The following is an 827,905-nucleotide window of genomic DNA, read 5'->3' as shown; positions in this document are numbered from 1 at the left end:
GGAAACTTCAACTACACAGGGAACCCCGAAAGCAAGCACAGACAGCGCCAGCGAAAAAAAGGAACCCGTCACCACAGCAGTGACAGGAACCCACGCCAACACGGGGCAGGCCACCAAACAGAAAGGACGAATGCCAATAGCACAGAGAACCAGCAAACGAACACAATGGAGAGGAGAACCCCCCCTCCCCCAACAGTGGCCCAAAAAGGCAGAAGCACGCATGGCCAGTAGCAGGGGCACCACCCGAAGGCAGCGACCCATAGAGAGAAGTCCCCAAACAGCAAAAGGAACTCCCATCACGCAATCCAAGTGAGCAAAAACACAGGAAACTGCGCCGGCGACGAGCACCGAACCCGGAACCACAGCACTCGAGTGGCCAGCTCCAGCAGGAGAAGAGGAAGAGGCAGCGGCATGCGTTGTACGTCACCTGCCACAGGGCCCCCAGCAACACCGAAAGAGCAGCGACCCACCCCCCTCCCACGCCACGAACAGGAGGAAGGGGCGGAAAACAGAATCAGGAGCACCTGCAGGCAAAAAAGAAAGAAGGAACTAGCACAGGGCACTCAACCCCCACCGGGAAGACCACGTCCCAGACGAAATACCGCTTCCAAAATACGTCCCCAAACTGAAGGAGAACCCAGGGCCAGGAGAAAAGCAATCCCTACAACGTAGGAATGAACAGCTCTGCTCCGAATCAGTTGCCTGCGAAGAACTGCATAGAAGTCGGTGACTGAGCGCAGCTCCATGGCGACATGCAAAAAGGGTGCCTGAGCTTTGTGGCGTCCAGCGCAGACAACATTCCCCCTGCTACATTGGGCTGTCAGGGCAGCACCAGCACCAGTCGTGACCACAGAAGCTCCTGAAAGAAAAAAAGAGCAAAAATACCCAGAACGGTGGCCACCATCACAACAAGGCCCCCACCGCCCCCGGGAACAGCAGGAACTGCAAGCAAAGAAAAAGACTGCCGTGCAACACATGAAGCCCAGTTACAAACCCACTACCCGCTCCATGGTAGAGTAGAGAAAGACAGCCAGGCATAACTCTCCAGCCGGCGCCAACACCACCTGGGCTGCGACGCGTTCCACGACAAGGGAAACACGAAAACCCAACTTCGAACAGCACAGACAGCCAGTCACCCTTAGGGAGAGAAAAGACTGAACATCACATAAAGCGGAAACGAAAACCCAGCAAGCGAGACTCACCCGGAGCGGCGGCCAACCCCATGGACAAGGCCCCCACCTGAGGAACCGGAATTGATTTCCGGTTATGCGAAGCATATAATCGATGTTTTAGAATTAGCATGATGTATCTAAATTACTTACCATAAGTACGCAAACACTAGCATAAACCCGAATTGCAGTAATTTAGATTTCTAACATTCACTGCTTTGCACGTTTTACACTTGCTTGACTTGACCGACGCCATTTTGTGGCCTCACTCGAAGTCCTACATTAGCAGACCCTATTCATTTTCTCTACCGAAGTCGTTCTCCTGAGAAATAGCCCAACTGTTGCAATACTGCTGCCTCAGCTCGTTAGGCCTGTCAAGCTTATAGGTAGCAGGAGGAGGCCCGATAGGCACATTCCGGGAGGGGTGCGGGGCGGACTGTCTCGGAGTTAGCAGAAGGGAGTCACCCGTACGACCTTGCTAATCTAGGATGAGCTAAACCAAGAGCGCTTTGTCGCCCATATATGGTCTTTCCCCCTGCACCAACCTGTACCAACTTGTATTTTTCCATCTTGGGTAACGGTTTCGAGAAAGCAACTGTATATATGTGATGTTCTGACAATGTGCCAGCAGTCTTCTTGGCGGACCTCGTGGGGTTAGGTCGCAAGGAGCTCCTCTGGCAGAGTTTGTTTGTTATAATAAACGATTGGACCTTCTACTCTGCCAACCGACTGATTATTGGTAATGGGAATGGGATTTGTTGTGAATATAGCTCTGATTGGGAGGTGGTAATTATTTTTCGGTACTTCACACCCCAAACGATCAGGAACCAGGAGATCTGCAAGATACAGCAAGAGCAGCACATCCACCCGGCTAGGCTCAGGAAGAGGAGCACACGACCCGGAAGAAACCTGGGAGACCAAGCCCCAGCTACAAAGGACCGGCAGGTCAAGCAGGATACCGGCTCCAACAGGGACAGACAGCTAGCAAGCCCAGCAGGCCAGGAGAAAGCCCAGGGAAACCCCACGCCCGCACAGCCAGGCAGCCGGGCGAGGGGAGAAGAAAAGCACCGCCACTCCAGCCCAGAAGGAGCAGCACCAGCACACCACGTCTTCATACTGTCGACAGACAGAAAAAAAGAACAGACGGGATGCTGGGTAAGTACTGCTTATGTACTCCCGGTGGGAGGGGCAGTATTAAGGTCCAGGCATTCCTCTTGTTTTTTTATGATGGGAGATGATTATCTCCACTTAGATAATGAATGGGACGAGGACATAAGGGACCTGGGGGTAATGTGCTCTTTCCTTCCAACGAATGAAGGTGCCTAGCACCTGCACAAAATAGGCTCTGTGGTCTTCTCAGTACTTCTTATTTGCATAGGCTCTTCGTCAGCCTTAGATGATGAGCCAGACACAACTGTCAACTCAGATTTGTAGGGTGGAAGTTAATTGGAACAGTAGCCATGCACCATCTACCTCCTTCTTTCATCAGTATGAAAGCCCCCTTATGGTTTCTTGGACAGCTGATCTATTTTGTGTGTACTCTGGCAGTTGCGCTACTTGACTTTTGTGTTGCTCCCTTGCAGAGTTCTGAACTTGGCTGGACTGTAGAGGACTGGAATTCTTAAGATGGTAAATTACTGTTTCCCCTGGCATTCATAAAGGTTGTCGGCAGCTGATGTTTAGACATGGGTGCAGTGTGTGAAACAAAACTGACACGTGGGAAAGCTGCCAGAAGTCTAAAACATGTTTAAAATACAAAATAAAGCAAGCAGAAAAATATTCTAAGTGTAATTCGCAATGCCAACCCATCAGCACCTCGTGGCCTGAACGGTTGGGGCACACAATGTTATATTCTATACATTTTGCTCTGCTTTTATACATTTTCTTCAATGCAGCAAATGGAGGAAAGAAAGTCAAGGGAACGGCTATTGCAGTATGGAGATCCTGTTTTCTAGGGTGCTGCTAAGGCATAATGGTAACCAGTTCACTTACTGTCTCTCCGATTATCCCTGTGCTCCTGCATGATTCTCTCCTCATCCTGCCCTTCCATACATCAGCCATTGTGCACCCTGGGCAGCCAAAGCGTCCAGAAGGCAAGCAAAATCGGCCCCTTGGTTTGGAGATGAGCTTAGAGTGGCAAAAGCTGCCTGTAAACGCCTGGAACGGTGATGGAGAAGGGACTTCTCAGCCACGAGTATGAATGTGTACAAAGTGAGTCTTAAAAGCTACCATGCCCTGATTAGGAAATCGAGAGCCACCTACTATAAAGACGGAATTGAGAGGGCAGACAACTCGATAAAGGAGATGTTCACCATTCATAAAGAGATCTCTTGCCTGGCCAATGTTGCTGCATCTATCACAGGCTCAGTGGAGTCCTGCAACCGGGTGGCAGAGTTCTTTGCCAAAAAGGTTGAGAAGATATATTCCACCTTCCCAGTTTCAGCAAGGATAGGGCACGATGAGGATCCGGCCCCCTGCAACATAAGAGGAGGAAAAGGGCTGAATACCTTCACCATTCCCAACCACGAAAGCCTAATAAAGATAGCGAGCAGCATTAAGTCCGGCTCCCCAGAGATCCGGCTAGGCCCGGGGTGCTGAGAGGGAGTATGGAGGGCCTTGAACCATATATCAGGCATTTGTTAGATCTCTCCTTTAGCTCAGGCATCGTGCCAAAAAAATGGAAGGAGGCAGTGGTCTTACCGCTGAAGAAAAAAGCCTAATATCAGCGCAGACCAGCTAGACAATTTGCGGCCGATCTTCTTACTTCCATATCTCTCAAAAATTACAGAAAAGGTAGTGAACAACCAGCTAACGGCTCATATAAACAAATATGACCTTCTCCCCCCCACCCAGTCCGAGTTCAGAGCACTGTACTCGACTGAATCAGCCCTGCTCCTCTCCACCGAGACTATTAGAAAGAACGTTGATGAGGGACAGACGGCGGCCTTAATTCTATTAGATCTGAGTGCCGCCTTCGACACGGTGGCCCATCATACGTTGCTACAATGTCTAAGAAGGGGAGTAGTGGGTGGTAAGGCTCTGAATTGGATGGAATCTTTTCTGCGGGACCGTAGTTTCCAGGTAGCTCAGTGACCCTATCTGTCGAAGAGCATCGGGCTGAAAGAGGGAGTGCCCCAGTGATCTACCCCCAGTCCAACGCTATTCAATCTTTATGTCACTCCGGTGGCAGAGATTACGGGGAAGTTTGGCATCGAAGCCATGTCGTACGCCGATGACACCCAATTGGTTGTTTCCCTTGCACAGGACAACACTAAGACAGCCTGCAATTTCAACTTATGCATGCAGGAACTAGCAGTATGGATGGCCAACAACTGCCTCAAACTGAACAGGAGCAAGACAGAGGTGCTGGTGGTGGGTAAAGCTCCCTCTGTCTGGACATCAGCTTGGTGGCTACAAATCCTGGGTCCAACCCCAGAGCTGAGTGAGCAGGTCAAGAACCTAGGGGTGTGGCTTTACCCCAAGCTCTCGTTCGAGCACCACACAAGGCGGGTGGCAGGCACATGTTTTGGAATCTTGTGTGGTCTCCGTAAGACACTGGACCTGCTGCCCACCACAGCGAGGAAATCCATGGTCAATGCCTTGGTAACCTCTAGGCTGGACTACGGAAATGTCCTGTACCTGGGTGCTAATGTCAGAGGCTGCAGCGTATCCAAAACGCAGCAGCCCGCATGGTTCTGATGCTACCCAAGAGAGCCTCCTCTAGTAGGGCCCTGGTTGCCCTGCACTGGCTGCCGATCAAGGAGCGAATCCTGTTCAAGGCTCTATGTGTAAGCCATAGGATTCTATACAGGAAGGGGCCCACTTATCTACATAACCTTCTGACCGCGTATACCCCATCACGCCAACTGAGATCCAGCGGAATGGGGCAGGTCAAGATCCCCGCTATCAGGAGGGCTAGAATGGGCGGACGCTCCTTCTGTTTCCTGGCGGCTCAACAATGGAACAAACTCCCAGGTTACCTTCGGTTGGAGGCCTTGGAGACGGTTTTCCGCAAGAACTTGAAAACCTTCCTTTTTGCCGCTTAAAATATTCCCCATGTTTCGCTGAATAGCTTTTAGGTGGCAGGGTTTGAAGGGTGGGGAGAGGGCGTGGGCAACTTGCCTCTTGGTGGAAGATACCTCAGCGCGGGGACACACTAGCCTAGTGTAACCAGACGCTGTACAAACTGGCATATTATTATTATTATTATTATTATTATTATTATTATTATTATTATTATTATTATTGTGGCATGCTGTTGGGTGTCCAGTTACAAAATAACATCCTCTCCAATGGAGAAGAAAGATTTCTTTTTGTCAACCTTCCTTGGATCAAGTCCGTTCCAGCAGATCTTCCTGTGCAGGGGCGTAGCTTGGTCAATAAGATTGGGGGGAGTGAGCTTCAGGTTTTCCAACAATCACACAGAGGCGGCTCCTCCATGTGGGTCGAGGAACGCCGCCCCACTGCTTTCTCGCAGTGCGAGAAGCAGAAACATAAAATGGTATTTATACCATTTTATGTTTCTGTTTCTCGCACTGCAAGAAACCACAAGAAGGGTTTGATTGGTCAGAGTCGGGGAGGAGTGGCTAGCCCAATGTTGTGGGTGCTGACTGTTAGGTCAGCCCCAGGGCCGATCAAACCAGTCATGCACACTCTCCAGTTTTCTCCACGTAGGCTGTATGCAGCCTGCATGGAGAAAACGGCCTCCCCATAGACGCCTGTGTGGTCTGCGTCCCAGCCAACCACAACGCTGCCATTGCCATGGCAGCGTTGTGATTGGATCAGGGGAAGGGGAGGGAGGATGCCTGCTTCCTGTGAGGACAGGAGGATGCGACGCAAGACCGGAACGCCGAAGGTAACTTAAATTTTTTTTTTATTTAAAATACACCCCCCCCCTCCCCCTCTGCACATGACCCCCAACTCCCCACCCGCGAGTTGTGCCGGCCGCGACTTCAATCACGCAGGTATTTAATGTTAAAATACATTATACAACAAGCAGGGCACCTGACAGGTACTTATGGGGAAGTGGAAACGGAAAGGAATGCAGATTGGTAGGGGTACTAAGTATCGGAAAATAGTATATTTTGTAAACTAACCAACATTTTTAAGACTTTCAAAACAGAGAGAGTGTGTTTGTCAAACTTCCTGTTAAAATCTGACAGACACACCACCATACCCGACCGAAAGCAACTGTATCCAACTATTTACCAGAAAATAAATTTATTAGGGGGTATAACACCCAACTCCTCGCCCAAAGTGAGACCCCTGTTCCTGTGTACTGAGAGAGGGCGTACATGAGCAAAGAAATGACAAATACGTTCACAAATGAAATATGCTTCTTCTATATCCAGCCCTGGTACGAAGAACTAAAGCCAGCAACAGCTCCTAATTGGTTAGAGGCTGTCTTAGTCTGATCCCCAAATCCAGTGAACATTATGAGACATAAGCCATCACAAGGAAAGCCAGAGTGATTGGATTTTTAGGATGTTGGTTTTCCACAGGGTAGAATAGCAACTAAGCTGAAATGTACTTGATACTGATTGCATCCTCTGAAATGACATGTGTGTGCGACTTTGCGTGGAGCCAAAACAATTGTTTCTGAATATAAGCAGGCCCTGTCAACTAGGTTTTCAAGTTCACCATTTCACTTTGAAAAGCTCAATTCATCAGTATGGAGTAAGGGACTGAAACAGAAGCAAGAAGTTTGGCTGCCTCCTCTGAATGAGTCAAAAACTACAAAAACTTTAAGTAATATGGTATGCCCTTGATCATTACCTAGTCCACACCTTGTCCATGTAAATTCAAAATAGGACTCTCAAAAAATGACTGTTTTAACAACACTTGATATAATTGAGTGTCACTTGTGATAGTTAGTGTTTTACACCATTAGACTGCTGTTTGATATTATGCTTAAGTGTGAATTAATGATCATCAAGATCACACAATGCTTCTTCTGCTCAGGCCTCAGTATTAGGCAGTTGAAACACATGGTTAAATAAAGTTAAAAAGAAAGCATAACTTGTTAAATATGTATCTTCATAGTATCTAACGTAGTAGCACTGCAACTGTCCAACTACTTATCGTGTAACCTTCCTCATTGCTCAGATTCAAACTTCACTGGGGAAAACTTAGAATGTGCCACTTGGGTAACACCATTAGTTTTAAGGTTCCCAAAACTACCCAAGGTGGATGAGTGACTCGGGTTTGTCAAACAGCAACAATGTTATTCTGCTTGGTTTCTTTCAGAGTATTCCGCAATGTGGAAAAGTGTAAATTTTACATTAGCGTAAGCAGCAGCCATTTTGACTGTCGTGTTAATTTAGTTTCTGTCGTGTTCATTTTACTCTCTGCTGTTCGTCTTTTCACCCAGCCTGTGTCCTCTAACTTTAGCTGACCTCTCTGACATGGTCAGTCTGGTGTACGTTCTGGAGGGTTGCAGCTGCCGGTGCACCTAGTTTCAGAGGTTATCGATTGATAGCTTATTGCCGCCATAAACATTCCTTACTGCCTCTCCTCATCTGCTGACCATCTGGTCCGGCTTTGTTCTTGTTTGTCTATAGCTACTTCCGTGCTTAAACCTGTTCCCTCCAGTTTTCCTTCTCATGAGATTGCATTCTAACAAACAGTATATAAGGACAATGGTTTTTGCACTATGTGTACGTCCTCCCACAACACTTGAGGGTGTTGTTCGGATGCAGTCCTGTTCATGAGCATTTAATAAACTTGGTTTCTTTTACTTGACTCCAGTGCCGATCTCTCTTTTATTACTCTTCCGACCAAGGGACGAGAGGGTGACCCTGCACCAGTGTGCCCTCACGGGGGTCCATTTGCACAGCAATTGAACAGCTTCTCCACCACTTTCCTAAAGAAGGAGTTCAAGGGAATCTTTGCCTGTTCCAGTTGAGTCGGCAGGGCCTGGGTAGGGGCCTCCATGTACGGGTTGTGAGGGAGCGTACCTCAGCCTCCAGGACTTGAAGCTCCGAGTGGGTTTTGTGCTTCGGTAACACAGAATCCTGTATCATTTGTCCCCTCAGCGTGGCCTTACATGCCACCTAGAGGACTCCGAGAAAGCCCATGGATTTTTCATTCTCCAAGAAATAGGTATGAAGGTGGTTACAGAGTTGCAGTCTACCTTTTGGGGTTTTGTAGGCAAAAGCCTTTATCCTCCACTGGGGTAGGGGTGGGGGCGCGCCCCCATTTCTAAGCCAAGGCAGACCGGGCAGTGGTCAGTGATACCCCCCTCCAAGATGTCACAACTTGTCACATATGGAAGGAGGCTTGCTTGAAGTAGGAAGTAGTTGATCTGAGACTAAGTCCAATGAGGGCAAGAGAGGAAAGAGCAATCCCTCTCCACTGGGTGAAGAATGACCCTGACGTCACAAAGAACATGATCTAAAAGAAGGTCTCTGAGCAATGACCTCTCATGGCCATGTTGGACGTCTGATTGTCCCGTCCAGTCCAGCGTTGGGTCCGGAGCCATATTCCAGTCCCTTCCCAGAAGGACAGGGGTCCTACCAAACCCTTGCAGAAGCCACAAGACACAAGCCAGGAAGTGAGTCTCATCGGTGATGGGGGCCTAGATCGAGCCCACTATGATGGGCGGTGCAGTATACACAGCTGTAAAAAGACCCACCTACCTTCTACATCCACCCACGTCTGAAGTATCCAATATGCTAGTGTCCGCCAAAGCAGCATAGCCACCTCCCACTTCTAGGATCAGCCCGGCACAGCTAAGCGCCCCCTCATTGTTACCAGTTCGACTAATACTGGAAACTCAAACCACCCAATATAGCCCTAATTTGGTAGATTCCGCAGGGAATGGTGCGTTTCGTAGAGGAAGGCTATGGCTGCCCGTTTAGTGTGTAGATAGTATAACATTTTCTTACATTCAATGTAATGATTCATGCCAATGATGTTAAGGGATACTACTGCCAGTGACACAGCCATTCTCTGGGACAGGGATGTAAAGGAAGCAGGAGATGTTAGGGGAGAAGGAACAGAAAGTGCCCTGCGCTGCTGGCACCAATGGGATTCAACTACGGAGACAGGTCTAGGAGAGGAAGGAAGGAAGTGCAAGAAAAAGGGGGGAAGGTGAGCAAAGATGGGAACAAACAACTTTGAGCTCGAGTTTATACCCAAGCCATGCGTAGCCCAGCTAGAGTCAATCCAACCTGCCAGGCAAGGAGGAGGGCCTCAAAGTCAGCAATAACAGAGGCGGGAGTAAGCCTTGTTGGGGGAGGGGGGAATCGGCTGTGGAAACGGGGCATAGAGGAGAAAGGGGCACCTTGGAGGAGAGAGGTAGAAATGGGGGGTCAACACTGGAGCGGTGATGACATCTCACGCACTCTGATGGCCAAAACACAGGGCAGGGATGGGACACGCAAGAGCCCAAGGCAGCCGGAAGGCTTCAAACATATGGAACATGACCCACTGCATGGAGAAAGTGCAAAGAAGAGTGCAGTGAAATGAAGGCTATACCCAACCCAGTGGTCTGCTGTCCAAGACATGGGGCGTCAAACTAAGTGAGAAAAGAAGCATTAAACAGTACAACAGGGACAGGCAGGATGAATGGGCATCGCAGCAGATGTAGAGGAATAGCATAGACAAGTCTCTGTGTGCCCTCTGCCAGTTCAAGCATGTGTCCCAAAGAGTCCTCAGTCTCAGAGTCCAGGGCACCAAAGTAGACCAGTTCATATCCCCAACAGAAACGACGGCAGGGAAACACATAGCAGATGGGCAGTTCATTGCCACCACAAAAGGATACAATCAGACTCCGGCGCCCTCATTCTCCAATCAGGTGCTTTAATGGAGAGCGTGATTTGTCCCTGTCCACCACTTGATGAAGTCCGGCCCTGTCAGACTCTCTCCTGGTCAACTCACCCATATGTGAATGTCGGGAGAGGTGGCAAGGGGGCTCTAGATGGGAGGTGAGCGAGTTACTCCATTGGGTGCCATCCTTGGGGGCCAATGATGCCAGGTCCATCGAAGAGTCCTCCAGCGTGTCTGAAAGGCTTTCAGTTCACAAGGATACAGAAACTCCACAGTGTGCCTTTCGTAGGTGACCTTCACCGTGGCCAGATCAAGTAGGCCATATTTAATGTTTCAGATCTCGGTGCTTCAGCCTGGGGTGGGTTTCAAGGAACCACCTGTAGCTAGCATTAGCTGCCGCTGAATAGTCTGCAGAAAACGAGATCCTGCTAAGAGGAGGGGGTTCCAAGACCCAACAGACAACCTGGAGAATTGCCCGGGTGTGTGGGTGGAGAGAGATAGTATTCGAGGTGTGGCGGGATTTAATTCAGTGCACCGACTGGAGCTCAAGAGGTTCCAAGAGGTTCCAAGAGGCGCAGGTGGAGGAGATGTGGGAGCATGAACGTCAAGTAGGCGATCATATCCGGCTGTTCGTCACCCTACAGGACTCTGTAAGTCCTGAAGTTGTCCCTTCTCGCCCTATCCACCAGCTCAGTCAGCTTTCGGTAGAGAATGTCAATGGCTTAGCTCCAGTCCGGGAGAATCTCATAGTGAGCTTTGACGGCATCCAAGCGATTGTCAGCCCCACCCAGACGGATACAGATCATCGCCATAACCTGACTAAGAGATTTAAAATCTGAGGTAAGGTAGGACATTTTTGCATCCATCGCCATGAGGATAGACTCAATGGACGAGATTTCCTTGAGGAGCGCCTTCATGTCTTGCTCTTCTGGCTTTGGTTTCCCCAGGGGGAGGGGTCTTTTTCAGAGCTGATTGGGAATATCTCACGGCTTCTGAGAAAAGTAGTGAGAAGATGTGGAGGTTGGGTATGGGAACACAGAGGCCCGTGCACAGAAGACAGAACATAAGGGTGACAAGCCATTCCACTAGCACAATACGGGTCTGTGGAAATCATTCTGTGGATCAAGCTTTGGTCAAGGGGCCCACTGAGATACCCAACCTGGACGTAATGCTGGCAGCCCCTTTGTGGGCCTAGGCACCAGGAGGGACCGAGTATAAGTAACAATGTTCAGCAGGCAAAGGTGCAACGGCTTACAAGACCCCAAGGTCACAGGGCAGCAGCTGTGTTTCAGGTTACGGGGGAGAGTCCAGGGCTCCCTCCTCTACTCCTGCTGACCAAGCAAGAGGGGCCTACAGGGAGCAAAATGTGGTGATGAAAGGGCATCGCCTGAGGGCTGAGATGGTCTAGTGGATGCTGGGTATGCCGGTCGGCCGCAGTGGGGCTGAGTGACACAGGTCAGCCTGTGGTGGAAGAGGATTAGGCAGCAGCTGAGCTCACACAACCCTGTGGGCGGAGGGGGGGGGGGTTGGAAGGTGGGTCAACACCCAAGGGCTAACCATAGGAACGCTCTGTTGAAGGTTTCAAGTGGCATCCGTAGCCCATGCCTACAGGGAAGCAGTGCTCCAGTGCACCACACAGATCGCGTCCTATGCTCTGTGGCAGGAGTTGGGGAGCACCAAGATGCCTGTGGTGCTGCCGCTGACCAAGCTGAACGCTGGGGCCTCTGATTAGCTAGTTCAGGCAGGCCAGATGCCTGGTGGGAGGCTGCACCTCCAACGTAGATGTCCAGCCAAGAGAACAAGAAAGGTTAGCGCAGTGGCCCCGCCTCTAGGATGCAGTCCAGCACCTACTTTCTCCTAACCCCCACAGCCTTGGATGCAGGTCAGGGTAATCGAGGCCATGGCAGGGACGTCTGTTGTATATGAAGTCGGGCTGGTTGCACCCCGAGACCGGGCGGACAAGACGGGATGCCTGGTGAGGCGCTCAGCCGATTCAGCGAATAGCCATCTTTGTGAGCTCCAACCCTAATCTTCATAAAGTAAGGGTCATCTCTTCCTGCTAAAATGTGTCTTGACAATAATACTGGTTAAAGAACCCAGATCAACTGAGTTCATATTCACTAGAAGGAAACAGCCTTAAAAGTATGAAACCCCTACAAGGTGCTCATAATTTTTTAAAGAACTTTTATTGTGTTTTGTAAATAGCGAAGCAGCATTGCCCCTTCAGGTTTTTGATTCCACTCATTAGATACAGAGCACAAGTCATTGGAATGATTATGATCATTATAAGCATTGTAAAAATCTCAAAAATACTCCAGCAAATACTTAGGTGTCTCGAATCAATACATAGCATCATTTTGGCAGCACCTCTTTTAGTAAAATCCTCACTTGTTTAACTACTTGACTGAAGATGTAGGGTAGAATACAGATTCTCAGGCTTTTAAATGGTGGACTGGAGAAGTGTAGTCATTTTTATCTTTTTGGTGACCTGATTTTGAACCCTCCAAGACTGAGATCTATACATTTGCCTCACATGTTTACTTCTATTCCAAAGGTAAACCATCCTCTCGTGTAATCAGCACACACTGTTCATCGGAGCAATCCCTTCCTTTTGTCAAGCTAAATGTGGTGTGCAAAATAAATTTGCTTTTGATAGAAAGTGCACCCATGTATGCCTGACACACGCAAGATGTTTGAATCCAACTATTTTACTCTTAAATATGTACTGGAGCGAAATTGTATTCCCCCCAGCTGACCTTCTTCCGCAAAAGGAGCTGGATGCTGCCAGCCCATACATACACAATACCCAATGTTCTTGTGTTAAGTTCCTAAATCAAAATTGTGTAAAAACTTTACAAAATGATTTAGATCCTTTCCACCTGTATTGTGGGTACACATACCAATGCACTGCTAGCATTTGCTGTTCTCAAGTGAACTAAAAGAAAGTTATCATGTGCTGTAAAAGATGCCATGGGAAAGGCTTCAACACTTTCCACCTTTGAGATTGACCCAGTAATAACCATGCCTACCTATAAATTAGATATAACCCAGACCGCATGAACCCTAATTGATCAATCCAACTTCAGGACAGAGAGAGAATAAATGGATTACACTTTGTTTTCGCTAAACAGCTTCGATATGGATTCATTACCTCCATGTCCATCTTCCCCAATCCAGTCTTTGCTTGTGAGATCACATCTCCTCCTTGCAGACATTGTTCCCTAGCAAATTTCAAAATACTTCCCCAACATTGCCGCCATTACCCAGCTGTCACTACAAAGAGGAAGTGGTCTCTCCACACTTCCTGTAATTACCAAGCAGAAACACAATCACAAAAGCACCATAATCATTCCCCTTGGGGTCGCGAGGGCGTGAACCCTAGGACTGTATCAGGAAGACTTGGATTCGGATTAATGAAGATAACCATAAGTAACCAGTGCATTCTTTGACAAGTCCACAGTGGCCTACTGCTGAGGACAGGCTGACAACAAGGGCTAACCACAAAACTACCGAACAAACAAATATCTTGAAAAAGCCCTGGGCCTGTGCATCATGAAGGGGTAAATCGTGTTGCCTGTGGCTTTCTGACAAAAAGGAGAAAAATAAAAGATTATCAGAAGAAACTTCGCATTTTACCTTTCCATTAGCCAACATTTGTCAAATGTTATCAATGATTAACTCCTTTGTATCATTTAAATAAGGCATGATGCCTACTAGTAAGTTAAAAAAATTATAGGAATCACCAAAAACCATTCAAGTAAAATATTGTAGATTGCTTATTGTTGGTGAATGTTGATTGGTGCAGGACTCGCCAAAGAGAACTGTTTTTTTCTCTACATTGGATGGCCATTTTAAGAGATCATTATCCTATTCCGCACGTTCCTTTTATTATTTTCATTGAGTTTTGTATCTATTAGTAAATAAATGCGCACTTAATTTACTGATTGGTTTGAGAATTAATCTCTCCATTCTTTCATTGTATTTTGTTTGTGTAGCTGCACCTGCTCAGCCTCACAACACTTTTTTAAGAGGGTGACTCTCCCCTTTGAGATGTACTTGCAAGTTTCTAACTGCACAGCAGAAGCTAACAGAATTATAGTTGTACCTTCCAGAGCTAAAAATGCAAGAACTTTGGAGCATTGGGACCACAGTGGTAGATGTAGATTAGAAAAGAGACTAGGCATGAAGAGTCATGCTGCAACAAAGAATGAGAGAGCTCAGGAAAGTAGAGTAGAGTTGTGACACAGTTCAAAGAATGAGCACTTGCTTGTTACAGGAAACTGCTGACAGGAAGAGGAAGACTGGAAAGTGTTGTTAAAGAAAATCTGCACACAGGCCAATTGAAGACTGAAAGGGTTTATTAACAAAAGAACAATTAATTACCTGAAAATCTCCGGGGGCTCACGGAGCAAATGATACTGAAGCGAGCTCTGTGCAAAAGAGCAAAGCTCTGTAAAACAAAGAGAGTGCACAGGAGCCCAAGTCTGATATCATGAGAAAGTAAGAAAATGACCTTGGGTTGGAACAAGGATGCACACTTTTTAGGCTAAGCAAGTTAATCAACACTTTCTTGTCTCAAAAGCCAAGATTGGAAAGAAAGTCTTGAGACGTCAGTGATAGGCACTTCTTTTAGGCGCGGTTAGCAAGAGCAAGAAAATATGCCTGCCTGAGTTAGTTATGCTTAGGTAATAACTCCCATTTTACAGTATCCCTGATGGACGAGTCTTGGCACCCTATAGAAATTGGATGAATCGCCATAATAATCATGGTCGTATTGGTGGGGGTGGGGGTCTGTGGTGGAACATCCCCCTAACATTTATTGACAGACGGATACATGTCTCTGTTGACTGATTTTAAGGATGGGCTAGCCAGGGATAGAAAGGGTGTGTGCCCAAGGTGGGTAGTCAGTGTGATTTGACATAGTGTAACAACTGGATTCTCATGACAGGCAGCTCACCAACCGTGGCTAACCCAGTAGTCACGTAACGACACTCTTCTCAGGCCACTATTTACAAGATATCTAGAATACTCACCTGAGAAAGTGAAAAGAAGCTATTTACATGCCTGTATAGTCAAACATGCCACTAACTCCTAATGGATTCCATATCTTATCCTATATTTACTTCATTTTATATTCTCTCTATCTTTATAGTCCCGTAAGACTGTATCTTTAACGTCACCCGACGATCTACACTACTGGGGATAACTAATGGGGATTCACCTTTAAGAGTTATTTCCCAAATGAAGTTCACACTCTCCCCCAATCAACAGTTACCTTTGCAGAAGGGCATATCCCATCCTTCTGTATGTCAGCACCTGGTTAAAAGGAAAGGTTAATCTCATTCATGAAAACAACATTCAAAGATATTGGTCATTAAATCTTTATTCTACAATCAAACATGACAGAATGAGTAAAAGACAAATGAATTAAGTTAGTCACTACCTATAACCTAAAAAGGGGAATAAAGATGAATAGTTAAATGCATTCTACACTAAGCTCAGAACGCCTCACCTTAGACGTGTGTCTTTCCATCTCAGCAGCGGAGCTGATCCCTCTCTCTCGTTCTCTTCTATGTGCTTGGGACTCTCCTCTCCCTCTATGGCTCACGAATACACGTCTGCACCGCTAAGCCTCGTCTACGCTGCCATGGTTCCAAGAGACTCGAACCCTCTTCTGGTCTTAGTCTCTGCCACTCCTGTATGATGTCACTACAGGACTTTCAATCACTCTCCTTCTTCACTTCAAGATTTCGATTAGCTGATGGTATCAATCTCTATGCACCAGCCTTCAGACCAACTTCTTCGGTCTTCTCCACACGTTGCTCTCTCTCTCTACTCTACTCGCTCCTTGATAATATAGAGCTCGCTTTCTCTATGGAAAATTCTGGTATTAGGCCGACTCCCACCGAATTCCTGTACCAGTCCCCGGCCCCCTTCGCCCTCCGCAGTGGCCACCTGTGTATTGCGTCTAGAGCCGGGAAACAAACACATTCCTTCGATAAGGGCTAGTCTTGACCGGTTCCTCTCTAGCGAACAACAGGATGAATTCTAAACATTACCTTTACCCTGCAAGCGCCTCGGACAGCCGAGGCAGAGATACAAAATGGCTTCTCTCTAGCTTTCGGGCCTGTAGGCCCAAGAAAACGGAAAAAGGCACTAAACCCTGTCGAAGCACATAGTTAAGCCCTACAAATAAACGCAAATGCAACTAGGACTGAAATGGTAGTAAATTATAGTCACCACTAGTCTAAAAATAGACTAAAATTACCCTGTCGCTACACATAGCTACTACGCAGTGGTGGGCACCTAGTGGCAGTGATTCAACAACAGATTTAGAGAGCAAATGTCTGAGGGCCATGCCAAGACTAACTACGTGAGTGATCAACTCACCTCTTTCTGTCTCACCCGCATCACAGGTAATTGTTGTCCTTGATTCGGACTGAGGGCCCTCTTGTAGGTGTTCAGAGGTGTGGAACAGTCTCCCTCCTGTCTGAGGCTGGATTAGGGACATGTTGGCAGGGCCGGACTGGCTACCTGGCGTTTTGGCATGCTGCCGGGCTGGGGGCTGATTTCACTGCGGTGGGGGCTGATTTAGTTGATGGAGACCTGCGTGTGCTTCGAAATAAATAAAGCAAAACAAATATTTTTCAGCACACGCAGGTCCCCATCAACGAAATCAGCCCCCAGCTCGGCAGCAGGCCAAAACGCCCGGTAGCCAGTCCGGCCCTGCATGTTGGCCGATGCATCCCACTCTGTACCTCCTGCAGCCGCATGGGTGGCGACTTCTTGGTTCACAACAATACAACATTCAGTTGGGTCGCCCATTTAGTTTGTCTTTCCTCTCTTACAAGTCACTGAGACCATCGAGCCGCAGGCAGTTGCCATGCTTTAGCAGTGCGCCCCCGGATGTGACAGGGGGAACACTGGCACAATAAGGGTGGGGGGACTTCTTCTCTGTTCTCAGAAACAAAATACAATGGCTAGGGTAAGCATACAAAGTTCAAAAAATGTTAATGTGTGGTTGCATGTTTAAGAGTGAGTGATATAGGGAGAATGTGTGAGAGTGTGTGTGTGTGAGTGCATGAGCGATTGAGCGGGTTTGTGTTTGTAATAGAAGCTGTATCTGTGAAAGAGCAAGAATGAATGTGACATACAAGAGTGTCTGTGTGAGAGTTTGTGTGAATGTGAGAGAGACCAATAGAGAATTTGTGATATAGCGATAGTATATTTGAGTGTAAGCTGGTGCTGCTACTTGTCAGGACTGAAGTGCATTGAAGAATTGTATGTGACTCAATCGGATAGCCAAGTGAGAAGCCCTGTATTCATCACTCAGGAATGAAATCACATGTGGCACTTGTTGGGACAGAAAAGTCCTCTGCATGGCAAGAGACATGTACACATGCCCTAAGTGTCAAACTGTACTGTTGTCTGGATCCCTAATGTGATTTGTTTTGTCATAGGTAAACACAGGTCACCGATTGTGGTCTTGTTGGACCAGGAGGGGTGTCCACAGTGCTATCCGAATAGCGGTGGAAGACTACTGTCTTCACAAGAGGTTAAGCAGCACGAGCGCAGTAGTGGCAGCATAATGAGTAGTGAGCCAGTAGTAGTAAACAGGACCTTTTTAATCTGTGTCACTGAGGTGAGGACTACAGGCTCAATCACCTTTTCAAGAGTTCTGATGCTGTGTGCTTAACTCACCCTTAACCTAAATCAAGTAGATGTGGAGTGCTGCGCAGAAGTAGTGACTCTCAGTTGGTTGTATAGGTGCCTGGTAAGGGTACAGTACAAGGATGGATCAGTACTGTGCAGTACATGTGTGGTTAGTACATGTACTGGGTGTATGTATATCTGAGAGAAATACATTACATGAGAGATGTGGTGCTGTGCAGTGTGTGTGCGGAGACTGCATGTGCTGGGTGTATGCATGCTTGAAGTACAATATATGAAGGGTGAAGAGCAGTGTGTGCTGGCAGTGAGTGTGTTTTGAAATAAAATAAAAATAAAAACCCTGGTTAAAGATAGAAAAGCTTTAGTGCTGACCAGTGTGAGCAGATTGAATGTTTGTACTGAATGCCTGTGTACATGTAAGGGTACAATGAATAGAGTTTTTAGTGCTGTACTGAAAGTGTTCTGTAAAACTACACTGAGTGAGTGTGTCTGCAATGGTAGTGTACGGAGGATGTGGGTTCCATTTTGGGAAGCCCTGGCTTGTATGGTGAAGACATGAGGATGAGATGAATTCCCAACCTCCTTCCCCAGGCAGATTTGTGCATTGCTACATTCCTGACTGGTGGGGGGAGTACACACTAGAGAAAAGGAACAGACTCCCTTTACATCTCAAAAGACTGCTCTGATCAATGATAGACAGTCCAGGAGGGTGCCTGGACAAATCTCAGGAAAGAAGATGGGGCTGATAAGAGAATCATAAAGGGTAGGACTGGGGGCCTGAAATTAATCCTTTGAGGCACGTATCACTGTGTCTGACATCCAGGTGTAAACTCTGGCCTCCCCCCATGAATTGTGTGGGGACAATCAGCTTTGAAGTCATGCCTGCTGTGACAGACCTCTTTCATGAAGGAAGGTGAAAAGGAGGAGAGCCCATTTCAAAAGAAACATAATCCCAACAAAAAACTTCAAGAACACAGAACCTAAATTACATTTAGTATCTGAAAAATGACTATCAGATGATGAGGTTAAATCCCAAAGATTTGTCATCTGCCAAGCAGCCAGCCGGGCTGTGTAAGAAGGGGACGCTCTGCAAGACTTGGGCCTGTGACCAGGACTAGGGGCTAAGGCCTGCTATCCTCCCTACTGGGGGAATCACCCAGGGACATCAAGACCAACTGCCCTGGAGCACAGCCTATCTGCCTGCCAAGACCAGCATGGTCTGTGGGGAAGAGGAGAGGGTAGGAGGCAAGGTCCAGTGGGTAGCCCTGCTGAGAGGAATCCCTGCGATAGGTGTAAGGAGGGAGTCTGCGCACCGATCGGGTCATTGACCATGTGCAGGAACAGTCTAGTGACCCCCCTCCGTATGCCAGGAGAGGGCTGTTGTGATCTCAGCCGTGTGAAGTGAGCCATGCATAACATAAAATAATATAACATTTGTAAAGCGCACGTTCACCCAGAGGTATCTTGGCACTGAATAACAGTTGTTTATTGTTACCCAACTCAATGGTACTCATGCAGGACAAACCAGGCATGCACCACTGCACCACAGTAAAACTATATGCCAAAAGGGGCTACAGGTGAACTTAATTGTGCAGAAACATAAGACTTTTTTAGGGAGGCTGCTCTGATGAGTCTGCACTCGATAGCGAGCCTTGCAGCAACCCCACATGCCAGAAGGGGCTGCCGATATCACTGTGGCAAATTGTTCAGGCTGTGGCCCAAAAAAAAGGATTACTGTCATGACCTGCAGGTCTAGCCTGCCAACAGCATCTGACTGTTTCCCCGAGGATCACAGGACAGCGCTGATAATGTGGCACCCTCCACAGAGGTCCAGTTGGGAGCTGAAGAATTGCCCCCCCCCCTTTTTGCTAGGGGAAGTGCAACTTACCTTTTGTACCCGTCAAGCGGGACCAGCTCTGATTGCTGGTAACTAACTTGCAGTGCTGCTTGACAGGAAAAACGTGAGCCATCGGGTTCTGCCGCATCCATCACAGTTGGTCTGACTTCGCTGTACAGGGTCCGGACTTGAGAGCGCCAGAGGAGAGGTTCCTCACTGCACCGCTTAACACTTTCACACTGCTGGGGCAGGTAAGGCTGACACCAGGCCTTTGGGCCCCATGTGATTCACTGCTGAAGGTCCTTGTGGCACTACATATTTTTGACTGGAAGTCTGAAGAGTCAAAAGGGAATTCTTGAGTATGACCTAATTGTTTGCATTCACTGATGCGGCCACCAGGGAAAGGGGAGTAACCCTGAACTAGTTACACTAAGGAAGGTGGGAAGGGATATACCTGCAAACTACTAGATCCCCAACCTCAAGGGGAATTGTGTTGTTGCTTCAGAATGTCATATTCCTTTGCATATGTAGAGTTAGAAATGCAATACTAAAGTTTCTTATAAAACAAGTATTTTACTGGATATTGATTTATTGTTTGTACAATCTGCACACTGAGCAATGAGTCTTGTTCACAGACCTGTATCTACATCCCCCCCAAGGGAGCTTTACTGCTCAGTCACAGCTACCGCTGAGAGTCAAGTGCAGTAGTGGTACTTGGCCCAATTGAGCAGTATCCATAGTAGGTTGGACTCCGGGACATCAGTAGTAACAGGCCTCACCCGCCACTGTTGGGCTCAGTAGCTCCTGCATGCCTGTGGCCTTCTGAAAGGGGTTCTGACAGAACTGCAGGTCACCGCTGCAGTTCGGTGGCAGAGTTGAGTGTGACCCTACTGGATAGTGGGGAGTTGCTAAAAGACTGGGTGGAGGTTCATTGTGTGTTGTGCGTAGAAGCCCTGACAAGCACGAGGTGCTATATGTCAACAGTGAGGTGCATTTGCAGAGTTGTGTTAGGGCTCAGTTCTGTGCATTAGCAGAGTTGTGTTAGGGCTCAGTTCTGTGCATTTGCAGAGATGTGTTAGGGCTCAGTTCTGTGCATTTGCAGAGATGTGTTAGGGCTCAGTTCTGCACATAAGCATGATCCCATGAGAATATTCTGCCAGTTGCACTTGAATGCACTGTAAAGGAGGCGGTCCATCAATTATATACACTGTCTACAGTAAAGGACATGGCCTCATTTGGGAAGTTCATCCAAGAGACACGGTCTAAGTTGATGGCCACTCAGGGCTTACATGAATAGAGACTCCGTAGATGCACAGACTATTTCGCTAACACATTCCCTGTTTTAACTTTTGTAATTCTTTTTTATACGTTTGTTTTAATGTAATGGTTTTGAGTAACCAAACAATAAAAAGCTATTCATTCATTCATTCATTCACTTGAATGAGTGTTGTATATATATATCTTGCTACCACAGTCTTACAGCTTTAGCACATGGGCTGCAAGTAATAGTTGTCTAACATCTGAGCGGTAGTGGCAGCTGTTAAAGAATGTTAATACTGCAAAGAGATTAGCATAGCAGGCTGAGTAGTAGAGCCCTGATGAAGGAGAAGGATGAATATTTCAATTCATTAAGCCATACTGAGTTTTATGAAACTGTTAATGAGATTAATAATTGATCACGGAAGAAAGCCTCAACAGCGTTGTTTCCTCGTCCATCAGGATTTGCATAAAGAGTTAGTTTGTGTGAATTAAATGGCTGCCCAACATAGTGTCTTAGCCTTAGAGAATTTTAGGATAGATATGTAGGTATAAATATCGTACAATGCCAGGAGATTAGATTAAAACAGATGCATAATATAATATGTAGAGAAATGAAGTTGTTGTGTCCCAAGAAATATGCATTGTGTATGATGCTTTTTTGTATTTGAGAAACAGATTATGAAAAGATACTATTAGTTATTTTCCCAATAATTAGTATAATATTCAAAAAAGAACATTTGAATGAATTTAAGCAATTCAAAAGCAATGTTGAAAAGGAGAATCAATGTATAAAGAAAACCTGTTAAACTTCCATTTACAGGTAATTGCCAAATTAAATAAATGTATGCAGCCCAACAAACTCCAGATACTCAAGAGCGACTCCTTACAGCCGTCTATAGTAAATGGGCCACCAGAGAAGAAGGAGGCTGTGACAGAGGGAGTACACTCTGGACGTGCAACCAGCGCCCCAACAAACCCGAGTGGAGGACAGAAGAATGTTGATAGCTGGTATCTGAATATTCCCTACACACGTTTTAAAACCAGACTTTAAGACCTCGTCCAAAAAGAATTGCCCAGCAGTTTCATCTGTGTTCAACTGAGAACAAGGCTGTAAGTGTATTCCTTATGTACCACTTAACAATATGTCAACACAGGAGACAACAGAATAGAAATGGCCTTTGGGCTATAGGGAAACCGCACAGACCACTGACATTTCGTAGATGTGGAAAAGGCATTTTTAATGGAAAAGGTGCACATCGCAATCCATACATAATCCTGGTCAGCTGCCATACAAAACTATACATTGCTCAGTGCCTGCCACATTGGCGTACCCCTGCCTCTAATATTCCCTCCTAACCTAACCCCACCATCAGGGCCAGCTTTAGTGATGATGGGGCCTGGTGCAACAATGTTTTTTGGCGCCCCCTCCCCCAACCCCCAATATGACCTCCTCCCTGGATTCCTAAAATCCCACCCGGCAAAAGTGCCCCTCATCTTTACATAGCCCCTCTCTCAAATACATTTAATTTAATTTAAAGCACTGGTAACGGCTGGTTTTACTAATCCACTCAGCTAGCCACATAAAATACAGATCTGTTCTTTGTGGCAGGCATATTACCCTCTGCGCTTCTTTATGGCGAGTCAAAACTGTCACTAGACAAAACTCGATATCTGTCTCTCACTAGCAGGAACATTAACCATAAGGGTTATCATGACATTTTTATTGCTGCCTGAAAGCTGGACACACAAGGAACTCTGTAGCAGGTGTTTTAAAATCGTACATTATTGCTAAACACCAGTGGCATAACAAAAGTTTAAGGGGACCCTCTGCAATGTACACGGAGGTGCCCCGCTCAGGATTTCATCCCGCTCCGGATTTCATTTGGAGCGCTCAGGCCTTAGTACTGTGCTGAAGGAGCCACCTGCAGCGGGGCATGCGGGGACTGTGTTATGCCCCTGCTAAACACAGCACCCTACCTGAGGTCAGCTCCCAGTGCGGCCGCAGGTTCAACTCCCTGACTGTGCTGAATAGTCTTGTGTTGCAGGCTAGCTCATTGAGACCCTCACAGGTGAGAAGTCGTGCTCAACAAGATTACTGATTGATGTTTGCAGGCTGTGCAGGGTCCAAGCTGTACTGAACTCTTAGGACCATAAGCTACGATCTCCAATTTCTGTCTGTGCTACAGAGCATTAGCTCTGCTGCAGATTTTGGGTTTCAAGCCGTACTACACATGCTTAGATCATTGTCATGCACTGCAGAGTTTCAGGTCATTTCGTGGATATAATTTAGGGATTGCCAGAGGTCACAGCTGTGACCCTGGCTTGCCCCTGTGACCCCTGGTTTCAGAGGTGACAAAAGCAGAGTAAATAACAGAAGGTAAAGAGTGCCCTGATGAGCAGGTTACTTTCTGCTGCTCTGTATGGGACATTATACTTTCTGTTCCAGTTCAGGGAGTACCAGGCCTGGCAGTTCCGGCTGGACTGTTGCTATTGGAGCAGGGTCAAGACTGATTTGCATATGGCTCGGTCCAGACAGAGGTGGCATGACGGGCGAACAACAATGGATTGGGATACAGCCCAAGCAATGGCAAGTGGCTGAGAATAATCAAGCATTCCACCCATCACCTTGTTGTTGTTGGTGATGCATTTGCCACCCTAAGCGCAACGGGTGCCCAGACGTGGATCCAGTGCTTACTGTGCGACTGAAGTCAGCTACACCTGAGGCTTGCAGTTCGGGCTGGACTGATCCTAATGGGGCAAAATTGATTTGCATATCACTTAGTCCAAACTAACGTGGCGTGATGGGCAAAAAACGATGGACTGGAGTGCAGCCCCAAGCGATTGCCAGTGGCTGAGATTAATTCAAACAATCATTCCATCTATCACTTTGATATAGTTACAATATGTCGAAACAAAATGTGAATATTGAACAGACAGATAAAGAGAGCTGATCCAAAGCCCAACGCTAAATGTATATATATTTATTTTTTATGATTTTATTTTTATTTCACTGTATGGCAGTGGCGAAACAACTTAACCACTCCCAAGGCCATACCTAAGGATACATTTGAAAAAGAAAATAGTCCTCATGTTTGCTGAGTGTGATGATTCCTTACGAGTGATCTTAATTCAAAACTTGTTAACAAATGGTAAGGAGCAATTCAAGCCGGTAAGGTAGTTCATACTCAGTATGTGGTCTATGTGGATTAATACCGGTAGGCATGACCACTATACTTTTTGACTGGGTGTGAGTGTTTGATTGGTTCAGATGCTCCGTCCATCACCACCCCCTTTTGTACCGCTTTGTTCGCCATAAGTTGGCAGGGTATGCTCAGACGTGAGTCCCTTGCTCACTTTGCCACTGGATTCAAGCAAGCCTGGCTGAAGACGGCTGTAATGCCAGAAACCGGTGCTAGGAAGCTTGTTTCCGGTCCAGGGAAGCCATGGCTTGGCAGTTCGGGGTGGACTGTTCCCATGAGGCACAGGGTCAGACTGATTTACATATGGCCATGTCTGAACAGGGGTGGCAGAGTGGGCTAAAGAACGGTGATGGATTAAACCCAGATCTGTTGACTTGGGTGTGAGTGTTTGATTGGTTCGGATGCTCCGTCCATCACCACCCCCTTTTGTACTGCACAATTCATTTAAGGCTGCTTTTTCTGAATGTTCCAGGTATTTATCAATGCACTATTATCTTTGAATTATACATACACTAGGCTTCAGTGACAAAAAATAGTGTGATGTAATCAGGGTTAAGGCCATGTGGCGTCACTTCCTGAGATTCGGGTTAAAGAGTCCTATGGTGTTGCCCCCGGTATTTCGGAGAGCCAGCACCCATAGGCCACACGCTCAGATTGATGGATACTGTGCTGTCTCAAGTCTTGGGCTATGATCAGGGCTTTAAGTGGGCCGGGTCTCACCAGTGCTGAGCATCAGCAGATTTTTTAAAGGGGGCCTCGAACCGGGTCCCTATCGGGCTCTGTTTTGTGCCCTGGCACAGGCGGTCCGTCTTTTCCCTGGACTGCAGTGACAACAGGCATATCCTGTGCTCACTCTGCTCCCTTATCACTCCTGGAGAAGTTAGGGCATGACGTCATGTCAGGTGAGCGTTGTAGGGGAAGGGAAATCTTTTAAAGAGAGTCGTTGTCTCTCTGGATTTCCATTCTCTTTTAAAAAAAACTCAGGAGCAGCAACATTGTCACCAGTGCTTTCAGTCGAGGCTTTTTCAATGTTATATACAAGCCATAGCTGCTGCTTATTTATCTGATGCAACTAACAACCGTTGACAAAGTCAATAGTCCTGACTTGTTGTAGGTATGATGTTAATTGTTCTATCATATATCTGGATGCATATGACAGAAACATCAAAATAAAAGTCGACCGGCACACTATGCTAAGCACAGATTTTTAACTTACCTGTTTTTAAGCCACGCCCTAATTACATCAGCCGCGCCCCTTTGAGAGACCACCCCCAGTTTTTTCATCCCACTTAAAGCCCTGGCTATGGTGGATAGTTTCCATGTTGGGCGCGCGCTGCACACTGCAGGGTCCCAGCAGCACTGCACTATTAGCGCCCTGTGCTCCACCCGCTGGCCTGGGGTCACTGGTCCTGCAGCACCTTAGGTGACTGTCATGCGCAGTGCAGCTGCACGCACGCGGACAGTGTGACGTTCTCTCCCGGGCCCCGCTGTACCCCGCACCTCAACAGGCCTGCCGCCGCGTGACTTTCCTCTCTAGGGACAGGGTCCAAGCCCAGCTCTACGCGGAACCCTCTCCCTCAGGGTGAGCTAACCTCCTACTTTCCACATCCGGGTTGTAACGAGCCCTTCGCAAGTTCTACCCTACAGCTCCCCTGCTGCCTACCTCTCCCCGGAGCCCGCCCATCCCCAAAACCCTCCTTCCAAAGGAAGCGGGCAGGGCTGGATCCCCCGCCATTGACGTCAGCAGCGAGGCCACGTGACTCCGAAGGAGCACCAGCAGCTCGGGCGGGGGGGAAGCGCGCTCACCGCACGCGCACACACTGACAGGCGCAGACACGCAGCCACAGAGGGGCGCACTGATTCAGTGACACATGCAGACGCACCGAGGCAGGCATGTAGAGGCGTGCGTTGACATACAAGCGCCCACACGGTGACAGGCCCACGCAGCGACCGAGACACACACACAAAGTGACAGTGAGGAATCTACTCCTCCATGTTGAGGAACACACCGTGGCACACGTGCACAGCGACAGGGAAAAGGACAACCCGAAAACCTCGGAGGTACAGGGCACATACAGAGATAGGTACACAGTGAAGGAGGAAAACCAAACAGAGGTATGCATTGAGAGACACACAGGAGACCTTGATGCACACACAGCAAGCTAAAAAAAACACGTACACGTTGAATCAAGCATAAAGGCCGTGACAAAAAGGCACACGTTGTAGCAGTCACAGTAAGGGACAAGCAAAAGCAACAATAATGTGACACACACACGGTGGCATACAGGTTCAGCTCCGAGTAAAAATGCACAAATGGACAAGAATAACACGACGACAAGCTCGGTGACAGGTAAAGCAAAGTGACAGAAACAGATGGACGCAAATTGATTGCCACAAACCAGCATGGACAGGAAAACATGCACGAGGCAAAATGCCCTCGCTAGGGGGGCATGGTGAGAAAAAGGACATACAATGACATGGAGGCAAGTAAACACACAATGACATACAGGTAGTGACAGGACCACAAACTAGCAGTGACGTACAGACAACGACATAAGCACACGGTAAAAGACATATACTGTGTGACGCGCACGACAAAAACGTTAAGTGACTGGCGTACACACGCATAACAGTGACAAGCACGCTCAGTGTCCACACGACAGATGTGTAAATTATAATGACATGCACACAGGTAGGATGGAAGACACACAGACACGCACACAGTAAAGTGCACAAAATAAGGACACACAGTGACACGCACGTAAATTCGTTGCACCCACAGTGCAACCGCCATTCCCAGCAGATTTACACACACAGAGACTCGCTGTGACAAGTGCCCCCTCCCACAATCACGGTAAAAGGCGTTCCTTCAAACTCCCCGCCCCTCGCCCCTCCGAGACTCTCACACTCGGACAGAAGTAGACACAGTGATAACGCCCTCCAGCAGATAGGCACAGCACGCACCAACACACACACGGTGATAGTCACACACCCACCCCCTGGCAGTGAGAGCGCCCTCCACTAGCAATCACGGTGAAAGACGGCCCTCCCCCGCCCCCTGCTAAACGTACACTGAGACCGTGGTAGCCACACTGACAGGCGCACGCACACACACACATATACAAACTCACACGGCAGCCTCCCCGTCACACACGGAAGAGCCCTCGGGTCCAGCTCGGTGAGCCGCAGCGCCGCCCGCACCGGAGCCACTGATCGGAGGGACCCAGCGTGAGGGGAGCTCGGAGAGGCAGGGAGGAGAGAGACGAGCAGCCAGGAGGAGAGAGGCGGAAAGGGAGTGCGGAGGCGCCCAGAAGCCAGGGGAAGACAGGGGCGAGCGGAACCGGGGGGCATCGAGCGACGAGGGAGAAGAGGACCGTGGAGCCCGGGAGAGCCCTTCCCGGAGCGCTGTGAGTCATGGACTGGCGAAGGTGAGGCTGGAGAGGAGGGAGCGACGGGTGTCCGGGTAGGCTCTAGAGGAGGAGAGCGCCCGGGTGATCCGAGGGAGCCGGGGAGGAGAGGAGGAGCGCGGGGACACGGAGATGAGCCTGGGCCCGCGGAGAGCAAACCCGGATATCCAAGGATTTGATTTCTGATGTTTTTTGGGGGCAGGTTTTGTCCCCCTCTACCTCCCTGTGGTTGTGTGATTTGCTTTTGACGCGGGCTGGAGAAGCCTCCACAGCCATGGATTTCAGCGCCCCCGGGGGCCCGGAGCACAGACAGACTGAGGAGAGCAGGCCCCTGCTGGCCGACATGTCCGCCGCCCTCCCGGAGGGCACCAAGGTGGGGGCCGGGCCCTGCCGACGGACCTTGCTGCACGGCAGCGGCATGAGGTACAAGCTGCTGCAGGAAGGCGACATCCAGGTGTGTGTCATTCGGCACCCCCGCACCTTCCTGAGCAAGATCCTGAGCTCCAAGTACCTGAGGAGATGGGAACCCCACCACCTGAGCCTGGCCCCCCAGGGGCTGCTCTCTGCCACGGTGAGTGCCTGTAGGGGGCGCTGTAAGGGGAGCACCCGTGGATGGAGTGCTGGGATAGCCCGCGTGCGTAATGTGTTCACCTGTGGCAGAAGCACCTTTTTTTTCAGCTTAGGATCCATCTACTGGTGGGTGGATGGGGGGCAGTAACATAGCCTGCCGACAGGGTGTGCTGTCTGACACAGTGAGAGCATGCAGGGGGGTGTCTACTGTGCGTCGATGGGGGGGTCCTGCGTACGTGAGCGACCCTTTTAAGCAGGGCCGCAGTGTCAAGATGGGACCACCACCCCTGCGACTGGCCTGTGTGGGCTGCTGCCTGCAAAGATCGGTGCTCAAGGAGAGAGTGACAGGAAGAGGAAGTAGCTTGGGGTTGCAGTGAGGGTCTGAAACGGCCCAGTGTGCAGAGGTTAGAAGAAGGAGTTGGTAAGACCCCCTAGGTAGGGCATCGGGGCCCCCTACCCTGATCTGTTCTCGCTGATCTGGTCCCCTACCCTGCCATACTCGCGCTGCTCTGACCCCCTTGTAAACCGCACCAGGGTGAGAGTAGATGAAGTGTTATGAGCTTTGTATTTTCCACCAATGTAAATACTTCATCTCCCTGTCACTCCTCCTGTCCCGCTCACATTGTAAACACTTCTGTCTCACTCACCCACACTACAAACATGTCAAGTCACACACTGTAAGCAGTTGTTTCAGCAACTCCCCCTGGCTCACTCACACTGTACACACTTCACTCACTCACACACTACAAACATGTCATGTCACACACTGTAAACAGTTGTTTCACCAGCTCCCCCTGGCTCACTCACACTGTACACATTTCATTCACTCACCCACACCACAGTCAATTCCCACCTCACACAGTAAGCACTTCTGGTCTGTCACCCTGTCTCACTCACAAAATAAACCCTTCTGTCTCACTCATCAACACTACAAACATGTCATGTCACATTGTAAACACTTATTGTCTCAGTCACCCCTGTCTCACTCACAATATAAACACTTGCCTCACTCGCCCGTACTACAGAGTTCCTGCCACACACTGTAAACACGTTTTGTTTTGGTCACACCTGTCTCACTCACAAAATAAACCCTTCTGTCTCACTCATCCACACCACAAACATGCCATGTCGCACTGTAAACACTTATTGTCTCAGTCATCCCTGTCTCCCTCCCAATGTACACACTTCACTCACTCATCCACACTAGAAACATGTCATGTCACACTGTAAACAGTTCTTGTCTCTAACTGCTCCTGGCTTTCTCACAGTGTAAACACTTCGCTCACTCACCCACTCTATAATCAGTTCCCCTCACCCACTGTAAACATCTATTGTCTGTCGTCATGTCCCACACTACAAGCTGGTCATGTCAGCTGGAAGTACTCCCCTGTCTAACTCCTGCTGCCAACAGGTTTGTGCACACTGAAACAACGCCTCTGTCACACTCCCACTGTAAACATTTATTTGTCAGACCAATACTGTAAAAAACCCTCTGTCTTTGCTCACAAGGTAAACATTTCCCTTCAGGGCTCACTGTAAAGGTGCCCTGCCTGCTTCATGCTTTTGAACCGTTCAGTTTCACTTCTTACACTGTAAACACTTCTCCATGTGAGTCTCAGTGTAAACACTTCCATATTCCACTTACATTGGAAACAATTACTGTCTCAATTTTACAGATGAAATACTCTTATCTTGCCTTGAAAAGCCCTCGCTTTACCCTCTCTGTGGAATCTTCTGACTCATGCTGTGAACACTTTCCGGTCTCACGTACTCCATAGACCGGTCTCACTGACACGTTGAAACCACTTCTTTTTCGTGCTGTAAACATTTTTGTTACACTCACACTGTCATCTGTCTGTCAGACACTGCAGAGTTACTGATGTCTGTGATGCAGTAGATACAACTTTTATCTATCCAGTGAATAGTGATTTTTTTTCTCTCGCTGGAAACATTGCTATGTTTCACCCCCCCCCCCCCCCCCTGTGTACACTTTGCTTTACACCGTGAACAACTATTTGCTGTAAACATTTAATTCAAAATTATGCTAAAAAACGTGACTCACTCATACTGTAAAATCCTCCTTTCTCACACTGTGAACACGTCTCACCCACACCACAAGCAGGCCTCTGCCTCACCCGCATTGTATATACCCGCCAACCTACTCAAATGTCACCCTATATCTTCCTCAGTCACACTGTAGTTACGCCTACGTCTGTTCTCACTGGTACATGTCTGTTCTCACTGGTAAATAGTTTCTGTCTTAAACGGACTATGACTAATTGCTCACGTAATTACGATGACAGTTTCTTTGTCTCACTCATATCGCAACTACTTCCTGTTTCTCACTTAAACACTTCCTGTCATGCCCATACTAACCCCCTCTATTCCTCACTCGTGCTGTACACTTCTTGTCATGCTCACACTTTGGCCACATCCTTTTCCCCACGTCACCCATGTCTTACTCATTTTAAACACATCCTATCAGACACAAACCCATTAAAAACCTACAGTTTCACACTGTAAATACTTCTTACACTGTTCACCTTGGCGACACTTTCTGTTTTATGCTATAAAAATCTTATCCCGACTCTCTTTAAACACCTCGTTCTTTACTGGTAAACTTATTAGCCACATTGCACACTATATGTTGACACTGCGAATGTCTGTCACACTGTAAGCACTTCTATGTCGGTGATATTGCACATAGGCGTGTTTTCACAACATCTCGTGCATCTAGTTTATACACTATGAACATCTGTTTACAAACTATAGATGTCTGTATCACACACTGCAAACACCTTATGTTTCACACACTATAAACCTCTCCAGTTTTCACACTATAGATGCCGGTTTCACACACAGTAAACAGTCTGTTCCCCATATAGAAGCCTGTCTCAAACACTTCAAAACCCTTATGTTTGACATACTATAAACATCTCTAGTTTACAGACTATAGATGCCTGTTTCACACACTGGAAACACCGCCCGTTCCACACTATGGAAGCTTGTCTCACACACTTTAAACACCTTATGTTTCACATAATATAAACACACTATCCACACTATTGGCGCCTCTGTTTGTCACACTGTAAACACTTCCTGTTTCACACTGTAGACGCCTCTGTTTGTCACACATCCAACACCTCCTGTTCCACACTATGGGTGCCTCTGTTTGTCACACAGTAAACACCTCCTGTTACACACTGTGGATGCCTCTGTTAGTCACACTGTAAACACCTCCTGTTCCACACTATGGCTGCCTCTGTTTGTCACACTGTAAACACCTCCTGTTCCACACTATGGGCGCCTCTGTTTGTCACACTGCTAGCACCTCCTGTTTCACACTATGGGTGCCTCTGTCACACAGTAAACACCTCCTGTTCCACACTGTAGAGGCCTGTTAGTCACACTGTAAACACCTCCTGTTCCACACTATTGCTGCCTCTGTTTGTCACACTGTAAACACCTCCTGTTCCACACTATTGCTGCCTCTGTTTGTCACACTGTAAACATTTCCGGTGTTCACAATATCGATGCCTCAGTTTCACACCCCGAAAACGCCTCATGTTTCTAAACTATAAATGACTGTGGTTCATACACTGAAAATACTTCGAGTTTCACTTGGTTCTCAAACCAGCTTTACAGTTTGATCGTAGCACCCCCCGTGTCATAGGGTATACAAGTAGAAATGTTGTTGAACACGTTCAGAGTGACAACAATCTATTTTCCCGAAAGAAAAAACGGTGTCTTTTGTCTACACCAACAAACGTGCGCGGGGTAGCTAAGAGTCCCTTTCCGCAACTGGTGATAGATTTTATTTCTTCGCGGACGACTTTTTATTCTTCTCAGGATGTGTGTGTGATTGCACGCCTCTAATCGAAAGGGGCATGTGCAGTAAAACCGCCTTTGTTTACGTGATTTAAAGTTGGCAGTAATTGTAAGCGATGAAAAAGTAACCATCGCACTGGTTGGTGTTCGTGGGTGACTTATCCTCGAGTTTTAAGGAAGGAGACGTCTTCATTTCCGTAAATGCAAGTTAGCAAGTATTGCTCGGTTTCTAATTCTTCAAGTGTATTCGTAACACAGCTGCTGAAATTAGCTTGGGAGCGTCAAAATAATTAAGACTAGTGCGTTTAATAAGAGACGTCAATATTTATTTCCCATAACGCCATGCGAGTGTTTTAGTTCAGCTTTGTATGGGGCCCCTTTAAATGCGAATTGGGCACCTTTTGGTGGAATGAAATGGATAAGAGACCTTTTGTAATGGGAGATGTGGTACTGCTTTAGATTAAAAACTTGTTCATACACAAGGTTTGCCTTTCTGTTACAACTAATGACATCTGTCGTCTAAATCAATGAGGGACAAAATAGGATGTAACATTAAATTGGGCCTGAATTTCCATTTTACAGTGCGAGTAATCAGACTGAGCTTCAGTGTTTTTAGATTTCTGATTCGCCAATTTATTCCTATTTTTGTGAATCCTGGGTCTAAGCTTCCATTTTTATTTCCAGATATGTGCGTCCAAACTTTAACTGTATTTTGAGGCCTGCGTCTAAACCTGCATTTGTGTTTTTTTTTATCATATGGGGCACAAGCTAATGATTTTACTTTGAGATGAATTTCCTTCCTATCTCTCTTGGGAGAGTTTTTAGATCTTGGTTTGTCACTGCAGGTTTATAGCTGCTCTTAGTATGTTTGTGACTTCTACTCGTAAACATATGTAGTCTGCTCGACAGTGGGTCTTATCCACTAATGTCTTGTTGACATATTATGCTTTAATCAGAACTGTATATGTTATAGAGGTATACACAAGAATTCAAATGTACTGTTAAGTGCCTGATTGTGCAAGCCTGCTCATATATAGTTGTTTTATCTCCATGGTAGTGACTTTTGATGATGGTTTGTACAAGTTATCTACTTACAGTATTACTTTCCATGCACAATTCTGACTGCAAGAAGTGCGCATAGTAGCAATAAGCCACGAAGAGGTCTAGGGTTCATTTTGTATATATCGATGGGCATTATTACACTCCTATGTCAGACTTTAAGTTCATTGAAACATTCTTGATAAAATTCACAGGTTGCTATTGCTAGTTGAAAAAGCAAAACACGTCATGACAGAAGGGCGTGTTTTGATTTTATGTTTTGCAATTGTAAGCACCCTTTTGTTCCCTCCATAGGAGCACTTTATTATTATTTCTTGAATTAAATTGGTATGGAGCTACATGTTACTTGTTTGTTTTCAGTGTTGCCGCCAACTCATTTGGTTTATATTATTAGTTGAAATGTACTTGTCCTCCTCTTAATGGAGGCTCTCTTCAAGCGGTCTTGACTCCTTTTTATGCCCTGATGATGACCATCTCCTAATCCAGACACTTGGGGTCGAAACGTACACATTTTTCTAAAATCCTGCAGCTGTGTTAATTGTTATATACTGCAGGCTCCTTTAACAAAATGACTGTGTCAATTTGTTTAATTATACATAATGGTTCATCATACATCATTGCGTACCGTGCCGTCTGCACTTTCACAGCATACCATTTGTAACTATTGCCACCATTGTTATGAATGTTTTCCAGTAACCTACAGGCTACGGATCGACTCCAATATATGTATACATATAAATAGTAATTAATTTGCACACACTGATTTTCTTAGCATTGACTGAGGGTATTACTGCTGTTTCTTTGCATTGGTTTTAAATTGATTTACAAAAAGGTTGTCAAATGTTCCCCATGTGGAAATCTCAGCTATCCCTTCTCACCGGTTTCCCTATGGTATTTGGCTTGACCTGTCTTTTGAAATTGAATGACAAACCTAGATAACTCGAATGTCCAATTAAAAATAAACAAATGGCCTGGCTTTAAATCGCCCCAATGGAAGAATAATACTTACAGTAATGTCATGCCAATGAAAGACCATTGCTTCCAATCTCACTTGTTGTGCTTTTCGATATTGCTGTTATGTTTACCAACACATCATTATGTTGGAACAATTCCACTCCCCCACCACCACCAACAAACCGAATATTAGCCACTTGACTTGAACATTTTGTTTTAGGCCTTCGTTTACCATCAGTTGCCCTGGTTTGATCTACCAAAGAGTTTTGGGTGGCAATGCATTGTTTAAATTGTAAATTGCCTTAGATTAGGTGGCGGCGGTATAGCACAGCCCTCTTGTATTTTGGCTGGTGGGACAGGTTCATGATCACTTTGACGATGGTCTACCACCTTAAACAATCTTTCAGTCATATTGACATCCTTATTAAACCCCATGTGAGCTCAGGAGTGCTCTTAGTGCTAGGCACTACGGGGCACTAACGCAGCTATTCAGGACCACTGCTGGGTGCTCCACCTGCAGCTGACATGTTTAGAAGACATGGACTTACACCAAGGGTCCGTGATCCGGCCCATGTGCCCAGAATTATCATTCATAAGGGTTGCCAGGAGAGGCCCTTCAGTGGTCCTTTTCTGTCACTGTTTGGTCAAATTGATTTGTTAGACTTAATGCCCTAATTGGAGTGTTTGCTGTATGCAAAATAATTGGGTTGGTCCTCAAAAGGATGGAAGGCCGAGTCTCCATTGTTAGGATTTAAACTCAAGATCTCCAGACCACTATGTGTGTCAGCAGTGAGGACTGAACACCATAAGCCACCCAGGCCACAATTGTGTAGACGCGAAGTAGGTACGAAGTGTCTTTGTTGGGCTGGAGCACTCTTGCATGCTCTTGATTACCCTCTATGTGGACACTGCTGTGGCACCAGGATAAATGAACACATCATCATTTCCATTCTTGTGGTAATTTATCTTAACTTATTGTGCATTGGACATTCTGGGACCCTCATTGTCCGTGATTGTTGATTGTGCACGTTTGGATAAGAGGACCAGCATTTTTCTTTTCGCTGAATGGGCCCTTTAATAACATGTTCCATCGCACCTGCCAGTCCCAGACCTGAAAAGGAAAGATGTAAGAAACACTGCTCAGCATTACACCAAAAGAGTTGGGCTACCAACCTGAGGTGATCATTGCTAAAGGTAACTTGACCACCACACCCTTCCTATGGGGGCCTCCATTGGTGCAGGATTTCTTTTTTTTTTGGGGGGGAAAAAGTGAGAATTCAAATGCCCTTGTTCTTGGAGTTATTATGGCCAAGCAGATTCAGGAGCAAACAGAGGTTTGTGTTCGAATTGTGATTTTCTTTGCTGCGGTAATACTGAACCTTTGTCTTGCACACATTGTGCTGGGTAAAACCGGGTGGAATGTGTGTATACATGGAAAATACTGCACATTCTCATATTTGCACCTTGTAACAGTCAAAATTGGTATAACTCAGTTAGCCCATTTTCTGAGACGAGAATCTCAGAACGATGTGGTAATACGGCACACAGAGAAAAAGAACCCCCTGGGTATCCTTATTCCCCAGACTGCGCGGAATTACCACATAATTTTACCGCTTGTTGTAGTCCGAGCCCTCAGGTGTCCAAAAATGAAGGGCACATTTAATCGAGAGATCTGTGCTGACATCACTGATAGGATCGCTCACGGGATTACTCTTTGATTTGTCCTGAATTCTCAAGGTTAGGAATGTCAGTCAGTGCAAAAGGGGGAAATCTCCTTTATTATGGCTAGTGCAAGTGCCTCAAAGTGGCCCAAAGCCTACAAGAGGGCTCTTTACTGAATAAATGATCCATGTTAGCAGCCGTTGCCTCAAACGAAGCCTCCTTCAAAGCGGTCAGCTGTCTCTTGAGGGGTGTGCTAGGTACTAGAGCAGAAGCTGATGACTTCTAACCTAGGCGACAAGAGGCCAGATCCAGGCATAGGTTTTAGGACATTGACTGTGTCAATGGTTTCCTTGTATTCTTGTTCCATGTAAATGTATCCATAGTGAATATCACAACGCTTTGTTGTTGCCTTATCACTCAAATAATAATTCGTGTTCAGTGTCAGTACATCCTCCAATGAGTTCCTTGAGAGCACATCCACTTGTTTTAAAATAAAGTTAATCTATTATGCAAATGTTTTAACTTTCCCCATCAACATTTATTGCGCTTTAAGTTTTCTGGAAACAGCTTCCTCGTTTAAGCTGTCCTCCATTTCATGAACTTCCCTCAACCCCTGAAACAGGAAGTGGCATCAGAGGAGGACAGGAAGTGAGCAAAAAAACTTTTGCAATGTTCATTGTTTGGAATAATCTGTCCCTAGGCAGATTAAATCCATTAAAGCAGCATGGGCACAAAGTATTAGGCTTCATTACCTCATGGTGGCACGTAAACATTATTTTTTTTAACTTTATATCTTTTGATAATGTATTGTATTGTAATTGTATTTATATTGCGCTTGCTACCCCTGATGAGGTTTTGAAGCGCTTTTTCGGAGAGTAGCACACTACTCCGGAACCTATGAAAGATTAGTGGTGAATTAGCATAGTGAAATATGAAAGTAATTTGAGCAGTGGATATGCTAGTCAGTTATTTGGATTGAGAAGGATAGTGAAGGGATAAAAGGAGAAAAGATTTGCATTGATACAGCACTTGCTACCCCTGATTAAGAGTTGACGTGCTGTTTTGGCGAGTAGTACGCTAATCCGGCACCCCTGAAAGATTAGTGGTGAATTAGTATAGTGAAATTTTAAGTAAGATATGCTAACTGATGCCACTTCCTGTTTCAAATGTTGACAGCAGTTTTCAGAATGCATGAAGCCTCAGTGAAAAAACGTGTATACATGTTAAAGCCGGAAGACTGTTTCTTTTAAAATGTGTATCCTTCAACTCATGAAAACTTGTTTTTCTGCACTGAGACAGCTTTGCTCTTGGGCCTTAGTGTGCTGATTGTGGTGTTTGTTCTGCGTGTATCTTGTGAATGCTGATTTCTGTATTTACTAATAATTTAACCCCTCTGAATATCCATCCAAAGCCACAAGGCATGTCATGAGCTCAGTCATATCCTGTTCGGGCAGGCTTTCTGCTTGCACCGAGTTTTGTTTTATATCAGCCAGTAAACAGACCTACGTTGGTGTTTAGGTCAGATGGCCCAGTCGAACATGTCTCATGTATTGACATACTTGTTCTGCCAGAGATTATTCAGCCCTCCTCCTTACAGAGAGGAGTAATGTGTTGCATAAACATATTTAACAACCTCAGCTGGTCTCGGGCAGTTTCTTACAAGTACAGTAAGATCTCCCTCATATAAACATTTTCTTTCTTGTGTAATAAAAAAAAATGATTGCCTGCATTGGAAACATTTGTGCATTCAAATAATAGATTACAAATACTTTTGTCAGACTGCGGCAATGGTAGAAAATGGGCAGGCACAAGTGTCAACCTTTTTACCACTTTCGAATGTTCAAAATGCTCTGCTACACAAACAGCGACAATGGGCGCACAACGTGAAGTGTTCTTTATTTTTTCGCATGGGAAAAGTCAAATACTTGCTAGTTACCTTTTCTGAAAGAACCTGTTTCTTCAGAATTAAACGTAAAAATATTTCCTATTTTCATTAAAGAATTCTCTATTTTGTATTCGGTGGTAAAATGTTCTGGTTTTGTTTCAGCCAGCTGCAGGCTGAAGGACCTGAAATCCAGCTAACCAGGTTATGTGCTCGAGGAAACGCAGTGTCTATAAGAAATGTATAAGTGAAACATCCAGGGCCAGGCTCCTCCCCAACAAGTGGGAGACCCAAGAAACCAGAAGCCTTGACCAGACGTCCAAACCTAATGTTGTTTGTCGAACACCAGCGTAGGGTGTACGTCCTTCCAAGGGCAAGCAATGTCTTCATGTGAGATACCTGGTAACATGTATTGTGAAATGCATGGTTTTATGCATTGCATTGCATTGCATATACAGTTCTGTGAACTGTCTGGCGTTCCGGGTTCTATGCATTTTTTAGGGTGACAGGTTTCGGTAGTGTGTAAATGCTGTGGGTGTCTGACCCCAATTTTGATATTGATATTCTCATACCTGGTTTGATGCCACGTGAAAAACCCTGGTTGATGCAGTTTAGGGTCGGTCATCTGTCCTATGCAATGTGCTGGTTTGGTGCATTGTTGGGAACACCTGGTTTAATGCAGTGTTCGATACCTGTCTTCCTGCTGTGTGAAATACTTGATTAGGTTACACATGTGGCATGTATGTTTTGATGCAATATTACCAGGTTTGATGCAACGTTTGGAATGTCTAGATCTATGTGCTTTTATGCGGTGCGTAATACCTGGCTATATGCAGTATGCTTAATATCTGGATCAATGCAGCAGGTGGGATTCCCCTCTGTGCAGTGTGTTGGATACCTGATTTTATGCAGTCTGTTCACCGAGTTTACTGCAGTTACTAGGGTGACTGGTCTGATCTAGTGTATGGCATGTCAGCTTAGAATGTTGCAGAATAGAGGCCTGGGCGAAATTCTAATTAGCCAGAGTAATCGTAGTAATTTCATGCTACTCTTTTGACACAAAATTACCAAAAAACACTGGATTATACCCATGTATGTAATTGTGAGTAATTTGACACAAAAATCCTACAGTACGAGCACAGGAGCAATAAACTTAGTAAGCACAAGCGGCTGCTGCTGTTTGTGTTCTGTTGCATTTAGTGCTGGATACGTGGTTCAGCGCAGTGTGAGGGACGCAGTTGTGCAATCCAAGGTCAGGCACTCAATGAGGACATGCTCTTTGCCTTGTGAGTATCATTTTGAAAAAGCCCCTCATCTTGACTGAGGCACTACATGCATTCAGGGGATGTTTAGCTAGAGTGATGGCTTCGCTGCTTGGCATTCTTCGAATGTAACCAGATTTCCTTAACAATTCCCTCATGGCAAAACCCACTGACTGCCTCCAATTTTCCTGAGTAGGGTCAGGATGGGAGCTTTCTTAAAACAATAAATTCTCTGAAAAAGAAACTTCAAGACATTTTTATTTTGACCCTTGTAAGCTCAATGTCCGAGATGTAAAGTTTTCTTTCTTCTGGATTTGAGGACGCACTTTTGTGATCTGCATACATTAAAACATATACCTTAAAGAAGAAAAACATTACACGATTAAAGCAAAGAAAATAACCCTAACCTTTATAATCTTAATTTGTTCTTTGGGGATCACTTTTTGCATATAACTTTTTTGAATGCATCTGTCAATCAATCTAATCTAGTATTTATTTCAATGTCTTTAGAGGACAAAAAGGTTGACTTGGCGTACCAGGATCTGTGATATGAATGGGTCTAATGGATCCCTGCCCCGCGTGCTGATATGCAAGTTTCCAGTGCTAAGATCTTGTGTGGGTGGCATTAGTAATCTAGTGCAGTGGGGTACCATCAGGCCGTGTGGTGTGGGGATGGGGGCGAGCTCCAGGTGGTCCCCTCCGGCACTGTGCACTAGCGGCGGGCTCGTGGCCTGAGACCTCATACCTGGTTCCGAAGCATGGGGAAGTTCCTCCATGTACTTTGCGGGGGGGCCTTGAAGTTTCGTTACGCCACTGATTCAGTGAGGCCAACTGGCCTGTTTCTTTAGAGTACAGTGCCTTCTGCTTTTCTTTTACACTCTTACAAAATTGTTTCTGTAAAACGTTATCACAAAAGCCACTTAAAAATGGTCATGTGTGAACCTGCATGTGGACAGATAGGATGCTGCTTCAATGTTTTTGTAAAAAAACTTTATTACAAAAAAATGTAAAATGGACACCTGTCCGTAAACACGTGTGCATGCTTAGTCAGCCATTTTCTAAACTGTTTTTGAGATACCGTTTTACAAAGAAACATTTCTAAAGAACTCTGTAATGGCAAAGACAAAGGGTCATCCGTTAAAGCTAGCCCTATTGGTCTTATCAATGCTTGGTGATTTTTTGCAATAGACGTCAGTAGAACCCAGAGCTACAAACAAGAAATGCTCTTCCTGCATGGCCAAGTAAATTAAAAACTTGCAGTTAGCCTGTCCTCTTCGATCATAATGTGAAGTGTTAGGGACAGATGCATCGCTGTGTCCTTCCATCCATAGGCATCATTAATGGGTTGCAGGGGACGCAGCAGCGACCCCTGGCTGGTCCCTTGCTTCCACTGACGCTCCCCATGCGACCCCTGTTCTCTTCGATCATAAAGTCAGTATCAGGGAGAGATGCACTCCTGTGTCCTCTCATTCACGGGCATCATTAAGGGGTTGGCAGGGGTCGCAGCTGTGACCCCTGGCTTTCCCCTTGCTATCACTGACACTCCCCTTGCGACCCCTGTCCTCCTCGATCATAATGGCAGTGTGAGGGACTAATGCATTGCTGCATCCTACCATCCATGGGTTGCAGGGGACGCAGCAGCGACCCTTGGCTGGCCCCTTGCTATCACTGACGCGACCCCTGTCCTCTTTGATCATAATGGCAGTGCCAGGGACAGATACAAAACGGGGCTTTCTGTTGATACTTACCTGGAAAATATTAGGTCATTAAATGTGCATCGTACCTCAGAATGCAATTATTTTGGGAAATAAAAACATTCTTAAGTGCACGTGAGGCACAATTCAAATTAACTGAAAGGCCTTTCATTGCACGTGCAAGTTAAAGCAGGCAGATCCCTGAAATGTGAGTGTCTGTCTTGCCCCCAGCAGGACAACATTATTATTACATTTCTTATATAGCGCCAGAATCGACCCCCGAAGGGGTATCTCCGCGCTTGCCTTGGGAACCCGTCCTGGTTTTTCCCTGTGAGATAGCCCCTACAGGGCATCCCCAAGGTGAAAGCCAGGCATCCCGCCGCGGGGAGGGGGGGGGCCGTTGTGGAGATTAAGCAAGCTTAATGCCCAGAGTTGCAGAGTGTGAACCCATGATTAGGTCAGGCACCGAAGCGAGAATTATCGAGTCTGTGGACATATGAGCTCAACACCCTGCCGCGTCGGGAATCGAACCCTGGTCCCGGGTCTGACCTCTGCTTCAGGGTCTGCCTGCTCTAACCAGTGAGCCACACTTCTCCACCATTAGAAATCTTTTGAATGTGCCTCACATGCACTTAAGAATGTTTTTATTCTCGCCTCTGCCAACCACTTAATGATGCCCATGGACGAGAGGACACCGGAATGTCACAGCGCAGGCAGCAGCATTGGTGCAAACTTAGATGTCAACTCGAGTATCTGTCCCCTTTTGCTGACCTGAATTCCACAAAAGAGCACAACTGTGCACTGTTGACACCATAAGTGATCTAACCTACGAGGAGCATTATGCAAAGCATGCATAATGCTCCTCATAGTTTAGGTCAAAAGGGCATCTTTGTCCTTTTCAAATAAATTCGAGCATGCTGCCCAGCAGCCGCACTACTCTACAATATGGCTAAAAAGCATTGTAAACCCCACCCTCTGCATACCATTTGTTTGCTTCATTGTCACTCTTATTTGCTGCCTCCTAATTGCCCAATGCATATAAAAGCAGTGCCTGCCTAGTTCACTATACAAAATGCTTCCTAGGTGAGAACATAATTTATTATACAGTCAATTATTGGAAAATAGACCACTTCCCAATGAAGTGAGGAGTCTGATGGGCTTGGATAGTGTTAATGTATGTGACTTCTGTGTATTGCTTGTGTTTTGATTGCTATATTTATATGCCACACATTGTGCCATGAGAATGTCCTTGCAGTTCCATCAGGGTTCGATACCCTGATACTGAGGATGTTAACAGACCAGAGAATTCTTCGGTTTATGAGCACTAACGTCAGTAGGGAGTTTGTGATTCTGTGTTGTTTGCAGTTGAAAAGATTGGTGGATTATAGGGTTTTAGTGGGTGTGGCAGCAGCTGTTGCCAAAGTCGTTTGGTTTCCATAGAGGTTGTTTGACTTGTTAATTTCCCGACATCTTAAGTGATTGCGTTAGCTGAAGTTAGTAGTGGTATGTGAGAGTCAATATATCAGTGTATGACTTATCTGGGCTGTGCTATTTAGGTGTACAGAGCTCTGTTTACCGTGTTCTTTTGATTGGTTGACTTGTTAAGTGCCTGATAGGGCATGTGCTATTGTGAGTATGTTTACACCCAACTATATGATATATTTGTGCAATGTTGCATGTGGGTGATATTTTTAATCATGTTATACTTGCTGTGTTTTTATGTGCTTTATGATTGTTTTTAATGATCGAATAAAGCTTTCCAAACTGAAACTGAAACTGATATTTTTAATCTAACGTGCTGCATGTTTTCCTCTGTTTTATGTATTTATTGAAAGGACTTTGGGGTGCACATGGACACCTAACAATTTTATGGCAAACATACTCTGTTTTAGATGCTTCCATCATTTATGAAGTCATCATAACAGACACCCCCACCCTGCCCGGCTGACCGATGCACCACTGCCGCTGGCTCTTGTCTTACCCCAGCCAGACCACCATCAGACTGGAGCGAAGAAGTGCAACGTAGAAACCAGCATTGGCAAAGCCAGTAGGTTGCTCCTTTGGGACCTGTTGTCTTTCTCAATGATTTTTAGTAAGGTTGTACAGTCTCCCTGATGGCTATAGAGTAAAAAATTCAAAAAAATAAGTCTGACACGTTTGCCTACCTCATTTTTGTACGTCTGCATCACGTGTGCTTGTGCCTACAGAATGACATAGGCGCTTTATTTTTTTTTATTACTGATCCGAGTGTGATTGGTAAATAAAAAAATATGAATAGTAGTGTGAAATGTGTGGCTGGGGGAAACAACACGTAAGGAATAGGTAAGGAAAGCAGCTATGTAAGGGGCGAAGTAACACTGCGAGAACCAACAGGAAGGTTTGGAGTTAGAAGCAACACAAGTGCTGGGAGGAAGGAACATGGACGAGAGAAGGAATGTTGAGTGTTCTGTGGGAAGAAGCACTCAGGCTAGAGAGAGGAAGTAGTGCTTTTGTAGGGGGAGAACACAAAGGTGAGCATGACATGGATGGGGCGGAGGCACAAGGGTGAAAGAGAACAACAGAGGGCTGTAGAGTGGAAAAGAGCAGTACATAATGGAGACAGCTGGAAAACACACGCACACTCATCCAAAAAGAAAAAATAGTGCTTCAAAAATGAGCGGTGTGAGCTCACAAGTAATGCATCCATGATCCAGGGAGGGGCCAACAAAAGATGAGGAAGTAAAGCCCAACAAATTGACGAATAAAAAACAAACAAATAAGAGTGACAAAGGTAAGCTATAGGTTACTTCTAGGTACACTGTAAGCTGTTAATGGGTCTTTTCACCAACAGACCACTTGCATTGTCGACTAGGCAGGCTTAAAAAAAAAACAAGGCAAGTGGCCTTGTTAATCTGCCTTGATAATGTGGAACAACATCCAATATTCATTAGGGGCCGTCAAAACACAGCTTCAATTTAGGAAAGAGCTGAAGGCACGTTTTATTTAAAGAACACTACTTTACAACAAAGCAACAATCTACCTCCACTCTCAGAATGCATCTTCCATTTTAAATAGTCACTAACGGTATGCCTAACTTCGACCCTGTACTGTACACTGCTGCCTTTTGGCTACATGTATACTATTTTTTTTACAGAGTTTTATATAGCATGAACTTTACCTGAATCAAGTATCAGAGCGCCTTACATAGCACCAGTTGCATTACATGAGGGCACATTCATTTTTGTTAGGCACGGGGAGATTAAGTGATTTGCCCAGAATCACAGGATGTTCAGCATCATTGCCAAGACTCGAACCCTGTTCCCCAGATTCGAGGTTGACACCCCCCCCCCCCCCCCCCTAGCCGTTAGGCCAACTCCTCTCCCTCTCTATGCAAATATCACAAACATAAATACTTATATTGTGCAGTGTTCTGTTGGTTTATTATTTAGGATCTGTGCATTGGGAAGAACAAATGTATGTGTAATTCCAGGTCACTTAAAGGAGCTTGCCCGGGGCACGCAACCGTGTCCCCATTACCATGCAGTACAAGGCTCCTCCGGATCTGTAATGCTGTGAACTCCGGCAGTGCACGTCTTGTGAGAGGGCTTAGAAGGGCATCATGAGAGCAGTCACAATGCCTTCTGGGAAGGTCTGTGTTCAGTAGTTCTGAGAAAGGATTTCCCGGGCCAGGCACAGTAAGCTTCTTGTTGACATGCCTTTGACACGGCCTGGGCAGCGGGACATTCCAGAGGAGGCACCAGCACTTGGTGCATTGCTGGGGCTTGTTTTACTTTCACAATCCTAGAAAAGCTCTTGGATCTGTTTCTGCAGCCTGGTCTCCATCTGTGGGTCCATGCCCTCCGTGCCGGCTTGGTTACTCTCCTGCCCTCCTCTCCTGCCTCGCTTCTCCTCTGTACTCTGGTGTGTGCCAACCCTCTCCGTCCACCGCTGCTGCCTCACTCCTCCTTGCCCCACACAGCTGGCTCACTACTCCTCCACTTCTGCCTCATCTTTCTTTGCCCTCCACTCTTGCCTCACTCTTCACCTGACCTTCAACCCTACTTTAATCTTCGCTTGCCTTCCACTTCTGCACAACACCTCCCTGCCCTCCACTACTGGCTCACTCCTGCCTCTGTGCTCTCCTATTTGCACTCCTGCCTCACTTCTTGCCTCCTCTAACCCATCTAATTTCTCCCTCCACACTCCCTGCCGATGCTCCACCATCTTACTCTTAACCTTCTCACAACACTAGCCTCATGACTCGCCCTTGCTCCACCCATGTTACTCCTTAACCCCCCTCCATTCCTACCTTACTCATCTCCTTCCCTTTTCTCTTGCCTAAAACCACATTTTCCTCTGCTCCTCCTCAGTCTTTGCCATTTTAGGTCAAGCCTACCGGACAATGCAAGCTTTCTGGCTGTTGAGATAGACATATTATAGGCTTACCAAGAACATACAAGGACTTGCAGCCCACCCCTTGCTTACCATTGGTTAGCTTTACTGTTACTCTCATTTGCCTTCTTCTAATTTAATGGTTTCAATGTTACAGCTTGTCTGTCTTGTGTTTGTCCTTCCCCTGGAGCATATCCTCTTTACCATGTCTGATTGGCAGGGTTCTATGCTTCCCCTTCTTGCTTTTAGGGAACTCATTTTTTCTTTTTGCTTAAGCACTCCATGAGAGTGCAGGTGTTTTCCCATGTTCTCCCTCGTGCACTTTTCCCCATCCCGGGTCCATTTTGTTCGCTCTTATCTGCGCGCTGCTCCCCCCCCCCCCTCAGATCCTCCCCATTAGTCTTACTCTCTTTTGTGTTTCTCCCCCGGTCTCCTTTGTTGCTCCCCTTTGCGTGCTGCTTTTCCCTGCTTCCCACTTTGACAATACTATTTTTTATTTTAGTAGTTTTGGTGCTTAAAAAAGCAATGGTACTGATCCATTTCGATACATGTGTTGTAGGCTACAGCTCAGTGTTGGCATTAGACACACATGCTCTTTCTTGGCAGTGGTCGCACTGGGTATACGGCACAGAACTTCCAGTGTTCACCCATGGCACAGCACTTATTGGTGGCAGTGTTAGTGCACATAGTGTTCAGGGCCTGCAGTGTTAGCAGCATACTGCTTATTGTTGGCAGTGTTAGCAATGTGATACATTGTTACCATTGGACACTTTGCTGGAAGGGTTGGGACCACTGCATGCTCTTAAAAACATTTTTGCAACCATTCCCAAATGGGGAAGGGGTCCCCTGGGGACCCGCTTCCGTTTTGCGACTGGCTTACAACCTAATTAAAGTAGGCAGTAAACTGGGAATGTTTTGCAACTGCATTCCAGTCGCGAAACATTTATACATCCCCAAGCGACTCGCTATTAGGAAGGCACGTCCTTTCTTAATACCGACTTGCAAACCCTATTTTGTGAGTCAGTAATAGGTTACTGACTTGCAAATAGTGTTGCCAAATAGAATTTTGACATGTACTAACAGCCCGATTTTTAGTTTGTGACAGCTTAAACCTTTTGTACATGTCCCTAGATGCCTTTCTGTCTGTAAGTTAACATGCCTCTTAAAAGACTAAAGGTAAATGGTGTAATATTTTTATTGAAATACCGTGAACACTTCTTAAGTTGAACACTTGAAGGTAGTATATTTACATACGTTGACTCTTGCCACCCATGTGGTTGTGTGTCAAAACTTTCAGATTCTTACACATAAAGTAGACGTCTGTTCTGGAGATAAGCTTTTTTCTTCTTTCAGAGTCTAAAAATAGACAGGTGGACACAGTGTATAAACTTAAGAGCTTTTCGGGTTATAAACAGAAGACATGCAGCTCCTCACACTATGCCACATTAACCGTCACTATTTTCGTCTGGCTGACAAACGTTTGATGACTTACATGACTTTAACCTGCCATCTAATACAGCAACAGAACTAAGAACAGATTGGATGGTGAAACCAGGTTTTCAACAAAGAGGACTGCCAATGAGCAAGCAACTTTAGGGATGAAATGCAGTGTTTTGTGAAGAAGTAGCTGAAGGTCATTGGAAGTTGTCACAGTCAGAGCTTTCTGGTCCAGATTCATCTCGGTATCCATGACAACAATGACAAATTAAAGGATGTTTTGACCCTTTGCACAGAACATAGCTCTGTCGGACAGTCTGTCGTCTCATGAATTAGATTTGGACACTGACTTGTCAGTGCTCTAAAGGAAGATAGTCGGGTACAGCTACAAATTGTCCACACCGGAGAATATTTTAAATCGGGATGATCTTCATGGAGGGGTGAAACCACCCTGGCCATTTTTCCATATGTAAAAGTTAACTAAGGCACAAACATCAACTTCAGAACACACATGGCATATAAGATATAGATTCGGTGGTGCCATCTGTGCTTTCTCTTCAAGGTTAGGACATTTCTACCAGAAAGCAATTTCAGAGCAGCCCTCCACCATTGATCCACTAATCTGTCCCTGGACTCCCAGCCCTACTCTACTAGCCCAGTGTCCTAGATTCAATAACACCTTGAAGATCATACTCTGCTCTGCTGCACGACTGTTCAGAGGACTCAAGAATTTTGACTGAATTATCCTCTTGCTCATAGGTCGCTAGCTCCCTCTTCACACCCATACGGGTAGAGCGCCTTTCTGATGGGCAGCCATAATAGTGTCAGTACAACACAACTTATACCTAGAAAAATAACCAGCATGTAGACATCAATGACCTCCATAAGAATAGGATTTGGGGCTTCAATAATTATTCTTGCCAACAACTTACTATGACAAATGATTGTTAAAAAAACTTTGGAGCAGTCAGGAAACGTTTTCAACTCTAAATTTGCATAATTTTAGCAACAAGTAGACCTGTTTCTAAAAATGTGCTTAGTCTTTAGTCCACATGGGAACTGTGGGTGAGGTATGGATTCACGTTCAAAAGTCATAAAGATTCCTTCTTAATGTATTTTCCTTTGAGTTTCTAAAGTACTGCAGGGACTTTTGCTCATGTATCACATCCTACTACTGCACTTGTCCAATTCCATACTTCCCACGAGTTCTTTCTGTTCGAACCAGTCTCTCATGGGTAAAATATGCTAAATGCATAAATGGAAGACAATAACAATTATCAGAAATGCATAAATCCCATTAATCAGGAATTATTGTTGCAAGCTAATAATGATTCACATTCATTTGGAGAGTTACCAGAGATTAGAAAATGATGTACAATACAGGGATAGAATTGCAGAGGTTTTTAGAACTGTTAAAACCGAGAACAATATTTATCTGAATAATATTAATGAAAGACATGACGCCCTTATGTTGTCGGCTGTGGTATGGCTGTATTATGTATGGAGATTATGAGAGACATGAGCGCTTCATGGCCTTGTTGGGGGTACATAATGATGTACACATTTTTAGAATGCTGTAAAAAAAATATTAAGACCGACCCAAAGTCCGAGGATTATGAGACCCGTCTAGACCTGTTGACAACCTTAACAGAGGCGTGTGGCAACCTTACGATGGGCTTAGAGCCCGCCCATAGCTTACCAGTAGTTAGCTGTGTTGATTTGCGTGCATTTTATTCAACGGCTTGCCTTCCTCTTCTTCTGTTTGTCCCTCCTCTGGAGCATTGCTTCTGTTTCATCTTTTGATTGGATGACATATTATACCCAGAATATCTGTACACTGTGATAGAAGGATGTACCGGGAATATCTATACCTTGTGATAAAAGAACCATTTAATTTCGCCCTTTTCGCTGATCACATTTGGGCCACTCCATTTTTCTTTTTCTTTCAGCACTCCGTGAGAGTGTAAGTGTTTCCTTGCTCTCTACCACATCTACTGCTTCCCTACCAAACATCCCCTGGCATTCAAAATTCAAAATCTTTATTCGGCACTTAGAAAGACACCATAAAACTACATAGACAATTACATTTTTATAAAAAATACTTTCTCCTTGCTGCTCTGTTAACATTCCCCACCCCGAGCTCGCCCCCCCCCCCCCCGCTTTACCCAAGCTTCCTTTTTATTATGGTCTGACGTGACAGCGTAGCTTTTCAGCAGACAATTATGTGAGAATCACCAAGAGAGGGGCTTTGGCTCCGCCCACATGTTGGGAGCCAGAAGTACATTTTTGATTGGCAAAAGCAGTGCTTCCACAAAAAAAGGTGCTTGCCCTTCCTTCACATAGCTGTGATCATTTTGTTTATTGATCCAGCTGCCTGGGTTGAATTTTCAGGGACCAACACCCATTGTATTGTAATGCTATTAAAGTGTCATAGATAACTGGATAATGTATGGTGTTTTCTCTGGCAGCAGCACCTATGGGAGGAGAGCATTAATTAACACACATGGATTTTTAGGTCTGGCTTGATAGTGTAGCTGTCGTTTGACCTTTTAAGCTAAATGAATTTTATACAGTGATTTGCCTCCATACAAATATATATCATTCCCCATACTCCCATGCAACTATATTTATTTCATACACCAATCCAAATGAAATATGCTATCTTGGATCAGTACATCAAAAAAAATGGCTCCCATGTAATTTCCCTACATGTGCAAGCATCTATGCCATGACGCATGCATGCGGCTATGGAATGACGCAGATGCCAGGAGCCTTATTGACTTTTTGGCAAAGCAAATAGGTAAAAAAGGTGCAACCTACTGGCTTTGCCAATGCTTGCTTCCTCTTTTGCTTCCCCCATCCCTTTTTTTGAGCCATTTCTTCCCTTTTCTCCTGCCTTACCATGCACCATTCTCCTCTCTTGCCCCCCCCCCCCCCCCCCCCAAGTCAGCACCGCACTTCTGCTGGGGAGCTCTAGATTGAGTCCGGAGGGGGCCCCTTCACGTACCCTGCAGGGGGGCCCCTCAAGGTTTGTTACACCACTGTTCTCGCCATCCCTCATTTTTCACCTTTCCTTTGTCCCTGCGTGCCTTACATCTTGCGTTTCCTTCACTGTTTCCTATTGTTCGTGTAGCACCACCTAACAGCACCTTCTCTCTTTTCCTTTCGCTTTCCTTACCTCTCCTCCATCCCTATTTTGCTTTTTTGCTTCTATTGCTCTACTGCATTCCTCCTCGCTTTGCCTACGATCCTGGTCTCTCCTCTCCTCCCAAACCCACTTCTCAATGCTTTCACCACCTTGGTTTCCCTATTGCCTTCCCTCCACTCATGCCTCATCTTCTTTTCACAGACTCAACCTAGCCTTTGCACCATTCCTCCCTCACTTCTTAGCTTTGCTCACCATGATCATTCCCTGCTTCTCCTCATTTGCTGCACTCACTCCTCCCTCAGTTCTTACCTTTGCTCACCATGATCATTCCCTGCTTCTCCTCATTTGCTGCACTCACTCCTCCCTCAGTTCTTACCTTTGCTCACCATGATCATTCTCTGCTTCTCCTCATTTGCTGCACTCACTCCTCCCTCAGTTCTTACCTTTGCTCACCATGGTCATTCCCTGCTGGGCCCGATTCTCACTCTTCTCGATATACATTTCGGTTTGCTTTACACCCACAAAGAGCCTTTTTTGCAAGCGTGAACGAACTTAAGCAACTCTTAAAGGCTGGTTTTACACTTGTAAAAGGATTACTTGACAAGAACATTTTCGTGTGATTAAGTCAACAGCCGTAGGCGTTTCAGGGTGGGAATGCTTTCACAGTTCCTTGACTCTCACAAATGGTCCTTATTTATCGGAATTTACAATCTTTTTTTCCTGATCCCTTCCTGAGATTTACCACAGTTGAGGGAAGGAGTAACAGCCTGATTCAGCATTCTCCCGTTTTGCGAGCCCCTAATAGCGATTCATAGCGAATCGCTATTAAGGACTCGCAAAACGGGATTCATGTAGAAATTGCATAAAGAAATGCGATTCCTACATATTCCTTATTTGCGATTAGCAAATTGCTAATCGCAAATAAGGAATAACTCGCCATTCATTCCTATGGGCCAAAAGGCCCATAGGAATGAATGGGGAGTATTCCTTATTTGCGATTAGCAATTTGCTAATCGCAAATAAGATAGCGATTTGAAGGGTGCCAGGGGTGTCCAAAGGACACCCTGTAGCACCCCTCAAATGAAATTTTACACAGGTGTTGCACACACACATGTCCAAAGGACATGTGTGTGTGTAACATGCAACTCAGAAAAATGCATTTAAATGCATTTTTCTGAGTTTTCGCAATTTACCACGAGGTCTGACCTCGCGGTAAATTGCGGCCAGAAATTGCGAATTCCCCCCAAAAAAATTGGATGATGAATTGCATTTAAGGAATCTCAAATTGAGATTCCTTAAATGTAATTCCTCGCAAAATTGCGAGATCGCAATTAGCGATTTTTGCATTTGGGATGCTGAATCCCAAATGCAAAAATCGCACTCGCAAAGGGCCAGATTCTCAGAATCTGGCCCTTTGCGAGCCGATTTCGGCTTCATGAATAAGGCTGTAAGTCTCTTTCCAGGGTGAGAATGGAGCACCCAAAAATTTGGATTGGTGTAAAAAAAGAGTTTAATCTCCGGGCAATATATTTTCCCTTTAATTACAAAAAAAAAGTTATACATGGTTATGCACGCAATTGTACACCATTCACAAATGTTGCTCTGAAGTATGTCTGAAAACCAGCTGTGGCAAATCATTGTGAATTGCAAATACTTGGAAATGTGAAGTCCCAAACTTGTGAGTGTGTGTGTTTTTTTTTTTTTTTTTTTTTTATCTTTTTTGTGACTCGGGGCCTATGCCACACTTCCTGGCTCGGATGCCTTGCCTTTACCCATTCCCCCGGCTTCTCCTGATCACGCGGCCCTGCTTTCCTGGCCTGGGGCGGGAAGGATGTTGCAGCCAAGTCTTGCTTAGCACTGGTGTCTGCACAGACCTGTGCTCTTAGCACGTCCTGTTTTTCTGGTGTTCGGCAATGGCCGTGCTCAGCTGTGCGGAATAGGTGTGTGTGCCGCGCTGCACTGCTCGTCTGGACGCTTCTTGGGACGGGCCAGTACACCCTGGCTTCTGGGTGACACGTGGCCGACGCCCTAGGCACTTTGGTGAGCTGTCACCCTTCATGTCCGCCGCCCTCGCCCTCTGCAAGCCTCCCTTCCCACCTCCGCCTTAATTAATCCGTTTATGGATCATTCTGGTTTCTCACAGTAAGAGCAATTTACTTCCGACGCGTGTCCTGTGCTATTCTGAGGGCGTAAAGCGAGGTCTCTTACTCACTAGGGAAGCAAGGCCGCGTGTTCTCCCGGAATGACGTCAGGGGAGGTTACTCAGGTCGCCATCATGGAATGGAGGTTACAGCTCCGACTACAGTGTGCCTGGTGCACAGAACAGTTGTGAGCACACCGTACTTCTGTGATGTTTAGTACAGGTTTGAGCACTGCACGACCCTGGTGCTTATTGCTCACTACAGGTGTGCGCAAAGTACGTTTCTCTTGCTTATACACGTGAGTACCATATTTCTCCGGTGTTTAGTACAGCTGGGAGCTCCTCAGAAGAGAGTGAGTAAGTACATCTCTAATGCGCAGGGCAGACTTCAGTACACCCAGTCTCCGTGCCGGTGAGCACAGTATCCCTCTGGTGCACAGTACAGGTGTGAGTACAGTATGTCACTGGTGCTCGGTGGATGGGGAGTCGGGGACCACAGTATACCCCGAGAGATCTCCGTCATCCCTCTCCTGGCCGTGCGACCTCCTTGTCTGTTCATGTTTACCCCCAGCCCGCCTCCCAAACAGTGCAGCGGAGTCCCCATGTCAGGCTGTTTATGATCTGTTAATCGTGGCTGCGTCTCCCTCACTGACTGATGCACTACGGTGATAAGGGGGTGTGCACTTGGCGCTTGCACGTCACTCCTTTAACGTGGCACGTTGTGGTGCAGATTTATTTTAAAAAGGCAGTCAAATAGTACACCTGGATGTGTATGACATTAAAAGCTGGGATTTTAGGCCGCTATTTCGCTTTTGAAACAATGATAGGCTGTCCGTTTATGTGCCTCGACATAACCACAAACATTGAGGAGAGCACGGCACGACTGCTAATTTTCGTCGTCCGAGTGACCCGTACACAACCCTCTGCACACACCTGTCCCCTTGCGGTGCAGTGATGTCCACCCTTCTCAGGTCTGGAGTATGTTCGCTTTACACACACACTTGTACCCCTGGGTGGACTGTCTACACTCGGAAATCACTCCGTCTGCTCTGTACACACCCGCTGACTAGCGGCATGCGGGTCTGTGTTGTGTGTACACCTGTGGTTGTTATCCTGGTGTAGGCGGTCCCTGTTCTTTGCACACATGTGCACTAGGGGTGGTGTTGTGGTATTACTGTATTTACGGTGCACGAGGTGGACGCATGCAACCTTTCATTGTGGGCTCACGTGACTCCCTCGTGCACATGTGGGGTCGCATGAGCCCACAATAAAAGGCTGCATGCGTCCACCTCGTGCGCCGGAAATACAGTAATACCACAGGCGGTCTGTGTTCTGTGCACACCTGTGGTTATTCTCCTGGTGTAGGCGGTCCCTGCTCTTTGCACACCTGTGCACTAGGGGTGGGAGGTGTCTGTTCTGTGCACACCTGTGGTTGTTCTCCTGGTGTAGGCGGTCCCTGCACTTTGCACACATGTGCACTAGGGGTGGGTGGTCTGTGTGCACACCTGTGGTTGTTCTCCTGGTGTAGGCGGTCCCTGCTCTTTGCACACCTGTGCACTAGGGGTGGGTGGTCTGTGTTCTGTGCACACCTGTGGTTGTTCTCCTGGTGTAGGCGGTTCCTGCTCTTTGCACACCTGTGCACTAGGGGTGGGTGGTCTGTGTTCTGTGCACACCTGTGGTTGTTCTCCTGGTGTAGGCGGTCCTTTCTCTTTGCACACCTGTGCACTAAGGGTGGGTGGTCTGTATAGTGTGCACACCTGTGGCTGCTCTCCTGGTGTAGGCGGTCCCTGCTCTGGCACACCTGTGCACTAGGGGTGGGTGGTCTGTGTTCTGTGCACACCTGTGGTTGTTCTCCTCGTGTAGGCGGTTCCTGCTCTTTGCACACCTGTGCACTAGAGGTGGGTGGTCTGTATTCTGTGCACACCTGTGGTTGTTCTCCTGCTGTAGGTGGTCCCTTCTCTTTGCACACCTGTGCACTAGGGGTGTGTGGTCTGTATAGTGTGCACACCTGTGGCTGTTCTCCTGGTGTAGGCGGTCCCTGTTCTGGCACACCTGTGCACTAGGGGTGGGTGGTCTGTGTTCTGTGCACACCTGTGGTTGTTCTCCTGGTGTAGGCGGTCCTTTCTCTTTGCACACCTGTGCACTAGGGGTGGGTGGTCTGTGTGCACACCTGTGGTTGTTATCCTGATGTAGGTGGTCCCTGATCTTTGCACACCTGTGCACTAGGGGTATGCGGTCTGTGTTGTGGTACACCTGTAGTTGTTCTCTTGGTTAAAGCTTTCTCTCTTCTGTGTAGATCTTTGGCTGTTCTGGTTGAGACGTCTCTGCTCAGTACACACCCGTCCACTAGGGGTCAGCGGTCTCACCTCTTCTCCTAGCGATGAAAGTAACCGTTTCTGTCCATTTTGCGTTTTTTGCTTTTCCTGGAGCACATTATGTACACACTTTGCATACTGAAGCAATTGAGTTAATTGTTCCCCTTTGTCTACTTCCTGAAGAAGGGCTAACCCTCCACAGGGGCTGCTATGGGACATCTCAACCCATAGATCGAGTGGGAGCTGCCAGCAACCTCGCAAAATGCGTGACCAACAAATACTAAAAGATGGGGGATATTCTGGCAAAAGGTGAATAACATGCAGATTTTGGTACTTAATACACCAACATCCTCATTTACCGATTAATTTACTGGCATTTTTCAGCCACTAAATTTCAAGTTTTACCTGCCCACATTTATACAGAGAAAACGTTAGGAGTGCAATTTTAGTCACCGCCATCAAATGCCTAAATTGCTATAAGTAGTCACTGTGCATATAGCAATGTACCGAACCACTCTACAAATTGACTTCAAATTAAGTCCTCCGATTGATAAGCATTGGTTAGTTTTCTTTGAATGTCTCTACAATCTCTGTACCAATATTAAATAATTTATATACAAATGAGTTAAATTCTTTTCACTGGTGTATGGGCGTCCGCGCATGTCCTCTTTGGTATTTTCATACTTTGCACGTCTACACATTGAGCAGTTTTAATACTTTCTGTGGTATGAGCTACATCTACTTTCAACTGCCTGTTAATTGAGATTTTGGCAAAGTATGACTTGCGCTAGAACTATTGAGAGCTGCTAATAAGTCCATGTACCCAAAAATGTACTTTTTACTGTTAAAATACTTTCCCTCTGCAGTGTCATAGAACTCAGGTGGTGTGGATGGTGGTGTGAGTGGATGGGTGATGGACGGATTTGGTGTGTTGCTGCTGTGATGTGTTGTGCAGGGCTAACACCACTGAAAATTAAGATGGCGAGGCAACATTTATCTGACAAGAACCATGCGTGTAGCTCACGCACTTCTGCATCCTGGCAGTGCTGCAGCTTGGAGACGGATTTCTAATGCCCTGGCGACCAATCCTCAACCCAGCACTGGAGTTGAGAGGCTCTGCTTCCCCACCCCCTGTTTGGCGGGCTCTGTAAGCGCTCATCACATTCAGATGTGGCTCTTTCATAACTCGCCCCTGCCAGCTGCAAAGCCTTTCCCGCGCCTCCTTTGATCTCCCAATCCGAGGCCTCTTGTAAACCCAAGAATGCTCCTGCGTCACGGTCGCGTCACCGGGATTTGCCTGAGCTCTCTGCTCGCCGTTCCAGGGAAGACATGGCGGTTATTTCGGGGCCGCGTGCCTCCAGAAAGCGGTTGAAGCGCGTGCTCGGCCGCGCGCCACGCGCCCCGCTCTGCGGGATTTCACCGTTGAGGAAAGGAGGGAATGAGCTTCCTTGATATTGTTTAGTCAGGTGTATGAACCGGGTCAGAGGTCCCTCGAGCCAAGCAGACGTCAACGAACAGGAAACATCCCCTCGCCAGCGGCAAGAAAAACGAAATGTGCTCAGTATGTATTCAACATAGTTGATGTTTGAGTAATCACATTTCAATGCGCCCTCCTGTTGTGTTGCCTTTTTACTTTGTGCACCTTCCTCCTGAAATAAGGTAGCGAGGTTGTGTTGCCTTTGGTCAGGGAAATAGTCTTTCGATTTATCACTAAAAACGGTGCTTTTAATGGTTCTGCTCAGGGCGGATAGTGCCCTGTGGTGGGTTCCATGTCCAGAGGGGAAGTTCCTGTGTTCAGAGGGTGGTGGTTGGTAGATTTTACCTCTGGATATCCTATTTACTAGCTTCTCTTAACTCATAGTATAGTGGTCCAATGACACCTTGAGTTTGGTGGTGCTTGTCAGCCCAGGACTTGGAACCGGTCTCTGATGCTGTGAGCTCATAAGGTTTCCCTGTGCTGTGTAGTAAATAACTATAGTAGCTTCTTAAGGTGGTTTATTCAGGAGAACAACAGAGAGTGACCCAACGCCTGCTGACCAGACTCCAAACTGCCTCAGGGAGAGCATGGAGTGTAGAGTGCAAGTAACACATGTTCTGGAATGTGGAGAGTACATAGAGAACAGGGATCATAGAGGTAAGAAATACAGGTAGTATTTACAACATGCTGCAAGGTCAGGATGTTTGGCAATGAAAGAGACTAGTTTGGAGTAACTGGACAACAGAGTTGATGAGGCCTGGGCAGCCATTTCCCCAGAATATGGTGCTGCCACTTGATTCTGGGTTCTTTCTTGTATTTTCAGAGTCCTGACTCTCCTGGGACATAGGGCATTGAAGACAGCAAGGGCTCATCCTTGGGTTTTTTCGTCTTGACTCTACCAGGCATGGTGGATTAAAGACAGCTAAGGCTCATCACTGTGTTGTCAGAGCCTTGATTGTGCCAGGCACATGGTATTGAATAAAGCAAGGACTAGCTCAGCAGAATCTTATTTTTGTTTGCTTGTAATTGAGGTAGTATGAAGTGGCCTGCCCTGCCACTTGTAAATCACATTTCCGATAGGAATAAAGTCCATGACTAAGTAGGAGTTTTAGCTGCTAGAGTCCAGCAGTAACCACAATTGGTTGGTGTTGTAGACGTGTTATGCTGTGACTCTTTTCAGTTTGACCACTAACTGTTTTGGTGGGTTGAGCCCCCCCACTCCATATAATTGCTTATGACTGCCTACGCCCTTGCGTTCTTCTGAGCTAGACGCACTGATTTGGGCAATAACATCAGTAATTAAAGCATCGAGCAGTAAATCCCCTTTCCTCCCTTTGCCATTCCTCCCTTTCTTTCCTTTGCCATTCCTCCCTTTCTTCCCTTTGTCATTCCTTCCTTTCCTTTCATGATACTTTCTTCTTGATTCTCTTGTGTCTATAAACACAGTAGCTTGTCTTTACAGTCGTAGGTCTTCTTTGCTTGCATCTCGAAGATGGGCTTGATGACTACTTATCCAGCGTATGTTAAAAGGTACTTCAAGGATTTTGTCCAATTCTGTGTTTCCAAACACCAGCGGCTGTTACTGTGCTCTCATGGGCTAATGTAAAAGCAGCAGGAGTAACAACACAACCATTAATTCTTCTTGACAAACACTTTAGGTTGCATAATGATAATGCAATATATGCACATCATATGCAAAGACACTGGAAGAAACTGCTTTAATCACGAAAATCATCTGTACAAAAAAGTTTGCACTTACTTTCCAAAAATCAGACGACAGCGCTAGTGTGTGGGGTCACTCTAAAGGTGATGCTGATCAGTGGTCGCTGCAAGCTGATCTCCATGACAGGGTCCATGAGCAAAGGGAACATGCTGTTTCTGCTGCTGTTTTATTACATCCCACCCATACATGATAAGGGAGAGAGCTTTGAGACTGAGCACCACTGACAAACAACATGGATGCAGTTTCAACCAGTGTGTGATTTCGGGATACCAGCAGGGTGTTCTTAGAGGAGGATTTTTCCTGTAGAGCCAGTGCAAAATTTGAGCCGGTGGGGGTCACTGGCACTTGTTTTTGAGAACCTGCACTTATTTTTCTGCAATAGATAATTACAGAGAGCAAGAGAGTGAAAAATGCACAAATCAAAAAGACTATGAAGAAAAAGAAAAAAAAACATTCCAAAGGGAGAAATCAAGAGTAAACTAAAGGGACATGGAGTTATTGGTGGTGGATTAAAGAGGCTTGAGGTGGTTTAAGACTGCAAACTTTGGGATTTAGGGCACCAACATTCATTTGCACTATCCAGGGGTTTCCAAATAGGTTCTTCAGGCACCTGCACTCCTTCCTTTACAAATTAAGTATTGCATGGGACCACTGCCATGCTACTCTTGAATCGTACCGCTCCCCATCTGTGGGTCTTTTTTCCAATGTCATTCAGTGCCTGCAAGAGCTATCTGGTGGGTTCTGTGCTGTTCTTTTAGCATACGTTGAGTGGTGGGCCTGTTGGCATGATTAATGGTTGTGGTTGGGCTGTCTCAGTGGGGCGGATCATTGATCTGGCAGTTCTGCAGATATTTGTCTTTTCAATGAGGTTGGGTTACACTACATGTCCAAAGAAAAGGACAGGCCGAGGGACAGCCCTATAGTTTGTGTGGGGCTGGCACCATGGTATTGAAAGCACTTTACGTATGCACTTGCGATTGATTATTGGGCCTGGTTGGCAGTCTGAGTCGACTGGAATTCACTAGAAATTATTAATTTGCTATTTAGGTTTCTGAGGTAAATTACCATGCTAATATGTTGGTCGGACCATCATCTTATAAAATTCAGCATTACGCTCCCATCCACCCCCAATGTACAACACGTCCTTCCTAACACATCGAGGAAAAATTGGAAATTAGTGGACTTAGCAATGCTAAACTCAGCCCTAAAAAACAACCCTCCGAGTAACAGCCAAAACATGGACAGCTTAGCGGTTGCTGCACAAAAATGGCTCAGCGATGCCGCTAACCAATGCTTGCCCTCTTCCCGCATTAAAGGGAGCAAACACCGCCACCCGGCTCCATGGTTCAATGATAGCTTAAAAATTGAGAAATCTAAATGCAAAGCGCTTGAACGCAAATGGCGAAAAAACTACGCCCCTGACGCAAAAAAAAACTATCATGAAGCTAGGAACCTTTACCACACGGCCTGCGCTAAAGCGCGAGCCACTTTCGTTTCAAAAACCATCATGGAAGCCACTAATATGCCAAAAACCCTTTTTAATAAAGTGAAAGAACTGGCTGGCGCTCATACTATAGCTGAAGCACCCCCATTAAACACTCAACAATGCCAGGCTTTAGCATGCTTTTTCACCGAAAAAATTTATAAAATTATCCTAGACATTAATGCCAGAAACAAAGAACCATCCTCTTACTCTGACTCAGAACTAACTCCCTCCTGTGTCAATACATTGGAATCCTGGCCTGCCTTTTCAGTAGATCAACTGAAATTGATTCTTAAGACCATTAAATCCGGCTCTCCTAGGGACCCTATTCCAGTCAAAATCATTAAGCAACTTGATGACAGTGCCCTGGAAATCATTGTAAACCTTCTGAACTCCTCTCTTGACCTTGCCATTGTCCCAGCCCTATGGAAACATGCCATGGTTACGCCTCTTTTAAAAAAACCTACAGCAAATCCGGATATCCTTGCTAACTACAGACCAATATCCCTGCTTCCTGCCTTCTCCAAATGTATGGAGAGACATGTGCATTCAGCTCTATCAAATTTTGCAGAAGAAAATTCACTTCTACACCCCTCTCAGTCAGGTTTTAGGGCAGGCTTCTCCACAGAAACCGCCCTGCTTGGAGTTACTGAACATATTCGAAAGCTTCTTGATCAAGGTCAGACGGTCGCGCTCGTGCTGTTAGATCTGAGCGCGGCCTTCGACACCATTTCCCACGAAACTCTCATCAAGGAATTGCATAAAAATGGTGTACGTGGAAAGGCCCTTGAATGGATCCGTTCTTTCCTGACGGAACGAACATTCCAAATTACTTCTTCAAGAGCCTCTTCGGATACCCTGCGAGCACCCCACGGAGTGCCCCAGGGATCTATTCTGAGCCCGTTATTTTTTAATTTATATCTCAGACCCTTGGCCGACCTTGCTAAAAAATCTGGTCTCACCCTTGACTTACGCCGACGACTCCCAAATCATCTTTTCCCTATCCGAATCCTGTCCAAACTCCCCCTCTCTACTCAAAGCAGGACTCCAAAACATCCTGAATTGGATGACGAGAAACCAGTTAAAACTCAACGGGGACAAGACAGAGATCTTGGTCCTGGGAAAGCATCGAGAATTGTGGAATCCTCTACATTGGCCTGATCAGATGGGCGCCTTTCCTACCCCGGTGACTCATGTTCGAAATCTGGGTTTTATTCTGGACAACTCCTTGTCCATGAATCAACAGGCCAGTAAAGTTACTGGTCTATGCCTCACCATAGTCAAATGGTTGAGGAAAATCCTCTGGATGCTGCCTCTTGCCACACAAAAGACCGTAGTCAACGCCCTTATAACATCTCGGCTTGACTACGGCAATATTCTGTACCTGGGCGCTAACAAAGCAGTAGTCGGCCGACTACAATTGGTCCAGAATGCAGCAGTCCGCCTATTGTGCAATATTCCAAAAAACATTGGAGTCTCAAGTCATCGCCGGGAACTCCATTGGCTCAGGGTTGAAAACAGAATCCGCTTTAAAGCCCTGAACTATATGTTCAGAATTAAAGCAGGCACGGCACCTAAATACCTCCTAGCTCTAGCCCACCCTTACACTCCCAAGCGTAACCTTCGGTCGCAATCAGCGGCCAACTTTTGTGTGCCAAGATTCAAACTGGCAAGAGTAGGTGGCAGATCCTTCACACACCTGGGACCTTCCCTCTGGAACACACTCCCTCCCTTTATCCGAAAGGAGGAAAATTACGCCAGGTTTAGAAGGCATGTCAAGACCTGGCTATTTGATCAATAATTCTCAATAGCCACCTTCCTTCTCCTGTCTTTCTACTAGCTGAGTCTAGGCGCCGGGAAACCCTTTTTGGGTAGCTGTTGCGCCCTACAAGTTGAAAAAATAAATAAATAAATAAAATGCTAAAGCTGCCACAAGAACTATACATTTTATCGCAGGTGACAGTATATGATGCTGTTCCAAAGATTCATCATGGAAGGGGCATCATGCAGTAAGCAGTTGACGGAACCAGGATCCATTATTTAGAGCCCTTGATATTGAATTAAATCTGAGTAGATGAGACAGTTTTCCTGACTGCAAACAAACTCATTCTTACATTTTTATACTCACTTTTTTATACAAAGAAACAATGGATTCTAAAATCAGCACATTCAAAATATAACACGGAAGAAAGGTTTAATAGAACTTTCACTTCAGAGGTTAAATTAATTAATTATAAAACCCCAACGGAAGAGACTTTGATATATAATGCCAGATTGCTTTTTCTTCAAGGCCATGTTATCCAGTGCTTTAAATGGCCAGGTAGTGTGCACCACGGAGTACCTGCACTTCTTTAATTTGAAAGGGAGAGTACTTGCACTTAGCACTGCTGTAATACATTTAATGGGAGAGTATCTGGACTTGTCAGGAGCAAATAGCTACTCTAAATAGTGAGTACCTGCACTTCTATATTTCCTTTCAATGCACCATTGTAGACTCAAGGAACGTTGATGCACATTGTCTTGACAATTGTTTTTACAACTTTATAGTTTTTATGGTACACAGTGGTTAAAGCCTCACAACATAGCACAGTTCTCATTACTTAGGGGAAATGAGAAGATATCAACTTGTAATTGCCATGTTTTCGAGCCCACAATGTTTGTACATATGTAATTGTATGGTATTTCTATAGTATGAACCTAGCCAAAAGGCTGCAGAGCACTGTACATGGTCAAAGAACAGTATAACGTCAACAAGTGATAAGAGAGAGAGCTGGTTTGTGGGTTTTATAATGCACTATGATGTAATGTTCTTTAAAGAAACGAGGCTTCAACTCTGTTTTAAATTGAAGCAATGTTGGGGCGGTCCTGATGGAAAGTGAAGTGCTGTGCCAGATCCTGGGTGTGTAGATGGAATAGGCCTGTTTCCTTGTTTTTTCTTTTTTACACTTCTTTGTTTGTCTCGTTATGTAATGGATGTTGGGTGCTGGGTTTGCTCTGTGCAGGCTCTTCCTGCATGTTGTTTATAGAAGTGTTTTCTTTGGAGCTGTGGTGGAAGCCAAGGTATTATTAGTTGCTTGAGTAATTGGTGGGTTGCTGTTGAAGAATTGGTTCTGCTCTGAATATCATTTCGAGGATCTTGTTTAGGTGTACAGAATTATTTTGCTAATGATGGGCATTATGCCTCCTTCACACTATCTCAAGGTACCACAACTGTCACTGCATAAGAGCATCAATCATTCGAATTTAGGTTAACTTATTTGCCATTTGTTAGCAGTTTAGAGTAGGGATTTGCTTAGTTCAAGAGCTAAGAGTGTCTTCTAGGCTCAAGGTAACCACTGCCCATCAGTTCAGTAAGGTATTACCATTATCGAACAGTGACACTTGCTTTCCAGCTGACTAAAGACATATAAGAAGTGGACCTTCAATAAGTAATGATCTCTGGATAGGGCCTCAGATTACTGATAACAGTGCCAACTTGTACCCTCACCATGCTGTCTGATATACTCTGTACCGAGTAACATGTGTTAATGCCTTGGTCTCTAAGAGGTGTCTCACGACGCCGACTGTTGCATGTTGCTTGCCAGTTTTACAAAAAAAAGTTGTGCCCCGAAAGTGGCAGAATCTCTGAATGGCAGGTTGAGTTTTGAATTTCTCCAACCCATGTGATTTTGTTTTTGTGTCAGATTCCTGTGTTTCACTCAGTGTACATGTTCTGTACGTAGAGATGGAGGTCTGATATTGCACCTGTCCCTAACCGATAAAATAACATTTTGTTGGTCTTTTGTTGTGGTGACTGTCTGTACGTTGGTGTCTTCCTGTTTTATGTATGCAGAATGAGGTCTACTGGTTCTGGATTTCTACTACAAGTGTCTGGAATGCAGCCTTTCAGTAGACCATTTGAGCATGTTTAAGGGGTCTTGAGTATCGGATATTGGCTGAGTGTGTGTCTTCATGTCCTAGTGCCCCAGTTTTTGCCTCAGGTACCTCCTGGTGTGACCTTTTTGTTTCTGATGCACATGCATCTGTGTCTCCTGGAGATTAGTACTCAAGCTGTTGTTGGTCGGGTTGAACCTGGCAGTCTTCTGTATGGTTATCTTTCATGTATCAGTTCCTGTTCGTGCCTCACTGTTCCTCTTTGTGCATCCCATTCTGTGTGTATCTGTGTCTCTCAGACCCACTGTCTGTCTGTGCCAGTGCATTGTTGTCTCCCTGATCCAACACTTGTGTTGTGTCCTCGTCCTAGTGTCAGTATCTTCCAATGACCCTTTCTGACAGCATATGTCTTTGTTTATTACTCCCCAAGCGCATATCAATGTCTTCCAGGCCCTGTGAATGTGTATGCATCCTCAGACCAGTGCCCAAGTATTCTGACTTGGGTGTGTTATATTGTGTGTGTGTGTGTGGGGGGTGGGGGGTAGGGGGGTAGGGGTAGGGTTCCATGTGACAGTGGTCTGGGGGTTGTGCTTGTGTCCCTTCCATAAATATTCTTTACTTCAGGAAGTGCTCAGAGTGCATGGCCATCCAAACCTGCTCTCCTGAGATGTGAAATTGGATACCTGAATTAGGATACGTGAGCTCATGTTTACAGTATAAACCTCGAGCTCGCATGAAAGTGTCAGACTCGAGTGTTAACACACCTTCTCAAGCAAAATCAGACACTCTTCTGTAATGAGACCCTAAGGACAATTTGGAACGTAATTGTCCCCAGTCCACTGAAAACTTTGCAAGGCCATGCCAAAGGCAGATCGTGTTGCATACAAATGACAGTGACTTACTGTGACCTGGGGCAACTCGGAAGCTATGTGAAGATCTCCCAGATGCATTGTTGAGGCACTCATCCAGAGTAGGCCTTTTCTTTTAAAACTGGTACTCAGCCATTTTATCCCATTATAAAGGTAAAGTTGGAAGTCACAGAATGTAAAGAATAACGTGGACTTAAGGGCATTATGACCTAAACCCATGTGGGATACTGGAGAGCTCTGGAGTAGACTTTGCATCTTCTCCGACTAAGAGTTGACCATGGAAACTGTAGGTTTCAAACCTGGCTTGTGTTTTTGCTACAGCTACCCAAAGATGTTGCTCGTGTTCTCGTGATACATATTCAGGGCGTCTGGAACTATATGATTCTGTGGTTATGACATTTTTTATGTCATTATGGATGGCTGAATTTGGCACCTAATCCACCATTTGCTGCATAATTTGTAGATTTCACCCCAAAAGTTATGCGTTCAAACAGACCAAATAAAGGGCTGAAACATGTTGGCATATTGTTTGGGTCATAGGACCAATACCTCCAAAAAGACCCATATTTTTACATATTTTTAATATCCGCTATGTCCCTGAAATAAAGGCACACCTGGGAAACGCATTAGGATTTTTATCTTTAGACCCCCTGGCCTAAGCGCTCCCTGAAATACGGTCGAGCCCACCCTGACCTTTAGGAGTCAGGGTGAGCCTGATGATGAAGCATGACACCAATAGGATGTATGAGAGTTAATTAATGTATGAAAAAGAGAGGTACCCCTTAAACTAGTCAAGGGAAATGAGGTTCTACAACCAGAAATTGCAAGAGTTCCCTTGAGTCTAAATTAATACAGGTATACATGAACATACATCAAAATACACAAAGTACAATCATATTATACACCAAAGATTGAAAGTTAAAAAATTATTTATTATGTATACATTAAAATAAAAACAACTGTGTAGGGCTAACAAATCTAATGCCCTGATCTAAAATAAATAAAATGAACAAAACAATCAATTATGGCCTGCACAATTGAGACTAGAGACAGAAGGAGTAAAACATAGAAATTGTTAAATACAGGTTGTACATTCGGACTCCTTGTACTTTCACCAATGTTTTGCTACTACAGAATCTGTGCGTCAACATCAATGTCGGAGTCTTGAATTATACCAGGAATTAGCGTTGACGCGTTTCGGTGGATTCTAGTGTTAATGGCCACCTTTATCAAGACTTTCTCTTTTTCAGTCACACCAAGGGGGTCAGTTAGATCTTCCCTTGTTTGACGGGTAGCTTGTATTCTAGATATCAATCTCTGCAACTCTTATTTCCAAGTGGTCTAGTGAGAGTTGTCGAATCTGTGGAATCAGTTCTCTGCCCTGTTTTGGGATGAGAGACACTGAGGCAAAATATTGCGCTGATCCAAGTTAAAACCAATTCTTGTTTAAAAAGAGTTTTTCCATGATACGGCTAATACTCATGTCCCTGTTTACCTGCAGCGGCAGCTGTTTTCGATATGCTTCTCCCGTCTAGCGTATATAGCTGTGGGTAGATGCCGTCTCTCTCGCTGTCAGGGGTCAGGGATGTTGCAGCTGCCTATAAAGCACTAACTGCTCTGGCGTCTTCTGGGGTTCCGTAGCGAATGCACCAACCCCAGAAGATGCCAGAGCAGTTAGTGCTTTATAGGCAGCTGCAACATCCCTGACCCCTGACAGTGAGAGAGACAGCATCTACCCACAGCTATATATGCTAGACGGGAGAAGCCTATCGAAAATAGCTGCCGCTGCAGGTAAACAGGGACACGAATATTAGCCGTATCATGGAAAAACTCTTTTTAAACAAGAATTGGTTTAACTTGGATCAGCGCAATATTTTGCCTCAGTGTCTCTCGTCCCACAACAGGGCAGAGAACTGATTCCACAGATTCGACGACTCTCACTAGACCACTTGGAAATAAGGGTTGCAGAGATTGATATCTAGAATACAAGCTACCCGTCAAACAAGGGGAGATCTAGCTGACCCCATTGGTGTGACAGAAAAACAGAAAGTCTTGATAAAGGTGGCCATAATCACTAGAATCCACCGAAACGCGTCAACGCTAATTCCTGGTATAATTCAAGACTCCGACATTGATGTTGACGCACAGATTCTGTAGTAGCAAAACATTGGTGAAAGTACAAGGAGTCCGAATGTACAACCTGTATTTAACAATTTCTATGTTTTACTCCTTCTGTCTCTAGTCTCAATTGTGCAGGTCATAATTGATTGTTTTGTTTGTTTTATTTATTTTAGATCAGGGCATTAGATTTGTAAGCCCTACACAGTTGTTTTTATTTTAATGTATACATAATAAATTATTTTGTAACTTTCAATCTTTGGTGTATAATATGATTGTACTGTTTGTATTTTGAGGTATGTTCATGTAAACCTGTATTAATTTAGACTCAAGGGAACTCTTGCAATTTCTGAGAGTCAATTGACAAAAAGGGGTTGCATTCAGCGGAGTACGCCATGTACGTTTTATTTTGAGCGTGATGGTTCTAGATACCTTATGGTAGTTGTAGTTTAATTGGGAGGGTGTATGCACTTCCTTAAAAACCTCTTACCCCTCGGTCCGGTGGAGTACGCTCCTCCGTCTCGTGGGGTTAGCAGCCTCTGTATGGACCTCTAACCCATACCTTAAAACTGTACGCTTAGCCTACATGTGCAACTCCAGGATTTTACAAAAATAATCCAAAATGCCATATTGTTTGCTGTTGCTGTAGAGTTTCATTGTATCGCTGTACATAGAGGGAACATTACCGTGCTGGTTTACTTTACAACAACCTAAAATCAAGTGAATTTGATAGCTTCAGAAGCAGCGGTACTCCCAGTCCCAAGAGGTGGGGGGTAACTACCTGGTTTTGCTGCTCATTCTTAGTCGCAGGCTCTTGCTAGTCCCGCTTTCTCCGACTGACACACTCTCTTCACTTATCCATTTTCACCTCCACGTGCTCCGGCAACGGATCTGTGAGGAGGCGCAGTGATAAGCCAGCAACATGTGCTCCTGCGGTCTTTCCACCACCTACTTCAAACTTCAGCACACCTTTCTTAGAACAAAGCTGTCATGGGTTCGAAAGCTGGAGACTGTTCTCTGTGTCTTCAAAGTACATTTCTTGAACAGTGTATTTTCTTCCCTGGACTCTGCAATAGGCCAGGGTGGTGAGCCCCCCGGGGCAGCTTCTGCCATCTCTGGCTTTCTCTTAGGTAGCTCTGGCAGTGCCCTTGCAAGTTCTAGTCTGTATTTATGAAGCCAGCAGTAGGAATAGCAAGCATTGGTGAAGTCAATAGATCTCACCTTTGGGACTATTGGCTTTGCCAATGCTGTTTAATATCTACAAAAAAGTGCAATGATGCAGTTATTTCATTCTATAGTTGTGCATGCATTGTTACGCATGCATGCAGCTACACAGTATGACTGACATAGTATTGAATAGGTGATATCATTTTCGGGGATCTTGTAAATCGGACCAAAAAGCAATATAATATCTGATTCCATAATCAGCATAATTTCTTGTTTAAATATGCTTCCGACTAGGCCAGGACTGTTTAAAAACAAGAAAGATCTAGCGCTGAATGTCTGCAGTGACGTAACACAAAATCAAAGGTCTCACTGAGTCTCCTATATTACATTTAGATTAATTAATCTGGGTCTGAATGGCGCCCCAAAAGGTTGGGGGGGGCCAACCTTCGCCTAGGGGGCTACAGAGGCTTGTGTTACAACCCTGGACGTTTGCCATTGTTGCTTCTGTCTTGTAGAAGTTGCATACATGCCAACATTTTGAAAAAAGTAGGTGGGAGGTTTTGAATAAAACTGGGAGACTTCATTATCCCAATTGACGTACTTTGAAGCAAATGCAATTTCAGGTAAGTGCCAGATAAAAGTAATACGTTTTTGGCTTTATAAATCGTGAGCCTCCCACTCTGTTGGCGGGTATGAAGTTGCTCCTGATCGAAGCTACTGGTGTGGCCTTGTGGAGTGGATTCTGCTGCCTGCGACACTTTTCGTGTTGGGGGAATCACTTTCTGTGGTTTGCTGCTTTTGGAACCTGACCTGGAACAATCATTTGGTCTGTGGTGGCCTCTCCTAGATTTTTGCTGTTGGGTGGTCTTTAGGGCTATAGCTTTGCCGGGATTGTTTTTGGCTCAGTTAATGCATTTGCCTGGGGTTGGGACGGTGCAGCTTTCTGAAATTCTCTGTCTTGTTGGCACTCTATTTCCTCTTGAAGAGAGCTTTTGGCCCCTCTGGTTTTGGCATTTAGAGGAAGAACAGATTCGTCCTTGGTGTTTAGCCAAGTTTTGTTGCATTTTCTGTTCTATCGTTCAGGTCCTCCTTCCACAGGCCTTTCTTCGTGATGATACTTGGTCTGCTTAGAATTCAGAGTAAAGATGTGCTTCGCCTAGAAACCCTGACAACTACATTTAATCCGTGTAGAAAGTCCAACATGGTTTCAGATATAAAGCTATTGGGTTTCCTTTGCATTGCAGACCTTCTTGAAGAGGCCGTTATAAGATTTCTTGATCAGAAAGGTAGTCGTGCTAAAGGATAGAAAGTACCACACACCACCCTGATGACTTGAGAAAGTCAGACAGTACACAAATGTGTTCTGAATTTGCACCAAATCTCATAGCAGTTCCATGGGTCACTTGTCTCCAAAAGAGGTACATCCTTCATCACACTTTACAATCTTTAGGCCACAGAAAGGGTTCTTTTGCCCCCTCTTGTGCAGTGTCCTCCTTACTGACCTCTCCTCCGGCTCTATCTCCAAAGTAAGTTATAACAAGTTTTCCCCTTCAGTTAAAAGGAATGTCTTACAGTGGCTTAGATATCTTTGGCGCAGCATGTGCAGTGGCACCAATACTCGGCTGTGAAGAGTCCACAGCACTTGTTGGTAATTTACCCCAATTACTGCAGTCTTATGGTTTGCAGCAGCAGTAAACTGGACCAGTTCCTTGCCTACATTTGGCAGGAGGCTCCCTTGCCATGTCTCTGGTGTTATGGTGATGTTGCTTTATTTATGCATCGTCGATCTAGACCTCACCACCTTCCTGTTCTCAGAGGAGAAGGCGATGGGCTGCACAGAATGTTACTGTAGACACCACTCCCTACTCGAGGATGTACGGAAGCAGTAGGTAGAATACGTAATCCAGGGAGTGAACATGCTTGTTTGAAGGCTATTCTCCTTCCATTGACTACAGAAAAGAACAAGCATTAACAATGCAAATAGGTACGGCTTTAAAAAAATGTTGTATGTTAATGTAAAACATTACAAGTAAATAGCATGGGAATTAATATATATTTGTGCGGAAGTAAAGGACTGTAAAACAATATTGGTGTAGGTTAAAAGGTCAGGTGGCAGTTTCACTGTCAAGCCAGACCTAAATATCCATGTAGGATATCCTCCCATCTGTGCTGCTGCCAGAGAAACCAACCTAAATTATCTACTTTTCTGAGATACTATAATTGCATCCCAATGTCCAATGCAGTGGCATAGCAAAGGGGGGGGGGTTGACGGGCATAAGCCCCCGGCAACACTAGTCCCCCCCGCGCTCTTACCTGCGGCATCACCAGCACCCTCCCCGCCCTTACAGCCAAGCCACAGGCGGCAATTAGTCTAGCTACGCCACTGTCCCAATGTAATGTGTTTGCCCCTGAAAGTTGAAGCTCAAGCAGCGGAATAAACAAAATGATTACACCTATGTGGAGGGCAAGCACTGTTTTTGGAAGCACACAACTTCTGCCTAATCAAAATATGTACTCCTGGCCCCTAACATGTGGGCGAATCAAAGTCCCTATGTAGTAATGCTCACATAATTGTCTGGTGACTGCAGCGTTGTCAAACCAGACCTTAAAAAAGGGTCCAATGATATGTGTGAGAGAAGTAAAGTAAGGCTATGGGACAGTTTATTCATTTTAATGAGGCTAACCAGCACTTTTGGCACAGATCATTTTCTTTGTACCCACACTGGGTGAAAACCAACAATCCTCAGCATCAAACTTTGATTTGAACAAAAAATTCTGCAGCCATTATTTGCATATTTTTTTAATTTTTCTTGGGTCGCTCACTGTCGGAGCAGTCTCCCAGGGCCAAGCCTAGAGTGGCCATACCAATTTGAATTAAGGATAATGGTCTCTTGCTGTAGAATATGAAGGAGCAAAGGAGTAGGCACATCATAGCCACACTGCATATTAAGTAGGACGAAACCATTCTGGGGTTGCTTGTGTTCCCGTTCGGAGAGGATCTGGCAGGATCGTTCCTGTTGTAGCAGGACCAAGATGATTTCCATACAGCTGGTCTCTGTCTAAAGTGGCATCATGGATGAAAAATGATAAACTGGAATGTGCCTTGAGTAATTGACAGTGATTGAGACTTTTACAAGCATTCCAAACAACACTTTTGTGATTTCCTGATGCTGCTTATAACCAAAGACCATGATAATCCATCCCAGATTGCAATTGGTGCATGTATGAGTTTGTGGACCACTTACATTCCAAGAAGGAGGCCAAAAACCTAGCTTTCCTTAATAAGAAAAGTATCTCGAGTAGGACAATTCGAAGTTTCAGTTCTTAAACTTGCAGCTAGCAATGTTGTCGGTGTACGTTGTATTAGTCTTAACCCAACAAGTGCACCAACTCTCTTGAACATACGGGCTTCTAAACATGTGCCACAAACTTTTAAAGGGCCTTTAGAAAAGGTCTGCCCTTAATTTGCTCTTTTTCTCTATCTGTGCCACTCTCTGAGCTTCTGGACACTTCTCAGGTCTTTATGTGCTCCATTCCTTCTCTCCTCTCCTCTCCACCACTGGACCATACTGTCCCATGTGCTTGAGAATCCTTCCTGGTCTTCTTAGTTGCCCTAACCTAGCAGGAGTCGCAGAACTTCATTCCACGAAATTCCTTGGAATTACAAAAAAACTGCAACATTGTGCGAATTTTCACAAACCAGCGGATTTTGGCACATTATGCCGCTCTTATCAGAGTTTTAGTGCTGCGAGCTTGTTCTACAGTGTAAAATCAGCATGAATGGCAACATGTGGTGCACCAGAGGGCTCTGCTTCTTTCTACTCAAGTGGCAGCTTTCTAAGCGCGAACGAACGCAACCTACTGCAATCGCCCATGTTGCGAAATCTTGCTGTGAGGTATTCTTGTGCTCGAAAATCACGCTAGGGGATGCAAATCTGCACTCAGCAACTTAATGTTGGCGACAAAAAACTCTGCAATGCAGTGTTTTGCCTGAACTCCGCATTACAAGCAGAACGTGGAGTTGGCGCTACTCTGTCGGCAGAGTGGAATTTATTCCTCACCCCTTGCCTCAAATATCTTGGTATCATCTTTGATACCTATCATTCTCTTTACCTCACTTCAGTAGTTGCTCGTACATATGTTATGAACCTTCAGGTTATGAAGGATCATAACATATGAAAAATCCACTCCTCTCAGACTTTTCACCTTTTTTTTCCAGGTGGACAAGTGTTCTACCCTTGTCGTTGGTCATACTGTTTCTAGGTTTATAATGTTTTTATTGACTTTATATTAGGCATGTAAATAAACCATGAAAATTACAAAGAAAACCATAAAGGAACTGTATCCCTCCCCACCCGCTCCCTTGAAGAGTCCACCCCAACAGCACACTCCCTACTCCTACCCCCCTCCCTCCCCAACACCACTCCCTCCGGACCCTAGCCCATTCTCATATAGATCACCATTACAGTATATTAATGTTCCACCTGCATTGGATTTGTGAGATGTAATATTTGTAAATATTTGGGGCATGTGAGTTCCTTGAATTCATTTGAGAGTTCAGAAAGTGAGGTCCCCTTGTTAGCCAAAGAGTAAGATATCCGCTCCATGCCCAGGAGATGTCATATGAGATCCAGCTAACCCACGTGAGTTGGAAGCCTATCCGTTCCCCACATCACCAAAATATTCTGTAGAGCTGCACCTAGGGCAAGGCCTCTCTGTCTGCCCTGCCATGATTTAAGAGGAAACATAAGATCATTAGGTAGACCCAGCACAACATAACTCGGGAAGCGGGGAAGTTGCATGCCAAAACACTTGTCTACATCATCATGGAACTGCGTCCAATATTCAGATAGTTTTGGGCAATCCCACAGGATATGTGTCGGAGTACCCCGAGTCCCACACCCCCTCCAACATAAGGGGTCCCGTGCAGGGTTTCCGTGATGTAATCTGACTGGTGTGAGGTACCAATAGGTGGTTATTTTTGTGGCTGTTTCTATACCAGCTACATTTCTAGCTGTGTGCCTAACTCTGTAGTAAATATTTTCCCACTCACACAATGTAAGTTCGCTACCCAGTTCGGTTTCCCATTGCCTCTGGACCAGGTCTGGAAGAGAAATAATATTTGGGGTAAGATTGTCATTTTGATCGCTGCTATTCAGCCCAGCCAAGACAGGGTATAAGATTTCCAACAGCTATGGGAGGAGCTTATTTTCGTTAGTAGAGCTTTGTAATTTAGTGTTTGAGGCATATGGGCTGCAGATGGTACATTATGAATAGATCGCCATCTGGTGTTGGGCAAATGATTGCACTTTGTTTTTCTCTTGGAGAGTCTTTTGTATCTTGGTGACTCCTCCCTTGGTTGGTAGTGCGCATGGGCATCGGCTCCATCCTTAGATTGTTTTTTTCCGCCATCGGGTTCGGATGAGGATCGAGACGCTCCAGATCAACTTCAGAGAAAAGTGATTTATCGGCGCGTATTCCCTTTCCAATTCGACGGTATTGTTATCGAACGCGTTTCATTTCCATTCCGACGCATTGCGAATTCAAAATCGAAGTGAAAAAAATTTGATCTACGTCGACGAACAGGAGGCCTTTCTCGACGCAGTCAAGCCCGGGGTCCATGGAAAGGACTCCATTCAAAAAATGTCCAACGTGTGGTGCTAAGTTCCCACACAAGGACCTACACGAGGTGTGCAACCTCTGTCTATCGCCTGAACACGAATCCAGGGACTGCGAAGCCTGCGCAGCATTCTCCTCCAAGCTAACGATTAGAAATCGTCGAGCTAGAAGACACGAGGTTTCCAGAAGGCAGTCGGAGGCGATCCCAGAGCTGTTCGGAGACGAACAAATCGAGGAAGAAGAGGATCAGTCGGGGTCGGAAGGGGACCAATCGGATGTTGAAGAACTCGACGTGCAACAAACCGTGAGTGACGACGTCCCCTTACCGAAAAACCGACCCCGTGCGGTAACGACCCCGCCTTCGAGCCCGGTCAAACCGCAGAAAAAAGTTTCCGACGCCCCGCCCTCGGGCCCGGCAACGAAACCGAAACTGAAACCGAAACACTCGGCCTCCCACCATGTCGGATCCGAGAAAAGGTCGACATCGACTTCGACACCGAAGCTCCATACAAGGGAAGTCTCGGTATCGAAACATTCCATGTCGAAACAGAAACATGATTCGTCGTCCAAGACTTACTCGATACCTAGGAAGTCAGAATCGAGTAGACACTCGGTGCCGAAAACACCGAACACTGACGATCGAAAACATAAGCACCTTTCGGAACCAGGACCGTCGGTACCGATTCAGGAGCAACAGACAGATCCCAAACAAAAGATTTTGTTTATCGATCCGCAAACTGGCAAAGTAGTGACGAAGAAGAGAAAGAATGAACAGACAGAAGATAAATCTCTTCCTTCAAAAAAGAGAACACTGAGGACAAATACAACTCCTCCTGCTTCTCCTCGACCTAAAGTCACACCCTCTTCTCCTATTCCTCACACTATGCCAAATATTCCTACACCTTCCACACCAAGACCATCTACACCTCAGTCTGATGTAGACAGTGATCCAGGGGAGGGAGAACCACAAGGGGATGATGAAACCATCCCAGATGAGGATGACCCATGGGAAAATTATGACGTAGGGTCAGATGAGGACAACAACCCAGAGTTATATCCCTCTAAGCCTTCACCACCTGATGATAACACAGGGTTTGTACAGCTCCTTAATAGGGCAGCAAAATATCATAAAGTAGATATACATACAGAACCTCAAAGAGAGGATTTCCTGTTAGAGACGCTACCTTATGCACAAAGAACATCAGGTACTCTTCCTATGTTGAAGGGTCTTCTCAGTCACACAGAAGAAATATTCAAAGACCCAGTGAGGGCTAGGGTGTTAAACCCAAGAATTGATCAAAAATATAAGGCGGCTCCAAAGGATCCAATATTTATCAAAGGGCATGTACCTCTGGACTCGCTTGTAGTCTCAAACGCTCGTAAAAGAGCAAACTCATTATCTACAGGAGAGGCTCCTCCACCTGATAAAGAGTCAAAATTAATAGATGCATCAGGCAAGAGAGTAGCATCACAAGCGGCAAATAGCTGGCGTATAGCCAATACACAGGCACTACTTGCACGTTATGACAGGGCACATTATGATGAATTAGAAAAACTCATCACACATCTCCCCAAAGAACATCAGAAAAAGGCAGATCAGTTAATACAGGAAGGTAAAATAATAACTAATACTTAAATTAAGTGCGCCCTAGACGCAGCAGATACTGCAGCAAGATCCATCAACACCAGTGTCATGTTAAGGAGACATGCATGGCTTAGAATCTCAGGATTCAAACAGGAAGTACAAACGTCCTTACTGAACCAACCATTTGATCAAAAGTCACTTTTTGGTTCAAACACAGACGAGACCTTAGAAAAAATGAAAAAAGATACTGAAACGGCGAAGTCAATGGGAGCATTGCAACAGCCAACACAAAGAGGTTCCTTTCGTAGATCCACCTATAGAGGGGGCTCAAAAAATACAGGAACACATCAGCAATCCACCTCTTTCACACCTACATCACCCAGAGGCAATTCCAAGAGCAAATTACAGGGGTAACAACAACAAAGGTAGAGGCCGCGGAAATAATAACAACCGCAACGCCTCAACCCCAAAACAGTGACTTCATAGAACTCCCCCCAGACCACATAACACCGGTCGGGGGACGTCTATCACAGTTCCTACCTGTCTGGGAAAACATCACATCAGACAAGTGGGTGAGACAGATTATCCAACATGGTTATTGCCTGGAACTCACAGCTACCCCACCAAACATCCCCCCCAAACAGTGTCCAATGAGTCAGGATCATCTGACATTGTTAAAAGAAGAAGTACTAGCACTTCTACAAAAGCATGCAATAGAGAAGGTCCCAAAAGATCAACAAGGGACAGGAGTATACTCTCTATACTTCCTAATCCCCAAAAAAGACGGGTCCCTAAGACCAATATTGGACCTCAGACCTCTCAATGCTTACATAAATTCGGAGCATTTCCACATGGTCACGCTCCAACAAGTACTCCCTTTACTGAAGAAAGGGGACTTTCTTTCTACACTGGATCTAAAAGACGCTTACTTTCATATCCCAATTCACAAAGCCCACAGAAAATACCTAAGATTTGTAGTAGAAGGACAACACTATCAGTTCAAAGTCCTTCCGTTCGGTGTCACAACAGCACCGAGAGTTTTCACAAAATGCCTAGCTGTGGTGGCAGCACACCTAAGAAGACAACAAATACATGTCTTCCCCTACTTGGACGATTGGCTAATAAAGGCCAAGTCACAAGAAGAATGCCTTCACAACACACAGAAGACAATTCAATTGCTGCACCACCTAGGGTTTACGGTGAACTACAAAAAGTCACACCTGCAACCAAACCAGATTCAGCAATACCTGGGGGCTACGATAGACACAGAAAAGGCAATAGCATACCCCAACCCAATCAGGATACAGACAATGGTCGGGTTAATACAAAAATTTCAACCACAACACTCACTACCAGCACGAGTGTTTATGCAACTGTTAGGCATGATGTCCTCCTGCATACTGCTAATACCACATGCCAGGCTACAAATGCGTCCACTACAGGAGTGTCTAGCGACACAGTGGAATCAGGCTCAAGGTCAGATTACAGATCTGGTGTTGGTAAACGACCGGACGTATCGCTCTCTGAAGTGGTGGAACACAGAAAACATTTCCAAGGGACGGTCGTTCCTAGAGCCAATTCCACAAGTGATAATAACAGCGGACGCATCACTCTCCGGATGGGGAGCGCATATGGACAAATACACAGTGCAGGGGAAGTGGAGTGTGCAGCAAAAGAAACTGCACATCAACTACCTGGAACTATTAGCAGTATTTCTAGCACTAAAGGCTTTCCAAATGCAAATAACAAGCAAGGCAGTCCTGATCAGAACAGACAACATGACTGCAATGTATTATATTCAAAAACAGGGGGGGACACACTCTCTCCAACTATCCAAACTAGCACAGGACATTTGGAGATGGGCCATTCCTCAAAAGATCTATCTGTTAGCAGAACACCTACCAGGAGTTCAAAATCAGATAGCAGACATCCTAAGCAGACAGTCAGAACAAGTACACGAATGGGAGCTGCACGACCAAATACTGCAGCCATTCTTCCAGAGATGGGGGCAACCAGAGATAGATCTGTTTGCCAATCATCAGAACGCAAAATGCAAAAACTTCGCATCCAGGTACCCACACCAACGGTCCCAGGGCAATGCACTATGGATAAATTGGTCCAACAAATGTGCTTACGCTTTCCCTCCTCTCCCACTAATTCCGTTACTGGTTCGGAAACTGCAGTAACACTCAATGACAATGATACTAGTGGCACCCACGTGGGCATGACAGCCGTGGTTCACCACGCTACTACAACTCTCACAGGTGCCACATCAAAAACTAAGATTATTACCCATGCATCTTACACAGAACCATGGAGAAATAATGCACCCAGATCCCAAACAACTGAACCTAGCGATCTGGCTCCTGAGGTCATAGAGTTTGGATATTTAGATTTACCACCAGAATGTATGGAAATCATTAAACAAGCAAGACGTCCTACCACCAGAGCATGCTATGCAGCAAAATGGAAGAGGTTTGCTATACACTGTAACAGTAAGCACATCAACCCTCTGGACGCATCCACTAAACAAATCATTTGCTATTTACTACACTTGCAGCAATGTAACTTAGCATATACCTCTATCAGAGTTCATCTCGCAGCCATAGCAGCGTACCTACAAAACAGGCAACATCTTTCCCTGTTTAAAGTACCAGCAATTAAAGCTTTCATGGAGGGACTCAAAAGAGTCATTCCACCAAGACGACCACCTTCCCCAGTCTGGAATCTCAACATAGTACTTACCAGACTAATGGGGCCACCCTTTGAACCTATGCATAGGTGTGAAATACAATTCCTCACATGGAAGGTGGCCTTCCTCATAGCTATCACGTCACTTAGAAGAGTAAGTGAGTTGCAGGCTTTTACGATTCAAGAACCATTCATGCAGTTACACCAAAATAAAGTGGTTCTTAGAACAAACCCAAAATTCTTACCAAAGGTAATTTCAGCATTCCACATCAATCAGTCAGTGGAATTACCGGTTTTCTTTCCAAAACCACAAACAGTAGCAGAAAGAGCCCTACATACATTGGATGTTAGAAGGGCAATATTGTACTATATAGAGAGAACACAAACTTTCAGAAAGACAAAACAGCTATTTGTTGCGTTTTCTCCAACACATAAAGGCAATCCCATCTCTAAAGCGGGCATTGCCAGATGGATTGTAAAATGCATTCAGATATGCTACTTAAAAGCAAAGAGAACATTAACTGTTCCTCCTAGAGCTCACTCTACACGTAAACTAGGAGCATCTATGGCATTTTTGGGAAACATTCCACTAGATGACATATGCAAAGCAGCTACCTGGGTTACACCGCACACATTCACAAAACACTATTGTGTAGATGTGCACACAACACAACAAGCTAGAGTGGGACAAGCGGTATTAAAAACCTTATTTCAGACAGGTGCAACAGACACGGGCGACCACCGCTAGGGAGAGAACTGCTGTATAGTCTATTCATAATGTACCATCTGCAGCCCATATGCCTCGAACGGAATATGCTACTTACCAGTATGCATCTGTTCTTGGCATAGAGGGCTGCAGAGTGGTACATGCCCTCCCAGCCTCCCCGGAAACCTGTGTCTGTTCCAACACTATCTTATTTAGATACACTTACATGGGCATTCTTATCTGTATTCTATCATACTACTCCATCTAACCCTACTATGGCAAAACAATCTAAGGATGGAGCCGATGCCCATGCGCACTACCAACCAAGGGAGGAGTCACCAAGATACAAAAGACTCTCCAAGAGAAAAACAAAGTGCAATCATCCGAGCCCAACACCAGATGGCGATCTATTCATAATGTACCACTCTGCAGCCCTCTATGCCAAGAACAGATGCATACTGGTAAGTAGCATATTCCTTAACCGTTTGTTGTACGGTTGTGGCCAGTTGAATCCCTAGATAGGGGATTGCGTCAGGTGCCCAGTGAATACGGTATGCAGCTTGCAGGCCTACAAGCGTGGGTGTCTTAAGAGAACTCCTCCAGCTCAGCCAAAAAGGCCTGAAGTGAAACATGGGGGGGGGGGGCGTTCTCCAGGGACGCTATAAAGTCATCTGCATATAGGCTGGCATCCTGTTTCTAGAGGAGTTGGATTACTCAAACGTAAAAGATATCTTTCTGTGAAAACCCGTTACGTTGGTAAAGCCTGGCCCTAATCTTTGAATGTTTTCTCACTGGCTGTTGGCACCACATGCTACCTGTCCTCATTGTGCTGCATTTTAAATAATTCTGGGGAGAACTATCCTGATTGGATAAGTAACACATTATTATAGAACCTCTGCTTTGCTTATTTAGGTTTGGCTTGACAGCACAACTGTCTGTAATACCAGTTGTTACCAGTTATTCAACATATGAAGAGTGGGCTTTAGCTTCACTCAGAGGCGTATGTTATTGGCAGTTTGATGGGTCTTTCTGCCTTCTATAGAGTGCTTTCGGTGCAGTGCATTGGGGTATATTTTACATCGCAAAAGGACATTTATCTCATAGGTGTATTTTGTACAGAAAACAGTCTGCTTTTGATTTGTGTTCATGTAGCATGTTTTTTTAAATGTGTTAGTCGGAGGTCCAAATCAACAAAGAACCATCGCTTTTGACCATGCTTGTCACCTCCTGAGCTGCCCGTCTTCCTTTGTTCATTAGTCCATTATAAGTGCGAAGCACCCTGTAAATAAATGTGCATATTATAAGGCAGCTTTAGAGTGGAAGTTGTGGCGCGTGACTGGCAAGAGTGCGAACCCTGGCAGGCAGCTGAGGTGCAACCCGGATTCCACGTGTGCTCCCTGTGCTGCTGCTGCCAGGCTCCAATAAACTAGGCCCAGGCGGAGGTTTCAATTCCACCAGCGGAATCGGAGGAATTTTGGTAATTCCATGCTACTCTTGTAATGCAGACTTACTGATTCATTAAAATGATGCCACTATATCGACTAAATTACATTACGCAGTGGTTTCTAAAGTTCAAACACAACTCGATACCACTGTGCACCCTTGCATACTCTGCAATGATTAACTTTGAATCACTACAGAGTATGTAAGGGTGGGAGTGATATATGCAGTGTTTTCTAAAATTTAGAAACCACTGCATATATCACTTGCTAGTGCTCTTGCATACGCTACAGTTATTAAATGTAAGGGCACAGGTTGATATCCAGTGGATTCTAAACTTTAGAAACCACTGCATATCAGCCACTCGATGCCCTTACATACCCTGCAGTGATTAAAAGGTAATCACTGCAGAGTATGCAAGGGTAAGGCCATGGAGTGGTATTCGGCTGCGCTATTTTCATAGCGCAAAATGCACCCTTGCATCATTTTTTGATGTGAGGGCAGGCCTTTAAGTGGGCAGGATCTCAGCGGATCTGGGCACCAGCAGTTTTTAGGTCTCGCCTGTCGATGCGCATGCGCATCGAGCAAGGCGAGAGTATTGCGAGTTATCCACTCTTTATCCACACTGCAAGGAATCGTGGCGATTCCTTGCAGTGCCCGTGACTTTTAAGGTCAATGCGCATACGCATTAAGCTTATGCGCATGCGCATTGACCTTAAAAGTCACGGGCGCGTGCATGTCCGTCTTTGTTTACCCGCTCCGCCCCCTCCCGCCGTGTCGCCTTGCCTACTCTCTTCCACAGCCTCCCCCAGCTCCGCCCCCTCACTACTTGATTGCACGGCCGCTAGGCCGTGCCTCCCCTACTCTCCTCCCCCCTCCTCCTCTCCTCCCATGCCTGCCTGCCTGCCTCAACTCTCCGCCTCCTCGATCTTCTGTAAAGAATAATTGAAGTATACTCATTAAACCAAACAAGGAACTTACACGTCTATCAAAGCTAAATTAACCCGTAAGAATAACACACAGCGTGTCATTCGTATATTACCAATCCTTACCGAATAATGGGACCGTCTGATTTAAAGCGTCCCGAGTCGATCACATTTTTTCAATGGGCTCTACACAGTCAGCGCAACTCAAGTCACTGCTGGGTAGAAGATTAAATCCAACGGGGAAGGATCACACGGTAAGAGGATTCCCTCCCGTCAACAATCCAGAGTAAAAGTTTGCGTTTAGGCGTTTGTCTCTCGCGCCATATCAGGGCTTAGAAATAGAGGGCGGACCAACTACACTTAAACCGGGGCACACAATCCCAACTTTAGAGCGGAAACTAAAAAAGGACTAGCGCCGCGAATACCTCTAAACTCACTCATCATGGCAGTGCTCTAAGTAAAGTAATATATCCAAGTTTATAACACGCAAATACTCGAATATGCCTCAGTTTACCCAGAATGAATTTAAAAAATCTGAATTATACCAAATATAAACACATAAAAATAAAATGTTTGTCCTAGTATCTTATTTATATACTTTCAACACAGCGAAGTGTAAATAATAGTCACCCCTTATAACCCAGTGTGTTGCCTCAACCCCTTACATTCTGCAGATTTTGTAATACATTTGTCAATTGATCAATACATAAAACGATTGATTTCAAGTACAGCAGTAGTGCAAAATATACACACAAACAGGTATATCTATATTAATATTCAAGACCCTCAACCCCTCACCCTCACCCACCTTCACTCACCCTCACCCTCACTCACCCTCACTCACCCTCACTCACACTCACCCTCACCCACCCTCAACCCCTCATCCTCACTCACCCTCAACCCCTCACCCTCACTCACCCTCAACCCCTCACCCTCACTCACCCCCACTCACCCTCAACCCCTCACCCTCAACCCCTCACCCTCAACCCCTCACCCTCACTCACCCTCACCCTCACTCACCCTCAACCCCTCACCCACCCTCAACCCCTCACCCTCAACCCCTCACCCTCAATCCCTCACCCACACTCACCCACACTCACCCACACTCACCCACACTCACCCACACTCACCTTCACCCTCACTCACCCTCAACCCCTCACCCTCACTCACCCTCAACCCCTCACCCTCACTCACCCCCACTCACCCTCAACCCCTCACCCTCAACCCCTCACCCTCACTCACCCTCACCCTCACTCACCCTCAACCCCTCACCCACCCTCAACCCCTCACCCTCAACCCCTCACCCTCAATCCCTCACCCACACTCACCCACACTCACCCACACTCACCCACACTCACCCACACTCACCCACACTCACCCACACTCACCCTCACTCACCTTCACCCTCACTCACCTTCAACCCCTCACCCTCACTCACCCCCAACCCCTCAACCCCTCACCCTCAATCCCTCACCCTCACCCACACTCACCCTCACTCACCCTCACTCACACTCACACTCACCCACCCTCACCCACCCTCACTCACCCTCACTCACCCTCACTCACCCTCACTCACCCTCACTCACCCTCACTCACCCTCACTCACCCTCAACCTCATGCTAAAGATTTACAAAAAAAACCATTAACAATTCTAAAAGCACTAACTCTAATGCTGCGAGACCTATTGCATTTCTAATGCTTGTTTAAAGGGGATATCGAATCGGGTCTCTATCGGGCTCTGTTTTGTGCCTGCTGGCACTGCAGTCCTTTTTTTCAGGACTGAAGTGACAGCAGGTACTTCGATGTGCCCATGCTCCCACTGCTCACTACTCAATAGTGGAGAAGTGACGGCATGACGTCATGCCAGGTGAGCGTTATAGGGGAAGAGGAATCCTTTAAAGAAAGTCATTTTCTCTCTGGATTCCCATTCTCTTTTTGAATCTCGGGAGCAGCAACACTGTCCTGGTGTCACCAGGACTCTAAGTGGAAGCTTTTTAAATATTAAATATAACAAGCCAAAGTTGCTGCTTGTTTATCTAATGCAACTAACAACCATTGACAAAGCCAATAGTCCTAACTTGTAGGTATGATGTTACTTGTATTATATCTAGATGCAATGACAAACCGCAACATTCAAGTCGGGAGCATACTATGCTAAGCACAGATTGTTTTATTGTAAGTGTTTTAAGCCACGCCCTTAATTACATTGGCCAATCCCTTTGAGAGACCCGCCCGTTTTTTCATCCCACTTAAAGCCCTGTGTGAAGGGGCATTTTGCACTATGAAAATAGCACAGCCAAATGCCCACTCTGCCCTATCGCATGATTCCACGATTTCTAGTGGCTTTAATGTAGTTATGCGCAATTATGCAGAATCAAATTCCGCCAATTACACCCACCCCTACAATGAATCTTCTCCGCTGCAAACTCTACTTCAGGCCGCCATAATTCACACTGAGATGTGGGCAGGAGCCTAACACAGGCCCCCCGCAGTCCTTGCGGTGCAGGGGGAGGGGCTCAATTCTTCAGGTAACCCCCAAGCCTTTAGGGGACCCCATTCAGCCCAATACCAATAAATATCAATGAGACTTGGGAGACTCGGGGCCTCTTTTCACGTTCTGCCAGGGGGCACCGCCATTTTTCTATTACGCCACTGGATGTGGGAACAGAGAACGGCCAGAGTTGGGCCCAGCCTCTAGTCACCCTTGGTTTCCTGTTTTTCTTTTTTTCTAATCGCCTGCTCTGCTCCTAACAATGCACTGCTCCGTTCTTGTTCCAGGGCCTGTCGAGATAAATTTCCAGGGCAGACAATAGACCAGTGACACGGTGTTGGCACAGCTGAATTAGCCCGGCCCTTGGCACCACATTCGTCCGCTCCTATCATTTCCTTACCAAACAAACAGCTCTCCATCTCGTGGTGTTCCCGGCTCCAGGCACGTCTAACAATGTCAGGCCGCTAAAACGCATCATTCCAGGAGCCAGTGGAAAGTACACGCCGAGCTTGAGTCCTCTGAGGCCCATGCCAGTCTCCGTCCGGGGGAAGGTTCAGGGTACCTGGCTGCCAGTTTAATCGGTTAGATGCGTAGGGGGGCTGTCGTATCACAACTTGATGTCTTTATTCTCTCACGGCCATGCCGTTTCTACAGGTGGTTGTCACTGACGCCCATTTTTGGGGCCAGGTTTATTTTTGAGCATCAGACTTTGACCAAGTGTGCATGCGAGAAGGCAGAACGCAAGGTAGAAGGAGGAAGTCAACGATCGGAAAACCGTGTCAAAGGACAATCCGAGATGAAAAAAGAGCCTGTAAAAGTTAAGACGACAAGGCATCCTAGATTCGCTGGGACAGTCCTGGTTTTTCACAATCTTTCCTGGCTAATTTCACAAATTCTGCACATGTGCCAGTTTTCAGACAAGGTCAACTGAACACACAGGGAGGCATATTTTAATGTATTCAAGTGGAGAATTAGCAACTTCTATCAAAGTTTTTTTTAATGTACACAGCTGAAATTGTGTGGAAATGTTGCATTTAATTCCTTTTTGTGACTTATTGTCTGTTTTTTTCATCGTGGTAAGCACCGTCGATAAAGGGATTCTGTGCCCTTCTGGCGATGCAAAATTGCAGTCTTTGCATTATCTATTTGGAATGTCCTGGATTTTGGTTTTGAAAATCTTGCCACCTGAGGAAGACTGATGTAAACAGATAGGAAGTGTTGGGTGGTGGAAGAAATAGGAATGAGGTGGAATTAAGGCAGACTTGGTATTTACCAACCTCGGCATTCCCCAGAGCAGATGGGCTTCTAAAAAAACAGTCGGACCCCATAACTTATTTTATTTAATTACAAATTAAGCACTGACTTGGAGTAGCATATATGGTTCATGCAGGGACTGGCTGACTTTAGCTCCCTGCGGAGTGGGCTAAGATTCAAATTTCTGCACAGAACTGGTTTGAACATGGAATCTGATTGCACTGGTGCAAAGAGAAGCACAGATTATGCTAGTGCACACGAAGCACTGCATTGGTGTGTACAGAATCACTTGCAGCAGGGATGATCACAGACCTCCCTGCTACACAGCAAGGCCCTTCTATCCTGATGCCTATATAATACATAACAAGCATTAGGAATGCATTAGGGCTCGGGTTTGTTTGAGTTAGAGATAATGGCATTGTAAATGGCAATGTGTTTTAGGCATGTGTTTTGGAGTAGAAGCATGTGGTGTGTGTTGGAGATATGTGTGATGGATTGTAATGTTATCAATGGTGGCATGCTGCACTTTAACGCATTATCTTTAAAAGGTAAAGTGCAGCATAGTGCGATAGGTACAATATTAATTGGTGGATGCGTTATCAATTGGTGTGTGCATTGATGGGTGGTGGATGTGTGTGCCTGTAGGAATTGTGCAGTGATGGCTGTTGGTGTGTGTGTGTGTGTGTGTTTTGGTGGAAGCGTCTAGTGGTGGCTTGAGGTGTGTATGACTGGTGGTAGTGTGCAGTAAGAGCTGTTAGTGAGTGTGGCTGTCAAGCGTACAGAGCTGGATGGTAATGCGTGTGGTTGGTGAAAGGGTGCACTGACAGCTGTTGATGATTGTGCCAATTGAAAGAGTGGCTGGTGCACTGACAGCTGTTGGTGTGTGTGTGTGTTTGGTGAAAGTTGCACTGATGCATGGTCGTGTTTGTTTTTGGTGAAAGCGTACATTGATGGTTGTTAGTTTTTGTGCCTGGTGAAAGCATTCATTGACGGCTGGGGGTGAGTTGTTGTGTATGTTGTTGTCTGTGGGGGTGAGTCTGTGGGGGTGGTGAGTCTGTGGGGGGGGTGAGTCTGTGGGGGTGAGTCTGTGGGGGTGAGTCTGTGGGGGTGAGTCTGTGGGGGTGAGTCTGTGGGGGTGAGTCTGTGGGGGTGAGTCTGTGGTGGTGGGTGTGTTGTGGTGAGTGGTGACGAGTGTGTGGTGTTGAGAGAGTGAGGTGTGTGTGGTTTGTGTGTGTGTTGTGTGTGTGTGGTGTATGTGTGTGTGGTGTGTGTTTGGTATGTGTGTGTGGTGTTTTCTGCACACTCACACACTGCCCCTAAACATTCACACACTGCTCACCCGCACACTCCCAATGTCACCCTGCATAGTCACACACTGTTTATCCTGCACATTCATTCTGCACACTCACACAATGTGCACCTTGCACCCTTACACACTGTCTCTGCAGTCACTCTGCACTCACTGTCACTTTACACTCACTCTGCACTCACTGTCACTCTACACTCACTCTGTACTGTCACTCTCGCACTCACTCTGCACTCACTGTCACTCTGCACTCACTGTCACTGTGCACTCACTCTGCACTCACTGTCACTCTGCACTCACTTTGCACTCACTGTCACTCTACACTCACTTTGCACTCTCTGTCACTCTCGCACTCACTCTGCACTCACTGTCACTCTGCACTCACTGTCACTCTGCACTCACTGTCACTCTGCACTCACTGTCACTCTGCACTCACTGTCACTCTGCACTCACTGTCACTCTGCACTCACTGTCACTTTGCAATCACTGTCACTCTGCAATCACTCACTCTGCACTCACTGTCACTCTGCACTCACTCTGCACTCACTGTCACTCTGCACTCACTCTGCATTCACTGTCACTCTGCACTCACACTGCACTCACTGTCACTTGCACTCACTCTGCACTCACTGTCACTCTGCACTCACTGTCACTCTGCACTCACTGTCATTCTGCACTCACTGTCATTCTGCACTCACTCTGCACTCACTGTCACTCTCGCACTCACTCTGCACTCACTGTAACTCTGCACGCACTCTGCACTCTCTGTCACTCTCGCACTCACTTTGCACTCACTGTCACTCTCGCACTCACTTTGCACTCACTGTCTCTGCACGCATTCTGCACTCACTGTCACTCTGCACTCACTCTACAGTCACTGTCACTCTGCACTCACTCTGCACTCACTCTGCACTCACTCTGCACTCACTCTGCACTCACTGTCACTCTGCACGCACTCTACACTTACTGGCACTCTACACGCACTCTGCACTTACTGTCACTCTGCACTCACTCTGCACTCACTGTCACTCTGCACTCACCCTGCACTCACTGTCACTCTCGCACTCACCCTGCACTCACTGTCCCTCTCGCACTCACTCTACACACAGTCCCTCTCGCACTCACTCTGCACTCACAGTAACTCTTGCACTCACTCTGCACGCACTACACACTGTTCACCCTGCACACTCACACTGTTTACCCTGCACACTCACACACTGCAGTCACTGTGACCAGTGCCTATGTGTGCGCGCAGTGCCGGTGTGTGTGAGCAGCCTGTGTGTGTATGTAGTGCCTGTGTGTGAGCAGTGCCTGTGTGTGTGAGCAGTGTCTGTGTGTGTGAGCAGTGTCTGTGTGTGTGAGCAGTGTTTGTGTGTGTGTGAGCAGTGTCTGTGAGCAGTGTCTGTGTGTGTGTGAGCAGTGTCTGTGAGCAGTGTCTGTGTGTGTGAGCAGTGTCTGTGTGTGTGTGTGAGCAGTGTCTGTGTGTGTGTGAGCAGTGTCTGTGTGTGTGTGAGCAGTGTCTGTGTGTGTGTGAGCAGTGTCTGTGTGTGGGAGCAGTGTCTGTGTGTGTGAGCAGTGTCTGTGTGTGTGAGCAGTGTCTGTGTGTGTGAGCAGTGCCTGTGTGTGTGAGCAGTGTCTGTGTGTGTGAGCAGTGCCTGTGTGTGTGAGCAGTGTCTGTGTGTGTGAGCAGTGTCTGTGTGTGTGTGAGCAGTGTCTGTGTGTGTGTGAGCAGTGCCGGTGTGTGTATGCAGTGCCTGTGTGTGTGAACAGGCTGTGTGTGTATGTAGTGCCTGTGTGTGTGAACAGTGCCTGTGTGTGTGAACAGTGCCTGTGTGTGTGAACAGTGCCTGTGTGTGTGAACAGTGCCTGTGTGTGTGAACAGTGCCTGTGTGTGTGAACAGTGCCTGTGTGTGTGAACAGTGCCTGTGTGTGTGAGAAGTGCCTGTGTGTGAGAAGTGCCTGTGTGTGAGAAGTGCCTGTGTGTGAGCAGTGCCTGTGTGTGTGAACAGTGCCTATGTGTGCGCACAGGGCCGGTGTGTGTGAGCAGCCTGTGTGTATGTACTGCCCGTGTGTGTGAACAGTGCCTATGTGTGCACGCAGTGCCGGTGTGTGTGTGTGTGAGCAGCCTGTGTGTGTATGTAGTGCCTGTATGTTTGAACAGTGTCTGTGTGTGTGGACAGTGCCTGTGTGTGGACAGTGCCTGTGTGTGGACAGTGCCTGTGTGTGGACAGTGCCTGTGTGTGGACAGTGCCTGTGTGTGAACAGTGCCTGTGTGTGATCAGTGCGCCTGTGTGTGCGCGCAGTGCCGGTGTGTGTATGTAGTGCCTGTGTGTGTGAACAGTGCCTGTGTGTGCGCGCGCGGTGCCGGTGTGTGTATGTAGTGCCTGTGTGTGCTAACAGTGCCTGTGTGTGTGAGCAGTACCTGTGTGTGTGAACAGTGCCTGTGTGTGTGAGCATTGCCTGTGTGTGTGAGCATTGCCTGTGTGTGTGAACAGTGCCTGTGTGTGCGCGCAGTGCCGGTGTGTGTATGTAGTGCCTGTGTGTGCGAACAGTGCCTGTGTGTGTGAGCAGTACCTGTCTGTGTGTGTGAACAGTGCCTGTGTGTGTGAGCAGTGGCTGTGTGTGTGAGCAGTGTCTGTGTGTGTGAGCAGTGTCTGTGTGTGCGAGCAGTCTCTGTGTGTGCGAGCAGTCTCTGTGTGTGCGAGCAGTGTCTGTGTGTGCGAGCAGTGTCTGTGTGTGCGAGCAGTGTCTGTGTGTGCGAGCAGTGTCTGTGTGTGCGAGCAGTGTCTGTGTGTGCGAGCAGTGTCTGTGTGTGCGAGCAGTGCCTGTGTGTGTGAGAAGTGCCTGTGTGTGTGAGAAAGGCCTGTGTGTGTGAGAAAGGCCTGTATGTGTGAGAAGTGCCTGTGTGTGTGAGCAGTGTCTGTGTGTGTGTGAGCAGTGTCTGTGTGTGTGTGAGCAGTGCCGGTGTGTGTATGCAGTGCCTGTGTGTGTGAACAGGCTGTGTGTGTATGTAGTGCCTGTGTGTGTGAACAGTGCCTGTGTGTGTGAACAGTGCCTGTGTGTGTGAACAGTGCCTGTGTGTATGAACAGTGCCTGTGTGTGTGAACAGTGCCTGTGTGTGTGAGAAGTGCCTGTGTGTGTGAGAAGTGCCTGTGTGTGTGAAGTGCCTGTGTGTGTGAGAAGTGCCTGTGTGTGATCAGTGAGCCTGTGTGTGATCAGTGAGCCTGTGTGTGATCAGTGCGCCTGTGTGTGTGCGCAGTGCCGGTGTGTGTATGTAGTGCCTGTGTGTGTATGTACTGCCTGTGTGTGTGAACAGTGCCTATGTGTGCGCGCAGTGCCGGTGTTTTTGAGCAGCCTGTGTGTGTATGTAGTGCTGGTGTTTTTGAGCAGCCTGTGTGTGTATGTAGTGCCTGTGTGTGTGAGCAGTGTCTGTGTGCGAGCAGTGCCTGTGTGTGTGAGAAGTGCCTGTGTGTGTGAGAAGTGCCTGTGTGTGTGAGAAGTGCCTGTGTGTGTGAGAAGTGCCTGTGTGTGTGAGAAGTGCCTGTGTGTGTGAGAAGTGCCTGTGTGTGTGAGAAGTGCCTGTGTGTGTGAGCAGTGTCCGTGTGTGTGAGAAGTGCCTGTGTGTGTGAGAAGTGCCTGTGTGTGAGCAGTGCCTGTGTGTGTGAACAGTGCCTATGTGTGCGCACAGGGCCGGTGTGTGTGAGCAGCCTGTGTGTATGTACTGCCCGTGTGTGTGAACAGTGCCTATGTGTGCACGCAGTGCCGGTGTGTGTGTGTGAGCAGCCTGTGTGTGTATGTAGTGCCTGTATGTTTGAACAGTGTCTGTGTGTGTGGACAGTGCCTGTGTGTGGACAGTGCCTGTGTGTGGACAGTGCCTGTGTGTGGACAGTGCCTGTGTGTGAACAGTGCCTGTGTGTGATCAGTGCGCCTGTGTGTGCGCGCAGTGCCGGTGTGTGTATGTAGTGCCTGTGTGTGTGAACAGTGCCTGTGTGTGCGCGCGCGGTGCCGGTGTGTGTATGTAGTGCCTGTGTGTGCTAACAGTGCCTGTGTGTGTGAGCAGTACCTGTGTGTGTGAACAGTGCCTGTGTGTGTGAGCATTGCCTGTGTGTGTGAGCATTGCCTGTGTGTGTGAACAGTGCCTGTGTGTGCGCGCAGTGCCGGTGTGTGTATGTAGTGCCTGTGTGTGCGAACAGTGCCTGTGTGTGTGAGCAGTACCTGTCTGTGTGTGTGAACAGTGCCTGTGTGTGTGAGCAGTGGCTGTGTGTGTGAGCAGTGTCTGTGTGTGTGAGCAGTGTCTGTGTGTGCGAGCAGTCTCTGTGTGTGCGAGCAGTCTCTGTGTGTGCGAGCAGTGTCTGTGTGTGCGAGCAGTGTCTGTGTGTGCGAGCAGTGTCTGTGTGTGCGAGCAGTGTCTGTGTGTGCGAGCAGTGTCTGTGTGTGCGAGCAGTGCCTGTGTGTGTGAGAAGTGCCTGTGTGTGTGAGAAAGGCCTGTGTGTGTGAGAAAGGCCTGTATGTGTGAGAAGTGCCTGTGTGTGTGAGAAGTGCCTGTGTGTGTGAGAAGTGCCTGTGTGTGTGAGAAGTGCCTGTGTGTGTGAGAAGTGCCTGTGTGTGTGAGAAGTGCCTGTGTGTGTGAGAAGTGCCTGTGTGTGTGAGAAGTGCCTGTGTGTGATCAGTGAGCCTGTGTGTGATCAGTGAGCCTGTGTGTGATCAGTGCGCCTGTGTGTGTGCGCAGTGCCGGTGTGTGTATGTAGTGCCTGTGTGTGTATGTACTGCCTGTGTGTGTGAACAGTGCCTATGTGTGCGCGCAGTGCCGGTGTTTTTGAGCAGCCTGTGTGTGTATGTAGTGCTGGTGTTTTTGAGCAGCCTGTGTGTGTATGTAGTGCCTGTGTGTGTGAGCAGTGTCTGTGTGCGAGCAGTGCCTGTGTGTGTGAGAAGTGCCTGTGTGTGTGAGAAGTGCCTGTGTGTGTGAGAAGTGCCTGTGTGTGTGAGAAGTGCCTGTGTGTGTGAGAAGTGCCTGTGTGTGTGAGAAGTGCCTGTGTGTGTGAGAAGTGCCTGTGTGTGTGAGAAGTGCCTGTGTGTGTGAGCAGTGTCCGTGTGTGTCAACAGTGTCCGAGTGTGTGAGCAGTGCCTGTGAATCCCTGCACCTAAAATCAACCTACTTGTCATGAGGCCCAAGGTTAGACACACAAGCACAGCTGTTGCAACTCGGCTGCTCGGACCCTCCATGCAGAAACACATTCCTGCTCTCGGAGGCTTGGTTTTGTTTCTGAACAAGACATGAGCCCCTTTGATGAGATGAGGAGAATGCGGCAAAATGTGGGACTGTTCGTAAGCCAGTGAAAAGAATTCCGTTTCGTACCTGGAAGTTACTGTCTCCAATACAAACGCACTTACATACTTTGTGGGGTAATGAAGACTGTGTGTCTCATTGTCGGCGCACGACCAAGCCAGCTCTTCAAAGGCCAACACTTACACATGAAAGGATGCAGATGAGCGCGCGCCCAGCAAACTCACTGCAGACTGGTGAACGCGCCCAAAACATCTGGGTTCAATTACCGCGACACCCTGACAGCTCGTAATTGACAATTTATTGCACTCTCCTGCGCATAACCGCACAGAATATGCAGGAAGTGCACAAACTGAAATCCATATGGCCTATTGCGTGAAGGCTACTAGAAACACAGCACTGCGAGGACCAATTAGCATGCAGATGCCAAAATAAACTACGGAAAAATCTTGCGCACTGAGGAATTTTTACTTCACTATTCTGAGACCCGTAACAAGACGGCTCGGAGCTCCGACCCACTTCTGACTAAGTGGTGACGTAGGCTGAGCCCTAAAAACTGCTCAGGTGCACATGGATCTGCAAATCAGGCTAGTGCATAGGGAATCACAGACTGGGGCACAGGATTTAATGTTTTTTATTGATTTATTCTATGCGTTTTTATATAGCCTCTATGCTGATGCACACGCATCATAGGTAACACTAATGCACATGGGTGATCACAACCCATAGTACATAATGAGAATGTAATTGTTTAAGGAGCGGTGGCTGAAGTACAGGTAATCCGGAGACATGTGGTCTGTGGGAGGAGCCAATGGAAGACATGTGGCCTACGAGAGGAGTGAATAAAGGACCCAGAGTATGGGAGATGAGTGGACTGAAGACCTACACTCTGGGAGAGGAATGACTAGAAGATCTGTGCTGCTGACGGTGAGCGTGGAAGATACACGGTTCGTGTGAGGGCTGAATTAAAGGCCTCCAGTCTCCAAAAGAGGGAATAGTGGGCCAGTCTCACAGGAGTGAATAGAAGTCCTAAGGTCTGTCAAGAGTGTGAAAGAGAGAGCCTGCAAGAGAAGTGGTTGGAAGACACATAGTCTGTTAAAGGACGTAATGGGAAATCACAGTTTGTGAGGGGTAAATAGAAGGGCCAAAATATTGAATGAAAGAATTATAGAGGAGTGATGGAGAAGGCTGAATAAGCACAGTCTTAGATCCCAAATGAAGCAGTAATGTCCTTGCATTGTGCACTATCGAAGACTGTGATCCAGTGTGCTCCAACGCAGCTTTGGTGGCAACAGGTGCATTACCTTTATCATCAGGTGGATCATTTGTAGTTTGGCACTTTACCACCTCCTTGTATGTGCTGCATTGGTTCTTCATCTGTGGTTCCTTTGCTGCTCTTCGTTTTATATCTCTGGAGCTGGAAACAGGGGCCCTTTAGTTGTGTATCCCACCTCAACCATGAGTGAAGGCTCCTTCTGTGGTGAGATCTTTCTGGAGGCTGATGCATCTCCGTCAATCTCCTAGATTTTAAGTTTCTTGTTCCTGAAATGTGGACTGCTGTGGGTTTTTAAAAAAACAAAGTCATGTAATCTTCATTTTATTCAGACATGTACATAAAGGCACCCCATTCAGAGACTGCTTGGTGTGCGAGTAATGAGAAATGGGGGCACTATACAGGTTGGACATGTATGGTAGAGTCTGGGCATATTCATGCTCAAGTGTACATTTAATTAGCAGCTGAACTGAGGCCATGCTCACATGAACCGCCGCCCCAGTTGTGAACAGAGTGGTGTATGCTGAACTCCTCTTGTTCACTAGCCCCACCCCTTTCACTTTGGACGAATATTAACACATGCGTCAGTTGCAATCTGATCTTCACATTAAATTTGTATCACCCCACCCAAGCTAGTTTTTGACTAAAATATAAATTTAATGCTGCTTGGGTAAAATGTACCTTGTAGGTACCAAATGTTGTCATTGCAGTGTGTTACAGTCCTACATGTCTGGTGAGAGGATGCCCAGTTACCCAAGTAGTGACCAACAAAAATACTTTTGTGAGGATTTTAAGGCTCACAGGACAAACACAGCTGCTCTCTGCCAGCAACATCACTTTGTTTTGAATATCTGAATTGTTCGTAACGACTTAAAACATTTCTATGAATTCATAATGCTTCTTTCTGTGAATTTGCCATGACTGTTTCATGACCTCTTCGTACAGTAATCTGTGTATGTGAGGACGGCCATTTTGATTTGCTGAGTCCACCTAAAAAGGACTCTTGGAAAACTGTTAAGATCCCACCCAAGACCTGGTAAGTAGGCCTGACTCCAAAAATACTTGTGGTTGTGATATTCAATAGGGCACACAGATAATGGACATCGCAACAGGAAAGCTTGCCTGTAATGTTACTTAGAGCCTAGTGGGTTCATGTGGGTGTAGAATTTAATTTGTGGAAACAAACCACATTGCACAGAAAAAGTTCATTGTGCAGTCACGAGAATGCTTTAGGGAGAACCCAAAATACCAAGATCAGACCTCACCTTACTGAAAGTTAACTCTGCCCTTGAGGTAGCTGTTGGGAAGTTTCAACAACAGCCATATCTGGGCTTCAATTCACTGAGTGTTTATCCCCGGGTGGATTGTTAGATTTTGGCAATGAGGGTTGTTTCAACACCTGTTCCGTTCCTTCTGAGTGATGCTGCCATTTTATTGCTAGAGGGTGAACCACAGCACATTCGGGATATATAAATATTGAGGGTTTTTATTTTTCATTGCAGATCTTCAAACATATTAATATTCTATTAAATTCATAACACTCAAACCATAGCTCAAGTCCTGTCTTACACCATCAACACAACAGTACTGCAGATGCATAATTGAAGAAAATTAAGTTAAACAAATTAAAATGCTTAATTTATATTATTTTCGATGTACCAGAAAACAAGAAGACAACCTCGGCAGCCTCCGAATACATTTCCATACTTTTAATGAAGTCTGCTTGATAGTTGGACTGCATCTCTCTAAAAAGGAAAAATGCAAAGTTGTGAGTCAGTGTTGCAAGCACCCGAGCCGCACAAATACAGATTATATCAGACTACTTGAAACTCGGATCCGCTGCTACGGGACAGTAGCATTGGGGCAGAAGAGGGAGAGGGGTTTAAAAAAAAGATAAAGAGGGGGGGAAAAAATTTACTTGCTGAACAGCCGCTGCTTGTCCTCCATCCTCATGTTCTTCCGATGCAGGAACAGGAAGATCTCAGGCTTCCAGACTCCCATAGCCAATCACAACTCTGCTAATAGCAACATCGTGATTGAGAGCTCATTGTGGACTTGGAGCTTTTGTATGTTATCCAGTATTGGGGTATCTTTCATAGATTCACATGCCTGAATCATTCCCCGTTGTCGAGGCGGGAGTCCCACGGTAAATAAAAAAGCAGTGCCAAAAGCACTTTGCAGTAGTAGGCCCTAGAAAAAAGGCCTGAGGCCTATATTATAGTAGCCTATCTACCTCATTATGCTAAAAGACCCAAAGTCTTTGCTCCAACCAATCAGCTCACAGCACCCTCTAGAACCTTCCCTGCAGAGCCAGCTCTCCTCAGATTTTCACCGCACGTCGTGTGGAAGGGAGTCTCCCTGAGTCTTGACTCAGTTTTTTCTTCAAGAGCTTCAAGATGTCTGACAAGAAGGCCTTGTTCAGACCCTGCAGAACATGCGAGAAGAAGAGGGTCCATGTGGATGACTTACACAAGGACTGCATTTATTGCCTGTATCCCAAGCATGAGGCAAAAACCTGTAAGATCTGTGTTACCTTCCCTGCCAAGACCTTAAGGGATAGGGAGGCCAGAGTCCTTTTGTGGCTTAAATCCTCTTCCAAGGATGATGATGACAGAGCCTCTACCTCTAGCAAGAGGGCGAGGTCTCAAGATGATAAGATAAGTGAGGGGAGAAAGCATGTTAAGACCTCCCACTCTACTTCAGGCTCTTCACAGAGATCCAAACATTCTGTCTCTGGAGCCTCAGCCACCAACGATCCGGCAAAGAAAACAGTGAGTAAGACTTCTACTGTCTCCTCTCCAGTTACCACTGTCTCCACTTCAACCTCTTCTTCTATGGATATGATATCCACTACGTCTATCACTACACCTATTGTGTCTACTAAAATTAGTATCGTGACAAAAAGAACTCTCGTTGACGACTCGTCGACGAAGACGCCGTCATCATCAAAAAACTCGTCATCTAAGAAGAGCCCGTCGACGAAGTCGGCGACGCCGCCGTCGACGACTGCCTCGTCGACGAAGAAAGCATCGACGTCTATCCCGTCGACGACGAGCCCGTCATTGGTTACCCCGTCGACGACCGTCCCGTCGACGGTGGCTCCATCGACGACGAGTCCATCGACGATTGTCCCGTCGACGTCAAGCCCGTCGACGACAGCCCCGTCGACGGCAAGTCTATCGTCGACGATGCCCTCGTCGTCGATCTCGTCGACGATAAATCCGTCGACGACGACATCTTTTCAACAAGTGGATGCGCCTTGGTCTCCGGGGTCATCAAGGTCGATGGAACCAGCTTTATTAAGACCTGCCACTGGGAATCAGGCCTTTTGTACGCCTATAGCGACAAAAAACTTTCAACTAGTGTCTTTTAAAAGGCAACAAGGTTCATACATATCTCCACTTATGCCTTCTCATCTTCTGGAAACCTATGCGGATGATGAAGAAGATGACTATGAAGATGATGATGATGAGGGTGCTTTTGGTGTGGCACGTCATCCATCCGAGCTTGTCATCAAGTGCCAAGATGATGATGAGGAGGATTCATACGCTGAGCACTATTACCAAGGGGATATCATAGTGCCTCATTCATTGGATCATCAGAGAAGGCCTAGAGTCCCGGAAGTCACTCAGTTGCCGCCTAATTTGATACAGGATTTACAGGCTATGCTGGCGGATTACAAACAGCGTTTTCCTCCGCAAGTACCTCAATCTGATACGGTAGCTCCTCCTCGGCAGCAGCCACCGGTTTCTCCAATTGTGGAAACTCCGCAACCGGTCTTGCCTCCACAAACTCTGGATTCATCATCAGAAGAGGAGGTAGAAGATGGAGAGTTGCCTAACATTCCTTCATCGGACCCATGGGATGAATATGTTATACCCATGCCGTCCCCTCCGACTCCACAACCTTCAGATTCACCGCCTGAAGATGTAGGTGGTTTTCACAACCTGATGCAGAGGGCATCAACCAGGTTTAAGCTCCCGGTTACAGTGGAGCAAACGGAGTGTTTTCTCCATGACTTTAAAGAGGAAACAAGGAAGATATCTAGAGCCATTCCCATGATTGATTTTATTTGGAAGGAAGGCATAAAGATAATGAAAAACCCTGCATCTGTGCCTGCTGTGTTACCCAGAATAGAAAAGAAATATCGTGCTCCGCTTTCTAGTCCGGCGTGTCTTATTGGCCATCCACGCCCGGATTCGGTAATCTCTCAAGCGGCGCAGCAAAGGTCAAAGAACCCAGCTACCCCTATTTCTACTCCACCAGATAAAGAGGGGCGACGATTAGACCTTATTGGGAAGAAGTTTTCCACTATGGCTGCAGCATCCATCAGGATAGCAAATTCAATGGCGATTATTGGACGCTACGATCGCCAAATGTGGTCGGAGATGGCTAGATTCATTGAGCTATTGCCAGAGGACTCAAGGCAAGAAGCCAGGAAAGTTTTAATGGAAGGAGAGCGGGCAGCGGAAGAATCCATCGACTGCGCTCTAGATATGGCGAATACGAACTTCAGGCAGTTGGCTGGGGCAGCTGTCCTGAGACGTCAAGGGTGGTTAAAAGCCACTACGTTTCGTCCGGAGGTTCAGTTGAAAATACTGGACATGGCTTATGACGGAGAGTCTCTCTTTGGAAAACATGTCGATGAGGCTCTCCAGATGATTAAAACTGACACGGATACCGCAAAGTCGCTAGGATCCTTACAATATAAAAGAGGTTCGTTCAGAGGAGCTAGAGGACGAGGTTATTCTTCCAGAGGAAGTTATTACCAACAAGGCAGACAGTATCAACCACAATACCGTCAAAACTACCAGTCTTCTTACAGACAATCTGGATCGGCTGGTTTCTCTCGTCAAGGAGGAAGAAGGCGCGCAAACAACCAAGGACGAGACAGTCACAAGAAACAGTGAGAGCAATTGGGCGCCACCTCCAACCCCTTACCTTCCCGTGGGCGCGAAAATATCTGCTTTTCAACAACAATGGCAGAATATAACATCGGATCGGTGGGTGTTAGACTTGATCCAACATGGTCACACCCTAGAGTTCATCACCAAACCTCCACCAACTCCGCCCAGGGGCCCCCCTCCCCCTCGTCTTCACTTATTGTTCAAGGAGGTTCAAGCTATGCTACTCAAGAACGCAGTAGAGAAGGTTCCAATCCATCAGAGAGGGACAGGTTTCTATTCCCGTTTTTTCCTCATAAAAAAGAAAACAGGGGAATGGCGACCGATCCTAGACCTGCGCAATCTGAACAAATATCTCAAGAAGCAGGGATTTCGAATGGTCACCCTCTCGGACATTCTCAGTTGCCTCAACGAGGGAGATTACATGGCCTCCTTGGACATGGAAGACGCATACTTCCACATCCCAATCCACCCAAACCATCGGAAGTACCTCCGTTTCACTGTGGCAGGCGCCCATTATCAATTCAAAGTTCTCCCATTTGGCCTCAAGTCGGCCCCAAGGATTTTCACGAAGTGCCTGGCCCCTGTGGCAGCAGCTCTTCGGGCAGCAAAAGTGCAGGTCTTCCCGTATTTGGACGACTGGCTAGTCAAAGGTCCATCAGAAGCCAAAGTGAGAGCCGACATTACGGCATGCTGCAATCTCTTCGCATCGCTAGGCCTCACAATCAACAAAACCAAATCTCAGATGCATCCAGAACAAAGCCTGTTGTTCCTAGGAGCTTGCCTGGACACGGTGGAATGCAAGGCATCCTTGTCTCGAGAGAGACAACTCCGTCTGCAGGCGTTAGCCAGAAAACTGGCAAGAAGAAAGTCCCTTTCAGTTCGCCTATATGCATCACTTCTGGGGATGTGTTCTTCAGCCATCAACCTCATTCCATTGGTGCGTCTAAAGATGCGACCACTGCAAGAGGAGCTAAACTGTCAATGGCATCAAGCGACAGGTTCATTCGAGGACACCATCACAGTCACCAACAGGATGGTGCACGCACTCCAATGGTGGTCTCAGATCAGCAATCTGGAGCAGGGGCTTTCATTCTTGCAGAATCCTCCGGATTTTATTCTTACAACGGATGCGTCCATGGAGGGTTGGGGTGGTCACCTCCAGGAACTGCAAGTGCAGGGAAGATGGTCTCAGCAAGACAAGAGATGCCACATCAACAGCCTAGAGCTGAAAGCCATTTGTCTGTCTCTTCAAGCGTTCCTCCCCAGGATAGTGGGATCCTCGGTCTTAGTCAGAACGGACAACACCACAAGCATGTTTTATATCAACAAGCAGGGGGGAACGAGATCGGCAACACTATCCAAACAAGCCCAAGAGCTATGGAAATGGTTAACAGTTCACAACATAACCCTCAAAGTGGAGCATGTCAGAGGCCTCTACAACACCTTGGCAGACAAACTGAGCAGAACTTTGTCAGAGTGCCACGAGTGGGAACTGGACAACGGCCAGTTGAACTATGTGTTTCAGAGATGGGGCAAACCCAGGTTGGACCTATTTGCGACCCAACAGAACAAGAAATGCCGGTACTACGCCAGCAGATATCCTCAACAGGGGTCAAGGGGGAATGCCCTTTCGATGCGATGGTCAGGGACATATGCATACGCTTTTCCTCCGATCCCTCTGATTCCACGAGTGGTGCGCAAAATGAAAGTGGAGAGTTGTCGCCTTCTCCTCATTGCTCCCAAGTGGCCTCGCCAGTATTGGTTTCAGGAACTCATGCTACTTTCTCAGGAGCCACCGATCAAGCTGCGGGTAGTTCCGAAGCTACTGTCACGCAACGAGGGTCAAGTACTTCACCCAGATCCTCAATCACTGAAATTGCACGCATGGCTCCTAACTTCTTAGAATTTGAGCATCTTCAAATTCCTCAGGAATGCCGGGACGTTCTAGAGAAGGCAAGAGCCCAGAGTACATTAAAGACTTATCGTCTCAAGTGGAAGCGTTTTTGCGCATGGTGCATCTCTAGTGCTTTGCACCCTATAGAGGCACCGGCAGAAAAGATATTGCCCTATTTGTTACACTTAGCGCAATCTGGCCTTTCTTTTTCATCAATAAAGGTCCACTTAGCGGCCTTATCCAGGTACAGAAAGAGGACCAATTCTCAATCACTCTGCTCTTCATCGCTAATCAAGCAATTTATGAGAGGTCTGTTCCGGGCTTATCCACCAGTCAAGCCCTCACCACCGGAATGGGAGCTCAACACGGTTCTATCACAACTGATGAAACATCCGTTCGAGCCTATCCATAGAGCCGACCTAAAGTTCTTAACATGGAAGGTTGCTTTATTATTGGCGCTAACTTCCGCAAGAAGAGTGGGAGAAATTCAAGCTTTCACTATAAAGGAGCCCTTTTTGCATTTCTCCCAGGACTGTCACTTTACGAACAAATCCAACATTCATACCGAAAGTGCCTTCCCAGTTTCATTTAAATGAACCTGTCAAGCTGAAAGTTTTCTTTCTAAACCCGTCAACCCCGGCTGAAAAGACATTGCATTCTTTAGACATCAAGCGATGCTTAAAATTCTATCTTCAGAGAACCAAGACTTTGAGAAGATCAGATCAACTGTTTGTGGCTTATGGTCAAAATACTTTGGGGAAAGCGGTCACTAAAGCCACAATTTCAAGATAGATCGCATCCGCGATTCAATTCTGCCACGTCAAGGCTAATCGACCATTGACAAGGTCTGTTCGATCTCACTCCACAAGAGCTGTAGCAGCGTCTGCGGCTTTATTTGCAGGAGTGACGCTTGAGAACATTTGCCGTGCTGCGACATGGAAGAATGTCCACACGTTTACAAGACACTACTGCCTACAATCAGCAAATCAGGATGATGCGGCAGTAGGTCAAGCTGTTTTACGTCACCTGTTTCCATAAGGAGTATGTTCAGGTACTGATGTTCACTTATTTCATATAAAGTACATGCATTTATTAGATTGTATTTATATATATATGAAAGCATTTAACATGTTGTGTTTTGTTGTATGATGCCTAAGATTTCTTTCCAGAAAGAAAATGCGTAATGTCAATGTTGAACTTGAACATGATGTAGTAATGGTTCAATCTCTAAGCGTTTGTTGGTTGTTGACGATACATTCATGGGGGTGCACTGCAATAAGTCTCCCACCATCCGCAACCGACTTTGCCTGGCTTACTGCTTGCTATTCTGATTCAGGCATGTGAATCTATGAAAGATACCCCAATACTGGATAAGAAAACAAGTTACTTACCTGTAACTTCAGTTATCCAGTATTGGTATCTTTCATAGATTCACATGCAACCCACCCTCCTCCCCGGAGAGTCAGTTCTCTAAGTTTGGGATACTTGTTCCCACTTGTGCTACGAAAATCTGAGGAGAGCTGGCTCTGCAGGGAAGGTTCTAGAGGGTGCTGTGAGCTGATTGGTTGGAGCAAAGACTTTGGGTCTTTTAGCATAATGAGGTAGATAGGCTACTATAATATAGGCCTCAGGCCTTTTTTCTAGGGCCTACTACTGCAAAGTGCTTTTGGCACTGCTTTTTTATTTACCGTGGGACTCCCGCCTCGACGACGGGGAATGATTCAGGCATGTGAATCTATGAAAGATACCAATACTGGATAACTGAAGTTACAGGTAAGTAACTTGTTTTCTTCTCCACCCATGCTGTGCAACAAAGCCTGGTGGAGAACATGCCAAATGGGCATGCGGTTTGGCCGGCCAAGAAGGATGGCCAAACAGTCATGCACACTTAGAGAGTGCCCACCACTCCTCCCCCTGCTCTTTGGGCAGTCCTGCCCGCCCTGCCCCTACTGAGGGGCATAGAAAAATAAAATAACATGCTGTTATAATTTTTTTCCCTGTGGTGCAACGCTCCTCCGCCTTAGAGGAGGACCCGCGCCTGTATACGGTTGCAGCCTCTTTGATCTCTCCACAGTTGCACAATGTACCATTGAGGCAAGAGACCTCCACTTGACTGGAGAATTAAGCCTCAAAACGACTGATTTTTCCACATTTCTAGGAAAGTGGTCTTAATATGTCAGAGTCAAAAAGTTGCGGCAGCTGCCTAAGTTTTTTAATACTACCATGGCAGCATTCCATAACTTGGTCATTTGGTTGTTCCTAAAAACTGTTTTCTGCTCGCGTTTTAGAGCCCATTTGAAGTAACGATTATGACAATGCTAGAAATGTCCTCGTAGCAAATTATTGTATTGCAAGCTTGTTAAGATCAGTGAAAACAGCAGCTGGCTAGGCATTTTATGTGTCCAAATAGGCCTGTAGCTAGCAATATACATAAAGTAGCAAGCTGATAGGAGGTGGTGACCTCCTTTCAGCTATTGGCTTGAGACTTTATTAATCACATCTTGTCTCATCCCAATGTAATGTGTCTCTTCTAATGATATTAACTGCCTGAGTGACTCCTTCTACCTCGATTCCACTGCTTGCATTGAATTGTTTGAGTGACTACTTTGCAACTAAAGCCCCCACTGTCTGCTATTGCTGGCTCCCTCCTGTGCGCCCTTTGTGATTGTGCTAACGCTGCATCTGTTAGAACTCTAAATCCAGATGTATCGGCTTTGCCAATGCCTGTTTTATTTGGGTACTTGAGATTTCTACAGGACATGCAGAGAAGAAAACGTCTTAACACTGATAAGATCCGACATCTTTTGTGAAATTTTTGGACAGTGGGGGAGGTCATGACTCATTTTTCCATCTGCTCTTGGTTCCTACGGCTGTACTGAGCTAGACAAAGAGAGACAGCGGGGTTTTGTGGGCATTGCCTTGAACTATTCCCATTTGGGTGAAATGAAGTATGGCATGCGGGAACACGTGTGTAGGCTGTGAAAGTACACAAAAAGCACAGAACTTCACAGCGTGCGGTAGGTGTGTTGTGATGGAGAGAATTATATTTCATTTGAGTTTATGGGGAACCCGTTGCAGCTGGATGTGTTCTGCCCGCATACACTTTGTGTTATACCGTAGAGTGCAGGTGCCGTAGGTGCAATGTGGAACCGCAGAAATACAATCAAAACAAGATATTCATTCATTGTGTGGGATCTCCCACTCTTCAATCTCACTGTTACTATTGGAATTGAAGCTGCCTCAAACTTTTCATTACTCACTTTTGTCAAACTTTTGATGGTTCGGTTTCCTTCAGCAAGTTTACCAAGCACCTGTGCAAATGTGTTCTGATATTTTTTGTACCATAGCGTATCTATGCTGGGTGATCAGCCTGCATGCATTTACATGAAGGAAACCAACAAGCAGGTTTGTGGACATAATGTCAAGTCGGCTGACATGAACCTATTAAGTGTGTGATCCCTACAGCTAGTGTATAGGAACTGGACTATTGATAGCTCCTTGTGGTTAGTGTAGTATGAAAGCATCACAGTCATCTATGGGGTATTGAGGCTGTTGATTGAAGGGCAGTGTGGGTTGATGGGTCCATGCATCCAACAGGTGTGGTAAAGTGTGTGTTTTTTATGTTTCAAGCATTGGGTAAAGACGTAGGTCATTGCAGTGTTCTAGGTGGTATTCTGCTAAGTTCAGATGGGAAGAAATGCACTGTCCTCTTCCTAGTTATTGGTACAGTGCTGCTATGTGATGGTGTGGGCTGGTATGTTTATTGTGGGTTGCTGAGCTGAGCTGAGCATGGTTGTTGCTGGGTATATGGTTATCGAAGTTGTGCTTAGAGCTTTAATTACTATGGTATATGTTCAGTACAGTGCATCTTACTCTGCTGAGTAGGTTTCATATGGGTAAAGGCCTGTTGCCAATGTAAGGCATTCAGTATTCTGTTGGTTGCAGCAGAGTACGCTTTTTATGTTTCTAGACTACAGTGGTGGTGTGTCGATTCAGAATTTGAGGGAAAAAGAGTGTTCCAGTACGAGGGCTTGTCTTGTTTAGTGCTGATGGAGTAAAACTCATTGTTGTCTTTATGGCCTTGGCGCTGTTATTTTTGTGCTAGAATTTTGGTGGTACATCTAGCCCAGTCTGTTGTGGAGGCACTGAATTTGCGATTCAAGTATCTTGATTCACCAAGGATGAGCAAGCTGATGCGTAGCTTTTGCTACTATCCATTGCCTTGCATTACAGTCGATAATTCTATTATATTTGGAAGTGTTAAAGCCTTTCAAGTTAACTGAACTGTATGTTTGCAGCTCTTTTCTTTAGGGGTGCTTGGTGTTTCTGCAGGACAGGCTCTCGTCTCGTACTGTGGTCCTGGTGGTGTGAAGATGTTTCGAGTTGATATTTGCGCAAGGAGAGGAGCAGGAGTTAGCGATGTGGGGGCGCTACAGCATACCTTGTTTCATAGAACTTTAAGACCACAATGGCTGTCTTTCATTTTGCAGTTGACAATCCTGTTTTCCACCCTCTCATTTATTTATTTATTTTATTTTAGCTGTTTTATAGCGCGCTCAGTTACTACCAGAGTGTCCTGGCGCGTGAAGAGAAAAACAAGCAGGTGACCAAAAGAAAGAAGGTTGAAGTTCATGTTTCTTTTTTTTCTTTCAGTTTTTATATAAGCTAATAAGCAGTTCTGAAGAGATATGTTTTAAGTGCCTTCTTAAATGATACAAAATTTTCAATTAATCTCAGGGAGTGGGGGAGAGTGTTCCAAGTCCTAGCCGCGGTGACAGCAAGCGACTGGCCTCCCAAACGTACTCGCTGAAATCGGGGCACTCTTAAAAAGTTGCAATCAGCTGAGCGTAATGCCCGAGTGGGGACATAACGGTTAAATCTTTTCCTCAGATAGGAAGGCCCAAGATAATGAACTGCTTTAAAAGCTATGGTAAGAATTTTAAAAGTTATCCTCTGTGCTACTGGCAGCCAGTGTAGTTCCTTCATGTGAATCCGAACACTTTCTCTACACGGCACATTGCACAACAAGCGTGCAGTCGCATTCTGGATAATCTGAAGCCTTGCGATTAAAAAAGCCGGAGCTCCACACAGCAGAGAGTTGGCATAATCGAGCCGAGATAGAATAAGGGCCCTCGCAACCGACTCTCTTGCTGAAGATGGTAGGTAAGGAAAGATCTTTCTCATGGCTTTTAAGGATCCGAAGCACACCCCAGCAAGTCTTTTTATGTGTGCTTCAAATCGCAGATCCTCTCCAAACCAGACTCCCAAGTTCTTAGCAGGAATACCACCCCACCAGAAGTTGGTCCCACCCTATAGGAGCAGCAAAGCAAGCCTCGACTCTGTCAGCCAGGAGACTTTTCCCCACTTGGAAGGTCTGTCAGGGGTGTAGTGACAGCAGACATTCAGCCCAGATTGTGATTAGTTCTATACAGAGACTTCAGCAGCATCCTCCAGGCACATGGCCCAGAGTCATTACAATGCAGCCGTGCAGTACGTAGCCCATCTCGGCCCTTGGGGGCCAGAATCCCTCATGGACGCCCCCAGTGTCTCATTGCCTGACAGGAACAACTGCCCCTGGTTTATCTACCTCAGAACTATGAACAGCTGACACAAATCTGGCAGTGCTGGAATCATTGCCCTCTGACTGCACTTTCATTTCACGGGCAAATAAAGCAGGTGGTAACTTTATGGATGTCAATTTGGAGTAGCTGGGGGTGGGGAGGTCGTTAGGCTATTGCGGCTAGCCTGTCCTTGAGTGCAGCTGAAAATATCCTTTCTACCCTGATCCCAGGCATCTTGAAGCCAGTGACCGGAACAGAAAGTAAACAGGACTGTATGAAAGAGTTACCACTCTTTGCCCCCTTCGTCAGCAAATAGGAGACTGTTCAGGGGTCAAGTGTGCTTGGGTGATGTCACTTCCAGTATTGCTTGCACTTTGGTGAATCAGTGTTCATTGATAACACCACATAGAGTATGGTGTTGCAGGCGCCCAGTTCAAATCTTTTTGCTAATTTCAGATACGTTTTCTAAAGTTAAGTATTTTTGAAGGGTATTCGACTATAAAACTGAAAGAAATGTAAATTATTTTCACCCTGGTGTCTTACTGGTCGTGCCCAGTGGCAGGGGTGCTGACTATTGTGGGAGATTCCCTCCCCTCTTACCCCCACATGGGAGACCCTCTGGGCTATGCCTAATGAGAAATGGACCATCTCATTTTAGTTCTCGCCTGAGACAGTGGGCGTGTTCTCATCGCTTGTGAAAGATATTATGTAAAACAAAGAGCTTGGATCCCCCCCATTGCTTACCATTCATTGGCTTCATTGTCACTCTCATTTACTGCCTCCAAATTGGACAGCACGTACTGTCTTCACTTACTCCTATTTCTTGTGGAGCATGCACCAAGTATAGATTACTTAATTTAGATTTTTGTTCTTCCGCTCCTTTTGCTATGATTGATGTACTAGTTTGCTCTTCCTCTGTCATCCTTCTCTTTGTCACTTTTCCCCTCTAACCCCTCCATGTCTGTTTTGATTCTGCCCTACTCACTCCGTCCTTATAAGTGTTGCTTCTTCCTTCCTACTCCCACCTTCCTGTTGTCTATGTTGCTTCTTCCATTCCACCCCCCTTTTCTGTCTTGCTTTTTCCCATGCCTCCCTTCCATTGTCGCTATGCTTCTTCCCTTCCATCCTCCCATTCTTCTTGCTACTTTTTCTCTCACACCCACCTACTGTCAATGTTGCTTTTTCCCTCCTGCTTCCCACCCGCGTTGTCTGCATTGTAGTACCCACATGCCATATAAAAGTGCTATGATGTTGCCCGTGCTAGTGGCATCAAATTGCTTTTTTATTAACATCTTATTGGCTGTGTTGCTTGATCCCTCCCTGCCATTGTCCATGTCTCTTGTTAACTCCAACCCTCAATCCCATTGTTCATGTTGCCCACCACCACCAGCCAAAAGCACAAAAAGCTCTGACTGCTTTGCCTCACGACTAAAGACTATGGCAAAGACCATATCTCTTGCATAGGCGAGACTTATTGGCTTTGCCAATGATTGTTGTAAATCAGAGTAATGCCAGGCTGTTAATCTTTTTAGGTCTGGCGCAGAGGCAGCTTTAGTTGTTTTACTAGCCTCACATTTTCTAAACAATTAATAACATGTGGTTGCTGTTGTCCTTCATGTCAGGCTTGTGAACAAGGACTGAATGTCCGAAATGCGTCACGCCGCGCTTTTTAATGGATGAAAAGAGGGAAAGCTGATTCTGTTGCAGTCCTCATCCATAGAGGCTAGCTTTCCGAGTGCGCGTCCTCACTGGGGTAACCTGTTGTCTATTGTATATATATATAACATACGTGTTCCATCCCCGTTTTATGGTGCACCCGACGTGAGTTCAGAATACAGGCATTTGGTGGAAACTTGGATCATTTATATATATATATATAGGGGGTGTTCCCTTTGAACTTTGCATTTAAAAAAAGCATTATGTCTTTAGTACATGTTGCAGCGTGATCAAGGGCATAACTTACCAGAAACGCGTAGCTGCTTTTTGTGTACCGAATAAATCGTTATGCTGAAGTTCTGTGGTCCGTCTCCCTTCTGTTTGCTGGTGTGCTAAGCTGGAGCTGGAACTGGAAACACCGAGAGATTCAGAGGAGTCACGTGGTATATATATATATATATATATATATATATATATATATATATATATATATATATATATATATATATGTCTACATGCAGATGCTCGTAATATATTATGCTATTTATTTCCATTGTTGAAGGTGGGTGGGGCCACGACTCAAGAGAGAAGTATCTTGAGTGGTTCACAATGTCCTGCTCTTCTCTCAACAATGTTAATAAATAGCATATTATACCCCGTGCGGCTGCATATTTAGTTTATCCTATGGTATTCTTCAAGTGTGTGTTTTTTAGCAAGAGGTATTTAACCAAAACTAGGGTTTCAAGGATAAAATTTAAGCAGTAATGTACAATTAGATCGAAGAGGCCTGTTACTTTTAGGAGAGTTGTTTCCCTGTGTAAAGTAAATATTACACACAATCTGTGAGGTGATCCACATCAATGGTTGGCTGTCTGGCACTGAGAGTGATGGCATGTTAGCGGAACCCCTGTGCAGAGCTGCCTCAAAAGAATGCAATACAGTGACTTTCGACACTCCTTCACTTTTGCACCTTTTATATTTTTGCCAATTTATTGCATATTGTGTGGAAAAAACTGCATGTGTTCTACAGCCAAACCTATTGGCTTTGACATTGCTCGTCTGAGTATAAAACACATCAATACTTACCCTTTGCATTGGTTTTCGAGTGCACAATACGCCCCTGTCGTTCTTTGTGTACTGTAAAGCCTGCGCTCCACTTAAAACATTAAACACAGCTGCATTGGATTTTGCCCCAATGCACATGGTGTTGGCTCCATTCCTCAGAAGGAAATGAGGTTTCCAGTTTTTCGAGTGAGGTCATTTGCATTCCTTTCCCACCCAGTCGTCTCTCCTTCACAAGGCAAATGCTACACACTGATTTGCTGTTTATGTCCTCGTGGACAAGGCATCACTTAAGTGATGAGGAAATAAGTAGTTTTCTTTTTTCAAGCAAACAATACACTGGGAGTGCTTCCTGATTATAGTGAGGCACAGAGGTTTCATGGTGTACACGGCTTTCTTTATGTTTCTTCTTGGTTACAATGTATTCCAGTAAATAACGCCACTTTACATTCTTGTTTTATTCTTGTTCATGGCAGTATTCTATTTCATGATCCGTCTCCTATTTGTGGTGGCACTCTACCTTTTTCCTGGGGTTCTTTTTTTAAATCCATATTCTAGGTCCTCTTTTTATTTCTTGTTCACAACTGTATTCTAGACCTTTTGTAATTCTTCTTCCTGACTATTCTTGTTGATTAAGGTATTTTGTTCCTTTTGTTGTTCTAGCTCCTAGTTGCCTTAAAGTGCCTTTTTGTGTTCTAATACATTCTTTTAATTTAGTTAAATGAATTACTACAGTTCACGGCGGTATTCTAGCTGTCGTGGTTTGCTAAGCTGTGACATTCTAGTCCTTTATGGGATTCTAGTTTGTTCCAGTATTCAGTTTGCTGTAGTACTTTAGTTGTGTTTGTTGGTCGCTTGGATTGTTATTCTAGTTCATGGCCGCATTCTACTCCTTTTGAGTTATGGAGAGTTATTTGGAGAAGTGTGGCTCACGGTGTTGAGCAGGCAGACCCGGAAGCTGAGGTCAGACCCGGGACCAGGGTTCAATTCCCGACGCGGCAGGGTCTTGAGCTCAAATGTCCACGGACTCGATAATTCTCGCTTCGGTGCCTGCTCTAATCATGGGTTCTCACTCTGCAACTCTGGGCATTAAGCTTGCTTAATCTCCACAACGGCCCCCTGCGGCGGGATGCCTGGCTTTCACCTTGGGGATGCCCTGTAGGGGCTATCTCACAGGGAAAAGCCAGGACGGGTTCCCAAGGCAAGCGCCGGGAAACCTCCGGGTAGCTGTGCGCTCAATAAAATGCAATAATAATAATAATAATAATAATAATTCTATCCCCTAGCAGTATCCTAGTCTAGAATAGTATTTCTGATAGATACATCTGCCAGTGGATTCCTCACCTTGTGAATATCCCCTTGCGTCAGCAACATTCGGAAATTCTTTTTGTAGCTTCGCGCCAACGTGGACTTGGACGTCATAGAGACACGGCATCGCTCGCGACTCCGCTGACGTCACCGACGCCTACAATAGGCCCACGCCGGCGTGATGACATCAGTTCCCTTTTTTCCGCGTCGTCGACGCTAACGGTTTCGGGATACTCAGTAGTTTCGTCAAGTAATTCTTCTTCATAGGGGGCACTCAAGTGTTTGCTGGTAATCTAACTTATTTTGTCAATGAAATGATGTTATTATTCTAGTCCACGGTGGCATTCAAGGCCATCGGCCTGTTATAATTTGTGGCAACAGTCTATTTTTTCATGGTATTCCAGTTTGTGATGGTGTTCCAATGTGCTAGACTCTTGCATATTTCTTTATCTTTTTGCACCTAATACATCCCCTCTTTTTTTTGGTACATTCTAGTGCTTGAATTGAGGCCATCAATTGGCCGTACTACCGTTTGCTGTACATGCACTGATCCCACGAGTCCAGCTAAGGATACCAAGTTTTGCCTCTAATTTTAAATTCCTTCACATTTGCAAATGATTACAATTTTTCAGTTTTCAATGTTGCTTTTTTATGTGTATGTACTTTATTAATCTGATAATTTTATTTAATTTTCAAAGCAGTCGACAACACCCTGAGTAGGTGTTGCAGACCTCCAGGAGACCACAGGTTAAAAAACGCTCGATTAGGCTGTTCAGTTTGAGGAAAGTTTTCAATTGGAATAACTTGTAACCTTTGCCCAGACACATTAATGTGCTAAAGTCCCAAATTAATAACATAATACAGGCACTGTGCGTGGCTGGATAATTTGTTTTTTCTTGCTGCATAATTTATTAATTTCTGTCACATAATTTGTTTCTCCCTTGCCACAGTGGCCAACTCGTAATGCAGAGTTGAAATGACCACCAGTGACTTGGGATTAATGTCACATTTCCTACCTTGTAGGCAAAAATGAAGCCATATAGTGGCCTCTGCAATGCATCTCGCAATGACCCAAAATAGAATCTGCTTCAGTCCTTAAGAAAGTCAACTTTGTGCATGTGTCCTATGCATCCTGCTGATGCAATAAAATGTTTCCTAATGTGCCACAAAAGCTCAAATTCATTGTAATGCTGTACAATGAAAATTAGAAGAAAAAGCAAAGAAAGAACAAGCATTTGCAATGGAACGGTCTCGGCTTTGGGACCTTATAAGTATTTAGCTATGTACCATATTCTCTATGGGACCACCTGCACTCACTTTTTAGTTAAAGCCCATTGCTATCAAACACCCCATTTTGTGAATCACTAACTCCGGCCGTCAGGCCAACCTTTTGCCCATTTTTGCTACAATTGTCAACCTCCCACAAAACATTAGGCCAACCGTCTCTCCTGCTGAAGTCACTTCCCTACCACCATCACCACTTACTGCTCCCACATTGCAGTGATATTTGTTTACATGTCTGGTGCAATTCTGTGTTAATATTAGCAGGACGGTATGATGAAAGTGCAGGGACACCTGTCCGGTAGTGCAGCTGTCTGTCCTACTATTAAATAATGGGTGCTCATAAGGGACTTACTGCAACCCAGCATTGCTGCATCAGATAATGAAAACTAAAAAAGCATTAAAACACATAACAGGCATATTTGTACCTCTCCCCTAGACGCCATCCATTCCTGGACATCCATCCATTACTGGAGATCACATTACCCCAAAGTTATTTGATGAGAACCCGGCACCGAAAAATACATTATTGGCCTTTAAAAAATATGACTGCTCACACCACTTGCTAATAACTCCTAGGGGACAACTATAAAATGCGGAAAGTAGAGAGAAAAAAATAACAATGTGAGCTCGATTTATAAAGGTATTTCCGTGTAGTAAAGTCTCAGCACTGCGGAGATTCTGCCCCAATTGCAGACTCCGCCCTTGTAACTTTACTACACGTGAATAGGGCCCTGAGATTTTAAATCGTAGCATATTACGCCAGTTCTTCACATGTTTCACAGACAAACACCCAGCTTTTTATGCTGCAGTCACTTTTAGGAAGCAGGCCGCCCAAAACATATACTCCTCCCTACGGGCTCTTCAGGGAATGAAATAAAAAGCATCTGCTTCTAAAATAGTTCCAAAACTTGCAATGTTATTCACCCCTTCAGGGAATAATTTATAACCCATTTATCGCCAAAATACTTTGCTTGCTTAACTTCTATCACAGCTTCTAGCAAACAATTAGAGGTTATTAAAGCGGGGATGTGATGTATAGAGTCCATTAACATAACATGATAAAACAAGATAATAACCTGGTATTATTTTGAAGGTTTGAACATCAAATCTTAATATATGACCAAGCACGTGGATGCCTGCTCTCCTCACTTACCTATGATTGTAAGTTGGCATTTGGATGCAGTTTGAAGCTGTCAGTTTGTGCTAATTTTTCCTTTGTGGAATCCCTGGAGAAAGAGCTTGGTAAGGTGAGCATAAACCAGAAGAATACAGATGCAGTACTGCAAAGCTAACACCCTGCTGCACTAAAATCAGAATCATCCACCTACTGATTCACCCAATCCTACTGATTATCTATGGAGAGGTCTAATTTCAGAAAGAAGAGGTTTGCTTCTCTTGACAGTGGCAATGGTTATTTTTGACTATGGGTATAGGTGTAAATGATTTGCGCTAAAGGGTAAACGTACATGATTTGGCGTTGTTTACCATAAACTAGGGATGATAACTTGGATGCAGAATTCGGTGTCCTCCTCTATCCTCCAGACACAATGGGAATTGTTAGGATACAGGGATGGAAAATTTGGGCTGCTAAATGATCAAATTGGCCGGGAAAGTATACCACCACGTGAGTAGTTGTTTGCAGGGAGGAAGGGGAAAAACACAGGTGCGCTCTCTCAGGAAATGCACACTCAATTTAGATAGAACTACCGATTGCATATACATTTGAAAGGAATAAACACATTCACTAAAAGTAGGCCTGTTGCCCTGTACCATACAATTCCAGTAAATGAACAGGTATTATACCACAGCATTGTAGAATTGCCCACTTGACAGTGGTCTTAGGCAACTAGAATGCTGTAGGGATGTCTGTGGAGGTTCGACCACTGCATGGCCTTGCTAAATATCCTCAGACCGTTTGGCATCCGCTATGAGGGTGGTTTGGGAGTGGAATCTTTGCTTGTCCTGGACGAGGTGGAAAGAAGGCAGTAAGATTGGTGCGCTGCCCACGGATGTATGACGTTACAACGCATACTTTTACTCCGCATACCATTACAACACGGTATTTACAACGCATACCGTTACAACGCATAGCGCTTTGGGGTGCTGGATAGTGGTAAGTATAATTTACTATTCTAACTCCAGTCCCCGTGGCCCCTAGAGGAGGTGTTGGATAGTAAATTAAACTTACCTCTTATCCTAGAGCGCCCCCAGCGCAATGCGTTGTAACTGTATGCGTTGTAATGCCTGCGTTGTAGTGGTAGTGCGGAGTAAAAATTGCGTTGTAACAGGTGTATACCGCTGCCCACTACACGCTATAGTGACCGCAGCTCTATGAGACTGACAAAGCTGCCCAAGTATAATGTAACTATGATGGTTTTGTAGGTGGCAACTGGAATTTCTGGACATCATGAGAAGTCTCGTGGAGACGAAACGCGCCGCTTCGGCTATGATTTTGTATTGTGTTTTTAAATAATCTAATGAAATATCATCTATCAAAATAAAAGAAGGAGAAAGTTTTTCATAACAGAAGTCTTCAACAAATTGTTTTTTTTTGGGAGCTTATTCGTTGTGACTATGAATGATAATGTTTCTGATTTTGAAAATTATTGATTGTGCTATATTACTCATGACAATCTAATATATGGGTATGTGCTGAGCTTTCTTGAATCACATCATGAGAAAGCTGCAGACTATTAATGGCTCAGACTTCTAGCAACAATAATGTATCTAACGACAATGGAATTCCATACTGCAAATAACAGTTCATAAATACCGGTTTCTAAATTTAGATAAAACATTACATGAATTCAGATTAGAGCTCCACCACAGACCTCTCAAATTTATCACCAAAGGATCGGGATCTCTCTGACCTTCAGGAGAACCTGTGTGTCTTCGGTTTACATATAATTCTTGATCCACATGAACAGTAAACATGTGGTCAGGTGTCCGAGAGTACCAAAGAGGTACGCCTCAGTCCCAATAGTGCTAGAGCGTAAAATGTAGATTAAAATCATCTCATGTTAAAGCTGACATTTGCCTATATAGTATTTGTGAAAAATGTATAACAAAGTAAAACGTAGGGCAATTGTGCCTCTCTTTAAACGTGTAAACCTTAACATGCAAGCACAGCAGTTTCTTTGAAATGTAGGTAAAGCGCTTGGAAAAAGTCTGGAAAAACAGATTAATACACGTATGAGAGAACTTGAAAGCAGCCTGTTAAGAAGTAAAGGGCAAAAGGCTGAGGTAATGAGCTTGGTAGGAAGCGTAGTTCATCAGGCATTTAATGACAAAAACGAGGCAGAGGCATACTCTATACCAGTGGCGGATGGTGACATTTGAAAGTGATGGGGCGTAAAACGGTTGTCATACCTCACCGTAGCGAGTGAGCGTAGCGAGCGAGCCCGAACCACCCAAGGTTCGAAAACTTTGAAAAAAGAGTGGGAAAATGGTGCATTTTCAAGCGAATTTGAGAATAGCAGGAAGGTTAATAAAGCAATTGTGAAAGTGCAGTTATTACATTATTAAAGAGATGACATATAACATATGTAGCTGCTTATTCAGTATAACCACAGAGCTTCAAAACAGACTGAGATATAATGCATTTCTGAGTACCTCACAAATCCTGGGGGTTGTCCTATTCTGCAAAGTCCAAATTACCAGCTAACCTTTGTATTATCTGACAAGTGAATCTGTATGCTCTTCTGCTGCCTAGTCTACTAATTGTGCCTGATTAATGCCTCACTGTGTAGACAGGAAGTGGTATAAATCCTAGGCCCCTGACTTGAATTTCAAAGTGGCCCTCCAGTGTTGGGGGAAAGGAGTTCTCTCTAGCCAGTCTTGCCTCTCTTACAATCTCCAACAATAAGAACATTAAACTGTTCCTCTGATTATGCCTGCTGGGTTTGCGATCTATTCGGACATCACTCATAGGATGAGAACTTTAAGCAAGAGATGTTAGGGGTATATTTAATTTTTCTGTGGAAAATTCAGAGGAAATATTTTCCTATTGAGCCCATGGGTACCTTCACCAAAGAAGATTACAGTTATCAGACCACAGGAAAGAGATCTAATACAATTTCTAAATTGCTAGCCTGGCCCTTAATCCCAGCATCGCACTTGACCAAACGTCATGTGATTCATTCTGGGCAAATCACTTTACTTCCTTGTGTTTCAAATCGAAATACTTGTAATAGAATGTCATTTCAGTAATACATGTTTAACATCTATCAGCTGCGATTAAAAAAAATCTGTGTGAAGAGCACATTGCCACTGCTCTTTGGTGCACCGAAAATAAATGCCCTCTACCTTTAGGCTTTTTTAGTCAATGGTCTAGAACCTGGATTGAACTGCTTCTAGGCACCTGGAACTATATTCGTCTCTCGACCTCCATGCAGTTGGGAGTAGAGACATACGTTCAGCTCGAGTTTTCAGTGGACAGATTAAACAATTCTTATTGACACTTCTTAACTTCTATCTGTTAGTCGCAGGCCACAAGTCTGAAACAGAAGCTAGTAAGTAATACTGCAAGTTTGGGGTGGGGATAAAGGGTGGCAATGGAATGAAACATGATTAAAGAAGACAAAAGATAAAAGAAGGAAATGAGAGTCTGAAAGAAGGAAGGAAAGTAGAAAGCAAAGATGGAAAGAAAGATGGAAAGAAGAAAAGAGAAGGTCCGCCTCCGCTGAATCATTAAATATTCCAATTATAGAACAAAGCCTGCTGCAGGTCAAACCTTTTGTGGTGTATCAGTCGACATACCACACATAACCGCTGTGTGGCCCTTAATATTATTTAGGTTTCCTTCACAAGACAACATCCTCTTCCATACTCGCACATGTGGCGTGTATCGACGGCCTGCCTTTTGTTTCTCTCTGTGCATGAGGATAAATAATCCTCCCATGGTAGCCATCTCATCTGCCCTTCCAGCTGGAATATACAAAACAGTGTAGTGGTGGCTGATTAATTAGAGGAGTAGTGGGGAGGTCACACACGCACACCCAACTATTCACACACTCAGATACGCCCATCCATCCATTCACAAGCACACGTACACAAATACACCCATCCATTCACAGACACACACGCACAGAAATTCAGACACCCATTCACAGAAGAACACATTTACAAGCATACATACACACAGGCACCAACACATTCAATAAAGCACTTACTGGACTGCAGCATTAATACGTCACCCTGGGACTGGCTACAACATAAACAGAGGTTTAAAAAGGGCTAGAGGCGAGGCTGTGTGTGAGGATATGGGGGTCTGTGGGGAGACGTGCGCCGCTGGCAGTTACCCCACCTCTGACAGGACCGGGACCCAGACCACGCTGAGGCCTACACTAATCATTTGTGTATTCAAAGCCTGATGTGAGGGCGGCAGTTAATGAGTTATTTAGCCTCTCAGCGGGCTCTTGATGGGGTGTGAATCTAAGCCCTCAGCAATCTCTGTTGTAACTACTGCAGTGTTTACTAATCGGACAGCGGCGCTGCCCGCTTTGAAGAGGCCGAGAGACGCGCGACCCGGGTCTGTGTGGTCTGTCTTCCATAACCACCTGTTTGTTCGGAATCCGCAAAACAATACGACTCTGACTGGCCCTTCCTCAGACAGTGAATCAAGCAAAGCGGTTACTAGGAAAGTGGCCAACAGTGGGATACACACCTTTTTATTATTTTACCAACCCACCCCGTATGATGCTACCACCACCATAAAAAAAACTTACCCGGACGGTTTCATCAGCACTGACTGACAGACTCTTGTTTGTCACTCACTCGACAGTCACAGAAGAAGACAATGATGACCATGCACAGGCAGGCACGGGTCACGAGGTCTGAGTTGCGACTTGCAAGGTAGTCTCCTCGTGGCTCTGGTGTTGTTGTGGCAGTCCACGCCAGGACGCGGTGACGTCCCCACAGCGGCCAACGCCGGCCAATCACCACTGACTACATGGTTGCCAATGGGCACTGGTGATTGGCCATACAGTGCGGCAGGCTAAGCACAGCCAGCCAGCCACCCACCTCGTGCGCGGTAAAACAGCCAATCCTGGCGCAGCATTACATCGCCACTGCACCAGGATTAGCTACAGAGCAGGGCTAATACTGCCCATAATGAGACCCGGCTCCCCCGGGTCTCTGCCTGTATGAGTGCTAGGGGGGGAGGAGGAGGGAAGGGGCTACTGTATGTGTGCGCATGCGTGGGCAAGTCATAAAAATGACTTGTCCTAAATGCGCACACTACTGCTGCCCTCCCTCCCACGCTGCTGCTGCCAGCCTGCCACTCACTGCTGCAGGCCCGCCCCCCACCTTCCGAGATCGCAATGACGTCACTATTGTTGTGACAGTACTCCGAGTCTCCGACCCAAATCATTATGACTCACTCGGCAGTCGGCACTCGGGCTGTTGTTGTCTCATCATTGTACTTTTTGGTGCGCGCAGTAATGACAGTGACGGTCGTCTGGCTAGTGGGGCAACGCCCCAACGCCCCCAATGGACGAGCCGCCACTGCTCTATACTATACGAAACTAAGCCTAGTAGATGTCTGCAAGAGACCCGCCCTGCCGATAGTTAAGGGCGAGAGAGGCAAGGAACAGCTAGGGCCGGGACAGGCTGTAGTTTCAATCAACAAAGGACGTACTCTACATACGGCAAGATAAGCAGGCATGCACAACAGAATACTGTTGTGCCCAAAAAAATCTGAGGATTAAGACTGGTCTTGAGATAAAACACATCGCGAGATACCATAAAGGATGGCAGAGGTTTCGAAAAAAACTAGAGTGCCTAAAGGGGAGGCATTGAGGAAAAGGCAAAATAGCCCAAAAGTAGTAACAAGCATTTACAATGCAACGGTATCGCCTTTGCAAAAGTTAGAGCTATTGGCATTGTAAATGACACATTTTTTATTTATGTGTTGGTTTTGAAAACAGATAAATAAATGGCTTTGTCATTTACGTTGCCAATAGCTTTTCTGGCTGCCTAACTTAGTCAACTATGTTGCATAATTTGGTCCTCCTCCGCCGCATAATTCAAGGAGGCCTTGCATAGTGGTGCCTTAAACCAGTCACCTTCGTGCATTGATCTAATTTTGTGTCCGTCCCATTTTTCTTTCATTCACTACTGGTACAGCATAGTGCAACATGTCAGCCCACTTCAGCCATTGGCTAACTTCACTGAGAGCTCCTGCACGATGTGCACTAATTTAGAAAAAGTAAGGTCCTGTAATCTCGGAGACTAGTGGCTAGTGACTTTTTATTAACAAGATCGGTGAAGCAAAAAGGGTTATCTAAATAAAGTTTTACAAAACCCAACAAAAAAAGTAAGCATTCGCAAAAACAAAAGGTTGGAAGCAACGCCAGACCTATGGGCTTTGCCAATGCTTGATTTTATTAACACGTTCTTCTCTAGTCTACGAGGAATAACCATGCCGGGGAGCAGCCAGTCTACTCCAGCTCTCTGCCTGCAGCACGTGCTGAAAATGCTGATGCCACATTTCAGTGATTTTCTAATATCTTACAGGACTACAATTGAAGAGATATGCTAGCACTGCCACCACTCAAATTAAATATCAAAATGGTGCTGCATCCACATCTTTTCAAAACATAAATGTGTGTACGTTAACCGAGGGCAGTGGCTACGAGGAAGGAATTTCTGCTAGAGTACAATATGGCCTAATGTTTATGTTTAAAGTGGCAACGTAAGAACACTAATGTATTTTAGATGATAAAAGAGGCATGTGAACTGCAAGAACGAAACAATGGTGCATTTCTTCTTCGTACTGCCACGGGCTGAAAAATAATTTTAAAAATCACTTAAATCCCTAATGGGCATATGATTTGAATAAGCGTTATCATGTTTCGAATTAGCGACACCCAAGAAAGACTATTTCAATATGGCAGCCATGTTTATAGCGATTAGTACATATGGTATTTTTGACTCTTGCTCCGTTTTTGGTGCTGTGTGTTGGAGGGGCTCAGCTCCAGCATAAGTCTCTGTCTCAAATCTTCTGCACTGCCCGGTCACAGCTCAGAGCTGAGGATGCAGCACAACCCCACAGCATTTTCAATTAGGCGCCAATAAATACATGAACACATTCACTGAATAATAACCACAGAATGCCATGACGAAAAAAGGGGCAGGCCTTAAAAAAAGACACAAACGCCCACGAATCGCATCCAGCCGGTGTAAAATCTCGGCTCCCCCACTTCTACACATTGCGTGATCCTGAGAGCACCGCGAGCTCAAAAACAAACTAAATGCCGATTTGTACATGTTATCAGAGCAGGGCTCGGGCCGGTGCGGGCTCTGCCACTCGCCCGGGCGGTGTCACCAATCGGGAGGCGACACAGCCCACAGCCGGATTAAGAAGCTTACAAACGCCCACAGAATGCCATGATGAAAAAAGGGACGGGACTTAAAAAAAGACAAAACGCCCACGAATCGTATCCAGCCGGGGGAAAGAGTAATTGACACCCATCTCTTCCAATGACTAGCCTCCATTTATGGAGCTAGCCAATGGAAGAAGGGGCGGGTTCAAGTACACAGTATTGAGATAACATAAAATCTCGGCCTGCCCCAACACTGCTGCGCAGTGTACGCTAGGTCGAGACCTAAAAACGGTTTATGAGGCTCACACCACACTTAGATGGGCCCAAACAACATCAAAGATAAAATACTTTGACCTGGCCAGCAGAGATATACACAGGGAAAAAAACGTTACACACAGGTCACCAGTATGTTCTGAGTATACTGAGGTGCCGGTGATTATGGCAGACTTGTGCAAAACAACATACACAAATATGAAGTAGTTCATGTAGGTGCCGCCCCAACTGGAGATTATACACGGATGCACACATATACAATATTATAAACATATGCAAAGTGATCACTACTGATGGTGTCTGTTCCAACGCCCTCTTTCACTCTGTTAACAAGCCTTATTTATACCTTCAAGATTAGCAATTAGGTCTAGGAGATTACTTTACTGAGGCGAGCCCGAGCCAACAGCAATTGGCCGGGCCGTGTCCGCAACAACTCGTGTACTTCCTTGGCAATGCCCGGCCACAGTCTGGCTCAGCTATATGTGCTGCCTCTGGGCTGCTGAGAACAGCTTGGGTCAGGTCCGGTCGGGGGACCACTTAACTGCAGTGCGAGCACAGCAACTCTGCGCTGCCATGATTGGTAGAAGAGCACTGCAAGTTCAAGTCAGCCGCCTACGCCAGGGGGCTCAAATCTAGTCACCATGACCGGGGCTGCCAAAATAAATAGATCACAACTTCCGCCCGCTGAGTGCCTACACTACAGGGCAAACCCGCCTATAAAAGTGTTTTTCTTAAACAGACACCATCTCATTGGGCACTTTCTCCGGACCGTAATTCCGTGCTGTCGGGTTTCATTAGCCCCTTTAGCCTGCCTTGAGCAGTGCGCATTGCATACTACCACAGCTTTCAAAGCCAATCCTTATGCTGCTGACAACGACCCGTTTCAGGCGCTGTTCCGTTTCCAGGTAATGGAGTCTTGTGTGTGTGTGTGGACAGGTCAGGCAAAATAGAGTGCGAATGCCAATCACAGGAACAAACAAGTGTTTACCAATGCAATGGGACTCCTATTTACGTGAGTTCTATTGCATTCTAAACGTAAGTACAGGCATGAAAGAAGGCAGGAACAGGAGGGGGTGGGGGGTAGTTGTGATCCAACAAGTTACAGACTACGGGAGGTAATAGGGAAAGGCAGGGGAACAAAACTTTTTTGGAAGTGAAGGGGCCAATAGCCTCTGAAGGAGGAAAATGACGACATGGCCGTCATTGAATTCCCGAAAACCAATCAAAATGCAGCATTTAGAATTGAATCCAACCAAAATGAACGGTGGAAAGTGGGCGAGCTTCCCCCTCTGTACTGTATACAGCATCTCTCTACGAGACAGCGCATGCCCTGCGTAGCCGAGACTTAAAAAAGGGCCTAACGATAAATATTGACTGAATATAGCAAACTGCCAAATAGAAGCTAATACAATATAAAATAGTCGACAAACCCATAGTTGGAAAAATCATCTGTGAGGATTGAGAGGATGCGGCCTAAGGGCTAGAGCGTTAACCTCGAAGCTGGGGAACTGGGTTGGAGTCTCAGCAGGGATGCTCAACTTTAGGGCCAGACTGGCCGTAGCAGGCACTGGGCTTTTCCCCGGTGGGCCGCCAGGTTGGGGGCTGGTTTTAGGCCCTTGGAGGGGGGGGGGATGTTTTCGTTACCGGGGCCGGCATTATCTGCCCAATGTAACAAAATCGGCTGAATCCGGCCCTAGCAAACCACCCGGCCGCACCTCATTCCCCTGGGGGGTTCTGCCGAGCAGTGTGCCAGGTCCAGTTTCGGTGCCCAGTCTGGCCCTGCTCAATTTTATGTGATTCTGGGCAAATCACTTAATCTCGTGCCTAACCAAATTAATGTGTCTGTCTGTAAGGCACCTGGTGCTCATGTAAAGTCCTCTGATTGGCTCGGGTTGAGTTTGCGCTATATAAAACTCCCACAACAAAAAAAATTGATGTCAAAGGACTGCCTTTGGACATTAAAAAAAAAACCTTAATTGGCTAAAAGTTGCAGTTTATGCAAACAAAATTAGAGAGGCTAAACACGTGTTGTGTCTCTACCGTCACTGCACTCTAACCCTCCTCTCTTCTGTATCAGTTCAAGTGCTGCGCTTGCAGGTCAGCCCTTGTCCTTGCAGCCTGCTAGGCTGACTACTTGACCTTCTTCCCTTTCTGAAGCACAGTGCGGACATTCGGGCGGTCCATGACAAATAACAAGAGCCCTCGAGCATCAGAAAATACTTTTTTCACAGCAAGGCTATCTGGCTCTTTCATCCCAACACATTCCAGCTGTCTTCCATCACTGGTGTTCCTGCTGCATTTTCTGGCCACAGTCTCTCTGTTTTTGAGCCTGTTCCAAAATGTCTGCCAAGAACCGAAATTAAGTAAATCAGCAAGTTGGTTAGGGTATTTCGAATCAAACCGAGGCAAGACTGCTTGCCTGACCACAGAAGCTCGTATTCTAGGTAGCCCCTTAGGTGTGTTTGAGTTTCAGAGTTGCAGGCAGACTTTACCAGTTTTGCGGTTTTCGAAACGGACCACCGGTTACTTCAACATCAGTGCTGTAGAAGCAAGCGCATTCCGAATGACCAACACTGCGTAATGAAAGGACAACACAAGACCTGTCTGCTGCACGCAACTCTCTTCTTGGATTTGACATGGAAGGTGGCCGATTCTAAGAGGTGCCACCAGTGTAGAAAATGCTGAGTAGAAGGCTTTCAAAGTCCCACGGTGCTGTTCAGAAACAATCATTGACAAAGCCAATAGGTCTGGCTTGCCTTACAAGTCCTGAATAAAGCAATAAAAAAAATCCTTCAGCGCTAAAAGAAACTAAAGAAATTCAAGTGCTTTCTGTAAGCAATGCCTTTACGAGATATAGAATTCATTATGTGATTATTGAATGGACTATTAAAATGTGAAATAATCCCTTATGGATTGCAATGCAACCACTCTGTAAGAGGGGGAATGTTGAAACCAGCATGAGGTGAGAGAGAAATACTTCTCTGTGTAAAGCCAAAGTCAACTCTCTGTATATTCTAAAGTACTGGTAATAGTAGGTAATGCCATCATCTGTGTTGTCAAGCCAGATCTACAAATGTGAGCTTTAGGCCCAAGAAGGCATGTCCTTCAGGCGGATTCATTGGTCTAAGTAATCTATCTTTTCAGTCTGAAATTGAACTCCTGCTTTACAATGAACCAGATGATGATATGTATGTGCAGAGGTAAAATTCAAAGTTATTGCAAAGTTTGGCTTAGCTGTCTGGAGGGAACTAAGCCTACTGCTTCTCACGTTACATGCAAACACTTTACAAAGTAAAGATCCCTTTTCAAAGGCCGGTTTAACGAGATTTTAACTCACTTGACAGGTTTAAAACTCTGTCCTCTGGTTTTGTTTTATCTATCTCTATAACTTCTACACCTGAAAAATAGCATGACATAAACAATTACACTTTGGAGTGTAATGGGCGATTTATTACCATTTTTGAGGAAGTGTAGGTGCATCATGATTCTGATCCTAACCCATGGCATCAAAACTCCTATGTAGACAACAGAGCAAACATATACTGTTCCAACTACAGCACTCCACGAAATAGCGTACTACTCCTCTGCAAATGAGCTTTGGCACCATAATAGGAGTATGAAGCACTGTACAAATATAGCTACAAAACAATACACCATACTCAATTACTACAGCATAACAATGGCAATATAGAGTTAGGCAGCCCTCTATTGACATAGCCCATCCCTCCCTTCTATAAAAGTTTAAACTTACTTAGACCCTGATTCAAAGTTCTGTTATAAATTCCGATCCACGAGCAGATGGATGTGTGCACACAGATTGGTATTCGGAGCAGTGTATCAACTAATACACTCCACAATTTTCTCCATCGGGATATAATGCAAAAACATGCAGTAGTTGGTGTGGCAAATATTGATTCTAAGTTTTAGGCTTCCTTCCGAGGTGGGGAACTCAAAAGAAATTAATTATGTCACACATTAAATAGTAGCATTACATACTGTGTGCACTTATCGCCCTAATTCTACATAACTTGGAACCATGGCCTTGTGCACCAAATCTATATTTCTGCTTCAAGCATCATGATATCCATACAGGTACATAGCTTACAGTAGGAGTCTCAATTTGTAGTCATCAATCCTATCTAGTTTGCCCATTTCTACGTGCTGTAACCTCACATTCTCTAACTCCACATCTGTCCTTGCCTTGAAAATACAATTAAATATTTTAAACAGGGGTGTGGTGGGGTAGGGTGGGGTTGTGGTTGGGTGGTGTTTATGTGTGTAAAGTAAGATCTGCCACTCAGTGGCGTAACAGAGGCCCACGCAGCCCCTGCGGTGCGGGTTCCCCCTCAGCACAGTACTCTGGGCTGCGAGTTCCAGAAGAAATCCGGAAAGGGGGCCTGTCCATGTACCTTGCAGGGGAGCCCCCACAGCGTTCGTTACGCCACTGCTGCCCCTAAGTATAATTCCATGGCCTTCGCCATTCAGACAGAGCTTAGGTATCCCCAATTGCCTGGCCGGGATTTCTATGCTGTGTGGACACCACCTTCAGTCACTGCAGGCTTGCTGAACAGGCGCTATTTTTAAATCCCTTACTCTGCAGACTTCTTTGTACTAAGAAAATAAACTTTCAAAGCTAGAGTTTGTTTTCTCAATACAAACCACAGGCGGCTTGAGGCACACAGGACTTTCTCGCTGCATGTAGGGGACATTCTGCATTTTCCATGTCTGTGTGCATCATGCCTCTGGCAGGGAAAGTAAGTGATTGTAGTCCAGTACTCAGTAGGGTTGGACAACTGTCGTTTTGCTTGAGCATCCCCAGTGCGATGAGACACCAGGTCAGACGTTTTACACCAACCGAGCCAACTGAAACTCCACTGATGTGAACATGGCCCTTCTGCCAACGTTAAATTGTTTGGGGAAACAGGGGGTTTGGTGGGACAAAAGAACTGTAGAGTTATGGTTCTACTCTTGCTCCTCTAAACTCTAAATGAGACCTTGGTTTCACTTCTGCTTTTGCTCTTGGTGCTTTGAATCTGTTCGCATGCGGTATGTAGAGCTGACGAAAACACCAAGAATGATCTAATAACCAGCAAAGCTTTGTTCGTTTGAGAATAGGACAGGCTGGAGATAACTTAGGCATGCTCAGCTGAGGTCAGGGGAAGAAACGCAGGACTGTAACCTCTCAACCTTTTGTATGCAAATTATATACAAGTTTGCATTTAACAAAACACACATTTGTATGCACGCACACACACACCAGACTTTAAAAGCACTACTTAAATATTAACAACTCAGGTATTACAAATTGTCCACTTTTGTTTCAATTTTTTATTTCCCAGGCTTCCAACTTTTCCAGGGCGCCATTCCAGGCAGTCTCCAATCTCCCTAACCTGCCCTGTGTCACAAAGACTATTCTACCTCCCAAGTTTTGTGATTTATTTGTGTTTTCTTTCTAAGGAGAAGATCAAGAGGTCAAGGCGATTCATGATTGTATTGCCCAGCTTCCTGTTTTGTCCTGTTTCATGCAGCATAACTGCAACCCTTCACTCTTTTGTCACTCATATCACAGCTGTCTCAACGATAAGGAATAGGAGAAGGTTTACTCCTCGTTCACCTCCATAAAATCGTGCTCCCCAGAAGGTGTATGTCCTGTCAGGTCTCTAAAATTGTTACGCCTGCTTTTATCTTCACCCTTAACATCTGCTGTCATCAGTCACTGTCACTAGCGGGAAAAAAAGGTGTCCTCATACCCCATTTTAACGAAGTAAAACTTGTGCCTCTGAGCAGAAGCTAACTACAGGCTCATCTTTCTTTTGCCAGCATTCACTGAAATTCGTGACAAGGTCTGGCTAACCAGCTTTCTAAACATGTTGAATATCATTAGTTACTAGATGTGAGCGGGATGAGTTTAATACCTGGTGTAGGCACTGAGACTGGACGTGTGGTTGTATTGAATCACATCAGGCAAAATTACAATGATGACATTTCCACCTGCCTCATCCAGCTGTTTTAGTTGTATCATCTTGTTCACTCCAAAAGTGGAACATGAAGAAAAGCCTTCTTTTTATTTTGTGCCACATGAAAACTTGTGTTGTTAATGCTACCATCATTTTTTTTTTAACTATACCAATGCTTGCTACATTGGCCTTCATGAGCCCGCTATTTACAAGCTTCAAGGCGTTTAGAATATATCAGCACGACTTGTCAACAAGCTGCTTCTCTTTTGTTTTTTCCTCTATTTAGAATGCACTCTGTCTTGGCCTGTGCAAAATTGAGAACCATTCTGTGTTTAGGAAGACTCTTAAAATTCATCTGTTTTATTGATGATTTTCATATTTCTTCTAATGCTGCTTGTCAGTTAAAGAGTCAAGATGCTTAAGGCCATTTATTATGCTTTTTAAGGAACAACTGATACCTTGAATAAATAGATTTTCAATATATTTGGTAGGTAGCCTCAGGCTCTAAACATAGGGCCAGTGGCAATCTTAGAAAGAAATCAAATAGAAATGATGGGTTGTGGCTCTGTCCTTTGGTGATGGCCTATTGTCAGTTGAGGGATATCTCAGGTGTCTGGCACCTGAACTATGGGTGACTGAGAGATAGGGCAGATATGTGAAGCCTCAACGTATAATTTATTGGCCTGTGTGGAGTTCATGGAGTACTCTGCAGCGGTATTCTGCACGCAACAGAGTATGGTTAGTCGCGCTGATTTTGCTAGTGACAGGAATTTGTCCTACACTGTATAATCAGCATGAATGGCACCATGTGAAGTGCAAGAGGGCGCTGCTTCTTTCTGCCACTCGAGTTGATGTTTAACTTGAGCGGCAGCTTCCTCAAAACAAGCAGCAGGTTTCTCAACGCAAGCAGTAGCGACCTGCTGCGACCGCCAGTGTTGCGAAATCTTGCTAGGAGATGGTCTAGCGTATGATTTTTCTAGCTCGCCAACTTAACGTTGGTGAACCACGTAAGAGGTTAAACTCTACTCTGCTTCACTGACTTTTTAGGAACTCAGCCCTCTATAAGGAGTGAGAAAAACTCCACGAACTCCACTGGCGGACCATCATTCGTCACCCACCCCATATAATTTATTAATAACCAGAGTCATACCTCTTGCTCTATGATCAGTTTCTCAGAGTGCATTATAAGGCAGGTGTATATTTTGCTTTAATGTATGCTTGAGGGTTTTTCTTTGGAATTGTTTCTACTCAGACGAAGTAGACCAGAGCTTTCCTTGTATAGGCAATGCATCGCTGAGTGCTCGCCCTTCAAACTAGTCCAATTTGGTTGCAAACCCTGAGAACCCTTGTTCTGCTATCAAACTAAGCCTGGGCCTGTCAAAAGCAATGTAACACTAATATTGTGTGTAATAAATAGATTGTCCATGCAAAAGCCCTGCACAATATAAACGCTACTTTATGCACTAAGTGTTCTAGTGTTAGAATGATAAACTGGTAACCATATTGCCTGTCTAGTGCCTCTCTTTTGCCCCAGTAAAGCATGTCCCTTTTGCTGATCAGATTAAAGTGCTATAATTAGCGTAGCCATTTAGGAACAACCAATATACAGTATATGGTTATTCCTCTTAAAAGAATGTTGGAGGAATTCAAAAGAAGTGTTGCATTTTATAATGCACAATGCCCCTGCAGGGTTTAATAACAACATTGGCATTTTAGTGACTCTGATATGCTGAGGGCTTCAGAACAGACCTGAAAGCTTGATTTTGTTATGATACCATGCTGTTAAGAGACATGACTTCGGTTTGTGTTGGAGTGACCTCTTTGAAGGACATTGCCAGTCAGCCGAAGCTATGTGTTCTGGAGATTGAAGGGACGAGTATATTCTTTGAATGCTAAAACCCCAATTGTTGCAAAGTTATTTCAAGGCAACTACCTTATGTTTGCCAGTTCTTTAGGCCTGGTTTGGTTTCCTGCGCGGATGTAGCTCAGTCATCTCATATGAGAACTGCTCAACAAGGGATGCTATTTTACTATTTTATTTTGATTTAGGATAGCACATATTCCTGGAAGAATAATTAACAGGCGATAATACTGCCAACTATTTGACACTCACTTATTCAGTCACAGGAGAAGCCTGTGACTTGCTTGTTACACATCCCGAAATCATATGCACTAACTTACTTGGCTTAACATTCTGAGACCTGCACATGTGCGGTCTCAATCGAGCATGTGTTTCAATGACCCAATAATCGGATTAAAAATGTACCTTTGTTCAACAGTCAGCCTGCAGCGGCTTCTCTGTAATGGCAGAGGAGCGTCGCCCCCTCCTCAAAACCAGCCGATGAAAAATAAAATGATACAGAACAATTTCATTATAATTTTATTTTTCTCTGACCGTCAACGTGAGTCTAAGGTGGGGAGAGGCAGGGCCATCCTCTTGGACAGTGGCAGCGAGGAAGGGTGTTGGGCACTTGTAAGTGCGCATGTCAGTTTGGCCAGCTGTCTTAGGCCGGGCAAACACATGCGCACTTCTATTTACCCAACCCAGCTGTGTTGCACAGCCAGTTAAAGAAAATGCAAAGTCTCCTTGTCCCTGAGCGAGTGTCAAACCAGCCCACTCATACCAATCCAGACTCTTCTTTCATGCTTGGTAATAGCATGAGAGCAGTGTCTGGATTGGGTGGGGTCTATAAGAGCCTGTGCTGTTTGGCCTATGGACTACCGGGAGCAGAAAAGCACCAAGGTGGCTGGGTGCGTCCGGTACATTCGTTTTTTTATTATTATTCCCACACACTGCCACTTTTTATTTGCAGTAGCCGCTACTGCAGTCAGCCAGTGGTGCCTTCCCGAAGAAGGAATTAAAAGTATTTCGTGAGCTCATTGTCATTTCACAGAAGGAATTTTTGGAGCAGTGCACTTGAAACAACATTGCAAAAAATTGATCTAAAGCATTTTTTATTAGACTCTATAGTAGCTCCTTTTTAGTTATTAAATTACACATTCACCTTTCCTTTTTTTTTAAATCTTTCAGTAGCTTATTATATATTGTTAAATTCACTAAAGATGTGTAATCGATTCGGGGTCGACCAATATGTTTACAATGCATAATTAATCACAATTTATTCTATTGGTTCGATGGATACCACCACCCACTCCATTTTTTTTTTACATATTAGCCTCACACTTCATTGTTTGACCTGTTGTCTCCTCCCTCCAACGTTGGGCTCTAGTTGAGCCATTTGCCAGGGAATGGATTCCCTCATTTATTCATGGACACAAAAATGTAAGATCTAAATATCAAATGTGTGCTTGCTCTACATTATAATCTATTATACCAGATCTTGCTGTGTGGGGAAGTAGATTTTGTGAAAAAGTTGCTTATTCTTAATCTTATTTTTTTTTAACATGTGACAAGTATTACAAGGTGAGGACAATTCTGTAAGTGAGGCTGTTCATATCTCTCCAGGTCACCTTTGAGGCATTTGAGATTGTAATATATCCCAGCAGTTTACAACTGACATTTCTGGTTTGTTTGACCAGATCTTGGTGAATGCTCAGTTTTTTTAACGTCTGGGCTAACCAGTATAGGTTCAGGATGACCAGATGCTTTCCGGAGATTCAGGCTAATTCCTGGCTGTGTAGATTGGTTAGATTTTATTTTTCTTAGTTGTCTGAACAGAAAATCTTAAGTGGATCCAGCTTTTCTGAGACTACATTGGACACCGCCCTGTAAATAAATTAATTGCCAGGTGATGGATTTGGAATGCCGTCTATCTAGCCCAACTGCCAGAGGAAAGTGCTTCTCTTTATGGGCCCTCCCTCATCCCTGAATTGGTGATGACGAATATCTCAGTTACACAGTATGATCACTTCACGTTAATGCTGAATACAGAGCTACTGATTGCTAATTTAATAGAAATATCTGGAAAGGGATTAAATCGAATTGGAGCACCGGCAACCAGTGGACTGGAACAAGTCAAAGCACATCATTGGCCCACTACAGCTTTGTTTCTACATTTCACTTGGTGTGAGAGGAGACTGTGCCCTTCCCACGCCAAAGTAACTCTGGGTCTTTAGAAATAGGGTAACATCGCCCAATACCTCTATTAATCTGACAAGACTACGCCCATTTTCACTCTACACTTTCCTATATTCTTACTCTTGGTAAATGGTCGTTGTATTCTTAATTTCCTTGGCTAGTTAAAACCCTTAACATATATTTTTGACAGCCTCTTACGACATAAAGCAACCTGACTAAAAGTCTGGAAACCAGTTTACCTTCTGTTAATGAAGGTGTGGATATGAACCTAGCTGTTGGTGTCATGGCTGAATACCAAATGGGAGTTTCAAGGCATGTTGGACTTAAGAACCTTTGCATGCCAGTTCCGTTATTAAGTAAAGCATGACGGGCAACATTACACTTTTGTTTGTACATCGGCATAGAAAAGAATTGTGGAGTCCACCTATGCTTATAAGGCCCTCCAGTTTTTTCTGCAGATATTTTGAGTGACACTGTGCAAATAAAAGTAGTAGGTAGAAAGCCACCATCCCATACATTTCCACTTAGCTCCGTCAGCAGTTGCAGATGGCTCCTACTGAGCTGGAAAAGAGGCTGACGTATATCACTGGTGGCACCAACTGTTCAGAATGGAATTCTGACACCTAAAATGATTTATGACCTGATTTATAGTTTGGTGGACGTCGTTTATTCCATTGGGGTGGTGAAGGACAATACCTCCACTATCCCTGGGGACCCCATCCACCTATTATAGATTTGTCCACCTGCGCTGTGGACATCTCTGTACATTGACAGTAATTGCTGTCATGTCGGCTCCTATCAATGAAGGAAAGGTTTTACAGACGATATTATCAGCCATGACGGTCTGCTGTCAAACTTTGAATTAATTGTTTTTGCTTTTCAAAAAGAAACTTGCAAAGCAGGAGGTTTTAAAAAATAACAATAATAATGTTCCCCACACCCTTCACGTTTATCTCCCAGGGTGTGGGATCTTATTTTTTAAAATTTCATTTACCGCTAGGTTTTTCATGGCAGTGATGGACAGGCAAAAAAGACTTTAAACAGTCCACCCTAAATAGAGTGGATGGTGTAAAGTGCTTCCTCCGAAGGCTCTTGCCCACTTTAGACCAAAGGTTTAGGATCACATGCTGTAACTCTTTTTTACTGGAGCCAGAGTACTGCGTGACCAGCACCCTTAGATCATTTTTAGGTCTCGCAGCGATGCAGCGCATGCGCTGAACACCTTGGCGAGACCGATAGGCGTCGGTTTTGCTAGTGAAGGGGGACAGGAGATGGCACGGCCCAGACAGCTGATGTGCATGCGCACCGCACAGCGTCTCTTCTGCTTGCGGGCTTGTTTTCCCTTCTGTTCAAGTGTTGTAAGTATTCTACGATTTTTCACTTGCTGCTCTCTGTCTACCTCGTGTGGCCATTTAGAACTACTTTGCACTATTCGGCCACGTTTATTAAATGAAGCAAAGCTAGTTATCATATATTGTAAGTGATTACAAGGCAACTATCATAATAGTGAAACATAGAATTGTAAATGGTTAATTCTAAATAAACGAGGACGCTTTTCACAGGTAGCACAGCTTCTATCTGTAGTCTTAACTTACCATACACAGTTACTAACGGGCGTTAGGCATTTTGGAATTGCACGGCTGTGTTGCTTTGCCATATTTTTTTTAACACACATATAAAGTAGAACGATGCTTGTGAGTTAAGAAAGGTGTGTTTATTTGGAACAACGTCCACAGTTTCTCAGAGGTGTTATTTATGGAGTCATTCTTTGCTATAAATTAAGAAATGCCTTTGGTTTTGCTTTTTCCTGTTCGGTAAGTGAATGTTGGTATGCCAGCAGTGAAAGGCAAGCTTTGTGCTTTGTATTCTGTAGCTGTGACGTCATTACAGGGAATAACCAGATTTTGAGACTCCTGTTCACGAAGCATTTACGTGAATTTTACCTATTGGCATTGTAAATGCTTTTTTTAAATACATTGAATCATGGCAGGCACATCTTATTGTGCGCAGCTTCCAACTCGTTGTTACATCAAGGCGGTTGCGCGTCTTGAGTGGAGAAGGAATGTTGAGATCCAGTCCCCGCTGTGAATCCTTACTCTGGACCAACTGCTGCCGCTCACTGCGCAACATCGCTTTTTTTGTTTGTGGTGGCATATTGTTTGTACGACAGATGTGCAATGTTAGAACCACCACTAAATGTAACTGTGCCGATTGAGTGTAAGTGCCGGGGAGGGAATGGATGGGTGGGGGGAGTTGGTACAGAAGTAGTTGGGAATGTAACAGAAAATTGAAAATGTTTAATACACGTATTGCCATGTTTCAAGAATGTGAACTGTAAGATACAGGCTACTGATCCGTGAGACGAAATGTATGTCTATGTTCATGATTATACTGCTAATAAAAAGATTTTTTTTTTTAAATCGCTTTTTTCCCCCCACTTTCTGCCCACAAACAGCGGCACATGAAGCACACAAAAACCCCTCGCTCTGACTAGTCCTTCGATATCTGCGGCACTGCCCTCGCAACGTCAGGTCCCGGGAATCATGGATAGAGTAGAGGGGTTCAGAACTCACTGTAGTTTCAACACCTTGCCGCCCCCCCTCCTCCACCCCATCACCCTTTCGGAACAAAAACAAAGGATGCTATTGAGGGTTTAAAGGTAACATACGATTCAGCCCTGCAATGTCATTTGAGGGTCAAAGGGCATGTAATGTCACCTGTTATGACTTGAACTTGGCCAGTCAAAATACATGCAAATCACTGGGTCTGTGCTTTCACGGGGTGTCCAACACAGGTCCAGGAAGGCTAGGTCCTGCATGTATTTTTTTCCGGATAACCGATGCCTATGTAACCGATGCCTATGTAAATACTTTTCATTTAGATTATTTCTATGTAAATTACGTAAATATGTCTAATGTGGACATTCTGAGCATCCTGCAGGGGTCTGACTGCCTTGCACCTAGGTCGACCCTCACAGATTTACTTCCAATAAACTACATACTGAATACATGATGAACGAAGCAATTTGTGAAAGATTGGGCTATTGGCATTTTAAATCACAATGCCTTTTATTAATTTATGTCTGGGTTTTCAAAAGAGATAAATAAAAGGCATTGTCATTTACAATGCTAATAGCTTAAACTCTCAGAAATGCGAGACCTATTGCATTGCAAATGCTTGTTAGGATAAGGTGCTACATAAATCCAGTTAGATGGCTCACAGTTTTTTTTTTCTTCTTTTTTTTAATAGGACAGTTTTTTTTCTGATCTTGGGATTACTGTAAATACTGACAGGGTTCATGAATGCTTGGTTGCTTTGGTTGAACCATGTATAGTTTTATATTCCAGGTCCACGTATTACTGGGTGGTCAGCGGAAGTCAGTGGTCCTCCAATTTTTTTTTATGTTGGAGAACAGGCCTTGAATTTTCGAGTCCCGATTACAAATCATAACCTTACACAATGGCCTCCTTGCATTCCAAGTCCCTGTTAAAAACGACAAAGGGAGTAGTATTTAGTGAATACGTGTACTCCAAATATTCTCCTGTGATGTGGCGCAACTTCGTAGCTCACTGGATAGCATACATCAAATTTGGTGCACATAGACATCTCTTCTGCATATTCCTTTTTTTTACGGAACTATGTGTCTGTCCCTAGCTGCATCTAAGCAGTTTGGTGAGACACAAAACGGGAAGCTACAGGGATATGTAAATTAATCCCTAGAGGAATTGGGCTTTAGGAAGAAAGCTAGGCAAGCCATTTAGTTGCCAGCAGGTGTGTGGCCAGATCTGTGGTTCTGGTCCTAGGCATCTGGCCAGGAAACGGCCATTATGGCGTTTCAATTCCACATGATTTGCAGAGGCTTCTGGTCTTGAGTGTCTGACAAGTAAGTAGACGTGGTTGAGTAGCCATCCTAGGTTCTCTGCTCAGGCTTTAGGTCCTAGCTGTCAGACCAAGACATGATATTGTTACTACACTATGTCCAAGTGGTCTGTTCAGGTCGAGAACACTTTGTAGGCATGACGTCAAGAGCCCGCATTGTTAGGAAGGAGCTTTTAGTGTAACGCGTGTAAGTTTTGGGCATCGGCTCTTACTCCTGTTGATGGTGGCTATGGCAGAATGCTTTTCCACAGAAACCCGTTGTGAAAGTTGAGTTCAGCTGGGGAGAGGAAAAAGTGAGGACTTGTTTCACCCTGGCTTGACATTTATTTGAGCTGGCCCACATAATGTGGATTTGGGAATAAATTGCACCAGCTGAGGGGTGGAGAGTTGGACAACCTTAACGGTGGAGGAAAAAGCATGTGAAGGCGTAGCCTCCTGTTGCTGATAGCAGGGAGTGCTGCTTTCACTGCTCCGATTCTTGTGAGCCTTATCAAAGTCTGGAATCAGCAAAGCTCTAGCCACCCTTGCCTTTCCCAGGACTGTGTAACGTGTACAGAGTTTTTTTTTTTTTACAAAGGACGCACTAAAGGGCAAATTGAATTTCGAGAGCAGCTCCTCTGTGGTGGAAAACTCTTGCTTTTGTTAATTTCTTATATCGAATACACCTTGCACCCACAGGACGTGTGTGCCATCGGTTGTGGGCATGACAACAGGCAAATGCATGGCATTCTCTATCTTGGATGATTCATCTGTGCCACAAGCATGTCAGTGGTAGCCAGACTGCAAGACCTGACCCCATGTCTGGGATGGATTCATAAGCTAACTGTGGCAGTGAACTAAAAGTGTCACCATTTCTTATCACAGGGCCTGTCCCTTTTTTGGGGGGGAGTTTATACATGGCACGAACCTGACCCATAGGTATCCGAGTGCTTTACATGAGCACTTTACAGATGGACACATTAATTTTGTTAGGCAAGGGGAGATTAAAGATGTGACCAGACTCACAGTCTGTTGAGCTTCCATACCGAGACTCTAACTCAGTTCCCCAGCTTCGATGTAGACTGCTCTAGCCATTTGGCCACATCCTTTCTGGTCATTAATCAGAGTGGTTCGGAATTACATGCCTTGCAACACTCCAGAGGGAGATGTGCCCCCTTGTGGGTCTAACTTGGCAGCACAGCTGTCTGCATTACTTTTTCTTTCCAGTTCTTTAAAATATACAGAGAGAGGCCTTTGGCTCCATCTTTAGGACTATCAATCTCTCACCTCATGCTGTTGACCGTTTGGAGTATCATTCCTCCTCCTACAGAGTGCCTGCATTGGAGTGTACAAGGGACTACTTTAAATCTCAAAAGTACTCAGAACCATGACACATTACATTCTTTATGTCATAAATGTATGTTTATAGGCTTTAAAAAAATATTTTATAGTCCGTATTGAAGATGCACGCCATTCCTATTGGCTTTATCAAAGCTTGTTTTAAATGTATCCATTAATTGGTTTGTATAGGTAAAACGGTATCCAACTGGGTATCAGGAGAGCACTATAGACTAGAATTATTCAGTCTCATAAACGGTGTGTACAGAGTTGATGTTGGGGTAAGCAGAGGCGGGAGTGAGTGAGAGAGATTGGAAGTCAAGACAAGCCTGTTATTTAATATAACACAGGAGCTCACGCAGTATATAAATTATTGGGAGGTTGAAATGAAGCCATGAATAAGAAAGATATTTAATAAGCAATGAGTGGTGTAGATAGAAACTCCAGGTACAAGTATTGCTTGTTGTAAGTCAGAGGCAAAATTTGCCCTGACAATTTTCATAGTATGGATATTGCATTTTGATACTGAGGCATATATTGACTGTGGCTCAACGCATAACAGTTTGTTATTAGGCCTCGCTTGAGACAAAGCAAGCAATACATGCGCTATTGCTTACTAGAGTTACTTTATATACGAAGGGGCTTGCAGACTTCCCCTTGCTCAGCATTCGTTGGCTTCATTGTCACTCTCATTTGTTGCCTTCAAATTGGCCAGTGTGTGCTGGCTTCACTTCCTTTTCTTTTGGCTGGAGCATGTACGAATTGCTTCAGCTTGATTGCTATCCTTCTGCTGATCGCGCTGTGATTGAGATGCTACTTTTATTTTTTCCCCTTTTGTCCTTGTTTAACCTCTTGCTATTTGCAGCTATGTTTTCCTACGCCACATGCAGTTTAAAGAAACCCAATTCTCCTCCAAAACGAAAGTTTATTGTCACAACAGATGTTACCTGCTTTAAGTGTGACAAAAGATCTGATCAGCTCCCAAATGTATTTTCACTATGACATGGGTGCAAGTGCTGTATTTATGTGATATTATTTTTTTTGTCAAATGCCATGTTTTTTTTAAATGTTCTCACGCTTGGGGAGATTAACTGATTTGGTCAGAATCACGGGTATGTTGTTTTGAGAGCTAAGAAGCATTGTAAAAAACAATAGGTCTTGCTTTTGAGGCTATTGGCTTTGCAATTTCTTTTTGTTCATACTGTACAGCACAGGCATTACAGACTTTGGCAATGATTTGTAGCCATGCTGTATAGCAGCATGGCTGTCCTGCAGCATTGCTAAAAATACTAAAATAATAGGAAAAGATGCATTTAGCGCTAATGCATTTTTTTTAAAGCACATTAGCCCTGGCTGCATCATACCACTTTTTTAAATGTGTTTTTTCCACACTGCAAAGCATCCGTACTGCTGTATAGCATGGCTATGAAACATTACCAAAACCAAAAGCTGTCACAGGCAAGACCTATTGGCTTTGCCAATGCCTGTCTTTATTTGTTGTATAGTCGGTAGCTAATGTCCCTCTGCAAGCCTTTGTTTGACCAATCAACAAAATCTCCATGACCTAATGGTCCACCAGCCCCACCCTACACCTACTACCCTCTGCTTCATGACCCCATTTACCAGCCTTAATTTGTCAGGTGCCCAATCATTTTTAACAGAAGTGCAATGTTTTCTGATTTAACTAATTTTGTATTTTAACTCCTACTAAAACAATAGTTTACTTTTAACATCTGTTAAGGAAAAATGTGATCTCTGACCAGGATTGAAACTATTTTTTTAACCGCAGGGGAGGAAGGGGAATGACCGCTTAATTTGTAAAAGAATAAGTGCGGGAACCCAAAATTTGTTCAGGAGCTTGAGGCTGGTGCTGTCAAATGTCAAATACCAAGGCTGAGCAATATTGACTCCACCTCATTCCTCTTTTATCCATCACAAAACACTCCCTGTCCCTCTTATCTCACTCTTGCAGGTTTTATTTCATCCCTTTCTTCTCCTTTTGTCAGTTTTTCTGTATCTCTACCTCCTTTTTTTCCCCCTCTTTAGTGTTTTTCTCTCATTCTTTGGGTCAAACTTGGATTATAAATAAATAAGTGCCAGTCCCCAAAAATGAGTGTCGGTGACTCCCACTGGCTCAAATTAGGCTCAGAGGGTGAAACTTTTCGGTCTAAAAAAATTTGCACAAATACATAGTCAGTTATATTTACAATTAGATGCATGTTCTATCGTTTATTTGCCAATGTTTTTACTTTATATAGTTACATGACATTTGTGTTTCTTGGTAGCCTGTTTTAATTCTGTAGCATCATCAGTCTGAAAAGCTTACTTCTATTGGTTCATGCTATTTCTGTTTCTCGGTTAGCTTGGCCCAGTTTCATGTCATTCCTAGATAGCAGTAGAATGCCTCTTGCTCGACAATGTTCCACTTCTGTGATATTAATGGTAACTGATTGGCCCGAACTCTTGTCATGTGATACCCGCTGGCACGACCCTGCCTCTATGTTGATCTCGGCACATGCCATCAATATTTCTCAGTTGGCGTAGTCTAGCTCGCGGTTTGCACAGGCTTTTGCCCCCACGATATTGTTCCATGCTATCTTTGTGCCTCTGTTCTCTTGGTCACACTCCATGCAGTTTGTGGGTGATAAGTCTGCTTTCCCTTTCTGTTGTTTCTTGTTGTTAGCGTCTTTCAGGGTCTGGGTCCCAAGCCATGCGATTAGTGGGTACGACAAGTCTAGCCTCCAAGGATATTGTTCCATGCTGCCAGGTGTGTAGCCAGCATCGCTGTGCAGCAGATGCAGTGGTACCGGGGTCCAGAGGCCCTACTGAACCATGACTATTGTCGTATTTTACTATAAAAGCTGGAGTCAGAGGGTTCACTTTCTTGCTTTCATTGAGGCCCATGCACCATTGCATGTGATTAATTTTTGGCGTATTTCATAGTTACGTTATGTCATTCCAAGGTGGTTGGAGCCTGTCTCTGATATTATTTCTTGCTGCTGTGTCTTTAGTTGATGTGGTTTCACTCTGTGAGATTCCCCCGTGGCACAAATCTGCCATTAGAGATAGGAAGGTTATCATGGGTCCTCAGCTGCCTTCGTGGTCTTATGGCTTTCTTGGACAACTCTAGTATTGCGCTCTCAGAATTGTTCCATAATAGCCATGCTTTTCTCTTGCTTGCTTAGTGTTCTGTGGTTCATCGGTGTCATCAATCTGGCCTTCTTGGTATTGTTCCATACTAGTAGAATCCAACTAGGTTCTTAATAAAGCCCTCACTCACCAACCTAGTTGGTGACATGCTTCATCATCGGGCCCCACCAGGAGAGGCCGAATGCCACCCTGGTGTGCCTCAACGCCAGAATTACTGCGGAGCTGGTAGTTTCTGTTCAGTGAATAGTGAAAGTAATTATTAAAAATGTCTTGATTGGCTATTACTAACATTTATTTTTTTGACACAATCAGACATGGATAAAAACAAGGTGTAGGACATCGGGTTCCGGTCATTGAGGGATCGTGCAGGTACCAAGCGGGTGCCTATCAGTGTAGGCGGTGTGCCATTGTTGCTACCACCCCCCTCCCGAGACCCATGTTGTAGTTCGTGATTACACCTCATAATAAACTCGGTTCCTCTCAACACGAGGGATACCAGATCTATATTTTACATTTTTCACATGTATAACCTCTGGTTTGGGTGGGCCTTAGCGCGCCCATACAGCTGAGGTGAACATGTTATCCAGTATTGGGGTATCTTTCATAGATTCACATGCCTAGAATCATCCCCGCCGAAGAGGTGGGAGTCACGCGGTACCATAAAATATATACACTACAGTCATAATAACATTATACCATAGGCTACAGTGTATAGCAAAGTCACTATAATGGCCTATCTCAGTCTTTTTGTAAAAAAAAAAAACATACTTTGAAATCAGCCAATCAGGCAGTAGCATCCCCTAGAACCTTCCCCACAGAGGCAAACCCTCAGATTTTCTACCACTCCTCGTGTGTTAGGGAGTCTCCTTTTACCTTTCTTCCTGAGAAAACAATATGTCTGATTCTAAGAAGAGCTTATTTTTGGCCTGTTTTTCCTGTGGGAAGAAAAGACTTAACTTTGAGGACCCACATAAAGAGTGTATTTATTGCCTCTACCCAGCACACAAAGTCAAAGACTGCAGGATCTGCAGAACCTTTCCTGCCAAGACTTTGAAAGATCATGAAGGACGCCTGCTGGTTTGGTTGGAGAAATTGAAATTATCTGAAGGGGTTTCTGAAGGTGAAGGAAGTGCTACTTCTCAAGTGTCCACCCCCATCTCCAAGAAAAGAGATAGATCTGGAGATCCTCATGAGAAAATGAGTAAGACCTTGAAAACGTCATCTTCTGAAGCAGGTCGCTCCTCCTCAAAAAAAAGAGAAATTCTCTTCTGAGGAAAAATCTATTCAGGACCCTTCGTCGACAGCTAGAACATCTTCGTCGACAAGGAAATCACCACAAAAGGTGAGTGGATCTTCAGCTTGAAGAAAATTACACCGTCGACGAAATCTTCGTCAACTGCACCATCAACGAGAGTCCCTACGCCGTCGATAATTCACATCTCGTCGACGCCTGCTTCGTCGTCGAGGATCCCGGCGATGAAGCTTCCACCGTCTTCGACGAGCGTCCCGTCGACGACGAGCCCACCGGCGACTACGATATCGTCGACGAGCCCACTGTCGACGACGATACCGTAGACGAACCAACCGTCGACGACGATACCGTCGACGAGCCAGCCGTCGACGACAATGCCGTAGATTACCTCACCGTCGACTATCATTATTCCATTGTCGGTGAGTCCACCGTCGACGACCACATCGTCGACAATGTCTTTTCTGTCGACGTCCACCATGATCACAACGTCGACGGTGCCAACTGTTGCAGCGATATCAGCGGAATATGAGTCACCTTCAACATATATTTCTGCTACTTTAAGGCGTAAAAACCCCTCGCCTTTGCAATTTCGCCTATTCTGAGTTCTAAATTGTCTAACAGACAATTTTATCATGATGTGTCCCACATTTCACCTTTGCCTCCCAGCCATTATTTGAAGGAATCTGAAGATGATGATGATCCCTATGAGCAGGCACGTGACCCTTCATAGCTCAGTATAAAGTATCAAGAGGAGGATGAAGAGGAAGAGTACTATGAACCATGTGAGTCATTGAGCGAACCTCAAGAAGTTTTCCATCAAGAACTAATGGTTCAAATACCAGCAGCTTTGCTACAAGACCTTACAGCAATGCTTATTGACTATAATAGTCGTTTTTCTCCACCTCCTCCTCAGCAACAAGTTTCTGCTTCTGTAGAGATGCAAACTGTGACACCTGCAACACCAGTTTTTGAGCCCCAGGTGACAATACCTTCACAGCTGTTGCAAGACGATGACTATAACACGGTAGCAGAGGACGGACAGATTCCTAATTCGCCTACTACCGTAGATGAATGGGACGAATATCTAATCCCAGATCCAGCTTCACTGATTCCACCAGCTGCAGACTCTCCTCCTGAGGACATAGGAGGGTTTCATGCCATTATGGAGAGAGCATCTACAAGATTTCATCTGACTATGCCAGTGCAAAAGACTGAGTGGTTTTTGTATGATTTTAAAGACCTAAACAGAAAGTCCACACATTCTATTACCATAATTGATCACATATGGGATTAGGGAGTAAAGATCATGAAAACTCCATTCTCTATTCCTGCAATTCTGCCTCGGATTGACAAAAAGTACAAGGCGCCGAATGATGCTCCTGCCTGCCATACGGGTCACCCTAAAGCAGACTCTATAATTTCTCAGGCAGCCCAAAGAAAATCTCGTAATCCTTCCACTCTTATATCGGCTCCCCCTGACAAGGATGGGTGGTGCCTGGATAACATAGGAAAACGTTTTACAACCATGGCAGGCGCCACGGTCCGAGCTACAAACTGTTTGGCCATTTTGAGTAGATATGACAGACAACTGTGGTCGGATATGTCGCCATATATGGAATATTTGCCTGAGGACAAAAAGATGGAGGCAAGGAGGATCCTTATGGAAGGAGAAAGATCGGCGTCTGAAATCATAGATATTTCTATGGATATAGCGTCTCTTGGCTTTCGTCAACTCACCGGAGCAGCTACATTAAGACGCCAGGGCTGGCTTAAATCCACGAATTTTCGCCCTGAAATCCAAACTAAGATCCTTGATATGCCTTTTGATGGCGACCTCCTGTTTGGAACACATATAGATGACGCTCTACAAGATATAAAAAAGGACACTGATACTGCAAGATTGTTGGGTTCTTTGCAGTATCGTAAAACGCCCTTTCGTGGAGCAAGGGGCAGAGGATCCTACTCCTTTCGTGGGGGTTACCAAAAGTATCAGCAACAAGGTAACCAGGGTCGTTATGGATACAATTATCAACAGCAACAACAAAAGTACAGGAATCCTCCGGCAGCCGCCTACAGGCAACAAGGCAAGAGATGTCAATCTCAGGGCAGAGATTCTGCCAGAAGGCAGTGACAATCCTGTTGCACCTGCACCAGACTCGCCACTACAATTCAAAATTACAAAAATTTCACAGCATTTCGACAATTGGAAGAAAATAACCAAGGACAAATGGGTATTAGATATCATAAAATTTGGACACACCCTGGAGTTCACCAAATGTCCCCCTCCTCATCCACCTCTAAAGAAAAATCCACCACATCTTTCTCTTCTCAGGAAAGAGGTGAAAGCTATGCTATCAAAAGGGGCGATAGAGAGAGTTCCTCATTCTCAAATAGGGAAGGGATTCTATTCTCGCTTTTTCATGATAAAGAAAAAGTCAGGAGATTGGAGGCCAATCTTAGACTTGCGGATGCTGAACAAGTACCTTCAGAAGAAATCCTTTCGCATGGTAACACTCCAGGAGATTCTTCAGCTTCTAGATCATGCAGATTTCATGACAACCCTGGACCTCCAGGATGCGTACTTTCATATCCCAAGCATCGAAGATTTCTAAGAATTATGGTGGCAGGTGCACACTTCCAATTCAGAGTAATTCCCTTTGGCCTACGTTCGGCTCCATGAGTCTTTACCAAATTCTTAGCTCCAGTAACAGCGCATCTCAGGCTGCAAGGTGTCCAACTTTTCCCATACCTAGACGACTGGCTTTCATCAGGCTTCGCTTGCAACAACAAAATGCCTAAAGGTGTTTCACTCGCTGGGCCTCTCACTAAATACCCAATAGTCAAGCCTTTAATCTGTCTCAAGTAATACAATTTCTGGGAGCAAAAGTGGACACTATTCAAGACAAGGCATTCTTGTCCGCAGACAGGATGTCCCGCCTTCTCTCTCTGACATCAGAACTTCTAAAAAGAAAGTTTGCTTCAGTGAGAATGATCAAATCTTTTCTGGGGATCTTATCGTCAGCAATCCTGCTAGTGCCTCAGGCGAGGCTAAAAATGAGAGCACTCCAAGAGCAGCTGGACAACCAGTGGCTCCAGATCACGGGTTCTTTCGACGACATAGTGCAAGTGACCCCAGTTATGAAAGAAGCGCTTTCTTGGTGGGGGAGTTCCAAGAATGTCTCCGTAGGGCTCACTTTTCAACCACCAATTCCAGATTTTATCATCACCACAGATGCTTCCCTGGAAGGTTGGGGCGCCCACCTTCAAGACCTCCGCATAAGAGGAAAGTGGTCTTCAGCAATGGCAAAAATGCACTTCAATTTTCTGGAACATCGGGCAATTTCACTGGCCCTGCAATCTTTTCTTCCTCGACTGCAAGGATCAACAGTTCTCATCAGAACCGACAACACCACTTGTATGCATTATCTAAACAAGCAGGGTGGTACAAGGTCTCACATTCTGTCCAGAGACGCTCAGAAGATTTGGTAGTGGCTTCTTTTTAACAAAATAGCAATCAAGGTGGAACATCTCCCAGGGGCGCAGAACACCTGGGCAGACTCTCTCAGCAGAACAATAAAATCCTACCACGAATGGGAGCTGGAGCAATCGGTGCTGGACAACATCTTCCAGAAGTGGGGCAAACCAAATCTGGATCTCTTTGCCACCAGGACCAACCGGAAGTGCCCTTTCTTCGTAAGTTGGGAACCGGAGAAGGGTTCCTGGGGGAATGCCTTCATGATGAGGTGGACAGGAATCTTTGCTTACGCATTCCCTCCTGTTCCTTTAGTCCCAAGACTTTTACACAAAATGAAGAAGGAACCATGTTGCATGATTCTAATTGCATCGAAATGGCCCCGTCAGCACTGGTTTACGGAACTTCTTCTTTTCTCCAAGTGCAAGCCATTTCGCCTTCCGATACAGCAGAATCTGCTATCGATGAGCGATGGACAGATTCTTCACCCTTGCCCAGCTCAGCTGCAACTCCATGCTTGGTTCCTGGACTCACAGATTTATAAGATGTAAACTTGCCACAGGAATGCAGAGACATTCTGGATAAAGCAAGAGCCCCTTCTACATTGCGAACCTATGCCTTAAAATGGAAAAGATTCTGTAACTGGTGCTCTAATATTAATAATCTACATCCACTGGAATGTTCTCCTGATAAGGTTCTGCCTTATTTGTAATCACTCTCTAAGTCTGGTCTAAGGTTCGCTTCAGTTAAATTGAATTTGGCCGCTATTTCTACATACAGAAGGTCTTCAGGTTTGGAGTCACTTTGTTCCAATCGTCTCATTAAACAGTTCCTGAAAGGACTTTTTAGGACTTTTCCTCCTATTAAAGCTCCTCCTCCAGAATGGAGGCTAAATGTAGTGCTACAGCAGCTTTTGAAACATCCATTTAAACCCATTTATAAAGCAGATATTCAATATCTATAAAGGAAGACAGCTTTGCTGTTGGCACTCACCTCTTCCCGACGGGTCAGCGAGTTAAAGGCGTTCACTATACGACAACCTTATTTGACATTCACTAATGATTACGTCCTTTTGCGAACTAATCCCTCATTCATACCTAAAGTTCCAACGTCATTTATTCTCAATGAGCCTGTAGTATTGCGAACATTTTTCCCCAATCCGTCTTCCGCGGCGGAGAGGTCTCTGCATACTTTGGATGTCAAAAGATGCCTGAAATTGTACATATCTCGGACTGTGTCCTTCAGAAAATCTGACCAGTTATTTCTGTCATATGGAGGCCCTAAAAAAGGATCAGCAATCTCAAAAACTACTATCTCAAAGTGGATTGCATCTGCGATTCAGTTCTGCCATTGCACGGCAGGCCGTCCTTTGTCAAACAAGCCGAAAGCTCATTCTACAAGGGCAATGTCCTCATCCACGGCATTGTTTGCTGGTGTGTCTTTGGACAAGATTTGCAGAGCTGCAACCTGGAAAAGTGTACATACTTTCACTCGGCATTACTGCCTGGATCTGGCAACAGAAGCTGAGTCAGCAGTTGGACAAGCAGTGCTACGAAACCTTTTTAGATAAGGTAAGCCTGATGGCAAGAATATATTATTTTTTGGTATTGTAAAGATTTTCTATTTCATATGGCCATTATTGTGTATATGTATGGTTTATTTTTACAGACAATATAGATATGTTTGCATATGTTGCATTGGTTTGACATGTATCTCTTGAACTTCTTATGGTACCCACCATCCACTATGTATATAAGTATTACTTACTGCTAGCTACTCTGATTCTAAGCATGTGAATCTATGAAAGATACCCCAATACTGGATAAGAAAACGAGTTACTTACCTGTATCTTCAGTTATCCAGTATTGGTATCTTTCATAGATTCACATGCGACCCACCCTCCTCCCCGGAGAGGCTTCCCTTATCATGATGATCTGCTACTGTCAGTAGTGCTACGAAAATCTGAAGGTTTGCCTCTCTGTGGGGAAGGTTCTAGGGGATGCTACTGCCTGATTGGCCGATTTCCAAGTTTGGTTCTTTTTACAAAAAGACTTAGATAGGCTATTGTAGTGACTTTGCTATACACTGTAGCATATGGTATAATGTTATTATGACTATAGTGTATATGTTTTATGGTACCGCGAGACTCCCACCTCGTCGGCGGGGATGATTCGAGGCATGTGAATCTATGAAAGATACCAATACTGGATAACTGAAGTTACACGTAACTAACTTGTTTTCTTCCTTATGTTCCTGACAAATGCCTGTTTAATTACAACACATAGGCAGAAACATGTTGGCCACAAACTAGTGGAATTTGCTGAACAATTTATTCAGCTTTAATGTCCTACACCTTGTTTTTATCCATGTCTGATTGGCTCCTTATAAAATTCTTTTTTTTGACCCAATCAAGACATTTTTAATAATCACGTTCACTATTCACTGAACACAAACTACCAGCTCCGCAGTAATTCTGGCTTTGAAGCACACCAGGGTGGCATTCGGCCTCTCCTGGTGGGGCCCGATGATGAAGCATGTCACCAACTAGGTTGGTGAGTGAGGGCTTTATTAAGAATCTAGTTGGATTTCACTGTTGTGCTCCACTTCCAAAAATACTGCACTCACAGCAATGGACGGATAGGACATCGTTCCCCCGGCCCCCAGGATACCAATTACAGCGGAGTTATTGCACTCCCGCAGAAACAGCGTGTGGCTATCAACCGGACCCTGCAGTTCATTGCATACTGCTCGGACCCAAGACATTGAACCATCGAAACTACTGGTGGACCACGAATCTCAGGCAGAGCAATCTCACTCTGACACCTACAGACCCACGTTGTCAGCCACCCGTGGAGGCGGGCACGCCACACACTCCCAACACACAGAGCCCAGAATTGGGTGGTTGTACTATAATTACAGGCAGGCAAATGTTGTCAATTTTAGTCCTGATGATGATCCCATGTAATTAGAGCAAAAGGGATCGAAACGTCGACTTTATGTAGTGCTTTCACAACCTAGCCATTGTGTTTAATTCTAGTTGTGTCTAGCACTTTCTGGCAATACTTTAATCCAACATTGACTCAAAAGTAGCCAATATTGCTCTCTTCTTTTTTTGCCTGTGAAATCTTTTTCTTATATGTTGTTTGTCTCTCTTGAGTAAGGTACAGGACTGTGCCTTAAAAATCATTTATTCAAGTGTTTTTTCATTGTGTTAAAATAAATACCCTGTCCGGCTGGAAGGAGGACAAATATAGTCTCCTATTATGGCCTATATTTTATCCACACTCTTGATTCTAATAAGCTAAGGACCTTTGAGTTCCCAAAGCACCACTTCCAAAAAGGGTACACTCTTTCGTTGTTATGATTAGACTTACCTTGGGGGACTAAGAGTGCTCCTTAATATTACTTCCCTCCTTCTCTTGTTGTTTTCAGCATTGTTCCATACTACAAATCCTTCTTGTTGTTTGCAGAGCCTTGTTCTAGCTTTCTTGGGTGGTACAATTGTGGCTCTCTTTATATGTTCCTTGCTACCTGTGCCTCTTAGCTGTTTGCTTGAAGTGTTTGTTCAGTGTTTCCTGGGTGGCACAAATCTAGCTTTCTTGCTGCTTGCTGTTCCACGCTATGACTACTTCTCAGTTGCTTGTTTGGTCTCTTTCCGTGGCTCCAGTGTTTCACGAGTCTCTCTCTTGATGTTGTGCAACACTATCAGTGCTTCTCACTGCTTGCTTGATATCATTCTGTTTCCTATGTGGAACGAGTCTTTCTCTCTTGATGTTGTGCCCCACTATCAATGCTTCTCACTGCTTGCTTATTATTTATTCTGTTTCCTATGTGGTACGAGTCTAGCTCTCTTGATGCTGTGCCATACAATCAGTGCTTCTCATGGTTTCTTTAATGTCGTCTGTTTCCTAGGTGGAACGAGTCTAGCTCTCTTGGCAGTGTCCCATACCATCAATGCTGCTTAATGTCAGTCTGTTTCCTAGGTGGAACGAGTCTAGCTCTCTTGGCAGTGTCCCATACCATCAATGCTCCTCACGGTTTCCTGAAATGCAGTTCTGTTTCCTAGGTGAACAAGTTTAGCTCTCATGGTGGTGTCCATACTATCAATTCTTCTCACTGCTTGCTGAACGCCATTGTTTCCTCGGTGGAACGATTCTGGCTCCCTCGATGTTATCTATTCTGATTTCTCTGTAGCAGATTCTGTCTTTCTTGATAATACTCTACAGCTTCTGGGTTTGTTCACTGCTTTTTTTCTCTTTAGTTGATCTGGGTTGGCATTCAGCTTTTGCTCTTGCAGTGGTCTTTGCTCATCACTGTTTGCTTACAGTTTCCTGAAATGTTGTTCTGTTTCCTAGGTGAACGAGTCTACCTTGATGTTGTGCCACACTATTAATGCTTCTCATGGTTTCCTTAATGTCGTTCTGTTTTCTAAGTAGAACGAGTCTATCTCTCTTGGTGTTGGTCCATACTTTCAATGCTTCACCCTGCTTGCTTAATGTCGTTCTGTTTCCTAGGTGAACACGTCTTGCTCTCTTGATGTTGTGCCACACTATCCATGCTTCTCACGATTTCCTGAAATGTCATTCTGTTTCCTAGTTGGAACGAGTCTAGCTCTCTTGGTGGTGGTCCATATTATCAATGCTTCTCACTGCGTGCTTAACGTAATTGTTTCCTTGGTGGAACGATCCTGGCTCACTCTATGGTATCTATTCTGACTTCTCGGTAGCAGATTCTGCCTTTCTTGATTATACTCTACACCTTCCGTGTTTGTTCACTGCTTGGTTTCTCTTTAGTTGATCTAGATTGGCATAAGTCTGTTGCTCCTGCAGTGATCTTTGCTCATCATTGTTTGCTTACATGGGCCTTGAATGGCACCAGTCTCTCATAGAGCTTAACAAGCCACCCTCATGACATAAGAGGCTAATATGTCAACGTAAGACAATAGTTTAATGTGGCTTTGCTAAGTGGTAGAGTGGTTTGGGGCAGGAAGAGCGCTGATCAAGCCGTGATGGCTGATGGTTGGAAATCTCCGATAAAAGTAGAAAGCGGGCTTTAACCGTACTGGTCTTGTGCCAGTTTAGAAGTGATCAAGAAAGATGTATTTGTAGATGGATGACCTCTGCGTTTGCAGAGAGCATTGTGTTCATGGGATAATTTTCAGTGCATATGCAGGGATAGGAGTGTGCAAAATTGTGTAATGTTTTTCTCATGAAGTTATGTTCAAATTTCAATTTTCTAACAAAATGTGGTTTGCTCCTGTCTGGTGTCACTTCTTTTTTTTTTTACCCAACGGCACATTTCTCATCAAGACATTTCCTGTACAAACCAATATCCTGTAAGTATCACAGAAGACCTTTTAACACGAAATGTGTAACCGATAAAAAAGTTATGTGAAATATTGTAATGCAGAATTTTGTGGAATTCAAGAATTTTACACAAATTTCGGAATTTCACCAATTTCTCTTGCATAATTGAAATTTTCTCCAGACCTAGTGCTAAACAACTATTTGGATGGTGCAAAGTCTGAGGCATATGAGCTGCGTAGCCAGAGCGAGTACAGTCCACAAAAAAAGTAGGAGTAAATAACAACACTGGATGAAGGTGTAGTGTATAACTGTAAAAAAAAAAACACAACTAAAGTGTACAGTTAGAGACATGATACTCCACCAACTCATGATAAGTACTATGCAGTGCACAACTACTGGTGCGTCCGTTGCACAACTAGGAATATCTCTGACAGACTCTGCCTTTTTTCACTTGAACACTCAGGCTTGCACAGAGACCCAACCTATGTGTATGGGGTACCAATCTCTTTATTACCAGGGCATTGTATATTTCTACTCTAACAGGAAAATGAGTATATTTGTATCCTGCACGTTCTTCAAAAAGCATACTCACACGAGAAATGAGTCTTTACAAAACTGGTAGAAACGTTCAAATACAGTACTCAAGCATCAAATTAGTGGTGCTTTGCAGGCAAGACCATGCTCCCAACAGGCACCCACCAGACGGCTCACTTGTGGCATCTGTGTAGTAATTCTGCATTGGTTTAGGATTTTTTTAGTGGGTTTGGTTTATTTTATTTATTTATTAATGACACTTGTAAAGCGCGTACAATTGGCTACTGGTTCAGCGGATTTCGGTGGTGCTGTTGTTGCCTGATGGTGCTCATGATGTCGCTCGCGTGCTTAGGACACACATTGGCTTGGAGCTGATGCTCCAAACCATGGGTAATAGACGTTATACTATGCACACTTTGACCCCTACCAAATCCCTAATTTAACCCCTTACCTCGTGCAAATGCCTCCTATTTGCTGCTAGAGTCTAGTGTAAGGGCAGGATTTTGCAAATACAGAGAGGAGGCGCTAAAATCTATTTACCTTTCGCTTCCTAAGGAAGGCTTCAAGAACCGGGAGACCAGGCGGACCGAAAGCAACATCAAGGGTCCCATAAAACAAGCCTGGGTTGCAGCTACCACTCGACCCAGACTTGCTTAAATATCGTTCACACACCTTGGGCCTTCTCTGGTGAAACAGATTCAAACATAGCGCTCGTGTAAGCAAACAGTGCCAGAAAGTTACCCATGAAGACAACATGACTGCCAACAAGATTCTCCATTCGCACCTGCTTTGAGTAACAGCAGCCTTCCATTCACGGGTACACAGTCACAATATGAGAGGGCGCGCGCTGCTGCTTTGTATGCCACGGGTTCGCTGCAGGCGTGTGGAGATTCACTTGATACGAACAAGAGGGCAGACATGTCTGTTGATGCGCCACCCGGCTCACCTTCCATGGCCAGCCTCAGAGTGCTGAGGGGGGCCTGTTGAACACAGCTCTCCTTTGATGCATCGAGATTGTGTGACATCTCTGGACGTCAGCAGCAGATCGGAGCTTTGAATACAACTCTCCGGCTCAGATTTGTGGCGTTCTCAAGTGTTGAAACAAGACCCGTCCCTGGCACAGGGACAGACAGTCTGTTTCATCACTGTTGTATTGTCCAACAGTGAAAAAAGGCTCCGAAGGAAATCGGTATGGGCCTATTAGGAGTGGCAAAACACACAAGATGATGGACGGAATGTTGCACAATGGCAAAACATTCAACCCCAGTAACAGATCTGGGTTTAATCCATCATTATTTTGCTCACCAAGCCACCCCAGTTTAGACATTACCATATGCAAATTAGTCTTGACCCTGTGCCTCATAACAGCAAAACACACAAGATGATGGACGGAATGTTGCACAATGGCAAAACATTCACCCCCAGTCACAGATCTGGGTTTAATCCATCGTTATTTTGCTCACCAAGCCACCCCCTATTTAGAGTGGCGCAGCATTGGTGCGAGTGCCATAATTTAAGCAAGAACAAGCACTGACAGCGACAATAGGTCTCATCTTTGACACCGATTGGCTTTGCCAATGGTTTTAGCCATGCTACACACCATCCACAATGCTGTGCAGCTTGGCTAAAGATTTTTCTTTTTTATAACCTTTGACATGGCCATCCGTGTCAATTTGTAGGACCATGCCCCATGCATGCGCACACTTACAACATGAAATGGGCACTTTTTTTTTATTCTATTACAATCCGTGTTGCGTTGGTAGCTAAAAAGAAAAATGTGTGAAGCTTTTATTTTTTAAAATAAAAATAGGAGGGCACAGAAGCAGCACGGGGTTTGGCAGAAGAAACCCAGGTAGGAGAAGCAGCAGGTGTGAAGCAGCAGGTGTGAAAGAGGAGGGCACAGATGGGGGAAGCCACACAGAGGATGGGGTTGGAGGTGAGAAACAACAGGCGAGAGATCAACATGTAGTGGATGGGAAATGAGCACAAGGGTGACCAAGCAACAGGGGGAAGTCAAGAAGGGTGAGTTCAACATGGAGGAGGGTAGGGGGAAGCACACAGGTGACAGAGAGAAACACGAATTGCAAGGGAAGAGAAGTACACCAGGGAGACAGCTGGGAAAAAAAACGTGCATTCTTATCTGGCTCTTAACTGAAAAGAAAAAGCCAGTGGTTAAAAAGCAAGCAAAGGAAGCATAGAAGCTAGCCAATCAAAAATGATGGTAAAGAGGCAATGATCATTGGGAATGACAAACACAAGATTGACAAGCTGAGACACAAATAAGAAGCAGGCAAATGAGTGGTTGGAAAGCCATTTTTGCAACAGACCGCACACGCATTGGCTATTAGAGGCCACTTAAAAATGGACTCTCCTGATGCATACAACAGTTTTTCACCAGTCTTAATCTTATTAGATACAGCACTGTTTTTAATCACTTTTGAGCATTGTTTCTCAACACTGCTGAGAACACCAGTTTCTGGGTTCTTTGAGTGAGTCCAGGTTTTGCTTTGCATTCTAAAATGGGATAAACTCGGGATCCAGATCAGGAATGCGCTGAAAAACCTTAATTGACGAACGACTCACGTTTCGAATTGTGAAACTTGAGAACCCTGTTAAAGAAAGCCTGTTCTCCGTTCTAAAAGTCTCCTAAGTATAGCCACCCACCCCCATTATCCAGCTGTCTCTCATAACGAGTCCGTAGGCCGTTGATGATGTGGAAGAAAGTCTGATTTTTTTTTTCCCCTCTACATCTGTACCTCCAATCAGAAGGGCAGTGGCCTCAGATTATTGGATACACCGGTTTGAACTCCCCTTAAAATCCTTAGGCCCCGCTGTGTAATCCTGGGGCGAACTCTGATGTTGGCAGATGTTCAGCTTTCCACAGAAGAATCTCTGCCTTCTGCAGCTAATCATCTGATGGAAGCTGGCCAATCCAAACCGCTGAAGAGCTCGTTCCAGCAGAAACATTAGTTGCACCGCAATAGCTCCCTGAGCGTAAAAAAACAGACAGAATGAGAATGTCTAATTGGCTGGACAGTGCTTACAATAGTTGTTGCGCGAGGCCTTTTTTTCTTATGGGAAGGGTCTCTGGAATTATGCAGCAATATTGAGTAAATTATGCAGCAAAAAGAGGCAAACCCTGTGGCATAATGTGATAATTTGTAATAGTATTGCTTAATTATTTAATCATTTTTTGACTTGGTAGCACTATTTGGGCATTGGTTGTAACTCCTTCATCATTTTGAATCTTGGTAGCACTGTGTAGGGCATTGGTTACAACTCATTAGTACCAAGTTAACACCCAAATATAGCAATGAGCGACAGAAAGGTGACCAGTCCAGCCTTGCAAAGGGCCTTCCACTGTGTGGCAACAGTGCCACTGCCTTTTTAGTAACTTTTGAACCGTTTGAGCTAGAAACAAAATATTTTTGTTATTACAATCTGCATATTATGTGGCAGATGATGGATTATGTGGCAAATGCAATGAATACATAATCCTGTGACAATCGCTGTGGCCGCACAAAAATTCATAATTCCAGGGGCCCTGCTTATGGGTTATCCTAAACAAAAGACTAATAAAAACATTCTTCTAACTTCTGCTAAAATTCCACACGTTTGAGCCATCCGACATAGCAGCCATCTCACCAAACTTGACCTATCCATCCACTACCATGATCTATCCGTAGTCCATTGCCTACTGGTCCATTCATCACCTACCAGTTCTTCATTGCACTGCTGGATCTGCCAGTTACACCTGCAGCTCTTGACCCATTGGTCAGCTCTTTATCACCACCTTCCTGTTATCTTTCAATAATGTAAACCCCTCAATAGATAATTCTTTGTATATATCCCATCATTATAAAAACATCTAGAGCTAACATGCTCCCTTATGAACTCTACCTGTTTTCTTCCATCCTTCTTTCTCTCTTATGTGTCTGGCTGACACTCTACCTCCATCAGAATACAACGCTCATGTGCTTTGTAGATAGACTATTTAAACAATACTACATTTGTATGCATGTGGTATACCCGTGTTACGACAGAGGTTCTCCTCTCCCATTTCTACCTGTTTATTGAATCCTGATCAACCATCAGAACCTGTTACCTGCCTGCTAGGATCATGCTTTTACTCTGGCACCACAACCCCTTCCACCCTCCAAGTTCTTTAGCCCTCTCCTGGAACCTTTTTCTGTTGCATGCTACTTTTGCCTTGATTGTCTGACTTTCTCACCAATGAAAGTAAGTTTTAGTTGAGAATCTTATGACAAAGCGAGCATCTGTTGTGAAAAAGTGCTAACCCTCTCCAGCAATGCCCAAGGCACAACCCGTCCATTTACATGGCCGTATCCACGTCGATGTTCAGTTTAAATTGCCTGCTAAATGTTCCAGAATTCTCATTTTGACATGACAGTGGAAACAAACTAGACCTAATGTTGCATTTTGCCATTTGAACTTCTACCCCACATTCTACCCCTAATGCCACCACTTGATCAACACTGGCCTCGGCCAATATAGGCTTATGGCCAGCAGCTGCCTTGCAAAATAAAAACAATTTCCCTGATTATAAACTTGGGCAATGTGTTGTAGTTATGAAGTTGCCCATCTTCTACTGTGCCTTACAGTGAGAGGTAGAGGAAGTCTTACAGCAGTGATTCAAATGAATTAATGTTCTTGTCTGGCCAATTAGGCATGAGTAAAGGCTCCTCTCTGAAGGAGACGTGGCTTGATTAATCCCGGTCTCCAAAATGTAGCTTTGTCCCTTTGGTCCAGACCCTTCAGTAAGGTTCTTGTTTGGGACGATCTCCATGGCACACATAACTCCAGAAGATTAGAAGGGGCAGAGGCACTTGGAAATTAAACATTTACTGCAGATCTTATAATGTGTGGTCTGGTGTCATGCCTGCAAACTAAGTTGTAATTGGAAAAGCGCTGCTCACAGCTTAAAGACTGAAATCTCTAGTTTAAATATGTCTTCTAGATGTCTTAGGCCCAGATATCACAATATACCTGGTGTTCCTTAAAGGTTTCTTGAGGATAGATGACACCAGACTGGGTGTCAGTCAAAGGATTCTTGATGATAATGCCACACTAGGTTTCACTCAAAAGACTTTTAAGGATAAATGACACTGGTCTGGGTGCCACTTGAAGGATTCTTGCAATGCTTTAGGGGCCAGACTTCCAAGGTGATTGCATGCTTTCGTAGTCTTTTGAAATTAGCAGCTACCCCTGCCCAAGAATTGTGGGACTGGACCGGTGGTGGATACATCTTAAAATAAAGTGGTACTAACTACCCTTGCTAATAATGGGTCTGGCCTTTCAAGAATACTGAGAACGCTGTGTCATTGTCTGAGTGGCATGATAAAGTGTGCATCCTTCAGTTGATCGTATGCAGCCCAATAGCGCCTACCGCTTTGTACAGTCAATCTGGGCCAGAATCATGCTTTTGAAATGTTTCCCTGAAAGATTGTTTTGATGTCACTGCTGTAACAGCCTGCTCATTTCTCAAATGAGAACGTTGTTGAAAAAGCACCTGTTTTGCTAAAGTCTAAAGTGGCCTGGAACTCTTGGAACAACTTGACTGCCAGTAGTTCTTCATCTCCCGGAAGCCCAACTCAAAATTACTGATAACATTGGTGTTCATCTTGTTTCCAAGCGTTGCCAATTTTGGTCAACTAGGATAACTAGACACATGATTATAAAGTGATTTGTCTAGAGTCATACAACATTTGATCAAGCAGAAAAAAATTGCTTGGGTCTTCAGTTCTAAACTCAATTTTTTGGGCAAACTTGGCAACATGTCCCTTTGGGAATGGATAACAGTTGAAAAAGATGGTGATGCCGAACTCCCCAAGTTCTTCCTTACATTTGATATTATAGGAAGAGCAGGCAGTAATCTCTGAATGAGAATCAGGAGCAAACGTCACTCCTCCTACTCCTTTCCATTTGCAGCATTATACTGTTCTTTCCCAGCTTTCCCATTGGTGCCGTTTGTGGAGATAGAGTTCTCCCGGAGGTTCTCAAATACCCAGAACAGACTCCTCCATAGCAGAGAAACCACCTGGTTCTGGGCACTGTGTTCATCTGGGCAGAGCTGTACCCATTGCCCTGTGACTAACTATCTATAGTATCATACAGTGGAACCAGAGTTGGTCACATCTCTTCCTCCCTTTGGCATGGCTCATAAAACACCCTCCACTTCTTGTGATTAGTCAAACCAGAATGAAGCGGTGTTTCCTGAAGTTTTATAACAGTCTTGAACCTTGTGATTGTTTCTCAGAGTGGGAGGCTAAGCCATAGGTGTTTGGCATAGGGCAGTGATAATGCAAACCTTCTTGTGGGAATTGCTTCTGATATGGCTTGACCTGTTGGAGCTGGATTCTTAAGATTTCCCATCCAGACTTTATAAAATTGTTCCTAAAGTTAAAAGGTCTTCATGCCTGTCAGGAGTCCCTCCACACTGGAAGAGTAGGCCAAAGCTTCGAGAGACTCTAAAGTTGGTTGCAGTTGAACATGTCCTGATGAGGAAGGCTCAAAGTTTTTGTGCTGAGCGACATCCAGAAAATCAGTCTTGGTGATGTAATAGGGGAATTCATTGCTGTTTATTTGACTCACTCTAGAGTCGCAAGAATGATCACCGTACATCAGGCACCAGCAGTTCTGTCAACAGTTTTCTTCTTGTAAATTATGAAAATAAAACCACTCTCATTGACGCAGACCAAGGATGAGTGCTATGATGGAAGATATGTTACGTTGGTCCTGCGAAGTATAACAAAGTTGTATAACAAAGAGGCAACTTTGATGGCCTGTGTCATATACCATCTGGAAAAATTATATTTACGGAGTCCAATTAAAGGTAAGAAAGCCTGGAATATTATGGCTCTTAGATTGGACTAACATGACAATAGACTGGTCTTTAGTCTGATCTAACCAAGACCACAGAGGAAGCAACTGCAGTCAGCTTGTTTAGCAATCCAGGCACAACTCCATTCCAATGACAACCAACACCTTAGTTGAGAAAAATTGTGCTAAGGGCCCTCCCAAAGATCCACATCTTTGAAGTAGAGCTAGTTTTACTTAACGACAAGACTAATTACAAGAGGATTGGTGTGTATGTATGTCCTTGTATTTATATAGTGCTAACCTGGTGGAGGTTCAACAGACCACTGTATGTTATAGGGATTGAGGTGTCTTCGGCGATGATTCGAGAGTTTATATCTCATGTGAGGATTTATGTAGCTTTATTTTTGGCAAAAACAGGAATAGAAAGGTTGTGCAACGCCTGAGAGGCACACACAGTAAACTCCTGGGTAAAAGATGTAAATAAATGAACCAATGCTGAAATTCGCCCACAGGTTCAAATGTATGAACAAGAGGGCAAAAGCACAGTGTATAATTCATGGGACTCAATCATTGCCCTGAAAGGATTTTCAGACAAATATTCACCATAAAGTCAAACTGAGACAGGCATGTGAATATAAACTCAGCACATGGTATTAATGTATGCATGGATAACAGCAGAGACAGGAACTGCTCCTCGACTTGTCCTTTATGCAGAGTGCAGACCGTGTTGGTCAAGTAAGTCAAAACGTTGTGCACCCATAATCTAGCTGAACGCAATCGGACAGAAATATAGTGAGGTGGAATATTTCCTTGATGTATCAGGAATATGCTTTATTTTTCTTAGAATGTTGAATGGCACTATGCGGGAAGGGTTATTTGTTGTTTTTATTAATTTTGAAATTCTTTTTTATTTGCAGTATTCAGTCTGTTTCAAAATAAGAGCTCTTGAATGCCACAAATCTATCAAGCTGGCAATGATTTACCGTTTCATTTTGTCTGAATATACGGTGCTATGAAAAACAACAAAGATCTATACAATTAAAACATCAAGTGTAGATTTACATCTTTTACATGTATACTCCCAGCATTTTCCCTTCTGTATGCATTTACACGCACCGAGATGTAATGATGTGGCCTGAATTCGGTATTTGTCAGTATGATGCCAAGGGCAGGATTCAAACCCAGGTTCCAAAGTCAACAGCTCGGCCACTAAATCACACCTGCTCCTAATCGGTAAATTAAGCTAAAACATAAAATGGGTAACAAAACCCCAGCATAATGCTGCATTAAAAACCTGGGAGAACCGGAGTTCACTTAAAGGTCCAGGTACTTGGCAGAAAACATGTCATACGTTTTTAAAATACAGGAGTGCAGAAACCTATATTCTCTTCGTGGCCCTCTTCTGTTCTTTGTGATTGTAGTACATTGGTTTGAGAATCCTTGAATTGTGACTGTAGATGGGAATCACAAAGTAATGCCCCTAGACTTAGTCCACGGAAAATACTAACTTAAAAAGGGAGACTAATCTGTAGCTCTTTATAGTATTTTTCTCCACACTGGGGTGGACCATGAGATTCTAAGAATGGGAATCTGTGGCAGCTAACAACATTTTTTTATGGGAATTTTGGACCAGTTACGTTTACCAGATGCCCCCGTGGAATACCGTATTCTAATCCAGTCTCTTCCTCTACAAAATAGTCTATTCTTCAAGTTTAGCTCTGTCGGTCATATAGAGGTAAAGACTGTAACCCCCGGTGTACACGGAGGTGTAAAATAAGTGCATTAGATTGAAAAATGGTACCCTGATGACATGGCCCCATCGGGTACCTTTAGGACAAGAACATCTACCGCCCATTTCACTTGTTTGAAGCGCAGTTTGAAAAATATATATATATATATATATTTATTTTTTTATTCCCACCTTAAAAGGATAGAGATGGCCAGCATGGAAGGGAAGGGCGCAGCATCCATCTGGAACTTTCCACTCTCCACCTCTCCTCGTGCTGAGGCTGCAGGCCCAGCCTCGGCGGTGGAAACTGCAGCCATTGTGGAGAGGCCGGTGCTCTGGGAGGAAAAGCACGCTTTTCAGCCGCAGTAATTATGCGCCTAACACATGCCAAGAACAACATGGCTGAGGAATTTATGACTCATTACAGAGCCCTAATGACCAACATTTGAACTCCGTGTGCAGACTAGAAGGGCATTTAAAACAGTTATACTTTTAAACGCTAATAAATAAAGGGCAGCTGGGGTGTGGGCGCGCCATTAACATGCACATGTGGAAATGTATTGGAAATATACATGCCAACCCTACCGTCTTGAGCAGTAGGCTAGCTACCTCCACCTTTTCCCGCAGCTTTCGCGCCCTACCGATTTGTCTCTTTAGTTCAGTTCAGTAAATCTTTATTTCGATGACCAAAAGTCACCATAAAAATACATTTATATATAAAACATTATTTACATTTCTGAACCGATCCACTTTAAAAACAGTTTAAAAAGATTAAAAACATATCACAATTCATGCATCATTACTCAGTCTCTAGTATTCCTCAGTCTTGCTGTTACTTTCAAGAAATTTACAATAGAGCACAGGGTACGCATATCAGTAGCCTTTTGTAAAAAAGTTAGGGCAGTCTTGGCTTGGCGGATTTTAGCCTCTTTTAAAATATCAACAAGGAATCTGCGACGGGGGGGTTCGATAAAAAGGACAAAGTAGTACAAAATGAAGGGTGTCCTGCGGAGACCTATTGTCGCAGCCGCAGGCACCCTTCTGCTCAATTGTCACCGTAAAACCTGAAGGATAAGCTAAAATGTGATGTAACAAATTGAGCCTAAAACGACACATTAAAAACCTATCTTGATGGTTGTGCATTAAAAATAGGTAGGGCTCCATACCAGCTCCATTACTTACTAGGCGGTGAGCCACAACTGATTTTTTTACTGAGTCGAAGTTTAATCTTTGTGACTCAAATTTATCTAGTAGTTCTCTTTTGATTTGATATCTGCATGTGGTGGTTATAGAGGTCGGGTCACTAAAGAGTAATGTCTGATCAATGGATTCTAATGTCTCTTTAATATATTTCAGCCACGGAATTTGAACATGATTTTCTTTTTGCAAACAGTCGCTGACTATTTGCCTACTTAATTCCGCTTCCGGGTTCACCCATATCCTAAGCCATGTCATTATGGGTCTCACCTTCACCAAGTCCGAAATATATGGGATCCCCAGCTCAGTGCCCAGCTCAGTGTGTGTTATTCCTGCTGAGGTGCCCTGGGGTATCTTCAAAATCCTCCATAGGAATTTGTCTTCCTCCAATTGTAGAAGCCTTGCATCCCTAAAGCCTCAAACCTCTGCACCGTATAGAGCCTTAGCGGTACTTACAGCTACATATAAATTCATCACTTGCTCCGGAGACCACCGACCCAGTCTACGAGCAAATTTTAATATTGCCCCATTTGCACAGACCAACTTCCTGCATCTTTCCTCAATTAAAAGATCGAACTTTATGTCCTTGTCAAACAGAAGGCCCAGGTAGGAAAAGGGACTTACAGTTTCAAGTTTGTGGGACCCTATTTTGAAAACAAATTTCCTACTGGGTTTCTTGCCTGTTACCATCACGTAGGATTTGCTCAGATTCACTGACAGATCTAATTTGTCCATGAATTCCACAAACCCATCAACGAGATGTTGTAAGCTCAGGGCTGTGCGGGCAAGCAGGACAGCGTCATCCGCATACAGCAGAACCGGTATATGACGCTTTCCTGCTTTGGGACAATCCACACTTAAGGCAACCAGACTTCTCTCCAAATCGTTAATGTAAAGGGAGAACAGAAATGGAGCGAGGATACATCCCTGCCTCACTCCGCTGGTACACGGAAAGGGATCATTCTTCCCCCCCCCGTGTTATAGCGGACCTTGGATGTAGTGTTCCAATGTAATTCCTGGAGGATGTTGATGAGTCCGGGGTCAATTCCCAGGTTACTCATCAACTCCCAAAGTTTACTCCTGTTTACATTATCAAAGGCTGCTGCCAAATCCATATAGAGCGTACCTTTACTAACCCTTGTGTATTTTGCAGCTAAAAGGTAGAGATTTAGGCATTGATCACTTGTTGATTTGCCTGATCTGAAACCGTATTGGGTGTCTGCTATAATGTTATGCTCTTCAGTCCAAGACATCAGGCGATTTAAAATCGCCCTACCCAACAGTTTCGCTGACACATCTATCAACGATATTGGTCTATAGCATTGAGGATTGTCCCTACTTCCTTTTTTGAAGATAGGGACAATCAATGCTGTAGACCAAGATCGCGGGAGACCCGATTTGATAGCAGCGTTTAATACCCTGGTCATAATAGGGGCCCAAAGGTCTATATTGCTTAAATAGAGGTCAGGTGGGGTGCCATCAGGCCCTGGTGCTTTATTTCGAGTTAGCCCTCTAATTGCTTGGGTGATTTCTTGGAGTGAGAATTCTACATCACCGGACCGAACTTCATCCCAACCCCCTTCAGGGGCAGTATCACTTTAATGGTTATAGAGATTCTTGAAGTGTGCTACCCATTGTTCGGGGAGGATGTTGTTACTGATCGCCGGGGCATTTCTATCTTGGAAACAGGGTCTGTTGACAATCCTCCAAAATTCATTGAAGTCCCTGTGTTCCCCAGCCTCCCTCAAGTCCGCCCAAACTTCAGCTTGAAGCGTAAGCTTCCTCTGCTTGACCTTTGTCTTATATAAATTTCTGCATGAGGCTACTTCCTGCTTGTCCCTGGGTTGCTTTTTAAGGCATGATTTTAGCGCTCTCAGTGCCCTAGAGCATTCGGAATCAAACCAGCGTGGCTGTGTTTCCGCTTTCTTTGGCCCACTTATTTTCAAGAGTACACTCACCAAATTAGTTAGTTACTCAAACACGGAGACCAGCACCCCACCTTCTACTGAGAGGTCAAGACAGCCATCTATCTGTTTTTGCCTTTTTTTAAAAGGGTTCCATAGAACTCCTCAGCATTAATTTTGGCCCATCTAAGACGCCTCCCCTGGTCCGTTGGTCGCAGTTCAGTGGTTGCTGGTTGACTTCTAACAGGGCGGCAACTATATGCTAGTTCCATAATCAACAGATTGTGGTCACTAAATGGGTTCCACTCTATTCTCGCCTCCTTAACCCTATCCTTTGCAAATCAAGATATCAACATATAATCTATAATCGAATGGCATCCTCTGCCCTTGAATGTTGGTGTAAGTTTGCCATCCCTCCCCAGGGCCACCAAATCTATTGTGTGCGATAAGGCATGATTGTCTAATAACTTCATGATGGGTTTTCCCTCCATATTATGCTCAAGGTGTGGGCCACTCTCTATCGGGCATGATGACCAATCTGCATTTACAGGGAGTAGTTTTGGGCAGAGGTGGCAATTTAGATCGCCCATAATCAGAACTACTGGTTCTCCCCCTCTTTTCCGTTTTTTAGTCTCATAATAGAGTCTATTATCTAGTTCCTGGGTTACTGATTGATTCCCTTCACCTGTTCCTGAGTTATAAATGTTGAATATCAGTAGCCTTAGCCCTTGACCCTGGAATTCCGCTGCCTGCAGGGAGTGCGACAACCATGAGGGTGCTGACCATGAGCCTTCTAACTCTAAGTTCACATATAAAGCAAGCCCACCCTTGGCTCTACCAGATCTACCTTCCAGCGCTGGTGTGAAAAACACTTATAGCCCTCTATTTGGTAGGGAGACTGATCTACCGCAACTCTCCTGAAAGGCTACGACATGATAGTCGCGAATATTATTTTTCCATTTCACATTATCAAATTTCCCCGCCAGACCAGCAATATTCCAAGACAGTATCCTCAAGCCTTCTCTCAGGGTTGTCCCCATGTCTCTGCCCTGTATATATGTTTTCGGTTCCGGCTCACTACCCACTGTCACTCCCTGATACTTGTTAGCTATGGGAATTTGTTGTCTATCTACCCTCTTTGCTAGGTCACTTTCTAAACCCCTCTGTGCACTAGGGTTGTTTCCTACCATTACAGCCTCCTTTTCACAGGGTGTTTGGGGTAGTCAATCTAGTTCATCAAGAGATTGTAGTGGGCTAAATCTATTGGTCCATTGTGTATGGTTCTGCCCTCTATTCTCTTCCATTCTTGGCCAGTGTCTTGCTCCTAAATTTCCTGGTCTATCATGGGCATAGTACAGAGGATTTACAGCACGTCTCCTTGGGTAAAAATATCCTAGTGGTAAGGGGCATATGGTGCTGGTATGATTTTTGTTATGTCCACATAGTATGTATTTCACTAGGTGAGTATTCCTAGAATTTACCACTATACAGTCTCCTGTAATATCTTTCCTCCTACTACCTACCCAATTTGTTCTTCTTACAAGAAGGATCTCTCCAAGTTCTCCACCCCTCAGGGGCCTATGTATGTTTAGCCACCTAACTATTTTGGTTTTTAAATCAGCATGTGACTCTCTCTCCCCATCCCTAAGTGCAGGGACCACAGTGCAAACAGCCACGTAGGGGCATGCTTCAGGTGGTAAATTAATGCATGTTTGAACATAGTGTGTAGGTATGTCCAACACCTCATATCTAGACTGATCTTTCTCCACACAGACATGGGTTGTTGCATTTTGTGGTTGTGCTTGCGGGGCATTGGTTCTCTGTTGGACCCTTTCTAGATTCTTATTTCCCGCTATGTTGGTATTACCCCTTTCTCTCTGCACTAGGGCGGTTGGTGTTTCATGTACTTGAGCTATGGTGCAATGTTCATTACTCACACAGTTGTTACTCCCCACTACATGTTCCCCTGACCTGGTCCCTGCTAGGGGGCGGATTGCTGTTAAAGTACAGTCAGAAGAGCACTTAAATTTTCCTATCTTTGTTACTTCATTTATTGCTTTATCTAACCTGCTGATTATTGGTTTCAGTTGGTTCATAATACAAGTTTCCATACGTTTTTGGAAATCTTCCATTACTTCATCCAACCATCTCGGTGGGAATACCTGGCCTACTTCTCGCTCTTCAATTTCTTCAGTCACTGTTTCCCCCCGATTTTTGGTCCCAAGTGTTGCCCCACTTTGTTTGTTTTTCTTCAGTTTACCCTTCCTGCAACCCCCTTGTTTAGTTTTCCTTTTTGTTCCTTTTGCTGCTTCTTTTATCACCTGTGCACAAGGGATAATGTCAGCAGAATTTTCTATAGAGCCGTTGTCAGACATTTCTGAAACATTTAGTACAATAGGGTTTTAAGGGAGTGTTTGGGGTAGATAGACTTCTTTCAGTGCGTTCGTCTCCTTATTGACCTTTTGCAACATCAGATCAATTGCAGTAGGCTGTAAGGCCACATTTGGTACCACACCTGAGGAATTAAGGGGGCGAGATGCAAGAGTTTTACTTGTGGCAGAGCGTGTTTTAGTTTTGTTAGACATGGTCGATTTAAGTGAGCAGGGGGATGTAAGCTAAATCAACAGTTAGCCGCCTCTATGTTCCCAGCTTATCTGATTAGTCAGTGAATAACACCTCCCCCTTTATGATGTCATGAATGATAAAGTCTCAACTCTCCCAATTACACGGTGTCCAGTAGAGTTTTATGGGTTCATAAGTGCAGACAGTCACTGTTTATTTCTCTGCTTAAGGGAATGTTCAATGGTACCTCTAGATCAGATGCAATGGGGGTGGCCCAGCCCAGCCTCTTCTGGCCGCTGATGGTCGCAGATGGTCCCGCCCTTGTCCCGGGCTTCTACCGGTCACTCCCAGTGGCGACTCGCGGGGCAAGAGGCGTTTGCCTCACGGACAGGGTAGGGTATCGCTCTCCTTGAGCCGTTCCCGTCACGGCAGGCATAGTAGGTTCTATTCTGGCCCCCCGAGCGCTTTGGCGCTCCCTGCTAATGAGGCGCCTCCGGGCGCGTGTCCGGCGTCACAACCGCCGCGTCCACCCCCGGGGCAGCTGGGTGATGTAGTTCCCCAGCTGCTGCTGCACCGGGTGGATGGCGGTGAAGGCGCTAGCCTTTCCCTCACGGCGCGTTTCTGCTGATTCCAGGACAGGGTAGGGTATCGCTCTATTTGAGCCGTTCCCGTCACGGCAGGCGTAGTAGGTTCTATTCTGGCCCTCTTCAATCCCGCTGCTTTTTCATCAGTAACGGTAGGCCATTACTAACCACCCCTTGCAGAGAAAACGAGCATTAGGAATGCATTAGGGCTCGGGTTTGTTTGATTTAGAGATAATGGCATTGTAAATGGCAATGTGTTTTAGGCATGTGTTTTGGAGTGGAAGCATGTGGTGTGTGTTGGAGATATGTGTGTTGGATTGGAATGTTATCAATGGTGGCATGCTGCACTTTAACGCATTATCTTTAAAAGGTAAAGTGCAGCATAGTGCGATAGGTACAATATTAATTGGCGGATGCATTATCAATTGGTGTGTGCATTGATGGGTGGTGGATGTGTGTGCCTGTAGGAATTGTGCAGTGATGGCTGTTGGTGTGTGTGTTTGGTGGAAGCGTGTAGTGGTGGCTTGAGGTGTGTATGACTGGTGGTAGCGTGCACTAAGAGCTGTTACTGAGTGTGGCTGTCAAGCGTACAGAGCTGGATGGTAATGCGTGTGGTTGGTGAAAGGATGCACTGACAGCTGTTGATGATTGTGCCAATTGAAAGAGTGGCTGGTGCACTGTCAGCTGTTGGTGTGTGTGTGTGTGTTTGGTGAAAGTTGCACTGACATTGTTTGTGGTGTGCCTGGGTGTTTAGCGGCACTGATGCATGGTCGTGTTTGTTTTTGGTGAAAGCGTACATTGATGGTTGTTGGTGTTTGTGCCTGGTGAAAGCATTCATTGACGGCTGGGGGTGTGTTGTTGTGTATGTTGTTTTGTGTGTAGTGCTGAGTGTGTGGTGGTGAGTCTGTGGGGGTGAGTGTGTGGAGGTGAGTGTGTTGTGGTGAGTGGTGATGAGTGTGTGGTGTTAAGAGAGTGAGGTGTGTGTGGTTTGTGTGTGTTATGTGTGTGTGGTGTATGTGTGTGTGATGTGTGTATGGTGTGTGTGGTATGTGTGTGTGGTATGTGTGTGTGGTGTATGTGTGTGTGTGGTGTTTTCTGCACACTCGCACACTGCCCCTACACATTCACACACTGCTCACCCGCACACTCCCAATGTCACCCTGCACAGTCACACACTGTTTATCCTGCACACTCATTCTGCACACTCACACAGTGTGCACCCTGCACCCTTACACACTGTCTCTGCAGTCACTCTGCACTCACTGTCACTCTCGCACTCACTCTGCACTCACTGTCACTCTGCACTCACTTTGCACTCACTGTCACTCTGCACTCACTTTGCACTCACTGTCACTCTGCACTCACTTTGCACTCACTGTCACTCTGCACTCACTTTGCACTCCCTGTCACTCTACACTCACTTTGCACTCACTGTCACTCTCGCACTCACTCTGTACTCACTGTCACTCTACACTCACTGTCTCTGCACTCACTGTCACTCTGCACTCACTTTGCACTCACTGTCACTCTGCACTCACTTTGCACTCACTGTCACTCTGCACTCACTTTGCACTCCCTGTCACTCTACACTCACTTTGCACTCACTGTCACTCTCGCACTCACTCTGTACTCACTGTCACTCTCGCACTCACTCTGTACTCACTGTCACTCTGCACTCACTGTCTCTGCACTCACTGTCACTCTGCACTCACTCTGCACTCACTGTCACTCTGCACTTCCTCTGCACTCAGTCTGCACTCACTGTCACTCAGCACTCACTCTGCACTCACTGTCACTCTGCACTCACTCTGCATTCACTGTCGCTCTGCACTCATTGTCACTTGCACTCACTCTGCACTCACTGTCACTCTCGCACTCACTCTGCACTTACTGTCACTCTTGCACTCACTCTTCACTCACTGTCACTCTTGCACTCACTCTCCACTCACTGTCGTTCTCGCACTCTGCACTCACTGTCACTCTACACTCTCACTGTCACTCTTGCACTCACTCTGCACTTACTGTCACTCTCGCACTCACACTGCACTCACTGTCAGTCTCGTACTCACTCTGCACTCACTATCCTCTTGCATTCACTCTGCACTCACTGTCACTCTCGCACTCACTCTGCACTCACTGTCACTCTCGCACTCACTCTGCACTCACAGTAACTCTCGCACTCACTCTGCACTCACTACACACTGTTCACCCTGCACACTCATACACTGCAGTCACTGTGACCAGTGCCTATGTGTGTGCGCAGTGCCGGTGTGTGTGAGCAGCCTGTGTCTGTATGTAGTGCCTGTGTGTGTGAACAGTGTCTGTGTGTGTGAGCAGTGTCTGTGTGTGTGAGCAGTGTCTGTGTGTGTGAGCAGTGTCTGTGTGTGTGAGCAGTGTCTGTGTGTGAGCAGTGTCTGTGTGTGTGAGCAGTGTCTGTGTGTGTGAGCAGTGTCTGTGTGTGTGAGCAGTGTCTGTGTGTGTGCGCAGTGCTGGTGTGTGTGCGCAGTGCCGGTGTGTGTGAACAGTGCCTATGTGTGCATGCAGTGCCGGTGTCTGTGAGCCGCCTGTGTGTGTATGTAGTGCCTGTGTGTGTATGTAGTGCCTGTGTGTGAACAGTGCCTGTGTGTGAGAAGTGCCTGTGTGTGAGAAGTGCCTGTGTGTGTGAGAAGTGCCTGTGTGTGTGAGAAGTGCCTGTGTGTGTGAACAGTGCCTGTGTGTGTGAACAGTGCCTGTGTGTGTGAGAAGTGCCTGTGTGTGTGAACAGTGCCTGTGTGTGTGAGAAGTGCCTGTGTGTGTGAGAAGTGCCTGTGTGTGTGAGAAGTGCCTGTGTGTGTGAGAAGTGCCTGTGTGTGTGAGAAGTGCCTGTGTGTGTGAGAAGTGCCTGTGTGTGTGAGAAGTGCCTGTGTGTGTGAGCAGTGTCTGTGTGTGTGAGCAGTGCCTGTGTATCCCTGCACCTAAAATCAACCTACTTGTCATGAGGCCCAAGGTTAGACACACAAGCACAACTGTTGCAACTCGGCTGCTCGGACCCTCCATGCAGAAACACATTCCTGCTCTCGGAGGTTTGGTTTTGTTGCTGAACAAGACATGAGCCCCTTTGATGAGATGAGGAAAATGCGGCAAAATGTGAGACTGTTCGTAAGCCAGTGAAAAGAAATCCGTTTCGTACCTGGACGTTACTGTCTCCAATATAAACGCACTTACATACTTTGTGGGGTAATGAAGACTGTGTGTCTCATTGTCGGCGCACGACCAAGCCAGCTCTTCAAAGGCCAACACTTACACATGAAAGTATGCAGACGAACGCACGCCCACCAAACTCACTGCAGACTGGTGAACGCGCCCCGAACATCTGGGTTCAATTACCGCGGCACCCTGACAGCTCGTAATTGACAATCTATTGCACTCCCCTGCGCGTAACCGCACAGAATATGCAGGAAGTGCACAAACTGAAATCCATATGGCCTATTGCGTGAAGGCTACTAGAAACACAGCACTGCGAGGACCAATTAGCATGCAGATGCCAAAATAAACTACAGAAAAATCTTGCGCAGTGAGGAATTTTTACTTTACTATTCTGAGCCCCGTAACAAGACGGCTCGGAGCTTCGCCCCACTTCTGACGAAGTGGTGACGTAGGCCGAGCCCTAAAAACGTTAAAGAAAGCTGAGAAACTAGATGAATGTACACAGCTTTGCCCCTCAGCTAATGTACCTTGTCTGTCTTCTAGGCTGGGCACGATGTAGTTACAGTGGGTTTCTTACATCAAAATCAAATTACTGCAATCCTTGGCAAACCCAGTAAGTTTGGCTTGCCTTTTGAGTTCTGACTTATGCAATTACATTTTATTTTAAACTGAATGATTAATTTTTTAACATATAAAGCATGCTGAATGGTATGTCAGCGGTCTAAATTGTTGGCAAATAAGAGAATTGACGCAACGGTAAAAAAAAAATTGTTGAGGGTCACAGAATTAAGTCCTGGTCGAAGCCAGGATTCTAAATACAGTTTGAGACTATATCCCATTTAAAATGCAAACCTTTGTATTTTGCAGCCCATCAAACAAGCAAATTTGCAACAGCATGTAGAGCAAACCTGGCCGTGCAAAGATGTCCGAGGGAGAAAGAAATCAAGTGCTTCTATCAAACTTGATTTTTTTGTGTAATAGTCATGAAACAGGTGGATCACAAAGTGCATCAGTACACAAAACTTTGCTAGGTAATGGTGGAGGATTGTTTTGCCTTTATCCAGTGCTTGAAATGGAAATATAGAAATTAATGTACTCCTTCTCCCGGAACGTTTGTTTGCTGCTAAGCAGTGGTGGGACTCTACCATGAAAACATTGGAGCAGTGCTGAGAATTGCCAATACTAGCCCTTCCAGAATAAAAAAGTGCAGGTACTGAGTACCTGATAGGACCTGCTCATTTAAAGCAGAGCCTTATCTTTATGATGCCGTGTTTGAGGACAATGCTCTCATACAGAGAGTTAGTTCCTCTACAGCTGGCCTTGATAAGCCAGCATAATGTTCCACGAATCGCTAACAGTGGGCGGCCTACACTGCGGATAGTGAAGCAGGTCCTTAAAATGTGAGAAGGGAGAAAGGTGGGAGGCTAGAAGAATATCCAGGTGAAAAAGTACTCCAGTGATGAGGAGTGGCCAGAGAGAAGCAGAGATGTTGCCATAGGGAATGCTGATCTCAGTGCTCAAATGTCCGTCGTTTATATAATTTCTCTGGTGATCTGCCTCAATAGCCACAGGATCATTTCATTTGATCTGGCTAACATGTCATGTATCTAATTTCCAGCAAGAGGGCATATGTAATTTACAAGTATGTCTTAATTGTGCTAATTAGTAGTATGAAAATTTGAAAAATATGTCATGGGTGAAGAAACTGACACCACACCAGCATAGCACAATTCATTTAGTCAATAATCATTGCATCTCTCCAACACATCTCCACAACACCTCTTTCCAGCACATTTACATCTCTCCAGGATCCCTACCTGGATAATTTCTCCAGTGCAACATTTTTCTTACCTGGTCCCAGCTGTTATGTCCGGTTATATTTTAATATCTGGTTTCTTTGGCTCCCACTCTTACAATACCTGTCTTTTCCTGCCCCCAGCTTCCCTTCTTTAGTTATATCTAGTTTCTACTCCCCCTCCGTATTTTTTAACTCTTCAGTTCTCCCTTAGTCTAGTTTATACTACCTAGTGTATCTACCCCCTCAACTTAAAATACATATTATATTCTGCTGCCCCCCCTCACTGAATCCTAAAATAGTGGATCACTTTTGTCCTCATCTCCGAATTTGCAGAGTCTTCGTCAACTTTCTAGTTCTTGTAATCTCTGGTCTCTTCCGTCACTCCGTTAATTGAGTAATAGACAGGTTTTCCTTTACCCAAATGTTTTCATAATACTTGGCCTCCTCTTCCATTTTGTAACACCTGGTCTTTCCTTTTACCATGTCTGGTACAATCTGATGTGTCCTTAGGCCCTTCCTGTATTGTGTAATAGCTGGTCTTTCCAGTTAGACTCTCCCCTTTCTTCATGTTCTCCATGTTCTGTTTTCTCTGCTATTGATATCCAGTCAATCCTCTTCAGCTTTCTCCCCAACTTCTGAACTGACCATCACACATCCTGTGCTTGCAAGCCATCCTGTGCCACGTTTGACAGCTGTGCTCTCTGCATAAATATTATATCCCCACTTTGTTTGCAGATCCCCATCTGTTAAAACTCTTTAACCAATCTCTTTGTGCTTACATATTAACATTGTTATGTGATGCAGGCAAGACTCAATGAGTAGCCGAACAATGTACGTAAGGCAGTGTATCTACCCATACAAGAATGGTGTTCTAATACAGAATAAAAATAATATAATAATGGACAATCTTAGTGTTTGAGCGAATATGGAAGCCAGGGAGAATAGTACGCACGAGGGTTAGAACATTCTTAAAAAAGTACCTTTTTCAGACATTATGTCGGAGAAGGAGGTCTCTTATAGTTGGAAATGATACTGAAAGCCAGGTTTCTCAGCTTTTTTTTTTTTTTTTTTTTAAGTACAATAGGACTGGGATGGACTTCCATGCACTAGTGTCACTTCGAGAGAATGACTGTTTGAGGGATTTTCTCTCAATTAAATTCTGGTGCCTCAGGTAAAATGTTGTCTATTTATGGGTGAGCTAGTTGAGAGTTCCTAAAATGTAGCATGTTGCATGATGCAAACTAGTTTAAATATGTTCCTCACTCCTGTGGAGGCCCCCTTCTGAGAAACCAGAATAGCTGAGAGACTGTCAAACCTTAGTCTGGTGGACGCTTAAGAGAGCTATGTGTAATATGGGAATTTCATAGAGATGAGTTTACATAATCCAGTCTCAACAGTACAAGGCATTGGATCACAAGCTCAAAATCTGTAAAAAGTGATAACATCTCTGATTACCTGAAAATTAGCACATTTTGCCATTACATTGTTAGGTCGAGCGTAGCGGCAGCGCGCATGCGCTGCTCACTCTGCAAGGCGTGCTGTAGTAGGGGATGCTGTGGAAGCCTTGTCCACTCTCCGCCCATATTTGTCATTGGTTAAACAAAAGCAAGGGTGCACCATTAATTAACCCAGACAAGAAAAAAGAATCTTTATATCCGTTTCCATAAATATATTCTTACAAGTTCTTCCTTTATTATTGTAATACAGGTTTAAAACACGATCAAGGCGATCAAAAACAGCCAACGCGTTTCGTCCTTGCAAAGGACTTCTTCAGGGTGTGAAATCTTTACACTTTTTAAGGCGAATAGTAATTCAAGAAGTGAAGTTAGCTGAAGAAACAGTGTGCTTTTGTCAGTTTTTCTATTTTATATGATAGGCATATTAGCTCGTAACATTTAATGAGCGAAGTGAACGATTTGAGTAAGCCAAGAAATTGGAGCCCCTAGTAACACCAAAATGGTCGAAAGCTTCGAATTGTTTCGCCTAACGTTCAGTCAGCACCTTGTCTAATAATTAATAAAGTCATTCCATGGTGAAATAGTCCATGGTCCAAAGTGAGTAGGGGGGCACCACAATGGTTGGCACATCACCACGATCGGCCAGATTCAGTCAGTTAACGGGCTCCTTACATCTGTACATCACAGGAATCAGGGTGTCATTGGCTTTGTGTCATTGTACTTCACAAATGCTGACTTTTGATTGAATATGAGGCTTGTTAGTCTCTCCTTGTTACCGCCTTGTCTCCATTTGTTAACGCCCATAAGGACTGGACCTTTTACTTGGCTTGTTACACAGTCGGCTTTATCTGCTGGGTGAGCATTATTTGGTAATAGACACTGAAGGGGACAATGGCAGCTGCAGCGCTACGCGCTCTAAATTGTATGCTTTTTACTTAAATGATCACAGCGCCACTTTAAGGACACTGCACACACTTTATTTATTTATTTATTTATATATATATATATTTTTTTTTACTTTAAACCTTAGCACCTCACCCGCTTTAAGGACACCGCAGTCAGTGTTAATGTAAAAAAAAAAAAAAAAAAGAAATTGAGCGCTGTGTCCTTGAAGCGGCGCCACGCTCAGTTTTAAACTTAACCATTTGCAATGCAATAGGTCTCACAGTTATGCGAGTTTAAGGTATTGGCATTGTAAATGACAATGTCTTTTATTTATGCTTTAAAAAACAAAAATAATAGGCATTGTCATTTACAATGCCAATCGCTTACACTCGTGTAAATGCAAGACCTATTGCATTGCAAATGCTTGTTTTTTGGTATGTAGTTTGGGATTCTTTTTGAGGTAAAAGCCTGTAGATTTACCTAACTCCTCAATTGAATGGATAGAGCTTAGTATATAAGTGAACTAAGCCATGTTAGAAGGTAAGACATAAGGAAGTGGGTTAAGCTCCAAGTATTGCTGTGACATCCAAATTTAGATATCCTCGAGGACTTTGCTCCCTGTTTCCAAAGACCTGTTTTTATCCCTTTCAGTTTGCTCCCATGTCACCATCTTCCCCTCTGCGGACTATTGTGCCTACATATATCTTTCTATACTTCAACTCCGATTTCTGTGTGGCTCTCATGATAGACCAATGATTTAAAATGGGCCAGTTGCACCTGCTGTAATCTGCTGATCTCGAGTTCCAATCTTGGCAATGCCCAATCAGCCTTTTATCCTTCCATAGTTGCTAAACTGAGAACATTAAGTCATAACTGGTATTTATAGCACTTGGAAGTACTGTACGAAGCGCTATATATAAACCTGTTATTGTAATGCTGGCACTGTAGGAGTTATTGTCTCCATCTATGCTCGTCACCCTTAGTCAGACTGCTGACCTCCCTTAAGAAACATCTCTCAGCTTTTAAGGTCATCTGTTACCTGTTTGCAGATTACTTTTCTTTTCTTCATTTGGCCCCGTCTTCAAGCTGATTTCCACTGAAAGGTCCTGTGATGTCAAATGTAGAACACATGTTGAACTGAGGTTACCTTCTTCTGTACATCCACTGCTTCCAGGTCACCGCCCTTTCTTGTTTCATTCCTCTGTAGCCTTTTAACCCAGTCAACTTCTGCTAGGGTGATCAAGGTATTTAATAAAGAGTTGCATATGCAGTTCCTCGCATCACCTCTGTTTACTTTTACCCGCTCATTACTTGAAAGATCTGGTTCCCCTCTTTCATTCAGCTCACCGGAGTATCTGATGTTTACCATAGTCCTGAGCAAACTGAACTATTCCACTGCACCACATATCCTGTCCCTCCAGATGGTTTTCAGCGGTTAGCCACTCTTGACCAGTCCTAGTTTCTGATACCAACTTTTGACCAAATGGTCATCTTACTCAATACTTCTAGCTGCCCCATGTCCTAACAATCCCAGAAGAGAATAGTCCTCCACTCTGAGCACCCCACTATACTTTTCTTGCTGCCACCTCTCAATAAAAGGCACTTTTCTGTAGGTGATGGGCATGTGCCCTCCTCTGTGTCTACCACGTTTATACAATTCATTTGCTACAATTATTTCTTCTTGGAATGAGAGCACAGATTCTCCAGTATTAGGGGTGTCTTTCATAGATTCACATGCTTGAATATTCCCCGTCGTCGAAGTGGGAGTCCCACGGTAAATAAAATAGCAATAATGCTAACAAATATATATATATAAATATATAAAGTATCATATAAGTAGTAAAACAGATAAAATATATACTGAAAAACCTTTACAAAGGTTACTACATAGGAATGCATTAGAGAGAAAAAACTCATTTGCAACATATCAGTGTCATTATGTTAGTCCAAACTTCAGCCAATCAGGCTCAAGCACCCTCTAGAACCTTCTCCTCAGAAGCTCAAGCCCTCAGATTTTCTACCGCACGTCGTGTGAAGGGAGTCTCCCTGAGCTCTGCTCAGTTCTTTTCCACTTATCTACTCTTCTCAGTTTTCACAAGATGTCAAGTAAGAAGTCTTTATTTAGACCTTGTTCCTCCTGTGGGAAATTGCGTTTATTTGAGAAGGACCCTCATGACAAGTGTATTTACTGCCTGTATCCTGATCACAAAGTGGTTGATTGTAGGTTATGTAGAACTTTCAATCCTAAAACCCTTAAGGACAGGGAGGGTCGCCTTCTATTAGGGCTTAAGCGCCTTCAAGATAAGGACACGGTTGTTTCTGACGCAGAAAGCCTTCAGTCAGCTCCTTCTTCTGTGGCTTCTAAGCGTGGCAGTGTTCAGGAGTTACCATCTCCTTTCCTAAAGAAAAGAAAGCTGGCTTTGACTGTGGCTGCAGTGCCACCTACTACTTCTGTGCCTGTTATAACTACGCCCACGAGACCTGGCTCTCAGGCGTCTTTTCCATCTTCTATTAAAGTGGTTACACTTTTAACAGCGCGGTCGTCGACGGGCTCGTCGACGACCACTCCGACGACGAGATTGGCTGCTGTGGCTTCGTCTACGACTACAGTCACGACGACGTCGGCGTCGTCATCGTCGACGAGAGTCTCGACGACGGCTCTCACGTCGACGAAAGCCTCTGTTTCTTCAATCCCGTCGACGATCCCTATCATATCGTCGACGAAGAAGCCATCGTCGACGAAGAAACCATCGTCGTCAATTCCATCGTCGACGAAGACCTCGTCGACAGCTAAGCTCCCGTCGACGACGAAGCTCCCGTCGACGACGAGGATTCCGTCGACGACGAAGATTCCGTCGACGAAAATTCCGTCGACGAAGGCGCCGTCGACGAAGGCGCCGTCGATGTCTAAGATGCCGCCTACAACACAATCACCGTCGACGGCCCAGTCGACGTCTACTACATCGTCGACGACAACATCGTCGACGAGCTCGTCGATGAGCACATCAGCGACAGTAGTGCCTAAGCCTTCTAGGTCCACGGAGACGCCTACAGACTCACCGTCTACGGCGCCTGCTTCCAAATCGTCATCGTCTACGCAGGGCTCTGCGTTGACAGCAACTTCCAGTTCTTCATCCTACGCCAACATGCCTTTAGTGCCCTTGGACACTTCAGTTTCTGCTGTACAGTCCTCATTCAATAAGGAGGAAGATTCCGCTTTCCACTTTCAATCCCCTGCTCTACAACCGCCACTTCAGTTGTTCGTGTCGGACCATGAGACTGAGTCAGTTCCGGATGACACTGTTTATGGGGATGCCCGGAGTCCATCAGATTTGATAATTAAATGCCAGGACACTACTTCTGAAGAAGAAGAAGAAGATGAGCAGGTAGATCAGCACGAAGACCAATGCGTGCAAATTCCAATGACGTCTATTCCAATGACACTTTTCTCTAACCTCCAACACATGTTGGACGATTACAATAGACGCTTTCCACCTACCCCCCAGGGTACTCCGGTTCATGAATCTGCTGATGTAGCACTTTCGCATCAACCTCTACAAACACCTCCTAGACAGTCTGCTCCGTCAGTACATTTGAGTGCTCCTCTATCTCCTAATCCACATACGGACACTGACTCAGAGCCAGAGAGAGAGGAAGGAGAGGTTTATCAGGATTCAGATGGTGAGCAGGATCCTTATATGGCGGAATTCGATAACTATCGGGTTCAAACACCCTCGCCACAACAGGGCACTTCAAGTGATTCACCTCCTGTGGACATCGCTAGTTTTCATAAGCTTATGGACAAAGCGGCGGACCGCTTCAAGTTGTCAAGGGTCCAGCGTGACGAAGAATGTTTTCTGTATGATTTTAAAAATCAGCCTTATAAGCAGGTGCAGAAGGGCAAAAGATTATGAAGGCTCCTAACTCCTTGCCGGCCCAAATACCTAGATTGGAGAAAAAGTACAAGGCTCCAACAGGCTCGCCTGCTTGTCTGCTCTCTCATCCAAAGCCAGACTCAGTGGTGACTCAGGCAGCACAACGTCGTGCACGCAATCCTGCAGCGCCTGTCACTTCCCCTCCCGATAGAGAGGGTCGACGATTGGATGCAATCGGAAAGAAGTTTTCGTCCATGGCTTCAACCTCAGCCCGTGCTGCGAATGCTCTCGCAATTTTGGGTCGTTTCGACCGACAAATGTGGTCAGACATGTCCATCTTTCTTGCGCAGCTTCCAGAGTCATCCAAAGCGGAAGCGCTCCAGGTCCTTCAGGATGGTCAAAGAGCTTCGGAGGAGATTATAGACTGTGCTGTGGATGTGGCGAATACTGCATTCCGTATCCTTGCCAGTGCTGCGGCGCTCCGACGCCAGGGATGGTTAAAATCTACATCTTTCAGGCAAGAGGTCCAGTCAATGATAATTGACATGCCGTATGATGGCGAATCTTTGTTCGGTTCCCAAATCGATGCTTCTTTGGAAACCATAAAGAAGGATACCGACACGGCAAAGTCGCTTGGATCCTTACAATTTAAGAAACAGCCCTTTCGTGCAGCACGGGGACGGGGCACCTCGTCCAATTTTTCCCGAGGAGGACAGTCACAGTACCGCCAGTACAATCAGGGAAACCAACGGTACTCAAATCAGCAATCTGCTCGTCAACAACAATCCAGACCCTATAGAGGAAAGTCCAATTATAGAGGTGCCAACAACGCCAACAAACGACAATGACTTGCCAGTTCAACAGGATGTTGGAGGTCGAATCTCGCAGTTCTACTCTCAGTGGTCTCAAATAACATCAGACCAATGGGTGTTGGACATTGTGCGCAAGGGTCACGCCTTGGAATTCAGAGTTTCCTCCTCCATCTCCGCCTTCGGGTCCGCCACCTCCCCATCTAGAAGAACTGCAACATCAAGTTCAACTATTATTAACAAAGGGTGCAGTCGAAGTGGTTCCTGTATCTCAGCGGGGGAAAGGCTTCTATTCGAGGTTCTTCCTCATTCTAAAGAAGACGGGGGAGTGGCGTCCCATTATGGATTTGAGGTATCTCAATCTCTTCCTGAAACAACAGTCCTTCCGCATGTTAACGTTGTCAGAAGTCTTGCGATTTCTCTGCAGCGGCGATTTTTTAACGACAATAGACCTGCAAGACGCCTATTTTCATGTACCAATCATTCCTCAACATCGAAAGTATTTGAGGTTCAAAGTGGGACACAATCACTATCAGTTCAAAGTCCTACCTTTTGGCCTCAGATCAGCTCCTCGTGTGTTCACGAAGGTTCTGGCCCCGGTCATGGCTTATCTACGTCTTCAGGGAGTCCAAATATTTCCTTACCTGGACGATTGTCTTTTAAAATCCCAATCCGCAAGCCAGCTGCATCACGACACACGTTTGTGCCTAACCCTATTCAATTCTCTAGGGTTGACCATCCATGTAAAGAAGTCACATTTCACACCTCTGCGAAGCAGGACATTCCTCGGGGTTGTTATAGACACGGACGTGTCAAAAGCGTTCATCTCCACCGAGCGGAGACAGAAGATAGTTCATCTGGTCTCCACCATCAGATCAAGAAAGTCAGTTTCAGTGCGAATGTTAAAATCATTTCTGGGGATGGCATCATCTTGTATCGCACTGATCCCGAATTGCAGGTTACGTACCCGTCCTATTCAGGAGGAATTGGACCTACAATGGCGACAGGTGTCGGGGTCGTTCAACGACCAAGTGACAGTCACAGCTTGCGTGAAGACCAGTCTGCTCTGGTGGGAGCAACGGACCAATCTGAGCCAAGGGGTCTCTTTCCTTACCCAGACTCCAGATCTGACATTAACCACGGATGCGTCCATGGACGGATGGGGAGCCCATCTCCTGGACCTTTCCATCAAAGGAAAGTGGACGGCGACTCAGAAAACCTGGCATATCAACAGGCTAGAATTGCTGGCGATCTTCCTAGCGCTAAAGGCTTTCTTACCAGTGGTGCACGGAGAATCGGTGCTGGTTCAAACAGACAACACCACCAGCATGCACTACATGAACAAACAGGGAGGCACAAAATCTCAGCCCCTGTCTTGTCTTGCCCAAAAGATTTGGGAATGGGCACTTCGTCACCACATTTCTTTGACAGCAGTCCATCTGCCGGGAGCGTCAAACATACTGGCAGGTTCCCTAAGCAGGTCTGCGTCATCCACTCACGAATGGGAGTTACACCAGCCGACTCTAGACCTCGTGTTCCACCAATGGGGTCATCCCAAGATGGACCTCTTTGCAACTCCAGTGAATCGGAAGTGCCAGACTTTCGCCAGTTGGCATCCACATCCGGATTCCAGCGGCAATGCCCTACTCATGGATTGGACCGGCCTATTTGCCTATGCGTTTCCACCACTCCCATTGGTGCCAAGAACGTTGTGGAAGATGCGCAGGCAACCCTGCCGCTTGATTTTAATCGCCCCACGTTGGCCCAGACAGGCGTGGTTTTCAGAACTCCTTCTAATGTCCCAATGCAAACCCATTCGTCTCCATCCACGTCCGGACCTTCTGACAATGGACGGCGGACAAGTTTGTCACCCAGACCCGTCAACGCTTCAATTGTGGGCATGGAACCTGAATTCATTGAATTTGCCTCTTTAAGTATACCTCAAGACTGTAGAGACATTCTAGCGTCAGCTAGAGCTCCATCAACAACCAAAACATATAGGTTAAAGTGGAAACGTTTCTGTCATTGGTGCGCAGCATCCAACGTACACCCTATCAGTTCCACTCCAGACCAACTGTTACCGTTCTTTTTAAGTCTTGCTCAGTCTGGTCTTTCACATGCCACATTGAGAGTCTTTTTGGCGGCCATCTCACGCTACCGTCATGATGGCTCTACGTCTCTCTGTTCATCCAGAATCATCCGACAGTTCTTTAAAGGACTTTTCAGGAAGTTCCCTACGTTGAGGCGCCCTCCTCCAGCGTGGCACCTCAACGTGGTGTTATCGCAACTTATGAAACCTCCATTTGAGCCAATTCATCGTTCACACCTCAAGTTTCTAACCTGGAAAGTGGCTTTGCTTTTGGCTTTGACTTCGTCTCGTCGTGTAAGTGACTTGCACGCTTTCACCATCAAACCTCCATATTTGCAGTTCAAACCTGATGGAGTGTCACTTCGTACCAATCCTTCTTTTCTTCCAAAAGTACCTACTGACTTCCATTTGAACGAGCCAGTTTTCTTAAAGACTTTTTTCCCGGATCCTAAATCCCCTGCGGAACAGCGACTACATTCTTTAGACATCAAACGTTGTCTAAAATTCTACATTTCTAGAACAGCCCCTTTCCGTAAATCCAATCAGCTATTTATAGCATATGGACTACTGCGCAAAGGACACTCAGTGACTAAACAGACAATAACACAATGGCTCTCTTCCGCCATATCGTTTTGCCATCAGCAGGCTGGCAGGCCTTTACCTACTCCAGTGAGAGCACATTCTACGAGAGCGATGGCGTCGTCCATCGCATTGTTTGCCGGAGTGCCTCTACACCAGATTTGTCGTGCAGCGACATGGTCCAGCAGGCACACCTTTACCAGACATTATTGTTTGGAAGCTGTCAACGAAGCGGATACCGCAGTGGGGCAAGCAGTGCTTCGTCATCTTTTCAAATAAGGTGAGCCTCTTTCCCTCCTCCATCCTTGAGATTGCCTTGCTTTTATGCTATATATTGTTCTTCAATTGTTTGGAAATATTGCAATCTCAGCTCTAGGAGGTTACTGCTATCTATTCTATTCAAGCATGTGAATCTATGAAAGACACCCCTAATACTGGAGAAGAACAATTGTTACTTACCTGTAAACAGGTGGTTCTCCAGTATTGGTGTCTTTCATAGATTCACATGCGACCCACCCATCCTCCCCTCAGAGGCTCTTTTCTCCTCATGCGCTATTATTACTAGTGCTACGAAAATCTGAGGGCTTGAGCTTCTGAGGAGAAGGTTCTAGAGGGTGCTTGAGCCTGATTGGCTGCAGTTTGGACTAACATAATGACACTGATATGTTGCAAATGAGTTTTTTCTCTCTAATGCATTCCTATGTAGTAACCTTTGTAAAGGTTTTTCAGTATGTATTTTATCTGTTTTACTACTTATATGATACTTTATATATTTATATATATATATATTTGTTAGCATTATTGCTATTTTATTTACCGTGGGACTCCCACTTCGACGACGGGGAATATTCAAGCATGTGAATCTATGAAAGACACCAATACTGGAGAACCACCTGTTTACAGGTAAGTAACAATTGTTCTTCACTATCTCTAGACACATGCCTTCTGGCAGATGGCAGCTTTTTAGGCTATGGTTTTAGGTACTGGTGATTGGCCTGGAGAAGAATTCCAGCAAATTGGATCAGATTTTTAGGTCTGGTCTGGGTAGTGCTTTAACAGCTTATCTCATGTTTCCCCCCCAAAAAGTATACAAAAACACACATGTATGTGCAGCTGCATAGAGTGTAATACTGTATTTATTAACGTTGTTGAGTGTGGGGCCATGAATCAAGAAAGGTAAAGCGTAGATAATGATGTCCATCCCGTCGTTCAACAATTGTAATAAATCGCACAATATATGCTGCACACCAGCATATATGTTTTATATAATGGCATTTTTCAGTTGTATGACAAAGGCACTCAATGATAAACCACGTAAAGGGCCTTCAACATGGCTTGAACAACTAATACATCTTAACGTATTTCTTTACCATGCAATTTCGTGGTAAAGGCATGTTTAGTAAAGGCATGTGCGGTAAAGATCACACCCCAGCCTCTTCGCACTGAGCCCTAAAACCTGGCCCACGTACTTAAAATTACCCTGGCCCCAGAGCCACCCTTGAGCCCTAAAACAGGTCCCAACCCTGAAAACTGCCCCTACCCCCTGCCCTGCCCTGAGACCTACAAACTGACGCTCCACATCCAAAAAACGACCCCACCTCAGTCCCCGAGCACTAAAAACGACCCCAGCACGACCAGGCCCCAGCCCCATTTACCAAACTACGTCCACTACCAATGCTTCCTCTTCCTGTGCCCGCCCATCCATACATCTAGAGCGAGCACTGCCTTAGCCTGCATATGCTTGGTTAAGGCATATGCGTGGTTAAGGCAAGTATGGTTCCACTTGCGGGGAAATGGCTTGTGTGGCTCAGCCCCCGTTGTAAAGGCCGTTTCCTGCATTTTTCATGTTTGTTTTAAAAGGGATATTGGACCAACACCTGAATGGGTACAAGGGAATACTATTGTGCAATATGTAAAATCACAATATTGAGGCATTGCGATCATTAAGAGAATTATTTCTCACTGCTCTGTAATTGTAATATGCTGCGTGTGAGGCAGTAAACAGTTTTTTTCTTATGTCATGTCCACTTTACTGTGGTAATAAGCTGCAATTTTGCACTATAGTAATAAATGTGTGAAGGTGCATTTATTAGCATAGTTGCACCAAATCATGTGGATTATTGGGCCAAATGTATTTCCACTTCCGTGACGTAAACATATGTGTTCACTTAAAAAAAGGTTAAAGTGAAGTTCTGGTTAGCTTTAATTATAACAAATTAACGGGTTTGAAAAGTCATCTTGAAGACTCAATTAAAAAACAGTTAAAGTACATTATAGTTATGAATTTAAAGAGTGTGTGTGTGTGTGTACATATAGATATATAGGGCTTTGGGTCAACCCTCTTCGTTCACTGGTGTGTTAATAGTGCTATTCACTACAGCATGGGCCAATTGATCAGCCCACTTCGTGTGCTGCGAGTGACCATACTTAGCTTGTGCGCATGTGAACATCCAACTAAACTGTGCCCCATTATAGTGCCAGGGATGGCAAATGTATGCTTTCACTTCTGTTTCTTTCAAATTTCTTGTACTTATTTTTATAATGCATCATTTTTAAACGTTTTGTTTGCAAACATAAGCACCAACATTTTGATTGTGGCATTTTATTTTACTCTTCAATGCTTCTAAAAATTGTATTGCTATTGTGTATATTAGCAAGAAAAATAAATAAAAAGGCATTGCAGACTTGCCAACACAACCTACCAGCATTAAGCACTATAGAGACATAGAGCAAATTGTTTATATTCTCATTCCATTTCACAAATAGCAGTGGGTGATATATAGCAGAGGATGGATGGTTCTACCAAAAACACAGTCGGCTCACCTGTATGTTGCTGTATCAATCAATCACAGATTGGATTATTTTGATTAAAATCAAACTTAAGAACATGGCAGTAAAAGTAAGTAAAATACATAGAATATAAAAATCATAAAGCAGTGTCATCAACATCATACACAGATCACAGACAGCGAGTCGTAACTACATAATTTGAAACTTACTTGGACAGGCTGATCTTGGTCAAACAGTCCTAAGTGGAAACTTCACATAACAATGACTAAATATCTGTTGACCTACAGTAGATCCGATCTTGACAGCCATACTTGTGGTAGTGAAGGGCCATTATCTGCTGGGAACTGGCAGGCCGCAGTGCTCGGCCTGTCAGTCAGGAACTGAGTGCCTAGTACATAGAAAGTTTGTGAGCCAGATGGAGAGCTTTGAATTAGACTCGCTTTGAGAAAAGAGACAAGTAAAAAAACTCTTAAGGTGAGATGTATTCTCTGTTTGTAAAGACTCTAGCGCGAGCTGGTGGTAATGCGGTCACCTCAAACGATGGGCATGGTTGGTCAAGTAGAGCCCATTGACATAGTCCAGCCCTGATACAACCCACGCATTATCACTGAGATTGTTCCGGAGAGGGTGATGTTGGGATAAATCCATCATAAATACGTCATATGGGAACAGCTCTTTTAGATGTAGGCATGATATATTGGGACAAAAATATTAGCAGCCATGGAATCTGTCACCACACCACCTGAAGTAATCACCAGTTTTTCAAAGCAAGTTGCCTACCTCAAAATGACCAGCTACCACTTAGCCAGACATAAAATGCATGATAAGTTAGTGACGCAAAGCTGCAACTCAAAACAGCCCAATTTCAGACAGTACAGCTACACAGAGAGCAGCACACTTATGGTTGGCAATGCTTAAATTATTCTGTATTAAGTTATTTGTGTGCATTCCATACCATTGGTATTACCCACCACTTCCATTGCTTGACATTGGTGTTTGTGGTGATTTTAACCTCTTGCGAATGACCACCTTCACTGCTTTTCATGTGGCAGTGTATTTTGGAGTTCTTAATATTTTGTTCGTTTTCGTAATTGTTTGTCTTACTGTGCCACCAGGTTCATAGGGGTGTTTTATGTATTTTATTGTGGTTCAATCCTTGCAGTGTGTTAGTGTAACATTTTCACACCTTTCAATGAAAATGCACATTCTTTCCATTGATTTCCTTATGTTGGGGTATTTCATTTGGGGTGTTTTTATAATGATCACCTTTTTCATTGTTTGTTAAATGTTTGTTGCATAGCCATCATGCTGGACATCACTTTCATCTACGTCGGAGACTGTTGTGTTGCATTCCTGTGAGGCCTTTCGCGTAATGTTCACTAAGTTCTTTGCTTGGCTTTTGCCTGTGTGTTTGTTGGGGGGGCTCTTGTTGTGTGTGCATTATTACGTTGCCTGCCACATGCCAGTATTTGCTTGCGGCCTTTGCTCACACCTTTCACTGCTTTTCATCTACCTGGGTATTTGAAGGGGGTTTTGCAATGTGATTTGATTTAATGTGATTTATTTATTTGTGAAGCAATGTGTATGCCGCCCGTGTGGTGGCTTCTCGGCACGGATACCTAAAAATTGATAATTTCCTAACAAGTCGCACGAGCACAGAAAAAAACAAGGGCGAGGCGGCAAGACCCTTTCTGCACGGAATCATTGCTTGCTCAATGTCTGGGTATTTGTTTGGGGTTCTACTTTTACCGTCCTCTTCTTGAATTGCTTTACATGTTTGGTTATTTTTGGTTTGCTACTTTTTAACGTACTCCTCTGTCGTTGCTTGCCAAACGTCTGTACTGCGCCGTCATGGCTTGTCGTAAGTCAGCTCGGTGAGTCGGGACCTTGAATGCAACGTGCTTGGATTTTTTCACACTTAAGTCTGGGAAGAGGCCAGCGCCAGGAAGGCCTGCCCGGTGCCCTCTGGGCGGAAATCATTATGCACGTGCCGCCGTGTAAGATGTTTACCAAAAGAGTTGAGGCAAATATATGGCAGTGCTTCTATTCAAAGATACCGCCGTGCTAGCTCTTGTGGCTAGTGTCTCGAGGCACACTCGTGGGCTCCCAAGAGCATTTTAGGACACGGGTTGCGTAAGGCGGGCCAGGTGGAGGCCGCGGCTCATTCCGAATCCACGGCCCCCTCTTAAAATAGTGTGTTGTGCGCCGTCGCCATGTAAACAGCAGTTCGCAGATTCCACACGCTGCGTCGGCTCCATGCCACACCGGCCTGCGCGCAGCACTCGCTCCTGGGCACGCAGAGAGACAGCCCCCTGTCGCCCGGACGGCACATAGATGTATTTTTTGATTAAGAGCTCATGAGTGTAATCGTCCAATATTGCGCAGGAAGTGGTTTCCCTCCTGTCGCCCTTGAAGGCATTATTCCTTTTACACGGAATGTTACCCACGCGCGTCTGATTACTCCCTGGCCTTATATGGGGTGCAGGTCGTGTTTTTCACTGGAAGGCTCTTGAGTTGGGCCTAAAAATAAATCTGAAGTGGCCGGCCTTTTGGATCATTGCTTGCAAAGATGAACGCTGCTGCGGCGGCGCCATGGCAACCATGCAGGCGGCTCGGTCATGCACTAAGAACGAGGAGGGGCACTCTTTCTGCCATGGCTCCACCCTATTTTTGTGACGCCATCCACGAGTGAGCCGATCCGTCAACTAATATTGATGTCAGACGAAATCCATGGTTGCCAGCTAACCGTATGACGTCATTACAGGTTATTACGTAAAGTGCTGGTCTGGCAATTTGCAATTTTTTACAACAAAATCTTTTTTTTTGTATTCACTTTTAAAGCAATGGCATTTTTTGCACTAAAAGATAACAAAACCGTGCATTAGGTAACCAACAGCTGATCACGTTTGGTTCATTCATGTTCTTTCACTGAGATATAGGATTTGTACCTAAATGCGATCCAATTAACATGATGGGCGAATTGGGGGGGCGTGGCTAAGCACGCAGCGAGGCTGGCTGCGTTTTAGAAGAGCTCCGGCGTGACCCTCCACATCGGGGGTAATTTATCCGCCTAATACCCCGACTGGCTGGCCACAACTTGGGGAGCGACACCGTGAGACCACTGTCCGGCATCGGACCAAGTTGCGAGCTCCCACGAGCTCCGGAACCGCACCGGCCCTGCGGAGACAGACTGAGCCGGGAGAGAAGGTGCGGCGCCGGCAGGACCCGTCAGGCAAGCCCGGGGACGGAACCGGAAGTACAGGCCGCGAGGGCCGGAGACACCCGGTGACCGCACAGAGAGGGCAGAGCTGGGACGCCGACGACCATCGCCGACCTCCGGAGGACACCGGGGGCAGCGGCGGCCCGACGGGGGCCATCTCCCTAGTGAGGAGGGAAGACGCCCGTGACGGGCTGGAGCCGGCACCTGTGGGGACCCAAGTCGGGAACGGGACCGCCGGCGTGGTGAGGACCCCGCCCCCTGGCTGCGGTGTCGGCTGGTGGGGGCTTCGGGGGAGACGGAGCGAGCGCCGGCGGCGGCGAGCGACGGGCGGAGACCCGTCATCCAGAGGCCTGCGCGCCTGCCCGCAGCCAAGGACACCGATACCCGGTGAGGACACCCAGGAACACGGGCCGCCCGGACCAGAACCTGGGGACCCCCGCACCGCTTAAACATACCCAGGAAGCGCGTGAGAGCGCGACAGACACCGCCAGCGAGCCCCCCAAAATATCTGGGAAGGGGCGCCCACACCAACATGGCGGCGCCAACCGGCAACCGGACGACGTGAATCTCTGCAGCCGGCCCAGACACAGAGCGGGAGAGGCGCCTCTGAGCCGAGTGCCCTTGGAAGTCATAGCAACACTTGCACACTGACAGTGCAGGCGAAGAGAAAAGCGAGGGTCACCAGAGTCGAACGCGGGACCTGGACCACACCGACGCTGCGGCGCGAATGCACCAGCCGCCACTGACCGCCTGACCAGGGAGCGAAACGCCCGGCCGTGCCAGAAACCATCACAGGGTTGCACTGGGGGGCATCCACCGCGGCCTAAAGCGGTAAGTGACTGCACACAACGCCTTATCCGAGGCTGAGAAAGGAAGACGGCCGCAAGAGGCCCTACCTGCCGGGAGCCCTACATTCATCTAGGACACTGAGGCCCACGAGGTGCATGGAAGACTACTCGCATGACCTGGTCCCCTCCGCGATCCCGCATCACCAAATGGACAACACGGCAGCGGAATAATGCAAGTCGCAAAACACACGATCTCTGGGGCCAAGCAACGCTGCAGACCGTACCTGGTCGAGGGACTGGGAGGAAGTGCAACCCATGCCGGGGCATTAAGGCCCACGCACAGACCGGCCTGGCCCAGCCGAGGCCAACACACGGAGAGCCCTCCTATCGTATCCCCTCACTGGTGCGAAGGCACTATACCTGCCCCGACTCATCGCCCAGTGAGCAGACGACCTGCACGGCCCCTTCGGGCCCACCTGTCCTGAGCCCACAGCCGGAGAATCTTTCCTGATCGGCGATCGCGAGTCCTGGGCCATTGCCTGACAGAAGCGCCGCACACCGCTCCGACAAAGACTTTGGCGTTCAGGACCCTGCCCATGTCTGGAGGTGCGGGGAAGCGCAGGGGAGCTGGGGGCACGCACCCGAAAGGCAAAATGGACAAGCCTCAGAAGTCGAATGAAGCGGACCCAGTGACGGCCAGACTGGATTCGGTCCTGGCAGCCATGGAACGGCTAGAGAACTCCATACAATCCACCCGGACTTCGCTTGAGGCGAAAATAGACGGTGTCACCATAGATCTGACACACCTGAAAGCGGAGCACAAAAAACTAGCTGAACGCACCACGACTCTGGAGCACACCGTAACGGATCTGGAGCCACGGGTTACACAGTCAGATAAACAAATAAAAGAGCTTCTCAACAGAGTAGAGTTCCTAGAAGACAGGGCGGAGGATGCAGAAGGACGGGCGAGACGCAACAACGTCCGAATAGTGGGACTGCCCGAAAAATGGGAAGGGAGAGATCCAACAACGCACGTAGAGGATTGGCTCCACGCCCTGCTGCCGGAGGGTACCCTATCGCCTCACTTTGTGGTCGAGCGGGCACACAGGGTTCCGACCAGACCGCTCCCGACTGGCTCTAACCCGTGCCCATTACTCATCCGAATCTTGAACTATAGAGACCGAGACTCCGTCCTGAGTGAAACCCGCAAACTCGGCAACATACAGGTGGATAATGCGAATATAATGTTTTTTCCAGACTACACGATCCAAGTGCAACGCCAGAGACACTCCTTCCTGATAGTGAAAAGGCGACTACGCCAACTTGGACTCACATACTCCCTCCTCTTCCCGGCAAGGCTGCGAGTAATGGCAAATGAAAAGACCCACTTCTTCAATACCTCGGAGGAGGTAGAAGCCTGGCTGGACAACGGGACGGACAAACGCACAAAGAGGCAAGGAGACCTCCCCCGGACGAGGAGACGCAGGGGCTCTAAAAGGAGGCGCGGAAACAGATCACCCTCGCCAGCAGCGAGCGGCACACAACATAGCGCAAGCCCACCCGAGGAGGAAATACGCCAGGAGCAACAGGAGGCCCTGCGGATGGTCACGGAGCTCAGCAGCTCGCCGACCCAGTGCTCCCTGCCAGTCACCAGCCCCAGGGCATTATTGAGCGACGACGAGGTGATCTACGGAATACCAGATTCACAAGTTTCAGGAGACTTGCCTGACATCACACCGCAAACGTCGGACCTGTTCGGCTGACAGAATGGCGCGCTCTGGCACCTCCTCCCCCTCCCTCCACAATTCCTTTCATTCCCCTTCCTAACACCATCTGAACGGAAGGAGCGGAGTGCTGGAAGGAGATGGACACAAGGCAGTGACTACCCACATGAGAGGAGATTGATGGACCAGCTCTTTTCTGCGGACGCACACGCCTGAGACGCAGTGAGTAGACACTGAGACATGCATAGCGCTGGCTGTCACCAAGTAGATGGCCTCAGGTAACCACTCTTCATTGGTCTTGCTGCAGCGAAGGTCCCTCCAGGCAGGTCCGGGCCACCGTTGCACTCTGAGAACTGGTAAAAGTGGTCCCGCACAGCTTGATGGGCACACTGCAATGTCTTCGGCGGGGCCCACTAGGTGGCCGGCCAGGTACGCACACTTCCCCCATGTGTGACTATGCACGCACCCATGCTCTGCTTGAGGACACTGTCTCATTCGCCCTGCGTGATGGGCAGCAACCCCCCAGACTTGAACGTTGACTATCTCAGTAGAGTGTTTTGACGACTGCACGTTTGGCAGCCGACCCTATGGCATTATCCCCAGTTCATGTTCCCCCTTCCCCCTTCTTTTGAAATATGCTGCATCCACAGTCTAATGGCGATTTTGCTGTACTCTTTTTTTTGTACCCTGCAGGTATGCGTGGAAATGTTGTTGTGATGGGCGGTGGGTGGCTCTCCGGGGGGGCGTATGTGGCTAGGGGGAGGGAAGAGGGGGCCCTTCTGATACACTGTGATGGCTGAGGTCCAGATCTGCACTTGGAATGTACGTGGTATACATACACCCTCGCGTAGGTATATGATCTACTCATACCTAGAGGCATAAGGTCCAAATAGCACTCTTGCAGGAGACACACTTGATAACACCTGAGGTACATACACTATGAAGACGGTGGCGAGGACAATTGTATGCGACTGGGTTCTCCTCCTACGCACGAGGTGTGTTAATATGGATGAGACCGGGGATCCCGTTTGACATTGAAAACTCTTACATAGACGGAGAGGGGAGACTGGTGGCTGTGAAGGGACGCCTGGATGGACGCCCATTAGTCTTGGCGTCGGTTTATGCCCCCAACACGGACCAGCAGGGTTTTTTCGCGAAAGTATTGACGGCCCTATCGCACTGGCATGGGATCCCCTGGATACTGGGAGGGGACTACAACTGTGTGCTAGACACCACACTAGACTGCTCCTTCCCACCATTACCCAATGCGCCAGTAGTGGGCGCCATGAAGGCCCTTATGGCCTGGGCCACTCACTGGAACCTGCAGGACGTATGGAGACACCGAAACCCGAACACCCGGACGTACTCATACTATTCGGGAGCCCATAACCTATACACACGACTGGACAGGTACATGCTCACCGAAGACTTGCTCCCGTTAGTAACAGATGCATATTACATGGGCCGGACACATTCGGACCACAATCCCCACATGTTGGTAGTCTCATGGGCGAACACACACCCTCGTGTCCCCACCTGGAGACTGCAGCCAGATCTCCTGCTGGACGCACCTTTCAGAGACTCACTGTTCACACATATAGCGCACTACTTTGAGGAGAACACGGGCACTGCCACCACCCCCCAGATAGAATGGGATGCGTTCAAAGTGGTCATAACAGGGCAATGTCTGGGCACACAGGTCAACTTTAAACGGCGCGTTGAGAAAGACCTTCAAAGGGTAGAGGCAGAGTTGATACGACATGAACAAGATACAGTGAGGGATGACGGAGCAGGGTTACGATCTGCGCAGGCGGAGCAATTAATGGAGAGGCTGCAGTGTTTGAATTATGCAGCCCACGCAGCACGCACCCACGATAGAGGAGATAAACCAGGCAAGCTACTGACATGGTTAATTAGCAGGGAGGAAAAGACTAAACCAGAAACAAAAATCTTGGGAATCAATGGGACGCTCCTGCACACTCAACAGGAGATACACTGCACATTTACTGGTCATTATGACACGTTATACCACTCTTACCTACCTACCCCTACTCCGGATACTGAGGAATACCTCGGACCGATACCGCTACCGACTCTTAGTAACGCCCAACGCGACGACCTGGCGGCGCCCATTACCTCTGAAAAACTCCGGGTAATCATAGCGGCGCTCTCCAATGGGAAATCCCCGGGCCCCGACGGACTCCCAGCGGAGTTCTATAAGGCGTATCCGGACCTCCTTATCCCCGAACTGATCAAAGTATATGAGGCAGCGATGGAAGACTCCTCCTTACCGCCCTCTCTAAATGAAGCCACCCTGGTCTCCCTCTTGAAGCCCGGAAAAGACGGGACGCTGTTGGGTTCATACAGGCCACTCCCCCTCCTGAACACAGACTATAAAATATTAGCATCCACACTGGCCCGCAGACTAGCCCTGTACACGCCCACACTGGTACACGCAGACCAGAACGGTTTTGTACCCACAAGTAGAACATCGCAAAATATCCGTTGGCTCTTTAGGGTGCAGGAGTACGCGAGGGTGCCTTGGCCACGGTCGGGATGTCTTGCACTAGATCTGGAAAAGGCATTCAATTCAGTGGAATGGCCGTACCTTAGGGCAGTAATGCGTAAATACGACCTGGGAGAGGCGTACACGGATATGGTCGGCCTCCTCTACCAAACGCCTAGCATACTGGTCCGGATCGGGGGCCTCCTGTCGGACACCATACGAGTCAGACTGGGCACAAGACAGGGCTGCCCCCCTGTCGCCACTGCTCTTCTCCCTAGCGATGGAACCAATGGCGGAATTGCTGAGGAGGCAGGGTGCAGAATGGGGCATCCCATTGATAGACGGCACACACGCGGTCTCGCTGTACGCTGACGACCTGCTCCTCTACATTAGGGACCTCACACCGATACCGCAGGGACTCACGGACACCCTACGAGAATTCACGGCCCACTCGGGACTGAGAGTCAATTGGGGGAAATCCGGGGTTTACTCCTTTCACCCTGACATGCAGGAATGTGAAGTGTAACTAGGGGGAACAACGCTGACTTGGCACGCAGGTACCTTCAAATATCTAGGCATCCACATCTATCGGTCCCCGGCAGACGTGCTGGACGGCAACTTGGTCAGGGCTATCTCCTCCCTGCGAGCCCAGATGGCTTTCTGGGGCACACTCCCACTGAATGTCCCAGCCAGAGTCACTCTAACAAAAATGATAGTATTGCCGAGACTCCTTTATTATTACTCAAACATACAGGTATACGTTCCCACCCGGATTTTTAGAGAGCTGGAGACTATGATACGGGCACTCATTTGGAACACGGGGAGGCCCAGAGTGGCCCTGAAGAAGCTATACGCCCCGACTTTACTGGGGGGACTCGCGGTCCCCAATCAGGAACTTTATTATCTTGCGGCGCAACTTCAATGGGTGGTGGGCTGGCTTGCGGGAAGAAATCTGAACGATACGGCCTCTGAAACACCGGCCCTGACCCATGCAAGGGCTCTCACGATGTTCCACCCCTTAAATAAAGCAGCCCGCGGAGCGCAACTACACCTTACGGTGGCACTTAAATGCTACAAACGCGCAATAAGACTCACGCGGGAGGTCACACCCTATGCCCCAGCACTCCCACTACAGGGCATGCCCCGACTAGGGGGGAGTGATCACCGCGACACTATTAGACAGCTGGGAACATGCCGGGATAGAAACGATGGCGGATCTGTACAATGAAGGCACCCTAATCCCGTTTGGGAGCCTGGTGGAGGACACCGACTTGCCGGCAGGGCAATTCTTACTTCACGCCTCCATGGTCCGGGAACTCACGAGACACTGGGGAGACATGACGGAGGAACCTCAGACACACCTGTTGATACAGTACCTCCACATCATGGGGAGTGGGTCCCATGTGATACACTGGCTGACACAGGCGTTACAGTCCCACACAACATGCACGCTCCAACCATTGAGAGACAAATGGACAACTGACAGAGGGAGGGACTGGACAGACAAGGAGTGGGAAAGAATCCTGGAAGGACCATGCCACATACCCCGCAATTCGAGATTTAAAATCATACAATTCTACATCATACAGAGGGCATACCTGTCCCCGGATAAGATCAACCGGTACTTTGCACTAGACACCTCCAGCTGCCCGCGCTGTTCGTTGTTAAGCGCAGACCTCCTGCACATGCTGTGGGCATGTCCCAGGCTGCAGACGTACTGGCAGGATTTAACTGCACTTTTAACGAAAGGGGCAGGAACAGAACTAAGGCACACTTGGGAAACCTGCGTGCTAGGTTTGTTCAAGAGGACGAAGCAAGCCAAAGCCCATGCCAGGTTCTGGGATATGGGACTGATAACCGCCAAACGACTCATAACGCGACATTGGAAGGACGCAAATCCACCGCAGACGAAACACTGGTGTGCCTCTCACCTACTGGGCGACAGCAGAGGGCACGGTCCTCCGCAGGGAGGAGACTGCGGGACGGAGAGCCATCCCAATAGCGCAGATCTGGGACGACTTTCTACAGGCCTTCAGCAAGGCATGTCAGGAGCAGGGGATAACATAGGCAAGGCGACCCCCCCTTATGGCGCGAAGGAACACAGATGGGGAGAGACACAAGGCAACACTAGGGTGACTGGTACACGCACATGCATAGGGCACGGAGTCATAAACTAGCATCATTCCTCCCCTCTCCCCCCATTTCTTCCCCCCCCCCTCTGGGGACGATCGACCACGCGACCGACATCTACAGAGCTGCACCACCCCAACACTGGACGCCCCCGCAGCTCATCCACATACACCGTCTCACATATGCAAAACATTCCCACCCCGCATAGACACGATACCTGGCTGCGGAACTTAGTCAATCGGAACTGTAATGCAGCACCCCCTTCCCCTTGAATTAATGTTCACTTCATCCCCGATATCTCTGTTATTTCCTACTTCGGTTCGGAGGTTGGTTCCACAGACTGTCGCTCCCCAGTTGACAGCGCTGCACTTTCATGATTGACAGACACATTCAGGAACACACCTCATACGGCAGCCCACGCCGTGAACCTCCGCTGCAACACGAAAATGACCAAGACGCGTTCACAGAAAGCAGCCTCACCACACCGATCTCAGTGACCGATCTGCCCGGAGAGGTCAATTCTTTGGGGTACAACGCACTGTAACACAAAGTATGAGGTTGTGGACAATATGGAGGGCATCGACCAGAGGCACGCCCTGGATGACCGGGTAGGCCGGATACTCTGGTGGGATAGATGACGCAACATACAATGATGTGTAATGAGAGAATGTCATTTAGTGATAATGCCGGGATTTATCCCATTGCAGTCGACTGCCCAGTTCAGTGACAATTGTAATTACCGGAATACTGGCTGCCATAATCGTTCTCACATATAATGTACATGCTGACTAGCTTTCTGTTTCCTCATTGAAATATGCTCACAGAGATGTAACTGTATGTCAATTGTTTCAATAAAACATATTTAAAAAAAAAATAATGATGGGCGAATTGGGAACAGCAACCAGCCCTGGCAGATTGCTGCTCGACCAGTCCTGGGAGCGGGGAGGGAGGGGGGTAGTGGGGGGATTGGGAGGTGGGGTGTTAGCAAGAAGCACTGCTCCCACTTTTGTTAAAGGGGGGGGGCGATATTGCAGCACTGCTGCAAAACCAGCCCCCAGTGACAAAACTGGCCCCCACAGGCACAATACAGGCCTCCACCCCTTCGGCCAACTGGGGAAATGCCTGGTGCCCGCCATGGCCAGTCCAGCCCTGGATGTGACCAAATGCTGAAAAATCTGGTATTTTGCCTAACAATCGTAACATTAGCCGCTGCAAACTAAGTGAAATTACACCAGCCTAAACACATTTTTGCCCATGCCTAAAGAAAATCCAAACTGATTACAGGTGCCTCTGATGGAAAGCGATCCATTTCCAACCTATGCATTGCAGCATTTGTATAAAGCTTCCATCAGTGGCGGAACATTAGCTCCAGTGGTGTTCGGGGTCCCTGAGCTCCAGCGGGCCCCCTGAGGCACTATGCACTGGCAACAGGCCCCTGGCCTGAGAGCTCTTGACTGGGTTAGGGGTGGTGAGGTCCATCCATGTACTTTGCCAGGGGTGGGGGAGGGGGCATAAGTTTTTTGTTACGCCACTGGCTTCCATACTACTTATGAGGCCTCCACAGTGATCTGTGGCAAGACCAGTAAGCAGATACTCAGTGGCTTGATTGCAGTGTATCATGCTTTTTTCGACTTTTGAGGTTTGGAGGTGGGCTCCAATTATTTTGCGGCATAAAGCATTTAGTCTGTGTAAATTTTGTTAGTTAACCCTCTTTTGACAGGGGTAAAATTTGCATGTGGATTGTTGCCAGGGCCAGCTGTAGCTCAGGTGACACGCGGCACAACAATCTTTTTTGGCACTGTCCCTCTCATGTCCTTCTCTTCGGATTCCCTCACTACCACCCTGCAACGGTGAACACGTCGCTGCTTGCCTGATGAACTGGCTCTTAAAAACATTTGGAGTTTTCTTGTTCGATTTGATTGCTTTTTAACTTGTCTTTGGTCAGATCCTTTTCACTCACTATGAACATAAAGGTGGTGGTCGGTGGCGATCAAAACTCACTAAAGTCGATGACTGCTGGTAGTCACTTCTGTGAATCTGCTCTTGAGGTGGTTCCCGATCAGCTGTGTTTGAATTACGTTAATTTTCTAGATTGTAATCTCGGGGGTAAATTGTTCAGTTTTTCCTCCTGTTTGTTAAATTCCCTCAGATGTGCTAGAACAATACTGTTCTAGAAACCCACCTCCCTTTTCTCCTCTTATCCAAAGCATGGTGGCCAACCATAACTTTTCCATGATTGTAGGGAACTGGGACTTCCTTACTTGGTGTGCAGAGACTTGAAACAGCATTTGCACCAAGTGTGACAGTTGCGCACACCGACAGACTACCAAACAGACCTGAATATACCTCCACAACGTCCTCCTCAACCTTTCTCTTCTCCTTCACCACTTCCTCCACCACCAGCTGCCTTTACTACCATTTCAGTCCCCACTACCACCTCCCCCACATCCTCCACCCCCACATCCTTCACCCCCACATCATTCTAAAATACCGCCACATCATTCCCCCCCTCAACCACCAGATATCACTACCATCACTCACCTCTTCATCCACCATCATAATCAAATTCTAGAGAAACAGAGATGGATATCCTTTTTTTTTTTTTTTGGTCCTTAAACAATAATTTCATGCCCAGTGGCCTGCCCCCAGAACACGTTTAGGTCTTTCAAACACCACTCTCGAAAAATAAATGGTGGACTTCCTAGTAATAGCAAACATCGGCCCCATCTGCCCGTTTACCCCCATTAACTTAGCAAGGTGCCAGTGTGCATCCAAAGCATAGTAATCCATGGCACCATTAAAATGAATTCCAGACCACATGGAACAGAGTGTGCAGGGACCCTCCCTGGGGGCCACTTACAAGGGGACGCTTACTTGAAAGATGCTTCCTTGCTGCTTACCTCTCCTGCTGCCTGGAGTTGGTAACAAGAATAAATGATCCGCCCTGGTTTCATTAATAATAGAAGCACCCTAGAAATTAGGTTAAATAAATGCTGGGCCCATCCTATATACCCATCACCAATGCACCCAAACCGACGGACACCCTCTCTCTCATACACACAGAGTCACACAATATGGACAAACATTCTCGCTCCCTCGTTGTCACACTCGTTCAAAAGCCCACTCACTCACACACGCACTCACATACTCAGTCATTCTCTTACACATGCTACACACTCCCCTTATCTCCTAAACCCACAAGCTGGTGGCCCTATCTTTTGAGGGTATCACCACCACATAATGTCAGTGTTGACCTGCAATGTTATTTTCAAATTTTTGGACAATGTTAACTATCTACTATGTTTACAAACGCTCCATTTGCATAAAGTGCCCCTAAATTCTTCGGAAGAGGGCCTGCGGACTCGCTTGTAAATTAGCCTTGAGGTCCTACCAAGTTTTGTCAATATTCCGGCCATAATGTTCTTAGATGTTTAGTGTTTTTCATTGCATTTGCCGAAGGCCTTCTGGGGTTAACTCTTATACACAAGTACATCATTTGTGGTGCTCGTTTTACCATATTGTTTTCCTGATGCAGCATTTAAGGATGCATTTTTACTCAGTGTAAAATAAAAGATATTCATGTTAACCAATTAAAAGTAGTGATTCCACCTCAAAAGAATGAAAGGCTAAGCAGGTCGTACCAGGCTTCAAACTCATGAGCTGCCGGTAACGTGTCACTGGTAAATCCTTAAGTATCACTGTCATACTGGTCGTTGTGAAGCCTTTACCCATTTATGAATTCACTCAGCCGCCTCCTGCACTTAGCCTAGGCTATGTGGAGTGTAACAAAAGGGTTAGTGGTGGTGCATACTTAACGCCTTTAAATGAAAGAACAAAAATATACCTATGAGACTTCCTTGCTTGTCCATTTGTTCGGAAATGTCACACCCAAATATTTGTGAAACTAGCAATGTCTCACTGCGCTACAAACAACCGTTGGACAAGGCCCATTTTCATTTCACTGCACACATTTTGTCAGAATGCAGTGACTTCATCAGGGTGAGAAGAATAAAAACAAAAGCATTGTCAAAGCAAATGGGTCTGAGTTTGATGTCCTGACGCAGGCTGCATTAACACAGGGAGCAAGACACACAGGAGGGAGTCCGCAGGAGTGCACTAAGCATCCTTTAGTTGTTAAGTAGTTCCCCATGCAGTTCTTTACAAGTGCTAGACGAGAGGTAGAAGGATGCACCCAAACAGCCAACAGCAGTAGGTAAGAGAGAAAATCTGCACTGGGCTATGCCAGGTCGTAATTGACAAAGTCTCAAACCAATAGCTGAAATAAGCTGGTCAAAGAAGGGCAATGTTAAAAAGAGATTTGCATAAGGCCTACACTAAGTGTATTGTAAATGATTTGTCTTCTTGGCAACCCTGCTGTCAAAATTTAGACCTAAAAATAATAGTTATCAAACTGTTTCTCACATTGGTCTTTAGTCTCCTTACTTCAGGGTAGAAGAATGAGCTGTACATTCTCAACTTTAAGTCACACAAAGGACTGTTACCTTGTGCCCTCGTCTACCTGTCTTGGTTTCTTAGTCTCCCTGTTGTACAGGGTCTGTTTCTCCTCCTGTCTTCCTGCAAGTGGTTATGTCTCACCCAGCCTATTCCTCGTCATATCTCCCCTTACCAATGAGGTCCTGTGTCTCTTTACATACTTGTCTACCTGTCTTTGTCTCCTTGAGTCAGTTTCTCTCAGTGTCAGACTCCCGCCTGCATCTTCCCCCCGCCTGCATCTTCCCCCCGCCTGCATCTTCCCCCTGCCTGTCTCTTCCCCTGCTTGTTTATTATCCTGTCTGTATCTCATACCTGCCAACTCACACATTGCCGCCGTGTGACACGATATCGGCTCCCAAAACACGGTCTCCCGATGAATAGCCGTTACCACACGGTGGCAAGGAAAATGAGCTGAAAACCACTGTAAATAGTGGTTTTCCAGCTCGTTTTCCAAGGCTTTGAACGGCTGACATCCATTAAAGAGCGTGAAAACACCCCAGGACATCGGCAACTGCCTCAACAGCTTTTTTTTTGGGGGGGGGGGGAGAAGGGGGCTTGGAGGCGGGTGGGATTCAAAAGTGCCTAGTAGGTATTTCTCAGCCCCCTTCAAGGCCCCACCACCTCGTTACATGCTGAGCTTATTCTTCAAATTGGCAGGTTTGGTATCTTACCCTCAGGGTCTTACTTTAGGGTAGTGCGAACCTTGTGGCACCACTATGCATTGACTTGGAGGGGGTGGGGGCGCTGACTGTAGGCGGGGGAGCTGTGTTTAGCAAAAACGTACTATTTAAAAGCAGCTGATACAGAGTTCCTTGTGCATCCAGATTTCAGGCAGCAATAAAAATGTCAAGATATGCTAAAGAGAGAGATGGAGTTTTGTCTAGTGGCAGGTTTAATTTGCAATAAAGTAGCGCAGAGGGTTAATATGCCTGCTGGAAAGAACAGATCTGTACTTTATGTGGATTGCAGTGTGGATTAGTAAAGCCAGCCTTTACCAACACTTTAAAACCAATAAAAAGTTTGCAAGAGAGTGGTTATTGAGAGATGAGGTGCTCTTTTGCCGGGTGGTAGTCAGGGAATCGGAGGAGGTGGCCATGGGGGGCAGAGGGGGGGGTGCTAAAAAAGATTGTCGCACTGGGCACCACCAATGATAAAGCCGGCCCTGTTTAACCTGTCCGTATCTTCCTCTTCTCTTATCTTATCTTATCTTAACTTATCTTAAGGGAGTTTTATATAGCGCTCTGTCACCATAAGTTTCCTGGCGCTGCTCAGTTTGTATTGTCCCCCATCTTTATCATCGCCGTCTTTATCGTCCCCCGTCTCTGTATCGTCCCCCGTCTCTGTATCGTCGCCCGACTCTGTATCGTCGCCCGACTCTGTATCGACCCCCGTCGGTATCTTCTCGTCTCTGCATCTTCCTATGTCTTTGTCAAGGGATTCATGTCCATTGGTCATTTGCCTCTTACGCTTAACACGAATATTGAAAATAACCCACAGCAAACTTCTGCTCCACTTCTTGGCGCTGCTATTGCACGCTCGGACAGCATCCTGTAATAGTTCACCTCCGCTCGAGATCAAAAGTTTGAATTTTGCAGTGTTTTGCGCGTTTGAATATAGCGAAAGGATAACGGGACGCAGGCCCAGGGGCGCATACTTGGAAGAACAGTGCAGTGTGCCAAGGCTTAAGAAATAATCAGGACTCCCACAGCAGGGATCCGATGCAGAACAGAGGACCTTGCCTTGGGTTTCAGGACACGTCCTGGGAATGAATGTATCCCGTCAGCCTGACGAGCATATGATTCCAGACTTGTGATGGCGGTCACAGGACAGCGGGCGCTCCGAGGGAAGTCAGGCGCACAGAGCTCCCTAATAAAACCCACCTTCCATATCGGGGGCTGGCGATATCCTTTGAAGATGATGGTGTGAATAGAGCCTCACACCCAAAACAAAAAGAAATACCGGATCCGAACTGCTCTCTCCTGAGGAAGCTTTGAGGGAGGGATTCTCATGACTAGATTGTACATTTCAAATGCAGCATATGGCAATAAACTGCTAAAAGCTGCGGACTTTCTAGGCAGCCCTAACGCTGCACTCCTGAAACAGTGTCATACTTACACGGTGAGCCAAACAGCCAGAAACCACTGAGAGATGTTGGGAGTACACTGCCTGCCCCCCACGCCCTTCGCCTCGTAGAAAACTCTTGAGAAACACATGACACGGTGGTGGATTTTTCACCACGATTCCCATAAAAAGAGGTAAAAAGCTATTGATTTTACAAGCAGTTCAAATAATCAATGTATATAATATGACAAGGCACTGTATGATTTATTTCAAGTTGGATACAGCAAATGTTCCCAATTCTTCTTTCCTCTTCCTCACATTGGAAAGAATCTCTGCCCAGAAAGTGCAAGGTGGGTAAATGAAAAGCTCCACAGATCTCACAGTATCAGATGTATATAGCATTGCTATCACTCAGGGCCATCGGGTCTCAGACTCATACGCACATACGCACGAGCGGCCACTCTGATTGCGCAGATCTTACAGATTCAGTTAGCGCTACATTTATGAGGTTGCACCATTCCTACAGACTTTGATCTCAGACAGCAATAGAGATAATAGTCATAAAAAGCTACGTGGTCAGAGATGATCAAATGCATGAGTCACAAAATAAGAGCCAGGGTAGCAACTGCCCTCTGGCACCAATGTAAATTACATAATCACATCTTTGACTCTCTTGGCATGACACTTTACGTCTTGTTATGTGATTTGGGGATTCCTCCAGGCCTTTATCTGGAATCATTGTTTTATACTTATTTGTCCCGAAGCCAACTCTTTTCCTCCCAAGCTTCGCAAGACAGTAATTCCACTTCTTCCTTATGTCTGAGACATTGTTACTGTGTCAAACACTGTTTGAGCTACAAAGAGCATTAAATGATCTGGATTATTTTGCTGGTGGTAATTAACCAAGACCAAAGTGACGACTAGTCGCCAATGGTGAGACCCAATACAGCTTCGCTCCTATCAGTATGGGTATTTTAATACATCTCTGATATGAGCCTACAATCTGGCAGTATAGCTGTAAAAATAGCTACCATTGTTAGCGTTCCCGATGCACTTAGTACCAGTTAAGGAGGTCATCCTTGGCATCATTAATTACAGGTAATAAAAAACCAGTGCATCCAATGTAATGCATATGGAGCTTGGCCATTGAGTCATTCGACCTTATGTAGGAAATGTGGAAAGTTACAGGCCCTTCCTTTGCCCTTTGCTTTTAGGAATGAGAGGCATTGGATTGAGTACCAGTTCATTCGATTTTGGCTATATTAATCAGCTAAACAAGGAATTAAATCACAGAAGCATACAGAACGTTTTCTCATAACTTCATCGTCAAGAGACTACTTGCAGTGTGTACACTGTGGGTGAGCTTCAGCTCTGTGTTTGCCCGGCACTTGCACAGAACAACCTTGCAAATGTGTGGCAATGCCACTAGGTCTTTGTACTTTTCTGGCTTTATAAATGCAGCACAGTGCAAAAGGCTGTTGAAACAGATTTGTAGAAATCCCGCCTCACCAATGATTGAAAGGCAGTCTTTCTTCCGTGACTCTTTGCAAAAGACGTCAAATGCAGCAATGGATGCTTGTGAGGGACAGCAAACCTGTCTCGGCACTTGTCTTCACAGTGCGTGTTCCTTTGCGGGACAGAGGTCGCAATATCAAAAAAATACCACTTAGTGAAAGGGACTTCAGTTGTAGCATCATTGATACCTCTGCCTGCCAGCCTCATACAGTGGAAGGGGTTCCTTATCAACAGTTTCTGCTTCGTAATTGGTCCTGTAGTTGGTAACCATGAATCGTTTGAGACCACTTAGTCGTTCGCAGTTCATTGGTACCTGTCTTTGGGACTGTCAAGATGGAGGATGCCTCTTTACCTCCTACTTTGGTTTTTGACTGAAAACATAATGATTTGCAAAGTGGACATTGCAATTTCCAAATACAGTTGGACACTGCTTCGCAGTTGCTTAGAGTGGAGGGCGCCACAAAGACATTTGCTATGGGTGCAAAATTCTTAGGGGCTTTCTTAGGGGTGCAAAACTTAAAAGAAAAGTAGAAGGTATTTGCCTTGCCCCGGGCGCTGACAGCCTATGCTACGCAGCTGCTGCTACGTTCTAGCACATTGTGAGTTGGCTTGTACATTGCGATTCGAGTCTACAACTCTACACGAAGTAGCACTCAAATATCTAAATTTAATTTATGGTGGGAATTCAGTCATTTTATATTTAAACATCCGCTGGACATTTTATGAAATTGCAGCCGTTGTGCTATTGATTACTACTACCTTTTCGATTTTAATTCATATACACTATTCCTACACACAAGTGTGCAATTCTATGCAAGTAACTTTAAATCTCTAAACAACTGATTAGGAATATCGATAATCATAGGAGTTGTTTCTTGGGGGCCAGTTCGCCTGCAATTGCGTGAACCCAGGTGGGACCCTTGCCCCAGTGTCAGCCGCCAGCTTCCCCCATCATCTTGCTGTTTTACAGCGCGGTGCTAGACTTGTGCTGTCCCTGGTGGGACTCCATGTCCCAGGGAGCCTCGCACCAATTCCAACTCGCTACAGCTGCTGGGGGAGGAGTCACCCGGCGCAGAAAAGCGACGCAGCCTTCCCGCGGCGCGGGACGCACGCGGGCAAAGCCCGGGCCAAGGGCGGGCCCGTCCTTGCCTGTCATCGACAGTAAGAGACAGGACAGGGCAACCCCCCCTTGGATTTCTCTTAGAATACTAACTGCCCAAAGATTACTGTCATGGAAGTCACCGCTGGACCATAACTCTATTGCATTAAAACAGCAAGTAGATCATTATTTCCGGGGGATTTTTGAACTATATTCTCTTTTGCATTTGTCAACTCAGACTGAGTAGCCATTTCTTCTTCCAAATCTTGATGGGTTACGAGTAAACTGCCCTAGGGGACTCCTAGCTTGGAATTCTCATGTGATTCGTGGAGCGCCTGGGACTATTGTATTGTATTTTCAACCTATAATTGTATCTGTTTAGTAACTAGGTTACGGGGTGCTTCTGCTTAGTATTGTCTTGAAATGGGGAAGTCCACCTGTATCCCGAAGAAAAAAGTAACTCTGGCCCAAGCCGCTGTACCAACGCCACCCCCGTGACATCAATTGATAAAATGCTGCAAAGGGCTTTAGGCGCTGTCACTTCTGAAATTCAACGAACCGAAAGGCGGCTTTCAATCACCCCTGATATGTGTCTGTCTACCTTGGAACCACCTGCCGAAATTACCCCGCCTGGTTTGCTGACATCTCTTGAGGATGAGATAACGCCTCTTCCACTTCAAGCGGACCCTTTACTAGATTTAATTTCACCGTCAAATGAGGGTATGGGCACTCGTAAGAAGGGGAAGCGTAAGCAGACAGCCGGGAGGGAGACCATCAATAAGAAGACAAGAATAGGGAGAGACCCAGGAGTGGAAGTTCCTGCTGATCGGGACTCCATAGCAGAGCCCCCACTTGTCTCTAGTGTTGCACCAAAGTATCCAGCTTGGGCCCATTCATTAATTGCTGACCTCCTGATCGAACTCTGTGATCTGATCAGGCAAGAGGTCGCTCCATTAGCCGAGCAATTAAAATCACTGACAACTATGGCAACCATGAAGCAAGTGCACTTGGTCCCTACTCAAACACCATCTGGAGCTAATGGGGAGGCTTAACTGCCAACTTTGATCCATGCCTGGGGGTTTCTACAGATAAACAGGTGACTATTAGCACCCAAGTTACCACCATAAGACAGCCCACTAGTGAAGGCCCCAGTACTATTCTATAGCCCTTGGTTGTACAGCGCGCGCATGACATACTACAAACTTTACACCGAGGCCAGCTCACGCTATGACAGAGAGTTGCCAGCCAAAGGTATGTCCCTCCCACAAACCTTCCAGCTCAGGGGTGGCCTGGGATACAAGGAGTAAAGAGTTAGGGGGCAAGGGTGATCCCGCTTTGCCAACTATAAACCTTCCCCCAGAATCATCACCTTATGTAGTTGTTTTAACTTGGGCTCCCTCCTTTAAACGGTTTTCAGAGGGAGTCGCAGCTGGAACTCAGGAATAAGAGTTTATTCCGGTTTGCATCATACAGGCACTTCCCTTCCGAGAGGGCAGGGGAAATTCTGATGGTACAGAGAGTGGACTGGGTGGGACCAAATAAAAAACTATTCTGGGTGACTGTGTGGTCGTCATCTTTAAAACCTCCCCCGATAGCAAGTTCCTTACTTAACAATAGAATTACCCCTGTAGAGATTCGCACAGGAGTGAGAGTGCTCCCCCTGGATCACTTTTATTACAACTATTCTAACTTTGACAGGCCAATGATGCTCTTAGGGCACACTAAACAGAGGGAGGAGGGACAGCACCTGATCCACTGACACTTTACTGGCAGGCCCTTGTTCTATGATTGGTCGGTAAATAATCGATATGGACCTTTGGAAGATGTCGACTGACCACCAACCATGGAAAGCATGGATTCCCTCAAGAGTAGTAAGGAACAACACGAAGGGAATGCGCCGACAAGGATCGGGAATCCACAGTGGATGCCCTCCGTCGTCTTGAGTCCCGTTACAGGGACACATGTGCAGCTCATCTCGAGGGATGGGGGCTTGGCATCCCAATCTTCCCCTTCTTCATTGGAGATTACATTAACTAACTCCATTATTCTCCCAGATGATATCTCAAAGCCGTTAAACTGTTCAAACATAACTGAATCTCCCCCTGAACTATCGAGGAGCCTCTAGTGTGGGTAGAGTCCTGAAGATCTTATCCTGGAATGTGGCTGGCATTAAGGGCAAACTCTCCTGTCCCGAGTGGGGTTTGTTTGTGGACCAGTTTGATGTGTGCTTGTTTCAGGAGCCCTGGGCAAGTGAGGATTGTGCAAGGGTGTGCTTTGCCACATTTGATATACCAGCTATCACCAGAGAGAGGGGAAGGCCGTCTGGTGGACTAGCCATTTGGGTAGCTTCACATGTGGGCTGCAATCCTACTATTCTAAATACCTCCTCTCACGATATTCAATCGGTAATGCTCACTTTTCTCTCTAAGCTGAGATTCGCCATTATTAATGTCTATTCGCGGCCTGTAAGCTTGGCCCAGAAATCCAAAACTCTTGAGGAGTTAAACCTTTTTATTCCGATGGTGCCGTGTAACTCGGTACTGATAGTCGGGGGAGACTTAAACTGCCACTTTGAACCCCTCTCAGGTATCCATTTATTTATTTAATTTATAAAGTTTTATATAGCGCAAACTTGATCCCGAAGGATATCAGAGCGCTTTACAACTTGAGGCAAAGGTAACAAATCAGAACATTAGTCTAACATGGGGAATCTAATGGGCATTGAATCAACTAGTACCAACATAACAGCTCAATATCTCTTCAGAATTAAATAGAGCATTTCTTTGACTTGCGACAGGTTTGACATTAATAAGTTACATTATAGGTTTATATCGACATTGAAACTACTAAACTGTCCTGTGGCATTCCACAAGTCATACACCATGCCTTCAGCCAGGGAATACATATGTCGCTCCTCGAATTCCAAAGAGACCAAGGCTTATGTTCTGCGGCCTGGCAGCAAAGCACTTCCGTTTGCCGCATGTCTTCACAAGAATGGCAGGGGCGCTGTAATCCTCCCTGCAGTTTTGGGCAGGCTTGAAGCTGGCACTAATTCGGTATACTGTGCACCTTTCCAGCGGATTTCGTACATGTACTGCACCTGAGAGCTGGTACTTGAAGGTTGGTTTCTTTCTCTTTTTTTTGGCGAGGGTGTGAGGAGTAGTGTCTGATTACTAATATATGAACGACGTGTGACATCTGTGACAAACAGCTGCCATTGGGTTGTGGAAGAATGCACTTTTTGTTTGGGAGCAGGTTGAACTGTCATTAATAGTATAATTGGGTAATTATTCCAATCCAGTAGAAAAATACTTAATTGCAGAGATAGTTATTCTGCTCCTTAAAGCCTTATATTGGCTGCAGTGGTTTTTTGTGCCCCTTTGAATTTTTAGCTTATTTTTGTCATTTGGGCCATTTATTTTTTTCATGCTGGTGCCAGCTGCCTGCACAGAAGGCACAGGCACCAGCCAGGCACTGAGGCTGATAGGATGGAGGTGCCACCTGCACCGAAGTAGATCTCATCACTAATGAGGAGGACTTACAGTGGGCCATACCTGGCCCACTAGGTCATCCAGCTAAGACCTGGTCTCCTTTAGTATTCCAAACCAATGCCATTCTTTTAAACCATTGTCTGAGGGCTTGCAATGGCTGTACACCCTCAGACAGGCAGAGTAAGCCCACATTTAACAGAACTGGCCAGGAATCTCATATAGACTACATTTTGGTAGAGTGTAGGTCATGGTATAGGGTTATGGATTTTGAGGTCATTTCACGTGCTGATAGTGACCATAAGGCTTTGATATTAATTTTGAAGGGCCCGGAAGGTATATCTCCTGCTATTGAGGCTCCCTTGGATGATAGGTTAAACCTCGCTAATAGGAGAAAAATAAAGTGGGGGATAATTAAACGATCTCCCGAGAAGTTGCGAGCATTATATGAAGTGGTTATTCCAACCCTGCAGGAACTTGGCAGTGCTCTGGTCGATGGGGATAATATACCCCACACCCACTTGGTTGCAACACTTCATAAGCAGCTGGTAGACAACTTAGCTGATGATGTTTTAAATCCTACTACCGCCCAAAAAAAAAAAAGTCAGCCCATATGTGGTTCAATGGTACCTGCCGGAAGGCTAAACGAGCTCTACTAGCGGCTATTAAAGGGAAAAATAAGTCCCTAACTAAAATCAGGAGGGCTGAATACAAAGAAGCTGTCTCTAGCTCTAAATTATCCTGGGAAGAAAACAAATGGACGGACATTAAAACTACCCTGCTGACCCAGTACATGAAAACATTCTGGGCTATAGTCAGAACGGGTAGTAAGGAGGGTTACCTTGTGGGCGAACCAAACATACCAGCAGAACTGTGGACTGAGCACTGCCAGGCACTGTATGCAATTGACCCGGAACAATACGTACAAAGAGAACCTATGGGTACACTTTGTACTGAGACTAGCTGTGCAGAGGATCCACCAGTATTAGCTCCCAGACAGGCAATTGAGGTGTCTGACAGGATAACACTACGTGAGGTTACTTCAGCCATAGAAAAGCTACAAGCGGGAAAAGCACCCGGTTTAGACAAATTGCCCGGGGACTTGTTTCGGGAGGAACCAACTATCTGGGGACCCTATTTGTGGGTCCTATTTAGTGCCAACATGAACAGTACGCCCATTCCTGACACCTGGGCTGGGGCAGAAATAGTCCCAATCTTTAAAAAGGGCTCTCCATTACTCCCTGCAAACTATAGACCGATCAGTTTGATCGATATCACGCAAAAACTGTTTGCGCGGGTAATGTTAGAACGTATACAGGGCTGGCTGGAGGAAAATGACATAATTAGCCCTTATCAAGCTGGATTCAGGAAAAATACCTCCACCATGGACCAAGTGTTTAGACTTCAAATGATTACTTGGAAGACGGTATCAATAGAGGGTGGCAGCCTCTATTTGATATTTGTGGACCTGAAAACGGCTTTTGATTTGGTGCCCAGATCCAAACTTTGGGGGGTCCTAAGAGATATGGGGATTCCAACTTACCTACTTGACATGCTTATTAAGGTGCATGATGCCACCTATGCACAAGTTAGATGTGGAAGGGGGGTATAACTAACCAACAGGCTCCCAGTTGACAGAGGTGTGAGGCAGGGCTGTGTGATCGGACCGACCCTGTTCTGCCTCTTTGTCAACACACTCATCCCACTACTTGCAGAGGTCGCAGACAATGATGCCCCCAAGTTAGCAAACACCAAGGTGGCAGCGTTGATGTTTGCTGACGATACCCTTTTGTTGTCCAAGACGCCAACGGGCATCCAGAGCCAAAATGGCAAGGGAATCATCAAATAAACCCATTGCCCCCGCGATTGAGATGTACAGGGCGCAGGCGAGGGGAGCTTCATTGTATGGGGCAGAACTCTGGGGACACTGCTCTCCCACTCCGTTGATAGCGGTGGAAAACAGTTTCCTCAGACAAATTGTGGGTCTCCCAGCTAGCACCCCGCTAATCCCCTTGAGGCTAGATCTTGGCATCTCTTCGATTCAATATGAGGTTGCTTTAAGACCCATAACCTTCTGGCGAAGATTGTGGGCGACCCCTGAATTAACAGCATTTCAGGCAGAAACTAATGAGCTACTATCCTACCCTGGGCTATTGAAAAAGGTTCCTTGGTTTGCACATGTAAAGCACAAATGCGAAAAGCTAGGCAAACAAACTTTGTGGAGCAGACCAGGGGAGATCAGCCTCTTGGTTCCCCGAGCTATATTATCATGGTTTTGCCGAACCCAAAAGCATGAGGCCATTCAGTCAAATCTAAAACTAGGTCCTCTTACAATCCAGTTTTCTTACTGTGAAGGATAACTGTAAATCCGAAACGTTCCTGGATGACATTTTACCACAAGCAGCACAGAAACTTTACGTGCAGTTCAGACACAGTACTTTACCCCTACGTGCTTTTACTGCAAAATGGGTTGGGCAATCTGAACATGGGTGCCCTGCATGTAATAGCCAAGAGGAAACAGAACTGCATGTTTTATTCTTTTGCCCAAGGAGTTCCAAATGATGACACTGGTCACGAAGGGCAGTTGATGGAAATCCTTACTGTTTTCTCCCCTCCTCAGGGTTTTCTTCTGTCATAGAGTTGTACATGTGTCAGTAACTGCAATGATCACGGTCTTTAGTCCTGACGAGTGATCTGTTTCTTCCCCTAGCCTCTGTAGTGTTTTAACTTTTATTAGACCACCACATTGTTCTATGTGTTGAATATGGCCACCTCTATGCCTTGGTTGATCTCATTAATGCCAAGTGTGCCTAGAGTAGGACAAGGAATGCCACTGTAAACCATGAGCACCTTTATGCCTGGGATGACCACCATAATGCCAAGGATGGTCCAGTCATAGGCCTGGGATGGAAGTCACTATACCATACTTGTCATGACCACAGCAATGTTAAGAGTACCAAAGGTATGCAAAGGAATGCTAGAATATGCTAGGATCACTAATATGTCAGGGATAGCCACGATGATGCCAAGGATGAAAATAGTGTGCTCGAGTTGCCAATTATGGAGATACCTCTGCTCTTTCATGAAGGGTCACTAAAGGCAACAGATGCCTACAATATGTGTTTGTGTGTATTGCACAATAGGCAGAGGACAGCCACCACGGTCAGAATTATGCCACATCAAGTTGTAGCGATTGTAGCCAGGTAAACCACCATTGTGCTTGCAGTGGCCAACATTATGAAAGGGATTGGCAACATTATTCCAAGCATCCTCAAAATATCAACAGGATGACTACCTTATGCCAAGGACCTCTTTATGCAAACGTAAAATACCACTGGGCCTGGGATCTCCATTAGTGTACCACACACCCCTCCCCAGATGCCTGGGAGCCCAGTCTCCTTATACTGGTACCCATCATTCATTTACACTTGCACAGTTTGGAACCCATATTCACGCAGTATTTAATGTGTGCCAACATTACATTCCGAGATGATTGAACGTGTGTGATAGGCCCAAGTCTTTGAGCATGCAACTATGTAAAAGCTGTATGCTCAAAGAATGTAAAAGGTGCTGAGTCACATACCAAAGGACTTAAATTGTGTGAAGGTCACATGTCCAAAGGACTGGAGATGTGTGCATGTCCCGTGTCAAAAGGACTGAAGTTGTGTGAAGGTCGCATGCCAAAAGGACTGGAGTTTGGTGAAGGTCGCATGCCAAAAGGACTGGAGTTTGGTGAAGGTCGCATGCCCAAAAGACTGGAGCTGTGTGAAAGTCACATGTCTAAAGGACTGGAGTTGGGTGAAGGTCGCATGCCCTTGCAGATTATCATACTTGAAGGCAAGTTACTATTGAAGCCAGTGAAAACAAACACATCGGAGTGTTTCATTCTCGTGAGTTTGAACCTGTGTGAAAATGGCATTCAGGAATGATTTATCGTATGGAGCTCACATTCCCATGCTAAAGAACATGCATTAACGTTACATTCTTTTATTTTAAAACATGAACGGTCACATTCCCCTCGTAGTAAACTGGTTCAAAGGTCACATCATCACATTTCAGCAGGTGTAATAGTCGCATAACCCACTGACAGGAAACATGGAACGGGCTCGTACCCAGACCTTCAACAGATCTAAAGTCCACTCTAATACTTGATCTTGATACTTGTTTATTTTTTCATTTTATTTATTTATGTATGTATGTATGCATGCTTGTATTTATTTATTTATGTATTTATACACTGTTATGTAGTGTAATCATGGCCCTTAGGTGCTAGAGCACTTTACAGTATTGAGGATAAGAAAAGAAGGTGACTAAGGCAAATCCAGCGATATTAAAATAAGAACAAAAAAGAAAGATGTGAAGCATTAAAATGTATGGTTAAAAAAAATCGCATGGTTAATAGTAAAAAAAAGTACAAAAATCTTGAAACACATAAAATTTTTATTTCTTTGAAAAGATCCTGAATATGGAAGAAGAATCCTAGAATGGGTCATAAGGGCGCTGCGTGGTTAACAGGGAGGAATGGGCATTGAGAAGCTGGATGGCAGAAGTGGTGAGTGGGGGAAAGAGGGCAAGGGGTCCACAGATGGAGCATATGACTGGAGGGGAGAGTAGGGAGAGGCAGAATGTGGTAGGCATGATAAACTGTAAAACCTGCTGGGAGGTGCCTTTGAAAGAGAAGGAGATCCTGCTCCTTCTTGGGTTATTTCATGAGGTGAAGAGCCGAAGGCTGGGAGGTAGAGTTTTCCAGACTCTTGTGGCACTACTAGAAATAGACTAATGAAATGCACATCCTAGGTTTATTTTTGAAAACATTTTTGGGGGAGAAGAGTTAATGTACTTCGTAGAGATTGGACTCTCCCTGATGCTTACAGTTTTGAGGCTAGATTTCGTAGAGTGGAGGTGTAAGGATCTTGTGATCAATGAAAGCCATCTTGCATCTAATAGAGTGTTCTACCTTCCATTAAAAGCCAGTGCAACATTATCAACACTGGAGAAATAAGTTTAAGTTTGTTGTCTCCAGCGATGAAGCGAGCCGCTGCATGGACACTGCTTTCAGGGGAGCAAGGTGTGCCTGGGAAAGGCCAGTCAGGGGGATTTACCATAGTCCATTGTTGATTGCACAAGAATACTGACATCTGGTACTGGAATACACTGACAAATCCTCCAAAGATGTCTTAGTTGAAAGTGTGCACTTTTAGCTATTATGTTGTTTTGATCTTGAAGACCGAGTCTTTAATCTAGGATGAAGCCTAAGGAGCTGGCTCTATCAATAATTGTAGGTTTACAGTCCAGACTGAGCCAAGGTTGATTTTAAGATGTCGGATTGGCAGTCACAGTGAGCAGAAACTCTGAATTGCTCTGAAATGACCCAGACTCACCTTTTTGGCAGGGAGTAAGACACTGTTGGGGGAGGACAGATAGGACATGTGGAAAGGCCAAATTTACATGTGAAACATGTGAAGACCACCTTCTCAGAATTGCACCCAGCTGCGCTTCTGCATTGCCAGGTCGCCCCTTCGTGCTTTGCGTTGGATGGGAACTCCGCTCCCCCTTTATTACTACAGAAGTGCAGCCAAAACTAAATTGATTCCTTTCAAGAAAGCTTATTATAATTTTCTACTTTGGATGCTGTGCCAGGAGAGAGGTAACCTTCGAGGTTTTCTAACTTGTAGGTAGTATGTGGCTACAAAAATAGGGCGACCATTAAATGGGAGTGTTGAGTTTCGTGCAGGTTAAACAGCAGGGTGAGTCAAAGTTTTATTATGTAGTAAATGTTCTGAACTGAGAAGATAATTGCCTCCTGTTTTACCTTCTGACGTAGGCTCTGCTGAACTGTATAACGTTAAGGAAGGGTTTGTGTTGTGAGAGCAAATGAAGTCCAAGAGTCTCCACATGTAAATCATTGCTGGAAAGGTATTGTTTGGTGTGTCAGTCATTGCTTTATATTCACTGACACTGCTGCCTCAAACACTTTGAATACCTCAAACTATCCCTGGGTAGGTAACCTTCCTCTACCTATCCTTTGGTAAATAACCTAACTCTAGCTTTCCCTTTGGTAGATTACCTACCTCAAACTATCCCTGGGTAGATCTCCTACCTCAAACTATCCCTGGGTAGGAAACCTTCTTCAAAGTATCCCTCGGTAGGGAACCTTCCTCGAGCTATCCTTAGGTAGTTCAATCTTCAGGCAGCACCTTTTCAAGAGTTTGTGGCAGCATTTAAATTAGTGTTCATCAATTAAACTGCTGATGGAAGGTCTGAATGTAGAGATACTGCTTGAGGCTGTGATGTTGGTTGCATGTATAAGGTACACAGACCGAGAAGGAGTAACGGAAAGCCAGGCAGGAAGTCCAGAACATACAGGACCTTGTCATTTGCTGTTTCCATATGCCTATTACATCACAAAGAGTCCCTGTGTTTTTCCTGCACTCCCACTTTGCTGGACTCTTTGCTTTTGACATGCAGACAAAGCATGTCTGGGGAACTCAAGACGTACTACAACTGCAAGTGAAATTCTGTGATAAAAACAAACTGTATAAGAAAACTCAGCAGGTTCTCTCTGGCGCAGCAATTTTTTATCTTTTCAACTACTTTACCCTACTTCTGGCTCGTGGATACAAAAACATAAGAGATTATCAGGGGCTGAGAGAGGACCCCCAACACATTTGCCGTCATACATATATCACCCACCAAACAATAGGTTTCCAACTGGGGGTCCATGAGGAAGAGATGCATGCCAATTTAAGGATACTCAAATGTGATACATGTACATACAATTAGTCTCAATCAAATGCCTCTACATAGTCCACACTAATCCGGAAAATCTGGCATTTATCCCACTTTATGCGAGACATGATTCTTTTGCCAAGCCTGAATACCCAGGGCACAACTATTTCTACTACTATTTCCTGCCCAGGCTAAGAGCTCTACTGATTTATTACCACCCATCATCTCATGCCATCTTGTTCTTCAGTGACGAAGTTGGTTGGACGTGTGCTTTTTAGGTCTCGCCTACCACAAGCTGACGTTGGTGAAAAATCCTGTCTTACAGTGGGCTTAAAGCCCACTCTTTCCTTACCATTGGCTGACTTTACTGTCACTCTTATATGCTTGCTTAGCATTGGTTAGCCTTTGTGGGCTTTCCTTCCTCTTCTTGTGTTTGCCCCTCACCTGGAGCCTGGGTGCACTGCTTGCTGTACAAACACTACTTTTTTCTTTTTGGTTAAGAACTCCATGAGACTGCATACGTTTTCCAGCCATCGCCCTTGTGTGCTTCTCTCCCCGACTGCTCTCTGTGTTGCTCTCTCTCTTCTATACTTTTCCCATGCCCCCTCTATGTTGCACTTGTCTTTGCATGCTTCTCTCCGGTATTGCTTTCTCGCCCCTGTGCATCTCTCTTCACCGTTCTCCCCTGGCTTTTATATGTTGCTAATTCTAATTAATTGTATTTATAGTGAATGTATTGTCCGTTGGATTGAATAGTAGCCCTTTATAATTCTGATTTGTTTGTTTGTAATATAACCTTATCATATAAATTCTGAATGATATGATGTCTATCTACTGTTAGATATCCTTATTTATTTCAGCATAATTTTGTGTATGTTCATAATTAGGTGTTTATACAATCATCAAATTTCCAACACAAAAAAGGCTGGGCTCATCCTCCCCAGGCTCCACCGGCTTAATTTGTTAGAGTTCCTCCTGAGAATCTGCACACAAGCATGACCCAGACCTTCGTTGGAGGGCGTCATGGGTCATGTCATATGGACTTGGCCACCTGTGGTTCTAGTGCATGCAAGAGCTTGCACATCGCACCCTCCTCCTTGACACTTGTTTCTTTTGGCCCAGCAAAAGAGCACAGAGAAGTGATCTGGGATCAATGTGGAAGGAATGGTGGATATCATATTGTAGTAACCTTTGTATAGCGCCTCGTACCCCTGACGAGGATTCAAAGCTCTTCTTTGTGGTACTTGAGGCTAGTTCACTGGGTGTGCTTGGTTGGAGTTGTATATTAATAATGTTGCCTAAATAGGAATAGTTTGGATGTTGCGTGTGTGGGCCAGAGCGGCCTTCTGGTCATTGCATGCCAAATTTGGAGGTGTGCTTACATGTGGTGTGAAGCGAAGAGGAGGAGCTATAGTTTCATACTTTATATACACTCACCACCTTTGTGTGTATGACGAGCACCTCTGTGTGGGAGCGGACACAAGACGTCGTTGGTTCCATCCTGCTCCTGGTAAAGAATCATGCAAAGAGGACAAACAGTTCCTTGGGAGCGCTATATTCTTCTTCCATCAGTGTTAACTACTATTACAGAGGTCAGAATGTCTCAGAGTCTGATGTAGTGCCAGCTTCCGTTGGTGCCAACTGGTGCTGGCCGCCCGTTGCCTCTGCGGTGTGGGCAGGAGTGGAGGTTGTGAACCGACAAATCTCGACGGGCCTTGTTTCTGGAAGAGACGCATGTCGTGTTTTACGCACCTCGCTTCATGACTCTCCTCCCCATTGGCACAGCATGGGCTGGCAAAATACGGATGGAACTATTTTTGTTTACTTTTGAAGCATAAACAAATTTTCCACATCCAAGATCTCCCGGAAGGCCGTGCCAATCCCTGTCCTTGTTGACTGTGCGGAGGCTCCCTCCTTTTAGAGAGGGGCCGCCGCGCTGCGTGCACGGACTTGTAGTGACTGCTGATGTAGAGACAGCGCACAACAGGCGCACCCTGTGATCTCAGCACCGCCTGTGTCCGGGTAGGGCAGCCACGAGAACGACCTCTAAAACTACATTCTTGTAATTAGCTGTAGTGACATTTATATAGCGCCTACTGCTCCTGACGAGGAGCTGAAACACGTTGAGACGGTAGCTCACTCAATAATGGAGCAGTAATGAGCTCCTGCTGTTTATAGAGACAACATGAAGTGTTACTAACTGAAGCCCAGCATACCAAAAACCATTTAAATATAAAGCTCGTGCAGAATTGTCCGTTTTTTGACAAGACAAATGTTTTTTAAATTGTCATTCTCGAAGCATTAGAAATGCCACCAATTCGTGTCAATTGTACTGGGTCGGTATAAAGAGAATTGTTCAATTTGGCATTCATGCTCTTCACTGCTCTTACCCATAGGACCACCGGTATGCATATTCAATGTATTTTTCCTGATCTTTCTTTCAAACGTAATAAATAGTTTCTGGGCCCCCTCTGAAAACAGTATGCACCAGTGGCACTTACTTTCTACGTATGTCTGTGGACAGTCATGCCGTGATCCTCGCTCCAACCATGACGCGATTGTTGCAGTCACATTCACAAGCACCCATGTGAACATCCATATATGCGTTGTCCCCATAATTTAGCACTGCAGTGATCCATTGGCACAGTAACAGCCAAACCATAATTCTCTTTTAATTATTTCATAGAGAAATAGTGGCTCGTTTACAGTTTGATGGGGACTTCTCAGATCCCCCAGGACAGTGGAGGCACTGCATGTACTCTGCTACCACAGGGGACCCTAGCATGCCCTGTTTAGGGTTTCCCCTCCACCCTGGCAGAGATCTGTGTCTTCAGCGGCGCCACCACCACCGTGCACCCTCTCAAAGCGCTACGTGTGCTGAGTGGTTGCCTTGCTTCATGTCGCCGCTCAGAATTTTTACTTACCGAAAGCTATCAACAAATGCCATATTTGTTTATGAGAAATAAAAATTCTAATGGCTGTGACACCCTGGGGGGTCATTTATTTTATTTTTTCTGATTGGGAGCCACCTGGTTTTCCCCGATAGTTCCAAACAGGAAAGAAAGTATGTCAGGTAGGTAGGTGATCTAGGGTATCGACTGAAAACTTGAACTCTGTCGATTTAAGGTGAAAAACAGGACAGTTTGCCCAGCGCTAAATACATTGGGCTAGCTAACAGTTTTTGGCAGACAGGGTACTCTGCTATGTTTTGGTGGAGTACTTTACCTGCCAGACTCTAAGTAAGCCCCTTAGTAATTTAAGGTTGAAAGAGAATTTTACACAAATCACCTATACAGTTTCAGCTATATTTCAAAATATCCAAGGTGGTTATTTAATTGCATGATCTGCTAAAAATGATGTGCTGGACACACAAAGTAAAAGTAAATATTACATTTTATAGGTTGAACAATTCGGCATGAATAAACCTCATCAAGATGGAAGTAGCGACTTAAGTATCTAGTGGACTAGCGCAGTGATCTAGTGAAAACCATATAAAATCTCTTAAGTAAAAAGTGTAAGCACATAGTTGAAACAATGGCTAACATGGTCTTGGCTGATGGCTGGAAGCACTTTTTGCACTGATTCACTCCATAGGGTGCCTCATAAAAAGGTAACAGGACAGACCTAGTTGTAAGGAATGTTGACGTTTCGACCCCAAGGAAGCATGTTGCACCAGTGTCTTTATCAAGACGTTATCGAATACATTTATTATAGCAACCCTATGGAGCACAAGGTAAAATGAAGTGTTTTCAGAGGAGGAGAGTGTAATTTGTGTAGATATGGAATGTGATCCAACAGAGTAAAACAAGTTTTGCCCCTCAAACATTGAAGGTGTGATTCATTCGATGAATTTAAGGTTTTATTAATTGACTATCCAATTAGTGGCTGTACAAATGATGGGAAGTCCTGAAAAGATAATACAATTATGATAAAGAAACCTGGAATGCTACCGGCAGTTGTACCACCTAACAGAAGGGAAGGGCTGGGCATTTGATAGACTCGCCACCATACAGGAGAGAGCAGGAATTTGAGGAAACTGTTTAGTGTGACAACCGGTAAAAAAAGAAATAACCGGTAAAAAAAGAAAATAATTAAAGGGGCGGAGACAGAAATAATAATACATATGTTTCTCTATGTCTGTTGATGCGTGAATGTTGAAAAGTGAGACAAGGCAAACTACTCACTACCTTCGTACGTGCCTTGATATGCCACATACCTTGGTTCCATAATAATGGCAAGTTAATAAAAGTAGAAAAGCCAGTGTTTATTCAAAGAGTGAAAACCATGGGATGCTGAGAAAGCCACTTTAGCAGACAAAGCACTTACCAGAAGTCCATATCCGATATGTTAAATGAGGCTGCACAGAGTAGGAGGCTGCACAGATTGTCCTCGGAGCACTTCATACGTTAAATGGTGTACACATGTAGTTAAACAAAGCAAAATGGCGCACCAAGGGAAGAGCAGGCCTCAATAATTGGCACATAAGTCAAAGGGCAGCGCGGGCCATCCGTGTCCTCGCTGGGCTGCGTCCAGACCCAATGATGTGCCTAAGCAGAGTCGCAGCTCTAGTCTAGCCACACGTTTAGGGAAGGATAGAGTTTTTTTTATGTATATGCATGAAGAACTTCTACACATCACACCCATGATCAAGCTAAGCTGTGAGTCATGCGCCAACCATGCCACACTCTGTGAACACAGCACACCCATAAGCCTTCTATATTGTGATTTATGCGCAACTCATGCCATAATCTATGCATACATCCCATTCACAATCCAGGCATTCCTAGAGCCATGCATAATGTGCACTTGTAAGCCAGCCATACCATAATCCCTGCACACATCACATCAGTGCTTGATTTGTAAAAATATAAGTGCCAGGGTTATTGTGAGGGAGGCCTCTTCCTTTTTGAACCATCCATTCTCCCGACCAGTGCTGCCGGTGACAGTACAAACACACCTACGAACGTCAAACTCCTTCAAGTGTGGCACTTCAGACTAGTCCAGGCCCCCAAAGCTAAAAGAATGGCTTGGGTGGCCGGTATTAGACATTTTAATGTATATTATTAATAAGCAACTGTTGTTGTGGTAATTTCTAAAAAACACAAACATCGCCACCATGTGGCAGACTGTCATAAGACCCTGGTGTTACCAATTAAGTTCTGGTGCTGAGCGCTAGAAACCACCGGCTCAAATTAAGCACTGCATCACATACATCCAAGAATCAGCCATGCCATGATGCATGCACATGTAACATCTGTGAACCAGCTATGCCACAGTTCATGCACATGGCAATAAGTGAGCCAGTGTTACTAGATCCAAAGTTATGGCACAGACTTGAATCCAAGGACAATTAATATCCATTAACCAGCCTTGTGTTGAACATGCAAACTACATACAAAAAGTGCCTGGGATATGCATAATTTGCATTCCTGAGTCAGCCATGTTTCGGTCATATACATTAAACATCCAGAAACTAGCAGTGCCTCGGCTATGCAGACTGAACATACATTAGTCCGATGTCTCAATTGGCACACACACCACTTTCATGAGGAAAAATACTGGATCCATGCAGACACATTGAACTAGTCATGGATGAATGCACCTACACATGACACGTATAGGACACTGAATGACTGTGATGCTTTTTTAAAGTTTATTTGGGAAAAATACTCACTCCTTCCCGCTGCTAAATATGTTACATGTGTGCGCAAAGTCGACCGAATGGTTGGATGTTGGTCTCTGCATCACATGGAGCTGAGATCCCAATTTTGCAAGTATGACCACTCGCCACCAACGCCCATTCTAACGTCATTAAGGTTTCCATTGATCAAGTTCTACTTTGCCCACCAGTTAGCATAATCTGTCCATTCAAAAGGTAGACCAAGCCTACTGTGAAGACAAAAAGTTTGTGTTTCCAATTAAACCAGGATCCAGCAGTTTTCATACTGCTTCTGCCCTTGATTTCTTATCCATGCATAGACCAGCCACTGATCTGAGTATGGTCCGGCCGCTGATCTGCGTATGGTCCAGCCGCTGATCTGCGTATGGACCAGCCACAGATCCGTGTATGGTCCAGCCACAGATCACCTTGCTGCAAATAAATATGTCCAGTATCAATCAATCAATCAGAGTACTTGTAAAGCGAGCTACTTACCTGTGAGGGGAGGGGGGGTTGCTGCTACTGCTCGAAGAGCCAGGTCTTTGAGGAGTCTTCTGAAGGCGAGTAGGTCGTGTGTCTGCCGTATGTGGGTAGGGAGGGTGTTCCAGGTCTTGGCGGCGAGGTAGGAGAAGGCTCTGCTGCCGGAGGTCGTTCGTTGGATGCGGGGGACAGCGGCGAGGTCGAGGCTGGCGGAGCGGAGCTGGCGGGTGGGGGTGTGGAAGCTGAGTCTGCTGTTCAGTTAGGCTCGTCCGGCGTGTGGAATGCTTTGTGTGCGTGGGTGAGGAGCTTGAAGGTGATCCTCTTGTCAACAGGGAGCCAGTGTAGGTCTCTCAGGTGGGGGGTGATGTGGCTGCAATGGGGGACGTTGATGATCAGTCGGGCAGAGGCGTTTTGGAGGCATTGTAGTCGTCGTAGGTGTTTGGCTGGGATTCCTGCGTAGAGTGCGTTGCTGTAGTCCAGTCTGCTGCTGACGAGGACCTGTGTCACAGTTCTTGTTTCGTCGGGATCCACTTGTAGATCCTGCGGAGCATGCGGAGGGTGTTGTAGCAGGAGGAGGAGACGGCGTTGACCTGCTTCAACATGGAGAGGGAGGAGTCGAGGATGAATCCAAGATTGCGTGCATGGTCGGTGGGTGTTGGTTCTGTTCCCAGTGTGGTCGGCCACCAGGAGTCGTCCCAGGCTGAGGAGGTGGGTCCGAGAATGAGGACCTCAGTCTTGTCCGAGTTCAGCTTCAGACTGCTGCTCCTCATCCAATCGGGGACGGCCTTCATTCCCTCGTGGAGGTTGGTTTTGGTGATGTGTGGGTCCTTGGTGAGGGAGAGGATGAGCTGGGTGTCGTCAGCAAAGGAGATGACGTTGAGGTCGTGATGCCGGGCCACTTGTGCGAGGGGGGCCATGTAGACGTTGAACAGCTTTGGGCCGAGGGATGAGCCCTGGGGGACGCCACAGATGATGTCAGTTGGTTCGGATCGGAAGGGTGGGAGGTGGATGCTCTGGGTTCTGCCGGAGAGGAAGGAGGTGGCCCAGTCAAAAGCCTTCTCTTGGATTCTGGCTTCTAGGAGGCGTGTCTTTAGAGTGCGATGGCAGACCATGTCGAAGGCAGCTGACCGGTCCAGTAGGATGAGGGCTGATGTTTCGCCGTTGTCTAGTTGGCGCCTGATGTCGTCAGTGGCGGCGATGAGGGCTGTCTCGGTGCTGTGGTTTCGTCTGAATCCGGACTGGGACGGGTCCAAGATGTTGTTGTCTTCGAGGTGGCGGGCCAGTTGCATGTTGACGATTTTCTCGATGATTTTTGCCGGGAATGGGAGCAGGGAGATGGGCCGGAAGTTATTGAGGTCCTTGGAGTCTGCTTTGGGCTTCTTGAGGAGGGCGTTGATTTCGGCGTGCTTCCAGCTTTCCGGGAATGTCGCTGTTTCGAAGGAGATGTTGATGACCTTCCGTAGTTGGGGTGCGATGGCTGCATCTGCTTTGTTGAATAGGTGGTGTGGGCATTGGTCAGACGGAGATCCTGAGTGAATGGAGTTCATGACCTTGCGTGTCTCGTCGTCATTGACGTTGGACCAGGAGGTCAGGCGGTTGGCGCTGGTGGTGTTCAAAGGGGAGGGGGAGTCTCGCGTAGTCTGGGCGGTCGTGGAGTTGAAGCTGTCCTGGATGTCACCGATCTTGCGTTGGAAGAAGATGGCTAGTGAGTCACACAGTTCTTGTGAGGGCGGGATGTCGTTGGCGTTGGCGCTGGAGATTTCCTTTACGATGCTGAAGAGCTTTTTGCTGTTGTGTGCGTTGTTATCCAAGCGATCTTTGAAGGAGGATCTCTTGGCTAATCTGATGAGGTGGTGATGTCTGCGGGTGGTGTCCTTGTGGGCTGCGTGGTTGTCTGGTGTGCGTTCGTGGAGCCATGTCTTCTCCAGTTTCTGGCATGCGCGTTTAGAGGTCTGGAGCTCGTTGGTGAACCAGGTGGCTCTCTTGTTGGCATGGCTGTTGGAGTGTTTCTTGAGCGGGCGAGGGTGTTGGGGCAGTCTTCGATCCACTGTCTGAGGTTTCGGGCTGCGTCGTCTGGGTTGTTGGGGTCGGTGGGTGGGTTCTTAGCAAGGGATGTGATCAGCTGGTCTTCGGTGACTCTGCTCCAGCAGTGGTGCGGTGGTGCGTGGTAGGTTTCTTGAAGGTGAAATGGATGCAGCGGTGGTCAGTCCAGTGGAGTTCGGTGGTGTGGTCGAAGGCCACGTGGGAGCCTGTGGAGAAGACGGGATCCAGCGTGTGGCTCCCAGTATCGCCCCCTTGAATGGGATCATGAGCAAACATAAGGAAAGGTAGGATGCAATGGGTGGCTCTTCCCAGCTGGTCAACATCCAAATGTGATGGTATTGGGGCAGCATGCCCTTTAAAATATCCACGTCTATCTTGTGCTTGCAGCCCTGGCAGTATTTCCTTTATTTTGTTTGCAGGTCTGCCAAGCCCTTGGCGCACGTACCTTATTCCACAGCTCTCTTTAATAGAGGGCACGTACTTGGAATGACATCAGGGTGTGAATGTGTCTCTTGGCTCGGCTAGTAGCACTGCTGCTCGTGGACCACAAGGAGGTATCCCAGAAGGATCCTGCATCTTTGGTGGCCTGCGTGTGGATCAGGTAATGAACAGGGTGAAGAATGGAACAGTGAGACTGCTTCTGCTCCTGGCCTGCATGCATGAATATCGAATATAACCCACAATTTCACACGCCGGAAGTTGAGAAGGGAAGCGGAAACTGCGGTGATGGAGACGTCGTGTCTCTTTCCGCTGTGTCGTAATCAGAAACCCATACTCGTTTGGGCGGAATGTTCAGTGCCGCTGAGTCAGGCAGAAGACGGCAGCGCAAGAGCCAGGATTTTCCTTCACCTGGCCTCCTGCTGCTCGGCAGGATTTTCATTTCATGTTTCGATGTTGCACAGTTAATCCTTTTGGCAGAGAGTTTAGTTTGAGACCTACCCTGACCCGGAAGGCATCACCTCCTCATACATACGAGAAGAAAGAGCTGTGGCCTTCTAAGCGCTGGCGTGTACACGGAGGTGATTCGGTGGCTTGGCAATGGTGCCTTGGTGCTAATGCAAGCAAGGAAAGTGCTCCCCACCCCGTTTCATATTAAAGACGGCTATTATTGGGCAGACGGCGTCCCCTCAGTCACCTGGCTGCGGTGCCACTGCACCTGCTGCACTGTCGATAACTATGCCCCTGCTCTGAAAAGGATTTTCCGGTGTGCGGAGTGGAGCTCAGTACATCGTCCACCTCTGTTGCTGACCTTGTTTTTAAAACCTTGTATGGTTCCAGTCTCATCACGTGTACAACATTCTGATAACATCAAATGATGGGGAGCCGTGACTGGCAATCTGGGCTGGACTGTTTCCACGTGGAGCAGTGTCAGTACTGATTTGCATAAGGCACGTCAGTGCCTAGAGTGACATGTTAGATGAAAAACATAGTACTGGAATGCAGCCCAAGCATTCACAAGTGCCGGAGATTAATTTGTGCGTGTTTGTTGCAAAGAATGCCCGAAGTATGATGGGTATGGCGACGTGTGGGTCCCTTGTTCACTTGCCACAGGACTCAAGCCGCACCTTACTGACGAGGTCCAACTAGGCTGAAATCGGTTCGGGGTTGCTTTTGTTCCTTTGCAAGTAGCAATTCCTGGAAGCGTATAATAAACTGTTCCCATGAGGTGTAGGGTCAGTACTAACTTGGATATGGTAGGCCCTCTAAAATAGCATGATGAACAAAAAACAAGAGGGCTTCATCACACAAAACAAATAACCTTACCAGCTGGAACATTAACTTTAAATGAAAAAACAGCAAACTTTCTACTTTCATTCAGTGATTTGGATTCAGCACTCATAGCTGCTAAGATTTCAGATTGCTTATGTGTGACATTTTCATAATTCCAGTCTTATTGGGTGACATTCAACGCCTGAGTGTCACTTTCTCACAAGCTAAATCAATAAATGAAGAGGAGGGAAACTTATATATATCAGATCTATGAAGATCTTAAAACTGCTGCAAAGCATCAGAAAAGGAAGGTAACTAACATGAGTCTCATAGCTGCCAAGTTTTCGTATTGCTTATGTGTGACATTTGCATGATTTTAGTGTACTTCTGAATGACATTCTGCTGACTGTGTGACACGAGTGAATCCTTCTCGCCAGTTAAACTAGGAAATGAAGTCCCAATAAAAAGCTAAATATCACAAGCCAGAATGAGAGCCATGGTGTCATCGGGTTGGGCGGGGCTGAGTGCGACAGGTGGTGCCCTGCACTGATGAATATTGCAGAGTGCATGACCAGCCTTGCTTCGGCCCTTTGACCAACTCGTTGCTGCTGCAGATTTTGAAGCCTCAGGTGGTCCAGACCGGGGCACAGTCTGACTGAGTCAACAAAGACTCTGGATGAACAGGGCAGACCCCAAATCTGCTCCGCTTGAACCACCAGCTGGCCAGCCAATGGGTAAATAGGTGACACAGAGTCTGTTCTCTCCTGGCTGGCTCTTTCAGCAGTATCAATTGACCATTTTCAAGAGTGACTCCAGTCACTCTGTGACATTATGTCACCTGAATCTGAATGGTTGCCGCTGCGGGGAATATTGATACGTTGTAGCTTCTCAGCCTGCCTGATCTGGCCGCCCCCACGCCTGCCACAAGCAGGGCGGACTGCGTGCTGCAGCCAGCCAGCTTTCTGACAGAGCACCTAACAGCTCTCCGGATTGACAGCTGAGGCGCTATAAATGCGTGACTTTGCATTTCAGTGCAGTGATGCGGACCACCACACTGATGCCTAATGCGGGCACTTAGCAGGTCTGAGCATTAGATGATATTGTAACACTCCATCCAGCCATATCTCACTTTATGAAGTCACCAGCCCTGAGTGGGCTACATTCTGTGTGTAATCCAAAATCCCTGGAAGGACGTGTACAGAGTCACTTCTGCAAGGTTTCCTTCTTTACTGAGCGGGTCCTCACCTGTCACCTTCTCCACTTCATCCATGCAGGTGCAGGTTTTGATGCAGAACACTGCATGGCCAAGGTCAAACTGTCTGGCACGCCCTTTGAATTAACTTAATTTTTAATCAGACTTCCAAAGATTTTACAGGGTTTTGAAGACCCACCTCACCCACTCCACCCATGGTTCCTAAGCAATCTAAATGCTTCAAGACATAACTGCCCTCCTCTGAGCTTCCTTGAGCTTGCGGGCGACAGCATTGCAGATCCATGTTTGATATTAGCAGCGGCTACTCTCTTCCTCTGCACTGGTTCTGTTTAAGGCTCCCCAGCGCCTCGCATACACATTAGTTTGTACCATGGTGTAAAGGTATGAGCATGCTGTGTAGCATGCAGTTTGTACTGGAAGGGTAGCCATCCATCACAAAATCTTATGGCTAGATATTATTTTTAAACATTTCATACATTAGATATGTGCTACAGTGTAGCACACATGCATTGTGTGAAATGTTAGGATAGATTAAAACATTTCTCCAAATTTACACCTGCCTCTGGGAGGTTCTTTTCTGACGCAAAGCAAGTTTAATAATTTTAATCGATAAATGTTTGAGTCCAAACCATGGCTGATGGCCTTTGAATTCCCAAGTATTGTCCATGAAATGCCCCCCTGATGCAAAGCACTATTTGTGCAAAACACGGTCTATTTTTGATGAGAAAAAAAAGCTGTGTGCTCAAAATTATATAACTTATCAAGACTTTGCGTGACACTGTTGTGGTGTGCTAAATCTGTCCTTCACTGTCCAATGCCCAGTGGAGAACTCGTGACTCGCCACCTTGACAGTCCTTTGCGCTCGTACCTTCTAATATAAAACCTGCTCTGTACCAGGTGATAACATTCATACAGTGGTTTGACTATAACCATTTGTTGAAGAAAAAAAAGAAATGAACCCCCAGCCCTTACTGAACCTCCCTAATCCGGACTGTATTGGTCTCGACTGAAAAGCACTGTATGCTACTCTCAGACCATTCAGCACACACGCGGCTCTCGCACTCACCTCGTCATTTAGCTGCTCTCCTCCTACTTCTGGCACTTTGCACTTTTCGAAACCGAGATAAGTATTGTGTGTCAAACAGGAGAGATAAAGGCTGTGCAAACACTGTGGCTGCACTTTGAAGCGTTGTATTGGAACAGCCGTGGCTTTGAGTGGATCCTTTGTTTCTTGGCAACACAACCTGGACTTGGGCTACTGTACGATGAGCTTCGCATATGTCATAGCTCCGCACCCTGAGGGGACTGAGAAAGAGGACATGGGTTTTTTTGAGAATGCGCACATACCAGATAGTGCTTTCAAGTTGGCACAGACTTCCCACTAGTAGTGGGAGTCTGCACCAAATGCTCCAAAGCTTATGATCCATCTTTCACCAGTTTTTGACTTTTCTTCGGCTAAAGCCTTAGTCACAGGGGTATCAAAGTCAGGCACTGGAGGACTCCTGTCACTCCATGTTTTCAGGAAATTCAGGATACGTCAGGAAAGTCAGGTCCAGGAGGGCAACGCCATATTTTCAGGCGATCCACCAACTATGTAAGTTATTTACATGCTTGAACATCTGGCACAATTCTGGTTTCCTGGACTTGCACTGAATCACATTAGACTATGTAAATAATTCAAATTTCTTCTTCATATGCAAATGTATTTCATCTTCTTCAGAGTAGCAGGTGTCCGATCCTCGAGGCTCAGAGTTGGACACGTGGTTACTGCTCCAGGGCTGATTGGAAAGTTCACAGCTTAATCTTTTTGAAGACCGCAGATGGACATGGTTAACTTTTCTGGAAAAGGATAACTCCTGTGGTCTCTACGACCAATGCTAGGCTGCAAGACAAGATGGTGATGAGTGTACAAACCACAGAGTCTGCAAGCTCCGTTTGGAGCGTGGATCACCCAAGCAGCCCCAAAGAGTATGTTGTTCTGTGTTCCATTCATGAACTTACCCCCTTCGTTGACCCGACACATGTAATGTTGGGCAATGTTCTAGATCTACGTGTAACCCTTTATGAGCCAAGAGCATCCTTCCACGGACCGTTATTTCTCTCCGGGGAAGGGCTTCCAATCGTGTGTATATATCTGTAATATAGTTACGTGCTACTAGCTTTGGTTTACCAAAAGGGTTCTGCAACCTGGAGCGTACATTCTTCTCACCCCAATCTAGCATTGACGAGTTTGTTTCTGAACTGATTTCTGCAACAAAAAAACAAAACAAAAAAAAAGCATGCTCCCATGTGAAAGCGACCTGGTGTGGCCTACTCTGAAGAAAACCCTACTTTATATAAACTGTTGTAAGAGAGTTGTAAGGTAGCTCATGAGTTGGCCATGTGGCCTGATTACGGGTTGTCCCCACATACATATTTCTAGTTGACACAGGTTTGTGGGCCTCCCTGACCGTTGAGTTGTGTTGTGTTGATTTGGCGGGAGTTTGGAGGGACTGGGGGATGCTTGGAGGTTTTTCCTTTGCTGTGTAACTGGAGATATTTATTTTTTGCATCTGAGAGAACTGCTCCCTCCCAAGGTAAAGGATGGGCCGAAGAAGATTCGACACTTCATAGAACAAACAATGGCTCACAGGAGGCAAGGTCGTCAAGTATTGTATTGTATTGTATATTGGATTTATATAGCGCTTATCACCCAGGGGTCTCTAAGCACTTGCCTTGGGAACCCGTCCTGGCTTTTCCCTGTGAGATAGCCCCTACAGGGCATCCCCAAGGTGAAAGCCAGGCATCCCGCCGCAGGGGGCCGTTGTGGAGATTAAGCAAGCTTAATGCCCAGAGTTGCAGAGTGTGAACCCAAGATTAGGTCAGGCACCGAAGTGAGAATTATCGAGTCCGTGGACATTTGAGCTCAAGACCCTGTCAGTGGTGTTCCCATCATGCATTTTTATCTTTGAAATACACACATCAGCACAATCGCATATCGCAACAAAACATTTTCATTGTGATCATACACCTAAAAGAACTAATGATCTTTCAAATTTTTTTTTTTTACTTTACTCATCCAAAACACTTAACATTAATCGGTAAAGTTAATGTTCTGACTGACTGAACATGTCTATTCCATGCACTAAAAACCAGGGGTGGACGGAACACGCAGAGTTTTACTCGAGCAGCGGTATTTCGGCACATCGTTCTGATTTTTTATTCCAGGAGCTTGTTCAATGCTGTGAAAGCATCATGAACTGCACCACGCCAGACGGCGCTGTTGCTTTTTGCGGCTCAAGTATACTTTCTGCTCAAGCGGCCGCATTCTCAACACAAACAGTAGCGACCAACGGGACTTCTCCTAGTGCTCAATTTTTCTCGCTCACCAATTTAATGTTGGCGAGCCGCATGTGGAAAAAACTCCACCACATGGCGGTTCACAGAGTTTTTCTAGAACTCTGCGCTCCGGCAAAACTCCGCAGGCAGAGCGCAGATTACCACCCACCTCTACTAAAGAACAATACTCACACTGCCACACACCTTGCACATACACATAACTTAATGAGAGTTAAGGATCCAATGAAGGAATACAACAGCCCTTACAAAAAATAAAAAGATACAGAAATACACCTGTTAGGGTATTTTTACAAAATCACATCAAATTGCTATGCAAAAACCTTAACTCCCCCTCAGCGATAACCACAAAAAGAGCTGTGCATCGCTAGTTTTTAGGTCTCGCCTGTTGTCGATGCGCATGCGCATCGAGCAAAGCGAGACTATTGCGAGTTATCCACACTTTATCTGCACTGCAAGGAATCGTGGCGATTCCTTGCAGTGCCCGTGAGTTTTAAGGTCAATGCGCATGCGCATTAAGCTTATGCGCATGCGCATTGACCTTAAAAGTCACGGGCGCGTGCACGTCCGTCTTTGTTTACCCCTCCGCCCCCTCCCGCCGTGTCGCATTTCTCCTCCCCCTCCCCTCTCTTCCTTCCGTCGTGTCGCACCTCTCCCCTCTCCGCCCCCTCCCCTGCCCGCCCCCTCCCGCCGTGTCGCATTTCTCCTCCCCCTCCCCTCTCTTCCTTCCGTCCTGCCGTGTCGCACCTCGCCTGCACGTTTTCGGCAAGGAACTTTGCCAGCGCTTGTTTACATTTCTGGGACAGGGGATGCTGTGGGGCGCCTTGTAATGCCACAAGCCTGTAAGTAATGCAATTTATTAAACATGCTTATTCGTCCTCGTTTTCTTTACCTCTTTGTTCTTGCACTTCTCTTAATAAATGGTTACCATTTTCTTTACATTGTGGATTCCGTTTTTTGTGCTTTTTATTTGTGCTTTCCCTTCCCTCTTTGACTCCCCATGTATCTGTTCCTCTCCCCAGACCGTCTGTGCTGCTCTGCTGTGTCTCCTTCTCCTGCCTCGTCTTCCCGGAGTACCTTCCAGGTTTCGTTTCTTTTGTCAGCTCCCAAACTACGCAGTGAACTTTCCCTCCGAGATTTACTCTTTTTTGTTCATTTTTTAATGAAAATGGTGATGGGGCATCTTGTTTTGCGCGCACTTCAGATTCATCACACGCTGGTGTCACCTGTTGTAGTTTCCAATGGAGTGTGCCCTTCCAGGGTTCACAAACGTAAAGCACATTCATGTACTACATTTAACACACAACATTAACTATGTTATAGCGGGTGCGTGTACAGTAACAACACGCAGCAAAGGTGAAGGAAGCGTACTATTGGCCCGCTTCCGTCCATGTCATCATGCTAAGCAGGTTTCTTTTCTTTACTTGTGGTCACATGGTAAGAATCCACCCTCGATCACTAGACCAACGTGAAGCATCATAGATCATGATGCATTGATGTAATGTAGTGCGCTGGTCACCCTGAGCAGTATTTGGCACTGCAATAACAGCTGTTGTTATTGCTACCCTAATCAATGGTAAGGATTTTACCGGCCTAAGCATGATGAAGGGCTTAGTAGACCTGTCAGAATTCTAATCTATAATCCTGTCAAACACAGATCCATACTGCAGTAGCGGTGCACCATTGGGGCATAATATCCTCCAACTCAATCGGTACTAAAATCACAGGTTTAATCTAATCCTGACAGGGCTGTTCAGGCACAGTCCTTCTAAAGTCGAAAATGAGCAGAACTGACTTTGGTACTGCAATCAAAACTTATATTTCGTCAGTTTGTGTTCTGCAAAGATGCACTAATCACTCCTTATTTAGAGCATATTTTGCCGTTTAAGGTGTGTTGGACTGGCTGACTGACAAAATGGCATGGATTCTATAATATTATCAAGGTAAAGGTCTTTGATAGGCCCACAGTGCAACTGGAACTGAAAACAGCCCTAAACGGACACTGAATCCAACAAGCATTAAAAAGTCACTCTTAAAATCATATTGCAAATATGTCAACTTAGTATCGTTTGTATGGTTGCAGTGTGAGTTCATGTTGCATATATAAGCTGGTGTGTGTTTTAATTTGTGGATTATTTTTTAGGAACAAAAAAACATTTTAGTGAAAGTTGTAATTGCTATTCTCAGTATCTGAGTTAACGGAAAAAGAAGTCACTTTCTTATTAATGCATGAAGGTATTAGGAGATTTCACTTCATCAGTTGCAGCGCAGCCGATATTTCCCCTAGTTAGTGGAGCTTGGGTAAACAGTGCGCCTGCACTTAAGGATTAAACAGGTGGTCGCACACAATCTTATCCAGGACTCGGTTTTACTGAAGTGGCAGTGCAGAAATCTGTAGCCTGTGGTCTGGTATCTTAGGGAGCACTTATCCTGTACAGTTTTTACTGCTCAGAATCCTCTATGTCCGAAGAAATATTAACCCTTCTGAGTCTAAAACTTTTTTCCAAAACTGCTACTGAAAGTGTACTCCGCCGTTTCTGTGAGAAAATCAAAATGCAGTGTTTGTAGAAATATATTATTTTAGATACATGTGCACCTAAATTGCACTTTACAATTCACTTCTAGGTAGCTTATTTATAAATAAAGGTTATTATTTCGGCAGGAAATGAATAGACGCATAGCCATCGCTCAACAAACTCATAATATTGTTCTAATAAAAATAAACTCTGCTGTGAGAAGAAAAAAATATGCAGCGTGGCATACAACCTTAGCGCTTATAGTGTTAGGGAGTTCTCCCTTTGGGTGTGCACTTGGGGGTGTTGCAAAGCTCATGAAAAATCTTTGGAATAAAAGAACTTCGCTTTTGGTTTTTTTCAAACTAAACTTACAATTCTATCCATTTTATTTCAGTACTACATCCCACTCTCCATGTTTTAGCAATCCCACCTTAAGATGATGGCGTGTTGGAATGGGCTAGAACTGAAATAGATAACAGAGTGAGGTGAGGTATTGAACTCGCTTACACAATCTACTGCCCTGCCCAGGGAAAATTGGCAGAACAAACTAAGAAGCCTGTAGGCCATTAGTGACTTGACGATATTGTTCTGTTTGACAAACAGCCGATTGACTGGGTAGAACTGGAGGAAAGATGATAATTTTACAAGCAAGCCAAGAGGTAATATATACAGAAGAGAAATATCTTTTGTGATCTTGATGTTGTAGCAGTTCACATTTGTGATAATTACCAATATCCATAAGCATCAGAGAAGTGTGGGCCGTGGTAGCAAGGATTAAGAGTGTAACGCAGGCCCCTGCAGCACTGGTGGTGCATTGGGGGAGCCAAACCTTTCGGAGGGCCCCCAATCCTTCATAGGGCCCCGATTTAGCCCACAGCCAATGAATATCTGTGAGACATATGGGAGACTCAGATACCCCTTATTACCTTCTGTAGGGGTGCCCATCATGTTGGTTTACACAGCTAGTAAGGATCCTAAGAACTGTGCGCCCTGACACAAATTCCTCACCCCTCATGCTTCTTGGGCGCCCAGTGTTCATGTGGGTCACATTTTCTGGTGCCTTTCTCCAACGACTGAACCCTCCAACTCCACCCCACTCTAGATAACTCACACACAGGCGTGCAGCTTCCTCGTCACAGCTCACCATAACCAAGGTGGACTCTATAATATCTCAGCAGCCTGTGACCTAGGCAACCATTCCACTGCACCTGTGACTTACTACCAAGTGTGACCAGCATGTCATTGACAGATTCATTTCCTTTGCCCCTGGTCACTCCTTCTAGATCTCCTGGTAGTAGTCACCCTGCTCATACCACTCTTGGGTGTACAATCCATAGTTGTGGTGGGTCTATTTACATTCCTTGGTGTTTTCGTCTAGTCCTTTGGATTATTTGATCATCACTCTTCTAACAACACAAATATCTCCTCCTTTCCACAAATCACCTCCTAACTTTATTCACAGAGATCTTCTCCTTTCCACAAATCACCTTCCAGCAGCTACCTATGTTATATGACCTCTCTTTATTAATGTAATAACTACACTTTCACAATTGCTTCATTAACCTTCCTGCTTTCTCAAATTTGCTTGAAAATGCACAATTTTTCCACTATTTTTCTCTAAAATTTCTCGGGGGGACATTCCCCCCGATCCCCCCTCAGGTTGTTCGAGCTCACTTGCTACGGTGCTATATGCTAATCATTTTACGCCCCACCACTTTCAAATGTCACCAGCCGCCACTGCCCCTCACCCTCACTCACCCTCAACCCCTCACCCTCAATCCCTCACCCTCACCCACACTCACCCACACTCACCCCCACTCACCCTCACTCACACTCACCCACCCTCACTCACCCTCACCCTCACCCACCCTCACTCACCCTCACCCTCACTCACCCTCACCCTCAACCCCTCACCCTCAACCCCTCACACACCCTCAACCCCTCACCCTCACTCACCCTCAACCCCTCACCCTCAACCCCTCACTCACCCTCACCCTCAACCCCTCAGCCTCACCCTCACTCACCCTCAACCCCTCACCCTCACTCACCCTCAACCTCATGCTAAAGATTTACAAAAAAACCCATAAACAATTCTAAAAGCACTAACTCTAATGCTGCGAGACCTATTGCATTTCTAATGCTTGTTATATAGTGCAGTGGTGTGTGTTTTATCTTTTATTTAATAATGTGTTTATTTAGCAACATTTTATTTACTGATGTATTTCCATACTTCACTGAATGCAGAGATTAAACTCTATACTTCCCTCTTGCTAGATACGCTCATCTGTGCAGTTTAACTGAGCTTGTAATATTCATGCGCGTGGAGACAAGTCAAACAAATGTACATGGCTTGGTGCTGATGTGCTACTCTACATTCACCTCTCTGCCAAAGACTGCATCCATGCAGCCATGAAAACAACTCTGAATGACTTGCAGGTGACTACAGCAGGCGGAAGGGGTAGTCCAAGTAACACCTGACCTCTCCCTTCCTCCTGCACCAACCCAATCAGTATTTCTGTTTTCCAATTTTCTTGCCCCCCTCCTTCCTATCCCAGTTCTCATCTCTCAGCAGCCCCTCTATGCAAGAGGTTTCTTTGGTGGTGTTAACGAAGGTGCTCTTGGCCATCAGAAGTCCTGCCTCAATGCAAGTTGAGGACTTGTGATTGTGTTGCAAACATTCATTCTACCCCTTGTAGGGTCTTGGTGGAAGGCTGGGTGAAGTTCAATGACTAGTGCCCCCAGGATAAGTGGTAAACCACCAAGTGCCTGTCAGCCTCATGCTTTCTGTTTAGCGTCGCTGTTCATTTCATGATTTCTATCACACATTGTAAACACTTCAAGTGTCCCTACACAGGGGAACCACGGCCTTCTAAATATTTAGCAACTCAAAGGCTTTTTGGCATTGCAAAAGGTTATGAAAAGCTACTATGTCTCTGTCATGTCTCGCTCTTTAGCTGCAGCGGAGGCACAGTGCCAAGAGGCGGTTTGAGCCAAATCCACTGTGAATGCTTTAACTCCTCACACTCGCTCCTTGACTATACTATGCATAGTAATCGGTGGGTTAAGTCCCTGTGGAGACTGCATTAGTGACGTCCAATTACAAAATCAGTCAGTAACACACCCATGCATCTGGCCAATAAATAATTTTATGGAAATAGAAGTTTGGTAGCATTATTTAAAGGGGCCATCCAGTTAAAAGAAAACTATGCATTTCTGTTTTTCCTGAGTGTGCCTCGCCAATGAAGAAGATACAATAATGCCCCCTTGAGTCATATCATCTGGTTTGCTTTGATGAGCTATTGAGGCTGCTGATCCCCACTAATCTGCAGAAGGGGACATTGTGACCTAGTGACTTCAACATCACCTCTGCTGTCTTCTGCTGGAAGCCACCTCCACACACTGACCAAGTCCCTCCACTTGTTTCTCTTCAACAACAAACTAGACTGGCAAATAATCAAACTCAACCCATTGTCCACCCCAGGCCACAAACCCAATATTCACAGATCCCCTTTCTGAAAACTGGAGAAGACGTACTACTAAGACTCCAAGACCCTCGAGCTCTCTTCCAACCTCACGTCTGGCACCAGAAGCTCTTGAGTGTGTCTGACATCGCTCAGAGTTAATTAACCTCTACTGTGACTCCCTAAGGGGTTTCCTCTTTTTGACGTGCCCTGCTTTCATGTTTTTCCATGCTTGCTCAGTTTTGAGAAGCGGTAGCAGCACTACCACCTTCTGGGGCTTGTTGTTCACACCGTAAATATCCCGACAATTAATAAATGATCAGGGCACGGAAAAAGGAAAATAAAAGTAAGTTAAACAATTAACATTCGGAAAACAAAAGTTGATAAGTGCTAAAACTATCCGAAAGAGTGAGATGGATGGAAACACTGACACATTGGCTTGAAGAAAGTGACATATTTGTCCTTCAATTGGGAAAGTGACTTGCTATATAAAGCCCACAATTCTTCATTGTGCTAGAATGTAAACCGAATGTGTAAACCAGGATTAAAGTTCAGCATGAAGGATTATGCTCAGTTACAGCCTCTACAGACTTCAAGTATAGCACTGTACTGTATTTTAAAAGATTCCCTTTCGGCCCGCCTTTCTTGTTTAAGCCAGACCCAAACAGTGCTTATGGAATCTTATCCAGATCTGAGCACTCTGGGCCCCAGATGAGCAGGTGCTCCTTTTGATCTGCAAATAATGCATCCAGACCCGAACATACATAGGTCCTTAGGAAGTGGAGTATTCTGATCTGAAGAAAGATGGATCCAGCCCTGATCTAAGCAAACTTATGTAGGCCAGAAAACAGCATTGGTCTCTAGGAGGCACCATACCAAGATATTACCAGCCCTGAACAACCCATTGGTGTCCATGAAGGGGGGGGGGGGGTTCTTTGATCCGAGCAGATCTATCCAGACTAGAAGGCAACAGAGGTCCCCACAGGACAGGAGTTAATACTGATCTGCACAAAGATGTATCCAAGCGTAAACACTTCATAGATCCCTATGTAATGGGTATTGATTGCATGCAAAGATATTTCCAGACCAGAATACAACATAAGTCTTTATGGGCAATTTGTACATTCATTCACACAAAGATGTGTCTAGCCCTAAATATATTGGTCTCTGGAGGGCGGGGTTTATCAGTGACCCTAAACCCATCGATTCGAATTAGAACCTGAACAGGACACAACCTTTGATTACAGGAGGCGTTTTTTATGTTCAAAGATGCACTCACACTTCTCAAAAATAAAAACCTTCAACCCACTGATGCTGGTCAGTTGAGCCGTGAAGAAGATGCATTCTGCAGTGGGCAACCTCCTTTCCCATGCAATATTAGGCATCTTTCATAGGACACAGTGGCTCCCTAACTAAAGCCCATGATTTGCCATGAGTCAGACATGGGCTTCTCGGCCTGACAAGCCGTTTTCTGAGGCACCCTTCAAGGACCCTCTCCACTAAATCTTTAGTGGGTCCCACACATTCTCTAAACATTTAGTGTGTGAGACTCTCCATAGGCCTGCAGTGCAGCAGGACTTCACCTGCAGCCTCTCGCTAACTTTAGTTATTAAGTTTAGTTAAGTTAATATGACCAGAAACATTTACAGCATCCCTTCCTTTAAAAAGAAAGTTTTATCACACCCGACCATAGCCTTAATAGTGCACACCTTTATATTGTACTGTACACCGAACAACCTCTGCACATGCCAACTACCTGCCCTGCTTTTTTTAGTTTGTTATTCTGCACTCAGTAAATACTGACATCATGCTCTGCACTCCGTAAATACCGACCTCATGAGGGGCCGGGGCGGTATTTTTCAGGTACAGCGTTACTGCTTCGTTCTGAGTGTCCAAGTCTAACCTCCGAATGGGGGCTAGTATTTATATGTTGTACTTAACATAGCACAGACCTGTTTTCACCATTCTGAATGTATTGGCCTTTACTTGTTCCAATGTGTTTTGTGTGCCCTGGTGAAAGCCACACATGCATTCGTCTATTTATTTATTTATTTATTAAGCAATTTGTAATGCGCAGACTAAACCCGAAGGTATCAAGGCGCCTACGCACACCTTGAAATCCATTTTTGAGTACCAGCCTCCAAATCGGAATTCCTCTTTGACTCCTGGTGAGCCAGTATGTGCTACTGCTTTATCACATACGAGCCTTCAGAGCGCTGTACGGTGCGCAGAGCAAAGCAATCACAAGGAGATGATGAACAGAGCGCTGAAACTTTTCAGACACTCACCCCAATCACAGATCTGGGTTTAATCCATCATAGTTCTTCAGCTCACTTCGACACCCCAGGTCAGATCCAGCTATATGCAAAACAGCCATGTCCCTGTGCCTCATGGGAACAGTCCAGCACGAACTCCCAAGCCAGGTCTTCCTGGGACTGAAAGAAAGCATCCCGGGGCAGGTTTTAGGGTAGCACCCCTCATCAGCCAGGCGAACCTAAATCCAGTGGCAAAGTGAGACAGGAACCCACATCTTGGCATACCCTGCCAACTTAGGGTGAGCAAACAAAAAAAAGGAGATGATGGACGGAGCGCTAAAACGTTACAGACACTCGCACCCAATCACAGATCTGGGGGTGAATATTTGATTAATTTGGCATTGCCTCCGTCATCTGTTCTTTTTGCAAGTGCAGTCCGCAGCGTTAACTGGGAGTGTGTATGCAAATTAATTGGCATATGCTTGTACCTCTTTCAGAAGTTTACTTCTTAAATTTACCTTTTCCTTTCTTCAAATACTAAAGCATACAGCAGGCCTAAGACTTACTCTGCATTTGTGTACAACAAAGAACTGTTTTGAAGTTGTAAATATACATACATGGTAATGGTAATGTTATTAACCACTTCCATGCGTTCGTCTGCCAACGGACATCGCAAGCACTACCTCCGTAGTGCTGCGCACGTCCGTTTGGCCGATGCGGCCCCGCCCACTCCGCTAAATCGCAGGCGGCCTCTGCGGTTAAGCGGATAAAGAGCACCCCTTTTGGCCAGAAGTGTGTACAGCACATTTTTCTCCTCTACTGGCATGGGCCATGCTTCAGTACAAGATGGGTAATGGCTCCATTATTATTATTTTTTTTGTGTCATAATTTTTTATTGGTGGTTGAAAAATACAATTTAAAAAACAAAATACAAAACCGTATTATAAATCATAGATCAATGTGAGACAAGTAAGATATACAAAGAACATAATATAGCAGAACATTATAAATAAGAGGGAAAGAGGAGGAGGAGAAGAAGAAGAAAGGGGAAAGTAGAAAAAGAATAAATGACAGGGAGTTAATTATGGAAAGAATACACATTTTAGCAGTGGATAGTGCAGTGTATAAGAGTCGACTTTGAGGTTGCGTGATATTAGGAAAACGTCTATGGTCATGTAGTAAAAGAGTGGCAAGTGTAAGAGGGAGCATAAGAGGAATGGTTTCCAACAATGCATCTCCTATTTGTAACCAACATTGTTTTATAAGGGGACACTCACAGATTATATGTATAAGGTCAGAATTGGTTCCAGAGCACCTCCAGCACCTAGAATATGATGATAATCAAGGTCTTTGCAACTTTGAGGGAGTCCAGTGCCAATCCCAAAAAAGTTCTAAAAAGACCGAATTTAGGGGTCGATTAGGATGGGGACGGACAAAGTCAGTCTGCCATCCTGTCTGGGGCAGGGACCGTCCGCCACAAGGGTGGAGGCACCGTGCCCCCAATTACGATGCACCCGCCACAGTGGCGGGTGCATCCTGCATTTATAACATTACGACCGACGGTGCTGAAAGCACTGTTCGCCGCAATGTCAAAAATGCATGTTGTGCGTTTTACAGCACAACATGACAGGCACCGCGCAGTGCCTGCCATGTTGTACTGTGAAACGCAGGCGGGTACCATAGGTACCCCCATGTGCACCCCCTACCTCCCCTTTCACCCTGGGGGCCCGCAACGGGCCCCAAAAACAAGAACCATATGCCTTTTCGTGGCGGCATTGCCGCCACGGATAGGCATTCCCCTCAGCCCATCCTAATGCGGCTGGCGGTGTCTGATAGACACTGCCACCATATTAGACCTTGTGACCGCAGCGGACGATCTTCCCGTCCGCCGCGGTCCCACCCGCCATTGTAATGTGGCGGGGGAAGTAGGTGGCGAATGGGCAAGGATGGCGGACGGATCGCCACCGCCTGCATGGCTTTGGTGATCAGTCCCCCATCCTATCGGCCCCTAAATTTGTGCTTCAAGAATGCCCTTGCCAAGGGCTGGCTCCATTATTTTGACAGAATATGGGCGATTTACGAATGGACGCTTCTGGAACACTGGTCTTTTTTTTTTTTTTTAGATTGCAATGCGAATGTGTATCTAACTGAAAAAATGCTGAAGTGATGGACTAACGCTGACGTTCGGACTTGTGTGATAAACTTTCTAAATGGTTCACAGTGTGTCCGCATTGAATGATTTCCTCATTTGTATCGATGGATGCTGGTAATTTCTATTATGTGGCACATAAAGGTAAACGGTATCTGACGCAGGGTATGCGGACCCAACAATTACATCGTAAGAATGTGGCAGGGGGTGTTGCCTCTTGACAATTGGAGACTAATCCGATTTGTTGCTGGGAAGGTAGATGCTGAGCATTCCTGATGCTGGGCAATTGGAAACCGATCATACATGTTGCTGTGCTTGTGAATGGCAATGTTATCTGTCAATGAGTATGTGTAATGTGGTCATGTATGTTATAAGGGACTGTAATTATTGTTGTCAATGTACCTGTTGCTGTGCAGCAGTTGTATGGCATTACCTCAAATATACAAATTTCCAGCATTGGAAAGCAGGCCATAGCATTCATTGGGCGTGTGGCCATATATGTTGCTAAATACTGAAAAATCATGTGTTTGTGGGCTTTTAGTGGACTGGCATTATTTGTTGCTGTGTATGTAGGGTTTAGAGCTAGGCCTGGGTGGAAAATGTCATTTCACTTGCTGAATTGGCATAATTTGGATGAGTCTAAGTTACTCGTGTAACATGGAGGTCTGACCAAATTCTGCCAATCGCCACATCACAGAATTGTTTCTCTTGTGAGGCTCCATAAATGCGGGCTGGCGAGTGTGAGTGAGCATGAGTGAGATTTGATGTCCCTTAGCACAATTTCAGGTCGCTCGGAGGACTTCTGGCAATATTTCTTTTAACGTGGGCGGTCTGGGGCGCTGTCGGAGAGCTGCTTTTAGAGTAGCTTTTCTACTTGAGTGGCAGTAAAATCAACTTGAATGGCCATGCGCCCTTGAACACTACATGATGCCATTCGAGATTATTTTTTTTAGCGCAGAACGCGCTATTGGCGCTAAATGGCAGCATTGCGTGCATATTTCTGCCCGTTGGTGGAACTCCGTGGAAACTGAGTTTTTATGTAACCCCCACTGAACTGAACAGAGTGAAATTCCGCAAGTTCCGCCCTCTCCTATTAGTGGTTGTTTAATGGAAACTGGAAGTTTGATAGTACCTGTTGCTGGGCATTTGAAGTCTGTATAGGATAGGTTTATCTGTTGCTGGGAATGCAGAATAAGGGTTTCTCTGATGCTCTGTATATGCTTCATGTTTCTGGGAATGTGGAGGCTGGACCTTTCTGCTGCCCGATATTGTGGACTTTGGTCTTGCCTCTACTGGTTATGCAGAGCTTGGTCCTACCTATGATTATGTGGAGGCTGGTCTTACCTGTTGTTTGGCATTTTGAGGCCAGTCATGGGTACTGCTTCTTGTGTGGAGGTTGGTCCTACTTGTTGAGAACACCTGATTATTAGTCCTACCTAAATTGGGTATATGGCTGGCCCCTGCCTTTTTCTGGAAATGGGAAGGTTGGTCCTACGGACGACCAAAGAAGTGGAGGCTTGTCCTACCCATATAGGCTATGTGGACGCTGATTCTACCTCTTGTTGGATTTGTTGAAGCTGGTTTTACCTGCTGGTTAGGGGAGGCTAGCCAAACATCTTTTGGGCGAGAACTGCCCTTCGTTGTTTCAAGCCTTGCCAGAACTGGCATGACCTGCTACTTCGAAATACTTTGAACCTGGAAGTGGCATGTAAACTCATATTTACTTCTTTATGTATTTTGACCAACTCTAATGGTGCAATGAGCTTGATATGCTTAATGTTACAATAGTTTTTTTTAATGTCCTTGAGCAAGAAATAATCTTATTAAGTTCTGGTTTGTGTCACTGACTCCATGAGCTTCTAACGGCATACTTTGACTCTATTTTGCAAAAGTTACACTAACGTGGTAGCAACACCTTTTTATTATCTTAGAAATAGCAGAAATATGGTAGGATGTGCCACATAGATACAAGTTATTAATATTATTATGAAGAATGTTTCTATTTTTTGGGGGGAATCCTAATTCCCAAACCAAGTTATATTTATATCTGCATATGTTTTTTTGTAATGACTATGTATGTTTTAAAAAGCTGCACATAAATCTCAGCCAACATTACTAAATTGTCTAGAAGTCTTGGGAGGCTTTGTCAATGTTGCTAGCTCAACATGCTTTACAATGCACCATTTGATGTTGTCGTTTTGAACTAATTATTTTGGCAGAGCCCCCCCTAAACAATCTCCAATCCCACTGTCATCAGAACGGAGGCATTTTAAGAAAGGGGATTGGGGAGCGACCTGTAGTCAATCTAACTCTGTGGTCAAACAAATCATACATTTTGCCCCTCTATATGACGTTTTTGAGTCCCCGATGCTTAAGTCATTCAGTTGTTTAAGAATGCACTATACAGTAGAGATGGGGAAGGTCATCCAGGGACATTGAAGCTCCAGCATCATGCTATAAACCCATCAATTATTGCCTTGTGCAAAGTTAATTCTTTTGGATCCCTTTGGATGTTTGCTGACAAGGATCCAAACACCTACTCGGCTCAGGAGATCCTAGCTCTGGCTCCCCAAAGGCTCACAGGGATGAGAGTTAAATCTGAATTTTGACGCACCTATTGCCGGGCGAGCTGCGGCTACAGTGTGAATCATTCAACAATCCAGGAAAGCCGACCACGCTTCAAAGGTTTGCATCAGAGTGCCCTTGGCTCCATCTCTTGAAAAACCTTTGATGATGGGTGGCGAATTTTACTCCTTCTTAATTTACCTGTCAAATAGGAAAAAATCCATATTAAAAAAAAAAGTGTATGACACTCTAAGTAACTGTTAAGCATGAGCGTGAAATCCGTTACGCTCGCGGATTTTGCGGATTTTCGGGAAATCCGCAATCCGCGAATTTTGCGGATTTCCCGCAAAATCCGCCAAAAAATCCGCGAACGTAACGGGTTCAAAAGTTGAACCCACACTCATGTAACTACTTTACAATGGCGCCAGCAAGCTGCCAGCGCCGTTGTAAAATAGTTACAAAGTTAGCTTGCACAGGAACCACTAGATAAAACGAAGCAGGTGCTGCTTTATTTTATCTAAGTGCTTCCTGTGCAAGCTAACTTTGTAACTATTTTACAACGGCGCTGGCAGCTTGCTGGCGCCATTGTAAAATAGTTACAGCCAGCACAGCCAGGTCACTCAAGGGACCCCTGCGCCCTTCAGGGCGATTGCATAGTAAGTAACACACACATGGTCACTCGAACTAGTTGATGCTCAAATTCAGTGACTCATTCATTAGCCCAAAAACAATCATGAGCGTCTTCGAGGCTGGACAGGTTTGCCTCTTCCCAAATCTACCGTGGAAAATCAGCTGTGATGCTGGGTAGAGGGCGGCCTTTGCATGGTCGCTCGAACTAGTTGATGCTCAAAATCAGTGACTCATTCATTAGCCCAAAAACAATCATGAGCGTCTTCGAGGCTGGACAGGTGTGCCTCTTCCCAAATCTACCGTGGAAAATCAGCTGTGATGCTGGGTAGAGGCCTTTGCATCCTTGACTTTCATGAGCGCAATCCCCGTGCTGTTCCTGTGACCAGGAGCTTCTTTCTCTTTGTGTTCGCACGGGTTGCTGCAAGTTCGCACGCGTTTTGTACAATTTCGCAATTTGCGAAATTGTACAAAACGCGTGCGAACTTGCAGAAACCCGTGCGAACATAAAAAAAAAAAATCCGCGCGCATTCGCGAATTTTGCGGATTTTGGCAATCCGCAAATTCGCGGATTGCCAATCCGCAAAATCCGCTCATACCTAGTAACTGTCTTTCTATAAAATACTGTATTCTAGAAGTTATTGCCTGATCGAACACCAATATATTTTTCAGATGTGCAGCCAGAATATGGTACCTATGGAATATTAGCTATGACAGCAGTTTGATATAGAATATATCCAGAATTTCTTTGCTGTAGTAACCATTTTGAATTGCTTAAACACATGCACCGGTGTGTGCATATCTGTGTAGGCACATTTTGTGTTAAGGGTGTTTGTGTGTGCGTGCCCATGTATATGCATGTTAATGCTCAGGGGCGGTGGCAGGTTCAGGGTACACTAATGTTGTGCAAAGATGAGATGTAACATGGTTGGTGTTTGTGTAAGACCACATCCAGACAGATGGTGCCTGTTTCACTTCCAAAACTGTTACTATTTGGTAAGCGGGCTGTACAGACTGGTAGCCCTATCGCTTGACAGGTACAGCACCCCCTACTTGTAAATGGGATGCTTTAGTAAAGTAGAGAGGCCAGCCGCTGAGAACAGAGCATAATCTATAAATGTGACTCGTACGTGGAGACTTCATAAATAAAGAACATGTAAAAATATCAAGTTGTTCACAGTTTGAAAACCTAGCCAAACTATTTTCCCGCGGTTGTTGAATGATATATATTTTTGAGCCTTTATTTCTGTACTCTAAATTTATGAGATCTATACCTTTTTATACGGTTTATTTTCACATATGTCCCTTGCATTATGCTAGCGATTAGGATGAGCCCCTGCTAATGTTTGTTTGGCGAATGTTTGGCTGAAAAAAATCAGTATTTTTAAATCAATTTAGGTAAAAAAAAGAGACTGCGAGAATCCGCAAAAGCCCGAATTATTTTCGACAGGAGATTTCCAACCACGAGGAGCCTGTTTTTTCTTATTGTGGTGAGTGGAGGGTGTATTTTCTATCCATCGTTTTAATGTAATGGACGTTACCTCCCTTTGGTACAGCTGAGGAGCATCTCTTACAAACTAGACTTACCCTGGACTCTGCTGCAGTTCCTAGCACCCACAACCTCCCCAGATATTGCAGAGCGCCCCAATGACCCAGTTCCATTCAGTACTCTTGTTAGAAATGGGGTAGCTAATTCTATGGGGGTAGCATGGTGCAGAGCGGGCAGGCCAAACTCCTGAGGACATGTGTGAAGCATCCACGCAGTACACACAGACGACACCCAAGGCACACCACAAAAGAGACACAACACCAGTTTTGGTGATAAAGAATAACTTTTGTATTGGATCAAATCTGCAACAGAAATCACAGTAATCACAATGCTGCGCCAACTGGCGCCAGGACAATATATACACGGGGATTATTTACAGGGTAAATGAAAAAAGAGAAGGTACGTCCATCAGTGTCAATGTTGCAATTAATATGTAAGCATTAACATTTGGCATAACACATTAGGTGGAAAACCATGTGTAGGCATATAAACTCACTATACCTCATCAGCCAGAAGCATAAGAACCTAGGGGCATAACGTTAGCATGGAAAACATTAGGTAGGAACACATTATGCATCGAACACACCGTGATCAGACCTACAGCCTGAATTAGCACCTTCGGCCAGCCGTCACAGGGGATCTGGAACATGAATACCATAGGCATACACGGGTGAGCATATTCGGCATATCCTTAGGCCCACCACCCTCCTTGTCAGCGTAGGTACATTAGGCCTAAAAGCATTATTCACAACCATAAACCTGTGGGCATCAATTGCCTTAGTTTAGGCATAACCTTAGCATAATCACCTTAGCAGGGGGCATTAGACACATGGTGCAGGGCATTAGGCATTACCTCCGGCTTCAATCCCCTCATGTCCAAAAGCAACAGCCGCGAGGCAACAATAGGTATACCAAAATACATCAGGCATGAATCCTTTGATCATAAGGCATAAACACATAACCAGCGGTGCACAAGTAGCCCCACCTGAAATAATAGCCCACAACTTGCAGAATAACCACTGGCGCCACTGCGCCTGGGAGCCCCCTACTCTGGGATTCTAACCCTCGAAGTAGTCCCCTTCATGGCAAAACAATGGGCCACTGGCCCACCCTGGCGCTCCCTACTCTGGGGCGCAGAAATACAGAATGCCCCCAAACAGTTGCAGCTGCCCACTGTCCTACGGGGCAGCTAGTGCAGCGAGTTCTCATAGTGTTGGGGATTCCTCTGGGACTCTGAAATCCCCAAGGTCCCACCCGGTGCAGCTCCGCTCGAGCCCCACTCACCGGCTGCACTTGACTCGGCCTGCACATGGGGCTCTCCTCTGTTGCATGGACCGGCGGGCGGGCTCTGGGCATCTCCCCACTCCTGCAGGGCTCTGCCCCGCTCACGGGGAGCCCTGCCAACGACCGCACCTCCTTTGGCTCCTGGGACCCGGGACTTTAATGCGGGGCCCCCGAGGCTCTGGTCCCTTTCCTGCAGCCTGCAGGCACGGCGTCTTCCTGGTTCCAGCTCTGCCCCCAATTACGTGGCCCCAAGAACCTCTGTTGTTGGGCAACGCAGGCCCCGACGTGGCTCTCTCGCTTACTTGCGGCAGTGATCTTGGGCAATCCAGAAGCGCGGGGTGGGCAGCCGCTCTGGTGGCACTCGGCGACCCGCTTCTCCACCTCGGGCCGCAGCGGTGATTCCGGCGCTTCTGAGGTGCGGGGTAGGCTCCCACCAAATTAGCATACAAGCCGCGGGGTAGGCTCCCACCGGTTTTAAATCGGCAAAAGGGAGGCAATACGGCCGGGTGGGCCCCGCTCACCCTTGCGACGCGGTGGTTTCTCCAGGCGGCAATCACGCGGGGTGGGCACCTGCGGCAGTCAGCAAAGCGCTGCCATTGTACAGGGTTGGCTCCTGCGGCGCTCTTAAGTACAAAGCAGTCCTTCCTGGCCACACAGCACTACTGGGTCATTAAGTTCATAGCTCGTCAGACGCTAGGCAGCCCCACCAGCTTCAGGGGCAGGAGACAGTGCTCCCCTCCTCCTGGGCACTCATCAAATAGCGCCGCCCACACCAAGCGCTAGTCATCAGGCAGGATGCAGTCACTCCAAGCGCAGCGCCCACCGAAAATGGCGCTCCCCTTACTCAGGGCACGCAGTCAGGGTCCCACGAGGCACTAGGACGCAGGCAGGGAGTGCAGGCCAGTCCAGTATTGCGCTCTTCTCTTCTAGGCCCCTGCTAGCAGTCAGGGCCCAGGGGTAGCACTCCTCTCTTCAGGGGCCTGGGAGCAGAGCAGCAGGCACTACTGGGCAAGGTCAGCAGTCAGTGGGTACTCATCAGGACAGAGTGGTAGGCTTTCACCATCCTCCACTGTAGCGTGGCACTCCTCCTGTACAGCAGCCTGTACTCCTGCAGTGGGGCTTCCACTAGCCCTGTGGACAGCAGAGGGGTTAGTTGAGTGCAGAGTCCAGCACCCAGGCCCAAGTGGCGGTATCACCTGGCAGCAGGTCCCCTCACGTTCCTGTCCCTGCTCTGACTGAGCACATGGTGGCACAGCCCCCTTATTTATTCGCCCCTCACCCCAACTCCCATATAGTGCCAGAAGCTTCTAGAAGCCTCTGGGGAACTGGCTCTAACTGGTTATGGCGGAGGAGTAGAACACCCTGGGTGCCAGGCTTTCCCTACAAATGCTGGGATGGCTGGGTACCAAACAACTAGACCGCTAACCTACTGCAGTCAGGTGGCACAACACACAGCCATGGCATCCATTTTAAATGCAGCATGCTAGCAGGGCACATTTCTACTATGGGGGTTAACAAGTGCACACACCATTGCATTACATTACACTTGACATCTCACTCCACACATGGCCTACACATTTCTTCACAATGGGGAAGACGTCCTAAAACAGGGGGGTGAAAAGCGAAATTTGTTGGGAAAAGGGCCAAGTCCAACAGCTCTTTACTACTGAAGCACTGTGCAAATATAAGACCTGAACAGTACACAGCAAACGTGGCAATGTCGTAAAAGGTACACATAAGCCATCTAAACATTAGCAATTCAGGTCCCCACCTGTACTTATTGTATTGCTCATGTCACTCGTCATGCTCTGGTAAATTATATGACACATGCCACACCCCAGAAGAGCCCTGTCTTGTTTAAATCACTATTAGAAATTCGAGTTTCTAGCTCTCATTAACATTCTTTCACGTGCAGAGACATGTCTACAACCTTCTCACATAGTTCAGCCGCCTAAAGTGGCACACATCTGTCACCAGGGTGGAGACTATTTACTAAAGTGCAATAGCCCTCTGAACCTCTTTGCTGTCTCTCTTAAACATCTTTGCTTTACGGATTCAGTTTTTCATCTTTGTAAGACTGCCACATAAATACTTTTTTACAGTCACACGCAGTTGACTTTTACTGGGACTCTGACACTTTACATGTGGGTGTGCTGCCTGTTAGGAGCAGGTGGGTGAGAGTTATATGGGTGCTTGTCTCACATTGCCACACCGGAGAAAGATAACCAAGGACATTGGGAACATCGTGAGACTATGGAGCTCGGCCAATCAATAATCTTTTACTGGTTGTGTCTTATTCTTTGCCAATCCAGTTGAGGCTGCTTCTGTTGGCAGAATACACTTGCCAAAATATTTCACTTTGTTTCTGATAGTAGATACTCTAGGTCCGGACAGGTGCGTCGACTTCATTTAATATCTTATCTGTCTATAATTTACCCCTGAACTATTTGAAATGATTTATTTATAATTCGTTACTTTATTTCTTTACCCGCAGTTAAGGCGCAATAAAATAATTTTTTTCGTGTTAATCTTTTAACTTCTTTTCAGTGTTTTTTTGTGTTGGGTTTTTAGGTGTGGCTGGACAGTGCAGTTTGAGTGTGTCTCCTATTGTTCCCAATTCTATAAAATATACATAGAGCCACATTTGGCTCTACGAAGAGGAATAAAAGTCACCTCATGCTATTGACTGTTTAGTGCATCAGTCATTACACGCCCCCAGTGAAATGCTTGCATTCCAGTGCACGAGGGACTATTTTATACCTCAAAAGTACTCTTCTTTTTGTCTCGTAGATGAACTGAATACATAACGCAACTCTTGGTTTCTGTGTTTTTTCAGTGCAGCAGGCGTTGTTAAAATGTTTTAGTCTGAATTCGAGCTACAAGGCAGAACTACTGGTTCTGCCAACACTCGTTATTAAATGCTATGAATAGAAAACAGTTTTGTTTTTACTATGTTGTCGACTAAGTGCATTATCAGAGGTAATGTAGTCAATGTTTGATATCATTGTCTGCGTTAAATTGTTAAAACAGAGCACAGGTTACACAATGACGACGAAAACTGTGTCACAGAATATATTACACCCCCCCCCGAGATTTAGTGTTAGTTGTTCAACACGTTTCCCAGAGCTGTAGGCTCCAGCTGGCAGTGGTATCTGAAAAAGGAGGCATGGGCATATGTTGACTTGATAAGGTGATGCTCGATTGTCTTTGATACCATTAAAACATTCACCACATCAAGGGCGGACTGTTAAGTACATGAGAGGGAGAGACCTTAATGCACATAGTAAAGCCTTCTGCTGCTCCTTGAATATAAAAAGTTCTGGTGACATCATATGTTTGTTATTAAATAGCAATCGTACAATTGTACAGCCTTAATTATAATAGAATTTGTTTAGGTGCAAGATCAACTGTGGCATGTAATACACACCTTTCGTTAGCTCAGACTGTATGATTATGTCTATTTTTAACAATTTTATCCAAAATCTAGGTTTTGTTCAATCCAAAGCTGTGGCATATTGCTCACTTCTTTTTAAAGACAACTTATTGAAACAGGCTGCTGGGTGCGTTTGTGTATAAATATGGTGGATGGCGGCCATGTCCCGCTCCACGGCCTACCAGGCTGCTCATTGGCCTCCCAGACCCCACGCAGGCATTCTTAAGGCCATTCCCCATGACCACACCTCGCCCGCCCTTTTGGATTCCATTGCCTCTCCTTCCGGCCAGGAGCAGCTGCGTCATCTACAGCCATCATGACTGGCACTGTTGGCTACCTGGCTGGAAAGCTCACAATCTCCAGTGGTGGCTGTTGGCCCAAACGCAGGCAGGACACCATCAGACTGGATGCATAGAAGTGCAAACATTACTAAACAAGATAACACGCTTTCTCCATCTAATCACCTACAATGTGGAGCAATATCACCATATCCATCAGGATGCCACCAGCACTGTTCCAATTTAGGAAAGAGCTGAAGATTCCCCTGTTTAAAGAACATTACATTAGTAGTAACTGCTCTCAAACCGGGGAACAGCCAGTACCCCTCGTGCCATTTCAACACAAGCGTTACAATGTGTTGTAACAACACATACCCATTACAACACAATTCTTTACACCTCATAGGCCTTTACAACGAATTTTGTTGTAAATGCATGAATGGTAAAGGGATATGCATGTAAAATGTAAGTATTAGGTAAGTATGGGTTTTGGGATGGTATGGATAATTTTAGGATTTAGTGAGGGTATGGGTTTTGGGGTGGCATGGGTAATTTTAGGGTTTAGGGTGGGTATGGGTTTTGGGGTGGCATGGGTAATTTTAGGGTTTATGGTGGCTATGGGTTTAGGGTGGCATGGGTAATTTTAGGGTTTATGGTGGATATTGGTTTTGGGGTTGTAAGGGTGAGTTTGGGGTTGGTATGGGTTTTGGGATGACAAGGGTAATTTTAGGATTTAGGGTAGGTCGGGGTTTTGGGGTGGCAAGAGTAATTTTAAGGTTTGGGTTGGTAGTGGTTTTGGGGAGCAAGGGTAATTTTAGAGTTAAGGATGGCTATGGTGTTTGGAAGGGCATGAATAATTTTCAGGTTAGGGTGGGTATTGGTTTTTGGGGTGGTAAGGGTAAATTTAGGGTTTAGGGCGGATGTGGGTTTTGGGGTTGCAAGGATAATTTTAGGGTTTAGGGTGGGTAGGGTTCTTTTGGGTGGGAAGGGTAAGATTAGGATTTGGGGTGGATAGGGGTTTTGGGTTGGCAAAGGTAATTTAAGGGTTTAGGGTGGGTAGGGGTTTTTTGGGTGGCAAGGTTGTTTTTAGGGTTTAGGGTGGGTAGGCGTTTTGGGGTGCCAAGGACAATTTTAGGGTTTAGGGTGGGTAGGGGTTGACGGGTGGCAATTATAATTTTAGGGTGGGTATATATGGTTTTATATATTTCAACAGACCTCATTGTGTGTGGAATATATAAAAAAAATGTATAAAAGAAAAGTACTTTACTTTTGTTTTACATATATTTTTATGTATGCCATTACTAAGAAATTATAAGTATTTTATTGGAAAATATAAAGCTATATTCTATACATATATAGTTGCAATGATCAAGTGATTGATCGAATAAAAAAATATTCTCTCTCTGTAGTGTTTTATATTTACCTGTAAAATACTTATATTTTCAAGCACAAATTTAACCACGCATATGCTTTTAGAAAACATGCTTTTACAACAAAATTTGTTGTAAAGGTATATGCATGGTTAAAGTTTGCGCTGTAATGGTAATGCTTTGTAACAACACTTGCAGTGTTACAACTGTGTTGTAAAGGCTTGCTATGTAATGGCATGCGTTGAGGAGTCATGCAACCCAGCTATTTCACGATCACGTGGACTCTTGTTACTCTTGACCAGGTACAGGACTTTATGCCCTTTGGCTAGATTCACACTTTATAAATACCACTTTTGTACACACACATACACATGTGTACACACCTCCCTCCCCAAAAAAACAAATACAGCAAAGAGCAGTCCGAAAGTAACAAAGGAAAATATTTTTGGGGGTGTATATGTGAAATCCATGTGTCAAATATGATTGCTTAGTAAGCCTAATGGTTGAAGAATCCATTGTGATGCCCGAGAGCTCTCCAAAAACTAACTAGTAGACAGGATAGCTGGAGATTGTATGTGACAGCTGCGGTTAAGGGAGAGATGGGCTGTCCTAGAACCCTGTGCTGGAAACATTTTGCTTGTTACAATATACATTTTGGCTCGTCAATGTGTGAACCATGGAGGGCGACTGAGGTCAGGCTTCGGGGGGGGGGGGGGGGGGGGGGTGAAAAACGCACGAACTGCGCAGCCAATACACCGTAGACAGCCAATGCAAACAATAATGATCATCCTTGGATCAGAACACTCTGACAATCCTCATCATCTATTATGGTTCCCTGAACATTACTTATATGAAACATATTCCAAAGTAGTGAAATACAGGGTTCCTCATAATGGCAGCCCCAAAACTACTCTACAATGCTTCGCTATTGCCAAGGCTACCAGCATTATGTGGCAAGGTAATGTAAGTAATGCAGCAACAATTCAAATTATTCTGCATATTTGCTGGCTATTATTTTTATTAATTTGAGCTGGAAACGATCCAGATCGGCATAATATACACATTATGGTACAATTTATGTGCAAATGCTTGTTAACCCGTAAATATGTGGTAAATGCTAAAAGTATGCAATTTCGTAAATCTACGAATCCTCGCTACTCTTCGTTGTTTTATCAACATAAGAGGTAAACCAAATCTAAACATTGAAATTCATACCAGTGTCTCTCTATAGCTACACTTCGAAGAAAATATATTTTTATTCCAAACTAAATCACCAAAAGCAAACATGTAATTGGAAATGTGGTCCCATGTGGCCATCTTCGCGTTTTGCTGACATTCAATATGGACAATATCACACAGTTTTGTTTCCTTATACATTCATACGACATCAGGGCAAATAAGTGAGGCCCAATTGACATTACTTAGAGCAATTGTAATGTACATCGCCGAGTCACACGTGTATTAATACAGTACAAAGTCCCATATTATTTACTCCTAGTGCACAGAGAGATGAACCTGGGCCATACTCTTCACTGCTGTAAACTGTGCACCTTTGCAATGAGACTATGCTCTTGTTCTTCCTTAGTAGCTTTGTTTATAACTATTTCTTCTAAAAGAATAGCATGAAGTAAACCATACATGCAGTCAAACCGAGTGTAATATGCTGTTTATTACCATTTGTAAGGGATCAGAAGGGCAGCATGACCCATTCGAGGCTTTAACTTACATAAATCATCACTCCTCCCCCACACAGCAAAAGGATATTGCACCTTTCTCTCCCTCCCTCTCTCTCCCTCTCTTTGCAGAAATCTCTGTAGTGCTGGTTAGGTCAGAGTTTCAATTGAACAGACATATACATAAAATATGTGCGAATAATTATCAATCTAAAATAATATTTGATAAAAGGCATATTAACAGACACTGTCGGGTTTTCACAGGAAGACGCATAGATTTGAAGTGCATCAGATCTGATACATGGCCCATTCCCCTGATTTGTGTTGTTGTTTTTATATCTCGAATAGAACCTCTCTTATTGTGGTTGCACATAAACAGACTTGGACATAATTTTTAGTTAGTGCAGACTAAAACGCGTAAACTACCCTAAAGTATCTAAAGTACTGAAATATGTGGGTTAAGGCGCATCTTGAAAATGGAAAACTCATTTTTTGCACTATACAAATACCTTAACTTGGCCTACTAAGGGCGTGGGGAGTGGAACAACCCCGATGGAATAGGGTTAATCTCCTGCACAAATGGGAACCATTACATTTAGTTAATGATTGTAAGAGGCGGAACCATGACCAGATCTGAAAGAGACAATTTGATGACAACTATGACACCAAATGGAACTACAGGGAGAGGGAAAGGGGAGAGGGTTGGTAGTTCATTTAAAAACAGGTGGTACCTCGTTTTAGGTATTAAGACTTTGTTGGTTGAAGTATGCACGATGTCCAGGTGCCTTAATGGAGGTGGTGGTGGTATTCTCAAAACGGTTTGGCCACATATCCTTGTCTGCTTATTAAATTACTTGTGTCGTTTGATATATGCTGCCTTACATTACTGATGTGAAACGAGGGACTTTTGTACAGCCCCTAAGCCAAATGCACAGCTATGTGCCGCTATTTTAGCGTGCACTCAAGATTCATTTTTTATCAGTCTTTCACTTAATAAACCATTTTTATCCGATATTTAAGTTCCTGTATAAGAAGCATTTTAGTTCATTGTTAATTTTCATTCCACCAATCGGGTTCAGGTACCAATTTTCAAATTTCTAACATTCAAACTGAGCCAATCCAGGCTTCTTTGCAAGAATGCGACGAATGCAAGAAGTCCTTCACAGGTAGACGTTTATTGTGCAGATAAAAAACCCAATGCATTTCGGGCCTCCATGTGCCCTTCTTCGGGGGTCACTGCAATTTAATCACAATAAAAAACACATTATTTAGTATCTAAAAAGGCCACCTTTCAACATCATTCCCTCATTAATGTGAATCACAGTATTCTTTGCGTTATTCTCTAATGCTCTATGTACATGTGTCAACCATCGTATACTACAGTCATCTAGCGCCTAATGTTTTACATACTCATTGTACAACCACGTGTTCAACATCGTTCCTTCTCTTATGTAGTACCAGTAATTAACCCTCCCATCCAGCGTGAGCGTATTCTGTTCTATTAGCCCTCTGTGTTCAAAGTAATTCATTTTTAATCCCAACCGCCGCGCTGCTTACTGCTAAAGGTTACACCATTCAGACTGCACTGTGCTTGCCGTTAGCGATATTCCTATGGACTCAAAACATGCCTTCCCTGTTTAAGTTTTTTGTAAACCCCTAGACAAACGTATCATTCTTCTTCCATTGCGCTTACCTATTGCAACGATCTTACAGCGTCTAGCGTCCTCATCCTGACTATACAGATTGTGTAACGGTTCGTTTACCACCCACGTGTTATTTAAAGACCCTCCTCCCTGGTACTCCGCCTCCTAATTCGCCTGTAACCCAAGCGCTTCTTGATGCGTCGTGACTGTAATCTCTAAGTGAACCACATCTCCCATTATGCATCATTCACGAGGTTGACATCGCTCATAAGCATACAATGTTCAAAATTCATTGTTACAGGTCTATTTTGATTTAAAACCATATTAAATAAATGTGTATAATTTTCCCCGTCATGCGAAGGACTCCGATGTTTGCTCCGATGGTGTAAATCGTAAACACTCTTCTTTCAGTTCTCATTTTTTTCTCCTTTGATGCGGGTGCAATCCCTGGGTAGGGCTAAAGTTACGAAAAAATTTTGAGAATAGAGGGATGCACACCATTTTTGACCAGCATATCTTTGTTCTTCAATTTAATCCGCCTTTGGTTCGTGTTGCGTGCAAATTAGATTGTGAGGCATGCCCTGCTGCCACCATTTTAAGAAACATGTGAAACAAGGGACTTTTGTACAGCCCCTAAGCCAAATGCACAGCTATGTGCCGCTATTTTAGCGTGCACTCAAGATTCATTGTATAGTCAGGATGAGGACGCTAGACGCTGTAAGATCGTTGCAATAGGTAAGCGCAATGGAAGAAGAATGATACGTTTGTCTAGGGGTTTACAAAAAACGTAAACAGGGAAGGCATGTTTTGAGTCCATAGGAATATCGCTAACGGCAAGCACAGTGCAGTCAGAATGGTGTAACCTTTAGCAGTAAGCAGCGCGGCGGTTGGGATTAAAAATGAATTACTTTGAACACAGAGGGCTAATAGAACAGAATACGCTCACGCTGGATGGGAGGGTTAATTACTGGTACTACATAAGAGAAGGAACGATGTTGAACACGTGGTTGTACAATGAGTATGTAAAACATTAGGCGCTAGATGACTGTAGTATACGATGGTTGACACATGTACATAGAGCATTAGAGAATAACGCAAAGAATACTGTGATTCACATTAATGAGGGAATGATGTTGAAAGGTGGCCTTTTTAGATACTAAATAATGTGTTTTTTATTGTGATTAAATTGCAGTGACCCCCGAAGAAGGGCACATGGAGGCCCGAAATGCATTGGGTTTTTTATCTGCACAATAAACGTCTACCTGTGAAGGACTTCTTGCATTCGTCGCATTCTTGCAAAGAAGCCTGGATTGGCTCAGTTTGAATGTTAGAAATTTGAAAATTGGTACCTGAACCCGATTGGTGGAATGAAAATTAACAATGAACTAAAATGCTTCTTATACAGGAACTTAAATATCGGATAAAAATGGTTTATTAAGTGAAAGACTGATAAAAAATGAATCTTGAGTGCACGCTAAAATAGCGGCACATAGCTGTGCATTTGGCTTAGGGGCTGTACAAAAGTCCCTCGTTTCACATGTTTCTTAAAATGGTGGCAGCAGGGCATGCCTCACAATCTAATTTGCACGCAACACGAACCAAAGGCGGATTAAATTGAAGAACAAAGATATGCTGGTCAAAAATGGTGTGCATCCCTCTATTCTCAAAAATTTTACATTACTGATGGGCAGCTATTGCTATAGCTGTAAGCATGTACTTGTTGCTCTGGAGTTTCTTCTCAATGATATTGCATTGAACACTGTACTGTGCTTTAATCGGTCAATAAAGTGTTGTACTACAGTACAACGCAAGTAAAGACATCATATGCCTTTACCACACGTTTTGACCTCGAACATGCTATCACAACACATGCCATTACCACACATTGTTTTTATATATAAAAACAGTGTGTTTGTGGAGACCCCACACACCCTTAACTTACCTTAAATCCGTGGAAAAAGCATGTGTTGTAAAGGCATGCATGTGGGAAAAATATGCGTGCTAAAATGTGTGGTAAAAGGCACAACGAGGTAAAAACCTTGTTTTAAAGGCAGTTTCCCCCAATTTAAGAAATACATTAAAAAAGTGGCCTTACTTTCTCCAGCTACCAAGAGGTTGTTGGTGAGCATTTTTTCCCTATAGCCATGTAGTCTTGAAAAGGGACACTCCTCCTTCCTGAGTTAAGGTACCCCTCAAGGATGCTGGGAAAGGGCTTACTTTACTACAACCCCATGTTCAAGTACTCCTGCTTCTGACATCACCATCTTCCTCTTGCCCCATTGACATCAGTCCATGCAGATGGCTAGCAGATTTGACCCCTGGGAGGCAGTGTATGTTGCTGCTAATGGCAGGTGGTTCTGTACCTCAAGTCAGTGGAACTCTCCTTATCAACCTCGGAAGCCTTAGTCCCCTCTGAAGGAAGCAAATCTGTTGTGTGTAGCCTAACACAGAACCCGGCTTCAACCTCACACCTTTCTATGCCACTAGACACCAATATCTAAGTTTACTTCCTTCTTTACAAACATCATCACTTTAAAAAATAACAGAGCCAAGTTCTAAAAAAGAATAGCAGAAAAAGAAACTAGCATTGGCAATAGCCAATTGCTTTGGAGTTGGCTGCCAGTCTTTTGGCTTTGTCAATACTTGTTTGTTTTCACATGTTTTTTCACCCAAAAGTATTTTGGGAGAGCTGCTGGGCCCTCACCAGTAAATATATATATATATTTATCAAACTACTTTTTGTGTGGACGTCCTCCTTGAAAGAGTAGAATGAAATCACTGAGTGAAGTTGGTTAATTGCAGAAATGGACTGACCTATTTACCCATGCTGTATTGGGTGAAAAAAAAAAAATTGAGAAATGTCTCACCTTCGTCCAAGGCCAATGTAGAGATATTCTCATGTAGATGAAATAATAAAAATACATTGCATATGAATACGTGCAGTGTGACCCTTCGCACGACGATCATTTTCTCTAAACGGGTTTGCATGGAGTCTACTACCATGGTAACAAATAGAAATAACAAAAATCATTTTTTATACTGTAGAAGGGATTATAAAAATCGTAAGTGAATTGCCTGTAAATTGTACACAGAGCATCCTTTATCACACCTGATTTTGGCGCTTACTTTTTTGTTCATAATTAATAGAGCACATCCTAAAGACAGGAAAGTTTGGACACGTATTCACCTACATTTTAATAATAGCAGATTATTTGTGTTTATAACTTCAAAGAACCCGTGTTTGAAGTAGTAATCTGCTACAGGCATTACAAGGAAAGGATACACAAGGCCAGAGAGCCGAAGAGGAATTGTTAAGGCATAGAGTTGCTTTTAACAGGATAAGGATGGTGATAAAGACATTGAGCATCGACTTGTGTTGCCAAGTCTTAGTCACCCTCCTCGCAAAGACAATTAGAGTACATAGACCTGTCGGTTGCATGTGACATGTGTTGTGATGGAGCATACATGGCATTTAACATTCTCTTTATGCAACCAGTATCCTTCAGAATGTTCACCCTATTTCATATATTAATTTGATGAGTTAAAACAGTTTAATTGGTCCTTTACTGGGGTTATTTTTTTCTTATATCCTCCCCTTATTGCATACACGTTGAAACAAAAGTAACCAGCTTGTGACAAATGTGTTTCTTTGGAACAGGTATTCCAAATTGTGGAGTCTGCTGTTTGTGTTTTTTAAGTCTGGATTAAACACAGATTTCGCTGTCTACCAGGACTCATGTCTTCAACAATTGAAACATACTTTGAAAGGGTCAGCCTCCTTCTCCCATTGGTAACTTTAGGTCCACCCCCTTTAGTCACTGGTTCATTTCGGTTAGTCACTTTTTGCCAATTTTCTTGAAGAAATTAATATCCATTTTGGATGAGGTCAGATGAGCATTTTAATCTCCCAGTTTACCGTGCACTATTAAGCATGTTAATCTATCGGCCTGGATAGTGCATCTCATTGCAGTTCATGGACGGTGCAGTGTTCTGCTGTGGAGAAGCATTTGTACTTCTGAGGTGCTTGCCCACCCCTGTAGATGCTTCACTAACGATGGTTTGGCACCCAATTGTGATTTTGCACCTACATGTGTTTTGCATCAACATGCGATTTGTGCTCCTTCCTATAAGTGTTTCTACATGCCTGATTTTTCACTTTTATGTGATTTTCTACATTTCTGTTATTTTACACCCTCACGTGATTCTCTGATGCCACAATACTGTCCAGTATTCACCAAGGATGACCTTGCACCTAAAACTGATATGTTGTAAAGCTATAGGTGATACAGAAAGGAGCAGTTTGCACCGAGACCCATCTTAAATAGTCTGTGTGCATTAGTGTGCTCTGTATGCATTAGCAAGTACATTAAAGCCAGACCTATTAGCTTTCCCAATGGTTGTTTATCCAACTTGCCGCCATTTGCAAAGCACACCGATATATTTCTTCGGTCAATAAATGGAACAGAATGGGACTTTGCAGCATTCTTATTGATCTTTAGTATTTTGCTCCTCTTCTAGGTCAGTGTAAAAGTGTGTGGGTGTGTGTGTGTGTGTGTGTGTGTGTGTATATATATTTATATATATATATATATATATATATATATATATATTTTACTTTCCTTTTGATCACTTTCTATTTTCTCATTTCGCTGTTGCTGCAGCTGTGTTTGCATTGGTGTTATACTGCAAATAATTCTACAAAGGCCTCTTTGATTGAAACCTTGTTAAGATGGGCTCCATTGTCAAAAGTGACTACCACTATAGCCAATTGGTCTCACCTTTGGGAAGTGTTTAGCCATGCAGCACGTTAGCCATTAAAGACATCCAAGTTTGTAGTAAATCATCTATGATATACTGCCCCTATTACTTCCGACATTAATTAAAGTCCTTCGACAGTGTTGGCATTCTGATGCCTATGCAAATTTGAGCAGGCATGGGAATTATGAGATGTGTGACAATGAACCCTCTCGTAATATATGGAGGCATTAGTCTTTTACGTTAAAAGCTGAAGAAACAAGGCAAACTATATTTGTCAAAAATGCAAACAAAAATGGCTACACCACGTAAACAGCACCACAAGTCCTAGAAAGAAAGTTAAAATAGCTTCTGAAATGCAAAATAATATTTGTACAATGATCAACAATGGGATTAGCTGTGTGAAGACGCACATCATAACAAAGGTGTCACTCAGTGAGGTAAAGAAAGTATGAAAGGAGCTTTCTGGTAGATGTCACAATACATCTCAAACCCAAGCTGACATCATCAAGACAAACAACATTGTTAGATGGAATTGATGTGGTCAATACGTGTTTTGAATCTGGGCCTTTCTCGCCCCCATTTGTGAATACTGCAAGTAAACTGTCATGGTCCCAGTGCTCGCTGTGGAACCGGGTGAAGAGTTCAATAAGCCATGATGCTTCTGGCAGACTTTGAGTGAGCAGAGCGTATTATGCCACCAGGAAATGATACAGTTTGGGCTATTACAAGACAGTGACCTATGAAAAGAAATTTGTGGTAATGTGTTTTGCGATTTTTGCCGGAAGATCAGGGCAAAATACTGGAATGCCTTTAGGTAAGGAGAAACTACCTGGTGAAAGGATTGACCACATTTTAGAACAAGCATTTGCAATGCAATAGGTCTCGCATTACTGAAAGTTTGATCTATTGGTGTTTCCAAGTAATAAAGCAACGCCACTAGTTCAAACTTTGTATATTGTACGCTGACACCTTTATTCTTTCAAGAAAATTTATTTTAAACTAAAAAAAATGTAGATAGACTCAGTAAACTGTATGTCAGCAAATGTAGTGGGCATTTCGGTGAAGATGTGCTCTCTGTAAATGACAGTGCACTACCAGAATCTATTTGTGCCCTTGTGCTGCAAAGTTCACCCCCAGCTACTTATCACATCCTTAATACTCGCCTGCTAAATGGGCTTTTCACATTTGCTACCCTTGTTGTTTGTGTGATACTTGGCCCACCAGGGCAGCCCTCCCTCTCCCAAGGCATTACCTTCTTAAATGCGAACATACATTTTGCCAGAGGGCAGTGCGTATGTCGGGGCCGGGCAATGCACATTGCACAAATCAATTTTTCTGATGGCACCTGTAGATTTTCCGATGGTACCGGATATTTGCAACAACAACAAAAAACTCGGCCTACACATACCAAACCAGTCAACACCTGTACAACCAAGATTGTACACAAAAGCCACCTTTTAACCGCACCCTGCCTACTGACTGCACCCTACTATTCCCACTAAAACAATCAGAAATGCACTCCAGTCTTTGACGCATCTCTAGACCATTTGTGAAAATATCAGAATTCAGATAGCGCTTCGAGTCCATTCTAAAGGCAGTACCTCACTACACAGACCCTGTAGCAGAAGGGCATGGCCGGGAGTTCCTAGAGTGTTGAGAGCTCTCAGTGCAGGTGACGCCACGACCCCAGGAGAACGTAGTCTGTCTTTAAAGGACTGGGAAGCTGCGGAAGGCATGTCTGCCTTGTAAGTGCTGTGAACAGAAACTCTTCTGTCTGACTGGCTGCTGAAAAGTCCTGTGAGGGTTTTTTTCTCTCCTCATGTGGCGCTATACAGACCTCTGTGTAAGCATGGGCGGAAAATCCGTTACGCTCGCGGATTTTGCGGATTTTCGGTAAATTCGCAATCCGAGAGATTCGCGAATTTCCCGCAAAATCCGCGAGCAGCGGATTTTATGGCTTGCACTGTTCGCGTGAGTTCGCGGCTTCCCAGTTCAACTTCGCGCCCCGCGAATAAGCGCTAAATTGCAGAAATACGATCTTAGCAAAACTGAAACTACTTACCAGGTTCAAAAGTTCAAGCTCATCATTAGTAGCCATTTCCTGTAGTGCTTCCTGAGGGGCCCCTCCAGAGTTCAGTTGCCTACTTGCAACTATTATGTGACCCTGCTCTGACCCTCAGAATAGTTACACAAAGGTCCTGAATTACAGCTAAGGCAGACTAGCAGGAGCCAGGCTGGAAGTTCAAATCCAGTGACACATTAATCGGCCCCTAATTCATTATTGTCAGTTGGGGCAGGGCAGGTGTTGTAACGAATTTTGCAACAATGAAAGCACTTAGCAAGTGCAAAAGATCACTAATCAGGAAGCACTAAGGAAGCAGGTGCCAGCTAAAAAAATATTCTGTGACACATTAATCAGCCCCAAATTAATTCAGGTCACTTGCGGCAGGGAAGGTGTGCTTTGCTTTGCCACAATAATGTACACCAGAGGGTGCTGTGATAAAACAGAGGGTGGCATGGGTGGGCCAGAGGGTGGCATGAGTAGTCAGAGAGTGGCAGTGGTGACAGAGAGTGGCAGTGATGAAGAAGAGTGTCCCAAACAGGCTGGACACGTAGAAACAAGTTCACAAAACTTGCGACCCGACAGGTAAGTTCGCGTTTGCGAAATTGTACAAAACCCTCGCAAACTGGCAGAAACCCGCGCGAACACACAAAAAAAATCCGCAAATTCGCGAGTATTCGCGGATTTTGCGGATTGCGAGTTCGCAAATCCGCAAAATTCGCGAATGCGAGATTCGCAAAATTCGCCCATGCTTACCTCTGTGAAGTGCCCTTCCTTACCTTGTAAGTGACTGGAAATAGAGTGCGGACAATATTTTGCCTTTCGTGAAAAATAATGAAAAAGACCATGCTGCTGCCCCGTTCGAGTAAAAAAAAAAAAAACGCTGTGAAAAAGCACTTGTGTTACACGGTGCTAAAAAAGAGCAGAACAGGTTTTCGACCTGTTTTAAAGCGCTATGCGAAAGTCTGTTTTTGCCTCAAGTGTGGAAACACTCAAGTGTACTCTGCCTGTCTAATGTTTGTATTTTAAAATGACACAGGCAGAATAATTGTTCACTCTACTCTGATTAGACAGAAGCAGAAGCGGTAGAAAAGATTTGGAAAAAAAGACTAACTTATTTATTTTACCTCCTCACAACCCAAGATTTGTTTGGCAAATGTGAAGGCACACTTTGTGTGTGTGTGTGGGGGGGGTGCAATTCAAAAGGATTCCCGCCACTTTGCAATCACTTCAAGTCTCTTAACTTGCCCTTCACAGGGAGGCCAGTGTACCTTCAAGGCGCTGGGGCTGCGCTTACCTCTCGCCTCCTAGCTCCCTTGGAAGGTCTGGGCAGGTTCTGCTGCTGCGGCACTGCTGTGCCCCTGCGTCTTCTCCCGCTGCCCTCACCAGCTCCTCAGTCCCCGCTGCACTATAGGGGAATGCCTGCACGCGCCCAAGTCTGCCCGATGACACCCTGATGCCGGGCTCCGGCTCCGAGTCAGAAAGCCTTAATTAGTAAAATAGCAAAGTGAAACCAGAGGTAGAATGCCTCGCATTGATCGAATGGAAGCAGCATCTGTCCCACCCATTCACAGGGGATACTTGTAATACTGTCAACTTTTAAAAGTAATTGATCCTGGGCAAAATAGTTATATTTCCTCCAGCCTTAGTTCCTTTATGGCATGAATACTTGCACGCCGGCTGAATAACCATATTAAACAAGCGAATGCCTAGCGCGATCGCCCCCCCCCCCCCCCAAAAAAAAGTGGCGCGCACGTCACGCCTGTGTTGGCACAATCATAGCTCCTCCCACGGCCTATTGGTGTCTATTACGCCCTTGGTGCTCGTAATGGACACCAATAGGCCATGGGAGGAGCTATGCGCGTGCTTCGGGCCAATTGCGTGCAGTCTTTTACAATAAGACGCACGCAAAGGCGGAGGAGCTGAAAATGAAACGCACGAGCGTGTGCGATTCCTAGGGCAGCACACAATCCCCGTTTTTTTACCTACTATAGCTCACGCGCCTTACGTGGCACTGCAACGCAGTGCACCGCAGGTCGCGAGACCTGAAAATGTAAGTAGTAGAGGCAAAAACTGGCTTTTGGGTCTGTCAGCAATACAGATAGGAGTTGATTTTCTGCACAATAGTACAGAACCATGATTTGAACCTCTCAACAGAGGCAGAAGTTTGAATTGAGTCAACCTTAGTCAGAGATACGTTTGAGGGGAAAATGTCAATGAAAAAAAGGCAATACACCTCCTCCAATCCTGGGCTTTTAAAAGACGCACTGAATAACACTCTTTGACTTTCTAGATAAGGGATACCTTCTAGATAATCTTGTTTCATTGTGAGTTCTCTGAAATGATATAGATGACAGTAGAGGTTTGCAAAACTTCAATTAAATAAATACATTGTGCGGGCTGCATGAAGCCGGCAGTGACCATGACAGGTAAGTGCACCCGCTTCCTTGTAGAGCGAGCATGAATATACAGCTAGTGAGCTCTGCCACTTCAGTTATTCCCCATGTGCCTTCTTCCGAGCTCCTGGCTACGTAACTCCAGTGTTCAAACTGCCATCAAGTTTCAGAGTTGACAATATTTTGTGCTGAAACATGGCGTTGCTTAAGTGCATGTTAGACTAGACGTGTTCGCCGCAGCTCCCGCTGGTGGGCTCTAAATCTGACAATATCCTGGACACCCCAAATGTAGTGGAACTCCCCCAAGGTAGAGGGGGACAGTACCTGATCCGAGCGCCCTGCCGGAGAAGTTTCTCTGCCTGCGGCGACCTGTGTTAGAGCCGGCAAGGGTGCGGCTGCTGAGGCCACGAGGCACCATCTTGGCGGCAACCGTTCAGGGCGCTGGAGGTCTCCGGTCCCGGCCGGATTGTAGATTGATCGGCAGAGACATAGTGGCACAAGGGTGGATGCCGCGGAATGATTGGTGTCTGGCAATGGGCCGCGATCAAGCAGATCCTACACGGAGCGAATGGCCCTTTCAGACAACCCGAGGAGTGGTAAGCTACAGCAGCGCTGAAGCTGATCCCGCGCCAAGTGAGCACTGGGGGACGGGCGCCCGAGCCTGCACTGCTCTCGAGGCCTTAACCGGAGGCAGCTGGACAGGGGGAGGCCCCATGTGCTAGCCTATGGTTAGTGAAGAGTTGTGGCACCCTGGAGGCGGGCACAGATCGGAACCGGCTCCCCCGCGCATCTAAGACCGCGACGTTGTGGGAGTACACCACCCCCGCAGTGAGGTACTGAAGGAAAAGGCAGGGGTGGTGGGCCGACTCCCCAATGGGCTGGAAACCCCGGGACAAGTGTTCAGGAAGGACGATCCTGGGCTGCAGTGATGCCCGGGACGACGGTGAGATCGACAGTGACTTCCCACATGAGTGGAGTGGGGAATTGTAGTGCAAGGTTCCGTGGGGGGGGGCAGGGAGGCGCCGGGCTCCACTGCCGGCTCCAGGAATTAAAATCTGGTCCAATATCCACAGCGGATGAAGAGAGTGGTCGTATGTTGGGGCCCACACAAGTTTGAGGATTGATTGATGGCCCTTGGAGCAAAGGAACTGTCAGTACTGAAGTTTCCGGGTGCTGGTGGGCACCCTTGAGTGCCTGATGTTTGCAGAACTTGAGGGAAGAAGGTGGTTCATCAAGGTACCTTGGAGCTACCAGTTGCCCTGGTGGGAAACAGACCAGTTCTAATCGACAGGGGCGGAAGATACTGGTGTTACGTCTGGTTGCACGCCACTGGGGGGACCTGGGCCTGGATAGGATTCAAACTGTTGGTTTCCCCAGCACACGCCCATGTCAACATGTATTACATAAATAACAGATATCAACAATTCTTGTCTTTCTTTGTATTTGTTAGGTTTAGTCTTGAATGTTCTTGTTTAGTTATCTTTTTATAGCCTTTCTTTTGACAACACGCGTTTCATTGGCCATGACAGGTGGCTGCGACTTCCTCAGGGCCAAAAGATACAAGCATATGTATTTGCTACTAGAACATGATCTTTTTTTTTTTAAGAATTTGAAGTATAGAGATTGTATATGTTTGCACTTGGAGCCCTAAGGAGCCCTGCTTATAGAAACTGAAGGATATTACTTTCTGATTCATCCCTGGAATTTAAGAGGTTTTCGTGATTTAATAAAAGAGAGACTATTATGTTTTTGTCTTGAAGAAGGTGGTTAGCATCAAGAGAAACACCACCGAAACGCTTCAACTCCTTTGTGGTTCTACATGTGGTTGTATTCAAGGAACTTGTTTATGTCCAATAGAGGATAAAGTTTATGGACATTTGAACAAATAATAGAATGAATTCCATGTGGAGCAACCGAAACAAGATGTGATCAAGAGTTTGTACTTTTATTTGTTTGTCTCATTATTATATGTGTATAACATTGTGTTTTTATATATTGTGAAGTAGTGGGTTAGTCCATGTACTTCTATGATACTTTTGTTCTTTTTAAATAAAATCTTTTTAATGCAATTCCCTGTTGTATTGTATGTGGGTATCCTAATTGCCTAGTAGGGTCCTTGATTTCTAATTGAGTGCGTATGGTTTGTGTGTCGTGTTGAATACAAGGGATCAGATTACATCAACAGTAGTTGTGAATTTTCCGGCCTTCCCAAGAGGTTTCTGCATATTTGCATATTTAAATGAAGCCATCACTGGCTCGGTCCTCTGATAACCACTGCAAGGAGATCGCTTATTTTTCCTATTTGCAGGCCTGAGTAGCTTATTCATGCCAGTGTTTTCTTTGTATTTGGTACTTGTAGTCCCAGCTATCGCATTATAGATTCAGAACTACATGTACCGGATGCGAAGAAATTGGATTGGATGAACTACTGGAATGTGGACCTGTGAAACAAATGAGCTCTGTGAATGCTCAGTAGAGAGTAAAATTAAGAAACATACAATTATCTAAGTATGTTATATAGACAGCAGGCATTTCACTGGGCCACTTATGAGCAGGAACACTGGAATTATACCATTCTGCAGCTGTGGCATTCTCTGCATAATTATGGATTGCTTCCCTTACCAGAAAATCAATCACGTGCTGCTTAATTTGCATATTTTAACAACAACAAAAAATGTTTCTAGCTCCAATGGAGCAACGATTACAAAAAATGCAGCAACAAGGGTTGCTGCGCAATGGAACCTCATTTGCAAAATTTGAGTGGTCACTTTTCAGTTGCCTATGGCTGAATTTAAGTGTTAAATTGGAAATAAGAAGGTCAAACCTTAACCAAGACCGTGATAACATGTAAACTTGCCCAAATAATGTAATGTCATAAGTAATACATTCACAAAATGTGCCGCATAATTTGCTTTTGCTTGCTGCATAATTTTGACAACCCTGGGGCATAAATTGGTCCTTCCCTGTCATATAATCCCAGCAGTCCTGCTTACAAGACATCCTATAGCGCAGTGGTGTCCAATATAGGTCTACGAGAGCCGAATCCATGCCTAATTTTCATGCTATCCGCATTAGATAAATGACAAGTAACAGATCTAAAATCATTAATGCAGTGGGAATCCTGAAAGCTGGCTAGGTTGCAGCTCTTTCTGGACCTAATCAGGGCAACTCTGAGAAAGAGGCTAGAAACTTTACAGAGAAGGCCTTGAGCAGGGGCTCTGATGATGATGGCCAAGGATCCTCGAGAAGTAAGGCGTGTTTTCTATGGAGCCTTACACATTGTGTATTAATATTCTATTTTGTGCATACAAGTTCACTCTCAGGACTTACTTCATTCCTATATCATTACATAAAATAAACAACTACATTCTATCAATGTGCCTTGGGTCTCAACGTGACTGAGTGAACTTTTCATATATGATAAGGGGAGTGCAGCTGGGAAAAATGTTCCCATCTCCCTGTCTCTGGAAATGAACTTTTGTGTTCTGTAATAGGTAATGCTGTGTTAAGTTCCTCAGCGCACTGTCCCAGCATCACCATTCACTCCTGCACTCACCTGAGCATCCATTTTATTGCCAAAGTTCGGATGTACCACCTTGTTAACTATGCACAGTGTTTCGGGTAGAAACGCTTCATTTAGGATTAAATAAATGTATTATTTAAAAAATGGTAATCAACAAGATACCTGCGAGCGGGGTTCATAAGGAAGCCCTGTTCTTTCCCCAGATGAGAAACTCCTGTCAGACCACCGAAGGTTGGTCTGTCCAGGTTTCGGTGTACTGGAAAGTAGGACAAGGAATGGTACATTCCACCGTGTCACGCGCACATAGATATCATGCCACCTGTGAATTCTGAAGACGGCAAGTTTATCGGTGATTCTATATGTGTGACTTGCACACTTCACAGTAACAGAAGACGACTGATAGATAATTAATTAAAAATCGATTGATTAAGAATATTAGAAGCAGAGGATGCTCTTTCTCATACCTTGCAGCCAAGACCTGGAAGAACCTCCGTACAACTCAGAACCTCCCTTATGGACTTCTGAAGGAACCTCAAGACTTACCTCTTCCAGACAAACCAGGCATGATCCCCTCCTCACCCTCCGGTCTTCCCTACTCACCACCTGGATACCCTCATGGATGATTAGCCACGCTCTTTAAATTCACATAACATAATGTATGTTTGTAATCTTTACTTATTATAATGTGATTATTTAGGCATCCTTTTATGCTTTTTTTATCAAATCTCACTTTAAACAAATGTCGATTTATAGTCCCTTTCCTATCTCGATTGGTCCTTTTTGGCTAAGTAGTAGTGCTGCGTTTCTACATGAATACACCTCACGTCAGGAGCCCCACTGCTTTCTTGCAGTGCGAAAAAGTAAAAAAAAAATGCTAATAACTTTTGTTTATTACCATTTTATGCTTCTTTGCGCATTGCGGGCGGGTGGGTGGTGCTGGCAGGGCAGGAGTGGTTTGCCCACTCCTGAGTGTGCAAAGACTCTTTGGTTTGCCCTCTCATTCCGCCCAAACCAGTCATGCGCACTGTGCACTCATCCATGTAGGCTGTGCTGCAGCCTACATGGAGAACATGCCATCCCCTACAGCCCCTGGCTGGGCGGCGTCCTGACCAATCACAATGCTCCAATGGAGCGTTGTGATTGGCTTAGGGGAGGGAGTAAATAAACAATTGAAGCACTTAAAATAACAATAAAATGCTTTCTGTTGCATACTCTGTCTCAGCCTGTCGTGCTTTGATGTCTTATTATCAGGCACCAGGAGAGAGAGCTTTCTGAATGCACTACATTTTATTTAGCCTGTTAAAATATCATTGTTTTGAACAAAATTCAATCTATCCTATGTTTTTAAGATGTACATTTACATATAAAAGGCATTATTCCCAAAGTTAAAAAATGTATCATGTAGCCCTCTGCCTATGTTTGGAATACATGTCGGTCTTTGGGTGATTTATAGTATCGCCAGAGGGGACTCTTGTACATTTCTTGGTGTTTTTTTTCTGCCTATTTATTCCATGCGGGTTTATCACTAGATTAAAAATCTTAAGGCAGAAAAGTGCATTTGCGGATTCAACTTTCCCGCAAAGCGAAAAACATCTTTGGAAAAGTTCCTTATATCTTTAGATTCCCTGTAGAAGAAATGTAGGTGTGTACCCACCTTCTTAAATCACTGGGATTACAACTACATTGACCTTTCTAGGTTGGGATTGAAAGTTGAACTTTTGTTACCAATTGTTTTAAATATACCAATGGGCTTTGACTTAACCCACAGAAGAATTCTCTCTCACCTTATTCTATTGACAGTTTGATGTGTCATTCCGCCTTCCGTGGAGTGCTTGCAGTGAAAAGCTTGAGTGACTATTTTACAACGTAAAGGTAAACTGATTCATGATGCATCAAATTCTTTATCTCATACATGCATTGTATAGAAAAAACAATCCGTTTTGTTTTGTTTACAGATGACTTTTAAGAAATGTGTTAGTTTATGTATTACACACTTTAGTGTTAACATTAGAATCACACACATAAATATGCACATGCAGAAGGGTGTACAATCTAACTGTTTAAAAGAAAACAAACATTTGCAAAGCCAATATTTATTGCTATAATATGGTAACACATAGTCAAACAGGAATGCAAAAATGCACTTTGCATACATTAGTGTGATAAAGCCAAACCATGGTTATGAGTGTTTCCAGTTTGGAAATGACCATGTCAAATGTTTGTTTATACCCACAAACCTACGTGTTTATGAACATTCCATCCCCAACACTCCCATTTTCTCATCAATAGCCACAAACTTGTTCCGGTGTTCAATCAATATTTTCTTTCTTAGTCAGTTTACTTTGATTCTAAAATTCTACTTGTCTTCATTCTCTGACTCAGGATATGGAATTTAGAGTTGCAAATGTTTTTCGTTGAACCTCTAAGCTGCATTTAGACTTTAGTGAATTGTCTGAAGTATCTACATGGAATTCATTAACATAGTGCTAATTCTAAAAACCTGGTGTAACTGCTGGCCTTGAGCACATTAGTTGTCAGATAAGTTCAGGTTCAATGCGCTTTTCCGGCTTAGTTCAATAGTGACCTTTCCCACATTGTTCTCGTTTCAATATCAGTTTGCATTTTTTTGCATGCTAGTCACACATTCAGTTTTACTGTGTAACACACCCTAGTAATGCAAACAAAAGGGAAAAAAGAGACCTTTCAAGTAGGTGCTGTGAGGGGGGTGGAGGGTGCGCAGGGTTGGGTTGGGTCAGTGAAACCGCAGCGCTGCCGGCCTTACTACTGCAAACCACACCCACAATCTTCTGGCCAAGTTAAGATTCTATGTGGCTGTTTGACTTTGCTTCAGAGAATGTGGACGTGAACCTGGCCGCAGCGTATTAAGTAAATAGAAATGTGTACATGGACGTTAGCGGAGTGCTGTACCCAAAAGGGAAGGAAGGATTGTCAACCAGTCTGACCGCTTATGACATGGACTGTACAGAAAAAACATTTGTCTGCCACTCTGCTTCAGCTGTAAGTGCTGGAAAGAGGGCAGAGGTGCCAGATATTGGAGGCCATGCCCCTTGACTATCACTTCTGGTAACAGCTACTGTGAAGTGAGTAGCTTGTACAATGCCCCTTTCTCGCCCTTTAACTTATTCTAAAGGGGCACAAATCTTGTAAAATGTTATTTTAACGTTTCATTTGGAAAATTCTTTAATTGCAACTCTTTTTTTCCTGACAAATTCAGTATTGTTACTGATATTGTTCTTATTTTTTATTATTGATGCTTTTATTGTTATGATGCTGTGCAGTTGATAATTACTATTGATAATAAACAGCTCTTCATCCACAGTTTTATTGTGGCAGCTGTTAATTTACTATGGTGCTTTGTGCCCATTGGCTAATTGGAGTCAGGTGTCCATTGGCTATTTGGAGTCAAGTGACCATTGGCTATGTGGAGTCGGGTGCCCTTGGGTTATGTGGCATCAGATAATCATTGGCTAAGTGGAGCACAAGGCTCATTGTTTATGCTATCTGGTGTTCATTGTTTATATGGTGCTTGGTGATCTTGACTATGCATTGTCAGGTAGACATGAGGAGTCTATGCAAGGGTATGGTTGGGTGCGCCAAAAAAATGTGACTTGCCTTACTATCTTGCCACGTGATGTTGTCCTCCCTTGGGTGTCTTCCTCTCCTCCTGGAAGCTTCGGATGCAGGAAACTGCACTCCCAATCCCAGTACTGCGCTCTCAGCATGAAAGCAGCGTCAGGATTGGCTAGAGCAGGCTCTCTGAGCGCTATTAGGAGCACTGAAGGCCTGCGCTTTATCTGACCCAGCTATCTAAGACAGCTAGGTTACAGAACCTAAAAAGTGCATGTCTGGTTGGCTGTCTCAAGACATCAGGCCAAAGGGACATGTGCATTTTAAAGCGCCCAGCTCTGTGCTGCTGCCACCTGGCAGCATAGGTTCCGCCCCGTCCGGACACTTAGTTCGGGACGGGTCACGAATTGCTGAAAAATAAAATTATATTAAATAAACTTTATTATCATTTTATTTTCCACCTCTGGGGCTTGTGGGGTGACGCTCCTCCGCTCAAATGGAGGAGCCGTCCTTGTTCAAGGGGTCAATGCAGATTTCACAGGGTTTTGTGAGATGTAATTTATGCTACTCTCAGCATTTTATTGATTCCATTGTGATATGCCTCTTCCATGAAACCTTGAAAAATTGTGTTTTCATTGCTAGTTGTTTCTTTGTTAAGTTTCGGGCATGCTATTGCTTATAATTGTTTCTTTTCTTAGGTTCAGGCGTGTTGTGGGTTCCAGTTGTTTGTTCAGGTTTAGGCATGTTGCGGGTGCTGGTTGTTTCCTTGTGCAGCTCGTATATCCTCAGATGGTAATATGGATTCTTCGTACTGCGTCCTGTTTTTAAGTGGGACTGGACAGGAGTAGGTGGTCTGAGGCCTACAGTGTGCTTTTCATGGCATCTGTTTAGCAAAATAGGGTGTCTGTTTGTTTTGGCATAGATTTTTTTTATGCCTTTCTTCAAGCCTTTAAAAGGGAAGAAATTATGAAATGGAAATCAATCAATTAAATGGGATTTGTGGATGGCATCTTATCTTATACGATGGTATCCATGTGCATGGGGTTTCTGCTGCTTGGTGGAATCAGCCAAACATCCATGTCTTCAGATCCTATCTGAATTCCTGCAGGGAGGGGCAGGTCTGGAGGGGGAGGCTGTTCCAGGTCTTTGCAGCTCTTGCTTTGCCAAAAGTAGGTGGGGGGGGGGAGGGTCTTAGTGAGGGAGTCAGTGCACAGATGTCTGGAGGGCTTGTGGTAATGTGGCTCAATGATTAGAGCGTCAGACCCTGATGCAGAGGTCTAGCCCGGGACCAGGGTTCAATTCCCCGTCTCGGCGGGTCTTGGGCTCAAAATTCCACGGACCTGATAATTCTCGCCTCGTGCCTATTCCAATCATAGAGTCCCACTCTGCAACTCTGGGCAATAGCTTTCTTAATCTCTACAACGGCCCCCACTACGCTAAGGATGCCTGGCCTCCACCTTGGGGGTGCCCAGGAGTGAACTCCTCACAGGGAAAGCCAGGATGGGTTCCACAGCGGTATTCGTACAAGCGCCTTGAGACCCTTGCGCGTGAGTAGTGCGCTATACAAGTATCAATTTACAATTTACATTTAATGTAAATGATGATTGATGTAGGCCGGTCCCTGATTGTGTAGGGCCTAGTATGCATCAGTGAACATCTGAAATTGGCACATCTTGTGGACGGGGAGCAGGTGGAGTTTCCTTAGTTGGTGTGTGATGTGGGCCCATCTGGGAACATAGGGGACGAATCTGGTGGCTGAGTTCTGTATGATTTTTGTCTCTTTAGAAGGTGTGAGGTGACTCCTACGTAAAGTGTATTGCCTTAGTACAGACAGCTGGTGATGAGGGCCTGGGTGACGGTACGTCTGGTGCTGGCGGGGAGCCACTTGAAAGCTTTCCAGAGCATCCAGACAGTGAGGAAGCGGTTGATCTGGTTTCTTATGGTGGGTTTGCTGTCCAGTGTGATGCTGTGGTTCCTGGCAGGTTATGTGGGCGAGGGTATCCGCTCTGCAGGCCACCAGGAGTCATTACATGGGGTTATGTCGCTCCCGAAGATCAGTACCTCCATTTTTTCAATGTTGAGTTTGAGGCAGTGGTTTTACCTCCAGTGGGTGACGATGATCATACACAGGTGGAAGTTGGCATTAGTGGTGGAGGGATCTGCAGACAGAGAGAGGATAAGCTGAATGTTGTCAGCATATGATATGATGCTCAGTCCATGGGTCCTGATAATGTTGACCAACGGAGTGATGTAGGTGTTAAACAGGTAAGGGTGGAGAGAGGACCCTAGGGGGACGCCACAGATGATGTTCTTGGGGTCCGAAGTGTACGGTATCAAATTAAGAATATTGCACACAAAAACAAAACCTGCAACTGGTGCTGTGCCATGAATGTGATTTGAAACCCATCCTACTTTTACAATCAACATCATAAAGCATGTTTGGAATTGTAGTTTTATTGTTCCCATTGAAACTTTGTTTGGGCGTACATGTTCCAGCAGACTTAATTATGTTAGGCGAAAGACCAGGACAATCCAAAAGTCATTCTCACCTTGGTAAATTGGGGCAACATACCCGTTGCACCCCCTGGGGCACATTGTGTAATACGGACCCAGATGGGCGCAACATGTACCTGAACTATACAGAAATTAATGTAACATTTATCTGATGTGATTAGAATCTGATGGGATCCGATATTGAGGGCACATCATCTAATGCCCACATGCATGCATCCAAAAACCCTATCAAACAGACACAGTTTTCAAATGGGCCAGATATCTGCTTCTTACATGTACCTGGTGTTTGCAGTCTCAGGGATAGCATCCATGAGACAGACAGAACATCTGATGGACTATGAATCTGAATTCAGCATCCATGTGCTACATACAGAAGATAATGCCCCCTTCTATTTGACGATTACTGCACACAAAGGGGCAGCATCGGCTTCCTATATGCACCTGATGTATGCAGAGATATTGGGCTTATTTCATGGAAGAGCAAAGCGTCAAAGAAACATGGCCTTTCTGGCATGTCACTCAAGTCGTCCTTTTGGACACATCATGTGAAGGGTGATGGTCAGAGCAATGCTGGACCTGTTCTGATAGGCACAGACTCCTAGAAACGTGACGTTATAGTGTGGTGTAATATCATATGGACACATGCAAGGATATGGCAGCCACATACATTGTGCACTCCAAACCTAAGGGGGTATAGTATTCAGCATATCATTTAAATTCAGTTGTGCATAAAATAATTTAGCCATAGCCGGTATAAAAAATACAGCTGAGTGTTGCCATCCGTTGACATATTTGTATTTATTTATAAAAGGGTACAGAAAAAAAACTAAAACATTTCTATTTTCTTAACCCATGGTCCAAAAAAGCACCAATAATGAGGGTTCCTGAATGTAACCTTTACAGGTTGATGCCTGATTGAGTTTTGAGACATATTGAGATGTGTTTCACCGAACAACTAGTTCCTACACTAAAGCAACAAATGCTGATAGTATTGTATTGTAATTACATTACAGAAAAAAGTATTTCCCCTGAGCTTGCAGTGTTCGTGGAATGTATTTGTAATCCTTCAGCAACAAGGATGTGGCTTCACTGCCAGAGCTGCCAACTTTGGAACTGAGGAACCAAGCTGGAGCATGGATGTCATTTAGAGGTCACAAGGGGTCGCAGCTGCAATCCCTGGCACTGTCTTTCGAGATCCCTGGTCTCAAAGGTGACAACATCTGTGCCAGGAATACAGTGGCAGCTCCTCCTTATGGACGTCAGTTGAGGGCTCTCCTCTCTTTGTGTTATATATTTTTTTATTACACTAATAGTGAATAATATTACATTATTGACTACAAGTATAATAAAACATTGAGTACAATAAGCTGAAATATGACCTTCCCTGGCAGCTGAGGTAAATAAAAATGTGTGTGTTTGTGTCTGTCTGTCTTTCTGTGCTACCCTTGACATTTTGATGAATTGACGTCCATGGGTTTGAGTTTGGCATCGTCTCAACATCCTGTGTTCCTGGGCAAATTACATAATCTCCCCAGCCCAGAAAATAAATGTGACCTTGCGTATTTTAACTAGTGCTCACAGATTTGCAAACTATAAATACATTTCACTGGGTGATGAGCGGACAGGACCTCGTGCCAAGAGCTAACTAAGAAGCACTTTGCTTCCTCCACTCCCCCCCCCAAAATGAAAGACAATAACCCCACAAGGGTCTCAGAGGATCAGAGGATGTTGGCGATGTCCTGGGGCTCCTTAAAGGACATAATATAAGCTGCTTGGCTCCAAAGACAAACTACAATGATACCAGGCGCTCAATGCCCATAGGACTATAAGGACTTCAAATGCCCACCTCCCCCCCCCCCCCCCCCCCCCCCCAAGTTCAGGTGTAGTTGCGCCCCTGAATGCTCCTCTCTGCAATGGTTTTCAGCTCGTCTTCCCTAGCTGCCACCGTGTGATTTCGGATCCTCAGCAAATGATGTGCGAAGGGAGCCGAAATCGTGTGACAGGGCAACATTGTGTGAGTTGGCATGTCTGTGCTCATGTAAGGTGCTCCTATGCCTTTGGGTCAAGTTTGCACTATATGAGACTTCCCAAAGAAAAAATAGCGGTCACTCGATCACCATTACAGAAGAACTAGTCTGTTTCTTTCCTGTGAATGCTCAGTTGGTCAGCCATCTTGGTTGGGCACTGTCTAGTTTTGTGCCGAGTTAAATTATTTCAGAGCTGACTAGGAAGATTCTGCCGTGCATGCAATGTAGATTCATTTTAGTAAGATTAGCAGGGGTCCATAATCGGATGCACAACTACCAGCTGTAGTTGTGTTTACAGTTATAAAACATGACGCATGCGGCTTAATGATGGCAGGTTTCCTACAATGCCTATTCCTGTACTAGCCTGCCTCACGCACCTTCCCACTCACAGATACACGTCTCTTAGCCGGCGAACACTAGCATTCCAATCTTTACCACCGTGGCTGCGGTCATGGTCACTGCAATTATGCGGCATTTGAAAGACCAAATGACACAGCCTCCTTCAATAAGTTAGGCATCATTAAAAAGCAAATTGTCATATAAAGCTGCAGATTTTTGGCAGTCTTTCACGATTTGATCATTTCAACAGTTTGAACAAGTGTCCCTTCTTTAGTTCAAATTTAACTTTGGAACACAACAATCAGCAACTGAATAGAGACTGGGTAATCTTCGTAAATTGTGTGCCACAAATGCCACCAGATATGGTACTTTTTATGAAAAAAGTGTGTACAGCACGAGCATCAGTTAACTACAAGAGTACCTGTACAATGTCTCAAGCTGGAACTTCGCTTTCGACAGAGAAATCCTTAATAACAAATTTCTTCCAGCCTATAACAACAATGATATTGACAACTATAATAACCACAGATAACATAAATAAGTCTTCTCAAGAGGACCAGACAGAGCGATTAGCTATTACAGTTAAAGGAAAATCCGATGTCATAACTGAGGACTTAGTTTGTAAAGCCCTTCCATTTAAGGATGTAGCTCTCGAAAACGCTCAATCGTTGGACTCCTCGAAAATGCACGACCTTAGAACGTCATATGAGCTAAAAGAACTTGAGAATCTCTCGTTTATGAAAGATCCCCCAGGGATATTCTGTAAAACTGAAACAAAGGAGGGCCCTGGACAAGTCGCATCAACTGATTTCACTCTACCGGATCTTAATTTTATCTCACCCACTCATTTTGTCGACATATTATCTAGCACTCCGAGCAATCTGCTAGAGCCAGATCCAAATTTCTCTCAATCCTCCGAGTTCCCGTCGTTTATTATGCCGCAAATAACACCCAGTCAAGATCCTGTGTTTAACACCATTCTGTCTCTTCAGAGAATTATGGACTCCATATTAACACTTTTGGAAAAGAATTTGGAAAACACGGATCAGATTTTGGAAACTCAAACCGGAATCCTTCAATATCTCGTAGACAAAAAAGGAAAAAACGATTGGTTCAATCAAATCCACCAGTTCAAACGACACACATGCAATCTCTTATCCCACAATATGATGTAGACAGAAAAGAGAAGTGTCTCGTAAATGTCTCTGTCCCCTGTATCTCGCCATTGCAAGAAAATGGGGAAAAGCAGAAGGGAAATCAGATGGAAAAATACCAAATACCAAAAACTCAAAAAACGAATCCCCTAAATGGTGATGACATTTATTCTCTTTGAAAATTATTCAAAGACCCGGTCCAGGAAAAGACAAGGGGAATGCTATCCGAAACTCCATATCCTTCTTGCCAATCTTCTTAGCAAAAAAACAAACAAGCACTGGCGTTGCCAATAGGTCTCGCAGTAGGAAAGTTTGAGCTATTGGTTGTGTAAATGACAAAGCCCTTTATGTATTCAAAATGATAACAACAGTGAAAGGCATTGTTATTTGCCATTGTAATAGTTCCACCTGTCGTACTGCGAGATCTATTGGCAACGTGAGTGTTTTTCGTGTGTGAGTGGCGTTGTGTGTGTGAGTGGCGTTGCGTGTGTGAGTGGCGTTGCGTGTGTGTGTGGCGTTGCGTGTGTGAGTGGGGTTGCGTGTGTGAGTGGGGTTGCCTGTGTGAGTGGTGTTGCCTGTGTGAGTGGCGTTGCCTGTGTGAGAGGTGTTGCCTGTGTGAGAGGTGTTGCCTGTGTGAGAGGTGTTGCCTGTGTGATTTGTGTTGCCTGTGTGAGTGGCGTTGGCTGTGTGAGTGTGGTTGGCAGTGTGAGTGGCGTTGCATGTGGCAGTGGCGTTGCATGTGTGCGTAGTTGAGTGGCGTTGCGTAGTTGAGTGGCGTTGCATATGTGAGTGGCGTTGCATGTGTGAGTGGCGTTGCATGTGTGAGTGGCGTTGCATGTGTGAGTGGCGTTGCATGTGTGAGTGGCGTTGCATGTGTGAGTGGCGTTGCATGTGTGAGTGGCGTTGCGTAGTTGAGTGGCGTTGCGTAGTTGAGTGGCGTTGCGTAGTTAAGTGGCGTTGCGTAGTTGAGTGGCATTGCGTAGTTGAGTGGCATTGCGTAGTTGAGTGGCGTTGCGTAGTTGAGTGGCGTTGCGTTTGCTATTACTTTATATTTACATCGGAAGGATGAACCGCCCAGCTGACATTACTTGAATTCAGAATTCTAACTGCAGAACGCATGTTGGTCAGTAGCAGCGTTTAACTTTAGCTCGTTGACCAATCTGGGTATTGAAATTATCAACACATTGTCAGCTTGTTGCAGTTTTGGCAATTCCGCCATGCCTTCCTTATAAGCCACCCCCGTACTATTCACATTTATTAATGTTTTAATTGTGTGCATTTTTTTTTTATAGCAGCTCAGGTTGGAAGTATTTAGAACTGGATAAATAACGCACAGCTCTACAAATTGCGGCCACTTGAGCGTACATTAGGAGCTGTTAGGAGTGGCGCTGATGACTTCCTTCTCTGCTTGCATGTGCCGTTTCTTTTTTGAGCCCTAATAAAAACTAATCTGCGGTCGGAAGTAGCTCTGAAGTTTTAGGTGTGTGCACATGGGCAGGCAGTGTGCTAGCTTGGGGCACCTTGAAAGACACTGCAAGGAGCTAATTGCATAAGACAAGAAGTTATGAATTGCTGTGGGTACATGATAGGCCACGGTGAGGTAATTGAGCAAAATGATAGAGAATGTGAGGAGTTTGCAGTGCCACGATCAAGGAATTGGCCTGTAACTCACTGCAACTAGCACTTTTCACAAGTAGCCCCAGGTGACTTTTCTACACGAGTGTAATCTCACGTAAATCATTATTGTGTTTAGTGTGTCTCTTAGATTTCGGGTGCGGGTGCTTGGCTCTCAAATGTAACAAGAAGCCAACATTTTAGAAGGGAGCGGCCGCGCTCGTAAAAAAAAAAAAGCTGAGGCTGGAAGGGGTTAATATACCACAATGGCTGCATAAAGGTGAGAGGAAGACGGAGCCTCGGTGGGTCCGTAAAGTGCTGGGAGGGCGCTGGAGCAACAAAGCAGCAGGGCGTGTGGTTTGAGGAGGCCTGAGGCAGTATGGGGAGGCAGGGACATCAGACGCTGGGGCTGCCCATTCATACCTGGGTGAGAGGAGCCACAAGGCTGCATCAAACTCTGATTACCACTGAAACTGTTGGAGAGGAAGTAGAAAGCGGCACACACGAGTTTGGTGGGGGGGGAGGGGGGTGAATCAGATGTTGAACATGCATTGGCGGCCGCAAAATTAAATTAAAAGCATGCAGGCATGTGTGACTTTCTACGTCATGAGCTGGAGCAGTGCGTTCCTGCGGGGTGCAGAATCAAATCATGTTGCAGAGCTGGTTGGATTCAGCTGCCTAGGAAAGCTAATTATGTAACATGTTATGCAAGTGCATTCTCTGTTGTGGAACATTCTGTGGGATTACTTTGTAGTGCGATTTAGTGCATGGGGAGGGGGCATATTTACAAGGCCAGGAGAGAAAATAAAGAGAAACAAGCGGAAAACGAAAGCCGCCGGGAGAGCCTGGGTCGGGAATGCGAGCGAGGGGAGGCAGGCAGATTACGAGGGAAGCCGGATGGGGGCGGGAGAGCCTGGTGGGGGAGCCTGAGGGGGAGGAGAGAGTGCGATGCGAGCAGCAGCAGGGAAGGCAATCAAGCGGAAAACGAAAGCCGCCGGGAGAGCCTGGGTCGGGAATGCGAGCGAGGGGAGGCAGGCGGATTGGGAGGGAAGCCTGATGGGGGCGGGAGAGCCTGGTGGGTGGGCGTGAATGCGAGAGAGGGGAGGTGAGCACACAGGAAGGTACCAATGTAAAAAGTAAAAATTAAACAGACAAGCGGAAAACGAAAGCCGTGCAAAACTAGATGGGCCGGCCAGCAGTGAAAAAAAAGTAATGTTTCGGGAGAGCCTGGGGCGGGAATGCGAGCGAGGGGAGGCAGGCAGATTACGAGGGAAGCCGGATGGGGGCGGGAAAGCCTGGTGGGAGGCGTGAACGCCGGATGGGGGCGGGAAAGCCTGGTGGGAGGCGTGAATGCGCGAGGGGAGGCAGGCGGATTGGGAGAGAAGCCTGATGGGGGCGGAAAATAGCAAAGGAAACAAGTAAGGGTAAAAGAGGTTAAAAAACTTGAAAATTGTTACAGAGCACACAGGAAGGTACCAATGTAAAAAGTAAAAATTAAACAGACAAGCGGAAAACGAAAGCCGTGCAAAACTAGATGGGCCGGCCAGCAGTGAAAAAAGTAATGTTTCGGGAGAGCCTGGTGCGGGAATGTGAGCGAGGGGAGGCAGGCAGATTACGAGGGAAGCCGGATGGGGGCGGGAAAGCCTGGTGGGAGGCGTGAACGCCGGATGGGGGCGGGAAAGCCTGGTGGGAGGCGTGAATGCGCGAGGGGAGGCAGGCGGGAGGCAGGCGGATTGGGAGAGAAGCCTGATGGGGGCGGGAGAGCCTGGTGGGTGGGCGTGAATGAGGGGAGGACTGGGCTGGGCTTGCATGCGATGCGCGTGCATGTACACGGGCACTGCATGAAAACCGCGGGGCTGAAAGCCCTTTGGTTTGAAGATGTTTTCGCCACATGAATTCTCGCTACGCTCGATGCGCTTGCGCGCATCGATAGGTCGCGAGACCTAAAAACTAGTCTCTCTCCTTCTCGACCTACTTAAAGGAGAGGCTCAGGGGAAGTATCATCTCGGAACCAATCAATTCCACTGGAAGTTGTAAGAACGACCTATAAAAAGGAGAAACATAAGTCCGCGAAAACGAATAAGCCAAAGCAGAGAAAGAAAAGAGCAAAACGGAGAACATCAAAAAGAGCTTCGCAAAAAAATACAATTTCTCCAAGTAAGCCAAGCAGATCAAGATGGGGAAGAAAACATCCACACCAAGAGTAACGGAGCATTCAATATTTGTCAGCAGTCCCATTCAAAAATCCCTCAAATGGAAATAAAAGGCAGCAAAGTCTTAAATCCACTAGCCTCTAATTTCTCTTCAAATTGTTCAAAATTAAAAGAACATATAACAGTGGGTGAATGTACCACTCAAGATACTAAGGATGACTCTGAAAGCCCACTTTCAAACTTGCTAGATTTTACAGATATATTTCCTAGTGGTAAATGTCCATTAAATCAAGGCAGAATAGTTGAATTGTTACATAAGATCGGACTGCTTCAATCGTTAACCACAGGTGAAATAAAATTAGTCTCTTTTCCAGATAAAACGACCTGCTCTGTGTCTCGTGTAGAGTTTTGGTCTAATGTAGTCCCAGCTATTATAATCAAAGAACAAGGCATTCTTCATAAACATGGTTTTGATATTGCCATGGTTAAAAAAGCCAGCTCCGTCTGTAAACAGATAAGGGAAACCAAAGGTATAAAAGGCACCTCTATTAATAATTTTAAACAGCAGAGAACGGAAGATAAAGAAAGGACACATGCGCAAGACATTTGGATGAAAATCCTTGGGCTTGGATAGCGGGTTCTCTAAACAAGAATAAGTTGTGCAAAGATTTGAAATTGCCTTTTTAGCAATAATCATGTCATAGTGTCCTGGAACATCGCGGGAAAGACATCTGATAAAATGCTCTTTATTCTGGAACAGCCACCTTCAATCATGTTACTTCAAGAAACATGGTCCATGCCAACCTTTGTGCAAAAAGATTACTTCGTGTTCACTAAAGCAGCAGAGGCCTCCAGAAGAAGTCACACAAAAGGAGGCCTGGCAATTCTATTGAGAGAAGAGATAGACTGGGACCCGGAGGAAATTCACTAAAGCAGCAGAGGCCTCCAGAAGAAGTCACGCAAAAGGAGGCCTGGCAATTCTATTGAGAGAAGAGATAGACTGGGACCCGGAGGAAATTGCGCTATCGCTGCCTAATGTTCAATGCATCCGCATTAAGTGCCAGAAAGAGAAAATTGAGACTTTATCTGACCTCTTACTTTTTAATATATATTTTCCACCAGGAACCTCAAAAGATCAAATCCTGAGTAAAGCATTCAAGGAAATCGAATTAATTCTAGAGGTAAGGGGATACCCTATGATGATCATGGCCGGGGACTGCAATGGAAAGATCTTAAATTCACTAATTTATAATAGGGGGAAATCTCCACAGGAAGAAGCCTGCCGGATTCCAACACCGTCCTCCCTGATAAATTAAAAGCAGACAAAAGGGGGAAAATGCTTTTGTCTTCTATCGAAGCAATTAATGGCGTAATATTAAATGGGTGGAAAGATGGTAATAATCCGGCGGCATTTATCAGACTGGGTCCAACTAAGTCTTAAATCCAAACTGCAGATAAAATAGTCTATGATTGATTTCCGAAGGTCCAATCGCTTTCCACTAGATATTCTCATAAAAGCGATCATGCATTACTTACTACGGAAGTTGAAGTCTATTCCCAGCACGCCTCCCCTTGGTCACTTCGCTCATACGAAGGCCAGCCAGTTGTAGATTATAAAACAGGAAGAATCTATTGGAATTCTAAAGCAATTAGCAAGTTAAATCATATGATTTCTCATGATACGCTAACATTAGTGAGAAATACTGGCAATCCAATAAATAGATTTGAGACAACCCTACAGTCGGTAGTCGCCTCTCTTCAAGGAAGTACCTCGAGACGAGAACGTGTTAAAACATGCCATATGGAATACCTTTGGAGAATAATTCTAGACAATTAAATAAATTGACTAGAATGCAATTTCACTCTTTCTGTGTGCTAAGACAAGGAGAAATAAGGAAATTGAATAAACTCCACCAACGGACAAAGAAGAAAGAAAGACAAGCACTAAGAGATTGTGTCTGGGTTGATATTCAACTAGCAGGAAAACACAACAATAATAAATTATTCTGGAAAATAATCTCTGCGCAGATGGGGATACGTAAATCTGCACAAGCGACTCCTGTATCATCATCTGACTGGGAAAAGTATATTCTAAGGCTCTATAAATCTAACCATCATGACCCATCTTCCCCTGGACTGGATCAGGTACTGAAGAAACTACCTGAACAGAAACCAATGGAAATATCAGCCGTCCAGATCTCCCTTCTGATTTCTTCTGCCAGGTCTTCAGCAGCGATGGGCCCAGACAAGATACCTATCAAAGTCTTACAAAAAACGCTGCAGTCTGGGGAAAATTCTTAGCCCCTCGCTTCCAACATTGCTGGAAAAATTGAGAAATTCCAGATTCTTGGCATGGGAGTGTGGTGGTTCCCCTTTTAAAAAAAGGCATAAGAACGAATCCCGCAAACTATAGGCAAATAGCTCTCCTCGACGCCTCCGGCAAGATCTTTGCTGCTTGTGTTTTAGAACACTTAAAAGACCGGTCTTTTTCTAGAAAAGTTATTCCCATGTATCAGGCTGGGTATCGCCCAAAGCATTCTACTTTGGACAACATTGTTGTGCTCCAAACAGTGCTTCATAACTTTGTGAAGTTAAATGACCAAATGTTATATTGTGCTTTTATTGATTTTTCGATAGCGTTCGATAGTGTAGATAGATTGACTCTAAGGAGAAAATTGGCTGAAATCGAGATTCCCAAAGATCTTTTAACAATAATAATCTCCCTTCATACGTCAACATGGTGCAGAGTCCAAATGGGGGGAGAAAAAGGCCTAACCAAACCCATCCCTTTGCGGAATGGGCTGAAACAGGGATGCTTATTAGCTCCCCTATTATTTTCCATCTATATTAGCGATCTCCCTGGGCGTCTCTCTCAAAGCAAGAATTTCCCTCCAAAATTAGCTCAAGTCGATAAACCTTGTTTAATGTATGCAGATGATATTGTTATACTTGACCAGACCCCAATAGGTTTACAAAGATCTTTGAATGAATTAAAGCTGTATGCAATCGATCATTTCCTCACTCCAAATATTAATAAAACTAAAGCAATCCCTTTCAGTGGCAGAAGGAAGCCCATACCTTATATCTGGTCTTTAGGAAATGAACCAATAGAGACTGTAAGAGAGTATGTGTATTTGGGTTGTATTTTTACTTTCAATCTGTTAGATACAGCCCACCTCTGCCACCTGTACGGGAAGGCAGATTCCCACGTTGGGGCTTTACAGAGATTGCACCAGTCCTCGGGAAAATACACTTTACACCAATGCTGGAAGTCTATGGTATGAAAATCCCTCCGATTTTATCGTATGCCATGGAATATTCACAAATTAAAACATGGCAATCTATAAAAGTAAAGGAAGGGACCATACTCTGAAAATTGATAAAAGTGGCTCAGTCGGTGCCAGTTCAAGCCCTACGTCTTGAGCTATCAGTAACGGGCATCTCAACCTGAGTAATTTCAAATATTATTAGGTGGGGCTACAATTTCATACATGCAGCCCCAGACACCTTAAGACATTTGCTAAAATTGGAGCCTTTCAGAGAGGAAGCGACTGGGTATACTTTTAATAGGAATATGGTGAAAGCCTTTGAGGTCTCTCAATGCACGGTCGCACTTTTACAGTAGTGGTCCCCCGCACACCTGAAATTGTTTTTAAAACATTTGGCACCTAGAATCAACTTTGAATCTGATAAAGAACACTCCAGTCAATTGAAGCATTATAAACGGTTTGCAGAACAAATAGAATTTAAAACCTATGCTCCCAATTCGCGATTTCGATTAAAGCATGGAATAAGGCATTGTATTCTACTCTTACGCTTGGGTATACTCCCATTAGCCACTATTTTAGCTAATTGGGATGGTACTAATAATCCCAACAGTTTATGCGAAATATGCAAAGGTATTCAACAAGATTTTCTACACGTTTTATTAATATGTCCTAATTGCGGCTCGTCAACGTTATATAACCCCAATTCAATTAAAGTATAACGCAGACTCTGCCCAAGACCTAATCAAATTGTATAATTCTCTTGTTAATGAATTTCTGTCATAATCCGTTTAAGTTTAGAAAAAGCTTTTTGCAGCTGTTTTAAGTTATAAGCACAAAACCTACGATTTCACCATATCTAATCCTATCGAATGCTGTATGAGTAGGTGGTAGAATATTGCTACTGTACCAACTTGTAGTGAGCCTAAAAAGCAAAAGTCTTTTATCTAATCATTTTTATGAGTATCTAAAATTATTCTAATTCTGTATTTGTTGATCTCAGTTGAGGTCTGGATCATATAACATTTTTACTGTTTACTGTTTTACTGTGTAAGCAGGAGACATCCTCCTGTGCGCTCCTAGGCGTGAGGCCCCCAATCTGCATTAGTAGCAAGTATTTCTGAACATCTCTCTGTTTGGGACAATACAGAGCATACATTTGCGCGTGCACTGTTTGTGACAATAGTCATACAAGCACCATTTAGAGGAGTAATGGGTCAATGGAGCTCATTGCAGAGTTTTATAATAGAGAATGAGTGCATAAAGCCGTCAGTGATAGATTGCAGAGTTTGCTTGTGCAGCACAGTTTGTGATACATTACAAAGCCGATTATACAGCACAGTCTGCGATACATTACAGATCCCGCTTATACAGCACAGTCTGCGATACATTGCAGAGCCTGCTTACACAGCACAGTCTGCAATGCAATACAGAGCTCGCTTATACAGCACAGTCTGCGATACATTACAGAGCCTGCTTACACAACACAGTCTGTCATAATGCATTGCACACATGTCCAATGTGACATATTTTAAAAAAAAATCTTATAAGCATAGGATTTAGAAATGGAGTTTGCTTGTGCAGCACAGTTTGCGATACATTACATAGCCCACTTACACAGCACAGTCTGTGATACATTGCAGAGCCCGCTTACACAGCACAGTCTGCGATACATTACAGAGCCTGCTATACTCCGCACAGTCTGCAATACATTACACAGCCTGCAATACATCACACAGCCTGCTTACACAGCACAGTCTGTTATTCATTACAGAGCCCGCTTACACAGCACAGTCTGCGATACATTACAGAGCCTGCTTACACAGCACAGTCTGCGATACATTACAGAGCCCGCTTACACAGCACAGTCAGAGCCCGCTTACACAGCACAGTCAGAGCCCGCTTACACAGCACAGTCAGAGCCCGCTTACACAACACAGTCTGTGATAATTACAGAGCCTGCTTACACAGTACAGTCTGCAATACATTACAGACCCTGCTTATACAGCACTGTCTGTTATTCATTACAGAGCCCGCTTACACAGCACAGTCTGCGATACATAGTAGAGCCCGCTTACACAGCACAGTCTGCGTTACATTGCAGAGCCCGCTTACACAGCACAGTCTGCGTTACATTGTAGAGCCCGCTTACACAGCACAGTCTGCCATGATGTATTGCACACAACATGTCCAATGTGTGACATATTAAAAAAAATATCTTATAAGCATAGGATTTAGTAATTGAATCGTACCCTTCCAGAATAAAACCTATGCTAGACACCACATGCAACCCTTTGCACTATGCATGTGAGTGGCGCTAGGTAGCATGCTTGTGCGCCAGCGCATGGAAAGAAATGAGCAGCTCCTTTTATTTAGCAATTGTGTCTCCCTGCTCTCGCCACCTAGCGCAACGCACCAATTTTGGCTGCTGCACAGATTTTTAGGTTTCGCCTATTATCATTCGCTTGCGAATGTAATAGGCAAAAATTCAAGGGCTTGATCGACTCGTCAAACCACTGCGGTTTTCTCACAGTGCATGTGAGTCACATGACCACAAAAGTGGGTCACGTGACCACACAAGCACGCGCATCTCCCTATTCCGCCTGCCACATATCCGTACAACGCAAGTGTAACAGGATGGCAAGCTTACTTTACACAAAACTAGTGCAGCAGAAGTGCGTTATTGCTCCGTATGAAGTTGTCTCTGACACCCCATCGTTCTCTTTATCCCATAACCGTTTCCACCATGGCCATAAACCTTCCTCTACGCTCGCGCTATTAAAGAAGCACACTCCAACGACGGGGTTTCTTTTTCCCCCCTAACTTTAGAAGTCTTCACATCACATCATTCTTTAAGGCTGAATCTTTCTTATATGTCTCTGGATTTTTCTTCTTGCTTGGCTTTGACTCAGTGGCGAAGACCCTTCGGAAAACAAAAGCGCATGCGTGGGTGTATGCGCGTACCGTCGGGAGACAACTTCGAGCCGCGCGTGCCCGTGTGGACGTGGCGCTTCCACCCAACTGTGCCCCGCCCAAACAAAATACGTATATATTTTCACCAATCAGCTCGAGGCTATTGCAGCATGTTCTTTTTCCGTTGGCTAAATGTCGTGATGGGCGGGGTTTCAGAGTCAGCACGCTGGAGGGCGGGAGTTTCCGGCGGTGGTGGGGCATTTGAGTAGCAAGTGAGAGAAGAACACAGATCTGCAGGTAACGGGCGCTATTGGGGTGATCTAATGTACTTGTAATTTTGCTGGTGCTGTAAAATATCGCGGCCACAATTTATAAAAAAAAATAAGCGAGGCTCATCTATTTCTGGTATTTTTTTTGTTTACTGTACCTTTAAACAGATTTCCTTTTTGCCCCTACATTTCACCCTTTCGTTTGTTCCTGTTGTCCGTATTCACTGCAACCTAGCTAGGGTGATCAGGCGTCCTGTTTTTTCAAAGATTATACTGGTAGCTTCAACTAATTTAGAAACCGGTCTTGATTTTTGGAAGAGGGTTAGGTGAATGTGCACATAAATGGACCTTTTTACTCGCCTGCTTTTCCATCGACCCACCCGTTACACCATAGGGAATAGTGTATTTCTTTAAAGATTCGTCTGCTGTGCTCCTTGCCTCATTCATAATGTTAATGAGCTGTGTATCCGTTTCAGAGAAACAATAATCAAATGCTTTGGATTGCCGGGGTGTCCCAGGAACTCACCATAGCACGTGGGAGGGGGTGTTTTCTTCCAGGTGTCACTCCACAGGGGTTTGCTCTATTATTTATATTGGAAGTTGGCAAAGGAACCTCAAATGTGTTCTTTTTAATCCGTAGTGCAGTATGCAAATAATTGTATGCGCATTCGTATACTCTTAGAGTGCAAAGAAAGCGAAAGTAAACGAGCTACACTTTTGTGACACAACATGCAAATTCCATCTCCGTTCTTGTTTCTTGTCTGGGAGTTTTGTTTTTAAATGGAACAAAGTGCACAACTTATAGTCTTTCTACAATGTGGTTTTTTACATCAGTTTGTTTGCTATTGCAATGTGGTCTTTGACAGTGGATACTATATTGTAGCCTGTAAGTATCCCAGGCCAGTGCCACCATTTAGTTCTACTATTGTTTGTACTGATCATGGTTTTTGGGTCTGAAAATTTGGTTGCCACTGTCCCTGTTAATAGTTAAGATTTTTCTTTTGAAGTTTCATAGTACTTGAAGAGGTGCGTACTATTTAGTTAAATAACATTCTTTACGCTGAACGTTTTTAGTCATTTTTTTAGAAATGTTTGATATAGCGCGAACGTCACCCCCTACTTTCTTCTTTCATCCCGGTTCATCTATTCTTGTCTCCTTCACTCGTGTCATTTATGATGTGGCGTCATTTGCTTGTATTTCCCAGCTGGTATTTTCTTTTTGCTTGTATCTGAGCCCAATGTTCTAGACCCGCCAATTTATACGGGGAAAAATTACAAATGCAATTGCTTTCTGATAGGACGATTTAGTTGGTTTTCTTCCACCCCCTCTAAGGTAGGCGCGGCCCCTTTACTGTTCAGATTGTGAGTTGTGTCCTTTCATGCTGTGGTTGGGTGAAGGGGGGGTGGGGTTGTTAGCACAGACACCTGGGCGCAAGGACAGAGGGTGAATCTTGCATCTGGGTGACACATGAGCCCGGATTCGGTGGATGGTCGTTCTGTCGGTTTAAAGTGCCGCTGTTCTGTCCTGGTCTCCCAAAAACAGTTCAGTGACTCAGTGTTCCAAGTAGCCAGTTTTCTAACAGTGAGCCGTGTGACACCCGCGTGACAAAGTAACCCCAGCCGCCTGCTGTATTCAAAGCGCACTGCTACTTCCGGCCACCACAGGGGTCCCAGATATCCACTGAGCCTGGCACCATCCAGCCCTATGCGACCCCTCTGCTTCATGCTGCCAGTTACCCCAATATCCATAGCGCCCCCTTGTGCACTCGCACCTCTGATGCACCCCCAGGGCGCGACAAATCTAAACAAGCACTGGCGTTGCGAATAGGTTTCGCATTTGGAAAGTTGGAGCTATTGGTTTTGTAAATGACATTTTATATTTATATATTGTTATTGACAATGCCAATAACAATATATAAATATAAAATGTCATTTACAAAACCAATAGCTCCAACTTTCCAAATGCGAAACCTATTGGCTATTGGCCAGTGCTTGTTTTGTAAATCTGCCCTACAGCCGGTTTACACGGCGGCGGGGTGCAGTGTGTGGTAAATACTGCGTCCAATTGCGCAGCACCTTCCACGAGAGAATGTATCCTGCGTATGCGGTGCACAGTCTGCGTTACTTGGTCTGCGCGTGAGGAAAGTATGCGTGTGTGGGGCTTCTCGAATGATCCCAGCTACTTCCCCCCAGAGAGCGGTAATTACTCTCCGAGGGCCTCGGGTGACGTACAGCGCCCGCACAGGCCTCTGGGACTCCATTTAGGAACCAGCAAGAATATTGTGGCTACATGAATAAGCAGAAGTTTCTCATACTTCCTGAATAACAAGTTGCTAAAGAGACAGTAATTACTGTTTTCATTTCTAATTGGATTTAAAATACAACCTGTATTTATCAGAAGAATTGTACCTCGTCTGTTTATCTCGAACCAAATGTGCCTCCTATCTTTTAGATCTTTTAGTGAAAGTGATACATGTTATGTTAATCTACTCAAAGTGACAGTGCTTTTTAACATCAAAAGTATGAAGCGAAAAAAATGTGAAGATAGTAGCAGCGAGCCGCAGACCAGTATTAACACGAAGCAACTTCCTGCACGCAAGCCCTTCCTTCATCGTAGAGTTTGGTCTGATGTTAGGACAGGCTGTGAACTCTGATGTGTAGTGTAGGTCTAGACCAAATGCTGTGAACTGTTTGCTTGGAGCAGTGGTGTGAACTGTAGGTCTGTGGCAATGCTGTCAGATGGTCCATGACTAATTAGGTGGCAGAGTGATCCTGGTTGACTGAGTTATTGTGCTGTGAATCTGATGGATTGAGGGCCAGTGTTGCTGGCTGAAGTTGTCAGGGGTAGCACAGTGAACTGTAGGTCCGAAGTTGCGAGGGGAGTGCTTTAAACTATGGGCCTGCTGCCTGTTGAGAGGGTCAGTGCGGTGGGCCTGGAACAGTGAGGGGGACAGGACCATAAACTGCAGGCCTAAAGGTGTGAGGGACAATCCTGAGGACTTCAAGATGTGAAGTTCCAGCAGCAGTAAGGTGTGTGCTGAATTTAGAGTTTAAAGGTCTGCCACAACAAGTGTGACTTAATGGATGAAGGCAATTTAGTAATTTCCCTATTTTGCTCCTGATGCAATTTGTTACAATGATGACTTTCCTGTTTAGATCATGCCTGGGAGTTTCCAAGTCATTCCATGACATTTGAGGTTTTTCAATCACTGTTTGACCAGTATGATTGAAGAGAAGTGTTGCAATAATACATTTTAAGGGATAAAACTTAACAATCTGTCCAATTCGTTGCGTACACTGAATCCTTCCACAAGTCCCTTTATTAGACCAAGCATGGCAGAAGCCACTGTAAGTGATTCACAGATCTTAAATGGCACATCTCAGCATGCCGAAACGTTGTGGTCCTTGCCATCAAATTTTATTGCTCCTATAATAATTTCAATTGATTACCTGATTGAGCAATTCAATATGTCTAGTGCTGCATCAGTCCACTATAGATCGCTGCGTGCCACACTTTAGAAACTAAATGGCTCCATAATGAATTAATTCACAAGGACCCTTGCTGTAGCGGTTGGATATAGAATCTCACTTTGATTAATGAAATAAGTTTAAAGTCCATTTGCTGCATCTCTAATAAAAGATACTGCACCACCAGGCAAGCACAAACTTGTGTGGCAAGTACTTAATTTGCTGCTCAAAATGTATCTAATTAATTTTACTTTACACACCGCTTTTTGCACCAATATTTTGGTGACTTTCACGTATAATAAGTCACCATTTGATTGGCTTTTCTCCAGTTTTTTTGCATTTGACAGAAGAAAAAATCACCAAGGTCCTAAAAGCTATCCTCAAAAAGATGCATTTGGTAACTTATGCTACATAAATGTTGCAGGATTGGTGTGAGCTCTGTTCTGTTTTTGTCTAACAAGGTATTCCAGCTACCTCTTGAGGTATGTTTAAGAAATTTTTGTTCTGGAGCCTAATCTTTCCTCCAAAGTACAAGTGTGTTCCTATTCTTGTGCCTTGGTGCCTACTTTAATGCAATTCCCCAGACTACTGCCCAGCATAAAAACCTAGTAGCGTGCCACTGAGGTGGTTCACTGTCCTACTCGTTCGTTAATCTGATAAAGCTCAACATCTTTGGTTTAATTTGTGGATATGAAGAGTGACCTCCAATTATTAGATCTCAAATGAGTCAGATATTTATGCCTGCCAAAGTACTGCTGATTCAGAAATGTCTAGTGATCTGCAGTGCATGCCAGCAGAGTTACAAAATGGTGGCATTGTTGTCTGTATCCCTAATGAGATGATTGGAGGCAGTTTATGGTCCACCAAAATGTAATGTCAATGCCCCATGCTTGTATGGCGACATTGTAAACTCATTCACTGTTGCTCTCTTTCTTTGGTGTTGACGGTGTTGTCAGTTTCTGTCCTGATTTCATCACTTACTGTTATTCTTGTTTATTTCAGCCAACTGGGTACATGGAAAACTCAATCTCCTACAGCACGATAGAGGATGTTCAGCTGCTCTCCTGGGAAAATGCCCCTAAGTACTGCTTACAGCTAACGGTCCCTGGGGGCACTGTCTTGCTTCAGGTACAGTAAACATAAAAATATCTCAGCATTGCTTTAAGTATTTTCATACCAGTGTTCTCTCCCACACCTGAGCTCTAAAGTGACAGAGTAATGGTCTCCGAACATGCAAAATTATGTTCAGTTTAGGCTGCAAGTCCGTAAGTAGGTTTTTGAGAGGATGTCTTTAGAAAGGTATTCCGTGCATTTCCACCGTTTTGCCGCATGCTCCTGGGCACAATAAGAGCATTTTATTTTATATTAAAAAAGAGAAGAGCAATTAAATAGTTAACTTATTCTTCTACTTTCATCGTGGCTTTTGAGTTACATTTGTTACAACAAATAAAGGAATAAATATGAGCACTCTGTTGCTTTTTCCTAACAAAACTATTCAGGCTACCCCAAGATTTAACTTTTGTCACTGATGAACAGCATTAGTGTAAACAATTTCTGAGTCCCAGGCAACCTGATATTTTACCTTGCAAACAAGGTCATTTGGATGCATTGTTACAATATGGTTCCCTCTTGTGGCCATGTTTCATACTGCTGTTAGGCAGCTGCCAAAGTCAGCCTTAATGTAGGACAGGCAATGCATACAAACTCTACTTCCATGCACGCGTTGACTTTGTGTCTTGTATAATGACAAACGGATGAGCTGTGAAGTATTTAGCTACAAGATACATATTGCAATGGGAAACCAAAAAGAGCGGGACGCTTACTAATTTCTAAAGAAGGCACCTGAAAGACTTTAATGGTGATCTGTTAGCGTGTGGCCACAACATGTTTTTAGTACTAAAACTGTAATATATATACAGGAGCTCAGTCAGATCAACATGCCTCATGATATCGTATGACGGTCAGAACAAATGTGCCAGTAGTTGTTGTCCTTCAGCTTCTAGCCTCCAGAGTAAGGATTTCCCCAGTCTTGCACCATGAAATCCCTTATATCCTCAAAAATTGAGGTATATCCCTTATCTTCCCTGAAATGCTTTTGGATTGAGGGGATTTAGTCTGTAGGTTTTGGGGACAGGCACATTGTTCTTAGAGGTTTAGTCCTTTGTACATGTGCTTGTGTGCTTTGGTCCTTTGTACATGTGCTTGTGTGCTTTGGTATTTCTGACCAAAGCACTTTGTGTATAATTTAGTAATTTATAGCTTTTATTTAGCTGCTGCACAGAACTTCTAAGGCCCTACCTACAAGTTTGTATTTGAGTAGTAGAAAACTAGGTCTATCTCCAAAGAAGAATTGTCAGTGAAGACCTTCACCCAAGCCCAGGAGATGAAGGCTGTTGAATGTTGTATGATTTGGGGCAACTCACTTTATCGACTTTTGCATCAAATTGTAAAACTGTATAGTAAAAGTATGTGTACGTTTGTAATGTTAAAATGTGCAATGTGATAAACCAAAATATTTAGATTGTTGTTAATTGCATTTTTTTTTATCACATCTTGGTTTCTGTAATCTGGTCTCAACCTGACCTCCATATAAACAACAAGGTGTTCCTGCTGCAATGAAACGTGTTCTCTGGAAACTGCTCTGCTGCTCCCTGGATATGGGTCTGTACTAGATCATGTACCCAAAATAAGATCAAATAAAACAAAGGCTTTCTTGACTGGCATTGGCGCAACCTTTCACGGGTTGCTTGCTAGATCTGCAGTCACACTTTGCATAGAGCCCATGTTTATGCTCTACAGGGAGGAAACGTTCACACCTCCTTGTTTAACACGGCAGAAGAGAACAAGTCCTCCAGCAATACATCACTGGTGAGATCTCTAGGCTTAACCCCTTTGCTGCGGCAGCTATTCTGCCGCAGCGCTCTAAGGGGGGGGTGGGCGGTCCCGTGGCAGTCCCGTGCTTGTGACGGAACCGCTCCGTCACGGCTCGCGGGTGAGCTGTGCTTGTGACGGAACGGTTCCGTCACAAACCCGCCCGCCCATTATTTCGTCAGCGCAGGCGCGGAATTCGCGCCGCGCAGGCGCGGCGAGCGGGCAGTGACGGAACCATTCCGTCACAAGCACAGCTCACCCGTGGCTTGTGAAGGAGCGGTTCCGTCACAAGCATGCAACGGGTTAAGTTACTTGCATTGTTTTTTTTTACCAAAAGCGGCACTTGCAGCTGGATCACCTTTCGCAATGTGTGCAGGTTGAGCACTGCATGTGCTGTCACAGATAGAGGAGAAAAGACACACAACTGATGGACTGAATGCGCAAAAAATCAAATATTCACCCCCATTCAAGAGATCTGGGTTAAGGCCATCGTTCTTTTGCTCACTATGCCACCCCAGTTTAGACATAGCCATATGCAAATCAGTCTTGACCCTGCTCCTCATGGAATCAGTCCAGCCCGAACTGTCAAGCCAGGTCCTCCCTGGACCTGAAACAAGAATCCTGGGACTCATTTCGGGCTATCACTCCTCATCAGCCAGGCTAGCTTGAATCCAGTGGCACAGTAAGCCTGGGACCCACATCTTTTGCTGTCACAGATAGAGGGGCATAGACCACCACTAAGAGGTGAATCCTGACTAGAAACATGCTGGTCAGAGCTCCAGCTGTATTGGAAATACATGGATTAAGTTTATCAGTTAAGCATATCATTGTCAACAAAACATCGTTTTCATGTGTGTTGTTGCACTTGGATAAAATGAAATGTGCCAGGGCTAGACACTCCCAGAATGCTTTAGGTAGTGAACCACGGGAAAGAAGGATCACATCCTTGGTGATGTGGAGTCATCTGGTAACTTTAACATTAGGTGTTCCATCGATCTTATGTCGGTGACCAGCAGCTCCAGAAGGATTGAATCTTTTTTGTGACTTGTTTATTACAATGCAGCGTGAGATTTTATTTTAGACCCTAAAGGTTTAATAAAAAGTCAAATCCTGGGAATGCAGTCTGAGTGAAATATATCAGAGGTAGGGATCTTCAGATGTCATTCATCCGATACGTACATGTTCTGGACCATAGAACAGAAGTTATATAGCGCAATGATCACCGAAGCTTCTAGATGCTAGTGTTTAGCACGGGCCATAAACTGACCATTGTTTACCGACTGAAATGTTTTTTTTTTACCAGTTTTCTAAAAAGTGTTGGATTCAGCTCTGCATGTAAACGATAGGGGCGGGTAGTCCATAGGTTTTCTGCCGCCACCAAGAAAGAACTATTGCTCATTTTAACAGAGTTTTGTTAGCAGATTATGCGTGGCATTCTATTGTCGTCAGTATGGCCTCCTTGCACCGTTGGGTACCTTCAGGTCCTGATGGAGTTGAAGACTATGTGACAGACCTGAGTCTGTTTTATGTTTGAGTGGGATATCTTGTAGAAGAGCACCAATTCTCATGTTTGAAGGTGGCTTTACATCCCCTTCTACCACCCCAGAGCCACTGGCTTCCAGACCCCAGAATCCAGGCCTCCTTGAGGCAAAGGCAGTGATGGACTGCTTATGGTCTCAGGGAGAGACGGTTATCAGAGATTTGGCACGGTGGCTGCTAAGCAGAAGTCTCTCCTTCACAGACACGTTGAAGAATTCCATATCCGACCACAGTGGGAGTGCCCCAGTGCCCTGCTCTTCTTCCTGTTTCCTAGCAGGACTAGAGAAACTGTGAGGGCAAAGTTCTGTACCACCTCATCCCACTGATGCCATCACTGTGAGCTCAGCCATGATTCGGCCTGCAGCAGCTGCCCTGCACAGGCTGCATTCAGTGCAGTGCCCTCCAAGCACTGACACAACCAGCAATCTCACCATTAGACCCATAGTGCACCTCGATATGTTATGTTCTAAGGTACTGGAAAAGATTAGTTTCGCTCCGCTACTTTTCAGTGCATCAGTGCTTGGGTACTGATGGCTCGCTGAGAAGAGGGTAGGGCTAAGGCCGGACTGGGCCTACTGGTCATAGGGTGTTAACCCAGGAGGCTGGGAGGGTGAGGGCCACTTTAATTACTGGGGGTCGTTGTTGTAGCAATACAGCAGTTTTAACCCCTTCGATGCTTGTGACGGAACCATTCCGTCATGCCTCACGGTTGAGCTGTGCGGATGACGGAATGGTTTCATCACGACCACACTCGCAAATGGAATGTTCAGCACCGGGGGAGAATCGGCGCCGCACGCAAGGTGTTAAAACACCCTAGAGTTGCTTGTATATCCAACAGTTTTCAGGCAACAATAAAAGTGTCAAGATAACTAGTGATTAATGTACCTGCTGGAGAGAGATCAGAGTTTTATCTAGTGGCAGTTTTCACTCCTCTAAAGTAGCGCAGAGGGTTAATGTGCCTGCTGCAAAGAGCGTGTGCTATGGAAATCACAGAACAATATTTTATGTGCATACCTCAGTGGGTTACTGCTTTTGACACCAAGATCCTTTTGTCACTGTGCAGTTCATTAGTTACAATCGTATTCGAAGTTAGAAAGTTATGGTTTTGCCCAGTTTTTCATTAGCCTGCTTTTGCTAAAAAGGGTTTGGGTAGAAATAAATCCTTGTTAGTAAAGTCAATCCTAACCACTGTGTTAGGTTCTGAATCCTGAGTTTGTGCTTCCCCACACCAAGACACCTATCTGTATGGATGACATATGGATTCTCCATTTGTAGGCCCCTTTGTCTTATGTAACATTTTCTATACACTGATTTACACACATATGATTCATAGTCTCTGTATGTGTGTATGCTGTCAAGTGCTCCAAAACTCTACACTGGAATGAGAGGTGCTATAAAACAAATGAAATCCATGTGAGAGAGGAGCAATGGAGAGGCACTGTTGGAGAGTGATAGTGAGGGAATCATTGAAGAGCCCCAATAAAGATTGCCGTATCCTGGTGCATTGTAAGGTCATCCTTTGCTATGCTCTAAAAAGTAATACAATTGAATAACTAAATTTATTGTAGAATGCACCATGTTCCCCCAGATTTTCTTGGGGTGAGAAATACCCCAACCCACCTTGTAGTGGTTAGGCTTGCTTGCTGCGGTGGCTCGCTATGCACGCTGTGGGGGCTGGTCTGACAAAATTTGCCGGGGCTGCTTCGGGTTCCCAGGTCAGCCCTGGGTATGGCAAGTATTCTGAACTTACCGAGACCTGCACCAGGTTAAATCTTACTGAGTAGATAGTGAAGAGTGGAGCATACCACTGCCTTACATGTGGGACGAGCTATATCAGATTTGACCCTCTTGCTGACCAGTAGCCTGCCACTGCCTTATGTGAGATGGGCTATCTCATATTTATATATTATATATCCCCAGATGAGATGTGCGGTCCTGATCTACACCCGCAGCTGTATTGTGTGACTGGCAGTGCTTGCGGGCAGTCCACTGACTGACAGCAGCGTAGCCTAAAGGTTGTGACGCACTCCTACTATTAGGAATCTTTGGGGAGAAATCAAAGGATTTTCTATAGCTCATAAAGAGGGAGGTCTAAATTCATCCTTGTAGCTCATCTGAGGTTATTTCAGAACATGTTGGTCAAGCCAAAAGTCTTTGCTCCTTTATCTTGCCTCTCAGCCCTCAGGGGCCGAGCATCAGATAGAATGTGCGCTTACGTCACAAATAATGTAACCTTTAATCTTTCATCCATCCTTACCTTGTGTGCACACAAAGGAGGTGGCTCCAGGGAGAAACCATGTTCTAATACCTGTATGCAGACGTGCACAGATCCCGAGTGTTTTCCTGAAATAGCGAAAACGTGCCTTACCACCATTTCTGTACAAAGTGTGATCGGATAAACATACCAACTGCACCGTCGAATCCCTATCGCCCCAAAACACATAAAATAAAGCCAGGGCGCAGATAACCTTGTTTGTTTTGTAGCCAGTTGGAAGCAAACAGGAAGTGGCCAGATGACAGTTTTACTGCTTGTCAGCTGTGTGTTCTCGATTGGAGATTGGGCCGACAGCTGAGCATTTGTTGCTGCGTAAGCAACACCTTTTAGATGGAGTTCCTGGAAAATAGTGGACACGGACGTTTCCGGTATCGGCTCGTTGGAAGAAGACCTTTATTACAAGAGTAAAAGGGCGTGGCGTACTTCTAAACTGGAGGACGCAGGCAGGCAATGGTGTCCAACATTTCATTTCTTTTACTTTGATATTTATTAACTAGATTTACAGAACTCCTTTCATGCCTAGCTACTCATAAAACAACCAAGCCTTTTTACAAGGATGCTAACTAGGGACATGTTCTCCGTTCTATCAATGAACTGGATATATAATCAAATAGACATATGCCTTCCCTTGGGCACCACTCTTGATAACAAAGAGTTAATTTCTCAACAGATGGAATCAGGACTCATTTCAAGTAATCATGGTCTTTGTTAGTTAAAGTCCCATTCTAATTTTGTGTGTTAAATCCTCGCCAGTCGTTCTGTCTACTCTCTGCTGTCCAAACCACCTGTGGCATCTTATTATATACACAGGGCTTACTGTGGAGACCAAGACTTGTTTTTTAGGTCGAGCCTGGGCAGCGCATGCGAGGCATGCTGTATTGATGTATGGAATAGAAACTCCGCCCACTCTCCGTCCGCATTTTTCATAGGCTTGTGTCATTTTCCACTGTAAACTGTGGCTGTTCATTGGTCAATAGGCTTAGTACCGACTTGTCTCATTTTTTAACTTCCCATGGCGACATCCCCTTTTACGTGTGTTGTTACTCGGTAGGCTTTAATTAAACCCTGTGAGCACTATTTTCTCAAATAGCTTTGTCCTGCCTGCTGTTGCTTGCCGAAACCACTCTCTCCTAACGCTTTTTAAAAAAAGTGTATAGTTCCCATTTGCAATGCAATAGGTCTCGCATTTGCGAGAGTTTAAGCTATTTGCAATGTAAATGACAATGCCTTTTAGTTATCTGTTTTAAAAACAACACATAATTCAAAGGCATTCTCATTTACTATGCTAATAGCTCAAACTCTAGTAAATGCGAAACGTATTGCAAATGCTTGTCATCTCCAGACTTTGATATCAAACTTCTCAGCACATTAAACCCACACTGATGCCAGTGTGGGATTGAATGAAAAACACACTCACAGGGCATCTTAGAGGTGCCCCCTGAAAACAACCAGCCTCTGGTGGGTTCCCTGACTGGTACACACCAGCCTGCTACCAGGAGACATGTTTCTGGACACCTAGGGTTGGAGCCTTTGCTCCCTGAGCCCAGAAACAAAGCCTTTCTTGGGAGAGGTGTTCACACCTCTCCCAGGCCAGGAAGAACCATTTGTGGCAGGGGAGCTTCAAAGGCCTTGTAGCTTTTGTAATACGACCCCCAGCCTCTCCTGCGATCAGGAGCAGCCCTCTTCCTGTGTCCCCTCCTTTTTCGCGGGAAGAAGGACAGGAAAAATTAGCCAGCCCTGAAGGTGTGACCCCCTCTTCCAACCCCACCTCTCAGGTGGGTGAGGCGTGGTGAAGCTCACTCTTCAGTGCCCACCATCAGACACTCTCTAATCAGGATAAGGGATTCCTCACTTAAGACTGCAGCATCTAAGAAAAGAGCTAGAGCTGGTATCTCCTAAGGCTGCTAAGGTTTTCAAAAAGCATCATCAAACCTCAAAACATGAAGATCAGCCTTCATCTTCCACAAAAGAACCAGCCTCTCTTAAGGGTCGGTTTCTGCCCTCTACGTCTTCTAAAACTACACCGAAAAGGAAGCAGGCATCAAAGTCTCTTCCTGAGACCACTTTACCTCACAAAAAAGATGCTCCGTCAACGAAACCGTTGACGGTTCCTTTGTCAACAAGAACTTCTGTCGCGTCGACGTCGACTTTCTCTTCTCTTCAGAATAAGATGATCATGTCATCGGCATCTTCTCCATCAACGTTGGTATCTGTGAGGGTGAGACCGTCACCGATTACAACTGCATATTCCTCATCGAGGAAAAAAAAAAGAGTTCTGGCAGTACCTTCATCTACGGCCCTCAAAGGCAAGTCTCTCTCGTTGACACTGTCCTCGTCGGTGCAGTCTTCGTCGGCGGAAGCCTCATCGATGGCAGCCTCATCGACAGTAGCCTCATTGACGGGACAGAAAATGTAGGATTCAGATCATTGTCGACAAACCTCATTGACATAAGGACCGTCGACGGAATTACTGTTGACGAAAACGTAATTTATTACATCCTCGTTGGTGGATTCTCAGTCAACTAATCTAGCTGCTTCTAAGAATAGAAGACTATCACAGGAGGTAATATTGCCAAGTAATGTGTCTCCCTGAATTCCAATGGAAGTTTGTCATTATGGAGCAGATGAGGAGGAAACGGAAGACGAGGGTATGTTTGGGGTGGCTCACAGTCTGTCTGACCTTCTCATTAAATGCCAGGATGATGAAGATGAGGAGTATGTATTTTACCCTAAAGTCTCTAAACAGGAGAGGCAAAGTGAACAAACAATCCAAATGCCTGTATCCCTGGGTTGAAATCTACAGCATATGGTAGAGGATTACTTCCGCAGATTCCGTCCTTCAGAGCCGGCATCTTCAGATCTTCAGACGCCTATTACACAGCCTTCCTTGCAGATTAGACCCTCCCCTCCAGTTGCTCCAGTACCAGGAGGCTCATACCTCTGATGAGGAGAGAGAAGAGGGAGAATTGGAGGAGATATCCCTTACCAGCGAATGGGATGACTATCCAATCCAGACACCATCGCCTTCCTCTCCACCTGAAATAGATTCACCACCTGAATCTATCGGGGTTTCCATACCCTCATGGAGAGAGCGGCAACGACGTTTCAGGTTCCCATGGTTACTAAGCAGGCTGATTGTTTCATGTATGATAATGAGGAACAAGCTAAGAGACAGGTTCGCTCTATTCCGATAGATGACTTCATATGGCAAGAGGGCTTCAAGGTCATGAAAACACCAGCCTCAATTCCGGCAGTCTTGCCTAAATTGGAGAAAAAATATAATGCTCTGGATAATTTGCCTACTTGCCACATCAGACAACCTAAGCTGGATTCTGTGATTTTGCTGGCGGCTCTACTGCGCGCAAGAAATCCTGCTTCTCCTTTGTCGGCCCCTCCTGATAGAGATGGAAGGCTTCTCGACTCCATCAGTAAAAAATGTTCCATCATGGCACTAACTACCAAGTATCTTGCTATTTTAGGCAGATACGACCGCCATATGTGGTCGGACATTTCACCTTTTATAGACCGACTACCAGAAGAGTCCAAATCTGAAGCTCTCAAGATTCTGCAAGAGGGAGAAAGGATCTCGGCTGAGATAATTGATTGCGCAGTGGATGTTTCTTCCACAGGATTCCGACAACTGGCCAGTGCTGCGGTCCTGAGGCGTCAGGGCTGGCTTAAGTCTACTTCTTTTAGACGAGAGGTTCAGACTAAGATAATTGACATACCTTACGGTGGCGAATCCCTGTTTGGACAGCACATAGATGAATCCCTTCAGACCATCAAGAAGGACACAGATACTGCTAAGTCTCTTTGTTACTCTACAGTTCAAGAAGCAGCCCTTTCGTGGAGTGAGAAGACTTGGTTTGCCCTCTTTGGTGAGGTTACAGCCAGTACAAGCAGTACCAGCCATATCCGCGTCAATCAAGGTACCCATCTTCCCAACAGCAACAGTTGTTTAAACAATCTCCTGCCACCTCCTACAAACATTACAGAGGAAAGACAGCCTACAGAGAAAGGGATAGCTCCAAGAAGCAGTGAAGAACACCCACTGTCGGCCACATTTCCCACCAATCCTGTCAAAGTTGATGGTAGAATTTCCTTTTTCCTCCCTGAATGGTCTGCAATAACAATGGACAAATGGGTTTTGGATATAGTTTCCAACGGTCACACTTTGGAATTTTTAAAGATTCCTCTGAACTGCCCTCCCAGAGGTCCTCCTCCTGCTCATCTAAAGGAACTTTTGTCTCAAATAAAAATAACGTTTTAAGAAGGGAGCAATTGAAGTGGTACCAAATTCACAGCGAGGGACAGGTTTCTATTCAAGGTTTTTCCTTCTAAAAAAGAAATCAGGAGAGTGGCGTCCCATCTTGGACCTTCGTTGCCTCAACAAATTTCTAAATTTCTCTTCAGGAAGTGCTTCAATTGATAAATCAGGAAGATTTCATGGCGACCCTAGACCTTCAGGAAGCTTATTTTCATATCCCTATCCTCCCTAGGCACAGGAAATTATTACGCTTCAGAGTGGCTGGCAGGGATTTCCAATTCAAAGTCCTACCTTTTGGCCTATGTTCAGCGCCTGAGTGTTCACCAAGGTTGTAGCACCGGTGGCGGCTTATCTCCTTCAAGCTGGAATTCAAATCTTCCCTTACCTGGACGATTGCCTCATAAAGGCAAAATCTTTCCCAGTGGCAAACAGTCATGCTCAAAGATGTCTTTTCTCTTTTCCAATCCTTGGGTCTCTCGATAAATCTCCCAAAAGTCTCAGTTAATCCCCTCAAAGATACAACATTCTTAGGGGCAATCTTGGACACTCATCAGGAAAAGGCCTTTGCCACACAAGAAAGACAACAAAAGATTCACAAGTTGGCAACTTTACTTCTCACAAGAAAGTCCACTTCAGTCCGCAAGTTCAAATTGCTTCTGGGAATGCTGTCCTCCTGCATTCCCCTCATTCCCAACTGTTGGCTGTGGATGAGACCCTTGCAAGAGGAGCTGGACAGTCAGTGACTGCAAATTTCAGGGTCCTTTGATGATATTATCAGGATAACACCTCAAATGAATGAAGCGCTCCTATGGTGGACTCACATCCCGAACATAGCTGTAGGTCTTTCGTTCCTAGTGGATCTGTCAGGTTTCACAATAACAACCAATGCATCCCTCGAGGGGTGTGGAGCACATCTAGGAGGACTGACAGTGAAAGGGAAATGGGACAGCCACTAACAAACTTTACACACAAACCTCTTACAGTTGAAAGCAATATTCCTGGCCCTAAAATCTTTCCGCTCAATAATATCAGGAGCTTCAGTATTAATTCGGACAGAAAACACAACAAGCATGCATTATTTAAACAAACAAGTGGGGGGGACAAGGCCAACTATGCTATCCCTTCAGGCCCAGCAAATTTGGGATTGGGCTATTCAACACCAAATAACACTGACAGCAGCACATGTTCCAGGAGTGGCCAACATCCTGGAGGATTTATTGAGCAAGTCGATTACAACCAACCACGAATGGGAACTCCACCAGCCAACGCTGAACCACATCTTTCGGTTGTGGGGCAAACCGAATTTAGACCTATTTGTGACCAGGCGGCACCGAAAATGCCAATTCTTCCCCAGTTGGCTACCCCAACAGGGATCGTACAGGAATGCGTTTTTGACAAATTGGTCAAAGATTTATGTTTACGCGTTTCCTCCGATCCTTTAGTCCCAAGGGTTCTTCGGAAGATGAGAAAAGAAGCCTGTCGGATACTTCTCATAGCTCCCAGATGGCATCGCCAGTTCTGGTTCACAGAGCTTCTGCTCCTACTGGAGTGCAAACCCAGGTTGTTCTGTCTATTACAGAACTTTCTTACAATAAACTGTGGCCATGTCTGCCATCCGGATCCAACATCTCTGTGATTAGCAGCTTGGCTCCTGAACACTGAGTTCTCTGACCTAGTAATACCTGCTGACTGTCAGGAGGTCCTGGCTAATGCCAGAGTGCCCTCCACTATCAAGATTTATAAACTCAAGTCGAAGAGAATCTGCCTTTGGTGTGCAAGCTCTGAAGTTCACCCTATTCAGTCATCGCCGGAACAATTATAGCTTTTTTCCAACAAATGACTAATTTGCCCTCTTCTAATTCTTCCATTAAAGTATTACTTGCCGCGATTTCTAGGGTTCGATGGCAGAATGGATCACAGTCTCTTTGGTCATCAAGAATAATAAAACAATTTCTTAAAGGACTGTGTCGATTGATACCTCCAATTAGGTGTCCTCCTCCACCTTGGCATCTCAATGTTGTGCTAGTGCAACTTATGAAAAGCCCCCTTTGAGCCTATTCATAGGACTGACCTTAAGTACGTTACATGGAAAACATATCTTCTACGGGCTCTAACTTCAGCTAGCGGGTAAGCGACATACATCCTTTCCTCTGCATCCTTTCCTCCAATTTACTTAAGACTCTGTTATACTTAGGGCAAATCATACCTTTGTTCCTAAGGTCCCATCAGATTTTCACTTAAACAAACCAGTCATTCTAAAGACTTTCTTCTCTAATCCACAGATGCCAGTGAAAAGGTCTTTACATTCCCTAGATGTAAAGAGATGTATAAAATCCTGCTTGCAGAACACAGTCTGCTTTCGCAAGGTTTTTTGTGGCTTATGGAGAAATCAGAAAAGGACATCCGGTCACTAAGAAAACTATAGCATGTTGGATTTCTTCTGCGATCCAGTTTTGCCATCAGCAAGCGGGCAAACCTCTGCATTCAACAGTGAAAGTGCATTCTACGAGAGCAGTCTCTTCCTCAACAGCTCTCTTTGTCAGTGTGCCTATTCAGAAAATTTGCAGGGCAGCAACTTGATCCAGAAGGCACACGTTTACCAAGCATTACTGTCTGGAAGAGGCAAGCAATGCAGATACCGCTGTGGGACAGGGGATGTTACGTAATCTTTTTCAATAGGGTGAGCCTCTATCCTTCCCACCTTCCTTTATGCTTAATAATGGCTATGGTGATAGTTGATGTCACTGTTTTTTCCACACATACTCATGGTCAATTACTGATGATTGCTGTATATGTGTGTGTATATATATATATATATATATATATATATATATATATATATATATATATATATATATATATATATATATATATATATATATATATATATATATATATATATATATATATATATATATATATATATATATATATATATATATATATATATATGCCAGATCTCACAACTTCTTCCATTTAGAAAACTCATCAAGACCTGGCTATTCCCCTAAATCTGCCCGCCTGCTAGTTACTCCGGTCTATCCTCAGTAGAGTATTCTCCAGCGCCAGGAAGCCTGCAAGGTATCAGTTGCACTCTATAAATATTCAAAATAAATAAATATAAATATATATATATATATATATATGCGTGTGGGTGTTTTTCACATGCTTTATATACATATTAATATTTATATATGCATATAGATATGATGAAGTTGTATATGTATTAGTTATACGCTTGGTGATGTCCAGAGTTGTGTACATGAAATTGCATACCTTTTCATTAACTAACGTATTGTGATATGACTGCTATCTATTCAGATTCAAGCATGTGACTCTATGAAATATACCCCAATACTGGAGAAGAAAGCAAGTTACTTATCTGTAAACTGTGGTTCTCCAGTATTGGTATCTTTCATAGATTCACATGCGACCCACTCTCCTCCCGAAAAAGGCTCCCCTGGTTTATTCCTAGGAGTTCATGTTACACTTGTGTTCGAACATCTGAAGGCCTGGAGCTTCTGTGGAGAGGGTTCTAGAGGGTGCTGTCTCCTGACTGGCTGGAGTTGGGACACTTCCTAATGACTAGGACAAGTAATTAAGGTGAATGTTTTTTCTCTATTAACTTTAATGTTACATTCATTGCTTACTGCTTTTTATGTACTGTAGTACTCACACTTAGACGACGGGGAATGATTCAAGCATGTGAATCTATGAAAGATACCAATTCTGTAGAACCACAGTTTACAGGTAAGGAACTTCTTTTCTTCTCCATTAACACACCCACACTGAAAGTGCATGCAAAGTGTAACTGAGGCATATAAAAACCTCTACCAGCAAAAAATCGTCCCCACTGACACTGCATGAAAAGATCGATCATATCTTCAGGAGTTGTATCACTGTTGGGTCCCTAAAAAGTGCACAACCATATGGCTTTGTGGTTTCATGCAGACCAAAGTATGGGTTCTTCAGATAATGTTTGTGTTTTTGTGTAGCTACTATTTGTAGTTGTGCTGTGAAGTGCCATTCACTAATGTCTATGCTCCGTCATGATCAATACTGCATAAGCTTGCTGAGGTGATTTTTACCTTCAAGATGCTCAACTCTTACTGTTTGTTTCTTGAGCGTAGAGAGAAAACATCTGTTTGTGGCCATTTAGCTTAGCTGTTTTGATTTTGCCCATTGCTAGGATGTTCTCAGACCAGTAGATCTGATTTGGTGTTACTGTTGCCAGGCAGAGTTGTGCTTCATTATAGAGGGTTATGCAGTGCAGAGATGTATTGGATCTGTTTAATTGTGTTTCATGAAACCGGGACAGACCTGATGCTTTGAGCATCAGAAGAGGCGTGGTGTGTCAATCTCAGTAATGCTTTGTGTTTCCTGTTGGAGATCATCATGCTGCAACAGATATGGTGTTTGGGTCTTTATTGGTGGTTTCATATTTTTGTGGTGTGTTCTTTGGTGTTGGCAGCATTTGCTGCTGTTTTGTAGATTCAGTGCTGTGTTTTGTGCCTCATTTTCTTGGAGGGACCACAAACCTACATATCTGCTCAAGCACCTAGATAACATCTCGAGTGATGTGTGTGCTATACAAATCAATATAGCATAACCGGGTTTGCAGCATTCGGTTTATGTATAATGCTGCATATTGCCCCCATCTGTATGACCTTTGTCAATGTGTGAAAGCAAGATTTTGTTCCAGTTAGTATGTTATGATCTTTATTTCTGCAGGACCATCATGCCCCTTTAAGGCTACTCTGGACACACCGCAAAAAGGAACAAAAGTGGTGAAAAACACAGTCTGTGGCAGTAAACAGAGGTGCGAATAGCATCGAAATGTGCAGGCAAAACAATGATCTCATGGCATGTGCCCATGGTTTCCCAGAAACACTGCCACTCGCATCAAGATTCATAGAAAGCAGAGATCCAGCTGCAGTCAGGCTTTAATTTATCTTTCCCTGAATCACAGGCTTTACAAGAATCAACGTGGTGAATGCTTCTCTATGAACCTCACCACCTCATTCCCACAAACACTGGAAAAACTACTTTTTTCAACATTAAGCTTGCCCCCCCCCCCCCCCCCCTCTTCTTGTAAAAGTGCTGCCATCCACTTGCTTCCCACCTCTAGGACCAGCAGTGCTCCCTAGCAGGCAGCATGCTGCACCCAAACCTTTGGACTGCAACGTCTGGACCATGCAGCAGAACATAGGGCATTAGAAATTGTTCTCTAACAAGGATTTTTGGCCAGGGATAACCCTTCTTACAAGAAGAACGGCCCTACATGGTCCTGAAAATAGAGTGAAAATGAATGAGATTATGTAATAAAAAAAAAGTCAAAAAGGCTTTATTCAGTTTTGATTCAAACCATAAAAGTGAATTTACAGTATAAACAATTTAAAACCTATTGGGACACACAGTAATTATAAAACCTGAGCAGATAGTGCAAAAGTGCAGGGTGCAGCAAATTTTCATACATAACAAATTAATTAGTCGGTATAGTCAAATTAACAAAGATACCATCATTGGTCCAAACAATTTCTCAACTTGATAGACAGTTTTGTAATCTAGGAATTATTGACATTTACCCAATAACAATAATCATTGCCACTGCATGGTATAAAAAGTAATTATGAAGTGCCCCCAACGTAAACCTTTAAGTGCCCTCATCATTGCGAAGTCCCACAAATCAACAACGAATATCCAAAAATGGCAGAATGAAATGCTAGACATTCTCCTGAAATATTCAAAATAGCATCACCAATTCCTTTAACTGTATTTGACTATCTAGATCTTTTTGTAAATCAAAGCACGCAGTCGGTAGCATAATAGCGCTTAGCGAAAGAGAATGGCGATATGTAGAAGGAATAGATGGTGTGTTAGAAACTTTGAAAGGGGTGAAATTCCAGTTGCTGACTATAAAATCAGCCTATTAAAGCTCTAGGGATAGAGTGGCGGAGCCTTCAAATTCAGCCCTGTAGAGCACTAGGTGTAGGGGGGCCAGAGTCTTCCAAATCAGCCCTAAAGAGTAATAGGTGCAGGGGGCAGAGTCTTGCAAATCAGCCCTATAGAGCACTAAGTGTAGTGGGGAGGAGTCTACCAACTCAGCCCTATAGAGTACCAGGTGTAGGGGCTCTATAGAGCACTAGATGTAGGGGGTGGAGTCTTCTAAATCAGCCCTATAGAGTACTAGGTGTAGGGGGGGGGGGTCTTCTAAATGGCCTCTATAAAACACTGGTTGTAGTGGTGTGGAGTCTTCAACCCAGCCCTATAGAGTATTAGATGTAGTGAGGTAGAGTATTCCGAATCAGACCTACAGAGTGCTAGGCATAGGGTGCAGGGTCTTCCAAACCAGCCCTATAGAGCACTAGATGTGTGGATGGGGAGTTTTGGGTCACCATCACAGTGCTTTTTCACAGGAACGATTGTGTAATTCAGTTCTAGCTCTTTACAATGATTTCACCGCATATATTCAGATTCTGTTGCCCCAGTATTGGAACTTTCATAGATTCCCATGCTTTGTATTATTCCCCGTCGTCAGCCTGGGAGCCTCGGTAAATGGAAAATACCATAGCAGTATGAACAAAAGAGAAAGTAAAGCCTAGGCCTCATCTCCTTTTGTAGCCTATCTCCCTCTTTTTGTAAAAGAGACCAAAACTTTGCAAACAACCAATCAGATTAGCCTCACCCCGTAGAACCCTCAGGAGAGAGCCTCAGATTTTACATCCTACGTCGACGAGACTGGCATCCTCGACGTCGACGACGATAGTGTCGACAGCGACGAGGACGTCTATGGCGACGATGATCCTGACGTCGACGGTACTGTAAACGATCAGCCCTCTGTCGAGGATTACTCCGCCGTAGACTATGCTTCCAGTGACGACGATTCCCTCATCGACCACACCGTCGACGATCCAAAAAGTAAAAATTTCCTTCAGGAAAAGACTGATAACACCGGAAATGATATCACCCCGTAGGTTAACACCATTGCCTCCACCTCTTCTGCTGGAGGAGGAATATTATGATGATGAGGAAAGTCCATATGGGGATGCATATAGTCCTTCACAACTTCAAGTGAAGTATCAGGACTCTGATTCAGATGATTATTTCCTGGATCAACATCATCCAGAATCTCAACTCTCTCCTCGGGTCTCACAACAGCAAACATCTGGCCAAGGTATGGTGGCCATGCCGTCTTCATTAATAAACGACCTGCAGTTTATGTTATTAGATTATAAAAAGAGGTTCCCATCTCAGACCTCGGAAACTATTCAGCCTCCTCCGCCTTAGCAAGCTTCATCTACTCCTGTGGCATCAACCTCTCAGAGGCAAAGTGAACAGCCTGTGACAGAAGGACATGATGTGATTACAGTGCCTGATGTCGATGATGACTCTTCAGATGAGGACCAAGATAGAGAACATGTTCAAAATCCTGACACAGAATGGGATGATTGTTATCCCAGATCCGGCATCACCATCTCCGGACCCTGTGGATTCGCCTCCATTGGACATAGGAGGCTTCCATAACCTTATGGAAAGGGCTTCTAAATGATTTGGCCTTCCTGTTCCTGTCTTGCAGTCAGACTGTTTCCTCTACGATTTCATAGAGCCCTACAAGAAATCGATCAGTTCCATACCAATAGTAGAACATGTTTGAAATGAGGGCAAGAAAGTGATGCAGGCTCCAGCTACCGTAACTCCGGTTCTACCGCAGCTGGAGAAGAAATATAAGGCCCCTGATGACAGTTCTGCATGTCTTATTTGCCAACCTAAACTGGACTCTGTTATTTCCCAGGCGGCCCAAAGAAAATCAAGGAACCCGACGGCACCCCTGACAGCACCGCCAGACAGAGAAGGCAGGCGCCTGGATAATGTAGGGAAGAGGTTCTCTTCTATGTCTAGCCTCCTGGTTAGGGCCTCGAACGTACTCGTAATTTTGGGACGACATGATCACCAAATGTAGTGCGTTCTCTCTCCTTTCATTGAACAGCTTCCAGAGAGTGCCAAGATGGAAGCGAAAAAAAGATTCTAGAGGAAGGGGAAAAATCTTCATCGGAAATTATAGATTGTGCAATGGACATTGCTACAACGGTTTTTCGTGCCTTAGCGGGATCAGCGGTCCTGAGGCGTCAAGGTTGGCTGAGATGTACCTGGTTTCGCCCAGAGGTACACAATAAAATCCTGGATCTCCCTTTTGATGGAGACATGCTGTTTGGCAAGCATGTAGATGACGCTTTGCAGGACATTAAAAAGGACACAAACGGCGATATCCTTGGGCACGCTTCAATACCGAAAGGTGCCTTTCCGGGGTGCAAGAGACAAAGGATTCTCTACTTATAGGGGAGGCTATCAACAACGATACTCCTCCGATTCGCAATCCTCTCAATCATTCAAGCCTCAGTACTCTGAGCGGCAAAATCAATTGGCAACTTTCTCTCACCAATCTTCCAGAGGTAGACAGGGGCGTCGGGGTAGAGATACCTCTAAACGCCAGTAGCGGCTTCCTGGCTCTGCCTACTGGTCCTTCACCTCTTGTTCCAAAGATAGGGAAAAGGATTACAAATGTTCTCGATTGCTGGAAGATCATAACAGATCAGTGGGTCCTACAGATCATTCAATTTCGCCATACATTAGAATTCCAAAACCTACCACCTCCAAGAGCCCCTCGCGCCACAGAATCAAAACATCTGCATCTTCTTCATATCTAAGCCTCCTATTTACTCACCAAGGGAGCGATAGAACCAGTGCCACTCTTGTAAAGAGGAAGAGGATTCTATTCCAGATGTCTTCTCATTCAGAAGACGGAAGAAAGATGGCACCCAATCTTAGATCTGAGGGAGCTAAACTCTCCTTTCGAATGATCTCTCTTCAAGACGTCTTACCTCTTCTAACCCCAGGGGATTACATGGCGACTCTAGATCTCCAGGATGCATATTTCCACGTTCCGATCCACCCAGCTCACAGGAAATTCTTACGCTTCACAGTAGCCAAGAGCCACTTTCAGTTCAAGGTCCTGCCCTTCGGGCTCAGATCCGGTCCGCGGATTTTCACACAGGTTTTGGCACCGGTAGGGGCATTCTTAAGGAAACAATTGCTGGAAGTTTTCCCTTACCTAGACGATTGTTTGATAAAGGCTCCGTCTTCTCAGACAACGTCAAAGGCAGTCGAGAATTGCATCCAACATTTCAGATGCCTGGGTCTGTGTCTCAACAAGGACAAGTCAGTCGTTGTTCCATCCAGGAGGGTCAAGTTCCTGGGCTCCATTCTGGATACAAAGAATTGCAAAGCTTATCCTTCAGAAGAGAGGCAGAAAAGCTAATCTCCTCAGCAATCCGGTTACAAGGAAGAAGATCCCTATCAGTTTGTCTTTACAAGTCTTTTCTAGGATTGATATCATCTTGCATAACAATAGTTCCGCATTGCAGTCTACGAATGCGCCCCTTGTAAGAACAACTAGACATGCAATGGCGCTAGTTGGAAGGCTCTTTCGAGGACAAGATAAAGGTCACTCCTCTCATTCGGAAAGCAGCAGGTTGGTGGGCTATCAAGAAGAATATCTCAAGAGGTCTCTTTCAGAATGATCCCATCACCTCTGGTTCTAACCACAGACGCATCAATGGAAGGTTGGGGTGCAGTCTTACAAGATCTCCAAGTAAGCAATCACTGGCAGGCAGAAGAGCGTTGTCTTCATATCAACCTCTTGGAACTCAGAGCGATTCGCCTACCCTTGCAGGCTTTCAAACCGAGGGTTCAAAATACAACTGTGCTGGTCAGGACGGACAACAGAACGGCCATGCATTACATAAACAAGCAGGGTGGTACAAGATCCCTTCTACTCTCAAAAGAGGCCCAGATGTTATGGGATTGGGCGATTCTCCACTATGTAGTGCTTTCAGCAGAGCACCTACCAGGCACTCTCAACACAACAGCAGACACCCTGAGTCGTCTAAAATCTTCCTGTCACGAATGGGGATTAGATCAAGACACTCTGGAGGAAGTGTTTCGGCGTTGGGGAACTCCACCAATAGACCTGTTTGCGACTCCAGGAAATGCCAACTCTATGCAAGCAGGGATCGCCATCGAGGGTCGCTGGGGAATGCTCTTTCGATGTCCTGGTTAGACGCATTTGTTTACGCCTTTCTTCCAATTCCCCTAATTCCACGGCTTCTCAGGAAAATAATAATGGAACCTTGCAGGATGATCATAATAGCACCAGCGTGGCCTCGCAAATTTCTGGTTCACGGAACTCCTCCTACTTTCCCAGGATCATCCATATCACCTTTGTCCCATCCCATCTCTGTTGACAATGTACCAGGAACAGGTGGTTCATCCAGATCTGAGCTCTCTCCATTTGAAAGCCTGGCTCCTGAGCACAGAGAATTCCACTCTCTAGATATTCCTCAGGAATGTAGAGAGATTTTATCTCAAGCTCGCGCACCAAGTACGAAGAAGACTTACCGTGCCAAATGGAAACGTTTCTGCCTGTGGTGTCATCGGGAGCACATCTATCCATTCTCTTCAGCTCCTCATAAGATACTGCCTTACATTTTATCACTGACGGGCCTTTCTCATTCTTCCATCATTGTTCATCTGGTGGCTATTTCAAGGTACAGAAGGTCAACTTCGGGTCCTTCTCTTTGGTCAGCTAGAGTTATCAAACAATTTCTGAAAGGTCTTTTCTGGGTTTTTCCACCAGTACGGCTGCCATCTCCGAGCTGGAATCTTAATCTAGTTCTAGCTCATCTGATGAGACCTCCGTTCGAGCCAATTCACAGAGCGGACTTGAAATTCTTGTCTTGGAAAGTAGCCCTCCTTCTGACTCTTACCTCAGCTAGGAGAGTGGGAGAATTGCAAGCTTTCTCCATTCTGGAACCTTTTCTACAGTTCAAGAAGGATTCTATGTTTTTAAGGACCAATCCGAAATTTATCCCAAAGGTCCCTTCGGAATTCCATTTGAACAAACCTGTGGTTCTAAAATCATTTTTTCCTCGTCCTACGACGCCTGCAGAACGATCTCTTCATTCCTTGGATGTCCAGAGAGGTCTCAAATTTTATCTTGAAAGGACGAAGGATTTTAGAAAATCTTCTCTACTTTTTTTGTGGCTTTTAGTGCACCTCAGAAAGGACTTCCTCTCTCAAAGCAAGAGATTTCACGCCGGATTACAAGCGCGATTAATTACTGCCACAAGACGGCAGGAAAACCACTGGAGAGACAGGTACGAGCTCACTCCACAAGATCAGTTTCATCTTCAGTAGCTCTCTTCGCTGGAGTCCCTATAAAAGACATTTGTAGGGCAGCCACATGGAGCAGTGCCCATACCTTCATAAAACATTACTGCCTGGACTCTTTCATGAGGAGCGAAGCGGCAGTAGGACAAGCAGTACTAAAGAATCTTTTCCAATGAGAGGTGAGCTTTCCCTTCTATCCCTCCTTCCTATGATTGCGCATTTTGTATTGTATAAGTTTTTCTGCATGTATTGTTACAAAGTATATATGCTTATAGGAGAATGTTTCTGCTGAAATGTTGGGATACGATTTTAACAAAATGTGCACTGGTGATTTACTGCTAGCTACTCTGATACAAAGCATGGGAATCTATGAAAGTTCCAATACTGGGGCATGAAAACAAGTTACTTACCTGTAACTTTGGTTCCCCAGTATTGGGAACTTTCATAGATTCCCATGGGCCCACCCTCCTCCCCAGAAAAAGCTCAGCCTTAGCAAAAGTGGTTACTGTTACACACCGGCTGCGAAAATCTGAGGCTCTGAGGCTCTCTCCTGAGGGTTCTATGGGGTGAGGCTAATCTGATTGGTTGTTTGCAAAGTTTTGGTCTCTTTTAAAAAAAGAGGGAGATAGGCTACAAAAGAAGATGAGGCCTAGGCCTCACTTTGTCTTTTGTTCATACTGCTATGGTATTTTCTATTTACTGAGGCTCCCAGGCTGACGACGGGGAATGATACAAAGCATGGGAATCTATGAAAGTTACCAATACTTGGGAACCAAAGTTACAGGTAAGTAACTTGTTTTCTTAGCGTGCATGAGTATGTATGTATGTACATACATAGCATCGATTTTCCATTAAAAAAAATTTCTAAATTGTCCCCTTGAAATTTATCTGGAAACTGTATTGAGAAACTCGAGGTCCTAGAAGTGCTAAAAGAAAAGTATATGTGATCTCCCACAGCTATTATTGGATAGAGATGTATGTAAGTCTGCCTAAGCTACTGCTGGCTAGCTTTTGTTAGTCTGACCAAACTCAATGCACAACTCTTATGAGAGAGGACAAGCGCTTGTAAGAGACATTATAACAAAATTCAAAACAGTTCAAGATATAAAGAACATTGGGTCCAGGCAGGGAAAGTTCTAAAAATAATACGAATTTTATCACTAGACACTACTCTTTGCAAAATGAAGGCCATGATTTCTCAGACTGATTGAAAACTACACAAACATCCAAAAGATCTTATAGTTAGAAATTCAGAGTGAAGTTCTTAATTTAGCCAAGAGCAGCATTGGGGATAAATTCATGCATAAGCATTGAAAATGTATTCCTCTGAGTTTCACTTGGCATCCAACAGAAAATGCAAAGTACTGATCAGTAACTAAGATTGGAATTTAGGTGTAGGGTTAGGGAATAGGCCACGTTACAATGCATGCTTTTAGAACGTATGCCATTACAAAGCGATCATTACAACGATCGCATACATTACAACGCAAGTCATTACAATGACTTGCTGTAGGGGGGCTGCTGGATGTTGAACCAGTATAATTTACTATTCCAACACCAGTCTGTGCAACAGTAGGAAAGGTGTTGGATCTAAAAATCCAACACCTTCTGCCCCCTTCAGCAAGTCGTTGTAACGGCTTGCGTTGTAAAAACGTGGTTGTTGTAATGACCGCGTTGTAATGGCATGCATTGTTTCGCATGCAGGGTAAACAATCTTTACCAGGGTTAGGTCTTAGGTGTAGGGTGAAAGGTTAGAGTCTAGGATTACGTTTGGGTACAGGGTTATGGTTTAGGTTTAGAGATGAGATAGTAATTTGGTTAAACTAATTTTTGACGCTTCGTGAGTAAGTGCTTTATTTCTATGCTTTAAATTATGTGGCATGCTAAAGCACTAAATGCATATTGTATTCAGAATGGCTTAGGTCCAGCCATGATACACTTCATCTCTTGATCTGATTTGTATTTTCAGTGGCATAACGAAACTTGAGGGTGCCCCCTGCAGAGTACGTGGAGGGCCCCCGGATCCGAACAGGAGCTCTCAGGTGGGGCCCGCTACCCTTGTACAGTGCCGTAGGGGCCCCCCTGAAACTTACAGGTTTCCCCTGCACCATGGGGCTGTGGGAGCTAATATTACGCTCTGTATTGTGTTATTGGCTTCTCCAAATTCCACAGGGAATGGCATATTGTGCCAGTGTTGATTGTGCACCAGGAGTTTGTACCATTTTATCCCAGCCTGCCATGAAAGCGACTCGGACTATGTTGCTCACAGGGAAGGCTTTTACGTAGAACATGTGCAATGACATGGCAGTGACACCGAGAAGACTCATGCTCCCATCTGAGGAGCCCTCATCCTGACAGTAGACAGCGTTGCCAGAAGCAGCTCTAAATCAGAAGGGAGGTGAGAGGATCAGTCTGATGAGTCACGTGGACACGCTTGCTTATCCTGGTTGCCTCATCATTTTCGATGCAAACCATCAGGGTTTGAAGTCTCCATGATTTTGGTGGATCTAAATCCAGTCTAATGTGGTAGGCAGGTTGACGTTGTCCAGAGTTAGACAGAGCACAAGAAGAACTCTCTCCTCAGCAGCGTAGGTGCTTATTCCTGGTGTGTTATAGCATACACAAACTCAAGTGTATTGCTCTGCTCTCATGTGTCTTCTGACTCGTCATTCCCATCCTGCTGGCTCCTGTTAGCATGAGTTTCCTCCGCATTCCTCTGTAGATGCCAGCTAGATAATGGCTCCTCACCGCAGGGGCTTTGTAATAACCTTTTTGCTTCATATGCAGTGTACCGATCCTGTCGCCTGGTCCTACCCATCTTTCTTTGGTGATCCTCTTGTATCCAATTGAAACGGAAGAGTATAGCACCTTAAGAGAGAAGTAATCATGCGTAGTGATTCTTGTTCTGTTACTCCATGGCCTCCGTTCCATAGCTCACTTGTGAGCCCTGACTCTACAGACTACGTGCAAAGAATCACCAAGGTTGAGTAGCTTTCTTTTCCCTCAAATCTGATTCCCAGCAACATCCATAAGAGCAGGTTTGGAAATCTTTATTAAGTAGCTCCTTGACCAATGTTCAGACCATCCTGCCTGCACATACATTAAAATACAAAACTAGCAAATTCTAATGCAGTCACAACTACGATTTTGTGCTTAAATAATATAGGAATCACCAGAAAGAAAAAAATAGCAGTTGAACATTAATATATCACCAGTAATATGTTCTACCCTGGATTACTTGATGTTCCTATCTGCCCCGTCTCTTTACCTCCCAGTGTTTCTCTTCTTCCATTCAATAGTCCACTTTCTCCCCTGCTTTCGGTCATCTTCTTTCCCTTTTGCATCTTGAATTTCTCAAAAGTCTTCTGTTGTGCCCTCAAAAGTCGGGTGCGATTTTAATTCAATTCGAAGTTGCTTGGTGTGTCAGTCCTGGTTATCTTCTGGTTCCCTTTCCATTTCTATTTTATCTTTTGATCCCCTTTCATGTTTTGCTCGTTTGCCTTCTTGCCTTGCCAGTTTCGTGGGAAATCCTGGTTCTACCTTCACTGATGGACTCTTGTTTTCCTCTATGCCCTTGTGGGGACACTTTGTACTCTCATTATTTAATTGACACCTAGTTTCTATAAAAGTACAGTCTGTTGCAAAGTCTTGTGTGATATCCCGGCTCCACTCTGGTTGTGTGGGATCTCCTGATGTGCTCATCAGCCCTTGGTTCCATCGCTAGGACAATGTGCTATCTAGGTATTCTAACCAGTCCTGTCCTCTCTGCTCCTGTGTGATAACCTGGTTCTTCCATCTGTAATATGTGCTCTTCCTGCTTCATTTCACTTTGATGTCATTTCCACGCTTCCTCAAGTGTTCACTGTTGCTTCTTCACAAAACTACAAAACAGCGATGACACACAGATGACTGGGAACACACAGAAAACCAGGGCAGGAATGCACTACTTCCTTTATAAAATGGACATTTGAAGGAAGAATAAATGAGGATAACAACCTCCATCGGTACTGTTAACAACTTAATTCTGCTCAACACAGTTGTCTGTCTTAGTAGTGCATGAACGGCTCTTGAGCAGGATACCTCAGTCCACATCCACTCCCCTCCCAAAAGAAGTGCCCTGTCCTAACCCCCCTGCAATTCTTTCTCCATACCACCTCTTTGGATGTAGTAGTCTTTTCCTGTGGCTTCTCAGACTATTGATACACAGATAAAATACCTCACTCAACTGCAAACCCTTGCCTCTAAATGTTTCGGAATCATCAGCACTTAATGGCCCTGTGTTTTTCACACCCATTTCAACCTGCCACCATCTCCTAGACCTACTCACTCTTTTCTCTGCTGTCTGAAAACATACCATGTGCCGGGCCTTTGGCAATAGAATCAAGACCCCAGGCACCCTTGCAGTCTGCTTAAGAATCACCTCCCACCTGAAGCCATCTTTGGAAGGAAGAACCACTTACAGTCTGCTGACATCTGACACCAATCGTGTAAGTACCATTTACAGCCTGCAGCGACCTGAGCAATAAACCATAGGCCACACCTGTGGAATTTGATGCCACCTCCATGCTGCAGCCACTTGAGCAAGAGAAGATGTAAAGCCCTCCTGCAATTCACTGACACCAGAGCAGCAGGAGAAGAAGAATTTCCATCATGCGACCACCTGAGCAACACCTGGAGGAAGAACTACCTGCAACCTGCTGACACCTCCATATTAGAAGAATGTACCGCCAACAGCCACATGAGTAACAGATTGAATTACTCCTGCAAACCAGGGACACCAGAGCAGCAGAAGGAATTGCCATCTGAGCAGCAGATAAAAGCGCATTCTGCAATCCATTGACACCCGAGCATCAGAAGAAAGAGCCATCTGCAGCCCCCAAGCAACAGGTGATGGAAGACACACCCGCAATGCGCTGACACCTGACCATCACAAGGAACAACCATCTGCAGCCACTTAAACATCCAATGATGAAGAACCCATTGCAGTCTTCTAACACCTGAGCAATACAAGGAGCAACCATCCCAAGCCTGAAGCCACCTGAGTAATAGTTGATGGAAGAACCCCCAGCAGTCCTCTGACACCCGAGCATCAGAATGAAGAACCGTATGCAGCCACATAAGAAACAGATCCAAGATCCCCCTGGAATCCATAGACACCTGACCATCAGAAGGGACAACAGTCAGCTGCATTTAGCCACCTGAGCAACAGATGGAAGAACTCCCTGCCATCCACCGACACCTTAGCTTCAGGAGGAAGAACCTCCTGCAACCACCAGATCAACACACAATGGAAGACACCCTGCAACCCGCTGACACATGACCATCAGAAGCAAGAACCATCTGCAGTCACCAGTCGAAGAGACGATGAATGCCACCGTGCAGTCAGCTGATACATGAGAGTCAAAAGAAAGCAGGCTTCAGATTACAATCCGTCCTGGTTCCTGCCTCAACTAGACACCATGCACAATACCTCTCGATGTGCAGCAGCACCTCATGCTAAAGGAGCTCTTGCTGCAAAAATAAGAGAAGATGGTTTGAAAAATATCATATCTGTCAGAAATCTGCAACATTGCGGCTTGATTTCCTTTGGTTTATGCAAACGACGTGTGCACAAAGACCGTGTTTTTATGTGCTCTCAATAATCAGATGAAGTCATATGGAAAAAAAAACAGAGCAGGACAGCCCTGTGGACCCGCTCGGATAGCTTGCAGCCTTCCCAGAGCAGCTGCCAATGGACATCGCAGGAAACACCTTCTTTGGACTCGCGGTCGACACTACCTTTAGTGCCTCCTTCTGAAGTAATATTTGTAATAATAAAAATGTTTTTTTTTATAAAGCTCTTAATTCCATACGTCTCTGGTTTCCAGCACTAGAAACAGCCTCATTTAATGTTATTAAAATTATGATTTTAGCATGAATTATGGTTTGCCCATTATATAAACAAAATGCAAGATGCTGCCTGGAGAATATTTAAAGCAGAATATGACTTGTGACATACATTTTCCGTGTGACTCCCCCCACAGCTGAAACAGTAAGCAATACTGCTTATGCCAATTCCAGAGGAATTTGGTGTGCTTTAATATAGCCCATGCCTTATCTGGGGCTCAAGAGAATACGTGCGATACAATTTAGAAAAAAGGCCAGGGTAAAGAAATAAATTACAAAATGAAGAAAACATAATTTCCGTGCTAGAATCTAGTCCAGGAATCAACTCTCGAATGAGGGGAAGAATCACAAAATGGCTTCCCTGTCAGCGGAATGCTGGGAGGTGACATTGTGAACCTCCTGTTAGTTTAGTAAACTCTGGGTCGAACCAGGCATATTGGCGCCAGATCTGGGAGAGTGTTCAACTTTTGAGGTGAACCCAGCAGGGAAAGATAGGCTCACCTCTGTGATCTGCTCTTTCCTGCTTATATATAGCCCGATATTCGTGCCCCAAAGGTCACGAGCTCCTCTGGAAAATAAGCCCCTTTCCCAAGGGTGCCTGCCTGGGGCTGACTTGTTCTATTCTCCCCCAAGAGGGGGCATTCCCGGAAGCCACGATGGCTCTTGGCGGCTAGGCCCCCTCATCACATGTTGGTGAATGTGCTGCAGAGACGAGCTGGAAAGCAGAGCTCTGCCCACGTCCAGGGCAGGGAGCGCACCACTCACGGCATTTACGTCATTGTGGCTGTTTTTATCGTTTTTGCTGTGACCTTCGGAAATGCTGGAAGTGTTCTGTCATGGCGCAGGCCCTAGCTCCAGTGTGAGAATTTTTTGCAGTTCTATTTGAAAGGGGAAAAAATAGAATCTGTGCATATATTCAGTGCCGCTTTCCCGGCAGCCGGCAGTGAAGCGTAAGCAGACGTACCCCGGATTGCTTATGTCTAATTTTCAATTGTGCATTTGTGTTTTCAAAGTACAGTTTTCGGAGCCGCTAAAGAGACGCTCAATTGAATTGTACTGTCGCCAACTCCTCGTAGAGAGGGCACGCACTGAAATTGGTTGGCACCTCTTGCTGACTCGGCAACAATTGTGATCGTGAGTGATGGCATCTGCTTTTACCCTGTAAAGATTTTGTTTTCAGTACTGATAGATTTTTTCTGCTTTTTCCCTGTAACGATTATGTTTCAGTACTCATAGATTTTTTGAGCATGTGCAACTTACTCTTGAAGTACTCCTGAATTTCACATGGTTAGTCACATCTAATCTGAGAAAAAAATTAAAGAATCCGACCCCTTAATGTGTTCCTCCGCTCAGGTTACATGTGCTCCAATCAGTCAGACTGAGGCTATTGTGTCATCCTTAACTGAGTCCACTCTGGCCACCGGTACCCCATGACTCCAGATGCTTCTTGTACATCATCCCCTTGTACAAAAAACGATTCATTCTTATGATTCTCCTCTCTCCATATAGGGCCCCATCATTCCAGCTCATGTTATCTGCTCACCCATACCATATACATAATTAGCTAGCATTCTCCTCCCAGCCACTGCTATATCTTCATTTAACTCGAGTATTTATTTCCCTTTTTTTTTATAGCAGTGCTTGAGGCAGCAGTTAGTGTATTTTAGAAACCGGGGAACAGTAGTGGTCAAGGCTCCTGTGCAGGGAAAGGAGGACTGAAAGAGGCCTGAAAACGACTTGTAAAATCATGAAGGCATTCACTTAGTCTGTGTTTTTGGTGGGTGAAGGGGGGGGGGAGGAGGTTGTATAAGATATGCATGCCATTGGTTTAAAAGATTAGGGCATACTGAGTAGGAAAACAGTGGAGCTAGTGGACAAGAGATATGGGATTCGGATGTGTAGTGTAGGTACTGACAAGATAGGAAGATAAACGAGCTTTGGCAAAGCCAATATGTTTGGCTTGCATTTTAATCCCTGACTAAAATCTTAAAAAATATCCTGCTGCAATTAAAAAAGAAATAAAAAGATACTGAATTTCTTAGACAAAGCATCATCCACAAAAATAATTTACTGTGTGGTGATTTAGTGTACTTTTGAAATAATAAATTGTTCCTCATGCATTGTGTAATAAGTGAATTGCGTAGAAGACCAGAGGTAGCCAGGTAGTATTTCCATGTATGAGGTTTATTGGTAATTAGTTTCAGGTTCCATAGAAGTCTTTAGTAGGTCTTAAGAAGATCATATGGACGGTCCCACCAGGAGCTGCATGGTTGCTGCTCAGCCCACTCTCTACAACTGTCATTCGCCACACACAACCAGGCACACTCACATTCTACTCTCTCTGTCATCCCAACATTCCACGCAGACATCACATTCATTCTGGTTGAGCAGCTAAGAAGGAGATGATTCAAGGTACAACACATTGCAGTGCAAGCACTCTGAGGTGGAGTGATTCACCAGTCAATGGAGTGAAGCGGGAAAAAAAAGAATCTGCGGAGTAGAGCCAAAGTACACTCTTTGTATATGTGAAAAATTTGTAACAGTATGCCATTCGACCGAGGTACTGTCAGACCAGGCCTAAAAAACTAAATGGTTAAATTGGCGATCCATTGTATGATGTCACAATTCATCACAAAACCCTAGCAGACCTCTACATTTATAGGAACATTCTTGACTGTTCTACAATGAATAGCACAATGCAGTTGAAAAGCGGCCTCAGTCCGCTGTGATCACCATATTGTAAGTGGCGTCATGGGGTAACAAAGTATAGGTCAAAACATTATTCTCAGAGATGAGCTATTAAGACCTGACGCTGGTTACCTGAAAGCACCACATGGGTAGTTTTGCCTGCTTGCTTCCAGAAACTTAAACAGTGAAACACCAAATGTTTTAGGTTCATCCAAAAAACTTTGCTCAGTGTCAGCTTAAAATGTAGAACTGAGAGGACTCTAAGTTTTGTAAATGCTATTGAACTGCTCTTTGTTAGTGTTGCTGCCGTGGGTGCATAAAGGTGCACTCACGGAAAACCTGGTCTTTTTAACTAGCAAACACATTTAGCCCTTGAATGTGACAAACCTCTCATTGGGTCTGATCTGACACCGAGGATGAGTTGGAGGCATGTCAGACCCTGCGAAGAATGGTCCTAATGTTAAGATGACTCGTGCAAAGGAGAAATGGGATCTGGTGAGTCAGTTCCTAGTGAAGGGAGTGAAGGATAATCATGTTCCAAACTGTCCCTTGGAAACTGTTGCTTGGGTACCAGTTCCTCTGCCGGTCCTTCTGATCCATGCTCTTTTCATCCTCTTGTGATGAAGGGTCGTTGGGATGGCTGCTGTGGAGAGCACAGAAGTATAAAGCGCACTCGTTGAGCGTAGACCCTTTGTCATCAATTGTGATGTAAGCGTGAGGGTCAAATGTGGTGTCCTCCTTGTGTGAGCCTTTCTATTTGCATGAAAATATGGCTGGTTAACAAGCAGTTAACACAGGCTCAGTAGCGCACAACTAAAGTAAAATCTATAGATCAAACCTTTTTAAACCTTTTTTAAAGAAACATATTATTTATTCATATGTTTTTACTCATCAGTCTAACTTGTTTCAACACAACATTTTGTATTTATACATAAACACTTGAACTTTAACCAGCCATATTTTCATGCTACTTTGTAGAGTGTTAGGGTACACTCAATCAGTCGCAGCACACAGATCACAATATCAGGTGTAGACTTGGTAAAACTCGGAATTACATAGGAGTGCTCGGTGCACAATTGTTCAAGCCTTTCTATTTGGTCATCATCTTGTCCTAATGGGCAGTGGGAAGAGTTTTCTGGTGCCTCTTCCAATCAGCATACGATCCTCCGTGGTTCTCTTTCTGCTTGTATACGGTCTCTGAACTTCAATCCAACATAGAGTTGTGATGGGCTGACTCTTGAGTTATGATCTGCCGAGTTTCCTTCTAAGTGCCATGGGGGCATCATGATGGTCCATCAGGAGTCTCTCTGAATGCCTCCCAAACTAAAGTTTTCATCAGTTTGGCGAGCTGAATTTGTTCTTCAAGGTCGCTGCAAATCATTCACTATGCCATTTGTCTGGGACCACCATTGCATGATTTTGTAGTGATAGTGATGTATTTTGAAAATCACTGCAAGATGACACACTTTGCAGAATGTCATATGCGGAGAAAATTCGATGTTTTAAAGCAATTGCAACCTCAACATCCATGCTAGAGACAGGTATACCCCCGGGATATCTAGGATATCCATCCGTTGCTACCAGGAGATGCAGACCTGAAGCAGTGGACCGATAGGAGTCGACAGTTACTGTGTCCCAACACCTTCTAGTAAGGGAGATATATGAAGATGTTGAGGTGTCATTCCCTGTCCAAGATTTGAATACAAAAGAGCCACCTAGGATTTTCTCAAGCATTTGATCCAGAAAGTAAAGCCATACATTCTGATGTAGCATCCCTTTTGTTGCCACTACTGCAGGATTCCATTTTGTAGCAGAGTCATAGGAATTATCAGACCAGTGCCTCTCAACAGTGGATCTTTATTATGACGTACTAATGCATCATGCACATTGAGAACGTGTTTGTTTTCCTTAACACCACAGTGCTGGTGTCCTTTCTTGTTGTGTTGAACATCTCTATGTTGCTCTTTTTTTAAGAGTCCAGTAACTGTGATTAGAGTGGGGTCTCTTTTGATGGCCTGCAGAATGTCACTCCCTCTCACAGCACTGTCATTACAAATGTACTATCTAGAACAAAGATAACACTGACACTGGCTGAAGTAGCAACTTATAACTCTATTACAACTATGTGTAAGGTCAAGTGGATGCTACAAATGATGCGGAGAGTGTCTGCAATGGAGCAAGTGTTTGGAGTGAGTGCTCCTTGGTGCAGTCTGCGGTGATCTGCCCGTACCATTCCCCTTCACTCCTGATTGGTTGTCATGAGTACGCACACTGAAAGCTTGATGGCGGTCCCTTATGTTTTGAGTTTGCCTCACTAGGGTGACTCTGTGGTGAATGAAAAATGGTGTGCCGAGTGAGAAACGCTGTGCTGAGGGCAGAACTCTACGATATTGAATAACATTGCAGTGAGTGACCTATGCTGTGCGAGTAACTCACCTTTTGTACCTTTTGCTCCTCTGTTCCTCGCCTTCTTGTCCTGGATAATATTGTTTTGCACACATGCACTGGTGACTTTTCCAAAGGATGCACACATCTGTGTCTTTAACCCTTGCACGCCCTCTAACAAATCTGTCTGTTCTCCCTGCAGGCCGCGAACAGTTACCTGAGGGACCAGTGGTTTCATTCTCTCCAGTGGAAGGTATGATTCATGTTTACTTTCCTTCTTCACATCAAAACTAACCTTATTCATGTTGGTAATTTAGGCTGTGTTTTGTATGTTAAAAGACTAATGGCAGCTAACTGCTACTCAAGGGAGCAAGTTCTGGCATTGGTTGTCATCACTGCACCCCTGTCGAGCGGTCAGTGGAACGTCTTTTGCTAAAATTTGGCAAGTGGATTTAATGAGGAAGGGTTACCTTTAGATTCTAAGTGTTTTATCTTAATTCCAGTATGAATCTGAACAGGAGAACAAGTCCCTCGTTACTATTAGGATTTATCTTATGCGATCTTGTGCAGGTCAATGAGTGTGTGAGGTTTGATTCTGAGGCATGTTTCTGAACTCTGAGGCTGTGTACCTCAGAGCTGTGAGGAGCTGTGCAGCTGTTACCTGGAGGAGATGGCCATGCAAAGCTGGAAGTGGAGGGAATTACCGTTCATAAACATGCACAAAGATCGCTTGCACGCATGATTTGCATTTCCACAGGGTAAAATCGTGATTGGGTGCCACAATGGACCCATACCATGTGGTGGTGATATTTTCCAAATCATTGTCTGCACCAGATCTATGCACAGCACACCAATGGAGTCGATGTTGACTTGGGGCCTGCTTACGAGTTTGGCGGATGGGTTACTCCATCACAAACGTGGCAGATATACTGTCTGCCGTATTAAGAGTTCCATTATGTTGTATTGGATATAATGGAACTCGTAATACGGCGGACGAGATATCCGTCACATTTGTAAGGGAGTAACACATCCTCAAACTCGTAATAAGGGTGTTAGAGATCACTGGAGAAGCCACAGACTGTCAGTTCTCCTATGACTAGAAGGATGAGCTCACTGGGATTTACATGCAGTCTGGAGAACCGGTGTTACAGAAGTCCTAAATAGAAGGGGCTCACATAGTCCACCTTCCCACAAACTGCACTTTAATGGTGGAGATCCTACTGTTGATGGTGTGACGGTTGATGTTCATTTCAGATGATAAAAACCGTCCACTGACACATCTGCAACCTGGTCATTCAAGCAAAGAGCGCTAGCCATCTTCAACAACAAACCTTTTCAGCCTCTATATTAGTTTTGGGTTGCTGCATAAGGCTGTGTACATTAGAGGACCTTCCTCACACATAGTTACGTCGGTCATCTGAGTTTATCTGAGCCACGTTATTCCATTCAGTCCCACAACCAAATAACACTCCGCTGAGAATTGGATCCTGCCTCACCCAATACACACATGCAGCAACAGAGGGAGCTCTGTGTCGGTGACATATAATTAAAAGCCCCGTCCCAGGTCTGGACAAGGAGAGTCCGTGTCTCACTATAGAGGCTAGTAAGGTAGGAAGGATGAGTCCAGGGGACCTCGCAAGCGAGGGAGCAGGTGTTGTATGTAAAAGGGTGTAAGGATGCAGCCAGGGTCAATTCTGTAAAGAAGGAATGAAAGCTGCCTCTACCAGACTTTCCTTCCCGGTGGACTGGTCATGGCTTTGGAGGATGATATAATCAGTGGTGTTGAATTCTGCTGATACTGCACATGTGGACTGCCATCCTACTGCCATCAAGGCCTGCCCAGAGAGAACCCACAAGGTGGGCGGATGCCACCTACCTGGGGATTATCTAAGATATTCAGGTTTATGGCAAACCGAGTATCTCACCCATTGCTGCCATCCCCTATATAACTGCTCATGCTGGCTGCATCAGAGGTCCTGGTATCATGCATAGTATCATGCTGCTATGCACGGTCACAGCTTATGCCACTAAACACTGCATTGTACCTCCTGCAGCTATACAATGTATTGGAGTTCATGCTGCTTTGCACAGTATCACAACTTCTACTTGGTGCATTAGCTATCCAGGTGTCATGCATGATATCACAGTTCATTCATGCTGCCATGTCCTTATTACAGCTCCTGCTGCTATGCGCTTTATCACAGCTAATGGTTGGTGTATCTGAGGTCCTGGTATCATGCATAATATCACTCCTCATGCTTCCTAGCACTGCACCACAGCTCGTGCTGCCAGGCACTGCACCACAGCTCGTGCTGCCAGGCACTGCACCACAGCTCGTGCTGCCAGGCACTGCACCACAGCTACTGCTGCCAGGCACTGCACCACAGCTCCTTCTGCCAGGCACTGCACCACAGCTCGTGCTGCCAGGCACTGCACCACAGCCCGTGCTGCCAGGCACTGCACCACAGCTCCTGCTGCCAAGCACTGCACCACAGCTCCTGCTGCCAAGCACTGCACCACAGATCCTGCTGCCAAGCACGGCACCACAGCTCCTGCTGCCAAGCACTGCACCACAGCTCGTGCTGCCTAGCATTGCACCACAGCTCCTACTGCCAAGCACTGCACCACAGCTCCTACTGCCAAGCACTGCACCACAGCTCGTGCTGCCAAGCACTGCATCACGGCTTGTGCTGCCAAGCACTGCATCACGGCTCCTGCTGCCAAGCACTGCACCACGGCTCCTGCTGCTAAGCACTGCACCATAGCTCGTGCTGCCAAGCACTGCACCACAGCTCATGCTGCCAAGCACTGCACCACAGCTCGTGCTGCCAAGCACATCATCCCAGCTCCTGTTGCCAAGCACTGCACCCCAGCTCCTTCTGCGAAGCACTGCACCCCAGCTAATTTTGTCAAGCACCGTATCACAGCTAATGCTGCCAAAAACTGCATCACAGCTCCTGCTGCCTAGCACTGTACTGCTGCTCATGTTGCCAGGCACAGCACCACAGCTCGTGCTGCAAAGCGCTGCACCACAGCTCATGCTTCCAAGCACTGCACCACAGCTCTTGCTGCCAAGCACTGCACCACAGCTCTTGCTGCCAAGCACGGCACCACAGCTCTTGCTGCCAAGCACTGCACCCCAGCTCTTGCTTTCAAGCACTGCACCTCAGCTCCTGCTGCCAAGCACCGTATTACAGCTCCTGATGCCAAGCACCTTATTACAGCTCATGCTGCTAAGCACTGCACCACAGCTCGTGCTGCCAAGCACCGCATCACAGCTCGTGCTGCCAAGCACTGCACCACAGCTAGTGCTGCCAAACACCGCACCACAGCTCGTGCTGCCAAGCACTGTGTTACAGCTTGTGCTGACAAGCATCGTGTTACAGCTCGTGCTGCCAAGCACTGCACCACAGATCGTGCTACCAAGCACCCTATCATAGCTCATGTTGCCAAGCACCGCACCACAACTCGTGCTGCCAAGCACTGTCACAGCTCGTGCTGCCAAGCACTGTCACAGCTTGTGCTGCCAAGCACTGCGTCACAGCTTGTGCTGCCAAGCACTGCGTCACAGCTTGTGCTGCCAAGCACTGCGTCACAGCTTGTGCTGCCAAGCACTGCGTCACAGCTTGTGCTGCCAAGCACTGCGTCACAGCTCGTGCTGCCAAGCACTGCGTCACAGCTCGTGCTGCCAAGCATTGCGTCACAGCTCGTGCTGCCAAGCACTGCGTCACAACTCATGTTCCTCTACATGACGGCTTATATTTCTCTGTACAGTGTCATGGAGCCCTGACTATTATCACTGCTCCTGTTTTTGCTGCACTATTCAAAGGCTCATGTAGTACCATATTTTTAGGTCTCGGCTAGCGTAGGCTGCGCACATACGCAGTCTCGCTGGCGAGATTTAATGACATAGTGAGGTTAAGCTCCGCCCCTCTTCTCCATTGGCTGGCCTCCTAAACGGTGGACAGCCATTGGAGAAGAGGTCGCCATGACGTATTTATTTCTTTTTAAGCCACTTCCTTTTCAGACTGGGGGCGTGTTTTTGACTGTTGTTTACATTGGCTCTGTCGCAATAAAAGAAATCCTTATCTTCTAATACCTGTAACTTTTTTTCTGGTGTAACCGTCCGGTGTACTCACAGTGTGTTTAAAAAAGAAACAAGGGATTTATTGCTATCAATGTACGCTGCTTTTTCAAAAACATTTCGATGTATTTTTTTGATTATTTTTGAATGGGCTTCTTTAGTGCTGTTTCCTGTTAGGGGAGTGATTGTTTACGTTGTGTTTTCAGCATGAAAGCTGCGGCTTGCGAGATGTACTTATCTTTTGGAAAGAAATGCCAGTTTTCACCATAGATGTCCCTCCAGATCTTGATCGGCGCGACGGTCCCAACCATTTTTTATTTGTGGGGGTGTCCGGGGTCTCCTTGGTGGGTGCGTTTCGTGCTCTGAAGCAGCAGTGGACCTCTTTGAGAGATGGCCAGCGCCCCGCGTGCAGAGCAGATGTAACCACTCCGGGCTACATCTGCACACACTCCTAATATCTGGGTGTGCAGCAACCTGCACATTAGCTTCTCCCTCATGTCTGCCAGCTGCGCCAAGCCCTGGCGCTAATGTCCTGTTTAGGAAACCACGAACCCTTCGGACATGTCAAAGCAAGTTCTCAGTCCCTCTCTTCCTCCTCAGCAGAATACTGCTGCTGACGAAGGGGTTACCAGGCACTGCCTGCGTTGCGCATGGCTGGGTGTTGGGACCGCGCTGGAGCGTTCAGTAGGCTCGTTGTGCCCCAGATGCAGGAATGCGTGTGCAATTTCGGCCTGTGCGGTGGTATATGTAGGTCCGCTGTGTTTGCTGGGGCCTGCTAGCACGCTGCTCCTTCTCCATATATGTTGTATAGAAACATCAACTATAGTGTAAAATATGTGCTCACACCGGATGGCGCTGTGCATTTGTTCATTGTGCTGCTTCTATTACCTTGTGTATGTGGTTTCATGCCGAGCTTTACCATCAGCCGTGCTTTAGAACAATGCAGCATGGTATACCATTTTGCCCCAGTATTGGAACTTTCATAGATTCCCATAGCTTGTATCATTCCCCGTCATCGGAATGGGAGTCTCTGTAACAAAAATAACATAGCAGTAGGTGCAAAATAGAAAGAAAAAGACCTAGGCCTTATTCCCTTTTGTAGCATATCCGCCTCTTTTTGTAAAAGAGACCAAAACTAAGCCTCAGCCAATCAGAGGAGCCTCACCCCATAGAACCCTCCTGAAGGAACCTCAGAGCCTCAGATGTTCTACCGTACGTTGTGCTTAGGGAGTCTCCTTTGAGCTCTGCTCATTTTCTACTCTTTTGAGAGATTTTCCTCAAATTTTTTCTTCAGGATTGTTTAGAGTTTCTTCTGAAATGTCTGACAAGGAGAAGAAGGTCCTTTTCAAGTCATGTTCCACCTGTGGCAAGGAAAGGTTATATGTGGAGGACAGGCATAAGGACTGTATATATTGCCTGTATCCTGAGCATAAGGCTGCGGACTGCAAGATCTGCCGCACCTTCTCTACAAAGACCCTCCGGGACCGTGAGGGTTGCCTCAAATTGAAGTCCAGGAAAGAGACAGTGTCAAGTGACAGTGAGTACTCTTCTTCAACTACATCATCCAGAAGGTCAGTCAAAAGTGGTAGGGTTTCCCCTTCACCTTCTGTGGAGCGTCCAGTTAAGGCCTCAAAAAAGACCACCCATGAGTCTGAGCGCCAAAGTCCTGTCAAATCTCCTCACCACGGTGTAAAGGAGAGGGAGGGACCATCTGCACCTTCAGCAGTGGTGGAGACTGCTTCAACATTCAAAAAACAGTCTTCTCAGTCTCCTGAGAAGTCTGGGAAAAGCTCCAAGTCGTTGCTGACGCAGCAGAAGACTCCGTCGACGAAAGCGTCTAAATCTAAGGTGACTTAAGTGGTGCCGTCGACTGGCTCGTCGACTGCACAATCGTTGTCGACGGGATCGTCGACGAGGATTTAGACGACGAGGATTTCGTCGACTATGGTGACTATGATGGTGTCGTCGACGAGTGCTTCAACGACGACGACCATGATGACGACGATGGCAGGATTGTCGACGGTCTCGTCGACGACTGTGTCGACGATGCCCATCTCGTCATCGGCACTCCGTCTGTCGACGGTGGCTTCCATCGACTACGTCGACGACGGTTATACTTTCACCTTCTCCGTCGTCCACGGTACCGTCAACGATGCAATTGTCGGCAGAGAGGATAACTATTTCCTTGAAAAGGATAACTCCGGACATGACGTCTCCAAGTAGGGTTACCCCCTTGCCTCCCGCTTTGTTACTAGAAGAAGAAGAGGAAGATTCTGACAAAGAGGATCAGGACTCTTTTGGGTATTCCCACAGTCCATCTCAGCTGCTGATTAAAAGTCAGGACACTGATTCTGAGGGCGAGTTTCTTCATGAATGTACTTACCCACATTTTTACCAACGTCAAGAATCTGCAGGCCAAGAAATGGTGTCTGTTCCTTCCACGCTCTTGGCGGATCTCCATAGTATGCTGCAGGACTATAAAAACAGGTCCTTTCAAGTTATGACTCAGGCAGAGTCTGTCCCGGCAGTTCAAGCTACGACTGCCCCTACAACTCCATTGATGATTTCTCTAGTGTTGCCAACTCAGGTGTTCTCTCAGCCTCCAACACCTGCTTTGAATATTCCTTCAACACTACCGGACGTACAGGATAATTCCTCGGATGAGGATCAGAATATTGATAACCAGCCTAATCAAGGCTAAGAATGGGATGAGTATGTGATCCTGCATCGCCTAACCCCGATCCGGTGGATTCTCCCGCAGCAGATGGCGGGGGTTTCCATAAGCTGATGGAAAGAGCATCAAGTAGGTTCAAGCTGCCTATGCCTTCCGTACAGACAGAGTGTTTTCTCTATGATTTTTAGAGCCCTATAGGAAGGTGACCCGATCTATACCCATTGTGGAACATGTGTGGGATGAGGGTCTTAAGGCTATGAAAAACCCTGCTACTGTTATTCCAGTCCTGACATGTCTGGAAAAGAAATATAAAGCGCCTGAAGATGGTCCAGCATCCTTGACTGGACAACCTAAACCGGACTCTATGCTATCACAGGCAGTCCCGCAACCCTTCGGCACAGGAGGGCAGGCGTCTTGATAACGCAGGAAAGAGGTTCTCGTCAATGGCTAGCCTTCTGGTGCGAGCGGCGAATGCTCCAGCGATAATGGGCAGGTATGATCGCCAATTGTGGTGTGACCTTTCACCTTATTTGGATCAACTTCCACAGGAGGCAAAAGGTGAGGCCAAGAAAATTCTGCAAGAAGGGGGAAAATTCTGCAAGAAGGGGAAGCAGCGTCGGCTGAGGTGATAGATTGTGCCATGGACATCGCCACTACAGCTTTTAGATCTTTGGCTGGAGCTGCAGTACTTCGTCGCCAGGGATGGCTCAGAGCGACGCGGTTCGGCCAGAGGTCCAGAATAAGATCTTGGACCTCCCCTTCGACGGAGAAGCATTATTCAGAAAACACATAGATGATGCCCTCCAAGAGATAAAGAAAGATGCAGAGATGGCTAGGTCTGTTGATACGCTTCAGTACCGGAAAGCTCCTTTCAGGGGTGCCAGGGGCAGGAGCACCACGTCATACAGAGGGTCATACCAGCAGCAAAGGTACTCGGCATATGGATCAACGTCGTATCATCAAAAACAAGGTCAAGCCTCTACTTTCTCTAGATCGAATACCAGAGGGAAACAGAACCGCCAGGGACGGGATACGTCCAAAAGGCAATAGCGGCATTCTGGCTCTGCCTGCTGTGCCCACCTTCATGACAACATCTGTAGGAGGCAGGGTGTCACAATACCTCCACAACTGGTCTCAGATAACATCAGACCGTTGGGTGCTCAACATAATTCGAAAGGGCCATACCTTGGAATTCACTCAAATCCCATCTTCCAAGCCCCCTGCTGCCATTCCATGAAGCGGTACAAAAGGGGGTGGTGATGGACGGAGCATCTGAATCAAACAAACACTCACACCCAGTCAAAAGATCTGGGTTTAATCCATCACCGTTCTTTAGCCCACTCTGCCACCCCAGTTCAGACATGGCTATATGCAAATCAGTCTGACCCTGTGCCTCATGGGAACAGTCCAGCCCGAACTGCCAAGCCATGTCTTCCCTGGACCGGAAACATGCTTCCGAGGACCGGTTTCTGGCATTCCAGCCGTCTTCAGCCCGGCTTGCTTGAATCCAGTGGCAAAGTGAGCAAGGGACTCACGTCTGACCATACCCTGCCACACTTATGGCAGCCAAAAGCGGTACAAAAGGGGGTGGTGATGGACCGCCATTCCATCAAAACATCTGCGTCTCTTGCAGCTCATCAGATGCTCCTGAAGGGAGCTGTGGAGCTGGTTCCCTTATCTCAAAGAGGGAAAGGATTCTATTCCAGGTTCTTCCTGGTGAGGAAGACTCTGGAGAAATGGTGCCCTATTTTAGACTTCAGGGAGCTATACACCTATCTCATTTCCCAATCCTTTCGGGTGGTTTCCCTTCAGGATATATTACATCTTGTCAATCCGGGGGATTTCATGGCCACTCTTGATCTCGAAGATGCGTATTTTCACATACCCATTCACCCTGCACACAGGAGATTTCTATGATTTACAGTAGCCAAGAGCCACTTTCAATTCAGGGTTTTACCCTTCGGATTTCGCTCTGCCCCAAGAATCTTTACCAAGGTGCTGCACCGGTGGCATCTTTCCTACGGAAACAACACTTCAGGTCTTCCCATACCTGGATGATTGGTTGCTGAAGGCCCCGTCCATGGAGGCTGAGAGGGAAGCAGTCAACGCATTTACGAACCTATTCCAGAATTTGGGTCTTACTCTCAACAAGGAAAAATCATCTCTGATTCTGTCCAGGACAGCGCGTTTCCTGGGGGCCATCTTGGACTCAAATCTCAGCAAGGCTTTCCCATCCTTAGAAAGGCAGGAAAAACTGCGAACAATGGCGCTGCTCTTGAGAAGGTGTCTTTCAGTACGCCGTTACAAATCCCTTCTGGGGGTGATCTCCTCATGCATCCCCCTAATCCCTCACTGCAGATTGCGGATGCGGCCTCTTCAAGAGCAGCTACACAAACAGTGGAGGCAGGTTCACGGCTCATTTGAGGACAAGGTGACGATTACTTTCACAATGAAAAGAGCGGCCTTGTGGTGGACAAAACAGGAACACCTTTCCCAAGGTCCATCCTTCATAGGCAATCCGTCTCCTCATGTGGTGACAACTGATGCGTCACTGGACGGCTGGGATGCCGTGATTCAGGATCTTCATGTCAGCGGGCATTGGTTGCCCCAGCACAGTCTTCTTCACATCAACTTCCGAGAACTCGGGGCTATCAGGCTAGCACTTCAAGCATTTCTTCCTCGACTGCAGGGGTCGGAGGTTCTCATCCGAACAAACAACACCATGGCCATTCGCTACATAAACAAGGAAGGGGGTACCAGGTCTCTTCCATTGTCTCAGGAGGCCCAGAAGATTTGGGAATGGGCTATTCTTCCGAAATATCACTGCAGGCAGAACATCTACCATGAGTCCTAAATGAAAAGGCGAACAGACTCAGCAGGCTATTGTCAGTCAGTTACAAATGGGAACTGAACCAAGTGGTCTTGGAAGAGATTTTTCAACGGTGGGGCAAACCCTCACTAGATCTATTTGCCACCCCGACCAACAAGAAATGCCAGTCTTACGCAAGCAGGATAAACCATCGAGGGTCATTAGGGAATGTGCTTTCGATAGCTTGGTCAAGAGCATTTGTGTACGCCTTTCCCCCTATTCTAATGATCCCGAGGCTTATCAGGAAAATCAAAACAGAACTGTGCAAGATGATCTTGATAGCTCCTGCTTGGCCGAGACAGTTCTGGTTCACAGAACGTCACCTTCTGTCACTCGTCCCTCCTCTTCCTTTGCGGACGATTTTGGATCTTCTCATGATGTCCCACGGACAGATTTGGCACCCGGATCCAGAGTCATTACACCTGACTGCATGGCTCCTGAGCAGCGAGAATTCATGAACCTTCCCATCTCAAATGAAATAAGAGAAGTTCTATCTCAAGCTAGAGCTCCTTTTACTAATAACACTTACCGTTTAAAATGGAAAAGATTTTGCATTTGATGCTGGAAGGAAAGTGTTGACCCTTTCTCTTCTCAGCCTCATCAGCTTCTACCTTATCTTTTGTCTTTGGCTAAGGCAGGATTGGCTCATTCATCCATAAAAGTTCACTTGGCAGCGATTTCTCGCTACAGACGCTCGGCATCTGGACCTTCTCTCTGGTCTTCAAGAATAATTAAACAATTTCTCAAGGGCTTGTTTCGAGCCTATCCCCAGTGAGGCCTCCTCCATTACATTTTAATTTAGTTCTCGCACAGCTCATGAAGGATCCCTTCGAACCAATTCATTGTAAAGACATAAAATTTCTTTCATGAAAGTTGGCTCTCTTGCTTGCCCTCACATCGGCGAGACGCATTGGGGAATTGCAAGCTCTCACAATACAGGAACCTTTTCTCCAATTCAAGAGAAATACTGTGATTATGAGGACTAACCCGAGGTTCATACCTAAAGTGCCTTCAGACTTTTACCTAAATTAACTAGTGATTCTCAAGTCTTTCTTTCCTCAACCTTCCACACCAACGGAGAGGTCACTTCATTCTCTGGATGTGCAGCAGTGCTTGAAATTTTATTTGGATCACACCAAAGGGTTTCGTAAATCTTCACAATTATTCATTGCTTTTAGTGGTCCTCGCAAGGGCCTTCCACTTTCAAAGCAAAGTATTGCAAGATGGATTTCCAGTGCTATTCTATATTGCCACTCAACAGTGGGTACGCTGCTGGACAGCAGGATCAGAGCACACTCCACAAGATCTGTGGCTTCATCTACTGCTCTCTTCGCGGGAGTACACATCAGAGACATTTGCAGATCTGCGACTTGGAGCAGCATGCACCCCTTTACGAAGCATTACTGCTTGGAATCCTTGACACAGGAAGACACAGCTGTGTGCCAGGCAGTCCTGAGGAACCTCTTCCACTAATTGGTGGGCTTTCCCTACTAACCCTCCTTCCTTTTTTATGCACATTTTGTGTTTACTGTCGACCAAATTGTTATTTCAGTATATAATTTACTTCTGCTTTCATGATGGTACAGAGGCAATCATGTTTCTTTTTATGTCACAAAATGTGCTTTATTTCTTACTGCTAGCTACTCTAATACAAGCCATAGGAATCTATGAAAGTTCGAAAGCTGGGGCAAGAAAACAAGTGACTTACCTGTAACTTTGGTTCCCTAGTATTGGTAACTTTCATAGATTCCCATGCACCCACCCTCCTCCCCTGGGAAAACTCAGCCTACAGCAGATGTGGTTACCGTTACACAACTGCTACGAAAATCTGAGGCTCTAAGGTTCCTTCAGGAGGGTTCTATGGGGTGAGCCTCCTCTGATTGGCTGAGGCTTACTTTTGGTCTCTTTTACAAAAAGAGGCGGACATGCTACAAAAGGGAATGAGGCCTAGGCCTTTTTCTTTCTCTTTTGTACCTACTGCTATGTTATTTTTGTTACCGAGACTCCCATAACGACGATGGGGAATGATGCAAGCTATGGGAATCTATGAAAGTTACCAATACTGGGGAACCAAAGTTACAGGTAAGTAACTTCTTTTCTTATGCACCACGATTATCTCTAAATGTATGCCAGGTAAAAAAAAAAAAAGAGGTACATTTGCTTCTCTAAATACACCCACTGAGTAGGGAGACACAGACCAGCTCTCTGTTTAGCAGGGTGCAGACGTGTTGTGTGCATTGAATGTTATAAAAGTGATTGTGACTTATTCTCACTAAGTCCCAAACCAATTGTTTCTTGAATAAAATGTCAAAGCAGCAACTACAAGGGAAAGTGAGGTTCACATTAAACGGCCTGCCATCAAAATTAATTGATTCTGCAAGACTGTCCTATAAAACCAGCCATTGTTGGGTCATTAGTGCTTTCTTAAGGCCAATGCATGCACAGAATAGCATATGGTTGCCTTAAAGATCTCCACCAGCAGAATCTGTCAGAAGAAAGCAGTTCATGCAGATAACATGCACCTGCCCCGCTCTACAGATGGAAGGACTGGCTCAAACCAATTATTTTAACAAGCATTTTCAATGCAACAGCTCTGTGTGTGTGTGTGGGGGGGCTCTCTGTGTATGTGTGTGTGGCTCTGTGTGTGTGCATGTGGCTCTGTGTGACTGTGTGTGTGTGTGTGTGTGTGTGACTGTGTGTGCATGGCTATATGTGTGTAAGGGCTCTGTGTGTGGGGGGGACTGTGTGTGTGTGTGTGTGTGTGTGTGTGTGTGTGTGTGTGTGTGTGTGTGTGTGTGTGTGTGTGTGTGTGTGTGTGTGTGTGTGTGTGTGTGTGTGTGTGTGTGTGTGTGTGTGTGTGTGTGTGTGTGTGTGTGTGTGTGTGTGTGTGTGTGTGTGTGTGTGTGTGTGTGTGTGTGTGTGTGTGTGTGTGTGTGTGTGTGTGTGTGTGTGTGTGTGTGTGTGTGTGTGTGTGTGTGTGTGTGTGTGTGTGTGTGTGTGTGTGTGTGTGTGTGTGTGTGTGTGTGTGTGTGTGGCATTTGCGAGAGAATAAGATATTGGCATTGTAAATGACTGCCAATTATTTATCTGTTTTCAAAACCAACACATAAATGACAATTTTTGCATTTACAATGCCAACAGCTCTAACTTTGCTTCTACTTCATAAGATATATATTTGTTAAGAATGTGGCCCTCTAAAGAAATCATAGAAAAGTTTGACAAGATAACTCATTAATTGAAAGGCTCACTGTTGAGATCTGGTGTGACGTATGCGTCAAGATTTTGAATTGTAAAAGGCACAATTCAGCCTTTTATTCTTTGAATGTCAATAAATTGAGAACTGTCAATCGCCTACTATTTTGAAAATGTAAAAATGGCATAAAGCAAACAAAAATATTTAAGAAAAATAGAAACAGTATTTTAAAATCAATATTTTACTCCATTTTACTACAAAGGAAACTTATTGAGTCCCTTTAAAAAAGCAACAAACTCAAAAGACAAAATGCATGTGCTTTGTTTTGCAACTATCCGTTCATGTAAGCATTCATATGTGGACAAAACTGCCACATGACCTCTGTTGTGTGCAACACCTTTAGCCAATTCTGAGTTTTTCTTTTTATGCAATAGAGCTTGGCAAAGTGGGACATGGGTATGTATATGTTCTTTGTGCATTTATTATAACTAGCCTTTAACACTGACCATGCAAAATGTGATTGTTCAAAATCGTGAACTTGCGAAGGTCTTCACTTCACTGGTAGCTGCTTGGCTACTGCGTAGGTTTGCATGTATGTGAGTTCTGTGTACATGGGGGCCTGCTTGCCTGTCTGTGTGTGCCGGTCCCTGTTCCTGGGTTGATCTGCATGCACATAGAAGCCTCTAAGTGTGAAGCCCTTTCTTCCTGTGTGCTTGTATTGGTTCATAATTCTCTGTATGTTGTGTGCCTATGTGGCTCGCACGATACAAAATCTAATTCTATGCTGTTTGTCCATGATTATTTTCAACATAGTTTACCTGTTGCAGTACACTGGTAATTGAAAGGCAGCACTGATGGTATTTCTGACCAACAATGTAGTACAAACCATAATGTGGTGATGGACACAAAGGCAGTCACCAAGTCAGCCTTATATGCCACAAGCATGCAGCAGGGTGTTGTGGACATGTGGGCTGCAGAACAGGCAGTGGGACTCTTTCAGTAGTTAGACACGTTACCGTGTTTTGTCGTTTATAAAGCACAAAATCTCCTGTCGTACAGTTCACAGGCTTCCATCACAGACCGGAGTCTGATTCCGTTTGTGGAGATGGCCGGTCAGCGCAGCTCCTTTGTCATGTGATTGTGTCCTCCTTAGTGAGTTGTGGGTTTGACAGATGGGTCCAGAGGGCGGTCTCAGTTCAATTGCATGTTTTCTTGTTCTGGACGCATGCCCATTGTCAGGCTTCTGGGGTGAGTACCTAAGTAAAGAGCATCCTGGTGGGTGCCTTCATAGCCAGTTAGGTGAATATTTTAATATCGCAGGGTCCATATCCAGGGTTCTGTCTCCACATTCTGAGCGTGTTGCAGCTTGGAGAACAGTGTCGTGCATGAGTCAAGTATGTGGTGTGCCTATGTTGTACGGGCCCCATTGTGTTGTCAACAGTTGCATGGGACAGTCCTACTACTTGTATGGGCTTGGAGCTCTCCAGGAAGGCAGGAGATCCTTTGTGAGCTATTCTAAGGGTTGTCATTGGCTGGATACATTGTGGCATGGGGGTCACGTGGTGCTGGGTCAGTGCGATTGAATGTTAGATGTCACATTAGGAGCCGCTTCATATTTATTATGTTGAATGAATGCAATATGTTTGACTTGCTGCGTGTGCCTTGTGTAGCCATCATGTGGTATCAGCCATTCGCATTTGTTTCATCCTGCCACATATCACAGCTCAGAAAATGGCATCAGGCGAAGAGGCCAGAATGCCCCAGAGCAGCTGCCATTGCTTGCCCTTCAGAAAGAAGACACCACCTCTGGCCAAATCAGAGGTATGTCTCAGCTGCAGCTCAGGTGCCAATCAGAAGCGCCCTTCAATGATTCTGCAGTGACTCGAGTAAGCGAACGTGATGATTGTACCACATAACGTGACTCTCCAACAGGGCCGGACTGGGAACCAGAACCGGCCCTGGCAAAGTGCACGGCCGGCCCCCCTACCCCCTCCGGAGGAGAGGGGAGGGGGGAGAGGTGCGACCGCGCTCTGTGACAGGGCCGGTTTTCGGCCGTTTTTGTTACAGGGCCGTTTTTGCAGCATAACGGCCCTGTAACAAAAACGGCCCCATTGGCCCAAAACCGGCCCCCAACCATGCGGCCCACCGGGGAATTGCCCGGTGCCCTCCACGGCCAGTCCGGGCCTGCTCTCCAAGGACCTTATGATGATGTTTCGAGGGTAGTGCTGGACAGTCAGGGCTTCTGAGAATTGTAAGATATTACAGAGGTTGACCTGGCATCGCACAAGTCTGGTAGTTTGACGTCTTACAGGGCTCCTGCTGAGACCCCACTCACTGAGTGTCCAAACCAAGAGCATCTAGAATCTCTGATGCACTGTTGCAACCTTTCATCTTTATGGGGTTGATAACAAGAGCATCCTTTACTAGGGCAAAAAGCACACCTGTTATTCTGGAGGGAAATCCGTGTGTAATGCATAAATAGAAATTTGATGTTACTGCTGGCTTCCCTCAGCACGGGTTACGGGGTTCCGCTGTTGGAATTCCCAGCATCTTTACAGGTGGATTTCACAGTTAAATGGAATAGCTCCCCTTTGTTGATGAGCACATTTCAGATCCGGAGTGGGGTGGTGGTAGGTGCATCCTGTAGACTAGAGTGATATCTGTTAGGGGCGGGAGGAAGAACAGTCCCCTTTGTGGTGAGGCTGGGAATCTTAACATATTACTTTTGTACACAGCATCTAATAAATGCAACCATTCTTACGCAAATATGAGCAGGACCTACATGGTGCTGAGAGAACATAAGAGCCTTTAAATTAGCATAAATTTACGTATTTGTTTTTTTAGTTAGTTATTAATTTGAGGTACTACGATTGGATGAACCAAAGACTCAAGAGCCAACAGAACCAAAATCCTTAACATAAAACAATGAATATGTCCGACTTCCTGAATCAGCATTTCTATTTATTTTTATTTACATTGTTTTTCAATATTGCCATTTCGCTAGTAGGTATTGTAGCTCTTTACACGTAACGTTAACGGTTTGTTCATAGCACTGCATGCCATAACACTAACAACCATGGGGAGAGCAGAAATGAAGGATAGGGTGGGTGATGGAAAGATAAATAGGGAAGCCTAGTGAAAATAACTAAAGAACATCTTGCTAAAGGGATATTGGGTGCCATCAAAAGCACGCCAACTTGGTCCGTGTAATGTTGGGTGGACCTGGTCCCCGGAGGGGAGTAGCTTTCTCTAGGGATCTTAGTTAAGATATCTTGTTGATGGACAGGTCTTGAGTCTTTTATGAAAGGAAAGGGTGTCAGAAATCATTCTTAAAAATACCAGGAGGGTGTTCCAACTTGTAGACATGACTCTGGAGTATGAGTACCTTTGTGCTCTTTCATTCAGAATTTGGAGGGCCCCAAAGTGCGAAAGTCCTTTTGGCGAGATTCTCTTTCACCACCATAGATTTTGAGCAGATCTTATGGGTTATAGGCGAAGTGCTTTAAACGTTAAACAACAAAGTTTTATTTTGATTCCATAATCTAATGGAAGCCCGTGAAGGTCTTTCAGGATACGGGCAATGTGCCCTACTTCCTTCGGTCAGTGATCGACCTTGTGTTGGAACGCGTGACTGCTTGAGCGGTAGTAGTGCAGTAGATGGAAGGCTGAAAATGAGGCCAATCTGGAGATGATCAGAACTTGAGCAGCAGTCTTTCTTTGATCATTTAAAGAGTAAGTCCTCGGTTAATTTTGTAAACCTCTTCAAGTGCTTGAATTCTTTTTAGTTGGTTCAGATGAAATTTTGCAGTTGGTGCCAGTTTGCTATTGTGATGTTAGAAACAGACGGTGTGGTCGATTATGACACCAAATGACTGCTGGCTGATGGCAGTTAGCCAGAGTAAAGGGAGGAGACTCCTAAGAGTTACGGAGAGCCAGCGGGATGTTTTGATGGGGTGAAGAGTAGCTTTGATTCCAGTCTGAAGGCAGGAATGAGGGGGTGGCCTCTGATGGAAGAGGGAGATGGTTCCATAGGTTGAGGGTGTAGGAGGGGAAGGCCTGTGTTCTTGTTTATCCTTTTCTTGACTTTGGTCCAGTTTGCTGGTGTGAACAGATTTGCATTAAAATGTCTACCAGACGTGCCATACTGAGCCTGTTCTGTTGAATAAGACTTCACTAAAATAATTGGTGCTAGGGTTGGGGAAATTCACATTTGGGATCAACCCACAGCATGTGTACTTAGTTGCCCTGACGTGTTCATAAGGCTACCAGATGACTCCATGTCACCAATGGCACTGGGCCCCCATCTTAGGTTGTGCAGCAACCTAATGCATGCTGGGAGATATAGTCTTGGTCCACTTCATGATCAAGTTGAACGAGCACACCTGAAAAATAGGATTTGTAAAATCAAAGCCGAGAATTATATCTTTCATAAAATGGAGTCGTCTGATAACCTTATTTTTTTCTGCACTTCTGGCATGTGTCCTTCACCCTGCGTTGTTACACGGACACCTGTTGGTTTCAGCTCTGCAAATATTTCTCTTATCATGGCAAGTTCTGGGCTAAGTCGAGACTTCTATCTCGGGTACCTTTTTGGAAGGTGCTGCTGGTGTGGGCACAAAGCTGCATAAACTGCTGCGAAATGCACATGTGAATGTCGTCTATACACACCCCAAGAAGCCCAGTATCGTTTCTGTTTAGGAGATTAAAGGTGTTAATTATACCCGTTTTACTTGAGGTCTGTTCATAGATGTATAGGGCGATGTGCATATTAAGTGGGCGTATTTATGATTACCTTGACCTTTTACAGCACAACCCAAGACCTACGAATGCAGAAAACTCAAATGTGGATGACGTAACACCTCAGATGGCTATTTTTTTTTAAGGAGCTTTTGCTGTGCCTGGGACAAGAAACTGAAGGGGGCCTCAATAGACGAAGATCCAGGGTCCGCTTCAAAGTTTAAACCAACATTTTTGGCGTGAAAACCTAAAACACCGCAGATCGAGCATCTGGCGCCTCTGGTGGTATTAGATGGTAGCTGCCGCCTCCGGGATCAATAGGATGGGCTTGCTTTAAAATCTATCAATGTTGCAGCATTAGAGCAGGGCCTGGGGAGTAATGACCACTTTGCCCTCCCTCCCTTTTCTGACTGGCCTGCAAATGGCAGTGGAGGCCATCTAGTCAGAAATAAATGATGCGTTTAGGATTAGCTTAATAGAACTTCACTGGCTGAGTATGTTCCTCAAAATTGCTAAAACACATTTAAAAACAAATAAAGCTTTTAACTCGAGTTTCTGGGTCACTGGTACAAGAGCAAATAATGTATGTAAAAAATTCACGTAGTAGCATGAACTTTAACTACCCAAAATGTCACCTTATGATAACTCACTTCAGCAAACACCCTCTCCTCTGTGCTGAAGAGGGGCTAAGATAAGGTCACTGGGTGGAGCCAACAGATGTAAGCAGGCCTACTACTGCTCTGTTTACTTCCTATTGCTGCTACAGCTTACCTTGAGACTAGGGTAGCAAAGGCTGTGCCAGGAGTAGCAAAGGAAAGCCGGCTAGCAGCTGTTCCCAGGGGCGTAGCTAGAACTTGTGGCGCCCGGGGCTATCCCTCAAATTGCCGCCCCCTGGGGGTGGACGAGGGGGGGATGTAGTGCTGGGGAAAAAGGACGTTGAACACTTGAAACAGGTCAGAGAGACACGTAGTATCGCTGCTGATAGTTACCTCGACCATGCAAGTTACATGCACATACATGCCACGGTCCAAGGCTACACAGTTGAATACACTATATAAGGGCTACAGTATGTATGACACCAGGGTTAATGTAGAGCGGGAACAATGGGGTGCTGTAGGATGTTTTCAGGTCATTCAAATTTTTGAATGCCCTAAATGTTTACTGAAAGATGATCTAAGTCAGCGGTGGCCATCAATACGCGGCTGGGCCAGCAAGGCTTGATCCATGATACAGTTTCAGAATATGTGTATAGTATATATTTACATGCCAAGGACTCATTTACATATCAGTTACTTTGAAAATATGGCAGGAATCTGGAGCTGCATCCACAAAAATATGGATTTGCTGCACTTTCCACATAATCCGCCATCTGCTATATAAATTGCAGATCTCTACATAAAACGTTTTTAGCTCAAATGCATCATAAGTTGGTGCCATACAGTTTCCAGCTGTTGAAGATCATTTTATTGACTGGATGCCACCAGTGCTAAAGCTGGCCCTGAGCTACACAGTCTGTACAGGAAGACTTTGTGTGGTGCGTCATCAGCTCTGTGGTCCGGGCATGAGGCCGCCTCCTTGTTGACAGGTATGTTGGGATGTACAAATGACAGGACACGGATTGCTTTGCTAACCGTCCAAGTGCCAGAGGAATGAGTTTTTAGCTTTTTCACTAACCTGCGCACATCACCATGCGCTAAAAAAAAGCAACCCTAGTGTGCAGGGGTAACATCTGGCCAGATCACAACCAAACCCTCCTTGAGTGTCACACACGTCCCACTACAATGAATTGCAGGACAGCTCTGATCCCAGTACTCCAATGCACCCCTTCATTTGTCATTCTGTCACACTGTATTTCTATTTCAGAATAACCAACAATAAGGTGTGATGAGATGTTGCAATGCAGATACATAGCATGAGCAAAGCTTAAAACCATCAAAACATTGGGGAAACAGATCAATAAGTCTCCACAGGTCCTTGAACGACCCAGAGTAGCTTCTGAGAACCTGATGAAACCAGGATTGGCAAAGAAAATAGACCAGGCCTTGAAAAGCGTGAACATTTTTTTGTATGTCTTTTCTTATAAACATTTGCAATATCCAAAAATAAATTGCCAAATGTATAAAAAACTGAAACTGAAGCAGTGTCTCAGCAGCCTTGACATACCTCCCCTGATACTGAAGTGCCATCCTTTTCAGGCGGCTAAGCACATACTGCTGTCACTCACAGTGCACATCAGCAAATGGGTCAAGTTGACTGACGCACTGAGCCCATACCATGGTGGGCAGAAGTAAATCTGACTGACAGTATGAACAGACCAATGGATGAATTGGTGGAACCGAAAGCCCTGTATTTATTTTTTCATTACGTTTGGGATAACATGAGGCGTCTCCAGGCCAGACCTAAGCTCATTAACTGCAAACTTATAGGCTCAGAAACGAAGACTGACAAAATCTCGACCACATTTAAATTTCTCCTGACAAAAAGTCAACGTGCTTCTAAGCACACCATCAAACAGTTACCTCACCCCCCCCCGAACCTGATAATACTGAAGTTTAAGATTAAACCAATTGCCTGTTTCACAACACCAGTCTTGAAAGAAAGTGAGTTTTATTGCACTTATACGTTTTATGCCTGCTAATTCCATCGCTCATTTGCAAGGTTAACTGCTCACCTTTCGGTTTCTTGCATATGAAGTTCCCCCACCATTCCACAAACAGTGCTCTTGCGGAGGAGGAAGCTTTCTGCCGGTTTTAGTTTAAATGTCCCGTCCTCGGCTCGCAAGCACCAGGATACCATAGCTGCCAAGGTTTCAGATTGCTTACTTGTGACATTTTCATAATTTCAGTGTAATTATGAGGGACATTCAACAAGTATGAGTGACATTTTTTCGCAATCAAAATCAAGCAATTAGGCAAGAAAAACATATAAACATCAATAATTACACCTGTTTGACTAACGAAAAACTAAAACTGCTCCAAAGCACAGGGCAGTTGTATCTCATTTTGCAGACACCCAGCCGAAAAACGCAATACGAAAAACGTGGTATTGCCTGGGTGTCAGGAACATGAATTACAATTGCCCTGAAAGTTTGTCATTAACAAAAACAATAAAAATGCTCCAAGAAACAATTTTATGCAGGAGCCCATCATTTCACTTTGACAATGATGAATGAAATGTGCTGATGGTAATAAAGCATTTTGGGATTTGTATGCCAAAGGGAGGCTGGCTGGCACAGGTTAAGAAAGTAACCACTTTTACAGGAAGGAGTTGCGCAACTAGGCAGTGTGCAACGATATTCATGTCCCTTGCATCGAACCTAAATACAATAAGAACACAACTGGTCTAAAAAAAAAAACACGTAACCAGAGAACTTCAAAATATTTTTTTAACTAAAAAAAGACATTTCTGACCTCTTCGTTACTGCGTCTTCAAGCTTCCACGTGCTTTTCTGTGAGATATGCAGTGCTAGCCAAGTGTATGCTGTGTATACAGGCTCTCCTTCTAGATGATGACTCGACTGATGTGCCCTGAGCTCTAACAGCAGAGACCTAGCAGAAGAAAGGCAGAGTTGCTTATCGATAAGGCTTCTAGCTGCAGTTTTGTTTGTCTGTAGAGCTGGGCCTGACATGTCTGACGACGCGAGCACGACTCTCCCATAGCTGCCAAGGTTTCAGATTGCTTATGTTTGACATTTTCTTAAAATCGGTGTAATTATGAGTGTAATTATGAGTGTAATGGAGTCTGTTTTCTTTTTCAAAGGCACGTTTTGAAAAGTCTCTTCTACAGCAGTAAGCACTAGCAACTGAGTGTTTGTCAACTATCTTCCAACAAATTAAGTGCCACCCAAATGCCAATATAACCCAGCCTAACCTGGACGTGTGCGGGGGAGGGGGGTTGGGGCAGGGCAAAGGTCTCAGCTGTTGTGATGACCTGAAGAGATTGCGTGCACGCTGCTGTCCAGACCCTGAATTAAAGGCGCGTTTGAAAAAAATGTATAAGATGAATATCGGGCAATTGTGAAGAAAATCTGTGGCATTGTAAAAGAAGAGTCAATGAGAGCGTTTAGGCTCACGGCATGAAGATGAAGGCCGCTGGGGCCACGATGAGGTTTCGCTGGATCAGACAATAGTAGCGTGTTAAGGCACCATGGCTGTGAAGCAGGCAACCAATGTTCGCATCCCAGGGTTGACAGAATACAATTATGTGGCATTGTTAATTTCAGTGAAAGTGTGCAGTCGCTAATCAAAGGAGCTCAGGTAATATAAGGGGGTGTTTTCCTTCGGCATGTGGCATGGCAGGGGGGAGCGACAATGCGGACACGGGAGGCGCAGCTGGTTAATTACGACGCGGGGATAGGAGCGGTCGATGGCGGATCGCGTAGCTAATGAGTGAGGCGTCGGACTTCGGGGCAGACGGGAGTAGGGTTCGAGGCCCGTCAATTTCATCCGGTAAATGGGTGCGAAGGACAGCTGCAGTGCAGTCACAAATCTGGTACCTCGTCTGTTCTGGTGGTGTCTGAAGTGAAGTGCTCCCGATCGTCCCCAGCAATACTGAGCTGTCTGCGGGGGTCGTGGTCCATCGGACTTTTGAGTGTTAAGGGGAGTTGCGTTAGCCTGCATGCAGCCTCCCGCCCGCCGCAGTCAACCTGCGTGCGACGGGCCTATTCTAGGTGGTGGCGTGCCGTGCGTGCATACGTGCGCTGCACGCTGCAGGCAGCAGTTGCGCAATTTAAACGGGCCGCGCGCCTAGCCCTGGCGGCCGGTTGTAGCGGCCTTTATAATTTATTTGGGGACACTACTGTAAGTAGTAAAGTAGTGTCCCCAAATAAATGATAAAGGCCGCCGCAACCGGCTGCCAGTCCCTCGCGGCCGCCGCCCCCAAAATGGTGCCGCCTGGGGCGGTCCGCCCCCCTCGCCCCCCCCTAGCTACGCGGCTGGCTGTTCCGCGGGCTCCCTGTTAGACGTTGGGAGTTTCTCGGTCTCAGCTCTGAGAGAACATACTCGGGGCAGATTTACAGCGTCGGATTAGTAACGGGGGCATTCGGGCGATGGCATGCCCGAGGGGCCGGGGTCCGAGTTCCACCTGAGGGCTGCTTTTGAGCAGCTTGGGGGCTGATTTAGGCAGTGTCTCTATTGTTCGATGCCGCCAGCGACCCAGTAGGTGTCTAAGTGGCCTTTCTGGAGGGAGATGGGCGCTCATTACCTCCCGTATAGCAGCAACAGGTAGAGGTGTCACCCCTTTTCTTTCGCTGGGCCTCCCATTAATGTAGGCATACTGAGCGGGGCAGGGGCCCTGTGCAGAAGTGGCCTCACTTGTTTGCAGGGGTGTTTCACTAGTGTAAACTGATGCGTGCACCCCCCCCCCCCCTTTTATGTAAAATTACGCTGAAGCAGTGATTTGAGGGAAGGCATTATGCAAATGTGGGCCGATTTTTTTTTTTATGCGTGCCCGGGCCGATTTTTAATCCCAATCCAACACTGCAGATTTACCAGTTGTTCACACACCGCAGTGCAGTAGCCACAAATGCTGCGCTGCGTGAGCGGGTGGGAGAGTAGAATAAAGCCAAATTTACTAGAATATGGCGCACTCCTCCTCTCTCCATAGTACCGGTGCTGAAATCCGCTGCCGGGCGCCACAGAGACACCTGTGCTCCACAAGGGTGTTTCTGTGAGTCTAGGATTGGTTTTGTACTGGAACCATGGTTAGACTAACTTTAGCCCTTTCCCTTATTTGTGTGTGCTGTACAGTGCAACACACATACAAAGTTAGGAAAGGAAGAAGAAATGTAAACATGTCTCCTTCCTGGCGCCTACTTCAAAAGGGTGCAGATTTCTGACACTAAACCCTGTAATTTTTTTTAGTAAATTGGGTTTAGCATCAGAAACCTTGGGTGGTTGCATGGGAACGCCCATGCACCACCCGTGGTACACCCCCTTGGCGCTAAGAAATGCAAAGCAGCGGTACGTGCTGCTTAGTGTTACTTTCATTTTATTTCCAGCGCTAAACAGCCGAAAAAAAGATTTTGTGCTGATTTGAGTCACTTTTGTGACGCAAACACTGCGTAAAATCTTAGTAAATCTCCCCCTAAGTGTTGCAGGATTTTCGTTCCTCACAACACCGTGGACACCACTGCTGGGAGGGGGGCGGGGGTGGCGGGGGGTGCAGGGAGTTGAAGTAGTGTCTTTTAACCCTCTCGAAGAATCAAGAATACGCCGCAAAATGGGATGCAAATTATTGTGAGACAGCATTACTATTTCTGATATTTTTCAAGCAGAAGAGTCCTTCGGGAGGGAAAGGCATCTGATTTTGAGATCTGTGTCCTGTCACATTAATGTAAGTGCTGAGGGTTTTAGTGGATGATCTGCCACAACATTGAAGCACAACAAATTCTGGTCGATGACACACAAGTTAAACATCATAATGTTTGAACTCCCCTCTCTAGGGAAAGTTGACCCTGTCACTCTTTTAATCGAGACCCATTATACAAAAAAACAAATCCTGAACTCCTTCTTTGGACTAGCAAAAATGTAATGTCTCAAGGTGGTAAATTACCAATGTGTTCCTAGGCCCCTATACTTTAACGATGAAAGCACTCCTCTCTGATACTACCAGTTTCTTGATGGTTTTAACTTCTCTTTTTATTATTATTATTTTTTTAAGATTACGGAAACTCTTGCATGCCGAATGGTTAGATGTTTCCTAGAATAGAGGCAAAGTGTTTGCCATTTGTACCCATGACAGTAAAGCCATTTTTAAAGTCTTGTGTTACAATCTGGTGCCCTCTTGAGGTGGCAGCGAAAGGCATCCGACTGCAGTTGTCTTAATGTTGTACCTGCCCTGTAGGGAAAGCCAAGCCTGAATAATACTAGTCAAACATACATAAGTATGGAAGGCATCCTGTCACTGCTCTGCAAGGGCACACTGATGACCGAATGCATGCGCAGCTCTAGAACATAACCAAACTCATAGGTTAGGACTTCTTGATTTATGCAAGTCTAATGCTGTGCATTTTCCCAAATACTTATGGATTTGCTGCATTTTCCACATAATTCATCATCTGTTTAATAATTTGCAGACCTTAAGAAAAAAAATGTTTCTAGCGCAAACCGATCAAAGGTTACTAGAAAAGTTGCTGCAAATCTTGCCGCACAGTGGAAGGCCTTTTGCAAAGGTTGACTGGTCACCTTTCTGTTGCTTATTGCTGTATTCGGGTGTTCAACTTGTATTAATGATTTAAAATATTTGCCTAGCCCGTGTTAACGTGTAAAAATAAAAACTCTATAAAATAATACTATCACAAAATGTGCCACATTATTCTGCGTAATTAGCTTTCCTTGACGCATGATTTAGTCAACCCTATTGCATAATTTGGTCCTTACCTGTTCATAGTTCTGGTGGCCCTACTCATGACCTACTCAGTTTCGTTTAATCCAGCTGCGTGCATGGGTAGCTTCCTCCAAAAACAGAAATGTCACTGTAGAAATAATGTGGCGTCTTTGAGCAACAATCTTTCACAATGTTGCTTGTACTGTGTAACTAAACGCTTAGTACGTCACTGGCAAACACAATGTAAGAGAGACTTGTCCCTCCGCAGCACCATGAAGCTGTTTCTTTATCAAGTGGGGCTTGTTTCCAGGAGTGGTGACCGCGCACTTGTAAGAATGTTCTGGCAGATTCTGCAGGAACAGAAGTGACGTCCTTCCTTAACCAGGCAGTCTCTTAACCCGGGACAAGTCATACACACTCTGCCTTTCTCAATGCTCTTTGATAAACTTTGTTATATAAAAAGTACAGAGACCGGATGTAGGCCATGACTTGATTCTTCAGTGTCTACCTCAGTTGGTACTCTCTAGCACCTAGACACCTTCGGGTATTAGGAGGTTTTTTTTCCATTTAATTTCATGTGTCGCCGTGAATGGGCTCTACAGTTTAGGTCCTTATTAAATCTGGTCTATTATATTTTTGGACACCAAGTAGGTTCACCCTTGATTGGCACTTGCTTGGATACGGGGGGCGCTTGTCCACAACACTTAATCCAGAGGCAGACCAACTTTACTAAATTTCAGGTGTCATTTCTTGGCTTTAGTACCCCTTTATGTGAGCCCCCACCCCCGTTGCATTATGGAACTTGTAGTCCTTGTATTTTGCAGTTAATCTGCTGCATTACAGCTTGGTCCAGTGCTGGTGTTCATTCTCCATACACTGAAGTCCCAGTGCTGCTTGGGTACTGTCGGTCATCATTGGTAATAGATGTACTTGTGTTTTGCTTCAGTGCACCTCGTTGCTGACATTGTGATGATTCAGTTGGGCATATGCTGCTTTGTTTTGTTCATTATATGCACCCCTTGAGATGTGTTTTGCTGTTTTTGAGCTCAATAGAGGAGTGTGTGTTCCACTTTAAAAGCAGTTGTATTGTCACAACTTGTCTGAGTGCCAGTTCAGTGATAGCCTTTTCTGCAAGTGAGGGTGTCCACCCATGCAATGCCATTTGCCAGAAGGGAGCTAATGCTGAAATCCCAACATTCGTAATGTGGGGACACTTTAAAACAGCAGACTTTCAAGTGTTTACTTGACTTTAATAGTCCTTTCACACTTTCTGGCCTCCCAGTGCATTGTGGACTTTGTAGTTATACATTTCCCAGTTAGTCTACGACACCCAAGTTGCATCCAGTCCTTGTCTTAATAGCCAGTTGGCTTTTTCACAATATCTACAAATAAAATGTATTGTCTGCCAGAACTGCCACAAAATTACATCAGCTCCTCCATTCTTAATTTGACTGCAAAACTTCTCCAAACTAAGGGCCTTCATTGGAATTTGAAGGTAGAGCCGGAGTGGCCATAGTGGGCATCAGGCGTTTTCCGGAAGGATGGGAGCCAGTTTTCTTACTGGGGGACGGTTTTGCAGTGCTGCTGCAATATTGGTCCCTAGTAACAAACGAAACAGTGCTACCCCCACCCCACCCTCGTCGGCATGGGGGGGGGGGGGGGGGGGTTGATCCGAAAAGATTGCCAGGGCTGCTTGGTCTTCCTAGTCCTGCCTTGTTTGCAGGTAGGATACTCTATCAACACACAGCAGACATCTTATCTGCTGTAACACGAGTGGGATAGACTGAATGACACTTGCAAAAGGGCAGACAGGGCATCCACAGTGCTTAATTTGAGCCGGTGTGGGCCACTAGTCCTCATTTTTGGGAAAAGCCATTTGAACCAGAGTATTTCATTGAAAAGTACAAAAGGGGGAAAGAAAGAGGAAGAGAATGATGAAATAACAGAAGCAAAGAAGAAATGAAAAAGTACCGGAAAGAGTGAGATAAAAGGGGAAGGAAATTTATGGTGGTGGATGAAACAGGCATGAGGTGGAATCAAGGATATGCAACTCTGGTATTTGGCAACCTTGACATTCGATAGCGCCTGCTGCCAGCTTCTGTGCAGATGTTTGGACACCAGCCCTTAAAACTTTCCAAGTTAAGCATCGGACATCCCTCACATTTGTGAGGGAGTATCCCAGCCGCCAATCTCTAGATAAGGCTCTAAAAGCGTTAACCACTTTACCTCTGTCTCGAATTCCCTCTCTCCCTCTGAGCCAAATGCTGCTGAGGTTGGGTAATACTTGCTGGCCCCGTGTTTCAGCCACGGTAACTTCTGGGTATATCGTTCAAACGTCACCCATGAGAGGGCTACTACATTGTATGATAATGTTTTTTTTTTAATTTAAAGCTCCTACAGACTGCAAAAGTACTGTATGTAGCGCTATACAATAAATATTTTTTTATACATTTTATTTTTTTGTTTCTCCTTCCTGTCATTCTGGAAAACTTTTAAGAGTCTTTACTTCAGATCTCCTTTGGCACGAGATGTCCCTGTCCATTTAATGTCGTTTGGTTGTTGTTCTCTCTGGTACTTTAGTGCTTCAGTGTTTTCCTTGTGGTAAGCTCAGGGTCCAGAAGTTTATATGCATCCGTATAAATAAATACATGCCGGTTTGGCAGCACAGCTTGTGTGTGGTTTGCGCGAGCAGGCGCTTGTTTGCAAGGCTGACGTTTGTTTTGTGGGTTGCTTAGCTTCCTGATGGACGGTCTCCTGCTAACCTTCTGCTGTTTATTCAGGGGGGTGTTTGGCGTCGGCCACTGTAAGCAAAACCCTGGTTCCCTCTTGGATAAAGGAGCAGCTGGGAATCCGGAAGCTGCAGCGGGGTTTGAAGAGGCGCTGGCAGACTTAAAAACTTCAGGCCTGTCCAATAGGGATGCGGAAATACCTACTTCTTATCCGGGTACTTTATTGTAATAATGCAAATCACCAAATGGGAAGCTGTTCGGTTTCATTCTGTGGGCAATCCTTGAGGTCTGTTGTAAAGAAGGAAGATGGTGGTCCTCTGGAGCCTTGGGTACGGTGGGAGGAGGGCGGGCCACTCTACGTGGCAGTGTGGTACACATGCAGTAATAACCTGTTTTGTATGTAGCGCTTTATACCAGCACTTAAGCCATTTCTTAGCTCCCCAGCCAGAGAATTCGGAAATCCTCATTTGGGTGGCAAGGGCTATTAAGTCCTCCCAAAGATGACAAATAAAATGGTAATTAATTACCATTTTATTTTTCATCCCCTGTCCTGAAGGGGGCAGGGCCGCTGCTAAGGGAGGAGGCTGGGCTGGTATTGCACAGTTTAAAGAGTGCATGTCTTTTTGGCCGACCGTCTTGTGGCAGCCAGCCATACATGCGCACTTTAAACATCTCTAACATTGCTGTCTTAAGACACCTGGGTTAGAGAAAGCCAAAGCCTCCAGAGTGCTGTTGAGCATCCAGTGAAGCCACTCCCACCAGTCTAGGGCTGCTGTTCGGTTTCATTCTGTGGGCAATCCTTGAGGTCTGTTGTAAAGAAGGAAGATGGTGGTCCTCACAGCCTCCATTTTTTTAAACCTGTGGGTGCATGGAGAGAGTAAAATAACCATTCAAAAGCTTAAACTGCTCGAGAGTAGGCACTGGCTTAATTTTCCCTTCATCTGAGACTGGAGGGCCTATATCTTAAAAGTGTCCTACTGGAAGTTCTGCCTTTCAACATGGCGGCTTCATACCGGAACTCTGTTGTTCAACATGGCAGCTTATGTTAGCCGTCATCATGTACTCTCCAAGTTCATTTAGAGTGGCAATAGGTTGGTTCTTTCACCTGTGTCGGTCCAGTAAATCAGATGTGCGGGTTGAGATGTCATTTGCGTTAGTTCTCCATACACTGAAGTTCCAATGCTGCTTGGCACTGTAGGTCATCATAAGGTTCCGACTCATGATAAGGTATGTTTATCCTGCAGGTTTGAACATTCCATTAACACATTTCATGTGCTCAAGCTCAATTAAATAGGCATATTTAAGTTTGATATAAAATAAATGCCCGGATACAGTGCAGCTTGTAGTATAACCTATAAGAACCGCCAATTTTACAGCTTTAATTTTAATGTAATTTTTATGATCAATCATCATATGAAGGACAGCATGGACACCCTAGGTTGGGGGAATAATCTTTCTCCAGTATTGGGGTGTCTTTCATAGATTCACATGCTTGAATATTCCCCGTCGTCGGAGTGGAAGTCCCACGGTAAATAAAATAGCAATAAATACTAAATATATATATAATATATAATAAATATATAAAGTACATAATAAGGATAAACCCAAAATATGCATAGAAGAAGCATAGGGTACCTAACCAAAAAATTCTACATAGGAATGCATGGGAATATAAAAGTTCCAATGCAGCCTATCCTTGTCATTATGTTAGTCCAAACTGCAGCCAATCAGGCGCCAGCAGCCCTCTAGAACCTTCTCCTCAGAGCTCAAGCCCTCAGATTTTCTACCGCACGTCGTGTGTAAGGGAGTCTCCCTGAGCTCTGCTCAGTTTTTCTTCTCTTCAAGTGTTTTCCAGTTCTCTACAATGTCTTCAAGTAAGAAGTCTCTCTTCAGAGCTTGTTCATCCTGTGGAAAGCTAAGATTATTTCATGAGGACCCTCACAGTAAGTGTATTTACTGCCTGTACCCTGACCATGAAGTGGGAAGCTGTAAGCTCTGTAGAAATTTCTCAGAAAAAACTCTTAAGGATAGAGAGGGCCGCTTACTAGTTTGGCTTCAAAGGCTGAAGGATAAAGACAATATACTTTCTGATGCTGAAAGTCTCGTTTCAGGCCACTCTAAAGCAGCTTCTAAGCGTGGTAGTGTGCAGGAGGTGCCTTCCCCATTTCTAAAAAAGAGGAAAATATCCCTCGCTTTAACCCCTGCGGTGTCTTCACCTTTACCTACCACGTCTGGGCCCACGAGACATAGCTCTCAGGCTCCTTCTGCTTCGATTTCCAGTTTTTCTGTGAAGAAAACTGATTTTCCGTCGATGACGGTAGTTTCAACTCCGTCGACGAGAATGGCAGTCTCTGGATCAAAGTCGACGACGACAGTCACGACGACGCTGGCCTCTGGATCGTCGTCAGCTTCGGCGTCGACGTCTTCGTCGTCGATGAGAGTTGTTCTCAGTTCAAAGACTGTTGTTTCTATAATTCCGATTTCATCTTCGTCGACGAAGAGAGTTCACTCGTCGACAGCCCGTTCGTCGTCGACGAAAGGATCGAAGACTGTGGGTTCGTCTACGCCCTCGACGACGAGTGTACCGTCGACGGCTTTCCCGTCGACGAGAGAGTCTGCTTCATCTGTCCCGTTGACGACCGCTCCGTCGACGACCGCTCCGTCGACGGCGGCTCCGTCGACGAAGACCTTAAAATTGAAGGTTCCGTCGACGACGACGATGTCCATGAAGATTACTCCGTCGACTATCTCCTCGTCGACGACGACATCAAAATCAGTTCCCTCAAAGAAGACGACTGATATCATGCCGTCGACGCGTGCGCAGGACACAGTTTCCACGCCAGCCTCTTCATTTGCTTCAATGCCTTTATTGCCTCGACAGTTCGGGACTTTCACAGAAGGAGAAATGGTTAATCCTCTTCTCCTTTGTTTGCTACTGATTCAGATCAGGAGTCTGATGACCAAGCTCAAAGTCTTTCGGACTTGAACATAAAGTGCCAAGACTTCAGTAACGATGAAGAGGAACAGTATGGCCAACATCAAGCAACTCACTCTCAAGTACCAACTGCGATGTTGCCTATATCAATGATATCGAACCTCCAAAGTATGTTGGAGGATTACAATTGGCGATTCCCACCATCTCCACAGGTTGCTGCTGTCCCATCGGTGTTGAACCCAGTTACAGAGCCGACACTGCCCCTTCACACCCAGCGCCGCCTGTTACTATTCATAGAAGTACATCAGTTCGAGTTCATACAACAATTTATCCAGATGATGATGATGACGAGAATCCTCCAGAGCGTGAGGATGGAGAAGTTTCGGATGTGGATGGTGATGGTGGTGAACATTTAGCGGAGTGGGATGACTATCGTGCTCAGACACCATCCCCTTCTCAGGTGCCGCCAGGGGATTCTCCTCCAGTGGATATTGCAGGCTTCCACCAATTAATGGACAGGGCGGCGCAACGGTTCAAATTACCACGAGTCCAGAGAGAGGAAGATTGCTTCCTTTATGATTTCAAGAACCAACCATTTAAACAGATACATAGAGTCCCGATTATAGATTTCATCTGGGCTGAAGGGGTCAAATTAATGAAGACGCCTAACTCTTTACCAGCACAACTACCAAGGTTGGAAAAGAAATATAAGGCGCCGGTGGGATCTCAGACATGCCTTACAGGTCAACCTAAGCCCGATTCTGTCGTTAAGCAGGCAGCTCAGAGAGGTTCGAAGAATCCAGCGTCTACTATCACCGCTCCTCCAGACCGAGAGGGCCGTCGCCTAGATGCAATTGGGCGGAAGTTTTCCTCCATGTCCTCTACAACGGTTCGAGTAGCTAACGCTATGGCTATCTTAGGTAGTTATGACCGTCAGGCTTGGGCAGATATGTCCGCCTATGTGGCGTTACTTCCGGATGCTTCCAAGGCAGAAGCGCAGCAGATTCTGCAAGAAGGAGAAAGAACTTCAGAGGAACTCATTGATTGTGCAGTGGATGTGGCCTGCACTGGTTTTCGCCAACTCGCTGGAGCGGCCGTCCTACGTCGACAAGGTTGGCTACGCTCAACTTCGTTTCGACAGGAAGTTCAGACAAAGATTCTGGATATGCCATATGACGGCGAGTCACTATTTGGAGCGCATATTGACGAAGCGCTGCAATCCATAAAAAAGGACACGGACACTGCACGTGCCTTGGGTACCCTTCAATTTAAGAAGCAGCCCTTTCGGGGTGCTCGAGGACGTGGCACTACATCCACTTTTCGTGGAGGAAGCAGTCAGTATCGGTCCTATAACCAAGGTAACCAACGTTTCACCGGAAACCGTCAACAGTCTTCCCGTCAGCAACCTGCCAGAAACTATCGAGGAAAGCCCACTTTCAGGGGAACTTCCAACAAACGTCAATGACTTGTCTGTCGAACTGAGAATTGGAGGGCAAATCTCTCTGTTTGGTTCTCAATGGTCCTCCATTACAACGGACCGTTGGGTACTCGACATTGTGGAATAAGGCCATGCATTGGAATTTGTCGAGGTACCTCCTCCAACGCCACCTTCCGGACCACCACCTCCGCACCTCAAGGAACTATTTCATCAAGTTCACCTTCTCATTCAGAAAGGTGCGGTGGAAGTAGTACCAAAGTCTCAGAGAGGGAAGGGGTTTTATTCCCGTTTTTTCCTTATCGTCAAGAAAAACGGAGAATGGAGACCCATATTGGACTTGAGAGCACTCCATCACTATCTCAAGGATCAGACCTTCCGTATGCTAACGCTTACAGAAATCTTGCGCTTACTCTCTGTCGGAGATTTCATGACGACCATCGATCTCCGAGACGCCTACTTCCATGTCCCAATACTCGCAGGTCATCGAAAGTTCCTGCGCTTCAAGGTGGGGCACCTTCATTTCCAATTCAAGGTACTTCCATTTGGCCTCCGGTCGGCCCCCCGAGTCTTTACAAAAATGTTGGCTCCGGTCATGGCTTTTCTTCGTCTCCAAGGCATCCAGATATTCCCATATCTCGACGACTGCCTCCTGAAATCGCAATCCCGCTCACAACTCCAGCACCATACTTCCATTTGTCAGACAGTATTTCGTTCCTTGGGTCTGTCCATCAACCTGGAGAAATCTCAATTGCAGCCAACAACTTGCAAGGATTTCCTAGGAGCAACGCTGGACACCAAACTAGCAAAGGCGTCTCCGGTTAGTTTCACTACTTCTGGCAAAGAGGTGCACTTCAGTCCGTTTGTTGAAGTCCTTTCTAGGGATGGCTTCGTCGTGCATCGCTCTTGTCCCTCATTGCAGACTACGAGCACGACCTATTCAACAGGCACTGGACGAACAGTGGCGTCAAGTCACCGGTTCCTTCAACGATCAGGTTACCATCACCATTCCCACGAAGAAAGCGCTCGGATGGTGGGCACAACCACATCAGCTTGCGGCAGGCACGTCCTTTCTGTCCAACACCCCGGATCTGACATTAACGACGGACGCATCTCTGGAGGGTTGGGGAGCTTACCTCCAGGACCTTTCCGTCAAGGGGAAATGGACTCTGCACCAGAAGACCTGGCACATCAACAAATTGGAGCTCATGGCTATCTTTTTGGCCCTGAAATCATTTCAACCAGTGCTGCAAGGGGAGTCGGTTCTCATACAGACAGACAACACAACCTGCATGCATTACATAAACAAGCAGGGCGGAACGAAGTCTCCGGTGTTATCCCGCCTAGCAGAGGCGATTTGGGACTAGTCCATCAATCATCAAATCACAATCACCGCAGTTCATCTTCCGGGGTTGTCCAACCTTCTGGCGGATTCCCTAAGCAGATCCCGATCATCCAACCACGAGTGGGAACTTCACCAGCCAACACTCGATATGGTCTTTCGTCGTTGGGGATTCCCGGAAATCGACCTCTTCGCAGCTCCAGAGAACCGCAAATGCCCCGCTTACGCAAGTTGGCATCCCCACAAAGGATCCCAAGGCAATGCCCTTTTGATGGATTGGTCGAATCTCTTCGCCTACGCCTTTCCTCCGATCCCTCTGGTGCCACGAGTACTTTGGAAGATTCGGAGAGAACCCTGCCACATCCTTCTAATTGCTCCCAGGTGGCCACGACAGGCGTGGTTCTCGGAGCTGCTCCTCCTGTCTCAATGCAAACCTATTCTTATTCATCCTCGAATGGATCTTCTCTCCATGGACAGGGGTCAAATCTACCATCCAGACCCCTCTTCTCTGAGCTTATCAGCCTGGAACCTGAACACTGTGAATTTGCACATCTAACCATCCCTCAGGAGTGTCGTGACATCCTTGCTCAGGCCAGGGCTCCATCAACTATAAAGACCTATAAGTTGAAATGGAAACGCTTTTGCCACTGGTGTGCTGACGCCGGAGTGCATCCTTTGCGTGCCACGCCCGCTGAGCTCCTCCCTTTCTTTTTCCAACTGGCTCAGTCGGGTTTGTCTCATGCTACTTTAAGAGTTTTTCTGGCGGCAATATCACGCTTCTGCCATGATGGCTCCGCCTCCCTATGTTCATCCAGGTTAATACGTCAATTTTTCAAGGGACTTCTTTGAACTTTTCCTCCAGTTCGGCGTCCCCCTCCTGAGTGGCGCCTCAATATTGTCCTATCACAATTAATGACTGCACCTTTTGAACCAATCCATAAAGCAGACCTCAAGTATGTCACCTGGAAGGTCGCGCTTCTTCTTGCTTTGACGTCTTCACGTCGAGTGAGTGATATGCATGCATTCACGATCAAACCACCATTTCTACAGTTTAAACCGGATTCTGTGCTTTTACGCACTAACCCTACTTTTCTTCCAAAAGTGCCTTCAGACTTCCATATTAATGAGCCTGTTATACTGAAGTCTTTCTTTGCTAACCCGCAATCTCCTGCGGAACAACGCTTGCACTCTTTGGACATTAGACGAGGTTTAAAGTTCTACATCAGCAGAACAGCCCAGTTCCGAAGATCGGATCAGCTCTTTGTAGCCTATGGCCGCTTTCAAAAAGGGCGACCAGTCACCAAACCTACAGTAGCCCGCTGGGTGGCTTCGGCGATTGCTTTCTGCCATCAGAAGGCGGGAAAGCCTTTACAGACTGCAGTACGGGCCCACTCTACTAGGTCTATGGCCTCTTCGACTGCACTCTTTGCCGGAGTCCCATTGCATCAGATTTGCAGAGCAGCCACATGGTCCAGCAGGCACGCGTTCCCAAAGCACTACAATCTGGGTGCCATGGCTGAAGGAGATACCGCAGTTGGACAAGCTGTGCTCCGTAATCTTTTTCAATAAGGTGAGCCTCTATTCTACCCTCCTCCTAGTAGTTTCCAGTTTATTCATGTCTTCTTTATGTATACATATATTTGTATAACTTCTATGGCATGGGTTATTACACCTGTTGATTCCAACCTTTTGCTTATACATTGCATTCTGGAAACTTTGTGTTGGGATACGGACTGCTAACTATTCTATATTCAAGCATGTGAATCTATGAAAGACACCCCAATACTGGAGAAGAACAATTGTTACTTACCTGTAAACAAGTGGTTCTCCAGTATTGGTGTCTTTCATAGATTCACATGCGACCCTCCCTCCTCCCCTCAGAGGCTCTCTTCTCCTCATAGACTCTGTGGTCACTCTTGTGCTACGAAAATCTGAGGGCTTGAGCTCTGAGGAGAAGGTTCTAGAGGGCTGCTGGGGCCTGATTGGCTGCAGTTTGGACTAACATAATGACAAGGATAGGCTGCATTGGAACTTTTATATTCCCATGCATTCCTATGTAGAATTTTTTGGTTAGGTACCCTATGCTTCTTCTATGCATATTTTGGGTTTATCCTTATTATGTACTTTATATATTTATTATATAGTATATATATATTTAGTATTTATTGCTATTTTATTTACCGTGGGACTCCCACTCCGACGACGGGGAATATTCAAGCATGTGAATCTATGAAAGACACCAATACTGGAGAACCACCTGTTTACAGGTAAGTAACAATTGTTCTTCTATGCGTAGGAAGTCAAATAGATCTAATCTGTTGTTCCTCTTATGAATGCTTCTGTTGCCAGCACTTCTTATTCTCCAGTATTAGGGGTGTCTTTCATAGATTCACATGCCTGAATCATTCCCCGTCGTCGGAGTGGGAGTCCCACGGTACATAAAAAAGCAATAAATGCTATAAATATACAGTAATACCAATAGAAATGAACCAGGAAGTAAAACAGCCAATGGTACAGTAGGCAAAATAAAACTTCCCCTCTATGACTATCATAGTCATTTTGTATAGTCCAAACTACAGCCAATCAGGCGCCAGCACCCACCAGAATGCTCTCCCCAGAGGCTCAGGCTCTCAGATTTTCTACCGCACGTCGTGTGAAGGGAGTCTCCCTGAGCTCTGCTCAGTTTTTTCTGTCTTCTACTTCATCTGTGTCTTCTCCAGGATGTCTTCAAAGAAATCTCTCTTCAGGGTCTGTGACTGCTGTGGTAAGCCTCGGCTTTTTGAGAAGGATCCACACAAAAAGTGTATTTATTGTCTCTACCCAGACCACCAGGCCTCTGCTTGTAAAATCTGCAGAACCATGCCTCAGAAGACTCTCAGAGATAGAGAGGGTCGTTTACTGCTGTGGTTGAAGAGGCTAAAGGATTCTTCTAATCCTGTTTCCGAAGTAAGCAGTGTCGCCTCTGCTTCCACTTCAGCCTCCAGGAAGAGATCTGCGCCTGAGGGGATGTCATCTCCCAAGGCTAAACTGCCTAAAAAACAACCACCTGCTAAAGGACTGGATCAACCTTCCACTTCTCAGGCTGTCCCCACCTCCAGGGGCATGGAAGGCGCTTCTGCCTCCTCAAAGGGGAAAAAACTCAAGCTTCCCCTGTCTTCTGACAGGATTTTGCCACAGAATTCATCTCCGCCTCCTGTGAAGTCTTCTTCCGCTTCCTCGTCGACGAGAACGACGACTTCAGTGACATCCACGGTGACATTTTCATCTCCTAAACCTGGTATGGTTATGTCCTCGTCTACGGCATCTCCAACGATGGTTTTTGTTTCTGTGAGGCCTATTTCGTCGACGTCTGTCGTCGACACTTCGTCGTCGACGTCTTTAAAGGCTTTACCGCCGACGAAAAAGACTCCGTCGACGAGCTCGTCGTCAGGTTCTACGCCGTCGACGAAAATACCACCGTCGACGAAGAGTGACTCGTCCACGAAGACGGTCCCGTCGACGAGGAGTGTTCCGTCGACGAAGGGTATCCCGTCGACGAAGAATGTCCCGTCGACGAAGAGCGCCTCGTCGACGAAGAGTGCCTCGTCGACGAAGAGTGCCCCGTCGACGAAGAGTGTCCCGTCGACGAAGAGTGTTCCGTCGACGACGAGTGTCCCGTCGACGATGAGTGTCCCGTCGACGAAAGGTCTCCCGTCGACGACGAGTATCCCGTCGACGACGACTATTTCGTTGCCGAAAAGTGTTCCGTTGGCGAGAGGTGATCCGTCGACGACAAATCCATCGGAAGTTAACCCTCCGACGACGACGCAGTTCTCCTCATGCACGGCACTACAGGTATGGTCTCCGTCGACGGTGTTCTTAACACCACGTCAAGCAGCAGAACAGCTAGGCAAGACTGTAATGAGGCTTTCACCCCTGCGTGTTTCACCTCACAAGGTGTCCTCTGAAGTCCCAGACCAACTACTGGATTCTGACAGTGACAATGGGATGGTCCAGAATGCTTTTGGACAAGCCACTAGTCCATCGGAGTTACATATTAAACTTCAAGATGAGGAATATGAAGATCCTCACTCTTCTGATGAGGTGTCCATGCCTGTCGCTACTCCTGTTGCTCAAATGCCTTTGGAGTTAATATCCAACTTACAATTTATGCTGGATGACTACTATCGGAGGTTTCCACCTTCGGAATCGGCAGGATCTAGACAAGCGACTCCAATTTCGGAAACGCCTCCACCCGTGCTTCCATCGGGGTGCCCACCTTCACACCCACAACCTGCTCATGAGGAGGACCCGCAATCCTCGGAAGATGACGACCAACGGGAAGAAGGAGAAGTGGATGATTTATCGGAGTGGGAGGACTATCAGGTCCAATCTCCTTCTACATCTCCTCAGACTGCGTCGGCCTCCCCTCCTGTTGATGTAGCAAGTTTTCACTTGCTGATGGAGCGTGCAACCGCACGTTTTCATATGAAGATGGAGCATACTCAACAAGAATGTTTCCTTTACGATTTTAAAGATCAGCCCAGACGACAAATTAGGTCAATACCCATTGTGGATTTCATCTGGAAGGAAGGTGTTAAGGTGATGTCAACGCCGGCTTCCGTTCCTCCAGTCTTACCAAGAATTGATAAGAAATATAAAGCTCCAGACAAGACGCCTGCCTGTCTCATTGGACAAGCAAAACTTGACTCGGTAATTGTCCAGGCGGCTCAGAAAAGAGCCAGAAATCCGTCCTCTGCAGTTGCGGCACCGCCGGATAGAGATGGCAGACGCCTAGACTCAATTGGAAAACGAGTTTCCACCATGGCTGCAACAACTGTCCGTGCTGCCAACGCATTAGCCATCTTAGGTCGTTACGACCGTCAAATGTGGTCTGACATCTCACCATTTATCAATCTACTACCTGAACCATCCAAGGCAGAGGCACTCCAGATTCTCAATGAAGGTCAAAGGACTTCTGAAGAGATAATTGATTCAGCTGTTGATGTGGCATCTACAGGTTTTCGCCAATTAGCAGGGGCTGCGGTTCTCCGTAGACAGGGGTGGTTACGTTCCACTGCCTTTAGACAGGAAGTACAAAACCGTGTTTTAGACATGCCATTTGATGGCGAATATTTATTCGGCCCCAAGGTAGAGGAGGCCTTACAGACTATCAAAAAGGATACCGAAACGGCCAAATCTTTAGGCACTCTACAATTTCACAAGCCGCCCTTTCGAGGAGCGAGAGGACGAGGAACGTCCTTCAATAGAGGTGGATACCAGCAACAACATCAACAATCCTCATACCGTCAGGGTAATCAGCGCTACCAAAATCAGCGCTACCAGTCTTATGGACAGAAAAGATCTCAATACACCCCAAACAGGGGTAGAGCTACATACCGCGGCAAGGACAAGCGACAATGATATTTTTCACCAGCCACCACCGTCTTTTCACCACATCAAAAGACTTGGCGGAAGAATCTCCAAATTTTACTCCAATTGGCAGTTGATAACAACGGACAAATGGGTCCTGGATATTGTCACCAGGGGCCATGCCCTAGAATTCGAACAATTTCCCCCAAATGTACCGCCAAGGGGCCCGCCTCCAGCTCACCTGAAGGAGCTGCTTACCCAAATCAAGCTGATGATACAAAAAGGAGCTATCGAGAGCGTTCCTCAGAGGATGAAAGGATTGGGATTTTACTCCAGGTTCTTCCTGATCAGAAAGAAGAACGGGGAGTGGCGCCCGATCCTCGATCTTCGAGCATTAAACAAATACCTAAGGAAATTAACGTTCCGGATGCTCTCTCTTCAAGAAATTTTGCATCTTTTATCACCAGGAGATTGCATGGTCACCCTAGATCTCCAAGATGCATATTTCCACATCCCCATCCTACCTCGCCACAGGAAATTCCTTCGCTTCAGGGTGGCTGGCAGGGACTACCAATTCAAGGTCCTTCCCTTTGGACTACGGTCAGCTCCAAGAGTTTTTACGAAGGTTTTAGCTCCAGTAGCTGCGCACCTCCGGCTGGAGGGAATACAAATTTTCCCATATCTGGACGATTGCCTTATAAAGGCCAATTCTCATGGCACCGTTCAACGTCACCTTCACCAGTGTCTCCACCTGTTTCAGTCTCTAGGCCTGACAATAAATTTATCCAAATCCCAAATGCAATCGTCTCAAAGAATAGCATTCTTAGGAGCAATTTTGGACACTCACAAATGCAAAGCCTTCGTCTCCAAGGAGAGAAAAATGAAAATAAGTCGGTTAGCGCAAAATCTCAGGCAAAGAAAGTCAGTTTCTGTCCGACTATACAAATCTTTTCTGGGGATGGCATCGGCTTGTATACCATTACTTCCAAATTGCCGGTTTCAAATGAGGCCGCTCCAGGAGGAACTAGCCCTGCAGTGGCAACAGGTTTCAGGCACTTTCGAGGACCTCATTCAAATCACACCGCTCATGAAGGAGTCTCTTCTGTGGTGGACACAGAGGTGTCATCTCAGTCAAGGCCATGCATTCCTTCAAGAATCACCAAGTCTCACCATCACTACAGATGCATCCCTCGAGGGCTGGGGGGCTCATCTGCAGGGCCTCACGATCAGTGGCAAATGGACTGTGCAACAGAGACGGTGGCACATCAATCGTCTGGAACTGAGAGCCATTTTTCTTGCCCTCAAGGCGTTTTGTGCCATCATTCAGAACACAAGTGTGTTGATAAGAACAGACAACACAACAAGTATGCACTACGTCAACAAACAGGGAGGAACTCGATCTCTTCTCCTGTCTCAAGAGGCGCAGGAATTATGGACATGGGCTCTTCACCACAATGTACAGTTGCAGGCGGTGCATGTTCCGGGAACGGAAAACGTCCTTGCGGATGCACTCAGCAGGACCACAATTACGATTCACGAATGGGAGCTTCACCAAGACACGGTGAATCACATCTTTCATCGGTGGGGTTGGCCAGACATGGACCTATTTGCGACAAGTACCAACAGCAAGTGCCTGAGCTTCGCCAGCTGGCACCCCCACAAGAATTCTCTGGGGAACGCATTCTCCCTCGATTGGTCCCTGAGGTTTGCGTACGCTTTCCCACCGATCCCGCTGGTCCCCAGGGTTCTGCGGAAGATGAGGAAGGAACCTTGCCGACTGATCCTGATCGCGCCCAGATGGCCGCGCCAGTATTGGTTTACGGAGCTCCTCCTACTATCAGAGAGCAAACCAATTCAGTTACATCCAATCCCGAACCTGCTCAGTGTTCAGGAAGGTCAAGTCTTCCATCCGGACCCAGCATCGCTGAGATTAGCGGCTTGGCTCCTGAACACCATGAGTTCGCACACTTGAACATCCCAGCAGATTGTAAAGAGGTGTTGGCCAAAGCTAGAGCACCCGCAACCATTAAAACTTACAGTCTCAAATGGAAACGCTTCTGTATCTGGTGCCGTTCAGCAGGTGTTCACCCTTTTTTGGCAAAGCCTGAGGAAATTCTTCCTTTTTTCTTGCAGTTGGCACGAACAGGTCTGTCCCATGCTACTTTGAAAGTTTTTCTGGCTGCAATATCCAGATATCGACAGGATGGGTCCAATTCTCTGTATTCATCAAGAATGATCCAACAGTTCTTCAAGGGCCTCTTTAGAATGTTCCCTCCAGTACGTCGTCCACCTCCTTTGTGGCATCTGAATGTGGTCCTGGGTCAACTCATGCGTCACCCATTTGAACCCATCCATCGAGCTGACTTGAAGTATCTTTCATGGAAGGTATCACTGCTTTTAGCCTTAACATCCGCCAAGAGAGTTAGTGATATCCAGGCTTTCACAATTCATCATCCTTTCCTCCAATTCACTAGCGATTCTGTTATACTTCGCACGAATCCCAAATACATTCCTAAGGTACCTTCGGATTTTCATCTGATCGAACCTGTTGTTCTTAAGTCATTTTTTCCAGATCCGCAAACTCCTGCGGAAAGAGCTTTACATTCGCTTGACATTAGAAGATGTCTTAAATTCTATCTACAAAGAACTTTTGCTGTACGCACCTCTGACCAGTTGTTTATTACCTACGGTGCGATTCGTAAGGGGCAGGCAGTATCAAAACAGACTATTGCAAGATGGATATCTGCTGCCATTGCCTTTTGCCATACACAGGCTGGGAGACCTTTATCATCTGCGCCCAGAGCGCACTCTACAAGAGCAGTCTCCTCCTCTACGGCCTTATTCGCTGGAGTCCCACTTCAGCAGATCTGCAAGGCGGCAACCTGGGCGAGTCGCCATACCTTTACCAGACATTACTGTCTAGAATCCATCAGCGAGGCTGATACTTCTGTGGGTCGAGCTGTTCTACGGAACCTGTTTCATTAAGGTGAGCCTCTGTTTCCCACCTCCTTGTTTTATGCTGTCAGACGATTCTTAGGTTATGTGTTCACATATTTTCTTGATTGCATTATGTTATGCTTTATATGATATGTGTTTATTCACTTTGCATTATTATTTACATGACTAACTGACAAGCAGAGTGTTATGAGCGTCTGTTCAGCAAATATATATGTACTGCTAGCTACTCTGATTCAGGCATGTGAATCTATGAAAGACACCCCTAATACTGGAGAAGAACAATAGTTACTTACCTGTAATCTGTGGTTCTCCAGTATTGGTGTCTTTCATAGATTCACATGCAACCCGCCCACCTCCCCTCAGAGGCTTTTCTAGGCTATTATGGTTTACCTTCACTCCTTGCGAGAAAATCTGAGAGCCTGAGCCTCTGGGGAGAGCATTCTGGTGGGTGGACTATACAAAATGACTATGATAGTCATAGAGGGGAAGTTTTATTTTGCCTACTGTACCATTGGCTGTTTTACTTCCTGGTTCATTTCTATTGGTATTACTGTATATTTATAGCATTTATTGCTTTTTTATGTACCGTGGGACTCCCACTCCGACGACGGGGAATGATTCAGGCATGTGAATCTATGAAAGACACCAATACTGGAGAACCACAGATTACAGGTAAGTAACTATTGTTCTTTTTCCATTGTTGTTTTCTTTTGTGAGATTTGTGTACAAATGGGATAGGGGCTATATAGTGAGAAATAGGAAACCTTAAACATCCAATTTCAACATATCTCGTTATACATTTCCTGCACATGGCATAATAAATAACCCTTCCTATCCTTGTTTAATCTTTCCTTGCCGTTGGGGTGTGGAGGGGACATTTTCTCAGTTTCTAAGCATCTCTTTGAAGGCCTGACACAATCAACTTCCTGATGTACCTCTTTTTTCAGGTCTTGATAAGTAGTCCGCAAAAGCTGACTGGTTGCAAAAGACCTATTGTGAATGTAGAGTAGGCTTAGATCCTGCCCATTGCTTAACAGTGGTTGGCTATATTGTCAATCTCATTAGCTTGCTTTTTATTCGTTGCCTTTTGTGGGTTTGGCTTCCCCATCAGTTTTTTTACCTCCCCTGGAGCCTTCCTCTTTACTTGTGTCCTTCCACTGCTCCACTTCACTTTCCAGGAGCTTAATTTTTCTTTCTGGTTAAGCACTCCATGACTGTGTACGGGTATTCCAACTGTCTCCCTTGTGAATTTCTCTCGCCGCCCCCCCCCACCCCCACCCCACTTTCACAGATGTGCTTCTCCACCAACTCCCTTGAAGTTTCACTCACCCTTGTGTGCTTTCTTGCTTGTGCGTTTGTTCCTTGAGTGCTGCTTCCCCCTCCTGCCCTCTGTTTTTGCCCACTCTCACCCTGCCACTTCCTGTAGATATCACCCTCTCTCCCTGCTGCTACCCTCTTTCTCTCCTTGTTGCTGCCCCTTTGCCTCCACCTACAGTTTTTTAAATTATTATTTTTTATGCTGAGAACCATCCACTATAAAAGGGAGTTTGTGCTAATTCATTTTTTTTGATCCACTTCGGATCAATAAATTAAAAAAAATTCACTTGTGTCATTTTGTAGGCGTGCAAACATAACAGAGCATCACATGCTTTTTCAAAATATATGTATTTATTTAAAGTTTTTGCCTTACTGCACATCATCTTGCCAATGCTGGACAGCATGACTAAAAACCATTGTCAAAATCCACAAGTCCCAAAGGTGAGACCTGTTGGCTTTGGCAATGTTTGTTTAGATGGTGGTCAGTAGTGTCCAAACAGGTCTGGCAGACCCACATTGAGCTAAGCTGAGACCACCTACATTAAGATTGTATAAATGCAAACAGTAATCGCCACCAAAACGCACGATCCCTTCGATGTTATCAATGTCAAAAAGAGCATTATTTAGAAAATCCAGTTTGAAAAATTCGATAGGAAATCCTGATAGAGAATGAATACACAATATTGAGCGTTAACAGCTAGACATTTAGCTTAGCACTGCTTCACCACAGAGGTAGACAACTAGTCCCTTTCTTTAGGTGGCTTGCCCACTTGAATAGATCCGTGTCCCCAAAACACCTTATGTGACAATTAGGACTGGATAGGACCAACCAAGCCCATGACGCAACACCCAAACCCACAGATCACCCCAGCAGTCCATCAAATACATTCATCATTCCTTGATTGTTACACATTCAAGGCCTAAATTCAGGCAAAATAATGATAAAGGAAAGACTGAAATCAAGGTTTCTAGCACGGCGGAGAACAGGAAATTTTTGTAAAGCATCTGCCATCGGTAGATCTGTTTTTTTAGTTGTTGAATGATGACTGGGAACGTTACATAGTTCAGTTGGTGCTGTTTATGTCTGGGATGGTGTGTTTTAGGACCTCGAGTTAGGTTAATGGCTATTGTGCAAGTTCTAGGTCCCATCTTATTGTTTGTGGTTGCATGGATGTCCCTGGTTCCCTCTGTTCTCCTTCTCTGAGCAAGGCACAGAGAAAAAGCTGGTCATTGGAGCTGGCATTCATGTAGGCACCCTGCAACTGTTCCAGGGTCAACAAGTTGGAGTAAAGTGGAAATATAACTGGATGCCATGTGTGCCACAGGCAACCACAAAGACAAAGTCTGAATACCACTAAGTTAATTGTCTGGCCACCACACATGCTATCACTGGATAACCGGACCATAGTTGGCAGAGTTGTGACACAAACTGTTGGACAGAGACAAACTTGTTAAAAAAAAAAAAGGTCGTCCAGGCTAGCCAATGCTCCCCCAGGCATTCTGATTAAAAAGTACTGACATTCACTATTAGTCTAATAATTAATATCGCCCCTTCTGCCATTGGCTCTGTGTTAGAACGGCCTGGAAAATATCCGAAAGAGAAGACCAGAGAATTGAAGCAAAAACTTCTGATAATCTGGTGTTTCTCATTCCCTGGGTCAAACCAAACTCCTTTTGTCGTCTCTTGTCACCTGTGAATAAAATCTGCAAAGATGTCAACAGCAACCTGTGATCATAACTCACGTGCCTGCCAATCACTCTCCTTGACACCACTCATTGGAACCCGCCTCCTGTCTGTTGCTTCCATTTCTGTCTAGTTACAAGGGTGCTTGTGACCGTGCTGCAGGGTGACATGACTGTGTTAATGGGCAGTCTTGTAAGGCTCAGGGTCGATGAGCCACGCCCCTTAACCTCAAGAGATCATACATTGCCAGCATTCAGCCAAAACTCATCTTTTCACAATCATAGATCCATGAATCGGAGTTGGGGCAGTGCTTAATCTGTGCTGGTGATTGCTGATGGTGGGCATCATGAGAGATTTTGGAGGACCAGGACATATCTTTCATCTTTGGCCCAGAGCAAGATATAGTAAGTCAGAAAATTAGCAAAGTCGGAAGAAATAAAGATATGAACGCCTTGACAATGGGAAACAAGTACTGAAGACAAAGAAACCTGCAGGAGTGAGACAAGGATACAGGAAGTGTAGGGGGGGGGGAGGAAAGATGCAAACGGCTGCATCAAGACTGGGAAGCACTGATACTGAGCAACACCTGCATTGGGCAACACTGCAGCAGGCTCCCATAAAAAGCTTTGAACCCTACAGTTTTTTAAAACGAATTAAGAACGTGTTAGTTTAGCAGCTACTCTGGTACCAATAGCACTTCCTTAAGAACACATGGTCTTAAGAGTCATGAGGCAACCGAAGGAACAGAACGCAAATCGCCCCATTTACTTCTTGTGTTTTCTACTCCTTGCCCTTCTCCTAGCAAGCCAGCAGCATATAAAAGGCTTGTGCTGGGCTAAGGGTGGAACGGGTGGTGATGTCACAGGGTCAAAGGGTGCCTGGTTTCACTTTCACTACTCGTGGTATTTTTTACACATCAACATCCATGCTCATGTTCTGTTTAAGCAGAAAATTAACAAATGTCTCATTGTAAGGGGTAAACGACTGGTCAACATCCTCACTGCTAATGTTGGTGTAGAGTTCATTTGCCCCGGGCATTGGATTAGCACTTGAATTGTCATTCACTGCAATTGGCTCCTCCAATCTGAGCAATGATGAGTTTCTGACAGAGCGGCTTCTTCATGGTTTCCTCTACCTCCTGTGGCCATCTTTGTGTATCACTAGATAGGTCCATCACTGCACAATTCTGATCCATACACCAAGAGGAGTATAACACAGAAGTTTGAATTCGATAGCCCACTCATCAGACGTGCCTTCGCCTTCACCAATAGGCGTGCATTTTTTTGAAAAGCAAAGCTTGTAATGTTTCCTGGTATACTATCAGCTGTACAAAGTATTTCTGACCATTACTGGTTAATGTTCTTGTATAGCAAGATATTTGTCACTGTAAGCGAGAAGAGGCTAGCTGGAAAATGTACGTCAATCTTTTTTCTTTGCAAGTCAGAGTTTTTCTGTGAACAATGGTTTGGCATGGGAAAGTAATATTAAAGTCCGCATTACAAGTTGCTCAGAGCGATATCTTTGGGATAGGGTACCACACCATGCCATCTTGCTCGCTTTCTCACAAGGCCCAGAATTACCAGGACTGTACCCAGTAATTCTGGGCCCAGGGTCATGGGGCTCATGTGTTGTGCTACAGACAGCTGTTGTTCCTGCCCCCACCCACCCTGGTCCTATACAACCAGGGGAGCTGCAAATATTCCCTCAGCTCTCCCCTCACCTACTTTGCCCTTTCTGCACCTATGCCACCGACACCACAGGTCCAGTAGCATCTGGTGTGCAGGCAGAGTGGCGGGGACAGGGGACGGACAACGAAAAAACACGAAAAAAGGGGGGAAAATAACTTGCCTGCCCCTCTTCTTCTCCGAGTCCTCCATGCAGCACAGGCTGCCAGACTACCCTGCAGCCAATCCTTAGCCTGCTTTCATGCTGCTGGCAGCATGAAAGCAGCATCAGGATGGGTCTGAGTGCCCTGAATTTGCACTCCCAGAGAGACTTGGAGCCTGTGTTTGCTGTCTCCAACACAGCCATGCAGCTCAGTTAGGAGACAGCTCAGTGCGTTTGTCAGTTTGGCCATCCTGAGACGGCCGGCCAAACCGACATGCATACTGATAGCAGTGGCCACCACTTCCCCTTGTGACTGCCCCCACAATGGCCCTGCCCCCGAGACTCAGCCATAGAACTTGAAAAGTAAGATAATAAACCTATTTTATTATCGTTTTATTTTACAAGTTTTGCGGTTGGCGGGGGAGGGCACTGCATCTTCGCCGTAGCAGAGGAGCCACCACTGCACAGGTCTCAACAAAGCCACCACACCCATTTGCAGCTTGCTCCTAGCAGGTGGTAATGGATGCAAATTTGGGCATGGTATTCCCGGGTGTTTGTTTTATTCCCTATTCTGGGAGAAATAACTTGGATTCTCAAGATATAGGTGCTGGGATGATGATGGCCAGAATCAGAGATTACACCAAACCCCTGTCTATACCACTCCCACCCTCAGTTTTCCTTCACCTAGAGAACTCCTCGTGAGGCTTTAAATATTTCCTGCAAACTATATCTTATGCAGAACTATTTTGTTGGTGTTAAATGAGAATGTATACAACATAAAGTGTCACAACATTCATGTTTTTCCTGCAAATGTGTAGAAGTAAATAACATTGCTGTCTTCCAAAGAACTTTGTAACAGTTACAGAAAAACTTTGCAACTATGCGCAGCCTTAGACATGAAATAATGATTTGTTTAGGGTGTGTGTCAAACATTAAACTGCTATGTTATTAAGAACTGGTTGTCAATCCTCTTTTTCAAGAAATCATTGGAAACGTGTTTTTCTCTTGGCCTTTCCCAACGTGTTCTTGTTAATCATCCATTACCCACATGGTTCTGGTCCCTTCAGCTCTGATTCACAAAGCAAATCATACATTTGCTCCCGTTGGCTTACTCTTAGATATAGATGTTATTCAGGGGTGGCGCGAGCCACCGCTTTGGCTGCTCAAGTAGGGGTCTTGTGCCTCTGGGTAATACCTTGTACCAGAAGTTATTTATATTGTTGTCTATGGCACCTTAGACTTTAATTGGACATCACTGGGAAAAGATGTGGCGTGCAGGAACAAAGTAAATAAAGAGAACACGGAAGGGTTGCACTAATTAACAGACATCGATCTGGATGGATACATGTAGGAAGGATGGATTGACGAATGGCTGGATAGATGGGTGGATGGATGGATGAATGGAGAGAAGCACTGATAGAACACTGATAGGTAGAAGTGTGGGCAGAAGGAAAAAGTAAAGGAGAGATAAATGGACGAATAGAACGATAGATGAATGGATACATGAATGAATAAAGAGCAGGATTGGAGTAAAGAGAGATCGATGGATGCGAGAAGGTTGGAAAGAAGGATGGATGTAGGGAAATATGAAAAGAAGGAAGAAAGATAAATCAATGATGGACAGAATAAAGAAGCATGGAGAGACGAATGGATGAACAGATCGAAGAAAGGGATGATGGAAAAAGCAAAAGGATGAAGAGAAGAAAAAAGACGGAAGGAAAGAATGGAGGAGAGAAAGATGTAAAGAAGAGCTGAAAGAGGGTGAAGGGAAGGAAAAGAAGGAAGGAAGCAAAGAATGAGATTGAGAACGAATGAAGTACAGAGAATAGATAAGGTGGAAAGAGGGAAGGAAATGAAAGAAAGTAGATTCAAAAGATGGAAAGAAGCAAGACAAGGAAGTAAGTACAAAAGAAAAAAAGATGGCCCGAAGATAAGAATGGTAACAATGGTGAATAATGGAAACAAGCACAAATCGATTGGGGACGCTCTCCATCCCCTGGCTGAAAGTCCTTTGTCTTGAGCACCAGTGTCTCTACTCTTTAGGCAACCTTCTTGCCGAATTGAGGTGTAAAGTGCAGCGTTTGGCCACATTGTTTTCAGGATAACCTTAGGAGCGGGGTAGCGCTGAACAATACTTCGCGGCACACTTAAGCTGAGCTCTTTGCGGAGCACAGAACTTCTTTTACAGTACGTTTCTGTGTAGTTTCTGTCTATTCGTGTCTTATTTCTACTTCTTAAGTTTCGCCCTAATTGGTAGAAGTATGGATTTGTAAAAAAAAAAAAAAAAAAACAGAATTACGAAATATAAAAACGTGTTTGAAAACCCCTGAAGACTCGAATATGTTCACGGCCAAGATACCGTATGTTCTGAAGAAGCTACAAAGTATGCCACTTGGCGGGAAGAGTCCGTGTCTGAAGCGCTGTGAAATGTTTCTTTTTTTCGTGATGTTTCCGTACTTCTGGGCAGGGAACGCGCCGGAGATGAGCGTTAAGGCATTGATTTCGCATTGTTAGCCCTCGCACAGCATCTTCTGACGCACAGAGGCGTCAATTGAGACATCTTTGCAGCCTTTTCTTGTTCTTTTCGGCTGAGAATGTTGTTGCGTGTTAAAGGCGGGCCTTTGGTTCCAGTATTGGGCCATGAAATTAAGCTTCCCGTGAATATGAAATGCTCCTTCTTTGCAGAATGAAATTGGCTTATTTTCTATTTGCAATTAACTGCGTCTCGTTGTGAACTGATCAGTGACGTCAAGGCCAGGAAGGTGGTCATGAAACGGACATCCCTGACCGGATATTCATAAAGCATAAATAAATGTTGAGGTTTTTTTTCTATTACTTTAACCAGGTGGGCTTGTGTCGTTCCTCAAGTGAATGAATGAATGAGAGCGTTTTTGTAACGCGCAAACTTAGCCCCAAAGGGCGTCAAGGCGCGGAGACAAACAAACAGAAAGTCCAAGCTACCAACTGCAAGATCATAGTCACTTTATTTGCGGCAATGTAAAAAAAAACGTGTGTACGTGGATATAAGTATTTTTTCTTTGTTGGGGTTTAAGAATATCATGAAAGAAATCATTGACAAAGTCAGTAAGTATCGTTGGGTTTTATATTGTGAGGAGGTTATACCTGTCTAGTTAGTTGTGGCCAGTGGAGGTTCTTTTAGCAGAATTTAGGGTTCAGAAGGAGAGGGAAGCAGGCAAGAGAACTGCTGCAGGGTGAAATGAAGGGCTTTGACAGAGCTGCGTGGGGATAGTGCCTGTTCGCTGGACTTGAGGGTCTCATTCAGGGGTACTCTCTCCATGTTTGTGAGTGGCGGTCTGCTCTGAGGCATATGTGTGCTAGAGTGGAAGATGCAAACAGCAGCAAGTCCATCCCATTTGGTCTCAGTCGGATCCTGTTAGAGATTTTGTAATCAGCCCTTAATGTACTTCAGTGTAATTGTTAGCACCTCATCAACCCCCTGCCCTCTCCACATCTTCCTCACACCTTCTGCCCTACCACCACAGCGACCTCTCCGCCCTCACAACAAATACCACATTTTCTTTCTGCCCAGGGTGCCGTCCCAGTCAGATTTAAGGCCAGCCCTGAAAAGCAGATGCTACTTATTTAATTATATGTGGGTACTGCAGATCTGAAATTCAATGCCATGTCTTGTGTGTGGTTGTGAGTAGTCGGTGGTGCAATACAAAATTATGGGCCCCCCTGTAAAATTTGATTAGAGGCCCAGAGTCTCTCTTATCTCACAGATGTTCACTGCCCTTGAGCCCTCTGAAGGATTGTGGGAACCCCAAAGGATTGTGGGCCCCCCTTCACCGCAGAGGCTGCAGGGTCCTGAGTACGCCCCTGTCAATCCTATGATAGTGACGGGTACAGCAAGACCCGTCTGAGGTACCATGTCAGAGCTTGTGTGGTCTCAACGATAGTACATCAGTGGGTTCTGTAGTTTAGGATTTATGATGACTGGCAGGGCACGGATTGTGTTAAACTACTGAATAGTACGTATGGCGGGAGCTCTGCTGGACATGATGAGGTGCTTTGGCAAAGATATGTGTCAGTCTGAGTATTGAAGTATAAGGTGGTGCTGCAAGTCAAGAATGATGTGTACTGGAAGAGTTGTTTGAGATCCCCTTACTGAAAGTATCTGCGTTTCACAGGTTAGTACGGAAGTGCTCTGGTGTAGCCGCTTACGAGTTGTGAGCTTCAGCAGGGTTGATTGGGATTTAAGGGCAGGTCACAGTGAGGTGCATTGGCAGAGCTCCTTGTGAGTACGATTATTGAATGAGCTAGCTTTGCTGCATGTTAAGATTGAGGTCCACTGGCAGAGGTCTCTGTGAGTGTGAGTTGTTTGCTGTATGGCGATCTGTGGGGTGAAAGAGACCACTACGTTAGTTGCTGACACCTAAGCCAGTAATGCTTGGGAGAAGGGAGTGGAGCCTAGAAGATGAAGCTCTTGGGCACCTACTCAAACGAGAGGTATTTATAGTAGGTGTGGAAGGGGAGATGGCAGGAGGTGAAAGATGGCGCCATCTATTGTTGCAGGTTATGGTCTCCTGTCTGGAAGTTCCAGTCCTGGAAGACCAGGGGGGCGCGGGGCGCTCCTGAGCTGGATGGAGGTACGCCTGTAGAGCTGTGTATGTGCCATGGGACTGGTGGAGCAGGGTGTGCTGTAGAGCTGGACCAATGTGCACCTATGGAGCTGGGTACCAGGCGCTATGACTAGAAGAGCAAAGGGGTTGCAAAGGTGGAGGTAAGTGCCCTGGTCGAGCTGCGTATGAGCCGGGAGTATGGTACCCCTGGAGTGCAGGTGGCTGAGCTGGATTAAAGTGCACGCATAGTGCTGCGTGCGAGTCCGAGAGCAGGAACAGATGGGGCACAGTAGAGATGGACTTGGGGTACCTGTGGCAGCAGGGAGAGCAGAAGAGGGTGCAGCAGGGAATGCTGAAAGGTGCTGTCCAAGCTGGTTTACAGCTACCATGCCCATACAGCAGTGGTTCTTAATTTGTCATAATACCTACTCAGGATGTACCTTACTGTTTAGAAAATTAAATACTAGATTGATGACGTATCTACATATTAAAGAGCACAATTAAAAATTGAACATTTTAAAATGATCTGTAAATATGAAGGAATTTGAAACTGGAGGCTAAAATTCAGTTGGTGTCCTTACCTTAAGTTGAGGGAGAAGCGCACATAGAGCAAACAGTAGTATTCACTATTGATCATCTCAACTCAACTGCAGCAGTAATGTGCACCAACAATAATAGAGGATGCATTGGGGGAAAAAAGACAACATGATATGCTAAAGTCTAGCATACTGCTTTATCCTTTAGAAAAAAAAAATACCATTTTATAAACCTCCAACCTTCCCGTTAAAATTTCAATTTTTGTTTACTCTTTTGTTCTTGAATTAAAGAAAATATTTCATAATTTGTGCATTTCTTTGTTGTATACTTATTTTGTAATTGTGTGTGTTTTTTGAGGTTCATATCCTAGAAATTGCTTAGGCCCGGGTCCCCAGGTTCTATTACTCATTCAAACGGAGTCAACAGAAGTCAAAAGGTTAGGAAACACTGCCATGCAGGACAAAATCTAATTTAAAGAGATATACAAACCTTTTTCAGAGTTATCATGTGGTACCACCGGACACTAATTGTGGGCATTAAGAAACAACAAACCACAAGTCTGACTAAGTGGGCATAAGTCTGTGTTACAAGGACACAATTGTTGAATATTTTTTTATTTATTCATTTACATATATTTTTACCTCCGGGTTTTTGGACCCTGCATTGGTTCATTTCTGTGTCAGAGTGGGCGTGAGAAAGATAGAGGTTTCTTATAAGGAATAACGAGGAGGGCTTGGAAAACTGAGGAGTGTAGCAGGCACCGGTGCTCTCTTGGTGAGAATGGCCGCATCCTTAGCAGCAAAGGTTGTCAGTCCAGGAGTCCCTGGGAGAAATAGCCTTGGTAGTGTGTAATTGGAGATTTTTTAAGGTACTTGGAGTTGAGTACATGGTGGGAGTTGGTTTTCTTTCTGTGAGATGTCCTCAGAGAACCAGTTAGCTCTTGTGGCTGTTTTTGCCCGAAACTGCGCCATCATTCGGGCTCCAGAAGATTGGAGCCTTCTTGTTGATTGATGGTCAGTGGGTTTGCCTTGCAGGATGACTTTTTATCAATCTGTTATTGAGTCTGTAGACCAGAATTAGCAACAGGAGCTTGAAGCTGCTCCATACTAAGGTCAGATGAAGACCATGTGGTAAGCCAGAAGTACACATCGCTGCATTGATTATGTTGACAATCATCCACTCCATTTGTCCTTTAATAGACAATAATAATGTACCTCTCAACACTCCCTCATTTGTACGATGTCTTAATTATTGCACTCATCTTCACCTTACATAAAAACAAAATGTTTCACGTAGATTTTTCAGTGTGCTCACTGTCCTTTGTTGAGCTTTTTTACTCGGTATGTGAACAAGACATCCACTTACTTAACCAAACACAATTCAGTGGAATATGTCTAACATTTTAGATACAAGAACTTCCCTAACTTGATTTGCTCCTTCACATTGCCCTCCTTCAGGCCTTGGATTTCAAATACAGCTATTGTCTTGTCCCTGCAAAGGCATCCAAATCTATAAGCAGTCCCACATGTTTACCACGCCGGTGTGCTTCCTTGGATGTGTATCGTAACAGATGTGCTAGCACATGTTTGTTTGCACATGGTTCATTCTCTGATCCTCCACTGTAAACAGGCCACCTCCTCTTCCGATGGAAGAACCCCACGGTGCCTTCTACCTTGAGATTTGTGCACGCTCATGTTTTCCGGTGGCACTTGTGTTTCCTTTGCCACTTAATTGAGGTTTACGTTTTCCAGCACATGCCACCATTTCCATACTTTTTCTACCTAATTGCTTCACTTTCAGTCTGTTTGTCTTCTTTTTCTGGGTTCTGAATACACACACCCTCTTCCTTTCGGGGCGTAGTCTTTTCCTTTGGACCTATCTAGATGTTTATTCTGCAGTCTGTTGCAATTCGGAACTCTCAGCTGTGATTCAGATCTTGCCCCCTCTCTCTGTTCTTGTGCTGTAACTTCAATTCATCTTTTTTTCTGATTTCTCTTGACTACTTTCTTAATTCCATTTTCTCTTGTTCTTTTCTCTTTCTTGAGTCTACTTATTCTCACATATCTAAACTGTCTTCATATACTATCCTCTCTAAGACCTCCTGGTGTGTTTTCCTTCCTACTTTTATCCTTTCTGGTCATGTGTCAGATGACCTTTTCTGCATGCATAATCTCTTTGCCTGTGGACCATCAGGTGTGGTTTTTATCAAGCCTTGCTAGCTGCCCTCCATCCTGTGTTCAGATAGGTGCTGCTGACCTGCACCTTACACCATGGGTTCCACCATCTTCATTTCACTTGGACTGGTCGCCATGGCAACGGCACTTCTCTACTTTCCTTCTCTTTATTTTTACTTGTCTGGCCTCCCTGCATTTCCGAAGGCACTGTGACACAATCTAAGCGCCTAAGGGTGTTGCCCAGGGGTCTCAAAGTGCATAGGAGTAGACACCAGAATTTAAACAAATTACTTGTTTCAATTTCAACCTCAAGTGTAAACTCTACAAATATTTGGAATCACAAAGGTTTGCAGAGGCACATTAATATACTGTTCATTGACCAGATCTATGGAACAAATACAACTTTCAGTGGCAAACATAGCCTTTAGTAGATGTCATATACAAAAAAGATGTTAGCTAGAAATGGAGGGACGTCACTCTTAAAAACCCTTGTGAATATTGCTCAGAATGTGTGGCCTTGAGCTCTGGTTCTATATCCTGCTCTAGTGAATCACACCCGTTTTGTCTGTTTATCGTTGCTCCAGTTACGTGTTAGTTCTTGTTTTACACATCAAATAAAAAGTGCAGAAATAAACTTTAACCCAAAAACTAAACGCAGAGTGACCAATTTTCAAAGTCTTAGCAAAAACATCCCTTTCAACAGACATGGAAAAATCTGAACTCGATTAAACAATGTTTGTCTCTTGTGAAAGACTGTTTGTGATGTCATTTGTAAGACTTGTGCAATGCCATGTCGTTGTTTAACATTCCAAGAACATCCTTGTCTCGTTCTGTGGGGAAAAGTGGGGCCTTTGTATTAAAACCTAACCCGGTACAACAGTGGGTCAGGTATATTTTTGCACCATTCGTCACAAAATGCCAACAAGAGAGTGTGTCACATTAAATGCACCCAAAATATTGTAGTCTTACACCTGCAACAGGCAGCGTGAAGTACAAGATGTTAGACAAAGCTCGAACCAATAATCATTATTGTTTATTCCATTTCTGTAGCGCGTATGCAACGAGGCCTCTCGGCGCTGTGATGACAAATGCCACACCCCTCTCCAGACCGCTGGCGTGAGTCAGGAGGTAACCCCTACAAACTGGGAGCCAGTGGAGATGGAGCATGATGAGGTGATTAAGGATATAAAAAGGGCACTAAAAAAAGTTTAACTCACAGAGCACAAAAAGTTACTAACATGACCATGCCAGTGATGTCATTACGCTTGGTTTACGGCGCACAGTACTCCTGCTGCTGGTGGCTTGTCACCCTGTTTGATGGCATCTACCCTAACCCCCTGCACACGTTAACATTGCAATGGTGGCATATCAAGTGACTATGAGCATGCCTTGGACTTCCTGTTTGTGACGCTATGTCAATAGTCCTCCATCATAAAATAACATAACATGTTTTAAGGCACCATCATTTTGGCATATGCGTTGCTCATAATTGGCAGATAACCAAGTGCTGTAAGTAATCTCAATAAAGGTAGCCTTTGTGGATTTGTGGGCGAGTAGGAAACAGGATATAAGTGTATTTCGCTTTTGGAGGATACTCTTATTTTCAGGAATGGGACTGTAAAGCTATGAGATGCAATGTCAGTGGATACCTGCGGCAGTACACACTATATAAGCCATCTCACAGCACCACAGCCAAGAGCTCAGAGGGAGGACAAGCATTTTAACCTTAAGTGATGCTTGAATCCATGGACCTTTGTAGGAATGTTTGCATTTAAGTGGTATGTGTACTGTGTAAACCTTGACAAAAGGAAGCTAAGCGCTCTTCAGGGTCAAAGGCAAACATGCCCTGATTGGAGTGGAAGCAGTGTTCTGAAACTGTAGCCGGACTGTTACTTTGTTGTGATGTAGAGCCCTTTAAAGAGGCATGTCTTCAGCGTTCTGCTAGATTGGAGCAAGGCTGGGGGTAGTCATGATAATATAGGAGTGTTGTTCCAGATCCTGGGTGCATGAATGAAGATGGCCTGTTGCCATGCTTTTTTGATTTTGAAAATTGTTTGTCTCCACGTTTGCACGTCTTCAGCTGCTGAAGTGTTGATACCTACCAGAGGTGGTAGGCTTGTCAGTCAAATAATCAGGGATGTTGGTCATGAGGAATTCTTTTATGGTGTGTTGAGCTTAAGGTCTGTGCTCTGAGTCGAGATCTGTATGAGAGGAATTCAGTGTTTGAGGAGCTGAATATCTGAAGAGAAGTAGACTTTCATGGAGAGTTTTGTGTCCTCGGCATATTATTAAACTGTGATTGTGTTAGTGATGAGTAGACTCTTAAGGGGCTGAATGTAGAGGCTAAAGACAACTGGTGAAAAGAAGGAACCCTCGGGTGATGGATCTTCTGGGATCTGGAAGGTGGCTCTGTGAATGAAATGGTTTTAGTTGGATAGGAAGGAGAAGCAGTGAAGGAAGTTGCAGGGGAATCGTATCCAAGAGTTTTGGGGCATGGATGAGCATGGGATGATCAAATATGTTAAAGGCAGTTAAGTGGTCTGTAGCAGTTTCAAGAGACCTGGGTCAACTTTATTGGTTGTCCGGTGTGCATCGCCGGTAGTTGTAATCCAGATGCCTACTGCTGCAAATGATTTTAAGCCACGTTGGTGGTCATGCAGGAAATGTTTGGTGTTGATGTGGTTTTCAAGTGTTAAATAGACTGCTTTTCAATAGTTTTGCCGAAGAAGTGTGTGAGAGTGATGGGTCCGTCATCGGCACTGGAGTGCCTTTCTTCTGGAGTGGGATGAACTTTTCTCTGTTGAAAGCTTCCACAAAGATACCTTCAGTGAGAGAGAGATAGACTGTGTTGTGTACGGCTGGGAAAACGTCTTCACAGAAACGTTTGATGATGTTTGATGGGGCGGGGCAGGGTTAGAGGTGAACTCATGCTTTTGGGTATTAATGGAAAAATCTGTGAAGGATTTGAAGGTTTGTTCTGTTTTGGGCTGACCTTTGAATGTTGCTTTTACTTTGAGCATAGTCAGGGAGATGATGAGCTGGTGGATCCAGTTCTACAGTTGGTGATGTCTAGAAGACGAGGTTGAGACTCTGACCTTTGGAGTGTGTTGTTCAGGTGGCACGCTCTTCCACATAGTGTGTCAATAAGAAGGATGTTTTTTTTTTCCTGTTTGAGTTCTTTGAGATCTTGAAGACCAAGAAGGGTGGCTGGGCATGTTTGACCGATGAGGTCTGTGAATTCATCTTTGAAGTCCTTTTCTTTTTGGGGTGCCTGCATCTCATCACAGATGGTAATTAGGGCTCACCGGGGATGTCTTTTGCTAATCCTGGCTCTTTTTTGTTACTCTTCGTGTTATCTGTGCAACCCCTGGCTCAGAGAACTCCGAGGCAAGACCTTAGAGTACGCAGGGCTTACTAAGAGCTCTGTTTACTCTTGGTAGTTCTCACTCATTGTCCCTTTCCTTGTACTCCAGTAATTTCCTTTTCACAGCAAATTATCTAGAGGAGAGTTAAAAAGGTAGACAGTTCCGCCCTCTCCAATCTCATCAGAATGTGGCAGAATTAGGAAGAGCCCAACATAGACTTATTTGAAGATGAAACTACATGTGGCATGCAGGTCTCACTGGCTTCCTCAACATCCATGGTGCCACTGTGCCAGAGTTCCTTTAGGTCAGGGCTACTCCTGCTATGGCATAGTGGAGACTCCATTCTCACATCCCTCCGACCTCTCCGGTGCTGGTTACAATCTAACGGTATGTGAGAAAGTGCAGGTGATGCTGTAGAAAGGACGGTCAATAGCATAATGACTGCCTGCTTCCATGGGCTCTGCTGCCTCTCAGCTCTGATCTCTAGGTGGCCCTTCAAAGGGAGTTGGTGATCTGGGTGGAATTGGGTTAAGTGGGTAGCACATGGGGGCATGTGAGGTAAGCAAATGGGAATCCACTCTGAAAAGGGGCTATTCCTGAGATTATGGAACTGTAACAACATATGGGTTATACTAAATGTGTGGAGTGATTTCTGCCCATATGAGGCTTTATCTGTTGCAGTGTACATATATGGCTGTATCTGAGCATATAGATTTGTACTGAGCATTTGGTAACTATACGTGAGCACACAGAGCTGTACCTGAGCATATGAGACAGTACACTGCATATGGAGCTGTACCAGGCTCATAAAGATAGACCGGATTAGTTATATATCCAAGCAAGATAATTTGGAGCTCCATCAGCACCTATGATGCTACACTTAGTACACACAGCTTAAAAGTGTGTATATAGGACTGTACCTGCATATAGAAGGCTTCAGTAAACAATATGGCTACACCTGCGGGTCTGGAACGATACCTATGCATATGATTTACAATTTGCATACAGGGCTACCCTTGCACATATGAGGCTAAGCTGAACCTCTGATAATCTATCGAGACATGTTGTTTTATTGCCATTTGTATAGTGCTTACTGGCATTATCATGGGACAGTGGAACTATACTGGTGCATATGCGGCTCAAACTGCACATATGAAGCTACACTTATGCTTTAGCGCTAATTCTTACAAAAGGGATCTATACTTGGGAGTCAGAATGAAAATACATTGCTGCATTTGGACATTTAAAGCTATGCTTGATGACGTGAAGATAGCCACTGCATTTGAGGATCTTCATGCGCTTACGAGTCTGAGTCTCTGCAAATTCTAGAGTGCTGTAGATAATGTCTTTGGGCGCTAACACTGCAAAATAAGAAATGACTGCATACTCTAACACACACTACACAGTTAGTAAGAAGATATGAATTGATATCAAAGCAACAAGGGTATTTTCCGGTACTTTGTATCAAGATGCAAGAAGTAACTAACAGCTTCTAGCTTCGGCCATTCAGCTTCTATGAACTTTCAGAAGACCAAAGCATTTGAGGCTGCGCCTAGGCATTTATCTTCACGTCTGTCTTATTTGAGGCTTTATCTGGCCTTTTGAGACTAGAACTCTGCCTTTATGATTGTACATGGCCATGTGGTGACTGTATCTAGAATATGATGATGGTGCCTTAAACAAGCTCATGACACAACCGACAAGGGATGCTTAGAGGTACAGGAATTTACAAGCACAATGCAGTTCTTTGGAGACAAAAAGATACGCTTTAGACAAAACATGATCTAAAATCATAAAGATGTAATATAAAATAAAGGTGTGCGTGTGAAAACAAGAAAAATCCATTCAAAATGATCACTTAGGTTTTATAAAAAATGTGCCAAAATATACAGCATAAACATTAGTCTTATTGGGCTAAGGATCTATTAACGTTTTATGATTTTTTTTTTAAAAAGAGTAAAAGGGAAAAACTCATGAACATATAGCCTTTTTTTAATAGTTGCATTCTTAACGAGATGTCCTCCGTGACTCAGGGTCCTGGCGCAGGCCGAGGGGCATGGGTTCATCAACCTCCCGAGTAGGGCCATGCTATGAATGAAAGTAACTGGAGATCAATCATTGTTAGGAACTGTGTATCCCTTTCGCAGCCTTTGATAGCCCAGTAAAAGTTGTGCTAAGCAAACCAAATAGACGGGTTTCTAGGCACTTTGTAAGGATCACATCTGGCAGGTCCCTTGCCCTCCAGGCTTGGGAAGGTTTCCAGGTGAAAATGACTCATCCCCAGAGTTCTTGTGAAAAGCAGGTCCCGGCATGGACTTTTCACTGTCGGCATCAGTATTCTTGGAAACAGCTTGTCAGGGACTTCAGACCTCGAATGAGTCAATGTGTTGGTGCCCAATCTGGCATTATAAGGCACATGCTACCTCTGGATTGGTGGGCAGTTCAAACCCACTAACTATTACCTTCCTGCACCACCCACCACTTGAATTCGTGGGCATTAAGAAATCTCTAGAGTTAGCCTGACTGCAAAGTTAGTCTCATGCCACACAGTTAGTGATTTCAATTTTGGCTTTACTCAGCTCTTTCAGGCTCACTTTCTCTCTGTTTTTTTTCTCCATCTTATTCACTAGCATTAAAGATCTGACAGCTGAGTCCGGGGTATTGGTACAACCCTCTGACCCTACCTTATGTGGTGACGTCATATTTAAATGTGCCTACCTTTTGCTCCTAAACAAGCAAAGTACTTCACTCATACTGCCCCATTAAGGAAAAAATAAATACATTTCTTCTGTCAAAAAACTAGACGAGTCAATGTGGAATAATTTCCCAGGAGAACCGGCTCTCGTAATCCCAGATAGGACTAATATATTGGATTCATTTTTATTTTATTGGAGAGTTTTATATGGGTAGACATGGCACCGTAGAAAAGTCTATACACGCTCTGAGGTTGAGGGGCATTTACAGGAGGAAAATGGGCGTACACAGCACAGGAGAGCAGAGACAGGGTGACAACAGTACAGGCCCAAAGTTAGAGGATTTCTGGGGTGGATAGGATTTTGGAAGTTTGAGATGGTGAGGGTGCAGACTTCCTTCCTGAGAGGTGAGTGGGTCTCCCCTGGAACGGGGGTTGTTAGAGAAGGTGAAGGGAAGCGAAGAGAAGGTCTGTCTTGTGGTCCACTCATCCGTCGGTCCTTTGGTCATTTCACATAATGTCTGCCTTCCCCTCTTTGTAATTTAAATAATTGTGGGCAGCACGAAGGACAAACAATAGGAAATATGTCTTTGAGTTAATGTAAACACTTACTGAGGCTTTACAAAATATTCACTTCAGAAAAACTCCGCTCACTTTTAGAAATGGATCATAATCCAGATTAAACGTTTTTTCACTAGATTGAGATCTTTTTAAAACTGGTACTAAGAGGCCACCATAGAGATTTTACATTATGAGTTTGGACGTGTGATGTCTTGTTTTTAATATACGGCATCTTGTGGCATCGCGCTGTGGGCCCAAGGGCACCACTCTGTCACTGTACTTCAACATACTTTGAAAGGGAGCATTTGTGGCCAGGCAAAAAACTTGAGCCTCATTTCATTGAACATGTGGGATCAGAACCAGAACTTGCAAGTGCAGCTTCTAGACTCCCGTTTTACTCTCATACGCGATATGGTTACAGAGAGATGAGGGAATCATCCTTATACCTGAAACCCTCAGGGGCTTAGTCAAACTTCACAGGCCTCAATTCTCAGCTCTGGTCAGTGCTTAATCTTTAGGGGAAAAGAAAAAAGCAAGCAAAGGGGCCTAAAGTTTTTCTCAAGAGCTTGTCACCGGCATTGCTGAATGACAGGTTGCCTAGTACTAACTAAATACTAGGACCGACTAGTCTTGATTACAGCTCCTTCCTCTTTGTTCCACCACACTTCACTTCCTGTCTCCTTATCCTACTCTTGAAGGTTCCTTTTCAACCTTTCCATCTCCATTTGTGACTGTTTTCATATCTTTCTGTACCACTTTCTTTCTCCATTTTTATTTTTTGCTTTAGTTCAAAGTTGTATAATGACAATTAAGTCTTAGTGCCCAAAAATGAATGCCAACGCCCACTGCCTAAAATGCAAAGCATAATTTAAGCCAGGGCTAAGGTTCATAAAAGGAGTAATGAAAGACAAAATGTATTGGTACAGCAGAGGGATGATGGGTTCCCTACAGCTCTTACCCTTATTCCTACCTGTTGGCTACCCGTAACGCTATGCTGTCCCGAGTTTAGATAGTTAGTATTACAGAAGAACTTGTTGGCCTAGTTCAAATTTGGAGGTTCCATTGGAATTTGCAGCATCTTTGTCTTTTTTTGGGTCGAGCTCACACGACAGCACAAGCGGTCTGGTTGACAGATGTATTGTTGGCTTTCCAAGATCTTACAGTGGGCTCAAAGACTACTCACTGCTTAGCATTGGTTGGCTTAGTTGGCACTCTAATTTGCTGGCTCCATATTCAATGGCTTGCGTTGTCTATCTTGTATGTATTCCTCTACTGAGCACAGCCTATTTACTTGTGTCCTTCTTCTGTTCACTTTTAGGGAACATTGTTTTCCTTTTCAGTTAGACAGCCATAGAGAGCGTGCGTTTTCCAGCTGTCTTCCTCATTTACTTCTCTCTCCCCTCTGGCTCCATGTTGCTCTCTTTTGCCTAAGTGCTTCTATGGTATTCTGTCCCTCTTGTGCTTTTCTCCCGACCTCCTTCTTCTATTATCCCCCTAACCTCCCCCCACACAAATGTGGTCCCCTTATTTTTTTGTTGCATGTGCTTTTACATTCAAAATCTTATTTTTTTTCCTATTTACTTATTCGGGTGGCGCCTGCCATCTAGGATTGGAAAATGCAAAAAAAAATCTAAGCAAATGGCACCTGCGTCATTCCTTATGTACGCATCTTTGGAATGATGTGACTGTCATTGATTTTATTTTGATGATGCTGCACAGTGTTCCGATGCTGTACAACACTGCCAAGAGCACTTGGCAGAGCCAGTAGATCCCAAAGGCGAGACTACTGGCTTTGCCATTGCTTTTTGTTAACTATCAACAACGTATGATTGAATTGTACAAAAGAGGAAGACTGTTACATAAGAATAGTCATTTACGGATGATTGTTTCAAACTACATCATTGATGATAAACCAGTAAGACCATAATGTCAGATGTGTCTGAATTGCATTATACACAGAATAAAGTACATAAACCGACCTCAGTGGTCGAACCCTTTAGAGGGATCTGAGGTCAAAACTAACATCTTCACCTACCTCTGAGGTTGCACCGATGTGCCTTATGCACCAAGAAAATGCCCACCACTGATGCTGTGCCCTACTACAGATTAATGTTGGATTAACCATAAACACAGACATCACAAACATCAGAGGCTTCTGACATGGAGTGCATTGCATGGCTTGCGCAGTACAACCACGAGGTGTGCATTTGTAACTACATAGTGTGACTCTGGATTGGTAACTGGGAGAGGGACAGGCATTATATGACAGTAGAGTGGAATGGGTGAGGATCAGGCATTGCCCGACTCTAGAATGGTAACTGGGAGTTTGCCAGGCAATATATGACAGTAGAGTGGAATCGGTGAGGATCAGGCAATGTCTGGATGTAGGCTGGTAACATGGGGACGATAAAACGGTCTGTGACTGTAAAACGATATGGGTGAAGGCCTGGCAATGTATTCCTGTAGAATGATGACTATAAGAGAGGGACAGGCAATGTCTGGCTTTAAAATGCCAATTGGGAAAGGGTCAGATGATGTCTGGCTGTAGGATGTAAAATGGTTTCTCTTCCAGGGGATCCTTATCGATAGTCATAAGCATTAGAATATTCCCGCCCATGCGCGGGACCCCGGAAACAATATATTATATGTGCCCCACATATACATATACATATATATATAAATATATATATATATATATATATATATATATAAAATTAAGCAATTGCAGCCAAATAAAACAGTAGAGCTGGAATATGCTGTGAAGAATTTCCACCATACATGTGTATTAGCATTAGAAACATGAGAAACAACACCAATGCTTGTTTAGAAACTGTTTTAATGCTTAGAAAGCAGTAGAAATTCTTATAACACACTGTAAGCATATACAGCTCCCAGGCTGCATTGCAAATACCCAGTCTAAAAAGACTGAAAAGCTAACCTGTAGCTGCATGTACCAAAACTGACGCTGTGCCTTTAAGGCACCTCTGCCCCTAGCTTCCCATCATGCCTCAGGGGTTACAGTTAGGTCAGTTGTTCTTTCCGGCTCCTTCAGGAAGGACCCTGGATACACAGCTCCACACTTTTCTGCCTTTTTCAGTCAGAAAATCTTCAAAAGAACAATTTTTTGATTTACTTTGACTTTTAACATCAGGGTCAAGTAAATAACTGCTTTGTAGTCGATTTTTTGTGAGGTTTTCCTGTCAGGATGCCCTCATTATTTGATGATTGCCCTTCTTGTGGCCACAAGAAGGCAAAAACGGACTCTCATGAGGTCTGTATTTTATGCTTGCCAGAGGATCATGATCCTAAAGACTGTTCTCATTGTAAAAATCTGTCTGACAGAACTCTTAAAGACAGAGAGAGGAACATGCTCTATGGTCTGGCCCAGAGATCCATGAGGGGAAGATCTACAGAGAGGAAGAGTTCAAAGAGACCTAGAACTCCCTCCAAAGGCAAGTCAGAACGTCCATCAACCTCAGCACCGGGCTCGGCGCTGAAAAAACAGCATCTGATGGACAGTTCGAGAGAAAAAGCTCCGTCGACGTCTGGACCGGCGTCGATGAGGAAATCGTCGTCGAAAAGAAGTTCACCGACGTCAAAGAAATCTCCGCCGTCGTCAACTAGGCGACGATCGGCGTCGAGAGAAGCCACGAGATCGCCGTCGACGAGAAGATCGGCGTCAAGACATAAGTCAACTCCGCCGCCGTCAACCAGGCGACGGTCGGCGTCGAGAGACAGATCACACTCGCCGTCGTCTCAACGTCGACAGGCTTCGAAGAGTGTGACACCTCCGCCGATGTCTCCACGGAGGCGCTCGGCGTCGAGGATGTCCGATCCTCCGCCGTCGCCACATGCCAGGTCGACGTCGACGACAGGACACCGTCGATTACCATCTCCGTCGCCGACAGACCAACGTCGGTCGTCGTCGAGACCTCTGTCGACGGCAGGGCAACGCCGTTTGACGTCGAGACCTCAGTCGAAGGCAGGCCAACGCCGTTCGACGTCGAGGGAGAAGACTCCGTCATCGGCTCGACATCGCCGGTCGACGTCAAGAGACCACGGGTCATCGTCGAGGCGTTCGACGTCGAAGGTTATCACTCCGTCGACGCCGCAGAGGCGTCCGACGTCGAGGGAAAGACTTTTGAGACGTCTTCCAACACCGGTGAGACGAAAATCTCCTTCAGTGCCTTCAACTATTCTAGTGACGCAATCGGCTTCTCACCATTCCTCCTCAAGTACCTCTAGCTCATCGAGGTCCTCTTCCAGGAGTAGAAGTCCGTTGCCCCAGCGAAAGACAACACTCTCGCCAAGATGGAATGCTCCGTTGAGCAAGTGGAAGGATTCTGGAGCTACGGAGAGGCTGCGAAGATATGTAAGCCCACTTCACAGGTCACCTCTTCAGAGACTGATAGAAGAGGCAGACAGGCAGAGTCCTATCAGGCACCGATCACGCTCTCGGGAGAGGAGAGCGGAAAGTTTGCATACCCCCAGGGTCTCCCGATCACCACGGAGGGAGCAGCCCAGGTCTCGAACACCGAGAAGGGAGGTACGGACTGAGAGATCGAGATCTCCACGAAGGGAGCATCAGAGAGAATCACGTTCTCCTCGAAGGGAAGAACGACCGAGAAGATCGCCAGTGAGGAAGCAGAAATCTCACCACAGGAGAAGGAGAACACCATCATCCTCCTCTTCATCTTCTTCTAGATCTTCTAAAGGGGATTACTCTCCAACGCTGGCAGACAGCCCTCGCTCCAGAGCTTCCCCGCTTGACGACGTCAACACATACCTGGACGTATTACAAAGGGGTGCTCACAAACTTAATATAGAGATGGCTGTTCCAGAGGTTTCCACTACTGTGATTTTTGAGACCCTTCGTCACAAATCATATTCACGGCCTTTGCTCCCATTGGTTCCAGGGATAATGGACCCAATCAAAGAGGTTTTCCTCACACCAGCAACGATCAGGGCGGTACCGGCACGTATCCAGAAGAAGTATAGGCCGGCCGACTCAGATCCAATCTTTGTTAAAGGAGAGCCTGCGGCGGACTCAGTTATAGTAGCCTCAGCTAGGAAGAATCACACAGTCGCTCCTTCTTCTTCAGTTCCTCCTGACAAAGACAGCAAGACGCAAGATTCTTGGGGACGCAGGGTATGCAGCACGGCAGCTTCATCCCTGAAAGTCTCTAGTGCATCAGCCCTTCTCGGAAGGTACGATAGAGCCCTATGGGACTCCATGGAACGATTCAAAGAGAAATTGCCCAAGGAGGACCAGAAGGACTTTGAGGAGACAGTGACGGAGGGCTGTTTGGTGGAGAACCAAATGATTAGTTCATCTGCAGACAACGCCCTTCTAGCAGGACATAACTACTCACATGGAGTATGTGCGAGGAGATCTTCTTGGCTGCGTTTAACTGGTCTCAAACCAGATGCCCAACAGCGCATCCTCAATCTACCTTTTTCAGGATCTTCACTCTTCGGGGAGCATGCCGATCAGGAAATGACCCGCATGAAGACAGAGTTGGACACAGTGAAGGCGGTTGGTCTGGAGAAAAAAAAAGAGCCGTTCAAACGACGTTTCAAGACCAACAAGAACCGGGGAGGCCAACAGAGGGTTCAAACCCCTCAATGGTCCCAAAACAAGCCACAAGGGAAGGCGCAATACAGAGGAGGAAAATCGGGCAGAGGCGGACATCATCAGTCCTCTACCACGCCTAGAGGAGGCAAGGCCTGAGCAGTGGCTTCCTCTGGCGCCGTTACCCACTCCAGTGGGAGGAAGTGCTTCGCAACACCTGGCAGAGTGGGTCAGCATCACAAAAGATCGGTGGGTGCTGAATATACTGCGCAATGGATATGCGCTACGTTTCCGGAAGAGACCACAACCGATTCCTCCAAAAAAGACTCACTCGTACCATCTAAAACTCCTCAAAAGGGAGGTGAACGTCCTCTTAAAGAAAAACGCAATCGAAGAGGTACCCCCATCCCAAAGGGGGAGAGGAGTGTATTCAAGGTATTTTCTAGTCCCCAAAAGAGACCAAGAGGACAAGTTCAGACCAATCTTGGATCTTCGAACCCTCAACAAGGTGGTAGTCAAAGAGAAGTTTCTAATGCTAGCACTTCATCAGATATGTCCTCATCTACAAATGGGAGATTGGATGTGTTCGGTGGATTTACAGGACGCGTACTTCCACATTCCTATAACACCAGGTCATCGGAAGTACTTGAGATTTCTGGTAGGGAACAAGCATTACCAGTACAAAGTGCTTCCCTTCGGACTCAAATCCGCACCAAGGGTATTCACCAAGTGCATGGCAGTGGTAGCGGCATTTCTACACAAAAAAGGTCTCTTTGTGTACCCATATCTAGACGACTGGCTTCTGAAGAGTCCATCCCCTCGTCAAGCCACCAAAGACTGTCACCTGTGTCTCCAACAACTACACAGGCTCGGCCTTCACGTGAACACAGAAAAGTCGGTCCTGCAGCCCACGCAAACTATCCACTATCTGGGAGCAATTCTAGACACAAAGTTAGGAAGAGCGTTTCCTTCGCAGGAGAGACTATCTTCCATGGGGCAGAAATGCAAAAAGTTACTTCAGTTTCCTCGTCCAAAGGTGCGAGAAGTAGCGTCTCTGTTGGGCTCCATGGCGTCCTGCATCTTCCTAATACCAAACGCCAGGTTGAGGATGCGGCCTCTACAAGAGTCTGTGGAAGATCAGTGGGACCAAGCGACAGGAGATTGGGAGGATCGAATCATCCTGTCTCAAGCAGCACTGACCTCAATACAGTGGTGGACTCGCCCTCGGAATGTCCTGCAGGGAGTCCCTTTTCAGCAACCTCTTCCTTCGCTGTCTGTGGTAACGGACGCATCTCTGGAAGGCTGGGGTGCTCACATGGGTCATCTTCAGATTCAGGGTCGCTGGTCGACCAACCTCCAGACATATCACATCAACATGCTGGAACTTCGAGCAGTTCATCTGGCGCTCAAAGCGTTCCTTCCAGCAATAACAACGGACAAAATCCTGGTTCAGACAGACAACACTACAACTATGTTCTATCTGAACAAGCAGGGAGGAACTCGATCTCGCCCTCTGTCTCTGGAGGCGCAGACAATCTGGCACTGGCTTCTGGCTCGGGGACTGTCGGTGGTGGCAGTGCACCTCCCAGGCGAGCTAAACACAAAAGCAGACGCGCTCAGCAGGCACTTCGAAGATCAGCCAGACTGGGTGCTAAACGACGAAGTAGTCGAAGAACTCTTCCGTTGCTGGGGTCGTCCAGACATAGACTTATTTGCGGACGACGAAAACGCCAAATGTCACGCCTTCGCGTCCAGGTTCCACCGGCCAGGAACGCAAGGGAACGCTCTCCTGCTGGAGTGGACAGGAATTTTCGCCTATGCGTTTCCTCCTCTGGCGCTGATTCCGAAGGTGGTGGCCAAGCTCATCAGATCGAGCATGGACATGATCCTGATTGCTCCGGATTGGCCGCGACAATGGTGGTATCCAGATCTGTTACATCTGTCGCTGTGTCCACACAGACGCCTGCCGTGCAGGCCAGACATGTTGAGCAAAATGACCGGGAGGATCCTGCATCCCAACCTCCCTTCGTTGAACCTGACTGCATGGCTCCTGAGGTCTTGCAATATGGACACTTGAATCTGCCTCCGGAATGTATGCATATTTTAAGAGAGGCAAAGAGACCTTCCACAAGGGCGTCTTATGCGTTCAAGTGGAAAAGATTTTTCATTTGGTGTAAGGACCATGGCTTTGATCCCACCAAAGGACAAGAAGAGGTAGTCATCCCATACCTCCTTTACTTAGCTACATCAGGGTTGAAATACGCTTCTATTAGGGTTCATCTATCCGCAATAGTAGCGTACAGGAAATCACCGACACAAACATCGTTTTTTCAAGTCCCAGTGGTTAAGGATTTCCTTCAGGGGTTAAAGAAGGTCTATCCCCCTGTGAGAAATCCTTCTCCTCCCTGGGAGTTGAACCTGGTTCTCTCCAGGCTGATGTCTACACCGTTTGAGCCTATACACAAGGCCTCCTTGCAGCATCTCACTTGGAAGGCGGCCTTCTTGGTGGCAATAACCTCTGCTCGCAGGGTTAGCGAGATACAAGCACTCTGCACCAAGGAACCTTACACTGTGTTTCACCACAACAGAGTAGTAATGAGGGCTCATCCTTCTTTCCTTCCAAAGGTGGTCTCGGAATTTCATATAAATCAGACGATTACCCTTCCTTCGTTCTTTCCTAACCCATCGACCCCAGCTGAGAGGTCGCTGCACTCGTTAGATCTTAAACGGGTACTAAAGTTTTACCTAGAGAAGACGAAGGACACCAGAAAGACAGACCAACTCTTTGTCAATTATGGTCCAATGAGGACGGGGTTTGCAGCAAACAAGAGATCCATCTCCAGATGGATTGTCTCCTGTATCAGGCTAGTATACCAGCTAGCTGGCAAACCTTTGTTACAATCACCCAAAGCTCATTCCACTAGAGGAAAAGCAGCCACAATAGCGTTTTTTCATGACATTCCTATGTCAGAAATATACAAGGCTGCAACATGGAAATCAGTCCATACCTTTACAAGGCATTATTGCCTAGAGTCTGATTCCAGAGCGGAGTCTCAAGTAGGGCAAGCCTCCTTGAGAAACCTATTTGGGTAGAATAAGGCCTACTGTTTGGGCCTACGGATATGAATGTTATCTGTTGATTCCTTTGCCCGCAGGGATGAGGTGAGGCTCGCTACTCTATTCTAATGCTTATGACTATTGATGAGGATCCCCTGGAAGAGAAGGATTAGTTACTTACCTGTAATCCTAGTTCTCTTCCAGGGGTATCCTCATCAAAGTCATAAGCAACCCTCCCGCCTCCCCGGGCAAAGGACTTTGTTTATTAAGTAGGAGATGTTTTAACCTGTTATTACCATGGTTTAGTTTTCAGTCTCCGAAAAGAACAACTGACCTAACTGTAACCCCTGAGGCAAGATGGGAAGCTAGGGGCAGAGGTGCCTTAAAGGCACAGCGTCAGTTTTGGTACATGCAGCTACAGGTTAGCTTTTCAGTCTTTTTAGACTGGGTATTTGCAATGCAGCCTGGGAGCTGTATATGCTTACAGTGTGTTATAAGAATTTCTACTGCTTTCTAAGCATTAAAACAGTTTCTAAACCAGCATTGGTGTTGTTTCTCATGTTTCTAATGCTAATACACATGTATGGTGGAAATTCTTCACAGCATATTCCAGCTCTACTGTTTTATTTGGCTGCAATTGCTTCATTTTATATATATATATATATATATATATATATATATATATATATATATATATATTATATATATATGTATATGTATATGTGGGGCACATATAATATATTGATTCCGGGGTCCCGCGCATGGGCGGGAATATTCTAATGCTTATGACTTTGATGAGGATACCCCTGGAAGAGAACTAGGATTACAGGTAAGTAACTAATCTGTCTGGGTAAAGGTCTAGGCGTCTAGAAATGTTTGACTGTGCAGTCGTGACTGGAGCGGGTCAGGCAATGTCAGTCTGATTTTAGACTTGTAACTGGGAGAGGGTCTGGCAATATCTGGGTGGTGACAACGTGAGGGTCAGGCAGTGCCAGACTGTGGAATGTGACTGTAACAAGGCCCTTCTGAGGTCTCGCAAACTGTATGTTGTGTGGCGTAAATGGTGTGTTGTGTGGCACTGGGGTGTGCGATGTATCACACAGGGGCGGCTCCTCTACTACGGTGGAGGAACATCGCCAACTGCTTTCTCGCAGTTTGAGAAGCAGAAACATAAATGGGAATAACTTCCCGTTATTACCATTTTATGTTTAGTTGCGGTGGGTGGGGCTGTTCTGCGAGCAGGGGAGGAGTGGTGTGCCCACTCTTGAGGGCGCAATGACTGATTAGTCGGCTCTCTGAGGCCGTCTAAGCCAGCCATGCGCACTCTGCCCTTTCTCCATGCAGGCTGCAATATAAGCTGCATGGAGAACATGGCCTCCCCGTAAGCCCCTGGCTGGGCGGCATCCCCACCAATCACAAAGCTGCCATGGTAGAGTTGTGATTGGCTTAGGGGAGGGGAGGGAGGCTGCCTGGTTCCTGTTCCTGCCAGAGACATTAGAGCAGGAGCCGAGGAAAAGTGGGACCCGGCCAGCGGACAGGTACGTTTTTGATTTATTATTAAATTAACCCGCTCCCCTTGCAACACCCTCCCCCCGCGAATAATGCTGGCCGCGACTGGAGTCACAAAGACAGTAAGGTAGCAAGGATGCCATGGGCCCTGGTTCAAACAAGGAAAATATCCCCCTTGACTTCTGTTTGGTTAGTTAAATACAGCACTTTGAGTTCAATCGGCCCCATAGACCTCTGGGTCCCGGTTCTACTACACCTGCTGCACCAATGGTAGTTACGCCGCTGCACAGGGACAGGGAGTAGCTCCCCACCTTGAGGCCTGTCTGCCCCTCAGGGGTTTAAGCCCTGGTGTCAGTTGAGTCGACGGAGTCCATGGACCTCATCTCGCCCTTGCTGCAATGCCATCCCGCCCTTCTGCCTGGCTGTGTTCACAAATGGGTTGTTTTTCTGGTGATTGCACGTCCCCAGGCCGCTCAACGCTGGGGGCCGCCGTGCCTCAGATATTTCTCGTTCTCCCTGACACGTTTGCTCATACCTTGGCCAGTCCTTCTTGTTTCCCAGACAACTCAGGCACCGTACCTAACGCTGAAAGCGTAATGTGCTCTCCAGCCATTGGTGCCTCGCAGGGCTCCATCGGGGCGGGGCGGGGCTGACGGCAGGAAGTGGATGCTAGGCCACCTCGGCTCGTGCGCGCCTTGATGCAGTGTCTCCACATCCTTAATTGGTCAGACTGTTGCGCATACACCACGCAGGGCCACGCGCTTCTCCGATTAATGTGCTTTAAGAGCGTGAATAGTGGGGAGCCGGTCTTCCCCTAGCTGCAGTCCTGAGTCGGGCTCCTAGCCTCTGACGTCCTAAGATGTGTTCTTCTGGTTGTTAAAGTCTGCGTGCTGCTGCTGCTTGATCGGAGGCGTGGGAGATCCATTCATCACAGTTTCCACACAGGGTAAAGTCAAAAGTAAAAGGGTTGTGTGGTCCTACGTGAAAAGGGAACTGTGATCTCGAGTGCAAATGGCAGTTGCATTTTTAATTTCTCACCCTAAGGCACACATTCCAGAGTACCCTGAGAGGTACAGCCAGTGCACACTTGCGCCCTATGACCAGTGCATGGCTGGTGCATATTAGGTGGTGCAGCTGAGTGCATCACTGACGCTCATGGTCCCATGCGCACCTGAGACTCATCAGCCGTGAGGCTCCTGACTCTCAGTACCTCTAGGGCGCACGACCCGGTGCACCCACGTGGCCGTCTTAGCAAGTACACATACGTGACGCATCACTTAATGCATCCCTGATGCGCGTGACCCAGTGTATCCGTGATGCGCTTGGCCCATTGCACCATTGTGATGCATTACCCAGTGCATACAGGAGGTGCATGACCCTGTGTGACCTTGTGCACATGACCCAGTGCACGGCTGAGCCTGATGACCCAATTTACTCCCGAGATGCGGGATCCAGTGCACCCCTGAGAAGCAAGGCCCAGTGCGCACAAAAAGGCTGGTGGCCCAGTGCACCCATGAGGCTCGTGGCCTGTAGTTGTCCCCAAAAAACACAGTTGATGGACAGAATGTAGAACAATGTCATACATTCACCCCAGTACAAGGATCTGGACCTAAATCCATCGTTTTTTTGCACTCCACACCACCCTGGGTATCAGCTCTGACCCTGTGCCTCATGGGAACAGTCCAGTCCGAACTACCAAGCCATGTCTTTCCCAGACCGGAATCAAGCATCCAAGGACCGGTTTCTGGCTATCAGCCTTCATCAGCCTGGATAGCTTGACTCCAGTGGTGTGGAGAGCCTGGGACTCACGTCTGAGTATACCCAGCACACTCGGGGTGAAAATTGCAAAAAACACAGTTGATGGACAGAATGTAGAACAATGTCATACATTCACCCCAGTACAAGGATCTGGGCCTAAATCAATCCTTTTTTTGCACTCCACACCACCCTGGGTTAGACACTGGCTATATGCAAATCAGCTCTGACCCTGTGCCTCATGGGAACAGTCCAGTCCGGACTACCAAGCCATGTTTTTCCCAGACCGGAATCAAGCATCCAAGGACCGGTTTCTGGCTATCCGCCTTCATCCGCCTGGATATCTTGACTCCAGTGGTGTGGAGAGCCTGGGACTCACGTCTGAGTATACCCAGCACACTCGGGGTGAAAATTGCAAAAAACACAGTTGATGGACAGATATAGACCAATGTCATACATTCACCCCAGTACAAGGATCTGGGCCTAAATCCATCGTTTTTTTGCACTCCACACCACCCTGGGTTAGACACTGGCTATATGCAAATCAGCTCTGACCATGTGCCTCATGGGAACAGTCCAGTCCGAACTACCAAGCCATGTCTTTCCCAGACCGGAATCAAGCATCCAAGGACCAGTTTCTGGCTATCAGTGTGTTTTGTTGTTCACCCTATGTGGGAAGGGTACGCCCAGACGTGGGTCCCATGCTCACTAAGCCACTGGAGTCAAGCTATCCTGGCTGAAGACGGCTGATAGCCAGAAACCGGTCCTAGGATGCTTGATTCCGGTCCAGGGAAGACATGGCTTGGCAGTTCGGGCTGGACTGTTCCCATGAGGCACAGGGTCAAGACTGATTTGCATATGGCCATGTCTGAACTGGGGTGGCTTGGTGAGCAAAATAACGATGGATTAAATCCCAGATCTGTGACTGGGGGTGAATGTTTTGCCATTGAGGAACATTCCGTCCATCATCTTGTGTGTTTTGCTGTTCACCCTATGTGGGAAGTGTACGCCCAGACGTGGGTCCCGTGCTCACTAAGCCACTGGAGTCAAGCTATCCTGGCTGACGACGGCTGATAGCCAGAAACCGGTCCTAGGATGCTTGATTCCGGTTGAGGGAAGACATGGCTTGGCAGTTCGGGCTGGACTGTTCCCATGAGGCACAGGGTCAAGACTGATTTGCATATGGCCATGTCTGAACTGGGGTGGCTTGGTGAGCAAAATAACGATGGATTAAATCCCAGATCTGTGACTGGGGGTGAATGTTTTGCCATTGAGCAACATTCCGTCCATCATCTTGTGTGTTTTGCTGTTCACCCTATGTGGGAAGGGTACGCCCAGACGTGGGTCCCGTGCTCACTAAGCCACTGGAGTCAAGCTATCCTGGCTGAAGACGGCTGATAGCCATAAACCGGTCCTAGGATGCTTGATTCCGGTCCAGGGAAGACATGGCTTGGCAGTTCGGGTTGGACTGTTCCCATGAGGCACAGGGTCAAGACTGATTTGCATATGGCCATGTCTGAACTGGGGTGGCTTGGTGAGCAAAATAACAATGGATTAATCCCAGATCTGTGACTGGGGGTGAATTTTTTGCCATTGAGCGACATTCCGTCCATCATCTTGTGTGTTTTGCTGTTCACCCTATGTGGGAAGGGTACGCCCAGACGTGGGTCCCGTGCTCACTAAGCCACTGGAGTCAAGCTATCCTGGCTGAAGACGGCTGATAGCCAGAAACCGGTCCTAGGATGTTTGATTCCGGTCCAGGGAAGACATGGCTTGGCAGTTCGGGCTGGACTGTTCCCATGAGGCACAGGGTCAAGACTGATTTGCATATGGCCATGTCTGAACTGGGGTGGCTTGGTGAGCAAAATAACGATGGATTAAGCCCAGATCTGTGACTGGGGTGAATGTTTTGCCATTGAACAACATTCCGTCCATCATCTTGTGTGTTTTGCTGTAGTGTTCCCCAGGCACCATGCCCAGCTCAGTCGCAGGCCCATTGTACCAGTTTTTGCTCTTGACACAGCGCACCTCCATTGGAAATATCGCTCCGTGCACTGCTGAAGTCTGTACTCATTCTGCATGTTAGTCTGCATGCAGGAAAGCCTGCAAGGCCTGAATATTTGTTGGAATTCGTGAAAAGGAAAAATACGTATTTTGCTAGGCCTGTGTGCATGCTGTGTGCACTCATGTATACAAATAGGATGTGTTGTGTGCCCGCGTGTATGCTGTTTACTTTGTTAGACTTTTCTATTTAGATACTACTTGTATTGTTTCTGATACATTAAAAACTCACGTCTTTATATATAACGGTGTGTATTATGCATATATGTGACTTTTGCATAGCATGAGCATAGCTGCAGAGCGCTGTATAAGGTCACAGCATACAGGCGGCTGGGTTGTGATTGCAGAAATAGACCACTGTGATGTAGTGTCATTTAATGGGATGTGTGTTTACCCTTTTCCTAAACTCGAGCAGGGTTGGGCAGACCTAATGGACACACGGGTGTCACTCCAGATCCAGGGTGCATACAGTCTGATGGCAGTGAGTGTGCTGTAACTACCTGTGGCGGTGAGCTCGCCAGCCAGATAGTTGAATTTAATTTAGCACGTTCTGGTTTTTTTTTTACACCGTGAAATTGTATCTGTTCAGGCGAGGTCTTTCTGTTTGTAAACAAAACTTTTTTCATTTGCTGCTCTCATCTCAGCCGCGTACCTCTGAAATTACCTTTTTGGACTCCCAGGCGAATTGCATGCAGTGCTTCCTGTTATTATTATTATTTTTTATAAAGTCGTTGTCATGTAAGAACTGAAGCTATGCTATATAATGCTCCTAGAAATACCAGTTTATGTACTCTGATATTCTCTCTACCTTGGCTTTTTAGCCAATGAATTGGCCTGCAACCTGTACGCACCCAAATGACCCAAGAGCCCAGCGGCCTAGCGCCTGTATACACTCACAGGCCATTAGCAGCGCTCTACAAATCCTTACTGGATGATTGATTGATTGAAGAGAAGCAGAATAAATTATATCGTTTATTAATAAAGGGGCCATTCAGTGAGGCAGATAAAACGATTCTTTACCTAGTCCCAAATCACTAGCAATTCCGAACAATAAGCATTCTAGAACGTCACTTAGTGTGACGTCTGCTGGGGTTATGAGCCATTACGATGTTATTCACCAGATGACCCCTTCAATATTAATTTAGCACCATCAAGTTAAATTTTAATTCAAATATGTACGTGCTTAAACTTTCCCATTTTTAATCAGTCAGGCTCTGCATCAAGAATATATACTAATATGCGTTTAGTACAATTTAACTGTCAAGTTTGCCATATCCATGCATAATGCACTGCTCCAGTCCAGTTTTGAGTTTGAATTCTGTGACTTGTAGTTCTGTTTTTAAAATGGAATAAACAAGACTACAAGTCACAGAATTCAAAGAAAATATGTGGGCCAGCGCACCCCATCATGCATGGAGCTGGTAAACTGGGCTGGGCTGGTGCTGGTAGCTAAAATGTTAATCACATTTTTGTGCTGAGAGGATTTGAAGTGGTAGTCATAGAACTCCTCCTGTTTGACACATTGTCCGTAGGATCAACTGATTCTAATCGTCCTGTGCAAAACATGGACATTTTTTTCTTCTTAAAACAGGCAGATGGACAACAAGGCATAGATGCATCAAGCGAATCTGCGATCACAATGGCTGCGAAACAGCGATCGCAAATTCCACTTCCGCAATGCATCAAGTGGAAACAATTTGCGAATTCGCAAAACAAAGAATCGCTAAACCCCCAGAAACCCCCACTGCGATTCCTTAAAAGCAATTCTCCACATATTCTGCGAATTTAATAGCGAATTAGTAAACAAATTGCTATCCACATGCATCAGCAATCGCAAATAGCGAAAACACCATAATTCGCAAAATACGAGTCGCAATTTAAGGAGAAGCTAAGCCAGGAAGTCAAAGTGGCAAAAAGAAAAAAAGTTGGAAATAACAAACAGGTGTTGGCTAAATCAAACACACTTAAGGAGACTCATTAGGAGCATGAGGAAAGTCACAATGGCAGGTCTATACATCGTGGCAAGGCGGCTGAGGCTCCAGGCTGCAGCCCAGAACAGACGCAGGATCCATGGACGCATCTTCTAGCTGCGGATTACACTACTGGGACAGACTGAAGATGAGATCTACTCCAAATACAGGCTCAATGGGGCAATAATCCTGAAGCCCCTCAGAGACCTTGAGACCCTGATGCAGCACCCAACACTGAGGACCAATGCCGTGCCCACCTATGTCCAGGTCCTGTGTTGCCTCCGGCAGCTTCCAGGGGATAGTCGCAGTTGCAGGGGGTGTATCCCAGAGTACACTTTCACGCTGTCTACAGAGTTTCCTGGACTCCATGCTGAGCCGGATCCATCACCACATCACCTTCCCAATAACCCAACAGGACTTAATGCAAACTAAATAGGACTTCTATCAAACCGCCCATTTCCCTCATGTAATTGGCTGCATCGACTGCACCCACATACACTTCTGTCCACCCGCAGAGACCTAATACATGTACCGGAACCACAACTCCTATCACTCCCTCAACATTCATGTCGTCTGCAATGCGAAGACCATCATTACAGACATTGTGGCACAATACCTGGGGAGCACGTATGATTCATTTATCTTCCGGCACAACAGCATACACACCCGCTTGGTCAGGGGTGAATTTGGTGAAGGACATCTCTTAGGTAAGTACACATGCCCACAAACAGTATGTTAAGACCATGTTGCCGCACATAACAGGCACTGACCCTCTGCTCCTCCCTTCAGGTGACAGCGCCTATGCCCTCCATGAATACCTCCTCACCCCATACCTCAACCCAGCAAAACCACAGGAACGGAGGTACAATGGTGCGTAAATACACACCAGAAATGTGATTGAGCGAATATTTGGCATGTTAAAGAGTAGAGTCCGCATCCTCCACAAGACTGGCGGGGCCCTCAAATACTTGCCCGAGATCTGCTGCCGCATCATGGCTGTGTGCGCCATGCTGCACAATATTGCCACCAAGCGGAGGATACCTGTTGAGGTGTCTGGTAGTGAGTCGGAGGGGGACGACCTGCCACCTGCATATGTGCATCATGCACACGGGGAGAATCCTGCTAAAGGTCACAGGCGCCGCGCGCACATCACCCAGAACTATTTCTAGTGCATCCATACCCCTCACACAACACTGCACTCATGCAAGCCACATCAATGATTGACATGAGGAAGATTTGTTGTCAAAATAAAGCTTTGGTTTATTTCACAAGGTCTCAATGTGCTTCCATCAGCAACAAACAAGGGTACAGCTTTTAAACATCCAAGGTAATGTAACCTGAGCTGGGGTGCATGGTTGCCTCACCACGGCACAGCCTAAAATGTAATGCAACTAGCGCCACCTGCCGCACACACCCTGTCTCCTCTCACCCTCCACGTTAGGCTGGTTCTGTCGAGATGCAGAGTTGGGCCGGGCACTGCGCCTCCTGTCTGTTTGCACGGCACAGACAGGCTGCTGAGGCTAGAGGCCCCTTCGCTGGCATCATCCCCCCACTTGCATTGCTATGGTCTTCCGCCTGTTGGTGCTCCACAGCGTTGGTGACCTGCTCCAGGGCCCTTGCTACGTCAGCACAGCATTGGACCATCTGGATATGCGTGGCCAATGATCTTCGCGAGAGCTGGGATCTGGCATTCCCGATCAGGTGATGGGAACAGGTGTAGGCTGACAGCCGTGTGAGCAGCTGCCTGTGGCGTCGGCGGGTGACGTCCTGCTGCACTACCATCAGCTGGTTGCTCTCCTTCACCGCCGTGGTCAGTTCCTGAACACACTCTGTGAGGAGACTGATGTTGCATGCTGTTTTGTATAGCTGCAGCTGCATTGCTGCCATGTGCTGCGCCTGTTTGCGGTGCACACTCAGCATCTGAGCCTCAATGCCCAGGCCCTTGTGTGCGTGTTGCTCCATGGCTGCTGTGGTGGGCACGGAGCGCTGCTGCCTTGACTTGCTGCTGGTGTGGGCCCACACACTTGTTGTGATTCGTGTCTGCCTCCTGGGTGGGGGTGGGGTCTGCTCCACTGCCATATGTGCCGAGACGTGATGTTGTGCTTCGCCTGTGACTGCAGGGGTGGCCCTGGGTTTCGGTGCAGGCTGCCTCCCCCCCTCCGTCTCTTCAGGTGTCTCCGCGATGTGGAGGATGTCACTGTCGGACGTGTCAGTATCCGAAGCACCTGTGGTGTGGATGAGTGCATGATTAATGATCTGATTCAGGCACCTGGGATGTTGCAACATGCATGCAGGTTCGCTACTGGTTAATGTCGTATTCCCTGGCTAGCTTTAGGGGCCTGTGTATCTTGACTATTCTGGCTGTCTGTGGCTATCAAGGCACATTTACACACTACAGGTTCCACAATGCATTTGGGCGTTTGGGAGGAGCAGGAACTGGAATACTGTGGTCACCAATATGGATTGCACTGGGGGCATGGGCATTGTTAGGTTACGGGGGCGCAGTAGCATGCCTCTTACCTTGAGTTTGGTGTGTGGTGCAGGAGGTGTCCAGTTGGGTAACGCCCATGCAGGCTTCAGGCTTTATGGTGTCCTCCACTAGGTCCTCCTTGGGGGTGTTTTCAGGGACTGTGGAGTGTCCCCCTCCCGTACCCCTTGTCTCCCCCAGTCTCTCAGCTATTCGCCCCTTGGCACGGCCTCTGAGGTCGTACCACCTCTTTTTTAAGTCCTCGATGGTCCCGTGGGTGACTCCCACCGCGTTCACCTTTGCCTTGATGCGCACTCAGATGCGCCTCTTGGTTGCCTCGGGCACCTTCCGGGACAGCTTCTCAAACTGTTGATTGTGGTCCCTGCTCCCTCCTTCAATCAGGTTCTCTTTTTCACTGAACTTGATTTTGCGCTGGCGGGATTTTTCACTTGGTCCTGCATCTTCCTGGGACATTGTGGTTTGATTTCCACTCCTGTATGGGCACTGCAGGGTGTGGCTCCTGGACCTCAGTGCTCTGCTCCTACTGTATCCAGCTCTGTGGTCCGAATGAAGTATGGAGCAGGCTACTTCCTGGTAGTGATGTCATCATTGGGCTCCAAATGCGACTTCACGTTTTTGCGAGATCGCAATTTGCGAGATCGCTATTTGCGAAATCGGTAATTGCGGATTCGCAATTAGTGGGTTGGAAACAGGCGACTGTGATTTTGTAGGGATTTTTGCGGAGTCGCATTTGTCGATTGCGGGCGGGTGCGAATCACAGATATTTTGCGATTTGTATGATGCATCCTATTCTGCGATTTCTAAATAGCGATTCATTATTTTTCGCTAATTAGGATTCGCAGAATGGATGCTTGCTGCATCTATAGGCAAGTGATTTAAATGCTTCCTCATTCCTTTAGAACTTTTTTCAGCTTACAGTCCAGTCAGGGACTGCCCCTCCGTCCCCCTCAGCACCTGGGATACAAGGGGCAAGGCCAGGATTAAGATTTAAGGAACGTTTTCTTTAAATAAATATATAAGATCCATATTTTCCAAATAAAATAAGCACTGGCATATCTAATTAGTCCCTCTTTGCTGATGCTTGCTTCCTGCCGGTAATATTTTTGCCAGTGTTTGACGAATTTGCAGGACAAGTGTGACAGTGGTGGGCAGTGTGTAAAGGACAGAGAGAGAGAAAGAGAGAGAGGAAGATGCTGAGCTACAGCAGTGCTTGGTGTTGGTGGTGGAGGGAGGTGGCCGTATGTAGAGCCAGTTTGGGGGAACAAACGTTGATGGTGGAGTAGTAATGAAGGGTGAGTAGAGATGGGGAGAGAGAAAAAGCAAGGGAGAATATGGAGAAGTACATGTGTTCACAATATGTGGTCAACCAAAATCTGGACAAAAATGCAACTAGAAACATAGTTGCCTGACATCATCTCTGGGAGGATACCCTCAAACAAGCAAAAGGCAGGGTGAAACTAATTGCTCTATGGACTAAACCAGGGTTCTCCATAGTCTGTCCTGGAGGCCTGGAGCCATGCCAGGTTTTTAACACCATCAATGCTGATGGTATTCCCCTCCTGTGCTGACCCTGATTTATTCCCATTGTTCAAGACGAGCTGAGCTTGTCATGAGTGAACGAGAGGTGTACCTCATGAGGAGCTGAGCTCGTCATGAGCATCGAAGGTGTTAAGATAGCTACATTTATCTAAATGGCGATCAACTGAATATCTGGCTTGGATTCCTCCCTCCAGGACCAACTTTGGAGAACCCTGGGCTAGACAGACACAAACATAGAAAGGAAAGATAATGATTCAGGGTGAGGGAATTGAAACAGAAGAGAAAACCATCCAATAATGAGCAATGGGCAGACTGAAAGTATGATCCAAGTATATCTTAAAGTGTTGGTTGCAATGTTGTCTGTGACTGACAGCTAAAGCTGTCATTAGCAAGATCACACAAAGCTTATAAACATTACTGATCGTTATCACTCACGTTGACCTCTGTTTTTACAACTGGGTAATGGTTGCTATGGTGAAGCTGACTCAGTATGTGTTATGGGGTGCATGGCTGCTGCTGTATTGACTCTTGGGCAGCATTCAAGTTCTTGCTATCATAAACTGGGCATGCATGCCCCTTTACTTATCCCTTGAAGAAGGCAACCACAACCAATTTCTGTTGCATTTCTGATCCCTACCTCTGGCTACAGGATCACATTAGCTGCTATTCTGGGTAATCCGGCACCTACCCTGCCCCTTGACACCAAATGCAGCAGACTAGTTGCCCTTACATAGAGGAGTGCCCGACCGCTTGTGCTTTCAGGTTGGGTGATGAGGAGGGTCGGGAGGCGTCTTCCCAGGCATATGTATCTTTGTTAGGCAGAACTTAAGTTCTTTAAAAGCATTGAGTATTTACACAAAACATAATTTTAGTTCCTAGAAAGGCATGCATTGCACCCGCTCTCACACTTCATAGGGTCCTAATATAAAATGGTTGCCATAAAAACATCATAACATGTTCGCTCAGAGCAGATACACAAGCTTCAAACTACTGCCCTGGTGGAGAAGTTCGGATGGTTTCCATGGTGACCCCCCATTTGTTGACCATCATTTAAGTGGCACGCTTCAAAGTGGTACTCTTTGAACAGGCAATGAAAGTATGACCAGATGGGCATACACAAGCCTCAGATTCTTAAAGATTGGCTTTGAATCTTTGGTTTGCAGGGCATATCTAGACTTGATAGGCAAGACGGAAGGGGTGGAGGAATAGCGATTGCTGTTAAAACCCCTCTGGAATGCTCCCTATCCCCCTTGACAATTGATCACAGCGAAGCTGCTTCATTCACGATCATACTGGGGCCCCAACACTCCCTATCAGGGATTCTTATATACAGACCCCCTGGCAGACTGTTTGATTTTACAGCTAGCCTAATAGAGGCGACAGCACATCTCGCCTTGAGGAAATCTAGACTCCTGATGCTTGGCGACATGAATATTCATTTTGACGATGCCCAAGACAAGGATGCCTCCTATATAAAAGCAGAATTCTTCTCTTTGCAGCTAGCTCTAAAAAACCAGGACCCTACGCACAGACACGGTCACTTGCTCGACCCTGTCTTTGGTAACTGGAATGGAGTTGAAGCTCTTCCCCCAATACCCGTTCCCTGGTCTGACCACTTTGTTATTCCCCTACAAATATGAGTGTCCGAGTCTACAACTAGGAGTGATAGCACGCAGACTTATCAAAGTCGAAAATGGAAAAATTTTAATTTAGACACCTTCATTGACAATCTTGAAGCAGCAGGTTCTCCTGGAGGGTCTGACTGTGAGACTGCCTATACCTGCCTTAAGAACTGTGTACTAACTGCCCTAGATAAGACAGCTCCAATTCGTAGGTCAGTAATCAATAAGAAGAGAAGGAAACCCTCCCCGTGGTTTACCTCAGATCTTCAGGCTGCAAAATCTGCCTGCAAGAAACTAGAACGTGAGTGGCGCATTAAATTCTGCCCCATAGCTAAAGACCACTATAAAACAGCGCACGCAAGCTACTACAAACTCATCCGTGCCGCTAAAGCACTTCATTACAAAACCCGCATTGGAGAGGCTGAAAACTCCTCTAAGGAGCTTTTCAAAATCTTCAAAGAAATCTCGGTGGTTACTAATGAGAGCATTGTTCAGAAGGACTCGGTTGAAACATGCAACAATATTGCTAAATACTTTGCCAGCAAAATCACCAACATCTATGCTAACTTTGCTAATGATGTGCCTCTGGGATCTGACTTTACTGAGAACTTGGAGATCACTCACACTAAGACTTGTCTAAGCTGCTTTTCTGTCCCTCCCACAACCATTTTTAATAGTATCTGCAAAAGCATTAAATCAGGCTCCCCTCGTGATCCTGCTCCTCCCAAGATACTAGCAGCCAGCCTTAAAGTCTTAGAACAACATTTTAGGCACATTCTCCAACTCTCCTTCTCTACGGCTACCCTCCCTGCGGAGTGGAAAAAAGCCATTGTACTTCCAATTAAGAAAAAACCTAACATAAGTCAGGATATCCTGGAAAACCTGCGGCCCATCTCGCTGTTACCTTATCTGGCGAAGGTGGCCGAGAAAATAGCTAACTGCCAACTCATGGCCCATCTTGAGTCAAATAATGGTTTCCACAGCTCCCAATCAGGGTTTAGGGCAGGATACTCCACCGAAACCGCCCTTCTGAGAGCGACCGAAACCTTAAGGGCAGGCGCTGATGAGGGCCAGACTATGGCACTAATTATGCTTGACCTTAGTGCCGCGTTCGACACTGTGGCACACTCCATCTTGCTGCAGTGTCTGAACAAAGCCGGGGTCACCCAGGAAGCACTGGGCTGGCTTAAAGCCTTCCTTGCCAACCGCTGCTTCCAGGTTCAGAGAGGCATGTACCTCTCTGATAGCATAGCCTTAGAACAGGGGGTACCTCAGGGCTCGGCCCTGAGCCCTACCCTGTTCAACTTGTACATGACCCCCTTGGCCGAAGTGGTTCAATCGTTCGGCATTGAATTAGTTTCATATGCCGACGACACCCAACTTCTCATCTCCCTGTCCCAAGCCCCCTCCATTGCTGCAGATAATTTTAAAACCTGCATGCAGACTCTGGCAGGTTGGATGACCCAGCATTGTTTGAAGTTAAACGGTTCAAAAACGGAGGTGCTGGTAATTGGAGGCAGAGATACTAGTTGGACCAAGGAGTGGTGGCCATCTTGTTTGGGACCGTTACCCACTCCCTGTAAAGCAGCTAAGAACCTGGGGATCTGGGTTGATCCCAGGCTCTCCTATGACAGCCATGTGCACAAAGTGGTTGGGAAATGTTTCGGGGTGATGAAGGCCTTGAATCGCACCCTAGACCTCCTTCCTCTTGAAGCCAGGCGCACTATGACCCAAGCCCTGGTGACCTCGAGGATTGACTATGGAAATGTGCTTCTGCTCGGAACAACACAAAAAAACATCAGGAGACTCCAAGTACTCCAAAATACGGCAGCACGCCTAGTCCTTAGACTCCCTAAAAGAGCAGCCTCCAAACCAGCCCTAGCCACTCTGCACTGGCTCCCAATAAAAAAGAGAGTCCTATTCAAAGCACTCCTTATGTGCTACAGGATCATCTCTCACAAGGCTCCCTCCTACTTGACTGATCTGGCTATCCCCTACGAGCCTAACAGAACTCTCCGCTCCGGGGGAACTGGATTGCTTAAAATTCCCCGCACCAAGACAGCCAGAATGGGAGGCTGTTCCTTTCGTGTAATGGCTGCCAAGGAATGGAACTCCCTCCCCATAAACATCAGACTAGCGGACTCAGAGACCTTGTTCAGAAAACGTCTGAAAACCTATCTGTTTTCCCTCTAACTCCCTCTCCTGGCCTTGACCCTCTTCTCCACAGTGCGGGGACACGCCGGGATGGCGTAACCATGCGCTTTACAAGCCCCTTTAATAATATTAATAAAAAAAAATAATAAAGATCTATCAGACTCAACAGATAGAAGGAGTATATAAACCGTCATTGTGTTGTTATAAGTAGCACAGTTGTTAACACCAGTAGGGCGAGCAGGGTTTTGGCCATTGAAATATGAACCATGTTTATGGCTCAAATATGGCAGTGGCCCAGCTGATGTTGGATGCTTTTCAAGCTTTCAAAGATCTTGTGGCCTCACTTGTCCATTTTAGGCTTGACCTATGAACAATTTAGCTAGTTTGTCAGTCTCATGTAAAAAAAAACAAAATCCGGAATAACCAATACTTTCATGTATACAAACATGTAGGGTCTTTTGGTCAGCCCTCCTCTTCCAGTGATATGTTAAACGGTCATTCACATATTGCTTCCGTCCACCAGATCATCTAGCACGGGGCAATTGGTGAGCCCACCCCATTCATTTGCTCTTGTGATGGCATTTAGCTTGATCGCATGAGCACATCCACTGTAAAAGAAGTGCACTCATTGAACGGGCTGGTGGGTCAATACTTTACCTAGCTAAATGTGTTTTGTCTCCATTTTGTATCCTTTATATTTTTGTATTCTTCTTTGTCTGTTTAAACTATTCCTTGGGTTACATTAGTTCAAACTAAATGCTGCAATTTCTTTGTTCGAATCAGAACCTTATGTTTTTTGGGATGTGTATAAAAGGATTTCTGTAACTATTCCCACTACACCTGCCTGCTAGGAAGTACCTACACTGTTTCATTCATTTTTGTCACTTCCAGTTTTTTATTGCAAGCATAAAGCCACCACGTTTAGGCGTTTTTTCGCCCCCCCCCCCTTTTGTGTGGAATGTACTTGCAATTGAAAAGACTCGCACTAGTTTGCCATGGTCAAACCTATTGTTTTTTTCCCTATGTTTGTTTAAAGGTTCTTTTTAGAGTCAGTTTTCTTTTTTTTGGGGGGGGGGGGGCTGTACGAATCTGCAGTCTCCATTTCATTTAGTAGCCAAGTAAGAGTTGCTTGATATGTCTTATAATTTACAGCAGGTGAGAATGAACATCTGGGCATGTGTTTGGAATTGAATTCTCATCTCTGTGTGGTGGAGAAATGTGTTATGTAATGTAATAATTCTTTTCTTCTTTATTTATTTCCTGAGTTGATCAGTTATTTGTTTAAATGGTAGCACATAACTTCATTTGCTTCTTCATGTGTTTGTACATATCATATGTGTAGCTTATTCATTGGCTCCTTATTTAATTTGTTATGTTATTCATTGGGTGCTTAATCCCTTTATTATCTTGGGTCAATGCTTTCCTTCTTTCCTTCTTTCCTGCTTCAATTACTACTTTGCTCTTTCCTTCGTTAAGGCCACTAACATTGTTATTAATTAATTATTTAATCCTTTATTCATCTCGTCATCAATGCCATTATTAATTGGTTCTTTAGTCATTGACTACCTTGCATTATTACGTTTTCACACGTTTAATACTTTTTTTCTTAAATATTTTCTCTTATTTATTTATTCACCATCTTATCGTTTATTTATTGCTCCATTTGTCTCTGCATTAATAATTTCACCACTTTATTTCTTACATCGATTATTTCTACATGCATTGTCACTTTTGCTCTTTAGCTTGCCTATTTGGTTATTCATGGTCTCTTTTCTTTACTCGTTATCTCACTTGTTTCTTCACTCAACGCGTCCCGTCTTTACTTATTGACTGACTGTTATGTTATTCAATTTTCTGCTCCTACTCTCCTCAATAGATCCATTTTTATTCATTAATTACATAATTTTACTCTTTGGTTCATTTACTTTTCCATTCAGTATCTCACTTATTTACTTATTGGTCACTGATTCCTTTGTTAATTGTCCCACATACTTCTTTACTCTGAGGTCATGTACGTCTCCTTCCACTAGCTTCCTTCTTTCTTCATTTGTGGTTACGCTCATCAGAACTGACTTGACAGCACTGCACTCTCTGTATGGTGTTTTTATTGAAAACACTTCACAACACTGGGCCTTCCATAATAAAAAGTTGTAGTAATGTTTTAATAGTGAATACAAGTAGTAACTTGAAGACTTTTTTGCAGTCTGAAAATATCAAATCAAACATTAAAACGTAAAAGGAAAAGCAGCGTGTTTTGTGAATCGCAGATAAAATTGCTGCGTGTTAGTTGCAAGCTGCAGAACATTTGTATAACCTGAAACTGTTGATTTAAGCACTGACCACCCCTATTATTAAAACACCATATGCTGTAAAGTATATAAATGGTTATTATTGATATGCATGAATTGTTATCACAATTGTATTAGTAACATTGTTTCACCAAAACCTGGCACAAGGTGATGAATTTTAGGTATATATTCGAAATCAGTTGAAATAAATTGAGGAGCACTGGCCCATATGAATATGAGGAGAGGACCCAGTGAATGGAATAGAAGTCATCTCTTGTTGACACAATAAGAACGTGGGCATGATTTTTGTGGTAGACCCAACTTACGTGATCTTGTTAGATGCTATGATCAGTGATGAGAATTGTAAAAAATAAGTGTCCTGTCCTGCAGGTTGTGGTCCTGTTGATAAGAGGTCCTGAGTTTTGTAGATCAATGAATGGCGTGGGGGTTGTGGTCCTGTTGGTACGAACTCCTGAATTTTGAAAATGGATAGATAGCGTGGGGGAGTCGTGATCCTGTTTTGAAGAGGTCCTGAGTTTTGTAGATAGCTGAATAGCGTGGTGGTCGTGGTCCTATTGGTAAGAGGGCCTGAGTTTTTTAGACCGATTAATAGTGTGGGGGTTTTGGTCCTGTTGCTAAGAGCTCCTGAGTTTTGTAGATCGATCAGTAGCGTGGGGGCGGCGGGAGGGTGTTCCTGTTCATAAGAGCTCCTGAGTTTTATAGATGCATAATCAGCGCTCTGCAGCGATGCAACGACGTGCCCTGAAATACACAGTCTGGTCAGATGGAGAAGCAACGTTTTTAAGGCATCTGGTTCCACTGAACCAATTTTCCATTAGATCATGTCTTACCTCTTAGCCACCCTGCTGTGATCAAAAGGGTGCAAGGTGTCCAAGAAACGTCAAACTAGGATGCATTGCTGTATAGGGAAGGACCTAAGTTTAGGGAAAAAAGGTCAGTTTAGGATCGTACCACATACCATGCTGGTTACTGGTCTGTATGTAGAACGTGACTGAGCAGGAGGAGTTCAATCCATGCAGTGAGATACAATCTCAGTTCCCCAAGTGAGATACATTTGAATACATACTTAGCCTCTGCAAAAAATGGAGTAAGCATGGAGCTTTCTAAATCTCCATTGGGATAGTGAACAGTTGTTGAGAATCTGGCAGAAGTCCTGGAGCTGCATGACAGACCGTACCCCAGGTAGCACTGGGAGTGTGTGCCCGTTTTCTGTGCCCCTCTCCCCAGTGCACTGTTTATTACAGAAGAGGTTGCATCCGCCTATGTGACCCCTCCTGTAATACTAATAGCTCCGGCCCTCATTTAGCACTGGTACTTTCTTAAGAGGCCATTCCCTCAGTTGAATAGGGACAAGGTCCCATACAAATGAAGAAAACTATTTGCTTCCGCAGTTGCGCAGTATTAAGGACATGGGCAGCACAGGGGCAAACAAGCCACTAGGAAGCACACTTACTGGCCACAAAGAGGTAGTGCCCACTGGAGGCAACTTGTTGGAAAGGGTAAAGGGGGTCCCATGGACCCCTTCAAACAACTTCTTAGTGGAGGGTGCAGTCAGTTATTGCATTCACCTGCATGGGGATCTCTGTCCCGCCATTTTGAAGTGCAGGTGGGTGCCAACTACACAGGGGGGAATGGATTCTCCAGGGGTAGGCACGAGTTTACATCTGTCCTGGGCCAGCACATTGATGGTAAGAGGGTGCACTGCCCCAGTCTGCTGGGCACACCTTTTTAAAGGTGGGCAGCGGCACAGACCAGGTTATTAAGCCCATATCAGAATACAGCCTGTGGTATGTTGCCTTCTCCTTCTAGGACATTCTTGTCTCAAGTTTGATGATGTTGTTGCTATGGTTGTCCCATAGACAGCTGGAAATCTTGATTGTGTGTGTTTAAGGTTTGGTGATGTGCCCGGGTTCACTGGTGCGGCCCGGTTCACTGGTGCGGCCCGGTTCACTGGTGCGGCCCGGTTCACTGGTGCGGCCCGGTTCACTGGTGCGCCCAGGTTCACTTATGTGCCCAGGTTCATTGTCTTGAAAGTGATGCAGCTGACTGATAAGTTGATGCTGGTTTGGAGAGGGAGTCAGTCAAGTTCTCTGACTGCAGGGGTAATCCAGGCTTATTTCTTGACACCCTTAATCCTTTTTGCTGGTGGGCATTCTTGGAAATCAGCTAAGAGTTTGAGACTTCAGTTAACAGACTGCTGCATCCAAAAAGTTGACAGAGGATCTCCTTTTGGATAACAAGTCTGAAGTTGAGTTTAGGTAAAAAGGACTTAACAGCAGAACAGGGGTTGTTGGTGCCTTTGTCGCAATGTGGACCAGTAGCTGATGTTAATATGGAATTCTAGAGATTTGGCACAATCCAACAGCTGGGACAAGAAGCCACCGGAGGTTCAGCGCACATAGTCAAGCTTCCGTGTGGACGGTAGTGCACGCCCACTGGTCATATCTCTTCTATGGTCTGCTGCTCGTTTGCATGTCAGATTCTATTGTGCCAACCTTTCAGACAGAATGTCTGCCACTTCTACTCACTGTTGCTAATATTTATTATTTGCGAAGATTTATATAGCGTTGGCTAGACCCTGAGGTATTGGAGCACTTTACATGAGGATCAGAGCATTACGGGTTACATAATTACATCAATTACAGGTTTCAAGTAAAGATATAGGAGAAAAAAAACCATGCGATGTGAGTTAGGGAAAGAAACACAACGGGCCGACGAGGAAAACAGTGTCAGATGTCCGGCTGGGTATGTCTTAATAGACCTTCCTTCCCATTTCAGTGGGACTCAATTTACCAACCTCAAAAAGAATAAAGGCAGAGTTGGTCCTGCTGGCATGTAAAATAATATCGATGTACTCAGTAGATGTCAATGGTGAGTAGGCATCTCCGTCAGGCTTTCGGGCAACTCGTTGGGTCTAGAAAACGGATAAATTAACTAAACCCAAAATCTAACTGTAAGCAAAACAGAGCAGTGCCAGACCTGGATCATGAACAAATGAGTGGCGGCAGCTGATGATCTCATTCTCTACCCATGTTGCGCGTTGTCCCTTGTCCTCATTCCTTGATCTGGCTGGCACTGTTCTGAATTTATTGCTCTGATCAGGGCTGCATTTGAGGGTTCTGATCAGGGCAACGTTTGATGGCTCTGTTGGGGGTCCTCTTAAGGCTTCTGATGGAGGTTAATTTTAGGCTTGTGATCAAACTATATTTGAAGATTCTGATCCAGGCTATATCTGAGGGTTCTTATCAGGGTTTCATTTGAAGGTGCTCGTCACGGTTGCATTTGGGGGTGTGACTGGAGATGCATTTGAGGGTTCTGAATGGAGCTGCATTTGGGGTTCTGACTGGAGTTTCATTTGAGGGTCTTGATAAGGGCTGCACTCGAGGGTTTTGATAAGAGATTAATTTTAAGATTATGATAATGGCTTCATTTGAAGGTGCTGGTCAGGGATGAATTTATTGGTTCTGTTCTTAGTTGCCCTCGAGGGTTCTGATTGAAGCTGCATTTTGGATTTGATCAGGGTTTTGTTTCAAGTTGCTAGTCAGTGTTGTATTTGAGGGCTGGGTTGTGGCAGTGTTTGGGGGTTCTGGCCCAGTCAGGCCTTGAGGGCTTTCTACTTGGAAGTGCCAAAAAAGAAGTGAAATTTAGGGCAGAAAATACACTTATTTCGGTAGAACGGAGGTCACTGGGACGACTGCGGTAGTGCCAGAGAGGTGCACTATTTAAGGAGATCGTACCTAGTATTCAAGGCCCTGGTTGGGCTTCCTTGTTTCCTTAATGCTGGACCGTTCTTTGGAGCATCTTCGCTCCCGCCAGTCAGAGACTGGCTCTTCTTACCCAATGGCCGAGACTGCCCTGTTTCCGCTTAGCAACAAGCGCTCGTGGCGGCGGGGCACATGTGAGCAAGCTCTGCCAAGAGGGGACGAGCGGCCCTATAATGGAAAACAGCAGCTGATATCACGGGGACTGTAACTCGAATACAAATACACGGTCGTCGGATGCAGATAAACATCGGATCCACTGTAAACAAAAACTGGGCGTTCCACTTCCTGGGCCACGAGCCAGGAGTTCTCTTTCCTCATCACTGACCAGCTGCTGCGGCTACGGCATTCACGTTAGTAGGGTGAAGACATTGAGTGCACCGAGTCGGAATGGCCTATTGGGCAATCTGGCAGGTCAATGTTTGGATTTTTTTTGTTGGCTGTTTCTGGGCTTGTTTTATGGACTGGTTCGCTGGTTTTTACTTTTGATTTCCAGATATTACGTCAAAATTGACTGAAGTAAGCACAAATGCTTACAGTCTCCCATACCTTGGAATGCGCCTATACAGCTGGTCTTTACAAGTTTGAAACCAGTGCTTTAAATTGGCAGGTACTCTCCGGTACGGTGTGCCTGCTCTTCCTTAATTTGAAAGTAAGAGTACCTGCACTTCTCCACACTGCTGTAATACATTTAATGGGAGAGGACATGCAGTTCTGAAAAACAAAGAGTTACTCTAAAGTGCGAGTACCTACGCTTCTATATTTCTATTTAAAACACTGTTTTAAACTGCAGTGATTTCAAATGTGGCCTACTTTTTATAGCTATTGGATTCCCTAATTTAATTTGGTGCCCAGACCCACACCGATTGGAATGCAGTACAGCTTCTTCCATAATAAATACAAGTGTGGGTTTGAGGGTTGGTGTGGGAGGTCTCTGTCTTGCATATGGGGGTTAGATAGGCCTTGGCAGCCTCCAGCATACAAAGGTACCTTTGTAGGGGGTATCACCCAAAAGGCCTCCCTATAGGCTCATGGGCTTTAGTTGTTTGTGAGGATGTCACCCAAGTGAAACTTTTGGGATTCCTCAACAGATTTTACAGTGGGGCTGGCACACATTGGTATAGGAAGAAAAAACAACTGTAGTGCAAATAAGTGTGCCTTGGGCATTTCCCATAAAATAGAGAAATCCCTGGCCTTGATTTGCCAAGGAGATGTAGTGTGATCCTAAAAATGGCTTTCAGTGGAATAGCTTTGCATCGCCAACAAACTGGAGAGCGTCTTAGGGTGCATGCCTATGTTATTCTCTAGCTGCATGAACGCAAAAGTCTGGGGTGGCTGGTGCCAGCACTGCGCAGGCGCTACCCGTGTCTCCCTGAAACAGTGCATCATAGCTCTGAGGTATGCACTCTTTGTTGGGGTCCAGGGTCAGGAAATTGTTGATTCTGAATTTTATAACCAGGTTGCTGACATGCGATGCATGAGGCACACCGTCTCTCTTTTTGGGTTGCAAGAAGGAGGAACAGATCCTCAGGATTCTTCTTCTTCTGAGTGGTTTTATCTTAAAATGGGACTGTATCTCATTTTCAAATCTCTGGCAGAGAATCCTGCAGTGTCCTTGCCCGCCTGTTTGAATCGCATCATGAGGGCTTTACATTCAAGTCTTCAGTGTTATATTACTAGCAGACACAGAGGCAGGGAAGTGTTCAGGACACCAGCCAAGTCAGCGGAGCTCTCTGTGCCATGCAGCTGTCTTATCTCATTCTCCCCTGTGCTGCATGTCCCCATCATGGGATACCCATCGCAGGAATATTCCCCATTTTGAGATCTCCATAGCTGAACCCTTATGTCCCCTTTCTGTGATAACTACGGCAAACACCTTGTTTCCCTATCAGGGGATAGATAGGCCAACTGAGCACAGTGTGTTATTCTGCGGGCTCATCTTATCCTGCTGTGTGCTTTATGCTTGCATCATGAGATAATACTGGCAGACGCGTCAGGTCGTTTCATCTGCAGTGCACACATCCCTCCCTCTCTGCTAAGTGTTGCCACTCCGAACCTTCAGTGACCGCCAACCATGGCTTCTCATGTCACACAGGCCTCCTGTGCCTTCTTTGAGTGGTACCCAAACCCTCCTACTTGGCTGTGCCCTTCTGCGTCAACGAGGCCATCGTGCCCCCAGCACGGATAATCATAAGAGATGTTGTAGGCATCAATTTTGAGGCACCATGGATGGTGTCTCATGTCTTCATCATGGGATAACTGTTAGAAATGGCGATTTCCGGTTGGCTAAGGCTTGCGCCAGAGCCAGGCACAAACCACCATTCTACGTCAGGGTAAGGAAGTCACCCGCCAAGATAACCCCTGCTCACCCTCTTGGTAGCTTGGCACGAGCAGTCAGGCTTATCTCAGAGGTGATGTGTAAAGTGTTTGCGCGCGCACCCAGCAACAACACCCAAGGCCTACCACAAAGGAAACTCCACACAAGGTTATATATAAAAATAGCCTTTGTATTATACCCAACACATTAGACAATAAATGCACACTTTACAATGTGCCATAGGCACGGGCAGAATTTTACAGGGGATTATGTACATGGGACAGGGCCACATGGGCCACTGTCAGGATTCAGCACTTTTAGAACTAGCACTTGGTAGAATTAGCACTTTGTAGGAATAACACTTAGAACATAGCACATATAATAACTATAGGACCAAATAGAATATGTAGCACACAACCAGTAACCAATGGTAAAGGTAAGTACCACCTACGCAACCCTAACCACCTTAGGAAAATATCACGCAGGGAACCATGAACTCGCTAGTATAGCTATACGAGGTAAAACAACTTCCTAAGCATAAACATACATTTAGAGGTGTAGGTAAAAAGGCATTACACATGATGCAGAAATCACATTAGGCAGGTAATCACAATTGCGCCAAAATATCACAGACCTGACCCCAGGCCAACTGGGCCTCTCAGGGGCTGAAACTCCCTGTGTCCAAAATGTTAGGGGAGGCTGCGCAAGCAGCCAAAGAAGTGCGCTAGAGGGACAAGCCTAAACGTAGCAGCTGTCCACTAAGTGCTGGGCAGCTGGGGATCTCCTCCGGGCTTATATAGAGACAAGGGGGCCCAAGCACGACGTGGGAGTCACATGGGCTCTAGAAATAAAATGTGCCCTGGGAGCCTTCTAGGCTCTAGATCAACATATGCCCCCAGGTTGGAGCCACTGGGCTCTGTATTGCCAGGACAAGGCTGCCCTCGCTGTGGGAGCGGCCCGCTGCCAGCTGGGGCCGCTCTACCAAGGGAAATGCCCCCGGGGTCGTTTGAGCCTCGACAGGCGCTAAATAAACAGAATGTCCCCATGCAGGTAGAGCCCCTCAGGCTCTGAACAAATGACGGGGCTCTGAGCAACTGGCCCCGAAATCGTTGGAGTCCCACTCGGGGTACTCGAAATAGCAGAATGCCCCTTGACGTCGGTGGAGCCTCTCGGGCTCAGAAATCAAAATGAGTTGCCCCCCAATGCGTGGGATTAACGTCGGAGCGGCCCGCTGCCAAGTGGGGCCGTTTGGGGTAGAGGCACTGGCGGGGTATGCGATCTCAATCCACCCCCCACCAAGCCGATCTTTCACTCACCGGCTCTCTTCAGTGGGGGGCTCCTCTCCTCTCTGTCCTCGCTGGCGGCTGTGGCACGAGAGCTCCCGCTCCTCGGGGCTCTCTCTCTGCAATCCTCCTTCGCTCTCCGGGGCTCTCCCTCGCTTTTGGGAGCCCTGGGGAGGGGGGGGGGGAGAGACGCCGGCTTTCCTTCTCCGGTGCAGGAGCACGGGGTAGGCTCCCGTCTGCTTCCTGCTTGGGGGCAGCCAATCACTGAGCGGGTCGCCTGGCGAGCCTCCCGCAGCCTCAACCAATGGCAGCGCGGCTCCCCGGGTGACGTCAGCGGCCCGGGCCGATGGCGGTGTACTTTCTCGGGCAGAATACGAGGTGGGCACCCGTTGAACAGAGAATAATAAAAACGGGGTGGGCACCCGTGATGGCGGTAGAAAGTCGGAAAATAAGCGGGGTTGGCACCCGCGCCACAAAACTCTGCCGACTGGCTCGGCAAACTGCAGGTCAGCCCAAAAAGGGTGAATCCCCACGCCGGGGAATCCCTTGAGGCAGGGATCGCCGCACCAGCGGCGCAACGCGCTATTTCTGGAGGGGGAGACCAGCACTCCCCAGGCGCTGCAGTTCCAAGTTCAGGAACAAGGTCCTTAGAAAGGAAAAGGGGTGGCAAAGGCTGGGCCCAGGGGCAAACTCACAGGGCCCTCCAGGCAGGGAGGCAGTCCCAGTGGCTGTCCCCCTGGCACCCAGCAGCAGCAGAAAGCCCCCCTCAAATTAGGATCAGCCGAGCACACTTTGTATGGGGTCACAGACCCTTTTTATACACCTAATTCCTTTGTCTGTGTCTACAGGGTGGGGGGAAAACCAGTCGCAGCTGGTTTTGGAGCACTCTGTTGTGCTCTCACAATTCACTAGCCAGGCTAGGGTCATTATTCGCACCACAGGGGGCGGTTCCAGCATTGTGTGGGGAAAGCCCGGCCCTATTCAGGTCCCAGGTGCACTCTTCCCTCACATCAATCATGCCGATCTCTCCACTCACCACCGGGGCAGACCCATCCTGACTCCTGGAGCCAGGCTCACCAGCCAGCTCCACCCAATCACAAGCCAGACAGCCAATTCACATAAATTACACAGACATGCCAACTTCTAGAAGTGGCACTTCCACACTAGACACATTTATGCTGCACCCATAATCGCGCAGCATTTAATCACACAAGTCCGCACATACCAAACTCGACCCTGCACTCACCACGCATCAGGAACTACCAGGGACACATACATTCCCCATGCATTCCTATGGGAGGGCAGGCCAACCTCACTACACGCACGCACTTTACCCTGGGACACAGTGATAAAGTGCGCAGCAGCCAAAATCACTAATACCAGGTCACAATTAAAAGCAAAATGTTCAGGGGTGAACCTGCCAGAAGGGCCAAGTCCAACAATAACCATGACAGATGTTTCAGGCACCCTCTTGGAAGAGCCATGGATGACGCTCAGGTCCCTGTTATGAAATAACCATGAATATTGCTGCATGTCACCCTTATCAGATGGCCATTACAGAGGCCTTAGCTTTTCACTAAGGGATAGCCAGGCCGGAGACCGCTTATTCCCATCAAGAGCTAGGCTTGGAAGATATTTCATGTCCCAATCAAGAGACAGCAATGAAAGATGGCATGCGTCCCCATTTTGAGATAGTCGTGGCATGTACCTCATTTCATAATCTTGGGATAACCATGGCATACACCTCAAGACCCATCATGGGGTAACTATGGCACATTCCTCATGTCCCCGTCAATAGAACTGTCAAGGCAGACGCCACACATCCTCCCAATGGGATAACCAAGTGAGACGTCTCATGTCCCCATTATGGGGTAGTCATTTAAGAGCACTCCTATGCTCATGGTGGGATAGCTGTGGGAGATGTCTCATGCCTCCATCATGACATAGCTGTGACCCATGCCTCATGTTCCTATTATAGGATATGAAATTCAATTGGAATGTGGACGGTCACACACCTAGTATGATCAAGGTGACTCCTGTTTGTGGGTGCCTTATTGGTAAACCCTCCTGGGCATGAGGGTAAGGAAAATGCGAAACAAGCGGTGGGTGCCTTGGGAATAACGTCCCCAATTGGCACTCCTTTTGTCGAAGTTTCCATTTTATTAGAGTACTGTTGTTGATTATTTCATTTGTCGGTTCCTATTATGTCAATGTTTTATTTTTTAATACTTTCAGAATCCAAGTCCCCTGATGAAGGGCAACGCCCGAAATGCATTGGGCAGAAAATGTTTAATAACAAGTTTCCAAGATGTATATACTATAATTGCAATAGTATGGAACTCAAACCAAAATAAAAACCTACAAATGAAATGATCAACAACAGTACGCTCATAACATGTATTGAAACTTCGACAAAAGGAGTGCCAATTGGGGAAGTTACTCCCATGGGAGACCACGCTTGATTCCTATTATAGGATAACCATTGCAGGCGCCTCGTCTCCTTTATGGGATGGCAATGGCAGATGGTTTATGTCCCCATCATGGGATAACTATGGCATATGCCTCATGTGCCCATCATGAGTTAGCCATTTGACTCCTCATGTCCTCATCATGAGAGCTGTGGCAGCTGTCTCATATACCCATCATGAGCTGTTCATGACATATGTCTTGAGTCCTCATCAAGCAATTGAGAAGCCTCTGGCTGTGGGTTGCACATCTCCAGCAAGGCTTTGTACATGCAGTCATTGCTCGTAATCCTTCCACCGCATCTCCAAGCTCCCCTAATGCAACATCATCCAAGAGCTCCTTTAATTCATTCAGGCAAAGCTATTGTTTCCATAGCACATCCGAGCTTCAACTAACACTCCACGCTCCTTTAATGAAACCACATCTCAATGTTTCTTTAATCCGAAAACTTCTCCATGCTTCTTTACTACAACCACAAATTGTGAAGCTGGTGTTGTTCAGTTCATCCCCCTTCCATCCCATGCTGACTCCCTCAGAAGCTTGTCTCATCTTAAACTCTTTTTAAGTGGTAAAATGCTGGCCCTGGCACAAGGGTGGAAGTTCTTGTCAACTTTTGGGCATCCATGGCATGATGTCTACCACCCGGTAAAAGGCTGATCCTGGTACAAGGGCAGTAGTTCTTGCCAACTTGTAGGAATGCATGGCATGTTGCTCACCGATCCTTAAATGCTCTCTAGACTTAATGGTGATAATCTTTGGTCTATTGCGGGCAACCTATCCACAGTGGTGCCCTATCCTAGCATAAGAGCTGCCCCAACACAGTGGTGATATTTACTGCCATATTTTGGGCATTCATGGTACAAACAGTGCACTGGTAGTACAGCTGTAATTTTTGCCAAGCTGCGGGCATCCCTTGCACAATTAGTCATTCTAGACATACTGTAGACATCCGTGGCACCCACACCTGCTGTAATGCTGCCCCTGCACTGTGGTGCCCATAGCATGAATAAAGAACGCGCCCATCTTTGTGTGATTCTGGGCCTGGTATAATTGTAGTTGTTCTTGGCATATTGTAGGCAGCCATGGTATCATGGTGCCAGGCATGAAGACAAACGCTATTGAATAAAGTTCAAGCAAGGCATTGAAATGATGCGATTCTGCGGTCACAATTGTTGCCGCATGATTATGGATTTGCTGCATTTGCCAAATAATCCATCATCCGCTGCATAATCTGCACAGATTTAACAAATAAATATGCTTCTAGCTCAAACAGATCAAAAGATACTAAAACGCGGCGATGCGTTTGAGCACAGGGAAGGACCTTCGCAAAGGTTAACTGGTCATCTATTAGTTGCCTAATTCTGTATTTGATTGTTAAACTGTTTCTAATGAGATTAAATATTTGCCCACACAGTACTACCATGTGAAAAAATGAGAAAACCGTGAACTAGTGCTATCAAAAAATGTCTCGCATAATTTGCTTTTCTTGCTGCATAATTTAGTCACCTTGCCGCACAATTTGGTGACCCCCTATGTTAATTCTGGTAGCCCTACTAATAGGACAATGCTGGCACTTGCCATGCATATAGCTGAAAAGTTCCCCAGGTCCATGCGTAACTAGTTAGTTCAGTCTCAGTTTTGTGACCTTAGAATTATGGGACTTGTAGTCTGGCTATTTTAGTGGTTCCAATAAGAATACTAGTCACAACATGCTAATATTCGGTACTGGCCCGACTAGTCCGGCATGGACCTTGAAAACTTAGCAGCAATCATGTACACTTTTGGAACCTTAATGGAAGGTATTGACACCGCGCCTGGAGACCCTCACCTGGCTTTACACATCCTGTTTGATCGATTGATTAGCGCGGCACTCCAGAGGGGCTGTTGCTTTGTGGTACAACATCATCCCCCTTCAGCAAGGAGTGGCACAGAGCGCCAGCCTCCCCTCCAATATCAAATGAATGGTTCTGCCTATCGCCATGTGTGGTACCAGTGTGATCGGAGGCAGCCTGTAAGGGAGGCAGGACGGTGAATGCAGTAATTGGGTCAGAGCCGTGTGACGGGCACTGCGCGCATCATGAAGGGCGACAAGATCGCCGCAGCCCTGGCAGGAGCGCGCCAGGCATGTGTGTTCCTGTGAGAGCTGCGCCCACCTTTGGAGGCAAGCATCGGACACTGCGGCTGGTTATCCGCCTCGGCTTGCAGGGAGACCGCTGTGGAACCCCGCGCCCCCGCCTTCTCCGACGCGCTGTGTGAGTAATGTAGTGTGCCAGGCGCGCGGTCCGGGCGCCACCCCCCGGTATCCCTCCACGGTGAAGCTGCCCTGCGCGGAGAAGGGCCTCCGCTCTGCTCACGTCCCTCCATGTGACAGCTTGCGGCGCGCACCTCGCCTGGTGCTCCTCGCCATTCTGCGCTTTGGTAAGAGGCGACGGGAGGTTCATTCCCCCTCTCTCTGCCGAGAGTGGCCACCCGCGATCTGTCCGTGTACACCGACAGTGGCTCACTGTCCCCTGTGCCTTTTTGAGTGGTGCAAATACCCTCCTGCTTGGATGTGCCCTTCTGCGCCAACGGTGCCAGTGACGGCTCAGCTGCCCCCACTCTGGGATTGTGTTGCCCACACACTACTGCTGAGCTGTGCGCCATTCTTCCATCTGGCGGTGCGCCGTGCACCTGCAGAGTCGAAGCGCCCCCAAGCCAGCTGTGGGTCTTTGATGCTGGCCTGCGGCTTTCTGACCTGTGTAGAGTCTGAGATTTCGGCGCCCGCTCCCCCTATTGAGCCGTAACATTTTCCGCGCTGACGGTTTCCATACAGGGTCGGATTGGGATCACAATTCGGCCCGGGCACTGACGAAAAAAGTGGCCCACATTCAAGAGGCGTGTCCCATATTTAAGGGGCGAGGCCTACATTCAAGGGGCGTGTCCTTTCATGAAACACCATTTGCACAGGCAAGGAATGAAAGTGGGAGGATACTGTTCTTGCACACAACACAGGGCAAAGGTGACAATGGCCTACACGCTGAGCAACTAAAAAAAATAGCAAGGCCCCTTTTTGTCACAAAATAATTCCAGCCCTCCAGCACAGGAGCACCTGAAAAGCAGCAAAGCCCCTGCTATTACTAACCTACTCAGCCCTCCCCAGACCTTCAGCTCAGGAGCACATGAACAGAGGTAAGGCCCCTGCAATTAGTAAATTAATCAACCCTCCAGGCCTTGGGAAAATGTCCTGGCAGGGGATCACAAAACACAGCTTTCTGGGTCATCCAAGGTAGCCAGGTAGCCAGGGGGGAGGCTGAGGTGAAGCTGGTGCATGGGAAGTGCCTTCCCAGTGTGTTCTGGCAGTTTGAGTGTTTACCATTTACTGTAGTATTACCCTTGTACCTGTGTATGGTACCCTTTTGTAACTTGCACAAGTCACTTTTCTCTTGTAACACACTGTTTGCTCCTCTCACTTTTGTTTGCTTTAGATACTTGCACAAGTGCCACCATTGCCTACGTAACGTTTGTTCTTGTGCTGGAGTGTCTGCCATTAATTGCAGTATTATACCTCTACTTGTATTTTGAACGCTTTTGTAACCTGCACACTTGTCACTTTTTCCTCCTGTAATGTATCGTTGCTCCTCTTGTATTTTGGTTGCTCACTATTGTCACTTTTGATTCATGTAACTTAACGTTTGCTTTTGTAATTTGTCCACTTATAATTTTCTCCTCATGTATTATTGCTGTTCCTAGTGTGAAGCGCTCTGACACCTTCGGTAAAGTCCGCGCTATATAAAATCGCATAAATAAATAAATAAAACAAAAAAATTCCAAACATCACCAGGCCCCCACAGCAAGACCCATTCTTCCTCGGCCACTGTGCCCTGAATGTGAAGGTCTGCGGGCGAGGTGTTAAGACTAACACCGTTTCTGGGCTGCATGGGCCCCAGGGGGGCCTAGGTGCAAATGGCTCAAAGGCCTGAGAAACACATGGCCCCCAGGTAGGCCGATTATTGCAAACAATCACCCCTCCCCAGCCCAGCCTCGGCTTGATTGCTTGGCAGGGCAGGGGTGAAGGAGAGCCCACAGCTGTCAATCGCTGTCTGGCCGCACAGCGAGGCTGCTTTCATTTTCTCAGTCTCTGTGCACTCTGTGGGCCGGTTTTTTTTCTCCCCTTTCCTAGTCCACTCTCTGTGGACTGGGACAGGGGAGAAAAAAACGGCCCACAGAGGGCACTGAGGCACCGGCCCCTCGGCCCATTCCCGAATGCCCGCCTTGCCAATCCGCCCCTGTTTCCATATATCTTATGAGCCGACTCGGGTCCCCACCACCTCTGCTACGCTGTGCGCCGTGAGAGGAGCCCCCACCCGCTGATGATATATGTAATTTTCGAGCAGACGATGCTCCCTCTCGCCGAGCTATGTCCCCTCTCAAGGCTTTAAGTCCTGGTTTGACCTGACACACACACGCATGCATGCCAATATTTTAGTACAGGAAAGTTGGATACTTAAAAAAACAAACAAAAAAAAACGGTTAATGTATTTTTCCTATTGAGTTTGATCGAAGCAAAGGTCATTATAGGCGAGATACCGCTAAAATAAAGCCACTTTTGGCTTTAAAAATCGGAAGTCTCCCGTCGAAAGCTGGTATGTCGGCATGTTTCCCTAACCCCTCCCACACTGTGCCCCTGTGACCCGACTATGTCCCTTGCCCACTGACCCGATGCCCCTTTGTGCCAGCTCTGCATACTCCCTCCTGCTTCTGCCACTTTTATTTGCTAACGGTGGGCATCGCTGTGCTGTGCCTCTCTCTGAGGTGGCAGTATCCTAATCTTGTTGAGCCGTGCCTCTCTACGAGCAGACAAGGCCCCTGTGATGGCAGTGCCCCTTTCCTAAAAAAAACCTGTTGAGCTGCTCCCCTCTGAGACGCTCTCCTCCAGACCGCCTTCCAGGGGCTTGGCAGGTTCCTTCATGTCGAGGGCCGGATCCTGTCTGAGGAGGGTCCAAGGTTGGATTGGGATTAGAAATCGGCCCTGGCACTCTTTAAAAAAAAAAAAAAAAAAAAAGTGGCCCACATTTGCATATTGCAAAACACTGCTTCAGCGAAGTTTTATAAAAAAAAAAAAGGGGGGGGGGGGGAGGTTAAAAAAAATGCACGGATTAGTTTACACTGGTGAAACACACCTGAATACAAGTGAGGCCAGTTTTCCTCAGGCACCCTGCCCCCGCTCAATATGCATATGTTAATGAGCGGGCCCCAGCGAGAGAAACGGAATGACACCTTTGCCCTCTGATTATAGGGAGGTAATTGAGGCCCATCTGCCACCAGAAAGGCCACTCAAGCACCCACTGGGCCGCTGGCAGCATCCCAACAACGCAGAAACCGCCAAAACGCCCCCCAGACTGCTCAAAAAAGCAGCCCACAGCTGGAACAGGACACCTGCCCCTCGGGCATTGCCGGAGTGCCCGCGTTACCAGTTACCAATCCCATGCTGGTAGGGTGACCTGATTTTGAGAAGTAAAAACCGTAAAGGGCCAGAAATTGCCTCCTACTTACTTCTTGGCACGAGGCCCCACCCCCTTCAAGGGGGATTGTTCTTCCATTTGGCAAGTATGATACCCACTGCAGTGAGCACACAGCTGACCTCCTCCTGTGCTGCCTGAAACAAAAAAAAATTGTGAGTTATTCAAGACTTTAGAGGTGCCACGCATAACTTTCAAGTCTGAGTTGCAGTATGAGTTGTCCCAAAAACCGAAACATGCATTTAAAGTTGAAATCCGGGACATCTTATCACCCAAGCCAGATGGGCCATCTCTGGGCAGGTATTCACAAATAGCTGCAATTAAATTATCCTATGACTCAGTAAGTAAGCTTTCTGTTTTCATCGACTGTTTTCTCCTGAAACTGATATAGGTGTTGTTTTATTTAAGATAAATGCAGTAGAAGAGCCACCTGAAAAATATCATGTACGTATGCATGCATTTTGTTTATGGGATGCTTCTGAGCTAGCATAGAGTGTGGGTCACAGTCACCCAGCAGTGATCCATTAATCATGTACATCATAAAGTTCAACAGAAGTGTGTTAACTGCCAGGCGTTCCAGTTAAGTCCGCTAGATTTGATTTAATTACTCTTTACTTAAATTCGGACTGGTCCTTGCTACCGAGTGCCTTGAATGTCAGGACAGACAAAGGTGTAAGAGAATGACAGGATATAAACCGTCTTGTTGACCACAAAAATAAAGGTGACCCACGTGCATGGAATTTAGAGGGTCTGGCAGTAAAAGTAGACATCTGCTCATGGAACATAGAGGGTTTGGCAGCAAAAGTGGCCGATCATGAATTCCTAACATACATTGGAAGATACCAGATGATCCTCTTTCAAGAAACATGGGCACAGGAGGAAATTAAGTTACCAGCAAATGAAAGTATACATTTATTATCATCAAAGAAGGGATCTTATTTCCTGTGCTAACTGGCCAGACCTTAATTGCTTGAATGTTTGAATGGCTGATTTCCAGTTATTCGATCTTTATTTTTAAGGCCACTGAAACATATATGGCCAAACCTCCTGCTGCTCACCCCTTCAATTTTGTTTTAATTGCTAGTTTACTATAGCATAAGTCATACTTATGCTATAGTAAACCAGCAATTAAAACAAAATTGAAGGGGTGAGCAGCAGAAGGTTTGGCCATATATGTTTCAGTGGCCTTAAAAATAAAGATCGAATAACTGGAAATCAGCCATTCAAACATTCAAGCAATTAAGGTCTGGCCAGTTAGCACAGGAAATAAGATCCCTTCTTTGATGATAATAAATGTATACTTTCATCCTCTTGACAGCAAAAATAAAAGAAAGAATAGAGATAGATCTGAGCCTATTAATAACATTATGCACGATGAATCCAGTCCCTTGGATAATCTTGACAGGGGATTTCAATATGAATTTCTTCCATGGGGCGCCTAGGGATCAAATATTGGAGGAGATTGATCAATTTTGGCATATCCCCGCAATTGATGCAACTAAACAATTATTAGACGAAATGGGTAAATAGACAGTGATAAACCTGGAGCATCATGGCATTCGAGTTTTGAATGGCCGAGTGGATCCGGACATCCCAGCTCAGGCGACCCATTTTACGGCACAATCCAAAGCTGTTATTGATTATACTTTAGTGTCTCTCCCATTATACCAATCAATAATAAGTATAATCTGGGAAATAAATTGGAAAGTGATCACCAACCACAAATGATCAGCCTCTATCTTCATGTTACCCGGCACAAACAAAGCGCCCCTGAGTTAGGGTAACCTATGGGTCTGACCTATAGAAGGATAAACTGGACTGTAAATAATATACAAAAGATTGAACAGCAAGCAAGAGACCAGTGGGATGAAGAGTTAAATAGAATAGATCAAAATCCATTCACCCTCTGGGAGCAGTTCATAACTAATCTAGTGGAGAAAAATGTTGTGCGTTCAAAAGGCATTGTAACATCGGCTACATCTTTTCCCCAAAAAATGACTGTTCAACTTAAGATAGCGAAAAGGAAATTGAACAATGCGCTGAGGGTCCTAAGAAATCAACCATCCTCTAATGTCAGGAGTAAGATATTACCAAAACTGAGGTCACTCTAGAAAAAAGATGTATGGATACAAACAAAAACTGAGCTTGATCTGTTCTGGTGTAAAATTAATTATGCAGCAAAACGTAAAGATGCACATGAATTTTGGAGACTGGTCAATCAAGCCAATGGTGGGAAACCACAACTGATTACAAATATATCTGAAGAAGTCTGGGAGAAGCATTTGGGATCAATGACAGGTTACACCAGAAATATAAGAAAGCCAACAGAAGTAAATTCAGTAAAAAATACAAGGGTCAATGATAATGAAAGGAAAAACGCCCAGCAATTGATCCAACGGACAACAGTGGAGAAAATTATAAGTTCTTACAGACGGAGTAGTGCACCAGGGCCAAATGGCCTCCCTCAAGCACTATTTAAAGAAAATCCACAATATTGGGCAAAGAACTTGACAAACTTGTTCAATTATGTTTCATGGAAGGAAGAAGTCCAAGACAAATGGAGGGGTTAAATTTTGGCTCCAATTTATAAACCTGGTCAAGTCTCGGATCTTGCTAACTATAGACTTATAGCTTTAATGGATTGCGAAGCAACGCTTTTTGCTAAGTGTCTGCTAACAGAACTCACGGCTTGGGTTGCTGCCAGTAATTTACTCCCAAAAAACCAAACAAGAGTTATTAACGGCATGGGTAAGATTATTAATATTCAAATGCTAGTTCTTATAATGGAAATGGCCAGAAGCTGTAAGATGAACCTTCACTTATGTTTTATTGATTTTAGCTCAGCTTTTGCCACAGTGCACAGAAATATTCGGTGGAACAAATTAACAAAAATGGGAATCTCACCAAGTTTGTTGAGAGCGATACAATTGCAATATACTAATACTTGGGCGAGAGTAAGGTTGGGCCAAGGCACAGTTTTGTGAAAACAAAATGGTGGTAAGGGACAGGCTGAAGCAGGGGTGTGTTTTGGCTCCAACCTTATTTAACTTGTATTTAGCTGGGATTTCATCAAGGCTTAGTGAAATTAATTCTCACTCTCCGACTGTTGCAGGTTTTAATGTTTCACATTTACTCTATGCCGACAATATTGTTTTAATAAGCTATACCAAGGTGGGTCTGCAGAGATTAATTAATGAAAGTGCACAGTACGCCTCCACTCATGGCCTAGAGATTAACTTAAAAAAGACAAAAACAATGCTGGTGACTAGAGGGTTGGCTGTAAGACCAAAATTTAGAATGGAAGCTACTGTATTAGAATCGGTCACTGAATATAGATATCTGGGTATTATAATGGATGCTAGGGGCACGGGTAAAAACCAGTGCGCTGCACTACAGAGAAGAAACAACTCATTAATTGCTGCATTTTTCATACTTCAGAATAACTTAAAAGGGCTTCCACTTAACCAACTATTACCGATTATGTCAGTTAAACCTGTGCCAACCATTTCATATGGAGTAGAGACCTTAAGAGATAGTGCGGACAACACCATAGATAAGCTAGTGACAGGGACCTTCAAACGCCTGTTTAATCTTCTGCGACATTCTTCACTGGCACAAATCCGACTTGAGTTCGGACTTAAACTACAGAACCTAAATAGCTTAGAAGCTTATTTAAAATTAAAATTCTGCCGCAAAATTAGAACGGATAATAATTCCTCGCTTATGACAGTGGTTTGGGAGGCAATATGCGATAATAAGCATAAGCAGGCACAAGAATATTTCAAACTGGCAATAGATACGTTCAAGGCGGAACAACTATGGGCCTTACCTCTTTCACAGGTGGCTTTTAATAAAGTTATAAATGGGTGCAGCAAAAAATTGTCGTCTTTATTGGATAAAGCAGTACTGGCAAAGAGATCCCATGCATGGACAGTTATTGCTTCGTATGGTATGCTAAAACCCCAAAGATATTTAGGAGTCTCAAAAGCCAAAGGTCAAAGCTGAAGCTGATGAATCTCCGATTTGGAAATAGCCAATTTCTTGGAGATGCCCCTACATGGAAATTGATGAGTAGTGAGAGGGTGTGTCGCCTCTGTTATTACAAGAGGGAAGACATTTGTCATATCATCTGTAGCTGCCCTGCACTAATAGAGGAACATAGGAGGCTGCTAAGGTTGTACTTTAATAGTCAAATTATACGAACATGCCGACAAGCAGTCATAACCAGTTTACAAGGAGAAAGCTTGCAATTTACGGGTAGACTTTTGAAGTTTATAGAAATAGTAGAGAAGAAATTGCTTAACTGTGGACAATGAGGATGGTTTTATTAATACTTGGTTTTATACATTGATGAAAAGTTTCTTTTAATTATGTGGTCTTAATAATGTATGAAATGTAAGAAGAATTGATTAATGTTTTAATTGTAAGTTTTTAGTAACTGAAGAATACATTTTTCATTCATTCCAATTTTTTTTTTAAAGCACAACGCATGCCTGAATGTGTCTTGGTGCTAAGCGTTTGCTGTCAGATCCTCTAACCAGCCATGATCAAAACTACAGTGACAGAGCAAAAATCCAGGTTTTCAACTGTTTTCTAAAAACATGTAGGTTGGATTGGCCTCTCATATGCTCTGGCATATGATTCATGAGCTTGGAAGTGTGGTACACTAAACATCTACTGCCCTAAAAGGTTCTGTGAATTCTAGAAGCCACCACTTTTTGGGAAATTACAAATCACAAATACCTATTTTGTAGATCCCACAAGATTCTTGTTTTGAGATATGCAGGGCCAGTCTATTGAGAGCTTTGTGAGCTGTACAGAGCGCTTTAAATGCTACCCTTATGCTACGCTCTTCTTAACATGGCACCATTGTAATTCCTCCAAGGCTTTTGAGACGGAGTAGAACTTCTTGATACTTTTAAGTAGATGAGCTGCTGCATTCTGTATCCTCTGCAACTTTTTGGACAGCCCTTGCTGCAAGCCCAAATAAAGGGCATTGCAGTAATCCAGTTTTAAAAAAAACAAAGCAATAATAACTATTTTCCTAGGATCATAAGGTATGAAGGGCAGAATGTTCTTTAGGGTTTTTAAGAGAAAGAAAACAAGCCAACCTAAGCTGATCAGTCTGTTCAATGAAGGTGAGTTTGGAATCAAACATGATTACCAAATTTCTCACTTTCAAAACAGGAGAAGGCTGGTTTGAAGATGAAATCACATAGGGCCATTGACTTTCCCCCATCACCAAGAATGGAACAAAGTAGGTTAAAAGCAGCACTCCTAATGCCAACTTCTGCCATCCGATGTTTCAAGAATGGGTAGCTGAAAGTGTCAAAGGCTGCGGATAGGTCCAAAAGGACCACCGTAGCCTTCCCACCTTTATCCCTGTATCCTACATCTCCTCAGTGCATAATATAAGAGCCGTTTCCGTGCTGTGAGTTTTCCTAAACCAAAACTGGCCATCATCCAGAATCTCATAAATTCGGAGGTCAAGATGTAGAAGTCTCTCTCTAATTTTTTCCTGAAATAGGAAGCCGGGAGATCAAACAATAGTACTTCTCTCCATTCGGATTTAAAGTTGGTTTTTAAAGTAGAGGCAGAATAGATGCCTCTTTACACTTTTTTGAAAACCTTCCTGCTAAAATGTTATTCAGCAGTGTAGTAAGCGGTTTTGCAATACATCCCACAATCTCTTTCAGCAGTTTAGGGTGACCCGGTCTGCTGTAGCACCTCATCTAGTGATTCCTATTAATTTCACTCCTCACTCAGTTGTTAAGAGTTGAAAAGTATGAACGCCAAGATTGTTAGTAGCTAGGGAAATATCCTCCACCAAGGGGCAGATTACTTTTTGACTGACCTTTGAGCTCCTCATAAACAGCCTTTACCTTTTTACAGAAAAATTTAACCAAACCATCACATAGCTGTTAACTAAGAGTTAATGAACTAACAATGGGTGGGTGCAAGAGCAACTGCACCGTTTGGAATAACTCCCTCGGGAAGTTAGTGGCTATTTTGATCTTTCAATAAAATAATTGGTCTTTTCCACCTTAATTATAGATTTGTACTCCTGAATGACCAATTTGTATTTCTTTCTCTCATCAAAGGAGTAATTGCTCCTCCAGACTTTTTCATGTCGCTGACAAGTCTTTTTCAACTCCTTAAGTAAATATGAGTACCAAGGAGCAGTTGGACGAGTTGTGTGGTTTTTCACCATCTTAATGCGGGCCAGCTGATGTGCTGCCTTATTGACCTACTTAAAATATCCATCTGCGGCTTCATTAGGGTCGTCGCATAAAGAGGGTTTTGAGGCCTCTAAGATCTCATATAGTGTTTTTTGTTAATTTTAGTCCAAGTCCTAATGGCTTTTACCTGCCTGGCATTTTTATTAAACATAGTCACAGATTTAAAAGCGATACCATCATGTGATCGGACCAGGTAATGGAGAGGGTAACCTCTCATTGCATACCTGTGATTTGAAAAAATTCTGTCAAGTGCATTACCTGCAGTATGTGTAGGTGAATTTATGAAAGTCCAACCCATTCATATTATCAATAAGCATTTTAGAATCTTGGTTAGCTAAATATTCAAGATAAAAAGTTGAATCTACTATTATTGTGAAATTTGGTTAGTGTATGCTTGCATTGAGGAAGTCACTCGGGGCTTCCAAAAATGTCATTTTAGGGCCAGGTGATCTGTAGACCAGTAAGCTGTAAAACCTAGAATTACAATCAAATTCACAATTAAAGAATGGAGTTTTGCAGTCTGTTATTTTAAATGGTTCACAAGAAACCTCAAAACAGTCCCTATATAGAATTGCTAGTCCACCTCCCCGTTTTCCTTTATGGTCTAGCTTATTAATAACATAACCAGCTAGAAGTGCAACGGCTAGACCGGGGTCGGCTACCTTGTCCGCCTAGGTTTCCGTTAGAAAGGACGTATCAGGGGCATGTAAATCCAAATACTCAAAAAGCTCATATCTAGGTTTAATTGCTAAGCGTTTATTCAGCAATATGCAATTTAGCCTACAATTCTGAGAAAGCCCAGTAATGGTGCCTACTTGATTGGGAGCACCTCGTGCTAGTTCTAGCAGACACACATATTGACAAACCTCACATGCAAAGTTATATTGCATAAAGTCAAGTTTCAACTTACTGCATGCAACATGCTTACCTACATCTTTCTGTTGATTGTCTTGAGTATGACAAAATTTGTGCAGGGGTCCTGGTGCAGGGTGCAGTCCAGGAGTTTGAAGCAAGCTCTCTACAACCATGAGGTTTATGCAAGTTCTCCAGGGCTATGTTTCAGAGCGAGACCCCTGAAGCTTAGTGTTCATGTCAAGTCCACTCAAGCCAGGAATTTCAGGGGTGTCCTGTGAAGTTAGGAGATCCACTGGAGTTTTCTAAACCCATGAGTTCCAGGGTAGTTTTCTCCAGACAGAAGTTCAAGTACAGACACGAGAGGAAGAAGTTCCATGGGAGTCCTGTTTGGCCAAAAACTCCAGGCGAGTCTTTTAAACCAAGCAATCTCCAGGGACAAATTTCCCTACAACCAGTAGTTCCAAGCAAACCCCGGAGAGCTATGAGTTAAGGCTCTTAGAATCAGGTGTTCCAGGGAGTCTTCTATGACCAGCTGTTCTAGGCATGTCCTTTAGACCCAGGTGATCCAGGGGGGTGCTCTGCAGCCAAGGGTTCCATGTGATCCCTGTAGCTAGGAGTTTTACAAGAGTCTTTTTGATAGAGCAATTGTTGCTGGTAAGTGACCTGGAGGCAGTAGTTCAAGCTAAGACCTATAAATGGGGTTAGCACCAGTGAAGTAGATACAGTTCTGAGTCCTCTAGAACCAGCAGTTGCTCGAGTCCTCTAGAGTCCTCTAGAGCCAGGAGTAAGCCTTTGTCGAATCTTACTTTTTTGTTGGTTTGTGGGACCCATTGATTGAATCAATCTGCAAGATTCAAGCTATTGGACCAGTCTCACAAAAGGTCTTGTGGAGATTCAGGGAAATAGTCGCAGTTCTCAACTCTCTCTCAGAGGTATGGTATGGGGAGCCAATCAGATGACTCAGATCTGTGACCAATGTTTTAATGAGTTCAGGTGATTAGCCATTAGTCTGCTGTGAGTCCTATAGAGTCAAGTTTTTATAGAAGTCCTTAACATTAGGAGTTCCTGGTGAGATGTCTTTGAGTGGAGATTATCTTCTCACTGTTGTATAAATAATGTTTTTTCCTGTTCATCCGGACACAGGGCCTCTCTGGAGCAAGAGTTTACGGAAGCATTAATTGCTAGGAAAAAGCCATTGCAGGGTGTAGGTAGCACTGTGTGAATTCAGCACTTGACAACTCCCAACAGGCAGACCTATTCAATCTTCCCCTCAAATATGCACCACCAATCCCATGCTGTCTTCCCTGCAGCAAAAAACTACCAATCCCATCTTGACATCTCTGTAGCTAAGGTTATCCCATCTTCCCTTAAGACTACAACTGCCAATCCCATCCTGGCTACCCTTCAGGCAAGGAACATTCGGTCCATCCTCATCTCCCTGCAGGCCAGCTCTCCTATAACCCATTTGTAAGGGTGCTTGGACTCTCTGTCTCTGTCTTCGCAGTCAATTTACCATTTTCATGTATCTGTCTCAGGCCTTTTCAACTCATTTGAGTTTTAACATGAGATTCTTTTTAGAGATGGACTGAAGTAATCTTTGATTATTAAGGAATGTCTCAATTTAACCATGTGTGCAATGATGTGTGCACCAAGATCAAGCCTTGTGCTTGATGTAAATTGTTACTTTACATCAAAATGAATTGTAGATGGGTGACAGTTTTAATGATGTTTTCATACTATGGTGTTTTATTTAGTATATTGATCTTATGGCACTTGTGCATATTATCATCTGCCATTGAGTGTCCTCTTTGTAGCATTCTGTGCTTTGCATTGGTATGATTACTAGGGAAATATGAGGAAAGGCCGTAGCACTCTGAGCAAGATCTGTGTTCAGGATGATGAAGTCTACGAAGGAAATGAGAACTGAGCCCCCCTGATGATGATGATGATGATGATAATATTGCAATCTCATCTGGCACTTGATAGAAAGAGGACGATATCTAGAGGGCAAACTGGGGAAAGTATTTTTAGGGTAGGGATCATATGAATATCTTGCAGGGGGCTGTTGGGTAGTCTTTTTAATGTTGATAGTAAGAGATTACCGAGAATTGTTTCCCATTAAACCTTACGAAGGAGCAGATAAATTAGTATTTTGTGAATATTGTACATTGCAGGCAATCCTTAGCCAGTTAGTTGAAAGGACCACGGTTATGAAATTGGAATACATCCTTAATACTGATGAGACTCTGCCTAATGACCATCAATAGTAGTGTGTGATTCGACTATATTGTTTTTGTATGTACTGCAGCCAAGAATAAGGATTCCCCTCAATAAAATGTTACGCAGCAGATTTCTTGTACACCTGAGGGGTCTAGACTAAATACTGGGGAACAGCTAGGTTGTTTCAGTTGCTCAGTTGTTGGGTCTTCGCACACCCTCAACTAAAGCTGCTACTGCTTCTAATTCCGATGGCCAGGTCTGTTCATGCCTTGATTCTTTCAAAATCTGTTTTTAATATTGCTGATAAATGGTTCATGCTAAATAATCCTGACCATGCCTCAATCTTTAAGTAGGGCACCTTTGATCCCAGCTCCATTTTAGGTCCAGCCTGTTATGCTTGCCCCATATAAACTTATTGCAATAATGGAAGCGGCCAATAAAATGTGGACATCCTGTGATCAGCTGCGTCTGACTTACTTTAGGTGATGCCAAGATGAACCAAAATATTACAATTCTGTTATTTGGCATCCAGTATTCTAATCAACAGACTTGCACAAAACCTCACTCTCTGCCCAGGTTTTGACCCAATGGCTGAGTTTCATGCGGAGGAAGATTCAGCTAAAAGGTAGATTGTCTGTACCCAGATACAACCTGCACACCTGTGTTATCGTCTTGTAAATGTTGATGCCTACTTATCGTGTGCTTATCGTAAAAATAGATCTTTCGGGTTTGAGAAGGTGTTCCATCAATTTTTCTATTAAAACTGAGGGTACAGTGTAAAATTATTTTAGACCATATTCGATGCACTTAGTCTGAAGACTGGTAATTCAGGTGCTTGAAATGAATGCAACATAACTGTTGCCTGCTGCTTGTGTTATTTGCCAGGTCACTTGTAAGAACAATAGAGAAGTCTTAATACTGCCAAAAGTAACTTTAAAAAGAATAAACAGACTACACAAAAGTCATCTTTATGTTGCTGCGTAAGTGTTAAGCTGTACCCTCCATAGAACTGTACTTTGTGGATCGTTGCCAGGCTTTATAGCTTAATATATACTACTATGGTTAATTTGTTCAACCTGGTGTCTGTTTTTAGATGTTTTATAAACGTTGCTGGTGAAGAAATTTCCATGTAGAATCTTCCTTATTGTTTTTATGGAATTTAATCTAATAAATGGAGAAGTTAAAGCGATCACTGGTATTGTATTTAACCATTAGTTGCCCTAATCTACAAAAGCCCCAAAATAGTGTTAGAGAATTGGAAGCAAGCAAGGTGTTCTTCAAAGTTGGAGCAAATTTGTTGCATAGAAATTAGTATATTGACATTATTAACATAGCAGATGTGTTCCTCCATTTTCTCTATCATTAGACTTGGGCTTATTTGGTTGAGGCTTGGGCTCTTCCAAAGTCTCCAATTCTTGGGCATTTGTTTTATTTGTGTGGAAATGTTTGTGGGATGGAACATTGGTTTTTCTATTTTTTTGGTCGACCATTTCACAATCTTAGCAAAAAGTACGATAGTTTTTTACACCAAAAAATATATAATTCTGTAAGGCTGGTGGTGATTAAATTGATTTCCTGTGATTAGAGTTTGCTATCTTCCCTCCCATGCAGATGTTTGCTCAGGTCCCGGTACACATTTTGGTTGTCACGTTTACACTCTCTAAAGAGGTGGGACACTTCTTTTCATGAGCTCAAAGAGGCTGTGTCTACTCAACACTGATCAGATGACTGGTTACAGGTGTGATCATTATAGACTGTCATCAGTGCTAGGAGCAAATAATCATCCGGCCAAACCGAGATTAAGTTGTGTGCAAAATTATTTTGTTTCATCATAGAATTGTTTTGGTGACTCAAATTTTGTTTTGTTACTGTTCTTCTTGTAGAAAAAGATTTACAAATATAAGAAGGTGCTGAGTAACCCCGGCCGCTGGGAGGTCGTCTTGAAAGAGATCAGGACACTGGTGGAGATGGCTCTGACTTCCCCGCTGCAGGACGACTCCATACACCAGGCGCCACTCGAGATTGTGTCCAAACTGCTCTCTGAGGTAAGCATGGTGTAGTATTCTGTGTTCCCCATTGCTGTATATATGAGCTGGTGTCTGGAATGCTGATAGTGAATAATGTAATAGAACAATGGTGTGTGGTCTTGATTGGAAGCTAGGAGATGGGGATAATTTGAGGGAAGATGGAACTCTGACACCTGACTCTTGTATGAAGACCCTGCTCTTTAAATACAGTACATGGAATGTAGCAAGGCAAATCTCATGAACATTTCACAGCATCTAAGAGTGAATACTGCAGTCGTTTTAGTTTTTCTAAGGTTCTGTGTAAGGTAAACACTTACTCCAGATTCATGTCTTATCTTCTTTATTGGCAACACTGCTTATCATACATCACTGACGATGTCTACATGTCTTTGTTCCCTCATCAACTGTCCCTCCCTGGAACCCCACACACACATTACTATTCTAAGAATCCATCCCACCTTCTTAACTAAGAATACTACAACATAATCCATCTTCCCCCTTTATAATAATAAATAAGCTAAAGGAAACTATATACAACACAATGGAAAGAAAGAAAAAAAACAAAAGAAAACTACAAGAAGGAAAAAAAAAAACGAAACTAACATATAATCTTTAAGTCTGTGAGGAGTATGGATGACTCTTCCAAATCTTCCCAATCTCCTTGTATCTGTACAAGTTTGTTCACACAACTCTTCATTTTCTATACAATTGTCTTCTTCAGTTCTTACTTCATCTTCCACTTCATCTTCCCACAACCATTCCTCGAACATAGCTGTAGCTCCCCCAACATCCTCCTCTTCTGCTTTTTTTTACATTTTTACACTTAGCTACTCAACTCATATGCCATACCCGACCATCACTAAGTCTAGCCGAGTTTCTTAGACACTCCACAACTCTACACGGCTTTGAAAATACACTTTCTCCTTTTGCCACTTTTAACCCACTTCTTAGTTTTTACCCAATCTCCTACTTCAAGTTCTTCCACCTTTGTCACATTCTTCTTATCATAGTTCCTTTTGTACACTTGTTGTGCTTTTATGATATTCTCCTTTACTTTTTCCGGTGACCATTCGATATGTTTTGTACTATCCATCCATCCTATATTATTCCTTGTGATCGGTTCCCTACCTCTCATCATCACAAATGGACTCAAACCAGTGAGAGGAGGTGTGAGACGATAACCCCACAACATTTTTTTAAGCTCAATTTCCCAATTCTTCTTATTCTCACATGCAATTTGGCTTGTCCCTTTAATGACGCGATTAAACCGCTCTACAGCTCCATTACCAGAGGGATGATATACAGACGTCAATGCATGTGTTATGCCATTCCTTTAAAAAAAATCTTCTACCTTTACTGCTGTAAAATGTGTTCCATTATCACTGATGATTCTTTTAGGCAAACCTTTTCTCAAAAATACACCATTAAGAAAGTCTATCACTGTTTCTGCATCAGCTTTCTTGACAATTTCTAATTCAACCCATTTGCTAAAGTAGTCTATTAAAACTATAATAAACTTACCCTCTCTATTCCTGTTCTGGAATGGACTAACAAAATCAATGGCAATCAAATCCCAAACCATCTCAGGACATTGTACAGGTGACAACGGTGGTTTTAAGGTCGTTAAACTTTTGTCTGAATCAGCACACTCCTTGCACTCCCTCACTACTCTTTCCACCTCAATATCTACACCTGGCCACCAATATGAACTCTTAACTCTTTTTTTTGTTCTTACAATTCCGAAATGCCCTTCATGACATAAATCTACTATTCTTTTCCTCAAAGTTCTCGGTGGTATGACCTTTCCTCCTCTGTAAACAAATCCTGACTCTACACTCAACTCACTTCTCACTTCCCAAAAGCTTCTTTCTTCTTCTGCATCTGGTTTCCTTTCACCCCAACCTTCTGAAACCTTCTCTTTTATTTTCTCCATCAACTCATCTTTTTCATAATGCTCAAGCCATTCTTTTTTTTCAATCGATTTCTCAAACTCTTCCTCCACTACAGCAATTTGATATTCATCCCACTCACTCCTAGGTACTTTTTTAATCGGTAAGGGCATTCTACTCAAACAGTCTGCAATTTTATTTTGTACACCAGGAACATATTTAATCCTGTAATTGTAATCCTGCAATCTCATTGAAAGTATTGCTATTCTCGCCGATGCCCTAATCATACCGTTTGTAGTCAACAAATTCACCAATGGTTTATGATCTGTTCTTACATCAAACTCATTTCCCCATAAATACACTCTGAAATGTTCCATTCCCCACACACAACCAAGGGTCTCCCTTTCTATTACAGAATAAAGTTCTTCTGCTGGTGTCCAACTCCTTGATGCAAATCCAATAGCCACTTCTTTCTCTCCACCATCATTTTGTGTCAAAACCGCACCCAAACCTTTCCCGCTGGCATACACTATTAACACGCTCCTTAATTCTGGATCAAATCCCTTAATTGGTGTGGCACTGCATACTTCCTTTTTCAGAATTTCAAAACTTTGTCTACACTTCTCATTCCATTCAAATTTACTCTCTTGTTTCAATAACTGTCTCAAATCATAAGATTTCTCTGAAACATTTCTCACAAATTTTGAATAATTCTCCGTCAGCCCTAAAAATGAACGGAGTTCATCCTTATTTTTTGGCTCCGGTGCTTCACTCACCGCCTGTAACAATTCTTTTTTCGGAGAAATACCATCAACACCAATATTATGACCTAAATAAGCCACTTTTTGCTTAGCAAACGTACACTTCTCATATTCTGCAGTGAGTTCCTTATTTCTCAAAACATTGAATACATCCTTTAATCTTTGGTCATGAGTCCTCCTATTCTCTCCCATTACTAATATGTCGTCCTGAAAAAACAACACTCCTGGAACTCCTCTCAAAATTTCACTCCTAATCCTCTGGAATACTGCCACCGCAGAGGCTAGCCCAAACGGCATTCTTACATATTGAAAACAACCAAAAGGTGTAATAAATGATGTTATTTTCCTGCTTTCTTTGTGTAATTGAACCTGATGGTACGCTGACGATAAATCAACTGTTGAAAACCATCTCATACCTTTCGTTTTAGCCAATAACTCATTAATCTTTGGTAAGGGGTATTTATCCACTAAGATTTTTTTGTCACACCTCTCAAATCCACACAAAGTCTGATCTTACCATTCGATTTCCTAGCTACCATGATCGGAGGCATCCATACGGATGACTAATTATCTCCGATGTTTCCAACCTCACCAATTCTTTCTCCAATTCATTCCTTACTGTAAACTTTATAATTTACAGGAACAGCATTCTCTTTCAATTTTATTTCATGTTTGAATCCCTTTAGCACGCTGATTTTTCCAGAGAATACATCACTGTACTCTTCTTAAATTTTTTTTCGCTAAATCCTCATTCTTATCCAACACCATAACTCATTCCTTTGCATTAGGATTTAGTATTATATCTAAGCTCGCCTGATATTTCCATCCTAAAACACTTGGTCCATATTCAGCAACATACATTCTTCCCTCTGCTACTCTCCCTTTAAACACAAATGTCACATCTCTACACCCCACCATAGGAATGCTTTTCTCAGTGAATCCTCTCGGATTTATGTCACTTTTCATTAGATCAACACCAATTTCCTTCTCAAATTTTTCCTTCCACATATCCAAATTAACGATAGTATACCACGATCCTGAATCAGCCACTGACATTACTTTTACCCCCGCCACTTCAATTTCACATTTTGGTTTACTTCTTCCATTACTCTTTACATCCAAAATAAAATCTCTTATCATAAAAATGTCATTGTTATCATCTGAATCTTCTTCTTTATCTTGTTTCCTCAAATCATCTTCTTCCTTTGTCACATATTTTATCCTTGTAGCTTTTTCTCTTCTATAACAAACTCTTGCATAGTGACCAATTAATCCACACACTGTACATTTTTGATCTCTCGCTCTACATGCTTTGCTGTTCGCTAAATGTGTATAACTTCCACATCTAAAACACGCTAAGTTAGTTGTGCTTTCTCTTCTGTATTCATTTTTTGTTCCTTGAAAATATTTCTTCTCCGTCTTTCTCTCGTTAAATTTATCTCTTCTCTGCACCAACGCTGCTTGCTCTTATAGTTTTTTCTCACAACACACACCTCTTCTTTATCTTTCCCTTTCTCATCATCCAGGGCTGCTTTTGCACATCTGACTGATACTTCAGCTTTTCTCACTACTGCTAGCACCCTGTTCAGTGTTCTATCTCCCATGGTCCATAATCTTTCTTGCACCCTTTTATTATTTGTGAGCATGATGATTTGATCCCTTATTAACTCCTCTTCTATCTGTCCAAATCTACATTTCTCCGCCATTCTTTTCAAAACACTTAAATAATCATCAATCTTCTCATCCTGTTCTTGTTTCCTCCTGAAAAACTTGTATCTGTCTGTGGGTTCACGTAGAGTTGCCCGTCCTCCGTCGCCAAATTGTAAGGTAAACACTTACTCCAGATTCATTTCTTATCTTCTTTATTGGCAACTCTGCTTATCATACATCACTGACGATGTCTACATGTCTTTGTTCCCTCATCAACTGTCCTTCCCTGGAACCCCACACACACATTCCTATTCTAAGAATCCATCCCACATTCTTAACTAAGAATACTACAACATAACTTTCTGAAATTTAATAGAGTAGTGTCCTGAAAATCAAAACAAAAATTAGATTTAGTACAGCACTTCCCATGCAATTACATATAAAGAATGTTGAGATTTAATGAACAACGTCCTTCAAATGTCATCAAAGACATTGAAATTAAGTACATCATTGTTCTACGGATTGCAAAGTGGGCACAGGGATTTAATTATTCAGTAATCGAAATAATACAGGCTTGCCTACTATTGATACCTCAGTAACCATCAGGGTTTGTAGAGGGTTCTCCAATTCCGTGTCTAGGCTTCCTATTAATCTCAAAGGAGATTGAAATTCAGCAGCTTTAGTGCCCTAGAAACCTTACCGGGGACACTCCCACAGAACTTAGAGGATTGTGGAAATGAATGTTCATACAAGCTGTTTTTGATGCCAAGATTTAAAACTTGAGTATCTCCCAGATCGACTTGAGGGTTCGAAGAATTGATACCTCAATATCTCCCATGGAATGAGATCTTATTTGTTTAAGGATTGTTCTCTAGCACCGCATTTTCACCTCTGTCACGTCTGGGCACTTTGCTGAAATGCTGCATACTAAACAGAGCTTCGGATGATCAATGTCGTGTTTCAAGGTATGCAGTAGTGTTGAGTTGAAAAGGATAAATCTGGAATGTTTTAGGAGAACGATAGGAGTGAAGAAGCTGGATAAAGGAAACCACTAAGATTGAGACAGGAGGGAGTGGGGAAAGAAATAACATGACGTTTGGAAAGTCAAAGACTTTAATCATCTACAGGGTTTTTTATAGCCACCATCAATATGCATGCATAGTATAAAAGTAGGTTTTGTATCAACTTCCTTTGGGTGGCTTTATTTGGCTGAGTTCTCAGGACTGTTTTGAAAGGGTTTTAAACCATTGGTTCTTTTATACCTAAGTTTATGTGCCATATTTTGTATTAATTTGAATTTTTGTTGGCTTCTTGTTTACGCCTGGTCGATCAGAGGGTCTTGGTCAGGCCACTTCTGAATAGTCCTTTAACTTTTGTGATGGAATTCTGTATTCATATGAATGGTGTAGGAACGTGGAATCTTACTGCATGGTTACCCCCACTTTTTGCCTGGTGTTTTGCTGGTTTTTGACTTATTTGGACTTGGATCCTGCTATTCAGGGCCCCAGTCTATCTGCTTTGTCTCTAAAATGGGTTCCATGTACATTAGGTACATACCAGATTGGTTACTGAGTTACCTTGTGAGCCCCTAGTATATGGTACCTTAGGTACCAAGGGCATAGGTACCCCAGAGGCCTACGAGGGGCTGAAGCATGTATTATGCCATCCCTGGGAAGCCTTCCAAAATGGCACCAGAGGTCTCCACTTGCAGCCTGGGTAAGGTGGTGTAAACACCCCTTACTTAGATATAGTATACCTATATCTACCTATACATATAAACACATACTAACTTATAAGTCACTTCTTTGGCAGGCCTTGACAATCCTGAAGGCAGAGTGCTTGGTTTTGTGTGAGAGGGTGCCCTAGCTTGAGCTGAGCCCCTCTGCAGCTTTCGAAAATCCTTCCTTACAGCTGTTCTATGATATAGCCATACCATATACTCTTATGTGCATTATAATCCTCGCGGTTAATGCTAACTTTGGTTTGGCTTTATCAAAACATGTCGTGTTTGGTGTCAAACACTTTGGAATATTACCCCCTGCCAATTCTGGTGGCGGGGGTAGCATTCCACCCTTCTAGCGGGAGAAGACATGTACACACTGGTACACCCGGTAAATGTTTAAAAGAACCTCAGCTTTAGAAAATGGATGCTGCTGCCACAGACACAAGTCTGACCTCCTGCTGCTGGACGAAACTCCGGCAAGGGAGGCCTGGACAATAGGTTTCCTGTCCAGGGAGGTGGCAGCACCTCCCCAGACAGGCTTTAGTGTATTTGGGCAGGGTGGGTTGCATTCAGTGAACACTTTTCAGGCACTGCCTTGGGCACACAAGGTGCTCCAAGCATTTCCCAGTTCAAACCGGTTGCTGCCCCAGCTCTAGCGTGAAACTGGACAAAGGGGAAGGGATGTAACCACCCCCTCCCCAGGTCCTCCCATAGGCGGGACCTTACAGTTAATCCAACCCCTAAACTTGGTATAAGTATAGAAACCCAGTCACCAGGACTTTAGATTACCCTGGACGAAACTCTGAAGACGAAATCTTGGACCTTCGACATTCCATATCGACTGGAAGACGGAAGAAATCTACCTTGAGGTCCAGGAGTGACCTCCCTGTTCAAACAGGCACCAAAGAGCATCTTGCTGGTCTGCATTTTTGAGGCTCCCACTGGATCCCGAAGAATCTGCGACACATGACACAGACTTCCAGACATCTCTGAGGCCGACACGAGATCCCAGCAAAGCTGAGACCCGCAGCCGACACGAGAGACGTGGGACTGGAACTCCTGGACATCCTGCAAGTTTGCAACTGCACCTACTTCTTAAAGTTTACCGAAGCTGTGCATTGGGCTATTTGTTGCCCTTGCCCTAGCACCTTTTGCGCCAAAGCTGAGAGGCCTACACAAGTGTTCCGTGGGTCCCCTTTCTTCACCGCAGCTTGAGGCTCCTTCGCGATCTCTAGTCCGTGGGCTAGTGGGTCACCACAGGGACAATCCTTTGTTTCTTGGGCTTTCCTGGTTGCTCCAGATATGCCCTGACTCCCCTCCAAAGGGTGAGTCTGTCAGACCTTGCTGTTCTGCATTAAAGCCACTCTTTGCATCTTGCGTGGGTTGCTGTTGCCAAGGCTTGTTGGGTCTAGTCCGGATACCGACGCTGCAGCACTCAACATCCTTCATGAGACAGCTCGAATCCAGCTCCTGGTCATCGTCGATGCCTCCTGGACCTCATGGCTGAAGAGTCCAGCTTCACCTACTTCACTTGAAAGCACCGACATCGGCTGGCATCTTCCTGTCGCCATCCTGATCACTGGCTAGTGACCCAGACTCTGTCCCCTCTGCTTTCAGGTTCTTCAGATCTCCGATCCACCCTTGTATCCACCCAGAAACCTTTCCTCTGGTCGCCTGCAGGACTTCTTCGCGGATCGCCATTGAAATAGACAACGAACCCCAACACCAAAAGACACCTATGCACCCGGCTTCCCTAGCTGAGGTAACACGAGTACTCCGGAGTTCCCGTGGGTCTTGACTCTCAAAGTGTCTAAGTCTGAAAGGGTTCCCTCGTAGTTCATCCCGAAGTGTCCTTAATCTTTAAAAACACAACTTGTATTTCCTCCATAGAAGTCAATAGGCGATCCACGGCTGTGTTGAGACACTGGAGGCGTCCTTGTGGGCCTCCTGCGTCCCTACTTGGGTAGTTCCTGGTTGCCCCAGCGGTTCTACAGGCCCTAGGCCTCACGTCTATCCCTCATGTGGTAATTATACCACTATTTTAGTATATGGTTTGTGAGGCTCCTAGGGCATAACTTCTACTGAGCTGTCTACTGTGTGCTATTTAAAGTTCTTGTATTGTACTTTGACCTCTAGCCTCATAAAGAGACTAGAGGGGTTGTGCTTAGAATAAATACATATATATTTGATATATACCTTGTGTGGTGTACTTTCATTTGATCATTCAAGACATTATAGACTGGTAAAAAATCTGCGTTACATTCCTTCAAGACTTAGCCTGAAGGCTGCTCTCCACAAACCTACCATTAATAGGGGTCATTTGGACTGGTGCAAGGTGCCCACTAGAATAGTGGACATCATATGCCAGGCCACCATCCCACAAATGGTGTACAAAATTCACAAACGAATGCTTGATACCGCTGCTTTGCAATATGGTGCATTCAGTGAAGGCTTCTTGAGAATCCTTGTTTTAAGGTATCAGGCTAACTGGTTTTGCATCCTTTAAATACTGAACCAGCTTTTCTGGGTGGAAGCTCCAAGTTGCTGTAATCCTGATGAATTACTCAGATCTCGGAAAGTGCTGAGATTTAATACCTCACTTAGATAGCACTGATTTGTAATACCGTATTATCCACAGTTCTCAGAGGACAATACGACTTAATATCTCCATTGCCACAATTTTCAGAGGGCACTGATATTTCATATCTCAGTATCTAGAAATGTCAGAGGGTACTGAAATTTATTATCTCACTATTATAGGGTACTGAGATTTCATACCTCAGTATACAGACTTGTGAGGGTGCTGATATTCAGTGTCTCTATATCCACAGATTTCGCGGAAGCTGACATTTATTATTATATCTATGATATTTGAGTGCACTGCAAAATAATACTTCAGTATCCCACATACCGCCACCGATGCTGAGATTTAATATTGAAATATCTTACATGCATTTAATGCCTCAATAGTCTATATCGAAGGAAAGACAGTTCAGTTACTCCTGGTGATACTTGAACCACCCTGTTGCAGAGCTTTGTACAGGACTCAAGATATTACAAGTTAAACAGTTAAGTTATGCTACTCTAGTCATAGGAGCCAATTCACGAACACATTTAGGAGTTTAAAAGTGTTTAAGTGGTACTATTAGAGACAAACTCTTTTACCTACTCTCACACGCCTTTGTCAATCTACTCCGAAATGTTCAACTCTCTAACTATTCCATTTTAGATTTTTTGTGGCTCATTCAAAAAGGTATGTGAGATATGTAAAAGAGTACTTTCGGAACACTGATTTCCATACTTTTCTGAATAGCCTTGCTGGAGTTATTTGGTCCCTTTTAAGCTGGATCAGTTGAGCATAGAAAGCTAGCTACTTCCTGCACTTTCCTTAGGTACTCCAGTTAATTCTTTTTTATCTCAGTTATTAAACAAGGAAAAACACCTACTGTCCGTGGTCTGTCTGTCTTGGCTTATAGAGGTATTGGTTCAGTTTTCAATGTCAATATGCAGGTATGTTCTCTTCTTGCTGTATTCCCCTAGGCCAAAACATACAAATAAACCTGATCTAACATTTTACGGTCATATATTATCTTGAGAAGGAATGAGACGCCACCTACTGAAAGTGTTCAATTTTAGGAATCGCTAGCGATTGTTCTTTTTATATCAAAGACCAGGCCACCATGAGTACACAACTTAGGGAGCTAACAAAAAAAGGACGAGGGTTTAATTGGATTAGTGACTGTGAACATGCATTTAGAAAAATAAAAGAAGATATATCGTCTGCAGCCAAGGTAAAGTACTTTGATCCAGAACTATGCCTGGAACTAGTAGTGGATTTAGTCCTGTGGGACTTGGTGCAATTCTAGTGCAGCACAAACCTGACAGAATGACTCCTCGGCATGTCATCTCGCATGCCAGTAAATGTTTATTTGCCATTGGTAGAAGATGCTCACAACCAGAAATAAAAGTTTAGCTGTGGTATGGGAAGAGTACAATGATTTTTTGTATGGCAAGCCATTTATCATAATAATGGATCATCAGACTTTGAATTCTAAAAATAAATAAAAATGCCCCCATAGATCGAGAGATGGAGAATGAGATTATTGAATTATACCTTTAAAATCTTTCATAAAATAGGAAAAGAATATAATCCTGCAGGTTATCTATATAAGCAGCCATCGAAAAATGAGACGAAACAACAGTCGGAAGCTGAAGAATACATATGCTTTATAATGAGATCATCAGTGCCGGGAATTGCTTAGGAGAAAGAACTAATTGATACGTTGCAAAAAGTTGAAAACAATTGAAGAGATAAAGAAAAATATATTTTAAAACAACTGGAGGTTGATAAATAGTGCAACTCATTTTCAGTAGAACGTAAAACAAAGTGACATTCTGGCCTTTAAAATATACATTCTGGGGGAGGAGCTACGCTAGCAACTAAGATGGCCGCGTAGGCTCCCGGCTCCGCCGACCTCTGCCTCCCGCCGGAATATCCTGTTATTTATCCTGTCTTTGCGCCCAGCCGCAATGTGTATGAACCTGCCGTGAGATTCATGGTGCTATCCCGAGATCTCTACTTGCTCGGCTGACGAAGATATGTCGAGTGGAAGTTTGCGGCCTAGATCTGCCCGGAAGCCGGGGTCTCAAGTGCTGGCCCATCCGGGTTTCAGTTGAACAACATCGGCTGTGGTGGTGTGATTAAGTCTTGTCTACCGGAGTGGAAAAAGGAAATTTCTCTTTCGCTTTTTCAGATGCATGCAGATGACGGTTGGCTGCCTTGGTGAGGGTCGGAGGAGGGGTGACAGCCCAACGCTAACAGTTGTGGATGGCCTGCTGGTGTTCGCTGGGTTTGGTTATCCGACTGCGGTGGCAGCCCCAGGATATCATCGAAACAATATATAAGTCTCCCTCTGCAGTCGACCGTTTCCTATTTGTCTGTTCCCCTCTGAGAGATCGAGCCGCTGGGGGAAGCAATCATGATCGTTACCGATCCAAGAGTGGTTGAACAGACTGTGAGTGAACCGTCGCTGCAAACTGTGTTGGCGGCCATTGGGTCACTTCATGTGTACATTGAAGACCGCATTCAGATGACGATGGAGCGCTTGGTCGAGATGTTACGAATCGGACCGGACCCTACTCCATTACAAGAAACAGTGACAACAGAGACCCCCAATATGGCCACTCTGATGAAGGAAGTAGACCCCTCATTGTGTGAGGTATCGGAGCCTTTGACCAGTGTTTTGAAAGATGAACACAAGTTCCATGCCACCAATGGATTGTTAAGCATACGATCGTCGCCGAATATGGAAGGACTAATTGATGTTCCCACCCCAGAATCTTCTGATGAGAATTGTTTTTGGAATGACACTGCTTCACTTCCCTATGTATCGGAGCTGCGAAGATGGCGGGCTAATCAACGCTGAGAGTTCACAACGGGGAAATATCCTGACGTTGATCCTTAACCTCTAGTATCTGGTTGCCATGACTCTCCTGCAGCTTTGATTTTATGGGTGGGAAGGTTTTGAGTGTCCGCAACTAAACGTTAACCGGTTATACTGATGTAATTTTATTTTGTGCTTAATAGTGCGAGCCTCTTGTATATCCTTGCTGTTTCACGACTATCCTGTTTTTATGTACCAACTCACCCTGTCATTATTGGATGTATGTATGGCACCAGATATGTCTGTTCATTTTTTTTTATTTTTGCTTTAAACAATAAAAAGACTTATAAAAAAATATATATACATTCTGAATTATCTGTGGCCTCATCACATGTACTTATAAGAGGAAATACATTAGTTATTCCTTTGAGCTTACAAACACATGTAATTAATGTGGCTCATGAAAGTCACAGAGGTGTCTCAACAACAAAAAATGCCTTGCGTGAGAAAATGTGGCTTCCAAGATTAGACAGTCAGGAAGAGGAAATTGTTCAAACATCAATTATGTCAGTGCACGGCCAAATAAAGAATGATGGAAGAATTGCACATGTCTAAATTACCAGATGCAGTATGGTCTAATGTAGCAGCAGATTTTTATGGGTTGTTAGGCTCTGGGCATTATCTATTAGCAATAATTGATGAATATTCTTGATATACCATTGTAAAGTAGTATTGTCGACTTAAAAATCAGCTGTGCTTCCTATTCTTGATTATACTTTTTCTACTCAGGGAATACCATGAGTGTTAAACATAATGGGCCACCTTTCAGTGGAAATGAGTTTGACCAGTTCATGGCCTATTTAGGAATAACTCATAGAAGAGTAACACCAAAGTCGCCCTAAAGCAAAAGGAATGGTAGAAAAGCTAATGGAAAAAGGCTTTGCAAAGATTACCAAGGCTACGCAAAGAGCAAAACTTTGTCAGATCTCTGTAAATCAATCACTATGTCAAGTTTTGCGCAATTATCAAAATACTCCTCGTGGATCTACAGGAAAATGTCCAATTGAGTTGATGTCAGGTCAGTCTAGACAAACTTGTTTCACACACAAGTACAACTAGAATATTTCAAGGGCGGTCCCTCCTCAAACCTCTGGGGTATCCAATCCAAAGATATTGGCGTAGACGCCTCACTCGCCTATCGTGACATGCTTCATCATCTGTGCCTAGCCACACCCTGGGAGGATGGTACCACCAGATAGACACAGATATAAATGGGAGTTCTTAGATTGAATAACTGGATACTCAGGGATCCAGATGGGGGTTAATAGTCAAAAGCACCTACAGGTATACCCAAAGTATCCTTTATTCCTAGGGCACCTGGGGTACAGATAGAAGCATATATTGAGCTTTGTTTTGAATAACTGCTCAAATAACCTAAAATAATCGTGCCAATATGTTTCGGCCTGCGCTATGAGCCCATTCAGGTTTGGGGCCTTTGTCAGGGTGAAATTAATGTATCCCTGTCTTTCTATACATGCATACCATGCACACTCCTGAGGCTTAAGGCTCTCGCCTGTCTTCAGTATATTTCTTGAGGAATCTCCGTAAGACATCATGTTATTAAGTGAGGTTTAACGGAGAACTCGTTTGCCTCATCTCCTAACTTGTCCGCCAAAAGACCATGATGAAATTATGAAAAGGGAGAAAGAAGGTAAATAAATAATGCACTATTATGCAGATTTCAAGACAAGCATTTGCAATGAAATAGGTCTCGCATTCACGCAAGTTTTACCTATTGACATTGCAAATAACAATGCCTTTTTTATTTTTTATTTTTTAAACATAAATAAAAGGCATTGTTGTTTACAATGCCAATAGCTTAAATTTGAGTTAAATTTTATATAGCATACACTTTTAATAGAAACAGTGCTGCAGCGAGCAGGTTCTGGCAATTAGTCCAAGTTATGTCGCTATTACGGCTAGCCGGATCGTACTGAATTGACGTCCCGTGGTGAAAACCTCAAACAAATTCGAACGCTTTGGAATAGCGACATAACTTGGACTAATTGCCAGAACCTGCTCGCTGCAGCACTGTTTCTATTAAAAGTGTATGCTATATAAAATTTAACTCATTGCCCGCCATAAATGAAGGTGCGGTTTGCCGTCATAAACTTCAAACTGACGTGATTCTGATTCAAAAAAGGGTCATCAATTGTATATATCATTGTTTCGTCCTGATGATGGTCTTGGGAAACATCGAGAAAAGACCGAAACGTCGACTTGCTTAGTCCAATTCTGCATATTTTTGTTTCATATCAATTCTTGATTTTTTCTGATTGATAGTTGAAATCAATTTAATACTGTGTCCCAGCAGTCTGGACTGTACTTTTGGATATGTTATAGGGAAAGCAATCAACACCTTAAATATCCAAATTATATCTATGTATGTACCCTGTCCTATATCAATGTTCATTTTTTGTATAGAAATTTGTATTCTCTTGCCTTGAATTTAATAATAACTTCTAGACAAACAAAAATCCTGGTTTCATGTTTTATTAATCATTCATTTGTATATATGATGTTAGTGTGGTAACATCTTGTGTTTCTTATCCTAGGAACCTTTCCTCCTTTTTAAATTTAACTGAACAGCTGCTGATTGATTTCAGGCTTAGGTACTTTGATTGCGCCTAAATAAGTCCTAATAGCGCTGAAAATTTACATAAATAAAACCCCTTGCTGGACATCCTATATTTCTATTAAGTGCAAGCGCGTCATGGGGTGCTTGGAAACAAACAGTATTTGCAATTCAGTAGGTCTCACAATTGTGAGAATTTAAGCTATTGACATTTACAGTCCAATAGCTCAAAGTTTCGTAAATGCGAGAACTATTGCATTGCAAATGCTTGCACTGTATGAGGATAACTTCTGTTTAGAGAACAGGGTGAACCTTGGGTTGGAGAAGAAATGTCTCATATATTGTAATGAGGAAGAATGTTATTTGCCGGAAAGTTTCTTCACCCGAAAGTTCCTCAATAGGTTATTTGCATAACGCTCTAGGTCATGCTGAAAGAGGGTCACCAGGAGGTTATTCCTGCAGTACACATCCTTGGGTGTCCTTTAGGTTCCATCACTCAAAGCAGCATTGATAACTGGCCACTATTGTGAGAAGTTGGGGGACGAGACCAGTGCAAGTTTACGTCCATGCCCCATTCAGTACAGTGATGGTCAGTGGCACAAGTCGCCATGCACATTGCAACACGAGTGTAAGTAACCATGCCCGCTCGTCAGTTACCTTGCAATGTACTGTCTTTTTAAACTATTGATGCTCATAGTGTCCAATCTTAAATGTAACCTTTGATGTACTGTCCTTTTGTTGTAGAACACGAACCTGACCACCCAGGAACATGAAAACATTATTGTGGTGAGTAGACATCTGCATATGGGCTGCGCACTTTCAATGCTGAGCGCTATTCCTCTTTGACGCTATTCTATGAACTTTTGTAACTTTTGTTTCTAAAATGTTAAATAATACAAAACACATAAAATATCTTTAACTGCTGACTCTAAATATATGCACTATGTTCTAATGACGGAAAACAGCCCTTTTGGTTATAGTTTATCGAGCCTGGTGTTCGGTGCCAGCTCGAAGAGAGCCTGGCATTTCAGTACTCGCCTAGAGGAGCAGGTCCTGTGCACTCCTTGAAGGAAAGTCTGATATTGTAGATCATACCCTGAAAGATCTAGATACATTTAACCATCAATAGTTCGTGTGAGAAGGAATCCTCAAACCTCTACCCAGATTTGTCCAGGATGTGACTTTTCTCCACAGAGGTGACTGTGCTACATACTGCGCGCAGCCATATGTGACCGACCCTCAGGCCTTCAGTATAGTCTTTTCACAGATGGTCTTCCCATCACTGCACATGGCTGCCTGGCCTAGGTACTTCCTTCGCTGGGTACAGCTGTCTTCAGAGGGTATGGCGAACTTACCCAAAAAACTGCTATGCTTGTTACAAACCGTGCCTACTTATTCACAGACTGACCCTCATAAACTCCTTAAAATAGTGCCTAGTTCATGTTTCTCGTAATCAGACATACGCGTATGGAGATTATTTAGAAACATTTCCATGGATGTATCTTACAAACTATGCTCATGCTTGTTAGTTATGCGAGGAAAAACAGTGCCCCATCCACTGGCGTTTATCACTAGTGCCCCTTCAAAGGTTCTTCTCATATTCTGGGGCCTAAACTTGGGAATTTCATAAAACCCATGCCTATGCTCAGGCGTTGATCACCAGCAGTGCCCCGTGCATTGTTTCTCCTTGCAAAGCGTGCACCATGCACGGATTGGAATGAATAATAATGAACCATGCACAAGTGTTGGTTACTAACAGTGTGACACGTGTGGGTGCTGCCTGCAACCCTTTGTCCTAAGCTTGTTAGGTTATTACAAAACTGAGCCTTGATGAAGGTTCTTACAAACTGTCTCGTTGACATGAATAGCTTAGAAACAACCTCACAGTGAGAGCCCACACATATGTTGAGCGCTAACTTATATGTTCATAATATGGTGTATCTTAATGTGTTGGATAAAAGCCATTACAGGATGTACTATGACTGTTGGATGAGCAACCGGTCTGCATTCACTGAGATCATGTAATCAGGCCTTATGCCTTTTGCCCAGAATCCGTCTTGTGCCCATGGGAGGTTACTCCTTCACATATCTGGGTCCAAAACTGTGAAACACCCTCCAAGAATCCTCAAGACATTTCACTTCTCTGCTGGTATTTCCCAAGAAACTGAAGACCTGGTTATTCTACTGCCTTAGCTAGACGTTCTACCTATGCTTAGGGCCAGGAAACCCGTCTTGGGTAGCCGTGTGCTTTATAAGTTGAAAAAATAATAATAATGGTTCTTTGTGCCTTAGTAACAAAATCCAATCATTTGTTTCTCAAATATTGGCATTCCCTCATCATTTTTCTATTTAGCTTCTAGTTATTCAAAGCATATCTGTTGTTGCTTGAAAATGTCCTCTCCCTGGCTTCAAAAGGTTTTCAAGCAGCTCAGTCTAAGCACCATTGCGCCGAAATGATTCTCTAGTTTTGTTAAACCTAGGAGCCAGGCAGATGGGGTAAGCTACAACTACTTCAGATACCCAGGATTAGGAGATCTAGGCATGGAGGACGAGCCCTCTCCTACAAGGGCCCTATCCTCTGGAATTCTTTGTCCCCATTCTGAAACAAACCACTAATTATTCATCCGCCAGGAAATCATTAAAAACGTACTTATTCTCGACTTCCTAAAAACTATAAATTATCAATCATCCTATAGACCATGGACCAACTCTTAACTAAAAGCGCTAGCGCGGAGATACCCCTTCGGGGGTCGAGTCCTGCGCTATATAAGAATATAAATAAATAAATCAATAAATAAATAAGCCCTGAAGCCCCAAATACAGAGGTTGTGTTACCCGAGACCTCAATTTGAAGTTGCATTCAGTTTGCTATTTTTAGGGTGCTTTGTTATCCAGTTTTTTCACCATTACTTTTGGTAGCAGGGGCAGTATGGGTTGTACCCTTTGTTGGCTTGTAATCCCTCACTACCACAGTTGGCATTGCATGGTGTTAGCTCCTGCTGATGGAGAGTGCTTGGAAAAGTGTCTAAATCTGCAGAGAAACAGCGCCCACTGTGATAGAACTGTTCAAGAAACATCTCAAACGTACTTGAAAATTGCAAAAACAATTAAATACACCCTATGCCCAATCGGCTGGTGTTCTTTTATAATACTATTCTGTTCCTCCTTGGCCGTCTGAGTAGCGTCTGGAGCACCCAAATCATAGGACCACAGCTAGAAAACTAGAGTAGAAGAACACTTTTTTTGAGTTTGTCTAACTCCTAAAACCTCAAACTGTGTGGTCCAGGCGCTGATGTGCACCACTAGGTGTGGTCCCGGCGCTGATGTGCACCACTAGCAAACTGCCTAATGTGTTGCCCAGTTTTTGTGTGTCCGTTTTCTTCGTAAAGTCATAAAACCTAAAGTTGGACAATGCCTGTGTGTGTCCGAAAAATGTAAAAAATGTCATGCGGTGGAGGTCAGCCACAATTTTATTCACCTGTATGTGGCCCTATTGAACAGTTAGACCCTATGACAAAAATCTGATGTGAAACCGGGGAGCATCTGTCACCTGCTCATTCAAGAGGCTCTGAGTGGCCTCTGGCAGTTTTTGGTCCTCCAGACTATAAGCATTCAGATGGTCAAGCTAGAAGATACACACCTTCTACAGAAATCTAAGTAATATACTCTATATTAGTATATGAAGAGACTCAAGTAAATGTCCTGGACTATATATTATGGTGTTTATGCTATTTTCTTGTGAGTGTCGGATATTTGTAAGTTTCGAGGGTAAAAACGAATGTACCTTTTTTTCCTTGCATAAGTGTCGCTGCATACGAAACAACCCGTGTTTTCCAGATATGCCATGGCCACGCACCAGTGGAAAACATTACACATTCACATCTGTAGCTCCTAACACAAGCCTAATTTCCCCTCCTTGAGTGGGTTTATTCAGACAGTGCCAAGTAGTTGCCTATTCAAAATGTTGCCACATTTTCATGCTGCATTCTCACTAACACAAACGTTTTGTATGTATTTAAGGCAATCGCACCCCTGCTGGAAAATAACCATCCACCTCCCGACCTCTGTGAATTCTTCTGCAAGGTATGGCTTGTCGTTTTTTTGGTTAAATGTATTCAGAGTTCTTCTATAGCAGACATATTCAGCCCTACATCTGCATGAGTCAGGGCTGGATTATTTGATGAAAATAGTAAGTTTGATGATGTGTCGAAATATAGATATGCATAGGTTGACTACTCTTTGTGCGGGGCTGATTCTGAGATTAGTTTTAGTGAGAGAGGGGAGTGGATGATTTGTTGTATGAATAGATTTTGAAAAGGTGCGTCTTTAGTGGATCAAGAATTAGGTTCAGAACCGTGTATTCGGAATAGTACGCGGACGCAAAGGCACATGGTGCTTCCTATAACTACATCCCCTCCTTTCATTGAACCACCTGAAATCTTATTCAACAATGACTGTTCAAAAGGCGAAGCGTAGTGGCAGGTCCCTAGGAATACAGGGAACCAACCTTTGGAATGAACTGAATCCTAGCTTGAGGGAAGACCCTAACCTTTCCAGATCCAAGAATCCGCTAAAAAACAAGTTATGCCGACTGATGGGCTTTCTTTATATAGTGCAGTCTACCTAATACTGGCCTGATAGTGCTTTCACCTGCAACTGTGAGTTTGCCCATGGAGGTGCTTGCTTTCCAGGAGAAGCAGAGTACTGTAGGCATGGGAAGGTTGTGATACACTTGAAATGTGGAGCCTTCCTGTCAAGTGGGTCCGCTGATTGTATTGATTTGTTATTATTATTATTATTATTAAAAGGTTCTTTTATAGCGCATGGCCACTCGGGAGCATCCCAGCGCTTAATTTGTCTGCATTATATTTTCCTGTCTTCTGTTCCAAAGTGTAGGGAGTAGCCGGAGGAGTGGATCCAGTGGAGTAGAGATCCTTGCATATCCGAAAACAACTAGAAAGATCATCCTTAATTTACGGCATGTAGGATTTTTTGATCGGAATGTACCTTGCGGGCTCCATTTCACGTCGTTGAAGCCAGTTTGCAGATAGGGTCTTCTATGTTCGTATGAGTTGTTGACGTTCATAAAATGGCCCGTAAAATCTGCCGATCTTTCAAAATGCATGTCAAAGTCCATCGGGCTCTGCACCGGGAGCCGCGGGCAGAGCAAGATCAAAATTCCTCAGATACATTTATTCATAGTGTTTAACAACATCTACATCTTTTTGTGCATTCACTCCTTATCTGCAATTATTAAGGTTTCCATGAAAGTAGTTGAGCATGACAGTTCTGTGCAGACATCGGAGGAATGATTGTGTTACAATTATCCAGTATTTGGGTGTCTTTCATAGATTCACATGCCTGAATCATTCCCCGTCGTCGAGACGGGAGCCTCCGGTATATAAAAAAGTAATGTCCTATAGACATACATAGAGAAAAATAGGCCTAAGGATCCCACCTTAGTGGCCTATCCACGTCCTTTTGTAAAATGGACCAAACTGGAGTAGTACAATTTTCGATGTAGACTCAAACAGTGTGTCGGGCTTCAGATACCTAGGCTACTTACAGGCTTAACAATGTCTTGAGATTTTTAGACTCAGCCTCCGTCTACAGACATGACTTGCAGGGTGTCATAAAGCAACTAGATGTGATTAACGTCTCCATGATTTCGAATTCACAGTCCTAAATCCAAGGCTTCACCAATGGAGGAACAGTGATTCCGTCTTGACACTTGAAGAGGTTAATGGCCCTTCTGATGGGAGCAGGTTAAGACTAAACACAGCTTCCACATAAACCAGATGCATTGGAGCACATTTACAAAGGAGATGAAAACAATGCAGTATGTTTCAAGTGTGGTTTGAACCTTGCCTTTAATGGTGGGTGAATCGGTTTGGGTCTGATGGGAACCAATTCACTAGGACCGCCCATCTGAAATGTCTCCTTGTGGTCTATGAATGAGTGAAATGTGCCACAAACCAGAGGGTTCTTTTTGTGCTCCTTCACAACGATGGACTGCAGTTCAAAAAATGGTATTTGGTAAAAGTTTCCTTGTGTGAAAGGTCAAGGACTGCGTGGTTAGATGAAGCTCCAGTTCTGATTGATGGCTCCAATGCTGCGTCATCCCCCCATGGAACACGTTTGATAAAGAGCCACCTCTCTCCAAGGGTGGCTCTTGAAGGTAATGGACTTTGGAGAGTACCCTGGTGATTAGATCCCCCAACTACATGTGGCTTTGAATAACCTTGAGCACCCTGAGGCTTCTATTCTATGATGTACTCTTTTCAGATATGTTGAATGCTCCTTCCCCACTCTATGGCCTCATGCTTAGTGGTGACAGGAGGAAGGGTACCACCTCCTCAAGGCCCAGGTGTCTGGCACTTGCAAGCAGACAATGCCTTAAACGTGGTGACCTGGTCTGTGTAAGCCCCATTCTGAAATTCTTGTATGGAGTACTAAAAGACTTCTTCTGAATTTGTTCGTCTTCCCCTTCCTCCCATGCCCGGCATTGATGACGATAATTTACTTAAAAAGGAATCTAATAGCCTTACGTGCAGTGGTCAAACAGTGATCCTGTCTTCCTTCACTGTCACTGCCTTAGTAGGTATGTTCTTTCCCCTCCTCCATAACTGAGAACTGTGAGCACTGCCAATGGATCAGACCCTCCTATAGCCTACTTTAGATAGTGACTATGACCTTTACACTCTACCTCTTGGGGGGGGGGGGGGTGGGGGGGGGTGAACAGTTGTATCAGTCCTTACTTATTCAGGAACACATGATTAGAACACAGTTCTAATTCCTTCTTGTGTCACGGGAGGTTCTGTCCCTAATAAAGAGACCATAGGTGCAGTGTAGCACACACTGTACAAAGTTCCTAGTTTTCGATTTCCGTATCCATAAGTTCTTCAGATTAATAGTGCAATCTATTTGACTCTGAGTATGTAGCTAGATTCATTTTTGTTGTAAACTGTTTAACTTGCGTCTGATCTTAGCAAACAGTCGAAATGTTTTTGTAGATTAGTGTGTGGCACCAGACAAAAGAGGGCACCTGTGCCCTGAAACCTCGTTAACTGTAAGATATTTGTATTACTCATGTTAGTCCATGAACAGGTATCACACCTTACAGATGCAAGGTTTTTTTAGACCAAGAAGACAACCACTGTTTGATGATTTGAGAAGAGAAATGAATGCAAATGCATGAGACAGGCCTTCTTCACTACAGGGGTTATTGCTAGTAGGGTTGTAGAGCAGTATTTCAGCATTTTAGAATATGTGCGTATGCTTACGAAACTGGGCTGCTTATATAAAAATAAGTCCAACGCTGAATGCTTGTGTTGGGTTAGCCTAGCGTCTATAAGGCGCCATCAGACAGGGAGTGTTAAGCCAAAGATATAGTCATTACAGTGCTTTAGCTCTGGCATTTTCATCACATTTATTATTGTCTGTCGAGTCCCCAAACTGGAAATGGGCATACACAGCTATTTATTACTTTATTGATTCCAATGGACTGGAGCTACACTGAAGAGAGAAAGTCCAACTAGTTAACAATTCTTCTACAGTTACTTGTCACCTCATGCTGAAGGCGTGGGCTCTAGCAGCGTGGTCTGGGTTGATTAATTTGGTGCACTGATTTGCATATAGTTGGTCCATTTCTGTACCGTCGCCGAAAATGTGTGTAATGGTGGAATGCTACTCCAAGGGAGATACTAACCTTCATCAGGTAAGTATTATCTCGGGCATCTCCATTGGATATTGGTAAGGTTTGTTTACAGGTTGAATAAGTGTTTTGTGCACCACTCTAACTGCTGTTTTCTCATTTTAGCACTGCAGAGAGCGTCCCCGTTCCATGGTTGTAATCGAAGTGTTCACACCGGTGGTGCAGCGAATCCTTAAGCATAACATGGTGAGTGTGATCTGTGGCATGAACTTTGGAGCACTTTTGGTTGGCTGTGCAAGGCAGCCACACTGCATGCTAATGAATATGTGATAGATTCTCATACATATATTTGCCAATGTGAAAGATACTGACAGATTGTCTGCAGTAGCGGCTGCTACTGGACGGCTTGGTGAGGCGAAGGGGGGGGTTTAACTAATCAATAAAAAATACGTAACTCAGGATGGCTGGCCGCCGACTCTCCTGCGTCCTCTTCTTCTTCCGGTATCCAGTACTGGTGGCAGCAGCAGCAGGAAGCACCTGGCACACAAGCTCCTCTGAGCCAATCACAGCGTTGTGATTGGCCTGAGTATCGTGGATTGGCACTCGTACTGGAACAGGGAGCCTGTGCATGTTCCTGACCAGGCTGTGTAATGCATCCTGATAGGAACATGCAAATTGTGTATGGACTGTTTGGTCGGCCCAAGAGTGCCGGCCAAACTGTTTATTCACACTTTGGGAGTGCAAACCACTCCTTCCCTGCCCAGCCCAGCCCCACACTGCACACAGGCTGCATGCAATAGGAAAAAGAAAATGACAAATGAAATGGCAATAACAATACGTTATTGTCATTTTATTTTTCCTTTTTACGCTATGGGGCAACACTCCTCCGCCTTAGCAGAGGAGCCGCCATGGATTGTCTGACGCTTGACGATTGCAGGTTACACAACTAATGGCCTGATTACCCATGCCGCAGTAATGTTAAGAACTCTGGCACAACTGTGTTTGCACCCAACTTTGAACAGCAAGTTGAGCTCAAATGGTATTTCATCTGTCGCTTTAGGCCACACAGATGTGTATATTGTGGGATGTGGAATACCACACTCTGATCCCTACTCTGACTAGCCGTCTCAGACGCATTTACTAAATCTACCCAGCTGATGCATTGATTTTTTGTTTAAATCTTTTTTGTTGACATTTTATATTTCAACAGTACAGCATAACAATAGGCAACTGGCCATAAATGCCTTGTGAGCATACTGTAGCAGATAAAAGCTTGGCATTAGCCACGATAGTGTGGGATCACTGTGACGGGTATGGTGCAGTTGGGTTGTCCATAATGTCAAAACACTTAAGATGAAGTGTGAATGAATGTATGATCACAGCGCTGTGCATTATGATGCCCCACTATGCGTGATGGTGAGTCGTAATGAACGATGGGTGGAGGATACACCATTTTGAGGACAACATAACTTAACTAGGGGAAAGGGGTAACCGCCCACGACCCTGAAGTTTAGCTACGGCTAAATAACTGATTGTGTAGTGCATGAAGAGACTGTGTTTCTACAGGGTGTGTGAGGATTGTATAAGGCAGCCCCCATTATGACGATGCATTAGCGAGTGTGGAGAGCCCTCTCGGCGCTGAAGCAACCTCCGCCTCCGCTTGGGTGTTTGCTGCGGGTGGAGCTGAATTCTGCAATTCTATCACCATAGCCCCCCAATCTGTGGCAAGAGGGACCTTGCGTCGTCTCAGTAAGTCTTCCCTCTGCAGAGTCATGCCCTTTGCCTTGGCCCAGTTGAGCATAGAGCAGTGCCAGGCCAACGCTTGAGGTGCTGCCGGGGCTTTCCATCTTTTAGTGATCAGGCGCTTTGCTGTGATGAAGCCCAGGTCTAAAAAACGTGCAGTAGCCTTGTGCTTCTTGCTCCTTTTAAAAATATGTAATACATACACCTCCCAGTGGAAGGGAACCACATGCTTAGTACAGCGGGCCAAAGAGGCCGTCATACCTGTCCAGTATTCCCCTAGGGTAGGGCAATGCCAGAGCGTATGTAGGAGGTCTGCGTTGGGCAGTTGACACCTGGCGAATTCAGAGTCATCCCTATGGAAGAACGTATTTATCTGGGCAGGGGAAAGGTACGCACGGTGGAGAACTAAATATTGGATCTGCCAGAAGCACTGGTTGCGAATGACACTTGTAGGACTTTCTAGTAGAGCTATCCATTCTTTTTCCGATAGGGCATGACCTAGGTCATCCTCCAAGTGTTCACTCTCTGGGTGGGTTAGTGATATCGAAGTGTGTTGGCGGAGTGAGTGGGCGAATCAACGTGTCAAGTGTCAAGTGTCCCTCTGTGCCCATAACATGCGGATATTGCAACAAGTTATGTGTGGGGTGTTCTGTTGCTAAATTGCCCCATCTAACTGAAAGTGAGGCTATGAGTGTCTGGTGCATAAGGAATTGCCACAGTGGAAGCCCGTCTTCTGAAATAAGGTCTGCATAGGGCAGCGGTCTTCAATCTGTGGGGCGCGACCCCCGGGGGGCTCGTGGAGTCCTGGGAAGGGGGTCGCAGATTCTGCAGAGTGCAGTTCCTGGCATTGGGCTGAGGGTGATCACGGCGGAGGCCTAATTCACACCGAGGTGTGAAAAACATCAACGCCTCATTAAGAAGTAAAAGGTCTTTTAAAGACCTGCCAATTACTTGGGTGTGACTGTGTGTGTGTCCCTGAAGCTGTTATAGCTGGGCTCACATACACGAGCTGGGGGGAGCTGGGGGGGGGGGGGGGAGTGGCTGTAGTGTAGCCCTTTGAGGTCAATGGATGTTGCGCACCTGGAGCTGTGGGTCCCGTGACGTCCCCCGCCCCCAGCAGGGAGGCACAGAGATGCCCTCCCATGAGCGGGAAAGAAGAAGGAAGACGACGCAGAGAGATACTGAGCGCATTGAGAGAGGCACAGAAAAGGTGGGTGGATGAATGATGGTTGGATGGATGGATGGATGAAAGGCTGAAGGATGGATGGATGTGTGAAAAGGTGGGTGGATGAATGATGAGTGGATGGATGAATGAAAGGGTGGATGGATGAATGATGGATGTATGGATCGAAGGATGAAAGGGTGGATGGATGAAGGATAGATTGGTGAAGGATAGATGTATGGATGGAAGAATGAAAGGGTGGACGGAAGAATGGATGGATGAAAGGGTGGATGGATGAATGATGGATGGATGTGTAAAAAGATGGGTGGATGAATGAATGGTGAATGGATGGATGAAAGGGTGGATGGATGGATGAATGATGGATGTATGGATGGAAGGATGAAAGGGTGGATGGATGAAGGATAGATTGGTGAAGGATAGATGTATGGATGGAAGAATGAAAGGGTGGACGGATGAAGGATGGATGGATGAAAGGGTGGATGGATGAAGGATGGATGTATGGATGGGAGGATGAAAGGGTGGATGGGTGAAGGATGGATGGATGTATGTATGGATGGGAGGATGAAAGGGTGGATGGATGAAGGATGGATGTATGTATGGATGGGAGGATGAAAGGGTGGGTGGATGAAGGATGGGAAGATGAAAGGGTGGATGGATGTATGGATGGATAAAAGGTTGCATGGATGAATGATGCATGGATGGATGGATGTGTGAAAAGGTGGGGGGATGGATGATGGGTGCATGGATGAAAGGGTGGATGGATGTATGGATGGGAGGATGAAAGGGTGGATGGATGAAGGATGGATGTATGGATGGGAGGATGAAAGGGTGGATGGATGTATGAATGGATAAAAGGTTGCATGAATGATGGATGTGTGAAAAGGTGGGTGGATGAATGATGGGTGGATGGAAGGAAGGGTGGATGGGTAAAGGATGGGTGAATGGATAGTTGATGGTTGTATGGATGGATGTGTGAAAAGGTGGGTGGATGAATGATGAGTGGATGGATGAATCAAAGGGTGGATGGATGAATGATGGATGGATGTATGGATGGAAGGATGAAAGGGTGGATGGATAAAGGATAGATTGGTGAAGGATAGATGTATGGATGGAAGAATGAAAGGGTGGACAGATGAAGGATGGATGGATGGATGAAACGGTGGATGGATGAATGAATGGATAAAAGGTTGCATGGATAAATGATGGATGGATGGATGGATGTGTGAAAAGGTGGGTGGATGAATGATGGGTGGATGGAAGGAAGGGTGGATGGGTAAAGGATGGGTGTATGGATGGAAGGATGAAAGGGTGGATGGATGAAGGATGGATGTATGGATGGAAGGATGAAAGGGTGGATGGATGGATGTGTGAAAGTGTGGGTGGATGAATGATGGAGGGATGTGATGAGGTCTAACAGGCCCATTTATGGTTGTCAAAAGTTGATGATGAGGGGTACCAGTTTCTAGAAACTTTTGTCGGAAGGGGGTCCTTACGCCTAAAAAGGTTTTACAAGGGGGTCTCGGCATCAAAAGGTTTGAAGACCTCAGGCATAGGGAATTAGGGTGCCATCTCTAAAAAGGTCTCCTGTGTCATAAATGCCCACAGCCTTCCTTTTATGTAACTCTGCCGCTGTGATATATGACCCACCCACCCACCCTTTTGGAGAGCCTTGTAAAGGGAAAGCAGGGACATAAGATGTAGTAGTGCGAGTGATGTATAAGCTTCTGCGATAGCATCTGAATGCTATGGAAAGCATCAAGGAGGCCACTTTCCTGGACTTAGTGCACGGGTGAATCATTTGAAGCAAGTCATGGAGGGCCATGGGAGGTTGCAGAGAAATGGTATCCGGAAGGTGTTGCAATGCTAGCCATCTGACTGGCCATTGCAGCTGAGCTGCCAAGAAATAGTGCTCAAAATTAGGCATGGCCAACCCACCTTGTCCCGCCGGAAGGTATAACTTCCTGATGAAGACTCTATGCCGAGACTTGCCCCAAAGGAAATACCTAACGTTTGCCTTTAGCTTAGTAAAGTATGAGAGCGGAATGTAGAGAGGTAGAGTAGCAAAATAGTAAAGCAGGTGCAGGAGAACCACCATCTTTGCAAGGGCCACTCTACCGGAAATGGATAGCTGGAGTGTCTTCCAGAATGTCATCGTGTGAATAAATAGAGGAAGTGGCTCTAATAATGTTTTCATCAAAGAGATCAGTTTTAGTACGGTACATATGGATACCCAAGTGCCAAAATGTACCCGTACACCAGGCTACCAGTAACCCCCTCCCCCGTGTATACCCCGGGTCTAGGAATGGATAGCAAGAATGGGAAGAGGATGGACTTCCCCGTGTTACCCTTAAGCCCTGATATTGTGGCGAATTGCGACAGTGCAGAGTCCAGTACATGGGAGATAGCATGAAGATCCCTTGCATATAGCAAGAGGTCGTCGGCATATAGATAGATTGTATGTTGCCATCCTTCAACGGGATGCCCATTTCCACTCGGGCGAATAAATGCCGCCAAGGGTTCCACTGCCAAGGAGCAGTGAAGTGGGGAGAGTGGACATCCCTGGCGGGTCCCACGGCTAACACGGATGGATTCCAATATGAAGGGCCCTGTTTTCACGCGAATCGTTGGGTGCTTATATAATAGCAGCACCAAGCTGAGGTTATAGGGACCTATGCCAAACCTTGGCAGCACTGCAAAGAGGTAGCTACACTCCAGGGAGATGAACTCTTTCTCAAGATCAAGCACAAGGCATCCTGAGTTGGGCAAGTTCAGGGGGACGTATTTGGCTACCCTGAAGTAGCGGCGAAGATTGAGTGCGGTGTTCCGGACAGGGATGAAGCTTTCTGGTCCGTGTGCACCAAGAAGGGTATCTGGGGGGCAAATCTGTTGGCAATTGCTTTCGCCAGGATCTTATAGTCTGTGTTTAGGATCAGCAGAAGTCTGTAGGATCCTCGGGCTGTGGGATCCTTGCCTGGTTTCAACAGAGAGACAATGTTAGTTGTGCAAAGAGAGGGAGGGAGAGTTGCAGTGTCTAGCACTGCTATTTAGAGTGCATGCAAAACGGAGTACCAGGGTCTCAGCATAAGTCTTGTAAAATGCTGTAGGGAACCCATCTGGGCCAGGTGTCTTCCCTGATGCAATGGACCGATGAGTAGAAGAATTACTCCCTCAACTCCGGGTGACGCACAAACCATACGTCTGTGAGGGACCAATGCTCTAGCCAGGTACACAGGGCTTGCGCATTAGATGAGGCGGTGGTGCGGGTGTGGGACGGTAAGGAGCGGTCGAGTGAGACATTGAGAACTGAATTAAAATCACCACCCAATAACCAAGGGATACCTCCCCACCTGGAAAGTGTGGCTTAGAGGCTGTCAAGGAAGGCGCTCTGGTCAGTGTTGGGAGCATATATAGAGCCTAACAGGAGAGTTTGACCATTGAGTTTGCCCTTGACACAGACATAGTGCTCCGTTGGGTCTGCTATAACTTCATCCTCCTCTCACGGTATCTCCACCCATACCCAATCAATTCATCTTTATTCGATTCACAGTAGTGCATCATAAAAGTACACATATAACAATAATATATTTAATCCCTTGCCTGTGTGCGTCGGCCAACGGCCGTTGCGAGCACTACCTCGGTAGTGCTGTGCATGTCCGTTGGCAGACGCAGTCCCGCCCGCGCATTAGAACGCCCGCACCGCAGCGGAATTGCCGCCACGGTAAACGGGTTATAAATAACCAGAAAAATAAATCTTTTAAAAACAGTCACAGTTTAAGATCTCTTTTTCTTCTTGTTAATACAGCCCTCAGGAACCTTGCTTGTGCGACATATGTTAACCGATCAGGAAGCAATTGCAAATATAAAAATGCCGGTGTACATTGCTTGAAGTTTAGAGATTCCAGTAAACTAACAATAATAGATCTCCTCGAATCAGTAAATAGTTTACAGAAAAACAAGATGTAAATCGTTGATTGATTCGACATGTTATCACAGGGACACGGCCTTAATTCCTTTGACAAGTTATTAGTACTTGGAAATGTCGTCAGGCGATAAAATATATCTAATCTAAAATGCTTTAAAACAAATCTATCTTGTGCATTTAAAACGTACCCAAATCAGGGCGCCTCTAGCCTGGGACGAATAGTTAGTGCAGTATACATGGCCGTGCCAGTGACAGCGAAGTCTGCGTCCTTCTAGGCTTGTCAGGCAAGTCTCCTGTAAGAATGCAATCCCGTGGATCTACTCTTTAAGTAGGCGTATATGGCATATCTGCGCGCTGGAGTCTGGATACCCCTAACGTTCCAGGAAATAATGCTAATGTCCGTCATATACTTGCCGTACATTGGTAGTACCCAGGCTGCGCAGCAGTTGGCATGTGTGATGGGGACAATTTGGGGCAGAGGTCACTATGTAGGCCAACATCCCAGCAGATGCATCGATAGTGCATTCTAGCGTGTGTCTGTTCTACATAAAGCCACAATAACCAATCTTTACAGTTTATACGATCCTCCTGCACGACGCAAAATAGAACATTACCTATAATATTCTATGATGAAAATAAAGAGGATCAGTGAATATTAAAGGAGTCATGGAGCTTGCAAAAATCTCCCAATGTTGGTAGCCGTTTCGCTGTATAATAGGCAGTCCTGATGAGTGCCTGCCACTTGGGTAGAAGGAAGTCTCCATCTTGTGAATACACAAGTAAAGCTACGCGTTTAGGGCCGGAAAATGTGAACTTAGTCGCTCTTGTTCTGAAGTTGGAATGACAAAGGTCGCTGTGAAGAATAAAGTCTTGATCAATTTTTCCATATCGAATGTTCCCCATTGTATTATTTTTTTGTTTACATTTTAATTTGTTTGTATTTTTTTTTAAGTGTAGAAGCTTTACGTACCTCACTGTGTGCTAGTCCCTTCTATGCCTTTTATATTACAAAATCTTTACTTCTTTCTGTTTTTCTTCATAACAGCTGAACTATTCTTGTTGTAGTGTTAGGCACTTGTTTTATCTCCACCTATAAAATCAGCTTCGATTCACCTCCTCGTATCCCAATGATCAGAGCAACTTTCCCCCCCAGTACTTAGGAGAGCTCAACTTAACATGGTCAGAGATTGTCTCTAACTGCTTTTGCTTTGAATTTTGAATGGAACCCTTGTAATGTGTGTCTGGGGTCCAGAAAGGGAAGTTTAGCACATGGTAGCACATGGATGCACTCTGGTGGTTGAGTCTAACCACTGACTCGCGAAGCGTCAAGCCCGGCACCACCGACTACATATTTCCCAGTGAACCGAGTGGTGGTCAGTGTCAGCTTTCATGAATCTGAGTTTACATTGGGGAAAAGTGCCCTTGTCTTTGTAACATTTTTTCTGTATTTCTGGCATTTACAGAGCAGACGTGCCAACCCACTGTGGCTCAAAGGCCATAGCATTGGCATCAGGCCCTCAAACTCTCTCAGACGCATAAACGTCTTTTGTACATTTCGCAATGGTCAATAAAACCCTCCCCAGAAAAGTTGCTTTTGGATTTTAACTAGTGCTTAGAATAGAGATCTGTCCTTGGAGGGGATTCAAATATGAAAACAAAGGCCACAATTCTGGACAAAAATAGTAAGTGACGTATGCAAAACAAGAACACAGATGCAACCGGAAACAGTATCATGAATCCGAAGGTACGCATAGAGCAGCAGGAGTTTTTGGTTTGGGGAGTAAGCAGGCGTTTTCCAGTGAGACCATTTTGGACCTGAGCTGAGCCTTGAAGGACCGTGTAGCACGCCTCTTGACATTTTACATGTTCTTCCATGTCAGAGGCAGTTATAAACCACACCGTATGGTGTGATCATGCCCCTGAGCTCTCCCAGCCTTTAGCAAGCCTTCCACGCGATTCTAAGGTTTCCATCATTCGTTGCGGCCGGAGTCTTTCTATTATGATGTGTTTTTGGTATTGTGTTCTGTCTCAGAGTTGCTTGGTAAGGTCACATCCTGCGGGCTTGAGGTTATAGGTTTGCTTGTCGGATTGGCATGTTTGAAGTGCTTTAAATGTAACCCGCGTCAGTAACGAGCCCACTGCCTAGCATCTGGAGATAGTCTGCACATGGTGTTGCGGTCAATGTGGTAACTTTTTATGTTTTTATGTCCAGGTGATGCACAGTATGCATAAGCTACTAATGTGCAAAGTAACTCACTACTCGTTCAGCGATAGACAATATTTTTCAGTGGCTTGCATGTTTAGCTGAGCCAAAGTAGGATCTGTTTTTGTCCACTGGCTTGTATAACCTCCCTCTTCGCCTGACCCGCTGCACAATCACTTGCGCAATGTTAACATACTGAAATGATATCCCCTGTTGACTTTGAGCACGCGTGTATAGGGCTAAATGCAAATTTACAGTATTTCAAAAGTTACAAGAGAAATTACTGCAACGGATCCGAAAAAGACCGTCACTACGCGTTACATTCTAAACAAAAAATTAAGTCTATGTCCTGACATAACAAATATACATCATTACAAACAGCCCCTCCAAATTAGCATCTCAGACTGCATGCCTAAGAAGTTATTACGGAACTGGGCAATACAATTACGTGGTGGAGGAATAGTGCCCACACAGTCATCCGCTCCCACCCAACATCATACACATTTTGCCCATATAATAATTACACTGGACACATTGTTTCTGGGTGAGAACTGCTGCAGGTTTATTTTCATACAACAAGCGTATGACATTTGATGGGTTATCTTACAGGCGATCCAAGGCAGGCAGCCCCTTGCTGTCCCGCCTGCCTAATGAGCCATCTAGCACGGTGAGTCGACGCTCGGACAGTGCAGCACCTTGTAGATCCTTATCTTATACTCCCGCCCCCCCTTTCAGGGCGGAGCGGTATGGCACACACCCGGTCGGTTCAGGCCCCCGACCGCCTGAAGGACTAACTGGGCGCCGTCGCGGTTTCCCGGAACCTCCTGCGGCTCCAGGTCCTTGGCGCAGGCACCCTTACTGTGCCAGGCAGAGGTACCCTTACTGTACCAGTCTGCCGCAGAGGTACCCTTACTGTACCCGTCTGTCTCCAGATCGCCTTGTAACTCCGCCTGCAACACAAGAAAAAACATTAAAATTATTCAACATGTCCGCGCCGCCTGTCCAGCCGCTGGGTACGAGGATAGGGTGGGTGCAGCGCTCAGGCGGGCGAACAGGAAACCGGAGCAGGACAGAGGCAGAGCTAGGGGCGGCCGGAGCTTAAGTGTGGCTGCCCTGCCAATGTCCCCATGTGTGGGACGCGGGCAGCGGCAGAAACCCGGGAATCTAGCAAATGATATTGTTTTTTCCTACAGGTTTTAATTTTAGAAGCTGGCAAAAGATTATTTTCCAGCCTCTCTCCTTCCAGGGAAAGTAGCTTCAATAAACAGTTTCTAGGGCAGTGCGACCGGTGCCACCGCACCAGGCACTGACTTCTGGTGGGGGCCCCGTGTTTGCAGCTACATTAGGTTTTAAAAACACTTGCTGTCATGTTCTTGGCCTCAGGCAATTTTCAGGTAACAACAAAAATGTCAGTATAAGTTCAGTGATTAATGTTCTTCCTGGAGAGAGACCGAAGTTTTGTCTAGTTGAAGTTATGACTCCTCGAAAGGTAGCTCTGTGTTAATATACCAGCTGCAAAGAAGGTGTACCCTGCAGATCACAAAATGCATGTAATATTAATAGGTCAGCGGGTTACTGAGAGATCCTTTTTTTTACTTGAGTTTATAAGTTAAAATCCTAATATAGAACAGTGAGATATTAACTGCCGTCAACGAGTTGCATGCAAACTGCACAATATAAATTAGAGCGTTATGATTTTTTTCCCCAGTTTTTCATTATCCTAATGTTGTAAAAAGGATTTATTTGATAGAAATGGAAAGAAGAGACTGCATATAGATGACCAACATCAAGATTGTCTATATTGCCTTTATCCAGATCATTCTTCTAAGGATTGCAAGGTATGTCGTACCTTCTCCACAAAAACCCTCAAAGATCGGGAGGGACGCCTTTTAATTTGGCTACAAAGGCTGAAAGACAGGGACCAACTGGAGTCTTCTGAGGAGAGTGAGGACTCGTCAGTATCCTCTAAGTCCTCTCAAAAAAGACCAAGGGTGGCTTCGCCGGGCCCTTCGTCACAGCCTCCTCAAAAGAAGACACTTAAGAAGTCTTCTGAGGTCCACTCCAAGGCTCTACCATCGAAGGTGTCCTCTCAGGAAGTTCCCACCTTCAAAAAGCCTACTTCTACTCCGATGATGACTTCAGTGACGAGGAGAGCTGTGTCTACAGCCTTATGTGAGACTTCGTCGACGACAAAAGTCACCACGTCGATGGCAACGTCATCATTCATCTCATCGTCGACGGCAGGTAAGACCGTGTTGACGATAAAGATCAAGGAGACATCGTTGACGTCGAAGCAACCATTGACGCTGCAATCTCCGACGACTGGGTCGACGATGAGCTCGCCGACTAAGACAGCCCCGTCGACATCCACGCCATCGTTGACGAAAGCTCAGTCGACGAAGACTATACCGTCGACGAGATCTCCACCGGTGATGACAGCAGTGCTGATGACGGCTCCGTCAACGATAACTCCATCGACTACGGCACCCGTTGACTTTTCACCGTCGACGACCACACCGTCGACGGGCTTGTCGCGATGACAGATCCAAATCTGAAAAGCACATATGTGCATCTAAAGATTACAAAGAAGACATTGCCGCCGGCCCTAACATCGCCAAGTAGCGTCCAACACATGCCTCCAGCATGTCTTCTGGAAGAGGAGTATTCAGATGAGGGGGACATGTTTCAAATGGCAGCAAGCCCCTCTGAACTTAATGTAAAATATCAGGACAGTTCAGATGAGGAAGACCAGGAACAGGAGGAAGAATATCAACCACCAACTCCACCAATGGTTTGTCTTCCAATACCTCATTACGCACTACAAACAGAGGTTTCCAACATCTCCTAAACCTCAACCCCCGGCGGTGTCTCCATCACCAAGACCATGGCCTCCAACTTTAAATTTACAACCTGAACCTGTCATTTTACCGCATCCTCCATCTACTGATGATGAGGAGCAAGATCAGCATGAGGAGGGGGAACTTAAGGACACCCAGTCTAACCATGATGAATGGGACGACTACGTCATTCCCTGTCCCACTTCTCCAGTGCCTGCACAGGCTGACTCACCACCTGAAGACATCGGGAGGTTCCATAATGTCGTTGAGAGAGCAGCTCAACGTTTTCACAATTCCCATGGCTTCTCACCAGCAAGACTGTTTCTTGTATGATTTCAAGGAGCCTTTCAAGAAATCAGTAAGATCGATACCCATAATAGAATACTTGTTGGGTCAAGGGGTGAAAATTATGCAAAATCCTTCCTCAGTGCCTCCAGTGTTACATCTCTTGGATAAGAAATACAGGGCGCCTGATACTGCTCCAGCTTGTTTAATGGGACATCCCAAGCCAGACTCCGTTATAACACAGGCGGCTCAGAAAAAGTCCAAGAATCCTTCTGCCCCGTTAACAGCTCCGCTGGATAAAGAAGGCCGAAGGTTGGATAACATCGGAAAGCGTTTTTCCTCAATATCTGCGTTGACAGTAAAAGCATCCAATGCCTAAGTGCTATTGGGGCGATAAAATAGACCGTTATGGGCAGACATAGCTCCATATCTGGCGGCCTTGCCTGAAGACTCAAAAGAAGAGGCAAAGAAAATATTACAGCGTCGGAAATAATAGACTGCGCAATGGATATCGCGTCAACAGGATTTCTTCAGCTGGCTGGCGCAGCTGTATTAAGACAAGGTTTGTTAAAGGCAGCTTATTTTCGTCCTGAAATACAGACGAAGATCTTGGATATGCCCTATGATGGCCAGTTTCTCTTTGGACCACAAATTGATGAGGCTCTCCAAAGTTTAAAGAAAGATACAGACACAGCCAGAGCATTGGGAACTCTCCAATTCAAAAGTCCGTCCTTTCGTGGATCAAGGGGGAGAGGGCAGTCCTTCTTTAGAGGGGATTACCAATATCAGTCGTCATACTCTTCTGGTCAGAAACATCAACCACAATATCAACGGCGCCAGCAGCAGCAGCAATCATCTTATGGAAAATCATCCTTTGGTGGTAAAGGTCAACAAAAAAACACTTGTCGGCAATGACCCTTCACTTCAGCCAGTCTCCAGTTCATCTCCACCCTCAAGAATTGGAGGAAGAATTTCCCACTTTCTGACAAATTGGAAGCAAATTACGACGGACGGTTGGGTTTTACAATTAGTTCAATTCTGCCATTCACTAGAGTTTATTCACATCCCTCCACAAACCCCTCCCGGACCTATGCTTCACAAAAATTTACCTATACTTCTCCAGGAGATTTCTTTTATGCTCCAGAAGGTGGCGATAGAAAGAGTTCCTCTGTCTCAACGGGGAAAAGGATTTTACTCCCGCTTCTTCCGGATACAGAAAAAGGAAAAGAAATAGAAACCAATTTTAGACCTCAGAGCCCTCAACAAATTCCTAAAAAAGCAGTTGTTTTGTATGGTGACAATCCAGGAGGTTTTACAACTTCTAGATGTGGAAGATTACATGGGTGTCACTGGATCTTCAGGATGCTTACTTTCATATCCCTATTCACAGGAATCACAAGAATGTTCTTAAGGTTTGCAGTAGCGGGCAGACACTTTCAATTTTGCGTCCTGCCTTTCGGGCTCAAGTCTGCACCTCGCATCTTTACTAAGTGCCTCTCTCCAGTGGCTGCATATCTCAGACAGCATCACCATCAAGTTTTTCCATGTCTGGACGATTGGCTGATCAAGGCACCATCCTTAGAAGACGCGTCTAGGTCTTCCAATGCTTGTCTACAACTTTTCAATCATTTAGGACTCACACTCAATCGGGAGAAATCAGTCCTTCTACCTTCTCAACGTATACATTTCCTAGGTGCTACCCTCAACACAAAGCTAAAGAAAGCTTTCCCATCACAGGAAAGAAAGGACAAGCTCTTGGCACTGGCCATTCTCGTAGCCTCCAAGAGAACCTTGACGGTTCGCCTCTTCAAATCCCTTCTTGGAATGATGTCATCATGTAACTTGCTGGTTCCACACTGCCGCCTTCTAATGTGCCCTTTCCAGGAGGCACTCTCAGCACAATGGGTCCAATGCACAGGTTCATTCGATGATCTCATAAGAATGACCCCTCAGATGGTCAAGGCTCTGCAATGGTGGATTTCTCCTCAGAACCTTTCTCAAGGCTTGCCCTTCTTGCTTCCAGCTTCACTGCATATCATCACAACAGACGCCTCACTGGGAGGCTAGGGAGCTTTCCTTCAAGAACTGCAGATAAGCGGAAAGTGGTCACCCTTCGAAAAAGGGTTTCATATAAATCTCTTCGAACTACGGGCGGTCTTCCTCGCCCTTGAAGCTTTTCTCCCAAGAATCAAAAGTTCTCTGGTGCTTGTACGTACAGACAATACCACGACAATGCACTATCTCAACAAGCAAGGAGGAACTCGCTCTCTAACACTCTCTCGCTAATAGCAAAAAATCTAGAACTGGTTGGTCCTGCACAATATCTTCCATCGTTCTGGCCGATTCACTAAGCAGACAACACACAACGTCTCACGAGTGGGAATTGGATCAGGGGATCCTTGACCAGATATTCTCACAATGAGGCACTCCTCTAATCGATCTGTTCGCTACAAAGCACTACGCCAAATGCCAACACTTGGCAAGCTGGCATCCCCAGAAGCGATCTCTAGGGAATGCATTTTCGATCGCATGGTGCAACGTCTTTGCATGCACTTTTCCACAGTTTATGATGATTCCCAAAGTCCTCAGGAAATTGAAAGCGGAACCTTGCACGCTCATTCTCATAGCCCCAACTTGGCTACACCAACATTTGTTTCACAGAGCTTCCCCTTCTTTCTCTGGAACCGCCAATACGGTTGAGGCAGTTTTCTTCTCTCCTCTCGATGAACAACCAGCAAGTCCAGCATCCAGATCTGGTATCTCTCAGGTTATCCGCCTGGCTCTTGAGTACAAAGAATTTCAGAATCTAAATATTCAGCCGGATTGTAGGGCCATTCTGGCTCGGGCTCGAGCAGACAGTACCAACAAGACATACTCTTTAAAATGGAAGAGGTTTTGCATTTGGTGTAACACTCAGAAAATACATCCCTTTTCTTCTTCTCCAGTGCAAATATTGCCTTACCTTCTCCATTTGGCAAACTCAGGCCTTGCTCATGCCTCCATCAAAGTTCACTTGGCGGCAATATCCCGTTACAGAAGATCTTCTTCTGACCTTCTCTCTGGTCTCAGAGATTGATCAAACAATTTCTTAAAGGCCTCTTCAGGACTTTTTCTCCTGTGAAGACTTTACCTCCTACTTCGCAGCTCAACACAGTCCTTAATCAACTCATGAAACATCCCTTTGAGCCGATACGCAGGGCTGATCTTAAGTACCTCTCTTGGAAAACGGCACTCCTTCTCGCACTTACTTCAACAAGACGAGTAAGTGAGCTCCAGGCTTTCTCAATTCAGGAGCCTTTTCTACAGTTCAAACAGGACAGAGTAATATTACGAACAAATCCAAAATTTGTACCAAATTTCCCGTCAGACTTCCATCTCAACGAACCTGTAGTCTTACGCTCTTTCTTTCCAAACCCCCACACCACGCCAGAGAAGACTCTGCATTCGATGGATCTTAAACGCTGCCTAAAGTTTTATATTGAGAAGACGAAAACCTTCCGTGAATCCAACAAGCTCTTTGTGGCCTACAATAGACCTAGAAAAGGCCTTCCACTCACTAAACAAAGCATTTCTCGCTGGATCTCTGCAGCTATTACATTCTGTCACGAGCAGGCGGAGCAACCCCTTTAATCTAAAGTAAGGGCACATTCCAATAGGGCGATGTGTACATCCATGGCACTCTTTGCAGGAGTGCCTATAATAGACATTTGCAGAGCGTCAACGTGGAAGACGCCGCATACATTCACCAAGCACTACTGCCTGGATACAGAACTTATGAAGGATGCTGCAGTGGGACAAGCAATACTTCGTCATCTATGTTATGTTATGTAATGTTAATTTCGATTTATATAGCGCCAAATCACCGACGGGTCTCTTAGCGCTTGCTTTGGGAACCCGTCCTGGCTTTCCCTGCGAGATAACCCCTACTGGGCATCCCCAAGGTGAAGACCAGGCATCCCATCGCGGTGGGGCCGTAGTGGAGATTAAGCAAGCTATTGCCCAGAGTTGCAGAGTGTGAACCCATGATTCGAGTAGGCACTGAGGCGAGAATTATCGAGTCCGTGGACATTTTGAGCTCCAGACCCTGCCGCGTCGGGAATTGAACCCTGGTCCCGGGTCTGACCTCTGCATCAGGGTCTGCCTCCTCTAACCAGTGAGCCACACTCTCTATTTCGATAGAGGTGAGCCTTCTTTTCATCCCACCATCCTTTTTTCGTATACGCACATTTCTTTATTGTATTTCTTGATGGTATCTTTGCTTACATTCTTATGTTTTCTATTTGTCACTTTGATATTTTATTATCTGGTGAATTTGTATCTACTGTTCCATCCGAAATGTGCTTATTATTGCTTGCTCCTCTGATTCAGGCATGTAAATCTATGAAAGATAAGAAATGTGTTTCTTACCTGTAACTGCAGTTATCCAGTATTGGTGTCTTTCATAGATTCACATGCAACCCTCCCACCTCTCCTGGAAGGGCTCATCTAATTCTCTCAGTAGTACGCCTACTTAGCACGGTGCTTACGAAAATCTGAGGAACAGGAGCTCCTTCCAGGAGGGTTCTAGAGGGAGGTGATAGCTGATTGGCTCTTCTCTAGAGTTTGGTCCTTTTTACAAAAGGACATGGATATGTTACTAACGTGAGGCCCTTGGGCCTATTACTCTTTATGTCTAATGGGACACTACTTTATTTATGTATCGGGGACTGGGAATGAATCAGGCATGTGAATCTATGAAAGATACCAATACTGGATAACTGCAGTTACAGGTAAGTAACTCATTTCTTATGGAGACCTGAGGGACACTGTTAAATGTTGGTAGTGGAGGAATCTATGACAGAGGTGGGCATGTAGGGGCGCTAACAAACATTGTTGCGCCAGGCTCTTCCAGCTCTATATCAGGCCTCGACAGTCAACATATACTTGCTACAGCAAGTCCAACTGCAAACTGGAAGTTAAAACTAAGTGGAATAAGCAAAATCTGAGCTGGTCTGCCTCCATTTACTTGAACGAGGGATGAGCAGAATAGGGGGTGCTTTGGATAAAGGAAAGCGGCCACGAGAGACATTGTTTCTTTCCCCCAAAATATATATATATTTTAAAGGGTTTTTCAAAAGCAAAAACACATGAGGTATGGCAATATGACTACCAGTCCCAGAATGCTTTGGTCACATGAGCGGTGTGATAATGAAATAAAGGAGGGAGCGTCCTGGTGGTTTGCCTAGCTTGCTGTGACTTTGCTGCAGTCCATGCGGAGAGGCATAGCTTTCCACGGAGGGACAATATAGATATATATATATATATCTCCCAAGGCTAATCTCCATCTTGCGAGGCAGATTGAGGCGATACAGCGGGGTTAAAAAGTTCACCATTTACATTTATTTACATCAGGCATGACGCGTTTCGGTAATATCCTTTATCAAATGCCCTTTTAGTAAAAAGTTGCCACTGGTGTCTGCAGTTCCGGTGTTAGTCTTTAGTGTGCTTCCATCTAACTGAAGTAGTCATGGTCATCCGGAAAAAAAGGCACAGAGTCACCTGTTGCCCCCTGAGTAGGACTGCATCCTCCAGCATGCAGTGTTTCCCTCATGCTGGATTGTGGCTCCGTTTGGTCGGTTTGTTCGTTCTTCTCCCATTGGAGACCCGACCTGCGGCGTTTTCCAGGCAGGAACTGCCACACATGTTCTGGGCTATGAGGTGTGGTGTCCATTTTCCCTCACTCCCAGCCCCGCACATCAGATGGCTTCAGGGTCTGAGAGGCTGGTGAAGTAACAGCTCCTCTTCATGCAGGTATGAACTGCCATTTGGCAGCGTGTCCTCTGATGCCGCTGGAGTGTGAGGCGGTCGGGGAGTCTACGCAATTCCATAACGATTCCCTGAACGCTTGTGGGAGGGCCATCCTCGCGTGTTACAAGCACACGCTATTTATCCCAAGGCTAATCTCCATCTTGCGAGGCAGATTATGAGGCGACACAGCGGAGTTAAAAAGTTCACCATTTACATTTATTTACATCAGGCATGACTCGTTTCGATAATATCCTTTATCAAATGCCCTTTTAGTAAAAAGTTGCCACTGTTGTCTGCAGTTCCGGTGTTAGTCTTTAGTGTGCTTCCATCTAACTGAAGTAGTCATGGTCATCCAGAAAACAAGGCACGGAGTCACCTGTATATAATATATTATATGTTCCATGTTTGTTTGAGAGCTCCCACCACCTCCAGAACAAAGGGCGCATCGACGTTGCGGACCTCCCAAACATGGTCCGATTACATTTTTCCACACTTCCAAACATGAGTCGACGCTGTTTCTTCTCGCAAAAAGTCTTTAATGTTTTTTATATATATATATATATATATATATATATATATATATATATATATATATATATATATATATATATATATATATATATGCACACACCCCTCCCATCCCCCACCTCAAAGGTCTACTTGCACTTCTTCAAACAGGCTTTGCTGTTGGCACAAATATAGTATTGCCGCCCGCCATGTCATCACCGACTATGTGTACTTCTGTGCATCCACTAGTTTGTCGTAGTTCTCCCTCGCTAGCACCCCTATGCCACGGGAATTAAAGACTTCTCCAGGGTGTGCCAAGACCGCCAGTACTGAAAAACATAACCTAAATCAGTCATCCTCTGGATTTCCAGGTAGACCTGATGCATATCTGTTTACCAAGAGGGGGGTCCGGGCATGATCACTTGGACTGTTGGGCATTTCCTTGCGGGTTCTTCTATTTGATAACAGTTATTAAAAATATCCCCCCATTCTTCAGGTCTTATAGAGCGTTAAAGTTATTTCGCTTGTCAACTGAGATGTTCTTTAGGCATGGGGAAAAACCTCTGAGGTTGTTGCTCCGTCTTTATGAGGAGAAATAGAAATAACTTACTGCAGTAAAATTCTTTTGTTCTTTAATCGCCAAAATATTGTGTGGCCATGGGCATAGAGATGTATTGCCCACTGCAGCCTATTTAATGCCTGTATTTTTATACCCAACGTACTTTCTTTGGGGTCTTTGGCATGCTTGCGCAGCACTGCGTATGTGCAGAACAGAAAAACATGAATGGTTATAGAAATATACCTATTGCTGTTTAGCTACACAGATATTCATTAAACATAAATGCTTCTGTGAAAGCAAATGTGTTTAGTTAAATATTATGCTGTACGAGATAAATTGTATTTCTGGAGAAATCGTCACAGATTTATGTCTAGCAGAGCTGGGGAGATGGGAAATCCAGAAATATTTAACATTCTGAGGTCAGCGGATTTCAACGCCCAAAGGACTAATATTTTTTTGCATTGGGACGTCTAGTGTTATGGGCGGCCCACACGCAGCACAGTCTATGAGAAACAGATGGTTTTAACCCCCTCCCACTTCCCCGCGGACAGCCAGTACAGCACTCTGATGTTGGTTTGACGTAGTCACATCTGTAGATGTTTGAAGTACCTAAAGCCTGCTCATCGTTCGAATATCAATCCAGTATGAATGCAGTTGACATCAAAGCACTGAAAGCAATCCTTATATCTTGAGGACAAGATATGACTTTGTTCATTTGTGGAACTAAAGGCGAATCCTGGCTGAAATTGATACTTGGAATCTTTGCCTTTGCTGGGCTTGGGCGCGCTCCCAAAACATAATCTAATGCAGAATGGGTGATGGGAAAGGGTAGCGTCTTCAGCACTGAACGGGATCTTGACTTCATAACCACAGAGACACAGCAAGTTGTGTCTCGCCGTGTTTCTGTGGTGCACAGATACTTCGTATCAGTGAGTTGTCTGTTGTCCTCGTACAACCGTCTTCTAATGGGGTCCACAAGAACATTCACACTAAGGTTTCAGACTCCGAGGGATCACTGATTACCTGGGGATTTTTCTAAAAAGATACATCTTCCAGTGCTAAAGCTTCGACAGCAAATGACTTCACACATACCCCATTGATCCTGGGTCCACCTCTTCAACATCCCCATCCAGCCTCCAGTTATCCTCAAATGACTGAGAGGATAAATTAATATTATGTCCTACGTGTCTTGTGTTAATTCTTCTTTGCCATAGCATCACTTACTAATCGGTGCTTGGACCAAATGTGTTTTTCATCATGGTCTGATGGAACGGTTCTGTAAGTTTGTACAATGCATCTTGCTTCATAATAAAAAAGGTTCATCATCTTTTAATCCATCTCGATAAGAAGAGCTCTACTCTGAGCTGCCCAGGCTGTCTTTAAATCGTGTGCAGCTGATCACCAATGCAAATATGTATTGTAAGCTAGAGAACAGAGGCTACTAAATCTACCTCCGATGGAAAGTGAGGCATCCTAATTGGAGGGCTTGGCCTGCCACAGGTCGTATCCAGGTTAACATTGATACTGAAAACCAAGTACAGAAGCGGCAGTCATAGAAAACTGCTAATCGCATCAAAGTTGCAGTCTCGCATACCTGTCAGAAGTGCTTCAGCACCCCACATAGGGGTTGTAAGTGCTATATAAATACTGCAATAAAGTACAACAGCTAGTGTGCTATGGTCCGATTTCTTTAAAGGACAATATTGTAAATATGACGAATAAGATCATATTCTTATTCCAAAAAGCTGACAGGAAAGATGAGGCATCGAGTGCAACACAGATACTGTACATACACACACCATGTGCCTCTAGTGGTCGGCTGTTCTTTCCCACTTCTGATTGGTTGTGATTTTCACAGTTCACAAAGTCTCAAGGAATTGGTAGTTTTGTGCTTTCTCAATGATTGTCTTATGGAGAATCCAAGTAGGATTATTTGCTTACAACACAAACAGTCGTGCTGTATGATAACTCCAAGAGATTATTCACAGCCTTTAATGTATGTAAATCTAAATGAAAACCAGCCTTTTCTGTCCCTCTAAGACTGAACTTCTCTTCACAGGACTTCGGGAAATGCCCTCGGCTGAGACTCTTCACACAGGAGTACATCCTAGCACTGAATGAGCTTAACGCTGGCATGGAGGTGGTGAAGAAGTTTATCCAGAGGTATGTATCACCTGCATATTTCTGCATCTCTCTAACTCTTAGCACTTTGTCCCTATGGAACACATTTAGGTTTGAAGTTCCCATACAATTGAGTAGACCTTGTTTACTGAAGGAAGAAGCTAGGTTTTGGGGCGTGGGTGCTTCAGAAGAGTATAATCTCAGATGTCGTGGCCTTGAGATGTCACTTTTTCAACCTGTTTTACTGTTTTCCCGTTGATGCGTAAGAAGGTCTCAGTCTGCAGATGATCTGTATTCATGCTGGGCATGTAATCCACCTGTTGACCATACCTTTTCCTTTGATGGATAGTTATGGTCCCCTGTGCATGAGGTTTCTATGTGCCATACACAACCTAGTATTTGCCTGTTCCTGTCATCAATTGGTGTGTAGGAGGTGTGGCACTGTAGCCTGTTTGTCGTAGCATTGAATCATAAGTCAGATTCCTCCCTTCCACCTATTTGCTTTCAACTCCACTTTTGTGCACATGGTTTCTGTCTCTGAATGAACTATCTGTGATGTGTCTTGCCCTTCAGTAGTTGACTATTTCATCTCTCGATATGTGGATAATGTCTATGTAAAGTCCATACCATTCACCTACTCAGTGGTACCCTCTCTGTTGTGTAGAAGGTGTGAGGATACAGGTGTGATGGCCTTACCCTTTCACCTTTTATCTCCTCCTTCTTTTGATGGACCACAGAAGTTAGTGTTTTTTCCTGCGGTGATAATGTGTCTTTGGGATATCCTTGCACTTCAGACTTTGGTATATTTACAATTGTTTGTAGTATCAGTGAAGTGTTCTGTGATGTGTTTGGATTTTACCCTTCTGAAGCTGTTCCTCTTTTTATTGGGTGAGACAAGGAGATTTGGCGTTAATGATCAGCAGACAACACTAAAGGTTTCTCAACTGTGAAGGTTCTCATGAGAGTTTGTTCCTGTCCCTCCTCACAGAAAGACTCCTTCTGTAAGATTTAAGATCCTTGGTTGTGTTGTCTTGGGTCAGAGTGACCACAGAACGATCTTCAGCAGCGCCAGAAAATTAAGCGATACTGTAGCCAATAGGAAACCTTCCAACTTGAGCACATGTGCAAAACAAGCTTTCTGTCTCCGAAGAACAGAATGACCACATCTCTTGTAATTCTTATGCACAATGTTCCATCGCTGCAGACTTTGTACAGGGCTTCACTCCCTCACATAGTGCAGGTGTCAAAACTCGCAGATGCACGTACGGCACAGGATATTGGGCTGATCCTAGGAATGTTGTGTCTGCGTCCACCAAACCTTGCTGGGGTATCTGGACTGTTCTGCACATAACTTTGATGCACTAATCTGAACTTGTACTACCATGGCAAGTCCAGGTGATAATACTACTCAAAGGATCCAAATATTGTATGCTTTTCATATTTTCCGAGTATTTCTGTGAACCATCGCATTATTCCTTAAATCTTTTCTTTGTTACAATAGTTTGCAAAGAGTGAGAGAGTGAGGCTGTTCATAAGGCGCCCACATGCCACCACAATAGTTTCAAGGTGCATTACACAGGGCTACACTAGTGCATGAAGAGCACAGACAGGCTTGGTGGAAAGCAATAACAGTGATTTGGGAATCATGATGCAGTATTGATTAAACTCACAAAAGGTGAAGTCTTGCAATAAGTCTAACCATTGACAATCGCTCGGAGTAGCATTCCAACCCACCGTTCATTTGCCCACCATGCCCCCACAGATTAGACCCAGGCATATATAAATCAGTCTTGGTCCTAATCCAATAAGAACAGTCCAGTCTGTATTGCCAAGCCGGATACACTCTGAACCAGAACACAAGCAACTCAAGACCAGTTTCATACTGATTCAGCCTCTTTAGTTGGGTGTTGCTTGATTTCAGTGGTACAGTGATCAAGGAACTGGGCATATATTTGGCCATCCAGTGTGTTACATCAAACCAAAAAATGGTGATAGGAGAAATGCTTGCAATAAGACTAACCACTGGCAATCACTCTGGGATGCATTTCAACCAGCCACTCTTTTGCCCACCATGCCACCTCAGATTAGAATCTGACATATGCGAATCAGTCTTGTTCCAGCCTGAACTGCTAAACCAGGTCATCTGTGACCTGCAACACACGCAACCCAAGCCCAATTGGTTAGCAGTTTTACCTAAAAAAATGTGTGTTGGAGGGGATTCCTTGAATTCCTATTTTTGAGTCTGCAGTCTAACTCAGGAGGTCTGATTTGAAGTGATGGAAATGTCCTTCTAAATGTCACTTCTGGCTGAGCTGGTGAACACTTCCTCACAACTGGCAACATAATTTCTTGCTCTGCTTGAACTGATAACAGACCGCTATATAACGCTATTGCTGTGGAACAGTTCCATGTCTGCTCTAGATTGCATGACCTTAAATTTATCAATTGGCAAGTGAAGCACAGTCTGAATTTCATGAACAGATGGTAAAGACCATTCTCATTCCAGTCCTTAGGTTCAGTGCATGGTTGCCTTTGGAGTACAGGAAAGTTAAGTGGCGGGACTAACAACCTTATGGAGGAGAGTTAGGAGGTATTGGGAAGGTGAATAGAGGTAATTTGGAGTGTTAAGGGGGAGGCCCGAGTCCTTGCGGGAGAGTGAAAGAGGGAGGTTCAGATTTTTGTAGATGGAAATGGTTAATGCAGAGAGGGAGTTAGTTTAACAGAATTGATAGAAAACGGGTTGACAGCTGGAGGTTAGGCTGAATCCAATAGGGTAGAGTTAAAGGGGGAATTGAATCAGTAGTTACAACGAGATCCAAGTAGGGAGATTAAATAGATGAAGTTTGAAATCAGAACAATAGAGTTAAGAGGGCTCAATTGGTGCTAATAGTGAGAATTATTGTGAATGATTCGCTCAGTGAAAGCTGAAATAAGGAAGGCGGAATCAGTGGTAAAAGTGAACGAGGTGGAAGAATCAATTAGGGAAAGGGGACTTTATGGGAGTAAAGCTAGGCAGGCTGAGTCAGAGGCAACTTTGTGGATTAGAGTGGAAGATTAGATCAACGAAGCGTGAGATAATGAAGGAAGAGTTAACGGGGCTGAAACAGTAAAAGCAGAATCCATGGCAACAGTTAAGGTGGGAGGACACACCCCACAGGAATGATAGCACAGAATAGGATGATGCATGGTGCCATGGGGGCAGATAGTAGAATAGCTGAATACAGAAGAGCAGTAGTTAAGGGCGTGCAAAGGATTATCTGTGGCGAGGGGATACACTGTCGGTCTGGAAAGGGCAGTGATCAAATCGGAGAGGAGCCTGCGCCATTAAGGCCAATAATTTGTTCTGGTCTGGAGAAAACTTAAAATACAATTGTTTAGGTCTCGCTTGAAGAAAGGGTGTCACCTGTATTTATGTGGTGTAAACGATAAGGGAACTCAAAGGAGATAGGAACACTAAATATGTGTGGCAGTCTGCTGATTTCAGTTCACGAGGGACTGGAGAAATAAGAGGACAAAATCATGAATCAGTGTGCCCAAGCGTGAGCAATGCCAGCAAGGAAAAGAACAACAACGTTTGATTCTAATGTATTTCAATTGTCCATGTCACCTGGTGCATACTTTCCACTCTAGTGCCGTTTACCAACATAATCATTTTTGGGAACTGTAGTCATCGTTGTCTTCAGTGGAAGCATTTGGGCTAACAGACCTGAAAGAGTGATTTGTATAAGTAAATCCCAGAGACTGATTGTTTTTTGCATGGAGGAGGTTTGAAGGGTGTGAAGTGTACATCCAGTGGAGCAGTGTGTTAAAGGGCTATATGTTGAAACTAGGAAGGAGATATTACTAAGGTGAGTATGGACTTAATCAGTGTAGGGAGAGTTCATGGGTGAATAGATGATTCCATGAGGGTGGTGAGGTTAGGGTGGACTAGTTCACATACGGATTTTATTTATTTCAAGAGTTTTATATAGCGCTGGCTAGACCCGAAGGTATCAGAGCGCTTTACATGAGAATCAACAATGTTACAGAAAAAGATCAACAATTACACAATGCATCACAAAATAGTCAATACAATTAGGAGAGGAGAGAAAGGAGAGAGAAAAGTAGTGGAGGGGGCAGGGGAGGTGAGAAAGGGAGGATAAGGGAAGAGACTAAAAGGAAGTCTGTCTAAAGAACGACTGGGTAGGTGACGACCAAGGCGTGAATCCACGGTCCATCTCCCCTATAGCTAAACCAGGTAGCTCCATCGGGCATCAGACAAAATAGTTCAGACTCAATACGTTGAGAGAGGAGAGAAGGAGAGACAAAAATAGAGGGAGGATGCGGGAAGAGATGACAGGAGAGACAAAAGGAAGTCTGTCTAAAGACCGACTGGGTAGGTGATGTCCATGGAGGGAATCCCCGGCCTGTCTCCCCTATAGCTAAACCAGGTAGCTCCATCGGGCATCAGACAAAATTGCTAGATCTCAATTGACTCAGGAAAATTCACAGGAAAACAGGGTGGGGACTAAGGGCCAGGAAAGGTGAGGGCAAAGATCAGTAGCAGGAAAGTGGAGTAGAGTAGAGTAGAGTGGAGAGGGGTAGGGGGTAGGGGGAGGAGGGAGAAAAGGTCAGGAGGGACGCAGGAGGGTTTGTTGCGGCCGTCATTTTAGGCAGGTACAGGCAGTATTTCAGGAGCAATCACAGTGTGGGGAAACTACATTGCAGCTTTGTTGTCTCTCGTGTCCCTGTAGGCTCTGAAAACTTACTGCATACCACTGTTTTTTTGGGCTTGGCCATGCTTCTTTTAGCCTCTCTGCATGTTGGCCGCTTTTGTGCGCCAGGGAAGTAGTGTGCCAGTAAGGAGTGGGAGAGGAGCAGAATGCTGTGTGTGACTCTTAAGGCAGATAGAATGACTGGATATATGGAAAAGTGAAGTATTTTTTTTTCTCATCCTGTGACAGTCTGTAAATTTTTAGAACATTATTGTGTTTGATGCATAACCCATATTATCAACAGTATTTTTTTAAGATTCTTTTTGTTTTTTCTGCAGCATGCATGGACCTACCGCAAATTGCCCTCATCCGCGAGTGCTACCCAATCTCGTGGCTGTCTGCCTCGCTGCCATTTATTCCTGCTATGAAGAATTTATCAACAGGTCAGTAAGACATCAATAAAAAAAATGCAGCTCAGAAACTGAATAATACAAAGCACCTTTACATTGTGGTCTCAAAGCGTGAAACCTGGAACAACTGCCCATGTGTTCTCTTTTCCCACTTTTAATTGGCATATTTTGAGAATTTCTTTTTTCTAATTCTCATTCGAAACCATGCCTTATTTAGAGTGAAAGTTGAGTCAATCCCATTTAGGGCCAAGAGGAAACCTGGTTAGAGGTCGTTCTGCGTGCAGTGCTGTGGTCGATCATAGATGTTATAGTCCAGTTTGTTCTGTCTGGAATGTAATGTCCAACCAGTTTCCCTGTATTTCTCAATCAACTAATGCCGGTAAAAGTTAATTAGAAAGGTAATTCTTTGCAGGCCTCCAAGGATGCATGCATCTGAGTCCCAGACCTGTGGATGTTTACTACAGAACACTATACTCTGTGCCACGAACTCAAGCATGCTTTATCATTTGTGTTGCTCACTCTTTAGAGTAGTGCACTGTTGAACGCCATCCCCTGTGATTTGTGCACTATTGAATGTTATGTTCTCTATGCCATGTGCTAGTGGGCATTGTACACGCTCTGTGACTGACAACGAAAACTGTAACCAGTGTGAAGCATACTATTGAGCTCTACTCTGTGTACTATGCTCTACTTTAAACAATACTTTGTGGGCCGGACACTATTGGAAAGAATACCACGTTTGGAGGGCGCTACTGGACACTATAAGCTTGGTTGAATTCATGAACAACGTTCTTTGTGATCCACACTCTACTGAACACTGTACTGTGTGAGCCATATATCACTATACACTATCCTCTAAATGCTGGTTACAATTGACTGCTCCACTCTGTTACATAAGACCATTTGGACAATACAGTATGTGGGTGGTACAAATAAACAGTATTCACTGTGAGCAAGATATTACTGTAGACTAAACGCTATGTGACGAACACGACTAAACACTAAATTCTGTGTGCAGCAACACTTTCCAGAACTGTATATGTACTGAGGGTGTTTTTTGTGGGTTTTGCATATGATGGGGAGAGCAGCACGGAAGTGATTTTGCTAACTTACACACCTCAATTCCCATGCCGTGTCTTTTCTACAGAGCAAGAGGGAATGTGGTGCTGCCATGCAATATTTGCAAACGAAACAGGTGATGAACAGAATGTGGATCAATGTCACACATTCACCCCAGTCAAAAAATCTGGGCCCAAATCCATCGCTTTTTTGCACTCCACACCACCCCGGGTTAGACAATGGCGATATGCAAATCAGCTCTGACCCTGTGCCCCATGGGAACAGTCCAGTCCGAACTACAAAAGCCATGTCCTTCCCTGAAAGGAATCAAGCATCCGAGGACCGGACCGGTTTCGAGGTAACACCTCTCATCAGCCCGGCTGCAATATTTGAACAGAGCTGAACTTAACCAAATGGCTTTATATAATGTTCACTATGGTGCTGTACAACTCTTCTGATCAGCCAACATTATTCCAAAAACCTCAGAGATAGTTCTTTTCTTTCATGTGCACTTACATGCGCTGTGGCATTTGTATATTATTTAATCCTACTTCTCCCAGTTGGAAGAAGGGAAAAGTCCTCAGAAATCAAAAATGTTGCAAAATCTCCCAGATCTGTTCATTCCTTGCTATGCACTATAAATGAGTATAGCATTCCAGTATTTCTGAGATTTGCCATTGTGATGATGTAACACAGGGACTACAAAGTTACTTATTGAATTGGATCACTGTGTTTGATATCTCTTAATGACTTCTGTGCAGAAGCGTCAGTGTTCTTCCACTTTTGGTTATGCTGTATGCAGTTCTTCAAAAAATAAGCAGCAAGGTTCTTTCCTCTGTGTTCATTCTTTATAGAAAAGTTACATTGGCTTGTAGACTTACTCATACAAGAGTCTAATTTCACAGCATTATGTAACATGCTTTTTGTCTAATAATTGTTCCTTTCATGTTCTTTTTCAGCAGAGACAATTCTCCAAGTTTGAAGGAGATTCGGAATGGCTGCCAGCAGCAATGTGACCGAAAGCCAAACATCCCACTACGCCTTCTTCAATCGAGCCCTGACCTAATGTCTCACGAGCCCCCGACCACTGACTCACGCTTCAAGTCTGTCGTAGTCACATCTAGTGAGATCCATGTGGAGTTGGAGCGCAACAACTCGGCAAATCAGAAGATGAAAGCCAGCACTGGTAATGACAGCGAGCCCAACCTGATTGATTGCTTGCTGGTTAGTCCCACCTGCAGTGCCATGACCATAGAGCTGAGCCCGCAAGCTGAGCGGGTGCTTGCATGCTACGTGGAGATACTTAAGATGCTGTGAGTATCTGTCTGTAGTTATAAGTCTACCGTTTTTTTTAATCTGCCATTTGTGTACATTTCTCTAGTGTTTTTCTCCAAATTTGATCAAGTTCAAGAAATCAGTGGCCTTGGGGGAACTTCAGATTTCCCAACAATAATGGCGACATATCTTGTGAAAATACATTATGTGAGAATCAGGGCCTGAGAGGGGACTTAACCCCTTCGATGCGTGTGACAAGGTCAGCTCGTCATGGGCGTTACCTGCGCTGTGCGTGTGATGAGTTGACCTTGTCACGTAACGCGGGATTTTTAAAATCGCAGCGCTCAGCGAGAAAACCGCTAGCGCACATGCGGTTAAGGGACAGTGCCTATTGTATGGATACTTAAAACACAATATTGTTCAAACTAAGCGATATTTTTAAGACCTTCAAAACAGAGACAAGAAAGTGTGTGTGTGTGCGTATGTAAAAATCCCAGGTGAAATTCGACAAACACCTCACATGCCCAACTGAAAACACTTGTACCCAACTGTTTACCACAAAATACATTTTTAGGGGAGTGTAACACCCCAAACACGCCCCTTGACGCTTCGCCCCTGTCTGTGATTTACCTGATGCAGAGTTATACAAAGAACATACCTCTGCATTTTGGAAAGCAAATGTTCATTTAAAAAAAATAAAAAATTGGGGGTTTTAGCAGCGTTCTTTTTTTTTTTTTTTTTTTCAAAGAAATTTTTATTAAAAGGTTATTTTATATATACAGTACAGTAGTGATGCACGAGGGCGATACAGGTGAGTTACATACGCCTTGTGGTTACATAAGGCATGACGGCAAGCATGGATGGAGGTCAGTAGTCTGGTCGCGATTGACCGGTTGGCGTACCTCATTTCGGTTACCACTGTTCACCCTCGTAAAAAGAAAAGAAAAGAGTGAAGAAAGGAGGAATGGAGGGGGTAAGAGACGGTGGGCGGGGGGGGAGACAGAGCAGTGTGTTGGTCGATTCTGCGGCGAGCCTCCAGTGCATACGATATGGTTCGTTGGTTGAGTTCAATGCTGTGATGTTGTATGCCCCCCGGAGGAAGGTGACCCAGTTGACCCAGCTTTTGAAGGTCGCCTTCCCTGTATTCTTCCAGTTCGCTAGTATTGTTTTGACTGCTGCCGTGAGGAGAAGGTCAATCAGTTCACTGTCCCCCTTGGAGTCCTGATCCGGGGCCATGAATGCTGTGGCTAAACCCACAAAGCCTGACTGTATGTTGCACCCCACTATCTTATTGATGAGATCGCTCACCTTGTTCCAAAATGTCTTCACCTTGGTGCAGTTAAAGAGTAGGTGAGCGAGGTCACCTCTTTCTTTGTGACATTTCCAGCATATGTCATTCTCTCTGACTCCGACCTCAGCTAGGCGGCAGGCATCCAGAACGCCTTGTGCAGCAGCCAGTACTTTGTTTGTGCCACTTGGGGGGAGACTTTGTTTTGCGAGGCAGAGATCCATAGGCATTGTTGAGTAATGTCTCCCAGAACGCTAGTGTCTTGGTGTTGAGATTCGTTGTTACAGGGCTTAGAGGTTTGTATATGTGGGCAGTCTGGAGGCCGATCTTATTCAGGTTGTGCATGTATTGTATGATGGAGGGGACTCCATTTCCGAGGTTTGCTCTCTTGTTCTTTTTTCACCATGGTGAAAATATTTTTCTCTATGGAGAAACCAATTCTCCCTTCACCCCCCAAAAATTTGGGGATTTCATTCCTCTTTCCACATTTGTTATTCCTGCCCTGGCTAAATCTCCAACCGTTTCCAGGATGGAAAACCATTATAGTAAAATTCAGGAACTTCCATAAACTCATGGGTTTAAGGGCATTTACACACTGTCAAAGCCAACTGCACCTTAGTCTTTCAACTCCCTCGCCCCTTGCATGGGCTTTATTGCTGCCCAGTTATACGTAGTCATGGCGTACGGTTACACAGTAGTGGACAGGTTAGTGATCCCTGTCTGCATTTAGGTCAACTTCACAGTTTCATTCATATTTGCCCTGACCATAAGCAATCGTGTGGCATAATGCAGTTTCTCCAGAGTGGGGTGGGCAGAGCCTTGGAGGAACGTGAAATAGGTTGCCAACTCCATATGAAATAAGTTACCTACTCCATATCCATTTGGAGTATTTACTTAAGCTGTCATAAGCCTGCCTCGTTTTTATTGCTTGCATGTTTAGCATTATGAGGTAGTATCTGTGTGTGTGTGTGGGCTGACCACAGTGAGATCTTTCACCCCAATTTTTTGGGTTATCTATACCAGATTATCTGTATTTGGCTGTTCCTGCAGCCCTGAACATATGTATCACGAACCATGATGCTTTTGGCATAAACTATAAAGTGATAGGCCGGAATATTTTTTACTGTACATTTCGACAAAAAAAAAAAATAATAAGATCAGTTTTAACCACATGCGTGTGAGCGGAATTCCGCTCGCACGCTCAGATTTTCTAAATCCCATTATTCATGACGAGCTGGGCTCGGCATCAGCGTGCGAGGAGGCTACGCCATGACGAGCCCAGCTCGTCATCAGCCCCGAAGGGGTTAAGAAAAAAATATTGCAACCCCTGTTGTGGTGTCTAAATGTTTTCATCTATAATCATGCATTGCTATTGGTCTCTTCCCTATTGTGTGGCTCAGGCTGCAATTCTTTGTCATTGGCAGTATTGGATTGTGTGCCAGGGATTAGTAGCACGTAACAGTGAGCAAATAGAAGAAATGGTGGGAGGTGCCTGGATCCACGTTTTAGTTGTAGCGTATCTGTCAAGGGGGGCAGCACTCACAGTCAATGGTTAGACTCTTGGTTTTTGTGTTTGTTTGAAGGGTGAGTGTTGATGGTATCAGTGTTGGACTTCAACAGACACCATCCTACTTTAGACAAGCTTACTCTCTGCCACTGAAGTGATTATCTCAACTTACTTTTTGCCTTTAAGTCAATATACTACCTCATTTGATCTTACGTTCCGCATTTCCAAGTACAATGATCACCCTAGGAGAGCACTCTGCCTCCCCGCAGCTGTTTTGCCATTCTATGGACATGCGCACCTTGTGTTATAGTCAGTCATATGAGTTACTGATGTACTCCATTACCTTTTATGGAGGAAGCAATTGCATGTCTTCGAGGTGGAGAGCACATATCCCAGCTGTATTTCTACCATTGGCACCCTGTGGGTGCATAGTCGGTGAGCGATGCCAGCTCTCATAAAGGGGCATGTGGTCTCTAATATATACATTTTGTACTGATACATTAATGATAATTAATAAAAGTATTTTTTCCACAAAAAAAAACAGGCACCATCCTACTTTAGACCAGCTTGCTCTCTGCCACTGAAATCATTATCTCAACTTATGGAATCTTCCTTTTTGCCTTTGAGTCAATATCCTACCTCATGTGATCTTACGTTCTACATTTCCAGGTACAATGATCACCCTAGGTGAGCACTCTGCCTCCCGCAGCTGTTTTCCCATTCTGTGGTAGCTTCCCTTCTCAGATCTGCCAACTAGTCAAACTATTTTTTTACCATGTGAGGAGGGAGCGGAACATTGAAGGAGGCGGGTCCTAGTGCCAAGCACAGCAAGAGGCACTTTTATGTCACTGCTTCTAAGACCCTAGCCCTCATGCCCCTTCACCCCTCCAACACAAAAAAGGAAAGGTTTTGAGGCTGCCGCATTTGTCCTTGGAAGGTTTCGCACCTCGCAAGGGACATCGACTGAGCTGAATGTCAAAACAATTTGCTGAAAACCTGCTTCCAGCGAATTGTTTGCACAACGTGTGATATCGGCTCCTCACTGGTTGACCATGTGATGGGAGCCAATATTAAGCGACACACAGTGACAACTTGAGAGTTTCTGCCTTACAAAGCTTTATTCACCCCCCACCCCCACCCCCCCGCAAAATTCCCAGGCTGCTTCTGGAGAGTTCACCTCCTGCCTCCGTAAGGACTCACCTCCTGCCTCCGTAAGGACTCCCCACCAAAAATAAGGTCTTGGACTGCCACCATATGAACTAGCTCATCCTCAGGGAGCTCATTTTCTGCTTTGAGGTGCTTTGCTCCACCTTAGGAGAGGTCACCTGCTGGCTCAGCAAGCATTTAATCAGCTTAGTATACGAAGGTTGAGTATGAAGTTTGCCTCAAACTATACTGTCTGAGCCAAGTAAGCTTAGCTTGTGGTTCCGTAAAGAACATTCCCATTCTGAAGCATTGTGGAACATGCATGACTGATTACAAACCATCAGTAATTGGCCATTCAAACAGATTAGTAATGCTGCCCTTTGGTGTGATCCTGGAGGACCTCCTCACAGTTTTGATATTATAACCTTGGCAAAGCCCACAGTGGTGGTGAAATGTTGCCTGTGGGTAGTTTCTCCGCACAATTGTTCTGGACTTTTAAAACTTAAAGTTTGAAAATATGCATTGCTAAAATATATTTTTGTATTTCTGACATCTAGAGGAATTATTTTTATCGAGAAGGTCTATGTGCATGGTATATTGCAGTGTAGCTGTTCTTTTCTGGCATTTAAATGTTTTCTGAATTCTGTTGGATGTTTATTGTGTATTGTACGACAGTTGGTGTCTGTACTCCTGCTTCCCGGAAGATATTGCAGAGTGTTTCCGATTTATTTAAGTTTGTAGATCATTTTTGGCCCAGTATTGGAACTTTCATAGATTCCCATGCTTAGTATCAATCCCCGTCGTCAGCCTGGGAGCCTCGGTAAATAGAAAATACCATAGCAGTATGTACAAAAGAGAAAGTAAGGTCTAGGCCTCATCTCATTTTGTAGCCTATCTATCTCTTTTTGTAAAAGAGACCAACATTTTGCTACACCCAATCAGATTAGCCTCACCCCATAGAACCCTCCTGAGAGAGCCTAAGATTTTCGTAGCCGTTGTGTAATAGTAACACGTTTTGCTGAAGGCTGAGCTTTCCCAGAGGATATGTGATTGTGTGGTAAAATTAAATTTTAAATTGCATATGTGGGCAGGATGATGTCATACATTGTGTACTCAACTCTGAGCTACATGGCTGCAAACTAGCCTTATGATGCCACTGAAATATTATCTGCAAGCTGTATGATAATTTGTACCCTGCTGTGACTGGTCCGTAGAGCATGGCTGCCCAGGGATGTGTTATGCAGTGTTTGTCTGTTCACACATCAGCCCTTCTTGTCTTTTTTCCCCGATCTATGCATAGACTTTTAACAAGTGTTCAAAGGATGTCGCGATGGACCAGTCATAATGCCCTTGATAACCATTGGTCAGGCAATTCTAGTTTATTCGGACTTTGCCGATTTGAGAGCGGTTGTCTTTGCCGGCTTATTCTTTGCTCTTACAACTGCTCCTTTCTGAATGAGAATCCTGCATTACTCAAATATTACTAATTCTTTTCTGAGAGTAACTGGAAATGTATGGCCGTTTGTATGACTCAGGGACTTTCAGTAATGCGAAGGGCATTAGTTCAGGTACAGTTGTCATCCTAATTTGACTTCTCACGTTTCCCGGGCACCTTGGTGATGCTGGAGATTGCAAAGGCACTGATGACTCAGCTGTTGGAATTCTTTTGCCTCTAGGTCAACAGGTTCTAGTCCAGGTCGCAGAGAGGGAAGCTGATTCCCACCAGGCAGCTCTCCGATGTGGTAGGAGTCCGATGTTCAGAGCGAGTCAGTGTTTATATCTTTTAGAAAGAAAGAAAAAAAACACTACCACAGTTAATGTTCTTTTGCACTTACTATTTGCTTTAACAAAGGGTGGTGGTAGGTGGTCATTTGGAGAAATGTGCCAATGGTTAACTTACAGTGGTAGCGGAGTGATGTCTTCATGAGGTTGTCACCTTCTAGTGTATTCTGGTCACCCAAGGCCTGCTTTCCCTTTACTTCATTTAGGCCGGAGGAGTTTAGCTTTACTCAACCAATGGCTTCTTAATTTCCTCCTTAGATGGAGACCACCACGCCTTTGTTCCTTGCTCACCAAAGACCAGTCCCTTCGAATAATTGACCATGAAGCTGTTCACATTTGGCCGTTGTCCACCTACCAATAGCACTGGAAAGGTTGCATTCTCTGCCAGCCTCACTTGTGTTGGAATTACATTTTTTTCTTCTTCTTTGCTCCCTGTTGAATCCGGAGTGAGACTAAGGTCTCCGAGCATTGTCCCAATATCCCTCTGGGCACTCCCTCTTCCCATGATCTAGATCCCCATAGCCTGGTACGCTGACGTCTTCTCATTAAGCGGGGAGCCGAAGGTCGCTAATCAGGCACATGACTCACTTGTGCACTGGTACAGCTGAGCAGTGCAGGGTACAGCTTAATACCAGAAGAACAGCTGAGCCAAATCCACTCATTCTCAAAACAACACCCATGGGGCCAGACCCAAATCTGATAACCAGATTGTTTGTGCACGAGGAAATACTTGCATACAACACATGCCGGGTTGGTCTTGGAAAATATGGCGTCTTTGACCTGAGCTCATTTTACATAGAAATTAACTCAGCCATTCGAAATTTTGATATGGATTACTCCGGTGTGTTGTTGACAGTTTTCTGAAACATTAAAAAAAATATTTTCCTAGCTGTGCTATTTTAACTCTGATTCACAGTTCAACGTCATGGTTTTACAGTGTTAGTATGTTTGTGTTTTATAAAATAACAAGAAAACCAGAGCAGGTCCCATTGTGCGCATCTGATACCCACGGGTCTTGCTAGCGCTACATAAAACGTATAATATAACTGAATACATTGTTTTCTCTGACTTTCGATCAAGTTAGTAAAGGTCTTATGGAATGTCGGTAGCCTGCAGCTGACAACACCAGTGTTTGCATGTGTGAAAAATAAACAAATAGAAATATAGCTTATAAGCTGGTGGTGGGGTTGTGATTTGAACAGTCCATTTGATGGGCCATTGTGAGCTTATGGTTGCATCACTAAAACCAAATTTCTACTAAATGTCATTTGTGTGAAATGTAGTTTTATCAGTAAAACTGCAAGTCTGTGCAAATTTAGTAGCCATTTTACATAAAAGTGTTGCCTGTACATGACTGTGCGCTACCACACGATGCTTTAGTTACATAAAAAAATGGCCTACCTCATCTCCATTAAAGCTAGGTGGGTCGAGAAAGTTTATAGTTCTAAAAAATGGGTCGTGGTTCTCAAAAATTTGGGAAGCACTGCTTTAGAGAAATCATTCCACATACATCCAACTGAACTCTGATATGCTACGTAGCTGCCTATCACATTCCTCCCAACTGCACTAAAAAACGCATTACACAGAATACCACCCACACTTCCAATGTTGGGCAGTAACACTACAGCGAAAGCAATCCATGGACATATTAGTGACCTGCTTGGCAATGGGCATCCCAACAAACTAGGAAATTCAATAGGAAATCCATTGGCAAAGAGTAAATCACTCTAGCCACACCTGTTTCACACTGACCTCCTAGTTACAGCTCACTGAGTAAGACACTCCCACCCACCATGTCATCCCTCCTAACCATCTTACTAGCTTTAATGTGATGCAAAAATACAAGGTGTGCATTTCAGACCACATACTGAGTTGTTATGTTTTCCATATTGTGTTTTGATTCCTCTCTATAACTGGTTATGTCCAATGTGTGTAGAGGATTCTATTGATTATGGGTGATTGGCCATAAGTATTCATGTAGGATGGTTGTCCGGCTCCACTTTGCTGCTCCCTCCCATCACTTGCAGTCTATTATTACATTAATTTATGTTTTGCTGAGAACCAGGAAGCAAATTGGTGCTGGCTCATCCACTTTAAAAGTTTTTGTGCATCATCTATTTCTTCCTCCCCCCGTTTTTTTAAATGATTTACAGCTCCATCATGGGTCAGTTTTTTTTTCTTAATGGTTCCTCTTGCGGCCACGTCATCCCACCATTTATTTTCTTTTTCTCTTTCTTTAGATTTCCGCCATGCTGCATAGCATCTTGACAATACTGTGCAGCATGGCAAAGCTAGTAGTCCCATAGGTGAGACTTGTTTCTTTTGCCTGTGTGTTGGATGTATCTGCCTAATGATGACAAGATTGCGATTAGGAAGGCCGGTGATCCCATTCTTATTGATCATATAATTGCGCTATGAATTTTTATTTATTTATTTTGAAAGTTTGATTAAGTGCAAACGTGACCTATGAGTATCAGAGCGCTGTACAAGATAGCAACACGTCGTCCTCCAATGATGGTGTACACATAGAACATAGGTCAATGAGCACGCATATTGGTTATCTAAAAGTCTGTGAAGCCCCCGCAGCGCCTGTCCCCAAAATGGCTGCTGTTAGACCTGGCACCTTGGCGTGGGTCTCCCTTCCACTTTTTATTGCTGTGCCTCGTATGTTTTGCTGGTGTTAGATGCTCAGAGCACTGTGCCACTGCCAACCAGTGCCACAGTGCAAGTGCTCCCTGTGTAAATTAATGTATTTGATTGGATTTCATGATTGGCTTATTTGGTTTACTGTCAGGCCCTAGTACAGTGCACCAGGAGTGCCCAGGGCTTGTAAATCCAAATGCTGCTGGTGGGCTTGCAGCACTCGTGCCACCCACAGAGGCGGCCTTGTAAAATGTGTCTAAGGTCTGCCATTGCAGAACCTGCGTGGTACTGTCATGCTGACTGGGCAAGTGCACCCACTTGCCAGTCCCTAAACCTTCCCTTAACTTCATATTAGTCACCCCTATGGTAGGCCCAAGGGCAGGGTGCATTGTAAGTATAGGGTAGGACAAACCCTGATGTGTGTATCATGTCCTGATAGTGAATTACAGCCATTTTCGTTTTTCACTCTTGCAAGGCCACCTGTTCTCATAAGCCAGGGTGGGCTGTTAGAATTATTACATTCTATAATCCTAACAGCCTCAGGGAATATGGTAGAAATTCGAGTTTAGTATGCCTGAACTCAGAATAATAAAATACATCTTTTAGTAAGGTTTATTTTAATATTCTGTGTTTGCAAATACCACTTTTAGAAAGTAGGTATTTGCTTGCCTAACCATTTCAGCCCGCCTCTGCTAGGATGTGTATCTGCTGTCTGGTTTCTGTGAGTGACAGGGCTGGGGAATTCCAGAGGGCAGGGCTAGGTAGCCTGGTGGTGAATAGAGAGGTTTACATCCAGATTGGTGGGAGGAGTGCACCTGGGCTCTGAATAGGACTGTGCCCCTCCACCACAGTGCTGGCTCCACCTCCTGTGGAGTTTCTGATGTCTCTAGCCTGCTCCCTGAAAGAAAAGTCAGTCATATCAACAAAGTGCTCAAGAACTGGTTTTGGCTGGGCAACGGCCCCTCTACCCCAGAGGAACAAAGGATTTAGGGGTATAAGTATTGAGACCCTGCTTCCAAGAAATTAGATCAAGATTTGCCAGAAGAAACCTCTACCTGACAAGAAGGAGCTGGGAAAGCTGAAGGAGGAATACTGCCCGTGACCTGGGGGATTGGACTGCAGTGGTTATTTTGCTGCTGAAGGAGAGAAGAAAGACTTTATTTTTAGCTTGTGCCAAAGACCTCCAAGGGCTTGTGAATGAGCTTCCCCCCTGAACGAAGTCCCAGGACCAGTAGAATTCACCTGCCTTGAGGAGAGCTGCTGGAAACGCTGTTTTTCCCGTAGCGCTGAGGCAGGGAGCTGTGTGTGCCTCGTAGGATCCACTCGTACTCTGTGAAGCCCTGTGCCAAGCCGTCCGCCTCAGGCAATGCAACTCTGAGCCCAACGACCCGCTCAGGCTCCGTCAACGAGCCGTAGCTCGCACCGTGACTGGGGGACCACACACCGCACTTCGCTTCACCCCTTCGAGCTGCACAGATCAACGCACACCCTGCCGCTAATGTCAAATCTGAAATCGTGCTGGAAGTTGGGGTCCGCTCGCACATCCGCGTCGTACCTTCCGCCTCCCACCGCGCTTAACAACTGAAAGGCACCGGCTCACAAGGTACGGCTCGTATGCCGCAACGTGGATCGATCGCACCGCAACAGGCACCGTCCCCTCAAACAACGCGACCCTGAGCTCCAACGACCCGCACTGAGAAAGTCTACGAGCCGTAGCTTGCACCGTGGCAGGAGGACATTGCCGTGTACAACGCTTTCTTTTTCATCGCCCGTCCGTGCCGGACAAATCAAGCTAAGGTACTGTGTACGACTCGCACTGCATTTGTGTACGCATCGGACTGGCGTGTCCGCTGCATTGGTTAGACTCTCTTTAGGTATTCTCATCCCTGTGAGAACTGGACAAGGAGTGCGAAGTGCACAGAACTCGAAACTAAGCCTTTTGAACAAGAACTCTTTTTGCTAATAGTATTGTGGCTCATTTTGTCATTATTTGGTTTTGTGCTAAATCCTTATATAAAAGATAACTATTTTTGATAATACCAGTGTGGTGTCCATTTGTAGTGTTGTCACTAAGTTACTGTATGTGGTCACAAATGCTTAACCTACAACACCTCTGAAATAAGCCTTGACTGCTCGCACCAAGCTACCTAGAGGGTGAGCAGGGGTTATTTTGAGAGGATAATCCCCTTGGATTCTGGACAAGGGTCAAACAGTGGCACTGATTTTGCTCGATCTCAGCGCCGCATTTGATACTGTCTCTCATCAGATCTTACTATGCAGGCTGGAGGAGGCGGGGGTAGTGGGCCTTGCTTTGGATTGGTTTTGTTCCTTTCTTGCGGACAGGACGTTCCAGGTTACTTCGCCCCCTTTTCTTTCGCATGTCCATGCTAGCAAGCAGGGGGTTCCTCAGGGCTCTGCCTTGAGCCCCTGCTTGTTTAACATCTATGTCCAGCCTCTGGCAAGAGTGGCGCGTGAAGCCAGCTTGACCTTAGTGTCATATGCCGACGTCACGCAATTGGTGGTTGCTCTCTCAGATGGCAGAGTCTGTGGTCCGGTGCAGTTTCGTACTGGACTTGAGGCAATTTCGGAGTGGATGACCTTGAATTGTCTTCAATTAAATGCTAGCAAATCGGAAGTACTGCTGGTTGGCAAAAATAAGGACCTTTGGAGCTCACAGTGGTGGCCTACTTCTATGGGCAACGCGCCAACTCCCAAGCCAGTTGTAAAAAATCTGGGGATCTGGCTTGATTCTACTCTGGGGTTTCAGGACCACACCAAAAAGCTGGCTGGCATTTGTTTTGGTCTCTTACGTGGCCTTAGGCCCATTTTGGGATTCTTTGATTCTGCCACTCGCCAACTGATAGTTCAGGCCACCATTCTCTCACGCATAGATTATGGAGAAGTGGAGTGGAGAAGTGTGGCTCAGGGGTTAGAGGTGGCAGACCCGGAAGCTGAGATCAGCCCTGGACCAGGGTTCAATTCCCCGCCTCGGCGGGTCTTGGGCTCAAAAATTCCACGGACTCGATAATTCTCGCTCCGGTGCCTTCTCGACTCACGGGTTCACACTCTGCGACTCTGGGCAATAGCTTGCTTAATCTCCACAACGGCCCCTCGCGGCGGGATGCCTGGCTTTCACCTTGTGGATACCCTGCCGGGGTTATCTCACAGGGGAATACCAGGACGGGTTCCCTAAGCAAGCGCCGGGAAACCCTTTGTGGGTAGCTGTGCGCTATGTAAACTCAAATACATTTACATATACATTTTAGATTATGCGAATTCTCTGTTGTTAGGGGCCAACAAGACGGACGTTCTCCGTCTGCAGAGAGTCCAAAATGCAGCAGCACGGGTCCTGTTTAGGCTCCCTAGATTCTGTTCCGTGTCAGGTGCCATCAGGCAACTCATTGGTTGCCTGTTCACAAAAGGATCGAATTTAAAGCACTCTGTCTTACTTTTAAGATTTTAAAATTTTCTTCTCCTGGGATTCTATCCAATTTATTAACTCCTTATGTTCCCAACCGCCAGCTTCGCTCCTCTGAGCAGTTGTTGGCTGTGGTTCCCCGTGTGAAGCTGGCCAGAGCCGGGGGGAAGTCTTTCTGCCTTTTGGCGGCTAGGCTGTGGAATTCCCTCCCTGCCTATGTTCGTCATTTGGATGGTCTGCTCCCCTTCTGTAAGGCCATCAAAACCCTCCTGTTTCCTGCCTAGACTGTGCCGCTGCCTTTGCCTTGCTTTTTGCCTCTAGCGCCGGGACGCCCCTTTGCTGGGGCAGCTGCGCGCTTTATAAAATTACGTTATTATTATTATTGTCCTGACTAGAGGAGAGGGTCCCTGCTTGTCACAAGTACTTACCTGTGCCAACCAGACACACCCAAATCTAACAGCTGCCAAATTGTGAAGCAATTAAAAGTAACCCTATTCGACACCCCACAGTGGTTACAAGCGTCATTAAACACCCCACAGTGGCCACAAGTGAGCACTAGCAACCGAGGACCCTTATAAAAATACTATGACATCTTATTTATTTATTTAGAAAGTTTGATTAAGTACGAATTTGACCTATGAGTATCAGAGCGGAAGAACAGGGAAAACGGAGCGTGAACCACTGCCGAACCCCGCAACGCCTGACCTAAAAATGGCTGCCCGAAAACTGAATAACAACTCAAGAAAGCAAGTCTGACCAGCAGACTGCAATTGAACTCTAATTGGGGCAATTGAGAGCTCCTACCGGCAATGGTCACGAAAAGGATATCAAGGGGTCTTCAGCTAGCGCACTTCAAGCTACTGCTGAGCCTCGCAGCGGCTGGACCCAAAATGGCCGCCTCAATGTGGATCTGTCAATGATAATCCCCCCTAGGAACACTAGACGGCACGCAATCACAAGGCACCACACAGAGCTCCACAAGATAGCTGCCTAAACCAACACAAGTACCCATTGCTTATGAGTCCTACCACAGAAACCTCCGCCCTGAAGAGCTTCCCAATATTGAAGCTCTTGACAAACACTCCCAGGAAAAGCACACTAATCCACTGGTTCCTCAAGGATCTTTTTCTGTGTTACTCACTAATCCCCTGGGCCATCAATTTACGAGCAGGCAGGATTCCTGCAAGGAAACAGCCGCCTTGTAGAGCACTCCAACACTGAAGCTCAAGACAAACAACCCCGGAAAGCACACCAATCCACTGGGCATTCAACTTTGCGAGCAATCACGATCTCTACAACACCTGTTTCCAAGCCGGCCTCTCAGAAGGAGTTCCTCTCACAGAGGATCAGACTGCTCTGGTGAGTCCCCTTTCACATCAAACCCGCCTTTACACCCTGTTCCTGCCGGCCTCGTCCAGAATAAGTTACCACTACAGCTTAGAGCCTACCACCTCCCCACCAGCTAAGGCCACCTCCCAACCCACATGACCCCTATGCTAGTGTAACACTTCAATCTTTATAGGAACCAACCCCTCTCTTGGCCTGGTCAAAATGTACTCTATCAAACCTACCTACACCAACCCCCTCACGACGAGCTACGTCAAACCGCACGTCCTAAACTCTTTCTCGATTAATCTAACCCCCCCCCCCCAACCTCCCACCTAAATCGAAAAAAAAACTCAAACCTAAACTGATCAGGCAATTCCCCGAATCACTATTTGCAGACATATATCATTGCTCCTATAAAGGCCAAGTAAAAATGGACCTCATCTTTCACACGGAAAGCCCCGAAAAGTGGATCTCCATCCTCAGATCACAACTCCACATTACCAAAACTACGAATACACCCCATAGCTGCAAACTCTCTTTCCCTATTCTTAAGCGCTCGACAAGAAGGGGGAACACTTTGGTGACCATCTATTCCAATGGCACGGTCTTGATCCAAGCCAATAACGACAACCTAGAGACATTTGATTACCTCTTCCCCTCACTTAGGACTGCCTCCGCTCACCTGTCTGTGACCCAAATAGACACCTTCAACTACAACACCTTTGAATGTCTAACCTCCAACATCAACACCAGTAACAATGCCATCTCCTATACCACCCCCAGGCAACACCCCCACTTTCACTGAACACCTGCCAGACCTGATTGCACACTGCACACTCCGAGACAATAACATCCTAATTCTGATAGATACATCTGCCGTGTGGATTCCTCACCTTGTGAATATCCCCCTTGCGTCAGCAACATTCGAAAATTCTTTTGTAGCCTCGCGCCGACGTGGACTCGGACGTCATAGAGACACGACATCGCTCGCGACTCCGCTGACGTCACCGACGCCTACAATAGGCCCACGCTGGCGTGATGACATCAGTTCCCTTTTTTCCGCGTCGTCGACGCTAACGGTTTAACGGGTTACTCTGTAGCTTCTAGTATCTTTTATACTTTGTTTCCTCGATTCTCCATTCTCTGACCTTTTTGCTCGGTTGTCATGTCGACAAAGAAGACAGGGTTTAAGCCTTGTAGAGAATGTGGGAAGATGATGTCAGTTACGGACCCTCACCAAGACTGCATATGGTGTTTGAGCTCGGATCACGACGTTGAACGGTGTTCATCGTGCCAGAAGATGAATCCGAAGGCTCTTCGAGAGAGGGAATCGAAGCTTCTTGTGGCCAAGCTTAAAGCGAGTAAGGTTAGAAAATCTTCGAAGCACTCGAGGAGATCGAGGTCGAGATCCAGGTCGAGGTCTCGTGTGGTGTCGGCCTCGAAGTCTTCGTCTGACCACACTTCTGGTTCTCGGAAAAAGCATAAGAAGAGGAGGCATGAATCCCGTCATCATTCAGGGGATAAGTCTGGTTCAAGATCAAAGTCTCCCAGGAGGGTGAAGTCGAAAGTGATTCCTCCGCAAGTGTCGGATCATGAAGGTGAGGCTTTGCCTTCGGAGTCGGTGGTCCATTCTCCGACTCCGGTTCCGGATCCGACTCCGGCTCCGGCTCCGTCTCCGGCTCATTCTCCGGCTCCGGATGACGCCGATGGAGTTCCTGTTGAGGGAGAGTCTTCGAATCCTGTTGAAGAAACAGATTCAAACCTACCTCGAGGTCATCCTGAGCATCCACCATTCCCGACACCAGGTCAGGACCCTTCCGCGTTTTTAAACGCGATGTATGGTGTTTTCTCGAGATCATGGTACCCCTCTGGTGCACCTTCGGGTCCCATGGGTCCTATGTCCTTTAATTTGGGTGTTCCTCACTCGTATGCTCCGGCACCATTCATGCCGTACATGCCAACCCCGACTCCGCTGTGGCAGTACCAAGCTCCACCAGGGTCGACGCCGGTATCAACGCCGGCCCGCCCGAAGTCGATGACTCCGGCTCCGACGTCACCGGCTCCAAGCAAGTCTATGGATCCTCCTTCCAAGCCCTCGGATTCGGTTCCGAAGTCGGCTCCGGCGCCGTCGGATTAGGCTTTGGATTCGGCTGCACTTCGAGTTAAATTCAGGTCTCGAAGAGAAGCTCAACGTCTGCTTGAACAACAGAGGATTGATGAGTCTTCTTCTGACATGGAGGAAGGTGAGCTGGATGGGGGTAGTTTCGACGACCTGGCAGAGGCAAGTGGTCTCGAGTTTTCCCCGGAATGGTCTTTGCCTTCGGGATCTGATGCACCCTCCAGGGATGTTCAACCGTATCATGTAGTCATGAAGAAGGCAGCTGGACTTTTGGGTTTGTCTTTGCCTACTGTCGAATTTAAGTCGAATTTACTGACTGAGGTTCTTCATTCTCCAAGTTCAGCAGTGGAGCCTTTACTTCCATTTAATGAAGCCTTAAAGGAACCCATTATGGATGTATGGAAAAAGCCTTTTTCTGCTCCTGCAGTTTCCAAAAATGTGGCTAGGAGATATAGGGTGGCTCCTGAGGACCCTGCTTTCTTGTCATCACACCCGTCTCCTGAGAGTTTGGTGATTCAGGCTGCATGTTCTAAAAAGTCGATTGGGGCTTTTCCGCAGGTGCCTGGCGACAAAGAGGCCAAGAAACAGGACCAAATTGCAAAAAAGACTTTTTCTTCGGCTAGTATGGCACTGAAATCTTCTAATGCCACTTGCCTTATGGGAAGATACATTCATGCTCTAATGGACTCTATGCGTTCATTAATCCCTAAGGTTCCTGAGGATAGCAAAAAAGACTTTGAGGAAGCCTTGTCTGACTCTCAAGCGGCTGCCCGTCAAGTCATCCAAAGCGGGCTTGATACTACGGATTCAGTGGCAAGGATCATGGGCACAGCGTTTGCCACTAGGCGTTCAGCCTGGTTGAAGTCATCCGATTTTTCAACTGATGTGCAGTCTGCTTTATTGGATTTGCCTTTCGATGGTGAGGGGCTGTTTGGGAGGAAAGCAAATGCGGCCTTGGAAAGATTCAAGGACAGCAGGGCAACGGCTAGATCTCTTGGCCTTCAGGTCAGAGGTTCTGCGACCAGGAAATTTAGAGGTTTTGGCCGCTCCTTTCGTTCATATAGACAAGGACAGCAGCAGCAGCAGAATACCTTGTATAGATCATACAGGGGGAAGCAGAGAGCACGTCCTCGAGGGCGTCAGCCCAATTCCTCCTCCACCTCCACCAACCCCCCCAGCCACAGAAGAGCAGCCCTAGATCCACCATTCAGGATCATGTAGGCCCAGTGGGGGGCCGGCTTACCCACTTTCTACGAGATTGGGAATCGGTTACATCAGATCTTTGGGTTCTCAATCTCGTAGAAAATGGGTATGCCCTTCCCTTTCAGGAATTCCCTCCCAATTACCCTCCATGCCAAGGGTATTGCTCAGAGGAACATCTGTTTCTCCTTCAGGAGGAAGTCCAAACTCTATTGAGGAAAGGTGCGATAGAGGTGGTCCCAGAGCGGGAAAGGGGTCAGGGATGCTACTCCCGGTATTTCCTGATTCCCAAGAAGGATGGCAGGCTTCGTCCTATCCTGGATCTCAGGATCTTTAATTTTTACCTGAAGCAGGAGAAATTCAAGATGCTCACCCTTGCTCAGGTTCTTCAGGCTCTGCTGGAAGAAGACTGGATGGTGTCGCTCGACTTGCAGGATGCGTATTTCCACATCCCCATCCTGAAGTCGCACAGGAAGTATCTCCGTTTTACGGTGGGATCGCAGCACTATCAGTTTGCGGTCCTTCCGTTTGGACTTACTACTGCGTCTCGAGTCTTCACCAAGGTGATGGCAGTGGTGGCGGCGCATCTCAGAAGATCGGGGATTCCTGTATTCCCCTATCTGGACGACTGGCTGATCAAAGCGGAGTCGTCGGAGATTGTGCTTCATCATCTGCAGGAGACAACCCAGTTGTTGTACAGGTTGGGTTTTTCGATAAAAGTACCCAAATCTCACCTGGTGCCCTCCCAGCGCAACCTGTTCATTGGTGCTGTACTGGACACAACTGTATGTCGTGCATTCCCTCCACCTCAAAGGATTCGCGACATACAGGAAATGGTCCCTTTATTTTACAATGGAGCGGTTGTTCCGGTCCTGAAGGTCCTTCGCCTGCTCGGTCTGATGGCTTCTTGCATTCTCCTGGTCAACCATGCACGCTGGCACATGAGGGCACTCCAGTGGTGCCTCCGCAGGCAGTGGTATCAGCACAACAGAGATCTCAGGGAGTCAGTGAAGATCTCCAGAGAAACTGCAGCGGATCTGTTTGGTGGGGCGTGGAAGGCAACCTGTCTCAGGGAAAGCCTTTTCATCTGCCTCCTCCGGTGGCCACGGTGATAACGGATGCATCCACTATAGGGTGGGGTGCTCATCTGGGGGATCTGGAGGTCAAGGGTCTTTGGTCTCCAGAGCAAAGGTTGCTTCACATCAACCTTCTAGAATTGCGGGCGATTCGTTTTGCGCTCAAGGCCTTCCTCCCTTCCCTTCGCGGTCAGTCAGTTCAAGTCCTGACGGACAACACGACCGCGATGTGGTACATCAACAAACAGGGAGGAGTGGGATCGCAGTGTCTCTGCAGAGAGGCACTGCGTCTCTGGTCCTGGGTTCAGGACCATCAGATTTGTCTGATGGCAAATCATCTGGCTGGAGTTCTGAACGTTCGAGCAGATGGTCTCAGTCGGCAGTTCTCTGCCGACCACGAGTGGAGGCTTCACCCGGAGGTGGTTCACAACATCTTTCAGATGTGGGGGACTCTTCGGGTGGACCTGTTTGCCACTTGCGAGAATGCTCACTGCCCGTCATTCTGCAGTCTCCAGTATCCGATGCAAGGAGCCTTGGGGGATGCGTTTCAGTTGAGTTGGGGAAATCAACTCCTTTACGCGTTTCCTCCCATACCCTTGATTCCTCGGGTTCTGAGGAAGATTCGCCAAGACCGGGCCCAAGTTATATTGGTCGCCCCGGATTGGCCAAGAAGGGTGTGGTACTCAGATCTTCTCCACCTCTCCTCTCACCGGCCGCTCCGTCTCCCTCTCAGGGCAGACCTCCTCTCTCAGATGGAGGGGCAGGTTCTACACCCTCACCTCCAGACATTACACCTTCATGCCTGGAGATTGAGCGGGGCAACCTGAATTCCTTTTCCCTCCCGTCTGACGTTATGGATGTCATCTTATCCGCCAGGCGTGACTCCACAAAGTCCATCTATTCTTATAGATGGTCGAAATTTGTTGAGTGGTGTAGGGAGAAGTCTATTGACCCTGTGAGAGCCCATTTGTCTGATGTTCTCCAGTTTGCCCTTTCTCTGGCGCAACAGGGGCTTGCTGTTGCTACTGTGAAGGGTTACCTTTCGGCGCTGTCGGCTTTTCTCTGCTTGCTTGACCAGCCGTCTCTTTTTAAATCTCCTGTGGTCTTGAGATTTTTGAAGGGCCTCACAAATAAGTTCCCTCCTTCACCTTTTATTGTGCCTCAGTGGGATTTAAATCTCGTTTTGTCCTTTCTGATGGGTGCTCCATTTGAGCCTCTTCACAAATGTCCCATGAGGCTTCCTACTTTTAAAACAGTCTTCCTCGTTGCAATAACCTCGGCAAGGAGGGTAAGTGAGCTTCAAGCTCTGAGTTCTAAGCCCCCTTTCCTGACCATTCATGCTGATCGAATGGTTCTCAGGACCAGGGCTGCTTTTCTGCCTAAGGTGGTGACTCCCTTCCATTTGGGTCAGTCCATTACCCTACCTTCCTTTTATCCTCCCCCTCACCCTTCTAAGGAGGAAGAGAGACTGCACCGTCTGGACCCTAAGAGGGCGGTTTCCTTTTACTTGGACAGATCCAAGGATTTTCGTTTGGAGGACCAGCTTTTCGTTGGGTTTGCTGGTTGCAAGAAGGGGAAGGCGGTCCATAAAAGAACCCTATCAAGATGGATCGTTCTGTGCATTAAGATCTGCTACTCTTTGGCCGGTAAGGAACCACCAGAGGGTATAAGGGCTCATTCTACAAGAGCTAAGTCTTCGACCTCAGCGTTGGCTAGAGGTGTGCCTGTTGAGGATATTTGTAGAGCGACTACTTGGTCTTCCCTCCACACTTTCGCGAAGCATTACTGCTTGGATTCCGAAGTTAGGAGGGACGGTCACTTTGCTCGCTCTGTCCTTCAGGATTTTCTGGTTTAGAAGAGTGGACTCCCTCCTCCAGGAGTGGGGACTGCTGTGGGACTCTATTCACAAGGTGAGGAATCCACACGGCAGATGTATCTATCAGAAGAACAAGTTACTTACCTTCGGTAACGCTTTTTCTGGTAGATACAATATCTGCCTGTGGATTCCTCACTGACCCACCCGCCTCCCCGTTGTCCACTTTTCTATGCCAGATTTATTGTACTGTAATGTATATTTATTTTGATGTCAAGGAAATGTTTCAATTGCTTTCCTGCATTTGCTTTGCACTGTGTGTTTTGCCTTGACTATTGTGTACTGTGTATACTTTGTATATATCTACTGTCATTGGTCCGTCCGTGTGCCTCGATGGCACGGAAAAAAGGGCGGAATTGACGTCATCACGCCGGCGTGGGCCTATTGTAGGCGTCGGTGACGTCAGCGGAGTCGCGAGCGATGTCGTGTCTCTATGACGTCCGAGTCCACGTCGGCGCGAGGCTACAAAAGAATTTCCGAATGTTGCTGACGCAAGGGGGATATTCACAAGGTGAGGAATCCACAGGCAGATATTGTATCTACCAGAAAAAGCGTTACCGAAGGTAAGTAACTTGTTCTTCTGGTTGACCTCAACTTGCATTGGAATGACAAAAACAGCCCACCTATACAAAACCTGAACGAGCTACTACAAACCAACAACCTTACCCAACACTGCTCAGAAGGTACACACAACAAAGGTGCTATGCTGGATGCCATCATCGCCCAACACGACGCAATCACAATTGATCACATCCTACCAGTTGACTGGTCAGATCATCACTTAATCCTATTCCATATCACGCAACCGATCATGCATCAACCTCTCATCCAAAATCCTTCCACGTGGACAAGAAACTTATAACAGATCAACATGAGCGACCTAGAAGAAACAATAAGCACGCTCCTGCCCATCTCCCCTGACTGTCGCTCCACAACAGAACTCACATCACACTACAACACAACCATGGTGTCCATTCTAGACCATCTTGCCCCCCTGAAACTGAAAAAAGCTAGGAATATTCCTTCAAGAACCTGGTTTAACAAGGACATCAATGCTGAAAGAAGACAACTTAGAGCTACTGAACGTTTATGGAGAAACAACCCTCCTTCAAGCATCTGCGAGCAACTCAAAGCAACTCGAAGGAAATAGAAAAAACATATCAACAAGGAAAAAAGCAACTTTTTGTGCACCGCCCTTAACAATGCGAACAGAACAGAAACAGACCCAAAGAACTCTTTAACATCAGGCAACAGACCTCCAAGACCTCTGCAACCCCAGTCCAGGCCTTCAAAGATCGGTGAAACAACTTCACCAACTTTTTCGACGACAAAATCACCAAAATTGAACTATCTCTTGACACCTCTACCCCGCATGCATAAAACCAAACCCCAACAACCGAAACCTACACGAAAAAGCCCCCCTCGAAAGCCTGGAAATCCTTCGACCTTGTACCTCAAGTAGAGATTCTTAAACTAATCTCCTCCTCTAAGCCTGCATCCCACATCCTCAACCCTCTACCCGCCCAATTATCCAAAAAGTTGAAACTCTCACTCGCCCCTCTCTGGAGCGAAATCATAAACAGCTCCTTGAAAACAGGCAGCATTCCAGAATGCCTTAAAGTAGGTCAAGTCAGGCCTCTATTGAAAAAGCCAGGCCTAGACCACACCGACCTGAACAACTTCCGACCCGTTTCCAACATCCCTTTCTTATCCAAAATCCTGGAAAAGTGTGTACTCAAACAACTGACGCAGCTCATAGACAACATCAACCTACTAGATCGCCACCAATCAGGCCTCAGAAAAGGCTGTAGCACTGAAACCGCGATCCTTAACATTGTGGACGACATCCACAAATCCCTTGATACTAACAAATGCTGCCTACTCATTCTGCTAAACCTATCGGCAGCCTTTGACACGGTGGATCACAATCTACTCATCAAGGCTCTTCAAGACAGAATAGGTGCGGATGGGCTGGTCCTAGAATGGTTCTCCTCCTTCTTACACAAAATTAAGCCCTTCATTCCGCCCAAGGACCTCAAACAAGCCACACAATCCCTAGTGCTATCTAGACTCGACTACAGGAACGCAGCCCTCACCGGCACAGCTCAATCCCACCTAGCGCCACTCAAAACAACCCTCAATGCAGCTGCCAAAATGTTCTCCGGGGTTAAGAAATTCGACCACTTATCTCTCGCCCTCAGAGAACTAAAATGGCTCCCAGTTAAAATGTGTGCCAGCTTCAGATCTGCCTGCCTCACGCATAAAGCCCTGCACACAGGGAAAATGGAATACCTGGCCTCCAAACTCAAGAAAGCTGGCCAGACAAGAAACCTCAGGAGTTCTGACACCCTCCTACTCATCTTGATGAAAACACACAAACAAAAATCTGCTGCATGATCCTTCTCTGAAAACGCACCCAAAATCTGGAACTCCATCCCAGTCTATATCAGGACTATCCCTTCCTTCATAAAATTCAAGTCTCCTAAAAAACCTCTACCTCAACTGTGCCTTCCCGAAACAAGAATCACTGATGAAACGCACAAACCGGAAGTCCGCTGGCACCTGACATGGTTCCAACACAATCCTACCTCTTACTGCACTTTAAAACCCCTTGACAATGTTCCCCCTCGATCTACCTCATCCCCTCTCCCCTACCCCTCCCCCCTCCTCATTGCCTCCCCATGGAAAGAGGGTGATCCCAGGACATTGTGCACTCATTAACGCTATCTCAGGACCTCCCTACCTCAAGGACGCAAAACTCAAGGAAAGAGGTTGAACCCAGGACATTTTGCACTCATCAAGGCGATTTCAGGACCTCCCTACCTCAAGGACGCAAAACTGAAGGAGTCTGTCGAACTTTTACGTATACCTTTTTTTTTTTTTCTTTGTCTGTCTATATGTGTCTTCTGCTCTAAAATCTGTTGTGAAGCACTCTGATACCCTCGGGTCTGGCCAGCGCTATACAAAACTCCTAAAATAAATACATTTTAAAAAGTGTATGCTCCTCAGTGGAAGTGGTTGGCCTGGTAGGGGCATTAGTCACTAGTGTAAGAGGGTCTGTTAAGGAGAGGCATATCCTCAATTTCTTGTTGCACGCATCTTTTCTTTGTGGTGTGCGATAATAGATTTGAGATGTATAGGCATTATAAGCGATTAGATCTTGGCAAAAAGTGCTGAGAGTGGTTCAGGCAGTGTTAGGTATTTTGCAGTGCTTTGGCTTTTGTTTTTATGACAGGAATGGAGGGATTTGTTCCTTTTTAGCGCGCACAGGAGTTCCAGATTACTCCAGTATTGGAACTTTCATAGATTCCCATTGCTTGTATCATTCCCCGTCGTCGGAATGGGAGCCTCGGTAATAATATATATATATATATACCTAGGTAAACACACCCTAATAGGTGTAAAAAAGGTAAAAAAAATTAGGCCTAGGCCTCATTATCTTTTGCAGCCTATTGCTGTCATTATGTAAAAAGACCCAAAGTCCCCTTAGCAACCAATCAGATTAGCCTCACCCTGTAGAACCTTCCTGAGAAAGCTCAGAGCCTCAGATTTTCTACCGCTTCGTTGGTGACAGGGAGTCTCCTTAGAGCTCTGCTCTAACTTCAACTTGAGGTACTGTTTAAACAGTTTTCTTTAAGGATTTCTTTCAGCTTTGTCATGGCTGATAAGGAAAAGAAGAGCCTTTTCAGGACTTGTGCCACTTGTGGCAAAAAACGACTTTATACAGAGGATCAACATCAAGACTGTATTTACTGTCTATACCCAGACCATAAGGTCGATAAGTGTAGTATATGCAGGAGAATGTCTGTTAAAACCCTCCGTGATCGTGAAGGACGGCTGCTTCTGTGGCTCAGGAAGTTGGAAAGGAGGGAGGAAGTAGTGTCTGGTGATGAGGAAGATGCCAGATCAACATCTTCAAAGACTTCATTGAAGAGGGGCGGTTCGTCTGTGGACACTTCAACTGAACCCCCCTTAAAGGCTGTGCGTGTGACCTCTGATAGGTCTGGCAAGCCAGGGCCTATCGAATCTCCTCACGTGAGTGTAAAGGAGAGGGAAAGGCAGGCACTGCAGGTGCAAAAGGCTAAACTGGATGAGAGCTCGGCTGGGCCTTCCCACCAGGTTAAAGTAGCCAAGTCCGTCAAAAAACCGACTGTAGAGGCTTCTACAGGGGTCAAGAAGGACTCTAAATCATCTGAGGTGATTTTGTCTCCTCAGTCGTCGACGAGCCATCCAGCGACGACGAGGACGACGACGAGAGCGTCGACGAGGACCTCGATGTCGATTCCGTCGACGAAGACTGGATCGACGACGGCGTCGTCGACGATGACCACGTCGACGGTGACCACCACGTCGACGAAGACCATCCCGTCGACGATGACTATTCCGTCGACGGTGGCAATCTCGATGACGACGATCCCGTCGACGAGGACGACGAGCCCGTCGACGACGACAGCTCCGTCGACGAGCCCGTCGACGATGGACCCGTCGACGATGACAGTTCCGTCGACGATCCCGTCGACGGTGGACCCGACGACGATGATGGTTCCGTCGACGATGCCGTCGGCGGTGAAGGGACTCTCGTCGACGTTCCCGTCGACGACGATTCAGAATATAGAAACGGTGGATTTGTTTTCAACGCCGTTGACGACAGGAGCGCCAGAAAACAACAGAAGGAGGAGGATAACCCCAGATATGACTTCTCCAAGGAAGGTACCATCATTACCTCCACCCCTTTTGTTGGATGAAGATGACTACTCAGAAGAGGAAAATGAGATGTATGGGGACGCTTACAGTCCATCACAATTGAATCTGAAATACCATGATTCGGATTTGGATGGGGAATATTATTATCAAAAGGAACAGCGGCCAGAGAGACAGGTTGCATACCAAGATACCCAACCACAGCAGGGCATGGTATCGATGCCTATAAGTCTTTTGACAGACTTGAGGGCTATGCTGGAGGAGTATAGGAGCAAGAAGGGGTCGCAACCTGTGGAAGGTCAAGCACAGGTTCACCCGCAGGTGGTGGCAGCACAGTCAGTGCGGCCTGCACAGGAAGAACATGAGAGGGCATATCCTCCGCAAGTCCAAGTGGATACCTCGGATGAAGATGAAACGGGGCAAAACCAAGATCAAGAGAGTGAATGGAACCAATATATTGCTCCGGATCCGGCTTCACCAGTGCCAGACCCGGTCGATTCGCCTCCGGCTGATGTAGGAGGTTTCTTCAGCCTGATGGAAAGAGCCACAGCGCGCTTTAAGTTAGCGATGCCGACAACATCTACAGATTGTTTTTTATACGATTTCAAAGAGGCATACCGTAAGGCCGTGCGCTCGATTCCCATTGTGGAGCACATATGGGAGGAAGGGAAGAAAGTGATGCAGACCCCAGCGACGGTCATTCCAACTCTTCCGCGCTTGGAGAAAAAATATAAAGCTCCAGATGACAGTCCCGCCTGTTTGATTGGACAACCTAGACCTGACTCGGTCATATCGCAGGCGGCACAGAAGAAATCGCGGAATCCTTCGGCCACCCTCACGACTCCGCCGGATAAGGAGGGTAGAAGGTTGGACAACGCTGGGAAGCGTTTTTCGTCGATGGCTAGCTTGCTGGTCAGAGCGGCGAATGCCTTGGCGATCCTAGCAAGGTACGACCGCCAGATGTGGAGTGATGTGGCACACTATGTGAATCTGCTAGCGGATGACCAGAAAGCGGAAGCACAGAAACTTCTGGAGGAGGGACAACGTTCCTCTTCGGAAATGATTGACTGCGCGATGGACATCGCCACCATCTCTTTCCGTGCCCTAGGCAGTGCAGCGGTTCTTCGGCGACAAGGATGGCTGAGAGCTACATACTTCCGGCCAGAGGTCCAGAATAGGATTTTGGATTTGCCCTTCGACGGGGACATGTTGTTTGGGAAACATGTCGACGATACCCTACAGGGTATAAAGAAGGACACAGAGACAGCAAGGGCTCTGGGGAACCTGCAATATAGAAAGACACCGTTCCGTGGAGCACGAGGAAGAGGTTTCTCTTCACCTAGAGGAGGTTATCAGCAACAGCGATATTCACAGCAGTCGCAGTCTTACAGGCCCCAGTACGGCAATCAATACTATCAGAGGCAGTCGCAATCCCAGTCTTTCTCTCGCCAGAACGCTCGTGGACGACAGGGGCGTCAGGGCAAGGACGCTGGCAAGCGTCAATAGCGGCCTCCCGACTCTGCCAACTGTTCCTCCGCTTCTGGGATCTCCAGTGGGCGGCAGGATATCACAACATCTGAGCAGCTGGGAAGAGATTACATCGGATCAGTGGGTATTAAATATCATCCGAAATGGGCATACTCTAGAATTCCAGGACTTTCCACCTACAAGAGCTCCCCACGCCGCTGCTTCCAACCATCTGAACCTTCTTCAAGAGGAAGCTCAACAAATGCTTCAAAAAGGGGCGATTCAGCGTGTTCCCCTATCACAAAGGGGAGAAGGTTTCTATTCCAGATTTTTTCTGATCCGAAAAACAAAACAAAAGTGGCGTCCTATCCTGGACTTGAGGGAGCTCAACACCTATCTCACGAAACTATCGTTTCGGATGATTTCACTCCAGGACATATTGCGCCTCTTGAACCCAGGCGACTACATGGCAACATTAGACCTGGAAGATGCCTATTTTCATATCCCGATCCATCCAGCTCACAGACGTTTCCTTCGCTTTACAGTAGGCAAGAGTCACTTCCAGTTCATGGTGCTCCCATTTGGATTAAAGTCCGCTCCTCGGATATTCACAAAGGTGCTGGCACCGGTAGCGGCATTTCTGAGAAGACAGTCGCTGGAAGTATTCCCGTACTTAGACGACTGGCTGCTGAAGGCCCCAAGCTTGCAAGAGGCATCGAAGGCAGTGGACACGTGTTTGAACCTCTTTATTCATCTGGGTTTACAACTCAACAAGGAAAAGTCAGTTCTTCAGCCTGCAAGTACGGTGAAGTTCTTGGGAGCGAGACTCAATACTCAGGAGTGCAAAGCCTTCCCATCGGAAGAGAGACAGATGAAACTCATATCGTCAGCCACCCGTTGCCAAAGGAGAAGTTGGATGACAGTCAGGATGTACAAATCTCTTCTAGGGTCGATTTCATCCTGTATTCAATTGATTCCGCATTGCAGACTGCGAATGCGCCCCCTGCAGGAGGAGCTGGACCTTCAGTGGAGACAGGTGGAAGGTTCGTTCGACGACAGGGTGACGATAACCCAGCGGATGAAACGGTCGGTTTCATGGTGGATGAAAAGATCTCACCTCACTGTGGGACTCAGTTTCAAGGCTGCAAGGGCTCCTCAGGTCATTACCACGGACGCTTCTCTTCAAGGTTGGGGAGCGGTCATGCAAGACCTCCAGGTCAGTGGTCACTGGACTCCGGAAGAACGTCATCTACATATCAACGTTCTGGAGCTAAGAGCTATTCGACTGGCAATGTTGGCTTTCCTCCCAAGGATTACAGATTCAGCAATCCTGGTGCGGACGGACAACACCACCGCAATGCATTACGTCAACAAGCAGGGAGGCACAAGATCGCCACTGCTTTCACAGGAAGCCCAAATACTGTGGGAATGGGCGATAGCGCAGAACATCACACTCGTAGCAGAACACCTTCCAGGAGTATGCAACACGAAGGCGGATACGCTAAGCCGCCTGAGAGCAGTCTCGCACGAGTGGGAATTGGAGGACGCAGTGATCAAGGACATCTTCTCCCGTTGGGGGACCCCAGCGATCGACCTGTTTGCAACACCGGGGAACAAGAAATGCCGGTGTTACGCAAGCAGGGAACACCATCGAGGGTCACTGGGGAATGCCCTTTCGATGTCCTGGTCAGGCGCGTTTGTTTACGCCTTTCCGCCATTTCCCCTAATTCCTCGAGTCCTCAAGAAACTCAAGATGGACAGGTGCAGGATGATACTAATAGCGCCTGCCTGGGCTCGCCAGTTTTGGTACACGGAGTTGCTTCTCCTATCAGAGACACCACCCATTCATCTGCAACCCAAACTGACACTTCTGTCTATGTACAACGGCCAAGTTCTTCACCCGAACCCGAGCTCGCTTCAGTTGGCGGCTTGGCTCCTGAATACAGAGAGTTTAAGGATTTAAACATCCCGGAAGAATGCAGGACCATCTTGGCACAGGCACGAGCCCCTAGCACTAATAAGACATATAGAGCGAAATGGAAGAGGTTCCATTTGTGGTGTCAGAGGGAAAAAGTACATCCTTTCTCGTCAGCTCCGCATCAACTCTTACCATATATTCTTTCATTGGCACAAGCAGGTCTGGCTCATGCTTCTATCAAGGTCCACTTGGCAGCTATTTCCAGGTATAGGAGAACAAGATCGGGTCCCTCTCTATTATCAGCGAGAGTAATCAAACAATTCCTGAAAGGACTGTTTAGAGTTTTCCCGCCAGTTAGGCCCCCACCTCCGGTGTGGCACTTGAATGTGGTCCTGGCTCAGCTAATGAGACCGCCATTTGAGCCAGTGCATAAGGCGGACCTGAAGTTCCTATCATGGAAAGTGGCGCTTCTTTTGGCACTCACCTCTGCAAGGAGAGTAGGAGAGCTTCAGGCTTTAACCATCAAAGAACCCTTCTTACAGTTCAAGAATGATACAGTTATCCTGCGGATGAACCCCAAGTTCATTCCGAAGGTACCGACAGACTTTCATCTTAACGAGCCAGTGGTTTTGAAATCTTTTTTTTTTCCTCGGCCTTCAACCCAGGCTGAGAGGACACTTCATTCTCTGGACGTTCAGAGATGTTTGAAATTTTATCTACAACGCACAGCTGGATTTCGAAAAACACCCCAACTGTTTGTGGCTTTCGGAGCCCCAAGGAAAGGATTTCCTTTGTCAAAACAAGGGATATCTAGATGGATAACTAGTGCGATCCGGTTCTGCCACCAGGCGGCAGGCAAACCTTTACAAGGACAGGTGAAGGCACATTCCACAAGGTCGATCTCAGCATCAGCGGCGCTGTTTGCTGGAGTATCCATAAAGGACATTTGCAGAGCAGCCACCTGGAGCAGTACGCACTCCTTCACGAGACATTACTGCCTGGAGGCGGCTGCAAAGGAGGATTCGGCTGTAGGACAGGCAGTCCTGAGAAATCTCTTCCAATAAGAGGTGAGCTTTCCTCTCTTCCCTCCTCCTGTTTTTTCAAACATTTCGTTTCTTATGCTTTGGTTACTGCTTTATGGTTGTTATAATCTGTGATATCATTGGTTTGTAATGATGCTGTAACTGTACACTAAATGTTTGTGGTATGCTAACTGCTATCTACTCTGATACAAGCAATGGGAATCTATGAAAGTTCCAATACTGGAGTAAGAAACAAGTTACTTACCTGTAACTTTAGTTCTCCAGTATTGGTAACTTTCATAGATTCCCATGCGCCCACCCGCCTCCCCTGGGAAAGCTCACTTTAGAGCTAGGTGGTTATGTGGCAAAGCAACGGCTACGAAAATCTGAGGCTCTGAGCTTTCTCAGGAAGGTTCTACAGGGTGAGGCTAATCTGATTGGTTGCTAAGGGGACTTTGGGTCTTTTTACATAATGACAGCAATAGGCTGCAAAAGATAATGAGGCCTAGGCCTAATTTTTTTTACCTTTTTTACACCTATTAGGGTGTGTTTACCTAGGTATATATATATATATATATTATTACCGAGGCTCCCATTCCGACGACGGGGAATGATACAAGCAATGGGAATCTATGAAAGTTACCAATACTGGAGAACTAAAGTTACAGGTAAGTAACTTGTTTCTTCTAGGGTTGTTTCCTGAGAATGAATAGGCCTGTGATATTTCCTTTTTGAGTCCGGGCAGTTCCAGTTGTAAGATTGTGGTGAGTTTTGGGCCAGGTATTTTGGAATGCTGGTCTTTTGTGAGTAATGTATGCTATTTTGAGCATGTATCTTGCTTCAATTGGGAGCCAGTTTAGCATAGAGGGTGTGGGAGTGATCAAACCATCTCGTTCCAGAGATCAGCCAGGCTACTGCATTGAAAGTGGCCTTCAGGAGCACCGGGAGGGTCTTTGAGGGTGTCTGTGAGGATCGGATTCCCATTGTTCAAAGTTATGGTAAGTGTTTGCACAAAATCTGGGGCTCATGTTCAGGAAAGCAGGATTTGATCTTTCTGAGGAGTCCTAGGTTGTGTATAGTGTTTTTATCTGCAGCATTTATTTGTGCTGTCATATTAAGAGATTTGTCTAGAATTATTGCTAGTGGTTTGGTATTGTCTATGATTTTGGGAGTGCAGAGATGGGCATTGAAGTGTGCTATGAATTTATGTGTGGGTGGTGGGTCGCTTTGTAGCGCTTTAGAAGGAATTCCATTTTTGGAGGGTTGCACTTTAAGTTGTGTAGGCTAGCTATCATTGTACATTTTTTAGGGTATAGTTCAGATGACATACATCCTTTGAATAACAATATTTTACAGATGGTATGCTTTGTTGGAGAAGAGTGGTTAGGGGTTCCATGTATAGACTGAGTTTTCCTGGTTGAGTTGGAAGGGGCTGATGTGGTGATCGGGCCTATCCACTGGAAGTGAGGAGTCTATGCCTAAGGCTTTTCCTTCAGTGAAAATCGGGTCTTCTGTTGCCCCCTTCACATGTGTTGGTTCTTTGCAGTGTTTTATAAAGTCATTTGACGCCAAGAAGAGTTGTTTTTTTGTCATGACGGAGTTGTTGGGAGTCATGCCAATGTAGGTGGAATCTCCAAAGCATATGTCGTTGATGGATAGAAGAGATAGCTGCTTGGTGAGATCAGTTAGCGAGAAGAGATGGTTTTCCTTTGGTGGGTGGTAGATGATGGGAAAGTTAGTTTTGTTCTTGCCGTCTGCAGCAAGTTTGATTCCTAGATTTTCAGATGTGGAGGGTTTTCTCTTTGGAGGGTGGTGATTGTTAGTGAGTTTCTGTGTATGACCACTACTCAGATGTCTGTCCTGAACCCACAATCTAATAATTTTATGGGGTAGTTGGGTGGCATTGTGATGTTGATAATAGGGGAGGAGAGGTCATTTACCCACGTTTCAGTGAGGAATGCAATACCTATTTCATGGGACATGATCATTGTCACTATTTCCATCTTGTACTTTGCTGCCAACATGCAGTTGTGTAGCATACTTCATGTTCATGATCTGCCCCTGGATACTCTCATGGGTGACAAGCCACATTCTAAACCATACATTGCATTACATTACATACTTTGAGAGCTGAAGTGGTTTCTTGGTGCTGATATGATATGTTATCGAATTCAGAAAGATGAAACGCTGTGTGGATCCTCCCGGATTCTAAATGTGACCACAGAGTTAAATAAAAGACCCTGCAATTAATGCTGTAGTCCAGTGATCCACAGCCCACATCCCAGACTGTTTAGCTTTGGGTTTAGCCAAAAACCTAGGTCTTTAAGCTTTTCCTGAAGGTGTGCAGGGTGGGGGAGCTTCTGACATCAATATGGAGTTTGTTCCCGGCCTTGGCAGTGACTTAGGGGAAGGTTCTTATCCAGTATTGGGGTATCTTTCATAGATTCACATGCTTAGAATCATCCCCGCCGACGAGGTGGGAGTCTCGCGGTACAATAAAATATATACATTATAGTCCTAATAACATCATACTAAAGGCTATAGTAGATTGCAAAGTCACTATACTAGCTTATCTTAGTCCTTTTGCAAAAAGAACCAAACTTGGAAAGCAGCCAATCAGGCAGCAGCCCCTCCTAGAACCCTCCCCACAGAGAGGCAAACCCTCAGATTTTCTACCGCATCTCATGTGTTAAGGAGTCTCCCTGAGCTCTACTTAGTTTTTTCCTACAAGCTTTACTTCTTTGAAAAATATGTCTGATTCCAAGAAGAGTTTGTTTTTGGCTTCTCTTCATGTGGAAAGAAGAGACTACACTTTGAGGACCCACATAAGGAGTGTATTTATTGCCTCTACCCGGCACACAAGGTCAAGGACTGCAGGATCTGTAGGACCTTTCCTGCCAAGACCTTAAAGGATAGAGAAGGATGCCTGCTGGTTTAGTTGGAGAAGTTGAAGGCATCATCTGGAGTGGTATCTGAAGGTGTAGGCAGTGTTAGTCCTCAAGCGTCCACCCCCATATCCAAGAAGAGGGATAGATCTGGAGATCCTCCTGAAAAGTTAAGTAAGACCTTGAAAACATCTTCAACTGAAGTGGGTCACTTCCTCAAAAAAAGAGAAAATCTCTTCTGAGGTAAAATCTAGAGATAAGGTGAAGGGTTCTCTGAAAACTACCTCAAAATCTCTTCAGGAACCTCCGTCGATGAGTGAAACATCTTCGCCGACGAGAAAATCACCACAGAAGGTGAGTGGATCTTCAGCATCGAAGAAAAGTATATCGCCGACGAGCATCCCTACGCCGTCGACGACTCACATCATGTCGACGCCGGCTTCGTCGTCGAAGATCCCGGCGACGATGCCTCTGCCGTAGACGACGGTTATCCCATGGTCGTCGAGTATCCCATCGACGATGCTTCATGTACCGTCGACAAGCCCACCGTTGACGACGTTACCGTCGACGAGCCCTCCGTCGACGATGATACCGTCGATGATCTCACCGTCGACGATGATTATGCCCTCGACGACGAGTCCACAGTCGACGACCACTTCAACCATGGCGTCGACGACCACATCATCAACTATGTCTTTTCCATCGACGACGACTATAATCACAACATCGGCGATGCCGTCTGTTAAAGCCATTTCTGCAGAATATGAATTGCCATCAACATATTTCTGCCACTTTGAAGTGTAAAAGACCTACGCCTTTACAATTTACGCCGATTTTGAGCTCTGAATTGTCGTCTTCTAGACAATTTTTTCATGATGTATCACATATTTCACCTTTACCTCCAAGCAATTACTTGGAGGAATCTGAAGATGATGATGATCCCTACGGAGAGGCACATGATCCTTCACAACTCAGGATAAAATATCAAGACGATGATGAAGAAGAAGAATATTATGAACCATGTGGACCTCTAAGAGGGCCTCAAGAAGTTTTCCATCAAGAGCCAGCTGTTCAGATGCCTGCTTCCTTGCTTCAGGATCTTACGGCAATGCTGAAGGACTACAACAGCCGTTTTCCTCCAGCTCCACCTTCACAACAACCTTCTCCTGTAAAAAATGCCACAAATATTCGCCCAGAGATCCAGATGAAAATCCTGTACAAGCCTTTTGACGGCGATCTCTTGTTCGGCAAGCATATTGACGATGCATTACAGGATATAAAAAAGGACACAGATACAGCAAGATCATTGGGGTCCTTGCAATATCGGAAGACACCTTTTCGAGGAGCAAGAGGCAGAGGTTCCTACTCCTTTCGGAGAGGTTACCAGAAATATCAACAGCAGGGGAACCAGGGTCGTTACGGATTCCCTCCTGATCCTCTGATCCTGAGGCTTCTACACAAGATTAAGAAGGAGCCATGCTGCATGATTCCGATTGCACCGAAATGGCCACGGCAGCACTAGTTTACAGAGCTTCTCCTTCTCTCCAAGTGCAGGCCATACCAGATCTACTAACAATGAGCAAAAGCCAAATTCTTCATCCTTACCCAGCTCAACTGCAACTCCATGCTTGGTTCCTGGACTCACACATTTCAGGGAAGTAGAATTACTTCAAGAATGCAGGGACATACTGAATCAAGGAAGAGCCCCTTCTACATTACGGACCTATGCCTTAAAATGTAAGAGATTCTGTTGCTGGTGTTATACCAACAGCTTACATATGGGATGGCGTCACTTTGTTCCAATCGTCTCATTAAGCAGTTCTTGAAGGGACTTTTCAGAGCTTTCCCACCTATTAGAGCTCCTCTACTGTTGGCACTCACCTCCTCCCGACGAGTGAGTTAAATACAGGTGTTTACTATAAGGCAACCATATTTGAAATTTGCTAATGATTGTCTTCCTGCGGACTTAATCCCATGTTTATACCTAAAGTTCCTACTTCATTTCATCTCAATGAGCCGGTAGTATTGCGAACATTCTTTCCTAATCCGACTTCAGCTGCGGAGAAGTCATTACATACCTTGGATGTCAAAAGATGCTTGAAATTTTACATATCTCAGACAGAGTCCATCAGAAAATCTGATTAGTTATTTCTCTCGTATGTTGGACCCAAGTCAGGCTCAGCTGTTTCAAAAGCTATTATCTCAAAGTGGATTGCATCCGCCATTCAATTCTGCCATTGTAAGGCAGGCCATCCATTGTCAAGCAAGCCTAAAGCTCATTCTACCAGGGCAATGTCTTCATCTATGGCATTGTTTGCTGGTGTGTCTTTGGACAAGATTTGCCCCGCTGCAACCTGGAAGAGTGTACATACTTTCACTCTGCATTATTGCCTGGATCTGGCAACAGAAGCGGAGTCAGCAGTTGGACAAGCAGTACTACGAAACCTCTTCAGATAAGGTAAGCCTGATGGCAGAAATATATATTGCTTCTGATATTATACAGATTCTTTATTGTATACAATCATTGTTGTGTATGTGTATTGTTTACTCTTTCTCATAGTATAGGTTTGCTTATATATATTTTGCTTATATACTTTGCAATGGTTTGACATGGTATCGCTTGAACTTCTTATGATACCCACCATCCACTATGTGTATAAGTATTATTTACTGCTAGCTACTCTGATTCTAAGCATGTGAATCTATGAAAGATACCCCAATACTGGATAAGAAAATGAGTTACTTACCTGTAACTTCAGTTATCCAGTATTGGTATCTTTCATAGATTCACATGTGACCTTCCCTCCTCCCCGGAGAGGCTTACCGTATCATTATGGCATACGTATGGTCACTTGTGCTACGAAAATCTGAGGGTTTGCCTCTCTGTGGGGAATGTTCTAGGAGGGGCTGCTGCCTGATTGGCTGGTTTCCAAGTTTGGTTCTTTTTTGCAAAAGGACACAGATAGGCTAGTGTAGTGACTTTGCTATCTACTATAGCCTATAGTATGATGTTATTATGATTGTAATTTATATATTTTATTGTACCGCGAGACTCCCACCTAGTCGGCGGGGATGATTCTACGCATGTGAATCTATGAAAGATACCAATACTGGATAACTGAAGTTACAGGTAAGTAACTCGTTTTCTTCCACCCACTCTGGCTCTGCGGATGGCCGGGGTTTCTGCCAGGGCAAGATCGGATGAGCGGAGATTTCTTTTGGGTACGTGGAAACAGACTCTGTTGTTGAGGTAGTTGGGTCTGATGTTGTTGAGTGATTTGTAGGCATGGGTGAGTAGCTTGAAGGTTACTCTCTTCTCAATGGGGAGCCAGTGAAGGTCTCACAGGTGTTGGTTGGGTTATCTGCTCTTGTCTGAGGGTGCCGAGGATGAGTCTGGCAGTACTGTGATGGATGGTCTGGAGTCTGTGAGTAAGGATTTGTTGATTCTCGTGTAGAGGGTGTTCCCTTAGTCCAGAGTGCTAGTTATGAGTACATGGGTGACGGTCTTTCTGGCTTCATAGGGGATCCACTTGAAGGGCTTGCGGAGGATGCTGAGGGAGTTGAAGCAGGCAGATGCGATGGCTTTGATCTGTCAATAACATTTCAAAATATCTTGTGTATGGCAATCAGAATGTAGTGCACAAGTTCTTTGGTTGTGGTGTACTTCACCTAAAATCACCAGATTGTGGGTATTTCAACCAAGTTGCACGCCAGAGAGCAATGTAGTGCAGAGGATGAATGAGAAAGGTGCAGCCCAACGTGGAGCCCGCCCAATGTAGGAGAACGCAGGAGGGCGGCTATCCATTCTTTCCTAAGGTGTTATGAAATCCTCAACCACTGCTTTGTCTTCAGAATGAGGGGTTCTGAGGCATTAGTTCTTTGGCGTTGTTTGAGGTGGCCAAGAGGTACTCGAAGGATAGAAATTTCCCCAAATAGCTTTTTTTTCTAAGCAATCGAAGGGAATGTGTGAGAAATGGAGAAGTTGTAGTTCCTGAATGCCATTGCCCTTCTGGCTTCAGATTATTATTGCTGTTGTCAGCACATGGCAGTATGTCCCTGCTAAGCCCAGATGAACAGGCAGCTTAAAAACTTGGCTGGGCACTGCTTTAGGGCATGGTGAGTCAAGATTTCAATCGTTTACTCTCCAGATAGTGCTAGCTGTGTTGCTGTGGCAATATGTCACTACCTCATCCTCCTCTTGTAGCCGCAGGGAACCTTCCCGCAAGCGTCCTTAGTATCTCTTTGGATTGAACAGATGCAGATTGTGACCACGGCCTCAGACAACTCAATACTAGCCGGAGGTCTCCATCACACTGGAGTAACTAAGATGCATGCAGTCTTGGAGATTCAAGGCCAGTGCCAATTGGGAATATATGCAGGACTGTAAATTTGAGGAACCTCCACCCGTAACATTCACGTGTGCGCTTATGCATGTTTGTATGGGAGGGTTGTGTGGGAGGGATATTGCCACCAGAGATAGAGATCGCATTGCATCTGAAAAGATATTGAGGAAGGAGTAAGTTGTCTTTAAGTGGAAGATCGAGACATTAAGGGAGATCAGTTGGAGTTACTAATTTTTTTGAATGAACCAAAAAATTGACAACAAATAGTGACAGAGCTGTAATGTCCTCTTGCAAACCATGTGAACTCCGATTTCAGCACATCTTTTGCTGTGTTTGATTTAGGTGTGTTTATTTACGTTGACTGAAACTGTCCTCCAGAAACATGAAGGGAGCATGCTGAGGAAGGGCGCATAGGCCATGGAAGGGGGACTATACGGTGTGCATAAAGTGAAGCTGCACAAGACAGAACAACCGCATTCATAATTTCGATAGGGCTCTCTGGGTCGAGCACACCTCAAAATGCCAATGGTCCCTTTGTAAATCCTGTCCACACCTCTTGGGTTGTGTTCTATATTTCTGCTCATTTGCGTCACCATAGTGGATAATAATGGAGGGAAACAATGGGCAAGATGCTGACCTTTGGACTGGCTGGTAGAGATCTGTTTTTTTTAAGGAGAATGTGTTCTGATAACCATAATGCTCTTCTTTATTTGTGTGTGTACTTACCCCTTTTTTTCTAAACTTAAGTGCAGGTGGGTCAACGGTGTCAAAGTTTCAAGCAATCAGAATAATGACTTTCATATAACTTTATATACATATAATTGATATGCCTAAATTCCTGGGCAGCAGGTTGGACTAGAGGAGTTGCTGAACCCCATTCCTTATGCTGGTGTCCTCCTCGTGTTCCCTCCTCATTCTGAGTGGCCTGGACCGTGCAGCTCTGTGGTCCATGAATGTTCAGCAGATTCTCAGAATCAGGGAAATGGCATTTAATGAGCTATGAAGCGATTGGCGACACCTAACTCGCTTGGACCTAGAGCATGGGCAGTAATTAGTTCAGGGAATGAGCATGGTTTTATGAATTGAGATAAGGCTTTACGGAGTGAGGTACTTAACAACGGTAACATTTCGGCTGCTTTTCAGATGGAGAAGTCTGGTTGGAGCTTGCATCGGAGCCATATATTACTGTGAGTTCGTAAAATGTATTTGTCTGGTCTTGCAGACTGGGGTGTCGCAGGCATTTCTCAAGAGCTCTTAAGTTACCCCAATACATTGTCCCAGTAGCTTATCCAATCCAAGTTTTTGCTTGAATTCTGATACTTGTAATCCTGTTTATCCCGTAATAAATTCAGGTCTACAAATATCAGAATAGATAGTAAAACCTGGACTGGATTAGCAAATGAAACGTGGAACCACACATTTGACTCCCCTGTCTCTATTCGTTGCCTCTGAAAACATCTAAATGGTGGGGGCTACCAGTTTTACCACGTGTTGGAGATCCTTTATGGCTGTCCGTTGGTGGTTGATTGCCAGTACCATGAGTTGTGTATCAAGAGCTTTATTACAAACTGTTATATTCCTCATAATGAGAATTCTGTAATTTGTTCAAGTTCTATTTATGAGAGCATGGCATTTATGTAATACACTACTTGTGGGCATCCCATAGCTTGAAGGTGGAAGATCATACTCTGATTTCTGTTTTCAGCACGTGTATAGAGCACGTCTGACACTGCATGGCCTTCTACTGTTCTGAACTTTATGGTGGGGGTCCCCACAGTTCGGTACTTTTTTGCTCATTAAAGTAATTGTTACAAGCTGTTGTTGTGTCTGGTGTTCTTCAAACTTAACAAATTATTTAGAGGGATGGTCTAGATGTGAGCCTGGGGTGTGCTCTTAGTGCTCAGTGGGCGTGAACACGGAGTGGGATCTGTTAGTTCTCTCTGTGACTGAGTATGTACAAGTCTTTGCCAGATGTGGCGCAATGTTTGGGTAAACGAGCACTGGTAACTTCTTGCTGGTTTTCCCATGCCATAGTGCCTGGTGTATTGCCCTGCATTAAGTTCTTATGGAGTCTCTTGTTGCGATAAAAGTCTTGGTGAGGTTATGCATGCATGAGGGTGTCTGCAGGATGTACTGTGAACTGGATTTTCCTGGGTCTGTCTGCAGTGATTAGCTTGAGGAACATTGTTTAGTTTGTTGCAGAACATCCCCATTGCAAACTGTGTAGCATTGGTACTAAGTTTACGGATTGACCTGTGGTCCTGGATTCTCCATTGTTTCTCTCTCACATACAATCGGGTTACTGGACAAATACCTCTGTAGCTGGCTGCTTGGATGAAGTCCTTTGGATGGTAGATGCTCAATGATCATGTCAGATGATTGGGAGAGGATGTAGCCTTATGGCTAGAGCAGTTGACTTCGAAGCTGGGGAACCAGGTTCGAGTCTCGGCAGGGACGCTCAACGAACTTCCTGTGATTCTGGGCAAATCACTTAATCTCCCCGTGCCTAACAAAAATGAATGTGTCAGTCTGTAATTAAAATGGTGCTCATGTAGTTTGTGCTATATAAAACTCAAATAAAATGACCATGTAGCACTAGACACCTGGGACTGACACACCCATGTTACATTCTCCACAATGAAGTGGTTTAACCTCATGCGCGCTGCTCTTAGTCTGCTCGTATGCTGAGTTTTTCTAAATCCCATTATTCATGACGAGCTGGGCTCGTCATCAGTGTGCGAGGAGGCTACACCATGACGAGCCCAGCTCGTCATGAGTGTGGAAGGGGTTAAGTGCTTCTTAGAACACAACTCCCAAGTAGTATCACTTGGTATGATCCTGCCAGGGGAGGCCTTTCCCACCTGCAGTGTTCCACGGGGTTTCCCCATATTCCTTTTCATTGTTTACCTGATCCCCTTTTCCATACCTTTTATGGCCAACAGGTTGCTCTGCAATCATATGCTGATGACAGCCAGGTCTATATTAACCTCTTCTCTGATTGATTGTGTCTGATCTACGTTCTGACTATGCTTACATCCACATCTAGTTAGCTGAGCTTATTTCAATTTAGTTGATCCAAAAAGGTTTTATTGTCTTCGGTACCAGAAAATTATTTGTGCTAGCATGGCTCTGCAACTCTGACTTACTTTGGCATCAAATTCTGCTCCCCTCCCTAACATCCAGGGCAGCGCCGTAGTTAGTAGCTTCTTCCATCAGTTAAAGACTTTGAGAAACCTGATGTCCTCATTATTTTCTAACCATAAACGTCTCTTTTAAGCATCACCTCCCAAACATCCTGCCTTAGAAAATGAGACCATATCCAATTTGCTGAAAGGCCCCTCTACTGGCTTACTTTTCAATGCCGTACTGGTCGAACCCCTTCCTATCTCACCAACATACTCACACATTACATGTCTGATAGGGAGCTGAGAAGCAGGAAACAGTTTCTACAAATAACCCTTTTCCCTCCGTTTTAACTCATGTGCACAGAAAGATGGACAGTTTCCCGTTAAGTCGTCTTCTTCTGGAACTCTTCCTCTAGTGTTTAGGCAGCTGCTCTCTTTAGAGGTCGTCAAAAAATTTCTGAATATGTGTTTTATTCTAGACATTGTGCAAAGAGTACCCTGAATTGGGTACACATTATAGGTGCATTCATGTCACCCATGTTGTGTGTGTGTTTGTGGGTGTGTGTGTTTGTGTGTGTGTGTGTTCGTGTTTGTGTGCGTGTGTTCGTGTGTGTGTGTGTTCGTGTGTGTGGGTGTGTGTGTGTGTGTGTGTGTGTGTTCAAATGTGTTCTGTTGGGACTGTATAAAATGTAGTAGACACACCTCCGGTAGGGAAGTTTGCACTCACTATGGAGTATGCAGATGTTTGCACTCTGAGTGGAGAATGTGGATGCTCACATTAATTGTGGTGAATGTAAAAAAAAACCTGTCCTGAAATAGGGAAGCTCACACTCTCTTTCTACATTATAAGATCTGTAGCAAAACGTTGAAGCTGTTGTGGGACTGTCAAAGCTCACACTGATTGATTAACATGGAAGCTTCTTGGAGACATGTGGCCCCTCAAGTTTACTGTGGTGAATGTGGAATCTTAAACCTACCGTTGTGAATTAAATCTTAAATTGATAAGGTCCCTCCTAAGAATTTGATTTACATCGCACCTGCACAACTCCTTGGGTTGGCACTAGATTGCACAGCACCTCAGTGTTGTCCTGCCTTCTTGATGATGTCTACCTATCAATGCCATCAGGTGTTCAGTTATTGGTGCTGCGGAGATTGAGCTGGCAGACTCCGACCCAGTGAGCTGAGGGCTTTTACTAATAAACAATCTCCGAAGAGGCAATTGTTGATGAAGACCAGTATAAAAGTCATGCATTAGTTTAAAACTGGGTGTCTGCAACCACCCTGCGACGGTCTCTACATGACAGTAGAACAGTCTATAGAGAAGAAAAGTGGCTGACCAAGACTAGTGTACCAGCACTGAACACCAGCAGAATAAATGGACAGGCCAGGAGGAGTTAATTGCTGATACCATGTTCTTCCAGTGCTCAGACCTGAAAGGGATAGACTGCTTTGGCATGGTAATCATGGAAATCTTAATTGGCCATACTCGTTTCTACTCCACCAAGGAGTACAAATATAAGTAATTTCAGGATTGTGGGGTGGGGGGGGTCTACTTCCAAGCTTCTATCAGTGGGGATTTGTCATGGCTTTGGAGCTAGTGTGTCATATGCCCAGGCTTTACCGCTAGCTATATTGCTACCACTAGCTATATTGTTAGCGTACGTGCTACGCGAGCACTGTGTGTCTATGGATGGATACTACTTCTGTAGCACTAAATTATTTCACATAATTTGTGCAACTCGAAATTGTGTAAATTGTAGCTCAGAACAGTGATTGTCTTGTCTAGAACATGCAGACCGTGCGTCAGAAATGAGTTGGGAATTGGAGAGGTCTCAGAGTAAACACACAGTGGTGTTAGACTTTCTTCCTCTCCCTCTGTCAATCAGCCATTAGTCCAGTGCAGGGCCTCTTGTGCTGCTCCTTTGAAACATTTAGCTCTACCATTATTTTTGTCATTCTGTTTTATTCATGATGATCATGTTTCCTTCATTTTGTTTTACAATAACTTGTTTGCTTTTACCCTTTTTTTTTATTTGCCTTCTATTAGGTCTGACTACGATGACTGGAGACCAGCCCTAGCCAGTTTGCTTCAGCCCATTCCGTTCCCGAAAGAGTAAGTTGTTGCTTCAACCTCTGTGGTTGCCTGACTTCTGAAGTGACTTTGTTTCACATTCATGATCTCCTTGGCTCCTGCACACTCTTGTAACGCTTCAGCTATCTCCTGGTAATCATCATTACTCCGAGTCAAAGTCTTCCTCGTTACAGTATAATAATATTAATCCATATTTGTAAAGCACAAACATATCACTCCTTAAGATTTCAAGGCAATGGGGGCCATCAAGGAGATTAAGTGAGCTATTGCCCAGAGTCACATGATGCTGAGCTGAGCTGCCGCCGGGGTGCCAGGATCGAACCGTGAGCCCCGCTCTCTGGAGTCAGCACTCTGGACGCTGCACCACACCTCTCACCACAGTCTACTTCCTGACCCATTTGTTCCAGCCAGTATGTATTGCGTGCCCCCATGCATATTTTCCCATTTCATCAAATAGGATGAGGAGGGAATGAGGAGCTTTTTACAACCATATGGTTGTAGATAAACTTTTTCATAACAAGAAGATTTCTGAAGATAGCTAGGGGTATATCTTAATTTGAGGGTCTGGGGCAGAAATTGCCTATCTCCGCGGTTAGGGCTCAACCTTACAGAGTAAGGACTGGGGTGAGTTAGACAGACAAGGGGAAAGAATAGTTTGTAGTGTGCACGAGTGTGCAAAGCTTAGGCTGTTGGGTCACGCCTGCCACCGCCTCGCCTCTACTTCCCAAGCCTGGACCCTGAAGAGAGTGGCCGGCTGCCAATCGCAAGCGAGGAGTCTAAGGCAAACCACGAGAGCGAGAAGAATGTTTTGTCAACACCACAAACATAAAACGTTCAAATGACTTTGTTTTGATGGAAAAAAGAAACCACTCTGCAATCCCGAGGACAGCAGAGATCCCTTGGAAACCTATTACTGAAAGCGGTTGTTGAGAAAATACAAACCTCAAAGGGCGAAAATTACCAAGTATAATTGTGCCATTTGCCAACTTATGGGGCCACCTGGGACCTGGTCCCTGGAGGGAGCGCAGATCCTCTGTACCTGCGCCAGGGCCGGGGTTTGTCAATAAAAGATGGCGTCATGCGTTCGAACCTGCTCTTGACCCCAACCCTAGAGACTGCTTGCACTGTGCCGATGATGCAACACTCTGCAGAGCCGCCATTAATTGCCTTCTCTACAGCACGTTAATTACAGTTGCGGCGCTCTTATCTGATGCTGTCGTTAATGAGTACACTTGAGTCTGTGGAAAGCCAGGTTATGTCATTGCTAAGAGCAGCAGTACAGCAAGGGCATGCAGTCACTGCTTCCTCACAAAGTGCCAGTGTTGTAGAGATGAAGAGATGCACAGCAGGCACACTGTGCTGGTGTGTACACCACGTTGCTAGAGCCCACTGTGTGCACTTTACAGAAAAGCACTTCACAAATCGAGGATTCACTGTGGGCATACGCCATTCCAAGGGCGACTGTTTGCAGAAGGCAGGCATGAATGCTAAACTTCCACTGAGTGCATGTACTTCACATACCCAGAGTCCACTGCGTGCAGTTTTTTGGTATTCTGGAATTCATTGCCCGTTCCAAGAGATCACTGTGATTAAATGTGATTCATTTGTGTCTGTGTACTCAGAGGTATTTGTTCAAAGTGCTGATGTGAACCTCCTGGGCCCAGAATCCTCTAGCCGCACTGCTCTGGCATGCACAACATGCACTCCACATAGTCATCGTCCACTGCGTGAACTCAGCTTAAATACACTACACATGCCTAATGACCACTATGTGCACCTTGCAGGTATACACACCACATCCTCAAAGTACATTGTGTGCACTCCTCTGGCATGCATGGCACCTACCCAGCTCCTGAGCACCTCTCTGGCAAACAACCAGCTACCCACTTCTAAGAGAAATCCTCTGGAATTCATCCCAGTTACCCAGAGTTTTCTCTTTGTATTCTACTCGCATAAACATTGGATGCCCTGTATCCCATGTTCAAACCGCTGGCATACACCCAATGTTCAATTACATGTTCAAACCGCTGCCATACCCCATAGGTTCCCAGAATCTTCAAGGATAAGGCAAGCAACTCTCTCACAGCCAATAAACCATCACACATGAGAATAAAAACCCCTATTAGCACACCAATAAATAAGCAGTCTCATATCAGTGTACACCCAATAATGTGCCATTCAACAGATAGTGTGACAAGTTAATAGGGGTTTATCTAGAAGAATGAGACCCAACCATAGGCCAATGGCAACCTGTGTAAGTTTGACCTACTTTGGTTGATCAAACTTAAATATGCTCCTTGGAGCTCTCTATACTTGGAAGCTGTGCATGTTTTGCCATACCATTAGCAAAGGAATAATAAGGCCTGAAATTTAGACTTTCATAAATATTGTGTGGAAAATAAAGAACAATTAGGACAGAGTCACCAAAATAGATTGTATTAATATTTATTTAGTTAAGAGAGGAAAGATAGCTTGTAAGTAATGGACATTTTCCTCTTTTGAAAGGTTGTGGGAGGTTCAGCCAGCCGAAATGTTGTAGAATGGACATTTTTGGAGTTAAAGTGGGCTTAACTTAACAATTTTGGAAACTAAGGGGGAGAGTGAGGTATGGCAACATTGAGACAAACAAATGGGAAAATGATGGCGCAAAAAATCTATTGTGGGCATTTAAAAAAAATAGGCTTTCCATAAAGAAGGCTTGTTACTATGCATTTATTTATTTATATGGGATACTGCATTAAGGTGAAGATGTTACTGATTACTGGGGGAGGGAAGGATATTTTATTTCAAGGGGGAAAATACTGATGGGTAAGTATACAAGATACGCATAAAATGCAGTAAACGTTGTTAACAAAAGACAGGTATTCTTCAACTCAGAAGTATTTAACTTTGGCCTAGAAAGACAGTGCAGTGCCAGATTTTCTGAATAATCACTGGCTCTGCAAATTACTTCAATTTAAATTAATTATACATAAATGTATTTCATGTGTTCTGAAAATTTGGCATGGTTCTTGACCCCATGAACCGGTGGTGGACACTGCTAATTTAACTGTTTAAAAGTGTCTAGCTCTTGCTTCCATCCAGCTCATTTTTATCTGATCCAGATCTGGTTAGAACAAAAACAAAAGAATGCTTCTGTCCTGGACCATACCAGTTGTGCTCACATGAGCACATGCATTCTTTCCAAAGGGAACACCAGGGATCTCCTCTTGGTTGCACAGTATCACCCTGCCTAGATACATTATCGCATGACTGGTGACTAGATAGAGTATCTTGCCATTTCATTCATTATAAACCCTTACCAACCCTGACACATGGCCAGCCCAATGCAGTGCTAATCTCCGCATGATTGTTCAGAACCTTCCCATCAGTATAATTTAACAACCTCTCATCCACCACAATGGACACTAGACAGTTCCTGGCACTCACTGTATTTTATGACCCATTGCCGACTACCCTGCTCCTCTCCCAAGCTTCCACTACCAAATAAACTAACACAAATCCACACACTTAACTCCTTGTTGCACATTGAAACATAGCAATAATAAAAGATCTGTTCACAAACTGTAAAAGGCATGTCCAAATCCCAGACACCTCACAGCCCTCAAGGCTGACATTCGCTGCTTCAAAATCTTTCTAGAAGCTAGCAACAAGGTCAAAGCCAAAACACTACTAAACACCAGAAGAACCACACCATAATTCTCCGATCAATCACTCCATATACGAATCCTTAGAGATCAACAGCCATTTAATTCACACAATCAACACCTGAAGGAAGACCATCAATGTTAAAAATGCACAGTAAGACAATCCATGCATACCTCCTCACAGCATCCACACCTATCACCCTTTCCAACCCCTAGCCATTCAATCCGTAGACCATATTGTCACATCCCCAAAAGCAACTACCTACAAAGATGCCATTCAACTATCATCAGGACCCTCATGAAGCTCTGAGTTGCTTCTACAGGCAGCTTTACCTACTCACCCAAAACTGGCTATACTTTTTTTCCCCACGAAATCTCACCGAGCCCAATTACCAATCTTTCCTTCTTAAGAAATGTTCTTTAGAGGGCAATCACCATCAAGCTCCAGACGCAGACCATCACAGACTGCTTTGGATCTTCTAGTCTTAATTCCATCCCTGATGTAGCACTGAAATTGTACCACTAGATGTTGAAATCAGTGTTTTACTCCTACCTGTGTTTCCAGTCCTGTGTGTGGTCTTTGACCTTTTTAGTAGCCACCCACTGCTCCAATATATGCATCTCAGCATGGCGCTGGAATGGTGAGCCTGCTATTTTCTCAGGGAGACAAATTTGTTCTAAGAGACTTGTGTAGTTGACCTCCAATCTTTCCATTCATATGTGGTGTCTTATCAGGATTGCAGGCACATAACCATCATGCATCTATTAATTTATTCAGCAAGGCATTAGCATTAGTATGTCAACTAGAAATGCAGTACATAGCAACATATCACTGTGCAAAAGATAATATACAGTTCGCATTGTAATTGATAGACACCTCCCTTTATCGATATGGCAGTATAATAAAAATGTACTCTAATTCGTCAACAATAACTCCTATTGTGTTGAGCTACTTTCCTTATGTGGGTGTCAAACACCAGCTTGAATCGCCACCAGACCTAGACAAATATTATGCTAATCAATGGCAGCACAATTCAGCCCCATATACAATGGTTGAAGGTTAAAACCATTAAGGCTGCTGTAGCCAGTTTTGGTGGTTTCAAATATATTCTTTAAGGATCACATGAACAAGAAAGCCCATAGAGTCTGTATGCTCAAATAAATCCTGCCTGCCTCTCAACGTCCACTAAACTGTGAAAGCCCTTGTCCTCGTCCTGCATCAACAATGGCTATATCCCTGCTCGCAGATATGCTGGATATAACCCACACTTCACTGAAAGCTATCCCCTGAGCAGCATTCTACATAGATTTTACCACAAAGCCTCTAACTTTGCCAGCTTGCTGTTTACCTCACACTAAAGTCCAGCCTTCGCTGGTGATCGACACAGCTAATAATGTGAAAAACGTAGTATTTCAGTCGTGATTGGCACCACTGCGGGGAATGAGATTTTGATATCAAATTATGATTATGATTAATTTAATAATGTATCTCATTCGTCACTTTCGGACCGATTGATATCTGTCATTGAGTAAAAGACAACCCCACATAGGTTAGATAAACCCCATTAACTGACGCCACTCTGAAGAACCACTTACAACTGATAAAGTTTAAAAGTTTTATATGAAGTAATTTTGAATGCAATACAATCCACTCGGGATAAAATCTCAAAGTATACAAAATACAAAATTAATTACAATATCAGAATCTTAAGCTTCGATGTGAAGTGGTTCCTTCTGCGTCATCTGCAGTAAGATAAAAATCATCAAGTTAAAACTGTCCCTACTCTATGCTACGTGACATCCCTACTTCGCAAGTTTCTTCCCTAAAAAGGTGTCAGCAGTTTGACTTCCAAAGAAGTTCAAACTCTCTTAGCCTCTAAAGGAAATCTTAAGTTTCAGAAGCAGTACCCTATCTGCCTACCCATCTGCTCTCTAAGGGTCCTCGGCCTACTGCTCCCTTGCGCTCTGATCTCTCCGCGCATCCGCTCAAGTCATCTGCGCTCTTGCTTGCCCTGAGCCCTTCGCTGTTCTCGCTCCCTTCTCCCCGGGGTGCTGTCCCTAAAATACACAATCACAGTGTGGGTGGAACGCCCCTTGACGTCCACCACGGACTTTCCCCGATGATGTCAACTTCCTGCTTCTTCCATTGGTCCACTCCTTGCGTCGTTCGTTAAGTTGACCCTTCTCCTTAGATGTCATCTTCATCATCTCACCGTTGACTTTTACTGACTCTTTCAGATCGAATGTCATATGAACTTAGACAAGGCTTTAACTTATACCTGCAACTCTTTAACCTTCCAGATCCTGTGAATAGTCTTTTCAAAACATAGTTCACCTCAAAAGTGTCTCTCCTCACGTTCGAGCAATAAGCTCCGTCCGGCATTGTCACCTTAAATCTAACAAGTGCTAGACTTCTTGGCTCTCACGTCCACATCAAGCTATTTACGACTTTTACAAGCCCACTAAATTACATACATTTGACTATGCTCCTGCGAACTCTTGGTCAGTTAGGTTACAATCACAAATGACCTAAACTCTTCCAGCATTCCTACAGAAACCCTCTACACAGTATAACCTTTGGCATACATTTATATACTCGTACTTTATACTTGAATACATTTTACATCGAATATAGAATACATAGAATACGACTGCGTAGAGTATAACTTATGCATTCTCCTTGGTTACATCGTTATGTAAGTTCTCTATACATTTATCCACGTTATTTCTCCACGTTTCTCCATTTAAAGTTACACACGTACACGAATTCTACTGTGCACGTTCTATGTTTCTTAAGCATTTCTACACATTCCTATGTTTACCCATCATGTATACGGCCTTCTAAATCTAATGCATTTTAACACGTAAATACATTTACATTTCCTATACCATGTTATCACATTAGTTGGCCTTTATGCTATAATCGCCAACTTTACATTACGATATGCATTTTCTTCCTACGTTTATAACATATACGTCTAGATATGGCTACGATATACTTTACATTCAAATTGCGCTCTCTCAGTTCCCCCCTTTGATGACTTTTAGGAGTCATCACTAAAAGCAATTTGAATACATCGTTTATACAGAACTAGTTACATCAGTTCCTCTTTTTATCGATTCGAGCGTTCTCAGACTTTTATACTGTTGATCTTGTAAAACAGCTAGTCTCCTTTCCTGGTCTCTCATCGATCTTTGTAACTGGTTCGACCTATACCATTTATACAATTTTACTAATCCTAATAACGTAATTATGCAAATTAATACTATTAATACAGGCTTTAATATGTACCATATTATACTTTTGCCAAGATTAGCAAACCAATTTCCAACCTTTCCCACTCCATTTACTACTTTTTCCCAAACATTTATTTTTGATAAATCTTCGATTTCTTGATGAATCTGTGTAATGTTCCGTATGACTTTCTCAAGTGGTTTTGAATTATCAGGAATATAAGTACAACATTCCTGAACTTTCAAAGCTTTACAAACTCCGCCTTCCTTTGCTAATATCACATCTAAAGCAAGTCTGTTCTGTAAAACCATAGCTCTAATCGACTGCATCTCACCCTCTACTAACATTAATGATCTTGCAGTACTGGCAGACAATCTATCCACGACTGTCGCTAACCTTCTAATTTTAACATCGTTAAGAATCAAACCTAACAATGGAAACATCGCTCCAAATACATCTCCTACTACTTCCGCATCTCCTACTTCCCTTTTCGTTCTCGTCGAAGCCTTTCCTTCTATGATCGCTAAATCCTTTGCATGATATATTTTGGGGAAGACAATTGCCAAGTAACACGAACCATACCAATTGTCAGGCAGTTTTACATAGGCATTTCTCCCACATACAAAATACACATTCGGAATAGCTTGCATCCCTTTCATAAAATCTTTCGTGTAGTACTCTAGTTTAAAAGAGTGCTCGCAACTAACTTCACCTACAAATTCGCTCTCATAATATGTCTTGCTTCGAGCTAAACATAACTTTCCCTTCTGCGTTCTATCCAATGCTATTGGACCATTGCTACCTTTCTTTTTATGTGCCTTCTCTTCTTCTGTCCAGTCTGTTTTCCATTGTCCTGACATTTTTAGAATCTTCTGCCGTCTGCATCGATCATCTACTTGTGCTATAAACCTTTTCTCTACCTCTGATACTTTGCAAGTCAGATTATTTCTACGTGCATATGATGTATCTAATGTATCCCAAGGAAGAAAGAACTTAGCCAGTCTATCCTCCTTTTTGTAATAGTCCCACTTATCCATTTGCTTATAATTCGGAACTTCAGGCAGTACCGAATCATAATTTGAAAAGTAGTACTCAAATCCTTCTCTACCATAAAATATACTAAGCAGTAAACTACATGTTATCCCATAAGTTAATGGGAGATGGTGATATCTAATGCCTTCGTCTACAGAAGCCGGCAATTGCATACAAACGTAGCAATCTTTGGCCTCCATGGCATCGATATATTCGTACAATAATTTAGCATACGCATTTGACCTAAAGTTCCCCTGTGACTCGTCTACGTGTAATCTACGAGCTTCATCTGCAAGTAACGCCTTTTCACGTATAACAGTGCTCTCCTCCTTTTTTCCCACAAGAGCAGGTTTCAAAGTCGTTACAGTTTTTACATTCGCTATTTCTTTATCATTCTCATATCCTGTCATGTAAGATATCGTTACTACTATGATTATGAGGAATATCACTATTGCTATAAGTGTACCTACTATACATCTAGCTTTTCTGTTTGGGTTGCCGTTCTCCATGTTATCAAACAGCGTACCTCGTTCTCCAGTGAGAATTCTCTTTCCAGTCTTTGGTTGCTTATTTGCTTTCACAATCTTTAAAGTGCCTTTTTTATCAACAGGTATCTTCTTCACAAAACTGTCATTTCTCTTCTTAGCAGCAGACAACCCTAGCCCTTCTCCGTCCTCTAAATGTAATCCCTAATTTTATTCTTCTTTCCACTCGGTGCTAGGTTATCTTCTTCTTTATAACATACGTACAAAAGTCTTTTATGCATCAACAATTATTTTCGGACCTGCAGCTTTCACAACAATTATTAACAGTTCAAAGCGAATAACTTTTTCTTCTTCTTCTGACATTTGCTGACCAACTGTTGGAAATTGTAATCTTTTTAGCACTAGATCTTGAATTTTACTCAAACGTGGGGGTATGGGAAGTGTGAAAGTCAGTAACCCCTCAGTCTCGAGTCCAGGCGCCAACATCCATATCTCCACTGCCACGAATGGATCGAGATCGATTACTTTCACGCTCTTCACTCTCCCAGATTTCTGTCCCCAATACATCTGCTAGATAAGTCCACTCTGGGGTGGCGTACCTTCTGCAGGGCACACGTACCCTTCTCGATCTTCGTGGACTCTCAGTTCCTGAGTCTGTCGTCTCTTCCTCCTGATCCGATTCTTCAACGATCGGAGCAAGAGTTCTTTCTTTCTTTCCTTCCGAACTTGGCCTTTTCCTTCTCTCCGGCCAACTGGCTTCGTCACTCTTTGTCTTTCTGCTCCTTGTTCTAGGACCTGTCTCTTGGTCACTCTCAGTTTGCTCGATATCTGTGTCGGACTCCCAATTACTTTCTTCTCCTGAGGCGACTTCGGTCTCACTAGTGTTCTGACCTTCGTCTTCCTGTTCCAACACAGTTTCAGTTTCTTCGATCACCTCCACAGCTTGGCTTTCCCCCTCTATGGCTTCTCCGCTTCCCGCCGGATTCTCATCCGAGAGAGGAGCTGTGTCTTCTGGAGGTGTTGGCACTCTTCGGGTGTGTGAGGCATGTATCCAGTTTGGCAGACCTCCACACTTCACTGCGGTATTCGTTACAAGTATGACTTGAAATGGTCCTCGCCAACGCACGTCTAAGCAGTTCTTCCTGACATGCTTCTTCACCAGGACCCAGTCTCCTGGACTCAGGTCATGGCACAAGTCTTGTACTGATGGAACCTCTGCAGCCTGGACCTGGAGGGACACAGAATTAACGGCATCAGATAGTCCCTTGCAGTAGTCCAAGATCAAATCGTCTGTGATGTTCACTAGCGCTGCAGTCGGAACCGATGGCAATCTCATAGCTCTCCCCATTAGCACTTCATGTGGAGAGAGGCCTGTTCTTCTATCAGGTGTGCTACGTATGCTCATAAGAACTACTGGAAGTGCGTCTGGCCAACTCAGGGATGTCGATGAACAAACTTTAGCCAGTCTGGACTTGATAGTACTGTTAATTTGCTCTACAATCCCTGAAGCTTCTGGTCGATAGCTGCAGTGTAACTTCTGATCGATATTCAAAGCTGAACACAGCATCTTCACCACTTCGCTATTAAAATGAGTTCCTCTGTCCGATTCCAAAGAGGATGGCACCCCAAACCTCGGTATCAACTCCCTAAGTAACAATTTTGCTACTGTAAGTGTATCGCACCTACGTGTAGGGTAAGCCTCAACCCATCTAGAAAATATGCAGACAATCACTAAAACGTATCTGAGTCTGTTGCATGGAGGCATTTCTATAAAGTCAATCTGCATCCTATTGAAAGGCCCCCCAGACCTTCCTATGTGACTCAATGTAACTGGTGTTCTCTTACCCACGTTTAGTTGCTGGCAAATCGCACATCGCTGACACACTGCTTCTGCCGCTACTCTAAACTTAGGATTGAACCACGTCTGTCTGAATACTCTCACCATAGCATCTCTTCCTATGTGTGCTGATCCATGCAATTTCCTTGCCATTGGACTAACAAGTTCATTTGGTAAAACTGCCCTTCCGTCGGCAGAAACCCAAAAATTCAATTCACTTTTCCCGCAACCTGCTGTTTCCCAGCTCCTTTTCTCATCATCTGGTGCATTTTCCTGTACTGCTCTCAATTCATCCCACGTATCTACACTATCTAGTAACATGGTCAATTCAGTTCTTTCCTGGATTCCCCCCACTTTTACATCAGTGTGAGAATATCCCTGCTCTGCGCAGTAACGCGCTACTTCATCTGCGTATCTGTTTCCTAGCGATACAAAGTCAACATTTTTAGTATGCGCAACACATTTGACCACAGCTATGGCCATAGGTTTTTGCAAAGCCTCTAACAGGAGTCTCACGAATTCTCCATTCCTAATAGGAGAACCCGAGGAGGTCATGTAACCTCTTTGAGACCATAACTGCCCATAATCATGAACTACCCCGAAACCGTACTGGCTATCGGTGTATATGGTGACTCGAAGTTTGTCGCCTGCTAAGCAAGCACGAGTCAAAGCCACAATTTCAGCTACCTGTGCGGAGTGTACTCCTTCCAGGCAAGCGGCTTCTATAACTCTGGTAATCGTGCATACTGCATAAGCTGCTCTCAGCTGACCGATATCGTTTCTTACGCATGAACCATCAACGAAGAAAATTTCGTCTGGGTCTGTCAATGGCTCATCTACGATATCAGGTCTCGGTTTGGTACATAGTTCAGTCACATCGAGGCAGTCATGATCTGTACAATTTTCATCTTCCACTTCATTCGGAAGTGGCATCAAAGTTGCAGGATTCAAGACAGAGCATCTCTTTAGGGTCACATTCTCGGCAGCCAGTATGACTTGCTCGTAGCGTGTGAGCCTGCTATTCGTCAGATGCTGAGTCTTTGTCCTGGTCATTAACAATTCCACAGAATGCGGTACATACACCACTAACTGGTGTCCCATCACTACACTCTCCGATCTCTCAATGCTGACACCCGTTGCAGCTACGGATTTGAGACATCCGGGCAACGCTGCGGCTACTGGATCTAATGTAGCCGAAAAATACGCCACTGGCCTGCGCGCATCTCCGTGGATCTGAGCTAATACCGCTAAAGCGCATCCCTCTCTCTCGCAGCAGTAAAGCAAAAAAAGTTTGGTGTAATCTGGCATTCCTAAAGCCGGGGCACGACATAAGTCTTCCCTCAGCTGCAAAAACGCCATCAAACAATCTTTGTCCCATGGTACCGGATCACTTACTCCTTTGTGCGTCAGTTGTAATAACAGTTTAGCCTTCAGTGAAAAGTTTGCTATCCACTGCCGACAATAACCAACCATGCCTAGAAACATCCTGACTTCTCTTTGTGTCGTAGGCGCGTTCATTTTCATAATCGCCTCTATTCTGTCTGGAGACACCTTCCGCTTTCCCTTTTCAATCCTATGGCCCAAGTATTGCACCTCAGTCTTACAATATTGCAATTTACTTGGAGACACCTTGTGTCCGTTCTCGGCCAAGTGATTTAACAAGGTGATGGTGTCTTCTCTGCAAGCTTCCTCAGTTTCTGACGCAACTAGGAGGTCGTCTATGTACTGGACCAGAACTGAATTCTTGGGCAGTACTAGACTCTCAAGATTTCGTTTCAATAACTGGTTAAAGATCGATGGGCTCTCTGTATACCCCTGAGGGATACGACACCATGTTAAAACGCGATCTTCCAGCTTAAAAGCGAAAAGATACTGGCTCTCTTCGTCTAACGGTATCGAAAAGAAAGCCTGGCACAAATCTATCACGGTAAACCATTCAGCTTGGAACGGTATCTGAAATAATATCACTGATGGATTCGGTACCACTGGACAACATGAGACAACAATGTTATTAATCTTTCGAAGATCTTGCACTATCCTGTATTTTCCGCTAGGCTTCTGCAAACCCATGATCGGGGAGTTACATGGACTACCCACGATCTCCTTCAGTATTCCCTGCTTAATCATGGATTCGATCACAGGCTTTATTCCTGCAATCGTCTCTGTCGTTAACTTATACTGTGGTGTTCTTGGATACTCAGCATGGGGTCTTACCAAGATTTTTACCGGTTCTACTCCTTTGATCAATCCTATTTCTTCCCCAGTAAAATCCCATACCTCAGCTGAGACTTTCTCTCTCAAGTCTTGTGGAAGCTCCTCCACTGTTAAGGTAGGATAAAGTTCCACACATTCTTTTGAGTTTACGACTTTAAAATCAGCATCCTCATCATTGGTCTGCACTTCTACTCCTTCGGGTGTGCAATGTATCGTGCAATTCAGTTTGCACAGCAAATCTCTCCCTAATAAGCACACAGGACTAGAATCGCAGATCACAAACTGATGTTCGTCACTGTAATTCCCTATCCTTACTGACACTGGTTCGGTCAAGGGATTCGTCATCCTTTTGTTCGCGACTCCTACCACCTGAACCATTTCTCCTGATATTGGCAGACCTGGGACTACCGCAGATCTTAACGTGGATCGAGTGGCCCCTGTATCCACCAAAAAGGTTGTAGGACATCCCGCTATTTCAGCCTCTACGTATGGTCCTCTCTGATCTACTTCCAAGGCGGCTCCTAGAGTACAATCTTCCTCCCTATTCGCCCGCTGCCCTGTAAGTGGATCAACGTAGTAGCATTCCTCTCCTCCTACGAACAATGGCATCTGTCTGTAGGTTTTCCCTCCGTTTGAGATGCGAGGTGGTTGAGGAAACGGGGCTCGAGGAGTCTGAGTCCCCCCTTTGACAAACTTGCCCTTCGGGACTGTGGCTCCCTTAACCACGTTGTTCTGAACCTCTTCCTCCTCCTGCTCTAATTCCCCTGACTCAACATTGTAAGGACACTCGCGTCGCCAGTGTCCCACCTCGTTACACTGATGGCATCTCGTCGTCTTTTTCAGTGTCGCGATATCCATTCTCGGTCTCGGTCTTTCTTCCTCATCTCTGCTCTGATTATTCTGTTTCTTTGCCTGCATTCCTGTTCCCTGCTGCCGCGGTTTATCTTTTCCGGCAGCTTGCATTTGCACTAGCATTAACTTTTCTTTAAGCTTCTTTGCCTTAGAATCTATCTCGTCACTACAGTACCTTGCATACCTCAGAATTTCATCTAAAGGTTTGTTCTGCCAACAGATCAGATGCTGTTGGATCATTAGGCATATTTCTGGTCTCAATCCGAGGACAAACTTTGAAACAAACTGTCCAATGTCCTTAGGATCCATTACATCTAACCCGCTGTACTGCTTGAATGCTTTCAGTAATCGCTCATAGAACTCATGAACTGTCTCCTTCGGTTCCTGAGTAGTTCGATCTATCTTAACCCAGTCTATGTCTTGCACTGGCACTTTCTCTTTTAGCCATGTTATTACTCTCTCGTATTTTTCCATGACTCTAACTGATGGACCATTCGTCCGGGTATCTCTCGGAGGCTCACAATTAGGCCATTCGACACTAAGCTTGCACGCCGTCCACAAGTCTCCGGGTACTACGATATCGAACAGTGTGTTCAAATCGATCCACAGTACCTTCGAGATCTTCACGAATCTTTCTACCTGTTTGTACCACTCGACGGGATTATCTCTAAGCTTTGGGAAGGAATTGGTAAATGCCGCCAAATCCCCCCTACTCCAGGGCACGTGAACGTAGCTTCCATTCGCGATTTCTCGCAAAGGGAAGGCTTCCATTCGCATCAAATCTGCGTCCTGGGGCTTTCCAAGCACACTCCGTCTAACGGAGCCCTTCTTGGACCATCTTTCCTCCCATCTATCCAGATCTCTCCATATTCTGATACTTACGATCAATTCCCTTATGTGTACCTTCAGCGCGATCGTTCTACGGTCATCCAGATCCTGATCCGTGCAAGTTAGCCTATGGTTACTCTGTAAAGCCTTAGTTCGTGACAGATCTACCATATACCTGTCTGCCAAATTAGATAGGTTCTCATGAGCTGACCTCGCCCTCCGAGTAATATCCTTGGATAAGAACAATATTTCGTCTGGTGTATACAACTCTAATCTCTCTAGTGCCACTGTGCCATCAATCATTTCATCCAAGTCTGACTTCAAACTCATCACGTCAAGCCGTTTTGCTTTTATTTCAGCTTTCAGCATTTCAGTTCTATGTTCTTCTCTCATATCCCTCTCACCTCCACTATGCGCCCTACGCCTGAGCACAGGTGAGTTATGAGGAGTCTTCCTTCCATCTCTTCGTTCCCACCCCTCTAGATCCCAAGCCTTTCCATCTCCACGTGGGGTATGGTGGAATAATGCTCCGTCCCCCAACCCTACGTTCCGATTTTTAGGCTCGGTTTCTCCAGATGTGAGATAGGATCCACCGTTCTGTTCTAACCCACTATAACTTACTTGTTGTCTGGTGTCGCTTAATAAAATGAAAGGCCCTCGCCGGTCCTCCATGTTCCCGTGGTCTCTTTCGTGATCACCGGATGGATGGCGAGACGTTTCGCGACTCCCTAGATTCTCATGACTCCGTCCACTATCGCCGGATGCATGTCGAGACGCTTCGCGACTCTCCATGTTTCCGTGACTCCAATGTCTCACATCTTCACCTGGGGCATGGTGTGTGCACCTAAAGGTATTCCGGTACTCCTGTGTCCTACGTTCCCCTTCACTGAAGGTGACGCGAGGCACTTCGCCACACCCTGCACTTCTGTCTTCGCACATTAGCCTATTGCCGCTATTGGTAGGACAAGTATTTCTTCTGCTCTCTTGGCTTCCTCTCTCCCACTCGGGGCTGCTTTCGCCAGCTCCACAATGAGAGAGAATCCTGTTGTCCTCCTCTCTCCATTCGGATCCCGTTTCTAAACTCCTACCCCGAACCTCTTCGGCAGTTTCCCAATCCTTCAAATATTCTCTTAACTCCTTAAAGGACTTCGGTTTAGGACCCCTCAAATCCATTGGCCCTCTTTGGCCTCCCTGTTTTATCCTGGGATCCGTTGCGGAATCTAATGGGGTACTCCGACTTATTGGTGCTAGTATTTGCCTTTGGGGATTCATTGTAGCATTCCTATTCTCCACTTCTGCTCTTTCACTGTCCCATCGTGCCTGTTCATCCTGCTGGACCCCTTCCGGGTTGTAGATTGACACAATAGGGCCTATGGTAACCGGAACTTGCAAGGCGTCTGGCATTTGGTACGACCTTGCGCATTGCGTCTCTGGAACCTTCTGGACCACAAATCTTCCCACTACTCTCTGTTCAGAACTAGTTTGGGGTATTTCCTCAGTCTTGTTAGCGTCCCACTCTGTTACCGGGATCGACTTATATTCCCCCCACCTAGCTCCGTCTGTTTGCGGTAATATGGGACTCGCAAGTTCACCGCTGTATGGAGGTGGTCTATCTATTAACAACCTTTCTATCAGATCCTCCTCCGACTCGCTTTCCTCATCTTCTTGTTCTAGAGGTTTCCTTTCTCCCGTGGCCTCTATCATGGTGAACAATTTGTCCGCTTCTATCTTCTGCACCCTCCATTTCTTAGCTTCCTCGTCCCATTTAGCATCCTGCACTGCTTTTACCGATCTTCTCACTCTTTCTTGGCGCCTCTTTACGCCCCTTTCGTGTGCTGTTCTAAACCACACACCAAGAGCTTCAAATTGTGTTGGCCTCGGTAGAGGTCTCATTGAAAGCATCGTCGCCTTCAGTTGGTTCAACACTTCTATTTTAAACGTTCCGAATCTTGGAAACGCCAGTTCTTTTTGCCCTTCAGTTAGCCTATGCCACTCGGAAATCCACAGTATCGAGTGTAAGCCTACATTTACTGCCATATGATATGCTGGTGTGCCTTCTGGTGGAGCTTCTTCTCCGGCATATAAATTTCTCCTTTTTCTTTTAAAGATTTTTCCTAAACCCTTGAAACACTTCATTTTGATCCTTGCTAATTCTTTTCCTTGTTTGCGTTTTGATAACAACCACCAATCCCTGTACGACTCTCGCTAATCAGCCTATCCCAACACGATTCTACACCAACCGACCAATCTCAGCGCGGCTCTACGCTGACGTCACTTGTCTCTTCTTCAGCAGCTTCTCTCGTTTCTCAACTCGTCTCACGATTTCACATGCGTTTTCATTCATACATTGAAAAATGACTACTTCCGTCCAAGCGATCACTTTTCTCTGACTGTACGGCCACAGTCTAACTGTAATTGCTACCTCAACTGGCACAGCGTCTTTCCTCTTACGGTCGGACACTTGCCTCAACTGATAGGTTACTTACACACAGTAAACGTACGACCAGCGTCCGCTACTCATTTACTCACACATACGCTCCCCCTATCATCGGTCTGTCGGGAAATCAATGGTACCTCATGACCCCCTTTCAATGGTAGACAAATTACTCTGGGTGTTCGATACACCCGAACCACTTAAGTCCTCTGGACATAAGATTTCATCCGGTTGCGCGCGCTCACAACCTTCCCCCAATCACACTACAGGCATTCAACTCCGCTTGTCATTACAACACAGGAACAACATAAAACACCGCAATCTTACAACGCATGACCCTTATACTCACTCTCGACCGACTCTGCTGCTTTTCTCTCGACGCACCGTCAGCACCGTCTTCGGCTGCAATTCTTCTTCTGGTCGACGATGACTAGGGACCTTGGGGTAAACTAACCTGGCCTAGGTCGTCTTCCTCAAGAAGATAACCATCATTTTCTGCTACCAACTGCGGGGAATGAGATTTTGATATCAAATTATGATTATGATCAATTTAATAAAGAATCCCATTCATCTGTTTGGACCGCTCGTATCTGTCATTGAGGAAAGGACCACCCCCGCATTGGTTAGATAAACCCCATTAACTGACGCCACTCTGAAGAACCACTTACAACTGATAAAGTTTAAAAGTTTTATATGAAGTAATTTTGAATGCAATACAATCCACTCGGGATAAAATCTCAAAGTATACAAAATACAAAATTAATTACAATATCAGAATCTTAAGCTTCGATGTGAAGTGGTTCCTTCTGCGTCATCTGCAGTAAGATAAAAATCATCAAGTTAAAACTGTCCCTACTCTATGCTACGTGACATCCCTACTTCGCAAGTTTCTTCCCTAAAAAGGTGTCAGCAGTTTGACTTCCAAAGAAGTTCAAACTCTCTTAGCCTCTAAAGGAAATCTTAAGTTTCAGAAGCAGTACCCTATCTGCCTACCCATCTGCTCTCTAAGGGTCCTCGGCCTACTGCTCCCTTGCGCTCTGATCTCTCCGCGCATCCGCTCAAGTCATCTGCGCTCTTGCTTGCCCTGAGCCCTTCGCTGTTCTCGCTCCCTTCTCCCCGGGGTGCTGTCCCTAAAATACACAATCACAGTGTGGGTGGAACGCCCCTTGACGTCCACCACGGACTTTCCCCGATGATGTCAACTTCCTGCTTCTTCCATTGGTCCACTCCTTGCGTCGTTCGTTAAGTTGACCCTTCTCCTTAGATGTCATCTTCATCATCTCACCGTTGACTTTTACTGACTCTTTCAGATCGAATGTCATATGAACTTAGACAAGGCTTTAACTTATACCTGCAACTCTTTAACCTTCCAGATCCTGTGAATAGTCTTTTCAAAACATAGTTCACCTCAAAAGTGTCTCTCCTCACGTTCGAGCAATAAGCTCCGTCCGGCATTGTCACCTTAAATCTAACAAGTGCTAGACTTCTTGGCTCTCACGTCCACATCAAGCTATTTACGACTTTTACAAGCCCACTAAATTACATACATTTGACTATGCTCCTGCGAACTCTTGGTCAGTTAGGTTACAATCACAAATGACCTAAACTCTTCCAGCATTCCTACAGAAACCCTCTACACAGTATAACCTTTGGCATACATTTATATACTCGTACTTTATACTTGAATACATTTTACATCGAATATAGAATACATAGAATACGACTGCGTAGAGTATAACTTATGCATTCTCCTTGGTTACATCGTTATGTAAGTTCTCTATACATTTATCCACGTTATTTCTCCACGTTTCTCCATTTAAAGTTACACACGTACACGAATTCTACTGTGCACGTTCTATGTTTCTTAAGCATTTCTACACATTCCTATGTTTACCCATCATGTATACGGCCTTCTAAATCTAATGCATTTTAACACGTAAATACATTTACATTTCCTATACCATGTTATCACATTAGTGGCCTTTATGCTATAATCGCCAACTTTACATTACGATATGCATTTTCTTCCTACGTTTATAACATATACGTCTAGATATGGCTACGATATACTTTACATTCAAATTGCGCTCTCTCACCTCTGACGGCCTTTTTTTAAAAATACATCTTTAATCAATCTTGAGATACAGAAAGAGTTCACTATGAAGCAAGATTTCGACGTCTGCTCACCAAGCCACTCAAGACTCCCCCTACAGCTCGCCTTCCCATGCTATCCAGACATTCTGTAAGGAACTAAAAACCTGCCACCTCTCTTGTTTAGCTGTCAACTGAGGGACCCCACCAGTCGGTCTTGACTAACACCCCCTTGTCCCCTGCCCATGCTTTCACCCCTCCGCAAGCGCTGCAGAATTATTTTGTATGTGTACCGCTCAAACAATACTACGGTGCACTCTCTACGCTGCATGCCTGTGGAGTATATTACGGTTGTAAATTGGGTCTGGATGCATGCAATATAAATACACCCAATAAAATAATATATAAACCATCTTTTTGCTTTGGAAATGTTAAAGTGAAAAGTAGATATTTAAAATTCTGTGTATGGTAACTTGATTTCTTATAGAATATATATTAAATACATCTAGTAGGCATACCTATATTAGGAAATGTATTTGGTTTTATAAGTAAATGCTGCTCTTTCCTTTCATTGCAGGGCTCTTGCACATGAAATGTTTACCAAGTAAGTGTTCCCATAACTGCATGTCTATGGCCCATGAATGAAGCAGTAACTTATGAAGTGTCAAAACTCTTGATTGCTGGGGAGGTATCACAGTTGCAGGGATGGATGCGAGTTACAGCTGCACACATCCTGCTACCAAAGGTTTCTCGTTTGGTGGTCCAGCTTTTAGGAGCACGGTCCAAAACTGTAATGTATGTTATTTCACTGTTTCAATGGGGAGTTGAGCCTGGGCCAGGTGTGATGGCTCAGTGGACAATCCTCCCCCACCGGCATCTGTGTTTAACCGATGCTTGCAGGGACCATTCTGGTTGCTCCACTCAGCCTTTCATTCCTCTCGTCGATAAAATGAGTATTGTTGAATATACTAACAATAAAAATCCATTATGTGCTAACGGCACCAAGAAACTTCTTGGGCTGAATGTACACCACATAAATATTGCTGTTATGCTTGAAATTTATGTTTTGCCAAAAAAACACTTGTAATATGTGCAAAATGGGCTCAGACTAGCAACAATTGTTGAGAAGTTCTCCGGTGTCCCATGTACGATGCAGATCTCGTGGTGCATGTGTGTAATCTTTTGTGTCGCATATTCTTCTGGGTTTGGAAATACTAATAAGTAAGTCTGTGCTTGGATTTGGGCTTAAGAGCAGTTAATGGATGTGCTAAGTCGGACAGGATAGGACAGGTTACTTTTGATAATGGTTCCAACTCAAGTAGAATCGATTATTTCTTAATCAAACTAGAGTTTTGGTCACTGGTAGAGGACATGGAAATTTTACAGAGGCCATAGAGTGATCACAACCCCCTGGTGTTAAACCTGAAAGTAGAAGAGGGTTCAGTTAGTTCCAATGCTACAAACTGTATTACAGCAGAGACCCCTTTAACTAACGACTGCTGAAGGGTTCGTTGGTGCAGAGTTCTAGATGACTCAGTCACCCTTGATAAAATTTCCAAAGAAGTGTCAAATTCGGTAAAACAGGCCAAGTTAGTAATTGGTGACTTAGGTCTAGTCGAGCAGATTAGCTCTATACATGAGCACTTGTTTGATAAAATAAAAACCTTTTTTACAAAGTCGGGGAAATCTGGGAAAATGGGTGGAGATCCTTCTGGTACTAAATGGTACAATAAAACCTGTCGTAAAATCCATAGTTCTCTGATTAGTGCCATTAAAACTAGGAATATATCAATGATTAAAGCGGAAAGGTTAAACTACAAGAGGGTCCAAAAGAATGCGAAGCAAATATGGGATGACCGTCGCTGGCAGGACGTGTATGAGGCCAGTTTGTCCTCTAATCAGATTAAATTCTGGCAGGACGTGAAATGGGGCGGGCCCAGGGACTCGCAAACACCAGCAAATCATGTCTCTGTAGAGGATTGGGTGGAGCACTACTCATCCCAGTTCTGTGGCTTGGCGAGGGTATCGAAAGAAGCGGAGAGAGGTTTGTCTTCTATACCCAAATCTATAAGTATGCCTGTAGTGTTTGAAAATATTGAGGCGGAGAAGGCATTAAAATTGGTACAAGCGGGTAAAGCGCCCGGGATGGACTGCATTCCTGCCGATCTCTTTAAATACGATCAGTGTAACTGGGTCCCAAATATAACGACCTTAGCTAATGCTATTGCCAACGGAGCTAGGATACCCGAGTCTTGGAAAGGGGCCGAAATCCTACCCGTTTTTAAAAAAGGAGATAAGTCACTACCAGGGAATTATCGCCCCATTAGCCTCATAGACTCCCTGCAAAAAGTTATAGCAAGAATGCTCCTGGGTAAAATACAGGCTTGGATGAATGAGGAAAATATCCTATCCCCGATGCAAGCTGGCTTCAGGACAAGCACCAGCACAATCGACCAAGTATTCAGATTTGTTCTGATATACTGGAAGATTGTGTACCTAGGTGGGGGCACTATCTATGCAGCATTCGTGGACCTCAAATCCGCGTTCGACCTTGTCTCGAGAGAGAAGCTGTGGGTTGCTCTGAGTAAAATGGGAATGCCACCAGAACTTTTGGAGTTCACAATAAGATTACAAGAGAATAATTTTGCCAGAGTAAGATGGGGTAGGCATGGACAGGTATGTGAGGAGGTAACTTACCCAGGCAAAAAGCAAATGTACTGGCAAGGTTCACACAATAACAGTTTAAAATAGAAAATTATAACAAAAATCAAGCACAAAAAATAGCATTTAGAAATTTAATTTGATAAGTGATAAAAGTAGTCATAAGGATAATCAATGATATAGACAAAATTAACAGTTGACAATAAAAATATTTTTCATTTCATTAGAGAATGAATAGATATCATAGTTTTATATGTAGATGTTCCCAATGATCTGAAGGAAAGATGGTTTTTTCTACGCGTTTCAACACCTAAGTGTCTTCCTCAGGACGCTACCATCTTGTAGCATATGTGGTTGGTATTGGGTATTGGTGAAAATATCCGTGTAGTAATCAGTCCGATCAAAGTCTTTGCGTTATCTGGCAAGCGTGTTTATAGTAGCTCCTATATTTGAAATTAATTCCTTAGGTCTTTAAAAATTTCCAGTGGGCTGCTGAACAGTACCTGCCCGAAGCTCAATGTAGTATTTGTTCCAAAAAGGCAGGGACAGGTGACAGAGCCATTCCCTGTGATTCGTGGTGTAAGGCAGGGATGTGTTCTGGCACCAACCCTGTTCCTTTTATTGATAAACCAAGTAGTTCAGTTTCTAGGAGATACCCCAACAGATGCACCAGCTCTAGGTGGGAGAAAGTTTCCCCTACTCATTTTTGCCAATGACACGCTGATATTGGCAAAAACTCAAGCGGGGTTACATACTGCAATTAATAAATTTGTAGACTTTTGTAAAAATAATGACCTAGAGATCAATGTGTCCAAAACAAAATATATGGTCTTAACGAAAAATAAACCACAACTGAGTGAAGTTAGCATGAATGGTACCAAATTAGAACAGGTTGGTGTCATGACTTACTTAGGGGTGGTTATTGATTACCGGTTAAGATGGAAGGCACAGATTGAGGCTCTCTGTTTAAAATTTGCTCGCCTAACGGGCTGTCTAATAAAGGAGCAACGATGTTCGCAAACTAAAAGGATATTGCCAGCTTTAAAAATCTATAATGCAAAAATAAGTTCCGCTATCCTTTATGGGGCTGATCTATGGAGTTTTGTGGACCTTGCACCCTTGGTAAAAATCCAAAATACGTTTTTACGCAGCCTGGTTGGACTGCCACAATCATCCCCTACCCTCCCCCTACTATTAGATATGGGTTGTCACTCTATCAGAGATCTAGCACGATACAGGATGGTTGCTCTGTGGAGGCGTATATGGTCTACCCCAGAACTGGCCCTATTTGCTAACGAAATCTTGGACTTGAGATCAATTATAGGGTCAGGAAACCTTCCGTGGTTTCGAGATGTTAAGTCCATTCTGTTAAATATGGGCTTGACTTTACAGTGGGCAGACCCTGGGAACAGTGTTTTTCCGCCAAAAAAAGAATTTAAATCATTATATTGGGCGACTGTGAAAGAACAACATGTTTTGTCGTCCCAGTCCTTAAATCTGACAGGTCTTTTTTTGCTCCATAAGGTTGAGATGCATGTAGAGCCTTACTGGGACTGTATTACTAAAAGCTTAGATAGAAAACTCTATCATTAGTTCAGAGTTGGTACACTACCGGTAAGGGCATACACACATAAATGGCGAGGTCAACAAAATGAGTTCTGTCCATGGTGCACTGGGGAGAAGGAATCCATTAGCCACCTTTTCTTTGTATGCCCAGCCAAATTCTGCCCGCGTCGTAAAAGGATTAAGCCCATCTGCAGGAAGATTAACACGCGGGTGTGTATGGAAGCCCTCTGGGTTTTAAAATCTAATACCTCCGAGTGTGTGACCATATGCGTGGCTAAATTTCTGGGGTGGGCATGGATTCTAAGAGCTAGGCACCCACTTGTTTCGTAACATGAGGAAGTTTTAAACGTTTTATCTTTGAAAGATTTTCTGAACGTCTTTGTGAATATATTTAATTCAGTTTTACTGGTTCTAAGATGTTTTTATGACTGTTAAATTATTGATGAACTGGTTATATTTAACTACGTTGGATTTGTGATGAAACTGAGGATATTATGTGAAAACTTTTTATATTGTTAAATCAATTAGGTTATGAACTGAAATCTTATGAATTATGGATGTATTTTATCTGATGTCTTTTATGATGTAAAAATCGAAATAAAGACGTATGAAATCTGAATAAGTAAATCATTTCTTACATATGCAGACATAAATGCTATGTGTGTATATTGATGCACTAATTTCTGTTTGATCTGATTGACTTACAGGGACCTGAAGTATGTAATTCAGAGATTTGCTGAAGACCCAAGGCAAGAGGTGAGCTTCGGCCAGATGCGTGTCCAATAACATGTGATGAATGTGGGTGCAGGGGTGCTGGGAAGCTGTGTTAGTGAAAGGGCTACGTGCCACCTTTGTCCTTGACGATGATCTCAGTGCCTTGTAGGATAATATGGGATAGCATAAGAGACACTGCATAATGTAGACCTCATCACTGAACAGGTGGGACAACATAGTTCTAGATGACCCAGTCACCCTTGATAAAATTTCCAACGAAGTGTCAAATTCGGTAAAACAGGCCAAGTTAGTAATTGGTGACTTAGGTCTAGTCGAACAGATTAGCTCTATACATGAGCACTTGTTTGATAAAATAAAAACCTTTTTTACAAAGTCGGGGAAATCTGGGAAAATGGGTGGAGATCCTTCTGGTACTAAATGGTACAATAAAACCTGTCAAAAAATCCATAGTTCTCTGATTAGTGCCATTAAAACTAGGAATATATAAATGATTAAAGCGGAAAGGTTAAACTACAAGAGGGTCCAAAAGAATGCGAAGCAAATATGGGATGACCGTCGCTGGCAGACCTGTATGAGGCCAGTTTGTCCTCTAATCAGATTAAATTGTGGCAGGTCGTGAAATGGGGCGGGCCCAGGGACTCGCAAACACCAGCAAATCATGTCTCTGTAGAGGATTGGGTGGAGCACTACTCATCCCAGTTCTGTGGGTTGGCGAGGGTATCGAACGAAGCGGAGAGAGGTTTGTCTTCTATACCCAAATCTATAAGTATGCCTGTAGTGTTTGAAAATATTGAGGCGGAGAAGGCATTAAAATTGGTACAAGCGGGTAAAGCGCCCGGGATGGACTGCATTCCTGCCGATCTCTTTAAATACAATCAGTGCAACTGGGTCCCATATATAACGACCTTAGCTAATGCTATTGCCAACGGAGCTAGGATACCCGAGTCTTGGAAAGGGGCCAAAATCCTACCTGTTTTTAAAAAAGGAGATAAGTCACTACCAGGGAATTATCGCCCCATTAGCCTCATAGACTCCCTGCAAAAAGTTATAGCAAGAATGCTCCTGGGTAAAATACAGGCTTGGATGAATGAGGAAAATATCCTATCCCCGATGCAAGCTTGCTTCAGGACAAGCACCAGCACAATCGACCAAGTATTCAGATTTGTTCTGATATACTGGAAGATTGTGTACCTAGGTGGGGGCACTATCTATGCAGCGTTTGTGGACCTCAAATCCGCGTTCGACCTTGTCTCAAGACAAGAATGTCCTTCAGATATTATTTCCTGGCCCATTAGGAAGGACCTTCTGCAGTGCCGTAGCCTCGGCCGTAGGAAGTGATGGAGATCTTTGAAAGTGATGTGACATATCACCTGCTAAAACGTGCACTGAGTTAGGGAGCCTGCCTTCTTCACGGTGGTCAGTGCGGTTAAAACCTTCCAGAATATCTGAAGAAATGGGGTTAAATAGTGCATTCGTTCATGCTAGTTGGTTTACTATATAGGGCAGCAACGCCATGGTTTACACAGCCCAACTTTCCCAAAAAGCAACAGGTTCTGAAGAAGGATTCAGGACATATTTCAGTAGTTTCATGGTGTGCAAATCCTAAACTTTAAAGGTCAGTCTTCAAAAGAGAAATTTGGAAAATGCTGGCCATGTGGTGCATTTCTGAGCGCATTTTCATTAAAAAAAAGTCTAAAACCCCATAGGTGGTAGAAGTAATTCAGAATGGCCTATCACATTTCTTCAAGTCTGCATTTCACTTAGTTTAATTTTCCCATCCTGCCCTTTCAACTAAATGCTCAGTCATATGTTGTGATTGAGACTCTCTATGCAAGGTGCACCGGCGAGTCAATACATTTCATAGTCTAGGGCTATAGAAAGCAGAGCTAGACATACTTTACAGCCTGCAATCGCATCAGAAAAGCTCATTTTAAAAGCCTTTGCAGGTTCGGATAGCAGGCAGGTTATACCAGTCTTACTGGGTTGAGTCTCAGAAAGTAGTAAATGATTATTGCTCTAATATTAACTGTAAATATAGATTTGGAAATAGTGTTTTCCCCAAACATTAGCTTTTCAGTTCATGATAATACATGTATTTTGCAATCAAATATATTGTCTCATTTTAGAAACACAAATGTTGTTCCCAAACCAAATACTGGCATTTTCATGAAAAACACAAATTCCCTCTTAAAGTACTAGTTTTCACCTTTAGTAAATATAAGTTTAGTGTCCAAATATCAGTTTGTGAATTGAATCCTATACTTACATTTGGTATCGCCACTCATTAATAGATGATCCCTCACTTGCCCATGGGCCAGATTTTCATGACAAGAATACCCATATTGTGCCAAGAATTAGTTATGTCAGCTACAGCAGTATACTAGGGTTTTTGCATCATCCTGTCCAATGGTGCCCACAACATGCCAAAAATAACCAGCATTTTAACATTATACAGTGCATGGTAACCATCATGCCATGGATGCTAACAGTATTTTAAGAACTACTAACATGATTTCAGTGCCACTATTATAACGGGGCTAGGCCCCATTATGCTATGGATGCCCATAATATGCCTATCTTTACCACCATAATTCCAGGGCCAGCATTATATTAAGTATGCACACCTGATGTGTTTATACACTGTACATACCATAGGATGTTTGATCTCAAAAGAATCATCAGTCATATTACGTGATGTTGACTGTGGAGTTCTAGAAAGATACATTATGTATTTGATTGATATTTAAAGCTGAGGAAATAGATATCCCGATTGGAGGTGTAAATACAAGCCTCTACTGTTTGGCCAGTCATATTTCCACCCAAATCGTCCATATTGTTTCCCAGTTTTCTTGAGTCATTGGTGGAATGATGCTTCTTCTAAAGCCTCTGGTGTAGCTTGAAACTACTGAGAACAACCAGGTCACCATCTAAAGAATTGTTGACTAATGGAACCCAGTTAGCAAGTTCTCAGGATCCAAAAGAAGAGAAGGAATTAATGGAAGGAGTATTGGTAATTCTGATAGATACATCTGCCGTGTGGATTCCTCACCTTGTGAATATCCCCCTTGCGTCAGCAACGTTCGGAAATTTTCTTCGTAGCACGCCGACGTGGACGACGTCACCGGAGCACGGCATCGCGCGTGACTCCGTCTGACGTCACCGACCCCATATCAGGCCCACGCCGGCGTGATGACGTCAGTTCCCTTTTTTCCGCGTCTCCGACGCTAACGGTTTTCGGGATCTTCAGCGATACCTAGTATCTTTCTGTTGAATATTTGTCACTGTTTCTCTCTTACGACCTTGTTCTTCTCCAGAGATGTCGTCGAGGAAAACAGGCTTTAAACCATGTAGGTCTTGTGCCCGCATGATGTCTATCACTGACCCACATAAGGACTGTTTGTGGTGTCTTGGTTCAAGTCACGATGTGAAGAACTGCGAGTCCTGTTTTAAGATGAATCCAAAGGCGCTTCGGGAGCGTGAAGCAAAGTTGCTTTTGGCGAAGGTGAAGAAAGACTCTGGGCGACTTTCGAGATCTACGTCACGGAGATCGAAGTCGAAGCAAAGGTCTCGGTCGAGGTCGGTATCGGCGTCGAGGTCCAGAGCGGGCTCGAGGTCTGGAGAGGACTCGAGGTCTAAAGCGAAGTCGAAGTCCAGAGATAGATCTAGGTCTAGATCTAAGTCGGCTTCCGGACATGCTTCGAGCTCTTCGAGGAGAAAGCATAAGAGGAGGAAGCACAGTTCGAGACATCATTCGGGGAAGGATTCCTCTGACTCGAAGAGAAAGTCTCACAAACATCGTAAGGACTTTGTCTCTCCTTCACCTGCTTTGTCAAAAGAAGGATCTCCGGAGCCGGAGCCGAACCCGGAGCCGGTTTCCTCGGAGCATGAAGAAGAGGAGGTGATTCAAGAACCGGCTTCGACGGAGACTCCTGTGAATCCGGAAGGTCAGGGTGAGGATGTGTCGGGTCGGCCTCCATTGCAACATCCGGTAGGTCCGTACCCTTCCTTTCCTGGTCCTGGGCAGGATCCCTCGCATTTTCTCAATGCGATGTATGGAGTTTATTCGAGGGCAATGTACCCCACTGGGGCGCCTGGTGGCCCCATGGGTCCATTATCATACAATCTGGGTATTCCTCAGTCGTATGCCCCTGCTCCATTTATGCCTTTCATGCCGGCGCCTCTTTCACCTTGGCTCGGTACGGCTCCACCGAGGTCTTCGACTCCGCATGCGGCTTCGCCGACTCCGGATCGACCTCGTTGTGATCGAGGTACTACGCCTGTTCATGACTCTCGACCTCCTGCTCCGGTTCCTCGATCGACGTCGGAACCGGCTCCGTCGGAGTCGTTGCCGGATCCATCGACTTCGATTCGAATGGAGTGGTCGAGGCGGAGAGCTCAGCGTCTTCTCGAGCAAAAGGATGATGAGAGTTCAGATGTGGAAGAAGGCGAGCTTCCTGATCATGATGATGACTTCGATGAGCTTCGAGATGCTAGTGGTCTGGAACTCTCTCCCGAGTGGGGTCTGCCTTCGACTTCTGATGCACCATCAAGGGACGTCGCTCCTTATCACGTGGTTATTAGGAAGGCTGCTGACCTTCTTAGCTTAAAGCTGCCCACAGTGGAGTACAAGCCCAACATTCTCACAGAAGTCCTGCATTCTCCTTCTTCGATTGTGGAGCCAACTCTGCCGTTTACTGATGCCTTGTCAGATCCAATTAAGGAGGTTTGGAAGAGGCCATTGTCTGCTCCTGCAGTTTCAAGGGTTATTGCAAGGCGCTATATGGTGGCTCCTGATGACCCTGTCTTTCTGTCTACACATCCATCTCCGGAAAGTCTTGTGATTCAGGCGGCTTGCTCTAATAGGGCTGCAGGCTCTTTCCCTCAAGTGCCAGCTGATAAAGAGTCTAAGAAATTGGATCAGGCTGCGAAGAAGTCTTTCTCTTCTGGGAGCATGGCTCTGAAGTCATCAAACGCTACTTGCCTTTTAGGTAGATATGTGCACGCGCTGATGGACTCAGTGAAGCAATTGTCTACAAAACTTCCTGAGGAGGATAAGAAAAACTTTAATGAAGTGATCTCTGACACGCAGGCTGCTGCCCGCATGGTCATTCAAAGCGGCATGGACACTGTGGATTCTGTTGCCAGAATCATGGGCTCATCCATTGCAACCAGGAGAGCCGCGTGGTTAAAGTCTTCTGATTTCTCAGCGGATGTACAATCTACTTTGCTGGACTTACCCTTTGATGGGACTGGCCTTTTTGGTAAAAAGGCTGATGTGGCCTTGGAAAGGTTTAAAGACAGCCGTGCCACTGCGAGATCCTTGGGTCTGCAGATGAGAGGGTCGACGGCTAGAAAATTCAAGGGATTTAAATCTTCTTTCGTCCCTTCAAGCAGGGCCAACAGCAACAGCAACAGCAGCAGCAGCAAAACCCTCTATATAGGTCCTATAGAGGTAGACAGAGGGGTCGTGGACGTGGACGTCAAGTCTCCTCTTCCTCCACTTCCTCCAATAATGCCCAACCCCCACCCGCTTCAGCAAAGCAGCCCTAGATCCACCATTCTGGATCATGTAGGGCCAGTAGGGGGTCGGCTTACTCACTTTCTACGAGATTGGGAATCGGTTACATCAGATCTTTGGGTTCTCAATCTCGTAGAGAATGGGTATGCACTTCCTTTTCAGGAGTTCCCTCCCAATTACCCTCCTTGCCAAGGTTATTGCTCGGAGGACCACCTGCTTCTCCTGCAGGAGGAAGTCCTGGCACTGTTTCGAAAGGGTGCAATAGAGGTGGTTCCAGAGCAGGAGAGGGGTCAAGGGTGCTACTCCCGGTATTTCTTGGTTCCCAAGAAGGATGGCAGGCTTCGGCCTATCCTGGATCTCAGGATTTTGAGCCTCTATCTCAAACAGGAGAAGTTCAAAATGCTCACCCTTGCTCAGGTTCTTCTGGCGCTGATGGAAGAAGACTGGATGGTGTCGATCGACTTGCAGGATGTGTATTTCCACATCCCAATCCTGAAGTCGCACAGGAAGTATCTCCGTTTTACGGTGGGTTCGCAGCACTACCAGTTTGCGGTCCTCCCGTTTGGACTTACTACTGCGCCTCGAGTTTTCACCAAGGTGATGGCTGTGGTGGCTGCACATCTCAGAAGATTCCAGTTTTCCCGTACCTGGACGATTGGCTGATCAAAGCAGAGTCGCCGGAGATGGTGCTCCATCATCTGCAGGAGACAACTCAGTTGTTACACAGGTTGGGTTTTTCGATAAACGTGCCCAAATCTCACCTGGTGCCCTCCCAGCGCAACCTGTTCATAGGTGCGGTACTGGACACTTCTGTATGTCGTGCATTCCCTCCACCTCAAAGGATTCGCGACATTCAGGAAATGGTTCCTTTATTCTTCAATGGGGCGGTTGTTCCAGTCCTGAAGGTCCTTCGCCTGCTCGGTCTGATGGCTTCTTGCATTCTGTTGGTCAGTCATGCACGCTGGCACATGAGGGCGCTCCAGTGGTGCCTCCGCAGGCAGTGGTATCAGCACAACGGAGATCTCAGGGAGTCAGTGAGGATCTCCAGGGAAGCTGCAGCGGATCTGTCTTGGTGGGGCGTGGAAGGCAATCTGTCACAAGGAAAGCCTTTTCAGCTGCCTCCATCGGTGGCCACAGTGATATCGGATGCATCCACTCTAGGGTGGGGTGCTCATCTGGGAGACCTGGAGGTCAAAGGTCTTTGGTCTCCGGAAGAAAGGTTGTTTCACATCAACCTTCTGGAATTGAGGGCGATACGTTTGGCGCTCAAGGCCTTCCTCCCTTCCCTTCGCGGTCGTTCGGTTCAGGTTCTAACGGACAACACGACCGCGATGTGGTACATCAACAAGCAGGGAGGAGTAGGGTCGCAGTGTCTCTGCAGAGAGGCTCTGCGTCTCTGGTCCTGGGTTCAGGACCATCAGATTTGTCTGGTGGCAAATCATCTGGCCGGGGTTCTGAACGTGCGTGCAGACAGTCTCAGTCGGCAGTTTTCTGCCGACCACGAGTGGAGGCTTCACCCGGAGGTTGTTCACGACATCTTTCGGATGTGGGGGACTCCTCGGGTGGATCTATTTGCCACTCGCGAGAATGCTCACTGCCCTTCATTCTGCAGTCTCCAGTATCCGATGCAAGGAGCATTGGGGGACGCGTTTCAGTTGAGTTGGGGAGATCGACTCCTTTACGCGTTTCCCCCCATACCTTTGATTCCTCGGGTTCTGAGGAAGATTCGTCAAGACCGGGCCCACGTCATATTGGTTGCTCCGGATTGGCCAAGAAGGGTGTGGTATTCGGACCTACTCCACCTATCCTCTCACCCGCCGCTCCGTCTCCCTCACAGGGCAGACCTCCTCTCTCAGATGGAGGGGCAGGTTCTACACCCCCACCTCCAGACATTACACCTTCATGCCTGGAGATTGAACGGGGCAACTTGAGTTCTTTTTCTCTCCCTCACGAGGTCGTGGATGTTATTCTCTCTGCCAGGCGTGACACCACTAAGTCCATATACTCCTATAGGTGGACTAAATTTGTTTCTTGGTGCAGGGAGAGGGATGTTGACCCTTTGAAGGCTCATTTGTCTAATATTTTACAATTTGCCCTTTATCTGGCACAGCAAGGTTTGGCTGTGTCCACGGTCAAGGGTTATCTTTCGGCCTTATCGGCGTTTTTATGTTTGCCGGATCAGCCTTCTCTCTTTAAATCTCCGGTGGTTTTGAGATTCTTGAGGGGTCTTTTGAATATGTTTCCTCCTACTCCTTTTATTGTTCCTCATTGGGATTTGAATCTTGTGCTGACCTTTTTAATGGGTTCTCCCTTCGAACCCTTGCACAAGTGTCCATTGAGGCTTCTCTCTTTTAAAACAATTTTCCTCGTTGCAATCACCTCGGCAAGGAGGGTAAGTGAGCTTCAAGCTCTAAGTTCCAAACCCCCATTCCTGACCATTCATGCAGAAGGGATGGTTCTTAGGACCAGGGCTGCTTTTCTGCCTAAGGTGGTGACTCCTTTCCATCTTGGGCAGTCCATTACCCTTCCTACCTTCTATCCTCCCCCTCACCCGTCTAAGGAGGAAGAGAGGCTGCATCGCCTGGACCCTAAGAGGGCGGTGTCTTTCTATCTGGACCGGACTAAGGACATCCGGTTGGACGACCAGCTGTTTGTTGGCTTTGCTGGCTGCAAGAAGGGCAGAGCGGTGCACAAGCGCACTCTTTCCAGGTGGATAATCCTGTGCATCAAGATCTGCTACTCCCTTGCGGGTAAGGACCCTCCTGAGGGTATTAGAGCTCATTCAACTAGAGCAAAGTCTGCAACATCTGCTTTATCTAGGGGTGTACCTGTTGAGGATATTTGCAGGGCCGCGACTTGGGCCTCCCTCCACACTTTCGCGAAGCATTACTGCTTGGATACCGAGGTGAGGAGGGATGGCCACTTCGCGCGTTCTGTCCTCCAAGACTTCCTGGTGTAGCAGAGTGGACACCCTCCTCCGGGAGTGGGGACTGCTGTGGGAATCTATTCACAAGGTGAGGAATCCACACGGCAGATGTATCTATCAGAAGAACAAGTTACTTACCTTCGGTAACGCTTTTTCTGGTAGATACTATATCTGCCTGTGGATTCCTCACTGACCCACCCGCCTCCCCGTTGTCTACTCTGCTATACCTGGTCTTTCTGTATATATTATTGTAATACTGTTGTATTGATTTGGTTCTATTTGTACTGTGTACATTGTATATTTGCATATTTGCTATCGTTGGTCCGTCCGTGTGCCTCGAAGGCACGGAAAAAAGGGCGGAACTGACGTCATCACGCCGGCGTGGGCCTGATATGGGGTCGGTGACGTCAGACGGAGTCACGCGCGATGCCGTGCTCCGGTGGCGTCGTCCACGTCGGCGTGCTACGAAGAAAATTTCCGAACGTTGCTGACGCAAGGGGGATATTCACAAGGTGAGGAATCCACAGGCAGATATAGTATCTACCAGAAAAAGCGTTACCGAAGGTAAGTAACTTGTTCGTCTCACAATAGCTCAGATAATGGCAGACATGTGTGGAACCAGCAAAGTAGTTATCACCACAAAGATTATCTTCTGTGCCAGACACTAACTGTGCCACCTTGGAAATCATCATGAAGGGGGAAAAAAAAGGGAGTTCCTCGAAAGAGATCAGTCTTTGAGTAATGTCTCTAGGGCTGTTGCCTCGGCACATGGTTGCCAGTATAATAATCAAAGGAGTTGAGCCTTGAGATAAAGACGGAAAGATCACTGTTCTATAAATGTGGCTGCTGAACTAGCTCAATCCTATTTGTAATTTCTGCCACATATCTAGTCTGGGACTATGCTTTGGCCTATGCACTGGAAGGATCTAGTAACTGTTCCACAAGAATGGAAATGCCTATGTTCACACATGAGTTCCAAAACTATTTAGATTGTTCTACCAGACAGGTACCGACCCCAGATGATTCAGACAGTGAATTGGGAATACAACTTTGTTATTAACCTACAGTAGCAACATTTGCCCTTTGTTGTACTTTTAAAGATGAAAGATCTGCTGGAAAATTTGATATCCATATATTCTTTATGTAGGGTCAGGTTCCACATGTGAACAAATAACTGCAGTGAGGCTCCCCACTCAGTCTGGCTGCTGCTGTGCTCCATAATATCTTGTTAAAAGTTACTCTGTCAACATTTAAAAAAGAGAGAAGGTCTTTGAAAGCGAAGTCAACCTCTAAGCAAGGGATTTTATACCCTTTAAATGTTTTGTAGTATATTGTAGCACACATGTGCTGGCCAGACTCTGTGTGTGTCTTTGTTGCTGTATGCATTGAAGTGTGAAGTAGCTGTGTGTATGTGTCATGTGTTTGGCTGTCAGACAGTTTGCATTGATGTGCCAGGCAGGCTGTGTCGATATGTTCTGCTACTAAGGTGCACTCCTTGAACCAAGTTGCGAATACATATGGTGACATGAGTGCATGCGGGAGAATGCGTGCATGCATTTGATGGAAAATACTTAATTTTTTCACAGCAAAGACTTGTGTCTAAGCTTCCCTTTATATTCTATTTCAGGTGCACTCATGTTTGCTGAGCGTGCGAGCTGGCAAAGACGGTTGGTTTCAGCTCTATAGTCCCGGTGGAGTGGCCTGTGATGACGATGGAGAACTTTTTGCCAGTATGGTACGTGTCTGCAATAACGTGAGTTTTTATTCTTTGCTACAAGTATAGTAGTTAGTCTAGTTGACCACTAATGGAACAGTTACACCAAAGCCTATATACCAATAGTATAATGATTACTGGTGCCCAATTTCTGTAAATTCCTCCTTGGGACCACAGTATGAAGAGCTAAACTGTGTCGTGTTGTGAAGAACTATCAGTTCCCATAACCATTGTGCAAGCTTGGCTTAGGGGCTGTACCAGTCTCTTTATTCTGGGGGTCCATGTATGTGCATATATATTTCTTTTCCCTTCCGTGTCTGAATTCTGGATTCTTCATAATGTGAGGGCCGTAGAGGTCACTTTCATCTTGAGCCCTCATTTGATCATAGGTTTGACCCATTATTTGCCCCTTAACAGCTTCTTATTTTGGGTTAACTAAATGGCAAGGAATGAAATTTACAGAAAGTAAAAAGGGCTCTACCAATCCTTTCCACTTTCTGTCCCTGCCATTGACTTCTTGATTCATGAGGTCAGGGATGGCAAGGGCATTGCCAGGGGTATTAAAAGAAAGCTACCACTAATTCATGTACATCATTGCGGGAGATCCCAGATGTTTTTCAGTCCTTCTTGGATGTTTGTTGGTACATCAATTCTTTGGAGCGATTCAAAGGCAATGGAAGGTATATGCCACTGAGTATCTAGTTATTGCACTAGCGAGAGCTGTGGGGATTCCTTAATACTAGAAGCTTGAATTCTGGTCTCAGAATTTTTTTAAGTGCCTGCAGCTGGAATCTACATTGTAGTCCAGCTCCTACAACTTCTGAGGGTGTTGCATTGCAGTGGAGTATCTGCTCTATACCTGCACGATATGGCATATGATATATTAGGTGTGGCATGACTGTGCAGATGATATAACAAACAAGAACCTGTTGGTCTAAATAACAAAAATCGTACAGCAATAGACTACAGAGAACAAACAAAATTCACTTTTTTGTGCACTGCTAGCTTTACCATCACCCCTTTTCAAATGTATATTGATCTCACCATCATTTTTGGGACTACAGTGGATACCATCTTATGCCACTGATTACGACATTCAAGAGCTCCCTTTCAATTTGCAGAAGGGTGTAGCTCTTTGGCTGCATAGGTAATTGTAGTCAAGAGGAGACCCCAGGTGATGAGTTTTTCTCTGACCAAAAACTTGTAGTCTGTGCTGTTCGATTTTTGTTATTTAGACCAACAGGTTCTTGTTTGTTATATCATATTCAGTTAGGCATCGAATACTGTTTGGTCTCTAAAAAATTTCCCTAGGACCCCCTATTTAAACAATGTGTTGTACGCATGACTGTGCAGATGTCTGGCCACCTGTAATTTTTTGTTATTTAAAAATATCTTGGATTGCGCTTTGGCTCTACACAGAGGAATATCTCATTTACGCTTAATGCTATTGGGTGTTTGGTCTATCATTCCACCTCTTGTAGAGTGCATGCTTTACAGCACATCGAGGACTGATGGACACTAAATAATCACAACTTCAACTCGTTATCTCATAGATGTATTGTATATATAGCAAGTATTTTTTTTTTTACTGCAACAAGCTTTTTAAATATTTTAATCCGGGCTAAAATTGACAGCCAGATCTTTTAGCTTTGCCATTGCTTGTTTTATTCAGAGAGATTTTTTTTATGTCACTGATCACTCCTTGTTGGCGTCATATCTCCACCGTTTATTTACTCAGAATCCCTAATGAAAATATTTTGTGTGCTCGGATTCCATCTCTGGACTAACCCCTGCACACAAGACTAATGGAGATTTCAAATTAGGAATGATCCTTTGTGCTGGGTGTTTTTGTGCCAAATCTGTGTGATTTTTCTTTTCTGCCGGAATACATCCTCATGGTTCTATGCTGCTTTCTCTCGAGGGACTAGCCACTTCAGGACTAATGAGCAATCGGGAGGGCAGCATTTTCCCATGGTATCCATAGAGGTCATTCACACCCTTGAGACAATGATAACTCGTGAGCTGGTTTTATTTATATATTTATAAGTCTTGTTTTCAGTGTTTCATCCACTTCTTAGCATGTCCAGCCATTGGGCCAAAGAAGAAGTTTTGTATAGTGAATGGCTCGTCTCATTAGGCCTTTTCTAGAGAGGAGGGATGTTTGTGCCACCTGATACAGAGGTCTGGCTGGTTTTATTGTGCCAGCAGTGTTTGCAGTTTGGTGTCGAATCCAATAGGAGGCGTTTAGTTTTCTTCATTGCTTTTCCACCTGGAGAAGCTTAGATCCATGATTGTAAGGGGTTGGGAGCTGAACGAGTTGGAACAGGGTTTCTATGCAGCTCTGCTTGAGTGCTTGACCTAAGAGTGTTACTGTCAACAATTTTCTGAATAGGGGGTGTTTATTTTAGTCTCTGAAAAGCGGTGGCAAGTTATTCCTAAACAGTTCTGCTTGGACCTTTACTGTTTTTCCTCCATGTTTCTTCTGCTGTGCCTTTAGTCACTGGATTAGGAAGGGTTTAGCCTTTTGGGTGGTACTGTGGTCATGTGCCACAGTCTTGACGTAGCTGGAGTTTTTCTCCAGAACACTTTTAACTTTTAAATCAATCCTCTGTTAGTGCATGTGAGTGAATAGCCCGCAGGCATTATGTTTGGCCTACTTCTTGATACTAAAGCGTAGTTTGGCCACCTTGTTCTGTACTCTGGAAGAGTGTTTTCCAGTTCTGAGATAGTTCGGTCTATGATTTGCTCTCTATACTCACTGAGTTGGCTTGGGGGGCATCAGCAATGATTCTGGACATTCTGAATCTGCCTCAAGCAATTATCTCCAGGATGTGGAGCAAAGCTGGATTGCCCTAATCAGAATCGCCTTGGTTTTAATCTGTTAAAACACAGGTCATTTCTTCATTAATCTAAAAGTGAATACGTTCAAGGCAACTGGACTTATCTCATGGAAGGTAAGATCCTCCATCAACCAGAAGTGGATCATCATGTTGTCTGTGTACATTTGCTAGAGGATGTATATTCATATAGGGTTTCTTGCAGGGGTCATTTGTGGGAGGTAAAGAATGGTGTAGGGAATTACAAGTATCTTTTTTGTGCTGGACTTCAACATGCCTACACAAACTTCCTGAATGTTTATTTGGTTGCGGTTGGTGCAGTACGTGAACAGCATGTCCATAAGACCATGAATGTGGAATTCATGTAAATCAAATTCTCTACCCTTTCTATTAGACATTTTTCACCTGTGTCAGATCTGTGCTGTACATTTTGTGTGTATGTTTATTGTTGTCTCTAGAACAACATCTAGCTTTAATGCATAAACTGAGAGTTGGAGGAACAAAAAAGGCTCTTTTTAGACTAAGATTAGATCTCAGTGTGTGGTGTTATACACCCTGATATTATCTAAGCTACATTAAAAAAGACTAAAAGAGTTTGAGGTCCTATAATTCATTTACCTTTATCACAATTGAGGTAATTTACATTTTTTTAGAAATTATTGCATTCAATCCATCAGAGTTATTCTGTAATGTTCTTAACACTTCATTTGATGTAAAAAATGGTGTCTTAGCCCCTTCGACGCTGATGACGAGCTGGGCTCGTCATGGCGTAGCCTCCTCGCACGCTGATGACGAGCCCAGCTCGTCACGTAAAGTGCGATTTACGAAAACTCAGCGCAGGAGCGGAATTCCGCTAGCGCGCATGGAGTTAAATCTTCGAATGGAATTCGAAACTCTGACTTTGCCAACACTTGCTTCGCATAGTATTTTATTTTTCACATCACTTCCACAGGGACTTACTGGTTTAAGCTGGCAGTGTTGTTATAACAAAATATTTCTTTGTAAACATCACATATTCCATAAAACCAGCTGTAATGGATTAACACACAGGTATCCTTTTGTTATAGTTTACGCCACAGCAATTTTAAATGTATAGCGTGGCTTTGGACCTCTTTATCAAGATAAAGCTAATCTTCATTCCCCATGTTGAGGCACGATCACCTCCAGGATCCTTTTTCAATGTTCCTCGTATGTTGTTTGCACTGTTGTATTTCTTGGAGATGTGTTTTTTCACGCACAGGTCTAACGCTGTCTCCATTCACACAGGTACACATTTTAATGGGCTCCTGCTACAAAACCAAGAAGTTCCTGCTGTCACTGGCAGAAAATAAGCTGGGACCTTGCATGCTGCTTGCTCTCCGGGGGAACCAGACTATGGTGGAGGTACAGTTGTCTTATTGTTTGTCCTTTGACATCAGCGCACACCTATCTTTATACTGGCATACATGCCAACTTCTGAAAATGGATAAGTGGGAGAGTTAAAGCAAGACTTGGCAGAGATCTGGCCTTGACTGTCAGTCGTTTTGATTTGCCAGTGCCTGTTTTATTTCTTTATTGCATTTGCAGCAGTAGGGGGAGCTTGCTGGGCTTTTACCAATCTAGAAAAAGGCCCCAGTACATTTTTTTATTCTCAAATAGCGCACATTTCCATAGTAGCCTCTAGTATTATGAAAACTACTTTGTTTGTGGATGTGCTCCCTGTGAAAGAGCCTAAAGTTATCATACACCATGAAGTTAGCCACCGGCTTAAATGGGCCAGCCAACTGCCCCTGGCTGTACGCTGTAGTGAGCAGGAGAAAAATATAAGTCACACAACAGACCAATGGATGAAAAGGGTTGGCTGAAAGGCCACTATAAGAAAATATAATGGCTAATTCCAGACCTAAGTCTATGGGGCATTTAATTACCCCATCAACTTGCATTCAAGTGGATGAGTTGGCAGAAAGGTAAAATATATCTGGAGTATCCCCCCTAAATAAAGGAGTGTTGTCATGCACGTGATGGGATCTCAGGCGATCTTAGCCTTAAAATGAGGGTGTGCTGTGAAGAATACTCAGCCTGATATTTTAATATGGGCCATGCCCTTGCTGCAGAGTGCGTATGAAGGTTTATAATCTGATTAATGTGAGCTATTGCTGTGAACACAGTGTTACAAATCAGGCAAGCACTTTAACCCACCTCTGTCAGCCCAGAAAGGCATTTGTCCTTCCTCACTCTACAAAACCTTGGGGTTATGTGGCACAGTCACCTTTGTGTTGGAAGTATGAATATTTTATGATAACATAATGGAATGACCGTCCCTTAGCTTTCCATTGAGAGAGATATGCGTAGTTCTGAGTGCAGAATTGTCTCTCTCTTTTAGAAATTCATAACTGCAGGCTGTCTGCTGGTTGTGGCAGATGAGCTAAGGAGACACGTGTACCAGGACGCCCCTGGAATGGGAACTATTGACACATTTATCAAACGATCACATAATGAACATTAGTTCAGCTTTACTTGATTGAATGTGTTTGTTTAAAGTGCTATTAAAGAATATGCAGTGGAATTTTAAATTTAACTTTTTGAAAAACTTAGTGTAACTTCTGATACCTAATGTTTTTCAAAGAATTACGCATTTTGGGTTTCAGATTTGAATTTATGATGAAGCATGTGTGGACTTTTATTTTTAGTGCTATAATTAAGAACGTTTTACTTTAGACATACCTTGTACTTAAAAAAAACATAACACACACATATATGTATAGATATAGTTATATATATGTGTGCGCTTGTGTGTGTGTCTATCTAAGTATGTGTGTGAAGCCCTCCTCTCCCTGGTCCAAGAGAGAAACCCGCACCCCGTCAGTGTGAATCAAATAAGAGTTTATTCACCTATTCCAGTCCCCATTAACCACACGAGGAAAGGAAAAACACCCTGCATGTTTCAGCGTGCCAGATGCCTTGATATCACAGGTGTGAGGCAGAAGGGTCTTTGCAGAATGAATGTATGTGTGTGTGTGTTTGTGTGTATATATATATATATATATATATATATATATATATAATGTGTGTGTATGTGTATATGTGTGTGTGTATGTGTATGTGTATGTGTAGATGTGTGTGTGTGTATATATATGTGTGTGTGTGTGTGTATATATATGTGTGTGTGTATATATATATATATATATATATATATATATAAATATATATTATATATAATGTATATATAATACATACACACACTTTGGGTCAAGCTCTTCATCCATTGGTCTGTGCCTGTTCAGCTCTTAATCACATTTTGCTTCTGCCCACCGCTGCATGGAAAGATTAGACAGCCACTTCAGCTATTTGCACTCTTGCACTGTGAGTGACTGCATTTTGCCTGATCACATGTGCACACCCACCTAAAAAGAAGTCTACTTAAGTACCAGGGCTGGAGGTCCAGTTCTTTATTTTGGCAAAGTTTTTTGTTCATTCCATTCCTTATACCTTGTTTTATCTTATTCAGTCATCATTGTGTGCTTGAAGTATGTCTTTAAGTTACAATAAATTAAAAGTCAATAGTAGTTCCTTTTACAGGAATAAGAATCACATTTTCCTGTAATGTTCATACAAATTAAAAGGGTTTTTGATACCTGGTCTATTTACAATCACCACCTAGGAAAGATCAATACTATTCCTTCAAAATTATATGCGATTGTTAATTTTTGTTTTATATTTTAAATTTGTATTAGTATATGGCCATGTTTGGAGGCGGCATGTTTTATTTACTTTTCTTTTTGTGGTACATGGTTGAAATAAAGACAAATAAGCATTGTATCATAGACTTGCCAAGAACGGACCAATTGACTTTGTCAATACATGTTTGATAGACGCATTTAAAAACCAAGCTGAAGAAAACAGGCCTTTGTGAAAAGTGTGCTAGATAAGATTTAATAAGGAAGAACAGCGCTAAAATTCCAAGTAAACATGAGGGTTAGAAGCATAGAATTGACACCCCGGTTTCAGTCTCACTCTTTCGACTGTGTCACTGCTTGAATAAGTAATAAATGGTTGATCATTGATGTTTCCATCTGACATGTCCCTGCCTTTTATCCCAAGATTCTCTGCTTGATGCTTGAATACAACATTACAGAAAACAATGACACACAGCTGCAGATCATCTCAACGCTCGAGAGCACAGAGGTTGGGAAGCGCATGTATGAGCAGCTGTGCGACCGGCAGCGTGAGCTGAAGGAACTGGTGAGTACCCTAGTTGAAGTTTAGAACTACTGAAAAGAATATGTGGTCATGCCTGTTGTATATACCATTAACCGATCTGCACATTGAGCGCAGTGGCCAACCCCAAAACCAGTCTACAAAAGAGAGCCTACCTTACGTTTGAGACCCTATGTCTTACAGCGACTTTAGATATCTAAGTACATTCAATGAGAGGTAATGCCCTGGGAGCCACACATGATCACGCTATCACTCCACTTCCTGGCTCAAGTTTTAAAAATCTAGCCTATTACTTTCATCAACCATTCTATTCACACGTTAACTCTGCCAAGGGTTGAGGTTTACTCCTCTATTTTCTGGAGATTCTGAATGTTCAATTCATTGTGTGTTAATTAATAGTGAACTTTCAATTCTAAAGATGTCTTTGTTGTTACACTCTAAAGTAAATCTATTACTTTTCTATCCTTATTCTCGATCGCTCTTTAAATACAGCGCAGTGCTCTGTTTTGTGTTTTTTGGCACTAAACATACCAGATCTCATACTCAGTTTGCTGAGGACTATTAAACCCAAACTCAGTAGAATTTTGGTGTTTTCTTCCTATGTGGTATATATTTTTATATATTGTTGCAACCAAGGTGTACAAATTTCACTAGATGAAAATTGTGGACACTTTTAAAAGCATTTTCTTTTAGTTTTATATAGCGCAAGCTAGACCCGAGACATCAGGTATCAGAGCACTTTACATGAGCACCAGTTTCGTTACAGATGGACACATTCATTTTTTTATGTTAGGCACGGGTAGATTAAGTAGTTTGCCCAGAATCACAGAATGTTGAGCGCCGTTGCCGAGACTCGAACCCTGTTCCTCCTCTTTGAGGTCGACCGCTCTAGCTGTAAGGCTACATCCTCTCCCAGATTATCTTCCAGTATATGCATACATTTTAGTTTGTTACATGCTCCCAATATATTTAAATAGTTATACTCCTATGGTATCTTTTTAGATTGTGACACCTCAGTAGTCCGATTATAGATTTTTGCACCTTGATGGTTATAAAAAAATCTCATTATGATTGTGGCATCCTTGAGAGCATGTTATTCAATTGTGACATCCTCAGAGTATGACATTAGATTATTAAACCCCTGGGGTCCGATATTATATAACTGATTTCTCAAGTACATTTTTACATTGTTATAAACCCAGAGTATGATTTAAGATTGTACCAATCTGTAGGCATAATTTTTAATTTAGATTTTTACTATGTGATTGTAGATTGTTAGACCTTAAAAGAATGATTTTAGATCCTCTCATTCCATAAATTAAAATAATTAAAGCCTTGCTAGGATGGGCAACACCTTGGAATGCATTTGTGTTTAATATACCCTATTTGTATGATTTTTGATGTGAGAATCCCCTCCAGGGTGAGTTGTGCCCTATACAAATTCACATAACGTCTTTCTCCCCTTGAATATGATTTTAGATTGTTACTCTCTTGATATACGATTATAGATTCATGCTCGGAGTTTGATTTTGGTTTGTTAAATCCGTGTGATATAGTTTTTGATTGTTACATGTTCACAGTATGACTTTAAATTCCAAAGATATGACTAGGAATAGTTATATTTTAGAGTATCATTTAGTAGTTTTAGTCCCCTTGGGTGTGCTTTTAGTTTGTTAAACTCCAGGCCAATTATTTGATATTTTAGCACTGATTATGTGTGACATTGGATTAATAGACTTTAAGGGCATTATATTAGAAATTATAATGTTAGGCCCCTGGTCTAACTATTATATCCTTAGTGTATGATGTTGGAGCATTGCGCTTGGTGAATGATTTTAAAATGTGAGTAGGATAATTTCAGTGGGTGAACTCCCCTTGCAGTACAATTCCTCATGTTGTTTGTCCCTGCCCAATGTTCTCCTCTCTTTGAGTCCCTTTGATAAATCTTTAAGCCCGACGTTATTTAACCTCCATATGACCCCATCGCTTGTGTTGATTGGCTCTTTTGGTGTCGAAGCTATTACATATACAGATGAAACACAGATCATTCTTACCCTAGACAAAAACTCCACCGTTGCAGAAGAGAAATTCCACTACTGTCTAACATCTGTTATGAACTGGAGGAAACTCAACCATCTGAAATGCAACAGTCAAAAAACAGAAATTATTTGGTAAAGCCAATCCCTTCACGCCTAGTCAGTGGTGGCCTGCAAATATGGTTCCACCACCAAATTCTGCGGATACAGTACGGAACCTAGGAATTACGTTTGATCCCACTTTATCTTTCCACAGCCAAGCACTTGCAGTTGGCAGGTATGTGTTTCCATACCATAAAGATATTGGGAAAATTCTTAGACTTACTCCCGATGAATGCTAGGAAGACAGTAGCTGGTGCCTTGGTTTTGTCTCGTTTGGACTACTGCAATAGCTTGTACGCAGGAGTAAACAAGGCTGTTTTGAAAAAACTACAGGTGGTCCAGAATGCTGCAGCCAGGTTGGTGCTCCAGCTTCCCTGGGAACCCCTTCTGCGGCAGCACTCCAACGCCTGCGCTGGTTGCCAGTTCCAAAAAGATCCTGTTTAAAGTTTTAATAATCACTTATAAAGCCATAAAGGCAACAGGACCGACCTATCTTAGGTCCAGAATATGCCCCTATTCCACACAGCTCCTTTTGCTGTCATCTTCACGTAACTTCCCAGCCACCCCCAGCTATCGTTTGAAAACTAAAGGGGGAAAAAACATTGCTGTACTAGGAACAAAAATCGAGAAATCTTTGCCGCTCCAGTTGAGATTGGCACAATCAGAAGTTCTGTTCAGGAAACTGCTAAAACATAGATTTTTACTGCACCTGACACATGGTACTCTCTCTCATCTGAGCTTCTCCTCTAACTTGACCCCCGCTGCTTTATACCACAGACCTCTTGTATCCTTGCTGCTAGTGCCAAGATACTCCTAGGAGAGAATGTTGCTCTTTATAAACATACTCATTCATTCATTCATTCATAAATAGTGGTTTCTAATATGACACCATGTTCTTATTTTATTGACACTTGTGTTCTCTCCTACAGCAAAGGAAAGGCGGCCCTACTCGGCTCACACTGCCCTCCAAGTCCACAGTAAGTTGATCCTAAATATGGCACAGTTTTGTTCTATTCTTTATGTCTTATTCAGTCATCATTGTGTGTTTAAAGTATGTCTTTAGGTTACAGTAATTCACTCACTAGCTGGGAAGCACCCATACTATTCCATTAAAATTATATGGGATTGCTATTTTTTTTTTACATTTAAGATTTGTATTGGCATATGGCTGTGTTGCTGGCCATTGTGGATTCTGGTAGGTCACATCAGGTTCTAGCAGGACATTGCGGGTTTTAGAAGGTACTGGTGAGTTCTAAGAGTTTCTCATGGGTTCTAGAATGGCATAGCCAGTTCTAAGGAGTTACGGCAGATCCTGGTAGGTCATGGGAGGTTTTATTGTTCAACACTGATGTAATCCCCACACTTTTAATTTCAGACACTCTTCCGAGAACAAGGTTGCTTGGATAAGAGAATGTGTATCTCTTCCTTTTTTGCAATTGTAGGTTTATTCTCTTACCTATGTGACGTAATAAATGTCAGGTCTTCTAATGTCAGCTTAAGTTAAGCTTGCTGCTAAAAGCTGCCTTATACCGAGCTAAGGGTTACGCTGTTCTTAATGGCTTTACCTTAACCCCAGCAACACAAAAAGATGATGGACAGAATGCTGAATATTGTGAAACATTCACTATTAGTCACAGATCTGGGTTACCTCCATCTGTCCAAGTCCAAACTAGGGTGGCGAGCAAAGAAACAATGGATTTAGGCCTCGGTCTCTGTACTGTGGGTGAATGTTTGACAATGTTCAGCATTCCATCCATCATCTTTGTGTTGCTTTACTTAGACCCCATACACATATGACAAGGACAACCAACTATGCCCACTGGACAGGGGTCGAAGTTTAACTATCTGAAACCAGCGTCATGTATGACTCATTCAAATAGAGAAACCCCGACTTTTAGAGGACTCTACCATAAATTTAACAACATAATTTAGATGCAAATAAATTGTGTACAAAACAGTTGTCAAGCTAAAGCACAGAACACAGAATTTCTTTAACATATATGTATTGAATCCATATAAATACAGTGTAACATTATTATTATTATTAGCATTTATAGAGCGCCCTGTAACCCTGCTCGCATCCTGGCGCTAAGAGAACAGTCAGCACAAGATCTGTCAGCTGCACAAGAAAAAAGGGCCTACCATCCAGTGAAGCAACTGCTACCCTCGATACAGCACATTATACCCCAGGGAAGAGCCAAGTCTTCATTTTTTTGCGGAACAGCAGCAGATTTTGTGTCCTCCTAATTTCTTAAGGGAGGGAGTTCCAAAGGCGAGCTGCTGCCACGCTAAAGGCTCTTCCTCCCAGGGTCACCCTCCTTATATTGGGGATTCTAGCACAGTTGGCGGTAGAGGAGCAGGTAGGCTTGCACCACTGAAACTTGCCCTGTAGTGGCTTGGGGCCCTTTTCATGGAGTGCTCTAAATACAATGCACAATGACTTAAACTGGATCCTTTGGGCTACTGATAGCCAATGTAGATCCACCAGTGCTTGTGTAGTTGACGCCCAACGTGGTCGAGAGAGTGCTAACTTAGCTGCTGTTATCTGGACACTCTGCAATCTAGTAATCAGATATCTCGGGGATTCCAACAGCAGAGCATTGCAATAGTCTAGGCAGCTGAGGATAATACTCCTAACTACCGTTGTTCTTCCCTGAACAGGTAGCAGTGGCAGCACCTTCCGAAGGCTTCAAAAAAAGGGAAAAGCAGCTTCCCACCAATTTATTAACGTGGGTCTCCAGATTGAGATTTTCATTAAAGCTGACCCCCAGATTGCGCACCGTGTTCACTGGTGTCAGTATACCATCTGATATTAGAGGCCAGAAGTCTGTTGGCAGGCTTCGCAATACCCCTCCCTCCCCCCCCCCACCTTGCACTGCAAAATCTCAGTTTTCCCACTGTTAAACTGGAGTGAATTTTCCTTCAACCATTTCGTGATTTCATGCATACAATCATGAAAACACTTACATGATTCTGCCTGGTCCCCATCCAGGGATATCAAAAGCTGTGCATCATCCGCATAATTAAGCCCACTGATATTATGTGCTTTAATGATTCCCAGCAAAGGTTGCATGTAGGCATTAAACAAAATGGGGCTTATTGACGAGCCCTGTGGAACCCCATGTAGGACTTTCACCAGTCCCGTTTGGTATGGGGGGAGTGCCACCGCCTGCTATCTATCAGACACATAAGATCGCAGCCACCTGAGTGCCACTCCTTTCACCCCAAAAATCTCCAGCCTTGAGAGCAGAATGTCATGGTTCACCGTATAGAATGCGGCGGACAGGTCCAGCAGAATTAGAATTTCCGATTGACCCATGTCCGCCCACATCCGAAGGTCATCCAGTACCACCACCAGAGCTGCTCTGTCCCATGACCGGGTCGAAAACCAGGCTGTTCCTCTTCCAGTATGTTATTCGCCTCCTAAAAAAAGGGACGGGGCCCTACTGACCAGCCGTTCCACAATCTTGATCGAGTAGGGCAGGAGGGAGATTGGTCGGTAGTTCTTATAACAGAACGGGTCAAGGGTAGGTTTTTTCAGGAGTGGCGTGATAACAGCCTGCTTCCAACTAACAGGCACAGTACCTGTATTGAGGGACTGGCAGCAAAGCTGCCACAGAATGGGAAAGATCTCTGACCCAAATTCCTCCATCAGCTTATGGGGCATGGGATCTGATGGGGAGCCGGAGGAGACTCCTAGGGCCACTCTGGTGAACTCCTCCGATGGGATCGGAAAATTATCCAGCAAGGGCCCAGGTGCAGCCAGCTTGCTAGCTCTATTTTCATATATGCCTCTCGCCCCTTCAATTTGAGCTGACGAGGTGGGTTGAGAGCCTTCATACTTTCCACAATTTTATTTATTTTTTCTTGAAAAAAGAGTGCCAGTCCCCACATGATCAAGGTAGATGTAGTGCATATGATACAAAGGACACTGTACAATCCCCAATGGTTGTATTCATATATTACAAACCATACATAATAGGAAGCATAGATCAATTCACAAAGCCAACCAATATGAGGGGGGGGGGGGTTCATAGACATTTCTACCTCAAAATAAGTAACGGATCACTACAGGACACAGTCATCTGACTACCATACCACCATTGTGCTGGTTTAGATTACCTCGCATGTCTGTCTGCAATTAATGGCTCCAGGCTCCCCGCTTTAGAATTATGCTTTCATGAGGACTTTGATTATTTGCATGTTCATATCTGCTTAGAATTTGAATAATGTGACTCTTGGCAGGCTGAGATTCAGTTCCAGAGCTGTAATACATCTGGGTTTGGTGTTTTACATGTTCTATAGCCATACTTGAACTTCGATGGAAACACAGTTTTTAATTCTGAAACGCCACTGTCCACTGGTGTCTATGAGAAGAGTCCTCAATATGGCGGCTTGCCTGGAAGAGGAGCTTTAACGTGCGAGTGCTTTTTGTCTGGGAACGAGTACACCCCAGTGTTGCTCACTTCAGGATCTCAATTGTCGATTAGTGTAATTGTACTTGTACCAAGGTTGTCATTTAGCCCACGGTGACATTACTACAAGTTCATTGAGTGTGCCAAGGTAAGGTGTTGCCACCCACTCCTGTTGTTCTCATCATGTGTAATTCTTCTTTGCAGGACTCAGACCTTGCCCGGTTGCTTAGCTCGGGGTCGTTTGGGAATCTGGAGAACCTGAGCCTAGCCTTCACCAATGTAACCAGTGCCTGTGCTGAGCATCTCATCAAACTGCCCTCCCTGAAGCAGCTCAACCTCTGGTCTACACAGGTAGGAACGTGCACAGGCACTCTGTGCCCCAGAGGTTGAACGACTATAATTTTTCACATACTGATTTATATTTATTATATTGTTTTGTAACCTATGAAATTGCCTATCTTTGAACTCCAATAAAAAATTATGACACAAAAAAGATACAGCTAAACAATAAACTTGTATACAGCCATCCCCAGAGAAGTGAGCCCACACATGTTCCACTAGCACAGTGGGCCTGTGCCAGAACATGTGTGGGCTATGGAGCTATCCATGTCCACAGCACTGGCAAGAAAGCGGCTGCCCATGGATTTTGTACTCACTGGTCTTCAGATCCATACCATAGCTTGCACAGGGTGGTCTTGTCCAGGAAACATGCACCCATCCATCTGGAGAAACTTCATATTGCTTTCTTGTTTCAAGAACCTGCACTCACCCATCCTCAGAACCTGCATATTGACATCTTGTCTCCAGAACCTGTTCCCAAGCATCCTTACAACCATCACATCGTGCCCCTGTACCTGAACCCTGCAGCCACTCTTCCTCAGATCCTTCACATTGTGTTCCTGTACCTAGACCCTGCACCCACCCATCCTCAGAAGTAGCATATTGTGTTCTTGTTTCAAGAACCTGCACCCACCCATCCCCAGAACATTCATATTGTGTTCAGTTTCTGTACCTGAAACCTGCACACCACCCATCATTGCAACCTTTATATAGTGTTCCTGTACATGGAACTGGCACCCACCCATCCTTGGAACCTTCATATTGTGTTCAGTTTCTGTACCTGGAACCTGCACCCAAACCTTCATTTTGTGTTCAGTTTCTGTACCTGAAACCTGCACACACCCATCCTCAGAACCTTTGTGTTTTGCTCCTGTACCTGGAACCTACACATCCTCAGACACTTCATATTGTGTTCCATTACTGTACATGAAACCTGCACCCACCCCTCCCATACCCTTCATATTCTGTTCTTGATCACGGAACTTGTACCCACCAATCCTCAGAACCTTCATATTGTATTTTCGTTTCAAGAACCTGCATTCGCCCATCCCCAGAACCTGTATATTGTGTTCTTGTCTCAAGAACCTGTGCCCAAGCATCCTTAAAACCTGCACATCTTGCGTCTGTACCTAGATCCTGTACTCACCCATCCTCAGAACATTCATGTTTTGTTCCAGTACCTTAAACCTGCATCCGACAATCCTCAGAACTCACACATTGTGTTCCGGGACCTGTAGCCTTCATCCACCCATGGTCAGCACGTGCATTGCTGTACCTGTCCTCGCTCATCCTCAGGGCGGAGCTCAGCACACGAGCACAGGTACACGCAGGGGCCTGGCTTCAGTGCAAGAGGCACATGACTGCATGAAAGCGCTGCTTTGTGCCTCATTACCCTTAGTGTTTCTTGACCAGATGTGAAAGATGTTTTTCTGAACACTCTGGGGTGTTAATGATTAAACCGACTGAAACTCACACCCTGTGAACAAATACCAGCCCTGCCCAGGTCTCAGGTCCATAAAATCTATAACACTTTAGCACCGGGCCGGTTGTCTGCTTTTAAACCTGCGTATCTTCCAGTGCTTCAGAGCATTGTAAAATATGTTAACTAACAGAGAACTTCGTAAATATAAAAAAATACCAAAGTCCAGGCCAAAAAAACGAAAACACCTTGATCTGCTAGTTGATGTTATAATAAAATTGGGATGAAAAGAGACAAGAAAATCACCATAAGGTCACTATTAATAGTGACAATTCCAGGGTTTTTACTTTCTCTGTGCCTTCACCCCCCCCCCAGGTTCCCAGATTCTCTATCTGTATTGAACACCGCCCCTGGCACCCCAGGTGTCGCTATATAGTCTGTTATTATCCTATTTCTGATTGGGAGGACCGAGTGTTGTATCATTTTCCAACTCCTAACAGCTCACCCTACAGCACTGACTTTGTATTTACTAAATATCCACTTATTAACCTCTGTTTTTCGGCTGCAGTTTGGAGATGCCGGCTTGCGGGTTTTGTCCGAACACCTCACGGCGCTGCAGGTCCTCAATCTGTGTGAGACACCGGTCACTGACGTGGGGCTGGTGGCCCTGAGCTGTGAGTAGATCCTTTTTTAATTTCTTACTTTTTTCCTTCAAGGCCCTGTCATTTGTGCCTCTCTCTTGCAGCCTTACTTAAGAGAAATATCTTTGTGTACACTGTCATGATATATCCTTCTGATTTCATTGCTTTTTTGACAGCTCAATAAGTGGTTATTCTCCAGTATGGGGGTATCTTTCATAGATTCACATGCTACAATCATTCCCCTTCGTCGAAGTGGGAGTCTGACGGTACATAAAAAGCAGTAAGTATTTAGTCAAAACATTAAAGTTAATAGGGAAAAACCATTACCTTTAATATCCCATCCTAGTCATTAGTTATGATCCAAACTTCAGCCAATCATGCAACAGCACCCTCTAGAACCCTCTCCACAGAGGCTCTAGGTTCTCAGATTTTCCGCCGCACGCCGTGTGAAGGCAGTCTTCCTGGGCTCTGCTCAGTAAGTTCTCTTGAGGCCCTCTAGATTTCCTCAGAACTTAAATTCAACATGTCTTCTTCTAAAAGATCTCTCTTCAGGCATTGTAATTCTTGTGGGAAACTAAGACTTTATTCTCATGATCCCCACAAGAAGTATATCTACTGCCTTCACCCTGAACACCAGGACTTTCTCTCTCAAAAAACCCTGAGAGACTATAGCACGTTGGATATCTTCTGCAATCCAGTTTTGCCATCAACAAGCAGGCAAACCACTACTTTCAACAGTGAAAGCTTACTCTACGAGAGCAGTCTCCTCTTCAACGGCTCTCTTTGCTTGTGTGCCTATTTAACAGATTTGCACAGCAGCAACCTGGTCCAGCAGGCACACTTTCACCAAGAATTACTGTGTGGAAGCTGCAAGTAATACTGATACAGCTTTGGGACAGGTATTGCTACGTAATCTTTTTCAGCAGGGTGATCCTCTATTCTTCCCACCTGCCTTTATGTTGGACAATTGTTTTCATGATAGTACATGTCACTGTTATTTTTTTGCATATGCATTGTCAGATACTTATGTATGTAGATGCATTTTGATATACAGATGCACGTGCGTATTTGTAATATATATATATATATATATATATATATATACGTTTTATGGATATACATATGTGAATAAGTGGTTTAGGTATTCACCATGCACTTGGTGATGTACAGGATTCTGTAGATTGTGTAAAGGCATACATACTTAAGTTACAACTACTAACTATTCAGATCCAAGTATGTGAATTTATGAAAGATACCCCAATACTGGAGAAGAAAATAAGTTACTCACCTGTAAATTGTGATTCTCCAGTATTGGTATCTTTCATAGATACACATGTGACCCACCCTCCTCCCCATAGAAGCTCCCCTGGTTTAGTTATAGGTTTTTACTACACTTTTGCTCGAAAATCAGAGAGCCTGGAGACTCTGTGGAGAGGGTTCTGGAGGGTTCTGTTGCCTGATTGGCTGAAGTTTGGACCATACCCAATGACTAGGACGAGATATTAAAGTGAATGGTTTCTCTCTATTAACTTTAATGTTAGAGTAAATACTTGCTGCTTTTTATGTATCGTGAGACTCCCACTTCGATGACGGGGAATGAATCAAGCATGTGAGTCTTTGAAAGATACCAATACTGGAGAACCACAGTTTACAGGTAAGTAACTTATTTTCTTTTTGTTTTCTTCTGTCGCACTTCTCAAACTGCTAAAATGTAAAAAAAAAAAAAAAAAGTATTCTTTACATTTTCCGGTCGTTTAATTCCCTGCATTCTCTAACCTTTCCATGATCTTGTGCTGCTATTTCCTGGCTTTTTCCTTCATTAACCTACACCTTCCCCCTACCTGTTCCCCATATCATAACCTCTCCATTGTCTGGCTCCTCTGCTCTCCCTAGTCTAAGCATTACTGTTGTTTCCATTCTCTGGCTGCTCTTCCATTCCTTTTCCCTTGTGTTCTTTGGGCGCTCCATACCCTGACCTCTCAATGTCCTTGACTATCTATTTCTTGCCCCTTTTCGATTTTCTCTTCCTTTCGTTGTTATGGACCCTTGCTCCCCTTTTACCTTAATATCTAGTCTAGCCTTTCCTCTGTGTCACTGCGGCATTATCTTGGCTGCTGTAACCCAGCTCTTCCTTCTCTTTCTTTTTACCCTTACATTATGGCTGTTGTATTAATAGCTTTCCTTTACCCCTCCATTTCTTGCCCTTGCTATTCCCAGTCCTTCCTCTTTCTGGCCATTACATTCACTGCCCCTTACATTTTCAACTTCTGCATTCCCTGACCGCTTTACGTTATTACCCATTCGTGACACTTTAGCTCTCCGGCTGCTTAATGTCTGTCCTTATTAATTTCCAGCTATTCCATTCTCTCAAGCTTCTACTGGCACTTATTGGTTGTACTCCTTTTGCCTTCTTGAGCTTCCATTTCATGGCCCTTTTAATGCTTGGACATTCTTGTTGGTAACCAGTTCATTCCTGGCATTCTCAGATTCTTCTGCTGCTCCACGCTTTCATTAACTTTGTTTATCTGCTGAAAGTGGTATTCTGTGAACAGTCATTCACTGTAGTGTTCTGGGTAATTACATTTTGATGATGTTATGCTGAACTTACTGCAAGTCTTAGCATAGGATGCAGTGTTTCTCAGGCATGCATTGCATGGTTCTACTTTGAAGACCAAAGTTGACTCTTGGCCTTTGAGATCGACCTGGGACTGGTAGGCCATTGTAGAGAAATTGCAGCTCCACATCATACCATCTCAGGGCCTTGCCCTGGTTAGTACTATAAAGTCTAGTGCAACCGAGGTCTTCAGGCCTTAGTAAGCAGGGATTGGCAATGCCAATAAGTTTGGTATTTACTGCTCGCCTTTTGGCTTTCTCAATGTATGTTTGGTTTTGTCAAGATTTTTGCAAAGTTTTATTTTTGGAAAAACTTCCAGGCCCTCTTCAACAAAAAAAATCATGGTCTAAAAAGAAACCTATTTTAAGTTTTCAAACAGCACACTTTCCCATAGTAGTCCGTGGCACTGAAGGGGACTACTTTATGCGTGCATATGTTCCTTGTAAAAGGGCATAATGGCATCACTCAGATTGAAGGTAACCAATGGCTGAAATGAGCAGAGCCACTGCTGCATATTGTAGTGGGCGGAAGAAAATATGAAAGACACAATAGCCGAACAATAATAGATGAAGATATGTGGCTGAGAATCCCTAAAAGTAAGAATACTAAACAATAGTAAAATCAAAAGGGCTTGGCTAACGTCGTACCTAAAAAGTTACATCAAACACTGTCTAGATAATGCAAGAAGGTTCCCCAGATATTCTTTGACCAGCATCCAAAACCCGGCGTTTGGCAATGGTTTAGTCTGAAAATATGACGATCAAGAACAAATCTAAACATGGAAAGAGGAGCTCCGTATAAAGTGTAGTGAAAATCGTATACAAGTGAGGGGAGGAGATTTTTCCTAGTGGCTAGAGAGGCTGACGTAGGAACATGGAAAATTAGGTTTGAATCCCAGCCTGGGGTCAACATCCCATGCTTCTGGTTTAAATCCTTTATTCTCCCTGTGCCTTAAGAGGGAAACATGTGTAACATAGTCTGGTTATGTTGTAAAACGCTCTAATGCAGTTGGGCAAAGTTTCGATTGTAAACTGCAAAATTAAACGGCAAACAAAAAAGGGGCATGAAGTATTACAGCAAACGTCACGTGGTAGGGATCAGACTCCCAGGTCAAATTGATTTAATGGGTGAGAAAACTGCTAGTGGAAATGTATGAAGAGAAGACGAGGCTTCCTATTTAAATTCATATACCAGAATCCAGAGAGTAGTTTGGACATGAAACCCAATTGCGGGAGACCAGGTTGCCTGATAAAATTCATGTGCACATTAGCTGGTTGCAATGAAATTCATTGACACAAGTGAAGCTTAAGAATAAAGTTAATGTACAAGTGTTTAGGCTGCCAGGTGAGTTTCAAGTACAAGAGGAGACGTGCCCTACAAACTTTGTGTACATGAGAGCTATCTGTTTCACGAAATTCATGCACATGAGACAAAACATTCCTCCGGGTAGATTTAAATACAGAAGAACAACGGTGTAGTCCAATTCCTGTAGAGGAGAACAAACTTTTAGTACAGCATATGCCACAGAGAAACTGGTTTTCATTGCATTAACTAGGCTCCCTTACATACAACACTTCTATTGAATGAGACCAACGGGCTGTCCATTCTATTATAGTCGTATGCCTCCTAAAATGTGTCCACTGGTTTGAGGGATATTAATATTGACTATCATATAAATGCCTCTAAAGGAGCCTTCTCCAATCCGCGGCATATGTTTGCAGGATATTGGTCTTCTGCTTCAGGCAGGTTCAACACTTATGATTTTCTGTTTGTGTCCACTTCAAGCTAAGGCCACTTAAGAGTGGAAATTACAGATTGGTGTATCCAATGTACTCATGAGATAATAAAGCCACTGTAGACCCCCCCAAAATTGAACAGTTTTATTTACTGACGCATCTGACCAATCACATTAAATGGTGGCACTCCTGCTGAACCCACAATGGCTAGACCCCTCATGATGTTCATCAAGGTCCTCTTCTGGTAGCCATATCTTCCTTGGCATAGGGCCCTAGTGTGGTCTGTTTCATCTGCTACGAACAAGGCCTCTTCCAAGGTCAGACACTTTTTGGTGTGCACAGGGCCCACCAATGGTTAGATGCATGTTGCTGTACTCAGGGCTCTCTCATCAGTTTATGGTGCATCAGATGAGTCTTGCATAGCACAGGGTTCCTTGTGCCATGGCAGACTTTCTGCCGTGCACAGGGAAAGCTCTGTAAATGTATAGGCATTTATATAGCGCACTACTTACCCGTAGGGTCCCAAGGCGCTTCGACCGCTGCGAAACCCTTCCTGGCTTCCCTGAGAGATGGTCCCTGAATGGGTATCTCCAGGGTGAGACCAGGCATCCCCGGCAGTCTGGTGGGGCCGTTAGTGAAGATGAGGCAAGCTAATGCCCAGAGTTGCCGAGTGTGATCGCTGATCAGAGTGGGCACCGAGGCGAGAGAATTATCGAGTCCGCTGACCCTGGTCCAGAAACCTGCCGCGCCGGGAATCGAACCCTGGTCCCGGGCCGTCCTCTGCTCTCGGGTCTGCCGCCTCTAACCAGTGAGCCACACTACTTCAAGCTCTACTAGCATTTCTCCTATCGTGTCACTTGAATTGGCAGTTTGTGAATTACAGGTGCATTTACTCAGGAAAAGCTCAATTTCGTCATTCATGTTGCGAAGGTCATTCCATTCGGTGTATCGCTTCTATCAAAGATCCCCAGGCACTTACCATTGGAACAGCCCAGCATCAGTGGTTTTAAGGCACAGTCCAATTGAAATGATCCGCAAGGCTGCCACATGGCCTACTCTCCTCGCTTCTGAAGACACTCAGTGTTTCACTTGAGCTCCACAGATTATGCTAAATATGGTCACACACTAGTTTGTCTGGTTCTGCTAGTAATCCATACTACCAAAATATATTTTTATTGTGCTCAGGAAACCTGCCAGGTTTTAGACAGCGGTTGATGATGATCAAGTTACTCACAATATGACACTTTACCCACTTCATTATATGATTAACTTGTGGCCCCTGTTCAGTGTCCTTCAGTATTGACCAGAAAAATTGATCTAATAGAGAAAATGAATGGCTGGTGCCAGGAGTGTGGCTTGAGTGTGAGTATAGTCACCTGATTAAGTGGCAAAGCAGTCCAGTCTGTCTCTGTATTGAGGATGAGTGTACAAGTGTAATGCTTACTACAGTAAGTAACTCCTCTCTCCCTACCTTGATTGTGAACAGCAGAAATATCATGACCATGGGAAAGGTCATGCGCACAGCAAAAGAACCTGACCACACAGGGCCATGTGCTTCATATGTCTTCCACAGGAGGACTGTGATGTGTTTAACAGCAGGAAGCATCAAGTGAACACCGTTTAATATGATAGAATAGATGATTTTGTTAATGAACTAGTTCCATGTAGGTGTCTACTGTAGCTTTATTAGCTCAGGGGTATACATGCTTATTGTTTAATGTGTAAATCAAATGTTAGCAGGTCTTAGATTTTTGTTTGAGGTATTTATTTCAGTGCTTTACTGCAAGAGCCATTATATCTGCTCTGAGATCTGGGATTGTTCTGTTCACCTTTTCTTTTCCGTGTCATTCTTTGCAATCTGTGAATGAACATTATGTAAGTATGGTGAGACTGCCTTTAGTTTCGAAGCAATTATGAGAGGAAACCTTTTCATGGTTGATCCTCCACCTGCCCTGCAAGCCAGATTCAACTCCTTAAAATGACTTTTATTTTCTTGTAGCCATGAAGAGTCTATGCAGTTTGAATATGAACAGCACGAAGCTCTCTGCAGACACGTACGAAGACCTCAAGGTATACTTCTCGCTTTTTATTTACTTTAGAAATAGTTTTTGTCCAAACATTTAGACAATTAACATTGAAATCAAAAAATACATTACAATTACAAAATACAGCTTGCACAAATGTAGTTAAATTAGAAATTCTCTACTCTCAACATGCCTTAAAATATCCAATTTTCAGCCCCACTCCAGCTCTGCGGCTCATTAATATAGAGCAGCTTATCTGTTTCTTGGGTGTGTTCTGCAGAGAAACATCTCACCATGTGACCACACGGGGTGCAGGAGGAACTGATGCAGGAAGAGTGGATTGGAAGCATATTGGGATAGTTCGGAGGAGAGGGCATGGTAGCACTCCAGGAAAACCATCCAGAGGAAAAGAATGGTGCTGGTCAAAGAAGTGGGAGGTGGGAGGAGAGACAAGGAGCACAGGAGGGTTTAGGTAGGGTAATGGAGGTAGTTAAGCAGAGGACTGGAGAATCGATGAAGGGCAGTCGTAAGAGCAAACCTAGAGGCCAGAGCAGGTGGAATGAAGGCAAAGATGGGAGCAGGAGGACACTGTAGAGATAAGAATGAAGAGAGGGGGTTGTAGCAGCACAGGACGAGTTGGGCTTGAGAAGGAGAAAAAAGAAAGAGAATGCAGAGTTGGGATGGATTCAGCAATAGTGAAACTGCAATAAGTGGTAGGGGCGAATGATGAAAATATTGGTGAGTAAGCTGAGGGTGTGGTAGAAGTGCTCTGTTTTGCAGCTAGATGTGCACTCTGTAAAGCGCTCTTAAATGTGTACATCCATCCATGCAGTGGGATTAGAGATGAAGAAAAGAGGAGGACGAAGGGAGGTGAAGATGGAGAGAGTGGGAGAAGGGGGTAAACGAGTGATGGTGGTGTACATGGAGGGAGAGATAACCAGAATATAGTTATAGTGAAACTGGAGAGAGCAGGGAGAGAGAGCTGGCAATGATGCAGGTGGACATGTAGAAAGCAGGACGAGTGTCTAAGGGGAGTGTGTGAATTTAGAGAGATCGGGAGGAGTGGGCAAGGATGGGATTGAGGTGAACATAGAGAGAATGGGGGATCAGGGGGTAATAGTTGTACATGGGGATAGCAGAAGCAGGGGAGCGGTGAAATATGAGCTCAGTAGGAGAGAGCCTAAGAGAATGATAGTGGTGAAAGGGGGATGGAGGTGAACATAGACAGAGACCTGGTGGATCCTAGTGCACTGGAATTTCATAGGACCCTATTTCCCCTGAGTCCGAGAGACCCCAGAAAATTGTTTCATAACTTTGTTCTGATATATTAACCTTGTTTAAGAGATGTTGCTGCAGCAAAGTTGAGTGTGTAGCTCAACAGTTGAAATGCACTCAGTAATGGTTAATATTCTATTTTACACTATCCTTTAAATGCCCTAATATCATTAAAACCATAATCTTATAAATTCGCCCGCACCACATTTTCTATTGATAACAACAGCTTTTATTGTAAAATGGGACTTTTAAGGTAAAGCCTTTAGTGAAGTGAGGTGTGATATTTAGAAATATTGTGAGAAAGGATGCGCTTTACGTTGTCACAAAATACTATTTCACAGACCGATTGCCAATAGATAAACGGTAATGGAGAAAATGCCTCGAAAACAGTGTCAGAAATCGTGCTTTTGGAAATATATGGCAAAGGAACACTGTAGGCAATAAAATATGCCAAAGAATAATATGGCCACTAAATGTGTCAGACAAAACGCTGGCAATACGCTGTGCCAGGAGATGAATTCTGCTGCTGTTGTCGACTTACAACTTTTAATGTCGAGGAATGTGGACCCTGAGGATTCATGGGGGCTCATAGGAAGCCTTGGGTATCAAGGGAAGTGGAAATTACAGTGAAATCTAGGCCACTAGCACTATATCAACAACAAAAGAAGTAGAGTAGTTGTGACAGAGTTTAAATTTAGGACATTAAAAGCAGTGTCAAAAAGATAAAAACAAATAGAATTATATTTTTCATTCTATTTATATTTTCAGTGTATAGACTGCTGTAATTCTGCATGTAAAATGGTAATCAACATTAATACACATTTAACTTAACGTCAAAACATCTTTAATGAATCATTCCCTTCCTCACCGAACAATTCTCACATCAAACGTTCACCCCAATGCCTCATTGCTTCATTCTTTCCCCTTTCACTCACTGACCTCCTTCTAATCCCCCATCTTTCCTGCACTTCCCCTACCTAACCTCCGCCAATGAGACTCTTTGACCTGATTGAAGAATCCCACACCCCACCTTCCTGCGCCTGTGCTCTCTTCACCCCAGAGGGGTGGATATGCCAGTATGAGACTCCACCCCTCAAAATACCGCCTACACCCTGCAACCTTATTCTAGCAATGCTGTGTAGAGTGATCAACCCACCAATCTCTAATTTGTCTTGGGTGGGTGGGTGTTCTTCGATCATTTCCCTAACCGGTGGTGCTCAGGAGTCAGGAATAGGCTGGACCCGCCTCTCCTGACTCCTTTATACCTTTCCCTATACCCGCTTCTTTCCCTTAAAACTACCTATCCCTGCTATTATCGCACAAATTACTAGTCTGAGACTTTCACATCTCCTGGGGCTCATCATTGCCAAAGAAGAGAACAAGCATTTACAATGCAATGGTTTCGCCTTTCGGAAAAGTTAGAGATATTGGCATTGTAAAGGACAACATTTGTATTTATGTGTTGGTTTTGTCATTTACATTGCCATTAGCTTAATCTCTCGCAATGTGAGGCCTATTGTACCCTACGGACGAGCTCAGCAGACAGTAATTACTACCACACACACACACCCAGAGCCAGCCACACACACACACACACAGCCAGAGCCACATACACACACCCAGAGCCACACACCCACCCAGAGCCACACACCCAGAGCCACACACACACACACACAGAGCCACACACACACACAGAGCCACACACACACCTGCAAGGTGAATAATACCAGGAACACACTAGGTGACAGATACAACAACAAATAATACCCACCCCTTGTTGAAACCGCTCAGGCAAGCACGGCCACCCACATCTCAGCTCCCTTTTCTTAGTTACAAATACTCCTGCCCCCTCCCCCTACGCAAGCCAACTTCCTCTGCTGCACCCCATGGCAGAACTTGCATAGTAAGTACAGCAATAATCAAATACCATCACAGGGGAAGGAACAAACATGCGACTGCCAGCCAGTGGAATCTATGAACGTCACCAAGGAATGCCGCAACACCAGAGCTACATTCCTAGCAGTGAGGGAATGCCAGCCCAGGGACCATGACTGAGCCAAGGGTGTGGGCCTGAAGTGGGCGAGCACTCGCCATGCCCCTGCAGCCTTCAACTAGGTTAGAAACGGAAAGAAGTTCGTTCTACACTTCAACAACCCACATGGCGCACATGAAGTGTTGGGCGCGCCTCATAGTTAGTATCATGCTCTTTAGAGTAGGTGAGATCCCTTCATGTTTCTGGCAGTCCACCCAGCATGTGAGCAGACGGATCCTTTGCTAGAGCGTCCACAGAGCTGATACAGCAACAAATGCATAAAGACACCCCACCCAGGGAGGGGGACACGAGTCCGCCCAAGTACAGGTTGCTGCAGCCTCTCGGCACCCTACAGCAGCTTCCACCCGCAGCGCCGCAGGCCACACTGTGCGCTCAGCTGAATGGGGACTTTAGGTTTAGTGCTGTCAGATCAGAACAAGCACACACAAAATTACATTCACATACACTGACATATACAGCCACGCACAAACATAAAGTCAAACACTCAGAGACAAAAACATACACAGAGAGATCCCGACACACACAAACAGAAACAGATGCATGCGCACGGACCAGACAGAAAAGCAAACAAAGAAAGGGCACAACACACAGACTCCCTAGCAGGCAGGCATGGGGCAACATAAAAGTACAGGGAAAGCTACAGACAGATAAACACACAAAAAACAAACAGCTATGCACTCACAATACACAAACACTGAAACACACAGGCAGGCACGCACGAAGTAACAGAAACGTACCAAGAGAGATACAGACAGACAGATATGCACTCACAAAACACAGACACACACAGGCAGGCGGGATAACAGAAACGTACAGTGTGAGATACAGATACATACCTCCCGCCACTCCGGCCCAGAGGCCCGCACAGCCGCCGGAGGAGCTGCATGACCACCCTTGCCCTCCGGCGGACACCAGCCCAAATACGGCCGTGGGGTGCCGGTAGGAGAGGGGGCGTGGGGGTGCAGACTCACCGCTGCGTAGGTTTCAAGACAGGGTCACAGACACTCAGCGGAACATTACACACCTCAGCAGTAACAGACACTCACCTGCTCTTCCTGGAGCAGCAGAGGGAGCTTGACTAGGCACAGATTCTCCGGTAAATTCCAGTGAGTGGAGGGAGTTCAGTTGACTGCATCAGTCTGTCCGCTCTTCACCCGCCTGCCCTACCCCGGCTGCTCTTGGCGCCAGCAGGAGTTTTGACCCCTGCGGATCGCCGTCTGCCCCTTCTCTCTGCCTGGTGAGCTTCACTGGGAGGTTACCGGACGCCAGCTTTTCCTCCGTGCTGGGGAGATTTAGTACAAGGTCAGCCTGCTGTCTGTCTGCCCTGTGCGTCCTGTGCCCCGTCCCACACAGACGACATGAGACTGGGTACAGCACCGAGACACGCAAAGACGTAACAAAACAAAGAGCCACGGACAGCGGGAGGGGGGGGGGGGGGGGCGGAAATGGGCACAGACGACATGAGACTGGGTACAGCAACGAGACACGCAAAAACGTAAAAAAAACAAAGAGACGACATGAGACGGGGTAAACATACAAAGGGAAAAGAAAATTACAAACAAAATGCTGCTTACCTGATCGCAAATATAAACTCCTTCCTGGCAACTTCAATTTTGCAGCCCACTCCTGGAGAATACTTTTGGTAACTGACCAAAACAAGGCGACCAAAAAAAAAAAAATAGGAACCGCCCACCACCGCAATGACGTTGTCAAAGGGGCAGGATGAGAAAAAAATCGCCGGAACGCCCACCAATCGCCTCGGTAAATAACGGACAGATCTCTCTTCCAATGGCTATCCTCCATTTATGGAGCTAGCCAATGGAAGAGAGAGGCGGAACTAAGGCCACACTGTTTCTAACATAAGATTTGGCCTGCGCCGAAAACCTGCGCGGTGCGCAACTTTCGACAGGCGAAACCTAAAAATGAAAATTGGAGAGGAAGTAGGATGTGGTGTGCATAGGGACTGCTCATAAATTATAAAATTGCTAAAACGAAAAAACCCTAGAGCATCGAAAATCCGTCACTGTGATGAAAGTTCAGTGTTGAAAGTCAGCCTAAAGAAATCCAGCTGACGAAGCTCTTTTTTTGGAGAAATATAAAAATGCCGAAATTACGTTTCAATAAAAGCAGAATCTTTTTGAGGAAAACTGAATTTTCTTTAAAAAAAATGGCTTTTTGTATCTACTGCAACACAGTAGGTAAAGAAAAAAAAAGGCAATGCTACTCAGGAAGGCAACAGAGGCCAACGTGAAGCATGCAAGCTAGAAGATTAAAGGGGTAGAGTAAAGAGGATGGAGAAAGTTGTAGAAGGTGTAAGGGAAGTTGTTAGAAAAGTATAACAATTAAAAAAAAAAGTAAAGTAAAGCTGAAGGGACTGCTGCACTAGGGATAGGAGGGGGAGCAGCACTAGGGGTTCCAAGGGATAGGGAAGAGAGTGAAAAGAATAGGGGGAATGGGGATCCCCCTCTTTAAAAAGCCCCCCACCCCTATAAAAACTTGTGGTGGGGGGGTTGGCGCCAACAATTTTTTTCTTCAAGAATGGGCAATCACAGCAATGTTTTTTTCTACCAGATAAAAAATATCCTTAAACAAATATTAATAAATAATGGTTCAATGATAAAAATCATCAGAACCATTTTCTTCAGGTTAGAAATTGTCCAAAAACATATACCAGTAGTGCATCACCTAAAACCACAGAAAAACAATTGGCAAAAAAGCAGTTGCCATTTTCATTTTCGAAACCTTTCTAATTCATTATAAAAGCTAATAGAACCAAGGGAAACAATGATATAAACAATGTGGCATCATTATTTTTATTACAGAAATGACACTTAAGATTCAGATTGCCTGTTCTTTCAATATTACGTTCATTTAGGTGCAGCTCATTTGGCACCTTCAGTTTCTCTGCTCATATTAATACCTCTTTGGGTTTCTTGACAGGCAAAGCTGCCGAACTTGACTGACGTCGACGTGCGTTACACGGAGGCCTGGTGAACGTCCGCATGGCGGAGGAGAAGCCTGAGATGTGAAGAGGTTTTTTGGCGAATGAGTACCCTTCAAGCCGTGAGCTTTGGGTCTCGCGCACCCTCTGTAGGCGTTGTGCTTGTGCCGTAGAGAGGAGTCTTTCTGAGGGCACTGAGCATGCCCAGTTCCTGCCTAATTCTTTACGCTTCATATTTTCTGAATCAACGTGGTTTAAATTATACAGAAAAAGACTTTGTAGCATCAAGAGGATTATTAGGAGCCTAGGAGGAGAATAAAGAACCCTTAGTGGATTTCGTTTGCCTTTGTGTTTATGCTGTGTGAAAAGACAAGAATTCCTGCGTGGCTCCTGCTTACATTTTTTTTGGATGGACTCATTCTTCGAACTTCTGTTTTTCTCTTTTCAGTTTAAAAATAAAATTAAAAAATCAAGCCATTAAATATCAGGAGAAGAATGGAAGCGCAGCTGCGTTCCCCCGCGCCTCCCTGTGTCCCAGCAGTTGTTACTGAAAGTACTTTTGTTGTACATAAGATTTACATAACTCGCCTATTTAAGAAACGGTTCGCAAACGCCAGGTCTGGGACCTGTGTTCTATTTATGAAATGTTTCCCCTCTTTTGCCTATTGTACTGTATAAAGCTGGTTTGTTAGTGTCTGCTTACCATGATTTTTTTATTTTTGGTTTTAAAGGATATTTGCCTCCAGTGGTTTGCTTATGCTCTGGCTACTGTTTTATGGAGGGAGAAGGGCAAAAAGTAAAATTTTGTGTGATGAGTGTTTCGGCAGGATGGGGTTCGTTGTAGCACATTTATGCCATTCCTGGGAGACCAAAACATCCTCAGCTTTTTTTTCCTTCCTTCTTCAGCTATGGCAAGGAAGAAGGGAAAAAGCCTTGCTCCACTGTCTGTTGATGAATATTCAATGTTGTCCTAGATCCACTATGCTCCTGACTTTGTTTTTGTTATAGTCCGAAATTTCAAAATCAGTGTACTCCTCTGGATTGTACAGAGCTTTCCTTACATGCATGTGCCCTTTGCATGGTTCTCCCTGAAGAAGAAAAAATAAAGGGTGTCCTTTTCGCTGAACTGTACCCCTTTTCCCTTTGCATACCTAGACTTGTCCCCTCCCCTCGACATGCCCCATTCCCACTCTACATCCATTCAAAAAGGCACCGTGCAAAACAAAAACAAAAAAGACTCCCATCATTCAGACTGTAAATGTTACCACTATAACCCCTCTCCTGTCTCAGAGGAAAAACCAAAATTGTGTTTTCTTTATAAATATTATGTTGCCTTTTTCATAATGAGCCTTTTTTGTACAGAGCAGCTTTTTCAGTGTATTATTATCATGTTTTAAGCATGGTTATTTTATTCCACAGCACATCGAGATTTAACCTGCGGACAATGCATATTTTTTTTGTATATTTCCATCTTATTCAGTGGAGGCCAAGCTTTTGTTGTTTTATACTTTGTTGCTAGTTAGGTTTTATGCACCTGTGCCCTTATTTTATTTTACTTTTATAATTGGGTAAGTCTTAATTCATTTCTCGTGCCAGATTTTTGTTTTAATTTTTTATTCAATCTCAACTGCGCATTAAGGCAGTACAGAAAAAAACAGAAAAATTATACCAACTTTTTTTCTTGAGCACTGTTGCTTTTACCGATTGTTTACTACTACTGTTCCGTAGCTGTGTACAAAGAGATGTGAAATAATTTCAGGCAAAATAAACTGTAAGTGACTATCTTTCAGCTGTCTACATTGCCTCTTCTTTCTGGTCGCCTTGCCTACCAAGCTCCCCTATGCAGAATATTTTCAACCAGAAATTGTAATTGTAATTATAGTGCTTACTACCCTAGACAAGGTTAAAGAGAACAAAGGTCTGGGTGAGGGCACTATGGTCCTCATGTAGCCTGGGCTACTGATGATTTTGAGGCAGCTTAAGTCAGAAGCACTAGTATAAAAAAGTCCAAGCAGGACTTGTTGGACAATGTATGAAGGGCGTAAAAGTGCGTGAAGTGAGAGGTGCTGGTGACAGATAAAAATTATATTGCATTAAACACAACAGAACAAAACTCCGAATTAAATTAAATACAGTAGGGAGTTAAGGCTGTAAAGGTCCTCCATTGAGCCTCCGATTGAGCCATCGACCTTTTCCTTTTGAAGGTGGGGGGCTCAGGCAGTAATGTTTCCGCGTTGCGTGAAGGTCTAGAGCCTTCAGACATTTTAAGTTTATTTACCAGGTATCGAGGGGAGGAAGTGTGCAAGGCTTTGTGGGTGATACATGCAAGCTTGTAGATTGATCTTGCTTCGATGGGAAGCCATCAAAGAAAAAAATGGGTGTGATGTGGTCACTTCTTTTGGCCCCAATGACAAAACGAGCTGCTGAATGGAGTACGGATTTGAGAGGGGAAATGTGAGATTTGGGTAGGCGAGCAAGCAGACCATTGCAATAGTCCAATCTAGAGAGAACCAGAGATTGGACCATGGTTTTTAGGTCTAGCTTCTGAAGGAAACGTTGAATTCCCCAGAGAAGGCGCAGTTTTTAACGTGCATTCTTTGCAACGGAATTGATGTGGGAGTGAAGATTGAGCCTTTTGTCAAGAATTACACCAAGAGATTTAGCGCTGTTGACAACGATAGGTTTGTTGTTCAGCAAATTCAGTTTATTCATCCAAGATTGAACAGGAGGAGGAGAGAGTGAGGTCAAGAGGAGGAGGAATTCAGTTTTGGAAGGATTCAGAATGAGTTGATGAGCTAACATCCAGTTTTGAATAGAGTTGAGTAGAGTTGAGTATTGAGATGTCGTGTGAGGAAGACACCTTAAGTTAGATTTGGGTGTCATCAGCATAGAGGTGATACAGTATCCCAGATTTCCTCAAGAGATTACCCAATAGTTCCAAGTAAAGATTGAATAGAGTGGGTGCGATTATAATTCCTTGAGGGACACCTTGACCTAACGCCATTGAAGACGAAAGGCTGATCGTTATTTTAATCACTTGAGATCTGTCCAAGAGGAATGAAGAAAACCATTTAAGCACTGTGCCTTCCAAGCCCATTATCTGTTTTAAAGTGTTTAGGAGAGTGTTGTGATTAACAGTGTCAAAGGCTGCAGAAAGGTCAAGAAGAATCAGAAGACAAGACTCCCCCCGAGTCGAGAACAAGCAGGGCATCGTCGATCACTTGCAGCAGGGCTGTTTCAGTGCTGCAGTCTTGCATGAAACCAGTTTGGAATTAGTCGAGAAGGTTGTGATACTTAATATGTAGGGTAAGTTGTTTCGCTACACATCTTTCTGTGATTTTCGCATGAAAATGGAGGTTGGTGATGGGGTGAAGTTGTTGAGGTCGTTGCATCAGCAGAGGTTTGTTTTTTAGAAGTGGGGTAACCTGTCCTGTTTTAAGGGCAACAGGAAGGGAGCCTTGGCTGAGGAAGAGGTTAATAAGACTGGTCCAATAGGAAAGAGTGTGGGTTTAGAAGTCAATGACGATGTAACTACTGATGGGGTGGGAAGAATGGTTAGAGGGTTTCATTTCAAGAATGCATTTGAGGAGGGCATTTTCAGAGATTACGTCAAAGTGCTGCCAAGTGACTAAATATTTGCACTCCTCTACGGGAGTAGGGTGAATTCTGCTGCTTTCTTTGGAGGATCGTCAGGCTTGAAGGTTGAGGGAGAGACATTTGTATTTTTGATGAGGTCAAATAGTTTTTGGGGTCTGTTCTTGGATGAGTCGAGGAGGGTTCTGAAGTGTGACGCTTTTTCATGGAAGATGTGTTTGTGGTATTTTGATCTTGCTGAGCGCAGAATAGAGAGATTAGTGGTGGATGGTGATTGTCTCCATTGTTTCTCCAGGAGTCTCAGGTTCTTCCTTTCTGCATAAAGGGATTTATTGAACCATGGAGCAGAAGGAATAGGCCTTTTCCTTTTGCTTTGAAGTGAAGCAACATTATCAATTTCGACTGCAAGGCTGGAGAGGCATTGGGAGTTAAGATCGGTGACATCTGAATTAGGGTCTAATGTTGGAAGTGATAGCATGGCAGAATCGCAAAGAATGTCAAGGTCAATATTTTTGGTGTTACAGAACCAAGTAGTAATCCATTTAGTTTGGCCAAGAGTTAGAGTGAGATAGGTGAAGGGAGAAGGGGATGAGTAAGTGGTCGGACTAGTCTACTGGAATAGGGACAGCAATAGTTTGCATATCTGCTTTGGCTACAACAAGGTCAAGAATTGAGCCCTTCAAGTGTGTTGGTTCTGTGTAGTGTTGGATAAGATCATTAATTGAGAGAAAAGTGACTAGCCTATTGGCTTCTGAGTCTTCCAAGGAGCCCCAGTGGAGATTAAAGTCTCCCAGAAAAATCTGTCCGTCACTGAGAGTATTGGTTCCGACAAGAAAGAGGAGCTGTCAACGGGCGGGTGACGAAGGCATGAAATCTGAAAGGGGAGCAGTGTTGCACTTGAAGCTCCAGAGAAAGGCATTCGAATGAATGGAAGGAGCTGTTAAGAAAAACTTTGAATTGAAGGGAGTTTCTGAAGATGATTGCAATATCTCCCCCAACTTTATCTGTTCTATCATTTTTAAAGATGGAGTAGTCAGTGGGTAGTAGAAGATCAAAACTAGGATGAGAGGTGTCATTATACCAGGTCTCAGTGAGGAAAAGAATGTCAAGATTGTGTAGAGTAATGTTGTCAGACATTTCGAGCTTGTGTGTAACTGCAGATCTGCGGTTGTGTAGCAAGCAGCGCAACTGTGACAGGACTGTTCTGGTGAAGGGGGCGATTGGGCTTATAGGGGTGATAGGGATAATGTTCCTGTATGAGGATGCCAGGGTAGAATAAGGCTGATGTTTAGTTCTGGCAGAGGAGATGGTCGGGAAAGTGCACAGAGTAGACGTAATTGGAGAGGAGAGGGGACGGGGATGGCGTTAGAAGACTTTGAACTAGACAATAAATTAGCGATGTCAGCAGCTGACGGATTATGTGTGGCTTTTTTGGGGAGTGGGAGCAAGGAATTCCTCTGGAGTTTGGGGAAGTGGGTGTTTGCCAGGGGAAATAGGTTGTTGGGAAAGGTGGACATTTTAGTTCTTAGGAGTGAGATGGAGGCTTCAAGCTGGGAGATAGATGAGATGAGAAATCCTAGTTTGTTTTCTAAAGAGAGTAGGGCTGAGCACAGAATGCTGGGAAGATTGATGGGTTCCAGATGGAGTTCAATTGGTGAGTGTGGGTGGGGGTGAGGAAGGAGTAATGGGGTGCAGGAGTGAAAGGTGGAGGTAGATGGTGGTTGAAAGAAGTTTTTGGTGCAACTGAGGCGAAAAGAGTTGTCTTTGCAGCTGTTGAACAGAGGAGAAGAATTGAGTTCAAATTTAGGAGGAGATGGTGTGGAAAGTGGAGGGAGGGCAGAATGTGGGGAGCGCAAGAGGGGAGTCGTGAGTGAAAGGTGGAGATAAATGGCGGTTGAAGGAAGTTGCCGGTGCATCTGAGGTGGAAAGAGTTATCATTGCAGCTGTTGAACAGAGGAGAAGAATTGAGTTCAGATTTAGGAGGAGACGGGTATGGAAAATGGAGGGAGAGAGGAATGCGGGGAGGGGAAGGAAGTGAGTCATGGAATGGCAGGAGGTTAGGGGAAAAGAAAGGAAAAGGGGCTGGAGAGGTCCTGTGGGCTAGTAGAGGTGAATGTAAGGGGGCTGGTGCTAAATAGAGCGGGGGATTGACCTAGAGGGTTGTTGAAGGGAGAGTATTTATGACTGAAGAGGCTATCAACCCTGTGCCGAAAATTCCCCACAAAATGTTCACCATCTTGAGATTCCTTTTTTCACTATTTGGTTTGGAAACATGTATCTGATTGTTTCTGGTGAAAACCCACCTATATGTCAATAATATACTGGCTGCACAGACCATGTCAGAATACACCCGACTTCGGAATATGAGACTCTTGGGAGATGCAGACTTTGAAAATCAATTGTTAAATATATTTTTTAGAATCATTGAGTCTGATTTTGTCTTTGTAGATATAGGACAGATTACCTTTCAAGTGCGACAGCTGTTGGGGAACACTAGATGAAATGTGTGTCTCTGGGAGCTAAGTGACTCTCTGTGTCAGACATGTTCCTCTTTCAAACCAGAACAAAATCAATGAAAACAGAAAAAGAAAAATGGTGGCCATGGTATGCCGTGGCGTAAAGTCATGCTTAAGTGAATGCCGCTGGAATTAAATCCGTTTTAAAGGGCCTCTGCTTCTTTACAAAGGACAAAACATCAGACTCTGAGAAGGCAGAATTAACAAAGACTCAGTGAAGTTTAGATTTTGGCGAGGAACAGATCTACCACTGGGGCAAAAGACGTTGCAAAAAACCACTGACAAAACTGTTGACATTAAAAAACCATAAACATTATCTACTGGGGTCTTCTGCGTCCAAACTGGTAAGAGAGCATTGGACTTCAGGTCCGAAAAGTGATAATTGGAAACGTGTCAAAAAAGTCAAAGACCAGAAAGACAACTCGACTCCCAAAAAGGGTGACTAACCTCAACTGGATATACTTTTCTTCTAGGAATAGTATTTAGATTCCAGCCTCAAGACCCAAGTTGGAAAAATATGACAAATGTTGTAAAAGAAATTCCAAGTCTACAGCACCAAACCTTAAGGCTTGGCTACCAAGGAAAAATGTTTCAAAGAAGCACTCAATTCTTCTACGATTTCTAGACGTCATTGCTAAAAAAGACCCAAGGAAAAGGTAAATTCAATCTAGTGTCATCCTCCAAATGCTACTCAAGTGCAACGTGCCACTGGTGACTCAGCTCGTCAACCAGTAGACAGCACTGTATCCCATACCTGAAAGATATCAAGCTGGGGGTGGAGATCCAACTATTAACTGGGAATGCATTCGGGAGGACTATCAGCTGGTTGTCCAGCTCAAGTGATTGACTTCTACATTTTACGCCCTTTACCTCCCCGATGAGGTTTCAGTTCATCAAACTTTGTTACAGAGAACAGCTCAGACTTATGCTGTATTTAAATGCAATGGAAGGATAAGGCAAATGTTACCAAGTGTTCTCCATCAGGGTAGAGATGATTTGGAATAACCAAAATCTGTTTCACCCAGTCGAGTGCAAATATATTTCACATCAACATCCCATATACGTTTGTTCCCATGCTGCAACAGCTTGGGAACAAATCTATATGGGATGCTGAACCGACCACCCTCCACTACAATGCCACCGCCAGATCAGGAGAGTAAAAAAGCACTGGTAAAGCCACTAAATAGGCCTCACTTTTGCAAGAGTTAGAGTTCTTGGTGTTGTAAATGTCAATGTCTTTTACCCATATGTTGTGTAGTGGAATTATGTGGGTTAGATGGGAATTGTTAATTCTGGAATTGTGGGGTGTTGAGTGGAGTTATGTAGTGGAATTGTGTGGATAGTAATTATGTGATATTGAGTGTACTGAAATAATGTCGAGTGGGATTGTGTGTCATGGAGTGCAATTATGTGGAATGGTTTTTTGCATTGTGGAGTGGTATGTAGCGGTATTAGTGGAGTTTAATTATGTGGTGTGTTGTTGAATTGTGTGGCATAATATGGAATTCTGTGGTGTGTATTGGATGTATGTGGTATGTTGTGTAATTGTGTTGAGTTGAATTATGTGGTGTGAATGGAATGGAAATGTGTGGAGTTCAATTGTGTGACTTGGGAACTAAGTGGCGTTGAGTGAAATTATGCTTATTGGAATTATATGGCATGATGTGGAGTGTATTTATGTGGATTGTTGCTATGTGACAGTGGTTTCATGTGGAGTGTATTTATGTGGTATTGAGTAGAGTGTAGTTATGTGGAGTTGAATCATGTGTTGAGTGGTATTATTTGGAGGGTAATTATGTTGAGTGGTGTTGCATTTTGTGTCTGTGAATTGTGTGGTGTTGTGTGTCACATTAAACATCCAGGTATGCTACGCAAAATTGGGAGCTCTGGATAAACTGACGGAGAAATAGATAATAAGCTATCACAGAGAATTACAAAATAAAATAAAGATCTGGCTATTCCCTAAAACAAATTTCAATGGCCTCAACTGAAAATAATTGATGGTCTGTTTATACAGACAGTGACCTCATCTCCCACACTCTTTTGAGCCTCCCATCATGCAATAAAGCGTTGCGAAATTAATGGTGCACCCATACAAAAGTCATACTCCCAAACGTGGCTACTTATAGGCCACATCTCACCCAACATTCTTCCAATCATGCAGGATAGAGTAGCTATTTACTTCTCGATTCCGAAAGCGCTTTTGTGCTTAGAAGAGGTACAATAGTGCCATATAAATGCCAATGCAATACTGCGTGCACTTCAGTACTGACCCATCAGTGTATGCCTCTAAGCACTGGAAGCAGATAATGCAATGGAAGGTGTTAACTTGAAAAATTCTTACATTCGTATGTAGCACAATCGCTGGAAGTTATATTTTGGCAAATGAGCGTATCCTCCGATAGTTATCAGCGAGCGGAGGCCATAGTGTATTTTAAGGCAGCCATTCAAGAATTCAAAACAGCCTCTCCCTGGGTGGTGTTGGCAGCCCCAGAACTACATATCTCATGATTCCAGGACAAGAGACATTGTCCCACATCGCGCGTAGTAAGCTGGAGTATCCATGGTTAATTCAATTTACCATACCATACCATACACTTTTTCTGTTAAGTTGTGTTAAATGCTACGGGCGAAAAGTGAAATGCATGAGCTGAAGACTACAATGCCGGGTGGAAATGCTTCGTCACGGCACTCCTTTTTTTAATATTTTTTTTATTTTTATTTGGAGTCATAATACATCACAAAAGTTAAAAATACATAATTAAATCAATCTGGACATGAACTTAACAATTAATTCATAGGTTCATTAAATATATTAAATAGATGCTTGGTCTACACATTCATTAAATAAATACTCAAGACCGCTAATAGAAAGAGCACGCATAAAACCATCAATATACAAAAAATAAGCCTGTTTCCAATATATACATCAACAAAATATGTAAAATAGCAATTCATGTATCTATTGCAATAGTCTCCCTCCAGTTAGTTACTGGGGCTCAAAACCTTCTTCCAAAGTCCTGTACTTTCCCCCCCTTATACTCATAAAGACAGGTCTCAATATTGTGTATTCCAAGGAGCCTGGATAACCACATTTGGAAGGATGGTGCAACAGTATCCTTCCACCCCGCTGATATCAAGATCCTAAGGACGGCTACAGATATAAAAACCAGTGCTTCTTCCTCCTTGCCCAAATTTAGATTAGAGTCTGTACCCAAGATCATCAGGGTAGGGGATAGATCAATCTTGTGACCTAGCAGCCCCTCCCATCATTTTTCGATCTCTTTCTTCACTGGGGTCAGGAGTCTGCAGGAAAAGAACATGTGCAGTAGGTCTGCTTGTGCCCCCCCACATCTTGGGCAATTATCATCCGTTCTAGCCCCCCATGTAAATAATTTTGCCGGGGTAGAATATAAATTGAACACCGTTTTATGATGTTGGACTCTTAGGTTTGTGGCTCTAAAAATTATTTTGTTCAGTGCTAGTGCCAGGTCAACGTCTACATTTGGGTTTCCAAGTTTATTGGACCACGCAACCTCAGTCTTATCGACGTCATCGTGAATTTCTGCAAGAAGGATGTTATTGATGGGCTTCATTTTATTGCATCCATTGATCAATGCTTCCAGGAGGGGACTATTTCCTTGGGAAGACGGTTTTGGTTTAATAGCCTTCAGGGAGCGAACAACCTGGGTATAAGCAAACCAATGATTGTCTGGAATTCCAAAACTCTTTTGTAAAGCCTCAAAGCTTATAATCCCATCCCCATCCATTACATCCCGTAATATCTTAATGCCCGACTCCCTCCAGATTTTTAAGGTCCTTTCTATCCCTAATCTTGAAAAGAAGCTAAACCTATAAATATGAATATATGCGTTAATTTTGGGGATATTACACAGTTTACTACTAGCCTTCCATACCCTCCAAACGCTATCTATGATTTTGTATCTCGCTTGTTTGTAAAATCTTCGATCTACTTCGCATAACAAAATACCCATCGCCTTTCTTCCCAGCAATAATTCAAAGATAGAGGGAGGTTGGTATACTTCCGATCTGGCGTTGTTGAAATGGGCATCTGGTTGGAAAAGTATTGTCATTTGTGTAAAAAGGCAGGTCCAGTGGTATAGCCTTAGATTAGGGAGATCCAACCCCCCCTTTCCCGCGGGAGAGAGAGAAGGTTTGTTGACCGTCTTATTTTGCCAAATTGCCAAATAAATTTTATAAATACGGATTCCAATTTCGACATTATTTTCTCCTCGATAAATAGTGGTATAGCCCTAAAAAGATATAATACCTTTGGGAACATTGACATCTTAACTGCATTTATCCTACCAATCAATGAGAGGTGCAGGCCATCCCATCTTCTCAAGTCAGTCTCTATTGATTTCATAAGTGGTAAGTAGTTTCCTTCCACTATTTTCTCTACTGCAGCGTTAATTGTTACCCCCAGGTATACTGCTGCTTCCACATATCTGGAATCTGTCTTTATTATATTCTTTGTGCAAATTATCTGGGTCTTTGCTTCGTTCTGTAGATATCCTGAATTAGCACCGAATTGTTTTGTCAAATCGACCAAAGTTGTTATTGCCTGCTGGGGATCGTTAGTAAATAAAGCCAGATCGTCGGCATAAGCTAATATTTTATTTTCGAACCCATTGATTATCACTGGTTTTAACCTGGGGCACCCCAGAATTGCCTGAATGAGCGGATCAATGTATAGGGAGAAAAGGATTGGGGAACATGGGCATCCCTGCCGCGTTCCTCTTTTTATATGGAAGGTATCGGATTTCTCACCCATAACCGTGACTCTGGCGACGGGATCAAGATACATTGCTTTCAATGCTCCAATAATTTTTTGCCCAAAGCCTCTTCCTATCAGAATGTTCCAGAGATAGCTCCAGACCACGCGGTCGAAGGCCTTCTCCGCATCGAGCAGGATCATGGCGACCCCTCCCCCCGTGGCAGCATGGGTATCAAATACAGCTATTGCTCTACTTGTATGATCCGTTGTGCCACGTCCTGGAACAAACCCATGCTGCCAAGGAGAGACAAGACCACCAATAATCCTGCCCAGTCTCAAGGCCCATATTTTGGAGTATAATTTAGTATCAGAATTAATTAGTGAGATCGGTCTATACGACCCCGGATTCTCACTAGGTTTCCCTTTTTTGTGAAAGATGATGATATTTGTCTCTGTCCAAGAATCCGGGGTTTCTCCCTTATATACTAAGTGAAATGCATGAGCTGAAGACTACAATGCCGGGTGGAAATGCTTCGTCACGGCACTCCTATTACCTCTGCAGACATCATAGCGCAATCGCAAATAACAAACAGTTCTTATTATCTGTAGAATCATGAGACTGCCATTTCACCTTCTATGAATCAGTATAGTCCATGGCAGGACTACTTCCCCCAGAGAGTCAAGCCTGCCAGGGACAGGGTGATCCAGGCAAGAAAATCTCTCAGCAGAGGCGCTGTGGTGAGCAATGATTAAACAGAGGCAGCAAACAGCTATGAGGGAGGGCGTTGGGGCGTGCAACAGGCGTGGTGAGCAATGATTAAACAGAGGCAGCAAACAGCTATGAGGGAGGGCGTTGGGGCGTGCAACAGGCGCATTGCGAAAACATCATTTGACATTTGATCTCTGTCTTTGAATGTTCTGCAAATGTAACAAGATAGGTACATGTTTTACAGCTCTGTTTACAATGGCACTCTAGTAAGTGAAAACACAAGCGCTCCTACCAAAGGAGCCCACCTAAAGGGAAGCTTCGCCAACATGAGCAGGAAACAAAGAAATAGTGCTAAAAAACGAACAGATAAGCATCAAAATGTAAAGATACCAGTAATTTGGCAGTGCTCCATGGGAGGAAATAAAACTCAACAAGGAGGGACACGGAGCAAAGATTAACAGCTAGCTAGCTAGCAAGCAAGAATTTTTTAAGAACAATGGAAGTAACAGATAAAAAGGCAATGGGCAGGCTGTAAGCCCACAAAGTGTATGCAACATGTCTCGAAGAAACCGCACAAGCACTGCCTAGGCTCGACCTAAAAACTGGATGCCGTGGGGAAAGCTAGTTGAGGCCACAGCTTTGCAAAATGATGTACTCTGCACTTTAGTTCTTCACTACTTTAATCTGCAAGGGGGAGACATTGAGGATCTTATTCTTTACTAATGAGAAGAACATAAATGGCAACAGCTAATTCAGAAAGGGGAGATCGTGGCAAATACTTACTCAGTAGTTCATTTAGATATAGTTCAAACCACTAGCATGCTGCCCAATTCTTATTCAAATTTGATTTTGAACCGGCAATTGTGGTTCGACATTTTGGAATTCAGAAATAATCTACTTTTGGCTGACGAGTATTACATCAAGTTGCCATATAAGAGTAAGTCATACTTGCAGCTAATGCAAACTGCTTATGGGCAGCAACCATCGCCACTGTTGATACCATGCTACTACTCAGAAACAGCCTTTCACAGGCAAAGGTCAGATTTCAAGTTGGTCTACCTCTACAAACAAATGACAAACCACTCACTCTCCCAACCACACCATTCCTGTCAGGGAGAGACTGCAGTTATCCACACATCATTCTCATCACTTGGCATCAATGGGGTCAGCAAGTGTATTCCATGTGGCTATTATATTTTGATTTTCCAGCAGATCTCCCATTCATAAACCCTAACAGGCAACCAAAGGTATGCCACTAGACCGGCTACTTGAACCTGCCAAGGAAGGTACTCAGTCTACTTTCTGATTCTGAAAAATGATGGCATTGTGAGATCACCACTTTACGAACACACAGAGTCAAGATAACCAAAGTCTAAGATGTCACCCTGCTGTTGGAAGAGAGTTTTTATCCCTGGCTACAACAAAACTGAAGATGCTTATTTTCACATCTTGATTCATCCATCTAAAGTACCATTGTGGTAGGCGTTATACATTTCTAACACTTTTATTTTCAATGAAGGCAATCCTGTGAGTGATCCCGAAATATTTGTCAGAAGAAGCAGCACATAAATCCATACAAGTGTACAATGACATACTCCTAGATGACGGCCTGTAAATAAATATGTGTTTAATCAATGGCAGAGCAACGCAAACCGAGTCATTAAGCTTTTGTACCACTTAGGTTGCATAGCCAGTCTCCAGAAATCATCTGCAATTGTCAAACACAGCAAGAATTTCCGGGATATAGAGATTGACACTTAAAGTGGTGGCAATTCCCGCAATGGATAGACGTCTGGTGTTTCAGTGTTGCCTCAGACAGTGAGGAGAGTAATTAAGCTATTGGCAGTGAAGGCAATATATATATTCACTTGGTGCCACATTCTTGCCTTTGTATGAGGTGCTTCAAAAAGAGTTCTCAATTCAACGGCTTCAAACTGTGGTCACTTGACGGGTGTAGTGATTGTGTTACAGAAAGCAGAAGTCCACTTTTAGTTCTAGACCCCACCAAAGATATGTGTGCCCAGACATTCTACAGATTAGGTTCTCTCAGTGGATATCATAGCAGATGCCTCCCAAACAGTCTTGGGGCTTGTTTGGGTGCAATGAGGCTCAATGAAATTAGTCACAGAAGGAGACTCCACAACCTACCTGTGTCCATGAGCTGATAGTCGGTCTCACTTTGAGGACCTTACGAACACACTAGCAAGGACAGGTTGTTCAGGTCTGCACAAAAGGCACCAGAGCAATGCTCTACATGTAAAGGGGAGGACAAAGTCAAACTCTTAACTCAGAATAGACACCAGTAATTTCGAAGTGTGCAAATGACAACCAGTTATGAAAGTACAACAGCCACATGAAGGGTAAGGTGTGGGCACACACATAAATAGGAGCTATACAAACAGTGCAAAGTGGCAGATTTGCATAAAATGAGGAACCTCTTATCAACAAAACGAAAAGAACAAAAAAAATTAGAAAACTAGGTCTTTAAATTTCCGTGATTAGTCTGAGAGAAAGTATACCATCACACAGATGTCTATTCTAAGTGGTCGTTGGTACTCCTAGCACAAACATGGGCATTCGCACATCTTAATCAAATGGCATTCAATTTGGCAGCATGGCTAGTGATCTCTTAATATTTTCATGTCTGAATCTCCGGCAAAGGTGCCTGGACCGCATAAGATGGGCACAAAGGGCTGATAAATTATCGTTATGCACTGCTAAATAAAAACTGTTTTTTCATAGACACCTAAACCCTTTCCAGCCATCAGTACCAGATATACTTTATTACTTGCTTCAATTCTTGGTTGGTGGTTTAGATGGCACGAGCATACGATTAAACTTGCCAGCTCTGTCAGTCTACATGAATTCTTCAATCTGTATTGTTTAATTTGGATGCCACACATACTCTTTTTAGGGTGGTGTCAAATTGTTTTCCCCCTTGGCTACACATATGTCCACCCATCCAGTACCTGTATGTGGTCCTTAATCAGCTAATCCAACTAACCTTTTGAACGAGAGTATATTTCATTTCTTAAACACTTAACTTCAAGGACACTTTTTTAGTAGCCTTTACCTCTCTGGAGGTTGAGTGAGAGTTTTACATTTATGGTACTCCAACCAAAGTATAGAATGAGAAGATAGTACCGTGGTAGAGCTTTTGGCCTTACCCTGCAAAAGCTAGTGCGCTATTTGAGATACATTCACAACAAGGCGCAGGGAATTTCAGAGCGGAACGAAGTGCAAAATAGCTATTTTACGAATGAAAAACAGAGTACCCACGAAATGAGCCACCTAGAAAGGATGGCGTGTTGGTAAAACACAAGGTATGTCGAAGCACCTACGAGGACAGGGGGGGGCGGGAGAGGAACGGACGGCGGGAGGGGGCGGGAGAGGACACAGGGGGCGGGAAAGGACACGAGAGGAACGGACGGCGGGAGGGGGCGGGAGAGGACACAGGGGGCGGGAGGGGGGCGGGAAAGGACACGAGAGGAACGGACGGCGGGAGGGAGGCGGGAAACGTGGGGACGGCGGGAGGAGGGACACAAGGCAGGACAGCAGCAAGCACGGCCCGGCCGGACCAGACTCGGGGGCGTTCCCGGCGTCGCGTGACGTCGGCAAAAGCCAAAGAATCTCGGGAACGCCCCCGTGTCTGGTCCGGCATTGACGGACGCCTCTCTGTTCCAATGGCTAGCCTCCATTTATGGAGCTAGCCAATGAAGCAGAGAGGCGTGTTCAAGTCACCCATACTAGAAACTACAGATTTCTCTGGAGGAGGAGCCTAACGGCTCCGCCCCCCAGCGAAACCTAAAAAGGCACATTCCTTGCCATACTGGTCCAACATCTCCACAAACTATCTGTGATCGCAACCTCGTAATGTTTTAGGAAGTCATTTCTGGGTCAAGAGCTAACTCTGTTGTCTTAGTAAAGGTCAAATGTGTTCCATATAATTGAAAAATAACTATCAGTAACAGCAATACCTAAAAGTTCATTGCAACACATTAGCCAAGTACTCTTCCAAGATTTGTCACCAATGTTGGCTATTTCATGTTAATCAAACGGTTTAATTGCTATCTTTCTTAACTAGTTAGTAATCAATGGGAAAATAAGGAAATTGCTCATTTTAGTTGTCTCCCCAAGTCACAAATGCGACTTCATAAATGTATAAAGCATTGCTGTGCTGATGTTCAGATAAGGTAGGAGACCACATTAGCCAGGAAAGACTAAACAATCTATATGTAGCTACTCACTTTTCAGGCCAGTTAAATTATGCGGTACATTCTTTTGCAATCATGCACAGCATGTGAATCTACTATATGTGCAACGTGGAAAAGGAAAAGATAGTTTTCTCAAACAGATTTTCAGCATGAGACTATTCAAGATTCTCATGTCAGGCTTCCAAAACCCTGATGAAGAGCGGGGCTAGCAAAATATTTTCATTAACACATTTCACCTCACACACACTGTGCTGTCAGTGAAAAAAGAATCTGAGACAGTGGATATTTGGTGTGGCACTGTATGCTCTGAATTGATGTAAACATAATGAGTCATACAGACACTGGCCATTGTAAATGCCCTTCATGCTTTTCCAGACTCAAACACTAGATAGAGCAATAATGCACATCATGTGAAGTTAGAACCTTCTCAAGCTTCAAACCTATTGTTAAAGACAAGTAACGTGTTCTATCTGAAGGTGGCAATATCTCGTGTGTATATAATAACCATAGAAGGAACTGTGTGTTCCTAATCCAAATTTACTTCACCATCTATGTATTTTTAAGTTGCTCTATTAAATGTCTATATTTTATAAACAAATATAATTCATTGAGTCACCTATCTAATTAAAATGAACGTTTTGCTAAACGTTACAAAGAAAACTCAATTCAGTACAATTAAAAAAAGTTGACTAGTTTGATTATTTTTAATCGGTGCCTTAAAAGCATGTCTTGCTGATGGATGCCTTGACCCCATGCATAGGAAAGAAAAATGGGAAATGGTTTAAGGAAAATAGTGTCCTATTATGTGCTATATGTCACTGGAGAGATGGAAAACAATAGTGTTATAAAGCTGTTCAATAGGTGGTGTATACATATTGCACTTTTTGTAAAAGCTAGCTAGAACACTGGGTTATGTGTGTATTTCTAGAACTCTGTCACACATTGTTATTATATAGATTGAAATACCATGAAGTATGGATGTATAAAACTTCTTTTTAATTACTTTTTTCTCACAAATGTTATGTGGCTTTTTATCACTTTTTTTTAAATCACCATTTGTACAACTTTTTACAATAATTTATACAGATTTCTAAACATAAATATATTTCTAATCACCAGTATTTATAATCAATGCACAAATGCATAGATCAACAATTGATTATTAATGCCAAATACAAAACTGAATCCAACGCGTTTCGGCGAGTTGCCTTCATCAGGAGTTCTGTATTTTCAATTGCTGGTATGATACTGGGGTATCTACTGAGGATATGTGCACAGTGTATATTTATGCAGAATATGGGTATCCGACGGAGGAATCTTGAACAAGATTAAAATCTGTTATGTGGTCTCAACTACAGCAGGTCTGATGGCTCAATGGTGAGTCACGTTCTATCACTTGGTATATGTTGGTCCCTTGTTATATGATCCTGCTATGATGAACTGGCAGCTGTTTTGTGGTATTAACTGCTACAATTCTGAAGGCTCAATGATACATAACGTTCCATCAATAGATATGTGACGCTCTCTTGTTATAAGGTTCTGGTAGGATGAGATGATTGCTGCCAAAATTTGTAAATCTTGTGCTTCAGATTTCCTAGCTCAGACGGACGGCATAGTAAGTATGTAAGGCGCAAGGAGAGATGCTTTAAAAGTCGAGGTCTGTAAATATCCTTTTTGAGAGACTGGAGGATATAGCTGAAATTGCACACCTTCTTTGCAAGGGTTTGATTCAAATTTCAGCAAATTCTACATGGAGCAAGTCCTTTATTAAAGTTGTTCAATAACACCCTTCTTTTATCCTTCATTGAGCCATGTTTCATCAAACAATGATGGAAAAAAATAAGCAGGATATGGTATACACTTTCTGTATTACACCATTTGTAACCTGTGATGCTTCAACGCACAGCAAGTGGGTAGGTGTAGACAGTGATGGAATAATGCTCAAGGAATCATACATGTGTGTGAGTCAGGTTGAAAACTAGTCTGAAGTGCCATTTTGTTTTTTTCTTTTGAAAAACTGTGACTGTAAGGGAACCTCATGGAGGGTAGGGAGTAATGAACATCACAGACAGGCTCACCACCCTAGATGTTCTTTCATACTTATTTGGATTGCAGTGATCTTTAGAGTTAACTATTTTAGAAAGGGGGGTGCAGGGCCTGGCACATGGCTGATAAGATGAAGCTGCTGCCAGTTCCACCCATAAGCCCTAATATCCTGAAGAACCTGACCTAGGGAGATGTTCCAGGACTGCTCTTGGAACATGCATGGTCCCGACCGTCGTAAGAACATCGCCCAGGAGTGGAATGAGCTGCCTTCGAGGCCTGAAGGTGGCCTAAGCAGCCTTGCGAGTGAGTTATTCACATGCTATTGAAACCGAGAGGTGACCCATTGGATCCCGCGGCATATTGACCTATTAGCATGATAAACTCAGACACAAAATTCCTGTGTAAAGCCTTAGTGATAGAGTTGGGTCAGGGAATCAGCACGCTCTTTCGGGACAACCAATGTTTCTTCCCTCAGTACAGGATAAATGGGATGATATGGCCTTAGTGGCTATCAATTTGGAGAAGGAGTTTGATACCCTTAACTGGGAGCATCTCTGGGAGGTGTATCACATGTGGTTTGGTCTGGATTTTCTCAAATGGGTGAAATTAGTGTACATCGAGCCCACGGTCAGAGTACAGATGGTCAAAAAAGTGTTGAGCAGCTGGGCAGTCCAGTGGGTATGGGGCAGAGATGCCACTCTCCCCACTGCTTTTTGCCCTGGAGCCCTTAGCGATAAAACTTCACATAGAAATGGCGGAATGGGCAATCACCATTAGGGAAATCTCCCACCTTGTTTCATTCTACGTTGACGATACTTTTTGCTATTTAAGGCTTGCTCAGGACTCAGGAGACCGACTCACTGCTTCTAGAGCAACTGAGTACCTTTGGTATAGCCTTGGGGTGGCAAGTGAACCTGCAAAAAAGCCTGCCCTGTTCCCCTAGGAACATAGAAATTAAAACCCCTGTGGAACTACCGGATATTGGTCTGTGGTGGGAGGACAGGTTTTGATATCCAGGTATTATGGTAGCGCATACAGGGGATAATCTATACGAGTATAACATGGGAAGAGTGATGCAAGGTTTACGGAACTCGATCAAGTTTTGGATCTCATTACCTTTATCAGTGATGGGCTTGGTAGCTATCGTGAAGATGGCGGTCTTACCCTGCTGTCTCTACCTACTTCAGAATTCCCTCTGCCCGCTGTCAGTGCTACATTAAAACAGTTAGACAGTCTGATGGTGAGGTTGGTTTAGGCTGGGAAATGGGGGAGAGTGGCTCCATCCCAACTTAAAACAAAAACCCTGGAGGAGGGAGGATTAGGGCTCCCGGACTTACAAATGTATTATTATGCAGCACATATGCAACATGCGGCCTGGTGGGTGACACGTGGAGAAAGAAACTCCTTAACCACATCGCTGCTGTGCGTTTTCCCCTAATGTGCTGAAAAAAATGAAAATGCCTGAGTTCATGACGAGCTCAGCTCGTCATAAGCACAGCTCCACTGTGCCTCATGACGAGCTGAGCTCGTCATGAGCATCGAAGGGGTTAAAGGTATGTATGGAGACAACTTTCTCCTGGCTCTCCTTAGGAGGGATGGCCATATTCCTAGGGCGTTTTCAGACAGATGACGTTGGTGTGGGAACAAATTGTGCAACGCATAATTTGCAGACCACCATTTAATAGAGAACTTGACATTTGGGCAATACTTCTCTTCAACCAAATATCCGAGGTGATGATGGTGACCCACTGGTGGGAGGGTGGCATCCACACTTTCGTGGATTTGTACCCGGGACAAATGTTTCTTACATTCCTAGAAGCTCAGAAGGCATTTGGGGTGAGACAAGGACGAACTAGCACTAGCAAAGACCACAAGGGAAATCTGGAAGGGATTCCCCTCTACTCCTGCCCCAACACACTCTCTGGCCGCCATCTTGCAATTGGGCACATCCTGGCATACTATTACCCATATGTACAGGGTGTTAAGAAAGAATGTCCCTACTAAACTACTTAGGAGTAAGTGATCATGGGACCAAGATATTGAAGAGCAATTCACTCACAGACTCTGAAATGCAGCACATGCCCAAGTCAGGGAGGTTTCTAGGAAAAATCGATTTAAATTGATACAATTAAATTTCCTCCATAGAACATACCAGATCCTGCTAACACTGAGCAAAATATATCTCAATAGAGCTGCCACCTGCCCTAGATGGCAAACATGCTGGCCCACCTTCCTACACTTAGCCTGGGACTGCCCCACATGCATCGCTACTGGTCAGCAGTCTTTGCTATCTCAACGGTGGTCACAGGTGTCGCATTGTAGCTTGGACCTGTACAGGGCATATTGCGAGTACACCCTAGGACAAAACGCAAAAGATGCACCACAAATTCTTTAGATTGACACTGGTCCTGGCTAGAAGACGGGTGGCGACGAAATGGATGGGCACCCACCCTTCTCAAATTTACTGGTGTCACAATGATGTTATGGAATGAGCGTCAGCAGAGGAAAAGCAAATTAAGCTGACAAGAGGGGATGAAAAAGTACATGAGGACTTGCAGCTGTGGGGGGCTTGGTGGATAGCTTCCTAGAGGGGGAAACCTTAGAAGTGAATTTGGCATCTTCAGATGAGTAACAAGTGTGGCAGCTTAGGGACGATACGCAGACAATACAACTGATAATACTGGGGGAGGCAATGAGAGGGGAAGGTTAAGTTAGTGGACTGATCTGGTACAGGTAAGTTTCCACACGATTATGCTCGATATTCTTATTTGTTTGCTGGTGTTGATGACAGTAAAATATGGATGTTTTATGGGTTATTGTGAATTGTTTATGTAAAATATCAATTCTATATAAAAAACACATTTGAAAAGGTCTCTCAATAAAATTGAGTGGGTTGCAGGTACCATGGATGGTGATGCAGTGCTTTGGGCCAACCCTATTGCCATTCGTCCTCCGATGGACCTTTCTTTCTGACTGAGATGTGAGGGAAATTAACATTACATCAATCAACTTCTATTAACAGTGTAACCCATTTTTCTACACAATAAGGACCAGGAATCAATGACTAGAGTTAAGAATGTTTATTGAAAGGTACACAAAGCTCAGCACCATGCTATAAAGATACAGAATAACAACTGGGAAACCCAACCTCTAAAGAAGTTTAGGCGTACCAGTATTAAGCAAACAAGAACTTCAGTCACAGCAATACAAAAGATCAACAATAAGATCTGGTGCTCAGAGAAGAGTTTCTGGTCCTCTCATCTATACATGGGTACAATCTAGAATTGTCTAAGTTGAAGTGCAAACTAAGAAGATGTTTGGTCTAAGGAATCTCAAAATTCAGGATACTGCAGAAAAATAAGAAAATGTAGGAAAGTACAGGAAGTGAGAGAAGGTATCTGCATTGCAGAATCTCAGTCAAGAGTCTTCTTGGGACAGGGGCCCCTGAAATGCATTTGGCCCAGGGCCCCCCAAATTCTTAAGATGTCTCTGATTGCTCCCAACGGGAGCAGCTTTTTGTGCCTGCTCCCCGGCCAGATGGGAGCAATGTATGTTTTTCTGCCCGCAAGCGTGTAGGCGGGGAAACAGAAGTCTGCTCCCACCTTGCGTGAGCATTTCCCCTATTTTACCATGACGGCTAAGGGAATGGGGTCCTCTGACCTTCTGAAGGCTTGGGGAGTGAGGTGACAGGCCCTCTTCCCCAAAACCAATGTTTTGTGCCACCCCCGTGGCCCTCGTCTACCCTGAGGTGGGTTTTAATCGTACAGAGGGAGCCCATGCTTTTTTCTTTTTTAAGCTTTGCTGTAGATTTGCGGATCCTCTGCAAATTGATGGCAAAACAAAGTTACCCGGTCCCATTATGTCTTTTAAAAAAATCTTCTTATAGGACTCATGACTGAGTACCAAGTCCTTAGATGTCTGCCGGATGAGTGGCAGACAATCATATTTCAGCATGAGGTCTGTTGGCAAACCAGATGCTCTGCAGCGTGAAATATACAACGTTTTTGGCATTAATTGCTCAAGAACTACTGAACAGATTTTAACCACATCACAAAAGGCACTCTTTCTGTACCAAGATCTAACTTTCTGCTAAATTTGTAGTAAATCTGTTCAGCCGTTTTGGCTGTGGCTGTCGCTAAATGTCGTATGGAAAAATGAATGGGGAAAAACATGTTTTGGGACCTCCCCCCTTTTATTCTGTGCTCGCTTGATGGATCACTACAAAAAAACGTTTCATGCACAAGCTAGACAAAAGAGAGCACGAAAGTCTTGCGAAGATTGGTTATATGGCACCAAAGCTATTAGCAACAAAAAAGGCATTCCCTATGGGAACACCTTCCAATCTATAAAACTCGCCACTGCAATGGATATATTGTATGACAAAAGGAACCTCACATTGTTTTCAGTTACTGCAGTGTACTCTATAGGAATGTCCTCTCTATGTCACAGCTTTTATTCCTTTAAGATGGGGTTCAGGTGTGGCACATAAATGTTGTTAGAAATTTATAATATTAGCACTCTAGTTCTTCATCATAACTCTGTGGTGAAGCTGCAGTTAGTTGTTAACTAAGGAGTTAACTGACAGACTGCTACTGGTGTTGAACGTGCAGGTTTCAATCTGCATGTCAGAATATTTTACTGATATGAAAGAGAAAGATATTTAAGAACTCGTAGAAATTGTATCCTCATTTTAGCTTTCTAGTGAACTTCCCATCATTTCTGTTACAGAATGAACCCTCTCACTCCCTTTATTGCTAAAGGGAATGCTTTAAGTTTTACTACTTTGATTCTATCACAGCGGCATACAGGTGTTCCACACTTTTGTCACAAATACTAAATATTGGTGCTCTGTGAAAAGAAGTACAAACAGTCCACCATAGCTTTCTATTTTAAGCTTAAGTGATGTGACTGGTAGGCCAGGGTACAGTGGGCAGCTGACTTCAGTAAGTACAACCTCTGAATTATGAATTAAATTGAAACTGAAGATAAAATTAAATATGTAACCTATTAATTTCCAGTGGACTATCGAACCAGACAAATGGCTATTATCAAAGTTATCGCAAAACCTCAAAACTTCTGTGGTGTCTCACAATTTTGTTGGGACCTACTTCTTTCTTCAGCATTTATTTATTTATTTATTTTATCAATTTATAGGGCGCAACAGCTACCCAAAAAGGGTTTCCCGGCGCCTAGACACAGCTAGATTGAGGGCAGAAAGAGGGAGGCGGCTGTTGAGTGTTTATTGCTCAAACAGCCAGGTCTTAACAAGCTTTCTGAACCTAAAATAATTTTCTTCCTTTCGGATACAGGGGGGAAGCGTGTTCCAAAGGGAGGGTCCCAGATAGGCAAAGGATCTGCCACCTGTTCTTGCTCGTTTGAACCTTGGTATGCAGAAACAGGCTGCCGTCTGCGACCGGAGATTTCTCTTGGGAGTATAGAGGTAGGCAAGAGTTTGAAGATATTTGGGCGCTGTTCCTGCTTTAATTCTGAACATATAGTTCAGGGCCTTAAAGCGGATTCTGCTTTCGATCCTGAGCCAATGATCCTGAGCATTCCTAACCCTTTGTCCACTGGTCCCTACTATCAAACACTAGCTTGCTCTTGCTGCTACCTTCTCACCACAAGACCATCCACAGGAACTAAACACAATTTCTCTTTATTCCACCACTTTCCATGCTCCAGTTTCACTACTGATTGTTTGACCAAAACAATGTGTTGTCTCCTAACCCATTGAACTTGTTTCTTGTACAATAACAGGATGCTACATTTTCACCCAATCACCACCAAAGACTTTTCACCAAATCAGCATACATACTTAATTTGTGCATATCATCTTTTCTCTGGCAATACTTTTAATTGTTTTGTCTCACAATCCAGATCTACACATCTATGATTTACTTTACGTAAATATTGGAGTTTGTCCTCTCAATCACAAAAGATGGCACCTCAGTATCAGCATTAGGGGTACTCATAACAATTTCTCCAATTCCATCATCACAATCCAGTTGATTTGCCATTTCCAACTTCAAATTGTCTTGAATCAATTTGTTACATCTCCAACAGACCATTACTCATAGGATAGTATAAGGATGTTTAGTATGTGTTACACTCAGTGTTTGCAAGTAGGGTTCAAACTCTTTTGAAGTCAACTGTGTCTCATTGCCTTTCACCAGTTCTTCTAACCCTTGCTTATGAAACACATTCTCCAGAAATTCAATCACATGTCTGTTCCATGTCTGAATCCACAAATATGACTTCCAACCATATGGAAAAATAGTGCACGATTACCACACCAAATTTTGATATTCCTTTTCTTACATTAAGTGGATCAATGATGTCCAACCCTATTTTCACCCACACCCTTCCTGGTGTTGGAATCAACTCTACCATCCTAGAAATAGTAACCCGAGATTAATCACTAACTGTACAAGACATACAATCTCTTGCAGTATGTTCTACTTTCTTATTCTAAAAATGTTCTTTCAACCTTCTTCTCATGGCTCTCATCCCTATGTCTTTGCCATGAGCCAAAGCCACAGCTCTAACTTGCGACTCCTCTTTTACAGCTAACAATTTTGCACATCAAAGATATCCATCTTGTAGGGACAAAAAATTGCCACTTGACGGTAAGATTGCACATCGTTACCCAATACTTTGGACATGGGCCACCCAATGCCTACATTTTCCACAACTTCAATGATAACTGCAGCCTTCTCAATAGCATTAACTCAATCAACCTTGGTTATGCTACCCCCACTGTCTCTGTCAATAAACATATGATTACCTGCTCCTGAGCCTCTTCATCTACAAGATCCTTAGTATCACTCACTAGCAAATGAGACAAGCAATCTGCTGACACATTCCGTATTCATGGAATGCACACCAATTTGTGTGAACATTCCTGTAGTCTGTACTGTCACTTTGTTTTCCTAAGGGTAGGCTTTCTAGCACCTTTGGAAGTGAACAAACTAAAAAGAGGTTTATGATCCTCTCTGATGGTGAACTCTGAACCCCATAAATAACTCCTAAATGATTCACGTCCTACCAACCTGCCATTGCTTCTCTTTCTACAGCAGAATAAGTGATTTCAGCTACCTTCATACTCTGAGAAGCAAAGGCCACTAACTCATTCTTCCCATTACTGTGTTGTAACATAACCATTCCTAAACTACGCTAGCTGGCATCAGTCACTACCACACAAGGATCACCTGTATCAAAATACTTAAAATAATCAGCCACTTCAATTTTAAACTTTTGGAACTCCTCAACACAATTTACATCTTATATAAGCCTCTTACATTTTCAGTAATTTCTGCATGTTATCATTTCTCAGCACAGTAGGGAATACATTTTCAATAGAAATAATTCCTAAAATTGATCTCATTTATTCTTTGCCATTCAGCACCAGAAAGTCAGAAAAAACCTTAACTAAACTGCCCTTAGGTTCTACTCCCTTCTCAGACAGTTGAAAACCTAAATTCTCCACATTTGTAATCCCCAACCTGCATTTTTGTGCTTTCAGTTAATTAAAAATTGTGCAAGCCTCCTGTTGTGTATTCCCTGTCTTTGGAATAAACTAACAATTCATCTTGGAAACATACTACACCAGCTTTATCCCTGAACTAGTTCTCTATTTGACATTGGAATAGTGCAGATACTGAAGATAAGCTGAATTGCATGCATTTAAATCTAAATCTGGAGGCAGAAAGGACGTAAAATCTTGTGAATCATGATGTAACACAATCTGAGGATATGCCGAAGGCCATGTCTTAAGTGTTCAAAATCCTCTGTTCTCCCAAAGTGGTCAACATTTCTGAAATGTTGGGCAACGGATACCGGTTTACCCATTTGTTGGCATTTATGTCACTAAAATCAACAGACATTCCCAAGGTTCCATTTAACTTCTTGCTAATAACACATCAGAACATGTCTATTAATTCTATTGTGTACTGTTTGCATAAACTCCCCAACTCCTCCCTCAATTCCATGCTTAAAGCCAATGGAACTATTCAGTCTTTGTGCATCCCACCACATTTTACCTGAATTCAATGAAAAAAATGATCTATCCCAACTTCTCAGGGACCACATTAAAAAACTCTTGACCACTCATATTCTCCAAAAGCACACATGCATGCACTGATTGCACAGTAGCACTTATGCCAGGTTGTTGGCGTCTAAAACTATTCCTAAATTCTTTTCTTCCAGCCATCCAAGCAAATATGACTCATCCTTGGCTATATAAAGTACAACTTGTTAAAATTTCCCCAGCGCGTGAAGGTAGTATAAAAGTTTTCCAGCACGTCTAGGCTATTACCTCCATAAGCCACAGGTTTTTACATTGGTCTCTCTTAAATGTGGTTCTTTTAATCTCATTCCACACTCCTGTTCAATGAGCGAGGCTCGGAATCTGATATAATTGTGACTGCAATTCCAGCTATATCACCCATATAGCATGGCCTATTACAGCAACCCCTTTTCAATCCCAGTACCTTACAATTCCTTCCACCTTTGTCTACTGGTTCCTCATTTGACAATTTAATACATAAAATAGCATCTTCATCACTCATACTTGATTCAGTGTGTAGTGTTTCTGCAACATTTACAGAATGTATCACTTTCCACATAACTTGCAAACATTAGCAGAATGACCTTAACATTTACACATAGTACAAATCCTATCTATGGCTGAGTAAAATTGAGCATTCCCCAAATGTGACTCACTCCACAGATCTGTAACCCATTAATTATTTGGAACATCACCTAACATCTGACTATTTTTCTTATTAAAGTTGTTGCAAACTTCTTGGATGCTAATATTATTGACGATTTCCTGAACTTGGTGGACCTTGGAAACAGAGGACAATAAGGACATGTTTCTATGTATGTTGCAATGCTTTCAATTCTTTCCACAATTTCAATGGCCTTGTCTAGAGTCAAGTTATATAAAGTCAACATGCCCTCCTGAATTTTATTATTATTGGTTTTCTCTATGAGTTCATCTCTGATCATTTCATCCTCAAAGCTCCTTGATTCACATGTTGTCGCCAATAATCGTAATGCACCTACAAAACTGTGAAGGGGTTCCTCTGATACTCCATGTCTCATGTAAAAAATGTGTCTTTGCATTATGACAGTCATATGAGTTCTATACCTGTTATCTCACATATCAATGGCTGATTGATATTCATCCACCAAATTACCTTCAGAGACAATGTCTCTGAGAAGGTGCTATAAAACTTTCCTTGTGAGAGTTAGAGGGTATGTCTCACACCTAGATGACCCCCAATTGCCTAGCGAGTAATACGAGTGAGTTTGGTAGTGTTTTTTAAAGTTCTCCTCCTGCTAGGTTTTCTCTACAACCCATTAAAAAAACTAACTATAGAGAAGAGGGAGGGGATACCAACACTTAGAAATCACGTTTTAACTTGTCTGTCATTATTACTAAAACAAGTGAATCAGTTAAACCCAAAACTAAAAGGCTGTACATTTTAGTGCAAATATTACTATATTGGTAATGCTTCACAATTGAAGTGATTATTGCACTTGAAAGATGAACAAAACCCAGAGTTTTTCTTTTATGTGTGATATAACACTATTTACTTGATGACAATTTAAATTGTTTGAAAAAGGGCGTCTCGCTGTGTGAAAAAGGCTGTTGATCAGCCTAAACACTTCCTGACTCTGATGATGCTTTTATTAAAGTATTAACTTCACATTTCAAAGTGCCAAACCTACTTCGTTGTAGTAGTTTGGATTGGATTTGAAAACCGTTTTTTTAAGAATAATTAGCTCTCTTTGCTTGTTTTGTTGCATAAATATAGACACAGGAAGACCATGTGAACTTTGGACTCTGTTAAATACAACGTGATAGAGTGCTCCATTACTATAACTGTTTATCTTGTGAGAAGCTGAGGCCATATGGTTGTCAGCTTGAAAGACATCCTTAGGTACCAGGGTGTTCTGGGCATCCCGGTAGCCCCATTTCCTACTTAATCTAACTGGTGAAAATAATACACACCTATACTGTGATCATTGGTAAGCCTGGGCGGTGAACTTCACTTCGCTCTCAGAGTTTTTTTCGCTCGCACAGGTTCGTCAACATTACGTTGGCGAGCGTGAGAGAGGAAAATACACCTCCCAGCGAGATTTTTCCTCACTTACACTCATAGTCTAGTTGGCGAGCACAAAAAATCTACCTCCCGGTGAGATTTCTCAATGCACACGGTCGGATTTCTCAATGCAAGTGGTCACGTATGCCCGCTTCAAAAACCTTCTGTTCGCATTGAGAAAGATGCTGCTCAAGTAGAAAATGTACCAGAGCAGCAGAAAGACAGCAGCGCTCACTTGCACTTCACATGGTGCTGTTCACAAGGATTTTCCAGAGCAGGACAGTTTCCCTGCGCTGAAAATCACCACGAAGGGCATGCCTCTATTGCACTCCGCTGCTTGCTGAACTCCACATAGCACAGAGAAGGGTTTTTGTCAGTTTGAGGAGATCTGCGTAGCAGAACTCCGCAACCCTTGAATAAGCTTAATCATTAGAAGTACAGCCGTCCTTTCCACAGCTACCCTATGTTTACACTTTTGCCTGTTGACCAGGTCATTACATGGTCTCCAAAACTAGATTGCACCAACACTGGCAGCCCTGAAAAACAGTTGTCACTATCATCTGCTTCAGTTTAGAAAGGCACTGAAAGTTTTCTGCTCATATATTTGATTAGGTTTCCTAAAACCAGCACCTCCTGCCTTCCAATATTTTGTTAAGATCTTGATGCTAAGAGAATTTGGATCGTGATAGTTATGATATGAATGAAACAAGCAAATTCAAACGTCGGTAAAGTGGCGGTCTCTTTTAGGAGTTGCAAGCTCTCTGAAATACCGAAGTATTTACCTGTTTGCAAAACTGAAGATGATCTGCTGTGGATGGACAAGGAGGGCTTTAGTTGTCCCTCTTACTCGGGATCTTCCCATTCCACATTGTTAAACATTAACTTCAGACTAAGGTTGTTTGACTGCCTGGGAAGGTCTGAATGTACTAGTTCTATTGGTTGGTTCGTAGCCACTGTGGACCTTGTGTATAGGGTGGAATATGTTCGACACTGAGCCCGACGTAGAGTTGAGTGGCAAATGAAGCTTCTATAACTTCTAAAGAAAGTATTTAATTTAGAAGAGATTTGATTTGCTCCCAGATCAGACTTTGGTATCTAAGGTGTGAATTAGCATTTGCATTTTGCGGATCAGGATCTGTCTGGCTATCGTGGAGGTGCGTGATTAGTAGGGCAGAGTATATCAGCTTTAATGAGTTTGATTTTTTGGAGGCTCAGGTGGGTACCAAATTGCCAGTGGTAAGTAGGTGGTAACTGAATCTCATGCATCTTCTGGAGCAAGAGCTACATTGAGTAGGAAATTCACAGATGGAATTTCCTTTACCGCAGAGGTAGTATGGTCCAGGAAATTCCACAAGTGGACTTTCTTCTGTAATTAACACTTCCTTTAGATATTGGGGGACTTCCCTGCTATAAATCAGGCCCATATTGTTTGCAGGGGTATTGTGTGTGGCAACCTTCTAAGCGAGTTGAAATGTTAAAAATACAGAAGGGACGGTGAATTCGCATGTTTAAGCACCATTTATGAGTAAAGGAGATAGTACTACAGACATGGGACAGAAATACCAACATTGTTCGGTGTGTTTGCATCAGAAAAATGACTCAAACCATCACAAAATGTTTTTGTATTATTTACTTTCCAGCGCAAAACTACTTTGTGCTGAAAATGTCCTAAAAGAAATGCAAAGCGCACAGAGGGGGCGTTACCATGCAAGCACCAATACTTTTTGATGCAAAACTGTATCTACTAAAAATCTGCGGCAGGGTTTTGCATCTAAAATGAATTCCATTTCAATGGATGCATTAAAAGAAGAAATGTCTTCATTTCGCCCATCTTTTTTGACTTTGCATTGATATATAAATAGTAGGAAACATTTTTAAACTCGTCTAGGCATAGTATTTTGTACCGCAAGTGAACCCTTCCAGTACAAAACCAATGCTGGACTCACGCACATACCCTTGCACTATGGCACTAAGGTGTTTGTGTGGCAGACGGCAGCAAAATCTGCACTCGGGAGAGGGTAGGAGTGTGCCACATCTCTGTAGATATGGTGCTCTCTTTCTCGCTCCCTGTCACGCAGTGGAGCATTTCTGGCTAATACTGCACTGCGTTCCGTGTTCTGTTGGTAAATATGGCCTGTAGTCTTTTATGCACTCTTAACCCCTTCGAATCTCATGACGAGCTCAGCTCGTCATGAACCACGGTGCTCGTCATGACCTTTAGAACGCTCGCACGCTGTGCTAATTCCCTTTCTGTTCGAACGTTCTAAAGAAACAGGTGTGGTCAAGACGAGCTCAGCTCGTCATGAGCACACGACCACCGTGGCTCATGACAAGCTGACCTTGTCCTGAGCACAGGGGCGCTGTGCGCGCCCCACCGCCCCCCCAGCACAGCATGGGAATTTGCCCAGCTGCAAAGGGGTTAAATGCCTTTGTGAATTGTCCCAGAAATGTCCAAATCCCTACCAGTAAAAGTGTAACGAGAGCACAGTCCTTTTTTATTTGTAATAATTTCAAATGAGTGTTGCGTAAATATTACCTTTTATCACATTATAGATATTTTAGTGCTTGCTCATAGAGTATGTTAAAGAGTACAACAGGAGGACATACTCCACATGTCTTTGTGGATAGAACCCTTGGTTCAGAGTTGCAGATTGCACCTATGCACAGGGATCATTTTGCTAATCAAGTAGTGATAGAGTTCATGTTTTGAATGAAGAATATTTATATTTGTTGGCTTTTCAGGAATTTTGGTACCTGACAGATGCACCTTGCACAATTCAGCCGCCTTACCGCCTCCCCCATTCAACAGGAGTGCTGTTTGCCCACAGCTTTTCAATGTGCTAAAAATAGAAGTTTCCATTCGTTTATTTGTGGTGGCCCTACCTACATTACACTTTTTCCAGTCAGCTTCGAATACACTGGGAAACACGCCGTGTCAATATTTGGCTCAGATATCTTTTTCACCTGAGAAGAGTTGCTAAGAATACACGTTTTAAGTCAATATTGTTTGCTGTAGCCGCCCTCTTTTATTGTGTTACCGGAAGTGTCTTGTTTGCAGGATATTCAAAGGTGTGACACTGACAGTCAGGTACATCAAAACAACACCACTTCTGGTGGGCTCAGTGAGTCCTTCCTTTGAAAGAGCTGTGTCTATAATCTATCGAATGATTCACCTTTCAGGTCATAGGTGCATATTAAAAGCAGAGAATTAACTTTTGGTTACATTTGTGGTGCGCCCGTGAGGTGCCATCTTGCTCTCACACACTTTTTTTCATTTTTGCACATCACAATTTGACACTAAAGTGTGTGTGTTTTGAGTAGTCTCACAGCTGATTTTTACCTATTGGGAACCAGGCGATTGTCTAAAGGAGGCACAATCCTAGGACATACCAACTACCCCATTAATTAATGGAAGGGGATTAAGGTTTGCAAAGATAATGCAACAAATGGTATTTCCCAAACAAAGGTAAATTTTATAAGTGCCTATATAGTCTAGGTCTTTTTTGTACTAGTTAAATTTGTGGTGACCCAGAGTATTAAATGGTTGTAGTCTTTAACAATGAGACATTTGGGGACTTATTTATGAAAAAATGGCAAAACGCAGCAGTTCACCTTGCTGCGCTGCGTCCCTGAGAAAGGGCAGGAATGTGCCGTACTTCAGTTGATATGGCAAATTACTTACATCAGCCCCAGCGCTGTCGCATAGTGGGCTGCATAGCGCCAACGCAGGCCTCCTTGCACAGTGAGGCAAGCGTGCCAGCATTGCATGCAGGCTTATTCTTGTGCAAGAAGGGGCACCTTCCAGCACAAAAAGAATCCTGAGAGGATTTTTCCTGTTTCTTGTGTGTTGCTGAATGCAGCACACATAGAGAGAGGAAAAAACAAAGAGAAATAAAGAGATTTCTCCTTGCTACACCTCTCCTGGGGAGGCAAATCTCTTTGGCACATTGGTTTATCTGTTCTTCTTAATCTGAGAATGTATCAAATTCTATGGATGTTGCATAGGAACACCCACACAGCATCCATGGAAACACCTCCTTGGTGCAGAGTAATTCAACACTACAATTTGTGCTGCATTACATCACTCGGAATTTATGAAGCCACTCTGGGCCATGCAAGGTGGCCTTGAATGACTTCATGAATCTCATTTTCATTTGTGTCTCTCCTTCACCACGTTGGGTGGTGCAAAAACGATGCAAAGGGGTTTATAAATATGCCCCTTACTGAATTGGAAAAATGGCCCCCCAGAGTGATACTGAAGCAATCTTCATTGATCATGAACCGATATAGCCACTAATCACTGCTGTCAGCGGGAAATGGCATCTCTCTGAGCCATGTATGAGCACCAAGAATATGAAAATCTCAGGCGTGTGTGTGTGTGTGTAGATATATATATCATGTGATCAAGCCTCTGGCTAGAGGCGAAACGCGTCATGCAGGACTGCTTGGGTTTTACTTCTTTGAAATAAAGAACACTTAACTTTTGCACGTAGCTTTGGGTCCGACTTGTTCGTTTTCCTGTGGAATGGAGGAATGATGCTGTGCGCATTAAACGATATCGGATTTCATATATATATATATATATATATATATATATATATATATATATATATATATATATATACAAACAAAAGCTGCTCCTGCTGCAACGCGGTGACCCGTGGACAAGTGGCGTACACTCCGGCGAAGCAACCGGAAAGTCTATATCCAGAACGAAAATGCAATGTTGTACGCTCTCAGAAATCAAACACAGTCCAGTGTTTGATTTCTGAGAGCGTACAACATTGCATTTTCGTTCTGGATATATATATATATATATATATATATCAATGCTCGAAGGTGTCCACCTTTGAGTAGCACGCGAACAGCAGCTTGGTTTATGTATAGGTGAGGACGGGGATCCACTCGTAGACGCCGCTCCGTACGGGATCTGCCCGACGCGTTTCGAAGCTCCATATGCTTCTCTTCAGGGGCTTTAACGGAAGCGGTGTGCGCAACCGCCGACCCACTTCCCCATTTTATATATAACACACCCACCGATGGGAGGCTCAAATGAGACTGTGCATTCTGGGAAGTGTGGTCCGGGAAGCACACAATCAAGTCCTGCATGGACTCCACAAGTGGGCCCGTCCTCGATTCCAAGTTCGACTGCTGATTCACTTTCGTGACCCCCAGGGTACCGGGGTGGTGCATACTCTGCGGCTGGACGGCCGCGTATAAATCAATGCTCGGTGTCCACCTTTGAGTAGCACGCAAACAGCAGCTTGGTTTATGTATAGGTGAGGACGGGGATCCACTCGTAGACGCCGCTCTGTACGGGATCTGCCTGACGCGTTTCGAAGCTCCATATGCTTCTCTTCAGGGGCTTTAACGGAAGCGGTGTGCGCAACCGCCGACCCACTTCCCCATTTTATGTATAACACACCCACCGATGGGAGGCTCAAACGAAAGTGAAGCAGCAGTTGTACTTGGAATCGAGGACGGGCCCACTTGTGGAGTCCATACAGGACTTGATTGTGTGCTTCCCGGACCACACTTCCCAGAATACACAGTCTCATTTGAGCCTCCCATTGGTGGGTGTGTTATATATAAAATGGGGAAGTGGGTTGGTGGTTGCGCACACCGCTTCCGTTAAAGCCCCTGAAGAGAAGCATATGGAGCTTCGAAACGCGTCGGGCAGATCCCGTACGGAGCGGCGTCTACGAGTGGATCCCCGTCCTCACCTATACATAAACCAAGCTGCTGTTCGCGTGCTACTCAAAGGTGGACACCTTCGAGCATTGATATATATATATATATATATATATATATATATATATATATATATATATATATATATACACATGTACACACATATATATACACATATATATATATATACACACACATATTCATATATATATATACACACATATACATATATATACACATATACACACATACACATATATACATATACATATATATACACACATATACATATATATACACACATACATATATATACACACACATACATATATACACACACACACATGCATATATACGCATACACACATATATGTACACAGACACACATACACACACACACATACACACCCACACATATATATACACACACACACACACACACACATATATATATATATATATATATATATATATATATATATATATATATATATATATATATATATTACCTACTGGCAGTCGCCAGTAGGTAGTTATAGTTAGGATCTACTTTCCATAGGAAATCCGCAACATTCTATTGGGAATAACTTTGGCGCCGGTGGACGAATCTTCGCGAATTTCTCAAAGTAGGTGGCCCGCTCCGCTCCTTCCCTGAAAATGTGGGGGGATTCGTCAAGCGGGGGCCGAGATAAAAGGGGGGTCCCAAAACAGGTTTTCTCCATGTTAATTTCCATAGGGCGGTCAAACTCACTTTTAGCCCGAACGGCTGAATGGATTTCCACCAAACTTGGCAAAATTGTAGGGACTGGTAGCCCGATGTGCCTTTGCTATGTCTCAAGATATATGCTCCAGTGGTTTTTACGAAAATTAACTTTGAAAAAATATATATTGGGCTACATTGGGCTATATATATGTTAGAGCCCAAATGTAGCCCAATGTTGCCCAATGTAGCCCAAAGATGGCCACCAGAGACAAAAAAAAACAAATGTAGCCCAAATATCAGCCAGATGTAGCCCAACTATAGCCCAATGACAGAATGTCCCCGAGTGTTCTAAAGAACAACTAGAGCACTAACAGTCTTACTTATAAAGTGAGACTTATAGTTAGGAATTAGCATTTAAAAAACCTTTGAAATTCACTGAAAAAACCATAGGTTTCACACCAGTTATAGTTAGGAATTAGCATTTAAAAGACCTAAGAAATTCACTGAAAAAAACATAGGTTTCACACCAGTTATAGTTAGGAATTAGCATTTAAAAACCTATCAAATTCACTGAAAAAGCCATAGGTTTCACACCAGTTATAGTTACCTGGAAGTTTTACTGACATAAAACCATTGAATTTCCCACGTTATAGTTAGTTGGACTCACTATAACGTGCGCGCCTGCAATGCACTGCTGATGACGTTACATATTACATCACTCATGACATGGTCAGTGATATCACTCATGACATCACTGATGACACCATCCTTGTGAGAAAGTGACAGATATCCTTTCAGTGTAATGTAACCCTTGAAACACATATTCAAAAATAGAAACTAACATTTTCAAAAAAATGGAGATACCCATACCAGTTACAACAACCAATTCAGTAATTCCACCATCTATATACACATCCACTCATTCACCAACAGTTCTATATAGTCACTCATACATATACTCACTCATCATATGTAGTGATACACCTATACATCCTGTTACACACCGACAGTCATCCAAAAGTTACTCACACATGCAAATAAACTATTGAACATCCATTTATTTGCATATACAACTATACACACACTACCACCTTACTTCTAAGGAAACTTACACATACTTACTCCGGCAGACCCGAGAGCAGAGGACGGCCCGGACCAGGGTTCGATTCCCGGCGCGGCAGGTTTCTGGACCAGGGTCAGCGGACTCGATAATTCTCTCGCCTCGGTGCCCACTCTGATCAGCGATCACACTCGGCAACTCTGGGCATTAGCTTGCCTCATCTTCACTAACGGCCCCACCAGACCGCCGGGGATGCCTGGTCTCACCCTGGAGATACCCATTAAGGGACCATCTCTCAGGGAAGCCAGGAAGGGTTTCGCAGCGGTCGAAGCGCCTTGGGACCCTACGGGTAAGTAGTGCGCTATATAAATGCCAATACATTTACATTTTACATTTACATTACATTTACTTAAACAATCACTTATAGAAACACATACTTATTTAAACAGGAACTCTTACAATCTCTCACTCTCTCATATACTCACTTATATACATCAATACTCACATATACTAGATTAAAACATATCTTGTTACTGATAAAGACACTAGTGAGCCAGTTATTCACTCACTAACACACACATATACACACTCATCCACCCAAACAGTCCTGCACATATGCTGTCTTCAAAACACATACAAACAGTGAGTCAGTCACCAACCCATGCAGCCACTTATACACAAAGTGAAAGACTGATACATATATTACAATATTTAAAAGTTACTCGCTAATATATGTATTCACTAAGATACACTTAATAAGGCAGTTAACCAATCAATTCTTTAAAAAAAAAACATCCATTTACACACTTATTTAACCATTTATTCTTCCATCGGCCTTTACAAATACATATATAAAACCTATTTATTTTTCAGAAAGACACACATTCACTGGATGGTGTCATCAGTGATGTCATGAGTGATGTCACTGACCATGTCATGAGTGATGTAATATGTGACGTCATCAGCAGTGCATTGCAGGCACGCAAGTTATAGTGAGTCCAACTAACTATAACGTGGGAATTTCAATGGTTTTATGTCAGTAAAATTTCCAGGTAACTATAACTGGTGTGAAACCTATGGTTTTTCCAGTGAACATATATATATGTGTATATACTAGCAGCTCGTCCCGACATTGTCCAGGTATGAATTGCTGCCGGCCAGTAGTATATTGTTTTGTAGGATTTTGTATTGATAGCATTTCTTATCTGTGACAGGCCTGTGAAACGCTCCGATTCACAGTGCACTGCTGATGCACTTAAGAGTGCGCGTTCAGTAGAGTGTGAACTCGAGTTTCCCTACTTTATTTTTCCTTGCAATATTATATAGCGCGAACTCGACAACATGGCATGAGCACAATTTACATTACAGAAGAACACATTCATTTGTGGTAGGCACGGGCAAACAAAGCGAGTTGCCTGGAATCCCAGGATGTTGAGCTGATGCCGAGATTCGTACGTAGCTCCCCAGCTCTAAAGTTCGCAATTCTAGAACTTGTGGCGGGAGGTGTATCTAAAAGTGTATGTCGGTGCTGGCCATCAATGAGAGAGACCTGTGCATTTTTCAAATGGGTGGTGAAAAAATATGAGTATGTTGCTGGAGATGTGGGCCGCCGTGCCACCAATGTACTTACCGGGGGAGGGTAAACACCCATTATTCCGCAACTTTCTCTCCGCATACCATCACTCCACATACTTTCATTACGAAAGTACCATGACTCCGCAATGCCATTTTAACGGATGGCATTACATTTTATATGCTTTTACCATGCATACATTTACAACGAAATTCATTGTAAATGCATGAATGGTAAAAGCATGTTTTTTTTATGTTTGGATAAGGTAAGTATGGGTATAGAGGTATATGTTTTGGGGTACTGAGGTATATGTTTTGGGGTGTTTGGGTATTTTAAGGGTTCAGATATAGTTTTGGGTTCTGGGGTACAGGGGTAGTTTTAGGGTTTAGGGATAGGTATGGGTTTTGGTTACAGGGTTATTTTTAGGGTTCAGGGCTAGGTTTGGTGTTTGGGGTACATGGGTATTTGTAGGGTTCAGGGGTAAGTTTGGGTTTTGGGGTACAGGGGTATTTCAAGGGTTCAGGGCTAGGTTTGGGTTTTGGGGTACAAGGGTATTTTTAGGGTTCAGGGCTAGGTTTGGGTTTTGGGGTACATGGGTATTTTAGGGTTCAGGGGTAGATTTGTGTTTTGGGGTACAGGGTTATTTGTAGGGTTCAGGGGTAGGTTTGGGTTTTGGGGTACAGGGGTATTTTTAGGGGTCAGGGGTAGGTTTGGGTTTTGGGTTACAGGGGTATTTTAAGGGTTCAGGGCTAGGTTTGGGTTTTGTGGTACAGTGTATTTTTAGGGTTCAGGGCTAGGTTTGGATTTTGGGGTACAGGGGTATTTTTAGGGTTCAGGGCTAGGTTTAGGTTTTGGGTACAGTGGTATTTTTAGGGTTTAGGGATAGGTTTGATTTTGAGGTACAGGGTATATTTATAGGGTTAAGATGGGTTAGTGTTTAAGGGTGTTGGGGTATTTTAAGGAGTAAGGGTGGGTTATGATTATGGGGTGCAGGGGTATTTAAAGGGAGCAGGGTGGGATTAGCACACAACATGAGACATGGCATGAAGGGCGGAACATACCACACGCCCCCAGCATTAGTCACGCCCCCAGCACACACCCACAGCACAACGCAGACACGCCCACAAGGGACTACTTTGCTGGCATGGTTCTTTTACCTTTTAAATGTATATGGTGGGCGTCTGCATAGCCTATGTCCTTCTGCTGCAACTGCCCTTTCCAACGCTGTATTGGGTGTTGTGATTGGTGCTGTGGTTCCTGAGATTACCCGCCTCAAAGGTTTGGGCTCTCTCTTTATTATATTAGTATGGATATATATATATACACACACATAAACATATATATATATATACACACATATACACAGAGTATACCGTATGGTGAGATGCTCCAATTAAAACGCATTTGCAGCAATGACAATGACTTACAGTTACAGATGACCCAATTAGCAAGTCAAAGAAGGTTTCTTGAACGAGGCTACTCTAGAAAGACAATTTCAACTGCGATAGCTAAAAGCAACGCCAAAACAAGAGAAGCTCTATTAGAATCCCAGTCAGGGTCAAACAGAACCAGACCCAGTAAATCTAAAAACTCACAAGGAAATCCTGAGAATTCAGAAACCTTCAGGATTATAATTGGCTACAGCAAACAAGCGAGAGCCATCAATAATATCATCAGGAAAAACTGTCCCCTTGTTTTAAGTGATCCAACTATAGGCCATCTACTACCCACTAGGGCAGCAATTATCTACAGTAAAGCCCCCTCAATGAGAGACGAGTTAGTCCACAATGATCCATGGAACTATACCAAAACCAGATGGCTTTCCCAATGAAAGAGCTTTTTTAAATGCAGATCCTGCACGGCGTGTCAATATAGGATCAATAAATCCTCCTATAGAACACCTTTCAATGACCAGGAGAAATCCATATACAGAAGCCTGACATGCAAGTCGGAATATGTAGTCTATGTGCTGGAGTCTCCGTGTGGCCCACGATATGTGGGAGTACTATCCTCCAGGGCCACAAGAGGATACTCCAGCACATAAGGGCTATCAGAAACAACGATCAGGCCTACCCAGTGGCACGTCATTTTGAGGAGTCACATAGTGGGGATCCCAAAGACCTCACATATATTTTAATTGACTCAGTGCCACTAAACAAAAGAGGAGGCAATAGGGAAAAAGTCCTCAGAAAGCTAGAAACAAGATATATTCTGGAATTGGACATTAAGCAGCCAGGGTGTTTTAATGGGACAGAGGGCCTTTATGCCTGCCTCTGATATCTGACAATGAAATTAGCTGAAGAGATTTCAATATCAGTCATAACGGCATTAATAAAGTCGCATATAGCCCCCTTTTATAACCATCACAATTGATTTTATAGGTTTTGGCTTTTTTACATGGAGGGGATCTATACACATCACATCGCATATTTAATTATTTGCACTTGCACTTTTTTGAATAACACAATGGTTTGCAATAATAAGTTATCATTATTGATATCAAGTTTATATACTAATGGGCAATGTATTTCCAGCAATTACAATATTGTCCAAACAACAATTATGCCTGCCTGAAGTTTAGAATAAAGTGGATTTGCAATATAAGTACATTAAACTTCCAAAAAATCCCTTGAAGGGTTACTTTTGGTATTGAAACCGCAATGTTTTTTGAATCAGCAAATGCTTTTAATTTACTCACAATATTTTAACACTTGTCACTTTAAGAATTTTTTTTTTAAATGGTTTAAAAGTCGGCCAACAACTGTGAAACACGTCATGTGGTCAAGGGCCCACGGGCCAGAAACGCGTCATGGCTGTGGTTTGTGGAGTTGCCAATAAAATTACTCACTTCACGGAACTGTGGCCCGGGCTACTGTTTTTCACTGTATATACATATGTATATATATATATATATATATATATATATATATATATATATATATATATATATATATATATATAATACATTTCTGCCTTGTTCCTCGTGGTCCGCCTTCTTCATTTACACCAGGAGTGGGTGTTTGGAGGATTGTTTCTAGTGACTTATGTATATATATATTTCTCATCCTTTGGCTACTTTCGCTGGCATGGCGCTCTTGCAGCCATGCGAAACCCCACGACCGAACCCGGCCGCCATAAATTTCCAAGCACTTCCCTTCCGTGGAGGGAAAGAAGGGTCGCACTCTGGATTCGATTTTCAAATCTTTGATGTTTTATTTTCACAGGTTTCAAATACTCCAGGGACAACCAAACCAATGCATTTCGGTCTCCACTGAGACCGTAAGCAAGGTCTCAGTGGAGACCAAACACGTTGGTTTGGTTGTCCCAGGAGTATTTGAAACCTGTGGAAATAAAACATCATAGATTTGAAAACCAAAGCCAGATTGCAACCCTTCTTTCCCTCCATGGAAGGGAAGTCCTTGGAAATATATATTTTCTCACTTTTTCATGCTTTTGAATCTTTTTAAGTGTGTATTTTATAGACATGTTGTAAGCAGAAGCGTTTATTTTTGTCCTCTGCACACCAGCCTTGTCATCCAAGAAGACCTGGAGTTAGAATAGTAAACTCACACTTCATTGAAGTGTGTGGTTTTCAGAGAGAGAGAGAAGATGTCTTCTCGTCTTCAATTGGTTCCCTCGGACATGCATGCACCTAGCTGCCAGTGGATAGAGCTGGTAGTAGTAATGCAGAATTACATGCAAGAGCAGGATCAGTAAAAACTATAGCATTTCAGATTGTATGTGTAAAGTTGATGAGTCCAACGGCAAAATATGTAATTTATATTTAATTTATTTCCTTGTATTTACTTTATTTTTTGCCACTTGTAAAGAGCAGCTTTCTTGCAGACTATTTCTCGGTTTTCGTTGCAGAACAGTAAAGGCAAACACAGGCAAAGAGCTGAAGGGATCTTTTGTTTAATACATTATTTCTATTGATTTCAAAACAAATCAAATAGGCAGTTTAAACTTCATGTAGATGTATAGATGTGAAGAAACAGAGTGGCATGGATAAATATGCAATAAGACAGTGAGAAGGGCACCAGGTAGATGTCATGGTACATCAAGCCCCAGCTAGTCCCACCTAGATCCTGATATCTTCGGGGTGTGGCTGGGCATCCTCCCTCTTGGGATATCAGATTCTCAGTTAAGGCTCAGGGATCCATCCCCCTCAACCACTCATCGAGAGGCGGGCCTTGTCTGACCTCAACTGGCAAGCAATGTGTGTTTTAGACAGAGACATTCTACTCCTAAAAGGGATTGCTCTCCTTTGGAGCCCTCTCATCTCCATTAGACCCATAACTCCTTATTTTGGGGCGAGGTCAATAGGGCACCCTAGGAGAGTGTTTCCAAACTCTTTCCAGTATTACTGGCTCACCAGGCAGTTTCAAGTCTGTGGAGGAAGCCACATCTCTCTGCAACCTGGCCATGGCAATGTGTGATTCCAATCCATTTGCAATAGTATTGCTTGGAGATGTAGCATCTGTGAAGATTTCTAAATAAGGTGTAGATGTGAGGGGACTGCTAGCTCACTTGCTGCCATCTTATCCTTCCTCATCCTCTAACAACCCTGCTCCCATTCCCAGGAGGATCGCAGGGCAGTAAACCTGCCCTGGTCATACAATTACCGGCAAGCGATAGATGTGCAAGATTTCCAGCCTGATAATGAGTCTGTTGCTATTTACGCTCTGGGGTGACAAGAAATGGGGTTGAGGCCAATCTGTGAACAACCTCTGTTACAGTATGTCTTGCCTGTCGGGATCGGGGATATGGCCTTAATACCCCCTTCATATCCCCGATCCCAACAGGTGAGACATGCTGTAACAGAGGTTGTTCACAGATTGGCCTCTACCCCATTCCTTGTCACTACAGACCGCAGACACTACTCACAGGTTACTAGTTGGCTGTCCATGATATACAGCAGCCCACTGCAATAGGCCACTCTGATTTCGAGACCGCACATTGGTGCAAACATTTCAAATGCCTTCTTTAAGCTGTTACAGCCTTTATTAGGTCGACTCTGACCCAGCATCCAACTGCACAGACCGCGGCCGCGGCTGTATGCATCCTTTACTCCCCATGCACTTGGCCTGGACTTCTACTCGGTCTTGGCCTAAAACAAACCTCCTCCAAGTCACTCTGACCTGGATCTAGGCAAAATGTATACAGGCATACCATTATTAATGTCCTGATGATGATCCTATAGCTTTTGTAAGGATCGAAATGCTGTTGACTTGTTATATGCCATATACACCTCTTTTTTTTTAAGGCTTATTATGTGTTAACTAAACTCCCTCCTGACCCCTCCGCTCCGGAGCTAAAGCCCTGCTCCAAGTCCCGCACTTTAAAAAAAACGCCAAGGTGGTAAGGCCTTCTACCATCTGGCCCCATACTACTGGAACAAACTCCCCTTGAACCTGTGTCAATGCACGGACTACCTAGCATTCAGAAAACTGTTGAAAACCTCATTGTTCTAATCATCCTTCTTCAGCTCTTTTAGGCGATCCTAGTGCAGAGATACCCTTATGGGGTGATTTGGGTGCTCTATAAGCAATTAAATAGAAATAGAAATAATGGTGTCTCCACTATAATTTGTTTGTCCTACCAAAATGTGTCTCATACAAACAATTTACTCTGCCTGAGCCTTTTTGTTTCATGTTGTATGTCCTTCCCACTAAGATAGATACAGGCTTGTGTCCCACTTTATTTGCTTCTTGCTGAATTTTGTGTATATTTAACCAACTATATAATAAAAACACCTGTCCAGTTGGACAGCTGTAAAATATAGTACTGATTGGGTCTATATTTACTGTTTGCTCTCATTAATCCTTATCTAGGGACCACTGTCTTTAGAAAAAATTGATTACCCAAGGTCCCTGACCAACGTTATTTGGGTTCCCTTGTTCTTCATAATATGCTTCATCATAGGACTGCTACAAAACACCCCTGCACAACCAACGCCTGACATGGGGCAATAGGGTAGGAGAAGACAAACACAACATAAAAGAGAAACAAATCATTTCTAAAGTCACTGGGATCACCGGAAGTGAAAGTGCAGTGTATATTAAAACTAGCTCGGAGGTGTTGCTGTGCCTATACTTTATTCCTGGACCATCAGGCCAGGATTAGAAACGTGAAAGATGGTGGTGATTGGGAGATGTAATGTGCTCCTTACACCCCTCCTTACTGCCAAATCGTGAACATGTTTCAGGCGTCTGTTTGTGTCCCTTCTTCAGGACTCTGCCGATCCCAGAATATCTCTGTATCTCTCTCACCTTGTGTTGAGATAAGAGGGTGTCAGAACCACTAGTTCTGGTCCGGAGGTATTCCCACAACAGTACTCTTTTGAGGTACGAGTTTACCCCTAAGCAATCATAAAACTGGCGAGAGGCAAGGTGGGTGCCCTTCCTTCTGGACGGCTCGGTTGCTCTTGTCGTGTAGATATTCAAGCCCCCATGCTCAGAAGAGTGGAGGTTCTTCGTCCGGACCTGTGGCCACAGACAGATAAGTTTCTTCCTCTAGGCGCCCAGGCTAGAGAGAGTGAGGTTCTCCATCCAGTCCTAATGCTAAGGAGAGAAGAGATTCCCTGTCCAGACCCCCCGGCTACTGAGAGCAGGTTCTTCATCTGGGCCATTTAGGCTAGGGAAAGGGATGTCTCTGTCTCCAGGTACCCGGGCTAGGAAGGGATGTGGTTCTTTATCAAAGCCTCCAGGCTAGGACTGGCACGGTTCTCTATCCATGCCCCCAAGGCTGAGGAGAAAGGAGCATCTCAGTCTAGGAACCCTGGCTAAGGAGAGAGGAGCACCTAGGTTAGGAAGAGAGAGATTCTCGGTCTCCACGCACCTATCCTAAGGTGAGATGTGGTTCTCCATCTGGGCCTACAGGCTAGAAGTGAGGAGGTTCTTCATTCACGCCACCGAGGCTAAGGAGAGAGGAGGTTATTCATCCAAGCAAACCAAGCTAGGGCGAGGGAGATTCTCTGTCTCCAGGTAACCAGGCTAAGGAGAGATGTGATTGTTTTCCCAGGTCTCCTGGGGAACGAGAGAGGAGGTTCTCTATCCGCACCACCAAGGCTAAGGAGAAAGGAGGATCTTGGTCTAGGCACCTGCACTAAGGAGAGAGGTTATCCGTTCAGGCCCCATGATATGGAACGGACTACTTTGGAAATGTGTTCCATCCCTACTCTGACTGAGTTTAGAAAGGCATTGAAAATTGTATTCAAATGCTCGGTAAGGTTTTGTTTGTTTCTACAACTTCATTAGGATCTTGGCAATAAAGAAATACGTAGTATAAATTAAATACAGAAATAACATAAAAAGTAGATGAACAGAAAGTTTTCACTCACATGTTTAACACGATCTATAGTGGCTCCGGTGCTGGCTGTTGCCCTCAGTAGAACTTCTTGCACAACTTCTCGGTGGACTAGTAATGAAACAAGGTCGAGCTCAGCCTACTTTCATTTGGCCAAGAATTTCCCCAGTTGGTGTTGCATGCGCCATTAAAGGGATAAGTCAGCAGCCAGTTGTGACATTTATAATGGTCTCCAGTGAGTTGTAATAGACAGGGAGGAAGTTACTAAGGAGCCCCAATTACTTTGAATGCTTCCCTGCCAACTGTTGGATTTTGAATCCATGGACAGGTCATTCGACTCTCTAGGAAGATCTGAATGTCCAAATATTTCAGGATCTATCAGAAATAGACTTGGATGCTAACCTGCCCTGAACTCTGGTGACTGGAATTACTACAGGGTACAGAGGAAGGTCCCCAGGGTGAATGGAACACAAACAAGGGAACACACAGAGGTACATCCTCAGAATCTGGCAGTGGTAAGAGACATTCCTTCCCTCCTAGGAATACTACACATTCCATCAGGACATGCTGCATTTCAGACACAGGAAAATTGTGTAAACACGACTGGGAAATAAAGGTAGGTTCACTCAATAACCCTCAGATGCAGAATATGGCAATAAAGCCAAGACTCCCTAACTCACCAGCAAGAGGCAGCAGTAGGCTTAAGCCAGAGAATGGTATGTGGAGAAGAGCAGCCGGAGACAGAAGTGTGCGAAAATGAAGAAACAACGGGAACATCCAGGAAATAGTTGAAGGAAGGTGGAAATTTAGAGTGTAGCCAAGAGGAACAAGGACTTGCAGAGGAGGAACCAACAGAGAACCAGATAAAACCCCAGCCAAAACAATATGCTAACCCGAGGAATCAAAGGAGAAGACGACAGCAAAAAAAAAAATCGGGACATGAAGCGGTGATTGAACTGATCGGAAGCACAGAAGCCAAACAACAGAAGAGTTGCCAGTCACCTAATGCATGTTATCAAGGGCCTTAAACCTTTGTCCCACAGAACCCAGAATTCCTGCCCCTAAGGCCGGATGAGAACACAATCCCCAGGCATGGCCCACCGCACTAGCCACCAAAGGCCTGTCTGCTATATCTGATAGCTCACAGAACCTCCCCCAGTCGATCCCATGACTTTTTTTATCTGGTGTGGAGCACCAAATTTGTCATTTCCTAACAAATCCCATGTTAATTTGGTTCATTGCCATACCAGGCCTTGGTTATCTGGCGCACAAATTGTCAGACCTTGGGCCTAATTTAGAGTTGAATGGTACCTGAAAGTCAGCTTATTCCTAGGACAAAAAAGCTAAATTTGCAGGGGAATCCACTGATGGAAGTTCCACAAACAGAGATAATATGGCAGAGAAAAGTCACCAGTGGTTATTCCTCTGGATTTATTTAGTACTATCTCCAGAAACCTCAGGAGTTTGCATTGCAAGACAACACTAAACCAGACCGGTGTTGCTTTGATCTCTTTGCAGCTTTGCATGACTCGCAACTGCGATAATCTTCTTTTGGAGGTGACGTGTAACAAGGATGGGGCTGTGTGTATTTGATTGTGTAAACAGCTAGATTTAGACTCCCCAATCCTTCTCCATATAGAGTTAGTTCTGCAGTTTCAGTCATTCTTCATTCCCGAGATGCCTCTGCAGATTTATGAGACCCCCATGACAGCCATGTTTTGGATGAATAATAATAATCTTTTTTGGCTTTTTAGTGTTTGGATGCTAGACAGATGGAAGTTGCACAACTCAACCCTCGCCCCCTCCCAATGCAACACCAATGCTTTGTCTCTGGAGCTTTAGAGATGTTGTCTTTAAGCCAGGAATAGATTTTGGATACATATATTTGTCTTGGTGCTACCTACTTACAAGAGAACACTTTTTCCATTCACCTTTTGATAGACTGGGGAACATCCCGTGTCAATATTTGACACAGATATCTTTTCGTTTAAACAGTCTGGCTAAGAATACACTTCCAGTCAATACTGTTTGCTCTACTGGCCTTTTCTGTCCAGCACAACAAAAGAACGGCACGTTTGGTCGACTCCCTGATTCTTTCCTTTTAAAGGGCTGTTCCTTGGATATTTCTCATTATTTATCTTTCACTTCACAGGGGCATGCTGAACGCAGGAAATTATCTTTGAGTAAATCATTTTGTGGTCGGACTTAGGAAAGAAATAATTATTGTTTTTAAAGTGCACACTGTGCCACCCACTTGGTTAGCAATCTAAAACATGTCTGCCACTGCAGCCCATAGAACAATTTCAAACTGACATTTTGACATGGCAAAATCAAACCTTTTACAGGCATAAACCTTCATTTTTAATACTTATGCCACCTCTAAGGTAGGTCATAAAAGGCTCATCGGGCATTTAAAAAGTAGGACATGTGTATTTTAGGTTTTACATATCCTGACAGAAAACAACGCCTAAAGTCGTTTTTTACTATTGTAAGGCTGTATCTCCCTTAGACTAACACTGGATTAACCATATTACACTGAATAAGTGATAACTTCAGTTTGGGAACAGATAGAGAAATGCCACTCATTTGAATTGTAATTAAAAATATTCTTCAAAGCTTGAGTCAGATTTTAATTTACTATTCTGTTTATGCCACTTTTAGAAAATCAGCATTTTTTAGCCTAAACCAAATATGCCTTTCTGACAGCGTCCAGGGTCACAAGACTGAGTGGCTCTCCTGTGATGTCTAATGCATTCTTTCTAGATATGGGGACAAGAAGGCCTAGGGTGTGGGGATTGGTGTTCCTCTCCTGAGCAAGATGTCCTGGGGGTATTACTTAGCCATCCTGAGCTTCAAAGGGTAGCCAGTAATGCTATGCCCGCCCCAGGGCCGGACTGGGAACCACAACCGGCCCTGGCAAAGTGCTCGGCCGTGCCCCCCCTCCCACCACCCACTCGGAGGGGGGGGGGGGGCTGGAGGTGCCGCTGAGCTCTTTGCCGGGGACGTTTTTCAGCCAATTGTGGTACAGGGCTGATTTTGCAGGGCCTGTAACAAAAAAAACGGCCCCCACCCGTGCGGCGCCCCGGGGGATTGCCCAGTGCCCGCTATGGCCAGTCGGACCATGGCCCGCCCCTTTCCTCACTTCTAAAGGCTGCCTGCCATGCCACTGACAAATGCAGCTCACACCTAGACCTGCCTGGCCCTTGTTAACCTAGATAGTTTGGAGCCAAGCCCTGGAAAGGGGGAAGGTTAGACCAAGGGGGCATCCCCCAACCACAGGCTGGCACAGATGATAGAAGGGCATCTTCAGAACTTTTCATCAGAATTCTCCTTAACCTGTGGAAGATTCAGAAGAAGGACTGCCCTCCTGCCTGAAGAAGGAAGAATGGACCTGCTTGCATTGAATCCATGCTCCCCAGAAGTGACTCCAAGGATCAGTTGGGTGACCTCCTGTTTGAGCTATAGGGATACACCAAGCTTCCAGGGGCTTCTTGCAAATGCCTCGGCTACCAAGCACAAACTTGGCCTGCCTGGACCCTGCTGGCCTCTTTAGAAGTAAGGCCTGGTCCCTAAGAGGTGCCCTGCAGGTCCTGGAACCTTGTCTACCATTGGAGTATACTTCTCCTGGACTAAAGGTGAAATTCCAGAGGTTTTGGGCTCCTCACAACCGCAAAGGGCACTCTTTGCACCGAACAATGACGTCAATGACGCTTGCCAACGCGAAGATTCAGTGAGGACCAGCTCTTGGCGCCACAACATTGACTGTTTGCAACACCCAACCTGTTCCCCGCATGGCCAACAACCTCCTCTCAGTTTCCGCCAACACGAACCTCCAACTGCAGCTCATCACATGAACTCAAGAAGATAAACTCTTCAGCTGAGCAAAGCTGGTCCATGTACCCAAACCGTGCTCCGTCTGCCTGAACTTGTGACTTTACATCAGTCCAGCACAACCAGATAACAGCGAGTGGTTCCTTGTGCTTTTTGACATCATTCCTCCCCGCAAAATGTTTTTAATTTATAACTCTGGGTATACTGCTTGGATTTTTGTTGTTTGGGCGTCATTTTGTTTATTCAAATTTACTTTATTTTTCTAAGTTGGCTTGGGATTTTATTGGTATTTTTGTGTCACTTTGTTACTGTCTGAGTGTAGCATAAATACTTTACACATTGCCTCTAAGTTAGGCCTGATTGCTGTTCTGCCAAGCTACCAGGGCATTAAGTACAGGTTTATTTAGTGACTTTTGACTTTTGAGGTACACCCTAACAAAAATTTTCCTTATTATCTGAGTAGGGCTTTCTACCCTTTCCATCAATAACTCAATTTCTTACAGCAATCTCAAAGTTTAATTAAACCCAGACAAGCACCATGTGTGGCGAACAAATTTACTATGTGGATCGGTCTTCATGAAGTGTGTTTGCATTTTTATGTTGCCATCTGTGGCTATTTTAATGCAGAAACGAATACTGTGGTCTTTGCGCAACATATCTTATTATCCCGGTATATAGAATGGTAAACCCACACTTCATGGAAGCCAATGGCTGTTGCTCTGGCAGTGTTTCTATATCAATGTGCGTGTGGAAGGTAGACGGTTGCATACTGCCTTTGCCTTTGATGCACATTCAGTTAAAGCTGAGTTTTCCAACAACAGTTTTCATCAACTGTCTACGATTCTGCAGTAATGCAGCCATCTAAAGCTGCAGGATTTGCAGGTGATGAAACTCATAAACAGACGGAGGTATCATGGGTGAACAATCACCAACATCAAAAGGAGCCAGTAATACTCTGTCATTAGTAGCTGGGTGTTGGGAGCTGTGGGTGACACTACTGTCTAACTATCAATAACTAATGGTTAACTAGTGTGCAGATATTACTAGCCAGATTGATGTCTGGATCCTCTCTCCAAGGCCTGGTCTTCTACCCTCAAAGGTTTCTTCTGTCACCCTTAGATTGTGGAAGTTGAAATTACACCCTCTTCCCGATAGGCAAACCCCTGTAAGTATGGTGGCAGAGACTACCTATTGTTGTAGTCCTTGTTGTGGCCTAAAACATTGTGTACCTGGGTGGAGCCTGAGCTAAACTGTGTCCAGCCCTACACACGAGAAACCATTTTCAGCAACCACCCTTGAGTTCTTGCAAGATTTGCTTGATCTCTTACCAGATTTCCCCAAAGTCAGAAGCGCAAGAGCCATCTTGTTTGGGGATATCCTAGAAGAGGCAGCCACACCCCTTCTCCAACCATACGTCAAGGATGTGTTTGACCAGTGATAGATCTAGAGCTGTTGCTGTCCAGGATTAGCATTTGCTTTGACTTCTCCCTTCAGAAGTCTTCTTCTGGAAGTCAACATTTTCAGAAAGAATCACCCAAGAGTGAGGGGAATTTGCGGAGAAATGTGGTATTGGGAAAATCAGAGCTTAGTAGGCATCCTCAACACAAGGAAGTAAAAAAACATTTGAAAGCCATGGGCATGTTTCTTTAGTACAGACTTTAGTTAAAAGTCTTGCTGCTAGTGTGATCCTTAAAGACTTTGAATTGAAAGACAAGAACAAGTGTGGTCTTGGGAGGAAGCAAGATATTTATTTTAAGTATGTTGGGAGGCACCCAGTTAATTTGGTGCAATCAATCTTGTTGAAGTGCCTGACTTAGGTCTAAAGGAAGATCGTATTGTTGAAGACAATAACCAAGAGGACTGCTGAGACTGTGTGGTGAACTCCCGCCTAGACAGCCTTTACCAAGAATCCAAAGAGATCAAGTGTGAGAGAGAGCCAAACCCTTGCAGACATGTAAGAGGTGGAGAAGTGTGGCTCAGGGGTTAGAGGCGGCAGACCCGGAAGCTGAGATCGGCCCTGGACCAGGGTCAATTCCCTGCCTCGGCGGGTCTTGGGCTAAAAATTCCACGGTCTCGATAATTCTCGCTCCGGTGCCTTCCCGACTCACGGGTTAACGCTCTGCGACTCTGGGCAATAGCTTGCTTAATCTCCACAACGGCCCCTCGCAGCGGGATGCCTGGCTTTCACCTTGTGGATACCCTGCCGGGGCCTCTCACAGGGGAATACCAGGACGGGTTCCCTAGGCAAGCGCCAGGATGCCCTTTGTGGTGACAGGTCGCGCTACATAAGTATACCTACATTTACATTTACATTTACATTTAGAGAAGGTTGCTTAACAAAGAAGCCAACACTGTTGTGTCATCGCTTCCATGTATGCGTTTGTACTGAATTAACACTTGTTTCATGTCACAGGATTCAGCTCTGCCTCATTCTGTTTTTCCACACCACAAAAACATCCTGTGGGAAAGTCATAACTTTCCTGACTGGATATCTGGAAAGGGGAGACCTCTCGGTCACCCCGAACGTATGGCTGGGTGCCCCGTCCCCGGGAAACCTTTGCAGGAGGGGGGCGTGTCCCCGGCCGGTATGCCCAAAGTGGCGTGGTTGGAGCACGCCCCCGCCGCCTAAGAGGGTTGTCCTAACACCCGCCCGGAAGTCCGGGCACTCTTGGGCGGGAGGGGGATGCCGCCCTGCCTCCCCGCTGCAATTTAAAAGGCGCGGGGGTCCAGGCAGGCGTCCTCTTGTTCCTGCGCTCTGAATGCTGCACCACTCGTCGCTCGTGAGCCCTCAAGGGAACAAGCAGCAGTTTTTTTAACGTGGTAATCGTTGTTTTTTCTGTTTCAGTCGTCGAGGCGTAGCTGGGATCCGAGGAGCTGCTGGAAAACAGGCGGAGAAAGAAGCAGAACGTCGGATATGCCTGGAAAGAAGAATGGGAAGAGCTCCAAGATGGAACGGATGCTTCGCACACTGGTAAACCAAGTGTCGGCGATGGACAGGAAATTTGGTAAAGTGGACCGATTGGGTCGCAGCTTAGCAGCGCTCCAGAAGAAAGTGGAAGCTCAGGCGGGGCCCTCAGGGAGACCTAAGAAGATTGTGGGGCCTGCTTTGCCAAAAGTTACTCCAGGGGGGGACAAGGGGAAAAAGAGGAAAGAGAAAGGGGGTCCTAGCGAGGTCCCGGTCCCTATGGAAGTCCCGCTGGTCCCAGTAACCCCTGCGGCCAGCCCGGTGCCCGCACCGGATGGGGGATTGCCAATCCCTGTGATTATCACACCACTGGATAAGGAGCAGATACCCCCCGAACTGGCAACGCATCTAGCGGCGGTATTACCGTGGTTGAAGAAGGGAGCGGGGGGATCTGCGGCTGCGGAAAATCCAGCTGAGGAGGCCAGGCAAATTATCGACCAGCTCAGGCAGGCAAGGGGCTCTGTGGCAGGGAACATCCCTTCTATTCCTCTGCAGGTGGCGAAAACGGCCGCGGTTGAGAATCTGAATACGGCGTCGGACACGACAGGAGGCACGACAGAAAATGGTAAGAGGTCGCTCCCAATAATGGGGGAGGGCACTGTGCCTTCAAGGCGGGAATGCCTGGCACAACATGTTCCGATGGCCACGAAAGAGATGGTGTGGGCCAACAAATATATTAATATGTTTTCATTGTTGACGGACAATCGAGAATTAGAGTATGCCAAAACCCAGAAGGAGTGGTTGCACCCAAGTGAATGGAGGGCCAAAATGGCGGAATTCAGAGTGGAGGAGTCCATGATGAATTGGATTAGGGCTTTTTCTGTGTTTGTAGCAATTATGGGTGAGCGATCACCAGAATTGTTGGGTGACCTCGCCTGCTACCAGAGCAGGACACAGTATCATGGCATGCGCAGTTTACGCCAGGCTTGGCAGCAGGAACAGGGTCGAGTGAGAATGGTTTCAGGGCTTTTCAGCAGAAACATCCGCAGCCCTTTCCACCAGCCCAAGGGGGAGAAAATCAGTCGAGATCGGGCGGGAATGTGAACAAGCAAGGGGTATGTTGGGGTTTTAACAAGGGGACGTGTAGTAGGCCGCAGGGAACATGCAGGTTCAGGCATGCCTGCGCAGGTTGTGGTAACACCTCCCACCCCAAAACTAGCTGCCGATCCAGAGGCAATGTTGCTGGGGGAAAAGGGGGTACCAAGCAGGATTGACACGATGGCTCGGATGACTAAGCAATCGCCTGTGGATATTTTGGCTATGACCCCCTGGCTGAGCAAATACCCTGATCATGTGTCCGCCGGGATCCTGCGGGATGGCTTCTCGTATGGCTTCAGGATCCTGGCGGGTGATTTTCGGGGGCCCCCTTATGCAGGAACCAACTGTCCGTTACGCACAACCCGACTGTGGTCGCCACAAAAATTGCAAAAGAGGTTCGCATGGGGCGGGTTGCGGGAGCATTTGAAGAAATACCAGCTGCCAATGTTGTGTGTTCCCCATTAGGGGTAGTTCCCAAGAAGGAGCCGGGCGAGTTCAGACTTGTACATAATCTGTCTGCACCAAGGGGGGGCTTCCGTGAATGAGGCAATCGATGCAGGCATTTGCAGTGTGAGGTATGCATCGTTCGATGACGCAGTGGTCATGTTGAATCGCCTAGGCCCATGGGCACTCTTGGCAAAATCGGATATTGAATCCGCATTTAGATTACTGCCGGTTCATCCCAAGGATCAGCATTTGCTGGGTTTCGCATTTCGAACCATGCAGGGAGCCCCCTCAATTTTAGTTACGCCACTGGGATAGAAAGAGGTCACTGTTGCTTACTGATAAGTAGCCATCATGATCGATGATGGAGTCACTGGTTCACAGTCATTAAACGATGGGAGTAGGAAAGTTGTTTATACAGATTTATCAGTAGCCATGGTGGTTGCTTGCACTCAGTACTCACTACACACGGGGAAGCAGGTGAAATCATGCTGATGCTCTTTGATCAGTAGCCATGGGGCTACTGAATGAAGAATGAAAATGTTTTTTTCTATTTATTTAGATTAATGAATAGCTTCTTATCATGATGACAACTATCTTCATCATCACCATAGCTGAAAAAGTAAGGGAGTGAATAAGAGATTTAAAATGCAATGCGGACATAAACAATTCTTGGCTTTGCATTATTGTCAAACAGGGCACACTGCTGAATATTGCTGAATAGGAGCATAATCTGTTACATTAAGGGTTTGAAGGAAAACCAGCTTTTCAAATTCTGAGTCTTTGGTGCTTCATGGAAGGTTGCCAAAAGGACTAAATATTAGTTCTAGCTGGACACTTGCAGGAGAATAAACTACCACCTAACAGACTAAGGGCCATATGTAACAAGCAAAATTGCATTCGCAAACGCCGAAATTCACAGACTTTTAGTGTTTGCGAATGCAATTTTGCCAAATGGAATGTATTAAGGCAAAATAAGGAATCGCAAAATCTGCGATTCCTTATTTTGCGATTGCATTTAAGGAATCGCAAATTTTGCGATTCCTTAAATGCAATGTAAGAAGCACCCAAAAAGTGTAATTAGTCCTTAAGGAATCGCAAATTACCACCAACTTCAAGTTGATGGTAATTTGCGATTTCTTTCAAAAATGCACTTTTTTGCATTTTTCAAAGTGAAATGTGAAGCACATACATGCCCTTAGGGCATGTATGTGCGCCACATGTGCACCCATGCTTATTTCAGGGGTGCATCAGGGTGTCATTTTGACACCCCTGCACCCTTGAAATTATTCTCAATTTGCGATTCTCCAATTGTGAATCTCAAATTGAGAATAACTTCCCATTCCTGGCCCATAGAAATGAATGGAAAAGTATTCCTTAATTGCGATTCGCAATTTGCGAATCGCAGTTAAGGAATATTAAGAAATCGCAAAAAAATTGCGATTTTTTGACATACATCCCTATTTGCAATTCTCAAATAGCGATTTCTAAAAAATCGCTAGTTGAGAATCGCAAATCAGGATTTTGATACATATGGATCTAAGACATTTCTACTATAAGCTAGGCTGAAATCAGTTAACTGTAGGGGTAATATATACAATATGGCAAATGATCAATATAAGGGCTTTCAATACAAATCTAAATGGTGATTTGCATTATTTCGGTTTACTCTTACTCTTCTGACACTACAGCACTCTCAGTTGGAAAGAGGCCCTTGACACCTGATGGTGAATGAATGAAAATGATAGTATATGTACTACTCTTTTTTTAGGGCCATTAACCATGCGTAAGGTTACTCAACAGGTCTCAATGCAGATGAAGTTGACCATTCAGATCCAGGGTAAATGTGTTCTCAATTGGAAGATGGGGGAGCGGCAAAAAAGCACCAGTCAGCATTACATTTACAGCCACCGACCTCTTGAGGCACTGTCCTGATGTCTACAGATTGAAATACACATATACTCGTTTTCCAACCTTTTAATTGGGACTTTGTTGATTGCAATGTTTTTCCTTTTCTATAAATGTGAATGAAAATGGAGGCAGCAAACATCTGTCAATAAACTAAAACATGATAGGTGGCTATGGTCCCTTGGCAGCACACCTGGTTCTGTCACAAGTGTGTGGGCTCTTTATAATGCCTTGTGGGAAGGCAAGGTAGGCTTTTTTTCTAAATGCCCTTTTAGGAAGGGTAGACTCTGATAGGGCAGTGTGGCATTATCCTCCAGATCCTCACCCATCCATCAATATAATAGACAGGTTATCATGTCTAGACAGGGTGGATTTGTGGCAAAATAACCATTCTGTTATAACCACAAATCAACAATCCCTTGCCCAGAGCCTTCTGCTTCATGTACATTATAGACATGTTCCTATGCCCATAGCAGGACTTTCATACGGAGCCAACTTTCTGTCTAATGTGTCAATGAACGTGAAAGAAAGGGGCAGCTGCCATCTTTCCTTGACCTTACCCATCATAGGCATAATACACAAGTGATTACTCTTCTAGCAGGACTCCTGCTATTGCTGTAATAGTCTGGCTTTGATATCTATGACGTGACAGAACTATTACCACAGGACTATAAATCTAACTCTCATCACTCTTCTGGGTGCCCCATTTTAGGTCGAAACCTACCAGACAGCATTGCTGTCTTGCTGCAAAGACATAATCAGGACATGCTGAAATCTGGCCATGGAATGCAAACTGCCCATTGCTAACCATTGGCTTTACGTTTTGTCATTCACACTTGTTTGCTCCACGGAGGGACAAAAACATGCTGGATGGGCTGAAAATAGCCAACAAATAGAAAGCAGAGTCTCTTTACCACCTCTCTAACTCACTCCTTCTAGTCTTCCATGAGAGCTCTTTTTTGGGCACTCTTAATAATTTCTTGTGAAGTACTCCATGAGAGTGTATGTGTTTTCCAGCAGTCTCCCTTGTATGCCTGTTACGCCCCAGTTCTCTGTGTCACTCGAAAGTACTGTGTGCCTCTGTGTACACCGTGTGCTCCATCTTACGGTGCCATCTGTTTGCTTCTGTCCCACCAGTGTGCCTCTATTCCCTCTATCAGTGCCTGTGTTCCCTCTTTTTACACCCCCACTGTAGGGTCAGACGGGCATATAGGGCAATCAGGCAGTGCCCGATAGAATGGTCTGAAAGGTCAGTGCATGGGCCAGTTTTCAGACTGTTTGTAGGCCTGTTTTATGGTCTGGTGGGCTAGTTTTTATTGTTGATTTACCTGATATTAAAACAAACATTGCCTGCAGCAAGCTCAAATTGATGCCGTCCTCCATACCTTGCAAATCTCTTATACAGTGTGTCTTTACAAGTTCAAAACTGCTCCAATATGCAAACATGAACCATTATTTTAGCTATCTAATTCACTTTTATTTTGGTGTCCTGGCCCATTTTCAATCCCAGCCTGAACGTGCCCCACTGATCTGTTTATTTCTTGTCAGGTAGATCAGGTTATTTCCAGTTCTTTCAAGTCCTCCCCTCCAGCTTTCCTGTTAAAATGTTGCTAAACATTTTCTTATTAATCTAATCTACCAATCCATCTCTAATGCGCTGTAGCTAATGACACATGTTCTATGACATTAGCATAGTGCAATGAAGTTGCACGTCAGTGCAGGAGCAGCAGGACATCTCTGGTCTGTGATGCTGTGTGAGTCTTTTTGGTTTGGCTGCACAGTGCGGGTGCTGTGCTTGTGAAATCTCTTGTAAACAAAAAAAAAATCTAGTGTTAGAGCTTCCTATTACTTACCAATGGTTGGCTACCACATCACTCTCATTTCCTTGCTTCTAGTTAAGTCAGTGCCCCCTCCTCAGCTCTAGCTTCCTCCTGGGGCTTTGTGCCTATCCCTGCCATGGAGCATAGGCCAAGTACAGCTTCCTGTCTGAGGCCAGTGTCCTTCCGCTGGCTGATGGCTCCTGCGGGTACTCTTATTTTAGTTGTTTACACACACTCTTATAGAGTCATGTGTCTGCAGTCCCTCTCTCTCACCCTTACCCTCCTCTCGCTGTCCGTTGTGTTTCCCCACCACCCACCCTCATCCTGCTGTCCATTGTGTTTCTCTTACCCGCCTTCCTCCTGCTGACCTTTCTGTTTACCAACCCTCCTCTTGCTGTCCCTTCTGTTTGCCATCCCCACCCCCCTCCCACTGTCCCTTCTGTTTGCCATCCCCACCCTCATTCAGATGTCCCTTCTGTTAACCATCCCCATCCCCTCCCACTGTCCCTTCTGTTTGCCATCCCCACCACCCTCCTCCAGATGTCCCTTCTGTTTACCAACCCCATCCTCCTCCCGCTGTCCATTCTTTGTTCCCCACCCTCCTCCTTCATGTTGCTTGCCTCCCCAAACACCCCACGGTGTTTTAAGACATATTGCACAGCAGCACAGACTGCTGTGCAACTTGACTTAAAGGAAAAAAGCATGCTAGGATGCAGTCATTGCTGGCTGGGTTATAGCTTTTTTTGTTTTAACTTTAAGGCATGCTGTACCGCAGCTTGTGCTACTGTGCAACATGCAAAAACTTATATTGACAAAGCGGATAGATATCACATAGGCAAAATCCATTGGCTTTGCAAATGCTTGTATTAATATTTCAGTAGCTCTGCAGGCCTGTGGGAGGTATGATAGATAAAGAAGCCCCTCTAAAGTGACCTTCCTATCTCCAGAGACAGAAAGCTACACATTACTAAAAATATCAACTGCTGCCTCTGGCAGTGATTTTTGAGTGGCAGAGAGCATTTTCTCAAACCATAATTCTTTTTTGACATCGCATAGGTGGTAGGGTACTGAACAGGGATTTATTTCTTTACAGTGGTTGACAGTTTTTAGCCGATAACATTTGTTTTTATAGAGATGGGTGAGCTATCAAATTAACGGAGAGAGCCGAGCCAATGGTCTGGCTTGGCTCTAAGAGCCCATGCTCAAGCCAAGCCCTGGAAATGTTTACCATGTAAATCGTGCAACAAAACACAATAAAGTCTCTTCAAAATAAAAATAAAAAGACATTTCTTCAACATGCCACAACTATGCTTAATGAGTCACATTATAGGTTTCTTGCAGTGGCGGCTGCAGCAAATGAAAAGTGGCAGGGCGGTGGGGCAGCAAATGCAGCGGGGCTGGAATTAATAATTTAAAAAAAGACTTGAGTGATGCTGCCGACCGCCTTGTGCAGCGGTGCTCCTCAGCTCTCTTGCTCCCAACAGTCCCTGGGACACCCTCACAGACTCCCCATCCAATCCCACACTGCTCCAATGTTATTACCAAGCATGAGTGCAGAGCTGGATTTGGCCTGAGCGGATTTGTTTAATGCTCGCTCAGGCACAGGGAGTCTGTGTCGTTCCTCCACCCGGCTGTATTCCACAGCTGGGTTGGAGAAACCTAACTGTGCATATCTGTTTGGCAGTCCGAAGACTGCTGGCCAAACTGACATGCACACTTATAAGTGTACTCCACTACTTCTCCCTGCCATGGCAATCCTCGCCCCTCCCTGTACAAGCTTGGCTCAAGCAGTGACCAAAAAATAAAATGATTATAAAATATTTTATCAGCTGTTGTCTCTGAGCCAGTGGGACGAGGCTCCTCCGCAGCTGATCCTTGACAGGTAATGAAGAAACAAGCATTTGCAATGCAATAGGTCTCACAGTAGGAAAGTTTGAGCTATTGGTATTGTAAATGACACATTTTTTATTTATGTGTTGCTTTTGAAAATAGCGAAATTAATAGCTTTGTCATTTACAATGCTAATAGTTTTAACTTTTGCAAATGTGACACCTATAGCATTTGTAACGCAATATGTGTTGTATTTACATGACTTAGATGTATTGATATTACAAATAACATTGGCTTGTAATTTTTTTAATAATTAATACTTTTTAAAAAGTTATTGTAATTTATAATGGCAATAGCTTAAACTTTTGTAAATTACTTTTGTGAAGATTATGTTCATTGTATTTTATTATGAAGAAAATCCAAGAACAGAAGTGAAATATTAACATCTTTTTATGAAATTTTTATTAAAGCTTGAAACATTGAGAGAACATATTTGAACCAGTTGTTGTTGATTGATTGCACAGATTGATGCTGTGGTGATGTTGTGGTGGTGACGAGTGATGCTGTGGCATTCAGTGATGCTGTGGTAGCGCATAGTGATGTTGTGGTGCCCCTGAGTGATGTTTTGATGCTCCTGAGTGATGCTACGGTGGTACTGAGTGATGCTGTGTGCGATGGATAGATAGAGTGAGTGCGATAGATAGATAGATAGATAGATAGATAGATAGATAGATAGATAGATAGAGGGCGATATATCGAGTGAGGGCGATACATAGATAGAGAGAGTGAGGGCAATACATAGATAGATAGAGTGAGGGCGATACATAGATAGATAGAGTGGGGGCATATGGTTCCTGGCAGTTAAGGGATCACCTACACCCTCTACCAGCCTCCCGATCAAACGCGGACCTTTGTAGCCGATTTCGGTGCTACCTGGGGACCGCGTTTTAGGCTCCGCCATCTTAGGTGAGGGAAGGAGTAGGCGAGCGGACTAGTGCTCGGACCCTCCCGCCCTCGCAGCTACAAAATGGACCCTTCTACTAGGGAGCGCAGCGGACGGGCGCAGCGGGCGTGCCGACGGCGCGCCGAAGGTGCGCCAAAGGTAAGCCCGTCTGTGCCCGTCCGTGCTCGGGACGGGCACAGGGCAGGAAATTCTGCCACTACCATGCCTTTCACTACCTATAGCAGACAGGAGCTCATGGCTATTGGTGCCACCTCTACCACTTGTAGTTGCAAACAAGACATTACAACACTGAAAGGCCCGGTGAGTTGTAGAAAATGTCATAGAGTCTTCCACTGGACGCAAACCGCTGCACACATTGCTAATGATGCAGATTTAAAAGGGGCACTGATCAATGCCAGATCACTATCGAAACACGCACTTGACATCTACGATGTAATTTTAGAAGAGAATTTAGACTGCTTGTTCGTCACAGAAACGTGGCTCAAATCATGGTCTACTCCAGATATAGTGCATGCCCTCCCTCTGGGATATCAGATTCTGAGGATGGATAGGGAGGAAAACCGGGGGGGGGGGGGGGAATAGCAATTATATACAGAGATTCATTTAACTGTACTACAATGAAACTACAAGAGCTTAAGGATGCGGAAGGGATGGACTTCTTACTTAAGCTTAATGATTCCTTTACGTTTGCAGGTGCCTTGATTTATCGCCCCCCAGGCCCATGCAAAGGCTTCCTGGAAAGCATTGGGGAGGCGCTGAGTTCTCTGGCCCTGCGTTTTTCAAATTTCACATTACTCGGTGATATCAATATACATCTTGAGTCCCAAACCGATGCTTCAGCAATTTCCTTCAGGGACACAATGGATGTGTTAGGCCTTAATATATGCATCACACAGCCCACGCACGAGGCTGGACACACGATTGATTGCATATCGACCAACCTACAAGAAATACAAATCAAATGCCCCATAGTCCAAACATGGACAGACCATACTTTAATACCTTTTGTATTACCACTCAAAACGACTAGAAAAAATAATCTGGCAGGGAAAACAACCCATTGCAGTCAAGGAGAATGGAAAGCCGTCATAAAACACCCAGAATTAATTAACATAGCGAAAGAACATGAACCACTATGGTCAGGACAACCGGAAGTAGATAATGATACCTTTAGGAAATGGATGTCAGAGCTGAAAGAGAAAGCAGCCCCGGCAAACCGTAAACCTAGGCTAGCTGCAAAGAAACAATCAGCACCGTGGTTCAACCCCATGTTAAAGATCAAACAAGGAGAGGTACGAAGAGCTGAACGCAGATGGAGGATAAACTACTGTAATGAAGACCGCAATAATTATAAAATAGCTAGAAGTGCATATCATGCACTGATTAAACAAGCTAAGACAAATGTTTATACCGCAGAAATAGAAAATGCCAGAAATAAACAAAAAAACATCTTCAAAATTGTTAACAGCTTCAACAAGCCCAAAATACTAGAACAGGAAATCCCGCCTTCGGAGTGTCTGTGTAACATTATTGCAGACTACTTTGAAGATAAGGTACTGGCCCTCACGAAGGACTTCATTACTCCCGAGGTCTTGGTAGAAGACGAAAACAAGGGAAGGAACCAGTTGGAGACCTTCCACCCAATTAGCATGGAGGAGACTTCTAAGGCTATCTTAGCTGACAAGTCAGGCTCTCCTTTTGACCCATGTCCCCCAGCACTGCTACACATGATTGTTGAGGTAGCTAACCCAGTGATTAATGGCATTGTAAACTCCTCTTTGGCCACAGCAAATATTCCATCAGAATGGAAACTAGCTGCAGTCAAACCACTACAAAAAAAACTACTGCCTGATCCCACCACATTATCAAATCTACGACCAATATCTCTACTTCCAGTGTTATGTAAAATCACAGAGGCCTGTGTAAACAAACAGATCACCAAGTTCTTGGAAGATAATGAAGCTTGGCATCCCAATCAATCTGGCTTCAGGGCACAACATTCCACGGAATCTGTCCTCCTGCTCACTTCGGACACCATTCGTATGGCACTGGACCAGGGTAAGAAGGCCGTCCTGATTTTATTAGACCTGTCGGCGGCCTTCGACACGGTTTCGCATGCCATCCTGATTAATAGGCTGGAAACATCTGGCATCTCTGGCACAGTGTTAGAATGGATTAAGAACTTCCTGAGTGGCAGGAGACAAGTAGTTACCCTGGGCGAATTTCGATCTAAGGAGAAGCAAATAAAGATGGGCGTGCCGCAAGGGTCAAGCCTTAGCCCAACACTATTTAATGTTTACACTGCTCCTCTAATTAAGTTAATATCGACATTTGGAATTGATGTAGTGGCTTATGCCGACAACACTCAACTGATACTGGTCCTGGACAAAGATACACAGGAATGGGAAGAAAAGCTCAAATGTTGCCTTACTGCTACATTCAATTGGATGAAGTCTAATCATCTAAAATGCAACACGGGCAAGACAGAGATTGTGCCTATGGGCCTGAATAACAACTTCGTTCCCAAAACCTGGTGGCCGGAAAAGGCAGAAATCCCGCCCCACACAACTCAGTCGGCACGGAATCTAGGGATCACATTTGACAGCAATCTGTCTTTTAAGCAGCAAGCCCTAAAGGTCGCAGGGACCTGCTTTGCCATCATCAAAGGACTCAGGAAGTTTTTCGATCTACTTCCGCTGGAGGCCAGGAAAACGGTAACAGTTGCCTTAGTGACATCGAGGATAGACTACTGTAACAGTCTATATGCAGGGACCACCAAAACCACCACCCATAAGCTTCAAATGGTGCAAAATGCAGCAGCCAGGCTAGTTCTTAAATGGCCGAAGAAATCATCTGCAACATCGGCACTAAATATACTGCATTGGCTACCAATAACCAAGAGGGTCCTTTTCAAAATATTGATAATTACCTTTAGTGCCATCCATGCCCTAGGACCAAAATACTTACAGCGGAGATTTGCCAGATACCATCCTACACGCAATCTTCGATCGTCTAGTGCGAACTTGTTGTCGGTCCCCATTTTCAGGCTTAGCACGAGAGACAGCAAATCACTCCCAGTACTTGGAGCTAAAGCTTGGAATACTCTCGGGGGGAGAGAAGGGGGTTCTCTACGTGCATTAGACAATGAAAAAGACTTCAGAAAGGGACTGAAAACCTGTGTTTTTAAGCTACAGGACACTTGCGCTAGAGCCCTAGTGTAACAGTTGGATGAGTTTTCACCTACCTCCAACCTGTTTCCTACATCTCTGGATCAGTATCTGGCGCCTAGATGCTCCTTGGAGCGATTGCTGCGCACTATAAATGTTCTGTTACATTACATTACATTACATTACATAGATAGATAGAGTGAGGGTGATACATAGATAGATAGAGTGAGGGTGATAGATAGATAGAGTGAGGGCTATAGATAGATAGAGTGAGGGTGATAGATAAATAGAGTGAGGCCGATAGATGGATAGAGTGAGGCCGATAGATAGATAGAGTGAGGCCGATAGATAGATAGAGTGAAGCCGATAGATAGATAGATAGATAGATAGATAGATAGATAGATAGATAGATAGAGTGAGGCCAATAGATAGATAGAGTGAGGCCAATAGATAGATAGAGTGAGGCCGATAGATAGAGTGAGGCCGATAGATAGATAGATAGATAGATAGATAGATAGATAGATAGATAGATAGATAGACAGATAGAGTGAGGGAGATAGATAGATAGAGTGGTATTGTGTGGAGTGTGTGTTGCATTCAGTAGAGTCTAATTATGTGGTGTGTAATTATGTGGCACTGAGTGGTATTTGGAGTGTATGTTGCATTGAGTACAGTGTAACTATGTTGCATATAACTATGTGGCACTGAGTGGTATTTGGAGTGTATGTTGCATTAACTGCTGTGTAATTATGTGGCGTGTAATTATGTGGCACTGAGTGAGTTTGGAGTGTATGTTGCATTGAGTGCAGTGTAATCATGTGGCGTGTAATTATGTGGCAATGTGTTGTATTTGGGGTGTATGTTGCATTGAGTGCAGTGTAATTATGTGGCATGTTATTATGTGGCACTGTGTGGTATAAGGACTGTATGTTGCATTGGTTGCTGTGTAGTTATGTGGCGTGTAATTATGTGGCACTGAGTGGGATTTGGAGTGTATATTGCATTGAGTGCAGTGTAATTATGTGGCGTGTACTTATGTGGCACTGAGTGGGATTAGGAGTGTATGTTGCATTGAGTGCAGTGTAATTATGTGGCGTGTAATTATGTGGCACTGAGTGGTATTTGGTGTGTATGTTGCATTGTGTGCAGTGTAATTATGTGGCGTATAATTATGTGACACTGAGTGGGATTTGGAGTGTATTTTGCATTGAGTGCAGTGTAATTATGTGGCATGTAATTATGTGGCACTGAGTGGTATTTGGAGTGTATGTTCCATTGAGTGCTGTGTAATTATGTGGCGTGTAATTATGTGGCACTGAGTGGTATTTGGAGTGTATGTTGCATTGAGTGCTGTGTAATTATGTGGCACTGAGTGGGATTTGGAGTGTATGTTGTATTCAGTAGAGTGTAGTTGTGTGGCATGTAATTATGTGGCACTGAGTGGTCTTTGGAGTGTATGTTGCATTGAGTGTAGTGTAATTATGTGGTGTGTAATTATGTGGCACTGAGTGTATTTGGAGTGTATGTTGCATTGAGAGCTGTGTAATTATGTGGTGTGTAATTATGTGACACTGAGTGATATTTGGTGTATGTTGCATTGAGTGCTGTGTAATTATGTGGCGTGTAATTATGTGGCACTGAGTGGGATTTGGAGTGTATGTTGCATTGAGTGCATGATGGGGCCCGCAGTACAGAGGCTTCTAGGCGTGGGGAACAAGGGTTTACACCAGAAAGCAATCCTAAATGGGATTTGTAGCACTGCAAAACAGGTGCATAAGTAAAGCAAATGCACCCAACAATGCCGGAAAACAAGACTCAGCACCGTTAACAGGCGTCATCCTGTAGCCAGGCAACAAGCAGCAAGCCACGCACACCACTCACAAAGAGCATCTTCTTCTAGACTGACACAAACAGAGTACCACGAGGAGCGCAGGAGTCCCCTGCAGCTTTCATGAATCCCATTCTCTGAGCACCACAACTGGCACTCACCGAGTGAGGGGGGCATGGATGCTGTGCAGTGGGGCACAGAGGCGCAACTAGAGCCAAATTTCGGAAGGGGTCTACTAAAAAAAGGCAGAGTGGATATGCAGGGGCCCTAAGAAAGGGCTACATGGGTGCGCTTTAAAAAGTAGATTGTCAATTTAAATAAGGCGAACTGCAGCATTGCGTGTGCCAGAAAAAGGCTGCGCATGACACCTCAAAGCAATCACAGCACCCGCGCCATTAAACTGAAAGTGAGGCATGGGTGTCCTTTAAAAACAACCCCGGGACTGGTGCGCGTGCGGGCGCTTGTGCCCGTCGCTGCATGCGAGAGATCAATTATAGTTAAATAGTAAAAGAATACAATGTCAGGGGAGCCTCACCTCGAAGAACTGACAGCGGGAAGGTAAGCAGAATAAACACTTGTGAAATAAAGTGCAATTCCTCAGGTTAGGTTGGAGGCACAAAAAATTGTTCATGTGAATAAGGCGAACAGTGACATTGTGCAGGCCAATGAAGGGCTGCAATGACACCGCTATGCAATCAAAACACCTGATCCATTAAACTGAAAATGCGGCATTGGGGCGCTTAAAAAAAGAAAACATTGTTAACGTAAATACGGCGAACCGTGCCAGTGAAGGGCTGTGCATGACACCTCTATGCAATTGCGGCACCCACGTCCTTAAACTGTAAGCGCAGCATTGGTGCCCTTTCAAATAATTAATTGTCAATGTAAATATGGCGAACCGCAGCATTGCCTGTGCCAGAGAAGGGCTGCGCATGACACCTCAAAGCAATTACGGCAGCCACGCCGTTAAACCGAAAGTGGGGCATGGGTGCCCTTTAAAAAATACATTATCAATGTAAATACAGCGAACCGCAGCATTGCGCATGCCAGAGAAGGGATGCACATGACACCTCTAAAAATTCACGGCACCCGCGCCATTAAACTGAAAGTGAGGCATGAGTGCCCTTTAAAAACAAGCATTGGGCGCGCAGCTGGGCCGAAAAAATATAAAACAATTTTTAAAAACCAGCGAGTTACTCCCCAAACATCATGTGAAGGCCGAAATGTGACAGCAAGGTTTTGGGTGGTGCAATACGCAGGACTAAAGGGCCGAATATCTGCACTGCTTGCTTGAAAGTGCACAGACTTCCATACTGCTGCCGCATTCTGCTGGTCCTTTCTACTCGCCACAGAAGTCTGTTTTCTTTCCAGTCTGGCCCCCATTTCATAGCAGGAGACAACCATCGCAATGACTGTCCCTTGGCAGCATGTCATGGCAAAACAGAAAGAGATCCGGCGTTTGTAGCAGTGTGTATTACGGAATGGGATGTTTAAAGCAGACTCTCTGAGTGAGCTACGTCCTTTGTGATAACAGACTGTTACCCAGCTGAGGGACACCAGACAGAGGGGAGTAGCAGCTGGTCTGTATAGACACATCCGGCTAGGGGACACAGCTGTTACGGAAGCCAGCTTCTAGCAATAGTCTATAAAAGAAAAAAATCGCTTGGCGCCAAATGTGGCGGGAGAGCAGCTTCCTTTGAAGTCTGATGGGGGGGGGGGGGGACCGGCTTGCTTTGAAGTCTGATGGGGGGGCGGAGGAGCGGCTTGCTTTGAAGTCGCAGACAAATGGTGTATGGAGTGCGATGTGCAATGTGGCTGATGATGTGCAATGTGGCTGGTGATGTGCACGCGCCTGGCTCACATGTACTGTGTCTAATCCGCAGTTTGGAGAGACTTTTCGGACGCCTTACTAGAATCTCGACAAACATTCATTGCTAAAGCAATGCTGTAGGTCGAGACCTAAAAAGGGGATTAGTTGAAACAAAATATTTGCCTAAAATCACAAATTTTGGTTTAGTGCAATTCCAGTGGCCTGGAACAATTTGCCAATGCACCTGCGCAAGGAACCGAACCTCCTACCCTTCAGGAAGATACTTAAAACTGTGCTCTTCCCTGGAGGCTTGGGGTTCGTCCTAATAGCTCCTCGCCCAGTTATCAAACCAGTATGTTGTTCTGGACAAGTGCTTAGAGACCCCTGGGTAATAAGGCGCTTTATAAATCTAAATAAATAAAATAATTAAAATTGTGCGGACGCTGAGCTTAAGCCCGGGTTTTCTGGTTTCACTTTGTACAAATCAGCTACTCGATGCATATCGTTTTGTTCTTTTTTGTCCTAAAACATTAAAAAAAAATTACTTTGTGCACGAGGGTAGAGTGAGGGTAGCAGGCGGAAGCCACTTGAAAACTCGGCTCGTTTTGGGCTCGAGGTTCCAAGAGGACCTGGAGCTGAGCCAGAGCCCGTCATCTGGCTCGAGCGTGGCTTGAAGTTTAAGTGACTGCCTTACCTCTATTGTATCATGAGAAAGGGGACTTTGATGCAATCCCCTTTTACTATCTGGTGCCCTCTGCTGCAATCCGACCCCTCACTGGGGAAGTTACATTTAGAAAGGAGGCTGGAAGGATGCCACAGCCCTCTGAGATGCTGACCCCAACCGAGCTCTCCTTGCAGAATTCAGCCAGAGTGAGGAAGAGAGTTCATAGGCCTGCTGCAAACACAATGGTAATTATAACGTGGCCATTGCCTAGACCGACAGAACACATTATAAACACAACCCTGCAGGTATCACAAGCAGCTGGATACGGATCTCTCTGCACAAATCAAAGAGTTGTACTAAATTGGCCATTTGATGCCCTGAGGGGGACTTCTGTTGATTAGCAGTACCCACATTCCGAGGGTACCAGGAAAGATTATGTTTTACCACCAGATGACATATTAACTCTCAGAATTAAACCTTCCAGCAAAAATTGCTCACTGCAGAGCACGAGTTTCAGACACATGGTTTGCCGACACATGCGGGAGCCAGCCCTTCAGAGCGAGTGACCTCTGTAATATTAGTAGAGCTTAACTAACTGATAAGGAATACTGTATTATGCCCCTACCTCTTTGACTCCATACCTCTGCCCAGAAAAAACAAGCATATTTCCGCACCCTGTAAAAAGTGTGCATACCCTTGCCTCTCCATAATGTCTTTCTCTTTATCTGTAGGTCCGTCCAGTGGTTAATTTGTGTTTGTAGTACCCATTGCTCAGTACCAGCACTTAGGGGTCGATTATGATGGCAGAAGGCCCGCCACTGCCAGACGTGCAGTGGCTGGCCCTCTGCCATCAACAACAATTTATTCATTTAATTATAAAGTTTTATATAGCGCTAAGCATGGGCGAATTTTGCGAATCTCGCGTTCGCGAATTTTGCGGATTTGCGAACTCGCAATCCGCAAAATCCGCGAATTCTCGCGAATTTGCGGATTTTTTTTTTGTGTTCGCGCGGGTTTCTGCCAGTTCGCGAGGGTTTTGTACAATTTTGCAAACGCGAACTTACCTGTCGGGTCGCAAGTTTTGCGAACTTGTTGTTTCTACGTGTCCAGCCTGTTTGGGACACTCTTCTTCATCACTGCCACTCTCTGTCACCACTGCCACTCTCTGACTACTCATGCCACCCTCTGGCCCACCCATGCCACCCTCTGTTTCATCACAGCACCCTCTGGTTGTCCAGTCAGTGTACATTATTGTGGCAAAGCAAAGCACACCTTCCCTGCCTCAAGTGACCTGAATTAATTTGGGGCTGATTAATGTGTCACAGAATATTTTTTTAGCTGGCACCTGCTTCCTTAGTGCTTCCTGATTAGTGATCTTTTGCACTTGCTAAGTGCTTTCATTGTTGCAAAATTAGTTACAACACCTGCCCTGCCCCAACTGACAATAATGAATTAGGGGCTGATTAATGGATTTGAACTTCCAGCCTGGCTCCTGCTTGTCTCCCTTAGCTGTAATTCAGGACCTTTGTGGCATATGTGTAACTATTCTGAGGTTCAGAGCAGGGTCACATAATAGTTGCAACTGGCAACTGAACTCTGGAGGGGCCCCTCAGGAAGCACTACAGGAAATGGCTACTAATGATGAGCCTGAACTTTTGAACCTGGTAAGTAGTTTCAGTTTTGCTAAGATCGTATTTCTGCAATTTAGCGCTTATTCGCGGGGCGCGAAGTTGTACTGGGAAGCCGCGAACTCACGCGAACAGTGCGAGCAAGCCATAAAATCCGCTGCTCGTGGATTTGCGGATTTTGCGGGAGATTCGCGAATCTCGCGGATTGCGAATTTACCGAAAATCCGCAAAATCCGCGAGCGAAACGGATTTTCCGCCCATGCTTATATAGCGCAAACATTTAGGATGGTGTGGGGGAATCGAACCTCAACCGTAGCAGGCGCAAAGACCGCCCATCCCGGATCCGCCACAGGCAATCGTTCCGAATGGTACCCCCCTGTATATCCCTGCAATAAGTGGTAGGCACCGTGTGGTGCCTGCCATGTAGTGCAGGGAAATGCACTACGTACATTTTTAACATTGCGGCGGGTGTTGCAGCCAGCAGCACCCGCCGCAATGGTAAAGATGCAAGATGCGACCACCACGGTGGCAGTTGCATCGTAATGCTACATGCGGGACCGCCACCATACAGGCCGGCGATCCCAGGCACCGCTCGCTACGATGCCGGGTGGACTAGGTCCGCCCGCCATCATAATCGGCCCCATAATTCCAAACACCGACACTTGTTTGTGAGTGCCCACCACAAGGTGTCAATGTCTGACTATTTTTTTAGCACAGCACTTCAGCAGAGCATTTATCAGACTCTCCAAGATTTTGTGATTTGCAAAAAACAACATTTTAGAAAAGTCCCCGTAAAATTTTAATTAAAGCCTTTGTTTAACCTTCCTTTTATTGACACTGTCCTGCCACCCTGGGCCAAAGAAAGGGGGCTAGGCAGGAGAGAGGTGTTTTCCTATTCTTGCTGCTTCCACAGCCAGGAGTAAAAAAACATGACTGTAGGAGACCTGGACTATACAAGTATATTAATGTCCTGGTCTTTTTTGGCAGGCTTTGGCCCCTACACACCCACTTGCCCACCACAGCACTTATCGACTCTCACCCCCACCTCTTGATAACAACTTTTGCTCGCAGGCACCCATCATGCACAATTACCATTAAACACATTATGCTGAAGGGGATTGATCCTTTAGCCCCCTTTACCCACCTCACACCTACATTAAGGTGGGAGGAGGGCAGAGTAGGCTAAAGAAACAGTTTACCCCATCACCATGTATTTCATGCTGGGAAGCATGATGGCAGGGGCAGCTCCTCTTATTTATTTATTTAGTTGCGGGTTTATAACGCGCTCGAATCGTCTCCTGGAGGAGTATCTCTGCTCGACGCTCTGTTATGGCGGAGGAGCGTCGCCACTCTTCTTAAAGGCAGCAAATGAAAAATAAAATTATACTAAACGTATTCGGCCGAGTCCACCGATTCTAGGGAGAGGCGGGCCATGCTCTGCAGCAGCCAGGCCCAGGGAGGAGAAGTGATAGGTGCACTGTAAGTGCGCATGTCCAGTGGTGTAGCTAGTCCTTATGCTGCACGTGGCGGCTTGTGTGTTTGCCGCCTGCGGGACCAAATGTAAGGGGGTGCTAGCAATTCCTGACTTTTCTGCCCCGCAATGGCTGCAAGGAGGAGTGGGGTGGCGCTGCCCCCAAAACTCATGCTGCCCAGGGCGGACCACCCCCCACCCCACCTTGCTACGCCATTGCGCATGTCAGTTTAGCCAGCCCTTTCAGGACGGCTAAACTGACTTGTGCACGTACATTTCTCCAACCCAACTGTCTTACACAGTCGGTGGGAGAAAAGGCACGGGCTCCATGTCCCAAACCGATCGGCATTTCAGCCTGCTCAGACCAATCCCAGTGTTTCTCTCATACATGAGAGCAGCATCTGGATTGGGTGGGGAGGGGAGTAGAGGAGCACTGAGGTGGCTGGAGCAGAGAAGCATCGAGGAGGCATCCGGGAGTGGAAGGTAAGTTCTTATTTTTTTACTTATTATTATTTTTCCACTGTTACCCCATGCCCCCACCCCTGCTCCTTCCCAACAAGGTTTAGTGGCAGCAGCCGCCACTGAGTGCAGCCCCAAATTTTAACCTGTTAACCGCGGCGGTAATTCTGCCGCGGTGCGGGCTTTTTCTTGCGCGGATGGGGAGCCGTCGGCCAATGGTTAAACACCAAAGACTTGTCTCCCAGCTCTGCCATGCCCGTGGCGGGCCAGTTCGCTGACCCCAGATCTGGGCCACATGATTTTTGCGACAGGCGCATTAAGTGCCTGTTGAAAAAATACCACACATATTTATTTTTTGGTCTGCAATTGTTTTATTAGGAGGCCGCAAAATTTGGCAAACCAGACTGTAAAATCCTGGGTGGGAGGGGTCGGTCAGTTCAATTCAATATATAGTAAAAAAGCATTGTTTGACCTGAAATAGGCCACATGGTCATACATGACAGAGAAGGTTGGCCTTTGGCAGCACTGGCAGGGACAGTGGGTGATGCTAATAACAGTGGCCTCGTGAGAAATACCTCTGGATCTGGTACCTAATTTTCTATAAGTTAAGCACTGGATCCTTCTATCTTTCTGTGTTGCTGTCTTTCGGTGTAATTCTTTCCCCCTGTCTCCCTCGCCATACTTATTTTGCAGTTTGCTTGGAACACGTTTTCCATACTAGTGGCTGTAGATATTTGATGACATGAGTTACTATCTTGTCTGTAACATCCATTCATAATTGTACACATGCTTAATACACAGATGTATAGTTATTATGTAGTCTTACTGTAAAGCATCTTTCATATTACTCTGCATGAACATTACATAAAATCGGTTGTCTCCCAAGAGTACATCTATATCTTAACCTTGCTTATCTATATATAACCTTATCTATATATAACCTTGCTTAACTCCTGAGGCGGAAGCCGGGAGACCACCTCTTTTTAAATCGTATTTCTTGTGTCACTAATTCTGTGAATATTTGTATTTTAAATTGCACCTACCTGCCTGGCTCCACCGGAACGGGCTATAGAAACGCCTAAAAACAGCGATCTTCGCTGCAACAAACAATTTCAAAAAGCAAACTATCCTGCCGCCATTGACGGCGAGGAATCGAGGCCACGCCTACCCTAGGCCACGCCCACCCGCCCAAACACAGTATAAAACGCTGCCGACAGCGCCACGATACCAGAACCTTGCTTAACTCCTGAGGCGGAAGCCGGGAGACCACCTCTTTTTAAATCGTATTTCTTGTGTCACTAATTCTGTGAATATTTGTATTTTAAATTGCACCTACCTGCCTGGCTCCACCGGAACGGGCTATAGAAACGCCTAAAAACAGCGATCTTCGCTGCAACAAACAATTTCAAAAAGCAAACTATCCTGCCGCCATTGACGGCGAGGAATCGAGGCCACGCCTACCCTAGGCCCCGCCCACCCGCCCCTTTTCCACCCTCAAAAAGATGTGCAATCACCGGACGCGCAGCGGACGGGCGCAGCGGGCGCGCCAAAGGCAAGCCCGTCTGGGCCCGTCCGGGCCCAGACGGCCTCAGGCCTAGCCACTATGCCCAATTTGCGAAAACGCATCTCCTACACCCAAGATACACTGCTTGCCTGGAACCCAAAAAAACATCCCCAGTGCAAATACATCCTCAAGGAAGACGCCCCCTATGTAGGATGTATCCTCTGTAACAAACCGGAGGAAACGGAACGCCATCAAGGACTGCGGCTTGGCCTTCTGAATTGCAGATCCTTAGTAAAACACGCCCACGAAATTAACATCCTCGTCCAGAATTTGATGTTAGACCTATTGTTTCTGACTGAAACATGGTTGACCCCGCACAGTGATTTCGACATGGTCAATGCAACACCCCCCGGCTACCAAATTTGCTGCCTGAATAGACCAGTCGGTGGAGGTGGCGGCCTAGCCATACTCTACAAAGACCATCTTAAATGTAGAATTGAATGTGGATCCGTCAAAGACTGCGAAAACTGCTATTTCACCATCCAGATCTCACCAACAATCTCCCTTTCGGGACTGTTAGTGTACCGGCCGCCAGGCTCTCTAGGCGAATTCACCAGTACTCTAATGGACCACATCTCACTCAAGACTATTTCAGTCTCTAACTTTCTCCTCCTAGGGGACCTTAATATGCGCTTTCTGGACCCCGCGGACAATGCCGCAGCCAACTTGCTTGCTGATCTCACTACAGCCGATCTCCATCTTCGTAATCCCAAAGCCACCCATGAGAAAGGACAACTCCTGGATCCAATCTTTACCAACATCAAAAACCTAAATGCCCAGGACCCCACTCCCCTACCTTGGACAGACCATATGCTGATCCTTATGCACTGGTCACTCAAAACGACACCAGCACTCAAACAGAAAACAAGGATACAAACCAGACGATGGCACAAGCTAGTACCAGAGGATTGGGAAGCTAAATTACGTGAAACCGTTGGCCCTCTGTCCTCGGACCCGAACACCGCGGACAGAGAATTCCCCGATTGGCTAGTCCATCCCCTAGACAGTTTCATCCCACTTACCAGTACTTTAAAACATGTTAAAAGAATCAACCCCGCTCCCTGGTACACACCCGCCCTCAATGCCCTTAAGAAAGAATGCAAAAAGTCAGAACGCACTTGGAGGAAAAACAAGTCAACAGAAGAGAAAAGTGCTTATCAATCCTCCATGAAAGCATATAAACGAGCCAAAAGGGCCTACTACGAGGAAAAAATAAAAGGCTCCTCTTGCTCAGCCAAGGAGACCTTCTCCATCCTCAAAGAGCTCCTCCATGTCCCTGACCCCCCGCAAAAACCCATGGACCCCAAAGCAGCGGAGGAAAAATGCGTCAAGCTGGCCACATTCTTTGACGAAAAGATCAAAAAAATCCTCACTTCCCTCCCCGCCGCCAACTCAGACTCCATAGAGAGAGCGAAGGAGCCGCTGCCCCCACCCGATACGCCTTTTCTAGCGTCGTTTGGCCCAGTTACAGAAGAGGAAGTAAGGGCTACACTCACTTCAACCAAGAGCGGAGCCCCTAGCGACCCAGTCCCCATACGGTTCGTCAAAAACATCTCTCAGACCATAGTCCCCCAATTGACAGCCCTCATTAACATCTCGTTGGAACAGGGAGAGGTCCCTTCAAACTGGAAGGAGGCTGTCGTAAAAGGGCTTCTTAAAAAACCATCCCTAGACCCGGCAGACCTTTCCAACTATAGACCTATCTCACTCCTCCCCTGGATAGGTAAGGTCGCCGAAAAACTTGCGAACAAAAAACTGTCACACTTCCTGGAGTCAAACCAACTCCTCAATGACTCACAGACAGGCTTTAGACCAGGTCAGGGCACGGACACTGCCCTTCTCGCTGCAGTAGAAAAAACCAGGGAAATTATCGATACAGGAGGATCAGTGGCAGTGGTCCTCCTAGACCTGAGCGCGGCCTTTGACACGGTCAGTCACCAGGTCTTAACCCAACGTCTCGATAACATTGGGGTAAAAGACAGGGCGTTGAAATGGCTCTCGTCCTTCCTCGCCCGACGCTCCTTCCAAGTATGGGAAGGTGAAAGCCGCTCCCCCTCCATCCCCCTCCAGTGTGGCGTGCCACAGGGCTCATCCTTGAGCCCTACGTTGTTTAACATGTATATGGCCCCACTGGAGGAACTGGTCTCCCCCTTTGGAGTCACTATCGTCAGCTATGCTGACGATACACAACTGGTGGTGACACTTTCCCACCCCAAGCTAGAGCCCTCCAATCTCCACGACTGCCTCTCCAACGTACATCAGTGGATGAGTGACTCTGCCCTGAAATTAAACGGCTCCAAAACGGAGATTCTGCTCTTAGGGCATAACACCACTAACCTCCCCCCTAACATATGGCCTGCCTGCATGGGTGAACCTCCCACCCCTAAGACGGAGGTCAAGAGCCTCGGAGTGTGGCTGGAGACTGATCTCACCTTCAGGACACAGGCAAGAAAGATGGCCGGCATATGCTACGGACTACTTAGATCTTGCAGGAAGGTAATCCCTCTACTGCCTTTCCAGTCGCGTCTCATGCTGATCCAAGGCCTAATTTTATCCAGGCTGGACTACAGCAATGCTATTTACCTGGGTTCTCCAGAATCCACTCTCCAAACTCTGCAAAAAGCTCAAAATGCCGCAGCCCGGCTCCTAACGAACACCCCAGCCAGAACATCTGCCAAGCCTGCACTGAGGAAGCTGCACTGGCTCCCTATCAGGGAAAGGGTCACTTTCAAGGCCCTCTGTCTGGCCCACAAGGTACTCCAGAACACCGGCCCCCCAATACTAAACAACTGGATCACCCCCTATAGACCCACGAGAGCGCTTCGCTCGGAGCATGGAAACTTCATCACGATCCCCAAGGTTAAGAAGGCCCGTATAGGTGGCCGCCGCTTTTCGGTCAACACAGGAAAAAAATGGAACGCACTCCCCCCGAGCCTCAGAGCAGAACCAAACCTCCTGCGGTTCAGGAAATCTCTCAAAACTCTACTCTTCCCCTGAGCCGTCATCATTCCTGACTATTCCCCCTTGCGAGTAAGAGGTTCAGCGCTGGGATACCCTCGGGGTGACTACGCGCTCTATAAAACCATAAATAATAATAATAATAATAATAATATCTATATCTATACTAATATAATAAAGAGAGAGCCCAAACCTTTGAGGCGGGTAATCTCAGGAACCACAGCACCAATCACAACACCCAATACAGCGTTGGAAAGGGCAGTTGCAGCAGAAGGACATAAGCTATGCAGACGCCCACCATATACATTTAAAAGGTAAAATAACCGTGCCAGCAAAGTAGTCTCTTGTGGGCGTGTCTGCGTTGTGCTGTGGGCGTGAACTGGGGGCGTGACAAACGCTGGGGGGGGGGGGGGTGGTATGTTCCGCCCTTCATGCCATGTCTCATATCGTGTGCTGTGGGCGTGTGCTGGGGGCGAGGGCGTGTGCGGGGCGCGGAATTACGGGAAAAAAGTGCGCGTTGTGCCCAATATTTCATTGTTTTTTCTTCCCATGTTCTGTACATTCCAGCTCCGGGTGTTCACCCTGCTCCTTTTAAATACCCCTGCACCCCATAATCATAACCCACCCTTACTCCTTAAAATACCCCAACACTCATAAACACTAACCCACCTTAACCCTATGAATATACCCTGTACCCCAAAACCCAAACCTATCCCTAAACACTAAAAATACCCCTGTACCCCAAAACCCAAACCTAGCCCTGAACCCTATAATTACCCCTGTACCTCAAAACCCAAACCTACCCCTGAACCCTAAAAATACCCCTTTACCCCAAAACCCAAACCTATCCCTGAACCTTAAAATACCCCTGTACCCCAAAACCCAAACCGAGCCCTGAACCCTTAAAATACCCCTGTACCCCAAAGCCCAAACCTACCCCTGAACCCTAAAAATATCCCTGTACCCCAAAACCAAAACCTAGCCCTGAACCATAAAAATAACACTGTACCCCAAAACCCAAACCTACCCCTGAACCCTAAAATACCCCTCTACCCCAAAACCCAAACCTAGCCCTGAAACCTAAAAATACCCCTGTACCCATAAACCCAAACCTAGCTCTGAACGCTTAAAATACCCCTGTACCCCAAAACCCAAATCTACCCCTGAACCCTAAAATACCCCTGTACCCCAAAACCCAAACCTAGCCCTGAACCCTAAAAATATCCCTGTACCCCAAAACCCAAACCTAGCCCTAACGCATACCTATCCCTAAACCCTAAAACTACCCCTGTACCCCATAGCCCAAAACTATATCTGAACCCTTAAAATACCCAAACACCCCAAAACATATACCTCAGTACCCCAAAACATATACCCCTATACCCATACTTACCTTATCCAAACATTAAAAAAAGCATGCTTTTACCATTCATGCATTTACAATGAATTTCGTTGTGAATGTATGCGTGGTAAAAGCATATAAAATGTATTGCCATGCGTTATAATGGCATTGCGGAGTCATGGTACTTTCGTAATGAAAGTATGCGGAGTGATGGTATGCAGAAAGAAAGTTGTAAAATAATGGGTGTTTACCCTCCCCCGGTAAGTACATTGGTGGCACGGCGGCCCACATCTTCAGCAAAATACTCAAATTTTTTCACCACCGATTTGGAAAATGCACAGGTCTCTCTCATTGATGGCCAGCAACGACATACACTTTTAGACACACCTCCCGCCACACGTTCTAGAATTGCGAACTTTAGAGCTGGGGAGCTACGTTCGAATCTCGGCATCAGCTCAACATCCTGTGATTCCAGGCAAATCGCTTTGTCTCCCCGTGCCTACCACAAATGAATGTGTTCTTCTGTAATGTAAATTGTGCTCATGCCCTGTTGTCGAGTTTGCGCTATATAATATTGCAAGGAAATATAAAGTAGGGAAACTCGAGTTCACACACTACTGAACGCGCACTCTCAAGTGCATCAGCAGTGCACTGTGAATCGGAGCATTTCACAGGCCTGTCACAGATAAGAAATGCTATCAAAACGAAATCCTACAAAACAATATACTACTGGTCGGCAGCAATTCATACCCGGACGACAACGTCGGGACGGGCTGCTAGTACTTTATAAAAAGCATTTAAAAAAAGAAGGACGAGGACTATAAAAGTGACGGCAATCGATGAAATATGCTTAAATTGTTATGAAACAAGTCCAACTTGACTTTTGGTCCTAGTCTTTCATAAATCTGCTCATACTTATTTCATAACTTTGCTCATACTGACTCAGATGAGATGTTTCACAGCATTTCTGTAACATAGCAGTGATAATTCTGCAAGTGGTGCATGCAAAAAATGACGCATGCAGCCGCGCCAAAGGCTTTTTTTCTTGCCAAGCTGCACACCATCGATGTATGTTGTGCAGAATGGCTTAAAAACACTGGCAAAGTTAATAGGGCCATAGGCCTATTGACTTTACCAATGCTTATTTGTTACATCTTTCAAATACTGCAAGGTGTCACAAAAGGAATGGGGCTAGTATTACACAGACAGTAAATCAAAGAATCAGTGAAAACATCAACAAGAAAGAAGTGAAGACACATTAGCAATACAGTAAAGAACTGTATAGCGCTTTCACTCACTTTGATAATACGTTGTTAGCTCACTGCGGCAGAAGAGAGATGGTGTCACTGAGCCCTGCAGCTGATTCAGACATAACCCATCACTGCAGGTCTAGTTGAAGGAGCAGATGAACAATAAATACATGGTAAGATATATTGCATTAGGACTGTAATGATGGTTTTCTACCTTTACTACGCGGTCATTACTTCGTATTTCCATTATTACGCATATTTTGGTTCGCATATGCCATTACTTAGCATGCATTTACTTAGCATGCATTTACTAAGCATGTTCCATTACTTAGCATGCACTTACTACGCATAATGGAGTTACTGTGCAAATTAAAGTTTTTGGGTACAGGGGTATTTTTAGGGTTCAGGGTGCATTTAAGGTTTTGAGGTGCTGGGTGGGGTATTTTTGGGGTTCAGGGTGCATTTAGGTTTTGGGGTGCTGAGGTAATTTTAGGGGTCAGGGTTGGTTAGTGGTTTGGGGTGTAAGGGGTAATTTTACGGTTCAGGGTGCATTTTGGTTTTGGCATAGTTGGGTATTTTTAGGGGTCAGGGTGGGTTAGGGTTTTGGGGTGCATGGGGTATTTTGAGAGTTCAGGGTGCGTTTAAGGTTTTGTGGTGCGGGGTATTTTTTGGGTTCAGGGTGTGTTTAGGTTTTGGGGTACAGGGGTACTATTAGGGGTCAGGGTGGCTTTGGAATTTGGGATGTAGGGGTATTTTTAGAGTTTAGGGTGCATTTAAGGTTTTGGGGTGCTGGGGTATTTGTGGAGTTCAGGGTGCATTTAGGTTTTGGGGTACTGGGGTATTTTTAGGGGTCACGTGGGTTAGGGTTTTGGGGTGCCTGGGGTAATTTAAGGGTTCAGGGTGCATTTAAGGTTTTGGGGTGCAGGGGGTATTTTTGGTGTTCAGGGTGCGTTTAGGTTTTGGGGTACAAGGGTATTTTTAGGGGTCAGGGTGAGTTAGGGTTTTGGGGTGTAGGGGGCATTTTTAGGCTTCAGGGTGCATTAAAGGTTTTGGGGTGCTAGGGTATTTTTGGGGTTTAGGGTGCGTTTAGATTTTGGGGTGCTGTGATATTTTTAGGGGTCAGGGTGAGATTGGGGTTTGGAGTGTAGGGGGTATTTTTAGGGTACAGGGTGCGTGCCAGGGGATAGGTAACTGTTACGATTATTCTTTATTTTAAAGTACCAATAACGCGTTGTAACGATATGCATAATAAATAAATTCGAAGTAAAAGCATTTTTTATGTATTTGTATATATTTGCGAAGTAAACGCATGCGCACTAAAATCATGCGTAGTAATGGTATTTGCGAAGTAAAAACTTCAAAGTAAATACCTGCGGAGTAACGGTATGCTAAGCTGTAGACAGGCAGCATGGTCAGCAATGTCTGACAGATGCCATTAAATTGCTCCCACCCTATTTCCCACCTGCCTGTGGCTCCCACCCTATTACCCACCTACCTGTGAAACCCATATCAGCCCATCCATTGCTCTCACTAAGCGAGCATCGGTTGGTAGGGGGGTGAGTGTGGTGGATGTGCCCTGTGGTGCAGGGATACAGGAAGAAGGCACTTATCTCTGTGCAGGAGGTCACTCATACCAAACTGATCTTACACCCCTTGGTGTTACTCCTGGTTGGTACTTGTCATGCAGGCTCCTCCTCATCGAAGACCTTCTGCATGATGAAGGGAAGGCCTATTGTGGACTGTCTTGCAAATGGAGAAGATATATTATTCTTGCTTCTAGCGTCATTCAGGGATGTTTAGACAGTATCCCACAATCTCTGCTGTGCATTTTCTATAATGAATGAAAATAGAAGGCATCAGGCAATAGTAAATCTCCTTTTCTCATGATGGGAAGGTATCCTCGGTGTACAGATGGGTAATACTTTCATGACTATGTAAATGTAAATGTCAAGGTATTTGTAGAGCGCACTGCCACCAAGCGGTTTCCTGGCGCTATTACTCATACGCTGTGGAACCCTTCCTGGCTTTCCCTGTGAAGTGTCCACTCCTGGGCACCCCCAGGGTGAAGCCAGGCCTCCTAGCGCTGTTGGGGCCAGTGTGGAGGTTAAGCAAGCTATTGCCCAGAGTTGCAGCGTGCGGCCCATGATTAGAATAGGCACCGAGGCGAGAATTGTCAGGTCTGAGGAAATTGAGCCCAAGACCCGCCGAGGCGGGAATTGAACCCTGGTCCCGGGCCAGGACTCTGCATCAGGGTCTGCCGTTCTTACCATTGAGCCACACTCCTCCATCATATGTAGTCCTTGACATGTACTCGTTCCAGTGAAACAACAATCTTCATGTTTCTAACCACTTTAAGCGAGCTCTCCTTGTCTTGGTGGTGGTACTAGTGGAGAAGGGTGGTCTTGCCGAAGATGTTCTGTGAGTAGAGGTGCTGGTCCATCCTGGGAGTGGAAGCTGAGCTTTGTTTATTGGTCACATCCTCGCGGGCGGCAGCAGCGATAGCAGGAATAAAGGTTCAATGCAATATCTTGACCTATTAGGATTGGTGCTGAAAGGAAAATGGAAGTTTTAATAGCACCAACCCCCATCTTTATGGTGTCATGAATGTAGAGAGAAGATTCAGTCTTCGATCAATAATCAAGGGTCTCTTCTCCCCCTTGTGGCAGTACTTGGTAGCACTCCTGGATTTCTATTTTCCTTATCCTTTCACCTCCTTTCTTTTTATTATTTTTGATTTCATCTCATTGTTCCTTTCTAAAACTAATACTGTTTGGACTCATATTTATATTGCTTATACAACAGGATATCTTCTTGTTTGAAGGGCAGCTACAGGCCTGGATTTTTCGGTGCTTAAATTGTAAGTCAATAAGTGCCAGTGCCCTTGTCAGGAGGCTGCCACAGCTTGCACCACTCATTGCTCCTGCCATGCTGCCAATGACAGTATCAACACAACCACAAACCATCACACTTCTACAAGTGTGACAATTAAGAATACTCAAGGCCCCCAAAGTTATACTAATAGCTTGGACACAAGAACTAGCAATTCCTAATGTATATTGTAATAATAAACAACTGGTGTGCTCATCTGCAAATTAGATAAACAACGCTACTATGTGGCAGACTATCATAAGTGCAGGTGTTGTCAATTATGTGCCAGTGCTGAGCACCGGGGACCGCCGGCTCAAATTAAGCACTGCTTTAACTTTCAATGTTGAGGCCCTGTAATGTGCCACTGGGCACATACACATCATGCTGCATGCAACTACGCAACCCTGACCACAGTACTTGGACTCAGCCATGACAGGGGAACCACTGCATCTTGTCTTGGCACTCACATGCATGTGGCTAAACTTTCCACACCACCTCTATCACACTGGTGACAAGGATGACCCGCAAACACCCTCATATTCACAGCACTTGCTGCCCCCAAAACTCATGCCGCCTGGGGCGAACCCCCCCCCCTTTCCTTGATAGGCCACTGAGTCTCCTCAGTCATAAAATAACTATTAGTAAAATTAAACTTATAGTTTGTGGATACCTAAAAAAGATTGTAAACAATACACTTACACAAAAGGGAAACAACCTTTACAATGCAACTTTTACAACGCACTACCATTACAACGCAGTCATTACAGCGTAACATCCCTTACATCGCATGCCATTACAACGCAACCATTACAACGCATGACACTACAACGCATACAATTACAATGTATGTCATTACAACGCAGTCATTACAATGCATACCATTACAACGCATACGATTACAACGCATAGTATCCTTACACTATCCAACACTTACCCTACTGTTGCACCCCCTGGAGTTAGAATAGTAATTTGGACCCCTACACTATCCAACACTTACCCTACTGTTGCACCCCCTGGAGTTAGTATAGTAAATTTTACCCCTACACTATCCAACACTTACCCTACTGTTGCACTCTCTGGAGTTAGAATAGTACATTTTACCCCAATACTAACCATACATGCAATGTAATGGTATGCGTTGTAATGGTATGTGTTGTAAAAGTAGTATGCGTTGTAATGGAATGCGTTGTAAAGGTACTTTTTAGACAATTCGTTGTAATGGCATGCGTTGTAATGGAGTGCGTTGTAAAGGATGTTGCGTTGTAAAAAATGCATTGTAAAGGCATGCTTTGTAAACCACACAAAAGTGTAAGTTCACCTTTGTGAATCAGGCTCTGAGTATCAATTCATCTGAAGTGCATGTGGGGCCGAAATCAGCAAATCTCCTGATATGTGATTGCTCACAGATTCCCGTTCAGAGACAAACACATCTAACGCAGAACTGAACCTCAAACTGGAAAATCTCACCCCTGAGACAGAGTGAGACCATGTCAGGCAAATTATCAACCAACATGTCACTGCAAGCAACCTGTAGTACTTACTTGCATGTGAGCTCGGAGGCAGCAGCGACTCTGATGAACCCTGCCCGAGCCTTTACCATAAGTCGTCCACACAAGTAAGGCAGCATGAGGTTGTGACTACTCAACACAAGTTCAAAGGTACATCACACAGCAATCTCCAGTAAGGAAAGTGCAACACTGCTGAGTTACCTCAGATGGGTGCCAATGATCCGAATGGAAATGCCAACCCAGTGCCACTCTTGCATGAACAGTATTACAGCCCAGGATGAAGGCGCCATTCATCCAGGACCCCCAGTCCAGGACATCGGCAAAGAGGCCAATCCCCTACCTCCCTTCAGCAAGTTCCTTCCAGGATTGCTTGGAGAAAGGGCACATGGATGGGCCGAGTAATTACTACTTTAGGGTCACCAGGGAGACTGATAAGTAGGGTGACCAGAATCTTAAAGTAAAAAACCGGGACATTTCACAAAAATAGAAGAAGGACTACAATTTTACTTCACGCGATAAGAGCGCTCCTCCACAGATAATTGCAGAACAGGCAGTAAGAACATACAGAAAATGATATTTTTAAGCCCAGTAGCTTGCCTGTTAATTAAATTGCTTTCTTGAAACAACTGATAACTATCCCTGCTTTGTAAAACATAAAAAACACCTCCCACCGTTTTCAGTCGACCCTCTCCAAAAACGGGGACATGAGCTACATTTCTTGAAATTTGCTGGGACAGCTGGTTAAAAACAGGGACCGTCCTGGCAAAACGGGGACGTCTGGTCACCCTACTGATAAGACAAAACGATCACTGCTCCTACATTACTTTAGGAGATGAACTATTTAAATGAGTCGAAACCTCCACACTACAGCATGGGTAGATGACCGAGATGGCACATTTGCAGCCATAGAGGCGCATTTTAATCTCCAGCTGAAAGTAGACTGTGAATGGTTTAACTGAGACAGGCCCAAGAAAAGGAAGGAAGTCTATTCACATCTTCTACCTCGGACTAAGAGGGCTGGAAAGCACCTGCGGGGCGGAACAATGCTTTAAAAACACGACTGACCACAAATTATTCAAAGCTGCAGCTTGCCAGTAATTCACCACTTCATACTGTGGCAACCAGGAATGGCTCTTAATGGCAACTTGGCGGTAGGAAGATCTCACAGTCTTCCCACTAAAGGACAAAACAAACAGACTCCACTCTTGCCAAGCTAATGGTGAGGGCAGAACCAGACAAACCAGAGCACATCAGTCCAGAGGTATCAACACCACCAGAAGCCGGTGGTCTTTCAGAGAGGGCAAAGGGACCAAGAACATTCATGACTTGAGCATACTGTGCTGCTCAATCACCCCACACTCCCTGCAAGCCGTCTGTCCTGCTTGAAAGGAAGATATGGTTGCACTGTGCCAGGTTGAGTCACTCCACTTGTGCCCAAGGAGACCCTTCCAGAGTAGGGCAGCTCTGCCCAAGTCACAGTAACTTGTGAAACCCACAACCTTGATGGGTAACCCCTAGAGATAAGAAGACAGGGTGAGGGCCCCCCTCATCTCCCTGCAGGTGGACACATCAAAAAGAGGCTAGTACACCTCCATTGAAAGACAGAGCAGAGGTTCGAAACCACAGCCCTGCCTTTCACTAATGCGCCGGCAACAAGGCATACTGAGTTGAGGGTGCGCCCCAGGACACACTGAAGCAGTGCACCCAATGCATAATTCAGGCCCAGAAGTGCAAACCAGCCCTTCGGCCAGCCGCTGACACAGCTCCTGATGTGAGCAGCCATGAAGTGCCGCAGAATGACAACAGAGCAACCTGCAGTGGGATCAATGCCACACAAACAATGTGTGTACAATACCATCTTTGACCATGTCCTCAGCCATCCCAGCCACTAAAAGACTATGGGGCTTATTTACAATGCTGCTGGGGTGTCACTGTTTTTGACCCACTAGCAGCGCAGTGTGCCTGCCCATATTTACAATGCCACGAAAAGTCAAGCTGCATGGCTTTTCCTGGCCTTGTAAATATGGCCTCCTTTCACGCATTACTCTGCATGAAAGGGGTGTTCCATGGGTGTGTTCCTGCAAAATCCATGGAACCTGATTCATTCCCAGATTTACAAGGTTTAGTGGACCTGGGAATGTGTCAGTTTCCTTTGCCTCCCCAGGGGAGGTGCAACAAGGAGAAATGCACTGATTACACTTTGGTTTTCCTTTTTCCATGTGTGCTGCATTCTGCAGCCTACATAGAAAGAGAAGAGGGAAACACCTCTTGTGATTGTTTTTGTGCAGGAAGGTGTGTCTTCCTGCACAAAAACAATCGACCTACAATGCAGACACTCTTGCACCCTGGCTCAAGGGTGCCTCCATTGTGCGCCAGTGCAGGGGAAAAGGACAAGAATGCGCGAATTCTTGTAGATACGGCACATTCCTTCTCTCTTCTTTTGATACATGGCAAAGCAGAAGGAAGGCTTGCTGCACTGCTGTGCATCAAAATATTGTAAATGAGGCTCTATCCCTCAGATTCATCATGCTCCTCTTTTGCGAGTCCTGAATAGCGATTATTAAGGAATCGCTATTAAAGACTCGCAAACGGGATGCATGTAAAAATCGCAAAATTTATAGCCATTTCTACATCTTCCTTATTTGGGATTCGCTAATTGCAAATCGCAAATAAGGATTGACTCCCCATTCATTCCTATGGGCAAAGGCCCATAGGAATGAATGGGGAGTCAATCCTTATTTGCGATTAGCAATTAGCGAATCGCAAATAAGGAAGCGATTTCAAGGGTGCCAGGGTGTCCAAAGGACACCCTGTAGTACCCCTGTAATGGTGATTTACACTGGTGTTGCGCACACACATGTCCAAAGGACATGTGTGTGTGTAACATCCTTCTTAGAACAATGCACTAAAGTGCATTTTTCTAAGTTTCCGCTATTTACCACGAAGTCGGACTTCGCGGTAAATAGCAGCCCCAGATTGCGAATTCGCAATTTTAGAATGGCTCATGAATTGCATTTAGGTAATCGCAAATTGCGATTCCCTAAATGCAATCGCATTTTGAGAAATCGCAATTATTTGCGAATTTTCAAATTGCGAGTTCATGAACCATTGATGAATCTCAATGCCATTTTTGCGGGCGCAAACGGCCGAATTTTGTGATCCGCACCGTTTGCGCTCGCAAAAATGCTTGATGAATCTACCTGTATGTCTGGTGTCATGAACGATATTCTGATAGAAATTTGTTCAACAGGGTCAACATAGTGAAGAAACACCTGCCTCTTCACTATGTTGACCCTGCTGGAATTGGAAAGGGATGTAGCGTGACACACGACGCATACTCACCACACAACACACATCCATGCGACCCTGAAGCTGGGCGCAGCAAAAGGGAGAAATAAAGCGGGACTGCGGTGTCCTTGTCACTTATTGCCACCATTTGGTAGGCCTCTGGTTTCCATGCAACATAGCTCCCTCCGCCGGCTCCACCACAGGCCCCTGGCTTCAGCAGTCAAATTGAAGGATAGAACTGAAATGTAAAGACATTTGTTGTAAGAGTTAATGATGACGAGTCAGTCTTAATATCAGAATATAGTACAGTGGTCAATTGCGACGCAAACATAAGAAATACATTCTTTTGTCTAAAATGTTGTGAGTGGATACAGAGAACCATGTTTGAGTAGACTAAAGCTTTTTCTTTGTTCACATGTTATATCAATTGTTTCTAACCCATTATTATTGGTTATATAGAGTCAACAATGACATGGTATAAAACAAGCTAGCATTTAGGATGAAGGGTCTAGCATCCCTTTGGGACACCAAATCTACAGAAAGTCGTATTCAAAGTATCCTATTACACATCTCTTCCTCCCTTTCTAACAAATGTACCACTTACACCACCACTTGGAATCTACAATTCAGGAACCGGGGCCACCCATGCCACCATGACCTGCATCCATGTTCTGGCCTTTTCACCTTCTAGGACAGGGGTCCCCAAACCGGTCCTCGAGGGCCGGATCCATGCCAGAGTTTTAAAAATACTACATGTATCTCAATGGGGATATCCCAAAATCTGGCATGGATCCGGCCCTCCAGGACCGGTTTGGAGACCACTGTTCTAGGACCTCTCTGGTGGAACTCTTTACCACAGGATATCCAGGTTTGCCCCACACTCCATGAGATTAAAACAGCCATATGGTGTCATATCCTTCATTCCTTCAATTCAAAGGCAAAGAGTAAGCACTACTAGCCTTCCCTGACATAATGATGTCACACAACAGCACCTTTGCACCTTACCACAATCACTCACTTTGGTGTAGGTTAACCACTCAGTCTGCCTCCCATGCTGTGATCTTGTTTGTGCAACTTGCCTCTCACAGATGCTCCTGCCACAATGATAAATACATTCAATGCGGAAGGCTCAGGAGCTATTTGCTAACCATATCAGCAGTGGTTACTGGTGCACACTGCTGTGCATGTTCTTTATTTCCTGGTACCTGCGTGCACTATCACTCCTGTAAACAGTGATACCAGGAAACCTGCTGTGCTCTGGCAGCTCAGGCCAGCCCACAAGATCCAGGCATCAAGTGAGCTGGACTCAGGGACACTGCCCGCTTCTCTGCCAGTGTCATTTGGGGTCAGTTCAGCTTGCGAAAACGCTTTCAGCCTTCCATGTCTCAGTCTGGTGCAGGCACATAATCAGATCATGTATTACAAAATCCATGTTAGGGTTTGTTTTTATATAATCATGTGTTTTGATCTAGTTTTTTAAAATTACATTTGAAGTTTGACATAATTACCACTTATGGTAAATGGCTCTGGGTCAGCCTCCTTCAACCATTGGCTTTCTTTTTCTCTGGACCCTTTAGCCTTTGGCTTGAGACATTTTCAGTCACATTTTGCATAAGCCCAGAGCAGTTTTTTAATCTCACCTGAATTCTGTGGCAACACTTTCATCTGTTTTTCATCGTCTATGCAATACAGGCCAGAGCAGTTCGCCTTTACATTCAGATGCTTTGTGTTCGAGGTGCAGGAGCAAGGCTTAAAGAACAGAAAGTAAGCAAACTTGTCATTTATTTTGTTTTTATTTTTGCAGCTAATCCATGTGTGCTTGGGTTGCCAAATTTTTCTAACTTATGCAAACAGGAACGAGAAGGAATATTTCCAATCTGCGCTTACACATTGTCTGAAATATGGCAGTTGAAGAGGTACCTATGTGGAAGGTGACCATGTGTGTTTTGTTCTGTAGGAAGAAGGGAGGAAACTAGTAGTAGGTTTCCACAAACACTTTTTAACCCCTCCCCTGCTGGTGACGGAACCACTCCGTCATCAGCCGCGGTAGCGCTGTGCTGATGACGGAGCGGTTCCGTCACGGCCCACTCGGCACGCCTGCGCGGCGCGGATTCCGCGCTTGCGCTGAGCGTTCTATTGAGCGGGCGGGGCCTTGACGGAACCGCTCCGTCATGAGCACAGCGCAACCGCGGCTGGTGATGGAGCGGTTCCGTCACCAGCATGCGCCCGCCACGCGGCCGCCCTGCCCCTTAGATCTGCGGCGGAATAGCCGCCGCAGTGAAGGGGTTAAACAACATTGTTCAAGTGTTCTGTGTAGTCATTAGGCCTGGGCGGAGTTCGCAGAGTTCTGCTACGCGCAACTCTGCGAAGTGACCAAAAAACTAGCCGCAGAGTGCATTAGGTTAGAACGTTAGCTCTGATTTCCCAGCACGAGACAAACACCCGGCACCATGCCCAGCGCAAGAGGGCGCTGCTTCTTTCTGCCACTCGAGTAGATGTTCTAATCGAGTCACAGCTTTCTCGATTTCTCAATGCGAACCGTAGGTTCTCAACTTGAATGTTAGGGCGAACTGTGACCGCCCGCATTGAGAAATCTCGTCAGGAGTTGCTCCGGAGTAAGATTTTGCTTGCTCGCTAACTTAACATTGGCGAGCGAGAAAATACTCTGCTCTGCGGAGCAGAGTTTATTTTTACTTTGCACACTACGCGGAGTGGGAAAAACTCTGCACACTCCGCAAGCAGAGCGAAATTTCATGCCCAGGCCTAATATTGATATGGACGCCGAGCATGACCCCTCCACTCTCCACTGAACACCATGCCAAAGAAAGGTATATAAGGTATTGGTAAAGGGGTGGGGTTAGCACAAAAAACAATTGATGGAGGGAGTGCTGAACCATAGAGTTCCGACTTTAAGCCTGAAGGCACCATAAGCTATTCGGGATGTATTCTTGGCTTGGAATGTTAGCATATTAGTTAATACATACTCAGCCATACCATTGGAAGGATGGTTAAAACTAACATAGGTAAAACTCGTTGAATAGAGATGTGTGATTGAGGTATATTGGACCTTTGTTTTCATTATAGCTGTTCACCTATTTATCATCAATACGATTGTTATAAAGCAGAGGCACAGAGTGGGGCTCTATATATATACCACCTGTGAGTGAGAGATTCTCTGACACCTTTGTCTGATTTTAAACACTCTTTCCACTGAAGCCAAACTCAGAAAGGGCCGAGAGAGAGACACCTTCCAGTTCTCCTTATCCTAAGAGAAGCTTGTATCTTCATGTGAGGTTGAGGGGATATACCGGATGTGAACCCAATTAGCTTGGGTTAACACAAAATAGTTTTTCTATTAATGGTTTGAGTATACCCATCTCCTTCTGGCAAACAAATGATACAAAAACGAAAAGAACCCCTTTTTAGGTCTCGCCCTGGAATTCGCATCCGAAGGATGCGTCCAGGGCGGAGACTTATAGTCGGCTGACACGGGGGAATGAGGGACACAAAACTGTGACGAGCGTGGATTGAGCTGCGTGCACGCGCGTCAACATTCACGCATGCGCACATCACAGCCACACGCATACACAGCACTCACGCATGCGCACATACACACGCATACACAGGCACACCCCCGTCACCTACACGCATACACAGAGACCCCTCCACACACACCAGCCCCTCTCCTCTCGGCTCCACACACACGCACACGCATTTACACTTACACAGACACGCAGGCACCCAGACAGGCAACCCCCCCCCCTCACACACACGCATACACACAGACTCCAGGACACATACACATACACACACACATGCACGCTCACACACATACACAGTCCGCCGCCGCGCGCGCGCACACAGATGCCCCCCGCCCCCCCCAACAAGGCGACGCCCCACTCACCGGCATCCTCAGTGCAGCGGCTCCCACCGGCAGCAAGACTCTTCTTCCCTTCTTCGGCACCGGGGCGCAGGGTAGGCTCCTGCCTGCTCCGGTGCGCCAAACAATCGCGGCTCTTCCGTGGGAGGCGGGGTAGGCTCCCGCCCTCCTACTTCCGGTTGTCCCGCCCGGCCTGCCTGACTTCCTGGTAGAAGACACGGAATGTTCATGGCAAACAGACAGACAAAAAGTGTCTTAAGAATCTTTCGTGCGCCGGTAAAGTCATCGCGGTGCTGACCAGCAGAGGGAATGCACAAGGTAAGCGGCTCGCAAGGAGGTGGTGGGGGTGTGAGGCGAGGGACGTGATCTCGCTTAATTTAGTTTCGAGTAGAGCCCCCTGCCTCCCTCAACCGTGCCCCCTCCCCCGCTTGAAGGGGCCTGTACTATGCCCCTGGTGCCCATTTGGTTTGTATTGTAAGTTCGCAACTCATTATATAACACACGTTAGAGTTGCTCCCTGAGCCTATTCTTCAGGACATTGACACAGTTTAATTCCCTCACAGGTGGCCCGTGTGTGTGTTAATGTGTGTATATGACGTTGCACCTGTAGTTGTGAATGTACGCACGTCTGACTGGCGCGGAGGTGTGCATGCATACGTGTGCATCTATCTCTGGATGCGGGCAAGAGCAGAAATGTCCTCTCTCTATGTGTGCTTCAGTGGCCAGCCACTACTGCCTCTCCAAAGGACTTGCGGATTGCCTTGTGTTGCGATCAAACTCACTTCCGGATTTCAGTAACGCTAGGTGTTACCTGCGCATTATCAGGCAAGGCCTTTCAAGGGATGAGCTCCGGAGCTCATCTTTCTAACAACACGATCCGGCTGGAGCAGCGGGGACGGCTGAGGTGCTGAGAGGACTCGGTGCATCAGAACACTGATGCTGCAATGCAGGTTTTCTCTGAGCACTTACAGTCACTGTCACAACCGGCTTTCGTTTTCACTGTTAACAGCACATATTTCTTTTACAAGTGGGATTAAAGGAGGTAGGCAGAGGACCGTGTTCAACAAAAAGAGGGGACACGTATTGCATGCAATCCTCCAGAATTGGCACCGCTTTTACAATATACGCGCTGCTGTGATTTGAGGCCCTGTTGAACAGCTCCAACATTCACCAGACATCATTTCCTTCATGTAGAGACATGAAGAATGGCGGAGAGGGAGTTTTGAATATGAGGGACTATGTTAATGTAAAAAGGGCATAAAGTACACCCTGCCGTAATTCTGGTGCAGAGTGACTGCAAATCCTCCAGTGAGCCCACACTGAAGGCCAAGATTTGTCTGTGAGATACGGGAGACTCAGGGGCCCTCTTCAAATTCTGCCTGTGGGCCCCCTCCATTTTGCATTGCGTCATAGAGTGTAATGTGCTGTAGGGCACAAGGCGGCTGTCTGCTGCACATGGTACCTTTGTATATTTTCTTGTCTAGAACCAGATATTCCTTAATACTTCCCGGAAAATCTGTTCTTCTCGGAGGAGCTAGTGTGTCACCGAACAGGATGTGACACAGGGGTATCGGAGCTAGGGGAGTCAGAAACGCTAACATCATGGAAGGGCCTTTAATGGTGCAGGTTTGATGATGGAATACCTTTCTGCTCTTACATTATTTAAGGAAATGTGCTCCCTGTGCTTTCCAGTGAGGAGTGTTGAGTGTCCGGTGTAGTACAGAAAAATGGACATGCATCCTCGGATCAGATTGTGGCAGCTAGACATGCAGCAGAAGTTCGTTGTCACTCGCTTCCATTTCTGCACATTCAAGCACCTTGGACCGGAAAACGTACGCTTGTCCCTAATGTAACAAGCGCGAGGCCAGGTGCTGCAGCAACATTACAGTACTCCATTGCCGTGGGCCCAGAGCCATGAACTAGGTTTAAACCTTCTCTAATCTCAGTTCCTTCGTTAATCAGATGCACCGACCAGAGCCGTAGCCTCCATTAGCGCAGCAGGAGCATTGGTGCCGGGGTTCAGAGGCTCTATGTAGACACCCAAACACACACACACGGAGTGACAGTGAGTGCGAAGTGACAGTGAGTGCGGAGTGACAGTGAGTGCAGAGTGACAGTGAGTGCAGAGTGACAGTGAGTGCAGAGTGACAGTGAGTGCAGAGTGCGTGCAGAGTGACAGTGAGTGCAGAGTGACAGTGAGTGCAGAGTGACAGTGAGTGCAGAGTGACAGTGAGTGCAAAGTGACAGTGAGTGCAGAGTGACAGTGAGTGCAGAGTGCGTGCAGAGTGACAGTGAGTGCAGAGTGAGTGCAGAGTGACAGTGAGTGCAGAGTGACAGTGAGTGCAGAGTGACAGTGAGTGCAGAGTGACAGTGAGTGCAGAGTGACAGTGAGTGCGGAGTGACAGTGAGTGCAGAGTGCGTGCAGAAACAGTGAGTGCAGAGTGCGTGCAGAGTGACAGTGAGTGCAGAGTGACAGTGAGTGCAGAGTGACAGTGAGTGCAGAGTGACAGTGAGTGCAGAGTGACAGTGAGTGCAGAGTGCGTGCAGAGTGACAGTGAGTGCAGAGTGACAGTGAGTGCAGAGTGACAGTGAGTGCAGAGTGACAGTGAGTGCAGAGTGCGTGCAGAGTGACAGTGAGTGCAGAGTGACAGTGAGTGCAGAGTGACAGTGAGTGCAGAGTGACAGTGAGTGCAGAGTGACAGTGAGTGCAGAGTGAGTGCAGAGTGACAGTGAGTGCAGAGTGACAGTGAGTGCAGAGTGACAGTGAGTGCAGAGTGACAGTGAGTGCAGAGTGAGTGCAGAGTGACAGTGAGTGCAGAGTGACAGTGAGTGCAGAGTGCGTGCAGAGTGACAGTGAGTGCAGAGTGACAGTGAGTGCAGAGTGACAGTGAGTGCAGAGTGACAGTGAGTGCAGAGTGACAGTGAGTGCAGAGTGACAGTGAGTGCAGAGTGAGTGCAGAGTGACAGTGAGTGCAGAGTGAGTGCAGAGTGACAGTGAGTGCAGAGTGACAGTGAGTGCAGAGTGACAGTGAGTGCAGAGTGACAGTGAGTGCAGAGTGACAGTGAGTGCAGAGTGCGTGCAGAGTGACAGTGCGTGCAGAGTGACAGTGAGTGCAGAGTGACAGTGAGTGCAGAGTGACAGTGAGTGCAGAGTGAGTGCAGAGTGACAGTGAGTGCAGAGTGAGTGCAGAGTGACAGTGAGTGCAGAGTGAGTGCAGAGTGACAGTGAGTGCAGAGTGACAGTGAGTGCAGAGTGACAGTGAGTGCAGAGTGACAGTGAGTGCAGAGTGACAGTGAGTGCAGAGTGACAGTGAGTGCAGAGTGCGTGCAGAGTGACAGTGAGTGCAGAGTGACAGTGAGTGCAGAGTGACAGTGAGTGCAGAGTGACAGTGAGTGCAGAGTGCATGCAGAGTGACAGTGCGTGCAGAGTGACAGTGCGTGCAGAGTGACAGTGCGTGCAGAGTGACAGTGCGTGCAGAGTGACAGTGAGTGCAGAGTGACAGTGAGTACAGTCACTCAGCACCACCACATTATCAGTCAGAACCACCACAGCATCACTCAGAACCACCACAGCACCACTCAGCACCACCACAGCATCACTCAGCATCACTCAGCACCACCACAGCACCACCATAGCACCACTCAGCACCACCACTGCATCACTCAGCATCACCACAGCCCCATTCAGCACCACCACAGCATCACTCAGCACCACCACAGCACAAATATGTTCTCTCAATGTTTCAAGCTTTATTACAAATGTCACAAAAAGATGTTAATATTTCACTTCTGTTCTTGGATTTTGTTACAATAAAATACACTGAACATAATCTTCACAAAAGTTATTTACAAAAGTTTAAGCTATTGCCATTATAAATTACAATCACTTTTATTAAGTATTAAAAAAAATTAAAAGCCATTGTTATTTGTAATATCAATACATCTAAGTCACGTAAATACAAATGTTGCATTACAAATGCTATAGGTGTCACATTTGCGAAAGTTATAACTACTGGCATTGTAAATGACAAAGCTATTAATTTAGCTATTTTCAAAACCAACACATAAATGAACGTTTGGTGAATTTCCATTAAAATATTTGACTTTTTTACTAAGATATTATTATACTGTTTTATGCAAACAAAATTTAGATACTGCATAAATAACTTTAATAAAACATATTTTATATGAAGCTTTTTATGTAAAAAAAATATATAGCATAAAGCAAAAAACAATTGCCATTTACAATGCTAATAGCTCAAACTTAAATAATGCGAGACCTATTGCATTGCAAATGCTTGTTCTATGAGATTCATTTTTCAGATGTTTTTGTCGGCACTCACTCCCCAGTGCTCCTCAGCAAGCAAACATTGGCAAAACCAAGAGGTTTCCCATTTGTATGGCGTGCACATGCCAGATCCACAAGACTTACCACCTGCTTGGATGTGGATTAGGGGTCCACCTGGACAGGCTGCTCCTACCCCTGGTTGACAGTTTGCCACCCTGACACTGCTCTAGTAACACCTGATCTGAGGGGTCATGAAGGGAGTGGCAGGAACGTTTAGAGAGCCTTAAGATCATTGTTTCCTGTTTAGGTTTTTGCCTGCACAGTGCTGGCGGTGTTGTGAAATCTCTTGTATTTAATACATCTAAAAAAGGGGACTCTAATCTGTTCCCGCAGCCGAATTACTGTGTCAATACGCTGTTGTGTGGATTTTTGTTTACTTTCCCTGAATGCATAAATTGAAACATCTGTGTTACATTCCTCATCATTTCATTGTGACGCCACTGAGGACTCTTCACCTGATCTCACTCTACAATCTATGTGGGGTTAAGTTCTTAAATGTGATTTTGACTTTGTTTTGGGCAGTTATATTAGTGTGCCTGGCTGAGCCCGTGTGAAGATCTCAAATGTAATTAGACGAAATTAAATGGTTTGATTTGAAACATGTTTTTATTTTGAAAAGTATTTCAATTCATTTCTTATATTGGTTATTTTCCAAAGATACAACTGCTCCAATGCATTTCGGGCGTGGCCCTTTGTCGAGGAGCTCTGTTGGCGAAAATGATACATTTAAGAATAGTATTAGTCTGTTTTTTATTTTCCTGACCCCCTGACCTCTTCCGGGTTCTGGTCAAGTTTAAACTCTCACCAGCGCGCTTTCAGCCTCGCACTAGTAGAAACACTTCACCTTGTTCCCTCGGGATTGTCAAGCTTCTAGACGGCTTCGGCTTCGTCATGAAGTAAGTTTATTAGATAGTTGACTTGCATTTCTTTTACCGACCTACCGTCATGTTAGGTCACCACTCTAACATCCCGCTCGTTTCTTTTGACAGCACCGAACTTTGACTGTTTTCACAGCCTACCAAAGAAAAACCCGGTATGTTTTTCATTTTTCTGACTCGCATTTTTTCACTCGCATTCTTTGACTGTTACCTTGAAAAAACAACCATGGCATTCATTTTGGTTGAAATGTACATGCATAGTTGATATAATTTGACACGCACCATAAGTTTATGCCAATATCAGTATGAGGTGATGAATTATTATGTTTAAAAGCGTATTCTTAAATGTATCATTTTCGCCAACAGAGCTCCTCGACAAAGGCCCACGCCCAAAAATCATTGGAGCAGTTGTATCTTTGGAAAATAACCAATAAAAGAAATGAATTGAAATACTTTTCAAAATAAAAACATGTTTCAAATCAAACCATTTAATTTCGTCTAATTACATTTTGGAATCTTTCTCACAAGAAGAACCCCCACGGTGTGCCCAAAAACAGGGACGCGCTCAATCTGTTTGTGCGCTATTCACATTCATTTACTTAGCGTATTTGGACGGTTACGCCACCTGATGGAGCACCCAAGTTCATAAACTTCATTATTCCAATTTCTACAACCTTCTTAAACAAAACATTGCTGTGCACCTAGCCAAACTTCAATTTGTTCCTGTGTGAAGATCTCACATCACTTTCTCCCCATATTGGTAGAACTGGACAACACTGTCATCTAGTGGTTATTTTTTTTATTGCATATGCAAATTGCTCTTGCATACATTTTCTCTTCAGGTTTTATGTTGCTCAGTTACTGTACTGGTAGTCAACTGAGATATATGAAATAAGATATCTTTGTTTTTAGGTTTCGCCTGCACAAACAGCTTATTATTAATCACTTAGGCGAAACCTAATGCATTTACTAATGCTTTTTCTAATTTCTTCTGCTTGCCCTTCCACCCGCCCCAAATATGAATCTGATGAGGTGCAAAGGGTGGTGAAAGCGGTACACCCTGAGATGTCATTAGGGTTTGAAGGGTTCCAACTACACTACTCGGGAAGGACAACGTGGATATCACTTCTGTAAAACCCACAGAAGCTAGAAAATTTAAAAATCACCCCTTACTGATGAGAAGTCAGACACGTCATAAATTAAGGATACGCACAGCTGGTAGGATGAAGGGACAGGCAGGAAGAGGAGCAGGGTGGTAGGTAAAACCTGTGGAGTTGTACAGTCAAAGATGCTCTGTGAGGTCAAGGACATTGATGAGTTGGACAGGGTAAACAGTGTTGCACTGATAGTACTGAGGGATGATTTTCAGATTGTATCAAAGATGATTAAGTCACTGCAGTCATAGGGCCTAACACAGGAGATGGTACCATGGCCATCAGGGCACAATATCAGATGGCACTGTGCAAACCTCAGTGCGGCTGTGCTTTAGGAAGCTGGTGGGCTAGCTTCCAAAATTGTGTCACAGTGTGGCCAGCTGCATCCTCCAAGCATCCTCAGATCTGGTAATGATTGGCACTGTTTATTTGAAATCTTCGGTCAATTTGCAGGCTGGGAACAACATCCCATAATCGCAATGTTGGGAGAAACAACGCTTTTTCGAAACAATGAATTATTATCGGTTGTTTTGGGGGAAAATGTCCACAGTCCCTGTCAGAGGCCCAGAGATACTGGGGACATTTCCAGCTTTTGTGGCCCCTGGCCATATTAAAATGATTTACTACCTTTATCATTAGGGTTAAGCGTGGAGTGGTGTGGCTCACTGGCTAGAGGCGGCAGACCCGGGAGCAGAGGACGGACCAAGACCAGGGTTCATTTCCCGACGCGGCAGGGTCGTGGACCAGGGTCGGCGGACTCGATAATTCTCACCTCGGTACCTACTCTAACCAAGGATCACACTCGGCAACTCTGGGCATTAGCTTGCCTCATCTCCACAACGGCCCCCCACATACGCCGGGGATGCCTTGTTTCACCTTGGAGATACCCAGTAGGGACCATCTTACAGGGAAAGCCAGGACGGGTTCCCCAGCGGTCTACTGCGCAGAGATACTCCTTCGGGAGACGATTCTAGCGCGTTAGAAACCCACAATTAAGCTTGAATGCCGTCTTGGTTCAGGCCTTGATTGGCCCTTGGTGTGTTTGTAGGTACAGGAAGAACAAGCGTTTCACCTGGACTTGATTACAGAGAGACAGGTGCACAATGCACTTGTTGACCATATGGGATAACATAGTATGACTAGAGAGGAAATACCATCAAACGGGTGTGTTCATCACGGGGTGGTTTAGGTGACATTGTGTTTGCTGTAGGACCTGGTAGAGCGATTTGAGTATAGGAGCTAGAGGTGAAGATATTACCAAGTAGAGGCGTATTTCTTTTTTTTTAGCTAAGTAGCAGCAAACTCTTCACAAACAAGGGCACCCAATGGAACTTTCTCGATGTACAATACGGAACAAAGAAGACACCTGAACAATAGCCAGCGTGCCCAACTCTGTCTATGTTCAAAGTAGGCTGCGCTTCCTTACAATTTGCATTGTAACAATTCTAACGCAAAAAAATGTAAAACTCTGCATTGATTTCAATAGGAAAAATTAAATGTGGCTGTTTCTTCACTAGAAAATCTACCTCACATTCTGAATTGGATCTGGGGGACCATGGCCAGAACCCAGCTAAAAATTTCGAACTCGGTTATGTGTGAAGCCAGAGAATTATTGGGGCTGCAAATTATTTGAGGGGAGGGTAAACACGTGGAGGCGTTCTCTTTAAGAAGGCTACATTTGGCTTGAGCATGACGATTTAGTTAAAACAAAGTCAAGCCCCTGCCAATTACTGTACCATGGCCCAGCAACAAACACAACTCAGAAATCATTACCAAGAGCACCTCAACAAAGAACAAACCACACAGAACAAAACTCAAAGCACGGGGGAGGTTGTCCTGAATATAAAAGCACCCGGGCCATAGTCTCCCTTCGTTGCAACCCTAGCACAAACCAAGCTGCCATGCTAGTCGAGCCCCCCTCACCTGCCTGTTATTCATGTGTGTATGAAGGTGGGGTTAGGTGGCGCAAATCTCTACTGAGGAAGAGCCGGTAGCTTTTAACATTCGAGTGTGGAAGACAGAGTCAAGCAACATGGATGCACGGGTTTAGGGTGGCCACCTCGATCCATTGCACCACGGACAGTATTTTTAGTCCTGGAGACAGAAACCATTGGTAGCCGGAGTGTTAGTCTAATCAGTGGTATCAGGTGTGCTTGTCTAATCAGCTAAATGGAAGCAAACTAAGACTACAAAACCCAGAATGCATTTTGTTGCATAGTCGAAGCACAGGACTGGAAGCAATGCCCGTTATGACATGGACTCAGGTGGCCATCTTACCTGGGTTATATCAGGCAGCGCAGACGATGGAAGAAAGCATCCAGGCAGGGCCATTAATCCGTGTTTAGGGCCGTATGCAGGGACTGGAAAGATCGGATTCATGCAGCTAAGACTTAATTAAAGATGTTTCTATTAAAAACATATTTGATGATTGTGTGGTGTGACGTGGCACTGATCAGAAATGTTTTAGTATGCACCCCTCAGGAATAGGTGCCATACATTCGTTGCAGGATAGCTCCAGAATCAAAGGCGATGGTGGTGAATTTGTTCCAAGTACTACGCACATCCACTTAAAAAGGACAATGTCATCTGCTCATCGATAGGACCTGCAACGTGCCTGGTTTTTATTGCTTCCTACCAAGGAATTTTAAGCAGTTTGGTTTTAGTACCATCCACAATGCATTGGCATCGAAGAATGTACCAGCATATGGAAGGGTAGCACTACGTTACATTGAATGGCATGTAACCTGTCAGATACTGTGCACAAGTGCTCGTGAAGGATTGTGATGGCGTAAGTGACACATGAGGAAGCATGTACAGCGATAGGGATGGGGGCAACAAGAAACAAGTGGAGTTAAATGAACCTCCATTGTTCTCGTACCGCAGGGATAAAAACCTTTCGGACCACCTGGTACACGCCATTACATGGCCCAAAACGAACATCAGAGATGAATCTGTAAGGGACCCATGGGGCCTTCCGCCTCTACCTGGACACTAAAAATGTCAGATGCTCAGCATGTTCCACTGCACTCAACACAAAATTCTTAGAGTACAAGGGACAGAAACACCAGCTCAGATCTCTCACCAACTGCAGATCCCAAAATGTTATCTACACAATACGCTGTCCTTGCAATCTCCTATACGTTGGCCAAATCACACAAATAGTCAAGGGCAAAATCATCCAACATCGCAGTCGCGTAAAATGCGGTGCGTTGACAGCACCCCTTGTCACTCACTTCAAGGAACATAACCATAATGACACTGACTTTACCTGGATGGTTATTGACCAACCCACATTATCAGCCGGAGGCGGTGACATTCAGAGTCTCCTGAACAGATGTGAATGCCGCTGGATAGATCGCTGCAATACCATTGAGCATGGCTTGAACACTTTGGATAAATGGAATACCCACTCACATGAGTCATCCATACCTTACTGTACATTCCTGATCATACAGAGTGCTCCCACCACTATGTTCTCCCCTGAAATTTTTTAACCCTTTTTCTCTTTAATCACTCCCTAATACAACTACCTTTACAGTTTTGTGTTTAATCGATCTCTACTGTACCCAATTAATTGTTTTTTTCTACATTAATTAAACATGGGATGTACCTATCTCTTTTTAAAGACCGCTCAAGCTATATGATTTGTTTCCTATATACTGTTTACATTATGTTGTCAATTGAACCATTTCCAAAATGCTGCTCAAACCAATTCTCAATGCATTATGTGTTCCCCCAACAAAACTCCTGTGCCACCTTGGAGCATCTCCCAATGGGTTAGTTCACACTTCCACTGTCATTGTGACAACTAAACTACAATTTAAAGTATTAAGTACCAACTTAAACTAATGATTATTGTATAATTGTTTTTATGTTTCAACTCGCAATTGTCAATGTGAACACCCGCAGTCTTTCTTCTTTTTTTCCCTTTTTTTCATTTCTACGGCGGTATTTCCGCGCGCGCTCTAGTGTTCCTTAGTCAGAGTGCACAACGTGACCTGCTTCGTGCACTTAGCCAGAACCTGCGATGAGACACACACAGAGCCTGACTACTCCTGGCCCGTGATGCACCTCGCCCCTTATGCTGACTCCCACAAGTAAGTGTAACCCGCTACCGTCTCCAACGAGTGCCGCGCCTGCTGTCCTTGTGCTTATGGCCGGCCCTCCTTCCCAACCGCTACATTCCCACGAGCTACAACCCTGCTCCGGAAGCAGTTTCCTCAGCAGATAAGCATCGATAGCCTGCTACCTTCATACAAGTTCCGCACTTGCTGCCCTCGTGGTTCTTGGTCGGTCTTCCCTGACCACCACATGAACCCGAGCTCCAGCTCGCCGCTTCCCCGTACTGTGAATACTTCCTGCGGTATACTCCTGCTTCACCACATAGAATCTTCTTGCCCCCCTCCCCACCCAGACAGCTTGGCGGGTACTTGCCACCAGCCAAGCCCTTTCCTTCACTTGCCAGCCAGTTCATATACAAAGCTTTTAACCTTCCCTCTTGGTCCCTTATGGCTGCCTCCCACCACTCTTCATGGGAACGCTAACAAGGGTCTTCACCTCACTATCCTTGCCCTCACACAGGAGACCCTGCTCATCAGACTCATTTTGCCTTGCAGGTGATCCTGTCAGCAGCCCTTGGGTTCTCGCGACTGGAGCGATGCCCTGTATCCCTTGCTGAATTTCTTGGGATCCCGAATTTACGTCCCTTCCAGCAAGTCTCGTACCACCGTCCTCTCCACTCATTCCAACCCTTTCCCACTCCTCATGCCCACGTCTTTCTTCCTTTCCTCCCCCCCAGGCCACACATTCTTAATTGCTTTGGACCTTGCCTCACCCGGAACTCTGGAAGTGCACCCTCTTGTGTAAGTCTTTATCCCGAGTTGGGACTAGAGCTATTCCTCGCACATTTCCACTCTGAGCCTAGTCATGCGGTAATTGTCTGCAGCGTCCATTACGTTTTTCTACCCCTCCTCCTCCCCTGTTGGGCTCATTGTTAAGCAACTCTCATACTCTTTCCTATCTGTCCCTCTTTTCTTGGTCCACCACGGAATGACCACATAATAAAGATATATGTATCCTTCTATCCCCAGCACTGCCTTATAAGTAACTGTAACCTGGTCCTGATGATGGCCTAATACTTCTACAGGCTCGAAACACCATCGACTTCTTCAGCTGAACTCTTGCCACCCCTTCAAGGATACTTGATTATTTGTGTATTCATTACCATTTATTGTTCGGGTATACTAAATATGTAAAAAAATCTCCACTGGTTTCTTGTTGCACCAGTCACTATCGCTGTACATACTTCCTCATGTGTCACTTGCGCCATCACAATCCTTCACGAGCACTTGTGCACAGTATCTGACAGGTTACATGCCATTCAATGTAACGCAGTGCTACCCTTCCATATGCTTGTACATATGAAGCTCAATATGTCAAATATGTAAATTCACTAAAATAAAATTTATATCACAAAAGAAATGTCTCCCTGGTTTTCTCCCTTCTTTGATTTAATACTCAGCAATTAATTGTGCTACATGTAATTGACCTCCAAATATCACCCTTTTGAGACATTGGTGTATGCTATAGATGTTTGCCCTAGTGTCCTTAGGGTATATGGGCTACCTCCTGTAGTTTGATATTGTGCCTGAGGTCCTGGCAGCCTTAGAAGTGATATAGAAAAGCCACTCCAGAAACCCTGAAAAGTTGGGACTTCTAAAAGGTTTGAATGTTTAAGACCCCCATGGCCATCAGGGGATCTTTCCTCAAATGTGTATGATTTGGTGCACTCACCTTGAATCCCGCTTGGTGTATTCGACCCATGGTTCTTTCCGGTCGACTTGATATCGCACCTAGGTATTGGTCTACCACTCCCACAGACCAACATTAGCTTTTGGTGCTTTTTGGTGCTATTTTTACACAAAACTTTAAAAATTCATATCTTCAGTTCCATTTATTGGAATTCAGTTTGTGAGCTTTGTTGCTTGGTGCTTTGTATTTATTACTTTTTTGGTAGTGAATAAATACTTCACACATGACCCTAAATTAAGCTTGCCTGCTCTATTCCATATCTACCAGGGGGGTTGAGCTCAGATTAAAGTTAGTGACTTTGTGGTTCTCTCTGACAACTTTGTGTTATTTTACCTTGAGGTAGCCCACCCCAAATAATAATCCACTTTATTACAATCACCTCATCCCCTACCAACATTCCATCCAGAGCTGTGTGGTTATTTGGCTGGTGGGGCTCATGGGCCATGAAACCTGCTGGTGGGATGGTACGAGGGAAAAAGCAGCCCTTGCAAAATCACTCAAATCAAACCAGCACTGCTTTGTTTGTCTCCTTGTGGCGCTCTCTCTTTCCATCCATCCATACATCCATCCATTCTGTCTTTCTCCTTTTGTTTCTCTCTACTTTCCCCTCCCTTTCTCTCCATCACTTGATTCCTCCCCATGCCTGTTGCAATTAATCTAAGGAAGCTTCAGAAATGACAGACACCAGGACCAGCCCTGGGCTTTCAAAACCAGCCTAAAAAGTCTGCAGCTTAACTGAAAATGCCCAGTAGAATAAAAGGCCAGACTAGACCTGATGGCTATCTCAAAGAAAATGCTGCTCCAAAAGCATCAGATTTAGAATGTGTTTAAAGTGTCCAAGAGTACACCTTTTAAAATAGTGATCTTCAAACTCCCCCTGACAAAACCTGCTAAGATGGTTAACAATGAGCATTGAATACTTTTGATGTTCCACATTAGACGTTAAGTGGTACATGTGTATACTAAAATCAAAGATAGCAGAACATACATGGTAGATACTCTGGTAGATCAGCCATCCACCCTTCAAACATGTATTGCTACTTCTCAAGTAGCAGCAGCATTACAACCTTCTCCACTCACACTAAACCAGCACATCTTACAGAGCATTTGTTTCTGCTTTTCTCTCAAACAAAACATGACATTGATGGCCACAGCAATACACCCTTACCTCATAGACCTAACAGGCATAGCAAGGGCAGCAGACAGTTGAGCTTGGATGCCTCCTGACCCTAACACAGTTAGCCGGTGTGAGGGGTGGGAGTCTGATATGGCCCTAAAGTGTGAATCTAGAGGTAGAGTAAGATCAGAAGTCTGCTCCGAGGTCACCCAAAGTTGCAAAGAAAACAGTCAACAGGGAACTGACACAATTCATTGAAGACAATGCCATTCTCGACCCGTCCCAATCCGTATTCCGAAGCAACCACAGCACAGACACTGCCCTACTTGCTGCCACAGATGACATCCGTACCCTGCTGGACCAAGGCCACTTCGCAGCCCTCATCCTACTCGACCTACCTGCAGCCTTCAACACTGTCTCCCATCGCACACCTGTCACCAGACTACACGACAAAGGCATGCAAGGAACAGCCCTATACTGGATCCGATCATTCCTCACTGGAAGAAGCCAAAGAATTAGACTGCCACACTTCCTCTCTGAACCCATGGAAATCACATGTGGAGTTCCACAGGGATCATCGCTGAGCCCAACGCTCTTCAACATCTACATGGCCCCCCTCGCCACCATCGTCCGACAACATGGCCTCAGTATCGTCTCCTACGCTGTCAACCCCCAACTCATCCTCTCCCTCACCAAATACCTTGCTACCTCCAGACTCAACTTCCAGAAAGGAATGCAGGAGGTCGCAGTCTGGATGACCAACAGCTGCCTTAAGCTCAACTCCTAGAAGGCAGAAGTCCTTGTCCTCTGAACCGCCCCTTCAGCATGGGACAACACCTGGTGGCTGACAGCCCTTGGAAACCCACCGGCAACGTCGAACTACGCCAAGAACCTCGGCATCATACTCGACTCATCCCTCACCATGAACCAATAGATCAATGCCGTCACCTCCAGCTGCTTCAACACCCTCTGCATCCTCCTCAAGACCTTTAAATGGATCCCCCCCAGAGTCAAGGAAGACAGTCAGCCACGCACTCATCACCAGCAGAATGGACTATGGAAACGCACTATACGCCGGCATAAACATGTCCCTACTCCGAAAATTCCAGACGATACAGAATACCGCTGCCTGACTCGTCCTCAGCATCCCCCGGCATGAACACATCAGCCAACACCTTCAAAGGCTCTACTGGCTCCCCGTAGAGAAAAGAGTCACCTTCAAAATCCACACCCACGCCTACAAATGCCTACAAAACACCGGACCCAAATACCTCAATGACAGAATCAACTTCCACGTCCAAAAAACAGAAACCTCGGATCTGCCAACCTTGCACTGGCCGAAACCCCGTGCATCCACAGAGCCAGAAGAGGTTGAAGATCCTTCTCCCACATTGCAGCCAAAACCTGGAACGAGCTCCCGGCAGACATCAGACTCGCCCCCTCCCTGAACGCTGAACGCCTTCAGGAAGGCACTCAAGTCCTGGCTCTTCGGCTAAGGGATCTGCGACCCCCCACCCCCCAGCACCTTGAGACCCTCAAGGGTGAGTAGCACGCTTAACAAACCCTGATTGATTGAGTCTATAGTATGTCTTTGCACCGGGACTCCACCTTTCCAATGACACCCTCAACCTGCTGCAAACCCACCATTTTTCACCCACTGCTGGCCCTCACAGGAGGCAAACAGACTCTTAGTGAGGCCTCGAGATGCTCTTACCAACCCTTTTCTCCCTCTCCTTTGATTTCTTTTTCCATTTGCCTCTTTTCTTTCTACTCTTCTTCTTCTCCTTTCTATCAAATTCCCATTACTCTCCTCTTTCTCTCTTTTACTCTTTCTTTTACACACATATTTAATTACTTAAGGGTCTATTCTTAAAATGGATTTTGTAGTACGTAAACAAGTATGACCGTGGTACCCCTCATGTACTACAAAATGCTATTCACTAGCCTACAGGTGGAGAGCTCTGCCTCGCCTAACATTTCTATGAGGAAGTCTCTGCCATGGTGGCTGAGATCTGTGCAATCATAAGTCTACCTTTTAGTAGTAAATGTAGGAGGGACAGTGAAGCAAACACCCATTCACAAAAGAGTTAACCCGCTGTACTCCAGGCCAGCCCTGCAGTAAGTGAAACACCACACATGGTCACTCACAGGTACACACTCCCATAGAACATAATGGAGGCAGGGACTTAAAATAACACCCCACTCGAAATTATATTAAATAAATAAAACTATTTATATGCACAGAGTTGATTGTTTAAAAAACATAATGATTAAAGAAATGAAATGTTTACATTTGTGTAAACATAAATATAAATGGAATTTAAATTTAAATTCATTATATGCATAACTCAACAAAATTCAATGCATGTTAAATACAAATAAATATGTTATTGTGTGTGTTTTTTAAATGTATAGATTAACACTTAGGTGCAGAAGTAGATTTGCACGTGAGAAAATCTACTTTTGTTAACGTATCTTTGTGAATCAAGCCCGCTTTCTTTTAGTGTACTTACTATAGTGCTTTCTTTCTGTGCAAAAAACGAACAAAACAAATGACAGGAAGGCTGGACATTAGCGATTGTTGTTAAAATGACGAATAACAAGTAGAGATAAAGAAAAGTAGATGAGAAAATAAGTATAAACCAATAGGGAAGCAGACAATGAATATGATGAACCAGTACTTTATCAATATACATGAATCATTTGACAGTAATCAGTTCACAAGGAGTCATGCCACCATCCTCACCAAATAACAGGTGTGAGTCAGGTTGACGAATTGCAACAGATGAGAATGAAGGAAGACTGCCAGTAGGTACATTCAAGGCATTAAAGACAATCAGGACCTGGTGCTTGCAGGAATCAGGGAAGTAACAAGGTAAGAGCTAAAATACCCAGGCAATGGTAAATGGTAAGTACTCTCTGATCCGCCCAAGTGGAATGAGTGGAATAGATACCAGAACATGTCAGTCAGTCAGTCAGTCAAATACACTTTATTCGATTTGTTAAAAATCATAAAAGGAATAAAACATTACATACAAAAAATTTGAACAGAACATGTCAAATGCGGGGATGTCACAGCAGTCTCCCATGCACAAGACAGGCCAGGGTGCAACCTCCAACAAAATCCACGGAACGTTTGTTTTCATTTAACATACATAGTGTTGCATTCTGTGCAGCGCTTGCTACAACAAATTTTGAGGAAAGCATAAAAGCAAAAGATGATATGCTTGCATAATAATCTCAAGTAACAGTAATTAATCTGGGCTGCATTCCCGGCTCCTGTCTTTTGTCCTCCATGATACCTCGATCGAAACCAGCCATGCCATCTCACTATAAATAACAATTAAGTGATGGGTGGAATGCGTGAATGAATCTCAGCCACTAGTAATTACCCTGGGCCGCACCCCAGTCCATCATTCTTTTGTCCACCATGTCACCTCAGACATAAACCAGCCCTGATACTGACCAATGGGAACAGTCTGGCCCAAACTGCCTGACCAGCTCCCCTCTGAACAGTAACACAGGCTACCACAGACGGGTGTTGGACTATATGGGCCTCGTCAGTAGGGTGCAGCTTGATCTTATGGTATAGCGAGCATGGGACCTTATCTGGGCATGCCTGTCACACTTAGGGTGTCACGCAGAAGAAAGTAAACAAGTGATGACGGGAATGTTTGATTTAATCTCAATCACCGTTAATTACACGAGACCACTTTCCAGCCCAGTTGTTTGGGCCAGCTTGTTACATCAGACAGGAAACAGCCTTACTAAACACAAATGCATATGCAAAACAACTGTTCTACTGATCCAATTTTGCATCACTGTAAGTGACACATTCTGTCAGTAAGACAGTGGCACCCATGTCATGAATCTCAGAATGATGGCACTTTAAGACGTCACAGCTGGAATTTAAAATCTGTGCAGGCTGCACAATGGTAAATATACCTACCAGTATCCAGTTACATACAATGCGCATTAAGCTGAATAGTCGATGGGATAATATGGCTTTTACTTGACAACAGAATGTATTATTTCTTTTTAAATCGTTACATTTAAACATTGTGGCACAATAACACTGGCTTCAAAGCACCAAGAAAACAAACCCCATCTCTATTGAGGTGTAAATATGCCATCTTTTAACCCATTGGCTAATTCTATAGACTTTATCTTTGGAAGAGGATATTTTTCTGGCATCTATGAAGTGCCATGTGAGGCACTTACTCAGGCTCTGTTGCTGTAGGGAGAGGGTTGCTGGGTGCCCAGCTGTTTATTTACTGATGAGTGCGGTTGGGATAATGACGGCTTTGAACTCTGCTATTTCGTATATCTCTGCCTTTAACAGCTCAAGTCATGTCTTTTATTATGGAGCTGAAACAGTCATGTTATGTAAAGTTAACATCGATTCGTATCACCTGAGACAGGAAGGCAGCAGCGATTGAGGAAAACAATAAAACACACCCACGCTCCCCATGGCTGTATATGTCCCTGTGAGGATGAGAGGAACATTTTGAAGTGGATGAAGGTTAGACTTAGGGTGACCAACTGGCATGGGTGCAAATTCTGAACGGTCAGTGTAAAAATTCAGGACCAAGGGTCAAAATTCAGGACAAAAATTCAGGACAGGTCAAAATTCAGGGCAAAAATTTGAGACAAAGCATACGTTTTACAGACATATAAGAGGAGTTTGCACAATAGTATATAAGTAAATAGACAAATAAAATAAGTACAAGTCAAAATAAGTTTATATAAGGTTGAGACAATCGCGCACTTCACAGAATGTCAGTATGCGCACAGCTTTGCAAAGCAATATCGGGGCCTTTCTGTTATCAAGATTTGTGCAGGAGGCTAGGTAAGCGCCGCGATATTGAGGCTGCTACTGACTTATTTTTTATGCTGCTGAATAGCGCGAGCACAGCGCTTTTTTAATGCGGAAATAATTAATTAATTTCAAAATCACTTTTAAAATCACTCTGAGGGTCCCGTTTCTCGCTGGGGTTTGTGTTAGGACATTCCTGCACTCTAATCGGATAGTACACCGCTGTTGAGCGGGTCTTTAGTTGCTTCCTTGGGGCGGGAGCCATCTTGGGGGAGGAAGTGCCGCTTTGGGACGCCATTGTGGTTGACAGCCTAGTTGCTGCATGGCCACCTCGCACGCTCGAGGCTACTTAAGCTGAGTAGTTCAGAGCTCTCCTTGCTAGGTAAGCGCCGCGATATTGAGGCTGCTACTGACTTATTTTTTATGCTGCTGAATAGCGCGAGCACAGCGCTTTTTTAATGCGGAAATAATTAATTAATTTCAAAATCACTTTTAAAATCACTCTGAGGGTCCCGTTTCTCGCTGGGGTTTGTGTTAGGACATACCTGCACTCTAATCGGATAGTACACCGCTGTTGAGCGGGTCTTTAGTTGCTTCCTTGGGGCGGGAGCCATCTTGGGGGAGGAAGTGCCGCTTTGGGACGCCATTGTTGTTGACAGCCTAGTTGCTGCCTGGCCACCTCGCACGCTCAAGGCTACTTAAGCTGAGTAGTTCAGAGCTCTCCTTGCTAGGTAAGCGCCGCGATATTGAGGCTGCTACTGACTTATTTTTTATGCTGCTGATTAGCGCGAGCACAGCGCTTTTTTAATGCGGAAATAATTAATTAATTTCAAAATCACTTTTAAAATCACTCTGAGGGTCCCGTTTCTCGCTGGGGTTTGTGTTAGGACATACCTGCACTCTAATCGGATAGTACACCGCTGTTGAGCGGGTCTTTAGTTGCTTCCTTGGGGCGGGATCCATCTTGGGGGAGAAAGTGCCGCTTTGGGACGCCATTGTGGTTGACAGCCTAGTTGCTGCCTGGCCACCTCGCACGCTCGAGGCTACTTAAGCTGAGTAGTTCAGAGCTCTCCTTGCTAGGTAAGCGCCGCGATATTGAGGCTGCTACTGACTTATTTTTTATGCTGCTGAATAGCGCGAGCACAGCGCTTTTTTAATGCGGAAATAATTAATTAATTTCAAAATCACTTTTAAAATCACTCTGAGGGTCCCGTTTCTCGCTGGGGTTTGTGTTAGGACATACCTGCACTCTAATCGGATAGTACACCGCTGTTGAGCGGGTCTTTAGTTGCTTCCTTGGGGCGGGAGCCATCTTGGGGGGAGGAAGTGCCGCTTTGGGACGCCATTGTGGTTGACAGCCTAGTTGCTGCCTGGCCACCTCGCATGCTCGAGGCTACTTAAGCTGAGTAGTTCAGAGCTCTCCTTGCTAGGTAAGCGCCGCGATATTGAGGCTGCTACTGACTTATTTTTTATGCTGCTGAATAGCGCGAGCACAGCGCTTTTTTAATGCGGAAATAATTAATTAATTTCAAAATCACTTTTAAAATCACTCTGAGGGTCCCGTTTCTCGCTGGGGTTTGTGTTAGGACATACCTGCACTCTAATCGGATAGTACACCGCTGTTGAGCGGGTCTTTAGTTGCTTCCTTGGGGCGGGAGCCATCTTGGGGGAGGAAGTGCCGCTTTGGGATGCCATTGTGGTTGACAGCCTAGTTGCTGCCTGGCCACCTCGCACGCTCGAGGCTACTTAATCCTGCCCTCATGCAAGCGCGCAGCGTATGCGCGCAGCGTGGGCGCGCCGAGGCTCGCCAGAGGCAAGCCCATCTGTGCCCATCAGTGACCAGTCGGGACCAGGGGCCACGAGCCCTGGTTCTCGCATTGTATATACTAGAGGTGAGCTGGAGTCTCTGGACTCCAGAAATATTGCTATTACCCCAGAATGTGCTGCCATTCTTGTGCGGGAGGGACTCCTTACTGCCCCTACTCCCCAGTCTGGTCGGAAGGTTTTGGGTAAGGCCCGAAGCTTACGCTATGGCCTACTCAATACACGCTCCCTGCAACGACATAATTTAGAGGTTTTTACCCTACTAGAAGAAGGAGAATTAGACCTTTTAGGATTAACCGAAACATGGTTAGAAGATTCCTCTACGCCGGATCTCGTTGCCTCCTTACCATCCGACTTTTCAGCACTTTTCTATAATAGAACAGGAGCTAAGAGGGGGGGAGGTGTTGCCCTCCTTTATGACTCACGTCTATTGGTTGAAAGGTTCTTGACGGAAAATCTAGCGGGTGCGGAAGTGATGGGTGTAAATGTAAATGTAAATGTACATGTATTTATATAGCGCAAATCGCCCACCTCGCAGGCATCTATGCGGGTGTTAAGCTGGAACTAGGGACTGACTGTCTGGTGATCCTGCTAGTCTATCGCCCTCCATGGACCTCGCCTGAATTCCCTGATTTGTTCATAAGACTGGCCCAGGACATCCGTTCAAGATATGATAAGGTAGTGATAATGGGTGACCTCAACTACCATTGGGAGAAGGTCCCGAAAGATGGTCAGGCGTTACAGATCGAGGAGGCGTTAACCTCATTGGATATGGCCCAACAAGTAAGGGGTCCAACCCATGCCAAGGGACACACCCTGGACTTGGTGTGGACGACAGTTCCTGTTCAGGACATGGCCACGGCCCAGCCATGTGTATGGTCCGATCACCATTTGGTGAGAGGCAAGTTACTGGTGGACAGACAGAGAACAACAACTAAAGGAGGGTGGAAGGCAGTCAGGAAGTGGAACAAGATTGATGGTGATAAAATGATACATCTACTTCGCACCAACCCCCTTCCCAACAATCGCCCCCATAACCCAGAGGTCCTTTGTGGTGCACTCATGGACAAACTCCAGAAGGCCACGGACAAAGTTGCACCAATCTGTAGGGTGAACCGTGTGGATAGGAAACGAGGGGCCCCATGGTATAACGATTCACTCAGAGCACAGAAACGTGGGTTACGTAAACTGGAAAGAATATGGCAAAAATTACAGTCCTGATTCTCGGAGCAGCTACATACTGGTTCTCGCTAGTTATAAGCAAGCGATTATAGCTAGGAAGTCCGAGTTCTACGAGGAGAGGATTTCTACTGCTACGAACCCACAGAAAATTCCGAGTCCTTACGGAGCTCAGGAAGAATAAGGAACAGTCTCTGGACTTTAGTCAGGAGGATTGTCAGAAATTCCAGGATAAATTCCAGGATTTCTTTACCAACAAAATCATCGATTTGGTTACTGAAATTATGGCAACCTCGCAAATTGACTGTCCACCGGTGGCTATTCCAGCTAGAATGCCAGCCACAACTTTGCTCTCCAATCTACCCTTGATTACAAAGGATAGTTTAGTTTCTCTCATGGGACGGGTCAAGTCTGGCTCAAGGTTGGATCCATGTCCACCTGAAGTGTTTAAACTCACACTCCCTGGCATAGAGGAAGATGTGCTGAGTCTCTTAAACCTCTCTTTACAGACTGGTCAAGTGCCCTCCTCTTTTAAGGAAGCCCGTCTGATTCCTTTGCTAAAAAAACCGGGGGCAGACGCAAAATGTCTGAAAAACTTCAGACCAATTTCCCAGTTACCGTTCCTGGCGAAGGTACTGGAGCAGCATGTCCTTACCACTCTTTCAGAACACCTAGAAAGCAACACGCTGTTAGAGCCGAATCAAGCAGGCTTCCGTGCGAATCACAGCACGGAGCTGGTTATGTTGTCAATCGTAGATGAGCTTAGGAACAGAGCAGACAAGAAAATCCCGGGGGCCCTGGTGCTGCTGGACCTCTCCGCGGCATTTGATACCGTGTGTCATGAACAACTACTGTCGCGGATGAGGGATTTCGGCATTCAGGGCACAGCACTGGCATGGTTCACATCCTTCCTTCAAGGGAGGATGCAGAGAGTGCAATTAGGTGATATGCTTCCTACCGCAACTTCGATCACTTGCGGAGTCCCACATGGGTCTGCTCTGTCACCCCTATTGTTCAACATATATCTACAGCCTTTGATTCTAATGCTTAATCAAATGGATTGCCAGGTATATAACTACGCAGATGACACTCAGATCATCATCCAGTTGGAGGATAGCCAGAATGCTTTTGCTAGACTGCAAAACATTCTGAGAAGTACAGCTAACTGGATGTCCGGCAACTCCCTAAAAATCCACCCGGACAAAACCGAGGTGTTGCCGATTACCATCGCTGGCAACCCTTGGCGTGATCGTTTCTGGCCTGGGGAGTTGAGCATGCCTCCAGAACCGGCGGAGGTGGTTAAGAGCCTGGGCATCCAGGTGGACAGTAAGCTGTCCATGAAAAAGCAAGTCACAGCTGTGGTGGGCAGCTGTGTCGGCCTCCTTCGACAACTCAGGAAAGTTTCCTCGCTGCTCTCTTTTTCCACTCTAAGGAGTGCGGTCTCTGCAATGATTTTAGCCAGGTTGGACTATGGCAATTCACTGTACATAGGACTTCCACAGGGTCTTCTAAACAGAATGCAGACGGTCATGAATGATGCTGCTAGGCTCATTTTTAAGAAACCGAGGAGCACCCAGGCATCCCCCCTCCTGCGGGAACTCCACTGGTTGCCAGCTAGGCAGAGGCTAATGTTCAAGGGGCTCTGCATTGTCCACAAAGCTCTTCATGGAAGGGCACCCACCTATTTGAAATCTCGCCTGACCCTCTATAAACCAGGGAGGGTGCTTAGATCTGCTGATTCCATCTATCTTGTTCAGCCACGCTGTAGACTGACCACTGTGGGTGGGCGTGCTTTTTCACATACTCTGCCAGCTATGTGGAACAAATTACCGCTGGAACTTCGCAATGAGAAGAAACTAATGCCCTTCCGCAAGAAACTAAAAACTGTGCTTTTCCAGCAAGCGTGGGTGTAGAAAATAAATACAAACTTAGTGAACATTATCTGCGCCATCTTGCCCCTTTCCAGGCCCATTCGTGCACGTAAGCGGCAGCCATTTTGAGCACCATGGCCTCCCTGCCCCTCGCTAATAGCCAGCGCATCTCTCTCTCTCTCTTAACCTCGCAAGCATTCCCCCGCACGCTGACAACCCCCGCTCTCTCATGCCTTGGGTCATAAACCCCTCTTCAGCGCAGCTCCACCACTGAATCCCATCCTGTTCCCAGCGCGACACCTCCCCTCATTCCTTTCATGGCCTCAATCCCTTTTGATGCAAACCCCTTTTCCTGTGTCCCCGTTTGTCTTCCTCGTTCCCAGGCTGCCACCTGACCCTGCGGATACTGTTTATTACCTCGTACAGTAGGAAGTTTCCCCTCCCCATCAAAAGACCCCCGAACCGATCAAAGCCCCCACCCCATGAGATCCGACCAAACCCCATGCATTCCGTGAATCGGCGGAATGCCCTGCTGTGCGACAAACATCACCTGTTGTGACCGGGGTGGGGAATCCAACTGTAAATGTATGTGGGAACGGATCTGAAGGGGAGATTCCGAGGATGTTCTTTCAAGTATTAAAATATTACGAGAATGTGTTATGTGCAATAAAGGTTGTAAACTCTAGTATAAGAGGCCCGGCCTCAGAGATGTGGTTAGAGCACCTCGTGACGATACTTGCTGTCTGAATTGATGTGTTCTCCTCCGGAGAGAATAAAATCCTCGTTTCCCGCCTTCCAGTCTCCAGCGCCTGCTTCTTCATTGATTAATATTGGTGGGTCATAGAGGCGATACCGCCGGGCAACATAAAAGGGTCTTTGGTTACCGGTTGTCTTTGGAACCCTTTTTAACAATTGGCGTCCCAAACGTGGGGCCCATCAGCGACTCGTGGATCCAGTGGGAGAGGTCCTGACGACAGAGTGAACGACTGCAACGATCGGAAGGTACCCTGTCCGATAGACCCTCGTCTGACAGCCGATCATCCGAACTTCACTGGTTCCGAACAGACCTCTCTCGAGTGATCTACGGTCCTGACTGGGAACCATCAGGAGTGCCACGAGAAGTACGAAGAGAAGAGGACGATCGGGCGCTGGATTCGGAAGACGAGAAACTGTCCATGCGGTCCGGGTAAGGTCGTGTAAACACGACGAATTGCGAAAGTGATAGATAATTGAAAGAAATTGATAATTGTTGTGAAATACTAGTATTACTCTTTGTTAATTTATTGGAGATTCGCTGTCTGCAAACGGAGAAACAACAGGCTCTCCCTTTATAAACAGCGAAGGATAGGTACGCACCCGTCGGACCTATTTTCCCCCTCCCCATTGAACAATTGCCCCCCTTCCCCCCATTGATTAATTGTTATAGATCGTTTTCTGGAGATTCTCTGTCTACAAACAGGGAAGATTAGGTCCCCTCTTTGCAGATAGTGAAAGGGTAGGTGACGCGAACCTTTGCGAGCCTACTTATTCTCCCCATTGACCATATTGATTTTTTATTTTTGACCTAACATTGATTAACTGTTATAGATTGTTTTCTGGAGATTCTCTGTCTGAAAACAGGGAAGATTAGGTCCCCTCTTTGCAGATAGTGAAAGGGTAGGTGACGCGAACCTTTGCGAGCCTACTTATTCTCCCCATTGACCATATTGATTTTTTATTTCTGACCTAACATTGATCGATTGCTCAGAATTGGTTCATGAGGTATTCACTACGTGCAAACAACGTAGAATAGAAATATTCTGTCTAGTCTTTGCGCGCAGTGATAAGATAGGTAGTGCTGACTATTATCCCATTGTGATCCGTCATGCCTGTCTTCTCCCCACTGGTCAGTAGCCTGTTTTACCCGGACCGCTTATTAGAGATGAACCATCCGGCTCCGCTGGAAGGCACCCCTAATAAGGACATGTTCATGAAGCATGGATTAATTGCTATAGCCTATAGTGAGCTGTGGCATAAATATACGAAAAGGGATCGAGAAAGACAGTGGCCACTGAGAGGATCCTTTGATCTCGACAAAATAGAAACAGTAGAAATAGCCCTTCGTAGGAATGAAACAACACCTATTATGCTCGATAGTCTCGGTATGTGGCGCAAAGAAGCCACGCAACGAAGGGAAAGCGACGAATTTAGAAAAGGTGAAGGGACACGACGGACAAACCTCCAAACGTCTAGTAGGCAAAGGGAAGGGCCAGCGATGGCACAGCCCCGAGGAGTAGACATGAAAAGCGAATGGTGTAAGGGGATGTGCCGACAAGCCAACCCCGGAACACAACGACCTGAAGGTAATCCCCCGACATTACGCACAGGACGGACAGATTTAAAACAAAACCAATGTGCTTTCTGTAAATGTCTTGGACACTGGAAAGCCCGATGCCCGACTCTGCAAAGCATAGGTAAGAATGGAGGGTGGACAGAAAGGACGGACCGACAGAAAGGAAAAAGACGTGAGATAAAAACCGATCAGACTAGTGCAGACAGAACAAACAGGACCCCCCCGTTCGATTATGCTCGGTGGCACAGATTTCGTCAGACCAATTTTAACGACATGTTAGAGTTCTGGGACTGATTGCTCTCTGTTGCTCCCCCACTCTGAAAAACAAACATAACTGCAGGTCAGTGTAAACAACCCCCCCGTTAGAGAAAAGATTCAAGAAAGCCAAGCGTCTATTATATAACTTAGGATTTAATTACGGTAAAACACACAACCAACAGTAAATAGAATAACTAGTAGAACTCTCTAAAAAAGGCAAACTTGACTAATAGGAAAAATACAAAACATGTTATGCTCACTCCGGAAGTCCTCGAAACGTAATGGCCCTTTCGATGGTCCCGCCCATCCGAAACACATAGCACGTGTGGGGCGGGGCCTGCCAGCAACCATGGGCCAAAAAGAGATCGCTGGCGAGAAGGTACTGGAGACTCCACACAGCGGGCAATGAAATGGTCTTCCCATATTGCCCTTCCAGGGATGGCGTCCCCCGGGCCGCGAGTAGGGAGGGGGCGGATGAAAATGACCCCCTCCCTCGTATCTCCTGGTCCGGCCATCACGAATTCCTCCATCGAACGGATGCAGGGTGGGCAGGGAGGAAGAGGCGACGCGGACGAGCCTCTTCCACCTCCACAGGTAGGAGGCTTCCCTGCCCTGGCCCGACGCCGATGTCCTCCAGCCGGGCGACGGCCATATACCTACGCTGCACAGGAAATATAATGTCCGGCTGGTATATTTCCGTAACACAGGACATATAATGCCCGACTGGTATACTTTCTCAGTACAGGATATACAAGACCCGGCTGGTATACTTGCGTGGTACAGGACACACAATGTCCGATGGGCATACTTCCGGAGTACCGGATGTACAGTGGTCCCCCAAGAGTCGGAATCAGGGGTGTAGGGTGGTCATCATGTGCGCCCCTGATTCCAAGAGACGGCGTAGGATGCACCGGGAGAGGAAGACGGCACGGTGAGCCTCCCTCACCTCCCCAGATGAAGGCTCCACTGCTGCACCCTGGCGCCCCGAACCAAAATGTCCTGCTCCAACCGCATGATGCTCTGTTTTTCGCCATCACAAGAAGTTTTCCTCCGCTCCTGATGGATACGGCAAAGGTTGCTGCAGGGCCTCAAAATGGCGTCTGGGCCCTTAAAAGGCGGGTCTAGGCCGCTGGAGTAACTTTGTCCGAAATTGCAACTCGGGCGCTTGTCCACCTGGGCGCAAGCCCCCACCATCGACAAACATCCCCTCGACTTTGAAGATTCTACCAAAGTCCCAAGAGCCCTCGGCCCCTTCAGGCTTCCGGTGAGGAACAGTTGCATTGATCTCAAATGAAATAACCACGGCACAGCAACAAGATGGCGGTGCCCTCGTGTCTGCATCAGCTTCCGTCTGAACCACCCAGGAACATTATGGGCTAACGAACTTGAACAAGTTCCGGCTGAACATCAACATGACCCGGTAAGAGAGACTTTACCCCCTCCCTCTCTTGATTGATGGTCCGCACCACCAGCCCCTCTGTTAGCACAGTTTTCTTTTGAACTGCCGAAAGGGACTCTGGTCCAACCGCCAATTGCCGGGGATATTTTTTTGCCCCTGATGCTACTTCCGGACTAAACCGACCTCGCCCAAAATGGCGCTGGTACCAATGGAAACTAATGAATGCCTCGTGGTGTTCCTTAACTAATGAAACTTGATGTACTAAGATATACATATATATATATACGAACCATTGCGCACTCGATGTTAAAGGGAGGAGGGTTCACTTGGCGAACATTTAAGAAGGGTTCCATAAAATGTTGATTCCAATGAACAATTTATTTTTGATATTTGTTGTAACTGATACATAACGTCGCTCATGATGCACGCCCGCGGTTTTGCATTTAGGAAATGTGATTACGATGAGCTTGACTGTGTTTCCATCTATGAACTGAAATGCCCCTGATTCCTTCGTCACGCAATGAAATGTTTTTGGTTACTTACAAATAATTAGACCTTTTTACATGTTCTTGTACTACAAAATAACCCCCTACTGTATGTGCTTCCATCGACGACATGTCAGGCCAAAATATGAATTGCGCTCTCACCTTTTACGTACTGAATAACTCTACAAATAAAAGTCTTAGAAGCTATGGATAGGCTCCGCGTACTTTTGTAAATACGGGTATCGGTGGGAGGGTTTTTCTGTGCGCAACTGTTCTGCTCTCTTTTTAAGGTTATCCGAGAAATGGTTGTTCGGCCCTGGGTTGATGGTCAAAACGAAGGTATGATACGCTGCTTATGAAGAAGGACCTCGACTTCAGAGAATGGGTAAAGTAAAATGGTGTGATTGATAAATTGCTATAAGGATATGGTGGTCGAAGGTACTAAGGTACAGGGTTGAACGAAGAACTGGTATGCCTTAAGAACATCACAGCTTTGGGAATGATTTTGGGACCCCGACGACCGGATACATCTACGAAACCGGGTACCTCGCGCTGGGCACCTCTGATTCCTCTTTTTAGCGTTTTTCACTACACACGATCCTTAACGCCATCCTCGAACCTCCCCATGAACCACCTATCACATTGCCTGCCCCCATGACTTTAAGAAACCAGAACCCTAAGGGATTATATCCCGAAGAGACAAGTACGAGTATGTGGTAAGTAAAGGATTTTCGTGCCCTTACATTTGATGTGTTCGAATGTTGTCCCCCTACCTCCCCTTTTTCTCCCCCTTTTTTCCCTCTGCAGGTTACATTAGAATCCCGATTAGAGTATCATAAGGGATCTGGAACCTCGTCACGCCCGATGCATGAAGACGGACTAGCGCTACAAAATGGCACAACAAGGACGCTCTCACGACCTTTTTACCAAATCTAACGCTTTTCTGTCCCAAAACTGCATGCTTCCCACCTCCTAACACAGACCCGAAACGTCTAACGTTGGGTAACGCACTGAATAGCCCAAACAATACACGGTCATTCTCTATATCACACGTGTACTGTTCGGCCTATTCTCTCTCTCTCTCTCTCTCTCTCTCTTTCTCTCACTCACTCTTCCACCCCTCCACACTTTCCCTCTTCCTAGCAACTGGCACCTAATTGGCGAACCTGGTGCACCTCCTGATTGGCCCCAAATACCACAAGTATTTGTGCAAATCTGTCCTAAATAAAATTGTATTGGTACCACGTTACTACCTCTCCTTTTCTACTAAAATATGGATGAAATTTAAATTGGCCGATAGGAAAGGGACAGGTAAGACGACTAAGGTTCCCTAAATTTGACCCACTCTCAGGGAACTATTTGTCAGTGGCTTCTATGATAAAATATGTCTGTAGTAATACGACCATCCCCATTGCAAATTGTCTCCGTACCCCAAGCTGTAAGAAATGATCGAGACACCCCCATCTACCCAAAATGCCCCCAGTTTGGTATCAGCCGCCCTGAACGAGAACTTGAAAAACGCACATTGCTCCGATTCACTACGTTCCTGATCGTTTTTCATAAGATCCCACCTTCCCCGAGGATAAGTTTAATAATTATTGCAAACCACCCCTCCCGAGTTTTTGTAGTAACCAGGTTGCGAGGATTTATATAGAAAGTTAGAAGGATGTGTGCAAAGTTGAAAATTAGATTGAAAAACGAAAGAACTTGTTGCAATAGGCATGGTTGAAAATAAGATGTTTTTATGTAATGCAGACTCGTTTAGCCTATGTTCATCCCTCAGAAGGATGCTTATCAGACTATGGTGAATAGCACGTTGCACTTTTTGTAAAATACAAGGCCCTGAAGACTAGCCTAGCCTTGTAAGACTCGTACTAGGGAAATGGGTCTCTGCCAGAAGAACTGACATCTACTATAATAGACATATGACAAATGAACGTAATAATCATCAAAGCGTCAAAGAATTAGCCAACAAAAGGAAGTTGCAAGGAATACAGCAAACCCATCATCAATTGTTTATACGTAAGCCGCAAAAATCTCAAATGTAGCGAGTGCTTACCCCTGCTGCTTGGTGTTGGGAGAGAAATAGATTTATGTAATTACCTTCTTCTGCAAAATCTCTAAAGACTGTCTTTTCAAACTCATTTAAGGGTACCACTGTCGGAGGAGAAAGAGACCGGATGTGGGAGCACGTGGCCTGACTGCGGATTGTGGAACATCAGCGAAGGAGGCCGAGGCGAGACCCCAGCAGTAAGGAGACGCCGGACGGGGCACTGTTTCAAACAAAGCTAAGGAAAGGGCTGACCTGAAGCCCCTGCTCTATGATCAACGTGTGCCAAAAAGCCCCCGCTCTCTGAACATGGTCTCGGACTCGCCTGACGCAAAACTCTCCGCCTCCCCCTGATCTGTTCCCGACTTGGCCTTGCTCCATCCCCTCTTCCTCCGACCTACCATAAGGACTGTTCACACCCGCACCTTTCCACCCGAACTCCCAAGTTCCTCCAAATCCTACTGAGCTACCTAGAGAAGAGTACTCCCTACGTCAGAAGGGAGGGAGCTCCGACTAAGTAGACCACGAACTATGCTAATCTTAGAACGGTGACCTAGAACTCCACCAAGGGTCGCCTCCAAAGAAAAGATGAACGAAGTATGTGGTTCTACCCGCTGCTGAACGCCTCGAAGATGATGGAAGCGACAGGAAATGCCCACCACAGAGACTCAAGAAACAAACAGATCTCACAATTCAGGAACAATCGCATTTTTATTGCAAATCTATGCTCTGCATTACGGAAGAAGATGCATCTGCTCCAAAACAGTAACGCATTGCTCCTATGAGGCCTGGCGAAACAAGCCCCTGCCCGCAGACCTCCAACGACTCAATCCACATGAACATTCCTGTTGACAGACCGAATTGTAATCCAGGTGCTTAACAGTGCCAACAGAAGACGACAAAAGACAACGAGAACTCTGATATTTTTTTCTATCTCTCCTTTCTCTCCCAATCACCATTGGACTGACTATGCACCCGCCGTATACAAAAAGGACTTACTTATATGATAACTTACCAGTTCTTATTCTATGATCTGTACCCAACACCCTCGCTACATAATTCTAGTCTGATATTGCATTACGATGACTTTTTCCTGCAACCAACTTAACAATGAACCCGCCTACTAAATGATGAGATTTTTCAATCTGATGTTTATAATGTGATGTTTATGTACAATTCCTTCGCCTAAGTCCCCTCTCCCTTACTTATGATCGCTGCATATAGATGTAGATAGGAAATAGGCCAGCAAGATGTCTTGGAAATGTTAAAGGGAGGACTGTAGAAAATAAATACAAACTTAGTGAACATTATCTGCGCCATCTTGCCCCTTTCCAGGCCCATTCGTGCACGTAAGCGGCAGCCATTTTGAGCACCATGGCCTCCCTGCCCCTCGCTAATAGCCAGCGCATCTCTCTCTCTCTCTTAACCTCGCAAGCATTCCCCCGCACGCTGACAACCCCCGCTCTCTCATGCCTTGGGTCATAAACCCCTCTTCAGCGCAGCTCCACCACTGAATCCCATCCTGTTCCCAGCGCGACACCTCCCCTCATTCCTTTCATGGCCTCAATCCCTTTTGATGCAAACCCCTTTTCCTGTGTCCCCGTTTGTCTTCCTCGTTCCCAGGCTGCCACCTGACCCTGCGGATACTGTTTATTACCTCGTACAGTAGGAAGTTTCCCCTCCCCATCAAAAGACCCCCGAACCGATCAAAGCCCCCACCCCATGAGATCCGACCAAACCCCATGCATTCCGTGAATCGGCGGAATGCCCTGCTGTGCGACAAACATCACCTGTTGTGACCGGGGTGGGGAATCCAAGTGTAAATGTATGTGGGAACGGATCTGAAGGGGAGATTCCGAGGATGTTCTTTCAAGTATTAAAATATTACGAGAATGTGTTATGTGCAATAAAGGTTGTAAACTCTAGTATAAGAGGCCCGGCCTCAGAGATGTGGTTAGAGCACCTCGTGACGATACTTGCTGTCTGAATTGATGTGTTCTCCTCCGGAGAGAATAAAATCCTCGTTTCCCGCCTTCCAGTCTCCAGCGCCTGCTTCTTCATTGATTAATATTGGTGGGTCATAGAGGCGATACCGCCGGGCAACATAAAAGGGTCTTTGGTTACCGGTTGTCTTTGGAACCCTTTTTAACAATGGGTGGCCGCTAATTGTAATCTGACGCATCCTTTCTATTGTCTAGCTGATCCTAACAAAGCGCTTAGAGACCCCTGGGTTATAGTGCGCTATATAAATCACAATAAATAAATAAATAAATAAGGCACACCACATGCTGTCACTATGATAGGGCCCATTGTCATTCTAACAGTGATATTCGTCTGCAGTCTCAAAAGGACTGTAGGCCAGTCCATAGTCTTTGCGAGGTCCGGCAGGGGCTGCTGCAGGCAGCCTCAGTCTACAGATTAAAAGATAAGTGGGAGAGGCCCCGAGGGGAAGAGCATACCTTCTTGAAATTCCCCAATTTGATTTTAGCATGAGGTCTGTGCCGCTGGCCGCGCGACACGGAGGGGAGCATGGGCAGGACAGCGTCTTAGTCCCACACGACGGGCAAGCGGAGCCTGCAGCGCGCCAACCCCCCTGAGCCGCCCTCCTCGCCAACAGCCAATGGGAGGGCTCTCCTGGGGATGGGGGCGTTCCTGGGTGTATATAGCAGGCCCCGCAACTTTGCTCGGCCTCTCCTTCCCGCGTCTGGTGCCCTAGGCTGCTCTGCGCTGTTCGGTCGTCTGCTTCCGGTCGTCCTGCGCATGGCTGCCACGTTGGTCTTGCGTCGGGTTTTTTCCCTTCAACGTGTTTTGCGGTGAGTGCTGGTGTTCGTGAGCCCGCTTGCGGGCGTTTTGATTGTAGAGGGGCACAGAGCGGTAGGGGCAAAGAGCGGAATTTTTGGGGACGTTTGTTGTCCCCGATGCCGAGCGGCAGTTTGTGTGGCCTGGGGCGCCGAGGGTGAGCGTGCACGGGATGACGGTCAGGCCGTGTTCATCAAGGGTGCTGCATGCTTGGGATGCCTGGGTCGTGGAAGTGCTTTGCCGTGGCTCGGGAGGCTCTGCTGTTGTGAAGTTGGCTACGCCACGATGTTACAGTGCGGAGCTGGCTTTGAATCTGTGACGCCGTTGACATGCATCCAGGATAGAGCGGCCGAGGCTAAACTCGCCCTAGTAACCACAGGGCGCACCAGCCAATGAAACACCGTCCCTCGCATCAATGGCAGGGACTCGGGCCTTGTGAGGAAAACCAAGCTTTGTGTATCTTTATTTCATTGGTCTTTTTGTCTGCGAGCGTTGTCGTGTATGAGAAGGTGTCGTCATTTGGAAGGAAACCATAGTGCATTTAGTACGACGAGCTGAAGTTAGATTTGTCCACTGACAGTCACAAGGCCTTGGGCGGAAAATGTACAATGGCGATGTGTTTTTTGATGACGACCAATTTCTGCACGTTATGCTTTTGGATAATCGCTATCGTTTTAATGACTGAATTTATTCTGTACCTTTGAACTTCGTGGCCACTACCTCTCACGAGACCTTTCCTCTGACGCAGAGAAATTGCTACTTTAAACTGTTGCATTCCATTTAGTTTCATTGTGGGCTAAACGCCACAAGATTTAATCTTCACGATGCGGCTTTTGTAAAGGTCTAAGTAACCCACGAGGACCTTGTGCAGACAGAAGGTCGCTATGTGTCTAGCGAGGTCGAGGGCATGGCGCGGAGTGCCCCTTAGCGTGTGCAGTGTTTACCTCCAATTGGGGTTGGTTTTCAGGGAGAGAATGTGGCCTAACAGTTGGGCGGTCGACCGCGGAGCTGGGGATCCGGGTTCGAGTCTCGGTAGGGACGCGCAACATTACGTGATTAATTTCTCCGTGCCTGATTAAAGTGAATGTGTCCGTCTGCAACATAACTGGGGCTCAATTAAAGTGCCCTGATACCTTCAGGTCTAGTTCGTGACTTAAGCGAATGTATCCGTCTATGCCCTAATCAACATGCTGTGTTTCCATTTGTGATACAAATTATTTTATGTAAACTTAATGCATGCAGACTGTTATCATAATAGTTGAAATTTAGTGTTAGTTTTAAGAGGAGTTTTAGAATCGTAGACCAAGCGTTATTCTTGAAGCATAACTACTTTGGTCGAGAATTAGCTCCATGTTGTAGATGGCTTCGTCTTGAGATACACAAAAGAAATGGATTCTAGATTTGGCATCCATTTGGGGTTTGACAAGTTTGTTCTTACACTACCTCTCACAAGACCTTTCCTCTGACGCAGAGAAATTGCTACTTTAAACTGTTGCATTCCATTTAGTTTCATTGTGGGCTAAACGCCACAAGATTTAATCTTCACAATGCGGCTTTTGTAAAGGTCTAAGTAACCCACGAGGACCTTGTGCAGACGGAAGGTCGCTATGTGTCTAGCGAGGTCGAGGGCATGGTGCGGAGTGCCCCTTAGCGTGTGCAGTGGTACCCCCAATTGTGGTGGGTTTTCAGGGAGAGAATGTGGCCTAACAGTTAGGGCGGTCGACCGCGGAGCTGGGGATCCGGGTTCGAGTCTCGGTAGGGACGTGCAGCGTTACGTGATTAATTTCTCCGTGCCTGATTAAAGTGAATGTGTCCGTCTGCAACATAACTGGGGCTCAATTAAAGTGCCCTGATACCTTCAGGTCTAGTTCGTGACTTAAGCGAATGTATCCGTCTATGCCCTAATCCACATGCTGTGTTTCCATTTGAGATACAAATTATTTTATGTAAACTTAATGCATGCAGACTGTTATCATAATAGTTGAAATTTAGTGTTAGTTGTAAGAAGAGTTTTAGAATCGTAGACCAAGCGTTATTCTTGAAGCATATCTACTTTGGTCGAGAATTAGCTCCATGTTGTAGACGGCTTCGTCTTGAGATACACAAAAGAAATGGATTCTAGATTTGGCATCCATTTGGGGTTTGACAAGTTTGTTCTTAAGCGAGTAATTGGCTTAAGCTACACAACTAATCACATAGCAGTGGCCAAGATCACACAGTGCTAGGTTGGTATCTTACAACGGAAGTGGGTGGAATGTTACAACGTAGGTGCAGTGTCACTCAAGTGCTGGCTTGTTTTGCTAGCCCGTCTGCGGTCGATGCAGCCTGGATTGGGCACGTACCCCTAGCGAGGCTCGGAGGGAGAGGAAAGCAAGAGTTGTGTCGACGTTGAGCGTGTGTGTTTCCTGAGCGGATGTGAGGTAGACGTGTGTCCTGTCCTTTCAATTCGAAGAGCTCTAATTTCAGAGAACGGGTTATTCTTTTAATGAGGAATTCAGAAGCCCGTATCACATTTGTTCAAGTGTCCCCTTCTTGGGCGTTACGCTTCTGTAAATAGGTCGCAATAGAACTATACAGGCTGTCTCTGCCGGAATCCTCTGAGATGCTGGAAGCAGGCAGTAAGATGTGTTTAGCTCTCTCATTCGTGGTTTCCTCGTTGCAGGGGACGTTTTCATTGAAGCCACCTTTCTTCATAGTACGCGATGTAGTCCAGGAATAGGTTTCGGCTGCTTCGGTGTTCAGCTCTTTCATTTTACGGATCGGTGCTTTATGAAACGTAAGCGTTTTCCTTTACGCACAGCAAAACTCTAAACAAGGAAGTTGCATGTTTATAACCCACTTCTTCCAAGTTTACAAATGCGACATGGTCATTGGCTAGCTGACAGCCGTGCGCACGAGTGAAACTCACAAACTTGAGTTGGCACTGTGTTGGGAGGGCGGCGTGTGCCAACGTGCTGGTTTGATAACGCGAGCCCCGGCCTTCCAAGCACATGAGATCGCATGTGCTGTGCAGTCCGGGATTTGTAGTTCTGTGGCTCGGATCGCGCGCGCGAAACGTGGAGCACGATTAGCCCGCTGAATGCGGCCCAACCAAGGGCGCACGTAATCCCCAGCAATTCTAAGCCATTGACTTCCCAACTATGGCGAGGCGCTTTATCGTTTTACTATAGTTCGTGCACACCTGAATATCCAGCCTATCCCCTGGTACGGCACGAGTGATGATTGCTGCACACCGCAGAGTGAGGGCTTAAGTGTGAATTAATGCGTTCATGAGCGATGGTCATTACTAAGTCTGTCTATAATGTGCGCAACCCCCTGTTAGCTGATGCGTGCATCAGTAATTTTCCCGAGGTCTCAAAATCGAGCGTGAACCCGCGTGGCTCCTGCTTTACAAGTATTTAGGACAACAGTCATCCCATACTGTAGCAGACGCGTTCTGACCTTAGCGCGGTCAAGGCTTACGTTAGGTTATATATCCCGCTACGTTTAATCTTTTAAAGGCCATCTCTTCCCAGTTTCTCCCGCTCCGGTGAGCACGCGCCGGCATAGGTTCATTAGAATTTCAAGGCTAAGCCAGCCATGTCACTATTATAGAGCTGTCTGAGCTTTCCCTCTGAAACCCCGACTCCTCTTCCAATCAAAGGGACCCTGGCTTGTTCGGTGGTGACAGCTTTAAGTAAATGCGTCCCACACTTAGAAGAAAGCGGAATCAGAATCCGAAACCCTTCTTTCATTATCCCTGCTGGCCAGAGCGATAGTGCCTGTAGTGCCCCTACAACATGATGACATTGGCACACCCAGTCATTGGCATATTTAACTTACAGGCCACTGCCTGACTCACGTGGAAAAGAACTAACCTACATGATCCACGTAATATAATATATCTTGTGTCTAGGGTAGATGCTACAACCTGTGCTTAGAGTAGTGTGCGGCCCGACTGGTAAATTTGCTGCTGCTGTTATTGCATCCAGCTATATAATACAAGTAATATTACACCTACAACAAAACCAGAACTATCGGCTTTGTCGGTGGTTGTTAATTGCACAAGATGAATAAGCAGCAACCGTGGCTTTATCTATAATATTGAAAATCCGTCAGTGCTGAAATGGTGACACTGTCTTCTGCAGAGCGCTCGACAGCGAAGTCCGCGAGGCTGCTCTGGGGTGGTGCCAGATCCGACCGCCATTACCGGCCACGCGTTTTGCCATATCCGGCCGCCATTACCGGCCATGCGGCATTGCGGAAATGTAGGAATATGCATTAGCACATATTAGCACATAGAGCCTTTAGAAGGTAGGGCAACCTAACAACATGCAAGGCTCTGCACATTACACGATGAATCACTGCAGCAGACGTCAATCTCAAACACCAATCTTTGATATCTGGCTAGCAGGTACCCATGAGCCCAAGGTGTCTGGGTCACAAGACATCAACTCTGCAATCATTAAAGACAGCATTTAGCACTTTAAATAATAAAGCAACCCCAAAGGGATGCAAATGCTTTCCGCGATGGGTACTACATATCTGAATGGTACTCAGGTCACAAACATTATCGATAACTCTGCAATCATTAAAGACAGCATTTAGCACTTTAAATATTAAAGCAACCCCAAAGGGATGCAAATGCTTTCCGCGATGGGTACTACATATCTGAATGGTACTCAGGTCACAAACATTATCGTGATGGTGAGGAGAGAGCCCTCTTGGGATTCAAGCGTCTACTCACAGGTTCAAAACTGATAAAGGCACCCACTGAGTAGTCGTACCGGCTCAATGTACGGACTTAATAGACAATATTCAACTGTTTAAAAAATCACAATCTTGGGCATTAAAGTAGTCAATATGACTGGTATAGAATTGCTGTTAGCTATCTCTCATTGTCAAGGTACAGAAGATGTTTCTGGCAGCTTAGCTTCGCCTGTCAGTTACCATCCCTGATGCAGTTTGTAAACATGCCCTGGTTCAATCTTCTGCAGTGTCCTAAAAATAGTTCAGTCCCCTTGTTATACTGGAGAACCAGAGTATTGCAATCCCTTAGTGCGGAGTCCCAGACACTGCAATCCCTAGACAGTCAACAAACCAGCCTATCAAGGACCAATAGTGTAGATCTCACTCCACGACTGAAATCACAGGCACATCATCCTCATGACAAACATTTATTAGGTATTTAGCTGGTAATACCCTGTACAATGCCTGTTGCAAAGACAAAAAACTGATGTGAGAATCCGCCGAAAAAACACAACCATCTACTTCCAGCCGATATAGATGCGCACTGAAGTTCCTGGAAGGGATGTGGCCTAACGGCGAGAGTTGCCAGCTCAGCAAATGGGAAACTTGGTTTGAGGAAAAAATATACTTTTTCAGGACAGGCCTAAACTTACCTTTTAGAAAATGGCCTTCTCTAAAGGGGCACACAGAATGTTTTGTTAGCCTGAAGACTCTGAGCGCCATACCAACCATTTGTGAGGTGAGGGCTCTGGCGGTACATGCATGGCGTTGTGTGCGGTGGATTGAATGTAGTGCACAGTGGCTGCAGACGTTATATAACAGTGTTAGGTAAAATGTATCTGGTTTACTAGCAGTGCACCTAAGGGCTTAGTAAAGGATGAGAGACTAAATCACTCACCCGAATTGCAATGGTCACTATCAGGCTTAAGCATCTGAATAATGGGCTTAAATTAAGGGGTTACAACGGTAATGGTGGGTTCAAGGTGAATGGGCCTCTGTAATAGATCCCGAATGTGATGGGCGGGGATAAGTAACGCCACGAGGTAAACAAAATACATGAGGTAGCTAACAGTGCATTACAGAAGGGAAAAGTGACAAGGGGCAGGTTACAAGAGAAACAAAGTACAATTGGAGGCGAAATACCGTACAGGGACAATACAGCAATAAATGGCAAATGTTCCACAGGGACTTAAGAGAGGCTTCCCTGTGACATGTCCATGCTATATATAGTCCAGGCACTGTAAGATTACCAGACGCCTTGTCGGTTCCGTGCTTACCCAAATAACGATTTATTAGCACTATTTGGGACCTGCCACTCTATACATAAGCAGAGGCACTGTAAGATTCCAGATGTCTTTGTCTGTCCCTGTCCTACCCAATTAACGAGCATATCCAGCGGAACAAGGAAAAGTGAACAAACATGTCAATTTTCAGTAACCTCCTTTCAAGTACAGAATGAGGAGGAGTTAAGTAATCAGACTTCAGGCGAGCAAAGACATAACTTCTGAGAAGAACCAGAAAGCGAATTTCTGAGTCTTAAATTTCAAACTGGGGTAATCATAAATGCTTAGAACCCCTAGAGTTGACAGTACCCCTATTAATTTGGGCAGGCGAAGGGAGTGCTGGTTAAGAGCCACCCAAATACGCAATGGGGATAGGTGGAATGTTGCAATTTGTCTACCACGGCAGTCGCTCGGGGTAGTAGTTGGAGCCATAGGCTTTTGACCACCATGCCACTATCACCGGTAGCAATAGAGCATGCCGCAGGATGGTCAACGGACCCATGCAGAAGTTAGTTGGAGGAAGGTCTGGGTGGTACCATTACAAGAGAAACTGAGGGGTACCACTACAAGACAGGGTACACTTGTCGGTACTGGGGGTGAACATATCCCTCCTGTAAATGTAAATGTATTGCGATTTGTATAGCGCACGTATCACCCGAAGGCATCAAGGCGCTTGCCTTGGGAACCCGTCCTGATATTCCCCTGTGAGATAACCCCAACAGGGTATCCACAAGGTGAAAGCCAGGCATCCCGCCGCGAGGGGCCGTAGTGGAGATTAAGCAAGCTATTGCCCAGAGTCGCAGAGTGTGAACCCGTGAGTCGAGTAGGCACCGGAACGAGAATTATCGAGTCCGTGGAATTTTTGAGCCCAAGACCCGCCGAGGTGGGGAATTGAACCCTGGTCCAGGACCGATCTCAGCTTCCGGGTCTGCCGCCTCTAACCCCTGAGCCACACTTCTTCTGGATGTACAAGTGGTACGAGACAGCGTGTGAAGTAGCTAGGTGGGTGGGGGGCTCTGTCATCGACGTGGGCCTCCTCCAGAGCTGTGGCGGAGTACAGGGCGATCTGGAAGCAGATGGACAGTAGGGGTACCTCTACGGCAGAAGGATACAGTCTAAATACCTCTGCCTGGCACAGTAGGGTGCCTGAGCCAAGAACCTGGAGCCGAGGGGGTTCCAGGAAACAGCGTCGGCGCCCCGTTAGTCCTTCGGGCGGTCGGGGGGCCTGAACCGACCGGGGGTGTGCCTCATCGCTCCGCCCTGACAGGGGGGGCGGGAGTATAACGAAATAAAATGGTAATTTACTGCACCGTCAGAGCATCGACTCGCCGTGCAAGATGGCTCCTTAGGCATGCGGGTCAGCGAGGGGCTGCCGCATTGGATCGCCTGTAAGATGACCCACCTTATCAGCTATCTGTTGTACGAAATAAACCTGCATCACTGCTTTCCCACAAATATGTCTCATGAGTTTCCTTGGTATATAAGTGTTAACGTGCGCAGTGCAGAGCGAGCGCTGGCGGTGTGGGCACTATGCCGCTGGCCGGGCGACACGGAGGGGAGCATGGGCAGGACAGCGCCTTAGTCCCACACGACGGGTGAGCGGAGCCTGCAGCGCGCCAACCCCCCTGAGCCGCCCTCCTCGCCAACAGCCAATGGGAGGGCTCTCCTGGGGATGGGGGCGTTCCTGGGTGTATATAGCAGGCCCAGCAACTTTGCTCGGCCTCTCCTTCCCGTGTCTGGTGCCCTAGACTGCTCTGCGCTGTTCCCACCCTGAACCCTGACCCAGCTGCAGAGCGGCAGGCGAAAGTTGTGAATCTTTTAATGGTCATGTTTTGTGTTGCAGGTGGAGTCACAGGGCGATCTGGAAGCAGATGGACAGTAGGGGTACCTCTGCGGCAGAAGGATACAGACTAAATACCTCTGCCTGGCACAGTAAGGGTGCCTGAGCCAAGAACCTGGAGCCGAGGGGGTTCCAGGAAACAACGTCGGCGCCCCGTTAGTCCTTCGGGCGGTCGGGGGGCCTGAACCGACCGGGGGTGTGCCTCATCGCTCCACCCTGACAGGGGGGGCGGGAGTATAACGAAATAAAATGGTAATTTACTGCACCGTCAGAGCATCGACTCGCCGTGCAAGATGGCTCCTTGGGCATGCGGGTCAGCGAGGGGCTGCCGCATTGAATCGCCTGTAAGATGACCCACCTTATCAGCTACCTGTTGTACGAAATAAACCTGCATCACTGCTTTCCCACAAATATGTCTCATGAGTTTCCTTGGTATATAAGTGTTAACGTGCGCAGTGCAGACCGAGCGCTGGCAGTGTGGGCACTATAAGGTTCCCCAAATTACGGACTCCTTACAGACATCGTACTAAAATAACAGACGGTCCGTGAAATTTACGGACGGTTGGTCACCCTAGACTCAGGCCAGCAAGCCCTGCCCGGAGAACGTGATAGGGGTGGGCAGTGATGGCCACGCCCTCTCGGCCCAATGGGCGTTGCTCGCCTGCATAGTGCCTGTAGGGAGGTGGGCTCGCTGGACACCTGCCAGTTCCCCAACCAAAATGGCCCTTCTGCTGGATAATTAATGACAATTTGAAGGAGGGGACTTCTAATGTTCAACAGGAAGACACCGCCCCTCCTGCTTTGTGCTTGTTTTAACTAAACTGCACTAACGAACACACAGCTCGTTATTGCATTATTGCAGTAAACTGGCGACCCCCAGAACCGCCCTCTTTTGACCTGTGTGTGAATATATTTTGCGCAGTATACCATTTATGCGAAACGAGTTGGGGCAGTGAACAAATTGAATAAGACATGGTCTGTTCTCTAAAAATTATCTATAAATAAGCGTTTATGTGTTACTGTCTTATATTTAGCGAATGTTGTCATAAATGGTATGATCAACAAAATATGTAAGTATGGATTTAAGTGTTTTTTCTCTCCTATATTGCAGTGAAAAAATGAAAGCTGCTTCTATTCTATGAAATGAATAGTATTCTGAACCGGAAAAAAAAATGTCCACAATGATATTGTTTTCTGCCAACTGTCAGCTTTAGACCTAAAGCGCCAAGCATAAAGGATGGAGACTGGGAAGGGGTATCAGGGCCGGACTGGGAACCAAAACCGGCCCTGACAAAGTGCTCAGCCGGCAACTCCCTTAAAAAAAACTCATGATAACAGCTCTCTCACAGATCCAGCTCCCATAACTTTCCCTAGAACCTTGTCCCTTCTCTGTCAGGCTACAGCTTGCCTTTTCCGTCAAACCTTGGAATTCACAACAACAACCACCGCCCATGCTCAAAACAACCATCTCTTATATACCTTTGTTCCCTTTTGGAATAATCGGGCCACCTCCTGCCCCTTTTGCCTTCATGGTGCCCATGAAATGTTGTATCACTTTCCTGCACTATTTCACATCGATCTGCTCTTGGAGTCTACTATTACCCACCCTTTGAGCAATTCTAACCTGTTAGCTATCCTCCAGGACGTAGGAGACACTACATTTCTGGAGAGGGGTGACACATGCAAAAACAACAGTTGATGGACAGAATGCAGAACAATGTCATACATTCACCCCAGTACAGAGATCTGGGCCTAAATCCATCGTTTTTTGGCACTCCACACCTCCCCAGTTCAGACATGGCCATATGCAAATCAGCCTGGATCCTGTGCCTCATGGGAACAGTCTAGCCCGAACTGCCAAGCCATGTCTTTACTGGACCGGAATCAAGCATCCTAGGACCGGTTTCTGGCTATCAGCCGTCTTCAGCCAGGATAGCTTGACTCCAATGGTGTGGAGAGCCTGAGTCTCACGTCTGAGCATACCCATCCCACTCGGGGTGACAAATGCAAAAACAACAGTTGAGGGACAGAATGCAGAACAATGTCATACATTCACCCCAGTACAGAGATCTGGGCCTAAATCCATCGTTTTTTGCACTCCACACCACCCCAGTTCAGACATGGCCATATGCAAATCAGCCTTGACCCTGTGCCTCATGGGAACAGTCCAGCCCGAACTGACAAGCCATGTCTTCACATGGCTTCACAGAGAGGTGTGCAAAAAGAACAATTGATGGACAGAATGCTGAATAATGTCATGCATTCATCCCAGTAAAGAGATCTTGGCCTAAATCCATCGTTTTTTTTGCTCCCATGCCATTCCAGTTTAGGCCCAGCCATATGCAAATCAGTCTTGACCCTGTTCCCCATGGGAACATTCCAGCCAGACAGCATCCTAGGACTGGTTTCGGGTATCACCCTCATCAGCCAGTCTAGCTTGACTCCAGTGGCATGGAGAGCACTGGACCCACGTCTGGGCATACCCACCACACTCGGGTGACAAATGCTAAAAGAACAAGGCTCCAATCAACCATCTCTTATATACCTTTGTTCCCTTTTGGAATAATCATGCCGCCTGCTGCCCCTTTTGCCTCCATGGTGCCCATTAAATGTTGTTCCTTCCCTAAATGGTGTACTTGAAAAAGACATAACAGAAATTATTTGAAGCATTTGAAATAATTCCTCAAGGAGCTTTTTTCTAATTAACATTAAATGTTGTGACATTCTCCTGCACGATTCCCCATAGATCCGCTCTCTGAGTCCATTTTCAACACTCCTTTTCTCCTCTACAGCCCACTAATCCATCTAACATTTCCTTCTCTATCAGACATCACCATGTCTTTCTGTTGCCCCCCCCCCCAACCTTTATGCATACTTTGCTGTACCACTAAATCTGTACTCCCTTCCACACACTATTAACCACCCTTTGAGCAATTCTACCCAGCTAGCTATCCTCCAGGGTGTAGTAGACACTACATTTCTGGTGAAGGGTGACACATGGACAGCCTCGTAGAGAGGTGTGACAGAGTTCTGGCTTGGCTCTAAGAGCCACAATATGAACATAGCCATCAAAAGATGTGAAAAAGGAAACAAATGTCAAAATAAAATATGATGAAGACTAAACTGAAAAATATATATATTCAAAATGTCTCCGCCTTTCAAGTACATAGCATTAAATGACTTGAGTGAGATTTATTGGAAGTAATATTTTGTTTAAACGTGACATTTTCAAGAATACCCCCCAGGCCAAGACGTGTCTGTCATGTTCTCTATTTACATAGTCAATATTGTTATTAACTATGAAGTTAAATTGCTCTATATTAACTATATATAAGTGAGTTTTTTTGTAGAAACACACACTAGACTGGGCTACTTCAGTAGGCTTTCAAATTGGATGGGTAAGAAAAAAATGATACATAGTGAAGTAAAGCATTAGGCCATGGATCACACAATTTGGTCAAGTGGGGAAGCAGGGATTTGAGTCCAGAACTGCATTTTGTATAGAGACTGTAGGGTTACAACCTTCTCTATTCTTTTTAAATACCAGAGGTCTTTGCTTTAATTATTCAATTATGGTTAATTAGTATATATATATATATATATATATATATATATATATATATATATATATATATATTTATTTTATGGGCATAGTCAAGCAATATAAAGGTGTGCTTTAGAGTTTTGAATCAGTCCTTGAGAATGATGATCAAACACAGTGACAAAACATGCCTGTCTGAAAATGATGCCGCACAATGCAAGGGCTCTGAGGCCACTACGTTTTTGATACTTATTTAATTGTGGTCACTGAGGTGCTGAGCATTTACTAATGTGTTCTCAAGTCAACCGAGCCTGATATAATATTAACATAAAATAGCATCTCCTGCGTTCCCTTGCTCTGCTGGCTTGTCTGGTGTGACAAGCAGAATGATTTTAGGAGAGGTTTCAACATGTACCATCGTCAATCAAATAATTACCAAATAGAGGCCAAAGTGCCCCCAAAGACTTTGAACCTCAGGTTACAGGGCCTTACAGAGACTGAGAGCTGAGCAGCCTGTCTTCAGAGAGACATGATCTGTCCATCACTGTTCATTCATCAGTTTGCACTTCCAAATCTGGAGGAGAGGAGGGTACTGCCCAATACATCCCCCAACTCCAAAATCTGGCGATAGAATTCATGTAAAAATGTGTTCATTTTTTAATCTTGCAACCTCTATTCCTAAGAAGGGCCCTTGCAGACCTTGACATCTTGATTCCACAGCCTTCTCTGTTTACAACCTTTCATACTCCATTCTGCCTATGCTCTCCTGTCCTCTGCTCACCATTCTGCTCTCAGCTCCACTTTTTCTTATCCCACTGAGCCGCAAAGACCACTAGTGAGCCATGCCCTGGTACGTGGGCTCTCAACTCAGAACTACACACCTTGCAATACTATCTCCTTCCTCCACTCAAGCTTGCCCTCCAAACGACCGAAAATTGCCAGGAATCCCACCAACCCCTAAAACCATCATTTAACCCTGGAATGTGTTTTAATTCAGACTTGCAATACAGTCCTTCCACCACACTGTGCCCCGGGGGTACACATCTGGTGGGCCCATTGGCCCTTTGCCGCCGAAATCCCCTCACCTAGTACAGAGACCTTTGTCCATGCCCTTGAAGGCCACCCCTCATTTGCTCCTGAGCCTTGCTCCACAGCTCCAGCCACCTCACTGTACACCGCCCCAGAACTCACCAAGGATCCTGCCCAAGCAACAACTGCAAACATAGCCACTCAATGAACTAACATAGCTGAACCTCCCCTGTCACACGCTTGTGGCCATTCTCTTTAGTCCTCCTGTCCTGCACTTTCCTGCATGTGTCAAGACCATCCCCAAATGATGGGACATCTTTTTGCATGAAACTACCACAATCCACTGTGGAAAAATACTCTTTCACGCTTCTTGAAGTTCAATAAAGATGAGAAAGCAGGTACTGTACAGAGTTGTGTATTTTAGCATCTGTAGCAAGTCAGGTACAAAGGAGGAATACCGGTAACCACCGTCCTCCATGCCTAACTCACCAGACCTGTAGCAAGGAAAAAGACCAGGACCTGTGCCATTTTTTGCGTCTTTAAATTACCGCTAGACCAAACTACTTAGGTCCTGGTCCTTTTTCTTGCTACAGATATATACGGCCCAGCCAGAACCTGGCCCGTCGGGCCTAACTGGGTTGTTACCCTATATCACCAGACCTCAATTCTATTCATATACATATTTTTATGAAGTACCAATGAGGCTTTTATGTGATATCACAGTTTTATTTTGAAACTTGTTTTATGCAATTTTGTAATGATTTTAAATAATCACGCAATAAACTATTACTACAGACCGCCATTCAAATATACACAACTCACTTGGCCATCAAACATACACAACTCACGCGGCAACCATTCAAATCAAATCATACCACGAGAATATTATTTGAAGTTGACACTTGCGCGTGTGCACTCGTGTCCACTTCAAATATCAACATACAACATCCACCCTGCTTCCTTTTGCTGTGGCCAGGGCTCGAGTCGGGGGTACACGCAGGTACACGGCGTCCCCCCATTTTTTTTACAGGCCTTCCACCCTACCAAAAAGCTGGACCCCACAAATATTTGCTGAACGTGTCCCGGTGTAATGTAATTTTCAGACACCGGGACACGTACAGCACGTGACGTCATGAGGTACTTTGCATATTGTCAGTCCACCACTTCTTTTTATAGGACTTGTGCCCTGTCTGTGGCCTTCCTGGCTGCGCCTATGCACCTCTATCACCAACTGCATACGCTCTCCGAGGCCCTCCCTGTGCACAGCTCCAAACCTCCTTCAGATGAAGCACAAGGAAATCCCTCTCTGACCTCCACACTCCACCATAATTCCCAGGCTCACCCCAACTTCGTATTATAGCTCCCACCAGGGGCGGATTGGCAAGGCGGGCATTCGGGAATGGGCCGAAGGGCCGGTGCCTCAGTGCCCTCTGTGGGCCGTTTTTTTCTCACCTGTCCCAGTCCACAGAGAGTGGACTAGGAAAGGGGAGAAAAAAAACCGGCCCACAGAGTGCACGGAGACAGACAGAGACAAGGAAAGCAGCCTCGCTGTGCAGCCGGACAGCGATTGTCAGCTGTGGGCTCTCCTTCACCCCTGCCCTGCCAAGCAATCAAGCTGAGGCCGGGCTGGGGAGGGGTGATTGTTTGCAAGAATCGGCCTCCCTGGGAGCCAGGTGTTTCTCAGGCCTTTGAGCCATTTTCACCTCGGCCCCCCTGGGGCCCATGCAGCCCAGAAATGGTGTTAGTCTTAGCACCTCGCCCACAGCCCTTCACATTCAGGGCATAGTGGACGAGGAAGAATGGGTCTTGCTGTGGGGGCCAGGTGATGTTGGGATTTTTTTATTTTATTTATTTATTTATGCGATTTTATATAGCGCAGACTTTACCCGAAGGTGTCAGAGCGCTTCACACAAGGAACAGCAATAATACATGAGGAGAAAAATTACAAGTAGACAAATTGCAAAAGCAAACGTTAAGTTACATGAATCAAGTGACAATAGTGACCAACCAAAATACATGAGGTAGCAATCAGTACATTACAGGAGGAAAAAGTGATATGTGTGCAGGTTACAAAAGCGTACAAAGTACAAGTAGAGTTATAATACTGCAATAAATGGCAGACACTCCAGCACAAGAACAAACGTTACGTAGGCAATGGTGGCACTTGTGCAAGTATCTAAAACAAACAAAAGTGAGAGGTAGCATACAGTGTGATACCAGAGAAAAGTGACGTGTGCAAGTTACAAAAGGGTACCATACACAGGTACAAGGGTAATACTACAGTAAATAGTAAACACTAAAACTGCTAGAACACACTGGGAAGGCACTTCCCATGCACCAGCTTCACCTCAGCCTCCCCCCCCCTGGCTACCTGGTTACCTTGGATGATCCAGAAAGCTGTGTTTTGTACTCCCCTGCCAGGACATTTTCCCGAGGCCTGGAGGGCTGATTTATTTACTAATTGCAGGGGCCTTACCTCTGTTCATGTGCTCCTGAGCTGAAGGTCTGGGAGGGGGGGTTGAGTAGGTTAGTAATAGCAGGGGCTTTGCTGCTTTTCAGGTGCTCCTGTGCTGGAGGGCTGGAATAATTTTGTGACAGAAAGGGGCCTTGCTATTTTTTTTAGTTGCTCAGCATGTAGGCCATTGGCACCTTGGCCCTGGTCCTGTGCAAGAACAGTATCCTCCCACTTTCATTCCTTGTCTGTGCAAATAGTGTTTCATGAAAGGGCACGCCCCTTGAATGTGGGCCACGCCCCTTAAATATGGGCCACACCTCTTGAATGTGGGCCACTTTTTTCGTCAGTGCCCGGGCCGAATTGTGATCCCAATCCGACCCTGGCTCCCACACATCCAGTGGGGGTCACCTGGCCAGTATTATACCGCCTAAGCCGGTATTTTCATGACAGGTAAAACGATCAGGAAACAGCATTCAGATTCAATATTTTTCCCTTTCACATATTATTTTCAAAGAATAAGATGAAATTGAGAAAAAATAATTTTAATGCGGACTGAGCTATTTCTAAATGGGGGCTAAACCAGAGTTGCTGTATTTGTAAAATCCGCCCTTCTTTGTTAAGACCTCATGGCCATTTGGAAAACCAAAACCACGCAGGCATTGATGTTTACCTACGTCGCCATCAAATGCACGGGGGGGGGACAGGAAATGGGACAAGGCCACTGCGGATGGATACAACACATCCCAACGCGCGTCCAATAGGAACCGCTTTAGCGGCTGCAGAAAACACCCTCGTGCCACGCCGGGGTGCCCGACTGATAAACATCACCAGCTTCGGCTCCATTAGGCCGCCACGGCTCTATATTTATGCACGTGAAAAAAAGTCACACTTGAGGTTACCAGTGCTCCCAGCCGCAAAGTCTTGACGTCAATGTTGCCAAGGGGACCACGGCTCCACCTCGGTGTATTGTGTGCAGTTGGCTTACCGGCTGCCATGGAAACCGGGATGAATGACAGCGCATAACAGTGCTCTGGTATCTGTCAAGCCAGGCAGATTTGCTGAATAAGGTAACGGTGATGCGGCAGCTGCTCGGGGTTCTGCATTGTACATCTCTGCAGACTATATATATCTCTTCGTTGTTTGATATAATTTGGAAATGAGTGACCTAATACATAAATAAAATGTGAAATGCGTCAAATGTAGGACTGTGGACGGTAACCCTTCTTCTCCGTTTTATCCCCTTGTCGTCGCGCCTCACCGGCTAACACATTTGTCAGAGTTAGCAAACAAAGCAGGCTTGTTGTCATGACACGAGCAGGCATCAGAAACCTGAAGGTATCTCGAACAGACCGTCGATTATAACGGGACCATTCAGTGGCAATTCGTTTGTCAGGTGCAGCACTGCGGATTTCAGACAGCCCCTTTGTTTTATTACTTCTCGTTATGATTTGAGACCATTTGCACCCTAAGGGCCAGATTCATCAAGCATCCATTTTGCGATTCCTTATTAGCGAAAAATAAGGAATCGCTAATAAGGAATAGCAAAATGGAATGCATCAAGCAATCACTACAAAAATAGAGATTCCTTAGAATTCCTTAATTGCGACTCGCAAATTGCGAGTCGCAATTAATGAATACCTCCCCATTCATTCCTATGGGCCTAGAGGCCCATAGGAATGAGTGGGAAGACAATCTCAATTTGCGAATCGCAATTAGCGATTCGCAAATTGAGATTGCAAGTTCAAGGGTGCAGGGGTGTCCAAAGGACACCCTGTTGCACCCCTGAATTTGATCTGTGCACATATGTTGCGCACACACATGCCCTTAGGGCATGTGTGTGCGCAACATGAAACTTTGAAAAATGCAGAAAAGTGCATTTTTCAAAGTTTTTGCAAATTACCATGAACTTGTACTTCGTGGTAATTTGCGTGCCCTATTAGCGAATTCGCTATTTTTGAAACTTTCATGCATTGCATTTAAGGAATCTCAATTTGAGATTCCTTAAATGCAAACAATCGCAATTTAGCGAATTCTCTATTTGCGATTTTTGCATTTGGGATGATGCATCCCAAATGCAAAAATACCAGTCGCAAAGGGGCAGATTCTGAGAATCTGCCCCTTTGCGACCGGTTTTTAGCTTGATGTATCTGGCCCTAAGAGCGAAACAGTTTTGCGACAACCTGTACCATACAGAGTCTAATGTAGGCATTATTGCCTTTAGTCGTGGGCATTAACAGCTGGTAAGTGCCACATCGAGTAATTATGGACCTGAGCTGAAGGGAATAATGAGAACATAATGAGAGCGTTCAAACCCTGGCAGCGTGTGGGCACCTAGGCTGCCTTCTTTGATGCAGTAGCACTTTACACCTAGACCGTTGGTATATTCTGAGCTTCCAATTAGCGTTCCTTCTCCCTGGGCAGGGGTTGTCTACAGAGCTTGATTACATCTTTGGTGTTGCTGCGCCGGCTTTGCTCCGGCACAGCACCGCCAAAGCTGTGCAAAGACAGCCGTCTGATTACGAGTTGAACTGGTGCCGTTCCCATGGTGGTCCCCTGAAAAAGGGCACTGCAATGGGAATGGCAAAAATGTTCCAGCACGGCATGGACTGTGCAGTCTATGGTGTGCTGGAACTGGGGGTTCAAGCAGACAGGGGGGTGGGCACGCGTTGTGCCCCTCTGAATGCAACCCTATGGCAACTATGTAACTAATGATATAAAACAACTCTACAAAAGTTATAGAGCCGAAAAAAAAGAAAAATAGTCGCAAACAAATGGAATACAACAATCTCATGAAGAAATTGAATGAGAACACCAATATTGTGATAAAGAACTCAGACAAAGGTGGCAATTTGGTCATCTGGCCCAAAAAAGATTACATTATAGAAGCAAAAAGACAACTGGCCGATACCAATTGCTATGAAAAGATGACACACAAAGATTATGCAAAGGCAAAAGAGACTCTAAACAAGCTGCTGTCTCAATGGCAGAGAGAAGGTTTAATTTTGTTGGAGGAATTTAAATTCATGAACAATGAATTCCCTGTCCTTCCAGTGCTTTATTTAATCCCTAAAGTACATAAAGGTATAATTCCTACGCCAGGAAGACCCATCATTTCGGCCATCAATAGTGCCAGTGAACAGGTCGGGCAATATATCGATTTTTTCCTGCAGGATATGGTAAACAGTTTGCCAAGTTATGTCAAAGATGCTAGTGACTTTCTGCAGAACATATGGGTAGATGCATCAACGTTGTCATTTGCGATTCCTTATTTGCGAAAAATGAGGAATCGCAAATAAGGAATCGCAAATGGCAATGCATCATTTATTTCGCAATTTTATTGAGATTCGGTAAAAATCGCAATTTTTACTGAATCGCAATAAAATTGCGAGTTTCAAATAGCGAATTCGCAATTCCCATTCATTCCTGTGGGCTGAAATGCCCATAGGAATGAATGGGAATTGCGAATTCGCAATTTGAAATCGGAATTCAACAAAGCATTTCAAGGGTGGAGAGGGGGGTCCAAATGACCCCCCCCCTGCACCCATGAAATGCACTTTTACCTGTAAGTTACATACACACATGTCCTAAGGACATGTGTGTCTGTAACTTAACAGTTTAAAAAATGCATTTTTGTGCGTTTTTAAACAATTTTGCAAATTACCACGAGGTTCAACTTCGTGGTAATTTGCACTTGCAATTTGTAAAATCGCAAATGTTTTGAGAATGATGCATTGCATTTAAGGAATCGCAAATTTGCGATTCCTTAAAAGCAATCGCATTTTTGGAATTCGCTAAAAATAGCGATTTTCCAAAAAAGCTTGATGCATCCCAGAAACCAATTTAGGAAGTGCAAACGGCCGATTTTTCCGATTCGCACCGTTTGCACTTCCTAAAAAGGTTGATGCATCTAGGCATATATGACCTAGAATGAAATGATGATATGTTGTTAATAACTTTAGACGTAGAGTCTTTGTACACCAGCATCAATCATAGCCAAGGTTTGGCAGCGGTTGAATACTTTCTTGGGAAAAGATTAATTGAGTACTATCAACACAATAAGGTTATAATCAGTCTGATTGAATGGTGTCTGCATAACAATTTTTTTTTTTTCTGAAATGAGCTATTTAAACAACTCAGAGGTGTGGCGATGGGATCCTGTTTCTCCCCCAGCTACGCATGTTTACACGTTGGCTGGTGGGAGGAACAGGTCCTGAACAAAGAACATCAGGTCTGGGTTAATGAAAAAATAGTAAAATATCTTCGTTATATCGACGATATTTTCATTCTATGGCAGGGCGATGAAAATGAGGCTTCTATCTTTTTGAAAGAAATCAACGATAATGCCCTCAATTTAAATTTCACGTCCCATATCAATAAGAAAGAAATTGAATTTCTAGATGTGAAAATCTATATTAATTATGCCAAAATAGAAACTACCCTTTTCAGGAAACCCACCGCTGGCAATACTACCCTACATGCCACCAGCCTACACCCCAAGCACACTATTAATAGCATTCCGCACGGAGAAAGTCTAAGACTCAAGAGAATTTGTAGTACCACCAGTGATTTTGAAGCATGTGTAAAAGACAAGAAGGCTAGATTGAAAATGCGAGGCTTCTCGGATATTAGTTTAAGTCAGGCTATAGCGAAAGCCAACTTGCGACCCAGAGAGAGTTTGTTCCTTTCAGAATCTAATGACAATGAAAATTCCATCAACAGTTTGAACACCAATGGCCACATTGAGAATAAAGAATTTCCCAGGCTAGTCACTGCATTTAGCAATGAGGAAAGTAAAATCAGGACTATCATAAGGAAAAACTGGCCCATAGTGTTAACTGATGTAGTACTGGGGACTAAATTACCCAGTTCCCCTCTCATAACATTCAGAAGGGCTTAAAGTATGGGGTCCACATTGGATAAATGCAGTCCTGAAGTGAGTCAAAATACTATGTGGCTACAACCTGCACGAGGTTTTCACAAATGCTCCACGTGCAGAGCATGTAAATTTGGTATCAATAAAACTCATTATCAAACTCCTTTCAGTTCTCAAGATATAGCCTTCTCTGGCAGTTTTAATTGCAAGACAGATTATGCTGTATGGCCCACATGCATCATTGTTTCATTTTGCACTTCCTAATTTGCGATTTTTAGGGAATCGCAAATTAGGAAATGCAAAATGGGATGCATGTACATTTTCTCAAAATATTTGAGAATCAGTAAAAATCACAATTTTTACAGATTCTCAAATATTATGCGATTAGCAAAGTGCGAATTCGCAATTCCCATTCATTCCTATGGGCTAAAATGCCCATAGGAATGAATGGGAATTGCGAATTCGCACTTAGAATATCGCAAATCCTGATTGCATTTCAAGGGTGGAGAGGGGGGTTCAAATGACCCCCCCCTGCACCCATGAAATGTTGTTTTCGCATCATGTTGCACACACACATGTCCTAAGGACATGTGTGTCCGTAACATGAATGTGTAAAAAATGCTTTTGCAGCGTTTTTTAACACTTTTTGCAAATTTACCGAGTGGTTCAACCACTCGGTAAATTTGACACCCTAATTGCGAATTCGCAATTATAAAAGTAATCATGCATTGCTTTTAAGAAATCGCAAATTTGCGATTTCTTAAAAGCAATCGCATTTTTAGAAATCGCAAAAATGTTGCGATTTCTAAAAATGCTTGATGCATTCCAAAAAGCATTTTTGGAATCGCAAATGGCCGATTTTAAGGAATCGCACCGTTTGCGACTCCAAAAATGCTTGATGCATGTGGGCCTATATGTCTTGTCATGCACCTGTGGCTTGAATTATATCAGGAGCACCAAGCTGCAGGTGCATGTCAGAATTCTCCAGCATCTCAGTGCGATTCTACATAATGATCAAGCCTATCCGGTAGCGCAGCATTTTAAAAGATTCCATAACAATGACCTAGCCTGTTTGAAATATTATGTGGTAGGGGCTATTCCAAAGTCACACTGAGGTGGTAACAGAGAACACAGGTTAAGACGACTTGAAACCACCATGATTTTGGAATTTGACAGTAAATGGCCTAACGGGTTGAACAATACAGAAGATATAAGTGTGTTCTGTCATCTCCCCTGAGGCGGAAGCCGGGGGTTTAGGCTGCTGTAAAATTTTAAAAACTTTGCATTTCTGTTGCGACGCATTTTCATTTGTTTTAGAACTCTTTTAAAATTAGCTGCCCCTTGCTGGAATCGAACCCTGCTCCCCGCGCAGAGCGATTAAGGCTCTGACGCGGCCTGAGACAGGGCCGGCAGACATTTTGGGGAGGAATTCAGGTGAGCGGACTAGTTGTTGTCCTACCTCCTGCCCACTGTATTTAAGGCGTGCTGGAACACGCCGGCACCGACTAAGTGTGTTCTGTCATCTCCCCTGAGGCGGAAGCCGGGGGTTTAGGCTGCTGTAAAATTTTAAAAACTTTGCATTTCTGCTGCGACGCATTTTCATTTGTTTTAGAACTCTTTTAAAATTAGCTGCCCCTTGCTGGAATCGAACCCTGCTCCCCGCGCAGAGCGATTAAGGCTCTGACGCGGCCTGAGACAGGGCCGGCAGACATTTTGGGGAGGAATTCAGGTGAGCGGACTAGTTGTTGTCCTACCTCCTGTTCCCCTCCACCCTATAAATGGAGATTGATTCCCGACAGCGCAGCGGGCGAGCCGGCGGCGCGCCGAAGGTGCGCCAAAGGTAAGCCCGTCTGGGCCTGTCCGGGCCTGCACGGGCCTAGGGGCTAGTCCCCTAACATCTAGGACTCACGATCACCCGTTAAAAACATATGATAGGGATCAACTCCTGCTAGTTAGAAAGGAGCACAAGCCCACCTGTAATCTACTATCTCCATACGTCAATGATCATACTCCCTGTAACGGCTGTAACTTTAAGTTTACTGCTGATATCGTAACTCCTGATGTAGGTTCCTACTCACTGGCATTAATAAATTGCAGATCTCTTCGTAAGCATGCGCTGGAAATCTCATTACTCCTTGAGGAACGAGACCTAGAGGTACTCTTCCTTACGGAGACATGGACCAATGAGAGCTCTGATCCAGATATAGTGAGAGCCTTGCCTCCTAATTATGCAATTGTGAGACAAGATCGTACTGACGGGAGGGGTGGAGGGATTGCTACAATTTTTAAAACGTCAGCGGTTTGCAGACATGAGAAGGTTTCCATAGAAGGGTCAGAAAGTTTGTCCTTTTCCATTACACTGTCCCCGACCTGTACATGCACAGGGCTCCTTGTGTATAGGCCCCCTGGGCCTCTCGGCCAATTTTGTGAAGAGCTTGTGAGCTGTGCCATTAACCTCTCCTGCAATGCCCCCAACTTCACTATGCTTGGAAATTTTAATATACATCTTGATGAAGGAGACACCCATGCTTGCCAAAAATTGACCACAGCTTTAGAGGTGATCGAACTTAAGCAAATTGTTCAAGGCCCTACACATATAGCAGGTCACACTCTTGACCATTGTTATACTAATATGAACGTACTGAAGTTTGAAAACTCAACAGTGGTTCCTTGGTCGGACCACACCCTTTTGTCCTTTTCCTTGACCCACCATAAGCAACCAATACAGACCAATTTTTCTAAAAAAATGAGTAGGGTCTGGTCCAAACTGCCTGTGGACAAATGGATAGTTGAACTCAGGAAAACAAAGCCAGAGTATAATAATGACCCAATAGAAGCAAATGCGCGTTTCAATCATTGGCTAGAGGAATCTCTTGAGGCGACTCTGCCTAAAACTGACCTCTCTCATCGGAAAGGGGCGAATAAAAAAACTTGGTACACCCCTGAATTGAGAGCTCTTAAACAGATATGTAAACATAAGGAGAGAAGGTGGAGGAAAGATTACTGTGAAGATAGCAAAAATGTTTACAGATTAGCCTTACGCAATTATAAGCAGGCTATAAAAGTGACCCAGTCCAACTATTATCAGGAAAAAATCTCTTCAGCTGCCAGTTCCTCCAGGGAAATTTTTAAAATGTTTAAATCTTTGGTTACCCCTCCTACTCCCGTTATGGATTCAACTCTGGCACTCCCGCGCTGCAGGGACTTAGCAAATTTCTTTGCTGCAAAGGTAGCAAATATCTATGCATCCTTTCAGGTGACTGCCATAGGTCCAACCCCCCCCTGGCACAAGACCTACCTACGCTTAAAGAATTCTCTCCCCTAGATGGCGCTAAGGCCCAAGTGCTTCTGGGAAATTTGAAATCTGGATCACCAAGTGATGTAGCTCCACCAACCATCCTCAACCTTGTCTCAGACACAGTGGCCCCTGTGATACAGGATGTGATTAATACATCCTTGGCCGCTGGAGTAGTCCCACCTATGTGGAAACAAGCAAGAGTAAGAGCGTTATTAAAAAAGCCCAACCTCAATCCTGATGACTGTGCCAACTATCGTCCCATCTCCTTGCTGCCAACTGTTAGCAAGATCGCTGAAAAACATGTCCACTCTCTTCTATCCACCTTCGTTGAAGCTAATAACCTGCTACATTACACCCAGACTGGGTTTAGATGCAAACAGGGCACTGAAACGGCCCTTGTGGCAGTAGTTGAGGAAACAAGGAAGATTTTGGACGAAGGGAAATGTGCGGCCATACTACTATTAGACCTCAGTGCGGCCTTTGATACCGTTAATCATACGATTCTTACTCTGAGATTGAGTAATGTAGGTATCACTGGGACCGCACTGAATTGGCTTCGCTCTTTCCTGTCCAATCGGACTTTCTCGGTGTTTGAGGATGATATAGTTTCTCCTCCAATACAGCTTCAATGCGGTGTTCCCCAGGGGTCATCCCTCAGCCCTACTCTATTTAATATCTACATGAGACCTTTGGCTGAGGTGGTGCTACCCTGGGGAGTACAATTGGTAACCTATGCTGACGATACTCAGCTTATCATCTCCCTGTCCGGGCAGGAGTCGACTTATAACAACCTATCCTCTTGTCTTAGCAAAGTTCAGGAGTGGATGAATGACTCTTTTTTGAAGCTAAATGGAGCTAAAACAGAGGTCATGATGCTAGGACATAAACCACCTACCTCTGTGGATGTGTGGTGGCCGAACTCCTTGGGGCAGCCTCCGACCCCTAAGGGGCAAATCAAAAGCCTAGGAGTGTGGCTGGACCCAGCCCTTAACTTTCAGGTCCAAGCCCGGAAGGTAGCAGGGACTGGATATGCCCTCGTGAGAGCACTCAGAAAGATTTTAGGACTACTTCCCTTTGAGGCCAGAAGGATCCTAGTACAATCCCTTATCTTATCACGATTAGACTATTCCAACGCAGTCTATCTAGGGGCTCCTAAAGGGACAATCAAGATCCTACAGACCATCAAAAATTGTGCTGCCCGAATGCTATTAAACATCCCACGCAGAACCTCTGCCAAACCAGCATTGAAGCAACTGCACTGGTTGCCTGTACAACAACGAATCGAATTCAAAGCAATGACTATTGCTCATAAAGCCCTGCATAACTCTGGACCAGACATTCTTGTACCTTTGTTCAGTCCTTATCAAACATGTAGAACCCTAAGATCCAGTAATAAGAACCTACTGGTAATCCCCAGGATCAGGAGAACTCGCACCGGGGGCAGGTGTTTTTCTTTACAGGCTGCAAAACTTTGGAACAATCTTCCAGACGCTATTCGCTTGGAGGAGAACCACCTCAGGTTTAGAAAAATGCTGAAAACCTTCTTATTCTGCTAAAATTAATGGAGATGAATGGACCACTTAAGCGCTGGGATGCCTCAGGGTAACCATGCGCTATAGAAATGTGTAATCATTCATTCATTCATTCATTCATATGCACAATTTCTTACGATGATACTGTTCCCCGTCATTATTGCTATTTTCGATCTCTGTGTTTGGCATTTTACTGTTGTTTTTATTCTTGTATGTTTTTTTTACATGTATTTTATTATTTTAAATACATGAATATCCATGCTAGAATATTATGCCCTGATATATCACGTTAATTATATTGGTGCCCCTTTTTGTATTAATCTCCCAAGCTGACTATCCATGACTTTCCCGCCAGTAACTAAATAATACATTACTCCCTCTACCGTTTATATAGATGAACATTTATCAAGATTGAAAATAGAGAGGGATAGATAGTTCCTTTCTTCATCTATATAATGCTCTCTACTCCTTTTATCACTTTTTGCACTTTTTAAACTTATGATGATGATACCGTGTTATTTATATGATTTTAATAATGAAAATCAGGGTATTACCTATTTTTATTGTTATCAATAGTTATATTTAATATTTATCATACAGTTAGCACTTTATATTACATTTGGACAAATTTTTTGAACAGTTTTGCACAACTAGCATATATGCTGCTTGTTATATAAGAGAAATTGCAGCGTACCTAGATTATATTTACCATCTATTGCTGTCTATGTATTACAATGTTGATGAATTTCAATCATTCTGATTGCTTATATAGAGATTTTAGGATTTATCCCTTGATCAATTACAATAATATATTTTTGTATTTATACAGATATATGTGGGTTACATATGCATTTATGCAGTTATAACCCTTTTCTGATACCCCTATTCTGTGTACATAATTTGTGAGTACGACATTTTGAAATTTACAACACAAAACAGAACAACAGTATCTCTTCAATGCCCATTAGTCACATGACCGGCATTGCAATGGTGTGGAGGCGGGCCCTCTTTAAGCATTTAAAAACAAAATATGGTTGTTGCTTTCCGCATGTGAACAAGGGCTCCCGAGCCTGAAACACGTTGTTGCTGCTTTACACCTGAAATAAGAGAATAATCTTACTTTACCTGATCCTGATCCGTTTCCTGCTTCGCCGAACTACGCGATTGGAAGTGGCTCTGGAGTTTGTTCTGCATATATATATATATATATATATATATATATATATATATATATATATATATATATATATATAGTAGGTAGTTATAGTTAGGACCGCAACATTCTATTAGGGATAACTTTGGCACTGGTTGACGAATCTCCTCTAATTTTTTAGAACTCGAGGCCCGAGCTGGTCCGCTCCTATCCTGAAAGTCTTGGGGTGATTCGTCAAGTGGGGGTTGAGAAAAAAGGGGGGGTCTCAAAACATGTTTTCCCCATGCAATTTGACATAGGAACCTTTAGTCGCAGCTACAGCCCGAACTGCTGAACGGAATTACACCAAATTTGGCAAAAATGTAGACCTTGGTTCAGAATCGTGCCTTTTGGTTAAATGAAGTAAATTCGTTCAGTAGTTCCTGAGAAAATCAAAATTAAAATCACATATATACCTATGACCGTGGTGGATCCGCGCACCCTAAGCGCACTCTGCCGAGCACGAGCTGTATGCTAATTGGCTGTCAACACTCCATACCAGGAAGTGTTGGCAGCCATCTTGTGCCTCGGTAAAACCGAGGTACAAGAAAGCAGAAAAAAACCTCGCAAATGCAAAAAGGGGGCAGGGTAGAAACACGAAGACACCCTAGGCCTGCTCAGGGGGTCCCATAAGGACCCCCAGGGCCAAAAAAAGCATTAAAAAAAACGTAGAGATTCGCGCACCCTGCGCTAATTTCAGCCAACATTTAAAAAAAACGAAGCACGGGCTCCCGTGCTTCGTTGTTAATTAGCCCCCAGGGGGCCAAATCTCGGGGGCAATACTTATTATGTCCCAGCTCCGTGGGATCACCACCCCCTGGGGCTTCTTTGAATTAGGTGCAGGGGGCTCTCAGGCCCGCCCCAGCCCCGGGGATCGCCACCCCAGGGCTTCTTTACATTAGGTGGGGAGCTCTCAAGCCCACCCAGCCCCGGGGACCGCCACCCTCGGGGCTTCTTTACATTAGGTGGGGGGGCTCTCAGGCCCCCCCAGCCCCAGGGACTGCCACTCCCCGGGCCCGATTTAATTTTGATATTGGGGGCACACTGCCATGTGGAAAAGCAATGCCAGGTCGCGAAGGACGTGGGGAGCTGGCTGGACCGTGGGGTGATTGGGGACCCCCCCACCGCCCACAATGAAGAGGGCCAGCCCCGGGGATGGGGTCCCCGGGGCTACAAGTGGGCAGGGAGGGGGGCCACGTGGCCCCCCTCCCCAAAAGTTAAAAAAAAGAAAGAAAAAAAAAAGAAAGGCCGGCCCCCGGGGATGGAGTCCCCGGGGCCATAAGTGGCCCGGGAGGGGGGGCCACGCGGCCCTCCTCCCCAAAGTTTAAACAAATATTAATACAAAAAAAGAAAAAGGCCATGCCCCAGGGGATGGGGTCCCCTGGGCCGATTAAGGCCCTGGGAGGGGGGCCACGCGGCCCCTTCCACATTTTTACAATTTCCACTTTTTTTAGGGTGCTGGCCCTGGGGGATGGGGTCCCCAGGGCCAGAAGAATGGAAAAATAAGGGGGGCTACATAGCCCCCTTCTTAAAAAAAAAAAAAAAAGCCCGGCATGCGTCGGAGGCCACGCCCCCTCCTTTCATCATTTTCGAAACCCACCCCCTGGCACGTTTGCAGATGGAGAACGAATTCCCTTTAAATACTGGGGGTTCCTGGGGGCCAACTAGCCCACCAGGAACTTCCAGTATGCGCCAGGGGGCTGCGTCGCAGAGAGGTGTTCTGAGACCATGCCCCTTTTTCCACCTCTCTGCAACGCAGCTCTGTGGCGCTTTGTGGAGGTAGCTGGTGGATTAGTTGCACCCCAGGGACCTTCAGGATTCAAGGGGAGTTAATCCCCCAACTTAAAACGCGCCACAGGGCACGTTTGCACAGTGGTGAAGGGAGGGGGCAGGGCTTGAGTTCACATGTGTGCAAACACACCCTGTGGCGCGGTTTAAGTTGGGGTATTAATTCCTCATCAATCCTGAGGGTCCCTGGGGACCAATTAGTCCACCAGGTACCTCCAATAAGCGCCACGGAGCTGCGTTGCAGAGTGTTGTAAAAAGGGGCGTGGCTTCTGAACACCTCTCTGCAACGCAGCCCCCTGGCGCATACTGGAGGTATCTGGTGCGCTAGTTGACCCCCAAGGACCCCCAGGATTGAGTAGGAATTAATTCTCTAACTTAAAACATGCCACACGGCGTGTTTGCAGACCTATGACCTCAGGCCATGCCCCCTTCCTTCACCACTGTGCAAACGTGCCCCATGGCTCGTTTTAAGTTTGGGAATTAATTCTCTTTCAATACTGAGGATCCCTGAGGGCCAAATAGCCAAACAGGTATCTCCAGTAAGCGCCAGGGAGCTGCGTTGCAGACAGGTGTTCAGAGGCTACGTCCCTTTTTACACCTCTCTGGAACGCAGCTCTGTGGCAATTACTGGAGGTACCTAGTGGGCTATTTTGACCCGAGGGACTCTCAGGATTCAAAGGGACTAAATCTCCCAACTTAAAATGGCCAGAGGGCATGCTTACACATTGGTGAAGGGAGGGGACGGGGCCTGAGGTGACGTGTGCAAACACACCCTGTGGTGCGTTTTAAGTTGGGGAAATAATTCCCCTTCAATCCTGAGGGCCCTTGGGGGCTAACTAGCCCACCAGGTGCTTCCAGGAAGCGCCACTGCGCTGCATTGCAGAGAGGTAGTGCAGGCCGTGCCCCTTTTTACACCTCTCTGCAATGGTGCTTACTGGACGCACCTAGTGGGCTAATTTGCACCTAGGGACCCTCAGGATTCAAGGGAAGTTAATCTTCTAATTTAAAACGGCCAGAGGGCATGCTTACACACTGGCGAAGGGAGGGGACGGGGCCTGAGGTGACGTGTGCAAAGACGCCCTATGGCGCGTTTTAAGTTGGGGAAAAAATTCCACTTCAATCCTGAGGGCCGATGGGGGCCAACTAGTCCACCAGGTGCTTCCAGTAAGTGCCACTGTGCTGCGTTGCAGAGAGGTGGTCCAGGCCGTGCCCATTTTCTCTGCAACCCAGCTCTGTCGTGCTAACTAGAGATACCTGATGGGCTAGTTGTACCCAAGGGACACTCAGGATTCCAGGGGACTTTATCCCCCAAATTAAAGGCCACACCTCAGCTCAGCCACCCCCTCCCTTCACCAGTGTGCAAACACGCCCTGTGGCGCATTTTAAGAGGTCATTTTAATCCCACTGCCCCATTATATACTAGGGGCTTACAGAGGAGGTCATGCTAATAACAGGGGTACCCCAACGCATAGTGTTCCCTAGTGTATGTAGGTGTTTTAACTGTATTCTAAGTGTTTTTTAGCATAGCACTGGCTCTAGGACTGGTTAGTCAGAGTCAGTTACCACCAGTAGCCATCTGAAAAATTTGAGGGTACAGGATGATTTTGCAACAAGGCCTCTTTTTGCTCCTCTGTTTGTTCTTTCTGCAGATCTTCCTTCTTCCGGCACTTTTCTTCGTCTTTGAGGACTTCTGTTGCTTCTTTCTGCATTTCTTTTTTTTCTTTCTGTGTGTTTTTTCATCTTTCTTCACATGTCCTACCTGTATAGGCATAGTTAGAAACTAGCATTTAAAAAAGCTTTGAAATTCACTTAAACAACCATAGTTTTCAGTTACGTTAAAGTTAGAAATTAGAATTTAAAAAACCTTTGAAATTCACAGAAAAAACATAGGTTTCAGGGGCATTATAGTTAGCTGGACATTTCACTCATACAAAACCATTGAAATTCCTCCATTATAGTTAGTTCAGCTAACTATATCTCGCGTGCCCGCAATGCACTGCTGATGACATCACATATTACACCACTCATGACATGGTCAGTGACATCACTCATGACATTACTGATGACATCTCAAAAATATTTTCTTGTCCTGTGGGACCCCCGCAAGAGGCCTAGGGGGGCAGGGTATTCCTACCTTGCCGCCTACTCTTTTTTTTTACTTTTTTGTGTGGGACTTGGCTGAAACTGAGTCCCAAGATGGCTGCCAACACTTTCTGGTTGAAGTGTTAGCAGGTAATCACATTTGAACAAAGGGACTATTGGACCTTCAGAGAATCTGTGTTCCTATATATACAAATTTGCACTATTCCTGGGCCAATAGGTAGATTTCTTCCAAGTTTGGTGTAAATCAGTGCAGCAGTTTGGGCTATAGCATGTAATTTCCATATGGAAATGAACACTGGAAAAACACTTTTTTGACCCCCTTTTCTCTCCATTTCCCCTTTATTGGCGCCGTTTGACATATCTTTGCTAAATTTTTGAAATTAATGGCCCACTTACTTCAGCTGCTGTGTTGAAGGTTTTGGGGTGAATCGTTAAGGGGGGCCAAGAAAGGGGGGGCCCCCAAAATGCGTTTTCTCTATGTTCATTTCCACGAGAAACTGTTGATGCAGCTACAACCCAAACTGCTGAAAGGAATTGCACGAAATATGGCAGAAAGGTAGCTCTTGGTCCAGAGCGTACTCTTTTTGTTAAATGGTGTAAATGCATTCAGTAGTTCCTGAGAAATTTAAACATTTCTCAGATATACAAATATGGCTGCGGGGGATCAGCAAACCCTCCCACTCTCGAGCCTGCGATCTGATTGGCAGCTTCAAACCATGAAGTGTTGGCAGCCATCTTGTGACTTGGTTGAACAGAGTCACAAGAAAAAAAGGTTAAAATATTTTTTTAAACAAGAAATGGGGGCAGGGTAGGAACACACTGACCCACTAGGCCTGCTCAGAGGGTCCCACAGGTACCCTGCAGCTCCAGGACCCGCCACCAACTCGTGGAGTATAACTGTCAGTCAAGTCAAGTCAAAAGTTTACTTTATTTGGTTTGTCACTACCATAAAGCATACATGTACAAAAATTCAATATAAAATAGCGGCAGGTTAAAAGTTCATTTAGTTAAAATATGTTTTCTCATTCTTTAATTAAACACTTTGTCCCAGGCCTTATCTGTGGTCTGTTTCTACTTTTTGAAGCTGAGACTCTACAAAGTTCATAAATTTTACCCCGCGGCATAATAGGATGTTTGAACCTGCTCCCATCCAGCTGGTCACAGCTTGCCTGCAGGTACGAATCTGTAGCATGTTAAAAATTGGTTTCAATAAAGTTTTCCTCTTTTCTTTGAAGGACTCACATGTGCACAGGAGGTGGCACAAGGTCTCACTGTGGTAATCACATAGTCTACATCTTGGACCCTGGTGTGTGTCCTTCCATGACGGGATCAAGTCTTTAGAGAAATGGTCGCCCATTCTGAGGGCCATAAATTTTGTTTTTAAGGATAGCCGGAAGTGCGCCATGAGGTAGGGTTGAGGTTTTAAACGTCTGTACGAATTTAGAATGGTCCATGCATGTCGCCGTTTGGCCAAAGTCTTTTTATCTTCTACCAAAGATAGGGCTTTTGCATTTAGCTTGCAAACCTTTTTAAAGGATGATTCTTCTGGTGGATTCCTCCAGATCTCCTCTATTTTGAGGGTTTCTAATGATGCTCGCAGATCATTGCCCCATGAGTTGGATTCCTGTCGGTCATATTGTTTTTTAATTTCTTGCCAACATAAATTGTTTAAAGATCCTGTTTCCGACGATCTCAATTTCCAGCACCATTTCACTAGGGCTGCTTTCCTTTGGTATATTTGATTTTGCAAGCCAAATTCCAGCCTTATTTGGGCCGGGGCTGATCCTTTGTATAGGTGAAACACGGATTTGTATATTTTTGTCTGGAGGGTGTTTAAAATGGCTGCTTCTTTCCCATGCCATATTTCCAGTCCATATGAGAGGGATGGTAAGACTTGGGCTGCCATTACTTTTAGCAGGTGGTCGTATGATGGACATTGCAGTTTCTTTTGGAGAACTTTATACGCAAAGCTCAGTGATTGTGCTTTTGCAGCGATAATTCTTTTTTGGGTTGAAGGGACATGTTTTTACTTATTGTGACCCCCAGATATTTGTAAGCCGTTGCTTCCTCGATGTGTCTGCCTTTTGTGTACCACTTGAAAGATCTTCTACTAGTGCCCGCCAATCTCACCACTTTTGTTTTTTTGATGTTTAATTCCAGGCCTTCTCTCTCGAAATAGTCTGTTAATTCGGATATTGTTCTTTGTAGGCCTATTGGTGTTTGGCTTAAGACTACAATATCGTCCGCATATCGGAGGAATTGGATGCTTTCATTAGCCAATTTAGGCGGGTTTCCGTTCACGTTCTTGAGTTAGTCTTTCAAATCGGCCAGATATATATTGAAAAGGCTTGGGGAGGGCACGCAGCCCTGTTTGAGGCCGTTGGTTATTTTTTGTTCTGCGGATATTCTTCTTCCGTCTCCCAGTTTTACTTTTGCCCATGTTCCGCTATATAGTGCCATTATTGCTTCCATTAATGCCGGCGGAAGACCCCACAGGTCCAGTTTTTTCCATAGGCGTTTTCTGGGCACTCGGTCGAAGGCGGATTTCAGGTCTATGTAGCAGGCTATTAATCCGATCTTCCTTTTCCCTGCTCCTTCGATTAGTAATGACAGAGCAGACAGATTGGTTAAACAGCCCATGCCTTCCCTGAAACCGGTTTGGAATTTGGGTATTTTTTTTATTATCCTTTATCCATTGTCGTAGTAGAGACAATATACAAGATGAAAAAAGCTTTGCCTCCACGTCGATTAAAGCTATTAATCTATAATTCTTGGGTTCCATTCTGCATCCACTTTTGTATATTGGGTGGAAGGTGTTTCCTTGCCAGGACAGTGGAATCTTTTTTTCTTTATGAATGTAATTAAATAGTGGTGTCAGGTATTTTGCCCAGAAATCGGTATCATATTTGAATAAGGCATTTGGCATTCCGTTTGGGCCAGCTGCTCCTTCCGCTTTCATTTTCCTTATTAGGTTGGTTAGATGTTTGATAGTTGTCAAAGGCATTTGTTCCTCTTGGGCTGTGCCTTCCTGCTGGTCGTTTTTCCTTTGTCCAAGAACTGTTTCTTTTTGTTCTTGACCTTTTTTTTAGGTTTTTAGATGTTTCTATGTTAATTGGGTAACTCTGGATGTTATACAGATTGTCGATATAGGCGGCCCATGTTGTTTCACTTATTCCTATATTAGGTTGACCTCCAGCTCCTTTCGATAATTTATTTATTATGTTCCAAAATTCTCCACTATTTGGTAGTTTACTTGTTCTTAACAGATCTTCCCAGATTTCCTCTGTGTGAGATTTTTTAGCTTTTCTACAATCCTCTTTGTATTCTTTCCTCATTTTTTGTATATCGTTGTTATCTACTTCTTTTCCTAACCTTTTTTCTGCGGCCTTTATTCTTAATTTTTTCGCAATTTCCCTTTTCTTATCTCTTAGTTTGGTGTTATACTACGGCTCTTTATTTGCTTTGTGGCCATGAATTACTGGTGTGTTTACCGCGAAATTTCCTAGCACAAATTTATGTAAATTCTCCCATTTTGTTATGGGTGATTAATTTTCAAAGGCCTTCGTAGAAATTCTGTGTTCCAATACTGCGTCCATTATCTCCTTTTTTACTGGGCCCTTGCTTTTGATTTTCTTCAGTTTATATATTTCCGGAATTGTGGTAAGAAATTCTAATTGTGTTTTCTCTTCGATATTTTTCCTCATTGTTGTCTCTTGTGGGAAGTGATCACTCTCTGGTCGAATTTGTATTCCAAAATAATCTATGTTCTTTTTTAGTTCGTTGCTTGTTAGGGTGAAATCAATTGTGGAGTTCTTTTTACCGCTGGTGAAAGTGGTTTTGGCGGGAATGTCTCCCTCCATGTTTCCATTTAGAATTGTTAAACCTAGGGGTTCCGGATCGCTCCAAATTTTCTGAATTTTATCCTTGTTCCGATTGGTTTTTATTAGGTTACAGTTGAAGTCACCAGAGATAAATATCTCGTGGATTGATAAGTTCTGTGTAAGGTTTTTATCAAATTTGTTAGAGTTTGAGCTTTTTTCACTTTTGTGGCCTTGTCTGGGTGGATATATAGGTTTATAATTAGTAAATTCCATCCGGGGCTCTTTTTGCTTACTTTTGGCTCTACTTTGATCACTTGTTTCCAGTTCTCCCCTGAGTCGAGCAGTTCGGTTTTCCAGTCTAGATTATTCGTGATAAAGATGGACAGACCTCCCCTTGGGTGTCCATGCTTTGCAAATTTTTCTGCCATTATGTGATGTTCCTCATATCCCATGATTTGTCTCTGGGTTACATTCCATGTTTCCTGGAGTAGTATTATTTCAAATTTACTCAGGTAGTCTATTGTCTATTGGTCTTGGGACATTTCTTTAAAACCGTGTACGTTCCATGAGCAAATCCTTATTTTTATTTCTGGTTTTGAAGTTAAATAGGTGTTTTGTCTTTGGTTTTTTTGTGCTAATTTGCCTACATCAGGATCGATGGGAGTTTAGTGCCTGTGCCAACCAAGACCAGTCTTTGTGTTCCTTCAGACCCTGGTATTGCTGCTTTGCTTTACTACTACTCAGATCTTGTTCGGAAATTGATTTGTTTCTTGCTCCCTTCAAGATTGTTTGAGTTTTTTCCTTTACGTTGTTAGGTTGAGGAATCTTGTTGTTTAATAAGGGGAATGGATATTTTATTGGGGTGTGACGCTCTAAAGTTATTTCCCATTCTGAAAAGTGTGTCCTAGTTGAGAAAATAAGCTCTGCTATTTCTTTAGATGCCCAGGTGGTACTGCTTATTTCCGAGTTCATATCTTTGTTTCCTTGGATGAATTCTAGTGCTTTTAGGTCGCTTGTTGTTATTCCCCTTAGTTTTGGTATCTCTTCGATTAATCGCAGGATATTTCCCCTGTTCAGCGTATCTGAATTTCCTTTTGTTTGAAATTCCGGCTTGAACAGTAATTTACATTCTGTTTCCATACTTGCTGTTTCGAGATGTCGGGTTTGATAAACTCTCCTTTTTCCCTCAGTTGGATCAAATCGAATGTGAGATATGTTATCATTCTGGCAGACCGTAGTTGTTAGATCCGGTCGAATATAATCTACCGTGGATGCTTCTTTTAAGAGGTGCATTTCTTCTCTACCTATTTGTATATTACTTGCGTTTTGTCCTATTTTATCATTTGACTCAGTTTCGTGGTAGTCTCTGCAAGTTCTTCCTTTATTTCCTGCCGTGATTATCAGACCAATATTTAGTTCCCTCGCTTGGTCTGCCTGTATTTTTTGGCTTTGCTCTTTTTACCATTTTTTCCTGGATAAGTGGCGAATTTCCTCCAGTGTACCTATTTAATCCTTTGTGAGTCAAAGTTTCACATTCCCTTTTTGACTTGTTTTCCTGAGTTTTTTGTTGTTCTGTGGCCTCTCTATAATTTGATTTTAGTGTTTCACTTTTGTCATTGACTTTGTTCATGCTTGACTTTTCCTCGTCTTTTGATTTTCCTTGTTTACTTGCTGTTATTTTGATCTGATCTGGAAATATTGTTTGTTCTTCTGCTTCGTCTGTGTTTTTTCCTTTGTTTTCGTCTTCTTTGGTAGAGGTGTCTGTGATCTGATTAATTGGGGCCTCTTTTGTCTTTTGTTCGAAAATGGCAAAGAGTTGTTTTGCCTGCTTACTTTTAGTAGCATTTTTTCTTGCCTTCCTTGCCCGTTTCCGCTGTCTTTTGGTTAGGGGTTCTGACATACCCGATGAACCCATTGTTTTGTTTTCTTCCAGACCTCTCTTTAATGGTTTGTTTTCATCTGTGTCATTTGGAGTTTTTTCTTCTTCGATGATGTGGATAGTTCTATTTTGATTTCCAATTTTATTGGCCTCTGTGTTGGGATTGTCACCTTTGTTGGTTTTCCCGCAAGTTGCTGCTAGTATTTCTTTCAAGATGTCTGGTAGTGATGCTAATTTATCTATTATGTCCTTACAGACGCAATTTTGTTCTGTTAGTTTCTCTTTCCATTGTTTTTCTTCTTCCTTTTCTTTTGTGAGGTATAACAAAATTTTTTCCAGTTTCAAATTTATTCCCGATATATGAGATGCAATTAGCTTCATCAGATCTACCTGCACGTCGAGTTTGTTTGATTGAAAGTTCAGCGCATTAATTGCTTGTTGTAAACTTTTTAGGAGCACATCCCCCCAGAGTGTGGATTTTCCTTCGGTTTGTAGAAGCTGTGCCCCTGTTGACCTATTTAAACTTTCTGAGGAAGAGATAGTTATAGGGTGTTCTTCTTTTGTTGTATTCTTTGCAGTGTTAGAGACCTGGCTCTTATTGGCCGTGTTGTCTAATTGGGCTTGATGTAAGGATTATTGGAGAGGATGTTAGCTTCCTTTTTTGTCCATTTGCATTCCTTTTACCAATGTTTTCGGGATATTCCAATTTTCTCAAATTTTCGAGACAGTTGCATTGGGTCGGCTTCCTTGTGTGTATTTTCTTCGAGCATTCTCCGCAGTTCTGATTCTTCGAAGATCGAGAATGATTTGGACCACTCCATCTTTTGTACGCTTTTCTGCAGATTTGTTTGGGGTCCTAAATTGCTCTGATTAATGAGTACTGGGCTATTTTCGTTAACCTCATTTGATGTTACGTTTGGTGTTAACTTTGTTTGGTTGCAGGTTGCATGAACTTGTGCCGTGGTTTTGATCAGCCAATTTTTTATTGCCGATTTTTCTTTGAGGTTAGGACTCATACTTATTTCCGAGTCATTTCTCATCTTGCGTTTTTTACGTGATGAAGTCAAGCAGGTTGTTTTTTTGGAGTTTTTTGAGATTTTGCACCCTTGCTGTTACCTAGCGTTGCAGCCCCTTGCTCTTTTGAGAACTGAAAATTGTACTTCAATTTATCACCCCCAAACTTGAAAGGTTCGGCCATGGGGATATGTGCCTGGTCAGATTGTTCGTTCCCGGTTGACTCTTCTAAATTGCTTTTATTCCCTTGTTCTTTTTTCCCTTTTACTGCCAACCTTCTTTTTGCTTTCTGTATTCGAGACTGTCGGATTTTTCCTGACCGCATCTTCCAAACTGCAATTTTCGGGAATGTTTTCCCTTCCGGCTCATATACTGCTTGTCTTTTCCCAAAACTCCCCAAGCCCGTCTGCCGCTTCAGCGACAGCTGCCGTCAGGGGAGTACACTTGGAAGTTTGGTCAGGGGTTAGATGATTGGGTAGAAGGCTTTTTGGCTAGAACAGTGAAAATTTGGTTTTATATTACTACAAGGTGGACTCAGTTTGAGTGGATTGTTCTGCTATCTCGACCTCCCTTTATGTCTTGTTGGTCGATCAAAAAGTGCCTGTTCTCATAGGTACCACTCTCCAGCCCCTTTTGCTCTGGTTCCAATAGCTAGGTCGACTCTTTCCACAAGCCCCACTGGCCTAGTACCGGGCCTGTACCGGAAATTTCTGCTTTCCCCTCTTTTCCTGTTGTCCCCTTTAGACCCTTGGACCCTGTTCCTTTTCTACTCCTTACTTGTTTTCAGCTGAGTTCGTCTGTCAGTTGGAACCGCACCTTAACCCCCTATGGACAGCGTTACCATCATTGGGATTACGATGTGGGTTTTCAACAACCTTTCTGCGCCAGCCTTTCCTACACAGAAAGACTGTCAAAAAGTGACTTGGAGAACCCAGGCAGGGACCCCTGGCCCCCACAGCCTATGGCTAGTGGTCCACGGGGTACCTAAGGTAATCCGCTGTAAAACCCTGCACTGTGTGACAGGAACCATGAGGTGCCTGTGACATCGTGCAGGGTTTTACACACACAGACCATTTCCACATAGGAGCCTGTGTTTCGGCCGGTTCTCAGGTGTAACACAAGCTCCCATAGGAAACAATGGGAATCTGACCGGACAGTGTTTGTTCGGTCACGAATCCGAGACGGTGTCAGGCAAGAGGCTTTCCGTATGACATCGAAATGAGCCCTACCTGCATAATGTGAGTCTATGGGCTGTATTCCCCCAAATGAACTGTGGGACCAGAATTTCTATTTTGAAATCCAATTTGTCCTGTGAACTTCAAAGTGAAGAAGTGTGGAGAAGAGAAAAGGAAAGGAAACAAAGGTAAAGTCATCATTTTGATTAATATCACTCATCCTAAAATCCTTAAGGGTAAAAATTTCCAGTACTGTAACAAAGTATTGACTTTTCAGGTTAATGGAATATCGTTTCATTCGTATAAGTCATTTCTTTCTTGAGAAACATGTATTCCTAAAATAAGTCCCCACTTACTATTTAGCATCGCTCTAAAATATTCAGATAGAAGTCTGGTTGTGAGTTAAATAGCAGGAATCTGTCTACGTATGATTGATTTTATAACCCCGACCTCGTGAAATTTATTAGAAATTGATAATTCATTGTATAGATTAGTTACTACAAATTTAAAGAATATAAGCCCATCATCCTCAATGAGTTTAACTTTTTCAACATATTTTCCGTCAGTGAACTCACATTGATATTTTCTATTTATGCTATTGCATTCTAAAAACAACACAAAAAAATGGGTACCATGGACACCCCTACCTTGTACCGCCCTTAAATTTTAACAAACCTATAACCTCTGCCTTTATCACTATAAGAGGGTGTACACCCATGTATGAATTATATATTCACCTTGGGACCCGTAAATGGTAGCCGAAGACACTCAATATCGCAATATCGCAAATAAACTTTCCCAAGATGCAAGGTCAAAAGCTTATGCTGCATCTAAAATAATTATTATAGCAGGTTTTCTCTGATTAAAATGATTGCATAACTTGCATTGGCAGCTAATTGGCTGCATTGGGTTAAACCATTTTGATCCATTCGGATCAATTCATTTGTAAACTTGAAAATTCTGATGGCTAGGACCTTATCAATAGTTTTCGAATCCTACTTTAATTATGTTATTGAGCAGCACGAATTTGGATCTTCTGAGCTTTTCCCTGGTTTTAATACATTTAACTATGCACCCAAAATTAAATGAATCTGGACATTTTTCTCCAATTAAAATCTGATTAGCTAGTTTTGCAAGAAATGTGTTTATCATCTTGCCAAATCTTTTCATAAACCTCGTCCGGAAGCCCTTCATTGTCACAGGATTTGCAATGCGATGCGCCTATCATGGTGCAAATGTGTATACATGATGTATAGGTTTTGTACTGGCAGTTTAGTCTTCCAGCACAAAAACCAATGCCTAGCCATTTTTGCACCTTCCACATTGGAAGTGTGCTGTATAGTGCAGCGCACATACAATATGTAAAATGTTTGGAGAAAGTAAAACATGTCTCCCAATTAATGCCTGGCTCAGGAGTCATTTTTTAATACCTAGCCAACTCTTACAATCTTTGCTCATCTCACTCTGCATCAAAATTAAAAACTAGTTAGTAACATTGGAATGACCAAATCCATCAATGGAGCACTCCTTTATGGTTCAAATAAATTTAATTTTATCATAACAACGCTACATAGGACAGCGGAACCGCACGCAGCTCTCCCCGCCCTTTCTGTTCTATATGGCAAAAAAATAACACAAGCAAACATTCTGAACTTATTCCCGTATCCCTCCCAGTTGTACTCTGCTGTAGTGTGCCTAAACTGTGTGGTGTGCCACTAGATCACTCTTGCGTCACAATTCCCATCTCTTGTGTCTTAGCATCCGTTTCTGTTAAACAAGCAGCAGGCGCAGGTATCTAGGACATGTCAGTTCATAGAATTCCGCAGAGAGCCAGTGCCAGAACGAAACTCGAGGGAGTCCCTCTGCAAAATACGAGAAGGGAGCCCCCCTCTCTTCCCACCCAGCCAGGATCTCTCATGCAGGGCTGGACAGGGAACCCAAAGCAGCCCTGGCACATGTTGTCGGACCAGCCCCCGTGAAGTGCATAGGAAGCAAGTGATGGAAAAAGTGGCAGAAACAATGGGATGTATGTCAGTACAATGCGATCTTTTAGATCGTGGTACTTGACAACGCTGCCATTACAACGCAAGTCGTTAAAACGACTTGCGTTGGAGGGCGTGGATTGTGGAATATTATAATTTTATATTCCAACACCAGTCCACGTAACAGTAGGGAAGGTGTTGGAATATAAAATTACAATATTCCTTAACCAACAGCGCCATCCAGCGCAAGTCGTAGTAACGACTTGAGTTGTAATTGCAGCGTTGTTAAGGTAGTGTGGTGTAAACACCGCGTTGTAAACGATATTCCCCGAAACGATGCATTCCACAACACATTTTTCATTAAAAATTCATTTTTCATTAAAAATTCATTTTTCAATAAAAATTCAATTGTATTAGCTTTTAAAGCATAGTAAATGATGACCTTACAGTGCACCATCTAAACAGAAAACTAATCTTACAAAGCAACTTCTGGACTCCCAAGGATAACCGACCCTCAAACAGTGAGGCATTCTGGAATCAAAACTTTATCAAACAAATGTGCTTTTAAAAGCCAGACTTCATCTAAGCACTACCAGACTTCAAACACTAAAACATTCTGAAACACTGACAGGGAGTAACGATTATCGAGTTTTGTTTGCCTATTGATTCTTCCCAGTGTATACCCCTTTGAATCACTAGATTCTGGATGTGTCTGTTCCTGTCTCTGGGTAGTCAATCATTAACTGTGGCTGTGTTGCGTGAATATCCATTAGGAAAGGGGGGGTGTACAGAAGTGGTGAATGAGTGAAGGTGCCTGGCCGCAGTTCACTGAGCTGGTGTTTGCGCAGGAGAGTTGGTGATGAGACAGACAGAGGAAGGAAAGAGATTATGTGTGCGGGGGAGCCGATATGGGAATGATTGGGGACAGTTGATCTCTTCCTCTTAGCCTTTAGATTACAGAACTCGTGCTCATTACTGAGACAGCATCCATCCTTCTGATTCCTCCGTACATACCAACCTGTGAGAAATCAGAGCTATCTAATGGGATATCGTTCTCCGGTAGGTAGGCCGGCCAGACCTCTTCCTGAGTTCTTAAACAGCAATTTATCCCTCTGGTTATGCAGCCGGTGAGAGCTGAGCTACCCCTCAGTTAAAGTAAACAAGCAGAAAACGCATGTTAGCCCCCATTTAAAGCCACAGGTAGTGGTGAGCGAGACAGCACAAATATCCATCCGTTTCAACTGCACTATTGTTTCTCCACTTATGCCAACCTCAGTAGTGCATGCATGCACAAACCTTACCCAACCACATGGAAGCGCCTCATGGTTTCGTGAGGTGTGTGAAGCACTATACCGATAACCCATGGGGATGCAGAGTAATCCATTGTTATACAGATCTGTATCAATAATGAGAAACGCGGTTATATCAACCGGTTGCTACACTGCTTAAAGTAACTCCTGAGGGGGTTGGTGGGGGACAAAGCTCTCGGGTTACACAGCACTGGAAAATCCTCTGCACATCACTGCTACCCCTCAGTATACAAAACTTTTAGTAAAGACAGGGCCAGCAGAGCTATCACCGCTACACCAAGCATGGCCCCAGAGATGTCCAATGCTCCTGAGTCTAGTGCAAGACTTTCACTCACACTCACTCTGTGCTTCCCCCATTTTGCTACGTCTGTTTCGTTTCCAATTACAAATGCAGAACTGCAGGTACCCGAAACAAAAGAAGCCCAAGCTGAAAAGAAACAAGCATTTACAATGCAACGGTCTCGCCTTTGCAAAAGTTAGAGCTATTGGCATTGTAAATGACAAACTTTTTATGCGTTGGTTTTGAAAACGGATAAATAAATGGCATTGTCATTTACAATGCCAATAGCTTAATCTCTTGCAAATGCGAGACTTTTTACATTGGCACACACACACAGAGCCACACACACACACACACAGAGCCACACACATGCACACAGAGCCACACACACACACACACAGTGTCACACACACAGAACCACATACACACACATTATAGAAATATCGCCTCGAAAAGGGACATGAGCCTCCCTTCAATATAGCTCGGCTGACTAGAACCTAACACTGTGACATCCAAGTGCCATCCGATTTGGGCATGCTGGAGGACGACGACTGAGTGGAGGTGGTGCAAAGCGCTTGAGAGGTGGCGATCCGGGCAAGGTTTAGACTAGTCCAACTGCGAATCCTTACTCCACCAGTGCACTCATGTTCAAGCTGGGGCGCATACCCACAGAAAATTGTCAGAGGAGGTGCAATCAGAGGGGTACCTTCTTTCATATTATATGGGAATGGCCGATCATACAGCAGTATTGGCGGGAGTGACGCAAATAATTTCGGAAGTCGTGGGACAGGAAATTCCTATGGATGCCAGGTGGCATGTGTTAGGAATATCGGGGGAACTGACGTGACCTAAATTTCCACTAATCTGGCTGCTAGTGGCCAAAATAAATATTGCCGGGGCCTGTGGAGCCATACAACCACCAACAGTGAAACATTGGAAAAGGGATATGGACTGGTGCTGTGCGGCTGAAAAAACAGTATATGAAGGCAAGTGGTGTCCCAAGAAATGGGACAAAGTGTGGCGGCACTGGGAAGTATACAGGGGCAACTGGGAGGTACATGAAGGCTCAGAACGGGAGGGGGTGGTGGGCAGGTGGTGTTTCGAATTGGGAACCGGACTGAATAGCTGAGTGTGTTACAACGTTTATATGTAACAGAATGTGTACTACAGAAATAATGATGTATTAACGAATATTGCCTAGTAGAAAGTTGTGTACATTGACGAACGTTTAATACATTTTTTTTTTTAAAAGACTGGCAAATGATGTCAAAGATTACTTCTGCTTATTTTCCAGCTGACTTCCAGCATTCGGAACCATGACACCAGTTATGAAGTGTTAGCTTTCCCTTATGACTAAACTGCGTGTTTCTAAGCAAATTACTTACATCTTCATTTGCCTCAATTGCTTGAAGTGCCAAAATTAGCATCTTAGAGGAGATATTATGTTTACTGGTGTGCACTATGCAAATATAAATAATGCAACCATGAAGTGCACCATGAGCAAGCATCCAATGCTTAAGTATCTCTGCTACCTACCTGTGGTCATAACTGGGTAACTTCATTGTTGATACCACGAGGTTGGTCAGTACAATACTAAGCTGAATTGTATTCAATTACTTGCATTCGTTACAATGAAGAGGGGCAGCAATTAAGTCAGCAGTCAGGAAACATAGGGATACAAAAGTGTGTGGCACAAACGCAAAACATGGATTAGGAACGCACCACAATCATAATGAAGATGATGATGGATATAATAGTCTTTATTATGGCTCTCACCAATTCAAAAAATATAAGTAAGCATTTGGCCTGCCAGGGTTCCAACCTGTGGCTTGCGGATCTCAGAAGCGAATACCTGACGTTACTATTTCACTAGTTGGCAGAGATGGGGTGCGAGATAAAGGGCAAGGTCTAGAATGAGGCAAAAACAAGTTACAGTACTGGAGTACACTACAGGAAAATTGAAAACAGGCGGGGACAGAATCCGAGAAAACGTAGTTTCACAAAGCTCTCCCACTATTTATCTCACCAGAAATACATGCTGTTCTTTCTTACCACCTCACTTGTGACCCTGAACCTGCGATGCTCCTCATTCATTTCAATACATAGTGAGGAACTCCGCAAATACGTCAGTTTATTGCTATTTTGTAGAACTGTGATGAATTATTTATTATAACAAAGTACCTCCTCCCCTAGGCCTGCTGTGTCATTCCTGGAGAATACCTCTCTAAAGCTAAGGAATCCGGCAAGTTAGCCCTGCATGGCGTCCTTCTTTTGTATCGGCGCCCCCACATTATGGGGTTGAAGTAGCAGTTGGCAGCCATCACATTGCTAGCAAACCTGCTAATCCGCCCATCCCGCCCTATTCCAGCTATTCCATCTCTGATTGGCAGGCCTGCTACTAATCTCGCTCCTTATTGGCCGAAAGCCTACTAGGCAGCTGCCAGCATTCAGGCTTTCAAAGCAGCCCGAGAAGAACAAGCAGCCTTTTGGGAAAAAGGAACCCCACATCCTAGCGGAAGATGAAAGGGGGTCGGATAATGCCTGTAGATTAAGCGAAACCCAAATGGTAAAGGCCGGGCGCGCAGGGCGGCACTAACCGGTAGACTCTGGCTGTGCTCGGGTGGCGTTCCCTCACTGCTCCCGCTCAGTCCAGCCACGCTCAGTGTTCACAGTGGCTCTCTGGCCTGCCTCTCGTTGCTCCAGCGGGCGCTCTACCCTGGGCGTGCCCCTCCCCGCAATCGCTGGTGGTGCGGGTGTAACAGATGACGCTCTCTCCTGTCCTTTTTCTTGTTCGTTGCCGCTCTGAAGCTTGCCCGCCCTCGCTGGTAAAGGTACTGACTGGTCTGTCCCTGAGCTCATGGGTGGACACAGCATCCAAATATCGCACTTATAAATGTACTTATAAAATGGACCACGGAGACTTTAAAAACAAATTTTGGAAATTCTTGACACAGTTTTAGAATTGTTTTTGTTTTATTCTATGTTAGGACCTAGGCTCAAAGTTCTTTATTTTTTTTAATAATAAATCAAAATTATTATAAATCATCAATTAAAAGGAAAAATCACAATACAAATGCGACGGGGTTTATACTGACGTCGACTGCCAGTATCAGCAGATCCCGAACAAGTCAGAATAGCAGAAAGCATAGCGAATGCTGAAGTGAGGAAAGGGTGGTGGTATAAACAGGCAGGGGCTATTAGCAGCTTTATCACATGGGGAAATCACTTCAATCACAAAATGCAGCTGACTTGGAGTTACAGTGAATAACAAGCGCTCGCCATCTCTAAGCCCCGTCCTTTTAAGACTGGGGGGGAGTGTTTTTCTTTCTCCCCTCTTCTCCATTGGCTGGAATGTAAACAACGGGCGAGTTTTTGACTTGTTGTTTAGCATTCCAGCCAATGGAGAAGAGGGTAGAACAAATCTAAAAAACACGCCCCCCCAATCCGAAAAAGACGGGGCTTAGAGCAAGACAATGACATAACTGAGACCTCTTCTCCAATGGCTGGCCGCAGTTTAGGAGGCCAGCCAATGGAGAAGAGGGGCAGGGTTTACCCTCGCTACTCAGAGTCAATAAGTCTCGCTGGCGAGTCTGCGTATGTGCGCAGCCTATGCTAGCCGAGACTTAAAAAAGCACACATTGAACTGTCTAAATAAAAACATGAAGCAGGACATGTTAAACCCTCTTCCAACCAACATGCATCACATCCCGTTGACAAGCTACAAAACAGGAAGGAAAGCATGCTTCCCAGATACCCCTGTGCAGAGTCCCCGCCACCCCCAAACAAATATTGTACAAGAGAGAGTGAGCTCATGTATGCCCCACCCCGGACCACATAGAGAGAGGATGGCAGGAAAGGCATTTGTGGTAGCTGGACAGAGAAATGCAAGGGGCTTGAACCATTGAACCCTAAAGCGAACAGGTTAATCGGCAACCCCCACTACTGCACAAGAGTGCATGTACATCACACTAACCTGCCTGCCACCTAAAGATGGGCTAGCCAAGAAATTAAAAGGGAGAGTCGAACCAATGGTCTGGCTTGGCTCTTAGTGCTCTGTTGGTAGTTGATTATACAAGGGCCCGAGCCTGGCTCCTAGTCTGTGCCTGGCTGGCTGTCTGGACTCAGAGGTGAGGTTGTGTGTAACGAGGTGAGGGAGGGCAGGGCAGGCAAAATGATTTATACAAGGCCCGTCATCGGTAGCGCTTTTGGGCACTACTAAAACCACTTTGAATCCGCGTTTGTGTTGGCTGGCCCTGGGAGGCTGGAAACGAGATGGGGAAGGGAGCAGTGATTATAATGGCCAGAAATACTGGTTTTGTTACTGGGAGCTGATATTGCAACACTACTGCAAAGCCACCCCAGTAACAAAACCGGCCTCCCATCCTTCCAGACTCCTAGGAAAATGCCCGATGCCTGGTACAGCCAGTGCTCTTGCTCTCATGCCAAAGCCTGCCACCCGTGCACCGTGCCGGAGGGTGGTCCCTGGAGCTCAGCCCCCCCCCACCCTGCAGAGGCTGCGGAGATTTTGTTACGCCACTGCAGAGAGCAGCTAAATATGTGGTTGCCAGAGTTCTCGATAGGTGTCTAGTTGGGAGGTTAATGGTAGGGTCAGGCGCTCCATCCCAGTAAATGCCACATTTGGTTAAGTCATGCTATGTGTGTCGGGAGCTTCTCCATTCCCAAGTGAGAAAGAATTGCTTAAAGTGTGAGGTTCCGTGATTCTGAACCCGTTCAATAAAGGTCGTCGTATCGTGACGATTTTGGTATCAGCGGACCGCAAATAACGAGTGCGGTATGTACGAGTGTTTTCGTCATGATCGATTGATGGATTCACTGCGTATTAAGGGATTTCGTGTGAACCTTCGGGTTCCATTTTGTGTACGGCAGCCATTTTGTGGTTGCCCTCACATAGGCTGATGACTGTGGCCAAACGAGTCTTTTGGGACACGTACACCTTAGCTTGAGTTTGTGCTGACTTCTGTTTGACCTGAGTGAACTGATCCTGTTGCCCGAGGCTAAACTTGCTGAGCCAGTTCCTTGTTAGGCAGCTGGTCAGATAGAGATCAAAGAGCAGGACATTGCTGAGTTTATGGTACACGCACACACCCCTCTATCTTACTTCTCATCTGTTTCTGTTCCTTCTTTATGGCCTATTTTATGACATGGGTTGAGGTCCTTTTATTATGGGTTCGTTTGGCCTGTCCGAGCAAGAATGTTGCTTTTTGCCTTGTCATTTCTGGTTGGCTGGACGACTGAAAGTGGGTTTGTCGTTATGCGATACCTTTGAAATGTCATTACGTGATTGGTCAGTTTGTAAGTAATTGATACTAGCCAGGAATGTGATTTTTGGCATAAAAGACGATGTCTCGCTCTATGAATTTGAGCAGTCTCCTGAGAACATACACTGTGTTGTACTTCTAGGATCTCTGTTACTGGCTGCAGCTAATAAATTTGATCTTTGACGTCACCAAGAAGTATCCTGTGTCTCTGTATTCCAAGACAGGAGAACTCGAAGACATCGGGCGTTTTCCCTGGCGCCGCTGGGTTTAAATCCCGGTTCTTCAGTTGGCGCCCAACGTGGGGCGACTTCAGTGGTACCGGTCCAAGCCTGAAGATCGTGAGGAGCTTCATGTGAAAATTCTGGAGGAAGGCCTACCACTTCATCGACCCCTGTTTGTCGTCGTGGTCCGAAAGTCTTTGCTGCGAGGTTCCCCGCTTTCCGACGGCTACGAACGACTGCTGCCCTGACTGTCGCCCTGTCTTGGATCCCTTTGATGATTTGTAAAGCGAGACGATAGACGGGTCTTCTGGCGACGTCATCGATACTTCAGTTAAGTATGAGTGGAGCGTCTCCCAGTCCTTAGTTTTGTTTTGGGTATCCCCTTGGGATCTTTGATTTAGGACTTGCAAGCTCCAAAGCCGAGGGACTCGTGCATTCACGAGACTATCGTGTTTGATATTCCCTTGAAGTTTGAAGCTAGACTAGTGAGCGAAGATGCCTGGTCTTAGCAGACTTGGAAAGATATTTTGTTGTGGTTGTAATAGGGATTCCCGATTGGAGGACTTGTGTCCGGTGCCTCCGATTGGAACTCCGACCTATGAGCTAGCTCTATTTGAAACATGGCGTGGGCCCTATCACGTATCATGAAGTATGGATTAGATATACTAGGAAGGATGGTGTCCTAAAGTGGCCCCAATATGGTAGTTATGACACAGAGATTTTATATAACTTAGAAGTTAAACTGTTCAAGAAGAAAGCCCGGCCGGCAATGTTTGACTCTTTCCGCCTATGGCGAAAGGAAGCCAAACAGAAGGAAATTAAGTTAGCAAAGCGAAATAAACGAGAACGAGGTATGTCAATGGTGCAAGCTGCTATACAGTTTAGGGACAACGAAGAAGAACAAGAGAGCGAACAGTTGCTTGGGCAACGTAAAATGGCGATAGATAAGTGCTATCCAGCTTTGCCACCTCAGCAGCAAGATGAAAAGAAAGACCTTGAGAAAGATCCTTTAATGTCGCATCTGTTGAGTTCGCCACCCCCTTATGTGCAGAGTGCTACAGCACCTCCGCCACCTTTAGTTGTGCAGCCTCCGGTTGCTTGGCCTCCTGTGGTTCCTCAACAGCCAGCTCCTCTTCAGTTGGCTCCTATTCCTTTGGCGCAGCCTTCTAAAGGGCCGCTGACTTTGCTACCTACTCCACCTCCAATTCCTACGACTTTGTCTCCTGTACTTGCTACTTCTTCTGGTACCGTTCCTACGTTGATTTCCTCTCCAGTCTGCTTTGTCTCCTGTTCTCTTGTCAACTTCTCCTTCTGTTCGACAGAGAATGACTGACACTGTTGCTGGTCTTTTGTCTCCTCTCTTTGGGTCATTGAGTAGGACCCCTGCTTTAGCGCGTACACAGTTGCGTAGCCAATTGCCTGGTCCCGATGAGCGGGAAGTATTGGATCATTTAGCGCGTAAATGGGTTACTCATTCTTTGAGATATGATTTAGAGTCTGCTATGGATGTCTTCCGTCAATGGGAAGCACGGAAGCAGAGATATGTTTTCGACATAATGTGTACTTTCCTTCGTGAAGAATGGGAAGATAATGAGTTAGGACGAGCTCCGCCTGAGTTGTTCCGTGTGCAGTCTGAGTTTGCGAAGGGAACTATAGTGGGTGTTGACGTTGAAAGAGCAGTTGCAACATTGTTGTCGTTTAGGAGTGAGTCTCCTTCTAGGTCGTTGTTTGAGCCTGATTCTTCAGTTAGGAGAAAGGCGCGACAATATCCGATGAGAGAGGTTCCCCGGTTTAGAGACCGGGTGATGTAGCCGCTAATGCACCTATTCCGCCTCATTTTCAGCGTGTTTGGGTACATGTTCCATGGAAGCGAGTTGAAGTTTTGGCCCTTAGGCAGTCTTTGCCTGATCCACGTAAAAATCCTGCAGGGTACTATAAGGAATTAGCACAGACTGCGGGTTCGCGTATTATGAATCTGGCCGACATAGACTTGTTGTTTGGGAATGTTGTTCCACAGCCTATATGGGGAATGATTCGTCATACGGATCATGCGCAAGAGTTAGGTGACACATGGAATAATATTAGAGCTGCAGATGCTAGACAAGTTGGTGGTGCTAAACCAGAGGATTTAGTTGCAGACCTTCCTGGTAGGATTGTTGATTACATGAAGACTTTAATGCCCGCCGTGAGTGTTAATTGGGACAAGTTGTCTGCGTGTAAGCAGAAAAAAGACGAAAGTGTGTCTGATTTCTTCACTAGGTTTGAAGAAATGTTTATCGACCATAGTGGTCAGGACATGAGTATGGAAGGTGGTCAACGCTTGTTCATAGATAAGTTTGTGCATAATTTGCTTCCAGAATTGTGCAATAAGTTGAAGGATTCTGAGAGTGCTTGGGCTGTTTCTTCGTCAGCACAGATTTTAGCTACTGCCCAGTACTACGAGAATAGGGATAAGGATGAGAAAGAGAAAGCGGACAAAAAGACTAAAGAATTGAAGACTAAGGTTCTTTTACAGCAAGCGTATCCACCCCGTAATAATCAGCGCGATTATCAGCAACCTCAGCAATATCAGAGAAACTCGCAAAGATTCGAGTCTTCTCAACAGCGTTTTCCTGTAGGCCCTAATCAGTGTGCGTATTGTAAAGAAGAGGGTCATTTCAAGAGTAGTTGTCCGGTTCTGTTACAGCGCACGAATGGTGCTTCTGGTGTGAGAGGTTGAGGTGTTCAGCAAGCTCCGCGAGGTAGAGGACGTGGTGTGTCTCAGAATGCGCGTCCCTTTCCTCCACAGAATTCGATGAATAGTTTTGATCAGCAGAATGGTGCATCTGGTAGGACAGCACAGTACTATATGGACGATTATTATGTCGAAGGTGAGGATATGGATGGTAATGATTGCTAGGACAGCCATAGACAAAGAGAGGGAGTTGTTTCAGTTCCAGTAAATCAGAGTGGACCTTATGTTGAAGTGATTACATCAGGTGTGTCAGAGCCTTTTCTGTTGGATACTGGTGCTGCAAAGAGTTCTATCATGCACTCTAAACTCCCTGGGCCACCTTTGTCTGGCTTAACGAATGTTGCAGTAGGTTTTTCTGGCGCCCCGGTTAGTAATCCGATTTCTAGTCCTTTGTCTCTTTCTGTTAGACCTTGTGAATTCGAAGCATCCCTTATTCTGACGACATGTTGTGGTGAGAACTTGGTGGGATTGGATTTGTTGAAAAGATTGTATGTGACGCTACATTGTTCTCCTCCAGGAGTACAGCTTACATTGGGAAAGAGAGTAATCTCCCCGATGTATTTATCTAAAGATCGACTTCCAGTAGAATTGTCTTCTCTTCCTGATTCTCTTTGGGCTACTGGTCCTAATGATGTGGGTCTTTTGGAGATCCCACCATATGTTGTGACGCTGAAAGCGAATGTTAGATTGCCTTGTATTCCCCAATATCGGATTTCCAGCGATGGGGAAAGAACACTTTTGGCGATCATTTATGATCTGATTGAGAAAGGTGTGATTGAAGAAACGAGAGGTAATGTGTGCAATAGTCTGGTTTTGCCTGTTCTGAAACGTACTGATTCTTCTCAGCCGCCTGTATATAGGTTTGTGATTGATCTTCGCGAGGTGAATTAGATTGTAGTTCCGCAATTCCCTGTTGTACCGGATATCACTGCTTTACTGACTTTGATTCCAGCTTCTGCTACTTGGTTTTCGGTGATTGATTTGAAGAATGCTTTCTTCAGTATCCCGATTGCCGAGGAGAGTAGGGATATTTTTTGGCTTCTCTTTAGGAGGCCGAAGTTTCCGGTTTAAGCACGCTCCTCAAGGCTATTGTGAGAGTCCATCGATCTATAGTCAGGCTTTGAAAACACAGCTTGATACGATTGTCTTACCTGATGGTGCTGCCCTTATCCAGTATGTCGACGATTTGTTAGTTGCTGCTGACAATGAAGAGATCTGTAAAGAGGCTACTTTGTCGTTGTTACGTCATTTGTCTGATTTCCATCATAAGGTTTCTCTTTCGAAGTTGCAATATTGCCGACAAGAAGTTACCTACTTAGGTCACCTCTTATCGAAGGAGGGAAGAAGATTGACCCCAGAAAGAATTCAAGCTATTGCGAAAATGAGTGTGCCTACGACACAGAGAGAAGTGCGTGCTTTTCTGGGTATTACATCGTACTGTAGACAGTGGATCCCTAATTTTTCACTTCTTGCGAAACCTTTGATAGCTCTTACTGTTAAGGATACTCCGAATCCTATTCCTAGGACTGACGAATGTCAGAAGAGCTTTTCAGAATTGCGGGATGCGTTGTGTTCGGCTCCTGTGTTGGGTACCCCCGATTACAGTAAGCCTTTTGCACTCTATGTCCACGAGAGAGAGGGATGTGCATTGTCAGTCTTGTCACAGCAGTTTGGCGATAAGCAACGTCCATGTGCGTATTTCTCGTCGACTTTGGATCCGGTAGCTAGAGCGTTGCCGAGTTGTTTGAGAGCTACAGCGGCAGCGGCTGTTTCGATTCGACAGTCTGCTGGCTTAGTGATGGACAATACATTGATTGTGATGGTTCCACATGCAGTGGATACCTTGTTGAATCGCACCAAGACACAGCACTTAACTAGTGCTCGGTTGTCGGGTTACGAATTGACACTCTTAGCGAGTCATGTGCATATTAAGAGATGCAACACGTTGAATCCAGCTACGTTGTTGCCGATTTCAGTTGAGACAGATGTTGTTGAACAGCATGATTGCTTCCTTAGGACAGAGGAAGAAACGAGAGGGAGGATAGACCTTAGGGACACTCCTCTTGCAGAATGTGATGGTACTTTATGGGTTGATGGTTCGTGCTTCAAGCTTCCGAATGGTGATACGACTGCGGCATATGCTGTTACGACTTTGCATACGATTGTTGAAGCTGCACATATCCCACATAATTCAGCGCAAGCAGCAGAGTTGATTGCATTAACAAGAGAGTGTGTGTTGTCGAAAGGAAAACGAGTGACTGTGTATACCGATAGCTAGTACGCGTTTGGTGTGGCTCATAGTTTTGGACGTTTGTGGAAAGAACGTGGGTTCCTGACTTCGCATGGAACTAAGATTCAGCATGGTCAGTTGGTGAATGAACTTCTTGAATCTCTTACTTTGCCGTTGCAAGTTGCGATCGTGAAATGCAGTGCGCATAAGAAAGTTACTGATGATGTTGGTCGTGGTAATGCGTTTGCAGATGAAGTTGCGAAAGAAACTGCGAGAGATGTGATGAGTCGAATGTATGTTGCGGGTCCGGCGAGATGGGTTCCGGATAGAAGTATGTGTGAAGATACGATTGAGAGTGTGAAGTCCATTCAAGCTGAAGCTACAGAAAAAAGAGTTGAATGAATGGAGAGAAAGCAAGGGTAAATTGGATTCGAATGGTTGTTGGGTTGAGTTGTCAGAGCATCAGCGATGGTTGTTACCCGATGCGTATGTGCTTCCAGTGGTTACGATGGCTCATGGAATGGCTCATATCAGTGTGAAAGGGATTTGTAAGTTGTTGGCTCCAGTATGGCAAAGTGCTGGAATTCCTAAGTGTGCAGAGAATTTGGTTAAGAACTGTATGGTTTGTCTGATGTACAATCCTGGTAAGGGAACTCTGACTCCAGCTGGTCATTTTGCACCTCCAACGTATCCGTTTGAGACGTTGCAGCTAGATTTCATCCACATGGAGAGGTGCAACAACCTGAAATATGTGTTAGTGGTTGTTTGCTCTTTTTCGAGGTGGGTGAAGGCTTACCCTTTGAAAGATAACACTGCCTTGTCCACAGCGAAAGCCCTTATTAAGGAATTTTTCCCTAGGTATGGTTTGCCGAGAATGGTCTGGAGTGACAATGGGAGTGAATTTGTGGGTCAAGTAATGAAGAGAGTGTGTGATGGGTTAGGAATCCGGCAGAAGTTCCACGCTGCAAATCACCCCCTATCAGCTGGTCTGGTAGAATGCTATAACGGCACCCTTAAGCTAAAATTGGCTAAAATTCAAGCGAGCTCTGGTCTACAATGGCCTGATGCCTTGCCGTTAGCCCTTCTGTCCACTAGAATGACTGTGCATTCACGAATGAGACTTAGTCCTTATGAGGTTGTGTTTGGTCGCCCGGCAAATATATGGGGAGTGCCGCAGCCGACAAAATTTAGTGAGATAGAACACCCTGTCTTGCTTGATTACCTTTATGAATTGACGGCTAAATTGCTTGTTTTGCATCAACAGGTTCATGATACCTTGCCACAAGCATCTGAAGATCCAGGACATGCTATCGAACCTGGCACATGGGTGTTCGTGAAGAATTTCCAGCGGACCAAGAACGAGCAGCCCCGCTGGAACAGACCCTACTTGGTGCTATTATCCACACGATCAGCAGTGCGAGTGCGCGGTAAAAAAAACTGGATCCACGGCGTACATTGTAAGAGGGCCCTTTACCTCTGCCGTACGACCTGTGGGTCCAGAACGGACTTCCTGACTCTGAGACTGAACCCGTGCCTCGTTTTCTGCCTTTTAGCGATGCACGTTTGATTGGAACAAATTCTGAACGAGAAAGCGACGACCTTCTTCAAGAAGCTGTGCCTCCGTCAGTTCGCTTGGACACTTCTGAACCTGAACTTTTATTCTGTGAACAGACATTGCCTGGTAAAGGCCGTTATAATTTGCGACTGAGAGTCGTTGGACAAATAAAATAAGATTCTTTCTTTGCTAATTTTTTAGGTTAAGCTTTCCTCCGAGAAACTATTTTGATTTTTGTTTTTCGAACCGCCATCTGGGTTCAGCTGTAGGGTCGCGGTGTCAAGTCTTTGGAGTGCAAGCCGAAGATTCTGGTTGGTCTAAGGGCATTCCCTGGACTGACAGACGCATTCCCTAGCACGGAACACCCTACCGCCGCGAGCAGCACGATTAGAGGATGGAGTTTTTCGAGATGGAGAGACCTGTTGATAGAATGAGCTTCAAGAGCAAAATATGTACAGTTATGAGCAGAAAACGTTTTTTAATATTATGTTTGTTGATGTTGTTTAGTCTAATGATGTTTCTGTTGGGATATGTTATATTCTCTTTTCAAGTGACATTTGCACCCACTACACAACCTATGACTCATCCTACTGTTTCCTCGCATTCTTTTCACCCTCTGTCTGAACATGAATCCATTAGGAGATTGGAATTCGTTAATAACTCCTTTGTTCAACTTCTGCACCAACACCAGCTAGTAGTGAACACGACTAATTGTTGGGTGTGTGGCTTTATGCCCCATACTACCGATAAAGGTATTCCTAACCTGGTTCTGCCTTTTAGCTACAATGGTTCTGTGTGGGCATACAGAACTATGTTCATCTATGCTCGTGAAGTTTATCCCCTACGTTCTGTGAAAGATAATCCAAAGAATAGTGCTCTAGTTAAGGGAATAGTAGATATGATTAGAGAAATAGATTCCTATGAGGCTATCCCGAGAGATGAGGCGCTAGCGTATATTGGATGGAACGTTACTGGATATGGAGTTAGTCTGAGTGGGAACCAGCAAGCGAAAAGATCCTCTCCGATTTGGATTGTACCCCATCAGGGTCATTACTGTCTGCAAGGTAATGGCAAGAATCCGAGAGCTCAGTTAGGGAAGAGTGTTTGCACTGAGACGTATGTTTTTGCGTCCCAGACTTCCCCATAGTTTCTAGCAGCTAAGGGTACCTATTTTGTCTGTTACGATAGAGCGTACACATGGTTGCCCCCTGATTTCTCGGGCACATGTTTTGTCTCGTTCCTGTTGCCTCCTACGTATACAGCTGCGGCAGATTACCACAAGATGAGAGTTGTTAGAGGTGTCTTCAGTAAGGAAGATACTGCAGGACAAGAATTGGGAGATTTTCTGAAGGGTTTTCTTGACGAGAGTGGTTGAGTCCACCATAGTTGAAACTGCCGGTGCCCTTAGTAACTTAACTGCTGATCTCCAGTCGGATCGCCTTATGACTCTTCAGAACAGAGTTGCATTAGATGCCATGCTTGCAGATAGAGGAGGGGTTTGTAAATTGATTCAATCGAGCTGCTGCGTTTTCATTCCAGACAACGCTCCAACAGTGTACCAAGCCATTTCCAAGCTACATAAGATCTCCGAGTCTGTACATGTCGACGACGGAGATTGGTCGTTAATGGGATGGTTTTGGGGATTGTTATCCACGTGGGGATGGAAGATTCTGATGATCATTGGGATGGTATTAGCTATCCTTTTCCTGTTCTGTCTTTGTATACAGTGTGCTCCTGCTATATGTGGCCTTTGTGCTACTTCATGTTCGAGGAGACCTGTCCAGAGAGAGTTACTAAGTACTAGGATGATGCTACAGCAACACCTTGATGATCTGATGAATATAGACCTGGATTCAGATTGACATGAGTTTAGGTTATTGCCTATGTAAGGGCAAAAGGAGGGTCTGAGGTTCCGTGATTCTGAACCTGTTCAATAAAGGTCGTCGTATCGTGACGATTTTGGTATCAGCGGACCGCAAATAACGAGTGCGGTATGTACGAGTGTTGTCGTCATGATCGATTGATGGATTCACTGCGTATTAAGGGATTTCGTCTGAACCTTGGGGTTCCATTTTGTGTACGGCAGCCATTTTGTGGTTGTCCTCACATAGGCTGATGACTGTGGCCAAACAAGTCTTTTGGGACACGTACACCTTAGCTTGAGGTTGTGCTGACTTCTGTTTGACCTGAGTGAACTGATCCTGTTGCCCGAGGCTAAACTTGCTGAGCCAGTTCCTTGTTAGGCAGCTGGTCAGATAGAGATCAAAGAGCAGGACACTGCTGAGTTTATGGTACACGCACACACCCCTCTATATTACTTCTCATCTGTTTCTGTTCCTTCTTTATGGCCTATTTTATGACATGGGTTGAGGTCCTTTTATTATGGGTTCGTTTGGCCTGTCCGAGCAAGAATGTTGGTTTTTGCCTTGTCATTTCTGGTGGGCTGGATGACTGAAAGTGGGTTTGTCGTTATGCGATACCTTTGAAATGTCATTACGTGATTGGTCAGTTTGCAAGTAATTGATACTAGCCAGGAATGTGATTTTTGGCATAAAAGACGATGTCTCGCTCTATGAATTTGAGCAGTCTCCTGAGAAAATACACCGTGTTGTACTTCTAGGATCTCTGTTACTGGCTGCAGCTAATAAATTTGATCTTTGACGTCACCAAGAAGTATCCCATGTCTCTGTATTCCAAGACAGGAGAACTCGAAGACATCGGCGTTTTCCCTGGCGCCGCTGTGTTTAAATCCTGGTTCTTCAAGTGCTGCTCCCAACGCTACACCAATGTGTCACCCTCTACAGGATTTGAGTGGAAAAGTCACGCGACTGGGGAGTCCCAGGACAATTTATGCTGGATAGCATGGCAGTTGGATGTCAAGATAAATGTCAATGTGACCCAAGTCCTCTTTCCAGTATCGCGTGTGCTTTTGGAAATCCCAAAGAAAGTGAAGCGATGTCCTGGTAGTCCCACACCCGCTCCAGCAGTCCGCACTTCACCTGGGGTTGCCTGGAGCGCTCCTTTAAAGGAAACTGGTGTAAAGCAGCACAGAGCGAAATTTGTGTTTCTGTTAGAACAATAATTTAGCAAAAATAAACCTTTGCACAGGAAAGAAGTTATTCTGTTCTCCCCCAAACGGAACCACCTTACAATTCAAGACTGGATCAGAGACCTGAAGGCCCTTAATTGTTCGCCCTTTCTATCTACCTCAGCTAAATGCTTAGGCTTCACCCTGGACAAAAACTTGTCAATGAAGGATCACATCAAAAACTCAGCAAAAGGAGCGCTTTACACACTAAAATGCCTAAAAAAATTAAACCATTAATTCCCTCTGATGATATCAAAAGGGTTGTTCTATCCCTGGTCCTCTCCAAACTCAACTACGGGAATGCTATCCTCAGGGGGACCCCGAAAAATCACCTCGCCCCTGTCAGATCAGTAATAAACATGGCAGCACGGCTCATAACAGACATCAAACGGTATGAAGACATCAAGCCTGCCCTCAAGTCCCTAAACTGGCTTCCCATCAAAGGAATATGCATCTACAAGACTACCTGCATTATCCACAAAACACTCCACTCACACTCCCCGGACTACTTAGACAATAAACTTACAAAAGCAAAATAAAAAGGAAAACAACCCAGGCCCGCTCTTTCTCAGGTAGTTCCCCCCATCATTTGGAACTCCCTGCCGAAGGACCTACGATGCAACCCCTCCTTCCCCGGCTTCAAAACAGACCTGAAATTCCATCTCCTCAACAAATACTGGAACTTATGAGCAAACGAAATTTGGTTCAAATAGGCTCTATTGCTCATTGCAGACTCAGTTGATCAGTTGCCTGTCTTTCTTTTCTTTGTGCTTGCCTCTATTGTAATGGATATCTTTCGCTCTATGGACTCTAGGGCCCCCATTAGGGTGGCGGGTGGATCGCCCATGCCAGGCCGGCGGTAACTACCGCCGGCCTGGTGGGGGCTATCCGCCCGCCATCCGTGCCGGAATGACCCCCCGCCATATTAGCATGGCTGGGGGTCCGCGGCGGACGGAAAGACTGCCCGCCGCTTTTCCGCCCCGGTCGCCTTGCGACCGGGGTGGAAAAGGGTTTTTTATGGTGGCGGAGACTATCAGACGCCGCCAGCCCTATTTGGATGGGCATTTACCAATGCCTTTCCGTGTCGCCAATGCCGCCACGGAAAGGCATGCGGAGTCTACTTTGGGGGCCTGTTGCGGGCCCCTAAGGACTCCGGGGGTTGGGGGGTGCACATGGGGGGGTACCTTTGGTACCCCCCTGCATTTCAAAGGACAACATGGAAGGCACTGCGTGGTGCCTGCCACGTTGTGCTTTGAAATGCACAACATGTATTTTTAACATTGCGCCGGGCGGTGAATTCAGCACCGCCTGCCGCAATGTTAAAAATACAGGAAGCGCCGCCACTGTGGCGGGCGCATCCTAATTCCCCCCACGGGACCCCCGCCCTTATGGCGGGCGGTCCCTTTCCACGATGGGATGGCGGGCAGGCAAAGTCCACCCGCCATCCTGATGGGGGCCTAAATGTTTAGAACTGATCACAATTTCAGCAATCCACCCTCATGGCCAAACGTTTTTCTGTGTACAGATTTTTGTTTACTCCTCCCTCGTGGCCTATTTTTTCATGTGTATATATGTTATGCATACTTGAACTGATGATTGTTGCACGTCATATGTTCAGTGACTGTTTATTGATTGCCTTACTCTCCATTCTGTAAACAACTCCGATACCTCCAGGTCTAGCTAGCGCTAGAAAAGCACTGTTTTTAGGAAAAACAATTAGGAAAAAATTAACTACAGTTGGATAATGAGCAAATATGTTGTCCTAAAGTAAGCACTCACCACTCTGAACAGATAAAGGACACTTAAGGAGATCAATTTTAAATGACTCCTCAGCAATTCTCTTCTGAAATGCGTGATATCCACTTTAACAGGCATAAACATGTTTCCCACTCTGCATTCTATATATCCAAAAGTGATGTATCACTTCACCCAGTCTTCTTTTCAGCATTGCTTCAATAAAAACCATCCTAAAAAGGTTGTATCTTTCTGGTGCAATTTTTGGCATCTTGATTACGTTCCACATTTAATCAATACATGCAGCAGTTTGTGCAGTATACATCTCGTACTAAGTGGATAATATGTTATAGCAACCTGGATATTCATGTACAGATTAGAGAATGTTATGATGGGAAACTTGATGCTTTACTGAGCAGACCTCGATGAGTATGAAAAATGTCCTTCATGGAGTTAAGGAAGAGCCATAGAAAGATAAGTAGACGTAGGAGTGAGTGATTTGTATGGACCCTTTGTTAGTACTATATAAATGTTATGAATACTGTAGCTTATTGAACCTGACACAGCAAATAATTATGCATGACAATAATAATGGCATCATTTTGATACTTGGATGCAATTTTGTGGGCCAGAAACACCAGGGTAGACTGCAGGCGAGGGCCACTAGAGCCAGAGCCATAGCTCAGGAGGCACACAATTGAAAGACTTATCCCGGTACTTCCCATGTTACCCAGCATGTTGGAATACTTAATAAAAATGGTTACATTTTTTAGAGTAATATGAATGGAAAGAGTGAGAAAAGTGAAGGCACGGGTGTCTGATGGAATATCTCCGACAAAAATATTGGCAACAAACATTTCACCCAAAAATATTGAGGACACACATATCAACTTTATCGACTTTGAATGTAGAGTCAAAAATATTGACAACAAAAATATAAAAGAACTATTTACAAACATAGAAGCATTCACTAAACATAAATAAAATGTTAATTAATTGCAATTATAAAGAATAGATTAAAAAATATCAAATGTATACAACATGATTTATGAAATAAATTAGGAAGTGCAAAAAAGAAATAATAATACAACTATTGACATTAAACTAACTTTTTACAAATGAAACAAAAAATACATAATAAACAACTGAAACAAAATCAGATAAAAATATTTGACTGGGGGGGGGGGTCAGAAATCCCTACTTCCACTCCAATCTGAGCAACATTAGGGAAAGTATTGACATTTTCTATCAAATAAACAAAATAAATTAACACAACCAATAATTTAACACATTAAAACAATAAATAGAACCAGTTAACATGTTTTTTTAAAAATATCCCCCCTATTCCTGTACAAATCCAAACCCCACCTAAAAAAAGATAGAACTGACATAAAACAAACAAACCTTACAAAGTTAACACATGCCAAAAACACAAACACTGGTAAATAATTACACATACCTATATTTAAAACAATTACAAAGTATAACATAAAAACAAATGAAATTCAACTAAATTATTACAAAAGTATTCCATACAGCTACATTTATAAAGCAATATAAAAAAGACCTAAAAAATTAGAGTCTTACCTTCTATATTTTGTTCTAGCATATTTTTGACATCACAGTATTTGGGGACCCAAGGATGAGTATTATTACAGTGAGGCACCAAAGTACATAAAGCATAACAGTACAAACAGTCTTAAAATACTGCAGCTTTATGTTGTTCTGTTCCTGTTGGATGAGGGATGCCTGAGTGGACCGTTAAAGGTAGTACTTGTTTTTGTAGGCACCTATTTGCAAACTACATTTTGTAGTAGATTTAGTAGTATTATAATTCACCTTTTAAATTATCACAAAATGCTTATTGCGAACCTACATGTGTAGATCACCACCTCTGCCTCTCCTATCTTTCAATGGGAGAACCCTCACACATGTAGGTATACTATTTAGCGGATAATATGACTATTATTTGTATACATCACTTTTAATAATTAATAATACATAATAGAAAATATTTTTTTTACTTTGGATAGGAATTTTGTTTTTAAATAAAATTTCAGAAGAAGGTTTTTGTTATTTAATTTAATATACTTAAATTAAAGATTTAATTCAAAATTAAGTTAAGGTGAAGCTACAGCAGACCACTCATCCTATTTAGAGTGGATGGTCTCGGGATTTTTTCCCCATTCTACAGCACTAGAGAAAACCTAGTGGTCCCAAACAAAAAAAATGAAACCTGACCCTTTACCCGAAGAAAGAACGTCCAGGGCATCGAGGTCATCAGCTTTTTGTTTTTCAAAAACAAACCTTCAAGCTCGTTTATATAAAAGAAAAAAGTTTGATGAGTGGCTCCCCAAAACAGCAATGACAGGGAGTACTCTGGCACATACATCTCTGCTGTGTTAGTGTGATCTCAAAATATGGAGAGCAGTCGGCCAGTTAGGATAGCTGAGAAATGGCATCCACCCCCCTGACGGACAGCGGGCCACACACTGTAGTCTAAATGAGGTCCACAGTGTTTATAAAGCTCAGCAGAATTTTAGGAGCTACTAAAAAGTATACAGCAATCTCGTTTTAAAAAACAATGCAGAATTCAACAAGAAATTTGGTCAAACAACCTGAACAGTAGCACCCATTTCATCATAAATTACCACTTGTGTGACCTCAAGTTTCTCATACATAATTATATAAAAGCAATCGTTATATGTTTTGAGCAACTCACTTAAACTTAAATTTATAGCGTAAGCGGGGATATGGGAGGCTTGTCTCATTTAGTAAAAGATAAGCAGTGTTCAGCAGTTCTTTCGAGGTCAGATGACTGACCGGTCTACACGCTTCATCGTCAGCAGGACCAACTTATGCTAAGGGACAGGCAGGCTGTCAAGGTCTCAGAGCCAGTCTGCATTGATGAAGAACAGAGTATTCCTGCGTAGTATCAAGCGCAAAGTCAGAAGTAAGTTTGTGCATTATCAGAAGCAAAACTCTGTGTCGGTCTGGCTTTCATCAAAAGCAAAGTAATGGGACACTGAGTGTTATCAAAAGGAGAGCTCTGAGTAAGATTGTTCGAAAAGATGGAAAGCTTCGACTGACTTTGTGAAGTGTCTAAAGCAGAGCTCTGAGTAAGATTGTTCGAAAATATAGAAAGCTTTGATTGAGTCTGTGAACTGTCTAAAGCAGAGCTCTAAGTAAGATTGTTCAAAAAGATGGAAAGCTTTGATTGATTCTGCAAAGAGTCAAAAGCAGAGCTCTAAGTAAGATTGTTTGAAAAGATGGAAAGCTTTGATTGATTCTGCAAAGAATCAAAAGCAGAGCTCTGAGTAAGATTGTTCGAAAAGATGGAAAGCTTTGGTTGAGTCTCCGAAGTGTCTAAAGCAGAGCTCTGAGTAAGATTGTTCCAAAAGATGGAAAGCTTTGATTGATTCTGCAAAGAGTCAAAAGCAGAGCTCTAAGTAAGATTGTTTGAAAAGATGGAAAGCTTTGATTGATTCTGCAAAGAGTCAAAAGCAGAACTCTGAGTAAGATTGTTCGAAAAGATGGAAAGCTTTGATTGATTCTGCAAAGAGTCAAAAGCAGAGCTCTGAGTAAGATTGTTCCAAAAGATGGAAAGCTTTGATTGATTCTGCAAAGAGTCAAAAGCAGACCTCTGAGTAAGATTGTTCCAAAAGATGGAAAGCTTTGATTGATTCTGCAAAGAGTCAAAAGCAGAGCTCTGAGTAAGATTGTTCGAAAAGATGGAAAGCTTTGATTGATTCTGCAAAGAGTCAAAAGCAGAGCTCTGAGTAAGATTGTTTGAAAAGATGGAAAGCTTTGATTGATTCTGCAAAGAATCAAAAGCAGAGCTCTGAGTAAGATTGTTCGAAAAGATGGAAAGCTTTAGTTGAGTCTCCGAAGTGTCTAAAGCAGAGCTCTGAGTAAGATTGTTCGAAAAGATGGAAAGCTTTGATTGATTCTGCAAAGAGTCAAAAGCAGAGCTCTAAGTAAGATTGTTTGAAAAGATGGAAAGCTTTGATTGATTCTGCAAAGAGTCAAAAGCAGAGCTCTGAGTAAGATTGTTTGAAAAGATGGAAAGCTTTGGTTGAGTCTCCGAAGTGTCTAAAGCAGAGCTCTGAGTAAGATTGTTCCAAAATATGGAAAGCTTTGATTGATTCTGTGAAGAGTCAAAAGCAGAGCTCTAAGTAAGATTGTTTGAAAAGATGGAAAGCTTTGATTGATTCTGCAAAGAGTCAAAAGCAGAGCTCTGAGTAAGATTGTTCGAAAAGATGGAAAGCTTTGGTTTAGTCTCCGAAGTGTCTAAAGCAGAACTCTGAGTAAGATTGTTCGAAAAGATGGAAAGCTTTGGTTGAGTCTCCGAAGTGTCTAAAGCAGAGCTCTGAGTAAGATTGTTCCAAAAGATGGAAAGCTTTGATTGAGTCTCCAAAGAATCAAAAGCAGAGCTCTGAGTAAGATTGTTCGAAAAGATGGAAAGCTTTGGTTGAGTCTCCGAAGTGTCTAAAGCAGAGCTCTGAGTAAGATTGTTCCAAAAGATGGAAAGCTTTGATTGAGTCTCCAAAGTGTTTAACGCAGAGCTCTGAGTTCGCCTGCGTCATCAAATGCAGACCTCATTTGAGACCGGGCAAACGCCAACAGCAGAGATCTGAGTATGCAGATGCTCTTTGAGGAAATGAGTAGGGAATGTTTGATTGATATCAAACAGAGTTCCAACTGAGTAGTTTTCAAAAGCAGAGTTCTGAGTAAGTGTGGGTATTGTTGCAGAAGCAGCTCTCTGAGTAAGACTGGATATTATGTGGAGTACAGCTCTGAGTTACTCAGGTTAGTGGAAGAAGCAGAGCTGTGGCTGATTCATCAAGGGTAGATCTCAGAAAGAGGACCAAGATGTTTTATTAAATACAAAGCTCTGAATATGTCTTTGCTGAAAGGAGTATAACTCTTGGAGAGTCTCGGTGCCAAGAGAAGAGCTATGAATGCCTCTGGGTAAGATCAAGAATAAATTCATTTTCAAGAACTATAGCAAAAAAGAACAATTGCATTGAAATACATTTTGTTTGAGCTTGTAGAGGCCCAGAGGAATAATAAAAAAAATATTTTCTTGCACATCCTCATTAAATATGGCAATCTTCCGTAATAACAGAGGCAGTGGCGGCTGTTGAACATTCATGCTGGCGAGGCCTAAACACATGGTGAAATTCCACATATCGAGCGTGGCACCTCTGACCTACTATTGGAAAGTAGTTAGGAAGGGAATTTTCCGCACCAATTTCTTTTACATATTTCTCCCTACGTTTTTCTACTTATCTTTTGCCATTTTGTCACCTGCCCTTATACATATTTCCACTGATTTGTCGCTTTCAAATTTTCACTCTTTCACTCTGGGCCATGTCTCTTCAAGTTGTACCTATTTGGACACTTTCTCTGTGTTTGTTTGGATGTCTAACCCTCCAATCTTCTTGTATCTGTACCTTTATCTCTCACTTCAATTCGCTCATTCTTTGGCTCTCATTCATTTACTCTTCTGCGCTTCTCTCTCTCTTTTTACTCACACGCACAGGTATGAATGCTGCTCCCAATCCCCACATCACTTGCTGAGGTGTAATTTTTGTTTTAATATTTAGGTGAGAGAGGATAGCTGGTCTAATTTTTTGAGACGTTTGAGGAAGAAGGCAATTGGCTGTGACATCCCTCCATGTGCTCTGACTCTAGATTCTACCTTCTAAATACCCATCAGCAGATTAACCATTGCAGAAGTTATAAGCGAAGCACTTGTAAGGACTGCAGGGTGGTGTGGCCTACCTCTCAACATATGTCCAGCTTCCTGTCGGATTTTCATGGGTTAGAGTTGCAACTTTTGCTGGATAGAAAATCTGGAGTTTAAGTATTGCCCAAACCAAAAGTGAGATGGCCCATATGAGTACATATGTGTTGGGCATGGCCCTTCTTAGGAGATTTCCCTAAAACATTTTGCATTTTTCCTCCTGGGTTTTGCTGATTCTCCTTTTGTGACCTTAGGACTCTGGGCACTTTCCCACTGTAATGCAGTGTGAAAGTGTGCACCCTTCCTACACATGCTAGGAAGTAGGGCTTACCTGATTGGTTTAGGTGTTGTACCTGTGAGTACCCTGTAAAAAGGTATTCTTCATACTCATACCCGTACTGCACTGGGTACTAGTGGGCCACAGTACTGATTGTGCCACCCAGTAGAATAGCTTTTTAAACACGTTTGAAGCCTGCAATTGCAGACCTGTGTGTGCGCAGTTGCGCCTATGCTCAGATTGGCGTTTCTAAACTATTAGCCAATGATGACTGGGCCATTCACTATCACTAGGACCCCACCCCCCAGGGTAAGCCCTGAGGGGTGGGGCAAGTGGTAGGGGAAAGGCAGGCACGTACACATGTGTGTTCCCTGTCCAGGTAGTGAATAATTCCTGTGTGGGTTTTCGCTACCTAGGAGGTCTGCTTTTCCCATGGGTCAACATGAGGGAATTCCTGAATGACTGAAACTACAGTTTTAGCTTACAGCAGGAGCAGCCTCAAGGTGTTTTCAAACATGTCTTAAGCCTGCCATTGCAGGCCTGTGTGTGCGCATTTGCAATTATGCTCAGGTTGGCCTTTCTAAATTGGCCAATGCTGAGGGTGCCTTTCACTAACACTCCAGCACCCCTAAGGTGAGCCCTGGGGGGTGGAGCAATTGACAGGTGAAAGGCAGGGCAAGTACACATGTGTGTTCTCTTCCCAGTGAATTACCCCTATGTGTGTTTTCACTACCAATGTGGTTTGCTCTCCCCATAGGTTAACGTCGGGAATGGCTGAAATTCAATCAATAAATCAATCAATCAATCAATCAATCTGGGATTTGTGGAGTGCACTACTCACCCAAGAGGGTCTCAAGGTGCTGGGGGTGTGGGGGAGGGTGGGGGGGGTGGTGGTTTGAGCAGCTCCGCCTCATCCGAAGAGTCCCGTTTTGAGGCTCTTCCTGAATGCTTGCAGTGTGAGGGTTCGTCTGATGGTGAGGGGGTTCGTTCCAGGTCCTGGCTGCACTGTAGAAGGATCACCCCCCCCCCCACCCCCGCTCTGGCTCTGCAGATGTGTGGGACTTAGGCCAGGACAAGTTCGGCAGAGCGGAGGCTTCTCTTGGGTGTGTAGAAGGAGATTCTTTCATTGAGGTATTGGGGTCAGATTGAAGAAATAAAAACCTTCTAAGGGGTTCACTGGTACACCTGGTCCTTAAACCAACAAAGAAGAGATTGTCACGGAAGCTGTAATATGAAAATACATTTTTAAATAACCTCACATGAGGGAGACTGCGTCATACAGTACCCTCAGGCCGTTGTAGGAGACAGTCTAAGGAGCCCAGAGAACAGGGGCCTTATATATGCATTTGTTACATAGTCAGCATAAAACCAAGGGGAGGTCCTGGCACATACAAGCATGGTTATTGACTAATATGGGTATACAAAATTTGCTTGCTCAACAAAGTGGGAGGAGAGACTAAACTGAACACATCAGTAAGAATAGCCTGACAAATCTACACTAGGATCAGGAGCATTCTACCAGCTAGGCCTTTCTGAGCATGTGCAAGGGTCTGGAAGAGGGAGAAAGCACATGGCGGGCACATGGCTAACTAAAAGGGCTGCCAAGAACAAAATGGCTTTTAGCTCATGCTAACAGCAATTCCTGCAATCTTTAACAAAATGTTGTGGACGGATTTGTAGGTGTGAGTTAGGAACTTGAAGGTCACTCTCTTTTCGATGGGGAGCCAGTGTAGTTCTCATAGGTGCTGGGTGATGTGGTATTTTTGTGGGATGCCGAGGATGAGTCTGGCTGCAGTGTTCTGGATGGGCTGGAGTTTGAGGAGTAGAGATATGTTTATCCCAGCATAGAGGGGTGTTCCTGTAGTCCAGTCTGCTGGTTATGAGTGCATGGTTGACAATCTTTCTGTATTCAGGGGGGATCTATTTGAAGGTCTTTTGGAAGATGCTGAGGGTTTTGAAGCATGTGGAAGATAGAGTGTTGATCTATCGGTTCATGGAGAGGGAGGACTAGAGTATGATGCCTAGGTTGCGAGCGTGGTCTGTCGGCGTGGGAGGGTTGCCAAGGGCAGTGGGCCACCAGGTGTTGTCCCAAGCAGAGGGGGTGGATCCGAGGACAAGGAATTCTGTTTTCTCTGAGTTGAGCGTTAGGCAGCTGTTGCTCATCCAGGAGGTGACGTCTTTCATTCCTTCCTGGAAGCTGAGTCTAGTGGTGTCTTGTTCGTTGGTGAGGGAGAGGATGAGCTGGGTGTCGTCAGCTTAGGATACTATGCTGAGCGTGTTTTCTGATGATTGTGGCGAGAGGGGTCATGTAGATGTTGAAGAGCGTGGGGCTGAGTGAGGATCCTTGGGTACTCCACAGCTGATCTATGTGGCTTCAGAGAGTAAGGGCGGGAGTCTGATTCTTTGGGTTCAGCTGGTGAGGAAGGAGCGGATTCATTAAAGGGCGGTACCCTGAATGCCTGCGTCTTGGAATCTGGCTGTTAGGTTGCGGTGGGAGACGCTATTGAAGGCTTCTGAGAGGTCTAGTAGGATGAGGGCAGCTGTGTGTCCTTGGTCGAGAAGGGTGCAGATGTCATCCGTGGTGGCTATGAGGCTGGTCTCGGTAATGTGGTTGCTGTGGAATCCACATTGGGAAGAGTCGAAGATTGCGTAAGATTCTATGAAGTTTGTGAGCTGGTTGTTGACGAACTGCTCGGGGACTTTGGCTGCGAAGTGGGGGAGAGAGTTGGGTTAGTAGTTCTTGATGTTCGTCAGGTCTGCTGTGGGCTTCTTGAGGAGGGGCTTGACTTCTGCACATTTCCAGTCATCAGGGAATGTACCTGTTTTGAGGGAGCAGTTGATAGTTCGTCATAGTTCAGGTGCTATGGCGGAGGCTGCTCTATGGAAGATCTGGGGCGCGCAGGAATTGGTGGGGGCCCGAGTGTATACTTGTCTTGGCAGTGTCTTCTGTGGTGACAGGGGTCCAGGCAGTGATGGTAGGCAGGGTTGCATTGCAGGTTGAGGGAGTAGAGTGGGTGTCTAGGTTCTGTTCGTCGAAGTTGTCGTAGAGAGTCCTGATCGTGAGATAAAAGTAAGAGCCAAGCTTGTTGCAGAGGTTCTGGGAGGGAGGGATGTCAGTTGCTTCACTGGGGAGGTTTGTTGAATTCTTGTATGATGCTGAAGAGTTTCTTGGAGTTGGGGGAGTTGGAGAGGATTCTATTCTGGATGAATTTACTTTAAGCTGCAGTGGTGGCTTACAGTGGAGCAGCCTCATGTTATTTACTCTAATTGGATTCACAATGACAAGTCCTTCCTTATGGTAAAGGTGGATTTGTCATTAATAGTTTAGAAATGCCACCTCTTGAAATTGGGGATTTCTCTGTGCTAAACTCTTTTGTGTGCCTTTTCATTTGACTCCAGTTCACACTGGAGGCTGAGGAGCAAATCTGTGCATTCCTCATAGACAGCCATAAACACTGGGCATGCAACTGGAATGACAGACCTCTGCCATTTGAGGACTTGGTTGGAAAGATTCGGGGAGAGGTTTTGACACTTGGCTTCTGAGAAGCCAGATCATGGCCCCTCTAAAGATTAAGATCTGTATTCCAGGACTTCATGGCAAACAGGACTGAAATTTAGGGGAGACAGCTGTGGTTCAAAGGGGAACCCTCTGAACCACCCTGGCTTCAGAGGCACACACCACTGGTGTCATACTTCAGCAGTGATTAGATACACTTGTGGGGACATGGGACCAGACATCCTGAACTGCATGGTACACACTGCCAGAGGGACCGTGCATTCTGCATGAATAGTGGCTGGCCTGGGCTGACTATCTACTGCTATGTGGCACCCTGAAATGTGCTCTCCAAGTGCATGTTGGCTTGCCTCCTGTTCTTTATGGAGGTCTCAGGGTCAACAAAGTCCTCCTGTAAGGGACCTACACTGTCTATGTGTTTCACCTTGAGAGCAGTGCCGTCTCAAGTGTCTACTTGTCCTGCTGGATTCTGACTGTAGCTCGGTGTGAGTGTTGAACTAAGTATTGTGCCTGGAGGCTGGATTGCCTTGTGTGGAGCCCCCAAACCATACCCGCGTCTAAGGAGTGTGGCCCCTACATCATGGGGCCTCAGCACGCACAAGCGTCTTGTTGGGTGTGAGTAGAGTCCCAGGTTGTGGGACTCAGCATGGCCAGTTTGTTCATGCTGCATCTCTCTCTCTCAACATGCCTACTACATGCCCATGTGTGCGATGTCCGATTAGCAGGTTGCAAACCTCAGAGGGAGAGTGCATCTGTAGTAGTGCCTCATTCTACCTCATGAGGTGCTACTGAACTTGCAAATGTGTGTGTTGATCCGGATTGTCTGGTGAATCGTGCCACAGACGTTTTGACTCCTTCCAGGAAGGTACGTCGAACCTGACAGTGGGTTGATTGGGACTGGATTGTCTGGAGTAACGTGGATCATCTCGCACCAGACATTGTGTCTCATTTCCAGCGATATATGGCAAACCTAAATTTGGCTTAAATAAGACCGGATTGTCTGGTGCGACTAGTATCATTGCGCACCTGACGTTGTGCATCACTTCCCGTGGGGTGCGGGGACAGCTGTACCCCCATTCACTGAGTGGAAAAAAGAGAATCAGGGGCAGAAGATTTCAAGAATGAGGAATGTGCATTGTAGATGGCATTATCTCACCGACAGACATGTTAATGCACAAATTGCATATTGGGTGTAGAAGAGCAGAGCTGTGTCTATTTTTTCATTTTTTCGATAGCAGAGCAACATAGTGAATTTCGCTGCTGCACTTCCTTAATACCCCGACACATGTTGCCTGCATCTAGCACGAATGCATTGGGTCTCCCACTCCCCAAAGACCATCCTGACAGCATGTCTAAGTTCAGAGTTGCTTGATTTTTTAATGTGGGACACTTTTTTCCTACCCAATTTGCTATAGGAGCCACTTTTATTTTGGCGTCCCGGACCTATTTTCTGTCCCAGTCTGACCCGGCTAGTTGTAGACATAAATGTACCTGTGCAGAAATTTCTGCCCATCAATTCACCTTAGTGAAGTAGGCCCATATTGTTTAATTTTCTTTCCTGGCACTGGGCCTGATTCCCAAACAAAGAATGACATCTAAGAGAGGAGATTTACATATATGCCTGTCTCGGTTTGCCTATCTGTTTTGTTATGCAAACAACTTGTCTTTTTGGGAGCTCTGCATGGAAACCCCACACCAAGAGGATTTCCCATCATGGAGAATGTGCATGTGAGTAGTCAGTTTAAAAGTAAGATTAGAAATTCAATTTTTTTGATATTTCCCAACAGTGAAAATAATTTTCCCTTCTGCTACAGTCAAATGATAGAAGAGGGGTTTGCTGCATATTTCTCACACAAAATGCACACTTTGACCTACTTGCAGTATGTATTAATGTCTGCGTTTATTTTACATGAGAAACAACCTGCAGAAGTTCTAAGAATACCTATAAATGCAGAATTTCTAAATGTTAATGCAGGAAAGTCCTCATTTTAATAAAGACACAGAGGTGAGTGTTATGGTCTTTCTTGCTGTTAAATTGTGAGAGTATCCATTTATAAAGTAGGACAGAAACACTTATAAATGCAGATGTAGATTAGAAAAAGGACCGTAGTCTATTCTGTGTCTTCTGATCATCCTTCAGGATTTTAGAGGAAAAGTTTATAGTAGCGCTGACAACAAAAAGACAGTAATATGTTCGAAGCATGCAGGACAACCCATTGATTATATCAACTGTAAATTGAAAGAGGTGGGTTAATACTTGCCTCTGTTTCTTTCATAAAGTAAGGATTTTCCAGTACTAACACTTGGAAATACAAATTTTACTTCAAGAATGGTGGCTCCTAATTAAAGCAAATAATTCTCGGAAAATTAAACATGGTAAACTGGTTTGCAATACAAATCTTTAAATGTAGACATTAAGGGCTAATGAGCTGCCCTCAGGATGTCTTCAAGTCTAGCTCCTTACCAAAAAGCTGTTATAGTCATAGATCCTCTAGCTGAAAGAACTCCGAATTTGGAAAAATGTATTTCAACTTGAGACATGACCCACTTGACCACCCTGGCTAATTAGAAGTTGACCTTGGGACGCTCTGAGATGATCGAGACTCATATTCTTTCAAACATCTTACAAAACAAAGTTATGGGTGATCGAGAAAAGGTGAAAAATTTTCTTCTTCGAGATATAGAGAAAAATACACCAGCAGGAATAAATCGCCTAGCCAAAAGATCCAAAGCTTTCATATCAAAAGCTCTTTTGAACAAAATCTGTTATAATAATATTGTTAACTTTACAGAAAAAGTTTCCAGAGATAAAGGAGTACAAACCATAAAGTAAACAGATTGACAGCTAAATGTAAGTCCCATAAATCAGAATACTTGGGTAATGATGGTTGTTGGACCCGGCATCTTTTGGCGTGTTCCCCCCTGTTTTTTTGCTTTCTGACTACCTGTTTTTGATGGTATGCTGGACTTCATTTTTGCTGGTTTGTTGTCCCTGCGCACTGTGCTAAAGTGCAAGTGCTCCCTCTGTAAATTGTTCATTGATTCGTATTTGCAGGATTGGCTTATTTGATTTTCTAGTAAGTCCCTAGTATTGGGCACAGAGGTGCCCAGGGCCTGTAAATCAAATGCTATTAATGAGCCTGCAGCACTGATTGTGTTACCCATACAACTAGCCTCTGAAATGTGTCTCAGACCTGCCACTGTAGTGTCTGTGTGTGCAGTTTTAAACTGCCATGTCGACCTTGTACTAACCCTTCCCTTTTATCACATATAAGTCACCCCTAAGGTAGGTCCAAGGAAGCCCCATGGGTATGGTGCAGTGTACGTGAAAGGTGGGACACGTAGTGGTGTTTTATTTACATGTACTGGTAGTCAAATACTGTGCATTACATTTTTCACTATTGAAAGGCTATCTCTTCCATAGGTTAACATGGGGTCTGGCTAGAAACATCTTTCCAGTGCAGAATCCCACTGGAAGATGATAGGAAGTTAGAGTTTGGGATGTTTGTACTCATAATTTAAAAATACACCTTTTAGTAAAGATGGTTTTTAAATGTTTTGAGTGTTTAAATGTTTTGAGTGTTTGAAAATGCTGATATTTGAAAGTGGGCATTTTCCTGCTTAACCATTCTGTGCCTGCTTGTGAAATCCACGTCTAGTTTAGACTGACAGAGGCCGTTTGTGCATATAATCCAGACAATCACACAAAGGTAGCTGAGGTATGCCCTGCATATCCTGATGGGTCTTCCTGAGCTAGAGTGGTGGGAGGAGTTGTCACTGGAGCACAAACAACGCCATCCCCATTCTTTTACACACAAACTTAGCCTTGGATTTGGATACCACCACCAATTTGCTTTTATTCCACACTTTACCATTTTCCAAAAACACAACCTGGTTCCTTACTTCCCTTACGCAAAATGGAGACGAAAACCTTGACTAGCCCTTAAGAACATACCTAGGATTTAGTATCCTCACTAAATTGCCCACTTGGACCTTACATTCCCAACCCTTTTTCCCTTTGGTAGAATGATTATCTTGCATACATTTTCACACACCCAGGATACCACTTGCCTTCCCCACGTCCAACACTTTCCTATTCATCCACTTCCTGTTCAGTCGTTGGAAATGGCCCTTTTTGCCGGGTCATCCCTGAACTTTTGCCTCCCTTCTAGTCTTTTTTCTGACATTGTGTTGGTGGTTTTAGGACTTTGCGCACTTTAGCACTGCTGTCCAGTGTAAAGTGTGTGTGTTCTCTGTGGTAAACATGGTAAGATTGGTCTACACCTGTTTGGCATATTTAATATACCTATTAGTCCCCAGTAAAGAGGTATCTAGTATACCCAGGGCCAGGAAATTAAATATACTGGTGGGCTTGCAGCGCTGATTGCGCCACCCACCAAAGTAGCCTTTCAAACCTGTCTCAGGCCTTTGCCATTGCAGGGCCTGTGCGCACAGTGTTACTGCCGCTGTGACGTGACACCTAAAGTGTGTGCCATGTCTGTGATCCCCCTTTTTACTGCATGTTCATCACCCCTAAGGTAAGCCCTAGCTAGCCCTATGGGCAGGGTTCATTGTAGGTAAAGGGTTGGACATGTAACTTAAGTGTGTGACATGTCCTGGTAGTGACAAACAGCCATTTTGGTTTCTCACTGCTGTGAGGTTGCCCTTTCATAGGAATGCACTGGGGATTCCCTGATAATTGTTTCAGTGGTAATTCCTGATATGAGAGGAGCAGCATGGTCAAGTTTGGTATGTTTGGAATGGTAATAATACATGCTGTGCAATGGTGTGCGCAGATTCATTATCACTATTTTAGAAATGCCAATTTTAGAAATTGGCATTTCTGTGTGCTATGTGTCTGCCTGCATGATGGGTATTGCATGTTTCACTCTGGAGTGACAGGGGCTGGTGAGGTGTGTGGCTCCAGAGAGGACAGGGTGAGTCAGCCCTGCATTTGGAGTAGTGGGAGGAGTAGACCCTGACCCTGAATAGGTCTGTGCCTGCCTGGGTGAATTTTGGCTCCGCCCCCCTGTGGTGTGTCCGAGGACCAAGCCCCCATCTGAAAAAGGAGGGTGGAAGCTTGGTAACCAAACAGAGTGCTTCAACACCCCCAGAACCAGTTGAGGCTGGTTCCCCAAGTCCTGTGCCAAGGACAGAACAAAGGAAAATGTTCTATATATACTGGGGCTGTGACCCCATGAAAGGTGTGCTTTTTGTGGGTGTTGTTTGGTGCGTACTTGCGGCCGGCAAGCTGCCAGCCTGCCAGGAGGAACTGCCGCTGGGGATGGCCTGTCTGCCCTGCTAGGCAGCTCAACGTTCTGCTGGCCTGGGAGCCCCAGTGTGCTGGCCTGCCTGCTGAGTTCTTTGCCCAGCTTTTGAAATGCTCCAGGTCGAGAGTAGCGTGTGTGCTCTGCAGCGCTGGGTTGCCAGAGCGTCCTAAAGGAATCCCGTGTGGGGTTTCCCCTGTTCAGCGTTGGAATAAAGTGGAAGCCCACCCTGCATTGTGCTGCAGGAAAGGAGGTGAAGCGGGAGCCCACCCCGTATGATTGTGCTGTAGGAAAGGAGGTCCAGCGGGAGCCCACCCCGCATCTGTGTGCTTTGCAAAGGGCAGCGGGAGCCCACCCCACATTCTTCGAGACCCGAGAAGCACCGCACCTGGAGCAGCATCCCCGGAAGTCAGGCAAGTTACCTGGTGTAAGGCGGGGCCAGGAAGCTGATGAGGCAGCCAATTGCAGCGCAGCCGGGGAGGAAGTCCGGTCACACTGTGCCTGGTGTGAGGCGGGGCTCCCGTATCCGTGAGGGAAGCCCTGCAATCCACAGAAGAGTCAGGAACCTTGTGGGCTCCATTTCCATCCCCGGTCTCATGGAGAGAGAGAGAGGCAGGTTTCTGGAGGCCGGATTGGTGAGAAGAGGCCCCGGAAGAGGGGCCGACCTAGGCACATTGTGGGTGCCTGAGAACTTGCTGCTAAACAGCCTGGAGGAGTCAAGAAGAGCCCCGGTGAGTGGAGGCTGATTGTGGAGCTGTGCTGGTGCTCCCAAAGCACAGTTGGCGCCAAGTGAAGAGCTCCAGGGGGAACCCAGTGAACGGAGCTCCCTGAGGAACTGTTAGTGCCAGTGCATGCCTCTCCAGCTGCACCGCGAGAGTGCGGGCAGCTGCAACAAGGGGGGACTTTGATTTGACTTAGTCCCAGAGTGGGACTTCAAGGGCACAATGGTGCCAGGGCTAATTTAGCACAGCTGACCCGCCTGTTGCAGGGCAGCTGCAACGTGGGGGCAATTTTGTCGCCAGAGTCCCAGAGTGGGGCTCAGAGGGCACTGCGGTGCCAAGGTTGAGAGAGCGGGCAGCTGCACATGGGGGCATTCTTTCTTTAGGGAAATAAGGGTGAGTTGCACCCCTGCCCCCATTAGAACACGGGCCTGTGGAGGCCACATGCTCATTTAGCGCCCTGGCTTTCATGGACAGAGTGCACTTGGGGATAGCCCAGACGGCCGTGCAGCGTAAGCGGCCCTACAGAGATTGCATAATGTGTCTATGACTAATGAGATTGCAGAATGTGTCTATGCCTAATGTGATAATGCGGAGTTCATTATTTTACCAGTAGTTACTGTTTGTGTTATTACTTGTGCTTTCTGATGGTTCTGACCGTGGCTGGATTGCCCGGCCATGTACATTTTGTGATTATGATTCTAATGTGTTTATGAAAAAACAAAGGCTATTTTTGATATAACCTTGTGTGGAGTCTCTTTTGTAGTGTGCCTAGTGTGCCGCTGCTGTGAGTTGCGCAAACGCTTTACACATTGCCTGACTGCTTGTGCCAAGCTACCAAGCGGGTGAGCAGAGGTTATTGTCAGCGTGTAACTCCCTTGCCCTGACTAGAGTGGTGGTTTCTGCCTGGCTTAGGCACTTGCCCTAGCCAACTAGAAATCCCATTCTGAACAGTCCTGAACTAGCCACTCTGCCTCTCAACAGTGAAAAAGGAGTTACCCCAGTACTAACATGTGGGGTGGTTCTAATAGCCCACAACATGTCCCTCATGGCATCTTCCCAATTTATGCAGTTGACTGAGGCTAACTGAAGCTGATCCTTAACCACACTATTCACCCTTTCCACATGTCCATTGCTGTGGGGAAGTTTTTATATGCTTGATGCCACAACAGTCCAAAAATCTACTCATTTTGTGAGACACTAATTGACTGTTGTTGCTGGTCACTAATTCTCCCGGAAAACCCTCTCTCAAGAACGTGTCCTCAAAGAAATGAATGATAACTCTAGAATTGACACTAGTGACAGATTTTATTTTGGTCCACTTAGACATATAGCCAACCAACACCAAAGCGTACTTGGGTGAACTGCCTAAAACCCCGAAAGGACCAGACACATAAAACGCCAACATGTGCCACAGTGTCCCATTACTAACAACAGGAACGATAGGAGATGGTACTGTGACCTGTGCTTTATCACTCAAAACACATGCACTACATTCCCTCACACAATGTTCCACATCCCTGTTCATTCAAGGCCACCAAAGGTCCTCTCTGACATGGCTTTTCATAGCACCCAACCCCACATGACCTTCATGTGCAAATTCCAGCACGCTTGACCTAATTTCCGTCTTAAGTACTAATCGTTCACGCCTCAATAAAATACCATTAACAAAGGGCAACTCGTCCGCATTCTTCCAATATGGAATCAAATCCTCCCTCATATCTTGTGCCCACAGCCAACTGTTTATAACACACTTAATCACATTTTGCAACTCTTTGTCTTTCGAGGATACAGCTTGCCATTCTTTTTCACTCAACACCCCTGAGGTGACTACGCTCACACAAATTCCACATCCTCATCATCACCTTTGTCATTGTTCTCATCCTCTACTACTGGTAACCTTGAAAGAGAGTCTGCCACGAATTTCCATATACCCGGCACATACTGCAACTTGTACTGGTACTCTTGCATTCAGTACTGCCATTTAGCAAAGCGTGGAGCTGCTCTACCACCATTAACAATGCAAAACAAATGTATGAGAGGCTTATGTTCTGTGAGCAGCACAAACTAGCTTCCCCAAACAAAGGGAATACTGCACACCCCACCATAAACCAAGAGCCTCTTTCTCAGTTGTTGAATGAGTTGGCTCTGCACCCCTTAGTGCTCTCGATGCGAACCCCACAATTTCTTCTTTGCCACACTCCCTTCTTTGCATTAGCACTGCAGCTAAGCCGTGGTTGCTAGCATCAGTTGTGATAATGCACTGATCCTGAGTGTTAAATGGTTTAAGGGGTTTAGCGCACACCATGTCCTTCTTAATCAACTCAAACAGTGCCATGCACTTTGTTCCATAAATACTTTTTGTATTTTTTTCAACTGTTCCCATAAACTGGACATTTTTGATGCAAAATTCTTGACAAATATTGCATAATACTTGATCAATCTTAAAAAGGACCTGAGCTGATCCTTACTGCTGTGTGCAGGTGCTTCCTCAATTGCTTTCAAAATCTTCACCTTGGGCTCAACACCTTTGCTAGACACATGGTGCCCTAAATAATCCACTCCATCACATGAAAACCTGCACTTCTCTTTCTTTAAGGTTGAGCCTGTACACTTCAAAATGTCCAACACCCTCTCCAGTTTCACGTCAGGCTCACACACTGTTTGCCATAAATCAACACATCCTCCTGGAAACATGTTGCAACAGGCACATCTGCAAACAAATTGTTAATCAATCTTTGGAAAACTGAGGATGCGGAGACAAGTCCGAATGGCATACGCTTACAATGGTATGCTCCTTCAGGGATCACAAATGAAGTCAAATGTCCCGACTCATCGCATAAATCTATCTGATGATATGCTGCCAACATGTCAATTGTTGTAAAGATTACAGCACCCTCTGAGGTGGACAACAGCGCTTTGATGTTGTGGAGTGGTTGGAAGTCTACCCATATATTGGAATTAAGATCACATAAATCCAAACATAAATGCAAGGGCTTGTCTGATTTCCATGTCAACACAACTGAGGCCAACCACTCAGTACTCTCAATGGGTTCAATAACCTCCAAATCACAAAGTTTCTTTAATTACACCTTAAGTTCCTTACTCACATTGATGGAAACACGTTGCACCTTGTGTACATTCAACCTTGCCTTATCACTCAAAATTATGTGGTGTTTGAAACCTTTCAATCAACCAAGTTGCTCTGTAAACACCTCAGGATCCGCACTAGTCCATTTATTCTCAACCAAATTGCACACGTCACCACTGTACATTTCTAACAGACATTGTCTAGATCACACTAACTCCGGATGATTGGGATCGAGAATTATATCCAGATCCCCTTGCTCATTCCAACCCTAAAAGATTGGACCCTCCTTTGGCCACATACACAGTGCAACTTGCATTACTGTTCTCAAAATCTAAATCATCCACCCTTTTACCCCCATAAGCAAATATTTTAATGTGCAACTCCTGGAGATGAGCAATATTTAATTTGCCAAACCCTGTTTTACCAATCAAAGTGAAGGGCGAACCAGAATCTGTCATATCTCTCAATTTAGACCCATTAATAGTAATATCACACAACAGGGTTTTCTCTTCTTGATTTCACACAGGTATTTCATGTAATTTGCAACATCACCTTCAACTGGGTCATAAAACATTAATATTACATTTTCATCATCCTCCGATGTGTCTCCTTCAATAGACCTCACCATAGATGCACTTAAACCGTTCCTGAATGATCTGCAAATTCTTGAAAAATTAAAAATTTTCCCTCACCTGAAACATGTCTGGTTAGCAGCTGGGCAATTTTTATATGAGCTTACATGCAACTTACTCCCCCACCTAAAACATGACACCTCAGCCTTGCCACCTTGTAGATTGCCACCACCCCCATTCCCACTGGAAAAAGACTTGTCCATTTGAGGTTTGCATGCTTTTTTGGCGACTTCTTTACTTATGGCTTTGCCTTGCTGCTCTCAAACACATTTGCTCATTGTACAGTGCTCAGAATGCTCAATACTTCTAGTAATAGTTAATGCCGCTTCCAAACTGGGATCTTCCATGGACAACAGTTTTCCTGGATCTTGCAATTGTTTGTTTTTTCAATTAACTGATCCCTTATGATTTAATCTTTGAGATCACGATAATTACACGTCACTACCAACTTGTGCAAAGCTGCCAAAAAATCATTGATGGGCTCACCTGGTGCTTGCGCATGTTGTAGAAACTTATGACATTCCAAAACCACATTTTTCCTGGGGTTGAACCTCTTGTGTTACCTATATATAACAGAAACATATTCATCCATCACTTCCTTATGTCCTTCTTCCCCAGTTCCTCTATGTACCATCACAATTTCCAATAGAAGATTTTTTTAGAAATCCCTTTCCTCAGTTCTGAGATTGTAAAGTAACAATGCCTTCTTTTTCTTAGATGTAAGAGATTCATCATCTATAACTTCCAGATATGATTCAAAAGTCTCATGCCATTGCTCCCAACCAAGTGGAGGTGTGCCTTGGGATGCCAAAAATGGTGGTGGTGCAACCACTATCCATGGCGGCTGTTGTCGCTAGCCCAAAATTTAAAGTAAATATGTGCTAGTTGTTCCTATATAATGCTAGTTTTATCTTCCTTGTTTACAATTCCACCAAAAATTCTTGCACATAACTTTCTCACTAAAATGTATCCTTTGTTCCCTTTAAAGTGAATGGCAGACATTCGTCAGAAAATGGTGTGATGAGAATCGATGCAAGGACCTGTTAGCAGCATGTAACGGTAAAAACTGGTGTATTTTCTGGCACTTTATTAAGTGGGGAGGTTACCATGCATGTCCGGTACCTGCTAATAATGTTTCACCAGATGCTTGGGTTGCATACTTTCAGTCTCAATTCTCCCTTCATATACACGTCTCAGAACAGCTTAAGTGTACTGCTTCAGAGGAGATATTTTCATTTACCCCGCTAGAAATAGAATGTGCACTTGATGGAGTGGCTGTAGGTAGAGCCCCTGGGATCCGGCAGATAAATTTAAATCTGACCGGGAGAATTGGCTAAAGTATATCTTCCTTCTTGCCAATGGCTTAGCTAGCGGCGCCCCATCCCAGAATCATGGCACGGGCGAAGATTATACCCATATACAAAAAACGGGATTGAGCCTCCCCATCCAACTACCGGCCTATCAGTCTTATTGATACCATGCAAATGTTGGTGGCTAGATTAGTGCTTAGCAGGGTAAATAGGTGGATTGTTGATAAGGAGATACTATCCACCTATCAAGCAGGATTTCGCTCCCATGTCAGCACTATAGACCACGTCTTTAGATTTATTATGTTATATTGGAACACCGTGGTCTTAGCTGGAGGCACCCTCTATGCAGCATTTATAGATCTCAAGTCTGCATTTGACTTAGTGCTCCGTAATAAACTCTGGGTCACTCTCAACAAAGTTGGGATGCCCTCAGAGATCCTCTCATTCATCATTAAACTACATGACTCTACCTATGCCCGAGTTAGATGGGGACAACAAGGGGAGACAACAGAACGTTTTTTGGTTAACAAGGGAGTACAGCAGGGGTGTGTTTTTTAGCCCCTACCCTCTTCTCCCTGTTTATCAATAATGTGTTTTCATATTACTCTGACTATACCACGGACGCTCCGACTCTCGCTGGTTCGAAGGTTCCTTTATTAATGTTTGCGGACGATACTTTAATTTTGTCAAAAACTCAAGTTGGTCTGCAAAGAGCCCTCGACCGATTTATCTTGTTTTGCAATGACCATGAACTCATAGTTAATGTCGCCAAGACCAAATTCATGGTCCTGCATGAAAGTTAATCAGTGAAAGCCAGAGTAGTAATGAATAATGTGCCCCTAGAACAAACTGATTCTTTTACCTATTTAGGGGTCACTATGGGCAAAAGATTGAATTGGAAGCCACAGATGGATCTACTGGTTGTAAAGCACAATCAACTAGAGAGGGCCTCCTCAAATAACATTGTCTATCCTTAAATAAACCAGTGGCTCCGGCTATGGCTATTTATCAAGGAAAGGTTAAAGCCTCAATAATCTATGGAGCAGAACTCTGGGGGTTCCAAAAGGTATCTTCTTTAGTCCAAGCACAGAACAAGTTCCTGAGGGCAATGACTGGTCTCTCGATGTCTACACCTTAAAGGCCGTTATTGATGGACCTTGGGTGAATTTCTTTTGAAGAGGAAGCGGGTTGTAGACCTCTTGCCTATTGGGGACGGCTTTAGACCACCCCGGAGTTGGCAGCCAATGCGCATGCACTTAAGAAAATTAGAGAGGCTGATTAATCAAATAAGATTACGTGGTTACACAAGATTATGGTGTCTCTTTTAAGTATGGCCTTACCCACCTATGGCGGGACCCAGAAGGGAACTTGTTTCCCCCAAAAGCGGAATTCAAAGCCTTATAGAGGGAGATGATCTGGCAGAAATCCTTTTCTCAGGTGAACGGAGATTCCTTTACAGGCCTCTTTCTGTGTCATAAAATTGAGCATAGTATGGAGGCCTACTGGGACACCATTACCAGTTTTAGAGACAGGAAGCTTTACCACCAATTTAGAGTGGGAAGCCTCCCTATTAAATCGTTCACTAAAAACTGGGGGTCTGATCAAAACTCACTCTATCACTCCTGTCTATGCAAGGAAGAGACTCTGTCGCATATCCTCTTCGTCTGCCCAGCATACAGGGCGCCTCGTCAAATGGCTTTGCGTATTATAAAATCTGACACCAGCGATGTCGTAGTGGTGGCTATGGCAAAATTTTGGAGCTGGACGTGGGCCATTAGAAGGATCAGGATGCAGGGCACTATGTAACTATGCAATTATGTATTTATGTAATCACCTTAATACTGTATTTTCCATCATGTAACAGAGTTGCTGAGCTTGGTGCTCCAGTACTCTCTAATATAAACCGGTTAATATGTGCTTATTCCTTGTGAATTTCCTGTTAAATCTAATTATGGATCCGTCTTTTTGGCTACAACCTTATTTATCCTTGATGATACAAGTCTTTGTATGTACTGAGATAAGATTGAAAATGGATTTTATTCTTGATATTTTACACATTTTATTAAGCCAATTTGTTTTTTTAATGTCTTTTTGTATATGTGTCTTTTATGATTGTATATAATCGAATAAAGACTAATTGACTGGTGTGCCTGCAATCTCTACATACCACTGTGCCACTTCTAGATAGCCGCCGTTTCAGATTGCACACAGCTAATAAAGAGGTGTGCCCGTCATCGCTGGATAAACAGACAAATGTGCTACTTCCAAAATGGCCGCTGCTAAGATGTACTGGAAAGCGGTTTTCGGTTCAGCTTACGCAGTCAATACTGTTACTGCCTGCAACACAATGTCACACCAGAAACTGCTTACCGGCCGCTGCCACTATACCACCCAAAACCGGCACTGTGTATGCTACTCTCCAAGCGACCCTCACAGAGAGCACAGCTCCAGAGCCAGAATCAGGTGTGGCCTGTCTATGCTCAGCACTGCTGCATGCTCAGCGCGAACACGATTCACCATGAAGACACAACTCCCTGCAGGCTCCGAAGCAATAGGAAAGGGGGGGCCGCTTGGCCCCCACGCACACATGGCTGGGCCCGGCCCCCCCTTGTTGACCGTCCTGATTGGTCCCGCCGTTTGGCCCGGAAGCAGTTTTGCGCTTCCGGGTCAAGGGGGCGGGACCCGTGGCTGGGGGGGGTTTAAGAGCCTGGGGAGCGCGGGAGGTGCCCTCTTTGTGTCCCGCGCTTCCCAGGCTCGCTCGCTCCCAGCCCCGCCGTGGGGCTTTTAATTTTCTGTTTTTCTATTTCCAGGTGCGTGGTTTGTTCCGGTTCTGAGGGCTTTCGCGATTCTGGCCAGGGCTTTCACGATCCAGCAACGACGGTCAGCGTTTCCCGTCGATCGGACAAAGTTTTTTCAAGATCGGGAGTGCGGCATAAGCGGTGCGGGGAACAGCGGGCATTGAGAGCAGGCAGCTGGTGATTACGTTATCGGGTTTGGTTTAAGCAACAAAAGGTACGTTGTGGGCATTGCGGTGCAGCGCTAGAGGTTTGGCCACATGGAGCGGCTGGGGGATCTCCGAGGCTCGAGTGCACGTAGTGGCGGTGCGAAGCAGGGTTGGCCCGGGCAGCAAGGGTATGGGAGACCAGTGCTGGTTTCTTGATACCAACGATCGTTTCAATAAATAGAGATAAATCGTTTAAAATACTATAGATGCAAAGAAAGGTGGGGAGTGAAGTATAATTCTGGGCAAAGCACTGAACCTCACAGGTATTAATAGATTAGGGTATTCTTTATCATGAACTGCAGATAGCTGATGCAAGGCGAGTGTGTTCTATCATTAACTCGATTTAGTGCAAGGCGAGTGTGTACTATATCACAACTGTTTTATTAGGCGTGATTCTGGACAAATCACTCCATTTCACGGTATTTAACAAATTGACTGTGTTGGGAACAGGGGATAAGTGCATTGATGGCTGATTCAGGTCAATGTTTTACACTCAAAAACAGTTTATAAAACAGCGGTAATTTTCTGCAACAGCTTGTTTCTCCTTTGTCATACTTTTGATTCTGCCCAAGTCTATACTGTATTGTTATAACGAAGCATTTAAGAAGCGCTTACACAGTTAGGGACAAAATTCCCCATTTTGAGATTACCCTGAATTTGGTGGTTAACAATTTTTCTCATTTCAGGCTACAAAGTCAAGGGCCTCTGCGGACTGGGTAGCTGGGAGCTCACGGTAGACGGCAGTTTCTGAGGACGAGGGCAGGCCTGCATTTTACTGCTTCTGGTGGGCCGCGGGGCTTGAGTTATTCGCCCAAACACTCCAGGCTAGCTGGTGTGTGCGGTCACAGTTGCGTGGTGCCTACGACCAGCTCGTGAGCCTCCGACTTTGACAGGTACAGGGCACAGTGTGCCAGGATCTAACAGAACGCACTGTGTAGTGTAGGTGTAAGAGCAATATGTCTGCCAGACGGGGTGCTGGGAATTCGCGCATGGAGTTAATGTTTCGAACAATGATGTGCAGAATGAATGCAATGGACAAAAGATTGGGGAAGGTTGACAGAGTGGGTAGGACCGTCGATGAGTTAGATGCGAAGGTTAAGGCGCAGGCGCAAACAGCAGGAAGGCCCAAACGGACCATAGTACCACCCAAACCAAGGGGTGATTTTGAGACACCACCAAAACGTGGCAGAACCAGGAGGGGTAGTGGTCACCCTCCCAAGCCAATTGTGGGTGGGGGGTCCCCGAGGCCTATGCCGAGGAAAGCGCCTGTGGCACCTAGGTCACCCATGGCCACTCCGCAAAGTCCAGTGAGCGTGCCTATAGCGCCAGTCATTCCACCCATCAACCCAGTCCCTGTCATTGTCCCGCTGCCGGTCACGCCACCGAGTAACCCAGCCCCCGGCATTGTCCCGCCCGTGCTTCCAGCAAGCCCATCACCAGGGACTGGTCAGGTCCCTCCAGAATTAGCAGCACAAATAGCTGCTGTGCTGCCATGGTTGGGGATTGGGGGAATGTTACCTACGGCAACTGATCCTGGTGCGGAGGCACAGAGAATGGTGGCACAAATCTTGTTGGCTAGGTGCGAAAGCAGCACACCGGGCGCATCTTTTTTTTTCCCCAAGCAGGTCCAGTGAACGGCGATGGCGCAGTCAAGACCGCAGGATCAACGCAGCCCACAGAAAGTGGTAAGGAGGTTGCCCTGCCGGTACTGGGCGAAGGCGCAATTCCCTCCAGGGGTGAGAGTTTGGCCCAGCATGTTTCTCAAAGTGTGAAAGAATTGATTTGGGCAGATAAATATATTAATATTTTTTCATTGTTAATTGATAACAGGGAATGGGAATATGCCAAGTCACAGAAAGAGATGATGTTGCCTAGTGTACAGTTGTACAAATTTAGGGTAGAGGAGATGCTCATCAACTGGATCAGGGCTTTTTCAGTTTTTAGTGCAGATACCGCTGAACGTTACCCCGGTATGCAAGCTGAGATGGCATGCTATCAGAGCAGGATTACAATGTTTAATGAGAATCATGGGGGTGACGCCTGGAAAGAATATGACATAGCTTTCAGGAAAGCGAGGGAGTTTAACAGATTTTTAGCTTGGGACAAAGTTGACTCTATTTCCTGGTATTCTCAGTTTGAGAAGGGGCACTCTGCAGGTACTAGCGCAAACTGGAACAAAGGCTACTCCCCCAAGCCTCAACAGCCCTTTCAACAGCCCTTTCGGCCAGCGCAAAGCGGGGAAATGGCCAATAAGTTCAAAGGTAATACGGGTGGGAAAGGATTCTGCTCGGATTTCAATAGGCGAACCTGCAACAGGGCACCGGGCACTTGTAAATTCAGGCATGCGTGTTACATATGCGGCCATCCTTCCCACCCAGAAACGGCATGCCGGTCAAAAGGAAGTGCGTCAGGTAACAGAGGGAGGAGAAAACCGGAATAGCGGAGGTTACCCCCTTATTGCGCATTCACCTATTATTGTGAATGCTATGATCCCTTGGCTTAATAGATACCCAAACCATACTGCCGCAAGAATGCTCCAAGAAGGTTTCACACACGGTTTCCGGATTCCAGCTGGGGGTTATACTGGGACACGGCAGTGTAAGAATCAACTGTCAGTTAAGAACAACCCCGGGGTGGTGGCAAACAAAATAGAGAAAGAACTGAGCTTAGGTAGAGTAGCGGGGCCTTTCCCCCACATCCCTGTACAGGATTTTGTTTGCTCGCCTTTAGGAGTGCCCTCAAAGAAAGAAAAAGGCGAATATAGGCTCATACACAATCTGTCAGCACCTAAGGGCTTATCATTGAATGATGCGATTGATGAGTCCATTTGCAGTGTGAAGTATGCGTCTTTTGACCAGGCAGTTGAAAGGTTGAGGGTTTTGGGCCCTGGGGCACTGATGGCGAAATCAGATATCGAGTCAGCGTTTAGACTACTTCCAGTACATCCAGCAGACCAACACTTGTTAGGTTTTTCATTTGAAGGCAAATACTACATGGATAGGTGTACGCCCATGGGTTGCTCTATCTCCTGTGCTTACTTTGAAACATTCAGCTCTTTCCTGGAGTGGGTCATGAGACAATCTACGGGCCACCAGTATGTCATGCATTACCTGGATGATTTTCTTTTCCTGGGTCTGGCGGGCACACAGGAGTGCGCGAGGGCATTGCAGGAATTTTGTGTGCTCATGCGTGCTTTTGGGGTCCCGCTTGCGCAGGAAAAAACAGTAGGGCCACTGACATGTCTGGAATTCTTGGGGATTGAATTGGACTCCATGAAAGGCTGTTTTAGGTTACCCAAAGAAAAGATTGAGAGATTCAGGGCGACCCTTGAACTATGTTTGCTGAAAAAGAAAGTAACTCTACAACAGTTGCAACAGACAGTTGGCCAGTTAAATTTTGCCTTGAGGGTCATACCTATGGCACGCCCATGTTCCCGCTCCATTGCGCAAGCCATGAAGGGCCTGCAGGACAAACACCACCACACACGACTGTCAGTCGAGGTTCGCCAGGACATGCGGATATGGATTGCATTCCTGGAGGATTTCAATGGCAGAGTACTGTGGGGTGCACCCATGCTGACCTCAGCAGAGTTAGGACTATGGACTGACGCTGCCGGCAGTGTAGGGTTTGGCGCCATACTTGGCAACAAGTGGGTGGCACAAAGATGGCCCAACTGGTGGGATGAGAACGGTTTGACAGCAAACATTGGGTTCCTGGAACTGTTCCCAATCTGGGTTGCGTTAAAGGTATGGCCCGAGCAATTGGCTAATCGGTCGGTCATTTTCTGGTCAGACATGACCCTGGTGGAATGCATCAATCAGCAGGCAGCGCGGTGTAATTTCATTCTGCGCCTGATAAAGGAGATTGTGCTGAGTTGCATGAAATTGAATGTACATTTCAGGGCCAAACATGTTCCAGGGGTTTTGAATAACGCAGCTGACACCCTTTCTCGCTTTAAGATGCAGGTATTCAGGGAACATCTACCGGCTGCAGAACCTTCCCAGCTCACCTCCCATCAACACTTTGGCAGATTGGTGCCCCTAACTACATGACCTCGTGGCAGCCAGCCTAGCTCCCAGGACCAGGACAGCGTACGAAGGGGCGTTCAGGTCTTACTGTACATTTCTGGGTCATGATTGGAGGGGCAGATGGGATCAGGAGGCTAGTTTTAATGGGTACATGGACACATTACACAAGGAAGGGCGCTCAGCGGCGACAGCCAGCAGACATAAGGCAGCAGTTTCCTTTTTCGCACAAGCAAGGGGAGCCAGGTATCCTACGGACAGCTTCATAGTCCAAAAGGCCTTGAAGGGATGGCGGCGCCTACAGGCAAACACCGCCGATAGCAGAAGACCGATTGGTCTAGAACGGTTGACAGCAGTATTCCTCACCCTACCTAACACATGCAGTTCTTTGGGAGAAGTGACGTTATTCAAAGCTGCCTTCTCCCTGGCTTTTTACGGGGCTTTCCGGATAGGCGAACTAGTTGCTAACAACAAACTGGACACAATGGGAGGCCTTCAGATGAGAGATACCAATATATGAGGTGACACAATGCGGGTCACTATCCAGAAATCCAAGACTGATCAGGAGGCATGGGGGGAGATTTTAGTACTGCATCGGGCACTGGTAAACCCGTGCTGCCAGGTGTCACATGTTTAAGCGTTGTTCAAACAAAGAGCAGGCGTGGCTGAGGGAGCATTGCTCATTCATGCGGATGGTACCCCTCTGACCAGGTTTCAGTTCCAAAGAGTCTTGGCCAGATGTATTGCCAAAACCGGCTTAAACCCCAAGGAGTTTGGGACACATTCTTTCCGGATAGGGGCAGCCACCGAGGCCATTGCAAGGGGATTGAATGTCATTAGTGTGAAGAGGATCGGGAGATGGTCTTCCAATGCATATAAGCGTTATGTGCGGCTGCATATGTTGTAGGGGTCAGTCAACACCCTCTTACGCCTGCCTGGTTTATGTTTATCTTTTAGTTTCTCGGGCCTGTGACGCAGGGCGGAAACTTCTTCAAGGTCATCTAAATCAACCAGCAACATCTCGGCATCAGCAGGAAGACAAAAGGAGGACTCATGTTGTTTGGGTAGTCGGTCATTCCTATGTAAAACGTGCTAAACCAATTTTTTTTGCAGGAGAGGGTAGATGGAGTGCGGAATGCGGGGGTCTCAGGGTTTCCTTCCATGGCAGGGGGGGTCTCCGCCTGAATCAGCTTAGGGGCTATATGTCAGATTTACTCAGTAGACACTCCTCACTGCCCTCAGTGGTCATCCTGCACCTGGGAGGGAATGATTTAGTTGAGAGATGGGTAGACGGGTCCTGTTGCAAGAAATCATCTCAGCAGCAGGTTGGCTGGCGAGACTGTTACCGGATTGCACTATAGTTTGGTCACAGCTGATACCTAGGCTTCAATGGAGGGGGGATGAGTCAGTCAAGGCATTGAATCACTCGGTAAAGAGGGTCAACAACAAGATAGACAAGCTTTTTCGAACTCCTCACCTGCAGAGTATACCTCATGGGTGCATTTGGGGGGAACAGTTCTATTTGTGAGATGGGGTCCACCTAACAGAGTTGGGCAATGCCTCATTGATAGGGAATATACTTGCATGGGTTGAGGGTTTTGCTAAGAGGGTATGATCTTTCAGTGTAGGCGGTAGGGGGGCCAGATAGTCGGTCAACTATGCTGGCCTGTGGCGGTAAGGTCATAATCGGTGAGCAGCAATTTAAGGTCCTTAGGGGGCGGCACCATTAACGAATGGGGCTGCCCAGGGGGAGGGGCCTATGGTCTCTCCTAGAACTTCAGGGGCAGGATATCCGCTTGCTTGGAAGGGTGCGGGGGAGTGAGTCACGCTTTCCTCGGGCTGGTAGCCACCCCGCACATACACTATGACGTCAGCAAATGGCGCGAGTGTAAGGGCCCTCCTTTTTGGTTAAATGGAGTTCACGGAGCGTACAAGGGCAACGAGGAGAGGGACGAACTCTCCCAGTAACCAGGCCCTTGTCTCGCATGCGCACTCAGACGTGAGGGCGTAGCTGGGTAAAAGGATCTGACACCAGTTAACGACCTTGCCGTAGGACCAGAAATTATTAGAATGCAAAATTGATATGTAGGATGTTAGATTCGGTTAGGAAACACGCTGTATTAGACATTTGTTAAGGTTAGCCCATCATACCTGTCTAACTCGTTGTAAATCTAATGTCTGAATTTTGCATTTAATAATTATGTAAATAATGATCTATTATTTCAATTTTTGTTTGTTTTGATATTTTAATAAATCTGGCCGGGGGGTCACGAGACCCCCTGCCTTCCAAAGAATTCTGTTGTTTGATTGATGAATGTGTACTGCAGTTCACATGATAGGGCGGGGGTGGCCGGCAGTCCCAGACCATGCTGGTGCACGCTGCGTCCTCCCGGTGCTGGTTTGTCACTAGTGAAAGGACGCAACATGCATCTGTCAGGTACGTTTTATTTTACTTCCAACACGGACCTCCTGCTGCAAGCGTCCTCCATCGAATGCCCACATTCCCCAAAGCTCCAATGCTGGTGACAAAAGCATCAAAACCTTGACATGCAGACCCAACAGTGCCCCAGCCATTGAGCTCTTTGTCCACTTCAAGCTTCAGCTCTCCTTTTGAAAAATGCTTCTCCACTGTTCTATTACCACATGACATTCTCTTGCTGGGATTCTGTAAATCTGCTTAACAGTATCATGCTTCGATAGTACATGCCTCTCTTGTAATAATAATACAGAACATTTCTATGTAATGACTACATACAGAACAAAATCCTAAAAGTGTACATCATAGACTTGACAAAAGGCAAAACAAATCACACTATGCATGTGACCTAAAACTTGCACCAATGGAGACCACAGTACTATACAGGATCACTCAGACATTATGGTGTCTTCACTTTTCTTGAGCTCTTTCTCACTGCCATTGCCACATGTTCCTTCTCAAACCCAACAGCCTCCTTGATACTAGCAAAACTTGTATGCATCTTTTTCTTCTACACATTTTTATTTCCATCAATTCTCTTTACCACAACATCTCTGCTAAGATTCCAAACCCTCAGTTTTTATCACATTGATAAACAAATTCAACACTTTCGTTGTTTTCTGAGAATTTCAAATCACCATGCTCGGAAACAGGAGTTTTTATCTTGACCAAGTCCCCACACTCACTCGACTGATCTTGGTTTCACACTTTTAGTGAAACCATCTATTGCGGATATGCATTTTTTTCCATTTCTTTTTTCTCCAATCATCTCTCAAGATACCACCAACACCTTTATCGCCTGCCACGTACGGCAGGACACAGTGTTATGCCCTTTTACAATAGACAACTTAAATGGCACCTGGCGAGTTGCAGAATGAGGGGTCAATCTATATATCTCCACCAATTTGAACAGATCTTCCTTCCAGTTCCTGCCACTAGACAAGGAAATTTGTTATGCTGCCTTATGGCCTCGGTTTAGCCCCTCTCCCATACCATTAATTTCTGTCCTTATTCACTAATATATATTATATATATATACATACAGTTTAATATAGAGCAAACCCAACCCAAATGTATTGTAGCGCTTTACATGAGCATCAAGTACATTGCACAAGGACGACTTCTGGGGCAGATTTACAAGCCCCTTGCGACACTTTTATGCCGCCGTTGTGTCACTTTTGTGACGCAGCGTTGTCGTAAACAATGCACCACGTTGCAACACATTTACAACGTGACGCATCTAGGGAGATGCATCACGTTGTAAAGCCCTGCATCACATTATAACTGGGTCAGGTATAATGTATGCAGGGTGGGCGTTCCGACTCAAGAAAGCCTCGTAAAAGTGACGCCGTGAAATCTACAAGATTTAATTGCATCACTTCTACGACACCACTGAGTCAAAACCTTACGCCTGCTTGAAGCAGGCTTAAGGAGTGACGAAGCACAATAGGAATAGACATTCCTGAGCATTGCTCGAGTTGTGTCACACTTGCGACATGACTCAATCATTGCGTTACCTTTACGCCAACAGATGCATGATGCATCTGTCAGTCCTTGCGCCACGGTGAGTCGCATGTAAATGCGACGCATTCATGGTGGCGGTTTTTTTGTGCGTGATGCAACTGAACTGCCGCATCTCTGCTAAAACGGAGAGATGCGTCAGTTGTTGTACATCTGCCCCTCCAATTTAGATAGGCACGGGGAGATTAAGTGATTGGCTCAGATTCACAGGCTGTTTACGCCGAAACTCGAACCGGGCCTTCCAGCTCCAAGGTGCAGTGACGTAATATAGAAAGGAGCATCCCTCCAGAGGCAGTTCTAGGCTCATGGCGGTCCTGAGCAAGGAGCGCAGGTAGGGGGCCCCGGAAGAGGGGGTCCAGGCGGGGCTGAGCGCGGAGGCCAGTGAAGAGGGGGGGTCAGGGTGTTTGGAAGTGGAACAGAGCCGGAGGCCGCCAAATCCCTGCCAGGGGCCGCCACGCAAATATGTATCCATCCTCAGAGGATTATTATATTAAGGATATATATTGGCATGGTGGCTCCTGGGGTATGTTTGCCCTGTGCAGGTGCACAGCTTGCACATGCCTAAGGCCGCCCCTGATCCCTCACATATAACACCAGAACGCTGCTCACAAAGGCCGAAAAGTAACACTCTTCCAGCTAAGCATACACCCACAGCGTTGCGTTCTCACCTGTCTGTTAATGCTCGTTGACGCCTAGTCAGGCTTATGAAGCGCTATACAAAGACAAATACAATCCAATTGAATCCCTTTAGTAGGGTACTCAACTAGGACGGGGCGGCTCATTGGCAGCGCTGCAGCTAACTCTTGTGCACATGGTTAGTGCCAAAACCCACTGAAAGGACGCCCCACACCCAAAAAAAAAAAACGGAAAACCAGTTCTAAAATCTGGCTCATAAATTGTTATGGCTCTCTATAAGGCTCATTTAATGTCTCCGTGATGGGGCTCCAGACAATACAATCTGTTTACACAAATGTAGGGGAGGTTAGCCATTTTGCATTATTTGAATTACGAGGATTTAATAAAAATGTACTGCGTGTTCAACAGGAATTTGTTGTCCACGGATTTTAGATAAATATTCATAAAATACTCTGTTAGCGCAGGATGAAAAGCTAATATATCACATAAACGACTGTCTTTTAAATTCATCTGGTATTTTTCGCGAATGACTTAATGTTAAGGGACATATATAATGTGATAAATAACCTAGTCTCACTTGAAATGTTCCAGCCCTAAACCCAAAGGCAATAAATAATATTTCTTAAAATGGCGGGCGAAGACAGAATCCTCTATTGACGTACTTGTCCTCTGGCATGAATCGCTTTCCTCCTCCCCTTTCATATTCATTGTATGACGAAGATATCTGAGCTGTGACACGCGACTGTTTCCTTGTGAGCTTCCAAGGTCGGGTTGGGAAATATGTAATCTTATGACTCTTTCATCCCTCCCTATTTTATTACAGTTTTATATAGCGCGAACTTAGCCCAAGGGCATTAGAGCGCTTTATATGAGAACAACATTTTATTACATTTTTTTTTTAAATCACGAGGAAATTAGGGGATTTGGTCAGGATCACAGGATTTTGAGCTGAGGTCGGGAATCGAACCTGGTTCCACAAAAAATGGCAGCTTTGGCCACTTGGCGCTAATCGTTGCCTCATGGTACTGATCCTCTGGGCACCTCTCCAGGATAGCGCCACGTCATACAAGGAGGGAATAGCTCCCAGCGCTAGGCCTGATGAAGAAAGTCTAAGTCAAGCGCATTCAGAGTAGTAAATAACTAGCAAACTCATGTCTCATGCATGTAAATGTTGACTTGCATTTTCATTTACACAAAGTTTTCAATCTGACTCTTATTACTTAAAACTACCCTATCCCTACACTTCTTGCACATTATGCATGAATTATTTGTGAATGTAAATGTTATTGGTCCTAATGCATATGCATAAATGAATCTTTCTGCAAATAGCAAATTCTGCATCAGAACTTGTTCTACAAGTTTCAAACTTCACTTTCCCAAACAGGTGACCTGACCTGACCTTGGTCCGAGACGGTCGTTCCACTCGTCGCGCGGCTCCCCCTGAGTGCGCCCGGCCTCCCTGCCTGCCTCCGCATCTTCGCCGTTGCCCCTGTGGCATAGGTTTCTTTTTTTGTGCACTTTTCCTGCTCCCTGTGCCTGCATCCTGCCTGTTTTTAGGTCTCGACCTCTGCCAATGCCTCTGGCATTGCAGATGTCGAGACCTATTGAGGTGAAACCAGAAAGCTAAACCAGGCGGATTTTGCCGAGTGCATGTGTGTCTGTGCAGGCGCTTTCCATTTGCTTCCCGAGCCGCCTGCCTGCTTCATACTTCAAAGGAATGCGACCCCCGCCCACGCAATGCCGAGAGCCAGCGCTTCCCTCCCACTCGCTCACTCCCCTTCACCCCCACCCCCACCCCATCCGATGTGGCCGCCATATTAACATGCTCCTCTGCTTCTTTGCCGGGTGTGAGACACTTTCTGTTTCAGAGCAGAACCTTGTGTGTGCTTCTTACTGTCCTGACTCCTGTTAGGGATTGGTTTACGTGGTTGACCAACGTGAAGATTGGCGAAACACTTTTCACGGCCGCCAGGCTGAGTCTTGCATAGGATCTCCGGCATGACTGACTGCCTGCTTCCCTCTCAGCGGTTCAACACTGGACCGCGTCCCCTTCAGTTTTACTTTCTTTAATGTAGCCATGCTGCATGCACAGCATAGCGGTGCTTTACAGCAAGTCTAAATACCACTAGCAAACCAATAGGTCCCAAAGGCTTTACCAATGCTTGTTTGATATGCACATCCTCAACCCCGCTCTCGGCTGACCTCCCACGTTGCGCTGTCTGAAGTCCAGCCGGCTGAGCAGTAACACGCACTGCCAGGTATTCCTTTCCATTGGTCCTAGGGCTTTGCTCATCTTTCACGGTGCAGTGGCAGAGACAGCCTTAAGGGGACAGGGTTACCAGACGCTGTCCTTTACAGCTGGACCGTCGCACGTGCACCACTCGCATCCTAAGATCTCCGGCATGCCTGACTGCCTGCTTCCCTCTCAGCGGTTGAACATTACACCGCGTCCCCTTCAGTTTAGTTTTACTTTCTTTAATTTAGCCATGTGGCACGGCATAGCGGTGCTTTACAGCAAGTCTAAATACCACTAGCAAACCAATAAGTCCCAAAGGCTTTACAAATGCTTGTTTAATTTAGTCTGCTGTGTCCGTTGCTCGCGCTGCGCTCTGGTGTTCTGCTGCTCCTCCTCTGGTCTCCTGTGCGGTCGGAGGCCCTGTCTGTCCTCCTCCAGCCCCGCACCTGTATCTGTCCCAGGTGTATGAGACCATGAGCGATAATGATGACATCGAGGTGGAGAGCGACGAAGAGCCGCAGACCTTCCACTCCAAGGCCAACAAAGAGCAAACCACAATTTACTGGAATGCAGGGGCAGGGAACACATCAAAGACAGCTTTCACAGTTTACGCGACTCCGTCCCTTCGCTTCAAGTAGAAAAGGCTTCCGGTGCCCAAACCTTGGACAAAGCTACAAAGTATATTCAGTTTATGCTGGACTGGCAGCATTGCAAACCCCAGGTGAGTGTCAGCGCAGAAATTCACTTTTACTGCAGCTTGTGTGGTCACGCTGCAAGGTGTCTGGCCTTGCAAAGTTACAACTAGGGTCCGCTGATATCCAGGTATTTCCAGAGGCGTTATCTGCCACTAGTGAAGCAGAAAGAGACGCACCAGGGCCAACAGGCTTGAAGTGCCCACTGAACTTTGAGTATTGCTGTAATTTGTAATTCAAACATCAGCCGAGGGTAGTTATTTCGTTGCAGGAGGGCCTATGACACACTGGCTACGCTACTGGCATGTTCCCCTCCTAGAAGTGTAAATGAAGTGAGACTTGCGCGCTTGGACTTTACTCTTGCTGCTCTACTGGGCATGCCATTATAAAACCAGTCACCTTCACCCGCGAAGCCTGGGAGGACAACACGGGGTGTTACAGCATCTTTCACTTGACACGATTACGGTTTCACCAAATTTGCACGAGGTATCTATCATTCAACTTTGCAGCTACGTTTGTGAAAATTCCAGTTCACTAGTCACAATAGGTCTGCACAGCCAGCAGCTGAGAGTCCAGCTTCATTTTGGCTCTTGTTGAAAACATATAGACACAGCTCCCTTAGCCTAGAACTGACCCCTGTTCTGTCAGCCAGCCACCGCAGAGATCACAAGGTCAGTCTCTGCCTGTCTTCGCAATGTAAGCAATGCACCCACAGGCCTTTATATAAACACTCCTGTCTACTTTAAAAACATCGCTTGCTTTTTCGAGTCACCAGGTCTACGATCTGCAGGCTCCACACTGAAGCTTATTTCAAGGGTACTTTCTACTTTTGACATGGCTTTCACAATGTCCTCAGTACATTTTACACTGCATCGGGCACCAGTGCTTAGCAAAAAACAAAAAAGTTTGTCGAGCCTTTCTACCTCCGGGAAAAACTTTCAGATTTGTGGGTTTCAAAGCAACCATATATGCATTTGCATGGAAGCCACATTAGTATCTGCTACCTGTGATAACGATCTTTATAAGGAGGCGAGATTGGCTTTATTGTCCCACTGCAGGCTCCCATTCACACACATTTAGTCATTATAGCAGCGTTTCACACCACTCCAGACTTTGTGTCTTTACTAGCCTTTTTAGGTCTCGCCTGCCAATGCTTTGCACCATCAAGATTGCTGTTTAATTCTGAAAAGACAGCATTCCGGAGCCTTTGGTATGGCAGGTCGTGAATCAAGAGACGGTAGAGGTATTTACAATGTCTATTTAAAGGGGTAGCGTCGCCAAAAATATAAGAACTAAAAAAAGACTTCCCTTTCTTGGCTCCGATTTGCACGCGCCTTGTGTGATCCGTGTCACCGGCTTTCCGATCCTGATTTGTGATTTACAAGTCCATATTTGATTTACTGTGCAATAAAAGGTGTGCAACTTTATTCATCAAGTAACTCTGTTATTGTATAATTTGCCCCAATTTGGGTGTATGCTATATTTACACCTGAGATACAATGGGCCGGTGTGAAAGTGTTTTTTTTTCCTTATGCGGGGGCTCGTTAAGTTGCCCAGTGAGTGTGATATTCAGCAATAGTTGCGACAATCTAGGCCAATGTTCAAGCCCTTAAATCATTATTTCTCTGCAAGAACACAATAGATCTTGGCCCAGGGCCAACAAATTGTGCTTTAGCCGAATGCTCGTCATTATAACTAATTAAGAAAGTAAAATCAGCGTATGTACAAAAAGAGTTTTTGTGCTGTCTTTCTGAGACATACTTCTGGTAAGGCTACTGCTTTCATCCCTACCTGGTTCTGTTTTTTCTTATCACTCGTTTCACATTGTTCTAAATATGCTGCACAGTAGTTCATTTTAGGGATGAATGTGCTTTTATTGCATTTATTAAGTGTGCTCTTCAGGTTTGCAACTTTAGTTACAATAAAAACATCCCTTTGCCTCTGTACTACTTCTCTTACAAGGCTCTCATTTTGAGTTGTCTGGACTTCGGATCTATGCTTTTTATTCCAAAATTTTGTATTTTCGGAACAAACTGCCTTTTGAGTAGGTAAGGAAACGAACAAACTCTTTCCCAATTAATTTGCAGCCAAGTACAGTGTAGCAAAAAAGAGATATAATAAGTGGCACTGGATATTGCACCACCCCAGCATCACTCAGCACCACCACAGCACCACTCAGCATCACCACATCATCACTCAGCGCTACCCCAGCACCACTCAGCACCACCACAGCATCACTCAGCACCACAACAGCACCACTCAGCACAACCACATTATTACTCAGCACAACCACAGCACCACTCAACACCACCACAGCACCACTCAGCACCACCACTGCATCACTCAGCACCACCACAGCATCACTCAGCACCACCAAAGCATCACTCAGCACCACCACAGCATCACTCAGCACCACCACAGCACCACTCAGCGCCACCCCAGCATCACTCAGCATCACCACATTATCACTCAGCACCACCACATTATCACTCAGCACCACCACATTATCACTCAGCACAACCACAGCACCACTCAGCACCACTAAGCACCACCACAGCACCACACGGCGCCACCCCAGCATCACTCAGCACCACCCCAGCATCACTCAGCACCACCACAGCATCACTCAGCACCACCCGAACATCACTCAGCACCACCACAGCATCACTCAGCACCACAACAGCATCACTCAGCACCACCACAGCATCACTCAACGCTACTCCAGCATCACTCAGCACCACCACATACTCAACGCTACCACAGCATCACTCAGCGCCACTCCAGCATCACTCAGCACCACCACATTATCACTCAGCACCACCACATTATCACTCAGCACCACCACATTATCACTCAGCACCACCACATTATCACTCAGCACCACCACAGCATCACTCTGGAACACTACAGCATCACTCTGGAACACTACAGCATCACTCTGGACCACCACAGCATCACTATGCGCTACCACAGCATTATTATGGGCCTCCACAGCATCACTCAGAGCCTCCACAGCATCACTCAGAGCCTCCACAGCATCACTCACGGCCTCCACAGCATCACTCAAGGCCTCCACAGCATCACTCACGACCTCCACAGCATCACTCACAGCCTCCACAGCATCACTCACGGCCTCCACAGCATCACTCACGGCCTCCACAGCATCATTCACTGCCTCCACAGCATCACTCGTCGCCACCACAACATCACTGAACGCAACAGCATCACTCGTCGCCAACACAACATCACTCCGCGCTATCACAGCATCAATCTGTGCAACCATTCAACAACAACTGGTTCAAATATGTTCTCTCAATGTTTTAAGCTGTATTACAAATGCCACAAAAAGATGTTAATATTTCACTTCTGTTCTTGGATTTTCGTCACAATAAAATACACTGAACATAATCTTCACATTTACAAAAGTTTAAGCTATTGCCATTATAAATTACAATCACTTTTATTTAAGTACTAGCAGCCCGCCCCAGCGTTGCCTGGGGCAGAAGGGGGCTGGGGGCAGCATTCCAGGCTTGCGTGCACCTTACCTCATCGCTTGCTCCCAGTCGCACAAACCCAGGCCCCCCCTCCAGTCCGCCTCACTTCACCGCCCCCCACTACTCTCACTTAAATGTCTGCACCCTCCAGTACGCCTCACTTCACCGCCCCCCACTACACCAAGCCAGTCTACATGCCCCGCTGCAGTCCGCTATCCCGCTCCATTCCGCCTCACTTACCGCTCCTCCCCGCGTACTTCACCGCTCCTCCCCGCATTTCACATACCTCATGGCGCTGCAGTCTTGCTACGTTCTCCGCTCCTCCATGCGCTGTTGTCCTCTATTCCGCTCCAGGCGCCTTACTTCACCGCTCTTCCCCGCGGTTCACGTACCTCATTCCCTCCAGTCTGGCTACGTTTTCCGCTCCTCCCCGCGCTGTTGTCCGCTCCTCCTCGCGTTCCTGTCCTCCGATGATGTCAGCATGCACGTTGTTAGCACACACGGCCGGCGCTACTTGTTAGGGACTACTTTTTTTTAATTGTTTATTTTTTAAATAACGTTTATTTTTATTTTTTGTATAGCCTATGTCCATCTACTGGACCCCCCCTTTCCAACGATGTATTGGGTGTTGCGATTGGTGGTGTACTTTTCGAGTTTACATGGCTCAAAGGACACAGTTCTCTCTTTATAATAGTAGTATAGGGTATAGATATAGATTGGCCTCCGGTGTGCCCTCTCAGTAGATTACAGTCACAAAGCACGCTGGGACTTGTGGTTCAATTCTGCATAATTTACCCCTCCAGAGGGTTTAGGTATTCACGCCGTTTTCAGGATACTTTAAACAGCTCTCTAGTGTGCCTCGTGATGAATAACTCGGTATACAACCTTTACAACGAATCTTTTACCACGCACTACCATTACAACGCAGTCATTACAACGCAAACCATTACAACGCATTGCGCTGGGGGGCGCTCTAGGATAGGGAATAAGTTTAATTTACTATCCAACACCTTCCCTAGTGTCCACGGGGACTGGAGTTGGAATAGTAAATTAAACTATTCACTATCCAGCACCCCAAAGCGCTATGCGTTGTAATGGTATGCGTTGTAAATACCGCGTTGTAATGGTATGGGTGGTAAAAGTATGGGTTGTAACGTCATACATCCTTATAACTCACTTCCCTTGATATTCACTGCTGTGCCTGCACACGATTAGGAATTATCCCTTTTCTGCGGTCCCATTTTCTTTTCCTGGGCAGTGCAATCACTCCACGGCCGGAACTGGCGTGATTACATGTTTCCAAAGTTGTCCCGTTTTTTGATGATGCACACCACAGCAGGCAAGTTTCACAACCATTTATTAACAGGAAGGCAGCATTTTCAACACAATTTCTTTACTCCTGTGCCTAACGTGTTTCAAACCTTCTTGCTTCTTTATCAAAGGCAGCGTGAGAAATGTTTGCTCAGCCCAAGTCCTCTGCGCATTTATTAATTAATTGGCCTCTGGTGTGCCCTCTCAGTAGATTACAGTCACAAAGCACGCTGGGGCTTGTGGTTCAATTCTGCATAATTTACCCCTCCAGTGGGTTTAGGTATTCACGCCGTTTTCAGGATACTTTAAACAGCTCTCTAGTGTGCCTCATGTTGAAAAACTCACTTCCCTTGATATTCACTGCTGTGCCTGCACACGATTAGAAATTATCCCTTTTCTGCGGTCCCATTTTCTTTTCCTGGGCAGTGCAATCACTCCACGGCCGGAACTGCCGTGATTACATGTTTTCAAAGTTGTCCCGTTCTTTGAGGATGCACACCACAGCAGGTAAGTTTCACAACCATTTATTAACAGGAAGGCAGCATTTTCAACACAATTTCTTTACTCCTGTGCCTAACGCGTTTCAAAGCTTCTTGCTTCTTTATCAAAGGCAACGTGAGAAATGTTTGCTCAGCACAAGTCCTCTGCGCATTTATTAATTGATTGGCCTCCGGTGTGCCCTCTCAGTAGATTACAGTCACAAAGCACGCTGGGACTTGTGGTTCAATTCTGCATAATTTACTCCTCCAGTGAGTTTAGGTATTCACGCCGTTTTCAGGATACTTTAAACAGCTCTCTAGTGTGCCTCGTGATGAAAAACTCACTTCCCTTGATATTCACTGCTGTGCCTGCACACGATTAGGAATGATCCCTTTTCTGCGGTCCCATTTTCTTTTCCTGGGCAGTGCAATCACTCCACGGCCGGAACTGCATGTGACGCATTAAACGCACACGCCCACCTCAGACATGGCGCTACTTCCACTTTCTGAAAGAACGTACTTTTCCCTTCTAAGGTATATTTTTTTATGGTATATCGCCTATGTCAATCTGCTCACCCTGACGTTTCCTATGATGTATTGGGTGTTTTGATTGGTGCTGTGGTTCCCGAGTTTACCTGGCTCAAAGGTGTGTGTTCTCTCTTTATAATAGTAGTATAGATTAATTATTAAAAAAAATTAAAAGCCATTGTTATTTGTAATATCAATACATCTAAGTCACGTAAATACAAAACATGTTGCATTAAAAATGCTATAGGTGTCAAATTTGTGAAAGTTAAAACTATTGGCATTGTAAATGACAAAGCTATTAATTTAGCTATTTTCAAAACCAACACATAAATAAAAAAATTGTCATTTACAAGACCAATAGCTCAAACTTTCCTAATGCGAGACCTATTGCATTGCAAATGCTTGTTATTTTTTAATCCTGATTCACCCCCCCCCATATGTTAGACTCAAATATGTGAAATTAGTTATCTGTACAGCAGACATGCCAACCCTCCCGATTCAGGCGTGAGACTACCGATTTTAAGGTTAGTCTCCCGCCTCCCGATTCCGGGGGGATTGCGGCTGTGTGCCTGCACAGGGGGGGGATTGCGGCTGTGTGCGTGCACAGGAAGTTGTTTCAGCCTGGGCTGTCACACAGGGGGTGCCAGGCCAGTGCACAACACTTGCTTCATCCTCTGTCTGCCACCCATTGCGCTCCATGCTTCTGAAAGGTAAGAAAAAAACGTGCATTTTTGTCTCAAATGTCCAATGCTGCAGCAGCACGCTTCCAACGCCCATACATGCCAGTAACCCGATTCAAGGCCCCATTCTCCCGATATTTTTTTTTAAATCTCCCTCTTTGCTCTACTGAAATGTTGGCATGTATGGTACAGCCAAGTTGGCACTGCCAAGGCTTGTTGTGTCCTGGTCTGCACTTGCATTATGACACTTCTGCATCTGTAATGGAAAAATCAAACTGCAAGTAGCAGGACGGAAAGGCATCAACAGACGAGATGAACGGGCCCTATCTTTCACCTCGGTTTCTCCGACCCTCTCTCGCTATCTCCGACCCTGTCTGGCTTTCTCCGACCATCTCTCGGTTTTTCCGACCCTCCCTCGGTTTCTCCGACTCTCTATCGGTTTTTCCGATCCATTCTCAGTTTCTCCGACCCTCCCTCGGTTTCTCCGACCCTCCCTCGGTTTTTCCGACTTTCTATCGGTTTTTCCGATCCATTCTCGGTTTCGCCGACCCTCCTTCGGTTTCTCCAAGCCTCCTTCGGTTTCTCCAAGCTTCCTTCGGTTTCTCCAAGCCTCCTTTGGTTTCTCCAAGCCTCTCTCGGATTTCCCGACCCTCTCACGCTGTTTCGCATCTCTGCTAAAATGGAGAGATGCGTCAGTTGTTGTAATCTGCCCCTCTAATTTTGATAGGCACGGGGAGATTAAGTGATTGGCTCAGATTCACAGGCTGTTTTGGCTACGCCGAGACTCGAACCGGGCCTTCCAGCTCCAAGGTGCAGTGACGTAATATAGAAAGGAGCATCCCTCACATATGACACCAGAACGCTGCTCACAAAGGCCGAAAAGTAACACTCTTCCAGCTAAGCATACACCCACAGCGTGGCGTTCTCACCTGTCTGTTAATGCTCGTTGACGTCTAGTCGGGATTATGAAGCGCTATACAAAGACAAATACAATCCAATTGAATCCCTTTAGTAGGGTACTCACCGAGGAGGGGCGGCTTATTTGCAGCGCTGCAGCTAACTCTTGTGCACATGGTTAGTGCCAAAACCCACTGAAAGGACGCCCCACCCCCCCAAAAAAACGGAAAAGCAGTTCTAAAATCTGGCTCATAAATTGTTATGGCTCTCTATACGGCTCATTTAATGTCTCCGTGATCGGGCTCCAGACAATACAATCTATTTACACAAATGCAGGGGAGGTTACCCATTGCTATTTGAGTTACGAGGATTTAATAAAAATGTACTGCGTGTTCAACAGGAATTTGTTGTCCACGGATTTTAGATAAATATTCATAAATACTCTGTTAGCGCAGGATGGAAAGCTAATATTTCACATAAACGACTGTCTTTTAAATTCATCTGGTATTTTTCGCGAACGACTTAATGTTAAGGGACATATATAATGTGATAAATAACCTAGTTTCACTTGGAATGTTCCAGACCAAAGCCCAGAGGCAATAAAATATTTCATAAAATGGCGGGCGAAGATAGAATCCTCTATTGACGAACTTGTCCTCTGGCACGAATCGCTTTCCTCCTCCCCTTTCATATTCATTTTATGACGAAGATCTCTGAGCTGTGAGACGCGACTGTTTCCTTGTGAGCTTCCAAGGTCGGGTTGGGAAAAATGTAACCTTATGACTCTTTCATCCCTCCCTATTTTATTACAGTTTTATATAGCGCGAGCTTAGCCCAAGGGCATTAGAGCGCTTTATATAAGAACAACATTTTATTACATTTTTGTTTTTAAATCACGAGGAGATTAGGGGATTTGGTCAGGATCACAGGATTTTGAGCTGAGGTCGGGAATCGAACCTGGATCCACAAAAAATGGCAGCTTTGGCCACTTGGCGCTAATCGTTGCCTCATGGTACTGATCCTCTGGGCACCTCTCCAGGATAGCGCCACGTCATACAAGGAGGGAATAGCTCCCAGCGCTAGGCCTGATGAAGAAAGTCTAAGTCAAGTGCATTCAGAGTAGTAAATAACTAGCAAACTCATGTCTCATGCATGTAAATGTTGACTTGCATTTTCATTTATACAAAGTTTTCAATCTGACTCTTATTACTTAAAACCACCCTATCCCTACACTTCTTGCTCATTATGCATGAATTATTTGTGAATGTAAATGTTATTGGTCCTAATGCATATGCATAAATGAATCTTTCTGCAAAGAGCAAATTCTGCATCAGAACTTGTTCTACAAGTTTCAAACTTCACTTTCCCAAACAGGTGACCTGACCTCACCTTGGTCCGAGACGGTCGCTCCACTCGTCGCGCGGCTCCCCCTGAGTGCGCCCGGCCTCCCTGCCTGCCTCCGCGTCTTCGCCGCTGCCCCTGTGGCATAGGTTTCTTTTTTTGTGCACTTTTCCTGCTCCCTGTGCCTGCATCTTGCCTGTTTTTAGGTCTCGACCTCTGCCAATGCCTCTGGCATTGTAGATGTTGAGACCTATTGCAAAGGGCGAGGCTAGACGAGCCCGCCTCTAGGGCCCGGCCCCCCGGCCCACGCCACGCCCTCATTGGAGGGAGCTCCTGGACGGTAGCCCTATGGGCGACCGGCCAGGGGAAGTACTTCCGGGTCTTGCGGGTGACGCACGTCCGGTGGGGGCGTGGGGCAGAGGCCATGACCTATTTAGGTCAAGACCACGCTGCCCTCGGCCTCTTTCCCCGCCAGCACCGGACCTGCCCGCACCCCCGCGATCCATTACTGCCAGTCGCCTGGCGATTAATTCCTTTATTCTCCCAGCCACGCTAGCTTCCCCTCCCCCGTAGTCGCCCCCTTATCGGCGTGTCTTCAGGAGGATCCGGTGAAGATCGGGCTGCTGCAGATCCGGGAGGCAGACGGGTGCTGGTGAAACGCGGTGGACGGAGCATCGACCAACTCTTCAGGTAGGGTGTCGGGGCTCGCTGTGCTGGGGGCGGGCGCGGGAGTACCGAGACTAGGTTTTCCAGCCTCCTGTTTGTTTGCCCGTCCTTTGTTTGTTGACCAGGGGGTGTCTCGGGGGCCCGCGTGCGCTTCCAGTGACCTCGAGGGTAAGTTGGGACCCCGGCACTCTCACCTGGCGACGCGGTCTAGCGCAGGGCAGGGTAGCAGCAGCGCTCGAGGCGAAGGTCGAGGGAGTGTTAGCTGCGCAGCGGTAGAAATGCCGGCCAGGATCCAGGGGCATAAACGCAAAGATAAGGACCCAGAAATTGCACAGCTCCTTTCCCTTTTACTTGCCAAATTTACCGGGGAAGATGAGGGCAGCGAGGGGGAGGCCGAGGTGCCCCCCTCCGAACCCGAGGAGGAAGCTCCAGTCACCGTGGAACGCCCACGCAGGCAGGGGTTTCCCCCCAAGGCGGCTTTTCCGCCGTTAGTAAAGAAACGGAGAGGGCAATCTCAGAGCGGTCACAGCAGCCGACAGAGGAAGCACGTGGGGGCCAAGGGCGCTAACGCAGGGCGTCCAGTGGGCGTGCCCTTAGAGCCGGTGATTACGATAGTGCCCCCTCCCTTGCCCCAGGTCCCTGTGCCCTTCGAGCCGGTGATTACAGTAGTGCCCCCCCCTTGCCTCAAGTACCCGTGGTCCAGCATTACAGCGCTCCTACCGCCCCAGTTGTGCCACCTACTGCAGGCGCGTCAGGGGGGATCTTAGAAGAAATTCGAGGTGCAATTGCAGCACTGGGATCAGCCCCGGTGGTGCCGGGTAATACATTGACGACCATTCCTCTCCCTGCGAGCGTCCCCCCACCTGTGCCACCTACAGAGCCTGAAACAGGGGGCGCCCTGAATGAGATATTGAGCGCGTTAAGGGCCCTGACCCAGGGGCAGCCATCTCAGGGGGGCGGGGGGCGGGCAATTCCCCGTGTGTAGCGGTTCCTTTTCCTGCTCCCTGTGCCTGCATCTTGCCTGTTTTTAGGTCTCGACCTCTGCCAATGCCTCTGGCATTGCAGATGTTGAGACCTATTGAGGTGAAACCAGAAAGCTAAAGCAGGCGGATTTTGCCGAGTGCATGTGTGTCTGTGCAGGCGCTTTCCATTTGCTTCCCGAGCCGCCTGCCTGCTTCATACTTCAAAGGAATGCGACCCCCGCCCACGCAATGCCAAGAGCCAGCGCTTCCCTCCCACTCGCTCACTCCCCTTCACCCCCACCCCCACCCCATCCGATGTGGCCGCCATATTAACATGCTCCTCGGCTTCTTTGCCGGGTGTGAGACACTTTCTGTTTCAGAGCAGAACCTTGTGTGTGCTTCTTACTGTCCTGACTCCTGTTAGGGATTGGTTTACGTGGTTGACCAACGTGAAGATTGGCGAAACACTTTTCACGGCCGCCAGGCTGAGTCTTGCATAAGATCTCCGGCATGACTGACTGCCTGCTTCCCTCTCAGCGGTTCAACACTAGACCGCGTCCCCTTCAGTTTTACTTTCTTTAATGTAGCCATGCTGCATGCACAGCATAACGGTGCTTTACAGAAAGTCTAAATAGCACTAGCAAACCAATAGGTCCCAAAGGCTTTACCAATGCTTGTTTGATGTGCACATCCTCAACCCCGCTCTCGGCTGACCTCCCACGTTGCGCTGTCCGAAGTCCAGCCGGCTGAGCAGTAACACGCACTGCCAGGTATTCCTTTCCATTGGTCCTAGGGCTTTGCTCATCTTTCTTGGTGCAGTGGCAGAGACAGCCTTAAGGGGACAGGGTTACCAGAGGCTGCCCTTTACAGCTGGACCGTCGCACGCGCACCACTCGCATCCTAAGATCTCCGGCATGCCTGACTGCCTGCTTCCCTCTCAGCGGTTGAACAATACACTGCGTCCCCTTCAGTTTAGTTTTACTTTCTTTAATTTAGCCATGTGGCACTGCATAGCGGTGCTTTACAGCAAGTCTAAATACCACTAGCAAACCAATAAGTCCCATAGGCTTTACAAATGCTTGTTTAATTTAGTCTGCTGTGTCCGTTGCTCGCGCTGCGCTCTGGTGTTCTGCTGCTCCTCCTCTGGTCTCCTGTGCGGTCGGAGGCCCTGTCTGTCCTCCTCCAGCCCCGCACCTGTATCTGTCCCAGGTGTATGAGACCATGAGCGATAATGATGACATTGAGGTGGAGAGCGACGAAGAGCCGCAGACCTTCCACTCCAAGGCCAACAAAGAGCACACCACAATTTACTGGAATGCAGGGGCAGGGAACACATCAAAGACAGCTTTCACAGTTTACGCGACTCCGTCCCTTCCCTTCAAGTAGAGAAGGCTTCCGGTGCCCATACCTTGGACAAAGCTACAAAGTATATTCAGTTTATGCTGGACTGGCAGCATTGCAAACCCCAGGTGAGCGTCAGCGCAGAAATTCACTTTTACTGCAGCTTGTGTGGTCACGCTGCAAGGTGTCGGCATTGCAAAGTTACAACTAGGGTCAGCTGATATCCAGGTACTTCCAGAGGCGTTATCTGCCACTAGTGAAGCAGAAAGAGACGCACCAGGGCCAACAGGCTTGAAGTGCCCACTGAACTTTGAGTATTGCTGTAATTTGTAATTTCAACATCAGCCGAGGGTAGTTATTTCGTTGCAGGAGGGCCTATGACACACTGGCTACGCTACTGGCATGTTCCCCTCCTAGAAGTGTAAATGAAGTGAGACTTGCGCGCTTGGACTTTACTCTTGCTGCTCTACTGGGCATGCCATTCTAAAACCAGTCACCTTCACCCGCGAAGCCTGGGAGGACAACACGGGGTGTTACATCATCTTTCACTTGACACGATTACGGTTTCACCAAATTTGCACGAGGTATCTATCATTCAATTTTGCAGCTACGTTTGTGAAAATTCCAGTTCACTAGTCACAATAGGTCTGCACAGCCAGCAGCTGAGAGTCCAGCTTCATTTTGGCTCTTGTTGAAAACATATAGACACAGCTCCCTTAGCCTAGAACTGACCCCTGTTCTGTCAGCGAGCCACCGCAGAGATCACAAGGTCAGTCTCTGCCTGTCTTCGCAATGTAAGCAATGCACCCACAGGCCTTTATATAAACACTCCTGTCAACTTTAAAAACATCGCTTACTTTTTCGAGTCACCAGGTCTACGATCTGCAGGCTCCACACTGAAGCTTATTTCAAGGGTACTTTCTACTTTTGACATGGCTTTCACAATGTCCTCAGTACATTTTAGACTGCATAGGGCACCAGTGCTTAGCAAAAAACAAAAAAGTTTATCGAGCCTTTCTACCTCCGGGAAAAACTTTCAGATTTGTGGGTTTCAAAGCAACCATATATGCATTTGCATGGAAGCCACATTAGCATCTGCTACCTGTGATAACGATCTTTATAAGGAGGCGAGATTGGCTTTATTGTCCCACTGCAGGCTCCCATTCACACACATTTAGTCATTATAGCAGCGTTTCACACCACTCCAGACTTTGTGTCTTTACTAGCCTTTTTAGGTCCTGCCTGCCAATGCTTTGCGCCATCAAGATTGCTGTTTAATTCTGAAAAGACAGCATTCCGGAGCCTTTGGTATGGCAGGTCGTGAATCAAGAGACGGTAGAGGTATTTACAATGTCTATTTAAAGGGGTAGCGTCGCCAAAAATATACGAACTAAAAAAAAGACTTCCCTTTCTTGGCTCCGATTTGCACGCGCCTTGTGTGATCCGTGTCACCCGCTTTCCGATCCTGCTGAACTGATTTGTGATTTGCAAGTCCATATTTGATTTACTGTGCAATAAAAGGTGTGTGACTTTTATTCATCAAGTAACTCTGTTATTGTATAATTTGCCCCAATTTGGGTGTATGCTATATTTACACCTGAGATACAATGGGCCGGTGTGAAAGTGTTTTTTTTTCCTTAGGCGGGGGCTCGTTAAGTTGCCCAGTGAGTGTGATATTCAGCAATAGTTGCGACAATCTAGGCCAATGTTCAAGCCCTTAAATCATTATTTCTCTGCAAGAACACAATAGATCTTGGCCCAGGGCCAACAAATTGTGCTTTAGCCGAATGCTCGTCATTATAACTAATTAAGAAAGTAAAATCAGCGTATGTACAAAAAGAGTTTTTGTGCTGTCTTTCTGAGACATACTTCTGGTAAGGCTACTGCTTTCATCCCTACCTGGTTCTGTTTTTTCTTATCACTCGTTTCACATTGTTCTAAATATGCTGCACAGTAGTTCATTTTAGGGATGAATGTGCTTTTATTGCATTTATTAAGTGTGCTCTTCAGGTTTGCAACTTTAGTTACAATAAAAACATCCCTTTGCCTCTGTACTACTTCTCTTACAAGGCTCTCATTTTGAGTTGTCTGGACTTCGGATCTATGCTTTTTATTCCAAAATTTTGTATTTTCGGAACAAACTCTTTCCCATTTAATTTGCAGCCAAGTACAGTGTAGCAAAAAGTGATATAAAAAGTGGCACTGGATATTGCACCACCCCAGCATCACTCAGCACCACCACAGCACCACTCAGCATCACCACATCATCACTCAGCGCTACCCCAGCACCACTCAGCACCACCACAGCATCACTCATCACCACAACAGCACCACTCAGCACAATCACATTATTACTCAGCACAACCACAGCACCACTCAACACCACCACAGCACCACTCAGCACCACCACTGCATCACTCAACACCACCACAGCATCACTCAGCATCACCACAGCATCACTCAGCACCACCACAGCATCACTCAGCACCACCACCACTCAGCACCACCACAGCACCACTCAGCGCCACCCCAGCATCACTCAGCATCACCACATTATCACTCAGCACCACCACATTATCACTCAGCACCACCACATTATCACTCAGCACCACCACATTATCACTCAGCACAACCACAGCACCAGTCAGCACCACCACAGCACCACACAGCGCCACCCCAGCATCACTCAGCGCCACCCCAGCTTCACTCAGCACCACCACAGCATCACTCAGCACCACCACAGCATCACTCACCACCACCACAGCATCACTCACCACCACCACAGCATCACTCAGCACCACCACAGCATCACTCAGCGCCACCACAGCATCACTCAGCGCCACCACAGCATCACTCAGCGCCACTCCAGCATCACTCAGCACCACCACATTATCACTCAGCACCACCACATTATCACTCAGCACCACCACAGCATCACTCTGGAACACTACAGCATCACTCTGTAACACTACAGCATCACTCTGGAACACCACAGCATCACTATGCGCTACCACAGCATTATTATGGGCCTCCGCAGCATCACTCAGAGCCTCCACAGCATCACTCAGAGCCTCCACAGCATCACTCACGGCCTCCACAGCATCACTCACGGCCTCCACAGCATCACTCACGGCCTCCACAGCATCACTCGTCGCCACCACAACATCACTGAACGCCACAGCATCACTCGTCGCCAACACAACATCACTCCGCGCTATCACTGCATCAATCTGTGCAACCATTCAACAACAACTGGTTCAAATATGTTCTCTCAATGTTTTAAGCTGTATTACAAATGCCACAAAAAGATGTTAATATTTCACTTCTATTCTTGGATTTTCGTCACAATAAAATACACTGAACATAATCTTCACATTTACAAAAGTTTAAGCTAATGCCATTATAAATTACAATCACTTTTATTTAAGTATTAATTATTTAAAAAAATTAAAAGCCATTGTTATTTGTAATATCAATACATCTAAGTCACGTAAATACAAAACATGTTGCATTACAAAACCTATAGGTGTCACATTTGTGAAAGTTAAAACTATTGGCATTGTAAATGACAAAGCTATTAATTTAGCTATTTTCAAAGCCAACACATAAATAAAAAAATTGTCATTTACAAGACCAATAGCTCAAACTTTCCTAATGCGAGACCTATTGCATTGCAAATGCTTGTTATTTTTTAATCCTGATTCACCCCCCCCCTCCCCCCATATGTTAGACTCAAATATGTGAAATTAGTTATCTGTACAGCCAAGTTGGCACTGCCAAGGCTTGTTGTGTCATGGTCTGTACTTGCATTGTGACACTTCTGCATCTGTAATGGAAAAATCAAACTGCAAGTAGCAGGACGGAAAGGCATCAACAGACGAGATGAACGGGCCCTATCTTTCACCTCGGTTTCTCTGACCCTCTCTCGCTATCTCCGACCCTGTCTGGCTTTCTCCGACCATCTCTCGGTTTTTCCGACCCTCCCTCGGTTTCTCCGACTCTCTATCGGTTTTTCCGATCCATTCTCAGTTTCTCCGACCCTCCCTCGGTTTCTCCGACCCTCCCTCGGTTTTTCCGACTTTCTATCGGTTTTTCCGATCCATTCTCGGTTTCGCCGACCCTCCTTCGGTTTCTCCAAGCCTCCTTCGGTTTCTCCAAGCTTCCTTCGGTTTCTCCAAGCCTCCTTTGGTTTCTCCAAGCCTCTCTCGGATTTCCCGACCCTCTCACGCTGTTTCGCATCTCTGCTAAAATGGAGAGATGCGTCAGTTGTTGTAATCTGCCCCTCTAATTTTGATAGGCACGGGGAGATTAAGTGATTGGCTCAGATTCACAGGCTGTTTTGGCTACGCCGAGACTCAAACCGGGCCTTCCAGCTCCAAGGTGCAGTGACGTAATATAGAAAGGAGCATCCCTCACATATGACACCAGAACGCTTCTCACAAAGGCCGAAAAGTAACACTCTTCCAGCTAAGCATACCCCCACAGCGTTGCGGTCTCACCTGTCTGTTAATGCTCGTTGACGCCTAGTCGGGATTTTGAAGCGCTATACAAAGACAAATACAATCCAATGGAATCCCTTTAGTAGGGTACTCAACTAGGAGGGGGCGGCTAGTTTGCAGCGCTGCAGCGAACTCTTGTGCACATGGTTAGTGCCAAAACCCACTGAAAGGACGCCCCCCCCCCCCAAAAAAAAAAAAACGGAAAAGCAGTTCTAAAATCTGGCTCATAAATTGTTATGGCTCTCTATACGGCTCATTTAGGGCCAGATGTAGGTAAATTTTATTTTCCGACCTCTTAAATACCGAGTCATACCGACTCGGTATTTCAGAGGTCGGAAAATAAAAGTACCGAGATGTAGGTAAATGCAGATGTGCAATTACCGATTCGGAAACAGTCGGTATTTTCCGATGCGGGAAATACCGACCAGTTAATGCCCATTCATTCCTATGGGCTTTGAAGCCCATAGGATTGATTGGGCATTTACCGGTCGGTATTTACCACATCGGAAAATACCGACTGTCACAAGGGTGCAGGGGGTGTCACTTTGACACCCTCTGGCACCCCCAAAAGAGGCTCGGGTGCCATGTGGCAGGCATACCTGCCCTAAGGGCAGGTCTGCCTGTCATATGGCATAGGTGTGCATGCACACATGTGCATGCACACCAGAAACGGTATTTTACCATCAAGTAGTATTTGATGGTAAAATACCGATTTTGTACTGCTTGTGGGACTCAGAAGAGTCCCACCTACATACCAATTTACCGGAATCCGTAATGATACCGACTCGGTATTTTACATACTCGGTAAATTTACTTATCGGTAAATTTACCGAGTCTGTAAAATACAGGGACCTACATGTCAAATTGCTCTTACCGGATCGGTAACGGCCGAATTCAGCCGTTACCACCCGGTAAACGCCTACCTACATCTGGCCCTTAATGTCTCCGTGATCGGGCTCCAGACAATACAATCTATTTACACAAATGCAGGGGAGGTTAGCCATTGCTATTTGAGTTACGAGGATTTAATAAAAATGTACTGCGTGTTCAACAGGAATTTGTTGTCCACGGATTTTAGATAAATATTCATAAAATACTCTGTTAGCGCAGGATGGAAAGCTAATATTTCACATAAACGACTGTCTTTTAAATTCATCTGGTATTTTTCGCGAACGACTTAATGTTAAGGGACATATATAATGTGATAAATAACCTAGTCTCACTTGGAATGTTCCAGCCCTAAACCCAAAGGCAATAAATAATATTTCTTAAAATGGCGGGCGAAGACAGAATCCTCTATTGACGTACTTGTCCTCTGGCAGGAATCGCTTTCCTCCTCCCCTTTCATATTCATTGTATGACGAAGATATCTGAGCTGTGACACGCGACTGTTTCCTTGTGAGCTTCCAAGGTCGGGTTGGGAAAAATGTAATCTTATGACTCTTTCATCCCTCCCTATTTTATTACAGTTTTATATAGCGCGAGCTTAGCCCAAGGGCATTAGAGCGATTTATATGAGAACAACATTTTATTCCATTTTTTTTTACCATCCCTCGGTTTCTCTGACCCTCCCTCGGTTTTACCGACCCTCCCTCGGCTTCTCCGACCCTCCCTCGGTTTTTCCGACCCTCCCTCGGTTTCTCCGACCCTCCCTCGGCTTCTCCGACCCTCCCTCGGTTTCTCCGACCCTCCCTCGGTTTTTCCGGCCCACCCTCGGTTTCTCCGGCCCACCCTCTGTTTCTCCGACCCACCCTCGGTTTCTCCGGCCCACCCTCGGTATCTCCGGCCCACCCTAGGTTTTTCCGACCCCCCCTCGGTTTCTCCGGCCCACCCTCGGTATCTCCGGCCCACCCTCGGTTTTTCCGACCCACCCTCGGTTTCTCCGGCCCACCCTCGGTTTTTCCGACCCACCCTCGGTATCTCCGGCCCACCCTCGGTATCTCCGGCCCACCCTCTGTTTCTCCGACCCACCCTCGGTTTCCCCGGCCCACCCTCGGTTTCTCCGGTCCACCCTCGGTTTCTCCGGTCCACCCTCGGTTTCTCCGACCCTCACGCTGTTTCCGACCATCTCTCGGTTTCTCCGACCCTCTCAAGCAAAATCCTTTGTGAATAGGAAAATGCGTTGAAACATAAGGCTCTTGATATTTATGGCTATGAAATGGCATTGAGCTATATTGAGGCCTTTTATTGTGATCAGCATCTCAGGAGGTGCCCGATCCAGAGTGCCCTTGTCCAGATGTGCAGGGCAGACATTATAGTCAATGTTGTATTTGAGTAAATCTGATTTTGCATGTAATAAACTACTGGCATGTTAAATTCATCCTAGAATGCCTTCTTGTAGGGTCCCTGTTCAATATTCAGATGGACTCGCGTGCAGGTGGGAACTGAGACAGGGCTTATGTTGACTAAGAACTATGGGCCCGATGTAGGTAAAATTGATTTACCGATTTTAAATTACCGAATTTTACCGATTCGGTAATTTAAAATCGGTAAATCAATGGGTCCGATATGTAGGTATTCCAGATGTGCTGGAATACCGAATCGGATGAATTCGGTATTTACCGATTCGGTAAATACCGAATCGGTAATGCCCATTCATTCCTATGGGCTTTGAAGCCCATAGGAATGAATGGACATTACCGATTCGGTATTTACCGAATCGGTAAATACCGAATTTCTCAAGGGTGCAGGGGGTGTCACTTTGACACCCTCTGGCACCCCCAAAACAGGCACGGGTGCCATGTGGCAGGCATACCTGCCCTAAGGGCAGGTCTGCCTGTCACATGGCATAGGTGTGCATGCACACATGTGCATGCACACCGGAATCGTTATTTTACCATCAAATAGGATTTGATGGTAAAATACCGATTCGTTAAGGCTCCTGGGACTCTGAAGAGTCCCACCTACATATGGGTGGCTCCGAATCGGTAAAACTACCGAATCGGTATTTTACCGATTCGGTAACTTTACCGAATCGGTAAAGTTACCGATTCTGTATTTTACAGAATCGGTAACTTTACCGAATCGGTAAAGTTACCGATTCGGTAAAATAGTGCACCTACATGTCAAATCATGTATACCGATCGGTAACGGCCGAAAATACCGATTTTCGGCCGTTACCGACCGACCTACATCGGGCCCTAAATCACCTAGAAAGCATAGTCCCTATGCTATTGATTACATGCAGAAAATAACATTTTGGAAAAAGAAACCTCATAGAGCAACAACGAGCAATTATTTCCAGCCCCGGGGAAAAAACAGCTTGGACAGAACAAAGAGGAGTCAGGAGGTACCAACGGCTTAAATAGAGAAAAAAAGCAAAACTGATAATGTAAAAAAATGAATAAACTATATCGCGAATGGTAAAGCAAAGAAATACAAGCCCCGATTTGGAGTCGTTTTTGACATGCCGTTGTGCTTGCTCGCCAGAGCCGGCAGTATTGCCTGCTCTTAGCCGAGGCAGCACTGGTGGTTTCGGCTGTGAGACAGGAGGAGCGATGCCCTTCCGCCACCTGCTGAGAGTTGAACTGTCCACGAACCCCTGGCATTCGTGTCTGAGAAGATGATTACGCTGCACCCTATGGAATCGGTGACCCTGTCACTTTTCCACGACACAAGCACACTTAAACCAACTTTCTTCTTGCGTACATTACCAAGTGCACATGGGCTGGGAATGCTGCTGTTAAATAGAGGCAGTAAAACTCTGACATGTTTTTTTAACACCTGCAACAAAACAATAGGCAAAACATGAAAAAATATATAAATCCTCACAGCAAAATCCGGATTTTCAAAAAGTGACCAGACCCGTAATATATAATTGTCTCTTTATTTCTAGACCAGCTAATCCTTTCGTAATTAATGAGCTCTTATGGTCTAAGAGGTCAGTTATATGGTCTCAATATATCTTAAGATGGTGGAGGATCTGTACACAGGTAAATTGGTGCAACTTTGGCATCTCATGGGTATATTAGTATGATCCTCACCAGTGGCAGGCTTCATCATCGGATCCTCACCCACTACACCTAGTGTGAGTGGGTGGCCTCAATGAAGTTTGCAAGAGGAGCTCTTTGTCTAAGGGATAACGAGTGCAAGTTAAATTGGCCTTCAGGATCCTAAATCCTGTTTACTAGCAAGGTCCTTTGGTGAGAATAAATGCAGTGAGATGTTTAGTTGGTATAATGACCACCAATCAGTGGGTCGACATGTTTGAGTCTGTATCTAGTGCCACCAAGGGTCAATAGGCTTTCTTCAGGACCACAAATGTACATACCAAACTGGACCTTTTCCTGTAATGGTCCCTGAAACAAAAAAGCTTAATTGTATTTCTGTTGGGGGTAATTGTGACGTCTTGATATTGTATTATGTCATGCTCAGGCACAACTTGGTTGTAGTGTGTGACAGGGCATGCAGAGATGTGTGTTTGCCCTCCAAAACTTCAGACAAAACACACACACAAACACGTGGGCACAAACACGTGGGCACAAACACGTGGGCACAAACACACACACCCCGCCCCACCCCATCTCACCCCACCCCACCCCAGAAAGGCAAATGAAAGCAAATCATACTTGTCTATAGTGTTCAGCATGCACACGTAGGTGTATATCAGAAATAAAAAATACCTAAAACCTACATATCCTCTATTCAGTAGGACTTCATGAGGTAGTGCGGATGGGAGATCCCAGCAGTCGCATTCTGGGGAAATAAAAGTGATAGCATTTTTAAAAGAATGTACACATGGGGGTCCATTAGGATGTCTGGCGGTTTGCCTCCGCCAGGCTGGCGGTGGCCACCGCCGGCCTGGCGGAGGCAAACGGCCTGACATTGCAAGCCCAAATCCCCCCGCCATATTAGGATGGCGGAGGGGAAGGTGGCGGTGCAAAATACCGCCCGCCTGTTTTCCGCCCCGGTCGCCTTGCGGCCGGGGCGGAAAACGAGTAACATGGAGGCGGTGTCTGTTAGACACCGCCCGCAATATTACCATGGGCTTTGTTCAATGCCTTTCCGTGGCGGCAATGCCGCCACGGAAAGGCATGCAGTGTTCACTCTAGGGGCCCCCTGTGGGCCCCCAGAGTGAAGGCCATAGGGGGGTGGCACACGGGGGGTACCTGTGGTACCCCCATGCCTTTGCATAATCGAAGAGGCAGGCACCGCGCGGTGCCTGCTGCTTCGATTGTGCAAAGGCGTGCTTTTGTTTCCTAACATTGTGGCGGGCGGTGCAGTGAGCACCGCCCACCACAATGTTAAATTGAGGAATGCGCCTGCCACTGTGGCAGGCGCATCCTAATGGCAATGTCGGAATCCCCCGCCCTTTAGGCGGCCGGTCCCGATTTCCGCTAGGGTGGCGGGCGGGCAAAGCCCGCCCGCCATCCTAATGTGCCCCATGGTCTTTGGTTGCCCCCTCCCTTTAATCACGCATTTACTTCATCAAGGGACTACGTCCTTCCTTCTCCGATTCTCGCTGTGTCTGGCCGGGCTGTATTTTTGCAAGATTCTGGAGATAAATGCCAGGTGACACTTGATCGGGGTTTAATCGCATTGGTTTTGTTGCCTAATTAAGCGGGAGGCTAGGAAATGTAGTCCCGCCTCATGTTCTTGTTCCATTGGTAATGTAGGTGAGGAATAAGGTGGCCATTCGGCTCTCCTATTGGTGAAGGAAAGACACAAGGTCTATGGAGGTAGGGAACTGTAGTTCAGCCACCCGGTTACAAAGGGCTAAATGCAGATACTGGGGTTTTGTTGGGTATTGTATATATAGGGAACCCACAGAAAGGAAATAGTTGAAATGCACACTAGGGTGCATTAAAAAAGTGCTCAACAATACTAAAAAAAGTGAACCCTCATTGTGAGGCTGGTGCAGTAAGTACTAACAAACAAGGTGGTTAAAAAGACGCAAAAGGAAAGTGGTTTATGCTGATTTCTCAAAACTTCTTACTGGTTATGCATGGGGTATTTTGTCCATTACGGTATATTCCAGTGGGGGATATGATTGTTTAGTCCATTTTTTTGTGCATGGATAGTTTGTAAATCCAACGCTGTTCCTACTCCTGAAGGATATTCTCTTGGGTTCTTGTTCCTGCATCGACTTGTTCTAGGATGATCCACTTGAGAGCTTTAACAGTGTCCTGTCAATATGTAGTGTTTCTCCATTTTTGCAGTGTTGCGTCTGCACCTGCTTTTGCTCCGGTGCTCACATATCCTGGTGCTCCTTTTTTCGTAGCCATGCCTACGTATTTAAGATTGCATGGTCAGATTATGAGGTATAACACTTGTTTCGAGTCAGTTTGTAAGTTTTCTCAATTGCCAGGGGAACGTTGACCTAAATCTATTTCTTTAGTGGGTAGGGGTCAGATGGCAAACACTACACTGGCCACAAGGGTGGTGACATACTACTCCTGGGAGACCAAGGGCATTTTGGATGGTGTTAGTTGATTTTGCTTTAGGTTTAGGTATGCACCAGTGTATCTCTCAGATTTATTTGCTCTTTTGATGGAAAAGAGGGGGAAATCACAATATCTGGGACCTGTGTTGAGGATACGCAAATTGCTTTTGATGATCTTCTCAACACTATCTGAGGAAATATGGTATGTGGTAATGCATAACAATGACAGTTCTGTCTTTTCTTTTACTGGAGTTTCCAGTAGTGCATCTCATCTGATTTCTGGCTCTTTTTAGGTCTCGTCCTACGCAACGCGCATACGTTGCATAGGAGGGGACCTAATGGCAGAGCTTTTTTAAGCAAAGAAGTGCACGTGTTGCATTGCTTGCAATGCAACGCGTGCACATCTTGGCGATTTCCTTTCGGGATCGCGCAGTGCCACATGGTCGCACGCTCCCGAAAGGAAATCGCCCATGCCCCCTCCCCCTGCTGTATATTTCATTGAAATATGGAGTTTCCTCTCTTTGTATTGTGAACATATGATTTGTATCTTATAAATTAAAGCTTTATGTACATTTCTTTTGACACGGAGTCTTATGAAAACTGTCCCGGTTTTGGTTTTCTGGGCAACATCTGCCTATGTACATCTAGGAATGTCTTGCAGTTTATACTGTTTAACATGGGTTCCAAAAGATGCATTTTTCCTTTTCTGGCGCATATCCAAGCTTGTTGGGTTAATGGAACAATTCTTGAACACCGTGTGGCGTCTAAAGTTAACCCCTACCTCTCCTTGATTTCCGAGTGCCTGTCATCCTTCTGTCTAATTTTGGACGTGTCAGCAAGGAGAGTTGCCGTTTTTGTTGTGTTTTTTAATGTAATACTCAAACCCCTGCCTCAAGGAAGACTATTGTGCTCATCAGTCTTTAATATAATAGGCTGCTTCTGTAACCTGGAAATGAATACACCGTGAGCTGGTACAATTCGCCGAAAAAGCACTTTTGACATGGATGGGTACCTACCACTGTTATCCCCCTGAACAGACATCTGTTCTAGTCTCAGTTTGTGGCTTTTAACCAGCCGACTCCCGGAGCTGGATCCTGTCTGTCTGGGACCTCTAGTTAAGGCCTGAGGTAGTGCACCAGAGTGCACCCTGCAATAGAGCCCGGCTCTACAGGGACCTCTAGTAACAGCCTGTGGTAGTGCACCCAGCGTTGGCTAGTACTATCCAGGGACCTCTAGTGACGATCTGCGGCATTGCACCATAGCTCACCCAGCACTATAACCTAGTTCTCAATGTTTACGTTTTTAGGTCTCGGTATTATATCCCGCAGGATTTAATAGCGAGTATATAGTAGGCGAAACAAACTCTTGACCAAGCGCGGATTACGTGCAGTTCATGTGATCCAGTCGTGTGAGATGCGCGTGCACGTCAAACCCATCAGCCTCGCACCAGACTTCAATGGAATGCCTCGTTCCCTCCCACTCGCTCGCTCCCCTGCTCTCCCGCCCCCCCCCCATCCGACTTGGAAAGAAGCCGCTCGCACACAACCATTACACCATTTGTGCGTCGCATTCCCCCCCCACCAGACTACAAAGAAATGCCTCCCGCTCACCCGCCCCCTGACTCACCAGATGCTTCCGAGGGTAAGAGTTTTTTTTGTTTACCTTTCAATGTAAAATACGCTTCACAGTTAACTTTCAACCCCATCAGCCCTTTCGCAACACTTGAGCCCGGTCCCTCCCTAATCCCGAGTTAACCTGTTTAGCACCAACTTGTTCTGAAGAGTTGCTGAAGTTGCTTTCTGGAGTAGCGCTTTCTGTTGCGAGTGATGGAAGCTTGGAAGGTTGCGTTTCATGTTCGACGTCCACTCCTCGCGCACCTCAGCGGAACTCAGTAATTGTCCATAGAAGTGTTTTGACTAAATAATGCGCCTGTTTTTTGAATATAGACATCCACAGATCACACTCCCTGACTCTGTCTCGTAGTACAAGGCCATGCCTTTTAGCAACCTTGCTCTAAAACGACTGCGCGTCAAAACGTGGATTGATTTGGGTCTGTTCGACTGCTCTGGTCACTCTCGTTACTATTTACATTTTTATGTGTTACCGCCACGGTCATTTTATTTTCCAGAGGTGGGTAAGCCAACATATTAAAATGGGGATCTGAGCTAAAGATTGGCTTTGGCTCCAAGAGCCCCTCCTGCCCGATTGCTGCCCTAGCTCTCCTGGAGTCCCTTGACTCAGTCCAGGGCAGTAGGTCTTTTGATCCCAGACTTGCAACTCTCTGCCGGGGGCTCCTTCACTCTGTCCGGTCATCAGCTCCTCCCCTCCAGCCCTGCCCTATCTCCTTCTCCTCCCTTCTCTAGCCCGTCTCCCTGCCCTGGTCAGTAGCCCTCTCCTTCTTGCCCCGGGGGCCCCTTCCGTCTGTCCCAGGTGGCTCCTCCCTTCAGCCCTGCCCTCAGATACCTCCCTCCCTCTCAGCCCGTCTCTCTGCCCCGTTCAGACACTTTCTGCTTCTCTGACCTGGGGTCCCCCTTCGCTCATTCCGGAGCAGCTGCTCTCTCCCTCCTCAGCCCTCCCCTCAGACGGCCCCTTCTCCCCCCACAGTCGGCGGATCTTCACAGGTCCTCCTTCTCGTGTTACTCAGTGTTAGAAGGGGCGATCCCAGGGGGACAGGATATGCTCTCCCGACCACCCCGTGACCCACCTCTCCTAGGAGCGCTGCCGAGCACTGGCAAGAGGCCCTCGCAGGGGAGGACTTCGTATCTAGGATCGTACACACTGAGCTTCCACCACACTTATAAACGGACACCACACAGTCAAGTTCAGTATACAAGGTTCTTTATCAAACAGTAGATATGAGGTAATGAGTACGTATTTACAAGGCAATCTAGAGATCGTAGAGAGTCTCGGTTGTGAGGAATAGGGATGCGGGACAGTTACGGTACTGGGACCAGTACGAAGCGTACACTGCGCACAGCTCTCAATCCTCGAGCCGGGGGATACGGTAGATGGGGGCCGTACTGCTGCTCCACTCACTTCTTTTCGAGCCAGGTCATACAGGTAGCGTCGATGGTCCAGCCGGACCAGAGTACTCCTCGGGCCGCGTTAAAGTCAGCAGGGCTCGATCCGGAGTGAACGGAGTGTCTGTGAGTTCTTGGGCAGCCGGGGTCACGTCAGCAGGGCTCAAGATCTTCCAGAAATGTCCTTTTCCAAAAGGATGAGCCGCGACGTTGTCAGCAGGGCTCGCACAAGTTACAAAGTTCCAGTATTGATCTTCTTCTCAAAATGGCTGAGCCGCCACTACGTCCGCAGGGCTCTCTTCTCCAGGATTCAACTGCCCGTTAGTTCTAGAGCGGGTCTTGTTATAGTCCGGTTCCCTTTTGAAGTCCGGACCCTCGCAGGCGGGGATCTGAGGCCTCAGGGCTGATCGTCCGGGTTTCCTGCCAGCTGGCTCTTTGATCCTTTGAAGATCCGTCCGGGGATTTCAGATGCCTATCAGGGCATATCAGGGCCTGGAGCCAGCTCTCGGGGAGGCCAGAGGTGTGATTGAAACTAGTCCCCAGGGGGAGGCCAGAGGTGTGAGGGAAACCAGTCTCCCAGGGGAGGCCGGAGATGTAATCGAAACCCTTTGGGTCCTGTCTACCTCAGAGGGAACCTTCCACCCCCCAGCCGGGGATGGCGCGTCTGACGCCTAAGTTTTGCTGGGGCTGGGGTCATGCAGGGGGTTATGGAGTCAGGGATCTCGGGAAGGGTGATGGCTACTGGGGCCCTCTGGGATGATGCGGTACCGGGAGGATAGATGGCGGGATGCCGGGATGGTCGTCCGTTTGGTAGGGTCCTGTAGGGAACGGGGCGGACAGGGGACGGGACGACCAGGGGTTTCTGCTGCACAAGGATAAGTGTCGGGGCGCTGAGGATCGGGGGGAACCACGCCACGAGGCCAGGTCCAATACTCAGGACCACTCCCTCCAGACCCCTCTCCCCCTCCCGCCTTCAACTGCCCTCTCACCTCTTGCCTCTTCCTCACACCCCTGCACCCTCTGCCCACTCACTCTGTGATCACCCTTTTATTTTCTGCCCTACTCTTTTTTGACCTTTCTCCCTGTCCCTAACCCTCCTCCCCAATCTTCTTTGGCATTTCATTTTGGGAGAGGATGTGGTCCGTCGGCATAAACGCACGACGCTGGAAACCAGGGTTCGAGCCTCATGGTCGCGTCTACATCCTGTGATTCTGGGCAATTCACTTAATCTCCCCGTGCCTGAATGTGTAATGTAAATATGGTGCTCAGGTTACTTTCTTGTTAGTTCCTTCTGAGATTTCTCACCTGGAGATCATATTGTGTTTGCACACGGTCCCTGTCTCGTAGTTTGTGGGAACTCATTTTGCTCTATTTCTGTAGCTGGGGTTTCCACCTGGTTCTACAGCACTGTTTGGATTCTTTGAAAGCAAATGTGGGTATTGGCTGTCTTCCATGATTTTGCTGGCCTGTGGTGTGTAGTATGCAGTTTCAGACCTCATAGTCATGCTGTCATAAACTATCAAATAATAACAATCAGTTTCACTAGCAGAATCCTGCTGCAGATGTTGGCCTTTAAATCAGGAAGTGCTTGCATGACACACGCAGAAACATGTTGACGCTTCAGTAAAGATTCCAGGACTTAAATTGGCTGTGTATTCCACTGTCTCCCTGTTTCATCTTAAAATGGCATTGGTTAGTGTTGCTTTGTGGGGACATTAGGACTCTGCAGCTAGAGTTATTTACACAACGATAACAAGAACACTGGACACCACTTCCTGCCCAAGGACTGAATAGGAAGAGTGGGGACAAGAACACCATTCCAGGTGGACGGATGTATGATGGAACCATGCACGTCATTACCACCCATGCCTTTACCATGCATCCATTACCACGCGTACCTTTGAAGGTGAGTGAAAACTATATATATATATATATATATATATATATATATATATATATATATATATATATATATATATATATATACATATATATACATATATATATTACCTACTGGCGGTCGCCAGTAGGTAGTTATAGTTAGGATAATTTTCAATGTTAAATCTCAACATTCTATTTTGAATAACTTTGGCGCCGGTTGACGAATCTGCCTGAAATTTTCAGGAAAATGGTCTCATGGCGGTCCGGTCCTTCCCTGAAAGTTTGGGGGGGATTCGTCAAGCGGGGGCCGAGATAAAAGGGGGGTCCCAAAACGCGTTTTCCCCATGTTAATTTCCATAGGGCGGTCGATTTCACTTTTAGCCCGAACGGCTGAATGGATTTCCACCAAACTTGGCAAAATTGTAGGGACTGGTAGCCCGATGTGCCTTTGCTATGTCTCAAGATATGTGCTCCAGTGGATTTTGAGTAATTAAGGTTCAAAAAAATATATATATCTATAGCAGCGCTCCGGTAAGCGCACCGGTACGCGCACCGGGCGCGTCACGCGACTTGCGCGGAGAAAGCTGATTGGCTCTGGGGTGTCTGTAAACATTCTAAACAGTCCGGAGCGGCCGCCATCTTGTGTCTCGGTAGGATCGAGACACAAGAGGTGGCCAAAACAAAGGGGGAAATGACCATAAGGGGGCAGAGTAGACCCCCCTTGACCCCCTAGGTTTGATGTGGGGGCCATAAAAGGGCCCCACGGGGCAAAAAAAAAATAAAAAAAAATTTTGATTTTCGCGGGGTGAGCGCCCGGTACGCGCACCGGGCGCGTCACGCGACTTGCGCGGAGAAAGCTGATTGGCTCTGGGGGGTCTGTAAACATTCTAAACAGTCCGGAGCGGCCGCCATCTTGTGTCTCGGTAGGATCGAGACACAAGAGGTGGCCAAAACAAAGGGGGAAATGACCATAAGGGGGCAGAGTAGACCCCCCTTGACCCCCTAGGTTTGATGTGGGGGCCATAAAAGGGCCCCACGGGGCAAAAAAAAAATAAAAAATTTTTTTGATTTTCGCGGGGTGAGCGCCCGGTACGCGCACCTGTAAGCGTACCGGGGAGTGTACCATGGGGAAAAAGAATGACAGTTTTAAAAGTAGCTGATTAAAAAAAAAAATGTTTAGTTGTTTTTTTTATATATACACATACATATATATAAATGCATATGCACATATATATATGCATATATGTCTATATGTGTGCGTGTAGAGAGAGGTAGAGAGGTAGAGGTGTAGAGGTAGAGAGGTAGAGAGGTAGAGAGTAGAGAGTGAGTAATAGAGAGTAGAGAGTGAGTAGTAGAGAGTAGTAGAGAGCAGTAGAGAGAGTAGCAGAGTGAGTAGTAGAGAGTAGTAGAGTGAATAGTAGAGTGAGTAGTAGAGAGTAGTAGAGAGTGAGTAGTAGAGACTGAGTAGTAGAGAGTAGTAGAGAGTAAGTAGTAGAGTGAGTAGTAGAGAGCAGTAGAGAGTGAGTAGTAGAGAGTGGGAGAGAGTAAGTAGTAGAGAGTAGTGGAGAATATTCCAAAGTTTGGCACAGCACCACTTTCACAATGATTCCAATCAAATCATATCACTTAGAGTACTTATTGAAGCGCTGAATCTTGGTGTATATTCAAATGCTTTTATTTTCCTTAAGTTTATGTACCACAGCCAGCCGAAACGTTTCATTCTGTACAACAGAACTTCTTCAGGGCGTTCTTATTTCCTTCAAGTTATGTCGGTATCCCGTTGTCATATAACTAGATATTTCTTCCAAATGTTAGACGAGACATAAGTATATTCTTATTAAAAGTGACTAGGTATCAATTTTACCCACACAATTCGGGCAGACTTGAGTAATTTATAGCATCCTCAAAGTCAGTCTTTCAAAAATTCCAAAGTATAGGACATGATAATCCAAATCCAAATGTTTCTCAAGAAAAGTCATTTACAATCGTTCGGAATATCGGTGTTTGGGCAGATATGATCCAGGGACCCCCAGTATGCAAGGGGAATTAGTCCCCCCTCTGCAAAGGCGCCAGTGGCCTGCATTGCAGAGAGGTGTAACAAGGGTGTGGCCTCATTACACTTCTCTGCAATGCAGCTCCCTCGTGCATACTGGAGGCTCCTGGTGGACTAGTTGACCCCAGGGACCCCCAGTATGCAAGGGGAATTAGTTCCCCCTCTTCAAACATGCACGGGGGCTGCGTTGCAGAGAGGTGTAAAAAGGGTTGTGGCTTCATTACACCTCTCTGCAATGCAGTCCCCTGGCGCATACTGGAGATTCCTGGTGGGCTTTCAGGTCTTATGTAGTTAGGAATTAGCATTAAAAAAACCTTTGAAATTCACTGAAAAAACCACAGGTTTCACACCAGTTATAGTTAGGAATTAGCATTTAAAAAACCTTTGAAATTCACTGAAAAAACCATAGGTTTCACACCAGTTATAGTTAGGAATTAGCATTTAAAAAACCTATTAAATTCACTGACAAAACCAGTTATAGTTAGCTGGAAATTTTACTGATATAAAACCAATGAAATTCCACGTTATAGTTAGTTGGACTCACTATAACTTGCGCGTGCAATGCACTGCTGATGACGTCACATATTACATCACTCATGACATGGTCAGTGACATCACTCATGACATCACTGATGACACCATCCTTGTGACATAGTGACAGACCTCCTTTCACTGTAATGTAACCCTTGAAACACATATTCAAAAATAGAAACTGAAATTTAAAAAAAAATGGAGATACCCATATCAGTTACAACAAGCAATTCAGTAATTCCACCATCTATATGCACATCCAGTCATTCACCAACAGTTCTATATAGTCACTCATACATATACTCACTTATCATATGAAGTGATACACCTATACATCCTGTTACACACCGACAGTCATCCAAAAGTTACTCACACACATACTCACACGTGCAAATAAACTATTGAA

At 45.2% G+C, this 827,905-nt stretch overlaps 1 protein-coding gene across 4 annotated transcripts; it reads left to right on the top strand.

Annotated features, from left to right (window-relative positions):
• The first annotated feature begins 25,689 nt into the window (after window positions 1-25,689).
• Window positions 25,690-585,038, top strand: CMIP (c-Maf inducing protein). 4 transcript variants are annotated; one of them, XM_086945891.1, is made up of 22 exons: window positions 26,828-27,884; window positions 284,424-284,549; window positions 316,761-316,811; window positions 371,365-371,487; window positions 429,491-429,652; window positions 444,421-444,462; window positions 447,697-447,759; window positions 451,496-451,576; window positions 472,416-472,519; window positions 477,510-477,614; window positions 479,600-479,953; window positions 520,805-520,870; window positions 540,082-540,108; window positions 544,439-544,487; window positions 554,538-554,645; window positions 558,728-558,844; window positions 561,542-561,682; window positions 564,726-564,773; window positions 568,416-568,562; window positions 570,539-570,644; window positions 576,961-577,031; window positions 583,254-585,038. In XM_086945891.1, exons 1-22 carry the CDS (start codon window positions 27,588-27,590, stop codon window positions 583,305-583,307), a joined length of 2,442 nt encoding a protein of 813 aa, XP_086802017.1. In that variant the 5' UTR covers window positions 26,828-27,587; the 3' UTR covers window positions 583,308-585,038. The 4 variants fall into 4 exon arrangements, with proteins under 4 accessions (XP_086802018.1, XP_086802017.1, XP_086802016.1 ...); XM_086945890.1 differs by having other exon boundaries at window positions 26,831-27,884; window positions 554,538-554,663; XM_086945892.1 differs by lacking the exon at window positions 371,365-371,487 and having other exon boundaries at window positions 25,690-27,884; window positions 554,538-554,663.
• The last annotated feature ends 242,867 nt before the right edge of the window (window positions 585,039-827,905 follow it).

Source organism: Lissotriton vulgaris, chromosome 12 (genome assembly GCF_964263255.1).
Source record: "Lissotriton vulgaris chromosome 12, aLisVul1.2, whole genome shotgun sequence".
Taxonomy (NCBI): domain Eukaryota; kingdom Metazoa; phylum Chordata; class Amphibia; order Caudata; family Salamandridae; genus Lissotriton; species Lissotriton vulgaris.
This window is presented reverse-complemented; position numbering and strand designations above follow the sequence as displayed.

Bases quoted from the DNA above. Each gene is read 5' to 3' on its own strand.
- CMIP (XM_086945890.1), top strand. From the start codon at position 27,588: ATGGATTTCAGCGCCCCCGGGGGCCCGGAGCACAGACAGACTGAGGAG. The intron at 27,885-284,423 runs GTGAGTGCCTGT...TGTTTATTTCAG, and splicing joins AGGGGCTGCTCTCTGCCACG to CCAACTGGGTACATGGAAAA. The intron at 316,812-371,364 runs GTATGATTCATG...CCATTTCTGTAG, and splicing joins TTCATTCTCTCCAGTGGAAG to CGCGTATGCAACGAGGCCTC.